A 1,153,433-nucleotide genomic window follows, 5' to 3' on the forward strand; every position below is an offset into this window, starting at 1 on the left:
TTTGAGTGTTCCTGTAATTCTTCCAAAATGCAGAAGAGACTCCCACCAAGGCCATGATTTTTCAGTCACCCTACATGCAAAACAAGGAGTCAATGAAAGAAACAGCAATCCTCTTTGGAGAGTAACTTATAGGAGTGGTTCAAATAACAGCTTGCAAAACAGAGTTTTTAATGGCGGGGAAGACATGATACCAGCTAAAAGCAGAAATTACCAGGTCCCAGAGAGTCATAATGGCCACTGCGCTTCCTTCCCTACATGCAGAGTCCTACAGTAGGTCTCAGTCCTATCTCCACTCCTTTTTAACATCTTTTTACAGAAAATCTTTAGGAAACATCATAAGATGCCATGGATTGTGATGCCAGCAATGCAGTCTTCCACATTTCTCAGTGCAGGGAGGAAATTATAACTTGAATAAAGAACATAACTGAGCCCGGGAAACCTCCACCACTTTCCCCTCAGCTGAAGGCATCTGCACACTGGCAATTAAATATTGTTTGCAGGTGCTGGGTCATGCTGGCCTCCTTCTTGATGTTAGATATTCAAAAAAGAGCAATCACCAGCTCTGGCTAGAGAAATGACTCCGTCTTTTCTGTTCAGAAGATGAGTTAACCACAGCACTCGAAGCATTCCTCACCTCTAGGCCCGACTATTGTCATTCACTTTGCCTGTGTTTGGATTGGAAGGATACGAAAGGCTACAGCTGATATATAGTGCAGCAGCCTGTCTCCTAAACCAGACAAGCCAAAGAGATTATCACCTCTGTGCTTCATGACCTGTGCTGGACCCCTGTGCATTACCAGCTCCAGTCTTAAATGCTTGTTCTGGTCTATGATATCCTAGATGGGATGGGAATATACTATCTCAAGGACTGCCTTTCCTTCTGACAAGAGTAGTACTCTTCCTGATCTGCTTTGGGAGGCTGTACAAATCCTACCCTTGTCAGAAGGAGAAGCAGACCTTGAGATAGTAGGTGCTTATCCTATCTAGGACCTTGTAGATAAGAACCAGATCCAATCCAAAGTGCTTATAAGCCACAGCAGAAGAAACTCCATAGCATGCTCTGAAACATAGGCCAATGAAGAAAACAAAGAGTGAGGGGGAAATCTGCCTTTTCCTTTTGGATGGAGTTCTTTGTTTTATAGAGCCCTGATACAGCACCTAAATATCACAGTGATTCGTGCTTTTGAAATTCATTTAATTGAATTAAATACAGTAACTCCTCACTTAACGTTGTAGTTATGTTCCTGAAAAATGCAACTTTAAGTGAAACGGTGTTAAGCGAATCCAATTTCCTCATACGAATTAATGTAAATTGGGGGGGGTTAAGTTCCAGGGCAGCTTCACCTACTCTGCAAGCACCAAAAGCGGAGGGTTCAACCTTCAGCCTGCCCACTCTACTCCTCCCCCCAAGCCCCTACCCTTGACCCACCTCTTCTTCCCCCCCCCCCATCCTCCCCCTTTACTTTGCTCGCTGCGTCCTGGCTCTTCCCCCCTCCCTCCCCTTCTAAATGCCAAGCCAGCTGATTGCTGCGTAGCACGCCAAGTCCTCGCTCCTCCCCCCTGCCCTCCTGCCTGGGGCCATCAGCTTGCTGCGGAGGCAGGAGGGAGGAGGAGCCTGCGTGCTGAGTCCTCGCTCCTCCCCCCTCCCTTCTGCCTCCGAAACACCGCAAACCAGCTGATTGCTGTGGGCAAGAGACGGGGAGGAAGAGGAAGGCACTGATCCACAGAGTCTGCCGGTGGGCGGTAGGCGCTGGGGGAAGGGGACCGTAGAGAGGCTGCCAGCTATGGAGAAAGCAGGCAGCCAACCAACGTAAGAGTGGAGCACTGCACAACTTTAAATGAATATGCTCCCTAATTGATCAGCAACGAAACAACGTTAAGCGGGATGACTTTAAGTGAGGAGTTACTGTATATACAACATTTAAAAAAGCAGCTGTCCATACACTCTGGGCTCCCTTGACATTGTTTAATCTACAGATGCTGAAAATTCCTTAATTATAACTTCAGCAACTCCATTAGACCCCCAGCCAGCAAACATAGGCAAATTAAAGATTGAACCATCCTTCTTTCATGCCTAAACACCCACATAAGCTTCCCCCTTCTTCATAATGTGGAGAAGAAAACTGAGCTTTCCAGGGTGCCATGACTATAATCAAAAGCAAGCTATTTTGGATTAAGCGGGGGGAGCAAGTTCTGAAATCAAGGGGGCTTCACCTAGAAGGACCTGTCAGCAGCTCTCTTATACTGAGTGGTTGCCAGTTTAAATGCTTCTGCTGATTGCAACTGCAGCAATATGGCAAGGTGAGAGATGTGATCCGAGTAGGCAGGTCCCAGGCCACTTAGGGCTTTATATGTCAAGTGAAACATATTAAAATCTACCCGGAAGCCAACAGTCAGCCAGTGATCATGGAGCACCAGTGTAAAAATGCTTGTGGTAGGATACATGGCTTACGAAGTGGGCTGCTGAATTCTGCACCAGCTTCAGTTTATGAATGGATTTAAAGTGCAGTGCCATGTGGAACATATTGCAGTATTCTAATCCTTAGATGACAGAGGCATAAATGACAGTTGTCAGATCTGCGTTGGAGAGAGACTGTCACTACTTCTTGGCCATATGTAAATTTTAAAAAACCAGCCGTCCTGACATTGCTGCTACCTGATCCTTTAGTAACATCTGGGAATCTAACCAGACCCCTAAGTCTGAACAAAAGCCAAACACACATCCCCAGTCAAAGGAGCAGATGTTATCTTCAACTAGATTATATTCGCTACATCTTGTGGTAGGTTCCCACAATCAGCATTGCTTCAGAGTTGTCTGGATTGAACACCAGCCAACTACCTCTCATTCATGTCCCAGTCTCAACCAAGCAACTGCCAGTCGATAAATTAAAGAGAGCGAGTGAGAAGAGGGAGTATTGAATGTATTACAGAATGAAGCATGGACTGGGGTGGCTGCTTTATGGAAGAGGCTAGCATTGGGGAGTAAACTAGGGATACGGGGAAGAATAGAGGCTCTGATGTTAGAGAAGGTTGTTATTGAAGCACACAGAGAACAGAATTACTGGATAGAGGGTTGAGTAATATAGTTAGAAATAGTCATGGATATGTGATGTGTAAGGAAAATAAGTGTATTTCAAAAACCAGTGGGAGATAAGTGTACTTCAAGCACCTTTTAGGGAGCTGAGTGGCAAACTGCAGTCCGGTTAGTGCTCCAAGAACCTCTGCGACCCTGTGAAATGTTAGAAAGAAAAAAGTTGCAGTAACAGTGAATAAAATTCATATTTCATCTATCTGAGTGTGAGTATCTCAAGGTGAAATAACAGAAGGAGAGGAGGCGGGAATATTGATTTCTGCCTCATAAAACAGACAACAACGCCTACGTTTTCATGGCAGGCATTTAACCATGTGACTCCCATTCACTTTAATGGACCAGTCTGGACTACAGTGAGAGATTGGTTTTCTCCATCGTGTACAATGTAAAGAGGAAGGAAGTCATGCTGAAGTTATTTTTATTTTATTATAGCATTGCAATAGAGATGTTGAGCCAAATTCCACCCTTGGAGGCTTGTGCACGACTCCCATTGATTTCAGAGGGAAGTACAGTCTGTGGGCCTGATTCATCAGTGCCTTTGGGCCAGGATGCAGGGTTGCACCCTAGGGTACAACTCCAGCTCAGAGGGCTTTCCCCAGAAGCCAAGGGGTCTGGGGTAGCCAGGTGTGAGTTAGGGTAGAGGCCAAAGGACCCCTGGCAGCCTAAGAAGTGTGTTCTGTATTAATGCTGGGACGATTTCTCTTGTCTTTTTCTATTTCAGGACAGAATTGAGCCTCCCATAGTTATTAGTGCTGAGTGGGATACTCATTCATCCACAAAGAGATTAGCAGAGGATTGCACAGAATGGACTACCATAGTTGTAAACCTCCAGTAATGGAGATGCCACGTAAGAAAAAGGACACTCCTACTGAAAACTCTTTTCTTCAGATGTTCATAATAATCTCAGAAATATTCCTTCTGTGCTGAAATTTCATTTGCTTTGTTTCAGGCCAGGGAAATACAGAGGTGTATGTCAGGGCAATTGATCGGCTTTTTGATGGGTGCAGTAAGGGTGGTTTGGTGGGGGGATTGTTGTCATGGACTAGGCGTGTGGTATAGTTGGATAGAGGCCGGATGTGGGTAGTTGGCAACCTGTGGGGCTGTGGGAGAATACTTTAAAAAAAATTAAGGGTATTAAATAATAATAATAAAAAAGTCTAAGACTATAGTTTAACTTAAATGTAGAGCCCTGCGCAGACACAAAATGTATATCCACGGAGCCTCAGGGCTCTAGCAACAACAAGCGAGACCAGCAGGGCGATGGCCAGCAGGAACTGCAGTGGCGAAAACAGAAGAATGTTGGGCCGTCACTCGCAGGAGGCAGCGCCCAGCCTTGGCAGCTCCTCCGACCTGCCTGTGCCGCCCCCAGCCCTGCCCACTAGGATGGGCACCAGGCTCACTGGCAGCAGTCCCTGGTCACTCTGGTGTGAGTAGTGGCTGGGACACTCCTGGACAGGAGTCCTGTCCAAACAGTGGTGTGCGACATGCTGTTGCTGCTGCGGTTCCTGGCCCAGTCGCTGGCCATGGCCCTGCTGGTCTCAGTCATTATTGCTAGATCTCTGCAGCTCCGTGGATATCCACATCCACGGGTATAAAGTTTATATCCACACAGGGCTCTACTTAAATGCACAAAAGTCAGGACGTTCTGAAGCCAAGCTCCCATGGCTTGTCCACATCTAACTGCGTGTGTAAACAAATACTCTATGTAATGTATGTCCAATGTAGCTGAGTTCCTGTGCAAACTTCAACTTTTGAATATTCTAACTTTTGTACATTCAAGTTCTCAGTCTTAATCTTGCATGAATGTATGTTGTTCCATGTGTTTCATGAGCATATATTTTTCCATATTATGTTTATCTGATTTTCCTTCTGGTTTAATATATCTTCTTTTTTTTAACATGGGAGATACAGTAATGTTGAATTTTTATCTATATTGCTAGCTAAAGTTTGCAGTGTACCTGCGTAGTAACTGATGTGGCTGCTTTCTTTATAAGATGAGGGTTTCCTACAGCTGCATTTTTATAATGGATCAGCGAGGTTTTGTCTATTTGATGTCTAGATATGGACTACTATCTTGAAAGGGGCAGATCAGGCCTCTGTGATGCAGGAGGTCAGACTAGATGATCACAATTGTCCCTTCTGGATTTGGAATCTATGAATCAGAAATGTAGGCACCAATCCTGCTAACTGTTCCAAGAAGTCAGACCACTGCTTCTGCACAGAACACCATTTATTTCAGGGGGTTCCCTGGAGGCATAGGGAGTCCCAGAATTGTAGGGAAGTTTGCAGGATTGGAGACCTAACAACTTTTAAATAATATCAGGTACTAAAACTACCTCTGAGTTCCTCTGCCAATTTTTCTAATCTTTACAATAATGTTCTAATATTAACAATGTATTTTGCTCTTCTGTGGCCATATGAAGTTCCACACAAACAAGGGAAACTCAGTGGCCTACTCACATGAGTAAAGTTAAGCATGTGCTTAAACGTTTGCAGTAATAGGGCATACCTGATTTTGCTGGCGGCACAAAGAGGCTGACTGGACACACAATGCTGCCAATTGCAGAGAGTAACCAAACTGGAAAAAATAGCAAAAAATATAAGCTATTATAGTAATCTTAGGAATTACTTGTAGCAGTAATCACTAAAACAGTTTTTTCAGATAGAAGAGTGGCCTTTAAATTAATAGTGGAACTTTAACTGCCTCTTTCACACTTTCCTGTTTTAGACTCTCAGCCTGCAGTGAGCTTCATGCAGGCAGCCCCCTGTGCCCATGCAGAGCTCATTGCAGTAATACAGCTTTAATCACTGTGGTTTCTTACAGAATTTATTGTTACCTTTCTGGAAGGCTCATTAAAACAGACAGCCATGTAAAATATCAACCTTGGAGGAGAAAAAGTCATGGTGTCTGATTCTGTATGGTGCATGCACCCTGTTTAATAACTTACACTTGAACAAAGTGAGTTGGGGGAAGGAACACCCAAAAAAGCCTTCTGCCAACTGGAATTCTCCATTCACAACAGTGGAGCATTTTACACCCACTTTGCACAAGTGTACTCAGGACTGCATGAAGTGCAAGGAAGAGGAGATTAGATTCTTAAGTAGTGTGTGGTGCTTCAGTGCTATAAGGGTACATCTCCACAGCAGTTACACACCTGCAGCTGGCCTGTACCCACTGACTCAGGCTTGCGGGGCTCGGGCTATGGGGTTGTTTAATTGTGGTGCAGACATTTGGACTCAGGCTGGAGTCCAGGCTCTAGGACTCTCCCCCTCGCAGGGCTCTAGAATATGAGCTCCAGCCTGAGCCCGAATGTCTACACGGCGATTTAACAGCCCCACAACCCCAGCACTGTCAGACCGAGTCTGCTGTCATGGGCCAGCTGCAAGTTTTTAATTGCTGCATAGACGTACCCTAAAGGTATAACCACTCTGAAAGAGGGAAATCGTACTTCAACAGATAGAACATATGTGGCATAATTTTAACAGACAGTTGGTGGAGGTAAAATCGTCTAGAAACTGAGAAGGACAGGAAGGGTTTTATATGCCCCCATTCTGTTCCTGTTGAAGTCAATGATAGTATGTCCTTTGACTTGAGTGGGATTGGGGCCCAAAGGGCTGCTAATGCAATAATTATATCATCTAAGTGTAAGGAAGACCTGTGATGATCTGTGTGGTAACGGTTGGTAAATAATGAGTTCTTATGGTGACTGCCTGTCTCTACTCTGGGAATAATGGTCAGTCCACTGTAAAGAAGAAGAGGAAGCAGAATAATTTTAGGACTGAAGCAGTAGGGCTCTTACTCACCCGAAGGGCCTGATCTATTCGTTTTCAAGCAAAACTCATGTTTTACTTGGAATAGCAATGTGTGTCTACAGTGGGGGAGGAGGTTTGACTGGAGTTAATGACAGATGGACAGGGGCTACTATATAATTTTAGAAGAGAATAAAGCCCATGTGCTGACACTTATGCTGTTAATTGTATTTGCTTGAGTAGCCCCATTGAATTCAATGGGTCTATACTTATGTGTGTAAAATAAGTACTGTACCTGTGTAAGTTTTTTCAGGACTGGGGGCTAAAAGCATGAAAGCAGCAATCAGGGTATGCAAAGCTCTGAACCATATATAGAAAGCAGAACATAAATGTATTCAGCTGGTAGGCATGTGAACCACTACTGTTGTGTGGCTAGAATTGGGGCTCCTCAGCTGTGTATCATAGCCCAAATTGTAGAGGACTGTGCTTTTGAGCAGAAAGATTGAGGTTGTTTGCCTGCTGCTGCCATGAAGCTCTAAGACAGTGTGGTGACAGCTGTGATGTTCTGGGTGTTCTTGGATTTGTTTTAATACTGTAAAGAACCAGGAGAGTTAGATTATTTGCAACGGCTTGTAAGAATATAAATGGGAAGGCGAAGGCCTCCTTGAGTGTAGTGTAGTTGCTGACACCCTCTAAAGCCCTGAATGGTCTGGGATTTGGCCACCTGAGAGACTGCCTTTCCACCTTACAACCTGTCAGAGCTACTAAAATCAGCAGGGAGGCTTTTGTTGTCAGTTCTCATGGTGAAACTCTTCAAGGCCAGCAGTATGGATTTCTCAGTTGAGAATTCCTGCCTTGGGAATTCACTCCCGTTGGCATTTTACTGTAGATAATTCCCAGAGGGGATAGGGCAAAGTACCAACTTAATTCTAAGAGTAAGAGTAAAGTAAAATGTTCTGATAACTGATTTCAAGAGCCCCCCCCAAAGAGAGAAAGGAATAGACACAAGGTGAGATGGGAGGAGGAAAAAAAGAGAGGATGGTGGCTTGGTGGGGTTATTTGAGACTGAAGGAATGATTCACCATTGCCATGCAGCTGGCCAGTCATTTTTGCCTGTATGACCTGGTACCTTTCTGATCTAGTAGTGTTTTATACCCATTTCATACACAGGGGGCAAGGCAGTGGAGAACCATGCATAGGGAAAGTGCACCTGTTAACCTGTTGCTAATTTTGTTTTTTTGTCAGGATTAAACTGTAAGGCTGGTATTTTCAAAGGCACCTAAATTGAAGGGCAAGTGGGTGCCTGACTCCCTCTGGCACTTTTTAAAATCCCAGCCTAAACTGCTTGGTCTCTTAAGGAGACCAAGATTGTGTCCATGATGTCAGTAGGAGCAGGACTGGGCCCTATATGTGACTCACCAGTGATGCACATCTCTTCATTATTTATTACAGTAGCACTTGGAAGCCCCAACCACAGCGCAGCTCCATATTATTGAGTATACACATATAGTGAGAGACAGGCCCTGCCTCCAGAAAGTAGGCCTGTCAAGCAGTGGCATAGCCAGGTTCTAAGTGTAGGGGGAGCAAACATAAAAAAGGCTCCTCCCCTTGCCTCCTCCTCTGGCCACGCCCCTCTGGCTCCTCCCATCCCCCCCCCCCCCAGATTAACCCCGGGGCCTGGCTCAGGACTCCTGCGGGCTTCCCGGGGGTGTGGATACCCCCGTCTCCCCGTGGTCCCTGGAGAGTCTCTCCTGCCCAGCGCGCCCTGCAGGTGTGTCCCGCCGGGCTGCGCCGCCCGGCCCCACTCGCAGGGTCCCGTCCCTCCCGCCCCGGGCTCCAGGCTCCTGCACTGCGCCAGGGCCCCCGTCCAGACAGCGCGGCCTGCGCCCCTGCCCTGCGGGCCCAGCCCCGGGGAGCCACTTGCTCCGACCCCCCCAGTGCAAGGCACCGGACCCCCCCCCCCGCCCCGCTCACCTTCTGTCCTGCGCCGCTGCCTGCTCCCGGCGCTCAGTGCGCTCTACGCGGGGCTCGCTAGCCAGGTGGCCTTAAAGGTGCAGGGGCCCTTTCGTCTCCCTCTGCCTCCCCTCGCCCGCCGCATTAGCAAGGGGCGGGGAGCGCTTGGCCACCAAGCCCTGAGCCACCGCAGGAGGTGGCTGCGGCGATGTTGGGGCTGCGCTGAGCGTGGGGCGCGATGGTGGAGGAGCTGGCCCCCTCGCTCCTCCAGCCGCGCCTGCCGCCCCCCACCCGGCTCCTCTGGCCGTGCTGCCACCTACGCCAGCCCGGCAGGCACCGCTTTTTGAAAATGTGCTGAGGGGAAGTGGCTGCTTCCCCTGCACCCCGCTAGCTACACTACTGCTGTCAAGTGATTAAAAAAATTAATTGCAATTAAACAATAATAGAAAACCATTTATTTAAATATGTTTGGATGTTTTCTACATTTTCAAATATATTGATTTCAGTTACAACACAATACAAAGCATACAGTGCTCATTGTATATTTATTTTTATTACAAATATTTACACTGTAAAAACAAAAGAAATAATATTTTTCAATTCACCTAATACAAATACTGTAGTGCAATCTCTTTATCATGAAAGTTGAACTTACAAATGTAGAATTATGTACAAAAACCCGCTGCATTCAAAAACAAAACAATGTAAAATTTTAGAGCCGACTAGTCCTACTTCTTGTTCGGCCAGTCGCTCTGACAAACAAGTTTGTTTACATTTGCAGGAGATCATGCTGTCCACTTCTTGTTTACAGTGTTGCTCACATGACACTGTTGTAGCCAACGTCACAATATATTTATGTGCTAGATGTGCTAAAGATTCATATGTCCCTTCGTGCTTCAACCATCATTCCAGAGGACGTGTGTCCATGCTGATGACGAGTTCTGCTCAATAATGATCCAAAGCAGTGTGGCCCAATGCATGCTCATTTTCATTATCTGAGTCAGATGCCACCAGCAGAAGGTTGATTTTCTTTTTTGGTAGTTTGGATTCTGTAATTTCTGCATCAGAGTATTGCTATTTTAAGACTTCTGAAAGCATGTTCCACACCTCGTCTTTCTCAGATTTTGGAAAGCACTTCAGATTCTTAAAGCTTGGGTCGAGTACTGTCGCTATCTTTAGAAATCTCACATTGGTACCTTCTTTGCATTTTGTCAAATCTGCAGTGAAAGTGTTCTTAAAATGAACAACGTGTTGGGTCATCATCTAAGACTGATATAACATGAAATATATGGCAGAATGCAGGTAAAACAGAGAAGGAGAGATACAATTCTCCCCCAAGGAGTTCAGTCACAAATTATTTAATGCATTTTTTTTTTAACGAGTGTCATCAGCATGGAAGCATGTCCTCTGGAATGGTGGCTGAAGCATGAAGGGGCATACAAATGTTTAGCATATCTGGCATGTAAATATCTTGTGATGCCGTCTACAAAAGTGCCATACGAATGCCTGTTCTCACTTTCAGGTGACATTGTAAATAAGAAATGGTCAGCATTATGTCCTGTAAATGCAAACAAACTTTTTTCTTAGCGATTGGCTGAACAAGAAGTAGGACTGACTGGACTTGTCAGCTCTGAAGTTTTACATTGTTTTGTTTTTGAGTGCAGTTTTGTAACAAAAAAAGATCTACATTTGTATGTTGCATTTCCACAACAAAGAGATTGTGCTACAGTACTTGTATGAGGTGAATTGAAAAATACAATTTCTTTTATTATTTTTGCAGTGCAAATATTTGTAATATAATATAAAGTGAGCACTGTACACTTTGTATTCTGTGTTGTAACTGAAATCAATATATTTGAAATGTAGAAAACATCCAAAATATGTAATACATTTCAATTGGTATTCTGTTGTTTAACAGTGCAATTAAAACGGCGACTAATCACAATTAATTTTTTAAACTGCAATTAATTTTTTTGAGTTAATCGTATGATTTTACTACGATTAATCGACAAGCCTATCAAAAAGCTTTTAATTTATGCTGTTCTTTAAGGGGCAGAAAATGGTGGAATGTCTGGAGGAGGAGGGATTGTGGATGTTAATTTAAAAAAACAACCCTATAATAAATGCCAAAATAGGCAAGGTTTAAAAGTTGGTACCAATTGGGATGGGGATGGATGGGTAAAGAAGCAGAGATTAGTTTAGGAGGAGGAAGGCTTTGTCTACACTCGACTGCTCTTTTAAAAAGTGTCCGACTGTTGCTACCATCAATGGAGCTTCTTTGGTAGCAGCCACAGTGGGACACTGTAGGTAAAAAAGACTCATATAGGCTACCCCTCTGAGTTCAGCCTGGTGGGCTGGAAGTGGAAAACTACAACTGCAAAGAGTTAATGTAGGGCCTGCTTTCAGCCTTCTCAAAAGGTGGGGGATGGGTAAGTGAAGGGGAAGAAATTCCCAATAGATGACTGTGTGGGCGGGAACAAGGAGGAGACATTTTAAGAATAAAGGCTGGAGAGGGAAAAGTATAGAACTAGAACTTGTCTACATGGGGAAATTGATTGGTGCAGCTATAGTGGAATAATACTACTGTAGCTATACTGGTATAATTCTCCATGTGGACACTGTTCCAGAATAAGTGCCTTTATTCCACTATAATTATGCTGCTTCCACAGAGCAGGAATTTATTTTAAGGGGGGGGGGGTTGGAGAGGAAAAGGGGTGGTGTCATTTGAAGAGTGAAAAAGGGAGAGAAAATGCTACATTTCAATACACTAACTTTATTGGCATAACAATCTATCTCAATGTTGCAAAAGTGTGACAATGCCAAAATTTGGATTTCTCTCAGTGATTGATGCAACATATCCACTGTGGTCAGTGCTCATCTCATGATGTGCAGGATTAAATATTTTGAGAACTTTTTTGTGGCAGTGGTGGAGGGAAGGTAGTGTGTTGGGAGGAGAAGTGAGTCTTTGTGAGAATCTGTAACTTTCTCAAAATGATCCACAGAATGGACGGAGGGGGGAACCACTGCAAACCTTCAAAACACTGGCCCCAAGAGGGTTTCAAGTTGCATTAGCATTTAATCCCCAAAACATCAAGCATTTGCTTAGGATGGGGCTTTCCAGCACTTTTGGGGTTGATAGGCTGTGCTTATTTGTCATTCTTGTCCATTCCTTCTAATCTAGTTGTGGACAGTTGCACAACCTAGTGCAATGGTTCTCAAACTTTAATATTGGTGACCCCTTTAACATAGCAAGCCTCTGAGTGCGACTCCCCTTTATTAATTTAAAACACTTTTAAATATATTTAACACTGTTATAAATGCTGGCGGCAAAGTGGGGTTGGGGTCGAGGTTGACAGTTTGTGACTCCCCCCATGTAATAACCTTGTGATCCCCTGAGGGGTCCTGACCCCCAGTTTGAGAGCCCCATACCTAGTGCTTTCTTCCTCATGCTAAGGTCTAGGGATCCATTGCAATGGGTACTTCAGCCTGCTGGGAGCAGACCCAGACCTGCCAGTTACTGGCTGCTTGGGCATGCCCTCCTCCTGAAATTTTCTTTGCCTCCTTGTTGCAGAGTTTGTCTGAGGGAGACTCCAAACATGGTGGTATATTACTGACTAACTATTTGGTTCAATAACATGTCAATTCCCTGGGCTTCATTTGCCTTTTTGGGTGAATGTCCCCTTAGCTCTGCTTCCCTGGTGAGGTGTTTGCAGCAGTTGGTGCCCCTGCAGGCTTCAAGGAGCCAGCTAGGCTGAGAAAGCCAGAGGGTAAAGGGAGGGGCCAGTCTCCTGCTCTTCTCCCTCTTCCCCACACAGATACTTTATCTAGCCTTTCACGGGGGAGCTTGCCCAGCTCTGTGGGCAGATAACAATTTCCCTCTCACAAACTAGCTAGGGATTACCTCTGCCTCCCTTGCTTGAGCAGGAGACGACAGACAGAGCCAGGTAGGATTGGAGGGAGTGGGGGTGAGGGGGGCACTCCGCTGGGCAAGATGCAATGCAGGTCAGATAGACTCACCTTTATCCCTTCTCCTGCCAGGAAGGAGGCAGGCAGTATTGGGAATAAAATGGCTGGAGGGGAGGCAGTGCCCCTATCTCTGTGATGGGAGTGAAGCCAGAAAGGCAGCGTGCCAAGTGGAAGATCATGCCTGAGTCCCAGTAGCTCATACCCGCAGCCATGCCTCTGATTGCAGAACTCAGCCATCTCTTCCTTCTCTGCTTCCCTATGAGTCATGAACGGAGGGTATTGGACAGAGCATGGACACTGGCAGCACCAGAGTGTGCGATAGGAAGCTGGGCCCAAAGGTCTCATCTCCCTCCCCAAGGGATTCTCTACTCATACTGAGGCCTCCAGGAGAAATCAGACCCATGTGGATCCCATCCAATAAAAAGAAGTAGACCCTCTGCAAAGTCCGTTCTTGAACCCCAGAAGAGGCTCCTGTTGGACTCACAAGACAATGTCTGGCCTCTTTGAGGGCAGGGTGATCGCTATCCAATTGAAATATTTTGGGGGAAAAGACTGAGCCCACTTTCAACTCCTCTACTGAAGCGTGATAGGGACAATCATCCAAAGGGGAATATAAAGAAGTATTTGTTTGTATTCTCACCTTTATGGACACAGCACGGTGGATAATCCTCAGTGCCTGGCTCCCCTGCTCACTTTGTCACAGAAACAAAAAACCAATTCTTAGGGCAACCTATTGAGAATGCTGCTTTCACACATAGATGTATCACTGATCCAGAATTCATGTGATTTATACCCCCTAATTCTGTTATCCCCTCTGGATCTCACACTATCACATCTATTGCAGAGGTCCAGTGCCTATTGTCCGTTCCCTCGACTGGTAAATGCAGAGAATCAGATTTTTTTGAAGGGGTCCATCTATTAGTTAACCAGGCAGCGTGATTCATATGTCAGAAGCTAGCAGGGGATAATGGAGAGGGCTCGTTGAGGATGTGATTCAATGCAGAGAATAGGTACCAAAAAGAGATCCATCCACTGGCTGGAACACAGTGATTTATTGAGCTCTTGAAGCACTCTTCCTTCCATGTATAACAGATCTATTCTGGTCTTGACAGTCAGCGTGTCTAACGGGGCTTTAATAAATAAACTAGAAAGAACACATCAGCCTAACCCAAGAATGAAAATCAACTTCTGTCCTGGGCAGAGCAGTTTCTCTTGTCTCTGTGTGCACAGCCTGTCGAGGGGAAGATGAAACTGTACTTTTCCCCTCCAGATGATAGTTATCACCATCTGTGATTTCGGGAAATAGATGAGAATTATCCTGTCTGTGGAAGTTACTGTAAGTGGAGGAAACTTCAGGAGGCAGGGCATGCTCCTGCTGCCCGTGACTGACAGGTCTGGTTCTGCCCCCAGGTTCAGGCAGGCTGGAGTATCCATTGTAATAGTATTTCTAAGGAAGGCCCCTTTTCAGGTGAGCTCAGAGACATTCTCCTAAATCTCTGCCCCCGTCTCCCTGGTGCCCCCAGCGCGGGGGCAGCGTTGGGTGTGGGAGGCTGGGGGCTGTTGACAATTTGCTGCCCGAGACAATTGATCGCAGCCCAGGGCTGGGAGCGCCGGCTCCGAGCCACAGCGGCGGGGGGCGCGCTCGTTCCGGGGGGGGGCTGCTTTGTGCCCCCCCCTCCCCGGCCAGTGGGGCTGGGCTGGGGGCGGGCGGGAGCCCCGCTTCCCTGGGGCGCTGCCCACGGAGCTCCCGGGGCGGCCGCGTTCCGGGCAGGGCTGGGGCAGCTCCGGGCGCAGCGTGGCCGGGGCCTGCTGGGGCTTTGCGGGGAGCCCCGGGCGGGGGCGGGAGGCCGGGCCGGGCTCTCACCTGGCTCCGGGGCGGGCGGGCGGGGGGGAGTGAGTGGGAGGGCGAGGAAAGGGGGCGGCCCCGTCGCCACTGGGCAGGGGCAGCGAGAGAGGGAGGCAATGGGGGAGTGTCCCTTTAAGAAGCACAATTGGGTGCCTGTCTCTTTAAAGGAGAAAGGTGGGGTGGTGCCACAGAGAGGTGGGGGATGAGCTATGTTAATTGAGGGGGAGGTACCAAGATGAATGGGGGAATGTAAGGGCGGTGCTTCGTGCAGGCGCCGAAGGGGCTTATGGATTCAGGCCTGCCTCTTTAAGAAACTGGTTGATACCATTGTGTGGGGAAGGGTATGTACAGTCTCCTCCTCTGGGACGGTACTATTCCCAGGGCGGGGTTGAGAGGCGGCACCATCGCCTGAGTAAGTAGGGGATAGTACCATTGCTGGGGCGGGGCAGAGGGGGCGATGGGTGGTACCATTCGGCTAGCTGGCATGAGGGGGTGACGGGCGATACCATGTATGTGGAGGGGGAGCGCTGGCGGACAATGGATCCTGTGTGTGTTTGCGGGAGGGGATTGGATCTGCCGCCCCCTCCCGCCCGGAGCTGAGAACCGCCCCCTCCCCTCCCCTCCCGCCCGGCGCCGCTCGGTAAGTGGCGCCGTGTGTGCGGGAGCGGGGTCCGCGTGCTGCCGGGGGGGTCCCGGCGGGGCTGAGCCGCCCGCCCGCCCCGGGGAAAGTTTCAGAGTTTGGGGCTGGGCAGAGATTCGGGGGGGGGCAGAGTGTGTGGGGCGGGCTCGTGCGGTGGGGGGCGGTGGGCTCATGAGGCAGTCTGTGGGGGAGGGCTTGTGCGGCAGGTGGGGGCGGTGTGTGTGGAGGGAAGGTTTGTGGGGCAGGGGTGTGTAGGGGTGGTGGGCTCATGAGGCAGTCTGTGGGGGAGGGCTTGTGGGGCAGGGGTGTGTGGGGGTGGTGGGCTCATGAGGCAGTCTGTGGGGGAGGGCTTGTGGGGCAGGGGTGTGTGGGGGTGGTGGGCTCATGAGGCAGTCTGTGGGGGAGGGCTTGTGGGGCAGGGGTGTGTATGGGGAGGGTTTGTGGGGCACCGTGTGGGGGAGGGGTGGTGTGGGTGTGGTGGGCTTATGAGGCAATGTGTGGGGAGGGCTCATGGGGCTTGTGGGATGGGGAGTGAAGCGCCCAGTCTGGGGGTCCATACAGAGAGGCGGATGGGTGCGTACTCTCATAGCACTGTGCAGGCCGGAAGCAGGTGCTGAATCCCAGGGAAGGCATAGGGGGTGGGAGTTGCATGGGGCTGGAGCAAGGGAGTCAGGCAATCCAGGGGAGAACCCCACATATGGAATTGGGAGGTTAAAAGAAAGGATTTCTTGTTGGGAGGAAAGTGGAGGGAATGCAATATCTGGGATTCCTGGTGGAAGGATTGGGAGATAACATCCCCTCTCAGTAGCTGATCCTGATTCTCCACCCATGAGTGACCTGGAGGTGAGGGGACCTCATAATGCTATGGGTAAAAATGTGCCCATTGATGAGAGAGGAAGAGGCTGCTTAAAGGGTCAGCATACCGGGATAGGATAAATTACATGAGGAGACAGGTGGGAAGAGTCAAGTATTGGCAATATAAGTATAGACAGGAAAGGATAGGAGATGAATCCTGGGGGATAATTGGGACTTGAAAGAGATGGTGGGTGATTAAGTGGTTAAGGTTAGAGGGGATCAGAGAGGCTGTTCTTTTTTTCAGGTTAGGAAGCATGGGATAGGGAACGAGTTATGGTTGGGAAATGATGGTTGCAGCTGGTGGTGATAGAGATGTGGACTAAGGAGTTGATCATGGAATACTTCATACTCCATCAGATGAGGAAGATTGTATTGCAGAGAAAGCGTAGTGTTTTCAGAGTAAATGTGCATAATACAGGTTCCAGGATAATGGATTAAGTTGGGGACACTAACCTACTATTCAAGGACCTTTCTTGTGAAAGAGGAGAGAAGAACTCTCTCCTTTGGTTTCAGAGTAGCAGCCGTGTTAGTTTGTATCCGCAAAAAGAACAGGAGTACTTGTGGCACCTTAAAGACTAACAAATTTATTTTAGCATGAGCTTTCGTGAGCTGCAGCTCACGAAAGCTCATGCTAAAATAAATTTGTTAGTCTTTAAGGTGCCACAAGTACTCCTGTTCTTCTCTCCTTTGGCTCTATCTTGGGAAGAAACTGCCACTCCTTGGTGATGTTAATAAGTGTCCAAACTGGTTTTTGGGGAGGGGGGTGGTGGAGAGAGAATGGTCATGCCTGAATGGGGCTTTTCACCTTAAATTCTCTAATTATTCGCTCTTCAGATATTAGTTTTAGGGAGGGGAGGCAGGTACTACACCTCCCCAAGGTCCACACTAACAATTTTTTTTGGGGTGGGGTTTACAATCTCACTTTCCTATTCTGAAAAAAGGTGGTTCTCTCCCAGGTTGCTGTGTGAAAGACATGAAAGACCCACACAAACATCCCAGAAAACTGACTATATGCACAGTACTCTTGAGTGGAAAAAGAGAAATGAATAACGATCTTATTTTTGTGAACAGTGACCTGGGGTGCATGTCGTCTTAAAATAGCACGAAAACAAACATTGAAAGCCAGAAACACCTAAATTAATCAAAAACCACACAGGAAAGCATGGAAATGTAGCATTAACATCCCCTAGATAGCCTTAATTCTGACTCCATTCACGTCCAGCCTGCTTCTACTTAGTGTTAGTATTCAAACAGTTAGGCCTCCTCTACCTTAGGGAAAAAACTACCCATAGCTGACAACAGGTGTTGGTAATTTGCGCTTGGGAAATTGTATAAACATAGTTTGTTTTTTGTCTATATTTGCAACTAAACTGTCTTCAACGCCTATTCACTTGCACCCATTGCCTGCAATGTAGATCTGCTTTTTCCTGGAAACCGTGTTATTGTAATTGATTTGGTGATATATAACTGTTGTCCAATGTATACCTGGCCAACTAGGTCTGATGGCTATGGTTATTTTAAAGGTGTCCGCCAGAGACTTTAAACTGAGCTTGAGTGCTCTTTTGCTGCTTTATGTGTATCTCCTTTTCTCCTGTGTATGCCCCCACCTCCCAATCAAAACAAACAAAAACAAAATCTGCTTGCGCTTTTTTTTAAAACTTGGAACTATTAAAAATGTCAGGCTTGTGTTTCCCAGATTTTGCTGGAGAGCTTGTGTTATGGGGTGGGATTGAGTCTCAGCATTATTGTTAACTCTTAACACCTTAAATGAAGAGGTGGAGAAGTTGAATCTTTAACAAAGACCTCTTTTATACAAAATGTTAATCATTAAAGTTAAACAAGTGTAAACAAAACCAAACAAAAAAACTAAAGTTTTTTTTTAAACAATTGAGTAAAACCCGCTCCCTCTCAATTGCTCATCTTTGGCCAGGGCAGATCTACATATTTGGTGGGATAGCAGAATCAGTTAGATGTAGGGCTTTTTGTGATGCTTCTATATTTTCAAAGGCGCTAGTATAGACACACTTAACCATCATAAGTCTTTTTGCTAGAATAGTTAGTTTATACCATTCCCAAGTTAAATTTTCCTGGCAAAATCACTTTTTTGCTGATGTAAACTGTCTCTCCACTGGGCATTTGCCAGTATGACTGTGGTGGCAAATCTTTTCTAGTGTAAACCTAGCATTTCACTCTCAGCTCTTGTGAGCTCATAATTTAATTGTTCACCAGTCACCATAGTCTTCTAGGCTAGACTGGACTTGAATTCCTAATGTAAAAAGTAAGCAAAAAATGCTTTATTTAAAAAAAAAAAAAGCAAGCCTCTTCCAGGTCTCCTTCATACATGATAAAGAAACAAAGTATACAAACTCCATTTTTCCTCCTTTGCAAATCACCTTTAAACCCTGTATGTTCTGCTCAATTCATATTAGGATTAGTCCATAGTCAAAGCAACAGGGTTTGAGACTTAATGACCAACGAATACAGAATTTAAAGTAACAACTGGTTATGGGATTCAGATTCATAGAAACATAAATCCTGTATTGGATTAAATTGGAATTTCCAAGCTACCTGTCTAAAGTCTTACTTCTGGGCTTTCTCATAGTTGCCTTTATAAATCTTTCTTTAAAGGTTTTCCTCTTAATTTATTGAGACATGTTTTCAATCCTAAGAGTCTTTCAGTGTCTCTCTTTGGGGGGGGGGGGGGGATAGGGTGGGAAGAGTGTAGGAATTTCTTTAGGGTTTTTCTGAGTGTTTGTTTACCAAAAAAACCCAAACAAACCCAAAGTGAAGGGTAAAATTTTGGTATCCTCTTCATATGGGACGCTTAGGGTTCTAACTGCAAGTGTGCCACTTCAGTCTTTCAAGTATACACACTCATTCCAGTGATGGGAGGGGTTCTCTCATTGGTATAGTTAATCTACCTCCCCAAGAAGTTGTAGCGGGGTCAGTAGAAGGATTCTAGTGCTGTTGACATACCCTAGGTGTTAGCTCATCTGAACTATATTGCTCAAAGGTGTGGATTTTTCACACCGCTGAGCGACATAGCTGGGTTGACTTAACTTTTGAGTGTAGACCTGACCATAATCTTGACCAAATATGCAAATTTATGTCCTGCTATGTTAACCGACATGCCTTGCGCCATATCTACACTAGGAGTGATTTACTAGTAGAGGAGTATCAATATGCTTTGCCAGCAAAACATTCCTAGTGTGGATGCAGCTAATGCTGTCAAAGCTGGGGTGGCCAACCTGAACCTGAGAAGAAGCCAGAATTTACCAATGTACATTGCCAAAGAGCCACAGTAATATGTCAGCAGCCCACCATCTGCTCCCCAGTGCCTCCCGCCTGCCGGCAGTCCCCACCAACCAGCACCTACTCCCCACTCTCCCCGCCCACTGCAATCAGCTGTTTCACGTGCACAGGAGGCTATAGGGGGGAGGAGCGAGGGCATGGCAGGGGAAGGGGCAGGGGTCTTGGGGGAGGGGGTTGAGCAGTGAGCACCCCCCGGCACATTGGAAGTTAGCATCTATAGCTCCAGCCCTGGAATCAGTGCCTATACAAGGAGCCACATGCGGCTCTGGAGCCACAGGTTGGCCACCCCTGGTCAAAGCTGTGCTTTACCAGTATTAGTTTATTCCACCCCCAAACAAAACAAGCTATACTGGCAAAAGCACAGTTTTACATTTACACCAGGGTCTTGTGCTGCCACAGCTGTGTCAGTCAAGGATCACATCTCTTCACATCCCTGACCAGTATAGCTCTGCCATCAGAAGTCTGTGGTGTAGATATGGCCTTGGTGTTTCGCTTGCTCAAACTGCATCATTTCTTCAGAGGAGTGCAAGCAGCCTTAAAATCCTTCAGCCTAGTTGGCTTGGCCTTGGCCTTTTTGGAAGTCCGTGCTTCAGTAAGATCTGTGGTTTATCTCCATAGATATGAAATCCTTTAACCCAAGCAGACTTGCTAAGGACTTCGAGTCCTTACTTATGAGCTTTGTCTGAGTCCCTGTGGAGTTTGAATTTTGCTAGAGAGATGAGTGCATTAAACCCAGGTTCTGGGGCCAAGTTGTGTGTGATAGGAGGAGGCATTGTGTGGACTGAATCTTTCCCCAATATCATTGTTTTGTGCAATGTAAATAAAACAAACAAACCTGTTACACCTTTTGAGACTTTTCTGAAGTCCCACATTTTTGTAGACCAGGCAAAGTTCTTAAAAGTGCTGGAAGACTTCATACAACTCAGCAAAAATTAGGATGGTCTTCATGAAGTCAGCTGAGTCCTGACTAACCATTCTGATGTTCCTAGTTTGGCCATTAATAATTTAAAATTAGGGTTATTCATATGTTGTAGAACTATGGTTACATGTTTAAGTTTCTAACCTCAGTGTTTTGGAAGCATAACACCTTTTGCTTTGTTCTAAGAACCTGCAAAACTTGCCAAATATTATTTACACCTAAATTTTCCAACTTCCCTAGCTCAAACAGCTTTTTCAATTTACGTCAGGTTAAAGAGGGAAGGGGAAAAATAGGACTTATAACAGAAATCTGGTTACAATTTTAACTATGGAAAAGCTTTTGTCATCCCATTACTGACTGACTGAATGTGGAACTTCAAGATAGTGTAAATTGGTGGAATATTTGGTGCAATTGTAATTAAGCTGTGGGAGTCATTGCCACAGAATTGTTGAGGCCAAGAATTAGAGATTCAAAAAGGGATTGGATATTTGTGTGGATATCAAGAATATCCGGAGTTGTAATCATTGAAAATACATTTTTTGGAAGCGCTACCAAGCCATGCGCTAGCAAGCCATTGCTTCAGCCAATCTCTATTAGTAATCAGGATGAAATTTAAATGGGGGACAAATTATCCCACATATGCTTCTGCATAGTTCTTATATCATCCTCTGAAGTAGGTGGTGCTGGCCACTGTTGGAGATGATACTGGACTGCTGGCTTGATCCAGTGTGGTAATTAGTGTGTTCCCTCTGGGGTCTTAAACTGCTGCTATTGATAAGAAGTAAATGTTTCCAGGTGTATTTTGAATTTGCTTTCTGTACACCTTTTGTGGAGTGTTCTGCCTGCTCTTGAAATCTGAATGACAGTATAAAGATTATGATCAAATGAGTACATAACTCTCACTGAAGAAGGTTCTCAAAAATACTCTGCAAATTTTGCCACCAAATTTACAAATTACAGCTGGAGAGTGAGTGATGTCTATAGTTAAGTTAGCCTAAATGTTTCTGTTCTAAGCCCTCTGTTTTTAAACAAACAACTTCTAATTGCAGAGCTGAAATTTTTCAGGCTTGGTTTCTGTCTGGAAAGAGGTGGGGAAAAGTGGAGCAGTTTGACTTTTGTTTGACTTTTTTTCTTAAGTTTGAGCAGAAACAGTCAACTGTTTTTGAGAATGGAAAAATACACTTGACCTATTACAAAATTTCTTGCAAAAACCATGGTGCTGAAATTTGGCAAATAAATGCCCTCCTTTGAGGGAAATTGCCTTTAAGCATTCAGTGAAAATTGGGTGCTTTCTCATCTTACCGAATATACTCGTTCATAAGCCGAATATTTTTGGTAAAAAAGTGACGCATCAAAGAGCAGGGGTCAGCTTATAAATAGGTCTACAGCAAAATTTGATTATTTTAAATTCTATGGAATCATTGAATATCTAATATATTGTCGTTTTGTTTACTTGGAGCGTCTGGCGCACCACTTCCTGCAGCTCCCATTGGCTGGAAACGGTGAACCACAGCCACAGGGAGTGGAGGGGCCCCATGTCTGCAGACTCTCCAAGTAAACAAAACATCCTGACCTGCCAGCGGCTTGCCCTGATGGGCTGGAAGCCAAAGATTTCCAACCCCTGAAATATAGGGTTGGCTTATGAAAGGGTCATACAGTTTTTGCTATTTTACCTATCCATTTTTGGTGGTCAGCTTATAAATTAATGGGCTAATGAACGAGTATATACAGTAATACTTTTTTTTTAAGCACTCTTACCAGTGTTCTATAGGACTATAATAGACTTCACTAGTAACTTAACTTCATGTTGAATAGAGCCCTGGCCTCAATCTGTGTGAAGTTCAGAGCAGCTGCAGTGCAGATGTAGCTAAATTAGCTATGCACTCAGCTTTTCTTAAAACTTTGGAATACTCTGAACTGGCTTTGTTCCATTTCCATATGTTTCAGGGAGCTATAGGCCTGGTGAAAAGGTTTCTGATTGTGTCCCCAAAACGTCTCCTTAACCTGCCTGAGGGAATGTGCATATGATCTGGAGCCAGGAAGTTCTAAGTTCTTGGCTCATCTTTTCACTTGGCTGGTCTTTATTCTCTGTACTTCATGACTCTCGCACTTGCCCAATTATCATTACCCCATTGTATAGACAGGGTTAGTGAGGCCCAGAGACTTTTACTTAGCCAGGATTACATAGGAAGGTTTTAGTAATGCTGTGAACAGAACCCAGAACTCTTGTAATATAGAATCACAGAATCTTAGAAATGTAGAGCTGGAAGGGACATTGAGAAATGTGGCTGGACAATTACCTAGGCCATCCCTGGCAGTTTCTGCTCATATTTTATCCACTAGACCACAGTGCCTCAGAAAAAATACCTTAAATCTGTGTGCTTAGTTAGGCTGTCTGTAAAATGGAGCAACTAGTACTTTTATCAAGTGCTTTGAATTCTACAGATGAGAAAATCCTAATGCCAGAGCATTAATTACTTTAATGATTTATATATTTTATGCCACTTGGAAATTAAAAGCACTGCATAAGAGTTAACTCCGAGGCCCATTTTACAGATAGTGCTGTAGTGGGCTGTGCAGATAGTGACATGATTTGTTGTATGACCTTGGGGAAGTGTTTTCATATCCCCATTTGTCTTAAACAGTGATTAATATTTATTGACATACATATCTGGGTGTGTTTGAGGATTAATTAGGAGTGTTTGCACAGTTAATTGAAAAGACAGCTTTATTTCATTGGTGAAGTGGTAAAAACCTCTCTGTAGTAGGGGTTGTTATACTGGAAAAGTTGCGGCAACTTCCTTTTGAGTAGCTCACTACTCTTCAAAAATTTCAACTATTGAGTTGAAATTTTCCAGACTTTTTGTTCTTTTATGTTGGGGGTGGGGTGGAGAATTTGAGACAAAATGGTTAAACTGCTTTTGAGGAGAAAAATATTTTCTCTTTTTTTAAACAAAATCTTACAACCTTTTTTTGGTTAGGGATAGAAAGTTGAAATTGTCAGAGAAATAGTGCCATAATTGAGCAGAAATGCCCCTGAATATTCCCCTTAAACTAGTTTTGCCTTGCCTTTGAAAATAACACTCTGTGTATGCAGTACAGTTGATGCTTTGAAGTACTTCAGGTTTTGCTGTGCATGCGTATTATGCAGTGTATCCTTGCAGCAAACTGGGGCGCTGGTTCAGTAATTAATGGCCCCTAACACTTACTGCAACACCTGGACTTTCCTTGGAGGAGGAGGTCTGTCCACAAGCTGATCAATCCCTCCCCTTTGTGGCTTGTGAGAGATGACAAAATCACAGCTTGATGTGTTATGCCTGCAGGCTCTCTTCATATCTTTCATTCTAGAAACTTAGGGCTTGGCTACACTTACAAATTTGCAGCGCTGCAGCAGGGTGTGAAAACACACCCTCTCCAGCGCTGCAAATTGTGGCGCTGCAAAGCGCTAGTGTGGTCAAAGCCCCAGCGCTGTACGTTATTCCCCACAGGGAGGTGGAGTACGGACAGTGCTGGGAGAGCTCTCTCCCAGCGCTGGCGCTTTGACTACACTTAGTGCTTCAAAGCGCTGCCGCGGCAGCGCTACCGCAGCAGCGCTTTGAAGTGCTAAGTGTAGCCACAGCCTTAGTGACTGGCTGCCAAAATGAATAGAAAAAGCACTTGCCCCTTTCCATACCTGGCTGATACGTGCGTGCCTCATTCCTTCTGTTTAAACAATGCAGTGGTGTTGTGTTGCATACTGAGGAACAAGAAGGCTTCTTCACTTCAGTTACTCCCACCCTCGCATTCCCTATTCAAGGGGTGCCCAACCTATGGTCCACGGTCCGTACACTGCCTACCAGAGCATTTCATGAGGCTCGCAGCCTGCTTCAACACCATATACTAATGGCTGATTCATTAGCGTTTTGTCGTCGTGTTATACAAGTATGTAAATAGGTTGTTTCTATGTAGAGCATTGTCTATCCAAATACATACAAAACAAGCTGAACTTAAAATATAAATCAATACAAGTGACTTTAAATCTTATTAAAATAGGTGGAATCAGTTTGGCCCACACAAGATTGCGCTTAGGTTTATGCTACCCGCCTGTGTAATAAGGTTGAGCACCACTGCCCTATTCTGTTCCGTTGACTCTAGGTTCCTACCAATGTTTCATGTTTGAGCTGATTGTTTTTTTCTTTTCCATGTAGTTTTGACCTGTCCTGAAGTTTGAGCTGAAATGTTAAATATCTTTTAGTCTGGTGAGTGACTTCCTTTTTGGGGGCAAAAAGAGGTCACCACTGGCTTCAAGCCTGTTTCTTGCCTCATTGTGAAGGAGGAGCTAGAATTTGGAGGTGAAGATGTGGAAGCCTGCATAGGCAACATATTTGCATAGCTCCTAGCTCTGGAAGAGCTACTCTTCAAAGACCAGGGCTGCCTGCTGGACATCTATGTATTGTGTTGACTGAGATTAACTTTGAGCTGCAGACATAATTTGTTAAGCCCCAGAGGCCTGTCTGCACTAGGGAGATGTAACAAACATTTTCCTGTTTGCTGCTAATAGCAGTTTGGTTCCACTGATGTTAACATTATTGGCAGCAACTGAAGTCCATTAAGGCTGGGATATTAAGGATAGTTAGGTGACACTGGGCCTAAAAATGCTAGCAGCTGCTTGTCTGCTCATGAGTTTCAAAACATAGCTAACACTGGTGGAACTGCAATGGAGTTAGCAACAATGGGAAACATTTGCAGAACTTCCTTGGTGCAGACATGACGAGTGTGTATCGTAGCCTGGCTCGCACTTCTACACAGCCAAAACCCTCGTGGCTGAGAGTCCCAGAACCTGGGTCAACTGATTTGGGCTCATGGTGCAGGGCTAAAAGTAGCAGTGTAGATGTTCAGGCTCAGACTGTAGCCCAGGCTCTGAGACCCAGCCCCACTTCCTGGATTTCAGAGCCCGGGCTCCAGTCTGAACCCTACTTTTAGTCCTGCAGCACGAGCAAGTCAGTTGATCCAGGCTCTGAGACTTGCTATGTGATTTTGTTGCTGCTGCTGTGTAGATGTACCTTAGGTGGCTTCTAGAGCAGGTAAACTGCGTCAGTGGTTGCTGGGAGATAGTGTGAGCATATTGTTGATGTGATAATTGTACAATATATTAAAGGGGGATAGTGTCAACTCAAAATCTAGTAACTTCAAAATGAATTGAAAGTAACTGTAGATACTATTCCTACCCCTGAATCGCTTGGCAATTTTTGTGTCTTTTTAGGTCTTCGGATATCTGCCTCTCTTGTGTAGAGAAACTGTCCAGTCATGCTCATTCTTTGTCCTGTAAGTTAAAGTGTGGGAAATTTTCAATTTTAAAAAGACGTTTTTTAAAAAAAACCTTAATCGTACCTGCTATTGCAAGCAATACCTTTTAATATTACTAATATTACTGAAAATTAGAAGATTAGAGGAAAATATGCAGAAAATAATTAATACCCACTTAGTTTAGAAGAGCTTGTTCTATATTCTTTTAATTATCAAGCTGTACACATACCTATAGTTAGTAAATGCCTGATCTTGTTGCCCCCTCCTTAGTCCTACCTTACACAATATACTCCCTACTGTTTGGTACCTCCATCTGTTTTGTTGCATCTAAAACTACATGTGGGCAAATTCTTGTGCTTGTGAGAAAAGTCTTACTGAAATAAACAAGGCTCTCTGCATGTATGAAGTTTCAGGACTGGAGTCCTGAATTGTAAACTCTTTTGGGCAGGGACCCAATCTTTCTACTACACTGCACAACATCTAGCACACATCTTGATACTACAACAGCGGTTCTCAAGCTTTAGCAACCTGAGGACCTCCATTTTGATTTAAAATTTTTCATGGACCCCCAAGCGCCCCCGCTCAGCCCCAGACCCTGCCCCAACTCGACCCCTGCCCCTCCTCTTTTGCGCCTCTTTCTGCCCTTTCCCCTGAGCGCATCCCATCTTTGCTCCTCCCAGCACCTCCTGCAGGCTGGGGAAGAGCAATTCCCTGGTGTGCAGGAGGCGCTGGTAGGGAGGGAAAGGAATTGAGGGAGGAAAGGGGAGGAGTTGATCAGCAGGGCCCGCAGATTCCCTGGAGTATCCTCAGTAACCCCACTTTGAGAAAAGCCGCACTATAATAACAACCAAGTTTTAAATCCAATGATTATTGTGCTGGGCTTCCTGTTCCATCCAAACCTTCCCACCCCACTGCCACCAATACATCACCATGCACAGCTGAAAATGGAAGCTGGTTAAATCCATGTCTGTGTTCTCTAAGGCATTTCACAAAAGGGAAAACATTCTGTGTGTCTACATGGCAGTATGTGATGGGACAACTTGAGCAAATGGCTTGAGGAGATAAGAGAGTAGGCAGTGAAGAGACACTTGTAGGGGAAGGGAATTGTTACCTTACAAATATCATAGTATACATATTTATCAATACTTTTCCGGTTTGCATGATGTGGCATCAGCAACTGGGATGACTGTGCTTCCCTCGGGGACGGGGTGGTTATGGGAATCCCAGCCACTACATCTGCTCTGTATGGATTCTAGGGATGGGGAAAGGTTGGTCCTCTGATTAATGCCCCTACACACAGGAAAAGCAGCAGAGAATGGGTGAGGAACATGAAAGAAGACTTAGAAGAAAGGCAAAAGGTATGTCTTCCCTGCAGAGTACACCTGGGTAATCCAAGCCCACCTGCCAGCGTCTACACTGTGGAGCCACATTTGACTCAGCCCCATCTAGCTGCATCCACACTGGTGCTGCAGTAATCCAGGTTAGGTGCTAATATTTCTGGGGATATATCCCATGGTTCTTAGAATTGCACTGAGTTGAGTTGCTCTAGGAATTATTTCACAGTGTCTTGTGAGAAAACTTCTGTCCTTCCCAAGCCCTTGTGTGGAAATGGTGTTAGCCTGCCACTAAAGTATTTCCGGTTCTGCAGGCTGCTCACTTTTGTCTGTTCCAGCTGTGCCAAGGCATGGATCCAGTTTGTGGGCAAAGACCTGTTCCTGCATTTGGCAGTATTCATGCAGCAGGTTGTAGATGGTGGTCATGAAAGAGGATGCAGTGGCTTGTGTCTGACATGATGGTGGAGACAGCTGGTATGGGTTGCAGTAGCTGTGGATTTCCCCTGTGTAGACTGGTGGTTCTTTGCAAGACCACAAGCACAGAGTTGGGGGGAATACCTTATCATGCAGATCTGGGAGGGCTTAGAATTTCCTCATGAAGAGAGCTATGTTCATTGAGCGGTGTGAAGAGCTTGCCTTGATCCTTTAGTGCCAGGACAATCAGATGGGGGAGGCGAGGCCCTGCCAGTCCATCTGAAAGCTGTCTACTGAAGACTGCTACATGTTGGTTGGCTAACCAGTTTGATGTTGGTAAATTGACTGTTTGGTGCTGTTGTGGTTGAAGAGCAGTTATTGCTGCAGTTATTTACCCCGGGTGACGTACATTGCTAACATCCCTGAAATAATTAACTTTGTGACAAATTGGGTTCCTGAACTGCGCTGCAGCCCATCCATATAGTGCACATACCCATTGTCTTCCCACCTTAAAGGACACATGAATATGGCAGATTTAAACAAAAAGCAGACTTTTAATGTACTCAAAGAATGGGTAGGTAAGGTCCCATGGAAAGGAAATCTAAGGTAAAAAGGAGTTTAGGAGAGCTGGCAATTTTTCAGACAGTATTAAAGGCACAAAGCAAACTGTCCCGATGTGAAGGAAAGAATAGTAAGAGGCCAATATGGCTCCATCAGGAGCTCTTTAGTGACCTGAAAATCAAAAAGGAATCCTATGGAAAGTGGAAACATGGACAAATTGCGAAGGAGGAGCACAAAAGAGTAGCTTGGGCATGTAGAGACAAAATCCAAAATGCCTAAGGGACAGAATGAGTTACACCAGGAAGGGTAATAATAAGCAATAAGAATAGGTTCTGTAGAGATATTAGGAGCAAGAGAAAGACAAAGGAATGTGTAGGTCCACTATCTAGTGGGGAAGGAGGGCTAATGGATGTCAACAAGAAGCTGAGGTATTTTATGTCTGTTTTGCTTCAGTCTTGATTAAAATGTTAATGGTGACTCGATGTTTAATACAATTAATATTAACAAGGGGGAAGGAACACAAGCTAGAACAGAAATAACAGGTTAAAGAATGTTTAGATAAGTTAGATGTATTCATGTCAGCAGAGTCTGACAAAATTAATCCTAGGGTCCTTAAGGAACTAGCTGAAGCAGTCTTGGAACCATTAGCAATTTTATCTTCAAGAACTCATGGAGGACAGATGAGGTCCTAGAGGACTGGAGAAGAGCAAACATAGTGGGGAGTTATAAACTAGTCAACCTAACTTCAATACCTGGAAAGATACTGGAACAAATGATTAAACAATCAATTTGTAAGCACCTAGAGGATAACAGGGTGATAGTAATAGCGAGCATAGATTAGTCAAGAACAAATCATGCCATGCCAAACCCATTTCCTTCTTTGATAGGGTTACTGGCCTAGTAGATAGGAGGGAAGCAATAGATGTGACATTGTAGGGCGTTCGTGGGTCCTTCCCTGTCTGTCAGGGCGGGAGACCACACCCCTTACCACGATCCCTCCTGGAGCAACTCAGTCCCCGGGGGTGGTGGGGTGGAGGCGAGGGTGGGAGGAATTAGCCAGGAGTCACTTGGTTCTATCCTGCAGCTGGCTGAGCAGCAGGGAGTCTATAAACCCAGGGCCCTCAATCAGGGCGGGGCAGCCAGCAGTTACTGGTCCTGGCTGGTAATCAGTCAAGGCAGCAATTTATCTGCCCGGGGCCCTCAATCAGGGCAGGCAATCCACAGATAACAGTTCAGGTTGGGTCTACGCAGAGCAACACAGCAATTCGGGGGGAATCAGCTCTTGGCAGGAGCTACAGCCAAACCTGTCTGGTGCCCTAACTCTGGCAGGTGCCAGACCAATACAGGCCTCATGGCCTAACAGGGCAGACTGCCACCCTCCAAGGATGGGGTGGCCAGGGTAGGGGGACGGAGGCCCTCCCACTCAACTGCATCTACGCAGAGCAACACAGCAATTCGGGGGAAATCAGTTCTCAACTGCGTCCCAGCCCAGGGCACTATGAATGGCAGAGTGGTCTGCCACTGGGTCAGCGGGGATCCTCCTGCAACATACTGGCTAGCTTACAATCAGTCCCACAGCCAAACCCTATTCGGCTTCCCTGGACTCCTTCCTACCCTCCCAGTCCTGGGATACCTGAGTTCTGGGGTTGTCTTCCGTCTCGCTTGGGTAAACAGCAAGTGGCAGCCCCATCAGCTTGTTGGTGTCTGGTAGCTCTGGCAGCTCTTCCGGGTCTCAGGCATGGTGGCAGCCTCCATCGGCTTCAAGCTGCACCAGCAGGGGAGAGACGTCCTTGTCCTCCGACAGCTCTCCCCAAACTGAGCTAGAGGGCTGGTCTTTTATAGTTCCGGTTCCTTTCCCACCCTTCTGCTTCCGGCAGGGCGACCGCAGGTGTCCCAGCTCTGCCCACCGGGAGGGGCTTGTCGGTCTCTCAGGGCGGGAGACCATGGCCCCTCTCTACAGATATCTTGATTTTTATTTTTTTAATAATGTTTTTGATGCAGTCGCACATTACATTTACATAAACAAAGCAGGGAAATTGTTCTAGATGAAATGACTATAAGGCAGGTGACCAAATGGTTGAAAAACTGTACTCAGAGAGTAGTTATCAGTGATTCACTGTCAAACTGTGAGGGCATATCTAGTGGGGTTCCACAGCAGTCTGTTCTGGGTCAGGCACTAATCAATATTTTCATTAATGATTTGGAGGGGTTGCTAGCACTTTGGAGGACAGGATTGGAATGCAGAATGACTGATTAAATTAGAGAATTGGTTTGAAATCAGCAAGATGAAATTCAATAAAGGTAAGTGCAAAGTACTTAAGAAGGAAAAATCAAATGCACAAACACAGAAGTGGAATAACTGGCTCTAGGCAGTAGTCCTGCAGAAAAGCATTTGGGGGTTGTGGTAGATCACAAATTGAATATGAGCTACAAAGTGATGTAGCTACAAAAAAAGCTAATATGCTGGGGTGTGTTAACAAGGAGTGTCATATGTAAGATGCAGGAGGTAATTATTCCTACAGTGCTCTACTTGGCGCTGGTGAGGCCTCAGTTGGAGTATAGTGCCCAGTTTTGGGCACCACAGTTTTGAGATGTGCAGAGAGTCCAGAGGAGAGCGACAAAAAATGATAAAAAGCTTAGAAAATCTGACCTATGAGGAAAGGTTAAAAAAATTAGGTATGTTTAGTCTTGAGAAAAGAAGACTGAGTGGGGACATAACAGTTTTTAAGTATGTTAAGGGCTTGTTATAAAGATGGTGGTCATCACTTGTTCTCCATGCCTTCTGAAGGGAATACAAAAAGTAATTGGCTTAATCTGCCACAAGGAAGATTTAGGTTAAATATTAACCATCCTGATAGAAAGTTTTTCCTTAAGCATTGGAATAGGATTCCAAATAAGGTTGTGGAATTCCAATCATGGGAACTTTTAAAGAACAAGTTAAACAAACACCTGTCAGGGATGGTCTAGGTACACTTGGGTCCCATCCCAATGAAAGGGGATGGACTAGATGACCTCTCAAGTTTCCTTCTAGCCCTAAATTTCTATGATTTAATGGCAACCAGAAATACTGCTATATTGCTATTCATGCCTTAGTTGATCAACAAAGGACCTTCCTGATCACCACTGTGGAATGCACCAGCTGGTACATGACACCAGGGTGCTCAGGAGATCTGGTGTTAATCTGTTTGGACAAGAAGGGTGATTATTGACAGGATGCCTATGTCCACTGTTATTTTAGGGGACTTAGCCTATTCTCTACTGCCTTGGCTCATGAAGTCATACCCTGATTTTTAGACCATGGGGCAGAAGTTTTAATTAAACACTGAGCAGTTGCAGGATGGTGGTAGGATGTGCATTTGGCTGACTGAAGGCAAGGTGGTGCTGCCTACAAACCCATTTGGATGCCAGTGTGCCCAGTGCTATTCGTACTATTGGAGACTGCAGGACACTACACAAAATATGTGAAGATAAAGGGAGAGCTTTTGCTAGAAGTGGGTTCAATATATTGTTTCCTCTATACGTAACCAGAAGATGAACCTCTGATCACTGGGGCTGGGTCCAGGACAGCAGGGGAAGTAAGGGATGCCCTGCATGCCCACATCCTCACATTGCATGGGGAATTGTGATGCTGTATAGTGTTCCCTACATACCAGTTTATCTATTTGCTGTTGCTTTTATGTATTTTTAAGCGAGCTTGAGACTTTATTTAAAGTTTTGGATAAAACTTCCTGCCTTTTCCTTTTTCCCCAAGCTCTCATGTTGATGTACTCTATTAAAAATAGGTTATTAAAAACTAATATTGGTAGCCCAGCTGCCATTATGTAAAGACTGCAGAACTGAATAAAAGTGAAAAGTGTGGTGTCTGGTGAAAACCAGCAGAGAATGCCAATCACTGCAGTCTCAGTGGTAACTGAAGTGCACATCGCCAACATACCTGTTCTCAGGCCAGCAGGGGCAAAGAGACTGAACAAGCACATTCTTTCTACTGACAAAATAATAAAAATTTTCTCCCCTTTTAACATGCTGCATCTCAGCAAGGCTGCAGGTTGACACGTGGTGTGTCTTTATTTCATCTCTTCATGTTTGCATTTTCAAAGCCTGAGGAAGGATAATAGTTAATCAGTGATAACCACAGCTCTTCCTGCCAGAGTGTCTAATTATTTATGTCTGAAAGTGCCTGGCCATCCATCACCTTTAAAGGTTTATAAGTCCTAAGATTGGTGAAGGTGAAAAAGCAGGTTTGAATGGAAGGTTTTACTTCTGGGCTGAGCTGCAGTAATATGGGTGACTAATTCATAGATGCTAAAGATGGGTCACGTCTAGTCAATTCCTCCACCCCTCCTGGGATTACATTCCCTACACTACATTTTTCTAGCCTCTTGTCAGGTAAAGGCTTGAATGTCTCAAGCAGTAGCGCTCTGACCATTTCCCATGAGGTGTTCTCCCACATCCCAGCCTTTATCAGTGTTCCTGTGACATAGTTGGCATCACAGAGACTTGGTGGGATAATACGCATGACTGGAATATTGGTATAGAAGGGTACAGCTTGCTCAGGAAGGACAGGCAGGGAACAAAGGGAGGAGGTGTTGTCTTGTATATTAAAATGTCTATGCTTGGACTGAAGTTGAGATGGAAATAAGAGACAGACTCGTTGAAAGTCTCTGGGTGAGGATAAAAGGGGTAAAAATCAAGGGTGATGTCATGATAGAGGTCTACTATAGACCACCTAACCAGGAAGAACACTTAGATGAGGCTTTTTTTAAACAGCTAACAAAATCATCCAAACCACAGGACTTGGTGGTGGGGGATTCCAACTACTCAGACATCCGTTGGGAAAATGACACAGCAGGGCACAGATTATCCAACACGTTCTTGGAATGTATTGGAGACATTTTTTTTATTTCAGAAGGTGGAGCCAGCTACTAGGGGAGAGGCTGTTCTAGATTTGATTTTGACAAATAGGGAAGAACTGATTGAGAATTTGAAAGTGGAAAGCAGCTTGGGTGAAAGTGATCATGAATTGGTAGAGTTCATGATCCTAAGGAATGGTAGGAGGGAGAACAGCACAATAAAGACAATGGATTTCAAGAAGGCAGACTTTAGCAAACTCAGGGAATTGGTAGGTAAGATCCCATGGGAAGCAAGTCTAAGGAGAAAAATGATTGAAGACAGTTGGCAGTTTTTCAAAGAGTCATTATTAAGGGCACAAGAACAAACAATCCCACTGAGTAGAAAGATAGGAAGTATGGCAAGAGACCACCCTGACTTACCCAGGAGATCTTCAATGATCTAAAAATCAAAAAAGAGTCTTACAAAAGGTGGAAACAAGGTCAAATTACAAAGGATGAATATAAACAAATAACCCAAGTATGTAGGGACAACATTAGAAAGGCCAAGGTACAAAACGAGATCACACTAGCTAGAGACATTAAGGGTAACAAGAAAACATTCTACAGATACATTAGAAGCAAGAGGAAGACCAAGGCCAGGGTAGGCCTGTTATTCAATGAGGGGGGAAAAACAATAACAGAAAATGTGAAGGTGGCAGGGATGCTTTAATGACTTCTTTGTTTCAGTTTTCACCAAGAAGGTTGGTGGTGATTGGACGTCTAACATAGTGAATGCTGGTGAAAATGAGGTAGGATTAGAGGCTAAAATAGGGAAAGAACAAGTTTAAAAATTACTTAGATGATAAATTAGATGTCTTCAAGTCACCAGGGCCTGATGAAATGCATCCTAGAATACTCAAGGAGCTGACTGAGGAGATATCTGAGCCATTAGTGATTATCTTTGAAAAGTCATGGAAGACGGGAGAGATTCCAAAAGACTAGAAAAGGGCAAATATAGTGCCCATCTATAAAAAGGGAAATAAGGACAACCCGGGGAATTACAGACCAGTCAGCTTAATTTGTCTACCTGGAAAGATAATAGAGCAAATAATTAAGCAATCAATTTACAAACATCTAGAAGATAAGGTGATAAGTAAGTCAGCATGGATTTGTCAAGAACAAATCATGTCAAATCAACATGATAGCTTTCATTGACAGGGTAACAAGCCTTGTGGATGGGGGGAAGCGGTAGATGTGGTATACCTCGATTTTAGTAAAGCTTTTGATACTGTCTCACGTGACCTTTTCATAAACAAACTAGGGAAATGCAACCTAGATGGGGCTACTATAAGGTGCGTGCAAAACTGGTTGGAAAACAGTTCCCAGAGAGTAATCATCAGTGGTTCACAGTCATGCTGGAAGGGCATAATGAGTGGGGTCCCACAGGGATCAGTTCTGGGTCCAGTTCTGTTCAATATCTTCATCTGTGATTTAGATAATGGCATAGAGAGTACACTTACAATGTTTGCGGACGATACCAAGCTGGGAGGGGTTGCAAGTGCTTTGGAGGATAGGATTAAAATTCAAAATGATCTGGAGAAATGGTCTGAAGTAAATTGAATGAAATTCAATAAGGACAAATGCAAAGTACTCCATTTAGGAAGGAACCATCAGTTGCACACATACCAAATGGGAAATGACTGCCTAGGAAGGAGTACTGCGGAAAGTGATCTGGGGGTCATAGTGGATCACAAGCTAAATATGACAACAGTGAATGCTATTGCAAAAAAAGCAAACATCGTTCTGGGATGTATTAGCAGGAGTGTTGTAAGCAAGATATGAGAAGTAATTCTTCTGCTCTACCCTGCGCTGATTAGGCCTCAACTGGAGTATTGTGTCCAGTTCTGGGCACCACATTTCAGGCAAGATGTGGACAAATTGGAGACTGTCCAGAGAGCAGCAAAAATGATTAAAGGTCTAGAAAACATGACCTATGAGGGAAGACTGAAAAAATTGGGTTTGTTTAGTCTGGAAAAGAGAAGACTGAGAGGGGACATGACAGTTTTCAAGTACATAAAAGGTGGTTACAAGGAGGAGGGAGAAGAAATTGTTCTCCCTAACCTCTGAGGATAGGACAAGAAGCAATGGGCTTCAATTGCAGCAAGTGAGGTTTAGGTTGGACATTAGGAAAAACTTCATAACTGTCAGGATGGTTAAGCACTGGAATAAATTGCCTAGGGAGGTTGTGGAATCTCCATCATTGGAGATTAAGAGCAGGTTAGACAAACACCTGTCAGGGATGGTTTAGATAACACTTAGTTGTGGCATGAGTGCAGGGTACTGGACTAGATGAGCTCTCGAGGTCCCTTCTAGTTCTGTGATTCCAGTCTCTTTACTCATGTGAAAAGGTAAATTTTGGCTGCATTGGATAGCTGCTTAGGGCTAGGTTAGGTAGAGAGGTGTCGCTGTACTGGCACTGGCTTGACCTAGGGGGGATTATAACTGGGGATGTTGAAGGGATCTTGGTGTTGCTGTGGCTAGGTTTTTGCTGGATTAAATGGTTTATGGCGGTAGTTGTCTTGTAAGATGCTGTTTATATGTGTGACTTATAGGAACAGTCTATCCTGTTGATGGTCTCATTGTTTGATTGGATGGAGGATGTAACTCTATTATTTAGGACTGGCTGACTAGAATGGTGGCTTCATTGGTCTAGATATTGCTACACTGTCTAGGTCAAATTGGAATGGATGATACTTTGAGATGGAGGGAAGGGGCTATAGAAGTACAATTTTTCACCACTCTGAATGACTTTAATATCAAATCACAACTCGTGTTCCCTGTTTCACAGATGGGTTAACTGAGTTGCTTAGGGTCAGACGGGAAGTCTGTGGTAGAGCTGGGAATAAAAACCAAGTCTCCTGATTCCCAGTTGTGCTTTAACCACAGTGCCATCCTTCCTGTGTAAATAGTAAGAGGCACATTGTGTCTTCAAACTGAACTTAGTAGAGTGGTGTATCTTGGTGGTCAGAATGGATTGAGTGGGTAGAACAAATAAGTCTGTAACAGGAGTTCTGTGTTTTTCTGCCCTGACACAGAATTTACCCTAGAATCCAACACTTGCTGTAGAATTGTGCTGCGGAAACTTAAGTTTTCGTTTTATAAAGTAAAATTTGCCAGATGATGTGGTTGACGATGTTTCCTACATGTGAACTGAACATTAACTGATGTGATGTTTTCCTCAGTACTGACAGTAGGGAGAGTGGAACTGATCAGTTCAGCAATGACCTCTTTGGCAATATGAGGAATAACTGGCAGCATCTGATGCTCAAAGATACCACCAAAACTGCAGCATGCCATGCTTTCAAATGGATAAACATCCACATGTAGGGTGGTGTCTTGCAGTGGAATGGTGGCGAATGGAACAGTAGATGAAGCTGCCCTACCGTCTCCTATTCTGACATTGGCCTGATACTTCTCCTGACTGATCATAGAGAGTATCCAGCTTTACCAGACTATTGCATTTTCATTCACACATGGGCAGGCAGGCTGTCTGGCCTTGGAGGTAGGCACTGTATAATTGTGAAGAGCAGGGGTTTGCACAAGTAGCTGGGCTCATGAAGTGAGTGGAAGGCAAACCCTTTAAGGTTAGGTGGACAAGGAAGTTGGGAGAATGCTTGTGTGGGCACTGTGCCAGTTCTTGGGCGTACAGATGGGTTCATGGGAATCCATCTAGCTGAACTGGGTGTGTGCCAAAGCAGGTCTAAGCTGTCCCTTGCTGCATTTGTTTATAGCAAACCAGTTAAACCTCACTGCAGCTTTCTCCCTGTAAAGGCTATCTTAGCACTAACAAATCTTGCTTAGTTGAGCTGAGGCTTTCTTGTCAGCTATTCAGAGAAAGCTTTGGTCTCCTTTTTGTGGCCTGGGATGGGCCCACAAATTCCTGTGAATTTGCTGTGATGGAGCTCTTCCTTTTCTTCTTTTTCAGGTAATCTTTCCTTGTGTGAGAAGGGGTCCTGAACTCATCACCTCTATGATGAGCACTGCAATGTCGTGACACCAGAGGTCTTGGTGAGTTGTGTACAGGGAAGATGCTGGGTCATATAAGATTTACAAAAACGTTGGCCCCATCTACATGGGTCTCTGAGACACTTTGCTGAAATGTTTTAAAACATGGTTTGATCACCCACAATGGCGCCAGTCTCTGACACTAGAACAAGAATTGTTCTGCAAGGCGGAGAGACTCCAGCTATGTGGACCGGAGTCCATTTTCCCTGAAACCTAAATGAGAGCAAGGGAAGAGCATATCCAAGTTTAACACAAATGAAGGGGAATTTTAACTTATTGGACACCGAACTCCCACAAATAAAAATTGTGATGCTTTCCATTTTGAGTCTTACAGTATTGTACAGTTCCATTGCACAGAAGAGGAAAGCAAAGGGGGGAAAATAAGAGTTGTCAATCATTTTGTCATCAACCAGTAAAGTGCAAAACTTAGAAAAATTGAAAATTCTGTTAATATTTACCCCCTCCATTCAAATCTCTCCTTATAATTCACTCCTGCGAAGCTTCAGTGCTAATCCATTGAAAGATAGTGTGTGTCTTGTGTATTATATATAAAGACCATGTTAAAAGAGCAATATCCAGGTTGCCAAGTAAAGCAGTCAAAGTTAAGAAATGTCGCATTTATGGTTGCTTGTTCAATCTTAATTCTGCTACCTTTTGTGTCTGTCCTGTGCACTGAGTGATACCGAGGTCCTGTGGAAAAAATAGCATGTGCTCATATAATGTATCGTAATGCAAATGCACAAAGGGGTAGAATTAAGGCATTATTCTTGAGTGAAAAACATTATAATAACAAGAAATCCACAACACAGACCTCTATATCCTGTTTTTTGCAGCAAATTGTGCTTACTGTTATGCCATTATTCTTCCCTCTCCTGCCATGATGTGTTGTGCTTTTGGTCTAACTTCAGTTTTAAGAGCGGCCATGAGTAAAATTTTCAAATGTGCCTCAGTCCCAGTGACTTTCAATATGACAGGCTCTTAAGTCTTCTGAAAATTTGAAGTCCTGTTTTCAAGAGGGATGTAGCAGCCTAAGACACAGTGAGAGTCAGTGGGATTTAGAAACTTTTGAAAATTAACTCTTCATGTATGCCTGTAAAGCACCATGCACACCGGTGGCATGCTAGAAATAACAGTAACACTCCATTGCTCTCAAAACGAATGAGATGCTCTGCTTGTGGCCCTAGAGATGCATGTGGAGTCTGTGGGTCTGATCAGAACTCATCTTGCTCTGCCCAATATCAGGGCAGAACAAATGAAGCTCTCAATCCAGGAATATTCCCTGCATTTGTGGGTTTAAGCAGGGCAGTGAAGACAGGAATATTGAGCAAATTTACTGGGGTCACCAGGATCCCTCTTTGTGTTTCCAAGCAGCAGGAGAAGCTGTGGAAGGGAGAATATCTGGAGTTGTCGAGATCCACAAAATCATTACATTGTGCTGTCCTGACACTGGATTGATGTTGCATCAAAATGTACTGGTATAATCTCATGAGACAAGTGTGACGACATACCAAGATCACTTTGAGGAGCTGGAGAGCCATAAAGCTCCATACCAATACCTTACTAGCCAGTCTGTCCTGGCAGCAATGTGATCATATGGTGGCAGGGTATTTCTTAATCCTCCAGTAGTGACATATCAGTGAATCTATTCGTGTCCTCTTAATATCCTTAAAACACTAGTTCCTTCATAATAGGCAAGACCCTGCCAGTCTGATTAAATCTTCTTTTGTTTCTATTGATTCATACAAGAAACTGCTGCTTCAGTGCTGAGAAGAAATACTGGGAATATTTACACTTGAATAATTTTTAACTAGCAATATTTAATACATTCAGAATATAACATAATTTATTGTTAATTATGTGGATTTACATCTTGAGTAAATGAGATGAATAGAAGATCTTCTGTTAAAATATAAATGAGACAGAAAATCGTTCCAAAATACTTTATCTCAAAGGACCTAAGAAACCTAAAAATCCAATATTTTCCTCCTCCAGTAATGTAGAAGAAATGGTTATGTTGTTATGTATGGCCAGCATTGTGCATGTTGCCTCTCTTCAGAAACAAGCTGAAAAGTGCTCAGGTTAAATTAAAAAATGTTTTTAAATAGCTTGTATGATGTTGCTGAGCAAATTTGGATAGGCAGCTCTCTAATGATCTATCAACCTTTGTTAGAAACAGTAATTGACCACAAGTTCTCCTTTGTGTGCTCAGAGTAATCAAGTGTCATGCTTCATGGCATAAACTGGTTGCTTACAGATGGTCAGGAAGGCATTTTCTGTGTCTCTACCTCCCTCCTGTGCACCTTCCACCACACAACATTGCATAAATGGCTAATTGTAGTGGGGGGAAAGGGTTTACCTTCCTCTGAGAAATCAGATAATGGCCATTCATATTGGGAATTCTGGATGATCGGGACTAGCGGTCTGGTCTGCCTAGTTCTATGTTCCTAGTGATTTGGTGTGGGGCATGCTTAAATAAGTTATGTGAATTCTTGGATCAAAGAGTCTGGGTAAAAAGAACTTCCCAACCTCTTTCTTCCCTGCTCTTTTGAATCCAGCATAACTCGTTTTGGGTGAAGGGAGACTGGCTTTACCACTTGTGAGTTTTTAATACCTGCCCAGAGCTTCCTCCTAGCTGTACATTTCAGCTATCTTCCAGCCAGCTGAAAATGCCAGTCCCTCATCCTGTTTAACGAAGGGGAAAGGATTGCCATCCGCTGGTCTGTTTCATTCAGTTAATTCCAGGGTTTGGAATGTACCTTACCTATTTTCTGTTCTTTCTTTGGGGGCGGTTTGGCACAGTGTGCCCTGGAGATGCGAGACTTCCCCTCAGCAGCAGGAGGCACACATTCAGAGAATGCTGGAGCTGCAGGAGGGAAGGGCCCAGTGCAACGACAGAGAGAGACAAAGAGAAAAAAGACAAGCAGACGGACAGCGGTGAGAGAAGCGTGTGGCAGAAAGTGCTTGAAAGCTGCCAGCAGCAGCAGGCCCCCTAGAGGAACTTGACGAGAGCCCATCTGTGTGAGAGTGTGAGCTCAGGATTTCTGTCAATGCATTCCAGTAACCCCAAAGTGAGGAACTCCCCATCAGGAAACACACAGAGGTGAGACACTTCAGTGAACTGTTCTGGGTATGGAGGGGGAGGTGTCCCTGCTCTGCTGCAGTGTTATCCAAGGCCTATGTCAAGCACAGATGATCTTTGTGCTTGCACTCCCACACAAAGTTCTCCCTGTGCTGCTGGCAGGAGCAGCATGGAACTGATTATCATTGCACAAGCCTTGTCCATGTCATTCATCTGCCTGTGCCAGACGACACCCTCCATTGACTTGGAAGAGGAAAAGCTTGAAGGAAAGGTGATGCACTGGATGTATGGTGTGATTGAGAGCACACCTAGGTTTGACCATTCACTCCTGGGGTCAACAAGAGCCGACAGTAACTTGGAGGGAGTGCTTCTGAGTCAGCTGTCTGGCCAACTGAAGGAGCAATAAGAACAGGCTCCATAGTGGGGCTTGCTACAGTGCACTGCTTTTTGGGGGGTAAAATGAGCTCCCAGCAGATTCCTGCAGAAGAAAGGAAGGGGGATGACAGTGGCTAAAATAAAGGGAGGAAGGAAGACTGTCACTGAGTGGAATCTAAGGAGACATAGTTTTAGGCTGTAGTTTGTGTAATGGGTCAGTGAGTGGGAAAAGACTGGGGTTTTTTTTTAGTTTATTTTGGTAAACTCTAATGCAGTCTCCTCCACCCCATTTTGCAGGAGAGTGTGTGGAGACAGTATCCTCCTCTTTCCCCATTCAAAGGCAGGTTGTAGCTGGTTTAATTGCTTTCATGGTCAGAGGTTTGTATTTTTCTGGCGAGTTTCCTTGATCTGTGATGAGTGCTGTAATAATGCTGGGTTTTCCTTATGCTCTCTTGGGCTGGCTTGTGGTGGGTTTCTCTGCTTTGTGATCACAGCTGTACTGTGTCATTTGGGTCTGGATGGGTAGTGTGGTGAACTTTATGGTGCCCTGTTTGTTTACTTTGAGCTGGTCTTGGTGTGAGACGCTTTTCTGTGTACATAGAAACCGTTGTCTTTATTGACAGAAGCCCCAGAGGTGGCTCCTCATGTGACTGAGCAATTCCTGGGATCTGGCAGGTCTGCTGCTTGTTCTTGTGCCTTCTTGAGCACTGTGATCCCATATTGGATAATAACCTTTTCAAGGCCTGTTTGAAAGAGCAGCTGGATGAAGTTAAGCATGTAGGCATTTCTTACTCAGCAGCAACTGCCTCGTTCTGTAAAGGTGGCAGCAGCAGTGGTTGCTGCTGCTGCTTCTCTCTAGTCCATTCCTACCGGAGTGAATCAACAGTCTAATTTTTACTTTTAATTTTTTTTTCAGTAGCCCCAAATCAAAGCAGGAGGTGATGGTCCGTCCCCCTACAGTGATGTCCCCGTCTGGCAACCCCCAGCTGGATTCCAAATTTTCCAACCCGGGTAAACAGGGGGGCTCAACCAGCCAATCGCAGCCCTCTCCCTGTGACCCCAAGAGTGGAGGTCACCCCCCCAAAGTGCTCCCTGGCCCAGGTGGGAGCATGGGGTTGAAGAATGGGTCTGGAAATGGTGCCAAGGGGAAGGGAAAGAGAGAGAGGAGCATTTCAGTGGATTCCTTTGAACAGAGAGATGCTGGGACTCCCAGCGATGATTCGGAAATCAAAGGTAAGTGCTAAGTATTGGTGCGAGATGATCATTTGGCTTGTGGGTGTTAGCAAAAGCATCTGTCTGCCTGAGGTGGTGACTGTGTGCCAGCTGAAGGAGTCTAAATGTCCTGTAGAGAGGGGAGGATTTTCCCAGCTGGTAATGGTAAATGTATGTCTCCATGTTCTGTTGAAGTACAGATTGGAAAGTTGTTTCATGATAACACTGAAACTCCCCAGGGGGTTTTGGGAAAATAAATAAAAGCTGTTTGTCTCCTTCCACCCCACTCTGTCCTTTGGCCTCCCAGGAGCTGCTGTGTTTGCATTGGAGTGTTAAAGCCAGCGTGCAAGCCAGTTTTGTGAATACAGATGAGTAAGGTGTATTGGGTGATGATATATCACTTACACCGCTGTGACTGGTAGGAACACAGGACTGGAAGACAAGACTTCTGAATTCTGTTCCTGGCTCTGCCAGTGATTCATTGTGGGACCTTGGACATGTCACTACCCCACTCTTTACTTTCCTAACCCGTGAAATTAGGTGCAGTATAAATAGCTACTTATTGTGTCTCTCAGTTGTGATATTTGATTAATTGCTCTGAGATTCTCACATGAAAGGTGGCGCAGAAGTGCAAAGAGTTATTACTGCCCTGTGATATTAGGTCTTCCAGGGTTTGCATTTGATAGACGTCTTGACAGAGTGGCAACAAGAGAGCTTTGGCTGTAAAGGACCTGGGTCCAGTTTGAGTTAGTTTCCAACTGGTGTGATTAGAAGCTGTGTGGTCAGTCTTACTGTATAGCAGACTAGGGTTCAGGTGACATGAGTAAGGGGAGAAAAAAGGTCTCATACAAAACTTTCCCCACCTTACAAGAACTTAAATGCTTATCTGCTCGTGTGTGTGTCTCACATATGCTCTCTGACCTAGTCATTTGTGAAAGCCAGGAAACTAGCTAGAGTTGAAACAGTATGAGCTTCCTCTCAGCGGTGCCTGCAGAGTTTTTTGGAGTGTGAGTGGGAATCACAGTGTAACAGGACAGCTTCCTTAGTACTAATTGGGAGAGGAGTCTGAGCCTTCTTTATAGGAACATTGGGCGTTGTGATGCCAACTAAGAGTCAAGGGTGAGAGGAGTATCAAACTTCCTCACAGCTTCCACACTCGTGAGACCTTTCCCCCACACCTTCTTCCTTTCCAGACTGCAACTCTGCCGACCATATGAAGACCCAGGATTCCCAGCATACACCACACTCTGTGACTCCTTCAACTGCTTCAGCCCCAAGGTCTTCCACACCCTCCCATGGCCTCACTGCCACTTCGGAGCCAGCTAGTGGACAAAAGACTCCATCCAAAGTGGTTTATGTCTTTTCTACTGAGATGGCTAATAAGTACGTAAATGGTTGAATGTGTCCTTCGTGTCCTTTCCCTGCATTTGTGTGCACCTCATTACATGAAATTCAAAAGCATGTTTCCTCCTTCAAATCCTTTGTGGGGTGGACAGCCATTTACAGATCAAGGGGAAGCGTTACTGACACCTAGCCTTGGAGGAGGATTTTCAGTTTCTCCCCCCTAGCGTTGTTTTTGGCAAATGTTGGCAGACAGCCCCTTGTTTCATGAGCTACACAGTGGATGAGTTAGGGGTGGGTTAAATGATGACATGAACCCTAAAGACTGATTAGCAAGTTTATGTAGATGTGAGGATTTTTCTTCTCCTTTGATTTCTCTTCTCCCAGACCTCTGGGGTCAAAAGACAGGTGACCCAGCCTTTCACTTTTCTTTTCTCCCTGCCTCTAGTAGTTGGGGGAGAGGGGGATTTAAGAGAGATAATCATCTGACTGCAGCCTCACCTATGTCTGTCTGTCTGTCTTTACAGGGCTGCAGAAGCTGTGCTGAAGGGACAGGCAGAAACCATTGTGTCCTTTCATATCCAGAACATCTCAAACAGCAAGGCAGAGCGAAACACTGTACCCCTGGTAGGGAGCCTTTACTTGGAAGAAGGGGGAGATGTAGTGGTGTGTACATGCATGCACCGGTGGAAGAGGGGTGGGGCAGGAGAGGGTGACTGTTTATGCTCAGAAAAGCATGTTCTTGGCTGGAGGGAGCACTGTGCAGAATGAATGAAAGGTTTTAGCACTTCCAGAGTAGTTTTTCAGCTTTATAATTTCTGGGTGGAGTCGTCCTGGGGATATAGGAGAGGGGTGTCAAACATCACCCTTTGGGTCTGTGGGTTACATGTGAGCGAAATGAACATTTCATCTTTGTCCAAGGCTCTAGTTTGCAAATTATATGTGCAATGCATCAGTTCCTGCAAAAAGTGTTTGTAGTGGGTTTGTGTGACTAAGGTGGGGATGAGACAGCACATCTTGATCTTTATCCCCCTCACTCCATTCACACAGATGTAAAAAGAGCTGATTAAAATGTTCTGCTTTGTCTTTCAGAACACCCAGGTCACTGCACTTCGGAATGAAACCAAGCCTCTGCCACAACCTCAGCCGCAGCCCCCTGCTTCGCAGGAACACAATCCTCCCCAGAATGCCAAAATGCAGCCAACTCCACCCGTTTCGGCACCAGCACCTAAATCCACTGGCCCCCCATGTCCCATGGATCAGGACAGTCCTGGAGTAGAAAGTAAAGTGATGTCTGTTGGCAGCCCTGCCAACTCCACCCCATTGCAGACTGAGGGATTTGGGCAGAGTTCAACCCCAAATAATCGAGCAGTCAGCCCAGTCTCCCAGGGGAGCAATAGCTCCACTGCAGACCCCAAAGGTCCCACGCAGCAGGTATCCGGTGGCGACCCATCCAGTTTAGGTGAGAACCCAGATGGACTGTCTCAGGAGCAGCTGGAACATCGAGAGCGCTCATTGCAAACTCTGCGAGATATACAGCGCATGCTTTTCCCTGATGAGAAAGAATTCACTGGAGGGCAAAGTGGGGGGCCTCAGCAGAACTCTGGAGTTCTGGATGGTCCTCAAAAGAAACCTGAAGGGCCAATACAGGCCATGATGGCTCAATCCCAAAGTTTAGGCAAAGGGCCAGGGCCTCGGACAGATGGAGGGGCTCCATTTGGCCCTCAAGGACATAGAGACATGCCCTTCTCACCAGACGAAATGGTGCCACCCTCTTTGAACTCCCAATCTGGACCCCTAGGACCAGACCACCTGGATCACATGACTCCCGAGCAAGTGGCCTGGCTGAAGCTACAGCAGGAGTTTTATGAGGAGAAGAGAAGGAAGCAAGAACAGGTTGTGGTGCAGCAATGTTCTCTGCAGGACATGATGGTCCACCAGCACGGGCCTCGAGGGGTGGTTCGAGGCCCCCCACCTCCCTACCAGATGACCCCTGGTGAGGGCTGGGGTCCTGGCGGTCCAGAATCCTTTGCTGATGGCATGAATGTGTCTCATTCTCTACCCCCCAGAGGCATGGCCCCTCATCCCAATATGCCTGGGAGCCAGATGCGCCTGCCTGGATTTGCAGGAATGATGAATCCTGACATGGACAGCCCCAGTGTCCCAAACCCCACATCCAGACCCGGGCTTTCAGGAGTCAGTTGGCCAGAAGATGTGCCAAAAATCCCAGATGGCCGAAACTTCCCTCCAGGCCAGGGTGTCTTTAGTGGCCCTGGCCGAGGGGAGCGGTTCCCAAATCCCCAGGGCCTGCCAGAGGAGATCTTTCAACAGCAGCTGGCAGAGAAGCAGCTGGGCCTGCCCCCTGGCTTGAGCATAGAAGGCATCAGGCCTGGCATAGAGATGAACCGAATGATTCCCTCCCAGAGACACATGGAGCCTGGGAATAACCCCATCTTCTCTCGCATGCCTGTTGAAGGGCCCCTGAGCCCTTCCAGGGGGGACTTCCCAAAAGGAATGCCACCTCAGATGGGCCCTGGTAGAGAGCTGGAGTTTGGGATGGGCCCTGGCAGCATGAAGGGGGACATTAGTCTGAACGTTGGCATGGGCTCCAACCCATCCATGATACCTCAGAAGATGAGGGAAGCTGGAGTGGGGCCAGAGGAGATGATGAAACTGCGTCCAGGTGTCTCAGAGATGCTCTCCTCTCAGCAGAAAATGGTGTCCTTGCCATTTGGAGAGCATCCCCAACAGGAGTATGGCATGGGTCCCAGGCCTTTCCTTTCTATGTCTCAGGGCCCAGGAGGTGGTCTCCGTAATCTCAGAGAGCAGATTGGGCCTGACCAAAGGACTAACAACCGGCTCAGCCACATGCCGCCACTACCTCTCAACCCAACCAGTAACCCTAATAGCCTCAACACAGCTCCCCCTGTTCAGCGCAGCCTAGGACGCAAACCCTTGGATATCTCTGTTGCAGCCAGTCAGGTGCATTCACCGGGCATCAACCCACTGAAGTCTCCCACGATGCGGCAGGTCCAGTCTCCCATGCTGGGTTCTCCCTCGGGGAACCTTAAGTCTCCTCAGACTCCATCCCAGCTGGCAGGAATGCTTGCAGGCCCAACTGCTGCAGCAGCTGCTGCTTCCATTAAGTCTCCCCCTGTTTTGGGATCTGCTGCTGCCTCACCAGTCCACCTCAAGTCTCCTTCCCTCCCTGCACCTTCTCCTGGCTGGACTTCCTCTCCAAAGCCCCCGCTGCAGAGTCCTGGGATTCCCCCGAACCACAAAGCCTCTCTCACCATGTCTTCCCCAGCCATGCTGGGGAATGTGGAGTCAGGTCAGTGCTTCCTATTCTATCCAAACGTAAATTCTTTGGTTCACATATGGTCATCTTGAAGTGTGGTGTGAGATGAGGGCTCACAGAGACTACCACGGTGTGCATTTGAGGCAGGGAGTGCAAAGAGAGAGAACAAGGAGCTTTTCCTGCCAGTTTGAAGCAGGTTGTGTCTAGGCTCAGAACTAAGTGAGTGGAACATGTGGGTGAGCTCCATAACAGATTGCCTCCTCTCATCTTACCTTGCCCGTGTGCACATGTTGAATACTGCCCTTGTCCCAGAGATGACTGTCAAGTATATTTGGATTGGTTGGGAGGAGGAAGTCACTCTTTGCAGAAGAGCTTAGAACAGTTTGTTTGCTAACCTGTCCTTAACTGAAATATTGTAGCATTGGGAAGAAATGTTGCTGTTTAGATCCTAAAGGTGCCTCAAAATAAACGGGTTTGTTAGGATAGAGGAGAAACAAAAGACATACCTGTAAATAAATGTGTGCTGGCCATAGGAGCTATTGTTCACAATCAGTTCAGACACAGGTATAGTTTTACTTTACAAATCCTCCTAGGAGGCACTTTGTTGATATAAATTCAGATTTTGTCTATTTCATGTATAGTTAGAGGTAGCAGGTGGATTCTCTGCAGCTGGTCCTCAGAGATGTGCTGCAGGTCTGTGGAGTGTATCGGTGGTGTTGTTTGTATTATCCTAGCACCTGGGAGCCCCAGTCATGGACTGGGATGCCTGGGGCAGGGACTACCAGTGTCTAGCACAAAAGACTGTACAATCTAAGAACATAGATCGTATGAATCCAGAAACCTGTGTGTTTGGCATTTCAGCAGCACCAGTCCCATCTCTCCTTCATAGATTTAGAGCTTATACATGATTGAGTCTGTTTCTCCTACAAGCTTCCAAATATGTAAATCCCTGGTGTGCAGTGTTTCCATGCAGCAGAAGCAGCAGTGTGATGGAACCAGCTCTCAAGGGCTTTTCAGCCTGTGAAACCTCCTCCTTATTGCAGGAGTTTGGGAGGAGACTGTGAAAGATGCATGACTACATTGCCCTCTAGTGTTGCAGAATGATAACTATTGAAAGGGACCAGCAGGCTTTTTTCCTGTTCAAAGTGATTGGACTGCTCCTGTGGCTCAGAAACGCATGCTAGTGAGTTGTGAGCTCCTGTGGCAGCAATGGTTCTAACTATTGACACTTAATGTCCGTTGTATGCTAATATCTGTCATTTAGCCATCTTATTCTGCGTCCTATGCCTAGAAAGTGCCACTCTGGGAAGGAGGAAGAATCTGGATACTTCTGTCTAGAGTGGCCTCTGAGGCTGTGTGTTAAGTTTGGCATTGAATCTGGGCTTGAATTGCTGCAATTAGACCCAGACTCTCTAATCGGTGGCTACTTTTGTGCCTAGAGAAGTCTTTAATACCAGAAGGTTTTTTAGTGGTGGCTTTTGTTTGGCTGACAACAGAGTGTTTTAAACTTCTTCCTGAAAGCAATGACCCCTTGCTCCAAAACTGGGCCAGGCATCTTGAAGCTTATTGGTGCAGAGACATGGGGACTGGGAGCAGCAGAAAATTGTGTTTACACTTTTGGAAGAGGGAGGGATATTTTAAATTAATAGGGAAAGAGACTCCTTGAGACTATAACTGTAATGAGCTTTTTATATGCAAGATTTAAGCTTAAATCAAAACAGGAAACTTTGTATAAACTTTTAATAGAGCTCTCCAGAAATCGGCATGGATGCCTGTAGTGTATGACCCACTATGGCTGTATGTCCTCTGGTTTCTGTCTCTGTGCTCGCATTTGAGGCATAAATGGAAAGGGAATTACAATGGAAGTTTGGGAAAAAATTTCCAACTAGTTGACCATGCTTCTGGGATTAGTATTGTCTTCCTCCCAAAAGAAACCACATGGATAGAAATCCACTATCTAGGAGTACAATGTGTATTTCAACCATACTTAACTGGTTGCCTCACTACTACTATTTGGAACCACTGAGGAGGTTTTCTGGGAGAAAAGGGGTTTATTTTAGAGGGGAAAAAAACCCACCTAAATCCTTTCCTCTTCTAGGTGGCCCACCACCTTCCACTGTCAGCCAGTCTGCTCCTGTGACTCTCCCTGGAAATCTTCCCTCTAGCAGTCCCTACACGATGCCTCCAGAGCCCACGCTGTCCCAGAATCCCCTCTCCATCATGATGTCTAGGATGTCCAAGTTTGCCATGCCCAGCTCTACGCCACTCTACCATGATGCCATCAAGACTGTGGCTAGCTCGGATGATGACTCCCCTCCAGCACGCTCCCCAAATTTGCCACCGATGAACAATCTACCAGGTAAGGCAGGTTCCCAGCCAGCCTTCTGTGTGCTCTGCCTCTGTTGGAGAAGAAATGGTTGGAATGCTTCCTAGAAACGTGCACCCTCTTTTTACACAGAGGATGGAGCATGGTGACTGTCTGGCCTGTGCCAGAATAAGGGGGAAGCTGCTCTGTTCCTTATCCAGGCATTAGGGGAGAAGAGAAATGAAAGCTCCTGTTCCTTTGGGCTTAGTGACCTGCTCTACAATGAGTGAAATGTGTTTACACTATAATCCCCTGTCCCAAATTGTTTGTTGTTCACTGGAACACAATAGAAATTAAAAAAAAAAAAAAAAGCCAGTGGGATAAGAACACAATTGAAAAAGATAACTCTCAGGCCCGGGAGTCTGGTAACAGGTATTTGAAGACTTCGCCTGTAGTTTACTGGTTTACAGTCTGCCCAGGACAGTAGTGATTGGAGTTGATCATGTACTTGTTAAATAAATACTTGATGGCAAATTGCAGCATTCATGGACTAATTAATTTGACCAGCTCTAATAGCAATGAGAGCCGTCTGACATGCAGGTGCCATATGTTTGGAAGGGAGGTATTCAGTCCACTTACACAAACATTTGTCCACTGGATGTTTATAAAACAACTCCTACCCACCACACACACATGCCACTAATTTTCCCACTTGTTGACAGTCTTGACAAAATGGTCACAACATGGATTAGCTCTAGAGTGACCTCTTCTCTTGCTTTAAGAGCCCCGTTTAGTCACATTGGAACAGTGTGAGGACAAGGTAGGGCTGCTGAAGCCTGTGCTGTGTAAGTTTTATGGTTAAATAGAACAGTAGCCTTAGAAAATGAAGTTTTAACATCTTTCACTGGCACTAATTTTGTTTTTTAAATTGGAGCCAGGAATATTACACACAGTTCTTCTATCTTCATTGATTGATCTAAATTTGATTTTTTATTTCTTCCTTAGGAATGGGCATTAATTCCCAGAATCCTCGAATTTCAGGTCCAAACCCAGTGGGTCCAATGCCAACCCTTAGCCCAATGGGAATGACCCAGCCTCTTTCCCATACCAATCAGATGCCCTCTCCAAATGCTATGGGACCGAGTATACCTCCTCATGGGGTCCCTGTAGGACCTGGCCTGATGTCACACAATCCAATGATGGGGCATGGTTCCCAAGATCCTCCAATGGTACCTCAAGGACGCCTGGGCTTCCCACAGGGGTTTCCTCCAGTACAGTCCCCGCCCCAGCAGGTGCCATTTCCACACAATGGCCCCAGTGGAGGACAAGGCAACTTCCCTGCTGGAATGGGCTTCCATGGAGAAGGACCTCTGGGGCGTCCCACCAACCTGCCCCAAAGTTCAACAGATCCAGCACTTTGCAAGACTGGGGGTCCAGACTCCTTCACTGTTCTAGGAAACATGCCTTCAGTTTTCACTGATCCAGACCTGCAGGAGGTGATCCGCCCTGGAGCCACTGGAATACCAGAGTTTGACCTGTCCAGGATAATTCCATCAGAGAAGCCTAGCCAGACACTGCAGTATTTCCCTCGTGGGGAAGTTCCAGGCCGCAAGCAGCCGCAGGGTCCTGGGCCTGGATTTTCTCATATGCAGGGAATGATAGGAGAGCAGACTCCAAGAATGGGACTTGCATTACCTGGAATGGGGGGCCCAGGGCCAGTGGGAACTGCTGATATCCCCCTCGGAACTGCTCCATCTATGCCAGGCCATAACCCAATGAGACCACCTGCCTTTCTGCAGCAAGGCATGATGGGACCTCATCATCGGATGATGTCACCAGCACAAACAGCAATGCCTGGTCAGCCCACGCTAATGAGTAACCCAGTAGCTGCAGTGGGTATGATTCCAGGCAAGGACCGAGCCCCTGCTGGGCTATATAGCCACCCAGGTCCTGTAGGCTCACCTGGTATGATGATGTCAATGCAGGGCATGATGGGACCCCAACAGAACATCATGATTCCCCCCCAGATGAGACCCCGAGGTATGGCTGCTGATGTTGGAATGGGAGGATTTAGCCAAGGCCCTGGAAATCCGGGGAACATGATGTTTTAAGCTGCTACCATAAGACTGGATGTTCTGATCCTTGTCAAGATGAGATTCCAAGTCCTGACGGCTTTTGGGGAGCTTCAGGAGTACAGTTTGGCCATGCAATAGGTGAAAAGAGACCAGAGGATGCTTTGGGAAATCTCGAATGTATGGAATTTACCTGAAAACAAATTATTCATTTTAACAGGTTTTTTTTAAGATTTATTTTTTAAAAATTATTTTTGTGGACCTCGGTATCCCATGATGGCACCTGCTTTGAGAATCTGTAGCTGTATTTTGAGAATTGCCATTTGTCACAAGTTGCACCATTCTCTGTATGTTTACGTCCTTTGGACTGGCTTCTCCCAGGACTCTCGGTTATTTTTTTTTTTTTTTTTTTTTTTGGTGTACTGTACTATATTGTAAAAGGGATTTTAGCAGAGACTTTAGTCTTTGGGGTGAGAGGAGAATGGGATTCTAGGCTGTTTACTTTAGGTGGAGAATCCATCTTCAGAACTTCGGACTATTTTCCTTCAACTCTAATGTATAGAAAACCAAACTACGACCTCAGAGCAGAGTATTAATGAAAAGCACAAAAAAGGAACTTAAGTTCAGTGAGGGGAATCTTTTAAAAGAAATAATAAGTTAAGGACATATTTTTCAAATTATGGAGTGCTGTCCAGCACCTTCTGTCTCTCCCTCCCACTCCTTATTAAATAGGCTTCTCTCTCCGTCCCCTTCTGTCTCCTCCTTTGGCAGCTGCAATACAATGTATTATTTTGGGGAGTAAATCTAGGAGAGCCTCTCCTCATGTGGGGAGTTTTCCCACTTTCAGGAAGGGGCTGGACTTGGACACTGTTACATTCTACAGTAGTCTTTCTCTCACTGTTTCCTATTCTCCTTTTCTTAGAAACCCCAAGTGATTTTATTAATGTGGGAGTGGAACAGACACTAAAAGTTATCCAGGATTTTTTTTTTGTGGTTATTTTTTTTCCTCCCCAGCGTAAGACGTTCTGTGTAACCTCCATTAAATTTGGTACAAAACCACTCGCCAGGGCTGTGGTGTCAGAAAAATAAAATATATTGTTTCTTACAAAAATGGACTGTCTTTTTTTTAAAATCCAGTCCAGTGGTGTCCTGTGTACTTAGGTGACTGACAAACTTCTCCTTGTTTGTTCCCTCATTAGCGTCAGTCGTATTAGCTGCTAGATGGGACTAGCTTTCGTATCTTATGAAAGGTACTGGATTGGCTGCTGTGTGCCTCTTTCAGTTCACGTCTCCTTTACTCATTTTACCTGGCCTGAGCTTAACTTGATTGTTTCTTTGAGTTTGGTATTATCTCAAAGGGGGGCAGACCTGAACCCTGGAGATGGTATCCACAGCCTCTTTCAACACATTGAGGACTGGAGAATTGGTAAAAACTCCTGCTTCTGGACATCCTTCTGGGTTAGCGGTTCTTGGTCCATTGCAAAGCGAGTGTCTCCTTTCTGTTACAACAGGGAGAAAGTATGACACTGTTCACAAAGTCTGTCTGTTCACTGCCAAAGTGTCTCTGCCCAAATGGCAACACTCAGTGGTTCTTTGTCACACTGGATTGCTGATGAGTGAGGTAGGGTCTCTGACTTGTGGATTAGAAGCTAAGGTAAAGGGAAGAATTAAATGACAAAGGTGTTAGATAAATCCTCAGTGAGCAGGTTTTTTATCTAGACAACCCTGGGTAAATTGTTGCCTTGCTGCTGTTTCATTGATCCCTGTCTAATTCCATCTCTGCTTTTTCAGACCTTTTTGAGAGAATTTCAGCAATGAAGTTTTATGTAACATGCATGGGGAGAGAGACTGGATACTAAAACATAGTCCTTTCTCCAGAGTAAAACAGCAATTTATTCTCAAATCCTCCTCCTGCTTTGTTTGAAAGTCTGAGGTAGACTTTATTCATACAAGCTTGGCTGCTCTTTCTCTTTAGTAACATGGGAGGAAACATTCTGCTATTCAGACTCTCATTTTAAATCGCTGCACAGCCTGATGGCAGAAAAGCCCAAAAGGTAACCCCCAGATGGTGAACTTCTGAAACTTAATGGTAACATCCCTCCTATATCACAAATACATGGTAAATATTTGAAATCTGTTTAAAGTAGTAGATTGTGGTATTGCAGACAGTTCATCTGTAAAGTACACACATAATTCTCAGCATCAGGGTCTAAAAGACAGTACGTTCCCCAGGTTGCAGACCATATAACAGGTTAATCTACTCAAGAACCATGCAAGTAAGGATCTGTATCTTGCATACAAATTATCCTACCAGCTAGCTAATATCTGTCTTCTGGTGGTACCCACTAAGTGATGCTTCAGAGGAAGATTTACAACATTCCTTATGCTCTTGGGATCTAACCTATGTTGAATCAGAAGGTACTGGGACAGGTTACTGCCTTAGTGGCATCAGTGCCTAAGCCTCATTCTTTGATATGAATTTAGGCATCCACATATCTTACTTTTCCTAATTATAAATGTGACTCCTAGACATTATCTAGACCTCTTAAATGTAGCATCTGTTCTGATGAACTACTAAGGCACTGTAGGCCACAGATTACAAATATGTTGCATAAAAGATTTAATTTAGTCAATAAGCCCAGCACCAATAATTTAATCAAGAATCTGCTTGTTCTCTGACAGCAGAAAGAGGTGCAGCTGATTAATTTTCACCACAGTTCATAATTTTGAATACATCAATCATGTCTAATCTAAATATTCTTTTCCACTTGTAATCTTTGCACACTCATGTCTTCACACACAAATATATGCAGTCCTCCTCTGCCAAATCTATTCACTATTTGGTGTTTCTTGAAGAGAGATGAACAAAGTTGAAGGCAAGACTCCAGTTAGAGAAATACCATGGTCTGCTACATCAGTTTGGTAGCAGTGACTCTTAAAAGATCTCATCTCACTTCTGCTGCTGGCCTGCTCCCTTCATTTTTCTCCCACTTTCAGCAGCGGATCCTCTAAGTTCAGAGCCAGCCAATGTAGATAATTTCCAGTTATTTTTATAGCTGCCTATTGTAGACATCACACTTCAACACCTTGTGCTATATACTATGTTTTAAACAGCTGGTGTCTCTTTTTAATCCTTAAAAGAAAACTCCACTAACATTTACTGTGTTGGAGCCACAGGCTCTACTTCAACTCAGTATCCACTTCTGCTACTCTAATGAAACTTCCACACTAAGTTCTAAGACCTTCTCCCTACCAACTCCTCTGCATGAAAACCAGTTCTTTACTTTAACTGCTCGTTGCTCACCGTCTTTAAATCAACATAAGAAAAAATAACTATGGGGAAACATTTCTGAAGTTTGAGGGACTTCTATTTTAAAAAACCAAACAAAAATGTCGGATGCTGCATTGACAGGGAGATGGACTGGATGCCCTAAATGAACTTGTATTACATTAAGGCTTAGTTTTCCTTTCTAGAAACTTCTCAGTTGATCATATTAGATACAGCGATTGGCTCTACTAGTCTATCCTTAGACATACATTGCATGAACTGTGAGTAGCGGGATTCCTCTTTACTGACTCTTGCAGAGAGAAGCCCTGTTCCCTGTTTTGGAGTTGATTACTTGAAAAATATTATCCATGTTGGCATAAGTACCTCAGCTACTTCATACCTGTATTTGCTTTTTAGCAGTTGGCAGTATCCTCCAGTCCTGTAGACTTACAGCTCTTAACTTCCTCCTTTGGTATTTCTGTCTTTGTGTAAAAGTACACTAATCTCCCATCAGAATTCCTTTCAAAACTATTATTTATAGTGTCTAGAGGTCTGCTAGACTTTATATAGACATTAGAGATCTACACCTCTACCCCGATACAACACGAATTTGGTAAAGCAGCACTCCGGGGGGGCGGGGCTGCGTGCTCCGGCGGATCAAAGCAAATTTGCTATAGCGCGGTTTCACCTATAATGTGGTAAGATTTTTTTAGCTCCAGAGGACAGCGTTATATCGGGGTAGAGGTGTATATAGTCTTGGACAAAGCCCCTAGCACACAGTGCTTCTGCTGCATCACTGTTGGTTGAGTGTTGTGCAGGAGAATATTACTGCTAGTCATGGACAATGAGCAAAAGATGGGCAGCTTCCTCAGCAGACCTTGGCTTAATTCTTTCATCACACCACCACCCTTCCCTGATAATCTTGTGCTTATATTAGAGTTGTCATACTGAATAAGACATGTAGTCCATTTAGTCCAGTAACTTATCTGACAGTGGCCAGTGCCAGAAACCCCATATATAACATTATGGAATAACTGTTGAGAGGGGAAGTTTCTTCCCAATCAATCAGCTAGAGGTTGGTTTATGAGCTGAAGCATGAAGGTTTTATACTCTTTTTCTAAATGTATTTTATCCTACCTAGGGTAAGCAGTTCTTTTAGTTAGCTGTATAGTCCTTCAAAATCTACCTGTGCTCTTGAGAGTATCTTGTGCCAATGAGTTCCACAGAACTTGTTGTTCAATTTCACTAGATGGCATCTTGTTCTTATATGATGAGGGTAAATAAGCTTATGTTTTACCTTCTGTATATCTTTAGTTATTGCATAGACTTCTATAATGTCCCCTTTCCAGACAGTCCACATCACGTCAGTCTCCACATAAATAATTCATTCTTATCCCTGTAATCACTTCCATTGCTCTTCTTGGAACACAGTCTGCACTGTCATTCTTGAGCTAGTGTGCCCAGAGCTGAACATGGTGTTCCAGATGAGGGTGTACCATTGGCTTATGGTAGGTTCAGGAGGTATAAGGAGTTTGACAGTCTTAGTAATATTCTATCAGTTAATTGCTGTTAACACGCGATTAACTCAAAGTAAAAGCTTTTTTTTTTTTTATACGTGCTAATTGCATAACTCTGAGATGGGGCTTGGTGGCTGGGAGACACGGCCAGTCTTAAGGATTGATGAGGGGCAGCCACTCACCAAGGTGCCATGCACAGGGGGGCGCTGCTGCATGCATCTGGTGCCCCTGGTGAGCCAGGACTGGCTGGAGGGCTGCAGCAAGATGCAGCCCCTGTGCAACAGCACAGAGTCTGCCTTGAGCTGCAGGCCGAGTGCCAGGCACCACGAGCTGCAGCAGCAGCACAGAAATAAGTAACACCCAAAATATTTAAATAAATGGTATTCTATTATTAACGGTGTGATTAAAACTCTATTTTTTAATTTTGCAATTAACCATGCTTTCTAATCGACAGCCTTAAAAATTACTAATATTTTGTTTGCTTTCTTTGCTACTGATTGCAGTTAGTTTAGAACTTGGTGATGTATACATGTATTTAAATCATCCCTCCCATTATGTTGACAAATGCACAAATAGTGGTTGGTGGGGGCAGTTTAATGACATATCAAAGGAAAGTCAAGCCCATGTTTCTCAGGAATTACTCAAGTACCTCCAGTCATATATCCAGCAATTAGTTACCGCAGCACTACAATATTTAGTGCTTTTCTTTAGGTGGGAAGGGATAATATTACACAGTGACACTGTAGGGGCTGTTTAGGAAAACTGCATGTAAATAACCAGATGTGCTAGGAGAGGAAGGCTATTGCATAACGCCCAGGGAGCCTTACTTGCTATAAATGATGAAGGGCCTGAGTTTTACATACTAACTAAAACATGGCATCTCTGGTAATGCAGTGCTCCTTACTACTCTCCTAGGGTAATGAAGTCAGAGAAGAAGAGCGTTACCACTTAAATCAACAGCACTTCTACAGTAACCGGTGTATTCCTAGAGTGCTCTCACTGAGTACAAGCTGCCATGATCCTTCCCAGCTTGTGAAAGCTGCAAGCATAGGCTAGAGTAGTTCACTAAACTTCCCTGTTAAATTGAAAAGTCAAATTCACCTAGGAGTTCATTGAGTGTACGTTCCCATACTTAATTTTGGTTTGGTGTAGTTGTATGCTCAAAGCACATTTCCTTATGTATCATGATGGTAGGAAGGGGTTTCAGCAGCCTCTTTACTGCCTTGGAAATGGGAGAGGTCTGCATGGACCTATACGCTATCAGTGGACTAGAGTACTTAAGTCCCAAGCAGCACATTTGCACTAAGGTGAGATAAGGAAGGGGAAGATAGCCATGCTCTGCACAGAAGCTATCATGGTGAGACTAAGGAAAAGAGGCAACAGTATATTGCTTTCAACATAAACACCAATGGAGGCACCATGGAGAGTGTCATAACTAGAAGCAGGCTACAGATTATCTGACATGCTCCAGCATTTTGCTATTAGAGGGGAAAATATCACTCCCGCTCCATGTCCACAGCAGCAGGTCAGACCAAAGCTTCTGTCCTCCTTAGCTATCTTCAGCCACCTTCATAGTGAGACACAATCTCCAAATGCCTTTGTATTCAGACAATAGTTCATACTGGCAGATGCACTACCCAGATGTGAGGTTGAGTTATTCGGAGGGAGGGATAGCTCAGTGGCTTGCGTATTGGCCTGCTAAACCCAGAGTTGTGAGTTCAATCCTTGAGGGGGCCACTTAAAGATCTGGGGCAAAATCAGTACTTGGCCCTGCTAGTGAAGGCAGGGGGCTGGACTCAATGACCTTTCAGGGTCCCTTCCAGCTCTATGAGAATGTGTGTATATATACACACACACAAAATAATTGCACACACTACCTCCTCTTGCTGCAAATGCACGAGTTAGCAGCAGTGCATACCAGACCAGCAGAATCCTGCATCTGGCATGAACAGGTCTAGTCACCTTCATAACTTGTCAGATGGAGAGAGGGAGGAAAGAATTCAAACACCAAAGGTTGAAGGCAGGAAACTGAGTTTTATTTAAATACTACTTATGAATTAGTTTGGTTCTTGTCCATCTGGGAGCAAAGGACACTGTACTCCTCTGGACTTACAGCATAGTGTGATAGAGCATTTAGAAATTCCTCCAGCGGGCAGAGATCTGCTCTGCATCCTCTCACCAATTGTTCCTGCAGGGGGACAATCAAGTTCACACACATTTAATAAATAAATTCTTATATTGCCAAAACCCCTTTTGTATGATCTCAAACAAGTGAAGTTGAGGCAGTGGTTAAAGAACTTTGCCAAAAGGTCCCACTGAATCAGTGGCCAGGTCAGAAAGATAATTAGGCTCCTGCCTACCCATCTTGTGGCTGAGTATTTTATCGTGTTCCCTCTGACAATGCAATCAAAATCTGTCTCATTCCACAGCTTAGTGGGCTGGAAATCTGCTGCAAGACCCTCTATCTAGCCACTTGCATTGTAGAGCCACCATTGAGTCCTTACCTCTCCATGGTAAGACAGATGTACAAACCATTCTTTGGATTGCTGATGCTGATACAGTTCCACTGTCACATCTGCAGCATAGGGTGGCCACTTGTGATCAAAGATCCCCAGTGCCATCAACAGAGGAATGAGGGTAACATCATGAGCAGCATAGAGAATGAGCTTTCTGGGGGAGAGAGAGAGATACTAAAATAAACATTTTGCATTTATTTCTCTGGATATCTAGCTACCATCCTGCATGCCTTTGCTAATGATGGATTAGCTTTTAAAACTCATTTAATAGTTAAATACACAGCTCTTCCTTTACTCATACATACTCGATGTCTGTCAATTGGCTCTTTACATGTGCAGCCAGTCACTGTCTCTCTAGCTACCATCAATTATATTGCCCTGTACCTGGCCTCTGTAGCAGGAGATGATGGATCCATCGCTTTCATTATATTCTCATGTACAGCATAGAGAAGAGGACCAACACACATCTGGAGAACCTCTCTAGAACAAATGGAATTGGAAATTAGCCTGAACAAAAAACTGTGGACCACACGAAGAAAAAGTTGAAGAACTCTTGATCTGTCCCTTATTTCACTTTCCCGTTTTGTTTGCTCTGATATACGGATACTCAACCTAGGGGTTGTGACTTGTACTGGTGTCATGACTATACCCTCCACTTCTGTATGGCTTGAAGGAAAGGGGGAATCCTGAAACATTTTTAGAACCGCAGCCCTAATAAAAGGGAAGTGCTGCTGGGCATTGCAGCTGGGGGCTGTTTTTTTTAAAAGGAAAAAACACCGTTTCCCTTGGCAGTAAGTTAGCCTATCATCTTTTACGAATTGTAAAACGGTTACTCAGCTGTGTATATCAAGTCATGTACTTTGTTCTGCAAGTCATGTACTGCAGGCCTAGAAGGTGCTCTTCACACTAGTATCAACCAGTCTTTGCAGCCCTCCTGTGCTTTACAGGTGATGCACCACTGGGATAATTCTCTGCCTGGTGGAAATCAGATTCCACGAGTCTGGAACGACATCCTGTAAAAGGGATTCTTTGCTCATCCAGCCCCAGTCTTCCCGCTTCCCCCTTCAACCTAGTGAAGTGCAGAACTCTCCTTCAGGCTGGGGGCTGGAGATATGAGACATCACCTTGAATTATGTTCCATGATGTAAATCATTGAGTCGATGGATCGACGCTCAATCGTTTTCAGGAAGTTCTTCAGCACAGGGCAGCTAGGCAAGTCATGTACCTGAAAGAACATGTGGGGTGTAAGATCCAGTGTGCAGCCACCCAAAAGCAGGTATCGATGACACACTTGCACCTAAACACAGGCGTTCATGGGCTAAGTTTCACAATATGTACACTCCACAGGTCTGCACTTACTGTAGGAAACTAACTTGTGATGGGTGTTGCAGGTTTTTGGTTTTGTTTGTATTTTTGGGGGGGGTGGGGTGTTAATATAAGGAGCTGGCCCTTATACCAACTGCAAGGTTTATATACATTCCTCCTTAAACTTTCATGCACATAAAGAGCACTAAACATGTTCTTAACACCTGTGATGAAGATACAGAGCTATTCTGACAGCCAGACCAGGTGAATCCTATTAGTTCCAGTATAGAATAGGGATATAAAAAGGATTTTGAGCCGCTCTCTTTGAGACAGGGAAATTTGAGCAAAGACAGAATCCTGCAAGAAAAATCCCTGGAACCAGGCAAACTCAAGAGGAAGGATAGGTCAAGGTCTATGTCAGTTAACAATAAAGGCAAACCTCAGGAAGGCAGTAAATTTGGATCATGTGTAGTGTGGTAGCCGGGTGGAAATGCCGCCTGCCTGTAGGCCCAGTTCTTGGCATGCTGATTAAATAATAGTAGGAAAAAACTTTGCAAATATATAGGTCAATATTTGAATTATTTACTGAGATTTGTAAGCTGAGTGAAGGAAGAAAAATATTTCTTGAATAACTTAGTTCAGGGGTGGAGGAGAACTTGCCATTTAAATAAATTTTTCTATTACATAACCACATGCCGCCAACTCTTGTTGGTTAGAGAAGAGGGTGCTCTGAACTTTGCTTCATATTAAGACAATCTTCCTCAGGCTGCTACTTTTGAAAAGCCGCATCTAGCCAACTGGGCTGCATGGGCAGATGCCTGTGGAATGCCACTGACTTTAGGGGGCTCTGCACATGTACAGGGGTCTACCTGTGTGGATCAGCTTGCAGGATAGGGGCCTGACATTGCTGCAATTATGTCCAACCTCACCTGCTCAGCAAAGATGTTGTCGAGTAGAAGAAAAAAATCCACAGGCTTCTCACTGTCGATCCCCATCTCCTCTCGAATCATTTTCAGATCATCAGAGATGCCCGGCTGCAACAAGACACTTTCCATTTTACCCCTGTCAAGAAAAAGGAGGCTTTTTAGATCCTCAGGCACGCTGGCAAGAGCAACAAGATAGCCGCAAGAGAACCTCCCTGCTCACTGGGTAGGGCTGTCTTCCAGGAGTGCGAGGGAAGGGAATGGAAACTGCTCAGTGCTGGATGGTGTCCCAGCGCTTGGAATGCTGACACTAGAAGTGACAGATTCTCTGTCTGAGCTGATGCCAAGATTTTAGATTTGTCATTGGGACTCTAACCTGGGGAGGAGATGTTAATTCCAAGGAGGAAATCTAAATGAGACACAAGCATTTCAAAAGAAAAGGACACACTCAGCAATGATTACATATCAATTAATAGTCAGTGTCACTGGAACTCCGGCCACCTGTACCTCCAGGGAGCACTACTTTGCCAAGCTTGCCTCACAAGGAATGAGCAGTGAAAAAACCCTGGACTGACTCCTACATTTGTTGTATTTATTATAGGGGCAATGCAGAGTGATGCCATTCGTTAACTTGGCCTTTAGCCTCTCTTTTCAATTCTTTTTGAACTTTGCCAGACTTCACCCAATTGGGCTGTGAATGTCCATGCTGGATCTTTGCCTCAGTCTGAATGGGGATGGGGGGAAGGGGGTGTTTCAGCAAAAACTCTTCAGCCTTTTCCCAGAACTAAATTGAGGGAAAACAGCTTTATCAATGTTAAAAAGAAAAAAGTCTGTCCGTTTCTTTCAAGAGCTCTTGCACCTCACAAATCCATTCCTATTTGGCAATCCTCCCAAAAATGTTACACATATGCAGTTGTTCAGTGCTTGCTCCTTAGTGGTGTGAATGTCCCAGCCGCAGTGTGCATGTTCTCAGGCCTCACTGAGATGCCTGCAGCAGTCAGCCAGCTTGCCTGTCCACTCCCTACCCCATCAAAATACACCCTACACTGCAAAGCCACGCACTCAGTTTTCATATGCCAAAATTAAGGTTGCCTCTTTGTGAGAGAGAACTCTGATAGTCTCTACTGGGCTGTGGACAAAAGCATGTCATGTAACCCAAGACAAGCGCAGTACATATGGGCAAAGAGGACAGAGTTAGATAGCACTGGCAACCTTAAAACTGGCATTTATTAACATGAGTGCCTGACTTTGCAACCTTAATGTTCTTTTCATGTAGATTTTTTATAAGAAATATTTTAAATTCTCAGATAAAAGCTTTGTTAAACAGGTGCTCAGCCTTAACTCCAATCAGTTAAGGGTATAAATATTACACAGATGTTGCAATGATCCCAAACCAAAACACTACACACCCTGGACAGTCAGAGTTAAGGTTAAATTTAAAATAAATCTAAACATATTAAAGAATGGAACTGCAGAGTTAAGGCTCCCAAGCAAGCTTAACTCTGCTGTGTAGTGATGCTGTGCTATAACCATACAGGTATGATTTGTGCACAAGTGTTGGTAGTGATTAGACTAAACTGATCTTTCAAGAGCTATTAAATATTTTTTTGCACATAGTGTCACTAATACTTTATGCAACTGCACAGAGACAAGGAGTACAGCCATTGCAATAGGAAGCATTCAGTGAATGAGGAAAACATGGTGCTTTCAGTTATTAGCAGTGATGTGCCATGATGGGGACCTCAGAAGGAGACACGTGACTGGGGATTACCTGCTCAAATGCTTCAGGCGCTGGCAGTTCTGGTAATTGGGGTAGAGGATTTCAGTGCTTGCTTCATCAGTGACGATATTAATGGGTCCTGTGGAACGGATAAGAGGAAGCTTCTGTTATCCCTAGCACAGCTGAGGTTGCCTTATACTAGATCTGCTTTTACCAAGACAGGAATACAGAACTGGGCCTTTGTGCAAGACCACCTCCCATTAAAGTCAGTTTCCTTGTACAAGGTCTCACCTTTGTTTTCATGTCCTTCCAAGGCTCTGCCAATTCTCTTTTTGTTAATCAATATTTACATTGTGGTACCACCTAGAGGCCATTCAGATTGGAGCCTCATTGTGCATGGCTGTGGGCATACATCTCATAAATGGCAATCTCTGCCCCAAAGAGTTTATTGCTGTAGAAATCTTAACTGAGCCGGTGTGTGTGTGTGGTATTTCCTACCGCTGTGTTTAGTATTACTGTGTACCACAAAATATATCCCTCCCTGTAACCCATCAAGAGTGTTATGATCTGGTAAGTCACTTTGCTGCTGCCAGGACATTCAAGCCCAGGGACCAAGGGCAAATGAGATGCTCTCAGGATAGTCATATCTATAGGGCCTGCTCCCTGTGACATTAGTCTCACATTGGTGAGCTTCAGGGTGCAGGTGGGAGGTGTTTCTGGATGGTCAAACTTTTAACAGGGCTCAGGACTCTTATGGGCAGAATGCTCCAGGTTCTCTCAAGAGACATTTCAGACCTGACGATGTATTGTGGCCTACTCTTCATTTCTCATTGCCTGTTTCTGACACTGGTAAATGTTTCCCTACTCAGTCAAGCTGAGTTGCAGCAGCAGGGGCAAGGGATCAAGGATGGGCATCAACATGAAGCCAAGGAAGAGATAGAGCAAAAGGCGAACTGACAACTCATGCACTAGGCAGGAGATCCTAGATGGGAGGGTGGGGGAGGAAGAGCAACGGAAGTGTGGTGGGAAGACAGTAACCTGGGGACCAGAGCAGTTGGGATGTGTGAAAGGAGAGTATATCTAGGGTAGATGGGGGAAGCACAGTCAGAAACAACCTCCTCCCGCCCCATACCTTCTTTATGCTGTTGGAACAGCCCAGCCAGCAGACAACGTGTGGACTCCAGATTGCGAACAATATTAGTGGAACGGACGCTGAAAGAGAGAAGGCAGCTTGTGAAACAGAGTGACACGGTCTTCCTCCTGTAAACAAGGCCACATCCAAGAACAACCTGTTGGACATGGGACCTCGATCTCCCCATGAATCAGCAGCTCCAGATACCCACTGTCAATATTAGCATCACTGAAATGCAACTTGGACATTGAAGGCACTAGTGTCTCAAGTTTTTGTACTGGTGACCCCTTTCCCACAGCAAGCCTCAGAGTGCAACCATCCCCCATAAATTAAAAACATTTTTTTAAATATTTACCACTATTATAAATACTGAATGTGAAGCAGGGTTTGGGGGTAGAGGCTGACAGCTCGTGACCCTCCCTCCTCTGTTTGAGAACCCATGCACTAGTGACACCTGGTACCAAGTTGTACTGGCCATGTGGGAGGGGTCAGAGGCCTGCAGTGAGAGACACTGTGGGAGGAGCATGTCAGTCAGGGAGCCTTCATCCAAGAAGTAAGAGTGAGGGCTGCGGGGGACTCATGCAGGAATTTTCAGAAACTCACAAGACCTCGGAAGGTTTGAACACCGGAGATAGAAAGTTGATCTTCTCCACGTAGCTTCTCCTCAGCCTTTCCCCCAGTTCAAACATCTGCTGCATCCCCACTTTTGTCAGCTGCCCAGCAATGACACCACCCTGGAGAGAGAAACAGCAGTCACATTCAGTGCATGGAAAGATACAAGTCTCGCAAGGGGAACCTGATCAAGGGGAAAGTGTTTCTCACCTTCAATGTGGTCTTTTTGTATTGATCTTCATAAGGGGAGTGGGGTTTTGGCCCACCAGAGAGGTCAGTTACTGTGTAATCAAACTGGGTTTGAGCGGGGACTTCTAACAGAGTTGGATGCCACTCCACCTGATGCAAAAAACACGAGAGAGAAATGCTTCAGTAGAAAATAATCATCTTCCAATCCCATCAGAACTACTCTGGGCTACACCAAGGCATAGGGGAATACATTGCGTTGCCTCTGTGATAATGAGACAGGGTCAAGTAATATATAGTACATGACTCCATTGTCTCCCATTATATAGCACAGCATCTTGGAACGTATGGTCCTAGGACATCTGAGACCCTCCATTACTGGGACATGCAACATGACCTCTCTATTGCTCCTGAGAAACTACAGCACTGAGACCGCCGTACCCCTCTAGCAGCTGAAGAAATAACAGGCGATCACACCTACTACTAACAGCAAACTGAATTTCTCCTTGAGCTAAATGGTAGAGCTAATACTCTCAGATTCAAGAGTCATGAAAAGCTGGGTCAGTCACAATGATGCCCAGGTAAGTGGGGCAGTGTAGTGCCTGCTTACTGGAGCAGTCTGCATAGCGAGTGCTCATTGCCCTGGAACAGCTCTCTGTGTCTGAGTACTGGGAGTCGAGCACTTGGTTAAAGTGGCAAGTAGAAACGGTTTTGCCACTTCAGTGGCAGGAAGCATGAGAGGGATGATCTGTACTGCTGCTGCTGTATTGGCAATTAATGGATAGGACTCCAGAGGGGGAGCGTGTACTTCTGAATCTGTAGGCTCCCCCAGCCAAATTTCTTACAAACATTACATTCCCTCTGTATTCAGCACAACAGCCAGCAATTCAGAAGGTAAAAGCTGGATCTAGCCAATTTTTGTTCCTAAATCCCAATGTCTTATCCTGGTTACCCTATTTAAAGGTACACTCTAGTGACAACGCTCCTGAAAAACCAGATGCATGTAGACAAAAATGGCCTAAAAAATCCAAGTCGGTACCCCAGATCTAGCCATTTTTTATTTCAAGCCCTAAATGTGTACCACCTACAACAGAAAACCAAAGCCAATACCCATTGTACCAGTACAAAGAAGGCGTGGACCCTGATAGATCTTGGTTCAAAAGGGCAGCAAAAACTTGGATCTAGCTGGTATTTGGCAAAAACTAATTAAAAGTGGCTTTGTGCACTTAAACAGATACATATCTTCTACAGTAACAATGTGTAGTTACATATGTTGGGAGAAAATGTGACATTGTAGTTGGATCTCTGCACGTGACGCTATTTGAGTTAGAAGTGTGACAGACATCTTTTTGAGAGTGTCAGATGGCAAACTCTATTTTATATCAGATACTAAGTGTGGCTAAGGGATAGGACATCAGCAGCTTCTCAGTACACAAAAGTGAATTTACAGTATTTCCATGTAGTTAAACTAGTTATCATAATTATGTGTACTTATACAGTAACAGAAGATCCAGTTCTGCCCTCAGCTATGCACCCACACTGACTTCAATAGAACATATCCGCGCACTCAATATTAACTACGTTTTAAATTAATACATTAGAACCTTGCTAAACTGCAACTTCCTAATTCCCATGTTTAAATAAATGGTGTGAACCCTCTTCTCAGCAAAGATTTAACAGCAGACTCCCGTAGTGAGGTTTCATATTGCCAAGACTTCATTACTTTTGCACATTATTAGAGAGTATGTTTACTACTACGCCATATTGTATAAATAATTAAAATTAAACTACAGCTGTCACAATAAATGAATAGAGAACACTGTAATGAAATAGCTTTGTTATTCTGTTCACTTACTAATTAAAAAAAAATCAGCGCTTGGTAATGGGACTCCCTGTTGTCACGCCAAATGAGCAAGGCTTTATGGTATTGTTAACTGCATCTAACTTTAATTAATTACTATTTTATCCAATATTGCTATTTTTTCCAAAATGGTATCCTAACAATTCTGACTCCCTTTATCCTGCTTGGATTTGTGTACAATTCAATTTGAATCAGAGATCTCTCTCATCCCTGTTTTAAAGACAGCCATTACACCACCCCGGCTAACGTATCTACTAAAGCCACAAATCTGATAGCAATCTAGGTCACAGTTGGAACCACATTTGGAACCAAACACTCATATTCACAGTTGCATTGAACACACTAACATCAAATATGATCTGAACAACACTAGACAAGATGCTCCCCCTCTTCTTCCACCTCAACAGCTCCATTTATTGTCTACATAGATAGTAAAAACCCTAAGATTTGGGGGCAAAAATGGACACGTTCTGATAGGATTCAGATACCACATCCAGGAGTTGGAAGATGCACCGAGTCTGAAACCCTGCAAGTACAAATGTCTCTGAAGCAGGGCACTGACTATGTCTGGGAGGCACAGTGTCATTAGATTCTTAGGTCCAAAGCCCTTACCTAGGAATTGCAGGTGTTCTCAGCACAATAACCAAAGGGCAAGACAACCTTCAAAAAGACACGTTACCCTTCAAAGGCACTTTGGTCTTTTGGAGTGTTTAGACTTTAGGAACAATTTAATGAGACACCCAAAATAAAATAAAACAAAAAACCCTGAATCTAGGCCAGAAGCCCCACCACGTGGCAGCACCATTTCCCAGTGTTGGATGCCAGAACCACCAGGCTCCCTGAGACAAAGGGCTGCCATGTCTTCACTTTGTCAGACCCATCCTGTTCACCATCTCCTCTCCTCCTGCTAAACCACAGTGCCACTTCCCTGAAGGATAACTGCTCTTCTCCTCATAAATAAGAGTAAAGCACACAGCAGGTAGGAGAGAATGGTGTACACGTAAGCATTTTATTTTTTAACACTAGTTGTCATTATACACAGTAAATGATTTTGAGTTGGGGGAGAAAAATTAAGTGGATTCAGCAGTGGATTTCCTTCCTCTCCCCGCAAGCTTTACTGCACCAGAATGCACTGGAAATCAGACTTTTCTAGTGCCAGGGCACTGAATATAAGTGTTGTTTGTAAGGAGCCAACATGGCCTAATAGACTGGGGCTTACGAGAACTGATTTCTAGTCCTAACTCTGCTGCAGGGAGACCTTAGGTAAGTTATGTGCCTTGTGCCTCAGTTTCCCCCATCTGTTAAATGGAGATAATGATACCTCCTTTGTAAAACACTTTAAAATCTAGTAATAAAAGAGAAGTGGTATTCTTAAATGGTAAAATGTGCAAACCAAAATATAGCTGGGTCCAGAAGGATCCCAATGCTAGATCTGAAATTTTGCCACCCTAGTTGATCTGTCAGGGTCTAGATTTTACTATTGTAGGGTCATCAGCTATACTTGTTTATAAATATGGTACAAAAACTTGGGAGTTCAGAGCTGAGTCTGGGACTGTAAATTAGCTGTACCAGGAAGAGTCAGAATTCACACTTTAGCACAGTAATACTTGTCTACTTGGCATAGATAGTACAGTTTAGGAACAAAAAATTAGATAGATTCAGATTTTACTTGAATACACTTCACTGTTGTATTCCCCTGCTCTAGGGCACACCTTGTCACTGCAGATACTCTTCCCCCCTCCCCCAAGATACAGGGACAGCAGCTTCCTCAGATCAGCTATGCTGTCCTTAGATTCAGAGTTTCCAGAAGCCCCTTCTCACCTGCTCTGCTTTCGGGATAGGTCTTAAAGGAGTGCGAGCTCCATGCCGAAATATGACCTGGACCAACTTCAGCTCCAGCTGATGGCGATCGCTGCTATACTGAGTTTTGTCCCTTCTCAACTCAGCCAGGGCTACCCTCTTCTGGTGCACACAGAAAGCCAGGGTGCCCAAGATACTCACTCGAGCCCAGATACCCATGCCGAGGGGCTGCCCTCCCTACGAGATGCTGCGTGTGGATTAGTTTATGTAATACCAGCCCTGGGAAAGGGTGGAGCTGGAAGGACGCTGCACCTCAGCCCAGAAATTCAGATCCCACAAACAGGCGCATTGCGGGGGGGGGGGGAGGGTGACCAGACAGCAAGTGTGAAAAATCAGGACACTTTTCGGGGTGGGTGGGTGCGTGCGGGCGGGTGGGTGATAGCTGCGCACTGTATACAAGGCAAAGTCCCTGACACGGAGACGCCTGGTCACGCTAGCTGGGGGAAGAGGAGGAGGCGGTTGCTGACCCCGCACTTCCCTTCAGCAGGAGCCGCCAGCGAGGTGCCAGCTCCGCCCCAGCCCGGGGGCGGCGCAGCGGAGCCGGGAAGCGATGCGAAGCGTCACGTGGCAGCAACAGCTACAGCTGCAGCAGCCCCCCCCCCCGGCCGGGGGGGCTCGCGCCTCTCTCCCGGGCACGGGCGCAAGGGCAGGGGAGGCGCGCGCGCGCCCGGCCCCGCTACGAGCTCCGGAGCCTCCCGGCCGGACCCGGGGCCAGTGCGATCGCCCCAGACAGAGATAAGAGCGGAGCCGCGCACAGGTTTATGGGAAATGTAGTTTTCCCACCAGCACGCGCCCTTGCTGGGAGCCCGCGGATGGACTACAACTCCCAGGAGGCAGCGCGGCGAGGGGGGCCGCTCCTCTTTCCCGGAAGCGTTCGGTGCGCTCACCTGTGGGCTGGGAGGGCGACGGGGCGGGCGCTGTGAGGATGGCGCATGCGCAGAAGGGGGACTCTCGGGTCGGGATTCGCGCGCCGGGTTCGGGGCTCCCTGTAGTCCCCGCAGCGCTTGGCGCGGGCTGAGGCGGGGCGCGCGCACGGGGGGGTGCCCTGGCCTCGGGGCTCGGGCTGGGCCACGCCCCGGTGAGCAGCTCCCCGTGCCCAGCTGCAGGGATCTTTCCTCCATGCGCCCCAGAGATTATACCCCCCCTCCCCCCGGTGCCTGCCAGGGCAGGGTCACCCACCCTGTGCAACCCTCTTCTCCAGCACCCCCAAACAGGGCCCCTCCATAGTCTCCTGTGCACCGCAAGATGTTCAGGACGCCCCCCTCCCCGACAAATCCAGTCCCCAACTGTCATACCTGGACTCAGCTTCCTTCGCTGTGTCTAAAGGCTTGTCTACACTTGCAAGTTCATTTGGATTAAGGTAGGGTGTGAATTTAAAACGCAACAGCTCTTCCAGAATAGTCCCCTGCGTGGACATTCTTATTCCTAAATAAGAGTGTTCCCATGGCTTGGTTAATTTCCCCAAGCAGATGAGCCCTTAATTAGGAAAAGAAAGAGAAATTAGGTTGGTGTTGGGTAATATTGACCTCTTTTGCGCATCTGGACATATCCCTCGATACCAAATGTGTAGCAAGGCACTTCTCCACCCCTTAAACTATCTGCATCCAGCTCTAGAACTGTACCTCCCATTCCATGCATTTTAGTGACCACTACATATTTTTTTGGAGGGCCTGTACTACACATTTGTGGTGGAATATAGTGATCCTATTGGTTTGTCAATCGCAAAAAACCTGTTTATTTTCACAGAGCCAGGATTTCACCCTTGGTGTCTAAGATACGAGCACACCTTGCTTTGAGATCTGATGCTATGCTCTGTCTCTAGGCAGGGTGATCGTATTGCGTGCTGGAACTTGCCATCTCCACAATCTACATGCCCATATTATGAATGAAGTTGGTTGCAAGCTGTTCCATTTTATGCTGGTTTTGGGCAGCCTGGCAAATTGCCAGTGTACCTCCCTCAGGTGGGCAGTTTTTTAGGTGCCTTTGTATTAACCAACAGAGCCTTTCCCATGCAAATATCACCCATTTTATAGGCCCTGTTCCTTATGTTCTTGTAAAAATGGTTCAAATATCTCTCTTTCCCCCGGCCCTCAGGCTTGAAATGTGATGGAGGATTTGTTAGGAATCCAGAGAGAGATGCTGAAGTTTAATGAGTTTTATTGTCTGAAAAAGAAATAAATCAAATCAAATAATCTCACAGTCCACTGGAGGGCTATAGTGAGTGCAGGAAAGGATTTGTACTGCTTGCTGAGAGCGTAATGAAGAAAGTGACTGTGGCAGAGAAAACAGCCCATTCACTTTTTTATCTGGAAGGGCAACATTTTACATCCCCCAAGTTAGGGATTATGGGGTGGTCAGCTAGAAGTACTGTTTAATCTCCCTATATAAAGTGAAGGGAATTTGTGAGAGAGATTGTTGCAGGTATTGTATTTTGAAAGGTGGCACCGATAAGAACAATGTCTCAACAGCAGGTAGTTGTGAATATTTGTGTATTCTGTCTTCCGCTTTTAAAATATTTTAAAAGCAGAAAAGTGTGTGGGTGTTGGTAGGAGATGGTTTGGTGAGAGAGACAGATACACTATCCTGCTTCATCACCTCATGGGGGATCATCAGGTAGGAATACATAAGGAAACTAACTGAATATTTATGCTGGCTGCAGAACTATTATAACAGAAAACCCTAATTAAACTGGTAAAAACATGTAATGCTGCCTCCTGTGACTCGAGAGAACCAACCTCAGGGCAGATTGTTAAGAACCAGGGCACAAACCCGAAACTGGTTGTGAGTTCTATACTTAGATTTCACCAATCAGTTATCAAATGTAAACTCTTCAGGCACTATAACAGACTTAATGTGGAGTCACAGACAGTGTCCTTGAGTACTCTGGTCTACCTTGCTACCCAGGTGAGCATACCTTTGTGATAGATGATTTCATACACCAAGAGTCACAGCAATATTCAGTTGCCTTCAGTTCCAAAGGACTAGTCACTTACCCCAGATCAATTGCACCTTAGATCTCACATCAAAAACAAGGCTTGTAATCAATCCTGTCATAAATTATATAAAGATATATTAAATAGAGCAAGGAAACAGGAGAGTTATTTACAAGGTTAAAGCAGGTAAACATACACACACAAATGAGTTACAGTCTTAAATTTTAAAAGGTAATAAAAGTTTCTATAATCAGCAAGCTCTATATGTTCTCTAGGACTAACCCAAGCTAAGCAGCTGGGGATCGCTCACATATGCCTAGAAACATTCTCTCCCCCACCCCCCGCCGTAGTCCAAGCAGCAGAAAAATATTAAATTCCTTTTGTTTGGGGTTTTTTTCCTGCTGCCATGTGATCTGTGCTGCAAACTCAGCTGATGTTAGAGTCCACTTGCATGACTAGGGTGACCAGACGTCCCGATATTTAGGTGTTTGTCCCGATATTTCACTCCGCCGGCAGCACTCAGTGTTTTTTTGCTCCGCTGGTGGACCACATTTGCCCTCCCCCCACCCCCCTCCGCCATGTGTCCTGATATTTTCTTCCTCTCATCTGGTCACCCTATGCATGACCCATCTTCACAGGGGAGAGAACAGGACAACAAAAGATTTTTTTTGTCCTCTTGTTGACAGTATGTAGGAAAATTACAGTTGCAATATCCGTCTGGTATCAGTGGACCTTCCTTATTGAGAAGGGCATAACACCTGTTGAAGATTGGTCCTACACATGAATTAGTGTTTCTCTTCTGTTTGGTGACTTATACAGTCCCAGAGGCTCACAATATAACAGCTCAGATACCACCTTACAATATGGGATACAGGTGTTATAAGTGAGATTAATGCATGCAGCAACTCATAAGCATTTAATAAAGTCTAAATACATTCTTATATTTAACAATTTTAACAATACTACCACACAGGTGAGACAGACTGATTCCAGCTGTGTACTTGTCAGTGTTCAAATGAGACATGGGGACCTTGGCATGAGCTGGCACCTGGTCTGCCAGCATCGCAAGCATATCTGGAAGGGGAGAGGCAGGGTAGAAGCTGACAAGGGTGGATTTGAGCTCTCAGTCTAGAGATGAAATGTTCCATATTCCAATTTTACTCCTGTCAAACATTTAGTTCCCCTTGTTTAGTGGTGTTTTGCAGCACATCATGGAGTCTACAGATAGGTTCTTGAATATCATTTCAGTGTAAGTATATACTAACTTAAATATATAATGAAGCTATGTAGCATCTTTATTAATAAATCTTTCCTCTCCTTTTTTTTTTTTTGGAAAGGAGTTTTAGTTCTGAATCACACAGAGTCATTTCTCATTAATTCCTATGAGCCTTTTGTGACCATGGCCAGGTGACCATTCTCTCCTCCATTCCACCCAGGCTTTTCCCCGCTTCCTTGTGCCATTCTCCTTCTTTCTCCCCTCCTTTGGTCCTGTCTCTTTCAGGATGTCAAATTTTAAACTCCATTGGGTGGATGGAAGTGTTCATGGCTGCCATTAGCGGGCTCTTTGATTTATAGACAGTTACAGAGGTAGTTCAAGATGCTAGCTCTGCTATGCAGATGGCTGGGGCTCTGGGATTAAAAAAACCTTAGAACTGAGGCCTGCTCTACACTGCGTGTGTGTGGGGGGGAGATCGACCTAAGTTACGCAACTTCAACTACGTGAATAAAGTAGCTGAAGTTGGCGTACTTAGACCTATTCACCGCGGTGTCTTCACTGTGGTGAGTCGACTGCTGCTGCTCCCCCTTCGACTCTGCCTGTGCCTCTCGCTGCTAGAGTGACCAGACAGCAAATGTGAAAAATCAGGACAGGGGGTGGAGGGTAATAGGAGCCTGTATAAGACAAAGCCCCAAGTATCGGGACTGTCCCTATAAAATCGGGACATCTGGTCACCCTACTCGCGGCAGTGGAGTGCAGAAGTCGACGGGAGAGCGCTCAGGGGTTGATTTATCGCGTTTAGACTAGACAAGATAAATCGACTCCCGCTGGATCGATCGCTGCCCGCCGATCTGGCGGGTAGTGTAGACATACCCTGAGTCTCAGATCCCAGGTCAGCAGACTTAGGCTTGCAGGGTTTAGGCTGGGGGAGGAGGGACACTAAAAATAGCAGTGTAGACATTTGGGGTTGGGCGGTAGTATGGGCTCTGAGACCCTCCCCCCTTGTGGGGTCTCAGCCCTGGCTTCAGCCTGAGCCTAAACACAGCCCGAGCCCCATGAACATGTCAGCTGATCTGGGCCAGCCGTGTCCATGCCACAGGTCTTTTATTTCAGTGTAGACATATCCTGTATGTCTCCGATTTACACCCTTCTGGTGTTCTGATTTTAATCAATAGCATTCTGTCCACTGATGCCAGAGTTATGTTACAGACAAACATCCATACAGAAAAATGCCATCAAGTTGAGTGTAAGGCCTTGTGCACTTAGGACTTAAAGAAAATGGAGGAATGAGGTTCACCTCAGCCTTATATTAATATCTTCAGGTTCTTCTTCGAGTGATTGCTCCTATGCATTCCAGGCGCGCACACCTCTTCGGAAGATTTTTACCCTAGCAACTCCGGCGGGCCGGCTGGGCGCCCCCTGGAGTGGCGCTGCTATAGTGCAGGATATATACCCCAGCCGGCCCGTCCGCTCCTCAGTTCCTTCTTTCCGCCCGTGACGGCCGTTGGAACAGTGGAGCACAGCTCAGCTGACCTCCACTTCCCTAGCTACTCGTAGTTTTCTCTCGTTCTGTTTATAGTTGTAGTTAACTCTGTTTGTTTGTAGAATAGTCTAGTATATTTATTTTACAGGGGTTGGGGTTTATCCCCTTCCCCTCACCCGGGGCCGGGTCCGATGCCCGGTCCACAGGGTTTTCTAATGCTCGGCCGGCCACAAGCCGCTGCCGACAAGAGATCTTCTCCTAAGTGCCTCGAGGGATCTTACCTCCCAGATAAGTGCCGCATTTCTGAGGCCCTTAATCAGTGAACAAAGGGGAGCGGGGCTTTCGTTTTAAACAGCTCCTGAGGGAGGCAGCTCTTGCTCCTCCGCTCTCGGCGCCGAGCGCTAGTTAGTTTCCACGGCGCGCTCCCTCGGCACCGGACCGCCGGTGCCGCCAAGGCCTCCTGGCACCACCGTCGCTGACTCCGACGTACCCTCGGCATGGACCTCTCTCCTGGAGGATGAAGAGTTACTCCGGCCAGGCAAGAGCCGTCGAGTCCGGTGCTGGAAAGCTCCCCGGTACGCACCGTGGTCGAGCTCGCCCGGAAGCTGCGTCCGAGCCGCCTGCTCCGCAGCCGAGCGCTATGCTACGTCGGATCGCCCGGCACCAATGTCTGCCGTGGCACCGACAATATCCGCACCTTTCACTCCGGCCAGGCAAGAGCCGTCGAGTCCGGTGCTGGAAAGCTCCCCGGTACGCACCGTGGTCGAGCTCGCCCGGAAGCTGCATCCGAGCCGCCTGCTCCGCAGCCGAGCGCTATGCTCCGTCGGATCGCCCGGAACCGATGTCGGCCGCGGCACAGACAATATCCGCACCGTTAACTCCGGCCAGGCAAGAGCCGTCGAGTCAGGTGCCGGAAAGCTCCCCGGTACGCACCGTGGTCGAGCTCGCCCGGAAGCTGCGTCCGAGCCGCCTGCTCCGCAGTCGAGCGCGATGTTCAGTCGGATCGCCCGGCACCGATGTCTGCCACGGCACCGACAGTATCCACACTGTTAGCTCCGGCCAGGCAAGAGCCGTCGAGTCCGGTGCTGGTAAGCTCCCCGGTACGGACCGTGGTCGAGCTCGCTAGGAAGCTGCGTCCGAGCCACCTGCTCCGCAGCCGAGCGCTATGTTCAGTGGGACTGCCCGGCACCGATGTCTGCCGCGGCACCGTCAATGTCCGCACCATTAACTCCGGCCAGGCAAGAGCCGTCGAGTCCGGTGCCAGAAAGCTCCCCGGTACGGACCGTGGTCGAGCTCGCCCTGAAGCTGCATCCGAGCTGCCTGCTCCGCAGCCGAGCGCTATGCTCCGTCGGATCGCCCGGCACCGATGTCTACCGCGGCACCGACAATGCCCGCACCATTAACTCCGGCCAGGCAAAAGCCGTCGAGTCCGGTGCTGGAACACTCCCCAGTATGGACCGTGGTCGAGCTCACTATGAAGCTGCATCCGGGGTGCCAGCTATGGTCGAGCTCACTATTCCCTCCACGCCGGAGACAGTGTCCACGGCGAGGGGGCTGATTGCAACGACAGCATCTACGCTGCCTCAACCCCCGGCACCGCCGGTGGGGGTTACATAGTCGATGGGCAAGCCTGCCTTGATCAGACCACCCTACCTCAGCACCGCACAGCGGCACCGTTCAGGGTCGCGGTTCCGCAGATGTTCTCGGTCCCTTCACCGATCTAGGTCTCGGCACCGTTCTCCCTGTTGGTACCAGTAGTGCTCGCGGTACCGGTCAGCATCCCGTTCGCCGGTCCGGGACACTCAGCTCCGATCAAGCCTCAGGCACCGCCCTCGGTCGACCGCCCGGCACAGCTTCGGTGGCAGGTCCCGTTCTCGGTACCGGTCTGTCTACCGGTACCGATCCCCGGTGCCGCATCGAGCGACGTCAGTTACAGACGGAGACTCTACCAAGAGCTTTCAGCTCCTCCAGGGCCATCCAGCCTCGGTTTCCTGAGTCACATGGCTGTCTACACGTTTGCAACTAAACATACCAGGCTTTGCCTCTGTTTACTTCAATCGTGGCTCACCTGGGGGTGCCACCCGGGCAGAGATGGCATACTCGTGGTCGTCTCGTTTCCACCGAGCAGCCTAGGCTCCCTCGACCGGGAGTCGGCGTCTTCCCCGGTGTATCCGGGGATGCTGTTTCACTCACCCCTCGGGGTCCCTCGTGACAGACAGCCCATCTCTCGGCTGGGTGCGCACCTGGTGTAGTTTCGCACTCACGGCCTTCGGTCAGCGCAAGAGCTGGCCTTACACATCAATGTCCGAGAGCTGAGAGCAGTCTGCCTTGTGTACCAGGCGATTCAGCTGGCGGATCGTCTCAGCAGATCCTTCCTGTCTCACAAGTGGTGGTTTCCTCCCGTCTTTATCTATTCCGTTTTCCAGAAGTGGGTCTTCCCCCGCATAGCCCTCCTCGCTTTCGCGAGAACGGAAAGAGGGAGAGAAATTCTCCTCGTTCCAAGGCCTCTCCCCAGGCTCGGTCTTGGAGGATTTTCCTGAGGCCATGGATCAGCCATCTGCCGTACGCTGTCCGCTGTCCCCGCCGGTCCACAAGGTCCTGCTCAAACTCCGCAGGGACAGAGCGCCCCTGATCGGGTTCGCTCCAGTGTAACCTGGGCAGCCCTGGCACACCATGTTGCTACACCTCTCGGTAGCAACCCTCTTGGCACAGACCCCATGACGCGGAATCACGACAACCTTCACCACCCGGTCTTGTAATCCCTGCACCTCACAGCAGGACTCCTGCGTGGCTAAACCGATCCGAGTTACGTTGTTCGGCCTCGGTTCTACGGGATTCTCCGGGGTGGTAGAAAATTCGTCCATTCGATTAAAGTATCTGGCCGAGTGGAAGCGTTTCTCATGCTGCTCCGAAACGCGCAATGTTTCTCCCGCCGAGATCCCGCTCCGTTCCATCTGGTTCCTTAGGGCTTGGAGCGTTTATGCACCCCCCCCCCCAAGTGGGGCCCCGCCATAAACCTGGCTCTTCAATCTGGTTCTACCCAGTTTTATGACTGCCCTATTCGAGCCAATGTCAACATGCTCATTGATATAACTGTCCTGCAAGGCAGTTTCCTGTAGTCTTTCCTGCGGCCACACGAGTCTCCGAGCTTCAGACTCTCACAATAGGCCAAGGTATACTGTGTTCCTCAAGGACAAGGGCAGTTATTACCACGTCCGACCTGCCTCCCCAAGGAGGTGTCGGCCTTTTATATCCACCAGGATATCTTCCTTCCGGTCTTATTTCCGAAGCCACACTCTGTGCAAGGAGAGCAACGGTTGCCCTCCTTCGACATCTGCAGGGCGTCCGCAATCTATATCTAGCGGACAGAGCCCTCTCGTAACGCCCCCACAACCTTCATCGTACCGGCATACCGGACGAAGGGCATACCTGTCTCCTCCTAGAGGATTTCATCTTCAATGACGTTGTGCATCTGCACCTCTTCTGTTTCGGCCCATGTGCCATAGAGCCACCTTGCTGCACATTCCGCCAGGGCTCACGCTTCTCAGCTGCCTTCCTGGCTCGCATTCCCTTTCGGGGGATGTGTTGTACACCTACCTGGTCCTCGGTCCACACCTTTGCCTCATTGGTCCGGGAGTCCAGAGCTGTTGCAGCCTCTGGCTTAGCGGTTGCGTTCTGCAACATCTCACTCTGACCCCACCGCCTAGGTAAGGCTTGGGAATCACCTAACTGGAATGCATAGGAGCAATCACTCGAAGAAGAAAAGACGGTTACTCACCGTAGTAACTGTTGTTCTTCGAGATGTGTTGCTCCTATCCATTCCAGACCCGCCCTCCTTCCCCACTGTCGGAGTAGCCGGTAAGAAGGAACTGAGGAGCGGATGGGCCGGCTGGCGTATATATCCTGCGCTATAGCGGCGCCACTCCAGGGGGCGCCCAGCCGGCCCGCCGGAGTTGCTAGGGTAAAAATCTTCCGAAGAGCCGTGCACGCGCGGCGCGCACACCTAACTGGAATGGATAGGAGCAACACATCTCGAAGAACAACAGTTACTACGGTGAGTAACCGTCTTTTCTCATAATATGGCCATGTTTTTGTTATCTGGATTAAGAAGGGCTTCATAAACCTTATCATCTTTCTAATCAAAAACATTCTTTAATAAGAGTCTGACTCCCACAAAGAGAGACAAACAGTGGGCTTTCCTGACTTATCCTCCTAAGCTTCCTGTTTACATTGGTTTAAAACTCACAGGTCTGCTAAGCCATCTGCCTGAACTGTGAGCTTCTTGCATTAGCAACTTTCCACCACAGTTCTGCTGACGAAGCAAGATTTGGGGTGCCAGCCCAGCCCTAGAGGGAGAGTATCAGTGTCCCCCACTGTCCCTTTCCCAAGTGGGGTTCCAAAGCTGCCTGATGATGCCTTCTCTCCCCCTTACTTTTATCTCCATATATGGCCCCCATCACCATAGTATCTCAGCACTTGGCAAACATTAATGAATATAGTGTATTCTCATATCAGCCCTCTGAGTACAATTACTGTTATTCCCATTTTACAGATAGGGAACTGAAGCACAGAGAGACTGTGATTTGCCCAAAGTCAGGTGCAAAAGTCAGGAATTGGACCCAAGAGCTTCTGAGTGCCAATCACAAGACCATCCTTCATCAGCTCCCTATACTGCCTAGACCAAGTGAGGGACGTAAGGACCTCTTGGAGGAGCACTCTTCTCTCTTTCTCATGTCAACATGGTCCCCTGTGGCTTTCTACCCTGCCGGTGTGATTCAGGGAGAGCACACAATGCAATGCTGCTGATTGGAGGGGTTGATGAAGCTTAGCAGACTGGTGGTATACATTACAGTGTTCTCATGAAGCTGGCAGGATTTGGGTGCATGGAGCAGGACAAAGATGTGGGAATGGGCAGGATTGAAGATAGTGTCTAGCAACCTGCATAGAACTTAGAGCAGGGGTCGGCAACCTTTCAGAAGTGGTGTGCCAAGTCTTCATTTATTCTCTCAAATTTAAGGTTTCACGTGCCAGTAATACATTTTAACCTTTTTAGAAGGTCTCTTTCTATAAGTCTATAATATATAACTAAACTATTGTTGTATGTAAAGTAAATAAGGTCTCTAAAATGTTTAAGAAGCTTCATTTAAAATTAAATTAAAATGCAGAGCCCCCCGGTCTGATGGCCAGGACCTGGGCAGTGTGAGTGCCACTGAAAATCAGCTCGTGTGCCGCCTTCGGCACATGTTCCATAGGTTGCCTACCCCTGACTTAGAGGAAGGAGGACAGGTTGGAGGGAGTACCAGGAAGTAAGTCTGTGTGTGGATGGCCAGTATGCTAGTTACAATTGCAGCTCCTCTGTGAATAGTTCTGTTAATGAAGAGCCAGCTTAGTTTTACAATCATTGAATCTTTGCGTTCTATTAACCCAGCATTATGAAACATAGGGGAGAGGAAAAAACAGAAGGAAACAAAAAGGAATGAACGGGGGGGGGGGCAGAGGAAAGAGACCCAGAGAAGAAAGTGAAACTAAAGCAACAAAACAAGGAGAAAGAAGAAGCTGCTTCAAACTGTGGGGTGGGTGTGGTCAGGGAAGAGTATTATGTTTTTAAGCAGAAAATAAATGTGTGAAGGAATTAGTAAAAAGACAGAAAATAGCAGCAGAGTAAGCAAGAGAGAATAGAATAATGAAATATAAACAAGGAAAGGAAAAGCAAGGAAACAGGCCCACAGCTTTTAGATTAGTGAATCACCTTAATTCATGTTGCTTTCTGTGCTAGTATTTCCCTGGCAGATAGCCCACAGCTCTGTAAATCTGTAGAGAGAGAGACAACAGAGTGTCGCCTCTGTGGGGATTTGACTCTTGCTGCTTTGTACCATTCCTGGTAAGCGTATATTTTAAAATCTAACATGCCACAGCAGGTGCGTGCAATTAGAGGAGGGCTCCCCAAAATAGCAGGCGGCTGTCCATTTTTTAGCATGTGGTGTTGCCCTTTTTTCCTTTATCCAACTGTGCAGAAATTTATTCTAAGATGCATCATATTTTCAAAAACATTTTCTAACTAACCTATATTTCCCCCTGCATCTATACTAATATGACCAGAGAAGAGGGGAACTGCTATTTAAAATGCCAACTTTGATGTGGTTTGTATTAGTGGTATGAGTTAGGTGTACTCCAATAGCTAAACAGATTTCAGGCAAACTTGCCTCCCAAAAGTGGATTCCAAATTTCCCTTTGGCTGAAATTTAGCAGCCCTGCAAAGACCTGCACTTCTTCCATTATTATTATTAATGACTAAATACATATTTTTGTCTTTCTATAGAGTTTCTAAACAGTGAATTAATACTAATCTACCCTACAGGGGAGTTGTGAGACTTAAGATCCTCACTTTACACAAGGGGAAAACTGAAGCACAGAGAGTTTGTGGTTTGCCCAAGGTTACACAGTGAGTGCGTGTCTGTTCTGTGAATAGAGCCAGGACTTGCCGTCCATTGCTTTGAGCACAAGACCAACCTTCCTGATTATTATTATTGTATTATAATGTGATTTAAAATGTAAATATGCTTAAAAAAACAGTTTAGCATTAAAAGTTCAAGCCTGGCTTTTGTTGCTCATAGGAGTTCATGTAGGTTGCTGGGGAGGAAGTGCCCTCCTCCCAGACAAAGGGTTATAGTCACCCTATGTGTAAACCTACTAAATCAATGAACCTGTCTGAAAGCATTTGAACCAAATGTAGTGGCATGTAGTTTAGGCCCCCAATGTAGGTTTTGTTTTTAAAAGGTAAGGGGAAAATGGAGGGATTGTAAGACGTACGGGCTTCTTTCGTTACTTTTTAGGTAGGGTGGTGGTTTGCCCTGAGTGGGGAGAAGAGAGGAGGCAGATTAAAATAGTCTCCTGCAGTACTTGTGTAAGCAGAGTCAGGATGAGCTCTACTCTGACATCTGGTGGTGAAGTATGGGGAGTGTGGAAAGGAATTTCAGGTATTTGAATTGGCACACCCACTCCACCTAGCATAGCAAACGGCAGCCTGGGATGGTTATTTTGACAGCTCTGGGATCCCCAATTTCTTTGTTATTGGGGCAGGAGGAATAAAGTGTTGTCACCCTGATTATGTGAATGAGGAGCTATGAAACTGCGTTAGGACAGGGATGTCTCACTATCCATTAAGTAGCACTTGCTAGACAAGGGACATGGGTGCCAAAACCCAGTGAATTGAGAGAGGTTGGGGATTGGTGTGTGTACCTCATGGTATGGGCCCCTTTTGAGGGCCTGGAACACCAATTGCACTGCCTCCTCTCTCCACTGTTGAAGAGCAGAGCTAATTTTGAATCCTTTAGGAGTCCATCTAGAGGCTGCTGACCTGAATTCACGTTGGGCCAATGGTGCACCAGCACCGGGGCTCCCCTACTACAAGCTGAAATCACTAAGAGCTGAAATCACTAAAAGAGCTAAGCTTACTGAGCTGAGATCACTGAGTGCTGTGTTAACTAGTGGGGGAGCCTGAAGATCTATCGCTAAGCGGCTGGCAGAGCGGAGCAGTTTGCAGCATGTTGGAGCAGCCCATGGAACAGTGAGCAGAGCGGAGCGGTTTGCGGGGACGGCTGGAGCGGCTCACGGGTCGGCTGGAGGAGCAGCACAGCTGGAGGAGTGGAGCCAGTCGTGGTGAAGGCTGCAGCAGAACTCCACGGAGAGGCAGAGCAGTTGGCCCTGGCCCACGTAAGGTGCCCTTAACACTCTGTGTGCGCCCCCCCCCCCATTTCCACCCAGGCTGGGGGGGTAAAACTCTGCAGATAAACTGTTGAACTCTGGGGTGGCACTGATCAGAGACAGAGACTTTTGGGTTGTTGGACTTTGGGGTGATTGGACTTAAGACCCTATGGGGGAAAGGACATTGCCAAACATACTTGGAGGTGGATTGTCTTTTTTTTGCTTTTGGTTTGTGTTATAATCTGGTTTGTGGTGTTTCTCCAATGGTGATGCCGCATTGTTTCCCTCCTTTATTAAAAGGATTTTGCTACACTCGGACTCCATGCTTGCAAGTGGGGAAGTATTGCCTCCTAGAGGCGCCCGGGGGGGGGTGGTATGTAATTGTCCCAGGTCACTGGGTGGGGGCTCGAGCCGGTTTTGCATTGTGTTATTGAAACGGAACCCCTGGATACTGAACCCGGCCCTTGTTGCTGCCAACTCAGAGGGGCAGAAGGGTTACACTCGGAAACCAAAAACAATAACAGCATCCTGCTAATGCTGGAAAACCTGCAAGTGAAACTAACTATGAGCAGAAAGTGAAAGCTGATCAGACTGATTTCATTGTCCACTTTGAATGAATTGCAATATGTAAATACATTACCAAAACGGTGAAAAGGATTTCTTGACTTTCTAATGCCATTTTCCCAAATTCACTGGAAGTGACTAGCTCTCTCTGTTCTGCTAATTAGATAACATAGCTAAGTGCTGCCCATCGTCCATTGGCCACTCATAATTATTCATGGCTACATAAGCACACAGTGACTGTGGTTGTTAGCTCACCACATATGCGGCATAGGAAACAGAACTTTCAGTCTTCAGCTTCAAAAACACAGGCCTCTAATACTGCAGCCAAAAGGGACTTCTCGTATTACCCATCAGCAGTGCTAACAACTATATCCTTGTTGTTTAAAGTCTCCAGTCACTGAAGATTTCTAATATAACCATATAGGCACATTAGCTGTATTCCATCCATAGAGGGCAGAAGCGCATTTATAAATGAGTATAATACACTGTATTGCATCTTAGCTTGCTGTAGTTAGTAAGCGACTTAATCTACTCAGTCTGGCTATTGCAGCGTCTGTAACCAACTCCTTTGTGAGCAAGTCAAGTCTGGAAATGGAAGGAATGTTGCCATTTCTAACTTGTATGATCCACAGGGGTTGAATTGGAAAAAATAATTATGGTACTCTCCTAAATACCACCGCAAAGCAAGTCCCTCCCACTTCAGACACCAAAATGAGACACCACTGGTAGCAGATCTTTGTGGTATCCCTCTCTGGTTTTTGCATGCTCTGCATGAACCAACATCAGCTTATCACTCATCCTCTTTCTTTTTATTTGATCAGCAGTGAAATAATGTAAATGTCAACACTAAAATAAATCACTATGCTTCATAGCTAACGTGACATTCAGATGAATGGGGGAAGTTCACACCCCTTATTTCTGGCTGTCTGCAGACTCAGGCACACAGCACAGCAGTGGTTTACACTAAGTTAACAGCAAGGAAGTTATAAAAATTAGAGATTCTTTGTCTAGGATCGTTTAGATTCAGAAGTAGCATGCTCTAAGGACTAAGAAAGGTAGCACCATCTAAAAACTAGCTTGACAAGATGGTAAAAAACATACTACTTTGACCCTTGGTGATTGGATAGCAAAATTCTCCAGGTGCACTATGGATACTTTTCACCTTTCACTGAAGCATGGGATACAGGCTACTGCTAAACACAGGATACTTAGCTCTGACTTGCTATGGCAAATTTATGTTCCAATAGCTATATTTAACTGTTTCACATTCTTAACCTCTGCCACTTCAATCACTATTTTGTGCTAGTTTAAAAAGTGTTTTGCGATGATTTGAATAAGAGGTGATGATATATGAGTCAGTTATTATAACTATTCCTCTGCCTTTGGAGGGGTGGGAAGCCCGAATTCTGAGCATTACAAAATGGTCCTGGTCTAACAATTGATTATAATATGCCTTCATATATGGATAGAAGCTTCTGAACAATGGAACTGGTGTGTGTGGTGTAACCTGCCAACTGTGCCTATACCTGCCCACCCATATACTGCATCAAGAGGGGGTGAGAAGTGATCAGATGGAACCTAGGGAAAAAAACATCATCTCTTCATTTTGATGCAGGCCTAGGTAAATCTTGAAATGTTAAAGGCCCCTTATTGATCAGACCATTGTTGTTGGCAGATTAGTGGGTTTCAGTATAAACTCAGACATGATATCCAATGGTGCTTGAATCCTTTGTCTTCCTCCTAGTACTCTGAATTGTTTTCTATTTTAAAGTAGACCCCTACACTTGATGTGGGTGGGGATCAGGCCGGGGATGGGGACAGAAGAAGGGACACAAACCTTGTCTCGGGGGCCATGGTATTTACATTCAAGACATTTCTGTCCACACCAGCTGTTCTGTGCATGTTATTTTCAGAAATCCAGTAATCCCGGAGAGGTCAGAGGGTGGAATTGTGTGAATATATTGGGTGATTGAGGTGAAAAGGCTTGAGAGTCCTCAGGCCCTGCCACAGGAGAGCTTCTCTGAGGAGAGATGATTATGGCTGGCAGACTAGGAGAATCCTGAAAGGAAGGAGGGTGCGTGTGATGCTTTTGCGGCTGGTCAAGTCTGCTCAGTTTGGTGTTTGCGTGCATGGCTCTTCTTTTTTTACTCTGCCTTTAAAGAGCACCTGTTCTTTCCTTAACAATATATATATATATATATATATATTTCCCCCTCCATTTCTACATTTATATTTAGCCCAGTTTAAAAGTCCTCAACAAGTTTGAAAGATGTTGTGGCTTAGGGTGGTGCCTAGAGACATTGCTAGAGTTCAGGGTTTGTCAGAGTTTCCATTGTAAATCTCCTTTTTGAAAGGTTTATAACTCATCATCCTATTCTTAGCTGATGGGGTCTCTCAATCTGGGAATACACTTTTATTTTTTATTCTCCCAAATTTTCATGAAAATCAGTTTGCTGACCTATGATATATGTACAGCTAAGATTTTCCAAAAGGATTAGTGATTTTGGTTCCCTCCGTTTTTGGGTGTTTAGCTTGACACAACTTAAAGCAGCCTGATTTTCATCAAGTGCTGAGCACCTGCCCCCTGAAAATCAGATCTCTTTAAAGTGTCTCAAAGGAAGACACCCAACAGTTTATTTTGGCAAAAAAAGTTTTCCAGCCAAACTTGACTGTTATCTGACAGTATTACAAACTGAATGGATGAAGGGAACTTGGTAGATCTTTTAGTAAAGGTGTTATCACATGATATCTTACTCTCAATAACATTAATTCAAATTGGATTGCTAATGCACAGTTGTCAAATGGATTGAAAACTAATTGGAACACTGCAAACAAAGCACAATAATAATAAACCACAGTGTATCAATCTGAGACGAGGTTTTCATAGATTGGCAGATTTTGAGGCCAGAAGGAACCATTATGTGACAGCTTAGTCTGACTCTACAGGCCAAAGAAATGCATCCAATAATTTCTGTGTCAAGTCTGTAACTTCAGATTGAGCTATAGTATTATTTTTTGAAAAAATAAGCCATGATTTAAAGACTGCAAGTGAAGGAAAATCCACTGTATCCCTTTGGGAAGGTGTTCCAATCGTTACTTACCTGCTCTGTGACGAATTTGGCTCAGCCATCTGCTCTTTCCAGTATAGGTTCTTGTAGACTATGATCAAGTCACATCTTAACCTTCTCTGGGATAAACTAAATAGATTGAGCTTTATGCTATCACTGTAAGACATGTTTTCCAGACCTCTATTCAATCTCGTAGCCCTTCTGTGGACCCGCTCCAATTTGTCAGCATTCTTTCTGAAGAACAGACTCCTGAACTTGGACACAGCATTCCAGTAAAGGTCTTATTAATGCCATACACAGAGGTAATATCACTGTCTTACCCATTTTTTTTATAGGCCCCCGCTTATACATCCAAGAATCACATTAACCTTCTTAGCTATAGTATACACTGGTACTTATGTTCAGTTGTCAATATCCAGCAGGATACTGCTAGAATTATTTTTAGATCTTTGCGCAGTTAATAAATATATTGATGATCTAAAAGGAGGTAAAACAGCACACTATTAAATTCACAGATAGCACTCAAATGGGAAGTATTGGAAACATCAGAAAATAATAAAAAAAGGAACCTAGAGAAGCTAGAAGTATGGGGAGGAAATAAAAAATGAGTAAGATCCTGGGAAAAGAGAAACTCGTACATTTAGAGAAACATAATCCAAAACACACATCTAATGGGAAGGACAAGGCTGAGAAACAGTAATACTTAGAGAAAGTTAGGGCGAGAGCAAACAGCAAGTTAAACTGTGTATTCCCTGGGAGATGGCGCTGAAGACTTAATGCATTTTTGGTCTTCTACATAATGTTATAAAGTGGGGAGATGATAATACCATCCGATATGCACATGCGTAAGTGCTTTCCTGCATTGGAGCCTGAAGAAGGAAAAAAGCAAGGTGGATTTTATTGAAATAATACTTGCACTTTACATTTTGCAACCACTTTTCAAGAATTAATGAAGACTCACAGCACCTTTGGGAAGTGAATATGTATCATTCCCTTTACAAAGATGAGAAAACTGAAAGATATAAGAGGTTAAGATCAAAATTTTCAAAACCAGGAGCCTAAAACTAGGCTCATAAATCCATATTGAGACTCCTAAATAAGTGATTTTTAAAAAAATGCTGAGCACCCTGTGGCTCTGGGATTTATCTTAGTACCGCATTCTGGGTGCCCAGCACTTCTGAAAATCCAGGCCACCTTTATAGTTGTCTAAATATGGAGTTAAGAGGCTCCTGTTTTTGGAAATCTTGGCCAAAGCACCCGGTAAACTCATGGCAGAGCTTTGAGTATATCTTTTAGATCATGCTGTCATTAAGATCTGGTATCTTGTGACCTGCCAGGCCTTGAAATGCTCTGGCTGATCAATACAAATTCTCTCAGGAACTGTAAACTTTCCTCACTGATCCTAGATCTATGATCAGAAAGAAAATATTGTGATTGCCTGTGTGTGTGTGTGTACCAACTTTATATATATGAATTACTAGCCATTAGAGAGTTAGGTCAAGATTTTCAAAATCCATATGTAGGCGCCTAAGTTGATGGCCTAGTTTTCAAAAGCCCTGAGCACTGAGCCCTGCCTGTGCCTGAATATGGATTTAGAAGCCTAACTTTAGCCATCCATTTTTGAAAATTGGGTTAAGGGTATTTTTCATCGTTAACTTCAACTTTGTTTCCAGAAGTGAACAGCTGGCACAACATCTACTTCAAAACAAAAATAGCAGGCATGCTTCTGACCCAGAGCTGCCTCCCTGCTAATCTGATTCCTTTTAAGGATAGGAGCTGGTGGCGACTAAAGCAATTTTCAGTATAGTCTTTGCACGTAGCAGAGAATGAGTGTGTTGTCTCTGGTGAGTGGCACTGTGAGGAATGGGAGACTTGTTTTAATTTCCAGTGAAGATATGCCTAAAAAGTCAATGTATGTGTTTTTGTTTCCTGTATGTTGTTGCTCCACTGTGAGTCACTGGCATGACTTCTTGATCCAAGAGGGATTACAAACTTGGTTAAGGAAATCTAACTCTGTGGTAGGTTCTTTGCAGCCTTTTTGTGGTTTCTGTCCCATTCATCACATGCCTCAAAACCCTCAATCCAATTGGCCCTGCATGGGGGTGGAGGTGCTGGATATGAATAGCTGTGGGTTTATTTAGTGAAGTCCAGATCAGACTAACCTTCTGCCTTCCACTGAGCCCCACTTCCTTTGCATGTCATCTATTCGGAGCTGGAGTTTGATTTGGGCATGGAATTGTGTTCTAACCTGTAGATCTTGGCGGAGTTTTGGTGCAAATGAGAACTGAAAAATTCAGGTTGTCATCAGAATATGTTGATGTTTATTCCCAGCCCTCACTGGCAGTTGCTCAGCTCCCCCACCTTCCCAAAGACACACATTTACCAATTTTATTGTTCCAAGACACGCTCCTGGTGCTCTAAGAACTTCCTTTCTCTGTGGCCTGTAAGTGGGAAAGGGTAGCTGAGAGAGCATGAGTTGTTTCCCTGCACTGCTACACACACTTGTTTCGGCTGGCTGTGGGTCTGCTCGATCACCTGAACTCCTGTCAAATACATTCATTCCCTTGTGCTGATTCTCTTCCCATGCCATGTCTCATCACACAAGTATTATGTGATAGGAGTAGAAGCTGTGGCAAAAAAAAATTTCAGCTGTTTCTGAGAATGAGATTAGGGAAAAATACATTAATACATGTTAAAAATTATTACATATATTTTGTTGAGAGGCCCCATACTTTGGAGCAAGGGCTAGAAATTTGGCAAGTGGGTTACTTCGGTGTCCCAGATGTGCCTTTCACTATTCTCATGAAAAGCTGCCCAAATTTGGCAAAATTATAAACCTCTGAAAAATCTAAGTTTGCACATGCTCAGTAGAGAGTTGTGAGGGTTTGCCAGCTAAATTCCTTAAAGAGTCCCTCTCACCGAGCATGCTCCAAACCAGGATCTGAGCAGAATTTTTCTTGCAACTCTTGCTCTTAGAAACGGCAAGCTGTTGTGGCACTGGAACTAAGAGCAGGCAGACTCTCGCTCTTGTGCTGTCAGTGCTCCCACTGGAGGGCCCCAGCCAGAGTGGTGGATGAAGCCACCTGACTCAAATGCAGAGGGGTGAGGTGTCAGGCCTCAGAGGGTGGGTGGGATGGACAAGTAGCTGAGGAGGAGGGAAGGGAGGGAAGATTGGGACCAGGACCCAACTGCAGCGGGGGGTTGTCTGGGCCATGATACTGAAACAAGGAGCCAACGAGAAATGGGGAGGTGTGGGGAGAAGAGGGGAATGGGAAACTGAGATTGGATGAGGAGCTGGAGTGGCAGGGAGGAGGTAGGACTAGGTGGGCAAGGGGAGTAGAACAAGGGCTCTATGAGGAGAACTGGAACTGGGATGAGTGAGGGGCAAGACTGTAATTGGATGAGGATCCCAGGTGGTGGGTACAATGCGACTAGCTGGACAGAGAGCGTGGGACTGGAATGAGGAGTCTCAGGGGATGGTGCCTGGGACTCTCTAGATGAGACTGGAAAAGGAACGAGAAGGTGGGGGCAGGGTAAAGACAAACTAGGGTGGGCATAAGAGTTCAGGCTTGGAGGGAACAGGGGTACCAGGGTCTCTGCCAACTAGAGCACCTGCAGTTGAACCCAGTATTCCTGAGTTTCACCATTCCTCTGGAGTCGGCAAATGGCAGAGTAATCCAGTGTCGAAATATGTAGCTTACCCTCCTTTAGGGCTGGTCCACATATAGGAAGATGACCTACTACTGCTATCAGTTACTCTGTTAGTTCGAGCAGCAGAGTTCTGTGCAGTGAATTTAAAGGTTCCTGCCCTGCTGATGATTCATGTGGGTGTCAATCTGGTGCCGCATGCTGAAGAGAAAGAATGCCCAAGCCATCTTCTCTGAGATCCTTCCTGTCCTTCGAGCAGAGAAAAACAGAAGGCAGAAGATTCTGAAAGTGAACTGTTGGCTAATTAGTCATGTAGGATGGAGGACTTTGGTTTTGTGGAACACTTGTCCGCCTTATGTGGGGAGAAGGGGCTACATAGTTTGGATGGCCTCCACCTCAGTAGAAGAGGGACCAATCTCCTTGGAGACAGGCTGGCTAGAATAGTCAAAAGGAGGTAAAACAAATAACGAAAGGGGAGGGTAAAAAGAGGGCAGATATGAGCTCTCAGTCAGCACAAAATCAAGGTGTTGAAAATAAAATTAATCAAGGAACCAAATTACATGACATGAAGAGAAAAAAAATCCTGAATTGCCTATACACCAGTGCCAGGAGCCTGAGTAACAAACGAGGAATTGCAATTGCTCATTTATGAGCATAAATTCAATCTAGTTGGTATTACTGAAACCTGATGGGAGAATTCGCACAACTGGAATGTTAAAATTAATGGCTATAACCTATTAGGAAGGATTGGGTAGGCAAAAAGGGTGGTGGAATGGTACTCTGTATCAAAAATGGCATTACCTGTTTCTGAGTCACTGATAACTCAGAAGAAAATCATCTTGAATACTTACGGATCAATATCCTAACACAAAAGCACAAGATGGGGGTATTAGCTGGTGTCTGCTACCGACCACCAAATCACACTAGGGAACAGGATGACCACTTTTTACATACCTATCTATGATATGTAGGAAAAAAAAGCTGCATGATCATGGGGACTTCTATTTGAATGATGTATACTGGAGGCCTCATGCAGTAAAGCATCCTTGGAATTTCTAAACACAATAGATGACAATTTCCTAACTCAAAAGGTGTTGCAACCACCATGGGGGAATTCTATGTTAGACTTTAGCCTAACAGATAAAGAAAAGCTGATCACAGAACTAAAAATTAATGGTAGCTTAGGTACAAGTGATCATGACTTGGTCACATTTATAAAGTGCAAGCAGAATAAAATCCGGACCAATAATATATATGTGTGCTTTAAAAGTATCAGTTTCACAAAGATGAAAATAATTATGAGTCAAATCAGCTGGGAGGAAGAATTTAATCAAAAAAATGTGAATAATAATTCGGAATAATTTAAGAACACTTTACTAGATACCCAAAAAACCACAATCAAGGAAGAAGGCTGTTCTCGTTAAAAAGCCAACCTGGTTTAGAGGGGAAGTGAAGGCAGCTGTAAAAAATAAAAATTATATATAACAAAGGGGTAGTTGGTAGTCAAGAATATAAATCAGAAGTTAAGAATTGTAGAAAATGGATTTGGGGAAGCCAAGGGATACAAGGTAAAATCTATGCCCAGCAGAGTTAAGGACAACAAGGAGTTTTTAAAATATATTAGGAACAAAAAGAATCCTGACAATGGCATTGGTTCATGTGACATTCCCTTCTGGTGTTATCTGGACACCAGATCTGCTAGGTCACTCCAAACCTTGACTCTGGGAGCCAGCCTTACCCTGCTCTGCTGTGAGAACCCCCACTCCTGGGCTATTCACGCACAGCCTCTGGCATGTAAGCTGCTCCCAGCTGCTTGCAAGTGAATGACACTAGCCAATATCTCCGGTCCCAGACACAACCCTAGGAACCTCTGTCTTACAGTGTCCAGTTATGCCCACTGGACGCTGCAAGCTTATATGAGTTTGTCAATTTAACAAAGAAATTGATATGTACCAGGCTTGTTATCCCAAGGGGAGCCTCTGACATGTTTCAAACCAAACACACTGCTTCAGGTAGAATAAACAAATTTATTAAATATAAAGATAGATTTTAAGTGATTATAAGTCAAAACATAACAAGTCAGATTTGGTCAAATGAAATAAAAGCAAAGCACATTCTAAGCTGATCTTAACACTTTCAATGCCCTTACAAACTTAGATGCTTCTCGCCACAGGCTGGCTGGTTGCTCTTCAGCCAGGCTCTTCCCTTTGATCAGCGCCTCAGTCGCTTGGTGTGGTGTGTGTAGGTGTAGGTGGAAGAGAGAGGAAGAGCATGGCAAATGTCTCTCCCTTTTATCATGTTCTTTCTTCCCTCTTGGCTTTGCCCCCCGCCCCTTCAGAGTCAGATGAGCATCACCTCATCACAGTTCCAAACTGACCAAAGGAAGGGGGGGGTGACTCCCTGCGAGTCTAACAGATTCTTTTGTTGCTGCCTAGGTCAGCGTCCTTTGTTTCCGTGAGGCTGGGCTGGGTTTGACCCATACCTGCCCTGATGAGGTGTGAACTGCCTCTCTGCTTTTGGAGAGTTTTTGCCTGGGCTTATTTTAAGCCATGAGGATACATTTCAGCCTCATAACTACATACATGAAATTATAACCTATAACATTACTATAACAATTACTGTAACAGTTACTATAACATCACTGTAACAACTGTGCTCAGTGCATCATGAGCCTTCCGAAGACACCCAACATGACAAACTTTGCATTGGATGCCACACAATCTTTTTATAAAGATGAACATGGGGATATAGAGGGTTCCCCTGAGGTACAGAGCATCACAGTTCATTACTAGATGGAAATGGTAGAGTTATCAATAATAAGGCAGAAGAGGTCAATAAATATGTCCCCAAATACAGAACAAAATGTGACAGAGTGCAGGCTCACCTGTTAATTCCCTGCACTCTGATCACGCTGACACTAGAAAGCTCCCTCAGAGAGGTCTGGTTGGGGAATGAAACGAATCAGGATAGCAGGCTGGGTAAACTAAAGGATTAATTAGCCATCAGATGAGGACTGATAAAAAGGCACAGGAAGGCAATGCAAGAGGGAGGAGCAGGCTAACTAAATCCAGAGCCAGAGAGATCTTTAGGAAGGGAGACCCATCCCCTCCTCCTCTTGGGTCCTGGGGAAAGATCTGAGGATACAACACAAGGGACATTGTACATAGTATTTCTGCACAAACCCAAAGGTGTTGGTGGAGGAAACCTAAAAGTAGCACAGTGTGGAGATCCAGTTAATGGAGTCTGAGCAGGTTTCTGTGGTACAAGAAGTCAGGAGTGGACTGTGGAAAAAGAGATGTTCTAGTCTCATCATAGGATGATATTTTTTATAGTCCACAAGTATCTTGGGAGCATGTGACTGAGGAGTTTGCTGGACTATTGATTTTCAATAAGTCTTAGAGTGCTGGGCAAGTTCCAGAAGACCGGAAGAAAACTAATGTGCCAATTTTAAAAAAGGGTAAATGGGATGATCCAGATAATTATAGGCCAGTCAGCCTGACATCGATCCCAGGCAAGATAATGGAGCAGCTGATATGGGACTCAATTAATAAAGAATTACAGGAGGGTAATATAATTTATGCCAATCAACATGGGTTTATGGAAAATAGATGCTATCAGACTAGCTTGATATCTTTTTTGATGAGATAAGTTTGGTTGATAAAGATAATGGGTTTTTGTAATGTTCTTAGACTTCTATAAGGCATTTGACTTGGTACTGCCTGGCATTTTGATTTAAAAAAGATAAAATCATTATGGCAAGCTTTAAATAAATTAAAACTGGCTAACTGTTTACTCAAAACGTAATTGTAAATGGGGAATCATCATTAAGTGGGTATGTTTCTATCAGGTCCCCTCTGGGACTGATTCTTAGCCCTATACTATTTAACATTTTTATCAATGAATCTGGAAGAAGACATAAAATCATCACTGGTAAAGTTTGTGCATGACACAAAAATTGGGGGAATAGTAAATAATGAAGAGGACAGGTCACTACTTGAGAGCAATGTGGAGCACTTGATACAAACTAGGCACAAGCAAACAATATGCATTTTAATATGGCTAAAAGTATACATCTAGGAACAAATAATGTAGGTCATACTTATACGATAGGGGACTCTATCCTGGGAAGCAGTGATTCTGAAAAAGATTTTTGGAGTAGTGGGGCACAGTCAGCTGAACATGAGCTCCCAGTGCGATGCTGTGGCCAAAAGTGCTAATGCAAGCCCAAGATCCATAAACAGGGGAATCTCAAGTAGGAGTTGAGAGGTTATTTTACCTCTGTGTGTGACACTGCTGCTGGAATACTGTGTCCAGTTCTGGCGCTCACAGTTCAAGAAGTAAGTTGATAAGTTGGAGAGGGTTCAGAGAAGAACCACGAGAATGATTAAAGGATTAGAAAACGTGGCTTATAGTGATAGACCCAAGGAGCTCAATCTGTTTAGCTTAACAAAGAGAAGGTTAAGGGGTGACTTGATTACTGTTTATAAGTACTTACATGTGGAAAAATATTTAACAATAGGTTCTTTAAGCTAGCAGGGAAAGGTATAAGGTAATCCAATGGCTGGAAGTTGAACCTAGCCAAATTCATACTGGAAATGCAGCATAAGTTTTTAATGGTGCGAATAATTAACCATTCAAACAGTTTACCAGGTGCCGTGGTCAGGGCTGTCCTTAGGTTTTATGGGGCCCTACACAGTATTATTAAACTGGTGCCCCTATGCTCCACCGAAGGCGGTCCCCAGCCAGCGCCGCTGACCCCAGTGTGTCGAGGGGGCACAGCCACCACCTCTGCCCGCAGACCCCCAGAACCCTCCTCATTGCTGACACACACCGAGCTTTGTATGCAGCAGACGCTGTGGCAGTGGCTCAAGGCACGCTTCACACTGTCACATGGGGGCTGCATCTTGCCAGAGCCCATGGCCCTCCTGCAGGCCCTCGCCACTCCTGGCTCACCACAGGCATTTTGACAGGAAGTACCAAGCAATAATAACAGCAGCAATAATACAGGTGTGTATGTGTGTGTGACAGAGCCAGTGCTTGTGAGAGAGACAGAGAGCGAGCCTGTGTGTGTGTGTTTGACTGTAACAGAGTGTGTGTTGGGGAGTGTGAGAGTGTGTGTATGCGACAATTTGTATTGAGGAACTGTGACTCGTGAGAGGCAGAGTGTATGTGGATGTGAGAGTCAGTCTGTGCGTGAAAGACAGTGTGTGTGTGAGGGAAGTGTGAGATACAGTGAGCACACTATCACTTTAAATCCCCCTTCCCTCCCTCCTTGGCCCGCCTCTCCCCTTTCTCCTCCTCCTATGCTGACTCATGTGGAAGTTTCACTCCTCATGTCCTGGCCCCCCGCCGGCAACCGAGCGGCACAGGCAGGCAGGATCCAGGGAGGGACTCCACTCCGGGCAGCGGTGGACTGGGCCTCCAGTGACCAGCCGTGCCGCTCTGGGCTCCCCGGGGCTGGGGCAGCAGAGCAGGAGGCTGGATCCCTCAGCCGGCGGGGTGGAGCGGGGAGAAGCCTGCTGGCCCAGCATGGGGGAGGGGCCGGAGAAGCTAGGATTCCAGCTGCGGCCAGCAAGGGGAATGGTGCCTCAAATTTTCGGGTGCCCTATGCAGCTGTGTATGCTGCGTATGCCTAAGGACCACCCCGGTCGTGGTAGATTCTCCATCACTGACAATTTTAAAATCAAGACTGGATGTTTTTTGAGACGATCTGCTCCAGGAATTATTTTGGGGAAGTTCTATGGCCTGTGTTATACAGGTCAGACTAGATGATCACAATGGTCCCTTCTGGCCTTGGAATCTATGAATGTTTTCAGTTTGCTTTTTTAAAACCTAGGAAATTACACACACAAACTATGTTAAAAGAGCTTTAAGGTTGCAAAGTCAAGCACTTAAAAGTTAGGGAATACCAGATTTAAGGTTGTGCTACCGTCATTTATCCGCATTGTGTGTATGAGTCTTTAATTCCATGATCACATAGTGTTTTTTCTACAGCACTGCTGCCTCATTCAGTGCACAGGATGGATGGTGCTCACTGAATAAGCAGCTAATTGATATTTTATTTTATCATCATTATACAATATGTGGCCCCAGACCTTATTTACTGCACAGTATTCGGACCCTGCTCTGAATGCAGAATTATTAATTTCCTCATGGGTTTTTCTGTGGTGCTTATCACTATAATATCTGCATGCTTCATAAACATGGATTTATTTTCACAACACACTGTGAGATGAGGGAGTGCGCTTATCTCCATTTTACAGATGGGGAACTGAGGCACAAAGACATTCAGGTCAAAAGTGTTTGCTAATTTTAGGTGCCCAGTTTGAGACTCCTAAAGTCTGATTTTTCAGATCATTTAACATTATATGGCACTTCATATGTCCAAACCACAGCAGCCATTGACTTTAGTTGCAGCTGTGAATGCTCAGCACTTCCGCAAACCAGACCCTAGGGTCTCAGGTTGGGCACCCAAAAAATGAGGAACACACAATTAGTGACCATCTGGGAGAAGTTTGGTTTAAGTGACTTGCCCAGCATCACACAGGAACTCTGTTGCAAAGGCAGGGATGGATTCCAGTTCACCAGAGCAGCAATCAACTACCTTAGCCATGAGACTTCCCTTTCTTTTCCTGCAGTCCCCTGCCTCAATTTTTTAAACATATTTTTAATGTAATCTAAGATTAGAGCAGTAAGGGGTCTGGGTGGAAGGCAAAGGGAGTTCCCCATGTTGCAACTTTACCACACTGTTACCCCTTTTTCACCTTTGTATAGTTTTCTTTTGATTTTATAACATAGTTCTTGTTGCATATAATAAGCTGAGGAACTGTTGGAGTTTTTTCCCCTTCTACTTTCCTCTCTTTCTGGGCTCAGAGCAACTCCATTTTCTAGTTAAGCTACTCCTCGTCCACCCATTCCTGCTCTATCGATGAGACATGAGAAGTCCAGGTACTGGAGACTGATGGTTCTGGAAACAGCAAGTACTGATGGGCCAAATTCCATCCTCATTTTCGTGCAAAAGATTCCCATTAACATCAGCGGGAATTGCACATGTTTTGAGAATTTGTTTTGGCTTGAGAGGGGAGCTATAGCAGAAGGAGAACAAAGCAGGTCTGGAGGAGATGGAGCATCCTCTTTATTCTGTGGGAAGCCAAGGATGAAAATCCACTGTATTTTTGGAAGTAGTTAGTGATAATGCTCTTTCTTTTGTAGAGCACCTTTCCTTCTGGAGGTTCATAAAGTGCTTAACAAACTGATTTACAAACTCTGGCCCCAATCATAGACTTTAAGGCCAAAAGGAACCATCGTGATCATCTAGTCTAACCTCCTGCACATCGCAGGCCACAGACCTTCACCCACCCACTCCTGTAACAGACCTCTGGCTGAGTTACTGAAGTGCTTAAGTGATGATTTAAAGGACTTCAAGCTACAGAGAATCCATCATTTACTCTAGTTTAATCCAGCAAGTGACCTATGCTCCATGGTTCAGAGCAAGGTGAAAATCCCCCCAGGATCTCTGCCAATCTGACCTGGGGGAAAATTCCTTCCCGACCCCAAATATGGTGATCAGTTGAACCATGAGTATGTGGGCAAGACCCACCAGCTGGACACCTGGGAATGAATTATTTGTAGTAACTCAGAGACCACCCCATTTAGTATCCGATCTCTAGCCATTGGTGATTTTTTTGCTATTAGCAGTCGCGGATGGACCACATGCTTTTGTAGACAGTCTCATTATATCACCCTCTCCATAAACTTATCAAGCTGAGTCTTGAAGCCAGTTAGGTTTGTTGGTCCCCACTGCTCCCCTTGGAAGATTGTTCCAGAACTTCTCTGATGGTTTGAAACCTTTGTATATTTCAAGCCTAAACTTGTTGATGGCCAGTTTATATCCTTTTGTTCATGTGTCCACATTGACCCTTAACTTAAATAACTCCTCTCCTTCCCTGGCATTTAACCCTCTGATGTATTTAGAGAGCACAATCACATCTCCCCTCAGCCTGCATTTGGTTAGGCTAAACAAACCAAGCTCCTCGAGTCTCCTTTCGTAAAATAGGTTTTTCATTCCTCTGATCATCCTAGTAGCTCTTCTCTGCACCTGTTTCAGTTTGAATTTATCTTTCTTAAACATGAGAGACCAGAATTGCACACACTATTCCAGATGAGGTCTCGCTAGTGCCTTGTATAATGGCAATAACACTTCCCTATCTCTACTGGAAATACCTCGCCTGATGTATCCTAGGATTGCATTAGCCTTTTTTCATGGCTGCATCACATTGGTGGCTCAAAGTCATGCTGTGATCAAAAAATACATCCAAGTCTTTTTCCTCCTCTGTCACTTCTAATCCTGCAAACACTTAAGCTTGTGTGTAGTTTATCCACCTGGAGTCACTAATACTACTTACATGAGTAAAGTTACCCGTGTGCTTAAGTGTTTACATGATTGAGGCCTATATAACATACAGTATAGAAAGGGATCACGTCATGTGCCACTGAAATGCAATCAGCTCTGAGGTGGAGCAGAGCAGATGGCATGTAGCAGCACTACACAACTGCAGACAGGAAGCAAAAAAAAGAAAAATATATTGCAGCCTTTCAGATTTCTACGTTCCCTCAGTGAGGTGGTTTTTTTTTTAACTGCAGGCACAATATCATTGTTTTTATTATTTTTATGGGAAGTGCTTCTACATCAGGGGTCAGCAACCCTCAGCACGCAGCCCATCAGGGTAATCCACTGGCAGGCTGTGAGACATTTTGTTTATATTTGTTCCCAGACATTGGGAGCTGTGGGAAGCAGCATGGGCCGCAGGGAGCTCTCATCAAACTAGCCGAGAGAGCAGGGGTGCTGTGTTCCCCTTAATTTGATCCTTCCATGTGAGTCTTGGGTAGACTTAGGGGATTCCTGGCCACTGTCTGAACTAGTAATTAGGGCTGAGTAAATAATTTGCAACTAATAATTTGTTAAATGTAGCCACTTTACTGCAAGTAGAATATCTGCAAGCAGATCACGAGTCCCTCAGAAGTACACCTCTACCTCGATATAACGCGACCCGATATAACACGAATTTGGATATAACGTGGTAAAGCAGTGCTCCGGAGGGGCGGGGCTGAGCACTCCGGTGGATCAAAGCAAGTTCGATATAACGCAGTTTCACCTATAACACGGTAAGATTTTTTGGCTCCCGAGGACAGCGTTATATCGAGGTAGAGGTGTATTTGCTATTCCAGTTTAATCAACAGCTGTCTTTTAAAATATGTTATTGTTGGATTCATTGCAGATATTCAAAATTTGAGCTATGGTGTTTAGTTGTGATTGGTCATATAAGTCTCATGGTGGTGTTTCTGTTTCCCGAATGGATGAACACCTCTAGTGTGAATATTTGCATACATTAATTTAAAATTTGGCTTCAGCGAATGCTCAGATGTGATTGAAATTCCCTTTTCATGAAAGTTTTTGACAGTCAAATCCTATTTCTCAAACATTCCTGGGTAGAAAAGAAATGGGTGTGCATGAGGTTAAATCAAATTAATCTAAAAATGTGAACAAATATTCGTTGGAGAAAAAAGATATATTTTTACATCAATTTCCCAGATCTACTAACGAGAGGTGTAAATTCATTTAACCTGTTTCCTTTCACCCTATTCACCGTGGAGATGCTGAAACCATGGTGTTTAGAGGAAAGTTTAAACACATCCAGTCATTGAAATTTCCATGGACTCACAAGGAACTTCAATTATCATGACAGTACAAGTTGTCAGATAGTTAAGATATTACCTCAGAAAACTCTGACCACTATGACCAGCTGCATCCAATGCCTGCTTGAAGCCCAGCAGGAACATAGGAGTCACCTTTCTGGATCAGGGCAGTGGCCCACTGTGATGTTTCACTCCATATTATTTATGAAAATATGCTTGTGATATGAATATGACATAACTGAGATGTACTTTATGCAAGATAGGTCTTGTAAGATATCATTGGAAAGGTTATAATTTACTGAATGTGATTATCCAATTTGTATGCCTGTATCGTTTCTGTATCTGAAGTTAGAAATATTGACTATGTATCTGTATTTCAACTATACTACTTTGGGTGACACCCACTGCTAACACTTTGGGTACAACAGTGGAAAAGCCAGACAGGGCTGATGGCCCATCAGTGAGGACAATGGACTGTGGAAAGGCTTGGACTTCCATACTGCCACTGACTCATGGATGCTGTAATACTACAGAGTCAGGTGGTCTTGTCACCTGATACTAAACATTACCTGGGACTTCTTGTAACTTTCCACTGGGAGGAGGTCAAGTTTGGAAAGCAAAGGATTTTCGCCTTATGTAAAACCTGTTTAAGGGTGGGGAGGAAGACAAGTGGACTCCTGCTCTCCATGGCCTGTTTGCCCAAGAAGAAAGACTGCTAAAGCCACCTGAAGGGAAGGCAGGGGGAGTGTCCAAACTGAGACAGGGGTCTAGTCTGAAAAGGAATATAACTGGAACTCTGAACCACAGAAACTTTCCAACCAGCCTAAAATAACATTTAAGGTGAGAATTTCCATTTTGTAACCTGCTTCTTAAGCATTTTGAGCTTAGCTTGTGTGTTTTGCTTTATTTGGTCAGTAATCTGCTGTGTCTTGTCTGTTATCTCTTATATTCACTTAAAATTCACCTTTTGTAGTTAATAAACTTATTTCTTGTTTATAATATAACCCGGTTTACATAATTTCTAACTGAGGCGGGGGGCAAGATGTGCATATCTCCTTCCACATTTAGGGAGGGGGCAAATTTCATAAAAGCTTTGGGTTTGTACCCCTCAAAGGGAATAGGCACCAGAATGTTGGGGAGAGCCCCTAAGGCTGAATCCTTCCAGAGCGGATCTCTGTCTCTCTCTGCAGCTGGGTGTGGCCCTGCCTGTATGCTTGGTTGGAAGAAGCGTGTGAGCCTAACCCAGCAAGGCCAGGTTAAGGGGACCCAGGCTGGCAAAAAAGGCTGACTCAGTGGCATCCCAGCATATCAGGTGACACCCCAAAGGGCCCAAAGCCATCACACCCACCTAATCTGATACCCTGTCTCCAACACTGGCCAGCACCAGGAACTTCAGAGAAAGATGCAATTATGAAGTGACCTAAAGTGGAAGCGTCTTCCTAATCGTAGGCTAGTCGGGAGTCGGGACTGCTTTTCAGAGGTACTGAGCACTCACAGCACCCACTGACTTTAGCTGATATTGTGAGTGCTCAGCAACTTTGAAAATCTGGGCCTTAGTGGTTGGCTAATGCCTTAAAGCATGAGGTTTATTTTCCTTGTATGTGTCCTATGCAACTGTAATCTTCTCATCTAGATAAATGTCTGCTCTTTTTTTGACCCTACTAAACTCTTGGCAATAAGTTCCATGGGAAACAGTGTTTTGTTTCCAGTTTATCACTTTGAAATGTGTTATCTTTCAATTTTGTTGCCTAAGAACATAAGAACGGCCATACTGGGTAAGACCAAAGGTCCATCCAGCCCAGTATCCTGTCTTCTGACAGGGGCCAATGCCAGTTGCCCCAGAGGGAGTGAACCTAACAGGTAATGATCATGTGATCTCTCTCCTGCCATCCATCTCCACCCTCTGACAAACAGAGGCTAGGGACACCATTCCTTACCCTTGTTCTCATGAGAGGGGAAAGCGGAATTCTCAACTTGTCTTCTCTAGGCCATTCATTATTTTGTGTACCTCTCTCGGGTCCTCTCGTATTTGTCTCCCATTCTCTGCTGTTTGGATCGAGGCAGAGGAGCAGACTGTAGTCTTGAATTCGTCCTGGTATCACTATCTTGTTTTGTTAGTTTTGGCATTAGAAACTTTTTAAATAGCTTTTAAATATAGATTTTCTTTTTATAGGATTAAGTACTTTTGCTTTAAGAGCCTGGCTGCACATAGCTCAGAGTCAGCAATTCAGACCTCAAGCAGCTGAGCAGCAAAAGACTTTAGAATGAGGTTGACTGCTGGATTGTTGAGACAGCCCCTTTATTTGACATGGTATGTCAGAGAGGAGGAGATGCTGATCTGGTTTGAAGCGCAACAGGAGGAGAAGACATCATGGAGCTGGTACAAATTAAATTAACCAGGAACTCCAGCTGATGCTCCAGGAATCTGAGTTATTGAGAAGAGGAAACTAGAATATTGAGAAGGCCCCAGTAAATTAGCATTGATGCAGAATGAAAATCTATATACTATTGTTCTTTTATTCGGAATGCTTTGTAAAGTAAATGACAACTGTACCTTGACTTATGCTATGAGGAAGACAAAGATTGAGCGCCAGCTCCAATGCTGAATTTTGTAAGTATTATCAACTTAGCTCACACCCCTAATGCCATCTGCCCATCCTTCAAATCCAATACAATGTGCAAGAAATCTGCCTGAAAAGACAGCTCTTGCTCCCCTGCTCACTGGCAGTTAGAACTAAATACTCGCTTTGTGATATGATTTGACAGGCAGTCTTGACAATGGATTCCAAGTATCATAAGCATATGAACTGTCAGCAAATGCAAACATCCATCCGTCACACATCTTCCATCTGTGATATCCAGGAGACAGCCAGGGAGGCATGCAGAAGAGAATGGGAGCAGGAGAATATATGCTCAGTACTTGGCTTTAATGCATGTTTTCTAGGGAATGGTTGAGGTGTGATCTTGTCAAAGAGATGGGCATGAACCATGTCCTCAGGTGTGAACAGCCCTGAATTTAGGAGGGTTGAAATCTTAGTATGCATCCATATCTTAATTTCCCAGCTCTACCCCATATTTATAATGAGTAGGATCAAATACCCCCATGTGTTTGGGGATGCATTTGATTAGAGTGGGACTTTTACACTTTGGATTCATTCCCTCTCATAAATTTAAGATTAGTTGGGCCTGGTTTAATGCTTGGATGGAAGATCTCCAGAGAAAACTGAGGGCATGGTGTGATAACACAGTGGTCCAATTTTCAAAGAGGTGACTGCTCAAGTGCACATGTGCACTTTTGCATTAGCCTGACTTAGGCACACAGAGCTCCCGATGCATGTGCATAATGGCAGTTTGCATGCTCTGGATGGGCACACTCAGAAATGCCTGTGAACTGCTTTGAAAATGTGGAGCACTAGAACCTTCCTGCATGGTGCTGGGGGACACTGTGCTGAAGGTGCAGTCTTTCAGATGAGGTGCCAAATCAAGGTTCTGACCACTTGTGGTCTTAAAGACACCGTAAAACTTTCCTGAAGAATGGAGGTCCTAGCCCTGGTGTCCTCACTTAATTCCAGCTTGGGTAATTATGTGCTCTCTAAATTTTCCTTTCATTTTCAACAGGATACAATGATCCCCCTTATTTCTGCTTTCCAGCCTTCTAGGTCCCATGGGTTGGGAGATGAAGTTGGGATGGCGGTAGGAGGGGAGACCCCTTGAGTTTGACAGATGGAGCAGGGGAGAAAAGGTGGGCTGAGAGGTGGCAGCAAGGGAAGGACAAGAGCCTCTGAGTTCGGTTTGGAAAGGAGAGAAGTCAGCTGTTTGGACAGGGGAGAGAAGGGGAGTTTTTAGGTCAGACAGCCCGACTTGTGAGAGATGAGTGCCCCAAACTGCTCTTTGAAGACAGCGATGAGTGCGAGTGGTCTATTCCTCTCAGGATCAGGTGCCTAGAGGAGCTTCTTAAGGCCCTCTTCTTGATTGACTGATTTTGATGGCAGCACAATTGAAGTCTTCAGGCTGGATTTTGCTACCTTTGATCCCTCTGAGAACGCCTTGCACAGCTACTAACCAGTGCTGTTTGTCCCTAGCTGGCTTCCTGTGTTCCTTCTCTTCTCTGATAAACCAACGGGCGTGGGGTGTTCCTTTAACTCCACCAGCTGGTAAAACAATAGTTTTTCAACATTTATAGTTGACCATATATTTCCTCCCACCCCCACCCCTCAAACACACAGAATTCCAAGCAATGGCTCACGTTTGTTTTGGGAATCTCTGTGATAGCTGACAGGCAGAAGTTGGGATGGAAACCCATAGATGTTGGCAGCTCATTCTTTCATTCTTGGACACATAAGAGAAGATACATGAACAAGAGGAGATGGAATCAGAACTTTATTAGGACAAACTAGGCACAGTTGTTTAAAATCTCTTGTTCAAGAGAGCACACATCTTTTCCTGATTCAAAAATACATGTACATAAATCACTTACAAACTAAAATGTTTTCCTCCTGGTTCATGTGCAGGCAATTGTACCAAACCACGCACTGCATCGGACTCAAGGGGTGACAATCACTTTCAACAGCAGGTATCAGAGGGAATAGATCAGTCCTGTCTTAAATCACTCCAAGCCCATACACACACAATTCAATGATTTATAAGCAGCTGCACATGTTCAAAAGGGCAAGGTAAATGCAAGGGAGTAGGTTGGACTAGGCTAGTTTATCCTCCAAAGATGGAAAGATAAACTTAATCCCCTTGTTTCAGTTCTGCAATGACAAAATGAATGGAGGTCAACGGTGGGTTTGGGGACTAGGAACCATCCTAAGTGGTGCTTGAACAGCCTTGCTTTGGGATCCTTGTTCATCTCATTGCCAGTGTTGCCATCTGATGAGGGCTCAGGGTGACCTCCATGGTGAAAAGAATCGGTGTGTTTGTCGATTTCTTAATGAATAGTTGCCTATCATAAGAACTGGCAGACTCAGCAGAGCGGCCAAGGACTGACTGAGTCATGGAGGCCAGACAGTACTCTCACTCTAGAATGAAGTTGTGGTTCATTAGCCGGGCAATGGGTTCATTAGCCAGGTGGAGGAAGCTGGCACAACCACTGCCTGTGCTGTAACTCTTCTGAGGATGAACAGAGGACATCAGTCTCCAGGGCTGTCAATCTAGCACCCTTTCAAAAGAACTAAATGTACTTAAAACATTTGTTAAAGAGAAAAAAAAATCATGTCTTTCCACACCATAGTCCCTCCTTTTTCCAGTGACATATTTGCATCCATGGGAAAATCTATTTATTTTGGTTAATTGGACATTTCTCTTGAAACTAGTCTAATAAGTATCTTGGGAAAATTCCTTAGGCCCCTTCAGCAGGTAGTCTGGGTAATATCCCAGGGATGCTAGGATCTGTCTGCTGGCCTGACCCTGGGATGAAGGTATTTCCATAGCTGGACACTAAGGCACTTTATTTTTTTGAGGAAACAGACAATTCTTAACTACTAGTCAAATCTTGAAGAGGCTACATACATAGTGTCAAAAATTCAAGTAGAATTCATTGCACAGTTACATGGTATAGGTAAGGCAAGGTGGTATAATGTGCAGAGGCGGCTCTGTGTATTTTGCCTCCCCAAGCATGGCAGTCAGGCGGCTTTCGGCAGCATGCCTGCGGGAGGTCTGCCAGTCCCATGCCTTTGGTGTACCCGCCACCGAATTGCTGCCGAAACCACGGGACTGGCAGACCTGCAGGCATGCTGCTGAAGGCAGCCTGACTGCCGCCCTCACGGCGACCAGCAGGCCACCCCCCATGTCCTGCCGCTCCAGGCACACGCTTGGTGCACTGGTGCCTGGAGCCATCCCTGATAATGTGTCTGGGCCCAGGCATGGAAAAGGGACGAGAGAGAGCAAAATATAAAGCATTTTATTCAAAGACCTAGTGTTTTATTTCTGTTTTTCTCAGGAGAGAAAAGTTGTAACTTGGTGTGCTTGCAAAGTGGATTTAGCTCCATGTTAAAGTAATTCCAACGCAACAGTGAGGTGGCCAGTGTATGGCTTGGTGAGTTCAATATTGCAGCTCATGGCCAGCCTCATTTTTAAAGGGGAGATGCAATCTCTGGAGATTACAGGTCCTGCTAGCCAACGTTCCATCTCTATCTGACTAGGAATGGCAGGTCCTGTGGTCCCTGTAGGTGGCGCCTCTCCATTAAATATGAGGTGGGCTATCATCTGCTGTATTTTCTGCAATGTAAGTGCTGTGTTCAGGCTCCTGGCAAGTTGCCAGTCTGCCCTCTATTGGGAAAGTTTGCCCCTCCCTGTTCTAAAGCTTAAGAAGTGCTGTCTGGAGTAGGGCAGTGCCATTCACTAAAAAGGAGCAGAGGGCCATAAAACAGAGAGCAGAATGGCAGGAGTTCAAAGGCCACACTGCAGAAGTTTTGCTTAGCATTGAGGCTTTCCCTCCCTCCTTGCCCCACCTGGCAACAGGTCACACGGACAGGTCATCTGACCTAGCCTTACTGCTGGCGCGGCTGGTCTTGCTGAGCCTGCGTTTCTCATTGAAATAGCCATTGGAGACCTGGTGGGGGGCAGAGTCATTGGATGCCTCAGGACTCTGTGCATAGTTGATCTGGATAAATTGGCCTTCTCCAGCTGCATTCTCTTGACTGTGGACCCTCTCAGTGGCAAAGTTGTCCGTGTTCTGCTGAGAGGCCATTTTATTGCTGAAAGGGCTGATGAATTTCCCGTTGGGATTGACCAAACACTGATTAAAATCTGGAGGGGGAGTGCAACTTTGAGCCATCTCCACTTGGGGTGCAGGCTCCAGTTTGCCAGCAGCCATAGTGGGGCTGGGTTTGTAAGATTTAGCACACTTCTGCTTGGCTTTTTTCCAACCCAGGTGGTACAGCTCGGCCAGGCTCAACAAGAGCGACAACACCGCCACGGACAGCATGAAGATGATGAAGACGTTCTTCTCTGTGGGACGTGAGACGTAGCAGTTCACGGGGTGAGGGCAGGGGTCCCGGTGACAGGTGTACAGGGTCTGCAGGAAGATCCCGTAGAGGATGTATTGTCCAACGATGAAGGCCACTTCCATAGTGATGCGGATCAAAATGCTGTAGACATAGGTGTTCAGCAAGCTACCCTGGAGTATTATTTTTCCACTTGATTCCTCCCCACTGGAGAGCTCTGCCTTCTCTGCCACAGGGTACTCCTGTTGGTGGTAAGAGTCGCCACTGCTTCTAATCCCCTTTGGCCTCATTTCTGCCTCCTTCATTTTTCTCTTCTCCTCTATGCGCACCGTGTGCATCGCATGCCCCATGTACACCAGGGACGGGGTGGAGACGAAGATGACCTGAAGGACCCAGTACCTGATGTGGGAGATGGGGAAAGCCTTATCATAGCAAACGTTCTCGCAGCCAGGCTGCCGGGTGTCACACATGAAGTCAGACTGCTCATCTCCCCATGAGGACTCCGCCGCTGTGCCCAGCACCAGCATCCGGAAGATGAAAAGCACGGTCAGCCAGACTTTCCCCACCACGGTGGAATGCTTGTGGACCTCTTCAAGGAACTCTCCCAGGAAGGTCCAGTTATCCATCTCTGCTCAGTGGAGCCACAGCCTCTGTGGAGAAAGGATGGTGAGAGAGAGGTTCTGAAACAGTTGAGGGGAACTCATTACTTAAATCAGAAAATGCTGCATTTGAAAGGCACTGAGAGTCTGTCAGGAATCTGCTGTGAATGTGTGTACTGAAACACCCTTGTGAAAGAAACTCTCCCTACCCCCACTTCAGTGCATTATAGCTGTGTAAGTTCAGCATCTGGCTTTGAGCCTCACTGCTGAAGACAGGACACAAAATTAGATGGTTCATTGATCTGTTCTGGTTGTGGTAGCTTCTATAAAGTGTACATTAGTATAAAGACTACAGAGTGTTAACTGGGCTGCTAAACTATTTGAGATGTACCAGACTTTATTCTTGGTTCAGGAAATATTTACTCTGTGGTCTGAGCTTAAATTTATCCTCTGTGGAATCTGCATCTAAGATGGTTCTCCTTCTGCTGTATGGATAGCAGAACTGTTCTCCTGGGATTCCCCAAATGTACTGATACTTTGAGAGGTGAGATTTGAATCCAAAGCTAGGACTGAGCAATATCCTTTCACTTCCTCTTGCATATGCTGGCCCTCTGCTCTAGCCTATTTTAAATGGATACATCAGTGGCACAGATGTGCTAGATGTTTGAAATGCATGCAGCATCTTCTTATTCTGCTGGGTTTCATTTCAGAATTGAGTGCCACCATTAAAATAAATGTGTAGGGAACCCCCCTGCCCCCAACCAAGCTCTATGATTTCATTTTGTTGTTGCTATGTGTAGTTAATTCCAACATTTTCAGTCACAAATCATAAACATTTTCTGGGCCATCAATGATCTCAGGTCCTCTTCCAATCTTGTAATCCAAATTCTGATCTTTGTTCTTGCTTCAGAACACCCCTTTGTCTGATACAGGAATGCTGTAAAATCTTAGCATCAGGCCTTGCTATTTTTAAGTTTGTAAGTCAAAATTCATCATTCAGGTGAAAAGAAACCTCCCTCTGAGAGGTACCATGGGACTAAAATTATCTATAAAGACCATTAGTTAGTTATAAAGATCAGATAAGAGGCATGGAAAGATGATCTTGTACTGAAAGCTCAGGGTTAGGAATTGAGAGATCTAGTTTCTGTTCTGTCCCAGACTCTGCTAGACTCCCTCTGGTCACGTCACTTAATCTCTCTGTGCCTCAAATCTCCATCTGTAATATGGAAATAATGGGCTTGATTCAGCCTTATTGTAACTCTGGAGTAAGAGAGATACAAGAGAGATTAATCTGGTCCAATTATACTCACCGTACCTACCTTACAGGGGCATTATGTGGCAAACATCTGTAGAAGAAGTTGTGATCCAAGGGCAGATGTGCTATAGGAGTGTACAGTGTTTTGATGTAGATAATATGCCCACTAAAACACCCCTTTCAAAGACAAAGTATCTTATGACCTCTTAACAAATGGAAAACGTATTAACTACAATGGCAAGGTAATAAGAATCACCGCATGAGGGAAATACGGACACCACAAAGGTCCAGAAATGTAGGTCTTTCCTAATCATCCTTTGTCTTATCTACAAGTGCTAATGACTCTCCCTGAGCAAAGATTGTATAGCTTCTGTGGAGAGTGGACTTTATTGAATTGTGAAAATTACTGCAGCAATATGGTTGAGATTTTACATGCACAAAAGTTGACGTATACAAGGACATGATTATTATAGGAACAATAAGTTACCCCCTTGTTAAATAGTGTGAGGAGTAAAATGTAACACTGCACATGGTGCTTTATACTACAATATATATGGACAGTGTCCTCCAGTTACAGCTCATCGTGAGCTTAATCCTCAAAACTGGCTTTGGCTGCTCTGTGCTGCTGCAGGCTGCACTTAAGGGACAGCCAAGAATTCCCCCTGATAGAGGAGAATTACTAGGTGGCTGTTCACTTCCCCCACTCCATGTAGGGAATGTTTCAGGATGGGGAGGGGGCATGCCACAAATTGGACTGGGCAGAGTGAGTGGATGGGGCTCAGGCTGATCCTGTTTGGCACACCTGCTTCCATACTAGACCACTTCAGTTGCCATAACTTAGAGCCACCCTGAGGCTGCTCTAAATTATACTAGAGGCTGTTTCACCCTCCAGCCATCTCAGAATTTGGGGAGCAGTAAAGTGGCTTAGTCACCTATTTGCGTCCCACAGGTGCACTGGGTGTAAATTTGGTGCCACCGAGGATCTGTCCCACTGTCTGAATTTTCTGACTTTACTTCATATAGAGTTTCAATGTTGTGGGAAAACACTATAAGCAGACAAAGAATTAAATGTAGGTTGATATGTTGGTGATATGAGTTATTTATAAATAGTTACTATGAAATGATGGATCATGTTTCTTGGATGTTGCTTGGTAACTCCATAATGGGAATGATGTGGTATCTACCCTGTTATCTCCAGATAACTCTGTAAATAGTCTATGTTACCAGTGAGTCCAATGTGCCATGGCATAGTTGTATGTATGAAATGTTTTTTCCACAGGGCACAGTGAACCGAGATTTAGCTGTACACTTTTCTCTCATCTTATGCATGTGCATATCCACTACTTGCATATGTTCCTCTAGGATTCTGCCTTTGCTAGGGAGCCTCCCATAATTTGAAGTAGATGGGTGACTGATACTGCCAATACGATTATATCCTATCAACACTGGTTAATGCTAGTTGACTTTTCTCTGTATACCCTGTTTGCTAAGGCAAAAATTTCCCGTGCCCTCTTTTGCAGTAAAGTTTTAAATCCAAATAGTTGCCACACTGGTCTTCTGTGGACTTGAATCATGGATTTAGCTCAACTTCTCATCAGTTCTAATGGTTTCTGTCACACACTGGAATTGTGTACAGTGGTCCGATGTTTCCAAAGTACTAAAACTTGTTGCTCCAGTTACAGGACTCTGTAGTTCTAGACATGAATTAAATATAAAAATCTAAATTAATGCAAGATTAAGGTGAAAAAATAAAGTATATGAAAAATCCAGAAATAATGGAAAGAGTTATTGGAGTAACATTAACTTACCCACATTCATAATATTTCCCCATGACTAATTGGACTGTTTAAATACATACCTAACTTTATACTATGAGTTGAATCTTCACTAGAAAGAAAGGTGTTTTTAACTCAAGTAGCTAACATGAGGTAAAATTCTACTGAAGACTACTCCTGGGGGAATTCTGTGCCCTGTGGGGAGGAGGTGCAGAATTCATACCTTCTGCAGATTTCTTGGCTTACCCGCAGAAAAATGGGGGAGCAAACAAATCTGTGCAGAACACAGCCTGGGCACATCTGCTGGGAGCAGCCGGCAGCAGAGAGATCACCGCTGGGGGGAGGAGGGAGGCTGGGCGTGCGTCCCTGGGGAGACATTAAGGGGGTGGGGCTGGGTGCCAGCCTGCGTGCCAATGAGTGAGTAGGGTGACCAGATGTCTTGATTTTATAGGGACAGTCCAGATATTTGAGGCTTTTTCTTATATAGAAGCCTATTACCCCCCACCCCTGTCCCGATTTTTCACACTTGCTGTCTGGTCATCTTAAAAGAGAGACACTCACTCTGCCCCTCTTGTCCCTGTTGCTGCATCCTGGGCTTGGAAGCGTAGTGTGAAGCAGGCTCTGTCCCTGAGGCACAGCAGAAATGTACCAGCTAAACAGGCAGGCTGCTGATGTTCCCATTGTTAGGGCTTGGCTACACTTACAAGTTGCAGCGCTGGGAGTTACAGCGCTGGTCATGCAGCTGTGGAAGGGCCAGCGCTGGAGTGTGGCCACACTGACAGCTACCAGCGCTGCAGTGTGGCCACACTTGCAGCACTTTCCAGCGCTGTATTGAGAGGTGCATTGTGGGCAGCTATCCCACAGAGCACCTCGTCCCGTTTTGGCGCCGTTTTGGCGCTGAGTATTGTGGGAAGGGGAAGGAAGTGTGCGGGTCATTCCGCTTCCTGTTTGCCAGCGCCCCGTGGTGCATCGCTTCACATCCCAGCATTCACTCTTTCCAGCAGCGTTTGGCGCCATTGTGAGTGTCTTTCTGTTACTCTCTGTGTGAATCGCGATTTCTGTGGCAAATGGAGCCCGATCTGCTGAGGACTCTGCTGATGAGTGTCACCAGCACAACACGTTTGGCAGTCCAGCTATTCCTTCAGCTCCAAAGTGACAGTGAGGATTCCGACGATGATATCAATATGGATTTGCCTGCCGCGTGTGACACTAAAGTGCTTGCGGCATTTACGGAAATGCTCAGCACCGTTGAACGCCGCTTTTGGGCTCGGGAAACAAGCACTGAGTGGTGGGATCACATCGTCATGGAAGTCTGGGATGACGAGCAGTGGCTGCAGAACTTTCGTATGAGAAAAGCCACTTTCATGGGACTGTGTGCTGAGCTCGCCCCCACTCTGCGGCGCAAGGACACAAGATTGAGAGCTGCCCTGACGGTGGAAAAGCGAGTGGCTATTGCAATCTGGAAGCTGGCAACTCCAGACAGCTACCGGTCGGTCGGGAACCAGTTTGGTGTGGGAAAGTCGACCGTGGGAATCGTTTTGATGCAAGTTTGCAAGGCAATTAATCGCATCCTGCTAAGAAAGACCGTGACTCTGGGGAGCGTGCAGGACATTGTGGATGGCTTTGCACACATGGGTTTCCCTAACTGTGGAGGGGCAATAGATGGGACGCATATTCCTATTCTGGCCCCCCCCCACCTGGCATCAGAGTACGTTAATCGGAAGGGGTATTTCTCTATGGTTCTCCAGGCGCTTGTGGATCACCGCGGGCGTTTCATTGACATTTACACAGGCTGGCCTGGAAAGGTGCATGATGCACGCATCTTTCGGAACAGTGGCCTGTTCAGGAAGATGCAGGCAGGGACTTTTTTCCCAGACAGGAAGATCACAGTAGGGGATGTCGAAATGCCCACTGTGATCCTTGGAGACCCCGCGTACCCGTTACTGCCTTGGCTCATGAAACCCTATACAGGGAAGCTTGACAGGAGCAAGGACCGGTTCAACTACAGGCTGAGCCGGTGCAGAATGACTGTGGAGTGTGCTTTTGGGCGTTTAAAAGCCCGCTGGCGTTGCTTGTATGGGAAGCTAGACTTGGGGGAAAGCAGCATCCCCGCGGTTATATGCGCTTGCTGTACCCTCCATAATATTTGTGAAGGGAAGGGTGAAACATTCAGTGAGGCATGGACCACCGAGGTTCAAGTCCTGGAGGCTGAATATGCACAGCCAGAGAGCAGGGCTAATAGAGAGGCCCAGCACAGGGCTACAAGGATTAGGGATGCCTTGAGGGAAGAATTTGAGGCTGAAAGCCAACAATAATGTTTGCTGCCTTGCATGGGAGTGAATTGCACTGCTTACACTGTTATTCTATTATCCATAATAATAATATGATTTGTAGTGCCTCTTTCTTTACTGGGCTAAGGTATCTTTCACTATCTGCTATAATAAAGACTGTTTTCAAAGCCAAGAATTGTTTTATTGAAAAGAAAAAAACTTCCTTGACAGACAGACAGACACACAACATTTCATGAACACAAGAGGGCAGGGGTGTGGGTTGGTGAACTGTACAGTCACAAGTTTGCATATGCCCTGTCTGGATTGCTGTTTAATGAATCCTGCACTTCAGGGTTCATATACTGCATGGTGATGGGGGTTGAATGCAGAGGGTAAGGGTGGTGGTAGGTATCAGGGCTGGTTGGGGAACATACAGGTGTTGGAGGCAGCTGGTGGTGGTAAGAACCTGGATGCTGGGGAAAGGTGGTTTGAGCTGACATTGGGGCACAAGGCACAAAGGACGGGGCGGGTGGGGGAGTAGCACGGTAGTGCTCTGCTTGCATGGCAACGAGTGACTCTATAGACTCCGCTTGGCGCTCCAGGATGCTTAGCAGCCGCTCCGTGGTTTTCCTCTTGGCCACTGCATTTCTCTTGCGTGTCCTGCTTTCTTTCTCTCGCCAATCCTTCAAGTCCTTACTCTCTCGAGCAGACTGATTAAGAACAGTTTTCAGCATGTCTTCTTTGCTCTTTCGGGGATTTTTTCTCAAATTTTGAAGCCTCTGTGATGTTGAACATCTGGGCAGTCCAGTAGTCAAGGTCACTGTAGAAACAGAAATGACAACATTTAACACGGGCAGCATTGTATCCACTATCTCCAGACATGAATTGTTACACTGAGGGAGTGAGTTCTTATTTAAGCATTCTTTTACCCACACGCATAACACTACAGAAGCCACGACATGGTGAGTGAGCAGTGCTTATATGGGGAGAAGTGGGGCTTGGGTGATAGAGGGGAGCTGGTTGCTTCGGGTAATCTGGAGTGCTAGAGGGTTTGAGTGAAATGAAGATGCAGATGCAGGGGTGATCTTATCTCCCTATCTCTTCACTAAAGAGTCTCCCAACATTTTTCACAGGACTTAATCCTGGAAGATGTTTCCCTACTGCGAGTCACTAGGGAACAGCGGGGGGCTCTTTTAGAGCAATGTGGATTCCGCCCGGGACCCTATGCGGCTTGCCTGTGTTCAGAAATGGTCCCCCCACCACTGGCAGAAGAGTGGCGCGGACGCGTCACCGTCACTGGGACAAGGGACACAGTGGCTCTGCCTATAAACCTGCGCAGGCATATTGCCCACGCTCTGGATGAAGCTTTTGCTGAGATAACTGAGGCAGATTACCGCGACGTGATAGACCACATCAACGGGCTATTCCACATCTAGAGGCTGGCATGCATGCATCCATAACCCCCCCTCCTCTCCAGAAACATTTCACCCAGAAAATAAAAGCTGCTTACCGGTAACACGCTCCTCTGCTTGTCCTTCTGCAACTGCTGGCTGCTGCGATTGGGTGCTTTCCTCCTGGCTTGAGAAGAGCTCCTGGCTGCATGCCTCCAGGGAATCTGCGGTTTCTTCCCCCATGCCAGGAGCTTCACTCGCGGTTTCCTCCCCCCCCCACGCCTCCGCCTCCGCCGCCTCCTCCGCCTCCTCCTCCTGTCCCCCAGCCTGCTCAGAAGTGTCCATCGTTATCCTGGGATTGGCAGTGGGGTCACCCCCAAGTATCTCATCCATCTCCCTGTAAAAACGGCAGGTCGTGGGAGCAGCTCCGGATCGTCGATTCCCCTCTCGGGCTTTGTAATAGGCACTCCGCAGCTCTTTAATTTTCACCCTGCATTGTACTGCGTCCCGATCATGGCCCCGATCCAGCATGGCCCTTGATATCTGCTCAAAGATATCGTAATTCCTACGGCCGGAGCGCAGCTGTGCCTGAACAGATGCCTCACCCCAAACACTGATGAGGTCCTGCAATTCACCAGTGCTCCATGCTGGGGCTCGTTTGCCGCGTGGAGGCATAGTCACCTGTAACTGATTAAAACTGATTGCACTCCACACCTGGCTGCAGCAAACAGGAAGGAGATTTTTAAATTTCCCGGGGCATTTACAGGGCGGGTCACCTGAGGCAAGAGCAGTAGAGTGCAAACTGATGTGCAGAGTGGCTGAACAGGAATTCTGGGATACCTCCTTATTCCCTGGAGGACAGGTAAAGCGCTGGTGAGTGTCCACACCTGCTGGGCAGCGCTGGATCACCAGCGCTGCACTCCTTATACCCCTGCCGGGATGGGTTTTCAGCCAGCGCTGCAACCAGGGAGTTGCAGCGCTGGTTGTGCTCTGCAAGTGTGGACGGGGTGTTGTTGCAGCGCTGGAAAGCCTCCACCAGCGCTGCAACTTGTAAGTGTAGCCAAGCCCTTAGTTAATTAAGGCTCCTTTACCTTGCCAGAGTGGTATAAAGGAGCCTTATTGTGTATGACAATAACGGAATCCTCAGCTAGGAAGGTCTATGTGCTTTCTCCCTTTTTTCCTGTGCCAGAGAGGCACAATGGGTTAGATTACAGCTCAGGATCTATTTTACTTATCCATTAAAAAAAATGCCGGACAATGATTAGCAAAACTGTATGACTTTCTTGCATGAAAGTCTGAACAATTTAAAGTGACATTCTACTTTACAGAACACCAAACACCAAAATAAAAGTAATGTAATTTAAATGAAAATCCAGGATTATAACTGGAATGCGGGGTCTTGGTTACCAAGTATTTGTAACTTAACTTTCATGTGTTTAGGAAATGCGGAACAGTTATTGTGATTGTTTTTCTGTATGGTGGTTTAATAAATTACCCAAATAAGTGAAACTGGTGTGATTATATTGCATTATTTTGACAAATAAAATATGCAGATTTTTGCATTTTTTGCCACAGAATTCCCCCAGGAGTAGAAGACACGCCAGTTTGGAGTTTTTATAGGAATGAGCTGACTGAGGCAAACTCTAGGCTCCTTCATAGTCTTTAACTCCACCTGCTAACATGAAAATGCCATACAGCCTTTCTTCACTAGGGTTTTACCTCATGATAACAGGTTTCAGAGTAGCAGCTGTGTTAGTCTGTATCCGCAAAAAGAACAGGAGTACTTGTGGCACCTTAGAGACTAACAAATTTATTTGAGCATAAGCTTTCGTGGGCTATAGCCCACTTCGGATGCATAGAATGGAACATATATTGAGGAGATATATATACACATACAGAGAGCGTGAAAAGGTGGGGGTTGTCTTACCAACTCTGAGAGGCCAATTTAGTAAAAGAAAAAAAAAACGTTTGAAGTGATAATCAAGATAGCCCAGTACAGACAGTTTGATAAGAAGTGTGAGAATACTTACAAGGGGAGATAGATTCAATGTTTGTAATGGCTCAGCCATTCCCAGTCCCTGTTTAAGCCTAAATTGATTGTATCTAGTTTGCATATCAATTCCAGCTCAGCAGTTTCTCGTTGAAGTCTGTTTTTGAAGCTTTTCTGTTGCAAAATTGCCACCCGCAGGTCTGTCATTGAATGACCAGACAGGTTAAAGTGTTCTCCTACTGGTTTTTCAGTGTTATGATTCCTGATGTCAGATTTGTGTCCATTAATTCTTTTGCATAGAGACGGTCCGGTTTGGCCAATCTACATGGCAGAGGGGCATTGCTGGCACATGATGGCCTATATCACATTGGTAGATGTGCAGGTGAATGAGCACCTGATGATATAGCTGACGTGATTAGATCCTATGATGATGTCACTTCAATAGATATGTGGACAGAGTTGGCATCGGGCTTTGTTGCAAGGATAGGTTCCTGGGTTAGTGTTTTTGTTCAGTGATGTGTGGTTGCAACAGAAAAGTTTTTTGTTTTTTTCCTCTTACTTAATTGGCCTCTCAGAGTTGGTAAGACAACTCCCACCTTTTCATGCTCTCTTATGTGTATATATATCTCCTCAATATATGTTCCATTCTATGCATCCGAAGAAGTGGGCTGTAGCCCACAAAAGCTTATGCTCAAATAAATGTGTTAGTCTCTAAGGTGCCACAAGTACTGTTCTTCTTACCTCATGATAGTTAACTAAGTTAAAAACATACCTTTTATTTGTAGTGAAAACAAGGCCTGTGTGCAATGTGGCAAATTGATAATATTATGAGAACCTTATCTTTTCTATTTCCACACATTTGTGTCTTTAAATTTAATAACCTTAAAATGAATGTGAGTAGTTAATTTTTTGTGCATTTTTAATAGTCTTAACAGTGAAGTGAAAGTCGTAGCTGCTGTTCTGCTGTCTGTGATGTCACAGAAGTAGGACTTTATTGGGCTCTGCTAAAATCTTAGCAGATGCCTATTGAGCATACTCAGAAGAGTTTATTTTCAATCACTGACCATTTTATTTGCTTGTTAATTCATCCACCCTGCAGCTTAGATTCTTCCTCACTGAAGACCTGTCCCATTATAAGACTGGAGGTTTTTGTTTAGCTGTTTTTTAGTTATTAGTGAGCTAGTAAGCCATTCCTATAGCTTCAGCCAGGGTTCTCAAACATTTTGAAGTCATGACTTTGTTACAACAGAGAAAAGTTTCAGGACCGCCGCTCCCTCCCCCGCATCATCCCATAAAGTGAAGAAAGCTTGTCACAGTCCCCTGAAACCTGTTTCTGACCTCCCCAGGTTGAAAATATCTGACCTAAGCTTTCTCCCCAGGCTTGGTTGTTTTTTTTTTTTTTTCTTTTAAAAGCATTTCCAGCTGAGAAGGGGTCTGGTGAAGGAAGGAGACCTCATGCTCTTTCTTTACTAAGATGCAGATCTCTTTGTCCCCATTCCCCTTTCTTGTCAAAGAGGGCCAGATGATAGATGATGGCTGTCACAGCCAGGTCATGGGCAGTCAGACCTAATGGTCAGAGCCAGAGTCCACAGCCACAGGATGGGAGTCAATAGTCAGCTGGGTCAGGATATCAGGAGATCAGAAGCACAAGACAAACTTGAGAGCAGAACCATGGCCCAGTAACCAGAGTCAGGCCAGGTTGGGATACCATGAGGTCAAAAGCCAGGAGATCAGAACCACAAGTCAGGAAGCAGAAGCAGGGTAGGTAACAGTTGCATAGACAGGCAACATGTGGGTTGGGGCGGGGGGGGGGGTGTATCTATTGGGTTATCCGGGAGAGGGGGCGGGCGGAAGCCCGCCCCATGCTAACGGATCCCCCCCCCAGCCGAAGGGGAGGATCCACAGGGCCACGGAAACCCACTAAGTACGGGGGACAACTAATAAAAGAACAGGGACAGGAGTGAGGTCAAAGGGTCATAAGGAGGGAGCCTGACGGGGACACCGAGCAGAGAACCCCGGACAGCGCCCACTGGGCGTTTTCCCTGCAGTAAAACTCCATCCTTGCTCGTAGTTCCTTCTGCTTCTGCGAAAGAAAGAAAGAAAGAAAGAAAGAAGTGGGTGTGTGTGTGTAAGCCTTTTTATACTCCTAAACTGGAGCTAATTGGAGACCCCGTGATCTAATCCCAGTGTGACTCAGCAAACATACTTCTGCATATCTTTGCAGAGTCCCATCACCTGATATCCAGATGACTCAACAAAAGAGCTCTGGATATGCATACAGAGTCTTAGAATCGGCTGCCCTGTTACAGTCCCTTAGGCTGCTAACTTTATACTGTATCAACAGATGAGCTGTGTGCACTCATGAGATCTTGGCAACAGTGGAAGTTCAGCAGAGAAAGTGTATGTGACAAAGACCAGCTGTGAACAAAATGATGGCCATCCCAGTTTTAATCATCATCTGGAACAATATTAATGTTAGGGGAAACCAAATATCAAAGAGCCGGACTACACATGGAATCCAACCAACTTTATGCCTTGCGACAGAAGAATTTTCAGATAAAAATGCTTCACCAAAAGCAGCACGTGTTAGAACATCAAACTGGCCTGAGTACAAAGCACTCATATCGGCTGTCATTTGTGTTACCTTCTTCTGGAAGAGGTAAGTGTTCAAGTTCCTAGTTTCCCTTTATTGATATCACATGCTCTGAATGACAGACAGGCAGTATTTATGCACTATTACTTCTTGCTCTGGATGACACACTGACCTTGACAGACAGGGGATGGCTTCAGGGAAAGGTTAAGAAATTCACAATGATGAGGTAGGTGGGTGTGGCTGTTACAGCCACGAGTTTCTGCACTTCGCAATTTCTTTCTTCCCCTAAGCCTTCCCTCCTCTTCTGCTCTGGAGATGCCAAAAATCCACTAGCTCCCCCTCTTTGGAGGATTGGCTGAAATATCAGTGGCAGTGACATAAATAGCTGAGCTCAACACTTTGCACTAACTTTTCCCACAAAAAGGTGACAGGAGGACGCTGGCCCTGCAGGATGTTTCTAATATTAGTGGAGAGACTGATTATAGCAATGCATCAGCTCCATCTAGGCTCACTTCTTCCCTTTAAATGGCATGGGACCCTGATTTGGACACACTGACCATGCACATTCAAAGAAACTCTCAGGCAAATATTTATTTGTCTGCCAAAGGTCTGTTAACTGGAGAGAGAGAGAAAGAAAAGAAAATAGTGGCTTGATCTCTCATGTATCTGACATCTGGTTGAAGTGGGGCCGAGGTGTGGTGGGGAAGCGGGAGATGTCAGGGAACTGGAAGATCATACACCAGGTAAGAATTGGCAGGGTAGAGCGCCTCCCCCTCCCAACATGCATCCTACACTGGAAAGGTGTATTTGGTGGAGGAGCCTGCTTTGCTGGCTTTCCCCCAGTGAAGGGAACCATTCCCTCAAAGGGGAGATTTTCAGTTGTCCAGTTACAGCCAGACTCTCTGGCTCCTTTGTGCTGCCTGAGCAGGACAAAAGGAGCTGCATGGGAAGTGAGAATCTGTCCCTCATGTCCTGCAGAGGTGCTAATCACTTGCCGGCCATTCGCACACAGAGAGTGCTTTTAGCTGTCCAGATCCCATCACAGACAGACAGAGCTCAGATAATAACACTTTTCCATAATACCGCTCATCTGTGTATCTCAAAGCACTATGTAATTAAGCCTCATAACACCCTGTGAAGAAAGAAGGTGCCATTATCTTCATTATGGTGATGGGGGAATTGAGGTGGAGAGAGACTAAGTCCCAGAAGTGCCTAAATCCCATTGAAATAATAGGACTTGGACACCTAAATACTTTCGAGGATCTGGGCCAAAATGGCTTGTTCAAGGCCGCACATTGAATCGGAGGCAGACCTGGTGACGGAGCCCTGACTCCCAAACCTATATACTATAGACTGCTACAGACTGCACAGAGAGCTCTGCTTTAACAGATTCCATCACAAACAGGAGCTCAGGCTCAAACTGGGACCTGATGGTCTCTTGACACTAGGAAGAGCTTCTTCGAGGGAAACTAACAGGGACTACGCCTTGCCATCCCGCCATCCTCAACATATACACTGGCTGAGCCAGTAAGGAGCTCATCTCAAGAGGATGTCACTTGTTGAATATTTTACAGGCCACCGATCCAATTAGAGTGCCAGAAAGGTAGAAGAGATCCTTTCTTTCAGGAATATATACAGCCTGCATCCACTGGATGTTGCTTTTCTTCAGTGCCAGGGTCTGGAATGGAGGGCTTCTCCCATCTATGTAGTTAATCCACCTCCCCAAGAGGTGGTAGCTAGGTCAACAGGAGAATTCTTCTGTCAACTTAGAGCTGTCTACACCGGAGGTTAGGTTGGTTTAACTGTGTCGTTCAGGGATGTGGATTTTTCACACTCCTGAGTGACATAGTTATGCTGACCTAATTTCCTAGTGTAAACCAGTTCTTTTTGGGGAGGACAGATATATGTTAAAATAGGAGTGATAATGCAGAAGAGTGAGAAATGCACCTGTCAAAGTAGGTGTGCCCCTTAAAATTCAGGAGGTGTCTGACAGTTGGAGCATAAAGTGGTACTAAAACCTAACAAAGCACTGTGTGATCCCTCTTTACTGACATTGGCTGTTTCATATGCAGTTACAGAGAACAAGCAGTGACTAGTCAGGTGATGTCTTCCCAATCGTTCGTGTGCGTGTGTGTGTGTGTGTGTGTGTGTGTGAGAGAGAGAGAGAGGGAGAGAGCAGCCTGGTCTTCCTTACCAAGGCATGCAATGAAACAGACTGGTTTTCAGGCTTTGTGCCAATGGTCAGATCTGTGCATAGGTCTGGACCAGCCTGGTTCCCAATCACTCTTGCTTAATAGAGTGGACTTGCATGTTCACTCAGGTTCTTCTCCATTCCCTTTGGCCAGGCGTGTGTGTAGGTCAGATGTCCCTCCACTCCCTAGTCCCCGTTCTCAGTTCATTGAGATGTTTGTGAGGATCACACTGATGCCCGGACCCTCAGCTCTTCCTTGATGAAGTGTCCTTTCCTTCCACACTCCAAATGTGGAAAATCTCAGAATTCACAAAAAAGGGGAGTGAGAAGATAAGGCATTTGAATTAGTTCTCACCCCCGAACACACATGGCCCTCACTGAACACCTTCAGGTGGATACATCTGGGATATGTCATACATGCAAGGCAGCCTGATGCAGAACATTTTAATCTGAAGAGTTGGTGGAAATTTTAAACTTTTCCAGTTGCTGAGTTAAATGGCTCTGAGTATTATTGTTTGGTCTGTGGAACCTGATGCTTTCTGTTCTTGATCAGTGTAGAATCATGCATTACCATAGCCAAACTCAGCCCTGGTATAGTCAAGCTGAATTCAGTGGAGTAACATCAAGAATGAATTTGGCCCATAATATTTTAAAACCTTGATTTACAAAAAAAATTATTTTGCGCGCGCGCGCGCACACACACACACACACACACACAGAGTTAAAGGCATCTTAATAAGGTTGCCAAGTCCACCACTCAACAATTAGGAAATGCCAGTATTAAGGTTACTTGTGCATTCTTCATTCAGCCCTTTTGTGTATATGCATTATAATACAGTCTGTAAGTACATGATCACATATTTTGATTCCACAGGACCCCTGCTTCCTTCAGTGCTCAGCAGGGGCGGCTCTATAAATTACAGCGCCCCAAGCAGGGCGGCGCGCTGTGCCGCCCTTCCCCGGTCCCGCGGCCGGGGCAGAAATGCCTGCGGACGGTCCCGTGGTCCCGCGGCTCCGGTGGAGCATCCGCAGGTATGCCTGCGGGAGCTCCGTCCGAGCCGCGGGACCAGCGCACCCGCCGCAGTCATGCCTGCGGGAGCTGAAGCGGAGCCGCGGGAAGAGGGGACCCTCCGCAGTCATACCTGCGGCAAGTCCGCTCGTCCCGGGGCTCCGGTGGACCTCCCGCAGGCATGACTGCGGAAGGTCCGCCGGAGCCAAATGCCGCCCTGCCTGGACAATGCCGCCCCACGCTCCTGCTTGGCGCGCTGGGGACTGGAGCCGGCCCTGGTGCTCAGGATGGATGATGCTCACTGAATGAGCAGCTATTCGATATTTTATTTTATCCTCCTTGTTCAGTGTCAGATTACATGCCTTATTTTACTACACATTATTCAAACCCTGCTCTGAAGCCAGAATTATTATTTCCTTGTGGGCTTTTCTATGGTGCTCATCACTATAGTTTTGAGTGCTTCATAAACACTAATTTATCTTCACAACGTCTCTGTGAGGTGAAGGGGTAGTATTATCCCATTTTACCGACAGGGAACGGAGCTACAGAGAGATTAAGGCCAAAAGGCCCCTTAATATTGGACGCCCAATTTGAGACACCTAGGACCTGCTTTTTCAGAGTACCTAGCACTACACGGCACTTCATAGGTTCAAAGCATAGGCATCGACTTCTGCTCCTGCTGGTGGGTGCTCGACCTCCCTCTACCCCCAGCCCCACCCCTATTCCACCCCTTTCCCCAAGTCCCCACCCCTGCCCTGCCTCTTCTCACCCCTGCTCTGCCTCCACCCTGCCCCCATTCCACCCCCTTCCCCAAATCTTCACCCCTGTCCCGCATCTTCCGCGCCTCCTCCCTTGAGCACGCTGTGTCCCTGCTCCTCCTCTCCCTCCCGGAGCACCGCCAGACAGCTGTTTGGCGGTGGGCAGAAGTGCTGGGAGGGAGGGGAAGGAGCAGGAACATGGCACACTCAAGGGAGGAGTCAGGGAAGAGGCAGGGGGAGCTTGGCTGCTGGTGAGTGGAGAGCACCTGCAAATTTTTCCCTGTGGGTGCTCCAGCCCCAGAGCACCCACGCAGTCGGCGCCTATGGTTCAAAGCACAGTTCCCATTGACTTCAGTTGCTTCTGCTGTGTGTGCTCAGCACCTCTGTAAGTCAGAATACAGAAGTAGTGACCATCTGTGAAAAGTATGCTGACTTGTCTAGCATTGCACAATAGAAACTTTGTGGCAGAAACCAGTACGGCATCCAGTTCTTCAGGGCAGCATTCAACTGCCTTACCCATGAGACCGTCCTTTTTTCTCCTGCTATTCCTTAACTTATTCATCACACACCTTCCAGTGTCTGCATCAAATAAAGCAGGTGTCCTCAAAACACCAGCTTCTTTCACTACACTAACCTGAATCATCCCCAGAGCTGCTCAGTCCTGTGCACTGAGTGAGGCAGGAAGCCTCTTTTTTTTTCTGGATGAAAAATACAATTTTATAGGAAAAATTTCAACCAGTTCAGCTCTCCAGGCATGTCAGTAATAGCACAAGCAATGCTGCCTTACAAACAGAGACAGAAGCACTGGTGTAGCAAAGCTCTCTCTAGTTCCTCCATTAGAAGAGGTTGACCCCTTATTCCTTTACAGATACAGCAGGCAGTTTGCTTTACAGTTTGCATTACTAATTGTATGGCTATAAGTATTTCTTTGTTTCAGGAAAGTTCTGGAGTGTAGAGAGTTGTTAACAAAGATCTCTCTGTTTTCTGTTAATAGCCAGAAAATTGATTTCTTTTCTTCTTTGTATATTCTGATCCCAAAGATCGAAGTTTGCCAGGTGTCTCCTGCAGGCCATTTCTAATTTTAAGACTTTGTCCTCATGCCTCACACAACAACACCTGAGGCGTGCTTAGATTTCCAGAAAGCCTTTGACAAGGTCCCTCACCAAAGGCTCTTACGGAAATTAAATTGTCATGGGATAAGAGGGAAGATCCTTTCATGGATTGAGAACTGGTTAAAAGACAGGGAACAAAGGGTAGGAATAAATGGTAAATTTTCAGAATGGAGAGGGGTAACTAGTGGTGTTCCCCAAGGGTCAGTCCTAGGACCAATCCTATTCAACTAGTTCATAAATGATCTGGAGAAAGGGGTAAACAGGTGCTAAAGTTTGCAGATGAAGAATTTTATTAAAGTGAATGTTTGAAATGAAATATACATGAGTTAAGAGGGAAGGTACTGTACATCTGGGGTCAGGCTTGGGTTATGAGGGGTTACAGATATCATTTGTAAGGATGAAAACATACATACATATCGCATAACCGGCATAGACCCAGATTGGGGTGCAAGGGTTTTGAAAGTGTCAGTGGATAAGTGGGCTCGGGCACGCCACCCATGGAATGAATAAGGAGTCCAAGTCAGTATCGGTGTAGCGGATAAGTACGTGGGTGGGTTGTGTCCCTTGGTCCATCAGGAAAGGAAGTGGGTTATTTCCCTGGTCGGTGGTCTCGGTTACTAAACTGCTCAAGATAGTTAAGACCGAAGCAGACTGTGAAGGACTTCAAAAAGCTCTCACAAAACTAAGTGACTGGGCAACAAAATGGCAAATGAAATTAAGGTGGATAAATGTAAAGTAATGCATATTGAAAAAAATAACCCCAACTATACATACAATATGATGGGGGCTAATTTAGCTACAACTAATCATTAAAGAGATCTTGGAGTCATTGTGGATAGTTCTGTGAAAATGTCCACGCAGTGTGCAACAGGATGTTGGAATCATTAAAAAAGGGATAGAGAATAAGATGGAGAGTATCTTATTGCCCTTATATAAATCCATGGTACGCCCACATCTTGAATACTGCGTACAGATGTGGTCTCCTCATCTCAAAAAAGATATGCTGGCATTAGAAAAAGTTCAGAAAAGGGCAACTAAAATGATTAGAGGTTTGGAATGGGTCCCATATGAGGAGAGATTAAAGAGGCTAGGACTTTTCAGCTTGGAAAAGAGGAGACTAAGGGGGGAGATGATAGAGGTATATCAAATCATGAATGGTGTAGAGAAAGTGAATAAGGAAAAGTTATTTACTTGTTCCAATAATATAAGAATTAGGGGCCACCAAATGAAATTAATGGGCAGCAGGTTTAAAACAAATAAAAGGAAGTTCTTCTTCACACAGCGCACAGTCAACCTGTGCAAATCCTTGCCTGAGGAGGTTGTGAAGGCTAGGACTATAACAGGGTTTAAAAGAGAACTGGATAAATTCATGGAGGTTAAGTCCATTAATGGCTATTTGCCAGGATGGGTAAGAATGGTGTCCCTAGCCTCTGTTTGTCAGAGGGTGGAGATGGATGGCAGGAGAGAGATCACTTGATCATTACCTGTTAGGTTCACTCCCTCTGGGGCACCTGGCATTGGCCACTGTCGGTAGACAGGATACTGGGCTGGATGGACCTTTGGTCTGACACAGTATGGCCGTTCTTATGTGCCACATATGCTCTGGAATGCTCTGTGCCAACCATGCCGGACTGCTGAATTACTGATTCCTGCTAGTCTATTTTCAATACACTGAGATAAGTCAGAAAATGAGGCCAAATGAGAGCAGAATGTGTGAAATCTGTGTGAAGGTCAAAAAGGAAAAAGGGTTGGGATAGGAAGTCCTGCATTTTCTGGTAAGCTGCAAATTCCTTCTAGCAAAGCTCTGGAATTCCAGATCCCAAAGTATTGGGAGAAAATATAACATAGGGAGGAAAAAAATAGCTGATGCTTATAGTTGCAGAAATGTTTAGCATAGTTCCCAAGTGAACAGAGCTTCAGCGAGTCGGACGAGTATTTTGAACTCTGAACCCTCAGGAATTCTCTCAAACCAGTAGAATCAAAAGATGGGAAAAGAAGTGTTTGCTCTCTCCTCTGGGGTGAGTTTCAGAGAAAGAGGAAATACATAGTTGCTTGGCTTATACTGAAAATGTAGCAACTGTGTCCAGGGATTGTAGAATAACTGTCTCCCTCTCCCTCTTTCTCTCTCTCTCCCCCTCCCTCCCTCTCTTTATTCAGAGTTTTAGGACAGCATAGGCAGCAGCAATACAAACCTCCCACATATGCTACCCAACCAATGTATTTCACCCCTAACCTGTAGAAACCCCATTGCTTAGTGGTAAGACAGGAGCTCAGTAGTGGTGTCCCATTCAGTCTAAGGGCGTCTCATCTGAGTTTTGCCAATAGTCTGTTGATTTAGTCCCTTACAATGTGGTTATATATATTCTGTCAACTGGACTGCAACAACTACTCAATTTAGCTAGGCAATTGAACTGCCCTCAAAAAGTCACAAAATCCTCCAGAGACTTCGCTATTGCTGCATTGATTTAACGTGGAAGGTGCTCAGATACTATAGCTAGTTAGCTAGGTACAGTGCGATTATATAGGGTCACTACAAACCTTTGACAGGTTTGAACCAAGCAATTAGGAGATGAAAGGCTCTGTCTCCCATGACAAGCCCCATCACTAGCTCTCCCACAGTGGGAAGAATAAAGGCAACAATTTCCAGCTGGTTATGTATTGAACTCTGTTACTATAGTACCACAAATATTCAATATTAAAAGGTAAACAATGCAAAATTTAAAAAAACAAGTGGTAGTTGGGGGAAAATAGGTGCAAGAAAAGCTATTAAGGAGAATGGAAAGTGCTGAGTGTTTGTCTCTGTAGGGCTTTAAAGTTATCAGTTTTTAACTGGGTTTGCTGGGATTAGGATGTGAACCAAGAGGAAGTTCAAAGAACAAAGGGCTCACAACTCTGAGTCTCAGTTACTGCACATCGCACACAATACATGTGATAAGGAGACTTTACAGAGGTGGCACTGTACATTTCCATTGCTCTCCCTAGGAATGTCATGCAGCATTCTCAGGCTCTATGTAACGGCAGAGCTGGGATGTGACACCCTCAAGGAAATGAAACTGGAACATTTTAAAAACCATTCAGCATGCATTAGAAGAAAGCTGCTCCCAATCTACCATGTGAAGCATTTATACACTGGACCCTTGCAATAGCAAAAAGTTCCCCACACCCTCCTGCCTTAGGACAGCTTCACTAAAAGCTGAGATTAACTTTAACCAGTGCTGCAGTCTGCACATTTCACTGTAATGAGGCTATTTGGGGCTTTCATTCCACCTCATTGAGAGTTATCCCAGCTCACTACCGACAGGTTCCTCGGTAACTATTGTAGTTGCTTGTAATGAAAGGAGTTAAGTTTTTAGAATGGCCATAATTGTCCTTAGTACTAGTCTGGATGTTATAGAAATAAATGGAAAAAAGAATGTGTGTCCAAGTTCTTATTCTTTTTATGGCTACCCTTATCTTCACCCCCACCACCATTTCCCCTTGAGTCTAGCAATGTGACTTCCCCCTGATACCTCTGCAGCTCTATTCTTTTTTTCTAAATGACATTTTTTACTTACCTGATGTTCAATATCTCCTCTCTGGTCTCCTCCTTCTTCCTGGGGCTCCTTCTTCTTCTTCTGTTATATTCTTCTTTTCAGTTTTTTGTTCTATACTCCTTTAATCTTTCTCTCTCTTCTCCCCTTCTTCTCCACCACTTTCTCTGTCTGTCTGTCTGTCATTTGTTTCCCCCCACCACCACTTTCTGCCTTCTCCCTCTTTCTCTCCAACTACTCCCTTTCTCTGTCTCTCTCTCCCCACTGTCCCTCTCTGTCTCCTCCCCACTGCCTCCCACGCTTTTTCTCTGTTCTTTGCACTTTCTCTCTCTCAAATCCAATTATCCATCTTTTTTGCTTCTTTAAAAAATATCAATTTCATGAGTTTTCCACCATTCTTGGGGTTTCTCTGTCACCCTGGTCTGTTCCTCACTGCAGACGCGTTGCACTGACTGCTGGCTTCACACTGTCCGTCCAATTGCTAATACACATAGTTCATGCACCTCCTCTCTTAGATAACAAGCCTTGGTCTCAAACCTTCCTTTAAATTAAAAGAGATGGGGCTGCCCCCTCACTTATCCCAACCACAGCTAAGGAAGTTCCTATGGGACCAAAACTAAAGAGGGTGCTGGGTGGTGTTTTAGGACTCTCTTATTAAAACCCAACCAATCAAGCTAAGTTCCTGTGGTGCAGGAGAGGGTCTCTTATTTAGCCAAGCATGCCTTGCACATCAGAAAAACAAAAGAAACATTCTAAATATAAATACATGCACAGCTCCAAAAGTTAAAATAAACCCCAAATACAGGATGCTTCATTTGGAGCACAGGAACATAGGAAATGCCATACCAGCTCAGACCAGAGGCAGGGCTCTCCAGAATCCCATCTTTGACTATGCCAGAGGATGGGGCAAGAAACCCCTTTATGGACAAATATGGAATGACCTGCCCACAGGGGACATGTCTTCCTAATCCCTTCACATAGAGGTTGCCTTATGTCCTAAAGCATGAGGGTTTATATCCCTTCTAAAAATGTTTTCATCCTAGCTAACGTTGGCTGTGCTCATTACCCATACTCATGTCTACTCCCATCGTTCATTTCTATTTAATGCTTGCCTTCAGTGCTGAAAACAAATGCTGAGATTCCAGCCAATCTGAGCTATGGCTGCTGGCAGAAAACAAACCTGATGAATGTGTGATGTGGGCTTTGGCAAAAGAAAACTATATTCTGCACAATGGTTTCACCAAACGCTTTCTCTGGTAGCCTTCCTTCCCTCCAGTGACCCCACATGTAGTCAGAAGTAGTTCTTCTTTCCCATCCACATTATACTTTTGCAGTGATCCTTACTTGCTTACATCAGCTAAAACAGATCAAGTCATTTGAGAAGCGAAGGTTGTTCTTGTGAACTGAGTGGAGGGCCAAGACCCAGGAGCTCCTGAATTCTAATCACAGCTCTGCCACTGATTTGCTGTGTGGCCTTGAGCAGCAAACTTAACTCTTGGTACTATATGTCCTCTTTATAGAAAAATCTTATGTAATAGAAAAGGGTAACTTTTCTACAGGTTTTGTTGAACCTTCATATGTTATTAAATAGAAAATTATATACCTGCTATGGAATTCAATTGTATAGACAAAAACAAACAAACAAAAATATGTGGAAAGGAGAACAATATTAAATTCTTTTGGTTATTTAGAGTCATTTCTATAGAGCCTTATTCAATTTCCACAGAGCCCTATTAGCCCCATGAATTTTGATAGGATTTGTCCATAAAGGCACATCTATAAAAATATGATAATAATACAGACCTAACTCACCAGGGTGGTTTTAGGATTGATTTGTTAATACTTGTTTGCTAGAGAGATGCACACTGTTGTTATTGTTGGGTATGCTGTGATTGTAATGAAACTGAAACTGCCCCTGCCCCTGGTGGTACTTTGCTGTACACACGGAGTGATCTGATCTGCTTTTCCTGGCTTAGTTCTTTATTTTTTTCACCCTAAGACTGAGCCAGGAGGATGCACTCTTCATTGGGTTGATCTGTAAACCCTGAATATAGGGGGTTTCTGTGAGGCTGTATATATATGTGTGTGTGTGTCTGTGTGTATCATGTATGGTGTGGGGCTGATCCTGTTATATTATGCGGTCACAGAGACCCCTGCCCACAACAGACCTGGGTTGTTCTGCTGCATGGATTGGAAGCAGGATTTAAGGAACCTGAGAGCAGATGAGCCTTTTTTTTGTAGTCACATTAATTCTTTTAGTATAAAATCTTTAATGTTTTGAATTTAATAAGATGTTTGCCACCCAAATCTCTCCCTGCCCCAAAGTATTAATCCAAGACAGGCACAGCAAAAAAGGGTCAGACACAAGAATGTCAGATTCATTTGAGTTCAGAAACAAAGTTTTAAAGAGTAAAAATCAGGGCAGATTTCCATCTCTGTAAGTCAGAAGCGAACATCTTTCCTGAAGTAAATGGTTAGTTGCAAGCCTTGTGTTAGCAGTAACAAAGCATTGCATTGCTTCATCTTCTGCTGCTGGTACTACTGACTACCTTTCACCTCCTTAGCATCTCAGAGAATCTCCAAGCATTTTGCAAACATGAATTTAATTAAGTCTCACAGCAGTCCCGCGAAGGTGAGAATTGTCTCCATTTTACAAATGGGGAAACTAAGTCATGGAGGGGCTAAGTAATTTGCCCAGGGCTTCAGCAAGTCATTTGCAGAGCCAAAAGCTGAACCCAGGAGTCCTGACTGGTTGCCTATCCCTGACTCTAGCCACCAGACACCGTTAAACGTCTTATAAATATACACACTCTGGTTAAATCAATAACCATCTCACACAAACATGTTATTTTGATATAATAATAAGAAAACCATAAACTGTTACCTCTTTCTGCTGATTCTGGACAGGTGAATGGAACAACACCCAATGCAGGGGGGCGAAGGTTACTATTAGCTTTGGCACAGACTCTAGGGCAGGCTGGAACCCATCTCTCTGCTAGTGTCCAGTGCTCAGTCGGGCTCCTTGTCTGAGGGAGGACCCTTTAAATGGGGCAAACAAACCCCAGATGGCTCCTGGAACACAGCCTCTTGTACTCTGACACTAGCTGACTGGCTGGAGATTCCCTAAAGCTTGAAGGATATAAGCTGGGGGTTCCCAGCTCCTGCTCTCTGCCTGACATGCACTGGCAGCTGTCTGCCTGTTGCTCTTTAAAGAGTTGTCCAGGATCGGGATATAAATGTGATCTTACGCAGGCTGTATTGTAAGCAGTGACTTGGCCCAAGTTCAGCTCTTCCTCTGGCTCCCAGCTACTCTATTTTTAATGAAGGGTTTGGGGTTATCAGAAAGGAAGTCAAATTGTTTTAGGAAAACAATAGCAAAGCAACTAAAAGTTTATTAGCTTCCTCCCCGGGGTCTGGAACCAAGTTGTCAAACTACTAAAAAGATGGCAGGGCTATTTATTTAAAGGGCTAATGACAAGCCTCACAATTTCAGTCCTGTTTGTCTTTGTGAAAACAAAGGAAAGTAAAAAAACAATATCAAAAGGGAGCAGACATTTCTAATCTGTGAAAGGGGCAAGTAGGAGTTTAGGGTGGGCAACTCAGGACAGCTGCTATGGTTATGGTGGGATTTTCATGATAAAATGAAGGTCCACCCACACTTTTCCAAGGCACCACAAAAAAATCTCCTTGCTGATGGAAATCTTCCATGCTAAGTCTTAGCTCAGCCTTTGCCTTGAAGTAAAAGTTTGAGGAGAACATTTCTTCAGCCATTTTGAGCTATGCAAAGGAGAAAAAAAATACAGCAGACCAATGGCAGGGCCAGGAATAGACCTCTGGTCTCCACAGTCACAGTCCAGTCGATTACCATTGGCCTATTAAAAATATTTACACTGCTCCAAACTAGCTGCAATCAGCTTCTCCATGTGGTTATACCGGCATGTCACTGGAGTCATGCTGGTATAAGAGAGTGGAGAGCCACGCTGCTACATTTGCAAGCATAAAACATTCAGGGTGGCTAGCCCTCTCCAAGCACTTTCACTGTTTGCACCGACAAGAGAGAGAATAAAAACGGGAACCAGGTTCTAAGCATTTGCAAGCTCCCTTTAACACGAAGCAGTAACATTTGCTTATGGTGCTAACTACTTAATTGTGACCTTATCCTGCTCCCTTTGAACACAATGGTAAAACTCATCACTTGCTTCAATGGTGCAGGAATGGGTGCCTGAGACACTGATCCTGAAAGGTGCTGAGCCAGCACAGCTTCAAAATTCTGACACTTCCAACCTCTGAGCAGCTCAAAAAGCAGGGATTTAATTTTCCTCTGTTCTCTAAAGTCTCGGACAATATTCAGTCCTGGATCACTGACAGGTTTAAGGTGTGATCCGGTGTCTTTTGTCATAATTCGCGAGGACTAAAGTTACCTGCTACGTCTCATAAGAGAGCTGTGTGATTGCATGATCTCTGGAAGATCCCAAGATACTGGCTCTCAAAACTGCAAGAGCCTGATATACAGAAAAGGTATGTTCCTAGAGGTTTAAAAAATATGTTTACAATGTCTGTCATTCTGAGCTCTGTACAGCTTTTAAAGCCATGGTTCAGCACAACATTCCCAGTCAGCAAAGCCCTTACGCACATGCTTAACTTTGAAGACATATTTCAATCCCATTTTGTTCATTGAGACTTCAGCATGTGTATATCGGCAAGCACCTGCCTAAATGTATTGCTGAAACAGGCCCTCACACAGCCTGCTTTACTGGCAGGGGGTTATGGCAGATATTAGCTATACAAAAATATTTCTAAAGTATCATTTTTCTAAAGTGTGTCACAGGCAAAACACATGATGGTGTTTGTTAAAGTAAATGTTTTAGGGGCACTTGTTTGGAGTGACCTGTGTAACTTATTCATAGTCACTTACGAGTAATGTAGTCATCCCAAGCTTCCAACTCTAAAATCTCTATACTGGTGCCACACCACCATGTATTCTCTCCATGTTAATCACGTTGGTTCTGATCCTGAAAAACTTGGGCATGTGAGTAACTATGTATAGGAACAGTCCTACTGTCTTTGATGGTGCTACTCATGTGGGTAAAGTTACCAGTGTGCATAAATCTTAATTCCATTGTATGTCAGTTGTGTATATACTGTGCTAGTGCCCTCAACAAAGAGATAACAGACCACCATGTAGGATGATACTTCATGTCTGGCATCATGAAGGCAGATGTGATAACTTGGAAATTGTTAATTGACAGATACTGCCAGGTAAAAATACTCTGGGACCTCTGTCTGCAGAGTGCTGCCATCTGGAGGAGACTAGTGCTTCATGAGGCCACCTGCTCCTCTGCTAGCTGTGGCACTGGAGGGCTTCCTGGCTCCAGAGCATAAGCCTTGGAGGGAGGATGGTGCCAGAAGTGTACGAAAACAATGCCAGTGGAGAAACCTTTGGATGGGACCAGGTAAGAGGGTGTGATGGGGAGAGTGAAGAGAGGAAGACACACAAGAATGAGAGGTGAATTGCCTAACTTACAAAAAAATGATTTTTGCTGTGGGAAAAGAGGACATGGGGCCTGCTCCATAACCATGACAATTAACCCTACTGGAGAGGTAGAGGACCCAGGATCCAATCCTACCCTAAACACAGTGCTCTCGCCATAAGGACTGAAAGCTCTGGAGTCTTCCCTGACAGAAATCTCTTGGGGAAAAGTGATGAAAGAAGAACAGGCATACTGCTGAACTTGCTGTTATGGCAGTAATAGCATTTCAAACAATTGTCCTGAAGCACAAGGAGTTCCTTTGACAGGGCATATTGCCCAAAGCCTGATTACTATCTTTAGAAGCATTCTTAAACTGTTTCAAGACATGACCCAGTAGGTAAAATTAAGAGCTGCTTAATTGCACAAATTAGTAAGAAAATATTCTTATTGTCCACTCTTTTTATGAGTGATTTTAGTGCTGGGGACAGCCTCAGAGACTGAAGTCTTCTCTGAACAAAGTAATTATAGTATGGGCAAGTGGAGGTGCAAGCTTCATGCTGCTTAGCCAACATGTCCCAACCCTGAGTGACTGCCTCTAGGAATAAGAGGGTGTTTACTGTCCATCTTTGGCCTGTCTCACTGATAGTGCCAACTGTGGTGGTCTTTTTGGCGATGTGGACTAGGAACTGGACTAAGACCTCGTACCCTTTTCATAGAGGTTATTAGATAACACAGACCTGCCTTCCCTGATAAGCTTTGATCACTACCAACTGGGGCTGGATTCAAAGCACTAATCTAGAGGTGAAAACCTCTCTGTTCCATTACCCATCCCTGGAGACCTCTGGTGACAAGGATTCTGACCAGTTGGTCAATCTAGTCTCATACAGCTGAAGAATGTGCTGTGGGTATATTACTGAGAACTGCAGAGCATGCAGTAGAAAAGGGAATGGAAGGAGACAGGAAGACACCCCTGCCCAAAGACACACACACACAAAGTACAAGGTTGAAGCTCTTTTGTTAGGATAACTCCAGCAGCTTGCACCATACTCTTAACACCTCATGCACTAGACGAAGTTCCAGCAGTGCTGCCACACTCAGATCACGCCAGTATGGTGGACTTAAAAGGGGCTAATCATTACAAAATCTGCTGAATTACCCTCTCATCCCAAGAGATGCTCCTACCACATCAGACTTAAGGTTCTCTGGCCACAGGCACTGACTTTTGTTTTTCCCGGTGGGTGTTCCACCCCCACTCTGCCCTGAGGCCCCGATCCCTCTAGGCTTCTCCCCCAGGCCCCACCCTTGCTCTGCCTCTTTTTGCCCCCACTCTGCCCCCCCTCCCAAGTCCTACCCACCTGCCAGGCACTCGCTTCTTTCTGCCCCCCTTCCCTGAGTGCCTCCTGCCAGCTGCTCATGCATCCGCGGCCAGCTCTGGGGCCCGCCAAACAGCTGATCCACAGCCAGCACCGGGGCTGCAGGAACCATGGTGGCTAGTGGGTGCTGAGCATTCCCTATGTTTTTATTATGAGTGCTTGAGCCTCGGAGCACCCGGAGTCAGCATGATTTGTGGTTCTGCGAGTGTGAGAAACCAAGAGGCACATGCTAGTGGGATAGATGGTTCTCACATGTGATACCCATGTGGACTAAGCTAGGGCTTCACATAATTAGCCCTTGTTGCACCCTCTCCCCCTTCCCAACTTCAGCTGGTTCTTCTAAGATCAAAGGAAACCCAAGACTGGTTTCCAAACAATGCACTCAGTATTTGGGAGTGTTGTCACCAAATCAGGGACACCACGGGATATGACCACAGAAAGGGAAATGGAAAATATAAATGGAAATGGTTCAAAGCCATGCAAAATTTTTCCAGAGGGTGGGGTGGATGGGAAAACGGGAATTCTGACCATTTGCACAGGTCAGTCCCCGTTAAGAACTAATTTCCAGTCTCAGGGAAGGTAACAACTTAACAGCGCACAAAAGTAGAAGGAAGCTCTGAAATGTGCAGTATGGAATAATGTAACATCACCTAACATCTGATAAAGGTTTCTTAAATAGCCTCAGCTGCATGATTCTGTGTTTCTGCCATCAGTAAGTTTATGGCAATAATAGTGAGTTCTGAGTTTATGTAGGAGGACAGATGGCTGCAGACTGGGGCTTTCTGGAAAGGAATCTAAAGGGCCTTGAAATGTGCTGATAGGAAAATGCTGAGCAACCTGTTCCAATTATTGGGCTTAGATATCAGCATTTGTCTGCAGAGCCCAGATTGTTTGGAACACATGCGAGATACTGCCCTGAGAGCTGCTGTTATGGCTATTAATGCCATTGGATACTCAAAGGATGAGAGATGGGAACCTCAGCAGGTTCAAAGATTCAGCTTAGCTCTAGAATGCAGAAGTTACAATGCTCCTCTAAACCATGGAAACAATAGGTGTCTCCTACCATCTAGACCCACAAGTGCCACCTTCTCCCTCTCCTGCAAAAAGTCAGGAGAGCCCTTCTTCCCAGGCCAATCAGCAAGGTCTGTGCAAATCTTTTTCCTTCCAATCCAGGGCTTGGACTCCTCTTAAAGCCTGAACAAATCTTCCTATTTCTCTCTCTTCAGCTAGGTGTGACTCTTCTTTCTGCCCATGGAATCTGTCCCAAGGTGCTTAGTATAAAAAAAGATTCTTTGAGAAAACATGCCCAATAGTAAGAAAATATGGGAGTTATTTTACTCCACTATGAATCAGATTTTTACTCCTGCAGCAAACTAAATTAGTCAGTAAGGCAGACACCAGGGTGATGGGCACCAGTATACAAACCTGGAGAGATAGCTAGCTAGAGTAATTTTAAGGGAATTGTAAGCAGGTCAGTGATAGCATGTGCTGAATGGTACCGGGACTGCTGAATGAATGGCAAGCTGCACTTTGCTTAAGTAGATGGATACTGAGTTTTTATTTGCAGTTCAACACACTTTAGAGCAGGGGGAGTCAATAGGCGGACTGCCTGCCAAATCCGGGCTGCCAGATGTTTTTGACCGGACTGTGAAACTCGTGGGGTGGGGGGGCAGGCATGGGCAGTCAGTGCGGGGGGGCGGGGGAAGAGGGGGGCTAGTGTGGATTGAGAAGTGACTGGCCACATGCTGGTAGGCCTGGGGGAGCTGGTAGGGGCTGTGATAAGGTGGAGGAGCTTGGCACCAACACTGTGCCTCTCACCTGCTGCTGCCACCACCACAGGCCACCACCGTGGTGACTGTGACTATGGGGCAGCATCAGCAAAGGGCTGACAGCGGGAGCCCCGGCCGGCATGCAGGGTTGACAAGCCGAGCCCCACCACATGCAGGGCTGACAGTGGGTGCCCTGCTGCCCCAAGGGCTGACAGCCAAGGAACCATGGTTAAAGTTGCTTCCCCAATCAAAATTTGAAATGGTGCCCCTGGGTCACGGACTTCACAAATAAAATGTCCACAATTCCACCTAAGCTGCTGAGGGGTGCATATTTCCTGTCTGTCTTGGAGAAACCGCCTCTGCTTGGCTGCATTCTCCCTTGCTGCCAATCAGGGCTGCTGCAGGAAGCAGGAGGTGCTCTCTACCCCTGCTGCCCATCAGGAGTCAGGAAGGAGAAGAAAGAGTTCAGTGGCTTGGGGCAGCTCTGCTCTTCCCTTCCCTCTACTCCTGGGACATGGGGAGGGCTCTTGTGTCTCTCCACCTTCTCCTCGCTCCCTGCACCCCTTCTCCCTGCCTTGTGAGCAGGGGGTGCAGAGCCCCAGAGCGAAGGTAGTCCCGCCTCCAGCACTTCTGATGTTTAATGGCACTTTGATTAAACATGGCAACAACAAAAAAGGAAAGGTGACACCAAAAATGATTCATTTAAAGAAGAGCAGACTGATGCTTACTGTTTTATTTTGCCACAACATCCAAAGGGTCGACCAGTATGTTTAATTTGTACAGAGACTGTGACCATTGCTAAGTGGTAACATCAAACGGCACTGCAAAATGAAGCACATGGAATTTGATCACAAATATCCACTGGGCTCCTGATTAATGTACTAAAAATATAAGCAGTAGGCCCTGATTATATTACTAATATACAGTATTGTATGTGTTCATTGAACAGGGGCACTTACAGTGTGAAAAATGTTTCTCTGGAGTCTGGACCTTGACTATACCTTGACCAAGAAATTTGGACCTTGACAAAAAATAATTGACTACTCCTGCTTTAGAGTTTGGTTCATATGACCCAGGTACCTCTTGGTGTCAAGTGGCAGACGGTGCAGGGGAGTACAGGGATCCCCTGAGTCTGATCTCTACATGATAGTTCATCAAAGAGTGTCATGTAAGATCTCTACTGAAAACCTGTGTCACAGTAATCATCATAATCATTGTGAAATGTATGTGTGGCTGTTACGTAAGGGGATACGTATATGTACTGACAATTATGCTCTTAAGATCTGTGAGTTTATCACCAGAAGGTAAACAAGTTTCTTTCAGGCAGGAGATACTTATCTACTTGTCTGGCTATATGTAGATTGAGTGTTGTATACTTCACAATAAATACCCATTTACAGTCTGAGAAAAATCATAATCAAGTGAGCAAAATGCTAATCAAGAGATTGTGAAGTCTACAGGGGTGATTCTCAACAGGAAAAAACAAGCACCAGAGGTTACATTGTTTACAAGACTGTGGATTGTTTGAATTATATCTGAGGATGCAGAGATACACCAAGATATCCTTCACCTAGGAAAAAGGTTGCCTGCTTGCTTGTTTTATGGATGTAGGATCATAGCTGGTTTGGCTGTTTAATGCTGGGAGAAACACTTGGGGAGAGTTAATCTTTATGAGACAGGGGAATGTCTTGTTAATTAAGTTTAGGCTCTAGAAAGGGTGTTATGATTTTATTTTATATGTTACTGTTTGTTTCCATTTATTCTACTTTCTTCTTCGCAAATCTCCATTCTTTGTTAAATAAACATTTACTTGTTTTTACTATAAGCATATCTAAATGCTGTAAGTGGAGCTGAGCGGCGATCCTAAGGTGTACTATTCCTTTGGGAATTGCGTATCTGGGAATACTGCAAGTATTCAGTGGACCAGGGATTGGACACTCCAAGGGAACGATGGGAGGGCTCGGGGGTTGGAGTGTGCCTATTGCTTATCAGCAGAGGGGTAGCAAAGCCTGGGCAGACTGAGAGGGGAGTGCTTATGTTGCCCATAGCTGGTGAAGTTGGGGAGCCGACCCCAGGCAGGCACAGACAAGGCTTCGTCATGCTCAGGGCAGGTGGTAGCAAGGTGCTTCACAACCCTGGGTACTCCCAGGAAGTGTCACAGTTCAGCTGTGAGAAAGGGATGAATTTGGAGGTGGTTCGTACATTTGGATCATTCAGTCCAAGTCATAGCCAGACATATGTAAAGATTTCTCCCTCTCCCTCTTCATTTCTTTCTCCTTCTGCTATTATCTACCATTTAACTCACTGAAATGGATGGATAATGGCCATCACAACCACTGCAATTTTTCTAGCTGTCATGTAGTAGGTGGTGAAATAAAGGAGCACAATGATGGAGGGACTCTCACACATACTCAGGTTTTACACTGCAGTCAGGGAGAATAAGGACATTGCAGAGAAGATACATAACTCTTTTGCCTTAAGCCACCGTGCACCATGCACCCCTCCAGGGATGCTTGGGGCCATTTCATCCCTGGCATAACTTTGTGCAGCGTCAGGACTGCTCTAAATTACAATTGACTGCAAGAGCCCAAGGTGCTGTTCTGCTGGGATTGCCAAAGTATAGCTGTGCTCCAGGTACACCTTGACATCCCTGGCACTCCTCTCTTATGCTGGGGCAAGGAGTGGATGAAGTATGGCCACCCAGGCTAGCTCTACACTATGAGCACATTCCCAGGGGGATCCCCAGGTAGCTGTTGAAGATGGTTTTAAAGATGGTCTCAGAGAGGTGCAAAGCCATCTGGAGGACAGGCAGGTGGGTAGGCGGGCAGAGGGGTGGGGGGAATCAGGACTCTGGATCAGGTCCCTACTCTTTTTAGTGCCAGAAGCCAAGCTAAGGCATTGTTACCCAAAGTGTCAGAAGGGTGGTGCTGGAACAAACTGATAAATTAGAAAGCAGAATGTCACTGGGAACAGATGGTCCAGATTGAAGGGTCAGAAGGAACTTCAGAATGAAGTGCCCCAAGTGGTCACAAAAATAGCCAATCTCTGATTCAAACTAAGTAATCTACTGGAGAACTGGAGGGAAGAAATGTTTCTTCTGTTTTTTAAAAAAGGCACTAGGAACTACAGACTAGCGAGCGGGGCCTGGACCAGAACCAGGATATTGGTGGAAGCAGCAATTAAATACAGAGTTATAAAACACTTGTATAAACATGGCTTGTGGCCTGATGAGTCTCCCATTTACTTCAATGGACACTGGATCAGGTCCATAACAGGGGAAATCAGCACAGTTTCTGTAAAGATAAATTGTGACTCTTCAATCTACTCAAATTGTTCAAACATGTTAGTAAAATATTAGAGAAAGGAGACCTGGGGGACTCAATGTATTTGGCTTTTCAAAAAGCCTTGGGCAAAGACCTTCTCAAGAGATTATTAAGAAAAACCAAGTAGTCACAGGCTGAGAGGGGAAGTTCTTTTACGGATCAGAAACTAAATGATAGAAAATAAAGAGCAGGAACAGTTTTGTCAATTTTCAACATGGAAAGAGATTAACAGTGGGGTTCCCCAAAGATCCCTTGCAAGAGCAATGATATTTAATATATTATTTTATTAGTGATCTGGACAAGGGGATGAACACTGAGGTGGCTAGATATGGAGATGGCACAAAATTTTCTTTTTTAACTAGGATTTTTACTGCCATCCATCACTGTAGTATCTGAGCACCTTCCATGTAAAATCAATAGCAATAGCTAAATCCTAGTGAGGTCTCTTGCACTTCTTCCTTTCCAGGGTGGAGTTTGGGGGAGTTTGCTTTTTTTAGATTTTACTTACCTTTTTTGAGGTTGATATGTTTCAGGGTAACTTTTTTTGCTTGGTTGGGATTTTTTGTGTAGAAGTTGGTATCAATACTGTGAGCTAAACTTATGGTGGAAAGACTTTCTTGGAGAGGAAGGTCTTCACCGGATCTCCTCTGGAAAATTGTTTCATAGCCAGCTCTCCTTGACAGAAAATGCTTTGTCCCCAGCTGTCATGTACGTTGTCCTGGGCTTTGAGATCTGCGTTGTCCCAGAAGAATGCAGCTGTAGTGGCAGTTCATAAACTGAAATTTGGTCTTTAATGTAACTGGGACTTGATCAGACTGGGAGCCAGTGGAGGGATGTGGGATAGACCTGATATGCTCACGGCAGCCAAAACCATGGAGAAGGCAGGCGGCAACATTCTATACAAGCTGGAGTCTGTGTACTGTTTAGGTTAGTCTAGGCCAGGGAAGACTGTCAGGAACTCCAGAGGAACCTAATAAAACTAGGCGATTCAATAGCATACTGACAGATGAAATTCATTGTAGACCAATGCAAGGTAATGAACGTTGGGAGGAATAGTTTGAAGCAGTGGCTCTCAACCTTTCCAGACTACTGTGCCCCTTTCAGGAGTCTGATTTGTCTTGCCTACCCCCAAGTTTCACCTCACTTAAAAACTACTTGCTTACAAAATCAGACAGAAAAATACAAAAGCATCACAGCAACTGTTACTGAAAAATTGCTCACTTTCTCATTTTTACCATAGATTTATAAAATAAATCAATTGGAATGTAAATATTGTACTTACATTTCAGTTTACAGTATATAGAGCAGTATAAACAAGTCATTGTATGAAATTTTAGTTTGTACTGACTTTTGCTTTTTATGTAGCCTGTTGTAAAACTAGGCAAATACCTAGATGAGCTGATGTACCCACTGGAAGACCCCTGTGTACCTCGTGGGGTACATGTACCCCTGGTTGAGAACCACTGGTTTGAAGTACTCATGCACTTCTGGGTTCTCAGTTAATTGGAGCTCATCATGAAAAACACCTCATGGACATTACTGGGAACAGCTCCATGAAAATATATGCTACAGTCCAAACAGAAGTCATGGGCCTGATGCAGATATTAATGGGTGACGGTCTTGGCCTGGGTAATACAGGAGGTCAGTCTATGTCTTAACATCTATGAAGTTATAAACATCTACACATTGTGCACCAGTAGTCTAAAAAGCAAACTATGGTGTGGGAACTTTCAAAGAGCAAGTTTTGGTGTAGTACATGCAGTTAGAGTAGAAGTGAAACCAGTAACTATATCCCAGGTAGAGAGGGTGTGTTGGGGGATCTTTCAGTGTCCAAGCCTGCTCCCATTGACTTCTGTGATACAGGATATAGCCTCTATGACTGAATGTTCAACTCACTTTTTGCTTAGTTGTTTCCTGAACATTGGAGAAGAACCATGGATGAGGCCTGATGGGTTAAAACTGGGAATGGAAAGAAATGCTAGGAAGAAATTAAGCTGAAGAATGACAGCTCTCTAAAGGGGTTGGCTGATTCACACCATTAGCAGACTGTAAAAAAGTGAATAAACATAAACACATACACAGAAAGATGTGCTGCAACACTGTGGAGAATGTTTCTTGACACCAGAATAACAGAGAATACCCTATGATTACTCTACCAACACAACAATGCATTGGGGGGTTTCATTTTGGATTTCTTTCAAGTGAATTTGAATGTTCAAGTTTGTCCACTCACTGCCTACTGGATTTTTTTCTTTTCTTTTGATTTTTTTTTAAAGATAGAAACAAACAAAGTCCCCTAAAGATGGAAACAGCAGACCCAAGGGATGATATTTGGGAATCTAATCTGAGTGGAGAACAAGCAGTAGTATATACACAGTGACTAGTTTCACCTCTCCAAAGGCAATCAGGCAGAATTTGGTTGGTCAGAATCCTGTCGGATGTGCATGTAGCACCTCCGTCCTTTACTAGATTAAATCAGTCTTGCTCAAATGTTTAAGATTCTGTCACCCTCTAGTGGATGGAAGTTTACAGAGAGGATAAAACTCTGATCCTTGGTGTACACTACAAACTGAGCGATGCAGTTATACCAACCTAACTCCTAGTGTAGACAGCGCTATGTCAATGGGAAGGCTCCAACAGTTCCAGCCCACTTCAGCTAATTTCTCCTCCCCTGAAAGGACAGTGTGACAGCCTAAGGCTGACTCACCACTCCATGCACTTGGCAGGTGTCCCCACATGGGCCAAACTGAGGAGATAATTGGATAAGACTGGAGGGTTAACCAATTAACAAATTAACAAGGTGATTTAGTGCCTCAGCTGAGGACAATTAAAAGAGAGACAGGAAGAGGGAGAAGGAAAGGCCAGAAGGAAGGTCCAGAGAAGCCCAGGATCTCAGGGAGGTGAGATCTCTTCCCTCCATTGCCTTATGCTTATGGAGAAGGTAAAAGCCTTATGGGAATGGGGGGAGACAAGGAGTTGTATATCATGCTGTAAATAAAGCACTTGGTGTTGAACTTGCTGTGGGAGTGTCTGAGGGCTGTTAGCAGAGAGGAATCCAGGGTGAGGGAGGCCTGCCCTGTGAATGACAATTTTTACTTTCATTGATACCATCTACAGGAGAGTAAAGTAAGGGAAGGGGCTCATTCCTTCTAAAAGCTTTCTCTGGCTAAAGGGAACTGGGGATGCTGTTAAAATTATTCAATACTTTGTATTTCAAATGCTTTGACTGTTTCCCCCCTTCTTTTCTGAATCTCTAATAAAAGGTTAAAAGGATTTCTGATGGTATATTGGTCGTGGTACTAAGCAGGCTAAGGTGTTTGTATACCAAATCCTGAACTTCATGTAGCACAGCTTAATGTTGGACTGTGACTCAGTTATGTTAACACCCTTGGTTCACTTGTTCCATCTAAATTAATACATTGAGACCCACTGTTTAGGAAACACTAACTGAGCCTGGCCTGGACACCTGTAAGCTCCTATATGCTTGAATAGAGACCAGACTGGAGAAAACAACCCAGGCACTAGGCCAGACAAGCTCTGACTCTCAGTTGGGCTGCCCCAGGGACCCAAACAAGAACCACTGTTGCTCACTTTGAACTGTAATTTTTTAAGCCTCTGTACCAAGGATATCTGCAGACTTTCTCTTTCCTGCCATCCCTAGTAAAATGCCCCTTTTCCTTAGCCATGTGTTTGGGTGATTATGGGGACCCACCAAGGCAGCACCTACAAAACCTAGCTGCTGAAGCACCTACAGTGCTTGGCTCCAAGTCACGGTAACTTGGCACGTTACTGGCAGCTTAGGGATTTGGTACACTCAGTAGCCTCTTTAATTACAGCGAGTATAGTTCAGGGTCAGGCTGTGTTGGATTGCAGATGAGCTAAATCAAGTAATATGTGTAGGAGGTGTGTGTTTGGGCATCCAATATACACTCCATTCTCCAAATAAGACACTCTGTTATAATGCCTCTCTCTGCCTATCAGACACACCATCTGTAACAGAGACCTTTCTGCTCAGCGTGGTGATAAGAGGACTTTTTAACACCAAAGCTGCTGGGTTCCCACGGCTGGTGGTGGTGTCACAAGGGCAGTGAGTGTTTAAACAATAGCAGAGGAATAATGAATAGCCCCTCTACTCAATATCCTGCCTAGACGCTGAATCAGATGGCAGCTTCGGCCTCTGTAAAACTTTGGCATTGTTGCTGGGTGTTGATGCTAATTTTTATCTCGAAGGCACACCATGTCTCTGCCTGGTCCCCTGCTTCTGCTGTTTCTGTCCCTGCTCTAGCATCTACCAGTGAGGGATAGTGATGGCTTGTTAGTCAAGGCTTTGAACTGAGTGAAGTTTGTTCCAGTTATAGCAAACTGGAACTGGTCTGAGCAGGATTCCCCAGGTACCACGTACCTACCACCCTCTTCTTTTCTTTCATATGCCCCCATGGAGAGAGAAACTGGATCCTACACACCCGTATTTCCATTCATGCTGCTATGAAAGCAACTAGTCCTAAAATGGCCAGAGGGGAATGCAGACATGGAATCCCCCGGGATTTCTCTATCTCAGTGCTTCTCAAAGCTGGTCCATGGCTTGTTCAGGGAAAGCCCCTGGCGGTCTGGGCCAATTTGTTTACCTGCCACGTCCACAGGTTCAGCTGATCGCAGCTCCCACTGACCGTGGTTCGCCGCTCCAGGCCAATGGGGGTGGCGGGAAGCAGCGGCCAGCACATCCCTCAGCCCGCGCCATTTCCTGCAGCCCCCATTGGCCTAGAGCGGCGAACCGCGGCCAGTGGGAGCTGCGATCGGCCGAACCTGTGGACGTGGCAGGTAAACAAACTGGCACGGCCTGCCAGGGACTTTCCCTGAACAAGCCCAGCTTTGAGAATCACTGCTCTATAGATGTTTTCATGTGACTTTGGAGCCCCAACAGGGCACTAGAGCTACTTGGTTCTCATCAGACACTTGGAGAATTGACAAACAAAACGTCCTTAAACTAACTGAACACAATGCTTTGGCCCTGCTGCTGGATCTGGCTGAGCTGCACTCAACATAGCAACCAAAGGGGGGTGGGCCAAGGAGGCTTGACACACCACCTTTTATTATCTCTGATTCTGGGGCCAGACAAGGACTAGTTCAGACCCCAGTGTAGCCTCAGGGTTGCCGTTGCCTGTGCCTGACTGCTCGTGGTCCCAGGAGGCCATTCTGGCAGCTTGGGACAGCCAGAGTGCAGCTGTGCTCTGACCAGACACCCATTTTCCCTCAGCCACAACTGGATGGGAGAAATGGCACAGAGCCACCCAGGGATTCTCCCTACTCTTGAAGAATCTCCGGGTAGCTGGTTAATCCATCTTTATGGCCCTTTCACTCCTCCTGAGTGCTGCAAAAAGGCTGTAGCAGAGGGGAGACTCTAGCCCTGAGTGTGCAGCCAGCAGCAGCAGCTCCTGGTGTTGGGAATGGGAACTGGGATGGATTAAGGCTGGGTATCGGGATATAAGAACTGACCTAACCTAGGCTAGCAGCAGGTCTGGCATAGCGGGATCACATCTGTGCAGAAGATCACTCTGAGGGGCCCTCTTCTGAAGAAAGACTTAGAAGAGCAACTGAGGAAGTGTGTGGAAACCACCCTGCTACATAAATCATCTTTTCAAAATACTGCATCAAACTTTCCCAAGTTGTATGGCTATGCAGCTCTAACATAAAAAGAGGGAATAATTAGTATGGCAAAAGCTTATTTTTGAGGAACGTCAAACGTATTGAGTCCACACAAGCTGAGTTAACATTTCTGTGGTGGCTGAAATAGCTGAGCAATGAGCGGTGTCTCTGTACCCCTGTACCAATCATACAAGCATTGATGCAGGGGCAAGAGGGGCTGGCTTGTACTTCCCCTACTCCAGGGCTGCTGGGGCCCAGCTCAGCTGCTGGTGCAGGCTAGGGTAGTTCTGAGTGGTGCTGCAGGAAACTCTATGAGCTATGGAAGGGGAGTAGAATCATTAGGAGGTAGGACCATCCCTGACAAGCTCCCTTCACCCTGATCTTTCCACCTGCATCTGCCATGCTACGCACACCCTGGAATGCTCCCTGGGTTGGGGGATTCTGAGGTCATGTGCGTGGTTTTTTAATAATAAAAACCCAAACCAACTACCCCCCAGCCACAAAAAAGGCCCCCTGCTTTTTTTAAAATAGGGATCCAGGAAAAATGATTGAAGTTGCAATGTATAACTTGGTAGGGCCATCATTGTTGTTTAGGACTAGTGCATTTGCTAGGGTAGGGAGGACAAATTAAAAGCATAGGCTGATGAAAAAATATTTCAGCTCATGGTCTAATGGCATTTGCTAAGCATTTTAGCAGACCCTAAAAAACGTCTCTTTTATGACATAACTCCACATGCACCCTGCCTAGCTCCATCAAGGGACTTGAGCAAGGAGAGGGGCTGCAGCTCTCAGGTGTTTGCTAAAATAATTTCTTGTGATAAGAGATTGTAAAGGTCTCTCTCTCTCTCTCTCTCTGCAAAATCTGCAGAGGATGAGGCTTTGCGAGAAGTTACCAGCAAAGTGGGAAGTGTCTTTCAAATATAAGAAACCAGATTTTATTGAAAAGGAAATGTAAATGTATAAGATGCATGCCCCTTTAAATCTTGAGCTTAACTTTGATAATAATGGGGTTTCTGCTTTGCTATAAGTGCTGGACTCTGCAAGATAGTCTGACTGAAACTCTACCCTTCAAAAGCCTTAGGCCAGAGCAGAGATGATAATAACTCCTTTGCATTGGATAGGGACAGGGGAGACTGTTCTTCCCCTCACGTGGCTTCTGGCTCCCATGCCCACACTTTCACACTACCCTTCTCTCCCAGGAGTCTGGAGGGGTCAGGACAAGATCTGAGAACTCTGCCCCTGCGCTTGTATGAGTAGCATAATTGTGATGTGGGTTTGAATGTCTGCCCATGGAGTGTGAGGAAGCCACTCTTGCCCCAAGGCAGCAATTCAATGACCTTGTTTACAAGGACTGAAAAAGAGAAAGTATTGATGTCTGGGAGGCTGCTTGGCAGCTGATGGACAGAACATGCAACCTAGAGAAGGGGCATCTCTCTTTCTTAGAGTAAGTTCAGTGCTAGAGATAGAAGTCCTCTTTTCATTCACAAAACTGGTTAAATATGGGCAGCAGCAGTGCAAATTTCCTGGTACTGTGAGGCCAGAGTGCCTCCATCCTGAGCAGGAGGGATTCTGTCTGCAGGCAAGCGTTTCACTCTGTGTTCCCATCCCATTCAGTCCCTGGTCTTTCTGCTGAGACTGCTAACAAGAGCTCCATCAGTGCCGCTGTGATGGGACTGTTTGATGTGGACCCCTGCCCCCTAGGAATTTAACTGAGAACATCAGTTCATTTCACAGAAACCATGGGCAGAGGCTTGGATTGGACTCTAACCAGCTAGTGGAGGGCCCTATCTGGGCTGGGGTTTGCATCCTGCAAATTGCCACGTTCAAGCACCAGCCGAGAAATCCTGAGGTCCATTGGCAGTAGCTCTACCAGATGAACCAAATGGGAGTTTTCCCCTGGCTGAGCTAGCAGGAAGATCTGTGCTAAGCTGGTCTTTTTGTATATAATTAGACAAAACTGATCCCTGAGCTCACAGAAGGTAACTGTCCTGCTCTGCTTCTCACTGCTTCAATTCTGGGAACGATGCTTTAGGAAAGATGTAGACAAATGTAAAGAGAGTCCAGAGGAGAGCAACGAAAATGGTCTGCTTTTCTAAACCTTTTATCTATGTGGAAAGGTTAAAAAAAGGTTAAAATATTTAATGTTGAAAAGACGACCAACAGGGGGGACCTGATAACAGTCTTAAAATATGTTAAGGGCTGTTACAAAAAGAAGCGTAATCAATTGTTCTCCATGTCCACTGAAGGTAGGACAAGAAACAAGGGGCTTAGTATGCAGCATGGAAGATTTAGGTTAGATGTTAGGAAAAGCTTTCTAACTATAATGGTAATTAAGCTCTGGAATAGATTTCCAAGGGAGGCTGTGGAATCCCTATCATTGGAGGCTTTTGAGAACAGATTGACATACATCTGTCAGGGATGATCTAGGTTTCTTTGGTCCTGCCTCAGTGCAGGGGGCTGGACTTGATGACCTCTTGAGGTCCCTTCCAGCCCTACATTTCTGTGATTCTGGGGTTCACGTTTTCTAAAACAAAAATCCATGGCCACTTAGGACTCTGCTGTAATCACCATGCTGCACATCATGGCCACTCAAAACTGCAGGGTTACAGTAGGGCTCGAACCCAGATGTTCCTGCTCCAAACACACAGACCTTATCACCGGGGTAAAGGAGACTTTTCATTAGTTGTTAGGACCTATAACATGCAGTTCACCAGTTCAGAGTCCATCCAGTAGGTGGAAAAAAACCTCTTCGCTCCCACAAAAAACCCTAGTGAGTTGATTACAGTATCTTGCATCAAGCTCCTCTGAAAACAGGGTGCATACTGATCTGGATAGATTGGGAAGGATCATAAATCTCAAAGAGCCCTAGAATCTTGGAATTAAGGAATCAGGAGAGAGGAGGATCACATTATATCAGTCTTTGTGGGTGGAATGGCAGATGTACTGTATCAGAGCTCTCTTGGCTCCACATAGCTCATCTGGTAGAGCTGTCACTCAGCATCTAACCAAGAGTCCTCCCAAACAAGGGTTTGGAAAATAAAGGCAACCCTGCTACCTCCACATGAGAGTGCCTGAAAAATAAGTGCCTTTTCCACTCACTGGGGAACCTGACACAGTGAGGATTTTACAGGAAAGGATTCATTCCCCACAAGCCTAGAGCTCAGACTGCTGCTGTACTTCCATTGGAGATCATCAGCTGGTGGGACAAAGAGAGGAGTGTGTACAAAAGAGTGAAGTAAGAATTACCAAAGAAGCAGCTGGCAAAAACAGCACTGGACTGCAGAGCGTCAGTGCACACATGACAGGCGGGGAAGTTCAAGCCCAACTTTGGTCCTTGTCAATGGCACCTCCTTGACTTTTAACACGTCCTTATCGCATCTTCACTCACCTCGTAGTAGCTCTGATAAAATACCATCCCTGGTGTAATCTCCTGACTAACTCTGCCGAGAATGCTGCAGAGCATGAGAGGATGAAAGAACAGAAGCAGGCAGCTACCCCAGGCCTGGACTCAGGGCCAGATCATGGTAATAAAGAATAACTATAACCTGAGACAGTAATGAGGCAGAATAACTTTCCATTTGCTGCTCTGTTGATTTAAAGCATTAGAGGTCACTGTGAAGGTTTTACATTGGACTGCAAGTTTGATGAAGCTGGGGCATATGTCGGAAATGGAAGTGTAAACTCTATGGAATGGTGGAGTTATTGACAGTGTTGTAGGTGGAAAGTCTTCCCCTTCACTTCTTATTTCCACGCTTTTCAGGTTTTGGGTGGATGGGGGTGTATCTTGTTACAGATAGTGTAGCTTCTGTTTTTGAATATAACAATTGTATATTCAAAAACAGAAGCTACACTATCATTCAGTGTAGCTTCTGTTTTTGAATATACAATTGTTACCCATTCTCTCTGGCTGAGTTCACAGCAGTTTAGGTCTTCCATGTGGGATACCACTTACAGTGACTCCCCTGGATGGGTCACCTGCAAGAATCTGAATCTGGGAGGATCTCTCGATGTAAAATCATGAATCTCTACTGAATTGAGGGAGTGAGTCTGTTAGATTAGATGCAGTGGCAGGTTCATACACCACTACTCATAGCCTAGCCTTGGAGGGGGAAAAAGATACACTTGGCCACTTGTTACATAACAGAGCCGGTTAAACTAAGCATTTCTTTTCTATGGGAAATTATGACATTTGGAAATGTTCTTTTGTCCCAAATCGGAATGAAAAATCAAATCTCCTCCAAACAAAATTTCTAAAACAGTTTTGTGCTGGAAATATCAATAGGCTTTGTTTTACTAAGGTTGAAGCACTTTGATTTGACTTTACTGTTTTGTCTTTTAGATATGAGATAGTAGTCATGATAAAATTGAAACAAAATGCTTCAACCTTACTGAACCGATTTTTTTCACTAATTTTTCATTTCAAACATAGACTAAATGAACATGTTCCTGCAAAATGTTCAGATTTTGTTGAACTGGCATTTTCTGACAAGAAAACTGTTCTGTTGGCAATTTTCAACCAGCTCTAATAATAGTTGTGCTGTGTCTCTGCATCTCTTTTTCTCCTTGGGCCCTAACTCCACCCTTGCGCTGTCACCCACTTATCATTTATTATTCTAAATCATTTATAGAGTGCCTTACATGTACACATCACCTTACAGACCATAGCTGGGATAAGCTCCAGATGGTGTGAGCGCCTTGAGTGTGCTGTCTATTCTCACTGCTTTGCCTTTCCCTTGCCCTGTAATTCTCTCTTGGGTCCCTGGCACCCCAGCTCCATTTTCATCACCCCAAAACTGCTCCCCCTAGGGCTACCAAGTATAAGAGCCTTTTCTCTAGCCTAAGCCTCTTTCATCTTTCTTCTGATTTCAACAATGCTGATCCCTCCCTTTCCCTTCACTCTGCTCCTTGGCCCTTAAACTTAGGGTCAGGTCCTGCCTATTTAATACGCATCTCCATTGGTGACTGCTCCTCCAGCTCTCTCCATTCTCTGTCCTTGTCCCTCTCCCCTTTTCTCCTTCTACCATATCCCTGAATAACATGTCTGTTCTTATGACTTCAGCTACTGACTCTGTGCCAATGTCTTGCAGGTCTTCCTTTCCATCTTGACCTCTGCCCCCTCTCCAGTCTTGCTTTTCCGGTTGTCTTTCCAGCATCTCCTCCTAGATGTTCTGCCAACATCTCAAGTTCAACATGGTAAAAATGAAACTTTCTCACAAATCCTCCCCTCCCCTCCACCATACAATTTCCACTATTCTCTCTGATATTGATACCCAGGTTTGCAAACATGGTGTTAAAATCCAGCCCTGCCCCAATCCAGATGCTGCCAAATCCCATAAATCCTTCCTCTACATCATCTCAAAAATCTGACCTTTCCTTTCTGTCCCTCACGCTAAAAACCTAGTCCGTTCTTTGGCTATCTATTCAACTGCTGTAACCTCCTCCGTGATCTCCTAGCTTCTCACTTCACCCCCCTGCGTGCATTCCAAAATCCTGCTACTCTAACCACGTCACTCCCCATCTTCAAAACCATTGACAGGCTTCCTGTTGCCTTCTGCATTAGCTCCAACCTCTCAGCAGCACCTTCTGCATTCCGTACAACAACTGATGCCCTGGCTCCATCTCATCCCTTAGCTCCTCCTATTTCCCCTCCTTCTACTGACATTCCTCCTGAACAACCCACAGAGTTGCCCTTTTCTTGTCCCACTCCATTCTCATCTTAACCCCTTGCTCTGTGCCCCACCCTTGGAAATCCCTTTCTAGCCTTGCTCACAAAATGACCACCTCTCCACGTTCAAATCCCTCCTTCCAACACACTTCTGTCACAGCACCTTGTAATGACAAGCCACCTCAGTCAGAAACTGTAGGATTATGTGATATGCAGTGGAAATGGATAAGCTGTTCCATTCAGAAATGAGACCATCATCTGGTCACCCAGTGTGTCATGTCTGCACCCTCCTGTCTCTTTGCATTAGCTTACAAGCTCCTTGTTGGTACGGTGCTATACCAAACTCTCCATGAACAACAACAGCAATGGCAAATATCTTCCCCTTTGACTATGAGAAGCTCACATGACAGCAGCAGAGGGAGAGGAGGTGAAGAGAAGAGAGTAGAGTGTAATGGGAAGGGAGGAGTGGAGAAAATGCATGTGGAGGGGTGGGGGCTACTTCTGATGTCTAAGGGATTTTTTTTTTAGTAGTAAAAATCAGGGTGTTAATAGGGGTAGCTGGCATTAGGCATTAATAGAGAAGCTGGGGAAGGGGAAAGGGAGCTATGAGAGAGAAAGGAATGCTATTAGCCCATATCTAATATTGCTGGCTTTTAAGGGTTTACAAGTGACAAAATGGTGGTCTGAACCTTTGAATGCTGCTCCCTCCTGATCACTGGAATGCTTTGGGGACTGGGGAAGCGGTACGATGCCTGGAGACAACACTGGGGTAATTGGAGGAGGGAAGATAGTGTAACTGAGCAATGAGTTCCTGGGCCTATTAAATGTGTGGTGGTGTAGCTGGGCGGGTTTATGGAACTAGGAACGAATGACTGAGTCTGTAGTGAATGCTGAGATAACAGGGAGGGTACATGGAGCTGGGAATGAGTGACAGGATTTATGGAGAGGGTGCTGATGCGCATTTGGTAATGGGAAGCCTAGTTGATCAAAGGGTTTAACAAGCCTTTTGACTCTTTCTGTCCTTCCAAAAATGCATCATGACTGTTGGAAGGTCAGCTCTCAAGTACCCTTAAATGTTAATCACCCTCTTGGATATAGGTGCCTGATCAGATTGCATGGGCTGGCTAAACAGTAGGATATATGATAGTGCATTTGCTGAACAGCAGGGTCTGGATGTAAGGTTGATATCTGTAGGGCCAGGATGTCTGAGGGAGAGAAGAGATCCTCACAGGGAGGCAAAATTCCTGGTCTCTTCAGCTGTTTGCCCTGAAAATGGAAGAAGAGAGCATTTCAAATTCCAAAGGTCTTTGTGGATATAAGGCTATCACTTTACAGGCGTCTCCTTGCTGTATTGAGCAATGAGTGTCTGGCAATAACGAGGAGACGTCTGCTTGTCCTTACAGGTTTAGTCTTACTGAAATATGCATTCCTGCAGTACCAGTCAGAGGGGACCGGGGACCCTGGCGCGGCTGGAGAGGATGATCCCAGAGGATGTGCATTGACAGATGAATGCATGGAATGACACACAAAGAAGGAAGGAGAGGCAGACAGAAATGGAGGGTGACAAAAAAGGGAAGAAGGAGAGAGACAAAGGGAGGGCAGAGGCAGATGGAATGGGAAGAAAGCAATTGAATATGTACCTCCAGTTGTACCATAGTAAAACACACACATGGAAAAGTCCAACAGGCCATCAAACTCATCCCAGAAATACTGAATGTAGTTCTGGGTAAGTTAGGTCTGATGTGACAGATTGGGAACTGTGCTTGAAGCATGTATGTAAAAAGGAGCCTCCCCATGTGCTGCTATGACAGAACACAGCAACCTCACTGAGAGCCAGCTTCATTCCTCGGGTAATGCCATTGAACCCCTGGGATGACTGATGTGATCTAGGTTCTCCGTGTTGTACTGGTCTGAACAGATCCATGTTTCCACAAAATAATTTGAAGGTTCCAGATGGATTTGTTTGCTATTTCACTTCATAGCCCATTGGGACTTGTCATTTCATATCACAGGATGTTTAATAACTAAGCATGTTGGCACTCAGGAATGCTGGTAAGACACCTCTCTTTATTTCATGGCCCCAGTCATGTGACCTGGGTGAGGGTTACTACCCATGTCACAGGTCAGGGGTTGGTATCTACAGACACCAGGGACTAATGTTACACCATGTAACCCCACCTAATACAGCAATAGAAGTCACCACCTGCTAGAAACCCCAAACCAATGTGGTCTTGGGTATTCTTGCTCCCTCCGTGGTATGTGATCTGATCTAGGAATGGGCAAACTGGTTTGGATCATATGGGAAACCACCTGTCCTACCAAATGGTCACCCAACCTTCTAGGAGGCTAGCAATTCTCTAGTTACTTCCAGCTCTAATGGAAGAAGTACAGGAAATCTTGTGTGCGAGTGGGAAGGAATTTCCAATTTTTTTTTAGGGTTTTTGTTTGTTTTTGGCCAAAACTATTTGCAGAAAAATGCAGTTTTGGAGACTACTATTGGCCAAAAAAATTTCACTCAGCTCTAGTCAACACCCACACCCGCTACCTGAAACATGTTTGCGGCATGCCCACTGTTATATCCTTGGGGCAGCCGGTGTAGGAAGCAATCACTTGAGGCCAGAGAGCAGGCAGCTAACCAAAACCTCCATTTTATTTACATATATACAGAGAGCTTCACAGCCGGTTGAAACCGGTTGAGCTAACCCATAATAATCTAACTCAGTTGCCATAGCAACAAAACCATGACAACCAAATACACAACATATTCCTCCCCCCCTAATAAGAACGTCCCCTAAATAAAACACACACTAGACTAGAGAAGGAGGGTAGACTGCCTCCATTCCCGGCTAAACCCTGGGGATTATTTTGCCCCATAACCGTGGGTTCGCCCTAGCTAAAGATCCAGCCGATGAGGAGGCCTTCTGTCTCTAGGTGGATTACGGCGAACTACTGGTGTTATTGCACCCGAAAGCACTAGGGGCTCAGGGTCCGCAGCACGAACAGGTGAGGAGGTGGTATCAGCTCGTGCTGGGCAAAGGGGTATCTCAGCCGCCGGCAGTAATGGAGGAGAACAGTCAGAAACAGGTGACTCGTGATTCGATCCCTCACCAGAAGAGGTGAAGTCAGACCCCTCAACTGCAGATGGGTCCTGAGGACTGGCATGACCTGGCAACAGCTGATCTACATGTCGCCGCCAGGTAAGATTCTCTGCAGTCCGGACTGTGTAGGAAATAGGTCCTGTTTGAGTGATGACTGTGGCCGGAACCCATTTAGCTCTGGAAGTATAATTCCGAGCCAAAACTGGCTGTCCCGGGCTAAAGGTTCGGTCTTTTGCTCTGGGTGCCCGTCTGATGACTTGATATTGCTGCTGATGTTGCACAATTTGTCGGGGTTCAGAAGGTTTCAGCAGATCAAAGCAAGTGCGCAGCTGTCGTCCCATCATTAGAAAGGCCGGAGATGTGTGGGTCGTAGCATGAGGTGTGTTTCTGTAGGAAAGTAAAAAGGTATCCAGACGCTTTTGAATGGAGTGTTGTCCCCTTGCTGATTTCAAAGCGTTTTTCATTGTCTGCACAAATCTTTCAGCTAATCCGTTGGTGGACGGATGATATGGTGCTGACGTGATGTGGTGTATCCCATTTGCTTTCATAAAATTTTGAAACTCCTGAGAAACGAACTGCGGTCCGTTGTCGCTCACAAGTTGTTCTGGCAGACCAAAACGACTAAAGAGTCCTCGTAGTTTTTGGATAGTACTCTCTGCAGAAGTGGACTGCATTATAGAGACTTCTGGCCATTTAGAATGGGCATCTATTGCCACCAAGAACATGCTTCCTTCAAGGGGGCCAGCAAAGTCAACGTGAATACGTTGCCACGGGTTTTCAGGCCAGTCCCATGGGTGTAGGGGTGCCCACTGGGGTGCATTCCTCACACCCTGACATGACATACAAGCTTTTGCCTTCTCTTCAATAGCGCTGTCCAGTCCAGGCCACCAAAAATAGCTTCGTGCAATTTCCTTCATGCGCACTATTCCACAGTGACCGGAATGTAGCTGTTCTAACATCTGTGATCTCAGTGGTGGTGGAATAATGACACGTCTCCCCCACAACAAACAACCAGATTGGACCGATAACTCCGTCCGCTTGGACATGTAGGGAACAAGGTTGGATGAGACCGGAGAGGTTTGTCGAGATGTTCCATGCATCACCAGGTCCATAACGTGGGACAATACTGGGTCAACGCGAGTTGCCTTCTTTATCTGAGTAGCAGTGATGGGTGTATTCTCTACCTGTTCAAAGTAGAAGATTTCCTTGTGGGCACTATCTTGGTGTTTGACCGGCAAAGGCAACCTTGAGAGGCCATCTGCATTGCCGTGTAGAGTGGATTTCCGATATTTGATTTCATATGTGTGTGCTGAAAGTAACAATGCCCAACGTTGCATACGACTAGCAGCTAATGGGGGAATGCCTGTGTAAGGTCCAAAAATTGATGTCAGAGGTCGATGGTCTGTGAGAAGAGTAAATTTTCGCCCAAACAGGTACTGATGAAACTTCCGAATTCCAAAAACAATTCCTAATGCCTCACGTTCGATTTGGGCGTAGTTAGTTTCTGCTTTGCTTAGAGTGCGTGAAGCAAAAGCAATAGGTCTCTCTTCTCCTGAAGGCATAATATGTGACACGACTGCTCCCACTCCATAAGGGGAGGCATCGCAGGCCAATTGCAGTGGTAAGGATGGATCAAAGTGCATTAGAACTTCAGAATTTAGCAATGCATCCTTAGCTTTGTTAAACGCAACATCACAGGCTTCAGTCCACTTCCAGGCCTTGTTCTGCCCAAGGAGCTCATGAAGTGGCTTTAGCAGTGTGGCTAACTGTGAGATGAACTTTCCATAATAGTTCAGGAGTCCTAGAAACGAGCGCAGCTGGCTTACATTTCGAGGTGGGGGAGCCTCCACAATAGCTTTAACTTTTGCAGGGGCCTTATGAAGACCTGCAGAATCAATGATATGTCCCAAATATTCAACAGAGGGCTTGAAGAATTCACACTTGTCTTTGCGAACTCGTAGGCCATACTCTTCCAGTCTTTGTAGGGTAGCCTCTAAATTCTTTAAGTGATCCTCTTCATTTCTTCCAGTGACTAGGATATCATCCAGATAGCACTGAACTCCTGACAAGCCACACAAGATCTGGTCCATAGCCCTCTGGAACAGGGCGGGAGCAGATGTTATTCCGAAGGGTAGACGACAGTATCGATAAAGCCCCTTATGAGTCACAATAGTCAACAGCTCTTGGGACTTTTCATCGACGTGCATCTGTAAATATGCTTGACTCAGATCAATCTTACTGAACTTTTGTCCCCCAGCCAGGCCTGCGAAGAGGTCATCGATGCGGGGAAGCGGGTATTGCTCTGCACACAACACTGGGTTGACAGTGACTTTAAAATCACCGCAAATCCGGAGAGAGCCATCTTTCTTCACGATTGGAACGATAGGAGTGGCCCATGAGCTATGGGTAACTGGTATTAGGACTCCATTGGTGACCAGGCGCTCCAGGTCTGCTTCAACTTTTGGCCTGATGGCATATGGCACAGTTCGGGCTTTCAGATATTTTGGTGGACTGCCAGGTTTAATGTTCAATGTCACAGTGATTCCCTTCATACTTCCCAAATCATCTCCAAAAACAGCAGCATGTTTCCTTAGTATAGGGGTTAGACTGGTTTCTTCTTTAGTCATCCGGTGCACTTCTGCCCAGTTCAGTTGAATCTTCCCAAGCGAAGACCTACCCATTAAGGCTGGGTAGTTACCTCTCACCACAAACAGTAGCAATTTAGCCACCTGTCCATTGAGCTCCACCTTAACATCAATAGTGCCCAGCATAGGCACAGCTTCTCCCGTATACGTCTTCAGAACAGTTTTTGTTGCCTTAAGCGGAAGATGCTGTAGCTTTTCTTTATACACAGTCTCGGAGATCAGTGAGACGGCTGCACCGGTGTCCAGTTCCATGCGTATACGTTTGCCATCCAATAACGGGGTTACCCAGTATTCATGTGAGCCCGCTGCCAAAGACAAAACATGCAGTGCCACTTCCTCTTGCGATGAGGTGTCACCTTGATCATCCTGGGTCTGCTCTAGGGTATGCAGGGTTCCTCTTTTTGTCGGCCAGACCACAGGCCTCTTTTTCTTTTGTTTACAGGCACACTCAATGTGTCCCTTTTTGCCACAGTGTCGACACACCAGGTCCTTACACCAGCATTCTGATGCCTGGTGACCCGGCTTACCACAGCGGTAACATTCTTGACTCTGCACAGTTTTGTGGGTCGGTTCTTGTGACACTTTTTGCACCCTAGGGGGTGCACTGATGTATTGTGCCTCCCTTGTAGCCAGTTCCATGGAGACAGCAATATCAACAGCCTTCTGTAAGGTAAGCTGAGCCTCTGTCAGTAGGCGCTTCCGTATAGCTTCACTGTACAGGCCACACACTAACCTGTCACGCAGGGCATCATGTAACATCTCTTTAAATTCACAGTGTTCTGCTAGCTTTTTTAAAATGGCTACAAATTGTACAACTGTTTCATCTTCCGTTTGGTCTCTTTTGTGGAACCTATATCTTTCAGCAATTACCAGTGGTTTTGGGGAGAAATGAGACCCCAGGATTTCCACAATGTCACTGTAAGATTTAGTCTCAGGCTTAACAGGGTGTAGTAAGCTGCGTAGCAGAGAGTAGGTTTTAGCCCCTACAACAGTTAAGCATATTGGCACCTTCTTCGCTTCTGTAATGTCATTTGCAATACCAAAAAGCTCAAAACGCTCAGTATACACATGCCACTGCTCTGTATTCTCATCAAAAGGCTCCAGGGGCCTGGTCAGAGTAGCCATGATTTTTAGTTTCACTTTCACAGTCAGTGTAAACAAGCAGCTTTTTTGTTTGTTTGTTCTTCACCTTAACTTCTACTTCCTTCTGTTACTGGAGCAGCACCGGAGTCTCACCCTCGTCGCCAGTGTTATATCCTTGGGGCAGCCGGTGTAGGAAGCAATCACTTGAGGCCAGAGAGCAGGCAGCTAACCAAAACCTCCATTTTATTTACATATATACAGAGAGCTTCACAGCCGGTTGAAACCGGTTGAGCTAACCCATAATAATCTAACTCAGTTGCCATAGCAACAAAACCATGACAACCAAATACACAACACCCACCTCCGTAGTGGGATAGTGGTGCTTATACTAACTGAAATGGATTCCCAAACCTTTTGTCCACCGTAAGTCTGACCAATTGCTCTGATTGCTCTGTAGCTAAAGCTAAAGGTACTCACCGTACTTGCTATCCATTGTGGATATGGTTGCAGTTAAGCACACACTAGTGTTGGCTGTCCTTCTTCCACTTTGGGAGGTGGGGAATCCATATTTATGCTAACTCGGAATTACGAATGGCTTTTGTTTGCTTCATTGTTTAGACAACTAGAAGCCAAGAATTCACACCCATATTTCTGTATTTATCTGGGTAATCGCACACCTGAAAAATTAATGTGTCGATCTCTTTCCAAATAATTATATTTGATTGTCTCCCCACCTCTTGCATGCTGCTCCTCTTTCTAGGACCTGACCCTGCAAAGACTTAAGCATAGATTTAATTTTATGCCCTTGGACTGGATTCTTGCCTTAAAGTTAAGCATGAGCATTAGTTTTTGCGGAATCAGGGTCCTAGATTGTGAACTCTTTGGGCGCAGTTATTTTGGAGGCATTTGCAATGAGACACCCATAATATCCCTCAAGCAAATGTCCTTGGTAGCAGCCAAGGAGCACTAATTCTTGTCTCTGTCCAAGCCATGCAAGATTGTTATTATTTATATTACAGTAGCATTGTAACAGGGTGGCCTGTTCCTTTGACAGCCAGAGGTCTTGGGCCAGTCAGCCCTGTTTAATTAGCCCTGCCCCTCTATAACTATGCAAGGTTGGACTTCAGAGGAGGAAGGTAGCCCAGCAGGTGGGTGAAGTAGAGCAGACAGACTGTCCTGTGGTGGACAAGGAGCCTAGCTGGAGACAGGAGCTGGTCAGGGACTACAGCCTGCCAGAAAACCTTCAGTAGAGGGACAGTATGTCAGTCCCTGGGTGGTGAAGTTGAAGGCCAGGAACTGGGGTCAGTGTTGGGACAGTTTATTGCAGCCAGGTCTAGCCTATAATGGAGGAGGTTAACAGCTGAGCCTTACTGGGCTGTCAATTTAGTGTCTTACTATTTTCTGTTGGACTTTAAGTGAAAGAGTCTGAGGCCACCTAAGGGGTGGATTGTCTTATGTGGTTTGGCTGGAGGGTTAGGTCAGTCCTACAGACAGACTGGGCCAGAAAAAACACTGGGGAAACTGAGGCACAGCTGCTACACTACCTCTTCCAGCCAAGAGGGGTTTTGCTGGGACATCACCTCTGTGACATGTACCTAAAAGCCCCACTGTGCTAGGCACTGTACAAACACAGGTACGAGACAGTTCCTGCCCCAAAGAGCTTATGATCAAATTAAATAAGACAGACAAAGGGTGGGATGGGAAACAGAGGTGACATGACTTTCCCAGGATCACTCAGCAGGTCACTGATGGAGCTAGGAATAGAACCCAAGTCTCCCGAGGCCCTGTCCAGTCCCCTACCACAAATCTCTCAGACTTAGGCTCTGCTAAAAATTTTGCCAGGTGCCCACTGAGCATGCTCAAAGTAATCATTTTTCAATTGCTCATAAACCTCTCTATTTGTATTGTTTTAATTCTCCTCAAGCCTAGGATTATGGCCGTGCCTCACTTTCAAGTTTCAGACGTCAACCGTGGGGTTTTTTTTTTTCTGCAGTTCTGATCCAAAAAGTCTGGGACTTTTTCCAACACATTCCCATCACTCCAGAATAGCTGATAGGATTTTGTTCAAATCCACGTTATCCCCAAAACTTCAACTTTGGCAGAAACCAGGAGGGGGATGGGGGGGTGCGGAAATCAGCTTCAGATCAGAATGTTTCTGAAAGTTATAAATGTCTGAAACCATAGTGGGAATAATGGAAAGTATTGTGCCGATGGTCCAGATTCTCAGCTGGTATAAGTGGAGTCACGTCCGTTGATGTCTGTGGAGCTATGCCAACGTACTCAAACTGAGGATCTGGGCCCTTACTTACACTGGATGTGACTAGGCAGTTTCTGTAATATTTCCCATGACAACATAATGGCTGCTCATGATCCAATCCTGTGCCAACATAATGGAAGAAAGCCAAACCAGACAAAGTATCCCCTTGGGAGTGGGATAGACTTAGTTTGGGGAGTAGACCAAAGGAGAGATGCAATAGTGTTTAGGGCTGAGGAGGAAACTAGGAGCTCTGAGTGTGAACACTCAGTTCTGAGAGTGGAGAAAGACTTTCCAATTATGATTTCACCTGGACTTTGTGCCAATCTTAACACACAATGTTATCACTATGAGCCAGCACATGGACAGGCCTGCTGTGTTCGCACAATCTGGCCAACGGGGACCCTAAACGGGCCTTGTAGCGCTCAGCTTTGATGGTTCTTGCCAGAATCTTGTCACATTCCCGCTTCTGCTGTACAGTTCCTGATGGTGACTCTCTTTGTTCCTTGATAACCTGTGTTCTTGAGGTGTTTATCTGGTTCCTGGTATTAAAACTGAATAGTTTTGTTAGGATCTGAAACGTGGACATCTCCTCCACCTCTATCTATCTCTGTCTCTTTATCTCTGTCCCTATGAATAATAGCTGAGGTAGTGACTGAGGCGGCATGCTCAGTCCAGCTACACACAGACTCCATTCTTTGGCTATATAGACCCTTTTTAAAAAAAGCCAATTTCCACTATCCATCGGAATGGATGTTCTCACTCTCTCCAATACCGATGTAATCCTTTTCTGAGACCTACTATGCACTTGGACTCATGCTATCTTGAGGCAGTGAGTTCCACAGATTAAATATATGTGTGTTAAAAATGTATTTCGTTTTGTCACTTTTAAATTTGTTGCATTTCAGTTACAACAAGGGTGGTCTTTTCAAAAGCACTCAGTATTGGCCTTACTCTGCACCCATTGAAGTCAATGGGAGTTTTACCTTTGCTTTAAGAGGAGCTAGGTAGGCCAGTGTTAAGTGCTTTTGAAAATCCCAGCCTGAATCTCCCCTTGTTCTTGCATTATGAGAAATGTGTCTTGATCTGCAACCCCACATGTGAGATTTTTCTTACCCCTGTTGAAATCTTGCCTCCATCCTCAGGCCTCTTGGATGATCAAGGCAACTTTAATCCATTCTTGGAAGGAGGGTCAGAAACCAATACATTTCACTTTCATTCCCACCCAAGCCTTGCTTTTCCAGTAATACGTATACAGTCCCACTAATCTGTGCTCCCATTGTCAAGGCTTAGGCAAGCTGGGTAATAAATTCAAGATGACTAACAACACTCAGAGTAGTTTGTAGGAAATGAAATGACTTCATAAGGCATCCGTGACTCACCAACGACTATAGATTGGCGTAGGGGGAGGTTTGTCTAAATTTGTTACTTCCAGAAATCAACCCACATGTCAATTTCCAGCTAAAGTGAAGACATCTATAGATTACAAGTGATATCTACATGTGTGATAGCTGGAAACTGACATGTGTGACAATTTCCAGATATAACAAGTAACCTCAAATACAGTTTACATAAATCACTTCAGTTTTTGTGTATTCAGCATGGTAAGATTGTGATCAAAGTCACCCTTCATATGTCTTCACAGGGCCACACAAATTTTGCCCAGCTGTAGGCCACATTGGCAACTTGCCAGGAGCTTCAATCTGCAGCTCTATTTGCCTAGAATAAAGAAGATTGCAGCCGCCTTCATCTTGAAAAGGACAGTGCAAACTGTAGAGAATACAGGTTCCAATGTCCAGTATTCTCTGGTCTGAGAAACCCTGGGGCCTCCTGGCAGCCTCTTGACAGGGCACACTTCTTTATTATGGTTTCAAGGAGCCATGGATAATGTTGTAGCTCTCTGTGGGCTGCCTTTGGTCACGTTTGCGTTACTGCTTTGGTTGCTGCTCCTGGTTTTCCTTGCTGCTTTGATTTCTCTTCTCAGTAATACCAGTTCTCTGACCTTCCACATTCTTCACACCTCCCCTTTTGAAGTCTTGTCCGTAATTCTATCAAACCACATACTAGTCTCTTGCGTCTCATTTGCCTGTAGTGAATTTTTGTGGCAAACGTCTGTTTGATTTTTGCCTCACGTTACTTAAGTTATTGTGCTCATGTCCAGCTGCCTTTCTAGCTGCTGAACTTTGCGGAGTCGTGACTGCTCACTAGGCAGCCTTGGGGTTTCTGCAGCATGGCTTGTGAGAAGCACTCGGAGATGTTTGCTTGATAGTTTTTTTTTTTTAAATGTTAGTGCTCATGAATGATGCTGGTTCAATCATCATGGAGAATAAAGCCTCTTGTTTATCCACAGAACAGATACAGCTCAAGCACTGAATGGGACCTGCAGAGGAAGTAGGCAGGCGCTCTGAGATTTCAGGATGGGAGGTTGGATAGGGAGGGTTTGGGGCCCACTTCTCTCCCATTGTAAGGGAATGTGAGAGAGAATGTGCTTGGTCTCTCTAGTCTCTTCCCTTTATTCTACTCCCTGAGAGAGGAGAAGCAGGTGCTGTGAGAAATGGAATGAGTTATTTTTACAGTAAATGGGTTGCAGGGTGTTGATTTTTGGGGATTACCTATCAGCAAGACTTTCCACATACTGACACTTATGCCTGCTATTGCTGGTGAGAAGGTGTGCGCTGATGGCATGGACAAACAATTCAGCACTCTTCAGAGTATGGTAGGATGAATCTTACCCACTGTCTCATACCAATGGAGCAAATGGGTTTATTTATTTCCAGAAAATATGCACTGAGGCTTTTTTGTTACTAAATGCTCCAAGAGCCACCTACCATTCCCAAAGAGGCAGAGTCTGGGTACTTGTTTGCTGTCCTCTCTAGGACTGTGGACTCATGACTTATGGGAAGGTGCAATAGCATGGTAGAATTCCAAGCCGATTATACAGCTTCTGAGATGTCTGAATCCCCTTGCTGTGTGTGTGTTCTGAAAATGTTTTAAGCCCTAAGATACCATCCCACAATTCCTATTGACTTAAATGGAGCGGCATAGATTAAGCCTTTCAAACTACACCATGGCAACAAATGCATACCTCTAAAATCTCTCATGACTTCCACAGAAGTGAGGAGAGGGCACTGGCAGTTCTGGTCTTCACCCAAACTACTAGATAAGCTATGGTATCAGATTTGGTATCAGAGGAGCTACTGAACAGGAACATCAAACAGGGTAGTTTTGCAAGGGCGTTCACCAGGTGAAGGAGGAGAGATGACGTAATCCTTGGGGTGAGTTTGTCTGTTAGTTTGTTGTTTGCTTGAAGATTACAGGGTGGTATGTTCTGGGGGCTGGGGGCTAGGCTAGGCTGAGAGTTTACCAACAAGGCTCTCGCCTTCTATCTCTTGATCCATAACCCCTTCAGGATCCCTTTGCAAGGGGGTGGGGCTAACACAGGGAGAGCAGGGGTTTAACAAGCCAGCTCTTAAGTGACCAGAGGAGCTAGCCAACAGGAGTTGTGTGAGGGAGTGTGGGAAGCATTTTTGCAGGTCCAGCTCTGAAGCAGAGAGAACCTTGGCGCAGAGTAAGAGAGCCGTGTGACAGAGTGAGCTACCAAGGTCAGGACAGTTTGGCTGCAATGAGAGTTCAGTGGCAGAGGGAGGAGGCTTTGGGGATAACCTAACTACTAAAAGGGTGCCAGAAAACCCCCCTAGAAAAGAAACATGAGGGGAGGAGGGAGAGAAGAAAAAATCCAAACCAGACCCAATACACCTAACAAACATGCTCCAAATTTGGGCCAATAACCAACCCCACAAAAATAAAAACAAAAGCGAAAAACCATGCAAGATTTAAAAAAAAGATGCAGGCAGAAGTCTGCGGCAGAGTGAGGGCTATCCAGTTTATTTCATTGAATGCGTCATGTATGATTATCTGCCTTGTGGGCAGGTGTGCACATGAAGTGTAAACAACTCATGGCCCTTAGCAACACGGTAAGGCACTTGAGGCCAAATGGCTGAACTGGAGGAGCTAAGGGAGACAGAGAAGAATGTAGATGAGACTTTCTGGGACACAGTAGAGTGATCCCACCCCCAGTCTGAAAGCCTCCAGGCTGTTGAGGAAGATGAAAGTCTCAGGGAAGGAGAACATCAAGCTGGAGCAAAGGGAAACAATCCCATAGTTGGGATCCTCCTGCCAGTTAATGTCCTGGTATCTTCTTACTCTGAGGATATCCCTCTTAGGGAGAGAACACCAGCAAGGCAATAGTAATGGGGGACTTGATTATTGGAAATATGGATAGTTGGGTTTGCAGTGACCAGGAGAAGCATATGTTAAATTGCCAGCTGGGTGTGAAAGTTGCAGATCTTACCAAGGGGGCAGGGTAACACTATATGTGCAAGAAAGCATAGAGTCAAATAAAGAAAAATCTTAAATGAATCAAACTGTACTATAGACTCTCTATGGAGTGAAATTCCATGCTTGAATAGTAAATATAGCAGTAGGAATATACCATTGACCACCTGACCAGCATGGTGGTGGTGATTGTGAAATGCTCAGGGAAATTAGAGAGGCTACAAAGGCAGAAAAAGCAATAATAATGGGGGATTTCAACTATCCTTATATTGACTGGGTATATGTCACCTCTGGAAGGGATGCAGAGATAAAATTTCTAGACACCATAAATGACTGCCTCCTGGAACTCACAAGCGAAGACTCAATTCGTGATTTAGTTCTAAGTGGAGCACAGGATCTCCAAGAGGTGAATCTAGCTAAACTGCTTGGTAATGGTGACCATAATTTAATTAAATTTAATATAATTGTAGGGCGAAAAATACCTAAGAAAACCACCACAGTAGCATTTAACTTCGAAAAGGGGAACTACACCATAATAAGAGGCTACTTAAATGGAAATTAGAAAGAACAGTTACACAGGTGACATGCCTGCAAACTGCACTGAGACTATTTAAAAATGCTACAATAGCAACTCAAACGAAATGTACACTCCAAATTAAACAAAAACCAAACAAACAAACAAAAAAATTTCAAAGGACCAAAAATGTGACCATGGCTAGAGAGCAGAGTAAATGAGGCAATTAGAGACAAAATGGCATCCTTTATGCAACCCCATGCCCTGGGTGTCACTAAACCTCCAACTGCCAGAAGTTGGGACTTGATGACAAGGGATGGATCACTTGAAATTACCTTGTTGAGTTAATTCCCTCTGAAGCATCTGGCACTGGCCACTGTCAGAAGACAGGATACAGAAGAGAGGACCCAGTATGGCTGTTTTTATGTTCTTATTTATGCCACACCATTAGGAGGACTAGGCTTTTAGACTAGAAATCAGGAACACTGTTCTTAATCTCACACTGGAGAGAGAAGAGAGGATGGGATGGGGAAAGGTTTTGGAATTGATGGATTGTGAAGAGCAGTCAGAGAATTAAATGCTTCTTATATTTACAGTCTCCTGTTCAGGCCAAACTTAGCTGAGTACAGCATGGAAAGGGATTCTGGCGAGTACGTAATTTTAAGAATTTGCTTAGATATAAATAGAGGGAACAAGTAAACACTTGACAGCTGTACTGTGGAAGGATATTTGCCTTCGTTCAAGAGCACATGATGGCGTCCTGTATGAAGGGACATAAAAAACCATCCGTGGCTGCATGATGTACCCATCACTGAGATCAGCTGTTGCATACAGGATGGAGAATAACACTCTGGACTTCGGCTTTGTCAGCTAAAGGAGAATCTCCATTAGCTGGCACTACTATTGGATTTAGTTCCTCTTTTTCAGGGCTCCAGACACTGGAGAGTGACACAAGCTGATAAATGCTTGCACATGCCCTGGTGAATTCTGTACAGTCAGGGGTGGCCTTAGTATTTGTGGATCCCTTGGCAAAATGATACGTACAGGATCCCATCAAGCTCCCACTGCTCGAGCAACTGGGCCAATGTCACTTTGCTTGCTAGGGCTAGTGTATGTGGGTGGGTGAAGCCATATAGGACCTAAGGCTGCTACTGTATTAGCAGAGGGCAGTGTTGCACACCTAAACTCTTCCCCCTCTCTCACTCCCACAGCCAGTACATTCATGTAAAAGGAGGTTGTTTCAGGGGCCAGAGAATGCCTGTCCCCTTTAGATGGACAAATTGTCTGTGAATGGCCTATCTCCCAGATCAGGAAAAGAGAACCACAGGCTCAACGACATCTAAGTTCAATAACCTTTTCTTTTTAATAAATTGCTGAAGCATGAGAGGCTTCCGTTCCTTGCTGGCATCTTTGTGCTATGCCCCGAGAAACAATCATATCAGGCTCAGGAAGGCAAGTGGCTGGAAGGGTAGGGAAACAGGAACAGTCCCCACGGATGTCCTCCCTGGAGGGAGCCAGCCAGCTGCTGGGAACACACTCTGCTGTGAGAAGTGGGAAGTCAGCTTCGGCCAGAGTCTCACAGTGCAGGGGGCAAGATCTGTTTCTCTCTCAGGACCAAGAAAACAGGGAGAGCCCCAAACTCTGCTCCCTGCTACACCCTCATTGCCCCAGTCAGGCTTTTGGTATCATTCCCCCTAAGAGTCACTATAGCTGGAATATGCATGTCTCTGTGCAGCACAACTCCTCTGCACAACTTTTAACATTGCAGCATGGAAACTAAGGAATGAACGGAGGACAAGGTGGAGAGGGGAGTGACAACACCCCCGAGATTCTGATCTCGCTTAGCCGTCAGCTAATGGCAGGGTGTGAGAAGACAAGGAGAGAAGGAGAAGAGTCGGGGAAAAAAGAGGAGGGAAGGAAGAAGAGGTGTGTGTGTGGGGGGGGGAGAGCCACAGTGACTGGAATGCTTAGGGGGTGGAGAGTCACTGAGCACTCGTGGGATGACAAGCTGTGATGGGGTTTACAGGCCCCACGCTAAGGTTAAAGGAGTGGTGGAACAATATTGGGCCAAGAAGCCCTGGCCCTTCAGCAGCAGCCTGACATGGTCCCTCTGGAGGACCTACTTAAAAGGGAGCTCTGGGAGTCAAGTGGAGGGACAATGAAGGAGAGACTGGCTGTAAGGAGGCAGACAGGCTGTAACTGCTGAGACAGCAATCTCTAGGGGGAGGACCAGGACTGTGAGTAAGACTCAGCTGGGAGGCTGGTGGCCTGACTTGCTTCCCCCCGACACACTTTTCACTCCTGCTCCCTGAACAGCGGAACAAGTGGACTCGCAGAGTGAGCTGGGAACCTCCCACCTCCAAGCTGAGGCTTTGAACTGCTGAGTCTGAAAGCAGGGGGCTGAAGGGAAAACAGGGAAGGTAGGAAGCAGCCTTGGAGAGGCTAATGTGGAGCACAAGCCATAAGAGACTAAGGCAGTGGGTCTCAAACTTTTTTACTGGTGACCCCTTTGACATCGCAAGCCTCTGAGTCAAGTATCAGAGGGGTAGCCGTGTTAGTCTGGATCTGTAAAAGCAGCAAAGAATCCTGTGGCATCTTATAGACTAACAGACGTTTTGGAGCATGAGCTGACGAAGTGGGTATTCACCCACGAAAGCTCATGCTCCAAAACGTCTGTTAGTCTATAAGGTGCCACAGGATTCTTTGCTGCTTTTAAGCCTCTGAGTGTGACCCCCCCCCTAATAAATTAAACACACTTTTTAATATATTTAACACCATTATAAATGCTGGAGGCAAAGCGGGGTTTGGGGTGGAGGTTGGCAGCTCGCGATCCCTCATGTAATAACCTCGCGACCCTCCTGAGGGGTCCTGACCCCCAGTTTGAGAACTCCTGGGCTAAGGCCATGTCTACACTACCACTTATGTCGGCAAAACTTATGTCGCTCAGGGGTCTGAAAAAAACCACATCCCTGAACTACGTAAGTTTTGCCGGTATAAGTGGTAGTGTGCACAGTGCTATGTTGGCAGGAGAGTGTCTCCCCCAACATAGCTAGTGCTACTCATTGAGGTGGTTTAATTATGTCGACGGGAGAGCTCTCTCCTATTGTCATAGAGCGGCTACATGACCGATCTTACAGCACAGCTACATCAGTACAGCTCTGTCTCTGTAAGCTCGCCAGTATAGACATGGTCTGAGCCACCCTAGCCTCTCTTCCCTTGGACACTAGGCCAAGACCCGGTGGAGAGGAAGGGCTCGGATCCCCCTACACTTCCCCCATCCCTCGGCCACCTGAGAGACTCCAGAGGGCTCAGGGGGCGGGATGGGGCGATGAACTGAGACTTGGATGCTGGGCTCTCAGGCTGCCCAGAAGAGCCATCCCAAGATTCTGAGAAACTGTCTGACTGTGGCCTGATCACTAGGCCTTTTGGCCCCCAAGCAAAGCCTGCTACAAAGTGGTGGAGAAAGTGGGCAAACTAGAAAAGGGGGAGATCAAACTAAAGATGGATTTGGACAAGCTGTCGAAATGAGTTATGGACTAGCAATAACAACAACAATTGCAGCACCAGACCCAATTGCTGCAGCAGCTGGCTGCCCAGCAACAGCATCAAGCCTTGCAGCTGCAAAACGTATCAGGGAATTAGTGGGCTGGCAATAAAAGCAACAACTGGTGCAGCAGACGGCCACGCTGTTTCAGCCCCAGAGTACACGGGGGAGTTCAGCAGCAGGCGACCTTGGCCCCAAGTCCTCCACTGAAGCTAACCAAAAAATGGGATCTGGGGGATGACCTGGAGGCTTTCCTGTTCCCTTTCCTTGAAAGGGTTGCCATGGTGACTTGTTGGCCCACTGAGAGCTGGGCCACTCTGCTTGCACCCTACTTGACAGGAATAGTCCAGGCAGCGAATCAGGGTCTCAACACAATGGCTGCAGAAGACTATCCTAGACCATCCTAGATGCCTTTGATAGTTCCACTGAGATGTACTACCAGTGATTTTGATGGGAAAGATTCATATCTGGGCACCAGCATGGACCCTGTGCTCAAGAGAACATCATTGTTGGTAGCAGAGAGTCTTGTGGCACCTTATAGACTAACTTTGTTGGATTCACCCACGAAAGCTCATGCTCCAAAACGTCGGTTAGTCTATAAGGTGCCACAAGACTCTTTGCTGCTTTTACAGATCCAGACTAACACGGCTACCCCTCTGATACTTGACATCATTGTTGGTGGCTCCCTCCTGATAAAAAGAGAGACCAAGTAGCTAAAGAATTGTCTTGGAATAGTTCACACAGATTCTCCTGGTTGGAGAATGGGAGCAGATGATGTGCCACCATGCTGAAGCCTTTTCTGAGGCTGTAACCTTAGATGAGTATTACCAGTTCCCTGTGAGGCCCATGGCAGAGATCCCTCAGGCTGGTCCAGTCCCACTTCAACCAACCCAGATGATGGAAGGGAGAGCAAGAAATGGGGGAGCCAGAAGGACATGGCTCCAACAAGGATAGAGTGGCTGATCAAAACTGGCAGGGGGAATGCATCTCTGACAGAACCAGGGCTTCAGATGTGCAGGGAACCTTGGGGGCACAGCCTTTCCCTGAAACTGGCAGGAGCTACAGGAGCCCAGGCAAAGCCTTCTTCAGTGACAAGGACTTGCTTTGTGTGTTTGGAGCCAGGACACTTCCACCATGACTGCCCACACATGGACTGCCTCTATGGCCAGATATAGGTGGCTGAATCGAGAGCTTGTAAGTGCGGTCCAACGAAACTGTTAGTGCCCAATGGCCAGGGGCGGCTCCAGGCCCCAGCATGCCAAGCGCGTGCTTGGGGCGGCAAGCCGTGGGGGGCGCTCTGCCAGCGCCGTGAGGGTAGGCTGGCTGCCTTCGGCGGCTTGCCTGCGGAGGGTCCGCTGGTCCCGCGCCTCCTGCGAAAGGTCCACCGAAGCTGCAGGACCAGCAGACCCTCCGCAGGTAAGCCGCTGAAGGCAGCCTGCCTGCCGTGCTTGGGGCGGCAAAATGCCTAGAGCCGCCCCTGCCAATGGCATGCATGCACAACAACTGATATGCTTGGGGTGCTGTCAGATTCCGATGAGGGTGAGGCTGGCAGGGCCTGAAATGATTCCCATGGGCACCATCTATTTGCAGTGCATCCTTGGGGCTATGTGCCCTTACCCCATGAAGAAGGTGCAGCTGATGTTGCGGAGCTGTGTTGAGGAGATCTGCATGGAGGTAGCCCTGAACCTCACGTATCCTCTCATAACTGGATGAGATTGGAGTTTTTTTTTAGAGATCTGATGATGTCCATGGACATGGAAGCCCCTGGGAGATCCCAGCAGTGACACTAGGGATGGGGAGATGGTGGAGCCACGCGCCTTAGCAGCTGAAGGCAAGGAGGAAGGCCTAGGTGAAGGAACATCAGCCCCTGGAGGACAGACTTTCCTCACGGGGGACAAATGTCAGGAGAAATTAAGTGAGTGACAGTGAGCGACATATTTTAGGACAATGGAGATTTTGTGGAAGAACAAAGACATACCCTGACATTGGGACAAGCCTACAAACAGCTGGCCCAGGTCAATGGTACAGTGGCAGAACCTCAATTCCTGAAACAATGGCCACACTTTGGGTATGTCTACACTACGGGATTATTCCAATTTTACAGAAACCGATTTTTGGAAACAGATTGTATAAAGTTGAGTGCACATGGCCACACTAAGCACATTAATTCGGCGGTGTTCATCCATGTACCGAGGCTAGCGTCAATTTCCGGAGTGTTGCACTGTGTGTAGCTATCCCATAGTACCCGCAGTCTCCCCCGCCCATTGGAATTCTGGGTTGAGATACCAATGCATGATGGGGCAAAAACAGTGTCGCGGGTGATTCTGGGTAAATGTCGTCAGTCAATCCTCCCTCCGTGAAAGCAATGGCAGACAATCATTTTGCACCCTTTTCCCTGGTTTTGCCCGGGAAGACGCCACAGCACAGCACAGCAACCATGGAGCCCGTTCAGCCTTTTTTCACTTTTTTCACAGGCCCCTTTGAAGTAGTCACTGTATGTCTACTGGATGTTGCTAACAGATGTGGTACTGCAGTGCTACACAGCAGCATCCCCTTGCCTTTTGCAAGTTAGCAAAGATGGTTACCAGCTCTACTGTACCGTCTGCTGGTTTGCAAGTTGACAATGACGGTTACCAGTCATACTGTACCATCTGCTGCTGTACCGGCCTCGGTGAGGTCAGCCGGGGGCACATGGACAAAAATGGGAATGACTCCCCAGGTCATTCTCTTCTTTAAGTTTTGTCTAAAGGGAGAGTTAGTCCTGCCTAGAATATCAGGCAAGCCTACTAAAGAACCTGAGAGGCAAAGGGCTGCTCCGGGTCAGAGCCACAGACATCCCGCAGAAATGATGAGCTGCATGCCATTCTAGGAGGTGCCCCTGCAACAACGCCACCCATTGCTTTCCTCCTCCCCCACCCCTTCTGGGCTACCGTGGCAGTTATCCCCCCCATTTGTGTGATGAAGTAAAAAAAAATGCATGAATTTGAAACAACACTGACTTTATTGCCTCTGCAAGCAGAGATCAAAGGGGGGAGGGGAGGGCAGCCTCCAGCTGCTATGATATTCCAGGCAGGAGTGACTCTCCAGGAGAGAAAGCTTAAAGAAGAGAATGACCGGGAGTCATTCCCATTTTTGCCCATGCGCCCCCGGCCGACCTCACCGAGGCCAGCCAGGAGCACTCACGAGACGACGATGATGGCAATCAATCCTACTGTACCGTCTGCCATCCGCAAGGGAAGGGGATGCTGCTGTGTAGCGCTGCAGCACCACATCTGCCAGCAGCATCCAGCAGACATATGGTGACATTGAAAAAAGGCGAGAAATGATTTTTTTCCCTTTGCTTTCATGGGGCGGGGCGGGGGGGCGGGTGTTGATGACATATACCCTGAGCCACCCGCGACAATGTTTTTGACCCTTCAGGCTTTGGGAGCTCAGCTAAGAATTCAAATGGTTTTCAGAGAGTGCAGGAACTGTGGGATAGCTACAGTCATCAGTCGCCCCTCCCTCCGTGAGTGTCCATTTCATTCTTTGCCTTTCTGGTACGCTTGTCTCAGCTCCTTAAGTTTCATGCAGCACTGTGTTGAGTCCCTGTTGTGGCCTTTTCCATCATAGCCTTGGAGATTTTTTAAAATGTTTTGGCATTTCGTCTACTGGAATGGAGTTCTGATAGAACAGATTCATCTCCCCACACAAAGATCAGATTCAGTATTTCCCGTACGGACCATGCTGGAGCTCTTTTTTGATTCTGGGACTGTATGGTCACCTGTGCTGATCAGCGCTCCATGCTGGGCAAACAGGAAATGAAATTCAAAAGTTCGCGGGGCTTTTCCTGTCTACCTGGTCAATGCATCTGAGTTCAGATTCCTGTCCAGAGCGGTCACAATGGTGCACCGTGGGATAGCTCCCGGAGGCCAATACCGTCGAATTGCGGCCAAACTAACCCTAATCCGACACGGCAATACCGATTTCAGTGCTACTCCCCTCGTTGGGGAGGAGTAAAGATATCGATATTAAGAGCCCTTTTTATCGAAATAAAGGGCTTTGTTATGTGGATGGGTGCAGGGTTAATTCGGTTTAACGCTGCTAAATTCGAAATAAACTCGTAGTGTAGACCAAGCCTTTGACCTACAGGGAGAGAAAATGTATAGAGTGGAGAAGGACCACCAGATGGGGGAGGATAAAATTCAATGGCTTATCTCAAAGAAGTAACTCAGGGAAATACTATTCCTGGCACACTCCAAATCCTATGGGGGACACCTTGGTCAAGAGACAACATTTAACCAAGTGTCATTTTGTTTTTATTTGTGAAGTGTCCACCAGGAGATATGAGAGTACTGCATCTCCTGCCCAAAACTCCAGTGGGCAAGTGAAGGGAAGGTACCATAGGCCCGGTTGATACACCTGCCTGTGGTAGGGACCCCATCTGAGAGTATTGGCATGGACATGGTGGGCCCCTTGAAAAAGAATGCAGCAGGGTTCCAGCACATATGAGTCATATTAGACTATGCCACATAGTACCCCGAGGCAATTCCGCTCTGCTCCACAGAGCTTATAAAAGTGTTTGCCTGGGTGAGGATCCCTTGGGAAACAATCCCAGATCAAGGCATCAACTTTATATCCAAACTTATGTGAGAACTGTGTAGCCTGTTGAAGATAAAAGCCTTAAGCATGTTGGTGTCTGACAGGCTGGTATAGAGATTTAATAAGACCTTGAAAAGTATGCTGCAGAAGTTCATAGCCTTGGAAACTTGCCAGTGGAGGCAATTACTTCTGTCATTCCTGTTCATGAAATCCCTCAGGCATTGACAGGGTTCTCCCTATTTGAATTAGTACATGGGAGACAGCTAAAGGAAATACTAGACCTCCTTCAGGAGACATGAGAGGAATGTTGTTATAAGGCCACAAACTTGGTACAGTATCTGCTATGACTGAGAGAGAAGTTAAAGACCTTAGGTGAGTTTGTGAGAGAATCTAGTCAAGGTGCAACAGGGACAAGCACAAGCATACAATGAGGGTACCCATGTCCAGGAGTTCCAACTGGGGGATCGAGTGCTACTGCTTCTTCCCACCTCAGAATCCAAATTGCTGATCAGATGGCAAGGCCCCTTTGAAGTAATCAGACAAATCGGAGCAGTAAACTATGAGGCAAGAGAACAGACACTAAGGTGTATTATGTCAACCTGCTAAAGGTCTAGAGAGATTAGGAAGGGCTCCTGGTAAGGCTGTTTCCCCGAGAACCACAACTGGGAAGTTGTAGCCCCCAGCTCCAACCAGCTCCTGGTGGGAGAAGACCTGAAGGTGGAACAAAAGCAGCAGATCCAAAAATTCGTCCAGTCTTTTCCACAGTTCCAGGACAGACTCCCCCAGTGTTCCATCGCATAGAGACCAAACCAGGAGAAAAGGTGAGAGAGAACTTTTGGCCATTGCTGAGACATGTGGAAAACAGTACAGAAGGAAAGGCATGCTATATTAGACCTCTCCACACCCAAGCTGAGGCTTTGAATTGCTAAGACTGAGTATGCAGAGGGCTGGGGCAATGCCCCAAACTGAAGGGAAACAGGGAAGGTAGGAAGTGGCCAAGGGGATGCTGATTCGGAGTAGGGAAGGAACTGAGCCACCCCTTGCCTCTCTTCCTTTGGGCATTGGGCCCACCTACCTTTCTCTTCTCCTTTGGCCTCCTCAGACACTTCGGGGAGAAGGGGATGAACTGTGACTTGGCCACTGGGCTCCCCCTGGGCTGGAGAGACTATCTGGCTGTGGCCTAACCACCATGCCTGCTGGCCCCCAGGCAAAGCCCACTACAATAGGTAACCCAGGAAGTCTCCAGGGTTAAAACTTGTTCTGATCAGTCCAATGTTTTGTCCTTCTCTAGCATCTTGCTGTAGTGACAGGAAGTATAAAGGCCCGGCCCCAGCGCTCAGTTGCTGCCCGGCGGCCGGAGAGGACAGACGCTCCTGACCGAGCTCCTGCTGGACCGAGCCTTCCCCGAGCCCGGTATCCTGAGGAGGACTGGCCGAGCCTTCCCCGAGCCCGGTACCCTGAGGAGGACTGGCCGAGCCTGCCCCGAGCCCGGTACCCTGAGGAGGACTGGCCGAGCCTGCCCCGAGCCCGGTACCCTGAGGAGGACTGGCCGAGCCTGCCCCGAGCCCGGTACCCTGAGGAGGACTGGCCGAGCCTGCCCCGAGCCCGGTACCCTGAGGACTGGCCGAGCCTTCCCCGAGCCCGGTACCCTGAGGAGGACTGGCCGAGCCTGCCCCGAGCCCGGTACCCTGAGGAGGACTGGCCGAGCCTGCCCCGAGCCCGGTACCCTGAGGAGGACTGGCCGAGCCTGCCCCGAGCCCGGTACCCTGAGGAGGACTGGCCGAGCCTGCCCCGAGCCCGGTACCCTGAGGAGGACTGGCCGAGCCTGCCCCGAGCCCGGTACCCTGAGGAGGACTGGCCGAGCCTGCCCCGAGCCCGGTACCCTGAGGAGGACTGGCCGAGCCTGCCCCGAGCCCGGTACCCCGAGGAGCTGCTCGAGCGTCCCCCCGACCCGAGTCCTGAGAAGCAGCCCGAGCTAGCCAGCCCTCAGCACGCCGAGGAGCCCATGGTGTGGGACCCAGCGCCGGACACCAGAGATGAACAGGTACCCATGGAGGGGGAGATGGAAAGTAGCCCGGGGGTAGCTGACCCCAGTCTGGCTACAGCAGACTTTGAGCCGATGTCGGTGTGTTGCGGTCAGGACTCCACCGACACAGCAGCAGACTAACTGCCGCTGTTAGGGCCCCGGGCTGGGACACAGTGGAGTGGGTGGGCCTGTGTCCACCCTGCCACCCCACTCACGGGTGGCAGTCTCCCCCTCCTACCAGCGCTAAGGCATAGAAGTCTGGACTTACCTGAACTATTGTTGCTCAGCTCCTGCCCAAGGACCCGAGCCCCTGAACTATTGTTGCTGCTCAGCTCCTGCCCGAGGACCTGAGCCCCTGAACTATTGTGGTTGCTCAGCTCCTGATGACCTGAGCCCCTGACTGTTGTTGTTTGCTCAGCCCTTGCCTGAGGGTCTGAGCCTGTGAACTACTGTGTGGTGGCTCAGCTCCTGCCTGAGGACCTGAGCCCTTCAACTACTGCTTGTTGCCCCGCCCTGACTAGGGCTAGGGCTTTACTGACTCTGTTTGCTCAGCCCTGCCTGAGGGTCTGAGCCTAGAACTGCTGTCTGTTGCCCCGCCCTGACTGAGGGCTTGGGCTTAAATTACTGTTTGTTTTGCTCAGCCCCTGCCTGAGGGTCTGAGCCCCCTTGAACCACTGTTTGTTGCCCCGCCCTGATTGAGGGCTTGGGCTTCACTGACTGTTTATTTTGCTCAGCCCCTGCCTGAGGGTCTGAGCCCTTAGACTATGTTTGTTGCCCGCCCTGACCTAGGGCTTGGACCTTCGGAGACTGAACTGATTTAGGCCATGTAGTGAGGCGGCCTGGCTCCCAGCCGCTCCTGAGAGGGCCGAGCCCCCACACCGGACCTTTACACTTGCATATGAGGATCTCAAAGCATTTTACAAATCTTAATGAAATGAACACAGACATTCCTCCCCCTGGCCATGAAGTAGGGAAATATTATCTCCTATTTTACTGAATGGGTCACTGAGGCACAGAGAGATGAATTACCATCTTAATGATTTATCATACCCCCATCACGGCTGTACCCGGGCATGCTTTACCTGGGTTAGAAGAGCAGCGAACATCTCCCCGCACATGGGAACAGATATGATACAGCACAACCCACAGCAGTGGCTAATCCAGCTTTCCTGAGAGAATCTCAATGGTGGTATGTCTATAGGGCAAATAGGAATCTGAGTCAGTCAGCTCCCTAGTTGTAGCTTACATCAGTATAGACTCCTGTTATTATCCATACTCAGTAACATGTAACTTATACTCACCCCCTGATGCTTCATCTCTGAATTCATCCCACTGAGTCTAAACTGAGGGGCCAGAGAAGAGGGGTGCAGCAGCTAAGAGGCGGGCATGAGAAGGTGTATATACACATAGGCCATCCTCTCCTTTAATGTACATCTCCTCCTGGCTTCTTGAAGTCTGAGTTACACCAACTTAATCTCCTTGCCCACCCCTAGGCCCTCTTACCAATATTTAACATACACCACCTTAAGCATACCCTTCAAATTTGGTCCTGTGAATCATGAGATGCCAAGGCTTGCAGTTGATGGGAAAGCAACTTGCCCCACAGTAACATCTAGTCAGTGACAAGTCTTGAAATAGATTTCAGTCTCCTATTCTAACCTCTGCACACACTGCTTCTCATGTGCCTTTTTTCATTCTTCTTTAACCCCTTACTTAACAGCCCTCTGAGAACAGAATTTCTAACCAGATCACCACAGCTGTGGGACCAGCCTGTTTAGATGCATGGGCTGCGTTTCTGGAAACACACAGGTCTATTTTTAAAACATTACTAAGTTTCAGTGTTACATTTAATCCAGGCTTTGTCACAATGTTCCACCAATGGAGAAATGAAAGGGGGCTAAAATATACCATAGAGAGATTCTTAGCAACTGCACACCTCTTGGACTTGGTCTCTCCCTGGATTAGAGAGTTAGGTGAGCATTTTCAAACTTGGGTACTTCAAATCACTTACCTAAATCCATATTAAGACACCTATGTGAAAGGGGCAGGACTTCCAAAGTGCTGAGTACCCTGCAGTTGAAGTCACAATGGTTCATTCACTCTCTCAATGAGTTCAAGAGATGGTAGGGGTCTTAGTCTCAAAAGAGTGGGCTTGCTGGTAAAGGTTATACTGGCACCCGAGTGAAATGAAATGTTATGCCAGTATAACTCTGTCTCCACTAGGGCTTTTGCCAGTATAGAAATATTGTAAAACAAAACCCACCTTCCTTGCCAACACTGCTGTATCGAAAAAAGTGTCTAGGGAAGAGCTGGCCTTAGATTTATTGCTTCAGAAGGAGGAATTTGAGTGGTATGAGGACTAGGGAAGAGAAGGGCAGGAATCAGATAAACCATAAAGGAATAAGCCTATTGGATCACATCACATTCTTTTCCTGTAACCTTTTTTTATTCTCTTTGCTACAGTGCGGAGTGGAAGTGAGAAAATTTTGCCCCCTGGTGGGAATAGACTGAAGGATTCTGAACAATTTAATTTTTTTCCAGAGACTTGCACTTATGCTTGCTTTGCGGGTACCACTATAACAATTTTACTGGGGAAAAAGTAAGTAAGCCTTGTTCCTACTATCCTTGTATGGAAAATAACCCACTGAAAGCAACAGCCAAGGAAAATGTGGAAGTGTAACTGCTTTATCAAGAGCTAGACAAGAGGTTCTTACTTTTTATGGATGTGCTGTGAATGCATAAATCTGATGACTGAACTCCTCATTTTCTCATTTTCACTTCCCCATCTCACTGAAATATGCTGTTTTTAATGAAAAATGCATTTATTTTTAAAACAAAATAGTAAGTCTCTTAAGAAACCAAAAAGTTTCAAGTATGGCTATAGTCAGAAAAGGCATGGTATAAAACAAACACCTTTGTGCCCAGCAGATCTGTACCCCAATCATATTCAGAGCCATATCTGATTACTCCTATGATGACAAAAATAAGTAGTTATTCCTACTAGTCATGCAGAGTCAACAAAGCTATTGGACAGTGAACTGTATTCTCTTCTGGCTTTTTGATCATCAGTAGGATTGTTAGTTATGGTCTGTTTGTCAAATCTATATTATTGGGGCTGATGCAGGAGCTAAAAAGTTATCTGCTTGACTCTTAGTTCTCAGGTTGAGTTTGCAGTGCTTATAGTTAAGAAAACATTTATTTTTAAAGGGAACACATTTGGTTTGGAAATCTTCTGAAAGACAAAACCCACGAAAGCCCACAATGGGATTATAGCAGTCCCTTTTCAGGAGGAGAACTGGACTTTCAGACAAAACCATGGCTGAAAGGCACGCATAGAGAGCGTGGACACTTTTGCTTTGCTTGCTCTTATTTGTTGCTTGTTTTCATTCCAGCCTTTAAACTTAAAATGAGTGTCTCTATAATAAGCCACTCATCCTCAGCTTCAAGGTTCTGTACAACCTAGTCCCTGCTTACAACTCTGTTCCCATTTCTCCTGTCATCCCCTCCTGCTGCCTATGCTCCTCCCAAATTTCCCTCCTTACTGACCCTTTGTAGCCTTCTCCTACTCTTTTCTTCCCTTTGTGTCCCTTTCCTCTCTATTTCTCCCTGCCCTGTACACTACGAGCTGGTCTACACTACGCATTTAAACCAGTTTTAGGAGCGTTAAACCGATTCAACGCCACACCCGTCCACACTAAGAGGCCCTTTATATCGATATAAAGGGCTCTTTAAACCGGTTTCTGTACTCCTCCCCAACGAGAGGAGTAGCGCTAATATCGGTATTGCCATATCGGATTAGGGTTAGTGTGGCCGCAAATCGACGGTATTGGCCTCCGGGCGGTATCCCACAGTGCACCACTGACTGCTCTGGACCGCAATCAGAACTCGGATGCAGTGGCCAGGTAGACAGGAAAAGCCCCGCGAACTTTTGAATATCATTTCCTGTTTGCCCAGCGTGGAGCTCCGATCAGCATGCAGTCTGAAATCCAAATCCAAAAAGAGCTCCAGCATGGACCGTACGGATGTGATCGCTGTATGGGCAGGCAAATCCGTTCCATCAGAGCTCTGTTACAGAAGACGAAATTCCAAAGCATTTTTAAAAAATCTCCAGACAGAGGCCACAGCAGGGACTCAGCGCACTGCTGCGTGACAAACGTAACGGAAAGCCAAAGAATCAAATGGACGCTCATGGAGGGAGGGAGGGGGGACTGAGGACTCAAGCTATCCCACAGTTCGTGCAGTCTCCGAAAAGCATTTGCATTCTTGGCTGAGCTCCAAATGGCTGTAGTGTCAAACACATTGTCCGCGGTGGTTCAGGGCATAGCTCGTCAATTTACCCCCCTCACCCACCCCCAGAAGTAAAAGGGGAAAAAATCCTCTCTTGACTCTTTTAAATGTCACCCTATGTTTACTGAATGCTGCTGTTAGACGCGATGCTGCAGCAGTCAACAGCAGCATCCTCGCCCCCCCCATGGGTGGCTGATGGTATAATATGGCTGATATCCATCGTCATCATCAGCCTTGTGGCAGATGGTGCAGTGCAAAAGGACTGGTATCTGTCATCATCAGCCCGTGAGTGCTCCTGGCAGGCCTCCGGTGAGGTCGGCCGGGGGCACCTGGGTAAAAAACTCCTGATCATTCCCGGTAGATGGTGCAGTACGACTGGTAACCGTCTTCATCATAGCAACAGGGGGCTGAGCTCCATCAGCCCCCGCCCTTCATATGTAAAGAAAAGATTCTGTTCTGCCTGGACTATCATAGCAGCGGGATGCTGGGCTCCTCTCCCCCACACTGCTTAATGTCCTGTCTGGACTATCATAGCAGCTAGAGGCTGCCTTCCCCTCATATCTCACTAACAAGTCACTGTTTCTTATTCCTGCATTCTTTATTACTTCATCACACAAATGGAGGGACACTGCAACGGTAGCACAGGAAAGCTGGGGGAGGAGGGAATCAACAGGTGGGGTTGTTTCAGGGGCACCCCCTGTGAATGGCATACAGCTCATCATTTCTGCGGGATCTGACACGGAGCGGTTGTGCTCTCTGGTTCTCTGATACACTGGTTCTCTAGTACACTTGCCCCATAGTCTAGGCAGGACTGATTCTATTTTTAGATACCGTAAAGGAGGTCAGGGAGTCATTCCCATTTTTGTCTTTTGCGCCCCCGGCCGATCTCAGCCAGGGGCACCTATGACAGCAGCAGATGGTGCAGCACAAAAGGACTGGTAACCGTCATCTCATTGCCAATTTACAATGGCATGGTAGATGGTACAGTACGGCTGATAACCATCTCTGCTATCATGCAAAAGCAAATGAATGCTGCTGTGTAGCGCTGCTGAATCGCCTCTGTCAGCGGCATCTAGTACACATACGGTGACAGTGACAAGAGGCAAAACAGGCTCCATGGTTGCCATGATATGGCGTCTGCCAGGGCAATCCAGGCAAAAAGGGCGCGAAATGATTGTCTGCCGTTGCTTCCCCGGAGGAAGAAATGACTGACGACATTTACCCAGAACCACCCGTGACAATGATTTTTGCCCCATCAGGCACTGGGATCTCAACCCAGAATTCCAAGGGGCGGGGGAGACTGCGGGAACTATGGGATAGCTATGGAATAGCTACCCACAGTGCAACGCTCCAGAAATCGACGCTAGCCTCGGACCATGGACGCACACCACCGATTTAATGTGCTTAGTGTGGCCGCGTGCACTCGATTTTATACAATCTGTTTTACTAAACCGGTTTATGTAAATTCGGAATAATCCCGTAGTGTAGACGTACCCTAAACAACCCAGACGTTGTACAGCTTCTGAACTCTCTGTGACTGACACTGACTTACTGTGTGGACTTGGCAAGACTTTTAATCATCTCAGAGCTTCAGCTTCCATTCTCCAGCTGTAGATTGGGGGTTACATAGGGGGTTACAAAACCTAGCTAATATTTGCAGTGTGCTATATGCACGCAACATATTATTGAGGCCAGTAGGTGGCAGAGGTGGGACTAAAACTCAACAGCTCCCATTGCTGTGCTCAGTCCACTAGGTCATGCTGTCCATCGAATGGACTCACAGACACTTCCTTATAAAACAGGCATATTTCAAACGTGTTGCTCTGGATTTTCTCTGGTGTAAATAAGAGCAAGATTTGCTCTACAGTTTCTTGGAGGGAGTCTGAACGTGACAGTGCTCATCTTCAGTGTTTATTGGAAGATTTGTGTGTTCAGCACAAGAACAGGAAGCATGTGCTGCTTTCTAGCTATGCAGATCAGGAGATGATAACTTTGTTACAGGGAGATGTCCGGGGTTGTTCGCTGTATAAATGGAACAATCTGCCTTCATGCATGAACTGAGCTGCTCAATAGAGCTGCCCTGCCTTGCCCTGACATCATGTCTGCGCTGGAAATCCTTTTGGAATTGCAAGTCCCACACTCCCCCATCCCCCAATCAGGGCGCTGGAGACTGTGTGCTTTGCTCTGACAAAAAGGCTGGGCTGTAGTGAAGACTTGACTTCTTCCTGTCATAGCAAAGCAAGGGAGCTCTGTGCAGATCCTCTCTAAGTGGCCAAAGGACAGCAACCTTGCAAGTAAGAGAACTCCTTTCCAAACAAAAGCCTCTGTTACCAGGCCAGGAAACGTTTCTGCTTCTTTAGAAGGAAAGAGCAACTCAGAGTAACATCAAATCTCACTTGGAATTAAAGCTCTTCTCAGCTACTCTGTGCAGCCTTCACAGGGCTACAATGCTCCCAGCTCTGCTGGGTTTAGCTGACACTGCTGAACTGTTAATTCTAGAATTGACTGTACTGGGAGCTGCAGGTGCTCAGCGCCTCAGAAATTTTTTTAGTCAGGAGCCTAAATACAAGCTCAGGAGCCTAACTGTAGGAATCCATTTTGAAAATGCTGGCCCTTAACAACAATGCCTCCACAGTTGCCGTCCCCTAGGCCTAGGGTGACCAGATGTCCCGATTTTATAGGGACAGTCCTGATTTTTGGGTCTTTTTCTTATATAGGCTCCTATTACCCCCCCACCCCCTGTCCTGATTTTTCACATTTGCTGTCTGTTCACCCTACCTAGGCCTAGGCCCATGGTCCTGTTACAGAGTTGCTGGTCCTTGTGGATAGACTGAGCCCAGTGCCCCTGGACCAGAGCAGGTGAGCCCAGTCCCGCTAATTAAAGAGGACTGGGCTGTATCTGGGCCTATAAAGGGCTGCTAGTGGGTGCCTGGGGGAGGAAGGACTGGGACAGGCTGAGCCATGGGAAGGGAAAGACACACTGGAGTGGAGTGAGCAAGCGCCTGTGGTGGGTCCCTGGAGCCAGGGGGTCGGGGCTCAGGGAAGCAGTTGTGCCACAGTTGCTCCAGGAAGGGAGCAGAGCTAACTGAGGCTGGAAAGCTGCCAGGAGCTGGGGTACCAGAGACCCATGGGAGGAGTGAGTGATCCTGAAGTCTGGGGCCCAGGGTGGAGTTAAGACTGATTTCTGTTTGTTTGATACCCTCTGTTAAAGAAACAAACCTCCTTGCGTGAGACTGGGTGATGCAGCGCATGCTTTGGAGCTGGGTGAAGTCTGGCTTGGTGCCAGGTCCTCAGCATTTTAAGGTAAAGGCCTTGATTCTCTACTCTATCTGAACTGCGCTTGGCCTGAGGGGAGATGTGGGAGGTGGGGAGAACACAGGTAGCCAGTTGCAGCTCCCTGATTCAGGGGCTGCCCTAACTTACACCTTGGTCCAAGGTTCCAACCCACATGACTGCAGGATCAGGTGTGGAGCACTGCTCCATTATGTCCCCTCACAGTAGGGGTGAGAGCAGCAATGCTGTGTCCACCAGCCTTCCACTGGCAAAGACTCCTCTGCACAAGAGGAATTCCCCAGTAGCCATCTGCAGCTGGATTAAAGCCACTTCCGTACTGTGAAGTGGAAAGTGAACTGGAGAATCTGACCCAGCATTCAGCTGCAAATCTTTGCAGAATCCAGTTGAAGAGACTGTGCAGAACTTTCCAATGCAGAGATGTCCAAGAAACCAGAGACTATATAGTGACTTATTTTGAGCCATGTTGAATGGCTTACACCATAGTTATGAAAAGGAATAGGGTGACCAGATAGCAAGTATGAAAAATTGGGACCGAGTGTGGGGGGTAATAGGCACCTATATAAGAAAAATCCCCAAATATCAGGACTGTCCCTATAAAATCAGGACATCTGTTCACCTAAAAAGGACTCCTTTTTGCCATGTGACAGGATGGTAATGTATGTTGAGGATGGATTATTTGAATATTATATTTGCTGAATAGCTTGGGTATCGGCCATATTTTGCAAGGTGGATATTTCTTCATACTAATGAGAGAGTGTTTGGTTCCTGGGCATTTGGAAGGGTGCATGCAAAACAGTGTTAGGGTGTGAAAGGGAGCTTGCTAATTTAGCAGCTGGGTCTGGGCTTCCCCAAAATCTGGGGGTGATTAACCCTGGGGTTTTGGTTCATCCTGTTATAGAGCTGGGGTCCAGCTAGGATGTGTGAACCCAGATCTGACCTTCCTATAGTGTTTTGATCTGGAATATTGGTTCGGGCCTCTCAGTCATGTTTGGAAGTTTGCAGTCTTTCTTCTGGAATTTTGGATCCTGGCAGGAAGCACTTTGCTACTCTCCTCTCACTGCTGCCTGGAGGAGACTAAAGGTGTGTTTATACTTCACACTGGGGCTGTGATTCCCAGTGTGAGGAAATGTACTTGCACTAGCGCTCCTCGAGCTAGTGTGCTAAAAACAGAGTGTAGCCCCGGGGATGGGATGGGCTAGGTGCCCCAACTGTATGCCCATTAGAGGCCAAAGGTTCATTCTAGAGGTGGCTAGCCCTTCCACCACTTGTGCTGCTGCAGCTACATTCAATTTTTAGTGCACTAGTCAATGAGACTAAGGTGGGTATGTCTACTGGGGCTGGAATCACACCTCCAGCTCAAAGTGTAAACACGTTACGGTTAGCTATTGCCCCTGTTTCAATTGCAGTCTGGTTTAGACGTAAACAGCAAAGCAAAATAAATAAAATGTAGATTTGCCCTTCTTGCTACTTTATGAGGTATAATGTGTCCAGCTTAAAACTACCTTCCTTGTTTTTAGAACCTTCCCAGGCCAGACCTCAGCCTACATTAGTCCTCTTCCTCTTCCTCACTCCTTTGGCTCATCTAGCAGTAGGTGCCTCCCTGTCCTCCCCACTCTTGGCAAGTATTTTCTCCAGGAATTGAAATTAGAGGGAGTGTTTGAATTTACAGGATGGGAGGTTGGAAAATGACTAAATTAGTTACACTGCATGTGACTAGTTGATCAATGGAGGGATTGAGGGGAGTGGGTGTAGGGAAATACCTGCTTGGAGCAAGAGCCTTCTCCTTTGCAGCTCCTGCCATCAAGAAGTGTCTCCTGGTAACCTTTCCCTTCATTTGTGGTTTTAACTGTGGAACTTTTTCACTGAGCTCATGAAACCATTTAGGGATACAGTTTCTAAGGCCTGGTCTACACTAGGACCTTAAATCGAATTTAGCAGCATTAATTCGAACTAATCGCTCAACCGTCCACACCAGGAAGCCATTTAATTCGAACTAGGGGGCTCCTTAGTTCGAATTTGGTACTCCACCCCGACAGGTGGAGTAACGCTAAATTCGCACTTGCTAGCTCGAATTAGGCTAGGTGTGGATGCAAATCGAACTTAGTAGCTCCGGGAGCTATCCCACACTGCACCACTCTGTTGACGCTCTGGACAGCAGTCCGAGCTTGGATTCTCTGGCCAGCCACACAGGAAATGACCCGCGAAAATTTGAATTCATTTTCCTGTCTGGGCACTTTGAATCTGACGTCCTGGTTGGACATCGGGGCGAGCTCCGCAGCACCTGCAACGATGCAGAGCTCTCCAGCAGAGGAGTCAGCCCAATGGAAGAATAGAAAGAGATCCCCAGCATGGACAGACCGGGAAGTCCAGGATCTGATCGCTGTGTGGGGCGAGGAGTCTGTGCTGTCGGAGCTGCGCTCCAAGAAGCGTAATGCAAAGACCTTCGAGAAGGTCTCCCAAGCCATGACACAGAAAGGATACAGCCGGGATGCAATGCAGTGCCGCGTGAAAGTCAAGGACCTGAGGCAAGGCTATCAAAAAGTCAGAGCGGCAAACGGACGCTCCGGAGCACAGCCCCAGACATGCCGCTTCTACGAGGCACTGCATGCCATTCTCGGTGGGTCTGCCACCACTGTCCCACCAGTGACCGTGGACTCAGTGGATGGCATAGTGAACCAGGACAGTTCCTACTCGATGTTCGCCGATGGGGAAGACGACGAAGGGTCCGTGGAGGAAGGCGCAGGCGACAGCGAACACAATGCCGCTTTCCCTGACAGCCAGGATCTCTTCCTCACCCTCACAGAGATCAACTACCAACCCTCCCCGGCTGTTAACCCGGACTCTGAGTCAGGGGAAGGATCAGGCGGTAAGTCGTATAAACAAGAAAACATTTATTTGTACGAAAACGTGTATACAAAAAATAGAAATTCTATATCTAAATACTATATCTAAAAGTTTTTAATGGGAAACTATACGAACAGTAGGTCCACACAGATTGGGATGGAACAATAGTCCTCCAGGGACAATTCCACAAATGCGTCAGAAAGTTCCTCAAATACCCTCCGCAGGAGGTTTCTAGGAAGAGGTGCCTTATTTGGTCCTCCGGTGAAGCACACTCTTCCACGCCACGACATCCGTAGGTACAGGGGAACCATTGCCTCAACCAGCATGGCCGCGTAGGGTCCCGGTCGGTGAAGTGCTTCCCTTAACATCCTGTCTTTCTGTAGTTGAGAGACCCGCCTCAAGGTAATCTCGTTCATGAAGTGCTGCATCTAATTAGGGCAATTAGCGAATAGTTACTGTTCTTAATGGTTTACTTATACTTTGCATAACAAAGCCCCTCGCTTAGCAGCCACGTGCTGTAGGCCACAGAGGAAAAGCATACACTGATCTTTCCCCTGCAGTGTCGGGAGTGGCTGGAAAAGGGTCATAGTATCTGATTTCCAGATTGCCTTTAGCAGGAGGGCACAGCTATCCGTTAACTGATAAGCATAATCTACTGTAAGGCTTACCAGGACTGTCTGCTAGATGGATTCAGCTGTCTCTCCCCACTTGTCCGCTCTCCTGTGCAATGCCGCAGCCAATCAGAGCGTAGCCCAAAATGTCGTGCTTGTCTTGAGACCACGTGAGACTTGTTGCCCGGTACGGTCTTGTTCATAGAAATTGACTAGACAGCGTTCACTGTTCGCAAAAATGTATCTGTTCAAGGAAATCACTAACTTTCCCCATCACACAGCTTCGGCTCTTTCCCGGACTGCCCCGGCATCCCCCTCGCAGAGACTGGCAATGATTAGACGGCGAAAGAAGAAGACTAGGGACGAGATGTTCGCTGAACTGATGGCCTGCTCCCGAGCAGAGGCTGCAGAGCAGAAACACTGGAGGGAGACCCTATGTGAGCAGCATCGCACACTCATGGAACGTGAGGATAGGTGGCGGCAGGAAGACCAGCAGACCACCCAAACGCTGCTTGGTCTCATGAGGGAGCAAACGGACACACTCCGTCGCCTTGTTGATGTCCTGCAGGACCGCAGGCTGGAGGACAGAGCCCCCCTGCAGTGTATCTGCAATCGCCCTCCCCCGCCAAGAAGTCCTGCCCCCCCCTCACCCAAAATTACAAGACGGAGGGGCGGTAGGGGCCGTGAGAACTGTCACTGAACCACAACATAGCGACCATGTACCCCGCACTTCTCACATTAGAAATTTGTAGAAGTGCTTCCCTTATAGGCTCAGCCAGTCCCAAATCCAAGTTTCATCCCCCCACTGTTTATTAGATTAATAAAAGATGTTTGCTGTTAATCACTGTTTCGGTCATGTCTTTCCTGTCAGAGGATTTTTCGGTGTATGGGTTGGACAGGGGTTTCATACTTGCACAGTATAGCCTACAGTACCAGGGTACAGAATTGGGGAAAGGATCAACTGCAGGGCACACACACACTGCAGTCAGTAGGCACCAGGGTCATTCTGTGTTGTGTATGCTGCCCCTGGTCATTCCGTAATGTGTATGCTTGTCCAGGGTCCTAGCGCCTGCCACGCCATTAATGTAAAGGCAGGCTGCCTTTTCCATGCACTTCCAACGGATCAACGAGCCTATCTGCTGCCCTGAGCCCCAACAAGAGCCCTCATCCACGGACAGATACTCACCCTTCTCCCACACCCATCACCCCTTCCTACGCACAAACCCGCAGCCCACTGCCGTCATCCAAACCCCTATGCAAAGAAGGCACCACTCGCCCCTTCCTGCAAACCCTCCCCTTCACGCAGAACCACTTTCAGCCGTCCCCCACCCCAGAGACCTATGTAGGAGCAGGAGGATGTCAGTCCTCTATGGAGGAAGCGGTCTGTACGTCAGTGCACACCGTGCCCAGCACAGTATGCGTCCATGTTTCAACACCAGAACAGAAATGCAAAGTAAAACAAAGATTTATTAATAATGAGTGTAACAATTACTTTGCTTTAAAACGTGCTTTGGAAGTGGGTGAAACTTGGAGAATGCGGCATGTAGCCGCAGATCGAAATCGACACAAACAGACACAGGCCCAGGGTCAGTTTCTCTTGAAAGCAAGTGGAGAGTCATAGGTTACCCTGATCTCCGAGGAAACTTGCTTTCAAAGCCTCCCGGATACACAGCGCTTCCCGCTGGGATATTCTCTTGGCACGGGTGTCTGGCTGAGCGTAAACTGCAGCCAGGCGATTTGCCTCAACCTCCCATCCGGCCAAAAAGGTCTCGCCCTTGCTCTCACACAGATTGTGCAGCACACAGCAAGCAGCAATAACTACGGGGATATTCTTTTCGCTGATGTCCGAGCGAGTCAGTAAGCTCCGCCATCTCCCCTTGAGACGTCCGAAAGCACACTCCACCACCATTCTGCACTTGCTCAGCCGATAGTTGAAGAGTTCCTTCTCTCTGTCCAAGGCGCCTGTATAGGGCTTCATGAGCCAGGGCATTAGCGGGTAGGCTGGGTCCCCGAGGATCACTGTAGGCATCTGCACATCCCCAACCGTTATTTTGTGGTCCGGGAAGAAAGTACCTGCCTGGAGGAGTTTAAAGAGACCAGAGCTCCTGAACACACGCGCGTCATGAACCTTGCCCGCCCACCCGACGTTGATGTTGGTAAAACGTCCCCTATGGTCCACCAGTCCTTGCAGCACCATGGAAAAGTAGCCCTTTCGGTTAATGTACTCACTGGCCTGGTGGGCTGGTGCCAGGATAGGGATGTGAGTCCCATCTATAGCCCCACCGCAGTTTGGGAATCCCATCGCGGCGAAGCCGTCTATGATGACCTGAACGTTTCCCAGGTTCACTACCTTTGAGAGCAGTTGCTCAACGATTGCGTGGGCTACTTGAATCACAGCAACCCCCACGGTAGATTTGCCCACGCCAAACTGGTTCGCTACTGACTGGTAGCTGTCTGGCGTTGCAAGTTTCCAGAGGGCTATGGCCACTCGCTTCTGCACACTCAGGGCTGCTCGCATCCGGGTGTCCTGGCGCTTCAGGGCAGGGGCCAGCAAGTCACAGAGTTCAAGGAAAGTGCCCTTACGCATCCTGAAGTTTCGCAGCCACTGTGATTCATCCCAGACCTGCAGCACTATGCGGTCCCACCAGTCCGTGCTTGTTTCCCGGGCCCAGAATCGCCGTTCCACACCATGAACTTGACCCATTGCCACCATGATCTCCACGGCGCGGCGTACCCTGCTTTCTGAGAGGTCTGCGCCACTCTCCTCACCGCGCTGCCGGAGCCTCCTCGCACGATTTCTCAGCAGCTGACTGTGGAAGAGGTGGACGATAAGGTGCGAGGAGTTGACAACGGCCATAAGTGCAGCGATGATCGCAGCGGGCTCCATGCTCGCAGTGCTGTGGCGTACGCGCTGAAACTGACAAGACAAGGGCGCGAACAGATTTCCCGCCGGCGCTTTCAGGGAGGGAGGGCGGTTGTGAGTGATGGTTGAATGATGACAGTTACCCAAAACCACCCTCGACACATTTTTCCCCCAGCAGGCATTGCGAGCTCTACCCAGCATTCCAATGGGCAGCGGGGACTGCGGGAACTGTGGGATAGGTTCCCACAGTGCCCCGCTTCCAAAGTCGACGCTGGCCCCGTTACTGTGGACTCAGAAATTCGAATTAGTGTATTTACTGTGGATACACAAATTCGACTTCGTAAGGTTGAATCCACAAATTCGACTTAATTGGATTCGAAATAGTCTGGTAGTGTAGACAAGGCCTCAGACAAGGCACGGATCCTGGGCTTTCACACAATCTCCATGTATGCAAGATTGGGGCTTGATGTTTTTATTGTATTTGGGATGCTAAAAGTCAGGACCTTGGTCTTATGTCTCATATAAGGTACAGCACCTCTAGCAGAACAAGGCCCCCAATGCCATTGTGTGGTGTCAGTTCAAAATGGACTCAATGCAAAGGGAAGAGTGCTAGCTACTGAATCATCACCAAGGAGATCTATGCTAGTGTGGTGTGACACAGAGGCCAATTTGTGGTTCACTACTCTTGTCAAGCCTCACATACTCACTGCACCTAATACACGGTTGTCCTGATACATGCCCAAAAGGTGGCATGTAATATATCACTGGAAAACTAATAACTCACTGACCATTAATATTCTCACATGATGTATGTATGGGGTATTCACAAAGAGTTATGGATATGCATAGAATTATGTTCTTAAAATGTGTTTGGCAAGCAGTGCATAAGCATGGTCTGTCTTAGACAAAGGAATGTGTATTTGCTTGCCTGACCAGCCTGGTCATCAGGCAAAGACCATGAAGATACATTTTCATAAGTAAGCCAAGTGTTCAAGCTAACAAGGGAAGGTGATAACAATTCAGCTCTCACCAGTGGGGGAGGAACCAGATGAAGTCTTCATTAGTCCGAATAGCATCTCTTCCCAGCAGGAGAAAAGGAATGCTGAGAATACATTTCAGTGGTTTATTGGCCCAAAGATGGGGTCTGAACCTTAAATAAGTAATAGAATCAACTGATTCTATACAACACTACTGTGTACAAAAGTGTATCAAATAAGTTATTTTATGAAAGATAATGACACATTGGTAATTAATATAATTGTAAAATGTATGTGGCACTCTGTACCTCAGAGCAACAGCCTGGAGCCCCCATAGTCACCACTGTCATATAATTATGATATGTTTTGTACAAAGTATGCTGTGTGAGGTATCATTTTGAAAGTCTTGGTCTGTTGAATGTTAATATCCTGTTGGATTGTTTGTGAAGTTATGAAGTTCTGCTATGTGTGTGTTACTGAAATATGTTAAGGTTGGGAACACTCACAACCAACCTTTCAGGTACAACAGTGGAATAGCCAGATGTTCTGATGGCCCATTAAAGGAAATCCACATTCCCAGCAATCATCCCAGAAGACTTCTCAGAGACCACGTAGACAATGGAGAATGCTTGACCTATTGGGGTGGACCCCCTGGCCATGTCACAAACGTAGATCTTTCCAGCAAGCTGGAAGAAACTATAAAAGAGGGGAAGTGACATTGTGACTTGGCCTCACTCCCCCCACAACTCAATACATGAAAACACATCTAGAGTACAAAGATTTTGAACTGCGGAGGGTGGTCCCGGGCTGGAGGAAAGTTCCAGCCTGTGTACTGACATTCTGTGACCTGTTTGTACCATCTATCAGGGTAAGACACTGCTTGATTCAAATCCTGTTTAGTGTATAGAACTTAGACTGCAAATTTATTTTATTTCTTAGGGTAACCAATTTTGATCTCTGTGCTTACTACTTATGATGACTTAAAATCTATCTTTCTGTAGTTAATAAATCTGTTTTATATTTTACCTAAAACAGTGTGTTTTGGCTGAAGTGCTTGGGAAATCTCAGCTCAGTTTACGAAGGCTGGTATGTATCCTCTCCACATCGAGGGAGGGGCAAACTGGGTAATGAACTTACACTGATCCTGCTTCTGACCAGGGCAAGATGATACAGTTCTGGGGTGCAAGACTGGGGACCTGGTGGGAATTGGCTGGAGCCTCTCTACTGTTGGTTCATGAGTGGCTGGGAGAAGCATTAATGTAACTCAGTTGGATGTGTCCCTGCCTGTGGATATCTGTAAGTACAGTACCTGCCAGAGGTTTGTAGCTTGCCAACAGCATTACAGTGTGAGGGTTACCCCAGGTTGGTGGGACAGAGGGCTCAGTGATCCCACAGTTCAGGTTGCACCCAGGAACCCCTTTACAATGTATTAACACTATTTGAGGAATTATGGCTATTCAGTGATGATATGCTTTAAAGCAGGGGTGGGCAAACTATGGCCCACAGGTCAGATCTGGCACACCAGCCATTTTAATCTGGCCCTCAAGCTCCTGCTGGGGAGCAGGGTCTGGGGCTTGCCCCGCTCCGGCACTCCAGCTGGGGAGCAGGGTCGAGGGCTGCTCCATGAGGCTCCCAGAAGCAGCAGCATGGCTCCCCTTTGGCTCCTATGCGTAGGGGCAGCCAGGGGGCTCCACTATGCATGCTGCCCCCGCCCCAAGCATCGCCCTCGCATCTCCCATTAATGGGAGCTGCAGGAGCGGTGCCTGCAGACTGGGCAGCGCAGAGCCACCTGGTCATGCCTCTGTGTAGGAACCAGAGAAGGGACATGCCGCTGCTGCCAGGAGCCACTTGAGGTAAGTGCCGCCCAGAGCCTGCACCCTTGAACCTCCCCCAGCGCCTCAACCCCCTGCCCCAGCCCTGATCCCTGTCCTGCCCTCTGAACCCCTTGATCCCAGCCCGGATCACCCTCCTGCACCCCAAACCTCTCATCCCCCACCCCAGAGCCTGCACCCCCAGCCGGAGCCTGCACCCCTTCCTGCACCCCTGCCCCAGCCCTGGCCCCCTCCCACTCTCTGAACCCCTCATTTCTGGACCCACTCTGGAGCCCTCACCCCTAACCAGAGCCGTCACCCATTCCCGCAACCCAACACCAATTTTGTGAATGTTCATGGCCCGCCATACAATTTCTATTCCCAGATGTGGCCCTCTAACCAAAAAGTTTGCCCATCCCTGGTTTAAAGCCTGTAACCAAATAAAGGGAGAAGCAGGTTTTCTCCCAGACAGGAGGGAAGGCAGGTATCTACCTGTCTCCAATTAAATTGAGCAAGGTGTCACCAAAAACAATAGGGGCTCTATTTACGTACAAATCAGCAGGAGGATGGGAGGACCACAGGAAGGGAAGAACAGCATAAGGTCATCTTGAGTCTGGAGCATAGGTGCTGACTTTTGTTCTTGCTGGTAGGTGCTTTTGAAGAGGTGTGTGTGTTGGGGGGGCTCTGTCAGTTTTGGGGGAGACTGTTTTTGGCATATTCATATATTTTCATATTCTAGTTATTGAATATGTGTCTATCACTGGTATCTTTACTATTTTAATAATAAAGTTGTTATGAACGACATAATTACATTATCATGAATTACAGTATATTATAATCATTGCACTCACCTACAGGCTGTCTTCACTAACATCCCAGTTTAAAGACATTATGTCTTTCTGGATGAAACTGTCAGCAATCTTATTTATATCTAGTTCCCAGGCCTGGTCTTGATGCACGTTAAGGGCAGCTACATTATTCAGTTGCATCTGTCCCATTGATGACTGGAGATAATTTTTAAGTCTTCTGAAGCTGGAGAATGAGTATAGTGCTTTCAGAGTACTGCAAATGACTCCAAGATCTTTCTTGACAGGTAACAGCTAATTTAGACACCATCATTTTGTATGTATAGTTGGGATTATATTTTGCCATGTGCACTACTTTGAATTTAATGTTGAATTTCATCTGCTATTTTGTTGCCAAGTCACCCTGTTTTGTGAGATCACTTTGTAACTCTTTGCAATCAGCTTTGGACTTAACTATCTTGAGTAGTTTTGTATCATTTGCAAATTTTGCCACCTCACTGTTTACTCCTTTTTCCAGATCATTTATGAATATGTTGAATAGGACTGGTCCCAATATAGACCCCTGGGGGACACCACTATTTACCTCTCTCCATTCTGAAAATAGACCTACCCTTTTCCTTATTCCTTATTCCTACCCTTTGTTTCCTATCTTTTAATTGGAGTGCCTGGCAATGCTTTCAGGATCATCTGATGATCTTTAATTTAATTTAATGACAAGCCTTTCGTTATCTTAATCACCCTCTGTTTATAAAGAAACTCCCTGCCCCAAGGGCAGAAGCTGGGAGCAGCACACACTCAAGCTTCGTCTGGGGCTAGGGCATGCACTGTGAGCAGACCTCAGGTACGAAACTCTGGGGGAGTGGGCCCAGGAACCACTGTGGCTCATGGAAGTTGAGCACCCCCTATTTTTTTCCCGGAGCACTCATGGAGTCGGTGCCTATAGTCTGGGGATAAAACAGTGAGTTTGGGCAGATATAAGGAGAGAGAAGAAGCCATCTTGGTGTCCATCACTGGGCAGACAAAAGGGACCAGAGCTCTTGCAAGCTGAGAAAGATGGGTGCACCACCCAGTGGGCTGAAGTCTATGGGAACAGAATAGATGTGAGAAACCTGCTTAGGCAAAGATCTTTCCCCTAGGAAGACAAGGGAACCCAGCACCTTGCACTTTTATGGCTGCAAAGAGAGAGTTTTTTTCAACCAATCTATGTTGAACCAAGACTTTAGCTTATTAAATTAAATCTTAGTCACTAGAAAGCTTATTACTTTTATTTGCTTATACACATTTCTAACTTTATCCCTTTACTTGGTATCACTTAATCCATGTTTTTCTGTTGTTAAATTTGTTTTACTCTTACTCTAAATCAACCCAGTGCTGTGTTTGAATTGATGTGAGTGTTAATGCCAGTTACATTAATAAGCTGTGCTTTTGCCTCTTTAAAGGAGCAACAAACCTTATTATTTCCAAATGCTCAGAGGGAGGGCTGGGCACTTCAGAGCAGAGGGTTTTGGGGAAGTTCAGGACTGGAAGTGTGTTGCAAATAGTAACCAAGACTGGTGGAGTCCAGAGTGGGGCTATTGTGTTATAGGCAGGCTGCTGGGTCAGAGCACTTGTAGTAATAAATGAAGCTAAGTTTGTTAGTCTGTTTTAGTGGAGCGCGCCAAGCGGGGTTTTTTTACGTTTTTTTATTATAATGGTTACATAAATTATTTTATTATGCGCATGTGCAACCCTAATTTAAGTTTTTGCCCCCTTCCCTGATTGGTGCTTTATGCACTGCGTGTTTTAGTGGTACACACCCGGTCGGCGCTTAATTTGTGTGTTTTTTGATTGAGTGTGGGGGGGTGGGAACCACTTTAGCCGCTCTAAATTCGGGGGCGGTTTTCCAACCCCCTTAGTGCTTGAGAAGTGTAAAGTTCCTACAGCACTGAATCTGGGCTGCACAGCACACAGACATTCATGCTTGTCTGATGGCTGATGGCTGTGAGTCACAGCAGCAGCGCATTTAAGGTATCCAGAGTTACAGAACAGGCAGTGGCACAACCTCTCATTGGTCTGTACTGAACCCCCAAAATGTGACATATGCTGTCTGTATCACTGCATAACTAATGCAGCTTCCCACAATCCCCTGCTCTAAAAAATACTGCCACTTTCAGTGTCCTGTGCCAAGGAAAATGTTCAAACAAATTCCATATTGACAGGCCAAAGTGGGGGAGCGGGGGAGGGATGCTTTCATTTTTAGTCAGGCCCCCCAGAGGATCAATTCTGCTTGTGAGTAAGGTTACAGAAAGGCAGCTTTTCCCTTGATCTGGTTTTCCTGCATGCCTCAGCAGTTTTGAAGATGGTTGTATTGTGCTGCGCCTTCTGTTTGCTGGACTATTGGAATCTGACTGCATTCATTAACTAAACAGTTTGATTTAGTTATTTTAGGGGTGGGGTGAGGTGTGAGTGCACTGTATGATATCTGACTAGAAACATGAAGACTCTCAGGACCAGAACCCCAGCTGGTATAAATTGGCATCACTCCATTGATTTCAGTGAAGCTGTACTGATTGATATCATATGAGGATCCAGCCCTGCATGTGTCATATGAGCCAAGACCTGAAGAAACCTCCCCAGTATTAGATACCTAATGCCTGTGCTGAAAAGTGAGGGGAACAATTGATATTTTCACTCCCCTGCCTCCCCAAAATATGTTTGCAAACTACAAAAGATCTGGCCTGAAGCATCAACAAACACATACCCTAGAAACCACCTTTGGAGCCCAGCTGCCAGAACTAGGCACAGGGTGATGGGCAGAGGTTCCTTTCATTTAGTCAGATCTGCCATCGTGAGAGGTATGAATTCTCTTTCTTCAGGTACAGTGAAGCAGAATAGCAGAGATGCTTCAGCCCCCGCCTAATAGTTTCCCCACTACACAAGTGAACGTCTGAATGTAGAACAAACTTTCCTGGGCTGTACAAACTATTTGTGCATGTGTTGAGTTTTCACTGCCGGTTGCCCATCCCTTGCCCTCCCCCACCCTTTCATGTTCAACGCATTCTCCTCTTCTCTCCATCTCTGACTCTCTTTCTCCTCTATTGTTCTCCACACTACCAAATGTCACTCACTTCATAAAGCTGTCTGGCTTGGAGCTTAAATATTGCAGGGCAACTAAAACCCACCCATCAGAGCCGATTCAGTCATATCTGCTCAGTCGTGCGACAAGGTTGGGACTTTTACAGTAGGGAAGGAAAGACACAAAAGTTCACTCTTCGCTGCAGAGTGCCAAGAGAGAAGGAGGACACGTTCCTTCGGGGGAGTCTTTTTCTGTGGCAAGTTGCTTGCTGGATGGCCTTAATATATATATGCTTTCTTTTGTTTCTAGCTTGATCAAACCATACCATTTGGAATTTAAGGGGGGGATTTTCAAATCCCATTGGGTTTCAGTGGGACTTGTGCTCCTAATTCACTTAGGCACTTTTGAAACTCCCACCCTAAAAGTCACAATCCAAACTTAATGCACTGGAGCTTATTGTTCATGTCGGATCTTGGGGGATTGGTATGGCTGGTTGGTTTCTGCTAGAATCCTAGAAATCAGCGAGGGTCATATTTTCCAACTCCTGCCAATGCAGGATGGTTCCTTGCAATACCTTTTCTAGTGCTTTGTCCAAGTTAATTTTAATAGATAATTGGAGGGCTGTGCCAGGCAGAGCACATACAGCAGTTTAAGAACCAGTTCATTTACAAAGGCTCATTAAGTAGAAAGTGGAAAAAGGCAGATTTCTGAAATGTGTGATGCTAGTTCAGAGAAGTTCCTGAGAAGGGCTTATCCAACTGCAACAAGTTGCATGTAGGATTTTAGACTAAAGTAGTCAGAAGCCATTTTTCTTTCTCTGTTACAGTGAGTTGTCTGTAAGATAAACAGATTTACCATGCATAACAATGTCACTTTTTCAAGCTGGGGTGGAGGCAGTTCATTGATAGCAGAGGATATTAGTGTTAGATCATTGCAAAGACTGCACAGTATCAGTGGGACTGTGTTAACTACACTGACTGGAGAATGAAGTTTATATTGTGTAGGTAAAGTAGTGATTTTTACTTAGTTGCACATGCCTGCTAATTGTCTGGTTTATTAATCAAAGGAATTATTTTAGGATTAAAGGAAATGCTATGTGGATTTGTAATAATGGAACTTTTAAATTAGTTTAGATAATGTATGTAAACAATGAAATCTTTGTATTGTATTTGTTCAAGTAAGTGCTCACATTAATACACTTCTTTGCACAACTTTAGTGGCTGATAAAACAGCAATGTGTCTTGCTGTTTAAATCACATGTGCCCTGAAATCGTGGTTCACCTATCTTGCACATCTGAGGTGTGTGCATAAATGGGAGAATTACATCACATTCTCACTGGTTTTAACACAGAGATGTGAACTTAAATTTTCATGTGGTACAAGGGCCAGAATAATGATTCCATTTTAGTCTTGATACATCTTTATCGTGTCCAATAATTTGTGTCATTCCCAGAGGACAGAAAACCCCAGAGAGGTCTCCCAGCTGTGGAGATATATTCTACTTATGTGGCCATGATCTTCTAGACCCATGTGATTGAATATATTTATTCAGCACCTTTCACTGCCTCACTTGCAATCTTTCACTAATCAATCTCCCTGGGACTTAATGGAACTTTCCAAATCCCTCAGGAGCTTCAAATGGCCTTAATTTATTAAATCAGCCTGACACAGAAATGTTTCCCCTGCTCCTTCCTAGCTGAGGCCTCTTCCCCTCCGTTCCCCAGAATTGTACTAGTCAAATGCCTTGAATGGGCCAGACTGAGTTCTGGACCGGTGGTAGCTTCTCTGTGTATAAAAATGTCACAACTTTAAAGTTTGTCCCTGCAGGACTAGAAATGGGAGCTTTAGAAAGGGGAGTTTACCAGCTTCTCAGTGAGATTCTTACAGCACTGGCTTCTAGCCCTGGGAAATCCTGAGATTAGTCATGACATTTTTGTATAAAAATATTATTTTAGGTCACTTTGATAGGCTTTTATGGTTTTGTTTTTATGAGCTGAACTCAGAGTAATGGAGGCATCTGATTTTACAGGCAGAGGGGCACACAAAATAGTTCCAATAACATTTTTGTAAACTATCTAAAAGATTCCTAAAATAGATTAGATGTAACGTGTGTGGCCTGTAAAGAATTCAGGGCAGTGTGGGGTGGCATGAATACAGGGGCGGCTCTAGAAAATAGGCTGCCCGAAGCAGCCGTGCGCAGCGCCGCCCCTTTCCCGGTCCCGCGGCCGGTCCCCTCTTCGCGCGGCTCCGGCTGAGCTCCCGCAGGCATGCCTGCGGGAGCTCAAGTGGAGCCGCGGGAAGAGGGGACCCGCCGCAGTCATGCCTGCGGCAGGTCCGCTCGTCCCGGGCTCCGGTGGACCTCCCGCAGCCATGACTGCGGGAGGTCCGCCGGAGCCAAATGCCGCCCCCCCGGGAAAGGGCCGCCCCACGCGCCTGCTTGGCGCGCTGGGGTCTAGAGCCGGCCCTGCATGAATACTCCCTTGGGATTACCCACTTGACTCACTTGTGATTCTATCACTTGCAAGTAATGCAGTCACCCCAAACTCCATGGTGATAAAACCGTTACACTACACAACTGTCCTGTATTTATAGACTATATAAAACAAAATCACATTCACACACTTACAACTGATCGTGCAAAATCCACAGAAAGCTACTATATAGAAGAGTGGTCATGTATAATCCTTGGCTGAGAAGTTATTGAATATTTAGAGCCACAACAGAGAGAGTTTACAAAGGAAATTTCCCTGGCTTCTTAGTTTTCCCTCCTCTGATAAAACACTGTAACATAAGGCAAAAGCATTCTCAAGGCATAGGCTGTTTTGGAGAAATAGATAAGACTTAAAGGCAGAAGCAAGTTATGCCTAAGTAGAAAAAATGTATTTAGTGTAATTTATGGCCATTCTTTCCTTCTCTTCCCTTAGATAGTAAGAGATGGGTGACTGGAGTTTCTTGGGGAACATTTTAGAAGAAGTGAATGAGCACTCCACAGTCATCGGAAGAGTCTGGCTCACGGTGCTCTTCATTTTCCGAATCCTGATTCTGGGAACAGCTGCCGAATTTGTCTGGGGAGATGAACAGTCAGACTTTGTATGCAACACCCAGCAGCCTGGTTGTGAGAATGTCTGCTACGATGAGGCCTTCCCCATCTCCCACATCCGGCTCTGGGTCCTGCAGATCATCTTTGTCTCTACCCCTTCACTGGTGTACGTGGGGTATGCTGTGCATCATGTGCGGATGGTGGAGAAGAAGAGAGAGAGGGAGCGGGCAGAAAGGCAACAGCAAGCTGAGATGGATGAAGAGAGGCTACCCCTGGCTCCAGACCAAGAGAGCACCAGGAACACCAATGAAATCAATCCCAAAGGGGGCAAGAAGTTCCGACTGGAGGGAACACTCCTGGGAACCTACATCTGTCACATCATTTTCAAAGCCATTTTCGAGGTGGGGTTCATAGTGGGCCAGTACTTCTTGTATGGCTTCCGAATTCTGCCCCTGTACCGCTGTGGCCGGTGGCCCTGCCCCAACATTGTGGACTGCTTTGTATCCAGGCCCACTGAGAAGACAGTCTTCATTATGTTTATGCTGGCTGTGGCCTCAGTATCCCTCATCCTCAACCTTGTGGAGATCAGTTACTTGACCTTGAAAAGGATCCGCCTGGTTTTCAGGAGGCCAACAGAAGAACAACTGAGGGAGATCCCAGAGAAGCCCCTCCACTCCATTGCAGTCTCTTCCATTCAGAAGGTCAAGGGCTACAAGCTGCTGGAGGAGGAGAAGCCAGTGTCCCACTATTTACCTCTGACGGAAGTAGGGGTAGAAGCTGGTCCCCCTCCATCTTCTTTCAAAGACTTGGATGAGAAGCTTGGTATGGGGCCCCTGGAAGACCTATCCAGGGCCTTTGATGAGAGGTTGCCATCCTATGCTCAAGCAGAAGAGCAGAAAGAGGAGAAGGTAGAAGCAGGGGAAGAGGAGCAGGAGCAAGAAGAAGAGGAGGAGCAGCAGGAACCAGAAGAAGAGCTGGAGGCGGAGAAGGTGGTAGAGGAGCAGGAGCCACCAGGAGAGGAACTGCCTTCAGTGCCTACTGAACTAACAGCTGATACGAGACCTCCCAGCAGGCTAAGCAAAGCCAGCAGCCGGGCCAGGTCAGATGATTTGACTGTATAAGGGTGTGGGGAGCAACTACACACACACAAAAAATCACAGATGTTTTTAAACAAAGCGCTCAAAGGGTCATTTGAATATTTCCTATTGAGATTCTCAGCTGGAAAGGTGCTATCATTGTAACTGCACCTTATCTGTCCTGTATGTCCCATGGCTGGTGCTAGCTATTGTGTAACATACTCAAAGGAACGGTTTCTTTTTTTCCAGATGCCAGCTCACTACTCCCAGTACCTATGCTATACACAGCACTGAAGCATTTTAAAAACTAAAACAGAAAAACAAACAAACAAACAAATGTATCCACGGTGATTGCACTTGCTGACAGTTTTATGTTCCACATTTCACTAGAGATGTGGGAGAATAGCTCTTTCAGACAGTATCTGGCTGAAGGGTTGAAAAATAGCTATCTTTGAGTATTTCTTACTCTGTTTTAGCCAGTGGCATACTGATATTGATCCTCCCTTCATTGCTGGCATAGAATTGCAATTATTTAATTCACAAAAAAAGGATCCTGTGTTTAATATCATGAAACTTGATCAAAATATTATTGCCAAAATGGCCTTGCTTTGTTTGTGAATGCAAATTTCAGTGGTTTATAAATACCTTCCCAGCATGCCCTTTGTTAGAAACATTTCTGCTCTACAAGTGACCTTAATAACAGAAAAGATTAAAGCTAGTTTCTTGTTAGAATTTAGCAGATGCCCACAAATGGATTATTTATTCCCAACAGGGTTATTTCAGCCAAAGGCATTTGTCAAACTGGGGAAAAGGGTAAATTAAAGTAAGATTGGTCACTAAGTGGGGTGACTTGAGGTGTGGAAATTGACTTAGTAAAGGAGTGATGGGAAGGCATCTGTAAGTAGAACTACAGCACATAGAGTACAATGCCCACAGTAAGGCTCCCAGTCCTGCATTTGCAGCTTGACTGTGAAAGGTGCTTCTTTCTTGCAACTCCCAGGGAGTTATGGGCACTCAGCATGTCTGAGAGAGAAACTTGGACACTCAGGTTGGCATTTAGGAGCCTAAAATGTGGATTTTGGTGGCCAAGTGACTGCTTAAACACCCAAATGCAAAACTGGTTGACCCAATTTAAGTGCCTAAGTTTGAAAAATAGGCCCTTAGTTTGAATGATGTAATAATAGTCATTAGACATCCTGCTTTGTTGCTAATTTGATAAAAAACTCCATTTGCAGTAGGCTTCCAGTACTGTACTCAGCTACTGAACAAAAATGTCACAAATGAATATAACAAGGCCATTCAAAGGATCAGTAATAGAAAATATCTGTGTCCAGAGGATTAAAGGAATGCCATAGAGCTCCAGCAAAGTCTGTTTGGTTTCAAAAGAAATGAAGAAGAAAGAAAATCCATTTTCTGAGTGTGTAATTGCTAATGTTAATGTCCATGGATTTCTAACTTTAGGGCCACAAAAGTCTCTCTTTAGCTGGGACAGAGCAGCAGCAACTTGTTTACAAGTTTCAGGTTAAACACTGTTTCCTGCAAAGACTGAGTCTGATGCCCGAAAAGTATAGGTATGTGCAGTGAGTTAAAAAAAAAAGAAAAAGGAAAAAAAAAATAAAAGAGTAAGAGAACCTTTTTTCCCAACTGAGAAGTGGGTAAATGCCATTTACCCACATTTACCCTCATCTGTGCTACTGGTACATGTGTTCCTCTGTTCTGCTTTCCAGACCTTAGCCCTTAATAGCTCAGCAAATTCTCTCTGCTGTGCAGCGGCTCATGTGCATTGTTTCAAGTGGGGAGTATAATCCAGTTAAGAAAATTTACTTCACATGAGACGTAAAACCGAATCCTGCAACTGACTAGAAAAAGCCCATGGACTCTTATACGAGAGCAGGACTCCTACAACCTGACAGAAAGCCCACTGAAGTCAACAGGAGTCTTTCTATTGACTTCAATATGCTTTGGCTCAAATGCTTAGTTCTGATGACCTAGCTGAATTGCAATATTCTGTTCCCCTACAGTAAATACCCCTTACAGTTTCAATTGGATACTATGATTTTTGGCAGTTACTATTCTCTATGGAGTTCCTGTGCCTTGTTAAAGAGCTGCCACATTCCACTCCAGAGATGGCTCCACTTCACGGGTGGGTGATGTGATTACTATATGTATGTATAATTTTTGTAAAGTGCTTTGGGATTCTTTGGTACTATAACAATGCCACATTTTTATATTATGAATAATGTTCCTTTTGGGCTTGTCTTTTCCTAACGTTTGCAGCCTGATCTCACAACACATGCTCTTGATAAAGATCATTGGGGCATTAAGAAGCTTCCTTTTGAAGAGGGACTGTAAAGATTGACACTGTTTAGCTTAGAGAGGAGATAACTAAGAGGGGATATGTTAGAGGAATATAAAACAATGGATGGTACAGAGAAGACCATTTAGATGCTCCCAATCAGTCTCTCATCATACAAAAAGAAGGGTGGGAAATCAATGAAACTGAAAGGCAACAAATGGGAAACTAATAAAAGAAAATACTTTCTGTACAGCTCATAATTAACCTGTGTAACTCATTGCCACAAGAATCCAGTGAGGCCAAAAGCTTAGTAGGATTCAAAATAGGATCAGACATCTACATAAATTGTAAGAACATTTGCTGTTTCATTGGATAGGATTCACTATTTTTCAGTTTAAAGATGGGATATAAAACCTCATGCTTTATGGCATAAATGAGACCACTAACTGAATGGGGTTAGAAACACACTTCCCCTATGGCAGGAAATTCAACTGCTGTTCATTATGAGGTTTCTTTCTCCTTCCTGTGAAGCATGTGACACTGCCAAATAACAGAATATGGGTCTAATGCCTACATTTCTAATTACTCAACAGGGCTCTTTAAACAATAAAACATATTAATAACTGTCTGTTATTGACACTCTGACATGTATTAGAGCCAATTTCTGCCCTCTTTTGTCCATGTGCTGGTCACAGTCATTAGGACTTACATGCTCATGTACCAGAGGGAGAAATATGTCCGTTGCCCCAATCCAGATATTACACATGGTGTGTGGAAGGTGTCATTTGTGCTGTAGTATATGGGTAAAATAGACTGCACAAAGCCCATGTATTAAATGTATCTAGAGCACATGATGTACCTACTACATGGCTGCACCTGCAGGCTCCTGGTACAACACCAAATCTGATACACAGCACAATGAAAAACCACTTCACTCTCCCTGTGGCATACAACCAACTGCTTGTTTGGTTTCTCAACCCAGTTCTAGACTGTCCCACTGTGTTCCTTACACACTCTGTAGCCTAAATGTGCGTACAGTGTACTAGAGGCAGTGTTTCCTAACAATCAGAGCAGAGAACTGGGAATCAGGCCTCCTGGTTTCTATCCTCAGCTCTGCCACTAATTCACTGGGTCACTTTGGGCAACTAATTTTTCCCACTGTAAAATCAGGCTGAACAATAATTTCCCACCTCACAAGGGTGTTGTGAGGCTTAATTGACTAATATTAGTAAAGTACTTTTTGATCCTTAGATGCAAGGCCCTATTATAGAGGGCAAAAGTATTAGCATTATTTCAAGATCTGAAACCATCTGAGAACTAATGACAGTAAACCCAACAATTTCTTGGTGAAATTCCTAATGAAGTCACATAATGGCCTCAGAGCTGTGTGTTTAGCACATAATAATATATTTAACAAATGGTTATGCAAAAGACAGGAAAACATAGCAAGGATGGCAAAAATCCACTCCCTGGCTGGGAAGTCACAGAACAGTTAGAGCCATGGAATAGATAAAGGAAGCTGAGAGTAGGAATTTCCTTGGCTTCCCACTACAAACAAGTTACTGACTGATTTCATGCATTTTTTTTGTGAGGAGTGTAATATGCAAGTGTCAAACTCACCAAAGTAGGTGGGTGGAGGAGAGAGAGGCAGAGTCTTGACTTAAAGTAGAACATGGGAGAGTTGGTGTTGGTTAGTGTCTAAAGCAGTGGATGTAGAATTAGTTTTGCCAGATTTATTCCCAGCTCTGCTACTGACTCACTATGTGATTGTGGGGAAATCATTTAACCTCTCTGTGCCTCTATTTCTCCATCTGTAAAATGGTTGTAATAATTTGTACCTACCTCACAGGGATGTTGTGAGGTTTCATTAATTCGACACAGTATAGTTATTCTTTAATGATAGAGCATTTGTCTTGGTTAGTACATGACTTCTTGGCCAGAAGGGAAATAGATTCATATCAAGAATGCCACATTGCATTGTAGGGATCAATGATATAAAGTGCCTGTGGGCTTCAGAACCACAGTTATACTGGGAAAGCCAGATCTTCACCTGGTGTAAAACTGCGCAGCTCCATCAACCTCAGTGAAGCTGCTGCCTGACACCAGCTGAGGATCTGGCCCTGTATTTACAAAGCTCTCAGAGGTTGCTAAACCCTAATTTTAATCAGATCCAAGCAAGCACCTGATACCTTGCAGTCCTGCAGTAAAAGTAGTTTTACTCATAATAGTTCATGGCAGGTGCAGAAAAACTACCATCTACCTGCATCCGCATGGACACACAGATATCCTGGTATATTAACTATTTTCAGTACCTGAGATACATATTAACAAAAATCTCAGAAGAACAGGTCAGCTCTGTGGCATTGGGTGAGCGATTGGTTTAGCAGGGACTTCTGTGGGCATGACATCCACTTGCTGAGGGAAGAGAATCCAGTCTTCCTGTCACTCCCTGTTTTACTGATCATGCAGTTTTACATGTAAAAAGAGGCCATGCCACACAATGCTGTAAAAAGTGGCAGTTTGCTGTTTAAACACAAAGCTGCCTTTCAGGCACACAGCTGAGAGTAATCCCAACCTGAGCTTATCTTTGTTTTATAAAAGCAGGAGCATCCATGAAAAGCGGACTGTAAGACCAGGGGAGGAACGGGTGGATGGGGGCAAAACTATGTGGGGGGAAAAGCTCCTGGGAGTCAGATGAACAGATCACATCAGGAGAATCATCCAGACAGTGGCATCAGCTTCCTTCCCAAAATGCAAGGAGCTATCGTTTGTTAGGCCCTGTCTATGCTACAACTTTTAACACAGCTCTAACTAGGTTTTGTGTCCAAACACAATGTAGCTAATAGTTGGTAATGACAGGAGCTAATAGTGTGTTGTCCTGGCCAAGGACCTAGCCTGGCCTGTAGTTATCTTCCTGTAACTAGTTTGGCATGTTCTTATTTTGGCAGTACAGGCAAGAGCCACTAACCATGCCTGTGTAAACAGTTTGACCAGTTCGCCTTCCTCTCAGCTCTCTGGGCAGTAGGACATCCCAAAGTTCATTGTCCCATGTGCTGCTAATGCCACACTGTGCGCATGGGTTCTGGGAACTTTCCCCTGGCTGAGGCACCGGGGTGTGGGTATAGGAATCACTGCCCAGTTTTTCCCAAAATGCACTTATACAAACACAGTTAGGCAGCATGGTAGCTGTTGATGTGCAAACACAGCTGGCACATGGTTGTGTCACGAAAAAAGCTGCTGTGTGAACATAACATTTGATTTTATGTAACTGGGTCAGATAAGAATGTCACAAACCGGTTACAAAAATATGGGTGTCTTTGTTGTCCGAGATATTCAAAGCCAGTTAAGGGATTTAGATTTCAGTGGGAATTGTACATCTAGATCCATTCAAAAATCTAATTTATAATGCAGACAGAGCTTTAATGTCCTGTTAGATGAAAGCTCTTCACCTTAGAGAAAGGATAATGCTGACCTGAGTTGAAGTAGAACTGAGAAGGAATGGTGATTGCAGGGCTATTTTGGAAAACATGAGAAAGAAGAATGATTTTTGTTGACTTTCACTAGTAACCTTTAAATTTCCTAAATCTCAGAACTATATGGTCAAAGGAAAACAGGTCATTTTCTGGTTAGCACAATGGGAAAGGCTGTGTTGCTTTGGGAGTTAATGGGCGGACTAATAGTAGGTTTGTAAGTCAATGCCATGAAGATTTGTGGCCAGGAAACAGTTCTGTGGAAACACAAAGTGGAAACATCTGTTGAGAGCTGCTTTCCTTGGGTCTCTCTTCAATTCAGGGGAGTGTCAGACTGAAACTGAGCAGAAAATAAAAGGAACAGCAGGTTACAAGTGAGCACCCAAAAGTATCAGATTGCATGGAGCCACCAAGCAGATGTCAGATGAGCACCTGTGCATAACAGCATCAGATGGATGTCGGGTTCCAGATCAGCACAGCAGGTGAGTGTAAGAATGCAGCTGAAGACTGAGGCTAGGTTGTGGGTGAGATCACCATTTGGTACCGGGTATGAACTAGGAAAGGGCAAAGGAACATGAGCTTTTATTGAAACCATGAATTGCACTGAACCTAAGCTCTTTCTGAGGTTGGAAAGGTTCAGAAATCTTTGTTTAAGTGTATATGTAATATGCATGCACCTCTCCCTGGATTTCCTTGATTTTGGCAAAGATAAGAAACAAAACTAGCATGAGGAAGGCTATTCTTGCGGTCATTACAGCCTGGCTGATATTCAGAAGTACTAGAACAAAGATGTTCAGATATCTTTGGATAAACATGTACAATTTAAATGGTTATCTGAAGTGAGTCCATAAATAAACTTTGGAAGTGAGCCAGTGAGAGCCAGGTTGCAGCTATATACTAAGCCTGCACCAAATGAATTCAGAAGAGTTCAGAAATCATAGCAATGTCTGATTCTTCCAACCCTCAAAGGTCCTAATCTTCAGGTGAACTGGAGAGAAAATGAAAGAAAATAGTCAACTGCCAGCTAAGCCTAAATTTAATTAATTCATCCCATAAACATTTGCAGGTGCACAAGCTATATCGACATTCCCTTAGTTTACAGATTGTATAATGCCAGTTTTCTATGGGTCATTCATTCTGCTCCATCTCATTCCTTTGTTTGGTGGTCTTATCATCTCCCACACATCCTCAAAGTATCATGTAACCATCCTCTACTACTTAAGTTGGAGTATCTCCATTACCTGGTACAATAATGAGCTCTTATCTTCTTTGTAGTCCAGCCACTAGAGGGTCAGATGTGACTGATACTAATTGACACAGTGGGCTACCACTGCTCCAGTTCTTTTTCTGTCCAAGATTCATTTTTTAAAAATTTAAAATAAGAATGATGTTAAAAGGTAAACCACTGAGAAGGTAAGAAGTCTACAGTCCCCTATGGAAAAAGCACCAGACATTATGGGTGATTCATGGCTGTGTGTGTTTCAATAAACAGTTTTATTTGTAGCTTCATTGTCAGCACATTTCAAATAATTTCTTCTGTCATCCATCTAATAACACCCCTGCCAATGGGGCAGGTGGACTTCTAGTAGTTTGTAACAAAAAGTGCAAGGATTCTAACTGCTACTACCTTACAGATGTCTTGTTCATTTTGAAGAAGCAAATGATTATTTTGTTTCTTTGTGGATGACCACAGGATCTTTTCTGAAATGATGTTAAGCAGTTGCCCAGTTATCTTGGGTTCCAAGTGATCAAGAAGGGTTTGGACTGGAGTGGCTTGGAGAAAAATTAGTGGTTATACTGGAGAATCGTAGTCTGTTTTTATTTACAGTATAGCCAGTATATTCAACCATCGTCTAGTGGATATGGCACTGGACTGGTAGGCAGGAGATGTGGGCACTTTTCCTGGTTCTGTTGCATGACCTTGGGCAAGCCACTTCACCTCCCATGCCTTGGTTTTGCCATCTGTAAAATGGGGATAATGACACTCATCTCCTTTGAAAAGCACTTTGAGCTCTACAGATGAAAAGAGCTAGATATTATCAGATCTGTATTTAGGCACAGTTATCAGAGCATCCAAAGTTCTCAAAGTCAACAGGGGTTATGGATCATCAGCATCTCTGGAGCCTCAACATGCACTTAGAAAATTAACTTTAGGCACCCATATTGGGAAAAAATGTATCCTATGCACATAGGGCTCAATTCTGCACCCACTGAAATCAGTGGAAAAACTCCCATTGACTTTACAGGTGAAGGATCAGAGTCCTAGTTCCTGTTAATGCTTTAAATAAGGATGGAGAAAACGGAAGCAAAAGCCATGTGGATGTGGTACCACTTGCAGAACTCTAGCAAGAACTGAGAGGTCTGCAAATTCCAATGAGACTGCTTTCATGTGGCAATCGCCATGCTGGAAACTCAATATGCTATCCTTCAATTTCTTCCTTAAAAACAATACATTTCTTGGGTTAGTTTTCCACCACTAACTGTCCACCCTGCTGTCATGACTTAGCTCAGATCCTTTAATTTAGCTCCCATTAAAACTGACCATAAAAATGATGATTTTTTAAAATTTAAAACATGGAACTAATAGGAAACATTCAATTTCTTTGTCTTTATGTTACATCTTTTGTACAACTCTTCCCCCCAGCCCCATCCGTGTTCTGTTTATTGAAATTGTAAGCCCTATAGGGCTGGGAACTTGTCTTCTTATATATCTGTGAAGCACCATGCATACCACTGGTGCTATATAAATAATATTATAGAATAAATCTCCCTCCTTCTTTTTACCACTTTTTCCCTCCCCCGCAGGACTGCTCTTTCGGGGAAGGTATGAGTCTGAGGTCTTTCAAAAGGAACCGTCTTCTTCCCTGTGTGTATCTTCCATTGCTCAGGGATCAGCCGTTTACAGCAAGGGACAAACACTTCAAGGATTTTTATAAACACATGCAAGAGCAGAAAGGTTACAAACCAAGGGCCAAATTCTGCCTTGAGTTATCCGTATGTGTTTATGTCAGTGGGATGCGACCAAGAGCAGAATTTGGCCTTGTATAATTGAATTTTGAATAGATTTCATGGTTATTTCTGATATGAAATATAAAAAAACCCTTACAAAAGCCAACATCCCCATGGAATTAGTGGAGATGAGTTTTTAAGTAGAAGTAGATACAGGAAGAAGACGTTGGAGAACTTGGACATCAGTTTTACAGTAGATGATAGCAGTAACAGAGCCAGGTTTTGAGCAGTGGCAGAGCCAGTGGGGGTGATGGGCCACTGTTGTTAACACCTTCAAGTATACCTATTGGTTTGAAAAGGTGCCGACCATACACCTAAAGGAGGCTGGGCGGGAGAGGGCGGTCATACCCCACCTCCTACCCTTCAGTCAGCCTGCCATTGGATGATAGTATTTGTCATTATAAGAAAGGCCTCAGATCCTGTATAGTATTGTATCCCCTGAGTTAATTTTCCCACTAGTGGTGATGTTTTGCTTCTTCACAATGTAATGGAAAAGGAAAACATAAATCAAAACAAGAAGGTTGGCAGTGTGAATTCCCAAATGGATTGAGAGACTTTGGGACCAATCTGGTGACTCAACAGCACCCAGTGGAGAATCATTTTCATAATAAAATAAGTTGTAATTAATAAAAGTCCCTGATTTTCAAACAGCCAGGATACTGTGCTTTGTCAAACTCCAAACTAACCCACTTTCCTCTTTGTTTACAGTTATTTTTGATTTCTGACTCGAGATGGCTTGGGCCAGAAGATTTTTTGAGAGACAAATAAAGAATACTATTAAATACAAATAAGTGCATGATTGTAATATTAAGGGTTGGCTCTCAAACTGATAAAATCCAGAAAATTCCATGGTTGAACTTTCACTTCCCTTTTGTGCTATTTATGCTGGACTTACGGGACAAAATTCAACCTCTCCAGTTTGCACTCTGGATCTCTTTGAAAGCATGATGCAGTTAATGGGCTCTGTATGGGAGCTTGCTCTTTGTAGCAGAATTTGCTCCCCTTATGTAGGATGCATGTGCCTGGAGCACTCAGGTGATGATCTTGACCCGTGTGATTATGTAAGATTATGTAACTGGAATACAGGAATCAAAGTAGGAAAAAGTGGTGGAACTCTACTCATGCCTCCTATTGATTTCTTGTCCACTGGTGGCTGCTGCCCCTTTCCTCTTTTGCCTCCTGTTTGTACACGTTCTGTGGTCATATTCCCTATCTGTTGCTAATCTCGTAGCTTGGCATTAGGAAACTGAATCAGGTTTCCTCCATGTTCCTAATTAGCATTCTAAATACAATTATAAATTCTAGCATTCAGGCCTCAACATTTAACTAGTTGTCAGCAGTAATAGTCCTACTCTAATGGCCAGTAACTTAATTCTTCTGAAACGAAAAGACATGTTAGGAACAAAATATCGCCAGTAGTGCTCTGGAGGGTTAACTTTTTGGATACTAAAATCTTAACATTTCACTATTTTTAAAGTAAAGTTCTGAGGGTATAGAAAATGGAATTACAAAGCATAAGCCATGTAAATATTGGGCATTTTACTGCTGTAAAGGAAAAATAAGAGTAGGCCTAAACTCTGGTCAAGAAAACTGTGTACGTGGTCAAAGGGCAGGAGAAAGTGAGGAAAATTCCGAAGTAAAGCAATTGCAACAGCCAGTCTTAAAAAACATGTAGTTGCAACAGCAAATGTTAGGAAAGCCATTAACCACAAAAGAACAACCTGTTAATAAACAGGAAAGCTTGTTTTTCTGTATTCCTAATAAGGGAAAAATAGTAATGAGGAAGTGTACTTGACTAGATGTTGCCTTTGAACTATAAAAGCTTCCGTGTTCCTGTGTTAGGGAGAGCAGCCAGGCTGGCTGTCTCTCCCTGCATGCTTGTAATAAAGGAGCCTCAGGCTGTTCTGATCCAAACACAATGCATGGTAAATTTTTCCATGACAATTCTTGGTGCTGTGACTTGGATCCACAGCATACCACCAGACCGGAGGGCTGCGGACCATTCCCTTCCGGACCCAGGCCTATCTAAAAGGTAGGAGACCTCTTAAATCTCTGTTTTGGGTTCCGGTGGAGGACTGCTCGTAGGCTCTGGTTTTGAGTGAGTTGCACGCTGGATCTGGATCTTTTGCTGCCAGACATGCCTGATGCCCTTTTGTTTGCCCTGGGAAGAGCCACGTGTGTGGCTGGGTAGGACTCTGTTTGTGTGTGCCAGTGTGAGTGAGGGTCACAGGAAGACGCCCAGAGCTCTCTGTGAAGCCGATGTCTCTAATGCAAGTCCTGTGACCGCAACTAGTAGGGCGGAAAGAGGGCCCTGACCAAAGCAGCCTTGCTCTGCATGGCTTGACCGGTGAGGGGCCTGCCTGGGTCTAGGATTGTGTGACCCTATCCTTTTCCCATCCTGGGACGGTCCTTTCCCGTGACCTCTTTCCTCCCCTCCTCCTCACTGCCTGAAGGCAGGTCATGAGCCACTGACTGGACCGACCACCTCGCCTGAAGCACCAGAGTAAGCAGCACCATTCTCTCTGAGACTAACCGACGCTCTTTGCTGAAGGGGGCTGTAGGAGAGTCGTGGATGTCCTAAATAAGCCTTCCCTGTGTGCAAAACCCGAGCAAAAGTGACCCAGAATACTGGGAGCCAGAGGATACAAGGTGATCCCCACCTCGCAAGGGAAACGGGAACAAGGATCACCACCTCGCCAAAAGGCACACCTGCGTACTACATGTACACAAATTACAGTCCTTTCATTTGCAAGTTTCTGAAGAAATGGAATTGGTATACAAGAGATGATCCAAAATTACAGTTTCCCTTAGAAGGAAATTTTGACCTTGACAAGATTGTGCACCTCAGAGGCGCACTTCTAGCCAATAAAGTCGGGCAAGGTCAGTTTGATGCATATTTCAATTGGTATGGAGAAACAGAAAAATGAATCTCAAATGAGGAGATTCAAACATGAATCTCAAATGAGGAGTCTCAAGGACTCCCAAGAGGAACTCAAAACACAATTTGTGGTGGGGTGGTTACCCTGCCCTTTCGGGGCTTAAAACAGCCCAGGAGAGGGCTGTGGCTGGGGCAAGAAGCCAGGGCTGATTGGGGAAGGTAGGCCCAGCTGTGGCCAAGCCCCAATCAGGCCCAGCTGGCCCCTATAAGAGGCAGTGAGCCAGGAGCCCAGTCAGTCTCTCTCTGTCTGTAGAGGGAGAAGGGTCTGGCTGCTGCAGGATTAGCAGGAACCTAGATTTGGAGCGGGGCTGGAAGCTCCGGCCTGGAAAGCCCCAGGCTGCAGGCCTGCTGACAGGTCTGTTAGGTACTGCGTTGCAGGGGACAGTCCATGGGTAGGCAGAGGCAGCAGGTCCAAAACCCCCTTTGCCCATGATGATTGGCATACACTGCAGTCTGCCCCAGTGAGCGGGGGCTAGATGGGGACTGGCAGTAGCCTAAGACTGAGGTGAAGTGGGGATAGTGGGTGGGGGTTCCCCTGAGAGAGGGAGACCCTGAGACTGAGGGAGTTCTGCAAGGGGGAGGGGCAGAAACCCAGTGAAGGGGCACCGGGTCCTGGGAGGGACACGGGGGCCAGAGTGAGATAATGCAGATCACCAGCCTGCAGAGGGTGCTCCTGGCTGGAAAATGAGCTAATTCTCGAGGACGACCAGCAGGAGGTACCGCAGGGATGAGTCCCACACTCTTACACAATTAAAGGAGACAAAAGAGAAATTGGGTTTTTCCCAAGCCCCTGCTGGCCAGCAGATATCTCTCTACCCTTCGAGGCCTCTTCAGGGTACCCCCTTAGCCCACTCTCTCCTAGGAGCACGCTCAGTCCAAGTTGCAGAACTTGTTGCTCTTGCCTGCGCCTGTACCTTGGCCAAGGACAAATCTGTTACCATCTACACAGACTCCCGATATGCCTTCGGGGTGGTTCATGATTACGGACAACTATGGAAACACCGAGGATTTCTCATGTTGGGGGGCGGGGGTGAGGATTAGTAATGGGTCTTTTGTTAATGCTCTTCTCTCTGCATTTCAGCTTCCTTCTGCTATTGCCATTGTACATTGTATTGCTTACCAGAAACCTTATGATGATGTTACAAGAGGAAATGCTTTGGCGGATGTTACTGCCAGACAGGCAGAACTTTCCAGGTCTCCGGCTCCATTTAATCCTGTTTTCTTTATTTCACAGTCCCACTCTATGCCTAATACCCTCCAAGATTTAGCTCTCATGTAAGATTCAATCTCTGAGCATGAGAAAGACCGATGGAGGCGGGATGATTGTTCTTTACATCCTGATGCCTTGTGGCGCTCCCCAGACGGCTACTTGGTGGCACCCAAGGTCTTGCTCCCCTATCTTGCTCGCGTGTCCCATGGAATGGCACACGTGAGCAAAGGGGGGATGATAGCATCAGTGCTGCAACATTGATATGCCCCAAATTTTTCCATAATGGCGCAGCAGTACTGTAACTCTTGCCCTGTCTGCCTAGCCCACAACAGTGGCAGACCAGTATGAGCAAAACCAGCTGCGCACCCCACCCTGTGGGGACCCTTTGTGAATATCCAGATTGATTTTATCAATATGCCAAAATGTTGTTCTTATGAATATGTCCTTGTTTGTGTTTGTCTGTATACTGGATTGATAGGGCCAATTCCATCGCAGTGGCTAAAAGATTGTTAAAAAACTTTATCCCCCCGGTTTGGTCTACCTGTCTCTATCAACAGTGACCGAGGCACCCATTTCACAGGCTGGATTATGCAACAGGTTTGCAAGGCCCTTAACATCACCCAACCCCAGGCACTAGTGAAATGTGTCAGGTCTCTTTATACACAGGTGAAAGAAGCACTACCCAAGGATCCTGAGCAACCCTGCCATTCGCTGGAACCAGGAGACTGTGTCTACATAAAGGTCCATCAGCGAAAGACTGCCCTGGACCCATGCTGGAAAGGCCCGTACGAAGTCCTGTTAACAACCAACACCGCTGTGAAGTGCCAAGGAATGACTGCCTGGACCATGCTTCGCACTGCCAAAAGGCTCCTCCGCCACAAGATGGCTCTCCGATTAATAAGCGGGCTATCACTCCTGGTGCTGCTGTTCCTTCTGGACAGCAGAAGAAAAGGACAAGGAGAAGTGCTGGTAACCTTTCCCTTGTCCACTGACAAAACTACCATGCATCTGGATTTTGCTGAAGGACCCAAATCATTACAGGATGATGTGCTAGTAACCTCTCCCCTGTATAATGCTAAACCACAACTGTTCCAAAAGAGAAAAAGAAACACTCGCACTGCTGAAACCCCCAAGGTCCAGGAATTCCTGACGACAAAGGACATTAAAAATTGGCCCTGGTGGAGGAAACGGAGTATTGTACATTGGCAGGGAGGGACTTGTGGGAGCCATGCTTGGGGATGTGGTATTGATTGGGTCTTGGGGTTTATTCCACAGGCTGCGCCGTGTGTTTTTGGGCAAGTACCATCAGGATGTACTGCCCTCCCTAATTGGCTTCCGGAGGATGAATACCAAAAACGCCTTGCTGCCACAAACATTAACCCCACCATCCCCTCCACCTCTGCCACCACCCCCGAAATTTACCCGAATACAGATAATACTGTATATTCTACTGAAACCCAATGGCCCAGACCTTCACATCTTAGTACTTTACTAAAATTTTGTTCAGAAAAATTATTTTTCAAAGTTCAGAATAGTTCATATGAGCGAACAATTGAGTGGAAAATAAATGGGTTGGTGGAAATAGAAATATATGATATCACTACAAATGAGCCCCAGGAATCAGAAATTGAGATTCATGGGTTCTATGACGGGGTAGATATGATGGCCGTTCCTGGCATTTGCAGTATGATAGATGAAAGAGGCCCTTACTGTTATTTGGTCACCCAATTAGTGAATAATCAAACAAATACCCAAAGAGTTTGTTCGGCCACCGGAAAGTTTACCTGTACTGAAATAATTCCAGTAACTAATAATTTAACATGCACCATATTGCAGTATACCCCTTCCTATGCTATTAATGTTAATGCCTCTCGGAAGTACATAAAAGTGTTTAGCCAACAGATATGGTATGGTACTTCACCAAAGAGGGATGTGTTAGGATATCATTGGACTCTGATTAATACTACTCTAGGAACTATAAAATTCACACTGCCCTTATCCAGCTTCCAAGTCACCTCTACATACCCTAATTGCTCAAAAGGGGCTGCCATTAGGTTAGCACATCAAAGGGCCTGGGTTTCCTCTAGAAGAAAGAGGGACATGGCCGGACACTTATGGGATGGTGCCAACAGCGCAGCTGCAATTTGGAATATTTATAAAGGCCAACAACATGAAGAAAAATTAGGACAATTGGAAAAGGCCACAGGTCTTATTACTGGAGCACAGTTAACTCAGGTGCAGGCTGGAGCTGGTGAATTGCGCGTTATTTCTGCCCTTAGTTCAGTGACACAGAAACTGCTGACAACAATGGTGCTAAATATCACTGAGGCTGGGAAGGCCTTGCAGTGGGATCTGGCATGTTCAGAAATTCAGGATTTTCTGAACGACCAGCTGTTAGCCATTCGGAGTGATCTTGAGCATCAGACGTGGCCCACTACTCTTACAGATACTCCAGGAGTATCATCTGACCTATGGCCCTGGAGACATACTTGGAGATTTTCTGGGTGGAAGTGCAGACATTCACAATGCTCCTTCCAAGCATACGGACCGATTGGAGGTGTGTGGGCTCCCACATACCGAATCCTGCCGGGTCCATGGGGAGGATGCATGTGGGATTGGGTAATTCACCGAGACATTTGGGAAATTAAACTACCTGGCATGCCTAACCAATTTATAGTCAGTACACCTGGAATAACACCCGACATTTGGATAGGGATAGGGAGTCAATGGATACTCTGGCCGTTAGAACCCCCACAGCTCCAATGTGTATGCAAACTGAAGCCTGGGGAAGTTGTCACTGTTCATGACAATGTTTGTTGGGAAGGTAAGGGACAAGGAACTACCCTGACAGGACACCTGCTTTTCCAAGCAACTAATAGCTGTGTGTATGTTAAGGCCACCACTTTGCAAAACATACATTTTAATCTCACCACTGCTGCAGGCAATATTATTATTTATTGGCCTGCAGATAAAATTTTACAATCAGCCCTTAAGTTTCAGAGACCTTGTAATTGGACTACCTTAGTATATGATCGGTTCCAAAATTTGCTTTCACTCCCAGCAGAGGTCCAAAAAATTTCTGAATTACAAGGGAAAATTCATATGCTCCAAAATATATATCAGATTGAAAAGAATGCTTTTCATACAGCCTATAGAGTGTCTACTTTATGTACTAAGTATGATGTATTGTGTTTTGTGACTAAGGCTACACAACAACCCCATCATATTATTACAATGGGGAAGTTAATGCTTTTATTATTATTGTTTAGCCTGGGATTATGTTATTGTTGTTGTAAAGGACGTAATAATAATAGCACCTTCCATGTTCATACTAATCATGCATTGTCATTGCCGTCAACCAAACCCCAAAGGCTGAGCCATTTGATTTAGAATCAGAAATACAAAATTTAATGAAAATGGAAATTTAGGCCAAGGTGGGGCCAAAGAGGAACCAAAGGGGAGATTGTAAAGGAAAAATAAAAGTAGGCCTAAACTCTGGTCAAGAAAACTGTGTACATGGTCAAAGGGCAGAAGGAGAAAGTGAGGAAAATTCCGAAGTAAAGCAATTGCAACAGCCAGTCTTAAAAAACATGTAGTTGCAACAGCAAATGTTAGGAGAGCCATTAACCGCAAAAGAACAACCTGTTAATAAACAGGAAAGCTTGTTTTTCTGTATTCCTAATAAGGGAAAAATAGTAATGAGGAAGTGTGCTTGACTAGATGTTGCCTTTGAACTATAAAAGCTTCCGTGTTCCTGTGTTAGGGAGAGCAGCCAGGCTGGTTGTCTCTCCCTGCATGCTTGTAATAAAGGAGCCTCAGGCTGTTCTGATCCAAACACAACGCGTGGTAAATTTTTCCACAACACTGCTTTTCCTAACTGTTGCACAACTTTTTTTTAAAGGTAGCCATCTTGCAGCAAAAAAACTTCAGGACCAGACTTCAAAGAGAAACTGCTGAGCTTCAGTTCATCTGCAAATTTGACACCATCAGCTCAGGATTAAACAAAGACTGTGAATGGCTAGCCAACTACAAAAGCAGTTTCTCCTCCCTTGGTGTTCACACCTCAACTGCTAGAAGAGGGCCTCATCCTCCCTGATTGAACTAACCTCGTTATCTCCAGCCTGATTCTTCCTTGCATATATATACCTGCCTCTGGAAATTTCCACTATATGCATCTGACGAAGTGGGTATTCATCCACGAAAGCTCATGCTCCAATATGTCTGTTAGTCTATAAGGTGCCACAGGACTCTTTGCTGCTTTTACAGATCCAAACTAACACAGCTACCCCTCTGATACTTAACTTTTATATAGTGTGTGGAACACAATTCATGGAGAATCATGAACCTTTCTATTCATCAATAGCACTGGCCATCTCCCCTCCACATCCCTGTGGTAACTACAGCAATGACTCATAGACTTTAAGGTCAGAAGGGACCATTATGATCATCTAGTCTGACCTCCTGCACAATGCAGGCCATACAATCTCACCCATCCACTTCTATAACAAACCCCTAACCTATGTCTGAGTTAGGCCTTGTCTACACTACAAGACTATTTCGAATCAACTTAGTTCGAATTTGTGGATTCGACCTTATGAAGTCGAATTTGTGTATCCATACTAAATACACTAATTCGAATTTCTGAGTCCACATTCACGGGGCCAGCGTCGACTTTGGAAGCGGTGCACTGTGGGAAGCTATCCCACAGTTCCCGCAGTCCCCGCTGCCCATTGGAATGCTGGGTAGAGCCCCCAATGCCTGCTGGGGGGAGAAATGTGTCGAGGGTGGTTTTGGGTAAGTGTCGTCATTGAACCGTCAATCACAACCTCCCTCCCTCCCTCCGTGAAAGCGCCTGCGGGCAATGTGTTCGTGCACTTTTCTGGTCAGTGACAGCGCAGACGCCACAGCACTGCAAGCACGGAGCCCGCTGCGATCATCGCCGTTTTCTCCTCCTCGCACTTTATCGTCCACCTCTTCCACAGTCACCTGCTGAGAAATTGGGCTACTTTTCAATGGTGCTGCAAGCACTGGGGGACCATAGGGGACGTTTTACAAACATCAACGTCGGGTGGCCGTGCCAGGTTCATGATGCGTGTGTTTTCAGGAACTGTGGGCTGCTCAGACGCCTGCAGGAAGGTAGTTTCTTCCCGGACCACGAAATAACTGTTGTGGATGTGCAGATGCCTATAGTCATCCTCGGGGACCCAGCCTGCCCGCTAATGCACTTGCTCATGAAGCCCTATACAGGCGCCTGGGACAGCGACAAGGAACTCTTCAAATACCAGCGAGCAGCGAGCAGCGTGACCTGTGACTGTTCAGTTTCTTTACAGAGAAGCTGAACCTGCCCCTGTTTCTTTACCCAGTTACTGTTGACTCTCCTCTTCGGTTACATACCCCGTTCACCCCGTTACCCCCACTTCCAGCACACGTGTCAAAATAAAATACATGTCCCATTATTACTTAACAAAGGTTTCTTTATTCATGACTTTTCGTGAAAGGGTTGAAACTGGGACGCAGGCTGTGCTGGGTAGGGTGTGCGGTGATGTAAAGACCGCCTCTAAACTCAAGGAATGACAGGCTCCTGCTCCTAGAGCGGTCCGCAGTGCCGGAAGGCTTCTTTCAATGGAGCCTGCCATCCCTCTTTATGGAATTCTGTGTGCGGGCGGATATGTGACCTTGTGGTGGAGGAGGACGGATACAGATTCCTCAGCTGCATGACTCAGCGGTCCAGGACAAGGACCGCTGTATAAGATCTGTAACCGCCCTCCCCCGCTGCAAAGTCACATCTCCCCCGCCCACACAGATTCTGGAAACCACCTCCAAAAACCGACCAGGTTGCCTACTGACTGCACCGTGTGTGTGACCCGCTGCTGATCCTGCCCCCGTGTCTGTACCCTGGGAAAGGTGACTGTCCTATGCAATTAACCACCCCCTTTCCCACGCCCCCCATTCGAACACAGTCTTCTTTGAAAAAACATAACGGAAACAGTAATTAACAGCAAAGCATTTTTATTAATTAAGTAGACAGTTAGGGGATGGGACTGGGATTGGGACTACTGTGAGTCTTGAAGTGAAGGACTTCGGCAAATATAGGGTATGAGAGCTTTTGGGTACTTGAGCACTGTGCTGTGGTGCAGTGACAGTATTCACGTCCCCGGCCGCCCCTCCTCCTGATTATTTTCGATGAGGGGGGTATGGGACTTTGTGGCGGGGGAGTGCGGTTGCAGATACACTGCAGGGTGTCTCTGTCCTGCGGTCCTGCAGAACATCCACAAGGCGCCTGAGCGTGTCCGTGTGCTCCCTCACTAGTCCAAGCATTGTTTCAGTCGCCTGCTTGTCTTCCTCACGCCACCTCTCCTCCCGTTCGCTGTGTGAGTGCTGGCACAGAGAGACGGTCTCCCTCGACTGGCTCTGCTGGTCCGCCTCTGCTAGGTAGCAGCCCATACGTTCCTCGAACATCTTGTCCCTTGTCTTTTTCTTTCGCCGCCTAATCTTCGCCAGCCTCTGCGAGGGGGATGCTGTGGCAGGTCTGGAGACAGTGGAAGCTGTGAGATGGGAAACAGGGAGTGAATTCCTTGCAAAGATACATTTTTGCGAACAATTAACTGAGTCTAGGCTGTCTCTGTGAATTCTGGGTTGAGACCCCTGTGCCTGCTGGGGCAGAAATCATTTTCGCGGTGGATTCTGGGTAAATGTCGCCAGTCATTCCTTCCTCCGGGAAAGCAACGGCAGACAATCATTTCAAGCCTGTTTTCCCAGAATTGCCCTGGCATACGCCATAGCGTGGCAACCATGGACACTGTTTTGCCTTTTGTGTATGTCACCGTATGTGTACTAGATGCCGCTGACAGAGGCGGGCCAGCAGCGCTACACAGCAGCATGCTTTTGCTTTTGCATGACAGCAGAGATGGTTACCAGCCATATTGTACCATCAACCATACCATAAATTGGTAATAAGATGGTAATAAGATGGGCATGGTTACCTGTCCTTTTGCACTGCCCCATTTGGGGCTGTCATAAGTGCCCCTGGCTGAGCAGCCAGGGGCGCAGAAGCAAAAATTGGGAATGACTCCCTGAGTCAATCCCTCCTTTTTGGTACCTAAAAATAGAATCAGTCCTGCCTAGATTATGGGCAAGTGTACTAGAGAACCACTGTATCATAGAACCAGAGAGCACAGCTGCTCTGTGTCCGATCCTGCATAAATTATGAGCTGTATGCTATTCACAGGGGGTGCGCCTGCAACAACCCCACCTGTTCATTCCGTTCTTACCCCAGCCTTCCTGGGCTACCGTAGAATTGTCCCCCCACTTGTGTGATGAAGTAATAAAGAATGCAGGAATAAGACACAGTGACTTGTTTGTGAGAAATGAGTGGAAGGAAGCCTCCAGCTGCAATGATAGTCCAGGCAGGACATTAAGGAGTGTGGATGAAGGAGCCCATCATCCCTGTGCTAGTCCAGGGGCAATCAAATCTTTTATTTACAATGAAGGGTGGGGGCTGATGGAGCTCAGCCCCCTGTTGCAATGATGAGGACGGTTACCAGCCATATTGCACCATCTGCCATCAAAAATTAGGGACAGGCGCCCTTGATCGACCTTACTGATGCTAGTCGGCATGGTTACCAGCCCTTTTGCACTGCCCCATGTGCCAATAGGCTGATGATGAGGACGGATTTCCATCGTTTTGTACCATCAGCCATCCATAGCGTGGGGGGAGCAAGGATGTTGGTGTTGAGTGCTGCACCATCGCGTCTATCTGCAGCATTCAGTAAAGATAGGGTGACATGTAAAAGAGTCAACAGAGGATTGTTTTCACTTCTGGTGGTGGGTGGGGTGTGTGTGCGCAAATTGCCGAACTATGCCCTGACCCACCGCAGACACTGTGTTTGACCCTAGAAGCATTTGGAGCTCATCCAAGAATGCAAATACTTTTCGGAGACAGCAGGAACTGTGGGATACCTTGCGTCCTCATTCCCCCCTCCCTCCATGAGCGTCCATTATATTCTTTGGCTTTCCGTTACGCTCGTCACGCAGCTGCGTGCTGAGTCTGTGCTATGCCGTCTGTCCGTAGATTTTTTAAAAATACTTTGGACCAGGCGTAAAATTACAGTAATTACCCTAATTAGATGCAGGAGTCTCCGAGCGAGATCACCCTGAGGAGGGTCACTGAAGGAGATAGAGAGCGCATGCTGCGTGAAAGCTAGCACGAACCAGGGCCCGATACAGCCGTGCTCGGGGAGGCAGTGCTCCCTGAGTACCTCATGAAAGCCTTGCGCGGAAAACTGTGCTACCACGGAGCACCCAATAAGGCAGCTCTCCTCAGGAACCTCCTGCTGATGCTTTTCGATTAACGCAAGGAGAGCTTCGTGGAGATCTCCAAGGATGATTTCTGTTCTATCCCCATATCTAGAGAGACCTCCTTTTCACACAGTTAAGATTCCTGTTATATTAAGAATAAAAGTTAACATGGTTAAAACACTTACCGACTGCTCCTTCCCCTGATTCAGGGTCCGGGTTAATGGCCGGGGAGGGTTGTTGGGTGATCTCCGTGACGGTGATGAATAGATCCTGGCTGTCGGGGAAACCAGCGTTGTAAGCGCTCTCGCCTGCCTCGTCCTCCACAAACCCTTCCTCATCTTCACCGTCCGCGAACATCACCGAGGAACTGGCCGTCGACACTGTCCCATCGTCAGAGTCCACGGTCACTGGTGGGGCAGTGGTGGCAGGCTCCGTAGCGTCCGTTTGCCGCTTTGATTTTTTTGGTAGCCTTGTCTGGGGTCCTTGATTTTCACGCGGCGCTGCGTTGCATCCCGCCTGTATCCTCTGTCTCTCATGGCTTTGGAGACCTTCTCGTAGGTCTTCGCATTCCCTGTTTTGGAGCGCAGCTCCGAAAGCACAGACTCCTCGCCCCACACACCGATCAGATCGAAGAGTTCCCAGTCAGTCTATGCTGGGTCCCTCTTTCTATTCACAGATAACATGAACTCCTCTGCTGGAGAGCTCTGCATCGTTGCAGGTGCTGCGGAGCTCGCCCCGATGTCCAGCCAGGACATCAGATTCAAAGTGCCCAGACAGGAAAATGAATTCAAATTTTCCCGGGTCATTTCCTGTATGGCTGGTCAGAGAATCCAAGCTCCGACTGCTGTCCAGAGCGTCAACAGAGTGGTGCACTGTGGGATAGCTCCCGGAGCTACTAAGTTCGATTTGCATCCACACCTAGCCTAATTCGAGCTAGCCATGTCGAATTTAGCGTTACTCCACCTGTCGGGGTGGAGTACCAAATTCGAACTAACGAGCCCTCTAGTTCGAATTAAATGGCTTCCTGGTGTGGACGGTTGAGCGGTTAGTTAGAATTAACGCTGCTAAATTCGAATTAAAGTCCTAGTGTAGACCAGGCCTTATTGAAGTCCTCAAATTGTGGTTTGAAGACCTCAAGCTGAAAAGAATACTCCAGCAAGTGACCCGTGCCCCATGCTGCAGAGGAAGGCGAAAAACCTCCAGTGCCTCTGCCAATCTGCCCTGGAGGAAAATTCCTTCCCAAACCCAAATATGACGATCAGTTAAACCCTGAGTATGTGGGCAAGACTCACCAGCCAGCACCCAGGAAAGAATTCTCTGTAGTAACTCAGATCCCATCCCATTTAACATCCCATCCCAGACCACTGGGCATACTTACCTGCTGATAATTTGGCAATTGATCTTTGATTAATTGCCAAAATTAGGCTATCCCATCATACCATCCCCTCCATAAACTTATCAAGCTTAGTCTTAAAGCCAGATATGTCTTTTGCCCCCACTACTCCCCTTGGAAGGCTGTTCCAGAACTTCACTCCTCTAATGGTTAGAAACCTTCGTCTAATTTCAAGTCTAAACTTCCTAGTGCCCAGTTCATATCCATTTGTTCTTGTGTCCACATTGGTACTAATCTTAAATAATTTCTCTCCCTCCCTAATATTAATCCCTCTGATATATTTATAAAGAGCCATCATACCCCCCTCAACCTTCTTTTGGTTAGGCTAAACAAGCCAAGCTCTTTGGTCTCCTTTCATAAGACAAAAAGAACAGGAGTAATTGTGGCACCTTAGAGACTAACAAATTTATTTCAGCATGAGCTTTCGTGAGCTACAGCTCACTTCTTTGGAAGCATAGAATGGAACACACAGACGGGAGATATTTATTCATTGAACATGAAAAGGTGGAAGTATGCATACCAACAGGAAGAGTCTAAGTTTTAATCTTCCCCTGTTTGCTGTATAGGATGTTGATCAGGTGGTTTCGCAGTTTCTTTGAGAGTGTGTGGCACAATCTGTCAGCATAGTCTGTGTGATATGTAGATTGTAATGGATTTTTTACCTTTAGTCCTTTTGGTATGATGTCCATCTTGTTAGTCTCTAAGGTGCCACAAGTACTCCTGTTCTTTTTGCGGATACAGACTAACACGGCTGCTACTCTGAAACCTTTCATAAAACAGGTTTTCCATTCCTCAGATCATCCTAGTAGCCCGTCTCTGAACCTGTTCCAGTTTGAATTCGTCCTTCTTAAACATGGGAGACCAGAACTGCACACGGTATTCCAGATGAGGTCTCACCAGTACCTTGTACTAACACCTCCTTATCTTTGCTGGAAATACCTCGCGTGATGCATCCTAAAACTGCATTAGCTTTTTTAACGGCCATATCACATTGGCGGCTCATAGTCATCCTGTGATCAACCAATACTCCGAGGTCCTTCTCCTCCTCTCTTACTTCCAACTGATGTGTCCCCAATTTATAACTAAAATTCTTGTTATTAATCCCTAAATGCATGACCTTGCACTTTTCACTATTAAATTTCATCCTATTACTATTACTCCAGTTTACAAGGTCAGCCAGATCTTCCTGTATGATATCCTGGTCCTTCTCTGTGTTAGCAATACCTCCCAGCTTTGTGTCATCCGCAAACTTTATTAGCACATTCCCACTTTTTGTGCCAAGGTCAGTAATAAGAAGATTAAATAAGATTGGCCCCAAAAGTGATCCCTGAGGAACTCCACTAGTAACCTCCTTCCAGCCTGACAGTTCACCTTTCAGTACAACCCGTTGTAGTCTCCCCTTTAACCAGTTCGAATTTTCTGGTTCACCTTTGAATTTTCATATTGATCCCCATCTTTTCCAATTTAACTAATAATTCCCCATGTGGAACCGTGGAACAGTAATGCCTTACTGAAATTGAGGTAAATTAGATCCACTGTGTTTCCTTTGTCTAGAAAATCTGTTACCTTCTCAAAGAAGGAGATCAGGTTGGTTTGGCACGATCTACCTTTTGTAAAACCATGTTGTGGAGAAGGTAAAATTAGGAAAGTGTTTAACGTCTTTTCAATTTATTTAATGCAGTTTAGCAGCTACAAATAAAGACAAACTGTGTCATATGAACCAGCCAGCTCCCAGCAGAGCACCATTTGGGATCCTCTGCTTTACATCTATACGATGACCAAACCCTGGCATAAATTATATTTAAGTGTGTTGCCGGGTTAATACACTCTCTTAAATCTAGGAAGATTTTTTCAAAGACTTTTTGATTTAAGAGCAAAGTTTGCCTCACAAACTGCTCAGCAAGTCCTGGCGTAAAACTCTTCCACTAAGAGGGCGGTTGGCTTGCAATGGAGCTGCTAGGGACAGGGCCGGCTCCAGACCCCAGCGCGCCAAGCAGGCGCGTGGGGCGGCATTGTCCTGGCAGGGCGGCATTTGGCTCCGGCAGCCCTTCTGCAGGCGTGACTGCGGAGGGTCCCCTCTTCCCGCGGCTCCGCTTGAGCTCCCGCAGGCATGACTGCGGCGGATGCGCTGGTCCCGCGGCTCGGACGGAGCTCCCGCAGGCATGGACCATGGGACCGTCCGCAGGCACTTCTGCCCCGGCCGCGGGCCCGGGGAAGGGCGGCGCGAGCGGCGCGGCGCCCTGCTTGGGGCGGCGGAATTTCTAGCGCCGCCCCTGGCTAGGGAAAACGAGACAAACAACAGGCACTGGGCAAAACAGTTGCTAGGATGCCTCAGCTCCAAGGCCCCGCCCCTCCACGCACTTCCCGCCACGCCCCTGCACGAGCAGCTCCAGTGCCCCGCCCCTGTGCACTGGCCACGCCCCAAGCAGCACTCTCAGGCACCGCCCTTTTTGCCTGGCCCCGCCCCGTTAATCGAAATCCCGGGCCCCGCCCCCCGCGGCCTGGCCCCGCCCCTTGCCGCGGAGCCCAGCCGTCCCGCTGGCCCCGTCCACTCGCGCAGGCGCCCGGGGGCGAGGGGGCGGAGCCTGGCCGGGAGCGCGGCGCGCGCAGGCTGGGAGCCGGAGCGGCCGGTGGCGGGTCCGGGCAGCGCCCCTCCCCCCGCTGCCGCCATGAGCTTCCTCATCGACTCCGGCATCATGGTCACGTCCCAGGTACCGCCCGGGCTCGGCCCCCGCGGGCGGGCGGGCGCTGACCCGGACCCGGCTGCTCCGGGGCTGTTCGGCGGGGACGCCGAGCCCCCCCCGCCCCGCCCCGGCCCCCCATCGCTGGGCCCCGCGCCGGCGGCGCGACAGCCCTGACCCCCCCCCCGCTCCGTGTGACGCGCTCCTACGCCCCCCCCCGGCCCGCGTGAGGCACGTGGAGCGGGAGCGGCCCCCCAGTGTCTCTCCACGTGTCCCCCAAACCCTGCCCCGTCCCCGGCGGGCACTCGCTGCGCTGCGGCGCGCGAGCCGGCAGGCTCCTCCCCGGCGCCTCGAGTTGACCGTCGCTGGCGCACTGCGACCCCCGGGGCTGTGGGGCGCAGGGGCTCCCCATTGGTCCAGCGGCCCAGCGCGAGAGCAGTGTCGCTGCTTGCCTAGACTACGGCTCCCTCCTCTCTTGCTCCTGCTTGTGGGTCCCAACCCTTGTTCAGTGTCATGACTCTGTGCTTCAGCCGGAAAAAAACAATACCCCCCCGCGGTATCCACGAGAGAAGGTGGTTGTAACCTACCCTGGACCTATTGTTGTCCCCTGTTGAGAACCTGCTGCTGTGATGTAAAGTCCACATCGGAATAAGGCTATAAAAATCTCAAAACCAATCAGGATCTTTTAATTACTAAAACAATATTCAGCTCAGTAAAATAACCCCAGGATTGTGATTCCAAGCAAGATGGGGTGACAGGCTATTGAGAATTGAATTCCTATAACCCAGCATAATTTGCACAAATCCAAATTTGCCATGTGTGGGAAGCCCATGGCGAAAGTTCAGCCTGCTGTCCTTTGAACTGTCTTACTTGGGTCTATCATTATCCAGAGTGCTGGTTACTCATGGCCTCTCCCTCCTGCTTACCGCTTTGAGGAATCTTCTACAATTTTGCTTTCCAAACTTGAAAGATTTTAATCTGTTTCTAGAAAGTATTTTTCGACAACTGTTGAAGCTCCCTTGATCCACCTGCAACCCAGGATCATCTCCATCTCTTTCATTTCCTCCAGTTTCCATCAGTCATCTTTCATTTAGTCTCTACTGTAGACATACCTATCTCACTTGGAGCCTTATTAACCTCCGGCCGTACTGTCCTTGTTATTCCAGTTAAAATGGATCATTGCCCCGTTAGAGCCAAAACAATGTTATCTGGGGCGGGGGACGGAGGACAACCCACTTACTTGAACCTACCTCACTTGCTAGTTACTTGACCTATGTTTTTTCTCCTTTTTTCCCCTTATCCAGGTTTTTAAAAAATAGTGTCCTTTCCTCTGATTACCTCTCTTGGTACAACTTCCCTGACTGCTTTCAGTCTGGTTTTTGATCATTTAATAGTGCTGAGGCTGTCTTCTGCATAGTAATGACTTGTGCATTGTCTCTTTGTTGACACATCATTTTCTTTTTATCCTGTTTGATTTCAGTGTGGCTTTTGGACCTGTTGATCACTGTTCTCCTTAAGCAAGTCTCCCATTCACTCATTTTCTGATTTGATTTCTTACCTCCTTAAATTGCTTCTCTTTCATTTCTGGTGGAGGCTTTGCATCATCTTCAGAAACATCAAGGTGCGTACTTAAGACTACATAGGCTAATTTCTCTTCTGACCCCTTTCTTACTGGCACAATCACTTGTGGTGTCTTAATTAGACACTAAACTCTTAAGATTTTGGGCTTGGCTACACTTGAAAGTTGCAGCGCTGGGAGTTACAGCACTGGTCGTGCAGCTGTGCAGGGCCAGCGCTGGTGTGTGGCCACACTCACAGCTACCAGCGCTGGTGTGTGGCCACATTTGCAGCATTTACAGCGCTGTTGGGAGTGCTGCATTATGGGCAGCTATCCCAGCATTCAAGTGGCAACAACGTGCTTTTCAAAAGAGGAGGGTGGAGGGTGGTGTACTGTGACAGGGAGCGGGGAAGATAGAGAGAGTGGATTTTTGAAGCCAACACTGTGTGTTAGCTTCCTGGATTTAAAAATCACAAAATGTTCGCGAACCCTTAGTCTTAATTGCAAACAGCCTGCCTCCAACACGGACTCCCCGCTGTTTCACTCACTCCCTGTGGTGTACTGTGACAGGGAGCAGGGAAGATAGAGAGAGTGGATTTTTGGAGCCAACACTGTGTGTTAGCTTCCCTGGATTGAAAAATCACAAAATGTTCGCGAACCCTTAGTCTTAATTGCAAACAGCCTGCATCCAATGCTGTTTCTCTGTCAAGCAAACTGCTTGCCTCTCATTTGATCGTTCACAGCCAGGTACAGATAGCTCCTGTTTGCTGTGATCAGTGTTTGTTTTTTAGATAAGCAGTTCAACGGAGCTCCGATCGGAGTTCACAACAAAACAAAGAGAGGCTGCATAACAAAACAAAGAGAGTAATTTAGTTAAAAGCATTCTGGGATATCTCTTATTCCCTGGAGGCCAATAACAACGCTGGTGTGTGTCCACACTTGATGAGCAGCGCTGGATCACCAGCGCTGCAATCGCTACACCCCAACCTGGCCAGGTGTACAGCCAGCGCTGCAGCCAGGGAGTTGCAGCGCTGGATGTGCCTTGCAGGTGTGGACGGTTACTAATTGCAGCGCTGGAAAGCCTCTACCAGCGCTGCAACTTGCAAGTGTAGCCAAGCCCTCAGTCTTCCTGAGTGTTTGTATGGTGCCAGGAACAAAGGAGCCCTAATCTCGATATTTTTAGGTAAAAATTGATCTGTGTTTTTGATTTCCTTCTAGTCTGTATTTCTCTGCTCCTTTTGTAGGCGCTACTTGCCAGCTTCAGCCTTGGAATCACTTTATGTAGGTGACACCTACAATACTTCCTTAACTCATTCCCCAAACCTTCTGCCTGATAGTAATAAGTCTTACCTTTTTCTTACCCTTTTTCTATCAGTCACTTCAAAAACTAAAGTCCTCCTTGTCCCGATTTCTCTGACTTCTCTCAATCACCCTCCTTAATTCATACTTTTGGTTTCATAATTTTGCTGCCAAGGCAAAAATGTTTGGTCTTTCTTGGCTCATACTTTCCAGATCTTCTTTGTCTGTAAATTTCATTCTTCTATTTCAGGAGCATAGCCAGAATTTGTCCTCACGTCTTTGTTCCTCCTTAATCCCTGCTCTCTGCATGTCAGGGGTCCATAATGCTATCAAATTTTTAATGTGCTATAGGGATTGGGGTATTCAATAGGCGGACCGCGGATCAAATCTGGACTTCCAGACACTTTTCAATGGACCCCGAAATCTTTTTATTTATTTACTTATCATCATTATTGCTGTTATTTTTTAAATTATTTTCTCTTGTGTCTGTCTGGACCTTGACTATACCTTGACCCAGAAATTGGGACCTTGACAAAAAACAGACTATCCCTGCTCTAAGAAGTGACACTGTGTCACTGCCATCTGTTCTGCCTTTCTGATCCTATCTGTGACATCAAAAATATCCCTTTAAAATAAATTTTAAAAAAGAATCATGTTCTTTCTGTTCATCTTCTCTTAACTTTTATCCACGTGTTATTTAGACCGATGCCTTTGTGCCATCTGGGAGACAGGTGTGGTCCTGTGGCTAGAGCAGGGCATTGGCAGTCAGGGCTCCAGAGTTCTATTCTTAGTTCTGCAATTGACTTGTTCACTTTTGACCAAGTCACCTAACCTCTGTGTGGCTAAGTTTATCCATCCCCAAAATGGATATGGTATTTATTCTACCTCCCAAAAGGGTGTTGTGAGGCTTAGCTAATGTAAGTTAGTAAAGTGTTTTACTTTGAGAATTTCTGATGACAAGCACTATACAGGTATAAGTGAAAAGCATTATTGGGCTTGATCTGTCTTCTCCCTGTAACTTTTTACAGATGAGGCTCTTGCTTTCATGTATTCTGCCTTATTTGTAACCCCCTTCCCCTCTCTCTAAACTGCTTCCCATCTTAAACTTCTTTTCTTTCACTTAAACCAGTCTTTCTAAAGCAGGGGTTCTCAAACTGGGGGTCGGGACCCATCAGGGGGTCACGAGGTTATTACATAGGGGGTTGCGAAATGTCAGCCTCCAGCCCAAACCCCACTTCTCCTCCAGCATTTATAATGGTGTTAAATATTTAAAATGTGTTTTTAATTTAAAAGGGGGGGTCATGCTCAGAGGCTTGCTATGTGAAAGGGGTCACCAATACAGAAGTTTGAGAACCACTGTTCTAAGACATTGTGAGAGAGTGTGTTAAAGCTGCTATGTAAAAATAAAATGCATTGTAAGTCTTCATTAGTCTAGTGAAAGATGATTTCTGTAATATCTGCTCATACCTAGAAGCCTAGATGCTTCTTTTGCCTCTATTTCCCACTTCCTCTGCCCCCTTTCATTGAAAAGTTGTGCATTACTGGGTCTGCAGTAAGGCAGTGGTACTCTGTGTCTCAGTTACATTTCATCTCACTTAAATCTCTCCCTCTCTCCACACTAACAGCCATTTTGGACCTCTCTGGTTATTGGATACTTGGGAACTATGTGATGAGCAGGCGCTGTAGTGCTTTGCCTTATGTGATGTTGCCCAGAAGCTTGCTTCTTCACATTTTGCAAGTTTCTTCCTAACCAATACCTTTCGGTTGGCCTCTATTTTACAGGTGCTCTTCTTTGGATTTGGGTGGCTGTTCTTCATGCGCAAGCTATTCAAGGACTATGAGGTGAGGAGGGGCTGTTTCATTCAAACTGTGACTCTACATCTTACAATGAAGCTGTCACATTGAAATCTAGTCCATTTAATAAAATCAGTAAAAAAACAATTTGGGGTACTTCCCCTTCCTTTGAGTTCCTCCTTTCAGCTGTATTTTTGTGGTTTTACGTTTTCCTGTTCTTAAAAAAGAATGTTTTTCCTCCCCTGTTGCTATTTGAAAAACCCACCTAGACAACAGGGGAAATGGACAATACTTGGGAAACAGTGAAAGTTATCATACACAGTGCTGTTAAATATAAACAAATTGAAAATGTAGAAAAAATATATTTATATATATTCCTCATCACTTTTGCTTATACTCACGTGGGTGTTCCTCATAAGTCGTCGGTACAAAATTTTCTCACACAGACGTTATTTTTAAGTTGATAGTGTCCCTTGAATTTAAATTTTGGAAAACTTGTAAAAAATACAGTGTGACTGGATTGTTAGGAAGAAGCCAATGGGGAATAAAATTGTAACAGTGTAGCAAAATAGGAGGGATATGAGAGAGAGTATTGTGTAGGCTAGGAATGGCCAAAGTGCAGGCCGGATGTTGTCCCACAGAGTATTGCAATACAATCCATGGCTTTCCATGTCTATAATTCAGAGTTTGGGCCAGCTGAGAGTACAGGACCCAGCAAGTGATGCACCATTTTGATTCACGTGGCCTGATGCACTGTATGCTGGAGCATGTAGTCTTTTCTACGTATAGCACCTCTGTCTTAAGTACAAAGGCAGCTACAATCAGCTCAATGTTGTACAAACTGGATGTAGCCCTCTGGCTCCTTGTAAACTGCCAGCTTATCCCCTTGTTTTGGCAAGGTACGGGCACCTCAAGTGTAGACCCTGTTGTGTGCTGAGGCACCTCATGGTTTATTTCCCCTGACTGACATGTAACTGGCCAGTACTGTGTGAGGATGGAAGTGACTCCTGTCTCGTGTTTGCTCCATCACAGGTGCGACAGTATGTGGTGCAGGTGGTCTTCTCTGTGACCTTCGCCTTCTCCTGCACCATGTTTGAACTCATCATCTTTGAGATCCTGGGGGTGCTAAATAGCAGGTAGGTATGGGGGCTACCACACTTTCCTAGATAAAGGCCTGGCCTTCGTTTTATTCTCTAGCTATTCTAGAACTATTTCGGAGTTAATTGTCCCCATGTCAAGGAAAAGCTGTGTAGGCAACATAATGAATAGCTCAGTGAAGACATCTGAGCAGCAGGGTCATTCATATGATTGAGTATGAGGCTGGAAGCCAGGAGCTGCTGAGTTCCCATACAGTCTCTGCTACCAACTTGCTCAGGGTCCTTAGGGCAAGGTGCATATCTTCCTGCCTCAGTTTCTCCAGCTATAAAATAAGGATTCTGTTTATACTATTTCCCTCAGGGGTGTTGTGAGGATTAATTCATAATTAATGTTTGTGAAGTGCTCTGTAATTATAAAGAGTTACAGAGAGTATTTGCTCAGTGCTTGATTGTGATGAAAACAGCAAATAAGATACTATGTTAATTGAAGAGTAAGAATGATACAACAGTAACTATAAATCGATGATACATTTGCACCTTATAATCAGTATTGCTCTACTAATCTAAAATGACTGAAGGCATGGACTGAGGGCTTCCATAAAAAAGAGAGTTCAAAGTATTAGGCTTACTTCAGAAGGGAATAGAAAAAGAGGATACTGAACAGAGGAATATAGAAGTTGCCAGCTGGGTGCTCCGACTTACCTTTTCCCATGATACAAGAATAAGAGTGCACTCAAGGAAATTAAAACACAACACATTTAAAATGGATAAAAGGAAATCATCTTCTCCCAATGTATTATTAATCTGTGGAATTTGCCACTGCAGTGTATCAGTGATGAAAATATCTTTGCATGAGTACCACTATAAATAAGCATATATTAAATTACACTAACTAGGAAAAATTGACAGGGACTCTCAGATTCTCCTGCTTTGGGGGCATAAATTGAACCTTATCTGGAATTAGGAAGAAATTTTGCCTTATTGCTCAATTAGGTGCATTATTGAGTTGCATTGGCCACTGTGGACACAGGATACTTGATTAGATGGCCCATTGCTGTGTTCTGGTATGCCAATTGCTTTTTTATGCACATTTGTGAGCTCTAGAGTAAGATCCAGTATGGGTTGTCCCAGTGTGCTGCTTTTAGGCGGGTGTTATCTAGTGCAATTTAGTCTGCAGGGGAGCAGTGAGATGTGTTCAGCTTTAAGAGGAAATCTTTGCATTATGATCAGGCCCTGATCAATCTTCTGATTCCTTTTCAGTTCCCGATATTTTCACTGGAAACTGAATCTGTGTGTGATTTTGCTCGTCCTAGTCTTCATGGTGCCTTTTTATATTGGCTACTTCATTGTGAGCAATATTCGACTATGTGAGTATGCAGATTTACAGCAGTGAGATTGGTAGGTTTGAGAATTATGCCTCACAATGGAGGACAGGCATTCACAAATAGGGCTAGGGTCCTCCAACACTAGGGCCCCTCACCCTCTCCCCTGTACAGCAGAAGGGCAAAATGCAGTCCACAGACTCTTCCAAGTGCAGGAACTGTTCCCTTACAGCAAAGGTTCTCAGCCTGTGGGCTCCTTGCAGCCCAATCAGCACACAGCTGTGACCAATTGACATCCTTAGAGCCATATGAGTAGTTTATATATTGTGTGGCTGTGGCCTACTTAGATATAGAGAGCTGCATATGCAGCCCACAGTGGTAAATAGGTTTAGAACCGCTGCCGGCCCTAGCCCTGCTAATGAGGGAAAGAAGTATCAACAGAAAGTGGAGTCAGGGCTCTGCTCTAGCCCTGCCCAAGTTAGAACAGCTGATCATGCATATTGCATCTCCTTAAGAGATGTGGCAGCATGTGTCCTCCCAGTGTGTGCGAGCTCCAGGATCGTTTATACCTCCTTGAGGAGCAGGCTGTCCCAGAGCTCCCAAAAAGAGGCTTCATTGCATTACTCCTTGCTCTTGACTGTGCCTGTCAGGTGATTGAGCCATTTAGAGTTGGCCAGTTTCATAAGAGTTACAGTACTAGATACTGCTAGCACAGTGCCAGATCGCTCCTGTTTTAATCATCTCTACGCAACACAATCTTGAGACCAATGTAGTGATTCTGCAGCCTTTCATGAAACCTAGAACAGGAACTTTCTAATAATGCCTGTTTTCTCTCCCCTTTTCTCAGTGCATAGACAAAGGCTGCTCTTTGCCTGTGTTATTTGGTTGACATTCATGTATTTCTTCTGGAAACTGGGAGATCCATTTCCTATCCTCAGCCCAAAACATGGTGAGTTTTCATATGTATGTTTCTTTCTCCTCCTCCTCCTCCTTTGCAGAGATAGTGCTTCAGCATTTCACTGTCTGGCTCTTAGCAACTCTGTGAACTGAAGTACATTCCATATCTGCTTGCTTACTCCGGAGAATAAGCTCTGAAAGTCAGGAAACCCCCATGAACCTTTAATGTCATCACAACACAGGTCCAAACAACTGGACTACTTGATTCATTTGTATTGTTTTCCCTCCAGAAAACAGTAAAAATATAGCAAGTCAGGAAGTCCTGGGTGAATCTGGAATCCAGAGGAACTTAACATTGCTTGCATTTTGCAGGGGGCAGAGTCCCCAAAATGTAAGACCTAAACGTTGACCGCCATGTTTACTCTTTCTTTTCTTGCGGGTGCTAAAGCAAGTCCAGGGAAGAAGAGAACTTAGAAAAATCAACACCCATTATTGAATAGTCAGTACTGAATTCTTGAGTCCTGATTTTTGTTACCATGTTGTTCTCCAGCTCCTTTTGAAATGAGTGAGGATTCTGTGAACAGAGGTGGCTGCAGAATCAGGCCGTAAATGCTTAATGAATGAGTTCTCCCTCATTTGATGAGCCCCAGCATTGAAAGAACCCTAGGAGAAATTGACAGGCTGCGCTGACCCTATAATAGCTGAAAGATTTCACCTGTGATTCTAAAACATTTTTTCTGTCTGAGAAAGAATGCCTGATTACTTCACATCCCACTGAAATCCACCCTTCTCTGGGATTGAATACAGTATCTATTCAGTAGTGTAGAACAACATTGCACAGCGGTTTAAGGAACTGGAGAAAAGTAGTGTGTATCCCAGGGATCAGCAACCTTTGGCATGCAGCCTGTCAGGGTAAGCCCCTTGGCAGGCCAGGCTGTTCTGTTTTCCTGCCGTTTCTGCAGGTTCGGCCGATCGCAGCTCCCACTGGCTGCGGTTTGCCACTCCAGGCCAATGGGGACTGCAGGAAGTGGCAGCCAGAGTATCCCTTGGCTGCCGCCGCTTCCTGAAGCCCCCATTGGCCTTGGACGGTGAACCGCTGCCAGTGGGAGCTGCAATCGGCAGAACCTGTGGACGCGGCAGGTAAACAAAACAGCCCAGCCCGCCAGAGGCTTTCCCTGGCGGCCCGCGTGCCAAAGGTTGCTGATCCCTGGTGTATCCATTTAAAGCTGCAGGAGGAGCTTGGCTTGGCAGAATGTAACCACCCAACTGGAATTTGGCCAGGGCACTGGAGCTAACCCTCTTAATCTATGTGTAAAAGTGCCATGGAATCTTTGACCACTGGAAATTTCAAGAATCTCATTTTTTTACATCTACTCTTAAAGACAGCACCTACAGCCACATGGTGCCCCTTAGCACCATATGCAGGCATTGGCACAGAGAGACTATAAGAGAAGAGCATCCTCTGTTGCATCACCAGTGTGATTAGTATACACTTTAATTAGTTTTCCACTCAAACTTTTGTTGCCCCCCATTCTGACTTTATAAAATGAACACTTTCTGTATGTCACCTCTCTGATCACTAAAGGAAGAGTGCTAGGAAAAGCTTGGGATATCTTGCTTTAAGCAGTTGAACACGTCATTTCTGAAGGCATCTGTATTTTACCTGCTCCTGTATAACAGCATGTGGGGCAAAAGGCCAATGTATTGTTGCTCTCTAACTGGTGTAAATCTGCATGTGGCTGCACATGACTCTGTGGTCAAGCCCCTTTTGTTCAGGCCCTTTGCTATTGTTTTTATCATTTATTTCCCTTCCCTGAAGCATGAAATGTGGCCTGGCTCTCAGCCACCTCAGCTTCACAATCATATAAGCTCCAAATGTGCAGTGTATGGCTGCTGCTTTGTATCTCATTCCCCAAAGGTAAATGGTGTTTACTAGTTCATGGTACCAGATTTCTATGAAAACGTGTGTGGTGGTGGCTGGCAATAGAAAGTTGGGCAGGACAAATGAAACATAGTATTTTAACCACCTTGGTTGCAATGCAGAACCTTAATCTGTGTTTTATTGCAATGCTAATATAAAATGCCAGCGTGACAGTGTCACAGTTCATGGCAACTGCACCCGTATTCCCCCTCCATGGTCCCTTGAGGGCACCCATTACGGGCTCCTCAGCAGTCACCTCTTTTGGTGACTCATGTCTTTTCTCTCTCCTGACCAGGGTTTTCCAGGCTGCACTGTTCCTTGCCTACACTGAGTTCCCCTGCAAGTCAGACTGCCTAACCAGGCCTGAGTCTGCTCTTTGCTCTCTCTTCAAATGCTATGAACAGTGTAATTGCCAGCAGTTGTAAGTTACCATGCGGCACTTTCTAAGACTCGTGTGTATTTTTAAGGTGAACGCATAACAGAGAAAATATATAAAAACAATGAAAGCTCCCATATACATATTAAAAGCTTACCAGCGCTCACCCATGAGTCTTATGGGGCCTCAGTAGGCCAAAGATCTTCCTACCCTTGCCAGGAAGACTAGTGTCCCCCTTAGACAGCAGGCTCTGTCTGTTTGCTGGATCAGAAGGAAGGCCCTGAGTCAATTTAAACTCAGGCTATTTATCCCAAAGTCCTTTTTTTTTCAATCTGTTGGCCTCTGGAGAATCCAGTCTGAAACAGTATATGTGAGCCTCTCTAGGCGGTTGTACCTCTCTGGAGGTTTTAAAACCGGAGTGAATTTGCCTAATCACCACCCAGTGTACCAGGAGCTGAGGTAGCCCTGCCTCATGGAGTAGAACACGATCATACTTAAACCATTCATGTAAAACAGTGAACCCCAAAGGTACTGCTTGGAGTTGTAATAGCTCCCCCATGAAGATGTTACATACAATCCTGTTTCACAATAATACTTAAATGTATTGCCATAAGTCTTGCAGAAATATTGCAGGAAATTGCCATATCTGTTACAGATAGCACCTCTGGTAGTCTCTGTATCCACGAGATGGATATAGCACAGCCAGCAGCAGCATAAGCTTCTCTCTACCCTAACCCCATGCCCTATAAGCATGTGTCAGATCTGATGTGGCAGGATCACTTCTACGAGAGAGGGGCCAGTTTTGATCTTTGTAGACTCGTCAATTCTTGGTCTTTTTGCTGAAAATGATACCCTTGGTGCCATATGTGCTAGTTGTAAGAGTGGGCTTTGTGACATGGACAGATGTCTGCCAGAAAGTAAACTAAGACCACCAAGCAGCCATCATATGACAAAAATCGGTCACTTCTGGGCTAGTGATTTAGAACGGAAGGGTAATGTGCAGCCCATTCCTACAGACTGTTTAGTCTTGTTTAAAAACAGGACAGGAAATGCTGAGAGTTTCACATACTTCCCTGGGAGAACATTCTCTTCCTTCTCTCCCCACCCCCTGCCTGTATACACTTTGAATCACCTCTGGTACCTGGACTCTATAATAGGATATCTCCATTATTATATATATCTCCTAGAACTGGAAGGGACCTTGAAAGGTCATTGAGTCCAGCCCCCTGCCTTCACTAGCAGGACCAAGTACTGATTTTTGCCCCAGATTCCTAAGTGGCCCCCTCAAGGATTGAACTCACAACCCTGGGTTGAGCAGGTCGATGCTCAAACCACTGAGCTATACCTCCCTCTGAAGGCAATTAGTTTGGCTAAGTAATTGAATGAGTACTATATTATTTTATGAGGACACCAAAGTGTAAAGAAGTACAGTAAAAGCAACCCCTTACTTATATTGTCTTCTCTTTTTCAGGAATCCTGTCCATAGAGCAGCTCATCAGCCGAGTGGGTGTGATTGGGGTGACACTCATGGCTCTGCTTTCTGGATTTGGTGCTGTTAACTGTCCGTACACATACATGTCCTACTTTCTCAGGTAACCACAGCCTCTTGGAATTTTATTCTATACACTCCTTGAGATTTTTTTCCTTCTTCCCATGTGTGCGCTCTCTCAGATTCCCCTAGGACACTGCCCCGGTTTGGCCCTGGGCCTTCCTTTCCCGTCCCCCCAAGCCTGCTGATTCTAGCTGTCCCATCTACACTGCAAGACCCCTTCTATCACTGATGTATGCTGTCCTCACATAGGCTCTTCAGTTCCAATTGGTTTGTCCCACATGCTTGTCCTTGTTCACATTCTCCTTGGAGTGGAATACCAAGGCTAATGGGGTATTGTGTGTATGTTGCAGGAATGTGACAGATGCAGATATTCTAGCCCTGGAGCGCCGTCTCCTACAAACCATAGACATGATCATCAGCAAGAAGAAAAGGTGAGGAGAACAGAGCAGAGTCAAGATACTTTAATGCTGTTGAGGTTAGCAGATTGCAGGGATAATGTGTTCTTGGAATAGCCAAAATCTTGTCTGTCAGGAGTGGGAAGTAGTTGCATAACTGTATCAGATAAGATTCCTTGCTCTAGTGCAGTGTTTCCCAAACTTGGGATGTTGCTTGTGTAGAGAGAGTCCCTGGCGGGCCGGTTTGTTTACCTGCCGCGTCTGCAGGTCCGGCCGATCGCGGCTTCCACTGGCCGCGGTTCGCTGCTCCAGGCCAATGGGGGCTGCTGAAAGCAGCGGCCAGTATGTCCCTCAGCCCACGCCGCTTCCTATTGGCCTGAAGCGGTGAACCATGGCCAGTGGGAGCTGCGATTGGCCGGACCTATGGGCGCGGCAGGTAAACAAACCGGCCTGGCCCGCCAGGGGCTTTCCCTACACAAGCAGTGTCCCAAGTTTGGGAAACACTGCTCTAGGGAAACAAGTGTCCTGAAGGGGTTAGAATGGGGGTAGCAGTCATTTCATTGCCTGAAACAAAATCCGTTCTGTTCCATTACAAACCTTGACCCTGATCTTCTCAAGGTCCCTTCCAGCTGCACATTTTTAGGATAGGGAGGAATTAAATAATTAGAGGTTCTTTGTTATTGGACAACTTATCCTCTGTGCTGTGCTGGGTGTCACAAGGGCTAATATTTTGAGTTGGGAGAGAGGGGTGCTTTAGCTTAAAATAATTATCAATGACATTGAAGAGGGCTTGATGCCAAATGTGGCTCTACTGGCTGCAGATACAAAAAAAGGAGACCAGTAAACACAGTGGAATCATAGATTGCATTGACAATGCTATGAAAAGGTTTCAGCTTAGGGTTGGATAAGTGGCTTATGCATTTCAGTGCAGTGAAATGTTGAAGTAATGAGGCTGGGAGCCAGCAGTGATTATAGCGATTATGTTGTAGTGTAAATGGGAGCATGAGAGACAATATACAGCAGATACTTTTGTATTTGAACCAGTTCTTGAAGTCTCGTACAAATGGTCCAAAGCATCAAACAGTCCCACCCTGTAATGGCTTTATGTGATTCTGCTTTATGAAAGCTTGTCACACAGCCCTGTAATGACTACCAGAGTGCAGCAGTTCTCAAACTTCACTGCACCGTGACCCCCTTCTGACAACAAAATGACTACACGACCCCGGGACCAAAGCCTGAGCCTGCCCGAGCCCCTCCGCCCCAGGCAAGGGGGCCAAAGCCAAAATCCAAACCCCATCACCCAGGGCTGAAACCCTTGAGCTTTGGCTTCGGCCCTGGGTTGTGGGTTCGGACCAGGGCCCAGCAAGTCTAATGCCAGCCCTGCTGACCCCATTACAATGGGGTCATGACCCATTTTGGGGTCCTGACCCATAGTTTGAGAACTGCTGCCATAGAGCATTGCTTTATTCAGTCCAGTCCTCACATCTCTGGGGAGAAGGCAGTTGTACAATGACAGAGGTGCTCAAAAGGAGAGAGGCATTTGGTGGGTTGTGTGCTCACTAAAAGAACATAAAAACGGCCATACTGGGTCAGACCAAAGGTCTACCAAGCCCAGTATTCTGTCCTCTGACAGTGGCCAATGGCAGGTGCCCCAAAGGGTATGAACAGACAGGTTATCATCAAGTGATCCATGCCCTGTCACCCAATCCCAGCTTCTGGCAAACGGAGGCTAGGGACGCCATTCCTGCCCATCCTGGCTAATAGGTCCATTGATGGACTTATCTTCCATGAATCTGTCTAGCTCCCTTTTGATCCCAGTTATAGGATTGGCCTTCACAACACCCTCTGGCAAGGAGTTCCAGAGATTGACAGTGCGTTGCGTGAAAAAATACTTTCTTGTGTTTGTTTTAAACCTGCTACCTATTAATTTCATTTGGTGGCCCCTTGTTCTTGTATTATGAGAAGAAGTAAATAACACTTCCTTATTTACTTCCTTCACATCTGTCGTGATTTTATAGATCTCTATCATATCCCCCCTTAGGCGCCTCTTTTCCAAACTGAACAGTCCCAGTTTTAATCTCTCCTCATACGGAAGCCATTCTATTCCCCTAATCATTTTTGTTGCCCTTTTCTGAACCTTCTCCAATTCCAATATATTTTGAGATGGGGTGACCACATCTGCACTCAGTAGTCAAGATGTGGGTATACCATGGATTTATATAGAGGCAATGTGATAGTTTCTGTCTTCTGATGTATCCCTTTCTTGATGATTCCCAATATTCTGTTTGCTTTTTTGACTGCCGCTGCACATTGAGTGGATGATTTCAGAGAACGATCCACAATGATTCCAAGATCTCTTTTTTGAGTGGTAACAGCTAATTTAGACCCCATCATCGTATATGTATAGTTAGGATTATATTTTCCAATGTGCATTACTTTGCATTTATCAACATTAAATTTCATCTGCCATTTTGTTTCCCAGTCACCCAGTTTTGTGAGATCCTTTCGTAGCTCTTTGCAGTCTGCCTGGGACTTAACTATCTTGAGTAGTTTTGCATCATCTGCAAATTTTGCACCTCACTGTTTACCCCTTTTTCCAGATCGTTTATGAATATGTTAAATAGGACTGGGCCTAGTACAGATCCCTGGGGGACACCACTCTCCATTCTGAAAACTGACCATCTATTCCTACCCTTGTTTCCTATCTTTTAACTAGTTACCAGTCCATGAGATAACCTTCCCTCTTATTCCATGACTGCTTATTTTGCTTAAGAGCCTTTGGTGAGGGACCTTGTCAAAGGCTTTCTGAAAATCTAAATACACTATATCCACTGGATCTCCTTTGTCCACATGCTTGGTGACCCCCTCAAAGAATTCTAGTAGATTGGTGAGCCATGATTTCCCTTTACAAAAACTATGTTGACTGTTTCCCAGAAAATTATGTTCATCTATGTATCTGACAGTTTTGTTCTTTACGATAATTTCAACCAATTTGCCTGGTACTGAAGTGAGGTTTACTGTCCTGTAGTTGCCAGCATCACTTCTGGAGCCCTTTTTAAATATTGGCATCATATTAGCTATCCTCCAGTCATTTGGTACAGAAGCTGATTTAAATGGTAGGTTACAGATGGCAGTTAGTAGTCCTGCAATTTCACATTTGAGTTCCTTCAGAACTCTTGGGTGAATACCATCAGGCCCTGGAGACTTATTACTGTTTAGTTTATCAATTTTGGACAGTTCTTCAGATCTGTCACCCAAAAGGAATGTCTCAGGTTTGGGAATCTCCCTCACATCCTCAACAGTGAAGACCGATGCAAATAAGTAATTTAGTTTCTCTGCAGTGGCCTCATTGTCTTTGAGTGCTCCTTTAGCATCTCGATCATCCAGTGGCCCCACTGGTTGTTTAGCAGGCTTTCTGCTTCTGATGTATTTTTAAAAAAATTTGCTATTACTTTTGGAGTCTTTGGCCAGCTGTTCTTCAAATTCTTTTTTCGTCTTTTTAATTATATTTTTACACTTAATTTGCCAGAGTTTATGCTCTTTTCTATTTTCCTCATTAGAATTTATCTTCCACTTTTTAAAGGATGCCTTTTTGCCTCTCACTGCTTCTTTTAACAGTTGTTGTGGCGCTCTTTTACTTTATTGTTTAACCACGGTGGCTCTTTTTGGTTCTCTTACTATTTTTTTTAAATTGGGGTATACATTTAAGTTGAGCCTCTATTATAGTGTCTTTAAAAAGTTCCCACGCAGTTTGCAAGGATTTTACTTTTTGTACTGTTCCTTTTAATTTCTGTTTCACCAACCTCCTCATTTTTGTGTAGTTCCCCTTTCTGAAATTAAATGCTACAGTGTTGGGCTGCTGTGGAGTTTTTCCCGCCACAGGTATGTTAAATTTAATTATAGTATGGTCACTATTACTAAGCGGTCCAGTTATATTCACCTCTTGGACCTGATCCTGTGCTCCACTTAGGACTAAATCAAGAATTGCTTCTCCTCTTGTGGGTTCCAGGACCAGCTGCTCCAAGAAACAGTCATTTAAGGTGTCAAGAAACTTTTATCTCAGCATCCCTTCTTGAGGTGATATGTACCCAGTCAATATGGGGATACTTGAAACCCCCATTATTATTATTATTGATTTTTTTATTTTAATAGCCCCTTTAATCTCCTTGAGCATTTCAGAGTCACTAACCCCATCCTGGTCAGGTGGTCTGTAATATAACCGATTAGCTATATTCTTATTTTTCAAGCATGGAATTATTATCCATAGAGATTTTATCATACAACTTAGTTCATTTAAGATTTTTACTTCATTTGATTCCACGCTTTCTTTCACATATAGTGCCACTTCCCCACCAGCATGACCTGTTCTGTCCTTCTGATATATTGTGTATGCTGGTATTACTGTGTCCCATTGATTATCCTCATTCCACCAGGTTTCTGTGATGGCTATTATATCAATATCGTCATTTAACACTGACTAGGCACTCTAGTCAGTGTTAAATTATTATTATTAACACTGACTAGAGTGTTATCTTATTATTTAGACTTCTAGCATTGGTATATAAGCATTTTAAAAACTTGTCGTTTTTTGGCTGTCCCCTATTGCATGACATAATTGAATGGGACTTTTTTTCATTTGACTATTTCCTGTCAAATCCTCCCTGTATTTTATTATTTTTCATCCTCTCCTCCTTATTAGGACATAGGGAATCTCCATTTATAGATCCTCCCCTAAGGGATGTCCGAACCACATGCTCCTCTGCACCTGTCGGCTTTCCCCTGGTCCTTAGTTTAAAAACTGTTCTATGACCTTTTTAATTTTAAGCACCAGCAGTCTGGTTCTGTTTTGGTTTAGGTGGAGCCCATCCTTCCTGTATAGGCTCTCCCTCTCCCAAAATCTTCCCCAGTTCCTAATAAATCTAAACCCCTCCTCCCTACACCATCGTCTCATTCACGCATTGAGACCCTGCAGTTCTGTCTGTCTAACTGGCCCTGCGCGTGGAACTGGAAGCATTTCAGAGAATGCTACCATGGAGGTCCTGGACTTCAATTTCTTACCTAGCAGCCTAAATTTGGCCTCTAGGACCTCTCTCCTGTCCTTCCCCATGTCGTTGGTACCTACATGTACCACAACCACTGGCTCCTCCTCAGCACTACACATAAGCCTATCTAGATATCTGGAGAGATTCACAACAGGCAGACAAGTCGGCATGCGGTTCTCCTGATCATCGCAAACCCAGCTATCTATGTTTCTAATGATCGAATCGCCCATTACTAATACCTGTCTTTTCCTAATAACTGGAGTTCCCTCCCCCGGAGAAGTATCCTCCGTGTGAGAGGATACCACATCATCATCTGGGAAGAGGGTCCCAACTATGGGATCGTTTCCCTCTGGGCCAGCATGATGTTCTCCTTCCCTGAGACTTTCTTCCTCCTTAGCAGCACAGAGGCTGTCAGACCGGGGGTGGGACTGTTCTACTATGTCCCAGAAAGTGTCATCTATGTACCTCTCTGTCTCCCTTAGCTCCTCCAGCTTAGCCACCCTGGTCTCCAAAGTCCGTACACGGTCTCTGAGGGCCAGGAGCTCCTTGCACTGAATGCATACATACGCCACCAGCCCATAGGGGAGGTAATCCTACATGCTGCATTGGGTTCATTAAACTGGGTAGCTCCCACTCTGTTGCTTGACTTCTGCCTGCGTTCTTTTTTTTTTTTACTCCCAAAGCTTGTTCCCTTGTTGGCGCTTTGTTTTTATCAAGTGGTGCTTTGACCTTTAAGTGCTCTAGCCCCTGCTCACAGTCCCCTGTTAGCCACTCCTGTTCGCTAGCTCCTCTGGTCGCTTAGGAGCGGGCTTTTTAAAGCCCTGCTCTGCCTGAGTTGCCCCACCCCTGGTTAAGGGTTGATTGAATGCCTCATCAAGAAGCTCCTAGCTCTCAGCCTTGCTTAGCAGGCTGCTAGGCTCAACACACACACAGTCAGCACACGGTCCCCCAAACATACAGACCACACGGTATATTTCAGTCAAGCAGCAAGCACACTACAGACAACAAACTTACCCCAAGGGTCCCACAATCGCTCCTCCTTTACCTGGAGAAGTCCCTCGCCAAACTCCCCTGTTAGCCGCTCCTGTCCTCTGAGATTGAAGACTGCAGAGTCGCATGATCTGGAAGAGGACATGGGAGGCTGACAAGTCACATGACTGAGACACCAGTTGAATCTTTATTTTTAATTGGTGTGAAATCCATTCTGTATTATTGAAACCTCAACAGCATGGCAGCTTGTTTGATTAGGACTGGATTCCATTCCTGAGCTGACTGAGATGTTTTGGAGCAGGATTGGTGATTGGATGAATGGTAGTGGTGTGTCTCTGCACTGAATAAGGCCTGGTCTACACTACGCGTTTAAACCGAATTTAGCAGCGTTAAACCGAATTAACCCTGCACCCGTCCACACAACAAAGTCCTTTATATTGATATAAAGGGCTCTTTGAACCGATTTCTGTACTCCTCCCTGACGAGGGGTGTAGCACTGAAATCGGTATTGCCATGTCGGATTAGAGTTAGTGTGGCCGCAGTTTGACGGTATTGGCCTCCGGGCGGTATCCCACAGTGCACCATTGTGACCGCTCTGGAAAGCAATCTGAACTTGGATGCACTGGCCAGGTAGACAGGAAAAGCCCCGCGAACTTTTGAATTTCATTTCCAGTTTGCCCAGCATGGAGCTCTGATCAGCACGGGTGGCGATGCAGTCCCAAATCCAAAAAGAGCTCCAGCATGGACCATACAGGAGATACTGGATCTGATCGCTGTATGGGGAGACAAATCTGTTCTATCAGAGCTCCGGTACAGAAGACGAAATGACAAAGCATTTGAAAAAATCTCCAGGCTATGATAGACAGAGGCCACAGCAGGGACTCAGCACACTGCTGCGTGACAAGCGTAACGGAAAGCCAAAGAATCAAATGGACGCTCATGGAGGGAGGGAGAGGGTACTGAGGACTCCAGCTATCCCGCAGTCTCCGAAAAGCATTTGCATTCTTGGCTGAGCTCCTAATGCCTGAAGGGTCAAAAACATTTTCCCAGGTGTTTCAGGGTGTATGTTGTCGATTTACACCCTTCTCCTCTCCCCCTCCCGCCCCCCCGGAAAGAAAAGGGAAAAAAATCATTTCTCGCCTATTTTCAATGTCACCCTATGTCTACTGCATGCTGCTGGTAGACGGGGTGCTGCAGCGCTGAACACCAGCATCCCCTTCCCGGTGGCAGATGGTGCAAAATGACTGGTAGCCATCGTCGTCATCAGCCCGTGAGTGCTCCTGGCTGGCCTCGGTGAGGTCGGCCGGGGGCGCCTGGGTAAAAATGGGAATGACTCCCAGTCATTCCCGGCAAACGGTACAAAAGGCTTGGTAACCGTCCTCATCATAGCAGCTGGAGGCTGAGCTCCATCAGCCCCCCCCCCCCTTTCATGTCTAAAGAAAATTCTTTACTCCCTGGACTATCATAGCAGTGGGAGGCTGCGCTCCTCTCCCCCCCACCCTTTAATGTCCTGCCTGGACTATCATAGCAGCTGGAGGCTTCCTCCCCCTCATTTTATCTCACTAAAAAGTCAGTGTTTCTTATTCCTGCATTCTTTATTACTTCATCACACAAATGGGAGGACACTGCCACGGTAGCCCAGGAGGGTTCGGGGAGGAGGGAAGCAATGGGTGGGGTTGTTGCAGGGGCACCCCCTAGAATGGCATGCAGCTCATCATTTCTGTGGGATCTCTGGGGCTCTGACCCGGAGCAGCTGTGCTCTCTGGTTCTCTAGTACACTTGCCCCATATTCTAGGCAGGACTGACTCTATTTTTAGACAAAACATAAAGAAGGGAATGACCCGGGGAGTCATTCCCATTTTTGTCCATGCGCCCCCGGCCGACCTCAGCGAGGCCAGCCAGGAGCACCCATGACAGCAGCAGACGGTACAAAAGGATTGATAACCGTCATCGCCAATTTCCAATTGCAAACGGTGCAAAATGACTGATAACCATCATCTCATCGCCAATTTACAATGGCAGACGGTGCAATAGGGATGGTAACCGTCTCTGCTACCTTGCAAAGGCAAATGAATGCTGCTGTGTAGCACTGCAGTACCGTGTCTGTCAGCAGCATTCAGTACACATATGGTGACAGTGACAAAAGGCAAAACAGGCTCCATGGTTGCCATGCTATGGCATCTGCCAGGGAAAAAGGGCGCGAAATGATTGTCTGCCGTTGCTTTCACGGAGGAAGGATTGAGTGATGACATTTACCCAGTATCACCCGCGACACTGTTTTTGCCCCATCGTGCATTGGGATCTCAACCCAGAATTCCAAGGGGCGGGGGAGGCTGCGGGAACTATGGGATAGCTACGGGATAGCTACCCACAGTGCAATGCTCCGGAAATCGATGCTAGCCTCGGTACATGGATGCACACCGCCGAATTAATGTGCTTAGTGTGGCCGCGTGCACTCGACTTTATACAATCTGTTTTAAAAAACTGGTTTCTGTCAAATCGGAATAATCCCATAGTGTTGACATACCCTTAGTTTCACAATATCTGCTGCACAAGGCATCTTTTTCTGAGAACTGAATCTTTTCTCTTTTCAGAATGGCAATGGCCCACAGGACCATGTTCCAAAGAGGGGACGTGCTCAACAAACCCACCGGCTTCTGGGGAATGATAAAAAGTGTTACCGCATCGGTCCCTGGCAGCGAAAGTATCCTTCCTCTCCTGTCCATGGGGCTTCAGGCTAGTTCCCTGCTGAGTAGAAATGGGATTTAATTAGGAAAAAGGACAGGGAGGCCTGTGTTGTTAAGCATTTATATATCACACAGCTCTTCCCAAAGCATAGAGTAAGAAACACTTTATGCCCCAAAGAGCTTACACTATAGCACAACAGAATATTGGACATCTGCTCAGGTAAGGGTTGGTGTTGGGAGAGTGTTGACGAGAACAAGATAGAAAGGAATCCTGTGAGAAGGGGTGGGGTGGGGCTTGGCAAACAGTCGGAGTTACAGAAAGACAATAGTTTTTGCTAAGCATTCAGATTCAGATCTCCCAAAATGCTTTGGGGAGGGGCAGGGAACCTTACTGAGAGCCATATGGGTAGGGTTCCGGGCCAACAGGAAGGAGCAGGAGGATATGCATGGTGAGGAAAATTCTCCACATGATTTGATAACCAGTCTGTAACTCCCAGCAGAAGTCCCGTAGATGGTGATGGAGTGCAAGTAACACAAGGAAGTTCTAGTGGAGATTAAGGTGTGCGGATGTTATAAAAATAAAGCAGCTTGTTTTTGGGAGAGACTTGGTTCCATTTGGTAGTGTGCATTCCTCTGCTTGTGATACAGAGATCAGTTATGTGATCCTGTTAAAGGGACCGTGCTGACCAGCATTGTTACAATGGAGTGCTCTGAAGATTCTGTCATATGAGGGTTTTTGGTGCAGTTTAAACTGAGATTGTGTCTGTGCAGGGAGCCCAGGAATGGAAGAACCTCAGGGTATGTTTGTTTCCAGTTGATGTTAGGAACTTCTGCAGAATTCTACCCTTGACTCTTCCGGTTTGCCAGATCTGTCCCTTATCCAGCAGGAAGTGGATGCGTTGGAAGAGCTGAGTCGGCAGCTTTTCCTGGAAACTGCTGACCTGCATGCAACTAAGGTACATAGCAAAGAGCCAGATTGATAGTCTGGGAGAGGATGAGCAGAATAGACAGAAGTAATTTTAAAGTCATTCTGCTGGCAACGATGAAAACAGCAGCTAGTTTCTCAGCTTTGACACAATATTGGAAGAGTCTGTTTCTCAAATCTGGGGGTCAGATGATAAGCCGTTTTCCACAGTTCATATATGCAGTGGAACATGTACCGGGCCTCAGAAAAGGCCAGCAATCCCAAACTGTGTTGGGAGAGGGAAGAGGGGCCTGTACTCTGTTCCCCTGCTAATAAGGCCCTGACTTAGTCTTTTCTTCTGCAGATTGGCCTCACAATGTACTGAAGTGATGAGTTCTTAGGTTTTATAAAAAATAATACGTCAGTGCTAAAATGTCAGGAGAGGGCATGGCTTAATGGAAGCCAGGAATAGAAGTTTGGAGAGCTGGATTCTCTTTCCAGATCTTTATTAGCTGTGACACTTTGGCACTCCACTACTCAGTGCCTCAGTTTCCTCATTCATAAGAGGAGCTATTGTTACAGCTCTGTCTCACATGGGACTTGAGGTTCATTCATTAATGTAAGTGTTTGTTTGTAAACACTTGAATGGTGAGAGCTGTAGAAGGACAAAGTAATCATTGCTGTTTTTTACTGGTAATTGTCTAAAACTTATACATTTGAATTTTATCTGAACCTGAAAATGTTAAATGTATGAGTGGTTTTTGTTGTTTTTGTTCCCTTTCAGGAGAGAATAGAATACTCCAAAACTTTCCAGGGGAAATACTTTAATTTCCTAGGTTACTTTTTCTCCATCTATTGTGTCTGGAAAATCTTCATGGTACGTGAATGTCATATATTGTTGTCCATAAATGTCTTGCATAACCTTGCTTAGATTGTTTGACACATACAGGTAATGAGACTTTACACACAGATTCTTGTCTGCACCTTAAGAATATTCTTCCAGTTTCCTTTCATACGTCCTGCTCCTAGAAATTAGTTTTCGAATGACATTGGCATCTATTTGGGATAACTGTTTCTTACTGCATTGTGTGTTTTCATACATTTTGTATACTCTCAGTTAACTCTATGGGATTGTTCTGTGATGAAATACAGAGCAAAGGACATGTATGTGTGTCACAGATACAGTTGTGCTGTGTATACCACATTCCCTTGAATTGATGTACTTGTCTCTCTCCTGCAGGCAACCATCAATATCGTATTTGATCGAGTTGGGAAGACTGATCCAGTCACAAGAGGAATTGAGATCACTGTAAATTATCTGGGAATCCAGTTTGATGTGAGTAACATTTAAAACCCCCACTCACATCAGTAATTGCTGTTTTATCTATTACTAACTGAACTGGTGCTGTGGGAGCAGCTGGTGGGGATTAATGGGGCTCTGAGAAGGGGCTTAGATTTCTCCACCAATCTCTAAGCTGGGAAGTATAGTGTGAACATTGCTCTTAATACACTAGTATCCAAACTTAGTCACTCCTCTTACCATAAAGTTATGACTGGCCTTTGCAAGTATACTTTCTGACACTCTGAGTGCACACAATCCCTATGCTAGAGATGGATATAATGCAGCATTAGCCTCTGGGTATCACCTTTAGAGAGCACATCATTTTAACCATGTTTCTAGTGAAAGTTAATGCTGGAGGATGTCCACTATTCACACAACAGGCCTATTGCATGTTAGTAGCTCACCATGCTGCACACCCTGACCTGGAGGGAGGAAAGGGTCCTTTGAGCTTTCATGTCATGGTCCCATGAGGTGCGAGCATCCCTTTCACCCCCATCTTAATGGAGTTATTGCCATAGGTGGTTGTTTATAACTCTCAGGCAGAGATTCATGGTTAGAGCAGAGAACTCTGAGCTGGATTTTTGTTTGTGGCTCTGCCATTGACTTATGTCCTTGGAGAAGTCACTTAACCATTATGAGCCTCAGTTTTCCAGTCTGTAAAATTAGGATAATACCTGTCTTATGGGATGTTGAACACTTCAGTGGAGGGCACTATGGAAGTGGCTGTCCACGACGTGTCAATACATGGAGGGGTGCAGTGAACAATGTGTGTGCACGTACACTGCGTGAATTTACAGTTCATGTGAATAGATCTCTGAGGGCTTAGATTAGTATTTGTTAATAAGAAAGGACAACGTACTCAGCTGTGAATAAGAGATGAATAGTCTCTGACCTGCAGAACTTAGTTTGTGTTAGTGTATTCATGGACAGGCAATTTTACAATGAGTATTCTCTGTGAATAGTAATAAGTGTGTACCTGCACAATTTGTATACTAGTTGGTTTGTGACACATGATTACAAGTGAAACATGAAATGACTCCACCTGTCCATGTGCTCCATTTGAATTAGGGTTTGTGTTTTTATTTCTGTTTATTTCAGCTTTCACTTTTTTCTTGTAAAGTGTTATTTTTCTGATGCTGTATCAGGGGCAGGCAAACTTTTTGGCCTGAGGGCCGCATCAGGTTTTGGAAATTGTATGGAGGGCTGGTTTTTTGGGGGGGAGGGGCGTGCCCCCTCTCCCCCCCTGGTTCCCTGACAGCTCCCCCAGGACCTCTGCCCCATCCACTCTCCCTCCCTCCACTCCCTGTCCCCTGACTGCCCCTGGAACCTCTGCCCCTGGCTGCCCCCTGCCAGCCCATCCGCCCCCCCCCTCATTCCTGACTGCCCCCCCCAGGACTCCTGCCCCATCCAACTATCCCTTCTCCCCATCCTCTGACTGCCCCTAGAACCGCTACCCCCTGCCATCCTATCCAACCCCCCTTCCTTCTTGACTGCCCCCCCAGGATCCATGCCCCCATTCAACCCCCCTGTTCACTGCCCTCTGACCGCTCCAACCCCTATCCACACCCCTGCCCTCTATCCAACCCCTCCTGCTCCTTTACTGCGCTTCCTGGAGCACTGGTGACTGGCGGCGCTACAGCCGCGCCGTCACCACCACGCAGCACAGAGCACCACGTCAGGCCGGGCTCTGCAGCTGCGCCGCCCCAGAAGCTCATAGCCGCTCTGCCCAGAGCATTGCGTCTTCCCGGCCAGAGCTCAGGGGCCAGGCAGGAAGGTGCCACGGGCCAGATGTGGCCCGCAGGCTGTAGTGTGCCCACCTCTGCACTATATAAATAACTATACACGCAAAACTACATTTAAAGGACCTGATTAAGGTTTTGACATCAAGTACTCAAAAGTTAGGAAATGCCAGCATTAAGGTTGCTTGTGCAGCCTTAATTCAGCTTTCTTGTGCGTATGCATTCTGGTACAGTCTGTAGTTACGTGATCACAAGGGGCCTACCAAATTCACAGTCTATTTTGGCCAGTTTCACAGTCATAGGATTTAAAAAATCATAAATGTCATGATTTCAAATATTTAAATCTGAAATTTCAGTGTTGTAACTGTAGGGGTCCTGATCCAAAAGAGGGTTGTGGGGGGTGAGTTGCAAGGTTATTGTGGTGGGGGATCACAGTATTGCCACCCTTACTTCTGCACTGCTACTGGCAGTGGTGCTGCCTTCAGAGCTGGCTGACTAGAAAGTGGTGGCTGCTGGCCAGGAGCCCAGCTCTGAAGGCAGTGCCACTGCCAGCAGCAGTGTAGAAGTAAAGATGTCATGATCGGATGCTGCCTTCAGAGCTAGGTGCCTGGCTAGCAGCCTCTGCTCTCTGGCCACCCGGCTATGAAGGCAGCACAGAAGTAAGGGTGGCAATACCCAACCCTCCTACAATAACCTTGGCTCCCCTTGCTCTCCCCCGTAACTCCCGTTCGGGTCGGGACCTGCAGTTTGAGAAACACTGGTGAAATCTGCATAGTATAGGGCAAAAGTACACAAAAGACCAGATTTCATGGGTGAGACCGGATTTCACGGTCCATGACGCATTTTTCATGGCCATGAATTTGATAGGGTCCTAATGATAACATACTAATTTTTTTTCCTCTCTGCCCCCCTATTCCTCCCTCGGGCTTCCTGAGCCAGATGCAGAAGGAGGAAGGGTAATAATTGAGAGCACAGCAGAGACAGGCTCCCTGATCTCAGTTTAGGTGTCTGTACCTCAGGATGGATTGATTTAAATCAAGGCAATTTAAATAATGATTTAAATCACCAAGTGGAAAGCTTTTATTTTGATCATTGATTTTTAATCAACTTTTCTATTTGTACTTCAGTTACCTTCTAAAAGAAGGTATATTCTCATGGGTTGATCTAACCATTAAAACATTGATTTACAGCTAAATAGAGCCTTTACATTTATATATATACATTTATTAAAGCAATTATATAGCTTAATATTTTCAGATTCTTTTTAATTCTACATTTTTAGTGTGTTAGAAAATAGTGAATGAGATATTATTTACTAGATAATTAACTTTTTGCTCATTATTTGTATCTAACTGCATTAGGATGGTAACTGGAAGTTATTTAAATACACTAAACAGCATATGTTTATATTTATTAAACAAAACAACCTTAAATGTTTTGTATACATAAACCTCTCTTACCAAAATATGTTTCACATTTACAAATAAATTATAGGAAGTTTAGGCTTTAATGTATTTTATATTAAAGCAAAATTTAATTTTAAAAAGGTTTATTTTTAAAAAGAAAAATGTATTGTAATTTAAACAACAATAAAAAAACTGATTATAATAAAAATAATAGATTTTAATCCACCCTGCTGGACCTGGCACAATCCCCAGCAGCTCAGAGCTGCAATTTCAGGGAAAGTCCTGCTGAGCCTCAGGCTGGAGCATTTTCAGTATGAATGGAATCTTCAGGGACTATAACTGCATTCCAGCAAGTCTCTGCCAAGTCTATGCAAACTGCAGTTTTTCTCAGGTTTATGTAACTTGGACACATTTGGGGGCATTTTCACAAGGATGTCAAAAGGCATATCCCTCCCAAATTTCAAGCCCCTTACTCCAATGTATGGGGGCTTTACTGCTTTTCAAAGAAAAGATTTCCAGAATTTTTTAACATGGTCAAAACAATGTACTTTTCTGTAGCCTTGTTTTTGGAAATGGCTGAATTGTTTTGACTGAAACTTTTCGGAATTTTGAGGCAGACACTTTCCATGGAAAATTTCAGCCCAAATAATTAAAATTTGACCAAGTTATAACCAATTGAAAAGAGGGTCTTATAATGAAATGTGTTGGGCAGCCTTAATAATAGATGGGGCTACCAGCCCTTCCTATAATAATAATCTCCTCTGCTTGTTGTAACCATATACCAGCTGTCCAGAAGAGGGCAGTGGTTCACATGTTTATTGTGAACAGATAGAAACACTGACAGACCTTGTCTAGTATATTACATGTATCTAGGAGGCGTTTATGTACCAAATAGATGTGTGTTCTTTTGTATTTACTCTATAAATATTCACATCCGAACCCTCAGTTCCTTCCATGAAGTCCACATAGGCTAGATCTGTGCATTTCCCATGTGTGTAGAGTAAGCACTTGCACATGAAAGTACCCATTTTTGTGCCCTTGCAGGAGAATATATACCTGTATGTAAATTTTTCTACAGTGAGTATCTGCACAGTATGAGAATTCAGAGATCCTGTTAAGTGCATATCCACACACATTCTTCAAATGCCTGGCCCCAGGGATTTAACAATTTCCTGTTTTTGTTGGTGCAGGTAAAATTCTGGTCTCAGCACATTTCCTTTATCCTCATTGGAATAATCATCGTCACCTCCATCAGAGGCTTACTGATCACGCTCACAAAGGTACGCCTGGTCAGGGCCCTCTTACGTGATAGCAGTCCAGGAGAGCTTGCGTGTATTTCTAACTTAGTCAAGAGAACATTGAGTAAACAAGAGGTTTTCAACCTTTTTTCATATGTAGACCCCTAAACATTTTTGAATGGAGGTGCCAGACCCCTTTGGAATTCTTAGACAGGTCCGCAGACCACAGGTTGAAAACCACAGGTGTAAACCTTCAGTACAAATGTAGGACCTGTGGTCTCTGTTCAGTTAGTGGACAAATAGGGGATGAGGAAGGCTGGGATAGAAGTCCTTGCAGGGCGTGGGATGGAGAAAAAAGTCTTTTATGGCTGAATTAGAGAAGGGGAGGGTAACTTTTTCTGGCTTATCTGGGGTATGGTCCTATTGAGAATTCTTTCATCAATTTCAGTCACTAAATGCAGTGCTCAATCTATAAGAACACCATTCCTTTGCTTGGACTGGAGGCAAATGTTAGGGCTCTAAATAGTATTATAGATGTTTTAAAACTTGTAGTATAATCTGAGACTCTCTCCTTGCCCTAGACTTCCTCTCTTAAAAAAAGAAAAAGAAAAAAATCTCCCTGTTGCTATCAACAGTAGTCATGCTAGTATAAATTGGCTGCCATTGTTTCAATCAGCAGGCTTTCTAACTGCTCAGAACAAATCTAGTGATTAATCCCTGGTTGCTGCCTGTGAGCAGTTTATATTAGCCCTTCCACTGTTTTTACTATCAGTGGTAGTAAGATTGGGAAATTTTAAGAGACAAAGTGTAATGTAGACAAGGCTTAACAGTGATGTGGAAGCCTGGATTTGTTAGTATTGGGTATTGAATGGCGATTAAGAGGACTTGGGTTGCTTCATTTAAACTGCTAGCTATTTCTGGGGAGCAGGTAGGGGATTAATGCATTAGTACAACCACAGGGGAAAACTGGCAACACACAACAGGGTGACCCATCGATGCTGGCCTGTAAACTGGGCTTAGTCATTCCTATGCTAGAATGTATTTTGGGTTGTTTTTTGTTTTGTTTTTTTAAAACTGGATTCTCCACGCTGGCTGGCCATGCAGTGTTAGTACCTGGTTTAGTGGGGCCTACGTTAAAACACTTGTAGCTCTACTGGGGACAAGGCCCAGGTCTGTACCTTTGAAAGGTCTAGGAAGCACGTCTTTTTCCTTCAGTGCTGGTTTCTAGGACTAAAGGGGAATGATTGGAGCATGTATTCCTTCCATGTTCCTGTAGAAGGGAGCACAAACACGCCTGGTAATGAGAGACCTGTTTTCAGTCCTTTTTTTCCTCTTTACAGTTCTTCTATGCCATCTCCAGCAGCAAGTCCTCCAATGTTATTGTTCTGCTGTTGGCACAGATCATGGTGAGTATCCAGACCTGCTAGTGAGCTTTTATTATATTGTTCCATCTCAGCAAAGTAGCCACCTGTGAAGCAGTTAACCGATGCGCTTCCTGTATCTTATCTCCAGGGGATGTACTTCGTCTCTTCCGTGCTCCTAATCCGGATGAGTATGCCCCCGGAGTATCGCACTATCATTACAGAAGTCTTGGGGGAGCTGCAGTTCAATTTCTATCACCGCTGGTTTGATGTGATATTCCTGGTTAGCGCTCTCTCCAGCATCCTTTTCCTCTACTTGGCACATAAACAGGCCCCAGAGAAGCACATGGCGCTCTGAATCCATTCCAGTTCTGCCCACTGTTTTATAATCCCTCTGGTGGACTACTGCAACTCATTAGGGGTGACAGGATTTGAAGAGAGGGAGGGCAGCTCTTTCTGTGCTGTGATGATGTAACTGGCCCTTCTGACTTCTACAGTTGCGCTTAGAAGCTATATGGTTCATCCTTTGAACAGGGTGCCATGAGCTGAACAAACAGCAGAGGCAGAAGAAAAGTGGAGGACAGCTGAGAGCCACGGAATAGGAAAATCCATGGGACAAGTGTGTCTTATGGTATTGAAAAATCTGCCAAGGATGGTCAGAGGAGAGACCTCTTAAAATCACGGGTAGAAGAATTCTACATAAAGGACACCAAGGAAACATGATTTCAGTTTAAAAACAAATCAGTCTTAATCCAGAGTTGGAGGGTGTTGATTCTGGATCTGAATGTCTGAGTCTGTGAAATTAAATCAGCTTTCGTAATACCTCACCACTAGCATCATAATTGTTTGTGTCAGTCCCAGGGAATTTAATAGAGATGAGCAAATGTGTGAATGTCACTGTTTGGCAGAGGGGGAAGTGGATTGAGATTCAAGGGAGATGTGCATGATTAGTATCTAGCTTCCTTAGGAATTGGAAGTTAGTCCTTTGTTACCATTTAGGGCCTGATGAATCAGAATCCATGCCTTGGGTTACTGTTCACTGGAGTTTAGTGCGAAGTCAAAGATGGTAGCTATAACTAGTTTACGTTATACGCTAGAAATTCAGTGCTCCCCACTGACCGATATATTCTACATCAGCCCATGTCCCTTGTTGGTTTAATGCAAGTCACGAAGGTAAATTTCACCCATGCAACTTAAAAGTATAGCTTGCGGAAAACCATTCTCCCAGACCTTACTCATTTTAAAGCTGTTGTGGAACATACATCATAGATGGCAGGAGTAAGACCCGGGAAAGAGAAATAGCCACTCTGATTTATTTATGCTTTGTCTCAAGCTTACACCAAGGAGGTATAGCATCCACTATCGGTACTACAGAGCTGGTTCATATTGCATTAGAGACAAGGTGTTGGCATGTAGGCAAACAAAGCTGTTTACACTGTATTACAGACACTGTTCAAACTGCCATGATCTGCAGCTAGGAGAGTGGGGTGGAGGGAATGGTGGTTGTAGCTTCTGAACAGTGAACTATTAAGTTAGCCTATTGTTTTGAAAGGACAATACTACAGCTTGTTAGCAAGTGAAAAGAGTGTTTTTCACAGAATACATTAGCTTATCATGATATATTACATCTACTGGGTTAAACTGATTGTATTACAGTAAATATAGCATATAATAGCCACAGTGATTAGGAGGAAAAAAGTCTCTTGTGAGGGATGTGAGAGATCGATTTCTGTATTAAGGAGCTTTCTTGTGCTTATTGATTTGTGAATCACATTTCCTCCCCCGCAAGATGACAGATGTTCCTGATTAGTCATTTAAGCTTTTACAGAGCAGTAGTAGAAGTAAGTAACTGTCCACTTCACCGGGCAGAAGACCAATGAACTACGATTAGCAGCATTAGGTAAGTGAGTGGTTGTTCTTGGGGGTGGTGGGATTGTTCCCCTTCAGGGAAAGTTAGTTAGAAGAAAGTTGCTGTTCCAGTCCTCACAAGTATGAAGTTCCATAGCACAGTGTGGTTCTGGGAGGTAAAAGAACAAAGACTGCTTGGAGGAAGAGAACTTCCTTTAAACCTTGGAAGATGTCTGATTGATTTCTGTTGTGGTCTATCTCATCATAACTGTGTGTCATCCTCTTCTGCTGAGGCGATTGAGAGTGAAGAGGAGGAGGAGGAGCTGGCCTGTGGAAAATCAATAAGTAGAAATTTCTGATTATTTTATGGTTGTAGATAATGTGATAGCGATTCCTCATGCCACTGTGAACTAACAGTCTGTTCTGAACCTATGCCCAGTAGGAATTTGCCTTTGCGTGAGAAGCTAGTGAATTACTCTTGTATATGCACTTTACAAAGCGACTCAGTTGTCTAGTGGGAATTCCATGTTCTTGCTCAACTTCCATATCAAATCCGCCAAGGTCACAGATAAAAAGAAGTGTTTAACTATAGCTCTGCAAATCCAGCCTGGGACATAAGACATCACTGAAAGAATCTGTAGTTGGATCTTAATTAACAATTCTGGTGATAATACATGTGGAGGAATAGAATCCAGTTCATTCCTTCCTAGCTTTATTGTGTCTCCTGCATGAACAGGAGTAAAAACTTGTTTATTTTTCACAGCAAAGACCCTGAATCCACACAGGGATCAGAGCAGTTGAGTACAGGTGTCATTTTTCTGACAGTAGCAAATTTCAAACTCTTGTTGATGGCACAGTTTCCCTGAACCAGTGTGGTCAGAATATTTTTTCTCAGGACCTTTGCTGGTCGCACTTCGTCACAGTCTACCCGTCCCACGCCCACCAAAGAATCTGCACTGGTTTAGAGTGCTTCATATGGTTTTCCCATGTTCACAGTTACTTGGGTCCTGTGCTCCCTGTGGCTGAACAAAGAATTCCTGAGGATATGGTTCTCGTCTACGTTAATGAATGCTGTCTCTCAACACTCTCCCTCACATACGCACGCACATACATACACACACACACACACACACACACTCTTTCCCCTCTCCTGTCCTCCCGCCCCAGGCTCCAGTAGATACTGTGTGTGTGGAGTAGGGAGAAGAGGCAGTTTTACCCTGCTGTAACCAGGTCTGCCACGCCATACTAATTAACGTAGATCAGATCTGGTAAATCCAGAATACAACTAGAATTCATAGACCCCACCTCAAGTGAATTTAGTGACTGATTCAGGTTCCTTTCCCCACCACCTGGTCCGCAAGATTTGGTTAACTTAAGATTACCCACCCTTTCTCTCGGTTCTGGCGAGGTCCTCTCTGGCTCTGCTGGTGGGTTCTCTGTATAAGCAGGAGGATCAGTAGTGTCATATAGCTGATCTGCCAGAGAGGCAGTAATAGGAATATTCTGAGACGTAAAGTATTCATAGGTTGCTTTTTTACACACCAGTAGTGTCAGTCTGTCACCACTGTCACCGATTTTTGCTACAACCTTATCATAGGTTTCGTTCAGTACGTTCACGCCATTCACTTCCACCAAAATGTCCGCCTCTTCCAGTCCTGCTGCATCAGCTGGCCCACCTTTCAGTATCTGCAAACACAAGCTCTGAAGCTGTGATACCAGCACAGTACCATTAAAGTTGCATTAACACCAAAGTATTATAATAGAGAATGGATGTTCTGTGATTTTTTTCCCCCAATACAGGAGGAAGAGTAAGGATTGGAAAAAATTATTCTGGAGCAGAACTTAATTGGAGAAGGAGAAAGGAGGAGATTTTAACATAGTATTCCAATATATTCCAGTTTTATTACCAGTCCTGTAATGGGTTTTGACTTGGACAGGACTTCTGTTGTGGGGGAGAGGCAATGGTGGTAGTATGTAGATTTAACTGTGGTACTTAAGGGATCAGAGAATGGTTTGTCGTATTTTACATTTGTATAGTGTCTTGTGGATCTCTGATCACTTACATATATTATTATATTCAGTACAACACCCCTGTGGGTTAGATACGTATTAAGGAAGAAGAGAAAATAGAGACAAAAGTTTTGCAATTTACCCCAAAAGTTTTGCAGAGCTAGGAATATATCCGAGGTCTCCTCACTCCCACTCCTGTACCTTAATCACAAGACCATCCTTTCTCCTCTAGGGGTATGAATTCATGCTGGGTTCAAGGACTAAAACTCCATCAGTCAAGAGCACATAGGACAGACCTTGCCTTTTTGTTACATATGGCTTAGAATGACTTGCTCTGAGTGCAGTCACAGTACAGAAGGAAGGGAATGGATGTCTAACTGTAGCCCAGACTCTCCCTTCTGGTGTCTCATGCTTCTCCCAGGCTAAAAGCCCTAGGTTAGTACCTCTTTGATGAACTTCATGGGCATATTCTTGGTTGCATTCAAGCGGAAGCCGAATCCATTAGGACCCTTCACTAGCCTGCAGATTTTGGGCTTGTGATTCACCTCCTGCTCAGCATGTGAGGTCGGCTCTTCCTCTGCTTCAGCTGGAAAAGAATCTTGTCTTTCCTGGTAGTACAAACATGGGGAAACTTGAGCCTGAAAGACCAAAAGCAAAGGAAAGAGTTTATATGAATGTAAAAACTCCTACAGAAAAATCTGTCTAAACTAAGGCTGTCAGTTAATGGCAGATAACTCACGCGATTAATCTGTTTTAATCGCATTGTTAAACAATAGAAAGATTCCTTCTAACAATACCAGTTAGAAAACCTGTGTATGTTTGGCTTCGGGGTCTCTCTGCCTCCTAACCTGCAGTCCTGCTTTAGGAGAAGAGAATAGCCCTGCAAGAAACTGAAAATGCTTTTAACCCTGAAACTGCCTCAGAGTGCCTTTGGTAGAAAAGCCGTGCCTGTCTCTGTGGGTCCGGAAGACCGCTGCCACCATGTCATGGTCTCACCCCCACTTGGAACTGTTGGGCTCCAATGTGGGGACCTGACTTGGTTTCCCTCTAAACTAAAATCCTAGTTTAGATCTAGTAAGCTGCCACCACTCAATCAGGAAATGTGGATTGAGACACAGTCCTTCCCCAAAATCCTAGGGGATTCCAAGAGCCCCAAATCCATGGAGTTCTTACACCCAGGAGAAATAAACCATTCCCCCTGTTTCCTCCCCCCTCCCTTTTCCTAGGAGAGATACCGGGATCTAACTACAGAGGGATACCTCCCCCTTCTCTTTCCCTGAGAATCCACCCAAGGAAAGACCCTGTATGGTTCTATCTTGGATTACAGAGACAAGTTACTTTCTTTTTCTTTAATAAATTCTTTTCTATTAAGGACTTGTTTGGTCTTTCCTTGGGTGGATTCTCAGGGAAAGGGGAGGGAGAGGTATCCCTCTGTAGTTAGATCCCGGTATCTCTCCTAGGAAAAGGGAGGGGGGAGGAAGCAGGGGGAATGGTTTATTTCTCCTGGGTGTAAGAACTCCATGGATTTGGGGCTCTTGGAATCCCCTAGGATTTTGGGGAAGGACTGTGTCTCAATCCACATTTCCTGATTGAGTGGTGGCAGCTTACTAGATCTAAACTAGGATTTTAGTTTAGAGGGAAACCAAGTCAGGTCCCCACATTGGAGCCCAACAGTTCCAAGTGGGGGTGAGACCATGACAGGCTCTTCCTCTGTTTCAGCTGGAAAAGAATCTTGTCTTTCCTGGTAGTACAAACATGGGGAAACTTGAGCCTGAAAGACCAAAAGCAAAGGAAAGAGTTTATATGAATGTAAAAACTCCTACAGAAAAATCTGTCTAAACTAACGCTGTCAGTTAATGGCAGATAACTCACGCGATTAATCTGTTTTAATCGCATTGTTAAACAATAGAATACCAATTGAAATGTATTAAATATTTTGGATGTTTTTCTACATTTTCAAATATATTGATTTCAGTTACAACACAGAATACAAAGTGTACACTGCTCACGTATTTTTTATTACAAATTTATTAATAAATATAAATAAAATAATTTATTACAATAAAATGATAAAAGAAACTGTATTTTTCGATTCACCTCATACAAGTACTGTAGTGCAATCTCTTTATCATGAAAGTGTAATTTACAAATGTAGATTTTTTTTTGTTACATAACAGCACTCAAAAACAAAACAATGTAAAACTTTAGAGCCTACAAGTCCACTGTGTCCTACCAATTGCTAAGACAAACAAGTTTGTTTACATTTACGGGAGATAATGCTGCTCACTTCTTATTTACAATGTCACCTGAAAGTGAGAACAGACGTTCGCATGGCACTTTTGTAGCCAGCATTGCAAGGTATTTACATGCCAGATATGCTAAACATTCATATGCCCCTTCATGCTTCAGCCACCATTTCAGAGGACATGTTTCCATGCTGATGATGCTTGTTTAAAAAAAAAAAAGTGTTAATTAAATTTGTGACTGAACTCTGCGGGAGAATTTTATGTCTCCAGCTATATTTTACCTGCATTCTGCCATATGTTTCATGTTATAGTAGTCTTGGATGATGACTCAGCACATGTTCATTTTAAGAACACTTTCACTGCAGATTTCACAAAACGCAAAGAAGGTACTAATGTGAGATTTCTAAAGATAGCTACAGCACTTGACCCAAGGTTTAAGAATCTGAAGTGCCGTCCAAAATCTGAGAGGGACGAGGTGTAGAGCATGCTTTCAGAAGTCTTAAAAGAGGAACACTCTGATGCAGAAACTACAGAACCGAAACCACCACCAAAAAAAAAAAAAATCAACCTTCTGCTGGTGGCATCTGACTCAGATGATGAAAATGAACATGTGTCAATCTGCACTGCTTTAGATTGTTATTGAGCAGAACCTGTCATCAGGATGGACGCATGTCCTCTGGAATGGTGGTTGAAGCCTGAAGGGACATATGACTCTTTAGTGCATCTGGCATGTAAATATCATGCAATGCTGGCTACAGAAGTGCCACGAGAACACCTGTCCGCCCTTTCAGGTGACATTGTGAACAAGAAGCGGGCAGCATTATCTCCTGCAAATGTAAATCAACTTGTTTGTCTGAGCAATTGGCTGAACAGGAAATAGGATTGAGTGGATTTGTAGGCTCTAAAGTTTGACATTGTTTAGTTTTTGAATTCAGTTATTTTTTGGTGCATAATTCTACATTTGTAATTTCATCTTTCATGATAGAGATTGCACTACAGTACTTGTATTAAGTGAATTGAAAAATACTATCTTTTGTTTTTTACAGTGCAAATATTTGTAATAAAAATAAATATAATGTGAGCACTGTATACTTTGTATTCTGTGTTATAATTGAAATCCATGTATTTGAAAATGTAGAAAACATCCAAAAATATTTAAATAAATGGTATTCTGTTATTGTTCAACAGTGCTATTAATCGCGCGGTTACTTTTTTAAATCACGCGGTTAATCTTTTTAAGTGCTTGACAGCCATAGTCTAACATCTTGTTGTGTTTGAAATCTTTACAACAGTCAGGTTAGGTCCCACCTTTGAATTCTACTTGCTTATTAAAACCTCTTCAGTGATAGAGGTAGAAAGTTGCAACATGGGCACAAATGTGAGCAGGGATTTCTCCTCTAATTCATACAAGAAACTGCCTGGTAGTTGCAATTGGTTAACTTGTTGGTCTGTACTACTGGAATCTGGTATTGTTCCAGTAGTATATAGGAAGGTCTAGGGCAAGAGTAAATTGGGAAGTTCAGTGACATACTGCAGAAGTCTGCTGAGGGAGACAGACATGAACCCATCTCAGACATTCGCTATAGCGAGTACTTGAATAAGGGCTAATAAAAAGCCTTTGAAATGGTGCTTCTTTCAGAATGGACCCACTATTTCATTGCTGCCTATGTCTTATCTAGTGAGGAGCTATACAAGCCCAACCCCAGCCTGCATTGCCTTACCAGTTTATACATGGTGTCTGTCTGCTTATCCACCACCAGCAACGTGGTCTTTTCTCCACACCTCTTAATCTTCTCCACCACGGTGTCATGATCCAGTGCCTCCACTGACTCCCCATTTACAGCAACCAGGATATCATTGTCCTTTAGACCCGCCTTCGCTGCTGGGCTACCAGAATCAATGTCCTTAATTAAATGACCTGATCTCAAAAAAAAATAAAAAAATACAGGCCTAATTCAAATAGAGAAAAGCAGTTGTTCATGGGATGTGTTTGGTTTGGATGATAAAAGATATTTAAGATGGTAGAAACTCATTCTCTGATTTCAGGTTGAAATAAGCTTCCTGATTTAGCTAATTCTGGAGTAATCCTAGTGCAGATCTAGATCTCCTTCCAAGTGACTTGAATACAGGTTCCCTTTCCCCTGAACAAGACACATGGAAGTTGTAGTTTACTCTGAGGCAAGGGGCGGGGGAGTTTAAGCCTACTTAAAATAGAGCGCTTCATGATTTTGGTGAACCCAGTTGTGAGGGAGCAACCAAGGATCCCTTTGAAGCCATTCAGATAAGCCAGGGTTCTGTTGTGAAAAACCATCAGACATTACCCTGGACACATTGCTGATCCTCAAAAATGTGGGGTTGGAGGCTGCCACAAATGGAGATTATGGGAGCTGGACTGTAGTGGGTGAGGAGGGCCACGAGCAGCACAGTGGAATGTTCCTCCTCAGATTGGAAGGTTTGAAGGAGATTCATAGATTCCAAGGTCAGGAGGGACCATTTGTGATCATTTAGTCTGGCCTCCTCTATAAAACAGGCTATAGATTGGAGGTGCCTGGCTGTGGTGAGCTGTGTTTGGGGCGGGACTGGGTTGGCAGCAGGACAGGAAATGATCTTTCCAAGATGAGCAGTAGGCACTGGAGAGTAGGAGTCCTACAGGCCCCATAAAAGCGCACTACAGAGCACGCAGGGGCCTGGCTGATGGCTGGGTTCTCACCGTTACCATTTTGTTCCATCCTCAGGAAAAACCCATAGCCGTTGTCTCCTTTCTTGAGCTCCACAAGTCGGGGTTTGTGGGGAAGCAATTTCAGGCTGGCTGTGTCTCTTTTCAGCATCATCTGGTGGTTGCTGTAATACTGGTCAGTTTCATTATCTGATAGCAGAAACACAACATGGTTCCCAGACTTCTTCACCTGCAACGACACACACAATCTCAAACACAAGCCTTTGAGTGGAGTGTGTGGGCTGTGGAGAGCGTTATGTTGGCAGGTTCTTTGATGTACAATGGTGGGCTGTCAGGGGCGACTGTGTATTTTGCTGCCCCAAGCACGGCAGTCAGGCGGCTTTTGGCGGCATGCCTGCGGGAGGTCCGCTGGTCCCGCGCCTTCGGCGTACCCACCGCCGAATTGCTGCCGAAACTGTGGGACCGGTGGACCTCCTGCAGGCATGCCACTGAAGGCAGCCTGACTGCCTCCCTCACGGCGACCGGCAGGCTGCCCCCCGTGGCTTGCGGCCCAGGCATGAGCTTGGAGCTCTGGTGCCTGGAGCCACCCCTGTGGGCTGTAAGTGAATGGGCTGTAGGGTCTATACAGACTAGGTTGTTGGATAGTGCTCCAATATGTGCACCCATGTGCTGCCTATATGACTGTAGATGGCTGTACCTACCACAAGTTGCTATAACATTCAGCTGTGACTGCTCTGGAGCTACTGCCAATCTCCTTATGTTCCCATACCCTAACTTTGCGTTTTTTGTCTGTCCCCATAATACCCCTGTTTCTCTACTCCCATTCTTCTCTCCATCTTCACTCAAAACCTGCATGTTTCTTCTCCTCATAAAAAGTATTGCAGCAACAGTACAGAACACAAGTACTGCAGTTTTTCATAGTTAATAGAGTGGTTTGGATCATTATAGTGGATTGCTTCGCAAACTTATTTGATCGCCCCCCCCCTTCGTGTCTGTAGTAGTTTGTGTCCTCCCCCCATGTACATATACTGCCACCCAGTGGCAGAGCAGAGAGCAGCAGCTGCTGTTTGGGTGCTCAGCTCTGAAGGCAGCACTGTGCCAGCAGCAGCACAGAAGTAAGGGTGTCAATGTGAAAAGAGAAATTCAGCAATATCACTTTTCACAGCAGACTTAGCGCCCAATTGCCACCCTTATTTCTGCGTTGCCACTCTAGGGTTGACAGCCACCTCCAGGTATGGGATTGGGACGGTGGGGAGGAGAGCCTGAGCCCATGCTGTCTCCCAGTGAGGGATTGGGGGCAGGGGTGAGGGGAGGGAAGGGGAAGGAGAGGAGAGCCCAAGCCCAGGAGGTGGCGCTCCTGCTGTCCCTGCCTCCCAGGAGCGCATGGCCCTTCTGCACAAGCCCCAGCCACCCAGGGCTGGCAGCCAGAATGCTTTAAAAAAATAAATAAACCCAAAACAAAAACACACAGCTCGCTTCTCCCCTGACACGTTCCCATGCCTCCCTTGGGAGTTTGAGAACCGCAGTGGAATGCTGTAGGATTTGTAGTTTGGATAGTGGTACTCTGAAAGCTTTTCTAGCTCAAGCTGCTTCATAGTCATACTATGTTTAAATGCTTAAAGCCTCAGCATGTGTGATTTTTACCAAAGAGACTAATGGAAAAGTCACATGTTCTCTTCTTCCTATCCTTATCTCTGATGCTACCCTCAGTGGATCAGTGTTTGGTTTGATCTCTCAAACTACATTAATTATTTTCCCTAACACCAAGTAGATCTTTAACCTACCATCACCACAAATAGGAATATACCAGTTGTTGGGAGGATGTGGCAGAAGGACATTTCATGATCAGAAATGCAGGCTTTCTTGCACACACAGTTTGCTCTGGGCCCCTTTTACTGACAGCTAGGTTACGTTATTTGGCTCTGATCGAGTCTGTAAACTGCACTGTTAAAATTAGTTTTGTGTTTCTTAGCAGGAGGGAATCACATTTCCTGGAAATCCTCCTTTTCGTAACTATCCAGATCTTCACATCAAACCCTTCTTCAGCTAAATCACAGAGCACAAACTGCTGTGATTTCCAGTCTTACCATCCTAATATCAGAAAGATTCCCCATTGTACTAGACTCCATCCCAGACGTGCTGATTTCATCCTCCTGGGCACCAGAAAGATTTTCAGAATTCCTAGTACTGTGCCACCATTTATTTAATCAGGCTTATGGCAACAGTATAGTTGTGGTGCTTGCACCACTCGGGCCTGACTTGAGGGCAGTATTCTTCAAAAGCAAGCTTAGGGTGTCTGGTGGAAGTCTGTCCCTGACTTTCAAGAACAGCCAACCTTTTCAGCAGCCTTGCATTCCAGCTACCCTGACCCATCCAAGAAACAAAGCCAAAGTAGCAGTATATTTTGTGACTGAAGTGTTGCTGATAATGTACGGTATTGACCTCAGCCTCTTCACCTGCTCTGTGAATGCATTCAGTGTTGACATTGCTGCCCAGTAGCCTCAGGTGGAGGAACTGGCCTTAAATGAAGGAAGAAGAGGAGTCATGCTAGTAGATACCTTTTCAACCACTTCCTCATGTTTGTCGTTTTCCACGTTCTTCCCATTCACTTCGATCAGGCGGTCATTATGTTGGACTCCTGCTTTTGCAGCCACTCCTTGTGGGGACAAGCCTATGATGAAGACACCCTTCTGACCTAGAACAGGTGAGAGAACTTACTACGCAGAGCAAGCCACTGGCACATGCCTCCACTGGTTGCCAAGCAAATTCCATGCTGATGTAAGGTGCTGTAGTGACAGCCCCGGAGACCTAGGGGCTCTGTTTATCCATAGAACAGATACAGTGACAGCACAAGTTTTTTCTACCCAGCCCACACCTGTGTGCCTCATCCTGGCTCTGGAGGGATAACTTCTAGAGAGGGGAGGGAACTTCATCATCTGTGGCCTAAACAGCCTCTCTGCTGTGACTGCCCAAGGCACCAATTATGGTGGCTTGGTTGATTGGTACTACTAATGAAAATGGAGTGACTTTCTAAAGTTTGAATTGGTTAAGACCCACTTTTATTGTTTGTTGTGGCTTATCCACATGTCAGAGTTTCTTGTGTTTGAAAGACTTCCAAATTTCATCCCTGGGTTAGTCTAGTGCACAGTGTTATTTATATTGTGCTAGCACCCTCCGTGAACTAGGCACTTTCCAAACAGAGAGAGACAGTACAGGTCTACAGAAGCCTACCCATTCTTTTGCCTAGCATTTTGGAAAGGGCAAGTATGGAGAGGGTTCAAAAAAAAAAATTTCTTAGTTCAATTTTGTGCTTCCCACGTGAACACATCTCGATCAGAAGAGGCTCTTTGCCTTTTGCACACTGTGTCATTCTTTGCTTCAGCCCCTTTCACATGGTTATCTTCAGATAAGCTCCAGAACCCTGAGGGCTGGTTCCCACGGTAATTCAAAGGAGGTGCCTGGGACTTTGAGCAATCATTTGTAGGGCGCTTCTGGCATCTGAGGAGGGCTTGGTGCAAATGGTTTTAGCAAGTCTGCTTCAACAGCTGACAGAAAATAGAACAGGCTGTTGAAGAACCAACTCCCATCCCCACTCCTAACCAGAGGTAATGTGCCCTTGGGAAATTGCCTACTACCTACACCCATTGTTCTCACCAACTGTGGTTTTCAAGGAGAAGTCATAACTGTTTCTCTCCTTCACCAGGTAGCAGAGCCGAGGCTGTGGAACTGGAGCTGTCACTCCATTCGTCACTGGCGGCTGCTCCTTTTGCTGCTGGGTTGTCTGCTTCTGACCCAACTCTTCAAAGTTCACCCCTTCTTTCTCTGCCTTTTCATAGGATGCCTCATCCAGAATGAGGACAGTTACAGAATTCCCACTCCTTTTGACCAGCTCCACTACCTGCAATAGATAGAATGAGCTTGGAGGTAGTAATGTCAGAAAAGCATCCAGATGGCTGATACAAATTCCCCCCTCGGAGCACAGCACATGCGAGCTCTGCAGCTTCCGCTGCCCTTAGTATTTCATCAAGGATCTTTTCCCCTTTGCTCAAGCTCTAGTGAAGCCAATATGTGAGGTACAGATGATCCTGTGAGCTCAGTTATTCAGCTCTCAGATTTTCCAGCAGAAGTTACTGTGAGGAGTGGCAGGTGAAGGTTTGCTGAACTGAATACCGAAAGTGGGGCTGAGGTTTTGAGAAATGTCTGGGACCACAAAATATAGTTAGACTTACCTGTGCATGCTCTTCCTTATCCACAAATAACCCATTGACCCTCAGGATTCTGTCTCCATCCTTCAGGCCGGCCCTATCAGCTGGACTGCCCTCCTCCACGTTCCGGATGAGGTGACCCAATTTGTTTTTCTCAATGCGCAGGTAGAATCCATAACTCTCCCCCTCTTGTTTGGTCACTATGCATTCTCGAGGATGGAGAGCAGAGGTCATTTCTGCCAAGCAGAATGGAAAAGGGGTATGTGTAAAAACAGGACCAGGAAAAGGAAGTATGTCCCCTTTAAATATTGTGATAGACCCAGGCCAGTTGGGAACAGCAGAGTAGTAGAAGGGAGATATACTGGCCACTGGATAAGCAGTTTTCTGTTCCCTGAGTGACCAGAGCAGGGGCTGCTCCAGGCTAATGAGAACACCTGACTCCAATTAACCTGCTAAGAGTCAGGTGAGGCCAGAGGGTCGCTCTCGTAGGTAGGCGGACCCGAGCAGCTAAAAAGGAGGCCACCCAGGAGGCAGAAGCACCCAAGTCTGACCCCCACCCTAACGCCTCTGAACCAGTAGAGGCAACAGAGACTGGCCCCTAGATCTTGGGCAGATTAGCCCCGGGAGAGGAAATTTTGGACAGGACCAGGCAGAAGACCCAAGGTATGACAACATCAGGAAGGAGGTGACCAAAATAGATGGGGTCCCCGTGGAAGGGAAAACCCAGGGGACAGGACCCTACTTCATAATGAAGAAGGATCGCTTATACCGGGTTGCACCAGTACAGGGGCAGAAGGTACAGCAGATCCTAGTACCTCAAAAACACCAGAACGCAGTATTAAGTCTCGCTCATAGTCATCTTTTTGGGGGGCATTTGGTGGTAGAGAAGACCCTGGCACGGGTCCTATGACGGTTCTTCTGGCCTGGAGTACATGAAGAAGTGCGGAGGTACTGTGCGTCCTGCCCAGGGTGTCAGCTGCACAGTCCCCGTCCCCACCTGAGGGCACCTTTAGTACCCCTTCCCATCATAGAGGTCCCCTTCGAACGAATAGCCATGGACCTAGTGGGACCCCTGGAGAAGACAGTTCGGGACCACCAATTTATACTTGTTGTTTTGGACTATGTTACTCGCTACCCAAAAGCCGCCCCCCTGCGGAACACAGCCTCTAAAACAATAGCCAAAGAGCTGGTGGGGATCTCTGCCCGAGTGCAGCTACTAAAGGAGATATATACATACCTTGAGAGCTTCAGTCTACCATACGCAGACTGATGGGTTGGTAGAAAGGTTTAACTGAACCCTCAAGGCTATGATAAGGAAGGTGGTAAGTCGGGACGGGAAGGACTGGGACACCCTACTACCCTACCTTATGTTCGCTATCCAGGAGGTACCTCAGGCCTCAACTGGATTCTTCCCCCTTTGAGCTGTTATATGGGCGCAGCCCCCGAGGCATCCTGGACATAGCCAAGGAAATTTGGGAGGAGGAACCCAATGAGGGGAAGAGCATAATAGAGCATGTGCTACAGATGAGGGACCAGATAGCCTGGGTCACTCCCATAGTGAGGGAGCACCTAGAGAAGGCCCAAGAGGCCCAGCAAACCTACTACAACCGTCAAGCCAAGGTTCGTTAGTTTCAGCCTGGTGACCGAGTAATGGTACTGGTACAGACAGCCGAAAGTAAGCTGTTGGCCCAGTGGCAAGGGCCCTATGAAATAGTTGAACCAGTAGGGGAAGCAGCAAAGAGTCCTGTGGCACCTTGTAGACTAACAGACATTTTGGAGCATGAGCTTTCATGGGTGAATACCCACTTCGTCGGATGCAGTAGGGGAAGTAAATTACAAGGTGCGACAACTGGGACGTCAAAAACCAGAGCAGATATATCATGTCAACCTTCTGAAACCCTGGCATACCCGAGAGGCATGCACAGTGTTTCGGGAAGACTTGCACCCAGGGAACAAAAACCCTGAACAGGTGAGGATGTCTTCTGATCTAACGACAGCCCAGAAGAAAGAGGTAACTGAGATGATCGCCCAATATCAAGATGTATTCTGAACAAAGCCAGGTCGCACAACTGGGACATATCACCACATTGTCACGAACCCTGGGGCTAGAGTAACAATGAGGCCCTACTGGGTGCCAGCAGCCAAAAGCAAGGAAATAAAAGCGGAAGTCAGGAAAATGCTGGAGATGGGGATCATTGAAGAATCTCATAGTCAGTGGTCCAGCCCAATAGCGTTGGTGCCCAAACCTGATGGCATCACAAGGTTCTGCAATGACTTCCGTCGACTAAATGAGATATCCCAGTTTGATGCCTACCCTATACCCCGCATAGACTAATTAGTGGACCGTCTGGGGAATGCCTGGTACTTAATGACCCTAGACTTGACAAAGGGGTACTGGCAGATTCCCCTAGCCGAAGATGCAAAGGAGAAGACGGCGTTCTCTACACCAGAGGGTCTTTTCCAGTATATGGTCCTTCTTTTTGGACTACATGGGGCCCCAGCTACCTTTCAGTGCCTCATGGACAAGTTACTATGCCCCCATGCCAGCTATGCTGCGGCCTACTTGGATGATGTACCCAGACTGGGAAACCCACTTGAAGAAGGTGGGGGTGGTCCTTGATACCTTCAGGCGAGCTGGCTTTATGGCAAACCCTGTTAAGTGTGCTATGCGGTTCACGGAGGCCAAATATCTTGGCTACGTGGTAGGAAAAGGTCTGGTAAAACCTCAACTGAACAAGTTAGAGGCCATCCAAAATTGGCCACTACCAAGTAGTAAGAAGCAAGTCCGAGCATTCCTAGGGGTGGTGGGAGTATTACCGGCGTTTCCTCCCCCATTTTGCCACAAGGGCAAGTCCTCTAACAGACTTAGTGAAGGCCCGTGGTCCAAATCCAGTCAGATGGTCCGACGGGGGAAGTAGCCCAGGGAGTTGTAGCTGTTGCGCAGCTGTATCAGGAGGCACTCTAGATGGCTGGAACCCGGAGTAGAGGGCGGGCCCGGGTTCCCCCCAAACCTCCCAACTTCTGATCAAACACAGGAGGAATTGACCTGGACTGCGGCTTCTACCAGAGGGGAAGGTCTCTGGGCTGTTTCCCGACCCACAGGGTGAATCTGTGAGGCGAGCAAATCCGCCAATAAGTGGAGGAACTTTGTCACAATATACACTGGGTAGGTCATTTGAGCCAAAGTGTTTTTAACAAAGATAACAAAAGAAGAAAATGCTTTTGTCTTCCATCTCAGATGAAAATGGTGTCTGCCTCTTGCTAAGGAGGAGACTGACTCAAGGCAGAATGCCAGAGAGAGAACTTGTCTGCTGTGGAAAATAAGATGAGAAAACTGCTCAGGGTCTATTCCAGAACTGATGGGAGAGAAACCATAATGCAGATTAAGCTGACAAATGTTGCCAGTGGTAAAGAAAATTGAGGTGTGGCTAAAATGGAATTCTTAGAAGAGGGCAAGATTAAGAAAGAAACAGGTAGCTTTGAGCAAAGTGACCCTTCTTAGTATTTTTGGCTAAACAGAATTAAGTTGGAACAAAGAGGTTTTTATTTGGGTCATTAATTGGTCAAAGAGACTGTTGGGGGAAATATTACTCCTGGGGGAATTGTGCGCCATTACGCAATGCAGAGTTTTTCAGAAATTAATATCATGTGTGCACAATGTCCTTCCTCCACAGAAATGGGCTGTAGTGCTGCTAGCTGCCGCTATGGGCCACTGGACTCAGCAGAGCCCAGCTTGCACATAGAAGACACTGCTGGGGGAGGGAGAGGGAGCTAAGGGTTCGTGGAAGCTGCAGTTCCCAGCATGGCCTGAGGGAAGGAGAGAGTGGCGCGCAGGAAACTCCGAGCAAGCCTGGGACCGAGGATCAGGTTGTTTCTCCCTCTGGATCTCTGCGGGGAAGGGAGTCGGGTGTCGGGGAGGTGTGGGGGCTGCAGCTGGCCTCTGGGGGGCAGAAGGGGTGCGGGTATCTGGGCTGGGGGGGCGGACCATGGTTGGACTCTGCAGAGGAGACGGTTCGGGTGTATTGGCTGGGGGGGGCCCCGCAGGTGGGCTCTGTGTGGGAGGGGTTGTGAGTGTCTGGGCTCTGGGAGGGGTGGGGAGGAAAGGGGCAGAGAAACAGGAACCGGGTTGTCATAGGGGTTTCTTCAACTCTCTACTCTTGGGGGAATTTTTGTATGTGTCTGTATTGTTACAGACATACTTGTTGACAGGTATTTTTAAATAAATTACCAAAATTAATGAAAGTGGCATGATTATGTAGTGCTATTTTGGCAAATAAAACTTGCAGAATTTTAAAATATTGTATGCAGATTTTTTTTTTTGGTGCAGAATGCCCCCAGGAGTAAAAATATTAAAGAAATTAAGGGAGCCTAGCTTGCCATGTCAGCCTGTAGCTGCTGATCTGTTCTAATTACTATACAAAGCCCTTTTTTCTGGCTAAGTTCAGTGTCTGTCTCTATATCCCCAACCCCTTCCACACAGAATGAAATGTGTACTTCCCTCCTTTTGCATAAGCGGTTAAATTTGCTCTTGTCCCATTTGTGCTGAGTCTGGAATGTAGGGTGACCAGATGAGAGGAAGAAAATATCAGGACACATTGCGGGGGGGAGGGGGAGGTCCGCCGGCGGAGGAAAAAAAAAATCAGGACAAACACTTATATATCGGGACGGTCCCGATTTTATCGGGACATCTGGTCTCCCTTCTGGAGTGAGACCAAGGGAGTTATTGGTCCCTTTGAAAATGAAGCCAGTCCCACCTATTGAATAAAAATATTTGAGATAGGAGGGGCTGAGGGTCCTTTGGCTCTGATAGAGTTCTTCATACTCAGACTTCAGGTGCAGAGAACTAGAGATAGGCATTGCTATTGTAAATGTTTCTGCTGTAAATGGGGAGAGGAAAGACAAATAGATGCCAAGGAAAGAATCTGGATTTACTAAATGTTTTGAATCCCTTCTGGCCTAATCTACACTTAAAACTTCTACTTGCATAGCTGTGTTGGTCAGGGGTGTGCAAACCCATCTTCCTAGCTGATAAAACCCCCAGTGTACATGCAGTTATGCTGATGGAAGAGGGCTTTGGTCAGCATAGCTAATGTCATTCAGGAGGCAGTCGTAAACCAGTAGAAAAACTCCTGTTGATGTATGTCTACAGGAGGAAGCTATGCTAGCATAGAGGTAGCCTCACTGGTTTGGGAATGGGTTTTAACTATTTTGCTGCTGGTTGTTTGAGCAGAAATGTCTAGATAATATGCTTATCCCACAATCCTAACCTGCCTTCTCAGGCACCAAAGATCTCAGCTCACTACCTATCTAACTGCCAGAGCTTCTAGCTTCTCACCCTGCTGACCTCTACAGTACAGTGATGCATAATTAGTACAAAAATTGTGACCCACCTTGGAGGAAATTGGATATCTTGAAGGAATTTGAAAAAAGTGTAGAAATAGCAGGCTATGTTCATTATTTTCCATTTATTTCACTGAAAAACTCAGTTTTTAAGTGTTATGTTAAATGATGCTGAATTTCCAGTCTGCTGCCCCAGCGTGCCACACACACCAGGGGATTTCTGTGCAGAATTTAGGGCCAGCTGCCTGTGCAGCAGATGGGGCCTTTGGTGTATCATTACGAGGTGGGATGGATCTCTGTTCTTTTGGGTGCCTGAGCATTATAAAATGCACATCAAGGGAGAGTTTAATACATGGAAAATAAGGTGTGTGACTTCACTTTGGGTAACAGGACCAAGGAGAGCCAGTTTCACTGTTTCAACAGCTCCTGCAAAGAACTGTGCTAATATGTGTTTGTGTAGGAGTTGCAGGGGCTAACTATGACATCTTTCTCTGAGTTGCTTTTCAGAAGTCTGTGTAATGATGTAGTTAATGACCTATAGCCCTTTGAATGGGCTTTTGGCTGCTTACCACCACTAAGAGAGAAATCTGTCAAATGACCAAGGCAAGCTGTGATGCAGAGATTACCCATTAATCGCAGCCCGGGCAATTAAAGTCCATGTGATCACCTACTGTAAGGTTTTACATGTCTGTCTCACTACAGCTGTCTGTTACTCAAATTGCCCCAGGTTCCTGACCCTGTGAATCACTTTCGGTGACCACCTACAGGATACTAGCCTAGGTCCACAGAGACCATGAGCTGCTTTGTGGCTAGTGAGAATCATCAAACAATAAATTTGGGTTAGTTTATAGAGGAATAGGCCCATGTCACAGAGATGGTCTGGCCTGGGACTCTGTGGGTCTGGAGATCATTAAAAAGACAATATTTCCAAGAAGCATTGACAAAATTTGTCCAAGATCCCATTAATACCAGAGAAGTCCTAGCTGCGGACATGTCCCTCCAAATTGTTCACTGTTGTTATCCCCCTGGAGGTGGATGGACGAACAGACTCGCACACATCATTCTTGTCAATCGGGTTATATTCCTGGTTAACTCCTTGTGTGGACCCTCTCATTCTGGAATAAGAGTCCCTTATTCAGAGCTTTTTAACAAATTCAGAATAAGGTACTCTGTGTGAGAATGCCCACACAGAGTTAATCAGGAAATTAATCTGCTTTCAATTCACACCAGACTTTATTCTAGATTAATTTTCATGTGTAAACAAGATTTAAAACAATCCCCCTCCCCCCCCTTTTTTTTAAAAAAAAAAAGATGGTTGCGCCTTTAGTGAAGAGGTATAGGTGGGTCAGGTCAACTAGCATATTGAAGGTCAGAGGGGCACAGATGTGTTATGGAAGCTGAAGGAAGATACTGGAAGGTTTGGGTATCTTGGAGCCTCACCCATTGATCAGACAGCTGGAAGGATTTAATATACTGCAATACCTCAAACTTCGCTCGGAACATATCCACAAAAGAGAAATTAAGACTGAAGTAAATTCTGTTGTAGCAGGTACATCCTTTCCTAGTATCTAGAGATACTTTTATACCTAGACCTGATTTGGAAAATTTCTCCTGGCAGAGGGTCTTCAGGCCATCCCAAATACAGCTCCTGTGTAGGTAGAGAATAGGAGCCCACAGCACATGATTTATCTGCTCTCCCTTTGAAAATTCAAGATTTTCCCTGATTCTAGCTACCATGCAGTTGTACTATGGCAAATTCTCAGTGTAGACAGGCAAAGCTACCATTTGTACTCGTGGAGCTTACCCTGCTGGAGACCAGAGCAGGCTGCATTGGTGAAAATTGCAGCTCATAGCTGTTTGTCCTATGTTTTCTAGGAGTGTACACCAGAGCCTGAAATAGAGGCAAATCCCAGTGTAGACAAGGCCTAAGAAACATTCAGGTGCAGGGAAAGGCAGATGGTGAACTCATGCACCTCAGAGGGAAGTGGGGAAGCTAGCACAGGGCTCAATGTTACTTCTCCTTTTTCTGCATAAAAGCTTTATGGGGAATGGGGGTAAAGCACCTAAAAAGGTAACCAGGATAGTAAGGGGGAAAGGGGTTAGTGAAGAAAGAAGGGAAGTTCTTACCTGTGTCTGCGTAGAGCTGTTCCTTAGGGAATTCTCTCCAGCAGTCTCTCCTGTGGCTGTACCTGTAGGTACAGCTGAACTTTGATTGAGCAAAGGTTAATTTAAAAGATTATTTATTTAACCGAGTCTCATGCATGTGTTTACCTACTTGATAACCTGCTTGCAGAGGTGCAAATCACTTCTCCTTTCTCAGCAACTTTGAATTCTGCTGCGGTGTTTCATTGATCATTGTACTCTCAAACTACGACTTTCACGGGGAGCAGATCCAAGATAAGCCTGATCTTTGCTCTTGGTGAGAGCTTTCCCCTGAGAGAGAGAAGGGTTCCCAAGGAGCAGATCCAAGACCTGCTCATCCACTAGGAATGAGCATCTGCAGGCTCTGGTGACAGACAGGGACTCAGCTATTGGAAATAATGCTTGTGTTGCACCTCTGCTGATTGTAGTCTCCAAATTAGTAACTGGCCTGATTATAATGTGGTAAAATGGTGTTGCGGGGTTCCGTGTTTAATGCTGATTGTTTCCATAGCAAATTAGCCTGGTTTACAAGGAAAAGTAAATTTAAAAGACACATTTCCCTGTGTAAACTGACCAAATTTTCTATGGAATCAGTGAGGCACGATATCCATGTCTGTCATGGGCTAAAGAATAGGAACAAACAGTCCCAGAGGGGTTAGAGGTAGTGGAAGTGAAATGCATGGAAATCTCAACCTGAATGTTGCATTAATATGATCTTTGCATGTAGGCAGGATGAATGTGTATATATATATATATACATACATATATGGAAATCTTCCTACTGGACCTTGGGCATGGACTCCATGTGAGTTTGCAAGGCATGCTGAGGGTAGGAATTATTGTTTGTATTACAATAGTATCTAGAGGCCCAGGGCCGGTGCAACCATTTAGGCGACCTAGGCGGTTGCCTAGGTCACTGGCATTTGGGGGGCGCCATTTTCTTTTGCAGCAATCGTGGTGGCTGGATCTTCAGCCGCCCCGGTTGCCGCTGGCATTTAGGCGGAGGGAGCTGGGGCAGGGGAGCGCGTTGAGGGCTGCCTGCAGCAAGTAAGGGGGGGGCGGCTTCAGGAGAACTTGCGGTGCTTAAGCTGATTGGCGCCGCAAGCCTGAGAGGCGGGAGAAGTGAAGCAGCCACTGCGTGCTCGGGGGAGGAGGCGGGGCAGGGGGAAGCTGCTTCACTTCTCCCGCCTCCCAGGCTTGCGACGCCAATCAGCTTAGGTGCCGCAAGCCTGGGAGGCAGGAGAAGTGAAGTGCCCACGGCGTGCTCGTGCGCGGAGCAGGGGTGAGCTGGGGCGGCGGGGGTGCCTCAAGGTGGAGGGTGGGGAGCTACCGCAAGGGGGGTGCCTCAGGGCGGAGGGTGGGGAGCTGCCGCAAGGGGGGAGCGCCTCAGCGCGGGGGGAGGCGCAAAAAGGTGGAAGTTTCGCCTAGGGTGCGAAACATCCTTGCACCGGCCCCAACAAAGATTGAAGCCCCACTGTGCTAGGTGCTCTACAGACACATAGCGAGATGGAGTCCCTGCCCCAAACAGCTTACAATGTAAACCAACATGAGTGACAAAGGGCGGCCAGGGAAACAGGCAGAGAGGTGAAAAGCAACATGTCTGAGGTCACTCAGCAGGTCACTTGTGGAGGTGGGAATAGAACCCAAGTCTCTCATGTCCCAGTCTTTTCCACGGGTCACGTGCACCTCCAGGAGCAGCATGATATTTGGGTTATCTGTCAGGAGGTTTTGCAGGTTTTGATATTCACTAAGGGCCAGTTGGTTCAATGCACTTGGTGGGTACAGATAAGGCTGTAAGAGCCATATATTGTTTTGAGAACAGTATTTTGCATATATAGAGCAGTTCCAGAGGGGTCAGAATATGGGGTGTAGGCTGTGTGGGTAGGTTCTGGAGGGCCAGGGCGGAGTTGAGGGAGGTAGTGTTAGGGGAGTGTCTACCAGTCGAGGGTGTGGGATTGGGATTCTGTTCTTCTGGTGGGTGAGTTAAAGGAAAATTTGGTAACTGGGAATGGGGATGGGAATGATCTTTAGGTGTGAGTGTGGTGGGTTCGGCCCTGCAGCTGGGCGGGAGAATGGGTGTGGGTGCATGAGTAATCGGGCAGTGAGGTCAGGGCAAGGGGCTTTGGGAAAGGATGAGTCAGCATTTGCAAGTGTATGGGCCACATTAAAGCATGGGCAAGCTAGGCATGTGCCTAGGGCCCAATATGTGTTTGGGGAGAGAAGGGTGTCGCTGTGACTCTGTGCATCAGGTCACAACGGCACTCACTCAGATTTGACCCTGCCACCCTTTCTTCGTAGCGGAGGGGCCAAACCTGAGTGGGCAGTGGTGTGGCCAGTGCTGCTGCTCCTTGCCACTGCTGGTTCCTGCACCAGACAACTGCTGGAGCTTGACTGCCATCCAGGCTCTGGATGGGGGGGTAGGCTGAATTAATAGGGGTCATGTGATTGCCTGAAACACCTGGGCTTCATATCTAGGGTTGCCAATTTTGGTTGGACGTATTCCTGGACGTTTCATCACATGACACAATCTTTAATTAAAGATTAATCTTTAATTCCTGGAGACTCCAGGACAATCCTGAAGGGCTGGCAACCCTATATGTCTACACAGCGAATGGCGGGGAGTCTCAGCGCCTGGGTCTGCAGACTTGGGCTCGTTACAATGTTAAAAATAGCCATGCAGACATTGGGGCTCAGTCGGAACTTGGGCTCTGTAGCCTAGAGACGGGTGTGGGCTTCACGGGCCAAATCACAATGTCTGCACTGCTGTTTTTAGCACCATAGCATGATCCTGAATCTGTTGTCCCAGGCTCTGAGACTCACAGCCACTTGCTGTGTAGATGCACCCATTAGGGGGGCTGGGAGAACTGATTTTGGAGGAAGAACTGCAGTGAGCAAGTTGGACTCCTATGGAAGGCCCTGAAGTGGGGTCTGGGGACACCCCCTGGAATTAGAATCCTACCTCAGAGCAGGGAAGACTCAAAGATATCCCAAAGGAGTTGAGACTGTAAGGAGATTTCAAGGAAAGAGCTTGGGAGTCAGGGCTCTATCCCAGAGAGATTAAAAGATAGCCCAGAAGAGGACCAGGAACTGAACCCAGAGGGAGGCCCGAGAAGGGCCCAAGCTGGGTGAAAGAATGTTTTGTTTGTTTGGACTTTTGTTATCCCAGAAGGGAATTGAACTCTGAGTGTGACCCAGCTGGAGGGCTGAGCCACGTGAATCCCGGGGGAGACAGAAAACCTTCGTTCCATAGGTCAATTTATACTTGAGTATTTATAGATCTACTAAGTTTATTACTTTGCTGTAAAATGTTTCAGAAGAATTCTGTTATAAAAGAATAAAATTAAAAAAAGAATGGAGGCAGACATTGCTTGCAGTGCCACATTCAGCCAGCAGGGAGAGGCACATATTTGGGGACTGAAGTGTTGCTGGTAATATATTGACCTCACCCTCCCCACCTGCACACCCTATGACAATCAGGCTTGTTTTCAAGCATATCTCTGCCATTGTGGGTGCTAGATGTTTACTTAAAAAAAAACAGAAAGTTGATATTCTCATGTAATCACCTGTTTCCAAGAGCAGGAGCTCTAAGGGAAACACCAAATATTGCGTGACTTGTCAGTACTGACACAGGACAGTTTAATACAATAATTCTAATATTCCATGACAAATTACGTGCTCAGTTTAACAGTGACCAATTTATGGGGTCATTCACCCCTTGGTTAATTCACCTTTACCTAAATCCTGGATGTGGTGGCTTAGGGCCTGGGCACACTCCATCTATCGTGTTTCTTCCCATCTCAACTGCCTCTGCCTCTTCGTGCACTCACATCTGCTAACATTTAGGGAGTAACAACTTTAAAGCAAGCTTGTGTTTTCTCTGCTCTTATTCAATCCTAACAGGTGGTGCTGGCAGATGTAGGCACAGAGCAAATTCCCAGAAGCTTATCTGTGCCACCTAAACAGTCACCTATTTATTAGACCTTATTCCAGTTTTGTATCACACATAAATGTTTTACAGGGATTGAAGGTGCATATTGTGGTGACTTATTGATCTTAGGTTACAGGATCATATTTGCGTGATGTGTTAAGAGAAAAACCTTTAACTATAGAGTGTAGGGGCAATCCCAGGTTTTAATAAGTGTAAAGTGAGCCAATCCTCTAGCCAGTAAGTAAAAGAACTTCTGGAGCTTCTATAACACCTCCATCCAAATTACATATAGAAACTATTATGTCCCTATCTTCAATGAAACTGAGGCCTGGAAGGGATAAATGACTTGCCCAAGGTCACAGAAAGAGAGAGGAGAATCTGGGAATGGAATCCAGATTTTGTGAATCCTTGCCCTGTGCTCCAACCCAATGGACGAGGTTATGAACAGGTGTCAAGGGAGTCGCAAACAACCTGTCATTACCATATTGCTAAATGGGTGGGGGATCGTGGTGTGTAAAAGGCTACTCTAACCACAAGCCCATTCTGCTGCCCTGTGAGAGAGCCATTCTTCAGCACCAGCACTGAGGGTTACTTTGGGTACGTCTACACTACGGGATTATTCCGAATTTACATAAACTGGTTTAGCAAAACAGATTGTATAAAATCGAGTGTGCGCGGCCACACTAAACACATTAAATCGGTGGTGTGCATCCACGGTCCGAGGCTAGCATCGATTTCTGTAGCGTTGCACTGTGGGTAGCTATCCCGTAGCTATCCCATAGTTCCCGCAGCCTCCCCCGCCCCTTGGAATTTCCGGGTTAAGATCCCAGTGCCTGATGGAGCAAAAATCATTGTTGCGGGTGGTTCTGGGTAAATGTCGTCAGTCACTCCTTCCTCTGGGAAAGCAACGGCAGACAAGCATTTCGCGCCTTTTTTCCCTGGATTGCCCTGGCAGATACCATAGCATGGCAATCATGGAGCCTGTTTTGCCTTTTGTGATGGTCACCGTATGTGTACTAGATGCCGCTGACAGAGGCGATTCAGCAGCGCTACACAGCAGCATGCTTTTGCTTTTGCATGACAGCAGAGATGGTTACCAGCCATACTGTACCATCTACCATACCATAAATTGGTAATAAGATGATCATGGTTACCAGTCCTTTTGCACTGCACCATTTGCTGCTGTCATAAGTGCCCCTGGCTGAGATCAGCCAGGGGCACAAAAGCCAAAATTGAGAATGACTCCTTTTTGGTATCTAAAAATAGAATATGGGCAAGTGTACTAGAGAACCACTGTATCATAGAACCAGAGAGCACAGCTGCTCTGTGTCAGATCCTGCAGAAATTATGAGCTGTATGCTATTCACAGGGGCTGAACCCCACCTGTTGATTCCGTTCTTCCCCCAGCCTTCCTGGGCTACCGTAGAATTGTCCCCCCACTTGTGTGATGAAGTAATAAAGAATGCAGGAATAAGACACAGTGACTTGTTAGTGAGAAATGAGTGGAAGGCAGCCTCCAGCTGCTATGATAGTCCAGACAGGACATTAAGCAGTGTGGAGGAGAGGAGCCCAGCATCCCTCTGCTAGTCCAGGGGCAATTGAATCTTTTCTTTACACATGAAGGGTGGGGGCTGATGGAGCTCAGCCCCCTGTTGCTATGATGAAGACGGTTACCAGCCATACTGCACCATCTACCAGGAAAAATTAGGAGCAGGCGCCCTTGATCGACCTCACTGATGCTAGTTGGCATGGTTACCAGTCCTTTTGCACTGCCCCATGTGCCAATAGGCTGATGATGATGATGGATATCAGTCATATTGCACCATCAGCCACCCATGGCGGGGGGGGAGCAAGGATGTTGGTGTTGAGTGCTGCAGCATCCCGTCTATCTGCAGCCTTCAGATAGACATGTAAAAGAGTCAAGAGAGGATTGTTTTCCCTTTTACTTCTGGGGGTGGGTGGGGAGGTGCGTAAATTGCCGAGCTATGCCCTGACCCACCGCGGACACTGTGTTTGACCCTAGAAGCATTTGGAGCTCAGCCAAGAATGCAAATGCTTTTCAGAGACTGCAGGCACTGTGGGATTGCTTGAGTCCTCCAGTCCCCGCTCCAGTCCCCCCTCCATGAGCGTCCATTTGATTCTTTGGCTTTCCGTTACGCTTGTCACGCAGCAGTGCGCTGAGTCCCTGCTATGGCGTCTGTCTGGGGATTTTTTAAAAATGATTTTGAATTTCATCTTCTGTAACGGAGCGCTGATAGAACAGATTTGCCTGCCCTTACAGCAATCACATCCGCATGGTCCATGCTGAAGCTCTTTCTTTATTTTGATTTTTAACTGCATCGCCACACGTGCTGATCGGAGCTCCACGCTGGGCAAACAGGAAATATTCAAAAGTTCGCGGGGCTTTTCCTGTCTACCTGGCCACTGCATCCGAGTTCAGATTGCTGTCCAGAGCGATCAGTGGTGCACTGTGGGATACCACCTGGAGGCCAATACCGTCGATCTGCGGCCACACTAACCCTAATCCGATATGGTAATTCCGATACTAGCGCTATTCCTCTCGTTAGGGAGGAGTACAGAAATCGATTTAAAGAGCCCTTTATATCGATATAAAGGGCCTCTCAGTGTGGACGGGTGTGGTGTTGAATCGGTTTTACGCTCCTAAAACTGGTTTAAACGCTTAGTGTAGACCAGGCCTTTGTTGCTGGCTCTTGAGCAAACCTGCAGTGTCACGTTACATGCAACATAGGAATAGTGAGTAGGAGTAGAGAAGTTATAGGTCTCTTGTATTTGGCAGTGGTGCGACTGCTACTGGAATACAGTTGTGATGTTGTGTGTGACGTTGCACCCCATAAGGCTTCATGGAAATATGCTTATGAATATATATATATATATATATGATAGAACTGGAATATGTTTTATGCTACATATGCCATGTAACATATCTATGTAAAGGTTATGATCTACTGAATATATTCATCCTATTTGGCAGGGATTTGGAGCAATCAAATTTTTGAATTGCTCCGCTCCAGCTCCAGGCAAAAACCTACTGGTCCGTGCTCCAGCTCCGGGCGCTGCTCCAAAGCCCTACTATTTGTATGCATGTGTCATTGTTGTATCTGAAGTTATGGATATTGGCTGTGTGTACTTGCTTGATTTCTAAGTAGCTTTAGTAAAGCATTTGGTCAGCTTCTTGAGAAAGGAATGTGCAAATTAAGTGCCCAATCAAGAAACACTTAAAAGGACAATGAATCTTGGATCCACATAAGAAGTCTACCTGAGGACGTTCAGGGTAGCATCTGAACAATGGCTGCTGCCTGTAAAAACTGAGTCATGCATGGACATGTGACTTGCCCATGTGACTCCAAAACTCCATCTTGGAGCTGGACTTGGCATAGGAGAGAGGAGGGGGGTCTCCATCCACCCACAAGACGGAGTCTATTTAAGCCCATGGGAGACCTCTCCATTTTGTCTTCAGCTGGCTAAAGAGAGAGCCTCTCCACCCTGCAGGATACCTGAAAGAAACTGGTGAACAATTTATGAGTTTACCCGGTATACGTTTTAAACAGGGTAAAACAGATTTATTTGGGGTTTGGACCCCACTGGGAGTTGGGCAACTGAGTGTTAAAGACAGAGACACTTCTTAAGATGCTTTCACTTTAAGCCTACAGCTGTTAGGGGACATGGCTCAGACTGGGGTCTGGGTTTGCAGCAGGCTAGCGGGTCTGACTCAAACCAGGCAGGGCATTGAAGTGCCAAGCTGGGAGGGCAGGGAAAGCAGGGGCTGAAGTAGTCTTGGCACATCAGTTGACAGCCCCAAGGGGGTTTCTGTGATCCTACCCGGCACAACAGTGTCCAGGTCTATTGTTCACAATTCAAGAAAGCTGTCGATAAATTGGAGAGGGTTCATAGAAGAGCCATGAGAATGATTAAAGGATTAGAAAACATACCTTATAGTGATAGACATAAAGAGCTCAATCTATTTAGATTAACAAAGAGAAGATTTATAAGTGATTGACAACAGATTATAAATACCTACTTGGGGAATAAATATTTCATAACAGGTTTTTTAAATCTAGCATACAGAGGAAGTTGAACTAGACAAATTCAGACTGGAAATAAGCTGTGCATTTTTAACAGAGAAGGTAATTAATAGTTGTTCCAGCTTACCAGAGGGTCATGGTAGAGTCTCCATTGCTGTCAATTTAAACATCAGAACTGGATGTTTTTCCAAAAGATTTGCTCTAGTACAGACAACACTTATTTTGGGAAAGTTCTATGGCCTGTGCTATGCAGTCAGTGGTCCCTTATGGCCTGGGAATCTATGACTCTATGAAAAATGTTGTTTCCACTTATTTTTCTCATGTATATCTTCTGATAATTTTTTTTCTGGTCTTTGTACTGTGATGACTATTTAATGGGTGGGGTCCTCTGAGGATTTAAAAATCCAGATTTGTAGCAAGATAAAGAAATGTCTTTTTCTCCTTTTATAATAAGAGTGTCATTTGGACAGCTATTTTGATTTCTGCTCAGGTTGGTGGAAAATAAGGAGGAATAATTGCATTGAAAAAAAGACTTTTGCTAATTCACTTGTCCTGAGACTAAAGGAAATAACATGCAGCAGTAGATGCATGAATGGGTGTGTTTGCAATTAAGACTTAGAATTCAGTCTTAAGTTTTATTTTAAATTTGGTTTTGTTTTGAATGTAATAGATTTTTTTTTTAAATTACAGCTTCTAAAAGATGGTCAGCAATTTTGTTCAACCTTTCAGCAGTTCATGATCAGAAGATCTTGTGACCAGCATCATCAAACTGACCCAATCAATCTGCTATTTTGGTACTGGTAAATAGACAATTTACTTTCTGCAATGTTCAGTTAGAAACTTGCTGAGTCTGCTGGATTTTTTTCCCTCCAGATTTCTACACGACATCTCCCAGATTTGGACTTGATTGTTGTGAAAGATGAAATAATAAATCTACATTGGGTGAAATGCCTTATTCTGATTCAGCCAGGTAGGTCAGAAGAGGAGGTGTGGGCATGCCCCTTTAAATTGGTGGTGTAAGGTGATTTGAAGTCCATGTCCTGGTGGGTCAGACGCCATGTGATTTCAATGTAACCCACTGGTGAGTGCACAGGCCCACCCTTGTGCCCAATACACAGAAGATATGAGTTGTTACAGCCCTCAGCTACCAAGTCATGGCTCTTTAGCTCAAATTGTACAGCCCAGGCATTTATCTCTGGCGGTCCCCTGTTCAATCCTTGGTGTGTTTCCCAAGAGCGTGGTCATCACATAAGCAAGCTCTATTCTTCCTTCCCTGGAGGCTGGCCAGTGATGGGTTGATGGAACCCAATAATAGCCAGCAACTAAGATTGATCACAGGTGAGTCTGACAGAATCCAGGAGACCAGCTAGTTAACTAAACACCAACAGAAGCTGAGAAAATCCACCATCTACAGGCAAGCAATATTCCAGAAAGATCTGAGAAGCGCTGTCAGGATGAAGAGCTTGTGTTGCCATTGAAGGATTTAAGTTTTTATTTGAATTTTTATTTTGTCAAGTAGGAGATGTGTGTGATGCTGGCAGACCAGGTGCCAGCTCATGCCAAGGGCCCTAGGGCTCACTGAACACAGACAAATGCATAAATAGCAACCAATCTGGCTCACCTGTGTGTTAGCATTGTTAAAATAGATGGTGAATTTAAAAGAATGTGTTCAGTGTTTAGACGATGAAATACTTGTAGGATGCTAAATCTATTGATCTCACTTATAACATCTGTAGCCCATGGTATAAAGTTATGTGGAGTGTTTGCATGGTAAACCTCTAACTACGTAACTCAACAAACAGGAGAGAAACATGAATGTAAAGTGCTAGTCCTGCATACAAGAAGGCCCACTGAAACCAAATGAGCCATTGTGAAACATCAAAGAACAAAGACTTTGTTGATTCTCCCCACCCCTCCCCCGTGAAGAGGAGACCGGTTCCAACACCTGTCCCATCAGTTTGAGTTCTGGGGGAAAGGGATAAAAATCCCTGACCAGAAGGAACTGTTTTACTGTGCTTCTCGGAATTTGGAGAGGGCAGTCTTTCTAAGCATAAGCAAGGTATCCGCAAGCTGCTTAGCTTCGGTTAGCCCAAAAGGATATATAGAGCTTTCACATTACAGCAGCTTCTGTTACCTTTTGAAACTTAAGACTATAACTCATGTGCGTGAGTATGTTTACCTGCTTTTACCTTGAAAAACTCTCCTATTTCTTTTTCCTAGTTAATAAATCTCTAGTTAGTTTATTACAGGATTGGTTACAAGAGTTGTCTTTGGTAACAGATCTAAGGTACAATTGACCTGGGATAAATGACTGGTTCTTTGGGACTGGGAGTAACCTGAATATTGTGATTTTTGGTGTAAAGGGACCCTCTGTCACAAAGGCAGGCTTGCCTGGGTGGCAAGATAGACCGGAGTGCCCAAGGGTGCAAGGCTTTTTATCTCTCTAGGCTGATCTCATCAGAAGACCTTGGGGAGCCTTACAGTTTACCTCTCACTGAGTCCCCCTTTTAAGCTCATCTATCAGAGCTGACCCCTAAATGAATAGCACACGCACAAATGTAAAACAACCAACAACACTTTATTTGCTAAGGGGGGGAGAGGAAGGAAGGGAAAGGAGGATGGATTAATGATTCTGGAGATTCGGAATAACACACAGGCACACACATGCACTTATAATACAAGATGTTCTTCTACCTTTACAGACATCAGCGATGAAGGGGCTGCAGGATCCAGATGACAGAAGCCAGCGATGAACACCGACCGTGGACGACAGATGAAACAGACAGGTACGTATCCCTATCTTAACTCCCACTCTAACCCGCTTTGCGTCGTCCTGAGTGCACGATTGATCTAACTAATTGGACCAGGTCTGTGTATGCAAGTTTGCTTTCCCAAAACAACAAACAAACAACCCCAACTTAATTAGTGAGTAACTATTGCAGGCCAATAGCCAGTGCCAAGATTGTACCGCACTACGAGAGAGAGCTAGACACCTGAACCTCTGACAGCTAAAAGCTCAAGAGCCAGTGCCCCTGGCCCCTCCCCTCATTGGTCTTTATAGGTAGCTGTTGCTAAGCAAGGTCAGATTCCTGCTCTTCCCATTTTCCCGCCTTTTGTAGGTACTGAGGAACAAGAACCTGACCCAAAATGGAGGTTGCCTTGTCCTTTTACCAAAACAAAATGGCCTTTTGATTTACAGAACTTATTTTAACTTTTATACATAATAACTTGGCAAACATGTAAACTGAAATTAACAAGGGGACTATCACTTTCATGTTAAGGCTGTTAAGGTGCTTGAGAAGTTCACACTCCATATTTGACTGGTGAAATCTAATTATAGAACACAGAACCAGTTTGGGGTTTGTGCCTGCTTCTTAACAGTCTACCCTGTGGTTCACACTCACGGTCGTGAGCCACTCCAGATAACTTGACAGTGTGCTTGTCTGACCAGCATAGGCGGTGGGTATAAGAGACCAGGGAGGCTAAGTGTCCCCAAACAGCCTGCCCACCGCCTTTGGAGTGTGCAGCTACCGAAAGGGTAGCCAGCCATGGTCCCGGTCATGCTCATTCTCTTCCCGCCCCACTCTGGCCGCATGGGAGCCTTGGGGGAGGGGGTGAAGAGACACGCACGGACGGTGAGCGGCTGGCTGGCCGGTGGGCGGGGTCATGGGAGGGGGCGAAGAGGTGCATGTGTGTGAGTGGCTGGGCAGGTGGAAGAGGGGTTTGGGGGTGGGGGCAAAGAGGCATGAGCGGTGGGCGGGGGGGCCTGGGGACAGGAGGATCAAAGAGGCGTCAGTGGCGGGGGGGGTGTATCTCGGGGAGCTGGCTGAGCATGGGCGGGACTTCCGGGGGAGGAGGCTGAGTGAGGTTGGGCCTGGGGGCAGGACCACAATCCAGGCGTGCACAGCTTTCCCAATGGAGGAATTACACCTCGCCCGTGTTGACCAGATATTAAGAGAGAAACAAGGTGGGTGAGGTAACTTGTCTCTCTTACCACAGAAGTTGGTCCCATAAAAGATTACCTCACCCACCTTGTCTCTGTAATATCATGGGACCAACATGGCTACAATTACACTGCATGTGGATATGAATGTGCATTTTTAGTGGTGTGTGTATGAATGAGTGGGTGTTAGAGCATAAATGAGCTCTTATAAAGCCTACAGAGGAGTGGCACGTAACCAGGCTGAGAGTAGCTATGAGTCAAATAACGATTTACTCTGTAAAGTCCCACAGGTGTTCATGTTTGAGTTAAAAGAAGCTACATATCTAACCTTGAGAAACGTTGTTTCCACCTAAGTTTTTGGTTACCAGATATAACAAATTGGGGTTATCCTCAAAATTTTTATTATAAATGTTATTGAAACGTTTTCTATGACCATTCCTTTGGGGAAGGGAAGCAAAAACTTTGGTATAAAATAAAGACTCGCAAAGCTTTTCTTTTGGGTTTGTAGTTTTATGTCTTAGTGAATTAAAATGGGAGTTGCTTTCTCCACTATTTGTTCTTCTTTGAACAAACTGTATAAATATTGAATTGGCTTTTATAATGTCCTTTTATTTGAGAACTATAGGCCCCAGCAGCACTTTTTTAGGTTATTGGCTAAGGATTGTTTATTGGATATAAATTTATGAATTTGGGGATTTTAATCTAATCTTTTTAATTTAGATATTTGTAATGTTTCTATAATACATCTGTATAGCTTTATTTTAGTCTGAGGTGTTGGCTTAGTTAATGATCTATATATATAAATAAAATATAAAACTCAAACTTTGTCTAGTCAATGTTCCATCATTGAACCAGACATGTGGGGTCTTCAAATCTCCTGACAATCTGTCATTGTTACTCTGTGTGTGTGAGAGAGATGAAATTTCAGTCTGCATGCAGGACTATGATTGTATCAGAACTGCTCGAGAACCCTGATGTATTGGATTGGGAGAGCAGAACGCAGGATGTTTTTCACTGAGGGCTGCTGCCTTTGGAATTCTTTTCCCCTGAATACCTGCTCTTCTCCCCTCTGGCACTGGTATGGTCTGTGGTCTGAAGATGATAGGGAAAGGAGCTATCTGATGCCACGTACTGGTGAGGTGGAGGAAGAGAAAATGAATCCAACCTTATTTGTATGGTTGATACCCACCATGCCAGTGTGAACATTTTGGTCATTTTAGTTAAAATTCCCTTAAGTTTTGGATGTGAGGGGTAATGAAGTGTTAGGTCCTTATACCTGGTGGAAAGGACTTTGCCTAAAGAATATGCTATCTTCCCCCAGGCAGCTCCTTGCTGAGCTGCAGCGTGCAATGACGGAACAGAACGAATTCCAGTGAGGAGTTCCCTTTTACCCAGCACCCACAGAACTGAAATTGCTATAGCTGGGTTAGATGGTGGTACCTTAGGCATGAGTGTAGCTTCCCATGGTTCTGGTTTCCAGCGCATACAGAGAAGACATCGATGCATCCAAGGGCAAAACCGAGGACAAAGTTGGTTGCTTGTTCCCAATTCCAGATCCGTGTTTCCTTTATGCACTGTTCATGCAGAAATAACTGTGAGCCAGAAGAGCATGCTAGGTCCTAATGTGCAAATGAAATGTACCATGTGTCTTATTTTGGAGTAGAATTCCTATTGGGTGCATTGAAGTCCTGCCACAAGAAGTAACTTGACCTGGATTCTCTCAGCACTGTGGACACACTGGAAAGTCTACGTGGTTGAGAAGGTGATGAGGTGACCTATTTGCAGCCCCTTCAGCACTAATTTCCTGTCTTAGCTTTGAACATCTTAGATGAATTGGTATTTGGCTTTGTTTTTGAGGTAATACGTGGCAGTGCACCTACTGTGTTGAGCTGCTAATAGAAATGTGGGGGAGGAGAGTTCCTGCACTCCATTACCTAGTGTCATCTTTGTGGTTTTGAAAGGCTTGTGTCTGACACCACATGTGGTATGGTGATCATAGGAACAAACCCTCTGTTGTTTTCAGTTAGGACAGGGGAGGTGACGAGGAGGCAGTACAGGCTGATTGTAGCCTGCAGACTCTAGATGCAGGTGCTAGCTCTCCCCAGAGCAGAGGCACACCGACTGAAAGGGAAGAAACATACAAATCAAGACATGAAAATAACCAATGAGTTGTTCTTTAATAAATAATCAACGTGGTTCTTTATTAAAAAAAAAATCCCAGTGAACCAGTGGTTAAATTGGGGAGTAGCAGTTTTATAGTATCAATACCACCTTTTAGATTTCAAGGAGGTTTGAGCTTGTCATGGTCTTGGTTAGCCTATACATCTAGATACCTGAATTGCCGTTTTAAGACAGTAGGTGGAATCTCAATGCTATGATCACATAAATGTATAACTGTACAACCCAGCTCACCATCTGTCATGGTGGTTGCGATCTGCATCATCTGAAAGGATTCAATTTTAAGGTTATGTTTATATCCAGGTAGTTATGCTGTTTTTCACTCTCAACAGTTGGTCTTGTTTAAAATATACTCTCCTCCTTTCCAGGATAAAAACATTGGAGGGTACGTTGTCTTCATGGCAGTGTAAGCAAAATAACCTCCATTATTCAGGATTGAGAAGTTCCAGACTCAGACTCCATCATCTCATATGGGCACACATACAACAGTGTGGGACAAATTTGTGTAGCTTTTAACTGTCTGTTAGTCACTTTATAATTACTAGAGCTGACTAGAGGAGGACAAGTCTATTTGATGGCAACTTTTGAGTTTCAAAATTTGTGTTCCACTGAGGCCTGTACCTCGGTCTTCCACCTCCCTGGCCAGTACTCTAATCACTCAGCTCAGCTATTCAACTAGAGTGTCTCTTTTCCTGCCCTTTCCCTCAAAAAACCTTCCTGGTGAACGTTTCATGGAAACCAATGTCTTCATGGAACAGTTTGGCTTAGATAAAACAGAACATTTTGCCAAAATTTCATTTTGGCAACAACGGTTCCAACCAGCACTAATGATTACAGTGTCTTTTTGGAGCAAAGTAATTTGAAAGTGACTGGATTTAAATACTTGAAGTTAGGCTTTGAAGCTAACTCTAGTTTTATGATAAATAGGTGCCATTTTACATCTCTGGTGTGGCAGAAGTACTGGAACCTTAATATTTTTTCTGAATGGAAAGATTCTGCAGAGCAGAAAAATCATGGAATACATGAACACACTGGAGAATATATTGTCTGGAGCAATCCCATAATGGCAAGGAGAAAGACTAGACTATCTTATATTGTAGGTCGTTTCCTGTCTAATATACCCTTGCCTTGCAAAACTGTCATGAAAACATACATCTTGGGCACAAAATGCACTCATCCCACTCTTTACTATGACTGAATAATTACAGGTACTGATGAATCTAAAAAGATTTTATTTGCCTTAAACAAACAAGCATTCATTATTTCAAGGGAGTGGGGGAATAGAATTTTGTGTTCATTTCTTTAGTTGAGGATTAGAACGGGTTGATTGAATATTTTGTTTTTGGTAGCTCCATATAAAATAAGCTGGGCATGTTTAAATTTCACATGTTACTCCTGACATCTTCCTGCTTCACTCAAAAATCCAACAGCTATATGGGAAAGTGGATGGCTCAGGAGAGCAGTAATAGGATACAAAGCAAAATATATCACAAACAGGGGCGGCTCCAGGCCCCAGCACGGCAAGCGCGTGCTTGGGGCGGCATGCTGCAGGGGTGCTCTGCCGGTCGCCGGGAGGGCAGCAGGTGGCTCCGGTGGACCTCCCGCAGGCGTGCCTGCGGAGGGTCCGCTGGTCCCGCGGCTTCAGTGGAGCATCCACAGGCACGTCTGCAGGAGGTCCACCGGAGCCGCGGGACCGGCGACCAGCAGAGCGCCCCCCGCGGCATGCCTCCTGCTTGGGGCGACGAAATGGCTAGAGCCGCCCCTGATCACAAAGTTGCCAGTTTGAATCTAGTCTGGGTCTCTAGCATCTTAAAGGTTTTTAACCTTCTGATGTCTGTAGACTGGCTTGTGTGGAGAGAGTCAGACTTTTCAGTTGGGTTTCTATCGGATGTGTAACCACATGACTACATCATAGTCACAGTTGATTATCTCGGTGAGCACCCTCAGCAGAGGCCCAGGATTTAATGGGCCCTAGACAGTAAGTCCCTTTGTCAACATTAGAAGTAGCCCCTTTGGGGCAATACTGAGGCACAATGAAGGGTGGATAGGAAGAGCAACGTGGGAGAATCTTGGACTGCTGCTTGAGTCTTTGCACTTTTGGCAGAGGATGTCTGTTTCAAGGGCTGTCAATCTGGTAGCCTTCACCAGCATTAAAGTCATTTACAATTAGTTTGCTGTTGCAAACTGCCTTGCTGAGAGAGGATTTTTTCTCAGACTCTGAATGAGTATGGGAGGCTGACCTACCCTCTGCTAATACAGTCTATGGTCTTGATTGCCTTTATGAATTACTGAAACTGTGCCATGGCTTCACTGATACCCCCCCCACACACACACACACATACACATTCACCACCACCTTTTAAAAAGCTATTGAAAGAGCAACTCTTTTTTTATGCTCTGTAACTAAATTAATCAAATATTTGTAAAATGTTACCTGGGCCATCAGACAGTTTAAACTGCACTGAGCCAATTCTTAGTGAAGAAGATGAGATTGGAATTACTCTGCTACTTAGCATCTACAGTAAAAAAACAAAACAAAACAAAACCTCTGACACACAAAGACCATGGGGGCCCTTGCCAAACAGTGCATCATTACTGAGTTGGGACCATTAGAATTAGTTAGGGATATGCGAGGTGGTTTGGGTAATGTAGGAACTACCCCAAACCTTTGCATCATGGAAACTTCTCTGGGGTTTGGATACATGGTTGTCATTTTCGCACTTCTCTGTTTGCCCTGGTTCTAATCAAGAGCAGAAGAGCTGAAATATACTGAGAGAGGAGCTGTTCTTGCCATGTTTCTAGCTCAGCTGGAAATTATTAGTACTAGAAAACTTATGAAAGCCAAGATTCCCAGCCTGGTTTTGTTCTTGTATATGGCTTATCGAGCATGGTAGGGGGAGGGAAATCCCCACTTCTGGATACTTTTCCATACCAAACCTCAGAACTTCTTGAGATGTACTCATCCTTGCTTCTAGAAGAAGGTGTTGCTAATCAGAAGAGATGAGTGAACTCAGAGTTCAAGATTTCACACATTTCTCTAACTAGGTTTTAAATTCAGAAAACTTTTTCTATATCATTTCAACCCTTGTCTTTTTTCTGTAGTAGGCGATAGAATCTTTTAAAAAGACATCTATATTTTTCTAGCTAGAAGGGAAGCATATGTTCTGTATTAGGGATCAGAGGCCTAGTATCCCTCAACATTAGGCTGATGCAAATGGGTGCCCTATATTTGATACATATAATTTTTAAGGCTGTTGATTAATTGCAGTTAACTCTCACGATTAACTCAAAAAAATTAATCACAATTAAAAAAATTAATTGTGATTAATCGCAGTTTTAATCGCACTGTTAAACAATAGAATACCAATTGAAATTTATTAAATATTTTGAATGTTTTTCTACATTTTCATATATATTGTATTCTATATTGCAAGTGAAGTCAAAGTACATATTATTTTTTATTACAGATATTTGCACTGAGAAATAATAAACCAAAGAAATAGTATTTTTCAATTCACCGCATACAAGTACTATAGTGCAATCTCTTTGTCGTGAAAGTGCAACTTACAAATATAGATTTTTTTTGTTACATAACTGCACTCAAAAACAAAACAATGTAGGCTCTGAAGTTTTACAAGTCCACTCAGTCCTACTTCTTGTTCAGTCAATCGCTAAGACAAACAAGTTTGTTTACATTTACAGGAGATAATGCTGCCCTCTTCTTATTTACAATGTCACCAGAAAGTGAGAACAGGCATTTGCATGGCACTTTTGTAGCTGGCATTGCAAGGAATTAACGGGCTAAACAATCGTATGCCGCTTCATGCTTCAGCCACCATTCCAGAGGACATGCTTCTATGCTGCTGATGATCGTTAAAAAAATAATGCATTAATTAAATTTGTGACTGAACTCATTGGGGGAGAATTGTATGTCCCCTACTCTGTTTTACCTGCATTCTGCTATACATTTCGTGTTATAGCAGTCTTGGATGATGACGCAGCACATCTAGTTCATTTTAAGAACACTTTCACTGTAGATTTCACAAAACACAAAGAAGAAATCAATGTGAGATTTCTAACCAACACAAGGTTTAAGAATCTGAAGTGCTGTCCAAAATCTGAGAGGGACGAGGTGTGGAGCATGCTTTCAGAAGTCTTAAAAGAGCAACACTCTGATGCAGAAACTACAGAACCCGAACCACCAAAAAAAATCAACCTTCTGCTTGTGGCTCTGACTCAGATGATGAAAATGAACATATGTCAGTCTGCATTACTTTGGATTGTTATTGATCAGAACCCGTCATGAGCATGGATGCGTGTCCTCTGGAATGATGGTTGAAATATGAAGGGACATATGAATCTTTAGCGCACCTGGCACGTAAATATCTTGCAACACCGGCTACAACAGTGTCATGCTAACACCTGTTCTCACTTTCAGGTGACATTGTAAGTAAGAAGTGGGCAGCATTTTCTCCTGCAAATGTAAACAAACTTGTTTTAGCGATTGGCTGAACAGGAAGTAGGACTGAGTGGACTTGCAGGCTCTAAAATTTTACATTGTTTATTTTTTAATGCAGTTATTTTTTGTACATAATTCTACATTTGTAGGTTCAACTTTTATGATAAAGAGATTCACTTGTATTAGGTGAATTGAAAAATACTATTTCTTTTGTTTTTTTATAGTGCAAATACTTGTAATAAAAATAAATATAAAGTGAGCACTATACACTTTGTATTCTGTGTTGTAATTGAAATCAGTATATTTGAAAATGTAGAAAACATCCAAAATATTTAAATAAATTGCGTTCTATTATTGTTTAAAAGTGCGATTAATCATGCAATTAATAGCAATTAATTTTTTTAATCGCTTGACAGCCCTAATAATTTTTAGTTCTCTTTCTTCCTCCCTCACTCCCTGAAGCCCCCAGAATATGAAAACAATAGCACTTAAGTCAAAATTTCATACCCAGGATGTTCAAGTTCATAAGTGTGGAAAAAGGAAGTCTGCCTTCTCTGCTAAATGATAATGAATGGGATGGAGTAAACTGGGATTTTTTTATTTCTAAAGACATTTTGCTGGGGGTTCACAGCTCCTTTTCAACAAGCTATACAAGCAATTTGATAAAATGGCTGGTATCAAGCCATGCTGAAAAGGAAGAGAAGCTATAGAGAATATGGTTGAATACTTGAGAATTTCTTAAATGTCATTAAAACCACTCAAATTAGAGTGATGATTATTTTGCTCCATTCTAGGGAGATGTGATTTTCTGCATGCATGTGTGAGTGTTAATGGTCTTCTGTCTCTTTAAGAAGATTTCTGCACTGTGGTGTCTGTTCAAATGAGGGTAAGTGGCAGTGTGCTTTAACCAGTGAGCATGTAACTAGTGTCGGGAGGCTTGTACTTTCCTGGCAGCTTGTAAGAAGAAGAAGAGGCTTCTAATGCTCTTTTTTTCCTGTGAGAGGAAAGGGGTCTGCTGATAATTGTCTGAGATTTCAATCTGATGGTATTCCAGAAAATGATGAGGATCAGGGGTTGGCTGATTGGGCGTGGAAGAAGCAGCCTTATTGTGGCTCTCCTGTGGGCAGCATTCGGAATAAAAGCTGCAGGTAAGAAGAGCCCTGCAAATCTGGGGTTATCCATGGACCATGTTTGCAGATCGCGGCTTGGATGCGGATACAAATTTTGTATCCGCTAGGGCTCTACAGGTGAGACCAAGCCAGGCAAGATGTAGCATGTTGCCGTCATTTTTCAAGCCCAATCTAGAAGTTAGTTTTCTATACTGAAGAGAGAAGCTGTCTGGGGAATGGGAAAGGAGGAGTGTATCTCAATACCCTTCCTAGACAGACTCTGAATCATGTCTGTCTCCTCATTTCTTCTCCATTGGTAAATTTAGCTCACTGGCACAGTGACTGAGGGTGTGTGTCCACAGCAAGTGAAAGGTGTGATTGTAGCTCTATACCCATGCTAGGTTTAATCTAGCTAGCACGGGTAATGATAGCAGTGTAGGCATGGGGGGCACAGGCTTAAGCACTAGCCAGCAAGGAGAGTATAAGCCCTCCAGGGACCCTGGGTTGCTACCCTCTGCTGAAGCTGTCCCCACATCTACACTGCTATTGCTACCCATGCTGGCTAGATTAAAGCTAAGGTGGGTTTGCCTATCCATTCTACAATCACACCTTTCACTTGCAGTGTGGACATAGCCTGAGAGAGAAGCTGAACTCTGACCTCAGAAGGAGGAATATCTAGAGCTGGCTAGAAAAAGGTTTAATTTTCCCGTGAAACATTGTGATTGTTCTTTTGAAAACAAACAAACAAAAGTTTTCAGTCAAACTACTGAAAATGTTGGGCTTTTAGGTTTTCTAATGAAAGTAATCTTTTTTTGAGAAAAGCTGACATTTATCAAACCTGATTTTCTGTTGACGCTCTCCTTGGCAGAAAATATTTGGCCAACCTGCATGCCCTAGACCTTGTAGAAGATACGTGGGGGATACTGTGATATCCCTCCTCACACAGTTCCGCAGAAGGGCTGCCAAGAAACGCTGAGATTATGGGAAAAGCCAAATTATTAATTATTTGTATTACAACAGCACCTGGAGCCATTAACCGAGGTCAGGGCCTCCTTGTGCTAAGCACTGTACATGCAGAGTATGAGACAATCTCTGCCCCAAGAGTTTACAAGTGACCTGAAAGATACTAGGCAGGTTAATGCTCATACAATAGCCTCTCCAGTTAATGGGTCTGCTCTCTTGCTCCCCAGGATGTGACATGCTTGAAATCATTTACCCATCAGCCAGCCTTATCCTTAAAGAAGGAGATCCCCTCACCTTGAATTGCACAGTGTGGCATGAACAGAAACGGTCTTCAGATCTGAAGGTATACTGGTGTAAACGGGTGGAAAATCAGAGCAGCTGTGCTAGAGTTGGCAAAGAGCTGGAACGCTTGCTATCAACAGAGAGCTTAAATCCCCAAGCAAGGGTCAGCTTGTCTCTGCTTCTGCAGATTCATAATATCAGCCATTCAGACAGCGGTAGTTACCAGTGCAAAGCCAGTGCAAATAACCAGACTGCTGTCGGTCACTATATCCGAGTGAAAATAACAGGTAAGCAGTGGTAGCTTTAAGGTTTGTTTGGGCAGGGAGGTGCTAGAGGCGAGAGGGGCAAATGCAACACATTCTTGTCCTTTACATTTGTCTTTGTATGATAAAAAAAAATGTCAATGAATTGCATCATCTCATCCTGATGCAATGATATCACACACTAATGTCACCTCATGATATAGCATTGCCATATTGTGACACTTGGAATCAGTTGAAGGCTTTTTAATTGTCTCTCCAGTTTGGCTCCCTGGATGTGGGACAGGAATGTGATAATTGAGGTGTTCTTGAATTTCAGATTGGCTGGTGGCCCCGCTTCATCTACTAGGGGTGGGAGCAGTCTCCAGCATGCTTTACATTCTGGGTACCAAAGCAGTTCTTGTAGGTAATTATAGTGGGAGAACAAGGGCATGATGAGAAGAGTGTTAGAGTGAGGTGCTGCCAGTCTGTAACTCAGAGGCAAAGTTCACTCCCACACTGGCTCACCTAGTACTTGCTCCTATTTTTAACCACAGAACCGGATAAATTAACACATGGCAAAGAAATGCTTTAAATTGATGAGTGGGTGTATATGAGCATGGAATCATTAGTGTTGTGGGTGAGGATCGCCCACAGGTGCCTTGAGGTGAATGTAGATTTTTGTGAGGGTCGGTGCTTACAGAGATGGGGCTCACAAGGTCAGGGCCAGCACTGCTGAGCTACTTCTCACAGAGCTGAAATACTTTTCCGTTTCACATGAATAAGCAAAAAATGTTGCATAGAGAAAGGACAGGAAGGGCTGAGAAACACCAGGGTCCCTGCCACTTCCCCCTGAATCCTCTTGGTTGATCATGCAGTCTGTTCTTATCTGAGCTACCAAATGACCCCTGCTCAGTGCTCCAAAGGAAAGGATCATCCCTTCCCCTGAACCTTCCCAAGTCCCTGCCAGTATCTCCTAGGGGTAAAGTCCCTCCTAACACAAAACTGGGTGATCGATACATCCCTGTGCTGGATACAGAGTGCTCCTGAGCCAGACAGAGGAGAGTGGCTGAAAACCCAGCTGTTGAGCAAATGCTGTTTGGGAAATTCTCCAGAAGTTCAGGGCAGGTTTGCCCAGCTAATACGCCAGCAGAGAAGTCAGAGAAAGGTGAGCATGCAGAAGCACAGGCCTGGAGGAATCATTCATACCATGGGCAGTAGCCAGTGGGATACACCCTTGAGTACAGGCAATACCGTGTGTGGACTCTTATGCTTCAGCTTGAGGGAGGAGGGCTAGACAGATATGGAGCATGTGTGTGTTTGACATTATGCCCATGCTTGGTCACTTGCTGTGCATTTTGGCAGTGCCAAAGCTATTGCCCCTAGTCCAGACATTCTCTGTTCCACCGCCTTGTCCACAAATATAAACTAACATGCTATTCTGCCTCTAAATGACTCTCTCTTTCCACTTGAGCATCACTCTCCTTTCCTTCTGTGTTCCAGATTCTGATTCCAGCTCCCCAGACCTGCCGTCATCAGTTGGCAACACTTCTTTTCACTTACACAAAGAAAGGATTTGCCTTGCAACCACACTATTATTTTACGCTTGCTTTTGCTTTTGCTCTCCCCATCCCCTAGCCCCCCACCTGTACACATCATGAGTGAGCTGTGGGCCACAGTTGCTAAACGCGGTGACCAAACCTGAACTCCATCACACTGGAGTCACCTCACCAGTTCTTATGTATCATCTTCACAATTCAGTGCAGCATCGTAACACCCCAGCGTAGTGTTAAGTTGGAGCCTGCCAGAGTCCCATCTGTGCTACTCTGACTGGGAGGAGCAGGTTCATGTTCTTTCCAAGCTATTCACCCAGCCTAATTGTTAACAATGCATCAAAATTATATTCTCATTCACCGTGTTTCCCCTTCATGCTGCCTGGAGCTTTCTCTAAAATGTTTCAACTCACCTTTCATTTTTTATTTTAGCTGCCTTCTCTGTGGCTTAAGAAAGCCACTGTGGTTTGAGTTTACAGTGAGACAGTTCCGCCAAGTGTTTTTACTTACCTGCACTTTGTTCATGCTTGTAGCAGAAGAATTAAACCTTGTGAGTTCTTTGAACACCACAGGGAGTCCAGAGGCTATCTCCCAAGGCAGCAAAGCTCCAAGGATGGATTTCTGGCTGGAAAAGACATGGGCTCTGATCATGATACTCTGGCTGACCCTTTCCTAAACGGTAGGAAAAGATGTATACATTCTCTCTGGAGAGAGATCCTGTGATCTGCCATCCTCTAAGATTATAGTAGAGCCACACAGATTTTCAGAATGACCCTGTTTTCCTTTTTTTTGAGAAAACTGCTGTTTTGTAGAATGCTTCATCTCCCATCACTGCCATACCATAGAGGTTAAAGGACTAGAGTCCCTATCCAGGAAGGCAGAGTGAACCCCGCTAGTAGTAATGCCTGTGCTTTCATGGGGTTGGCACAAGGTGCCACTGCTCCAAGCTTGGTCTCCTGCAGGCAGTAAGAGTGACATCTGTAGTTTTCTGACTTCTTGTATGATGCAGGCCGTGTGGCTTCAGAGCTGATTTGGCTTATGGGCTCTAAGTGCTGCCTGTTATATGTGGTCATGAGCCCCTGGGGATTTGCAGGCAGCCCTGATATGTGGTAATGTGACCTGAGCCATTGTGCAAACAAATATTGAGTGTGAACCCATTTAGTTGATTTAAAAATGAGATGGCCATCTTAGGGCCATGATGATCCTTCAGCATGAACTCTGGCTTTTGGGGACTTACGCTGGTCTGTATTTGGACAAGCTTATGCTTCGTTAATGTGGACATAGCACTTGACTCATTAATGGGCAGCTAGTTTTTATTTTTAGGGCACATGTGATGAAGATACGGTTTCTGGTGCTTGGGAAGATTCCTCTAAACGGCAGAGTAAAAGTTAACAGACTAAACTTCTATAAAGTTGTAATAGCAAATTCATTGTATTGCACAGGACTGCACTTCAGCGTTTCATGGAACACTGTTCCCGAAGAAGGATTTTCAGTGGTTTAATGTGTGAGCACCTGGACGCCAGCTCTGCAGGATTATTTATTGTTTCCTACGCTACTGGTTAACCTCTCAACACCCCCTCGTCAGACAGCGGGACTCTCACACTCATCAGCGAAATTCTGTAGTCTCTGATGTCAGTCTTGTGTGTTTTGTCTCTACTATAACTGAGGATGGATTTCTCAGTGTAGAGCATTTAAAGGGCAGGAAGGGATTTCTTTCCATGTCTTTTTTCTGGACCTATCCAGAGAGATCTTCTAGCACTCATTGCCTCAACCTGCTACACTCCCTCTTTAAAGAAAGATTCCACAGTGCTGCTCTTCTGTGGCCATTCTGTCATCTGCATTGTCTTCTACCATGTTCTGTTCTACCACCTACTCAATCTGGGTTGCTTTAAGATGCTGGAAGCTCTTATTTAATCCCATGCAATGGTGGGTAGAATTCTGTAAACTGGGTTTTGCAGCTTTTATAGCTATAGGATGGATTCCAATTGGATTTGTAGTGTAGGTCAGTTTGGGGAATTGGAAAGAGAGGCCCTCTAGGGATTAGCTCCTAGATAATTGTTTGTTAGTTTAGGCCCAAAACTGTGTGTGTATGTGTGTAGGGAGAGGGAACAATATAAGTCTTTTTAAATTTCAGTTACAACTTCTTTGGGGAGCAATTGAACATCCCCCGTGTGTACATGTGGGCTTCTCAGAGCACGGATCACACCTCCTTCTCTGTTTGAAAAACTAGCACACTGTGAGTATTACCGGAAATAGCTAAATAATAACTGTAACCCTAAGCACAGCAGCAGTGGAATAGTGCATGAGAACTTGAAAATGAAAATGACTAAAGATTTAAAGACTAAAGATTAAATAGAATGTTCTACAAAAAGAGACCATAAATGTGCAAATTATTTTTAAAAAATTCTTCAGTTTTAATAATTGTAGGATTTTTAAATGCAGTATTTTATCGTGACTGTGTGCTTTTAAAAACAGATGGCTTTTTTGCAGACATAATTCTATAAATCTGCTTTTGGGGGAATAGAGAGCTCCTTTTAGACACAATGTTTGCTACCAAATCTATGTGGGAAACCGTGGTGTTTATATCTGTTGGCACACTCGTGAGCATGATGCCTCTTGGTATCTTTGTTTCAAAGTCCATGAGTAGCTGCCCTGATGTGGGTGTTTGATAAGCATTTCTGACCTATGCCATGTTGTAATAGTTGTGTGTGCTGCATGGAATGTAAAGGCAGAGAATTATCCTATAAATGAATAAAATATATAAGTCATATGATGTCTATCTCCCTATTTATCATTGAGAATTATCCTAGTTATTTATCAGCTCTGAAGGGCTGTGCTTCTTTTTATGTATACTCTGTGATTCCTTTTGTCACAAGGAACCAATGTTAACCTGACATTAAATGCTCCATCTGAGTTGTTGAAATAATCAAGTGTTTGTTTATGGCTGATAGAAGCTGGTGCTCAAAGGGCATCCTCACTTTGCAGAGGCAGCATACAGCACGTGCATTTCATCAGGCATGTTGGGTAGGAAGAATACTCTGTGATGCTGTGGTTTGGGTTCCACTAAAATGACTCAGGCTCCGCAGAGGTGTTTTTAGGACTGTTATTCAGGAGACAGCCCTCTGTACAGTTACACACAGGAACACAATTCTATTTCTGTAGTGTGGTGTAGCTATACTTCCATCTAGTGGTGAATAGATAAGTAGCAATTAAATAAAGAGACTAAGGAGAATTCTCATATTTTAAACTTTGCCAGGCATTGGAAGAGAAAGTAAGGATTCTACCCACAGAGAGAGACACTTTACTTGAGAAGCTAAAATCTCTTTGAACTCTCTTGAGTTTCTATATTCTATACAACAGACAAGGAATAAGCCTTTTCATATACAGCAGCTACAAGACAAGTTGTTGCAACCTACAACCCCCAGGCTATATATAATCCATTCAGTAAAATGCACAACCCTTGATCACAGCAGGGCCATAGCTAATAGGAGACCATGCAGTACTTCTGTACTGGGAGAAAGAGTTGAGTGTATGTTTCCAGGATGGCTTGGAAGAAACAGAACATATTCCTCAGTTAAGCTACACTCGGTGTGACTCCTGTTTCTATGGAATAGCTACACGTTATTTATATGGCCAATACTGACAAAAAGTGGGGTCCCAGATAGGTCTAGATATTTACATGCAAAAAACCTGTAACATGCAGTTAAGGCTGTAGACTCTCTGTAGCCCTGTGCTCCCAGTGCCCTTCTAACATGGGAGAGTTTGATTCCCAAAGCTCAACCGTTGGCAAACCAGGAGTTAAGGTGACATGTCACCCCAACACAGTCTTCTTTCATCTCTGCCCCAAGGAGATCACAGTATCATTCCCTTTCCTCAGCCTCTGCCAACCAGCAGTAAGTACTCCTCAGATCGGTGGTGCTGCACAGAGCACTGTGCGGGTCCAGGAGACTGTACCAGTAGGAGCTCTGACTTTGAGATCATCTGAGCACAGAGAAAATGGCAGTTTTGGGTGAGGGGCAGTTAAGATATTGCTATATTTCCAGGATGGTGGCAGGGGGACACATTTGGACTGTTGGCTACTGCTGGTCAAAATTTTTCCATCAAAACAGTTTTTCAATAGAAAACTGAACTTTTGAATGAATTAAATTTTCAGTGGAAAATTTCAACTTATTTAAAAGCAAGACAAACACTATCTCCCCCCAGCTACACACACACTCACTTTTGGCTGAAAAGTTGAAATTTTCAGTGAAAAAGAATCCATTTTTCTGACCAGCGGTACCGTTGGCCAAGCTACCTCACACTGATAGTACCTAATTCTGCTGGAGAATTTCTAGACAGAACTGGCTGGGGGACACAGGGTTTTGGTTAGTGACCCCACTCTGTCTCTTAGTTGAGTAAACTGATAAGCATTAGGATCATGAGCCCGGAGATTATGGGTGAGAGTTTCAAAACAGTTGGGAGACCTTTGTTAAACCTCAGTGACTCTCCCATGCAGAGATCAGAGAAGGCGCCATCATTTAAAGTTACAGCACAATTTAAACAGAGCTATAATGTAGGTAACTGTGTTATTAAAAGTGGCTTGCCAGAAGCAAGCATAGTTCAAAAGTTCTGCTAATACTTCCCAGTGATCCAAATTTATATCTTTTTGGCTGTTCAGCAGTTGCAGCAACATACAGCAGTGTCTCCTCAGAAGCGAGCCGTAACAATACACAGTGTAACAATCACACACAGTTCAGACATTTGATAAAGAGGCAACTGTTCAAAAAGCCCCAAGAGCTCATTTTAATTCATCATATACAAGCATCCACACCTCAACAGGTTATTCTGGAGGGCCCTAGCACTGGTCTCTGCACTACTGTAGCAGGGTGGCTTGTCCTTGGGCTGGAGAGCCTGGGGCTGTCTCAGACCTGATTACAGAATGAGCCCCACCTGAGGGGAATCAAGCAATTCCCCATGAAGAGCAGAGGTGGCTGCAGCAAAAGGAGAAAGCTCAGTAAGAAAAAAGAATTCTGGTAGCATCATGATAGCAGAGAGTTTGGAGGGTTACCCAAGTGAGCAGCAGGCTTCTGAGGGGCAGAAAACCCTGCCTGTCTTTGGGACTGGATATCAGAGCCCCAGTGAGGGAGGACTGGCTGAAAGATTGGACCAGGATGGAAGACAGGCCCTGGAGCTGAGAGAACAGCCCAGAGCAAATATGGACTTTTCTTTGTGTTGCTAGATTGGATTTTAGTTTGGGGCTGTGGATTGTTGTAAACTGGTTGTGGTATTAAACTAGCCCCATGCAGGGTACTGTTAACTAGAGAAAGCCCTGAACAGAGGGAAAACAAAGGAGGGGAGCGAGCAGAGACACCCCTGGCCAGAATGGAGGCTCAGTAAGCAGCAGTCCTGCTACAACCACAGTGTTTCCTTTTCTAGGCTTTGTGCACTAGAGCAGGTGCCTCTTGGCCATTCTGGGCTTGATAGTATATTTTAAGGCTTCTCCTATAGAGTTCTGGGATCTTCACAGAAAAGTTCTCACAATACCAACCAATCTGATTCATGATGCCCACATACCGAGGTGTACACATACATGAAATACAGCTCCTTTTTTCAATCTAATGCTCTTGCATGATGGGGGAGTTGGCCTGCCATCAAATGAAGGTCTGTTCACTGGATCCATAGCCCCAAGTGTAAGGGAGATAGTGTGGGTATCTTGGTATAACTAGTGCAGGCCCAGGGGAATTATATGTACATCAACTGGAGTGTGATGCTCCCCACCGTACACTGGTCAGCCTTACACTGCAGCTGGCTCCTGGTGTTTCTCAGTTAGTCTCCAGCATAACTTATCTCCAAGAGGCAGGGGTCCCCTTAAAGAGACTTGCTGATCTGCCTCTGAAGCACAGAGCTGTAGTCTCTGAAGTGGAGGGCAATGGTGGATTAAAGCTGACTACGTAGCAGAACCAAAATTGCAGGATCCACTCAGAGCATCCCCCAAACTTGCTCTGCTCTGCGCCCCTCCCCCTGCAAAGCTTAGCTGCACATGTTGCCCTCCTGCTTCCAGACAGACTTGTCCTCCTCTGCTATACAGACTGCCTCCCTCCCACCCACGTGGCCCACCTTAGGCTATGCTCCGTGTTCTGCTTTCTGGGGCCAACTGGTACCGGCCTAATTGCTCTCATCTCTGGTCAGCCACCACCACAGGGAACACATTTACACTTACTGTTTGCCATCAGAAGTCTTGCCCTTGTCTCGGAAGCTGGGGGAATCAATCCTCTCCCTTCTGTGTTGCTCAGGTAGCTGTTGCACTTGCCCTCACTTCATCAAGGTAGCCAACGCTGCATTCAGCAAGCCCGCTCGGTTGGGGCACTGTGAACGCTAGGGTTGCTCTTTGCTGTTGCCTCTCCCTCGGGTCACTTGCATGGCATGATGGGATACTGATAGAACATGAAGGACCAGGGAAGGGAACTGCATTCATGGTGCCTCTCCTGTCCCTACTATCTGTGGAAGACAGCTAGCCAGCAACAATGGGCTGAAAGCTCTTCTCATGGGGGATAGGATGAGGAGGGGAGAAAGTGACCTGATATGAGTGGATCAGAACAGGGGACGGAGTCGTACAGTCCATGCCTCTCCTTCTTCCCTGACTGGTGCTAAATTCTGGTATCCTAGCAGCAGGTGATAGGCAACAGCAGTCATCTGTGAGGCAAAGCACTTACTGCTGCTTACCTACCACTCCCTGCCTGCTGCAGCTGTTTCTGATGGGGTGCAGGAGTCCTTACAATTTGGGGTCTAGATGCCAGTGATCCATTATTATTTTCCTAATGCGCACTTTGGATGCTGTATAAGAAAATAAAAAGAGCTTTCAGTTTAAATTGATGGTTCCTAACCTTTTGCTTGTGGAGTCTCCCCTTATGATGCTTTGGCAGATGGATATCCTCAGTTCTAGCTCTGCTCCAGTTACCCAGCCCAGTTACTGCCAGCTTCTTCCCTGTGCATTTGCTCTCTGTTCTTTTCTGCCTATCATTTCTTGTTCTTTTTACCTTTGTTTCTCTTCTTTTCTCTGACCCTGTCTCTGTAGAACTGGTGTGAAATCAATAGGTCAACCAGTCCAGTCCCCTGCACTGAGGCAAGACCAAGTATTATGCAGACCATCCCTGATAGTTGTTTGTCTAACCTGTTCTTAAAAATCTCCAATGACGGAGATTCCACAAGCTCCCTAGGTAATTTGTTCCAGTGCTTAACCACCCTTACCTCTAGGAAGTTTTTCCTAATGTCCAACCTAAACCTCCCTTGCTGCAATTTAAGCCCATTTCTTCTTGTTCTGTGCTCAGTGGACAAAAAGAACAATTCATCACCCTCTTTTTAACAACCTCTTATGTACGTGAAGAGTTATCATGTCCCCTCTCAATTTTTTCTACTCCATACTAAATAAACCAATTTTTTTTCACTCTCTCCTCTGGACGGTTTTCAGTTTGTCCACATCTTTCCTGAAGTATGGCACCCAGAACTGGAAACAGTGCTCCCACTGTAGCCTTATCAGTGCTGAGTATAGTGGGAGAATTACTACTTGTGTCTGTCTTACAACACTCCTGTTAACAGTGTTCTGGGATGTGGTCACTTTTTTGTGACAGTATGACCTTTGTTGACTCTCATTTAGTTTGTGATCCACTATAACCCCCAGATTCTTTTTTACAATACTCCTTCTTAGGCAGTCATTTCCCATTTTGGATTTGTCAGTCGATCGTTCCTTCCTAAGTGTAGTCCTTTGCATTTCTTATTGAATTTCATTCTGTTTATTTCACACCATTTCTCCAGTTTGTCCAGATTATTTTTTAATTCTAATCCTGTCCTCCAAAGCACTTGTAACTCCTCCTAGCTTGGTTTCATCTACAAACTTTGCATACTCTCTAGGCCATTATCCAACTCATTTATGAAGACATTGACTAGAACCAGAACAGAACCCTGCGGAATCCCACTTGATATGCCCATCCCTCTTGGCCATTCCACCCATCCCCCTTCACTTGTTTTGTAGCTCCATTGCAGCAGAAAAGTATGGGCTGGGGGTGGAGGGGTTTCCATTAGTGACTCCATGAGTCTAGACACATGTTGTTGAAGCTTAGGTGAGTGCTTGATTCTGCAGCCCTGTCAATGTGAGCTGCTCCTGTGGCCACCTGATTTAGGAGCCCATGTGGGGTGAAGAAGGACACAAGGAGCTTCCCCTCTGCATTACCCACACTCACCAGGGCATGTTAGTGAAGAGCAGACCTGAGCTTGTGGAACTTTCTCCCAACTCCCAACGTTCTTTTTCCTCTGGGCTAGTAAAGCCCCCCCCACACACATTGGTGAGCACTGGTCTGAATGAAGCAATGCTATATCCTGAGATTATCTTTCCCTGGAGCTCACATCAATCTGCTGGGTGATCTCAAACCCCTCATTATCACAGCCAGCTACCAGAAGTTCTGCTAACACTTTACAGACAGGGAGACAAGACAATCAGAAGCCACTGGTGTGAATTGCTCACAAAGCACCAAGCTTTGCAACATCACAGCTGCTGAAAATGTTCCTAAAATTGCAAGCCTATCGCTGTAGAGAAAGCTATGCGCTGTGCTGGAAGAAGCAGATGTGGCTAACAGCTCTTCAAATGTGTTGATGACTATAAATATCTTAAATGATGTGGTTGCTCGCTCTCTGACACTGGACATTGTGCATTTCTGGCTCAGTTTTACTGGGGTGATGAGGGTTTCCAGCAAAGATTTTGTAATTCAATTGTTCTTGCACAGGTTTTTTGTTTTTTGTCAGTGGGTGCTTTTGAAGAGATGTGCATGTTTTTTGGGAGGAGAGGTTATTTTCAGCATATTTTTATACTTCTTTCATATTCTATTTATTGAATATGTCTACAATGTTATCTTAGCGGGTGGGGGGGGCTCAGAAGAGGGGGTAGAGAGGAGTGGGTGGGGGGCTCAGGGGAGGGGGCCGAGTGGGAGCAGAGCCATGGGGTATATCAGGGGGTGGGGCATAGTTTGGGTGCCAGTGCCCCACCCCCCCACTTATAAGGAGCTTCTGGTGCTCCCACCCAGCCTCCTCAAATGCAAGAGTCACGTGCCATCTATGACTGTGACTCATGGGTAATGAACATCTCCTGTTTTTTTTTCAGTGGGTGCTTGAGCCCAGGAGCATCCACGGAGTTGGCGTCTGTGTGTTCTTGTTTGTTACATCCATTGTAAAAGCCAAGAATGAAAAGCCAGCAGAATAAACTCAACTCCCTCCTCATCCCTTGGTAACAAGGTATCAGCACCATTTATTCCACAAGATCCAAAAGTGATTTACAAACTGTACAGTGTACATACAGCATCACTGGATTGCAGCCAGCTATGGAGTGGGAGGGCAGTAGCCAGAGGCTCTCAGGTGGAAAGGAAAATTTTTGTCTAGGGACACTAGGGCGTACTCCAAGTCTTATGAAAAATGCCCTGGGAGCCTCATGTTCACCCACAGAAGATATGACCTCAGTTCTCTCTTTTCTGGTTGCTATGGACTATCACTATAGCAGACAATGTTCTTCTGAAGTCTTTGGGTCTGACATATGAGCAGAAGTATGGAAGTGCCTGAGACAAGGAGGCATGAAGATGTTGACACAACTGTTTAATTTCATTCTGAGGACTCAGAAGATGCCTGGAGAAGGAGCACATTAGTACCAATATTTAAGAGAAAAAGAGATTGTGGTGGGTTGCACTTACCTCTTGTGGTGGCTGCCATTCTCTTTGGCTACCAGCACACACTGCTGGCTATCAGCCTGCCTCTGTGGGTCTTCTGTGACTTGGCTCTCCAGCAGGGTCACACAGTCCAAACCCACTTCTGGGGTATAAGGAACTCAAATAGAATCAATTTATTTCCCTTCAGGGCCAGTTACAAACAAAATAGTTTCTTATCCATTCTGGGTTAAATTCTTTCACTGGGACTGAATCCGCAGGGTTCCTTCTTAGACCCTGCCACTGACTGTGGCCAGTAATCTGTCCTGGCCTGGCTCCTCTGGATGCAGCCTTAGGAACATCCCTCCTCATTCCTTTGGCTCCTAACATAAGAGCAGCCACACTGGGTCAGACCAAAGGTCCATCTAGCCCAGTATTCTGTCTTCTGACAGTGGCCAATGTCAGGTGCCCCAGAGGGAATGAACAGAACAGGGAATCATCAAGTGATCCATCTCCTGTCGCCCATTCCCAGCTTCTGGCAAACAGAGGCTAGGGACACCACCCCTGCCCATCCTGGCTAATAGCCATTGATGGACCTATCCTCCATGAACTTATCTAGTTCTTTTTGAATCCCGTTACTGACCTGCAGACAGCAAGCCTTGAGGCCTGCTGAGTCTCGATTGGCAGTTGCTGGTCCCTAGCTCTTCTGGCTGCTGGAGGACCACATCTCATTGCTTCCCAAAATGCTGCTCTTTTAATCACCACAAACTGTTTCACGGGGTGGGGTGCAGCAGAGTAGTGGGACTTCCAGTAGGGGGCCTCAAAGGCCTGGTGCACTCCAGCACAGAGCCATACAAGACTGTGGTGGCTATCATGGCATTAAACTCACAAGCCACACAAGAAGATCTGGGAGAAAATTATTTATAAAAGACTACAAAGAGAAGTGAAGTTCAGTGACAATCAGTTTGGATTCATGCCAGGCAAGTCAACAATGGATGCTATCTTTGCACTAAGATTGCTTGTGGAAAAATATAGAGAAAGGAAGAAAATCCTGCCCGTAGTATTCATTGATCTTGAGAAGGCTTATGGGACCATGTTCTGAGAGAAGTATCTGGTGCTGTATGAGAATGAAAGATACCTGAAGACTATCTCAGACTTGTCCAGGACATGTCTGAGGGTGCTGTTACCACAGTTAGAAGGCCAGGGGAGAAACTGAACAGTTTCTAGTAAGACTTGGAGTACATCAGGGCTTGGCACCAAGTCCCTTCCTGTTCATATTGGTGATCAATGCATTCACAGAAAACATTCAGAGAGTGACACCCGGTACATGCTTTCTGAAGATGAAAACGGGGAGGGAAAGACAAGTGCTACCGCTGGAACACTAGCGTTGGTTCTAGTTAAGGTTACCCAAACTCTTCCATTATAACTCCCCGTTTTCAAGTCACTCATAACTTTCCAAAATTCTCAGCTCTTTGGCTGAATTTTTCCCAAGGCTGGTTGGTAACTGTCTGCCTGCCTGAAGGTGAATTTTTTTGGAAAATTTGCTTAAAAATGGCACAGTCACTTATGAGTCTGAGAAGTGTGTGCGTGCATGGTGGGGAAATACATTTTTTACTAGTGAGGGCCCAGGAGGATACATTCTAGGAGGAGGGCACCCTTCTGTTTTGCTCAGTCTCTATAGGAGATGGAGGCTGCTTGGGGGATGTGATGAATCAGCACCTTCCTTGGCCAGCACCTCACATTCCTGGGAAAGTGTTGGCTGGCTGCCTTCGCAAGATCAATGAATACTACGGGCAGGATTTTCTCTGGCAGCAAGAGAACTCTGGGTACAATTGCAGCTGCAAGTCTCCTCTTTCACAAGGGTGATAGCCAGCATTACACAGGGCTGAATCAAGCCCTGTAATAGCACACTGTAATGGGCTACTTTGAGAAGGTTTGAGAGAGACTGGGGGAAGGGGAGAGGAGGGGAAGAGGATTGATACAAAGTGTTCTTGCGGTGGGTGGCATGCTGCCTGACACCAGATCTAGGGTAGATCCAGGTACTGCTGTGCGAGGACTCTGGCTGCATAGAAAACTTGTGGGATGTTTAGGCAATGCGGCCTTGTCTCATTCTTCTGGATACCTCTGCTGTTCTGTACTGTATGACATGTTAAATGCACATCATGAAAAAAGGGGGAGTTAACATTGCTCTGGCCACCTTACATTTTAAGGGGTTATAAAGATTATATGGAGGTGCTCTATTAATAGATGACTATACTGGTCCCCTCTGCCCTTACAATGTCTGGCTCTGTGAAAGAGATGCTGCTTTGTTTTAGAAGATGAGAACATGCTGTATGAGATGAGCGGTGTTTTGAAAAATGCAATGGTGAGTGAGGCCATGATTACATGTAGATAGGTGTTACCCTGTCCTCATGATCTGCACTGTGGCATATCTAAGGATATGTCATAGGCCTGTCAGACACTTTAGATCAGTGGTTCTCAAACTTTTTTTTTTGCAGCCCACTTGAAAATTGCTGAGGCTCTCGGCGGACCACTTAATGATCTTTCCAAATGTTGTTTGTACCGTTAGCTAACTATTGTAAAGTGCTTTGGATAAAGGTGCTGTATAAAAAATCCTTAATAATAATTAAGGTTTTTTTGTTCTACAAATAAAAGCACACAACCCATATTTTAATATCAGTAGTCTTACCTTTCTAATGCGATGGATGTGCCCTTTTCCCCCCACCACAGCAGCCACAGAGCTGACGCTGGGAAGGAGAGCCGTCTTTCCCCGGCAGCTGCAGCCCTGGAGCTGGGGAAAGTCACCTCTTTGGCTGCCACAGCACTGCATGTCCCAAATTTCCCCCATCCCCTCTTCTCACCCCGCTGCCTCCTCCCACCTACCCCCTATTCCCACCATAGCTACCACCTCACATGTACATCTTCTCCAGGGTCTGGGCACCTGCGCGACTCCACTAATTAGGTGGGTGGCCCTTCATTTTCTTGTGTGCAGCCGCCCAGGCGCTCACCTTAGAGGGATCTATCCATGGACCACCTGAATGGAGCTCATGGACCACTGGTGGTCCACAGACCACAGTTTAAGAACCTCTGTTTTGGATGTTATAAATTCTAATAGCTTTGGTGCTAGTGTCTGCTTTTATTTAACTTTCTATTCCACTGCTTTGCATAGCACAGGCTTTTGCAGCTTGTCTGTTAATTATGTACAATAGCTTATCTAAGTGGTTAGTTTTTGTTAGATTTTAACTGTGTGCCCACATCCTCCTTGGGGGAGTCTTCACACTGAAGTCTGATTTTAGCTGAGCTAAGTTGTAGCTGAGGGACAGTTTCTCTGAGGCACTGTTGCAAGACGTTATGCTTCTGTGAGAGGTCAGTAATCTTAATTACTTCTCCTTTAAAGCCACTGAGATGACGATAGAAAATGCCATCTAAATAGCTGTGTTGCACACAAGCGCAGGAGGGAGGGGATTGTGATGCCCATCTATGACCAGAACTAGGCAGTCCAGGACCGAGATTGTTTCAGGCAAATCAAAATAGTCATAGAATCATAGAACCATTGGGTTATAAGGAACCACAAGGGTCGTCTAGTCCACCTGCTGCCAAAATGCAGGATTTGTTGGATAAACCATCCAAGACATTCATGGGCATCATAGTGAAAAAGAATGAGCAATGAGGATTTAGGAACCAAGTGAGAACAGAAATTGCTTCTAGCCTAGTAGTAATAACGACTTTGAATATAACTTTACCTAGAGTTTGGTTAAAAAAGAGCACCCTAGAATATTATTCAGAGGTTCTTTGGGTTTTCTGCTGGGACAACTGGATCTGGTGTGGTTTTTGTTTTTTAAAGGAATTTAGAATATTTCATGGTTCAGGCTGATAGTGATTGAAAGCTTGTTCCTCTGCATTGGCAGTTTGAGCTATGGCAGGGGTGGGCAAACAATGGCCTGAAGGCTGCATCCGTCTTGTCTGACATTTTAATCCAGCCCTCGAGCTCTTGCCGGGGTTAGGAGCTTTCTCCGCTCCGGTACGCCAGCTGGGGAGCGGGTCGGGGGCTTGCCTTGCTCCACTTCACACGGCTCCTGGAAGCACTCCGCATGCTGCCTCCTCCCCAAGCACCGGCTCCGCAGCTCCCATTGGCTAGGAACTACAGCCAATGGGATCTGTGGGGGCAGTGCCTGCTGACTGGGCAGCACGCATATGGGTTCTGCTGCCTATGCTGCTCCTTTTCTGTGACCAGCTGACTCTACTCCAGGGCTGACAATCAGATACCTTTCACCAGCACTAAAATTCATTAAAAATGGAACAAAATATTAGCAGTGGCATTCTCCTACTGCAGTATCAATACAAATGGAAGGAACAAAGCATGTATTATAAAGGCTTTATCCGGCTGCTATGATCAAGTCTAAGTGACAGTTACAATTTATTTTAATGTTGTGGTAGAAACAAATTTAGTTAGAGTAGAGTAAACAATACAAACCCAAATCTGAAAATAGTCCTTTGTGGTTTTTCTTTTTTAGATGTGTTAATTTCAGCTATATTTGGTCCCTTTTTGTGTTTTGCTTTTCATAATAGGCTAAACTATTCAGGGAATGTAAATCTTAAAAGTCACAAACAATTTTTTTCATTTAATGCATAAACATCCAAAAAAGAAGCAGAAACAATATTATTTGATTCCAGCTAAGCAACGTTGTTCCAGTTTACAAGGGATAAACAGTGAGGTGGCAAAATTTGCAGATGATACAAAACTACTCAGGATAGTTAAGTCCCAGGCAGACCGTGAAGAGCTACAAAAGGATCTCTCAAAACTGGGTGACTGGGCAACAAAATGGCAGATGAAATTTAATGTTGATAAATGCAAAGTAATGCACACTGGAAAACACAGTCCTAATTATACATAAAAAATGATGGGGTCTAAATTAGCTGTTACCACTCAAGAAAGAGATCTTAGAGTCATTGTGGATAGTTCTCTGAAAACATCCACTCAATGTGCAGCGCCAGTCAAAAAAGCTAACAGAATGTTGGGAATCATTAAGACAGGAGTAGCTCATAAGACAGAAAATATCATATTGCCTCTATATAAATCCATGATACACCCACATCTTGAATACTGCATGCAGATGTGGTCACTCCATCTCAAAAAAGATATATTGGAATTGGAAAAGGTTCAGAAAAGGGCAACAAAAATGATTAGGGGCATGGAACAGCTTCCATATGAGGAGAGATTAATAAGACTGGGAGTTTACAGTTTGGAAAAGAGCCAACTAAGGGGGGATATGATAAAGGTCTATAAAGTCATGACTGGTGTGGAGAAAGGTAAATAAGGAAGTGTTATTTACTCCGTCTCATAACACAAGAACTAGGGGTCACCAAATGAAATGAATAGGCAGCAGGTTTAAAACAAACAAAAGGAAGTATTTTTTTCACAAAACGCACAGTCAACCTGTGGAACTCCTTTCCAGAGGATGTTGTGAAGGCCAAGACTTTAACAGGGTTCAAAAAAGAACTAGATAAATTCATGGAGGATACGTCCATCAATGGCTATTAGCCAGGATGGATAGGGATGGTGTCCCTAGCCTCTGTCTGCTAGAAGCTGGGAATGAGTGATAGGGGATAGATCACTTGTTCTGTCCATTCCCTCTGGGGCACCTGGCGTTGGCCACTGTCGGTAGACAGGATACTGGGCTGGATGGACCTTTGGTCTGATCTAGTATGGCCATTCTTATGTTCATTTTCAATCATTCACAACCATCCTGTCGAGCTAAAATATATATGAATTGAATAAATTCAGGAAAAATCATCTGCTCATGATATTTCACAAGCCAATAATAAGGCTACTTTAAAAATAAATAATTAAATATTTTCGCAAATTATTAGCTGCATTGTAGCAAATGGTTAGTGAATTGATAAGGCTGAGTTGGTGCTTTCATTCAAACCCTGGTTTTCAGGTGTTTGAAATTGTATTAAAAAAATTGCCTGATGCATGAGAAGTTTCAGCACAGGGTCTCAACCCAGATACGTGTGTGTGTGTCTTGCAGGAGAAAATTGTGAAGAAAATCCATTTAGCTGTTGTCTGAGCGTGAATATTATTTTACATAAAATATGTATTAAAATTTTTTCATTAAGGGAATTGGTGATATTTCTTACACTCAGATATCAGAAATGTAGCTTTATTTTGTTTGTTTTTCTGTGCACCAAACATTAGAGCTAGTCAGAAAAATGGAATTTTAAATACTAAATGATGCTGCCATTCCAAATGACATACTCATTCGTGTAACGCTTAGGAGGGTGGCCTCCATGGCATATCCCTTCCTTGACTCCAACATACTAGCACATGAGCCAGATCCTAAATCATTATAGCTCCATTCAAATCGAGTAACCTTTTTGCCAGTTTACACCATCTGAGGCTTTTGACCCACTGTATGTGTGCTGTTATACTGATTGTTTAGTTCAAAGAGGCTGGATCCTAAGCTGTTCTCTTTTCCTCCATACCCTGAACTGAAGAGTGTGCTTACATTTAAATGCAAGGGTGATCATTCTCAGTCCACACAGATTGCCCAGAAGAAAACCTCTGTTGTAACATATTTGTGTTGCATCAATACCACTGGTTTTGTTTTGAACTATAAAAGTGAAAGTAATCCATACATTCAGATACTAATACTTGCAAATGTATTAATATTATGAATAAACATTTCTATGCATCATAGGTGCATGGTGCCCTACACAGATGATAAAAAACATGGTCTGTGCAGCAAAGAATTTGCCTTGATCTTGCAAATAATAATGCCCATTTGTACAGTTATGCTCAGTGTCCAACTGACATCTTATGCACAGATGCAACTGTTTACAGGATCGAGTGCTAAATTAGACAACTGTAGGCCATGAAGTTAAACAAAGGTAGGGAATGGTTTGAGAGTTAAAACAAAAAATGAGTCATCGTGAGTGAATCATAAAAGTTTGATCATTTTAAAATAAAGACTTCCCCTCATTCTAAAAGAAGCACTTGCAGCTTTGAAGATTCTCTCGCCTAAGTGGCTGAAGCAGCACACCTGTGTGATTCTGGAATTAAGGTAAACAAAACGCTCAGCAATGCTGTGTTTAAATATCTATCGTCATATTGCAAAACAAAAGGTCTTTTCAGTGCAAACACAAATCCACTTGTTGTTAGTTATTAGTTTATTGCTGTAGTGCCTAGAAGCCACAGTAGGACAGGGTCCATATTGATCAGTGCTTCACAAAAATACACTAAGCCACAGTACCTGTTCTGATGAGCTAATGGGCTAAGTCTTGATCCTGCAATGACTCTGTATGGGCACAGCAGTGCAACCATCGGGATCCCCATCAATTTTTAACCAGCTATAGTGGTGTGTTCCCACATAACCAGTTACAGGACTGAGACCTAAATGGAAGTGATGCTGTCAATAGGATGCTCCATATGTCTGAAAACTGGGACCCAAAGCATACTATATAATTCATATAGAACATGCCAAGTATTCCATTTAAAAATTAGTTATAATTTTTGCATTGAGATATCACAAATATCACCAGTTTCCTTAATAATAAAAATTATGCTCAGCCACAGCTAAACGGATTTTCTTCAAAATTCTCCTCTTCAAAACACATGCTTCTAGGCTGAGAATCTGTACTGAAAATTCTCATGCAGCAGGTCATCTTTTAATGAAATTTTAAGCACCCGAAAATAGCACATTTGAATGAAAGCACCATCTCATTCTTAATGATCAGTACTTCAACATTTGCTTTAACGAAGCTTGCAAAAGTAATTTCTTTAAAACAAAAGTCTCTTTATTTGCTTGTGGAGTATCATGAGTTATATGATATGTTACTAAATAGCATTAAATGCAACATGCCTTATTTCTCTGAAGAAAATAGCAAATAAACAAGACCTCGTTTAAAAAGTTGTGATCATTTGCAGCAAACAGCTGTCCATTCTGTTCTATTACAGAAGTGGCATCACTCTTACAGAAATTAAAAACAGGAGGGTTTACTAGCCATTCCCAGGGTTATTCCCATTAATGAATGTAGGTGCCCCATCAAATGATGTAAGATTAGACCCTGAGCATTCTATACATACATTTGCCTCAGTTTTCAAAATGGGATGCAATGTGTCTAAGTTCTTACTGTCAGAGCACTCTTTGCTGCTGCTTTAGAATATTTGACTGATAAAAAATCCAATAAAAACATAAATTAAAGAATGGATGGATACTACTACTACTAATAAAAAAGTCAGCTGTAGAGAGATTGACATTTATTTGTGAAGCAAGTTTCTTTATTTTCATGAATGCTTTGTCAAAGCTGGATGTAACTTTTGCTGATGTGCCTTCTTGAGGGGTCAGAAAAAATATCTGAAATAACCTGACAAAGGGTCTTTTACGGAACATTTATTTTTAAGGGAAGCTGATGATTTGTTTCATGTTCTAACTTTGCTCTTCTTTCAAAACAGGAAATTATTTGGGGGGGACATACATAGTGACCCATTATTCCAAGTCATCGTCATTACCTTCATTTTGTGCCATTTGCCCTAATCCCCTCCCAACACATGGCCCAGATGTGGCCAATTCTGGCTGAGTTCCTTCTTTTCCTAATTAAAGTGGTTCAAGGGCCAGGTAAGTGTGGAAGATCATTAAATGAATGTAATACTGTGAGTTCCAGAGGACTGATAAGTAGTCTACTCTTTCAACAAGCTGTTACTCTAAAATTGACAAGGGGAAACTACTGAATAAAGCAAGCCACAGTACAAACAAAGGAGAGGCCCTACTACAAAAGTAAAATAAACTTCACAGACAGATTTGGCCAGAAGTAATGCTGCTACTTAATGTGAAAGCAGAAGAGTGGCACAAATTAGGATTACAGTACACACAATCTTTCTGCACCGCTGGACTGCCACAATAAGGTGCTGCTGGATAGGACTGCAGCACAGATAACATGAAGGCCCCATCTAGAGTACAATTTAAGGTAAATCCCCAGGGTTGAAAATTGCAGTATAGACAGGACTTTTCTGTGTCCCCGTAACTGCACTAATGCTGTGGGCAACCTGGGTTTTTTAAGATTGCTACAGGTATATGATTAGGTTCCATCTATATTACAGGGTTTTTTTTTAGCTGTGTTATAACCAGGTCCTCCTAGGAATTTCCTTCCTTTCTTGAGTGATTACCTCACCCTACCACTTTCTCAAAGCCCTCTATCAAGGTGAACAAAATTCCTTGGCAGTAGAGGCTTTCATTGTGTCTTTAGCTCACCACCATGAATCAATACAAAGCACCACACGGCACTGTCTCCAGGGCACACCCAATTCCTGATGACAAGGCAAGCAGGAGACTGGGCATGGAAAAGAAACACATTTTTTATGTGGCCGCACAGAGCACTAACATAGAGTTGCCAGCTCATTGGAGAAAATCTTGAGCAGCAAGTAAGTGAGAGGAGTCAGGCTCCAACTTCATAGGGTCTTTAAATGGTGACCGAGGCCTAGGATCTACAGTAGCAAGGTGCTTCCATAGAAGGTGGGACCAGTGAGGTCAGTCCTGGAAACTCATTTCGCTCTGGCACATCTCAAGTTCTCAGCTAATTTTTAAACCATCAGGGCCGGCTCCAGGCCCCAGCGCGTGCTTGGGGCGGCATGCCACGGGGGGCACTCTGCCTGTCGCCGGGAGGGCAGCAGGTGGCTCCGGTGGCCCTCCCGCAGACGTGCCTGCAGGAGGTCCACTGGAGCCACAGGACTGGCGACCGCCAGAGCGCCCCCCCTGCGGCGTGCCGCCGTGCTTGGGGCGGTGAAATTACTAGAGCCACCCCTGTAAACAATTTACCATAAATATACAGAGAAGTGTCCAGGATCTGCTGCAGGAAGAGGTTTCAATACAATATGGGAGCAGAGATGTTTGATCTTAATGAAATTAAAACTCCATAAACTATAATGGCAGCTTGAGTGATGTTTTCAATTCCTCTCTTCTTCCCATGTAGCTGACAGCACAGTGTCTGCAGTGGTAGGCACCAGGGCTGTGCTGAGATGCCCTAACACCTCAGTGTCATCTCTGATTTTGGTAATATGGAAAATAGGACCAAAGAGTGGAAGTCACTGCTTGTTGGCATATAGAGCTGATGCCAATAAGACAGACAGAACAAACTGCAGTGAGAGGATGACTTGGGAATCTAGTCCTGATCATGACCCTGCCCTTCAGATTCACCCTGTGCGACTTGCTGATGAGGGTAATTACACCTGTGAAATTGCAACTAGTGATGGGACTTTTTGCCTAGTCTCTGCTCTCACTGTGTTAGGTAAGAAACACCTTGTGTGTCTTGATTTTTATGACTAAAATGAAGGAAAGCTCTGTGGAGCTCAAAAGCTTGTCTCTCTCACCAACAGAAGTTGGCCGAATAAAAGATATTACCTCACCCCACCTTATCATAATTCATGTCACTTGACTTTTCCTTCTTGGTACTTGCCTCTCAGATAATGGCTAAGCTATTGTCTGTTCCCTGCCTCTTCTTAATCTGAGTTTTTCTCTGTCTACTCAAGGGCAGAATATGTATTGCTGGTGTCTAGACTGAATAGTTCCATGTGATTCCTTCTTGTCCTGCCCACTTCCCTTTTATATTGTCAAATTCTGAATTCTTCCTACATATTTATAAAAAATCCAGCTGTGATTTTTACCACGCTGTGTTCTCATCAGTCTATGTTTTGCTAATAGATAGTCATACCCCTTGTTGTAATCACCGATTCTAAAGCCAGAAAGAACCACTGTGATCATCTAGTCTGATTTCCTGTAAAACACAGGCTATAGAACTCCCCTGAAATAATTCCTGTTTGAGTTAGAGCATATCTTTTGGAAAAGCATCCAATCTTGATTTAAAAATTGCCAGTGATGGAGAATGCTATGCCTTTCCTCTAGCTGCCTCCCCACTGCCATCATCATCATCTATTTTTGCTGTAATCTTCATGCACAAAACAAAGGGGATCAAGACTTTCAAAAGCGACTAGTGATTTTCAGGTGTCTGATTTAGGCTTTTTAAGGTGTCTTGACTTTTCAGAAGGTGGGTGTTCAGTGCATTCTGAAAATCCAGCCCCTTTAAGGCGTCTCAGTTTGGGCACCCAAAAATCGCTAGTCACTTTTGAAGGCTTTGGTAGGGGAATTTTTTCCTACTGCAATATAAAAAAACCCCCAACCCAACTGTTTTCCCTCCTCTCCTGCAGTCCCTCCTGTGGTGACTTTGACTCATGATAGCAATGGGATCATTGTGTGCCAGGCGTCTGCAGGGAAACCAGCTGCAGAAATCTCATGGGCCCAAGGGAATGGTCACAGCACGGAGAACAAAACTCATCACACCAATGGAACGGTGACCACACTCAGCAGTATGCCTATGATCAACAGCATCAATGCTCACCTGACCTGCTTAGTTACCCATCCAGCCATGAACCAGACCCAGACTATAGAACTATCATCAAGTGAGTACCACTTCTCTGTAACTGGTCTCTGTTATCTGGTAACGCCATGTACATCTCTACTTTATCAGTTCAGACAAGTGCCAGTGCAAATGGTGAGGGCCAAGGAACTTTGCTGAGTTACTTTGATGTGCTACACTGAATGTTTATAGGGGTAAAGCTCTAAAGAAACACTCTATAACAATAGACAAATGGCACATTATTTATCCGCAACTTTCCATAGAATGTCCGGAGCATTCTAGAATGAAGCTGTTTTAATGGCCCCTGCAGCGCTCTTTCTCCTCCTTCACCGATGTAGTGAGAGTTCCCCCTCCTGTTTCAATCACTGGGGACAGCCACAATGTCTTAAGTAGCCACAAATTTATCACATTGGTTTTAGCAGTGGGATTTGAACCCCAGGTGCTGAATTATATCTAGCTATATAGAAAGATCAGCTTAGCACAGCCCTTATTTCTGGCTCAGCCAGGAGACATTTCCTTTGGGCTCGTCTGATACAGCTGCTATCTATTGTCTCAAGGGTTCTTGTCCAATGCTTGAATGTGGCAATGCGTAGGGTGCAATCCCACAGCAAGGTCAGCCTCCAGACAGAGGTCACCACTAGCTGCTTAGAGTCCAATTCTGGTCTCTGCCAATGAGCTGGGCAGGTCTCTACATTACAAACTCCCAACACAGTAGAGACCAGAAGACCCTTTGTCACAAATCTGTCCTTGGCAGAGCACCCCCGTCAGGAGTTACATGAGGAGTGCAATTGTGCAGGTTGAATTGCCCCCTCCTCCCCACCCCCGCCGCAGACACTGTGGGATGTATCAGTCTAACAGGGGCCAGCCCTCAGCCCTCCAGCTGAGGCCTTTTGGCTGTTTCAGGGTTCTCAGGGTTCCAGGTGAAGCAACAGGACAGTTCACTGTCAGCAAACAAGGTTAAATAAAAGGAAATGGAAGAAAACATGCAGGCAGCTTTAGTCAGGATATTGGCTCCTCTTACTTCAGAGGGCCTTGGAAGTATCCCAGTCCAAACCAGAGTTCACTGGTCTCTAGTACAAGTCTGTCTCCTTCCCCTTCTTAGCCCAGGGAATCCATGTCCGCCTTCTGCAAGGGCAGGACTCTGCAGGGTGTCAGACCTCTCTCAACAGCCTGTTCCCTTCCCAGGGTTGCCCCCACCTGAGTGGAGGTCCCTCCTTTTAACTCCTCCAGGATTTGCATGTGTGGAGGGGCAGGGCCACTGCAGCCCCAAACAGCTCCTTAACTTCATACTTGCTGGCACGGGGTTTATATACCCAGTCATAGTTCTTTGTTAGAAATCACAGCAGAGAGACCAAAAACCAAACAGGGCTTGAAGACTGAGCTATACCCTCCCACCCGAGAGGACAGTCACTTGTCATCAGGGATGAAGCACAATGACAGGGTAGTGAGAGGAAGCTTGATCTGGTGTCCAGCACTGAATTTACTTGACTAAAGAGAGACACAGTACACGTGGCATTCCACCCACAAGAATGGATCAGGCTAACCCACCTCTAGGGTGATTCCTGAACACCAGGAGAACCACTGTGATTCTGGGGCTTCGTCAGGATTTAACTCTTCCAAAGACACCATGTTAGATGTCCATCTAGTTTTCAGAGGAGCCTGATGTAAGATATTGTAATAAACTGGCCACAGGGGAGTGTGTGTGTGTATGATCTCTCTGTCTCATATACCCTAGGAGCAGAGGGAGAACTCCCCTCTCCCTGGCTTGGGCAAAATCCACTATTTACATAATCTGTGGATTTCTCCATCGAGCGTTATAACTTTTATTGTATCGGTATCTTGACAGAACTTTCTGCGGACATGACACTTTCACCCATACTCCGTTATTTCCTGATATGCACCTCTTCATGTGTCGCTGTTGCAGTTATTGCTCTGATTTTATACCGGACTTTAAAATGCAGAGGTAAGCCATTTGGAACTTAGTCACTTACTGCTTCACGAGGGGTGGAAATGCCCCAGTATCACATTCCTGACTCTGTGTGTTTACAAGGAAATGTACCTTATCGCTGACCTGTTTGGCCAGGTTGGGGTTGAGGGAAAAGCTCAGAGCTTCAGTTACTGACCATGTCCAAGACCTATGGAAATGTGCTGAAGAAATAGTGGTGATTTTTCTATAGAACGTTTAAACCAACCCAAGAATTTCACAGCAGAGGTATAATTCTCTGTTAAATTCTATATGTGGCTGAAAATTTTTATAGAACAGATATTCTTTATTACAAGATGAGGGGTTTTAGAGTAATTGAATAGAACCTCCATTGGTTTAATCGGCATTCAATCCTATGGGCTTTGTATTAAGGGCTGTGTCCCTGTTTAGATATACAAAAATGTTTCATTACCTCATGGCTGACTTACCTGGTAGGGGGAAATATCCCTTTATTCTGCCACTGGCCATGCCAGATGGATGGGAGAAGTGCACCTATGCAATCAGTGGTGTTTTTCTCAACCTCTTGTGAATGTTAGAACTAAGTCTGAGGGTATATCTATACAGCCAAAGCTGTACATGGGCCAGCCTACCTGAGCTAGCTTCAATCCAGCTAGCACAGGTAACCATAACAGTGAAGACAGTCAGTGCCGCCCAGGCTTCAGAACAGGCTACTGAGCTGAGTATGTATCCAAGGTCTATGCTGGGCTTGTACTGCCTGCACAGCAGTGAAGACAATGTAATTGTAACCCACGTTAGCTGGATTGAAGCTAGCTCAGGTAGGCTAGCCCATGCACAGCTTTTGCTGTGTAGACATATCCTGAGACAAGGGGTTTAGGGTTAAACTGTGTTCAGTAGATATTGTTAATATTTCCCCTGTATGTTTTAGAATGAGGCCAAAAGGCCATTGAATTTTACTTTCACATCCTGCCAGGGAGGTGGGTGGATGATCTGCCGTTAGGTTTAGCATCTCTCTCTTCTCTCTACCATTTCCATGTTATCTAAACTCCTGTGATAATTTCCTCCAGCCCTGGGGGCCAGATGTGAAGCTTCTGCTTCTACTTAAGATGGAAGCCTCCACCCAATTAGATACATAACGTTTCCAAAGAGAAAATACTCTTTGGATAACCAGGTTCAATTTCTTATTAAAAATAGTAGAGAGGCAGGTTAAGTGACTCCCACAGGTCTATTCATTATGGAATATCCCAGGGCAGAGACCTCAGGTTTGCTTTCTGACTGATACAGTGGTTTATATTTCAAGGGGTCTGTTGCTCATACATAAAAATAGTGTCACAATCAGGATTTGTTGCAGCCCATAATGGAGGGCTTTAATATTGCAGGTATTTCCAGTCACTGCAGTTTTAAGACTTAAAATTCTCAACAGTGACCTTTAATCCAGTTTTAACTCCTTTATTAGGGCCTGACCCAATGGCCATGTCAGTCAACGGGAAAACCTCCCATAGACTTCAACATGCATCAGGTCCATATTGAATACACTTGTACTGAAGATGGAATCTAACCTGAGATTATGCTTTGGTATTGACTGGAATGAAGTCAAATGGTTTCAGGGGCATGCTTGGAATAGAAGACAAAGTAGGAGGGGTGAATCAACACTTGGGAGGCTAGTTGGAATGGGAGGTAGCTGTAGCAACAGCTGGAACACAAGAGATGGCTTGAGTACAGTAAAAACAGAAGGACCATGGATTCAGGAGTACCCAAGTGGGAAGGCTGGGTGAAATGAGAAGTAAATGGAGTAATATAGGAGAGGCAGAGGGACCTAATTTACTCTCCTCTTCCAGAATTACTGCTTGTCTGGTTTCTCTTCCCTACTGAATGTGATTCAGATGATTCCCTCCCCTCCCCCCAGATGTATTACATTGTAGATGTATTTGTTGAGGCAGGGCCAGAGGAGTGGTGGGGGCAGGTGACAGGCAGCCTAAAGAGAGATGGGGCTGGCAGGAACAGAGAAGGTAGCATACAGTGAGAAAAGGAAGAGGCAGCTGCTGAAAGCAGTTGCCACCGAAGGACTGACATTTGCAATGACATTTGCTTGCACCAATTTGGCCTTGCACCTCAATTTGCTTGCACCTCAATGGCATACCACTATGGTGCTTTGCTGATGTGCAAGAATGAAGGGACCATTTTAATACCAGTTTTTTCCCACCCTTGTTAGTCATGTTCAATTCAATATCTGCGAGCTTCTCAGACAGCAGACTTTAATGTTCACATATTCTTACTTCTACTGGAGTGTCTGAACATGTTATAGAAATGGAAAGTAAAACAATCGCAAACCTGCTGGCAATAAAGGAATCTAACAGTGACAATACAACTGTCAACTAAGCCAAGGAGTTCAGCGGTGTTGAGATGAAAGTTTTTCAACTAATAGCAGAGGAAATATAGATGATAACTACTGTGTGTGTGTTGTCCCATCAAACCATTTTGATCTGATGAGATCTTATTTTCAGCCTCCTGGTTATCTGGACTGGCAGATGCTGCCACAGTGATGAAAACAGTAAGTGGAATTTGTTCTTATTTTGGACTGACACATCCAGTTTCATTTTAACTTACCTGGTCTCACACAGCCCCCATATGTCAATTTCTATGTTTTTGTATCATTGTTTATGTGGCTATATATTAATGAAAATGTCTGTGACCTGTATGTTTGTGTCTTTTTTTTGTGTGTATGTTTAAAATGCACCAAGTAATTGCATAATTGTAGGCAAGGGATGTAATGCAACATCTGCCATAAAAAATATCATAAATTATTTATTAGAAAAATAATGCAGTTTTAAGGTTGAGTGTTTGAATGCACCGACTTTTGTGAGCTCAGAATTATGGTTCCCATGGCAACCTTAACTCTGCCCTTGTGTATGTAAGCAGTATACTAGGATCTTTGATTCCACATAGGATTCTGCATTTTGTTTTCATCTATAGGTATAGAAAAGATGCACTTGCTTTTTGTTATATTGTATTATTTGTCAAGCTGTATTATGTCACATGGGCCACTGCTGTGTGATTGTGTAATGAAAGGCCCCCTGGTGGTGCACACATTCTAGGAGAAAGAGGTAAAGTGTTTGTGGGTGCTAGCACTCTGAACGCTCTGATTTTAGACAGTTAAAATCTAAATATTGACCATAGCTTTTAAATATAATTTCCTTCAGTACAATCAAAATACTAGATAGATACAGGGTGAAATATCTACCAAAGGTTTGGCCCCATTGAAGTTAGTGAAAAAAACTCCCATGGACTCAGTAAGGTCAGGATCTCAGCTTAGGTTTTTAGTAGCAATGCCACAGTATCTATAAACCTCGCTGTTTTTTACTCATCATGCTGTCTAGTTTCAACCATCCTTGTTCAGCAACTCTCTGTCATCTTATTATCTACACAGCAGCCCCATTAACCTCTACAGATTAATAACATTCAGAATTATTAATGCACTTGTGCAGGCTGGCAGGGATAGATTAAAAACTACAAAGCCTGATGTGGGCAGTGAGGAATAGAGGAAGGTAACAAACTGGCTAAGCCCTGAGAGGTGCCGTAACAAGGGTGAGGCGAGTGAGGCCCTTGCCTTGCGCGCACAAAGCCGAGGGGCACAGCTCTACCGCCCAAGCGGGGTGGAGGGGAAAAAAAAAGCCGCGATTGGCGGCGCTTCGGCGACAGCTCTACCACCGCCGCTTCTTCAGCGGCGGGTCCCTGAGTCCCTCTCGGAGGGAAGGACCTGCCACCGAATTGCCACCGCTGCTTCATTCATTCTTCGAATTTTTTTGCGCCCGAGGCAAGGGCCGGCTCCAGGCTCTTTGGCAGCAGTTTGGTGGCAGGTCCCTGAGTCCCTCTCGGAGGGACTCAGGGACCCGCCGTCGAATTGCTGCCGAAGAATGAATGAAGTGGAGGCGGTAATTTGGCAGCAGGTCCTTCCCTCTCGGAGGGACTCAGAGACCTGCCACCGAATTGCCGCCGAAGAGCCTGGAGCCGGCCTTTGCCTTGGGCACAAAAATTCCTTGTTATGGCTCTGGACCTGTTGAGCTTGCAAAGCTCCCTTTGGTCCGTGGGAGTTGCAGGAAATAAGTCGGTGTTCAGCTTCTCTCAGGACCTGGCATAAAGTGAGTAAATTATGAATGAAGAAATATCTTCTTATTCAGGGATGTTTGCATGTGAAAGCAGTGAGGCTACCTATAGAACTAAAGGAAAATCTGGGGAGATTTTTCTTTCTTAATAGTTCTATTCCAGGTCTCTGAGAAAGAGCATTTAGGTAAAATTGCCAAATATTATTTGATTACTTCTTAATGGGAACAACAATTCTACTTAAGCAGATGCCGTCGTGTTATTTTTGTGCTTAGATTTTTTGTTTTGTCTCACTCTTCTGCTGTTTGTTTGCCCCCAATGCCTTTCAGTAGCAGCGATACATGCAGATTTGCTTTGCTGCCTATTCCTAGCTGTTGTTTTATCTCCTTCCATGTTGGTTACTGTTGGGCCATTACTTTGGAGGTCAGTCTGCTGTCCCTGGCACGTGGAAAGCCTCATGCACAGTTCTTAACCCAGTGTAGCTAGTACCACTCCTGACTCCCTGGGTCCAATCAGTAGCACAATGGGCTGTGCAGCTTCTCAGACAGCAACATTACTATGAAAGTAAAACAGTGACTTCTGTTCATTGTAAATTCCGCTTAATGATGGCAGCCACCTATCAGGGTGTCCCAAGCAAGAGAATTTCACCATACCTTTAGTTATGTTATACTGTTAGTATTATAAACAAAAAATTAAAGAGGCACCTCTGTAAAGTTAGGATGGAAGGTAATTTTACAGGGTAATAAGATTTAAAACACAGAGGATTTCCCTCTAGGCAAAACTTTAAAGTTACAAAAAACAGGAATAAACCTCCCTCTTAGCCTAGGGAAAATTCACAAGCTAAAACAAAAGATAATTTAATGCATTTTCTTGCTATTACTTCCAATTTGTAATCTTAGATGCTTATTTCAGGTAGGGTTTTAGGAGATGTGTTTTTTCTGCCCTGGTCTCCCTCTGTCCCAGAGAGAACAATAAAAAGAGCACAAACAAAACCTCCCCGCACAGATTTGAAAGGATCTTCGTCCCTTATTGGTCCTTTTGGTCAGGTGCCAACCAGGTTGTTTGAGCTTCTTAACCCCTTACAGCTAAAGGAAGGATTTTATGCTACCCTTCCCTTTATAGTTATGACAGTTAGCATCAGCATTTTATAAACAGCTTTGCATGTTACTGTTGCAAAGTGAAGGAGAGTTATTGTATCTGTGAAAAGATGCATGCCGGGCTGACCCTGCATTAAATGTCTGTGCTCTTTACAACAATTCTAGGTGGGTGGAAGGACAAGGGCTGAGTAGGAGGTGATTTGGCCAAAAGCCCCAGCAATAACTACACCACAGTGTCATGTACTGAGTCATATAGTCTCAGACAAGTGCAAATTTGGCTGTCCCAAACCGTGATATCTGGAAGGGGAACAAGAGATTACAGGGCCTGAACTGAACGGGTCTCATTTTTTCCTGTAATAAGCTGGTAATTTATGACGTGGTGGTGATGGTTGTTGGTATTATCATAGTGTGTAGGCAGGAGTGCTGGAACAATTTGTATAGTGGGGGTGTTGAGAGCCACCGAACCAAACAAACCCTGTATATGATGGAAACCACTTCAAGTCAGGGGGTGCGGCAGCACCCCTAGTTCCAACACCTATGTGTGTAGGAGCCTGAGTCATGGACCAGGTCCTCATTGTGTTGCTGTATTTCTCTCCACCCTCAAGTGTCATCATCTCTGCCCCGTCTCTTCATTCAGAGTAAATTGTGATGTAACTTCACATGTCACTGTCCTAATTTCATCCATTTCACTTTTCACTTTGGTCTGTATTTGGGATGTTGTATAAAAATCTGCTTAATGTATTGATTTTTCTTTGTATTGCAGACTGGGAATAACCTCACACTCTCATCCAGGCCTGGGACAGTTAACACAACTAACTCTTCCACCGTGGAAAGTATCTATCAGAATTACAGAGTACAGAACATTCATAAAAATATTAATTATCTAAAAACACAAAGGCAAAGAGTCTAGTCCTAGCTCAGCTATTGTCTTTATCAAGAATATCTAACACATCCTGGGACTGTTCTGAAATGGGGCTAGAAGCCCTGCAGCACGTGTGTATACCTGCTCCAAATGTTCTGTCCTTTCTGTCAGGCAGACTTGGCTTTGCTCCACCTATTGCAGATTCCTCTCTCAGTTGCTGATTTACTTTTATGTGTTTGGTCTTCAGAAACTGAAGGAGTTCTTATTGTCTTCATCAGTCAGGAAAATGGAGGCAGAAAGACGGGGGGGGGATCAACATGTTTTAGTAAATGTTCTCCCTTTTTGGATGGCCATAAATACCTTTGTCTGAAATGTTAAGGCCCAAGCTTCAAAAACATTCATCAAAATGTCATGTGTAAGCTGGAGCTTTGGGCATGCAAAATAATACTTGTGTGCCTAGTTGCCAGCCGACTGTGAAAACATGGGTTTTGCATTTTGATAGTTGCACTACCCCTGGAATCCTGTGGTAGAAACAAGTGAAACTAAGGACCCCAAAAAATCCTAAAGATAGTGAGCCCCCCCATTGCAGAAGTGCAGTAGTTGTCTAGCTGGCAGAATTAAAAGAAGTTTTACTAGGTTGAAAAAATTGTTTACATTCAGAATTAGCAACATGGGACTGGTAGCAGCTGATTTTACATTATGTCCTCTGACTTTTTTTTAAATTCTTCTGATTTGTATAGACCTTGCATATGTAGTGACAGAAGCCAAACAAATGCATTTGAACTTGATCTGTAAGTGGGAATGAGTGATGGGCAACATTGAAAAGTTTAGTTCAAGTAAACATCTAAAAACCATGAATGTGTGTCTGAATCTGCATCCAAACCCCTTTGGGTATACAGTTATTTGACCACTTAGAAATGTCTGGCCATGCAGTGCTCAGATATTTGTGTTAGGTACTCAGAGGACTTCAGGACTGAGCAATATAAAAATACAAAGGGCCAGGCTGTGGGCAGCCTGTGCAGGGACAGAAAGGGGGAGAAACTTGTTCCTTTACATCCTGGTGCAGCCTTCCTTGCATCTTGGTCTGTGGAGATAAGTGGAGCTAATTGTTGTTGTTTAGCATTGGAACGAAAATCTCCCAAGAACAGACTTTGTCATAACTAGAGCTGGTGGAAACTTGGAATTCCCATTCTGCAGATTCCAGTTCCATTCTGATTTGCAATGATATCTAGAAATTCCAAAATTTCCCATGGACAGGAAACTCTGAAAAATTTTCAGTTTGGAAAAATCAGAATATTTCTCTTCAGTGGCCAGCTGCCTGCAGAATTCCCCAAGAATCCGGGGTGTCTCCTGTTGTGGAATGAAGAGCCTGAAAGCTCTGAAAGCCTCAGCTTTAGCTGGGGCTGCTTGACTTCCATGTATGGCAGGGCTAGAGTGCCAGCGCTAAAGAAACTGCTTCTGAGAACAAGTGACTGTCTGATCAGGAAGTGATCAAGATTCAGGGACAGTATTTGTCATTCATTTGTGATTATTTTTAGTATTATGTTTTACTGTATATCCATTTTATTTTGTTGAAAGGAAGATATAAAAGTAAGGTTGATAATGACCCCTGTCATGAGAGGTATTGCATCCGGATCTCTGACCCAGATTATGTGTTGAGAATGGAAAGTGAAGTTTCAGTTGCTTGCCAGTGTTTCTGCATGTCACACTATTATTGTACCCTTGAACGCACACACAGAATTATGGTGATGTTTTGGCTGCATAAACTTCTGAGCTGGGTGATGCTCTGGTTCCTCTTGGTATGGCCTGCTGCCACCCTGGGACCAGACAGTGGAGTGGAGCAAGCACAGCAGTGGACAGAATTCCAGCCATGAAGCCCAGCACAAGAATCTGCAGCCCCATCTCTGCGGAATAAGGTACCAGAACTCTGCCTTCCAACCCTGTGTACAGTATCAGTTTGGTGCACTGTGAACTGGTTTTGAATTTTGCCTTTGCTGGATCTTGGCAGGACGTGTTCCTTGAAAGTCTTTCCTAGGAGAAACTTAGAGAATGGACACAACCCTGGTCTTTAGCCTAGTGGTTGAAGCAAGCCTGTATTTACTTTCTGAGTAGGAAGCCTCGTTTGTAAAGTTAATAAATTAAAATGGTTTAGTCTTTAAAAAAACAAACAAAAAAAAACCAAACTCCTGGCCTTACAGGTGATGTCAGCAGCTGCAGCCCAAGAAGCTCACTATGGATCCTGTGGTGTGATATTTAGTGGGTGGGGAGATTCTATGAAGTAGAGGGAGTGGGAAGGAGGGAGACACTGGGGGATTTCTAGTCTGGAATGAGAGATTTGGGGTTGAGGGAGTTCCTAGCAACCAAGGTGGTGTGTGTAGAAAGCAGAGACTTGAGGAGAGGTGAGGTGCTCTTAGGGTGCCGGGGCAAAGAAGGGGAAGGCAGCAGAGCTGGCTGATACCAGGGGAAGGCATCATGGGCAAGTTTCATAGGGAATGAGGGTGGCTGAGTAGCGGAGGTTCGTTAACCGTACGACTAAAATGAAGTCTCTACTTTGTCCTGCCAGCCCAGCCACTGAGTTGAAAATGTGGCAAAACAACCTTTAACTTGAGTTTTGGAACCTAACTTTTAGAGCACACCCAAAAAGGAAAACAAATATAATAATTATTATTGAACTATTTGTTTTGAAATATTTTCACATGTTCTTAAATGAAGGAAATTGCATCTGCTGTTTTATTCTTTTTATGGAGGAGGATCCCTTGGTCCCCTCTACATTTATACAGGTGATGTACATGCACATTTAGATTGCTCAGAAGCAGTAGGCGGCAAAAGAGCTATCCAAGCAAAAACAAAAGTCCACTTCCATCTGCATCTGGCCTGAAGATTCTCTCATTCTGTTGGCCCCACAGTTGGTAGTGGTGCTTTTTCAATCTGTGACTGCCAGGGTTGCTTTTGTAACTCTTCATATCTAGGAATGAAACCACCCTTGCTGAAAAAGCTCCAGCTGCTACAAAAACCAGCAGCTTGTTTGCCTATTTTCATAAGTTGTCATGAACACACCACCCTAGCTTTCTAATCTCTACATTGACTCCCCATTGAATACAGACACCAGTTCAAGAGCTCTGTCATGTAACTCAAAATCCTCCACAGGATGGGCCCTAGCTACCTGAGAGAGTTCCCCCCTTCCTGACCACGCAGTCCAGTGATAGCTATGTTCTACTGAAACCGCAAAACTGTAGCGAGAGATTCGTGCGTCAGAGATAGGACTTTCAAGAGCTGGACCTCGATGATAGAACTCACTCTCACAAGCAACAAGAATGATCACACAACTAACCACTTTCCACAGCTAAAAGCAGAACATGCGACAGTTTTCTCTGTTTCTATAGAGACATACAAAAGACTCCCACACATACAAACACTTAAACACCATATGAACTATTCAAGCTATTTCTCCTGTAGACTGGAAGAGGGGAAAATAATGCATAATTTAAATACTTGGAAGGCACTCAGATACTATGGAGTTGGGGTCTATATGCTAACCGAGGCCTGAAAACCTTCAGAGAAAAAGCTGTACAAGAATTCCAAGATAAGATCAACTTTTCAGCTGAAGACCTAGTTCAAGAGTTACCGTATCTCTGACCAGAATAAAAGATATGGGTTAAAGAACACAACAAGGTCAGGTGTAGGAACAGCAAGAATGCCCTACCAGAATGCCTTTGCAGAATGAGAATTCAGATTTGCCCTATTCCTGAAATACCACCTCAAAGATCTCTACAACTCTCTGGAGGGACTATGACAGTCTGGAGGACATTTAGTGCCACCAGTCAGGGTGAAGCTGTGATAAGAGCTTGTCAGTTTACAGTGCTTTAGTAGAGAGCTGACTAAGTGTGAAGCAGGGTCAGGTCATCTAGCTTGTGTTCAGTTAAACCTTCAAGTATTATTATTTTGTTCTGAAATGAAGAGGGAAATTGTGCTGGCAGGCACTGAAAGGGTTAATACTGTTGGTCTCACAATACAGAGAAGTAGAGCTGGTGCTGCCTCACTTCTGAGTTCTGTCTAACACAGCTGCAACCACATAGGCCTTCTCTGTTCCCCACTCCTACCTGCGCATGACGGCTGACAGGCAGGGGGAGGAGGAAGAATGAGGAGGCTGCAGCAGCATCTGCTGCTGGTGCTATGTGGTAGCTGGGGAAGGTAATGCTGGCCATAGCTTCATCTCTGTGGCGTGGTTCGTGTGGGCAGAGGTCTGGCTCTTCCCCACCTCCAAGAAACCTCGTCGTCCTCCCAGAAAATTCCGCTGTAGCCCTGTGGGCCAGTCCGACTCTGCTTTCATCACTCACTGGCAAAGCAAAAACACTAAACACCGTTGGACTCCAGCAAGTCCCTGCTCAGCTAAATTAACAGATGCTGCAAAATTTGGGAGGGATTAATGTATCTGTTTCTCAATCACCGCACTGTACCCCAGGGACAAAGTTGACCCCTTGTGGTGTGAAGTCTATAACTTTGCTTTTCGTACACTACGGGCTAGATTCATAAAGGGAGTTAGGTGCCTAACTGCACGTTAGGGGACCAGCTTCAACAAGAGAGACCCACATCAGAACGCCCCATAGCCCAGGCGTTACAGTACTCACCTGAGAGATGGGAGACTCGTGCTCTAATTCAGGGGTTCTCAAACTTCATTGCACCGTGACCCCCTTCTGCCAACAACAATTAGTACATGACACCAGGACTGAAGCCTGAGCCTGCTCGAGCCCCGCCACCCCAGGGCAGGGGACAAAGCCAAAGTCCCACTCCCCCAGGCCGGGGGGCCAAAGCGCTTCAGAACTGGGGGCCTGTAACCTTAGCCCCACTGCCCAGGCCTGAAGCCCTCAAGCTTGGGCTTTTGCCCTGGGCCCCAGGAAGTCTAAGCCAGTCCTGGCGACCCCAGGTCGTGACCCACCGTTTGAGAACCACTGCTCTAATTCTTTCTTCTCCCTCAGGTAGATGGGGGAATTGAACCCTAGGTCTCCCATATCCTGGCTGAGTAACCTAATCACCGGACTAATGGTTATAGAGGAGGCAGCCTCCACCAGCACTTGCATAAGAAATGCCTTAGGTGCTTGGCTCCAAGAGGGAATTTACAGGTGTTTATCGCTCGCCAACATAGGTATCTTCCTACAGCTCAGATTTAGGTGCCAAGCCCCCTCAGAGGGGTGGGGCTCAGGATACAACCCTTTTGTTTGCCCCTCCCATCGTCTAGCTTAGGTAGCTCCCTGTTCAGTGTCCTGGCTCTTAGGTGCCTAAGAATGGGATTCACATCTCCCTCCATTCATTGTATAAGGCGCTTGGGTGTCTAACTCAGGCTTTGTGAATCCCAGTGGTTTTCTAGTTGCCTAAAAGTTAGGCATTGCAACGGTCAGTCCCTTTGTGAATCTATGTTCTGCTGTCATGCCATTGCCAAGTGGTACATATTAGGTCTGGCAGAAGATATATGTTCTAGTCTGTCTTAGAAAACAAGACTTGACCGTTAGTTTGTTCTTGTCCTTATCTGTTCTGTGTGATAGAAATAAAACAAGTTGTGGTTAATTTTCTTTATTGTAAATTATTTCCCACATCCTGTAATGTAGTGGTCAGTCTGATGTGTGTCACCTTTGAGCTGCATTAAGTAGACACAGTTGACCTGGTGCAAAGTAGCAGATCAGTTGCTTTAACGTCATCTTCTCTGAAGTCGTAGCGAGAAAGGAATATCTGGCTAACCAGACGGTGACTCACAATGGACATTCTGAATCTGTGAGCTGAGAGGTTTATGGAGAGATGCATAGAGCCGAGAACAGGTGGGTTGTCATAGTGAGAGGAACAATAGAAAGTTAGGAATAAAGGCAGAATGAGGCTTGCTTTTGGATCTTATGATTTATTACTTATACAGTGTGATTCTGTTATAGGTTTGCACAACATGTCCATCATGGTGATATCTGAGCACCTTTCAGAGCTGCATGAAGTGATGTGACTGGCTTCTGTCATGTACGTTGCCGTCTGTACTTCTGTCTTCTCTCAAGGTGAAAAATTGTCTATAGATTTTATTGTTATGCACTGGTATGCTTGTACTTGTTATGGCAAGGTCTAAAAGGTGCATCTTGCACTCGGGATGGAAAGTGGGGAGAATTGAGTTGTCTTAAATCAAATGCTGAGACAGTTCTGTGTCCTACACAGACTTAAACTAAATGTAATTAGGTTACTCTGTTTATTGTTCTTGGACAATATAGTTTTAAAAAATAAATATAGGTGATTCATAAAGGCTCATGGAATAGTGCATATAATCCAAGTAAGTATTGACTTAAAATAATTCTTGTTTAACAGTTTTCTTGGTCCATGTACAAGGAGTTGATGGGATTAGATCAATTTCTAGTGGACAGGTGTTAATGCCATAACACATAATCACAGCTAACATTAATTTGTAATGGCACTTTTATCACCAGTCTTGGTAGAAAAGCCAAGTATTGAAAGAATAGAGAGAATACTATTCTGTGATACCTTCTCAGCCATTCCCAGAGGGAGGGAGTTAGGACACATCTACACCAGAAACTTTTAGCCAGGGTAGTAATATTGCTTAGGGGTGTGATTTTTACAACATTTTTATAATGGCAAAACCCTAGTGTAGTTATTTGGGGAAATTGGTATAAACTATACCAGTGGCTCTCAAACTTTTGTACTGGTGACCCCTTTCACATAGCCTCTGAGCGTGACCTCCCCCATATAAATTAAAAACACTTTTTTATATATTTAACACCATTATAAATGCTGGAGGCAAAGCGGGGTTTGGGGTGGAGGTTGACAGCTTGCAACCCCCCATGTTATAACCTTGTGATCCCCTGAGGAGTCCCGACCCCCAGTTTGAAATCCCTGAACTATATCAACAATATCTACATTTTTTTGCAGGTAGAAGCTGTGTCTACTCTAGGAGGGTTTTCTGGTAGAGCTCCACCAGCTACTCTTTTCTAGTGTAGACTAGACCTCATTCATCTGTAAAATGGGGTGTCATGGGGGTTCTCTCATCTCTAGAGCACCTCCTACTGGCTTCTCTGGGGATGCACTCTTTCCAGGTTTGATGCCCCCTTTTGCCACTCATTGCATGCCCTGATGGCTCTCTTTCTTACTTTCTGGGTGCTCCCTTTCATGACTTGGCCCTCCGGCAAGGTCTCTAGGTGTTTTCCCCCTTCCAGGGTATCAAAGTCTTTGCCTACAAACTGTCTTAGGCAGTCTTCCCATTCACTGCTCCAACTGTGCCACTTCCCCAGTGGCTGGTAGGGAACCCAGGCCCGCCCTCTACTCCAGGTTCCAGCACAGGGACCCTCTAATCAGCAGCTAAGATCTATATCATCTTAAACTTTGCTGTCATTTCCCTGAGCCTTTTCCAACACCCTGTCCTTTAGGTTTTCCTCCTCTCTCTAATGTTTAGAGAGCGGCTGCAGGCTCCCTCACTGCAGCCCTCTTCTGCTGGCAGCTTCCTGACTTTGTTTTAGCCCCCACCTGTTCCTTCTCAGCTGGCTCCATCATGGTTTGTTTAATTCCCCTCAGCTGTAACCTAGATGGTTAATTGGCCCCTTCCCAGCCTCATTAATCCCTTCTAGGCTAGTGTGGTGTGAACAGCTCTTCATAGGGGGATAACAGCACTTCCCTACCTCACTGGGGTGTTGTGAGGATAAATACATTAAAGAATTATGAGGCACTCAGATATTATGGTAACTGGGCCATATAAGTACCAGAGATTCCAGAAAAGGTCTGAGACATGATATTGTGGTAGTGTGAGGGAAGCTTTCAGAGCCACTGCGTATTGTGCAGATAAGTCTTCAGTCTCCAAGGGTACCAGCCCTGCACCTTTTACCAGCACTAAATTCATTTTTTTAAAAATTAAGAAGTGGCATTTTTCTGTTGAGGCATCAATGCCAGTCAAAGGAATGAAATACAAAATATTTATTATTATGGCTTCAACAGTGTTCTAGCTACTGTAATCAAGGAAATGTTAGTGTAATACACTGTGTAGCAGTAAATGATGCCAGAGCTAGTTCCATTGTAAAAACTCTATTTTTGATTGCACTTTTCCCTGTGGCGGGGAAAACAGCACAGTGACCCAACACTGTAGCATTTAATTTCAGAAAGGGGAACTACACAAAAATGAGGAAGTTAGTTAAACAGAAATTAAAAGGTACAGTCAAAAGTGAAATCCCTGCAAGCTTCATGGAAACTTTTTAAAGACACCATAATAGAGGCTGAACTCTAAATATATACCCCAAATTAAAAAACATAGTAAGAGAACCAAAAAAGTGTCACTGTGGCTAAACAACAAGTAAAAGAAGCAGCGAGAGGCAAAAAGGCATCCTTTAAAAAGGAGAAGTTAAATTCTAGTGAGGAAAGTAGAAGGGAACATAAACTCTGCAAATGAAGGGTAAAAATATAATTAGGAAGGCCAAAAAAATAATTTGAAGAACAGCTACGAAAGATTCAAAAAGTAAGAGCAATTTTTTTTAAAGTACATCAGAAGCAGGGAGCCTGCTAAACAACCAGTGGGGCTATTGGACGATCGAGATGCTAGAGGAGCACTCAAGGATGATAAGGCCATTGCGGAAAAACTAAATGAATTCTTTGTGTTGGTCTTCATGGTTGAGGATGTGAGGGAGATTCCCAAACCTGAGCCATTCTTTTTAGGTGACAAATCTGAGGAACTGTTGCAGATTGAGGTGTCATTAGAGGAGGTTTTGGAACAAATTGATAAACTAAACAGTAATAAGTCACCAGGACCTGATGGTATTCACCTAAGAGTTCTGAAGGAACTCAAATATGAAATTGCAGAACTACTAACTATAGTCTGTAACCTACCATTTAAATCAGATTGTGTACCAGATGACTGGAGGATAGCTAATGTGACGCCAATTTTAAAAAAGGGCTCCAGAGGTGAACCTGGCAATTGTAGGCCAGTAAACCTGACTTCAGTACCAGGCAAGCTGGTTGAAACTATAGTAAAGAACAAAGTTGTCAGACACATAGATGAACATAATTTGTTGGGGAAAAGTCAAATGTTTTTTGTAAAGGGAAATCATGCCTCACCAATCTACTAGAATTCTTTGAGAGGGTCAAGAAGCATGTGGACAAGGGGAATCCAGTGGATATAGTGTATTTAGATTTTCAGAAGGTCTCTCACCAAAGGTTCTTAAGTAAAACAAGCTGTCATGGATTGGTAACTGGTTAAAAGATAGGAAACAAAGGGTAGGAATAAATGGTCAGTTTTCAGAATGGAGAGAGATAAATAGTGGTGTCCCCCCGGGGGTCTGTACTGGGACCAGTCCTATTCAACATATTCATAGGTGATCTGGAAAAAGGGGTAAACAGTGAGGTGGCAAAATTTGCAGATGATACAAAACTACTCAAAATAGTTAAGTTCCAGGCAGACTGCGAAGAGCTAGAAAAGGATCTCTCAGAACTGGGTGACTGGCCAGCAAAATGGCAGATGAAATTCAATGTTGATAAATGCAAAGTAATGCACATTGGAAAACATAATCCCAAATAAACATATAAAATGATGGGGTCTAAATTAGCTGTTACCACTCAAGAAAGAGATCTTGGAATCATTGTGGATAGTTCTCTGAAAACATCCACTCAATGTGCAGTGGCAATCAAAAAAGTGAACAGAATGTTGGGAATCATTCAGAAAGGGACAGAAAATATCATATGGCCCCTATATAAATCCATGGTATGCTCACATCTTGACTACCGCATGCAAATGTGGTTGCCCTATCTCAAAAAAGATATATTGGAATTGGAAAAGGTTCAGAAAAGAGCAACAAAAATTATTAGGATTTGGAACAGCTGCTGTATGAGGAGAGATTAATAAAGCTGGGACTTTTCAGCTTGGAAAAGAGATGATAGAGGTCTATAAAATCATGACTGGTGTGGAGAAAGTAAATAAGGAAGTGTTATTTACTCCTTCTCATAACACAAGAACTAGGGGTTACCAAATGAAATTAATAGGCAGCAGGTTTAAAACAAACAAAAGGAAGTATTTTTTTCACAAAACGCACAGTCAACCTGTGGAACTCCTCACCAGAGGATGTTGTGAAAGCCGACTATAACAGGGTTAAAAAAGAACTAGATAAGTTTATGGATGATAGATCTATCAATGGCTATTAAACAGGATGGACAGGGATTGTGTCCTTAGCCTCTGTTTGCCAGAAGCTGGGAATGGGTGATGGGGATGGATCACTTGATGATTACCTGTTCTGTTCATTCCCTCTGGGGCACCTGGCATTTTCCACTGTTGGATCTGGGCTAGATGGACCTTTGGTCTGACCCAGTATGGCCATTTTTATGTTCTTATAAACTTTCTCAAAAACTACTTTTTTAGCTAAAACTTCTCATGAGGATGTCTAGGAGGATGAGCATGAATGTCTGCCCTTTATTCATTGATAGGAGGCAGTCATTCATCAGTGCCACTAAGGCAGTTTATTTCATGCCCTGATCTGAATCCAGATTATGCTGGATCTAGAATGTTAGCTTCAGTTCGGTGAACTTGTAATTGGCCTTTTGCTAATTTCTCTATCAGGTTGTGCAGGAATGGAAGATTTGACATTGAACAATAGAACTGAAGTACCTAAGTTGGGTTTCTTCATTGGCGATCAGACTATTGTGTGTTGGAAGAGAACATGAAGATTCCTTTCTGAATGAGGCATTGGCTATTACAGTTAGCAGTGGCACCAGTTGTTCATTACTCTTTCACAAACTGTGAAGGGCATGGGTCAGATTCGCAAATCTTGGGTCATCCAGTGCAGGGTGTCAGAAAACCATTCAGATACATGTGGGTGATGGGGAGGAAGAAGTCATCATGTCAGTGGCTGAAATCAGTGTAGAATGGTAATGATATACCAGGTTCTCAGTTCTGGCGTACTGTTGTCCATTAGCAGGTTTTGGAATTTGTTGGAGTCCATGGGTACGTCTATACTGCGTGCTTCTTTTGGAAGCATGTAGCATACCTACCCACACAGTCTCCCTAGAATGGGTATAAATGATAGTGTAGCTGGTGGGGTGCAGCTTAGGTGAGTAGAGTAAAGACATGCCTGAAGGGTGCACATATGTACATGAGTATATACCCTACACAGCTTGCCCAAGCAGTACCTCCCCAGCTACACTGCTATTTTTAGCACTGGAGTGTCTCACTGCTTTCCTGCTGTTGGAGACTTTCCCCACCACAGGGAAAGACTCCAGCAGTGGGAAAGGCTCTGGCATGGGGGAGGCAGCAGGAAAAGGCTGAGGCAGTTCCCTGATGTGGAACCTTTCCCCATCCCAGGGAAAGACTCCAGTAGTAGGAAGGCAGTGGGGGGGGGGGGAGGGGGAAGACTCCGCCAGCTTCCTGTTGCTGGAGAACTTCCACCACCACAGGGAAAGATTCTGCTGGGGGTTTCCCTGCTGCCTGCTCCCTGCCAGAACCTATCCTCCCCTCAGTGAAAGGCACTGGCAGTGGGGAGCTCCTGAAGTCTTTCCCTGCTGCCTCCATGCTGTTGGAGTTTTTCACTGACATATGTAGTTATACATTGCAGTGTGGACGCAACTTGCTTTTCACTGTGGCGTGTAGTTACACATACACTACATGCCACCAACAGTGATGAGTAGTGTAGATGTAGTCCAGGAGTCCTTGTGGTAAGAACCAGGATCATTAGTCTTTCTTGTTGCATAGTCACTGGAAGGACTCTGACCACTGCTTTCATGAGGTGATGGTCTGTCCAAGACAGCAGCTGCATTGTGATGGCTTTTATGTTGACGTGTAAGCCCAAGGTCCAGGGCAGGACTAGTTGCGTGGGATTGGATATTTGTAATTATTTCAAATCCAAGGATTAACCTCAGAAAATTCAGAGTAAAGGTTAACCTTACAAGAAATCAAAACTTGTTTAGGTTTGGAAATGCATGGTGAAGGTACCCAAACAATCTTAACAGTGCCCTGTAGTGATGCCATGCAGTAACCATACAATGATAGTTAATGTATATTATTTTTTGTGGTCTTAGGTAAAATGAAACTGATTTTTAAGGGCACAGTAGATTGTTTCATTTTATTTTTATCCCATGATGTCACTATAGTTCAGGATAACAAACTTGTCACAGCAATCAAATGAATGATCTAGCTGAAACAGTTGAGCTAGATTGTTCCTTGCAGTGCTTACTGTGGAGGACAAATAATATTTCTTGGTCTCGGCCCACAGCTTCACAAAGGTTCAAGTTATTAAGCAAAACTCTTCTAGGTTCATTCAGTGCCTGAACTATCATCTTTCTCTCACTCTAGTGCAATATCTGTTTGCAGACTGTAACACATATATAGACCACAATTTTCAAAAGTAGCCTCAGGTTTTGGATGCCTAGTATGAGACACCTTGCGACTGATTTTCAGAAGTACTGAGCGCCTGCAGCTTCTATTGTTTCGAATGGGAACTGCAGATGCTCAGCACTTCTGAAAATCACATGACTCAAACTGGGCATCCAAAATCAGGAGGCATTTGTGAACAGGTAGTCTTAACAAAACCTCAGTGATTAATAGGAACAATAAGTCATAACAGTAAAATAATAGCTTCTAAATACAAAAGATTTACATTTGTTTCAGGATGCTCATTGATTGCATGGCTTCACTTCAGGACTGAGTTAAGATTGTTTGGGAGCCTTAACTGTGGCAACATACTTATAACCTATTGTACCCTTCCCACCCCATCCCATGGATAAGCCAACAGAGAGTTAATAACTAAAGTTGCAATTCTGTTAGAGGAAAGCTTGGGAATGAATTGCACAGTTACCTGTGATTCTGAGTAATTTTCTCTATTTTTACCTCCTGCAGTTCACCCTGATCTTTCCTGAAAGATGTATGAAGCACAGGGAGCTCTGGTTACTCTCTTCCTCCTCCTTTTCAAACTGTTTCAAGTGGTAGGTAAGTGAGAAAGTTCACTGAATAAATGCAATTCACTAACTACTCCTCACAACGTAGGGTCTCATCCAATTGCCAGTGAAGTCAACGGAAAAACTCTTTCCCTGATTTCAGTGGGAATTGCATCTGGACCCTTCTATCCAACTTTTCAAGATTGCTCAGCATGGAATAGCTCTGACTGTTCTCCCTGAGAACTGCTGGGTCCTGAGCACTTCTTAAAATCTGGCCATCACTGCCGTTACAGAGCAGTTGGCTGTGGAACAGAAACAGGGATATGATGTATGTTTGCAGGAATCCCTTCTGGTCTGCAGTCACCAGTGCAGCAGCTAGCTCCCCATCTAGCAGCTCGGAGGTGAAACTCGGCACCCCTGTGCGTTGGTGTCTGTCTGCCCCTTGTTGGTTCTGCTGCTGCTGGGGCAGCTGTTCCTTCTTTGTTCTCCTTCCAAACTTCTTGCACTTGGTTTTTCATACCTCCTCTTAAGTGTTCACTGACTCAAACTTTCCCCTGTGTAGGGTAACCAGATGTCCCAATTTTATAGGGACAGTCCCAATACTTGGGACTTTTTCTTATATAGGCACCTATTACCCCCTACCACTCTGCCCCGATTTTTCACCTTACTCTATTGGTCTGCAGGCAATTCTGTGTCCTTGTTTTGGAGTGGCACTCCTTCCCCCCCCCGCCCTGCTCCCCACAGCTAATTAGGTTTGGTTCCTCTGTGGCCAAGTCTGTACAATGGATTGCAGAGTAGTGGAGGGAAAGAGAGGAGGGGCTTTATTCAGTCCCACAAAGGGGGGTACTTCTGCAAACCTAGAGGGATATTTTGAAATTGTAACATGTTAGAGCAAGAGGTTACTGAATTTTACATGTATCAAATTAGAGAAAGGGATTGCTGTAGTTTACACATTTCTCTGACTTCTCAGCATGTAAATTACACCAATTTGCTCTCTTAGTCTGAGTAGCTTTAAGAAAAGCCTAACTTAATGTATCACAAGCACCAACTTGTCTCCTAAGAGGTTGAGCCTGTGAGTTTAGAGAGAGTTTAGAACAGAGGAGGGCAAACTACGGCTCTGGGTGGCAGGGCTGCGAGCTCTTGCTGGGCAGCGCAGCTGCAGAACCACGGCTTGACCCGGTGCTCTGTGCTGCATGGTGGCGTGGCTGGCTCCAGCTGGGTGGCGCAGCTGCCTGTCCTGGTGCTCTGGGTGGTGTGCCTGTAGCGTTGCCAGCCACCAGAGCAGGTAAGGGGGCAGGGAGCGGCGGATGGGGGTTGGATAGAGGACAGGGGAGTTCGGTGGGTAGGGAGTGGGAGTATGGATAGGATTGAGGCAGTCAGAGGGCAGGGAGCAGGAGGGTTCAATGGGGGCAGGACTCTTGGGGGGGCAGTCAGGAAGGAGAGGAGAGGGTGGATGACATGGTGGGGGACAGTCAGGGGCACGGGTTCCAGGGGTGGTCAGGGAGAAGGGGTGGTTGGATGGGGCAGGGCTTCCGGGAGGGGCAGTCAGGAATGAGAAGAGGGATTGGATGGGGCGGCGGAGGGCAGTCAGGGGCACGGATTCCTGGGAAGGTCAGGGGGCAGGGAGGGGTGGATGGGGCAAGGATCCCAGGAGGGCTGTCAGAGGACAGAGAACAGGGGCATTGGATGGGGCAGGAGTCCTAGGGGAGCTTTTTGGGGGTGAGAAGCAGGAGGGGTCAGATGGGGGCAGGGGCCAGGGGCCAGGCCACAGCTGGCTGTTTGGGGAGGCACAGCCCTCCATACAATTTCAGAAACCCAATGTGGCCCTCAGGCCAAAAAGTTTGCCCACCCCTGGTTTAGAACAAGTATAAATCAGCATAATGTACATGTTCCTCCAGTCCCTTCTGTATGTATGTTATGCTAATTTAAATAATTTCCTGGCTTTGTCAGGCCACCTAAAATAGTGGTTGAACTAGCAACGTCGCTCAGGGTTGTAAGAAAAGAAAAAAAACTGTGTCCTGTGAGATGTGGTTAGGTAGAACAAAGCCCCACTGCGGATGCAGTTATGTCAGTGCAAGAATTCTTCCCATCAACCTAGCTACAATCTCTCAGAGGTGAATTTACTACAGAAACAACAAAACCCCTTCCATTGCTGTAGCAAGGGTGTTAAGCAGCGTGGCTGTAGTGGTGCAGTTGTGTCTGTGTAGAGCTTGTAGTGTAGACATATCCATAACCTGAGACTCACTTGGGGCTTATCTACAAGGCGGGGGAGAAAAAGGCAGCAGTAGCTAGTGCACACTGAGTGCCTTTGTGCGCAATAGCTTAATGCAATTTGAAAGTGAATTAAACTAAACTGCCCCAGAGCGCTCTTAGTGTGCCATAAGAGTGTCTGCATGGGAAGATAGTTAGAAGAAGCTAGTGTGCTTTAAATTCACACCCTAGTTTACTGCACATTAACTTTCACATGTAGACAATCCCTGTGACTCGTCTCTGAGTTTGGCCCCATGGCTCTCTCCTACTTCTAAGTTTGATTGAACTTACATTGCAGTCACATCATGTTTCCTCTTTCTAAATATACTGTATTCTTACGTTTGAGCAGCACAAATTCAGGAATCTAAATGGACTTCCTTGATACATAACATGATATAAAACCTGGAATAAGATGGAAACAGATACTTCATTTACATAAGCATATCGTAAAATCTAGCAAATCTTATTACAGTCCTTCCACTTCTACTGGTAAAATATCTATCTATCTATCTATCTATCTATCTATCTATCTATCTATCTATCTAAAAAGAATACCTTTAAAATAAGGAACTTGAGACCTAGCTCCAAGATCCAAACTAAAAAGGATGTAATTCCATTTCATAATCTACCTGCACTACCATTTAAACACTTATATAATCCATGGAGTTAACTAGCCCAGTGTGTTTGCCTAATTCCATAACAACTAAAGAAACTATTGATAAATAAAAACATTTGGGTTTCAGTGAAATTATTATATTCTCCATTACATATTATTAAACTTACACCTCCTTTTGTCTTTATACTCCCTGCTCTAAGCTAAACAGCTAGAGATGAAGAGGGCAGAATTTCATAGTGTAATGTTCCTTTGTTCTTTTTTTCAGGTGATGGAACTGTTAATTGTACTGTTGAACTTCAAGTTCGGAGAGGTTTACAATATGAGAGCAAACCTGGGGACTCCCTCAGTATAGAGTGTCCAGTGAAGTACTGCACAGAAAAGCCAGCCATAAACTGGTGCTTGATAGAGGGGATGAGTTGCCTACTTGTGAAAGATGGGCCAACAAGACACACAGCGTGGAGAGAAGGGAATGTGGCTGTTCTGAACTTTATGCCGATTCATCAGAGTGACAGTGGACTGTATCATTGTAGAGCTACTCTGGACAGCCTGAGTTCTCAGAGCCATTCAATAAGTGTTATTGTTAGAGGTGAGTTTGGTATCAGGATCACCTATACTCCTGCATATTAAATACAGATATGCATTCAGATGCTGTTTAATGCATCCCAGGGGGGTAAAAATGGTGGAGGATGTTCTACTGAAGTATTAAGTCTGCACTCATCACCACACTATCCCAGCACCTTACAAATGCACATCAGTCCCGACCTGTGAAAGGTTTGGAATTCTCTCGTCTCTTTTAATCTGCACTCATCTCGAGTGGCTAATGCAACTTGCCCTGTCTACGTTAAGGTTTTAAAACAGGTTTGCTATCACATTTTACAAGTGCACCTTTTTATCTAGCATCAACCAACCTGGATTGGGTCAGGCTCCCTTCAAAACCTGTCAGTGTTATTTTAGCTCAGTGTCCCTGCCCTGGGGGTTGACTATGCTGCCTTTTGAAGGGTCCCAGATGCTACTGGCTTGGAGAGTGGGAGACCAGGCCTGAAAATTAAACCCAGATCTCTTGTATGACAGCCCAGAGCATTAGTCAGAGGGACAGTGCTATGGCATTAAAAACAGCAGTGTAGACATGCCTGCTCAAGCTCTGAAGCCTGGAAAGAGGATTGGGCTTCAGAGCCTGAGCTGCAATGTATATTCAGTTGTTTTTAGCACAGTAGCGTGAGTGTGCATCTGTAGACCCGAGCTCTGAGACTTGCTGCCGCAGGTTTTAAAACACAGGGTACGTCTACACTACGGGACTATTCCGAATTTGCATAAACCGGTTTTGTAAAACAGATTTTATAAAATCGAGTGCGCGCGGCCACACTAAACACATTAAATCGGTGGTGTGCGTCCATGGTCCGAGGCTAGCGTCGATTTCTGGAGCGTTGCACTGTGGGTAGCTATCCCGTAGCTATCCCATAGTTCCCGCAGCCTCCCCCGCCCCTTGGCATTTCCAGGTTGAGATCCCAGTGCCTGATGGGGCAAAAATCATTGTCGCGGGTGGTTCTGGGTAAATGTCGTCAGTCACTCCTTCCTCTGGGAAAGCAACGGCAGACAAGCATTTCGCGCCTTTTTTCCCTGGATTGCTCTGGCAGATGCCATAGCATGGCAATCATGGAGCCTGTTTTGCCTTTTGTGACTGTCACCGTATGTGTACTAGATGCCGCTGACAGAGGCGATTCAGCAGCGCTACACAGCAGCATGCTTTTGCTTTTGCATGACAGCAGAGATGGTTATCAGCCATACTGCACCATCTACCAATCCATAAATTGGTAATAAGATGATCATGGCTACCAGTCCTTTTGCACTGTTCCATTTGCTGCTGTCATAAGTGCCCCTGGCTGCTCTTAGCCAGGGGCGCAAAAGCCAAAATTGGGAATGACTCCCTGAGTCAATCCCTCCTTTTTGGTATCTAAAAATAGAATCAGTCCTGCCTAGAATATGGGCAAGTGTACTAGAGAACCACTGTATCAGAGAACCAGAGAGCACAGCTGCTCTGTGTCAGATCCTGCAGAAATTATGAGCTGTATGCTATTCACAGGGGGTGCTCCTGCAACAACCCCACCTGTTCATTTCATTCTTCCCCCAGCCTTCATGGGCTACCGTAGCATTGTCCCCCCACTTGTGTGATGAAGTAATAAAGAATGCAGGAATAAGACACAGTGACTTGTTAGTGAAGGCAGCCTCCAGCTGCTATGATAGTCCAGACAGGACAGTAAGGAGTGCATCCCTCTGCTAGTTCAGGGGCACTTGAATCTTTTCTTTACACATGAAGGGTGGGGGCTGATGGAGCTCAGCCCCCTGTTGCTATGACAATGATGGATATCAGCCATACTGCACCATCTACCAGGAAAAATTAGGACCAGGCGACCTTGATCGACCTGTCCCAAACAAGTTGGTATGGTTACCAGTCCTTTTGCACTGCCCCATGTGCCAATAGGCTGATGATGAGGACGGGTAGCAGTCCTATTGTACCATCAGCCACCCATGGCGGGGTGGGAGGAAGGATGTTGTTGTTGAGTGCTGCACCATCCCGTCTATCTGCAGCATTCAGTAAAGATAGGGTGACATGTAAAAGAGTCAAGACAGGATTGTTTTCCCTTTCACTTCTGGGGGGGTGGGGGGGGGTGCGTAAATTGCCTAGCTATGCCCTGACCCACCGCGGACACTGTTTTTGACCCTAGAAGCATTTGGAGCTCAGCCAAGAATGCAAATGCTTTTCAGAGACTGCAGGAACTGTGGGATAGCTTGAGTCCTCCAGTCCATGAGCGTCCATTTGATTCTTTGGCTTTCCGTTACGCTTGCCACGCAGCAGTGCGCTGAGTCCCTGCTATGGCGTCTGTCTGGAGATATTTAAAAAATGATTTTGAATTTCGTCTTCTGTAACGGAGCGCTGATAGAACAGTTTTGCCTGCCCTTACAGCGATCACGTCCGCATCGTCCATGCTGGAGATCTTTCTTTATTTTGATTTTTAACTGCATCACCACCCGTGCTGATCGGAGCTCCACGCTGGGCAAACAGGAAATATTCAAAAGTTCGCGGGGCTTTTCCTGTCTACCTGGCCACTGCATCCGAGTTCAGACTGCTGTCCAGAGCGGTCAGTGGTGCACTGTGGGATACCGCCCGGAGGCCAATACCGTCGATCAGCGGCCACACTAACCCTAATCCGATATGGTAATACCGATACTAGCGCTACTCCTCTCGTTAGGGAGGAGTACAGAAACCGGTTTAAAGAGCCATTAAAATCGATATAAGGTGCCTCCTAGTGTGGACGGTTGTGGCGTTAAATCGGTTTTACGCTCCTAAAACCGGTTTAAACGCGTAGTGTAGACCAGGGCACAGTGTAGACGCATTCTGCCGCTCCAGGCACCAGAACTGAGAATAGGGATTCTTGCACCTCATTCAGCACATAAGATGTACCCTGCTCTGTAGATGAAACTTGGTTGTGCAGTGAAGGAGGCAGGGGACTGCAGAGAAGATGAATGGTCTGGTGGTTAATGCAGCTGAACGCTGCCCTGGAGAAATGGATTCTATCCCTGCATCTGCCAAAGTTTCTATACAGTGCTAGGAAAGTCACTTAAACCACACTTTTCATGGGTGGTCACTAATTGTGTGTTCCTAATTTTCTGGGTGCCCAGCTTGAGACCCTGATTTGCAGAAGTGTTGCTGAGTGCCCACAGCTACAACTGAAGTCAATGGGTTTTCAGCATACAAAGTCCTATATAATGGTAAGAACTCTGAAATCAGGTCCTAAGCATCTCAAATTGGGCACCCAAAATTAGTGTATACTTTTCACCTTAATCTCTCTGTGCTTCAGATATCCCATCTGTAAAATGTGAAAATAAATGAATTAGTGTTTGTGAAGCACTCAGATACTACAGTGATGAGCGCCCTAGAAAAGCGCATCAGGAAATGACTAATTCTGTGTTCAGAGCAGGGTCTGAATAGTGCGCAGTAAATAAGTTGTGTGGCCACGCACTGAACAAAGAGGATAAAACAAAATACAGAATAGTTGATGGTTCAGTGAGCATTGTCCATCCTGTGCACTGATTGAGACAGAGACCCTGCTGCCAGATTCTTCCCCTGTACATTTTATCTGTCCTGTCCTTTTCTGCCTTTCTTCTCTGTTCTTTTTACCTTCTCATCTCTCTCTCTCGTGTATTTGATTGTTGTGGTAATAGACTCTTGTGTTGCTATGGCAACTGAGTTAGATTATTAGGGGATAGTCCAGCCTGTCTTAGCTGGTTCTTGTTTAGTTCAGTGGGTGGCAATAAATGGCTGGTTGCGAGGTTTACAGCTCTCTGTGTCTCCAGTGATTTCTTCCTAAAATTGTTGCCCCCAAGGATATAACACCCTCTCTTCCCCTCCCTCTTCCAGTTCCTCCAGCAACAGAAGGCTACAGACTGCTTCAAGGAGGGGCATCCATTAATGGCTTCATGAGTCTAGAGAGACATGTTCTTGTAGCTTAAGCTGAGTGCCAGATTTTGAGGCCTTGTCCCTGTTAGCTGCTCCTGTGGCCACCTGCATTAGGGGCCACTGTAAGCGAAAGGAGAGGAAGTGGGTGATTTCCAAGAAGCCACCTCTTGCGTTACCCACAGCCACAATCGGATAATGGGGAAGAGCAAATCTGATTTCATGGAACTTGTTCCATCACCCACTGGTGTGAATTCCTCACAAACCACTAAGCCTTGAAAACATCACAGGTGCTGAAACTTCTTAAAATTACAAGAAAGAAAATTAAGATAGATAAGAAAGGCAATGCCTGGAAGAAAGAAAGTGTCATCCCCATTTTACAGATGGGGCATTGAGGCAGAGAGATTGACTTGCCCCAGACCACACAGGAAGTCTGTAGCAGAGTCACTAATTAAATTCACACATTACATCTGAGTTCCAGTCCAGTGCCTTAACTGCAGGACTACCCATTTCTGTGGGATGGGACAGGGGAATGCACCACAAGTAAAAACTAATAAACAGGTGACTGTCGGTTTTCTCTTCTCCCACCCTACATCTCACCCCCCTCTCCTCTCAGGAACACTGCCATTTCCTATGTTCTTGTCTTTCTAAACTTTTCTGCTCTGGGGAGTGTTCAGCTGAGAAGGATCGGCCCAAGGGCTGCCATACACCTTTCCCTTTCCTTCCTGGTAGGTAAAGCCATAATGCCACACTTCCTGACCTCCTGTCACACAGGACAGGACAGGCGGAAGACCAGGATAAACTGATTTACCAATAAGTGACGCTCCCTTATTTTTTATTTTTCAGAAACCACTGACTTCATTCCCGTGACTCATGAGTCCCAGGCCCTGCCGGGCAACCTGGCTGGTAAATGCCTCACAAGGTCCTGCAGCATCCCCTTGTGCTGGGGCACTGAGCATGGCTTGCCCCCCTGTGGGCCTTATACCCCCCATGGTCCCTGGAGCCCCCACCCCAGCCTTGTGTTCTCCCTGCCCCCCGTCCTTTGGGGCCGGTCCCCAGAGCCCTCTCCAGCCCCTACTCTCCTTCCCCAACCGGCCTCTTTCCCTCTTCAGACTGCCTCTAGCTTCCTGCTTCTGCCACCTCCTGGCCTCCCACCACTTCCCCAGGGCTGCTATCTGGAGTCTCCTTAGTTCCCCCCCACTACCCATAGCCTCCTTTCTGCCCCTCTGCTATCCCAGTCCCCAAAGGTGCATTGCACCACTAGCTGGATCATACTCCAATAGCTTCACCTTCTGGCTCTGAGCTCAGAAGTACTCACACCCTGCTTTGCTGCCCAGATCCCAACCCATACCCATTCCTCTTCCCCCCTACCTCCCATCTCTGCTACTTGGCTCAATTGGGGGCCTGGAGGAACGTTTGGGGGTGGGATGAGTGGCAGTGCCAGGCAGCTCAGGCCAGCTCTGCGCGTCCAGTTTTCAGTTTAGGGAAATATGGTCACCTACCCAGGGAGGAGCAGAGAGACTGTGTAAGGGCAGTTGATCCCTGGGTTGCACTGGGCCCAGTGAAGGCAGGAAGAGCTGGAGGGGAGGACACTCAAGGTATCAAAACCCACTCTGTAATTTTACATATCATGTCAGATGTTTCCACTAAATGATGGACTCCACAAAGTAAAATTTTAGTGCTATGTGTGCAGAGCTCCTACTAGAACTGGCTGCACTGCTGAGAAGAAAATTAAGAACCGACTGGAACCCTGGCTGAAAACAAACCAAACCTCTTCTGAAGTTTGAAAAATTCAGTTCTTTATCCCTTTCCAGCTTTGGTTTCCTACACAGTTCCTTGTTCTCACTGGAACTAGAAATGATAGTACTGAAATATTGCAATTATTGCAAATATTGTACTAAAATGCTGGGGTGGGGGTAGGATGTTTGTTTTGTTTTTTTGTTATATCTGTGCCAATCAGAACACACAGGAAGGAATGGAAATCTCAAGAAAAATAAAGTCCTCATAAGATTTCCAGCCCAGTCTTGCAAAGGGGCCAAATCCAGTGGGAATTGTACCTGCTTAAGATGGGGCTTCATTTGACGCATGTAGTTCATCTAGATCAAATAAGTATCCAAATGTTGGGGTGTTTATCTGAAATTCTGAGCATTTTGGAGGTTTACTTGTCACAAATTCCTTCACAGTGGTACCACCCTGCAACAGCATGAAGTAAACTAGCTATATGATCACTCTGATATCTGCTAGAATGAGGGAATGAAGGGTTACTGTCTCTTACCATCTTGCTTCTTATGGCAGCTTTGAAATGGCTTTTTTGGATGAGAATTTTCTAACTTTTCAACATAACTCTTTATTTAGTCTATAATGAAAGATTTGCCTTTTGAACTACCCAGGGCCAGCTCCAGACACCAGCATTCCAAGCTCCGTGCTTGGGGTGGCAATCTGCAAGGGGTGGCAGTCCCTGTTGTTTTGCTCCCAAACAGTGCGCCAAATTGCTGCCGCAGACGGCGGGGGCAGTCCATGTGCCCTTAGGGCGGCAGGTGCGTTTCCGCAGTGGTGGCAATTCGGCAGCAGCTTCTATGTTTAGCTGTCTGCGGCGGCTTCAGCTAAACATAGAAGCTGCTGCTGAATTGCTGCCGCCGTGGAAACGTGCCTGCTGTCCTAAGAGCACACGGACTGCCCCCGCCGTCCGCGGCGGCAATCCGGCGCGCTGCTTGGGGTGGCGAAAACTGTAGAGCCGGCCCTGGAACTACCGCATCATGGAGATCTTTGACTGAGAAGAGTTAGGTGGGACTCCCTTCAGAGCCTAGCAGTGTTATTCCTAGACTGATGTTCCCTCCCCCTGGGGTGATTGTGCTACCTCTGAAGCTCTCTCAGATCCTACTGGCTTTGATTGAGGAAGATGAAGCCTGGAAATTAAAGCTTGATCTTTTGGGTGAAAGCCAGAGCAATGACCTCATGGTCACCAGGCTGGCCATGATAAAATTACTGATCAGGAGGAAAAAGAGAATACAAATCAGGCTTCATCCCAATAAAGGTCATTTAATGGTGATTATAGCCTGGCCATGGGTCTGCGGAGAGATAAATCTTGTTGATTGGTATCTTTGTCCCACGTCTCACACAATTAGCTTTTAAAGCTGTGAGCCGATAATACCCCCAAATGGACCTGGGATCTGCTTCACGGGGAGGTTTCCATGGAGTACAAGAGCAGAAGCATTAATCCGAAGGGAATTCAGAATTTGCTCATCTGTAATTGCATCCTAAGTGACACTTTTTTCATTTTTCTTTTTTTCTTGTATCCTCTCCAGATAACGTCATGGTGTCTTTAGTGACTGGTTACAGGGCTGTGCTGAGTTGCTCTAATATGTCACTAGTGAATCTTATCTCAGTAGTATGGAAGATAAGACTAAGGGATGGAGCTTGCTGTTTATTAGCATACAGGGCTGATTTAAATAAAACAGTCAGAACAAATTGCAGTGAGAGGATGGACTGGGCAGCTCGACCTGATCATGACCCCGCCCTTCAGATTCACCCTGTGAGACTCTCTGATGAAGGAAATTACATGTGTGAAATTGTAAACAGGGACGGAGGTCTCCATCGGAACTACACTCTGAGTGTGTTGGGTAAGAAACACCTTGTGTCACATTCCCATCCACTGGAGTGCAGCCCAGAACTACAGCTTGTGATGGGTAGGGGGCAACTGATGGGTCACTTCCCACAGGCTTGAGTGGAAAAAACTGGCAAAATCACAAGGTTGCTGGGACCCAGGGAGGGAAGGAAGGAACAGCCTCCTTGCTCCTCCTGCTGCCCCCTCAGCTTCATCCCCATTCTGCCCCATCCCAGCCAGACCGGAGGTGGGTGGGGCACTCCCACTCTCTGGTGCTTTCTATACCTGGCCAGGAGCTTCAGTCTCCTGAGTCAGAGACCTCTAGGGATACTCTGGGCTGCCTCTCTGTTGGTGGTCATTCTATTCAGGGTGTGTATGATCATTCTTCCCTCTGTCTTGGACTCTACCCATAGAGATGCAGCCTAGCACATAGTTCCCCACCCCACCCATGGATATAGACTGGGAGGTCTGATCACAGTAACACCGGGCAATGCCCTGCCAGCTCTCCCTGACCAGGGTGTCTGTGAACTATAACCACGGCGCAGCAGCCACAGCTACACATTCCCCAGCATTGCCAACTCTTGCAAATTGATCGCAAGTCCCATGGTTTTGCCTTCGGCTGCAATAGCTCTCATGATGAGCTCTCATGATGATGTGAAAAGCTCCTTCCCTCACATGATTTTGGAGCTGGTGCCCTCTTTCACTTCCTTTCCACTTCCATCAATTACATGTTTCCCGATTCCTCCCTTGCTGCTCCCAGCAGCCACCTGCTTTCCTCTTCCCCAGCCCCAGTAGGTACCTGCTTCCCTTCTTCTCTCCAGCTCTCCAAAGCTCCTGCTCACCCACTCTCATCGCTCCTTGGCTCAAATGGGGAAGTGAAGTGCAGCCACATTGGTGCTATTATTGATGAGACAGTCTCTAATGTCCCTCACATGGTCGTCCCGTCCTGTCTCCCCCCGCCCTCCCCACAGCTCCCAAAGCAGAGTTGGGGACATGAATGAGGTTTTCACTCTAGTGAGAAATATCGCACATAGAGCTGCGCAGACTTTGGCGGCTATGGGAACAGGTACCTGCCATGGCCTGGGAGGCCAAGAGCGAGGGACAGGGACTTGCAGGCACCCAGTGCAAAATGGCATAAAGGTGACTGCGTGGGAACGGCTCTTGCAAGAGTTCCTGCAGCCAAGGCAAAATCATCTTCAAACACATTTGTAAGAGCCGGTGGTACTGTGTTTGTCACACACATAGTGGAGGTGGGCAGAGGACAGACTAAAATCAGAAAAGAGACTAAAAAACATGATTTAATCTTATTAAAGAATCTCATGATTTGTACGCCAGTCTCATGATTTGGGTTCTGACTGAGAATTTTTGAACTCTTGGAATTGGCGATACTGCATGCCCCAGCCATTGAATAGCACATTGGCAGTCCCAGCTCTTTCCCTGACTACTGTTAACCCTTATTACCCAAGGACTGATACCCTTACCTTAGGGAAGGCAACTGTCATTCACCCAAGAACTGGGACTAGAACCACAGTTCTTTAAATGACAGACCCAGTACTAAAGTGAGTGCTTGATTGTATTCTCTATAACCACTAGCTCATACTCTGCTTCCAGAGCCAGAAATAGAAACCAGGAATCCTGATACCCAACATTCCTGGGCTGTCTCATAAATAGTTGTGTAATCAACTGCCAAAGCATGTGCCATGTCTCCCTTTATAGGCTGAAATTCTAAACATTTTGTTTGGCCTCAACACAATTCTGTTTTGTTTTTTTTTCATTCAAGTGAGGAAGAACTGAAGAAATTCAATTCTGGTTTGAAACTAATAACATTTTTTGGTTCTGGCCACCAAACTAAAAAATGAAACCTTTTGCTCAGGATATATCTTATCCATATGGGACTGTCACCGTTGATTTTGGTGGAAACAGCATGGGCCAATGCCGAGCACTGTTGAAAATCCCACCCTTGGTGTCCAAGTGTTAAAAATTCACAACTACATGGAAGTTTTTAAAGGGGGCTTTAGTTGGTGATACTCTGAGACAGAGTGGACTCAGTATTGCGTTAGTATATTTTGTGTGTATGTTTGCTCTCCTCAAGCTACATTGTAAGTAACTCACTTGCCAAACTACAAAACAATTCAGAATCAGACTTCATTCTTCACTCCAGTTATTGCGTGCCAAGAACTACACTGATGCAACAGAGCGATCTCAACAATGCAAAAGTCATGTGATTCAGAATTAAGGCTGACAGCAAATTTGCAGAGAAACCAGATGTGCATAGTTAGGACTGAAGTGCACATTATTTGAGTGAAGAAGAGTGGAGGTGCAGCCATATATGTATAGATGGGGTTCTGGTTACTCAGTTTTTTAGTAGCAGCTGGCTAGACCATGAATATCTGAGAAGACCAATGAAGATTTATTTGCACTATATCTTGTCATCTGTTGACAGCAAAAATATATCATGCATTATACCATGACATCAGCCACTGCTGACAGCAAAATATGTCTTCACTAGGGCTGTCAGTTAATCGCAGTTAACTCACGCGATTAACCCCAAAAAAGTAATCGCAATTAAAAAAAAATCATGATTAATTACCATTTTAATTGTTATAGTTAAACAATAGAATACCAACTGAAATTTATTAAATATGTTTGATGTTTTTCTACATTTTCAAATATATTGACTTCTGTTACAACACAGAATACAACGTGTACAGTGCTCACTTAATATTTTTATTACAAATAGTTGCACTGTAAAAATGGTAAATAAAAGAGATAGTATTTTGCAATTCACCTCATACAAGTACTGTAGCGCAATCTCTTTATTGTGAAAATGTAACTTACAAATGTAGATTTTTTTTGTTACATAACTGCACTCAAAAACAAAACAACGTAAAACTTTAGAGCCTCAAGTCCACTTAGTCCTACTTCTTGTTCAGCCAATCACTAAGACAAACAAGTTTGTTTACATTTGCAGAAGATAATGCTGCCTGCTTCTTATTTACAATGTCACCTGAAAGTGAGAACAGGTGTTCGCATGGCACTTTTGTAGCTGGTGTTGCAAGGTATTTACGTGCCAGATATGCTAAACATTCATATGTCCTTTCATGCTTTGGCCACCATTCCAGAGGACATGCTTCCATGCTGATGATACTCGTTAAAAAAATGCATTAATTAACTTTGTGACTGAACTCCTTGGGGGAGAATTGTATGTCTCCAGCTCTATTTTACCTGCATTCTGCCAAATATTTTATGTTATAGCAGTCTCGGATGATGACCCAGCACACATTGTTTGTTTTAAGAACACTTTCACAACAGATTTGACAAATGCAAAGAAGGTACCAATGTGAGATTTCTAAAGATAGTTACAGCACTCAACCCAAGGTTTAAGGATCTGAAGTTCCTTCCAAAATCTGAGAGGGATGAGGTGTGGAGCATGCTTTTTGAAGTCTTAAAAGAGCAGCACTCCGATGTGGAGACTACAGAACTTGAACCACCAAAAAAGAGAATCAACCTTCTGCTAGTGGCATCTGACTCAGATGATGAAAATGAACATGCATCGTCGGTCCACTCTGCTTTGGATCGTTATCGAGCAGAACCCATCATTATCCTGGACGCATGACCTCTGGAATTGTGGTTGAAGCATGAAGGGACATATGAATCTTTAGTGCATCTGGCACATAAATATTTTGCGACGCCGTCTACAACAGTGCCATGCGAACGCCTGTTCTCACTTTCAGGTGACATTGTAAACAAGAAGTGGGCTGCATTATCTCCTGCAAATGTAACCAAACTTATTAGTCTAAGTGATTGGCTGAAGTAGGACTGAGTGGACTTGTAGGCTCTAAAGTTTTACGTTGTTTTATTTTTGAATGCAGGGGTTTTTTTATATATAATTCTACATTTGTAAGTTCAATTTTCATGATAAAGAGATTGGATTACAGTACTTGTATGAGGTGAATTGAAAAATACTATTTCTTTTGTTTTTTACAGTGAAATATTCGTATTAAAAATAAATATAAAGTGAGCACTGTACACTTTGTATTCTGTGTTGTAATTGAAATCTATATATTGGAAAATGTAGAAAACATCCAAAAATATTTAAGTAAATGGTATTCTATTATTGTTTAATCGCGTGATTAATTACGATTAATTTGTTTAATCGCTTGACAGCCCTAGTCTGCACTATATAAAAACCCACTGTATTTTCTCTTCTAACAAGAAATCACTCTCATGTCCAACATCCTGAGCGTTTCACTTACCCACTCATTACTCATCTCTCACTTCTTCACCAAACATTCACTCTTCACTAAGCTACTACTCCTCTCAGTCACAGCTCATTGAGATCCACCACTCCACAGTACTGTCCACCAGGACTTATGTTCCTTACTTTAGTGAAATATTATTAAGTACTAATAGCTGCCAGACCTGGGCAAAGGTAACAGCTGGGACCTTATGTTCTCCTGATCTTGAAAAAAAAGAAAAGCAATTCAGGGTTATTATTCATTTGTATTGTGCCTGGTTTACTTTCTCTTTTCTTTCTTTGACCCATTTTTTCCCCTGTGAGATTCTTCCATGGCTGCACCTTCATGGATCCAGAGAACTGAAATGTGTATGCACATTGCTGATCTGGCCGCAGTATACTTCTAGCTTGCAGTACACCCATAATCTACTAAGATACACATGTCACTACACAACATGTATGATCACTGGGTTCAGTAATACAGAGATCTAATAGTGTTCTAATAAAAAGCCTATTTATGAATGGAAAATAATAGTAGTCACCATAGAAAATGTTGCCACAAGAAGAAAATATGTTGCTGTTCATGGTGTTTTATGTAGCATATGCATGCCTATGGACGGAGATAGGAATTGACAGACAGTGGGCCTGTCCATGCCTTTAAAGTGACTCCCTTCCTTAAGTTACCTTTCTATGACTTTCTTCAATTAAAATCACCCCAGAAGCGTGTCCTTGTCCACCTAAACTCTCTGTATCATGTGTGCCCACACACTTTTCAATTGGTTAATGTAGAGATCAGGTGGATCATCTACCCATTTTATCCTGAATATCCTGTAGTCAGAGGATTTGTGACTTGATTGAGACACCACCTACCAGTGACACCACCTGTGGATTTTCTCTCCTACACTGTAACTATCAATATCTTTCTCTATCTTCCTAGAGCACGTGGGATTTTCCCTTCTACTTCACTATCTCCTGACAGGCGGCGCCATTTCCTGTGTCATTATTGTGACTATTTTATACTGTACTTTACAACACAGAGGTAAGTCACTTGGAGCTTAGTCAGTGACTCCTGTCAAGCAGAAGATGACACCCTAATGCCCATATGACAGGTAATGGGAGTGGAGGAAAACACCTAGGTGCTTGGTCAAATTGTCTCTTTGTGCAGAGGGTGGGACATAGCCAGGCCCCGCAATGGAAACCCAGCAGAAACAGGGTATTGTTAATTTAGTTGTAGACAGAACATTTTAAAAATTATATTAAAATACCATCAAATATTCCCTTTTCTCTTTGCCTGAATAAGTTTTAGAGCTACGAGACATCTCCCTGACCCCTTTGTTTTGAAGGCAGGAAAGGTAAACTTCTAACCTCCACTCATAAAATACTATTGCTTTAAAGTTATGCTACCTGACACATTGCTGAGAACGAATACAAAGTTTTATTCTTGATGGGCCATGTTTTCCTTTCACCCTGGCCTTACACCAATGTAATTCTATTAACTTCAATGCAATTACTCCTGACAGGACAATAACAGTAGTCACTGATATTCCATTTGGCGTCCAATGTCATTTAGTTGAGAGTCTGAAACAGGAAGATTTTAGGAGCAAACTGTGACCATTACATACTATTGACATTTCATTAGTATTTCTGTTGGGCAGAGATCAGAGAGCATTAAATTTAATTCCTACATTCTGAAGAAGGTTGACTTTAGAACAGAGTGGATAAAAATAAATTTTAAAAATGTAAAAAAAAGTCTGATTTTGACTTAAATCAGATGATTTTATTTAAATTAGGTTTATTTTTAAAAGAAAAATGCACTTATTTCAAATTATGACAACCTATGTTTGAGCCTAAATTTACTATAATCTATCAAAATTATTTAAATGAATTTAAAAAAAAATTAAGCAGTATATGTTTGCTGATGAAGTTTTAAAGAAAGTCAAACTGCTTAACTGGTGGAAGTAATAAATAAACAGCAGAGAGAATATTTTCTTCATTTTAGCTTATTCAACTATTCAGTTCCGTGACTAATTCACTCAAAGTTGAGAAACTGATTCAGTTGAAAAAGCAGGGAAGTTTGTTCTCCTCTTCCAATCTATGAATAAAAATGAGGTGTGAGGATGAGATCTACTAGTTCTAAAACCTTGAAGGACATGGTGACCTGAAACAAGCCGTTCAATTCACTAACTAGAGATAATATTTCCTTTGTTTAATATATCAGTTAGTTTTAAATGTTAAACAAGTTTGATGAACTTACTCCCCCTCCACCTTATGTATCTAGCATATTTAAGGTAGTTTTATTTAACTAATAAATAAAATAAGTTTTAAATGATGTTTTTGTGCATTTTTAAATTAATTGCAATTTCCATCAGAATGCAGCTTGATACTAATTATGAGTAAAAAAAACCCGAATCTAGTAAATAAGAAAATCATCATTCACCATTTTCTAATATGATAAAAATGTAAAAATTAAGAATCTAAAATAAAAGTATGTTGAACTATACAATTACTTATATAAATGTGTGTAGATATAGCGTATCTTCCTGGCTAGCAAAAAATAGTATCATATTAAGTATAAAGACTATATTTACTTGCAAATCAACATGTTTTAATGGTTACCACCGAATGACAATCAATCTTGCATTAGGAAAATAACTAAAAATACATAGTAAAGGAGTTCCAAATGCCAGTGAAGTGAATCAGAGTGTTTTATTTAGAAGAATATTCACATTTTTTGCTATATTTGCTCAGAAGTAGCTTTATTGGACATATGCGTATTGCATGCATAACGACACTTCTGATTCAACTCCTAAATCTTGTCTTGATCCAAAATCTTGGTTAAACAGCAAGATCAGTTTGAGCATACATGATGTTTCCTAATAATACAAGTAAAATATACAGTAAAATAGGCTGAGGACTAATATAGGAAGATATTTGGGCTTTTTAAAAAAACATTTAACCAACCTTTACTAATTATTGTAACTTTTTTTTATAGAAACAGAGCTCAAAACATTTACAAAGCACATTCACTTAAATGAGCTATAAAATATATAAAAGTGTAAATTAAGCTTACAGGCTAAATTTACAGCATGCTATTAAAACATCTTGTGCTGATGGGATAACTCTTCTGATCTCTGGGCATTTCATTTTCAGTCCTCCAGCTCTCTCGACAGGTACCGTCAGCTTCTGTGCTAACAAAGGTAAGTGGTGTTTGGATTTGTTTTGTGCTGACAGCATCCACAGTCATATGTTAAGTCCAACTGATGATGTTGTCCAGTGTCTGTGGCAGACTATGGATATGTCTTCACTGCAAGTGAAGGTGTGATTTTAGCATAGGTAGGCTTACCCACACTAGCTTTAACCTAGCCAGCACAGGTAACAATAGCAGTGAAGATATGGCAGCAGGGGCTATCAACACAAGTATGCAGCCAGGTCCCTGTCGGGCTTGTATTTGGGTGGCTAGCCCATGCTGAAGTCCATACCACCACATCTTCACTACTATTATTCCCCATGCTAGCTAGATTAAAACTAGCACAGGTCTGCCTACCCATACTATAAACACACCTTTGCTTTGCCATGAAGACATACTCTGGTGTCTGTGTGTGAGGGAGATACTGTGGGCCAAACACTGCAGTATTTTCTAACTGATATTTGCATCTGTTGAATGAGTAAAACCCATATTTGTGATCGCCCACATGAATGAGCACTCGTGTACGTACACATCTGGTTTGTATGCACTCGTTCCCCTTTGTGTGGGGGATGTGGGGTGTGTGGCACAATTTAAGGAGCCAGTTCTTGAAAATTTAGACCTATGTGTTTTTCTGTTTGTTCGTTCTGTACAAAGTAAACAAATAAGGAGAACTAGAATTCAGCATCAGCTACATCAGTGAAATGTTAGCGCTGCTTTGTTAATCACACAAGTCAAAAAATTCAGAGTTTTGGACAGAATTAGAGTTTCCACAGCAACTTTAATTTTGAATGTCCTGGCTCTTGTGCAATCAAAATCCCAGCCTTAGTGTTGCATTAACATCGTGTTTTCTTGAAGAAAAAGAGTCAGACCTGAATGTAGAAACGAAAATGACACCTGAGAGGTCTGAGTGGAAATGACATCTCGGTCTTCAATTTCTGTCTGAGTATTTTCAGACACTTACACCACTGTGGTATGAGAGCACTAAAACTTAGACTTATGGTGTCCATTATTCACCATCTTTGTCCAGTCTCAGCAACTCTCTTTCATGATTTACTTCGCTGATTTTAATGAAGCTACGTGTGGTATAAGAAACTACTCAATGTGAAGAAAGGGGGCAGAATCTGACCCTTTACAAACTGCAGCACAAGTGAGAAGTAGAAAAACTAAGGAGGGTTATTATATTGGAAAGAGAAGGAACAGTGCTACCCGGAGTAAAAAGCATCCTTTTCAACTATCGGATAATCTTTGAAGACATGGCATTGTATGAGGGCTCTTGAGACAGACCGTTGACTCATATACTGAGTCACAATCTCAGGAGGAAGCAGCTCCGACAACCATATATCTCAGACATTGTTTGGTGAACAAGAAAGCGCTGCTGGACTTGGCCTTTGCAGGTACCGATGCGTCCTGCATTGGCATGATCACAATCCAGCCGGTGCTATTTCTCCACCCTTGCCACTTCTACACTCATTATTCTCTGTTTCCATCTGTCTGTTTTAACTAATATTTACCTGTAAAAAAAAGTCTGATCCTTCTCTCCCGCTCTGTTTTTCAGACAGGAAATAACATGAGCCTGAACACCATGGCTGCCCCAGATAACCCCAATGTGTACGCTTCAGGCATGTCGGGGGTCTCGCATGATAACCAGTCAGACGACATTTATGAAAATTAATATTCTAACAATACAGAACCAAATAGTCCAGTCCCAGGTCCACTCTTGGCTGTCTGTGAAAGATGCTTAACAAAACTTTCCCTGTATTAACCCGCTGCCTTGGTTTAATTTGCCAAGAAGAATGTGTTTGGAAATGTAATCAATCCATGGCTCCATGCAGATGTCAGCCACTAGCTATACCTCATGTTTTCTCCAAAAGGCCAGAGGAACCCAGAAAACATATTGTATAAAGTCATACAATTATTTAAAAAACTATGGGCCAAATTGTGGGCTTGCTTATACCACATGAGGTCCCACTGATTTCAGTGGGGTTGCACGTGTGTAATTAGCACAGATTTTAATCCTGTATTCTGAAACTAATATATTTAAATCGCAGTTAAGGAGCCCATTTTCTTAAGTACAACTAAAGAGAAGACATGAACATTAACATATCAGTAAACACCCTGAACATTTTGAAAATATGGAAATCACAAACTAAGGTTACATAGGTAAGGATGACACCAACTTTAACACCGGATTCACACAGGGCAGCCATTTAAACAGAAAAATTCTCTCACCCACAGTCAAACAACCTTAACTTTGCTCCTCCATTTGTATTATTATTTTAGGGGCCAATAACCCTTTGATAGAAGTCAATGGTAGTTTTCCTTTGACTTATAATGTCCCACTTTAACTCCTGTTAATGCCTTGTCAACATTGTACATTTTAGATTATTGAGGATCTGTGTGTACTGTTTGTTCTGTAGTATTAACTGGGATGGTTCATGTCAACAGATGACATTGTAACTTCAGTTATGCATTGTATCTACGTGAGTTTGTGCAGCACCACACACAAGGGTCCTGATCCTGACTTGGGTCTCTAGGAATCACAGTAATGTAAATAAAAACCAGAATTGTTCTTATTGTTATGTAATGGCCTAGATTTCTGATCTGGTGGGATCAATGGATTGCACTTATTCTGAGACAATGTATTGACTTCTTTAAGTTGTTTATATGATCTTTTTTTCTCAGAGTAAATATTAATTCAATAAAAAGATTAAGAAACAAAGTGGCTGCCTATATTGTGAAAATCATAACTCTTTTCGATATTTAGGAATTATGACAGAGTGGAGATTGCTTAGGGCTAGTAACTTAATATGTATTCCACAATGTGATTCAGAGTAACTGTTTATTATTTTAAGATTTTTTTATTTTTAATTTTTTAAACATAACTACAGGTGATTAATGGCTTATGGAGTGTTAATCTCTACAAGACTGGGCAAGGTAAGGGCTTGTCTATGCAGCATGGCAGTGCTGTCTACAGAGTGTGAAGTCAAGTGCTCTAATGTGCTTTTGCTCCAACTGTCCTATGTGCACCCTGCTGGCACAAATTAAAAGGTACCTAGTTTGTATTAACATAGCCCTGTTTGAAACAGGACTGCATCAACACGAAGTTGGTACTTTTTAGTTCATGCCACCAGCAGGGTCCTCACGGGGCAGTTAGAGCACTCTAACGTGTTATGCTTTACACTTCACACCCCTGTAGTGCAGAGTACTGATTGACCAGACTAAGCTGTTTCCCTCTGACAGCATTGTTGGTCTATGTCAAATGCGTTGCTGGGCTTGGGGCAAATTCTAATAGACAGGTGTCCACACCATGCAAACTATAATCAGCTAGCATTAATCTGCAGTGGCACCTCTCTGATCAGCCTTAGCAGAGAGGCCAAATATTGAATGAGTGCCGAGACTATTCTGTCACCCTGGGACATGGGCGGCTCTATGTATTTTGCCATCCCAAGCACGGCAGTCATGCCTGCCAGAGGTCCACCAGTCCTATGCCTTCAGCGTACCTGCCACCGAATTGCCACCGAAGCCACGGGACTGGCTGACTGCTGCCCTCATGGTGACCAGCATGCCGCCCCCCGCGGCTTGCCACCCCAGGCACGTGCTTGGTGCGCTGGTGCCTGGAGCTGCCCCTGCCCTGGGAGGGTAGTTTTCACATGAGGTTTGAGGCAGATTGTTGTGGCAGTGTGGGGGAAATTTGCACGGCCTTTGCCAGTGCTGTAGCTAGTACTATGCCATGGATATAAACCGAGGAATTCAGTCTCCAGACCTGTTAAACCAGCACTCTTTCAACAGTACTACATTATTTCTTTTAATTAAAAGTGGCATTTTCTTGTTGAAGTCTCAATGCCAGTTGAAGGAGTCTGGCATACAGAGTATTAGGAAGACAGCTGCACTGTTTCAGATATTATATTCAAGGCAATTTTAGCTCGATGCTAAAATATTGATTTTATTTATGTGCATAATATATATGCTGTATACCATCATAGGGTAGTTATTGCAAGAAAGATAATATAAAGAGATGGAAACAATAAAGTATTGATAATAATAATTTATCAATCAATAACCAATTTATTGATACTTCATAACTGATAAAAATTTAACTGGGATTATATAGTTAGTGAGAGGGTCTCTATCAATCTGGCTTAGTTTAATAATAACAAATCTTCGATAAGTCAGTGTGATTGGATTTATTGATTAACAGTTAGTGAAGACATCACATACCCAGAGAGGCATACAGTTACCAACAGCTGTGGAAGACCTTTCCCTTTAGTTCATTGACAACCCGCATCCAGACTGCAGATGGTCTTACCCCTCATTATCTTGTATGGTAATTATACCCTTGTCATTGTTATCTTGTTTCTTTCTGATCCTTTTCTATTTCCTATTTTTGGCAGACATTCTTCTTCTCTTAGGCTGTTTCCAAGACTCCCTGTTCCATTGCAACTTTCCAACTGTCTCAACACCTGAAGGTTAATCATTATTTATGCCCTTTTCTAGACATAGTTATTTGTTTCATACCTTAGCAATGTATTAACCACAAGATATCTCCCACACCAGTTTTCAAAATATGCTAAGGGTTACAGTTCAGTAAAATTCCACTCTCTAAAGTTAGCTTCATCTTAACTGCGAAGTGTCATGAGTGTCCTGTTCCCAGGAAAGCCTTAAATTTTTTTTTGGCCTATCTGAAGTGTCAGCAAAAGAGACCCTTAAAATACAAAAATGATTCTTGATAAGAGTAGCAGAAATGGTTATGATACTGTGATAATATCTTTGTAGGAATAAAAATTATTTTAGATCAGCTCATTTATACATTCATTTTTACTGCTGACTGAATGTAATTCTGTAGTTTTTTGCCACTGACAGACATGTATCAAGAAGTATTTCTAATGATTTTAGGGAATTTGTTAGAAGTATTTTTAGACTGACCTGCTTGGTAACTTAATGGATATTGTTTCTTTTTTATGCATACCTTTGCCTTGTGGTGAGAGCTAAGCTAGGCATTATGGATATAACTTTTATTAATTTGTTCACTTTAGGCCTTTTCCAATGACTATTGAAATAAATTGTGAGACTCCTATTTATCTGAGGGAGTTTTGGATTGGACGCATACACTGGAACAATTCATACATAACAATGTAAAAGATGTGTTCAGAACTTCACTAAGAATAGAATTGTATGCCAGCCAGCTGACCAAGAAGAAACTGTTTAACTGACTGTTATGCTTCAAGATTCATTTTTGGTTTAGTTTGAGTTTGGGGCCAAGTTTCAGGTTAGCTGTTTTCTCCAAATCAGTTCAGACATTGCAGAATATGACAGAGGGGATGTTATTTGTAACGTGCAGCATTCTGTCATTTGAGTTACAGGACACGATTATCATTGTACTGAATATCTGAGGGAAATGTTGTTATCTCCAGTTCAGAGTGGAAGAGAAGAAAGAACTCTAGGTCTATATCACCTGTCCGGATGTATAGACATTTGAAAGGTGCACCGATATTAGTGTGACAATTGTGGTAGTAATACTTAGAACATTCTTTACCGGTGTGTCTGTCCTGGGATGCATTAAGCAGCACCCAATTGCATATTCAGTCCTCTCTGTAGTGAATATTCTCAGGAACAGTAACATGTATTGCATGACTCTAACTCCTTAGTGAATAACTTCTTCCTCAGTGAAAGCTTTCCCTCTGGATCCACCACATCACGATAAACTTTCTTGGACTGAAGAGGGCTGGATGATGCTCCCTTCAGAGCCCATTATTGTTATTTCTAGCTCAGTATTCACTCTCCCAGGGATGATGGTATTGCCTCTAAAGCGTCCCTGGACTCTACTAGCTTAGGGCTTGTCTACACTTACAGCGCTGCAGTAGCGCTTAGTGAAGACGCTAGCTATACCAACGGAAGAACTATTCCCGTCGGCGTAGGTACGCCACTCTCCCTCCTCCCCCCCTAGAGGCGGTAGCTGTCTCAAGGGGAGAAGCCCTTCCATTAGCATAGCATTGTACACTGAGGTTAAGTTGGTATAACTACGATTTTCCACATGCCTAAGTGACATAGTTATACCAACATAAGTTGGTAGTGTGTAGACAAAGCCTAGGTGAGCATAGGACCAGGATTGAAAATTAAACTCAGATACCTTGCATTTCCACCCAGACCACTAACCACAGGTGCAGCAGACCAGACCAGCCCAGTGGAAATATTCTTGCACAGCAAGGAAGTAAGAGGAATGAGAAAAAGCATCCATTCAGTAAGTGCATTAAATGATGACTGCAGCCTGGCATATGGAAAGGCCAAGGATCTGCAGAGGTTAAGTCTGGGGATTTGTAGATTTGTTCCAAATCTTAGTTATCAGTCAGCAGATATGGCCCTGTACCGTACACACTGTGGCAAATTGCTGGTACTGTTATGCTGGGTCTTGCACTTTCTCTTCTTTGGGGAAGGTTCAGGGCGCCATTGCTTGCCTCTGAACTGGTATCTTTAATTACCCCACTAGTGTCCTTGAGGAGTAGAGTGGAGCAGGAGGAACCTGGGCCCACCCTCTTCTCCAGGTCCCAACCCAGGGGCCCTGAGGTTAGTGGTTCCTTCCCCTGGGCTACTTCCCTCTCCTGCCCTTCAGCTTGTGGAGGGGCTTCTTACCTTCCTTCTACACAAGCCAGGTGCCCCTTACTGAGGGTTTTTGGACTTCTCAGCCCACCACAGCACTCTTCCAAACTTTCCTTTTGTCTCTCTTCAAAACTGTTCTCTGCTTCAACTCCTTCAAACCACTCTCTGCTCCAACCAAACCTTCCTGCTCCAACCCCCACACTGTCTGGCTGAAGCAGGGGTTTATATCATGTGACTGACTGCTGGTGCTCTAATTGGCTTCAGGTGCTCTAACTGGCTTCAGGTGCTCTAATTGGCTTCAGGTGCTCTAGTTAATCTATAGCAAACCTTCCTCCCCTTGCAGGGAATAAGGCTCCCTGCTAACACTCTCCTGCTGCCCTCTGGCCATGCTGTATCACAACACACAGAAATTGGTCCGGGATCTGCTTTAGGGAAAAGTTTCTGTAGTGAGCTAGAATGGAGATGTTATTCCTAGGGGAATGCAGAATTCCCTAGTCCAGTGTTTCCCCAAGTGTGGGGAAGATCACATTAGTGTTGAGGGGTCACAAAGGCCTAGCCTGTGAGGATGCAGACAGGCATCTGAATTGCTTTCCAGAGTCTCAGCATCCATAAATCTCTAGCAGTTAGTTTTAATTTTAAATGGAGGAAAATCTTTGAAAACAAGACCAGACTGTACCTGATGCAACAATGTCTGCCTGAATCTGCAGGGAGCCTGAAACAATAGTACTGAAGTGTGACTGGTCATAGAAATTCTAGGGCTGGAAGAGACCTCAAGAAGTCGTCAAGTTCAGCCCCTTGCGCTGTGGCAGAACCAAGTAAACCTAGACCATCCCTGACAGGTTTTTGTCTGCCCTGGTTTTTAAAACCTCCAATAATGGGGACTCAACCACCTCCCCTGGAAGCCTATTCCAGAGCTTAACTAGCCTTACACTTAAGATTTTTTTCCTTTAATATCTAACCTAAATGTCTCTTGCTGCAGATTAAGCCCACTTCTTCTTGTTCTACCTTCAGTGGACATGGAGAACAACTGATCACAGTCCTCTTTATAACAACTCTTAACATATTTGAAGACTGTTATCAAGTCACCCCACAGTCTTCATTTCTCAAGACTAAACAAGCCTAGTTTTTTTTAACCTTTCCTCTTGGACCAGGTTTTTTATCATTTTTGTTACTCTCCTCTGGACTATCTCCAGTTTGTCCACATCTTTCCTAAATTGTGGTGCCCAGAATTGGACAAAGTACTCCAGCTGAGGCCTCACCAGTGCTTAGTAAAGCAGGATAATTACTCCAGGGTCTTACATGTGACACTCCTGTTAATACACCCCCAGAATATTAGCCTTTTTCACAGCTGCAACACATTATTAACTCATATTCAATTTGTGATCCACTATAACCCCCAGATCCTTTTCAGCAATACTATCACCTAGCCAATTATTCCATTTGTTGTACTTGTGCGTTTGATTTTTCCTACCTCAGTGAAGTACTTTGTACTTTATTGAATTTCATCCTGTTGAATTCAGACCAATTTTCCAATTTGTCAAGGTCATTTTGAATTCTAATCCTGTCCACCAAAGTGCTTGCAACCTCTCTCAGCTTGGTGTCATCTGCAAATTTCATAAGCATACTATCCATTCTATTATCCAAGTCATTAAGGAATATATGGAATAGTACTGGACCAATTATTGACCCCCTGTGCGACCCCACTAGATAGATCCTCCCAGTTTAACAGCAAACCATTGATACCTTTACGTTGAATACAAACTTTCAACCAGTTGTGCGCCCACCTTATAGTAATTTCATCTAGACCACATTTCCCTAGTTTGCTTATGAGGACTATCTCAAAAGCCTTACTGAAATCAAGATATATCACAACTACTTCTTTCCCACTATCCACTACAACAGTAGCCCTGTCAAGGAAGGAAATTAGGGGTGTTTTGGAATGATATGTTCTTGGCAAATCCACGCTGGCTATTTCTTATAACCCTATTATCCTCCACATGCTTACAAATTGATTGGGTAATTGTTTTAGTATTTTTCCAGGTATCAAAGTTAGGCTGATTGGTCTATAATTCCCAACTATGTTTGCCCTTCTCTAGTCTTCTGGGACATGACCTGTCCTCCAGGACTTCTCAAAGATAATTGCTGATGGTTCTGAGACTGCATCAGCTATTTCCTTAAGTAACCTAGAATGAATTTCATCAGGCCCTGCAGGCTTGAATACATTTACCTTATCTAAATATTTTTAAACCAGTTTTTTCCATATTTTGGCTTTCATTCCTTCCCTCTTGTTAATATTAATTGTGTTGAGTATCTAGTCACCATTGACCTTTTTAGTGAAGACTGAAGCTTTCTTGATGTCATCAGTTATTAGCTCTTCTTCCCCGTTAAATAGAGGACCTACACTTGAGTCTTTCTCTTGCTCCTGATGTATTTAAAGAACCTCTTTTTATTGCCTTATATGTCCCTTGCTAGGTGTAACTCATTTGGCCTTAGCCTTTCTGATTTTTACCTCCTTCAATGGCTGCTAACTCAGATACCAGTGATGATACTTTTAATTGGTGACACTCTTAACTATTTTCCTGCTCATTGAAAGCTTGTCAGAAAGGAAAGGTATTTACTTTTGAGTGACATCCCATTTTGGTGCCGTGGTGGGAGAGTTTGGGAGATACCACAATTCATCATCTTCTCCAGTCAAGAGGAACCCAGGACACTGGAGCCCAACCCAGGGAAAGCCAAACCCAATGATCCCAATGGAATCTTTGAGAATGAGATGCGTTGTTAGAGAAAAAAATTAATGTTGCCACTTGGCAATGACAACTATAGAGAAAGCCACGGTTAGGTAAGACTGTTATAAACTTGAAAGACAATGACTGATTTCAGTTTTAAATAATAAAATCACTCGTATTACAACATTTATTAACATCCACTATTGAGTATTCTATGTCATTCCTTAAAATAAACATTTAAGAACATGCTTTTAAAATTCAAATTTCATTTAATTTAATTCACCGGGGAGGAGATTGCTCCAAGGGGCGGGACTGGTTTCATATCCCTGATGAGGGACAACACATTGGACAGTTAGGAAAATGCTGCCTAGTCTATAATCACAGCTTGAGTGATGTTTTCATTTCTCCTTCCCCTTCTGTGTTCTCTCCATATAACAACGTAGTATCTGCAGTGGTCAGTACTTTGGGGGTGCTGTGATGCCCTAACATCTCAGTGGAGACCCTCCTTTCAGCACCATAGAGGATGGCACTCATTGCTTATTGCAGGGGTCAGCAACCTTTCAGAGGTGGTATGCTGAGTCTTCATTTAATCACTCTAATTTAAGGTTTTGCATGCCAGTAATACATTTTAATGTTTTTAGAAGGTCTCTTTCTATAAGACTATAATATGTAACTAAACTATTGTTGTATGTAAAGTAAATAAGGTTTTAAAAATGTTTAAGAAGCTTCATTTAAAATTAAATTAAAATGCAGAGCCCCCCGGGACTGGTGGCCATGACCCGGGCAGTGTGAGTGCCACTGAAAATCAGCTCGGTGGCATGCATGCCATAGGTTGCCTACCCCTGGCTCATTGGCACATGTGGCTGATAAGAACCAGACAAGCAGAACAATCTGCAGTGAGAGGATGTCCTGGAAATCTGGAACTGATCATGAGCTTGCACTTAAGGTTGAGCCTGTGAGACTCACCGATGGGGAGGAATTTACAGCTATGAGATTGCAAGGAGTGATAGAAACCTACATTGAAGCTCCTATCAGACTATGTTAAGTAAGGGACACCTTGTGCATAGGCCCTGGGTTTATAAAAAATTTTCTGTGAGGCCCAAAGTTCAGGGGCTGAAGCCCCCAGCTGGGATGTAAGGGGCAAAGTCCCTACACTTGGAGGCCTGGGGGAACATGGGGGGGAATTAAGCCCCTGCCAGTAGGTGTAGCGTGACAGAGGTGTGGTTCTGCCAAATGTGAGTGGCATTGCAATCTTGCGTACTAGGTCACAATGCCACTCAAATTTGGGGTGAATGGGCAAGTAATCTTGGCCCCCTCCTTAGCAAAATTCTGGTTGTACCCCTGGTTCAAACACTGGTGGGATTGGGCCCACTTCCCAGAATATTGGTGGGGCCCGGGCCCCACAAGTCCATATAACTCAGTACCTGTGACCGTGTCTCACAGTCTCAACAGTGGGGCAAAACCCCAAACTGGTTGTGAGGGTCGCCAGATTTGGGGTCGGGAAGGAATTCTCCTCCAGGGTAGATTGGCAGAGGCCCTGGAGGTTTTTCGCCTTCCTCTGCAGTGTGGGGCATGGGTCACTTGCTGGAGGATTCTCTGCAGCTTGAGGTCTTCAAACCACAATTTGAGGACTTCAGTAACTCAGACATAGGTTAGGGGTTTGTTCCAGGAGTGGGTGGGTGAGATTCTGTGGCCTGCATTGGGGAGGAGGTCAGACTAGATGATCATAATGGTCCCTTCTGACCTGAAAGTCTATGAGTTTATGAGTCATGCTGCTGGGTCACACCCCATGAGTGGAGGGGAAAAATCGTCCGTATTCTATGGTTGCTATCACAATGGTCAGGGGAAAGAAAGAGCAGCTCACTTCCTGCTGCCACTACTACTGCTGCCCTTCATCTCCCATCCCCCAGCAGCTGTTTAACCCTCCCTCTTTCCCTCTCCCCCATCTTACTGGCACTCAACTCTGGAGTAAGTGGAACTTCAAGAGGCCCTGAAATTGATTTTGTAACATCTTGCAGTGGCGCTGTCCAATAGCAGAGCACTGTGCTGATTGAGGTGGAGGTGGAGTGGTAGCAGGGATGAAAAGAGAAGAAACCTTCCCCAGAAGCAACCTTCTACCTAGTAGCCAGCAGCAGCCCCCATGCTGGCATTGCACCACCCAGAACCAATCTCTCACCTGCCCACTGAGCACAAACCTCAAAACGCTGACACACAAGTCCCCCAATCAGCCCCAGCTCCAGGAAACAAGTCTGCACACCCCAGAAGCAGGCGCAGTTTTTGGTAAAGGTTCAAATTACATAATCGCAGGGTTGTGGAATTGTGTAGGTGGCAGCAAAAAGATGCTGGTATATTTAGGATCCCTGGTGGAAGCAACTTGAGAACCACTAGTACAAATGACCCGATTGGCCTCTGACCAACAGAATCCCACTCCTCTTCTGTTGCAGAGAATATTGCAGTTAGCATTTCACCACCAGAAACCTGGGATAAAATATTGGTTAAAAATGATGTGAGTTGGTGTCTTTGATTCAGTCCCTAATAGTTTGATCCATGTTATCTCTAAAATTCAGGATGAGCACAAATGATCAAGGCTTCATTGGCCCCCCTTTCCACATAGTACACCACAGTGGAGCCTGTCTGATGAGTAGATGAGCTTTCAGTTAGGTCCATTTTGTTCCCAGAGTAGGAATTTTCCTCATTTACAGAAAAACACTCTTGACTATTATGGTTCCCAACCTCCTCCTTTCACACTGTAGCAAGATCACACTTGGGTCCAAAATATGTTGATGGTTTGAGCATTGGCCTGCTAAACTCAGGGTTGTGAGTTCAGTCCTTGAGGGGGCCATTTAGGGAACTGGGGTAAAAAATCTATCTGGGGATTGGTCCTGCTTTGAGCAGGGGGTTGAACTAGATGACCTTCTGAGGTCCCTTCCAACCCTGATATTCTATGAACTGGGAAGAGGAGAGTTTGAGCTCTTAGCACTCTGGGCTGGGGTGGAAGTCAGCTTTACAGATGTTAATACAATGGGATGCATTTTGTTTGCTCACACCAAATTCTGTTGTTAATTTAGCACTGTGGATACAAGTGGGAGTCACTGAATTCTGTACTTTACCCCTATTATACTATGCCAAGAACTACCTTAATGCAACATTAAGATTGCCATTTTAACAGCACGAAGGTCAGTGAATTCAGAACTAAGGCTGACCCAGCACTGTTGCAATGCGACAGGATGCATGTATTGGCATCGGAATGGATGCACAAGTTTCAGGGAAGGACAGTGGAAATAACTGCATGCTGTTGCACACCATTGTTTGGAAGCAGCTGGCTAGGGACCAGCTATCAAAAGTCACTGAGAATATAATTATCATCATATAATATCATCTGCCAATGACTGGCCCTCCTGGTTCAGTATTTGCTAGTAGCACAATATGTCCCTGACTGTAACATTTTAAAAAATGCGATATTAATTCCTTTTCTGGCTGTAAGTCACTCACATATATAACATCCTGACAATTACCCACACATTGCCCACCTCTCTCTTCATTCCCAAACACTCGCTCTTCGCTAAGCAACCTCCTCTCATACTCAGAACTCCTAGAGATCCAGCACTCCTCCTCTCACTCTGCTGTGCATCAAACACCCCGGCACCACTTGGTGTCAATTGCCCACCAGGGCTTATGCTTGTCACTTTTCTCTTCATTTTGTTTCTTTCTCTCCTTCCAGAGTTTTCGGAGTCTGAGATCATTTCCTCCGTACTCCATTATCTCCTCACAAGACTTTCTTTCTGTATTTTCATCGTAGTACCCATTTGAGGCTGTACATTATGATATCAAGGTAAGTCATTCGGAACCTAGACACTGACCACTCTTGGACACAGAGCAAAGCCTCAGTACCCTGATACCAACCAGGTCTCAAGCCACAGAAATGCCCTTGTGCCTCATTCCTGACAATGTACAGTGGGAAGGAAATGCCCCCTTGCCATTTGTGCTGGAGTGCATGCTTGGGCTTCGTAACACTGTCTGGGCCTTCGGATGATGGTTGTACCCTGATGTGCAGTCTCTGACATGCCCTTTTAGCCTCCAGCAGATATGAAAGCCTGACATCACAGAGGCATTAAAGGTAAAAGTGACCAGTATGTACTATTTGAGTATCATTTGTACTTTGGGGCTGAAGAAGAGGGAATTTGAAGTTTCTCTCTCCAGTTCCCTTCCTGGAGAAGAGCAAGAAGAATATGTCTGCTCTGTGTTTATAGCTTGGGTTCTGTTACTACTCCATCTTCTATGTTCCCTGGACTCCTGGAGTACGTCCCTCTGGCACGGCAGGCGGTGGGGACGGGGGGAGCTAGATTCACAACAAAACTTAACAAACTCTCACCTTAACATTTAGGCACCTAGAAAATCACTGGGATACATAAAGCCTGATCTGGGTGCCTAAGCTCCCGATACAGTGGATGGAGGGATATAGTCACCTCAGAATAGGATTCACAAAAGCCAGCACACTCGATTGCTCCCTGCCTAAATTAACTAATGGGAGCTGTGAGGGACGTGCTAAGCCCTCTCCCCCTATTTGGAGATTAAATGCCCATGTCCAGCCTGCAGGGAGGTGCCTCTTTTCACTTGGGATTCTCAGCAGCAACCCTGGCTTGACACTAGGCATCTATGCCATTTTTGCAAGCAGGGGCGGCTCCAGGCCCCAGCATGCCAAGCGCGTGTTTGGGGCGGCATGCCATGGGGGGCGCTCTGCCGGTCGCCGGGAGTGCGGCAGGCGGCTCCGGTGGACCTCCTGCAGATATGCCTGTGGACCTCCCGCAGATATGCTGGTCCCATGGCTTCGGTGGAGCATCTGCAGGCATGGCTGCGGGAAGTCCACCGGAGCCGCGGGACCAGCGGACTCTCTGCAGGCACGTCTGCAGGAGGTCCACCGGAGCTGCAGGACCGGCGACTGGCAGAGCACCCCCCATGGCGTGCTGCCGTGCTTGGGGCAGCGAAATGGCTAGAGCTGCCCCTGTTTGCAAGAAGCAGAAGTGTGGTGGGAGAGGAGAGAGAAGAAGCCCACCTCCCCCATAACATTTAACCCAGGGGTTAGGTATTCCCTTGGGATGTGGGAGACCCCTAGTTCAAATCCTCGCCTTCAGCTGAGGGAGAGAAGGGATTTGAACAAGGATCTGTTACCTCTCTGTGAGTGCCTTAACTACTGGGCTATGGGATATCCGCACGTGGGGTTCCCACAGTCTCTCTTGCTGAAGCTGTTCCACTGTGGATAAATAATTTTAAAAGTCACTGGAGCAGGGGAACTGGATGCTGGGTCTCCTACCTCCCTGGTGAGTGCTCTAATCACCAGTCTACAGAGTCATTTTCATGCTTCTGTGTGCGCGTTCTCTTTGGCCCAATGATTCTTTCATTATTTATCCACAGTGGAACAGCTTCAGCAGGAGAGCCTGAGGGAGCCCCAAAGCATAGCTCAGTGGCGAGGGCACTGGCTTGAGAGGTGGCAAAGTCCTGTTCAAATCTCTTCTCCCACTCAGGCAGAGAGAGGAGTTGAACCAGAGATCTCCCAGGGGAGTACCCTAACCGCTGGGCTAAAAGTTACAAAGGAAGTCAGCCTTCTCCCATCTAGCCACTTTGTGTAAGCTCATCTATAGGCACCTGATCCAGGAGGCAAGCTCTGAGAATGCTTACCCAGTTGGGTCCCCAGGCAAGTTAGATGCAGGAACACCTGTCTTCTGGTGTGCAAATGGCTTTGGGGATTAGGTGGGGTCCTGATGCCTGGAGGGAACCAGCAGTGCGCGCAGGGCCTGCTCCAGCTTTTCTGCCACTGCAAGCAGTAAAAAAAAAATATATATATATAAAAAGACGAGCAGCGGCAGCTCAATCACGCCACTTCTTCTGCGGCACTTTGGCGGCGGGTCCTCCCTGTCTTCCTCTTCAGCGTCAATTTGGCAGCAGCTCAAAGAGGGAGTGAAGGACCCGCCACCGAATTTCCGCCAAAGACCCGGACGTCCTGTCCCGATACCAGACGGAGTGCCGCCCCTTTGAATTGGCCACCCCGAGCACCTGCTTGCTACGCTGGTGCCTGGAGCCGGCCCTGAGTGCGCGTGCACAGGAGGAGAAACCCAGACACCCTAGGGAACTTTACTGCAAATATTTAGGTGCTGAGCGAGTTTAGGCGCCTACAGGGTTTTGTGGGAGCTTAGTGAATCCCAGAGGGGCACGACTCTGGGATTTAGAAGTCTAAGGTAATAGTTAGGTACCTACGTTCTTTTTTTACTATAGCTCTGGGGCTTTCAAGCAAAACTCCTGCTGGTCCAACACTTTCTGAGTAGGATGATATCCTCTTCCTGAGCAGGCCTCAGGCACTTCCACTGAGTTTCATAATTCAGGTCCTCTTCCTTCTTGAAAGGTGGCACAATGGCTGGTTAAGTGAATCCAAAGATGTATTGCCTATGGGATACCCCAGGCAGGGGATCAGTTCTGTTTCCTATTGTAAGGTGGTACAATAAAGTTTAAAAACTGGAGTACAGCCAGACTTTAAGGTAGGCAGGTATTACCAAATGGAAGAACGGTAAAGTTCCATGACATTTAAAGCCTAATCTTAAATGTTTCCTTTACATCTCCTGCTGCTGTTTTCATTCACAAACCTTTGCTTTTTTGCTCACATTGGTCATGTTTCTCAAATGACATTGTGAGTATCTCAGAGCTGGGAAAAGAGAAGACGGGCTTTTTAAACCGGTTTCAATCAATGTTAGAGTAATTAAACATTTTGTAGAAACAGGAAGTAAAACAACGTCTCTCTCTCTCTAGAATTTATCACTAAAAGACTGAAAACAAAATCATAATTTAATCTACTGGGTTTGAGAGTGTTAAGCTTAGTGTTCCAGCTGGCAGTAACTCTGGGCAGGTGAGATACTAACTGTTTCAGCGAAGCCAACTTCTTTCTGTCAACCCTTCTGATCTGTGGGGATTTTGTTCTGGGTCATCTAGTTCTCTGGGCAGAATGCTGCTGCTGTTGTACTGCTGGGCGAGAGTGTAGTGTGTGCCTCTTTCATGCAAAGTGTCTTTGTTTTCATCTTTTTTCTTGTTTCCAAATTTGAGGGTTGGTATCCGTTTACCCATGTCTCTGATATTTGCTGTGCATGTGTGAGCCCGTGTTTCAGAACTGGCCACTTAAATCAGTACTTGCACCCAATGTGTATCCAAAGTCTGTATTTGGTAGCGCCATATTTGGTGTCAGAAAGGAATTTCTTCCTGGGTCAGATTGTCAGAGACCCTGGGGGGTTTTCACCTTCCTCTGCAGCACGGGGTACGGGTCACATGCAGGTTTAAACTAGTGTTAATTGTGAATTCTCTATAACTTGACATCTTTAAACCATGATTTGAGGCCTTCAGTAACTCAGCCAGAGGCTAGGTGTGTATTACAGGAGTAGGTGGGTGAGGTTCTGTGGCCTGCAATGTGCAGGATTCAGACTAGATGATCATTCTGGCCTTAAAGTCTATGAGTCTATGTGTATGCAGTGACCATTCTGTGTGTGTTAATCTTATGGAAAAGCCCTATAGACTTTAATAGAAGGGGATATCTTTTCTATCGAATTTTTTTAACCATCTTGTGGAATGCAATAGAAAATTACTGTATATCCCTGCTATAAAAGTCTATGGAATGGCTAAAACAACTATGGAAATGATAAAATTCTTTCTTGAATTTTTTAGATTTTAACAGAAATTTCTGTCTGATCCTATTGATTTTGTCCCTATTAAGGCTCAGATCCTTCAGCCACTTGCAGAAGTGCTTAACTTGACTACCATGAGTAGTTCCCTTGAAATCAATTGGCTTACTTATAGTAGTAAAGATAAGCACATGGGTGTTTGGAGAATTGGGACCTAAATTGTAGAACACAGTTTTATAAGGGTGATGAAAGGATTTGACATTTACAGAGCTTATTGGAAAATCCTACGGCCTACATTTTCCAAAGTGATTAGTAATTTTGGGTGCCCAACCTGAACCTCCTTAAAGAGGTCTGATTTTCAGAGGGTGAGTACTCAGGTCTTTCTGAAAATCAGGTCCTGTTAAAGCGTTTCAGGTTGGAAGCACTAGACGTTACTAGTATTGTCCCCCCAGGATATGAGCAAGCCAAGGTGGGTGAGGTAATGTCTTTTACTGGACCCACTTCTGTTGGTGAAAGAGACTAGTTATTGAGTTCTACAGAGGTCTTCTACAGGTCTTGGAAACAGCTGTGTGTAGCTCAAAAGCTTCTCTCTCTCACCAACAGAAGTGGGTCACCCACCTTGTGTTGTCTCCCTTAAAGTTACCAGTCACTTTTGAAAGTTTAGGCCACAAAATTTAATAGGGATGAAATTAGGCCCCCTCCTTTCTTCTTCTATAAAATCGGATGGAGTTAAGCCTATCCTGGCTACTCCTACAACCAACTTCTCAAGCCATCGCTCTTTCGAATGGCATCCAGTAGGTTGGTTGGTTACTATGATTTATATTACAGTAGTGCCATGAGGGCCCATAGTCTCTAGGGTCTCAGTCTGCACCAATATTTCTGGAATATTTTATTATCACACGAGTTTAACGGTGACATATTGCAGAGCATGCCAGTAGTTGCAGGGTAAAGGAGATTCATTAATTCAGAGAGCGAGTGTAATCAGAACGCACCTTGAATATGAAGGATTATTTTCTATAGCGCAATCCTTGATGGATAGAAGTAAAATGTACAGAGAGATGACAGGCAGAGTAGGAGGAAGTCTGCTGCAATTACCAGACTGCTCATTCCTAAATCACAGCTTCCCATGGAAGCAACCCTCATATGCATTTGGGGAACGAGTGTAGAACTTTGCAAGTACCATCCTTCCTTCACATGAGAGGCTATTAGTATATTCTTTCCCCAGCCAAATTGGCTCATGGTAGATTGGTCACTCTTCTGTATTGCTATCTTGCTCCTCTCTGCCTGGCAGGGTGCTTTTTCTCTGGAATGTATGAAAGTTTCTCAAACTCTCCCTGTGCCTCATTGCTGTTCAATTCTCATCTGTGTTCTGACTGAGCTGGCCTCAGAGATCACAGATCTTCAACCAAGGGTAGTCAATAGGCAGATTGCAGTCCAAATCCGGACCGCCAGATGCTTTTCAGTGGATCACAGGGGCAGAGACGATGTGTGGGTGGGGCATGCAAGGTCATGTGCCCGCCCCGCCCAGATTGATCCGGACACCTCTGAAAAATATGCCCAGAAGCGAGAAGGCAGCACTTTCCCTTGCTGCACTCTGTGTGTCCATGCAGTGGGGGTAGGGAGCTGGCTGAGCTCCATGTGCACTCTCCATATGTCCCTGCAGCAAGGGGCGGGAGGAAGGAGCAGGCGGCTGGCTGAGCTCCTCCTCCCCCTTCCGCCCCACATGGGGCTGTTTCGCCTTCTCTGCTCCTGGAGTCCCAGCACTGCTGCCTACTTTGCAGACCATCCACGGAGGTGAGTCGGGGGTGGACATAGAGATAATACGTGGGACTCCAGCAGCAGGGAAAGCGAAGCAGCCAGAGGATTGTGGTGGAGCTAGGGGTGCTGGGGATGCTGCCACATCTCCTGCCTGAAAGTGGTTTCCATCACATAGAGGGTTTACAGTTCAGTTCAATGGCTCTCAGCACCCCCGCTATACAAATTGTTCCAGTGCCCAGGAAGCAGCCCCATGTAGTGGGGAGGAGGAGGAGGAGTTCAGCCAGCTGCCTGCTCCTTCCTCCTGCCCCGGGGTGCAGGGACACATGGAGAGTGATGCTGCCAGGGGGAGTGCTGCTTCCTTGCTTATGGGTGTCCTGAGAAATTGAGGAGAGGGCACATGACCACCCCCCAAAACCTTTCATTTATGCCTCCCTCCCACTAGCCGTAGTTATGTGTTGCTTCTGTGCACAGGCTTAAGCTGAGCTGGGGCTGGAGCCATGCAGAGCAGTGCTTGTGCTCGCAGCATCCCTGGAGCTCACTGCCCCATCCCTGTGTCCCCTGCCCCTGAGTGGTCTCCAGAGCCCCTGCTGTGAACAGTCCCCAGAGCCTCTCACTCACCCCGGCTTCATTCCCCCTGCCTCAGAACAGTCCCTAGAGCCCCCCCCCAACTCACCCAGGTCTCATGCCCCCTGCCCCCAAGCAGTCCCCGGAGCCCCCAGCACAGCCATGTGCTCCCGAGTGGTCTCTGGAGCCCCCCAGCCTGGCCTTATGCAATATCTGTGTGAGAGTGAGATCCTAGAACCCAGAGGAATGGTTCCCTCAGGTGCTTAAGGGGGAGGAAGCAGGGGCAGCTGGACCCAATTAATTTGCTAGCAGGAAAACCAAGCAGAAAGGAACCAACTTCTGTAGAGAGAAACAACTCTTTGTCCTGGCTTCAAATTGTATGTATTGTGTTAGTGATTTGGTTTGTTGTAAAAGTAGCCCAGAGGGACGGAGGCCTTTTATCTGGAAAGTGCTTCCTGGGTGTTTGGCTTTTAGAGTCAACTCCCCTTTTGTTCCAACCGGGAGTTTTCCTCAAACAGTCTGTTTCCTGTGGGTGGGGTGGCTTCTTATCTCATCCCATTGCCCCTTGTAAGGGCATGAGGTCCCTCCTTTGTGTGCCCTCCCTGTTATTTTGTTAACTATAAATGCGTACAAAGTCCCCCCAAATCCGCCTCTACCTCTTTGGGAGGTTACTTTGGCCTCTGTCTCACAGTTAAATTTAAGTTAGGCCATGTGGGTTTAGGGTTTATTTAATCCGACTTTAGTTTATTTTTAGGAAATAGAATTTAGTTTTTCTGAATGCCTTTAAAAATGCTTTTCTAGGTTGATATAATTGAGCTCTAAAGGTCCATTCTTCCTAACTGAGCTCCCAGACAGGAGTAAGAGCCTTCTAGAGTCTACCACCCCTCCTGCACCCACCCAATGTAACATCTTTGCAGTAATTTTAGTGTGCCGTTAAACCAAAAAATCTCAATTATTTTGCTTCAATTCAGTATTTGTGTAGTACATCTTACAAACCACTAGAGGGGACTACCAAACCAGGAAACAATAACTGTTGGCTGTACAACAAGGTGTTTGAATGACACCAGAGTTTAGAAGGGAGAGAAATGCAAAGTTCAGCTTCTGAGATCTGCTTAGCATGGCATCTTCTTGCTCAGCCAGAAGGTGATTTCTCTTTTACTTCACCTGGTACAGCTCCCTGTCTATGGACTGCAGTGGTCCTGGTCTGAGTCTTGGCTCTGTTAATAGAGTGCAGGGTGTGTTGGTTGCATGATGAATACATGGAGAGCCTATTCATCAGAAGGAGAATCTGCTGATTTGTTTCAGACTGACTCTAGCCTTTGCTGATGACAGCAACCCTAAACCCAGGATAGCTTTGATGGGGATAGGAGATGCTGGGAGCAGAAGTCATGATGGGAATGCATGGGAAGGGGGCAGAGAAAGGCAGAAGGGACTCTGGCAGATGGGACAAGTGGAGTATGGGGAGATGACACTCTACATGTAGTGGGAGAGTAGTTAGAAAAACTTTCTCCTGCCTTACCTGACATGAGTCCAATCTGCAAAATGATTGGTCTTGATAAACCACAGTGTTACCAAAGAGTTGCTGTTTTCTATCTTAAGAACTGAAATAACTAACACTAACAGAAATGTTTTGGAGCTGGTACCAGGAGCTAAAATGGGGGTTGTTCCTTTAGTTTCTCCAACAGATCTCAGAGGACAGCACAAGGTACACCTGCATCTTGTGCTGTGTACTACAAGCTTTGATCTTGTCATTCCTTGACATATGATGCTCGTAGGAGAATTAGAGCAGAGGTACAGGCTGCAATGCCTTTAGCTTGCTGAGAATACCCAGCTTGACATCTTCAACTCTTCTGCCCACGCTGGGGTGGGTGAGCATCTTACCTAGCATCTCAGTGCAATTGTTCAGATAGGAGGGATAGCTTGCAGGTTGGGGGAAGCGATGAGAAGAAATGATGGAAGTGAAATCAGCTCCCTGGATTGAAGGAGTGAGTTAGTTTGTTACTCAGATAGAGTGGAGGTCTTGTTAAGTAGCAGCTGTAGAGGAAACTGCTTTTTTCTTTCTGAGCTTGTGTAGAAGGATAGGGCCCTTCTTCTGACAATGGGCCTTACCACTGGTGTTCATGCTTGTGCGTTACATAGGGCTGCATGTTACAGGTGCTGCCGGTAGATATCAGCATGGAGTTCAAGATGCAAAACCCTAACTGGTTTTGGAGCTGGTTACTTGAGACACTGCTTTTTCCCATGCCAGACCACTGCAGTTGTGCTCAGCAGAGGTGCTCAAAATGGAGCTTCCTTGATTTAGACAAGGGAGATGCTAGCAAGGAGTTCTCTGAGAGCAGGTCCTTAACGTGAGAGTTCCTTTCCCTGCCTTGCTCTGAGACAGTTCAGACTTCCTGGTTTTAGGAGATTTGGCAAAAGTTGTCTGTTTTCCTGGGGAAGGAGGGGTATGGAGAGAGCTGGTACTCATGGGTAGAGGGGAGTAGTGCCTGGGCTTGTCTTTCATACTTTGGTTGGTTACTTTCTGGTTTGGAGTGAGGAAAGACTGATGGTTTTTATCCTTGGTGGTGTGATTGGGTTTATCAAAGGCCCAAAGCAGTAAGGCTCAGATCCTCAAGTTATTTAGGTGCTCAACTCCCATTGAAATCAATGAGAGGCATCTAGTGGGGTTTTCATTATCTATAATATCTTTTAAAAGAAAAATCAGGTCCTGAAAGCCTTGAAGAGGGGCTCCATTCTAATATGTACACTGAAATACATAAAAATGAAAACATGCACCGATGTGAAGGGAGCAGTAGAGCTCAAGTGGCCAGGGGAATCTTATAGATTGTGGAGTCTGATCTGCAAAGCTATTCACTGCCAGATTGCTATGGTAAGACAGCAGAGATGTTACAGGGATCTTTCTGGGTCCGTTGATGCTTTTTATTGTTTGTTTTTAATAGATTCCCAGGTCAAACAGGACCACTGGGATCCTCTAGTCTGACCTATTTAATGTATGCTATATAGAACGTCCCTGAATTAATTCCTGTTTGAGATAGAGCATATATTTTTAGAAAAACATCCACGCTTGATTTAAAATTTTCCAGTAATGGACAATCCACCACAACTCTTGGCAAACTGTTCCAATGATTAGTTATCCTCCCGGCTAAAAATTTTTGCCTTATTTCCAGTCTGAACTTTGCTAGCTTCAACTTCTGGCCACTAGATCTTGTCATACCTTTGTCCGCTAGGCCAAAGAGCCATCTATCAGATCTCTGTCCTGCATGGAGGTATTTAAAGATTGTGATGAAGTTGCCCTTTAACCTTCTCTTTCTTAAGCTAAGTGGATTGAGCTCCTTGCCCTATGGTGTTACTCATGTTTTCTGGTTCTTAATTGTTCTTGGAGCTCTTCTCTGAATCCTCTTCAATTTATCAACATCCATCTTGAATCGTGGACACCAGAACTGGACACAGTATCCCAATTGTGGTCGCACCAGTGTCAAATACAGAGGTAAAATAACCTCCTTACCCCCACACCTTATTCCCCTTGTTATACATCTAATGATCACATTCTCTCTTTTGGCCACAGTGTCACACTTAGAGCTCATGTTTAGCTTATTAATCACCACCCCACCCCCACCCTGAGTCTTTTTCAGAGTCACTGCTTCCTAGGAACGATTCCTCTGTCCCGTAAGTATGGTCTGTGTTGTTTTTCCTAGATGTATGACTTTATATTTGGGTGTATAGAATTGCATATTGTTTGCTTGACTCCAGCTTACCAAGTGATCCAGATCTGTCTGTATCACTGACCTGTCCTCTTCATTGCTTACTGCTCCCTCAATCTTTGCATCACCTGCAAACTTTATTAGTGATAGATTTTTATGTTTTATTCCAGGTCATCAATAAAAATGTTAAATAGCACAGGGCTAATAACTGTCCTGTGGGACTTAGACCCACACCCATTCAATGATGATCTCGATTTACAGTTACATTTTGAGACCTATCCATCAGCCAGTTTTGAATCCATGTAATGTGTGCTATGTTAATTGTGTATTATTCTAGTTTCGTAATATGCCATGTGGTACCAAGTCAAACGCCTTTCAGAGGTCTAAGTATATTACATCAACACTATTAACTTCAACCAAACTAGCCATCTCTCTTTAAAAGAAAAAAATCCAGTTGGTTTGACAAAATCTATTTTCCATTAATCTGTGTTGATTGGCATCAATTATATTACCCTCCTTTAATTTTTTATTAATCAAGTCGCCTATCAGCTATTTCATTATTTTGTCCAGGACTGATGTCATGCTGACAGGCCTATAATTACCCAGGTCATCCTGTTTGCTCTTTAAATTTGAAACAAAATGAGCTTTCTTCCAGTCCTTGAACTTCCCCAGGGTCCTAAAACTTACTGACAATCAGCATTAATGGGACAGAGAGCTCCTTTTAAAACTCTTGGAGGCAAGAATCTGGGGACCTGCTGATTTAAACGTCTAACTTTAGTAGCTGTTGTTTAACATCCTCCTTAGTTACTGTTGCATATGGGCTTTAGATGCCTTCTGAATCATTTAAAAAAAATAATCTTTGAGAGTCCATTTTTATACTCTGGAGGATCTTGTTGGATCTCTCTGTGGACTAGTTTTAACTCTTTAAGAAACTTATTTTGTACAATATTTTGTAGTTTGTGGTCCTTGTCTCACAGGAGAGGGTGACTACAACTGAGTGTTTCTCCCACTCTCCTGGGAAGGTTGGAAGGTGCAGAGCTCCAGGTGTAGCAGAGCGGGGCTCTTCCCCGAACTCCTTGCTGAGCAGGCAGAGGTTGCCTTTTGTAAGGTCTACACCTTCAAAAACCTGTCAGAGCCCTCAATCTATTTTACTAGATTGTCATCCATGTGCAATTGTGCAGTGATTCCTCCATTCACTGCACCCTTTGGCTCTTTCTGAACCATTGGTAACTGAAGCAGTGAGATGGCGCTTGTAGAAATAGCATGGCCAGCGCAGTTTTAGATTTCAGGGAGACTACTTAAAGAGAAAGGTACTGCTCAACCTGAGTGTGTGTGTGTGTGTGGGGGGGGGATCTAGCTCTAATTGAATAATCTGCTCCTGTCCTTTTGGAATTTCTCATCTTCCCAGATTATTTATATCCCCTTTCAGAGCATGTACACTAATACTTAATTCCCCCTCAGCCCCGTATACTCTCCTCCCCTGTGCAAGTTCTACCCTCTCTCATCCTTTGCCATCTCTTTTCCTTGATTTCCTACCCTACTTCATCCCCCTAGAGACTCTTTAAAATGAGCTCTTTTAGTCTAATTATATAAAATAAATGAAATTAATGATTCTATTTAAACCTACTCTCTTGCCTCCATTGTGCACATTTGCGGAGGGTGGGAACAGTCAGAACTAGGAGCAGGGTAAATGGAAGGGATGAATCACAGAAATGTTACTCAATTTTATATTTCATTTAATGTAGGGAGAGCTCAAGTTTTTGTCTCTCCAAGCTTCAGCCTGCAATTGAAAGTGTGTTTTCAATAATTTCTCATTACTTCAGTTGAGGGGGGGGTGGAGGAAATCAGAAAGCAAAGTGAGTTTGGTTCTACAGTCCAATGTTTTAGTTCCACATCTAGTGAACTGAAGACCTATGTACGTTAGGGCAGGAGAGGAAAATAATTGTTGTGTGATTCTGCCCCATAACACACGCTATTGTCTGCACTGTCTCTCCTGGACCTCTCCAGAAGGTTGTGTGCATGCCGCCTATCATGTCCAATGCAGATGAGTATTTTGTCCTGGCTTAGAATTCCAGCATAATCTGGTATTGGATCTGCCTATCTCTAGGGCTGCTAATATGGGGGAAGACTTTTCAAAGGTACAAATGGCATTCAGGCACCTAGTTTTCATTGGTTTTTAATGGGAGTTAGGTGCCTAAAGGCCATTTATGCCTTTGAAATTATTCTCTGTGGTCTATACCCAGGCCTGTGGGAGGCCTGCAGATCACAGCACTTAGGAAGCCCTAGGCATACACAAACAATGGACTAGCTGAGGCCAGTAGTGTCATCTGAAAGGATGCAGTAAGTAAAGGTGCTAAGTGCAGTGGTGCCTCTGAATGGGATGAGGAAGGTACAGCTCTTCTGTGACGGCTGGTCTAGCTCCCTGTTCAGTTCTCTGGAGATGCAGGCTGACTGTGGAATGGGCCTGTGTGGCTTGTACAGAAGTGTAGTGAAGTCAAGGAAGCTCCTTTGTGGCTAATGGATCTCATTAGGAGACTCCTGCTGAGCCTCTCTCTCCCTCTTGCCACCTTCCCCTTTTCCTTGACTCGCCTCATAACAGGGTGGCTTGATTTAATCATAAGTTCAATCACCAAGTGGAAAGTCTTGATTTAAATCATCGATTTTAAGCCACATTTCCATTTGACTTCAGTTATTTTCTAAAGAAAGGTTCATTCTCATTGGTTGATAGAATTATTAAAATATGTTGATTTTGCCACTCAACAGAGCCTTTACCCTAGCTGTGGTACATCTTTTTGCTACCTAGCAGGGAACACTATAACTACATACATTTATTCAAGGAATTGTATAGCTTAATATTTTCAGATTCTTATTAATTGTACATTTTTTGTATACTATAAAATGGTGAATGATAATTCTCTAGTAAATAAACAATAACTTTTTGCTCATGATTTGTGTCAGGCTACATTAGGATAGAAACTGGAATGTAATTGAACACAAAACAGCATATAAAATATATTTTATTAAAACAACCTTAAATGTTTTGGGTACATACATTTCTCATCAAAACACATTTACAGCTACATGATTTATTAAACAGAAAGATTAACTGTAGTTAGTGAATTGAATTGGTTATTTGGGGTCAGCATAGGCATATTTGAAAATTTGCCTAAGTGAAAGTGACTGGAGCTTAAGGTCCTACTTGCCCAAGTTTCTTGAAAATGAGACCATTTCCTAAATTACTCTAGAGCAGTGGTTCCCAAACTTGTTCCGCCGCTTGTGCAGGGAAAGCCCCTGGTGGGCCGGGCCGGTTTGTTTGCGGGCCGCGTCCGCAGGTTTGGCCGATCGCGGCTCCCAAGGGCCACGGTTCGCTGTTCCAGGCCAATGGGAGCTGCTGGAAGTGGCACGGGCCGAGGGATGTACTGGCCGCCGCTTCCCGCAGCCCTCATTGGCCTGGAGCAGCGAACTGCAGCCACTGGGAGCCATGATCGGCCGAACCTGTGGACACGGCTGGTAAACAAACCGGCCCGGCCCGCCAGGGGCTTTCCCTTCACAAGTGGTGGAACAAGTTTGGGAACCACTGCTCTAGACCGTCTTTCAAACTTTTCAACTAGTAGATCTCATCCTCTAGTAGATCTCATCCTCTCCTGCCTTACTTTTATTCATGGACTAGAAGACACAGACAAGATTTTCTGTTGTTTTTTTCTCCAACTCCCAATTGATTTTTCAGTTTGGAATGAATGAGTTGAAATGAAGAAAATATTTTTTCTGTACCTGCAGAAGAGGCTACTGCTGTCTAAAGCTGGTTGAGCACTTCATCAAATTCTGGTTCCAGGTGCTTAGCTAGTGATTTCCACCAGTTCAGTGGTGTGACTTTCTTTAAACTATCATCAGCAAACACGTACTGCTTGAATGGTTCACCTCCAGCCCTGACATTTATTGTTGGTATGATTGGTGATACCCCATATGATCAGCTGCTGCTTCTTTAGCTGTTACAGATATACCCTGGTAATTAGCAAGAAAATGAAGTGGAGTAAGTACTTGATCCATTTGCTTCTTTACTGCCTGCAATTTAATTTTGTTGTTGGGTATTTCTTTCATTAATGTCTCAAAGTTCTTTCCAAATCTTAAGAACTTCAGCAGTACAGCAGCAGTCTTATTACAGTTTGTTTAAGGCTATGGAAATAGGTATCTGTATATTCTCTTTAGTCTGATGTTGACTACTTTGGCCATCTGTTTTGTCACAATTTTCTTCACAAATTGTCATCAGAATAGGCCAATTCTTAATAAATAGGTCAAAACAGTCAACCACTGAATTCCATTGTACATCATGGGGGAGAATTAGTTTAAATCCTCCTGTTCTCTTTGCTGAAGTGAAGTGGTGGTGATGAGAATATTTTGCAATTTCAGCAACGTTTTCTCTTATTCCTGGAGTTGTACTTAAGTCTTTGGCTAAAAGATGCATCAAATGAGCACTGTATCCATATGTTGTATGTTTCAGGTTTCCTTTGTTATCTTCTAGATTTCTTCTCATCTTTGCTATGTTTGCAGCATTGCCTATGACAAAGGTACACACTTGAATTTTTTGTTCAGTTTATCGATTTTACTGCTGCTTAAATATTCTGCTGAATGGGTGTTTCCTGCTGGATCAATTGTTTCTGTAAGATAGACAACTCCATCTTTGTTGCCACACAAGCGCAGACTACTGGATCATTATGTATGTTGCTCCACCCATCAAGACTCAGTTTAATGAATTTCCTGTCAATATTTATTGCACATTATTCAATTTATTACTTATAGATTGTATCCAGGAACCTTCCAGCAATGTCTGCTCTGTTGGGTGGAGCGTGGTCGTAATGAGCGAACCTTGGCATGAAAAGTTTGTTCTGAACAAGACAAAAAAGAGGCTGTGTTGCAAAAGTGAACCGAGCAATCTTTTCATCTTTGGAGTCTTGCTGGAATTTGCTGATCCTGATTATGAGTTCATATAGGGTGTTACCGGATGATGATGAAAGTCGCTGTGGTGTTTTTTGTTACAGGTAATTTACTGTCTGACAAATCTGTAGTTGCAGCGCTGCTGATGGTACCGGCACATGACTCTGAAGTTACAGACATTGCAGATGATGGACATTCGTAGCCCCTTATGTGTCACCTGCACTCTGAAAAATATGGTAAAAAAAGACAGTTACTCCCTTAGTGTTACTCAGTGCACTGCTTTTAAAAATGAGATTGTAAATACAGATTCCTCTTACTGCAGCTCTTTATACTGCTGTTGAAGCAATACAATTAATTCTAAACCCAGTTTTATATTGAAAATAATTAATCTAGCATAAGGATTATTTAAATCGGTTTAAACCCTTATCTCTAGCACCATACCAAACAGCTTGGAAAAAAAATCTTTTTAAATGTAAAAATTCATAAGTGCCTAATAAAACTTTACTATTAAACAGGAAATCTTCACCTAGGATGATGGCTATATTGTGCAATAAAAAAAATCACTTCAGAAGTCCAGCAGTATCTGTAAAAATGTAATTGAGAAATACTCCCACAACAGATGAACGTACCAATTATATTTTGAACACACACACTTTGAAATTCAGAAGTAAGTAATCACCCAAAACACAAATGTATCATTTAGCAGCATAGTAAGACATGGGGGGTGGGGTCATCCATAAGAATGGTGCAAAATGTTTACTAACCAGTTGATTCAGATAGTTCAGACCTGTCCACGTCGTCATCTTCAAAGTCACTGCCTCTTGAAGAGCATTTTTCATAATGTTGTTTTATTCTGACAACCAAGCCTTGCAGCTCTTTCTTGCACTGCTTACGTTTGGCACATGTTCCTTTTTACCCAGAGATACAGGAATTTCTTGAAAATGTTCCCAAATAGGGTCTTTTTTATGACCTCCACCCATGGCAGGTTTTTTTTCCTTCAAGTTCCCAGGTGTTGAAATCAACACTAGAGGCTGCACTCTGAAGAATGTTGTCTATTCTTCCCCGGTGTCTTGCTTTGGCACCAGTTTTGCTCCTTGCTGGTTGCACCCTCTGCTCCTGCTCCTTTGTTACAGAACTCCTCTGCCCCCCAGAAAAACACAAGAACTACCAACAATCCAAGGCTTCTGCCCATGCAACCTACATACCTTTTGCACTGCAGTATTTGGTTGTTTAGAGACAGAGAGGGGGGCAGTTGAGTAATTAATGGATTTCTGTATCCCTGTTTGTGCAGGCATGCAAGGAGGCAGAACAAGGCCATTTACCAAAGCCACCCAGTAACTACAAGGGCTGGTAGTTACTGAGCAATCAGTGTTTTTCCATGAGCAGGAGAGTAGGTGTCCATGGTGGTTGGAGTAAAAAAATTTGTAATTTATGAATTGATCCAATCAGAGCTCAGGTAGGGAGACACTATAAAATAGGAATGAGACCACCCAGCTGGGCTAAGTGGATGATCCTGTCGGTGCCTTCTGAAGTAAGAGGCTGTGTCCCAATGCCTGTGATGATGTTGCCAATTTCTTGCACCAGTAGCCCTGCCTCCGGGTCCCCTAGCAGATCAAGCCCTTTATGAAAGACCTATTGTGCCAAGGCAGCAAAGAGTCCTGTGGCACCTTATAGACTAACAGACGTGGTACCACAGGACTCTTTGCTGCTTTTACAGATCCAGACTAACACGGCTACCCCTCTGATACTATTGTGCCATATTTATAGAGCTTTGTTTCACAAGTTTAGATGCTTTCCCCTGATTTTTTGTTTATCTAGACAAGCAGACTTTTTAGGCAACATTTTTTATACAGGCTCATGAGTTCAGCATATTTTTTTATTTAAATGTCGTCAGAGATTACGAGTAGGCCTCAACCCATTTTGTATTGAATTCAGGTTTCATTTGAAAGAGGTTTAGTTTTTAAAAAAAATGTATAATAATTTAAATCTTTTCCCAAAAAACTGATCTTTTAAAAGTCCACTGTGCCTCATGATGTATACATGGAACTTGATTAGGTGCGATACTGCGGCCTCTCTACAGTGCTGTCCTGCTCTGTCCCAAAAGTTGGGTATGTCAGCCACAGGACTTTCCATCTCTTCCCTGCCTTATGTAGCCCCTGCCCTAATCCTGACTTTCCCTCCTTTCCTCTATTAATTCTATAAACCTGCACTAAATCTTGGGTTCGTTCTCTCTCTCTCTCTCTCCAATGTATGTGTGTGTCATTGCTCTGTGCACTATGGTTCACGGAGACACCTAACTGGGTGCCTATGCTCAAGCCATTGGCTGCTCCGTTAGCCTGGGTGTAGACCAGTCACCATTTTTGAACCTCCTGGTTGGCACCCAAGTGAGTATTTGCTGCTATCCAAGCTTTTGAAAATGTTGGCCATTAAATATCCCTTTTCTCTGTGCTTTTTCGCTCATCTGTAGAATGGAGGCAGTGAGGGTTAGTTACTTATTATTTCTCCAGTGCATTGATATCATAAGGTGAAATTATGGGGAGATAAGACTCTCAATAGTTGAGGTTGCAACAATCTTCTAATGTAAAGTTCAGCTTTAGCTGCAATCGATTGCTTACCTGGATAATTGATTTGGGACATGGGAAATTATCAGATTTAACCTGTGAAGGCAAATGTGGAAGAAAAATCCATCAAACTAGTCTTGAGATACAGGTCATTTAAAAAAAAAATTGCCTACTTTGAATTTTGTATTTCATGCTTATTTGTCTTTCCCCATGTTTAGAACTGGCTGGCTGCTTTACTGTCCCTTCAGATTCCTCAGCATTGTGCCCCTTAAATTGCATACTGTTTTCATCTGAAGAAAGTAGGTTGTAATTAGCGGCGGTTTTTGTTGAGGATGGCTAGAGACCCAACTTTGTTCTCACCAGGGCCGGTGCAAGGAAGTTTCGTGCCCTAGGCGACACTTCCACCTTGCGCCCTCCCAGCCCTGCAGCAGCTCCCCGCCCCCACTCCTCTCTGAGGCGCCCCCCCGTCAGCTCCCCACTCCCTGGCCTGGGGAGCCCCGTGGTACCTCCTCACCCCAGCTCACTTCCCTGGGCTGCTGGCGGTGGCGCACTGACTCAGGGGAACGCCTGGTCTGGCTGCCGGCTGCTGGCAGCAGCGGAGGGACCTGGGGGAACCCCTGGGCTGACTGCCGGCAGCGGCGCGCTGACCCAGGGGAACCCCTGGGCTGCCGGCAGCAGCTCAGACTCCCTCTCCCCTCAGCGGCCCGCTGAAACACTTTTTAAAAAAAAATTGGGGGCGCTGCTTTTTGGCGCCCCCAAATCTTGGCGCCCTAGGCAACCGCCTAGTCCGCCTAAATGGTAGCACCGGCCCTGGTTCTCACTGATTCAGAATCTGTGTGCGTGCGTGTGTATGCGAGTGAGAGAGCATGTTGTCTTCCATCAGCTCTGTGCAGCATAGAAAGAACTCGAGACCTCCTATGGCTGATCTTTTAGCTCAAATAGTTGAGGACTGTTCCTTGGAGCACTGTAATATAATGGAAACTAATTTTAACTAGAGTGGCCACTAGCAGGCACCACTAATTAGGTGCAGCCTTCAAATGCTGCGGTGTTGCCAATGAAGATCTAGATATTGCAAAAATTGTCTACCACTGGTTATGTCCTAAAGCATGAAGATTGAAGTGTAATTAGGAGAACTAAAAATTGTTTAACTAGTGCTATAAAAAGGAGTAACTGCTGTTTTTAAAAAGCAAAAGCATAAAAATTAACTTGCGTTTCAATGCAATGGATATGTAGAAAGAAGAAAGCAATGTTTAATTTTGGAATGACAAGTTATTATGCACCTATAAGCCATCTTGGGCTATAGGTGGAGAGGAGAACACATTTGCTAATACTCTTCATTTTTTATGTAGCAACTTCTTACATCTTCAGAACTGGAGCTAAAATATGCCTTCCCTAGAATATGGATTCATCTGATTTGAACTATTATTGTATTAAAAATATCACCACTCAAATAACTGATGTGAGTCACCACTTAAATACTTTTTTTAGCATTACTCTATCTCAAGATTTTTAATATGCAGTTAGTATGTCAGCTATTTAACTAACAAAGCCAACTGTTCTTTTATCTAAAAATGTTTCTGTTAGAAATGTCTTCAGGGGCTCTAAGGTTTATATTTGAAACAAAAATTGATTTGAACATAAGAGGTAGGGGAAGCCTGTGTTTTTTGAGACTCCAGATTCAATACGATTGTGCTAGTGTTGTTACTTTGCTCTGCTAACAGTATTGACTTGCTCAGCTACAGGTTTTGGCACCAGATAATTTTGACACAGGTGAGTTGTTTAATGCAGCATTATTCATACCAACATTGTTGACTTCCTTCTGCACCATTTTATATGATCAAGATCTGTAACCTGGTGCTTCTTGGAAAACTTGATGCAGCACAGTTTTGCCAAGTCTTGAAACTCTCCTAATATGTCATATAGCCCCAGCCCCCAAGTCAGGTGGCTACACAAGAGAATCAAATTTCACTTCCAAAAATGTTTATAGCTCTCATGGCTGCACAAAAAACATGAAAATGTGACTGAAGTGCACCCTGGGGTTGGCAACAGTGGAAGGCTTAGAACTTGGATCTAACTATGCCCCATTATTCAGAGACCAGTCCCACACTGGCCCATGTGGTGCACTGGAGGGCTTTGCATACCCACAGCCAGTGCACGAAGAAGCACTCCAAGACCAAACCTGTCCGTCTACCCTCTGCACCATGTCCTAACTCCTAACTTACCCCTCTGCTTCTCAAATGTGTGGCCATAATGGTGAGAAGGGGGGATCTGCTGTGGACTGAATCTGGGGACATCGGTGGGCAGACATCTTTGTAACATATCAGTGTCAGCAGGGACCAATCCAGGGTTAGGTATGTGTGTATTCGTGTATTCATGGGTGGGGTAGGGGGTGCGTATGAGTCATTGTCTTTGTTTATGGCTGCCCAGAAAAAACTGCCTCTGTACTCTCACAGCTTGAGGAAGTGGCACAAGGCTAAAAGAGTGGGATGCCCTACACAGTCCTGGTCCCTAGAATTCAATGGGTTTGCTGCTTTGGCTGTTGCATTAAATATTTGCCTTTAATCTTTACAAGGTTTCTAACTGTCCTTTTCACATACCGTGTATAGGGAAAAAGGAATCTTCCCTCACACCTCTACAACCAGGGTTTTACACTGTCATAGTAACATGGACAGCAAAGGCTAAGTAAATAAGTGTATTCTAACAGGTACAATATGTTGAGTTTGGAGTTGCCTGTTAAGTGATTTTTCTTCTCATTGTTACAAAGATGGCACTGTTAATACTGCAAATAACTGGCACTAAGAGTTTAGAGGATGGCTGCAGATTCTGATTGTCCAAAAGCACACTCTGATTGGATGGGTGTGTCTCTTGATGCAATTATGCCCCAGCTCACAGTGGTCTACAAGTGAGACCTTATCACTAAAATAAACATGCACACACAGCTTCATGCCCATTGTAAGTTGGGTTAGGGGGCCATTCAGGGAGAAAACGAACTGCCTGCTCTCACATACTAGGTTTGGCCTTTTCAACTACTTTAAACTCATTTTTACTATAAAAACTAAACTGAGAACTAACTGTTCAGTATTCAAAATTGTTTCATAATAGCAAGAGCTCGTAGCATGCTGGAGAAACACCAGAGGTGAAACAAAGTGCGTGTGTGTGTCTGAGGAGGGAGATCCTGGACTCCGTTAGAGAACTGCAAGTGATGGGAAGCAGCTAGTCACTAAAGAAATGGTACGCCATGACCTGCAAGTGCTTTTTTTTTTTTAAAATAGGAAAATTGCCCACTAATTACCAGAGATGTGTTGGTGTTACATCTTACACTACTGGTGTGTTCAATGATAAGCAGATGCAGCGCTCGGAAAACAATACAAGGAAACCACCTCTGCATCTTGTTTAGCAGATGGGGGGGAGGGATAGCTCAGTGGTTTGAGCATTGGCCTGCTAAACCCAGGGTTATGAGCTCAATCCTTGAGGGGGCCACTTGGGGATCTGGGGCAAAAACTGGTCCTGCTAGTGAAGGCAGGGGGCTGGACTTGATGACATTTCAAGGTCCCTTCCAGTTCTAGGAGATTGGTATAGCTCCAATTATTAACTTAATTGGAGTCAGAGTATAATACTGGCAAGATGGAAAAATGACAACTCTTTTTATCTGTCTTGTTCCATTCCTTGAGCCTGAGCTATTGTATTTAGATTTGATAGCTTCAGTACCTTTCTCCTCAACACCAATACCTATTTTTGTCTCTCATCTGCTTCCACAATGTGTCACCAAACTCCTTATAAGTGAAAAGAATATATTTTAGCCCTCAGCAACAGCTCTGAAAAAAGACTGTATGCACCAGCGACTGCTCAGGTGGTAGCATTCTGATGTCTGGGTTAGACGCGCCTGGGTTCAAGACTCACCCCAGGCTATCCAAGCTGGAGATGGTGGTACTAGGGAAGCCCTGCCCTGTTGGAAGTGGAATCCTCCCATTGAAATGTTACAGGGAGATGCCTTTGTTGGTTTGTCCTTTGGAACATTGGATTCCATGGCACTGTTTGCAGAGCAGGGGACAAGTGATGTTCCAAGCGACTGTGTTCTCTAGCAGCATAATGTACGTGGACACTACAGACTATTGCTGAGGACAGAGTCGCTGCTGAGTCAGCGTACACTCAGTGCTACGGTAGTGGAGTGCTTTGGGTTACCTTGAGCATGAACAGTATTTATATGCAGCCTCAATCCAGTCTGTCATGTCCTAGTGTTTTAAAAATCTAACTCAACTACTATAGATGGTATAGCTAAGCTTTGAATTGGATTCCTAGACAAGTTGGTGGATAAATGGCTAGAATCAAGAGTGAGGCAAATGTGCAGTTGCTACTATAACATGTCTGAGTAGCCTCTCAGTCAAATCTTGGTGTGGAAGCAGAACACCGGCAATAAATTCAAAGTGGCAGAAACATAAGCTAAACACAACAGGCCTTGAATCCAATAGTTGTTTTGCAAGAAATGCCTTTTTTTTTATGTTGTTGCTGGCTCAGCTGGTAACTAGCTGACAAAATACAAAAAGCTGTTAATTCTAGAGTTCAGAATACATGAAAAACAACACTGCTTTCCTTTGGTTACACACAGGATTTTTTGTCTATTATTTTGAGTGCAATGTGTCTCTCTAATTTTAAGATGACCAATGCTTTATAGAAGCATAGGTTCTTCCAACCAAGGGTATGGGTACCAAGTATTGTACTTCAGGCTTTTGTAGCAGGTACCCTAAACTACCACGTCCTATGTTAGCTAGGAACCGCACTGCTGCTGCTTGCACTCTGACTTTAACATTAGGAGTAGCCCAAGTTCCAATGGTCGTTAGAAGACACAGTTGAATGTGGTAGGCAGTGAACACAGGCTGATAAAGCCAATGGCTTAGCCTGGCAAACTGGTATATTTAGTCCTGAAAGGTTATGAACCACTGGTCTGAAGTTTTTAAAGCAGACTAACAAGGGGCTCTGTTGTGGCTTTTAGCCACAGACCTGCATGGGGGGTGCAACCAACAGTCTTTCAGGGGTGGTAGCAAACATTTCCCTGCATACCCATAGGTGCTGGAACTAGGGGTGCTAGGGATGCTGCCGCACCCCTGGGCTTGAAGTGGATTCCATTATATACAGGGCTGACAGTAGGGTTCAATGGCTCTCAGCACCCCCACTATACAAATTGTTTCAGCACCCCTGGTCTAGGGCTGTACCCCCACCCACTTTGAGATGGCTGGGGCCCTAAGAGGTGGTAGCAGGGAGCAGCCCTTGTCAGCAGGGGAGTACAAGGACTGTGCTTGTGCCTGTCATATGAGGTCACTGGGGAAGGAGGCACAAGCAGGGAGGCATTTTACATCTTCCCTGTCACTTGCACCCCCCGACCTTGGCCAGCTGCAATCTGACACTGTAGAGAATCTTCAGTAGCTGCTACTTGTCACCATTTAAACAATGAACTGTACTCACCTCCTCCTAGGAGCTCTGGCTGTTTATTCATCTCTTCTAGGTCAAGATTGCAACCATCCTCTGTGTGGGTGTGAGAGACCACAGAGGACACACAATGCTTGTTCTCAATGGACTACTTTGCCCAGGCTCTGCCACAGTTGGAGAGCCTGCTGTGCTGCACAGTCCCTCACTGTGTGCCCCAGAGGTACACTTCATCCTAAATGGAGTAGAAGAGGCAGGGCGATAGCTGCACCCCAGTAGACTCTGGTAGTATGCTGCATGTCCTAAGCGTGCCTCCTGTCTAGGGTGGGATAGGGTGGCTCCGCACTTCCCCCATTGCAGGCCTGTGCCTAAATGGTATGATTGAGCCCTTAATGAAAAGATATCTGCTCCCTTTTCACAAATGCTTTATGGACCAAATCCTGGCTGTGTTTTAGTGATTGAAACATCCATTGATGGCGGTAAGTTTTGCCTAAGCAAAGCAAGGCAGCATTTAGCCTTGTTGTATGATTGGCGAGTGATGTTTTAGGCCCCGATCCCGCAAAGACTTATGAACGAGCTCAACTTTAAGCATATAAGTGATTACTAAGACTACTTGTGTGCTTAAAGCTAAGCAGCTGCATAAGTCTCTATACAGGATTGGGGCCACACTGCATATGGAACCTCTCCTTTTCCAGCACAACATTGACCACAGAGAATCTGTCTCTTTACAACTTGCACAGCAAGGTGCAACTAATACAAGGGTATGTGTATGTCTTTCCTAAACGCAACAAATGTCTCTTTTTAGAAGTCTTATAAATTATATATATTTAAAAAAAATCACTTTTCAGGTTCAGTATTATAAGAACAAATACTCTGTCATTGCTTGCATTGCACAAGCTTCTGAAATGCTTTCTTGAAGTCTTCATTAAAGATTGTATAGATTAGTGGGTTAATAAGAGAATTGATGTATCCCAACCATGTGAGGAAATTGGACATTTCTTCTGAAATGTGACATCTTGCACAGGTGTTAACAACAACTTCCTTTACAAAAAATGGGAGCCAGCAGATCACAAATGCGCCCAAAATCAAGCCCAGGGTAGTTGCTGCCTTTCGTTCTCTCGTGCTAGAGATTCTTTGTTTTTTCCAGGTTTTCTCTTGCTTGGACTCTGACTTAGGGCTTCGCAATGTGATATGGATTTTATCCAAGTCTGCTGAGGGATCAGATGTTTTATCTGTTGTGCAGTGCGTCAAAGCCAATTTGGTGCTTCTTTCACCCGGTTCCAAGAGGACTTGTCCATTTACTTCCTCTCTTACAATGCGGCTTACGCTCCTTCTGTGAAATGTCTTTGCTGCTTTGTAGATTTTATAATAAAGGATCAGAATCAATGCCAGTGGGATGTAAAAGGCTCCAAATGTGCAGTAAATAGTGAAAGCTATGTGGTCGTGTTTGATGATGCATTCATCATCCTTGCTGGTTGTCTGGTGTCGCCAGAACAAAGGAGGCATGGAGATAAAAATGGATATGATCCACACCACTGCAATCATGATGCCTGCGTGTTTTGGTGTTCTTTTCCTGGCATACTCCACAGCATCTGTTATTGCTCGGTACCGATCCAAAGCAATAGCAGAGAGATGCAAGATAGAACAGGTACAGCACATAATGTCAACGCTCAGCCAAACATCACACATTATTTGTCCCATGATCCAAGTCTCCTTCACAATATACACAATGCTGAAGGGCATCACTAGGATTGCAACTAGAAAATCAGTCACTGCAAGGGAACAGATTAAATAGTTGGCAGGATGATGGAGCTTCTTTGTCACAATTATTGCAGTCATCACTAGAGAATTGATGGCCGTTGTCATTAATGCCAGCACAGAAAGAGTAAATGAAACAAGAATCTTTGATGTCACTGTTTTAAATAGTTCTTCTGATGTGTAATTTTGTTCAGTTGAGTTTATGGAATCCATGTTTCCTTTTAAAGGTGATGTTTAACCAAGGAAGACACCTGTGGAAAAGGAAACACAATTTAGAAAGTGGGCCGTAAGTCTTCAGGAAAGACAACAGGCAACATTTTCAAAGGTGCCTAAGTCCCATTTACAAAAGGAATCTGTAGGTCTGCACTGGAGCTGGAAGGTCTGATTGAGTGTAGCTGTGGTGGCAGGAGCAGCTAACTGCCCTGAGTACAATCCCAACCAAGACCAGAGGTGCTTAACTGGGCGGCTACCTCTTCTACTGCTGCAGATATGCTTCTATTTTTAGTGTGCTAGCTTGATCAGAGAGAGAGGGAATGTCTTTGCAAGGTGGAAATCACACCTTCCAGCTCAGCCGCAGGTATGCCCAATGTCCCATTGAAAGCCCCCTAGGTTTTCTGAGCTCAGACATAAACCATATCCTCACATAAAAGTAAACAAGGGTTAGTTTACATACTATTAAAAATTGTGCAGGAGGAAATTTAGCGAGGAAAATATATTGCACGTAAATACTAAGAAAATACGTTTAAAACCTACTTTAGGCTGGGTACAGTTTTCAAAAGCACCTCAACTGGAGTATATGTGTATACGTATATATGTATAGTTCATACTTTAAACACAGTGATTCATCTCTTCCTTTAAAAATATATAAACTCCCAATTTATTTTAAATGAACAGAAACATTTTTCCTTCACCATCACACCAGTATTATGTTAAAACCTTCTGAAGCAACAGTAATTAGCAGGAGAAATATTATGCGGCTAGTAATCTTTTAGGGACTTACTACTGAAATGAAGTGTTTTTATTTTAGTTGAACAAAACTCATTGAATTGCTTTTAAGAACTGTTTTCTCAATATATTCCTTGGAGAGAGGATTTGTGAGAGAACCTGGCTTGATGATGTCCAGCAGCTGGTCTTACCTTAGAAAGCCTTAACTATCCAACATAGTTAATTATCTTATGCATTTCAGACTGCCTCATATTACTACTAAATTACCAGCTAGCAAAAAGCAATTTGGAAGTAATGAAACTTGATGAATAGGTTTTGAAAGGTATGGCACGGTTTATGTAGGAGCCACTGGAGTATTTGATAGATATATCATTAAGAAAAGTGGCATAGGTAGATTCACAGACATGGTGCCTGCGTTTCCTTAGATGACAGGCTGTGCATTCTTCCTGCTAGATTTGCACTGAGAAAAATACTGCAGGAGCTTTATGGGAGCATAGTGACAGTATAATGTCTCCTTACCAAAACAGCACTGCATAGGCTTCTCTACTGGTCCCATCTTGCAGAGGCTTATGTGGAGAGTTTAGTACCTGCTAGTTTCTACAATACTACAACAGCCCTCCTACTACACTCATGGTGCATATATACCTTCTTGGGAGTCTTCTCTTCTGTTTAGGGAGGCATGTTCTCAACTAAGGGCTGTCCTTTTCCTGTCGTCCCTCTGGCAATTTACCCATTGTTTGTACTTGGTGATTTATAAGCTCTGCTGTATGGTGTGGTTGAACTGCACTTCCATCAGAATGCTATTAGTACCAGTCCAGATGTTGCTGTTGCACAACTAGGGTGTGCCAACTAATCTAGCAGCATCTGAGACAATGTGTCCTGGCAGCATGGACTAGATTTGTCTTCCAGTTGGTGACTTCCAGCTATAGGTTAAAGATCCATCCACCTGCTGATGCCACGTGGGGTTGGATCTTTTGAAAATACCAAGCTCTTCAGGCAAGGCTTGTTGGATTTCTTAGCGTACTGGGCTGGTGAACCTGTTAAGTCATTGGAATTTATACAGGCCCAGCTGGGCACTGGACATCTAGCACACTGTATAATAGACACTCAAAATGTGGCAAGGCCTGTGACAGTTCCAGGCCGCTGTTGCTTCTCTCTTTTGACCACTTCCAGGATGCCAGGATATCAATATGCTAAATTCAAATCAATCAATTTCTTGCTCCACCACAGGCTTCTTGTGTGAGTTTGGGAGTCACAATCTCTCAGGGAAACTAAAGCACAATCTGTAAAATGGTGATGGTTAGGCATGGCTGGGAAACAAGAATTCCATTTTGGAAAAGAGGTTTCAAAACTTGTTTTTATTCCACATCAGATCAGAACAGAGGCCTTATTAAAAAAAGTGTGGAAAATCCATGAATCATACACCAAGACACCTGCCCCAGAATAGCCACTAGTCTGGTGGTTTGGGCATTGAGCTGGGAGAGCCACTCCTAATCAGGCAGTGCAGGGACTTTGGATCTGGCTCTTCCACAGCCCAGGTGAGTGCCCTCAGCTATTGGTGTTTCTGGGTTGGGTGTCTCCTCTCACGTGGACAGGAATTCCATCCTGGAACTGAGACACCTTCCTGATGAAAATTTCATTGAAACAGTGATATTTTCATGAAACATAGTTTTGATGAATCTGCATTTTCCAGGAGGGAAAAATTCCTGACCCTCTCTGACACTATTTCCATTCTCCCACCCTTTCCTATTTATATAGTCCCTGTCCTGCAAAGTGTACACTACCTACTACAGTGAAGCTAACCTCAGCTGGTGCTTCTAGATGCTTTAATATTACTGTACATAGGGCTAAGCTCAGGCTTTGTTGTTACAGCAGTGGGATCATACTTGTGTGAGTGGTCAACTTCAACCTCCAGGTCTCTGCATGAAAATTTATCACAGTGAGGGGATGTATGCAAGGCTCTGTTTATGACAGGTCCTTACACAGTTTACAGAGCGTTGTACGGGAGCTCTTCATCTGTGGATGAGTCAAAACAAACCATCTGGGTTCATGCTGTATTGAAGAGGATTCACATGATAAAAGTGATTATGGGGACAGTAAAACAACACAATCTATGTACTTGTACAAAATGATTTTCAAAATCCGAGCTTCTTGCAAGCTTGACAAAAGTGGCCTTGAACTCCCGTGCTCTGAGAGAGGCGCCAAGGTTACAGTACCCATTAGTCACTGGTATCACTAACTGCATGGAGAGATTTTTCACATACAAGGAATTGTGTTCCATTTTTAAAGGGCAATGGTAAAAGACAGTAGCAGATATTGGAAAGACTTCATGCAATACCCTGTAGCAGATGCTGTATGTTCTTCCTCAGAATCAGTTCAAGAATCCCTGTTAGTTACCTTTGTATTTTCCTTGCCAAAATAAATGTTAATGCAATTAAGAGTATTTTACAAAACTGCTATTATATCATGAATTTGCTAATGCATTTGATATTAAGTTTCTGGCACTTAGACCAGAGCCTCTCTCAACCCTGTGGGGAGGGGGACAGAGAAGCTGCCATTTGCTAAGAACATTCATATTTGAATCCGCTGTTACTGTGGATACTAATACAGTAACTCCCCACTGAATGTCCTCTTGCTTAACGTTGTTTCGATTTTACATCCCTGCTCAATTACAGAACATGCTCCATTTAAAGTTGTGCAATGCTTCGCTATAACGTCATTTGGCTGCCTGCTTTGTCCACAGCTGGCAGCCCTCCGCCCCGCCCCCCCATCAGCTGCCCTATGCCTCCCCCCCCCCAGTGCCTCCTGCCCGCTGGCAGACCCCGCGGCTCAGTGCCTTCCCCCTCCCCCCCGCGCCTCCTGCCCACGGCAATCAGCTGGCTTGTGGTGTTCAGGAGGGAGGGGGGAGGAACAAAGATGGCGCACAGGCTCCCCCTCCCTCCCCTGCATCCCAAACACCGCAAACCAGCTGATTGTCTTGGGCAGAAGGGTGGGGGGGGGAGCATGAATGCGGCACATCTCCCCCCTTCCTCCCCTGCCTCCTGCCTACAGCAATCAGCTGGCTTGCGGTGTTCAGGGGGCAGGGGCGGGAGAAGGAGCCTGCGCGCCATGTCCTCGCTCCTCCCCCCTCCCTCTTGAATGCCACAAGCCAGCTGATTGCTCTGGGCAGGGAGCGGGGGGGGGAGAGCAAAGACGTGGTATGTGGAGTAAATGGGGGGGAGAAGAGGCGGGTTAAGGGTGGTGGTTCGGGGGAAGGGGTGGTGTGGGCGGGCCGAGGGTTGAGCCCCCCATCCCTGGTGCTTGCAGAGTAGGGGAAGCTGCAGCTGCTGCTGCGCAATGTGCTTCTCCTAGCCTACAGCACCTTCAGCCTCCTTGCCTGCCTCATTGTCTGCAGTGCCCGTGGGCTGTGCCTGTGTGGGGTAAGGCGGGGGCACCTCCCAACTATAGTACTGTACTGTATGGGGAAAAAAATTACCCTGGAACCTAACCCCCCCATTTACATTCATTCTTATGGGGAAATTGGATTCGCTTAGCATTGTTTCACTTAAAGTCACATTTTTCAGGGACATAACTACAGTGAGACGTTACTGTACTGCTGCCCTGAGGAAGCATCCAGTTCTAGGAAAGGTCATTATTATTATGCACAGCAATGACTTGTAGTGTAATATGACAGTAGGCACAGTGTTTTACTAGGCGAGTACATGCATTTTACCATACTGGCAATGTGTAGGATGCATATGGAAAATGCATATACAATGTACTCAAGAAAAGATGTATATAATGGGGTGTATTAACAGATGCAACATACCAAATCTGTCTATTGGGGAACAAAAAAAAAAGTAACTGGGCAAGATTTCTCAATCTTGTACAGGAGTTTCCCCCCCCAACCCGGGCAAAAAAAACAAAAACAAAAAAAACCCCATCCCTGTTTACATTTGACGCAGAAAACTTAACACAAACAGTTGCACTTTTCCAGCCAGGTTCTCCCTCCCTTCGAAAAAGAGAGGGGAAGAGCTATAAGAACGGCTGCCTTTGAGACGGTTGAGCTCCACCCCAAGTCATAGATTAAGGTTAAACTCCAAAGTGAGGGTTTATCCAGAGTGGTGGAATTATTTTTACTTTCCTGCTATAAACACTAACAATCCTGGGAGAAACCCTGTTGACTGCAAGTTTTTCCCTGTGATTTCATCTTGGCTTCCTGTGTGCAGGTATATTAAAGTATTGCAGAAAACTGCATGTCCAGCAGTACCAAACAAACACATATTCCTGGAAGAGCCACACCTCTTTGTTTCTTAACTCTTTATTGCCTTTCAGTTCTCTAGCATTAATGTATTATACTCCAGGAAATATTTATCCTCTACTAAACAACTTGTTACATACAGTGCTTAGCCTTTAACGGCTTACAAATGTGTAAGCCCTGTTACTTGGCACAACATCTGCAAGAGAAGTTTACTCAGTCATTTCTTGGCAAATAAAGGGCCTGAGCTTGCAGACTTTACTCATGTGAGTCAGGGTTGTAGGACTGGGCTCCTAATACAGGTTTCAGCTTTGCTCTTTTCTACAACAGACATAGTGTGCCTCAAGGTGAACCAAACCACAGATGTAGTTCTAGCTAAGGCAACTTCTGGCTGAGTGCCTTTATCCATGTCCTTTGATGGTGCAAATGACTGTTTTGAGTCATGGCATGTCACATTCAGTAGGTTGCCTGCACCTACACGAAACCCACAGAGCATCTGACTCTGCAAACTATGCGTCCATTTATGTACATGAGACATGCAATTCACTGGTGCCTTAAGAAAGTTAATCTAAATGTTTTACTCTTATGAGGGAGTACCTATTGTTGCTAGTAACTTTGGATGTATAGCAACAGATAGAATTAATCTGACTATTCCATGTGAATTTGTATCTTCATGTTTCCCAACAGTGACCATCCCTGCTGTCTTTTCTGTTTACAATCTAGATGACTGATATTATAGAGCACTAAACTCTTTGTTTAGACTTTAACAGCCTAGAAGGGAGTTTGAGCTGCCCTAAAAAGCCAGCCAGAGATTCACCCGATGTAGAGGAATCCCTCAGTGTTGTAAAGCATAGACGCACAGAGCCAGAAACTTGCACCACCAGCTTCCCCCATGCGGTGTAGAGGACGAGCTAGGGCTGGAAGGCACTGTGCTTCAGTTGTCCTGGACTGGTGGAGCTGCTGGTACAAGTTACAGAAACTAGATGACCATTGGGTCAGGGAAGGTGGAAAGGGGCCTCACACCCGCTGGCCTCCCAAACAGCTGCACAGACTGAGGTCAGCACAGAAGAGGATCAAGCTCCTTGTCTTTGTATTTCCTGTAAAGCATCAGCTGTACTTCTGGCATAGCAACAGCAGCTTAAAAAAAAGAAAACTATACAGGATCTTTGTATACAACATATGTTGTAAATATGATGTTTAGAGTCAACATATCATAGAATAAAATATTTGCAAGTGGAACAAATTTAAAACGAGTAGCAACTATCTGAATCTGCAATATATTTCTAAGACAAATGGACCTCCTCACATATTTTGAAATCACAAGATATATGCAGTTCCTGGTGGCAGGGCTCAGAGTACTATATTGCATAATATATCACCCCACCCTATCAGTTTAAATTCAGTTGTGTGTGTGAGGGGGATTTGAGTTTTTGTTTGTTTAAGGGATGAAGCAGGGAATTTTTCATGGGCAAAATCAGGGTGTGATCACCAGCAGGGATCAGAAAATATTTTACTGCATGGTACTAAATTGCCTGGTTAAATATACTTCAAAGGTTAAGTCTGTCTTTTCCCCTAAAAGTAAGATTCCCTATTTTCTGGCTGCAACTGATACTGTATTAAGGGCTCAAAAGGCTATAGGAGAGAATTTCTCTCTAAAATGAGGCCATTCAAGTGAAGAGGCTAAATCTCTGCAGTTTAGATATCACCCCCTCTGTTCCATAGTTTACTCTGAAATAAAATATTAAAAATATAGTAATATAACGTAGAAAGCTCTTGTCCATATCTTTACTTAGACCAGCTTAATTTGGCCTGAGAATGATAAATTCAAACTGCTAATTGGACACCTTGTCCCTATGCTTGTTTTCGTCCTTCTTAACCCTACAGGACCCATACTAAGGTACAACCATGTCTCCACCATACCTTACGAGTCAATCCTGCATACTACTCTCCCTCCAGGAAGGAAAGACTCCATACCTTTATTAAGGTCTATCCTGCCCTCTTGCTGGTCCTATTGCTAGCTTCTTTGGTCCAGGATGTAGATGAACTAAGCCTGGTTTCTGGATATCAGGTCAGTTTAATACCTAACCACCCACTGGTATCCTAACTAAGGCCATGTCTACGCTACTGGCTAAATGGGCACCGCTGCAATCAATGCAGCGGTATCGATTTAATGGATTTCGTGAAGACAAGCTAAGTCGAAGGGAAAATGTCTCCTGTCAACACGGCGCAGTGTAGACACCGCTGTAAGTCAACCTAAGTTATGTAACTTATATAACTTAGATCAATTTACAGCATTAATGTAGACCAGCCCTAAAATGAGTGTTTGTAAATAAAAGATAAAATTATCATGGCACTTAAAAGCCTAACTCACTTTTGAAAATGGGCCTGATGCATTTTGACCTTCCTCATGCCCAGACATCTACAAAACAAAAATCCTAGTCATCCAAATGGCAGTTGCCCAATGAGGACCACTCCTAACAGAAGGGATGACGGGCACTTACTGGAAGGCAAAGAACGCTTTTGGACTAAGCCAAGTGAGTAAACTCCTTCCTAACCTTAAATTTGGTGACCAGTAGTTTCTGGTGTGTACCATTGTAATAGCAAAGGGGGAAGAGCCAGACCTGTGCTGGCAACTCTGGAGCAAGAACACTTCCACTCTGGGATGATCAATCCCAGAAGCAGTGGAATCTCGCTTTGAATGTGGAGTCAGAGTGTCGAGCAGAAGAGGGGAGGTCAGGGGTCTGGAGATAGCTGCTCCTGGGGCTTGGGCCTCAGGGGGAGGTATGTGATAGGCGGCGGGGGGGCAGAAACACAGAGCAGCCCCCACAATATTTCTATTGAGGAGGCACAAACACACTTGTCACCGTGTTCCCACACCTGCCTAAGACCCAGCTCCCAAAGTAAGGTGGGAGAGAAGGGTAATGCTTAGCCAAATAGTGATGGATTGGGAGACTGGCATTCCTGTGGTCCTCAGGCACCATACAACTCTACCCCTGGACAAGGAACTTGAGATGGGAGGGACAGAGAACACATGAGGCACCCGTGCACTGGGAGTCAGGAAGCTGCCATCCACAACATCCCGACCAGAGCCAGTCTTCTCTTCAGTGTGAACTACCCTGCTCAAAAGCAAGCTTTCAAGTAACATTTGCCCTTTTTAAAAAAAAACAGAGTATTGTAGTCTGAGGAATGTTCAAGGACATCTCTCCTGCTGCCTGCATTTCTAGAGAAACACCTTCTACAGGTTTTATGTTATCTGATTTAAAAAACAAAGATGATAACCTCTGAAGCAGCCCAAAGTGAAATACACCACAAGTAGCTTTAAAACAAATATCCTCGAGGCAGGTACTGATGCTGAATCTGGCTTTAACCAGATGGGGGAAACCCCTCTGCTATTAGCTTTTCTCCTGCTGATATTTAGAGGAATGTTCAAGGACACATCGGCTGCTGCCTGCATTTCTAGGTAGTAGATTTTGGACCTAAAATTTACTGGCCAGCTAGAAGAACAATACTGCAAAACCAATTTAGCTCTCACAGCTGAGCCTCACTTAACTGGAATTATTTATCCTTCCAGCTTGTAGAAATGGGTCTATTGTGGCCTTCTAGGCCCATACACCAAAAATAACTATAAAACCACACACGTATCAGCAGAACTAGTGTCAACTAAAAATAATAAAGAACTCCATCATCAAACCACCCCCTTGGGAGAAGCCTGAGTAAAGACAGCACATTGCACGGTCTCTGAAAGCCAACATACCAAGAGCGGAAAGTAAAGGCTAGAGTCCCCTGAGAATGCCTCCCATACAAAATGTACAAATCCATGGGCTATTGACTTGAACTCCGCCGTTCTCTGTCGTCAGGGGTAATAACTGAGAATGAAATATACTAGATGTATAACAAACCTCCTTCAGGTAATTTTTGTATCTATATAATAGGTCTATAAATCTAGCTAACAAATTTCTCGTCAATGTGTGTTGGGGCAGAGACACGGTAAAAAAGCCTTCCTTTTCAGAAAGCTCTCTAAATGTGCACTTTCAGCCAATAGAAAAAGAACTGAGGCAGTCACAGATGGCTAGTGAACTCACCTTCATGTTTTACTGAAGCTTTGGATATTATGGAAAGATGTAACCCTGGCTGTCTTTTCATGACAGTCTTTTCTTCGTCTCCTCAGACATGTACCTCTCTGGAGTGGCGGAGTGCCTGCTGGGGTAATTTTCAGGGATTAGGTTTCCTCGTCCGTAACAAAAGAACATCTTCAAGCAAAAATGTGACAACTGTGTACAATAAGCATTCTCAAACTGTTTGATGTTTTAGCCTGGATGGGCTCTTATGGGAGATAGTGCCTCAGGGACACCACCCCTCACATTTGTGATAGTCCGACCCATCTCCCCTCCCACCTCTGTAGCAACTATAGCAATTGCTTACATGGAATAATAATATTGGGAAAGTATTTATGCATGCCTGTTTCTTTGTGTGTGTGTGTGTGTGGGGGGGGGAATTAGTCATGCTGTGTTTGCTCTTTATTTCATCTCCCTCTGCCATCTGTTCTGATCCAGAAGAGAAAAAACAAGGAGGAGAGACAGGTCCTGTTAACCAACCAGCACTCCATGAAAATTCAGCAAGTATTCCATGGATCACTGTGAAACCTGGATCTATGTAAACCACCTGATTTACTTTATACTGTGTAGGAGGCTGCCCCTCATAATTCTCAACTGAAGTGGAACAGGGATGGTTGAAGAGTGGACATACCATAAAACATCTTGATTTATGCTGTAAAGCAGTTTTTCAAACAGGGGGTTGTGAACCTGAGGGGGTCATGAAAGGCACTGAAAATTTACTACCATCTAAAGCAAATATTTTTTTTCTCCCCACTCCCAACCTTATCCTTCATGTTCACGTATCTTCTGTCAACCTCTTGAACACACACACACAACTTCAAGAGGCTTAGCATTGGTGCTACTGTACAAGAGTAAAAAAAAAAAGTAAGGGGGTTGCGAACACTTGCCTTCGAATAAGGGGTCACCAACCTGCGAAGGGTGAGAATGGTGGTGTTAAGGAAAGATGGTCCTTTTTAGTCAAATATTTTGGTGAAACATCTACTCTGTGACTTTTATAAGACGTGCACCTACTGCCTAATTCACATTAATAATTCACAGCTAGTCACGTTTGACATCATGCTGCCAACAATCAACTGAACACATTTGAGTCTTGGCTCCTTAAAACATATGTTTTAGGCTATGCCAGAAGAAAAGTTTTGTTTTTGTTTTTTGGTCTGATCTATAAAAACTTGGGCAGTTTAAATCATAGAATCATAGAATATCAGGGTTGGACGGGACCTCGGAGGTCATCTAGTCCAACCCCCTGCTCAAAGCAGGACCAATCCCCAACTAAATCATCCCAGCCAGGGCTTTGTCAAGCCTGACCTTAAAAACCTCTAAGGAAGGAGATTCCACCACCTCCCTAGGTAACCATTCCAGTGCTTCACCACCCTCCTAGTGAAAAAGTTTTTCCTAATATCCAACCTAAACCTCCCCTGCTGCAACTTGAGACCATTACTCCTTGTTCTGTCATCTGCTACCACTGAGAACAGTCTAGATTCACCTCTTTGGAACCCCCTTTCAGGTAGTGGAAAGCAGCTATCAAATCCCCCCTCATTCTTCTCTTCTGCAGACTAAACAATCCCAGTTCCCTCAGCCTCTCCTCATAAGTCATGTGCTCCAGCCCCCTAATAATTTTTGTTGCCCTCTGATGGACTCTTTCCAATTTTTCCACATCCGTCTTGTAATGTGGAGCCCAAAACTGGACAGAGTACTCCAGATGAGACCTCACCAATGTTGAATAGAGGGGATCTGCTGGCAATGCCCCTACCTATACACCTCAAAATGCCGTTAGCCTTCTTGGCAACAAGGGCACACTGTTGACTCATATCCAGCTTCTTGTCCACTGTAACCCCTAGGTCCTTTTCTGCAGAACTGCTGCCTAGCCATTCGGCCCCTAGTCTGTAGCAGTGCATGGGATTCTTCCGTCCTAAGTGCAGGACTCTGCACTTGTCCTTGTTGAACCTCATCAGATTTCTTTTGGCCCAATCCTCTAATTTGTCTAGGTCCCTCTGTATCCTATTGCTACCCCCCAGCGTATCTACCACTTCTCCCAGTTTAGTGTCATCTGCAAACTTGCTGAGGGTGCAGTCCACGCCATCCTCTAGATCGTTAATGAAGAGTTTGAACAAAACTGGCCCCAGGACAACTCTTGGGGCACTCTGCTTGATACCGGCTGCCAACTAGACACGTCATTTAACACCTCACCTGACTGTGGATGCGAGGGAGGAACTGTTTGCAGGCTACTCTGACTGCTCTCAGCTCTCACTCATTGATGTGAAGCATGGACTTGTGAGGGGACCATATCCCTTAGGGGAATCATAACTAGCAGGTCAAAACTGTGTTTACTCTGAAATAGACAATTCACAGCCAGGTCTGTAGACAACTGACTCCTTGTAAACAAGGTTATGTAAGTACTCATGGTCACATGGCCCAACAATGCAGGCAGGACTGTATGGACATTATAGGGCTCAAATGGATTTGCTGTATGAGCCCAGTATGCAGGGGAAACTGTCCTCTGATAAGTAAGCCTTGGCTGTAACAGTGTCCAGCCTTGTTCCTGATGAATTCTGTCAATTGTGAAGATACCAGGGTGGACTTCACCAGATTCATTATGAGGCCAAGCCTCTCAAAAAAATGGCAAAGCACAGAGATTGCTTCCTGGTAAGATGGCTTACCCTGAAGGAACTATCACCCTCTGCTGATGAAAGCGAGCTGCTACCACCAACACTGCCTTGGTAAACACCTGGTGCCAGTAAGAGCCCAAAGGACAGAACTCCGTACTGGTAGTGCTTTTTGACAGTCACAAATCTCAGTAATCTCCTCTGTGCCAGATGTCAGGAATCTCCTCTGTTCCAGATGAATGTCTACATGAAAGTAGGCACCTTTGAGATCAAGGACTGTAAATCAACTATCTGAATCTAGTGATGAGATAATGGATGACAGAGTTATTATTCTGAATTTTAAGCAGCGGATGAATTTGCTCAGTTCCCAGAAGTCTACCTCAAGTAGAACCTCTTTCCCCTTGATGCAAGAAGGTACTAGTTCCATCATCCCCAGGTCGAGGAGTGACTACCCCCTGCAAGAGGGCTGCCTGAAACAGGACACGGTAGAGAAAGTTAGGAGTTGGGGATGAAAGAAAACTGAAGGGTGATTCCTGAGGAGACAACCTCTAGTACCCATCTGTCCTCTGTAATTCCTATCCAGGCAGATAGGTAGTGGGAGAGACTCATCTGTCTTTTTAGCACTGAATTGCACTCAAACAGGTCTTCTACCGCTGTTTGAAGCACATCCTCAGAATTCCTGAGGACATCAGATCTCGCCACCATATCTGCTGCATCTAGAACAGTCTTAAGCACCAGTCTCGCTACCAGCTTTCCTTTATTACTTTGGGCCTGGGACAGGTCTCTGATGTCCTGAGGCACTTATCGATGAAGGTGACCGGCTTGTCATGATGGTAAAAATCATACTTGGCCATCAGAACTTGGCAGTTTGAGACTCTGAACTGTAGAGAGGCTGAAGAATACACCTTCCTGCCATTGAGGTATCAAGCCTCTTCACTTCTCTCTCACGCAGTTTGGATCTGGGTTATCCTTAGCTGCATACCACCCCTATTCGGGAGATGGTTGAGAAAATAAGCACTCTGACCCTTTTACAGGTATGAAATGTCTATTCATCCCACTTGGACACTGGTGGAATTGTGACACGTGTCTGCTAGAGAATCCTGGCAGGTTCGAGGGTGGCCTCATTAACAGGAAATGTCACTCTGCTCGGGCTCAAACTATGCAAGATGTCCAGTAATGTGTGTGGTGCCTCCTGGACATATTCCAAGGGAATTTTAAGTGACTCTGACAGTCTCTTGACTAAGTCCCGGAAGGATTAGGATCACCAGGGCCTGATGGGAAGCTGGAAGCACTGCCTTGTCTGGGGCATAGACGTCTCCTACTCTTGTTGCTCTTCTTCCTCATGGGGATGGAGCTGTGGTTCCTGACAAGGCTGAGAAAGCTCCCCTTCCACCCTGGAACCCTAAGTTTGCTTGGGTCCCCTATGCCACCAAGTGTATTTTGGATAGTAATCCAGTGGATCTTCTGTGACCCAGTACTGCTCCTACAGGATCTTATAACCAGTCAGCACCAGGCCCCAGGGGTAGAGTACCAATAAGTATAGGGGGATAGTCTCTCAGATGGGAGTGGTAAGAAATCCTGGAGGCTCCCAATATTCTGTCTAGGCTCCATCCTCTCAAGAGATCCCTTGGGGCATAGTCTATGGTTGGGGGACTTCCACCTCTGGGGATTCTGATCCTGGATCCAGAAAAGGCAGTGATGACCTGCCTCTACTTGTTCATGGTACTAGAGACAATCTAGCTCAACCCTTACATGTGAATGGGGACAGAGGGGCACCATGGACTGCATCCGCTACCGATATCTCTAAGTGCTGTTGAGTTGAGTCTAGAGAGAAGAGATTACTCCAGTTCCAGCAGCAATAGGACAGTCTTCTGGAGCCGAGTAGTGAGCTGGAGTCAATGAAGTAATTTCCACATCTCGGGCTGCTGAAGTAGAAGGTGCCAAATCCAGCAGTACCAACAAGGTGCCAAAGAAGCAGCCCCGGTACTGGAAGGTGCTGCGATTTTCCCTTCTGAAGTCTCAGTACAGTCCTTCCTGGTAGCAGATGGTCCCTCTCCAGATCAAGAAGCTCCCAATGACTTAAATTTGGGACAGCAAAATCTGCCCCATATTAGAGACCTTGGACAGGGAACCTTTCCTTTTGTATGTATGGGAACACTTATGTCTCTGAGAGCTGGAGGAGGGGTGGAGGCCTTCAGATCACCTGGGATCAAAACAGAAAAAGGGTCATTCCTACCTTCTTCATGCCAAGGTACTGGGGATCTCCCTGGATAAAAGCTGTTCCCTACCTTCTTGGGTTCCTCCATGAGAAACTTAGAGTCTCATTCAAGTGGCAACAAATTAGCCCTATTTATACAACAAATCGCACAGGCAACCGTGTAACTGGCAAAGATCCATATATTTCAGTCTACAGAATTAGACAGCTGCACTTTCAAAATATTGACTGGCCCTACAGAAAGATACTATTGTACTATTTGCTCACCAAGATACCATAAAGCTGCTGTCATAAGTAGTTCATTGGGGTCACAAGCAAAAAAGAGCATGCCAGTATTCAACTATTCTGTGCAAAACAGGAGAACATTAAGCAGCGTATGGTTAACCACGGAAAATGTCAAAGTTAACATTGCATGTACAATCCCAACTTTGCTCCTTTAATGCTTATGCATTATGATAGTCTATAAAGATTACATAACTCTCAAATTGTATCATACAAGTGTGTCATTTTATTTACTCTAACCTCATCAAAATTGTCTAATATCTCTCCATTGACTTGGACTTTTTATATGTTGGTAAGCATTCCTCTCTCGCTATGGTGTCCATTTTACAGGTTTTGTCTGCATTGATGTGAGGCAGATGGGGATATGGTGATATCAAAATATGAACACTGTGTTAAACACTAGTCTGAACTTGCCCAAGGGCAGCTTGTTGTATTGCATTCTAGACAGCTGCCCTGCTTGGGAAAGCTGTTTGATGCCTTGCAGAAGGCCCATCAATGAGAGCAATCTGGAGCTACAGCCTTTGAATGAGACTCACCTATACAATTGGCTGTGAAAAATGTTGAGGTTTTGGAAAAGTCCCACCCTACCTGAGATGAAAAGCCAAAATGCTGACTTTTTTTGTGGAAGTGAAATTCCAAAATTTTGTTTCAGAAAGGATGACATGTTCTGATCCTGGGAATGTTTCCCAAATGAACTATATTTCCCAAGGGACCTGGGTGCCTGAAAGCCTGTGCTGCCTGGGAAGCAGCTGGGTGAGCTGGCCAAAAACCAGGCAGGTTTCTGTCAAAAGTTTAGTAAAAAATCTCCACATTCCTGTAGAGCATTTAGATTTCAACAAATTGGCATCTTCCAAGCAAGAGGGAGTGTCTGTTAAGAAATTATTCTGCTACTCCTGTGTTCCTTGTCTTCCTGCCATGTTACCCCTGAAGGAGTTAAACTAGTAACATGCGGGGCCATGGCCTAGGTGCAACTTTGGAGAGTTGTGTGTAAGCAACTGAGAGTGGGGTTGGGGGGAGGCTCAGCAGGTCTCCCACTGGAGGTCTAACCCACCTTGATGGTGCATCCCACATCCCCAGGAAGGGAGTTAGACAAGTGGTCTGAGCCTGAGAGGGACTGTGCTAAGAACAGTGACTAGACTGTCTAGACCCCATATTAGGGTTTGCTTCCTGGAAAGCAATTCTTTGCTGCTCCCATGTGCTTTTTTGGTACATTAAGGTCTAGTCTATGCTACAAACTTGCCAGTATCATGGTGTCTGTTAGGGGTGTTGTCATAACTATAAAGGGAAAGGTAACAACCCTCCTGTATACAATTCTATAAAATCCCTCCTGGCCAGAGGCACCAAAATCCTTTTACTTGTAAAGGGTTAAGAATCTCAGGTAACCTGGCTGACACCTGACCCAAAGGACCAATAAGGGGACAAGATACTTTCAAATCTTGGGGGGGAGGGAGGTTTTTGTTTTGTGCTCTTTGTTTTGGGGTTGTTCGCTCTTGGGATTAAGAGGGACCAGACATCAATCCATGTTCTCCAAATCTTCCTGCACAAGTCTCTCATATTTCAAACCTTGTAAGTAACAGCCAGGCAAGGGGTGTTAGTTTTATCTTTGTTTTCTCAACTTGTAAATGTTCCTTTGCTAGAGGGAGGTTTATGCCTGTTTTGCTGTAACTTTGAAACTAAGGCTAGAGGGGGTTCCTCTGGGCTCTTTGAATCTGATTACCCTGTAAAGTTATTTCTATCCTGATTTCACAGAGATGAACTTCACCTTTTCTTTTAATAAAATCCTTCTTTTAAGAAACTGATTGATTTTGCATTGTTTTAAGATCCAAGGGTTTTGGATCTGTGTTCACCAGGACTAACTGGTGAGGGTATACTCTCAAGCCTATCCAGGAAAAGAGGTGTAAGGACTTGAGGGGGAGGAATTAGTCTCAAATCTGCCCAGGAAAGGGGGGGGTTAGGGACTTGAGAAATATTTGGGGGAAGGCAGAGTTCCAAGTGGCTCTCCCCTAAGATTTGGAACACACTTGGTGGTGGCAGCTTACTGTTAACCTAAGCTGGTAAATAAACTTGGGGGTCTTTCATGCGGGTCCCCATATCTGTACCCTAAAGTTCAGAGTGGGGAAGGAACCCTGACAGGTGTGATTGATTGAATTTACAACATTTCTATACTGCCAAAAGCCCTAGTGCAGACACAGTTACAGTGACATAAAGGTGCTTTTGCTGATGTAGCTTATTTCTCTCCGGAAACAGATGGGAAATGCCACAATTACGATGGATAACTCACATTCTAATTCATGGAAGTATCTTTTGTACAAAAGTTTGCTTTTAAGAGAACTAATACCAGCAGGATAGCACTAAAAATGGTATCTGAATGTAGACCAAAGAAACAGGTAGGAATTGTTTTCTACAGGAACTTTTCTGTATTAATCTCACTTCTGGGTATGTCAGGCCTTCTGTTGGAGACACTTTGATTATTAAATTGGGCCCTTTAAGCTTCTAGTGCTTGGTGAACTCATTTTCATTTCTGATAGGAAAATAACAGACTGTCACACACAGCCTTTTCCTTTGCATAATTTTCTAACATACTTGTGACACATAGCAGAGATGACAGTGAAAGACTTAAAATTTAAGCTGATGATTCAGAATTAATAATGAGAAAACTTTATTATTGTCTTGGGGATTCAAAACAGGTCGCTGATTGTCTAACACCATTTGCACAACTTTAAATGGCACACACACAAACCAAGAAAACTGCTTCAGTAGAGCCGCTAAAATCTCAAATCATATTATAGCCGTCGGATAAAACGACCTCTAGAAGTGTATTGCAAGTTTTTATACTTTTTTTATTTCAGGAATCTTACTGGTGTGATCTTTTAGAAGATTGCCAATATGCTGCAATAGCAAAGCCTTTAAATACTTCAAGACAAGAAAGCTTAAATTCTGCTTTACATTCTGACTGCCAAGGATGCCTGTAGACAGCTTTCCCACACCCTTTTAAGATGCCTAAGTACAAAATTCTTGAGTAGTCTGATGCTTTTATCTTTAGATTTACTGAAGACTTTCAAAACTTGTTGCATATGAAAATTCTAATGTGAAGAAATAATTATTTCACAAGCTTTGTTTTTTCTTGACATTAGAAGCTAAAAAGAATCAACATTTTCTATACTGCACAATATTTCTTTGAAATGCTTCACTTTGTTGCAAGACAGCACACACAAATTTCACAAGTTTTACAGCTGCTGATTACAGAATAAAGGAAGAAGAGGAGGAGATGCTTGAGAAAAATTAGAAACTTACAAAACTGATGATTTGTAGTAAGACTTGTTTTGGGTATTACAATAGCACCTAATGGCCTCTGTAAGGATCAGGGCCCCACTCTAAGGCCATGTCTACACTACAGACTTTGGTTGATGCAAATTAAGTCTGCATAAAGTTCCTGCAATTAGTATATTGCTTGTGCACACTTGGTTCCTTGTGGTGGCAGTGTGTGTACTCACTAGGAGTGCTTGTGCCAATGTACCATGGGTAGGTATCCCAGTGTGCAACCTGCCAGTGCAGTGTGGTTTGGGAAGTTTTGGCAATGCATGGTGGGACAGAAGCGAGTTACGCAGGAGTGATTGGGAACAAAGGGTCAACTTCCCAGCATGCAATTGTCTCCATCCCATAATGTCCTCAATAAGTTTGGTGCCTTTGTTAAATATCCCATGAACCCGCATGGCCTTCCTTGCTGTCCACGATCTCTGACAGAAGCCTGGAGTCTGCACAGCTCTGCATGATTGTTTATAAGCATTGCAGGCACAGGGCGTGTGATCCTCTGGTTTGCAGAGCCATAAGAAGAACCTCTTAGTTCTTAGTGTAGAGCATGATGATTTCTTTGAGGACAGATTGCTCTGGGGGACAGCAAGAATCAATTCAAAGTTATCGGTGGCATTCTCAGAGCAGCTGCAGATGGTGCAGTGCTGCTTCTGGGCCTCAGAAACTTGGAGTGACTGGTGGGATCACACCGTAACACGGGCTTAGAATGATGAGCAGTGGCTGCAGAACTTATGGATGCTCAGGGACAGGAGAATGAGAGCTGCACTGACAATGGAGATGCAAGTGGCGATCGTACTGTGGAAACTTGCAGTACTGGATTGCTCCCGGTTAGTGGGAAATCATATTGGAGTTAGAAAATCCACTGTGGGAGCCATTGTCAGGCAATAAATAGTTTTGTGCTATGCAGGACGGCGATTCTTGGCAAAGTGCAGGACACGGGATGGATTTGCAGCTATGGAGTTCCTGAACTGTGGTGGAGCAACGGACAACCCACACATCCCTATTTTGGCACCAAACCACCTTGCCACAAGGGTACATCAGAAGAAAGGGCTACTTTTGTATGCTTATTCAAGTATTGGTGGATTACCAGGGACAATTCATTGCTGGCTGGTCAGGGAAGGGGCATGAAGCTTGCATCTCTAAATAACACAGAAAGCTACAAGGAGGGTGGATTACCACTGGCAATGTTGAAATGCCCAAAGTGATCCTGGGGACCCAGAATCCTCCTTGCTCATGAAGCCCTATATCAGCCACCTTGACAGCACCAAGGAAAGAGTCAACTATAGAAGAACCTCAAAGATACAAACACCAGAGTTATGGACTGACCGGCCAACCAGAAACCATGGGGAACTGGAAGTAACCAATCAGGCAGCAGCGGCGATCAAAAAAAAAGAAAAAGGTACTGTGTCTGTATTGCATCTTAAAGGTAGGCACATCTGGGCTGTCCGTCCCCATCCCCATCCCTTACTCCCTCCAGAGTAGGGTGACCAAATGACCCAATTTTATAGGGACAGTCCCAATATTTGGGGCTTTTTCTTACATAGGCTCCTATTAACCCCTACCCCCTGTTCCGATTTTTCACACTTGCTGTCTGGTCACCCTACCCCAGGCACGGAGCAGCCACTTACAGGTAAGAGGTGGTGAATGCTGTTTTCCCCTCTCCCTGCACCTGATGCAATGTGGAAGAGTGGCAGGAGGTATGAAGGGAGGTGCTATAATAGAGTTCTCCACAGACTGCAAAAGAAGGTGAGTCTGTGATTGTTGAACATGTAGGGCCACAAGAATCTGCAGCATCTGTGATTCCCAATTATGTCCTGGTGCATCTCCCTCCTCTCCTTCTGCTGGGACTCTGGGGCCTTTCTCCAGTCTACTTTTCCAAACTGTCTGCAATATTCACCCTCCAAGCCCTTTGTGCACTGTTTTACAGGATCTCATTGAACAAGTCATCCCTCATCCTTTTCTTTCTCCTCTTTATCTGGCTCAGACATTCCATAACTGTGGAGAGGGGAAATCCCTCAAGGCTGCAGTGGCAGCAGCTGCAGATAAAACACCTGCAGGTACCATTGTCAGTACTGTCACAACAAAAGTCAAAAGCTAAGATTCAGAACTTCCTTCCCTTGCTCCCCTAAAGTTTTACACAAGGTATGCTTATTGTCACTTCTGCTTTGGAGTGCTTGTGCCCAGCACCACTCAGAGCACCAGCCATGCTAAGTATGGCCTGCCAGCAGTGAGGAAAATGAGGGAATTGCTCAATTGCATGAAACTATGAGTATAGGGTAATGGCAGTGAATACTGGCACCATTTCCCACAGACCGGGATGATTCCACTGCTCGCTCACTTCGGAGGGTAACAAAAGCAAAGGGAGTACAATTGCTGCTGGTGTCTATACGCTGCGTGCCTGTGTTCCTTTCCCTGCATTGGGCTCGTGCACGGGGACTGACTGCACTGGTGTGGAGTCTCAAACAGGTCCTGGTTCACAGCATATCTGCACCTCCCAATTTGCATGTCAACCATCCTCCACCTCCTCGCTGTTCATGCCAAAGGCCCATGACTCAGGCTCCACAGTGGTCTGTGGGATGGTAGTGGGGTCTCTGCCACATGTGGCACATGGCTCAGCACTAGATTGACTGTTGGCCTCCGTGGCCTTCTGTTATATGCCTGCCGCAGTTCCTTCGCTTTCAGGCAGCACCACTGCTGATCCCCGCCGCATCCCTTCTCTTGTCTCCCTCGTGCAATCTGCTTGTTGATGTCCACATTCCTACAGCTGATCCACAGTGGTTCTTGCACAGCCACTTCTTGCCACGGGCCCAGGAGATCCACTGCCTCTTGTCTAGTCCAAGCTGGAGTGTTTAGCCAGCATGGTCAGCTGGGCAGTTGCACACCAGCCTGTAGAGCTGCTAGGTGTGCTCATCAAGCTGGGCAATCAGGAAAAGGAATTTCAAAAATTCATAGGGCTTTAAAGAAGAGGTGGCCCTTCTGGTCTCTGTGACCCTGGGGGAGTGGAGGTCACAACTGTGAGCAGAGAAGTCAGCATCGGGTATCATGGGACAGCTACTGGAGGACTATTAGGGTCGACATCATAACATAGTGTCTACTCTTGTGTTGACCTCAGTACACATCGACTATGGCTCAGTGCCACTCGGGGAGGTGGTGGTACTGCATTGCTGTAACGGGGTACATACGTTGGCAGGAGACATATTTAAGTGTAGACACATGCACAACTAGGTTGACGCAAAGTGGCTTATGTCAATCTACCTTTGTAGTGTAGACCAGGCCTAAGAAACACCTAGTCCCTGCTCCTAAGATCTAACAATCTAATTTGCATGTCAGGTTTCTAAGGGAGGTAGCAACTGCAGTCACTCAACCATGGCTGCTTTTTAAGAAAAGAAAACAAACGAACAAACAAAAAAAGCCCTCGGGGCATTGGAAAAGAACAAATGTAGTGACTCCAGGTTTGTTTGGTTTTTAATCTTGTAACTTCAGCCCTTGGCAAAATAATTGATTAAACGAGAGAGATCTTTGAACTTCAGTATACTGGAACCATGTTTAATAGACAATATGGATGTGTCAACAAATAAAATCAACTAATGCTGCAAGGCAAAGTTGAATGCTCTTTCATTATGGAACAGCAACATTAGGACACAATTTAATAGGCATAGTGGCAGAAGTGGGGTGAAGTATCGCAGGGGGAAGGTCTAGTACACCTACTAAAATGAATTATGGTTGTAAGTGCTTCGAAGGTATTCATCTAACAGTACCACAAAATTAAACTTCACATACATTCTGAAGCGTCAAGAAAATACAATGTTAGCATGTCTGGAAATGAACAATTAAGGGATCCCGCCAGTTCTATGCTGCCATATAATTCTTCATTACTCCACCTAATTTGAGCATTGCCAATCCTAAACATTCAATCATGAGATTTTAAAACAAAAATTTTGGGTTCTCTTCATTTGTCCTCTGGTTTCTGAACCTTTAGTATGCACTTGGTTGCATTTTCAAGCTTTTACCCACAACCAGGAGCAGGGCTGGCTGCAGCGTTTTTCCGCCCCAAGCGGCGGAAGAAAAAAAAGCCACAATTGGGGGCACTTCAGCGGTAGCTCTACCGCCACCACTTCATTCTTTGGCGGCAATTCAGCAGCAGGTGCTTCCCTCCGAGAGGGACTGAGGGACCCGCCACCGCATTGCTGAAGAGCCGTACGTGCCGCCCCTTTCCGTTGTCCGCGCCAAGCACCTGCTTGCTGCGCTGCTGCCTGGAGCCTGCCCTGACCAGGAGAACGAGAAACTCTACCCCCTCCCCCCCGCCCCCACACACCTTCCCTGAGATTCTTCTGATCCTGGCTACAGGAGTTGGGGCTGTAAGAAAAATTATTGTAAAACGTGATAAAATTGTTAGTTGGTAACAGTGCAATTACACCACCCACCCAACCTTAACTTTGCACTCTTGTTTTGTTATGTAATGCATATACCTTGTTGGATGCATACTCCTGATTTTATATATTTATTACTGAATGTGTAGCAAAGACTTAAAGGAATATATTCCCTGGGTACACTTGGCTACACCAGCATTCTAGACATTCTTACAGTGTGCTGTGTGGGTGGAGTGGAAAACTTGTATCAGTATTGTTGTCAGAGTGTTGTCAGAGTTGTATAGGCCTTTATCAGGGCCTATACTTACTACAAGTATAAGTGAGCATTTTGGTTTATGAACTGTACTGATTACATATTTTAGATGTATGTATGTAATGTAATTCTTGAATGTTCATATTTTTAACTATACAATGCATAATTTTTACTGTAATGACTAACTTAGAATTTATTAATGTTACTGTACCATATTGGAAATGGATCTCCTGCACAGAAAACAAGATCCAGGAGCTATCAGAGAGACAAGGTGAGATGCAGGACTGGAGGGAGACAAGTCAGGAGGGGAGAGGAAGCCCTGTGAGTCACCAGCACAGAGATGGCAGTTAAAGCCTTATGAGTGGATACTGTCCTTTAGAGCACTGGTCCCCGCCATGGGGCCCGCTGAGGCATTTATGTGCACCTGCCTAGTGCCCAGCAGGGGAGAGAAGCCACGGCCCCGTGCCTGCCGGAGACAGAGAACTCTGGGGCTGCAGGCTGCGGGCGCTAGTGTTTTCTGTCCCTGGCAGGCGCGGGGCTGCGGCTTCTCTCTGGCTTCTCCAGGGCTGCAGGCTGTGGAAGCCGGTGTTCTCGGTCCCGGCAGGTGCGGGGCCGCTGCTTAAGCCAGAGAGAAGCCACGGCCCCGCGCCTGCCGGGGACACAGAACTCCGGGACTGCAGGTGCCAGTGTTCTTGGTCCCTGGCATGCACGGGGCCGTGGCTTAAGCCGGAGAGAAGCCACGGCCCTGCGCCTGCCAGGGACAGAGAACTCCGGGGCTGCAGGCTTCATTCTATGTTAAGAAGAATAAATATATTTGGACCAGCAGTTCAACAATATTTTACTTTTTTAAAATACATAAGATGAAAACTGTTTATGATATTTATTTTGTAAAAACTCCTTAATTTTTCTTACAGGTAGATAAAAAAGAGCAAATTGACATGGTAAGGTGAAAGAATAATTGCTGAATAATTCAATTAATACCTTTTACATGTAAAATTACCCTTTTTATCTTATAGATTCATATATTATGTAATATTAAATATGATGTTTTTCATATTATTTAATGTACAAATACAAAATAAGCCTTGAAAAATTGTTGGTGCCCACCACACACTTCTGAAAACATGAATGTGCTACTGGCCACAAAAAGGTTGGGGACCACTGCTTTAGAGAGTGTCTGTAGAGGAAGAAAAGGAGTGAGCAAAGGACACAGTTCTGTAGGAGGACCTACTGGAATGAGTAGCGTTACTGAAGAGAACATGGAGCAAGAGAGTCCAGGTCTTCACTACAAAATGTTGCCAGCAGAGCTGTGCTACTTGGGGAGGTGGTTTAACTATAACAGCAAAAGAATTGCTTTTGCCAGTATGCACTAACCCTAACACTGGAACTCTGCTAGGGGGGTTTGCTGGTATAGCTACACCAGCAAAGTTAAGTAGTGTAGTTAGCCCTGAGTCATGCAAAGCAAAGAAGGACAAGATTTCAAGACGATGGGTATGAAACACAGTATCAAAGCAGATACAAAGAGTTTGAGGTTTATGCATACCACCTGAACACTGGGCAGGTACTACCTGTCATAGATTGGCCACCTTTAAATTAATGCACCAAGGACAGTTAGGCTTAACATTGCAACACCTAACTGTAGGTGCCCTGTCACCTAACAGAATCCACAGTCCCGTGTTAGATGTCCAGGCTCCCTGTACAATGAATGAGGCCACTTAGGGAATATCTACCCCACAAAAAACAAACAAAAAACCCATCTGCAGCAGCGAGTCTGAGCCTAGGTCAACTGACTGGGGCTAAAGATAGCAATGTAGACATGTGGGCTGGAGCCTGGGCTCTGAGTCCTGCCTCCCCCACTGGGTTAGGGCTTTTCTTGAGAAAAACATGAGGTGGTGACGGCACCCCTCTTACACCCAGTACGCCTCTGGTTAGAGCACTCACCTAGGATGTGGGAGACCTGGTTCAAATTCCTCTTCTCCCTAGTCTGGAGCAGGGACTTGAAGCCACGTCTCTTCCCACCCAAGTAAGCACCCTGACCAATAGGTTATGGAGTAGTCTACGGTGAGTCTTTCAATCTCTCCTGTGGAAGTTGTTCTATTTTGTATAAAATACTTCATGAGCCAGAGATATTGAGAATGACTCAATAGGTCAGTGGGTAGGGCACTCAACTGGGAGAGCTGAGTTCAAGTTCCTGCTCTGAATGGGGCCAAATGGGGATCTGAACTCAGTTCTCCCTTGCCATGGAAGAGTGTTCAAACCAATGGGCTGAGAGACACAAGGGATTTAGGCTGCTGCCACCAAGACTACCTCTGTTTTGTGCAGGGCCCGAGCTAGTAGGCCATCTTTAAGGCAGGCTCTGATAAGTCTACCAGATCAGACACTGCAGGTGAGACAGGTGGAGAAAGCCTAGTTTGTGAATTAGGCTGGGGCTTAGGCATGACTTCAGTGTTGGGTGTGTCAGGACTTAGGTGGTTGGGGGCATGCCTATCAGCAGGAACTTTACCAGAGGAAACTTAGGCACCTGGAGAATTTAGGTACCTATAGGGTTAGGTGGCAGCTGAGCAGGGGTTTTGAGGATATAAATTTGGGACTTGGGCACAAAAAGTGGCAGTCAAGCACCTAAATCCCTATGGGGATCTTGCCCTGATTAATTCATCCTAATGCTTTGGCTGGGTCAGACATGATTGAAGCCTAGTAAGTAACACTCAGGTCTACAAGGGCTTGGTAAAGGGAAATTTCATAGGATGGGGGAATGGAATAAAAAATCCTCTGGAAGAACACTGCACAGTTGCCGTGAGGTTGCAATCACTCCTGTTGTCTGGCCCTGATCTGGCAAGGGTAATGGTCAGCGAATTCACAACAAGCAGCCTGAATGCTCATCCTGCTCTCTAAATTAAATCCTGCTATGCAGGAATGTGACTGGAATCCCTATGCAACAATGCTACATGATGCACATGGGTGTGCACCCCCACCCCATGCAAGCTCAAGAAATCTTTCACTTCTCTGTGATCAAGTGGTTCCATTGGTGGTCAGAATACACAGGATTTTACCTGATTTGCACATTGGCAGTCAATTTAACTGAATGTTCATAAGGAATATGAAACCACTAAACTAAACAATGTTCTGTGTGAACCACAGGGAAGAAGCATACATTAGCACAAAACAAAAAATCTCACTAGGAGAAGACATTTACTCAAAATCAGCATACTTGCATATCAAAATACAAATACTGAACAATTAAAATACATGTACTTTAGTTGCATCTGAAGAAGTGGGTATTCACCCACGAAAGCTCATGCTGCAAAACGTCTCTTAGTCTATAAGGTGCCACAGGATTCTTTGCTGCTTCTACAGAACCAGACTAACACGGCTACCCCTCTGATACTCTAGTTTATGTAACTCTAAAAAGAATAAAACACAAGTCTGCGATAAATACAAAGTGATATTTTCCTGAACTACAAAGATCTTATCAAAATCCCAGTATGGCTCTCTTAGAGTTTTCCCTTTTGGCTTCGCGAGTGACAAGCAAATAATTCAGTGGCTGATCGCACCTCTTTCCTTTTTCAGTAAATCTATGTTACTATCATTTGATGCTTTCAATACAAGGGTAACCTATTTAAATTAACGAACAGGAGAAAACACATTGTGTGAGTATTACACACAGTCCTATTTTGCCTCAAGTCTATGGCTTATACAGATTCTTAAATGACCATTTAATATAGGACCCCTCAACATCCCAACCAGCTAAAATGTGACAATGTAGAAAGTACCCAAAATATGACAACCATGATTCATTGCACATAAAATGACACCTTATATCACAAGCTAAATTAATTAACCTGTATAATTAATTACAAAATTTTATAAATATATTTTACACATAAACACCTGCAAATTTAAAATTATAGCAATGTCTCCTCTGATTCTCAATACAACCTTTCACCCTTCTTGTCTCTTGTTTTTCCCCTTAAGTCTAAAATTTGGTTTTTATCTAATTCCAACTTCATTTTTTAAAATTATAGACGTTATTCTCCTATAAATGTTTTTTTCTTTTTTTTTAACCTGCATTGTTGCCCTCCAGTAGTTTTACATTAGCACTTAGAGGGGAAGGGTGGTCCAGTGGTTAGGGCACTACCCTGGGCTATGGGAGACCTGGGTTCAATTCACTATCCCCATACATAAATCTCTCTGGGCTTCAGTTTCTCACCTCACAGGTGCGTTGAGACTAAAGACATTAGACAATTGTGAGGTGCTCAGGAGAAAGTCTTAAAAATCTTACATTGTTCCTTCTTTTAAATCAAGGCCCTTCTCAGGACACACTACCAGCAAATTGCGGGCAAGAGATGAGCCTTGCAGGGTTGTGAGTTCAATCCTTGAGGGGGCCACTTAGGGATCTGGGGCAAAAATTGGTCCTGCTAGTGAAGGCAGGGGGCTGGACTCAATGACCTTTCAAGGTCCCTTCCAGTTCTAGGAGATTGGTATATCTCCAATTATTACCTTTATTACCATGCCCTGAACACCACTGAATCTGGGCTTTTGCCTGAAGGGAGACCCTCCATTGAGAATGCCCTTCCAGCAGCCCTACCTTATTTAAACCATGGGACAACTAGCCATGATCACAAAAGCCATGGAATCACACAAGGAAAAAGAGGGGTCTCTAAACAAGCCAAGCCTGTCTTTTGGGCTCAGTAGGGCAAAACCAAATCTAGGACTTCACTTGGAAATCAACTGGCGGCAACAAAAGATCACAAGTAGGGGGTGGTTTTTGCATAAAACACCACTTACTGTAGACCGTAGTTGTACATTTATTATCTTTAATTTCCAAAATGGTCTTATGGGGTAAGTGTACTTGCAGCTTTTTCCAAATATTCTAAGCTGCTCGGTGAGCTGTTTGCTTTGTTGTTGAGTTTAGCCAAATAATTTCTTTTTCTGGACAGAGGCTAACTGGAATGACACTGCCATCAATTATACTGCTGCTCATCCATCTATACTTTATAGTTTGAGTACAGCTGACATTGTTTAATTCAGCCAAGATCTATAGTAACTTTGCTTTCTTCCAACTACCTCTTTAGAGAGTGAAGAATGAAGCCAGCATAAAAGTCTAGTTTTAGATTTGTGTAACTATATATATATAAAATGCAAGCTGCATGGCAGCAGTGGATTATAGTTTGGATCTCAAGGAAAAAGCTTTAGCAATAAGTGCACTGAATCTATGCAAATACATTGCTTTCCTATACACCAAATCTGTTCATACACATTTCCTTCCTATAGGATTCTTAGCGTTTCAGCACCAAATTGTGGCTGCTCCAGAATGAATGCTGTCCTAATGCACTTGTGCAACATGCAGCTTTAGTTTGGCTGTCACCATTAAGCAGCGCCAGGGGGTGAAATTAGCACAGCCTGCAATGGTATTAGTCATAGAAGTTTATGGGTGGGTAGGTGGCACCACAGACCCATCATATCCATTACACAATGAAATTTGTGAAGGGGGCAGTCTGGCTCCAGTATAGCAAGACTCATTGCCCAACATAATCCATTCTGCACTATTGGAAAGCTTAATGCTCCAGGCATTGTCACATGCGTGGTGCATCTCCTCCCCATGCCTACCACTACTTTTCCTCATAAGGAGAATAATTGAGCCCTTAAGGTCCAGTTAATGACTCTCTTCATTAGAAGAAGCTGTTGGAACAGATTAAATTAATGCAGTAACCAGCATCTGAAGAGAGAAAATGTGATGCATAAAAGCTCTCTCCTTTCCACAAACATTTACTTCCCCATATTTTTAGGTAAAACATTTTCTATAACAATTAGCTGCAGTTCGGAAGCTTGTCACTGCCTGACCTCTATTGAAATATTTATTATCCTTAAAGATGGTTCAAATGGATTGCGTTAGGCAGAAGGAGAATATTGCTATTATTGAGATCATTTATTCCAGTGACTTTTTCCTGTTATAGCTGATGGTAATGAAAAAACTTCATCATCAAGGAGATTAGCACAGCTAAATTTTATTCTCAAACCCTTTGAATTTGCTGAGTCAGAAATACAATTTTAATAAGAACATGTTTATAATTTTTTCTCTGATCACTTATGGCCATGGTGCTGACCTTTAGTGCGCTTAATGCAGGTCAGGCAAGTACCCAATGCTATCTAGAAGAAAACCTCTTAAGTGAATCATCTGCACAGCAACCAGGGCTTTCGAGCTGTTTCTGGCTCCGCTCCAACTCCAGGCAAAAACCTGCAGCTCCACTGCTCTAGAGCTGCTCCGCGCTCCAGCTCCAGGCTCCCCTCCAAAGCCCTGTCAGCAACTAGGTGCAATTCAATTCAAATCATAAGGATGTTATGAGAGTACAGCATCATTAGGAATGTGCACATTTTTTAATTGACAGCCAAAGAAGGGGCTGTCTTAAAAGTATTGAGAAGACTTAAGGTATGTCTACACTACCGCCAGATCAATACTCCAGCCATCGATGCACTGGGGTCAATTTAGTGGGCCTAGTGAAGACCTGCCAAATTGATCACAGATTCCTCTCCAGTTGATCCCGGTACACCACCCCGATCAAGAAGAGTAAGGTAAATCAACAGTAGACACTCTCCCGTCAACCCAGTGTGGGGTGTAGACACCGCAGTAAGTTGACCTAAGCTACGTTGACTCCAGCTACATTATTCACATAGCTGGAGATGTGTAACTTAGGTCGACTTAGCGCAGTTGTGTAGACATAGCCTTACTCTCAATCCTGATCCTGTATGTTTTCCAGATAGCAACGGAGGGAGCACAGCAAATCTGGTCCACAGATTTCAAGCATTCTGAGCCCTATAACCATAGTACACATCAAACTGGATTTGAGTGCATAACCTAAAGATCAACAGTATTTGAGGGAAGCTCGTAACATTAGAAGCAAGGAATAAGCAACTTTTTATTATGCCATTACTATATGATTGGGTTTTAATGAAGGCAGTCTGTTTTGTCTTTTAAGAATTGCACACTGCATACACATTTCTTCCCTTTAGAACCAGTGTGTCATTCCTAGACATTTGTTTCCTATCTCTGTACTGGGAAATTCTTCAAGAAATGGTAACCTCTTTCAGAATGGTAGGAATTAAAGGGGCCCATTGTATACAAATAAATCTGCAGATCACGAACATTTAAACCACTAAGAGGTGGTATCACATAGATCAATCAGAAGTGCTATGGAGTGTACAGAATAAATGTAAGCAAACACTAAAAGTCAAACACAATTGGAGTCTTATTCCAGCAAATCGTAAAAATAATGTGGGAAATACAATTATGACACACTAACTTCAGTGTTATGATAGATCTGGTTATGTATGAATAAGATGAATATTCCAGTTGCATTTAATAGGATCACTAGACTACTGTATACCAATCTTATGACATGTACTCATGTAGGGACTGCATGTCAACCTCATTTTGAATAAATGGATACTAGACAAGGCTGTCTGTTCTTATTTCTGCTGTTTATGTTGGCTTTTCAATTTTTTGCTGTGCTCATGGGGAGGGAGGGAGAGGAATGGAAGGAAGGGATATCAACCAGTGAGGAGTACAAAAGTTGGGATCATAAAAAAATATGTTTATATGCAAATGATGCTTTGCTTCTCTTGACAGATTCAGAAAATGCCGATAGAGACAGTGATAAATTTTCTATGCTGTAAACTGAGAACTAAGTCAGAAAAAGTGAGATACTGCAGTTGTCAGACTACTGTGCCCTTGTATAATACCTTTTCAGTGGCAGTTTAGGGATTCTCCTCAGTAGAGCCTTAAAAAACATTATGAAAAATATTTATCTGCTGTGCAATGACATGCAGTAATAAATTCAAAAGAGATTTAGTTCACTCAGAGAGGCAGAATGCAAATCTTCCCAATGATAACTGCTCCCATGTTTAATTAGGTTTTCGGTGTGGTACGGCACCCTGACGGAGGAAGACTTTCATGATGGGTCTGGTCTTGTTTACATCGCAATATATTTTCACATACATAAAGGCCACAATAAGAATCTACATGTTAAAATAAAACCATGAAAATTGCCACTGTCTGATGATATGAATCAGCCACACTGCTGATCTTTTCCCAGACTGGCTGCTTGCTATTCTAGGAAGGCTCCCCAGCATACAAAGAAAAAGACTTTCGGTATAAACTAAAAAGTTACACATTTCATTCAAAGTAAAATGATGATTTCCACAAAAACTCTGCTGTCCTTCTATACAAAATATGCCATATGTATAAAAAGCATAATGAAGAGAACTGTCTTTATGGTCCAGTCTCGAATCATAGTTGCATCTCTGTCCCGTATTCCCACAAGCAGCGCTATAAAGCCACCAGGGTGCACTACATTTCCCAGGCTCCAGGAAGAGACCAGATAGGAAATATCATGGAACATAAGAATGGCCATACTGGGTCAAACCAAAGGTCCATCCAGCCCAGTATCCTGTCTACCGACAGTGGCCAATGCCAGGTGCCCCAAAGGGAGTGAACCTAACAGGAAATGATCAAGTGATCTCTCTCCTGCCACCCACCTCCACCCTCTGATAAACAGAGGCTAGGGACACCATTCCTTACCCATCCTGGCTAATAGCCATTTATGGACTTAACCTCATTGAATTTATCCAGTTCTCTTTTAAACCCTGTTATAGTCCTAGCCTTCATCACCTCCTCAGGCAAGGAGTTCCATGGGTTGACTGTGTGCTGTGTGAAGAACTTCCTTTTATTTGTTTTAAACCTGCTGCCCATTAATTTCATTTGGTGGCCCCTAGTTCTTGTATTATGGGAACAAGTAAATAACTTTTCCTTATTTACTTTCTCCACACCACTATATACCTCTATCATATCTCCCCTTAGTCTCTTCTTTTCCAACCTGAAAAGTCCTAGCCTCTTTAATCTCTCCTCATATGGGATCTGTTCCAAACCCCCTAATCATTTTAGTTGCTTTTCTCTGAACCTTTTCTAATGCCAGTATATATTTTTTGTGATGAGGAGATCACATCTGTACGCAGTATTCCAGATGTGGGTGTACCATCGATTTATACAAGGGCAATAAGATAGTCTCTGTCTTATTCTCTATTCCTTTTTAAATGATTCCTAACATCCTGTTTGCTTTTTTGACTGCCGCTGCACACTGCGTGAACGTCTTCAGAGAACTATCCGTGATGACTCCAAGATCTCTTCCCTGATGAGTTGTAGCTAAATTAGTCCTCATCATATTGTATGTATAGTTGGGGTTATTTTTTCCAATGTGCATTACTTTACATTTATCCACATTAAATTTCATTTGTCATTTTCTTGCCCAATCACTTAGTTTTGTGAGATCTTGTTGAAGTTCTTCACAGTCTGCTTTGGTCTTAACTATCTTGAGCAGTTTAGTATCATCTTCAAACTTTGCCACCTCACTGTTTACCCCTTTCTCCAGATCATTTATGAATAAGTTGAATAGGATTGGTCCTAGGACTGACCCTTGGGGAACACCACTAGTTACCCCTCTCCATTTCTGAAAATTTACCATTTATTCCTACTCTTTGTTCCCTGTCTTTTAACTAGTTCTCAATCCATGAAAGGATCTTCCCTCTTATCCCATGACAACTTAATTTACATAAGAACCTTTGGTGAGGGACCTTGTCAAAGGCTTTCTGGAAATCTAAGAACACTATGTCCACTGGATCCCCCTTGTCCACATGTTTGTTGACCCCTTCAAAGAACTATAATAGATTAGTAAGACATGATTTCCCTTTACAGAAACCATGTTGACTTTTGCTCAACAATTTATGTTCTTCTATGTGTCTGACAATTTTATTCTTTACTATTGATTCAAAAGAGGGACATCTTCCTCTTCCTTCAGGAATATAGAGGTTCAGGAGTTCCACCCCAAACTCCCCCAGAAAGTCCAGCATTGGGCCTGAAACTGGTGACTGCAGAATGGGCTTTTACACTAGCCCTATACTTCCTCCCCGAGGCCATTTCCTCCCCACAGTGACAACCCACCCTCCTCATCCTCTGGACCCCAAGAGGAAGAATGGGCCAGTGGTTAGAGCACTAGCCTGGGCTATGACACCCAAGTTCAATTCCTTCTCTGCCATAAATGGCCTCGGGCAAGTCATTTAGTCTTTTTAGGACTCAATTCCTTATCTGTAAAATGGGGACACCTGTGCTTTCCTACATCACAAGGGTGCTGTGAGGGTAAATACATTAAAGACCATGATGTGCTCAAATACTGCAGTGACTGGGGTCATATAAAGAAGATTGAACTCACAACCCTAGGTTTAGCAGGCCAATGCTCAAACCACTGAGCTACAGAATTCATGAAAGTGCAGAAGCTAGGTTCAAGTGGTCTGTCACTTTATATACAATTCCTTACCCTCTCAGACCTGATCATGGTCAAGTTTTAATTTAATCAGAATATCAATTTAATTTCAACGGAGAGTACTCTGATACTTTGGTGCAAAGTGTCATAAAAATCTAGACAGTCCAACCACGGACTAGCTCTAAAATAACAAAATTTAATACTTACAGATATTGCCAAAGTAAAACACTCACATAGTGCATGAGAATCCCTTATGGAGATGAGTAATTATTGAAAGCCTGGTTCACATCTAAGTCTGAAACAAACCTGAGGTCCCACAGCCAGAGCCTTTTAAGAACCATGGGAAGCCATTCCATTAGCACCACTTTCTCCAGTAAAGCAGCAAATACATCTCATCCCTCTCTCTCCCCCACCATCCTGGGACCATAGATATGTCAGAGGACTAAACAATGAGATGGGTTTTGCCCAAAAGAGCTGTCAGGCACTGGGAACACAAGCTGATTATTTCACAGGCCTTTCCCCCCAGATAGATCTATTCCCAGCTAGTGAGACTGTGTCTGTTTCCTTCAGCGTTCCACATCTATCCCATGCCAATAATGGTGTTAGTTAATCCTTCACTAACTTGTCGAAGGGCTGCCAAGTCAGAGAGAGAATGGCAGAATAGTTTTTAAAGACACAAATAGTCTTTCTCACCCTACTGTTACTAACCAGTCTCTTGGACCATAAAGCATGCTGCAGAATCTCCTCAAGATATAATACCTACAAATTGTAACATATGAGGTTTGATTGTTTCCAATTCTTGTGCTCTCGCTAATGTACAAAAATCAGAAAAATAGTATCTGAGATTCGGTGCTTACTCAAAAGAATGCATTAGCAGAGCTGCAGAATGTTTTAATGGGAAAAAATAGTAATCAACCTAGAATGATACTCAGATGCATGATGAAAAATGAGTCATGTCAAATGAATGTCTGAAGTATAGTTGCTGAGATAGAGGGATGTAGACTTATCAAACCAATAGTATCCTGGGCACTTATGCTATTTGCTTGATTATGTACCAAGATGAAACAAAAGGATATTTTTTAAATCTAAGACTAAGAAGTTGTAGTTAGTAGACTTTAATGGACCTCTGTATTCCTTTTTCCTTTAATATCAACAATAAGAGATTATTTTGCAGGCTACTTTAGTTGGTTTTGTTGACTGTGCTGGAGGCTCATGAGGAAATAATACCTAGTGAGTTGCAGATGGATATTTTCATATGGGAATATTTATTAATTTTAGTGTTCTCAATTTGCCACAGTTGATGTTTATACACTTGTGACTTAAAAGCAGTTATGAACAACTAGCAAAAGGCACATCACGAGAACTACAACTGCCTTTGAGAAGTTTTGTAAGCAATGCTATTAAGTATTTATATGGGTTACTTTTTATCTATTATCTTCCTAAAGAATCTCACATACATTGCTTGTGTCCCCCAGAAGTGATATTTGGAGTTTATGTAGCAAAAAAGGAACTGATGTGCACATGCAGCTTTCTTCTGGATATAGTAAAAATGTCAGTCTAGGAAATTCCACATTATCTTCATTTTTTAGCTTTTCACTTGGTGGTCCAACTGCCCTTTAAAAACATTTGATCAAAACACAAAAGACACATCTTCAACCAGTATCCAGGGCATTTTTTACCTTCTGTATTTATCATTAATTCTTCAGCATCTATAGGTTCAATAAAAAAATAAAAACAAAAAACCCCCCCAAACAAAACTAAAAACAAACAATTTCTTCCTTCTCCTGGGCTGAGTCTTATATGGCATAAACCAATGCTCTGCTGTATTTAAAGGGCCCTATAAACACTGTCATTGTGGTAATCCAGGGGAATGTGAGAGAACCATATTTTCTAAAATATGACAGCCAGCATTTTTCACATTGTATTTGTTCACCTTAGCCAAAGGGAACCAGGTCAACTACTTGTTTTTGCCTGAACCTCAGTTTATAGATTCTTAGATTTTAAGGTCTGAAGGAACCATTATGTTTGACTTCCTGCATAGCATAGGCCAAAGAACCTCATCCAATAATTTCTGCATGAAGCCCATAACTTCTGCTTTGAGCTAGAGCATCTCTTCAGAAAGACATTCAATCTTGATTTAAAGATTTTAAGTGATGATAATTCAGTAACAAATTATCCCAAAACATGTTCAGTTCTATTAATTTAATAGAATAGTAATTTAATAGTGCCTCTGTCCTCTGTTTATTATATACATCTGTTGACCCTCCTCTTACACTTAGAGTTTATCCACACAGATATTTAGCGTGTGGCTAGCTGAGGTGTAAGGGCTACTGTCACAAAGAAAGCTAGGCGTGGTGATGCTGAGTGGCACCATGCCTAACTTTTAGGCACCTAGAAAATCACCGGGATTCACAAAAACTGAGTTTGATGCCAAACCTCGCTATACAGTGAATGGAGGGAGACAGGTGCCTCAGAAGAGGATTCACAAAACCCAACACACTGCACAGCTTCCTGCTTATGGTAGCCAATAGGAGATGCAAAGGCAAGAGGTGTGTCCTAACCCCACTCCTCTCAGGGGTTTGATGTCTAAATTAGAAATGTAAAAAGTTAGCATTAGGTTTACCAATTAACCAACCTTAACCATTAACCCCAGCTGTACCGGTGGGAGAGACCCCAGGCCCGGCCGCACCAGGGCTGCCCAGAGCAGCCCTGGCCCTGGCTGTGCCGGCTGGACCCTGGCCTTGGCCATGCCGGAGGCCAGAGCAACCCAAGCTCCAGCCCACACCATGCCAGGCCCGCTGGAGCTACCTCTGTAACTGTTAACCAGTTAAAAGATATAATTTTAATTGTTTAACTGGTTAATTTTAACTGATATTTACATCCCTAATCTAAATCAGGGTTGCAGGGAGGCACCTTCATCTGCTTGGGATTCTCAGCTGTAAACACTCTCCTGTGGCCTCTGCCATTTTTACAAGAGGCCAGGCAGAGGAGTGGGGAGGAGGCTGACTTCCCTCATAACTTTTAGCCCAGTAGTTAGGTTACTCAGCTGTGATGTCGGAGACCCCTAGTTCAAGCCATCTCTCAGGGGAGTGATCTAACCACTGGGCTTTGGGATACTCTGATGTTGGGCTCCCTTAACTACAAATTGATAGAACACTCCCTTCCCTCCCCCACTCCCTCCCACACAAATCAGGAGGTGAAAAATCAGGCTGTGGCAAGATCATATATCCTGAATTTAGTTAGAACAATGCACAGGTTAATTCACTGACTGTGTAGCAGGTAATTCAGCATTAAATCATCAGTAAGTGTTCCCCAGGTTGGGAAACTAAGTACAGTTTCTTCTGAACCTCAAAGTACAAGCCTAGCCTGCTTCCCTGCCTCAACAGGAGCTCAGAAAGGTTGAGGCTCCTTTTGTCAACTATTACAGTACTATCCTCTGAACCCTTTCAGGCTGTTTGATGTGGAGTCAGCTTGTGGCAAAGAATGGGTTACAGAGGGGGACGAAAGTACAGTGGTGGGCTTCTAGAATTAGTAAGGAACACTGGGAACACTTACTGAACCTGGAGAGCTGAAAACAGAGGAACTTCAATAAGTTTCAAGGTTGCCCAACGAACCCAACTATGACAAGGAAATTCAGTTATGGATGATGATTAATGGTTCTCTGCATTTATGTATTTCATCTCAAAGCATCTTCTAAACCCTACAATATCTTGTGAAGCAGATAAACTGAGGCACATATAAGTGTGTTTCCCATGGCTGGAAGTTAAGTTAGTGGCACAACTGGGACTATAACCTAAGTATTCTGCTTACTAGCCTTCTGCTCAAACCATGAGGAAACACTTGCTGAAAGAGCACCACCAGCTGTGCCATAATACGGAGTGGGATATAATCATTAACTGTGAATTTGGTTTTCTGGATGTGTCTCACTATTGAGCTAACATTATTTACTTTCTGAATTTTAGATTTCCAGGCTTATAGATCCAGCTACCAGGGGAAAAAAATTACTGTGCCCTGGGTAAGGCTGCGGTTAGCGACTTTGCCCCCCGAGTCAGGAGAGGGCAGGGAATGAATTGTAACTCCACATAGGGTGTCAGTGAGACTGAAGTGGTGCATAGCTTGTACTAGCTCTGTACACAGGCGTGAATTTCACCTTGCTGGTAGGTGTTTATCATGGAAGTACTCCCAATGAAGTCAAAGGGACCACTCTGGTGAGGAAAGGTGGTAGAACTGGATCCTAGGGAAAATGGTTGATTTTTTTCCCCCTTTCTTCTCATTATAGCCCAGGCAAAGTATACAGCAGAGCTCTAACCATTCAGGGCAAAGCATGGGATAATTTCCAGCTGCTAAAGTTTGAAAAACTTTTACTTAAAATCAAGCTTCAACAGATTTTCCTATGAATGACTTTTCTAGTACTAAAATTGTATCAGTGCCTCTTACATATCAGTGCCCCTTGGCAACCTGTGGCTGAAAAATGACTATTTCAAAATGCCAGATTCTGCCACCCTTTCTTCAGCTGAATAGTACTTCATTCAGGCTATGTCTACACTGGGGCAGGACGTGTCACGTCCAGCTCGGGTAGGCAGGATCGAGTGAGAGCACTAAAAATAGAAGCATGACTGTAGGGGCATGAGTGGTAGGAGGGGCAAGCCACCCTAAGTATGATCCCATCTGAAACCCCAGCCATGGATTTGGTCTGGCTTGCCCCTCCTGCTGCTTGCATTGCTGCAGGTGTGCTTATGTTTTTGAGTTAACGTGGGCGATGTTTACCCGAGATGGAAATTACACATCCAGATCCAGTGTAGATGTGCCCTATGAGCTCATTCCTGCTCCCATTCAAATCAATGGCGAAACTCCTACCAATGTCAATGGCCTTTGGCAAGTAGCACCCCTGAAATCAATGGGGTTACCGGTGAAGGAAGGACTAGCCAACGATGGTGGATCCTGGCCCCAGATCAGGCAGCTTCCTTGTCAGCCTCTTACCAGTTATTCATCCCACACATTGCAGGTGGGCCACAGAGGAGTCGTAACGGTCTGTAACACACACTTTTCTTGGCTTTAGCAAACAAATCATACACACTTAATTGAGAAAGGAGAAGCAGCCTTAAAAGCTGCACAGATTGCTCTGACTTTTAAGTCACATTTAAAATTGGCAGACACTCTCTCTCAAGCAGTGCTTTATCTCAGTGTTTCAGATGGAGTAGGCCTCAGTCTCTCTCAACAAGAGCCTCGGGAAGGATTAAAGCAATAGCAAGCATAATTGATACTGTTTATACATTTTGCCATTTCAGGCCCTGACATCTGTTGGCATCAGTGACTGAATATATAACTCAAACCCCATTTGATAAGTCAGTGAATATCTCATATATAGGAATATGTACAAAATCTAGACACGGCCCCCCCAAAAAGTGTTTTTGCCAGGGTAAATGCAAAATTTAGGCATAAGTTCCATGCAGTGGGGAAATGGATTCCTAATGCCACAAATTAATATTTAATGCTAACAGTGTCACAGTGCAGATTCCTACAAATAAATCAAATAAAAATAGCCAGGTTTGTCTTTATCAATTGCTTATCACACAAGATATAGTCCTTTGGAAGCTCAGCTAGTTCCCAAGATGACGCACTGTTGGAACTGGCTAATTTTCAGATGTTGTAAAGCAATCAGATTAGGGGGTCTATGCTGGGGAGGAGGTAGGTCTCTGGATGCAGAATGTCAGAATCCTTGTTAAAGCCAACCTCAACCCAACTTGCACCCGCTTTCTTGGGAACTTCCTATTCAAGGGCCTGATCCAAAGCCCATGGAAGTCAATGGAGCGACTCTGGATAAACCTGCTGGTGCCTCCTGTCACAACCCCAAGCCTTGCATTTGTTGAGTCTAGGAGCATGACTGGATCGGATCATGGCCCTGCCTTCCCCTTTTGCACTGGTCAGTGAGGCTGAACTAGTACAGAGGAGCAATCTATATTGTTCTTTATTAAAGAGTGAAGGAGTTGCTGCTGTATTGTTCACTGTCCTATCACTCCTGGCATTCACTCCTCATCACCTCCCCTACTGTGAGCTCTGGCTTGCAAGTCACACAAACTCCCCTAGTGTCTAGTACTTGAAAGGCTTCTATTATAGCAAATTAAGTCTGGCATTCAGAATTTATAAAAATAAAATAGTAGATAGCAAACTGAAAGTGAATTAAAATCTAAGATGAGCTACTAATGCCCGTTACTCGGACTGATCCATATTAAAATAAAATATCAAAGAGCATGAAGCAAGTTGGGCATATTATTAAACAGAAGGCTAAAAAATGCAGGAAGACTAAAAGGCCACATCAGTCTGCAAATCCAGCCACTGTAGTAGGCCTGCTTCATCAACTAGAGCAAATTAATGTTCTCATTGTCCAGTTGAATCTGCACTGTCAAAATGAGAGTACGTCCACAGCTGAATTATTGAGCATAGCACCAATTAAAATGCCATCCAATTACTGTAAAAGTAGTTAGCACATGATCAAATCAGAAGGGAAAATACCCAGTGTTAACACAGACGATATATACAAAAGGTGACAAAGGGCTTCCAAACACTATGTCACCGACAGCATCATTAAAATCAATGCCATCACAACTGGCAGTTTATCCAAGAAGGAAATACTATAGAAACATTTAGAGCCCCTGGAAACAATTTTCCAATCTAGTCTTGCCTAGCTGCACTAATGAAAAAGATAGCTAATCCAGTATGAAAGTATAGTAAGGATATACAAGTAAAGGACCATACACTGATTTTTATTTTAAAACCAGAATTAACTCATCACTCTTCTGCTAGTCCTAGAACAATGCACAAATACCTATTAAAAGTAGCGCTGAGGTAAGGTTAACGTCAGGGATTGTTTCTCTTGGAAATTTAATATCAGAAGAGTTTACCCATTACGTTTGTACCCTTACAAAATGGGTTTAACTTGGGGAGCAATTATGAGCCAAGGTTTCATGTAATTTCAGTTTATCCTCATGACTGTTTGCTTAGATCACCTGAGCTCTCCTATAACCCTTTAAACATTAAAACTTTCCTTCTCCTCCTCTCATCTAGTCAGAAAATGTTATACAATGCCACTTGGGACATGTCGTCATCCTACTGTTGGTAGTCTCTCAAGAAAGAGAGGTATACCGGTTAAATGTGTGCTCCAATGAAAGGTAATGGTCAGACATAGTGGAGTATAAAATCTGCTGGCAAGTCTAAAATGAAACTACAATTTAAAATCTCAAAGAATTTACTAGGCTCATGCACACTCAATGGCACGCACTGACGGCGTAGGGATTGAGGTGACATTCTAATATTAGGAAATTGCCAAATACCAGGTATTAACCTATTTAGTCAATGCTGTGAATGTTAAAAAAAAAGTGTGGAATTATGAGTTGCATGATTTTTCATCAACGTGTGGGTCCAAAGACTTGTACAGTGTGGATTGCAATTGCCCTTGGCTGTACAAAAACTGATTCTCAGGAGATTGAAAAGCTTGTGTCCCGCTTTTAAAAGACTGGTAACTTTAACATGGCAGGAGTTGCTTCATATAAGACCTTTGTCATTTATTTTGTTAATTTTTTGTGACATGGGAGAAACTTTTCTGTCACAAAGGAAATTCTTTGGGGGGGCTGGGCATTTGAGATCAAGAGGTCAAGCTGTGGTTTTGTTTGCAAAGCATTTGTTGCTCGTCCATAGTTTGAAGTCAAAGTATACATGAGAACATTGTTTTAAAATCAAAGAAGGGAGAACATACCCTTCCCAGTGTGTCTTGCAACTCCCTATCCCAAAGGTATCTGCATAGAACTAGGACCTTGCTACCTCATTGTTCGTGGGATTTCCATGCGTTTTCTGGATACAGCTTGCTGCTGCTGGAGAGAAACCAATGAACAGAGTCAGATGGGACAAGAAATTTCTTTAAGCTTCCCCCTGTGGTGTTTCCTACCAACCATCCCTTGAAAGGCAAAGGGCATTCTGGAGTCTGGCTGAGGTCGTAAGTAGAGAACTCCTAATCATGGGAATCCTTCAGAACCATAGCTCCATGGACGCAGGAGCCATCTGCACAGACAGCTACCCTTCCATGCTACTTGATTGGCCCTTCTCTTGCTGGCAGCATAGTTCCACCAGGAGTCACGCTGCTTCTGGCCTATGAATTTGCCATTTGCTTGTGCTGCTCAGATCTCTTGCTGACAACTGCAAATGGGACATAGGGTCAGTTAATACACCTCCATAATGTATTCACTCCTCACAGAATGGCCCAACAGAAATCCAGCAGGATGGGGGATGGTGCCACTGATGTGCTAGTCATCTTCGTCTTGTCCCCTGCCTCTTTGCTACTCGCAAGGACTCCACAGAACTCCTTCAGCACAGGGGATTCTGTAGGGTTTTGGGGAGAAAGGGGATAGGTGAATGATGGTAGAAGAGTGGCACCTTGCCAGTGGGAGGTCTGTTCATGGATCCCAGGCATCTGATTCAGTTCTCAGCCTGGTTTCTATACAAAAATTTGACTATATGAGAACGCTGGATGCTGGGTAGAGTCATTAATACAGAATTTGTAATTATCAGGAATAACTAGGTTGAATGTTACCAAGATGACAGTAGGAAAAAAAGAAATCTAAATTAACTAATACTGGTACCAATTCAACCAAATTACACCCATGCGCATTTTGGCTTCAGCAACCCCAAGGATTTTCTTTAAGACTTTTACATCCACAACATTTACATCCATTGCAAAAGCACAAGTTACAAAACCAAAGAAGTTACTTAAAGAAAAAAGAAAAGAAAAAGTTCGTGCCACATCAACAAAAAACTCACATGAGTGAGACTGGTGAAGAAGGAAAGAAAAGTGCATTGCTACACAATGCAGAAAATGGCCAGATGATTGAAAACATAATTGCAGAGAAGAAACTTCTCCTTGGAACACTCATGTTTATTTATTACCTGTTTTCACAGCGTGCCTGGTTAAATGAAAATCAGGATGAATAATACATCCCCAACTTTCTAACTAATATGAATAAACCAAATCTCAGGTGGAGGACACTTTATTTTGTAACAGTCAGATTAATAAAGTACACCCATAAATGTTAACTCATCTATATACCCAATTCTGTACAATATATTTGATTAAGTCCTGCAGGAGGTGATTGACTACATTTTGGGTGCCTAGAAGTAGAAAGAAATCCACTCTCTTCCAGATTAAAAATTCTCTCCTGCCTGGTATGACTGTGGTTCATAATTCCTTTCAAAGATTTCTTCTACCACCTTCCTCTTCCACCAAACCCACATATGTTCCCCTTTATTTGCTTACCACTACTCTGAATCTCTATATTGCAGTCATAACTTTCCCTTCCTAGCCACAAAGGTCAATGCAACTCTTTCTAGAGATCTACAGTGATCCTCCTTGAATCTGCTGGCATCAGATTTTCTTTCTCCTTTTTGAGGCTGTGTGTGTTTCTCCCAAGACAGATAAAGAAATATTTCATTTTGAAAAAAAGTGAAAAATTGGATTATTTTTATTTAAAACAGATTTTTTATTTTAATTTTTTTTCTTTTAAAAATAATCCTGTTTAAAATGAATTTTTAATTTAATACAAAATATGTCAAGGCCTAAACTTGTTATAATCTCTTAAAATATTTAAATTGAAAATAAATATGCTGAATCCATGAATCTCTATCAAAAACTGTGTGTTAAAGGCTGCTTTTTAAAATAAGTAATCAGGGGAAAGTATGTAACTTCTGAGATCAAGATTTATAAATATGGCACAACACATCATATACTATATAAAGGGCTTGATCCTGAGGGGGACCAAGGTTCTGTGCTATTGGTACAAAAGACTGGCAAAGTCAAAGACATTGGGACCTGGCCTCTGATTCCAAGAGACACCGACAGGACCATCCACTGAGTCTAACTGTGAGTCTAACATTCTCCTATTTTATAGCTTCTCCCTACTTGAGCTCTGATCGGCTCAGTTCTCAGATTGTGAATATTCATGACTCCACCCAGCATGGATACTCTCCAGCTCATGGAAAAACACTGATTTGCCTAATAACTACCAGTCCTTGCTTCTGGATGGTTCTGGGCACTTCAAGTAAATGGCCTTGCTCTGGCTCCATGCATGCGTGTACAGACAGGGATACAAACACACAGAAGTCCATTTATTTCTCAACTGCCCCCCTCTCTGTCTCTAAACAACCAAATACTGCAGTGCAAAAGGCATATAGATTACATGGGCAGAAGCCTTGGATTGCTGGTGTTTCCTGTGTTTTTCTGGGGGCAGAGAAGTTCTGTAACAAGGGAGCAGGAGCAGGGGGTGCAACCAGCAAGGAGCAAAACTGGTGCCAAAGCAGGACACCGGGGAAGAAGAGACAACATTCTTCAGAGTGCAGCCTCTAGGGTTGATTTCAACACATGGGAACTAGAGGGAAAAAAACCTGCCATGGGTGCAAGTTGTTAAAAAGACCCTATTTGGGAATATTTTCAAGAAATTCCTGTATCTCTGGGTAAAAAGGAACATGTGCCAAACGTAAGCAGTGCAAGAAAGAGCTACAAGGCCTGGTTGTCAGAATAAAACAACATTATGAAAAATACTTCTCAGGAGGCAGGTTTCAGAGTAGTAGCTGTGTTAGTCTATATCAGCAAAAAGAATGAGGAATACTTGTGGCACCTTAGAGACTAACAAATTTATTTGAGCATAAGCTTTCGTGGGCTAAAACCCACTTCATCAGATGCATGCAGTGGAAAATACCGTAGGAAGATATATATACACAGAGGCCATGAAAAAATGGGTGTTGCCATACCAACTATAACGAGAGTAATCAGATAAGGTGGGCTTATCAGCAGGAGAAAAAAACACCTTTTGTACTGATAATCAGAATGGCCCATTTCCAACAGTTGACAAGAAGGTGTGATAACGTGGACAGGTCTGAACTATCTGGATCAACTGGTTAGTAAACATTTTGTACCATTCTTATGGATGACCACCCCCACCCCCACCCCCCCATGTCTTACTATGCTGCTAAATGATACATGTGTTTTGGGTGATTACTTACTTCTGAATTTCAAAATGTTTGTGTTCAAAATATAATTGGTACGTTCGTCTGTTGTGGGAGTATTTATCAATCACATTTTTTCCTGTTACTGCTGGACTTCTGAAGTGATATTTTCATTGCTCAATAACAGGTAAAAATTTCCTGTTTAGTGGTAAAGTTCTATTAGGCACTTATGAATTTTAACATTTAAAAACATTCAAGCTGTTTGGTATGGTGCTAGAGATAAGGGCTCAAATAGAGTTAGACAGTCCTTATGCTACATTATTTTCCATATAAAACTGGGTTTAGAAATAAATTATATCATTTCAACAATGGTACTAACAGCTGTAGTAGGAAGAATCTTTCATTTACAATCTCATTTTTTTAAAGCAGTGCCATGAGTAATACTAAGGGCTTGTCTATACTGAAAGCACTGCAGTGGCACAGCTGTGTAGTGCTTCAGCGTAAACACTGCCTATGCCAATGGATAGAATTTGTACAATGAATAAGAGTCTGAAAATTGTAAGCTATATAATTGCTTAAATAAATGTACACAGTTATAATGTACCCTCCTAGGTAGCAAATAGATGTACCAAAACTAGCATAAAGGCTCTATTTAGTTGTAAATCAATATGTTTTAATGGTTATACCAACTAATGAGAAGGCAAAATAAAAGTACAATTGAAAAGTGATTAAAATCGATGATTTAAGAGGCTTTCCACTTGTGATTTAAATCATGATTTAAATTGCCTTGATTTAAATCAATCTACCTTGGTTTCGTCTACACTCGCTCCAGCATGTACTGGCCTTGGGTCCCCTTTTATTATGCCGCTCTGAGACTGCCAGCTAACTCCATCTTCACTATTTTAAAATATAGTTAGTATCACAAGGGGAAGCATTGTCCAATGGTTAGGGCATTGGCTTAGGCCATGGGAGACCTGGGTTTAATTCCCTGCTTCAACATGGACTTCCTGTGTGACTGTATGTCACTTAGCCTTTCTGTGCCACATCTGTGAAATGAGGACAATAGCACTTCCCTACCACACAGGGGCTGACCAGGATAGCTAGAGAAGTCCCCAAATCTGGTCCTGGCTTTAATGCCTTTCTGCCCCAGCTAAGGGTCTGATTGTTAGTAATTTTCACTGTTTTGTGGCATTATCCTGGGGCTGCCAGGCTTGCATTTTTGTGAAGGTCATGTATTCCAGATGTAGGGGCATGTCCAGAATGCAGGTTTCAGTTTAACTAATCCATTCAACACTTACATATTCATCACTGACCAGTACAAACTCCATCTACTTAAAAATGTATTTCCCCAATAGGTGACATGCTAACAAGTCTGAAAATAATTTGCTCCTTTATTTTTTTTCCAAAATGGCAGATCAAACTAATCATGCACATGAGTTTACAGCAGGGGTTGGCAACCTTTCAGAAGTGGTGTGCCGAGTCTTCATTCATTCACTCTAATTTAAGGTTTCGTGTGCCAGCAATACATTTTAATGTTTGTAGAAGGTCTCTTTCTATAAGTCTATAATATATAACTAAACTATTGTTGTATGTAAAGTAAATAAGGTTTTTAAAATGTTTAAGAAGCTTCATTTAAAATTAAAGTAAAATGCAGAGTCCCCCGGACTGGTGGCCAGGATCCGGGCAGTGTGAGTGCCACTGAAAATCAGCTCGTGTGCTGCCTTCAGCACTTGTGCCATAGGCTGCTTACCCCTGATGTACAGATTCAGTTCTAATGACAGGAAGACCATCAACATCTGTTCTTAATATGTAACACATCCACTACGGTAATTTCCAATATTTTACATTTATAAGGAGTTTATTACTTCGTCCGTTTGTTTAAAATAATTTTGCTATTTTTTGGCATTTAAAAAAAATCTGTGTATATTAACTTACTTTGCTATTACATGCTCTTAGACAGGCTTCTTGGTAGTTTTAGTCACAATTAGCCTAACCTTCCTGAAGCTGTATAAACTGTATTAATTCAAGCAGAGTTTATTTAATTATCTCCTCCAATTCATCCAGAAATATTATTCAACTTTCTCCACAGGTAATATCAGACTGACTGGTCTGAAATTTCTTGTCAGATCCTAGAATACATCAGCTATTGTACAAGCATCAAGTATATTGTACAACCTTGGATGGATTCAGAAAACATCTGCTTAGGTAAGATGCATCAACTTTCATCTCTTCATCTTCAGATTTGTGCTGTCTTTTATATTAACTTATTTTAATCTCAAAATACTACTTAACAGTACAATTTCCTGCTGCTATTAACATTTTCCCCAGACTTGCAGATTTGTTCTAATAATTAGAGAGATGACGACTTACATGAATATTCCCCACATTTGAGCTGTCTGAATTATATTGGCAAATGGCAGACTTATCTTCATCTTCAAATAATGTAACACTCTTATTCATGTAGCTAAGATTCTCCTGAGCATCTTAATATTCAGTATACTAGCTATATTCTAAAAATCCATGAGCCAGATTGCACTCCTACATGGTAATAACTGCATAAAGGGACAGGGAACCTTGCTAGGCTCCCCTTGTGTAGATCCTCTGCATTCTTTAGTTGGGATTGGTGGCATCCCGTCATCAGAGATCTCTACTAGCTACAGGAGTTATTGGCTTTCCACATGTGGAGGACCTATGCCTCTACACTAGCTCTGACCACCTCTTCTGCACATCAGGCCTCGCTTCATGACTGCATAGCTCCTTTGAAGCTCTTCTGCCAGGGACTTCTCTGGGCATGGCTGCCCTCAGGATCCCTTTTAAAGTGGGGGATATTCACCACATAGATGGGGCAACCTCTGACTGTGTTCAATTTCTGGCAATCTCCACTGAGTGCAAGAGTGATGGGAGATTATATGGGCCCCATCTGGTCTGCCTTTCTCCCTTCAGAGATTCCTGGACCTGCAGAATGCCTTCCACAGATTCTAGAGGAAATACTGCAATGGAGGAGACTGTACCTCCCTTCAGAGTACACTTTGCAAAGTTATCTGCAATATCCATATCAGAGAGTAAACTCTAGTACCAGGAACTTTATGTTGTATCCTATAACATTCATTTGTACTCATACAAGAGAACTGCTGAGTTAATATGAAACTCCAGCTGCAGAATTTAATTACTTGGCATTACCATTCATTTTGACTATTATAATGCAAAAGATTTTGTTTTTAAAGCAGCAATTACACAATTTATTGCATTATTTTTTGTTGCAAAAAGTATTAAAATGTAGACAATTGTATGGGTACAATGAACACATATATGAGTGAAGCTAATGCTTAATGATGGGGAAAAGCTTATTAGCAAATCTCTATTTGCAATTAAGAATCACTTATATGCAGACAAAATTTGCTAAATTAGCACATTTTTACTGGGTAGATAAATTCTTTCTTGATTTGCTTGACTGCTGTTTTAGGTCATTTCTCAGGTTTTTAAAATTATTTTTTAAAATAAATATTTAAATTATATTTTTAGTAATAAGCCATTTAAAACTAAGTGTACACATAGATTCTTAGTGTACAAAGGTAAACAGTGGAGATTATGTGATACACAGTGAATTGACCACACACTGGGTCCATTTCTGTGCTCAGAATACATTGTTGCAAATCCAGAGCCGCTTCAAAACTTCAATGGAATTGCTCTTGATTTATACAGGTGTAACTGAGGCTATGTCTACACTGCAATTGGTGTAATTTGCAGATCATACAGATGTACCAAAGTAGCTTTAATCTAGCTAGCTTGGTCAAAATACCAATGGGGACACAGTGGAGGCCTAAGCAGGCCTGTGCAAACCATGCTGACGCCAGGGCCATCACATTCTCATTGCTATTTTTACCAAGCTAGAAGGAGCATGCTTACACAAGCTACAAATTACAACCCCACAAGGCGCACTATAGACATATTGTATCAACCAGGCATGGTACTAACAAGCTTCAACAGGACTTTATTTTTACAGTGGAAACCTCTTTACCAAGCTGCTGCTGCACACTCTGTAACTCTCACTCACCTCCTCCCACCTCTTTCCTGTTTCCCATCCGGGTCTTCGGCGGCAGGTCCCTCACTCCCTCTTGGAGCAAAGGACCTGCCGCCGAATTGCTGCCGAAGACCGAAACAGCAGCGGTAGAGCTGCAGATCGCAATCACGTTTTTTCTTCTCTCTTTCTTTTTGCTGCTTGGGGTGGCAAAAACCCTGGAGCCAGCTCTGATTATAAGCACATCTAAACACCACATTCCCTCCTCTCTTAAGAAACTCTCCCAATTAAAATAAACATTGTTGTTCTAACCACAGGAACAAATAGGAAATGACACTATACTATTGGCAGAAATATTGCACTGGAAACACTGTAGATACTACATAACATAGTCTTTAGTCCAGACAGGTGATCGTCTGGGTCTGACAGGCCGTCTCTCAAGCCCTGGTTCCAGTGCGATGTCTTGTTGTGTTGGTTCTATGATGAAGTCATCCAATGCAGACTGGGTGTTGGCATAATCTCCTCTTGGTGCACAGGCAGGTGCAAGATAAGAAGCATTCCATATCCGCCCATCAGAAAGTTGATAGGTGTGAGGTCCCTTCCTCTCTATGATTTTAAGAGGAGCTGTGAATTTATGGTTCCCATTGCATAAAATTCCAGGTTTTTGTATTCTAACGAAGGAACCACACTCAAACTTTGGTTCCTTAGCACCCTGCCGCTTGTCTGTGAAAGCCTTATACTTTGCTTGGTTCTGTTCAACTGTTTTTCTCACATCATCCTCGTTTGGGGCCTCAGGTCATGCCTTTAACAATCCAGCAACGTTCAGTTTAGTATTCATCTGTTTCCCATGCAGTAACTCTGTGGGTGATCTTTGCGTTGTGTCATGTTGTGTAGCCCGGTATGCTTGCAAGAAATCAGTAGTGAAGGGTATCCACAATCGCCCTTCCAGTTTAGCCATTTGCAAACTCTCTTTCAAACTTCTGTTAAACTGTTCAATTTCCCCATTGGCTTAAGGGTAATATAGGGATGACCTTCTGTGTAAAATGTTCCTCTCTGCTAGAAAGGTTTCGAACTCCAGGGAAGTAAATTGATGACCATTATCGGAAACCAGTTCTTTGGGGCTACCTTCCCTGCTAAAAACTGAAGAGAGGAACTTAATTACTGTAGCAGAAGAGATTTGCGATGTAGATGCTACCTCAGGCCATTTACTGAAATAGTCTATTAATGAGATGGCATAACGGCAGTCAATTGGAGCAGTATCAAAGGTTACTACAATGTCAATCGACCCTTTTTCCCATGCAGATTCAGGAAGAGGAACAGGCTGTAATGGAGGGGTACATGTCACTGCTGTCTTATGCATTTAGCAAGTGACACAGGATTTTATGAGTGCTTCAGTTTGAGAGTCCATCCCTGGCCACCAATACAGATCCCGTAGTCATAGTTTGGTTCTGACAATTCCTTGATGATATTGTGTGCCAGGTATATGAGTTTTGACTGTAATTCTTCTGGAACAAGTAGTCAGTGTGTACCTCATAGCACACAGCCATCGAGCAAAGAAAGTTCATCCCGAACTCTAAAATAAGGCAGCAAACCTGGGTCAAGGTTTTTAGGGTTACTGGGCCATCTCTTTGTCAGAAATTCCCATAGTTTTTATTGAATTGGACACGCTGAACAAGCAGCTTGAAATTGTTCTCTTGTAACTGCAATAAGAGTGCTTGTAATAGGTGCAACTACTACATCCTCATCCTCTGGTGGACCATCTGGTGAAGGCAAAGGCAGGCGAGAAAGGCAATCAGCTACCACATTTTTGTTTCCAGGCTTATATTCCAGGTCATAATTGAAAGAGAGTAGTCTTGCAGACCATCTAGCAATACGATATTCTGCTCTTTCCAGTCCTTTCGTGGTGAGCAACATCGTCAAAAGGCTGTGGTCTGTGTGCAACCTGAACGTGCAGCCCCACAGGTAAGTTCTCAATTTTTCAGTAGCCCAGACACAAGCAAGTGCTTCTTTTTCAACTGTAGAATATTTTCTCTCAGCATTACTCAGTGTCCTTGAAGCAAATGCAACAGTCCTCTCTGTGTTGGCCTCATGCAGTTGTGTGAGGACAGCCCCAAGTCCATAATCAGAAGCATTTCTTATATAGGCTCCTATTCTCTCCACCCCCATCCCGATTTTTCACATTTGCTGTCTGGTCACCCTACTTCCAGCTCATATGGCAAGGAGGGGGAGGGAGGGGGGAAGAGACACTTTCCAAACACAAATTGAGGGTAAAAAAATGCAGTGTTACCTTTCTAAATCTACATACTGCTCTACTGTCTTTGCTGCTATTCAGAATTTCCACAAAAGAAACATGAAATAAGACAAAATGTAGCAGTTGTAACAAAACCTAAAACCAGCTGTGCTCAGCCAAGGTCCATCAAAAGTTCTCAGAGGTTCAGAAATGCAAGCAAACTTGTATCTAAGTAAATGTTGTGTCCGAACAATGCAGTAAAAAAACTCTCATGGGCTGTGACTGCCAAAGGCCAATCAGTTCTAGTAGGCAGTACAAATTTAAACAGGAGTTGAAAGCCCAAGTGAATGAATTGTGTTTTTTTTGTTTTTAATTGTTTTCTCCATAATATCCAGTTTGGGGTGTAGAATGTACAGTTGTAGCCATTTACTTAGTTTCCTTTTTCAAAAACGAATGAAGGATTCCCAAAGTTTAAATCATCTTCTTTACATGTGGGTATGAAAGTCGCCTTTTCAAAGGAAGAGGAGCTTGCAGGTCTATTTCAACCAGCCCAAAAAGTATAATATGTTTCTTCTCCATTATAAGGGCAATATGTATGAATATTTATATGTTTAATTGTAATCCTACCGAGCACATACAAAACATGTAAGTTTGAAGCTTATAGGGTGGTCTCCTGGAGTACACTTCTGGAAATGCAGTCAGCTATCTCCTCCCACAAGAGGTTAAAAGAAAACTTGATAAATTGTAGAAAAGCTAAATGAATTCTTTGCACTGGACTTCACTGCAGAGGATGTGACGGAGATTCCCACACTGAGCCATTCTTTTTAGATGACAAATTTGAGGAACTATCCCAGATTGAGGAGCTGATGGAGGTGGTTTTGGAACAAATTGATAAACTAAACAGTAATAAGTCACCAGGACCAGATGGCATTTACCCAAGAGTTCTGAAGGAACTCAAATGTGAAATTGCAGAACTACTAACTGTAGTCTGTAACCTATCATTTAAATCAGTTTCTGTAGCAAATGACTGGAAGATAGCTAATGTGATGCCAATTTTTAAAAAGGGCTCCAGAGGTGATCCCGGCAATTACAAGCTAGTAAGCCTGACTTCAGTACTTGACAGACTGGTTCAAACTACTACAGTAAAGAATAGAATGATCAGACACAGATTAACATGATTTATTGGAGAAGAGTCAACACGGTTTTTGTAAAGGAAAATCATGCCTCACCAAACTATTAAAATTCTTTGGGGGAGTGGGGGGTGTCAACCAAGTATAGACAGGGGTGATCCAGTGGATATGTATAGTTGGCCTTTCAGATAGCCTTTGACAAGGTCCCTCACCATAGGCTCTTAAGCAAAGTAAGCAGTCATGGGATAAGCGGGCAAGTCCTTTGGTGGATCAATAACTGGTTAAAAGGCAGGAAACAAAAAGGTAGGAATAAATGGGTCAGTGGAGAGAAGTAAATAACATTGTCCCCGAGGCATCTGTTCTGGGACCAATGCTGTTCAACATATTTATGAATGATCTGGAAAAAGGGGTAAACTGTGAAGTGGCAAAATTTGCTGAAAATACAAAATTACTCAGGATAGTTAAATTGAAAGCAGACTGTGAAGAGTTGGAAAAGGATCTCACAAAACTGGGTGACTGGGCAAGAAAATGGCAGATGAAATTCCATGTTGATAAATACAAAGTAGTACATATGGGAAAGCATAATTCCAACTATACGTACAAAACGATGGGGTCTAAATTAGCTGTTACAGCTCACAAAAGAGATCTTGGAATCATCATGGATAGTTCTCTGAAAACATCCACTCAAAGTGCAGCAGCAGTTGGAGAAGCTAGCAGAATGTCAGGAAATATTAGGAAAAGGATAAATAAGACGACAAAAAACATCATAATACCACTATATAAATCCATCATACACTTGCAACTTGAATACTGCGCGCAGTTCTGGTTGTCCCGTCTCAAAAATATGTATAATAAAATTGGAAAAAGTACAGGAAAGGCAACAAAAATGATTAGGGGTATGAAACAGCTTCCACCTGAGGAGAGATTAAAAATACTGGGCCTCTTCAGCTTGGAAGAGAGACTAATAAGGGGGCGTGGGATATAACAGAAGTCTGTAAGATCATGACTGGTGTGGAGAAAGTGAATGAGGAAGTGTTATTTACCCCTTCAGAAAACAAAAGAAGCAGGGGATCATCCAATGAAATTAATAGGCAGCAGGTTTAAAACAAGCAAAAGGAAGTACTTCACACAATACACAGTCAACTTGTGGAACTCGTTGCCAGAGGATGTGGTGAAGGCCAAATGTATAACAGGGTTCAAAAAAGAATTAGATATGTTAATGGAGGATAAATAGGCCTATCAATGGCTATTAGCCAAGATCAGGGATGGCCAATCTGTGGCTCCATAGCCACATGCAGCTCTTCAGAAGTTAGTATGTGGCTCCTTGTATAGGCACTGACTCAGGGGCTGGAGCTACAGGCACCAACTTTCCAGTGTGTCAGGGGGTGCTCACTGCTCAACCCCTGGCTCTGCCACAGGCCCTGCCCCCACTCCACCCCCTCCTGCCCCCTCCCCTGAGCCTGCCATGCCCTTGCTCCTCCCCCTCTCCCCCAGAGCCTCCTGCACGCCACGAAATAGCTGATCAGGAGATGTGGGGAGGGAGGGGGAGACGCTGATCAGTGGGCCTGCTGGTCAAGATGGTCAGGGATGCAACACCATGCTCTGGGTGTCCTTAAGCCTCTCACTGCCAAATGCTGGGATTGGACAACAGGGCATGGATCGCTCAATAATCGCCCTGTTCACTCCCTCTGAAGCATCTGGCATTGGCCACTGTTGGAAGACAGGATACTGAGCTAGATGGACCATTGGTCTGATCCACTATGGCTGTTCTTATATGCTTAGGTTCTCAGCTCCTTCAGAGTCTTCAAACTCCAGTTCCCCACAGCAATTTCTCCATAAATCAGTTTAGCACTGACAGACAGTGCAAGGCTGTGCTATGTGCATTAAAATTAAGCATCTTGAAGAGCTTTACAAATATTAAGTAAGCCTCGTTACAGCCAGGAGATCTAGGTTCTGTTCCCAATTCTGCCACTGACTTGGAGTGAGATGACAGGCAGATCAGTTAGTCTTTCTTTGGGTACTATTCTAGTTTTACAGATGGACAAACTGAGGCACAGAAAGACTAACTGATCTGCCTGTCATCTCACTCCAAGTCAGTGGCAGAATTGGGAACAGAACCTAGATCTCCTGGCTCTCTCAGTCCAGTGCTTTAAACATTTAAACCAAACAAGGGTAGTGCTAGTTCTGCAGGGAAAATATTCATACAAATGACACTTGCAGTTATTTAAAATAGCTTTGTTCAAGCTGAAATAAAAAACAAACAATTAAAATAATTGATTGAATAGATCAGTCTAGGAAATCATGTACATAATTCTGGCTCAGAAAACAATGTTGGGTGGAAAAACAATACACTCTCTAGGAAACCATCTTTCACTGCTGTAAATAATCTGGCTAATGTCAGGTAGCCAAACTCCCATACATACACTTGGTTACTGTGACGGGGCAGAGCGGCCCCACACTGGTACCGCAGGGGTTAACCCTTCCTTCCTAGCAGAGGAAGCCACGCCCTGGAAGCTCTGCTGGGCATGCTCCAACTGGAGAACAGGTATAAAAGCCTGCAGACCAGCTCAGTTGGGGCTGACCACTGGAGGAGAAGGACGCATGCTGCAAGCTCCTGAGGAGAGAGCGCCTGCGCTCCAGGATCCAGGAGTCAGCCAAGCTGAGGCACAACCTGAGACTCCAACAGAGGATGTCACAGGGGAGGAACAGGCCAGAGGACCCCCCACCACAGAGGAACTGGTACTCATGGTAGGAAGTGACCCAGGGGAACTCTAGAGACAAACGGCGTTAGAGCTGTATTGACGCTCGGTGTGTTGTGGGCGGATCCCTGCCGAGCGAGTGGCAAGGAGAGCTTGCCACTCCAAGGGCCCTGGGTCAGGAATTGGTGGAGAGGGCGGGCCCAAGTCCCTCTACCCCCTCACCATGAGGGATCCTAGAGACTCCAGCTGCTAGGCCACGCTACCCTGTTTGTAAGAGGGGTTATATAGACTCTGGCTGCTAGGCTGCGCTACCCCGCTCGTGAGAGGGGGACTGTATGGACTCAGGCCACTAGGCCACGCTACCCCTCCAGAAGCAGTAGTGGGGAAGAAGGGGTACAGAAGCGATGGGGGGAAGAAAGCTGAGAGGCCGTAACCGACTGCCCGCAGGGAGGCGGATGCAAGGACTAGAGAGTGGTGAGGTGCCGACACCCCATCCCACCCCTGCCACAAAGGGGCGCTGCGGTGTCAGGCATGCCACAACTGGTGGAGAATGCAGGCAGCGATCAGGGCCTGAAACAAGGACCCAGACGCCCAAAATGGACCCTGAGAAGCTTTTGAAATGGCTGCTGGAGAACCAACAGCAGCATGCAGCGCAACAGCAGCAGCAGCAAGCGTAGTTGCTCCAGCGGTTAGCATCACAACAGCAGTTGCAAGCGGTGCAGCAGCAAGAGCAACAGCAACAGCTGATTTGGGAGCTGACGGCCCAACAACAGGCTAACCAGGAGCGACTGTTTCAGCAGATGGCAAAGCTGATAGGACAGGCACCAAGCCCTCCCCTAGGCGTGGCAGGGGGCAGCGCCAGTAAGGAGCCTGGAGGACTACCAGTGTGCCTAACAAAGATGGGGCCGGGGGATGACCCCGAGGCCTTCCCGGTGACTTTTGAGATGGTTGCAACCACTGTACAATGCACCCACCCCTGCACATTGGGCCACTATTCTAACACCCTCATAGACTCAAGGTCAGAAGGGACCATTATGATCATCTAGTCCAACCTCCTGCACAATGCAGGCCACAGAATCTCACCCACCCACTTCTGGAACAAACCCCTAACCTATGTCTGAGTTACTGACGTCCTCAAATTGTGGTTTAAAGACCTCAAGGTGCAGAGAATCCTCCAGCAAGTGACCCGTGACTCACGCTGCAGAGGAAGGTGAAAAACCTCCAGGGCCTCTGCCAATCTTCCCTGGAGGAAAATTCCTTCCCAAACCCAAATATGGCGATCAGTTAAACCCTGAGCATGTGGGCAAGACTCACCAGCCAGCACCCAGGAAAGAATTTCCTGTAGTGACTCAGATCCCACCCAACATCCCATCACAGACCATTGGGCATAGTTACCTGCTAATAATCAAAGATCAATTAATTGCCAACATTAGGCTATCCCATCATACCATCCCCTCCATAAACTTATCAAGCTTAGTCTTGAAGCCAGATATGTCTTTTGCCTCCACTACTCCATTTGGAAGGCTGTTCCAGAACTTCATTCCTCTAATGGTTAGAAACCTTCATCTAATTTTAAGTCTAAACTTCCTAGTGTCCAGTTTATATCCATTTGTTCTTGTGTCCACATTGGTACTAAGCTTAAATAATTCCGCTTCCTCCCTGGTATTTATCCCTCTGATATGATTGCTCTTTATAAATATATCGCCCCTCAGCCTTCTTTTAGTTAGGCTAAACAAGCCAAGCTCTTTGAGTCTCCTTTCATAAGACAGGTTTTCCATTCCTAGTAGCCCGTCTCTGAACCTGTTCCAGTTTGAATTCACCCTTCTTAAACATGGGAGACCAGAACTGCACACAGTATTCCAGATGAGGTCTCACCAGTGCCTTGTATAACAGTACTAACACCTCCTTATCTTTACTGGAAATACCTCACCTGATGCATCCCAAAACCGCATTAGCTTTTTTAACGGCCATATCAATTGGCGACTCAGTCATTCTGTGATCAACCAATACTCTGAGGTCCTTCTCCTCCTCTGTTACTTCCAACTGATGTGTCCCCAATTTATAACCAAAATTCTTATTAATCCCTAAATGCATGACCTTGCACTTTTCACTATTAAATTTCATCCTATTACTATTACTCCAGTGTACCAGGTCATCCAGATCTTCCTGTATGATATCCTGGTCCTTCTTAGTGTTAGCAATAACTCCCAGCTTTGTGTCATCCGCAGACTTTATTAGCACATTCCCACTTTTTGTGCCATGGTCAGTAATAAGAAGATTAAATAAGATTGGTCTCAAAACTGATCCCTGAGGAACTCCACTAATAACCTCCCTCCAGTCTGACAGTTCACCTTTCAGTATGACCCATTGTAGTCTATCCTTTAACCAGTTCCTTATCCACCTTTCAATTTTCATATTGATCCCCATCTTTTCCAATGTAACTAATTCCCCATGTGGAACCATATCAAATGCCTTACTGAAATTGAGGTAAATTAGATCCACTGCATTTCCTTTGTCTAAAAAATCTGTTACTTTCTCAAAGAAGGCAATCAGGTTGGTTTGGCACGATCTACCTTTTGTAAAACCACGTTGTATTTTGTCCCCGTTACCACTGACCTCAATGTCCTTAACTACTTTCTCCTTCAAATTTTTTCCCAAGACGTTGCATACTACAGATGTCAAACTAACAGGCCTATAGTTACTCGGATCACGTTTTTTCCCTCTCTTAAAAATAGGAACTATGTTAGCAATTCTCCAGTCATATGGTACAACCCCTGAGTTTACTGATTAATTAAAATTTTTTGCTAATGGGCTTGCAATTTCATGTGCCAGTTCCTTTAATATTCTTGGATGAAGATTATCTGGGCCCCCCGATTTCGTCCTATTAAGCTGTTCGAGTTTGGCTTCTACCTCGGATGTGATAATATCTACCTCCATATCCTCATTCCCATTTCTCATCCTACCATTATCCCTAAGATCCTCATTAGCCTCATTAAAGACTGAGGCAAAGTATTTGTTTAGATATTGGGCCATGCCTAGATTATCCTTAACCTCCACCTCAGTGTTTAGCGGTCCCACTTCTTTCTTTGTTTTCTTCTTATTTATATGGCTATAGAACCTTTTACAATTGGATTTAATTCCCTTTGCAAGGTCCAACTCTACATGGCTTTTGGCCTTTCTCACTTTATCTCTACATGTTCTGTCCTCTATAAGGTAGCTTTCCTTGCTAATCCCTCCCATCTTCCACTCCTTGTAGGCTTTCTGCTTTTTCTTAATCACCTCTCTGAGATGCTTGCTCATCCAGCTTGGTCTACAACTCCTGCCTATGAATTTGTTCCTCTTTCCTGGGATGCAGGCTTCTGATAGTTTCTGCAACTTTGACTTGAAGTGGATCTAAAGGTGGAGGAGGCCTGGAATTACAAATTCTTCAGTCCAGTCCACTTCCCTAACTAATTTCCTTAATTCTTTAAAGTTAGCCCTTTTGAAATCAAAAACCCTAGTCCCAGATCTATTTTTGTTTATCCTTCCATCTAGTTTGAACTGAATTAGCTCATGATCACTCGAACCAAGGTTGTCCCCTACAACCATTGCTTCTATGAGGTCCTCACTACTCACCAAAACCAAATCTAGAATGGCATCCCCTCTTGTCGGTTCTTCAACTACTTGGTGGAGGAATCCACCAGTTATCACATCCAGAAAAATCAGAGCCCTACTATTATTACTAGCACTTGTTCTCCAGTCTATATCTGGGAAGTTAGTCTCCCATGATCACACAATTCCCATTAGTGTTTACTTCATTAAAAACATTAAAGAGGTCTGTCATAAGTTTTCTCCCCCACTTGGAGCTTTTGGGTTCCAAGATGGGGACCTGCATGAGCTCCTCTAAACTAATCCTAGTCTAGATCTGGTCCTGCTGCCACCAGTTACGTTTAAAGTGGATAACACACTGCCTGTTCCCCCAAAACTCTCCCTGGGGAACACAGATTCAATCTCCCTGAATCTCAACACAAAGGGAAGCAGCCCACTTCCCCCCTCCCTCTGTCTCCTAGCCTACTCCGGAGAGATACACACCGATTCAACTCCGTGAATCAAACCCAGGAGGAACTCACTCTTCCCCCCTCCCCTTCCCCTGAATTTCCACACGAGAAGGAATTAACCAAGTCCAAAGAAAAGAAAAGAATTTATTAAAAGAACAAAAAGAAAGTATACTCTCTCTGTAATACCAGGATGGAACAATACACAGAGTCTAACCTATAAACCTGGAGAGAATTCCCCCTCCCCCTTTCTTTCTCAGTAAAAGCAAAGTAACAGCAATAGAAATAAAGAGATTCCTTCAGCAAAACACACAACTGCAAATGTAGAAATAAACTTATAATACTAGTATGCCTTTCTAATACTCACTAGACTGAATAGATGAAAAGTACTGCAGAAACCTGGGAGGACTTGATTAAGATGTCTGGACTCTCTTAACTCCCAAGAGAGACTCAACTCAAAACAAAGAACACAGAAAAAAAACTTCCCTCCACAGAGATTTGAAATTATCTTGTCCCTGATTGGTCCTCTGGCCAGGTGTTCCTCAGGTACTGCTTGTTAACCCTTTACAGGTAAAAGAGACCTTAACCCTTAACTAACTGTTTATGACAAGGTCTCTATCCATATCCAAATCAGATCCCGGCAGTCTGTAGCACACCCCAAGCACTATCTCAGGGGAGACTCTAGTAGCTTTCTTTCCCAATGTGATTTTTGACTCTGTCTTATCCATTCCATTACTTATTTCTTTACAGTCTACCTCATCATTGATATACAATGCTACTCCACCACCTTTGCCTTTATTTCTGTCTTTCCTAAACAGCACGTAGCCTTCAAAACCTGTACTCCGGTCATGACTACTATTCCACCATGTTTCTGTTATCCCTATAATATCCAGTAAAAGCAGCAAAGAATCCTGTGGCACCTTATAGACTAACAGACGTTTTGCAGCATGAGCTTTCATGGGTGAATACCCACTTCGTCGGATGCAAGACGGATGACACTATAATATCCAGTTTCACTTCCTGTACCAGTAGCTCTAGTTCCTCCATTTTGTTACGTAGGCTCCTCGCATTAGTGTACAAACATCTTAATTTTTGCTGTTTGGCTTCACTGACATTCTTTATCCAGTTAGGCACAGACATTCTACCACCAGTATCACCTATTAGACTGGTATCTACACTACCCTTCCTCCTTATGTCCATTCTCCTACCCACGGCTGGATGCAATACATCGATCCCCGAACGCGCTCCCTGTCGACTCCGGAACTCCACCAGGCCGAGAGGTGGAAGCGGAGTCAATGGGGGAGCGTCGGCCGTTGATCCCGCGCTGTGAGAATGTGAAGTAAGTCAATCTAAGTCTATCTAAGATACGTTGACTTCAGCTCCGCTATTCTCGTAGCTGAAGTTGCGTATCTTAGATCGATTTCTCCCTCCCCCCCACAGTGTAGACCAGGCTTTAGACTAAGAGAATCACCCCATTATCAGGTGAGCCTACAGACTGATTTTGCTAGAGAGCAATTACTTTCTGAAAACTAAAATGCCTCTGCTCCTACAGCTGGACCTTTCTGTCTTGCCACCCCTGCTGAAAGGGTCTCTCAGACTCTGCACATCTGCAGACAAGCACATTAATTATCAGGAAAGTTTAAGTTTTGGGGGAATGGAGGGGGGAGGGGAAGTCAGTGTCCTTTCCTTTTCACACAAGATGCCAGCTCTAGAGTCATCAGAAAGCCTGCCACTAACCGGATAGAGATGAGCTGACTCTGCAACAAGTAAGCACCCAAATTATCAGCAGGGTGTAGTGATCTCCATCTAGTGATCACTTAATTTGCTCCAGGGCCTCCCTCTCTGGATAAGGACGCTGAGCATCCTCATATTGCTTGGTCTGAAAGCCCCACAGGAGGCCTGCATGGAAAGATTTAGATCCAGAGCTGCTTTGGAGCAGGGGAGAGGCAAATGATACCTCCCGTAGGGAGCAGCAACTGCTACACAGGCAGACTTGGCAATGCTGCATCTCCCGGAGGTGATCCATGTGGAGAGGTCAGCTTTAACCCATGGTTAGTGCACCCAAGAGCCCTACTGGCAGAGGCTGCCTAGGGGATTTAGTGAACAGGAAACATCCTTCAGCTGCTTCGGCTCCCTCTTCTACTTCCAGGTCTGTGCTAGCCACCAACAGTGCAGAGGAGGTTGTGGGCACCTTGTGCCAATTCAAACCAAGTCCAACTAGATGTTTTACAACAAGGGGACCCACAACTATATCTAGCTCATGAAGTCATTCAACCCACCATGCTCTCCTCTGCTGAGCTGCAGCCAAACATCATGGACGGGGGAGGGATAGCTCAGCGGTTTGAGCATTGGCCTGCTAAACCCAGGGTTGTGAGTTCAATCCTTGAGGGGGGCCGTTTAGGGATCTGGGGAAAAAATCTGTCTGGGGATTGATCTTGCTTTGAGAAGGGAGATGGACTAGATGACCTCCTGAGGTCCCTTCCAACCCTGATATTCTATGATCATGGTCTCAAATGTGGCAACCACAATGGGTGATAGCATGTGGTGATGCTACCTCACATGAATCTGCACACCACAAATCCTTTCTGATTTATTACACACAAACAGTCATCATGTCTCCTTTCCAGTCCCTCACACCATGGAACTATTAATGATTTCCAGGAGTCTGAGGCCACAATGAAGTTTAATAATGATCTGGCTACCTTATTTTTTTTGCAATTATTGTAAGTAAAGTTGTATGCTGTCTGACAGTAAGACGTAAGTGTTCAGTATTGAAGATTACAAGCTGCTGTACTCCTAGACAGTATTGTTTTATTCATTATTTTAAAAAGAAGCTGAAAGTCTATTTTCTACGCAATGATTGCTGTCGTCTGACCTATTCACTCTCAGATTAGTCAAATATAATTAATCTTGATAGGACAAGTGTTTCAAAATAGAGCAGCTGGGTATTTGAAATGACTTTCTATCTGGTTCACACAACTGAGGGTTGTTTCCTGTTAGTGTGAATTAACTTGACACTCATAGCATTTTGAAACTATCAATTCCAGTTCATGAGCAGTACATTTTAGTGATGATATGATGACAACCTGTTGTCAATTTTGCAACTTCTCACTCTTTTATACTTCTATAAACACAGAGACAGGACAAATGTTTTATCCATCATGGGACAGCTGTGCATGACAAAATCTCCTCCTCTCGCTCAAAACATGTTTCAAAACAGCACTGTCCTGTTATGACATGGATGAAATGACTCCATTTTTGTACATAATGTTGTTCAAGTTTTCAATGCTCTTCTCTTGCTTTATAAAAATTTTGGGCACACAGATTTTCTGTGTATTACCAGGCCACTACTGGTATAAATGGATTACTAACAGGGATACTTTGCACTTCTATAAAGCCTTCCATCACAGCATTTCAAAAGCACTTTACAAATATTAGTGAACTAATCCTCACTGTTAAATATTATCCTCTTGTTTTCACAGAGGGGGAACTTGAGGCACAGCAAAGTTAAGTCACATAGGAAACATGTAGCAGAGCTGGGAACTAAACTGAAATCTCGACTCCTGCTCCTGTGCTTTGATCACAAGACACTCCTCCTTTCTCCCTGGCATTCTTTAACCCACTCACAGGGTACGTTCTCCAGTGGAGTGCGTACACCAGCCTTGAGTGCAAACCACAAAGCCCACAGTCAAAGAGGCATGGAGACAGCAGCAGAAGTATCTCTGCTGGATGTACTGGACAGTGGCAGGCCTAGCCATGTGGGTCAGAGGCATTTTCTCTTTTCCTTTTTTTTCTTCTTGGCCTTTCCCTTCTCTCTTTCCTCTTTTGTCTTTTGGACTGAACCACACCCCACTAACTACCGGATAAGGTTCTTAGTGCAGGAGGGCAGAGAAGAGTGCCCCTGGGAGTTGGCTATCAGTGTGATGCCCGAATGTTTAGCCTGACACACTCTAGGCACCCCATTTGTGTCGCTCTCCTCGATTGAAAAGAACAAAAGCTGAAAGAATTCTTCCAAAAAGTAGAAAGGCGGCAGCACCTCTCTCTCAGCAGTACGAGTCTGCAGATCTCCCCGACATTAAAACCAGCCCCTGCCCTTTTCAGTCCTCAGAAAAAGCACTTCTAAAGGACTCTCCTCTTCTTCCTGAATATTAGACCTGATGCTTAAGGGGCCTCCCCTCATTATTGCCCGGCACTTTATTCAGCAGGTACCTAACTCACACCTCTTCCTGGAATCATACTTTCTTAGCTTCAGACCCAGAGCAGCCTGACATCCCCTCCCCTCCAATGTCACCATCAGAGGAAGGCCAAAGTGAACACTTTGAACCCTATAAAGTGTAAATACTCTAAAAAGCCAAAAAGTGTGTTTTCATTTAAAAGAATAAAGCAAATGCACTTCCCTCCTCTGAGGAGTGTAAACTTTCTGTCCTTCCTCCTCTCAATCTGCAGAGGAGTCTGACAGTGACAGACTCTTTCAAGGTAAAACGGTTGGATTAACATCCACTGTCATTAAGACGCTGCGCAAGAAGCAGGAAAAGAGAATCTTTTAAAAAATGCTGTAGAATTTCCTCTACCTGAGTCTTTACAAAGTATTGTGGTCTCAGAGCAAATACACCTCAAGAACTCCTCTCTCAGCCAGGAGTGCCAAAAAGCATCACACAATGCAGGGAGATAGACGGGAGAAGTCTGAAGGAACCCCTGAAGTGGATGTGTCTATTTCACAACTTACAAAGAAGACTGATATCCCTATGGAGTGTGCTGCTTATCTGAAGAACCTAGATGACAAGCAGATTGAACGCCACTCAAGCAAAGACTATTAAGTCTGTAACAGCTTTGAAGGGCTCTCTGATTATCATGGTTACAGCACAGGCATCGCTCACCTGGGTTAAGCTCCTTGCAAAGATGCTTACGGCAAAAGTCAAACCCAAATGCATCAGAGAGAAAATTATATCCCTCCCCACAGTCTTTGTTTGTGATGAATGTGATGCGAAAACACTCACCATTTTTGTTTCAGTCTCTTTTGTTCCACTGTAGCTAGACTGAATTATTTGGTTCAGATCCAGGAAAGCAGACAGTGGGCCTGATTCTGCTCTCAATTATAGTTGTGAAATTCCTCCTTTTTCATACAGGTATAAAACCAGTCCAAGGGACCAGGATCAGACCCCACTAGCCTGACAACCTGTCATATCCACGGTCCTTTTGATGGGCAACATCTTTTTTGGAGAAACTCCAGACAAGGGAATTCAATATTCTTCTGACCTGAGAAAGAATCACGATGAGAAGGTAAAGTGGTTGCATACGGAGTTAAATCCTCGCAGGATTCCTCACAACTCCAGCAGAGATTCTTTTCCTTATTCCAGGGCCAAGTCATATTTCTCATCCACCAAGGTCCAGTATCAGGTCCACTCCTCTGCCAATTGCAGCCACAAACAGAAGCGAAGACTTACAAGCCACAGCCTTGCACATTGGGGCAGCCTTGACTGTCTTTTCACCCAAGCCTGGAACGGAATACTGCAGACAGATGGGGTGTAGAGATTATCCAGCATAGCCACCCACTGTTCGTGTCATTCTCATTTCAATCCACCTCCCTCCCCACACAATCTTTTTTGACAAAATAATATAAAAATAAAAATCACCCTTTCCTTTTATAAACCTTTTCTTTCTACTGCAGTCAGAATAAGTGATCTAAAGCATATGAGGATTCTGTTTTCAGATGGGTCAAAATAGCCATTCATGTAAGACACCAGCGCCAACAAATTCACCTCCATCAGATACAAGGATTTGTTTTGCACCCAGCTCTGAACAGAACCTCTTACTTGCACTCTCCACTTGAGCTGTCATTCACACACAGCATCAGAAAGACCACATCCAGTCCTTAGCCAGCACGGCTTTTAGGTGCAGAAGATCTTGCAAGTGGAGAATCTCTAATATTTGTTCTGCTTTATCCTTCCTACCCCTCTATAGACCTACAGCCTGTTCCTCCTTCCACAGTGTCTGAGCCTGACATAGGGTTGCTATACCTAAAAATTGGTCTTCTCATAATTGAGGCATCTGCCAGTCCAAAGTCTACTCCCTCCTTCACCCGTTTTTCTCTCTTGCTGTATGTATTAAAGGCCAGGAATAATCAAGTCTCTTGAAGTCTCTCAGGCACAGTCTCCAAAATGTCCTCTTGCCCAGCAGGAAAAACAAACAAAAAGCCCTGTATTGCTTCTGTACCATTCTGATTCCGGTCAGACCGTACCAGAATTCTCGACTCCAGACAGGCAGATGCACTCCTATAAGATGACTAATTTCAATTAAAAAAAAAAAAAAAAGAGGACGACAAAACTGTCTTAGTGCCAATTGGAGAACATGGATAAATTAAGGTCTAAATGCTTCTGAGTCAGAGAAGTTTATCTTCACATTTTTAAAAGGTTAGTCGTTTAAAAAACAAACACACACAATGCACCTCTCAACATGAGACATTTCAGGTCAAAAAGCAATGTTTTCTAGCCCTTGAAAATTAAAGGATCTCAACCATAAATACAGCATCACTACTGTGATGCGATAATAAAATATATGAATGCTTCAATGGGTTTATTCTTTTCTCGGATATTTGTTTGAGAAAGGATTTAATTATAAAGAACGTTTTAAAGACTCCAGCACAGATTGATGTAATCTTTCCACACACAAGTTTACTCTCTTCTCCAGAGGGGAGAAATACAAATATACATTATGTAACTGTACAACATCTTCTTGAAATGACTATAATTCATTCTAGTTGCATAAAAGCCAACATCTAGAGGTAGCCAGGAGGTAGGAAACTAATTAATTGAAATGGAAATGAGGATTTTCCCTAGAATTTTGGCTTCAAAAGATGCAAATGGCTCCAAAAGATGCAAATATCAGATGCAGAAGACTTTATAGGTAGTCCAAAACAAAGATTTTATCATAAATCATTAGCCCGCCTGGTATTTATATGAAATTCAATAATAATATTAAAATCAGCAACTATCAGGATTCACCAGGAGCTCAACTGCACTCAAGTATTCCCCTTCAGAGGCTATCACAAATACACAGAAATGATTAAAAAAAGATAACATTACCATAGTGAACAAGCAGATCCAAGTAGGTTAATTACTTCTCCATCCTCATGTAAAAACACTGGTCTCCTAGCCCCAGCCCCAGTCCTGTCTCCCAAATTCTCCTCTTTCTTACAAAACCACACTGTGGTAGATCTCCCTCTCCTCTTCACTCAAACTCGGGGGAGGAGAACTGGAGGCAGCTGGGAACTTGGTCAAATTTAGCTACCTTTCCAGCTAAAACTTATGTGGGTCCCGCCCCCCAACAACAAAAAACAAACCACAAAAACACACTCGGTGGTAGGGGTAGGGGGAATATATATTTCATTTCTATTCTCATGCTCGTACATTAAACATGCTGAGTGTACGGATATTTTTTGTTGTTGGAGTGGTAAGTCCCCAACTGTGCACTGCTACGATATCATCAAAGCTTCTTGACCTTGAGTTTCATAGGTTAGTTAGTCCAAGATGCAGATGTTACCATGTAAACAGGAAGCATCCTTCTATGGTTACTTAAACGTTCTTAATGAGAAACAGAATTGTGTAGCATGCCTAAATGTTGGTATTGCCAACTCTATTCTACAACACTTACATCACATAAAACCATATGTGGGAGATAAACAACTTTAATATTGCCAGTGGCATCATTTCCAGTGTTGTGCATACTGTGTTTAAAATACCAGGGGTAGTACCGGAAGATGACGGCTAATTACTGTTTTCTAAATATTTAATTCTATGCTAAATATTATTGAAACAAACTGCTTTCACAAAATTCTACTGAAGTCTTTTCTGGGTGGTCCTATTGAGGAAACTATTGTTCTGTATCATGATAATCTACTTAGTTAAAAATAATTACACAGAGTCTAACATTTTCTTCTCTATTAAAAAAAACATGGCAAGACTTAAGGATATAGTTTAAAGAAGACAGTGTAATACAGGAGAGTTATTTACAGGTTCTTAAGTTCTAAATATCCAGAATTTAACTAACGGAAATAAGAATTAAAAAATAAAAATTTAAAAAACCCATATCTGAGGCAGTGTAACAAACTCCTGTTAATAATAATGGAAGCTTGTTTGCTATATACCAAGCCATTTGTGTTGTTAAGGGCACTTGGCAATGACATTTACTGCACAGATTTACTAACTGCTCTGCAGACAAAAGGGGGCTAGACTTTAAATAGGCATTATTTGAAAACTGTGGAGAAGAGGGATGGAGACATGTGGCATGTTTGTAAATCTTTAAAGGAGACTCTAGCTGGGCTTCCAAATTAAGTAGCCACTTGAAAATTTGAGGCACTGTAATTACTCTTTGCCATGGAGTTAGCCTTCTACTTATGAGGATTTAGTAGAAATTATAGGTATTGAAGCAAAACTACAGTGGAGTTACACTGGTAACTTCAATATAATTATATCCACTTTATTTCAGGTTTCTTGTGCTGTATTCTGCTGTTAAAAGGGACACCGTTTCCTGGGTTTTGTAGACTTCATATCTCAAAGCCTTTAATAACATAGATTATTATAAAGTAACACTGAAGTCATGAAATAAATCCAAACATGCAACAAAATGCAAAGTGGGCTTATAACTTTGAAATCACCCCCTTTCTTCCTAGGCATTGCAGCACATATGTTCTTCCAGGCATATATTATCTGCTGGGGATGCAAGGATCCCTGACTTATCAGCTAGGCCTTGTATGGGGAGGGGACATCCGATCTTCCTATAGTAGCGGTTCTCAAACACCTCGGGAATAGAAGTTGTTTGTAACTCTGACATGATCCTAATTCTGAAAGAACTCTGTTTTGTTCATAAGTTTACAACTGAACATTGACTTAATAAAGCTTTGAAACTTTACTATGCAGAAAAAAATGCTGCTTTTTTTTTTTTAGTAGTTTATGTTTAACATAGTACTGTACTTTTTTTTTTTTTGGTCTCTACTGCTGCCTGATTGTACTTCCGGTTCCAAATGAGGGGTGTAGTTGACTGATCAGTTCATAACTCTGGTGTTCATAACTTTAAGGTTCTACTGTAGTCCAGTTTGTCTGGGTGGTAAATGAGACTGGAGCACTAAGGGGACTGTCTGTAGCTCCATGGCGAGCTAGTTTAGTGCTCCAGGAGCACAGTTTATTGCTGGTTTTGTTACTTCTAATTATAGAATATACCATCAGTGTGGAGTGTCTGCCCAGTTGGGACAGTCTGACCTAATATTGGCACTTAGTTGTGACCCACATTAGACACCGGTGACAATTTGGCATAGTTGGATCAGGATTCACATGCCACAGTTCAATTGGGCTTAAAGATCAGAATCCAACACTAATATAGAGTTTAAATTTGATAATGAGAATTTCAAGGATTAAAGATCAGTTACAATGAGTGAGTCACGGATGCATGAGGGTCTTGACAAAAAAACCCTTAAAGATTTGTGCTCGCAAAGAGGGTTACCCTGTAAGAAGAAACCCCCAGATCAGGAACTGGGAGCTTTGCTCATGAACTCTGACAAGAAAGCAGGGTCTCTGCCTTCCCCTGCCCCAGATGCCAGCTACAGCAGAAGTGATCAGAGTGCAGATAAGGGCGGCCGAGAGCAGGAAATGCGGATGGTGGAAGCCTGGATGAAAGAGAAAAAAGCAGCTGAGGAAGTGGAGAAGAGAGCTCACCAAAGGGAGAAGGAAGCCCACCAAAGATGTATGGAGCAGCTGGAAGCTGAGAAAAAAGCACACTGAATATGCATGAAGCAGCTGGATGTTGAGGAAAGGATGGTCTGACCTAATAGTGGCACTCACATATGTGACCCACATTAGATACCAGTGACATAATAAAAACTCTCTTTTTAAAGTTCAGTTAAGTTTAGTCAGAGAGGCTGCTGGGAAAATGGCCTTCAAAATCACAATGCTAACTAACAGCTGCTGTGGTCTGCATGCAATTTAGGCCAGCCTATGCTGTGAAAGTGCCTGTGTTCGGAAGCTTTTTTCAGGAATGACTACAGAAAGTGGTTACAGGTAGCACAGTTGTGCCAGCCACTGAGGACAGGACATACAATTTAAATTACATTTGAACCATGTTCCTGAACATTGGTTATTCAAAACAGCTTTAGAACCTGATTATATCAGTATGGATGTAGCCATAGATTAAAACAGGTGTGGGCAAACTTTTTGGCCTGAGGGCCACATCGGATTTCCAAAATTATATGGAGGGCGGGTTAGGGGAGGCCCCAGCCCCCTATCAGACCCCCCTGCTTCTTGCCCCCTGACAGCCCCCCAGGACTCCTGCCCATCCATCCCTCCCTGTCCCCCGACTGCCCCCAGACACCCTGTCCCTGACTGCCCCCACCACCCAATCCAACCCCTCCTCTCATTCCTGACTGCTCCCCAGGATCCCTGCCTCCATTCAACCCCCCTGTTCCCGTCCTCTGACTGTCCAGACCCCTATCCACACCCCTACCCTCTGACCACCACTCCAAACTCCCCTGCCCTCTATCCAACCCACCTGCTTCCTGCCCCCTTACCGCGCTGCCTGGAGCACCGGTGGCTGGAAGTGCTACGGCCACATTGCCCAGACCACCAGGACAGGCAGCCGTGCTGCCCGGCTGAAGCCAGCCATGCCACCACGCAGCTCAGAGCACCGGGTCAGGCTGCGGCTCTGCAGCAGCACTGCCCAGCAAGGACTCACAGCCCCGCCACCCAGAGCATTGCGCCAGCGGCGCAGTGAGCTGAGGCTGTGGGAGAGGGGGAACAGCGGGGGAGCGGCCAGGGGCTAGCTTCCCAGGGCAGGAGCTCATGGGCTGGGCAGGAGGGTACCGTGGGCCGTAGTTTGCCCACATCTGGACTAAAACAACAAAACAACAACAACAACATTAAGCAGGGCGTGAGCTTCACCCTTTCTTTTTAATGAGATGTTAATTTGGAAACTTAATTGTGACCATTTAATGTCAGTTTTATTGATTACATTACTGCTGTTAAACATACAGAACCATTCAACTAATGCTTTTGTGCAATAGGGATGGAGGGAATGAGGTTAGGGAATAATATGTTTTTTTGCCCATGTAAGATTTTATTTTTTTAAAAACAACAGTTTTGTTGAGAAGCTCTACCACTTCTGTTCTCCAGAACAGGACTTTTAAATCTAGCAAGGAGGGAAGTCACCTTGCTATCAAGGATGTGCCTTGTGATGTCCAGGTGAAATGTGGCCAAATTTAGCCAAGTAATGGGACTTAAAATATCTGTTTGCACATGTTCAGTTGAGACATGTTAGACTTTGGCCACTGAATTCTCTGAAGATCCTATCTGCACTGAGCGTGCTCCATCCCAGGGCTCAAGGGGCTGAGCCGGATTTTCCATGCAGTTGCTCCTCAGCACTTTCAGAATGAAGCTTCTGTGGTGCATGGCACCAGAACTGACAGCAGGGAGACTTTCTCTTGGGTGCACTCAGTACTCCCCCTGCTGGTAACCAGAAAGCATGGAGGAAAAGGGAGGAAGCAGCCTGACTGGAATGGAGAGGCGTGAGAGGCCCGGCCTGGAGGGCTGGTGAGTGGAGAGATTGAGATATATGGTGGTGGGGAGACTGGGATTAAGAGCCGAGGTGGTGGGGGACTGGGACAAGGACAGAAGGGTCTGTAATAACTACAATACAATCTCTGAGAACCTGGAATAGAACCCAAGATTCTCTAAATTCAACATTCCTCTACTGTCCAAAAATAGTAGTAAAACCTACTAACAAAATGTGGGTTTTGTGACACACAGGATGACAACCTTCTATTGCTATTAGTTATCCTATTAGTTCAAGTGTAGAGGTCTGTGCTAGGGATGTAAAGATCAGGGCCGGTGCTTCCATTAGGCGACCCTAGGCAATCGCCTAGGGCACCAGGATTCGGGGGGCGGTATTTTGTGCGCTCCCCACGGGGCATGCGGGAGCTTCTGGTTCCACTCCTGTCACGCCGCCGAAGAAGGACCTTCTGCCAATGTGCCATGGAAAATAGCGGCAGGCAATTGAGCAGCTCAATGACTGCCGCTGTCACCTGCGGCATTTTGGCGGAGGGTCCTTCTTCGGTGGCGCGACAGGAGCGGAACCAGAATCTCCCGCGCGCCCCGTGGGGAGCGCACAAAATGCCGCCCCCCGAATTCTGCCTAGGGTGCCAGAAACCCTGGCGCCGCTCCTGGTAAAGGTTTAGACCCAGCTGATGACCAATATGGATGTCAATATAATGCCACATGAGGGAGTTTGTGTTTTTAAAGTTTACCTATGCTTTTTAAAGAAAGCAATTACATAAAAAAGCATCCTGCATTAAAAAACTTGCTAAGCTTGTAAAATCAAGCAAGCACTCAAAGGTTAGGAAGTACCGGAATTAAGGTTGCGTAAACACAGGATGGATGGTGTTCATGGGATGATTCAGGATTGTATAGTGTAGTGTAGTGTAGGAGGTGGGGGGTTGCAGGAAGAGAAAAGATAGTTTTATGGTTAAGACAGTTGAATGATGCCCTGGAGAAATGGAGTCTATCCTTGCTTCTTCTACATAATTCCTCTGTGATACTGGTTTAAGTGAATTTCCCAATCTTTTCACGAGTGGTCACTAATTGTGTGTTCCTCATTTTCTCAGGCCTGGTCTACACTACCTGTTTAAACCAAATTTAGCAGCGTTAAACCGATTTAACCCTGCACCTGTCCACACAACGAGGCCCTTTATATCGATATAAAGGGCTCTTTAAACCGATATCTGTACTCCTCCCTGACGAGAGTAGCAGCGCTGAAATCCATATTGCCATGTCGGATTAGGGTTAGTGTGGCCGCAAATCGACAGTATTGGCCTCCGGGTGGTATCCCACAGTGCACCATTGTGACCGCTCTGGAAAGCAATCTGAACTTGGATGCACTGGCCAGGTAGACAGGAAAAGCCCCGCAAACTTTTGAATTTCATTTCCTGTTTGCCCAGCGTGGAGCTGTGATCAGCACGGGTGGCGATGCAGTCCCAAATCCAAAAAGAGCTCCAGCATGGACCGTACGGGAGATACTGGATCTGATCGCTGTATAGGGAGACAAATCTGTTCTATCAGAGCTCCGTTACAGAAGATGAAATGACAAAGCATTTGAAAAAATCTCCAGGCTATGATAGACAGAGGCCAGAGCACAGTGCTGTGTGACAAGCGTAACAGAAAGCCAAAGAATCAAATGGACGCTCATGGAGGGAGGGAGGGTGTACTGAGGACTCCAGCTATCCCACAGTCCCCGAAAAGCATTTGCATTCTTGGCTGAGCTCCCAATCCAGGAAAAAAGGGCGCGAAATGATTGTCTGCCATTGCTTTCACGGAGGAAGAATTGAGTGATGACATTTACCCAGAATCACCCGCGACACTGTTTTTGCATTGGGATCTCAACCCAGAATTCCAATGGGCGGGGGAGACTGCGGGAACTATGGGATAGCTACGAGATAGCTACCCACAGTGCAACGCTCCGGAAATCGATGCTAGCCTTGGTACATGGACGCACACCGCCGAATTAATGTGCTTAGTGTGGCCGCGTGCACTCGACGTTATACAATCTGTTTTACAAAACCGGTTTATGTAAAATCGGAATAATCCCGTAGTGTAGACATACCCTCAGTGTTAACAGATTCCCTTCAAACACTGCAGTTGTGCTAGGGATGTCTAGAATTGTTTTTTCTGTGTTTATAGCCAGCAGAAACCATCTCTGCCCAAGATCAAAGAATAAAACTAAGACATACACCTTCCTTCATTTTGTGTCACATATTAAATCCAGAGATTGTTCTAAAGATATTTTTAACAGTTTTGCTTGTTAGAAATGTGGAGTTATCTAGTAACATAAGTATAAAATCAAACAATTACTGTTTAAAGCCTGTTTAAATGTGAAAGTCATACAGGCAAACAAAGAACCAATACAGGTCAGTAAAGTGAAAGAAAATGGCAAGAAGAACAAATTGTTGTGCATGTCAGATGAGCTATCAATGGTAGATGAGGAAGAGCACCAGAAAGTCATCTGATGGTCTAAATAATCTATAGTTTCTCATAGCAAAACAAAAACATAGAAATTACTGTTTTGCAGCTTTGTGGGCTCTTTGGAGTAGCTTTGTACTACACCACTTCCACATACTATAATACACAGTGTTCTTATTATGAAAATAGCTACCACTTATCCTTAATAATAACGCTTTCAAGGCATACTTGACTGAACTGTAAAAACCCATCTGGTCAAGTGCTGCTTTTAATATGCAGAGGCACAACCTTACAAAACACCATAGCTTGTTTCCATAAACTACAATTTAACTGTCAAGATTTAATTACCAAACAGAACGTTCTACAGTATCAGCCAAACAGATTGTTTGGAGGGGCACGCGGATTAGAAATATCCCTCTTAGGGTACAGTTGTCCTTCAAAAGTGAATATGGATAAGTTATGAACCATCCACTTTCCACTTAATGAATCATACATTACTATTCCACATCATTGTCCCTCTCAAAGGGCCTCAACAGGTTAGTTAATCAAACCCCATTAGTATGCCCATTTTATAATTTCAAAAAGCTAAGGACACAGACGCACAACTCCCAGTGCTGTGCTTTAACCACATGACTTTCCTCCATCCCGAATATAAAGACATCAGCTTCACTAATCTATACGTGAATAAGCATCCCTTTACTTAAACATCAAATAAATGCTCTCCGTGTCAAAATCCCTCCCAAGCTCTTTGGAGGAAGGAGTGTGTGGTCTGCCAACCTGAGGTCAGGTATCCCTTATCCCAGGTATATCGCAGTATGGGCCACTGTTTCTCTACCCCTAAGTCTATAAGGATCTTTGGAGTAGGGGAAGGGAGGAAGATGGAAAGAGTTTACTGCCTTTTCTTGTGGTAGCAGGTGCTAGGAAATGCTCATGCTCCAAACTATGGCCATCTCCACAGAACAAGACCAGGGCAGAGACAGTTCATAATCCCTAACATGGTAGGGATCAGTTTTCTTTTGCCTAGCACTCTGTTGCTAAGGAACTCATTAAGTACCAAGCTAGATGAAAGGGTTTTCTCTCCTCAGCCTCACTGTGTAAACTGACTGCCATGTGGCATATTTCCCAACTCTGCTGCCTTAAGGAGGCTTCCTGCCCCGACAGAAGATTCTGATGCAATTGGGGACAGTGGATCATAAGGCAGTACCTCGAATGAATCTTCTTGGTACATGAGGAACAGCTACTGAGTATCCCCAAACACTCAGCTAAAGGATGGGAGGAGGTCTGTCACCTCGCCAAACCCTTACGAGAGATCAAAAGCCATTGAGATGATTGGAGGTTCAAATGACATTTACATGGAGGATTGGGAAATAAAGCAATAGATGAACAGCATTCTTAGGTTCAGGGACCTCTCTCAGACCTCACTGGATTTTCACCAAGGCAAGACGACACCCAACTCATAATGATTTGGGATGAGTTCAGGTCTCTATTTCAAACCCTTGCACAGTCCTAATATGGATAGTCAGTCGTCAGATGTTCACTCTTCTTGTGGAGAAAGACAGCCTTCGTGCCAGTGTTCCAGCTGTGATCTCTAGAGCATGCATGGGGCCCAGGCTTTAAAAAGCACAGTCTTCCAGTGGCTGGTAAGACATGTAGTGGGTGAGACAAGGGCACTGGGAGACTAAGGGAGTTCACCAGCTGAGTTTGCCAGCGGAGGAAGACAGTTTTTCTTCAAACGGCCAGCTCATGCATTATTAGCAACAAGAGGAGAGGAGCAGATCCCTAAGGCTTGGATGCCCATGGCCACCACTTCTGAGGAGGAGGCAAAGGGTGGTGGTCAGAGACTCCCATCAGAGGGAAACTGAGGCATCCATCTGCTGACCTGGCATCCTAAGAGGCATGCTGTCTGCCTGGAGCCTGCATCCAAGATGTTATGGAAAGGTTGCCAAGTCTCATCTAGTCCTCAGACCACTACCCCATGCTGCTCATCCATATGGGCACTAACGATCACCCTGAGCAGATCAGCAGTGACTACAGGGCTCTGGGAGCAAGGCTGAAAAGGTCAGGGGTACAGGTGATGTTTTCATCCATTCTGCACACTGAGAATAAGGACCTGAGCCTGAACACACATTCTGGAAACTAATGCATGGCTGTGCACATGCTGCCGTGGGGGGAGAGGAGGCTTTGCTTCCTCAACTGCAGTTCTGTGAAGGAGAACAGCTAGGAAGAGATGGAGTCCACCTGACAAAAGAGGAAAAACATCCTCAGACACCGACTCACTAACCTAGTGAGAAGGGCTTTAAACTAGGTTCAAAGGGTCCAGGTGATGAAAGCCCACAGGTAAGCATATAAAGAAAGTGACTTTGGCAGAGGCCTGTAAGTTGGAGGTGGGAAGGAAATGGAAAATTACAACAGGGTCATAGGAGCAACAAGAGGAAATATAGAGAGGGAACGTGCTCAACATTTTAGATGTCTATTCACAAATGCAAGGAGTATGGGGAATAAACAAGAAGAATTGGAAGCCATAGTACACAAGCTAAAAGTATGACAATTCAAACCACAGAGATTTGGTGGGATAAATCTCATGACTTGAATGTTGGTACAGAGGGGGACAGCTTGTTCAGGAAAGACGGACAGGGAACTTGGGTGAAAGTGATTATGAAATAATAGATTTCATCATTCTAAGGAAATGAAGGTGTGAAAGCAGCAGAATCAGGGCAATGACGTTTTCTTTCCATGGGCCACTAAGGGAAAAATGGGGTGAGGAGAGTTGGCAGTTTCTCAAAAAGACAATGTTAAAGGCACAACCACAAACTATCCCGGCATGAAGAAAAGCCTGGAGCAAGAGGCCAGCACAGCTGCATCAGGAGCTCTTTAATGACCTGAAAATCAAAAAGGAATCCTACAAAAAGAGGAATCATGGGCCAGTTGCTAAAGAGGAGTACACAAGAATAGTGCAAGCACGAAGGGACAAAATGAGAAAGACTAAGGTACAGAATGAGTTACACCTAGCAAGAGACATAAAAAGCAATAAGACAAGATACTATAAATGCATTAGGAGCTAGGGAAAGATACTTACGGAACTAGCTGAAGCAACCTCAGAACCATTAGCGATTATCTTTGCAAACTCATAGAGAATAGGTGAGGTCCCTGAGGACTGGAGAAGGGAAAACAAAGAGTACCCTGTGAATTATAGGTCAGTCAGCCTAACTTCAATAACTGGAAAGACACTGGAACAGGTTATTAAACAATCAGTTGGTAAACACCTAGAGAATAATAAGGTGATAAATAATAGCCAGTGTGGATTGGTCAAGAAAATAATAATGCCAAACTAACCTAATTTTCTTCTTTGACAGCACTACTGGCCTAGTGGATGGGGAGGAGGGGGAAGCAGTAGATGTGATACATCTTGATTTTAGAAAGGCTTGTGACACACTCCCACATGATATTCTTATAAATAAAGTAGGAAAATGTGGTCTAGATGAAATTGCTATAAGGTGGGCGCACAACTGGTTGAAAAACTGTACTCAAGGAGTAGTTATCAATGGTTCACGGCCAGAGTGGGCGTATGTATCTAGTGAAGTCTCACAGGGGTCAGTCCTGGGTCTGGTATTTTCATTAATGACTTGGATAATGGAATGGAGAGTATGTTTATAAAATCTGCACAGGATACCAAGATGGGAGGGATTACAATCACTCTGGAGGACAGGATTAGAATTCAAATGGATCTTGATAAACTGGAGAATTGATCTGAAATCAACTAGCTGCAACTCAAAGACAAGTGCAAAGTATTATATTTAGGAAGGAAAAATCCAATGCACAAATATAAAATGGCTAGGCAGTCCTACTGCTGGAAAGGATTTTGGGGTTATAGTGGATCACAAATTGAATATGAGCCAACAATGTTAAAAAGTTGCAAATAAAGATAGTATTCTAGTGTGTATTAACAGGACTGTTATATGTAAGACACAGGAGGTAACTGTCCCGCTCTACTCTGCACTGGTGAGGCCTCAGCTGAAGTACTTTGTCCAGTTCTGGGAGCCACACTTTCAGAAAGATATGGACAAATATGAGGAGTCCAGGGGAGAGCAACAGAATGATAAGAGCTGAGAACGTGACCTCTGAAGAAAGACTAAAAACATAGGATATGTTTAGTCTTGAGAAAAGACGACTAAGGGGGGGACCTGATCATCTTCAAATGTTAGTTGCTGCTATAAAGAGGACAGCAATCAACTATTCTCCATGTCCACTGAAGGTGGGACAAGAAGTAATGGGCTAACTCTCAATAAGGGGAGATTTAGGTTAAATATTAGGAAAACCTTTCTAAATATAAGGATAGTTAAACTCTGGAATAGGCTTCCAAGGGACACTGTGGAATTCCCGTAACTGGAGGTTTTTAAACAGGTTAGACAAAACATCTATCAGGGATGGTCTGAGTTCACTTGGTCCTAGCTCAGCACAGAGGGCCAGACTATAGGACCTCAAAGTCTTTTCCAGTCCTACATTTCTATAATTTCATGTCTCAAGAATTAGAAAAACTCTCACAAAGAGCTAGCCTGAACTGGAAAAATGTTACAACACATGGTAATTGACATGATTTAGCACTAAGCATACACAAGGACTGCCATTATTAACATCATGTCAGCTGGATGAAGTTAATTTTAAGACCCTTGAACCACTCATTGAATGTGTACCATGTTAGTTAACATGACATAATTTTCCAGTGTAGACAAGCCCAAGAAGTACTTTAATTTTACTCTTCAATTAATTGTTTTCCATCTCCAGACCCCATCTTGTAGACCCATTGCTGCTATACTAGGGATAAAAATGGGAGACAGTTTGGTGCTTACTAATTCTAACATTGTTCCCATTAACAGTACAGTACAGCTGTACTAGATTAAGTTTTTGTGCCTGGCTACATGTATGCATTTTCAGATGAATCATTTGTACTTTACACAAACATTCAAACTTTGGTATCTTCCATAAATATTGTAAATAAAAATTGGAAAAAAGTTATTCTGAGAAAGTCTATGAAATGTTTCTCCAAAGACAGCTAGGTCTTAACATATAGTATGTATCTTCACTCACTTTTCATAGTGCACTGGACTGACAAAGCAGCACTCAGACTGCAATAGGCACAGCTTAGAATTCCTACATTTTATGCAGTTCCAAGAGTGACATTTATCACTGTAATACCAGAGAGGAATGGATTCTCCCTGGCAACAAACATGGGGTTTTGGCTCCAGCACTCCATTGGGTGGCAAGAGAGTGATACTCTACAAAAGGAAAGAAGAAAAAGTAAAGCAGAGTTAAGGTGTTGAGGCTGAGCAGAGAGCGTCGACACAATAAAAGGCAAGAGCAAGTAAGTCTGAGTTTGACCCTCTGACCACCCTCCTCTCACCAAAAGCTATGGTTCTATGAAAAGACTTGTGAGAGAGACTCAGTCTGTGCAAGTAAATGCTCTGGTGCAGCTGCTATGTCCACCTCTAGTTTCCTCACATCCATTTCACTTGGGATCACGGTTTCCCCACAGATGACAACATATCATATCTATCTAATGGATACTTTTCAAAATATCATAAGGTGGCTACATATACCACCGTGGTACTTTTGGCTCACAAGAAAAGAGATGACATACTTTACCCAAGACTTATGCCAATGCTGCTCTATGAATGGATCCCATTCAGCTGCTTCTCAAGGGACCCTATTTAAGGGAGGTATCCCCAGCGCAGAAGCCAGGAGATCCACAGAAGATTTAATGTATTAGCAGGCTGCATTAACTCTAGGGCTCTAGGGGTGATCCCGGCAATTACAGACCGGTAAGTCTAACGTCGGTACCGGGCAAATTAGTTGAAACAATAGTAAAGAATAAAATTGTCAGACACATAGAAAAACATAAACTCTTGAGCAATAGTCAACATGGTTTCTGTAAAGGGAAATCGTGTCTTACTAATCTATTAGAGTTCTTTGAAGGGGTCAACAAACATGTGGACAAGGGGGATCCGGTGGACATAGTGTACTTAGATTTCCAGAAAGCCTTTGACAAGGTCCCTCACCAAAGGCTCTTACGTAAATTAAGCAGTCATGGGATAAAAGGAAAGGTCCTTTCATGGATTGAGAACTGGTTAATGGACAGGGAACAAAGGGTAGGAATTAATGGTAAATTCTCAGAATGGAGAGGGGTAACTAGTGGTGTTCCCCAAGGGTCAGTCCTAGGACCAATCCTATTCAATTTATTCATAAATGATCTGGAGAAAGGGGTAAACAGTGAGGTGGCAAAGTTTGCAGATGATACTAAACTACTCAAGATAGTTAAGACCAAAGCAGATTGTGAAGAACTTCAAAAAGATCTCACAAAACTAAGTGATTGGGCAACAAAATGGCAAATGAAATTTAATGTGGATAAATGTAAAGTAATGCACATTGGAAAAAATAACCCCAACTATACATACAACATGATGGGGGCTAATTTAGCTACAACGAGTCAGGAAAAAGATCTTGGAGTTATCGTGGATAGTTCTCTGAAGATGTCCACGCAGTGTGCAGAGGCGGTCAAAAAAGCAAACAGGATGTTAGGAATCATTAAAAAGGGTATAGAGAATAAGACTGAGAATATATTATTGCCATTATATAAATCCATGGTACGCCCACATCTCGAATACTGTGTACAGATGTGGTCTCCTCACCTCAAAAAAGATATTCTAGCACTAGAAAAGGTTCAGAAAAGAGCAACTAAAATGATTAGGGGTTTAGAGAGGGTCCCATATGAGGAAAGATTAAAGAGGCTAGGACTCTTCAGTTTGGAAAAGAGAAGACTAAGGGGGGACATGATAGAGGTATATAAAATCATGAGTGATGTTGAGAAAGTGGATAAGGAAAAGTTATTTACTTATTCCCATAATACAAGAACTAGGGGTCACCAAATGAAATTAATAGGCAGCAGGTTTAAAACAAATAAAAGGAAGTTCTTCTTCACGCAGCGCACAGTCAACTTGTGGAACTCCTTACCTGAGGAGGTTGTGAAGGCTAGGACTATAACAATGTTTAAAAGGGGACTGGATAAATTCATGGTGGCTAAGTCCATAAATGGCTATTAGCCAGGATGGGTAAGAATGGTGTCCCTAGCCTCTGTTCGTCAGAGGATGGAGATGGATGGCAGGAGAGAGATCACTTGATCATTGCCTGTTAGGTTCACTCCCTCAGGGGCACCTGGTATTGGCCACTGTCGGTAGACAGATACTGGGCTAGATGGACCTTTGGTCTGACCCGGTACGGCCTTTCTTATGTTCTTATGTTCTTATTAACTCTTTATATGGTTTACCACAGGACTTGAGAATAATGTAGAGTTAATGATGGAGGCCCCTCTCCCAGTCCTCCTGCTCCCATTCCTTTCCATCCTGATCCTGTCAAGGAGTGGAGGGGGTGTTTCCTGAAAGTTCTGTGGCAGAAAGAGACTGTCCCACAAAAGCGGGTGAGCTCCCCCTCTCTTTGGGGATGGGAGAGGATCTATATGGAGGGTCCCCTGTGAAACAGCAAGAGTGTTTCAGGCAGAATACAACATTAGGTATGGCATTTTACCACTCTGCACTTCAGTTTCCCCATCTGTAATGGAAATAATTCTAACCTAATTCAGAGGAGTGTTGAGACAATATTTGTAAGAGTGCTTTGAGACCCTCAAATGTGAAAAGGGCTAAATAAGCACGAGTTACCCACTCTAACATTTATCCCAAGACTGTCAGTCTGACTTAATAAATAGCTGTTAAAAAGGCAATCCTGACTCTCTTCCTGCTTTAGAGGGAGATGTTGACTGTGGAAAGTCAGTGACCCTTAAATTAAATTAAAAAACAATGTGTATTAATTATCACCACGCAAGAGCACTCAGGGCACTGAACAAATGTAAATACAAGTTGATAGCTACGACAGTTCCTTAAAATGGATACTAATCCTCCAAGTTGGAGAGCTTCAGTTTTTGATTTAGCTTTGAAACACTGGAAAAAGGACAGGGGACCATCATCACCATCCCACCTGAGCAGGTCTAGGAAGCACTAGCTTCTGACATCACGATCCCATTACTGAGATGGAAAATGACAGGGAGCGAGTACAGAGATCATCAGAGGTCTATGGAGTAGATAATTCTGCTCTTTTTTGTGAATGATAGCTTGCTTAACAAATTATTTATATTCACACACACATTTAAAAAAAAATGAACCACTAAAACAGACACAAATGATAAAATTAGAACAAAGAGAAGCCTAAAGAGTGGTTGGACATTGTTCACTGACTCACACCAACACAAATTAAAAAACAGTTCTACTCTGTCTCAATATATTAAGGCTAATTGGTATTTACTGTATTATCCATGAACGTATAATGGGAAAGGTTCATTATCTGTTTCAATAAGGCTAAGCTAATTTTAGCTGTCAAAGGTTGTAGTCAAAGACCTATAAAATAAAGATCCATTTCCTCAGTGAAATTAGAAGGGACATTTAATTTGTTTCTGTTCTATTAACCATGCTTCCAAAGAAACCATTTTGAAACAAATAATGAGTACAAACAGGCTCCAGACTATCTCCATGGCCTTTTAAATTATAAACACTTTCCTAAGAAAAGTGGAATTTGGAAAATGGACCCAAGGTTCTCTCTCATACTTAGTAAAGATCTTAAAGTGGTTGTGTTCAGAGAAGATTCATGATCCTTTAAAGTTTAAAAAAATGTAATACATAAGACTATTTTTAAAGTCAACAAAATTAATAGACTGCTTAGTGCTAAATGCCAGTGTGAATGAAGCACCAGCAAGGGATTTCAAAATACAAGTTACCCTAAATACAAAGTTTTTATTGTCATAACCAAATTGTGTATTAAATATTAATACTTTTTTATACAAATCCTGTAGGGTTTTAACAGTATGTCTAGTCCCAGGTGGTTATCACTGGGAGTGTGATCGTAAACTTGGATAAATTTAACAATTGCGACTTCTATTCCAGATGTGATTATTTGAAGATTAGTCATTTTGTACTGAACTGTTTAATATTAAAGAGGAAAGATATAAATAACAAAGTAGTCTGCCAGGCCAGACCATTATTACTTCAATATAGCATACGCTTAGCTTACTAAGCCTAAAGAGGCCAGTTCTGATCTTAGTTACTCAAGTGTAAATTCAGAGAAATTCAACTGCACTACAGATGTACACTAGCATAACTGAGACCAGCTTGTGGTCCCTTTACCTGTATCCAAGAGCAGCCACCTTCCTTGTGGTGTGAATTCCTGGGAAACATTCAAGATTTGTCCCAAATGAAAATATTAAGATATTTAGTTTGTCATTACTGATCCTTGTGGTAATACTTATAGTTATGAAGCTACAATTTTCAGCAGTGCTAAGGTAAGTTGAACACTTCTGTGCTGCCTATTCTCAGGCATGCTTAGTGGTAGGGGCTCCCATCTGTGAGGTTGTCATAGATTCTTACTATCTTTGGGGAGGCAGAAATTCACCTAGGAACCACTCTGGGTAAATCGATCCCAACCCCTTTATTAGAATGGAAAGAACCCCAGTCTCATTGAAAAGAACAGTCAATGGGAGAAGGACATAAATCCCAGATGCCTAAATGAAACCCTACCTCCATCTGTCACAAGGAGTCTTGATAGATCGTTTTGCCTCCATTCCTTTGTCCTCCTTCCTTTTGGGCATTGACCAGTTCTTACATGAGGTGCAGGCTCAGAGGGACCGTACACTCAGGCTGCAACCTGGCCTGTCCCGCAACCCTGAGCTCGGACTCTCAGCCTGCTGCACCCTTGCATCACCGCATGTGCCCTCTTCTGTAACCCACACAGTCCCTTCTCCAGTGGCAATCCCATTCTCCAATCAGAGGAGAGCTGACAGCATAGAGTAGGGGTGGGATTTCCTGCCAGCCAGGCTCTAGGGTGTTGAAGAGACCAATTTTTTTCCAGTCTACCCATGCCTTAGCCAATAAGTGTTCCAGGGGGCAAACCAGCCTTCACAGCACAGTTGCTGATCTGTGGAGACTGGGCTCAACCCAAGCCTGAAGAACTACTTTGACTTGATTGGTTAAGGTCAGCTAGGTGAAGAAAAAATTATTGTTGCTAAAATTTGAATTGGTGTTCAGAGTAGAGGAAAGAGCTATAATCATAGTGAAATGCAAAACCAATTGAAACCGAAGTTCTGGTATTTCATTATGTATTAGAATAATAGGTGAATTTTCCAAAATATTCATACTTGGCTTCATTAATTTGAAGAGCCAAACAACTCCCTTTCTTGATATACAGTCCATATTTATTTATGCTTTTTTGACCGCCATTCTGAACTGAGCAGATATTTCTACTGAGGCATTTAAATCAATCTTTTCCTGAGTGGTTATAGTTAATTTAGAATCTGTAAGTCTCTGACAACACCTTCTTTCTTTACTACTAGCAAAGGATAGTTACAGGAAAGGTATCTGCTCATCATCTTCCCATGGTGCAATGTTATCATCAACCTGGACTTCTCTCCTTACTCACTGGTCGTCTAGCAGACCCACCGACTCTTTCAAGTTTCTTACTACTGATATGCTTACAGAGTATTGCTATTTTTCTTTTGTTTGAAGAAGGGAGGTGGGGGGAGATTCTCTACTGTAATCTTATTCCATGGGAAGGTAAAAATTCCACCCTTGATAAATGTAAGAGACACCTATCCTGTTGCTTTAACTAAATGTCCACCTTGCCTTTGTGTTAGAGAATAAAAACTTATTTTTAATTTGTCTTGAGCTTGGTGGGCTGCTACAACATGTCTTTTAGTCTTGAGAACAAGACATGGAAAAAAGGTGTTTAAGGCATCCAATTTATCCATTGACTAGATTGTTCCAAAAATATATTTCTATAGGACTCTTTCCAGTCTACCTTAATATATCTCTTGCATATTTTCATAGGAAGCATTTAAGAAGTTGGAAAATAAAGAACATCAGAAAACAAGTATTTTTTTAAAAACTATTTGTAAAGTTATGTAACAAAACTTACTGACAAGAAATCCTGCTGCATGTTTAAAGCCAACTTAATTATAAAATGGGTTATTGCAAAACATGTAGTACACTGCAGTGATGTAAAAGACCTATAACAAGGATAGAATAGGAAGTGCAATGGAATTCTTATATTTAAGCTGGAGTTATTTTTCCAGATGGTTAATAGACTCATCTGAGGTAGAGCATGGGGCATCTCAGTCTTGGATAATTGGACTGGAACATTTTATTGTTTTTCAGACTTCATTTGAAGAAATAAATGGTGTGGGTTGGGATGATAAAGATTGAAGTAAACAGCAGTGTTAATTATAATATTGGCAAGCATAATCTCAGTTTCCTGCAACTATGTATGGTGTACAAAATGACCACATACAAGTTACAATCACAAAAACATGGTAAAATCAGCAGCTTTGGATTCAGTGGTAGTTTTCTCGACTGCATTAAACAGAATCCTTTGGCGTTTCTATCCATCTCTTGTCTCAATGCCAATTTGACTCTTTCATCACTTGCCTCCAATCTGAGCCTTCATTTTGCCCAACTGAGAAAAATTAGAGAGGCTAGCATCATAAAATTATATACTGTAACATTTGAAATATGGGAAGGAAGTACCTGAACCCACACAGCATCAAGCTGTCAGATTAAGATGAAAGTCACTTCTTGTGGTCTGTAATGAATAAGTAATAGGAAAGAGGTAAAAGGGTCAGTGCATAAGGTCAGTATTTCAACCCAACTCATGGTACAAAAAATCTCTGATGAATTTTAGTTTCCTAAGACTCTCTTCTATATGCTTTAGATGTTTATAGTTTGACTTAGAAAAGAAGATGCTAAGGAATAGGATTAGGTCCTGCTTTGGACTAGATGACCTCCTGAGTTCCCTTCCAACCCTGATATTCTATGATTCTAATAGGGATTTTCCTCCCCATCTTTCCCTAATTTATTACTTGTACCCTCTCTAGAATGTAAGAATAAGCTGCTTAACACAACACCACTATTTACCATCATAGTTAGAATACCAAGAAATGTGTTTCTTCTACGTGATATTTTTAAAATTCAACACATTTGGAAAAAAAATATATTGATTTTTTTTAAACTCTTAATATACTAAATGTAGAACTACAAAGTAGCGCTAGCCTTGGCCATGGGATGCCAGCAATGGAAGAGGCCTAAACACACACTCATCTGGCCTTGCCCTCCTTCTGAGACACATTCAAAAAAGATGAAGAGGGAACAGAATGTCTCAAACTCCCTGTTGTGATCAAGATAAGTCTGAGTGGCACAGTGGATAACCAGGAAATGCCAATCTGTAATTTGGGATAGCAAAAGAAGTTAAGGAGGAGATTTCCTGACTGAGGCTGACACTCCCTTGGGGGAAAACTGAGATAGGTACAAAGAGCCACCTTTACTTGTAAAAATCCAGGCAGAATAGGACAGATAGGTCACAAGTGAGGACAAGTAGTTCACTTACTCCATGGACAGATGGGATGGCTATTAAAAAACTTCTAGAAGAGGGTAGAGAAAGGGAGAGACCTGAAGGGTTCAAAGGGATCTGAACACTGTGCTTTAACTCTCAGTCTGAAATTCCAGGGAGGGACTGCAGACCTAATGAGAAGCTTTAGGTAAGATTGTACTTTTTGAAGCCTAGAGATCACTATTAATATTTATTATTTTTATTGCAGTGGCAACTAGGAGCTAGTCATGAACCAGGTCCCCACTGTGCTAGGTGCTGTACAAAGAACAAATAAAAAAACAGTCCTGCCCCCCAAAGGGAAAATGTTTGCCCCACCATTTTGAATCAATCTGAGTGGGCAAGAGTGCCTTTGTCAAGGCCAGAAAAGGGGGTGTTGCAATAATTCACAAAATGAAGAGGGCCTGGATGAGAGTTTTGGCTGTGTGGGTTGTTAGGCCAGGCCATATCTTAGAGATACTATGCAGGAAGAATTAGCAAAATTTAGATTACTCTAGATCCTCACATCCAGGCTAAGTCCAAATGAAAGAAAACACCCAGGTTTAAGGCCTGAATGACAGGGAGGATGGTGGTGTTGTCCAGAGTGATTGAGAAAGGAGGGAGCGTGCAGGGACTGAGGTGAAAGATGGCACTCATTTCAGTTACACAAGAACTGAATGTCTAGATGGCCAGAGTTACAGATCTCCCATATTAATTACAATGGCAAGTTCTTGGCCAATTTCCTTGCAACACACTCTGAAATATTGCCTACCCCACTTAGTCTCTCCCTCACCTTTAGAGTGGGTGAAAATTTTTCAAAAAAAAAAAAGTAATAAAAAGGTGATTTTTGATAATAGAAAATTTAATAAATTTTTATCCTCCTGCCAAATTCTCCAACTTTTTTTCAAAATCCAAAAAGCAGGGGGGGGGTGAAAGGGGGGAAGCTTTGATTTTTCATGTTTGTTTACCCTTCCAAACCTTTTAACCTTTTCCCAATAGAAAAATGAAAGAAAAAAAAATAGGTGTGGGGGTTGGGGCAGTGAAGGGAAAGGAAAATGGAAGGAGAGGGACATAGCCCCAGAAAAATCACGTAAAATATTAACACATTTTGAACAAATGAAAAAACTCAGTCATTTTCAAAATTTGGGGAAAAGCAAATTTTGAAGTAATTTTTTGGTCTCAATTTTTGCAGGAATCATATTTCCAAAAATATGTCAATGGATATAAACCAGAAGTAAAGGTGTTTAAGTCTGAATACACTTGGGTGTGCACTGATGTAACTATGTATATTTCAAGACCAATTTTAGTTAAACTGGTGCAAACTGTGTGTGTAGACAAGGCCTGAGTCCTCTAGAATTTGGAGAAGAGGAGACTACATGTTACTCAGCATCTGTACAGTGCCTAACACACTGGAATTCCAGGCTAGGTTGGTCCCTACGCACTACTGTAATGAACGTGATTAACAATAAGTAACTTCCACAAGGCACCATGCATTCTCCTTGTACACACTGACTTCTTGTAGCTAGTCACTGTTTACAGTACAGTATTTTGTCAAAATATTTCTAGGTGTAATGCAACAATTAAACTAATCATTAAAATACTCACTTGGAGAAGCACACAGAAGGGCTTTATTTATCATAGTTATCTACAGACTCAAAACCACACAGTCTTTTTGTTCCTTTAGAATGAAATTACCAATTAAGTTTTAGGCTCAGATTCTGCTTTTTGAAATAGACAGGGAAAAGACGACAAACAAGCAAACCAGAAATCGCAATGTTTCTCTCTGACAAATGTTGAACACAGCCATGGGGAAGAAAGGGCATTTTCCATTTTCCTCTGCAAGCTGCTTGCATATCAGCAATGCTGCTAAATACCATGGTCAGTTTAGTTTGTCTTTTTATAATCAGGGAATCTACTTAAACATCTGCCGCAGTCTGGTTGACTAATCTACAACAGGTTTCCCATTCTTCTCTTTGCCAGATGTAACACACCAGCACAATAATTGCTAATCGTATTATGAGATGAATAAACAACATGGCTGAAACCAAAGGGTTCACACAGCTTTGGCAACATATATCTATGGCCAGAATACTGGTTATATTTTCCCCTAGTTCTCATCTCCTTTTTCTGGTTTACAATAACAAAATACAGAGAGCCTAGCAATACAATTTACTTGACCATATATATTACATTTTACATAAGCCATTTCTAGTGTTAGGTTCTCCTGTACTGCTCATGGGGTTTGGAAACAGTTAAAAGGAGACAGTTCATTTTTCCCCCCTAGCCCAGCAGTGTGAATGCTCAAAAATTAAGAAATTAAAATCTGTGATAAGACATCAAATATTGGGCCTGTTTCTGCTCCTGGTCAAGTCAATAGCAAAACATCCAGTGACTTCAGCCAGTGCAGGACTAAGCCCATTTTTCTTCTTATGGGCAGCGCAGGTAAATGCTATTGTTAAAACTTCCTGACAATTTCCATCCTAAATTCCTGTTTTAAAATTGCTTATTAATTTGCCCAATTAATTATCTGAGCTGAAATTTTCAATGTTAGGTGTCTGCCTCAGGCTCATATTGTTTTACATATAAATACATATTTTAGCAAACATGGCTCAGTCATTTTTCAGAATGAGATTGGAGAAAATGCAGTGTTTTGGCCATGTTAAGAAGTTCTTACAATTGTTTCTTTGATAAGCTCTAGCAACTCTGTGCTCTGCAGCAGGGACTTGAAATTTGGCAGCAGATGTTCCTCGTATCAAGGGTGTGTTTTTTACCGTCCTTGTGAACTTTCACCCAAATTTGGCAATCTGTAAGCCTCTGAAAATTGCAGTTCACAGGCCTGGTTTACGCTACGCGTTTAAACCGAATTTAGCAGTGTTAAACCGATTTAACCCTGCACCCGTCCACACAACGAGGCCCTTTATATTGATATAAAGGGCTCTTTAAACCGATTTCTGTACTCCTCCCCGACGAGAGGAGTAGCGCTGAAATCGGTATTGCCATGTTGGATTAGGGTTAGTGTGGCCGCAAATCGATGGTATTGGCCTAAGGGCGCTATCCCACAGTGCACCATTGTGACTGCTCTGGAAAGCCATCTGAACTCAGATTCACTGGCCAGGTAGACAGGAAAAGCCCCACGAACTTTTGAATTTCATTTCCTGTTTGCCCAGCATGGAGAGCTCACCAGCACAGGTGACCAGGCAGAGCTCGTCAGCACAGGTAACTATGCAGTCTCCTGAGAATCGAAAAAGAGCTCCAGCATGGACCGCATGGGAGGTACTGGATCTGATCGCTGTATGGGGAGAGGATTCCATGCTAACAGAACTCCGTTCCAAAAGATGAAATGAAAAAACATTTGAAAAAAATTTGCAAGGCCATGATGCAGAAAGGCCACACCAGGGACTCAGTACAGTGCCATGTGAAGGTTAAGGAGCTCAGACAAGCCTACCAGAAAACCAAAGAAGCAAACGGAAGGTCCGGGGCAGGACCGCAAACATGCTGCTTCTATGCTGAGCTGCATGCAATTCTAGAGGGGTCCGCCACCACTACCCCACCCCTGCCCGTGGATTCCAAGGTGGGGGTGGTAATCGCAGCCTTGCCTGAGGATTCTGCGGACAGGGAAGATGAGGAGGAGGAAGAGGAGGACGAGCTTGCAGAGAGCACACAGCACTCCATTCTCCCCAACAGCCAGGAGCTTTTTCTCACCCTGACGGAATTACCCTCCCGGCCCTCCCAAGCAACTATCCCAGACAATGAAGCCATGGAAGGGACCTCTGGTGAGTGTATCTTGTACATATAAGACATGGTTTAAAAGCAAGCGTTTTTTAATGATTAATTTGCCCTGAGGACTTGGGATGCATTCGCGGCCAGTACAGTTATTGGAAAAGTCTGTTAATATGTCTGGGGATGAAGCAGAAATCTTCCAGGGACATCTCCATGAAGCTCTCCAGGAGGTACTCCAAAAGCCTTTGCAGAAGGTTTCTGGGCAGGGCAGCCTTATTCTGTCCTCCATGGTAGGACACTTGACCACGCCATGCATGTAGCAAGTAATCTGGTATCACTGCATGACAAAGTCTCGCAGCGTATGGTCCCAGTGTTTGCTGACATTCAAGCAACATCCGTTCTTTATCTCGCTGTGTTATCCTCAGAGAGAGTGATATCGTTCATGGTAACCTGGTTGAAATTCAGGAATTTAATTAAGGGGACAGTGATGGCCATTCCTACTGGGCTGTTTGCCTGTTGCTTAAAAGAAATCCTTCCTTGCAGGTAGCCAAGCAGGGGGAAGTGGGGCGGGTGATTGGCGCTGAGCTTTTTCGCGTTTGGCTAGCAGGGATCTTCCCTGCTACCAGCCACGCGATGGAGGGGGGAAAGGGGGTGTTTAGTAGTGACCTTCCATGATACCAGCCACGCGGTGGGGGGAGGGGTAAAGCGATCATCCCAGAGAATTGGATGGGGGGGTGGTTTCTGCTGCTGCATGTTAACAGGAAAGAAGCAGCACTGAACAGGCTTTGCTTGGTATTTGGGAAAGGAGGGCACTGTGTATATGAAGGCTGCAGAAGCTGAAAGACAACGGCTTACCATGGCCGCATGCAAGCTGAATTCTGCTGCCCGGACCTGTGTCTGTGAGATCTCTAACACCAGAGCCACAGGCACTCAATATTAAGATGCTAAATGTGACCTTGTAGTGAAATCACATGTGCTATGTAAGGTGAATAGTGTTGTTCACCGTGAAAGAGTATAACCATTGTTCTGTAAAATGTATCTTTTTAAATACTTCTCTCCCTTTTTTTCCCTCCCTCATGCAGCTGCAAATTTTTCAAGCCTCCCTACTCCATCCCGAAGGCTAGCTCAGATAAGGCGGCGGAAAAAAAAGATGCGAGACTAAATGTTCTCGGAAATCATGGAAGTGACCCGCAATGAAAGAGCTCATCTGAATGAGTGGAAGGACGTGGTATCAAATTACAGGAAAGATGCCAGTGAACGTGAGGACAGGAGGGATGCTCGAGATGAGAGGTGGCGGCAGGAAGATCAGAGGAGGCATGATGCAACACTGGGGCTGCTGCGTAATCAAACTGACATGCTCCGGCATCTGGTGGAGCTTCAGGAACAGCAGCAGGATCACAGAGTGCAGCTGCAGCCCCTGTGTAACCACTCTCACCCCTCACCATGTTCCATATCCTCCTCACCCAGACGTGTAAGAACGCGTGGGGGGAGGCTCCGTGCACCCGCCCACTCCACCCCCGTGGACAGCCCAAACAAAAGGCTGTCATTATTTTGAAATATTTTTAGTGGCCTTTTCTTTCCCTCCTATCATCCTCCCAAACCACACCCGGGCTACCTTGTCAGTTCTCTCCCTCTTTTTATAATGAATTAATAAAGAATACATGATTTTTAAACGATTGTGACTTTATTTCCTTAAGCAAGCTGTAATCGAAGAGGGAGGGTGGGTTGCTTACAGGGAATGAATCAATCACGGAGGGGGGGTTCATGAAGGGGAAACAAACACAGCAGTCACACCGTAACCTGGCTCATGATGAAACTTGTTTTCAAAGCTTCTCTGATGCGCACCGTTTCCTGGTGTGCTCTTCTAATCGCCCTGGTGTCTGGCTGCGCATAATCAGCAGCCAGGTGATTTGCCTCAGCCTCCCACCCCGCCATAAAGGTCTCCCCCTTACTCTCACAGAGACTGTGGAGCACACAGCAAGCAGCAATAACAAAGAGGACATTGGTTTGGCTGAGGTCTGAGCGAGTCAGTAATGTGCGCCAGCGCGCCTTTAAACGGCCAAATGCACATTCTACCACCATTCTGCACTTGCTCAGCCTATAGTTGAACAACTCCTGACTACTGTCCAGGCTGCCTGTGTATGGCTTCATGAGCCATGGCATCAAGGGGTAGGCTGGGTCCCCCAGGATAACTACAGGCATTTCAACATCCCCAACTGTTATTTTCTGGTCTGGGAAGTAATTCCCTTGCAGCAGCCGTTTAAACAGAGTAGTGTTCCTGAAGACACGAGCATCATGAACCCTTCCCGGCCATCCCACGTGGATGTTGGTGAAATGTCCCTTGTGATCCACCAGTGCTTGCAGCACCATTGAAAAGTACCCCTTGCGGTTTACGTACTGGGTGCGCTGGTGCTCTGGTGCCAAGATAGGGAGATGGGTTCCACCACAGTTGGGGAATCCCATTGCAGCAAAGCCATCCACTATGACCTGCACATTTCCCAGAGTCACAACCTTTCGTAGCAGCAGCTTAATGATTGCTTTGGCTATTTGCATCACAGCAGCCCCCACAGTAGATTTTCCTACTCCAAATTGATTCCCGACTGACCGGTAGCTGTCTGGCATTGCAAGCTTCCAGAGGGCTATCGCCACTTGCTTCTCAACTGTGAGGGCTGCTCTCATCTTGGTATTCTGCTGTTTCAGGGCAGGGGAAAGCAAGTCACAAAGTTCCATGAAAGTGCCCTTACGCATGCGAAAGTTTCGCAGCCACTGGGAATCGTCCCACACCTGCAACACTATGCGGTCCCACCAGTCTGTGCTTGTTTCCCGGGCCCAAAATCGGCGTTCAATGGCTAGAACCTGCCCCATTACCATCAGGATCTCCAAGGCGCAGGGGCCCGTGGTTTGAGAGAATTCTGTGTCCATGTCCTCATCACTCTCGTCGCTGCCGTAGCCGCCGCCTCCTCGCCTGGTTTTGCAGGTCCTGGTTCAGCATAGACTGCACGATAATGTGTGAGGTGTTTACAACGTCCATGATTGCTGTCTTGAGCTAAGCAGGATCCATGCTTGGTGTGCTATGGCGTTTGCACAGTTCACCCAGGAAAAAAGGCACGAAACAGTTGGCTGCTGCTTTCACGGAGGGAGGGGTGAGGCTGTACCCAGAACCACCCGTGACAATGATTTTTGCCCCATCAGGCACTGGGATCTCAACCCAGAATTCCAATGGGCGGGGGAGACTGCGGGAACTATGGGATAGCTACCCACAGTGCAACGCTCCGGAAATCGACACTAGCCTTGGTACATGGACGCACACCGCCAAATTAATGTGCTTAGTGTGGCCGCGTGCACTCGACTTTATACAATCTGTTTTACAAAACCGGTTTATGTAAAATCGGAATAATCCCATAGTGTAGACATACCCCCAGATGCTCAGTAATTCTCTGAAAATTCCATTTGCACTGAGCCCCCTATGGGCTGCACATGAGCTATCCCCTCAGAGTGACTGAGCATGCTTCATCCTGGGGTTGCAGGGACTAAACAGGACTTATCATGCAGTTGTTGTTCCCAGTAGTCAAAGGCTGCTGGGGTGCCTAGCACAGGAACTGAGAATAGGGAGAATCTCTCTCCTGTGCTCTCAGTGCTTCCCAGGCTGGTACCCAGGCAATGTGGAGAGAAAGGAGCAGCCTCGCTGCAACGCAAGGGGGTGAAGAGTTGGGCTTGGAGTGGGGTGGGAAAACTGGGGCATGGAGATGGTGGGGAATGGAGACGGGACATGTAGGAAATTAATAATTTTGTATTTAGAGCTGGGTTTGGATGGTGTGCAATAAATAATGCCTGGGACTACATGTTAAATGATGATGATAAAAAGGATTACTGAATAGCTACTAGTGAGCACTGTTCAGTCTGTGCACCAAACAAGGCAGCATCTTGTGGGAAAAAATAGTATGTGATCATGTGATGAAGAGTGTATCATAATGCATATGCACAAGGGGGCCAAAGCATGTTTGCACAGGCAACCTTAAATCTGGCATTTCCTAACTTTTGAGTATCAGAGGGGTAGCCGTGTTAGTCTGGTTCTGTAAAAGCAGCAGAGAATCCTGTGGCACCTTATAGACTAACAGACGTTTTGCAGCATGAGCTTTCGTGGGTGAATACCCACTTCTTCGGATGCAAGTCACTTGCATCCGAAGAAGTGGGTATTCACCCACGAAAGCTCATGCTGCAAAACGTCTGTTAGTCTATAAGGTGCCACAGGATTCTCTGCTGCTTTTACCTAACTTTTGAGTGATTGACCCTTAACATTCTTTTAATTATCTGTGTATGTATTGTTGGTATTTGTATTGTTGCAGTGGCTAGAGGCCCCAGCTTGAGATCAGCTACTGCAAAAATACATAGAAAGACCCTGCCCATTCCCTGCAGAGCTTGCAATCTAAAAAGACAAAATAGGCAAATGGTGACAGGAGGAAGAGAGTTGAAGGGTCTCCGGAGGCCATGGATCACATTACTTCTCTACTTTCCAAGTGGAAAGTGCTTCCTATCTTTGGAATTTTTCAAGCGCTGGTCTGAGCAAAATGACTATACAGGGTGGGTACAAATTTCAAAAGCACCTATGTGACTTAGGAGCCCAAGTTTCATTTTCAATTGACTTAGGCTCTTAGGCTCGGCTCTGCAATGGTACCCTGCTGCCAAGTGGAATCAACAGCCCTGAGTTAGGCACCACAATCGCTGTACAATGCATGGGGAGAGTTTGGTACCAAAGAATGTGAGCACAAAAACCAGCCTGCTGAGTGAGTAGCTGTCTAAGCAAGCTAATGGGAAATGCCAAGGAGAGGGGTGTAGCATCAAAGGGATTTAGGTGCCAAAGTCTAGGCCAGAGGGAGGCTCCTATCTTAAATTGGAATTCACAGTTGTGAGCTCTCCTGGAGTTATGTGCATAAACCAGGTCAGCACTTTCTCACAAACAGGCCAGTGTTTAGTGTACTTGCCCAGGATGTGGAAGATCCAGGTTTAAATCCCCATTCTGCCTTACAGGGAAAAGGGACTTGAATACAGGTCTTTAACTCCCTGGTGAATGCCTTAAATACTGGGCTATAGGTATGGTGTGTGTGTGTGTGTGTGTGTGTGTGTCTTAGTCTCTTCTGTTGAAGCTGTTCTATTACAGTATTTTATATGAAGTGTTCATTGGATGATGGGGACTGGATCTGGACGCTCTGAGATCTCAGGCAGATGCCCTAACCACTGGGCTACAGAGCCATTCTCACTCACTCTCTGGCTCAATGATTATTTAATTATTTGTACAAAGTGGAATAATTTCAACAAGAGACATTGTGATCTCCACCCCAGAATATCCTATAGTCCAGTGATTAGGGCACTCACCCGGGAGGTGGGAGACCTGGATTAAGGTCCTCCACATCACATAGGGTGACCAGACAGCAAGTGTGAAAAATCGGGATGGGGTTGGGGGGTAGTAGGAACCTATATAAGAAAAAGACCCCAAAATCAGGACTGTCCCTATAAAATCAGGACATCTGGTCACCCTAACATCACGCAGAGAGGGATTTGAATCTGGGCCTCCCACATGCTGGTTGAGTGCTCTAACTATTAGGGCTATGGAGTATCAAGGCATGAGGCACCTCTCCTACTCCTGTTCAGTGTGGGGACCAGTCTAGTAGGCATGCTCTATGGTCAGTGACATAGATCAGGGACAGCCTAATTAGTGTACCCTGCCAGGGATTAGGCCCCAGCTGTCAGGATTTAGGCACATGTGCACATGCCCACCAGCAGAAATTTTTGAGGATCTAAATTTTGGACTTAGGCAACTAAGTGGCAGGTAGGTACCTAAATCCCTATGTAGATCTAGCCCTTAGTCCATTATGGAATAGTATTTAGGCTCTTAAGCATCTCAGTACTTAAATTACACTTATGGATTAAACATCAGTTTCAGTCAAAAGAAGATACATCAATGCATTTAATTAAGTCTGCCCACTTCAATCAGTGCTCCTTCAGGGGCTCTATCATCTCCATTTCATAAAACCAGGGCTGGCTCCAGGCACCAGCAGAGGAAGCACGTGCCCGGGGCGGCACATGCTAAGGGGCAGCATTCCGTCCATTCCTGGCGCGGCACAGTCCGGGCGGCTTTTTTTTTTTTTTTTGGCTTCGGCTGTTCGGGCGGCTTTTTTTTTTTTTTTTGCTTGGGGCAGCAAAAATGGTACAGCCGGCCCTGCATAAGAGGTGTCTCTCTGGAGTATTACACTCTGGAGAACAACATAATACTAGCAGATTACTCACTGAGAGCCACACTGTGTTAGCATAAAAGGTCTTGATGTTCAAAAGCAACCTTAGAGGAAATGTTTGGAACAAAGGTAAAAACTTCAAATAGCTACCATGCATTTTTCAGGAAGGGGGCATCTCTTTGCCTAGGAAGCTGAAGCTCATTGGTGGACCAGATTCAAGAAAACTAATCAGCACAGCATGTGAGCACATATTTAAGTTCTATCAAGGTCAATGGGACTTAAGCACACACTTAAGTGCTTTCCTCAGTCAGGGCCTCCAAGAATGAGGGGAGACCAGACAGAGTGCCTGATCCTGCATAACTGACTTCAGTGAACAGAATCAGGGCCTCATGAAATGAACCTTTTCAGTTCTTCCCTTTACATATAGAGCCGAAGACCTCTTTCCTTAAAAACAAAAACAAGGTTATGGGAAAGATTAAGAACTTGAACTGTAGAGAAACAGAATTGAAATATGTGCCAGATGTCAAGCTAATGCCAAAGACACATTTATCTGAAGGTGGTTTTAGGCAACAAATCCACTCAAGACATTTCCTAATTCACATGAAATGAATATACCAATTGAGCAAAGTCTGAAAGTACTGTCCCAGGATCCTCCCCTGTCTTTAGAACAAGACAGACAAGGTGATTGTCAACATAGGTCTGTTACCTTCCCCCTCAGAGAAGAAATGATTGCCATAAGGAAAAGGAATTTTCCGTAGAACAATGGAGGTAAAATTGCTGTTACCAACACGACGACTTCCTGGAAAGACTGTCAGGGGAGCGATCTATGGTACTTTGCTTGGCATTCTGCAATCAGACTCTGAAGGCGGTGATGGAGGCTAAAAATCACCACCTGATGAAGGCTATGACTGAGCAACTGTTCTCAATTTTGCAGCAGTTTGTTAGACAGCTTGATTCAGTCATTTCAAATTTAAAGCGGGAGTGATTTCTCCAGAGAACAGATTGATGGAAGAATTATTACAGATTGGTTAAAGGCTTTGACTGATGGATGAATTTTGACTCTAGCCATAAAATAGAAAATTCCCACACCAAAATAATCACCTATGTCAAGAATGTTGGTCAAATCTGGTTGATACTCATTTCTGCCCAGTTGCTCTGATATGTTGGCTTATAAATAGAAGCTAAACATTGAGATGTGGGCTGGTGGGGCGGCTCTGGCTGGCCCATTTGACCTTCCTCCTTCCCAGTACAGTGGCTCACTTTGGCTTCTTCTACTTCTGCCATCTGGAGTCTCTGGCTGGCCCCTCTCTGCAGTTTCCCCCTCAAAGCTGCATTGGGGGAGGCGAAGGTGGCAAGGAGACACTAAATCCCTAGGTACCAACAGTCTACATCTTGAGACAGAGGGATGGGAAGGGACTTTAGATTTCATCTGAATAGCACAACAGTTTTGTACAGGTCAGTATCAACAAAAGGAGGCTAATATAGGACAGTTCAGGAGTCTGGTATTTTAAGACTCCAACACTGGGGAATTTACAGCAGAGAGAAGAGATTTCCTTTGCCTCAGATTCTTTGTGAACTACCTTCTTTCTGTGGTAAATTATGGCACAACAGAATGAATCTGCCTTTCTAAACTCTATGTCCTGAAAAAGACCCCAGATTTGGATGTCCACCTCCTGACTCTTTCAAGCTGGTTTAGCTGCCTGCATTTTTGAGAGATTCAGGCCTTATCTAAATTTCTAGTCCTAGAAAGTCATAATAGAGAAAATGTTAATGGAAAGGCTCTTATGACAAATTGCTGACAGTTTGCATCATGGTGTTTTTCTAAAAAATGTGCTCTAGTTCAAACAGGAATTATTTTGGCGAAGTGTTAGACAGAAGTGTTGGCCTGTGTTAGACAGGAGATCAGACTAGATGAACACAATGGTCCCTTCTGCCTTAGAACCTATGAATCTATGGTAACAATGCATTCTCAGATTCATCACTTGCAACTGCAGCATTGAGCAGCTAAAATCTTTTCCTCCCTTCTCCTTCACATACTTGCCCTGACAATATTGCTAGCAGTAGTATGATAATGTTATCGTTGCCTCTAGAGAGTCAGTTTACTAAATATCACTGTTACATTAGGGCAGGGGTAGGCAACCTATGGCACGCGTGCCGAAGGCGGAACGCGAGCTGATTTTCAGTGGCACTCACAGTGCCCGGGTCCTGGACACCAGTACGGGGGGCTCTGCATTTTAATTTAATTTTAAATGAAGTTTCTCAAACATTTTAAAAACATTATTTACTTTACAAACAACAATAGTTTAGTTATATATTATAGAAAGAGACCTTCTAAAAACATTAAAATGTATTACCGGCACGCAAAACCTTAAATTAGAGTGAATAAATGAAGACTTGGCAGACCACTTCTGAAAGGTTGCCGAATCCTGCATTAGGGCATCATGTCAGATAAAGAGGTAGTGAGTTAGATCCACACTTGTTTTGTTTTTGGTTGTTTTTTGTTTGTTTGTTTGTTTAATTTTAACTAAAAAATCCTGAGGTTGCCTACTCTGAGAACAATTCTAGAAGGAAGTGTGGGGGAGCATAAAAATTAAGAGATTCAGCATCTAATTAACAACTTTAAAAAAAGAAGTTAGACTCGAAGTGGGATTAATCCCACTTCCTCGGACATACCACTACCCTATTCCCTGGTAGAACAGGGGTATCTGGTAAGACTGTCTCTCCAGCATTGCTAAGAGCACTACAATACCAGCACGAGCACAAATGCACATTTAAGTAGATGTTTGTGAGAGGAGGAAGAATGTGTACTGCCCAACACTGTGGTACTAACCCTATCTATGATTATAGGGTTTTGTTTAATGCATCTAAAACACGAGTGGGTTGTGTAACTGCAGGACCACAATATCAGACAGTCATATGAAAATCTCCACTGCTAATTTGTATAGTTTTTAGAAGCACACGTACCTAATCTGTATAGTTTCAAAAATGACTTTAAAATTATTAAAACTTTGTTTGATTTATAAATTATCCTGAACTTGCTTTCTTTTGACTCAAGTACAAACATCCCTGTTCACACAGGGCCAAAATCATCCCCAGTGGAATTCTAATGACTTCAGTGGATATCCGACGTGGATGAATTTGGCCCTTATAGGTTATAGTCAATGTACACTCTATCAGTAACTATGCATTTCTTGCAATACCTGATAAAAGAAGCAATTAATAGAGTAAGCTTTTCGACATCTTTTTTAAATGTCACTAAGTATAATCTTCTGATATGACCTTGTCAGTTTCTAAACCAAAAATCTGTAACTTTTGATATAAGTGGATAACTTGTACTAAATTGTTAACTTCTAGTTAGAATCAGCCGATTTGTTTAAAATAACTTCAAGGTCAAATTTGAGAAGCTAGCAGCTACTTAAAAAAGTAAATTAATAAAAAACCCCAAACAACTTATTAAAATATGTGCAAGTAAAAGGGAAAAATATTCAAAATTGCCTGTTCTTGGGAGTATACACATAATTAACACTGCTAAGTTGTGTTTACTAAAAGTATCCCAAATATCCAAAACAAAATATTGCTGATTTAAATTGTTAATTTACATAAATTTATATAGGTTACACCAGAATCAAGCCCATCAGTGAACAAAAGGCCTATCCATATTTTAATATAAAATTTGTAAATCTTATTTTCTTAATGCTAACTTCATTTACCGTAATGGTAGCCTAAAAGCCATCTGAGTAAAATATCAGTATGTCTTCCAAGGAGATACAGCTATTGAGAAAAGGACAGCAACAAAGAATAAAACAGGTGTCATACATAAGAACATAACATAAAAACATAAGATAACATACAATCTTGACAAGAATTTACGGCCACAGACTTGCTCTCAATCAATTAATATTATAATTTGTGTCAGATGTACCTTGTTCAAAGCAGCCAAGAGAAGTGCTAACATTGACTCAGTGACGTAATATATGAACATCTATAGACCAGAGTTTCAGTCTGCCAAAATGCACATGCAAAACAGAGAAGGTGGCCATTAGACAAACTACAGAGTTCATGCAGACAACTGCTCATGTGGACAACTACATAAAGAAATCAGCTATGTTTTGGACAAGGATCAGCTATACAAAAAATTGCAAGCCAGTGTCCAAATGCTGCCGGAGGTGGTCAAGTTTATTGATAATGCAGCAAAGTACTTCAGAATTCTTTAATTCCACTATCAGCATTGTGGCAATTATTTAGGAAATTCCACTGAGGAGTCACAACTGATCTGCTCTCCATGCGGGACACTGCATATGAGTTGGATAAATTGACAATATAATACAGTACTTAAGTAACAGAGTGCATTGTAGAGCATTCTTGCATACTTCAGAGGATTCAGAGGCACTAAGTGATTTGTACACATTAATACCACAGAATACCAACGTGACCCCTGTGGGACATTTCTAACCTTTTGCAAACGGGGAATTTCAATTAACCAGAGTTCAGAAAGTCAGAGTTGCTCTGTACTCAGTTGTGGGGCGGGGGGGGGGGGGGGAGGAACAGGACCCAAAATTAAAAAAAAAAAAACAGAATCACATACGAGATCAGTACCAGTGACTTATAACCCAGTCAGAAGATTGTTTAATGTGCTGTGTTATTTTTATTAACAATAGTACCCTGAGAGAACATTAAAAAGTCCTGGCCATATTCTAACAAAAACAATGACTTGGATTTTGCTCACATTGGCTATAATGCATGTAAATATTCAAAACAAGTAGAAGAGGGACAAGATATGCCTGCCTGATGTTGAAAGATGTTAGTGTTTACTACATTGGAGAAAGGATTCAAGAACAGCGCATCCTTTTGAAATATTATCCTTGTAATGTATTCCAAAGACTGGGACTTCAAAAGCTTTCTGCTATGCATAGAACTTGCGTCAATTTTGACCTTATTAAAATACAAGAAATTTATGAACAGGATCTTTAAGTTTGGTCTACAAAGATGTTAAGAGTTGAAATGCTAAAAAGTTCGTAAGTAATTTTTCCCCTCATGCCAAAACTTCACTGGAATTTTTCTGTTAAAACATGCAATTAGTGTCTAGATAATTTTATTTTGAATTGCACTTGGCAACGAAGCAACACATTTTGATAAGAGACTTTCCTGCATTACTTTTTGGTAAGGATTCATTTTAAAAAAATATTTTAAGAGAATGCATACAATCAGAATAAGAATACTGAGACAAGATAACCCAAAAAAATAATCATGGACTATAATCTCAACATTTAGTTTAAAAGTCCTCAAAACATTGAGGATAATGAGGAAAAATCTTGAGCCTCTTAAAATAAGCTAATAGATACTGCATTTATGGCTTAAATGCATCTGAAAGTAGCTACTGACACTTGTTCAAAAATGTGGTTGGAGAGAATTAGATAACACTACATCAGAATCATTTTGTTATTTTCAGATGACTACACCATATTATAAAAAAATTAATAACCTTTGTATTCCTTTCCTGCAAAATTGAGAGTAGAGGCAGAAAAGAAAAAAAATCGTATAAAAGAAATACTGTTTTTCTTCTCATTAAAGTAGCCTTTGCGCGGCAGTTCTCAAATTATGAGGCAAAAGAGGCATGAGCTGTGTGTTCTATGGTTTGTTTTTTGAAGAGCTCTGGCTGTCAGCCCCCGGTAGCTGGGTCTCATGTACAAGGGCCATGCACGCGCAGGAGGCAGGGATAAAAGGGACAGCCGGAGCCACAGAGCCGGAGCTCAGTCTCTTACCCCCACCCCCATCCCCATCCCTCCCCACAAGGCAGCCCAGGCTTGGGCTCTCCTTTTCCCCTTCCTTCTATCCCTATGCCCAGGCTCTCCTTCTCTCTCCCACCCCAGTTCCCCACCTGGAGGTGGCGGGGCTCTAGCTGTAAGCCCCAGGGTGGCAGCAGCAGCTAGGGTGACCAGACAGCAAGTGTGAAAAATCGGGACAGAGGGTGTGTGTGTGGGGGGGGGGGGTAATAGGAGCCCATATTAAAAAAAGCTCCAAATATCGGGACTGTCCCTATAAAATCAGGACATCTGGCCATCCTAGCAGCAGCACAGAAGTAAGGGTGGCAATGAGGCACTAAGTCTATGGTGAAAAGTGATATTGACGAGTATCACTTTTCACATTACCACCCTTGCTTCTGTGCTGCTGCCCCTTTACTTCTAAGGCCTGGTCTACACTAGGACTTTAATTCGAATTTGGCAGCGTTAATTCGAACTAACCGCTCAACCGTCCACACCAGGAAGCCATTTAATTCGAACTAGAGGGCTCTTTAGTTCGAATTCGGTACTCCACCCCGACAGGTGGAGTAACGCTAAATTCGACATGGCTAGCTCGAATTAGGCTAGGTGTGGATGCAAATCGAACTTACTAGCTCCGGGAGCTATCCCACAGTGCACCACTCTGTTGATGCTCTGGACAGCAGTCGGAGCTTGGATTCTCTGACCAGCCACACAGGAAATGACCCGGGAAAATTTGAATTCATTTTCCTGTCTGGGCACTTTGAATCTGACGTCCTGGCTGGACATCGGGGCGAGCTCCGCAGCACCTGCCACGATGCAGAGCTCTCCAGCAGAGGAGTTCATGTTATCTGTGAATAGAAAGAGGGACCCAGCATAGACTGACTGGGAACTCTTTGATCTGATCGGTGTGTGGGGCGAGGAGTCTGTGCTTTCGGAGCTGCGCTCCAAAACACGGAATGCAAAGACCTACGAGAAGGTCTCCAAAGCCATGATACAGACAGAGGATACAGCCGGGATGCAACGCAGTGCCGCATGAAAATAAAGGACCCCAGACAAGGCTACCAAAAAATCAAAGCGGCAAACGGACGCTACGGAGCCTGCCACCACTGCCCCACCAGTGAGCATGGACTCTGATGATAGGATAGTGTCGACGGACAGTTCCTCGGCGATGTTCGCGGACGGGGAAGATGAGGAAGGGTTTGTGGAGGACGTGGCAGGTGAGAGCGCTTACAACGCTGGTTTCCCCGACAGCCAGGATCTATTCATCACCGTCACGGAGATCCCCTACCAACCCTCCCCGGCCATGAACCCGGATCCTGAATCAGGGGAAGGAGCAGTCGGTAAGTGCTTTAACCATGTTAACTTTTATTCTTAATATAACAGGAATCTTAAGTGTGTGAAAAGGAGGTCTCTGTATATATGGGGATAGAACAGAAATCATCCTTGGAGATCTCCACTAAGCTCTCCTTGCGTTAATCGAAAAGCATCAGCAGGAGGTTCCTGGGGAGAGCTGCCTTATTGGGTGCTCCGTGGTAGCACACTTTTCCGCGCAAGGCTTTCATGAGGTACTCAGGGAGCACTGCCTCCCCGAGCACGGCTGCATCGGGCCCTGGTTCGTGCTAGCTTTCACGCAGCATGCGCTCTCTATCTCCTTCAGTGACCGTCCTCAGGGTGATCTCGCTCGGAGACTCCTGCATCTAATTAGGGTAATTACTGTAATTTTACACCTGGTCCAAAGTATTTTTAAAAAATCTACGGACAGACGGCATAGCACAGACTCAGCACGCAGCTGCGTGACGAGCGTAACGGAAAGCCAAAGAATATAATGGACGCTCATGGAGGGAGGGGGGAATGAGGACGCAAGGTATCCCACAGTTCCTGATGTCTCCGAAAAGTATTTGCATTCTTGGATGAGCTCCAAATGCTTCTAGGGTCAAACACAGTGTCTGCGGTGGGTCAGGGCATAGTTCGGCAATTTGCGCACACACCCCACCCACCACCAGAAGTGAAAACAATCCTCTGTTGACTCTTTTACATGTCACCCTATCTTTACTGAATGCTGCAGATAGACGCGATGGTGCAGCACTCAACACCAACATCCTTGCTCCCCCCACGCTATGGATGGCTGATGGTACAAAACGACTGGTATCCGTCCTCATCATCAGCCTATTGGCACATGGGGCAGTGCAAAAGGACTGGTAACCATGCGTACTAGCATCTGTGAGGTCGATCAAGGGCGCCTGGCCCTAATTTTTCATGGTAGATGGTGCAGTATGGCTGGTAACCGTCCTCATCATTGCAACAGGGGGCTGAGCTCCATCAGCCCCCACCCTTCCTGTGTAAAGAAAAGATTGAATTGCCCCTGGACTAGCAGAGGGATGATGGGCTCCTTCATCCACAGTAATTAATGTCCTGCCTGGACTATCATTGCAGCTGGAGGCTTCCTTCCACTCATTTCTCACAAACAAGTCACTGTGTCTTATTCCTGCATTCTTTATTACTTCATCACACAAGTGGTGGGACAATGGTATGGTAGCCCAGGAAGGCTGTGGGAAGGCCGGAATGAACAGGTGGTGTTGTTGCAGGAGCACCCCCTGTGAATAGCATACAGCTCCAAATTTATGCAGGATCGGACACAGAGCAGCTGTGCTCTCTGGTTCTATGATACAGTGGTTCTCTAGTACACTTGCCCATAATCTAGGCAGGACTGATTCTATTTTTAGATACCAAAAAGGAGGGATTGACTCAGGGAGTCATTCCCAATTTTTGCTTTTGCGCCCCTGGCTGCTCGGCCAGGGGCACTTATGACAGCACCAAATGGTGCAGTGCAAAAGGACAGGTAACCATGCCCATCTTATTACCATCTTATTACCAATTTATGGTATGGTAGATGGTACAATATGGCTGGTAACCATCTCTGCTGTCATGCAAAAGCAAAAGCATGCTGCTGTGTAGCGCTGCTGGACCGCCTCTGTCAGCGGCATCTAGTACACATACGGTGACATACACAAAAGGCAAAACAGTGTCCATGGTTGCCACGCTATGGCGTATGCCAGGGCAATTCTGGGAAAACGGGCTTGAAATGATTGTCTGCCGTTGCTTTCCTGGAGGAAGGAATGACTGGCGACATTTACCCAGATATCCACCGCGAAAATTATTTGTGCCCCAGCAGGCACAGGGGTCTCAACCCAGAATTCACAGAGACAGCCTACACTCAGTTAATTGTTCGCAAAAATGTATCTTTGCAAGGAATTCACTCCCTGTTTCCCATCTCACAGCTTCCACTGTCTCCAGACCTGCCACAGCATCCCCCTCGCAGAGGCTGGCAAAGATTAGGCGGAGAAAGAAAAAGACAAGGGACAAGATGTTCGATGAACGTATGGGCTGCTACCTAGCCGAGGCGGACCAGCAGAGCCAGTGGAGGGAGACCGTCTCTCTGTACCAGCGCTCACACAGCGAACGGGAGGAGAGGTGGCGTGAGGAAGACAAGCAGGCGACTCAAACAATGTTTGGACTAGTGAGGGAGCAAACGGACACGCTCAGGCGCCTTGTGGATGTTCTGCAGGACCGCAGGAGGACAGAGCCCCCCTGCAGTGTATCTGCAACCGCCCTCCCCCGCCACAAAGTCCCATACCCCCTCACCCAAAATAACCAGAAGGAGGGGCGCCAGAGGCCGTGTAAACTGTCACTGCACCCCAGCAGAGTGCTCAAGTACCCAAAAGCTCTCATACCCTACATTTGCAGAAGTCGTTCCCTTCCGGACTCACACAAGTCCCAATCCCAGTTCCATCCCCTAAGTGTCTACTTAAGTAATAAAAATACTTTGCTGTTAATTACTGTTTCCGTCATGTTTTTTCAAAGAAGACTGTGTTTGAATGGGGGGCGTGGGGAAGGGGGTTGTTAATTGCATAGGACCTATGCAAACCTACCGACCGCTATGCCTACCTTCATGCCTCCAGCTTCCATCCCGGACACACCACAAGATCCATTGTCTACAGCCAAGCACTGAGGTACAACCGTATCTGCTCTAACCCCGCAGACAGAGACCAACACCTAGAAAATCTCCACCAAGCATTCTCAAGACTACAGTACCCACACGAGGAAATTAGGAAACAGATCAACAGAGCCAGACGTGTACCCAGAAGCCTCCTACTGCAAGACAAACCCAAGAAAGAAACCAACAGGATTCCACTGGCCATCACATACAGTCCCCAGCTAAAACCCCTACAACGCATCATCAGGGATCTACAACCCATCCTGGACAATGATCCCACACTTTCACAGGCCTTGGGTGGCAGACCAGTTCTCGCCCACAGACAACCTGCCAACCTGAAGCATATTCTCACCAGCAACTGCACACCGCACCATAGTAACTCCAGCTCAGGAACCAATCCATGCAACAAACCTCGATGCCAACTCTGCCCACATATCTACACCAGCAACACCATCACAGGACCAAACCAGATCAGCCACAACATCACCGGTTCATTCACCTGCACTTCCACCAATGTAATATATGCCATCATATGCCAGCAATGCCCCTCTGCTATGTACATCGGCCAAACTGGACAGTCTCTAAGGAAAAGGATAAATGGACACAAATCAGACATTAGGAATGGCAATATACAAAAACCTGTAGGAAAACACTTCAACCTCCCTGGCCACACAATAGCAGATCTTAAGGTGGCCATCCTACAGCAAAAAAACTTTAGGACCAAACTTCAAAGAGAAACTGCTGAGCTCCAGTTCATCTGCAAATTTGACACCATCAGCTCAGGACTAAACAAAGACTGTGAATGGCTTGCCAATTACAGAACCAGTTTCTCCTCCCTTGGTTTTCACACCTCAACTGCTAGAACAGGGCCGCATCCACCCTGATTGATCTAACCTCGTTATCTCTAGCTTGCTTCTTGCTTGCTTATATATACCTGCCCCAGGAAATTTCCACCACTTGCATTCGAAGAAGTGGGTATTCACCCACGAAAGCTCATGCTGCAAAACGTCTGTTAGTCTATAAGGTGCCACAGGATTCTTTGCTGCTTTTGCATAGGACAGTCACCTTTCCCAGGGTACAGACACGGGGGCAGGATCAGCAGCGGGTCACACACATAGTGCAGTCAGTAGGCACCATGGTCGGTATGGGAGGTGGTTTCCAGGTTCTGTGTGGGCGGGGGGGATGTGACTTTGTAGCGGGGGAGGGCGGTTACAGATCTTATACAGCGGTCCTTGTCCTGGACCGCTGAGTCACACAGCAGAGGAATCTGTATCCGTACTCCTCCGCCACAAGATCACATATCCCCCCCGCACACAGAATTCTAAAAAGAGGGATGGCAGGCTCCGTTGAAAGAAGCATTCCGGCACTGCGGACCGCTCTAGGAGCAGGAGCCTGTCATTCGTTGAGTTTAGAGGCGGTCTTTACATCACCGCACACCCTACCCAGCACAGTCTGCCTCCCAGTTTCAACCCTTTAACGCAAAGTCATGAATAAAGAAACCTTTCTTCAGTAACAATGGGACATGTATTTTATTTTTACAAGTGTGTTGGAAGTGGGGGAAACGGGGTGAACGGGGTATGTAACCGAAGAGGAGAGTCAACAGTCAGTGGGTAAAGAAACAGGGGCAGGTTCAGCTTCTCTGTAAAGAAAATGAACAGTCACAGGTCACGCTGCTCGCTGGTATTTGAAGAGTTCCTTGTCGCTGTCCCAGGCGCCTGTATAGGGCTTCATGAGCAAGTGCATTAGCGGGCAGGCTGGGTCCCCGAGGATGACTTTAGGAATCTGCTCATCCACAACAGTTATTTCGTGGTCCGGGAAGAAACTACCTTCCTGCAGGCATCTGAGCAGCCCACAGTTCCTGAAAACACACGCATCATGAACCTTGCCCGGCCACCCGACGTTGATGTTTGCAAAACGTCCCCTATGGTCCCCCAGTGCTTGCAGCACCATTGAAAAGTAGCCCAATTTCTCATCAGCTGACTGTGGAAGAGGTGGACGATAAAGTGCGAGGAGGAGAAAACGGCGATGATCGCAGCGGGCTCCATGCTTGCAGTGCTGTGGCGTCCGCGCTGTCACTGACCAGAAAAGTGCACGAACAGATTGCCCGCAGGCGCTTTCAAGGAGGGAGGGAGGGAGGTTGTGATTGACGGTTCAATGACGACACTTACCCAAAACCACCCTCGACACATTTCTCCCCCCAGCAGGCATTGGGGGCTCTACCCAGCATTCCAATGGGCAGCGGGGACTGCGGGAACTGTGGGATAGCTTCCCACAGTGTACCGCTTCCAAAGTCGACGCTGGCCCCGTGAATGTGAACTCAGAAATTCGAATTAGTGTATTTAGTATGGATACACAAATTCAACTTCATAAGGTCGAATCCACAAATTCGAACTAAGTTGATTCGAAATAGTCTTGTTGTGTAGACAAGGCCTAAGTCTGCTGTGAAATGCGATATTGACAAATCACATTGCCACCCTTCAGAGCTGGGTGCCCAGCCAGCATTGCAGCTCTCCACTCTGCCATCAAAATTGGGTGGCGGTGTATGTAATTATGGTCGGGGGGGGGCGCATAAACAACTATAGAAACAAAGGAGGGGGGCTGATCAAGTAAGTTTGAGAAGCACTGACTTAGTGGGTGGCATTGAAATCAATGGCAGTTTTACCATTGATTTCAACAAATGTCAGAGTTTCACCCACTGATACTGCAAACTCTCTGCAGAAGCCCACAGGTAGAGAGTGTGATTCTTTTGCTAACAGGAAATGCTGCTGCTAAGTTTTACTGCCTCTCCATTGAACTGTAGAAATGTAGAAAATAAAATTGTGACAAAGTATCAAAACAGAATAGAGCTCTCTTAGCTAGAGAGAAAACAAATACGAACAGCTTATTGTGAAAGAACTGAACTGCTGAAAGTTATCGGGGACCAATTCTCCAGTAGTACAGAGGAGCAAAAGGGGAGAAAGTGGAGCGTTCAGGAAGGAAAAAAAACAGTGCTTGAAAGATACCCCCGTCTTTCCTTGAGAGTACTCACACAGCCCTTCAAGCTACCACATCCCTTCCCCTGGAGTCCTGGAAAGAAGAAGAGACAGTGTGGCGCTGGGAAGCAACCATTAGTCTCAAGAGCATATTGCTCTGGGGACAAAAGAACGGTCTGAATGGAAATATGCATAGGAATCAGCATTAACTTCCTTCTGCTACTTCTGGCAGACTTGTTGTGAGTAGCCAATGGCAGGAAATCTAAGAGGTATCTGCTGCCATGTACGAGATGAGCCCCAGGGTGCCGGACAAAGAAAAAAACCCCCAGAACTTGCACATCGTGACCTCGCCCATCTATTAAACCACTAAGTCCTTCCTTTCTAGAGGAGGATGCAACTTCAACTCTGAAGTACCAGCAATGCTGGATTTAGCATCTTCCACCTACAAGTCTTCGATGATGTGCAAGGAAGAGTGTCTTTGTTTATCTGAGAGACTGTCTTGTAACAAGCTGAGTACATCTGAAGTTCATGGATTTGTAGGGTTCATGTCCTGTCCAAGACCAGTGCCAGAATTTCTTCCAATGATTTGTAAGAACCTTTTCAATGTGAATCAGTCATATATTACTTTGCCTTATTGTCTTATTTTTCATAGCTTCCCTTTTAGCAGCCAGACTAAGTTCAGTGATTGAGGTGCCTGACACAATGGTCTCTGACACAGGAAATCTGATCTCACCAGAAGACTGATTGGAAAGCACACTGACATCTGTATTCTCTCTTTAACATAGGGTCTTTTTGGCCAGTGTGGGTCAACAAGTATGACCATAGCTCTTTTCCTCTACATCTTCTGTATTATCCTCGCTATCAGAGGTACTGGGGGATAGGTGTATATCAGTTATGGTGCACCAGGACACCAAGTCTGGCTGACTTTCTGATGAGTGGCCTGGAGAAGAACACTGATATTAGGAAGTTTTCAGCTGAAGTGAATCAATCTCTCTCCCCACATCTTCTTTCTGGTTCAGGGACCAGTCCCCTGTCAGCAGCTTTTGTTTGGAGAGTCCACTTTGGTGTTTGAAACTAGCTTTATGCTCTGAGGGATGGGCTTCCATCCAATGAAAAAGACTTATGATCTCTGGATGCTGTTTTATCCTTGTCAGTTCAAATACCAGGCTGTGGTTACTTTGAGAAAAATCTGAAAAACAGTAATTTTATTAGAGTCAGTCTTGCATCCCTCAGCTCCATGAAGCTGATGTGACTTTTCCTATCATTGTTTGACCAGATTTGTTGGACTGAGGCATCTCCAGAGCAGGTAACCCACGCTCTGAGGCAGGCGCTGCATTTTAGGACAGTTGCATTAGCCGCCTCTAGTGGTATCTCTCTAAAGTAACCTATTTAACTTAATTCCACCAAGTCAGGAAATATTTTACATCTTCGTGGACTTTTATGTGAACATTCAATTAAGCATTCTTTTTCATTTGAAAAGAATGAACCTCTGAAAGGTCCTTATTCTCCAACATGCCCACATGAAGTCTTCATTAAAATTATAGCACTATCGGCTAGGAGGAATATGACAGATTTCCATGACAGATTTACTGTTGGATTTGACATAGGTAATTGTTGTTCAGAGGTTTAAGAATTGTTGGTTGCTCTATTCCATATTGATGATAATTGTCCTTATTGTCCTTGAAGGCCTGATATGGTCAGCTCATTTGAAGACTGGGAAGAGGCAAGAAGTTTTTTTAATAGGATAGATTCATTTTCATGGATGTTGCTGATGAAAAAAAGATTTAAATTCTAAATCCCTATCCTCCTATGATCAAGCAAAGCAACTAACCAACTTTTTCTACACATTTTTTAAAATAAAAACTTGAACAATCACCACATACCAAATTGTCTTGTACTGTTATACGCCATACGCTCTCACAGAGAAGACAAAACGCAAGCATAAATAGCCAATTATGAGTTAGTTGTGGCTCTGACAAGCATAATTAAATAGATTTTTTAAATAAATATTGGATTATTTGATTTGAAATCTATCAACTCTAGAATTTCATTAAAAAAGAAAAAAATATTTATTTTATTGGATCAAGGATATGATAATAGTGGAGGTGGTTTGTTTTTTTAACTCAAAATCCTTACCTAAATCTAAAGCTCAAATCATACATATTTATTAAGATGTTATTTCTAGAGGATATTTTTAACCCAGTCAGAAACTCTCTCTTCACTCTTGTTTTCAAGTTAAATTGATGTAAATTGCAATAAAAGCTCAAGTTTTCGTGAGATCCTGTTAATAATCATCATCTAGACAGCCCATCTTGAGTTTAACAGACATACATGATGACTTGACTAAGAATTCTTCTATGCTACTTTAAATAAAAGTTTTAACACATAGTTAATCATAATAATTCATATGTTACAGTACTTAAGAATCAGACTTTTTTTTTAATAGGGGGTATATTATATAACAAGAAGGATGTTGGAAAATTTGAGGGTTCAGACAAGAGCCACAAGAATGATTATAGGATTAGAAAACCTGCCATATAGTGATAAACTAAACAGATTGAGCTCGAGTCTAACAAAGAAAAGGACAAGAAATGACTTGATTAAGTCTATAAGTATATACATGGGAGAGCTCTTCAATCTAGCAAAGAAAGGTATAACACGATTCAATGGCTGGAAGCCAAAGGTAGACAAATTCAGATTGGAAATGAGGAGCAAATTAACAACTATGAGTGTAATTAACCATTTACCAAGAACAAGTTACTGGGGGGTTTTGGTGGATTATCCATCACTGACAATTTTAAAATCAAGATTGTGTGTTGTTCTCACAAAACTGGGTGACTGGGCAACAAAATGGCAGATGAAATTCAATGTTGATAAATGCAAAGTAATGCACATTGGAAAACATAATCCCACCCATACATATAAAATGACAGGGTCTAAATTAGCTGTTACCACTCAAGAAAGAGATCTTGGAGTCATTGTGGATAGTTCTCTGAAAACATCCACTCAATGTGCAGCGGCAATAAAAAAAGTGAACAGAATGTTGGGCACCATTAAGAAAGGGACAGATAAGAGAAAATATTTTGCCTCTATATAAATCCATGGTTCACCCATATCTTTAATACTGTGTGTAGATGTGGTTGCCCCATCTCAAAAAAGATGTATTGGAATTGGAAAAGGTTCAGAAAAGGGCAACAAAAATGATTAGGGGTATGGACGGCTTTCATATGAGGAGAGATTAATAAGACTGGGACTTTTCAGCATTGTGCAGATGTTTTCAGAGAACTATCCACGATGACTCCAAGATCTCTTTCTTGAGTGGCAGCAACCAATTTAGACCCCAACATATTGTATGTATAGTTGGTATTCTGTTTTACAATATGCCTTACTTTGCATTTATCAACACTGAATTTCATCTGCCATTTTGTTGCCCAGTCACCCAGTTTAGTGAGATCCCTTTGCAGTCAGTTTTGGACTTAACTATCTTGAGTAATTTTGTATTTGTCTGCAAATTTTGCCACCTCACTGTTTACCCATTTTTCCAGATCATTTATGAATATATGGAACAGCACTGGTCTCAGTACAGATCACTAGGGGACCCTGCTATATACCTCTCTCCACTGTGAAAACTGAACATTCATTCCTACGCTTTGTTTCCTATCTTTTAAACAATTACTGATCCATGAGAGGACCTTTCTTCTTATCCCATAACTACTAACTTTTCTTAAGAGCCTTTAGTTAGAGACCTTGTCAAATCCTTTCTGAAAGTCCAAGTATGCTATATGCACTGGATCACCCTTGTTCACATGTTTGTTTGTTAACCCCCTCAAAGAATTCTAAGTTTGGTAAGGCATGACTTCCCTTTATAAATGCCATGTTGACTCTTCCTTAATGTATCATGTTCATCAATAAGTCTGTTCTTTATTATAGTTTCAACCAATTTGCTCGTACTGAAATTGGACTTACCAGCCTCTAATTGCCATGATTACCACTGAAACTTCTATTAAAGTTGTTGTTACATTAACTATTTGCCAGTCACATGGTACAGAGGTTGATTTAAACAATAGGTTACATACCATAGTTAGTTGTTCTGAAATTTCATATTTGAGTTCCTTCACAACTTTTATATGAATACCAACTGGTCCGGGTGACTTATTAGTGTTTTTCAATTTGTTCCAAAACCTCCTCTATTGACATATGAATCTGGGACAGTTCCTCACATTTATCACCTAAAAATAATGACTCAGGTGTGGGAATCTCCCTCTCATACTATGCAGTGAAGACCAATGCAAAGAACTCATTTTGCTTCTTCACAACTATCTTGTCTTCCTTGAGTACTCCTTGAGCACCTTGATCATCCAGTGGCCCCACTGATTTTTTCACAGGCTTCCTGTTTCCGATGTACTTAAATTTTTGTGCTGTTAGTTCAGTTTACTAATTACAGATAATATTTCCATTGTTTAATACATCAACTAGTTTTAAATGCAACACGTGTTTTGATAAAAAGCTTACATAAGGAAAAAAGTATCTGACACATTTAAGGCAATTTTATTTAATCAATAAAAAATTAAATATACTGTTTGTGCATTTAATTTCCATCCAAATAATGACTGGGCTGCAGCACTTTTAAACCTCCTGCAGTTGGAGCACACCTTGAATGAAAAGCCCCATATGACAAGTTGTTTCAAAGCTTAGTTATTTAAATGTGTTGCTGTGACTTGACATGTGGAGGCATAGGATTTTTGGCTGTCAGTCTGTCATTGTCTTTGCGGCCACTAACAGACAAGAAGCAAAACTATTTCCATCCAGAAAGGGAGGGGGAGGAAATAAACCTTCATTCATCCTTCCCTTTTCCTTTACTCATGTCAGAGAATCACTTATTGTTTGGATTAGTCACTAATGGTACTTTGCTAGACAGCATATTAGGTTGAAATGATTCTGAAAATGAATTAGATAGTAAAGCTACTTGAGACTGAACAGGAACAAGTTATGGACATTTTTTAAAAATAGGTTTCTCTAAGAAACCAACATCATAGAAGTGCCACTGAAAGATTTAGCCAACAGTCACATTGTGTGTACACTAGATTTCAAAAATTTAACACTAAGGGTTTGTCATCACTACTGGGATAAGTCAACGTAAGTTACGCTACTCCACCTATGTGAATAATGTGGCTGGAGTCAACGGAGCTTAGGTCAACTTACCCCGGTGTCTTCGCTGTTCTGCATCAATGGAAGACGCTCTCTGGTCAACTTCCCTTACTCTTTTTGGAGAGATGGAGAACTGGGATCATTCGGAGAGCACTCTGCTGTCAATTACTAGACCTGCCAAATCGATCCCTGCTGCATTGATTGCAGCAGCATCAATCTCCCCATACTGAAGACCAGCCCTAAGAAAGAAAAAGAATGTACAGAAGAGGGAACGGTTGAAGCCACAGGCTCCTAGTGCCTTCCAAAGCTTACTGCTCCCAGTCATCTCTTCAGTCATATCTGCTAAGTTCCTCCACCTTTGCACTTTGCCTGCACAACTGTCCTCAGTGTTGATTTTCTGAGTTGCATCCCCTACTCCCACTTAGATGGAAATGTACAAACTGTCATAACTAAGCTCCAGTGCTTAATGTGTAATGAAAGAGGTGCCGGGGCTCAAGTAATTTGTTTTACATTCATAACTGATGCAGCAAGCTCAGAGGTGCCAGGGCTATGAACTGCAAAGCATAGAGGCGCCGAGGCTCAATCCTGGCAAGCTCCTGCACAAATTAAGCATTGCTAAGCTCAGTCTAAAGCATGCTTATCATACCTTACCCTCTGACCCCAAAGTCCAGCTCTGTTTCTCTAGAGACAGACAATGCTGTCCATCTTTCAGTTCTCCCCACGCCTGGCTTGGAACTCTAGGATACAGCTTGACAACTGTACTTACTTCCATCTGTAATGAAACTGTTCATTTCAAATGCATTATATATTAAACTAAACGTAAGCAATAGTAATTGGGACAAGGCACCAACTGATTTAGCATATGCTTACGTGCTTTGCGGGATCAGGGCCTGAATGAGGAGTGGATGCCCAAGGTACAGCCAAAAATGGAAAAGCAAGAAGAAACTCATCTGGGTTGAGGATTGTGTAAGTGTTTTTAATGGGAGTTGGTGATTAGGGATGGGAAATATGCTCCCAACAGTATCCGTGTGGTAAGTCCTTGTCTGGCTTGCTGGAGGAAAAGGGGTTCTTGCATCCTTTAGGGGGGTTCTACACCCTACCCTGGGTAGTAGAGGGGGAGAGGGAAAGCTTACATGGACAGAGCAGGTAAGAAAAGAAGAGCTGGAAGCAGCTGGACCAGGTTGAGGGAGAGCTCTGCCCTTCATGCTGACCAGGAGAGAAAGAGAGAGAGAGAGAGAGTGTGTTTGTCGGGGGCGGGATTTTACTCCTGGGGGGATTCTGCACCCCTCTGGGGGCACAGAATTCATATGGCCTGCATTTTTCTGTGCCCCCCCCCGAAAAATGCAAATAAATAAATAAATCTGCTGGGGGACATGCGCCTCTTCCCCGGCAGCCCAGGCAGCCTCAGAGGTGGGAGAGGGGAGCTGGGCGTGTATGCCTGTGTGATCACTGTCGGGGGGGCGGGGCTAGGTGTACGTGTGTCCCTCTCCCTTGCTACTGCAGCTCGCTGGTGTGGAAGGGTGGGGCTTCTTATTATGCAGGAGACAGGCTAGAGGCACAAATGTAGCAGCCCTGCCTGAGTTAATTGATTCATTCTCTGCGGCACAAATGTATCAGCTGACTGTGTTGTTAGTAACATTGTTAAAGTTGCTGTTGATGGTTAATTGAGCTCATTCTCTGAAGCATCCTGACTATTAATGTTGCTATTGTTAGTTAACTGTTCCCATTCTCAGTCAATTCCCCCAGGAGCATAAAACCTGTGAAAGTTGTAAGGCCCCTAGATTGCTAGATTGATGTAAAGGAGTCTTATTATAAATGACAGTGAGGGAATTCTCAGCTAGGAAGATCTAAGCACTTTCTCACCTTTTTTCCTGTGCCAAAGTGGCACAAATGGGTTAGATCACAGCTAAGGATTTATTTTACTTACTTACTTACCCACTTAAGAAAGGCTGAGGGCAAATAAAACATTTACCAAGCAGTCAATAAAATATCAGGACAATCGGAACCAAGCATTTCCCAAAGTATCCAGCCAGGTCCAGATGAAGGTACTAAAGGGCAAAGGGATATTAGTTCTTTTGCACAACGCGAATGGCCTTCACATCACACATCAAAAACAGCTACTCTGGCTTCTCGTGCTCGTGAATTCCTTACAAAACTGCATGTGAATGGGGACAAATTATTTTGCACATTGTGCAATGTTGTTCTCAATCATGAACGATGGTCTGTAATTGTGGATAGTTTTGCATTAAAAAAAACCACCACAGACTGAGGAACAAACAAGAGGAAGGCAAAAATAAACATTAGAAACCCATTACAAGTACACTGAAAAACAAAACACCGGCAGAGAAAGAATGTATGGAGGTGAGTGGAAATATAAGAAAATGTTATAATACAGAAAAATAAGATAAGTAGCATAGAACAGTCATAGCGATGGGGTCTCTTCACTTGCTCTGAGATCTTGAATAGATAGCTCTGTTTTTAAACCACTATTTTTGGCAAGTGATGACTGTGTGATCATTTACTATATTATACATCTAAATTAAAATCTAGATATTCAGAAATAAATATATGAATAAATGTATTAATCTAAGATTAGAGAGGTTACATGGATGGTAAAAATTTGTGTTCACTCAAGACTTACCTAACCTGTGGGGAGAGGGATAGCTCAGTGGTTTGAGCATTGGCCTGCTAAACCCAGGTTTGTGAGTTCAATCCTTGAGGGGGCCACTTAGGGATCTAGGGCAAAATCAGTACTTGGTCCTGCTAGTGAAGGCAGGGGGCTGGACTCAATGACCCTTCAGGGTCCCTTCCAGCTCGATGATAGATATATCTCAAATTATTTTTTTCCTACTTTCAGATTTGTACAGCATGGATGAAGACATTAGCAGGTGCCAACATCCCCTTGTCAAAAGACTGACCACACACTTGTGAGGGAATTTCTTGACAGCAGGGTCCAGAATGGTGGTGCAATTCCTGGTAGGCCACAACTGACTGAGATGTACTTATCTGAAGTGTACCTCAGAGGAAAGGAAAACTTAAAACTGAAACTTAAAGAGAAGAAAATTGCTGTTCTCTTTGATAATGTTGTAATGATGAGGCAAGATCAGTTCTGAATGTACTGTTTGCAACATTACAATCTGATTGCAGTGGGCATGGTTAACTCTTTTTTGGTTGATAGTGTTTTTAGACACTGTTAATCTCTCAACTGTTTCACAGGCTGTAGTCAAAGCAATAAATGAGTACCAGATTGATTATGAAACTGTTGTGGTAATTGATACGGACAATGCTGGTTACATGAAAAAGGCATGTGATTCTGTGTTTTCTACACTGTTTCCAAATTCTGTGTAAATAACCTGTTTGGCACATATTGTTAATTTAATTGATGAATCATTTAGAAAGTCTTTTCAGCTGGTTGATACATTTGTAAAGTGCTTCAAAATCATGTTCTATAACTCTGGTAGCTGGAAAGCGAGGTACCTCCATTTCATGAACCAGAAACTACAAGAGGAGTCTCCAGAGGCCAAAGGATCCATGCCTCCTAGTCCAGGTAGAATATGCTGGAACAGCTGATTCCATGCTGTCCAGTGTCACTCTAAGATCTTTCAGTTCTACAAAGAATTCTTAATGAAGAAATCACTAAGTGAGAAAAAGTTGAAGGTTCTGTTTTCTGTACTATAATTTAAATGAAAAGAAAAGACTGGATTGCACTGAAATACAGGACAATGATTTGCAAAACTGTATGACTTTCATGTGAGAAAGTCTGATCAATTTAAAATGACATCTACTTTTTTTTGGTTTTGTTGTTTGGTGTTCTGTAATGTAATTTAAATAAAAATCCAGAATTATAAGTGGAGTGCAGGGTATTAGTTACCAAGTGTTTGTAGCTTAACTTTCATGAGTTTCAGAAATGCTGAATAGTTATTGTGACTTTTTTCTGTACTGTAGTTTAAATAAATTACCAAAACAATTGAAACTGGTGTGATTATATTGGATTATTTTGACAACTAAAATATGCAGAATTTAGAAATTTTTGGCGCAGAATTCCCCACAGGAGTAGTATTTATAGCTTTATAGATTCTAAGGCCTGTGCAGTCCCAGAAAAGCCCTCTAACCTGGATCAGGCTACAGATGTACTTGGTGTGGAAGGGATAGCGTTACTGGATAAAATGGTCTGGATAAGGATTTGAAGGAAAGCATCCCTGAAGGGAGCTGAATAATGGGAGGTTGGGCCTCCTACATCTAGTACGGCATGGAGCTGACTTGCCTTCGTTTTATATCTCCCTTTCACCTCATGTGAGGGAGGACGCTGGGGTCTCAGCAGCAGAATGGTTAGGACCAGGTTGGGGATTATGTGGAAATGATTAAGCAAAGGATGATGACCTGCACTGTACAATTTATTGCCAGGTACTCCCAGATACTTTACTAGACTAAACTGTGGCCTAATTAAACCCCATCCGTTACTGCCAATCTTTGTTCCTGCATGGCTGGACAAGGTGGAGTTGAGGACTGGAGACAGGAGGGGGTGGTTTACTTGTGCCCCCACAGATCTATACTGTTCATTCATTACAATCTATGTGTGTAATTTGGATTGCTAGACCCCAGTTAAATGACTCCCTCTTTCAGGCATTTTACAGTACCACCATAATTGCTCTACTGCTAGAAGAGGGCCTCATCCTCCCTGATTGAACTGACCTCATTAATCTCTAGATCAGGGGTAGGCAACCTATGGCACGCGTACCGAAGGCGGCACGTGAGCTGATTTTCAGTGGCACTCACATTGCCCAGGTCTGGCCACCAGTCCAGGGGGTTCTTCATTTTAATTTAATTTTAAATGAAGCTTCTTAAACATTTTAAAAACCTTATTTACTTTACATACAACAATAGTTTAGTTATATATTATAGACTTATAGAAAGAGACCTTCTAAAAACTTTAAAATGTATTACTGGCAAGCAAAACCTTAAATTAGAGTGAATAAATGAAGACTCGGCACACCACTTCTGAAAGGTTGCCGACCCCTGCTCTAGATTGATTCTTGCCTGCATATTTATACCTGCCTCTGGAAATTTCCACCACATGTGTCTGACAAAGTGAGTATTCACCCACGAAAGCTTATGCTCCAATACTTGTTATTCTATAAGGTGCCACAGGACTCTGTCGCTTTTTACAGATCCAGACTAACACGGCTACCCCTCTGATACTTGACACCATGCAAGGCACTGCATTTAGCCATATGGAGTGGAAATCCATCAACCTCATGAAGAAACTTGCATAAGTACAGACAGATATCTTCCTTTCCAAATGCAAACGGATGGACATCATACCAAACCAACTGAAGGTGAAAAATCCATTGCTATCTACATACTGCACAGACCACAGTGAGAGATTATGCCATACACTATCAAAGAAACTGAGGAACCACCTGATCAGCATCCTATACAGCGAACAGGAAAACATCAAAAAAAGAGCTCTCCAACCTGGAAACTTTCATAAATAACCAACCTTCCACACAAACGGACTATACTAAAATATGACAGGAGATCTACATTACACACTTCACCTATCTACAAAGGAAAAAGGACCGTAAGCTGTCTAAAATCCTACCTGCCACATGGGGCCACAACAGTGGTACCCCTAACCCACCCAGCAATATCGTCAATTTATCCAGCTACACACTCATCCCGGCAGAAGAGTCTGTCCTATCTCAGGGACTTTCTTTTTGCCCCACCACCCCCATGAACATGATACAGTTCTGCGGTGATCTGGAAGCCTACTTTTGCCGTCTCCGACTCAAAGAATACTTTCAAGATAACACTGAACGGCGCACTGATACACAGATACCCCCTCACCAACAGCAGCTGCAGAACAACTCCACATGGACTCCTCCTGAGAGTCGAAACAACAGTCTGGACCTATACATAGGATGCTTCCGCTGATGTACACAGGCAGAAATTCTGGAAAAACAACATCACTTGCCTCATAACCTAAGTCATGCAGAACGCAATGCCATCCACAGCCTCAGAAACAACCCTGACATTATAATCAAAGAGGCTGATAAAGGAGGTGCTGTTGTCATCATGAACAGGTCTGACTACCAAAAGGAGGCTGCCAGACAATTCTCTAATACCAAATTCTACAGGCCACTTTCCTCAGATCCCACTGAGGAATATACTAAGAAACTGCACCATTTACTCAGGACACTCCCTACACTAACACGGGAACAAATCAACATACCCTTAGAGCCCCGACCAGGGTTATTCTATCTATTACCCAAGATCCACAAACCTGGAAATCCTGGAGTCCCCATCATCTCGGGCATTTGAACTCTCACTGAAGGACTGTCTGGATATGTGGACTCTCTACTCAGACCCTACGCCACCAGCACTCCCAGCTATCTCCGTGACACCACTGATTTCCTGAGAAAACTACAATGCATTGGTGACCTTCCAGAAAACACCATCCTGGCCACTATGGATGTGGAGGCTCTCTACACAAACATCCCACACACAGATGAAATACAAGCTGTCAGGAACAGTATCCCTGATGATGCCACAGCACAACTGGTTGCTGAGCTCTGTGACTTTATCCTCACGCACAATTATTTCAAATTTGGTGACAATATGTACCTCCAGACCAGTGGCACCGCTATGGGCACCCGCATGGCCCCACAATATGCCAACATTTTTATGGCTGACCTGGAACAACGCTTCCTCAGCTCTTGTCCACTCATGCCCCTTCTCTACCTACGCTACATTGATGACATCTTCATCATCTGGACCCATGGGAAGGAGACTCTAGAAGAATTCCACCACGATTTCAACAGCTTCCTCCCTACCATCAACCTCAGCCTGAACCAATCTACTTGGGAGGTCCACTTCCTAGACACCACGGTACAAATAAGTGACAGTCACGTTAACACCATCCTATACCAAAAACCCACCAATCACTATGCCTACCTTCATGCCTTCAGCTTCCATCCCGGACACACCACACAATCCATCGTCTACAGCCAAGCGCTGAGGTATAACCACATTTGCTCCAACCCTTCAGACAGAGACCAACACCTACAAGATCTTCACCAAACATTCTCAAAACTATGATACCCAGATGAGGAAATAAGGAAACAAAATCAACAGAGCCAGACATGTACCCAGAAGCCTCCTGCTGCAAGACAAGCCTAAGAAAGAAACCAATAGAACTCCACTGGCCATCACCTACAGTCCCCAGCTAAAACCTCTCCAATGCATCATCGGTGATCTATAACCCATCCTGGACAATGATCCCTCGCTTTCATAGGCGTTGGGAGGCAGGCCAGTCCTTGCCCACAGACAACCCACCAACCTTAAGCATATTCTCACCAGCAACCACACACTGCACCATAGTAACTCTAACTCAGGAACCAATCCATGCAACAAACCTCGATGCCAACTCTGCCCACATATTTACGCCAGCGACACCATCATAGGACCTAACCAGATCAGCCACACCATCACTGGTACAGTCACCTGCACGTCCACCAATGTAATATACGCCATCATATGCCAGTAATGCCCCTCTGCTATGTACATCGGCCAAACTGGACAGTCCCTATGGAAAAGGATAAATGGACACAAATCAGATATTAGGAATGGCAATATACAAAAACCTGTAAGAGAACACTTCAATCTCCCTGGACACACAATAGCAGATTTAAAGGTAGCCATCCTGCAGCAAAAAAATCTTCAGGACCAGATTTCAAAGAGAAACTACTGAGCTTCAGTTCATTTGCAAATTTGACACATCAGCTCAGAATTAAACAAAGACTGTGAATGGCTAGCCAACTACAAAAGCAGTTTCTCCTCCCTGGTGTTCACACCTCAGCTGCTAGAAGAGGGCCTCATCCTCCCTGATTGAACTAACCTCATTATCTCTAGCCTGATTCTTGCTTGCATTTATATACCTGCCTCTGGAAATTTCCATTACATGCATCCGACGAGGTGGGTATTCACCCAGGAAAGCTCATGCTCCAAAACGTCTGTTAGTCTATAAGGTGCCACAGGACTCTGTCACTTTTTACAGATCCAGACTAACACGGCTACCCCTCTGATAATGGTTTTTGTTACACAACAATTTATTAAAGAAAAATACAACAAAAAACTTCTCTTTTTGAATAAGAATTTCAGAAGAGCACGCTGCCAACTCTTTCAAAAACGATCATTATGGGCATGATCATTCTTTTTCATGCTACAGCAGGACAAGTAATGAGACTGGATATGACACTCTACAAGAGGATGAGTTTCCTAGATTATTAAAATATATTGCAATTCCCCACTCCCAGTGGGTACATGCAATTTCAGGAATTTTATGAGCAATCATCTCTTTATGTGCGATCATTGCAGACAACTGACTTGAACATTTACATTTATTCCATGATATATTATTCTCCATATGACAAGATAGTTTTCTCTCAGAGTTACCTGCAGTTCTGTTTTTAAATATTCTTGCATTTATGCTACTGAAATACTTTAAGAAACAAGCATTTATGATTAAACTATTGCACTTGAATCTTATTTTCTGGAGGGGTTTGTTTGTTAAAAAAAACTTCCTTGCAAAATGAACACACTGTGAAGGGATATAGAAACAAAACCAAACATTACATAGACCTACAGGCGCAAAATGAGTACAGGCCAACATAAAAGTGACTAATCTTTGCTCAAGAAAGCTTTGTGATGTGTTAACATCAAAAGGTTTAGGGAGTCCATTTAGGCATTCTGAGGTTTGGTTGGTTAGAGTACAGAATACCACAGTGCTTTTCATTTTCACAGTACTTTACAAAAAGCAACTGATTCTTCACAACATCCTTGTGAAATAATTAAGCATAATTATCCTCCCCCACTCTTTTCTTCCGTCCCAGATGAGGGAACCGATGCTGAGAGTTTAAGTGAGGAGCCCAAGGCCACAGAGGGAGTCTTCTCAGATCTAGGAGTACAACTCTGGGATCTGACTCCCAGTTCTGTGCCATGCCTCAAATCCCTCCAACCTTCTCTTCAAAGATTCATTGTCCTCCATGACCTCTCCTCCCAAGTAGGCCTACAACTTTCTATCTCTCTACATATTATGACCTAGACCCACCAACAACCCTATCACTAAACCTTCCCCCCCACCTCTGATTTCTCTCTCTATTCCCAAGGCCGCCACCTCAGATCACACACTGGCACCACTTTCTAGCCTAGTTGATCTCACAGAGGAGGCTCACCACAACTCTAAGCTCTGTGCTAGATCCTCTATAGTTCAGTTAGTGCAGGGGTTCTCAAACTGGGGGTCGGGACCCCTCAGGAGGTCACATGGTTATTACATGGGGGGTCGTGAGGTGTCAGCCTCCATCCCAACCCCGCTTTGCCTCCAGAATTTATAATGGTGTTACATATATTAAAAAAGTATTTTTAATTTATAAGGAGAGTCACACTCTGAGACTTGCTATGTGAAAGGGGTCACCAGTACAAAAGTTTGAGAACCACTGAGTTAGTGGGCACCCCATTAAATAGTTTAGGTAACCCTTAGCTCTGCACACAGACTAAATCACACACTGGCTCCCAGCAGATGGCTCAACAGATGGAGAGGACAAGCAACCCACCTCTTTTCCTGTTTAGAGACTAGCATGGAAATTCTACTCCTGTTCAAGAAAGTTTGGGAGTTAGAATGGAAGCTGGAATTAATTCACCCTTGACTAGACTGGATGTTACCAAGCGCCTACTATAAAGCACAGGGTTACAAGTATATATGACCTCTAAGAAGCTATTGTGACAAAGACAGACCACAATTCCAGAGGAAGTAAAAATTATAAGTCTCAAATCTGTAATTTCCAGAATTTCTTCAGGTGATTGCAAGCAGGTAAGTCTCAAACATATGGATCCAGACAGTAAAAGCAATTGGCGGCTCACCTGGGCTTTGCAGAAAGGATGCAGGTGGGTTCAGAGGCAGAAGATCCACCCTCGTTGCCAAAATGTTGCATCAACTAGGCAAGGTACTAACAACTTCAACAGGACTTTATTTTTACAGTGGAAACCTCTTTACCAAGCTACTGCTGCACACTCTAACTCTCACTCAGCCTCCTCAACTCTTCCCCCCGTCCTTCCTGTTTCCTGTCCTTTCAGACTCCCAACAGCCAGTGATCCCAGTTCTAATAATTACAAGCACATCTAACTCCACAGTACCAAACTTCCAAGAACAGGTGCAATGGGTCAGTCTCTAAAGATGTCAGGGCCGGCTCCAGGCACTAGCATTCCAAGCTGGTGCTTGGGGTGGGAATCTGCAAGGGGCGGCAGTCCCTGTTGTTTTGCCCCCAAGCAGCGCGCCGAATTGCCGTCGCGGACGGCAGGGGCAGTCTGTGTGCCCTTAGGGCGGCAGGCGCATTTCCACGGTGGCAGCAATTCGGCAGCAGCTTCTATGTTTAGCTGTCCGCGGTGGCTTCAGCTAAACATAGAAGCTGCTGCCGAATTGCTGCCACTGTGGAAATGCGCCTGCCACCCTAAGGGCACACAGACTGCCCCTGCCGTCCGTGACAGCAATTCGGCGCGCTGCTTGGGGCGGCGAAAACTGTAGAGCCGGCCCTGAAAGGTGTAGCAGTTTATTTCAATGAAGCAGCCCAGCGTTCACATGAGAGCCTAACCTCAACTATCTGAAATTCATTGGCGTGTAAAATTCGGTTAGAACTCTCATGAAAACAAGCTCTCTGGCAGTCGCCAGTACTTTGGCTGTTGGTCCCAAATAGAAATGAAAAGACGAAAGGTGAACCAGATTTTTCTTCAACATTCAATCAAAGGAACAGAGGTCTGGATTAGTTTTTATTGTAGCCAAGCCAGCTAAATTTATCTTTAGTTATCAAGGTGGGCTTGATACTAAAGTGCTTTCTGAGAGGTGCTGAGCACCCAAAACTTCCACTGACTTCAGTGGAAGCTGAGAGTGCTCAGTACTTTGCAGAATCAAGAACACATACCACTAATGTGTCAGCACATCAGTTCTTTGAATTACATGTCATTATATCCTGTGTAATCAACATATAGAAGATTTATTTTTCCACAGAGAGGTGGCTCAGTTATGCAACCATCCAACGAAGCAACATGCAAGAAAACATGCAGAGCAAAATGAGAAATACATCTTTTCTCTAAAGAAAAGATAATTTTTTAAAAAAAAATTTGGAACCATCAGATACCAAAGATGCTTTCATTTCAAAGCGTAAGCTCAATAACTAAAACAAATTAAAAAAAAAAACCTGTTGCCATATCAAAAATAGAGTAAGGCACTCTAGAAAGGTAAAATAAGCCATTTCTCACATGTTCTTAAAGAACAATATGGTAATTAATTCAGAATAGAATTAAAATGAAAACTAGCAGCAAGTGCAGTTGAATATGATTTTGCTAGGGATGAGTTTTCACAGCACAAAGCTACAGGACCTTCTCTGGTAAAGATTTTCAGGATCGTAACATATTGTTGTACAACTTTACACAACATTAAGGACCAGATCCTGATTCTGCTTTCCTGCTGTGGCACAGTTTCTTCAGTTAGGCAAGGCAGGTTTGGGCACTCTAGGCCAGATTTGCTGAACTAACTGTTAGACATCTAGATACCTTTAAAAATCTGGTCCGTAATTCCTAACTACTGGTAAAAGTGCTAATGAAACACCGCAAGGGTACCCACTGAATTTAGAATTGCAGACTCAGTCACGCGCTTATTTAAAGTAAGTACATTTTGCAAAAAACATTATGAAAAACTAAAAGCCATTTGAAGCCCGCTAGTGTATTTGTCTAAATGTTTTAATGTTTGTGAAATATTTTGAAAATAAAACAGTCTCCTGCCTAGTATGGATTACTAGCCTACAAAATGTAATTGTCAGCAATATTGTGTATTTTACAATGTAACACTAGAGCTCCCTCTCTCAAGGCTTGAGTTCAGTGTTCAATATTTAACAACTCTACAAAGCCCTGAGCAAGATAGACTGGCGCAGAGAAGACTGAGGGCAGCACTGCTGCACAAATGTGCCGAATGTGCTCCCTCAGCACCTGCTACTATATGCCATTAGGCACACAGAGGGTGGCTTTCAACAGCCACAAGCTAGACGTGATCAGGAGAGTTTTATGATAACAGTTAGCCAGGCTTCAGCATGGAAGAGCTTGGGTAAAACCTTTCTTCATCCCCTTCCTACTACTGTAGTCTCAAAGGACAAGGGAGAATTTGGTCCTAAATTAAAATACAAGAAACAACCAGAGCCAGGATATTTTGGTGGGCCTCTTAAAATAACTGAATCATCTTTAAAAAGCTGGCTTAAGAGTGGGAAAATGAATTCTGATCTGGTCTGAGCCCCTCTATACTGAATTTCAGCCCAAAGTAAGATTTTATGGCCAAAATAATTTCTACACTCTGGCCAGATATTCCATAGGCTTCACCTCACCATTCTAGTCAAAGCTCTACCCCAGCCAAACTCTAGATTGTCTTCTTACAGGCCTGTCACCTGCTGCCTCTGCTCCTCCCATGCTTCCCTCTTAAACAACCAATTCTGATTCCTTGTACTCATCTTCACACCTTCTTTCATGATGCTATTTATGCCTGACATTCCATGTCCCCACTTCCATTGCAAGCGGCCAACTTTCTTTATTCAAATCTGGCCTAAAAATACACACACTTTTTTCGGCAATGATAATCTCCTTAAGGAAAGAAGGCTTTGGGAATCTTCTAGATACCATAGTTGCTCTTTGGAAATCAAACCATCAATTCATCGTCCAGTGTATGTCACATTATCACTCTGGGCTGATTTTCTTTACTAATTTATAAGGGAAGTCAGTCTCTTGGAACATGGACCAGATGTTCCAGTCTGCTGTGTGCAGCATCAAGTACAACAAACCTCATCGGTGATCTGTAAGGAGAACACTAATAGAGCCTTACTGCTATGCTATGAGAAAACAAGTTAAATCCTGGTCCATGTATCAAATCCAAGGCCACATTTCAACTCCATGTCAGATTATGACCCTTGCTAGAACAATCAGTAAAACATATGTTCAATCAGTAACCTTATGATTTTAGAGTTACTAACAATCTAGGTATATCATATCATTTCTGGGACAGTTATCCCTATGAACAGATTACAAAGAGAGAGATTTACCATAAATTGTTTGAATGAGGACTTTTGGAATCACAGTTAAATGGTTTACAACCCAGGTAATTTTTCTTAAGGCAGGATCCCCCAGGGCATAGGAAAAGGCTCTTTAGAAAAATCTCCATTTCAAAATCCTACATATTCTCTGTTTTCTTGTTTCAGAAGGAGAAACCAACATTTTAACGGCTGATCATACTGGTTTAAACCACAACATACAATTCTATACAAACTAACAAACTCTTTTTTTTACAAAGGAAGCTCATTCAAGATCTGCCTAATATCCTGGTATTCCCAATTAATGAATTAGGTCACCTTACCTTTAGATAGAAAGCCCAGCGCAAGCACGTCTGCATCTGCCTCCATCTCCAGATTGAACACATCATTTCCGTGGCTCAACAAGCCTTCAGGCGTCTGCTCCTTCCCACATTGAAAGTTTATTATCTCAAATCTGCTAAGAAACAGATAAATAAAATAGTCAGTTCCCACTTTCCCCACTCCCAGCAAAAACGGTGATGTTGTGAGGACAGTGGACCTAATGGGAAGCAAAAGATAAAGGTCTGAAACACATGCAATATGAAAGGCAGGTCTTTCGCTATTTAACCATAGCAACTGCAACAATTCCATGACAGACTGGAAGGGATTTTCTTACTCTGCAGAGGATGCTAAATGAGACTTCTAAAATGGTATCCTCCATTAAGATAATTATGTGGGGGGCGGAGGGACACATTCAACTATACATGAAAGCTACAGCTGTATTAACACTTCAGCTGGCAGCACAATTTGCCACAGAGCAGAAGACATGGATTCAGTATCAAATACAGGATTTCTCTCTTCCCCAAAGCCAGGGGGGACACAAAGGGAACGACAACTTCTGCAGAAGGCAAACAGAAATCATTCTGGGATCCTTCGCTGAGTTTGCCCATCCTGTGGTGTGAGCAAGGACAGTGAACAGAGGAAGGGGATTAAAAGTGGAAACAACTGCATCCTCAAATGACAGGTTGTCCTTACTAGACTGGAATGAGTTTGGGATGAGTGTTCTGTTTTAATTCTAATTTAGACTAACCATGAAGAAAGTGTCTGAAAGTGACTGGTCAACATAATTATATAAATCCCCAAAACAGGCATGTGGCACATCTTTTTAATAACAATTCACAAAAGTCTACCAGGAGAAAACAAAATCCACAAGGGCAGCAGACTGAGCAGAATAAAGAGGGATTCATTATCCTGAACTCCAGGGTTGACAATGTCCAGAGGGCAAGTACAGAGAATGGGAAGCAAGAGCCTATGCTTAAATGCCAAAATACTCCCTGCCTCAAATCAGACAAAAACAGTCAGCTTTCAATACATGCACTTTGCACAGGCAGAGGAAGCAAAAGAGAAAAGAAAAGAAGAACAGTACAGAGCATAAAAATATTCTTTTATTTACAAATGTAGGATGAACTGTTAGCAGATCTCATCTGCAATCAAACAGTGGATCATTTCAGAAAACTACTTCAATGAAATTTAATTAAACCTTTAATACTTGGTGGTAAACTGTGAAAAAAATAGACATCTAAATTTGAAAAAAGAATATAAGTGAAATATTAAATATATATGGTCTCCTTTGTGGGTGCAATTTGTACCTACATATTTGAGACCCTAAGTAAATTGCAGAAAAATCTGACTATGGCTGTTGCTCCTCTCACCACCTGACAGGGAGTGCAAATAAGCTGGAGGCACAAGCAATTAATTTTGCAGGCATAAATTGCATCCACCAACAGACTGAAAAAAAGTTCATTAAAAATACACTCATTTTTCTGGAAGAAATTCTATCTAAACGTAAAATCAGAAAACAAACTATGCAGGGATCTTTCATTTCCCCATAGCTTTATTACTAACTGCATTTGGAACAAAAATCCTTTTCTCTTACTTCTAAGCTTTTCTGTTCCTGATTTCCCACCAGAAATCATAATATTCTGTTTGTGACATCTCGGTTAGCTTGTGTGAAGAAGAGCACAGTATGTCATCACTGACTGAGGAGGAGAACTTGAAGTGGGAATATGCAGGAGCAGAAAGACTCCTAAAGAAACAAAGATCTCACAAGCCTCAGCTCAAACGACTTGTACAGTTTGTTTTAATTTCAGTTATTTTCCTAAAAAAAGGTTGGTTCTCATTGGCTGGTTAAAACATACTGTTTTGCCACTCAATTTCGTATAGGTTTTGCCCTACATTTGGTGCTTCTCATTGCTAACAAGAAGAGTCGATTAGATCCATAAACATTTATTTATGCAAATATAGAGTTTAACACACTTATTTAGACTCTTAATTTTTACTTTTCTATGTTATACAATGGCAAAAGATGCATTTCTTCATTACTAGATGATTAATTTTTTACTCATGATTTGCATCAAGCTTTATCTGGATGGAAATTAGAATGCAATTAAAAATGGATGAACAGCCCTGGTCTTTTCCTATTGGTTAAATAAAATAAAAAAACCATACATTTGCCAGATACATAAGGAAAAAAGTAACTTTATTAAAACATGTTTTGCATTTAAAGCTAACTGATTTATTAAACAAAAGTAAATATAATCTGTAGATAGTCAACTAAACTGATTATTTCTGGTCACCATGTCCTTCAAGCTTTTAGAAGTAGCAGCTCTCCATCCTCTCACACATAATTCATAGGTTGGAAGAAAAAGACAAGCTTTCCTGCTTTTTCAGCTCCCCCTTGGTTTCTCAACTTTGAATGAACTAATCCTTGAACTGAGTTAGCTGAACAAACTGAAACAAAGAAAATATTCTCTCTGTACCTGCAAAAGAGACTACTGATGTCAAAAGGGGATTTAGAACTTCAACAAACTCTGGTTCTAGGTGCTTACCCAGTTACTTCCACCAGTGCAGTGATTTGACTTTCTTTAAAATTTGGGCCAAAAACATATACTGCTTAATAATTTGTTTTAATTAATTTAATAGATGACACCGTGTTTAGACCTTAACACAGGCAGTCAATTTCATGTTTAATTTGAAACAGGTTTCTTTTTTAAGTATCTAAACAAAAAGCTGATCTTTTTGATGAAAAAAAGCCCAACAACAATTTTTATCCATACTGATCACAAATATTTTTTAAAATCTTGACCCATACTTCCAGTGCTGAAGCCTGGGGAGGGGGGGTGGCTGCAGTAAACAATTAAGTCTCAACAGCACCTGTTGCATAAAGTAGAAAATTGTTTAACTTTCTCATCAGAAATATTTTGTTGTTTAATTTTATGCATTTGACGATATTGCTAAGAGAAGCTTTTAAAAAAAATATAAGACAATACTAAGCTTCATCCTAGCAGTTTGGTTCATATAGCTTCCAATCCAGCATCTGAAGCGAAAAAGGAGTTTTGGATTCACTTTAGTTGGTCAAGGACTGTGCCCAAATGGTTTTATAACTAATAAACTACATTGGTCCATTTTATTGGTATCCAATTTTTGGTGCGGACAGAGAACCATAATGTGGTTACAAGTGGCATTTCTCAATTTATTAATCAAGTGACCCCTTTACTTGACTAACATTTGTACAGTCAATATATCTCAGTAATTACTGGAGATAGAGGTCTTATTCCTCTCCATTTCAGGCTGCAGATCCTAGTAAAGTCTGCCTACCTTACTCCAAAAGGCAGGATACTGGAATAGATGGAGCACAGCTCTGATCTGGTATGGTAATTACTATATTCCAGCATGAGTTTCAGACCACTGAGATCTTCATTTATTATCGTTTAATAACAAGTCACCACCTACCTATCCTGCAACCATAAATTGGGGACTCAGGCATCTTCAAGGCAACCCTCTTACTACAAATTACAGATATGTAACTTCCCATTTGGTTCAGTGACTGAATCTTATCTCGTCCATCATTGCACTATAGACTGGATACCCCAATGTGTCCTATTTACTCTCTCAATAAAAGGACTGGAAAGCCCACTGTAACTTCCTTTTGCACCCTTCTTTCAGCGGTCAGAAACCCTACAACTCTGTGACATACCAGGTAGCCAGTGGCACCCCATCCAGTCTACATATAGGGATCAGAGCATCAGAGTATTGTTGTCACCTGAGACGGAATTTTACTTATGTTCCTCTCTGTGCGGAATAGGTGTGCATGCACAAGCTTTCCTTGGCAAACTCCTATGGGAAAAAAATCAGAGCAACAGACCAAGAAGTCTAGCAATCTGTTTATACTTGGAAGCCTCCTCCCCAAAATGAAAAGGGCTAGCAGTATTTTACTCTACACAAAACCTTGGATTAGGTGGAATGGAAGTTAACACACACAGGCAGAGGTAACTTCTAATAATTAAAAATATTTGTGCATGCTACTATCAGTTAGTAAAATATCCCTATGCACTAGCTCTCATATAAGATTAATGAATAATATAAGCTTCAAGTTTTTACATGAGTCATGCAGCTTTGGGAGTGGACAGAAAAGGCTGGCTTTTGAGAGCTTTCCAAAGTCTTGTGCACCTAAACATAAAACTTGCCCCATTAATCTCAAACTTTCAAAAACAAGTCTCTGACACTGCAATCAGATTCACATGGCCAGACCTTTGTGCCCGCACTGAATCTCATAGAAATCTGTGAGCCTCAAAACCTGTGTGTCAGGGCTCACCCATGTGAATCTGACTGTTGAATTGGGACCTATATGCTCCTCTAGGGAAGGACTACACAAAATATTTTGAAGTAGAAAGAAGTTTATCCCACAAAGCTAACCTCTTACAGAAACACTCTTCCAACCTTAAGTCTATAATACCTATGTTCAGGTAGATAAGTTAACCCACAAGTCTTTGAGGAGAAATCACCCCAATTTCCTCCCAGAGGACCACTCACACACATGAACATTACAGAAGTGTAAGTAATTTCAAGGAATATCTGGCCAACTTCCCATAAACAACATATTTTTTTAAAACTGACCATCTAACAATAAGTAAGCAGAGGTGAGGGGGGGGGAGGGGGCGAAACCAAGGGCTTGTCTACACTTACCCGGGGATCGATGTGCAGTGATTGATGCATCAGCGGTCGATTTAGCAGGTCTAGTGAAGACCTGCTAAAGCGACCACAGACTGCTCTCCCATCGACTCCTGGGTTCCACTGGATCAAGAAGAGTAAGAGGAGTCGACGGGAGAGCTAAGCTACATCAACTTGAGTTACACTATTCACGTAACTCAAATTGCGTAGCTTAGATCGACTTTTTCCTGTAGTGTAGACAAGGCCTAACAGATGAGACGGCAAAACTTGCTAAAATGCTGTCACCTAGTTAGAGATTTTTAGGATCTAGAACTCTATCAATATTTACACCACCAAGAGGAACAATACACCGTGAGCTTCTGGGAATGAGTTAAACTTTTTTAAAGAGAGAAGTAAATCTGTTTTATTGAAGAAAAACTACAATCAGCCAATGTTGGAAACTACATCTCAAAGGAAATAAACACATCACTGCTGTGTGGTCTGAGGCTCTTAGCATACATATTAATAAGTAAAACATGATGGAAGCAAAGAATACAGCAGAAAGACAGGAGGGTCTGGAAAGCCTCCAAGTTTAATTGAATAGTCAGATCACATGGCACAAATTTGTGTGGAAGGCATTGAGATGAGCAATTCTGTTCACCATAAATTGAAACAATGTACCTCTGCCCTGTACATCATGCGCAAAACCTCTTACTATCGTCCAGTATAATTTTAAATTAAAAATCTGTACAACACAGCCAGATACCTACAGGTAGTAGAAGAAAGGTCTTTATAATCCAAACATTTTAAAATATACTATATGCATACCCCAAAAAACACTGACATTTTCAGGCAAAGGATTAATCAAACTGATGTTAGACTGAAAATTTATCATTTCCTTCTCACATTTCCTGTATACGTTTTGCCAGCACACAGAAAATACATGGTGTTCTTCTACCAGAATTCTAAGGTAGAATGTATTCCATCATAAAACTTTTCCATTGAGATCTACGAATAGCACAAGCTTTTGAAACCAAGATTTAATGCTGCAAGAGTTCTGATGAAAACAGTGAAGTTATGGGCAATATGCAGACAATATTTTGGTTCCACTTTCAGATACCCACCTCTTCAGTGAAAATCCTAAAACTGGGAGAAAAATTCCCCAAGATCTCTTAATATATAATAAGGAAGGAAAATCATGAGGTAACATTTTTTTCCCTTTATTGCTCCAGGCTCATGATTTCCTTGTCCTTGGGCTGCACAGAAGGCAAATTCTTATTTGTCCATCACCATATGGACTAATTCCTCCCCTCTCTGGAAAACCTCTCCCCCCACCTTTAAAAGAGTTTCCAAAGCTGTAACATTGAACACAGTACTCAGGACAAAGAATAATAAGTTTTACTCAAGAGTTACATTTTCCTGAAATATCCTTCCACGGAACTCACCATTACTGAACTTCCACTTTTCCTACAAGGGTGGGTAGGAATAGGAAGCCTGGCTACTGAAAGAAAGAAGATGATCAGGTAACAAAGTTTTCCTTTATATATCACATCCAAGCTTGCCATTCCTACAAAAGCAAAGTCCCCAGAGAAGGGAACTTTAACCTGTAATGACACCATAATACTTAAAAGCAGCAAAGAGTCCTGTGGCACCTTATAGACTAACAGATGTATTGGAGCATTAGCTTTCGTGGGTGAATACCCACTTCGTCGGATGCATGTAGTGGAAATTTCCAGGAGCAGGTATATATATGCAAGCAAGAATCAGGCTAGAGATAACGAGGTTAGTTCAATCAGGGAGGATGAGGCCCTCTTCTAGCAGTTGAGGTGTGAACACCAGGGAGGAGAAACTGCTTTTGTAGTTGGCTAGCCATTCGCAGTCTGTGTTTAATCCTGAGCTGATGGTGTCAAATTTGCAGATGAACTGAAGCTCAGCAGTTTCTCTTTGAAGTCTGGTCCTGAAGTTTTTTTGCTGCAGGATGCCTGCCTTTAAATCTGCTATTGTATGTCCAGGGAGATTGAAGTGTTTTCCTACAGGTTTTTGTATATTGCCCTTCCTAATATCTGATTTGTGTCCATTTATCCTTTTCCGTAGGGACTGTCCAGTTTGGCTGATGTACATAGCAGAGGGGCATTGCTGGCATATGATGGCATATATTACATTGGTGGACGTGCAGGTGAATGAACCGGTGATGGTGTGGCTGATCTGGTTAGGTCCTATGATGGTGTCGCTGGCGTAAATATGTGGGCAGAGTTGGCATCGAGGTTTGTTGCATGGATTGGTTCCTGAGTTGGAGTTACTATGGTGCAGTGTGCAGTTACTGGTGAGAATATGCTTAAGGTTGGTGGGTTGTCTGTGGGCGAGGACTGGCCTGCCACCCAAGGCCTGTGAAAGTGAGGGATCGTTGTCCAGGATGGGTTGTAGATCCCTGATGATGCATTGGAGAGGTTTTAGCTGGGGACTGTATGTGATGGCCAGTGGAGTTCTGTTGGTTTCTTTCTTGGGCTTGTCTTGCAGTAGGAGGCTTCTCGGTACACGTCTGGCTCTACTGATCTGTTTCCTTATTTCCTCATGCGAGTATCATAGTTTTGAGACTTCTTGGTGAAGATCTGGTAGGTGTTGGTCTCTGTCTGAGGGGTTGGAGCAGATGCGGTTGTACCTCAGTGCTTGGCTGTAGACAATGGATCGTGTGGTGTGTCCGGGATGGAAGCTGGAGGCACGAAGGTAGGCATAGCGGTCAATGGGTTTTCGGCATAGGGTGGTGTTAACATGACCATCTCTTATTTGCACTGTGTTGTCTAGGAAGTGGACCTCCCATTTAGATTGGTCCAGGCTGAGGTTGATGGTGGGGTGAAAGCTGTTGAAATTGTGGTGGAATTTCCCATGAGTCCAGATGAGTCCAGATGATGACGATGTCATCAATGTAGCGTAGGTAGAGAAGGGGCATGAATGGACGGGAGCTGAGGAAGCGTTGTTCCAGGTCAGCCATAAAAATGTTGGCATATTGTGGGGCCGTGCGGGTGCCCATACTGGTGCCACTGGTCCGGAGGTATATTATGTCATCAAATTTGAAATAGTTGTGTGTGAGGATAAAGTCACAGAGCTCAGCAACCAGTTGTGCTGTGGCATCATCAGGGATACTGTTCCTGACAGCTTGTATTCCATCTGTGTGTGGGATGTTTGTGTAGAGAGCCTCCACATCCATGGTGGCTAGGATGGTGTTTTATTGAAGATCACCAATGCATTGTAGTTTTCTCAGGAAATCAGTGGTGTCACGGAGATAGCTGGGAGTGCTGGTGGCGTAGGGTCTGAGTAGAGAGTCCACATATCCAGGCAGTCCTTCAGTGAGAGTGCCAATGCCTGAGATGATGGGGCGTCCAGGATTTCTGGGTTTATGGATCTTGGCTAGTAGATAGAATAACTCTGGTCAGGGCTCTAAGGGTATGTTGATTTGTTCCCGTGTTAGTGTAGGGAATGTTCTGAGTACGTGGTGCAGTTTCTTAGTGTATTCCTCAGTGGGATCTGAGGGAAGTGGCCTGTAGAATTTGATATTGGAGAGTTGTCTGGTGGCCTCCTTTTGGTAGTCAGACATGTTCATGACGACAACAGCACCTCCTTTATCAGCCTCTTTGATTATAATGTCAGGGTGGTTTCTGAGGCTGTGGATGGCATTGCGTTCTGCACGACTTAGGTTATGAGGCAAGCAATGTTGTTTTTCCAGAATTTCTGCCTGTGCACATTGGTGGAAGTATTCTATGTATAGGTCCAGACTGTCGTTTTGACTCTCAGAAGGAGTCCATTTGGAGTTGTTCTGCTGCTGCTGCTGTTGGTGGGAGGGTATCTGTGTATCACTGCGCTGTTCAGTGTTATCTTGAAAGTATTCTTTGAGTCGGAGACGGCAAAAGTAGGCTTCCAGATCGCCGCAGAACTGTATCATGGTTGTGGGGGTGGCAGGGCAGAAAGAGAGTCCCTGAGATAGGACAGACTCTTCTGCTGGGCTGGGTGTGTGGTTGGATAGATTGACGATATTGCTGGGTGGGTTAGGGGTACCACTGTTGTGGCCCCATGTGACAGGTAGGTTTTTAGACAGCTTACAGTAGAAAGGTGAAATGTGTAATGTAGATCTCCTGTCTTATTTTAGTGAAGTCCATTTGTATGGAAGTTTGGTTATTAATGAGAGTCTCCAGGTTGGAGAGCTCTTTTCTGATGTTTTCCTGTTTGCTGTATAGGATGCTGATCAGATGGTTCCTCAGTTTCTTTGATAGAGTATGGCATAATCTCTCACTGTGGTCCAGAATACATGTATCTATGAAAAGGTGGTCCCCATTGCTCAAAGCATCTTTCTGTTATAGATGGCATGTGTCATGGCTTGGACATCCAGGTTAGTGTTTTGAGAAAATATTTACTGATAATCAGTGTCTGCCCTGCAGATCTCCTCCTGAGAGGCAAAGGAGAATTAATGTGATCCACAATGCATTTCCTTTGAAGTCAGTGGCAATGCTGGATCTGCTCCTGGTGGCAGTGCTGTTTTCTCCCTCTGCTGCTACTCTGTCATAGGATTTGATCTGCCCATGGGTATTCTAACATAGAGCAGACCAGCAGCCATAATTTGCCCTCATGTAAGGGTTACAGTAAGCAGTGAAGCTAGCACAGAACCTGGGCTTGTTCTGGTCTTGTTCTGGTCAGGCCTGCCTATTATGCTAAGAGGTAGCAAGAGGAGAAGAATACATAGGTACTACAAAGAGAAACAAAGAGCCAAGAGAACTGAAGATTTAGGCAAGAGGTACCTGTACAGATTGAAGACTCCAGATAGGCAACATTGCTGGAGTTAGGAATTTATCTTTTTGTTTCTAAGAGAGACAGCCCTGAAAAGTAGGCAGGAGTTTCAGTCCAGCTTTTTGCTGCTTTGGGAGCAGAGAAGTCTGTAGGAGGATAGTCTCCAAGCTACTCCCAAAGGTCCCATATTGTCACTCCCCTCCAATGCAAGCTAAAGGAGAAGAAACCCCATAGGAGGACAAGTGGACAAGACCGTGCCAAGAATGGAAGAAAAACAACAAATCACCACTATTCCCTTTGAATGATTAAACCACTCACCTTCAGAAACTGAGCAGAGCCCTGTTATCTTTGCACAGAATACCTTTGAATCTGATTGGTCTTGTTCAGAAAAGGTACCAAAGCTGCCTGTAGGTGCTTGAAAGCACCACAGCCTCAGACTCTCTTATGCTTTTTAATAGAAGACAAAGCATAGAAGATAAGTAACTTTGTACTTATTTGAAGGGGAGGGCTGCTTTAATATTTTCACATTCTTATGTGCTCCTTATAATTTATAGATAATAAATTCCAACTGCTATAAAATCAACAGTGGAATAAAACAGAAAAACGTAACAAAGATTTATCCAGCAGCTCACCCAGCAAGAGCAGCTCACCGAGAAACTGGAAAGGCTTGGAAATTTAAAAGTGTGTGTGTGTGCGCGCGCATCTGCGTGTGTATAGAAGAAAAGCTATGCAAAAGACAAAAAGAGTTGCTTCTAAGTTGAACAAAGAAGCAAGGCAATGAAACTTACACACGTGAGAGATTTAAACTCCAGAATTAAATGGAAAACATGCAAGGGAAATGGGCAAAGAACAGAGAATGGAATGTAGGGGACATTCACAAGAAATAGGGCAGAAGCATAATGAGCAGGTGCTTAACAAGATCTAGTTTTAACTTTTACCTCTTCACTAATCCTAAACTGCAGCCCCTTTTGCAGTTCCGCCAGGAGGTGGCTTTTTGTGGCTGTACTTTTGGTACATTCATACCCCAGGGGATTTCTTCTATAGTTTTTATTTCTGTCAAAGTGTTTTTAAAAAATGTTAACAGGCTCATTTGTATCTTATGACGTCTAGGCCTCAGGCTCTACGTACTTTTGATCTCTACTACAGTGCATCACTTCCTCATTAGAAGTCAATTAAATTGCACTAGTGTAAACTTAGCATGAGACCAGAATAAGGCCCGGTATTGGTACCTCGTTGTGTTCTTTACTAGAACACCAACAGGAGGGAGATTTTTATATCTCCATGCAAACAAACTAAATCTGTCACCCAACAGCTAACAACTAGGGCTGGCTTTTCATGATCATTGCACCTTATAAATAAATGCTGTTCAATATTTCAGGTACTTCAGGTTGCCTGGGAGGTCTTTGCGTTAAAGAATAAATCATTGACCAGTGGTCTCCTCATGAGAAACTGGGACAACACATCATTTAAATGACTATAAATCATGAAAGAAATTCCCTGTTTAATTTTTTTTCCTATCAAAGGGCTTCCCTCCCAAAGGCATTTGACATGTTCCTTGGTTATAACTCTATAAAAGAAGCCAAAGATAATAGAATCTCTTTTTATAAAAAGAGATTCTGTTTTATTATCATAATGTCTTAGAGCACCTATCTGAATTTCTTCTTGTAGTTAGGAGTCTGTGGAGAAGAAGTTATTATAAGTAGGTCTCCCTGAAAGCACCCCATTTCCTTAGGGCAGGGGTTCTCAAGTTTTTCCACAGTACAGACCCCATCTTAGTACAAGATTGCCTCAGTGAGCCTCTGCCCCATCTAGCCATGATCCCCTTCAGAACCGCACAACAAAAAACTCAGCTGTTGCTTAAAGCAAGTCAACCTCATGAAAATAATCCCCCTCCTACCTCTCAAGTCATTGTGTTCAACTCATGCTATCTATCCACCTGCATGATCATAAATCTAAGTGCTTTCTTGGACTGGCACAAAAAGAGTACGCACGAACATCAGAAGTAAACCGGATCACAGAAAAAGCCCAACACCATTTTGTTTTGTTTCCATCCAGGTCCCCCAGCTGACCCATGGCTTGGACCTTACCATCCACCAGCCTCATAAGAGGGGTAAGGAGGGCTATAAGAATGGGGGGGGAGGTGTCCCCCTCCCCCTCATAGGAGTCTCCCTTCCCCATTCTGTTCCTTTATCCAGTACCTCCTTTTAAGTCCTTTATCAGGCCATTTATCTGGTCACTGGCTGCCCTCCTTATGGAGGACCTGCACTGACATCTGCCACAAGGAGGCGCCAGCCATTTGCTTGGCTGCCTCCTCCCCTCCCGCCAGGAGGGGTAACAGCCCCCTTCTTCTCTGTGCCCCTGGAACCATGCTGTTTCCAATGCTGTCTGCTGCTTTTCTGGAGCCATGCTGCTTCCACATGGTCCTGCAGCAAGCCTTAGAGCCCCAGCCTGTTTCTGTTCTGCCCAGCCTGTTCCTGGCTTCCTCGCTGCTTGGACATAGAGACTTGCCCCACCCAGGTTTCGTACCTTTATGCACATTCCGGGGGCGGGGGGGGGGGCGGGAGTCATTGCTGCAAAGCATCTTTTGCAGCAGTTTCTCACCTTCCTCCTCTTCCCCCGACCCCCAACCACAAAGCAGAGCTGCCCTTCTTTGGGTAAGCCCAGATAAATTCTGCCCCACTTGTGGTGCAGCCAGTTTTTGACAACCAACAGTAAATTCCTTTTTGGAAATAATGCAGATTGTGGTGCACTTATTACTCCAGTCCTCCAACACTGACAAATTACAACACAGAGCCATTGCCAGACTGTGTCTGATGAGTTTTTAGCAATCAAATTTAAATCACTGTCTTCTCATGAATTATCGCACTGCAACACAGGCTGACAGCATCACAGGACAAATATTTCCCAGTTTCAAAGCAAAACTTTTTTGGGTAGTTTTTTTTTTTTTTTTTTTAATGCACCAATGGCTTCATGAGTCAAAAGATTGGGGTACTCAAAGTGCATTGTGGGCCAAATCCGGACCACCAGACACTTCTGAATGGACTGGAAATCTTTCTATTTACTTATCATAATCATTATTGTTATTATTTTATTCTGCAGTCTGGACCCTGACTGTACCTCGACCAAGAAATTTGGATCTTGACAAAAATTGATTACCTCTGTCTTAGATGCACCTCCCAGGATCAAGGCTTAGAGCTGACCATAGCCCAAATGCATGGAGTCCCCTGTTCTAATCACAACACTCCTTCCCTGCATAGCCTTAAGCAAGTCATTTAAATTCTGCCTCAGTTTCCCCATCTGTAAAGTGTGATGACAATACCCACATATCTTGCTCACAGAAAAACTGAAGACTTTACTAATTAGTTAAATGTTTGTAAAGCACTTTTATGATTAAAAAAACCACCACCACCAAGGCTGCCAAGCATAAAGGCAGATACAACAAGAGCTTGCAAATCAAACAAAGCAACACAGAAGGGGAGTTCAATCAGTAGAACACAGCATCCAGTCCCAATCTGCAAACAAGGATAAAGCAGATATCTGAAGATTTTCAGGGCTCAATCGGTTGGAAGTTTAAGAACGATTATTCTCTAAAATACCAATCCAAGTCTCCTCAAATGTAAAAGGACTGTACAGCAATATGTGGATAATCTCACACATTTCTTAACACACTTCTGAAAAAACATTAAATGAGTAAAGCCCATTTTTTCTTCAGCATTGGAAGCTAAGCAAAGAAACAATGGAATCCAACAAATACTAAGTGTCAGAAACCTCTCAGCAAAAAGCCACCATAGCAACAGTATAATCTTTCTTGGAATGTGTCAAATATGCATCTGAGGTGGTGAATTGACACAGCTAATTAACCTTGTAGGATGAAAGCTAGAAAGCTCAGACAGCAGCATGGGTGAGAAATCTGAAAAGAAACTAAGCAAGTTAATAAGAGTAAGAAAAGGTTTTGCTAATTCAAAGATGCAAGAAAGTAAGCCAGCCATTGATTCTCTGTAGAGCAAGTTAGATGCAAGAGACTTCAGTAAAACAATCTATATTCACCTGAAACACTTGCTGTCTTTTCCAAAGTGCACAATGTAAGCAAGCTTACCTGTAAATTAGGTTTCTGTGAATCAACCACAACAATCTACACATTCCTATCCAGCTTTTGCTGACAGAGGCCAACTGGGGTAATGGTTGTAAAAGCTTTTCCTCCCTGTTTGGTGCTTCAATCATCATTTTTCAAGTTAAGACTAATATTGGGAGCAGCATTACTTGAACCAGTTTTCCCTGCTCTTTCCAAAGAAGAGCTGCAGCCTCAATGAGTGAATGTGTCACTCACCAACCTGGACTGATGGCACTGGCACTTGAAGCCTAACAGCTAAGAACCTCCTCCTCTCCCCTCCCCCCCCTTTTTTATTTTTAATATATGAAGAGTAAGGGTGGGAGCCAGGATTACTGGATTAATCTGACCTGAACACTCGTGTGAATTCCATATCTGTAAATTAGCCAGATAAATTTATAGTTTTCAATAAGTGAGAGAACTACAGTACTACTCAGCAAATCTCATGGTCCATGAGCAGATCTCTCTCTAAATAGAATGTAGGGACAAATAGCTCCTTATGACTAGTACACTTCTAGAATGCATAATCCAATCCATTGGGTAATGGAGCTTCTAGAGATGGTCACATTTACTTGTCCTCTAAATAAAGTTTTCTGAATCGGTCATAAACACAATACTCAAAATGCTAAGACCTGGTTTACATTGTATATTTAGTCTGGCCTAGCTATGTTGCTCAGGGGTCTGAAAAATTCACATTCTTGTGTGCTGTAGTTAAACCGATCTAACCCCCAGTGAAGACCAGCTAGGTCAATGGAAGAATTCGCTAGATCAGTGGAAGAATTCTTCCATCAACCTAGCCATTGCCACTCCGGGAGGTGGATTATCTACATCGACAGAAAAATCCCTTCCATTGATACAGAAAGCATACTCATAGAACTGGAAGGGACCTTAAGAGGTCATCTAGTCCAGTCCCCTGCACTCGTGGCAGGACAAATCATCATCTAAACATTCCTGACGGGTGTTTGTCTAACCTGCTCTTTAAAATCTCCAATGATGGAGATTCCACAGTCTCCTTGGGCCATTTATTCAAGTGTTTAACCACCCTGCCAGAAAGATTTTTCCTAATGTCCAAACTAAACCTCCTTTGCTGCAATTTAAGACCACTGCTTCTTATCCTATCCTCAGAGGATAAGAAAAACAATTTTTCTTCCTCCTCCTCCTAACAACTGTTATGTCGCCTCTGTCTTCTCTTTTCCAGAAGAAACAAACCCAATTTTTTCATTATTCCCTCATAGGTCATGTTTTCTAGATCTTTAATCATTTTTATCATTCTTCTTTAGACTCTCTCCAATTTGTCCACATCCTTCCTGAAATGTGGCGACCAGAACTGGACACAATACCCCAGTTAAAGCCACAGAAGAATTACTTGTGTCTTGCTTACAACACTCCTCCTAATACATCCCAGAAGGATGTTCGCTTTTTTGTAACAGCATTACACTGTTGACTCATATTTAGCCTGTGGTCCACTATGACCCCCAGATCCCTTTCCACAGTACTCCTTCCTAGGCAGTCATTTCCCATTTTGTATGTGTGCAACTGATTGTTCCTTCCTCTGTGAAGTATTTTGCATTTGTCCTTGTCTGAAGTAAATAGAATGAAATTCAATTTACTTCAGACCATTTCTCCAGTTTGTTCCAGTCATTTTGAATTTTAATCCTACCCTCCAAAGCACTTGCAACCCCTCCCAGCTTGGTATCATCCACAAACTTTATAAGTGTACTCTCTATTCCATTATCTGTATGCCAATGTAGTGCCCATAGTGAAGACATATCCTAACATATTTGCTTTTGTCTTGGGCAACTGAAATCACATTTAACAGCATCTTCTTTGGCTAATCAAGGCGCACCACTGACTAGCTCGTTTGTTTCACCTTAAGCTAATGGAAAAATGACCTTGATTCCCACCTCAAAAGCAGGGGTGGAAAGCTGAAGTTCATAGGGTCTGGGGAAAATATACATTATTTAAATGACATGTGTCTGTTGAAAACATAATTACATAGCAAAATATAGCATCTCAGTGATATTTACATAATGCATTTCAAATGCATACTAGATCATCTCAGGCACGTAACATAGAAACAGCATAAGTGTGATTTCACATGCATGGTAGCCTCTTTTCAAACTTCAATTTTTTTTTGCTTTTTTATATATTTTTTAAAAAGAATGTGCTGTACTAAAACCACATCAATTACATTAATGGTTAATTATTTTCAGATTTAATTTTTAAATGAGATCAAGAGGATATATAAGGCTTACAAGTATCAGAGGCATAGCCATGTTAGTCTGGATCTGTAAAAAGTGACAGAGTCCTGCGGCACCTTATAGACTAACAGACGTATTGGAGCATAAGCTTTCGTGGGTGAATACCCACTTCATCAGACACATGCCAGTTCCTCATTCTTCACTGTTTTGTTTTGTTTTTAACTGGGCTGTTTTAAACACTCTCCCTCAACATATAATTTAATTATGGAATTTGCCCTGTTCATTTATTCAAATTCTAAAAAAGCACCTGAAAACTAATCAGGATACATTAATATAGAGAAAAGTTATTAACATTCATACTGTTTACAAACTAAACTGATTATTACAAGAGAGAAAAATATGATATCAGATTCAGATCTTGGATGCCAAGTTCATAATATTAGCACTAATCTAGTTAGAGAAGAAGAGAATTATCTTCATTCTGCCTGAAAATATTAGAAATAGTCACGTGTAGAGTTCTCTAGGGTATATCTAGTTCTAGATACAACTTATTGTTTGGAAATTAGATGTATACAAATTCTTACCTAAATCTTTCCCAGAAGAGGAGTGGTCAGAATCTCTTCCGTTGGTAAGGAAACTACTAACCATTCCGGAATACATTTTGCCTGATGATAAAACTACGTATATACTTGGCATTGCTATGTATTTCTCTAAACTTTGCAAGGTAAACAACAGCAATTGCAAACATTATTCTGGAGATCTGGGAGGTCATGCCCACAGGGTGTTCTACAGCCTCACCAAGGTGTTGAGAGAAGCCAGTAGAAGCTGCAATGAGAATGGAGGGAACTCAGCAACTTTAAGGATAAAGCCCCAAGTCTTATTTTCCTTGAGTCCGTTTACAGGGAACTCCTTTAATGAAATCACTCCAGTTCCAAAATTAGCTTACTGTTTTCTCTTGGATTTCTAAAGAGATTATATATTTCTGTTACTGTTTAATCTCCTCCTAACCACTAAATTTTTCTCCACAGAGCTTGGTGTGTATAGATATACCGGAATACCATGGGGTAGATTCCCTACTGTAATAGCTCCATTGAAGTTAATGGAAGTATGACAATTTACACCAGATGAGGAGTTGCTCCCCATCTCTTTAATGAGAGAGATGTCAGTGTATATAATGCCTTTCTCAGAGAGGTTGGGTATTGCAATGCACAACCAAGATTTCAGAAATTAACCATGGTGAAGTTCCCTTGGGGAACTCAGTTTCTCCTCTACTCACCAATCTAACGATGCCAAAATTCCACAGACTGAACATGAAAAATTCCAGTCACTCAACTGAAGGGGAAAGTTAGAACTAACATCTCTGGTTTTGCTTTCTGCTGGGATGAAGCCACTGCTTGGGACAAAAAACAAATTCATGGAATAGGTCTGTCCAATTCAATAGAATAGAGGCATTAAAAAAAACTGGAATAAAGTTCCTCCTGATGGTATATTTACTTAACTGACCATACCCTCCTCAGACAAGTACTTCCAGAGCTGTAGAGACTTATAGTATTACAATATAACATGAAGAAAAGCACAACCATTTGTTGCTGCAATTATGACCTGTTAGCCCCACTTATTATTATTATTAAACGTTAAAGAGAAGAATTGTATGCTAAACCATATATATGAAACTCAAGGAATCATAAGATCTATCCAAAGCAGTGTAGCCATATTACAAGAAATCAAAATTATAGGTAAACAGGTTAAATTAGGCATCTCTCCCACAGTGAATCCTGTGAGTTATGACTTCTGCCCAGAAAGTGGAAGTAGCAAGCAGTGGCCATCATCTACCAACCACAAAAGAAAGCTAAGAAAATATCATATACAAAACTATTCAAATGGAAAAGTATTAGAACAGTCATTATTCATTGTTCTTGGCCACACGTCCAGAACTGTTAGAAATTACAGGACAGTTTTCACAGGAAAGGACTGATATCTAAAATACTACAGGAAATTAAAATACTCTGTTTTGCAAGTACATTCATGCTATATTGGATGCAATGAGATCCCCTAATGGGAGAAGATAAGCTCCTGTGTGAAACAAATAAAACCAAACCCTCAAACTGCCCATTGTGGTGTTTTTGTTATAAATTTTAATTCTCTATATTAATAGCATATAGCATTTCTCATAATGTTGAAAGATCTGTAAGTTAATATGTAAGGTTCAAAGAGAAAATACCAGCAAGAACTCAAAGAGAATGACAATGACAAAAGCAGTCAAGGTAGAAGAAAGAGTAGCCAATTAGGACATTTGAACAGTACTGGAGAAGGGGACAGAAGAGGAAGAGTTTCGATGAGTGATGGCAGATAAGCCAGAGGATTTAGAAATCTTACGAAGAAGGCTGAAGCAAGTGTTCACTGATATAAATCAGAGAGCTGAGATGGCAGAAATGCGAGTTCTTGCTATTTAAATTGATTTCTGTATTTTTAAATCTTAAATCTCAGGGAGGAAAGTTATTTTTGATTGCTCCCTTGGGATTAAAAGGGTTCCTCAGGCTCTACAACTTTGCACCAGCCCGGGAGACAAGGCTGGTGCTATTATTATGGGAGGAGTTAGGATTCCAAGATGGTGATGATTTTAAGATGTGTCCAGGAAACTGGGAGAAGCTAAGTGTTTTAAAGGTGCATGAATCACATTTTCAACCCGATGTGAGACTTTATACTTGGGGCCTGAAATAACAAAATCCCTCTTGAGGTGAGGGGAGGAGCTCTCCAAATGCCTCTTCTCCACCCCAATCTACATGAGCTCAGACAGATCTCCCTTGTGTCTCTTTTCTCTCCCCACTCCTCTTCCCCAGGCTGAGGAGGGTCTCTCCCTCTATGACTCTTCCTCCCGTCCATCTTCTCTCTTTATCCCTGAGTTGGGGCGAGTGCATGGGATTCTTCCGTCCTAAGTGCAGGACTCTGTACTTGTTGAAACTCAGACTTCTTTTGGCCCAATCCTATTCCTACCCTCCAGCATATTTACCACTCCTGCCAGTTTAGTGTCATCTGCAAATTTGCTGAGGGTGCAGTCCACACCATCCTCCAGATCATTAATGAAGATATTGAACAAAACCGACCCCAAGACTGACCCTTGGGGCACTCTGCCCGATACTGGCTGCCAACCAGACATGGAGCCATTGATCACTACCCACTGAGCCCGATGATCTAGCCAGCTTTCTAGTCAATTCATCCAGACCATACTTCTTTAACTTGCTGGCAAGAATACTGTGGGAGACCATATCAAAAGCTTTGCTAAAGTCAAGGTATAACACATCCACTGCTTTCCCCTTATCCACAGAGCCAGTTATCTCATCATAGAAGGCAATTAGGTTAGTCAGGCATGACTTGCCCTTGGTGAATCCATGCTTACTGTTCCTGATCACCTTCCTTTCCTCTAAGGATCTAGAGAGGATCCTAACAGGAGAGGGAAAGAATCTACTGATTGTCCTTCATGTGGGAACAAATGATATGGCTAGATTCTCACTGAAATGTATCCCCGAATGGGGAAGCCGCTTAAGGAAATCGAAGCTCAGGTGATCTTCAGTGGAATTCTGCCTGTTCCTAGAGAAGGGCAACATAGGTGTGACAAGATTATGATGATCAACAGATGGCTCGGGCGGTGGTGCAATAAGGAGGGCTTTGGGATGTATGGCCACTGGGAGGCATTCATGGACAGAGGACTGTTCTCTTGGGATGGACTTCACCTGAGTAAGGAGGGAAATAGACTTCTAGGATGGAGGCTCGCATAACTGATTAAGAGAGTTTTAAACTAGGAATTTGGGGGAGATGGTTGGGAAACGACCAGGTAATCTCCACGCTGGATTTTAACATTGAGAGGGAAGAAAATGAAGAAAGAAAAGATATAGCTGTGGGTAGGAGAATGGACATAAGGAGGAAGGGTAGTGTAGATATCAGTCTAATAGGTGATACTGGCGGTAGAATGTCTGTGCCTAATGGGGTAAAGAATGTGAGAGAAGATGAACAATAAAAATTAAGATGTTTGTACACTAATGCGAGGAGGAACTAGAGCTACAGGTGCAGGAAGTGAAACCAGATATTATAGGGATACCAGAAACATAGCTGAATAGTACTCACGACTGGAGTACAGGTATTGAAGGGTATGTGCTGTTTAGCAAAGATAGAAATAAAGGCAAAAGTGGTGGAGTAGCATTGAATATCAATGATGAGGTAGACTGTAAAGAAATAAGATGGAATGGAATGGATAAGACAGGGTCTGTCTGGGAAAAAAATCACACTGGAGAAGAAAGCTACTAGAGCCTCCCCTGTGATAGTGCTTGGGGTGTGCTATAGACCGCCGGGATACGATATGGATAGAGACCTCTTTAATGTTTTTAATGAAGTAAATACTAATGGGAATTGTGTAATCATGGGAGACTTCAACTTTCCAGATACAGACTGGAGGACAAGTGCTAGTAGTAAAAATAGGGCTTAGATTTTCCTGGATGCGATAGATAATGGATTCCTTCACCAAGTAGTTGCTGAACCAACAAGGGGGATGCCATTTTAGATTTGATTTTGGTGAGTAGTGAGGACCTCATAGAAGAAATGGTTGTAGGGGACAACCTTGGTTCGAGCGATCATGAGCTAATTCAGTTCAAACTACATGGAAGGATAAACAAAAATAGATCTGTGATTAGAGTTTTTGATTTCAAAAGGGCTCACTTTAAAAATTAAGGAAATTAGTTGGGGAAGTGGATTGGACTGAAGAACTTGTGAATCTAAAGGCAGAGGAGGCCTGGATTTATTACAAGTCAAGGGTGCAGAAACTATCAGAAGCCTGAATCCCAAGAAAGAGGAAAAAACTCATAGGCAGGAGCTGTAGACCAAGCTGGATGAGCAAGCATCTCAGAGAGGTTATTAAGAAAAAGCAGAAAGCCTACAAGGAGTGGAAGATGGGAGGGATTAGCAAGGAAAGCTCCCTTATTGAGGTCAGAACATGTAGGGATAAAGTGAGAAAGGCCAAAAGCCATGTAGAGTTGGACCTTGCAAAGGGAATTAAATCCAATAGTAAAAGGTTCTATAGCCATATAAAGAAGAAGAAAACAAAGAAGGGAGTGGGACCGCTAAACACTGGGGATGGAGTGGAGGTTAAAGGTAATTTAGGCATGGCCCAATATCTAAACAAATACTTTGCCTCAGTCTTTAATGAGGCTAATGAGGAGCTTAGGGATAATGGTAAGATGACAAATGGGAATGAGGATATGGAGGTAGATATTACCACATCCGAGGCAGAAGCCAAACTCGAACAGCTTAATGGGACGAAATCGGGGGATAATCTTCGTCCAAGAATATTAAAGGAACTGGCACATGAAATTGCAAGCCCATTAGCAAGAAATTGTAATGAATCTGTAAACTCAGGGGTTGTACCATATGACTGGAGAATTACTAACATAGTTCCTATTTTTAAGAAAGGGGAAAAAAAGTAATCCGGGTAACTACAGCTCCTTAGTTTGACATCTGTAGTATGCAAGGTCTTGGAAAAATTTCTGAAGGAGAAAGTAGTTAAGGACATCGAGGTCAATGGTAACGGGGACAAAATACATCATGGTTTTACAAAAGATAGATCATGCCAAACCAATCTGATCTCCTTCTCTGAGAAAGTAACAGATTTTTTAGACAAAGGAAATGCAGTGGATCTAATTTACCTCGATTTCAGTAAGGCATTTGATATGGTTCCACATGGGGAATTATTAGCTAAATTGGAAAAGATGGGGATCAATATGAAAACTGAAAGGTGGATAAGGAACTGGTTAAAGGGGAGACCACAACGCAGGGGCGGCTCTAGGATTTTGGCCGCCCCAAGCAGGGCGGGACGCCGTGGGGGGGCGCTCTGGCGGTCGCCGGTCCCGCGGCTCCGGGGGACCTCCCGCAGACGTGCCCTGCGGAGGGTCCGCTGGTCCCGCGGCTCCGGTGGACCTCCCGCAGGCATGCCTGCGGATGCTCCACCGGAGCCGCGGGACCAGCAGACCCTCCACAGGCGTGCCTGCGGGAGGTCCCCCGGAGCCGCCTGCCGCCCTCCCGCGGGACGCCGCCCCAAGCGTGCACTTGGCGCGCTGGGGTCTGGAGCCGGCCCTGCCACAACGGGTCATACTGAAAGGTGAACTGTCAGGCAGGAAGGAGATTACTAATGGAGTTCCTCAGGGATCGGTTTTGGAACCAATCTTATTTAATCTTCTTATTACTGACCTTGGCACAAAAAGTGGGAATGTGCTAATAAAGTATGTGGAGGACATGAAGCTGGGAGGTATTGCCAATACAGAGAGGGACCGGGATATCCTACAGGAAGATCTGGATGACCTTGTAAACTGGAATAATAGTAATAGGATGAAATTTAATAATGAAAAGTGTAAGGTCATGCATTTAGGGATTAATAAGAATTTTGGTTATAAAGTGGGGATGTATCACTTGGAAGTAACAGAGGAGGAGAAAGATCTTGGAATATTGGTTGATCACAGGATGACTATGAGCCGCCAATGTGATATGGCTGTGAAAAAAGCTAATGCGGTCTTGGGATACATCAGGCGAGGTATTTCCAGTAGAGATAAGGAGGTATTAGTACCGTTATACAAGGCATCATCTGGAATACTGTAGAGTTCTGGTCTCCCATGTTTAAGAAGGATGAATTCAAACTGGAACAGGTACAGAGAAGGGCTACTAGGATGATCCGAGGAATGGAAAACCTGTCTTATGAAAGGAGACTGAAGGAGCTTGACTTGTTTAGCCTAACCAAAAGAAGGCTGAGGGGAGATATGATTGCTCTCTATAAATGTATCAGAGGGATAAATATTAGGGAGAGAGAGGAATTATTTAAGCTCAGTACCAATGTGGACACAAGAAGAAATGGATATAAACTGGCCATGAGGAAGTTTAGACTTGAAATTAGACAAAGGTTTCTAACCATTAGAGGAGTGAAGTTCTGGAACAGCCTTCCAAGCGGAGCAGTGGACAAAAGACATATCTGGCTTCAGGACTAAGCTTGATAAGTTTATGGAAGGGATGGTATGATGGGATAGCCTAATTTTGGCAATTAATTGATCTTTGACTACTAGTGGTAAATACGCCCAATGGCCTGTGATGGGACACTAGAGAGGATGGGATTGAGGTACTACAGAAAATTCTTTCCTGGGTGTCTGGCTGGTAAGTCCTGCCCACATGCTCAGGGTTTAGCTGATTGCCATATTTGGGGTCAGGAAGGAATTTTCCTCCAGGGATTGGCAGAGGCCCAGGGGGGGTTCACCTTCCTCTGCAGCATGGGGCACGGGTCACTTGCTGGAGGATTCTCTGCACCTTGAAGTCTTTAAACCACAAGTTGAGGACTTCAATAGCTCAGACATAGGTCAGGGCTTGTTACAGGAGTGGGTGGGTGAGATTCTGTGGCCCTGTTTTGCAGGAGGTCAGACTAGACAATCATAATGGTCCCTTCTGACCTTAAAGTCTATGAGTCTAAGTGCTTCAGAATTGATTCCTTGAGGAACTGCTCCATGATTTTTCCAGGGACTGAGGTATGAGAGTATGATAGGAGTAGAGAGATTGTCACTCAACATTTGAGGGAGGAGTGGGGAAGGGTGCGAGCCCTCAATATATTCCATGACACTGAAGAATAGATTTAGCTAACATTTAAAAAAAGATTTTCCAAACTGCCCCATCTGGCATAGCTGTAAATAACAATTTGTACATTTAAAACAGTCTTCTATTAGATACTTTAGCAAACAATTAAGATTTATCCATTATTTACTAACAAATACAGTAGGTTTGTAAACTCCACAGTGTTGACACTAACACCCAAATAATTTCTAAAGCATTAAAATAATATTGGAAAGAGCTTTGTAGAAACATATTTAAAGCACTCATCTTTACGTCTGAAGATAGGTTTAAGAATGTTTATCATTGATAATCAAAGTAAATACATTTATATAAAAACAGTGTGCTGAAAATGTACACATATTGAAATATAGGGAATACATTTCCACCTAAAAGTGTAAACACCACCTGTGGGTAAAATACACTGTGATAACTGGATGATTTTTTGAATGAGTTAGAACTACACATGTGCTCAGACCCTGGTCAGTGACACCATGCCTATTTGTTGCCAACTGTGAAATATATTAGGCATGTGCGTTCAATCAAAGCAGCCTTTTGGGGACTTTATCACTAGACCAAGAAATATAAAAAGGGATCAGAATTATTATACGATACAACACAATTATTAGCTACTGCTTTACATGAATGAAGAAAATGAGACCATTAATTCACTGTACTGAAGAGTTCTTCTTAAATACTGAAAAGACATTGGGAAGGTTTCTGATCTCAGTTGTATCAGTGCTATTCCACATAAGTCCGTTCATTTAAGGTTTACATTTAAACTGGTATAACCAAGTTTGGTATCTAACCATCCGGATTTTGGCTCCTTAACATATTCATTGTGTGGTGGACAATCTTCCTATTTATTATCCGGTCTATGAGAAATTAACAGCTTGTCCATTTTAACAAAATGAGAAATTACTTTGAACTTAATACTGAATATCCCTGGCTGCTTACCATCCAGGCTATTTCTTTAAATCAACACAGTGGATATAAAATGTTAAATCTTCTGAAATTTAAAGCAGTTAAAAGAAATAGAAATTTTAGACAGTGATATTTTAAACACTATTTAATGTATTATTCAGCTGAAGAACAAAAACAACTTTTCCCCTGGTAAGTCTTGGTATGGTATAAAAGTGAAGACAATAAAACGGAAAATTATATTATATATAGTGGAAATAAATGTGAACAAGAGCAGCATTCAATCCCAATCATTCCGAAATTTATAATCAAGAGGATAAATTCTCTCTCTTGAAGACTATAGTCTGAAAAATGATTGAGGTAAATGGCCCCTCACTCAGGTATGTTATTTATGTGTATTTGAAGACATGCCTAGCTTATTTTTAACACTAATGTTTTCACAGCATTTTCTTGTGTTAGCTGTATGGTGGCCGACATCTGAGACAGCAGACTGAATTCAAATACTTCTAGTACATCAGAATTGTTTACTAAGTTCTGGACAATAACAGCTGTATGAAACCATTGATGAAAATCCGATTGCACAAGTGCCACTGAGGGCATAATTTGGACATAGAACTTTTGTTACTGGTAATTATGCATGAAAAGGACCCAGCTTGATTGTCAGATTGAGTTTGCAGAACTGGCAGTTTGAAAGAAACAAACCATTTTTAACTTGCAAATTGTGAATATTTAACATGGATATAACTATAGAGCTCCCAGAAGCTACTTTTACAGTCACTTTTCAAGTAGAACTGCACTTTAGAGGAAGGGAGGGAAAGCAACCATTGTCTCTCAAAGGTTATATTTTCAGCTAGCTACATTTGTTTATGATACATAGTTCGGTCCAGCTAACTAGATTGTCTCTGTAAAAACAGAAAATAAAATCTCTCATTATACAGTATGCCTTCAGGAGAAGAGACACAGATTTTAACAGGAGGCTGCACTTCTGTGAAGCAGCCTGTTTCAAACTGAGTGAAAATATTTTTTGTTCTCAAAATTACTATGAAGGTTTGATTGTTACAATATGAAATTGTTTTCTTCTGAAGAATGACAGGTGGACAAAGATAGGCTATGGAGATCCAGAAATAACCCCGGTCACACAAAGGTTGCTGCAAACATACTATTTTGTGAAGTTAGTGTTAAAAATGAAATTTTGAGATTGAAAAATTAGTAACACAATTTTGAAACCAATTAGTTTACAAGAAATCATCCTAAATACCTGAAAGCACAAAACACATTTGAAATGTCTCAGTCTGCACACTCACTTTGTGGAAAATGGAGTTTGGGGAACAAAGATTAAAAAAAAAACCATAATGGGAAAAATGCATGGCAATCTGGGTTTTAGAATAGCTTTGAGACTGGATTCTCCACCCTGCCCCAGCAGAACTCATTGCTGAGGCGCAGTTCTGTCTTACACTACTAACAGAGGTTCTTCTGTGATCTTACACCCATGGAGAATTGTGTGTAGTGCAGCTATGCTTTATTATGCCTCATCCTGAGCAGCTCCCACCCTCCCCTTACGTTGAGGGTGGGGGACCAGCTCATGCAAGAACCAAGTCCGCCAGCAGAGGACTCCCCTGCTCATGGAGAATTCTCTACAGGGCAGCTCTGGCCAGTTTAATTTCACTTTGTCCCAGGCAGGGCCAGATTTACACCTTGGGCACCCCTAGGTGCAGGGGCTCAAAGACCCTGCCCATGGTGACCGGGAACTGTGGGGTCTTGCTCCCGCCTGTGGTGGCTCAGAGCTCCGGGGTGCCCCTGCAACCAGTTGCGGCAGACAGCAGCTTGGGACTCTTAACTGCCACAGGCAGCAGGGCTGCCCCACCATTTTTAACTTTTAGGCACCCTGCCACCCAACGCCCCTGGGAGGTGACTATCTGCTGGGCTGAGCAAGGAACGCTCCAGCAGGGCTGCCTGGGGCCATTTCCCACTCAGCAAGCTCACCCCCTGCCAGGACGCAGGAGTGTCAAAATTTGAATTTTTAGGCCTCCCTAGAATGCTGGTGCCCATAGTCACGTGCCTACTGTGCCTAATGGGAAATCCAGCCCTGGTCCCAGGCTGAGTTTTGAAAAGTGGATTTGGCAGACCAAGGAATCTGGCCCATGGCTCTGTTAATATATCTCCTTCAATCTACAGACCTCAAAACACTCTTCAGCCAACAATTGTGACTGTTTTCAAATACTGCATAATATTACAGAATTCTATTATGTAAGATTGTGGAGGGGAGATAAACAGTAGACAACTTCTTCCAAGCTAGAAGAGAATGGAACAGCAGATGTCAGATTTACTACTAGCTGGAGGGTGAAATCCTGGACCCAGTGAAGTCACTGGGAGTTTTGCTATTCACCTCAATAGGGCCAAGGTTTCAATCACAGCCCACAAACCAGGATCAAAGGAAAACAGCACCTTGGCAGAAATCCCAACACCCTCACAATTCTCAGCACTGGGAGTAGCTGGGGAGATTTCACACATCTTTCATATTTTTCTCTACCTTGTTTATATCTAGTGAGTTTTTCCAAGCCTTAGCTGAATATATTAATTTAAATACAACATAGAACAAAGAAAAACATGCTAGAAAACTTTATTCCCAGCTACAATAAAGTCTGTCAATCAAACTGAATTGTAGAACTAATGATGACTTGTTATAAAGGCAAACTACACTGAGAAAACTCAAGAGAACAGAACAAATAACTATACTGGTTTCTTATATATTATTGTACCTATATTTCTTTATTTCTAAATCCAATTATCTATTCAATCCTGATGTCCTCTATCCCTTTTCACGGAATAAACACAATAGAAATATGTAGTGTCAAAACCATCTTGTATAATCACTAATTTTCAAGAAGAAGTTAATGGAAAGTTAGAATCAGGCTGAAAGCAGAAAAATCACAAAATTGAAATGTATTACATATATTTGCAATTGCTACAGAAGATAGTAAATTTAGAATTAATGAAGATACCATATGCACTACAAAATAATAGACATGAAGGAAAATGCCATGGTTAAACAGAGAAGTACAGAAGTTTACCTGGATTAAAAATGCTACCAGAAACAGAGAATTGTTGGCATGCAAAATACATAGATAAGAGTGCAAGGGCCCAACCCTTGTGTCAACATTTAAACACCACTACCCAACTGACCTTAGCCACTGGAGGGAGGGGAAGGGGAGAGAGGGACCAAACAACAACAAAAAAACAAACAAAACTGAAGGGTGACCAACTTTTAAAGAGCAGTTCTGGAAATAAGACAGACAGTTACTGTACTTTTCACCCCCATAGCACCTTTCATCCCAACCTCACAAAACTTTACCAATATTAAATCTCACAACAAACTTGAGCAGTAAGCCAAGTCTGGGTAAACTGAGGCAGAGATATTACTTGAATTACCTAAATGACAGGAGTCAGTAGCAAAGGATTCTTGATTCCCAGTTCCCTGCTGTATCTGTGAAGTACTCTAGACAAAAAACCAAGAGTTATTGAGCAAACACTACATTTAGAAATAGGCCATATCTATATTACAGAGCTTACAGCTGTGGGCACAGATGTACCGATGCAGCTGTAAGATCTGCCATGTAGCCGCTTTATGCTGACGGAAGAGAGCTCTCCAACCATCCCCGAGCGATGGTAGCTACATCAGAGGGAGATGTTCTCCCACCAACATAGCGCTGTCCACACAGTTGCGTCTGTCACTGTAACTTATGTCTCGCAGGGGTGTGTTTTTTCACACCCCTGAGCAATCCAAGTTATATCAACAAAAGTGCTAGTTTAGACATAGTTTTAGCTAAGGTTGCAGCAGGGCATATCTCATCCACTCAAAAACCTAAAAGCATGGAAGAAAGAAGTGAAGGGGAAGACTTACGAATTCGTTTCCACCTTCATATTGCCTACAGCACTGTCAGTAACTCCAACATTCCATAGAGTTTATACTTCCATTTCCAAATACATACCCAAAAGCAATACATACCCCAACTTCATTAAACTTGCAGTCCAATGCAAAACCTTCAGTGACCACCTTTGTTTATATCATAGACCCACCTCATGTCAGTGACCCACTGCCAGGCTTCATCTAGTCCCTTCCCTGAGGAGCAAACTGAAGTGGTCTGAAGTGGCCACTTATCAGCAAGGGGGTTGGACCTGCTGCCTCTTCCTTCCCTGGCTGCTTCCCCACAGCCCTAGTACCTCCTCCAACCCTTGACAGCAAGGCTTCTGCTTGGGGGGTTGCTAGGCTAGAGCTCCCCCAGCTCACCTGCCCTTCCTCAGCACTGAGCTGTCCAAGGTACCCTTTACTCTTTGAGGCAGCCAGGTCCATTTGTCTCCAAGGCTGGAGAGAGACTGAGTATCCCTTCTAGTCTGCCCTCTTTTATACTGGGTTGGACAGCTCTGATTGGCTTCCTCCCACCTCTTCTTGATTGGCTCTCAGCCCCAGACCTCTCCAAGGGCTGGCTTTTAACCCTTTCACAGCCAGAGTGGGGTGACCACTCCGCTACACACACATTCCATGCACTGAAGTTATTCTGCATTAATGCTGCTTGGGTCATTGTTAAGGTTTTGCATTGTTCTGATCGTGGTAGTGAATGAAGACAGACATGCAGATGAATTTTAAGTGACAGGCCACAACTTTACTGAACTTAGCACAAGGAAGGGATGCTACTCACCCTGTCACCCAGACTCTCATATACAAGGCATTTTAAGTGACTCCAGTGTGGTGGTTGTAGGGCTCCATAACTCGGGGTAGCCTCTCCTTGCTCTGCTGAGTCCTACCACCCTCCACTCCCACAAAGGAGACGGAAGGTACTAAAAGGGGAGAGGGTATCTCAGCCTGTGAAGACCACAAGGTCACCCCCATCCCAGGAGCATAAGCCCCATCAGCAAAATACCATGTCCTTTACTTCTGGGAAACGGTCATTTTAATCACTGTGGAAACTGGCCATAAATTGCAATGAGCTAACACCTCTACCAAGTAATACCACTAATTACTAAATCCTATTGGTATTTAACTTAACTGTGCTTCCAGGATGCTGCCAGGAAGGCAGACAAAAAAAACCCACACCACATCCACACCACACACACATCCACACCAAGAAATTCATTCCTGACCTCAAAACAGGCAATCAAACAGTTACACCCACAGCATCTGCAAAACACAGCTCTGAAACTACCGTTACATGGAGGAAATGAAACAGGAAGTCTCGTCATGGTCCAGGCTAAGGTTTAAATTAATGAAAGGCTAAAGCAAGGGACCAATCAGCTCTCTACCTCTTCCAGCCGGCCATCTCTGAGTTTTCCCAGCAACTTTATCTCCACCCGCTTACTACTGGGGCTGTCCCAATCACCACCAGTCCCATCAGGATTTCTACCTGTTGAGGCAGGTATGTAGGATTCTGAGTACAAGATTGCTTTAAAGAGGTCTCCTTACTTGCAGCCATGTCATCCCCCATCCCCCAGTAGATCAGCAGCAGGGTTTGAACCCTTGATCAAATAGTAAAGACTTAAGTTACAAGAGTAATTATCAGCCCCTTTTTAACCCAGCCACTAGAGGATGACTTGACATAGACCTTCCCAGTTTACAGTGGTTAAAGACAGGATAATCCAAACTGATTTAGTGACTCTGAAAAGCATTGAGACATAGTGGATAAGACTAAATTTTGTCATGCTGGAGACCTGAGCTCTGCACAGAGTGACCTTGCATTAGCTGTCCGCTAAATTATTTAAATAAAGTGGGAGAGCATTCAGCAACTCTTCTGTGTTTTCTGTTTCGGGGTTTATGGCTGTAGTTAACAACAACAACAGTAGTGAAGTGCTGATGAAAGAAACAAGCTTTTGAGCAACACAGAACTCTTCTTCAGGTCTGGGAAAGGTACTCTGAGCATCACAGCTAAAGGCATCACAGCTAAATGCAAAGTGGAACAGATTGTTAGTATAAGTAGTTAGCACATAGGGACCATTCAAGGAAGAGGCATGTTCAATCCATGATGGACTGAACAGACACACTGGATTTGTGTCTTATTAGAACAATCTGTAAGCCACTGGCCCACTCTTTTATCCCATGAGTGCAGAGGCACTAACAGGCCACTCTACCTTGAATGATCACTTAGAATGTATGCTAAGTACTTATGCTAAACAATCTGTTCCACCCTGCATTTAGCTTTGCTGCTTGGATTGCTACTTCTTGGAGTATTATACAACAACAGTTTAGGAACATTTAAGCAGCCATGGAGCTGGTCAGAGTGGCCGTTATCAGAGGAAAAACTACTAAAACAGTAGATTTAAAATGACAAACTCATAAGTGAGGAGAACACATGGCTTAAATAGACTTCTCTATTTTGTTCTTAATTCATGATACTGTTTTATACATTTTAAAAAATATATATAAGCTCATTTTCAGGTCAGCAATACCATGCTATAGTTCACAACTTCCAGATAAGATGACTGCGGGATGCTCCTGACAACCACTCAGAAGCTTTAGTTAGCAGAGAACGCAGCCTCTTGCTCGCTTAGCAAAGCTAGCTGCATGAAACATAGTGGATTTGTACTCTGGTTATCAATTTTGATACTGGGTGCAAATCAAGAAGCTGATTTTGCTCTATAAAGACCTACATAGCCTGGATCTTGGACACCTTGCATATCAACTTTCTCCTCAGTTGTAAACAGATGCAGTGCTCTTGCTAACGTTCCCAAATTTTGAACTCAGGGGGTGGGGCATTCTCAGTTCTGGAATTCACTGTCCCTTTTGGTCTGACAAAACATGAGCTTGTTGAGTGCAAAGTTAATCTGTTTTGTCTATGGGTAGGTCTACACTGGCAGAGTTACAGCAACAGCAATTACAGCGCCGCTCAGAGAGTGCTGACAAGAAACTGCTGTTGTGTATTCACACTGTCAGCTGCCTGCGCAATAGCATGTTCACACTTGCGACACTTGCAGCGGTATTCTGAGCAGTGCACTCTGGGCAGCTATCCCACAGAGCATCTCTTCCTCTTCTGCCGCTAAGAGTTGTGGGAAGGCAGAGGGTGCATCCTGGGTCCTGTGCAAGAAGAGGATTGAGCAGGAGGATAGAATGGGAGAGTAAAACTATGATGGGGTGAGGACAGCTTGTTCAGATGGACAACCTTTGTGATACTGTTTATACTGTAAATGTACCCACAATTTTAACAATAGGTTCATTTGTATAAATTAACAATAGATTTAAGCTTGTATTCCCTTTTTGATGGCAACTGAACATTCTAAGTACCAGTAGACTGAATACTTATGTTTCCATTTTCCTCTCTCTTGCCCTTTGTTTTTATCATTCCTTTAGTTAGAGTCTCAAATTCCTCTCACACTCTTTTCATTCTGACTCCTCTTTATTTTACATTGCCTTTTGTTTCCTCCCATTCCATCTTTTCCTTTCATCTTTCTGGTATTCTCGCAGACCTCTCTCTCTCAGTTTATTTTTAACTCCTGCTTTCAAAGGTATTTCTTGCTTCACTTGTCTCTTTTGTAACACTAAGCTCTCTTTGTCTTGAATATTTTGAAGGAGAGGACTTCCAGCATTGTCAGGTCTGTACTGCCATCTCAACATTAAAATGGACTGAGTGGAAAGTCCACTTTACAGCACCTGTTGCCTAGCAATCTGCTTCTCAGGTTCCTTCAGCTCAGGAGTAGGCTGAATGATCAAAGATTTTTAAGGCAAGTGGAAAAGAAAAATGTTATTGCAATCAAAATATAGTGCTCCCTAGAAGACTTTGTAATATTAAAAAGCTACTATGCAATGACCAAACCCTGGTATTATTTTGTACCCTATTCGCCATCACTTTATATACCGACAGTTTTAAGATTTGATTAATTTTGCAAAGTGTACAGCAGCACCAGCAATAATCTGTTGTACCAAAAGTAGAAACTAAAAGTTGTTGCTATCAATAATTGTTCAATGGCCTATCCGGATGTGACACAAGTTAGTGGTATTAGTCCAATTCCTAGCAGGCAGGTATTTACATCACCAAAACCATTATCACAATTGGCACCTTGGTTGGTAATCTCAGCGGAAGGCAAGGGCTTGACATGGTATGTCCCACTAGGATACCGCCAAGGCACACTAAATGGGGTAGCTTGGAAAACCGCAAGTTATACTGTTGATGTCCATGTTGTACACAACACTTAACTTTATTTTTTAAGAAATCTGCTGTAGCAATGATTTCTAAGGCAATTTCCTATGAGAAGAGAAAGTTTTTGCTACCGCTGTGATAAGTGGCTAAGTCTCATCCAAAGAGCTCACACTGAACTTGCTGTTATGTGGTCCCTGACTGGTACTATTTGCCACCAAATTCAAAATTAAGCCATCAGTTACTAGCTTTGTACTACTCATCATACTGCAAGAGTGAACAAGGAAAATCCTGCCCTCAGTTACATTCCTGCAAAACCCCACTGATCTCAGTCAGGACCCATGGATGAAACTGAAGACTGAATTCAGACAATATACTCCAAGGACATAGTTTTTTGGCAAAAATTTTCAAAAGCACGAAATAACTTAGGAGTCTAATTCCCATTGACTTACAAATGCAATTTTACCCTTGGAGTTATTCACATGCCCACAACTATGTTCTCCCTATATAGCACACACAAAATACATACAGAGGAAAAAATCATTAGCAAAATCCTAGGTGTAGACATTTCCAAAATGGTAAGAGGTCAGCCTATTATGACTGTAGAAGGGTTTGGCCGGGTTCGTCCCTCTCTGGGGCGGCGGGGAAGCAGACTGCCTCACTACATCTGTTGGGTTATTTTAGGGGAACTAGCCTGGCCACAGCAACGGTAGAGACAAACAAACAGCTCTATTCTGCAGACCCAGGCCCTAGTTTAGGGTGGGGCAGTTGAGAGTCTTTGGCTCAGGCTCTTATGCAGAGGCTGAGCAAATAAATGAATTCAGGAGGCCTAGGCCCTGGCTCCGAAGGGCCTGGGGAGAGGGGGAGACTGCTACCCGCATGTTGGGTAGCAGGGGGGACGCAGGCCCTCCCACTCCACTGCGTCCCAGCCCGGGGCCCTAGCAGCGGCTGAAGATCCGCTGCTGAGTCAGTGGGGATCCTGGCCGCAACACACTGACATCGGCTCTGGCAGTGCTGCAGCCAGATTAGGGTCGGCTGCCCCCGGGCTACTTCCTACCTCCCCCTCTACAGGTACCTGCGTCTGGACAGTGTCCTCCACAGAACCAAGCACCATGGGCTCCTCTGGGTACTTGGTGAGCAGTAGGCTTGGCAGCTCTTCTGAGTAGCTTGCCACAGGCAGGCTTAACAGCTTCCCTGGGGTCTGGTCGGCATCAGGCCTTGGCTGGTCTGGCCAGTCCTCGGGTCGGTCGCAGACTGCAGGAGTCTCCCCATTGGGAGCTAGGCCACAGGCATCTGGCTTCTCCTTGGCCAGACTCCTTGTGAGCTCTGGGGTTGGGCTTTTATACTTCCTGTCCTGCGCCATGACCTCTGGGGGGTGGGCGCAGGCTCCACTGGCTCTGCCCACTTTGGTGTCCGGAGGGGCTCATCCCTCTCCGGGGTGGTGGGCAGCCACATCGCCTCACTACAATGATTAATCACATAGTTATCTTAGTGTTGTCTCTTTGTAAGGTTGCATCCACTAAGAGATCTGATCATCAGATCTTTCAAAAGCATAATCTAGAAGCACAGAAGAAACAGAGATCTCAAGTTCCAAACACACCAAAGTGCCCACACTCACTAAAGCAGACAGGTATGTATCTCCTTGTTCAGAAGATGCAGTTTTTCCTTTGCAAAATAACTTTGAAACCCCATAATGCCACTTTTACACACTCATTTTCCCTCTCTGAGGTACAGTCATGCAACCTAAACCTGGTATCTAAAAGGCAAGCTGCATTCTTTGTCTTACACAAATCATTTGTAGTTTGAGATATGGTTCTTTTGATTCGCGAGCTCAAAAAATTCAGCTCATTCTCTCAGAGCCATGCTGGTGCTGCAGTGTTAACAAAGCTAAAGTATAGTAAAAATTTATTTGGCAGCAAAAGAAACAGTTCTTTTCTGACTATAAGCACTTGAAAGCACAGTCTGAGACACTTTCTAGTTTAAACTGATGGTGCCCCATTAATATTATTTGCCCTTAATAAAATGTATGTTTGCATGCTATCCCATGGACAGTTTTAAGCTGTTAGACGTCTGTCTGTCTAAAGCTATTCATAGCGATAGAATGAAAAAGCAAATGCTTTTATTCAGTTTCCAACACACAGACTGGAAATGTTCCACTTCTCATGCACATGGCCTACAGGGTGCACATGGATTCCAGAGCAGTGGGTGGCCCCGATGAAGTTACCATGTTGAAACATGTGAGCAGCAAATACCAGAATGTGTGAACAAATGCTCTCACTGCACAGGAATTGGCACTTACCAACCACTGGTAAAAGTGAAGAGTCAAAAATCCAGAATGAAAACAGATTTCACTAGAAGGTTGCCAAGGTGTTTTTCAAAATGTGATTCTAAGGTGATACTGCATAAATGAAATTTCAGACCAAAGAAAGTCCTCCTTTATAAAAGTAAAACCATTTTTTCTAGTTACACAAGCCTAAGGATTTTCATTCTTCTAGACCTTATTAATGGGGTCATCTGTGCTGTGTCAGACTGAAATTCTGCTAAATGACTACTTTCTAAAAATTATTTTTAATAGCCTTTTTTTTAATACTACAGACAAGGGCTGAATTAGGTTGGGTCGTGGAGGGTCAGTGAGACAGTTGAATGTTCGCATACTGAACTCCAGAAATCTGTATATTTAAGTTTATTTTTAAGTTTCCATCCTTGTGTTTGCAAAATTGGATTTCAAACTAAGAAACAAGAGTAAATCAATGCAGTGATCTTCATTTGACTATACACAGAAATTGAAAGTGCCCTGAGAGAAGTGTGAATTGCCTCTATTCATTTCAATGCAGTGCTAATGTCCAAGCCTAGTAATAATTTAAAATATCATTATTGCACCGCTCAAAGCATGCAATGAAGGACAACAATCAGCTGATATTTCTGCATGTGAATCATGGAAGAAGAATGAAGGTGTGCAGAACCTATTGTGAGTGGCAGGCAATCCTGGTGTCTCACATAGGGGTTAGGGAGAGGGCTGAGATTGTACCATTATTTCCTGCCCCTCCCCACCCAGTCTTACTCCTTGCTATGACTGAAATCCTAGGCATCTCCCCATGCAATTTTATCACCAGTTATGGGTGAAATTCCAGGCACATCTGCTTCATAGATCCCTGAAGACCTGCATAACCTGCTTGGGGTTCATAGGGGACCTGCACAGCTCCTAAAGGGTTCATCTCCTCAAGGCAGCTACACATTGCTTATGGAGATACTTAACTCTTCCTTCTTCCACTTCCTATATCATATCAATCCTGACTCCCACCTATGGCAATTAGGTTTCTGGACCAAACATCATGCACACTGCAGCTTCTGCCCTGGTCCATATGCTGTTCACCTGTGTGCCGCTTTGGTCCCTATGCAAGTGATTGCAGAATGGCGCGGGAAAGTTTCCTTCCATGGGAGGTCAGTTAGTAATGGGGGAGATTGAATGGGCTGCTTGGTCAGAAGAGAGATGTCCTGTCAAACAGTTCCAAAACAGAGCAGCGAGCCAAGTAGAACAGAGGAGGGTCCATGAGAACCCATTCTCCAACATTGTCAACAAAGGAGAAGATGATTCACCCCAGGAATGGTCCCACACAACAAAAGCAGAGACCCTGTTTCCACTCTCTCTCATTCTCATCTTGTCCGCATAGGATTATTATTTTTTGCTCTGCAATAGCATTCATATTCCCCATCAGTATAAATAAATAGCAAGACAAGCTCTAAAGAGCTAAGTAGAATCTAAGTAGACTAGACTAGAGTCCACAGAGATGCAAAAAGATGGTTTTGGGGATATCTGTCTATCTAAGGTCTTGTTTACACTGCAGAGTTTTTTCCACCAAAAGGCAGCTCTTGGCAATGAAATAATGCAGGTGTACGCATTGCAATGCTCCTTTCAGTGACAAAACTCTTCAGTGTTGGCGACAAAATAAAAACCACCTCAATGAGAGCAACAGGGCTTTTTACGCAAAAGTTTTGTTGCCAAAGTGCCAGTGTAGACACCACACTTGATTTTATAGCTTTAATTGGCCTCTAGAAGGTGCCCCACAATGTTCATCCTGACCACTCTGGTCAGCAGTTCCAACTCTGCTGTCTTGCAGCCAGGTGAGAAACCTTCTGCCCCTCCCCCTTTAAAGCCCCGTTAATTTTTGAAATTCTACTTCCTGTTTGCATGGTGTGGAGAGCTCACATCGCATATTCCCAGCTGACAACGGCGGCTCCAGGAGGGAAATGCTCTCCTATTTGGATCAATGCCGAGCTGCTGAATCTGCTCAGAATTTGGGGAGAGGAGGCTGTGCAGGCCCAGCTGTGCTCCAGCCATAGGAATTTCTATACCTATGGGCAGATTTCTCGAAGCTTGTGCGAAAAAGGCTATCATCAAGACATGCTGCCGTGCAGAGCAAAGATCAAGGAGCTGAGGCAGGCGTACCAGAAGGCAAAGGAGGCAAACCGTTGCTTCGGGGCTGCGCCGCAGACCTGCCATTTTTATAAGGAGTTGGACACTATCCTCAGCAGCAACCCCACCTCCACCACCAAGAGCCCCGTGGATACTTCAGCAGGTCTGAAGCTGGCAGAATGTGGACCTAACTTGGAGGACGAAGTCATGGGTGAAGAGGTGGAGGTAAACAATGATGTGGAGCCCATGGCAGGGTCGCCTGATGCTGCCTGCAGTCAGGAGTAGTTCTGCACTCCAGAGGTGTCTATCCAGTCTCGGTAGTCACTCTACGGCAGGCAAGAAGCAGGAGAGGAGATCCCTGGTAAGTGGTTTTGCTTTGTGAAGTGCGGAGGTGCGTTGAGGGCATAGAAACGTATAAGGCTTGCTGTGTTTCTGTGTACTGGACATTTCCCCATGCAGCTAAGCAGTGAGGCGGAACAGGGGTGTTGATGCACATGGAGATTTCATGGGAATCCTCCAGAGAGATCTCTACATTAGAGCATAAGAACGGCCATACTGGGTCAGTCCGAAGGTCCATCTAGCTCAGTATCCTGTCTTCTGACACTGGCCAATGGAAACTTTCCTGGAGGTACTTGGCAATCCTCTGCCTAAAGGTTCCTTGGTGGAACTGTTTTGTCCCTTCTCCCATGGAAGGAAACTTTCCCACGCCATTCTGCAATCACTTGCATAGGGACCAAAGCGGCACACAGGTGAACAGCATAGGGACGAGGGCAGAAGCTGCAAACATTTAGCAGATGCAACCTTGCTTCCCTGCTTACCCTCAGGAGTGAGATATTTGCTACAATGCCCCCCACTTGTGGAGAAGGGTGGGAAACTTTAGAATATTGTTCCTAGTTGACTGCAACATGACCCTTTCATATTGCTTTTCTCCCTATGTACAATGCCTCCCGCCTCGGGGAAAATTCACCATGCTTGGGGTGTTCACTGTCATGTGTGAGAAAGTGATTGGCATGTTACCAGAGGTTCATATTTTACTGCACTGTTTCAATTCTGTACATGTACGTACTCATGCTTTTGTGTATTATTCCTTGTGCTTCTGCAGATACGGCCTTCAGAGGCACTCCTTACACACCGGCAGAACAAAGCACCTGAGAAAGGTGCAAGGAAGACACATTCCAGGAGGTGCTGCAATATTCAGATGCAGAAAAAGAGGGAACACAGGCAGTGGAGGGAAATCAAAAGGCAGGACAGAAAAGAAAAACTAGGCCTTTGTTAGGGATGCAACTGAGAGGATGATTAAAGTTGTGCAGCAGCAAAGCAAGATGCTGAAGTCCCTCAAAATGTTCTAGACTGAGATGTTTACTCACCTTCCCGTTCAGCACATTCAGAACTCTTTCCCATGGCCTTCCCAAACTCCACCTGCACATTCCTTTCTGCTTTCTCGGACTTCTCACTTTCCCATTCACTCCACACACCCCCGGACACCTTATCAAATGATAGCTGGATTTATGCATAGCTCTGAAAGTCAGCCCTCCACTGGTACCTCCTTTCTCCCCAAGCGTATGTGTGTGCGTGGTGGTGTATTTTTTGTGTGCAATAAAAGCAAAGATTTTTGAATGATAAGCAATCTTTATTTGTCTCCTGCAAATTGTGATAGCAGATGGCTGCAACATGTAAACAAGCCATTTAATCATCTGCTTACATTGAATCTTAGGCCACACAAATCATAAATGCTTCCTTGCAAAACTCGATTTCATTAAGCATTGCAGTCCCAAGCATAGTAACATATATTACTGGTTCTCATCTTCAACGTGTGTCTCAAAGCCTCCCTGATTCGAATTGCCCCTCTGCCCACCCCATTGTGCCCCTCTGATAGCCCTGGTATCTGGCTGCTCAAAAGCAGCAGACAAGCTGTCTACACCCCAACAGTCTCCTGCTGAAAAACCTTTATCACCCTTATCTTCACAATATTGTGCAACACACGGCTATGACCATGGAAATATTATCCTCATTGAGGTCTAACCTGCCATAAAGGCAGCACCCAGTGCACCTTTAATCTGCCGAACGCACATTCCATGATTATCCTGCACCTACTCAGCCTATTGTTGAACTGTTCCTTATGGCTGTCCAGGTTTCCCATGTAAGGCTTCATGAGCCATGGCATTAAGGGGTACGCCGGGTCTCCCAGGATCACTATGGGCATTTCAACAGCCCCTACTGTAATCTTTTGGTCTGGAAAGAAAGCCCCCACTTGCAGCTTTCTGTACAGGCCAGTGTTCCTGAAGATACATGCATCATGCACCTTTCCAGACCACCCTGCGGTGATGTCAGTGATACACCTGTGGTGATCCACAAGCACCTATAACATGGAGAAGTACCCCGTCCTATTGATGTACTGAGTTGCAAGGTGGTCCAGTGCCAGAATTGGAATATACATGACATCTATCACCCCCCTCCACAGATAGGGGAATGCAATTCTGCAAGCCATCCACTATTTCACGCACATTGCCAAGAGTCCCGGTCCTTTGCAGCAGGATGCGATTAATGGCCCTGCATACTTGCATTAATTCAGCCCCAGTTCCAAACTGATTCACGACCGACTGGCAGCAGTCTAGAGTCACCAGCTTCCACACTGCAATCGCCACTTGCTTCTCCACCGAGAGGGCAGCTCTCATTCTGGTATCCTTGTGCCACAAGGCTGGGGCAAGCTCTGCACCTGGTTCCAGGAAGGTGGCTTTCCTCATCCGAAAGTTCTGCAGTCACTGCTCGTCATCCCAGACCTGCATAACAACGGGATCCCACCACTCAGTGCTAGTTTCCCAAACCTAAAAGCATTGATCCGCCATGGGCAACTGTTCTGTGAATGCCAAAAGTAATCTAACGTTGCCTCTATCAATATCAGGCAACACATCAGGCAACTATGAATCCCATTGAGTTAGGAACTTCGCTATGTGCTACCGGAGAGCAGTGCAGGATCCATTCTTTCAGACAGAGATGGCAGGGCAAGCATAAAACAAGGAATGTTGAAAATGCAGTGAAACAAAGATGGAAGCACATGGAATGCTGGAACAGAAAGCAATGGATCATGGAATATTGAACCCAGACCCATGATGCGCAGTGATCTGCTCCACCTTCTCACAAGACCTAGAGGCAAAAAATGGAGAGCTGACCTGTGGGATAGCTACCCACAGCACATTGCTCTGCTTTGATGCTGCTGCTCCACATGCGAACACGCTCTAATGACAGAGGAAGACAGAGTGAACATGCAATAACGATTTTCTTTTAGTGCTTTTCCGTCGTTGATCAAACTTTTGATGAAAAACCTTTGCCAGTGTAGACATGGCATTAGGTACTTATCTGGCCCCCCACTACCAGGATACCTGAGCACCTAACAATCTTTAATCTATTTATCCTCAACACTCCTTTGGAGCGGGGAAGTGCTATTATCCCCATTTTACAGATGGGGAACTGAGGCAAGTCTCTCTCTGTCTAAGGTCACACAAGAAGTCTGTGGTAGTGAAGGAAATTGAACCTAGGTTTCCCAAGTCCTGTATCAACATACTAACCACTGAGCCATTCTTCTGCCTGCACTACACTCCCCCTCACAATCCCTGCTAGGAGAAGAGACAGCATTATGTTCTGCACAGGACTGGAAGTTCATTTACATAATTTCTCCCTTCTCAAAACAACTCTGTGCTTGCTCCTTGCTGTGCCTGCTCTTGTCCTTTGCCAGCACAGCCACCCGCGGAATTGGTCAGCACATTGTGCAAAAGGATTGGGGTCATCAAAGAGGTTACCAGGCTTCTCAAAGTCCATGAAATAGGGTCAGAAGTGCCCCATAGCACTTGCTGATGGGCTTCTTTTTAAGTGTTCAGAATGACAGTAATCTAGCCTTTTATAGCTATCAGGACTAACAGTGTCTACGTCATCAAATTTATCCTAACTCTTGTTCATTATCAATCCCAGTGAGCTTCTAAACAACATACAGTATTCCTAGATGAAACTCTAAATCTGAAATTACAATCAGTTACATGAGTGTTAAAGCCTGGCAAGAATGTCCATGTTATCAAAACGCAAAATGCTAGGAAACTAGGAAGATGAAATGTACAATGGTAACTCAGTTTCAATCTTACTTGTAAAGATTTGGTCACCTTGATATCAATTACATACATGCTATTTGGCCAAATTAAATAATGGGTTAGAAAATTCATGGCTGACATTTATTTAAAGGTTAAAAACCACACACCTAATAGAACTCCTATCCCAGTCCTGGGAGCCCTTGTTATCAGTTAAAATTTCTATAGATACAGTCATTAAGAATGAAATCAGTACCACATTTCCCTGTTTCATACATACAACCACCAGGCTGAAAGACGGAACAAAATCAAGATCTTCCCTCCCACAAATTCCCAAAGAAAGCTCCATTCACATCCCCCTCAGACTTTCCCAAACATTGCTCAAAAAAGCAGGGAACTGCAAAGGGTTCTGAAGATTAAAGAATGCACACAGTTCTTGGACCAAGAGGGAGGTGAGTGCATTCCAGAATTATGGGTTCCCTCACAGAAAACACCAAGCCAGTAGCTCAGCCTCTTTTATCAATGGCACCCTGCCTCCATTAACTTTCAGGTATTTAGCATTTTTTAGGTTAAAATCACCTTACACTGCACCAGGAAGCAAATGTGAGGTCAGTGCAGAGGGGCATCATGTGCTCACAGTGAGTTACTTCAGTCAAACAAACTGACACATCATGCAGTAACTTCAGCTTTTAAAATGGCTTCCAAGGGTAGCTCAGTGTCACCTTTGTCCAGCTTGTCCTCGTCCGACCTCCACGAACACAAGTCAACGCCACACCATTCTATTTTGTTGCGAGCACGTTCTTTCCATTTCTGGCCAAAGAGTTTTGTCATGGGATTGACCTAGTGCATTTCAGTCTGCCCAGCAATCGCAGGTGGTCTCTAGGGATCCTGTCACTGATGTAGGTTGTCCACTTATTGTCTTACCTGCAGACTACATGACCCACCCATCTTTGCTTTGCATCATACATTGCCTGCACTACATTGGTCACCTCTGTATGCCTTCTGATCTCCTCATTCAGTATATGATCACGAATGAGGAGATCAGAAGTCATAGAGACTGAAAAAACATGGACTGTGGTAGGAAGGTCTGCCCTTTAGAGAAAGGCCTGCAACTTCCTTGATGGACTCTGATAGGGCAAAAAACAAAAGTCCAAGTCAAGGCTTCTATTTGATCCTCTTAGGAAGAGCTGGGAATCTAACCAGAGTCCTAAATTACAAACAAACAATGATACCAGAATAGCTGGCGGAATAACCTCCAGAGGGTAGATATATCTCAACCAACTCCTGTAGTTGCTTCCTTCAAACCATCATGGATCCCTTCAATCTGATCTGGATTGAATCTCAGCCAGTTTGTTCAGACACAGGCCCCAGTCTTACCTAGACACTGGGGGAAAGATACTGGACTACATTCTCTGGGCTGGATGAAAAACATGGATTGCTGAGTTTCTGCAGCATGCTGAAGCTCTCTCCTCCCATTTCTCTTTACTAAATGCAAAACAGATAGGAGTATACGAGTAGCAGCACAGATCTTTGTTGTATCCCTTACAGGAGCGGAGAAAGAGTAATTGCCCGACAAGTATCACTTTTTGTTTTGGGATGGGTTTGGAAGGAGAGGCATTCTCCTATCCCCAAACAATACTATCTGTTCCTCCCTCCCTTGGAGATTAGCATGTTTTATCTACAGGCAACCTATGCTGCCCTTGGGTGCTTCTGTTGGGTACCCCAGCTATTGATGATATGGCAGCCACCACATGCAGAGAAACTGAGGCTTCTAAGGGAAAGGGCCACCAAAATCTTAAAATAATTGAAATCAAGATTAACCACTTACTCACCCTGACCCTCATGAGAAAAAGTCACTGATTGCTGCAGTCCTTCAAAATTCATCTAATCAGTACCAGCATTCACTGGACAGTTATTAGTGCAGACAATTTGTGACAGAGGAAAGAGGAGCATAATCTTTTCTGACTACCACAAAACAAGGCTGTTTTAATCAAAATTGAACATTTGTTTAGCCTATTTCCGGTCTCTTTTAATTACTTTGCCAATTTATTAAATATCCTATTTTTTCATTGTTAATATCCTTGTAATTGCTATGGGGATCTCAGAATGGTGATTCCTATAGCGCATGCTGTACAACAGAAAAATCTCTGTAGATAAATGGCTTTATTTTCAGGCTGATCTTAGTATTTATTTCTTAAAATGAAAGCTGCTTCTGTGAATAAGACAGATGAGCCTCCACTCAGTGCACAAAGAGTTCTCATTTGAGTCATTATCCAATAATCATATACAATTATAACAATGAGAGAGTTATAAAGTCAGTGAGAGGACACATCAGTATTGCACATTAAATAATCAGTAAACACATTGTAGAATGATGCAATTCAAAAATAAGTAGTTCTCATTAAGAATTCAAGTACACTTTTACAAATGGTCAGGCCTGGGATTAAGTAAACGTTTCTAAGTGTTTCCAGTGTGTCACGGTTTAAAGAACAAAAATAAATCCACACTTCAGAATTCAGAGGCACCAAAAGAAGAAAGCTCTTCTGTGTATTAGCATTGGTTTCTTCTGCTTAGCTGATGTTCTGTTCATATGGTCAGTGCACTTTGTTTCAGAAATATAGCTAAAAGCCACTATTACCAGGTTGTCACTCACTTCCAATTTTTATGTCTCACAGCCATTTTTTTCCAGTTGTTTTCTGAGTAGAGACTCCCAAATTATAGAAATATGATTTAAAAAACAAAAAACAGGACTGCATTCTACATTGTAGAAAATGTCAAGCAGGTCTCATCTTCAAGGATTTTAAACTATGTCTATATTATAATCCCAGGATGTGATTACAGCTCCAATAGACATACCCAAACTAGCTTTAATCTAGCCATCTTGGGTCCTGGAAGCTGCAGAAGCACATGCTTCAGCATGGGCTCTACATGCCAGCGTTAAACCTTGGATAGCTACTACTGGACTAGCCAGTGCTGAAGCACATGACACCAAAGCTTCACTGCACCAGGACTCAAGCCTAGCTAGGGTACATCTACCTGAGATGCAATCACACCTCACCGTTGCCGTATAGGCATACCTCAGTTATTCAGTCCTCAAGACTATACCTTTACAGTTCTATGCAATACTAGTGTGCCCCTCTATCTAGATTCTTATACACACATCTATGCCTCACAAGTTTATTAAAGAGAAAATCTATATATTTCTCCCTCTCCTTCCCCAATACTGTAGAGAAGCTTTTGTTGTTAAGTACTAGACATGTGAGTTTTGGGTGGGGTTACTGCAGGGAAACAAAGCTATCTTCCTTTTTCTCTGCCTTCTGGTCCCACTCCAGAATCAGGAAAGCAGAAATGATAAACTGTGGCAGAACCAACTTTTCCAATAGTACACAAAAGAGCCTATTCTTATGAGTTTTCCAGCAAAGATGTCAGAGTTGGCTTATATTTGAACCACCAAGAAAAGATCAATTTGAGTCACGGGGGAATGTTCAGGTTTTTATCCAAACTGATTCTTTGTGCTCTCTTAGTCCTGCTCACTTGATCCCCTAGCCACACCCCCAAAACAGCAACAAAGAGACTATTTGGAACTCAATCCTCTGAGCCAAACCACTAAAGCTTCAGGGCCATCGGTAGGCAATGCCACAGCTAGTATAGTTTCTATAACAGCAACTCTACTTCCTCTTACTGGTTTCTGGTATTTGAAATTTTACTCAAAACTTCAGTGAAAATATTTACCATTTCTATAGTGCTTTACAAACATGAACCAATTAATCCTCACAACATGCCTACAAGGTAGAGCAGTATTATCCCTGTATTAAAGATTGACAAACTGGGGCAGAGACATTTCCCACTTTGACACAGTCTCCTCATGTGACCTGGAGAAAATGACTTAGTTTCTCTGTGTGTAAAATGGGGAGAAGAGTAACCTTCCCTACCTCCCAGGGGTGTGTGGAGGATTAATATATTAAAGATTTTGAAGCACTCAACTATCTGGTAACGAGGGCCACATAAGTACCTATGACAGTGAACTGACTCGCCCAAGACCCTACGAGTACAGTAGCAAAGACAGAACTGACAGTGCCTGCCTTTCATGCTCAATCCACATATACTGGCCGACATGAGTACAAACTATTTCTAGAATATTTATTTACTTGGATGCTACTGACAGGGATAATTCTTCACATGGTCCTTGCTTTATTTTTCAGGCATTTCATTGGATAATTTTAACAAATAGGTTTCCAAAGAGATTAATTTAATGGGCTTTTCTGAATGTATATATTTAGAAAAAAGGGGAAGACTGTCAAAAATATGTTTCTGTGCTTAAATCCAACTAAGGTCTAGAAGTTTTGAATTTTAGAACACCAAATGGTGTCAAGATATTTGCTCTATATACACACACAGTACACATTTATTCCAGCAGGGGTCAGCTTCGGAAGGGTTGTTTCTTTTAATTTTGTTTTTCATGCACGTGAAAAAAATTCTACTGGAAGCTCCAACCTGATGAGAGTTTTGTATGTATGAGCACAGTGCAGATTTCTTCCTGTTTCTCCCTTGTACTTTCTACCTGAAACCCATTTCCTTCTAATGCACAACACTGGAGAACTGGAAATATTCACTGTAATGATCTGATATGGTCATGGTCGTGCTGGAGCGTAGCACCTGCAAAACACAGTCTTGTAAAAACAAGGGGTGAGGGGACCTAGAAACAGCAAGCAAATTAAGTCAACGCAACCAAACATGCTCCTTTTCTTGATGCCTTTGTGGAGTCACTATTCCTAGGGGAGGAATGCAGAACACGTGAAATGAAGGCATAGGAATGTGTATTTGAGAATGGACCGGTTTATATTTGAATTTGTATGACATTGGAAGTCTGCCATTCGGTGCCATGTAAGTGTCAGGGCAATGTGTTCATTCTTCTCAGAATAAGTGATGTCTCTTATGCATATAATTTCCTCATCTCTTCTCTGTGGTGATTGTTTAATACCTATCTTTTTCTTGTTGCATGAGACAGTTTTCACATTCCAAATTCAAGATGCTCCTATTTTCTGTCCTTGACGTGTAATAATGAAGGAGCAATGAGCCTTCCCACATTTTGAATAGGTCACAGTTTGCAAATATGACTGACAGTGGTTAGTCTCACTTTCCCCATACTTATTTGTAATCCATTTTACTCATCTGATCATCATTTGCCAGTAATGGGACTTGTGTGTAAAACACTGTGCATGCTTTCTTCTATAGTCTTACTATCTTTATGCATGCCAGAGGTTTCTGATGGTACTTGCTGGCTTGCCTCTCAGGGATTTCACACCACGGGCAATTGGGATAGTTACAAGCAATCTGCTGTATGCTGGATCTTCAGAAAATGAATAGAGGTGATCATTTCCTTATATGGACCCTTCTACACTCACAGAAGCCATACTCCACCTCAGGCTCATATGACTAGTTCAAAAAAAAGGGGGAGGGGGAAAATGGGGAAATAGAGTGCTTTATATATTTCCCTACTGTGGCATAGATTTTGGTTTCCAGGAAATAAAAGAAAAGCTTGTGGTAAATCCATGACAGAAAGCCAGAGATTTAAAAAAAAAAAAATCCAAGTCCTGCCCAAGATATCTTTAATATCAGAAATAACATTCAAAATTAGTATGGAGAAAAATAAAATATATTTCTTTGTAACTGGGTTTATATTTCCTGCAAAAATCTTTACTATATTGTTGACGCGCATCCATTCTCTGGAAAAGTATGCAACAAAATAAGGCCACAATACCCTTGCCCCAGAAAAGCATTTCTTTGATAGTCCGTACCCCCTGATACTTGATAGTCCGTGTATCTTTTTCCTCTCAAAACTCCAGCAGCAGAAGTAACATCAATATTCTAAAGTTTCTAAAACAGAGTCAGAGTTTTCTAAAATAAAGTAAATAGATAAATGCTTCCCTATTTGATTAAGTTGATTGATCTCTCTCACACTTCTTTCCCAAGTAGATCTTTCACTAAAAAAGGACACAGAGAACCCTAACTACTATAATTCTCAAATGCCTTCTTCTCATCTCTTTCCACTCTTAAGAAATAAATCACACCACTAACAGTAATGCATGATTTTTGTCATGGATTGAATGACTTTCAGATCTGGGCATTTTTTTGGGCAGGGTAGGTGGGTTAGTAATTCTATTAAAATTTACAGAGCCATATGGTGTTTACTAGAAGTAATTTGATTTCTAAAAAGCACATCTGGGATTGACATTTTCACCATGTGTGACAAATATTTGTACAAGTTGTAAAGTTCCACTTACTTTGACCCCGTAATAGAGTGTACCTTTGACTACCCAATGGCAGATACCTGAAATCAGAAAGGCCATCTGGGATGAGAGTAGTACTTCTCATGGGAGGCTCAGGAGCAACTGCAGTTTCTATCCCTTATGAGAGGCCACTGGCCATGAACAGGAGTCGATGCTGATACGAAGTATGTGACTTATGACTTATCCTTACACTAGGTTACAAAGCTGCCCAGTTATATTACTGAAGAGGGGAGAACAAGCTTCGCCTTCCCCTAGAGCTTCAGAGTAGCTGGATCCAGGGGCTGCTGTGCTATGGCAGGGGCATTGCCAAACTAATCACTGTTATCACAGCACATGCACACCTCTTGTTGTTTGCAACAAAAACTGGAGGGGAATAAAAAGGTTATTTGGGGAGAACAATTTCCACTCCTTGATTTTTCTGTGCCTTTTGCCCTTAATATGACCTTCTTGTGTCTTTTCTTAAAATCACCATGATAAACCCCTAGAGCCTTAATTGCAAAGCTTGTATTTTTGTACTTGGGAAGGGGCAATTGTTGTTCCACCCTTCATTTAAAAGAAATCCACAGACTACACCAGGGGTCGGCAACCTCTAGCACGCGGCTCGCCAAGGTAAGCACTCTGGCGGGCCGGGCTGGTTTGTTTACCTGCTGCATCGGTAGGTTCAGCCGATCACAGCTCCCACTGGCCGCGGTTCCCGTTCCAGGCCAATGGGGGCGGCGGGAAGCGGTGCGGGTTGAGGGATGTGCTGGCCACGGCTTCCCACCACCCCCATTGGCCTGGAACGGCAAACTGCAGCCAGTGGGAGCCACGATCGGCCGAACTAGCCGACGCAGCAGGTAAACAAACTGGCCCAGCCCGCCAGGGTGCTTACTCTGGCGAGCCGTGTGCCAGAGGTTGCCGACCCCTGGACTACACAGTTTGCATTGACCTTCCACAAAGCTCTAAGCAGAGGTTCACCCAACAAATTTTTTGGTGGCCTCAGAGTATATTTTTCTTAAAATACGTAATTAACTTTAGGAAAAACAAATAAATATGCACATATATATTTCCAAATCGTTGTAATATATGTAGTAGGAAGGCAGTAGGAAGTAGAGCTCCCCATTCAGCATTCCCAGACTTCCTTACTTTTCTTATGCCCATTGCTCACATGCAGAGATGTGGTTTGGTTTGACAGTGGGCTGCAGTCAAGATCTCTTGGTACACTCGTTCTACATTGCTTACAAGGGTCTCTCCCCACTCATTCTACTGTATCAGGTACACCTGCAATTCTGCCTGCATTTTGTACAGTGATGCTGCTGCCAGACAGGTGACCATTCAAACAATCTCATTGCATGCAATATCTTGATTCTAATGGATGGCAGAATACATTTTCACAGCAATACAGGACTGAGTCTAAGCTTTGCTTTCATTTTCCTTAATTACCATTTTTATTTTCCAGTGCTTGGGAATCAATTAGGTTTCACACACGCCCTAACTAAAACTATGATTAGTCAATGGAGTCTGTATATTTTATACTGCTGACTCTGCTTTCATGAGTGTCAACCTCTCCCCTTCTCCATAAATATTTTCTTCCCTGTTCCATTTGATTTCATAATCTACTCGTAGATCCCCCTTCTCCCTATCCCCCACAAAAGAAGGTGTGTTATAATTTTCAGAATTATTTTTCGCTTCAGAATGTATAGTATAACCCTGGAAGTTAATAAGATGCAGTTTCCACGTAAAAAAAAGAAAAAGATTTAATTATTGCTGCCTTCAACAGTTCTGCTAGCTGACTATTTGAAAAATGATTGACATTATTTACAGAATTTTCAGCTTGAAAGTTAGTGTCTGTTTCTTTTCTGAAATTAAATATGTCATACTTTATATAATCATGTTTCATTTAGTCAGCAAAGGTGTAGCACTAAGAAGCAGCAACTGTAAACTAAGTATGGCATCTAAAAAAACAAAAAGCAATAAGAACTTGACTGTAAATTCACCATCTGGTTTTCCTTTTTCCTACCTTCTTGTTTAAACTTCTCTTTTTTTATCCTATTTCTGTAGGTTGAAAGCACAGGTGAAGTTACATCCCAGCTGTGCACCCTTTTTGTTCAATTAGAGAGATTTAGCAGCTTGGAATAAGTATATGCAGTATGCTCATTTCACACATATGGTTATATATACAACACAGGGATGAGTAAACCGTTTTCAAATACAAGATCAAGGACAAAGCTAATGAAGGGCAAACTTGATTTGTTACTTAAGAATATAAAAATGAAACACAAGCTCACCGAGAAGGGATAATTAAGGTACATCACTGTGAGCTCACATTTTCTTTGACTTGGACTAAATATAGACTCTTAAGTCTTAGGAATATTACAGTAAGGAAAATTAGGTTCCCTTTTAACTTTTGTTTCCCATATTGGAGGCATTGATTGGTCTGGAATTCACAGCTGCCATTTCACAGCCAACACAAGCAGCCTAAACATGAAAAAGTTAAGACTCCCTCTACTCAGTAATTACAGTATCACTTTCTTCATTATTTTAAAAAATAGAGATTCAGAAATAAGTCTCTTTGTGAATCAGTATGTTACCCTAGTTATATTGATATTGATAAACTAAGAATCTGCAACCAGTTTACTGTGGACGTTTTTTTTAACTTGTAATTTTTCCTCCTTTTTCTTCTTGTAAAATAGTTTTTGGTTTGTTAGTAGCTTAAGCAAATGAAGTTCACACCTTGCTCTGAACAGAATCTACATATGCTCAGTTTAGTCCATAAACGTATCCACTGGTAACTCACACAGCAGCAAATATGTCAACTTACAGAGACCTCACTATACCAGACCCCAGACTAAAAGAGCCACTCACTATATTCTTCAGTTGATTAATGAGCTACAATTGCCACAATAAGTCAATAGAAATCCATCAGCATCTTCATTCAGGATTCCAACCTCTGCTAACAGGATGTGGCACAAAAGATTAAATTTATCCCCTTGTTAAAGTATAAACTGAGTGTTCAATAATCCTCATATTTTGCACATCAGACACTTTCCCTCTTTGTAACAGCACCACTAAATATCAAAACACATTTTTGAGACAGCCTCTGGAAAACGCCAACAAACCTGGTTTATCATTAATAGACTCTTCATTTAAACCACCAATCTTTTTGTCTTTCAATTAATATTTGCATGCAAAGACAGTGGGTTGGCTAAGGCAAATTTCCCATACAAACAGTTCAAACCATCACTGAGTTCTGTGCAAAAAGCCCATGCAGCTTAAGGAGGTAGCCGAGGACAGAAAATTTTGCATCGCTATTTTACCAGCTGCCTGGGAATAACTGGCTCACAGTAGATTGAACTGAACAGAGCCTTATCCATTTCACCTGGCTAAATTATCCAAGGAGAAGCCTGAGAGTTCTTTGAAGTGGGAACAAATATTTGAGGCCCAAGCAAATGTTACCAACACAAACCTAGATTCTTAATTTTAGGATTAAAATTGTTTCTTAAAAACCTCAAGCTTTTAGACAATGCAAGAGGAAGTAGACAGTGGTGATGATGGAGATGCCATCTTTGCCACCAGCACTTGCCAGTCTTCAGGTGACTATGTAGGAACAGGATTTTATATTGTACTATGAGAATTAATGTATGATTTGATTTTACCCTGTCAGTCCCCCTTTTTGAATAGCAGAAAGGAATGACAGACCAGAACAATCCTTATGACTGATTATGTTTTAGGATAAGTTATAATGTCTACTGTGGTTTCCTATATGTATTACAAATTAGGCACTCTAGTTAAATATACATTTCTTTGTTTTAAGGTTTTAGTAAGTAAGTGACAGGATCTTGTATTGTATCTATGTTAAGGAGATTAGAGGAATGTTGAGGGCCTGAAGCCCTGATGTGAATTGTTTTAGTTATAAGATTTAGTGAGGCTTGATTTACAATGTATTCTGCTGAATATACAATACTGCTGTCTGTATACCTTTGAAGGTTTCTGTAAGAGATTGTTTGTGTGAATGAGGAATGCATGCAAGAGGAAAAGATAAGGTGTGAAAACCATCACAAATGTCCAGATGGTCAAGAAAAAGTGAGAGATTTGGAAAGACCAGGAGACAATCAGAAAATATCCATTGCATCCAATGCTAAACATGTTAGCAGCATTGACGACCTCAGAGGTGAGGCAGGCACCCCCGAAGGCGAGACAACAAATAGCAGATAATGATGGGAAGCCCGACAATAACCATCAAATGATAACAACACTTAAGGACTAATGATTACAGGATGACATTGCAAAATGCATGGACTCAAATGGGAATTTACAACTATAAGGCCATGGCTACACTTGCAGATGTGCAGCGCTGGGAGTTACAGCTGTCTTCGTACAGCTGTGTAGGGAAAGCGCTGGAGTGTGGCCACACTGACCGCTACCAGCGCTGCAGTGTGGCCACATTTACAGCATTTGCAGCGGTGTTGGGAGTGGTGCATTATGGGCAGCTATTCCAGCGTTCAAGTGGCTGCAACGTGCTTTTCAAAAGAGGGGAGTGGGGTGGAGTGTGACAGGGAGTGGGGGAGAGAGAGAGAGAGAGAGAGAGAGAGAGAGAGAGAGAGTGGATATTTGGAGCCGACACTGTGTGTCAGCTCCCTGCCTTGCAAAGCTTGCCTTGCAAATTCTGTGTCAGCTCCCTGCCTTGCAAAATCTGACCATTTCCCCGACCCCTCATTCACTCTTAAATGCAAATAGCCTGCAGACCAGATAAGCAGCTGCTCCGACGACTCCCTTTCCCCCCCTCGCCCCCCGCTGTGCTGTTTCTCACCTCAAGCAAACACTAGCTGTAGACATTCATCCTCCTGCCTGCCTCATTCACAGCAAACAGGAGCTGTGTTTGTTTTTTAGATAAGCAGCTCCGGGAGCCCCGAGTTCACAACAAAACAAAGAGAGGCATCATAACAAAACAAAGAGAGTTCTTTAGTTAAAAGCATTATGGGAAAATTCTGGAGGCCAATTACAGCGCTTTTGGTGGCCACACTGGAGGAGTAGCGCTGCATCACCAGCGCTGCAATAGTTATACCCAAGGCAGAGCAGGAGTACAGCCAGCGCTGCAGCCAGGGAGATGCAGCGCTGGATGTGCCTTGCAAGTGTGGACGGTGACTAAGTTGCAGTGCTGTAAAGCCACCACCAGTGCTGCAACTCTCCAGTGTAGCCAAGCCCTAAAGCTGGGGTGTTTTGCCATAGAACTCTGGGTTCAGTCCTGCAAAGCCTTGGAGCATCGAATCACGACCGACAGGAGCCCAGCTCCACACTCGTGCTCAATCTAACTGGCCATTAGATCGACTCGAGCTACAACAGACTGGTAACTATAATCATCAACTGGCAGGAGTAGGAGAGTGTGTGTGTGTGTGTGTGTGTGTGCGCGCGCGTGCCCGCATATGCTAACTCTTGTATTTTCAATAAATGCTGTGAAGTAGGATAGAGACCAAACATTGAAGGTCTGTAAGCTTGCCTGTGACCATGCTCATCCAGTCTTTGTCTTCTCAACAGTGATGAAAAGCCAGGTATTGCTGATGTGGAGAGCTGTCCACTGGGAAATGGACTGCATCCCCCAATTTAGTCATTACAGACTAAGTCTGAACATGCCATGGTGAAAGCCTCTCCACCCAGACACTAGTTTCCTGAACCATACAGTTCCCCTCATTCCCCCCCACCACCACCACTCTTTTTTTCTTTAATTAAGGACTTGTGTTTCATTTGTTGTTTTGTTTCATTGGTGCAGTGAAGAAAAAGGTTCTCTTTGCATTGCAGCCTGTGTTAAAAGCCAGTGTTCTTTCCACTGGCTGACTCGTGCACTGCTGAGTTCTTTTTCCCTTTAAGTAAGCAGGCAATGTTGTGAAGAGTGATTTTAAAGTTACAGTTTCACATGTGACACTGAAAGAAGTATTGCAACTGTCTGTTTCAGAAAACTCACAGCTATCGGACTCATAGCCAGAAAACCTGGAACAAAATGGTTTCTGTATGATTTTTTTTCTTAGCATCCTCCCATATGCAGTCCATGTACAGGAGGGATAGGGACCTAACATGCAACTCTTCCTGTGGTCAGTTCCCCAAAAGAGGGATGACTGTAGAAGGGGTTACTTTCTTTTCTGTACCAAGCACCCCCAATTTAGGGATTGACAGTTGTCGCTGTTAATCGTGTTTTTCCTAGGAGCAGAGGAGTGCAGGGGAGTCTTCTTGCTGCTGTGTGTCAGGTGCCAGGACATACCAAGGTGTATCATGAATCTTCTTATTTTTTACACAGTTCTATTTCAGTTTCCACATACTGCCAGTTGCAGAGAGGTCTCTATTGATGAAAGAACATATAATAACCATCTTCATCCATTATCTACAATAGATATGTGTTATGCTGGAAAGTGACAAAAGCCCACAGATAAGTCAAAAACATGGAGACCTGGGAGAAGGTTTGGAATCAGGGGGCGAGGGCGGGGGAGAGCATGAGCCGCTATAGCAGGGATGAGGGAGAGACACGAGAGAACATAGGGGGGGAATCAAATCAGTATCTTAGATGTCTGTATACTAATGCAAGTAGTATGGGGAATCAGCAGGACGAACTTGAAATTCTAATTAATAAACACAATGATGACATTTGGCATCACAGAGACTTGGTGAGATAATACACACCACTGGAGTACTGGTGTAAAAGGGTACAGATTGCTCAGGAAGAACAGACAGGGGAAAAAAGGAAGGAGTTCTGGCCTTATATATTAAAAATGTATACACTTAGACTGAGGCTATGGCTACACTTGCACTTCAAAGCGCTGCCGCGGCAGCGCTTTGAAGCGCTAAGTGTAGTCAAAGCGCCAGCGCTGGGAGAGAGCTCTCCCAGCGCTGTCCGTACTCCACCTCCCTGTGGGGAATAACGTACAGCGCTGGGGCTTTGACCACACTGGTGCTTTGCAGCGCTGCAATTTGCAGCGCTGGAGAGGGTGTGTTTTCACACCCTGCTGCAGCGCTGCAAATTTGCAAGTGTAGCCATGGCCTGAGGTTGAGATAGAAATAGGAGACAGACATGTTGAAAGTCTCTGGGTAAGGACAAAGGGGCGGGGGAGGGTGATGTCATGGTAGGAGTCTACTACAGACCACCAAACTAGGAAAAAGCGGTGGATGAGGCTTTTTTTAAACTAAATCATCCAAAGCACAGGACTTGGTGGTGATGGGGGATTCAACCCAGACATCTGTTGGGAAAATAACACAGTAGGGCACAGATTATCCAACACATTTTTGGGGAGAGGCTGTTCTAGATTTGATTTTGACATATAGGGAGGAACTGGTTGAGAATTTGAAAGTGGAGGGCAGCCTGAGTGAAAGTGATCATGAAATGGTAGAGGGAAAACAGCAAAACAAAGACAATGTATTTCAAGAAGGCAGACTTCAGCAAACTCAGGGTGTTGGTAGGTAAGATCCCATGGGGAGCAAGTCTAAGGGGAAAAGCAACTGAAGACAGTTGGCAGTTTTTCAAAGAGACATTATTAAGGACACAAGAACAAACTATCCCACTCTGTAGGAAAGATAGGAAGTATGAGAAGAGACCACCCTGGCTTAACCAGAAGATCTTTAATGATCTGAAACTTAAAAAAAAAAAAAAAAAAAAAAAAGGATTCCTACCAAAAGTGGAAGCTAGATCAAATGACAAAGGATGACTATGAACAAATAATACAAGTAGGTAGGAACAAAATTAGAAAGGCCAAGGCACAAAATGAGATCAAACTAGCCAGGGACATAAAGGGTAACAAGAAAACATTCTACAGACACATTAGAAGCGAGAGGAAGATCAAGGACAGGGTAGGCCCATTACTCAATGAGGGGAGGAAAAACAATAACAAAAAATGTTGAAATGGCAGAACTGCTAATTGATTCTTTGTTTCAGTTTTAACCAAAAAGGTTAGTAGCGATTGGACGTCTAACATAGTGAATGCCAGTGAAAATGAAGTAAGATCAGAGGCTAAAATAGAGAAAGAACAAGTTAAAAATTACTCAGACAAGCTAGATGTCTTTAAGTCACCAGGGCCTGATGAAATTATCCTAGAATACTCAAGGAGTTGACTGAGGAGATATCTGAGCCATCAGCGATTATCTTCGAAAACTCATGGAAAATTGGAGAGATTCCAGAGGACTGGAAAAAGGGCAAGTATAATGCCAATCTCTAAATAAGGAAATAAAGACAATCTGGGGAATTACAGATCAGGCAGTTTAACTTCAATACATGGAAAGATAATGGAGCAAATAATAAAGCAATCAATTTGCAAACACCCAGAAGATAATAAGGTGATAAGTAACAATCAGCATGGATGTGTCAAGAACAATCTTGTCAAACCAACCTAATAGCTTTATTTGACAGGGTAACAAGCCTTGTAGGTGGGGGGTGGGGGGAAAGCAGTAGATGTGGTATATCTGTACTTTATCAAGGGCTTGTCTACACTGCAACTTTTTTCACCAAAAGGTAGTTTTTGGCGACAAAACAATGGAGGTGTACACACTGCAAAACCACTTTTTGCAATGAAATTTCTCAGTTGCAGCATTGTAATAAAACCCCCTTGATGAGAGTCATAAGGCTTTTTTACACAAAAGTTTTATTGCCGTAGTGCCAGTGTAAACACCGTGCTTGATTTTATCTCTGTAACTGGCCCCCGGAAGGTGTCCCACAATTCCTGCCCTGACTGCTCTGCTCATTGTTTTGAGCTCAGTAGCCCTGCAGGCATGCACCCCTCCTCTTTCAAAGCTCCTTTCTAACAGCTGAGCATGCTACTCTGCTCAAGGAAACAAAGAGCAAATCATTAACCTGGAATGTTCCTGCTCTCTCCCACACTACCAACACAAGGCAGTCAGGGGTAGATGTGTGTGTGTGTGAAAGACTGCTTTGCAGAGCTGGGGAGGGAGGGAGGCGGGGGCTGATGTCGAGGGGTGGTTTCCCCCTGCCCCGCCTCAGGACTGAACTTACAAAACACACACACTCACTCTCCCCCAACTCATATTGTCTCTGTCCCTCCGTTCCCCACCCACACACGCTCCCTGTCACACACTTCCCCCTGTTCCCTCCCACTTCAGTTGAAAAGTGGCTGGCAATCTAGTAGGATGCCCATGGGATGGGATTGAGAAGCCTGTATCATGTGATGTTGTACCTACCCTATGAGGCATTGCAAACCCTTCCCAAAGCACCCTGTGGCCAGTTGCACAAGTAGGATAGCTACCCACAGTGCACTGCTCTCTGTGTTGATGCAAGAGCTGCTAGTGTGGATGTACTCCGGTGACACAAGGAGCATAGTGTGGACCCACAACAGCGGTTTAATTAAAGTGTTTTAATAAAAGTGGCATAACTTTGGGCAAGATAACTTGGCAGTGTAGACATAGCCCAAGGCTTTTGATACTGTCTCACATTACTTTCTCATAAACAAACTAGAGAAATATAATCTATAAGGTGACTGCATAACTGGTTGGAAAACTGTTCCCAGAGAGTAATCATCAGTGGTTCACAGTCAAGCTGGAAGGGCACATCGAGTGGGGTCCTGCAGGGACCAGTTTTGAGTCCAGTTCTGTTCAATATCCTCATCAACGATTTAGATAATGGCATAGAGAGTACACTTATAAAGTTTGCAGATGATAGCAAGGCTAAGAGGGGTTGCAAGTGCTTTGGAGGATAGGACTGAAATTCAGTAAGGACTAATGCAAAATACTCCACTTAGGAAGGAACAATCAGTTGCATATATACAAAATGGGAAATGAGTGCCTAGGAAGGAGTACAGCAGAAAGGGACTGGGGTTCATAGTGGATTACAAGCAAAACATGAGTGAACAGTGTAACACTATTGCAAAAAAAAGCAAACATCATTCTCGGATGTATTAGCAAGAGAGTTGTAAGCAAGACACACAAAGTAATTCTTCCGCTCTACCCCATGCTGATTAGGCCTCAACTGGAGTATTGTGTCCAGTTCTGGGTGCCACATTCCAGGAAAGATGTGGACAAATTGGAGAAAGTCTAGAGAAGAGCGACAAAAATGATTAAAGGTCTAGAAAACATGATCTGTGAGGGAAGACTAAAAAATTAGGTTTGTTTAGTTTGGAGAAGAGAAGACTGAGAGGGGACACGATGACAGTTTTCAAGTACATAAAAGGTTGTAACAAAGAGGAGGGAGCAAAATTGTTCTCCCTAACCTCTGAGGATAGGACAAGAAGCAATGGGCTTAAATTGCAGCAAGGGAGATTTAGGTTGGACATTAGGAAAAACTTCCTGCCTTGGTGGTTAAGCACTGGAATAAATGGCCCAGGGAGACTATGGAATCTCCATCACTGGAGATTTTTTAAGAGCAGGTTAGACAAACACCTGTCAGGGATGGTCCCCATGAGTGCAGGGGACTGGACTAGATCCAGTGTTCTCAACTTTTTTCTTTCTGGGGACAGAAGGGATGGTAGGGGTGTTAATGGGCCATTTCACCTTGAACAATCCCTTGAAATATGTTAACTACTTATACTAAACAATCTGTTCCAGCTTGTATTTAGCTGTGTCACTCTGATTATGTTTCCCAGACCTGAGGAAGAGCTCTGTGTAGCTCAAAAGCTTGTCTCTCTCACCAACAGAACTTGGTCCTATAAAAGACCTCACCCACCTTGGCCTTGTCTACATTACAAAGTTTTGTCAGCAAAAGTTATTCCGCTTTAACTAAAGCACTTTAATTAAAACCGCTATTGTACATCCACACTAGCTCCTTGTCCTGGCAGAGTGCATCAACACTGGCCCCAGACCCCTGGCTGAGAACCACCGGACTAGATGACCTCTCAAGGTCCCTTCCAGTCCTATGATTCTATGATATCATATCAGCTGAAGAGGAATAATGTGCTCATCAATTAGAGTGCAGGTTCCCATCCTGCATTTAATCTAAACTTACCCACTTCCTGGGGTTTAGCTTTATGACATTTGAGTTGCCAATAAATCTCAGCCTAAACTTTCTCCCTAGACTGTTGCTAAAGTTTCTCTAGGGACACTTCTCTGTTCTAGATTCTATGTCCTCAGACTCAACAGCACTTCCCTTCTTTTCATAGCCTTATTGAGCCACACATACCACGGTGAGTTAGCAACAGTCAGCATCTCCTGGCACCTTTCCAACACCTGCTAACAGTTGGTCAACAAAAGAACCCAGCCACTCTGAACTTTTAGGGTCAAACACAATGTCAGATACTTGTCAAAGTAATGGACTACAAACTAGTTACAAGATTGCTTAGTAAATGCCACATAGTTTGTTTTATATTAAAACCTAGCAACCAGCTGAACTTACATGGAGAATATTTAATTTAGTATAAACAAACTCAAAAAGATTCATGGAAGTATATCCCTATATTCAGTGCTCTCATAGGGATTGCAAACTGTAATAACTTAATTCATTTAGTGTACAGACCAACACTTGGCAATTTTTCCTTTACATGCACAGGATTCCCCACATTTTTTTCAATAGAAAAGACAAGTACAACATGAACCAGAATCTGTGCATCTGGAGTTTGAAGTATACAGTTATGACACAGCCGCTATACTTTTAGCAGCAAACTTTCCATTTGTTATATAATACAGCACACTTACTATAGGGATGGTGTATACTGGCCTTCAACACTGCTTAAAGACAAGTGATACAAACCTCACTTACCCCCACGCAAAAGGCTTTAGAGTCAAGGTAGCTCAAGTGCATTCCCTACCAACGCAATCATTAAGACTCCAGGAAATCAGATAAACACATACATCCACAGCAGCTTCAATTCACCTACCTTACTCATCACCTGCCTTTACCACCATAAATCTCATAGGCACACATTTAATTCCAACCACAGCCAGGAGCGCCAGTAGTCTTTTTGGCGCCCTGGGCAGCGGAAGGTCCCGCCCCCAAAATGGTGCCCCCAACAGAGGCGGCAGAAGGTCCCGCCCCTGAAATACTGCTGACAACCGCAGTGGCCGGATGGTCGGCCGCCGTGGTTGCCGCCCCTCAAATGTCAGCGCCCTAAGCAACTGCCTAGGTCGCCTAATGGGTTGCGCCCACCCTGACCACAGCTAGGTTTAGATATATTCCCTAAATCATTACGTAGTTGTAAAGCAGACTGAAACATGAGCTGTAACTCTCACAGCCTCCAACTGAGCAAGAAGGGGAATTTGACTCCTATGTAGTATAAAGGTCCAATCCAACAGGAGCAGGATCTATTACTAAGAAACACCTCTTGTAGGGCTGGTTGAAAATTCAATCTAAACTATTCTTCAACAGAAAATTAGATTTTCAACTAGCTTTTGTGACTTCACTTCCCATGATGCAATGCAGCCATGATGCACCTCTTCTTTTCACCAATGTGGTACAACATGGGAGAAGAAGTCTGAGCAGGAACCCCATGCTATAGAGAATGGGCCTCTCTATCTCACCTGAACTACAGCTCCCATGAGGCAGTGTAGCCGCAATTCATAATTGAAATATTTCCGTTTTTGATTTTTCCATCAAAAACTTAAAATATTTCAGTGGGGAAAGGTTTCAGAGTGGTAGCTATGTTTGTCTGTATCAGTAAAAACAACAAGGAGTCCTTGTGGCACCTTAGAGACTAACAAATTTATTTGGGCATAAGCTTTAGTGGGCTATAACCCACTTCATCAGATGCATGGAGTGGAAAATACAGTAAGCAGTATAAATATACAGCACATGAAAAGATGGGAGTTGTCTTACCCAGTGGGAGGTCAGTGCTAACGAGGCCAATTCAATTAGGTTGGATGTGGGAATGGGCAACTCCCATCTTTTCATGTGCTATATATTTATACTGGCTTACTGTATGTTCCACTCCATGCATCTGATGAAGTGGGTTATAGCCACTAAAGCTTATGCCCAAATAAATTTGTTAGGCTTTGGCTACACTTGCATTTCAAAGCGCTGCCGCGGCAGCGCTTTGAAGCGCTAAGTGTAGTCAAAGCGCCAGCGCTGGGAGAAAACTCTCCCAGCGCTGTCCGTACTTCACCTCCCTGTGGGGAATAACGGACAGCGCTGGGAGCGCGGCTCCCAGCGCTGGGGCTTTGACTACACTGGCGCTTTGTAGCGCCGCAATTTGCAGCGCTGCAGAGGGTGTGTTTTCACACCCTGCTGCAGCGCTGCAAATTTGTAAGTGTAGCCAAGCCCTTAGTCTCCAAGGTGCCACAAGGACTCCTCATTATTTTTTCAGTGAGGAAAAAAATTCTGACTTCTTTCCCTGCTCAGTTAGGGGCAAGGTCACCTACCAGTCAGGTTTCAGTCTTATTGTGAGGTCACTAACCTCCACAGTTCTTCTGAAGAACAGGGAAGTAAAGATGTAATATATCTCCCCTCTCAACAAAAGGAACAATAAAGGGCCAAACCAAACATTTTAAGTGTTGTTCCACAACTGCTGGCAAATGCTGATCTTACTTAATTGGGGTTAATGTAGGAAGAAGTGAGAGAAAAGAGCGTTTAGAGGCTTCACAGCATCCCACAGATTCCAATAGTTGGTTCCCTTTGGGGGTAATTTTAGGGAAGCAGAGGCACTGCTGTTGGAGCAGATTCACAGTTAAATGGGATTGGCAGAGGAGGGGGAAGAAGAGGCTAAATTTAATTAAATTTTTCTTTCATCCCAAATCAAGTTTGGGGGATGGGGAGAGGAGAAGATGGTGATGGTAAAGTAGGGGGTTGGTTTGCTCTCCCAGAAGTGCTTTGCAGGCTGGAAGTACTGCACCACTAAAAACACTCATTCTTTTCTCTCTTCTATCTTGTGCCCAGTTTTGTTATTGTGGTACCAGCAGTAGTTTTCCTACATTAGGAAAATTAATTTAAAAAAATCCTTCTGGAAAATCTGGCTATTCTGTGGCTGACAGGAAGAGTACACTATTACCAGCAGGGTGGACTTTTTTTTTTCCCCTCTCCTTCTTTGATTTCCTTCCTGCTCTCTCCTAATCCCTAGTTCTTCAGAATTCTTAAGTTTCTTCAGAGCTTTAGGTGACTTTTTGCTCATTCATTTATCTGTTTGTTCCAGCACTTTCTCTTTGGACCCCTCAACCCTGATAGTGCCTCATCTTTACTCCCTGAAGAGAGTAGTTATCTTCCCAATATTCTCTGTGGTGAAGACTGATTTCTTAACTATTTAGCCCCTTTGACATATCCTTCTTGCTCCCTGGTAAGCTAGCAGAACCACTGAGTCTCTTGTAGGTTTCCTGCTTCTTATATATTGAATCATTGCCCAGTTTCCATTATCAAAGAAGGGCCAATTTATCATAGAATCATAGGACTGGAAAGGACCACAAGAGGTCATCTAGTCCAGCCCCTGCACTCGAGGGAGGACTTAGAGTTGTTCATAGAATATCAGGGTTGGAAGGGACCTGAGGAGATCATCTAATCCAACCCCCTGCTCAAAGCAGGACCAATCCCCAGACAGATTTTTGCCCCAGATCCCTAAATAGCCCCCTCAAGGATTGAATTCACAGGTTTAGGCCAATGCGCAAACCGCTGAGCCATCCCTCTCCCCAAGTATTATCTAGACCATCCTTAAGTATTAGCAGTCATAGCTCCACTAATTACAATGGAACTGCACGTTCTTACATATGGGGTGAATTTGCATCAGACTGCTCAAAGACCATCTTTGGAGGAATTATCCAGGAGCTTGCCAAGGCAGCCATTTCTCACTGGGATAAGTCATATCTGCAACTTGGGCTGCTTGCCCTTCAAACACGAGTTGCGAAATCCATCTTGCATTTTAATGATTAAAAACAGTGCTTAAACACTTTCAGCAAGCTGTGGTGCAGAGCTATTTTACAAAAAGATAGCATTGCAATGAGAGCTGTGCCAAAATTCCCTCATTCATAAGTGGATCCAGTGACTTTGGGCTTGTCCACAGGAAGACTTAGTGCACAGCAAGCTAGGGTGAAAATCCACAATACACTAGCCTGAAGCAGTAGTAGGTCAAAGAGCACTAGGGAACCTTTGGTGCATGATAGCAGGATCCACATGCCCTGTTAGTGCATGGCTAGCTAGTGCACTGTAGATTTATCCCCCCGCCCCCGCTTGCCACACATTAACTTGCCATGTGGACAAGCCCTTAAAGTCCTTTGGAAGCTCCCATTTGAGTGCCAAGTTTCTAGTATTTCACAATCGGAAAAAGCCATGTTTGATATTAAAAGCTGTTTATCCACCTGTGGGCTCACACACTTCATCTGCTGATGGATGTGCAGACACAGAGAGGCACAACTGTAAAAGACAACAATATCATCCATTCTCAACTTCTAAATAAGCCTTGTATCACCTTTTGGGTACCGCACCATCTCGCTGCCAAATGGTGATCTGACATACCTATACAATAGGCAATAGAAAACTCAGAGTGTCAGAGCAGGATACCCCATCTTCCAACCTTTTGGGGCCAGACCTATGAAGTTTGGAAGGTCCATGGCTCACGTGCGCATTTCTTCAGGGAGACGACAAATAGGGGAATTAAAGAGAAATAGCCACCCATTCCCTCCAGAAGAGGTTTGCAGAACTCAAATTTATATTTTGAAGGGCAAACATTTATAGAATGTCTTCATTTTGGACTACAACTATAACACAATGAAGAGTCGTTGGCACAGGAGCAGCAGCCTTATTCAACCATCTTGCCAAGACTACCAAGAGCCAGTTGAAGGGCGGCCCTGCTTTATTGTTGCATCATAATTTCCATTTTTTTATTTCTATATTGTGTTTGCAGATTATAAATAGCAATATTATGTCTGATACATATAATTAGTTTGCAAATAATAGAACCAGGAGACAGAGAAATGTAGTATTTAGGTAGAATCGCTCATAACCAATTTCTCTTTAACACAGTAGTTTTAATGCTGAGGGATCCTTCCTGCTAAGCACCACTGTGAAATAAATGAGCATTCTTCTAGAATTACCATAACTGCTGAAGCTTCAATTAGAGATTCCATAACCTTTGTTTGCCCGAGTAAATTACCCATATAACCTGCAGGCAAGAATAAAGATTTTAAAATAAATAAGTCTAACGCACAAGAAGCCATGAGATGCCACTCACCAAATAATAAAAATGCATTATTACAAGGTTAAGTCTGGTACCTAACGTCAGTCATTTGGGTGGATAATAATACAAGCTACTTCAGGCAGTTTATATATAGTTATCCCACGGGGCACCAACAACTGGCAATCTAGGTCTTTAAAAAGAAAAAAGAAAGTGTTGAAAGTAGTTTCAGGTACACCACCTGTCCATAAAAGTCAGGGTTTTTTTGGTTTTGCCACCATGTTGTTTTCATCTCTCCCCTGTTGCTAGGTGAAAGGCTCATAAAGAGCCAGTTAAATTGACTATAGTGAAACCGGCTGTAGAGAAGTGTTGTAAAATGGACACAGTAAAACTGAAAAGAGGTTTCTACTCTTTCAATTATAGTAATCTTAGGTGTTGCCATTTTTAAAAATGGCATGCTAATCAAGGCTTAAATTCAAAGTATTTCCTGGCACTGCCAGGGCTTCAGCCCCACGGGGCGCTGCTGGAGCTCCCCGGGTTTGAAAATATTTACCAGAGCACCGCTCCACATGGCTCTGGCTGAATTTAAGCCCTGCTGTTAATAAATTTAAAAAGAAGTTTGATATTTAATTAACTTTAAATTCCATAAAACAAACAGTAGTATGACACACATTGGTGTTGACACAATTGTTGGTTATAACTGGCTGAAAAGTGTCATATGGCATGCCCCCACATAGACAGCGCTATGTCACCAGAGAGCTTCTCCTGTTGACATAATCTACCCTCCTGAGAGGTGGCAGCTAACTCCACTGACAGGAGAAGGTCTCCCGTCTGCATAGTAGTATCTTCACTAAAACGCTGCAGCTGCACCTCTGTACACAAAGACAAGCCCTTAATCAGAGTGTCACAGCTAAATACATAGTGGAACAGACTGTTTAGCATAAGTAGCATAAAGTGAAGTAGCCCGTTAACACGCCTCCAAGTCATTCCAAAAGAGAAGCATGGGAGCTTAAATTCATAACTTAGCTAGATACTAAAAATCAGGGACTGAATAAGTAACGGTCTCAAGCTGCAGTGGGGGAGGTTTAGGCTGGATATTAGGAAACACTTTCACTAGGAGGGTGGTGAAGCACTGGAATGGGTTACCTAGGGAGGTGGTGGAATCTCCTTCCTTAGAGGTTTTTAAGGTCAGGCTTGACAAAGCCCTGGCTGGGATGATTTAGTTGGGGTTGGTCCTGCTTTGAGCAGGGGATTGGACTAGATGACCTCCTGAGATCCCTTCTAACCCTGATATTCTATGAATAGAGACACTGGTTTTATGGTTTATTACAACAATCTGTAACTGACTAAGCAGGGGCGGCTCTAGGCAATTTGCCGCCCCAAGCACGGCAGGCAGGCTGCCTTCGGTGGCTTGCCTGCAGAGGGTCCGCTGGTCCCGCGGCTTTGGCGGACCTCCCACAGGCACGCCCGCGGGAGGTCCGACAAAGCCGCGGGACCAGCGGCCCCTCCGCAGGCAAGTGGCGCCAGCAGAGCGCCCCCCGTGGCTTGCCGCCCCAAGCATGCGCTTGGCCTGCTGGGGCCTGGAGCCGCCCCTGTGACTAAGAAACCCCAGAGCAAACAGCCTGGTGTGGCCCTGCCCACTTTCCTTCCCCAGCCCTCTTCCTTTCCTCCCTATGACTGGAGTGGTGTTAATGGGCCGTTTCACCTTGAACAGTCCCTTGAAATATGTTAACTACTTATACTAAACAATCTCTTCCAGCTTGTATTTAGCTGTGTCACTCTGATTAAGTTTCCCAGACCTGAGGAAGAGCTCTGTGTAGCTCAAAAGCTTGTCTCTCTCACCAACAGAACTTGGTCCTATAAAAGATATTACCTCACCCATCTTGGCCTTGTCTACAGTGCAAAGTTTTGTTGGCAAAAGTTATTCCGCTTTAACTAAAGCACTTTAATTAAAACCGCTATTGTACGTCCACACTAGCTCCTCGTCCCGGCACAGTGCATCAACACTGGCCACGGGGTGCTTTGGGAAGGATTTGCAATGCCTCATGGGGCAGGTACAACATCACATGACACAGTTTTCTCAATCCCATCATTTTAGGGGCATCCTAGTAGATTGTCAGCTGCCTTTTCAACTGAAGTGGTGGGAGGGTGGGGGGAAGGGGAGGAGAGGAGAGTGGTGTGTCTGGGGCAGGGGGAGACAGCAGGTTGACCAACCTATCTTGAGGCAGGGGAAGGTCAGCCCCCAGCTCTGCTCCGCACAGCAGTCTCTCCTGAAGCAGCCCACTCTTTGCCTGCCTGCCTATGGTTCTGTGATTCCCTCTGAGTTCTCCCACAGCCTCCTCAGCTGCCAGGAGCTCTCAGTGCTGAGACATGTCAAAGCAGCACAGCATTCCCCCCACCCCCCACGAGAGTCTTAACTCCAGAGGCTTGGAAGGCGCAGGAAGGCATTACTTGGAAAAAAGCACCTTACTATTCCTGGAAAACAGTGACGGCAGGGGCAGCAGGTGAATGAGCCACTGGGGGAGGCTACCCCTGGACCCTCCTCCTCCCTCCCCAATCCCCCACCGGAGCCCAGCACATGCACACACACCCAATGGCCACTGGACCCCCACACACCCCCAGCCCCAGAGCGCCAGGCAGGCAGAGTGATCCCAGCGCCCCTAGCCCCAGAGCGCCGGGCAGGCACAGCGGTCCCAGCGCCCGCAGGCCCGGAGCACTGGGTGGGCAGCACGACATGGCTCCGGTATGAGCCCCCCCCAGCCCCGGGCCTTGCGAGCACTGGCGCCAGCCTGTCTGCCCTAGCCTCTCCACCACAGAAGAGTGGAAAGGGAACTGGAAGCAGGCAGGAAGGGGTCTGGGGGTGGAGAGTGGGCAGGGCCACACCAGGCTGTTTGGGGAGGCACAGCCTCTCCCGTACTATGATACCTGCCGCCCATGAGTGAAGGAGTCACAGCCCTACCCTCGCACATCCAGCAATATCTCCCTCAAGTCACTTGTGCTGCCAGAGGTGGCACCCACCTCACTCCTTCAGCCCTCAGACGGGAGAGCTAGATTACACCCAATCCCTATGTGGAGGGAGAATCAACTTCCTACACTTCCCTCTCTAACACACCCATGCAGAGGGATGCATAATTCAGCCCTCAATACACATGTAACAATGACATGTGGTGATTCTTGTTTTGGAGAACAAGACGACTTGCTGTCCCCAAAAGCAGATATTTACCACTTGGGTCAATAGATCTTGATATTCAGCTCAACATCTACTACTTATTCCACACTGCATCATTGCTTATTCTCTATTTTTAACAATAAGGGGGGAAATGATGGGTAAACGACAAAAGCTTCTTAAGATAGGCTTGTATTTGAACCTACTTAGTATAAATAGATATAGGTTCCAATATAAGCATAAGGATGGCTGTCAATGTTTCCAATCCTCTGTGGTCTGTATATTGGGTTGGGAACCTCCCAAGAACATACTCTTACAAGGCTGCCAATGATCCTGGGCTCCATTCAGGTTACAAATATCAAAAATAGCTTTTCTTGTAGTTCTTTTTCTCGCAAGTGAAGAGAAACAGCGCTTTTAATTTAATAGTCTTGTTCTATTAAGTATTTTTTTGTAACAGGTTACCACTCCCAGGGCATGACTGGGATAAGACTATGAAGAGTTCAAAGTTCTAAGAAATCAGAGTGTGTAACAAGGCAAGGGTATACTCAAGAAAGAAGACAAGGAGTATTTTTGAACATCTCCCAAAACATGATACTCAGAAAGGCATGTTATGCCCAATCCAGTAAGGCCCTCAACCACTATAAACTTGCACCTAATAGCCATTGCATATAGTTCCTAACTTCTGCATTCTTAAACTCCTTTTCTCAAAGGAAACTCCACAGGAACATCAGCAAAGAATCCTGTGGCACCTTATACACTAACAGACGTTTTGCAGCATGAGCTTTCATGGGTGAATACCCACTTCTTCTCTTGCATCCGAAGAAGTGGGTATTCACCCACGAAAACTCATGCTGCAAAACGTCTGTTAGTCTATAAGGTGCCACAGGATTCTTTGCTGCTTTTACAGAACCAGACTAACATGGCTACCCTTCTGATACTTGACACCATCCACAGGAACATGAAGTTGGAGGCAGATTTCATCATGATTCTGAGCCTTAAATGGAACCCAACTAGTTATAGTGTTGAGGAATAGCATTTAGACTGTAAGCTCTTTTGGGCAGGGACTCTCATTGTTCTGTGTTTGTATAGCACCTAACACAATGGAGTTTGATCCATGACTGAAGCTTCTTAGCACTATGATAATGCAAACAATTTGATTTGTTTGGGATGATTTTGTAAATCAGTAGAGGATTCACAAACAGAATTGAGATGAAAGATTATGATTTACCATTGTGAAGACTCAAAATTTACTTGGATTTTCAGATGAGATTTTGTATATGAAACCACACACTCTGAGACCCACAAAAATCCATCCACACTATATATACAAATATCTGTGGTATGTGTATATCACACAAACACAAAACAATGTAGGGAGGAAACAAAACTTCCTTACCAGATCAAATTTGACCCAAATTTAAGTTAAGTTTTTGTATAGCTTGTTTTAATTAAGAACTATATATTATGTTTCCAAAACATGTTTTTTTTAAAAAAACAAGCTTCTAATGGAATGTTTTTAAACACACACTTTCCTGCTGTGATTGGGGTCTAAACATTAGTTCATTGTGCTAGAGCAGGAGCACATTAAAAAGTGAAATGAACTAAAACCAAGCTATGACCAAAATGAAATTAAACTACATTTTACATTTCACTTAGTCTGAACAAGTATACAACAAAGAAAACAGTGAAAAGCCCACTAGAGCTATAGTTCTAATAGTTTAAGATAGTATTTGAAACATAGGGACTTTCTTTGTAAGGATTTTTCCCCAAATATACAGGCATCAATCCATAGAGAAATTAGAGACACAGACGACTAAATTTTAATCCTCCCCACGCAGTTTATTTTCCTTTGCATTTCATGAGGAGTTAGCCAGAAATCCGAACAACATGGGCAGGAGAAAGGGCGAGATTAATTAACTCGGTATTAAACCAGTTCTTAGAGCCCCTGAGAGGAAGCAACACACTCAATCTCCGTTATTGTATGCAACAGCTGATATGCGGATTGTCCCTGCAGGAGGGACACCGGGCTGCCCTGCTTCAGAGCACACAGAGTGCAATACAAGCAGCACTTCCAAAAGCAGCAGCAACTTTTCTTTTAGATTCAGAGCAAGGGGGTTTGGTGGAGAAAATTAAAGGCTCGTCCGCAAAACACTGATACCCAGGAGTGGGAAGGAAAATCTCTTCAGTTAGAGTCTTCTCCTTCACCCACCCTCACTCGCCTAATAGTCAAATGGGTGAGGGGTTAAAATTGTGTTAGAAACATTATGCGTTTCTTGTTTTAACTGGCACTCGAAGGTAATTGCGCACAAATGCTGCCCTTGGCTGTCCGAGCTGTGAGTGCGCGGATCTCACAGCAAGTGACGAGTAACGGACGGCAGGCATATACACGAACCCGGCTGGCTGCAGAGGTGGCTGGGCTGCATGTCTGCAGGTATAACCGAGGGGCCATGCAAGCAAGCCCATGTGCGTGCGCGGAAGGAGCTCGGAGCCCAGCGCCAGCGCCCCCACGCAGCAGCGCGCTCCTCCGCCCCCCAGCCAGCCAGACCAGGCGCCCCTCTCACGCCAGGGCTGGCTGCACTTCAAAGCAAAAAGGCTCCTCACCTGCGCTGCGGGACACCAGCGTCCTCCTCTGCCTCCCGCCAGCGCCAGGGAGCGGGGCACGGCGCGCTAGTCCAGGCTGCGGAGGGTGCAGGGCGCGGGGCCCCTCGGGGTGGCAAGGGCAGCAACGTGCCGCCGCAGCTGCTCCGAGTCTGGACAGGGGCTGAGTCTGCAAGCGGCGGCGGCTGCTCAGGGAGGAGGCGGAGGCTGTTGCTCTGATCGGCTGCTTGGGGGGGGGACGTGGAGCTCTTCACCCGCCCACGGCTCCTTACAGCCAGCCGGCGGGAGCTGGGACAGCAGCCCCCTGCCTGCAAGGGGGCCCTTTCCCCCACCTAGCCACCCCGCCCTTTATTATTCACTCCCCCCCAGGCCGTTCCCTTTTCCCTTCCACCGAGCCGGTCCCCGTCTTTCCCCCTTCACTTTGCTCCTCTCCTTTTGCCAGTTGTTGCTTCCCTCCCCTGCTAATGTCACCTTCCCCCTTTTCTTTGTGGAGTTCCCCACCCCTGTGCAGCCAGAGGAGTTGGTCCCCTCCCCTACTGAGTTCTCCTTCCCCCACTATTCTGACTGGCTCCAGTTGTGTTTGCTCCCTCCCGGCCCCACTGTAGTGGAGAAGAGCCTTAGCTCCCCCCTCCCCCCCTCATGGCACACCCTGACCCGGCCAGGGCTGAGGCGGCTGCTTTTTTGGTGGTGGGAGGTTAAGAAGGAACAAAATAAGGGGGGCAATCACCATTGCTGCACCCCTCAGGTTTCTGCCCCATCCCTGTGATCCCAAGTGCCTCCATAACACCAATAGCAGGTACAAAAAGCTGGTCTCCCACATCACCTTGCTGCCACGGGGCTGGGAGGACTCCGCCCTCCTTCAGAGGATCTTTCTGCTGAGAGGACACCCTCCAGCTACCAGCAATGGCACCTGGTAGTGATGGGGCCTGCAGGGATGGTTCATGGTGTGCATCAGGGTCTCCTATGTTATTTGTTGGGGAAGGCTCTTTGCTTCCCCTGTCAAGCACCAAGGCATGTCCAAAGGCAGTCCTCCTTGGCCCAGCTAGGAGGGGTACTGGGCCTTCCTGGGCCTCAGGACAGCAGCAGCACCACCAGTGTTGGCAACATTTCTCATCCAGTTCCCCTCCTTCATCTAAAGCTGACATCTGCCAACTTCCCTTGGGCACCAGGAGTGACCCTTGTCCTGCCTGGCTGAGCAGGCAGACCCAGCCACTGACAGCCATCTGTCAGGTGTCCTTGAGGGGTGCATGTGATGATGGGCAAGAGAGAGCCCCCCCCCCCTTTAGAGGAAGGCCATCCTCCCCCTTGTCATGTTCTCTTTAGCCCCCATGCTGTCATCCTTACCTGCCAAGCCTTTCCCTGCTAGCCCACCCTTTGTTATCACCAGTGAGGGCTGGCTGCTAGTCTCAAAAAGTAAGTGTGATAAACGTAACTCACAGCCCTGCTCTTTCCATCCTTTCAAGGAGAGGCCACTGCTGTGCTTGCTTCCATGCCCCCCAAGAAGGTCCAAGACTGGGAGCTGTAGGCTGAGTGTCCTCAAGTGTCAGGTACTCTCCTGTGATTGGGCAGAGGGTATCTGATCCTCCTGCAGGAGACTCATACCACTCCGGAAACCAGCTGGTGCACAGGAGATTGGCCCTGCCTGGTGTCATCCAAATGGGAGCACATCTTGAGTATGGTGGGTGGGACTGGGTACACCCCATAGCCCTCACCTAATGCGTGGTACTGTTCACCCTGCAGGTTCCCTACTGTTTGCTCCAGAAGGCAAAGGCTGCTCTGCCCACTGCCTCTCTTACTTCTCTCCATTTGTGTAAAGGAGCATCTGGTTCACCCAGTGCCCTGATGATGAACGTGCTAGAAGAAATAGACCACATGCTTCCCTCCCAAATTCAGCCTGAATTTGTTGTTCGCAGAGGCACATAAGTGCATATGTAACAGCCTCCATTTAAAAAAAAACCAAGTAATTGTTCCAACTAAACCAAGCACTAGTTGTCATTGCATGCAAGCAAGCAAGCCTTAAAAGCTAGAGGTGGTGAAAGTTAAATTGCATTATGTATCACTTAGAAAGCATTTTACAGGAAACACCTGCCTACATTGAAACCTGCATAAACAATCACATCCACTTTGTAGTTTCTCCCAGGTTTCTAGGAAAATATTCTTTAATCCCATGTTAAAGGACAGCTCCTTGGGTGGTCACTAAGGACTTTTACTTGAACATTTTAAATTCTGGATTTAAATTGAATCCAGTCTTTGTCTTGCAGATTTTGCCACTAGCTAATTCAGTTTTATCCATGCTAATAATGTAACCCTCACCCCTTTCTCTAATGGATGGAGGTTCAGTTCTGACATGAACACAAGTGACCTTACATAGCACACTTTATGCAGCTCACTGCTGTACTGTCCACAGCTGCTGCTAAACAGAAACGATAATTTATTATTAAGCTATGGTAATTTTGTGGTCTCCTCTTGGCTCCAAATTGAAGCCATCACACTCATTTTGCTTGTGAATGTGAAAGTGCCTCTCTGGAGATGATGCTGTAGCATGAGTTTTGTGCCACACCTAGATTTTTTTTAAACAAAAAGATTTGATGCTGGTAAAAAGTGCTTGACTGACAATGACAGTGACAGTTCTGTAATTATCCCCCCAAAATAGGTACAACACAGGCAATGGTAGTCATAGTCCAAGCTCAGAATCTCTACAGGTCCTGCTTCAAATCTCTTCCTAGAGCTCCTCCTCCCATAGCATGATGCCTACAAGTTACTTGACAGTAGTGTACTATTGACCACTGCTTATTACACCAGTCATAACTGCCTCACTGTTACTTTGTTTTTCCCTCTGTCTTTTTGCTTTACTCACATGTTTCCTCATCTTATATGTACAGTGTACTGCAGTAGCAGCTAGAAGCCCTGATAAAGGTTCAGTTGTGCTTGGCACTGTACTACAGTAATAGTCTCTGCCCCACAGAGGTTACAATTAATAAAAGAGAATTCCCCTCTTTTTAACTATAGTAGCCACCAGTTTATGACTAGGCTTTTCAATAGCTATTCCTGAGCATGGCAGGGCACAGCCTCTCTGCCTGCTATCCCCAGCAGGTGTGATAGATGTTAGAGGAACCCATTACAGCTGAAAAGAGGGAAGAGGAGACTCCAACTCATGCCAGAGAAGGTTAGTAGCAGCTTCTACTATTTTCCTTCCCACACTTACTTGCCTTCTAGAAACTTGTTTTTCTTCTCACAGTAAAGGAGAACAAAGTGGAATAGAGGTTGCAGCTAGTCTGCAACCTACAGTCCTTTGGAAGCAGTCTCTTCTCTAACAATGCCCAATAGGCTTGTATGCATGCTCCAGGGATGCAGGCCTTACAGGTTTCTTTTCCAAATTTAAAACCCATTTGGGAAGAAAAAAACCCAAATGTGTACTCCATCAGTAGCATCACTCCTCTGAAGGAGAAGGTTTTTACCACTCCAGCTACAAAGACCTACTTTCCTGCTCCTAGGATACACTTCTTTTTGTATGTTCCAGGGAGACTAACAAGCTTCAACTGTTTCTTGACACTGCTAATGAAGTCTTTGCCACCCTCCTCCATATACTGGTGTCTAGGTCTCTTAATAGTGACTCCTACCACCTTGGCTGATAGTATGTTCTTTCATGCAGGACATGGGGATTGGTCCATTGGGGCTCCTACTCTTTCATCCTATTCCATCTTCTTATTCAGGCATTAAGAAGGGAGAGCTAATACTGGTACTTGGGCAAAAAAGAGGGACCACTTGCTCTCACTGAGTGGACTAGTAGGATCCTGCCAATTCCTGCTGTGACTAGGCAAGAAGCTGATGGTTACTCCTCTACTCTCAGCAATGCCGAGCAGCAGCAGAGTGGGGCTACTGAAACAAGTAGTGAGAATAGACACTATATGAACTGGGCCAGCCAGCCAGCCACAGGAGGTCCCAGCAGGGACAGGATGAAAGGTTAGTGTGATATTTACTGCTCAGCCTCTGGTGCCATAGGGAGTAGAAGCTTCTTTACTGTTGAGCCCTGTTGTGACAATATGAGCCCCCAGGGATCAAGGATGTGACTCCCTTTTTGATTGCTCTGGCTGAGAGCAACACCAGTTCCCCTTCATCTCTTGTTTAATAGGAAATCTCCATCCTCCTGCAAACATATCCTTGTTCTAGGCACATTAACTCCTTCCCCATCAACTCCTATGGCAATGAATATCAAGCCAGCCTGATAGAGAGATTTGGAGCAGGTGCAGCTATAGGGAGAAAGTTGCACACTAAATTTTCATCTTTGGAGCTAGGAAACTTAACTGAAGGCTGTGTGGGTGAAAACAGATTTTCTTGAATCAGTTAATGGGAGTAGCAGGTGCTCAGCATCAGGTCCACAATATGGAGATATTTAGAAATACCCAGGCTGATATAATTGGGGATCCTTTCAGTTCCTGCCTTTGTGTTTCCTGAATCATTGTATATATCTACATACTGGGGAGTCATTTCTCCACTAACATTCCAAACTAACTTCAGTAGCATTGGACAAGCTGTAAAGTTAATGAAGAATTTAGCCTCGCTGAGTCTGTCTTATGCCTTCCTCATAATGAATTCTAGAGTATGTCATTAATGAGGGACACTAGAGCAATTCAGCACAGGTGGTAATAGACCAGCTGTAGTTGAGAGTAGCAGGTGCTCAGCACTACTCAAAATCAGACCACTTGTTTGCATTTTTTTAAATTAAAACACTGTTAGGTCTCTAATTATGACTATTACATGAGAATTCAACCAGCTATTTAGAAAAGCCACTGATTATTTTGCTTAATGAGATGAATGTAACATTAGCTTCAAGCAATATCTAGCAAGCTGCACTGTCAGCATTCTGTACCTAGGGCTATACAGAGGAAGTGCTAAGTTTAAAAGGGAAGTCTTGCAGTTGGAAATTTTCTTATACATATTTTCTATTTATATTCCATGAATATTTACACCACACACACCCTTCTCACCAAGAGCATTAAGATTAAGAGCAAACATGCCCATTGCAGATATAGGAAGGGTGTAAAAACTCCTTTTGCCCAGGGTTAATACATTTTGAATGAGCTTGGTAGGGCTTTGAAGCCACTTGATCCTCTCTAGTGACCAGCCTAGTCAAGGCACCTTCTTGGAGAGGGGGAGTCAGGGATCAGAGTTCATAGAGTTGCAATTCTTTATCTAATAAAGGAGGAAGAAGTCTGTGTTTGGTTGAATATCTGTGGGTGGAAGGGGAAAGATGGAGAAAAGTGGAAGAAAAGAAAGGACACAGTGAAGTAGAGAAGGAAAGAGGGATCAGACAGAAAACCATGCAGGAAAAATAGTTCCATGATCTATGTTAAAAGAAATTTGGTATGAAGCCAGGAAGAAAGAAAATAAGATGGAGTAAGTTACCTTTAAAATTATTAAATAGAAAGTGGATTGACAATGTTACAACTGAATAAGAATGGGAATAAGGCTTTGCAGGGTGTGTGTATGTCATTTTTTTAATTTTGAGTTGTAGAGGGCCGGATTCTGCTACCCTCATGTTTAGTACTTTACACCACATTAAGCCATTAGGCTTTATTAACAACCTCAAACCTTAGCATTCTTTTAGAAATCTCCCTATTGCACACATATTAATAAATATCCCCACAAAAGCCAATAGAATTCATACTCCTTCAAGCTTCCTGCAATAAGGAGGTGGGACTTCCCTTAATTTCTTCAAGGAGTATTGTCTACAGCACTACTCTCCTTTATACAAATAGGTAGTTACATGAGAGATGTTTTAGAAAGAAGTGGCCATCGGGATTATTCTGATTTTACAGAAGCCGGTTTTTTTAAAACATTGTATAAAATTGAGTGCACACGGCCACACTAAGCACATTAATTCGGTGGTGTGCGTCCATGTACCGAGGCTAGTGTTGATTTCTGGAGCGTTGCATTGTGGGTAGTTATCCCATAGCTATCCCATAGTTCCCGCAGTCTCCCCCACCCATTGGAATTCTAGGTTGAGATCCCAGTGCCTGATGGGGCAAAAAACATTGTCGCGGGTGGTTCTGGGTACAGCCTCACCCCTCCCTCTGTGCAAGTAGCAGACAATCGTTTCGCGCCTTTTTCCGTGGGTGAACTGTGCAGACGCCATAGCACAGCAAGCATGGACCCTGCTCAGCTCAAGACAGCAATCATGGACGTTGTAAACACCTTGCACATTCTCGTGTAGTCTATGCTGAACCAGGACCTGAAAAACCAGGCGAGGAGGAGGCGGCTACGGCAGCGCAGCGACGAGAGTGATTAGGACATGGACAAAGAATTCTCTCAAACTGCGGGCCCCTGCGCTTTGGAGATCATGCTGGTAATGGGGCAGGTTCTAGCCATTGAACGCCAATTTTGGGCCCGGGAAACAAGCACAGGCTGGTGGGACCGCATAGTGTTGCAGGTGTGGGACAATTCCCAGTGGCTGCGAAACTTTCGCATGCGTAAGGGCACTTTCATGGAACTTTGTGACTTGCTTTCCCCTGCCCTGAAACGCCAGAATACCAAGATGAGGGAGGGATAGCTCAGTGGTTTGAGCGTTGGCTTGCTAAACTCAGGGTTGTGAGTTCAATTCAGGGTTGTGAGTTCAATCCTTGAGGGGGCCATTTAGGGATTTGGGGATTGGTCCTGCTTTGAGCAGGGGGATGGACTAGATGATCTCTTGAGGTCCCTTCCAACCCTGATATTCTATGAGAGCAGCCATCACAGTTGAGAAGCGAGTGGCGATAGCCCTCTGGAAGCTTGCAACGCCAGACAGCTACTGGTCAGTCGGGAATCAATTTGGAGTGAGCAAATCTACTGGGGAGGCTGCTGTGATGCAAGTAGCCAAAGCAATCATTAAGCTGCTGCTACGAAAGGTTGTGACTCTGGGAAATGTGCAGGTCATAGTGGATGGCTTTGCTGCAATGGGATTCCCTAACTGTGGTGGGGCGATAGATGGAACCCATATCCCTATCTTGGCACCGGAGCACCAGGGCACCCAGTACCTAAACCGCAAGGGGTACTTACACCAGTGCTTGCAGCACCAGGGAAATCACAAGGGACGTTTCACCAAAATCCATGTGGGATGGCCGGGAAGGGTTCATGACGCTCGCGTCTTCAGGAACACTACTCTGTTTAAATGGCTGCAGCAAGGGAATTACTTCCCAGACCAGAAAATAACAGTTGGGGATGTTGAAATGCCTGTCGTTATCCTGGGGGACCCAGCCTACCCCTTGATGCCATGGCTCATGAAGCCATACACAGGCAGCCTGGACAGTAGTCAGGAGCTGCTCAACTACAGGCTGAGCAAGTGCAGAATGGTGGTAGAATGTGCATTTGGCCGTTTAAAGGCGCGCTGGCGCACATTACTGACTCGCTCAGACCTCAGCCAAACCAATGTCCCCTTTGTTATTGCTGCTTGCTGTGTGCTCCACAATCTCTGTGAGAGTAAGGGGGAGACCTTTATGGCGGGGTGGGAGGCTGAGGCAAATCACCTGGCCACTGATTATGCGCAGCCAGACACCAGGGCGATTAGAAGAGCACACCAGGAAGCGGTGCGCATCAGAGAAGCTTTGAAAACCAGTTTCATCACGAGCCAGGGTACGGTGTGACTGTTGTGTTTGTTTCTCCTTGATGAAACCCCCCTCCTTGATTGACTCATTCCCTGTAAGCCACCCAGCCTCCCCCTTTGATTACCGCTTGCTTCCTAAGGAAATAAAGTCACTCTCATTTAAAAATCATGTATTCTTTATTAATTAATTATAAAAAGAGGGAGAGGACTGACAAGGTAGCCCGGGTGGGATTTGGGAGGAGGATAGGAGGGAAGGAAAAGGCCACTAAAAAAATTTCAAAATAATGACAGCCTTTTGGTTGGGCTGTCCACTGGGGTGGAATGGGTGGGTGCACGGAGCCTCCCCCCATGCTTTCTTAGCCGTCTGGTGGGTGAGAAGGCTAAGGAACATGGTGAGGGGGGAGAGTGGTTATACAGGGCCTGCAGCGGCACTCATTGATCCTGCTGCTGTTCCTGAAGCTCCACCAGACGCCGGAGCACGTCCGTTTGATTACGCAGCAGCCCCAGCGTTGCATCATGCCTCCTCTGATCTTCCTGCCGCCACCTCTCATCTCGAGCGTCTCTCCTCTCCTCAGGTTCACTGGCATCTTTCCTGTACTTTGATACCACGTCCTTCCACTCATTCAGATGAGCTCTTTCATTGTGGGTCACTTCCATGATTTCCGAGAACATTTCGTCTCGCGTCTTTTTTTTTCCGCCGCCTTATCTGAGATAGCCTTCGGGACGGAGGAGGGAGACTTGAAAAAATTGCAGCTGCAGGAGGGAGGGAAAAAAGGGAGAGAAGTATTTAAAAAGATACATTTTACAGAACAATGGTTATACTATTTCACGGTGAACAACACTATTCACCTTACATTGCACATGTGATCTCACTACAAGGTCACATTTTGCATCTTAATATTGAGTTCCTGTGGCTTTGATGTTAGAGATCACAGACACAGGTCCGGGCATCAGAATTCGGCTTGCATGTGGCCATGGTAAGCCACTGTCTTTCGGCTTCTGCAGCCTTCATATATCCAGTGCCCTCCTTTCCCAATTAGCAAGCAAAGCCCGTTGAGTGCTGCTTCTTTCCTGTTAACGTGCAGCACCAGAACTGCCTCCATCCAATTCTCTGGGATGATCGCTTTACCCCTCCCCGCACTGTGTGGCTGGTATCATGGAAGATCGCTGCTAGCCACCCTCCCCCCCACCGCGTGGCTGGTAGCAGGGAAGATCACTGCTAGCCACTCTCCCCACTACCGCGTGGCTGGTAGCAGGGAAGATTCCAGCTAGCCAAATGCAAAAAAGCTCAGCGCCAATCACCCCTCCTCCTCCCCCTGCTTGGCTAAACGCAGGGAAGGATTTCTTTTAAGCAACAGGCAAACAGCCCAACCATCTCTGTCCCCTTAATTAAATTCATGTATTTCAACCAAGTTACCATGAACGATATCACTCTCCTGAGGATAACACAGCAAGATAAAGAATGGATGTTGCTTGAATGCCAGCAAACACCGGGACCATACGCAGCTAGGCTTTGTCATGAAATGATACCAGATTACTTGCTATATGCATGGCGTGGTCAAGTGTCCTACCATGGAGGACGGAATAAGGCTGCCCTGCCCAGAAACCTTCTGCAAAGGCTTTTGGAGTACCTCCAGGAGAGCTTCATGGAGATGTCTCTGGAGGATTTCTGCTCCATCCCCAGACATGTTAACAGACTTTTCCGTAACTTTACTGGCCACAAATGCATCCCAAGTCCTCAGGGCAAATTAATCATTAAAAAATGCTTGCTTTTAAACCATGTTTTATATTTACAAAGGTACACTCTGTCATGAATAGTTAGTAAAGGGTTAAAAATAGTACCTGGTAGGCACCTGACCTGAGGACCAATCAGGGAAGAGAATTTGAAATTTCTAGGAGGGAACTTTTTCCCTCTGTTGCTGTGTTTTTTGTCTTTAGCCGTCTGGAGTTACAAGAGTCCAGACGATTTAATCAAGTCTCTCAAGTTCCACCTTTCTGAACTAATTTCTTCTAGCCAAGATAGTGAGTATTAGAAAGATACGTTGTGTCTTAAACTAATGATCCTATGTTTGCAATTCTGTGTGTTTGTTATTGATTATTCTTAATTCTGCTTGTACTGGTTGTACTGAGAAGGAGAGGGGATTCTCTCCAGAACTTAGCAAGGTTATACCCTATGAGTGTCCAGCTTGGACTCATAGAGATTCTGTATTTTCTTGTTTTTCTTTTAATAAATTCTTTCTATAAAGATTTGATTAAATCCCTCTACTGTGAATACAGGGGAGGGGCTAAGACGGTGGTGAGACAGCTTATCTCCGGGCAGAGAGGGGAGGGGGAAGGTTCCTCCTCTGTGAGTTGATCTGTGTTCCCCAGGGAGTGTCTTTGGAGGGAGACAGGGGGAAAACAGGGGTGTCCCAGCCCACGTAATTGACCGAGGTGGTGGCAGCAAAGGGGAGACCTACCCTAGGATTTTGGGGTGGGGGAAGACATGCGGGTCCTCACCTTGAAAGCCCCCAGTTTCAAGTGAGGGTAGACTCTGACACACTCACCAGAGGTCCCTTCCATGGCTTCATTGTCTGGGATAGTGGCTTGGGAGGGCTGGGACGGTACTTCTGTCAGGCTGAGAAAAAGCTCCTGGCTGTTGGGGAGAACGGAGTGCTGTGTGCTCTCTGCAAGCTCGTCCTCTTCTTCCTCCTCCTCATCTTCCCCATCCGCAGAATCCTCAGGCAAGGCTGTGATTACCACCCCCACCTCGGAATCCACGGACAGGGGTGAGGTAGTGGTGGCGGACCCCTCTAGAATTGCATGCAGCTCAGCATAGAAGCAGCATGTTTGCGGCCCTGCCATGGACCTTCTGTTTGCTTCTTTAGTTTTCTGGTAGGCTTGTCTGAGCTCCTTAACTTTCACACGACACTGTACTGAGTCCCTGCTGTGGCCTCTCTCATCATGGCCTTGGAAATTTTTTCAAATGTTTTTTCATTTAGTCTTTTGGAACGGAGTTCTGTTAGCATGGAATCTTCTTCCCATATAGCGATCAGATCCAGTACCTCTCGTGTGGTCCATGCTGGAGCTCTTTTTCGATTCTCAGAGTGCATAGTTACCTGTACTGATGAGCTCTGCGTGGTCACCTGTGCTGATCAGCTCTCCACGCTGGGCAAACAGGAAATGAAATTCAAAAGTTTGTGGGGCTTTTCCTGTCTACCTGGCCAGTGCATCCGAGTTCAGATGGCTTTCCAGAGCAGTCACAATGGTGCACTGTGGGATAGCTCCCGGAGGCCAATACCGTCGAATTGCGGCCACACTAACCCTAATCCGACATGGCAATACCGATTTCAGTGCTACTCCCCTCGTCGGGGAGGAGTACAGAAATCGGTTTTAAGAGCCCTTTATATCGATATAAAGGGCTTCGTTGTGTGGACGGGTGCAGGGTTAAATCGGTTTAACGCTGCTAAATTCAGTATAAATGCGTAGTGTAGACCAGGCCTCACCAGTAATTAAGTATCAAACGCTCTAACAAAGAATGTCATTCATCAAGCAATTTGGGTTCTTCAGATGATTGAACTTTATATAGCTCCTGTGATAGTCACACTAAATTAGTGAGGGCTGATCCACAAAGGTACCTTGGCACCTAAATCTTAAATTTAGGTGCCTAAAGTCCCACTTTTAGGCTCTATTCTGCTCCTCACAGCTCCTGCCAAACTCTATAGGTGGCTAAACTCACTAAGTTTTCAGGGCAAGAGGTTCTAGGCACCTAAGTTTCTGCCTCTGGATGTGCCTACTGTAGGTGTCTAGACAACTCTCTCTTCTCTAATCCACAAATTGTGCAATCCACAAATTGGGGGAAGATAGGTAGGGAAACACCTATGTTGTATGTTGGGACAAATCTGGTAGGTGTGCTCAGAGGACAAGGTCCTGTTCAAAATGTGCCTGGAAGAGATGGTGGTGGTAATGGTGCCCACTATATAACTTCTAGCCCACTGGTTAGAGCACTTACCTAGGATGTGGGAGATCTAGGTTCAGGACCATACTCCTCTGCTGGAGGGGGAGAAGTGAGACCCCTGTTCAAATCCTACTTTTCATGAAAGTGCTGTAACTCTGACCTCTTATGCAGATGCACTACTGTATAGTATGTAGATACATATTATTTTGTCTGCAGGAACCCTGCCTTATTCAGTAAACAGCTCTAGTGGCATCTCTTATACTAAATATATTTCATTTTTATTTTTCAGTGTGGCTGAACCATTTTTCCCCACACTTTCCAGACATCTTTGTTTCCAGACTGACAACAAGTATGCTAAATTTCATCTTAGAAGGTAAAAGTTTGACCATAAGTGGTGGTTGAAGCAGATTGAAACAAGTAGGGGAGCTCTCACTGCATCAGCTGAGAAGGGAGGAAAGATGAAGAGATCTGCAGAAGGGAAAGTGCTGGTTACCTAGAAGCAGAGAGACCTCTCCCTGGCTCATCGGAGCAGGGTAGCAGTGATCTTCCCCTTCCTATAAACAGGGATTACAACTGTTTGAAAATAATCCTTTAGAATCCTTAACTGCAGGAGTTATTACATGCTATATCTACCAGTATAGCAGCCAGCTTCCTCTTTGGCTATTTCTTTTAGCATTTTACTCTCCTTGTTTCAGACATTAAATGATCTTTGCATCATCCCCTCTTAACAGGTTATCAGATATGAATTTTTCCACAAGGAGTGTCTTCACTCTATTCCTAATGGGACCACCCTGATGTGCTTGCTTATTTTTGGGGGTGTATGTCTTCCCTATTTTATATGACTCCTACAACATGTGGGAATCATTTACTGGTGATCCCTGGAGTTGGACTCACTCTCAATTAAAAGTGAAATAGGGACTTTGTCACCTATTAGGCAATTTGAAAATTAATAAGTGGATTGATACAGCCAGTATCCATGTTTTGCATCCTTGCCGGTATTAAGGGTTATCATTATCATTATCTTATGAGTAAATAGGCAATTCAGGGTAGAACTAGGGAATGGGAGTCATGGAATCAGTTATCAGAAGGGTGGAGGAGGCAAATATACATTGTGAGTGCTTAACACCTCTGAAAGTCATGCTTTACCTGTGCCGAGATCCAGAAACAAGTAAGTGATTTCTTAGGTCATGTCTACAATGCAAAAATCATCCATGACATAGGGTGTCAGATCGCAGGTCTATGGACTCAGGCTCAAGCTACAGTGCTAAAAATAGCAGTGAAGATGTTTCTGTTCTGGCTCTGAGATCTGGTTTCAGAGCCTGAGGGGGGAACATCTACACTGCTATTTTTCACACCATAGCACAAGGCTGAGTCCGTGGACCCAGGCTCTGAGATTTGCTGCCGTGGCTAATTTTTGGAGTGTAGACATACTGTTTGTGTCTAATAGAGCATAACACTATATGGATGCATTGTCTACGTCAAGCATTGAGACTGACTTCAATTATCAGGCTCTGATTACAGATTGTAGAATGCTCAGATCATGTAATGTGCTATTTATAAAACAAGTATTGGGTTGTCTTAAACTTCACTGAGTTCTATTATATCTGGTTCACTTTTTGCCAAATTGATTCAGATTTAAATGTCATGTATGGAAGTGAGAAGCACATGGGTATGTTTACTGAAGGGCTCTAAAACCATCTGCTATTAAAGAATTTGATCAATCTAGTCAAGCTGAAGTAGGTGAAGTTATGGGAGAATAGGGAAGGCAGAATTCTGATGACTTCTAAGTGAATACAGCTTTCCATCAGAGCACTTGGTTTAAGAGATCCCAGCCTGTGAAACATGTTCTTGCATCATTAATTAATGGTGTTTGACTGTTCACCTTCCTTGGGGTGTGAACTGCTAGGGTTTGCTATAAATTCACAAATTCACCTTGAGGTTTTTAAGAGTTCCTATTATTAAAGGTCATCAGCAAGCTGCATTTCTTAGAGTATACAATTTTACATTTTTAATCAATTTCTTAGTTTGCTAAAAGTTTATAACATCCTTTAGGGCCACCAAAGTACTGCATGACTTTTGCTGTGACTACATAAGCATGTTTCTCAAACCTTTAAAAAAGTTAGAAAATACAAAAAGTCTCTGTTAGGCTGGGGGAAAAATAGAGGTTGACTTCAGTATATGGATTTTACATATTGATGCTAGAAACTACTAGGTTATGTATATTTTATTTTTAAAAGCATTTAATTGTAAATTTATAAGCCAGTCAAAGTTATCGAGTACTACTGTTGGCTTTAGAGAGTGAATGCTTTGTGAACAGTTCTGATATAGATTCCAGTAGCCCATGTGAATTGTGTATAATGAGCTCTAGTTCCAAGATTGGTAAGACTCCAAGCAGTTCAGTAAAGTTAAGCTGTCAACTACAAGTGAGGTAGCACGAGCCACCAGCCTCGGCTATAGCAAAAATCTTAAAGGGGAGTCTGCTAGTGGCTGTCCCCTCCCTCCAAGGATAGCAGGACTGGGAAGGTTATAGGCAGCTTGGCCTGTACTTCTCTCTTGGGGAAGGAATACATATAGTCTTGACACCCATCATTCCCGGCTGTCCTCTCTCTTGTTAGTACTCACCCCAACTAATTACCTCTCCCCATCAGAATCCATGCTTTGTCTCGAGAAACACCGGGTGCGCCCTTTCAGCAATGAGCCATTGTAAATTTCCTATCTACTTCCATGACACCCACCTTGCTATTCATTCCTTCCCTCCACACTGCATGGCTTCCTGTTCTGTCTCTTATTACATACCCTGCTTCCCCAAGCATTAGACCTCCTCCTCCTCCCCTCTAGACATCCCTTTGAGGTATGTTCTTCCCATCAAATTTCTACCCCACCTACACTAGGTGAAGAGGTGTCCTCAAGAAGGGGAACATGTGTAGCCTACACATGTTCCCCTTCTTGAGGACACCTCTTCACTTTTGGAAGAAAGCAGCCCTGTAATTCACCTCTCCTTAACATTTTTGGCAGTCTTTTCATACCCCCAAATGACATTCTGGTCCCCTATTTTCACACTATTATGTTCAGGAACAGCCTAAGGACTTTTGGGAGGGTCAGTAAAATGATTCTTTGGGACATACCCCTCCTCCCACAGACTTGACTCATTTTATATGGCAAGTGCTTGGAGGACCTTAGGTCAGCTCCAGTTGTCTTCTGCAGATGTGAAGCTCAGTCACTTTAAACCTCAGCCATCTATTTACTTTTATTGTATGATTAAGGCTATAATTGAAAGGAGGGGGATAGAAGTGAACTCTCAAAACAAAAGCCAAGATTATCCTAAACATAACTGTTCTTCAGCAAGTCAGATGTCCACAGTCACAAGACTGTCAGGTTCTGACTCAGTCAAATTCCTAGCAGTTCCATGTAGTTGATCTCAGCCCTCTCTGCTAGAATCATTGCCATTGGTTCTTTGTGCTTTTTGTACAGCAATCCCAGAAGATGGGAATTTCTTTCTCCATTGAATTGCTAGGAGGTTTTCAAGAAAAAGAATTGGTCATAAACAACAAGCAGCTCTCACCAAGTCACTGCTGATCGAAATCTTCAACAATCTGTAAAGCAACAATGTACCTGACTACTATGATCCCATCAAAATATTTTGCGGTTGAACTAAGTGAACAAAAAAGGGGTGCTTAAAATCTCTGTATAAACCAGCTTCAGTTCAGCTCCTAACAAAGGCTCTGTTGTGATACTGTGTGTATAGAGAAATGTTATGTGACTTTGCAGGTTGTGTCGTAGCCTGAGCATGTCAGGCACAATTCCCAGAAAGAGAGTGCATTAGAGCTCATAGCAAACACATCTTTTTATAGGTGATAGGGTTATAGAAAAGAAGGACTTTATACTAAATGCCAGAAGAAGAAGGGCACTTAACTCTAAGTAATGACTTGTGTATGACAGCTGTTAGATTCTGGACTCATCAGGGCCCACATCATGCTCAGCCTACAGAACCTTAAAACTCAAAATTTGTCAGTATCTTTCAATTGTGTCAGTTACTGCCATATGCCATCTCTGTGCAGCTTGTAAATCAGAGATGCCCTTTAGGCTGCTAATTTACTGCTAGGAGAGCATCAGCATAGCTGCTTGACTAAGGGACTGGAAATAGATACCAATACATTCCTCTTAGAATTGTTCTCTGGGCCTGGATTTCTTCAGTGAGGATGAGTCACATCCTACAGAGTGCTGTCTGTAGAAACAACAGCCTTCCCCACGTAAAGTAGTTTTGTTACAGAATTAAAACAGACCTGGAGAAACAAAACTCTAACCTCTTCTCTCCTTTAAGGAGACAAGGTGAAACTAAGTATCAGGGGATAGCTGTGTTAGTCTGTATCCACAAAAACAATGAGGAGTCCAGTGGCACCTTAAAGACTAACAGATTTATTTGGGCATAAGCTTTCATGGGTAAAAAACCTCACGACTTCAGATGCATGGAGTGAAAGTTACAGATGCAGGCATTATATAATGATGCATGAAGAGAAGGGGGTACCTCACAAGTGGAGAACCAGGCCTCAACACTAGTTCTCCACTTGCGAGGTACTCCCTTCTCTTCATGCATCATTGTATAATGCTTGCATCTGTAACTTTCATTCCATGCATCTGAAGAAGTGAGGTTTTTTACCCACGAAAGCTTATGCCCAAATAAATCTGTTAGTCTTGAAGGTGAAACTAAAACAATTTTGAAGAATGAGAAGATAAATATTATAAAGTGGGCTAATATTTTTAGTTAAAACTTTGTACACTAATAATGTGTAAGATATTTGAAAGTCTTCATCTAGCCTCATCATTACTACTCAATGGAAAGAGTGATTTTTAATGGCTCTATTCATACAATCAAATACATTGGAGAAGTTTTTCATTTCTGTAAGGTCACAAAACTTGATGTGAGAATGGTTTTGCTTAAATATGCAAAAACCGTATTGAAATTAATGGGGAAACAAATGCTCAGATCTTTGGTATTCAGATATTGAGATGCAACTCTGAAAAAGCACTTCCTAGTGTTGGATTATACATTACTGTCTCTGTGTAAGTTTTAAAAAAGGAACAAAGAAGTTTAAAATCCTTGGGGGAGGGGGAAGTGACTATACCTAAATATTTGATTCAGCCCACACTTCTAGGAATAAGTTATGTGGAGTGGACATGAACATTTACTCCCTTTTCTATCTTATCTCTAGTGCAGTGGTTTTAAAACTTCTTTTCTGGGGATCCAGTTGAAGAAAATTGTTGATGCCTGTAACCCAATGGAGATGGGGATGAGGGGTTTGGGGTGTGGGAGGGGCTCAGGGATGGGGCAGAGGGTTTGGGTGAGGGGTTCAGGGTGCGGGAGGGGGCTCTGGGCTGGCGCAGGTGCAGGCTCTGGGGTGGGGCTGGGGACGAGGGGTTTGGAGTGAGAGAAGGGGTTCTGAGTTTTGGGGGGCTTGGGGCTGGGGATTGGGGCACAGGGTTGGGGTATAGACTTATGTCTAGCATCTCCCAGTCAGCGGTGCAGCCGGGGTGTAGAGACAGGTCTGTCCTGGCACCGCAGACCATACTGCGCCCTGGAAACAGCCAGCAGCAGGTCCGGCTCCTAGGCGGAGGCATGCAAGTGTCTTCGCGTGGCTCTCTCCCATAGGCACTGCCCCGCCAGCTCTCATTGACTGGGAACTGGCCAATGGGAGTGCAGAGCCAGTGCTCGGGGCAGGGGCAGTGCGCAGAGCCCTGTGGCCTCCCTGTCTAGAAGCCGGGCCCACTGCTGGCCACTTCGGGGGCGCAGAGCGGTGTTGGAACTGGTAGGCACTAGTGTGCCTTAGCTGGGCAGCACCACCGATGGGACTTTTAACGTCCCGGTCGGTGGTGCTGACCAGAGCCACTAGAGTCTCTGGCTGCTGAGCAAGGCGACCCAGTGCCTTGCATGCCGTGTCCCAAATAGCTAGTTATTACTAACTGTACCTATTCCAATGCTGCCCTTTTATAAGAACTTTTTCCCAGCATGCTTCTCAGGACAGGTTGTGGGGGGATGGGACTGGCCCTTTACAGTTACAGATATAGGGAGGTGTAGCTCTAAAGTGACCGTTTTGTAACTGAAACCTGTCACTCCACACCTAAACCCCCCCCATACTAAGCCCCTCTATACTTGGATCCTGCTGGGCTGAGTGTGCCTGGCACGGGGGGGGGGGGGCAGGGCTCCAGGGTGTTTCTGGGACAACCCCAGCCCTTGCACTGTGTCAGAGTCAGGTGCAGCCTCACTGCCCAGTCCCTGTCCCAGGGGAGGGGGGTCACTGCGGGGTGATCTCAGACCTCCGTGCAGCCAGTGGCCTGTGCTCCCCACTGCCATGCTGGAACCTCAACATTTATTTATTGACAAATAACATTTGCAGAATTTTGCAGAATTCTAAAATATAGTGGTCAGAATTTTTATTTTTTGGTGCAGGAGTAATGAAATTGATATGTGGTGTTTATGTTTCAGTGCCAAAATCTGATGCACTAGAAATAATCTTTGTACAAAGTTTTATGAAGTCTGAATTCTGAAACAAGAATAAAATTTTGATTTAGCAAAGGGTATAATGCTGAATGGCAATACTCAGTTCTTCAATAAAAGCAATTGCAGACATTAAAAGTCCCTAATGAAATACTTCTTTCAAATTTCTCCATGCTCACCTATGGGAAGTGTAGTCTCATTTTCTCCCTGCTTTAAGCAAATATAATGATAATTTGTAAGTTTTTATCACTGAACAAATTATTTACATATATTTGTTAGATTAGACTTCCTGCTTTGAATAAGCATTTGTATAGCAATCTATGCTGCTTACTGTCCTTTATAGGAATTTTAATGTGCCGAGCAATAATTTGGAATGTAGATAATTTACATTAAACTTAAAAAGTGATTCAGAGATGTGCAGTAATCAAAACCCTGCCTCCTACATATTTTATTTAATTTTAGTTGTTAATTGTATAAGGCCTGACTTTTCATAAATATGGGGTGCAAATGGCAGACTTCATTGGATTTAGCTTTTTCCTTCTGGTGTCTAATGGATAATATTTATTACACAGTTTTACAGTATATGAGTACTGTAGTCAGGGGTGGCTCCAGGCCCCAGCATGCCAAGCGCGTGCTTGGGGCGGCAAGCCGCAGGGGGCGCTCTGCTGGTCTCCGGGAGGGCGGCAGGCAGCCAGCCTTTGGAGCCTTTGTAATGGATTTACACCCTGGATGGATTTGACCCATAGTTCCCCACGATCAGAGAGCAGTGGAGATTTTAACCACATCCCTGAACCACTGTGACACCGCCCTGCTCATGTCCATGTCCCTGAACTTGCAAAAAGTCACACACCTGTTTAACAGTTTACAGGATCAGGGTCTGAGGCTGCAACACATTTCAGGAACACAGTTAAAACATTGTTCAGTCCTATCAACCTTTGTTTTAACAACCTCGGGGAGCTCCCAGGGTAAACTGCGTTTACCCTGCGAACATTGGGGGTATCTGACTGAATGAGACAAGATCCCATTGTCTAAACCCCAACAAACTTTTAATTTAGCCAGAGTCCTAACGAGAGATGAGTGGGAATTTTTCAACCCTGCCTGCGGAGGGTCCTCTGGTCCCGCGGCTCTGGTGGACCCTCCTCAGGCAGGAGCCGCGGGACCAGCGGACCCTCCGCAGGCACGCCTGCGGGAGGTCCACCGGAGCCGCAGGACCGGCGACCGGCAGAGTGCCCCCCGCGGCGTACCGCCATGCTTGGGGCGGCGAAATGTCTAGAGCCACCCCTGACTGTACTACATAAAATGTGCCATTATACAGAGTAGAAATTGCACAGTCATTTGATTATAACATTAAATTTCCTGTTCAAAGAAAGTTAAGAGAAAAAATGCTCTTAATTTTTCTAGTTATCATAATAATCAAAGATGCTTATTCAGAATGTTAACTCATGTTAAGCTTTGTAAATATTTTGAGGTGCTTTTACATTGTGTAGCACCCTTTTATGGCTGCTATGGGTTATACATATATATGTTTGTGAACCCACGTGGTGTTAACATTTACTATACTGTTAAAATATGTCTTCATAACAGCACATCATTTGCCCCTGAAAAGTTCAAGTCCTTTTTTATCAGTTCCAAATAAGAGTCTACATCTTTGCTAAAAAAATTCAATAAGATTACCCAACCATGCACAGAACAAGCCACTAGCAAGGAGATTTGAGGGTAATTTTCTTGATTTACAAAACAGCATAGACTGGGGTGAAGTGCAAGGGAATTCTGTTTAGTGATCACTCATCAAAGCAGCCATTCAGCTATGTGGCTCAAATCTTACCTTTCCTATTGGTGCCATCTACACTATATATCATTAATTGGGTTTGGATCCTTGTTACAATGCGGCAACGACATCCTTTGCCCAGCAGCCAGCTGGAACGCAGTTTACCCTGGGAGCTCCCCGAGGTTGTTAAAACAAAGGTTGATAGGACTGAACAATGTTTTAACTGTGTTCCTGAAATGTGTTGCAGCCTCAGACCCTGATCCTGTAAACTGTTAAACAGGTGTGTGACTTTTTGCAAGTTCAGGGACATGGACATGAGCAGGGCGGTGTCACAGTGGTTCAGGGATGTGGTTAAAATCTCCACTGCTCTCTGATCGTGGGGAACTATGGGTCAAATCCATCCAGGGTGTAAATCCATTAAAGTCAATGGAGATCTGTCTGGAATGAGGTTAGCTCATTGCAGTCTCCATCAGCACATACATTTCAAGTGGGTAGATGCAGCACAATCAAATCACTGATTGCTGCCTGGTTACGAAGACAGAGTTCAGTGTTGTTGTGGAGGAGTAGTTACATGGCTTAATTAGTCATGCTACAAAGGACAAGGAATACTTTTTAGGAAAAAGTTTTCGATTAGAAGATGGAAAAAGTGGTTTCCCATTAGAAGCCTATAGCAGCACTATTTTAACTGTACTTTTGTTTAAGCAACATTAATGCTGGGACGAAAGTATCCCAAGTTAATCTCCGTGTGTGGTTCTGTGGTTTAGTGTGGTGCCTTGAAAGCCTTTCTTTGCTGCACAGATCCGATGAAGGGAATGAAAGATAATGGTGGAATAAAAGATTACTTTGGGAAGGGACATTTTTAGGGAAGGCAAATTCCCTTTGCTTCAGCTCCTCCACAGCAAAAACACAGTGTGCTGTTCTTAGCTGTGTCTTTTGGTCTTCACTGGAACCTGTGAAATTGACTGGTACATTTTTAAATATAATGCTGGTTTTGTTGGTCTTGGCTCTCAAGATACAGGTTTTTGTTTCTCATGTATTATATGGCTGTGCAAAATACTAGAACATTGGGGGTATCTGACTGAATGAGACAAGATCCCATTGTCTAAACCCCAACAAACTTTTAATTTAGCCAGAGTCCTAACGAGAGATGAGTGGGAATTTTTCAACCAAAAGTTTTTTCAACCAAAAGTTTTTTCTTTGGAAAATGCCCGTTCATCAAAACAAAATGTTTTGGTGGGAAAGGGTTGGCTTTGATGAAACTTATATGAGGGTTTCTCAAGTCCAGGAAGGAATTTCTGGTCAAACCAGAGAGAGAGAGAGATACACACCCACCCCAATGGTCAGGACACTCACCTGGGTTGTGGGAGACCTAGGCTTAAGTCTCTGCTCCATCTGATTTGGGGTAGGGGTTTGAACCCAGGTCTTCTCCATCTTAGATGAGTATCCTAACCACTAGGAGATGGGCTAATCTGTGGTGAGCCTCTGTCTCTCTTGTTAGAGCTGTTCCACTTTATATAAATTAAATATTCTTTGGGCCAGGGAGAGTGACTGACTCTGTAACCCAGTAGTTAGGACACTCCTCTGGGATACAGGAGATGCAGGGACTTGAAACCTGGTGTTGCGTCTCGGTGCCTCTCAGGCGGGCATGGACAGAGCCCAACAATCAATGTGATTGGTAGCAAAGACATTTATTTCTCTCCAGCATACTCTTATATACAATTATGGCAGGCAATTAAGCAATTGCTAATTGGTTAATAAGGTACACACAGGCACAGCTATAACTTCATTGGATAACTGTTATTCTGTACAACTTTCTGATTTATTATCCTGTTTACTGCCTACTGGCAGATGAGAACCAGCCCAAGGCCAGCATCTCACTACACAGCTCACAGCCTAATTAGCCCGTCCTTGAAGCCTAAACACCTCAGCTTCTCACATTCCCATCTGCCAAGTTCCCACAACCTGGGGTCCTCACAAGATTTCCCTAACCTTCCAAGCTATTGGCCATTCTGGGGTGGGAGTCTCTCTAGTTTTTCATAGAAAAAATTCAGAGGAGCTTTGTTTCATCCTAATGAGGAACAGGAACATTTTTTTGCAATCTCAAACAATTTCCCAGGACAAGAAAACAGTTTCCTGCCCAGGTGAAGGCCTGACAGGAGAGTGCCTGCCAAGAACTGGTGGCACACTGCCCCTCCTGCCACTGTTACACTTTGTTTTAGTCCTATTCCCCCAGCGTCTTTTCCAAGCCACAGTCACCAGCATCTCTGCCACTGTGGGGGAGGAGAAGCCCATTACAATATTTTGCAAATAATATTCACAATGTAAATAGCTCATGGTATTTTCCATATGCTGCTCCCCTTTAAATGGAAGGAAGTCCCCCTCGTTGCGGCAGACGCTGCTACAATTTTGTGGTCGCAAATCAGCTGCTACTGAGGAGGGGAACACTCTGTATGCTGCCATGGGAACTTGTCATGTGCTTTATTATTTCAACATAAAATAAAGGACATCCTCACTGAAAGTATGTAGTTGCCCTTTGTGTATGGAAAAAGACACATGGAGCGCAATGAGGGTGGCAAGGATGGGATCTAAATTAGACAGTTAAGATGAAATAAGGAAGAAATAAAAGAATTAAATCAATAAAGGTAAAATGGCCATTTGCAGAAATACAAAGAGTTTGCATTTTAATGGACAGAGAGGAAGAATTTGATCATAGCTTTAGGTAACAGCAGTGTTTCTATGCAAATACCATAGAGATTAGTGACAAGAAGAAAAACAGATTTTCTTACACTGTGGGACCTGTTTATAGATGTTGCCATGTGCAAATCCAAATTTAATTAGTCACACTGAAATGGGCATTATCTTCCAACTGAAACTTGTGCATCTACTTAAAAGTCATATGGTACATATGCTGCATGCGTATTGTGCTGCATCCTGTGTTGCTCCCTTTCCAATTAGAGTTGAAGTAGTGGCTATATTTTTAGTTTCATAACCATTAACGTCATAGCAAAGAGCATCACAAAGGCATCTCAGCATAATGCACTTACAACTCAATTGCTGTATTATTAAAAATATAGCTTACTTTGGGTCAATAGGGGAAAAATCTCAGAACTGAAAATATCACAGGGGGTGCATGATCTTACAGTGATTAAAACCAGATTTATCATTTGATTGGCATTTCAGGGAGTGTTCCTGAATATGCATCAACAGGTTGTAAATAATCTAAGCAGAAGGGAGGATTTGCAAGAGCTCTGTAATTCTGTAAGCAGCATAATTTCAAGTTGTAATAAATAATGAAGGCAGCATTTTGCTCATTTTCCCTAGTATTTGTCACTTGTGAAACATGTAAAGAGGAATATGGTGAAACCTGTCTTAAGTGACCACTAAGAAGACTGACCCAAAAAATAAAAATAAAATGAAAAACCAACCAGACAAAACAATGACAAAAACAAAACCAAACCCTGGCTGCCTAATGCTGGTTGCCTTCCAGTAAAGGTAGGTCAGAGTTCTAAGATTCTTTGGGGAAATATCTTCAGAGAGGATGTTGCCAGTAAGGATAGCCTCTTTTACAATTCTCACTGCACTGATAATATCACTTATGTGAAATGAACTCATGTTGGCCCCTGTCCAATTTCCAGTGGACGCATCACATTACAAAAGTTGCCATCATAACTGGCACCTCTATAAGCAATGTCTGTAGATTACATGGGTATGGGGACTGAACTTCTGTGGAGGAGTCCCTCAAACTTGTTTGAGACAGGCAGGGGAACATGGAGAAAGCTTTCACTGGTTTTTGCCTGTGCTGTGGCTCAACAAAGTACCTCAATCCAAAGGACTGTTAACCTGGCACCACTCACAAGCAGTATGTTTTCATTTACACCAACTAGAAGAAAACATTTTTAATATCAGGTCTGATAATATATAATGTGTATAAATGTCAATAATCAATGCAGTAAAGTTCTAAAATGTTAAGTAGATCAGTATTAAAAGGGACACATTTTGCCAAGTAGCTTAGTCACACATTTTGACCTTCTCAGAAACCTCAATTCTTAAATTGCAGCTTTTAAGTAATAAATTGCTACTTAGTTACTGAGAACTTATTAAAAGAAATTGCTTATGTAATACCACAATGTTCTGTGCTCGGCTGCTGTAGAGGGAGCACAAATGCACTAACAAATCACTGCTAGAGCTGTGCTGATACCATTTATGTTTGCATATGGACAAGGAAATAAATGGATCACAGTCCTATTGCTTTGTGGTCCATAGGAAAATCAGGTGTAACATCAGGGGTTTAGTGACAGCTCCTTTAAAACCTCATCCTTAAGGGCGAGGAAGTGCTGGTTGTTCCAGGGTGAGGGGTGTTGAGAGAGGGAGAGTGACAGGCATGTGGGTGTCTGTAGCTCCAGATAGTATGGCAAGCAGGCCCTCCTGTACTGAAGCATTCAAGAACCAGCCTGAATCCTGGGAAGGACAGAGTGGCTGACTTTGGATGTCCCAGGACAGGAGGCAGGAGGAGAACACAATACCAGGATGGAATCACTTGAGAAGGATAAACTGTAGCCGGAGCCAATGTCACTATCACCAAGAACTGTACAGGGCTGTGAGTACTGTACTTGGGCTTGTGACTTTGCATTGAGAATAAGGAGGGAGATTGTTGCTCTTCACAAACCCACAGAGAGCAACAGAAGAGGGCATTGTAGGGGAAAGTTTACTGGCACCAAAGATGACCAGAAACCCCCAAGACTCTGCCACACTGGAACTCTGAGTTGAGAGGTGTTGTTCAGCTCTATTAATTTATACGGTGGTACCACTGGAACCATGGGTCCTTGTGTTGGATGTAACCCTGTTTTACTGCTCCCCTGTCTTTCTTTTTCCATTTATCCCATCCCTTTCCTATATTTGTTGTACTATTCCAGTGTCTGTGTGTTTTTACTCTGGGGAAATTGGAACAGATACCCCAGGAGTGGAAGGGAGTTTCCCTGCTGAATTCCTGTGTGTGCCTTTTCTTGGCAGGAGCCAACCTGCAGAGTGGACTCCACATTGGCCACGAGGGAGCTATATTAAATGGCAGGGGGAAGAATCAGTGTATACTGTGATGACAGAGATAATCAATGTATAATGAGACTCAGATCTTTTCAATGGGGTTTTTATGAGCCATCACATATGCAAATGGAAAGAACAATAAATCAGCAAAGTCTTCATTTTTGAGTGTTTAAATAGGCTTAGGTAATAATTGGAGATATACCAATCTCCTAGAGCTGAAAGGGACCTCAAAGGGTCATTGAGTCCAGCCCCCTGCCTTCACTAGCAGGACCAATTTTTGCCCCAGATCCCTAAGTGGCCTTCTCAAGGATTGAACTCACAACCCTGGGTTTAGCAGGCCAATGTGCAAACCACTGAGCTATCTCTCCCCCCTTTGTCAAACAGCAATGTGTGTCTTAAAAACTACATCATGATGAAAGGGGTAAACTCACCAAATCAACTGAGGTGCTTAACGTAATCATTAGTTTTGGTCTTAAATGACTGTGGTTGCAAATAGCTGGGGTTTAGTACATATTCTTGAGTGAAACTAGCATACCAGCCTTTCTCTCCAGGGTGTTTCTATGGTGCCTTGAATAGATACATAAGAGATCCCATTCTTAATTTTCCTTAGGTTTGACGATGTAGAAAATGTGACCCTGTTTATATGCTTACTAGAATGAATGCACATGAGCCTGCCCAGAGGCATCATCAGTAAGGAGCAGTTGGCATATCTGTGAAAGAACCAATCTGCGTCTACTATGTTGCAGAGATAAATACAAAATGAATCACTCATGGACATCATATGGGAATCTGATATAAGCTAGAGGTTATGTAATTTCATCCTCAAAGTCAGAGTAATTGAGCTTTGTGCAGTGAGGGAGGAGATTAGGAAGGTGAAATCCATTTTTTCAAATCAGGGGAAGGGCACTAGGCTGCAGCAGCAATAGCACGAATAGCAGCTGCTTTCCTCCCATGTCAGTTGTAGAGTGTGTTGGAGACAGTAGCTTCACACAAAGGAAATGCAGATCTCTGTCTCTAGATACTTGTGGTTTTTCTTATTGTAGTATCCAAGTGCTGCCAAATATTTAAAAATCGAAATAGCTAACTGACCAAGTTGGCAAGTTTCTGCCATATCTTCTGAGGATGTTGCTGAATTAAGCTTAAGTATGTTTGGGGTCCGTTGTATGAAATGAGTGTTTTATGTATTATTGTGGACCAGGATTGTATGCAATCTCTCAGGGGGATGGGGACAGGGTGAGAGATGTGACAGATGTGAGAGCCCGGGTTTCAAAGGACTATATTGAAAATGTTCTAGAGAAGAATGGATTTTTGGAACAAAAAGTGTTAAGTGCTTTTCCTGTTGAATATCTAGGGCCTGCTCTACACTAGGACTTTAAATCGAATTTAGCAGCGTTAATTCGGACTAATCGCTCAACCGTCCACACCAGGAAGCCATTTAATTCGAACTAGAGGGCTCTTTAGTTCGAATTCGGTACTCCACCCCGACAGGTGGAGTAACGCTAAATTCGACATGGCTAGCTCGAATTAGGCTAGGTGTGGATGCAATTCGAACTTAGTAGCTCCGGGAGCTATCCCACAGTGCACCACTCTGTTGACGCTCTGGACAGCAGTCCGAGCTTGGATTCTCTGACCAGCCACACAGGAAATGACCCGGGAAAATTTGAATTCCTTTTCCTGTCTGGGCACTTTGAATCTGACGTCCTGGCTGGACATCAGGGCGAGCTCCGCAGCACCTGCAACGATGCAGAGCTCTCCAGCAGAGGAGTCCGGCCAATCCAAGAATAGAAAGAGGTCCCCAGCATGGACAGACCGGGAAGTCCTGGATCTGATCGGTGTGTGGGGCGAGGAGTCTGTGCTGTCGGAGCTGCGCTCCAGCAAGCGGAATGCAAAGACCTTCGAGAAGGTCTCCAAAGCAATGATAGAGAAAGGATACAGCCGGGATGCAATGCAGTGCCGCGTGAAAATCAAGGACCTGAGACAAGGCTACCAAAAAGTCAGAGCGGCAAACGGACGCTCCGGAGCCCAGCCCCAGACATGCCGCTTCTACGAGGCACTGCATGCCATTCTAGGTGGGTCTGCCACCACTGCCCCACCAGTGACCGTGGACTCAGTGGATGGCATAGTGAACCTGGACAGTTCCTCCTCGATGTTCGCCGATGGGGAAGATGAGGAAGGGTCTGTGGAGGACGGCGCAGGCGACAGCGAACACAATACCGCCTTCCCTGACAGCCAGGATCTCTTCATCACCCTCACAGAGATCCCCTACCAACCCTCCCCGGCCGTTAACCCGGACTCTGAATCAGGGGAAGGATCAGGCGGTAAGTGCTATAAACATGTAAACATTTATTTTTTATAAAACAGGTATAAAAAAATAGAAATACTATATATAAAATTTTCAATGAAAAACTATATGAAAAGTAGGTCCACACATATAGGGATTGAACAATAATCCTCCAGGGACAATTCAACAAAGGTCTCATAGAGGTCCTCGAAAAGCCTCCGCAGGAGGTTCCTGGGGAGAGGTGCCTTGTTGGGTGCTCCATGGAAGCACACTCTTCCGCGCCAGGACATCCTTATGTACATGGGAATCATCGCCTCCACAAGCATGGCCGCATATGGTCCTGGTCTCTGCAGGGCTTCCCTTAGCATCCGCTCTTTGTGACTCCGAGGGACCCGCCTCAGGGTGATCTCGTTAATGAAATGCTGCATCTAATTAGGGCAATTAGTGTATTGTTACTGTTGTGAATGGTTGACTTTTACTTTGCATAACAATGACCCTCGCTTAACAGCCATGTGTTGTAGGCCACATAGGAAAAGCATACATTGATCTTTCCCGTGCACTGGCGGGAGTGGCTGGAAAAGGGTCAGAGTATATGATTTCCAGATTGCCTTTAGCGGGAGGGCACAGCTATCCATTAACTGATAAGCAGAATGTACTGTAAGGCTTACCAGGACTGTCTGCTAGACGGATTCAGCTGTCTCTCCCCACTTGTCCGCTCTCCTGTGCAATGCCGCAGCCAATGAGAGCATATTCCGAAATCTCGAACTTGTCCTGAGATCTCGTGAGACTTGTTGCCCTGTATGGTCTTGTTCAGAGAAACTGACTAGACTGTGTTCACTGTTCGCAAACATGTATCTGTTCAAGGAAATCAGTTACTTTTCCCATCACACAGCTTCGGCTCTTTCCCGGACTGCCCCGGCATCCCCCTCGCAGAGGCTGGCGCAGATTAGGCGGCGAAAGAAAAAGACTCGGGAAGAGATGTTCGCGGAACTGATGGCCTGCTCCAGAGCCGAGGCGGCAGAGCAGAGACAGTGGAGGGAGACCCTATGTCAACAGCATCGCACACACATCGAACGGGAGGATAGGTGGCGGCAGGAAGTCCAGCAGGCGACTCAAACGCTGCTTGGGCTAATGAGGGAGCAAACGGACACGCTCCGGCGCCTTGTTGATGTTCTGCAGGACCGCAGGCAGGAGGAGAGAGCCCCCCTGCAGTGTATCTGCAACCGCCCTCCCCCGCCAAGAAGTCCTGCCCCCCCCCTCACCCAAAACTACAAGACGGAGGGGCGGTAGGGGCCGTGAGAACTGTCACTGCACCACTGCATAGCGCTAATGTACCACACACCTCTCACGCTATACATTTGTAGAAGTGCTTCCCTTACAGGCTCACCCAGTCCCAAATCCAAGTTTCATCCCCCCACTGTGTATTAGATTATTAAAAGCTGTTTGCTGTTATTCACTGTTTCGGTCACGTCTTTCGTGTCAGAGGATTTTTTTGTGTATGGGGGGGGGGAGGGGATTTATAATTGCACGGTATAGCCTACATTACCAGGGTACAGACTTGGGGGCATGATCAACTGCAGGGCACACACACACTGCAGTCAGTAGGCACCAGGGTCACTCTGTGTGGTGTATGCTGCCCCGGGTCATTCTATGATGTGTATGCTTGTCCAGGGTCCTAGCGCCTGCCACTCCCTTAATGTTAAGGCACGCTGCCCTTACCATGCACTTCCACCGTAGCAACGAGCCTCTCCGCTGCCCTGAGCCCCAACAAGAGCCCTCATCCACAGACAGATACTCAACCTTCCCCCACATCCCTCACCCCTTCCTACGCCCAAACCCGCAGCCCACTGCCGTCATCCAAACCCCTATCCAAAGAAGGCACCACTCGCCCCTTCCTGCAAACCCTCCCCTTCATGCACAACCACTTGCAACCGTCCCCCACCCCAGAGACCTATGTAGGAGCAGGAGGATGTCATTCCTCTATGGAACAAGCGGTCTGTACATCAGTGCACACCGTGCCCAGCACAGTATGCGTCCATGTTTCAACACCTGAACAGAAATGCAAAGTAAAACAAAGATTTATTAATAATGAGTGTTACAATTAATTTGCTTTAAAACGTGCTTTGGAAGTGGAGGAAACTTGGAGAACGGGGTATGTAACCGCAGATCGAAATCGACACATACAGACACAGGCCCAGGGTCAGTTTCTCTTGAAAGCAAGTGGAGAGTCATAGGTTACCCTGCTCTCCGAGGAAACTTGCTTTCAAAGCCTCCCGGATACACAGCGCTTCCCGCTGGGATATTCTCTTGGCACGGGTGTCTGGCTGAGCGTAAACTGCAGCCAGGCGATTTGCCTCAACCTCCCATCCGGACAAAAAGGTCTCGCCCTTGCTCTCACAGAGATTGTGTAGCACACAGCAAGCAGCAATAACTACGGGGATATTCTTTTCGCTGATGTCCGAGTGAGTCAGTAAGCTCCGCCATCTCCCCTTGAGACGTCCGAAAGCATACTCCACCACCATTCTGCACTTGCTCAGCCGGTAGTTGAAGAGTTCCTTCTCTCTGTCCAAGGCGCCTGTATAGGGCTTCATGAGCCAGGGCATTAGCGGGTAGGCTGGGTCCCCGAGGATCACTGTAGGCATCTGCACATCCCCAACCGTTATTTTGTGGTCCGGGAAGAAAGTACCTGCCTGGAGGCGTTTAAACAGACCAGAGTTCCTGAACACACGCGCGTCATGAACCTTGCCCGCCCACCCAACGAAGATGTTGGTAAAACGTCCCCTATGGTCCACCAGTGCTTGCAGCACCATTGAAAAGTAGCCCTTTCGGTTAATGTACTCGCTGGCCTGGTGGGCTGGTGCCAGGATAGGGATGTGAGTCCCATCTATAGCCCCACCGCAGTTTGGGAATCCCATCGCGGCGAAGCCATCTATGATGTCCTGGACGTTTCCGAGAGTCACTACCTTTGAGAGAAGTTGCTCAACGATTGCGTGGGCTACTTCAATCACAGCAACTCCCACGGTAGATTTGCCCACGCCAAAGTGGTTCGCTACTGACCGGTAGCTGTCTGGTGTTGCAAGTTTCCAGAGGGCTATGGCCACTCGCTTCTGCACACTCAGGGCTACTCGCATCCGGGTGTCCTGGCGCTTCAGGGCAGGGGACAACCCGCCGCCCATGGTTCTCTGTAATGCTTTCATCTTAAGAATAAACATGCTCGCTCAGAGCTCTGTGGTAACTTTTAACTGAGGGCAGTTATGCTGTTCGTAGCCTCTGGAAAGAAAGCAAAGCGCAGATGCTGGCCTTTTAGGTGGTCTGGCTTTACTGGGGATATCACAGCACAGGCAGGGAACTATGCAGTCTGAAAAACCCCCAGTCAGGAGTGGAAAAGATGCAGGTCTCTGCCCAAGTGAGATGATGGCTGAGGAGCCAGGTGCCTAGAGTGGTGCTCTCAAGGGACCAGAGGGGGAATACAGGTACAGTTGCTGTGAACTGTGACACCAATAACAATCTTTCTTCCTCCCCAGCCCATAGAAGAAATATTTGATTAGGTTATAGGTGTTTTTTGTGTGGGAATAGGTATGTTGCATGGATGTATGAAGAAATGTGTAGAGAAAGCTAAGTTCTCATGAATTTGAAATGAAGCGTGAAAACGTATGTAATGCAGTGTTAAAGTTGGAATTATAAACTCATGGAAATATAGGTATGAGGGTGAACAGCTCCTATATAACAAGGAAGTTTTGACTTGCTGTGATTGGGTCTGTTGGTTTTTAAAAAAAAAAGCCAAAGCAGTACTAGGTTAATACACATTCACATAATACTGGGCCGTTTTACATGTTGGCTTCTTTGACTCCAGGTTGCTGTTCCAAGAAGAAGGACTGCTAAGCAGAGATGGGGTCCACCTATTGAGGAAGGGGAAGAGCATATTCGTATACAGACTGGCTAACCTAGTGAGGAGGGATTAAACTAAGTTGAAGGGGCCAGGTGACCAAAGTCCACAGGTAAGTATAAAACATGGAAACCTGGGAGAAAGGTTGGAATTCGGGGGTGTGTGGGGTGGGTGGGAGCATGGGCTGTTATAGCAGGGATGAGGGAGAGACAAGACAGAACTGTGGGGGAATTAAATCAGTATATTAGATGTCTATATACTAATGCAAGAAATATGGGGAATAAGCAGGAAAAACTCAAAATGCTAGTAAATAAACACAACTATGACACAGTTGGCATCACAGAGACTTGGTGGGATAATACACACCACTGGAATATTGGTATAGAAGGGTATAGCTTGCTCTGGAAGGACAGGTAGGGAGAAAAGGGAGGAGGTATTGCATTATATAGTAAAAATGTATACACTTGGACTGAGGTTGAGATAGAAATAGGAGAAAGACTTGTTGAAAGTCTCTGATTAAGGATAAAAGGGGTAAAAACAAGAGTGATGCCATGGTAGGAGTCTCCTACAGAACACCTAACCAGGAAGAAGAACCATGGATGAGGCTTTTTTTAAACAACTAACAAAATCATACAAATCACAGGACTTGGTAGTGATGGGGGACTTCAACTACTCAGACATCTGTTGGGAAAATAACACAGTAGGGCACAGATTATCCAACATGTTCTTGGAATGTATTGGAGACAATTTTTTTTATTTCAGAAGGTGGAGACAGCTACAACAGAGAGGCTGTTCTAGATTTGATTTTGACATATAGGGAGGAACTGGTTGAGAATTTGAAAGTGGAGGGCAGCTTGGGTGAAAGTGATTATGAAATGGTACAGTCAGGGCGGCTCCAGGCCCCAGCACGCCAAGCGTGTGCTTGGGGCGGCATGCCGTGGGGGGCACTCTGCTGGTTGCCGGGAGGGCGGCAGGCGGCTCTGGTGGACCTCCTGCAGGTGTCCCTGCGGAGGGTCCGCTGGTCCCGCAGCTTCGGTGGAGCATCTGCAGGCACACCTGCGGGAGGTCCACCGAAGCCGCAGGACCAACGGACCCTCCGCAGGAACGTCTGCGGGAGGTCCACCGGAGCCGCAGGACTGGCGAGCAGCAGAGTGCCCCCCACGGCGTGCCGCCGTGCTTGGGGTGGCGAAATGGCTAGAGCCGCCCCTGGGTACAGTTCATGATTCTAAGGAATGGTAGGAAGGAAAACAGCAAAATAAAGACAATGGATTTCAAGAAGGCAGACTTTAGCCAACACAGGGAGTTGGTAGGTAAAATCCCATGGGAAGCAAGTTAAAGGGGAAAAACAATTGAAGACTGCAGTTTTTCAAAGAGACATTATTAAGGGCACAAGAGCAAACTATCCCACTGGATAGGAAAGATAGGCAGTATGGCAAGACACCACCCTGACTTGCCCAAGAGATTTTCAATGATCTAAAAATAAAAAAAAAGTCCTACAAAAAGTGGAAACTAGAACAAATTACAAAGGATGAATATAAACAAATAACACAAGTAGGCAGGGACAAAATTAAAAGGCCAAGGCACAAAATGAGATCAAACTAGCTAGAGAGACAAAAGATAACAAGAAAACATTCTACAAATACATTAGAATCAAGAAGAAGACCAAGGCCAGGGTAGGCCCATTACTCAATGAGGGGGCAAAAACAATAACAGAAAATGTGGAAATGGCAGAGGTGCTTAATGACTTCTTTGTTTCGGTTTTCACCAAGAAGGTTGATAGTGCTTGGACATCTAACATAGTGAATGACCGTGTAAATGAGGTGGGATCAGAGGCTAAAATAGGGAAAGAACAAGCTAAAAATTACGCAGACAAGTTAGATGTCTTCAGGTCACCAGGGCCCGATGAAATGCATCCTAGAATACTCAAGGAGCTGACAGAAGAGATATCTGAGCCATTAGCAATTCTCTTTGAAAAGTCATGGAAGATGGGAGAGATTCCAGAACACTGGAAAATGACAGTATATTTGCCCATCTATAATAAAGGAAATACGGACAACCCCGGGGAATTACAGACCAGTCAGCTTAGCTTCTGTACCCAGAAAGATAATGGAGCAAATTATTAAGCAATCAGTTTGCAAATATCTGGAAGATAATAAGGTGATAAGTAACAGTCAGCATGGATTTGTCAAGAACAAATCATGCCAAACCAACCTGATAGCTTTCTTTGACAGGGTAACAAGCCTTGTGGAGGGAAGCAGTAGATGTGGCATATCTTGACTTTAGTAAAGCTTTTGATACTGTCTCTCATGACCTTTGTGGTGTTATTGACATGAACTGTGATCATTGTTGCAACCAGGTCCTATAGTTGCACCAAATCTTGTACAAAGGAGGTGAAGGAGGAGGGTCAGTCCTAGGACCAATCCTATTCAATTTATTCATAAATGATCTGGAGAAAGGGGTAAACAGTGAGATGGCAAAGTTTGCAGATGATACTAAACTACTCAAGATAGTTAAGACCAAAGCAGATTGTGAAGAACTTCAAAAAGATCTCACAAAACTAAGTGATTGGGCAACAAAATGGCAAATGAAATTTAATGTGGATAAATGTAAAGTAATGCACATTGGAAAAAATAACCCCAACTATACATACAACATGATGGGGGCTAATTTAGCTACAACGAGTCAGGAAAAAGATCTTGGAGTTATCGTGGATAGTTCTCTGAAGATGTCCACGCAGTGTGCAGAGGCGGTCAAAAAAGCAAACAGGATGTTAGGAATCATTAAAAAGGGAATAAGACTGAGAATATATTATTGCCCTTATATAAATCCATGGTACGCCCACATCTCGTGTCATCTCGAATACTGTGTACAGATGTGGTCTCCTCACCTCAAAAAAGATATTCTAGCACTAGAAAAGGTTCAGAAAAGAGCAACTAAAATGATTAGGGGTTTAGAGAGGGTCCCATATGAGGAAAGATTAAAGAGGCTAGGACTCTTCAGTTTGGAAAAGAGAAGACTAAGGGGGGACATGATAGAGGTATATAAAATCATGAGTGATGTTGAGAAAGTGGATAAGGAAAAGTTATTTACTTATTCCCATAATACAAGAACTAGGGGTCACCAAATGAAATTAATAGGCAGCAGGTTTAAAACAAATAAAAGGAAGTTCTTCTTCACGCAGCGCACAGTCAACTTGTGGAACTCCTTACCTGAGGAGGTTATAAAGGCTAGGACTATAACAATGTTTAAAAGGGGACTGGATAAATTCATGGTGGCTAAGTCCATAAATGGCTATTAGCCAGGATGGGTAAGAATGGTGTCCCTAGCCTCTGTTCGTCAGAGGATGGAGATGGATGGCAGGAGAGAGATCACTTGATCGTTGCCTTTTAGGTTCACTCCCTCAGGGGCACCTGGCATTGGCCACTGTCGGTAGACAGATACTAGGCTAGATGGACCTTTGGTCTGACCCGGTACGGCCTTTCTTATGTTCTTATGTTCTTAAGTATGGTGTCTATGGAAAGGTTGTATTTTGCTGTTTATGATTATGCTGTCTTTATGTGTGTATCATTTTTGTATTTGAAGTTATGAATATTGGCTATGTACTTGTATCTCAATATGTTTGATTCTAAGTAGCATCAGTGAAACATTTGGTCAGCTTCTTGAGAAAGGACTATTCTCAATAAGTGCCCAATCAAGAAACACTTAACTGACAATGGACTTTGGGAGATGCCAATCCACATCTGAGCTTTCCCAGGAACATTCAAAATAACATGCAAACAATGGTGTTGGCCTGCAAAAAGCTGAATCATTCATGGACATGTGACTTGCCCAGTTGGCTACAAACTCCATCTTGTTGCTCTGATTTTGCACAGAAGAACAAAGGGTTTCTGCCTACAAGAGAGAGAATATAAAAGGCCCTGGAAGCCTCTCCATTTTGTCTTCAGCTGGCTCAAGAGATGGCCTCTCCACCCCCAAGAGATGCCTGAAGGAAACTAGGACAAAGGACTGTAACTACGGGGTGGGGGTGGGGGGGTGAGTGATTGCTGGACCCAGGCCATAAACCACAATGTTGGTCTGAAAAGAATTGGGCCCAGACTAGGAAGGAGTCTAGTCAGTGAAAGAAGCTTATTGGGACATCTCTGAGTGTGAGATTTACCTGTATTCAGTTTCTTACTGTATTAGGCTTAGACTTGTGTTTTTTTTTAAATTTTGCTTGATAACTTACTTTGTTCTGTCTGTTATTACTTGAAACCACTTAAATATTACTTTTTATTCTTAATAAAATCACTTTAGTTTATTAATTAACCCAGAGTAAGTAATTAATACCTCGGGGAGCAAACAGCTGCGCACATCTCTCTATCAGTATTATAGAGAGCAGACAATTTATGAGTTTACCCTGTATAAGTTTTATACAGAGTAAAATGGATTCATTTGGGGTTTGGATCCCATTGGGAGCTGGGTATCTGGGTGCTGGAGACAGGCATACCTGCTGAGTGGTTTTCAGTTAAAGGCTGCAGCTTTGGGGACGTGGTTCAGACCCTGGGTCTGTGTTGCAGCAGGCTTGCATGTCTGGCTCAACAAGACAGAGTTCTGGGGTCCCAATCTGACAGGGAAAATGGGCTCAGAGGTAGTTTCAGCACATCAGGTGACAGTCCCAAGGGGGTCTCGGTGACCTAACCTGTCACAACCTTCTCATAAACAAACTAGGGAAATGCAACCTAGCTACTATAAGGACTTTGGAAACTGCTTGGAAAACTGCTTGGAAAACCATTCCCAGAGAGTAGTTTTCAGTGGTTCACAGTGATGCTGGAAGGGCATAGCAAGTGGGGTCCTGCAGGGATCAGTTCTGGGTCCAGTTCTGTTCATTATTTTCATCAATGATTTAGATAATGGCATACAGAGTACACTTATAAAGTTTGCAGATGATACAAAGGTGGGAGAGGTTGCAAGTGCTTTGGAGGATAGGATTATAATTCAAAATGATCTGGACAAACTGGAGAAATGGTCTGAAGTAAATAGGATGAAATTTAGTAAGGACAAATGCAAAGTACTCCACTTAGGAAAGAACAATCAGTTTTACACATACAAAATGGGAAATGACTGCCTAGAACGTAGTACTGCGGAAAGGGATCTGGGTGTTATAGTGGACCACAAGCTAAAGATGAGTCAATAGTGTAACACTGTTGCAAAAAAAGCAAGCATCATTCTGGGATGTATTAGCAGGAGTGTTGTAAGCAAGACACAAGAAGTAATTCTTCCGCTCTACTCCATGGTGATTAGGCCTCAACTAGAGTATTGTGTCCCGTTCTGGGCGCCACATTTCAGGAAAGATGTGGACAAATTGGAGAAAATCCAGAGAAGAGCAACAAAAATGATTAAAGATCTCATGACCTATGAAGGAAGATTGAAAAAAATTGGTTTGTTTAGTCTGGAAAAGAGAAGATTGAGAATATCATATTGCCTCCATGGTATGCCAGAATCTTGAATACTGTGTACAGATGGGGTCAACCCATCTCAAAAAAGATATATTGGAATTGGAAAAGGTTCAGACAAAAGGGCAACAAAAATGATTTAGTATATGGAACAGCTTCCATATTAGGAGAAATTAAAAAGACTGGGATTTTTCAGCTTGGAAAAGAGACAACTAATGGGGGATATAATAGAGGTCTGTAAAATAATGACTGGTGTGGTGAAAGTAAATAAGGAAGTGTTAATTACACCACATAACACAAGAACTAGGGGTCACCAAATGAAATTAATAGGCAGCAGGATTAAAACAAACAAAAGGAAGTATTTCTTCACACAATGCACAGTCAACCTATGGAACTCTTTGCCAGATGATGTTGTGAAGGCCAAGACTATAACAGGGTTCAAAAAAGGCCCTAACCTCCATCAATGTATCTAGTTCATCAATGGCTATTAGCCAGGATAAGCAGAGATGGTGTCCCTAGCCTTTGGTTGCCAGAAGCTGGGAATGGGCAACAGGGGATGGATCATTGATGATTACCTGTTCTATTCATTCCCTCCAAAGCACCTGGCATTGGCCACTGTCAGATGACAGGATACGTGGCTAGATGGACCTTTGGTCTGACCCAATATGGTCGTTCTTATGTTCTTAATTACCTAGTTTGATAGTAGCAGCACCGTTCTTATGTGAAACAGACCCAGATATGTTTTGATTTGTGACATAAAGTAAATACATCAGTTCACTTCTTCATAACATGCAGTTTGGAACATTTTGGCAGCTTTTGCTTAAGAAAGACTCGGGATAGGATTTAGCAGAATTTTTGCAGATGAAGAATGAGGGGTAGAGCTGTAAAGGAGGAGGAAGCTAGGACAATGTCTTCACAACTGTGGAGTCACTATCAGGCCACCATAATATAAGGTAACACCAGAGTTGTCATTTCAATAGGCATTTTAAACATTTATTTTTCAGAAATGTATAAGTGGCAAAAACAAAATAGAAATTAAAATTCATATTGTATGTGAATTTTGCACATTTGATGCAAAATGGGTAGAACATGAATGGTACTGCCATAAAATCTGTCTGAAATTCTTGTACTTATGTATGAAACATAGAAAAAGATTTCTATTCTGAGTCTTAATAAAACATCAATAGAATTTTTTAAAGAAATATATTTGGATTTGCACTATTTTGTACTTAGAGGAAGAATTTCCTTATTCTATATATACATTTTTGTAGAGAGACCCAATTTTTGTTAGAGAAGTGTCTAAATTGCAAATATTTATAAAAGTCTGACTTTGGTAGATTGACTTCAACTCCAAGATGATCAGAAGATTTGGTCAGAACTGACAAATAACTGATGAGCCAATTTTAATCCTGTTCTTTGCCATCTTGTGATCAAGTCCTGAGGACCCTCTTTCTCCCTTTGTGCATTCTGAGCCTTTACTGAATTTAACATATCTGAGTAACTTTGTGAATTATATATAAGAACCTTGCTCACCACACAGAGAATACTACACAGAGCATTAATCTCAGCAACAGATCTACCAAACGTCCATGGAAGCTGAGCATAACATTAATAGAGGAAATATATCTGAATTATGAAATGGGTTTGTGAAGTTTTTACTAGAAATGAGCCAAGATGAGCTGTCTGCTTTTGTTTTTAGCATTCTGCAGTCATTATATCTTGGTTTTTGTAAACACCAAACCAATATCACCTAGGACCTTATTGCACCATATATTTTTATTTTGACTTCAGTTAGGTGGAGGACACGTCCTCTGTATATAACTGGAGATAAAGTGAAGAGTGTTGTTAGTATTGGCTTAAGAAGAGTAAATAGCTCTGCCTTCTGAGTCACTCAGTAGTACTCCAAGTTCTGTCATGGGAGTCTCTTCAAAAGCAATATGAGGTACTCATTCTAGCCCCAGAAGAGATGTTGCCTCCACACATGCCCGCTCCCTGCTGCCTCTGGGAGTACCAGGCTGTGAGTCAAATTCTCCTCCAGTTAATCTGGTGTCAATAGAACGATTATAGTGAAATCAGCGGTGCCATTGAACTGAATTTGGTTCCATGTTTCTAGCATGGCAGCACCCATGCAAACTGAACCAAATGCTTCAGAAGGAAACTGGTTTCATTTAATATATTTTGTTCAGAGTGTGTGTTTATCAAATGATCATTCCCCCAGTGATGTTAAAAGAAGCAGAATAATTAATGTAATTAATTAACTGAGCACTTCCTTGTACAGACATACATTTCTTTCCTTACTTTAGGACTATGTGATTATGCAAGCTTCCCACCCACGAAATGACTACTGTTATGTTTAGACAAAATTGTGTAGTCAAAATGTTAGTCTCAACAGATACCCTTTGGGAAATGGGAAAACATTCACCCATGATCCTGGTATCTTGAGAAAACGTGGATCTCTTTTCCTGTTCAGTTCATATCATGGATAAAGTGCAAAATAGGTTTCTTGGCCGATGAATATATTTGAGAGCTTTGTTATCATACAGTACATGAGTCTCCATCTGATACATATTCCATCAGTTTCCAATGTCAGGAGATAGCAATGCTAGTGAAGGTAAATGTGAAAAATATTTTTTCTTTCATGACTGGAAAAAATCATGTTTCTTCAATGCTAATTTCATCTAGGATTAAGGACAGTAAAGATTAAAATCTTCCAAGTATAGTCACGTTGTTAACTATATTTTGGTCGTACCATCATAAAAAGACATCTTATACATTTTCTTTCATTTTCTGCTCACATTAGGCTGACAGCAAGTTCAATAGGAGTGTTGAAGGGATACTTTGATGGGAGGAAATAGCTCTAAGTTTATATAGAAAGACAAGGATAGAAACCAACGATTTCTATCTAGGTTAGGCTTCTCTAAGCAGTTTCAAAACCAGGTAGAATTTTTAGCGACACTTCTTCAGGATAGACCAAGCCTGATCCTTCCTAGAATCTTTTAGTTCCCCATGCATTTGTCAGGCACCTTGCTTATGTACACAAGTATTCCCGATGGTGTACATTTGAATTAGACTTGCTTTCCAGTATGGAGTAGTTTGCCTATGAGGGGAAGAAGATGACCAGTTGGGTGACACTTGCATATTTTTGGCTTCTGAGACAAATAGGTATCACGTTTTGATCAATATTATCCTAGCTACCCTGAACAGTGTGAAAACTTATATGGAGAGGACTTCAATTTTTGGTGACAGCAGACTTCAATTTAAGGTAATTGTCTTCTTAAACTGACTCAGAAGTTGGGGCTATAGAAAGAGAGTGTTTTGTGAGTTAGTGAAGTATGTTTTTAAAAAGGAAACCATACTAGACTGTATCCATTTGTAGGTATTTTGAACAGTCTTGCAGTGCTCCCAAGACACTCTCCAATGATTTGGACATGGACAAACTATAGTCATTTATTACTTACTTAATGTGAGGTAAGACTTTACTACTTATATAAAGAAAGTGATATACAGTGCACGTGGTCATGTGTGTGTGCATACTTAAACTGTGCATCCACAAACTGTATGTAGTTTACATATTAAAAAGTATTCTTTCCCTAGAAAATGACAGGAAACCACATAATCTAATGCTACCTCATTGAGGAGAATGGCAAAAGATTCCTCCTTTGCAATCAACCAGTTTTGGATGCTTGTTCTAGTAATGAATTTGTTTATTTTCCAAAATAGCAATGAACTAATGTGGTACGTCTAATTAAAACTTGTTTTTTTAAAACATTGCATTTTGTATGCAATATTTTGCCTGTTTTATTGTCAAGTTTTTTTTACATTTGTTGTCAACTGCACATGCCTCAATCTGTACTCTTTGGAATCTCAAGTTGTCTGTTAAATTCATTAGTATAATTACACTCTGTGTAATACGACTAATAAAATACATCCTTGCTCTGTACACAGTTCCCATGGAAGTGTGTGGGAGTCTTGCGATTCACTTAAATAGAAACATTGTCAGTCCCCTGAAAATATTTTCTTTGTAAACTTGATGCTAGTGAGGAAAGAACTTTGCAGTTCAGAGGGATGAGTAAGGGACTAAAGTTTAAATGCTCATAAAACTGTAGGGCTTGAAGGGTCCTTGAGAGGTCATCTAGTCCAGCCCCTGCACTGAGGCAGGACCAAATAAACCTAAACCATCCATGACAGGTGTATGTCAAACCTATTCTTAAAAACCTCCAATGATGGGGATTCCACAACCTCTCTATTCCAGTGCTTAACGACCCTTAGAGTTAGACCGCTTTTCCTAATATCTAACCTCAATCTCCCTTGCTGCAGATTAAGCCAATCACTTCTTGTCTTGCCTTCAGTGGACATAGACAACAAGGGATCACTGTCCTCCTTATACCAACCCTTAGCATAGTTGAAGACTGTTATCAGGGCCTCCCTCAGTCTTTTTTTTCTCAGGACTAAATATACCCAGTCCCTTTAACCTTTCCTCATAGATCAGATTTTCTAAACCTTTTATAATTTTTGTTCTCCTCTGGACTCTCTCCAATTTGTCCAATTTGTTTAAACAGACCTGTGTTTAAAAAAACACAAAAGTCAGACCTTTGGCTTCGTCAACTTACTTACTTTCTTTCTTTATTGAACATAATTTACAAAAATATTAGGTGTATGTACTTCTGTTTATTGGTCTAAAGTGTGTGCCCACAACTGAGCACAGTACTCCAGCTGAGGCCTCATCAGTGCTAATTAGAGTTGGACAGTTACCTCTCATGTCTTACATACGACACTCCTATTAATCCACACAAGAATATGAGCCTTTTTCACAACTACTTCACTTTGTTGACTCAGATTTAATTTGTGATCCACTGTAATCCACAGATACTTTTTCTACAATACTACCACCTAGTCATTTAGTGCTCATTTTTTAGTTGTGCATTTTATTTTTCCCTTCCTAAGTGTAGTACATTGCATTTGTCTTTATTGAATTTCATCTTGTTGAACTCAGATCCAACCTCTAATCTGTCAGTCATTTTGAATCTAATCCTGTCCTCCAACGTGCTTGCAACCCCTCCCAGCTTGGTGTCATCTGCAAATATTATAAGCATGCTCTCCATTCCATTCTCCAAATCATTAGTGAAAATATTGACTTGGGTCCTGGGGGAGTGACTCCTGGGACCCCACTAGATAATTCCAGTTTGACAGCGAACCATTGATAACTACTATTTGAGTACAGTCTTTTGACCAGTTATGCACTCATTTTGTAGTAATCCACCCTCTAATAGTATAGCATAGTCATCAGGACTATCCAAACTCCCTCAGCCTGTAAAACTGTTAGGAAATCTCATATGCCTACTTTCTGATCCAGCTTGGAAGTATTGTGAAAGGAAAATCTCCCTTGTGGTAACACTGCTTCCAGCTCCTGCTACAAAACAAATGGAGGGTAGTGCTGAAATAAAAGTAATTGAGGGGAAAAGTCAGCTGAACTCTGCACTTGTAAAAATTATTTGATTCAACTAAAGAGATCCTAGATTTTTATTTTCTTCTCCTGTGCATCCATACAGACCTGTGTTTAAAAAAACACAAAAGTCAGACCTTTGGCTTCGTCAACTTACTTACTTACTTTCTTTCTTTATTGAACATAATTTACAAAAATATTAGGTGTATGTACTTCTGTTTATTGGTCCAGACTATGGTCAATGCTCAAGAGTAACACACATTACAGAATATGATTGATTGTTCTTTGCCTTGCAAAACCCAGCTCTTTCTTAGAATCTTGTATGCAAACCAGTTCAGGTATATTTTGTAATGACTTTTTGTAATCAGAGAACACTTATGCTCACTTTAAAACATATTTGAGAATCATAACCATAAAGTGCAGTGGGAACCATTGGAGTAAAAACAAGTACTGTTCTGCAGTAACTTTACAATAGGACCTCCTATATTTAAAATCTGTGCCACTTAGAGGTTTATACCAGACAGTGACCTAGCCTACCCCCACCCACACAGCGAATAGTATGGTGCCAGAGGGTAGGAAATTGTGAAGTTCACTTCATGCAGTTTCCCCAGAACCATTCCCCTCTGAGAAGGGCTTGATGGCTGTGAAATTTTGAGGTTTTCTCCCACTCAGAGATATAGGGATCTGCTTTAAAGGAAACTGTCCTACCACCATACAGAGACTCGAGTCATCTGCTGCCTTTCTGGGTCCCATCCTCCATCTCCTCTCCAGCTGGCAGCATCTCTGGCAGCATCTCCTCTCCAGCTAATGAATAGCTTCTGTAGAGTACTCAGATAGAAGCAATACAACTCTGTACTGGACTATCTCAAGCCTGGATTTCTGTATCGAATCTGGGGACAGAGCAAGTGATGGTGCCACAGAAAGCAGCCTCTCCCCTTGTCCACAAACTCCCAGCCCTGCCCCCAGTATTTATGGTGCCTCACCAGAGAGAGGCATCCTCAGGGAACTGTGGAGGGAAGCACTACCCCAGCCCCTCCCACTATCTGCAGAACATGGGAGATCTCTGCATGAAGGGCTCCCTCTGTGTGCGTATCTCTCTGGGATGATACGATCCCCTGGTAAGATAGAAAGGAGTATAAGAATAATGGGTGAGTGTGGGGACACTTGAGTAGCTGAAAAGTGGAATTAAATTTTATATAAATCAAAAAGGGAAACCAGTAAAAATGTACTGTTGAATAATTCAGACTTAGAACAGCATTTTGATGAGTCAAGGCTACTTAGCCTAGTGCTACAAACTGGTAATGTACTTGGGTTTTTTAAATTGTATTATGAGAAAAAGCCTGAGTGGGAGTGTGGGATGAACAACTGGTCAGATGCCTTTTTTGTTCGGTAAGCGGAAAGACCATTGTTATTCTTTCAAATCTTGGCTTAAACAGTAGCAGGCTGTTTGCATAGCGACAAGCCAAGGTAACTGATCTGCTGGAGTGGAATGAATGTGGAAATGCATTCTGTTCCATTCTCTTCCTTTGTGATGCACAGTTTAAGGACCAGGCACAGTGCTGTTCTCTAATGCTTATGTTAGTCATCCATCGGTCTGTGTTCATTGTTTGCACTTCTATGTCTGAAGGTGGCTGTAACTATAGGTAGGTAATTAGTAACTTTTTGTTAGCTGTAATGTTAGACCTGTCCCTCCGCCCCTCGGCTAGGAGGGAGTTGTGAAAATTGTTGACCAAAAAAATTCCCATTTAAATAAAAAAAGTGAATTTTTTAAAGTTTTATTTCAATTTTGAACCTTCTTTGAAATGTCAAGATTCAGATAATTGTTGACTAATCTGAAGCGAGTATTTGGTATCAATTTATGTTCAAGTGAAAATGTACCCACACATGAAAAATTATCACTATATATTGGCACCCTTATTGCCAGTCTCCTCACAGAGGCCAAGGGTTAAATAGGCACGAAGACTAAACTAAGCTTCTTCCCCTACCCCCAGTGATGGTCAGAGCAAAACAGGATTGGATCACTGTAGTGATGTGTGGGGAAACTTGCCTAGCTACTGCCTACACCATTCCTCATCTGTGTCTAAACAGATAATTTGTGAGGATGAACTTGTCAAGCCACCACCTTTCATGAGCACTTAAATTCTTTTTTTTAAAAAGTTAATGGTTTACCTACATCATATCTAACACTTTGATGGGTGTAATCCACTACCATCATAGGATTTGCCTCATTAATTCAATGCAAATCCTTTCTGAGCTGTCAGAGGTTGCTTGTTCTATTAGTTTATAAACTTTCATTTATACAGATAAATACTATTGGAATATTGCACAGTGGTCAAAACCTTGGGATGTTTTAAGATAAATTCAGTAGGTCAAATTCATTGTGATGTAATTGCAGGAATGAATTTGGCCCCATATTCCTATTTATCAGAATAAACCTGAATATAAGTATATAAATATATATTTAAAAGCTTCATATTAAAATGTGTAAGTTCCAATAAATTTTCTTTTAAAAAAATCAGACCTTTAAGTCTTCAGAGTAACATGAACGCTATTAGTTAACATACTTAGCTACTCAATTATTTTTAATTGTGCTTTCAACATGTGGACAGTTCTCTGTCTCAGTGACCCATAAAGTGTCATAACTGACCTTGTTCTCATTCAGAATTTGAAATGTTTTCTGTGGGGGAGTGGTGTTTCAAACATGAAAGGCACACCTGTGTGAGGATTGGCTGCTGTCCAATGTTCTGAAAAGGATGAATTAGAATAGCTAATGGATTTCCAAACAAACACAAGCCTCTTCTGAGTAGAACTTGTTACCTATGCATTCAGGAGGCAAAAACAGTTGTTGAGGGCTAGAAAGCCACTGCATGTGTTCAGATGAAAGATGGCCATCTCACATAGCCCCTGTTTGTTTAGTTCTGCTGGAGCACTCTGCAGAGATCATTACATCTTCTCTCTAGGTTGACTGGACACACAAACTCGGTTTGCAGGAAGGAAGGTAAAGGCAGAAACTAATTTTTCTATTTATTCTGGAATATGGCCCTTAAGTGAAAAGACTTTTCCTAAGTGTGAGAAGTCAAAATAGACATTCATTGCCATGGATGGCTAGCAATCTTGCCCTTCTGACTTATCTAAATGTCTGCTCACTTAGGTTCTTGTGTTGATTCCAAGGTATCTGGGAAAATTGGTTCATAAGAACATAAGAACGACCATACAGGGTCAGACCAAAGGTCCATCTAGCCAGTATCCTGTCTACTGACAGTGGCCAATGCCAGGTGCCCCAGAGGGAGTGGACCTAACAGGCAATGATCAAGTGATCTCTCTCCTGCCATCCATCTCCATCCTCTGACAAACAGAGGCTAGGGACACCATTCCTTACCCATCCTGGCTAATAGCCATTAATGGACTTAACCACCATGAATTTATCCAGTTCTCTTTTAAATGCTGTTATAGTCCTAGCCTTCACAACCTCCTAAGGTAAGGAGTTCCACAAGTTGACTGTGTGCTGCGTGAAGAAGAACGTCCTTTTATTTGTTTTAAACCTGCTGCCTATTAATTTCATTTGGTGACCCCTAGTTCTTGTATTATGGGAATAAGTAAATAACTTTTCCTTATCCACTTTCTCCACATCACTCATGATTTTATATACCTCTATCATCTCCCCCCTTAGTCTCCTCTTTTCCAAGCTGAAGAGTCCTAGCCTCTTTAATCTCTCCTCATATGGGACCCATTCCAAACCCCTAATCATTTTAGTTGCCCTTTTATGAACCTTTTCTAGTGCCAGTATATCTTTTTTGAGATGAGGAGACCACATCTGTACTCAGTATTCGAGATGTGGGCGTACCATGGATTTATATAAGGGCAATAATATATTCTCAGTATTATTCTCTATCTCCTTTTTAATGATTCCTAATATCCTGTTTGCTTTTTTACCGCCTCTGCACACTGCGTGGACATCTTCAGAGAACTATCCACCATGACTCCAAGATCTTTTTCTTGACTTGTTGTAGCTAAATTAGCCCCCATCATATTGTATGTATAGTTGGGGTTATTTTTTCCAATGTGCATTACTTTACATTTATCCACATTAAATTTCATTTGCCATTTTGTTGCCCAATCACTTAGTTTTGTGAGATCTTTTTGAAGTTTGTCACAGTCTGCTTTGGTCTTAACTATCTTGAGCAGTTTAGTATCGTCTGCAAAGTTTGCCATCTCACTGTTTACCCCTTTCTCCTGATCATTTATGAATAAGTTGAATAGGATTGGTCCGAGGACTGACCCTTGGGGAACACCACTAGTTACCCCTCTCCATTCTGAGAATTTACCATTAATTCCTACTCTTTATTCCCTGTCCTTTAACCAGTTCTCAGTCCATGAAAGGACCTTCCCTTTTATCCCATGACAGCTTAATTTACGTAAGCGCCTTTGGTGAGGGACCTTGTCAAAGGCTTTCTGGAAATCTAAGTACACTATGTCCACTGGATCCCCCTTGTCAACATGTTTGTTGACCCCAGTTCAGTAACAACTTGGCTGGGTTCTCCTGATGACCCGCGTGTTGGCAGCTGTTGCAACCCTGCTGGGAGATGCTGATTGGTTCATGATGACTCACTGCCAGATGTAGACTAACTCCTCTGGATAAAAGGGAGGTGGGGGAGTTGCTATCTGAAAAGAGTCATATAGAGTGTGAGGTTGGGCAATCCTGAGGGAGGAATCCTAGGAACAGTCAAACTTTGGGAGAAAGGTTGGGCTAGAGGTTTTTGTGTTAATAAAAGCAAAGGAATTTTAATCACATGTACTATTTAATTGTGCTTTGGAAGAGTGTAGGAATCCCACCATGCTAAGATAAACCCTTTCTAATGGTGATCTGCAGATTTTTGTCAGTGTAACACACTGCTGGAAACACCCAGATCTGTGAGCCACTATGTTACCTCTCCACCTCAGCAAGAGTGAGCTTTGCTGGAGACAAAACTGTGTGTCAGTCCCTACCATACCAGTTTGTCTTCCTCACCAACAAACTCCTCAAGGCTCTCTCAGCCCAAACCTTGCCTAGTAGGTAACAATGAGTGAACTCCAGCCCCTGGGCCCCTTAGAGATATTTCTCTGAAATGTGCAGCTTCTATCATTGTACATTCACAGAAGATATTAAGTTTGCTGCTCTTCTAAAGAGTCAGTACATTACATTAACTTAAGTGTGGTAAACTCATCCTTCCCTTCAAACACAGCATTGAGTTGGTTTACAGAAAGTAAAACAAGTTTATTAGCAAATCGACATGGGGCAAGTGATGCCAAGTGAAAGGAATAAAGAAAGAACAAATATAAAAATACACTTTCTAATGGCTAAGACCTAACGTAACAAACTGCAGTCTTTGTTCAAGGTAGTTTCTTTCTTTTAGCCAGGATACCCACAGAGTTCAAGATTTGTTTGAAGAAAGCCCTGTAGAAATGTACTTTAAAGCTAGTTTGATAATCTAATTGATTTATAGGGGGTTTCTGGTTTGCCTTTTGTTTTCATATAAATTTGGTGTATTTGTATGAATACAGTGGAACAATATTTACATTTTCTTTCCTTGAGCCCAGTGCGGCTTGTGCCATGAGCTCTAATGATCCTGTCTATCCTATGGCGAATGATATATTCCACATGCACAAATCAGTGTACCAAAAGATTTAAAAACCTGCCAATTTGATAATTAAGATGTTAAAAGATGCACCCTATTTTCAGTTTCTACATTACATTTTAAAGAAGAAATATGGGACAAGAATATTTTAAGTGAGCAAGAAGGAATTCCAATTTCTATGCATCAACTCACAAGATTATTAAACAGGTTGGGGATTTACCAGGCTAAATAGATTAAAGCTGTAAAATGAATGATCCACCCTGTCCAAAATTCAAAAGTAATCTTTTGCTGCAAGGGACTACTTTGCAGGAAGCTGATGCACTAGAAAATAGCTCACTGAGGAAGGCAAAATTTCAACAAGCCTTGTGGAGAATGTAAATTCATAGAGCAAGAAGAGAGGCTTAATTACTGATCCAGTTCACAAATGACATAATTCAGCATGATGGGTGAAGCTGCCACCGCAGATTATTAGAACTAGAAAAGGAGTTGTTATGGCTGAATTGTATTAAATGCAGCTGTATCAGGAATTTATTATAGTATCTGCCTGCACTGTTTGTGCTAATTTCTTAGATGTCCTGAGGTTCTATGTCCCTGATTGCTAGTGCAATTTGCACCCACAATTAATGGGAGCATGTACCTTAGTTACACCTCTAATTACTTGAGTTGTGCCTGCTGTCAGGTAGCAAAAGATATAAACACTGTTCCAAAAGCTGGTCAGAAAGTTTCAAGAAAAATGGAAGAAGGAAGGGGTGGGGGAGGGCATTTCAGCTTTTTCAGCGAAGAACAAAAAAAAATGAAATATTTCAGCCAAAACCCAAGATAAAATACTTCAATTAGGAAGTGCCTCTGTAGTGCTTCATGGGATGTGTAGCATGTGTGCCTCATGCCCCTATTTGTCTTGTAGAGCATGCTCTCTGGCTGTACTCCATATCCCATAATACACCACGTGCTCCTCCCTTGAAGAGTCATTGTGGCACACCCTAGGAAATGGAAGTCAGCCTGGGAAGCCTGGACTAAAGAGAGAATAGGGACATGTGAGGTATCTGAACTACAACTCCCATGAGGCACTTCAAAATTTATATATTTCTGGGTTTGGCCAAAAACGTTTCGGTTTCCAGCTGTCTGGTTTTAGCAAACAGTTGAAATTTTCTGTGGAAAGCAGATACTTTCTCTGAAAAACGTCGTTTAATTGAAAACTCAATTTTCCATCCAGCCCTATAAAGTGCTAAGATTTGCATCCCTGATTCATGGCAGGTGGTGCCCGCCACTGAAAATTTTCTCCTAATTGTCACTAACTAACGTCAGACATCCACTCTATAAATACCAAATTACTCTATTTTTCTTAAAGAAACTTTGAGTAAACTGAAAATCTTATTCTTTGTCATATGATGAGGATAAACAGCATCTGTTGCAGACTTTTGGTTTATTATAATACAGAACAACTTAGAAAATGAAAATTTTGGTGCATTTTTTTTCAAGCAGCGGTGTGTAATGTGACTAACCATTTTCACACTGTAAGGTCACATATACATATTCTACTGTCTCATCTTATTTTGTCTTTTATATTACCTAATCTAATACTATATTAGTTGGCTTACCCACTCATTACCTTGAATTATAACTGCCATTGGAGGAAGACATGGCTGTAACCATGTTTCTTGCTTTTTTTGCCTCTATCATTGGTGATAGATACTGTACTTCTGTTTTCTGAAATGAAGCCATATAGCGCTTTGAAGTACTGTTTTGAGAATACATTTTTAAACAACAAAAATCAAAAGGATTCTGAAAGGTTAATATAACAGATTTTGAAGGTAATGATGCTTCTAAGATGTCTAATAAAATTCTGAACTTTCCACTAAGAGATTAATAGCTTCATTTTGTTTCTTTCACAGCCATTAGCGTGACAAAAGAAGCCTAAATATCATTCCCCTTCATCTAATAAAATGTTTTGTGTTTTTCATACAGGTTAACTTAATGCCAGCATACATCCAAGTCACACTGATGGAATCACATGCATACTGAAGTTTGTGCATTTTAATTTGCATTTTTGCAGCACTGGAGTCAGTGCTGTAATGCTACTGTGATTCTTTTGAATTTTCTATCACATATTTTTGAAATTTGAGTTACATTCCACCATCAAAATCTGAAGCAGAGTTACTATGAAAGTACATAACCTTGATAAGGGTTGTCTGTGTCTTTAAATATTGTAACTGTCTTTGTCACACTGCGGAATTACTGTTCACAAAGGGCTGAAAGAAGAAAAAAATTAAAAGGTTCTATGAAATGAGTACTAACTTTTCAACTGCCAGCACTCAATTATATCATGTTACAAAGTTCTAAGCCTATGAAGTACTACACCTCAATGAATGTTGAAAAAAGCTTGATTTATTGCAATACAGTACTAAGATATTTAAAATCCCACATCGTCTCTCCTTTGTTATAAGATCAAGATTTTCATTGCTGGAAGAAATACCTTTGACAACAAGCTCTTTATTTCAAAACACCAATAATTTGGCTATTATTTGAAAGAGTTGCTTTTTAGCCTTATTGTATCTTCATTGGCTACAATAGCACTTAACAGGTGTTCAAGTTCATATTACTTGAACTCTGAGGGTACGTCTTCACTACCCGCCATATCGGCGGGTAGCAATCGATTTCTCAGAGTTCGATATATCGCGTCTCATCTAGACGCGATATATCGAACTCCGAACGCGCTCCCGTCGACTCTGGAACTCCACCACTGCGAATGGCGGTGGCGGAGTCGATGGGGGAGCCACGGACGTCAATCCCGCGCCATGAGGACGGGTAAGTAATTCGAACTTCAGCTATTCGCGTAGCTGAAGTTGCGTACCTTAGATCGAACCCCCCCCCTAGTGTAGACCAGGCCTGAGTGTTAGTTCTCCTCTAGTCACCACAACTTATTCCATCCTCACCCTTGTGAAATGTCTGGAAAACTGTAAGACTTCTTGGATTACACCATAGTGGAGAAAATTCTCTGGCTTCTTGCCACTGTAAAACATGAGCTTTGCTTAGGCACTGGGTCTGATAGTCAGATTCCTGTCTGTCCCAGCTAATGAGGATTGGACAGGTTTGCCTGTATGGTAATGCTGTGTAGAGAAGATTATTAATATTAGGGCTTGAGTCAGATTTTATGCTAGTTTCCCAGTATAACTCCACTGATTTACATGGAGCTACTACTGATTCTCACTTGTGTGAAATCGAAATCAGGTTTGGTATTGATTACTATGTATAAAAAAATTAAAATCGAGGAAACATAAATCTAAAAGTAGATTAGACAGAAATTATGTTGGGGAAAAGTAGTTGCAGGCTTTTATAATATGGAAGAAATCCTTCTGTGAAGGACAAGGTAGAGTGAGTTATTAAAACTTACTGTCCATTATCTTTGAGATCTTCTCTAGCACTCTGTGGCCTAGATCTCTTGCTCTGCTCAGTCTCCGGATGTGACAGAGCATGGGGAAGCTCCCCAGTCCTTGGCTGACCTAATACTGGCTTTGACATCAGTGGAGCTTAGAGCCCAAAGATCTGTCCTCCAGTTGGGTTAAGCTCAAATACTGTGTCCCCTGAGCCCCTTCTTCCCTATACCAAGGGTATTGCTGTTCCTATGCCTGGGGGGATTCCTTCACACAAGGGGAATTCTCACCAGTGACAATGCAGAGGTACCTTTGATCTGCTGGGGCCAGAGTATGGTCCCTAGGCTCTAGAGATCTGGATGCCATGAAGAAAAGGTAGAGCAACACCAGGTATTTTCCTTTTTAAACCCTTATCTCCTTCCATTGGGAAGCTTAAATCAAAGTGAGGTAAGAGACTACGTGAGGTAAGAGGCTCTAAGATTAACTAATTTTGGGATCTTCCCCCATCCTCAATACTGGGTATACCTTTATCTGACTGAAAGACAGTTTCTTTGCTCTCTGCAATGACTCAGACAACATCTTTTATTTGCGAACTGCTATTTAATATCCCATTTTTAACCATGTGAGTTCAGAATTTCACATGCGATAGAGCCATTTTCCTTGACCAGGAAAAATGTAACCATTCCCCTCTCCCCCAGTTTAAAATTCATTTTTTTAAACACAAGACTTTGTGAAAATAATTACACATTTTGTAGGGAATACGTAACTGAAAAAGCACACCTCATTGTCATGCTGCTTAGGACTTCTGAAGCTTTATTATGTTTTAAAGGAGGGGGATTTAACTGTATAGGACAAAAAAAATCAGAACAAAATGTTTTTTGCTTATTCTTCTGATGTCTATGGTACATGAAAGAAGTAGCTCTGTGATCTAATAGATACTGATCAAGGGAGCAGTGCTATTTTAAGATTCAAGCAAGCAGATTAAATACACCAGTCCTGTCTGAAGTACTAAGACTGAGTCATCTAATAAGTATCTTAATGTTTTCAGTGGCTGAAGCTTTAAAAATGTAGATAACTCTAAGTTTGCTGTATTTATGGACTGAAAATGAAAAAAGGTAGGTGTAACTTCAATGTCCGTACATAATGAAGGATCAGGTGTAACTTCAAAGAAAGGAGACAAGAATGATCGGCGGGGAATAAGAGAGAATGAATAAGGGGTATTTTAAAACGAGAGGTTTTTTTTTTTAATTTAAATGCAACATAAATGGTGACTTTTAAACTACAGAAATGAAACCTGTGTAATTCTTATTCCATTATGTGGCCCTAGCTGATATGTAGAAAAGAGTCAGGATCATTTTGTCATGATGGTACTGACCTTGACTGTAATATTGTCTATTCATAGGCTATAGGATCTCATATAATCAGTTAGTTGTGCTTTCAGTGGCTCCAGCCCTAATGGGGATGTATATAGAATAGGCAACATATTGTAATTTACTGTAAGGAGTCAATGCACTAGTGAATGCTTATCTGTATTCTGCAAGAACTCCTATTGGGAAACTTTAGGGCACTGCAAATATAGAGAAAGGGACAAAAGAAAGAAACAAAATATTATTCTAGAAGGCAAACCCTAAAACAGATAGATAGTTCCACACTTTCAAAATCCCTAGTGGTTGTTCCCTCTGGTCTCTGAGGATATATCTACCCTGCAAAGAAAAGCCCACATTACTGAGTCCCAGAGCTTGGATCAATTGACTGGTTTGTGGGATTCAGGCTGGAGGACTAAAAATAGTGTAGATGCTCCCACCTGGGGTGGAGCCTAGGCTCTGAGGCCTGGTGATGGGAGAGGACCTTGGTGCTCAGGTTCAGTCTGAGCAGGAAAGTCTACACAGCTATTTTTAGCCCTGAAAGCCTGAGTCAACTGACTCAGCTCTGAGACTCGCACAATGGGGTTTTTCTTTGTGGGGTAGACATCCCCTGTGGCTCCAGCCCACTGGGAGGCAGAACGGTAGTGTGCAGCCACCATAAAAATGCAGATTCACATAACCTAGGCCCAACATATAAAGGCCTCCCACTTTTGTCCAAAAAATACACACTGCAAGGTTTAAAAAATGAATAACTGAAGAATGATCTCAGTAGGAGTGTCATTATGTATATCTGCTCATGGAAACATTTTATAAAAGCACTTAAAGATTCCTGCCATAATTTATTTATTTTTTTACCTAGACCATTTGCTTTAAATCAGTACATTAGACTTTAGAAGCAAATAGATTGGGATGTGAATGGGTTTTTATGATGGAAAGGTCCCAGTCGAGATTTTGGTTCACAAACTGGTGGTCCATGGAGTCCTTGCTGTTAGTCTGTGGAGATCTGGCTAGCCACATGGCACTAGCTCCTCATTGCCAGCTGTTGAATTGCATTTAAATCAATGAATACAATGAATAATTTTCTAATATTACTTTCCCATGGAAGCAAATTGCTGCATGTAAAACAGGGCTGTTATGGAAGGGAGGGCTGCATCATGAGATTCATTGAGAGAAACTTCAAGACGATCTCCCCCCATGTGTTTTTTAAATTGTGTTCTGTACAGTTGGAGCAGGAAGGGGAGGCCATGGCCATTACAGGCTCTAGCCTGCCTCTGGTCAAAATTGAACACCATTCCCCTCTGCCTCTGCCCTATGCCATGCTGTGGCACTCGTTCATTAATGACTTTAAGGGAATAGTTTCACTTACTAAATCACAATCACTTGAATTCTCTCTAGAGTTTTTCCATCCAATTACTCAACAAGCCCTCTTGAATATTTTATCTGACTGGCTGATGCTCATTAAGAATAGCCCTCCCACTGAGTTGTCAAGACTGGCTCAGGGAAGTGTCTGGATGTAATTCTGAAGAGCCTAATAGTCCAAAATTGATCTCTTGCATTCATGGAAATATTGGATAGAATATGAATTAAGGGTTTCTTACTGCCATATTTTGATTCATGGATTATATTGTCTAAAATGTCACAATAATTATTTATTAGGGATAATATCTTCTACCTTCTAGTGAATGTACAAATCGTGTATCTGCAAACTCAGTATATGTTGTGTTGCTGTGCAAGAGAGGAGAATCAGGTTTATTTCTAGAGGTATAATTTTCAGGGGCAACTTCTCTGGGGATGATATAAAAAATGCCAGTACTTGCAATACCACAGACAAGTCATGGTACCTACACTCTACGTTATCATTACTAAAATAATATCTGGTTTACTAGGTGTTCTATTCAACATTCAATTCTGAATGGGGCTAAGGAAAGCAAAGTGAGCCATTGTGACTCATTCTAGCTGAGCCAGTTCTATCAACCACACAGATTTTTCTATTGTATATGGGAGGCTACACCTCTGCCTGATTGCAGGCCAGAGCCCTGACTGTTAACTACCCCACCCTGCCTAAGAGCTGGGTGAATAGACAGCTGCAGCTCCCCCTGGGTGCCAGCAAGAGCCCAGACTATATACGTCCTGCCCCGCTTGAAGGACGGGGCCCCACGTGAATTGCTAATTCCTCCACTCTTGTTGTGCTTAGAGAAGGCTGTTGCAGACCAACTTGCGGGGAGGCATGCCCCCACCTCGGCCCTTAGATGCAGACGCGGAGGGATGGCCCCACTGGCCTACATTTGTTTTTTGATGAAATTGTATCTTTCAGGGGAAAACTTAGTGCATAAAACATTTCAACTTGTTCTACTTATGACAAGACTCAATAGGTGGATAAAGACACTGCAAATGGTGGTGGAGTATGGGAGAGGTAATACTAATAGATGGGTGTGTTTGCATAAATGAATGGTGTCAGAATTTATGCTAGCTGCCACAGTTGTTGTAGCTGAAAATGGCCACCAGGCTAATCAATGCTAAGCTCCCAGCAGAGGCAGGTGTTGAGAGGATATATGAGAGGAAGACGATGTAGGTTCCACCAGGATTCAATGCCATCATCTTCAGTCTCATTGGGGCCCTCAGGATTGTTCTTCTGTCATCCAGCCATGCTTATTACTTCATACCACTTGCTTACAGGCCACCTCCCTTATATCCAGCTGCTGCCGACAACATGCAACAGCCTGTTTCCCTGCTGTCTCTGCCTCTCTCCCAGCCTCTTTGTTCCAACTCTCGGGCTGCTGCTGGATTCCCCCAAAGTGAATTCCTTCCTGGCTGACCTATGACCAGCTGAGTATCTCCTTGAGAAAGGAGAGAAAATCAGTGATTCACTGCTCAGCAGATTCATTGCAATATTAAAGAAAACAACAAAACCAAGGAGCAAATGTAAAGTCTCCATGAAAGAGCACAGTGAGCCTCTCTAACAGCAGCCATCATGAACTGAAACTACACTACAAAATGGAGGGCCCAGCGTGCTGGCAGACTTCCCACCAATACAGGTGCAATAAACAGAGAGATGAGTTCTGACAGATGAATCTGATCATGTTCTCTCTGCTTTAACTATTGCTTTTGGCATAGCTAGCTGTGTGATTGGTTATTGAAGAAATACGGTATTTTTGCTCCCTGACTTGATGACTCCCAAACCCTCAAACTGCACACACGATTGCATTGGAGATATTTGATCTGAAACCCTGTTCACAGCAGGATTGCTAGTCACGCTTCTTTCCTTGGACATTCCTGTGAACAAATTCCCCTCAGGTGCATATTTGTGAAAAGTAGGGGAGGGGAGTTACCAAGTGAATTTTCCAGCTTTTATTCAAATGTTCACACCTACTACTTTATGCAGTAATCACCCAGCTGTAGTGGAAATAGAGGAAAATATCATCATCATCTTAAGGGAATATTTTTTTGGGCTGAAATTACCTGTTTCAGTGAAGCATTCGCAATGAGACTTTGACAGAAAATATCTTTGCCATTAGGATTCCTGACCTGGATCAAAGTAAATAGCTGATACAGATTTAGTCCAAAAATTAATTCTGATGCATGATTAGAATTGGATCTCTTCAAATGATTTTTTCTTATATCCAATATTGAGTTAATAAACTTTGAAAACAGGATTATTTCCCCCTTTTTACAGATAGTTTCTTGATATTATACACACAGTGGCTAAATCCAAGACGTGAATGTTGCCAAAGGCATCTCTGTTTAGTGTTCTCTCTATCCATGTAATAAAAATGAATTCATGGCATTGAGTCGGAGCCAAATTATTTGGAATGCTCCCAAGAATGGGAATTACATTTACAACTTTGACTTGTACTTTGTGTGGTGAAGACAACCACACACAAAGCAAATGTAAGTTCCTTCTGTTTTCTTGCTGGTCCTGGAGTTCTTATTTTTCCTTTTATGTGAAAGAGATGAATCTTGATCCATTCCAGTTAGACCACAAATTCAGTGTATTACTGTACTGTCACAAGCTGGCAGTTTTTGCCTTAAATATTCCATTCTTGTAGCTGGAATTGGTCCTACTGAGAAAGGGTTCAATGGGGCTAGCTAGCTATACATTACTTAAATCACAGTTAAGATCTGATTTGACAGCTTAAGTGTGCCTAGCCCTTGTGCTGGCTCTTTGCAAAGGCTGGTAAGCCTTCACTTCTGCCAGTTATTGAATGCTGCACAATTTTGCAAACTGACTTTATTTAGTTCCATTGTAACTATAACCAACCTTCTGCTATTCAAAGTGTGTGTGTGATTTCCCTAAAAGGTAGGATTTTTTTCTTTAATCTGTGCAGTTTTACAAAAGTACCAGTCTGAGTGCATGAACACCCCTTTGTGCGTCAGACCTGTAGATAAACACACTTGCACTATGGTTGGTCAAAGGTGTGGTTATGTAAAAAAGGAAGCTGTGGTTGACAGCAGCCTATCATTATTTCCTTTATTTTGAGTTTTGAAAGCAATTTGATCTGTGACAGTCTGTCATTATGTAAAAAGACCAGCTCATTGTAGAAATGGAAAGTGCTTATTTGGAGCACAAACATTTTGTAGCATACTGTATTTTTATAAAAATTTAAACCAGCCGGGCAAGAAATGTAGTTTAAAATTAATGTAATTCTTTCCTCATAATGGCTGTGGGTGGTAGAACATCATTCAGATCTATTTATCTCCAAAATGACCATATTCTTAAGTGTTTGTGTGTGGTGTTTGTATTTATTTATTTATTTATTTAGAGACTTCTGCCTGTTATCCATCCACTCTTATCTTGGGCTGTTAACAAAATAAAATGGGGGGAGGGGCTGGGAAGACACAAAATCAGGCCAGTGTTTAAGGGGAATATGTGACTCTCCAGAGATAAATAAGCAGCATACAGGGCATGATGGACAAACCAAAGTAAAATTTGTAGAAGTAACGGAGGGGAGCACAAACCTCCATGCTGCTCTCCTGGGACAAAAATCTGTGAGAGGAGGAAAAAACCACCTTTGAATTTATTCCATCTAGTTTTTACCTGTTTCTCTGGGAGATTACAGAGGAGGATAGGGGTTGGGCTTGCAAGCTCTGCAATTCCTAAGGGCCTGTTGTGACAGTAAAGGGTGATACCATGCAGGATCACAAGCTGTGCTTGAGGACGGCATGGCTGCCCTCTCCCCACCATCTCTGTAGGATGGCTCTCTTGGGAAGCTGTGCCAGTGCTGACAAGACCACTCTATGCCTGCATCTTGTGCCTGAGTGGGGTACCAAGTGTCAGCTTTGACTTCAGGACAGATTTCTGTCCAAACTTCTGCCTGCCCAGAAATGTTGCACACAACATCCCCACAGTCAGTGGAGAGACTTCTGCAGTTTCTGAGGGAAGAGGAGTGTCACAGCTCTCCTCCCTCTGCAGTTTTCCAGGGCCTTTTCTACCATTTTTAAAAATGAATTGGCTGCTTCATTACTGTGGACTTTCCCCCAACTGGAATGAGTTGAAGGGAAAGGATCTAATGAGGAAAGGGGGGCTGTTACCCAGTTAAACATTTAGTCAATAGGGACTTCATAATCCCCAGAATAATGGTTCTCAACCTTTTCCATGGTAGGAACCCTCTCCCCCACATTTAGCAACAGGGGAAGGACAAGTTGGTTGAGACCCTCTCTGCCACCTATCCTACAGTACAGGAAAAGGAACCTCCTTAAGTCAGATGGGATCAGGCTTGGGAGAGAGGAAGGGATGTGTGTGACATGAAGCAGTAAGCTTCAGGCAGCAGACAGCCTGAGCTGTGAGTGGAAAGTCAAGAGTTGGGCAGAGAACCACCTTGTTTCTGGTAGAAGGGCCAGCAACAGCAGCAGGATACAGGGAAACACTTTCAAAAGGGAGGCATGGGAAAACTGCAGGTGTGATACCAGAATGGGCCCAACAAAATCACAGACAAAGGAGCTGAGCTCTAGCTGGTGCAGTCTGTAGGCCAGGGCTTGAATGGGAGAGGGATGGACTGGAGGGAAGTACTCTAGGCACTAGGCTTGAGGAGTTTCATGGGACCTGAACTGGACTAAGAGACTCAGACTCAGAGAGCTGGAATAAGAACTATTCTGAAATTCCATAGTAACTGGAAGTCACTGTGTACCCTTTATTTGCTCTGTTTATTTATTGGCAGCCCTGGTAAAATAATCCTCTATGTGAAAGTGTGTATTTATGGGAACTCCCGAAAGGCTAGAGCCTATTGCACTCAGAACTTGGAGCACCTATAGCACTTCTCTTCAACCTCCTGGTACACAGTGCACACTAGCAAGCTGTCTACTGATGTCTGGGGTACCACAGCATTCAGTGACGCCCTGCAGTGGAGTCGGCTATAATATTTTCCTACCCTCTGTACAGCACAGGTCTAGGAATAGCCAATTAATGGGGAAAAATGAGCTAGTAAATACTTTTGCATGTGAATCTTTAATCAAAATGCTAAGTAAGATGATTAATAAAGATGGTACATGTGTTGTACTGCCATTATCTCATGTCTTACTGAACTGTGATTTAGCCTGTGCATAGCACAAGAAGAAAACGTTGGACTGAAAAATCTATATTTACAGTATGCAAAGGTTTGTGTTATCTAGTCACAGTTCACTAGAGCTATATTGGTAGAAATGTCTATTCTGGGGAGCTTTTTGATGCTCCCCCATCTTTGGGTGTGAAATTTGCATACTTTACAGCCTAGATGCTACTCTCATTGAAATGCCAAAAATAAGTTTTATTGTCTCAAAATACAGAAAAAAGTGTTGATTAGTATTGCAGACTTTTGAAAAGCTGAACACCTCCATTGTAATGTGTCCCTTGCTTTTATCCCATATCCATTCAGGAATGTATGTATTGCTTTGGATAAATAGTTCCATTCCTTTTTTTCCTTGTGCCAATTTTACAGTTTGGAAAGTTCTACTGAAAAACAGAAATGTGTTTTTCAGAGCCCTAGGAAGGACGTGGGCTGCTGGGCTTGCTGAGGACCTGGCACCGGCTGGGGCTGACAGAGCACACAGCCCGCTCTCAGCAGGGCGCTCCCCTCCTCCACACCGCCTCCCCCTACAGGGTGGCCAGAGCGGCGAATCAAAAAAAAAAAAGGGAAAAAAAAAGGGTGGCCATGCTGCCCTAGGACTGGGCGTAATGCCGCCCCCTTAGAATCTGCCGCCCCAAGCACGAGCTTGCTTGGCTGGTGCCTGGAGCCTGCCCTGGCCATGACTGAGGTGAGAGTGCAGATGGGTTTTGGAGGATCACCATCAACATCCCTTTCTTCATTTTTAGCTGGATGGAGGATCCTGAAACTTTTCAGTTGTAACACATGGTCATGGTATGGGAAAGACCGAGACTGCATTAATCTAAAGACTTTTTTCACAGATTTCAAAGTCAAAGAAGTTACTATTGTGATCATCTAGTCTGACTTCCTGTACAACATGGGCCAGAGAACTAAAATCATTCTTTTTGAAGCAGAGCATATATATAAAATTTTTAATCCAATCTTGATTTAAATATTGCCAGTGATGGAGAACCACCATAGCCCTCAGTAAATTGTTCAAGTGGATTGTGCTTTTACAGGGTAATTGTCCTGGGTAAAGGTGTTAACCTGGATCCAATTTGCTCTCTATCTTGCATCTGAATTTAAACTGTTCACATTTTTATAATTATCTGAATATCACTTCTGTCAATGATCCTATTTGATATAGATGAGATTAACACTAATATTCCACAAACTTTTTCTCTGGCAATGCTTCATCTTTATTGCCTGAAAAGAGTAGGTATCTCCCCAACATCCTCTGTGCTGAAATCATGTAAAGAAATTATTTAGTTTCTCAGTTGTTCCCTTCACTCCTTGGTATTCCAGCAGAGCCCTGGTAGACTTTTAAAGAAATTCCATATTGTTCTTTTCTGGCTACTTGCTCTTCAAATTCTTTCTGAATTTGTTATGTTGTACTGTTATAGCTTGTTTCTTTCTATTAGCTTCACTTAGGCTGGATTTCCATCTTCTGATGGATGACTACTTGGCTTGAAAATCCTCTTGAACCTTGCCATTTAGCCATAGTATTATTTCTTGCCTTATTGCTTCCTTTATTGTTGATGGGCATGCTTGCCTTCTGTGATTCTATTATGGTCTGTGGAAGTAGCCTTGTAGTCCATTATTGCTGTTTTATTACACTTTGTTGCTTTTTCATCTTCCATGCTGCACATACTGTTTCCTGATCTGAAGGTCAGCAACGTAATCATTCTAGTTTATTTGTATTCGTATGACTTGGAAGTTGTGTATCTGCAGATTCTGTTGTGTGGTTTCTACATTCAGGAATTTGATCTTATTAGAGTCAGTGAAATCTTGGGTACAGTACTACTTTGCCACATCTGCTGTATAGGACTTCCTGTATCATTTTAATCCAGGAGCTAGAGTACACTATTGATTTTTATCATTTCAACATGTTCTAGTAATGTTTATTATGTTGAGGTTCTGTTTCAATGCCAGGTTTCTTAGTTCCACCCACTTTTGTCTTCTAGTTGCTTTCTGTGGTATACAGATACAGCTTTTAGTTTTAGTTTTGGCTGTGCCTATTTGTATTTAGCTTCTTTGACTGACATATTACTTTGCCAGATAATTACCTTTTAGTTACTGATAGCCCTATCAGGTCTTTGGCTAAAGTGCTCCCCTGCTGGCTTTCCTCCTGCTCTTAGTTTAAATAATCACCCAAACATTGTTAATTTGCTATGGTGAGGATAGCTACACTCTGGTTAATGGGGAGCCTATCCCTTGTGCATAGGCATCCCTTTCCAATAAGACCAACAGTGACTAATAAATCTCCTTGTACCATCTTCTTTTTTGCACATTGAGACCCTTTATGGTGACTTACAATTTTTCCAATGCAAGTTCTCCCTTCCAAGGGTTTGTGGCGTGTGTATGCGCCTTAGGATTATACCACTGCAAGATGCTGGGGATTTTTTGAAAATTGTAATTTAGTAATGATTCTGAACATTTTGTTTTTCAGAAGTAATTCAAATGTTTTTTTAAAGATAAAGTTGATACTTTTTTTTATTAAAGCAAAAGGGGATCATAACATAGGGACACCCTAAGATAAAAATGAGGAAAGTAAGAAGAAACAAGGAATTGAGCCAGAGCCATTTCTGAGGAAGAATAACACATCCATGGAATCTTATGTTTCAAGGGGAAGCTAGTGGAGTGACAAACATATGTTATTTCAAGAAAAAACATAGGCCCAAAATAGCGCTTTCTTTGCATCCCCAAGGACCCCCACTGACAACAGAGGGAATTTGTAATGTGCAGGAATGCAGGATCAGATCCACCATGATGCATTTGTTTGGGAAGGAGGAGGGAGTATAGAGGTATGGTGAGTACGTGAGAAGTCGGAATGAAGAAAAATCACCAAAAGACAGAGTGGAATGATTGGCCAAATGTATTTTGTTCATCTAAAGTTAACAATTCACTGAAAGTGTCACCAGAATGGAGAGGAAAAGTGTCCACCATCCTCTCTCTCTTTTTTTTTTAAAAGGGCAGGGGAGGAAAACATACAGTATGTCTATACAGTGATTAAAACCTATGCCTGGCCCGAGCCAGCTGACACAAGTTAAGGGGCTGTTTTTATTGTGGTGTAGATGTTTGGGCTCAGATTGGAGTCTGGGATCTAGGACCCTGTGAAGAGGGAGAGTCCCAGAGCTCGGACTGCAGCCCAAGCCTGAATGTCTACACCACAATTAAAAAGCCCATGAGCCTGAGTCCTGTGAACCTGTGTCATCTGGCACAAGCCAGCTTTGGGTGTCTAAATGCAGTGTAGACATACCACTAAGGACTGATTCTGCAATTTTGGTTCAGACAAAGCTTCCATTTAATTCCTACCTGAATCAAGACCAGTGAGATGGAGCCCACTAATTTGCTTTAAATTATGTGGTGGCCTTCCTTTCTAATGTGAATTTGCTCCATCAACTACAAAAAATGCAGTCAGCATCTGATATTTTGCTCAGATATGAAGAATATGTGATGACCGTGTGCCTCTCCTAACTCCCACCCTACATAGCATGATGCAATGCTCTAGCTTTCTTGTTTTTTTCGCTTTTTTCGCTTTTTTCTTCTTCCCCCCGCCTCCTCTATTTTTGTTTCCTGTGGGCAGCAGTGATGGCATCTGCTTTTGGGATGATCATCAGCCCACGGGTAACTAATTTTTTGAAAGCCTTAAATTAGAGCCATTGGTGTAACAGGTTTCTTTTCTTCAACCTCCTTCAAGTCATACAACTTTGTTGATCTTTTGTTCATGGGCAAACTTGGACATGATGTTTTAAATACTCTGTCTGAAGTGCTCCACTCAATGCCATTCCAACTTGGAAAAGTTCACATCTCCATCTTCTGGTCTTTAGTCCCCTTATTTTATATCTGATGTCAGATGCTTCAGATTGTAAGCTCTTTGGGGTAAGGACTGTCCTTTACTGTGAATTTGTGCATAGTGGAGCCCCAACCTGGCTTCTAAACACCACTGCAATATAAATAATAATAATCTGACTTGGGCTTTACCATAACCATTTTCTCTCTGATGGAAAACCCTTTCCAATACTGTTTTAATATCTGAGTACCCTACAGCTACTGAATATGCCATATTTTGCAGCAGTGATGCCTTTAAAGAGATTCCCCAGATAAAAGCAGGACTTGCAGTGTCTAAATCGATGCTTGAGTACCTTTTAGTCAAAGTGTGGTTGTCCAGAAGTTCTCCTTTAACTGTTTCCCAGCCTTTCCTACACTTCATCTTAGAGCTATACATATGTACAAGGTGATTTTTGCTTTGGGTGAAGATTTCTTCAAGTTGCTACAGCTCTATTGCTGTGTAACTGAACATATAACAATGAATCATGCTTTGAAATCACTCACTTTTGGGTATTAACATCCCATAAGTAAGGCTACAATTTTGCCATGAGTATTTTTAATAAAAGTCCGGACAGGATGCGGGCAATAAACAATAAATCACGGAAATGTACACACATAATGCAGTTTTCACTAAATCAATACAGAAGCTTTTAAATTGCCAATTAAACCTTAATAATATAATTTTGACTACTGACAAGATTAATTGTTAGAGTGTAAAAATGTCATGTACTTACAGTTAGAGCTTTCCACAATTCTGAAACAGCATGTTGTACATTGCCAGGTTGTCATCTTTCATTGAGCGTCTGTCGTCTCGTAAGATATTTTTGTAAGATGAAAATGATCTCTTGCCGTCCAGACTGTTAACGGGCACTGATAAACACATCAGAGCTATTATGGCCAGACTTGGAAAGTGATCTTTTAAGTTGCACCGAAATTCCATGAAGTCAAGGCACTTCCTTTCAAAACTGTACTACTGTAGCTACAAAACTCGGCTTTTGCCAATGCGTTGACTTCAAACATGGGAATAGACCAGAAGTAGGCAAACTACGGCCCGCGGGCCACATACAGCCTGTGGGACCGTACTGCCCAGCCCTTGAGCTCCCGGCTGGGGAGGCTCAACCCCCCTCCCCCGCAGCCTCAGCATGACGTGACACCAGGGCGGGAGGGGGCTGCACTGCGGGGGCAGGGGAGAGCAGGAAGGGAGGCTCACCTGCAGCCTCAGGGGAGCAGGTGGGCGGTGCGGGTGGTAGGAGCGTGGCAAACGTGGGTGGAGGACTCAGGAGGAGCACCGGGCAGCCGCACAGCTGGCTGGAGAGAGGGGGCACTTTAAAGGGGAAACCGCCACTTCCCTCCAGCTGCGCAGCTCCTCCTGCTCCTCCTGAGTCCGCCACCCATGTTCGCAGAGCCACATTCTAAAAGGGGCTTTAGAGGGGGGGTTGGATAGGGGGTGGGGTTCCAGGCAGCTGTCGGGGGTGGTGGTGTGGATAGGGGTTGGGGCAGTCAGGGAGCGGGGGGGTTGGATAAGGGATGGGGTCCTGGGGGTGGTTAAGGGTAGGGGGTCCCAGGAGGGGGTGGTCAGGGGACAAGGAGTAGTGGGGGTTGGATGGGTCGGGAATTCTGAGGGGGGCAGTCAGGGGCGGGAAGTGGGATGGGGCGGATAGGGTTAAGGTTTGGGGAGGTACAGCCTTCCCTATCCGGCCCTCCATACAGTTTTGGAACCCCAATATGGCCCTCAGGCCAAAAAATTTGCCCACCCCTGGAATAAACTCAAATATATTTAGTGATGCAAGGCCAAGAAGTTTGGCCTGATTGGAATCAAACACTCAGCAGGCTTTCAAAAAACTGGCAGTATTAACAAAACCATTCAGATCTAGTCATATAGGCTTCAATATTTGTTGCTGTTTTTGCAAAGGACTTTCTTAGCTAACAGGTTGTCAGTTGTGCCACTGAGGACTTTGTCCAACTGGCAAGATCGGCCAACTCATTTGCCACTTTATGCGATCTGATTTCTGGTTTATTTTTTTGTAAGCAGTGACAGTTGCCATTATTCTTGGTGCAAATGCTTCTACCGCCGCAACATCTGCTTTTATTTCTGTTGATTTACTTAAGTGACTACATCTTCAATAGATGAACTACAGCTTTGCTCCCACTACTCTTTTTAATAAAAAAAAAATCCACCCAATCCTGCAGGTGACTGGTATGAAAATGGACAGCTTCAAACCAGCTGTTCCCCCGTGTAATTACCAGTGAAGCTGGAATTGCAGGCACTTTCCTTCCCTGCCCTCCACCCACCACAACGATTGATGGAACCGTGCTTTGAGGGCAGGGCAGGCAGTGAATGCACATTTTACGGCAATGACAAGTTCATTTACTTTTCCAAATGTTTTTCTCCAGGTATCGCCCTAAGTTGTGAAGAAGCGCAGTGCACGTAACATGCACTACATTCAGAAAAAGCACTTTGAGACTTCGTTTCCAGGTTTTGTTCATTTATGCAGCATTATCAGTGACAAAAGCAGTGACTTTATCAAAAGGAATTCCATATTGCCGAACTGTTTCCGCCACTGCGTGACTCACTGTTTTAAAGTTACCAGCCTCCAAACATTCACACTCCATCAGCAAAGACTTCAATTCCAAACTACCTTCCCTTGTCAGCTTGAAATGTCTGTAAAAGACAAACCAGGCACTGCCAGGATATTCAGTATGTTGTGCCCTTCAGCATCAGTAGTTTCATCTGCTATGAGACTAATTCCAAAACATTGATTCAGCGGGTCTTTCAGGTCACTTACATGTCTTTCAAAAAGCTTTTGCGGTATGTTTTTCAGAGATGATCCGAGGTAGGTATAATGTGTCAGGGTTGTCAGTCTAGGACATGTAGTGAAACGTTAGTGGTGCAGAAAGACTCTGAAAATCGGTAAACTTCTGTCCTGCAATTCTCTGTTCTTCAGTCTTTTCAGTAAACAGATCACTTGCCTATTTTGTACTTTAGCTTTCTCGCCCACACTCTATTCAAGGCACATTTATGCAAAGCACTTTCTGTACATTTGTTGCAGTTTGCTTTTTGCTCGTAAACTACACAGGAACATTACATGCTGTTCAAAACATCAATCCGCTCTGTTTATGAAACGTTTCCTCCTCTGGTTAGCAGTGGTGTTTGCCAGTTTGCTCCTCAGTGTTCTTGGAATTGCCATTTTTTTTCTCACTCTTTAACTAAACCTCACGCATGCTCCTCATACCTGACTGCTCAATTACAACAAATCTTACTGGCTAAGCAACAATGGTGCACCAAACAGTACTTTCGACTCGTGTACTGCAGATTTTAAAGGAAATAACCGATCTCTCATTTTTCTCAAAACCGATGCTTTTAATGGAATTTTCAGGAACTCGCAGCCATCTCTTAAAATCACAGAATCCGTGACAGAATCGTAGCCTTACTCATAGGTCTTGTGCCTCTCAGCTGTGAAGCCTAAAAGTGAATTAACCAAAGCGGCTGTTTGTGATGCTCCAAACAACACTGGTGCATATCTACCAGATATATCTTTAGCAGGAGTTTCTCTCGAAGCATCTGCTACAAAAAACCAGCAGCTGCAAATTGGGAATCAGTTTGACAGGCAACTTGGTTCTATTACCAACTGACTCAAGGGTCTGTTAAGGCAGACAGGTTTCTGCTGACACCTCCCAGATGATCAGTTTTCTTGCTCACGTAAGATCATTTTGTTGGTCTCATCCTACCCCAGTGTAGTTTTTCAATAGGTGATTTTGTGCACTCTGGGTAAACCTCAATCGTGAAGTTAGGTCTGATCATGTGGTGATGTGAATATGGATAATTCTTGTACTCCAGTGATTTATGATATTACTGTCTCTTCTTTGTATGTGGTTTTATTTATCAGAATATTTTCTTTCCGATTCTCTTATTGCTGTATAATATTAACTGGGTCCCTGTGATTTGTTTTTCTGTGTACCCTGGACATTATTTTAACCAAACATCCATACCCTTAGATCAGTGGTTCTCAAAGCCGGTCCACTGCTTGTTCAGGGAAAGCGCCTGGCAGGCCGGTTTGTTTACCTGCCGCGTCCGCAGGTTCGGCCGATCGCTGCTCCCACTGGCCAATGGGGGCTGCGGGAAGCAGTGGACAGCACATCCCTCGGCCTGTGCCATTTCCTGCAGCCCCCATTGGCCTTGAGTGGTGAACTGTGGCCAGTGGGAGCCACGATCGTCCGAACCTGGAGATGCGGCAGGTAAACAAACTGACCCGGCCCACAAGGGGCTTTCCCTGAACAAGTGGCGGACCAGCTTTGAGAAGCACTGCCTTAGAACACTTGGAAAAGCATCTGTTTCAGATTTCCACTCTTTTTCCAGTGTTACAATTTTAAGGGCTCCATCATTGAGAGGAAGTATAGTTCCATGGTTAGGGTGCTGCCCTGGGACTTGAGACACAGGTCCTATTTCTTGTTGTCACAGACTTGCTGTGTGACATTGGACAAGTCACTTAGTCTCCCTGTGCCTCAGTTCCCCATCTGTAAAATGGGGATAATACTTTTTTGGGGAGAGGGAGGTTTGAAGATAAATAAAACAAAAAGATTGTGAAGTGTTCAAATATCATATAAGCACCTATGATACCTAGATTCATGCACCTGTCCTCCATTGAATTCACTAGTTATGCTAAGAACTGATAGCAGAATTAAGTCCATAAAGCCATCATATTCAAATTGTCTGGATTTTTCTTTCTGTGTAAGCTGGAAGGCACTCTGATTCCATGATGATGGGTGTGGTATAAAACCTAAATAGAAGAGGATGTGTACAGGGAGTTTTCAGCAGATAATTCGCTCCTATAGATTGTCTACATAAACAATTAGACTTACTCCTTGGGGGAATTCTGTGGCAAAACAGAAAATGCCCCCCACCCCCTGGTTTTTTACTTTTAGCAGGAAATGATTTCTGTGGGGAAGCAAAGAGAAGCTGCACCAGTGCTAACTCACCCCTCCCTGGCAGCTCAGATGCAGCTGTTCAGGCAGCTGAGGGAGAGGTAAATCACTGAGGAGAGGTGGGGTCTGGGGATTCCCCAGCCACCCAGGTATGTTAGTTCCCCCTTCCCCTTCCCTGCACAGAGAAGCCAGGGCTGGGTCAGATCAACCCCCAGAAACTTCCCCAGGCTGCAGGAAGCTCTGCACCATTTGGAGGGGGCTGGCAGGGGGTGGTGTCTGGGTGCAGGGGAGAGTGAGGCTCAGGGTGGGGTTCTGGGTGCCGGGGCTGAGGCTCAGTGTGTGTGTGGGGGGGTGAGGTTGGATGCAGGGTGGTCCTGGATGCACAGGGGTTGGGTGGACAGAGGGGCAGCTCCCCATGCAGTGACAGCCCTCCCGGCACCCGGACCCCCACCCTGCACCCAGAACCTGCCCACTGAGCCTCCTGAAACCCCCCACTCTGCTGAACCTCACCCCCTTCATTGGGCACTCCCCACACCCAGACCCCCCCTTGAGCCCTAACCACCTTCACCTGGACTCCCCTGTACCCAGAACTCTGCACCAAGCTCCTATGCATCCAGATTTCCCCCCTGCACCCAGACCCACACCAAGGTGCCCGCACCCAGACTACGGCACACACAGAATCCTGGTACTCTTGAGGGAATTCTGTGTCAAAATTTAAAAAATTAAAATTCTGCAAAGTTTTGCATATTTTATTTGTTAAATAACACAATAACACCATCTCTACATTTTCAATTATTTTGGTAATTTATTTCAAAATACTTGTCAGCAAATAATTAAAAATGAAGTGATTATATTGTGTTATTTTGACAAGTAATATATGCAGTTTACAGAATTTTAAAATACTGTGTGCAGAATTCCCTCAGGAGTATAGACTGTGGCAAGCTGGGGTGTGAATCTACCCCACAAGAGCCTGCCACAGACCAACTGTCCATTTGCACCTTACTGATGTGCATTAGAGTGCTTTCACCTAGTCTTCCTTGAAACAGGACTAGATCAAAGTGTCCTAACCAACTTGTTAACACACATTAGCTGGGTGCATGTGCACAGTTAAAATGTGGCAGCCTAGTTCAGGTAGATTCCTAGTTTGCCACAGTCTTAATGTTCATGCAGACAAGCCCATAGTACTACTGTACCTAATGGTGCTCTATTATAACAATTCTCTACCACTTAATTTACTGTGCAGCATAATTTTAAATCAGGGCCAAACTACAGCTTTCTGCCAGTGGTGAGATTAGGACACAGGGTACGCTTGAGAAGGGATTGTGTACAGTACCTAAGGGGCCTGATAGGCAAAGGGACTGCACATACTAACCCTTCTTTTACGATGCTGCAGCCTATCTGTTCCCCCAGTGTAGCTAGCTTGCCCATGGTGTGGAGAACAAGGCTGCCCCCCCCCCACTTAGGGTACTATGTGCACGGGACTGCATCAAAAGAGCAGTCCTTGTATTCTACTGCACATGTCATGCACGGGGGAGAGGGGCATCCCCTTTGTGTGCGCCTTCTACCATGCACTCTATAAGGGTCCGTGACAATCTCACCTGTAACTGATCTGTTCATATTAGAAATAATGGAATATTCATTGAATCAGGTGTGTAACACCCAACTCCTGAATTATGAGTGGATAAATGTAAATGAGCTGTCATTTTTTGTCTCTTGTGAGGTGTACATAGGGGATAAATCCCCTAAAAAAGTCCAAGACTCATTTTGCTGTATGGGTGGGAGTGGGGAAGATTTTGGAAGAAGGTGACTTTGGGGTTGTGCCTGAGCATGTGTGTTTCAGGGTTGTCAGCAGGGGGAGGCTCCTGAATCCACTGCTATATAGATCCACTGACCATTCCTCTGTCAAGGGGAAATGCCAGGAGTCTGGGAGCCTGCAGCCCTGAGGTTGTAGTGATGCAGAGTAGCCTGGGAATTGAGGAGGAGGGAGATAATCCTTGATAATTCCCTACAACACCCCTAGATCTCTTCTGGATGTCTGCCTGGAAGAGTGGGCTGTTGGCTGGCTGGTGGGATCTGTCCTCAAAGAATAAAAATGTATGCAGACTAAAAATGTAAAAGACATCTGTTCCCATCACCATTTGGATTTTTTGCCTGCTGTCTATTTTTCAGCTTCTTTTCCAAAAGGACATTAGATGTGGTAAGAATGATAGAATCTATTCAGCATATCTGCTCTTTGCCAGACAACTGAATTTCAATGAACCTCTTGAGATTCGAATGGCAAAATGGACATTTTGAGAGATTGGAGTCAAGGATCTTTTTTTCTTTTCTTTTGTTGTTGTAGTTCATCATCCCTGTATTAGGGGCAAAGATTATTTGTCCTCTGCTCAAGACAGTCAATCAAATACTGTAATGGCTGCTCTGTGACATAAGTAAGATACATGGGAACCTAACTACACCACTTGGGCTAAGTGTCAAGACTCTCTAGCACAGAGGTCCCAGTCTGAAGCCTGTGGACTTCTGGTGGCCCGGAGAGAGCTGGCTATGTCTGTTGTGCTGGCGCTTTTGCCTTATTTCCATCTGCTGAACTGCATTTAAGAGACAGTTAAGGATACATGAAAAATGTTCCTAATTCTAGTTTTCCACCTAAGTGATAGTCATTGCCACAGATGTTTCATGATTGCAAAGAGGGAGGGAGTTCCAGTGCTTTTGGGAAAGAAAAGGTCACAAAACTCCTAAGTTTCAAGAGCTTGCTAGGAAAGTGGTTCCCGGGTTGGTTTAGTAATGAGAATGATAAAATGTAGTCACAAAAGAGTTAAAACAAAAACTTGGACTCTTCCAAAAACAAAAACCTTACATGTTTTTATGAAGTGAGGAGCATAACAGCAGCCAAAGAAATGAAGAAGCCACAAGCTGCTTAATAGCGGCATTGATTCCCCCGCCCCCCTTTGCTACTAGTTACCTCATTTGAGAAATCTTCAACAAAAGAGAGACAAGCTCATATAATGCTGAAAGAGCAGCTGTGTTCTATGGCTTCTCTGTGGAATACAGACACCAAGAATGCATGTGTTAGATGGCCAGATAGTTACCAAGCAGGGAATCTATATGCAGTGATCCACTTCATTGCACTTATCAGGAGTATTCATGCTTGTGAAATCCTAGTGTTGCTTGCATCAGTATAGAGTGAAATATGAGGGTGTTTAGATGGGGTCTCACAAATATAGCTGGCTTGATTTAACATACACTGTGACAAAGTCAGACCTGACAACTGTAGGTATGTAGTGGAACACAGATATATCAGCCCTGGAATGGTGAGGGCTGTGTTCCCTATAAGCTGAAAAGAGGTTATCTCAGGTTAATGAGGGACACCTGAGGCCAATTAAGGCCTGCCAGGGACCTCCCCAGAGAGGAGGGATGAGAAACAAACCGCAGCAGGGTTAGTGGCAGAAAAGGCTTCTCCTGGATGGAGGGCTGCTTTGTTCCCTACAGTAGAAACATCCAAGTTAACTGCTGTTTAGAGAAGGGCTGGCAACCAGAAGCGGGTACAATGAGGTAACATCCCAGAGAGGGGACAGGGTGAGGCATTTCTTTTTATAAGTTTGGGTTTTGTTTGGCTTAAGAGAACTACTGGGCCTAACTATAAATACTGGAAAAATAAATCAGAGTGAAATAATAATCAATTATTTATCCCCAGAGTGGGATTGATTCACTTTAGGTGTCCCCCCCCCTCCATTGCCAGAGAGAGAGAAATGTGGAGGCGGGGAGGTGCCTTGCTACAGCATTTATAAATAGGCAGGTGAGTGTGGTTTTATAAAGTGTAACTCTGTGTACACACACACCAGGAACAGGATTAATACTGCTTTATTAGTGGAGCTGCAGTAGCTAACAGTTTGTCTGCCTCTCAATGGAGGCCCATTTGTATACTAAGCCAGGTGTCAGTTGAAAGATTTTGTCTCCTCCTGTAGACTTCACAACAGCATGTTTTGTCATGGTTATGAATGAAGGCATAAGATGGGACTCAGTCTTGGGGCAGTGGTTCTCAGCTGAGGGTCTATAAGCCCCCTTGGGGGACCATGAGCAGGTTTCAGGGGGGTCTGCCAAGCAGGACTGGCATTAGACTCACGGGGGCCGAAGGCAGAGAGCCGAAGCTGCAGCGGGAATCTCTGAAGCCCGAGCACCTTAGCTTCGTGGGGCTCCCTGGGGCGTGGGGCAATGGGCAATTGCCATGGTTGGTACCCTTAACATTAGCCCTGGTTTTATATACAGAAAAACAGTTGTGGCACAGGTGGACCATAGAGTTTTTATAGGTGGGGTTCAGAAAGGAAAAAGGTTGAGAACCCCTGACTTGGGGGACAAAGGAATACACTGGGCCCTTCACCTGGGAGACATGCTGACAGAGTGTCTTTTTTTTTTTTTTCATGAAAGGAGGATCACAGTCAAGCCTGGCTATAAAAAGCTGCAAGGGCTTTGAGTGAGCACTATTCTACAGGGCATAAGAGTATCTAGTTCATTAAGTCTAGGCTCTGGAATGTGTGTTATGATTTAATTTTATATATAACCATTTGTTTTCAGGACTTGCTATTATTTTAATCTCTGTGCTTTGTTAAATAAACTTTTATACTTTATAGTGAAATCAAGTGCCCCGTATAAAGTGGAGCGGTGGTCTGAGGGGGAACTGTTAAGCTGGGGTGTACTGCTGCTTTGGAACCAGGACTGGGCATTCCAGGGAGACACCTGGAGGGTCCCAGGGTTGGAGTGTGTCTATTGCTAACCTGGTACAGTGACAGCAGGCCTAGAGCAGAGTGCTTGTTTTGCCTGTGACCAGTGGAGTTGGGAGCTGACCCCAGGCAGGCGCAGACAAGGCTCCCTCATGCTAAGAGCAGGTAGTAGTGATGTGCCTTGAAACCCTGGGTACCCCTTGAAAGTACATATCACTTGCTGCGCTAGCTTTACTATTAATGCACAACCAATAGCAGTTTAATTTTTCCTTTGTCTTTTTGCCACTAGGTATTCCTTCCCCTCAGTCTCTACTGGCTTAGCACCTTTTCACTCTTCCTTTATTGTAAAAACATAATTCCCCCCGCCGTCCCCATGGCCTTGAGTTTTTTTCAAGCACTTCCTTTTCAGTGCTGCAACTGCTTGAAGTCTTGCTTCTGCTTTGTTGCAGACCTTTTATCTGCTTTCCCCTGCTTTCCAATTTCTTCCTCACAGTGTCACATTTTTGCATTCATCTTTCACATGAGTATGTTTCAACAAACTAGAGTTTGTTCTGTGTCTGTACAGTGCCTGGTACAACAGCATCCTGATTCGTGACTGGGGCTTAAAGGCACTATTGTAATACAAATAATAATACAAATTTAGAGAATACCAAGGCATTTCAGAGGAATCTAGAAAAACAAGATGAAATGGGCAGCAGATGATAGCTTGCATTTATTAACAATCAGTTTAATCTAATGAGCGTTGGCAGGATTAATCTGAATTGTTTATATACATTGTTAATTTAGAAATTAATTTTAGCTACTTAGGAAAAACACCAGAGTGTCATTAAAAAGTGAACAAAATATTTGGGTGCAGAAGGAATAGCAAAGGAAATAATACCTGAAGCACCATTATATAAATCCCTGCTGTTTCCGCCCCCACTTGGAATGCTGTGTGCAGCTCCAGTTGGCTTATCTCATAAGTGATGGAGGAGAAATAGTGGAGGTGTTAAGGGAACAGCAAAAAATTAGTGGCATGGAAAAATTTCTGTTTTTGAAGAAATGAGTGCTAATATTGGAAGTGTTTGACCTGGAGAGAATAAATAAAAGGAGACATCTTAGGGGCATTCACATAATGAAAGTTGTATAGACAGGTTGAATTGCAGCAGGAGAGGGGTGGGATGTGGGGGGAGAATAAGATGCTCCAGTCACTTATGACAACTGAATAGGGTATCACTCATAGCAAATTCTGCAGATCTTCATAATAGGCCTTGATTTCAGTGGGACTGCTGGACAGTGGTATGGGGAGGATTGATGGAGGCAATCATGATGAGAGTGGGGGATAGGGAGCAATATTACATGTAGGGCTTAGATGTAGGTCAGATTTCTATGGTGATGAGCATGATATATAGGTTTTTATGGAAATATAAATATAGAACCTTGTGATATTAAATAATAATAATAAAAGGGCTGTTGTGTAACCCCACATTCCATGTCTTGGCATTCTGGTGACTACATACACCATCAGAGAGAAACTTCTTACTGGATATATGGCCCCATATTTGAACCATTGTTTAGTCTGATTGTATAGTAGCTGCACTCCAGAACTTATTTGCAGATGCATTGGATTGCAAGCCTGCTGAAGGACTGCTCCTGCAGCCATCGAAGCCATCTGGACTTTGCGACTGACTTAATAGGAGCATAGTGAGTCCCCTGGACTGGGGGTAGAACTGAATGCATTTTATCATTTTCTTTCAACCAAACCAAGTCCCTTATTTGTCCAACAATCCCAGTTATCTGAAGGTTCCCAAATTAGGGAATTAAGGAGAGCTCTCCACTGCTCTTTAGCTACAAAGCTTTTTTTTTTAATCTATAATCATATATAATTTAATGATCTGTTGTTGTGATTAACCCATACACAATTAATGTGTGATGAATAGATTTAAGTTGTAGTCATTAGTGTAGAAATAAGTAGGCAATAGTATTATAGGGTGTGACAGACCCAGACCAGTGGGGTACAAGAGTCTGGTAGAGGGCACATATACTGGTCACTGGGTGAGTAGTTTTCTGTTCCCTGAGTGACCAGAGCAGGGGCTGCACTAGAGTAATCAGGAACCTGCTAGAACCAATTAAGGCAGACAGGTTGATTAGAACACCTGCAGCCAATCAAGGCAGGCTAATCAGGGCACCTGGGTTTAAAAAGGAGCTCACTTCAGTTTGTGGTGTGTGTGTGTGAGGTGCTGGGAGTAAGAGGTGCAAGGAGCTGAGAGGGAATGGGAATGCTGCTGGAGGACTAAGGAGTACAAGCATTATCAGACACCAGGAGGAAGGTCCTGTGGTGAGGATAAAGAAGGTGTTTGGAGGAGGCCATGGGGAAGTAGCCCAGGGAGTTGTAGCTGTCATGCAGCTGTTACAGGAGGCACTATAGAAAGCTGCAATCCACAGGGCCCTGGGCTGGAACCCGGAGTAGAGGGCGGGCCCAGGCTCCCCACAAACCTCCCAACTCCTGATCAGACACAGGAGGAGTTGACCCAGACTGTGGATTCCACCAGAGGGGAAGATCACTGAGGTGAGCAAATCTGCCAATAAGCGCAGGACCCACCAAGGTAGAGGAGGAACTTTGTTACAAGGGGTAAAGGGTTGATAAGTATATATTGTTAAGTGTGTAAGGTATATAAGTAAGATAAGGATCTAAAGCAAGGTCCACCAGCCTGAGGCCTGTCAAATTTCAGCTTAACCTTAGCAGGCCTTAGGTCTGAAAGAAGTTGACATGACTAGTTTAACTAGGGTTAACCCTATATCAGTAAATATGTGTTAATGGGTTATGTTTGGGAAAGTGTACCCTAATATGTCTGTCCCTGCTGCAAGATGCCTGACTGCAGACTTTCCTGTGATGTTACAATGACAACAAGTTACCAGGGCCGGCTCTAGGTTTTTGGGCGCCCCAAGCAAAAAAATTTTTGGCTGCCCCCTGTCCCAGCCCTGGGCTCCTCGCTGCAACCTGCTGCTGCCCCAGCTCTGGGCTTCCCCCCCCCCCCCGACACACACCCCCTACCGCTCCAGCTCTGGGCTCCCCCTTCCCCCCCACCATTGCCCCCCACACACACCTCCTGCCACCCCAGCCCTGGGCTCTCCCCTCTGCCACCCATCTGCACCCTCCTTCCGCCGCAGCCCTGGGTCACTGGTAACTCTGCTCCCAGGGCAGGTCATTCAGCAGGAATTTTAGATGTGCACAGAACACAGACAGGATTGGTTCCCATATGGTTACAGAACTGCAGTAAAGTGGAACAATTTTCAGCTTGTGTGATTGGAGGATATCTGGGTGCATATTATAAGACTGTCCTACATAAATGAGGAAAAGTTGAGGTGCCTTTATTATTCTTTTGTTCCACTCTTTCTTTCTTTCTTTCTATGGGGAATTTGCCAATGCAATATCACTCTCTTCCTTTTAAACAAACCAAAAAAAAAGGCAATGGTTGTTGAAAATAGCAATTCCAGTCCTAATAACCACTGGGAAGCATTTCTTGCTCTATTTTATCCTACTTTTTCTACAGCAAGTTACAGTGGATCAGTACATTTGATTTGGGAGAAATGAAGTAACAGCTGCCCAAACTGAGCTTGAGCACTCCTGAATTTTGAGGTGTTCAAATCTGGAAGGCAGGTGCTGTGTGTGGGGGGGGGGTGGGCTCCACGGGGGAGCATGGCAGTGTGTATGCAGCAGCATGTCTGGCGCTGTGCGGAGCCCGGGAGGGGGTGATCAGGGGGGGGGGGAGTTGGATGGGTTGGGATTTCTGTGGGGGGCAGTCGGAGGGAGTGGATGGTGGCAGGCTGGGGCTACCCTCCCTCCCTGTGGAGTGTCCTGTTTTTTGAATGTTAAAATATGGTTCCCTACCCTTCACGGTGCAACTCTCCACTCACAGCAGGCTGCAGCATGAGGTCTCCCCCCCTCTTCCTTTCCAGTTGTAGTGGCCAAGGGAATGCTGGGAAATGTAGTTTTTCCCTGCTCCAGGGCTGGCTCTATAGGCAGGGAGCTAACCGAGGAACTACAGCTCCCAGGGCCCCCTGTTGGTTCTCAGCTCCCAGGATCCCTGCCACCCCTGCAAATGGGCTGCCCCAAGAATGTGCTTGCTTTGCTGGTGCCTAGAGCCACCCCTGCAAGTTACCATGGGGGCTTGTTGATATGAATGTTAACGAAAGTAGTAAGGGGGGAAACTAAGAGGGTAGCCAATGAAAATGAACCTGAACATGTATGGGGTATGGTAGTCCAGATAAGGAAAAAGGGGTTGGAACCCTCAAGCATATGCATAAAGGTTATGGGTGTGAATGTAACACAGGATAAAAGGGGTTTCCCTAGCATAAATAAGGGAGGAAGAACCCATCAGGAGAACCTCCACAGATGGCCATCTGTTGGAAGATCCACCCATCTCTATGGTACCCTTACTCACTCATGTGAGTATGAAAACCTAAATGCTGGACACTTTGATACATCAGTTAAGATGGAGAGAAATCAATCAGTGCCACAGATATAATCTGCATAATAAGGCATGTAATAAAGGGATGATTGATAACTTGTGAATGCTGTTGCGGTCATTGATGTTGTTCCTTGTGTGCTCCTGGAGTCTTCAAACCTAGTGATAGTCCTCATAGTGATTCTAACCCTGCTATTTCTGATACTTTAGCCACTGATACAGGTTACTGTGGTCTAATATCATTCGTAACACCAATCTATCAATATCATAAAGGCTACAGCTTTTAAAGACTAGGAGCTATATAGCATTAACTATATAAATAGAACAAAACAAAACTTTTGCAAGTTGCTCCTAAGTATGATCAATGTAATTTCAAGGAGCAGAGGAAAATCTTTAAACATTTAAAAAAAAATCTATGAAAAAGGTTTTGTTTTGCTTTTGTTTATATATTATAAAGTGTGTGTAGGGATGAGTTAATCTTAGGAAAAGAGACTTGCATTATCACTGAAATGTCTCATTTTGTTGCTCATAATATTGACAACTGTAAGATCCTGACAGCATTTGATGTCAGGATAAAATTCTCCACTGTTTTAATCTCCAAATACTATACTGTAGTATTGATGGACCAAAGCTCTTTTTAATTGTGCATCAACAGATATTAAGTGCAATAGAGCAATTGAAATTGGTCCAAATTTTACATTGAGTAGTTTTTGCTTCTGTCAAATCAAATATTTTAAAAGTTAACTTTTTTTTTTAGCTGGTGAATCTTAATGGGTTATGAATGAATATCCTTAGCAATGCAACTTTCTGATACTGTGCGGTATATGCACCATGTGCATGTGTGAGATGTGGAGAGGATATGCTCCAGGGTGCTGGCAAAATGGGATGGAATGTTTATTTCAGTGATAGAGAAAAGCAAACTCTGGTAGTTACTGCTGTTTGTCTATGCTCCTTTGTTTATCCATCCTATCTCTTTCTACATATTAAAATGTTGAGGCTTAGTAATGCTGGTGTATAAAGGTGTCAGCTTACATTGCAAGAAACTAAGTTGCTAATGCAATTCACTGAAGACCCTTTTAACATAAATCTAACACATTAAACTGTCTGAAAGCTTTTTATTATGATCACACATCTTTTATGAACACCTACAATATCCTATCAGCTCTCACTTAGAGGATAGCATTGTGAAAAATTTGCCTCTGCTGTAACTTGCCCTGATGCTCTTACTGGGGTGTTTGTGGAGGCTGTGAAAATAACTCGCTCCTCTCTCAAACTGTGGCTGGCCAGTGGCACTGGCTTTTGTAACCAGGTTAAATACCATTGGCCAAAGCAACAGGGCTCTATCAGAACTCACACTTGGGTAGCCCAGTGGTTGGGCTATCCTTATATGCCAGCTGCATGAGCAGAAATGTTTGTTCTTCCCTTACACAGCCAGCAGGTGGCTTTCTGACTCCTTATGTAGTGTTCTGTGCAGGATGAGGTGAAGCCTGAGGGTTTCACTGATGTTAAATAACATGCCCCAAAGAGATTACAACTGAACAGCTGACAAATAAAATGCCTGAGATATTAGGTACAATTGTCTTTCTTCGCCCTGTTCCTCCCGTCTGATTTTTCCTTTTTGCACAGATGCCCCAGTCAATGTGCTCTGCCATGGAAAGCACATGGTGCATCATTCCTCTGCCCACTCTTGACCTAAATTCCGGCTCAGTACAAGTATCTAAAGCTAGTCTAGACTGTCTCCAGCCCTGCACACTCTCTGGTAGAAGTGAGGGGGCTGGAAGGTTTCTAGAGCTGAGGAAAAGGGGCAGGAACTGCCAACATCTTTCCTGCCCCCTTAGGTCAATGTGGCTCCAGTTGCTCTCCCTCATCATGGAGGTTGGAGGGATGTCGTCTCACCGTGGATGGGATTATAGGAAAGCATTTTTTTTTGTATTGACTCACTTCAGTGCTGCTTATAGAAGGTGCTGCAACATGCTGGTATCTGTAGTATATTAGATTGGGGGTGGGACGAAGGTGTTTTACTAGTTTACTAAAATCATTTGTGGCTGTAGCATGCCAATATTGTACTAGGTATACTGCTTTGCCTGGTACCCTCTGGAGTTCTGGTTGGTGGGTGGAATCCTGTGGTTATTTTCAAATAAAGTGAAAGGTAGGGGTGTGTGTTAAATATATTTATAATTAATAAACAAAATGTGGAAGTATGACTTTTGCATCCCAAAATCAAAACATGAACCAGATAGGTTCAGCCCTTTGAAACCAACTGGCTAGAGAGCATGCTTTCATTTTAATAATGCTGCTGAATCTTCTATGTCAGCATTGTTGTCTCAGAAAGCACAACGGTATTTAGTTTATATAATTAATCCTTATGGAATAGATAAACACTAAAGATATTATAGCTATATGAAACTAGCTCACAGATATTTCTTTCTTGCAGTAGATTGTCATGTTTTGGTACACTAGCTCTCTGATACAAGGTCTATTGTCTTGTCTGCAAAGTGCCTAGCACAATAAGATGCTGCTCCTTTGGCTGAGGTTCTTAGGCACTACAAAATAGAAATATGATGTAACATACCCACGCACAAGGAAACAAAATAACTTGCAGCCAGTAGCTATGACAAAACATTTTTGTTAAGTAAGACTGACAGAATAGTTCCCAATGGTGAATACGTTCAGCTTCTAAAAATAATGCACTAAATGTGATACCTAGCATTTTTTTCAAGAGCCAGGTGTTGCCAGATGAACAGAATTAGTAAGACCTTCTGCATTGATACCATCCTGTGAAAAGCAATAATGCTATATATAATGTCCAAGCTATCTAAGGAAGTTGCCATGCTTGCTTATTTTTCTTGAATGTCTCTGTGTGGTGTGGGCTGAAATGAAGTTGGTAGAGGGTGCAGTTTTTGAGGAGTTTTGGTCAACAGATTTACAAAGGAACTTGTATTGAGGTTTTCACCTTCAGTATATGTTAAAACGTTAGTTCAGGCCTTGAGCTGGTACTTTCAGGAAATGTGAAGTAGAAAAAAAATTAAATATTTTACTTAAATTTATTAATCCAGACTAAGTGGTGAATTTAAAAAAAATAATCTGGGGATGGGGTAGGAGGAAGTGTGGATGGGGGAGGGGGGCGGGAATAATCCCACTGTATGTTAGGAAGTACTTAACGTGACACTTGAGTTAATACTGTCACACAAGTACTTAAGAATAAATAGTTACTGTTGTGTTTCTTTGTAGTACAGTATATCTAAACACAATGTTTAAATTTTTAGTTTCTTGCATGATGCCATTTTATCAGACAGGTTCATCATAGAATGACTTTTCCCAGTTTCTGGAGCTCCTTATTATATGTCAGAAATTGATTTAAACTTGCATCCTTAAAATCCCAGGTTTACCCAGTAGGTCATAGTGACCTGTTGAGATGCAGGATCTGTTAATTAGTTTAGAAATCTTTATCCTTTACCAAATGGCCCACTTGAGATTTCTGACTCTGGTATTATGAGAAGAATTATTTATAGTTTAACTGCAGGGGCTGGGTTTTATGAATCCAGAGAATCCTAACTTCATAAATGCCTTCTGTTCCTCTTCCAATTCCTTGAGATGCATTGACAGCAGGGCCATGCTTAGGATTTATGGGGCCCTACGCAGTATTATTAAACTGGTGCCCCTATGCCCGACTTGGGGCATAGTCCATGGACCCCCCAGAAGACCCTCCCCCATTACTGACACACACCAAACTTCATGCCGCAGACGCTGTGGCAGTCCAGGCTCACAGCCGTTGGGGGTGGGGGAGAGGGAGAGGGATGAGGCACCAAAAGATACTGAGCCACCCAACCCGCCTCACGGTGGTGGAAAATCACAGTTTCCCGCAGAGACCCCTGTACCCTCTCCCTCACGCAGAATGCGCCGCACCAGCGCATTTGGCTCTGTGAATAGGGCCCCTGCCTAAGGAGACTGCAGTGCACGCTGGGTGTGCAGGAGCTGACCTGCTCTTACTTGCTGCCCCAGTGGTGCCCCAAATTGTCAGGCGCCCTACGCTGCTGCGTATGCCTAAGGACAGCCCTGATTGGCAGAATTGCACATTAACAATGCTGCCTGTCGGCATCATGCCAGACTCTAGATCTCCTTTCCAGCAGCAACAAAATTGTCTCTATTGCTAACAAAAAATAAGGATTTTGCAAGTCACTCCTAAAACATTCAGGGGCCATAGAGTAATGGACCAGTTAAAAAAGACATTCAAAGCTTAATCGAGTCCATACTAACTTTTTCACATTCCTTTAAAGTGACAAATTGCTGGCTCAAGGAGCAAATGGTGGTTGTAGGAAAACCTCGTTTGATTTTAGGACAGTTGCCTAAAGAGTGAGATTCTGCACAACACATCTATAGCACATGATTAGGATTGTATCGAGTAGCTGCATTATGTTTTTGAAAGGACTGTTTATAAGTGTATGCTTAAATAGTTTTGAAAATGTCTGTCTTAGGAACTATATCAACCTATATGTCTACTGGTATATTCAATGCAAGAAAATAAATAAAGGATCTGATGTGCTCCTGCGTTTCAATACCACTAAACTTTAACAGAAAGCATTTTATCCAAATATCAGGGCTAGTCTTTTGTTAAGATCTAATCTAAACAAGCTGGATAGTAAAACATAATTTGGTCAGGCTGGAAAACTACAGCTGATGCATGGACTCTGCAGACCTAGGAAAGGGGCAGTAGAGAGGAACATCATAATGAACACCTCACTGAGCAGCACTGGGCATGCACCTATACTTGTAAAAAAATATATATATTCTGCATAAGTCTTCATCAGAGAAAAACAGGTGAGCCAAGGGGGCCTATGATATTCTCACCACTTGTGTTCACTGGGTAACAAACAAGACTGAATTAAACCAGTAAATGTGTGATGTAACATAGGACCAGGAACTTCCTACTTATGGTTCAGTGGTAGGGTACAGTCCATAGCTCCTATATTCATATGCTAAATGGGTTAGGGGCTGTATCCTACCACTGAATCACAGGCTGGTAAACCTAATGTCAGTACCAGGCAAACTGGTTAAAATTAAAGAACGGAATGATCAGACATGTAGATTAACATGATTTGTTTGGTATCAGAGGGGTAGCCATGTTAGTCTGGATCTGTAAAAGCAGCAAAGAGTCCTGTGGCACCTTATAGACTAACAGAAGTTTTGGAGCATGAGCTTTCATGGGTGGATACCCACTTCAAAGTGGGTATTCACCCACGAAAGCTCATGCTCCAAAATTTCTGTTAGTCTATAAGGTGCCACAGGACACTCTGCATGATTTGTTTGGGGACGCATGATTTCCCTTTGCGAAAGCCGTGTTGACTCTTCTCCCTCTCCCCATCTATTCAAATTTTTTTGGGGGGTCAACAAACATGGACAAGGGTGATCCGATGGGTAGAGTATATCTGGACTTTAGGAAAACCTTTGACAAGGTCCCTCACTGAAGGCTCTTAAGCAAAGTAAGCTGCCATGGGATAAGAGGAAAGGTCATCTTATGGATCAGTAACTGATTAAAGGACAGGAAACAATGGGTACGAATAAAATGGTCAGTTTTGGGAATGGAGGGAAGTAAATAGTAGAGATCCTTGGGGGATCCTACTGGGACCAGTACTGTTCCACACATTCTTGAATGATCTCAAAGATGGTAAACTGTGAAGTGGCAAAGTTTGCAGATAGTTACTTTTTTTTTTTAACTTAACTGCAAAGAGCTACGAAGGGATCTCACTAAACTGGGTGCTTGGACAATGAAATGTTACAGGAAATTGTCAAGTGCAAAGTAATGCACTTTGGAAAACATCCCAACTATACATACAAAACGATGGGATCTAAATTAGCTATTATTACTCAGATCTTGAAGTCCTCATGGGTAGCTATCTGAAAACATCTGCTCAATGTGCAGCAGCAATCAAAACAGCTAACAATGTTAGAAACCATTAGGAAAGGGATAGATTGCAAGACAGAAACATCATAATGACAGTATATAAATCAGGAGGCATGCACGTGCACACACCACCTTCAATACTGCATGCTGTTCTAGTTGCATCTCAAAAAAAAATTAGAATTTGAAAAAATACAGAAAAGGGCTTAAAAAAAATTAGAGGTATGGAACAACTTCTATAGGAGGAGAGATTGAAAAGACTGAGACGCATGAGCTTAAAAAAAGAGATCTATAAAATCGTGAATGACCATGTTATTTACCACTTCACATAACACAAGAACAGGGGTCCCCAACCAAATTAATAGGCATAGATTTGAACAAACATAAGGAAGTACTTTTTTCCACACAAAGCACATTCAACCTGAGAAACTCCTTGCCAGCAGATGTTGTGATCACCAAAAGTATAACTAGGTGAAAAAAATTAAATAAGTTCATGGAGGATCTGTTCAACAATGGCTATTGACTAAGTGCTCAGAAATGCAACCCCATGCTCTGAGTGTCCCTAAACCTCTGATTGCCAGAAGCGGGGACCGGACAATAGGGGATGGATCACTTGCTAATTGCCCTGTTTTCTTCATTCCCTCTGAAGAACCTGGCATTGGCCACTGGGCTAGAGGGACCATTGTTCTGACCCAATATGGCCATTCTTATGTTCTTAATCAAAATTTTACATCCAGGATTTATCAGCACAGACAGAAAGATGGTATTTACCAGTTGGGATTTCAGCACCCGCAGCCCACACTGGTCCAAGCTGGTATACAATCTATATAGGTCTTTTGTAGACCACTTAAGAACATAAGAATGGTCATACTGGGTCAGACCAATGGGAGATTCTAACCCTATGGTTCTGTGATTCTTTATTTTTACTCAAAAGTTAAATTGTTAGTGATTTCTATTCTTTCTTAGCATAACTTTTGCAAGCTTCATGATAGTTTTGCTTATATTAACAATTATTTTAGCATAACCATGAGGGATACTTGAAACCTTAGGTTTATATGCTAACAGTAGTCATGAACCTCTGATACTCATTCATACCTTTTAGGTTGAGAACCAAGGAATAGTACCTCATGACTATTCATGGAGTAGGAGTATTAGTATTGAGACAACAAAAAAAAAACCACACTTCAGTCAGTCAATTCCTTACCCACCTTTCATTTCAATGGATAAAATTCAACTCGAATAATTAAAGTATCATGCTTTCATCTTAATTGATCAAAGTACAATGTGTTGATTTATTTGCACTATAGCATGCGAAAACAGCTACTTATTGTAATTGATTTCTGTCATCTTTATCTGAAATGTTGCACAATTAATGTTGTCGTCTTTTTGCACCTGTACCAGAATCTAATTATTTCAGCCCAGTGTCTCCTACCACAATACAGTATATTTATTGGCAGTAATGCTTGATGATCAGGTATTCCTAAACATGAGGCAGAAGCAATTCACGATACAAAATGAATTCTGATGGAGTTTATAGAGCAATATATAATTACTTTACTTGGCTGGGTATCTATTTTTGATCATGTTGTTCCCTATCCCCTTCTGCCTCCCCCATTGCCTCAAACTATGGCTCTTCTTTGGGGCCTTTTTCGCTCAAGTCGCACAACACACAGTTCCTCTCCTTTATCTTTAAGGATGTATTCTTCCATTTGTCCACAGAAAGAGAGAGAAGGGGAGAACTTGCCCTTGAGAGCCAGGGTTACTGAGTCACTTCTGCTCTGCAGCATCCTCCCCTAATGGAGGCATGGTTGGTGGCACAGCAGAATTGCTACTAGGTGCGACCCATGGGCAGAGATGACCCATACCTGCTGATTGCGAGAGGGGGAGGGGGACAGAGTAAAGGCAGCTGGCTTCAGCAGTGTTACTGAGCATGCTCAGTACAAGCCAAGCAGCAAAACTGGGCAGAGGGGCACATGATCCCACATGGCCCCCAATATGTCACCTTTGCCCATGGGTTCTCATGGAAGACAGAAGTCCACAAACCAAGTGGGTCAGTTCTCGTGGACCTTAAACTATTTGCATCCCCACAGGCTCCCTATAGTATAGTCTTCTTATGTTGCTGACTTATCCATTGGTTAGCCCTCTACTAAATGCCTCTGTGTCCTCCCTGTTGTTCAAAAAAGAACTATATAACTTCATGGAGGAGAGGTCCATCGATGGCTATTAGCCAAGATGGTCAGGGATGCACCCCATTCTCTGGTTGTCCCTACCTTCTGATTGCCAGAAGCTGGGAGTGGATGATGGGATGGATCACTCAATGATTACCTGTTCTGTTCATCCCCTTTGAAGCACCTGGCATTGGCCACTGTCAGAAGACAGGATACTGGCTACATGGACCATTGGTCTGACCCAGTATGGCCATAATTCTTACGGTCTAGAATATTAAAGCCTGGGAGGGGCAGCTACAGCTGCTCTGAGTATTCTTGCATTCTTGGTTATGCTGCTTTGGAACAGAGTAGCTATTCACTGGCCTTTCTGTAGTTGGCCACACACAGCTGAGCTCCCACACTGGAGCCTAGCTCATGATAACTTTATAGCACCTGGATTTTTATATTTCTAAGCTATGCATTTGTTGCACAAGTGTTTCTGTTCTTTTAATGGATCTCTTCTGTAAGAAGATGCAAACACTAAGCATTTATCTTCTAATGTCATTAAAATATTTTTATTAAGCTTTCACTGGAATATTTTATGTGGCAAACACTCTACAGTTCATATTGTCACCTGTTGGTTTTAAAGTATTCGGTCTTGGTCTCCGGAGTACTTCTCTTAACATCCTTCCAAACCCATTAACTGAAGCTTAAATTCCATAACACACTAGAAGAGACAAATTTAATAGTTTGACATTCAGTCTTCGGCAAAATCCTATTTTGTGTGTGTGTGTGTGTGTGTGTGTATATATATATATATATATATATATATATATAAGAAATACCCATAACACAACTATTCATACTGTGCACAGCATATAGTAGGGATCATTTCACACATCCTGAAAATACATCACTGCAATGACAGCAGGTGACAGCAATAAAGCAACAGTTTTAAGACATGAAGAGGAAGAAAAAACAATAGTTGCTTTTTTTTTAAAAAGGCATTTGCCAACAGTTTTTATGCAATGGTATCTGATGTGACTATAGATTACTTTATTTGTACTGCAGTAGCATTTAAATGTCCCAACCAGGGATTACGAGCCCCATTTCAGTAGATACCGTACTCAACACAAGAAAGACTGTTCCTGCCTCAAGATCTTACAATCTAAAGACAAGACAAGAGACAACTAAAAGCAATTTGCCCCAAAACGCTGCAGAATTTCTTTTCAATTTCCCTTTGTAGAGAAACCCTCCTCTGTGTCCAGCTTATGGTTTCTGAGACTGCCCCTGTGCATAGAATAGGTGATATCTGCATTGTAATGAGCCTGGTTTCTTATTACTTGGTACCTTCCCTCTACTCTGGCTGAGCAGGAGGGAAAGGAGCTAGTCAGTGGAGAGCACTGTCACCTGACCTGAATCAAATAGACCTAGGGCTTGAATGCGACTCTCCCACATCCCAGGTGAATGACTCTTGTCTTAGGGTAAGGTGAAAGGTAATATCCTGCAATCAGAGGAGTCCAGACTGGGGATTGAGTCAGACTATATGAGACCAGGCACAGCCTGGGCCCTGGTCTACACTACAAGTTTAGGTTGAATTTAGCAGTATTAGATCGATATAACCCTGCACCCGTGCACACGACGAAGCTGTTATTTTCGACTGAAAGGGCTGTTAAAATCGATTTCGGTACTCCTCCCCCGACAAAGGGATTAGCGCTGAAATCAACCTTGCTGGGTTAAAATTGGGGTAGTGTGATTGCAATTCGACAGTATTTGCCTCTGGGAGCTATCCCAGAGTGCTCCATTGTGACATGCTCTCAGCTCCGATGCACTGGCCAGGTAGACAGGAAAAGGCCTGCAAACTTTTGAATTTCATTTCCTGTTTGGCCAGCGTGGCGATCTGCAGGTGAGTGCAGATCTTATCAGCAGAAGTGACCATGATGGAGTCCCAGAATCGCAAAAGAGCCCTAGCATGGACCGAATGGGAGGTACTGGATCTGATCGCTGTATGGGGAGATGAATCTGTGCTATCGGAACTCCGTTCAAAAAGATGAAATGCCCAAACATTTGAAAAAGTCTCCAAGGGCATGAAGGATAGAGGCTATAACAGGGACCCACAGCAGTGCCACGTGAAACTTAAGGAGCTGAGGCAAGTCTACCAAAAAAACAGGCAAATGGCTGCTTTGGTAAGAGCCCCAGACATGCCACTTCTATGATGAGTTGCATGCCATTCTAGGTGGTGCAGCCACCACTACCCTACCCCTGTGCTTTGACTCCGTGAATGGAGTAGCACGCAACAGGGATGCGGGTTTTGGGGATGAGGAAGATAGCTCACAGCAAGGAAGCGGAGAAACCATTTTCCCCAACAGGCAGGAACTGTTTCTCACCCTGGACTTGGAGTCAGTAAACCCAAGGCTGCCTCCCAGACCCGCCAGGTGGAGAAGGGACCTCTGGTGAGTGTACCTTTTTGTAAATATTATACATGGTTTAAAAGCAAGCGTGTTTAATTTGCCCTGGCATTCACGGCCAGTACAGCTACTGGAAAAGTCTGCTAACGTGTCTGGGGATGGAGTGGAAATTCTCCAGGGACATCTCCATAAAGCTCTCCTGGAGATACTCCAAAAGCCTTTGCCTTCTGGGGAGGGCAACTTTATTCCATCCTCCATGGTAGGACACTTTACCACACCAGGCCAGTAGCACGTAGTTTGGAATCCCTGCATAACAAAGCATGGCAGCATATGGTCCTGGTGTTTGCTGGCATTCAGACATCATCTGTTTTTTATCTCTCTGTGTTATCCTCAGGAGAGTGATATAATTCCTGGTCACCTGGTTGAAATAGGGTGATTTTTATTAAGGAGACATTCAGAGGTGCCCATTCCTGCTGGGCTGTTTGCCTGTGGCTGAACAGAAATGTTACCTGCTGTTAGCCATGCAGTGGGGGGAGGGGTGACATGATCATCCCAGAGAATTGTGTGTGTGTGGGGGGGTGAGTTTGGGTTAATGTGCAGCACAAACCCAAAATCGCAGCCCCTCCTCCTTTAAAACAGCCAACCCATTTTAAATGGCCAACCCAAAGGCTGCTTGGTATAGGAAATAAGGGTGCTGCTGTTTGAAACCATTCCCACATGTTATGAAGGTTAAAGAAGCCAAAAGACTGTCTTACCATGGCTGCCTGCAAGCCAAATTCTGTTGCCTGGCCCTGTGTGAAAGATCTCTCACATCAAACTGGCATACCCTCAATAAGAGGCAAAATGTGACCTTGTACCGAAAGCACATGTGCTATGTAATGTTAACATCAAGGTTTACTGTGAAAGAGTCTACCCTTTGCTCTCTAAAATGTCTCTTTAACTACCACTCTCCCTTTTTTTTTCCTCCACCAGCTGCAAATGTTTCAACACTCACGCTAGCTTCTCCTTCCCAGAGGCTAGCAAAGATTAGAAGGCAAAAAAACCACACTCACGATGAAATGTTCTCTGAGCTCATGCAGTCCTCCCACACTGAAAGAGCCCAGCAGAATGTGTGGAGGCAGACAATGTCAGAGTCCAGGAAAGTATGAACAAGAGGACAGATGGTGGGCTGAAGATAAGTGACATTCTAAAGATGATAGGTGGCGTCAGCTTGGTGACAGAAGGCAAGAGGCAATGCTGAGGCTACTGGAGGAACAAACTGATATGCTCTGGCATATGGTTGAGGTTCAGGAAAGGCAGCGTGAGCACAGACTGCTGCTACAGCCCCTGTGTAACCAACCACCCTCATCCCCAAATTCCAAAGCCTCCTCACCCAGATGCCCAAGAATGTGATTTGGGGGGGCACGCTCTGGGCACCCAACCACTCCACCCCAGAGGACTGCCCAAGCAACAGAAGGCTGGCATTCAATAAGTTTTAAAGTGCAGTGTGGCCTTGTCCTTCCCTTTTCCTCCCCACACCCCTCCCGGGCTACCTTGGCAGTTATCCCCCTATTTGTTTAATGAATTACGGATGCATGAATGTGAAGCAACAATGACTTTACTGCCTCTGCAAGCAGTGATTGAAGGGGGGAGGGTGGTTAGCTTACAGGGAAGTAGAGTGAACCAAGAAGGAGGGGGGTTCATCAAGGAGAAACAAATAGAACTTTCACACCGTAGCCTGGCCAGTCATGAAACAGGTTTTCAAAGTTTCTCTGATGTGCGCCGTGCCTTCCTGTACTCTTCTAACCACCCTGGTATCTGGCTGTGCATAATCAGCAGCCAGGGAAATTGCTTCAACCGCCCACCCCACCATAAACATCTCCCCCTTACTCTCTCAGATATTGTGGAGCGCACAGCAAGCAGCAATAACAATGGGAATATTGGTTTTGTGATGTCTGAGTCAGTAAACTGCGCCAGCGCGCTTTTAAACATCCAAATGCACATTCTACCACCATTCTGCACTTGCTCAGCCTATAGCTGAACAGCTCCTGACTACTGTCCAGGCTGCCTGTGTATGGCTTCATGAGCCATGGCATTAAGGGGTAGGCTGGATCCCCAAGGATAACTATATTTCAACATCCCCAATGGTTATTTTTCTGTTCTGGGAAGAAAGTCCCTTGCTGCAGCTTTTTTAACAGACCAGAGTTCCTGAAGATGCGAGCGTCATGTACCTTCCCCGGCCATCCCACATTGATGTTGGTGAAACGTCCCTTGTGATCCACCAGTGCTTGCAGCACCATTGACCCCTTGCCGTCTATGTACTTGCTGGCTTGGTGCTCCGGTGCCAATATAGAGAGATGGGTTCTATTGCAGCAAAGTAATCCACTATGACATGCACAATTCCCAGAGTCACTACGCTTGATTTCAGCAGCTCTTTAGTTGCGTTGGCTGCTTGGATCACAGCAGCCCCCACAGTAGATTTGCCCACTCCAAATTGATGCCTGACTGACCGGTAGCTGTCTGGCATTGCAAGCTTCCACATGGCTATTGCCACTCGCTTGTGAACTGTGAGGGCTGCTCTCATCTTGGTATTCTTATGCTTCAGGGCAGGGGAAAGCAAGTCACAAAGTTTCATGAAAGTGCCCTTACACAGGCGAAAGTTTCGCAGCCACTGGGAATCATCCCAGACATGCAACACTATGCGGTCCCACCAGTCTGTGCTTGTTTCCTGGGCCCAGAATTGGCATTCCACAGCATGAACCTGCCCCATTACCACCATGATATCCAAATTGCTAGGGCCTGTGCTTTGAGAGAAGTCTGTGTCCATGTCCTTATCACTCTCGTCACTGCGCGGCTGTCACCTCCTTGCCTGGTTTTGCTTTTGCAGGTTCTGGTTCTGCATATACTGCAGGATAATGTGTGAGGTGTTTACAGTGCTCATAACTGCGGTGGTGATCTGAGCGGGCTCCATGCTTGCTGTGCTATGGCATCTGCACTGAAAAAAGGTGTGAAATGGTTGTCTGCTATTGCTCTGATGGAGAGAGGGGCTATTGATGACATGGCTTACAGGATTGTCACACAGAATGGCCCCCTCAAGGATTGAACTCAAAACCCTGGGGTTTAGCAGACCAATACTCAAACCACTGAGCTATCCTTCCCCCCCAGTATTCATGGGGGGAGGGGAGCAAATGAATACAAAACAAATCTGGTCTCTTTATTGTTTTGATCCACTCCATCTTTCTTATACATCTTAGTCTGGCAGCAGATGGTGCAGTACGACTACTAACTATTGTCATCTCCTGTCTGCTCGCTAGAAGATGGTTCAGTATGAGTGCTGGTCGCTGTCGTTTCCCATTTATGTCCATGCGCCCCCGACCGACCTCACCGAGGTTGGCCTGAAGCACACGTGTCTGCCCAGGTGCCCCCGACTGACCTCACCGAGGTCGGCTAAAAAAGCACCCAGGAGGAGACGACGGTGGCTACCAGTCGTAATGCATCGTCTGCTGCCAAAAGGCAATGAGCTGCTGCTGTGTAGCAATGCAGTACCACATCTGGCAGCACCCAGGAGACGTACGGTGAGCTGAGTGGGCTCCATGCTTGCTGTGGTATGTTGTCTGCACAGGTAACCCAGGGAAAAAAGGTGAGAACGATTTATTGCTGTTGATTGGGGGGGGGGGGGGGAGGACTGATGTCACGGGTGGTTCTGGGTAAATGTCAATGTTTTCAGGCATTGGGAGCTCAACCCAGAATTCCAATGGGTGGTGGAGACTGTGGGAACTGTGGTATAGCTACCCACAGTGCAATGCTCCAAAAGTCGACGCTAGCCTCGATACTGTGGACACACTCTGCCGACTTAATGGTCTTGAGTGGGGGGACACACAATCGACTTCTATAAATTCAACCTAATTTTGTAGTGTAGACATACGTGAAGGGAAAGCTGGGTGGCTGGTAGCTTGAGTGCTGGGCAGAGAAGAGCAGCCAGTTTCTGATGGAGGGTCAGCAGTAACTCTAATAGGAGGGATGCAGCACAGTGGCCAGCTGTTAGGAGATGTGGGAGCAACCGCACATGTGCAGCGGGAATATCATGTAGAGAGGCTCCTAACGAGACTGTTACCTTAATACTCCTGTATTGGCCTGCTAGTAGGGACTAGGTTAAGAACTGTAGGGTAATCTTGTATTGCAATTTACAGAAATTGTGCCTAGGGCATTTGCCACCTTTTTCTGGTAGTCCTAGTGAAGACACTCAACGCAAAATGTGAATGCTTATGGGGACCCATTGACTGCTAGCACATGGATAGTTTAGTGCTTGAAATGATGGCAACATGTGCCGCCAACCTTGAGGTATGCGGAGCATGCTGCCAGACACTTAGTGGGTGTAACACAGCAGTCAGACATACCCTGCAGTGGGGTCCATCACAGTATTAGCTGCATGGTAATGGGCAAATGTTGACTTTTTAATGACTTCCATTCTACCTCATTCAGCTGCAGTGATGAGGGAATTTGGGAAGCCAGAGTGTAATTACTCAAACTGCAGTTTGACAAGGACACTCGAACTCTGTCTTGCGAAAAAGGGTCTTGGGATCTTTAATCACCCTTTATAGTTAACATTTTGTGCTGTTTAATATGTGGCTCTCTTTAAACTGAGGAGCAATGTGCTAAATATTTACCCTTCTGAGAGGATGATTTGCTTTTAGTTGCAGCTACAAAGCTCAGTGAAATAAATGGAAATTGAAAACGTGTATGTTACAGTTATACATAACATGAATGTCAATGCTCTTGTAATATTCCTAATAACCTTCCAAGCAGGTGATTAGAACCCACAGTAAGATTTAAAGGTCTTCATGAATAATCTTACTGTGGAACTAATGTAAGTTTTCTGAACCATTTCGCCCAATATATGATCGAGCCATCATCTTAATTGACTAGTATTGTACATCACTTCAAAACAAGAGAAGTGCTACTCAAAACAGTTTGTAAATTAATTTGATCATGTAATTTTTGTTCTGGTTCATGAAAGATGTGTGCAGTCTGGCAATATGTTTGCACCCATGATAGATTTATACAGAAAATCTGAGAATTTGAACTCCCACTTTTCCCTCGTCATTAATGAGATATTTCAACCTTGTTGTTAAGCAGCAATAACTTCTAATCTCAATATCTGTCTCTTTATAGGAAATCCAAATAACTTACTGTGAAAAATACATCTGTGACACAAAGCAGAAACACCTGGTAATACTATGTCTTTTTTCATAGGTGTTTTTTTTTTTCCTTTGTTACTTCAGGAAAAAGCTACTGTTCTTGTTTGGGCAAAACTACCCTTCAGTTGGATTTGATCAACAGTTATCCTAGAAACCTTACTGGGCCTCAAACATTAATAATCGTATAAAAAATGAGTGTATCATTTTGTTTTAAGAAATAACTGCCTTATGGAAAAAAATCTGACCTTTTACTGGAATGTATCACAAAATGGATGATAGTGTGTGGCAGAGTGGCCAAGGGAGAATAAGGGGGAAATGCACTCTAGATGCAAGTGCTGCTTCTCCATGATGGAATAATGTGAGCCAGTCTCTCAGTGGGAGTTATTAACTGCATATGCACAGCTGGAGAAGTGGCCTGGCTGCACCCTCTGACCCTCAGGCTACACCCCTTTAAGGTTGTGTGGAGTACAGCCCAGCGTATTAGCCCACGCATGTTAGCTCTGGCCTCTCTTAGAAATTACACACTGGAAGGGTGACCTGCCCTCCTGCTTTGTGGGTTTGCTGGGGTAGTAGAAGTTACTGCATCTGCATCTTCTCCCTGTGCATAGACACAATTTTCAGCAGGTTTAGCTTACGAAGTTAATACCTGCTTCAGGCTTCCTCCGAGCAAGGAGACTAGATTGGAGAGCACAAGTTTAATAAATTCTTCTCCTTTGAGCTTTGTGCTTGTTCAGAGGGTTTAATCATGGCAGATAATGTCTGTCACTGTTCCATAGCCTGCAGAAAGAAACGTAATGCTAATTTTTTTCTGAAAAGTGTATGTTGAAGATTTGAAAGAAAATATGAAAATGTAGGCACTCTACATATTGCCCCTTTCAACATTATAGGACCAATCCTGCGGACAAAACTCCTATTAACATGAATGAGTTTTTCCTGTTAAAAGACTTACATAATCAGGTCCTATGTGCTATTGGTTACTATTTCATAATACAGCTACATACAATCCAGTTTAACAGCTGTAATGTTTTTAGCTACTTACAATCCATTTTCAAAAACTGTACAGTAAAATTTAAGTAAAATTCCCCCACATGTGGAAATAAGTTTTGTTTTAATAGCATGCCTGTTGTGACAGATGTGAGTCCTGGGAAGTAGGAGTTTTTTTTTTTAAACTATATTGAGATATATCAGACAGGATTTGGGGACAATATAATAGGTGATAAGCAGGGGAATCCCTGAGGACACAGTAAGGTAAATTCCACAAGTTTGGTTATATAAAAAAGACCCCAAATAAAAAGCAAACCCAAACCCCAGCCTTTTGAATCTGTACCCTGAGGAGAAGGCCATTGCCTGATGATTATCTGTTCCCTGAGACTGGGTCTCAGAGGCCTGCGCTGTATAAGGAAACAGCTGAACTATCTAGATCAGGCTTCTGGTTCCTGATCTAAAAACTGACATGAACTTGTAACCGACAGGACAAATCTAGCTGTGGGGGTCTGAGACTTCAACCTACCAGACCTCTAGGTTGGAGTTGGGGTGACCTCTAGTGAGCTTTTAGCATGTGTGTAGGGCTTTTGTTGTTTTCGTTTTCTCTGTAAAGTTTTCACCCTGCTGGGAAAACCACAGTGATGTGCAGAGGGCCGTTAGCCTAAACTGGAGGTCTTGAGGCAGGGAAATACAGACCTCTGTCAGAGGTGATGCCTGGGAGCTGGAAACCATAAGTGGGTGCCCTCAAGGGAGACTACACTTTTTGACCTCCTCTCTAGTTAACCTTTGAAACAGTGACATCTCTTCCTCGTAAGAATCTTTCCCTTGTAAAGTATTCCAGGCATGCACACAAACCAAGATATCTGCACAGTACAAAAATAGGAAAAATCTTGTGTTCAGTTCTCATTGTTATGCTAGCCACTAAAATAGTTAAGGAACGAGCCCTTCTTTAATCCAGCCCACAGGTGGTCTCTCTCAATTTTAAACTAGGATTTGGTGATTTCCTAATAAATGTTCATTCGCTTTGCAACTTAGGCCTGAAAATATCACTGTTTAGATTGCAAAGCCCCAGGCCTGTTTGCTGCTTTTAAGATTTTTTTTTTCTGATTTAGCTAGTTAAACTTTATTTTAGAGAATATGTGCTGCTCAGATGGGTTAGTCTGTCTTTTTTTTTTTTTTTTTAAAGAGACTGTTGGGTGATGTTTGACATTCAACTTTTATTCTCTTGCCCTCTTTTGAAACTTCTCATGTGGCCTAGCTATGAGGAAATGAATAAATATAAAACCTTCACCAGTGCTTTGACACAGTTTTCTTTGACACAGGGCAGATTTTTTTATTCTATCCTGTAAATTATTTATTTCCTCCCTTGTTTGACAGCCTGTTAGTTTACAAAAAGGAAGAGAATTTACGAAAACATACATTCACTGTATACAGAATGGGTTCTCAATCTGTTTACTGCATGGGGAAAAATTCTATTACCAAAACATTTCACTGCAGATGTATATGTGATGGCCAATACACTAGGGATCATAGGTGCTGACTCCATGGGTGCTCTGGGGCTGGAGCACCCACAGGAAGGGGAAAAAAAGATGGGCATTCAGCACCCACTGGCAGGCCCCACCAATCAGCTCCTCCCTGTTCCCTTCCCGCCCAGTGCTTCTCGCCTGCTGAGGATCAGCTGTTCAGCGGCAGGCTGGAGGCGCTGGGGGGAAGGGGCCAGGAAGTGGTGGAGCGGGGCAGGAAGGGGTGGTGGGGCAGGGATGGGGGCAGGACCTGGTGCACAGCGGGGGGGTCAAACACCCCCAAGAAATCAGAAAGTCAGTGCTGCTGCTAGGGATTAAACCAGTGACCTCCGGAGTTAAAGCTACTTCAGCTTGAGCTAATGAGTTAGGGGTCTGTAGCTAGGGCTGTAACAGACTCTACCTGTTCCACAGAGGATGTGAGCTGGAGATCTGTAACACATTTACCAATGGATTAGATGTACACATGATCAGTGGGCTTCAGATCTACGCAGTTTTCCTATCCTCACTTAAGTAAAAAATTCCTGTAGAAGTCTCTGACAAACTCTAGATAGCTTAAATGTCTTGAATTCTAACTTAAAAATACATTTGATATTTAAGAAAATGTCAGCTCAAATTAGACTGCGACATTGGGGGGCAGGGTAGAAATGTTGCTGATTTGTAAAACATTTAGTTTCCCTTAAAATATCGGCTACAAAATGTGTAACCGGGCTCTGCCACTTCACACTCGCTTAGTGCATGAAAGAGCATTGAGCTGGCATTGAAGAGGGAAATAGCAGAAGTTAGGCCAGTCTTGTGATATTTCAGTGTGATATGGTATGACATTTTCCAAAGGAATTCCTGATGCTTAAAGAGGAAAAACTTCATTTTTTTTTTCAGTTTAACATACTAGTATAGCTCATCCTACATTTAGGGTTGGCAGTACCTCTACATGCCCCACTCCCAGGGAAGTCAATTGCTCTCTACTCCAGTAGACATAAAATCTGGCCTATATCTAGGGACCCTTCCAAATTAAGTAAAATACCATGGCATGGAGTGGGGTGTCTTTTTCTAATCATGAGGAATAATTCGTGTACATTCCTCAAGGTGAAAACCCTTTTATGAGTGCTTTTCTTCCCATCTTCCATACTCTGAGCCAGAATCCACCCTATGGTCCTAAAAGCCATTGGCTCACTGGCTGGGAATTCCTCTGGTATCTAGGACACCAACTCCTGACTATTTCATATGTAGTGAGTGCATAGGGTGTGGCCAGAGCAATACTATTCTCCACCAGGCAGCTGGTCCCTTGAGGCTACTGCCTGCCATCATACATTAGAGCATTTTCCAGGCTGCTTTAAAGTGTACAGAGGTGGAATTAATGTAAAACTGCCCCCACAATGAGGGGATCACAACTGAATCCTTTTCAAGCCTCCTCTCAGCTGTGCTCTGCAGACAATCGCTAGAGAGGTAGGAACCTTGCTGCGTATGAGGCGTTCTTTGAGAGAGGCATGTGGAAAATGTTTGAACAGTTGACTTCGGATATGCAAATCTATGAAGAAGGAAATTCCCTTAGAATTTTGGAGGGAGGAATTTCAGAAGGAAACTTTAGTAATATGAAAATGTTTGAAGATGGAATCCTTAGCTATATGAGCAAGTTTTAAGGAATTCAACAAGATAAAAATAATCAAAGGCCGTATCTATCATTTTTAAAGCAAATAGGCTTTCCCTTTCTTGATGCGAGTTCCTTTGAGAAGAGCATAAGACATGCCTCAGACTTGAAATACTTCAAACCAGGCTATCGCTGTACAGGTGAACAGCAAAGCAGATAATGGAAAAAAAAATCTTCCCTTCTACCTGCATTCCTTATGCCTGTGAAATCCTCTTGGTAGTTCATTTACTGAATTTATCCCAGAATACAAGATCACACTTTTCAGCGCCATGGTATTTTTGATCGAGGTGCATTCTGAGGTTGTGAACCAGGAAGTTTGAGGAGGATTTCACAGAGTGAGTTAGGCAATGGATGAAAAGCTTGAACTAAACTTCCTTCTGTGCTGAATGCCGCTCATAAGCTGCAGATCAGAACACTCAGTGAAAAATACTGGGCCTAACTCAGACCTAGGTCATTCCCCTGGGTAGCAGTACCCAGAGAGAGGGCAGGAAACTCCAGTGTCCCCTTGATGAGTTTCCTTTTCATTCCAGTGTGGGAGTCAGCGGGAGAGGTGGGAAATGTCACTTCTCTGCTCCTGCTCCTCCTCCCCACCACCCCCAAAAAAAGTCCTAAGTTTTTTTTCATTTGTTTTGCAGTTAACTTTTAAAGCAGTGAAACTCACTGAAGGGGAAGAATCATTCTGCCAACAAAATATCACAATTGGATCATCTGACATGTGACATTCCTGAAAAGGAAGCCTCAGCCAATTAAGTACTTCTAGTTTCAAAATACCTGTTCTTGAATCATAATGGTAACTCCCTACCGTCTACTTTATTTTTAATAGAAAAAATTGCATTTTTAGGTAAACCAGGAGGCTGTAATCAGTCATGCTTAGTTAGGCTATTTTGGTTCATAGTTAGGTACTTAGACAAGGAGTATATTTTTCCAAGTACATAATAGTGGAAAAGACCCATGTACCTATACAATATTTTACCTCAAATTCAGTTTAATTCCATATCAGTTAACTTTGATTCCTTTGTTCCCTTAACATGAAACTTGGAGTTATACCTGTCTATGCCAAAGTGGTGGTTCCATCTTTTTCTGATGCTCACTAATTGAGTTGCTGAACTACTGTTTCCCTGTTTCCATGCTTTCCATATGCTCAGAAGCATTTACTAAATATTTGGTAGTTTGAAAATGTTACTGGATTAGGTGGAAATCCATTTGGGGGCTTGAAACAGCTAGAAAATCTTAGCTTTCATATAAGGCCTGATGCAAGGCTGAGGGCCACAGGAAACTTCCCTCAATGGAAGGGACTGCAGGATCAGGCCCGTAGTTCGTTATGAAGAAGCTAAAAGGGAGTGACCTTAGATGAAATCTTCTGCTACTCTGCATCTGAATGTGCTTTTCTCTGGAGAATATCAAGGCCTTGGGGCAATATTAAAAATGACTGAAAAAATAAATTTTAAATCCCATTAGATATGGGTGAGTGGTGAAAGCTCATCTTAAACTAGAACATTAAATTTGTATTTGTGACAAATGTGGGGGTGCTCTTTTTAAGATTTAATACTATATCTGGATTCATCATTAGCATGGTGTTTCTGTACCATATATAGGGGTGGGTTTTGACCACTCAGAAGGTCTGTCTGGGTAGCAGAGCCAAGGGCAAGAAGGAGGCGGCCCTTCTTAATAGTTGCCTAACAGTTTCCACTTACAGGTTGCAAGAAACAATACCAGAGCCAGTAGCCTTAATGACCCTAGGCCTGTTCTGCTCCCTTAAGTAGACTACAAACCACTTTGAACAGGGGGCTCAGGGAACTTGACTGGGGCCTGGTCTACACTACAAAGTTAAGCTGAGGTAACTCGCCTTGTGTTGACCTATTTGTTTGCACTCAAATCTGTCTCTTGTTGACATTAGAGACTTGTTGGGCTTGGCTACACTTACAAATTTGCAGCGCTGCAGCAGGGTGTGAAAACACACCCTCTCCAGCGCTGCAAATTGTGGCGCTGCAAAGCGCCAGTGTGGTCAAAGCCCCAGCACTGGGAGCGCGGCTCCCAGCGCTGTCCGTTATTCCCCACAGGGAGGTGGAGTACGGACAGCGCTGGGAGAGCTCTCTCCTAGCGCTGGCGCTTTGACTACACTTAGTGCTTCAAAGCGCTGCTGCGGCAGCACTACCGCGGCAGCGCTTTGAAGTGCTAAGTGTAGCCACAGCCGTTGTGATGATGCAGTAACACCACCTCTCCAAACAGCATTGAGCCATGGTTGACGCAGTCCAAGTGTAGATCCTGCATGACATATGTCAACCCTAACAGTCCTTCAACAATGACCACTCTGGTCACAATTGTGAACTCTACTGCCCAAGGGTCATAGAGACCAGAAGGCTCCCACAACCCCCACATATTTTGAAATATCTTTTCCTGGTTGCTCAGCGCGGCAAGCTCACCTAGCAGCTCTCCCTTGTGTGCCAACTGCTCGTACCAGTTACATGCTCTAGATGAGGTTCTGCCTGGAGTAGACACGAGATACTGGATCTCCTGGGCCTGTGGAGAGAAGGGCCTGTGTAATCACAGGTATGGAGTAGTCTTAGAAACTTGGACCTCTATGAAAGGTCTGCCTAGGGGATGCAGGGGTATAACAGGGATTGGCAGCATGAAAGCTAAGGAACTGTGGCAGGCACACCACAAGGCCAGGTGTTGTGTATTTGGTTGTCATGGTTTTTGTTGCTATGGCAACTGAGTTAGATTATTATGGGTTAGCTCAACCGGTTTCAACCGGCTGAGTGAGCTCTCTGTATATCTGTAAATAAAATGGAGGTTTTGGTTAGCTGCCTGCTCTCTGGCCTCAAGTGATTGCTTCCTACACCGGCTGCCCCAAGGATATAACACTGGCGACGAGGATGGGATCCTGGTGCTGCTCCAGTAACAGAAGGAAGTAGAAGTCAAGGTAAAAAACAAACAAACAAAAAAAGCTGCTTGTTTGCACTGACTGTGAAAGTGAAACTAAAAATCATGGCTACTCTGACCAGGCCCCTGGAGCCTTTTGATGAGAATACAGAGCAGTGGCATGTGTATACTGAGCGTTTTGAGCTTTCTGGTATTGCAAATGACATTACAGAAGCGAAGAAGGTGCCAATATTCTTAACTGTTGTAGGGGCTAAAACCTACTCTCTGCTACGCAGCTTACTGCACCCTGTTAAGCCTGAGACTAAATCTTACAGTGACATTGTGGAAATCCTGGGGTCTCATTTCTCCCCAAAACCACTGGTAATTGCTGAAAGATATAGGTTCCACAAAAGAGACCAAAAGGAAGATGAAACAGTTGTACAATTTGTAGCCATTTTAAAAAAGCTAGCAGAACACTGTGAATTTAAAGAGATGTTAAATGATGCCCTGCGTGACAGGTTAGTGTGTGGCCTCTGCAGTGAAGCTATACGGAAGCGCCTACTGACAGAGGCTCAGCTTACATTACAGAAGGCTGTTGATATTGCTGTCTCCATGGAACTGGCTACAAGGGAGGCACAATACATCAGTGCATCCCCTAGGGTGCAAAAAGTGTCACAAGAACTGACCCACAAAACGGTGCAGAGTCAAGAATGTTACCGCTGTGGTAAGCTGGGTCACCAGGCATCAGAATGCTGGTGTAAGGACCTGGTGTGTCGACACTGGCAAAAAGGGACACATTGAGTATGCCTGTAAACAAAAGAAAAAGAGGCCTGTGGTCTGGCCGACAAAAAGAGGAACCTTGCATACCCTAGAGCAGACCCAGGATGATCAAGGTGACACCTCCTCACAAGAGGAAGTGCCACTGCATGTTTTGTCTTTGGCAGCGGGCTCACATGAATACTGGGTAACCCCTTTATTGGAGGGCAAACCTATACGCATGGAACTAGACACCGGTGCAGCTGTCTCGCTGGTTCCTGAGACTGTGTATAAGGAAAAGCTACAGCATCTTCCGCTTAAGGCAACAAAAACTGTTCTGAAGACGTATACAGGTGAAGCTGTGCCCATGTTGGGCACTATTGATGTTAAGGTGGAGCTCAATGGACAGGCAGCTAAATTGCCACTGTTTGTGGTGAGAGGTGACTACCCAGCCTTAATGGGTAGGTCTTGGCTTGGGAAGATTCAACTGAACTGGGCAGAAGTGCACCGGATGACTAAAGAAGAAACCAGTCTAACCCCTATTCTAAGGAAACATGCTGCTGTTTTTGGAGATGATTTGGGAAGTATGAAGGGAATCACTATGACATTGAACATTAAACCTGACAGTCCACCAAAATATCTGAAAGCCCGAACTGTGCCATATGCCATCAGGCCAAAAGTTGAAGCAGACCTGGAGCGCCTGGTCACCAATGGAGTCCTAATACCAGTTACCCATAGCTCATGGGCCACTCCTGTCGTTCCAATCGTGAAGAAAGATGGCTCTCTCCGGATTTGCGGTGATTTTAAAGTCACTGTCAACCCAGTGTTGTGTGCAGAGCAATACCCGCTTCCCCGCATCGATGACCTCTTCGCAGGCCTGGCTGGGGGAAAAAAGTTCAGTAAGATTGATCTGAGTCAAGCATATTTACAGATGCACGTCGATGAAAAGTCCCAAGAGCTGTTGACTATTGTGACTCATAAGGGGCTTTATCGATACTGTCGCCTACCCTTCGGAATAACATCTGCTCCCGCCCTGTTCCAGAGGGCTATGGACCAGATCTTGTGTGGCTTGTCAGGAGTTCAGTGCTATCTGGATGATATCCTGGTCACTGGAAGAAATGAAGAGGATTACTTAAAGAATTTAGAGGCTACCCTACAAAGACTGGAAGAGTATGGCCTACGAGTTCGCAAAGACAAGTGTGAATTCTTCAAGCCCTCTGTTGAATATTTGGGACACATCATTGATTCTGCAGGTCTTCATAAGGCCCCTGCAAAAGTTAAAGCTATTGTGGAGGCTCCCCCACCTCGAAATGTAAGCCAGCTGCGCTCGTTTCTAGGACTCCTGAACTATTATGGAAAGTTCATCTCACAGTTAGCCACACTGCTAAAACCACTTCATGAGCTCCTTGGGCAGAACAAGGCCTGGAAGTGGACTGAAGCCTGTGATGTTGCGTTTAACAAAGCTAAGGATGCATTGCTAAATTCTGAAGTTCTAACGCACTTTGATCCATCCTTACCACTGCAATTGGCCTGCGATGCCTCCCCTTATGGAGTGGGAGCAGTCGTGTCACATATTATGCCTTCAGGAGAAGAGAGACCTATTGCTTTTGCTTCACGCACTCTAAGCAAAGCAGAAACTAACTACGCCCAAATCGAACGTGAGGCATTAGGAATTGTTTTTGGAATTCGGAAGTTTCATCAGTACCTGTTTGGGCGAAAATTTACTCTTCTCACAGACCATCGACCTCTGACATCAATTTTTGGACCCTACACAGGCATTCCCCCATTAGCTGCTAGTCGTATGCAACGTTGGGCATTGTTACTTTCAGCGCACACATATGAAATCAAATATTGGAAATCCACTCTGCACGGCAATGCAGATGGCCTCTCAAGGTTGCCTTTGCCGGTCAAACACCAAGATAGTGCCCAAAAGGAAATCTTCTACTTTGAACAGGTAGAGAATACACCCATCACTGCTACTCAGATAAAGAAGGCAACTCGCGTTGACCCAGTATTGTCCCACGTTATGGACCTGGTGATGCATGGAAAATCTCGACAAACCTCTCCGGTCTCATCCGACCTTGTTCCCTACATGTCCAGGCGGACGGAGTTATTGGTCCAATCTGGTTGGTTGTTTGTGGGGGAGACGTGTCATTATTCCACCACCACTGAGATCACAGATGTTAGAACAGCTACATTCCGGTCACTGTGGAATAGTGCGCATGAAGGAAATTGCACGAAGCTATTTTTGGTGGCCTGGACTGGACAGCGCTATTGAAGAGAAGGCAAAAGCTTGTATGTCATGTCAGGGTGTGAGGAATGCACCCCAGTGGGCACCCCTACACCCATGGGACTGGCCTGAAAACCCGTGGCAACGTATTCACGTTGACTTTGCTGGCCCCCTTGAAGGAAGCATGTTCTTGGTGGCAATAGATGCCCATTCTAAATGGCCAGAAGTCTCTATAATGCAGTCCACTTCTGCAGAGAGTACTATCCAAAAATTACGAGGACTCTTTAGTCGTTTTGGTCTGCCAGAACAACTTGTGAGCGACAACGGACCGCAGTTCGTTTCTCAGGAGTTTCAAAATTTTATGAAGGCAAATGGGATACACCACATCACGTCAGCACCATATCATCCGTCCACCAACGGATTAGCTGAAAGATTTGTGCAGACAATGAAAAACGCTTTGAAATCAGCAAGGGGACAACACTCCATTCAAAAGCGTCTGGATACCTTTTTACTTTCCTACAGAAACACACCTCATGCTACGACCCACGCATCTCCGGCCTTTCTAATGATGGGACGACAGCTGCGCACTTGCTTTGATCTGCTGAAACCTTCTGAACCCCGACAAATTGTGCAACATCAGCAGCAATATCAAGTCATCAGACAGGCACCCAGAGCAAAAGACCGAACCTTTAGCCCGGGACAGCCAGTTTTGGCTCGGAATTATACTTCCAGAGCTAAATGGGTTCCGGCCACAGTCATCACTCAAACAGGACCTGTTTCCTACGCAGTCCGGACTGCAGAGAATCTTACCTGGCGGCGACATGTAGATCAGCTGTTGCCAGGTCATGCCAGTCCTCAGGACCCATCTGCAGTTGAGGGGTCTGACTTCACCTCTTCTAGTGAGGGACCGAATCACGAGTCACCTGTTTCTGACTGTTCTCCTCCATTACTGCCGGCGGCTGAGATACCCCTTTGCCCAGCACGAGCTGATACCACCTCCTCACCTGTTCGTGCTGCGGACCCTGAGCCCCTAGTGCTTTCGGGTGCAATATCACCAGAAGTTCGCCGTAATCCACCTAGAGACAGAAGGCCTCCTCATCGGCTGGATCTTTAGCTAGGGCGAACCCACAGTTATGGGGCAAAATAATCCCCAGGGTTTAGCCGGGAATGGAGGCAGTCTACCCTCCTTCTCTAGTCTAGTGTGTGTTTTATTTAGGGGATGTTCTTATTAGGGGGGGAGGAATATGTTGTGTATTTGGTTGTCATGGTTTTTGTTGCTATGGCAACTGAGTTAGATTATTATGGGTTAGCTCAACCGGTTTCAACTGGCTGAGTGAGCTCTCTGTATATCTGTAAATAAAATGGAGGTTTTGGTTAGCTGCCTGCTCTCTGGCCTCAAGTGATTGCTTCCTACACCGGCTGCCCCAAGGATATAACACCAGGGAAGACAAGTCAATCTGATGCTGAGCCACAATCTTTACAATGAGCTACATACCATCCTTGGCAGAGACCTCGCCTGCACCCCCAGACCACCATGGATACCTCAGTGGAGCCTGAGACCAACACCTCTGCCATGAAAAGTGAGGCGGAAGAGGGACATGTGACAGAGGCGGGGTGTCTAGCTATGCTGTAAGTCTCAAACAGACTGTGGTAGAGTCAGGATCTAGCTAGTCCCACCAACTGAGCACAGATGAGCCCAACTGAGGAGAAAGAACCTCCAGTAAATGTGTGCATCCATTCTCCCTTACAGTGTTTAAATGTGAAGCTGGAACCCTGCCCAACCCCAAGTTGGCAGGACACAAGTATCTACTTTTTCATTGTTTCTCTCCTATGAGAAGATGTAGCAGTACAGCAAAGAGAGGTAGAGCTGATTGTCTGCTTTTTCATTCCCCTGTAGGAGTAGGTGGGGTGGAGTGGGGGCATTCAGAGCAGTGTGTTTATATACATAGGGATGTTCCTTGTGCCTCCTGAGAGATCTCAAGGAGACTTTCATGGAAGTCCCCTGTATTCACTGAGATCCTGCAAGCCAGTGCTGTATCAGACCATAGACAGAGGGACTGGAGAAAGGCTTAGGAGTCCCAGCAGGAAACGGCGAAGGAGATGCACCAGGCTGTAATGGGACTTCTCCATCAGCAAACACACATGCTGCAAACACTTGTTGACCTACAACCATGGGCTCGTCTCCCTTTGCAGTCAATGGAACACTCCATTTCAGCAGCTCCCTACCCCTCCCCCCCTCCACATTCTAGGTCTCATCATGGGCCACATCCTACCTCTGCCACTCCATGCCAGGGGTAGTAAGGAGAACCACAGCTTCACCTACACTGGTCTATGTGAGAGCCAGTGTTCATGTATGTTTGGCAGAAATGGAGTGAAATGGACACAGATGTTTTCTACTATTTTAAGCTTAAAGTTCTGCTCCATTAATTGATGTGTTTATACTGTGTTAATTTTTAATTGCACATTATTTTAGCTTTCACTTTTTGGAAATTCATCTTCATAGCACATTGAGTGCCACTAGATATTCTGCACAAAGTATGTTATTTGTAATAAAACAGCAGCCTAGAACTCACAGGTTTAGTGAAAAATGCAGTGTAATAATTATAAACATATGGTAAGCACAGCATAATTCATGGGTTCATTAAAAGGCTGTGTGATGTTCATAAATGTAGGCCAAGCACTATGCAATTCTATGCAACCCTCAAATCTTCAGGGACAAGTAGAGTGATATCTAGCACAGCATATTACTGTGGCTGACCATTTAAAGTGCTCCTTTCAAGGTCTCCCTTAGCTGCATAGCTCTGCATTGAATTCTTGTAATGGCCATTGTATCTGGCTGTTCAAAGTCAGCAGACAGCTACCCTCCCTTCCACCCCAACAGCAACTTTTCCCCCCTTTGCTTCTCAGACATTATGCAGGAGACAGTAGGCAGCTATAACTAAAGCTGCAAGTCTGTAGTGGAGGTCACGAAAGTCACAGATTCTGGTGACTTTCCATGACCTCTGTGACTTCTGCAGTGGCCAGTAGCAGCAGTTTGGGTGTGTGGGAAGGGGCTCAGGGCTAGAGGCAGGAGGTTGAGGGGGTGCTGGGGCACTTAGCTTGGGGTGGGGGGCTCTCCAGCTCCCGCTGGCCTGGCCCTGCAGCTCTTCCTCGATGGAGGGGTCAGGGGGCTCTGCATGCTGCCTATGCCTGTGGGCCCCACTCCCGGAGCTCCCATTGGCTGCGGTTCCTGGCCAATGGGAGCTGCACAGCTGGCACTTGTGGTGGGAGTAGTGTGAGGTGGCTCCTGCCTCTCCTTTGCCTAGGAGCTGCAGGCACACATGGAGCCAGGTAGGGACCCCCTGTCAATCCCACCCAGCACCAGCCGGGGCACAGGCCACCTCCCCCAGCACCCGCAGCCCCCCGCCCAAGTTTTAGTTAGGGGTATATAGTAAAAGTCATGGACAGATCAAGGGCCATGAATTTTCGTTTACTCTCCATGACTTTTACTAAAAATACCCCTGACTAAAACATAGCCTTCACTATAACTATTGAGATATTTCTCTCACTAAGATCTAATCTAGTGAGTGTAAACAGACAGTGTCCCCTCAATAAACCAAAAGCACATTCATCAGTCATTCTGCACCTGCTGAGCCTGAAGCTAAATCTTTTCTTAGAGCTGTCAAGGTGATCAATGTACATCTTCATGAGCCAAAGGAGCCAAGGGGTAGGCTTGGTCCTCCAGGATCACTCATGGCGTTTCAACATTGCCAATGATAATCCACTAGATGGGAAAAAAATCCCTGTTTACAACTTTCTGAACAGTCCTGGGTTCTTAAAGACGCAAGCAAATATGTACTTTTCCTGACCAGCCCACACTGATGTTGATTAAGCATCCTGGTGATCCACCAATGCTTGCACAACCATAGAAAAGTAACTTTTTCTATTGATGTACTCTGTGGCATGATTGGTTGGGGCCACAAGAGGGAAGTGCATGCCATCTATCACCCACCACAGTTCAGGAACCCTATAACTGCCAACAGGGCTGGCTCCAGCATTTTTGCTGCCCCTAAGCGGCAGGGGAGGAAAAAAAAAAGCTCTGATCGGCAGCACTTCGGTGGCAGCTCTACTGTGGCCGCTTCATTCTTCGGCGGCAGGTCCTTCCCTCTGAGAGGGACCGAGGGACCCGCCACCAAAGACCCGGACGTGCCGCCCCTTTGCGTTGGCTGCCCCAAGCACCTGCTTGCTGCAGTCTTGCATAACAGGATATGATTAATGGCCCCACAAACTTGCATGACAATAGATCCCACTTGATTTTTCCAACTCTAGAATTATTTCCTGCTGACTAATAGCCATCTGGCACTGCAGTGTTCCATAGTGCAATTGCTACTCACTTCTCCACCATCAGTGCAGCTCTCATTCTGGTGTCCACTCTGGAGGGCTGGGGCGAGCTCAGCACACAGGCCCAGGAATGTGGTCTTGTACATCCAAAAGTTCTGCAGCCCCTGGGCATCATAATGAAAGTTTGGGATGATGAGATCTCACCAGTCAATGCTCATTTCTTGGGCTCAGAAGCAGCACTCCCCTACCTGTAGCGGTTCTGTGAATGCTACCAACAGCCTTGAATTATTTTTCCTTATGTCCCAGAGCAATCTGTCCTCCAATAAGTCTTGTCTCCCATTGTTGCAGTACTTTCTGCAATTACTGGAGGATTGTCCTGTGTTTTGCAATGTTCATGACTAGTGCAGAGCTGTGCAGTCTCAATGCTTGTGTCAGAGATGGTAGATAGCAAATATAGTTGCACAGGTTTGTGGGATTTTTTTTCAAAAAAAGGCACAAAAATTATGGGGTATGGCAATATGGGATGGAGAAATTTGCATGATTGACCTCTTGTTCCCAGCCCTCCCTGCATGACTTGTGTGCCCCACCATTCATGGTGAAAATTCTCCAGAAGGCAGTGAGCCTGTAGTGGTGCATAGCATACTGGGATACTTACCCATGGTGCACCACACTTTGTGTCAACACAAGCGCTCTTGGTGAGTATGCATACATATGATACTAACTGTGGCAGCTTTAGGCCAACATAATGTGAATTGACCAAAGTTTGTAGCATACACATGGCACGAGGCCTGGTTTACATTAAAAATTAGATTGATAAAGCTAGGGCAGTCAGGGATGTGAAAAAACACCTCTGACATTGCTATGCTGACCTAACCCTAGCATAGATGCAGCTGGTTACAGAAGAATGCTTCCATCAACCTAGCTCCTGTCACTACCCCAACAGGAAAAAAACCTTTTGTTGGTGTAGGCTGCATCTACGCTACAAGGATATTCTAGCACAGTTACAGTTATATGGCTCTGCCAGCATCATCTCTATAGTTTAGTCTCATACTCTGGGTCAGAAGAAATCAAGATTTTTTTTTTCCCCCTTCAGCAACATGGGTTGATGGTCTACATTGGCCAAGCCAGGGTTCCATGTCTTAACCTTAGCTTCTCTATACTAAGCTAAGGACCTCATGACACTATGCTCCAGTTGACTAATAAACCCTACTCTGTTTTGAAAAGGCTGCCTGTGTCACCACAAATACTCGTGGAAGTGCATTGATTGCTGAAGAAGGGTGAAACAGGTGTCTGTCTCAGTGAGGCCAACTGAGACAGAACTCATGGTGTGAAACAAGAGTGCTGGAGCCCAGAGACTCAGTCTCAGAGGCATTACCCTGTGGGCTGTGCCCTACCCTTAAGGAAGAGTGGGGCCCCTTAGGGGCATGACACACTGAAGGGGTTCCTCATGGGATTGTTAAGCATGAAAGCGTATCATCTCACCCACTCTTTTGTAAAACTCTGCATACTGAACTACACAGTGTCTGCAAACAGATTTACACTTTGCTGCTGTCTCACTGATAAAATGCACATTATTTTTTCTAACAGGTTAAAACATGAATTTCCCCTATTACCTCATTAGATGTTCTGACTATCTCAAAAGGTAGCTTTTTTAAATTGAAGATCTCAAGATTTTTTTCAGTGCCTGAAGTTGAAAACCATCACAAAAGACAGAAGTCAAAGGTTCAATGAGTTTGACTTTGCCTTGAGATAGTAATGATCTTAATCTTGTTAGATTATTGAGTTGTAAATAGAAAATCTTAGTGTGGTAGAGTGTGTTTTGGAGTGATGGGAGATAGAAATTTAATTTACTCAAAACAATACAGCAAATGAAGAGGTACTAGTCTAAAACAAAATAATTTTCTTTTGAAATAATTATGTTTTAAAAAAAGTTAGCTGACATTCAAAGATATCTGGTAACCTTTTCCACATCAAAGGCACCCTTTTGTAGGCCAGCAGGAAGAAACAGATGTGTCAGCATGAAAAAGGAAATTGTGGCTTGAAGGAAAAGGGTAAATTCAAAGACCAATTGATCAAGGGCCAGTTCTGCTCACATTAAAGCTAATAATCCAACTCCCACATACTTCAATAGGAGCAGGACTGGCCTTGAGTATATCTAGTTTTATAACACATTTCCATAATGTAGGGACCTGAAATCAAAATCTTAATTACATTTTCAAAATATTGCCAACCTATTACTGTAGCAAAATCATGTTTTGACAAGACAGAAACAAACATAATCTCTAATAGTCTTGAACAGAGAGAAAATTCCTGCAGTAGCACTTAAGTTTGGCACATATGTTTCCAGTTGAACAAATAATGGAGGGATATTCTGCTTCCCCTTACTACAGTATCCTACCACCGAACCTCACTGTGTGTATTAACACTAAATAGATATTCAGTATTTAAAGCAGAAATAATGTTCTCCTGCACCTGGCCTCCCTAATTCACTCTGCTCTCCCTGCAGCTTTGGATCAAAGACAGGATTTGTTAACTTTCCAGACAAAACCATCTTTCTCCTCCCCTGAGAAGAGGAAAAATTGTGGAGAATAGGATAGCATTGAAGGCCATTTGGATTCCTGTTATTGGAGGATAATTATTAGAGCTATGCAAGCATCTTTTGTTTTGTTGCATTAATTCTTTGTAAAAATGCTTGGAGCCGGCCTGGCCCTAGACTAAATGGTACCCCAAGTGAGGAGCGTCTTCGGCACACCCCCCCCTTTCCATTTGTTACACTTTTAAATACTTTATTTTTTATTCCATTTGTAGACCATTTCACGACTTTGATGCAGGATTTGCATGTATGATTTATCCGTGTCATATAAGATGATACAATTTGCCATGCTAGGATCTGTAAGTCTGCATATATTCATGCCACATATAAGCAAATACAAATTCATTTCCTCTAAGCTTATAGAAACTTTTTAATTTTAAGAATAACTGAAATGAAATAACGTCAAGAAATTGAATTGTGCACCAACATTGGGTGGACCAGTATTAAATAGTGTTACAGTAGGTGACAGTCTTGGAATGTTAGCCCTAGTCCTTCAGTTCAAAAGGTCACGTTTTTCCGCCTTTGCCCTCGTGAGTTGAAGCACTGCATCAGAGAGATCCAAAGACTGGCCAGTGGCATTTTCAAGTGATAAAATAGGAAGCGATGTCCGTCTCTTGTTGGCCATCGTCAATCAAAGATATGTTTTAATGACTCTGAGTTTTGAAAAGCTCCACTTGCAACTGTGACCACCAGCATGAGCAGAATCCTCAAAGCTATCCACACATTAGGAAAAGTGTCCTTTGTCATCAGGTGTCTGGCTGTGTATGTGTGTTGTGTTGTCCCAGCTCTGCGCAGATAGCTGGCCCAGCAGATCTCGAGCGAACCACCTAAAGACCACAAAATCTGTTAAGGCGTGAAGGTGCTTGGTCAGGTTTATTGTCAGCAAAGCATAGTCCTAGCTCCCTGGATCAATGTCTACAGTTACACTAGGACATGTATGCCCGTGACAATGGACGCAGCTTGGTCAGTGGCAGGACTTTCCACTGCCCCCTCGGCTGGACAAAGACATTGCCTCTGAGATACGTCTTTATACAGAGATACAAACAAATTACCTATTATCCTATATGTATCAGGGTGCCATCCTCTGACATATCAGGGGTCCACCCTCTGGCTGTTAGAGTGCCACCCATTGTCTTGTACATGTTGGTTTGATCAAAACATCTCTATCCATTATGCTGTCATCCTGACCTTATCTTTAGGATGGGTCAGTGTGTTCCTGTTTGTGTTTGGGGAATATGCTGATATCGAGCTGTTCTGGTACCACCTCTCCGGAATATGTTTGTGTATATCTTTTTATGCCTTCTTAGAAATGTGTGTTGCTGCAATATCAGCCCTGTTCTTGCCAGATTCTGTTAGCAGGGCCTGCCTCTTGCTCACAACTTAACTTTGATTTATATCAGCAAGGTTTGACCATTACTTTATCTCAGGCCTCTGATACAAGGGCTTATGTCTCAGGCTCTCTTCCTACTACATCCTTCAGCTCTGCTTCATATTAATGAATTGGAGAACTTGGAGTGGAGAGTGCTTCCCATGTGACAAAATGTGATGGATGTTGTCCAATTTGACATAGAGGTTTTTATCATTGACGTCTTCCAGTGAGTGTCACTTTGTGGCTTAACAGTCAGATTTGTAACATTGTCCATGAGGGTCTCCCATCTGATAGTTGATGCTGAAAACAGGATGTATGTCCTTTGCAGTACTCTGAAGAGAAATACTGAATCTAGTTGTGGGTGCAGACTAACACAGCTAGCCCCTAATACTGAATCTAAAGAAGATTACGCTGCATCTGACCAGTTTGAAGGAAGGGCAGCCACAAGGAATGAAGAAAGCTCTTAGATTCAGCACAAGGATCCTTGCCGGGATGCCACTGCTTCTTCCCTTCGTGTTCATGCCATTGTCATAGCCTTGGCCATGGCAGTCCTGAAGCTTTATTTTATTCTCATTCAAAACGTTCATAAACAGTTCTGTTTGGCCTTTTCCAGTAGAGTCGTCCACAGACTTATCAATATGTTATCAAGCACCTAAAGGTAATCAATTTGTTTTGAATTGTTTTGCTGCAGTAATGGTCCATAGCTGCTTTATGAACTACTCAAGATGGGGGCTCATGCATGACATTTTTGTATTTCCCAAGGAGCGCTGCCAAACTGAGGAAATAACTGTTATGTTCAGTGAACAACTTATCTGATGAGCCCCAGAAAGCCAAGAATTCCATTTTCTCTCTTGTCGCTAAAACCAAAAATAGTGCCCCCAAGGCCTGGCACCCCAGACAGTAGCCTGGATCGCCTGCCCCTAAATCCAGCCCTGCTCAAAGCTGTGGATACATGCTTTTAAGAGCTAAAAATAGAAATAAATTAATGCAAATATCCCCTTTCCAGAACAATTTTCCATTTTTTATTTTTAACTAGAATCCCAACCTGATCTAATTTTTTTTGTAACTTTTTTTAGTCAAAATTCTCTCCTTTCCTTTCTCCACCATGACTTCTATTTGTTTTTTCACCCTGTCTTACTCTCTACTATATTTTCACCCATTGCTTCCATCAGTATTTTCATTCCCTCCTTCGAAACCTCCCCTTTTCCTCCACTCTTTAAGTGGAATGTTGTGACTATTATGAGATGCTCTGTAATAGATACAGTATTGGGATCTGTTACTAGCATGGTCACCTATACATCACAGTTATGGGGCTAGCTGCATGTCTGTCTTCTTTCTTGCTCTTGCCCTTACCTGTCTCAAGATGGGACTTCTCAATTCTGCCACTCTTAGACCAGGACCTTGGCACGATGTGCCATGTGTACCAACCTCTTTTCACCCTGCAGGCCTGTCTGTTTGGGCTAGGGTTCCGAGATAGCAACTGTGGAAAAAATGGGATGGGGTTGGGGTAATAGGTGCTTATATAAGAAAAAGGTCCCAAAAATGGGACTGTCCCTTTAAAAATGGGAAATCTGGTCACCCTAGTTTGGGCACCTGCTTGACCCTCCCTTTGGGAGCCTATAATAGTGACTCAGTGACCCAAAAACTTTCTTAAAACAAAAAGTGTTTTTATTTAGCAGTTGGAACAAAGTATTAAAGAGAGAAGATGTTAAAACAAACAGCCTGCAGGCATATGGAGTCTAATCTAATATTGATACACTACAAGCTAAGTTAGATGAGCTTTCCTCTTAAGTTACAAAACAAAACCAACTTGGGCCTGCAACTATGCCCCTGTGGTGCTGTAGTGCAGACAAGTCGAAAAAAGTTTTTTTCCTGTTGAGGTAGGTTATCCAGCTCCCCACGCTGCAGTAGCTAGTTTGGTCGAAAAATTCTACTGTTGATCTAGCTGTGTCTAGAATTTTTCACACCCCTATGCACAGTAACTAGGCTGGTCTAATTTTAAGTGTAAAACAGGTGTTACAGGAGGATTTGGGCTGGGTAGGACAATGTGGGTGAAAAATGCAAACCTAGTTTCCCGTGCTTTTCAGCAAAAATGTACTTCCTTCCCTTAAATACACAATTCAAACAGTAGAGCAACACAATTGACACAGGAGAGTGACACATTATTCATTTAAAAAGACTTTTTGGGCAGGAAGAGACAACCTCACCTATCAGATCTAGGTGCATGACTTTCCCACTCAAAGGAAAAATCCACAGAAAGGGAAAAGAGATGTTAAAAACTGAGAGAAGTATCTTGGCACACAGTGTAGTTGCCATATTATTCCATCTATAATGCAGGGGTGATGTTTTCATGGAAGGGAGGAGGCGGCCAACTTTTCAGGCTGTGGGAAATATGGATCTAACCCCCTGGAACTCCAAGCATACCTATGGAGTGGCTGTAATCCCTGCTTCTCTGGTGGCGTGACTCCCAAAGCTCAGAGTAGGTTGTAGTGCGGTCAGTTAATGCAAAGGTGGGGGAGTCTAAGTACTGTTCAGATTTCTAATTGGGATTCTGTGTGTGCTTCAAGGGTTCATCACATGGAGAGCAGATCCTGTTCCTCCCTCTTCAGTCTGAGTATCTGACCATGTTGAGTTCAAGCAGAGGGGCTTCTGCTGGTTTAGGGAAAGGGGGGCACATGCAACAGAGATGCTATTTTGCTATCCTATTTCCATGTTGTCATGCTCCTCTCTGCCCACCTATAAGGAGGTTAAAGGTTAATTCCCATCATTGGTATTTCAACAGGGGCTCTTCAGGTAATAACTAGTTCACTAAAACTGGCTAATAAAGATAAAATAGAAATTTAATTGGAAATGTTTGCTGTTTTGGTGTTTGTGCATTAGCACCCATCACATCTAGGGGGCTGGACATTTCCTGCATTAAAGCAAAAAGTTTATTTTGCTCAAAAATATGCACTTGTGTCTGCCGAGTGTCTGTCAGCAGCATGGTCTAGTGAGCTGGGCTGGGAGCCAGGAACTCCTCAGTTCTATTCCCACCTGTGCTGCTGACGGGGCTTAATAATGCTTTGTGTTTTTATGACACTTTGCAAACATTACTTATTTTGCTGTCATCTTTTACACCTTTCTTCCCCTACATCCTGGCTGTTTCTGAATTGTGGTTGGGAGTGTTTTAGTGCTCTGTGGAGTCTAGTGAGGTCTTTAGGATCAATGCAGACCCATGTGTGGTTTTCTCACTGAAACCACACTGCTAAACCCGTTATTTGGCTCCAACTCTTCTCAACACACTTTGTTCCATAGGAGTCTACATCTTTGGCCTCAAGGTCTGCTCGTAAGAATGCTGTACTGTTTTGGGGGTTTCCTTATGGTCAACGTGGGAAAATAGAAACTATCCATGAGAGTTCATTGTGAGACAGTGATAATGCATGTGGCCAGAGGTGCAGTATCTCTGATATTTTCGAAGATAGCATTGAGAAATAGCGGGTAGAGTCTCAAAAATGCTCATCAACTAGCAGCTCCTATGAAGAACTCTGAGGACTTTTGACGATCTGTCTGTGGCAGTCCAGTGGCAAAAAGGAACAGAGGCTTTATGGAACTTTCTGATTGCTTGGGCCGAGTTTTTTTTTTTTTTTTTAAAGGAGCTGGAGGGAGTTGGGTGTCTGACTGTTTTAGGCTCCCTTGACAATTCCAGCCTTGAACATTTGGTGTATTAACTGCATAAGGTGGACATTTCCACCTCTCATATCTGACATTCTTAGAGGCAGCAGTACTCATGGGGATATTATTGTCGAAAGAGGACTTTAGGTGACTGTGACAGGCTGCAGAGGCAGTTCCCTGTCTCTGGAAAATGAGGGGTTAATGCTGCTGCTTACACAGGTGCTCCAGGGAGGGGCCAGAAGCAGCAGCTCCAGGAATAGGATAAGACTGCCTAGGGGAAGGCTGGTCTCTGAACTCAGGGCTACAGGCCTGGGTTTGAAGCCCTTCATGTTTTATTAAATTGTGGAATTTTCTTAGACTCTTAAAGCCAGAGAGAACATAGTGATAATCTAGTCTGGCCTTCTGTATTGCACAGGCCATAGAATTTCACCGTGAGATTCCTGCATCAAGGCTATAACCTCGGATTAAGCTACAGTGTAGCTTTTAGAAGACAGTCTTGATGCAAAAACTTCAAATGATGGAGAATCCATCATATCCATAGGTAAGATGTTCTCATGGCTAATTACCCTGACTATTAAAAAATGTGCAGCTTATTTCTAGCCTGAATTTGTCTAGCTTCAATTTTTAGCCAATGGATCTTGTTTTTCTGCTAAACTAAAAACCCTTCTATCAGAAACTTTTCCCCCATGTAGATACTTATAGACAATGATTATCCATCCCTCAACCTTCTCTTGGACAAACTGAGACTGAGCTTTAGCCTCGTCTGTATGGCAGACTTTCTAGACCTTGAATCGTTCTTGTAGCTCTTCTCTGAACCCTTTCCAACACCCTTTCTGAAATGTAGACACCAGAACTGGACACAGTACTCCAGTCATGGCTTAACTTAAGCTGTATGCAGTGGTAATAACACCTTCCTTCTACTCTGTATTCCTTTGCTTATACGTTAGTCTTTGTAGCTACAGCATTGCACTGGAAGCTCATGTTCATCTTCATTTCCCCTGCTCTTAGATTTGACACATTTCAATGAGGACAAATATGGGACAAAATTATTGTAGAGTCCAATGACTGTAATATCATCTTTCTGGTTCACCAATTTTAATTACTTCCCTTGTATGGCCCAAATGCACTATGCCTGAAAGAAGTGGGTGCAAATCTCATTGAAGTCAATGGGCCAAATTTAAAGGTGACTTCAGGTGAAAGCACATCATAAAATGAATGGAAGTGGCAGTCAGGAACTTGCATCGGTTTGGAATTCAATAAGAGCAATATTTCTGTGCAAAGAATCTGCACAAGGCCTATGTACTACTTCCGTCCATAAAATGACCAGAGGTCTTGAGCAGCCCCTGAACACTGGGGTGAACTTCAGTTACCATAAGACTAATGGTCTGTCTGACAATAGCCACTGTTGGGAGACAGAAAACTGAGCTAGATGCTTCAGAGGGAATGAACAAAACAGGGCTATTACGAAGTGATCCAGCTTCTGGCAATCAGAGGGTTAGGGCATGGGGTTGCATCCCTGACCATCTTTGCTAATAGCCATTGATGGACCTATTCTCCATGAACTTATCTAATTCTTTTTTTGAACCCAGTTATACTTTTGGCCTTCAGAACGTCCCCTGGCAATGACTTCCACAGGTTGACTGTGCGTTGTGTACAGAAATATTTCCTTTTGGTTTGTATTAAACCTGTTGTCTATTAATTTAATTGGGTTTTCGCCTGCTTCTTGTGTTATGTGAAGGGATAAATAACACTTTTTTTTCCTACACCATTCATGATGTGTTAGGCCTTTCTCATAAACCCCCTTCGTTGTCTTTTTTTTAATTGAACAATCCCAGTCTTTTTATCTCTCTTAATATGGAAGCTGTCCCATATCCCTAATCATTTTTGTTGCTCTTGTCTGTACTTTTTCCAGTTCTTATATATATATAATTTTTTTTGAGATAGGGTGACCAGAACCACACTCAGTATTCAAGATATGGATGTACCATGGATTTATATAGTGGCATTATGGTCTTTTCTGTCTTCTGATCTATCCCCTTTCTAATGGTTCCTGATGATGTTCTGTTTGCTTTTTTGACTGCTACCACACATTGAGCAGATGTTTTCAGAGAACTATTCACAGTGACTCCAAGATCTTTCTTGAGGGGTAATGACTAATTTAGATCTCATTATTTTCTGTGTATAGTTGGGATTGTGTTTTCCATTATATATTACTTTGCATTTATCAACATGCGATTTCATCTGCCGTTTTGTTGCCCAGTCACTGTTTTGTGAGATCCCTTTGTAACTCCTTTGCAGTCAGCTTTGGACTTGACTACTGTGACAGTGCACTCCATATGATGTTATGAAAATATGCTAATGAGTGTGAATATAATATAACTGGAATATACTTTATGCAAAAGGTCTCCTTGTAACGTATCATTACAAAGCTTATAATCTGTGTGTTCATCCTATCTGTATAAATTTATCATTCTTGTATCTGAAACTAAAAATATGAAATATAAGTCCTATTTGTAATTATGCAAAGTGTTAGCCATTAATGGTGGTTTGGAATTTTGATGGCTCCCATTAACCAGGACAATTGACTGTAGATGGCTCTGTTTACATGTAAGTCTTCCTGTATACCTGTGTGCTGGCAAGTGGGCAATGAAGTCTTACAGTGACATGTGATCATGTCACCTGAACTGGAATCTATCTTTAACCTGGTGTTTTTCCATTTAGTAGGAGGGGTGGGAACCCAGAGAGGGACAAAGGATTCCTGTCTTATGTAAAAGATATATAAGGGGGTGGAACAGAACAAAGGGGACTACAGTCATGAGAAATCCCCTAGCTACCACCTGAACTGGAACAAGGACTGTACTGGGGAAAGGATTGGGCTCACACTAGGGGGAAGTCTAATCTGTATTTAAAAAAAAATGCTTATTGGAACATCTCTGAGGGTGAGATTTACCTGCATTTAGTTTTTACTGTATTAGGCTTAGACTTGCGTGTTTTATTTTATTTTGCTTGGTAATTTACTTTGTTTCGTCTCTTGAAGCCACTTAAATCTTACCCTTTGTATTTAATAAAATCACTTTATTAATTAACCCAGAGTATGTATTACTCTTGGGGGGGGGGCAAACAGCTGTGCATAGCTCTCTATCAGTGTTATAGAGGGCGAACAATTTATGAGTTTACCCTGTATAAGCTTTATACAGGGTAAAATGGATTTATTTGGGGTTTAGACCCCATTGGGAGTTGGGCATCTGAGTGCTGGAGATAGGAGCACTTCTTATGCTGTTTTCAGTTAAGCCTGTAGCTTGTGAGGGATGTGGTTCAGACCCTGGGTCTGTGTTTGCAGCAGGCAGGCGTGTCTGGCTCAAACCAGGCAAGGGACTGAAGTCCCAAGCTGGCAGGGAAAACAGTCTCAGAGGTAGTCTAGGCATATCATGTGACAGTCCCAAAGGGGTTTCTGTGACCCACAAGTACCTTGAATAATTTTGTATCATCTGGAAACTTTGCCACCTCACTGTTTTTCTCTTTTTCCAGATCATTTATGAATATGTTCAACAGCACAGATCCTTGGGGGACCTCACTATTTACCTCTTTCCACTATGAAAACTGACCATTTATTCTTAACCTTTGTTTCCTAGTTTTTAACCACTTACTGATCCATGAGAAGACCTTCCCTCTTATCCCATGACCACTTACTTTGCTTTAGGGCAGTGTTTCTCAAACTTACAACACTTGCGTACCCCTTTTTTGAGACATTTGTCTTACCGGCATACCCCTTCTCCGATGAAGATAATTTGGTGCGGGAGGCCCCGCTCAGGCCACTGCTGATCCCTTGCCACCTGGGGTCCTGGCCACTGGCCCGGCTCAGCCTGCTGCCGGCCCCTTGCCAGCTGGGGTGAACAGGTTGCGTACTCCTTGAAACCCTTTCACGTACCACCAGGAGTACGCATACCACACTTTGGGAAACTGTTTTAGGGCCTTTGGTGTGGGACCTTGTCAAAGGCTTTCTGAAAGTCCAAGTGCACTTGTCCACATGTTTATTTGATCCCTCTGAAGAATGATTTCCCCTTCATAAAAGCCATGTCGACTCTTCTCCTACATATTGTGGTGATCTACATGTCTGATCATTCTGTTCTTTGCTATAGTTAGAATCAATTTGCCTGGTATTGGAGCAATAGGGGAGGATTGTGGAAAAAGCAATTGGCTGGAGGATAGAAGATAAAACATCCGCTTCCCCTTTTGCATGCTACATTCCTGTTAGTTTGCAATCACATTATCCCAGAACATACCAAATTGTATCTTTTACACATCCTCTGTGTAACAAGCCAGTGTAAATGATACTGCTTTGTCAATCAGGCACACATTCTAACCAGCTTCCAGCTAATGCTTTTTTACACAATTATTATATCACTGCTGAGTTTGCTGCAATGTAGATGTTCCTGATCTAGCTAGATCAAAGCTAGCTATCTTGACTAACAATAGCAATGAAGCTGTGGCTGCAGAGGCAAGGTCCGCCCACCTGGGACCCTGGGTGCATACTGGGGCAGCCTGCTATTGCCTGTCTGTCTACATGTGCTGCAGTCACCCCTCTCAATTGCAATATAGATGTGTACCAGATGTGTGGATCTTGTACTATAGTACAAAGATTTGATTTAATCATACTGCAAGCCAATATGAGAAATTACCCAGTTCACAAACTGGATGTCACTTAATCGCTAGTAATTCATGGAGCGATGCTGTACCCGTAAGTTACAAGAACCTAATGACAGCAACTACAGCCAAGTACAACGTTGGTGAGGACAGCTAAAAAGCAGTGAAAGGCAGATCTGAGTATGACTTTTTCTCAAGTTGCTTCTCCTCATAGGAAAATATTTAGTGTCAAACTGTCAGTTGGTTTGACTTGAGAATAAATGAGGAAAGGGAGCTGATAAAGCAGAATATAAAAGCCACTCATCTCTCCCTTCCTTCCTTAAAGATTGAAGATCCCCATAATCCATGAAGCATTCAAGCATCTACCATCATCTACCTTGTTCCCCCCGCCCCTGTTTTGTTCAATGTTATATCCACTCGGTAGTTTAGAACTGTAAGGTCCATGACCATGGCCCAGAAGTTCCAGGGTTTCTTTGAAGTGTTGTTATAGCCACACTAGTGCCAGGGTATTGGAGAGGTGGGTGTGGTAATATTGGGTCTCTACATAGCATGAGAGCAATTCATAGTCATCGGGCCAAGGAAAGAGAGTGAGAGTTACTCTGTGATCTGGTGGCTAGAGCACTCACCTTGCATGTTGGGGATACAAGTTCAAGTCCCTTCTCCAGTGACTAATTATTTGCAGGAAGTGAAACAGCTTCAATAGGAGAGATTGAGAGATGTGCCCAGGGGTGGCAAGTTTGTAAAAATTTTGGTGGGGCCCAGAACCCGCCCCGAACTCCGCCCCCCCAACTCCGCCCCCACCTGCCTAAGGCTCTGGGAGGGGGCTCAGCGGGGGAGGTCTGGGGTGCAGATCCTGGGCTGGGGATTAGGGTGCAGGAAGGGTGCTGGGTGCAGGCTCTGGGCTGGGGCAGGGGGTGGGTGTGCAGGAGGAGGTGAAGGGTGCAGGCTTTGGGATGGAGTTTGGGGTTGGGAAGGGGTGTGTGGGAAGTGGGAGGGAGTTTGGGGATAGGAGGGAGTGCAGGGTGAGGACTGTGGGGCTGAGGATGAGGGGTACATGATGCAGGAGGGGGCTCAGGGCTAGGGAAGAGGGTTGGGCTGTGGGTGAGCGCTGTGGATGAGGGGTTCATGATGCAGGAGGGGGCTCAGGGCTAGGGCAGAGGTTTGGAGTGTGGGGTGAGGGCTGTGGGGCTGGGGATGAGGGGTTCATGATGTGGGGGCGCTCAGGGCTGGGGCTGAGGATTAGGGTGCAGGGGGATGAGGGCTCTGGCTGGGGCTGAGGATTAGGGTGCAGGGGGATGAGGGGTTCATGATGTGGGGGTGCTCAGGGCTGGGTCTGAGGATTAGGGTGCGGGGGGAATGAGGGCTCTGGCTGGGGCTGAGGGTTTGGGGCGTTGGAGAGGCTCAGGGTAAGGGCAGCCTGCCTTGCCATTAGTGTTGGGCAGGCACTAGGACCCTGCGGCAGCAGACAGCAAATCTGCTCGGAGCCCTCCAGCAGCAGGGAGCAGGCAGGGACGCGACACAGCGGAGGGGGGGGCGGAACACGCGGGGGGGGGGGCAGGCGGGGGCTGAGATCTGCTCCAGGCAGGGTCGCGGCGGCGGGGGGAGACCTGCGGGGCCCGGGGCCCGATCCAGGCAGGGCCGGGGGAGAGACCCAGCTCCAACTATTGCTGGAGCAGGGCGCCCAGCCCTGAATATTGGTGGGGCCCGGGCCCCACACAAATATATAACCTGCCGCCCATGGATGTGCCCCAGAATACCCTGTAGAGCAGTGGCTAGGACTAGTGCCTAGGGCTAGGACAGGACAATGTGGGAGACCCAAATTCAAATCATTTCTCCACATCAGGCAGAGGGGGGAATTAATTACAGGTCTCCCACATCTCAGGTAAGTGCTCTAATTCCTGGGATAAAGGTTATAGGGAGGCTGGCACCACCTCCTGTTATCTATTTTTTTTTTAAAATTGGGCCAAATTTTTTTGGCAAATTCATGCCAAATTTATGAAGTTTTTGGGTTGATTGAAACTACTTGAGATCTTTAAACCACGATTTGAAGACTTCAATAACTCAGACATAGGTTAGGGGTTTTGTTACAGGAGTGGGTGGGTGAGATTCTGTGGCCTGCATTGTGCAGGAGGTCAGTCTAGATGATCATAATGGTCCCTTCTGATCTTATGTCTATGAGTCTATACTTTTATCAGTGAATAAATGATTTGTCTGAAAAAGTTCACCCAGCTCTACTTGTGCCTAATAACCCCGCATGTGCACATGGGAAAATTAGTGATTGTGTATGGAAAAGGGTTTTTTGCTGTACAATTGCCCATTCTGTCTGTGCATTTATTTCAGGGTCATCTTGCATGCCCAAGTCTGACAACTTGGTCCTGTGTTATAAATATATAAGCTATTTGGTTGGTTTGTTTTTTTTTTCCAGGAAGGATTTTTTTCCTTTCTGCCTAACCAAGTATAATCTCTTTAAAAAAGAAAACATGCAATGCATCTAAAGCCTGGGATTGGATGCGCACATGTGTATGTGCACATGCCCACTGGTTTGAGAGACAAAATAACTGTCCAGGCAGTGCAGTCTTGTATGCATAGCAATGGTAATATTCCTTCTCTGATTTACTCGTGTTCTTAGTGTTAATCTGTCCCCTGTCCTTCAAGTGGGTATAAATAATAAAGTATGGGCCTAACTCTTCAAAAGTGAATGATTTTGAGTACTCACCTTGAGATACTTTAAAAGAACCAGATTTTCAAAGGGTGGGTGTTTTGCACTTTCTGGAAATCAGGCCCCTTTAAAGGTGTCCTCAAACTGAGTAACCAAAAATTGACATCCAAAGTAGACACTTTCATTTCTGAATCTTGCCACCATACTTTTTAATGAAAAGTTTCGGATCTCAAGAAGTGTACTTTCATGCAACTGTGAATTCTCTCTTAATTTTGCATATGGTGTTTTACATTCTGTGGTGCTCAGGAATTGCTCTGCATTCAAGGTGCATGAAGGAGATCCTCATTATTCAGTGTTCTAGTTTCCCAACTTTCCCTGCATAATAAAACATAGTATTTTGCAGCACCCCTCCCCAAACTTCCTGTTTCTGATATTAAGGCCATGTCTACACTACCACTTATGTCGGTGAAACTTATGTTGCTCGGGGTGTGTGTGTGGGGGGGAAAAAAACCCTGACCAGTATAAATTTTGCCAGCATATGTGGTAGTGTGCACAGCGCTATGTGCTACCACCGCTCATTGAGGTGCTGTTAAGTCAACCGGAGAACTCTCTTCCGTCAGCATAAAGTGGCTACATGAGCAATCTTACAGCAGCACAGCTGGATCCGTACAGCTGTGCTGCTGTAAGTTTGTTAGTGTAGGTGTGGCCTAAGTGGCGTAAAGGTACAATTCCCAATACCACAGGTTTTGTGCATCTCAAAATTGTTATGCAAGTTACTTGTTGAAGAGAACGGGGTTATGCCTTTAAAGACAAAGTGACTGTGAACTTGTGTCTGAAAGTTTGTAGAAATCTAATTCAATCTAAAGGCAGATATTTAGAGTAAGTCCTATGGGGCCCAATCCTGCTGCTTTCATTAAACTCAATACCTAACTTTATTGGCTGCAATGGGAGCAGACTTGGCTCCAGCAATTATGAGCAAGCAAAGCATAGTCTGGATAGCTCTTTGGGAATCCAATTATTAAAAGTAATCTAGAAAGATGTGCATTAATAGAACTGGTGACAGCAGATTTACTGACCTCATTAGTGAAGAACTCTGATATGAGCTGGAGAACTCCTTAACTTGGAATAAATCATGCTGTTTCCAGACAGCATGAATTTAAAATTAAAGCATGCTACCAAATATCTCTCCTTTCAACTGTTAAGTGATACACCTACCAAACAGGAAGCCCGGTGGAGAGTTATATATTGGTGTGATTTCTTTCCAAGCTAGGAAGGTTAATTTTTTTAGCTCATGAATGATCTATTTATCGCATATAAAGAAAATTGGCAAGGGGTTTTGCTTACAGAAGGAAACTTATTTTTTCCCCCTTGTTAAAGCAGGGGGCTTTCATCTGTAACAGTGTCATGCTGAGAAGGATGCCAACAAAATTAGCTCCTGTTTTCTGCCTTTGTATTGAATCTATTACTAAGGCCCAGATTGACAATAGCAGGGAAGGAAAGAAGACAATCACATCCATTTGAACAAAGCATGCAATGATTATGTCTGATTTCCACAGAAAACATACCTTGGACTTCAACTTTTCCTGATTTTTTTTTCCATCAAGAATAGCTGTCAGGGTGCTTTAGTTGTACAGCTGCTCTACCTGTTAACTTCAATAGTACTGAAAAGCAGCAATGTGGCATATAGTGTGGGATATACGGTAATATACTGTGACTATAAAGTGAGTTAGGATGCTGGACTATACAGCAAGCTTAAATGACTGACTGCTATGGTCTGTTAAGCTGGAAACCAGTGCTATTTATTTTATGTAGATTTTGGTCTGTAAGAAACTCCACATCAAAGCGTATCCATCCAAACTTATGGGTGCCCTTGATTTATAAACACAATCGTATAGAAGTTAAAGCACAAATAGTCCAAAACAGCAGCACTTTTCCTTCCTGTTGCTCAGCCATGCATCATTTAGAGGGAGATTTTGAAATGTATCTAAGGGAGTAAGGAATACAAGTCCCATTTACTTTCAGTGGTAACTATGATACTGCATCCCTTAGGCAAATTGGAAAATCTCTGCTTAAATCACCAGACATGTGACTGATACAATTTAAAAGCCCCTTCAACACTTTCCCACCAGTTGTAAAAAACCTTGTATAGTCTCAGCTCTGCAAACACAAATGGCACTACGAGTTATGGTACATGTGTTTCGTGTCTTTGAGCCTAGTTTTGTTTCTTGTATAATAACAACAATAATAAAACTTCCTGGAAGATGTGGTGGGCGTAGTATCAGGCACCATTATAAAGGGGGTTTACTCATCATTTGTTGTTGAGAATCTCTGTCTGGAGTTACTTCTGGACCATTCTACGGCTCCTGTGTTCACACATAGCGTCAGTGCATTTTATCAGCTGATTGTAAGCAATTCCTTTCTGATGTGTGAACCTTACAATAAATATCCCTTCCTTTATAATCTCAACATTGTCTGTCTATTGGTTTTGTAATACCACCCATCACTAGAGTATCTCAGCACCTCAGTAAAATGGTTAGCAGTAGTGAAGTTCTTAGTGGGCATCCTGGAGCTGTCTGACTTTTCTCCCCTTCTGATAGGTCTTGCTGTGCTGGGGGCGGGTTTGTTTTGAAATTGATTTGTTTCAACAAATGTGGTTGATGGGTCTGATCCTGTGGTTTCAGGCCCTACAGACTATTCTGGAAGATTGATCAGAACCTAGAGCTGGTTCAGAATGTGTCTGCCTGCTTATTTCAGCAGTATTAGCCCTAGAGACCAAATTGAACAGGTTCTCTGAGATCTCTACTAGCTTCTTACTTTATTTGGGGGTGCAATTCAAAGTATTGATGTTGATCTGTGAAGTCTTCTGTGGCTTGGGATGCTACAGTAGCTACCTGAGAAATTGCCTCTTTCCCCGTGTGCCATCTCTGCAGCTCAGGTCAGCTGGGATGCTCTTATATACAGTCACTAGGTTTAAAGGCCCTCAACTCTAGACGTAGTTTCTCCAATTCCATAGGTTCAGCAGAACCTAAAGTTAATGTTTAGGGCACAGTCAAAGTTATTTATTTGGATTTTGCCTGAGGAAAGCGATAGTGAGGCAGGTAAAGAGTTTTACCCTGAGATGAGTCTTTTGGATAAACTATCAATATGTGTTTTGTTTTAATATTGGAGGAGCATTTGGCAGATCAGTCCTAAATCTGAAGAGCTTGAGACGTTGGCCAAAGGAAACAGCCTATTTCAGCACTTGCATAATACATGACCCCCCTCCTATGGGATGACACAAAAGGATTTCTGTTTGCCAGAAGCTGGGAATGGGCAAAAGGGGTGGATCAGTTGTTTATCTGTTCTGGTCATTCCCTCTGGGGCACCTGGCACTGGCCACTGTCAGAAGACAGGATACTGGGCCAGATGGACCATTGGTCGGACCCAGTGTGGCCATTCTTATGTTCTCTGTTCAATTATCTCTAAGAGAAATGAGAGACTATCTGTCCTCATATTACTTCTGTACCAGCTGTTGACTCTGCGCAGCCTTGTGTATCTTCTAAGCAATGTTACACAAAAATCTATATTAAGGATTTATCTGGAGTTACAATTTAATTTCATCTAAACTCATGGGGCCAAATTCTGGTTTCATTTCTACTAGTATAAATCCAGTGTAATTCCACTGACATTATTGTAGGTTTACATTGGTGTAACTGAGAGCAGAGTTAGGCTCAGAGGCTAGAACTGATGCAGTCCCAAAAGCTAATGTCCGAATAGCTCTTCACACAAAATCCATAGTCATTCTAGAATGACTTCAAAGAACAGTGTCACGGAAAACCAAACATGGTCTTTTCACTTCATACCTTGCCATAAACACCCTAACACAGGGAAACTTGCAATGAAAGTCAGTTGCCTGTTTTTGAAGTCAGAAATACAGTGAAGCCTGTATTAAGTGGCTGTCCAAGGGCCTGACAAGAAGTGGTCTTTTAATAATAAAGGTCAATGAAAATTTTACTTGAAAAACCATAGACACTCCCCTAGAAGACTAAATAGTATAACTACTTTACTGTTTACAAAATACTTGGCACATAATAAATATGTTTGAATGAATAAAAATTCTCTTGTAGCTGAAATATTCATCTGTCTGGGGTTTACTCTTAAAATAGCAGTTATAATACATGTTACTTTTCTATCAGATGTTTGTCTAAAGCCATAAAGCAATGGAATGAACTATGCAAAGTTTCCTGTACATAAGCTGTGTGTGTATATAGTGTTCCTCAGGGTCAGCGTTGTACATAAGTGGTTAAGCTGGTCTCCTAGGAGAGAGTGCTGATCACCCAGACTTTGTGCCAGATGGAGCTCTTGTAATTGTGGAAAGGAGGTGGCATAGTTTAATTATAAAATGTTTGGGGATGCCTTATGTAGTTGCTTATTGAAGATGGGAGGTCTCTAGCTACATCGCTCAGCAAATTACTCATTGTTTTGAATGAGCATGACTTAGTATACAGACCACTGTAGAGTGGCAGTGCTGGTGCAAGATGTGCGTAGTATACCCATGAAATATTGAGCAAAGGTACAATAGTATAAATACCAGTCAGGGAAGGCCATATCTAGAATACATACTTGATGCTGGTATTTGCTACTGTCCTTATGGTCTTACTGAACAAACTGAGTATTCAGTCATTTCAGGTAATGAAAATGTGGCATTCCTAACTGACTCAGCACAAGGCATATTGGCATCTAATGCAATCCTGAATCGCCAAGTTACTTCACTGTCTGGGTTCATTATGCAAGTGCGGACAGAAGACTTTTCAGGCTTTATGCATCCAGCCTGGTACAGATACAGGAGGTTGAATATTAATGGCAGTGTCCCTGAGGATTCAGCCAATAGTGTAGCTTTGAGTTGAACTCTACTCTGATTTTTCAGAATGATAGCAAGTTTCAATCTAAAATTACAATCTGTTGACATCCTGCAAGTAATTATACCACTGGGATTATTAAATGATTAGCCAACAGCTCAGTATTGGTTGCAGACTAGTTACAGATTAAATGCATGAAACATGTGGTGCTGGCAGTCTGCGCTTTAGATGCCAATGAATAACCTGCCAATATTTTATTCAGAACTCATATCATGCCACAGTACCTGAGCCTGACACCTGCAGATGTCTCTGTCCTGATTTTTCTTTGCTACAGACAGAGAATCATAACTAAATGAAATAATCCAAATAATCCAAATCCTCCTTGCAAGGTTTTTCTATTGATCTCAGGAATGGTTTAGTATTCACAGCCAAAACAGCAACATTAAAGGTAGAGCCCAGCAGTTTGGTGTCTCGTGCCAAGTGAGAGACAATGGAAACCTTGCTCTGATTATCCTTTCTCTTTAGTGCAGGTACAATTACAAGGTGTAAGCAATTATGCCCAATAGTTAGAGATCAAATTCTATCTGTTAGCCTCCCCTACAGAAAGAACCACTGACAAATATCAATGTAATTGAAGGGTGTAATATGGTAGAAATTCTCCTGCTCTGGTAATACTGGCACTCTTGGCAGGGGCACTGTCTCTTTAAGAAAGAGATATTTTATGGTCCTAAAACACGAAATTATTTTGCCTAATATTTTAGAATCTGCAAATAGCCATTTAATTCTTTAAGCTACCCAAGACTTTATTAAAGGAGTTGGGGTTTAAGACCATGCTGGAGGAGTAAATTAAAGAATTGGGCATCAGTCATGGTGTTCCTGGTAAACTTGCCTCCAGCCTTTTCTCCATCGTGCCTCTGTATGTCTGTTTGTTGTCAAGGTAAGGCCTTTTTAAAAAAAAAAAAAAGTTAAAGTACCATCAATAAAAGGAAGTGCTTTTCCATGATTTAATATTGCACATGCTGTATAATCGCTTTGGATTTTGGCTTAAACTTCTTGCATAAAGATCAATGTTACAAAATGGAAAGTGAATGCACAGTGCAGAACATGTCCAGGTTTCAGAAAGAGATGTTTTGCAGGGTGGGAGTTTCAAGTCCCTGCCTTAAATATATGCAGTTTTTAATCAATACAAGCCCAGATCAAAATCCTTGTTCCCGTACCCGTGAATGCAAACAAGGTAGCAGGTCTTGTGTCTCTAAGGGGCTTGAACCAAAAGCACAAGTCTTGAACTGTCTCAAATGTTGGGAACATTTGGATGTGCATCTTGAATTGAACTTTGTGGTTCAGCCAAGTCTCTGACATGAAGGGATTATGTGTATCCTTTTAAATCTCTTAGGCCTGGTCTACACTACGCGTTTAAACCGATTTTAGGAGCGTTAAACCAATTTAACGCCGCACCCGTCCACACTAAGAGGCCCTTTATATCGATATAAACGGCTCTTTAAACCGGTTTCTGTACTCCTCCCCAACGAGAGGAGTAGCGCTAATATCGGTATTATCATATCAGATTAGGGTTAGTGTGGCCGCAAATCGACGGTATTGGCCTCTGGGCGGTATCCACAGTGCACCACTGTGACCGCTCTGGACAGCAATCAGAACTCGGATGCAGTGGCCAGGTAGACAGGAAAAGCCCCGCGAACTTTTGAATATCATTTCCTGCTTGCCCAGCATGAAGCTCCGATCAGCACGGGTGGCGATGCAGTCCCAAATCCAAAAAGAGCTCCAGCATGGACCGTACGGATGTGATCGCTGTATGGGCAGACAAATCTGTTCTATCAGAGCTCCATTACAGAAGACGAAATTCCAAAGCATTTTTAAAAAAATCTCCAGACAGAGGCCACAGCAGGGACTCAGCACACTGCTGTGTGACAAGCACAGCGGAAAGCCAAAGAATCAAATGGACGCTCGTGGAGGGAGGGAGAGGGGACTGAGGACTCCAGCTATCCCACAGTTCCTGCAGTCTCCATAAAGCATTTGCATTCTTGGCTGAACTCCCAATGCCTGTAGGGTCAAACACATTATCCGGGGTGGTTCAGGGCATAGCTCGTCAATTTACCCCCACCCACCCACCCCCAGAAGGAAAAGGGAAAAAAATTGTCTCTTGACTCTTTTAAATGTCACCCTATGTCTACTGAATGCTGCTGGTAGACGCGATGCTGCGGCAGTGAACTGCAGCATCCTCACCCCCCCTCCTTGGCGGCTGATGGTACAATATGACTGCTATCCATAGTCATCATCAACCTGGTGGCAGATGGTACAGTACAGAAGGACTGGTATCTGTCCTCATCATCAGCCCATGAGTGCTCCTGGCTGGCCTCCCGGTCATTCCCAGTAGATGGTACAGAACGGCTGGTAACCGTCTTCATCATAGCAACAGGGGGCTGAGCTCCATCAGCCCCCGCCCTTCATGTGTAAAGAAAAGATTCTGTACTGCCTGGACTATCATAGCAGCGGGATGCTGGGCTCCTGTCCCCCACACTGCTTAATGTCCTGTCTGGACTATCATAGCAGCTGGAGGTTGCCTTCCCCTCATTTTATCTCACTAACAAGTCACTGTTTCTTATTCCTGCATTCTTTATTACTTCAGCACACAAATGGGGGGACACTGCAACGGTAGCCCAGGAAGGCTGGGGGAGGAGGGAAGCAACAGGTGGGGTTGTTGCAGGGGCACCCCCTGTGAATGGCATGCGGCTCATCATTCCTGCATGATCTGACACAGAGCGGCTGTGCTCTCTGGTTCTCTGATACACTGATTCTCTAGTACACTTGCCCCATATTCTAGGCAGGACTGATTCTATTTTTAAATACCAAAAAGGAGGGATTGACTCGGGGAGTCATTCTCATTTTTGTCTTTTGCACCCCTGGCCGACCTCAGCCAGGGGCACCTATGACAGCAGCAGACAGTACAGTACAGAAGGACTGGTAACCATCATCTCATTGCCAATTTACAATGGAAGCAGATGGTACAGAATGGCTGATAACCATCTCTGCTATCATGCAAAAGCAAATGAATGCTGCTGTGTAGCGCTGCTGAATCGCCTCTGTCAGCGGCATCTAGTACACATACGGTGACAGTGACAAAAGGCAAAACAGGCTCCATGGTTGCCATGCTATGGCGTCTGCCAGGGCAATCCAGGGGAAAAGGGCGCAAAATGATTGTCTGCCGTTGCTTTCCCAGAGGAAGGAGTGACTGACGACATTTACCCAGAACCACCCGCGACAATGATTTTTGCCCCATCAGGCACTGGGATCTCAACCCAGAATTCCAAGGGGCGGGAGAGACTGCGGGAACTATGGGATAGCTACGGAATAGCTACCCACAGTGCAACGCTCCAGAAATCGACGCTAGCCTCGGACCGTGGACGCACACCACCGAATTAATGTGCTTAGTGTGGCCGCGTGCACTCGATTTTATACAATCTGTTTTACTAAACCGGTTTATGTAAATTCGGAATAATCCCGTAGTGTAGATGTACCCTTAAAAATGCATGGGTTTTACTTGAAGGTGCTGAGTTTCTGTAAGAGAGCCCTGCCTGAGAGATGTATGTACAGCACAGTTTGCGAGGGTACTGGCAAAGCCCCTGAAGAATGTCGGTCATAGTGATACATGGAGGAATATCAACTTTTCCTTTGGCTATATATGGCTGATTTACTAAAAAGTGTGTGTGTGAGGATTAAATCCAAGAGTTTAGCAAGGTTTACAAAAGCATTGGACACTTATACAAATAACAAGCTACAGCGACAGATTTTTTTTAATTTTGGAAGAGCTAGTAACTCTCATGTTGCAGAGAATAAGCCACATGCTCGCTAGGGCTAGAAAGAACTTTTCTCCTATGAGCATATTATTCCATAACTGTCCCCATTTTGGGGTTTCTTGCACCTCCTGCTGAAGCATCAGGTGCTGACTAAAATCAGAGAAGGGTACCAGAGTAGATGGGCCACTGGCCGGATGCAGCATAGCAATTCCTATTCTCCAATATTCCTACAGAGAAGATCTGCAGCCAGGCATTTTATTTTCTGTGATATCTCACTAGGTCAAATGAATATGTTTGGCCACCTGTGGAGAGAGAGATGAAAGAAAAACATTGATGGTTTGGTTTTTGCCTTGTACCCCTCAGTGCGAGCATTAAGTCTTTGTACAGTCCTTTTAAGCCTGGTGATGAACTTTTATCTAGCCCTGTGGTTTTTGCGCTTGCTATCCTCATCTCTGAAAGTAGGCGTGATTGACAAATCTCTCCGCTAAGATTTCTCTAGCGGGTGTTTGTCAGTCTTACTTATTATGGAACTGATTGTGAAAAGGAAGCTCACTTAACCCATGTATTTCCTGCAGTCACTGATGACTACATATGCAATCTAGAAACAATGTTAATTCAGCATTACATTTGATGGACACAATTTAGAAACTTACAAAGTTAGCATTTTTGCCAGGTTTTGGCATGCAGAGAAGGAGGGGACAGGTGCCTCCAGAGAGAGAAGCAGAAAAAGGGACCAGGACCACTCATCCTTCACCAGTCCCATATCTGCATGTCTGGGAGTGTGCTCTCCTTCGGCCTCGCCCCAAAATCCCAGTATAGCCACCAGTGGGGAGGTGAGCAGGGAGAGCTGTGAGGAGCTGTCAGCGCTTTGGTTTCTATACCTGGGAGGCAGGGAGGACTGCCTTAGCTTCTTGACTTCTAGAGGTGGACAGTCCCCCCTTTGAAGCGCCGCTGAATAGAAAGCAGAACCGTGGGCTGTGTGTGTCCAGCTAACCTCACTCCAACTCAAAGGTGGGTTTTCTTTTCGCTACTCCCTGAAGTGGGGAGAGGAGACTGGGCATGCAGCCAGTGGTTTGGCTCTGCCTCCCCTTCCCATGTTGCTTCAAATGAAGTAGTAGGAGTGAAGGGGGTGGGGTGGGCTTATACCTGCCTCCGTGCAAGACAGCAAGGAGTTGAGAACTCTGATGGCTGCTTTGGCCACAGCTCTCACCCGTCTCCTTTCTCCAGCATTGTTTGGGTGTTAGAGGCCAGCACTCCTGCAGAGAGGTGGGGACACGATGTGGGAGGGTCCTTGTCCTGCATGTCTCTGGAGGCACTTACAGTCCATGTGTGGTGTGGGGAGAGGGCACAGGCAGAGCAGCTGTGCAGAGGACTGTCTAGGCTCCTGGCTAGGAAGGGTGGGTGTTCCATTATGTCTCTTACCATGATAGTGTGACAGCTGCCATTGTGGCTGACGCACCAGGAATTGAGCCTGGGACCTCCAGGGCTAAAAGCATGAGCTGCTTCAGCTAAAGAGCCAAGGCTCGCTAGCTGGGGGCTGTAACATACAGTACTTGCATTCTTTGTGTACTGGCACAGAGGGGGACCTGTAACACGCTCACCAGTGAGTTATGCTAGCATGCCAGCACATTGGGTGTAGGCTTCCAGAGAAAGGCCACTGGAAGTGGTCAGGAGTCAGTAGCCACTATTTTAGTTCACAGGCTGCAGAAGGCTATGCAAGGATTGAGCTGCAGTCTGTATCCTCAGCTTTGGGCAGGGGAAGATTTTTGTCCCACTTAAGCTATGCTTAGTTCTTCTTCGAGTGATTGCTCCTATGCATTCCAGTCAGGTGTGCGCGCCGTGCGTGCACGGCTCTTCGGAACATTTTTACCCTAGCAACTCCGGCGGGCCGGCTGGCGCCCCCTGGAGTGGCGCCGCTATGGCGCCTGTTATATACCCCAGCCGGCCCGTCCGCTCCTCAGTTCCTTCTTCCCACCCGTGACGGCCAGTTGGAACTGTGGAGTGCTCTCTGTCCTCCACAACCCTAGCTCTCGCTACTTTTTGGTGTATATAGTTCGTTTAGTACTTAGTATAGATAGTTTCTGATAGTTAGTTAGTTAGGTTTTAGGATAAGGTTAAGGGGGGTTTCCCCTCCCTTTCCTCCCCCGGTGCGGGTTCATGCCCAAGGCACCGGGCTTTAAGCCCTGCGCATCTTGCCAGCGGCCTATGCCGGTCGGGGATCCGCACGACTCCTGCCTCCGTTGCCTCGGAGAGGGTCACAGGACAGATAAGTGCACTATCTGTTCCGCCTTTAAACCCCGGATGCGTAAGGAGCGGGACATTAGGTTAAAGCAGCTCCTAATGGAGGCGTCGCTCCGGCTCCCGGCACCGTCCGCGCCGGCACCGAGGACTTCATCGGTGCAGAGCGCACCGGCGGCCCCAAGCCGCTCCGGCACCGAGGCTCCGCGACCTCAGCCAGCGGCGCCGAAGACCCGGCACCGCTCTCTGTCACCATCAAAGAGGCGCAAGCCGGCGAAGGCGGCTGCCAAGTCCGACGCTGAGGGCACAGCAGCCAAGACAATTGCGCCACCTGCGGTCCCCGCTGTGGCCGTGCACAGGACGTGCACCGGGCCGTTGACTCCGGCGCCGCAAGGGCCGTCGAGTCTGGCACCGCCATGCTCCCCGGCACCGACCGCGGTTGAGCTCCAGCTGCCATCGACGCCGGAGACTTTCTCCACGGCGCGCGAGCTCATAGAGCTCACAGAGGCACCGAGCCTCCGGTCCCCGGCACCGCCGGTGCGGGCTGTCGTATCGGCAGGAAAGCCGGCCATGATGATCCGGCCGCCCTCTCCGGACAGACGGCACGGACGACGCTCCCGGTCCCGGTCATGTTCCTGGTCCCGCCGCAGGTCACCGTCCCGTCGCTCGAGATCTCGGCACCGCTCGCCATCGCGGTACCGGTCACCGTCTCGACGCCGGTCGCAGTCCCGGTACCGTTCGACATCGCGGTACCGGTCGCACCCCCAGCGTCGCTCCAGGTTCCGATCGCCTTCGCGTCGGCACCGACGGAGGTCTGCTTCCCGGCACCGTGACTCGCGTAGCCGCTCCCGGCACCGCACGTCCGGATCCCGGTCGAGCTCCCGGCACCGGTCGAGCTCCCGGCACCGCGGCGGACATTGGTCTCAGTCACCATCCCGGTACCGTGAAGACCGGCACCGATCCTCGGCACCGTCCGGGGCCAGACTGCCTCACTCGACGGCGCAATCCGTCAGCGCCTTGGCACCCCCATGGCCATCCCGCCCCGCGTCGGTCGCTTCCGGGGCGGACAGCAACGGGCACCTGCCACCTACCCCACAAGGCCAACCTCAGGGGGCACAGCAGTGGGGCTTCTGGGTTCCCTGGGCCCAGTGTGAGACTCAGGGGGTCCCGTTCCCTCCAAGAGCCCCTGCCTCCGAGCGCAGGGTACCAGAGGCGACCGTCAGTTGACCGCCTCTTTCACCACCGGGCTCGGTTTCCATACCGCCTGACCCCCAGAGGCACACGCAGCCGAACCCAGCTGACGAGCAGTCAGCAGGTCCATCGACGGAGGCGGTCATCCAGATCTTGTCCTCGTCGTCGTCACCGGACGAGGCGGTGGCCGGAGCATCTGCCAAGGATCCTCCTCCGATAGACCTAAGGGTGCACCAAGATCTGCTTCGCCGCGTGGCGAAGGCCATAGATCTCCCCGTGGCAGAGGTCCAGGAGGACGAGGACCCCATAACAAATGTCGTTGGAGCGGAGGCTCCAGTGCGCGTGGCATTACCGTTCGTTCGGACGATACAAAAGAACGCCACCACACTCTGTATACTCACCCAATCCCGGACTCGTTGGTCGTTCAGTCGGTCAACGACAGGGAGAGGCATGGTCAACCTGCCCCTGCGCCAAAGTCAAAGGACGCGCGGCGAATGGACCTGTTGGGCCGCAAGGTCTACTTGGCCGGCGGCCTGCAACTTCGCATTGCCAACCAGATGGTCCTCCTCGCCAGGTACGTGTATGACATCATGGCGTCCCTGGCGAAATTTACAGAGCTCCTACCAACAGCCTCCCGCCAGGAGTTCTCGGCGTTGTTGGAGGAGGGGAAGAAAGCTTCCAGGTCTTCCATCCAGGCTGCCCTTGACTCCGCGGACTCGGGAGCTCGGACCTTGGCCTCAGGGGTGACGATGTGGCGCATCTCCTGGCTGCAGTCCTCCACCCTGCCACCGGAGGTGCAATATACATTGCAGGACCTGCCCTTTGACACCCAGGGTCTTTTCTCCAAGAAAACTGATTCCAGGATCCAGACCCTGAAGGACGGTCGCATTGCCATCCGCACCCTCGGCATGCACACACCGGCACCGCAGCGCAGGTCCTTCCGGCAGCAACCCTCCCGGTCTTTCCCTCAACAACGGTACCGCCCGTACAGCAGCAGGCGACCGGGCCTAAATCGCCGTCAACCGTCCGGCAACAGGCGCAACCAGGCCCAGGCCCCTTCCAAGGCCCCTCAGGGCTCCAAGCAGGCCTTTTGATGGGACGCCTGAGGATGGCCCATCACTCTCCCTACCGGATCCTGCCCTTCTCTTTTACAACCGCCTCTCCCGTTTCTTTTCGGCGTGGTCCCAAGTAACAACGGACAACTGGGTGCTTCAAACAGTCCAGTCGGGATACCGCCTCCAATTTGTTTCGCCCCCACCTTCCCACCCACCCTCCCTGTCCCTCTTCAGGGACCCCTCTCACGAGCAATTCCTCTTACAAGAGGTCCAGACTCTGTTGAGCGTGGGTGCCATAGAGGCAGTGCCTCAAGACAGGCGGGGCAGGGGATTCTATTCCTGATACTTTCTCATCCCCAAAGCGAAAGGAGGGCTACGTCCTATCCGGGACCTTCGCGAGCTGAACAAATACCTGCTCAAGCCCAAGTTTCGCATGGTCACCCTGGGGACCATCATTCCCTCTCTGGATCTGGGAGACTGGTTTGCCGCCCTCGACATGAAGGACGCCTACTTCCATGTCGCGATCTACCCTCCTCATCGACGTTACCTCCGTTTTGTGGTCAACAACGCCCACTACCAGTTTGCCGTGTTACCATTCGGGCTCTCTACCGCACCGAGGGTGTTTACCAAATGCATGGCAGTGGTTGCCGCAGCCCTCCGCCGTCGTCATATACACATCTACCCGTATCTCGACGACTGGCTGGTTCGCGGACAGTCTCGACAGCTGGTAATGGGCCAGATGACAGAAATCCTGTCCCTCTTTCAGCGACTCGGTCTTCTCATCAATGCCGAGAAGTCCACCTTGATTCCATCGCATCGGGTGGAGTTCATTGGAGCGGTCCTCGACTCCTCGTTGGCCCGAGCCTGCCTACCGCAATCTCGGCATCAGACGATGGTCTCCATCATCCGGGACCTCGTCACCTTCCCGACCACGACGGTGCGCTCCTGCCGCCGCCTCCTGGGCCACATGGCATCATGCACGTATGTCACCGCGTACGTGCAGCTCCAACTCCGCCCGTTCCAGTCTTGGCTCGCGTCGGTGTACCGGCCGCATCGAGATCCCATCGACATGGTGGTCACGGTCACCAAGCCGACCCTCGAGTCCCTCCGCTGGTGGCTCGACCCGGAGGTCGTGTGTGCGGGAGTCCCGTTCCACCCTCCTCGCCCATCCGCCACTCTGACCACGGATGCCTCAGCGCTCGGTTGGGGAGCTCACCTCGGCGACCTTCATACCCAAGGCCTTTGGTCGCCCCAAGAGCTCGCTCTCCACATCAATGTCCGCGAGCTGCGAGCGATCCGTTTGGCGTGTCACACCTTCCGCACCCGCCTGCAAGGCCGCTGTGTGACAGTGTTCACGGACAACACAACGGCAATGTTCTACGTGAACAAGCAGGGCGGGGCCCGCTCCACCCTCCTCTGCAAGGAAGCTCCTCTTGGACTTCTGCGTAACCCACTCGATTCACCTGGAAGTGTCCTTTCTTCCGGGAGTGCAGAACACGCTGGCCGACCATCTCAGCAGGTCGTTCCTCTCCCACGAGTGGTCTCTCCGTCCCGACGTCGTGCACACAATCTTCCGGAGGTGGGGGTTTCCCCGAATAGACCTATTCGCCTCCAAGACGAACAGGAAGTGCTACCTGTTTTGCTCGTTCCGGGGCCACTAGCCGGACTCCCTGTCGGACACCTTCCTGTATTCCTGGAAGACTCACCTCCTCTACGCCTTCCCTCCGTTCTCGCTCGTGCACAGAGTACTACAGAAGCTTCGGAGGGACAGAGCCAGCATCATACTCGTGGCTCCGGCCTGGCCGAGGCAGCATTGGTACACCCTGCTGCTCGAGCTCTCCGTTCGGGATCCCATCCCCCTTCCGTTATGGCCGGACCTCATCACACAGGACTTCGGCAGACTCCGCCATCCGAACCTGCAGTCCCTTCATCTTACACCTTGGTACCTGTGTGGTTGACCCACGCAGAGAGGGACTGTTCGGCAGCAGTACAGCAAGTCCTGCTAGAGAGCAGAAAGCCTTCCACTCGCTCCACCTACCTTGCAAAATGGAAGCGGTTCGCGCTCTGGTGTGACCAACGAGAACTCAATCCATTCGTAGTCCCTGTCCCTACCATCCTGGACTACCTCTGGTACCTTAAGGAGCAAGGTCTTGAGGTCTCCTCCTTGAGGGTGCACCTGGTAGCACTGTCCGCCTTTCGCCCATCTGTGGAAGGTCGCTCCATCTTCTCCAACCAGCTGGTTTCCCGCTTCCTTAGAGGCCTGGACCATTTGTACCCGCCGGTGCGGTGTCCTGCTCCGACCTGGGATTTGAACCTCGTCCTGGCCAAGCTGATGGGTCCCCCCTTTGAGCCCTTGGCCACGTGCTCCCTGCTCTACCTCTCCTGGAAGACAGCCTTCCTCGTCGCAATTACATCAGCGAGACGAGTCTCTGAGCTCCGTGCTCTAACGGTTGGTCCACCATACACCATCTTCCATCGAGACAAGGTGCAGCTTCGACCACATCCGGCCTTCCTCCCCAAGGTAGTGTCGGCCTTCCACCTCAACCAGGAGATCTTCCTCCCGGTCTTCTTCCCGAAGCCGCATGCCTCGCCTCGGGAGCAACAGCTTCACACCCTCGACGTCCGCAGGGCCCTCGCTTTTTACATCGAGCGGACGAAGCCCTTCCGGCGTTCGCCCCAGCTGTTTGTAGCGGTTGCTGACCGCATGAAGGGCGAGCCGGTCTCCTCTCAAAGGATTTCCTCCTGGGTGACGGCATGTATCCGGACATGCTACGAGCTTGCTCGCGTGCCTGCATGCCGCCTCACCGCTCACTCGACGAGAGCACAGGTCTCGTCTGCCGCCTTCCTGGCCCATGTTCCCATCCAGGACATCTGTAGAGCGGCCACCTGGTCTTCTGTCCACACCTTCGCCTCCCACTACGCGTTGGTGCAGCAGTCTCGAGACGACGCAGCCTTCGGCTCCGTGGTATTACACTCCGCCACGTCTCACTCCGACCCCACCGCCTAGGTAAGGCTTGGGAATCACCTGACTGGAATGCATAGGAGCAATCACTCGAAGAAGAAGAGACGGTTACTCACTGTAGTAACTGTTGTTCTTCGAGATGTGTTGCTCCTATCCATTCCAGACCCGCCCTCCTTCCCCACTATCGGAGTAGCCGGCAAGAAGGAACTGAGGAGCGGACGGGCCGGCTGGGGTATATAACAGGCGCCATAGCGGCGCCACTCCAGGGGGCGCCAGCCGGCCCGCCGGAGTTGCTAGGGTAAAAATGTTCCGAAGAGCCGTGCACGCGCAGCGCGCACACCTGACTGGAATGGATAGGAGCAACACATCTCGAAGAACAACAGTTACTACGGTGAGTAACCGTCTCTTCCCTGCATAAAGTCAAGAGTGGCTCTGCATGAGACGTGATAGTGTGTGTGTGCGCGAGGGTAGGAGGATACTGAATATGACTTAACTTGAATATTCTGAAAGGTGGATATGAAGAATTTTCTCTCCTAATTCAGGTTCATTCTGACATTTCCTTCCCTTCCTCTTTCCATTTGAAGTTTATAACCAGAGTGTCTTCTCAGTATAGATTTTCTGCATAGGACATGGCGAATTAGTCCCACGATGCCTCCTGTTAGCCCTATAGGTGGTGTGCTCTTAATTCCTTTATATAAAACACCAGACCTACAGAGTTAATGGCAATAATCTCATTTCTTCGATTCTGTTCCTTAAATGCCCCACTTTGCCTTGTAAAGGCAATAAATTAGTTCATTACATTGGCAAGAAGGCTTATATTATAACCTGAACAATCTTATGTGTTTCCTTAGCAACTCGCTGTACCTGTCTGTCTGTAACAGAGGGCTTCTTTTGGTTGTAAACAGTTTAATTCTGGGCATTGACCAACAAAAGACAAACCCTGTGGAGGAGTAAATTTCAGCACTATTTTAGAGACAGCAAAAGATTCACATCTTTGCTTCTTCAGTAGAGTGTGTCATTTTCATGAGATTAGTGTATCTTAAGTCTTTACCTTTGAAATTAATTGCATGTATTTTTGAGTTGCATTTCTGAAATTTAAAAATACTGTCATTCTTTACAGGATTCTGTGTGCTTTGTGCAGATGTTTTGTGTTTTGAAAGTAAAAGTTTTGACTAAATCTGCTTCATCAAAATTGCTAAGATAATTCTTGTGATTCATTTTCCAAGTCAGCACTGCCCTTCATTGAATTGCTTTGCATAAACTGCTCCATTCTTGTGGATGTTAATTCCCTGTGTTCTCCTAAAAGCTCTCTCAAGCATACTATAGGAGATTCCCGTTACTCTCTATTAATAGTTTCTAAACCAAGGCTGTTTTGTGTAAAGGATGGTCTTGGAGTAGGTTATAATAAAGAAAGGCATGTTCTGCTTTGTCACACAAGTGCAACTCCAGTGACATCAGGGAAATGATAGTTCCTTCAGCAGATCCAAAATCATCATGTTTCTTAAACACTATTTCATAAAAATATCAGATGCTGTTTTCCCCCTTCTCTCACATTTTTGCTTCATCCATAGTGTTTGTGTCAGGGGAGATTGAAGCCCCCTCTAGTCACATCGCAGGCAGAGGATGGACAGCAGTAGTGGTGGCTTGAGGTTTTGTTGCAAATGTTTTGATTGTTTGCTGGTACAAGTTAGGTGGCCCAATTTCATGGGATTTTCAGTAGGAGTTGGTGTCCAGATTCTATTAGACTCCTTTTGAAACTTCGGCTTTGCATCTTTTCCAAACATACAGTAAGGTTACATAGGAATATAATAGAGCTGACCAGAGGACAACACCAGTTTGCTACAACTTTCTATGTTTCAAATTTTTGTTCCAGTGCAGAACAAACCTAAAATCTTTTGAATGTTCTCATGGAGGAACCAGGCAGTAAGGAAACTGCTCTTATTCTGTTCATTGAGTTGCTGTAATTGAGGGCAGAATTTTGGCCCTACAGGGGGGTCTCTGTTTCTGAACATTGCTTCTGTTACATGCAGAACTCATCCAACATCATGGTCCAAATTTTAATCCAGTTAAATCAGTAAAAATCTGGAGCAACACTATTGTAATTACTCCAGAATTACAGATTATAATAGAATTTGACCCCTTCCCTTCCCCAGAATACCTTAACTATTTTACTTTGGCGCCTTCATTTCTTTCTTCCTTTGACTTGCTCTTGGTTAAGTTATAAAACATGACTGTTCATCAGACTGCATAATAAAGGAATATTGTAGGTAAATTGATTCTAGTAATATCTATAACAGACTGTTTTGCCTAAAATGATGAGACTTTTAAAAACCCTTTAATAGGTATACAGTTGACAGTTCTACTGTCACATTCACTCTGCTGTGTTGAAATTGATCCAGTTTCCTGCTCTATATAGACAATATTCTAGATGAAATGAACTACTATAATAGCAATAAAGCATCCCAACATCTCTCTAGTTTTTTATTTTATTCTGGAAAGTCTATGGGATGCAGCAGGCATCCCTAATCCATCAAACAGTTTGGGGTTTCATATTCATTTTAGAACTTATTTCAGTCAGAATAGCAAAATCAGTCATCTCCAGTTCAGACAGAACCTCTGCATGTTTTTAATCATGTCTAAAGCCTCAGATGGCATGCAGCACTTTTTATACTGATCAGAAGGAAGGTGGAATATTTAAATAACTCAACTCTTTAAAGAGTACTCCTATTCTAGTCTGGTAAGCAGGAGGCATTAACAGAAATCAAGTGCCCACCATTTTTTCAGCCTGAATGGTCCATCCTCCATGTTCATCTAGTCCCATTCAAGTTGCTGGCTATCCTGGAAGCAAATGCATGCTCTTCTTTCTGTCTCTTAAGGAGGTATCTTTATTTATCTTCCACATTTGTCTCAGTTTTCACTCATCTTTTGGGCCAACATTTTCAAAAGTGGCCACTGATTTTTCAGTGCCAAATTGGATACATTTTGGGGGCTGATTTGCAGGGATGCTGGACATGTGCAACTTCATTGAGTTCAGTAGGAGTTATGGGTGCTCAGCATCTATGACAGGCCTGCGCAAGTTGTAAAGCGGCGAGGGCCACCTTACTCCAAAGAAAACAGCTAAGGGCTGAAACCCCCCGGCCCCGCGGAACCCCCCCCCCAGCACCTCCCGGCCCCATGAAAACACCCCGCTACAGCACCGCCCAGCCCTGCAGAAACACACCCTCCTTCCCCAGTGCCACCCCACCAAAACAGCTGTGGGCCAAAAAGGAAGGTTGGGGGTGGGGAGGTGATACTTGATTTTAAATCAACCAGGGGCTCCCAGCTGAAGAGGTGGCTGGGAGCCCTCAGGGGCAAATTAAAGGGCCTGGGGCTCCAGTGGCTGGGGGAACCCGGCAGGGGTGGCTCTAGACATTTTGCCGCCCCAAGCACGGCGGCATGCCGTGGGGGGCGCTCTGCCAGTCGCCGGTCCCGCGGCTTCGGTGGACCTCCCGCAGGCATGCCTGCGGAGGGTCTGCTGGTCCCACGGCTTCGGTGGACCTCCCACAGGCATGCCTGCGGAGGGTCCGCTGGTCCCACGGCCCCACCGAAGCGGGCAGCCCAGAGCCTTTGACTCCCGGCCGCGGCTGAGATTCAAAGGGCTCTGGGCTGCCGGCAGAGCGTCGTGTGCAGGGGATTTAGAATCCCCCCGCGGGCCGCACAGTGAGGCTCGGCCCGCGGGCCGTATGTTGTGCAGGCCTGATCTATAAAATAGTATTATGAAGTATTAAAGTCAGAAATGCTACATTGTATGAACATAAGTGACTTCACAGGTGGTGCTCATTAGAACTGTTTAGTGATTCTGACTTATTTTCTCCCTTCTGTATGCTAGTGATAAAGGCATGGTCACATTTACCCTATTAGTACACACTGGTGGAGCAGAGGTACCAGAAAATATATTTGTAAAGAAAAACATGATTTTTAGGGTGACCCAATATGCCACATGTGCCTAAGGCTGACTGTTCAGCTGCAAGGCAAGTTTTCAGTAGCTTAACACTTGAAATTCACATTTGTGACTTCTCTATAACTGTGGAGATACTCTGGTCTGTTGGAACAAGCTGGATGGGGAGGAATAGGGTGACAAGATAGCAAGTGTAAAACATTGGGACAGGGGATGTGGGGCAATAGGTGCCTATATAAGGACATTTTTAAATTTTTTTTTTAAAAAGCCACCTGTCATAAACAGTTAGTTAGGGGTTAAGGTCTCTTTTACCTGTAAAAGGTTAACAAGCAGTACCTGAGGAACACCTGACCAGAGGACCAATTAGGGACAAGATAATTTCAAATCTTTGTGGAGGGAAGTTTTTTTTCCCTGTGTTCTTTGTTTTGAGAAGAGTCTCTCTTGGGAACTAAGGGAGTCCAGACATTTTAATCAAGTCCTCCCAGGTTTCTGCAGTATTTTTCATCTATTCAGTCTAGTGAGTATTAGAAAAGCGTACTAGTATTATAAGTTTATTTCTACATTTGCAATTGTGTGTTTTGCTGAAGGAATCTCTTTATTTCTATTGCTGTTACTTTGCTTTTACTGAGAAAGAAAGGGGGAGGGGGAATTCTCTCCAGGTTTATAGGTTAGACTCTGTGTATTGTTCCATCCTGGTATTACAGAGATAGTGTACTTTCTTTTTGTTCTTTTTAATAAATTCTTTTCTTTTTAGGACTTGATTGATTCTTCTCTTGTTTGCATTTTCAAGGGAAGGGGAGGGGGAGGGGAGTCCCTCTTTGTATTGAGTCAAGGATTTGACTCGGTGTGTATCTCTCCGGAGCAGGCTGGAGAGAGGGAAGGGGGGGAGGGGAACTGGCTGTTTCTCTCTCTCTGGTGAGATTCAAGGGGTTTGAATCTGGGTTCCCCAGGGGAAGTTTGGGGGACAGGCAGTGTGTTACCCACTTTTAACTTAACTGGTGGCAGCAGAACCGGATCTAGACTAGGATTAGTTTAGAGGAGCCCATGCAGGTCCCCATCTTGGAACCCAAAAGCTCCAAGTGGGGGAGAAGACCTATGACATGGTGAGCAGCGGTGACGGATTTTAAGAACCAGGAGCCATTGAGAGAGTTTCTCCTACAGCAGGAATGCAGGCTAGAAGGGAGGGATACCTTGCAGGCAAACAGACAAGGTTTTTCTAACAAGGGATTGTTAGAAGGAATTTTCAGCTAGGCTGGCTGGAGGGAATGAGGTTTTTCTAACAAGGCTTTTGTTAGAAGAGACCCCTACTGAGAGAGAGTTAGAATTTGCAAGAGGCACTTGCTAGACCGGTTTGTCTAGTTCTTGTGAGCCAGGAGGGGACAAAAAAATTTCTCTCGGTCAAAAGCACAGTGAGTAACTGTGAACAAGCAACATAAGCATCACACAATTGCAAATCAAAAGCTTTTGTTTCTTTCTATTCAGTCGCGAGTAGACAGGGTAGGAATTGGGAAGCAAGCAACCCAATTCCCTGACTGCAGAGGGGTGTGGCCAGCACCAGAAGGCACAAACATGAGTGGCAGTGACACAGTTGACAAACTGGAACTTGCTAGGTTGCAAATAGACCTAGTTAGAGCAGAATTGGCCAAGGAAGAAGCTACCCACAAGAGGGAGATGGAAGCCAAAGAGGCTGACCACAGGAGACAAATGGAGTTAAAAGAGAAAGAACTGGAATTGGCAAGGGCTAACCCAACTGTTCCAGCCCAACCCAACAACCCTTCTCCAGGCACTGTTCTCCACCCCAAGATATTTCCCACCTACAGGGCAGGTGATGACACTGAGGCCTTCTTGGAAAATTTTGTACGGACCTGCCGTGGGTACAACATCCCTGAAGACCAGTACATGATAGAGCTGAGACCACGGCTCAGTGGACCCTTAGCAGAAGTGGCAGCTGAAATGCCTATGGAAGACATGAATAATTATCAACTGTTTCAAACAAAGGCCAGATTCAGGATGGGGCTCACACCAGAACATGCCCGTTGGCGGTTCAGAGCCCCAAAATGGAAACCAGATGGGTCATTCCCCAACCACGCCTACTGCATTGACAAACATTGGAATACATGGCTATCGGGAATTTTGAAGAGCTGTCACTCCTGATAAGACTGGAACAGTTCTTAGATGGTGTTCCTGAGGAAATAGAACGGTACATCCTAGATAGAGAACCCAAAACTATCACCCATGCAGGGGAGATTGGAGCCAAATGGGCGGAAATAGCAGAAAAGAAAAAAGCTACCACCCAGGGGAGCGATTCTAACAAGGGGCAAGCTGACAATAAATCCTTCCACCGGGGGCCAATCAAGACCCCAGCTGCAACCCAAATAAAACCTCAAACCACCCACCTCACCAGTCTCCAACAACCCACCTCGGCCCAGTGACCCGTCAACTGGGCGATGTTTTAAATGTAATGAACTGGGACATATAAAGGCCAAATGCCCCAAGAACCCCCATCGAGTACAGTCCATTACACCATCACCCCACCAAGGATCCCCAGGCCCAGATGTCTCTCAAATACCCCCGAAGCACAGGGAAACCTTGAGAGTGGGCGGGAAGAAGATTACTGTGTGGAGAGACACCACGGCGAGCATGTCAGTTATCCACCAGTCCTTAGTGGACCCAAAATTCATCAACCCAGAGGTCAAAATCACAATTTCTCCATTCAGGTCAAAATCGGTAAGCTTACCCACAGCTGAATTGCCTGTCCAGTACAAGGGCTGGTCAGGAACATGGACTTTTGCTGTCTATGACAATTATTCCATCCCCATGCTACTGGGGGAAGACTTGGCCAACCATGTGCAGCTGGCCAAAAGGGGGGGAGTGGTCACCCGCAGCCAGGCCAAACAAGCAGGCACTCCCATCCCTGTTCCTGAGCCGTCCACCAGGACCCCGTCGGTGTTACCAAAGACCCAGACAGAGGTGGTGGAACTGGATCCCATGCCAACAACTACAGCAGCCATAGTACATCCAGTCCCAGAACCGGAACTGGAAGAGCAACCAGCGGCAGAACCATTGCCAGCACTGACACCAGCGCTTGCAAACCCGTCGCCAACCCCATCGCCAGAGGGTGCCAGCGGGCCTGAACTGGCAGAAGCAGCAGACAACCCTACCCAAGAGGCTCAGCCAGAGTCTGAAATATCACCTAGTGCACCAGCGGAGAGTGGTCCACAGTCAACGGAAACAACCTCATCACCTACATCGCTTCCAGAGGGATCAAGCCCAAGTCCACAGTCTACGGAGGAACTGGTGTCTCCAGCCTCAAGGGAACAGTTCCAGACTGAGCAGGAAGCCGATGACAGCCTTAAAAAAGCATGGGCGGCGGCACGGAGCGACCCACCGCCTCTCAGTTCTGCTAACCGATCCTGGTTCATTGTAGAACAAGGACTTTTATATAAGGAGATTCTTTCTGGTGGACACCAGGAAGACTGGCATCCTCAAAAATGGTTGGTAGTTCCAACTAAGTACTGGGAAAAGCTTTTAAGCTTAGCCCATGATCATCCCAGTGGCCATTCTGGGGTAAACAGAAGCAAAGACAGGTTGGGAAGGTCCTTTGACAGGGAGGGGATGGGCAAGGCTGTTGCCAATTATGTCCGGACTTGTGAGGTATGCCAAAAGGTAGGAAAACCCCAAGACCAGGTCAAGGTCCCTCTCCAGCCACTTCCCATAATTGAGGTCCCATTTCAGCGAGTAGCTGTGGATATTATGGGTCCTTTCCCAAAGAAGACCCCCAGAGGAAAGCAGTACAATCTGACTTTTGTGGACTTTGCTACCAGATGGCCGGAAGCAGTAGCTCTAGGCAACACCAGGGCTAAAACTGTGTGCCAGGCCTTAACTGACATTTTTACCAGGGTAGGTTGGCCCTCTGACATTCTTACAGATTCGGGAACAAATTTCCTGTCAGGGACCATGAAAGACCTGTGGGAAGCTCATGGGGTGCATCACTTGGTTGCCACCCCGTACCACCACCAAACTAATGGGCTGGTGGAGAGGTTTAATGGAACTTTGGAGGCCATGATCCGTAAATTCGTAAATGAACACTCCAATGATTGGGATCTAGTGTTGCAGCAGTTGCTGTTTGCCTACAGGGCTGTACCACATCCCAGTTTAGGATTCTCACCGTTCGAGCTTGTGTATGGCCATGAGGTTAAGGGGCCATTACAGTTGGTGAAGCAACAATGGGAGGGGTTTATGCCTTCTCCAGGAACTAACATTCTGGACTTTGTAAGCAACCTACAAAGCACCCTCCGACACACTTGGGCCCTTGCTAAAGAGAACCTAAAGGATGCTCAAGCAGAGCAAAAGGTCTGGTATGATAGACATACCAGAGCGCGTTCCTTCAAGGTAGGAGACCAGGTCATGGTCTTGAAGGCGCAACAGGCCCATAAGATGGAAGCATCATGGGAAGGACCATTCACGGTCCAGGAGCGCCTGGGAGCTGTTAACTACCTCATAGCATTTCCTAATTCCTCCTTAAAGCCTAAAGTGTACCATGTTAACTCTCTAAAGCCCTTTTATCCCAGAGAATTACAGGTTTGTCAGTTTACAGCCCAGGGAGGGGATGACGCTGAGTGGCCTGAAGGTGTCTACTACGAAGGAAAAAGAAATGGGGGTGTGGAAGAGGTGACCCTCTCCACAACCCTGGAACGTCTACCGCGGCAACAGATCAAGGGCACTCACTTCGGCCCTTTGTTCTCAGCCAACCCAGGACGGACTGAGCAAACGTACCACACCATTGACACAGGTAATGCTCACCCGATTAGAACCCCACCCTACCGGGTGTCACCTCATGCCCAAGTTGCTATTAAACGGGAGATTGAAAACATGCTGGAGATGGGTATCATCCACCCCTCTACCAGTGCATGGGCATCTCCAGTGGTTCTAGTTCCCAAACCAGATGGGGAAATACGCTTTTGTGTGGACTACCGAAAGCTAAATGCTGTAACTCGCCCTGACAACTACCCAATGCCACGCACCGATGAGCTATTGGAGAAACTGGGACGTGCCCAGTACATCTCTACATTAGATTTAACCAAGGGGTACTGGCAAGTCCCACTAGATGAACCCGACAAAGAAAAGTCAGCCTTCATCACCCATGCAGGGGTGTATGAATTTAATGTGCTTCCGTTCGGACTGCGAAATGCACCCGCCACCTTCCAAAGGCTGGTAGATGGTCTACTAGCAGGATTGGGAGAATGTGCAGTTGCCTACCTCGATGATGTGGCCATTTTTTCTGATTCCTGGCCCGAACACCTAGAACACCTGGAAACGGTATTTGAGCACATCAGGCAGGCAGGACTAACTGTTAAGGCCAAAAAGTGTCAAATAGGCCAAAACAGAGTGACTTACCTAGGGCACCAGGTGGGTCGAGGAACCATAAACCCCCTACAGGCCAAGGTGGAGGCTATCCAAAAGTGGCCTGTCCCAAGGTCAAAGAAACAGGTCCAATCCTTCTTAGGCTTGGCCGGATATTACAGGCGATTTGTACCACACTACAGCCAAATCGCTGCCCCACTAACTGATTTAACCAGAAAAATGCAGCCAAATGCTGTCAAATGCTGTTAAGTGGACTGATGAGTGTCAGAAAGCCTTTACCCAGCTTAAGGCGACGCTCATGTCTGACCCTGTGTTAAGGGCCCTGGACTTTGACGAACCCTTCCTAGTGACCCCAGATGCATCTGAACGTGGGGTAGGAGCAGTTCTAATGCAAAAAGGACCGGATCACAACTTCCATCCTGTCGTGTTTCTCAGCAAGAAACTGTCTGAGAGGGAAAGCCACTGGTCCATCAGTGAAAAGGAATGTTACGCCATTGTGTATGCCCTGGAAAAGCTACGCCCATACGTTTGGGGACGGCGGTTCCAGCTACAAACCGACCATGCTGCGCTAAAGTGGCTTGATACTGCCAAGGGAAACAATAAAAAATTTCTCCGATGGAGTTTAGCTCTCCAAAATTTTGATCTTGAAATTCACCACATTTCAGGAGCTTCCAACAAAGTAGCTGATGCACTCTCTCGTGAAAGTTTCCCAGAATCTCATGGTTAACAACTGTTCTTGAAATGTGAAAAATCTCGTTGGTTACATACTTAGTAGTATCTGTAATAGTGCATGTGTTTTATTAATCTGTTTATTTTACAGTTCTAGGAGGAAATCACCGCCAGTGTGGGTCTCCCACTGTCTGCGATTTGGGGTGTGTGTCATAAACAGTTAGTTAGGGGTTAAGGTCTCTTTTACCTGTAAAGGGTTAACAAGCAGTACCTGAGGAACACCTGACCAGAGGACCAATCAGGGACAAGATAATTTCAAATCTCTGTGGAGGGAAGTTTTTTTTTCTGTGTTCTTTGTTTTGAGAAGAGTCTCTCTTGGGAACTAAGGGAGTCCAGACATCTTAATCAAGTCCTCCCAGGTTTCTGCAGTATTTTTCATCTATTCAGTCTAGTGAGTATTAGAAAGGTGTACTAGTATTATAAGTTTATTTCTACATTTGCAATTGTGTGTTTTGCTGAAGGAATCTCTTTATTTCTATTGCTGTTACTTTGCTTTTACTGAGAAAGAAAGGGGGAGGGGGAATTCTCTCCAGGTTTATAGGTTAGACTCTGTGTATTGTTCCATCCTGGTATTACAGAGATAGTGTACTTTCTTTTTGTTCTTTTTAATAAATTCTTTTCTTTTTAGGACTTGATTGATTCTTCTCTTGTTTACATTTTCAAAGGAAGGGGAGGGGGAGGTGAGTCCCTCTTTGTGTTGAGTCAAGGATTTGACTCAGTGTGTATCTCTCCGGAGCAGGCTGGAGAGAGGGAAGTGGGGGAGGGGAACTGGCTGTTTCTCTCTCTCTCTGGTGAGATTCAAGGGGTTTGAATCTGGGTTCCCCAGGGGAAGTTTGGGGGACAGGCAGTGTGTTACCCACTTTAAACTTAACTGGTGGCAGCAGAACCGGATCTAGACTAGGATTAGTTTAGAGGAGCCCATGCAGGTCCCCATCTTGGAACCCAAAAGCTCCAAGTGGGGGAGAAGACCTATGACACCCCCCAAAATCAGGACTGTCCCTATAAAATAGGGACATCTGGTCACCCTAGGGAGGAAGCACTTACTTGGTGGGAGGGGCAGCACAGAGTTGCTTGTAGACTTATTGTGTGGAGCAGGATTTATCCTATCAGTCTGCCCAGTGGGATATTGGGTAACAGATAAGGATTAACAGGTGAGAGTAAGTTTGAAATTCATGGGACTTATACAAATGGACACCAATGAACTTTTGGAAATGGAAGAAAGCAATAGAGTCCAATGCACTGCAATGAACGAGTAACACAATTCCCAAGGCTGATATTAATCACTCATCAGAACTACTTCTGCAGAAGCCCTAAATGTAAAAATAGTTGCAGCCTGGCTTTCCTTTCCTTGGGGAGTCTTACACAAATTCAGTTACTGTGCTGTGGTGTGAGCAAAGATGTGTGCTGTACTTAGCACTCAGGTGGCTCTCAGCTGCTGAAGGCCATGTAAATAGTTTTGGGAGTGAAGTCCAACACCTGTCATAATTCAGCAATTTTCTTCCTGTTTCAGGCTGAAATTCACTATCTGTTTCAGGTGTCTACATATAAATCATAAAAGGAAGCGTGAGCGAGATAAATGTGCATACAGGATTCATGTGGGAAAATGCATGGGATACTTTTTTTAATTATTCAATAATCATAACCCAAAGGTTCCACTCTTACAATCTGTGAAGTCAATAATATTTAAGAATGAAAACCTATTACTTAACATTCTGAATATTCAAAACGAAAATCCCTCCTCAAAACTAAACCATCCCAAACACTTCAATAAGAAGACAGTGAAAATCAGTGATACCTACAATTTTTTTCCTCTGGTCACTATAGTTTTCAGGTTGTGCTTTAAAAAACAAACCCAAACAGTATGGGATCTCTTCTGAGATCCTGTCCTGCTAATAATTGAATACTTTTCATAGTGGTGGTCCAAAATGTGGTGGAGAACATTGACTGTTAAATCTGATCTGATTTTAATGGTATTTGTCCATATTTTTTTGTCATTGGAAATAGAACTCCCCTGAGGCTAATACAGGAGTTGAAGTAGAAGGTAGAGGCTATTTTTTTTAACTTGCACCTTATCCTGACTCTTTGGTTTGTAAATTAAACTTCCTTAGTTCTATTGACACCTGCTGTCCCCGTGTTATAGGGAATTAAGTCTGTCAGTCTAGCTAGTTATCACACTCATTGCTTTTGAATTGGGACCAATGTTTCTAAGATGCCCTATCTTCCCAGGCTAAGTCAGATGGTTACACAGGAATTCATAATTCAAGACAGAGGCTTGGTTTCTTACTGCCCAGATGAGAGGATGCAAGTGTTGCACATGGAATTCATCTAGTCTTGGTGTTAGGGATTGTCTTGCTTTGTCTAGTGACTGTCTAACACCCCATCGAACCAATCCAGAGTACTGTGGATGGCATTTGGAGGGAGTGATGTGTACTTCCCCTTTACAAAAGTATACTAGAGTTACTGTAGAAAACACTAAGCCCAATGGTGCTTTCATTGGCACTTGGATGCCTTGCGCCAGAGATGAATAGTGCAATGAAAGCATTGCATAAATAAAGGCAAAGCAATATTATCATACAACATACTTAAGGCTTGCAGTGTTCATGAAGGCTGGTAAATGTGGATTTAGGTGCCTTGTTCCTTGAATACTGACCTCCCTGGATTATAACAACATTGATCCATCATTAGTTATTCATAATGGAGTTTAGGCTGGAGAAGTAATGAGGACAAACAAAAATAGTTTTCCATTTTTTACATTCCCTGTGTTGTCATTCTTATAGTATGTCATGCCTTGCAGTTACAGAAACAGTATTGCTATGATTTTTAACTACACATACTGCTTCCTGGTAAGGTATGATCAGATAAATTTATTTTACACCAATAAAATAATTCTAAAAGTCCAGTTAGTGGTTCTTACAATATATTTTTATTGGCAGATCAGCCTACTGTATCTAGTAAAAATAGTGCAGCGTCATGAAAGTTATGAATATTAAATACTCTGTTATCTTTGTATATCTGCTTGACATTTTCTCTGGTATTGAGTATCTGCTATGGAGGCATAAGCAAAGCTATTTTGGAAGACTCTCTGCTTCAGGGGAAGTAGCAGAAACTTATGCAGGGAGAAGATTGGAGCAATGCTATTGTGTATGTCTCAATGAGTGCATGGTATCTATTCTGCTCTTCTCATGGGACTAAGAATTGGGGAGTTAGATGAGGTGAGTTTTCCAGGAGAGTTCTCAATTAAGATGGAGAAGTGAGGTGAATTAATAAAGACAAAAGGATTTTATAAAAAATGGATTTGAGCTGGAAGGTAATGCTTCTGAATAATACACACTTTTGGAAAGGAGCCTCAGAGAGTCAAGTGGAGACAGGGAGAAATAATTGATCAAAAAAGCGAATGGTACCACTTAACCAGCATACACCTTGCACAGAGTAATCTTGACCTGCCAGCCACCCAGAATGCTAATAGCAAGTCACTTGGGAAGGAATCCAGATGGCAGAGGAGCATATGATTTGTGTAAAGCAATTTGGAAGCTATTTCTTTTGGATGCTGATGCAGCCATCAACACAAGCATTAACTATAATGTTAATTTTTCATTTAAGGGACACCTGTTGAATGGTTTTAGTAATAGCAACAGTCATTTTACAATATGTATTGCAGTCTGGGAAGTTTTGCTCTGATGAGAGAGGCAACAGTGATGTTTTTAGTTTGTGAAATTTGTTTCCTGTGTCCTGATCAAACACATTTCTCCTCCTATTTTAAGCCAGCATTGAGAGCTGGCAACAGTGGACTCAGTTTTGCCAAAATTTCTCTGACAAGGAGGGAAAAATTGGGAGAAGTGGCTTGTAGTCTCTCAGCATCTGTCTCAGATCCAGGAGAGTAAAGGAAGAAATGTGAATAGTAAATGCTCAAAGATCACAATAACCCATTCACAAGTCTGAGTAACATTTCCACGTCATGAACCTAAAAATGATTCTTATACAGGGATGGACACAAGGTTAATAGTACCCATATATCATACTGTGATGCAAACACCTCAAAGAAGAATAAAATACCCCTGCACCCTCCTCCCACATCCAAGAATTCCATCCTGCCTGACTTTTCTCACATCTGTGGTGGTTCTTCAAGATGGCACTCTCTAGTCGGGAGGGCTACATCAGAAACTGGAGCAGCTGCCCCCTCTACCCAAGACTGGATAACAGCATGCTGCATACCAAGGCTCCTGCCCCACTCACTCTCTTCACATTCACCAGGACCTTTGGACTTTGGTGCTTCTTATTTGCCAATGGCTTGGTTAAGGAGGGACTGCCACAGAAGCAACTGACATAGCTTTCCCCACCTCCCATTTGTGTAGTACAGTGCTTCCAGATTGGCTAGATCAGGACTACTGAACTCAAAAGTCAACCTCTGCACAATGTCCATCTTCTTCCTCACATTGGGATTGGGAATTTAAGATGAAGTGTTTTTGTGTTTATCTTTGGCAAACTGAGGAATTCTTGGCCACCCCTCATCCAGCACAGCATCACCTCTACCCGAAACTTGTGATCTTCAGTTGCAGATGAGCAACAATGCGGAAAGGTTTTCTTTTCTATATTATTATGAAAATGAAGGGAGTAATTCTAAAAGATGCTTTAGAAAATATTTGGATTTCAGTAAGAAATTGCAGTGTCCCCTAAATCAGTAAATATGGTTCTACCCAAAGTTACCTAATATGATCTGCTGAATCATAAAATGCTCTGATTAGCCTGCAGCAGCATGTAGAGCAGGAGAAATTGTGTATGAAGCCAATACATCAAGCTATGTTCTGATTTAGCAGATGATGGTCAATTTATCTTTTTTTGCCAGAAATAAATGAGGACTGATATCAGATTCTGTGTCCATAATTGTGCAGTAGAGGTGGTTTTCTAATCTGTCCAAGCAGATAAGCTGCATGCAAACAGTTGTATTACTGTCACTTAAACTTTGAAAAGATTTGGTGTTTTAGCGCTTTCTGTAACTGTTTTTTTTGCCCGGGCATGTGATGGGGATAACATTTAGGAGAAAAGACCATCTTTTCTGTATACGGTGTGTGGACTGTTCTGGACACTAAATCTTATTCTTGACAACACTTGTCACTCTTCTTCAGCAGTAGGATTTGATTATGTACCAGATTTATATACAGCCTCTTCACTGTCTGTGGCACATACTAAGCAACTGAAAGAGACACAAATGTACATCTTACAGTAAGCCCACGGAGGTGTGGGGTGGAGGGGAATATCACAAATGAGCAGCAAAGGGCCTTTTTCATGCTCCATGGGAAGATCAGGGCCATAGAGATCGAAGACTCAGATGTATTTATACTTGTTCCCTGTTACGTCTCTCACTTTGACCACAAAAATATACCTATTGCTAAGAGCTTCTTAAATGTCATGATGAGATTTAGCACTCTTTATTAAGTGTGTTCCTGCTTTGACTTCCTACTAGAATTTACAACCTACTTCAGACTGAGGAACTTAATGCTGAACATTGCTGGCTGTTTTGTGGAAGCCAAAACTGTGTCGCACTTGTAAATAAAAGGAAATATAAAGTTAAGTGTGGTGGGAACCATTTGAGTGGAACTAAGTAAGTACTCAGTCTAGCTTGATTAGTTTGAATAGTATTTGCAACAAATGTTGTTCATGTCTAAACTGTAAGTAATCCTCTCAACTTTTTTTGTTCTATCTGGATATCTTCAGACTTTATCAGGTCGCTCTTTTAGGGTGGTTTTTTCCACTCCAAGCCTGGCTTTCTGGAAGAGAACATGTGGAAAATCAAACTGCATGGTATTTCTTTTATGTCCCTGATAGGCTGAGCCTATCTCCTGTGCTAAGGAAGATTGACCAGCTCAGCTGAAGCTATTTCCCTGCAGTTTCTCAGAGGATGAGGATGTATTTTAGCTGAGTTTTCTGATTAAGTTATAGAAGTCATATTTTTTTATCCTACTATTTATATTGCTGGCAATGCCCTAAGTATTTCAACATTTTGTATTTCCCAAGTTTTTTGGAAACTCTCATTGTTTAGTTTGCAGATAATTTCCTTTTTTAGAAGTAGGTTAACTTCCCTGAGATCAGAGTTTCATTTTTGCAGCAGAGCTGAGGTTTGGTCCAACTTTCAATTCTGGAGAATTGGGTGTGGTAGGGTCACAACAAAATTTTCCGACGGGAAAATTGGGTTTATGTGAACATAAATCTTTCTGAATTTCCTGGCATGCCAAACAATGTGAACAGAATTTACATACACATTCATGAATCATGTTCAAATAAAACTCAGAATAGTTTACATGGAAGCTTATCCATCCAAACTATGCACTAAAAAAGAATGGGAATATATTTATGAAAATACAGGATACATGACAGATGGAGGGGTCTTGCCACATTGGCTTTGAGGGGTGAGGCAACTAAGCAGATTAATGCAGATGAAGTCATTACCAGATCTGCGCAATTAACATGCTGATGCATAGATCTCTTGCTTCCATCTGCCAGCATGGCAGACTGTTCACTACTATAAAATTCTCCTGATCTGAGAGCTCAGGTTTCTTTGCTCCCTAATTCCTCTAGAGCATTATTTACACTCATTTTAAAATGAGCCTCTTTGTACCAAAATTACCCCCCTAGCAATGTGCAGTGCCCTTGTTCCTTAGAAAAGGCGTTTTGGGCTTTAATATGTAGTAAACACCTCAGAACGAAACTAGCCAATGCTTTGAGTGTGGTCCCTCCTTGCCTGTTAGGAAATAATCATTTTTATGAATACAATATCTGTGGTGTGTTCTGTGCAGTTATTTCAAGGGCTTGTACTCTTTCTTTTGTGGAACCCCCACTCCACAGATCAACAGCAGTGCTGCGAAAGTTGGCACTACCCAGGGAGCCTGGATTGGCTAAAGGATGAACAGACACTGAAACACTGGCCTCTCCATCCTCACAGCCCTGACTGGTTAGAGAGCTGGCAGGAAAGCTTTCCTGCCTATTACCTGCTGCCAGCTCGCTTCTGGCTAGAGCACTCCTGAAGGAAGTGTTTTGTGGATTCTAAACTATTCATAAACAATGTGCTTTTTGTAATAAAGGGAATAGGGTGGTAATGGTTACCCATGTAACCCTTCTGCTAGGTGTTGAGAGCAGCAAAGACGGCTGGGTTCAATTTTCTAGTTGTTTCCTTAAAGACTTACCATATATACTCATTCATAAGCTGAATATTTTTGGTAAAAAAGTGATGCATCAAAGAGCAGGGGTTGGCTTATAAATGGGTCTACACCAAAATTTGATGATTTTAAACTCTATGGAATCATTAAATTGAATATCTAATACATTGTCATTTTGTTTACCTGGAACGTCTGCAAGCATGGAGCCCCTCAGCTCCCTGTTCGCCGTTCCCAGCCAATGGGAGCTGTGGGAAGTGATGCGCCTCTTCCTGCAGCTCCTGTTGGCTGGGAACAGCAAACCATGATCACTGGGAGCTGAGGGGCTCCGTGCCTGTGAACGCTCCAGGTAAACAAAATGTCCAGGCCCGCTAGAGGCTTACCCTAATGGGCCAGAAGCCAAAGTTTGCCCACTCCTGAAATATAGGGTCGGCTTATGAAAGGGTCATACAGTTTTTCTTGTTTTTACCTAACAATCTTGGGGGGTCAGCTTGTAAATGAACAGGCTAATGAATGAGTATATATGGTAATTAACACTGGCTAGAGCTTCCACCCAGAAACCTGGGAAACTGTGCCATCCTGAGTGCCCTGGATAGGTGCTTCTTCCCCACTTTGTCCAGGGATTAAAGCAAAGAACCCTAGAGGTGGGGGAGGGAAAGGAGGGGGAACAGAATGAACTTGGGGGAAAAACAACAATTAGTAGAAGTAAGACTGACCAATTCTATGAGGTGAGATTGCTTCCACCCCACCCCCAGGTGCCTTAACCATAGACCCAACCTCAGTTCCCCTGGCAATAGAGTGTCTGGTGTGGTCCAGCCACCTTCCTCTTCCCCAGCTCCCCGCTCACAGTTAGCTGCCCTGGACTGCTTTGGGGGCTCTACCACCTGGCTCAGCTGGGGTGATTTCAGCTTTAACTTCTGGCAGGGAGGCTTGCACCAGAGTCCTTTAGTTGGACTGCTGGTCTCTCTGGGTAGGTCTGTACTGCAATTAGACACCCACCACTGGCCCATGTCAGCTGGCTTGGGCTTGGGCTGCGGGCTGTTAAATTGCAGTGCAGACTTCTGGGCTCAAGGAATCTCCAGCCTCGCAAGGTCCTAGACATACTCTGTGGTTTCAGCCAAAGTTGCATCTAGCAATTCTCAGCCATGGCTGCTCTGTGCCATCAGTCACCCCAAAGCTGCTACTGTCACTCTGCACTGTCTCTTGCCTCCAAGCCACCCTTAGCTCTGCCCCTCCATTATTCTGTAGCAGTCTCAGCTCAGCTCTTCTGTGAGGGTTCAGTGGTAGGCTGGACCCTTAGAGTCCTCACCACCAGAGAGGGGCTCCCAGCAGAAGGTAGGAGCCTCTTTCTCCCTCCCTCTTCTCAACTTTCACTAAGATTCCTCACTAACTGTGCCTAACAGCAATCTCAGTCAGTGAAAACTAGGCAGGCCATTCAGCTGGTTTTAAACCAGACAATCCTGCTTTTCGAAGGTTTGTCCCCTGCCTGGTACTGAGACTGAACCAGATGCCATTTTGAAAAGCGCGCTGCTCCTCCCCCCCGCAGGCATGACTTTGCATGCCCAGTACATGTGAGGTCACCCTGGTGGCGTCACGTAGGTGAGGGCAGGCCTACACCATTCTCGGATATACCAAATTGTCTGGTATGCCAGAAACCTGTGTGTGGACTCCTTAGGGTGAACCAAGGCACATTTGATGTCTGTATGTATTTCCCACAAAGGTCAATAGCCTTGCCTCTAAACTCAAAATTTACTGTGCTGTAACCAAAATGCCTCCAACTGTCCCATTCAGTCACTTCCCCTTGTTCTCCACTGGATGCCAGCAGAGAGCTCCTTTTCCTGCATCTCTGCAGTTCTTAAGCAGCTCTGGGCTGCTCTTCTCCAACTACACCAACAGGTGACAACAGAGAGCACTTTGCTTCAGGCCACAGGGCCTAGACTCTATGCAGCTGCCCCACCCAGCCTCTGAAGTTACTCCTACATATTGCATGAAATGAACTCCAAAGTAACCGCTCAGGATCCAGAAAGCGCAGCTTCAGAAAACAGTGGTTTATTCTGTCGAAACATTATTTTCCATCTGGAAGCTTTAAACCAGACTAGGTGCCTGAATGCTTGGGATTCACAGGGTGCCATGTAGTCAATGGGGTGCCAGCTGCTGACTCAGCCGCAGTCATTACTCCTGTAGAAGCAAGTAGCATTAAAGTGATCGATTACAGCCACTGTACTTTAATAGCTGGATTGGCAGAACTCCACCATAATGATATTGTCTTCCATCAACGTACATCAGAAATGAATGGTTAAAGTGCAAAGGATGAAGGACAAAATTATCTTATGTATTAAAGTACACAGCTGGCATACTTTTTAACTTTTTTTTTTTTTAAACAAGTTAGGGACAGGATGAGGGTCAGACTGCTCTTGATTGCTTTATAGGTTTCTTTGGAAGCCATCCTGTTCCTAAGTAGAGGTATCCCCCCTTCATATAAGCATGATGGAATAGAAGCATCTGAAGGGAAATGCATTAAGTAGTTAAAGCCTCCAAATATGGCCAATATGGACTAGTTGTTTCCAGAGGTCTGAGCAGGAGCAGTCTGAACTGTCTGTTCATGCGGTAATAAAATAAAAATACTGTTCCATCTCTCCAGTTTATTCCTGAGGACTGGCTTCCCCTTACGTCGTGTCCGGACTTGTATTAAACCAAAAAGGGAGCAATTATTTTTTCCAAGGCACTTGGATTTGAAAAGAAGCCTTGTGGGAAAATAGCTTCTGGTTAAGCAAACTTTTTAAATGTTTTTTCATCACAAGGCTAGAGAGTGAGCGCCTAACCTGTTGGCGATGGTTTTTCTCCCCATGGCAAGCCCTACAACTCTGTAGATGTATAATACTTTTGCAGAAGAGGAAAGGATTGTAGATAAATTTGAGAAAGGAGTATCTCAGGTACTTAGATGGCCCCCATTTTTATTGTACAATAACACCTCACTTAAAGTTGCATTTTTCAGGAACTTAACTACAACTTTAGGTGAAATGATGTTAAGCAAATCCAATTTCCCCATAAGAATTAATGTAAATGGGGAGCTTAGGTTCCAGGATAACTTTTTTTTTGCCGTACAGTACAGTACTATACTTGGGAGGTGCCCCTGCCTTACCCCACACAGGCACAGCCCACTGGCACTGCAGACAGTGAAGCAGGGAAGGAGGCTGAAAGTGCTGTAGGCTAGGAGAAGCACGTTGCGCAGCAGCAGAAGCTTCCCCTACTCTGCAAGCATCGGGGCGGGGGGCTCAACCCTCGGCCCACTCACACCACATCTTCCCCCAAGCCCCCACCTTTAACCTGCCTCTTCTTCCCCACTCTTTACTCCACACACCGCGTCCTCGCTCCTCCCCCCTTCCTCCCGCCCACGGCAATCAGCTGCCTTGCGATGTTCAGGGGGCAGGAGGGAGAGGGGAGGAGCGTGGACTTGGCGTGCAGGCTCCCCCCCACAAACCAGCTGTTTTGTGGCATTTGGGAGGCAGGGGAGGGAGGGGGAGCCTGCGTGCCGAATCCTCGCTCCTCCCCCCTCCCTCCTGAACACCGCAAGCCATCTGATTGCCATGGGTGGGAGGAGGGGGAAGGCGCTGATCCACGGGGTCTGCCGGCGGGCGGGAGGTGCTGGGGGGCATAGGGGAGCTGATGGGGGGCTGCTAGCTATGGACAAAGCAGGCAGCCAAACAACGTTATAGTGAAGCATTGCACAACTTTAAATGGAGCATGTTCTGTAATTGAGCAGGGATGCAAGATCGAAACAACGTTAAGCGAGAAGACATTAAGTGGGGAGTTACTGTAACTGTGACATTTGCCTTTTTAGTTCATAAGCAAGGACCATTCAGGTCAGCTGATATGTATCTAAGGAGAATAAACTCAGTCTTAAGGGTCTATTCTGGATGTAGTGTTGTGCTTTTTCTCCAACTAGCCTGACTCCTTGTGTTATCTAAATAACATAAAATAAGAGGTTTCCTATTTCCTAATTTGCAGGATAGTCACAATTTTGGTGGGTCTCTCCTTTGTCTTGAAAGGCTGGTTTGCAAAATATTTATAAACATTCAGTTAAATTCAGATAAGTGAAGTTCTTCTGCATGGATTTGCTGTCATGTTTGCATTACAATCAGGGTGCCATTTTTGTAGTTGTTGTCAAGGACACATTTCTGACTGTTTGAGACATGTGAAAACCATCTGGTCCAGAGAGATCAGAATCTGACTCCTACTGTGTTTAAAGTGAGGAAGACAGGTACTAGAGTGCCAAATCAGACTAAGTATTAATCTTACCTGGTAAAGAAAACAATGTGAAAAGATTATTAGTTTGAAGTGACTCTCACTACACACTACAATTATGCTTCTTAAAAATGATAAAAAGAAAGCATTAAAGATGAGTCAGAACAAATACTTAGTCTTCCAGTTTCCTGAATATTTTTATTTTGTCCTAAAATATGAGGGGGGGGGAGGTCATTTACCATTTTGCATGGGGGCTCTATATTGCGTATATCACTCTTTAGTTTAAAATGATGTCAAATATATTAGGCAAATTCTCTGGTCTATAAAATGGCCTAAAGCTTGCCCTTGATGGGGTGAATCTGGACAATGGAGGATTCCTTTCACATGCCAGCTCCCTCCTGGTTTAGCTAAAGCATTTTTCTGCCCCAGCAATCCCTGTCTGCTGGAATGATTTATTGGCAGCTTTTAAGCTACATTGATTTATGCTGGAAGATTAGGTCTGTGTTGAGCCAGATGATCTAAGGCAGTGGCTCTCGACCTTTCCAGACTTCTGTGTCCCTTTTAGGAGGCTGATTTGTCTTGCCTACCCCAAGTTTCACCTCACTTAAAAACTACTTGCTCACAAAATGTACTTACAAAATCAGACCTAAAAATACAAAACAGTGTCACAGCAATTGTTACTGAGAAATTGCTCACTTTCTCCTTTTTACCATAGATTTATAAAATAAATCAGTTGGAATATATATATATATATATATATATAGTACTTACATTTCAGTGTCTAGTATATAGAGCAGTATAAACAAGTCACTGTCTGTATGAAATTTTAGTTTGTGTTGACTTCACTAGTGCTTTTTATGTAGCCTGTTGTAAAACTAGGCAAATATCTAGATGAGCTGATGTACCCACTGGAAGATGCCAGAGTACCTCCAGGGGTATGCCTACCTCTGGTTGAGAATTGATTTTAGGTCCTCAAAAGTGAACTAAAGCCCACTTGGCTCTTGCACCAACCACAGTTCAATTGGACCAGAGGCCTCATGTGAAAGATGATACAAATAAAGGCGGAAAAGCATATCATTAGAATAAAGTAAAAATAAAGCATGGATTCATTCTTCTTGAGGTCTGGTGAAGTTTCCAGTGCTCCTCCTTATTTTTATTTTTTGAGCTCTTTATGCATCTTGACTCCAGGTGAGAGAGGAAATAGAAGTGCCAACATTTTATCATTAGTGACTTCCCTGGAAGCAGAAAGGGTACCAGAAAGCTGAAAAGAGTTTCTTATGAGACTTCTAGCCCAGTTCTATAGATGCAAGAGATTTGGATAAGATAGAAATAAAAACATCTACAGTTTGGGGTACTTTTTCTAACAGAACCTTTGGCAACTCTCCCTTTCTAGTAAGAATAAAGTCTGTGGACCAGTTTCAACCCTGGTATGACATTCAGTTGCCCTTAGGCACAACATTTAATGAAAGAGAGGGGGAAAAAGTGTGAATGGGATAGCAAAGACGACAGTGATCTGGGAGGATTTTTTTAAATTGATCCATCAAATATATCACAGTGTTTTGTCTGCCACACAAGTGTCAGCTAAAATAGAAGTAGAGGGAAATGGGACCAATGAAGTTGAAATACCATTTCAGGGGAAACCCCAGCTCCAATGCCAAAGGCATTTAAAACAAAGACCTGGTGATCAAGAGTCTGAAGTGTGGGCTACACCTGAAACTTAAGGCAACCTAGCTATAATGCCCAGGGCTGTGAAAACGTCATGCCCAGTGCCATGTGGTTAGATCGACCTAACCCTCATTGTACACTCAGCTAGGTTGATGGAGGAATTCTAATCACTGCCTTTCGAGGGGGGTGGACTTCCTACAGCAGCAGAGAACCCCCTTCTGTCTCTGAAGTAAGCATCTAGGGCTGTCAATCAGTCACAGTTAACTCATGTGATTAACTCAAAAATTTAATCACAATTTAAAAAAAATCACGATTGCTGTTTTAATCAATTGAAATTTATTAAATATTTTTGGATTTTTTTCTACATTTTCAAATATATTGATTTCAGTTACAACACAGAATACAAAGTATACACTGCTCGCTTAATATTTTGTAATAAAAATAATACATGCACTGTTAAATGATAAAAGAAATAGTATTTTTCAGTTCACCTCATACAAGTACTATAGTGTAATATGTTTATTGTGAAAATGCAACTTGCAAATGTAGATTTTTTTCTTTTGTTACATAACTGCACTCAAAAACAAAACAACACAAAACTTTAGAGCCTAAAGTCCACTCAGTCCTACTTGTTCAGCCAATTGCTAAGAAAAACAAGTTTGTTTACATTTACGGGAGATGATGCCCACTTCTTATTTACATCACTAGAAAGTGAGAACAGGTGTTTGCATGGGACTTTTGGAGCCGGCGTTGCAAGGTATTTATGTGCCAGATATGCTAAACATTCGTATGCCGCTTCATGCTTCGGCCACCATTCCAGAGGACATGCTTCCATGCTGATGACACTTATTAAAAAAATAATGCATTAATTAAATTTGTGACTGAACTCCTTGGAGGAGAATTATATGTCTCTGGCTCTGTTTTACCTGCATTCTGCCATATATTTCATGTTATAGTAGTCTCGGATGATGACTCAGCATATGTTCATTTTAAGAACACTTTCGCTGCAGGTTTGACAAAACGCAAAGAAGGTACCAATGTAAGGTTTCTAAAGATAGCTACAGCAGTCAAACCAAGGTTTAAGAATCTGAAGTGCTTTCCAAAATCTGAGAGGGACGAGGTGTGGAGCATGCTTTCAGAAGTCTTAAAAGAGCAACACTCTGATGCAGAAACTCCAGAACCGAAACCACCAAAAAAGAAAATCAGCCTTCTGCAGTACTAGTCTCAGGGTCAAATTAAAACTTCCAGAGGAAAGAGCTGCCCAAGATGGGGAGACAAGGGACAAGAGGTATCTCATATGAGGAGTGGCATTTGGGGATACTGTTCATACTGGTGCCAGGAGCAGGTATGATATCTACACTGGTGCTGATGGAAGTATGCTCACCGGTAGTCCTTTGGATATGGTCACTCTACTATAGTTAAGATTAAGACCAGCTTTCTGTTTAAAAACTCAGCTTTTCTAAGTGCTCTAAAATCTACAAAGAACCTAAAGTACAAAATCGGGCCTATGACTCCACACTGACACTGTCAAAGGTGGCTGTTTCCTTTGAGGAAATGTAGTCTGCTGTGTTCAGATTACTCAGGAGGGGCTGGAACAATTTTCTGAAGAGAAAATTAAACTACACAAGCAAGTGCTTGCTAGGAGTGGGAGGGTAATTAGCAGTGGAGAGGGTAAGGGATCATTAGCACCTTACAGGAGTGCTTCACACCATCACTGGCAGAAAACTTTCAAAATTCTGACATTCTTTGCCTTTTTAGTTTTTATTTTTATTTATTTTTTAGAAAATTTTCATCTCCCCTCCCGTCCCTCCCGCCCTCGAAACAAATGTGGGTTTTGGTTTTGTGAGGGTTTTTTTCAACCAGTGATCAAACTTGTTTGAAAATTCAAATTTTTGACTTATTTTCTCCATTTTTCAGCCAACACTACTCAGCATCTTGCAAAATCAGGCCCTCATTTCGGGTCTGATCCTGAATGGGATTTCGCTCAAAAGGGTAGAGTCTGTGGAAATGTTTATAGGTAAACCATATTCCTGTGTGATTTTTAGATATTTGTAAATCTCTCTCTTTTTCAGCTAACACATTACAAGCTGGTTTCCAGATTTTATTTTTTTTGTCAGCTCTCTTACTTTCTAATTTAAATAAAATCATAATTTTGTTAGGTGAAAGTGAATTTCTTAATGTAACAATACATGTTGGTATGATTCTGGAACATTAGAAGAGTAGTTGGTCTGTTTTTATACGAAGTAGGAGTTTTATCTTAAATTTAAAAAAAAATGATCTGACATAAAGATGGGGTTAGGGAAATGTCCTGAAGAATGTTGGATCAGATTCTGATGTGATTCAATAAAGCTCTTTAAAATAAGTGAGGAAATCATTACAGTAATGTGTTTTTCAGAAGAAAACAATACTGTATGGGAAATTAGCCTGTTAAAGAAATAAATGTTGGTGAAACAAGGCGATACTTTCCATTCTACCATGACCAGCAAATCCAATTATAAAAACTTGAAATGGTCATTCCTTACGTTCTGTAGAACTGTGATTGCGATACATATTTGCTGTTTAGGGGGTAGCTGTGCTCTGGGAATGTTCAGTATGTGTGAGGAAACCTTGCCTTTTTTCACCAAACAGGCCCTGAAATCCTCACTATAGTCCAAATAACTTGCCTGAAATATTTTAGGCTGAAGAATTTCTTTCTTCATGAATACTGATGACCTTGTCTTGACGTAATGGAGAGCTTCTTGTGAGGACACTGAAATGATCTTCAGGAATATAATATCTACCCCTAAAACACTTGGGAAGTTATCTCAGCTTGACTTAAAGGATTGTGATTCAAGGAATTTACAATTTCTGCTATTTTTGGCCACTGTCAAAAGGCCAAAAGTGCTGCATTTCCCGGGTTACTTCAGAGGGTCTGATTATTAAAGTGTTAGTCAGATCTGATGCATAGGGAATAATCCTTTTATGAATCACAAGGACAGTCCCAATCTATTTCCAAACAGTGCTGAAGGAAGAAATTAGAAAGATTCATAAATGAAATTGCACCTCAGGTTAGGGAAAAAAATCTTTAAAACAAGATGATTTGAGATATAGGGTGGGTGGAAGGTCTTTAGAGCTATGGCTCATGATTACAAATCTGCTAACCATACTGACAAACATTTTCCAAAAAAGGGTGCTTGAAGTCAGGCCAAGTGGATATTTTAGATATCTAAATAACTGGCAATAAGTGGTCTGATTTTTCTTTTTTCAAAAGTGCTGTGCACCCAGCAGCTCCCATTGATCTCAATGGAAGTTTTGTCTCATCCATCATTGGGATTAGATTCAGGCTCCTAAAGAGAGATTTTTAATTTAAGATCATCGAATCTCCAAGTGTGAAAATACTGTATAAATATTGGCACTGTTAATAAGCTGCTTTTCCTCCTGATCTAATAAGTAGAGAGCAGCAAATCCTTGGGGGGAAATTCAGGAGCTAGGTTTTGTGTTTTTTTTGCCTGAGAATGAATCTGTGGTGTTACATACATTATGTACTCTTCACAGTATTTAATCCAGCAACAAAGGAATTAAATATTTCTGAATCTGTTGCATGTGGGATAATTGAGACACTGCTGTATTCTTATTGCCTAGAAATGCCTGTGGAACAAACAAATACTAATACATTGTTGCAACATAAGAACATAAAAATGCCCATACTGGGTCAGACCAATGGTTCATAAGCCAGTGTCCTGTCTTCCAACAGTGGCCAATGCCAGATGCTTCAGAGGGAATGAACAGAATAGGGCAGTCATCAAGTGATCCCTCCTCTGTCTTCCAGTCCTACCAGCTGGCAGAATGTTCCATGCATACACGTGGAGAAAAAGCTATGTGGAGTAGTACACTGACAATGAACTTCAGTATGTAGAGAAAGCTACTAGAGAACTTCCTGGAAGATGGTTCTCTTGCTCTCTGAATTTCTCTAGCTCCTGGACCTTTTCTTCATGTAATAAAAGCTGAAGATTGTGATAGGAAATTTAAGTAAATGCTCTGTCAATTCTTCAATACACAGCTTCCAATGATTAAGGAAATGTTTGTATTTAATATAATCAAAGATATGAGTGATGGAAAATACCTATAAGGTGAGTGTTCCTCCTCCTCTGCCTAAACAGGAAGTTCCCCTTGGTATGTTCAAGTGTTTTGTCCAGTATAGTGGACTCAGAGACAATGGCTACCATCACTTCCTTGGAGATCATTAGTACAGTTATTGGGCAGTTGATAATGTTTATGTAGCTTACTGTACGTGCAATGTACTGAAGCAACCAAGGCCAGATGTTTGGGGCTATATTTTATCCTTTTCTCATAAACGGGCCAAATGCTGAGAGCTTTGCACAGGCTCTGATGGTGGTCAGCCACGGAAATGTGTGGGAGCAAAGGAGAGAAGGGGTATCCAAGGGAGGGGATGCTACCGCCCTGGGCTGTGCTACCCAGAAGACCCCTGAAGGAATTTTGATGGAGCTAGTCAGCCAATTCTTCTATGGAGTCTGGCTGCAGTGCAGCCATTCGCACACACTCCAGTGAGCCTGAAAGGAGCAAAGGCCCTTTGGGTTTGGCTTGTTGTTTTTACTTTGGGTTTCTTCCCAGTTGTCCTTCAGGCTGACTCTCGCTGAGGTTAGTGGGGGTCAGTCTGAGTAAGGATGGAATAGCTGAGTAAGTACCACAGGCTGGTGATCAGATTTACTATGGGATCAATTTTTAAATTTTAATACAACTTTTAGCGGAACAAAAGAAACAAACTCTCCACAAATTGGCTATTACTTAACCTGCTGCTCTCAACTTTAAACAGTACTGTAAGTGAAGACCTATGGTCACGACATTTAAAGTGCTAGATGTGCTTTTGATTTTTATCAAAAATGTGATTTCGATTTTTAGCCAGTCTATGTGGAGTCAAAGACTAGAAGCAGCATTTTGAACTTCAGACAGAATCCTTTTGAAATGACATGTTCAGTAAAGATTAGGCATTGTGGGCCTAATTATCCTCTCTCACACGATCTTCATCTGCTAGTGGAACTCCATTGACACTTCAGAGTGGAGTTACTCCTGATTTAGTCCGATTTAAGTAAGAGAAAAGTCAGGTTCATTGACTTCCTTGGTCATGCTGTCCTGAGCAAGCTAACCAGAGTCCTAAGGGCTTCAGATCATATTTTAAATCTTTTGCATTTAACTAGCATCACTGATGTTGCATTTAAATTGCAACTGATGGATGACGTTCTCAGTAGCAGACAGTCTACAAACCATTCGATTTCTCTTTCTCTCTAGCTGATTAGCTATTCATGTATTGATAGTAAGACTTGTTCAGCTGACTCTCAGATTGTGAATTGTATTATTTTATGGCCATAATAGTTCATTAATCTGTAGTAAACAGCAATACGTATTGAGAGAGTATTATATAAAGCCTTTCCCTTGTAAAGTTTAAAAACAGATCGCTAGCTTTGCTTTTAGCATGACTGATGAAAATACTGTATGTGTAGGCTTGGAAGGATTAGATTTTTGTCAGTAAATGTCACTTTCATTGTACACACAAACAAAAAATATTTCCATTGATTTTAGTTGAAATGCACAAATAAGCAAAGTAAGAAAAATGGTGCTTGGGAACTTACTGTAGTCCTACCTAAATGTGTTGTAATGTTGGTGTTAAATAATTGTCTGACCCTCCGCCCCTAAATTCCTGCAACAATGATAAATGTAAATTGATAACATCAATATTTTTAATTATTTTTGTCAGAATTATTAAAATATAAATTATTAAATTATTAACATAAAAATGGAATTCTTCCAAGCCTAGAAGTATTGAAGGGGAAGAATTGAAGGGGAAGAAATTGGCATATGAACACATTGGCATATGAACACATTGTGACCAACCACAGTTTACGTTATAAGCACATAAACTTCTTATCAGTAAGGAGATGATTGATCTTTCCAAACTAGTTAAACATAGAAACAACACATGCTGATTTTTACCTTGGATAATCCCACATTTTTATTCAGTGTCCTGGTGTCCCAAGATGATTTCTGGCTTCCTGACAGTTCTCCATTTTTTTTATATCATCTATCAATATATCTTTTTAAAAACTATAAAATGCTTGTTCAAGGTCTGTTGCTCTCTGATAAAATGTTTTTCCCCCACCTGTCTTACTGTCATCACATAAGTTGCAAGTGTTTCAGGGTTAAAGCTTGTCATAACTTTTCATGCAACAACAGTACAGCACGAGCCCAATGAGTCAATGACTCACTCTAGCCAGTTAAAAACCTCTTCACAATCCCCTTGAGGGGGGGGTGGGGACAGGGCACAAGAAGGGAAGAGGTGGGCCCCTGTATTCCTCACTTCCTGCTCTCTCTGGGCAGAGAAGTGGAGGGAAGCAAGGAACAGAGGGTATAGGGGAGAGAGAGGCCGACTGAGCTTTTCGAGCTCAGGCAGAGGAGCAGAGCAGATCAGAGAAAGGAGCCAGCAGAGAGGACTCAGGTGTTTTACAACTCTGAAAATATGGTACCACAAAAATGATTTGATTTGGGACAACACAATCTTCTTACTTTGAAAGCATGAATGATATATAGATTAAGTGGTGAGTGCTACAATATTTGACTAGAAAAAAATAATTGGGAAATACATACCAAACAACCTGAAATGAAACCAAATTTGTTGTCTTGTTCCCATGATTAGCCATCAAGCTTGTTTCTCTATTGCCTTGTTATTTTACACCTGTGAAATGTGGGTGTAAAATGCTACTGAATTAGGGTGACATTGTTTTATGCCCACTTTGCCCAGGTGTAAATAACTATACAAGATCAAGGCAATGGAGAATTGGGCCATTTACAGAAATGTTAAAATTCTATATGGAAAAAAAGATTCTGAAGTCATTTCAAGGATAATTTTTTGTGGTTTGTAATAAGTGTATTTAATCACACTGTAACTAAAGTGTTTAAGTTGATGACTTCTAAAGTAATTAAATTGCATGGAATGCTAGTTCTTTCTAGACTCAGATCAAGTATAATTAGTAGTATTTTTCCAGCAGTAGATTCCATCATAAAGTTAAATCAAACCCACAAAGTTGTAATCTGCTCTTCATCTTTATGCAAAACCCATTGACTCTGGCAGTTCTGCACATGGAATGAAGATATTAGTGTCTGATTCTCAGTGAGAGCTACTGAATGTGCTAAGATTAAATCCCCATCTCTATCCTCATTGTCTGTCAGCCTTACTTATCATTTTGCATCTATAATTTAGGCTCCAGTCCCGCAGAGAGAACCGTGTGGGTGGTTTCTCTGTGTTACTTGAAGCACCTAACAGTCCTTGGTGTTATAAAATCACGAATAATAATACTCATTGTGTTTGAGAACGCAAAAGTAAAAAATGTTTTCAGGGAAATGGAATGCTCAGGTGCAGCGGCAGCATTTGATAACCTCAAAAGCTGTTTATGGTGGGCATGTTCCAGCAATATGAATATTTATTCTTGTTAAACCACAAGATTAAAGAGAAAATGCATTGAAACATTAATGGGTGTTTTATTTGAAAATATCATCAGTTGAGATATTTATCTCATATTTAGGTAATTCATTATGCAAAGTGGTTTGCCTCTCAGTTTAGTTCACTTCAGTGACCGTACAGAGTAGGTTGCACTGAGAATCAAACAATGGGGTTCTGATCAGCTACTTTTAAAGCAATTGGGTAGAAAAAATGTACGTTGGCTGTTTTCATTTCATGGAGGCATTCATGTTTGAGATTTAATATGTATAGGTGCATTTTGTTTTCAGGACAGATTGTGGATGAAGCATAAATCAGTTTCTTTGTTTCAGGTTTTGTCCTTTGCTCCAGTTATGTTACTGAAACATTGTCTTGGTTGTAAATTTATTCTTGTAATAAAACTATTTGTGCTGGACTCATTTTCATGACTTTCACAATATGTCTTGTTTCAATACCATTTTCATATGGTAGACTAGCTGCAGACCCTCTAAGGGAGCGATTTGTGTAAATTGTGGGGAATTGGCCATCTTTGTTACTGGACATGAATTTTGATAGGGTGTGTAGGCCTGGTTTCTTTTCAGTCAGCTTTTCTCATGCTGGTTCCAATGGGAAGTTTGTTTGCATGATTTGCCAAAAGCTTTCTGCATCTGGATAAAGTTTGGAAACATTAGCACATAACTACTGAGCAAACTGATGATAGTTTGTTTATACACGCTTGACTCGGGAACAAAAATGTTGTTCTCCCTTGTCTTGAGATATGTAAGAAGATTTTTAGCTACACAGAGGAGGCAGTGTTCATCCCTGGAGTAATTTCACTGAAACTTTGTCAGTGTTGAACTTGACCCAGTAAATTTTATTATCCCAATCTTTTTGGTATGGTTATTTCATGTCAGCTATTGTTTTAAAGGGTTAGTTTTGCCTGTGACATTCTGTTATACATATTTAAATCATGTAAGTAAATTTACTTTTATGTATGTCTTAGATAGATGATTGTACTTATGAAAAGCACTGAATCGGATAGTGCTGGAAACTGAAGTCTCAGTTTATCCATAGAACCTGTACACTATGGCAAGTGGCAGTGGTAGGTTCTGCCTCACAAACTTGTACAGTGTGCCTCAGTAATGGGGTAGTGGGGCTACTTCCAGATGTGAGAGGGTAGTTGAAGATCCATGTCCATTCATTCCAGAGCTCTTTTCTGAGTCTGCCAATAAGAATACTAGTTAATGAGGCTGCTGATAGTGCACATTTGTGTTGTGCGGATACCAAACTTGTGGGATCAGTAGTAACAAGTCACAACTCTCAGCCACAGAACAGCCATCAGATAATGATGACTTTTTGGTCACTATTCAGTCTGTGGTTAATTTCATTGGCGTCCTATTGATGAAAGAGGTAAATGTTAGGTTTAGCAGACAATTTCATTTGCTTCTTTCTTGTTGATTAATTGCTCCAGGTTACAATCTTTGTTTCTCTGCTGTGAGGGCTTAGCATTGCTATTATGTTGCTGCTTTCCCAGAACTTCATTAGCATTATTTGGGAGTCTGATTCAGTAGTTTGATCACCCTGTTGCTGTATACTTTGAAGAACTGCATTGTAAAAAGGTGGACTAGAGAATAGTTGTCATATACATATGGCTTTTCCAGAGACAACATTTGTTGTATCCATGACTACATCTGTGTGAAACCTCCATGATAAAATCTGAAACCTAAAAGTGTTTTTTTTTCCTGATTAAAATGGGGCTGAGTTGCTGGGTACTGAGAGGGTTTTATGGTTTTGGCTGTGAATTTTGTTAAAACTAATGATGCCATATGGTAGTTTTCACTTGAGAATAGGCACTCAAATACTCAGGAGTGATATTGTTCTAGCCTGTCTTAGAAGTCTCCAGTAATGATTCCATAACCGACCTTCAAATACTCTGTTTTTATTACAAAATCATTTCTTTACATAACGATGAGGAAAATTTCCTTTATGGTTCTACATGTTGTCAGAGTATCCTTCCCGGCACTGTCCTGACACTGACACGCCTCAGGATTTTCTAATTGCTTTGTCGCCGCTTGTCTCCTTTCCCCCCTTTTCCCCGACTCCATTTACCATGCCGTCCTTTGGCAACAAAAGACAAAGTTCTTGGGCCTTGTTTACATTGATGGTGGCATGTAAGGTATGTGTAGCTACATGCTGCAGTGCAAAGCACTGCGTCCTCACTGCAGTGTATAGTGACACATAGATAGCAATGAAAAACTCTTGCAGGCAGAGGCAGTGGGGGAGTGCTTAGCCTTTCCCTGCTGCTGGAGCCTTTCCCTGGCAGCAGGACCTTACATTGCTAAAAATAGTGTAGATGTGGGAAGCTGTGCTTGGGTGTGAAGAGAGCCATGTAGGGTACATACCCATAGGGTTCAGACATGCCTTGACTTGCCTAAGCAGCGCCTCAGCAACTACACAGCTATTAATAATCTGCAGGGTTGAGTGTGCAGTGTGCGTACTCCATGTCACTGTGCGTGTGCAGTGTAGATCTACTTTTTTTATTGTAATTGTTGACATAGTTGGTTACAGTTGGGCTCTAAATTTGATTGAGATTCCTGATTAATGTAATTAGTGCAAGATGTCGTGTGTGCATGTGCGTGCGCGTGATATGTATGTATAGATGAATTCAAGTACAAGTTGTCCTGCAGTATGTCTAGCATATAAACAGTTTCTTTACTGTCTATGGAACATCTTCATCAATATAGGCAAATGTTGAAATTATGCCCTATTATGTGGTGTCTGCTTGTTTCAGTCTTTGACAACATTTGTTTTCCATAGATCTCCGGCATATTTAAATATCAGAGTACTCATTGCTGATACTGTGACTTTGCCAAAGCTTTTCAAGGAAGTGCTACTGTAGCAAATATCTCATTAGTATGGTGCTTTTTCTGTTCTGCAGCATCTGGTGAAAGATTAAAGGGTGAATAATTGTAGATATCTATTAAAAGCTTATGATTAATTAGGGTTGTTAAACGATAGTTTCTGGTAACAAATACAGTGAATTCTGCTTACAGTGAACTAGGATACAGTGAAAGTCCAGATTGTTTCAGTATATTGCAATGAGCAAGTTGCACTTCCAGAATAGTGACCGTGCATTACTTATAAACTGGTTCTGTTAAAAATCTCTTCCATGTAAGCAGATGCCTTTTTGGGGCCATGTTTTCATATTTGGCTGCTTAAATCACAATAGGTGCCCAGATCCCATATTCTAATGCTCAAACAGCTCTGATCAAAGACCTGGAACGCCAAATGTGTCTTCTGCAATGATAATGAAATCCATGTTGTGCATATTGCAGCTTCTGAACACTTGACCTGCTTGACTGGGATGAACTAAGAGGCAATTATTTGTTGTCTAAACTAGGGCAACATTCTCCCAACTGTATGGATGTGACTGAGGGAAGAATTGACCTAAATTTTATATACTACTGAACCCCAGTTACAAGGTTCACGAGTCATTTAAAGATATCCAGGCAGAAAACGAAAATGCTGACACTTGATTATTCAGGGTGCTTCCTTCATTCCTTTTCTATTTCAGTCTCTCATTCAACCATGACCATTTTGTCCCTAATAGAAAATGACCAGCTTTTAAATTAGTGAGGTAATGTAGGTGAAGAAATATTTTGGGAAGGGGAAAGGGCAGTTATGCCGGATGGTCTGTCAATATCATTAATTGTTTTCCAATCAATAGATGTGAAAGTCATTAGCACTAAAAAACATTAATTGGATCCTGGGAAATTTTTATTTTTAGTATGGTGGCAAATAATATAACACTTTTAAATGCTTTTTCTAGCAGGTTTCATAGGATGGAAATATACCTCTTAGTTCCTGGAGATGGTCCAGAGCCCACGTTCATTGACGGAACAAGGAAACTTTTCCACTAACAAGTTATGTTTAAATGGTACCTGCTTAAGGACACCTTAAGATAGGGTAAGGGAGGCGCCTTTGATTTTTTTTGATGGGGAAATGCAGGCAATTGACTGAGAGTCCCTTTTGTTTGGCAAGACAGTGTTCCTGTCAGTCCAGAGTGCAGGACCAACCTATTTGCATAGTCCCTGAATCTGAAAGGCAGCATGACCAACAGAGAGCACACCCAGTTTTGCACTTGAATGTAAATTTGGTTTCAGACATGATTGAACCAGACTGAGCAGCAGGAGATAGTTTCTGTGTGGGGATTATAAAGAGTAGAATTTGTTCAGAGGAGGAGATCTTAGCTGTTGGTCATATAAATAGACTTGGATGGTGCTGTTCTTGCTATTTGTACCTGTCTTAAAAAGATTTACTACATTTTGTAAGTAGAAGCTAGATATGGGTAATTTATGGCTTCTCTATCTGTGGCTAGCCATTTTTCTCTACCTCCCCCCCAATCTTTAAAAAAAAGGGAAAAAAAAATCTTTTTGAACCTAAAACTAACCTGACCTCTTGGAATGCTTATAATACCATTGCAAAAAAAAGAAAAAGGGAAAACAAAACCCAGCAGTTAATTCGGTGTTTGAAATTATTAAAAAAATTCTGAAGAGCTAGACTTTGGTGTAGGACAGTATTTTGAATAATAGTCTTGCACACTTAAATATGTCAATATATGTGCAATGGGTTCAATTTGCATTTACTTTTGCAACTGTAACATTGAATTTCCTCATGCATTGGATGAAAAACATTTAAACTTGAGATAAAGTTAATGCCTGCTCTACTTGCTTGAGTCTAGAGATTCCCTGGCTGACAGAAGAGATGCATCAGTGGAAGACAGATGCAAAGTGGGTGTGTGGTGTTACAGAACTTTAAAAGTCAATGTAACATATGTAGTGAGTTTTTGTGCCCCCTGAAAAGAATTCTGCATATGTTCATGATAATTTACAAAAGGCAAAAACTGATTGTTAAAAAGGTAGTGTTTATTTCTAAACAGTTACTTTTCCAGTGTGTGAGCTACCCCACATCTCCTTTATAGAAAAGCAATTACACTGAATAAGCTTATGAATGGAACAAGAGGGAACGTGTGAAACTGTTCACTCTGCCATAGGATTACTTGTAATTTATCTTCTTGGCATGTATATGGTTGAGTGTATTTAGTTTCACAGATGATGTAGGCTTGCTGCAAAATGCACTTATTCTCAGCAATATGATCCAGTTTAAGTTGTATTTCTCATTTCCAATAGACTTTAGAAAGGTTATGGGCAGAGTTTTTATGAAGGATTTCAGGCATCTTTTGAAAAATCTGGCAACTTTATTTAGGTACTGAAATGGGAACTGAGCACTGAGCATATCGCATCATGATACATTCTTCAAAAGTTTGGGAAAATAGTATTGTGTATGCAGAGAATAGTGTCTGCCTGATAAATACAATACAGGCAGCCTGAGAAAGATGGAGGAATCACTATCTGCAACATCAACTTTTTTGAAATGTGTATTTCCAAAATGGGTGCAATTTGAATGAAACGCTTGTTTTAAAATGTCTAAAGACCACTTATACTAGATCATCTAAAACTCTTTTTTTATATTTTTCTTTTTCTATGACAAATTGAAAAATCAGCACAGATTTTTGTTGAAATTGTTTATAACACTACAGATAAGAACGTGTGCATGTTTTTGTGATCAAATTTTCATGCAACTTTATGATGGTGGTGATGTCAAGGAAAAATTCACTCATCGGATTAGGGTGAGGTAAGGAAGACAAAAGCAAGATAGACATTTTATATATGGATGCGTAATATGTATTCAGAGATGGAAAATAATTAGCAGTCAAACCTACATATGTATTTTTGTCTGTGTGTAAAATGAATGGGTTGGGAGGAGAGAGAAGGGGAAATGCCAGAAAAAATTGATTATATTCATGCCAACGTGCTAATACTTTTCGAGTGTTTAAAGTGTATTGCTATAAATATACTGAAATACTTTTGATATGCAGATTAGAGGCAAACTTGACTAGGAAGGACAGGAGAAAATCCTATGAAATAGTGAAATCAAACTAATTATGAATTACAGCACACATCAGACTTATCCTCAGCATCCGATAAATGTTGGAAATGCCAAGCAATTGCAGGTGCTCTGAAGCATATCATGTAGGCTTGTAAAAAAAGCTGAAAGCCTTTTTTGGGAGTATTATATTCAAAACTGTAGTAGAAATTATGGCCAGCATGTATGCAGTATAACTTCCTTCATGATTTTCCTTTTTTTGGAATGGAGTCTGATGGAACTAAATGTTACTTTAATCAGAATGAAATTGTTAGGTCTTGTAGTGGCAACATCTGATAGGCTCTGATGTGGCACTTTGTTTCTGATGCTCTCCCACAGGGGAAATGACTGATGCTATTCTGAATCTGAAGTTTTCCCATGCCATCAGATGTTGCGTAGGGAACAAACAGGGGTCCACTATCCCTGTTTATGCTTTGTCGTTCAGTGCATGTCTTCTATTTGTTGAATCCCATGAATGTTCATTCTCTGAGTAGTGTCTAATGGAGGGGTCCTTTTGTGTGCTTCTCCAGCTGCCCAGTGGCCCAATGGAGATAAGGAGGAGTTAAATTCTTTGTCAAATTCAGCATTTCTTGTAAATTCATGCATTGAATACCTAGTATTTTTTTCTATGGCATTTTCTTTCAAAAGCATTTAGATATGTGTACCGTTTGTGGATTTCCAACTTTCACGTCCATCTGTTAAGATATTATAATTTGGTCTTTTAAATTGTAGGTTTTCCACAACCAAATCTTGTTGAAGCTGCCTAATACAGCTGTCACCAATTCATGACATTTGCTTCTGGATATCCTCACTGGCTTCCACATTCCTAACAAGGTATGAGAATTGACTCACTTCTTGTATTGTTTTGCAATGATTAAGATTAAGAGGTGATTAAGAAAATGCAGAAAACCTATGCAGAGTGGAAGATGGGAGTGATCAGCAAGGAAAGCTACCTTAGAACATGTAGGGATAAAGTGAGAAAGGCCAAAAGCCGTGTAAAGTTGGACCTTGCAAAGGCAATTAAAGCTACTAGAGCAGTGGTCCCCAACCTTTTTGTGGCCAGTAGCACATTCATGTTTTCAGAAGAGTGTGGCAGGCGCCAACAATTTTCAAGGCTTATTTTGTATTTGTACATTACATAATACAAAAACCATCATATTTAATATTACATAATATATGAATCAAAAAGATAAAAAAGGTAATTTTACATGTAAAAAGTATTAATTAAATTATTCAGCAATTACTCTTTCACCTTACCATGTGAATTTGCTCTTTTTAATCTATCCATAAGAAAAATTAAGGAGTTTTTACAAAATAAAAACTTTATGATATTCATCTTATTTTTTAAAAGTAAAACATTGTTCAACTGCTGGTCCAAATATATTTATTATTCATTCTTTAACATAGATAGCCAGTTATGGTTAATTAAAAATATTCTTTGTATTGTTACTTGTATCTGGATTTCAGTAAACAAACAAACATGAAAAAAGTTAAACACAAGTTAACCATACGCGCTCATCAGCACTTAATGGAAAATAGGTATCATTAATTCACATGGTTTTTCTAATAAAGTCAGTGTGATTTTTGGCACTGCATTTCTTCAGCCAATTTTTCGTAGTTGGGAGAGTAGGATGATATACTCGTTCATAAGCAATCGTCATGATGGGCATCTGTAAGCTGAGATCTGTATTTTGATTTTATGATGTTCATTGTTGAAAACAGAACTTTGCATAGATAAGTGGAACCGAAATAAGATTTTATTTTGTATGCTACATTTTTTAAGGCAGGAAACTTTTTTCGGTCAACAAGATTCCAAAAGTTTTCATCTGTTGCGCAGGATTTTAGAACAACATCATTTTGAAGGTCCAAAATCTCCAGTTCAACGTCTTCTGTTCTTACTTGAATGAGACACGCAATTGATGTAGCCATTTCTGTTGCCTCTATTTGGCAAGTAAAAGGATTCACAAGAAAGGCAACTACAGGCTAAATGATGGTGAACTGTTGAAATCTCCTTTCAAATTGTTCCAGAAGTGTTTGAATGTGGATAACGAATGGTGATGGGTTAAAATCACTGTCACATACCATTTTCTTCATACTTGGGAAATGTACGAGAGACTTTGTCTTCATATGTGACATCCACAAGATCAGTTTTGCTTTGAATGATTTTACAGAACCTATCATTTGAGCCACATGTTTCTTTTCCCTGGAGCTCAAGATTTAAAATGTTCAATTTGTCAGTGATGTCGGCAAGAAAAGCCAAGTCCATTAACTAGCTGGTGTCTTCTAGTTTCTCAAAATTCTTATTTGTGGACTTCAGAAATTCTTTGATCTCTTCAGTTAGGCTTAAAAAACGTGCAAGAACTTTACCTTTGTTCAGCCATTGTACTTCTGTGTGCTAGATAAGATCAGATTGTTTATCATCAACATCTTCCAACAGGGCCTTAAAAAGTCGGTGTTGCAAAGGTTTCGCTCGAATAGAGTTAATTATTTTAATAACGACATTCATGACGTGTTGAAAAGAGAGAACTTTGATGCACAAAGCTTCTTAGTGGATAATGCAGTGATAAGACATAAAGTTCAGAAAGGATTCATTCTTCTTACAGAGTGCAATGAATCCATTGGCACTGCCCATCATTGCTGGTGCCCCATCAGTGGTGATCACAGACAGCTTGTGTAGTGGCATACTAATTGATGTGCGTATGATTTGAATATATTATTGATGTCCTCACCCTTTGTTCCCCCTTTGATAGGCAATACTTTTAGTAACTCTTCTTTTACAGTGAAGTCACTAAATACAATCCTCACCATAACTGCCAACTGCGCTGTATCCGATATATCTGTCGACTCGTCGAATTGCAGTGAAAACCAGTCACGTATTTCCAAGTCATCCTTTAGCTGAGTTTGCATGTCACTTGAAATTGCATGTATCCTCCTCGTAACTGTGTTGTCTGAAAACTGCAAGTCTTGTTTTGCCAACAAAATCTCACCCTCATTAGAAAATCCTTGAAACAGGCAATCAGCACCAGTCAAAAATGCTTCCTTCAACCATTCACCATCTTGAAAGAGTTTTTTCTTCTTTGCGAGCAGATGAGCAATTTTAAAGGAAGCAAGAGTAGCACCTTTAGATTTTACCACTTGTGTAGTGAAAATAGATTGCTGGGCAGATAGAAGAAAATTAATCAACTCAATGAAACCTTTCTCAACTAAGATTTAAGTGGATGGCTAATGTCAAAAGTTTGGAAATGGCGTTTGACATTATGTTTTTTTGGCACTACTAGGAGACAGACTTGTTGAAAGTCTCCGGTTAAGGATAAAAGGGGTGAAAACAAGGGTGATGTTATGATAGGGGTCTACTACAGACCACCTAATCAGGAAGAAGAGGTGGATGGGGCTTTTTTTTAAACAACTAACAAAATCATTCAAAGCACAGGACTTTGGTGGTGATGGAGGATTTCAACTACTCAGACATCTGTTGGGAAAAAAACACAGCAGGGCACAGATTATCCAACAAGTTCTTGGAAGGTGTTGGAGACCATTTTTTATTTCAGAAGGTGGAGACTGCTACTAGGGGAGAGGCTGTTCTAGATTTGATTTTGACAAATAGGGAGGAACTGGTTGAGAATTTGAAAGTGGAGGGCAGCTTGGGTGAAAGTGATCATGAAATGATAAAGGAAGGGTCGGAGGGAGAACAGCAAACTAAATACAATAGATTTAATTAAGGCAGACTTTAGCAAAATCAGGGAGTTGGTAGGTAAGATCCCATGGGAAGCAAGTCTAAGGGGAAAAACAACTGAAGACAGTTGGCAGTTTTTGAAAGAGAAATTATTAAGGGCACAAGAGAAAACTATCCCACTGCATAGGAAAGATAGGCAGTATGGCAAGAGACCACCCTGGCTTAACCAGAAGATCTTCAATGATCTAAAAATAAAAAGAGTCCTACAAAAACTGGAAACTAAGTCAAATGACAAAGGATGAATATAAACAAATAACACAGTTATGTAGGGACAAAATTAGAAAGACCAAGGCACAAAATGAGATCAAACTAGCTAGAGACATAAACCATAACAAAACATTCTACAAATACATTAGAAGCAAGAGGAAGACCAAGGACAGGGTAGGCCCGTTACTCAGTGAGGGGGAAATAATCAGAAAATGTGGAAATGGCAGAGATGCTTAATGACTTCTTTGTTTCGGTTTTCACCAAGAAGGTTGGTGGTGATTGGATGTCTAACATAGTGAATGCCAATGAAAATTAGGTAGGATCAGAAGAGGCTAAAATAGGGAAAGAACAAGGTAAAAATTACTTGGACAAATTAGATGTCTTCAATTCACCAAGGCCTGATGAAATGCACCTTAGAATACTCAAGGAGCTGGCTGAGGAGATATCTGAGCCATTAGCGATTATCTTTGAAAAGTCATGGAAGATGGGGGAGATTCCAGAAGACTGGAAAAGGACAAATATAGTGCCAATCTATAAAAAGGGAAATAAGGACAACCCGGGGAATTACAGACCGGTCAGCTTAACTTCTGTACCCAGAAAGATAATTAATTTGCAAACATCTAGAAGATAATAAGGTGATAAGTAACCGTCAGCATGAATTTGTCAAGAACAAATCATGTCAAACCAACCTGATAGCTTTCTTTGACAGGGTAACAAGCTTTGTGGATAGGGGAGAAGCGGTAGACGTGGTATATCTTGACTTCAGTAAAGCTTTTGATACTGTCTTGCATGACCCTCTCATAAACAAATTAGGGAAATGCAACCTAGATGGAGCTACTAAAAGATGGGTGCAAAACTGGTTGGAAAATTGTTCCCAGAGAGTAGTTATCAGTGGTTCACAGTCACGCTGGAAGGACATGACATAAGTGGGGTCCTGTAGGGATCAGTTCTGGGTCCAGTTCTATTCAATATCTTCATCAATGATTTAGATAATGGCATGCAGAATACACTGATAAAGTTTGCGGATGATACCAAGCTGGGAGGGGTTGCAAGTGCTTTGGAGGATAGGATTAAAATTCAAAATGATCTGGACAAACTGGAGACATGGTCTGAAGTAAATAGGATGAAATTCAGTAAGGACAAATGCAAAGTTTAGGAAGGAACCATCAGTTGCACACATACAAAATGGGAAATGGCTGCCAAGGAAGGAGTACTGTGGAAAGGGATCTGGGGGTCATAGTGGACCACAAGCTAAATATGAGTCAACAGTGTAAAACTGTTGCAAAAAAAGCGAACATCCTTCTGTGATGTATTAGCAGGAGTGTTGTAAGCAAGACACGAGAAGTAATTCTTCTGCTCTACTCTGTGCTGATTAGGCCTCAACTGGAGTAGTGTGTCCAGTTCTGGTTGCCACATTTCAGGAAGGATATGAACAAATTGGAGAGAGTCCAGAAAAAAGCAGCAAAAATGATTAAAGGTCTAGAAAACATGATCTATGAGGGAAGATTGGGAAAAAATAGGTTTGTTTAGTCTGGAAATGAGAAGACTGAGAGGGGACATGATAAGTTTTCAAGTATGTAAAAGGAGGAGGAAGAAAAATATTTTCTTAAAAATATTTGTTTTTCTTAACCTCTGAGGATAGGGCAAGAAGCAATGGAGATTGCAGCAAGGGAGATTTAGGTTGGACATTAGGAAAATCTTCCTAACTGTCAGGGTGGTTAAGCACTGGAATAAATTGCCTAGGGAGGTTGTGGAATTTCCACCGCTGAAAATTTTTAAGAGCAGGTTAGACAAATAGCTATCAGGAATGGTCTAGACAATACTTAGGCCTGGTCTACACTAAGCGTTTAAACTGGTTTTAGGAGCGTAAAACCGATTTAACGCCACACCCGTCCACACTGAGAGGCGCTTTATATCGATATAAAGGGCTCTTTAAATCGATTTCTTTACTCCTCCCTAACGAGAGGAGTAGCGCTAGTATTGGAATTACCATATCGGATTAGGGTTAGTGTGGCCGCAGATCGACGGTATTGGCCTCCGGGTGGTATCCCACAGTGCACCACTGACCGCTCTGGACAGCAATCTGAACTCAGATGCAGTGGCCAGGTAGATAGGAAAAGCCCCGCGAACTTTTGAATATTTCCTGTTTGCCCAGCGTGGAGCTCCGATCAGCACGTGTGGCAATGCAGTTAAAAATCAAAATAAAGAAAGAGCTCCAGCATGGACCATGCGGATGTGATCGCTGTAAGGGCAGGCAAATCTGTTCTATCAGCGCTCCGTTACAGAAGACGAAATTCAAAATCATTTTAAAAAAATCTCCAGACAGACGCCATAGCAGGGACTCAGCACACTGCTGCGTGACAAGCGTAATGGAAAGCCAAAGAATCAAATGGACGCTCATGGACTGGAGGACTCAAGCTATCCTACAGTTCCTGCAGTCTCCAAAAAGCATTTGCATTCTTGGCTGAGCTCCAAATGCTTCTAGGGTCAAACACAGTGTCCGCGGTGGGTCAGGGCATAGCTCGGCAATTTACGCACACACCCCCCAGAAGTGAAAGGGAAAACAATCCTCTCTTGACTCTTTTACATGTCACCCTATCTTTACTGAATGCTGCAGATAGACGGGATGCTGCAGCACTCAACACCAACATCCTTGCTCCCCCCCTGCCATGGGTGGCTGATGGTACAATATGACTGATATCCATCGTCATCATCAGCCTATTGGCACATGGGGCAGTGCAAAAGGGCTGGTAACCATGCCGACTAGCATCAGTTAGGTTGATCAAGGGCGCCTGCTCCTAATTTTTCCTGGTAGATGGTGCAGTATGGCTGGTAACCGTCTTCATCATAGCAACAGGGGGCTGAGCTCCATCAGCCCCCACCCTTCATGTGTAAAGAAAAGATTCAATTGCCCCTGGACTAGCACAGGGATGCTGGGCTCCTCTCCTCCACACTGCTTAATGTCCTGTCTGGACTATCATAGCAGCTGGAGGCTGCCTTCCACTCATTTCTCACTAACAAGTCACTGTGTCTTATTCCTGCATTCTTTATTACTTCATCACACAAGTGGGGGGGCAATGCTACAGTAGCCCAGGAAGACTGGGGGAAGAACGGAATGAACAGGTGGGGTTGTTGCAGGAGCACCCCCTGTGAATAGCATACAGCTCATAATTTCTGCAGGATCTGACACAGAGCAGCTGTGCTCTCTGGTTCTATGATACAGTGGTTCTCTAGTACACTTGCCCATATTCTAGGCAGGACTGATTCTATTTTTAGATACCAAAAAGGAGGGATTGACTCAGGGAGTCATTCCCAATTTTGGCTTTTGCGCCCCTGGCTGATCTCAGCCAGGGGCACTTATGACAGCAGCAAATGGTGCAGTGCAAAAGGACTGGTAACCATGATCATCTTATTACCAATTTATGGTATGGTAGATGGTACAGTATGGCTGGTAACCATCTCTGCTGTCATGCAAAAGCAAAAGCATGCTGCTGTGTAGCGCTGCTGAATCGCCTCTGTCAGCGGCATCTGGTACACATATGGTGACAGTCACAAAAGGCAAAACAGGCTCCATGATTGCCATGCTATGGCATCTGCCAGGGCAATCCAGGGAAAAAAGGCGTGAAATGCTTGTCTGCCGTTGCTTTCCCAGAGGAAGGAGTGACTGACGACATTTACCCAGAACCACCCGCGACAATGATTTTTGCCCCATCAGGCACTGGGATCTCAACCCGGAAATTCCAAGGGGCGGGGGAGGCTGCGTGAACTATGGGATAGCTACGGAATAGCTATCCACAGTGCAACGCTCCAGAAATCGACGTTAGCCTCGGACCGTGGACGCACACCACCGATTTAATGTGTTTAGTGTGGTCGCGCGCACTCGATTTTATACAATCTGTTTTGCTAAACCGGTTTATGTAAATTCGGAATAATCCCGTAGTGTAGATGTACCCACAGTCCTGCCACAAGTGCCTAGGACTGGACAAGATGACCTCTCGAGGTCTCGTCCCGTTCTATGATTCTAAACCAAAACAATACTTTGAACAATCACAGAAAAGGCATTGAGTCTGATTCTTCCCTCAGTTACATCCATCCAACCTTGTTGATTTCACTGCTGTATGGAAGAACAAAGCTAGCTTGTGGTCTCTAGAGAATACAAGAAAAGCATCGGGAATTGTCAGGAGAGACAGAGTAAAGCCTAACTAGCTAAATAGATAAAGCTGACTTAAGACGCTCCTTTCCCCAGCCCCCACACACTAGGTTGGGAGCATGACACTTGTGTTCAGATGCTGGCCTATATTTTTTTCATCTCGGGCGAGAAACTGTCCAATTTATGCACACTTACGAAATTAACTCTGCCCCTTGTTTTTCTAGTAGCATTCAAAGTGTCTCATGCTTGCTTTGACAAGATACAAAGCTTAACCATGGAGTAATTTTTAAATTGCTGTTATCATTTGGAGGTGCATTTCTGCAGTCTTACTCATATATTGAATAGCACTGTACTTTTTGTGTAACACATTGAAGTAAATGGGAATACTTGCAGAGTAAGGTAAGGTACTACTGCATAAGTAAGGCTGACAGAATTGAATGCCATCTAAACAAATGCTGATGTTGCACTATGAAAAGATGCAGTCAGGTACATAGAAACATTTCCCATGTCATGCACAGCTATCTTCCCTTTTGGATATTTTGCTCTGAAATTGTTGATGTTGCCAACCATTTTATAAACAGGTACTGAAGAGAATTTTCATGAATTGTTGATCCCTGTATATTGAGTCAAACAGATATGGGCACTGGCGCATGAAGGATATTACAAAAACAATGAGGGACGAATGCTGTTATCTCTTTTCTTTGTTGTTTTCTATTATTGTAATGCATTGTGAGGTTAAGCAAATATTAAACAACCTTTAAACATAAGGGGAAAAAGCTCAGGAACATGAAAGGTTGCTGTAGGATCAGCATAGGATCATAAAAATTAGGGCTGGAAGAGACCTCTAGAAATCTCCAAGTCCAGCCCTCTGTGCTGAGGCAGGATCAAGTAAACCTAGACCATTCCTGGCAGGTGTTTGTCCAACCTGTTCTTAAAAATCCTCCCAAAATGGGTATTCCACAACCTCCCTTAGAAGCCTAATCCAGAGTTTAACTACCTTTGCAGTTAGAAAATGTTTCCATAATATCTAACCTAAATCTCCCTTACTGCAGATTAAGCCCATTACTTCTTGTCCCACCTTCAGTGGATATGGAGACCAATTGATCACAGTCCTCTTTATAGCAGCCCTTAACATATTTGATTTTTTTCCTTCCAAAGTGTAGTACTTTGTATTTTTCTTTATTGAATTTCATCTTGTTGAATTCAGACCAGTTCTCCAATTTGTCAAGGTCATTTTGAATTTTCTGGAGTGTCTGTGTCCTAGATAACTCTGGTTCATCAGCCTGTCTATGCCCAAAAGCTCCACTCTGGTTTCCTGGATTATAATTAGTAAAGTGACCCCAATACACTACCAGCCCCAAGTTCCCCCAAACCCATGTGCTCGCCTTAACAACCCAGTATGCTTGCCTCATTCACAGGAACACCATGGTGATGGCGTTCTGCTTTTGAAATGCTGGGTAGAAGAGTGTGCCATGTTAGAACAAGGTAATGGGAGTGTCAAAATAAAGCTCATTTAGCCATCCTGTCCTTAAAAAAGCTCGCCAGTATTCTAGAGTAATAGCCCAAACATGGCAGCATCATTGCTATATTTTGGCAGGGTTTGAACTATCACCATAGAATACTGTAGCATGTTTTTATAAAGCTTGAAAAGTTGTCTTTCCCTTGGAAGGCATTTTTAATATGAAAATGAAATGTGTTCCATTTTTATTAACTTTTGAGAGAAAGCAGGTGGTGGCCAGTAGCAATAATGTAATAATAAGAGGAGCAGATTATAATACAATAAAAGCCTCTCAGAGGATATGTAACATCGCAGCACTGCTTCAATAATCCACAAATTATAGCATTTACAAGAAAATGCCAATTTCTTACATCACGCTTTTCATCAGTATACCTCAAAGCGCTTCACAATGTTTTAATGTATTTATCCTCACTATACCCTTGCGAACTAGGGAAGCATTATTATTCCCATTTTACAGACAGGGAAATGAAGCCCAGACAGGTTAAATGAGAGAGAGATTTCATTCAGCATTTAAAAGTGATTTTTCTGTGTGTTTACTGAGGTCCTTCCTTTGATCCCCATTCAATGTCCTTTTCTCTTTGCCCCTTCCCCTTCTGTAAACCATCCTTGGTTATGTGGATGAGTACTATAGAGATGAAGGTTAAGAACATCAGGTGAAGGGAGTAGCCTTTACTCTCTTGCCTTCATCACAGCAGAGTCAGGAGCTGGCTTTTTGGTCATATGGCAACATTGACAGGCATGCACAAACAAAATTAAACCTAAATGTTGCTGTTTTCTGCCAACATGTAAACAGTGTGCACATCTATACACAACTTAATCAGCTGTGTATTTTCCCTGTTCCTGTACATATTGAACCCATTAGAAACAGCCTCACATAGGGTATGTCTACACTACAAGACTATTTCGAATCAACTTAAGTCGAATTTGTGGAATCGACCTTATGAAGTCGAATTTGTCGAATACACTAATTCGACAGTGTGAGTCCACAGTAACGGGGCAAGCGTCGATTTTGGAAGCGGTGCACTGTGGGAAGCTATCCCACAGTTCCTGCAATCCCCGCTGCCCATTGGAATTCTGGGATTTCCCCCCAATGCCTGCTGGGGGAAAAATGTGTCGAGGGTGGTTTTGGGTAACTGTCATCATTGAACCGTCAATCACACCCTCCCTCCCTTCCCGAAAGCGCCTGCGGGTAATCTGTTTGTGCACTTTTCTGCTCAGTGACAGCGTGGGCGGCACAGCACTGCAAGCACGGAGCCCGCTGCAGTTATGGCCGTTGTCAACCCCTCGCACCTTATCGTCCACCTCTTCCACAGTCAGCTGCTGAGAAATAGGGCTACTTTTCAATGGTGCTGCGAGCACTGGTGGACCATGGGGGACGTTTTACCAACATCAACATCGGGTGGCCAGGCAAAGTTCATGATGCGCGGGTTTTCAGGAACTCTGCTCTGTTTAGACGCCTGCAGGAAGGTAGTTTCTTCCCGGACCACAAAATAACTCTTGGGGATGTGCAGATGCCTATAGTGATCCTCTGGGACCCAGCCTCACTGCTAATGCTCTGGCTCGTGAAGCCCTATGCAGGCACCTTTCACAGCGACAAGGAACTCTTCAAGTACCAGCGAGCAGCGTGACCTGTGACTGTTCAGTTTCTTTACAGAGAAGCTGAACCTGCCCCTGTTTCTTTACCCAGTTACTGTTGACTATCCTCTGCAGTTACATACCCCGTTCACCCCGTTTCCCCCACTTCCAACACACGTGTAAAAATAAAATACATGTTCCATTGTTACTTAACAAAGGTTTCTTTATTAATGACTTTGCGTTAAAGGGTTGAAACTGGGACGCAGACTGTGCTGGGTAGGGTGTGCGGTGACGTAAAGACCGCCTCTAAACTCGAGGAATTACAGGCTCCTGCTCCTAGAGCGGTCCGCAGTGCCGGACTGGTTGTTTCAACGGAGCCTGCCATCCCTCCTTTTTGGGACTCTGTGTGCGGGGGGCTATGTGACCTTGCGGCGGGGGAGGACGGATACAGATTCCTCTGCTGCGTGGCTCTGTGGTCCAGGACAGGGACCGTTGCATGAGATCTGTAATCCCCCTCCCCCACTACAAAGTCACGTACCCCCCCACCCACACAGAACCTGCAAACCACCTCTCATACCGACCAGGGTGCCTACCGACTGCACTGTGTGTGTGACCTGCTGCGATCCTGCCCCCATGTCTGTACCCTGGTAAAGGTGACTGTCCTGTCCAATTACCAACCCCCTTCCCCCCTTCAACACAGTCTCCTCTAAAAGAACATGACGGAAACAGTAATTAACAGAAAAGTATTTTTTATTATCAACTAGACAGTTAGGGGATGAAACTGGGACGGGGGCTTGGGTGAGGCGAGAAGGAAAGGACTTCTCAAAATTTAGGGTATGAGACCTTTTGGGTACTTGAGCACTCTGCTGGGGTGCAGTGACAGTTTTCACGGCCCCTGGCGCCCCTACTTCTGGATATTTTGGGTGAGAGGGGTATGGGACTTTGTGGCAGGGAAGGGTGGTTGCAGATACACTGTGGGGGGGCTCTGTCCTCCTGCCTGCGGTCCTGCAGAACATGCACAAGGTGCCGGAGCGTGTCCGTTTGCTCCCTCATTAGTCCAAGCAGCGTTTGAGTTGCCTGCTTGTCTTCCTCACGCCACCTCTCCTCCCGTTCGCTGTGTGAGCGCTGGTACAGAGAGAGGGTCTCCCTCCACTGGCTCTGTTGGTCCGCCTCGTCTCGAGACAAGCCCATAAGTTCAGCGAACATTTCGTCCCGTGTCTTTTTCTTTCGCCGCCTAATCTTTGCCAGCCTCTGTGAGGGGGATGCTGTGGCAGGTCTGGGGACAGTCGAAGCTGTGTGATGGGAAAAAGGGAGTGCATTCCTTGCAAAGATACATTTTTGAGAACAATGAACACAGTCTAGTCTGTCTCTGTGAATTCTGCGTTGAGATCCCAGTGCCTGATGGGGTAAAAACCATTTTTGAGGGTGGTTCTGGGTAAAGTAGTCAGTCATCCCTTCCTCCGGGAAAGCAACGGCAGACAATCATTTCGAGCCCGTTTTCCCTGGATTGCCCTGGCAGATGCCACAGTGTGGCAACCATGGAGCCTGTTTTGCTTTTTGTGACTGTCACCATATGTGTACTAGATGCCGCTGACAGAGGCGATTCAGCAGCGCTACACAGCAGCATGCTTTTGCTTTTGCATGACAGCAGAGATGGTTACCAGCCATACTGTACCATCTACCATACCATAAATTGGTAATAAGATGATCATGGTTACCAGTCCTTTTGCACTGCACCATTTGCTGCTGTCATAAGTGCCCCTGGCTGAGATCAGCCAGGGGCGCAAAAGCCAAAATTGGGAATGACTCCCAGAGTCAATCCCTCCTTTTTGGTATCTAAAAATAGAATCAGTCCTGCCTAGAATATGAGCAAGTGTACTAGAGAACCACTGTATCATAGAACCAGAGAGCACAGCTGCTCTGTGTCAGATCCTGCAGAAATTATGAGCTGTATGCTATTCACAGGGGGTGCTCCTGCAACAACCCCACCTGTTGATTCCGTTCTTCCCCCAGTCTTCCTGGGCTACCATAGCATTGTCCCCCCACTTGTGTGATGAAGTAATAAAGAATGCAGGAATAAGACACAGTGACTTGTTAGTGAGAAATGAGTGGAAGGCAGCCTCCAGCTGCTATGATAGTCCAGACAGGACATTAAGCAGTGTGGAGGAGAGGAGCCCAGGATCCCTCTGCTAGTCCAGGGGCAATTGAATCTTTTCTTTACACATGAAGGGTGGGGGCTGATGGAGCTCAGCCCCCTGTTGCTATGATGAGGACGGTTACCAGCCATACTGCACCATCTACCAGGAAAAATTAGGACCAGGCGCCCTTGATAGACCTCATGGATGCTAGTCGGCATGGTTACCAGTCCTTTTGCACTGCCCCATGTGCCAATAGGCTGATGATGACGATGGATATCAGTCATATTGTACTGTCAGCCACCCATGGCGGGGGGGGGGAGCAAGGATATTGGTGTTGAGTGCTGCAGCATCGCATCTATCTGCAGCATTCAGTAAAGATAGGGTGACATGTAAAAGAGTCAAGAGAGGATTGTTTTCCCTTTCACGTCTGGGGGGTGTGTGCGTAAATTGCCGAGCTATGCCCTGACCCACCGCGGACACTGTGTTTGACTCTAGAAGCATTTGGAGCTCAGCCAAGAATGCAAATGCTTTTCGGAGACAGCAGGAACTGTGGGATAGCTTGCGTCCTCAGTCCCCCCTCCCTCCATGAGCGTCCATTTGATTCATTGGCTTTCCGTTACGCTTGTCACGCAGCAGCGTGCTGAGTCTCTGCTACGCCGTCTGTCCGGAGATTTTTTAAAAATACTTTGGACCAGGCGTAACATTACAGTAATTCCCTAATTAGATGCAGGAGTCTCCGAGCGAGATCACCCTGAGGACGGTCACTGAAGGAGATAGAGAGCGCATGCTGCGTGAAAGCTAGCACGAACCAGGGCCCTATGCAGCCGTGCTCGGGGAGGCAATGCTCCCTGAGTACCTCATGAAAGCCTGGCGCGGAACAGTGTGCTACCACGGAGCACCCAATAAGGCAGCTCTCCCCAGGAACCTCCTGCGGAGGCTTTTTGATTACCTCCAGGAGAGCTTCGTGGAGATCTCCCAGGAGGATTTCTGTTCTATCCCCATATATATAGAGACCTCCTTTTCACATACTTCAGATTCCTGTTATATTAAGAGTAAAAGTTTGCATGTTTAAAGCACTTACCGACTGCTCCTTCCCCTGATTCAGGGTCCGGGTTAACGGCTGGGGAGGGTTGGTAGGGGATCTCCATGACGGTGATTAAGAGATCCTGGCTGTCGGGGAAACCAGCGTTGTAAGTGCTGTTGCCTGCCTCATCCTCCACAAACCCTTCCTCATCTTCCCCGTCCGTGAACATTGCCGAGGAACTGTCCGTCGACACTGTCCCATCGTCAGAGTCCATGGTCACTGGTGGGGCAGTGTTGGAAGGCTCCGTAGTGTTCGTTTGCCGCTTTGATTTTTTGGTAGCCTTGTCTGGGGTCCTTGATTTTCACGCGGCACTGCGTTGCATCCCGCCTGTGTCCTCTGTCTCTCATGGCTTTGGAGACCTTCTCGTAGGTCTTTGCATTCCGTTTTTTGGAGCGCAGCTCCGAAAGCACAGACTCCTCGCCCCACACACCGATCAGATCCACGACTTCCCGGTCAGTCTATGCTGGGTTCCTCTTTCTATTTAGAGATTACATGAACTCCTCTGCTGGAGAGCTCTGCATTGCTGCCGGTGCTGCTGAGCTCGCCCCGATGTCCAACCACGAAATGAGATTCAAACTGTCCAGACAGGAAAAGGAATTCAAATTTTCCCGGGGCTTTTCCTGTGTGGTTGGTCAGAACATTGAAGCTCGGACTGCTGTCCAGAGCGTCAACAGAGTGGTGCACTGTGGGATAGCTCCTGGAGCTAGTAAGTTCGATTTGCATCCACACCTAGCCTAATTCGACATAGCCATGTCGAATTTAGCGCTACTCCCCTCGTCGGGGAGGAGTACAGAATTCGAACTAAAGAGCCCTCTATGTCTAATTAAATGGCTTCCTGGTGTGGACGGGTGCACGGTTAATTCGAATTAACGCTGCTAAATTCGAATTAAAGTCCTAGTGTAGACCAGGCCTCACATAGGAACACAGAGCTTTGGGATTCAGCATGCGTGTTCAGCAACAGGGCTAGAAACTATTTTTACTTACTAGTGTGTGCTGGATTTCCACTGATTTCATTATCCATGCTATTCATATTGGAAATCTGTCCTACTTGGCAGATAGCGTATGAGGACTGCCAAGAAGTTTCTACAATTCACACAGCATGTGATAAATTGTACCACATGACTTAACTCATTTTTCACAAGCTAATTTATATTATCCATTTTTATCTATACTGCAGAGTTAACCTTACCATAAAATATTGGATTGAAATGCTGAGCTTGATGGCAGTGGCATTTTCTTTCACTTTCCTATTTTAATTATTAGATTTTGTTTGAAAGGCATCCCTTTGAAGCAGGAATCCTACTATAAACACCTTTCCCTCTTGTTTTTCACATAAGACACCACCCTGTATATAGCTGTGGTTCATTGCTTTGCCACTGTGGTAAATCCAAGTGCTAAGGCAAACCTTTGACATTTATGGAAATGTAATTTAAATCATATTTTTATTACACTTTAAAATGAAAGTTTAAAGACAGCCATTGCCATTAGTCGGAGTAGCACACTAGGAAGGATTGAGGGCAATAGATTGTCCTACATTTCCAGTTTCTTTATGTAGCTACCAATATGAACGCATATTTTGAATCATTTGATGCTCTTGTAATAACTACCTCGTACCAGCAGGAAGTAATCCTCATATGGAAATCTTGTTTTTGAAGGACTCTCAAAATATTATGTTTTTTAGAAATGCTTGATGAGAAGGAATAGACTTTCCAGATTGGCTTTACTGCAGCTAAAAACAATGTACACAGTGGATGCCTATAACATAACTGCATCAGTCAGCACACTAAATGTTATCTGTACTCCTGTGGATTGAGATTGCGAAATTGTGATATCTAGTGTACAGTTGTCATGTGTGTCTGTGTGAGAGAGACCATTAGAGAGAGAGAGAGATCTCACTCACACAGAGGGAGTGCCACCAGGTCACACACAGGCTACACTATTGGCATAGAATCATTTTACATATACAAGTACTTACTTACTTATGTATACAGTTCTATGCCAAATATTGTAACTTGTCAGTGAACTGGTGGCATTTCCACCCTGCACTAAAACACAGTTGATTTACGTACGGTCAAAAATCACGACATTGCCATCTATCTACTTACCCATCACTTGGTATCTGAACATCTACCTGGGATATGGCTGGATTAAGAAGTTTAATTCAAATTCCAGCCCTAAAAGACGGTTACTCACCGTAGTAACTGTTGTTCTTCGAGATGTGTTGCTCCTATCCATTCCAGTTAGGTGTGCGTGCCGTGCGTGCACGGCTCTCCGGAACATTTTTACCCTAGCAACTCCGGCGGGCCGGCTGGGCGCCCCCTGGAGTGGTGCCGCCATGGCGCCTGTCATATACCCCAGCCGGCCCGTCCGCTCCTCAGTTCCTTCTTGCTGGCTACTCCGACAGTGGGGAAGGAGGGCGGGTCTGGAATGGATAGGAGCAACACATCTCGAAGAACAACAGTTACTACGGTGAGTAACCGTCTTTTCTTCTTCGAGTGATTGCTCCTATGCATTCCAGTTAGGTGATTCCCAAGCCTTACCTAGGCGGTGGGGTCGGAGTGAGACGTGGCAGAGTGTAAGACTGTGGAGCCGAAGGCTGCATCGTCTCTTGATTGCTGCACCAACGCGTAATGGGAGGCGAAGGTGTGGACAGAAGACCAGGTGGCCGCTCTACAGATGTCCTGGATGGGAACATGGGCCAGGAAGGCGGCCGACGAGGCGTGCGCTCTCGTTGAGTGAGCAGTGAGGCGGCATGGTGGCACGCGAGCAAGCTCATAGCATGTCCGAATACATGCCGTTACCCAGGAGGAAATCCGCTGGGAGGAGACCGGCTCACCCTTCATGCGGTTGGCGACTGCCACAAACAGCTGGGTCGAACGCCGGAAGGGCTTCGTTCGCTCGATGTAAAAGGCAAGGGCCCTGCGGACGTCCAGGGTGTGAAGCTGTTGCTCCCGAGGGGAGGCGTGCGGCTTCGGGAAGAAGACCGGGAGGAAGATCTCCTGGTTGAGGTGGAAGGCCGACACCACCTTGGGGAGGAAGGCCGGGTGTGGTCGAAGCTGCACCTTGTCTCCGTGGAAGACGGTGTATGGTGGCCCAACCGTTAGAGCACGGAGCTCAGAGACTCGTCTCGCTGATGTAATTGCGACGAGGAAGGCCGTCTTCCAGGAGAGGTAGAGCAGAGAGCACGTGGCCAGAGGCTCGAAGGGCGGTCCCATAAGCTTGGCCAGAACGAGGTTCAAATCCCAGGTCAGGGCAGGACGCCGCACCGGCGGGTACAAGTGGTCCAGGCCTTTAAGGAAGCGGGAAACCATCTGGTTGGAGAAGATGGACCGACCTCCCATAGATGGACGAAAAGCGGACACTGCTGCCAGGTGTACTCTCAAGGAGGAGACCGCAAGACCTTGCTCCTTAAGGTACCAGAGGTAGTCCAGGATGGTAGGGACAGGGACTACGAATGGATTGAGTCCTCGTTGATCACACCAGAGTGCGAATCGCTTCCATTTCGCAAGGTAGGTGGAGCGAGTGGAAGGCTTTCTGCTCTCTAGCAGGACTTGCTGTACTGCCGCCGAACAGTCCCTCTCTGCGTGGGTCAACCACTCAGGTACCAAGCTGTAAGATGGAGGGACTGCAGGTTCGGATGGCGGAGTCTGCCGAAGTCCTGGGTGATGAGGTCTGGCCATAACGGAAGGGGGATGGGGTCCTGAACGGAGAGCTCGAGCAGCAGGGTGTACCAGTGCTGCCTCGGCCAGGCCGGAGCTACGAGTATGACGTGGGCTCTGTCCCTCCGAAGCTTCAGTAGCACTCGGTGCACTAGCGGGAACGGAGGGAAGGCGTAGAGGAGGCGATCCGTCCAGGGATAAAGGAAGGCGTCCGACAGGGAGCCTGGCGAGCGACCCTGGTATGAGCAAAACAGGTGGCACTTCCTGTTCTCCCTGGAGGCGAATAGGTCTATCTGGGGAAACCCCCACCTCCGGAAGATTGTGTGCACGACATCTGGACGGAGGGACCACTCGTGGGAGAGTAACGACCTGCTGAGATGGTCGGCCAGCGTGTTCTGCACTCCCGGAAGAAAGGATGCTTCCAGGTGAATTGAGTGGGTCACGCAGAAGTCCCACAGGAGCATCGCTTCCTTGCAGAGCGGGCTCCGCCTTGTTTGTTCACATAAAACATCGCTGTCGTGTTGTCCGTGAACACCGCTACGCATTGGCCTTGCAGACGGGCGTGGAAGGCGTGGCACGCCAAGCAAATTGCCCGCAGCTCCCTGACGTTGATGTGGAGGGAGAGCTCCTGGGGCGACCAGAGGCCCTGGGTGTGAAGGTCGCCCAGGTGTGCCCCCCATCCCAACGCCGAGGCATCTGTTGTCAGTGTCACGGACGGACGAGGAGGGCGGAACGGGACTCCTGCACATACAACCTCTGGGTTCAGCCACCAACTGAGCGAAGCGAGGGTAGGCTTCGTGACCGTGACTACTCTGTCTATGGAGTTGCGGTGTGGGCGGTACACCGACGCCAGCCAAGATTGAAATGGGCGAAGGTGCAGTCTCGCGTAGGCGGTGACAAACGTGCACGACGCCATGTGGCCCAGGAGGCGTAGGCAGGACCGAACCGTCATAGTGGGAAAAGCGTGCAGGTCTCGGATGATGGAGACCATCATCTGGTGTCGAGCGCGAGGGAGACAGGCCCTGGCCACCGTGGAGTCAAGGACCGCTCCGATAAACTCCACACTCTGCGATGGAGTCAGTGAGGACTTCTCGGCATTGACGAGAAGGCCCAGTGCCCGAAACAGGGAGAGTATCTCGGCAATTTGGTCTGTTACCAATTGGTGGGATGGCCCGCGAACCAGCCAGTCGTCGAGATAAGGGTAAACGTGAACTCGACGACGGCGGAGGTCTGCAGCAACTACTGCCATGCATTTGGTGAAGACCCTCGGCGTGGTGGATAGGCCGAAGGGTAGCACCGCAAACTGGTAGTGCGCACCGTTGACCACAAAACGCAGGTAGCGTCGATGGGGAGGATAAATAGCGATATGGAAGTATGCGTCCTTCATGTCGAGGGCGGCAAACCAGTCTCCCGGATCCAGGGAGGGAATGATGGTCCCCAAGGTTACCATGCGAAATTTGAGCTTGATCATGTACTTGTTGAGCTCCCGGAGGTCCAGTATGGGTCTGAGGCCTCCTTTCACCTTGGGGATGAGGAAATAATGGGAATAGAATTCCCTGCCCCGCCTGTCTTGCGGCACCTCCTCTATGGCACCCAACCTCAACAGAGTCTCGACCTCTTGCAAGAGGCATTGCTCGTGAGAGGGGTCCCTGAAGAGGGACGGGGAAGTGGGTGGGAAGGAGGGGGCGAAATAAACTGAAGGTGGTAACCATACTGGATAGTACGGAGTACCCAGCTGTCCGATGTTATTTGGGACCACGCCGGGAGGAAGCGGGAAAGGCGGTTGCAAAACAAAGGGGTTGGATCCTGGGAATAGACTGATGAGCCGTCCTCGGGCGTCCCATCAAAACTGTTGTTTGGGCCCTTGCGGGGTCTTGGACGACGCCTGGGCCTGGTTGCACCTGCTGCCTGAAGGTCTACGGCGGTTGAGACCGTTGCGCCGACTATTATAGGGCCTTGACCTGGCCTGGGTAAAAGGCCGGAAGGGCTGCTGTTGGCGGAAGGAGCGCCTCTGGGTAGCTGGTGTGTGCATACCCAGAGTGCGGATAGCTACACGACCGTCCTTCAGGGTCTGTATCCTCGAGTCCGTTTTCTCTGAGAACAGGCCGTGAGTCTCAAAGGGCAGGTCTTGTAGTGTATACTGCACCTCCGGCGGCAAGGTGGAGGACTGTAGCCAGGAGATGCGCCGCATAGTTACGCCAGAGGCCAAGGTTCTGGCCCCTGAGTCCGCCGAATCCAGAGCAGCCTGGATGGAAGAGCGGGAGGCTTTCCTGCCCTCTTCGACCAGAGCCGAAAACTCTTGGCGGGAAGCTGTTGGGATCAGTTCCGAGTATTTCATGAGGGACACGAAAATGTCAAAGGCATACCGGGCTAAGAGGGCCAGCTGGTTTGCAATGCGCAGCGGGAGACCCCCCGCCGAATACACCTTGCAGCCCAACAAGTCCATGCGCCTGGCGTCCTTCGACTTCGGTGCTGAAGCTGGCTGTCCGTGCTGCTCACGGTCGTTAACAGACTGGACGACCAGTGAGTCCGGAGCGGGGTGAGTGTACAGATACTCGTATCCCGTGGGGGGGACCGAGTATTTACGTTCAACGCCCCTTGCAGTAGGGGGGACGGACGCCGGCGACTGCCAGATGGTCGTGGCATTTTTCTGAATTGTTTTGATAAAAGGCAGGGTCACCCGCATCGGGGCCTCCGCGCCGATGACGTTGGTCACCGGGTCTTCATCTTCCGGGACCTCCGCCACCGGAAGGTCAATGGCCTTTGCCACCCTGTGGAGAAGGTCCTGGTGGGCCCGCAGGTCAATCGGGGGAGGGTCCACCATAGCGGCGCCCGCCACTGCCTCATCTGGAGAGGAAGATGAAGACAGAGTCTGTACCACCACCTCTGCCGGAGGCTGCTCAGGGGCTTGGGAGGTTGACGGAAGCACTGCGGGATCCGACAACGGTAGGGTCTCCCCCAGTGGTGTTGGGGGAGGGCGGCTCACCGTGGCCTCTGGTATCCTGCGTTCAGCACCCACTGGGCGCTGGGACAAGGGGAGCCCTTGGGACTCATGGCAGGCCCAGGGGACCCAAAAACCCCACTGCTGGTGTCCAAGGTGCTGGCTCTGGGTGGGAGCCCGGAGATCTGTCTTGTTGCCCGCCTGGGAGGCGACCGATGGCTGACGCGAAGGCCATGGGGGGGGCAGAGGCGCTGATGGAGTGCGCCGCGGAAGGAGGCAGCTTGTCTCCGGACGGTGCCGAGGAGCGGTGCCGGCCGTCATGGTGCCAGGATGGCGATCTGGACCGTCGACCACTTCAGTACCGGGAGCCAGAGCGTGACCTCGATCATCAGTGGCGAGAGCGGCTTTGGGAGTTGCGACGTCGAGATCGGTACCGGGAACTGGATCTCCGACAGTACCGTCGGTCCGGTGACCGGGACCGTGAGCGGTGCCGGGAGTGCGACCGGTACTGCGAGACTGAGCGGTACCGGGACTGCGACCGGTGCCGGGACGGGGTGCGGTACCAAGACTGGGATCGGTGCCGGGATCGGGACCGATGTGACGGCGACCGTTGCCTGGATCGGGACCGGGTCCGAGGCTTGGAGCGTCGCCCCTCTCTTCCGTCAGGGGTCTGGGGCCGCATCATTGCCGGCTTGCCCAACGATTGAACAGCCCGCACTGGCGGGGCCGGAGGCTCGGTGACTCTACGAGCTGAATAAGCTCTCTCGCTGTCACAAATGTTTCAGGCGTGGACGGGAGATGCAGCTCTACCGCGGTCGGCGCCGGGGAGCAGGGAGGTACCGGACTCGACGGCTCTTGAGGTGCCGGAGTCAGCGGAACCGTGCACGGCTTGAGCACTACCACAGCTGGTGCCGGAGGTGGCTGGGTAAGCTGTCCCGAAGCTGCAGGTTTAGGAGCTGGGTGCGCCGTCTTCCGCTTCCTCTGGGGGGAGAGGGAACGGTGCCGGGACTTCGGTGCCATCTGCGTCCCTTTAGGAGCCTCAGTACCGGGATGGCTCGGTGCCGCTGGTGCGCTGCGCGCCGAGGATGGTTTCGGCGGTGCCGGGGACGGAGCGGGGGGCTGAAGTGCCGCCTCCGTAAGGAGCTGTTTAAGGCGAGAGTCTCGCTCCTTTCTTGTGCGCGGCTTGAATGCCGTGCAAATCGGGCACTTATCTGTCCTGTGCGATTCCCCAAGGCAGCGCAGGCAGGAATCGTGCGGGTCGCCGATGGGCATAGGCCGCTGGCAAGCCGCACAGGGCTTAAAGCCCGGTGCCTTGGGCATGAGCCCGCACCGGTCGTGGAAGAAGAGGGGCTAACCCCTCTAATTCCCTACTATACTATTACTACCACAACTATAACAACTAACTTATTCAACTAATCTAACTACTAAACTAAGTTAACCAACTATATACACTAAAGATACGGAGAAACGCTAGGGCTGTGGAGGTGAGAGAGCACTCCACTGTTCTAACTGGCCGTCACGGGCGGTAAGAAGGAACTGAGGAGCAGACGGGCCGGCTGGGGTATATGACAGGCGCCATGGCGGCACCACTCCAGGGGGCGCCCAGCCGGCCTGCCGGAGTTGCTAGGGTAAAAATGTTCCGGAGAGCCGTGCACACGCGGCGCGCACACCTAACTGGAATGCATAGGAGCAATCACTCGAAGAAGAACTTTCTCTCCAAGCTTGGCTGTTCTTAGGGTTTGTATCCTAGGACTGCTGAGTGTAGGATTCTAGATTCCACTGACTGAAGGGCCATATCCAATATGGAGTTAACAAGCTGAACTTGCCACGGAGACTCAGCTAGTCTCACTTAGCTTCGCCCAACAAGGTCAGCATCTGCTGCCAAGGCAAACATTTTGCACAGTTGTTCCAGGAACATAATGTTTCAAGTAATTTTTGTTATCTTTTAGTTTTCTTTTCATGTCCGCTTGAAAAACCTTCCTTCCTTCTAAGCAAACCACACTGCCTAATTTATCACTAAAGCACAGAGCTGGTGCTTTCAGCTTTAAGACTGTATTTTACAAAATGATAATACAAAAAGTGTTTGTTTTGGCTGTGCAGGTTTTATGCAGTGAAGATGATAAAAGGTTGTTAGAAAACAACAAACCAGCTGAGAATATGATGCTACCAAAATTTATGGTGATTAGCAGTAGCTAAAAAGTGCACACTCCTAATCACGTTGGCTACCTAGAAGAATTGGAAGAGAGGGAAAGTTCCACTAATATTTAGTTAAGTTTGTGCAGTAAATTTGTTCAGGTAGTGGGGATTCGCACTGTGAGCTGCATAAAGCATCTCCGTAATATGGCATAAATTATGCAAAAAAGAATGCCACCAGAACCCTGAACGCTTCACAAACCATCAAGATGGAAGCCTGAACTTCACAATTACCCATTCCATGATGCCAGCTTTCAAGGAGACAGCACAACTTCTTCTATTTTCTTTTACTCATTCAAGGTCATTTCAAGAACCCTTAGTAAGGCAGTTTGAGCCAAGTTAAGGACTAAGAAAGAAATCTTTTTCTTGTCATGCTCTCAGGGGAGGTCATAAAAGGGGTGTGTCCATCACATCCCTCTCGATTCCTTCTCACTACCTGGGGCAAGATTTGGAGCTAGCATTCGTTTTGGTTAGCCCGCATTTCAAACTCTGTAGAGTATATATCTTAGTTAGTTTATTTAGTGTAGTATAGTTAGTTATAGTTTTAGTAGTTACCTGGAGGATTTATTATGAAAAAATCCCCAGGTTTTAAGCAGTGTGCCATGTGAAGGGCTGTAATCCCTGTCACGAGTAGGCACAAGAGCTGCTTGATTTGTCTCAGTGAAGGCCATGTCAGGGACAAATCCTTATTTGTACCTCATTCCCCACCATGACTCAAAGAGAGATTTCTGACTCAAAGTACACCTCAAGAATGAGGTGATGCATTCTCTGGCAGGCCCTAGCCTGTATACCTCTTATAGCCAAGTGAATGGACAGACAATACCAAGTCCCTCATCAAGATTTTGATTATTTTTTGTTATTCGTCCAGTTCCTGATTCCTTGGTAGTCACAGCTACTAATAAATTGTCCTGTCAATCCTATCATAAAGCTACTCCCAAGGATAAAGAATTTAAGAGACTGGGTTTATGTGATCAGAATTATGCCACCACTACTCTTCAAATGAGAGTGGCTAATTATCAGCCTGGCTTGTTTAAATAAACTTTTAGAAATTGCAGAGAAATTAATAAATTTAATGACAAGTTGCCGGAGGACTATAAGGAACAGTTTTTGGCTTTAGTTTCAAAGGGATGTCTCCCAGCCCAAACATCCTTTCAAGCAGCTATTGATGCTGCTGATACAGCTCATCTTCCATAGTCACTGTGATTTCCATAAGGCATTTTTCCTGCCTGCAAGCTTCTGGCATGCCAAAGGAGCTGCAAAACACAGCATATTTGCCCTTAGAGGGATCTAAACTTGTTTTTTCCAGCAAAACAGATGATGCTATGTGAACCGTGAAGGACTCCCATGCAATGCTTCATTCACTAGGACTTTACAGCTCAGTTACAAGGAAGCAGTAGTTCAAGATTCTTGCTCTAGACCCTCTTTCCAACAGAGGTCACAGTATGCTTCTAACAAAAGATCAAGACCTTCTTGACATCACCAGCCATCTTCGTCTACCGGAGGTCCTTCTCATCAGACAACTGCACCCTCCAGTTAGTCATTTTGATTTCTTAATTAAGAACAGTACACTAACCATATCTCTTTCCTTTGGATCATACCTGTCCCTCTTTCACTGTGCTTAGGAAAACATCACGACAGACAAGTGGGTGTTCAGCAGAGTAAAGGAGGGATATGTTATCCACTTCACCTCCTTCCCTTTTCTCAACCCACTTTCCCCATCCCTTTTCAGGGTCCCTTCTCATAAGATTGTATTACTTCAAGAATTACACTCTCTTTTGGAATTGGGAGTGACAGAAGAAGTTCCTTACCAGCAAAGAGGGAAAGGCGTCAGTGAAGATGATAAAAGGTTGTTAGAAAACAACAAACGAGCTGAGAATATGATGCTACCAAAATTTATGGTGATTAGCAGTAGCTAAAAAGTGCACACTCCTAATCACGTTGAAATCACCAAAGAAATCTGGTGGTCTGTCCCATTCTAGATTTAAGAAAGCTGAGCATTTTCATTAAAAAAAAAATCAAGTTCCAGATGGTCACCCTCACTTCTATTATCCCTTCCCTGAAGATTGATATGCTGCCCTCAATTTGCAGGATGCAAACTTCTATGTGGTTCTATCTCTTGGCTACATGAAATATCTTTGATGCATAGCAAGCAACAGCCATTGCCAGTGCATAATACTTCCCTGCAGGCTGTCATCATTTCCACGGGTCTTCACCAAGTGCATGGTGATACTACAGCCTATCTCCACCCTTCTAGAGTTCAAATATTTCCTTACCAGGATGATTGGCTTGTTTGTGGAACATTAAGCACCCAGGTCCAAAGCAGCATCCTTGTCATCAGGCAGCTGTCATCTCATTTGGGCCTGAAACTAAATGTGGACATATCATAACCGCAATCAACAAAGTGCATGACCTTCCTTGGAAGCAGACCTTGACCCTGACCGCCATGGCTTACCTTTCAAAGGAAAGGTTTGACTCTATAGTCTTTCTTTCTGAAAGCCTCAAGTCCAACCCTCATAGACCAACATGAGTGGTCAATAAGAGGATCTTCTTATCTAGATTTTTCCACTGCTGAGATTACCCAGTACTGGACTTGTTCACAACGAACCTGAGCAACAAATGCATGAGATTGTGCTTCAGGGTGGACGGCAGCCTTGGCTCCATCACAGATGCCTTCCTTCTCTCTTGGTCCAGTCATCTTCTATATGCATTCCCTCCATTTCCTCTCATTCTGAGGCTACTTGGGAAACTGAAAAGAGACAAAGCAACATTAATTCTTAAGGCACTGGTGTGGCCAAGGCAGTATTGAGTATTGGTTCACAGACATACATCAACTCTCCATCCACTCACCAATAACTTTATCTCTACTTGCCTCCTGTATCAGACCAGGGCAAGCTTCTACATCCCACCCTCCAATCTCTCCACTTCATGACATAGATGATCTCTGGTTGAATTCTCATGAGAAAATGTGCTCCTGAGTGGATCAGGACATCCTGGTGAGCAGCAGAAAAGTATCCACTAAAGCCAGCTATACAGCAGAGTGTATAGGATTTCAATTTGGGCACAATCTCAATCCATATTACCCAATCACAAAAATATTACATGGTTTTTGAAGTATCTGTTGCATGTGAAATCATCAGGACTTTCAGTTAGTTCTATGAGAGTCCACCTGGTTTCCGTCTCTGCATTACATCAACCAGTAGAGGGGTTTTCCATTTTCTCTCACTCTCATTTCCTGATTCTTGAATGGTCTACTCAGTGTTCACCCTCCTGTATCTGATGGCGTATCTATATGGGATCTCAACCTAATCCTCGCCAAACTGATACGACCCACCCTCTAGAACCTATAGCTACAACTTCACTACCTCTCTTGTTTAATAACACAGCATTTCTGGTGGCAGTCACTTCTCTGCAAAGAGAATTTCAGAACTTGAAGCTCTCTTCCTTTCACAGTCTTCCAAAAAGACAATTGTCCATAGACCACACCCTAAGGCCTAAAGTAGTGTCAGCTTTCCATCTTAATCAATCCATTAATCTTTTGGTATCTTTCCTAAAACCACATTCTTCCAAAACAGAATGCCAAGGTATGAAGACTTTCTTCAATCTGGACTGCATTAAGTCCTTCAGAATCTCTTCCTGTAGCATATGCTAAGAGCATATGCTAAGAGCGTGAAGGGTTAATCACTGTCAGCTCGGTAAATATCTAATTGGATTTCTGATTGCATTAAATTCTGCTTCAATCTTGCTGAAATCTCTCTTCCACCAAGAATAAAGGCTCACTCCACCAGGATTCAATCCACTTCCACAGTCCTTTCTGAACCAATATCCTAATAGTTGTTATCTGCAAAGCAGCAACATGGTCATGTATATGTACCTTTTCCGGTCATTACAACATCACTTAAGTCTCTCGTGGTGATGCCAACTTTGGCGAGTTGGTGTTACAATCTTGGTTCAGAAGATCCAAAGCCCCTCTACCTGTAAGGGAACTGCTGATGAGTCACCTGCTGTGGAACCTTTGTGCGCACAATTGCTCAAAAGAGAAAAAATAGTTACTTGTACAGTAAATGTTCTTTGAGATGTGACATGTACATATAAATTCCACAACCCTCCCACCTTCCCTGCTACTTTGGATGTTACATACAGTGATGTGAGGGAATGGAGAGGGAGGTGGCAGACCCTTTCCTTTTATGCCCTTACCTGAGAACACAAGGAGAGCAGGAGCACATGCGCCGCCTAGTGGTACTGCTGGCAAAGGTCTCCTCCAACTTGAGTGCATTGGGTGCATATAGACCTGCAGTGGAATGTATATGTGCACAATCTCATGAAGGCGAACTATCGTTGTCATTGGACTGGGCAGCTTTGGCAGGCTTCCTTTTCATAGATAACCTTCATGGTCTTATGTTCTGTTCTTTGTTAGTTTCTGCCCTAACTTAATCCCCATTTTTAATTTGTTTTAATTTAATTTGATTTTGCTTCTAATAACAGTTGTCTTTGTAAAACTGCCTACTAGTATGTTACTCGGGGAATAGAAATAAAGTGAAAGACAGTCTATTATTTGACTAATGGTCATTGTGGAGAGTACAATGTCTTTCTTCAGCAGTGTCCTAGATTGTTGAGCCACAAGGCTTAAATATGAGGTGTCCACAAATTCTGATTCCCCAGGACTTTAATTACATTACCACATGAGAGAGAGAGAGACAATAGAATTTCAATATCCATTCACTTTGTAGGTCTATCATTCAGCTGCTCAAGTCAAGATTCACTTGGACAGATAAACTCGTAATTTATTAGTGATAATCTCAAAGATTAAAAGGACTTCTGATCTTGTATCTAATTTTCAGGCTATAGCATGCTACACCCTTTCCTTTACAGTAGCATTTTCTATATTCCAAACTTGCCTGTCTTTTAAGTCACTAAAATATTAAGATGAAATAGTAGAATGCAGGTTTACAGTCAATCTCTATAGGTATTTATTTTTATTCAAAGTATACTAGTGTTTCTTTATAGTTTATTTGATGTTAAGGAACATAGTATTTTATATTACAATAGACTATCTGTAGGTTTAGGATTCTAAAAGGGGGGGAAAGATAATATACCTTGAAATATGTGCACAGGCACATTTTCAATTAATCTAGCAAAAGGTATGCCTGCATGTGTCATATTCATTCATGACATAACTTCATTGAAGCCTGTGCAGCTGATGTGAATCAAAAGCCAAAGTACATGTGCATAAGAATATGGTAGTATGTGATTGGATATACAGATTGTCTAAAGCTGAGTTCTAACTGGCCATGTACCAACTCTCACTAGTGCACCCCATCACTCAAAAATATCCCTTCATTGTTTAATGGGTGGAGCAAAGAAAGGAAGAAAATGCTTTTTAATACCTCTCCCTACCTCTTTTTTTTAAGGTGATTTATAAACTACCCAAAGATATTTATGCCTGTAAACAGTTTTTACCTTCCTTCTCCACTTCTCCCTCTCTGCCTTTTCTGAAATGTGTTTTTCCTTTTCTCCTCTCCTGCTGCCTCAGGAACTGAAAGGCCATGAAAAACCCCTTCAGTTCACTGTACATGGTGATTGTGTGTGAGCATGTGGAGGGGGCGGGGTGGTGGTTTATAGTAAAAGCTAAGGGCTTTAAAGGTACTCCAGTTCCTGGTACGTAAGCAGGAAATGTCCCTGCAAAAGCCAGAGGAGAAGTGAAGCTCAAACAGCCTTTCAGCTGTGACTGAAAAGGGATTTTCTTTAAACTATTTCCATATTTCGTGTTATATTTTTTTCAAAGAAAATAACCCTTTTCAGTCAAAACTGAAGGGCTGTTTGAGCTTGCACTCCACATGGAGTATTCACAGGCAGCACTTCCCATTTGGATGTCAAGGGTTTGCTGCTGCTTTGCCTGGCAAAACCAGAAAGATAAATTGTAACAAGTGAAAGCAGCAGGGTTGGGCAGTGAGAAACCAAGATCTTCTTAAATGCATTGTACTCCAAAGAGGGAGAAATTCAAAGAGCAAATCAACCTTTATATTTTCATGGGTAAAAATATGCAAGAGGCTTCAGGGCATGGATGGCACTACTGGAAAAATATTCTTAATTCCCTGAATTATCCCTTTTAATTTGTACAAGATAAATCTCACGGTTGCAACAAGGGTCAAAAGAGATAAGTTGGGTGGCGGGGGCGGGAGAGGAGAAGAAGAGCTACCCTTTCCTCCTAAGTGCCGAGTTGCACTTCTGCCAATGCGTGGCCCATTGAGTCATTTTTTGAACTTTCCAGTGTAAAAGCTGAACTGGGAGCTTTTCAATATTCCAAACTGAACTGGTTTCAAGGAACCTTGGAAGAGGGGTGGGGGAGGGAGGAAGAGAGAGATTGAAAAGAGTAGAAAAAGGGGTATCTGTAAACTTTTCTTATTATTTCCTCTTAATTTGACTAGAAGCCACTTTTCATACTGGCAGGTTGTTTATGTATCTTCTTTTAATGAAACTTTTTAAAAAAAAGTTAAAAACAAACCACTGTTAGCCATATTCTAATAACCATTAGCCTCTCGCTTAGGCTGCTGTTGCACTTATTGGATGGCTGGAGGCATAAGGCAGAGGCAGATAGACCTGTGGCGTACACTAATAGCCTATTCACAGCTCCGTTGTGGCTTATTTCTGTAGTGGTAGCTTTAGCTCTTTATAGGTTTAAGTGGGATCTTTGACATTATTTGAATGAAGCTCTTTGGTAGCTTAATAGGTTTTATACTGTTATTTTCCTGTATAAATCCATGCAGACATGGAACAAAAAGAAACAGATTCTTTTTCAATGTAATAAGTGAGCACATCCCCAAATCTGGCTTGTATTTAAATGTATTGCATAATCAAGGCTCTATCTACAATCTATTTCTCTGACTATAATATAATATAGAATTAATGAACTGAGGCATTACATTGATAACCAGTTTCAGAAATCCTAATTTATGCAAAATGTAGCCTCCTCCATACAACATGTCAGTGCTGAATAGATGACCTTTTAATTACTATTGTTCATAGCTCGGGGTAGTTTGGCCTTTTCAACAGACTGCCTTGTATGTTTTGTATGCCTTATGAAATATCTCAAAACAAAATAAAAAATGAAGAGAGAAGGGATATAAGCATACACACACAAAACCTGGTGTGGTATAAATAGCAGTCGGTTTCTTTTTAAAAAAAAAAGTGAATTAAAATTTTAAAATAAAACAGTGGATTTATTATTGAAAGAACACTTTAATTAGGGAAGTGGCTGCTTCGAAAGTGGATTTGAAATATAATTAATTTTAATATGCATTAATCTCCGCTCTGTTCTACCATACGGAGGAATGTAGAATGGGACAATGCAAAAATAGACAGGAGTTGACTACATGGAGAGGAAAAGTGCCTACCTGGTATTGTGTCCCAAAAAGCACAGCATAAGGATCCCACAGTACCTCTGAAACACTTACATTACAGACCCACTACACGGCCAAAGGAAAAACATATTCTCCTGAAGTGTACTGGGGGGAGTAGCCTGTACATGGCATCTGCTAATCCATGCAATAGACATTAGTTTTTCTCTCTAGTCCCCCCTCAGTCACTCTTGTTGGAGCTGTTCCACTTCATGTAAATCATTAAATGCTCATTGGGTCAGAGAGCAAGAGAAACTGATTCTATAGACTTTTGGTTTGGGGACTCAGCTGGAAGACACAGGTGCAAGTTCCTCCTCAGAATCAGGTGGAGCAGAGACTTCAACCAGGGTTTCCTACATACCAGATGAGTCTCCTAACTACTGGGCTATTGTGGGCTCTCTTTCTTTTTTTTTTCTCTCCTTTCCCCGCGCCCCCCACCCCCCGCTAGTTTTGAATGGCAATTCTATCCTGGACCTGAGAAACCTTCCCAACAAAAGTTTGGATGAATTGGCATTTTCCAACAAAAAATATTTTGTTGAAAAATTCCTGACCAGTTCTATTAGAATTATCCTAGAGGTATGGTTATTCATTTATTCAACCAGACACTAGGTGGAAGGACCAATCAGGGATATATTATATCATTCAAGACCAGGAGCAAAGAGCCAAGGCTTGTGATTATCCTAAGAAGGGTGGCTAACCCCGGGGGCATTGATCAAAAGGTGCATTACAAATCAACTTAGGGAAGAACAGGTGAACTTTACTATTCTTAGGACCAGGAGGGCATTTGGTGTACTTTTATGTGCAGTAGCAACTTAATTTTATCTCTCATCCATTTTTAATATTTTTTTCTCTTAAATACTATGATTGTATTTCTGTACTAGTCAGTTACTAAATTACACAATTGAAATAAGACATGTTTAATGATTTTATTGATCAAAAAGAGACAAGTCAATATCTACCCATTTTATATTCTGTAACATGAAAATGACTGATTTTTGTTTTGTGAATATTTTATAAATAATAAAATAACTTTCTGGTATCAAGTCCTTGTGTTTTGTGCCACGCTTCTGACAAAAATAAATTCTATAGAGTTGTTATAAACTTACAAAAATCAAGGTTTACAATGGAAAAGTTGATATTCACTTAACTAAAGCATTGCTAGTGGGCATTACCAAAATCAGAATTTGTCGAACTTCACCAGCTGCTTGCCACATCATGAAACAGTCTTAAGGTTTGACTACCTATCCTGTGGATTTCTGTGGCACCCATGAACACAGTATATAATCACTATATACAAAACAAATGTAAAGGGGGGGTTGTAGATTACATTCTCTGCAGGGTGAGGGTCTCTGAGCAGGGCTGGCTCCAGGGTTTTTGCTGCCCAGAGCAGTGGGGGAAGAAAAAAAAAAGGCGCGATCACGATCCGCACCACTTTGGCAGCAGCTCCACCTTGCCACTTTCTTCTTTGGGACCCACCGCCGAAGAGCTGGATGCGCCACCCCTTCCCCTTGGCCACCCCAAACACCTGCTTGCTGTGCTGGTGCCTGGAGCCAGCCCTGTCTGAGTGCCAACTTAATAAAGAATTTTTTTTATCAGCTCTAGTTGCCATATTAGGAGTAGGCCCCATGCCCAGCACAGTAACAACCTGAGTGAATGGCTGAGCACTCTCCTGAGCATACCTCAAAGTCTTTGATTTTGCTGGTTTCTGACACTCATCGTTATTGAAAAAGTAGATTTTACATAGTTTTCATTTAGCTGCAATACAGCAAAACTGCTGTCTAATTCAGTTTTAAGGACAAATGCTTAATTGTGAGATCATCTAGATCATTTGCTTAGTTTAACATTTCATTCAGGTTTCACTCTGAAGATAGCATCGATGACAGTAGAGCTGAGAGGCAAGTGGTGTTTTATTCATATTCTTGTCCTGTAATTTGTCAGCATTTATTCTGCGTGTACCCCCTGACAGTATCAATTTTGAAATCTTAATTTAGGGTCATATTCTAGTTTCATTAGAAGCTAAGTGTTGTATGTGATAGATACCATTTATGTCATCAGACAAAATCAAAAATGAAAATCTTCTCAAGTTTCTTCATGCAAGTTCACGAGGTGCCACAAAGCAATCAAAATTTGACTGTAGGGAACATTTGTGTTTGTAGCAAGAGGAACAGTAAAATGGCACAGTACATCTTCTCTGTCTCTAATTTCAGTGGTTTTGTGACTTATTAGGAGTGTCATGTTGTGACAAAAATTGAGAGACCGATACAGACAGAGCAGGAAGGCAGTGTTTTTAGATGCAGGTTGGGTTCAGGGTTGCGCACTCGGCCCCATTATTATTCTTCCAGACCCAGTTAAACTCTCAGCCCTGACATAGCATAGACAATACTCCCTAGTTCCATCTAGTGCAGTTCTAGCAAGGTAGAAAAGTAACTGTCAGATCTGTGCTCTGTAGGGAGCTAGGCCAGCCTCTTCAGTCCATACTGGTGTCTTTCCAGAGGGGCAGAAGGGTGTGGAGCTGGGAGCTGTCCTTGCGTCCCACAACAGAAGGAAGTGACAGTCGTATTTATGGGCTGCTCCTGAGTAGAGCTAAGGGCTGCTGCTTGTTTTGTGGGAAAGAGGGAGGCAAAAGGAAGAGAGAGGGCAAGAAGGAGAGACTAACAGCAGTGACTCCTGGGAGCAAAGGAATAAAGCAGAACGGAGGGGCGCAGGCTGGTGGAGGAGGAGGAGGACAGGAGACAATTTGACTTAACGGCCATACTGGGTCAGGCCAAATGTCCATCTAGCCCAGTATCCTGTCTCTGACCATGGCCAGTGCCAGATGCTGATGGCAGTTAGAGGTTTAGAGACAGCTGGAGCATGGGGTTGCATCCCTGACCATCCTGGCTAATAGCCATTGATGGACCTATCCTCCATGAATTTATCTATTTTTTTTTAAACCCACTTATACTTTTGGCCTTCACAACATCCATGGCAACAAGTTCCACAGTGTGCATAGTGTGAAGAAATACTTTGTTTTAAACCTACTGCCTAGACCCCTAGCTTTTGTGTTATGTGAAGGGATAAATAACAATTCCCTACTCACTTTCTCCATACCATTCATGATTTTACAGACTTCTATCTTATTTCTCCTTAGTCATTTCTTCTCTAAACTGAACAGGCCTGGTCTTTTTAATCTCTCCTTGTATCAAAGCTACTCCATACCCTAATAATTGTGGTTGTCCTTTTCTGCACTTTTCCCAATTTTAATATATCTTGGGTGAAGAAGAACGTGGATTTGGGTATGATGATGAGTGAGAGAATAAGAGGGAAGAACAGAAGAGAGGAAGAAGATTGTTGATTAATGAGACAGAAATATGGGGATTGAAAGGCCCAGGGAGAGAAGGGAAGGATGGAGAAAAACAATGCAAGGTGTCGGAGAAAAACTTAGTTCTCACTCATTTGTTTGGGTACAGCAAAGTCAGATACTTTAGGAAGGAAGTAGCAGAAAGAAGAAGATACATGAAGGTCAAAGGAAAGAGAAAAGACAGAGACAGATATTGAAGGACATGGGAAGAGACACTAAATGTACAACAGAAGAACAGAAAATGGGTTGAAAGACTGGAAAATGGAAGGAAGGGAAAGCAAAACCAGCAACAGAAAAGTTAATTTAAAAAAAATTCAGCTTAAAGGTGAATGCCAAAATGTTAAAATAAAATAGAAGTAAATAATGTTAGTGCCTGTACATACACAAAGCTTTTGTATGGAGGGAGGAAGAAGAGGAGGGTGTGGTCAAGAGTGAGGCACATTCAACCCTGTCCTGTACTTACTGCAGAACTATCCTCTCCATATTTGACTTTTATTGCTAAATCTTTGATGCTTCTTGAAGGATTATTTTTTGCCTTTAAGATGCACAAGATTTCATTGAAGAGCAGGAATGAAACACCCTTTTTCCTCCAAACGGGGAAAAGATAACTCAGGACCTTTCTACAAAGGGTTTAATCTTCCCTTAGGCTGAAGGGAAGCCTTTTTTTAGATTGGTTAAAAGATAACAAGCAGGCCCCTTTTCAGCTGTTAAACAAACCCCTGGCAAAGACTAAAGGGTAGCAGGGATGTGTGGAAAATTTTGTGAAAATGTATAGGAGATCCGTAGGTTCAAGAACTTGACGAGCCATGAAAGCATTTTTAGAGCTGTGGTTTCAGAGTTGACCCTTATGCTTTAATTCAGAAAGTAGGAGAGCGTTTACTTAATAGTGCTGTTGAGGCCCTGAACACTATGTTATGTCAAGTTTAACATTATTTTTGAATTAGACAAGGAGTAAATTCAGTTGTTTGTTTGGCAGATGCAATCCCTTCAAGCCAAGCCACAGCATTCTTATAAACAATGTTCAAGGTATGAAAACCTCCAAGAAGTGGTCATTTTGCAGTCCTCAGCAATGTGTGTCATGGTTAAGGCTACAATTTTGTCATGGAGGTCGCAGAAGTCATGGAATCTGTGACTTCCAGAGGCTTCCATGATTTCAGCCCGCAGCACCTGGGAGTCGCAGGGTCCGCCCTGCCACCTTTAGTAGCTGGGAACTGTGGGCACCCCTGCTGCCAGAGACGGAAAAGGGCCCCTAAGTTCCAAGCCACCATGGGTGGTGGTGGGACCCTGGAGCTCTGAGCCACCAGAGCTGGCAGGGGGACCCTAGAGCTCCGAGTGGGCAGCGGGGGGACCTTGGAGCTCTGAGTCACGGATAGGTCACGGGCTTCCGTGAATTTTTCTTTTTTGTCCATGACTTTTAATAAAATTATAGATGACAATATCTTAGCCTTAGTCATGGTTTGTGTGCCATTTTTCGGACCCCACTCAACGTCAAGCAGGGTTTGATTTACCACAAAAGCAATGGAGCTTTCTCAGTCGGTTTCATAGTGGATGTGGAATTTGTGCTAAAATAAATTCAGTAAGGGGCTAGAGGTAGGTGGGCAAGTGTCAGAATGATGAGCTCAACAGGAAGAGGTTGATAGCTCCAGATATTCTCTCCTGGAGAAAGAGAATTATCAATTGCTTCTATCAAGTGGAGGTTTAAAGAGAAGACTTAAACTGCCACACGTGCTGAGTCAAAAATCCCAGGAAAATAAACAAATGAAGTTGCTAGTCAGTTGGGACCTGAGCACAGTAACTAAATCTGATTAACAGCCAGGGGAAGGAATGAAAAAGAGAGAGTTAGAAAACAGTCAAGAAATCCCAAAATATAAGTAGCATCATTAGAGCTCTGTCGTCAAGAGTGAAAGAAGACACATTTGCTGTAGCCAGATGTCACAGGAAAAGCTATAAAAATCTGTCTATAGTTTCAGATAGTTTTATGCTGGTTATATTATGAGTAATAATTAGTTTTATTTTAAACACTGGAGCAAATTCTGCAGCCCTTTTTCAGACCTTCAGGAAAAACTTCCATTGACTTGAGAATTTAGCATCCTGTGTTAATTGTATCCAGTCACTTAATGCCTGACTTAGAGGATATTTGGCTACAATATAAACACATTCTGTAGAAACTGAGAGCAGTGGAATATACTGTTCTGCTAGTAGTACTCTCAAACCAAACAAGTGTTAGTGTTGTAAATCAGTTGCTAATTTTCAGGTTAACACATGAATGAGTATGTACATACACAATACCAGGATTCTGCTGGGATGAACTGGTGCATCCAAATGACCCTGGACATCTGGAAAAGTGGAGATCCCTTTGAACTCTTAGCAATGAAGTCTGACAAAACCCCTCTCTGATTTATCAGGAATTCTTAATTCTCAATTTATCCTTGATTTCTCCATCACAAAAGCTGATGATCACAATGTTTACAACACTTCTGTTTTCACTTTGACTCTTTTATTAATCAGTTGAAATCTTTTGGTTTGATTAAATTATCCATATATTGATAAAGGAGGTTTTGTGTATTATGGAAATGCTGCTGTAAAATTCAAGTATATCGTTCTCTTAATGTTCTTACCATTTGTAAGAAGCCTTAGAGGAAGAATTCCCATTGTCTTAATATTATGTATGCAGGATTTTTATACAAAACACAGTTTCAGAAGTGTAGCCTTATCCTTGACATGTTCTTGTTTCAAATCCTCTTATTATTTGCTTGACAATTAAACAGCAAGATGAAGCTGGACTTCAAATTGAACCAGAGCCCTTCTATACTGGAGATTCAGAAATAAAAATCAAACAAAAGAACCAAAGGCTATTCAGTTCTGCTGTTAAAGTTACCTTAAAATATTCTTCCAACAACTGGATCCTTAAAAGAGGAAGTAGCATTTTTACTTGTTTTTTTTACAGGAAAGGAGTGAATTTATTAGATTTGCTGCTCCTCTCAATTTTTATGTGATCGTGATCCAATAATAGTGGGCACATTGTGTAAAGATGCCACCTCCATTAGCAAGGAATTCTTAAACTAGCAATTGTTTTTAAGATTAGATGTTGAGGGGGGGGGGGAATTACTCTTACCTTGGTGACTGTGGTGGTTATTCCACAGATTGCTGCCAGCTGTACAAAAAATCTCAAACAAACAAACGAATATGGTTGAGGGATGGAAGGGAGAAGTGGTGTCTGGTAAATTTGAGTGGTTTATAAATCAGATTAGTGGTAATTGAGTCTTGTAAGGCCTTATTTGCTTTAAAAATTAGAGATAGTAAAATAAAATTAACCTTGACTTTTAAAGGGAAATTAGATTACATTGGAGCCCAAAAGACTCCGTAAACAGCTTTGAATGGCCATATGGAAAAGATGTTAAATTGTAAGATACATGCTTTTTTGGAGAGCAGGCACAAGCTCCAAACTTCATTCTGGTCAGACAATATGGGTATCTATTATGGTCCAGCTTCTACTTGACACTTCTCATGGGAGATGCCCTGTTGGCTTCTGTGAGCTGAATCACATGAATGAAGGGAACAGAATGTGGTCTAAAATCCACTTTGTATTTAAACTGACCCTCCTTTTAAAGATATACTACTAGTGTACCTCTAACATACCCTATATACCTCACTAACATACCCCAAATATCAGAGGGGTAGCCGTGTTAGTCTGGATCTGTAAAAGCAGCAAAGAATCCTGTGGCATCTTATAGACTAACAGACCTTTTGCAGCATGAGCTTTCGTGGGTGAATACCCACTTCGTCGGATGCAATACCCCAAATAGGCACCTCTTGTTACACCAGGAATACTTATTAACAAAGTAAGAGGAAATTATGTTTTGAAGAGAGCCATTCTCTAGTGTGATTTTTATCCATGCATCTGCATAGATATTTCTTGCATCTTGAAGAGCCACGTAGGTCTTGATGGATTCATGGCCTGAGGGAGCAGATCCCCTGGGTGGTTCTTCAGGTTGGCAGGCCACTCACACTGACACAGAGAATTGTATTTCCACAGGTGAGAAGGGTTCCTAGGTGCTGGTCACCATTTTGAATAGATCAGCTTTCTTTCTTGTTTATTTACTCAGTCTGATTAAGTACTCGCATTTCATGTGTCTGCATTTTCTGCCAGCGAATGTACTCAAGTGCCTTGTGATTTGTGAAAAATGTTCTCCAGACTCCTGGATGGAATCGGTGAGATACTTCAGTGAGGTATGTAGGAACAATTCCCATACATTAGTGGAAATCCAACTGAAGTCTATGTGAAGGCAGGATTTGCTTAATATATCAGCTGTAAGATTTCTCTTAATATATGTAAACTTACATATATACAGTACATGTTCCAGAAATTAAGACTGACAAACATCTGAGAATCCCCCCTTTAATTGTTCTATGCAGTGACTTCCAGTTCAATAAAAGAAGTGGTATGGCATTATAATTATGATTTTCTGCACAGTGATTGCCATGTTATTTTTCAAAAAACCTTCTCATATTTCTCTTCAGAAGGATTTCTTGGCAAGTTCCAGATGTGTTTGAGGAGCATGCTGAGAGAAATGACCTGGTTCAGAATGGCTGAATGAGGAAATGTCATATGCAGAAGTGTTACAGGAACTGAAAATGAGCCAGCTGCTCTCCCCATCACCCACTCTTGAAGTGCTAGGATTATTTCCTCACTGTAAGTGTACTTCTGAGCACAGTTATACATTGTTGCCTGTTCTCAGAGGTATGTAAGTAGTAAAACTGTATGCATCTAATTAACACATTTTGCTTCAGATATAGGTGACGTTTCTTTGCAGAAGCTGAACTAGACTGAACTAGAAGCTGAACTGCTTTTGGTGTAGTGACGTAACATGAATGGGTAGGCAGGGAGCCTCTCCTAATAACTTCTTGTTTTTTGCTTGAGTTAGAGTGATTATAGATAGTGTGGGATGATGGCTGTCCCAGGTTGGTGCCCTGGATTATTAAAGCTCCATTTGTGTTGTCTGAGAATTGCTGCACAGCAGAACTCCAGTCCTCTATTTGCAAGGCAGAATAATTGTGAAGATTTGGCTCTGGGACAACTGGGAGAAGGGATTCAAAGAACTGCCACTACTTCAAACATAGAGTCATTTTTCAATGGATAGACTGTCCCATGCTTGGGAATAAACTCAAATTAGGGAACTGCTAAATAACCCGTTTTGTGTCTGGAAGCCAAAATCAAGGCACCGTGGAACAGGAACAACCACTTAAATTTAGACATACATATGATAGACTATCCTCCTAAATGAGGTTCTGTCTTTGAACACTTGAACTCAAGAAAGGGATTTTTTTTGGTAGGATACAGACTAAATAGATAGCAGATCCAGGGTCAATAAATTACCATCAATCCAGACTTTACAAATGTCTAGTTCCTCCAGATAAGCTTAGGTTGTTGCGGGGAGGAAGGAGACGTTTCCTCTGGTTTCAGATGGACAACTAAAGAGAGTTTGAAGGAGAGTTCCAACTAATGGCCTGACTCTGGAACTCTTCCTCAGGTTGTGTTGTACTTGCTCATGTGAGTCCCACTAACTTTGAACTAAATGGGGTCACCTGTATGAGTAATTGCTACTCAACATGAGGAAGGGTTGCAGAATCAGGTCCTAAACCAGTCCCAAGCCTGTTTCACTGGTCAATATAGCAAAGACCAAACTCTGTTGCTTTCTGAAAGAGTTTTTAAGAAAGTTGGTTCCTTTCCTCACTGTCCAGCCCAACTTTTGCATGGAAATGTTTTAGCTGGAACTATGCTGGAAAACAGTCCAAAGCTGCGTTTTCAAACATGGTTCAACGAAAAGTGGAGATGGAAGTACGTCATGGAGGGCCGGCTCCAGACCCCAGCGCGCCAAGTGCGTGCTTGGGGCGCGTCCCAGCAGGAGGGCGGCAGGCGGCTCCAGTGGACCTCCCGCAGGCATGCCTGTGGAAGGTCCGCTGGGACTGTGGCTCTGGTAGACCTCCTGCAGACATGCCTGCGGAGGGGCCACTGGTCCCGCGGCTCCGGTGGAGCATCCGCAGGCGTGCCTGCGGGAGGTTCACCGGAGCCGCAGGACTGGCGACTGCTAGAGCACCCCACATGGCGTGCTGCCCTGCTTGGGGCGGCGGAAATCCTAGAGCCGCCCCTGACGTCATGGAACCTTTCTCCCATTCAGGGCCAGCAATCATTGGATATAATGACAAAGAGTGTGTGCTAGCACAAAAGCTAAAATAAATTTTGTTTTTTATTCAATTTACTTTATCACTGATCCCTGATGAGGCAGAGGCTCACCATTATTTTGTAAATAATATGAATAATATTTTGGTTGCTTCTACACTGTCTATAGAGGAAGTGGGGGTGGGGTTGGGCTGTGGGCAGAATGTAACAGAAAATTGAGGTTGAGCAGAATTGTGGCCTGGTGTAAGTAGGTGAAATTCCATTACTTCCTGATGCTTGCACCTGGGCTAAATTTGAAGCACTATGTCTATAGTTTGTTTAATGAGGAGGAAATCTAAGAGCTGAAGTTCAACTAATTTTCAATTTGAATTCAACCTTTCATTTTTCTTTTATTCACTGCTCAAGCAGTCTGTTTATGAATATATAATATGGTATAAAGTCTGTCCTGTCTCAAAGTTGTACATTACAGTACCTTCTTGCTTTGGCAGCTGTCTGCCTCTTTGGCTGAGTTATCTAGGTAAAATGAATGATTTTCCTTTCTTTTTTCTTGATGCTGCAATATATTTTTCATACCAGCAACTGCCAAAACAAACAAACAATAAAAACTCTCTCATTTGGAACCAAGGACATGGTTTGCTGCTCTGGCATCTGTTCTCCTCCCCTCTTCTTGACTCTTGTTTTTTGCCAGGGTTGTTTTTGTTTCGTGGGTAAACAAATGTTACACTCCCCACCATAATTTTTAAAATGTTTTTTTTTAAATAAGGCTGTGTATGTACATAAGAGTTTCCCACACATTGATGTCTAACGTATGCAGCATACATAAGCCCCAATACAGCAAACATTTATGCACATGCAAAGTTAAGCAAATATGTGTTCACAGATCTGGGACTTTATTGCGTAAGTCTGAAGCATCCTTTATCTATCATTCCATTCCATTTTTTCTTTGCTTGATTTCATATTGGATGATTATATAGTTTAGTATTCAGTTTTATAAACCTTTCGATTTCCAACAAGGAGAGAGAACTCCCCTCTGTCTCATATTTTCCAAAAAAATGCCGCAATTGTATTTCATTTGGTGGATACCACCTAGCCAGCCTTCCACTCACTTATCCTCCTTAGTCCTGCTGATGTCTCCCATAACGTGCCACTGGCCCTACAGAAAACACTGCCCAGGCTCCATGACTGAGACTGAGCCTGAGCAGGTGGTTTAGGTCCCATAACAATTCTGCCCTTTCACACCTCTCCTTGAGAGTTGCAGGAGTTTTTTTTTCTTCCTAGGGATCAACTGCCTGAAACACCCAACAGTAGAATACCTTAAATGAAGATTTATCATAAATGGTATGAAAATGGATTCAAAACAAAAGAAACCATTTACTTAACATCTCTAAACTAATTAAAGGCATTTTAGATTAGCTACATAAAAGAAGAGAATCTTCCATGTTCAATAAGCAAGTCCTGACCCTGACCTCTCCTGTGAGGATTTTAGCCCCAGGTTATATCAGAGAGATAATTTTCTTCCCCTTGTAGACAATCTCTTTTTTTTTAAAGCCCCCAGTGTTAGAAATCATTACCATACTAGTGGATACAGTGCAACTTAAATCTTTTTAAATGGATGCATGATACGCAGCTATTAGGATAATCAGGATCAAAATGGGCATTTTTATTCACTGTCCCCAGGGCCGCTACTTTGCGTAGAAATTAAGATATTCATGTGGTTGTATTACTAGCCGTATAAGTTAATACAAATTGAACAAGGGTTGAACTCCATGAAACTGCAATAGCTGCTGCTTTGTATGCACTCATGCACTTGAAGGAGGTGATGCAAATGAGAAGTTTAAAAATCTGATCATGATTTATGATTCAATTTCCTTTTTTTCTTCTCACTGGTTAGATAAAGAAACTTGCCTGCTTAATCCTATTGAACATACTCAGTCATCAATAAATGTGAAGAATATGTCAAAGACCTAGTAAATTTTATGGCACCCTTTGCCATTCAACAATGGAAATTCAACTGAAAGTTGTGTGAAGAATAAATTAAACCAAGATGCTCTGGCTTGTTTTTTAAGTGAATTTTTGAATTTTATATGCATCTGGAACAGGGTAAGGTGAACCAACATAGTTAAAGGATATGCTAGAAAGAAGAAGCTAGTTCTTTGCTCAGAACAACATTCTTTTTTGGCTTAAATTGTGTTTAAGGAAGATGAATATATAAAGGAAACAACTTGTCACATACAAATACACGAATTAAATCAACACTTCAGTATCTGTTTTTGCTGCTTTTAAAAGAAAGTCCAAATGCCACTGCCAGAGTGAGACCATAACACACAAAATATAATAATAATACTTTGCGTTTACATGGTATTTTCCATTCAAGGCCATCAACGGATTTTGCAAAGAATTAATATATTTGGCCTCTAATCCTGCCCCTGTGAAGCAGAGAAGTATTACAATTGGGAAATCTGATACACAATTGGGTGAAATCCGGACCTCACTGAGGGCAATGAGAATTTTGCCATTGCCTTCAATGGAGCCAGGATTTCACTCTTGAAATATAAATTATCTATCTAAATCCAAATTAACATTCTAAATAAGGGGCCTGATTCTTTCAGAGGTGCTCATCACCTGCTACTCCTATTGAACTCAGTGTAAATAGCTAAGTTACAAGGCAGTAGACAATCATTCCTAATGTGTCTGAGTCCAGTCTTGCTTAACCTGGTTTTATACCAGTTTAATGCTATTACCTTCAATGAGGTTACTAATAATTCTCACCAGAGTGAGACCTTAGGTCGAGAGGCCTAGATTTTTGCATTTTGGGAAGGATGGTCCTGTGGTTAAAGTACAAAAGTAGGAGACTGGAGATCTGGGATCTATTCCTTGTTCTGCAACATATTTTTTTTGTGTAACCTTGGGCAAGTTACTTAAAGTTACTGGACTATCTCTATCTATTATATTTACTCTATCTATTAAGCGAGGATAGAAATACCTCCCTACCTCATAAAATAATGTGATTCATTAATATTTGTAAAGCTCTTGTGATCTTTATATGGAAGGTGCTATAAAAAGGTAACATATTATTGTTTTTATGTGTGTTTGTTTCTCTTAAGGTCCTCTAGTTCATGTATATTGCATTTTTTCTCTATATCTTGCTGCAGTGACTTCTGATGTGCGGGAGATATTTGTCTGTAAGGATAGAGCATTTTTTGTCATCTGGAATGAGTTAATAAACTAAAAAAAAATATTTTCTTCAAAGAAAAACATGTACTGTACACACTCATTTCATGTTTTTAATAGTCAGCCATAACAAGGATGTAGATAAACTGAGCACCTATAGCAATTCACCCGATTATAACAATGAACTAGGTATGTGATTTGAGAAAACTGGGTGTCTACTAAGTTAAAGTTCAGCCCATTGGCCATGAATATTTTGTAGCCCAATATTTATTACTAGGGCTGTCAAGTGATTAAAAAAATTAATCACGATTAATCACCTGTTAAAAATAATAGAATACCATTTATTTAAATATTTTTTGATTTTTTCTACATTTTCAAATATATTGATTTCAATTACAACACAGAATACAAAGTGTACAGTGCTCACTTTATATTTATTTTTTATTATTTGCAATATAAAAACCCAAAAGAAATAGTATTTTCCAATTCACCTAATACAAGTACTGTAGTGCAATCTCTTGATCATGAAAATTGAACTTACAAATGTAGAAATATGTATAAAATAAACTGAATTCAAAAATAAAACAATGTATAATTTTAGAGCCCGCAAGTCCACTCAGTCCAACTTCTTGTTCAGCCAATCACTCAGACAAAGAAGTTTGTTTACATTTTCAGGAGATAATGCTGCCTGCATCTTGTTTACAATGTCACCTGAAAGTGAGAACAGGCATTCTCGTGGCACTGTTGTAGCCGACGTCGCAAAGATATTTACGTGCTCTATGTGCTAAAGATTCATATGTCCCTTCATGCTTCAACCACCATTCCAGGGCTCATACATCTGTGCTGATGATGGGTTCTGCTCGATAACAATCCAAAGCAGTGTGGACCAACACATGTTCATTTTCATTATCTGAATCAGATGCCACCAGCAGAAGGCTGATTTTCTTTTTTGGTGGTTTGAGTTCTGTAGTTTCTGCATCAGAGTGTTGCTCTTTTAAGACTTCTGAAAGCATGCTCCACACCCTCATCCCTCTCAGATTTTGGAAGGCACTTCGGGTTCTTAAACCTTGGTTCGAGTGCTGTAGCTATCTTTAGAAATCTCACATTGGTACCTTCCTTGCATTTTGTCAAATCTGCAGTGATGGTATTCTTAAAATGAACCACATGTGCTGAGTCATCATCCAAGACTGCTATAACATGAAATTTATGGCAGAATGTGGGTAAAAGAGAGCCGGGGACATACAATTCTCCCCAAAATTCAGTTACAAATTTAATTAACGCATTTTTTTTAACAAGCATCATCAGCATCGAAGCATGTCCTCTGGAATGGTGGCTAAAGCACAAAGGGGCAAGCAGATTCAGACCTGTGTGAATGAAAAAGCAAGCGTTATTATCCATAGGACAAGTGTCTTTTAAACTGATAGGATGAAGCAAATACATCTGTCAGTATTTGTTCTGTTAGATTTCAGTGATACTCTAATGTGTTTTATAATGATATAGTATAACATTCATGTTTATGTAATATTTCATCATGTGCATTTTAAAATTATACTTAGCGGTGCTTTCTTGGCACTTAGATTTTTATTTAAGGAAATTAACTTTTTACAAAATGAGCCCAGCAAAAATTCTGAATTTTGATTATTTTGTTTTCTTTCTTTTTTCCTTTGAAAGCACAGATTCTTGGAAGGTTGCTTTGGCTTTTTTATTGAGTTTCAACTGGAACCTGCAAATTCTAATTGTACTTTGCAATGTAAGTGTATTGGGGCAGATATAGTCACTTAACCGAAAGGTTAAATAATTATTCTCACTTAAACCATTGTATTAAAATTGAATTTGGATTATATTGTCCAGAGGCTTCTTTTTGAAAGGAGAGATTTCTTGTCTCCTCTTCATAAAAAATACCTCATAAAATAAACCTTAAGCTAGAGTGCATTTTAGAAACTGCTGTTTAAAGAGAGTATAAGTCAAAAGTAGGGCTAATCAAATATTTCAAAATTTCAAATATATAGCAGTTAAAATTTGAGTTTTGACAGCCCCCCCCAAAAAAACCCTTTTGATTAAATTTTTGTCAGCACTTTGCTGTTTTTGACTTGCAGTAAAACTGATTGCATTTTTGATAGTTGAAACATTTGGTGGACATTTCAAAAACCCTATTTTCTTTAGGAAAAAACCCATTAAATGTTTACTATTTTCCTGACCAACCTAGTGGGATTTTCAGAAGTGTTTAGGTGCTTAATTCCCATTGGTACCTAATGGGATTCTCAAAATGTCTATTTGCATCTTCAGGTGCCTAAAAACCTTTAAAAATCTGGCCTTAGTGACTTGCAATGAGGCTTAAGCTCCTAAATGCCTGTCACTTTTGAAAATAGGATTTAGGAGCCTAAGTCATTTAGGTGATTTTGAAAATGTTACTCCTTGTCTCTCAGAGGTTCTTTCCCTTCCTCCTAAAGCACATCTTATGTTTCACCTTGCCGAAGGGGTCTTTTCTTTGTAATCCAGAATTACTTGTCCTATCACACTGAGTATTCAGCAATGTCATGACCTTAGGAGTATAGAACAGACTGACTGTTGTTTGGGATAAAGTATCATCTCTCTCACACGTAAGATGTGTCAATGGAACTGTCTCAGAAGGTTTGGGCTGATGTCCATAATTCATAGTTCTTGACAAAGGCGTGAGGATGCTTATTGGGGATTAGGGAGTGTTCACAAGATGCTTGTCAAGATAGTCTGTGAAAGATGGTATCTCAGCTAGGTTGTGTAAGCCTTTGCAAGGTGGACAGTGATAGATGTAGTTTGGGGAGGAAGGACTGGACAGGCAGACGTAAGAGAAGAAGCCTAAAGAGCAAAGAGAGATGAGAGCCAGAGGTAGTGCGGATCACAGAAGCCAATAGGACTATGTAGATGAGTTCTAATTGATATCTTGTTAAAAATCCATCATTTAGGATTCCTAGTAAATTCAGCTGTTGAGTACATCCATTTTTCAAAATGGAGCCATTCAACAAGTACATCATGCTATTGTTTCTTAGCTTTTTTTATCATAATATCAAGAACAAATGAAAAGTTCTTCTAAATTTGCACCACTTAGAGCTGAGTTTGGCTTTTTGGGGAATGAAGTATCTTATATTTTCATCAGGAAACATGTAAATTTTTAACCCAAGTTTATTTTTTGATTCAGCCAAGTAATACTTTGCCCTTACAGTACCTTTCAGCCAAAGATTCTGTGTGTCCTCCGTCTGCAGCAAACAGCCAACTGTTTACATAGATTAAGTGTTTTACCCTCATTTTACATAAGTGAGACACAATGAGGTTAAGTGGTTTGGTCAAGATGACGTCATGAATCAATGGCTGGGATGGGAATAGCACTTCTGATTCCTAGTCTTGTGCTTTAAAGATTTCCTTACTTCACCTTCATCCTGCATAGCTCCTGAACTAGTTAAACTCATCATATAATATACCTCTTTGCCCCTTTTTTCTTTATCATATTTATGATGGCTATAACTACTTCAGCAAACAGAGAACTTCCACTGCCTGGATGACACTTCTCTTTTATGTTTTGCTATGCAATATTTTAATTTAATATTATGATGTATTTATTGTTGCTGCTTTCTTCATCCTTCTGTCTTTTCATTCCATTTTATTTAACATTTTATTAACAAATCAATGAAAAAGAGTGAATAGTTCCACTACGAAGTGGCACCAAAAAGCCGTAAAAATGGGAGATGGGGGGTGGAATTAGATGTAACCTTCTGCGTATTAGTTTAACATTAGTTGAAATGTAGCATGCCTCTAGCTAGCGTCTTCATAAAAACACCTGCACAATAGAAAACTGATAATTTCTGGTTGGTAAATTTATTTGGAAGATTCTAGATTCCTGAAGAGCAGAACTGAAGCATTTTATATGTCCTCACTTATACTGAGGACAGAATTTGTTACGCTCTCAGACATATACGAATATGTTTAACATATATGGTCTTTAATAGCATATGAAGAGCAAACATTGCCACCTAGTGGTTGGCTACAGTGAAGAGGAGGCATGGAAACCTTAATTTACACATCGGCACCTCTGAACAACATAATTATTGCCTCTGAAATAGTCTAGCCGCCAAATACAGAGGTGTGAATATTGGAAAATAGAGACATGTCTTTATTTCCAAATGATTTTAATTGGACTCAATGAACATTTTAAGGAAACAAAATACTTTAAAATAAAAAAAACCCCAACAGTTGCTTATAATTATGGATGGTTGTTGCATGTGAGTGAAAGTGATGTTGAGTAACATTTCAAAAATGTAATTGGGGGCCAGCTGCTGTACCACAGTGTGGATCTAAAGGGACACCTGAAGATTCCCCAAAGCATGAGGGAATCCCTGTTTGGCATAGAATTGGCATAGCTAGCTCTACATCACCCCTAGTGTAGGAGACATGATGGGTAGATAGTTGAGGAAATATAGTTTGGGTACAGAGCCTGTGCTCCAGCAGTCACCAGTTGGTATTGTGTTCCCTAGGGGCCTGTTACCGTCCAGAATGAAACAGACCTATCCTGCCCTGCTGGGAGCTTAGATGGACTTAAGAATCAGTGCCCAGATTTCCAGTTGTTCTTCTGAATTCTACTGTTTGTTCTTATGTAAATTGTCACTCAATAGTAAAACTAAATCATTTTTACCAAGGTGTACAAAAAGGTTTACCTGGGATAATGTACATAAATGAATTGCTAACTCTAAAGCCCCATGCTTCCCAGGAATTTAGTCCTCAGTAATAGTTGATATGTGGATGACAGCTTGCTCATCAAACAATTTTCAGCAGTTCACGTTTCAATTACTGGGTATTTTCATATATAATTTATAAAAACATAGTACAACATTTTCATATTTTTAGCTTTGAGGCTGAGTTTTAACCTAAAGCTAGAAACCATATGTGTAAATATTTATTGTAGGGCTAGAATTCCTTTGAATTTCACCTTGTGAAAACTTTAACTTATGCAGACCTGTGATGCTTCCATATTGAAAGTAAGTTAATTAGTGAGCAAGGGAAGGTCGGGGAGGGGAGAATGCACATCAACTTACAAAACAGCTTTAGCTAGGGATCTAAATTTAGACCCTATCGATATTAAGGAAATTTATACCAGTTCCACAACATTAATGTAGCTGCAGTGATGCAGACAGCTGTACTGGTCCAATGTAGGTTTTGCAATGGTGCTGCTTACTATGACAACATAACAAATTAAGTTGTATCTAATATAAGCCCCACTGTGCCGTGACACAGCATGTATAAATTAGATGTTTGCACTTGTATAACTACATGGAAGTAATTACCGTGGCACATTTTTTAGTGTAGACAGCCCTAGCTATTGTTAACTTAAGAAAGTGAGACTCGAATGGGCTCCTAACTGTATCACTGCCATATACGTTTTAACTTTATTCTTTGTTGAGAAATAGTTTTAGCAAAAGTTTCAAACTTGTGATCAAATTTGAACCTCCTTTTAAAAAAAAATCAGCAATTAAATTTTTTTTTATAGAAAACTTTATGAAAATCCTGAATAACCATTTTGATTTACTGAAAATCCAGTGTTATCCCATCAGACTAGTCACGTGCTTAAAGTTAAGCATGTGGATAAATACTGAGGCTAATCTAAAAAATATTTAAAAGTAGTTGAGTTATAAGTGATTAAAAACTAGAGTTCATTGTTCTAGATCTTCATTTGTGTTACCGTAGTGCCTAGGAGCCTTACTCGTGGACCAGGATCCCATTCTGCCTAGACACTGTACAAACGCAGAACAAAAGAATGGTCCCTGCCCCAAGGAGCTTAGTCTTGCAATCTGTGTTATAATTTTACTTGTCAAAATCTGATCTTCTTTCACAAAATATTTTGGGGAGAAAAGTATTCATTTTATTCAAAATTGTTCATTTTTTCACCTATTGAAAAATTCAAATCATATATCAAAATGACAAAAGTTTAGAACTTTTATTCCCCCACATTCTTTTTTTTTTCCTACTGGGAGAAACAGAATTTTTCTTCCTTTTTTTACTTCCCTTCCCACCCAGCTCCCTTTTTCAACTAGGGGAGGTGAGGTGAAAGGAGAACACAATTTTTTTAAAGTGACAAAAAGGTGTGTGTTCTCATCATTTTGAAAAAAAAATCAAAATATTTTTGAAACATTTTTGTACAATTTCATCAGAAAATGAAAAAAAAAAGAAAAAAAAGCAAACCACAAAATTTTTCTGTGATTTTTTTTTTGTGACCAAAACCCCAATTTCCATGAGGGGGGGGGCGGGAAATCCAGCTCACTGGGAAACTTTTTCAGATGTAAGGTACAGACTTTCCACTAAGTTTAGGAGTACAATATTCTCTGCAGGACAATAGTATTGTACCTAATTTCTAAGCATGAAGATTTCACTGCAAGCAGCCCTTTCCACCTTTTGAGCTTGTCTGCAGGATTCAAGGAACGTGCAAAGAGTTAAGAGTCTGACAGGTCAAGTTAGTTGGAGCTCATTGGGCAACCAGGTCCAGAAACTCTATGTGCCAAGTAGGAAGAGGAAGCAGGGAGCAGAAACAAAAATAAAAAGCCTAGAGAAAGGTACAGAGCACATGAGTGTGAGTTCTATCACTAAACTAGCCAGGGAAAACTTCACAGAAATCAAATTGGCTTAAGACAAAAACACAGAAAGCAAGAAACCATCCTAGCAATGTAGCAACTTACATGAGTATAGAAAATGTCCAGCATTCAGGTAAATATATAGAAACTGTAATAAACCCAACCATTATGCTACAATACCCAGAAAGAGCAGGAAAGTTCATATATAGAGTGCAGAAAGGGATTCTTCAAGGGATTCTTCTTCAGAAAGGGAGTGCAGAAAAGGAAAAGCTGTTCTTAAGCACAATAACTGAGGACGCTAAAAACTCAAACGATTGGCTATTTAAAATGTGCACAAATGGCACATGTGACATAAATGATAGACATTGGGGCACCTCTGCCATTGAAGATCAGGAGCAACTGAGGAGAGTACTGGGAAATGTGAGATCTAATAACCTTAAACTGAATAAATCCAAATGTCATTTTAAAACAACAGAAATAACCTACTTGGGAGAGAGATTAACCTCTGAGGGAATCCTTGTCTGATGAATCAAAGATTCGAGCAGCACCGTAAATGCCAAAATCTGAAGATAAAAAGGACATTCAAAGGCTGTGAGTCATGTTGAATTATGTCAGCAAATTCATACCTAATTATGCAGCTTTCACAACTCACGTAAAATATCTCCACCACAAGGTCAATGAATGAGTGTGGATGCCAGAACACAAAAGAGTTCAGTGATTTAAAGCACATTCTGACATCAGCTCCAGGGCTGCAATTTTTTTACCAATTGAAAAACATCAAACCTTCCGTACATATGTCAAAAGGAGGACTTGGAGCAGTATTATTACAGTATTGTGGATTGGTTGATAGTCTCATATGCATCTAGGGCTCTGCCAGCTGCAGAGAAGATGTATGCACAAATTAAAAATGAGGCACTAGGTCTGGAGTATGGATGTACAAGATTTCAGGACTTTCTCTATGATATCTTCAAAGCAGAAACTGATCACAAACCACTGATTGCACCACCAATGATAGTGACTACAAAAGCATGATCTGACCAGTCATCCCTGTAAACTGCATGCATGTGCAGCCTTGCAGCAACCCTGTATATATTTGTGCTGTTCAGAAACCTGTGTGGCCCCAGCAGGGCCATGATGTGGCCTTTTAATAACCTGCTCTGCTCACTCCTCCCTCCCCTTCCCCTACCGACAGGCTGTGTGTGGCTCAGTCTCCTGCCTGTGGGAAGAGTGGAAACACTTCTGGTCTCGGGGACACGCTGAATTGGTGTGGGAAGAGATGGCAGCAGTGGTGTTGATGGAGGTGGGTGCTCCAGGATGCCCCTTGAGCTCAGATGAGGGGCCAGGCCAGATTCTGTGGTGTCAGCTGGGTCAGCAGAGGTTCTGGAGCTGTAGCTTCCTGAAACCAAAGCACAACTCCTGCCCTTACATGCCTGCCCGGAAGTTGGGGGTGTGGCTGCTGCTGCAGCCTAGAGGAATCATGGGGAGGGAGCTGTGGCTCAGGCCCCAGCCTGGGGGTGGGGTGGTCTTGACACATACCTCTGCATAGGCTCCTGGCTAGACCTCCAAGGCTGCAAATGGCGGGTACAGATACTAGTATGTGATAGTGGGGAGGGAGCTATCCTACGACATCCCTTCCTGCACACCTCTCACCATACACCCCTCACACAGCCACCCCTATACACACAATCCCCTATTTTGTTCTTGACCAAGTGTAAGCTCACTCAGTACAAAGACAATAGAGAGGTAGCTTTGGAGGCGACCCTGGAGTTCCAGTCTGGATGCCACTTGGTAATGGCAGACACACTCAAGCATATGCTCCATCTGATAATATGCAGCCTGACAATCTAAAACAAGCAGGAAACAAGCATGTGACTATGACAGGAGTGTCACGGTGCTGTACCTCCAGGCATACTGGATGAATCAGAGACAGAAACAGCTAATGATGAAATGTTGCAAGCAGCGATACAAGTGACAAGTAACAGAGAAAAAAATCAGCACTTCCCACCTGCATATTCCCTCCACGTAAATGAGCTTTGAGTGATCTCAGGAGAGCTCTTGAAGGGAACACAGATCATGGTTCCCACAATGATGAGATGGAAAATATTGGAACAAATACCCAAAAGGGCACCTGGGAATGACCAAATCAAAAAAGGAGCTAGAAAAGTTGTATTTTGGCCACAGATGACATTGAAGAAATGGTGAGCAGGTATGGATCATGTCAGTACAGAGATTCCCAGCAAAAAGAACCAGTGATACCTTATGAACAACTCACTTTCTCAATTTCCCAGAAGTAGTCACAGAGTTTAAGGCCAGAAGGGGCCACCAGATCACCTAGTCTGACCTTCTGTATATCAAGGCCACCACTCAGCATCTGTACAGTAAAACCAACCACCAAATTAGACCAAAGGATTATGGTCCAGAGGAGACTAGACTGCTGTGACACAGGCAGAGAATAGGTGGAACTGAGATGCACCACTGTCTGAGGCTCCCACAATAGCAGGAAAATTATTAAATGAGATAATCCTAGAAAGTGACTGGCACCCAGAAATAGAAGAGGAAGGCAAACAAACAAAAGAAACAGACAAAATAAAATCAACCTCAAGGTATAAAAAGTAGGAATGTGCTAATTAAATTTACTGATAAATTAAATTAAATCCATAGCAGCAACAGTGGTCAAGCACGTCATGGAATTCCAAAATGGTAATAACTGATAACGGACCACAGTTCAAGAATAGGGAATTCCTGGACTTTGCCAAAAAGTACGACTTTCATCATATCTAGTCCCAGATATCCTCAGGCCAATGGATTAGCTGACTGTGGAGTATGTAGAGTGAGGAATTTGCTAAAGACAAACAACAGATAGAAGATACGTATTTAGCACTACTCCAATATAGAGCTACATTGTTGCAATGTGGAAAGTCGTCTGCTGAACTTGTCTACAACAGACATATGAATAATCAGTTACCAGATGTGGGACCAAAAAACAAGGATAACTAAGGAGCCAGTGATAGTGAGGAAAAGACAGAGAAAGTGAAATAATACCCTCCCCCCCCAAAAAAGATAATTACAGTAAAGAAGTCAGATTTCTTCCACAGTTAAAAAACAAAGATTCAGTGATAATATGCCAAGATGATCAGTCAGTGCCACAGTGATGAAAGAAGAGTTGTCATGCTCATACTCAATGATCACAGATTAAGGCAAAAATTTACAAAAGGAATCATAAGCATTGGCTCTAGATGCTGGACAACTTGGCTGAGAAAAGGGAAGAGAATAGACATACAAACTGAAAACCATTCACATGAACCTGAGTCTCACAATGAACATGAGACTAAACGGTCTATTGTAGACAAGGATTTAAGTAAAGAGTGTTCGCAATATAGCTAATTGCGAAGATTGCTGAAACACCCTAAAAAAGTGATTGAAACATGTTAAGATTGTGTTTAAGCAACCCAAGAGTTAAGCTGGTTACTGTATCTGTAATAGTTTGATAGTTTAAGTGTTTTAGTTCTGCAGGAAACTTAAAGGAATCTTTAAAAAAGGATGATGTACGGTAGAGTAAGTTCTACAGGAAATGTAGTAATGCCACACTTCCTGTACACACTACATGTAGTCTTTGGTTTCTGGGCATACTTACTGCTGGGGTGGGGGAAGGAGGAGACAAACGGCAGTTGCAGGCTGCAACTACATAGAGTAATAGGAGTTTTTATTACCTCATTTCTGTACATAGTTATATTCATAATAAATACTTTGTCCGGAAACCAGTCTGCTTCTCCGCAAGATACTGCAGATGTAGCTGGTCTATGCAATTCTGAAATTCACTCTGAGAACAGAGCATACCTGTTCTGTATGTAAAGGGAGGACTTCGGTGTATTGCAACTCTAATTCAAATCTAGCAGCACATACTTTCCAAATGGTTGGGGGCTGGTAGGAATGCTCCTGGAATGAGACCTTCTTCCAGGCTAAAAGGGGTTAAAGATCAAGATGGACCAAAAATAGAACTTCCAGAGCTGAACCTCTTTGACTTTTGTGGAGTTCAGATTCAAATCCCAGGTTTTCAGATACAAAATTAGAAGTGGTCACTTATCCAAACGTGGTAGAAATCTTGCAAAAGCAACTTGTAAAGTATGGATGCCTTTTATCCAAACTAAATGTGACATCTATACCTGATTAATCCCTGAGTCCAACATGCTTCCTCCTTAGTCCATCTTCAGTTCAAATTGAAAAGGCTCAACTGCAGCAGCGTGTTAACTTTAGTAGAATCATTGGGATTAAAAAACTATTTTCAGAGGTGTACATATAATATAATTCAGGCTTTTATAGAAGCCAAGTAGCATTTGAGATTACAAGGTTCAAGAGCTGATTTGAAGATAAGCCTTAGATAAAATTGCATGTTGAAATGTTCTGTGTCTGTCCAAATACTTATATGGCCCCCACCACCATAGCATCTGAGCAGCTTTCACATATTTAAAACTAAAAATAATCATGACAAGATGTTTGATTGCTGGAAAAGAAAGAGGAAGAGAAAAGCTTTGGCAATGAATTGTTTAAATCTAGAATTAAGCGAGAAACTCAAGTGACCACCTTATTGAATAGCCAATAGGTTAATCATGAATAGACACCTAGGGATATCTTTCTTGAACAAAGCCACCAAAGCTTTATTACCTCATAACAATCCTCAGTGACCAGAAGTGGCAATATAAAATAATTGCTTTTAGTGCTGAACAGAGATCCAAGAGCATATGAATAACCCTCATTACTGGAGAAAGAATTTCCTGAAAATATGTGCCAATGAACCATTAATCAGAAAAGAAACCACCAGATTTTTCTAATACCAACTCCTTAAATAAATGAATTTGACAAGAGCAAATAAGGAGTAATCACTGTAGAAAAATCAAATGCTGCTTCAAAGGCTGAAGGAAACAGATGCCATATTGTGGGGTTTTGTAGCATGTGTTGAGTATTTTCAATTTTGTTGGCAAAATAATTATATATAGATGGAAAAAGAAGCTTTTCCTGGTGAAGAAAAGGTGCCAGACAGGTGCATCTTTATGTTTTAAGGAAAAATGGAACTATGGCAAATGTAGAAGAACCCAAGCTTTGATAGACTGCAGGTGAAAGCTGTGTTGTCTTCAGTGCGACTCATTCACATGTTTAAAATTAAGCACATGCTTGACTGCTTTGCTGAACTGGTGCCAGAAAGGGATGGGTGTGTGTGTGTGTGTGTGTGTGTGTGTGAGAGAGGGGTGGGAGGGGCGGAATGATGCTCCACAGAAGCACATCCTGTAAAATAAGCTACAGAGGGTGTTTTTACATTTAAGAGACTGATCCTGCATTCCTTTTCACTTCGGAGTTTTGGATGTTGTATATTAATGCTCTGATCTTTCTCAGAGTTAAGTTAATGGATAAACTCCTATTATCTTTGGTAGAGGAAAGAATGGATCCTAAATGGGGAAATATCAGTTATTCTTTAATCAGGTTTCAAAAATTGTTTGCTATGGTTTTTGAAAGAAATATGTTCATGAATAATGTTTAATGTTATTTTCTTCAGTTTAATTCTGGAATTTTATTTCTGTGTTTTAGTTTAAACAAAGCTTGTTGGCTTTTTTTAAATAGGTTGGGATTGTGTATTTTTCAAATATTTTCAAGGGAAAACAGCAATGGAGAAATAGGAGAAAGAGTCTGAAAGATAAATCCTTCTGAAAAGTAATCAAGTGAGGTTAAATTAATTTTAGGCCTACCAACCTTGACCACAATCTTTAAGAACAGGAGATGGAGCTTTCTTAGTAACTGATCCATATCTGTGGTACTCAAGACAACAAAATATATGAACTACCAATAATCTCATTGCTTTTACAATGGAATGTAAAATCCATTACCTTGGACCCAGTCTTCACACAGTAAAACAAACAGAACACTCTCAGTGCCTTTGGGAACGTGAAGCTAGAGGTCCTTCCTTGTGATTATTTTTGAACTAGTAATGTTCTTGTATGGTGATGAGGGCAATATGAAAAGTCAAGATGGACAGATGATGTTTATATTGTGACTTCTGACTAATCAACTTCTTGAAGTTGTCTGTCAGATTGTCAAGAAACATTAGAGGGGGGATAATGTCCAATGCAGGAAGGGAGACTATAAAGAGAATAAATTGGAGTTTGACAAGGACCAGTAACAGTAATGCATATGAGCCAAATCCTGCTCATCTCCTGCACGTGCGTTGTTCCCCAGAAGTCAGTAGGCCTATTCATGTGAGTAGGGTTTGAATACGAAAGGAATAGTTTGTCTCTATGAACTGAAAGTTTCTTTCTGCTTCTCATGTTGTATACGCCCTCTGGCAAAGTATAATGGGCATCAGAAAGGTTGTATATTCAGATTCTGGATGAATTCAAATAAACCCAGGGATTTCAGTATTTATATATGGATGTCATGTGTCTTTTTTTTCCTGCAGGAAACCATATTTGGGACTGAAATAATGAAAGGTCTGGTTTTGTCATTTATTTCCACTGTCCTGGAACAGAAATACAGAAAAAGACCAGACCTTGCATTATTCTGAAACCACATAGGGCTCCCTAAAACATTTTTTTAAAAGTCTGTAAAACATAAAAACAAACAGTGGGATCCATGCACACCGCTACTCATGCAGGTTAATGTTAAAATGAGTTCAGTTGCACAGAATTTCACACAATAGAGACAGCACATTATTTTATCATGCAAAGTTATATTCACAGTAAGACTTGGATGACATTTGTTAATAACACTTGGATGAGTCCCTTTCCTTTCAGAATTTACTGCTGGAAGCTGCTGAATTCAATAATATGACCTTGATTAAATACTTGAAATAAAAAAAGATTAAATGTGATGCATGCTGCAGCAGCTTTCAATTCACATGAAGTGCTATTGTGGTCATTAATATGACTGTGAAAACTCAAAGTGGGGTTCCTTATTTATGCTTTCTCAGGGCCAAATCATGTTGATTTTGCTCAGACGCACAGTGCTATGAGAATTCCTTAGGGAGTACTTGTTTGGAAGCAAAGTCTGCAGAATCTGGCTCTTGGAGACGTGTGGATCTGAAACTTGGCCTTTTGCCAATATTACTTAATTGAAATGAAGACTTAAACTAAAATTATAGTATTATTTGCCAATGTATACCTGCAATTTCTACAAGTACTTCTCAGTTTTTTAAATCTCAGTGAAGGAAGGTTCTTATAAATACACACATGAGATACATTATTGCAAATTACAGGATGCACCCAATATGTAGTTTATATAAGGCATAATAAATTGCAGTGCATAACATTGCTACATGCAGCCCCAGAATGAAAAAGCAATGCGGTTAAGGTATTGCAAACTGTGCTAATAGGCTTGTCAGAAACACAGTAAAGACTGAGACAAGTAAAACTAGAAAAATCCCATTGTGTAGCCAATAATATTGAATTATTTTGATAGAAAATCTGTTTTGCTTTCAGCATTACTAAAAAGGAGGTTATTTAATACCGTTAGGCCAAATCCTACTCACCTTTCTCTCACAAGCAGTGCCACTGAAGTAAATGGTTGTGCATCTGTTATTGTCTTTGAATCCTGTCAAGGCTCAAGTCCCTTTTGTACTTGGAACTGTATAGAAATGTATCAGTGAATTCCATGCCTCAGACATCTACATGTCAGACAGGATGCAACAAGTGGATAAAACATATGAACAGAGTGGGTGTGGGGGAGAATGAGGTAATAATAACATGCATAGTGTAACAGAAAAGCAGACGTCTCAGCTTACCACTTGCCTAGTCAATGCCAGATAAAAGTGATTTGTAGGTATCACAATAGACATGGGCTAGAGTGGTGACTTTGTAACTTTTGATGAGGAGTTTCTCTTGTCCATGGGAAAGCAGGGAAAAAAGTCCATAGCAAATAAACAGTAGGATTTGGCTTCTTGAAATGTATTGTACATGTAATGAAACTCAAAACTTATCCTCTGACCTTTGCAGTTCTGTAATTTAGTAATCCTCAAATACAGCAATATAGGCATTATATTAGCAAGTTGACATGTTACATTGAATGGCATTACTAGTTTATGACCTAATTAAGTCTAACAAATTAAAGAAATGGTGCAGGATAAGTGATTTGCTCTGTTTTGTTAATCAATAATTTCAGGGTATTGAATAGTCTGTCTGAACTTCTGCTCTTTGCGAGTGTTGTATTCAGCTATATAAAGACATTACCCAACTATCTGAAGGTAAGAGACCCATTAAAGATGGGGTTTAAAGGGCAGATTGTAGACTAAGGCCTTGTCTACACTACAAGACTATTTCGAATGGATGAATCACAGTGGCTGCGAAACTTCAGGATGCGTAAGGGCACTTTCCTTGAACTCTGTGACTTGCTGTCCCCTGCCCTGAAGCACCAGGACACCCGGATGCGAGCAGCCCTGAGTGTGCAGAAGCGAGTGGCCATAGCCCTCTGGAAACTTGCAACGCCAGACAGCTACCGGTCAGTAGCGAACCACTTTGGCGTGGGCAAATCTACCGTGGGGGTTGCTGTGATTGAAGTAGCCCACGCAATCGTTGAGCAACTGCTCTCAAAGGTAGTGACTCTCGAAAACGTCCAGGACATCATAGATGGCTTCGCCGCGATGGGATTCCCAAACTGCGGTGGGGCTATAGATGGGACTCACATCCCTATCCTGGCACCGGCCCACCAGGCCAGCGAGTACATTAACCGAAAGGGCTACTTTTCTATGGTGCTGCAAGCACTGGTGGACCATAGGGGACGTTTTACCAACATCTTCGTTGGGTGGGCGGGCAAGGTTCATGACGCGCGTGTGTTCAGGAACTGGTCTGTTTAGACGCCTCCAGGCAGGAACTTTCTTCCCGGACCACAAAGTAACGGTTGGGGATGTGCAGATGCCTACAGTGATCCTCGGGGACCCAGCCTACCCGCTAATGCCCTGGCTCATGAAGCCCTATACAGGCGCCTTGGACAGAGAGAAGGAACTCTTCAACTACCGGCTGAGCAAGTGCAGAATGGTGGTGGAGTGTGCTTTCGGACGTCTCAAGGGGAGATGGCGGAGCTTACTGACTCGCTCGGACATCAGCGAAAAGAATATCCCCGTAGTTATTGCTGCTTGCTGTGTGCTCCACAATGTCTGTGAGAGCAAGGGCGAGGCCTTTTTGTCCGGATGGGAGGTTGAGGCAAATCGCCTGGCTGCAGTTTACGCTCAGCCAGACACCCGTGCCGAGAGAATATCCCAGCGGGAAGCGCTGTGTATCCGGGAGGCTTTGAAAGCTAGTTTCCTCGGAGAGCAGGGTAACCTTTGACTCTCCACTTGCTTTCAAGAGAAACTGACCCTGGGCCTGTGTCTGTATGTGTCGATTTCGATCTGCGGTTACATACCCCGTTCTCCAAGTTTCCCCCACTTCCAAAGCACGTTTTAAATAAAATTAATTGTTACACTCATTATTAATAAATCTTTGTTTTACTTTGCATTTCTGTTCAGTTGTTGAAACATGGACGCATACTGTGCTGGGCACGGTGTGCACTGATGTACGGACCGCTTGTTCCATAGAGGAATGACATCCTCCTGCTCCTACATAGGTCTCTGGGGTGGGGGACGGTTGCAAGTGGTTGTGCATCAAGGGGAGGGATTGCAGGAAGGGGTGGGTTTGCAGAAAGGGGCGAGTGGTGCCTTCTTTGGATAGGGGTTTGGATGACGGCAGTGGGCTGCGGGTTTGGGCGTAGGAAGGGGTGAGGGGTGTGGGGGAAGGGTGAGTATCTGTCCGTGGATGAGGGCTCTTGCTGGGGCTCAGGGCAGCGGAGAGGCTTGTTGCTACGGTGGAAGTGCATGGTAAGGGCAGCGTGCCTTAACATTAAGGGGGTGGCAGGTGCTAGGACCCTGGACAAGCATACACATCACAGAATGACCCGGGGCAGCATACACCACACAGAGTGACCCTGGTGCCTACTGACTGCAGTGTGTGTGTGCCCTGCAGTTGATCATGCCCCCAAGTCTGTACCCTGGTAATGTAGGCTATATCGTGCAATTATAAATCCCCCCCCCCCCCATACACAAAAAAATCCTCTGACACGAAAGACGTGACCAAAACAGTGAATAACAGCAAACAGCTTTTAATAATCTAATACACAGTGGGGGGATGAAACTTGGATTTGGGACTGGGTGAGCCTGTAAGGGAAGCACTTCTACAAATGTATAGCATGAGAGGTGTGTGGTACATTAGCGCTATGCAGTGGTGCAGTGACAGTTCTCATGGCCCTTACCGCCCCTCCGTCTTGTACTTTGGGGTGAGGGGGGGCAGGACTTCTTGGCGGGGGAGGGTGGTTGCAGATACACTGCAGGGGGGCTCTGTCCTCCTGCCTGCGGTCCTGCAGAACATCAACAAGGCACCGGAGCGTGTCCGTTTTCTCCCTCATTAGCCCAAGCAGCGTTTGAGTCGCCTGCTGGTCTTCCTGCCGCCACCTATCCTCCCGTTCGATGTGTGTGCGATGCTGTTGACATAGGGTCTCCCTCCACTGTGTCTGCTCTGCCGCCTCGGCTCTGGAGGAAGCCATCAGTTCCGCGAACATCTTGTCCCTAGTCTTTTTCTTTCGCCGCCTAATCTGCGCCAGCCTCTGCGAGGGGGATGCCGGGGCAGTCCGGGAAAGAGCCGAAACTGTGTGATGGGAAAAGTAACTGATTTCCTTGAACAGATACATGTTTGCGAACAGTGAACACAGTCTAGTCAGTTTCTCTGAACAAGACCATACAGGGCAACAAGTCTCACGAGATCTCGGGACAAGTTCGAGATTTCAGAATACGCTCTCATTGGCTGCGGCATTGCACAGGAGAGCGGACAAGTGGGGAGAGACAGCTGAATCCGTCTAGCAGACAGTCCTGGTAAGCCTTACAGTACATTCTGCTTATCAGTTAATGGATAGCTGTGCCCTCCCGCTAAAGGCAATCTGGAAATCATATACTCTGACCCTTTTCCAGCCACTCCCGCCAGTGCACGGGAAAGATCAATGTATGCTTTTCCTATGTGGCCTACAACACCTGGCTGTTAAGCGAGGGTCATTGTTATGCAAAGTAAAAGTCAACCATTCACAACAGTAACAATACACTAATTGCCCTAATTAGATGCAGCATTTCATGAATGAGATCACCCTGATGCGGGTCCCTCGGAGTCACAAAGAGCGGATGCTAAGGGAAGCCCTGCAGAGACCAGGACCATATGCGGCCATGCTTGTAGAGGCGATGATTCCCATCTACATAAGGATGTCCTGGCGCGGAAGAGTGTGCTTCCACGGAGCACCCAACAAGGCACCTCTCCCCAGGAACCTCCTGCGGAGGCTTTTCGAGGACCTAAATGAGACCTTTGTTCAATCCCTATATGTGTGGACCTACTTTTCATATAGTTTTTCATTGAAAATTTTATATATAGTATTTCTATTTTTTATACCTGTTTTATAAAAAATAAATGTTTACATGTTTCTAGCACTTACCGCCTGATCCTTCCCCTGATTCAGAGTCCGGGTTAACGGCCGGGGAGGGTTGGTAGGGGATCTCTGTGAGGGTGATGAAGAGATCCTGGCTGTCAGGGAAAGCGGTTTTGTGTTCGCTGTCGCCTGCGCCGTCCTCCACAGACCCTTCCTCATCTTCCACATCGGCGAACATCGAGGAGGAACTGTCCAGGTTCACTATGCCATCCACTGAGTCCACGGTCACTGGTGGGGCAGTGGTGGCAGACCCACCTAGAATGGCATGCAGTGCCTCGTAGAAGCGGCATGTCTGGGGCTGGGCTCCGGAGTTTCCGTTTGCCGCTCTGACTTTTTGGTAGCCTTGTCTCAGGTCCTTGATTTTCATGCGGCACTGCATTGCATCCTGGCTGTATCCTTTCTCTATCATTGCTTTGGAGACCTTCTCGAAGGTCTTTGCATTCCGCTTGCTGGAGCGCAGCTCCGACAGCACAGACTCCTCGCCCCACACACCGATCAGATCCAGGACTTCCCTGTCTGTCCATGCTGGGGACCTCTTTCTATTCTTGGATTGGCCGGACTCCTCTGCTGGAGAGCTCTGCATCGTTGTAGGTGCTGCGGAGCTCGCCCCGATGTCCAGCCAGGACGTCAGATTCAAAGTGCCCAGACAGGAAAATGAATTCAAATTTTCCCGGGTCATTTCCTGTGTGGCTGGTCAGAGAATCCAAGCTCGGACTGCTGTCCAGAGCCTCAACAGAGTGGTGCACTGTGGGATAGCTCCCGGAGCTACTAAGTTCGATTTGCATCCACACCTAGCCTAATTCGAGCTAGCCATGTCGAATTTAGCGTTACTCCACCTGCCGGGGTGGAGTACCAAATTCGAACTAAAGAGCCCTCTAGTTCGAATTAAATGGCTTCCTGGTGTGGACGGTTGAGCGGTTAGTTCGAATTAACGCTGCTAAATTCGAATTAAAGTCCTAGTGTAGACCAGGCCTAAGGGTTTAAAGTAGGGTTTGGGGATTTGGTAGGGACTGGGATTAAATAGTAAGAAAAATGGAGTTTTCTTGAAGGTGAATGGTAAAGCCTTGTCATGTGACTTTGCTGACCCTGCAGGAAGGGAGGCAAAAGTCTGGGGAGATCTTGTGCAGGAAGAGTGTTTAGAAAAATATATACATTTTTAACCACTGCATTTTGAAGAAACTAAGTAGCATGGTTGCTTAAGTGTATTGGATTTTCACCCTTTGGAATTTGGATTCTAGTCCTAAGACATGAACAGATGTGGGGAAAGGAAACAGCATTTGGCTCCAAATCAGGATTCTACTTGGTTTAGGGCTTGGGGTTTGGTTTTGAGGACTAGTAAGGGTTAGGTTTGTGTTCAATGTTGATGAAATCTCAAGAGATGCTCTCATGGGATTTTGACCATAAAATAGCAGAAGTCTCATTAAATCAGTTGAAATTCAAGATTTATACTTCAGTAGTAGGGAATCACAGAAGCTCAGCACTTCTTATCAGACTTCTGTCATAGTCTCATATTTAACTGCGACATAGAATGGAGCCAGACTGATTTTATAGATAAATAATGGGGTGTGAACAAAATTATCTAATTATGCTGGATGTTTCCATGAGAGACCAAAAAGACACTGAAAGAATGGAGCTTAACTAGGCTGTGTAATAATTACTTTATGAGCTTCAAAAGAAAACTGAATTGATTCCCCCACAAAAAAAAAATTACGCTGAAATAAGACTGAGGGACTGACTTAGAAGCGACATCATCTATTAGCCTTTTTTGTTCAGTTCACTTAAGACTTTCTAGCACTAGAAAAGGTTCAGAAAAGGGCAACTAAAATGATTAGGGGTTTGGAGAGGATCCCATACGAGGAAAGATTAAAGAGGCTAGGACTCTTCAGCTTGGAAAAGAGGAGACTAAGGAGGGATATGATAGAGGTATATAAAATCATGAGTGATGTTGAGAAAGTGGATAAGGAAAAGTTATGTACTTATTCCCATAATACAAGAACTAGGGGTCACCAAATGAAATTAATAGGCAGCAGGTTTAAAACAAATAAAAGGATGTTCTTCTTCACGCAGCGCACAGTCAACTTGTGGAACTCCTTACTTGAGGAGGTTGTGAAGGCTAAGACTATAACAATGTTTAAAAGGGAACTGGATAAATTCTTGGTGGCTAAGTCCATAAATGGCTATAAGCCAGGATGCGTAAAGAATGGTGTCCCTAGCCTCTGTTTGTCAGAGGATGGAGATGGATGGCAGGAGAGAGATCACTTGATCATTGCCTGTTAGGTTCACTCCCTCTGGGGCACCTGTTATTGGCCACTGTCGGTAGACAGATACTGGGCTAGATGGACCTTTGGTCTGACCAGGTACGGCCATTCTTATGTTCTTATGTTATGTTCTTAAATACAAAAATTAATTTTGAATATGATGCGGTGAGCTGATAGCCCAACAAAGTGTTTTTATATGCATTCCAGCTTTCTGTTGGGATCTTTGAATGAGTATATTGTAGTTAATGTATGCAAATATTAGACAGTGTTCTAGTAGACAGTGTTATTTAGAGACTACATTAATGTTACCAGAATACGTGTTCCCTTGACTTATTTACTGCACACTATTCAGACCCTGCTGTGAATACATTATTTATTCCTGGGGGAATTTGCACCATTGTGTGTGTGCATAATAAATGAGCCATACATATTTTTATTTTTTTTTTGTGGGAAAAGCTTCTGCTGGAAAGTTTCTGAAGTTCTGCCTTTTGCCCATCAGATGGCACTGTGGCAATAGAACAGAGCAGCAGCTCCTGGCCAGCTAGGGAAGAGAGAGAGCCTGACTTCTTCACAGCACCTGTTGGGCCAGGTCAGGAGACAGACAGCATGGGGCTGCGGGGAGGGGGGTAAAACAGGGGCTCATAAGAGCTAGTGTGGGAGGACAGACATGGGGATGGGGGGGGGTGGAAGGACACATGGGGACAGGGGCAGATTGCCTGACTGAATGGGAGAGGCTAGGGATCAGTCAGGGTCTTCATGGGGGAAGCTCCCTAACAATCCCTCTCAGCCCCCCCCCCCCAGAAAAACCCTGTTCTGTACTTTCCCACCCATACCCAATACCCTCCAAGTTCACACCCAAGCTCCTTCCCAGGAATTACTTCACTCTCCCTCAGCTTCTCCATTACTCTGACTCCCCCAAGCCTTTGCAGTGCTTCTGAAGGGTGCAGGAAATACAATTCTGTACTGTAGTTTAAATTAATTATTACTCAAAATGCTGTGTTAATATGCCTAGTAAGGAATCTATTTGTCAAAAACATTTCCTGGATTTTTTTTGTTGTCTGTATTGTTGTAGTCATACATGCTGACAGGTATTTTGAAATGAATGACCAAAAATAATTGAAACTGGTATGATTATATTGTATTATTTTGACAAATAAAATGTGCAGAATATTGCAGAATTTGAAAATATTGTGTGCAGAATTTTTAATTTTTGTTGCAGGATGTTTAATTTTTTGGCACTGAATTCCACCAGGAGTAATCGCTCCGGGATGTAAAATATCTACATCCCTGAGTGGTGAACGATTGCTACAGCCAACTGTCTGGCTAAACGTAGAAGAAGTCCCTGTGTAGACAGAGCTAGGACAATGGAAGAATTCTTCTGTCAACCCAGCTACCACCTCTCAAGAAGTTGGATTTACTACAGTGATGGGAGAACTCCTCTTATTGCTGTAGTATGTGTCCATACTTATGCACTGAGCTGGGCCATTGTAATGATTTAAAAGTAGACATAGTCTTTTCCACTCCCCAGGCTCATCTTCCAATCTGTCTTCTCAGACTCCTCCCCTACAGCTGTTTCCTTCCCCAGCCAGTCCCAGACACCCCCACATACAATTCCCAGTCCCAGTCTTCCTCTTCAGAAGGCTCTTTGTCACGGTCTGTTCTGTGCATTTCCATGTCCTCCCATCCAGGTCCCGCTCGTCCCCTCTCATTTGAGTCAGGTGTCATCCTCCATGCTCCTCAGGAGCTGAGGGGGAGGGGACAATGAGAGCATAAGACAATCTCCCTGCTCTCAGTTCCTGTGCCTATCATTGCAGCAGTCTAGTTCAGTGTCTGCAATCCTGGGAGGGAACATGTGCAGTCTGGTCAATCCATAGGAGTAGTGAGGGGTCGGGGAATGCTTAGTGCAGATGGAATCTTTTGAGAATTTGATTGCCAAACTCTTAACAGGTCTCTACTGAGCATGTGTGAACAGAGACTTTTCAGATGCTTGTACTTTAGTCAAATATGAACAGTTAAAATGGCAAATACCTGATACCAGAATGACCCTCTTCCCTTGCCAGCCAAATTCAAGTCCTTGGTCTAAAAGCCTGGACGCTCAAGAGCTCCTCAACAAAATAGATTCATTTTTTAAATTTGGGCAAAATGTAGGTTTCTGTAATCTCCTTTCTGAAAATGACAGACATCTGGCATCATAGGCACTGACTCCGTGGGTGCTCTGGGGCTGGAGCACCCATGGGGAAAAATTGGTGAGTGCGGAGCACCACTGGCAGCTCCCCACCCTGTACCCCACCCCAACTCACCTCTGCCTCCACTCCGCCTCCGCCCCTGAGCGGCTGCTGTGTCCTGTTTCTACCCTCTCCCTCCCAGCGCTTGCGCTGCGAAACTGCTGTTTTGCGCAGCAAGCCTGGGAGGGAGGAGGAGGAACGCAGCACGCTTGGGTAAGAAGCGGGGCCAGGGTGGGGATTTGGGAAGGAACTCAATAGGGGCAGGGAGGGGGCGGAGTCAGGACGGGGCTGGGGGCAGGGCCAGGGGGCACAAGCACCCACCGGCGCCAACAAAAGTTGGTGCCTGTGCCTGACATGAACAATTTTAGCCCGAATGGTTAAACTTTGCCTACATTATAAGCAACTGAAAACATAGTCTTACAATGAGAAATCTCGGGCAACCTTAACTACAATTGTTGCTACTAGTTCCGCCTAAAATAAAAGCACATGAAATGGTTAAAGTATTCTGCTAAAGTGCAAGTTGGGCTATGTATTGCTTTGGGATATTTATTGGAAATGAATGTGAAAGCCTTATGGAGCATTGCAGTGTGTTATCAACCATGTTAAGAACATAAGAACATAAGAACATAAGAACGGCCGTACCGGGTCAGACCAAAGGTCCATCTAGCCCAGTATCTGTCTACCGACAGTGGCCAATGCCAGGTGTCCCTGAGGGAGTGAACCTAACAGGCAATGATCAAGTGATCTCTCTCCTGCCATCCATCTCCATCCTCTGACGAACAGAGGCTAGGGACACCATTCTTACCCATCCTGGCTAATAGCCATTTATGGACTTAGCCACCATGAATTTATCCAGTCCCCTTTTAAACATTGTTATAGTCCTAGCCTTCACAACCTCCTCAGGTAAGGAGTTCCACAAGTTGACTGTGCGCTGCGTGAAGAAGAACTTCCTTTTATTTGTTTTAAACCTGCTGCCTATTAATTTCATTTGGTGACCCCTAGTTCTTGTATTATGGGAATAAGTAAATAACTTTTCCTTATCCACTTTCTCAACATCACTCATGATTTTATATACCTCTATCATGTCCCCCCTTAGTCTTCTCTTTTCCAAACTGAAGAGTCCTAGCCTCTTTAATCTTTCCTCATATGGGACCCTCTCTAAACCCCTAATCATTTTAGTTGCTCTTTTCTGAACCTTTTCTAGTGCTAGAATATCTTTTTTGAGGTGAGGAGACCACATCTGTACACAGTATTCGAGATGTGGGCGTACCATGGATTTATATAATGGCAATAATATATTCTCAGTCTTATTCTCTATACCCTTTTTAATGATTCCTAACATCCTGTTTGCTTTTTTGACCGCCTCTGCACACTGCGTGGACATCTTCAGAGAACTATCCACGATAACTCCAAGATCTTTTTCCTGATTCGTTGTAGCTAAATTAGCCCCCATCATGTTGTATGTATAGTTGGGGTTATTTTTTCCAATGTGCATTACTTTACATTTATCCACATTAAATTTCATTTGCCATTTTGTTGCCCAATCACTTAGTTTTGTGAGATCTTTTTGAAGTTCTTCACAATCTGCTTTGGTCTTAACTATCTTGAGTAGTTTAGTATCATCTGCAAACTTTGCCACCTCACTGTTTACCCCTTTCTCCAGATCATTTATGAATAAATTGAATAGGATTGGTCCTAGGACTGACCCTTGGGGAACACCACTAGTTACCCCTCTCCATTCTGAGAATTTACCATTAATTCCTACCCTTTGTTCCCTGTCCATTAACCAGTTCTCAATCCATGAAAGGACCTTTCCTTTTATCCCAAGACAGCTTAATTTACGTAAGAGCCTTTGGTGAGGGACTGTTGTAGACAATATGAAGGTAGAAAGGAATGCATAAGTCTTTCCCCATCTTATTTCAATTCTTTTAATGATTTGGGTGGATGTAGTCCACCCTGCTGCCACCTAAACTGCCACTAAACATAGTTTTGGTTTGCTAATGTAACATTTTCTTTCTACACACCATATATGGATGATATTGCTGAAGTTAATTAAGCTTTTGTTAAATCTTTACCGTATGCTACTTTTTAATTATCATACTTGTTCCTACAGTGTTTGCTATCAAACTATATGGAGTCCTGCTGTTAACATAGGGTACTTGCTAGATGATTGACTATATTAGTAATTATTTGACAAGAACTTGTATGGTTTTGGAATTTAAAAAATCTAATTACTATCCTTATTGAAGATCATAGGGCATAATACATTCAGAGAAAGCTAACAAGTTCTGCTATTTTAACAGAGAAAATCTACTAAATTAAACTTTAACCTGTCTTTCATCCCCAAGTTTTATAATTTCATCTCCATGCTTTGTTTGCTAATTTTAAATTAATGTGTGCTTTGTTTTCAGCACATGCCTTTTCACCATTCAATTTGCATTAGAACACTTTCTCCAGAGTGGGACAGTAACACATTTGATTATTGCAATTGACATCATAAAGCATTAACTTCACAAAACAACCATGTGACCCTTCTCTGTGGGTTTGGGATTGGCATTTTCTACTCACCTGTTCGTTGGAGGGGAAATTTTCCAAGCTTTTTTCATAATTCTCGGTAAAAGTAGTAATTATCCTCTGAGCATACACTGTTAACCTAAAACAAGGAAACTATCTTGATACATATGCTGTCACTCATTCACTGATCATTAAATTGTGTCAACAGAATAATGCTGGTGCTTTACACTGGAATAGCAACTTCCATTTGATCTCAATGTGGCTTACAGGTATTAATTAAATCCCACAAATACTTATTTTACAAATCAGTAAACTCAGGGAAAAAGTTCAGGCCTAACTTTCATTGGTGCACACATTTTCATTTGTCTTTGTTTTTGATGCTATACTTTGAGATTCCTAGGGCCTGATTGTCAGCAGTGCTGAGCACTCACAAGTTAATCTGTTGTGGGTCCTAGAACTAGCTCACAGTCACATATAGTGAAATGTCACAGGCAGCAAGGAGACCAAGTCGTCTTTCATCAATGGGGGACTTTGTGAAGTGAATCCTGAATGGATTCCACAGAGGAGAAGGGTGGGAAACACTTTTTGGGGTACCTAGTTAAACAGGTAGCAGAAAAATCTCAATCCTCTTCTAATTACCCATTCACTTGGCAAGAAAATAAATTGGAGAAGTGGGAATGAAAAGATCATTCCTACTTTAGATTAGTGAGGGTTGGGTGGAAAGAAAAATATTGCACCAGTTCTCAGGTGGCTGACAAAATTGGCTCTGATAGGAATGATTTTTGTAGTCATGGAACCTTCACCCACAGCCCTGCCCTCAAGTTCTCCAGAGCACATTTCTAAGGTCTGCTAACAAAAGTGCCTCTGCTGATCCTAGTGATTGTGATGTGTGCATTTCTGTTACTCTATAGTGCAGTATGTGCCGAAGATATGAATTGCATCCCCAGAAGTCTCTTATATTGCTGGCTTTAGGAGCAGAGAATACTGCATATGAGACCTAACTTCCAGTAATGATTATAGTTTTCCTTTACCTTGGATAACTGATATCACGCAGCAATTTTCTTCTGATGCCACCTCATTTTATATGTAGGGTTCAAAACACTGAAATAAGAACAAAGATCTCTTAAAGGGTTCCCAACATTTTTGCTTCCGTGCACAACTATTATTTTAGGTCGTCAGCGGTCAACATGGTGAGTGGCTAAATATGAACTGGGATGGTTCCATGGAAATCCCCTCCCACTAAAAATACAGGCAGAGAGAAGGTAGACTTAGCTATGTTTTATCAAGTAAAGAAAGGATTATAAGGTAGAGTTAGTAAATTACTAAGAATTCAGTTCACTCCCATCTACCCAAAACAAGCAGACTTTTTGTCTCACGTTTTCAGTGTACTATGCTGTTCACTATGTAATATGAACAAAGAGTTTGCCTAGCTTGTTTAGTTTAATTAGTTTTTCAGTGGCCTGGTCTAGCCATTATTTGTAAATAATGGTTAGATTATTTATATCCAAATTCCTTACACAGTAATTCAGAGAAAATAACCCTGCTCATCATGGCTCAAAATCATCCCATCTCGATCCCTCGGATTAACAACACTGTGATGACTGGAATAATGGGACCATCTCTTGTTACCATGGCAGCCAAGCTAAAAATAGGCATTTTTCTTCCCTATGTTGGCCACAGATATTGCCACAAGTAAAAGATAAAAAACTAACCATGGCTTGTCACTTTCCTGCACTTTTAGGGGAGGATATTTCACTATAACCTAACATTTTTTGTGACTAGTTGACACAAAGAGGTATCTTCTCAGTATAGAATAATTGAGAACATAGGAACTGCCAAATTTCAACACATCAAAGATCCATGTAGTCTGGCAACTTGTTTCCAGCAGTGGTTAATGTCAGCTACTTCTATACCTGCACCCTGTAATATATCTAATTGGACAGTACTGTACCAAGGAAGGAAATTTCTTCTTGACTTTGGCTGATAATCAGCTTATGCACTAACTAAAAATAATACTTTGCACTTCTGTTATGCCTTTCATCTGAGATAGCAAAGTGCTTTACAGACTTAAAATAGCTAAGTATCCTAAAACTGCTGGCAGTTAGGTATCATTCCCAATTTACAGATAGATAAACTGAGGCACAGGGAAGTAGAAGTGAGTTGCATGAGTGAATGTAAGAGTTGTTGGCCTTATTCACTAAAAAAAAAACCCCTCAGATCTGGTCAAGGGCTATTGTTACAGATGCAGAATGGCTCTTTGTTAAACTAGCTTATGGGGCGAGGGTTTTTTTCAGTGGTGGAAAATGACTAGCTTCAGAAGGGACACACTATCTTGTCAGCTGACTCCTTTGCTTGCATGACTCTGATAAGAAATTCTTCCCACAGTGTTCTTTAATTTCTACTGGATTCTCACCGTACTAACTTAATTCATGCTACAGAGAACATGGTCAAATATTTAGGGATCCCAAAAACCTTTTTGCTCAACAAAGTATGTTTCTTTAAAGAAAAAAATCATGGTTGAGATGAGTATACAAAGAGTTGCTGTTATACCCAAATGTTTGCAGGATTGGGCCGATAAGAGGGGAACAAGAAAGGGAATAAACTATTGGCAAAGGTTTTCAAAAATGAGATGGTTCTTAGGTCCTTAGTTAAGCACCCAAATAGATGGCCTGATTTTCAAAAGCGCTGAGCATCTAGCTGCTCCCACTGAAATAATTGGAAAAAGCCCAAAGTATGTCATCGCTACAATATTACCTTACTCAAATGTGCTATTACCTTATTAAGTAAACCTCAGCAGTGTGATAGAGGAGAGGCAAATGTTCCATTCCCGAATAATTCAGAATGTTCAAGGGCATGGAAGGAAATCAATGAATTCACAGCAATGAGGGTTATTTGAAGTCCTAAAGCAATTGCAATGGTTTTAATCATATTGTAAAAGATTCCAGCAACAAGGAACAGACTGCTTGATAGTGATAAACTGAGGTGGGAGGGAAATTATTGTAGCATATGCAATTCTGTGGCTTTCTTGAGTCATTTCCAAACTGACCACCGTTTTTGAAGCTAAGTCCATAAAGTTAGATTCCTAAATCCATATTTAGGCACCTAAATAAAAATGGCTTAATGTATCAGAAGTACTGAACTTCTACAAATCTTAAAGTCAATGGGAGCTGCGGGTGCTCAGCACCTTAAAATCAGGCCACTTTTATGAAGGTACATTAACTGATACCTGGTATGCACTGAAAGTTAAGGCACTCCATTTTCTAGAAAGCTACCTCTGCCTTTCTATATACCAGCAGCCCAGGATACTTCAATTATCTCATAAATAATAAAATACCATTTATGCATATTTTATGGCTCTGGCTCAATTTGTGAAAGAGGTAGGTAGGTGTATTGTTAAAATTTTAATTAATAAGTGATTTTTTTCCTTCCTGCAACTCTCAAAAGAAGAAAAATAAAAGATCTGCTGATTTTATTGATCAAAACCCGTCACTGCTTTGCTACATTTAATGAAAGCAAGCGTGTGTAGATAAAACAATATTTATGAATTGAAGTTTTCTATAAATATGGAAATTTTGAATATTTTGGCAAATTAATGAATGAGCAAAGTAACTTCTAATAGTTACACAAGATTTGAGAAAAAAGTTGTGTAACTCTTAATGCTCTTGGGTGTTCACCAGTGCAGGTAAAGAAAGGGTCTAACGGGGTGATACTGTATAATACTGCAGGTTTTTATACTCTTTAGCTTCTTCTTGGGAAAAACTAGAGGCTCATCAAAGGTTACATCGATGAGCTGCTCTTGTGAGTTAAACCATGACCAGTGGTGATTCCATGATGGGTCCTTTCCATCCTCTGGGAACTCACTGATGATACTTAAAGGTATAAAGTGGTGTTAAGGAACTGGGCATTTGGGTAATCTGGATGTACTTTAACTCTTCTCATGGTGTATCCATAATATTCTGTACAAAGTAATTAGAAATGGAATCAATCTAGTTTGATTTGCTGTCAAGTTTGAATAATTGATCTGAGTTTAATTTACACTTAATTTAATTTACATTTAATTTAATGTGTGCTTGATTTACCACTAAGACAAGCTTTACACTACAAAGTTTTGTCAGCAGAGATGTGTTGGCCAAGGTGTGGAAAAACCACAGCTCCTAGCCAATATAGCTATGCTGGCAAAACACCCAGTGTAGAAGCAACTATGCTGGCAGAAGAGTGCTACTGGTGGCATAGCTAATATTGTTCAAGGAGATGGTGTTACTATGGAAGCAGAAAAATACCTTGTGTCTTTATATGCTATGTCTACACTAAGGGATTCTGCCAGTATAGCTATACTGGCATTTGTAATGTAGACAAAGCCTAAAGTACTCCAACATTCTGCTGATATAGTTGCATTGATTTCAACTCGATTTCATAGGACTAGAGTGTAAGCATGATGCTCCATTAATGAAATACAATTTTATCCAGTTTCTTTACCTTTTCCAAATTTGCCTCTCTTACTCAAACTTCATTTTCACTATTTGCAATGATATCGACTATTTTGGACCCACCAAGAAATTATGTCGGGCAGGATTTGTGAATAACAACCTATGCTGGTCTTGCCATTCAGAGAGAAGTGAAAAAAATGTAGATCTTCTAATTTAATAGTTACATTGAGAAGGCAGAAAGGACGAAAGTTCCCTTTGTTAAATGGTTAGTGAATGAGCCATGTTTTTTAATTATTTACCACTTGAACATCTCCCAAATGTTCAATACTGCCAAAACATTACCATTAGCCATAAGACAACTGGCACTAAATCTCTCCGTTTAATCTTAAAAGCAAGAGTACAGGTTTATTGTACTCTAGAAATGACTGGCATTCTTCTGATAAAGCTTTTGTCTGTGAAGCAAGTGATATATGGGCAGACAATATTCAGCTAAATGTTAATCAGTGTGTGAGTCAACCTGCATGTTGGAAAAGATACTTGCTTATAAAGGTTATTAACGAATACTTTTCCTGGGCCATCCACAAAATGGTATCTACTCTCTTTGGATCAAAAAAATACTATCTCATCTAGAACAAGTGAAATGGATCTATTCATAAACTAACAAGTATAACGATAAGGAGCTACATCTTTGGGTTTGGGTGAGCTCCACTGGTTTTGTTGAGTCTGAACTTTTCATGAGTTTAAACTTAATCCAGACTTGATGTCTCTGTCTGAAACTTTTAATCAAGGCTCTGACCTGCGAACTACTCCTGACACCTCCCCCCTCCCAATAAGTAGCCATATCCTCCTTTGTCTTTTCTAATTTACATTTTAACCTGTTTTATCCTGTAGAATCTTGATTGATTATGCATGACCATTATGATCTGTTAATCACTTTGTTTACTTCTGTGTATAAACATTGATGCTCACCCCTAATAAACTTGCCACACTTACTCCGAAGCTTTGGTCTTAAGCTAAGGATGGTGTGAGCCCGTTGATCAACGAATTATTGTCTGGTCTCTGACAGTTTTCTGAGCCCTATACCAACTCCGCACAAACTCGGGTGCTGGAGAGGTGAGTAGGACTTGCTTTTTACCTAACAATTTGGGGGCTCGTCCGGGATTCCTTCTGGTGCGGTGCCTCTGTCCAGTGGTCAGACCACTCATATACGAATTGGCAGGCGCCACGGGAGATTTCTCCCAGCCAATTCAATATTGAGGGGTCGTGTACTGGACAGCAGGATAAACGCCAGTTGGAGGGCTCCTGTCAGACACCATGGGTCAAGGGACTAGCGTGCCTCTTGAGAGTCCGCTGGGGATTGTAAATAAGTTATGGAATGAAGGGAAACTCCCAGTACAGACAGGAATGTCTAGGAGGAAGTTGTACACACTGTGTGTAAGGAATTGGACTGGGTATACCGCGGTATTGGCCGACCCGGAGATGAGGTGGCCTTCGTATGGCTCTTTCGAACAGGCTGCCTTAAGAGGAGTAAGGAGCCAGATCGAAAAAGACCATCCGGGACAGTTATGTTACTGGTTTTGTTGGGACACAGCAGCAGAGCTGTGGAAATCTTTAAAAATTATGGCAGTCAGGTATTCTCCCGAGAGTGAACCCCCTCCATGTTATTTCGATGAAGGGTGTAAACCACGGCGTGTTTTAACTCGTCAGTTGGTCCCCACTGCACCTGCCCCTATTCCTCCGCAAGGGGACTCTCTCCAGAACGCAGAGGGGAATCTGCAGGACTCCAGATTGGAATCTCTGCAGAGGGATAAGGAGGAATTGGAGGGGCACACCTCGGGAGGAGTTTTGCATGGGAGAAAGAAAGGGAAAGTAGTAAAAAGAAAGAGAAAAAGGAAGAATATAAGTTGATGGCTTTAGCTTTTCGCGGTGGTATTCGAGGCAGAAGCCATGGCCGTGGCAGGGGATTTCAGGGTGCTCGGGGAAGAGGGTCCTGGCAACCCCAGCCATCAGGAAATTGTTTTCAGTGCGGACAGCCCGGTCACTTTAAACGTGAATGCCCCTGGGGACGCCCAGAGGGTCCGGTCGCATCCGCAGATACTTACACCAGGGACGAATACACCGCTGCACCACCAGCCCAGCCCGTTCCTCAGGCCTGGATCAACTACGGGCAACAGCAGCAGCAGCAGCAAACTCAGCCTTCTCAATGACGGTACCCCGGGGGCAAAGGCAAACAATGTAATGGTCTTATTTCCTTAATGTCTTTAGCCGGCTCTTTCCTCACTTTCTCCCCTCCCAGCAAAGAGCCTCATCTAACCCTTTCAGTCCAGGGACTGCCTGTCTGTTTCCTCATTGATACTGGAGCTACTTTCTCTCTTTTAAATCATGCCCCCTCTCCCTGGCTATCCTCTGAGGTTAAAACTGCAACTGGGGTGGAAGGCAACCCACAGTCTCTGGGACTCACTTTGCCTCTAAATGTTATTTATGCTGATAAATGTTTTTCTCACCGTTTTCTTTTTTCCCCAGCTTGTCCGATCCCTTTGATGGGCCGGGATTTACTCTGTAAGCTTGAGGCTACTTTAACCTGCACTCCTGAAGGGGTAGGATTATTGATGACAGTGTTAGGAGATTCGGCCCTAACTCAGGGTAATTGAGAAACCCCCCCCCTCTCTCTCCCCTGACCTCACTGACTTGCCTTCAACCCTCTGGGGAATTTCTGACACTGATGTTGGCCTGCTCCTTTCGGCAGAGCCAGTAAGGATTCAAGTGAAGCCCTCCTTAGCCCCCCCGTCAGTCCCCCAATACCCCCTGTCGCTGGAAGCCCGGGAAGGCATCCGCCCCATTGTCGAGGGATTCATTGCACAAAAGCTAGTCCGCCCTCAGCGCACTCCCTGTAATACCCCTATACTGCCTGTCAAAAAGCCTCCTAAAAAGGACGGAGACCCTATTCGTTGGCGCTTTGTACAGGATCTACGGGTTATTAATCAGTATGTGGTCCCTCTTCATGCAGTAGTTCCTGATCCAGCTACTATCATCAGCCAAATCCCCTGGGATGCTGAGTGGTTCACTGTTATTGACTTAAAAATCAGCCTTTTTCAGCATTCCTGTGCACCCAGACTCTCGATATCTCTTTGGTTTCACCTGGGAGGGACAAAGTTATGTCTGGCAACGACTTCCTCAAGGCTACAGAGACAGCCCCACGATTTTCAGCCAATGCCTCCGCCACAACTTGGAAGGCTTCACCAGTCCGCAGGGATCCACGTTAGTCCTATACGTAGATGACATCCTACTAGGTAACCGCGAAGAAGCCGCCCTCCGCATCGATGGTAAGGCACTTTTATTATACCTACACACCAGAGGCCACAAGGTAGACCCTAACAAGATTCAGTGGGTCTCACAGAAGGTCCGATATCTGGGCTTCCTGTTAACCCCAGAGGGGAGACAAATGGACCCAGTCCGCATAAAGACTATCCAAAACTGCCCTCTGCCAAACACCAAGAAACAACTTCGAGGTTTCTTAGGATTAATTGGCTTCTGTCGCCCTTGGTTGCCGTCCTGCGGGGAGTTGAGCAAACCGCTCCACCGACTCACTGCTAACCTTGCTCCTAGCCTTTCAGTTACTTAAGGACAGTGTGGCCTCCTCCATGTCTCTCCGCCCCCCCAATTACAGCAAACCCTTTCACCTTTTTGTCCACGAGAGGGGCGGAATTGCTAGTGGCGTCCTTACCCGGCTAAGCGGGCCCCACCATTTCCCGCTTGCTTTTTACTCCCAGCAGATCGACCCTGTCGCTCAGGGAACCCCATCCTGCACCCGGACTCTGGCAGCAGCTGCCCTGCTGATCACAAAGGCAAAGAGCCTGACCCTGGGTCATTTTACCACGGTCTGGACCTCTCATGCCTTGTCAGCCCTTCTGCGTAGGGGCACGACCCAAGTCTTTTCGGCCCATCGTCAGCAGCAGCTAGAGGCCGAACTCCTAGAAGACACTAACCTAATTTTTGAAAGGTGTGGGCCCCTTAATCCAGCTACCTTGCTTCCTGACCTGCCAGTCCTCCAGGATCAGCACAGCTGTGTGGAAGTAGTTCATAGCATCTTACAGATAAAGAACAACCTGTTTGACGTGCCACTGGACAACCCTGATTGCATCCTCTTCTCGGACGGAAGCTCCTTCTATGTTAATGGCAAGCGTTTCACCGGTTATGCAGTCACCTCTGAATGGGACATTCAAGAGGCCGCCTCACTGCCAGGCAACTGGGGAGCCCAAGCCGCCGAACTCTATGCCCTGGCCCGAGCTTGCCAGTTGGCCGCTGGTAAGACCGTTACCATTTTTACTGATAGCAAGTATGCTTTTACCCCGTACCAGTACCCGCTGCTGAACTACAGTCGTGGGAGAGCCTCGGAGCCACTCTGGTCAAAGGGACCTGGCTTATGCCGGATGGCCGAGCCTGCCTCCCTCGCTCCACATACCCCGTGGCAGTTCGCTGGCACCATAATAAGGGGGGTCACTACGGCACGCACGCCCTTGTGGACACCATCGCTCGCTTTTGGTATGCTCCAGGCATTCAACCCTACTGCCTGTCAATAGTGAAAGCATGCAGCACATGTCAGCGAAATGGACCTGCTCCGCCTCTTAACAAAATTAAGGGTGGAAGACCGCCACCTGCTGCTCCATTTCAACATCTTCAAATTGACTTTGCAGATATGCCAAAGGCTTTTGGGAAAAAACACCTCCTTGTTTTGGTTTGCCCTCTGACTTCATGGGTCGAAGCTTTTCCTACTGCTAATTGTACTGCTGCCACAGTGGCGAAGATCCTCCTTAGAGACATTGTACCCCGTTTTGGCATCCCTCTCATACTTGATTCAGATCGCGGACCCCACTTTACTGGTAATGTCCTTGGCCGTTTAGAACAAGGACTGGGCATTTCACACTCCTTTCATACACCCTACCACCCCCAGTCTAGCGGGAAAGTTGAGCGTATGAATAGGGAGCTTAAGCTTACATTGGCTAAATACTGTCAGGAAACAGGGTTAAAGTGGCCTCAGGTACTTCCCTTGGTCCTGTATCACCTTTGCACTCGCCCAACCCGTGTATTGGGATTATCCCCCTTTGAACTGCTCTATGGACACCCCCCTTTCAAAGGCGGGGCGCTACCACGTGCTGATGTTTCACTATTGGGAGGGGATCATATGACCGCGTGCCAGTTTCTCTCCCTACAGGCTCGCCTCCGTACCCTTTGGAAAGCCTCACAGTTTTCCCAGACCGTGCCGCTGGAAGAAGAGATCCACCCGTTCCAACCAGGGGACTTCGTCTGGGCCAAAAAGTTCGTTCGTGGCGACGCCCTCCAGCCGAGGTTTACTGGACCCCACCAGGTTCTTTTAACAACCCAGACTGCAGTGTTCCTGGAAGGACACAAATCCTGGATCCACCACTCCCACGTCAAGCCAGCCGTAGTGGACCACAGTGACGGACCAGCAGCTCTTGCCACCACTAAGGACACTGCCTCTGACCAGTGGACCAGCTTACCTCTTTCAGACATCAGACTTAAATTGACTCGAAAAAAATGAGAGGACCTTTTATTCTGACAACTGTATGTTTTTTATTATGCCTTTTTAGTTTATTTTCTGCTTATGAAGATAATGCTTTTATTAGATATTCCCACGAGGTTAAAACTCGTATTTTAGGAAATAGAAGTAATTGCTGGGTATGTACTCAATTTCCAGTAAATGCAGAACAGGGACTCCCCTTCACACCCATTCCCCTGACCACTGCTAATATGACTTGGATGCCACCGGCTAGAATAAAAGATCCAGTCCAACACAATCTTACATGGGACAAAACAGGAGTGCCAATTAACAGATATCTCAGGGTAACAAATCAGACAGGATCACTGTGTTTTGTTAAAGAAAAAGGGTCAACTTTTGTGGGAACCAGTAAATGCAACATGTATTTTAATGGCATCGCCTTTAGTAAAAACCTTGGCTTCAAGCCTTGCGCATCCCACTTATCCCATATGTGGATCCCTCACAAGCCTTCAGAGTCAGCTTTTAAGAAACCCTGCTCAGATCACGAGGGTGTCCAACTAATTGCTAAGGGATATACGATTGCCTTCTACAACTGCTCAAGCAGTACTACACTGCTCTTTGAAAACACCACTACCAAATTGTGCCTCTGCGGTTCACACAACGACCCCTCTGCATTACCAGGGGAACAGTGGTCCAACGGGTGGTGGGTTACCTCCTACTTTGAGAAATGGAATACCCGAAACGCAATGTATAGAACATACTGGGTGTGCGGGCCCAAAGCTTATTACTTTCTCTCCCCTGATTGGGCAGGGTCATGTTATTTAGCGTGGCTCACACCACCTTCTCGCATCTCCCTCACCCCCCCCCCCATTTTCCCCACGTTCGTAACATCCGTGAAACCTTCAGAGATATTAATATCCGTGATGGTTTGTCGTGGCAGCGGTGGGCTGGTCTTATTAGCTTGAGGGGTGGTGTCATCCGTCTACAGGGACTACTAGAATCTTTAACCAATGAGACTGCGACCCTATTTGAGAATCAGGCCGGGGAAATGTCCCAGCTGCGCCAGTTAGCTTTGCAAAACCGAATGGCTTTAGACATAATGTTAGCAGCCCAAGGAGGGACTTGCGCCCTCATAAATGAAGAATGCTGTGTTTTTGTAAACGACACCTACCCTGACACTTTTCAACGTACCAAACATCTAAGGGAAATGGCTAAGAACTACTCCTCTGGCCAGCCACCTTATGATTGGTGGGGAGCCTTATGGAATTGGTTGTCTGGATTTGGGTGGGTTAAAAAACTCTTGGTGGGTATTGTTGGGGCCATAGTAATCCTTATAATACTGTGTTGCTGCATCCAGTGTGTCCCCTCCCTCATAAACTCATGTGGGTCAGTTTATTCTTTTCCTACTTCAGCCAAAGGCCTTACTCTCTTCGAGTTGGCCCAGGCTGAAATTGCCAAGCGGCCCTTGGCTCCTTAAAATGGGGTGTAGCGTTTGGTAAATAATTATCCCAAAGCTACAAATGGAGGAATGTTGAGTCTGAACTTTTCATGAGTTTAAACTTAATCCAGACTTGATGTCTCTGTCTGAAACTTTTAATCAAGGCTCTGACCTGCGAACTACTCCTGACACCTCCCCCCTCCCAATAAGTAGCCATATCCTCCTTTGTCTTTTCTAATTTACATTTTAACCTGTTTTATCCTGTAGAATCTTGATTGATTATGCATGACCATTATGATCTGTTAATCACTTTGTTTACTTCTGTGTATAAACATTGATGCTCACCCCTAATAAACTTGCCACACTTACTCCGAAGCTTTGGTCTTAAGCTAAGGATGGTGTGAGCCCGTTGATCAACGAATTATTGTCTGGTCTCTGACAGTTTTCTGAGCCCTATACCAACTCCGCACAAACTCGGGTGCTGGAGAGGTGAGTAGGACTTGCTTTTTACCTAACAGTTTCATACTTTACAGTGACTTTTTACTCCCTTACTTTTATAAACATGGTGAAACATCAATATTCATCTGCTTTGCTTCATTAAGCTTCAGACAGCTCTGATGTTTCCCATTTATGCTATACTTAACCATGTGATTTCCAATTTCTTTTGGGTTTCTTAGATCTTTCTTTGCAATGATATATCACTAATGTTCAGAGATGGGCAAACTGATTTAAACAAACAGAAATTGGCCTAAACCTTAAAGGTTTTTAAGGACTGGTCAGTTTTGTTGGACACCATCCTTCTTTCTCCAGGTAGTCCTGTCCAAAAGACTCAGACTACTCAGACTAGTCCTGAACCCAACAGGAAGAGGCTCTATTCTCAAACTCTTTTCCAATTCCTAACAGAGCTCTCTACCTTTCAGTAATGTTCCAATTATGACAGTCTCTGTGTGTCTCCAAGCAATCTCTTTTCTTCATTCAACTCAACGAAATGCAAACTCACAAGCAAGTTGGCTACCTGCATTCCTAAAGCACTTAGATCTACCTCAATTAGATGTTTTTTTCTGAGTTTGTTTTACCACCCAGTTTGGTATCATCCACCCTCTTCCATAACTTTCCTACTTGTACCTTCCTGTAAAGAAGTGTTTGTAAGATGTGGACATTATCATTATTTTTCTCCCGATTTGGTGCAGAGTTGGATCAACCTCATAAACACCAATACGTTTTCAGATGTTATGACTCTGCTGTATATACTTAACCCCACAATCTCAATACATTACTACAAATTATGTAAAGAGTGATCAAATCAAAGAGTTTGGAGACAATGTAACCCCTTTTTCACAGAACCCCACTGTTTTATGATCAGCTGTGCAGCCCCTCCCACTCAATTCACAGCTTTACTCCCTTTTTCCCTGCCTGGTACAGCATTCCTCAGCTGTGCATAGCTGGTACACATTTGCAACGATTCCCCCAGGCTGTCCGATACAGCTGCAGCTATTAAACGTATGCCATCTAGCCTGCTGTTCCGCTGGATTCCCCTGCCTGGCTGGCTCCCATCGCTGCTCAGCTGCTTTTCCAAAGGATCACCTCCATAGCTGATACATTTGTAACTGCTAGACACTAATCATCATGGACTGAACAGAGACACTGTGTGGATGGTTTATTACAACTATCTATAACCCACTAACCCCCTCTTTTTGTTCTATGACTTCAGAGGTGTTAACAGGCCACTCAATCTTGAATGGGCCCTTAAAATGTGTGCTAACTACTTATGCTAAACAATCTGTTTCACTTTGCATTTAGTTGTGATGCTCTGCTTATACCTTTCCCAGGCCTGAAGAAGAGCTCTGTGTGGTTCAAAAGCTTCTCTCTCTCCTCTGCAGAAGTTGGTCCAAAAAAAGATATTCCCTCATCCACCTTGTCTCTCTAAAATCCCTAGACCTGTGTGTCTTGGTCATATTGGTTAACATGGCCCTGTCCATAGTGGTACTTGGCTTATCACATTGCTCAATCCATAAAATGATTTGATAAACATGGCTTTTTCCTTTGATTGAAAGAGTTTGATGTGATAACACTGGGAAGTTTGAGAAACGACCCCTCCACAGTGGGACTGCGTAGCAAGCCTTGCCTAGCAACTGTTGCTAAGCAGGCCTTGCTTTTGCTGCTTTGTGGCTTAGGTGGTGGTCCAATCAGTATGGGACGGTGAGGAAGAAAGCAAAAGGTGATGCCAGCAGACTAAATGGAATGGACTAGCTCTACTGTGCGAAATACCTACGTTTGTGGGGCAAACTTAGTTGTTTAGGGATGATGGTACAACAGAGATCACTTGAGATCAAATCAAGTAATACTTAAAACCTTTCTCTACCAAATAATATTAAAGGAGACTTCAAATATATTCTGCTTTAAAAAAAAAATCCTGATAATTAGCAAGCCAGGAAAATGACAGTCACAGATGTCCACAGATTCTTGATAAAAAGGCACATCTTAAAAGAATACATTATGCTTGGGTAACTGTCATCTCATAATAGGGCAGAAGAATAATAGGCTCAGCTGGCATCAAAGCACGATATACTGATATTTCTTTCCTTTGGAGTGATAGGTGATTATTTTAGCTAACAAGGAGAGGAAGACAGTGTGGAAAGAACATGGAAGCATTTGTTAAAAGCGCTACTTTAAAAAAGAATATATTCCACTACTAGGGGTTGAGAATCATGATAATGACTTCAAGACAAGTTAGAATGAAAGCACTACGGATGCCTAACTATTCAGGGTCAGCTTGCAGGGGACTCTGGAGCATTACCGTGACAATACTGAAACTTTATTATTTTGAACCTTTGTTATGCAGCAATAGGGTGTAATTACACCCCCTTTACTCCACTGTATTTTGGCTATGCACCTGCCTGACTGATTCTGAAGACTGTCAGGCTGGTGCAGAGGAGGATTCTGTGTCTTCTCCATCATGGTATCACATAGCTATTGGGGTGGGGATGGGCAGGCCGAAAGCTCACACAAGTGAATGTTTAAGCTCACAAGCAGCCTTCTGCAAGTTCTAGTTCTCCTATTTCCCTGAACAAGCTCCAGGGAGATTATTGCAGGTCTGGTGTTTATAGTAATCCAGAACATCTTCAGAAAAAGGAGGATGTGGAGGGAAGAGGAGACCACCAGGATGGATCACTACATTCTCCCAAATGTTCTTTTTACCATTCTGGCCTGGGAGACCCTGCCCCGCTGCCAGCCATTACCCTAGCTTGGCTATATTTGGCTCCTTGACCCATGTTCTCTGTTTATTGTTCCTTTCTGGATCTCTCAGTCACTACTGATGTTGGGAGTGTGCGGTACCTTTAAACTTCACCATGGCTAGTTAACAGGCAACTGAAAAGAATCATACAGACTAATACTGCAGGTGTTTATCATTTTACATTAACAATGTACCTTAATATTTAAATTAGTTTATAGTAACAATTTGACCATTTAATCGCTAACCTTTTTTTAGAATTGCCATATCTGTTGCCAAACTCTGTAATCCTTACACACCTTGGTGAGTGGGCCCAGTTAAGTCAATGGGACTACTGAGTGGCAATAAGGGTTGCAAAACTGGACCTCATATGGAAGAACTGTTCTCAGTTTTGGTTATTTTCTCAGAACATTTTCTGTGGCCAGACTTACAAGTACATAATTGTCTCCACCCTGTCAACATTCAAAGTAAGTACATGATGATTCTGTAATATGCAGCCTTTGCCATGTACCTCTCACTGCCCTCACTTACAACAATGATAGTACTTATGTATTTTTACCTTGCCTTCTCTCAGACCACAAATGCGCCCTACTAGTTATCTCTTGAAAATTCTAGCTCGGTAACTCCATCCAAGGAGGAGTCCATAGAGAACAGAGGTATAAAAAAGTTGAAAACATATTATAGTTTGTAGCTGACAACAGTTTGTTTTTCTTCTAAATCAGTTGCCTGATGCAGTCTCCAGGTAGCCTGTCAAACCCATTTAGGTGGCATGCTGTTTAACACAACAAAAGATGTGCCAATATGACATGTCATTACAATGAGACATGAAGCCCACAATATTTATAAAGACTTGGTACTCTGGAGGCTCCAGAGAAATCACCATCTTTTTCCATCAAAAGATTGTTAGAACTATTTAAATGTAAAAACAATATGCATTTGTTTTACTAAAATCAGTTGTGCCTTTTACCTGCCACCTCTCTTCCCTCAACAGGTTGTTAGCACAGTGCTATTGTTTACACATAAGAGAGCTAACACGTTGAGCAAGGGAAATCTTTTTAGCAGAACTGATGGAATTTCCTTGTGTCACAGAAAATCTTTGTTTCAGTGTTCACATTTGTTTGGATTTGTATTAAGTGGGGATTTTAACAGGATAATCTGGCGTACCCCAAAACAGGGGTTGGGCTCATTCTGTAGGAGGTGCTGAATTCCCTTGTTAGTTAAAATTAGTGGACCAAGATATAAATTTAGGACTCCATACTACCCTCAGTTCCCAGCAGATCTCAATAAGAGACTTGTTCAGAGATCAAATGCAAAATCTGGCCTTACTATAGTAACTTAATGTTAGTAGTAGTATTTCTGTTTGGTGCTTTATTGTTCCATTCAGTTGAGAAACACTCACCACTAATTGAGAAAACCTGCTCCCTTTTAGGGCCACTGATATTTCTGCCCCTTGTTTCTCTTCCTTCCCCATCCTCTTTTCTCTTTTTCTCTCTGTTCCTTGTTTTGTGTGTCTCTGCTCAGTTCTTCCCTCTGCATTTCCTTTCTTGTAGCATTGCCCAGTTCTTGCCCCTGCGTGGACTTCACCCCTACCTACTTCCCTAGTCTGTCTGCTAAAATGATCAGCAATGGAATAGCTAACGTTGACAATGAAGTGTCCTCACTGGGCTTTAGTGTTACCACTCCAGTGAGGTAATAGGGGGCAGGGGAGTTCATAGTTCAAGAAAAGTAACTGCTTCAAGCAGGCAATTATGAAGGCTAGAATTGTCTAATTGTTTCCTTGTGCTCCCTCTTGTCTGTCTGTATCCACCTGTCGTCTCTCATCTTAAACCTCAAGTGTAAGCTATTTTATGTGTTTTTATGTGTTTCTACAGCTAGGGCTCTTTGAAATATAATTAACAGAAAACAAATAAATGAAAGTTTAGATTTTGCCCTATCTGAATGTGTCATGTTCTGGAGCCCACAATTCAAGGAGGATATTGATAAATTGGGAAATATCAGTTATAAACCCTGGCCCTGTTGAAGTCAGTGAGAGTTTTTGCCATTGACTTTGATGAGGCGAAGATTTCATCCAACCAAGTGCACTTGATCTTATGCGTAGGCCATGTATTTTATAGATTCCAAGGCCAGAAGGGACCCATTGTGATCACTTAGTCTGAACTCTTGTGTCACACAGGCAAGAGAACTTCCCCAAAATAATTCCTAGAGCAGACTTTTCAGAAAAATATCCTACCTTGATTTTAAAATGGTCAGTGATGATGAATCCACCACAACCTTTAATAAGTTGTTCTGATGTTCTCACTGTTGAAAACTTATGGTTTATTTCCAGTCTGAATTTGTCTAGCTTCAACCTCCAGCCATTGGACTGTTATACCTTTCTCTGCTAGATTCAATAGTCTTTTATTATATATTTGTTCCCCAGATAGGTACTCATGGACTGTAATCAAGTCTCTACTTAATGTTTTCTTTGTTAAGCTAAATAGGTTGGGCTCATTGGGTCTATCACTGTAAGACCTGTTTTCTAATCCATTAATCATTCTTGTGGCTCTTTGAACCCGCTTCAAATTATCAATATCCTCCTTGAATTGTGGGCTCCATATCTGGACACAGTATTCCAGCAGTTGTCATAACAGTGCCAAATACAGAGGTAAAATAACTTCTTCACTCCTTCTTGAGATACCAGCTTTTAATCCATGTAATGTGTGACATGTTAATTTGATTTCTTTCTAGTTTTTCAATCAAAATGTCATCTAGCATCAAGTCAACTGCCTTATAGAATTCTAAGTATATTACATAGCCTTTATTTCCTTTATCAGACAAACTTGTAATCTCGTCAAAAAAAAATCAAGTTAGTTTGACAGGATCTATTTTCCATAAACCCATGTTGATTGCCATTAATTATATTACCCTCCTTTTATTCTCTATTGAGTCCCATATCAGCTACTCCATTATTTTGTCTGGGATTGATGTCAGACTGACAAGACTATAATTATTGGGGTAATCTCATTTAGCTTTTTTAAATATTGGCACAACATTAGCTTTCTTCCCATCTTTTGGAACGTCCGTGGTGTTCCAGGCTTATTGAAAATCAATATTATCAATCCAGTGAGCTCCTCAGCCAGCTCTTTTAAAATTCTTGGATACAAGTTATCTGACCTGCTGCTTTTTAAAGCTGTAACTTTAGTAGCCATTCTTTAACATCCTCCTGAGATACTAGTGGAAAGGAAACAGTTTTATCATATGATGTGACTGTTACATGTTTTTTCCTAAATACAAAACAGGAATATTTATTGACCACTTCTGCTTTTTCTGAATTATTATTGATAATTCTATCATATCCATCTAGTAATGCACCAATACCATTGTCAGGATTCTTTTTTATCTTAATATAATGAAAAACTCCTTATTGTCTTTAGCTCTTCTTGCCATAGATTTCTCCATATGTCTCTCTGCTTCCTCTTCTATCATTCCTAGTTCCTGATTTATATTAATTACTATCAACTTACCCTTTTTTCCATTTGTTGTTTTTGTTTTTTACATCTGCCTTCACTTCCCTGCTACACCAGGTCAGTTTTTATCCAGCACAGCTTCTTCCTCAATTGTGGCATTGTGCCTTTTCAGGCATCTGATAAGGTGTTCTTAAACAATTCCCAATTATCATTCACAGCTGTTTGGGCTTATAATTGTTTTCAGCTTGTGAAAGTGGCCTCTTTTATATATATTGCTGGTCTGGACTTCATTCTATCTGCACATGATAAATGTGATCAGTTCATGTTCAGTTGTACATAAGTTCCCATTAATGTTTCGTTCTTTGATCAGTTCCATTTATGGCAGTTCCATTTTTTTTGCCATACTCCCTCCCCTTTTACCAACTCAGTCCTTCCTAAATAGGTTATAACTGTTGGTTTTACCTGGGAATCATCCTGCCAGGTTTCAGTAATACCAACTAGATCAAATTTGTGCTCATTCCAGTGCCCTTTGTTTGTTAGTCAGGCTCCTAGCATTGTTGTATGGGCAATTAAAGATTTTTTTTCATGTATTTTGTTTCCTTGATTAATTTTGTTCTCAACATCTCGATTTTGTGCTACGTGTTCATAACTTCCTCTTTTTACCCTTCCCTTTGTTATTAGTTTAATTCCCTCCTGACTTGAGCCAGCCATTCCCTGAGGAGATTGGTCTCCCTTCTGCTGAGGTGGAGGCCATCCAAACTGCACAGCCTCCTCTCCCCAAAGAAAGTGGGCTAGTGTTTCATGAAACCAAAGCCCTTTACCCTGTATCACTTACCTAGCTAGCTATTCACCTCTGGAATCTTCTGCCTTCTGTCTTCTTTCACTCATGGGTCAGGAAGAATCTCAGAGAATATCACCTGGACATTCTTCTTTTTCAGCATGCTTCTGAGTTCCCTGAAGTCATCTACTATCTGCAAGATGTCCTGTGATGGAGTGTCATTAGTGTTGATTTGAACCGTAACCAATGGATCCCTTACCGTTGACTTCAAAAGCATATCAAATCTTTGAGTGACGTCTCATGTCTTGGCTCTGGAAAAGCAGCAAACTGTCCTGTTGTTGACCCCTTCCTTGAAGAATGTTCCTTCAGTTCTTCTGATTATTAAATCCCCAACAAGGGGATTTGACACACCTGTCCTAAGGTAAACCAATAGGAGAGCAGATATGTTGAGACTCGTGACTTTTTCTCTGTTCTAAAATCTCTTACTTCATCCACAGCAAAATATATTTGCATGCTTTGTTTCCTCTTTCTCACTTGACTTTTTAAATTGATAGTGACTAATCAGAGATATATCAAAGTACCATCTGTTGGTTTTGGCATACCAAATACATCAATGAAATAATAATAATAATAATGAATACAAATCCTCTTCTAAAGGTAAATCTTCTAGTTCAGTGAAACTGTACCACAAAACTTATGTTCTTTGGAATCACAATGTCACACTGAAAATGAAATAAGGTTGCAATTAAAATAAATTCCTACTTTTTCTTATGTGTTTGTGGATTCAGTAATAGTCTTAGGAAGAAATAGAGCCATATTTTAAAAGATGCAGTGCCTCTCTTAGACAAATCACAGTGGCACTTATGCACCAAAATCAGAACATAAAACATCCGCCAGCCCCAACTTGATTTTTAGCAAGAGACACTTAATATTTAAAAATTCTAAAGACATCTAAATCTGAAGGCCTTATTATCCTCCCCCTCATCCCCCACATCATGGTAGAACAACAATAACTTCACTGAACTAAATGGAATTACATTTGCATAAGGGAGAACAGAATCAGACTCTAAAAGACAAAACGCATGGATAAGGGTACTAGATGTGGCAGTGAAGTGTGTCAGTGAAATTTTTAACACATTCGGACAGTGAGTGAATAACTAATGAGAGCAGTTGAACTAGCAAAAAAAAATTATTTTTCATGGCTGAGATACAAGTAGTTGTGTCTGAACTCAGCAATTCATTATTTCAGTGGAAATAATTTCCATAGGAGTGTCTGAGTTTATGGATGAGAAAAAGATAAATGGTTCTGGTTTTGTTCTGTTTCTTCAGAAAAAAAAGTCATCAGAGAGGCTGGTGATTTGAAGGTATGTTGAAAACAGAGTATCCAGGCAAAGGGCATGTTTTTGGATTATGTCACCAGAAAAAGGTATCTAGAGATACAGGATGGACAAACCATAATATCCTCTGACTCTCTGTGGTCTTGTCCAAAATAGAAAATTGTGGACTCATTTACTAGCAATGGTGCAACTGCAGACAGGGCCTGGGAATTTTTGCTTTTTTTTATGGTTTTCAGGAGCTGGTGGTAAAAATACCTTAGCCTTGTCTACATTACTATTGACACGATTTCTACCACTTCTGCAACTGCACTATTGCTGTAAAATTGCCAAGTGCAAGACAAGGCCATAGAAACTGAAAATCGCTTAGTTCGGCAAATCTCTACCTCTAGATCTTTTTCTTCTCTGATATTATAAAAACAAAACAAAAATATACTCTGTCTTGTTTACTCTGTTTTCAGGGTACTGTGAAATTTTTCTCCAAAGGTTCAGAAAAACAGAACAATTTGCCCTTTTCTCATCCAGAAATCTAGTGTAGATGCAACTTGTGCAGAGGTTAAAGTGGATTAGGAGTCTCAGCTGTGTCAGTCATGGGATGCTCAACTCCGATGTTTCTGGATATAAAGTGAGTGACTTTAGAGATGAAGGTGATCTTTCACCCCCATATTCAGCCATGGAAAATAATCCATTCAAAGTACGCTAATTTCACTAACTACAGCTATTGACAGGTGGGCTGTTATACAACTTGGCTGTGACAGATATGGCAATTATTGTATTAAATTTATGTATTATTATGGGCCAGGATTACAGGCAATCTTTCTAGGGGGGAGATGACAGATGTGAGACCTGAGAGTTCAACAAACTATAGTAAAAATGTGCCAGACATGTATGGATTTTTGGACAATGTTTTAAGTGGATTTCCAGGAGAATCCCTAAAGAGAGGCTTATGCAAATTCCCCAGCTCTGGTTATGTAAAAACCCAGCCTTTTGAAGCTACGCTGTGAGGAGATGGTCATTGTCTGTTGATTTCCTGTTACAGAAGGCCAAAATCAAAGACACAAGCTGTGGAAAGAAACAACTGATCTGCCCAGTCTTTGTTCTGGTTCTGAATCTAAGACTGATGAACTTGTAACCATGGGGAAAACCCAGTTATGAGTTTAAAAGGACTAAAACCTACCAGAGCCCTACACTGGAGTTGGGGGTGACCTCCTGCTAATCTTTTTTCATGTGTATAGGTTCTTTTATTGTTTAAATATGCTTTCTCTATAATGTTTTTATCTTAAGACCTAAATGAATTTGCTTAGAGGGAGCTATGTGATAATTTACAACTGCAGGCAGCACACTGGTCATAGCCCTTGGAGAGAAAGTAAAGTGCAGGAGCTGGTCTTTTAGGCAGTCTGGCTTACTGAGGATATCACAGTGTAAGGTAGGGAGTGGTGCAGCCTAAAAAACCCTAGTCAGGAAGGAGTCACATGATGGTCTCCGCCTAAGAGAGGTGATGACTGGAGCCAGAAGTCTAAAGTGGGTGCCGTTGGTGGTCCACAGAGGGCAAATACAGGTGCAGTTACTTTGATACTGTAACAATGGCAACCAGCCTTATCATGCAGTATCCCTTGTTACATATGTGGAGCTAGGAATACAGTGTCCTTCTTAAATTATTGCTGGTTAGTGTTCATGATGAAAGTTTATCTGCTGTCATTTATTAGATAGAAGATAAGCACATTTCTGCCTTGACAGTTCATTAATATTGTTTACCTTCACCTTGCTAAATGGTATGGTGTAGTGTTGGAGGGGTTTGACAATCAAGAATTTCATCATACACATCAGGCAGGAATGATCTATAATACCTACTTCACTTGGCTACATTTTCTATACTTCAGCTTTGTCTTTTTTGTAGCATATTCACCTCATACCATGTCATTCATTAAATGATTCCTCATTCAATGGCTGTATTGGGAACTGCAGGAGGCTGAAAGGCGCTTGTAGCTGGAACTTCAAGTGTATATGAAATTTTAATTATGCATATTTATACTCAGCCATTTCTTAGTGTTAATGTTTCAGGACATAGTTGTGTGTCAGTGAACTTAGATCCTGTGATGCATTTTATGGTGTTTGGGTGACCAATTCTGTGTGGTGAATAGCCATTACCTTCACAACAGGGTGGCACTGGAACAAAAATGTCATCCGTTATTAGCTCTCCTTTCCCACTAAGTAGAGGACCTACACTTTTATTCATCTTTCTCTTACTCCTAATGTATTTAAATAACCTCTTCCTATTGTCTTTTATGTCCCTTGCTAAATGTAGCTCACTTTGTACCTTAGCCTTTCTAATTTTGTCCTTATGTGCTTTTGCTGTTCTTTTGAACTCTTCTTTAGCAATATGTCTACACTGACACTTTTTGTAGAATTCCTTTTTGATTTTCAAGTAATTAAAGAGCTCCTGATGGAGCCATATTGGCCTCAGACTCGTTTTCCTATCTTTCCTTCACATCGGGATAGTTTGCAGTTGTGCTTTTAATATTGTCTCCTTGAGAAACTGCCAACTCTTGTGAAGTCTTTTCCCTTAGATTTTCTTCCCAGGGGGCTTTACCTACTAGTTCTCTGAGTTTGTTAATCTGCATTTTTGAAGTCTGTTGTCCCTATTCTACTGTTCTCACTCCTTCCTTTCCTTAGAATCATGAAATCTGTCATTTCATGATCGCTTTTACCCAAATCACCTCCACCTTCAGATTTACTATCGATTCCTCCTTGTTGGTCAGAATCAAGTGTGATATAGCTATCTCCCTGGTTAATTCCTTCCCTTTCTGAAACAAAATGTTGTCTCCAATATATTCCAAGAACTGATAGGAAATTTTGTGTTTTGCCATATTACTTTTCTAATAGAGGCTTGGGGAATTAACGTCCCCCATTACTACTTGATTTTGTGTTTTGACTATTTGTTGTTTATTCTAGAAATGCCTCATCCACCTCCTCTTCTTGATGTGATGTTCTATATTAGACCTCTCCATAACTTAATCCCTATTTCGTACCTCTTTTATCTTTACCCAGTAGTTTTCAACTGGTCTGCTTCTCACCTCCCTCTGACCTCAGAACAAGTGTATATATTTGTGATGTGCAATGCAACAAGACCTCCCTTTTTTCCTTCCTGAACAAGCTATACTGTCTCTCCCAGTATTCCAGTCATGAGACTTATCCTACCAAGTCTATGGAGACATCAAGAAGGCTGAGTTATTTAATGCCTGGTTTGCTTCAGTCTTCACTAAAAATGTCAATGGTAACCAGATACACAACACAATCAATATTAACAACAAAGGAGAAAGGAACACAAGCCAAAAAACAACCTTGACAAACTAAAGAACAGGTCTGATTTCAACAACATGAAATTCAATAAAGATATGTGCAAAATACTTCACGTAGGAAGGAAACAATCAAATGTACAACTACAAAATAGGGAATAACTGACTAGGTGGTAGTACTGCTAAAAAGGAAATTGGGGTTATAGTGGATCAGAAATTGAATGAGTCAACAATGTGATGCAGTTACAAAAAAGATGAATATCATTCTGGGATGTATTAACAGGAGTATTGTACATAAGACATGGGAAGTAATTGTCACTCTATTCGGCACCGGTGGGGCCTCATCTGAAGTATTGTGTCCCATTCTTGGTGCCACTTTAGGAAATATATTGATAAAATGGAGAGTCCAGAAGAGAGTAACAAAAATAATAAAAGGTTAATAAAAACCTGACCAATGAGGAAAGGTTAAAATAATCTAGACAGGTTTAGTTTTGAGAAAAGAAGTCTGAGGGGGGAACTTGATAAGTCGTCAAATAGGCTAAAGGCTTTTATAAAGTGGATAGTGATCAGTTGTTCACCATGTCCGCAGAAGGTAGGACAAGAAATAATGTGCTTTATCCACAGCATGGGAGATTTAGGTTAGATGTTAGGGAAAATTTTCTAACTACAATGGAAGTTAAGCTCTGGAATAGACTTCCAAGGGAGGTTGTGGAATTCCCATCATTGTAGGTTTTTAAGAACAGGTTGGGTAAACACCTGGAAATGATGGTCTAGGCTTACGTGGTTCTGCCTCAGTCCATGGGGCTGGAATTGATAACTTTTCCAGGTCCCTTCCAGCCCTACAATTTTATGAATAGCATAGTCCATCAGTATACACCACCTGTGCAACAATGTGGAAGCACACATACTTTACTAAAGGAAGGCCCTTCAGTAGTAATCTATCAAGCAAAGGCACCACGTTAATAGATCCATGGCCAATTGTAGGATAGTAGGAATGGCACAACCTGGCCTCCAGAACTTCACAAAAAACAACAGGGATTGAATCCAGGACCAAGATTTTCAAAACTAGGTACCCAATGTTAAGCTCCTAAATCCATGCTTTGGTACAAGATAGGTGGTCTGAATTTTCAAAAGTATCAAACACCCAACAGTTCTAGTTGTCTAATAGGATTTTCAAAAGAGCCAAATCCCATTAGGCACCAGTCTATATCTTTGGGCATCTAAATATCTTTGGAGATCTGAAAGTCTATAGCATTGCTTATGATTCCAACCAGCAAAGGGCCTTGGCTCATGCACACACACACACACACCCCTCTTGCCAGGTCACTACAATGTTAAAACATAAGTTTGATGTCTGCAACTTATGTTTATGCAAAGTTGAGCAGACTATCGGCCTTAAATACAGTTATGAGGGGAAAGTAACCATATGAAAAGATTTATTTTAAAAATGATGTATACTGCACTTTCAAAGAAGCAGGTTGCTTGGTTAGGGCATTCCCTTCCTATACTTACAGACAAGAATTGGAGAGGGAGGAAGTGGAAGACTGTAGGGCCACTACTATTATAATCACCAGGCAGCAGAAAACGATACCCTCTTTTTCCTGCTACAGCACCAGGCAGAGAAACACACATATGACTGCATCAGATAGCCAACTACCAATTCAGGGGCCAGATATTTTTCTAATGGGAAGACTGATAAAACCTGAGCTACAGCCAAAGCACCCATCAGAGCAAGGACCGTTAAGCCTGGAGTGTTAAAGCAAAGGATGAATCATTTTCTCTCTTCCTCCTAACAGTGAGATAACTCTGTGTTTGATTGTTTACTAGGGGATCAGAAACACAAAGAAGTCTGATACTCTTTTCTGTTTAGACTGATTAGAACACTTAAATCCCAAGCAGCATGCTTTACAATGATAAATGCTGGTAGCTAGGCAACATTGCCAGTATATCACCTTACCTAAAGACTGCTTCAGAAATGTCAAGGCTTCATGGACACAAGGCAAGGTGTTTATTAAAGAGATTTAAAATCAGTTGGAGAAGAGGAATTCTTTTTAAATGCCTGATTTAAAAATAAATAAATTTTGGGGTTTGGGTTATTTTTTTGTTGTTTCCAGCACAAATAGGGGAGAAGTAATCATTCTTTCCACCTGCATATAATTAAATGAGATCTATACATCATTAAGCCTACCTAAAAGGCATGATTTGCCATAGTATTTATGGCAAAAAGGGAGTGAATTTACCATTAAAATGCATTGGTTATGCTGCATATATTGCAGAAAGGAAGTCAATTTAAATTGCCTTAGTGGTACATGTCAAACTAGAGTAAGGCGTTCTTTTAAGAGGTACTGATTGCACAGGACAATATATAATAAAAGTTACTTAAATTTATGTAAGCAGAGTCAGGATGAGCTCTACCCTGACATCTGGTGGTGAATTGTGGCGAGTTGTGGAAAAGAACTTCAGGGGCTGATCTTGTTTGCATAGGCACCACCCCCCCCGCCTAGCATGAACCCACAGCAGCCCAAATGGTCACTTTGGCTGCTGTGGGATCCTCAGTTTCTCTGTTATTGGGGCAGGCAGAATACAGGGTTGTTACCCTGATTATGTGAATCAAGGACAACGAAACTGTTTTTGACAGAGGGACTCGTGATCAACTAAGGGTAGGTCTATACTTACCTGCCGGGTCGACGCATAGCGTTCAACTTCTTGGAGTTCGAACTATCGCGTCTAATCTAGATGCGATAGTTCGAACTCCGAACGCGCTCCCGTTGACTCCGGAACTCCACCACCGCCAACGGCGGTGGCAGAGTCGACGGGGAGCCGCGGACTTCGATCCCGCGGCGTCTGGACAGGTAAGAAGTTCGAACTAAGGTAGTTCGACTTCAGCTACGCTATTCGCGTAGCTGAAGTCGCGTACCTTAGTTTGACCCCCCACCCTAGTGTAGACCAGGCCTAAGTAGCACTCACTAGACAAGGGGCATGGGTTCCAAAACCTAGTAAATTGAGAGAGGCTGGAGACAGGTATTTGTACATGGTATGGGCCCCTTTTGAGGGCCTGAAATGCCATTTGCATCTCCTCCTTTCTCTACTGTAGAATATCAGAGCTAATTTTGATTCCATTAGGAGTCTAGTTACAGGCTGCTGAGCTGAATTCACATTGGGCCAATGGTGCACCAGCACTGAGGCTCCCCTACTACAAACTGAAATCACTAAAGAGCTAAAATCACTGTGTGCTGTGGGGGGGCCTGAAGCTATGTTGCTGAGCAGCTAGCAGAGTGGAGCAGTTTGCGGGACAACTGAAACGGCTCGTGGGACAGCTGGTGGAGCGGAGCGGCTGGCAGGGCGGAGCAGTTCGTGGAACAGTTGGAGCAGCTCATGGGACAGCTGGTGGAGTGAAGCGGCTGATGGAGTGGCTCATAGTGAAGGCTGCAGCAGAACTCCATGGAGAGGCGGGGCAGATAATATAAGACCACATAAGGTGCCCCTTAACACCGCTGTGCCATCCCCTCCGCCCCAGGCTGGGAAGTAAAACTCTGCAGATAAAGTTTTGAACTCTGGGGCTGCACTAACCAGGGACAGAGACTTTTGGGTTGTTGGACTTTTGGGTGATCTTTTGGGTTGCTGGACTTAAGACCCAGAGGGGAAAAGGATACTTCCAAACTTACTTGGGGGTGTGTCTTTTGCTCATGGTTTGTGTTATGAATCCTGTTTGTAGTGTTTCCCCAACATAATGCCGCATTGTTTCCCTCCTTTATTAAAAGGATTTTGGTACACTCAGACTCTGTGCTTGCAAGAGGGGAAGTATTGCCTCTTAGAGGTGCCCAGGGGGGTGGTATGTAGTTGTCCCAGGTCACTGGGTGTGGGCTTGAGCTGGTTTTTCATTGTGTTATTGAAACAGAACCCCTAGATATTGAACCCGGCCCTTGTTGCTACCAACTCAGACGGGCAGAAGGGTCACATTTTTATACAGACTGTATCTGTAATTGTATATATTAACATAGTCTTGCATCCTAAGAGATCCCAAAGCACTTAAGAAAGTAAGAGCTTGATACTTCAAATCCTTTCTTCATTCAGAGCAAGGTTTGAATATCGAGCAGAAAATCAGGCATAAGACCACATATTGTACAACGAAGAGAAAATAAAATATTGACTAGCTCCTCATTTAGTGAACGCCATCTATCCTGTACACTTTGAGGCAGTGTTCTTTAGAAAAAATAGTATGTGATTGTATAATTGAATACTATATCATAATGCATAAATACGAGGGGGTGGGATTAAGGTTAAACAGTGTTTCTTTAATTTTGCAGTTTCTCCTTAATTTTGGTATTTTCCAGCTTTGCAATCTTAACAATCTTCTAATGTTGTATTTCTTTATGTCATACTATGTAGAGTGGCTGTTGCCCAGATTCTGCCCAAGGATGCAGCAAAGTTATGCTGCCCCTTTTCTGATTGCACTGTCTCTTCTGCACACGACACAGCATAGGGGAGCACTGGGCCTTTGTGTACAGATTCAGTCCAACACTTGGGCCGTTTGTCCATTTGGTGTCTCAGACCCATAATTGTAACTTCAATGAAATTACATTCAGAAGGAATTTGGTTCAGTATAACTGTAATAATTTTACTTTTTCCTTTGGTAGCTCTTAAATAATTGTTTGTTTTTGTATTTAATTATCTAATTGCACATGCAGCGTAACATTTTAAGAAGTAGGTGAGTCAGTTAATTCAGATTGCTAGTAATTACGTAGATTTTGTTTGGGCCATTTATGAATACTTAACATGTTTAAACAAAATATTAACATACCATTAATGATTTTTCCTGTAGCACTGAATGTAGAGGCACATTTTAGTAATTATGGTAGTATTGGGTTTGATAATTGATTAAATTGGTGTTAATTGATTTACCAGCTGTAGAGTATTAAAGGGAGCACATGAGACGGAGACAGGGAACAGTTTGGGAAATGTACAGAATAAGAGAAATTATTGACTATTTTATTAGCAAATTGAGTACTGGAGTTTTCCTTTTAAAATGTTTTAACTTGTTGAGCCTTCTTGGGAATGTTGGTTTTTAAAGGGAATGTTTGGGTTTGTGATTGTGACACATGTGGCATGTACTAAAAGAAATATAGCCCTCCAGAGGTTGATGAACAGAGTTGTTTCCACATAACATTCCAACATGAAATTTCAGACTGACATGAACTTTGATTTTTAGAAAACATAGGGAAAAAATTCACCAAACTGCTTCCTTTGAATCATAAAAAGTGCATCCTCAGGAACTGACTCCATCACTGCCTGTGTGTAGCTTGAGTGGTGACAGTAACATGACATAGATGAATCATATAGCTCTACAGCTTGGGCAAATAGGGCACTTGTGACTATAATTTAGGGTTGCCAACCCTTCAGGATTGGCCTGGAGTCTCCAGGAATTAAATCTCCAGGAATACATCCAACCAAAATTGACAAGACTACTGTGTTTGCAACCCTTCCATGTTAACTTTGTGGTCATTTCAGTATTCAAGCTCTACTAGTGTGAATACTCACAAAAAATGAATGTTTAGCTCCTCTGAATTTGGGCTGAAAGCAGACTTCAAACTACATACATGCCAACTCTGAATTTTACACTCAAATATCCCGTTCCTAATTTGCACAGTTGTCGGTTGGCAGCATGTGTAATCAAACCAGAGTACAGAAAAAATACTGTGTTACTAGCATCACTAAATAACACAGCACATTTTTTAAAACTTGAACTTGTTTTTGCTAATCCAAAAAAGAGTTTTTGAGGCATTTGCAGAGCCTTAAACTTCAGAAGGCTGGTAAGTCCTTAGTAAGAATGAAAGAATGTTTGAAAAATATTATTCCGAGAGAGAGATTCTGTGTTCCTTTGGTTAACTCTGGAATTAGTTTTTGGGTTGCTGCCTGCACATAGGGAATGAAATCCTAAATAGTGATGACAATGGCCTGGGATGATGGAGGAAGGAAGAGTGTGACTGAGAGTGTGGAGCTATTGAGATGGGCCTATAGGGAGGAAGCAGTGACACAGGATGAGCCAGCTTTGTGCCTGTTGTGTTTGCTGTTATTCAAATGTTCTATCAGATGTATATTTTGTTAATTAATGCTTATGATACTTGTAGATCAAGGTAACTCTAGCAAAACCTCGTGTATCAGGCTATGAAAGAAAAATACCATTTTAAAAGTACTTTTTCTCTATTCAGCTATTTAAAGGAAATGCGTTTGCAACTCATAGTTGAAGTAACATGCTATGAATGATTTCATATCAGTCCAGCGTTAAAAAAAAGTGGTAAGGGTCAGTTTGACATTAAACTGTATCTGCTTAAGTAGTCTTGGTTCCTTATGGGAGTCTTAGTTTGGGTGCTTTGTGCCCCCATTCTCTTCCATGGGCTGGGCTCCTGGGCCAGATATACACATCCCATGATTTTGTTGGATGGAAATTCTGATTTTTTGTTTCTCTCCATGAAAAACTATTTTTCACATTCTAGGCTCTTCAGAAGTTTTGTTAATATTTGCTTGTGTTCTCCATAAAACTATTTAGGCTGTCTATTGCCTTTGAGAGTCTATGCAGGTTGCAAACCACTGGGCATCTTTTTTTTTTAAACTGTGTATGAGTAGCATATTTACCAGTTGGGGATAGAAGCTGACAATTGTATTTCATAACCAATATGTCTCAAGTAATGTTAAGAGAAGTGCAAAAAAAATCTGAATAAAGGTGCTTATGTTCATACCTATAGTTTATATACGAAACAGGGGATGATGATAGGGTGACCAGACAGCAAATCTGAAAAATTGGGACGGGGTGGGGGGTAATAGGCGCCTATATAAGAAAAAGTCCTGAATATTGGGACTGTCCCAATTATCAGGACATCTGGTCACCCTAGATGATGAGGATTAATTGGCTAATCATTGCAAAGTATTTTGGAGATTTAAACTATTGTGTAAATCCTACCAGGTGGTATTATAATACATACTTTTTTTCTCAGGCTTACATTTTATGGTACCTTCTTCAGTTCCCAGAAAAAGAAAGGAGCAAATAATTAAGCAATCAATTTGCAAACACCTAAAAGATAATAAGGTGATAAGTAACAGTCAGTATGGATTTGTCAAGAACAAGTAGTGTAAAAACCAACCTAATAAGCTTTCTTTGTCAGGGTAACAAGCCTTGTGGATAGGGGAGAAGTGATAGATGTGGTATATCTTGACTTTAGTAAGGTTTTTGATATGGTCTTGCATGACCTTCACATAAACAAACTAGGGAAATACAACCTAGATTGAGCTACCCATTCCAAGAGAGTAGTTATCAGTGGTTCATAGTCAAGCTGGAAGGGCATTTCAAATGGGGTCCCACAAGGATCACTTCTGGGTCCAGTTCTGTTCATTATCTTCATCAGTGATTTAGATATTGGCATGGAGAGTACACTTACAAAGTTTGCTGACGATACCAAGCTGGGAAGGGTTGCAAGTTCTTTGGAGGATACGATTAAAATTCAAAATGATCTGGACAAACTGGAGAAATGGTCTGAAGTAAATAGGATGAAATTCAATAGAACTAATGCGAAGTACTCCACTTAGGAAGGAACAATCAGTTTCACACATACAAAGTGGGAAATGACTGCTTAGGGAGGAGTACTGCAGAAAGGGTCCATGTTGGATCACAACTAAATCTGAGTCAACAGTGTAACACTGTTGCAAAAAAAGCAAACATTGTTCTGGGATGTATTAGCAGGAATGTTATAAGCAAGATACAAGAAGTAATTTTTCTGCTCTACTATGTGCTGATTAGGCCTCAACTGGAGTATTGTGTCCAGTTCTGGGTGCAATATTTCAGGGAAGATGTGGACAAATTGGAGAAAATCCAAAGAGGGACAAAAGCGATTAAAGGTTAGAAGATTGAAAAAACTGGGTTTATTTAGTCCGGAGAAGAGAAGACTGAGAGGGGACATAACAGTTTTCAAGTACATAAAGGTTGTCACAAGGAGGAGGGAGAAAAATTGTCCTCCTTAATCTCTGAGGATAGGGACAAGAAGCAGTGGGCTTAAATTGTACAAGGGCAGTTTAGGTTGGACATTAGGAAAAACTTCCTATCAGGGTAGTTAAGCACTGGAATAAATTGCTTAGGGAAGTTATGGAATCTCCATTATTGGAGATTTTTAAGAGCAGGTTAGACAAACACCTGTCCAGGGATGTTCTGGTTAACACTTAGTCCTGCCATGAGTACAGAGGGCTGGACTAGATGACATCTCGAGGTCCCTTCCAGTCCTAAGATTCTTTAACTGAATATTGTAAAAAATAACTGCATGCAATTTCAACATGAGAGTAATCAAGGCAGGAGTATCCTGTGACCACTTTGCTAACAGGATAAACAGAATATTTGTCAGACAATTCCTAGCTGATGATGGTATAGGTTTATTTGTATTACAGTCGTGCTCAGAGAGACACTAATTGGGATTGAGGCCTCATTGTCTTGGACATAAACACCAAGTATGAGATGGTCCAAGCCCTGAAGAGTTTACAATCTGAATAGATGGTAAAAGAGGTTACATACAAGCAAAATGTGAAAAAGTACAAAACTTGATGTCTTTTGTTTACTAGTTCCCTCAGACCATTCTCTCATTAGTTTATGTGTACAAGTGCCCCAGCAAACCTGCTCCACCACAGTTGATCAAAAATGCCCTTCCTTCTCTTCACCCTGCCTTAAGAATTATCCTCCATTTGATAAACATGAGGAGCAATCAGTATGTTTGGGTTTTGCTTTTTGGGGGGGGGGGTGGGGGGAGGGGAGAAGAAGGGGAAGGAGGTTCCTTTTCTATTAAGACCAGTTCTGTAAGGTAACTCCTGAGTGTCTAAAGGTGAGCTCTCCCCACATGCAACTACAACTGCTTCAGGATTACTGCTATAATAATGACACATGCTTTAGGTAAGCTTTTTAATGTTGTATAACAAACTGCAGTGCTAAGTTTGCACAACCATGTATCATCTACTCTGATCTACTCTCCAGGTTCCCCATAAACTGATGGTTTTTTATCCTCATTACAAACCCCAAACTGCTAGAGAGCCTCCTGGCATGTACCCCTGCAAACTCTGCAGCCTCCTCCCTCATCTCCAGTCAAGGGGTGATCAAATTTTTGCCTTAGAGGCTTTTAGATAAACTTGTTTTATGGTTCAAGAAAATAGCAATAAACAAAAATACAAACATCTAGGCTTCATTCAGTGAAACCTTAGGGAGCTGAACAATCACCATGACTGCTGACTATCACAATAATTAATTGATCTTATCCTCACCTGGCTCTTGCATGTATCCTGGGTCTTTTCCAGTCTGGCCACACTGTTGGATGGGTGGCTTCCTCATGGCAACAGAGAAAGATAAGACAATGATGCTGATACTACTTGACCTATCTGTTGTCTAGTGTTTTGACTATGTATCCCGACAGAAGTTGAAGGAGTATCACTGAGCTGACTTTGCTCATTCCTTTTCAATGGATCCCAAAAGGTAATGACATACAGCTGCTGCTCCCACAGAGTTTTGACATGGAGCATCCCCAAGGGTTCTGTTCTGTCCTGTCCCAGTTCCATCTTCACATCCACAAATGACTCCCAAGGGAAATTTTTCTAAGCAAATTCAGATTTCATCAAAAATGTTTCGAGTGTGTTTAGGGACATGTTTTTTTTCCCGTTGACCAGGCTAAGGAGAAGAACATGAGCTGTCATCAAGGCAGGGAACCCGTGCTTCTGTACTAAATAGCACTAAGTTTCCAAGTGGTAAATATGTAAAGGTTTTGAGAATGAACTGCACTTACAAAAAAACTGTCTGCTGCTATTATGAATACATATCACTTACACATATGTAATTTTATCATAGATGCTGACCCTTTTGGCTTGATGTCTGAAGATATGAGAAATATGCTGGAGGAGAAAAATAATGGCATTCTGATCCTTGACACCAAGGGAACGGAGCAGATATCTCAGTATTCAGACGTAGTTACCATAAATCGGTCAGGTATTTCTGTCAAGACATGTGAATACTAACAGACAGCTAGCCGATGTGTCACATCACATGTTGCAGGCTGCCTTTATTTCATTATACTTTAAAGGCTTTAAAGTAAGTTCCTGGCCCCAACTGAGGATGATGGCACTTTCTTCTACTCACTGCAGACGAGTGACAAGTGGACACTGTGACAAGTGCGTTGACATATGATGGGATCTTGCATTCTTTAGACCAGAAGGGAGAATGGTTAGAGGCACTTTGACTGAAATGATCAAAATTATGTAGGGTCTATTCAATCCTTCCTGTTTACCCTGTTAGCTAGCATCCGAATAAGGAGACTCAGTGATATGAAAGGGCTGCGCACTTCAAATAAACGAAAAGAAATAGTGTTTGATGCAACATATAGTCGGCTTCTACAGTTCATTGCCACAGGATGGAATCCAATATCACAGAGGAATTTTTAAAAGAATGGGATCATTTACAAGGATTTATTGACTTTGGTAGCAGTGATAGAAAGGGAATCAAATCTCATCTTACAAGCTGTAAATCTATCACATTAGGAAGAAATTTTTCTTCCCCATTTTCTTTCCTGAATCCTATCTACAACACTGCACAATCAACCACATTTCTGCTAGTTGGGGGGAAGTGCCTTACTTGGAAGCATTATGTATTTGCTACTGTTGTATGTAGGATCCCAGGCTAGGTGGATAAAATGGTGGTTACAACAGGAGAAATTAATGGTCCTTCATTCCAATGTGAACACTAGAGCTGTGTGTCTCAACTGGTGGTCTGTGGCCCCCTGGGGGTCCATGAGACCTTTCAGGGGGTCTGCGGGGCCTCACAGTTGAAACCTGGTACCCCAAACCCCAGTGCCCCCTGTGGGGCTGAAGCTGTGAGTGGCATGGGGCTGAAGCCAGCAGCCACTCCACTTACCTCCTCAGCTCCCAGCCCCCTCTAACTGCTCACGCAGCTGGTAAGAGCTGCCCGGGTGGAGACACCCGGCCCTGGGGCTGGCAGAGCCCTCGAGGAGCAGCCACCACAGGGGGATCCCTCCTGGCACACAGCCCCTAACTACCCCTCTCCCTACATCCTGAGCTACTCCCCTGCCCACACACAGTCCCTAGCTGTCCCCCTCCCTGCACACAGCCCCTAGTTACCCCCTGCCTGCACCCTTAGCTACCCTCCTGCCCGTAGACAGTCTCTAGCTACCCCCTGCCTGCATCCTGAGCAGTTTTCAAACTTTTTGAGCTGAGTCCCCCCTTTGTGTTATATTTTTGGTTGCTATCCCCCCACAATCCAGACAGGCTGGGTGGCCTCCTGAGGTGAGTCAGGGGTTGGAGTTGGCACACCCTCCCTGACTGTGTGGAGCTGGCCCAAGCCCCACCAGCCCTTGCCCCTCCCCCCCAAATAGAAGTCAAACTATGCCTATGCCCCAGGATCCCCCCCAGGCCCGGAGCCCCAAGTCCCCCCTGCCCCACCTCAGCAAGAAAAAGGTTGAGAACCCCTGAACTAGAGTGTTTTTGAGACATTAATCTCAAAATAGCCCAGTGTGACACTGGGTGTACAAATCATCTGAGTCACATGAGTCACCCAGGCAACTGAGAGGATCCAGGCTAACCCTCTGTTTTCCTGGAAACTGCAGGGAAATAAGTGAAGGGTTAAGGTCTATGGTGAATATGCAGATGGGCTTAGTAGCCAATTTAGAAAGTTGCTGGGATTAAATGAGAAGGAAGCACATAGGTTCCAGTAATGAGGAGAGTGGGTTAAATAAAAGGGTAAATGATGCACTGCTGCTTGTACCCAAGGAGAGAGCCTTTTTGTTTGTTTGAATTGTTATGCTCGGGAAAGGGAAAGGCCATTGTATTTGTTAAAACCTTTTTTTTTAAATACTCCATACATGGGAAGATTGAAGCTTTGTTTATATTTGGAATTAGCCTTGATTCAGTCACTAATGTAGCTGTGTTGTTGGTTAGAACTGGAGCTAATTCCAAGGCTGTCGTTTGTTTTGGTTTAGATGTGAAGGCCGTTTGCGCTGCAAGCTCATATTTGAACATCCAACATTACAGACTTTTGTGGGCTTCCCCACACTGGGAAGGGACACCATGTTAGAACATGACCCTGAGAAATCAAGGTAACTAACACAATGCTAAATGTGACTAGGCACTCAGTGTAGACAGAGGCTGGCATGTTGAATGTCACAACTCCATTGTCAACACGAGGTTATGTCCTAACATGGTGAGTTTCTCAATGTAGGCAGTCCCTGCAAGAATATGGATGCTTACCAAGATAAAGGCTAAAAAACAGAAGGTATTTTTTTAACAAGGGCACGCTGAACTTCAGAAAACAAAGCAATATCTCTGGCATAAAGTGGCAACAAGGGAAAAAAAACCTCATAATGGAAAAATACTTTTCTGGCCATCGAGTTCATTTTTGAGAGATGAAGAACATCTATCTAAGATTGCACAAGATGCAGGAAAGAGACGGATGTATGGTATTGTAGATGAACATTCAGGTAGTGGTAATCAGAATGGTGGGGGGAGGGAGTCAACAAATGTCCTAGAGTAATTTTCCCCTCTCAGTTCCCCAAAACATCAAACTTATTCTAAGGAATAGGGAAGAGTTTGTTCTCTGTCAATCAATAAATGAATGTAGATAGAATTGTAAAATAAAGCATGATTTACTATTGCAGAATTTAAGAATATGGGGAAGAGAGCCTCTGTAAAGAACTTTAGAGTGAGTACTAGAAAAAAGTTTGGAAAATGTGCTGAGCGTAATATGAGCAAAATATTCCAGATAAAGGACATCATAGAAATAAGCAATTGCACTGAAAGAAATAATGGTGGTAAAGTTTGTCATCCTGTTGAATTGAGAAAGTTATTTGATTGTACTATGAGAAACAGCAGCAAATTCTGGGGAAGTAATGTCAACCTTTTGAGTGTGATATGTGTTAACAATCCATTGTTTAATGGAATAAAGCTACACGGCAGTTGCCATGGAGGATGGGTAGTGAAAGAGTTAAGGAATAAAGCTGTTGAGCCAGATCCATAAATAGTGGAAGTCGTTGTAGCAGTTTCTGAGCAGAAATCCATCTGAACAGTAAAGCTGGTTAGTCTCTTCTGTGTTTTCTTCTCACTGTGCAGGTAAAACACAGGCATAGCTCCTGAGAGGGGCACAGGAAGCCATGCAGTGGGATTCCTCTATTCACAGATGTTCTGTGAATCATGGGATTGGAACTTCAGTTCCAAGTGGAGTTGGATTGACAGCTTTTCAAAATCATGCCTCCCTCTGTACAAATCCTCTCCTGTGAGCACAACATTCCTCGGAAACTGCCATTCCAACCTTGCTGACTCTTCTGAACATTTCACCTGATATTTGTCTCTTGTGCTATTGTGTATATTTACTGTTTGTGTGTCTATTGCTCTCCCTTTAATCCCTTACCCTCTTCTGCTCCTTTGAAAGCAATTAAAAAAATCATTCCAATAACCTATAGAAATTTCATCCTGTTTTCCTTGAACAGATTTCAGTTTCTAAAACATAAACTACAGATGCTACTGTTGACTTGTGTTTTGAGCTGGAGGGGTCCTTTTTGCAATCTCCTGAGATACTTTCAGATCATGTTCCTTGTGATTGTTTTGTGTAGGCTCCTCTTTGCAGACTTTAGTACCCTTGAGCATTGCAGTATTTGCATCCATTTGTTTTTGTTTTATTTCCTCTCTTTTCCCTTCAGTGTTTGCCATGCAATTTTTATTTATGAATATCAATAAAGAAAATAATCCAACAAAAGAGGAACCAGCCTACAGGAAATCAGTGGAGAAGCGGAACCTTTTCTTTCCTTAATAATAACAATTAGCGCCCATAAAGCTAATTTTTTTAAAGCACTCTACAAAGGAAGGTTAAGTATCATAATGTCTATTTTACAGATGGGAAACTGAGGTACAAAGAGGTGACTTGGCCAAGATCACACAGTAAGTCATTGTGGTCAATAAGAGCCATACCTAACCCCCAGTACAGCGTGCTATCCATATTGAACCATATTGCCTTCCTTTAAGTGCACATTAAAAGTGCTGGGCTGGCAGCTTGGGAGCCTGAAATCCTCTGAATAGCCACAGACTAGATAAGCATGGACAGTGATATATCAGCCTTTCCCCATTAATATGCCCCAGCCCTACCGTGAAAGGACCACTGACAGATCCTTGGTGGTATAGTCAGCATTCTTATTTATCTTTTGGGTCTCTGCTGAGGCTGTCAGGGAGGATGCCAGCACTAATTGTGTTGGGGGTTTGTATGTGATCTGGATACCTGCCCATTAGGAAATGAAATGAAATGAAAGCACTTGGGCTTTAAGGGAATATGTTAAGGGAAGAAAAACAAGCTGTCAATTTTAATCAGTGCTTCATTTATATTTGTCAGTGGGTTTTTTGGTACCAGAATTAATTCTCTTAAGCCCAAATTCTGAAGTCTGAAGAAAAATATCTGTGGACTGCTGTGGGAGATTTGCATTCATAAGGATGAAGTCAAGACTAAGAGCTGGATGCTTCCTCCCTCCAATGGTGAAACCAGTGACAGACAGTGAAGGGGGAAGGAATACTCCATGTGGATCCTCTCAAGGAACTCCCCTATTTATTCAGTCAGGTGAAAGGGTTTTCCAGCTGCTTGCCTGCCCCAAAGCCCATGCTTCCCCCCAGGATCAGTGGAATGCCAGAGGCATCTTTGAGGATATCCTGTGCCTCACTCTGTCAGCTCTGTTCCTTGTCCCTGGCAACTTGTCTGTGATGCAGGCCACGACCAAAACCACAACCTCTGAGAGTGTCCTTCAGTGTTAGCAGCAGAGTGGGAGTCATAACTGTGCTGGTGCACTTGGTTGGAAGCCTCTCCCCATTTTCTCATAGCGTTAGGGCAGGATTCCTACCTAGCACTCCGAAGTGTTGAGAGAAAGATCTTTTCAACCATCCAAGCTAAGAAGTTATGATCTCTTAGCCAAGAGGCATGTGCTGTGCTCCTCAGCACAAATGCTGCAGCTCTCACTGCTGCCTAGCTAGCACATATGCTGAAGCTCATTGTGTACCACCCCGCATGCATATTGCTACTTTCTGGAGCAGCAGTAAGGTGCAGGCTGCAATCATATGCCCCACATCCCACATTTAGCCATTCCTTGTGTCCGCTGAAGGCCCCTGATTCATATACATGCGTAATTGGCATTGCTACAATATCCCTCTCCCATTCCATTTCCTCAGCTACCACCAGCGAGAGACCTAATTACTTGTCTGCTTATTGTGGCTTAATTAGTGTATTCGTTTTCTCTTCAGCATGAGTTTGGTGGGGGTGCAACTTGATTAGAACACCTACAAGCTACAGCAGCTGCCTGAAGTGCTAATTATTTTCTACTTTGTTAGCTAACTATGTTGGTAATCCACCAAGATTTGGGAAACATTCCTAGAGTCCCTGTTCTCTTAGGGCCTAATGTTATCAGTAGTTCACGAACTTTTATTGTAACATTTTTTGTGGTGTAAGTGCAACAAGTAAAGTTTCATACCTGGACTTCAAGTACACAGTAGGCATTTTACAATTAATTGTCCATGGTGAAGGCCCACGTAGAATTGCCACTGGTACAAAATTTGCACAGAAAGAAAAAAATAATACCAGAGCTTGACAAGTTTCAGCTCCAAGGAAGTCTGACTTATCCCCTTGCAGGAAGAGATCATTGCCAGTTGGAAGAAGTAAGAGGAAAGGCCTTCCTTGTGAGGAACCATGGGAAGCCTAACATTGTCGATCTCTGTGCATCTGCACACTGCCTATGCTTCTGTCTCCTCCCTAGCAACACAGTGGTGGTAATGGTTACCTGTCCACTGCTGCCAACTACCATACACCTCAGAATGAGTTAGAAGGTGCAGAATGGAATTTAATGTTGCAAGGAGATACTCACTGGAAATTAAACTTACCAGAAATGGTGCAGATTTGTTGCGGGAGGGGGATTTGCCACATAAAATAGCATCTTCCCTCTCTTCCTTATGTAGCTGGCTATGCTCTCTGAAATCATAAATGTATATACATGTAAGGAGTGTAAGGGACCGGGGTGTAAGTGGTCTGGCCTAGCAGTAATAGCTGGACTGAGGTCTGCACACCAGCGATGGTAGATGCCAAGCAGGAGTTGGAGGAATCACAAGAGCCAGGTCCCGTAAGCAAGAATCAGGCTGAGGTTGGAGACTGGAGATCAGAGTTAGCACCAGACTGGAATCAGGAGGCAAGAATCAGGGTCAGAATCAGGCTGAGGTCAGAGATTAGGAGATCAAGAAAAGTCTGGCATTGCAGCAGGCTGAAATCTGCATGGTTGCCCGGACAATTTTATGGGGCCACCACTGGCGTTAAGCATGGGTGCTTGGCCAATCAGAGAGCCACAAGGTTTTGTCACTCTGGGCCTCTTGGGTGGCATTTCCTACAGTGCCCACTCTCCACATGCTCCCTGGCTGTGCCTCTGCATGGCCTCCTGGTAGCACTGTGGAAATATCAGCTGTCCCAGGCTCCACAGACCCGGATTCTAGTCCCCAGATCCTTACGCTGAGGCTTAGGAGGGAGGGAGTGTGCTGTGTGGGGTCAGCTCTTCTCTTGCCTTTGTTCAGCTCATTTGAGTATTTTGAGTCTGTCTTGTTCCCCGCTCTGTGCTAAGTGCTGGAAGTGAGCGTAAGAAGTGGTTATGAGTTACTGTTGCTCTGTTTGTAACTTCTTCAAACATGTCACCATCTAGCCAATGTGGAATTTGGTAAAATGACTTCAAAATAGAGATACCAGCATACTGAACCTTACGCCTGACTGAGGTGTCATTAGAAATGTCTGCCTACGGTATCTTAGAAAGCCATCCAAAGAGAAAAATCATAGGGAATTACTTTTTGTTAAAAGATAATCAAATGTCAGATAAAATATCAGCAGGGAGAGAATGGATCATATACTTACAGATGTAATTTTGCATAAGACAGTCGATTACAAAATAATGAGGACAAGTGAGAGAACATTTGAGGTAATTTTGGGTGCATCAATCACTAATTCTAATTTTCTTGGAGTATGTAAATTCTGACAGCAAAGGTTTTGCTGCACTTTATTTCTGGATGACATGTCATTCCAGGACTGAGCATTTACGGTGTCACTCAATTCCAAAAAGCAAGTAATACTTATAAGTAGATAGTTGCTTTTTGGCATTATCACGGCCAATTTGGACAGTGAACTAAGCAGTTCTAATGAACTGAAATAATTAAAGTGAAAAAACAGTGTGTGTAGGGAAAACCAGAAGGAAAGTTCAAAGCAAATATAATATAAGCTGGGGGAAATAATGTCTACTTTCTAGAGGGAACCCTTTTATTCTTAAGAATAATCAACCTGGAGAAAAGAAGCTACATAACTCCAATGTGTAAATCTTTCTTTCTTTCTGTCTCTGCATTCTTGTGCTTACTATAGGCTTGATCCATTGAATACAGTTGGCTTTGGAAAGACTTCTATTGACTCCACTTGGCTTTAGTCTGCTCATGATGAAGTAAATTGAAAAACTCCCCCTGACCTTAGTGGGTTCTGGAACAGGCCCTGTATCTAAATCTGTGACCAGGATATGCATAGCTGAAAGTGAAGAGACAAAGAAAAAAAATTAAAAACTATTTTACTATGACTAAAGATCATTGTGAAAGTTAATTGTACTTGATTTTCTTTTATCCCCAACAGTCAACATTCTGAACATCTTAGATATTGATAAGCAACGGGACACGATGACTGAACACTCATTTTGCTTTCTCATCAGAAAATAATGAAAGATGTGATCCAAAAGCTGTTGAAAGTGGCACATAATTAAAAACAAACCTCTAGATTTTTCATTTTACACCTACTTTAACATTTTCACTTTTCTCAATTCTGCAGGCCTCTTCTAATTTTAGAGTGTTAAGTAAGTTTGTATATTTTACAGAAAGAGAAATGCAAGGTTTGTCTATATTGGATGCCTAAGAACAGGGGGATACACAGTTTAGTGGAAGTGTTACTAAAGAGAGGGGAAAAATAAAGAAAAACAATAATCCTCAAATGGAGCATGACTGGATGTTCCCAATCAAAACAGCTGCTCTTTTGTAGGCAATATTCCCAGAAAGACCTTGTAGGGTTGCTTAAAAACATGCCTTTCTGAGCTCTTCTGTCTTATTTAATTATCTCTTCTTTGTATCATTGTTTTTACCTTACGATATCTGTAAAATGTTGAAAATGAAAGAAAATAAAAGGAACAAGCCCATAAGCCAACATGGACTTTCCCACAGAAAACCCAGCTAGAGAAGGCTAGGAGAACTTTATCACTAATGGAAGGAGACAGAAGGATGCCAATTTTTTAAGCTGAATCCTCCTCCCAGATCTGGAGGAGCCACAGAGAAAGAGGGAAGAGAGGAGCCAGCTCCCATGAGTGGCTACTGTGCCACAGCCTGTCCCTCTGTGGCTGGACAGCTCCTGCAGGAGTTACACCACCATTATTGGGTCCCAGGTGCATTCTGCATAGTGTATAACCTCCCATATTAAAATTCAGGCAGAGATCAGTGATACTATGGTTAGATTCATTGTGGAGAGTCACATCATAGAATCATAGACTATTAGGGTTGGAAGATATCTCAGGAGGTCATCTAGTCCAACCCCCTGCTCAAAGCAGGACCAACACCAACTAAATCATCCCAGCCAAGGCTTTGTCAAGCCAGGCTTTAAAAAGCTCTAAGGATGGAGATTCCATCACCTCCCTAGGTAACCCATTCCAGTGCTTCACCACCCTCCTAGTGAAAAAGTTTTTCCTAATATCCAAGCTAAACCTCCCTCACTGCAACTTGAGACCATTGCTTCTTGTTCTGTCATCTGCCACCACTAAGAACAGCCTAGCTCCATCCTCTTTGGAACCCCCACATCATCTACTCACACTTAAGGGGTGGAGCAGGCCTTCTGTTCATGAGGCTAATTTTCCCATTCCCTAATTTGAAAAACCCAAAATAAGCCACTTGAAATTTGTCAGGCCATTGTCTCCATCCACAAAATTAAACATTTTCAAAAAATGTTGATTAAAATCAGAAAAGCTTTTCCCTATTTCCCTCCGAGTATTGAGTGGGGGTGTTGAATTTTAAATCCCTGTATCTACACCCTCAATAACCTTTCCCTTCAGGGCTTTTTCCTCTCTGCATCCCTAAGAACAGTGGTATCTTTCCCTGTTTTTTTGCAGATTAATTGGCTACCTGAAGAGTTCCTGCTCTGAATCAGACAGAGCAAGGATATGAACCTACCATGTCCCAGGTGAGTTCCCTATTTCTAGGTGTGTGAGTCTTTTGTGTTTTTCATGAAAAATGTAGAAAGGTCCTGTTTCCACTCCAGTGCAGAACAAAAACAAATTTTGAAACTTTAAATTTTTTTCATGAAATGGAATGATTGTTTTCTGGCCAGCCCTAGTGAGGGGGCTTCTGAGTCTCTTGTTGCAGGGCAGGGGCAGTGGTGCAATAAGCATCTTGGGGTATGTCTACACTACAGTTGGATATCTGCGGCTTGCCAGCGGACTTGGTCTCAGGTTAAGGGGCTGTTTAATTGCTGTGTAGATGTTCAGGCTCTGGCTGCAGCCTGAGCTTTGGGACCTTCCCATCTTGCAGAGTCTCAAAGGCTGGGCTCCAGCTGCATGCCTAACGACTACACCACAATTAAACACTGCCCTGTGTGCTGTGAGCCCGAGTCAGCTGGCACAGGCCAGCCACAGGTGTCTAATTGCAGTGAAGACATGGGGGTCTTCAGGAGGGGTAGAGTGCCTCTGATTCCAGTGCTTTCCATTCTCTTCTCTACTTCCCTCCGTTCTCCTGTCCCCATGCTCATTTCTCTACTGCTTGTTTGCTTTAGTGGTCTCCTCTATTGACTCCTTCTCCACTGATCTCACCCCAGGCCCCTCCCTGCCCCACCCACCTTTTCAACACACATGCCTTCCTCTTTCAGACCTCTTAGGGTGTTCTCTTTCTGTGACTCTGAGGAGGGGAGTACTGGGGCTAGCAGCATACTTGGCAAGCAAGGAGCCATATCACGCTCCCTCTCTCTCCTACTTTCCCCATCATCTAGATGGATCCAATAAACTTAACCCTGTTTGTCTCCCACCATTCTGTTTTTAAGCTAAAATTTGGCAGAAAAACGGAGAATGAAGTCACTACCAGACGACCACCACGCCTTAAAATGTTTTAATTTACAAACAATTTATCTGAATAAATTTAGATAAAATCTCTCTTTCTTACTGACTAGCCTCCCTATTGATCAGTGCCCATTTTGAGGTCATTCGCCCATAGTCACTTGGCCCCCTGTTTTGAGCCCATCCAAGCCAATGAGCTGTTTTTGTATTAATATTTAAATCTTAATTTTTGAAATCAGAGTTCAATCAACTCATCTTTGATCCTGAGCACTAGCTCTCCAGTCAATATATCCAATAAAACAACAGGGGCCAGGGGGATGCTCAGGTCTCTCTCTCAACTGGTTTGGTGTCTTCTTTGTTACAGAGGGTCAAAAAGAAGGTAGAAGATTTCTCAAACTCTAGTGAACACAACTGATTTTAGGGTGCCATAACTCAAACTCCTTGTACAATTGTAGAAAAATTCTAATTCAGCCCCAAATTTAACCTACCAATTGTGATGCTGATATTCCTTTGTGGAGTTTGGAATGGGGGCAAAAATCAGCTTATTATAAAGTGCGGGGGGGTGTTGCAACTTTTAACTATAGAATGGCTACAGCCACTCTCCAATAATGTCTATCTTGGTGATATGTTCTGAGTTTCAGATGAAATGTGTTTATATTAGATCATGTGGTGTTAGCTGTGCTTTAGGTAACTCCATAGAGGGTGACACAAGTTCTGCTTTTTTTTGCATTGTCTTTTCCTTTTCCATAACAAAAAACAAAAACAAATTGTGAAACTTTTTATGTATCTGATCATAAACAAATTTTATGTTAAAAAGGTCAAATTAGAAAAAGAATAGCCCTGCTATAGTGTGTAATGAAGTGACATCCATACAGTACTATCCCATAGTGGCATTGTTTTTTATGATTTATTATTTGTTTTACATTAGTGCCCCATGTACCCCCAACCTAGATTAGGTCCCTATTGTGCTAGGTGCTGTACATACAGAGTAAAGGAGCCTCTGTCATGTAATGTTTAAAATCGAAATGGATGTAAGATGGCTGAAAGGAAGGATTATTAAGTCCATTTGAGAGGTAGGGAGCTGAGGCATAGACAGGTAAGTGACTTGCTCTGGGTCACATAGAGAGTCTGTGGCAGAGCTGGGATCCGATCCCAGATCTATTGGGGCACAGTCTAGTAGCCTAACCTAAGGTTGTGAGGTCTCAGAATCTTTGAGCACTAGATTGGTGGTGCAAAAAAATGTGAAACAGAGTTCTTTGTGCTGGGCTCAGGCTTACTGACAGCAGATATTTGATCAAGACACACAGAATACAGGAAAGGAAGGGAATAGGGGACATATAAAAATATCAACAGATGCATCTAAGGAACAGATTCTGCTACCCTAACTCAGGCTGACTAGTACCATACTCCTCAAGTAGTTCAATTCATTTCAATGAGACTGCTTGGGCAGTAAGGGAGTACTTAATACAAATAAAGTAGCAGGATCTGGCCTTATGTTGTTGTTTTTTAAAAACTGGAATAATTGTGGTAAATGAATTTACACCTAGAAACCTGAAAGGGCAAAATTAAAAAAAAAGCTAGACTTGGAAGATGAAAACGGGTGTGTGTGTGTGGAGAGAGACTATTTTTCTTTGCTAAACTCATAATTACTTTAGAAATGTTGAAAGGTGTTTGAAACTTCATCAAAGGTCAGTTCTAATTTTTCTTTAAGCAGTGAACATCATACTCATAAAATAGACATTAGAAACAAAATCTTATGTTTCCAGTGTCCAGCTGAAAAAGGAGACCAGGTAGGTGAGGTAATATCTTTCATTGGACCTACTTCTGTTGGTGAGAAAGACAAGCTTCTGAGCTTCACAGAGCTCTTCTTGAGGTCTGAGAGCTCTGTGGAGCTCAAAAGCATGTCTGTTTCACCAACAGAAGTTGATCCATGAGAGATATTACCTCACCCACCTTGTGTGTGTCGTATCCTAGGACCAACACGGCTACAACATTGCAAACAACTAAAAAGACACAGGTACATTTTCCTTTCATCTATGACAAAAGGTAAAAGTGGCAGAAAAGTCCAAGATTTGTTAATATTCATTGAAGAAGAGGAGAGATTTTTATAAGTTCAAAGGCCTGATTCTGTTCTAATTTATACTGCTGTAAATTGGGAGTAATTCCATTTTAAATCAGTGGATTGGGGAGGAGTTTCACCAGTGTAAAGACAGTAAAAGCAAGCTGAGACTCTGTTTCTGTAGTTAGTTCTTTCCCACTGTCCTTGCTGGGTTTTGGATCTACTATACCAGGGGTAGGCAACCTATGGCACAGGTGCCGAAGGCGGCACGCGAGCTGATTTTCAGTGGCACTCACACTGCCCAGGTCCTGGCCACTGGTCCAGGGGGCTCTGCATTTTAATTTAATTTTAAATGAAGCTTCTTAAACATTTAAAAAACCTTATTTACTTTATATACAACAATAGTTTAATTATATATTATAGACTTATAGAAAGAGACCTTCTAAAAACGTTAAAATGTATTACCGGCACGCGAAACCTTAAATTAGAGTGAATAAATGAAGACTCGGCACACCACTTCTGAAAGGTTGCTGACCGCTGATGGCAGGAAACTGAGTTCCAATTATGTGTACTTCTTGTTGCTGTTTAGTGTAAAAAACCCAACTTTTATCAATGTAAATTAAGTTTTTGCATGACATGAAACAGGACCAAATGGTCTCCCGGGCATGTGTTCTCACACAGGGGCTGGAAACACAGTTTCCTCAGGGAAGATGGAGTTTGTTCACTTTCTTCAGGCCCAATGTTGCTAGTACCTCACTGCCCATAGCTATCTCAAAATCACCTCACAGCAGAGGGGGTTCAGAAACTGGGCTCCAGCCCAAGCCTGAACATTTACATTGCAATTGGATAGTCCCACAGCCTGAGTCAGCCGACACAGGCCAGCCATAGGTGTGTTAGTGCAGTGTAAACCTACCCTTCAGTGCCTAAGCTAGATTCCAAAAGAGAGGTTTCCAGCTGAAAATTGCTAGCAAGATAGGCATCTCCCTGTGGCCCAATTTTAAATGCCTATTTTGTGAGGGGAGTGGGCTTAGCACACACCCCTGTCATTGGCATCTCCCATGGGCTAGCTTAGACATTTTCCAGCTTAGCGTGTTGGCTTTTGTGGATCACGTTCTGAGGCAATTATCTCTTCTCATTCATTGTTTAGGGAGCCTAGGCACCTAACGAAGGCTTTGGGAATCAGTGTTGTTCCTATGATTTTTCCAGGCCCCCAAAAGATAGGTTTTGTGACATTGAGCATTACAGTATCTAAATCCATTTGTGGGTGTGTGCCTCAGTTTCCCCATCTGTAAATTTCCTGCATTGTAGGGGAGCAGGATTTGCCTATGCTAAATGACAGACAAAGAAATGTCTCTTGTGTCTTTACCTCCTTGAAGGACTTTGCAATTTGTGGTGCTTATTCAGCATGGTACTGTGATTTAAATAGATCTTTTTGCAATAGCTTGTGTCCCTTGTGTTGTTGTTTATCAGGTCAAGTTTTAAATGTTTTGTTATCCCTCAAGTGGAAACACAATTACCTAGATCAATCATTACTTTAATTATAAGAAGCAGGAATGGAGTTGGTAGAAATGAATGGAAGCCTCTGTATCTTTAACAGATCTGCTTTCTAACTCTATCAGTGTCTCTTTGTCTGGCTGGCTGTTACTGATATGTGGATAACAGTGACATAATGTGCAAGAGTAGATCTGCTACTGATTTGATAAAATACACAAAGTACATTTTCAAAGCAATGAACAAGGATTTAACTGCGTGATTCCCATAGATGGAGTCAGGTGTCTAAATCTCAATTCCCAGCATTAGAAGGCAATGGGTTGTGCTGAAAGGTGAATTATTGGACTGAAGGGAGGTTACTAGTAAAGTTCCTCAAGGATCAGTCTTGTCAGCGAATTTTCTTCCATATTTGTTTTAATGACTTTGTCAGAAAAGTCAGGAGTGTGCTAATGAAATGTGCTGATGATACAAAGTTGGGAAGCATTGTCATTACAGAGGAGGATTAAAATGATATACAAGAAGATCTGGATGACCTTGAAGACTAGAGTGACAGGTCGAAATTCAATAGTACAAAGTGCAAGATCATGCATTTAGGGGTCTATTACTGGAGTGGGTGGGTGAGGTTCTGTGGCCTGCAATGTGCAGGAGGTTATACTAGATGATCATGATGGTCCCTTCTGACCTTAAAGGCTATGAGTCTATGGGTCATCAGAGGAGTGAGGTTCTGGAACAGCCTCCCAATAGGAGTTGTGGGGCCAAACAACTTAATTAGTTTTAAGAGAGCTGGACAAATTTATGAATGCAATTCTATGATGGGATTGTTGGTATGGTAGGAGGTGGGGCTTAGCAGCCCCTGGGTCTCGCTTCTGATTTATGTCTTAAAAACTCATGCTGCAAGGTTTCAGCCAGCCAACTTCAGGGGTCAGGAAGGCATTTTATTTTTTCCTCCTGACATATTCTTTTTTTTTTTTTTAATAATCTTATTCTGAAGTATCAGGGATGGCCGTGACTGGAGATAAGAGATAGGACAGGGAGGCCCAGGACTCTGAGGTGGCACCAAATATTCTCTCTCTTTCAGGTGTGTGGGTGGCTGGTTCTTGCTCACATGCTTAGGGCTGAACTGTTCACCATATGTGGGGTCAGGAAGGAATTTTCCTCCAAGTCAGATTGTGGTTTTTTTTCTTCTTCCTCTGCAGCATGTGCAGGTCACTGGCCAGGATTGTCTGGGTGTATCTCACTTCATCATTTCCCTATCACTGCAGGGGCATCCGGCACTGGTGCATCTTGGTCCCTCTCCCATTGTCTGCCTGTGGCAATAATAGTCTATTCTCCTGTGGTCTGTAATATTTTGGTCTAATTTTGGTTGTTGGGTTTAGTGTGTGGGTGCCGGGTGGTAGCCTGTGAGATACAGGAGATCTGACTAGATCATCTGGTGGCCCCTTCTGGCCTTAAACTCAATGATCCTATTAATCTGTTTTAAAATACTAGAGAAATCAAGGGTTTGTGAGGATTTTTTTTAAACAACTCTATTGCTATTAAGTACTAGTTTAAAATATGTGTGTCCCCAATTAGTTTGTCTGGAAAACAGGAGACACTTATTGGTTTGTATGAAGTATGGAATTGAAACAAACAAACAAAAAATTGTTTAATTATATTAGTACCTCTTGAGGATAGTTATCTAAATAATTTACATCCAGTGAAAGTCATTATCTTTAAAAGCAAAGTACAATCAATCAAGCTGATTACTTCAGCAAAGCGGATGGAATTAGTCCATAAATATTTTTTGATTCTTTGCCAAAAGTACTTGATATGTGTGGGTTGGGTAGTAGAAGTGGAATAATAGCTTTGAATTAACTAGTCTTTCCAAGGTCCCCATTAAAATCTGGCCAGTTTTCCAAATATTTAAGGCCCAATCCTGAAAAATGCAGAGCACCCTCAGCTGCTGTTAATTTCAATTGTAGTTTGAAGTCATATGGTACCTCACAGGGTTGGACCCTAATGGACAGCAGGTGAATTTTGCCTACTGTGAGGAAGAGTAAATTATTAAAATAGAAAATTATGTGCAATACAAAACTGAATCATGGCCATTTCTATCTCATTCAACATAAATTGGCAAATCTGTGGGAATGGAGCAATGAGATTGTCGGGATCACAGCTACAGTTCTTGTCTAATCTGAATGTCAGCATGTCCTTTATCATTTGTATTATGGTAGCACCTAGAGTCTCAAACAGATTGGGGCTGCATTGTTTGCTGGGTGCTGCACAAACACAGAGGAAGAGATAGTCCCTGCCCCCTAAAAATTACTACACCTCTATCCCGCTATAACGCGGTCGTGGGGAGCCAAAAATCCCTACCATGTTATAGCTGAAACCCCGTTATATCGGGGTAGGGGTGGCAGGGCTCCGGCAGTGATTTAAAGAGCTCTGGGCTTCATCTGCTGCGGGGAGCCCAGACCCTTTAAATCACCGGCAAGCCCCACTGCAGGGCTCCAGTGAGATTTAAAGGACCCAGGGCTCCCCACACCTACCATGTTATATCGGGTCGCGTTATAGCGGGGTAGAGGTGTATCTATATAGATAGTCAGTCAAAGAATGGTAGGAGAAATGGAATTTAATTCTGCTGGGATTTAATTCTGTGGTTAATAGTGTGTTAGGGTGCCTAGAGTCTTGGATAGGCTTGTTTTAGTTATTTAAATCTAAAAAATTAGAAAATAAGCCATTCTTTGACCACACATACCACTATTGTTATTTTTTCTTTACATTAATTAAAATAGGAAATCTACCCCAGACTGCCAGCATTGATTTGAGACACAGGGCTGGCCTTACCATGAGGCGAACTGAGGCATCCTCCTCAGGTACCAGACTTTGGGGGGCACCACTAGGACCCAGAGTGTAGAAAATTGTCTGCTACTGGTGCATATGTATTCTCCCTGCTCTAGATGCACAGAGATGGTGGAGTGCTGTGCTGGAGGAAGGAAGGCACAAGAGACATAAAAGCCAGGCAGGAGAAAAGGTGAGGGAGAATAACAGAAAGCAGCAGGAGCTGCAGGGAGAGAGAGGAGGAGGAGGAGCCTCTTATGTGCCTCTCTTGCACCCCCAGGAGCCTGGGCTGATTAACGCCAGCTTCTCAGGGAGCTTCCTGTTTCCTGCTGCTTCCCTGAACCCACTTGAGGAGAACAGGCAGTCAACTGAAGTAATAGGAGCCAGTTAGGCCCTTAAGACACTGATATCTTCCCTCATTCAGGCCCTGCTACCAGGCCTGTTTATTTGTCCCCTTCAACTGAGTGTTGAGAGCCACTATAGCTGGCACAGAACAGCAGTCATGAGTGAAAGAAGAAAACGCCCCTTTGGGGCAGCATTCAGAAAAAGAAAGCAAGCAAAGGAAGCTTTTCTATCTAAGCAGGAAGGAGCCCTCCTGAGATACATAGACACAAATGTTCACGGTGAGCCTTCCAGCCCCAGTGAGGATGTGAGTGGTGAGAAGATGCCTGATCTTCCAGTTAGTCAGAATACAGGGGACTTGGCAGCTACTGCAGCATCCATATCTCCATCTCAAATAGATAACACCATGCATGTAACATTCCCGAAGAAAAGTGTAGATCAGAGAAGAGTGTGGTGGAGGTGCAAGAAACAGCTGCTGCTGAGTTTAGTTCCTTAAGTCTAGATGATTCAGGACTGTGGACCCACTTGAGCAGTAGCCTGAGGGACTTCCTTGTACTGCATGGGCCACAGCAAATGAAAAACTTCATGTTCCCCAAAGACAATGAAAATAGAAATTTCCATCCAACACATTACTGGCATGAAATCCCCAATGGTGACAAAATGGAGAGGCCATGGCTTATGTATTCAAAAACCCAAAATGCTGCATACTGTTTTTGTTGCTAAGTCTTCCAGTCTAATGTTCCAGCCACATTGGGTTCTACAGGAACAAAGGACGGGAAAAATCTGGCTAGAAATCTGGCATGCCGTGAGAAGGCAGCAAATCACCAGAGAGCATTCCATAGGTGGAAAGAGCTTGAGATGAGACTAAGGTTAAAGGCCATCATAGATGATCAGTATCAAAAGAAGATTGCATCAGAGTCTCTTTACTGGCAAAATGTTCTGAAAAGGCTCATTGTCGTTGTGAGAATGCTTGCTACCCAAAACCTAGCACTGCGTGGCACTTCAGATCAGCTGTATGTGCCGAACAATGGAAACTTCCTTTAAAATTGTAGAGCTGATGGCTGAGTTTGATGCTGTAATCCAGGAGCATCTAAGAAGAGTCACCACCCAAGAAATGTACACACACCACTACCTTGAAAAAACAATTCAAAATGAGATCACACAATTACTGGCAACAAAAGTCAAACAGAAGATTGTGGCAGTTCTGAAAAATGCACAGAAGTTGGCAGAGGAACTTCACACTGAAGCTATTTTCCCACCCATTCAAGAATACAGCAGTCACCGAAGAAGAAGACATTTTGATTATGAGGCATGGGACAATCCCATAAGAGACCCCAAACAACAATTCAAAGTTGAATTCTTTAACCAGGTGCAGGGCCGCCCAGAGGGGGGGCAAGAGGGGCAATTTGCCCCGGGCCCCCATGAGAGTTTTTCGGAGCCCCTGGAGTGGGGTCCTTCACTTGCTCCGGGGGCCCCGGAAAACTCTCACGGGGACTGGGGCCCCGGAGATTCTTCCGCTCCCGGTCTTCGCCGGCGAGGGGATCCTTCTGCTCCAGGGTGGAAGGACCCCTGCCGGTGAATTACTGCTGAAGCGGGACCCGCCGCCGAAGTGCAGCCAGGTCTTCGGTGGTAATTCGGCGCCGGGGAGGCCCCCGCTGCTGGTTTTCAGGGCACTTTGGCGGCGGATCCCAGAACAGAAGGACCCCCCCACTGCCGAATTACTGCCGAAGCGGGGGCCCCCCACCGCCGAAGACCCCAGGCCCCCAGAATCCTCTGGGTGGCCCTGACCAGGTGCTAGATTGTGCAATACAGTCAGTTGAATAATTTTTCATTCAGCTCAAGGAAGACGGCAGTATATTTGGGATGTTGTAAGATATTCCAAAACTCCTCACTATACCTGAAGAAGACCTACACCAGCAATGCAGGGCACTAGAGACAGTGTTGACACATGATGACATGCGGGATATTGATGAGAGTGATTTAGGTGATGAACTGAAAGCTCTTTCAAGATACATTTCAGCAGGATCAACTCCAAAGGCTGTTCTGGAATATACGTGCACTAATAAGATGACCACCCTCTTTCCAAATGTTTTTGTTGCTCTGCACATACTTCTAACACTTCCTGTAACAGTTGCCAGTGGAGAACGCAGCTTCTCTAAGCTGAAGTTAATAAAAACACATCTACGCTCCACAGAGACACAGGAGAGGCTGGTCGGCCTTGCAACCATCTCAATAGAGCATGAGCTGGCCCAGACTGTGGACCTTCAGGAAGCAGTTCAAATCTTTGCAACCAAGAAGGCATGGAAAGCACCACTTTGATTATTCAAACAGATAAAAATGTCAGTGTTTACTGTGCAGACAAGAAAAGTTACATTTGCTGTTCAGGCGTTTGAAAGTTCAGAATGACTTAAAATCTTTGAACAAGGCCTTTTAAGTTGTTAGTTCTCCTTTATTGGGATAAGGTGCAGTGCCATGAGAGGAGTAGAACAGGAAGAAGGCAGAATTGAGATCTTTCAAAGTTTTGACCCAAGCGAGGGGGTGTGGGGGCGTCATTTGAGCTCCCCGCCTCAGGTGCCAAAATGTTATGGGCCAGCCCTGCTGAGACAGCTATTTGCAAATGAGGTGCTTTGGCCTACATGCACTCTGACATCTTTTCACAACTCTTTGTTGCAAAACCAACTCACAGATCTTCCCCCTCCAAAAGTCTCTTCCCAGGATGTCTCCTGCCGTACTCAGTACTGTACGTGAGGCTTGATGCAATACAGTGATGTCAGTGAGAGTCTTTCCAATGACCTCAACGGCTTTGGATCAGGCCCTTAGTGTGTTATTGTCCTACTTTTATATTAGTTATTCTGTTTGAGTCAACATTGGGGCATGTACCTGTGTCCTTTGGGGTGGTGTGAACCTGCTGTGATGAAAGTTTTTACAGTGGCCACCACTGTCAATAGATACTGACCCCTGTCATGTATCTCTAACCCAGTGGTTCTTAACCTGCAGCCCAGTCAGCACAGAGCTGCAGCCTATGTGACATCCTCAGGGCCATACAGGTAGTATTGGATGCGGCCCACAATGGTAAATAGGTTGAGAACCACTGCTCTAAGACCAGAAATAGATTAGCTTCTTGCTAGTTCTCCTGTCTTTCTTTTAGGAAGCAAGATTAGGATAGGGAAATAAACAGTAGTTAAAATAAAGGAATGAACTAAGCATAATCATGAGGTGACATAATCATATTTGTGTCTATATTTTCTGAATATATAACTATAAATATTGTTAGATTTGTAGCTATTCAGAACTTTAAACATTTTATTTTCCTGGAACTAGTTGTTTGGTGATGCCACCTGCTGGTACAAATACAGCATAGTTCATTGAAAATATTTTCTTTTATTTCTCTTCAGCTCCCTCACGGAAGGCAAAGTACAAATGAACCTCAGAAATCAGACTGTAATTTCTTTTCTGATATAAATATCTATTTTGTTTAGAAAATTGTTTGGACTTGCTTCATGATGTTTTGGTTATAGCATTAGTTTGCCTTATTTTTATTTATTTTCTTAGCTTTTGTATCATGTGAAAGTCTTAAAATATTTAAATAGATAAGCAGCTATGCTTATAGTTTTATATAAGTTATAAGGGCCCAAATTTTATTTATTGTCATTTTCAAAATGTTACAATAATGCTGATATTTTCAATGGTGCTTAAAAGAGCTGGATGTTCTATTCCCATTCAAATTAGCCTAATAATGCGAAATAGCCTAATTGCAATCTAAAGCTGGCCAATATAATACAGAGGGACACAACTAAAAAAGATGTAATACAGACTCCAGAATACAGCATCTACTGTGTCCAAGGAGGGCCAATTTTTACAGTCCTTACTCCAGCAAATTCCATTCACTGCAGAATTTGAGCCAGAGAGACTGACGAGTATATGCTGTAGCAAAGATTAACTCCTGGAATTCAGTGCAGTTGCTAATGGCACGTGTTGGTCCTTTCTAATAGCTTAGCTTGGTCTATATCTTTCTGATGTCCCTTTGGAGGGCTGAAGGCTTAACAGTTAGATACTCGGAGAAGCACTTTGTCAGGAACATGTGCTTGAAGGGGTTTGTAAGAAGCCCCTTCAAGTCAAGTAAAGAAAGCTTCATATAAAATGATTTATTTTCTTTAGTGAAATATTATTTGAATCCCAGGTCAGGCAGGAATGGTAGGGCTGCCTATTTTTAAAGCTGCCTCACATTCCTATTAGGGGTGGAGGGAGAGATTGACATTAAATGAGAAGCCCAGGGACGGAAACTAGGGGCTTGTCTTCATGTACAGCAGTACAACAGCGCCACTGTCGTGCTTTAGTGAAGATGCTCCTATGCCGATAGGAGAGCTCCTGTTGGTTTAGTTAATCCACCTCCCTGAGAGGTGGTGGGTATGTCAACAGGAGAAGTTCTCCCATCAACATAGCACTGTCTACACTGGGAGTTTAGGTCGGTATAACTGCGTCGCTCAGAGAGTGTGGATTTTCCCACATGCCTGAACAATGTAGTTATACCGATATAAGTCTGTAGTTTAGACCTGGCCAAGGACTAGGAGCTGGGAGGAGACAATTAGGACTTGCTGGGTAAGAAGCCTGGAACTGTAATGAGAAGTCTGACAAGTGCAGACTGGGACTGAAACAAGGAGCAAGGGGTGGGTAAGAGACAAGTCTGGAACAGGGACAAGAAAGAGGGGATGAGACAGAAGGGGTCAAATTTGGGGAAGGAAGAGTCAGTAGAGTCTGTGTCTATTAGAATACACTCCTCTCCAAAACCTGGAACTGAACCTGGGGTTCCTAACTTGCACCATTCCTCGTCCATCACCAAATATCTGTGAAACCCATTGGCAAAGTAAATGTCCCATCCCCCTCTAGTATTGGTCCCCATAGAATATGTTAACCTATTATTGCTATCAATTACTCCATTAGCTTAAGTGGCAGAGGTCTGTGTGGTGGATCTGGTTCTAACCCTTCTGATGAACCATGTGGACTGTCTCTTTCTTTCTTTCTTTCTTTCTTTCTTTCTTTCTTTCTTATGTATTTATATTAACAAGATGCTTTAGGGATTTGGAGTAAAAGTTAGTCACTGGAGTAATGTGCTTCAATGATTCCCCATTCAAGCAACAGGGAGTTGTTACCCCTGCCTAGTCAGACAGCAAAGTAATGTATGAGTCTACTGTCTACCCTTGCCACTGTCCATGGAAAACCATCCGAGACAATGACAAACAAGTCAAACCACTTAAGGGTAGAAAAGAAACTCTGAGGCAGGAGCTCCCCCGAGCTGTGAATGGAAACCAAAGGCTGTTTTCAGTAGAACAGACTGTAGGGAAAGGCACTTTGTGTCCATTTTCTGAGGAATGGTGGAGGGGGGTGTTTTCATGAACACTTGGATGCTGGTTCTTGAGAAACCAGCCAGCTCTGCAATGACTGAACTGGCGGAGTGTGTGTGTGTGTGTGTGTGTGTGTGTGCTTTATTAGCTAGAGAAGGTAACTATTGATAAGTCTAGCCCCAGCTTCACATTTTATGTTTTGTTTTGTGTTGTTACCACTTAGTTCCACTACTCTCTCTTGTTTCTAGTTACATCTTTATTGTTTCTTAAATAAACCTACTTTTTTTACCATAAGTACTCTCAAGCGCTATATGGTTTACAGGAGCGGAGTTTTAAGATAAAACTGGTCAATTGGGGTACGCTGCACTTTGGGTGCAGAAGAAGTGGAATTTCTGAGAGTAGCCAGTGTCAGGGGCTGGATATCACAGGGGAATGATTCAAAGGGATTCAGGGATTTGGGTACATCTATTGTTAACTTGCAAGTTGATGTTAAGATTGGTACAAGCCCAGAGGAGAGTGCTTGAGTGGCTGAAGGTCTGGTAGTGTCTGAGAGCTGACACCCAGCTACCCAATGAAGACCCACTTTAGCTGGATGCAGGGGTAACAAGGTAACGCAGAGTCTTAGGTACCTCAAAAACTGTCTCACGCACCTTGTCACAACACTCAGAACTGCACTGTAAAAGTCTACGGGGAAGTGAACCCATCTCTCCTTCACTGGATGCTATATTGAGATCGCCAAGGACGAGCTTTGAGAGCAGCCAAATTAGTTATTTTTGGAAGCTCAGGTCAATTCCCTTTATAGCTTGGTGCCTGCTCCCTCCTCTAGCTCCCTTGTGAATACAGTGTTATCTTCAGGCTTCAGTCCTGATCTTCAAAGCTGATCATAAAAATGGTCCATGCTACTTAAGGGGACCACCTTTCCCTTCATGACCATAACTGATTTTAACCTGGAACACATTAGAATGACCATACATCTCACTGCCTTCAGAAAAACATAGAAGCACTATGGCAGTGAGGAACTTGTTATGTGGATGGATGGATGGATAGATAAAACAAGATTTGTTTGATCTCGTTTTCCTGCAGTAATTACTTATTCAAATATAAATAAAATTTTCCACCTGTGGGGTGGAGGCAGAAACTGAGTTCCTATGTTTCTTTTTAAAAACTGTAAAGTGCTCAGATAATATGGGAGCCTAATATAAAAATATAGATATAAGGGTGTAAGGATATGTTTACTTGCAGCATATGATTCAGCCACCAGATGTCGCTGTGTTCTGCATAGTTACAGATAGTTTGGTCCCCATTAATTAGATTAAAAACTGGAATTTAGGCTGTGTGGAAGCTGGTTTATTTGTGTCTGTAGTTTGTAGCTGTTTTCTTTAATAGGACTGATACCATGCATTTTGACAGAGGGCTTGTCTACATGGTGAGTTAATGCGTGACAAGCCAGGGTGTCACTCTACAGCGCTACTAGCTTGCAATGCACTAACATGATATGTGGACCCTGTTACAGTGCACTAAAAGTTTCACGGTATACCATACTTAACACTTCCATATAGAAGTATGTCAAAGCACGCTACAGAACAGAACGGCAAGTTAATGTGCGGCAAGCTAGTGCACTGTAGATTCACATCTTGGTTTGACTAATTTGCTGCTAACAAGCCGAGAGAGACAGGTGGTTGGATATGTTAGTTCAGGTACACACTATGCTAGCTAAATGGAAGGGATGATGCAGTGGTTAGAATGAAAGAGTAAGAGTTAGAGGATCCGGACTCTGTTGATTTCTTGCTTTGTGAATCTTTGGCTGAATCATTGAACCTATCTGTGAAATAGAGTTCACAATATTTACTTGCATCACAGGAGCGTATTGAGGCTTAGTTTATTGATACAGCAGTGGAATTCCTTGCTCCTGTCTTAGCAATATTTCATGTTGTAAGGTTAAACCACAGAGTTGAGCTGAGATTTATTTAAAATATAAGTCGATGAAAGCAGCCCATAATGAAGTTGGTTGACATCTGATTGGGTTTGAAAATTGCAATATTGCCTAATTATTTTATTCCATCTCAGTCTCATCTGAAGAGGACATCAATGAAAACCATGTACTCCAAAAAGCTCTCTGGACTCTATCCTGCAAGCCCTCTGTGGGAGAAATGCTTGTTAAACTGAATGGGAGCTGCACATGGAGATTTAGAAAGCTGAGTCCTCTACCAGGGACTTGGTTTGCCAAGTCCCCTGCAATCAGCTTTTTATAACTCCTTTATTGTTCAGTCACTAGGAGAAAAATAACTGACAGTTAAATTCAATTTTCTGTTTATTTCTCAGTTTACTTCACATGGCCTCTATTTTCAAACCTTTTCCTAGACATTATTTTATGTAATGTGTGTATGTTTATACATAATACACTCACATTCACATACTTTCTATGTATGTATTCTATGAAGGTTTTAATATTTCCCTCATCACTGTGTTATATGAGCATCTTCTAGCAGTGCATTAAGCTAATTGACTAACATCTGTCCTATGTGTGGCTTGTTCTTTCCCTCTTCCTCTTCTCAGAACAACTGTGTGTGCAGTGTAGTGTTTTGTTTGGGTAGGGTTTTGTTTTGTTTTTAAATGTACATGCTGCTATGTATTTATGCTAGAGGAGACAACGTTGAAGAAGTGTGACTTGCACCTGGGGTGGAAGGTGGTGAAGTTTGTGATGGTTGTCAGTTCCTGTGGGCATTTGTTCCAGTCTTGTTTCCCCTGAGAAAACTGTCTTCTGTCTTCTGCCAGAGAGTGTTATGGTAGATTGTGACAGAAGAGCATAGTTGTTGACCACAGTCCCTACCCCAGAGCTTTAGCTGATCTTTTAGTTACATTTTGGGCCCAGGCCATTAAGGACCAAGAGCTACACAATCCACATTATCCCAAGTAATTTATGTTTCCCAAACTTCCGTTAAATGAAGGTCATTATATAGCCGCTTTTAAAATGGTTTTCACTGACATTTTCTATGAAAAATGGAAACAATACTTTTCAAAATAATCTGGTTTTGATTTAAAAAAAAAAATTCTGTTCAGGATTCCAAGCTGGCAGTGCTGGGAAATGGTAGTACCTGGCATATTGGAGCAGATCCGTCACCTAATCTTGACAAAATTCAGGTTTTATTTCAAGTAAGGTAAAGGGAATAATTCTGTGTTAGATTTTAACTTCCAAAAGTGGCTTGTGTGCAGGATGTTCTGCAAATGTGCATGTGCAGTTTGGAGTGAGCTCGTGGAGAATGAGACTGTTTAGTGCTCCCCCACCTCAAAATATGAGAAAAGTGGCAGCATTTCAAGTAAATATTTTTTTATTAAAATAATTAATGGCAAATTCAGTTCACCTCTGTAGAGGAACTGTGACAAAGTTGGAGACTAAATTCAATCATTACAGCATGAAACAGGGATGTTCGTCTTTTCTGTTCTAAAGAGCTTCTTATATAGTCCTCATTACCCTTGTGTCTGAGCACCTGCCAGCACTTCACTAAGCAATGTGACTAATACCTTCCATGCTTGGTTTGTTCTCTCTCAGCCACTCTCCAGGGAGAGAATGGTGTGCAGTGTAATGTTTTTGTTTTGATAGGATTTTGTTTGCTGTTTTTAAATGTATGTGCTACTATGTGTTTGTATAAGATAGGGCAGACCAAAGTAGGGCATTTTGCACTGGAAGTGGAAGGGAGTGAAGTTTATGATGGTTTTAGTTCCTGTGGGAGTTCATTCCAGCCCCTAAAAAGGCTCTGTCTCCTGCACAGACAAGCTTTACCCTTGTGGTAGAAAATTTCATTGTGCCAGAGAAGCAGAGATGTTGACCATGATCTTCATCCTGGGGCTTCTGATGATCTTATGCTGGGCCTGGGCCTGAGCCATTAAGCATCTTGTTGAAAAGGACTGACTCCTTGAACTTGTACTCGATAATCTATTGAAAGCCAGTGTGGGGAGTGGGGGACAGATTTTACATGTTCGTGGTAGTTTGTGTTGCTATGGGGAGACACTGCAGCATTCTGTACTAGTTGAAGTTTCCAACACGTGGATGGCTTCATGCTCAGGTATATTGCACTGTTGTAGTCCAGATAGAAGGAGATGAAGATGCGTATAACTGAGGCCAGGTCATTATTTGCCAGAACAGGACCAAGTGTCTTAACAAACCAGAGATGATAGAAAATGTGACTCATGGATGCTGCTTTGTGAGATCTTAGTGTTAGCAAGAAATTCAGGAGTATTCCTATATTATCAACTGAACTGACAAATTGTGGGTCATCTTCCCCTAAAAGAGAGAGCACCGTGGCTGCAAACTTCACAATGCTTTCCTCTGTCCACCAGCATCACCTCTGTCTTGCTCAGGCTGAGCTTCAACCAGCTGCTCTTCATTCATGAGTTGATCTTGTCCAAACACTCAGTGATTGTGGTGAGAGTGGTGTGGTTGTATATGGTGAAAGACAGGTAGAACTGTGTGTCATTTGCCCCTTGCTGGCACTTGAGTCCATGTCATGTGACCAGCTTCCCTGATGGCTGCATGTAGATGATGATGATGATGTCCTGCTATAAGTGCAAATTTAAATGCACTTCTGACTATGGAGTCGCTGCCAATGCCTCCATAATTTATATATTCCGTCACTGGCTGTTACGTACACTTTTTCAGTTTTTAATTAATTTTTTTATGTACATTCTGGTTTCTTCAACTGTTTCACAAAACTGCTACCATTTATTTAAATATATTAAATTATTAGTTCTTTTTTTCCAGTGGTTGATTTCATGAATCAAACAAAGCTGTCATTGTGAAAGGAACAGACTGTAGGGGCATTAAAATATCTACTCTCTAAGACCCCAGTTGTGCAAACCACTTACACAAATGCTTAATTTTACCCTTATTCAGCAAAGCACTAAAGCATATGCTTAAGTCCCACTAACTTCAACTTTTTTAATTATTTGCTGAAGAGAGATGAACTTAGCATGTGTTTAAGTCCTTCGCTGAACTGGAGCCTAAACCTTGCATAATTTTTTAATTGCACCCTTGGCCAGTGATGACCCTACTTATGGAAACTCAGTGAGTGGAATTTCCGTTCACTTATCTGTACTATTGGAATACTGTTGTGGAAATAAATTTGTTAGTCTCTAAGGAGTTGTGGAGTTTATAAATTTGAAATCTGAAAAACAAATTTGTGTGTGTGTGTGTGTGTGTAAATGCATACATATATTCTGTGGAGTTTTTATCCTTTGCATAATATTTTTAAATGGAATCTCTGTGTATGCTTCTGATCATCAAACATTTCAGATCTGCTCCTGCAGACCTTACTCACTGAGGCCAGAGGAAGCAGAATCAGGCCCGCAGTATGAGCCATCAGTGCTGTCATATTTTGTTATGCTAATATAAGTTGGAGTTACTATTTATTCAGAGTTTGGGTGGGCATGGTGCTGTACTTCAGAAGAGATGTGTGAAATAAATAACAAATTCTCTTCCTTTCATAGAAGTTACTTTAAGTTACAGGTTTCAGAGTAGCAGCCGTGTTAGTCTGTATCCGCAAAAAGAACAGGAGTACTTGCGGCACCTTAGAGACTAACAAATTTATTTCAGCATAAGTTTTTGTGGGCTACAGCTCACTTCTTCAGATGCATAGAATGGAACACACAGACAGGAGATATTTATACATACAGAGAACATGAAAAGGTGGAAGTACCCATACCAACTGGAAGAGTCCAATCAATTGAGATGAGCTATCGTCAGCAGGAGAAAAACATTTAATATCTCCTGTCTGTGTGTTCCATTCTATGCATCTGAAGAAGTGAGCTGTAGCCCACGAAAGCTTATGCTGAAATAAATTTGTTAGTCTCTAAGGTGCTACAAGTACTCCTGTTCTTTTTAAGTTACAGGACCTTTAACAAGTATCTTTAGAATTTTTAGCTTGCTTTGCTATCCTAAGTTAAAAATGAGCCAAATGTATTGTTTAAGTGTCCAAAAATAGTTCACTGCCAGGCTGAGATCTTATTCAGTTCTTTACATTTCAGCCTGGAGTAGATTTTTTTTTTAGCCAAGTTATTGGCCTGTGAAAATGGAATGGCTTTTAGCCTGTGAAATTTACTCACATAACATGAACTATATGAACACAACTCTACAGACACAAACTACTGTTAATTTACACAAAGACAGTAGGTTCTTATTGCAGATATTTATGTGGAATGGGGAAAGCTTAAGTCACCCATTCATTTTTTAATGGGAAATCAGGTAAGGTCCCACAAGTGTAAAGTGCAACACAGTATCTGGTAAGTCCACACTGTTTGCAGATATTGCTGGACATTTGGGGCTTGATTGTGACTTAATTAGGATCTTATTCATTCCAACTGCACTACTAAAATGAGTAAGGACTTCTCACATGAGTAAGAGTTTGCAAGGTCTGGTCCGTGCATGTGAGTAACTTTATGAACTCACTCATGGTCAAAGTAATTGGAGCAGGGGGGAGCAGCTGAAAGGAGAGGCGAGCTCCACCTCATCTCCCTGGCTTGGGTAAACAGCACTTGTCCATTGCTCTCTCTTCTCCTTGTCTGGTCTAGTGACAGTTCCCCTTCCTATTTCAATCTACTTTAGCCACTGTAGAACTACTTTAGGTGAAAGTTTGCAGGATTGGGCATTACGTTGTAAGTTCTTTATGTCTTGTACCTCAATAGAGCAGCTGTGTACTCTTCTGCTAGTGTGATGCTGCCTGGAAGTTGGCTTAGCTGGTCTTAGGAGGATTCTCTTTGTGGAAGGGGATCCTCACGTGCAGGAGAAATGTCCCATCATCTACCATCCCACCCTCCCAACCTTGTATCTTCTGTAGGCAGGGTGAATGGAAAAAAAGGGACATGGCTGGTGCTTTCCTACACCCAATGACCCCAAGCTTTTATAACAGCACCTTGGGGCCATAGGCAGCTGTCAAGCCTGTTCCAAATTGTGTCCAGGGACAGGATTGATGCAGAGTGGCCCCAGGATTGTGGGAGCATAAATGCATACCCTTCCCCGGCCACATCTGAAGATTTTGACACTTGTTGTGTACATGTTTGTAAGCCACTTAGCACAGTGCTGGCACTAGAGGAATCTTTCTCAGCAGCAGGAAGGCTTGGTTGAAGATGACAGTGGGCCTGAATCTCTTCTTGCTTATACCAGATTTACATTGACTTCGATGGAGTTATCCCTGCTTTGCTCTTTTGTAAGGTAGAGTACGATCAGGGTTAACTAATGGAGAAGAAGAATAGTGTCATGGTTAGGGCTCTGGCCTAGGACTAGCAGCTTCAAGTCCCTGCTTCACCACAGACTTCCCTCTGTGACCTTGAGCAAGTCACTTATTCTCTTTGTGCATCAGTTCTCCGTGTGTAAAACAGCAATCAAACACTTCCCTACATCACAAGGTTTGCGAGGGACGCACATTTTATAGTGATAAGAGCCACAGAATAACTTTTTGTGAGGAAAACACCCTAAAAGTGAAGGCATCTACCCTGAAAGTCAAGGCCATGACAGCTGGAATATTACTGCATCATTACTGTTTAACCATAATAGTTTGCTGTGTGCTACGGAGACACAACATCTTGCTCTTAGGAAAAGGAATAGAACAACACATCCCACTGTCCCTAAATCTTTCCTCATCTGCAATACTTTTGAAACAAATTGATTCAAGAGTCAAGTTTTCTATAAAGTTAAGGCTGCTTAGTATTGTACTGTTTTCAGCAATTTTTAACCAAGTCCCTGGTGGAAATCATTAAATGACTTCAACAATCCTCTCCTCTGAATGATTATTTAAAGCAATGTTATAAATAAAATACTCTGACAGGTGGAGACACTTAGTAATATCAATCAGTTCCCCTTTTAAATATGAAGTATTCATTTGATAAATTTATTTATTCTCTATATAAAGTTGCTGCCTATCAAAAAAAAAAAAGGTGGCATGCTATTGGAATATATCGTGCTGTACATATGGAAGAATAAATACGCTATGGCTGGCGTACCAAGGATATGCTCTAAACAATTTTAGGAAGAAGGACAAAATGGTGATGTTTTGCAAACACGAAGATGAGTCTGTTGAGTGCTGGATTAAGAAAAAGATTAAGGGATGGCTTTGGAGAGATCTTCCACTCAGGTACTGTGTTTGCTATGTACAGACAGTAGGATATTCTCGGCATTATCAGTGACACATGTTTTTCCTATAACACCACATTTCTTAGTAAGCTTTCTTTGTTAAGGCTTTTGTGAACACAAAGGTAATATAATTTGTTTTAACTCAGTTGTAAAACATGCACCAGCAACTTGATTGAATCTCATTGTAAAGACTTAATTCATGCAGCAGAATTGCTTTCCTGAATTTGATGCTCTGTGTGATAGCTGTAGAGTAAGATAAGTAATGATAACCATGAACCACATGAAGTAGATGATATAAAAAGAGTAATCAAATGTGATTTCATTGGGCACTTGAAAATTCATCACATACATACTGTTAAGTATTCTGGAGTAGTGAAAAGTGTGTCTAATTTTGTGTTCTGTTTATATATTCTGTGTATGAATATACTGTGAACATGCATCTCTGTGCATTATACAAAGAGCTGGGTAACAGATTTTTAAAAAGCCAATGAACGATGACAATTCTAACATGACTAGAAACAGAATTAGCAGCAATTTGGTCTAATATAACCAACCTTCCTAGGGAGTGGTGAAAATTTATGTTTTTAAAGCACTTTGAGACAATCAGATGAAAAGTGCTTTAGAAGTGCAAATTGTTGTTTATATAATCAGTACTATATAATAATAATTAGAATACAATGAGAGTGTCCTTAACCTATTAAATGAATGCTAACTGACAGAGCTCATAGTGTTGATGGCTTCCAGGTTTCACTACAGCTCCACAGCTGGGCATGCAGTTTAATTTTTTAATTTCCAGTTTTCATTAAGAAAAGAGATTGCAAACTATATTCCTCACAATTTTGTTTCTCATTGAAAGTAAAATGTAGTAGGTAATATACGTGAAGAGACTGAGCGGCTAAGAAATCCTGGTAAAACCATGTCTACTTTCCAGCCACACCAACTTTTTACATTTTTTTTAATCAGGGGTTTTTACTGCATTTAGTTTTGTTTTAAATTGTAGAAGACAACACTAATAAAACTGGAACATAGCCGTGGGCAAGTACCATTGCAAGATGTGACTAGCCAACTAAAATGAGGAGTGATTTAAAAAGATAACTGCTGCTCTTTTCTAGGCTAATAAGCATTAGGGATCTGAAAGGAGGATGAGAGGACAAGGGAATGTGAGAAAGAATCATAGGACTGGAAGGGGCCTGGAGAGGTCATCTAGTCCAGTCCCTTGCACTCATGGCAGAACTAAGTATTATCTAGACCATCCCTGACAGGTGTTTGTCTAACCTGCTCTTAAAAGTCTCCAATGATGAAGATTCCACAACCTCCCTGGGCAATTTATTCCAGTGCTTAGCCACCCTGACAGGAAGTTTTTCCTAATGTCCAACCTAAACCTCTTTCACTGCAATTTAAGCCCATTGCTTCTTGTCCTATCCTCAGAGGTTAAGAAGAACAATTTTTCTCCCTCCTCCTTGTAACAACCTTTTACATACTTGAAAACTGTTATGTCGTCCCCTCTGTCTTCTCTTTTCCAGACTAAACAAACCCAATTGTTTCAATCTTCTCTCATAGGTCATGCTTTCTAGATCTTTAATCATTTTTGTCACTCTTCTCTTGACTTTCTCCAATTTGTTCACATTTTCTTGAAATGTGGCACCCAGAACTGGACACAATACTCCAGCTGAAGCCTAATGAGCACAGAGTAGAGTGGAAGAATTACTTCTCGTGTCTTGCTTACAACACTTCTGCTAATACATCCCAGAATGATGTTCACTTTTTTTGCAACAGCATTACATTATTGACTCATATTTAGCTTGTGGTCCACTATGACCCCCCAGATCCCTTTCTGCTGTACTCCTTGGCAGTCATGTCCCATTTTGTATGTGTGCAACTGATTGTTCCTTCCTAAAAGGAGTACTTTGCATTTGTCCTTATTGAACTTCATCCTATTTACTTCAGACCATTTCTCCAGTTTGTCCAGATCATTTTGAATTTTAAACCTATCCTCCAAAGCACTTGCAATCCCTCCCAGCTTGGTATCATCCGCAAACTTTATAAGTGTACTCTGTATGCCATTATCTAAATCATTGATGAAGATATTGAACAGAACTGGACCCAGAACTGATCCCTGCGGGACCCCACTCGTTATGCCCTGTGAACTACTGATAACTACTCTCTGGGAATGGTTTTCCAACGGTTTTACACCCACCTTATCCATCTAGGTTGTATTTCCCTAGTTTGTTTATGAGAAGGTCATAGATATATCATGTCTACTGCTTCCCCCACATCCACAAGGCTTCTTACCCTGTCAAAGAAAGCGATCAGGTTGGTCTGACATGATTTGTTCTTGACAAATGCATCCTGACTGTTACTTATCATCTTATTATCCTCTAGAGGTTTGCAAATTGATTCCAAGAAGTGTAAGAGAGAGAAATCTCCTCACACATTCCATCTAACCACCCCAGAATGTGGTGGTGGTGTTCACACAGTCAGTTTGTGGTCTGCTGTGGCTTTTCTACACTGTGTAACCTGATCTGAGGATATGGCCCATGGCTTGTAAGGTGCTGTGGCATTAAAGAGTCAGTACATGTGGCTCAGCTTATAATTTACTTCAACTGTTTTGTTACTTTGCAGTTATAGCTATGACTACATATCATGGCCCAGATGACCTCTCAAAGTACTTAAGCTTCACTCTTCTGGCCTATTATGTTACTCACATCCACTGGTGTGCTTATTATATTATATTATATTATATTATATTATATTTTATGGACTGCGTTTGGCTTTAGGAACATCCCTGAGCAAGGAGTGGTGTGTGTGCTGCACCATCTTTGGAGTGGACCCAGGGAGAATTAACTCAGAGACCCTCCTCTGAGCCACAATTCCTCCCCTGCTTTCTCTTCACTCCCAGGGAGTAGTAATGTACTATTGGCCTATATCCTGGCCAGTGACTAGGACAGAGAAGCTGAGCCAAGTTTGTATCTATTCCCCACCTCTACGCATCCAATTTTGTCTCCATCTTCCAGAGAGAGAGAAAGTGATTGAGTAGCTCCTTATACCTTCATCTCCAGACCATGTCGTAGTCCATGTCTAGTCCTCCATATCATCAACTGTACAGAACACTGCTCTTAAAGTATCCTTATATAAGGAAACCAGAATCTCCTGATGTAATGATGGCTTTTTAAGAAGAAAGTTATTCATATTCCTTGGCATTATAGTGATGGGGAGGGGTGGGGAAGGGGGTATTTACTGCAGTGTTTATGATCTAAATGTAACTGCTGCAGGAAATAGTTGTCAAGCACCCCAAGGCCCTCCCTTCACTGTGGAGGGGAGTCTGTACCTGGGGAAGAGAGGAAATTCCACCTCTGTGACATGCTGCCTTTCTGTGAGGGATTTGTGAGTGCAGGGATGTGGAGCTGTTTCCTCTGGGTCCTTCCTCCAAACTGATGGGGAAAACACAGCACATGTTAGTATAGCCTGAGGCTATACATGTTGCACTCTGTGCTCTGGAAGTCCCCATCCACCATGGCACGTGTTCTGGAAGTAATGCTGTCATGGGGACCTCCTACAAGCACAGTTCCTAGTTGCAGTCCAAGGGTTAACGGGACTTGTGGGGCCATACAGAAGGACAGAGGGGAAAGGAATCATCTGCATGGATCCTCCTTGCCTATGCAGGATGCCCCAGGACCTGTGGGTTCAGGGGCTGAGAACCCTTGACTGCTCTTTCAGGGGAGCAAATCCCACCTTGAAGGAGAATTCCTAAGAAATAATGTGAGTTTAAACTGAGGAGTTTCTTCTCCTCTATTTGGTTATTCTTGCAGGGAGAAGCATACGAGACTCAGATGTTAATGATGCCCAACCCACTGTAGGTTAATTCATGGGAAATGTCACAGTGCTGCCATTTTAAAAACATCCCTATCCCACAGGCCAAACACCTTCCAGTATTGTAGGAAGTCTTCATTCTCATGGTATATATGCCTGTTGGCAGGTTAAAATTTGCCATTGTGGTTTTAAAGGGGATGGGATGCGGTAGGGAGGAAAGTTTCAAAGTTCTCTTGTGCCTGCCTCCCAGCATGGCTTTCAAAAACACAGTATGTGTTAGGTGGTTTTAAAAGGATAATCTCTGGAGTAATGATGCCTAAAAAGGCAGTGTCAGCCATTCCAGTCAGAGACATTAAAATGGTTGGTTTGGGGAGGAAAAAGCATATTTGAACACTTTCACATTTAACAAATTCTCACATGCTCACACAGACGACATGTGAAAATGCTCAGTCAATGGCCATTTTGGAGATAGTTGTGCATTTTGCATATCAGTAGTTGCTGCTTTATTTTTTTCCCCAGATATTTTTTTAAAGGCAGTTCAGAATACCTTCTTTTCTCTTCTCACTGCCTTCTTAAAAATCTTCTCTCAATTTTGCATGTTTTACATGGGGTGAAGAACAACCTCCTTCTTGCCAAGTTGTATTGATACTATATTAACTTGCTCCAATTCTTAGGTAGTTAATTCGGATTCTGAACAGCATACAGACTCCGCTGGCCCATACGGTACCCCAGAAAGTGTAGGTAGTGTTGTCTGTGTATTAATGTCCACTCAGTATTTCAGTCTCAGCCTCCTTCTATGATACAGGGATGGATTCGGAAAGTTGCATAGTTTTGTGCTTTGAGCAAGAATCTGGGTGTCTGTAGAAACACCTGAGTACTATTCCCATCTCTACCACTGACTTTTTGGGTTACTTGGGTGAGCCACTTAACCACTTCATGCTTCAGTTTCCTCATCCATAAACTGATGATGATATCTTTGAAAAGCCCTGTGATATCCTCTGAGAGGAGCTCTTCATGGATAATTATACCATAATTATTCTTCTTCCTATCCTACAGTATACTTTTTCACATTTAATGTCATTTGGGAATGATTAATCGAGCTTTGTGGATTTAATTTTTTAGTATAAGTTATGGAAGACTTTCCTAATGAATAATACATTTAAATGTTATTTGAGATTAAGAACTTAAAACTTTGTCTCATGTTTCAAAGATTTTTAAATGACCTTCAGACTAAGCCGGTCTCTGGTTTGAATATGCTGATGAAATCACTTTGGTTGCAAGATGTTTTGTTCGGTAATGAAACTCAAAACTACCAACCATGCTGAACAGATGATGTTTTTCTGTCTAATACACTAATATTCATCAATGCAATGTGTGTGAGGAAAGTTCAGGTATGAATATAGATAAAGACAAGGATTTTCCAGGACCTCATATGATTATCTCCATTAGGTCTTGATTTTCTTTAGCAGCATCATGACCTTTAATTTCATTGATATTGGAAGGAAAAAGCAATATTTCATCATTCTGCACTATGAATGCTGAAGCAATTGAATTCTCATCACTAGCCATTTTATCAAATTAGAAATTCTCATTTAGGACAAAATTTTGTCAGCCTTATTCACACTGAGTAGTGTCTTATTCAGTAAGTAAGCTCATCAAAATCAATGTGACTATTCACAGGTATTACTCAGTGTGAGTTAGAATATCAAAATCTGGTCCTTAATGTACTGAGTTTATAGGAAGGTCCAGATTTAGGAAACAAATTTGCTTTACAGATTTTCTTGGCACTGTCATTTTAAATAGTCTTAGATGAACATATGCAACATTTTCTTTTTGGTGTGAAGTACAGAACCTAACAAGTTACGTGATCTTCTATTCAAAAGAAGGGAATTTGCTTTTACAATCTGTTGTTTGAGGTATTAGGTTTATAAGAATAGATGCAACCAGCGGATGTTCACACTTAATAAAAATATTGCATATCTCATTTTTACTTTGATCTTGTGTCATTTACCATTGTAAATCTTATTAATGTGAACTAAACTGGGCATTATAATCCTATAAAATACCATCACTTCAGGGTCAAAGCATTTATTCGCACATTTGTTCTTTAAAACCTGCCTATACTTTAAACAACACTAGTGGGGCTACAGATTGCAACTTCTTGGGATATTTGGCCTAAAATGATCTGGATGAACTGAATAATCTACTTTAGTATATTTATAAAAGATTATAAAGGGTGCCCAGAGCACTGGATGGGTACCCTCTTATTATAGTTTGTGAAAATCAAAGTAAATAAATTAATGGGGACTATCTTTTTATTAATATGTGTGTACAGCAACCAGTGAGCCTCAGTTCCTGATTGAAGCCTTCTAACTACTACTGCAATATAAATAAATGGTGCTGTGTGGGAACTAGAATTTTCCTTTCATGGGAAATTCTGTGATTAGAAAATTTGCTTCCGTTCTGAATCACAATGAATGTTGAATTTTGAAAATTCCTGTGAAATGGTATTTTGTCCAGGAAAAAAAAATCATGTTGGGTCAATCAAAATGTTTCATTTTAACTTTGGCTTTTTATTTTTTTTTAAATTTTTATCATCTAAAATAAAATTCAAAACATAATATCAAAATGAAAACTAAAAATGTTTTATCTGGACATGTTGAGATGGCTGCTTTTACTTTATTGAAATGCTTTGTTTCGATTTAAAAAAAACAAACAAAATTTCATCAAAATCAACATGGTCCCAAGGAAAGTTTTGAGTTAGATGAAACAGCATTTTTCAGCAGAAAAGTTATCCATTTGAACACTTTTGACCAGCTCTACAAATAATAAATAATATAAATTTTTATTTATATAATTCATTTTTACATTGTTTATTTAAATTACAAGAGGCCAGCTTTGGCCAACCCTCCGTTCTCATGCTGAGTACACTTAGTACCCTGATAGCAAGAAAAACAACAAGGAGTCTGGTGGCACCTTAAAGACTAACAGATTTATTTGAGCATAAGCTTTTGTGGGTAAAACCCCCCACTTCTTCAGATGCATGGAGTGGGTTTTTTACCCATGAAAGCTTTTGCCCAAATAAATCTGTTAGTCATTAAGGTGCCACCAGACTCCTCATTGTTTTTGTGGATACAGACTAACCCGGCTACGCCCTGATAATAGATATTAAGGTAATACTAAACGTGTTTAGGGTAGCAAACTCTGTTCCAGAGTGAATTTATTGCTGGGCTAATGCAAACTGTGGACACTTGAGTATTCTGGGAGAAATCTTGGCCCCACTGAAGTCAATGGGAGCTTTGCCATTCAACAAGGCCATGATTTTACCCAGTGTTTTTTCTACTGATCCTAAATTTAAATATAAATATGGTAGGGAATATATCAACTTGTTTCTTTTTCCTGGATATTGGAAGAACAGGAGAGAAGCAGCCAAGTACATCAAAAGGTGAATGTGACTGACTTTCAATTCATTCTGCCACAGAAAACTTGCCTTAAATCAGAAGCTTCATTATTCAAACCATTTTTCCATCACTTGAAATGTATACACATCCCTAACTTCCCTGGGACTTGTCCTCTGAAATCACTTTAATTCCCACTTTGGGAATTGAAAAAAAAAAATTTTCTTTTTGGAACCTGAGGAGCTATTGAGAGAAAATATTTCAGTGCCTTCTTATCTCTAATGTTAAATAGTTATGTATACAGTGAGAGTTTATGAAAGATATATTCAGTGGATTTATTCACTTTGGTATAGGAGAGACCTTTACACATAAGTCTGTATTGCATGATCAGCCTCTGACCCATTCTGGCAGATCATCTTATGATTCAAATGTCAGATTGTGTCATCTTTAATATCAAATAATTACCCGTGATTTATAGTATAACAGGAGAAGTTACATTGCACATTATTAGGTTATAAAAATATATTAGTGAATTTCAAAGATGAGCACCACTGGCTATTTGGGGTGTGGATATTGATTAGAGTTCCCAGACATTTTCTGGGTAGACTAGCTCAGGGATTTTGACCAAATTAAATTTTTCATGTTTGTCAAATTTTAGGAAGATAAAATATAATTTCTTGGCAAGTTGTATTCAATTCCTAGTTGGCCTCAGGAGTATGAACCACAGAAGCATGAGCCAAGACCAGCTTCTCATTTACCCAAAAGCAGTTTTACTCCACTCTGGACTTAAAGTGGGTATAAATGTAACATACTTCCATTTTAAGGCCCCTTTTAAACCTCAGTGTTTTCCCATGTGTTCTATATTGTTTCAATTAGGCCTATAAACAGCCTAATCACGGATTATGTTGTACAACCACCGTGTTACTATTTGACTGCATAGTTCTTGACTACTCTCTGGTGAAGAATCTATTCAGGAAAAATAATTTTGTCAAGTGTTTCTATTTCACAGCATTTGACACTAAACAAAGTTATTTTGATTTTTCTTTTTAACCATATGCTGTAGTTAAGTTAGACTATATTTGAACTAATGTGCATATCTTTTGTGAGTTTCATTCTGTAGCTATTTTACAGAGATGACCTCGTCCATTGCCTTTTGTTGCAGATGCAGCTAGACATATGTACAGCCCTAATAATGTTCGTTATGAAATCCAGTGTGCTAAAATGTGATTCGGCTGCGTAGTTGATCATGAATGTAGTTTACAACCATCTTGAAGGAAGAAATAAGTACCCCGAAGTCCGTTGATTATGTTTAGGATGATAGGATATGATATTGCACACACGATCCTTTCTTGATATTTTGGACACACATACATGCATAACTTTGTGTAGTGTCAAATGTAGAATTGGGGAATATTGTTCAGACAAATAGTTTATTCCTTAAAAAGTGCAGTTTGGGTCAACCTGAAATGATTCACAAATACAACATGAATTTCCTGAATAGTTCTGGTCAATTTCCCCTCCCCACCCCTGACTTAGACACTATTCACAAAAGAGGAGGTTGTGACCTCCTTATTACTTTTAACCCAGCAACTTGGGCACCCTCCTGGGTTATGGGACACCCAGGTTCTATTCCCCATCTGCCTGAAGGGATCTGAGCCTGGGTCTCCCCCACTGCAAGAGAGTGCCCTAGCCAGTAGGCTATGAGAGATGCTGGTGTGGGGCTGTCCCAGTCTCTCCTGTTGAAGCCGTCACACTTTGTATAAAATATTTGAATAGCCTTTGGCCCAGAGTGAGACTCTATATCCTGGTGGTTTGGGCACTCTCTTAAGATGTGAAAGATCCAAGCTCAAATTCCTGCTTCAAGTTTCATTTGTATTCAGCAGTTCAGTTAGCATCAGTGCAGAAGGATAATGTAACTAGATATAAGTAACAATTTGAGGGCTCTGGCTGGGGATGTGGGCTCTGGGGTGGGGCTGGAGATGAGGGGTTTGGGGTGCAGAAGGGTGCTCTGGGCTGGGATTGAGGGGTTTGGAAGATAAGAGGGGGATTGGGGCTGGGGGTTGGGGCATGGGGGGCGCTCAGGGGTGTAGGCTCTGAGTGGTGCTTACCTCAAGCAGCTCCCAGAAGCAGTGGCATGTCCCTTCTCTGGCTCCTACACTGAGGTGGGGCCAGGCGGCTCTGCGTATTGCCCTGTCCGCAGGCGCCGCCCCCACAGCTCCCATTGGCCATGGTTCCCGGCCAATGGGAGCTGTGGGGGCAGTGTGTGGATCCCCCTGGCTGCCCCTACATGTAGGAGCCGGAGCGGGGACATGCTGGCTGCTTCCCGGGAGCCGCGCAGTGTGGAGGTTAGCAGGGAGCCTGCCAGTCCTGCTGCACGGCACCGCCAACCAGACAATCAATGGCCTAGTCAGCGGTGCTGACTGGAGCCTCCAGGATCCCTTTCCGACTGGGTGTTCCAGTCAAAAACTGGACACCTGGTCATCCTAACCACTATATCGGTTTACATTCACAGCTTAGATTATATAAAAATATAACAAAAACTTTTCCTGTGTAGACAAGGCCTAATTTCCCAAAAGTTGATCTTGCAGTCCTTTCTCATGCAAAGTGACCTTGATTTTAGTATGAATTTTTCCTGTATAAGGCCTGCAGATTTGGCCCTGAATCAACTTAAAGTGTGTGAACCATAATGCATCAATACTTTTAAATCTGCCCTTCAGCACTAGCATCTAATTATTATTTATTCTCCTTAATGGTGCAGAGTATTTAATTATAATTTTTAGATAGAGTGTGCACAATTCATCCCAGGCGTAGGTCTACTGGCTAGGCCCGAAATACCTTTTGGGTCTGATATACCACTGCATTTCAGTTTATGCTTTAAGGAGAATGGGTGAAATTTTGAAAAGCACCTTAGTGCTTTAAGAGCACATGTTATATAAATCAGATCACTCCTAAGTCATTTAGGCTCTTTTGAAAATCCTACCTATCATCTGAAACATATTTTATAATATTTACCATTCAGAATTAGTGTGGAGAACTAGTTGCTCACCCCATACCTGTCACTAAGTTGTTCTCTGAGAACCGTGGGAACACCATGTTTTCTGTTCGGATGATAGATCTTGTCTGTGATGTACATTCAGTGGCTGTTTTTCAGCAGAGATAATCTAGTGCAAGGACAGGTGGTTCAAGGAAACAAATTATTTTACATTTTCTCTTTAGCCTTTTTCAAGTAGCCCTACTTTTTTTGAATCTGGATTTAAGGCTATTGTCAGCTTTAATGCAATTATGCTTGTTTTTGTTCAAACCTCAGTGAACCAGACTTTGGCAGCAAGACCTAATAAGCCTCCTATATGTTTTAAAAGGCAAACCACATTGTGTTGGTCCATGGGAAAGTGTCTTCCTTTAAAATCTCTTAATCCTTTTCTCCTCTTCATTTGTGTATGCTACAGTAGCTGTGACCATCTATGGTATATACTGACAGGGAGTTAATCTGTATGTCACACACCTAGTAGGAAGTGTACTCTTATCCCATACATAATATACTAAAAAGACGCTGCTGTTTACTTATAGTAAAGATATTATGGAACTCATGGTTTCATTAATATACTGTAAATAGAAATGTGTATCTCAGTGATTTCAATTGAGTTATATAGAGCTTTTTGATGAGGGGAGATATGATTGCTCTCTATAAATACATCAGAGGGATAAACCCCAGGGGGAGGGAAGGAGTTATTTACATTAGGAGTCAGTGCTGGCACAAGGACAAATAGATATAAACTGGCCATCAATAAGTTTAGGCTTGAAATCAGATGAAGGTTTCTAACTATCAGAGGAGTGAAATTCTAGAACAGCCTTGCAAGGGGAGCAGTGGGGGGTAAAAAAAAAACCTATCTTGTTTCAAGACTGAAAGGGGATGATATGATGAGATTGCCTACAATGGCATATGGCCCATCCAAGACTGCTAATAACAAATATGTCTAATGGCTGGGGAGGGCTCTGAGTTACTACAGAGAATTCCTTCCCAGGTGTCTGGCTGGTGGGTGTCGCCCACATACTCAGGATCTAACTGACCACCATATTTGGGGTCAGAAAGGAATTTCACCCCAGTCAGCTTGTCAGAGACCCTGTTTTATTTTGGTTTTTTTTGCCTTTTTCTGAAGCGTGGGACCCAAGTCACTTGCTGGTGTGAACAATAGTAAATGGTGGATTCTCTATAACTTGAATTCTTTAAATCATGATTTGAGGACTTCAGTAACTCAACCAGAAGTTATGGACCTATTACAGGAGAGGGTGGGTGAGGTTCTGGTGCCTGCAATATGCAGGAGGTCAGACTAGATGATCATGCTGCTACTTTCTGGTCTTAAAGTCTAGGAGTCTAGGACACTCAGTGCAATTCAGGAGGCTCTTAGCACCTTTCAGGATTTGGCTCATAATGTTCAGAACATTCAGAAAAAAATAGGACCTAAAGATAAGCCCTCACTCCATGTTAATGTACCCAGATAAGTGGCCTGATTTTCAAGTTTGCCAGGCACTCAGCAGTTCCATTGAAGTAAATTGGAGCTGCTGATTGCTCAGAAATTTTGACCGTCAGGCCACTTATCTATATGTGGATGTGGAAGCATAATTTTAGACACCTATTTTGGATCATCTTGTTTGGATTCTCCTCCAAGATATATTGATTTAAGATAGGGTATATTATTCTAAATTTCATATGCAGTTATTATTCCTGCCACAAACACTCTTTTAAAACATATTCCAGACCTACTTCTTGCAAAGGTTTTTCACCACTTCTACCTCTTGTGAAATGAAATCACAGTCCTGTATTAGTGCTGTTACTTTCTCTTCTCCCACATGGAGTATATTACAAACACAAATATTAAATTTATGACCTTGAAGAGGTTGGAGGAAACCAATGGAATTATTGTTTAACAAGGTAAGGTCTGTACAGGTTTTCCAAGAGTGGAATTAAATGCATAAGCCAATTATGTCCCTAATGTAACTCACTGACACCTAGTCTTCACTGGGAGTGAGGGGACAAGATGAGTCGGTCTAAGTTACGCAACTTCAGCTACGAAAATAGTGTAGCTGAAGTCGACATACTTAGAGCTACTTACTGTGATGTCTTCACTGCACTAAGTAGACTGCTAACGCTTCCCCATCGACTCCGCCTGTGCCTCTCGCCCTGGTGGAGTACCGGAGTCAACGGAAGAGCATGATAGTTCATGATTCTAAGGAATGGTAGAAGGGAAAACAGCAGAATAAAGACAATGGGGTTCAAGACAGCAGACTTTAGCAAACTCAGAGAATTGTTAGGTAAGATCCCATGGGAAGCAAGTCTAAGGGAAAAAAGAATTCAGGAGAGTTGGCAGTTTTTTAAAGAGACATTATTAAGGCACAAGAGCAAAGGTTCCTAATGCATAAGAAAGATAGGAAATATGGCAACAGATCACTCTGGCTAAAGTAGGAGATCTTCAATGATCTGAAACTCAAAAACACAAGCATGTAGGGACAAAATTAGAAAGCTAAGGCACAAAATGAGATTAAACTAGTTCTCAACATAAATGGTAACAAGAAAACATTTTACAAATACATTAGAAGCAAAAAGAAGACCAAAGACAGAGTAGGAGGGAAAGACAATAACAGAAAACACAGCAATGGCCGAATTATTAAATGCCCTTTTTTGTTTGTTTTCACCAAAAAAAAAAGGGAAAAAAAAACAGTAATTGGACAACTAACATAGTGAACATTAGTGTAAATGGGATAGGATCCGAGGCTAAAATATGGAAAAAACAAGTTAAGAATTACTTAGACAAGTTAAATGTCTTCAAGTCAGCAGGGCTTGATGAAATTCATCCTAGAATATTTAAGGAATTGGCTGAAGCAATCTCTGAGCCATTAGCAATTATCTTTGAGAACTTGTGGAGGAAAGGAGAGATTCCAAAAGACTAGAAAAAGACAAATATTCCCCTTTTTATAGATAGGTAGTATACGACTAACTCAGGGAATTACAGACCAGTCATCTTAACTTCAATATCTGGAAAGATAATGAAACAAATAATCAAAGAATCAGTTTGTAAACACTTAGAAGATTATAAGGTGATTAAGTAACAGTCAGTGTGGATTTGTCAAGAGCAAATCATATCAGATCAATCTAATACACCTCTACCTCAATATAACGCTGTCCTCGGGAGCCAAAAAATCTTACCGCGTTATAGGTGAAACTGTGTTATATTAAACTTGCTTTGATCCACCGGAGTGCGCAGTCCCATCTCCCCCCACCCTGGAGCACTGCTTTACCGTGTTATATCCGAATTCATGTTATATTGGGTAGCGTTATATCGAGGTAGAGGTGTATCCTCCTTTGACAGATTAACCAATCTTGCAGTAGGGGAAAAACAGTAGATGTGATATATTTCAACTTTAGTAAGGCTTTTGATACTGTCTCACATGACCTTCTCATAAGGAAACTAGGGAAACATAGCCTAGATGAACCTACTGTAAGGTGGGTGCACAACTGATTGGAAAACCCTACTGAGAGAGTAGTTATCAGTGATTCTTAATTTAACTGAAAGGGTATATCTAGTAGAGTCCTGCAAGTATCTGTCCTGGGTCTGGTTGTATTCACTATCTTCATAAATGATTTGGATAATGGCATAGAGAGTACACTTATCAAGTTTGTGGACGATACCAAGCTGGGAGAGATTGCAAGCTCTTTGGAAGATTACATTCAAAATGATCTTGATGAATTGAAGAAATGGCCTGAAATAAACAGGATGAAATTTAATAAGAAGAAATGCAAAATACTACACTTAAGAAGAAATAATCAGAGGCACAAATACAAAATAGGAAATGATTGCCTAGAAAGGGGTACTGAAGAAAAGGATCTGGGGGTTCTAGTGCATCACAAGCTAAATATGAGTCAACAAGGTAATATTGTTGCAAAAAAAGTGAACATCATTCTCAGAAGTATTAGCAGGAGTGTTGCAAGCAAGACATGAGAAGTAATTCAAGACTGAAAAGACCTCAACGGGAGTCCAGTTCTGAGCACTACACTTTGAGAAAGATGTGGACAAATTGAAGAAAGTCCAGAGGAGAGCAACAAAAATGATTCAAGATCAAGAAAACATGTCCTATGAGGAAAGATTGAAAGCACTGGGTTTGTTTAGTCTGGAGAAGAAAAGACTCTGTGTGTGTGTGTTGGGGGGTGGGGGGGCATGATAATAGTCTTCAAGTATGTGGTTATAAAGAGGAGGGTGATACATTGTTCTTCTTATCCCCTGAGACAAGAGGAGAAGTAATGGTCTTAAATTGCAGGTTAGACATTAGGAAAAACTTCCTAACTCTAAGGATAGTTAAGCACTGGAACAAATTACCTACGGAGGCAATCTCTGGAATCTCTGCCATTGGAGGTTTTTAAGACCAGGTTAGACAAACATCTGTCATGGATGGTCTAGATAATACTTAGTCCTGCCTCAGTGCAGAGGACTGGATTCAATGACCTGTTGACATCCCTTCCAGTTCTATATAGTTCTATATATGGTATAGAGGGGTTGTGGCTGCTGTTCCAGCCCATGTGCTAGAGTCACAGCCATTGAAGACTTGAGTCAGGAGAAGTGGATTTCACCTCCCCATCTCTTTGCAGTCCATCTCTATGGAGCCCAAACATTCAGGCTTTTCTGTTCATGGAGTTAATTTCTGCTTAGTGAATAAAATATTGAAATGAATGCTTGTCAGTGAGAACAGCAGCAGCAGAATTGCGGCTAGATGATTATAAAATCAAAGAGTATTTTATAAATTCTCCATTATTCAATACATTGGTTTAGAGCCTCATTAACTCTGATGGTAACAGTTTTAATGAGCCAGGATATTACACAACCACTGTTGAGCAGTGAAAAGTCGGTCAAAACTACTTTGCATATGACAGATGCCCCCTGATGCAGTTAACACCACTTTAAGCATTAAGGCTATGTCCGTGGGATGTAAACTATCCTCTGTCTCAGCTTCCTACCACACCATGCTCTGATCCAGTGTCTGTGTGGATCATGGAAATTGCTTTTTTAAAAAAGCAGTTAAATAAAATGCATACATTCTGATCCATCACCTGTCAGTCAATGGACGATTCTCCACTGACTAATTGTAAGTTGGAACAAGCCCAGAATGAATAAACTTAGATGGCAATACATTAAATTTAAATGTTTCCTGCAATTTTGCAACACTTGTCCTTAAAATTTTGATATTTACTGCAATGCTTAAGCTTAGATTTATACTTAAGAAGTAATGGGCATGGCTCTGTACCTTAGCTTAATCCCATTAGTAATCATCCTTTATGCTATAATTCTTTTGAAATGCCTAAGTACTAAAGACAGACTTATGAGAAAATGTGAACTATGGATACCTCCAGATGTAAAATTGTTTGGAGGACTTTGGGGATTTTGTCCACATGGCCTTCCTCTGAATTGGTACATGCTCTAATTCTTAATGGCATCACTATAGCTACACCGCTGAAAGAGGCGCTTTCAGGGGTGATATCAAGTGTTCAACAGATTGGCTATTTGGCTTAATATCAATCTTACAAATATAACCTGGCAAATTGACATAACACATATAAAAACAATATGAAAGATCTGACCCACCCATATCTAATTTTTTTAAGTGTAGCAACCAAAGATTATCCATGTGTTTTAAAAAAGTAAAAACTTCCTCAAGTCAGAGTTAGATCTCATCTCTTCAGAAATACAGAGGGACACAGCTTCCCAGTGGGACACGCTTGCTTATTCTAGCCCTAGAGGAGCTTAAGGGAACAGTCTTTAAAGTCATGGCATTTTAAGATGCCACAAATCTACTTTAAGGGATTTTTTTAAAGACATTTTGATGCATCTCTGAGCCCTGTACTATTGGATTAGGGCACTCTGCATAGCTGCATTGGTTTCAGTGTCTTTTCTATAAAAAATTACAGAATATAGGATTGTGTAGTATGGTATAAGGATTTTCCCCACACTTTTTCTGGGATGGTCTGCTGAACTCCCTGGGGGACTTACTACTCCTGAGTAATGTGGCCATTGCAATTTCATGCTAATGAAACACTTAGATTGCAAAGGCAATGGTTGGGGCAATGGCCATCTTTTTGTTCTGTGTTTGTACAGAGCCTAGTGCAATGGGGTCCAGGTCCTTGACTACGGCTTATAGGCGCTATGATAGTACAAATAAATAGTAACAATAATAATAAATGTATGAGTGCTTAAATTTCTAGTATTTGTTGTTTTCTTTCAGAATCTTAAAATATTGTGTACATAGCTTTTCAAGAGCAGACATAAATTAGCTTAGATAAACATTTAGCAGTTTATGCTTACTTATGTAAAGTTCAGAGCCTCTTTGCTAGATATATTCATTCTATGGTGTATAGCACTGATTTAAGCAAATGTGACGAGTCAGCTGACATTCGTGCAAATTCTTGGCATTAGATTAATTTAGATTAATTTTTCTATACATTCTTTCATAGACTTTCATTTGATTTCTCTGCCAAGTAGCCATCAAAACAATTCCCGAGTGAGATTTTTGAAGCAGGTGTTAGCTATGGAAAGCTATTCAGTATTAACCGTACCTGCCTCACCTCTACAAACTTTGGAGACACCTTTTTTCCCCCCTGATTACTGTTCTTTCACAAAAGGCCAGATTTAAAGTATCTGTCAAATCACGTCTCTGGTTTCCCTCTTCTCCCCCCATTAATTGGGCATCTATTATGTTTGGGTGAGAAGGAAGGAGGCTCTAGGCTGATATAGCAATACTGCTGGGAAAAGAACATTAACATGGATAAAGGGATTTCCTAGTGGTATAAATACCTGCACACGACCTCCCTGGGCTCTGGAGCCCTTGTTTATGTATATATGCAAGTTAAGACAACTGGAATAGAGTTTGACTGCTGTTAATCAATAAGGATATATTTTGTTAGAAAATAGGGGAAGGTGTTTCTTTGTCTTTTCTCCTTTTGTGGGAATGAGTTGCCAAGCATTTACTTCAGCCGACACCTTCATCCCCTTGAATTCTGACTCTTCTCCCGCTCTGCCTCTGATAATGCATCATAGCGCTGCAGAATGCTTGCCCGTCTCCAACCATACTACCAATGTCGTATCTACAGGTACTTTTTTACTAGAACAATTATGCTCTTGTTAACTTTCTTTTTAAATGCTTTACCCTCTTTCTGTAAATGTTGCCAAACTTAACATAGAGATAGGGAAACACAGGAACAGCTATTTCATATCAGCTCTGCAGTGACTAGGGACTACCTTGAAGCAGGAAAGTTTTCACAAGGCTATGTAAAAATGAATACATCCAGTGTGACTAAAATGTTTTTTCATTTTAGCCAAGTTTGTAGCTATCTCTAAAATTGTTATAGGATTAGGTTGAGGTATTTTACCAGCACAGTGATGTACTGGCTACAAATACTATCAAACTTTTGTAATGCAAAATAGTCTTCAATGACAAACGTCCTCTGAAATAAACCAAATTATATTTTGCCTATGAAACTTTAGTTTATAAATATATAAATGTATGATTTCAAATGGGTAATATACTTAAAATGAGGCAGATGCTGATGGCATTAGCTGGGGAAAATACCGCATTAATGGGAAAATTAACATTTTATTAAACATAATAAATACTGAGTAAAGACACTAGGATTTGGGTGAGATTTTCAAAAGCGCCACAGTTACTTAAGTGCATCGGACCCATCCTTCTGTGTTTTTGAAGTTGGCACCTTTATCTGACTAGGAATTTTAGTATGATTAACTTCAACTATATGTTAAAACTGAATAAAAATCAAATGTTTCCTAAGAGACATAAAATGTGCTTGCTACCTGAAAATATACAGAACTGGAGTTTTATCTCATTGGCCTTTCTGTTCTTTCGAATGAATGAAAATAAAAGTTCAGAAACAGAGAGAACTTGAATATTAATCTCAGCTAACTCAATGACTCAAATTGAGTTGCGTGGAGGGGAGAATTTTACTTGATGTCTTCAGTAAAACGATGATCTCTTGTTAAGCATACTGGAAGTAACATCTTTCAGTTGGAAGAAAAATGAATCACCTACGTACAGCACACTCCACAGAAAATTGAGAGTATTGATGACAACATGATTGCATATTAAATAGGGGGCTCAAAATGTTTCATAGTGCTTGTTAGAAAAACATAGGACAACTTAAATTATAGAAAAGAGGACAAATTTCTATATCCATTTTATGGTAGCACTTTCTGAATTGTTTCTTTTCTGACATGCTCCAAAGTAAAGAAAATATCACCACAGCCTTTTACTAAGTCTATGCTTTACTGTTTAATAATCATAGGCCCAAGTCTGCAGTCCTTCCTAAAGCACAAATCCCACTGAAGTAAATGGAAATTTTGCCTAATAAGAAATGCAGAATCACATTCTATTTTATTGTATTATTATCCATAGCAAGAATGCCGGTATACAGTCCTAGAACAAAGAAAGACAAAGTGGGTGAGGAAATTTCTTTTAGTGGACCAACTTCTTTTGGTGAAAGAGACAAGCTTTTGAGCTACACAGAACTCTTCAGGTTCAGGAAAGGGGGAAATGAAGAAGAACTCTTCTATAACTTGAAAGGTTGTCTCTTTCACCAACACAAATTGATCCAATAAAAGATATTAACTCACGCACCTGGTTTTTCTAATATCCTGGACTCAACACAGCTACAACACTGCATAGAATAAAGAAAGCAATAATAGAGAGAACATTTATTAGTATTAGGGGAAAGGTTCTAAGTTTTTAATACAGATGGTAAGAACTGTAATACACAGTGCTATGGTGCAAAAAAGAAATGTATACGGATTTTTACACTGAATCATTATTTAATTATTTTTTTTAAATGACAAAATCCCTCACAATGCATATGGGCCTTGTAGTTCCATTGCATATGAATTAATTTTGCTAATCGGCAAGTAAGTGAACACACACAAAAGCAAAGATACTGCATCATAAACTTTGACAAGTATATGTTATCTGTATGCTATATATATTATTAGAGATATATTCTGGAATAGATTTTATTTTAAAAAATATCTTAGCAATGTAAGACTTCACTCCAGCATCTGCTATTAAAATATTGCCAGGAAGTTGGAAATGTCAGTGTTTTATGTCTGAAAATCATGGGATGTGTGGATTAGGAAATTGCAGATTGGCAAAATTCAACAGTAAACAAGTAATTCAAAATAAGACTTTGTCTAAGCACAAAAGTGGTACAGCTTTATCTATACTGGTGTAGTTAAAGCAGTATAGTAGTCCCTAGTGTGGATGCAATGCTGGTATGAATGTGCTTTACCAGTATAGTTTATTCCTGTATGGAAAGGAGAATAAGCAATACCTATCTAAGGTCCCCTTATACCAGTATAATTGTGTCAACAGTAGCCGCTGTACTGGTATAAATATATTGGTGGTAAAAATCATGCCACCTCCTCCCTCAGCTAAAATTGTTATACTAGTGCAAAACGTGTATGTAAACTATATTAGTGTAGTTCTAAATATCTGAACTTTGATGACCATGAAAATAACAATGTTGTAAACTATTAAAATTTCATAGATCATTGTTAGCATTTTTGCTACACTGCAGAAATCCTTCTGTGCATTTATACAATTCAGAAGAATCAAAGAAACCAACATAGTTCTGTAGTCTTAGAGACAATTCATATACAATCCAGTACTTTAAAAATATCCACTTGTTTGTATCTATTTTTCCTTTTACTCCCAGAGCAAGGGTGAAAGCAGTGCACATTTCTCCAGACTGTTCTAGCAACATGCTTCAGCTTTGATGTAGAAGGATTAGCCATGAATAGTAACCAAGTCATGCAGTCAGCCCACTGAATTGCCATCCCACTAACCAATATTGAAATTACAGTTAGGGCTACCCAGTTTGAGTTGTCATAAGTTCCTGAACGAGCCCTGATGTAGGATTTAGTGTTGCTGGGGCCATTTGGAAGCAAGGTGAATTTCTGAAAAGGTCAAAAGCATGGCCTCTCTATTGTTTGAGGGAGAGGGCTAAATCTATTATTTGGAAGCAACAGCAGACTCATAAAGTTCTTTCATGTATCAGCCATTAGAGGGAGACAATATATTCTCATTCTGTGTGATTTAGCACATCTCCACGTATCTTTAATATACAACATCTTCAAAAACCAGACTTCTTGTTTTGCTTGCATGCATGCAGAAATGCATTACAGATTTTTGGGATGCTGACCCTAGACATTACGGAGCAGAGATCTGACCTTCAATCTCTTCATTAGAGTCAGCCAAAATTATTAATATTTTTATTCACAGAATTGACCAGCAATAGCCCAACATTTGGGGATACAGAAAACTTTACAGAATATTTTGTCAGCATGAAATGCTGCCCTACATGGCCAATAATTTTATTATTGAGGGTCATGCTGCTTCTTAAACCCTTACCTGATTTCCTGAGATGCCTAATACATAATAGTGTAGCCAAGCAGACAACGGAATCTATTTCCTTGTTCTCTTCTTCAAACTTCTGCCAGCCATCCTGCTGCCTGCCAGACTCCTGCGCAAACTATTTAGACAACATGCTTGTGGCTCTATTGCTGCTGCTATTGCAAAATGTTGTTAGGCCTAAATTTTCAAAGTTTTGCATGTCTGTACTTTTGAATGATCATCTGGAGACACCTTAAAGGGCCCTGGTTTTCAGAGGGTGGGTGCTCAGCACTTCTAAAAATCAGGCCCTTTTAAAGTGTCTTCATGTGAGTGCCCCAAATCACTGCATGCGCAAATGTAGGCTTTAGCCTACATAGAAAATTGTCCTCTTGGTTATATATGCTTCTTTTAGGGTTTTCATTTTCGGGGCTGATGGGCTTTTCAAGAACTTAGAAAAGATTAAAGTAAAAATAGATGGAACAATATGATCTCCATAGACATGTAAAGAGGAGAGCTTGTCAGGATACCTAAATTATTACACTTGAGATAATAAATTAAGACCTGGTGAGATAAATCATTGCTCTTGGCTAAAAGTGAGCTAGTCTGTTTTCTGCTGAGGCATGAGCACCTACTGTAGGCTGTTTCCTACAGAATTACCTTGAGAGTTAAAAAGCAGTATAGAATGGTTAGCATACAGACAAAAACAAAGTACAAAGATATTCTCTACCTCTGGACTGAAAGGATGTATCTTGAATCCTCATACATTTTCTTACCAGTCTCGTCTGTTTTGTCTTTGGTCCATACTCCTAAATGTTCCCACGTGCACTTCTCCATGGCGACTTTGGGAAACGCATCTACAGGTCTTCATTATTCAGTCCCTTCCTGTCATTATGGAAACCAACAGTCTACCTATGGGGTGATGGCAGGTAAGAGAGATTCACTCTAACAAGTTAGTTATTGGCATAATTATTTGAGGGGAATTTTCCTTAAGAGGAGCTGAGGGAAATGGAGGTTAATGAGAGGAAGGATGGCCTTATGGTTAAGGCACTGGACTGGGACTCCAGAGAACTGGGTTCAATTTCATCCTCTCTCACAGCCTCTATCTGGGGATCCTGAGCAAATCACTTACTTTCTCTGCCTCACTTCCCTGTCTGTGACACTGGGATAATGCTTCCTTTCTCTCACCCATTGTGTGTCTTGTGCACTTAGACTGGAAGCTCTTTTGGGGCAGGGACTGTCTTCTGCCATTATTGTATGTGTGTACAGTGCACTGGGGCCCCAATCTCAGTTGGGGCCTCGGGGCCCTATGCAGTACAAATCATAAAAATTATGCCTGATTATGGAATTTTTATTGAATTCAGCACAGGACGGAGCTGCTTCAGAATTATCCACCCAGGGTGAGATCAATTAAAGAAACAAAAATAAATGTAGTACCATTTTTGGTGCTCATAAAACTTGTGACAAGATATCAAACATCCAGTTAATTGTGACTCAGATTTTGGCTTGTGAACATTCTATTTCTCAATCCAGAGTCCCTACTCCTTTCTCTAAAGCTGGATAGCTCAGTGGTTTGAGCATTGGTTTTGCTAATCTCAGGGTTGTGAGTTCAATCCTTGAGGGGGCCACTTAGGGATCTGGGGCAAAAATCTGTCTGGGGTTTGGTCCTGCTTTGAGCAGGGAGTTGGACCAGATGACCTCCTGAGGTCCCTTCCAACTTTGATATTCTAAGCTGACTTGGAGCAGGTAGGGAATGAAAAAGGCATATTCTGGATTCCACCTAACCCCATGTTGTTCTTCGCTCCCAGTATCTAGTGATACAAAACAAAAAGTTTGAGGTCACACCTTAACAGCTGATAGCTATAGGTGATTAGGATTGTCCCTTAGAATCTCAAGGAAAATCACATTGTTATGTGATAGAGGGGTTACTATATGTGTGACACCACTATACCTTGTTATGAAATATCAAGGGAAATGTCCGGTGTCTGACATGGTTTAGTAGGTATAAAAGCATTAGTCTTGCACAGACTACTGCAGGCTTTATGATTAATAACAGGCTGCCAAGCTTTGAAATAGGTACTTATGTTGAGTAATAACAACTTGCTTTCAACCAGAGTGAACACATCCGGGGTGGTTTCTTTTCACAGAGATACTGTAGCTGACATGTAGGAATGTCAGTCCTTCAGAGTGAAAGGAAATGTGTGTGGAGGCCAAAGAGAAATCACTTAATTCAATTTATGCTTTTCCAAATCTCATGCAACAATATGAACTGTTTTCACACAGAAGATCAATAGAGTTTATGATGCAACTTGTAAAGATGTTTTAGCAGCCAGTGCAGTTCTCTAGATACCACACTGAAGAGAGAAGAGAATTTGTTCAATATAAAGGTGTTCAAGTCAAGTATCAACCAGCAAAATAATGTAATGATGCCAGGGGAAGAGACTTGCCAGGAAATAACCATGGCTCAAAACTAATCCAAAATCAAACACAGCATTTTATTTCAATTGAGGAGGAGGGAAATGTAAAAATAAATCAGCACAGGTGAATGTTTCCTCATGTAGATTTTTCTGGGACAGCAAGTAAGACTCTTTCTTTCTTCACATGGCCAAATGCTCCTGCTTCTCTGTCTCCTCTTGTGTCTCTGGTACAGAAATTCTTGCTCAGATCTCTATGGGAAGTCCACCGAAGAAGAATCATTAGATGAGGAGGGTTTCTATTCAGAAATATCAACCTATTTCTACAACAAAAGAATTCCATGTTGCTGCAGTCTCTCCTTTTTTCCACTTCCTTTTAGGCATCAAGCCTGCAACCCCAGAGATGTTATCAGCAAGTCTCTCCCAGAGTCGCATTTTACAGACCTGCAGCATGCCCCATCCCAATGTGGTGAATGGAGTCAGCACTCTGCAAGGCAAGTCCTTCTCTTGTTTAGCCTTTTTCCCTTCAGACATTTAACAACTCCCTCCCCCTTTTCACAGTCATACTGCATGCGACTTAGTATATCACTAGGGTTAGAACCTCCATTGTATTCCCAACTCTCTGGAGGATGTAATCTAGGCAGTGAACAAGACAAAAGAACAAAAGAGAAGGAAGAGAAAGGATGGATGGTCTTGTGGTTTAGATGCTGGGCTGGAGATGTGGGTTCACTTCCAGACTAGACTACAGACTGCATGACTGGGCAAGTCAATTACTCTCTTGATTCCCCAGCTCTAAAATGAGGGTAAGAATTTTTCTTTTCTCCCGTGCTTTGTCTGCCTTGTCACTTCAGAGAGACAAGGTGAGTGATATCTTTTATCAGACCCACTTTTGTTGTTCAATAAAAGATGTTACCTCACCTACATTGTCTCTCTAAAATTCTGGGACTGACACCACTACAACAACAATGCAAGCAGCAGTGGAAGATATCAGATTTTGTCTGTTCAGGTCAGGGAGTCTCTCTCTGTTTGTTCAGTGCCCAGCACAAAGGGCACCTGAACTTGATTAAATGGAACTATGTAGTCCAATAATGAATAACATTTAGCATAAAGTAGTTCATCTTTGTGCAATTACTTTCATCTCTAAAATTATAAAGTGATGATCTTATCACTCATTGGGCTTCATCCTGTAGTCTTTACTCAAGGAAATGTCCCATTGAAATTGGTTGCATATAGTACTGAATCTGCATATCACATGTAGTTTATAAAGTAGTATTGTTGGTACCAGAAAGCTAACACAGACTATGGGCCAGATACTCAGCTGGTGTAAACTGACATAGGTCCATTTACTTCGATGCAAGTGATGCTAATTTGCACCGGTTGAGTACTTGTCCCTATCTAAGGTACTTATATGGCCCTCCTTCTCATAGTATTTGAACACTTCATAGCATGTAGTACTATTATTCACATTTCACAGATAAGGAACTGAGGCAAAGCATGACAGTTCAGGGAACTGAGCCTTGGCCTCCTCAGTGCCAGGCTGATGCCCTAACCACTGGATAGTCCTTCTCTATAGAATGTAATATTACAAAGCTTAACAGTTGGTAGTTGGTACAAAGGTTTATTATGCAATGCTGGAGAATGATTATATCAAATTGTGCTTTTTGGCTTCATGCAGGTGGCCTGACCCCTTGCCTTTATAAATTCCCTGAACATGCACTGAGTGCCAGTTCCTGTGCCCTGGGGCATGGCTTCACTCCCATGCACCAGTCTATCCTTGGAGATGATCCCGCAGCCACTGACTTCAAGCAGGAATTCCGCAGAAAAAACAAGTCTGTTGAAGAGCCAATAGACATGGATTCCCCTGAAATCAGAGAACTGGAAAAGTTTGCCAATGAGTTCAAACTGAGGAGAATTAAGCTAGGTATGTGCTTTCTACCAGCCAATTATAGTCTGAAGATCCAAATGAAAGCTCAATTATTTCTGTATGTTTTATATTCTAGTCCATGCTTTATAATTTAAAACCTGCCTCACATTTACCAAGCTTTCTCCATACCTAGAATACTTGTTTAGAAATAATTACCTCAAGGTTTTTGCAACTTTTTGCAAGAACAGTAAGTGATTTTAAAACTTTCTGCAGTATCCAGGGCCGCCGGTGGGGGGGGGGGGGGGGGGAAGTGGGGCAATTTGCCCCAGGCCCCGCAGGGGCCCTGGCCCGGCGGCGGTCCGGGTCTTCGGCGGCATTTTGGCGGCGGGGGGCCCTTCAGTGCCGCTGAAGACATGGAGCGACTGAAGGGCCCCCCATCGCCGAAATGCCACCGAAGACCCGGACCGCCGCCGGGTGAGTACAAGCGCTGCAGCTCCCCTGATTTGCCCCAGGCCCCCTGAATCCTCTGGGCGGCCCTGGCAGTATCTACTACTTCTGTCTGCCTCTGAAAGCAAATTATTTTTACCTGGACTAGCTGTATTATAGGGGAAAGTGTGATTAATTACACAAATCATACTGTAAAGTTGCATTTAATTCAGCCTTTCAGGATTGTCCTGGAAATTTGCCAAACCGGATACAAAATCTACTTGTTACTATGATAGTGAAAAACCTAAAGATACTTTGCCTGTCAAAAATGATTCACTAAGGCAGTTGTACAAGTTGTAAGGCTGATTTAAGGTATGATTTAGATTCAAAATGATACATTTTAAAGTGATTTCAATTGAGTTGAACAGGAAATGATTTTTATCCTGTGAAAATTGATGAAAGTGAAATTTTATCCATTTTCACCAAGTTGGCTGCCCAAAATAGTAAAAAATACATTTTATTTATTTTTTATAAAACCCATTTTTAAGAAAGAAAGCAGCTGTTGTAGCAATACATTTCCTTTTAGTCAAAAAGCCATTTTCATTTTAGATGGAAAATTTCCATCCAGCTCTAGTCTTCAACCCTTCCTTTAAAATTGTACTCCAAGTTTTTTCCTTTAAATATCCAAATGATACATATAGTGTGACCCCCTCACCAGTATACAGGAATTAAAGTAAAGACTTGTTTACACACACAGTTGCACTTGTTTAACTCAAATTGGTTTTAAAACAGATTTATTTAAACTGAGGCAAAACCCCTGTGTGACACTGAAATGGATTTAAACTCAGCTTATATCAGTATAGCTGAAATCAATTCCATGCTGACAAACAAAATTGATACTTCATTCTTAATTGAAGGGGGTTGCAGTGATTAGGACTTGATCTACACTTAAAACCTATATTGGCAGAGCTACCTTAGTTAGGGATGTGAAAAAAACCACACCCTTGAGCAATGTAGTGTGCCAACAACCCCCTAGTGTAGATACAGCTGTGCTTATGAAAGAGGGCTTTTGGCAGCATAACTTTGTTTGGGGAAGTGTTACTGCATTGACAGAAAAACTCGTTCTAGCGTACAATGCAGCTACACTATGGTGCTATGTCAGCATAGTCTCTGTAGCATAGATATAGCCTTAACTACAAGAATTTCTAAACAGATTTAGTTAAATCAGTACAAATTTTGTGTGTACGCAGGCCTTAGTTAAATCAGTGTAACTTCATGTAGATAAGGCCTTGGAAAAAGCATGGGAGAACACAGCTGAAAACTAGGGTTGCCAACTTTCTAATTGCACAAAACCAAACACCCGAGCCCGACCCCTTCCCCGAGGCCATGCCCCCCACTCATACATTTCCCCCTCCCTCAGTGGCTCGCTCTCCCCCACCCTCACTCACTTTCACTGGGCGAGGGCAGGGGGTTGGGGTGCAGGAGGGGGTAAGGGCTTTAACTAGGGGTGCGGCCTCCAGGGTACAGCCAGAAATGAGGAGTTCAGGGTGTGGAAGGGTGATCTGGGCTGGGGCAGGGGGTTGGGGTGCAGGAGGGGGCTCCAGGATGAGGGGTAGGGCAGAGGGGTTCAGGGAGTGGGAAGGGTCTCTGGGTTGGGGGTTGGGGTGAAGGAGGGGCATCCAGGTTTGGGGGGTGGGGCTCAGGGTTGGGCCATGGGCTTAATCAGGTGGCTTCTGGTCAGTGGTGCAGCGGGGGGGCTAAGGCAGGCTTCCTGCCTGTCCTCACTCTATGCTAAACATGCCCCAGCAGGTCCAGCTCTTAGGTAGAGGCATGCCAGGTGGCTCTGCGCACTGCTCTTGCTTGTAGGCACTGCCCCCGCAGCTCCCATTGGCCATAGTTCCCGGCCAGTGGGAGTGCAGAGCTGGTGCTCGGTGTGAGAGCAGTGCGCAGAGCCCCATGGCCCCTCTGCCTAGAAGCTGGACCTGCTGGCAGCTTCCAGGGCACAGCGCAGAGCCAGGACAGGTAGGTACTAGCCTGCCTTAGCTCCGCAGCGTCACCGACCTAACTTTTTACAGTCCAGTCAGCAGTACTGACTGGAGCCACCAGAGTCCTTTTTCGACTGGGTGTTCCAGTCGAAAACCAGACACCTGGTCACCCTATTTTGAGGGAGAGGCCCCTACCTCTTGGGGGGAACTGAGGTCTCCCTTCTCCTGCCTCTTTGCTGGCTAGTGAAATGATCATGTTTCAAGCAGAAAAATCTGAATTCAGAGTCTGGGAGGAGAGGGTGACTTTCTCCAAGCCCTTTTGTCAGTAAGCACTTGCCAGGAGGAGAATAATTGTTCAGTCTCAGAGACCCCTATCAGCATCTGCCTGATTCTTCACACTTGACCCCCTGCTAGTTCCCTCCCCTCCTTTGGGAGGCAGAAAAGGAAAGGGAGAGAGCCTCCTGCCTCAAACTCTCCTGCCTCTTGTGGGAAATACAGGCTGGCCTGCCAGCTGCTTCCCCTTCCTTAGCTGGAATCCTGGTGGCACAGAGTGGTCCTGCCAGTTCCTTCTCTCTGCCTGGAACTCCATAGTGTGTGTTGTGTGGGTGTGGGTGGGTGGGGGGAGATGGTGGGACAGCACCATGCCCTATTTCTCACACATACATGCACTTCGGTTTCGCTCTTTGGGAACCTGGACTTCTCTCAGATTCATGTATTCCCTTGTCCCCGGGCCATGTCCCATCACACATGATGATGCAATTTCATTTCACTAAATGATCTCAATGTACAACATACATCAACCAAAACTGAGGCGCTCCCCCTCCAGTTTTAGATTTATTTTAACCACTGCTGAGTATCGTGGTGACCAGTTTGTTACCATCTGAGAACTACTTGGGGATGATGTGAAATGTGTGGATGATCTCAGCTTGGTTTCTGGTGGACAGATGATCACACTCACTGGCAGCCTCAGTACCGTACAAAGATTAAATGGGCACTGGTGCTGGATTATCCCTATCACCCCTATAGAGTTCCGTCCATGACAAGATGGAAGCACACTGGTGGGGTAAAGTGAGGAAGCTTGGTCCTGTCTGTGCTGCACTGAAAAAAATGATGTTGTGTGTGTCAAACACTGCAAATCCAGGCCCTTCATAGGTACTAAATTTACTTTGTGAATTAAGAGTTGTCATTTTTACATTATCTCCTATAACAATAGATTGTATCATTACAGAATATGGCAAGACTCCACTGTAAAACACAGCTCTATAAAAGCATGTAATTTATATGGCTGTAACAGTCATCTGTATTATCTCTACAGCTACAGGGATATTACCATCCATTTACAGTACAGAAATAAAGGCTAGAGCAAGGATATGCTGTCTGAAACAGTGTTTATGACCTGTGCTGTTTTGTTGTATATCGTGACTATTTAACTGTCAGTCATAGAAAGGGCAAGATTACCTATGCCCAAGAGTACTTCAGTAGTAATTATTTACAGTGGTATGATCCTGAATTCCTGCACACTCAAAACTCCATTGACTTAAACAGATGTGACTGAATAGAGACTGCAGGACTGGTCTTAGTGCCATTAATAAAAATGGGATGTACCAACAGCCTAAACTGAAGTGGACAGTGCCCTGCTAGGGCAAAATGTTAACGTTAATACAGACAGAGGGTCTGATACTGTGAGGCACTTTGCACCCTGACTACCTTCTAATGTCAATAGGAGGGGAAGACACTCAGCACCTTGAGGATTATGCCCGTTATGGGGAGGAGGTAGAAGAAGACTTAGCTGTGTCTACAGTGGGCATTAGGCTGACCTAACTAAGGCACTCACTGAATGACATTTTTCTCAAGCCCTGAGCAACATAGCTGGGTCGATAGAATTTTTGAGGTGTGGCCCAGGCCTGTGAGAGAAAGGACCAACCCAGGAAATGGGATCGGAAATTGTATTTTATTTTGTTGTTTCCATTCTTCTTTGCATAATGGTAGTGCCTAGAGCCTCTGCTCACAGATCAGGGCCCCATTGACCTAGGCACTGTACAGATACATAATGAAAAGACAGACCCTCCCCCATAGAGCTTACAATCCAAGTATATGAGGAGAATCAGCAGGTGGACACAACAAACTGAGGGTAAATGAGATTTAACAGGACAACAATGATTATTGTGAGAAGCAGCAGTCACAGAAATTACAATGGTGTGAGTAAAAATCAGAGTATATTCTTAGACTTTTTAAGTCTTAACTCTGAATTGTTCTTCTTTCTGGGTTTAAATCGGACCCATAACATTAAAATAAACTTGTAATTCTGTGTGCAGAATTACTGCATGATCATTTGCTGTTGCTTCCTGCCTGTATTATCATACTGGTCAAATTGCATATGTCTCATGATAGACATGGGGACGGATGCTCATCTCACCTGTTTACACTTGTGAACTCCACTGAAGTCAAGAAAGTTACAGCAGAGTAAGACTGATGTCAGATCAAAAACAGTCAAAGAAAATGCTTAAGGCATCTTGCCAAAAGTGTGTTTTGGGGGCAGTGACCAAGGCAGAATGTGTCTGAATGTAAATAAACCAGTTTAGGTTACTCAAGTTTTTTTTTAATCTTTATTGCTTTTTGACAGGCTATACACAAACAAACGTTGGAGAAGCCCTGGCGGCTGTGCATGGCTCTGAGTTCAGTCAAACAACTATTTGCCGATTTGAAAATTTGCAGCTAAGCTTCAAGAATGCCTGCAAACTGAAATTGATATTATCCAAGTGGCTGGAAGAAGCAGAACAAATAGGAGGTAGATATTTATAATACCCTAGAATTTAGTCTTACCCCTATAAGAAGCTCTTTAATGTATAAGATGGCTAGTAGTGTATAACTTCCACTGGTCCCGCTTTTTGTTTATTCAGGTGGGGAAGTTGAATATAAATATTGTAGGATCAGTACATGCATTAAATTCAGTAGGACTGATGCCTGTGTCATGGGTAGAGGGAAGCAAACCTGCCAGAAACGTGTGGCCGACACAAATTAGAGAGATGTGACTCTCTCTTATGTTCCTCATTTCCCTCAAGCCCAGATCTTGAGGTGTGGGCAGCTGTTTTTAGATGCACCACCATTGAATTCTAGTCCAAAAGACAGCATAGCTGGCTGTGGAAGAATCACTGGTATAAGGAGATCTTCCAATGGCAGAGCACCGATGTTGCTCCCTACTACAGGTGTAAGGGATGTGGCAATGGGAAAAGGAATGTGACTAACCAACACCACACTGCCTATAACAGTAGTAAGGTGGGGGCTATCATGGGCGTGTTGACATCTGCTCTTTGCCATTGAAGGATCCCCTTCCCTATGCCCTGCAAAACCCCAGCTGCTGGACGAGCCCCTGGGATTCTGTGGCAGAGGCATGATTTAGGACATGATTTAGAATAGGTTAGCTATTGTAAATTACATTGGAAAACCTGCCCAGCACATAACTGGCTCAGGATGAGGAGAGCCCCTGGCAGTGTGTGGTCCTTGGCCTTAATCAACGATCTGAGCTACCATGTAGCTGAGGTTCCGCACATCAGCAGGTGCTATGCTGGGGGTTAGAAGAAAGCAGGTCCAGATCCAAAGACCAAAACAGGTGAGCATGTGGCTTTTTTATATACAGTAAAACTGACTCCTTCCTATTGAGGATCCAACTCGGCTTTGACAGAATTTCTCATCCGGGCCCCAGGATGGCTGATCCTTTCTAATCTCACAATCAAAGCTTCTCCTTTCAGAGGCATACAATATGTTCTGGAGTGCCACTGACAGAGGATCTAGTGCACACTAGATTGGATCATGTATATTTTATCACTGTCAGAATAACTTTACTGATCATTAAGAAAAGAGAAATGATGTGTAAGTAAGAAGATACTTCCATTGTTATGGTAGTTTTTACCACTGTTATTTAACTCCTACATTTTTATCTGTTTGGTTAACTCCTGTTTTTCCTTCTCCAAACCACAAATGATGGGGCAGGGCCTTGGGCGGAAGGGGCAAGGCTGGGGGTCAGCCTCTCCCAGCCAGCCCTTCAGCACTGCCCGGCCCGCACCACCTGGGGCTCCGGTGGCGATTTAAAGGGCCCGGGGCTCTGGCTGCTGCTGTGGCGGCCACTGCCGCCAAAAGCCCCAGGGCTTTTTAAATCGCTGGGCCCCGGGGCAGCTGCCCCTTTTGCCTGTTGTTTGTTCTACAAAAGCATCCTCCACCTCCTCTTCTTGATTTGATGGTCTATAGTAGATTCCATATCATCATGTCACCCTTATTTTATTCCTGTTATCTTTCCCAGAGACTTTCAAATGGTCAGCCTCTCATCTACTTCTGAACCTCAGATAAATGGGTATATATTCCTGATGTACAACACAATACCGCCTCCTTTTTCACTAACTGTCCTTCCTGAACAAGCTATACCCCCATACCTAATATTCCAGTCATGAGATTTAGCCCACCAATCTCTGTGATACCAATTGTCATCATTTAGCTTATGTACTAACACTTTCAGTTTTTCCTGTTTATTCCTGTTTATTCCATACTCCTTCCATTTGTGTATAGGCATTTAATATGTTGAGCAGATTCCCCCATTAATTTCCTCTTGTTGCTCCTGTGAGCCTATTGTAATTTTCCATGTCCTGCACAACATCTAGCTTTTTTCTGTTTAATGGCGGGCATTTGTCAACTGCCCCTTTGAATCTAGTATAAAGCCCTCACTAGGTTGGTGAATCAGTACGCGAAGATACTCTGGCCCTTCTTGGTCAAGTGGACCCCATCTCTTCCCAGCAATCCTTCGCGGAACAGCATCCCATGGTTGAGGAAGCCAATGATGCAATCTCAGATGCACCCAAAATCAGCACTTGTGTGAGCTCAGCCTGCATTCATGAGCCAGCAATGGCTGCTTGGAATATAAATTCTTTTGCCCTGTGTGTGGATATCCAGGCCAACAGACTTGGTGTTTCTCCAGTGCATTTTGAAAATGAACTGCATCTCTTGCAACAAATTACATCAACATTTCCCACTTTGACCATTAAACCCACTGGCACAAAACTGCAAAAAAAACAAAACAAATCAAAATAACCACCTCTGATCAAACCCAAATCAGGCCTATGAGTTTGCAACAAGATTCAGCCCTGGGAAACATTACTTGGGGTTGGACAGGAAATATTTTAATGTACAGACTGATTCTGACACACTCAAAAAATGAATCAGCTTTGAACCAACATAGATAGGTTCCTTCAGCACTGTTCACAACATAAACCTTTACTTCAGGGGTTCTCAAACTGGGGGTCGGGATCCCTCAGGGGGTCGTGAGGTTATTGCATGGGGGGTTGCGAACTGTCAGCCTCCACCCCAAACCCTGCTTTGTCCCCGGCATTTATAATGGTGTTAAATATATTAAAAAGTGTTTTTAATGTATAAGGGGGGTCGCACTCAGAGGCTTGCTGTGTGAAAGGGGTCACCAGTACAAAAGTCTGAGAACCCCTGCTTTACTTACTCCTGCAAGTGCAATTACAACATTCAGCCACCGTCAGGCGAAGTGGGTATTCACCCACGAAAGCTCATGCTCCAATATGTCTGTTAGTCTATAAGGTGCCACAGGACTCTTGACTGCTTATTCAGCCACCAGATGTCCCACAGAGAAATGTTTCAAAGCAGACCATTCAGCAACCATATCTGGTATGCATTCCTGGTATTAAAACATGACTGGTAACAACGGTTTCTAGAAATTTTTGTACTTGTTTTAATCTTGTATGGAAGGTAACTCCCCCTTTTTTAATATAGCTTTATACAATGAAAAAGTTGGCGTGAATGAGCGGAAAAGAAAGCGCAGAACCACCATAAGGTAATACAATGCTTCAGAAAAGTATGTATTGGAAGTCTTTTTTTTTTTTCCAGATCCTTATTAGGTTTGAAATCTAAGTTATACTTTTCCTTAGAAGCCCTATCTAGAGCTGGTTGAAAAAATAAATCAAAATTTGAAAAACGGACAAATTGTGTGAAAATTTTCACAAAAAATTTCATACCATTTATCAACCAACTAAGGAGCTGCACCAAAACTTTCAGCCTTTTAATTTTTTCCAACAACCCCCCGCCCCACACACACACTTTTTGTTTGTAAAAAACGTACCATTTATGACCCTTGGTAATCCCATCCTTTAGACGTCCAACTCAGTAATAAGCTTCTGTACCCCACTGGCTGCTTATACAGCCTCTGAACTTCCTTTGTGGGCGGTTTGATGATACAGGAACAATTGCACTACTTCTGCTATAACTTGTGGTGGTTAGTCCTGGTGGGTCTGGGGAAAAGCTTGCTGCAAAGAGCATCTTCCCCTCCCTCAGCCAGGGATCTGGATCCTGTGGAGCTTCTGCAGAGTGGCTTTCACAGGCTGTAAAGAAAGAAGGGAGGGGAGTGCAGGGTGCCAACTTCACATAGCAGGAAGTTGTCTGAGAAACCCTGAAAAGTCACTAGATGCTGCTATATAAGCATTCAAAAATGCGCCAAAAATGTCATTAAACAACATTTCCACAGAATTCAACAAAGAATTTTGTGTGTATAATATATATATATATATATATATATATATAATTACACACACACACTCTATAAATTTGCATTGAACATAACACTGAAATAATACATTATAGAATTTCTATATACACTAATCACTGAAAATGTGTTTAGACTGTAGGTCATATTCTAACAGGTGTTTGTCATAGAGTTTTGAAGTGCATTCCAGGGCTTCTTGTGCTGAGAGTCTGTGAGTGGGATTTGACTAGAGCTCCTGTTGGCAGAAGAGGTTATTTACTGTAACTGGAGGTTCTTTGAGATGTGTGGTCCCTATCTGGATTCCAAATGTGGGTGCGCATGCACACTGTGCGCCAGAACTGTTCATAATTGTGTCCATTGACCCGCACATGCATTGTGCATCAACTGCGTGGCACGTCTGAGGCTTTAAGAGGCTGTGAGGATTGACACTGCTTCAGTTCTCTCGCACCAGTAAGCAACGGAGCCTGGAGCGGAGGGCGGATATTGGAATCCAAATGGGGAACCACATATCTTAAAGAACGTCCAGTTACAGGAAACAATCTTTTCTTCAAGTGATGGTCTGTATGTGGATTCCAAATGTGGGAGAGTAGTGAGCAGTACTCACTGCAGAGGTGGGTGTGAGGGCTCAGCAGAAGTTACAGGCTGCAGGACAGCTCGGTCAACTGCTGCATCCGCCACTGGAGCAGGGGCGAGGGCATAGGGGGCAGTAAAAGTGTGGACAGAGGACCAAGTGGCCTCCCAACAAATGTCCTGCCATGGAACATCCGTATGGAAGGCTGACGTGATGGTTTACGCACACATGGAGTAGGCTATGACCCTTGATGGGGGGGGGAGACAATGTGAGAGAGAGCTTAGCAGTCCGATACAGAGAGGGAGATCCAGGGAGAGAGGGGTTGTGAAGAGAGGGTGTGGTCCCAGCAGCATTCTGCAATGGTAAGGAAAAGGCAGGATGAAGCTCAGAAGGCCCAAGTGTGGTGCAGATAAAAGGCAAGCGCTTGGTGGACGTCGAGGGTGTAGCGTGTGTTCCCTGTATGAGGCGTGTGGTTTAGGGTAGAATATGGGGACAATGTCCCTTGGAGCTGGCTTTCGCTGTTTTTGCACCTTTGGTGGCCCACATCTATGGAGTTCAGCTCCCTCTGCCTGTGGAAGCAAAGCCCATTAACAAAAGTATTTACATACATAAATAAGCAAAACCAGATGGGATAATAATACATCAATAAAATTATGTATTTTGAACCAATTATTAGCTAAACCATGATGAAACCTCTCTGCTAGGTTGTTCCAAACTATGACGACAACACCCAGGAATGGCTCCAGTGCAGATCTGTCCCAATGCCTGTATTAGCATGTATGCTATCCCAGTGTGATTGCAAAGAGCTTTCCACAAAATTTTGTTAAAACCAGCATGACTCTAGATTTCTATGTTAGGGGGAATAATCTTCAGATATCCGTGGTGTTTGGAGTCAAAGACCCTTTTTCTAATTACTGAAGAGGTCATAGTCCCAATACGAGACACCTCTTCACAGGAGACATGTCATCTCCAATTCTACATGGCATGCTGCTGCTTAGCTATCACACTCCTGATGCATCAGTGCTATGCTGGCATCCATGAAACATCTGTGATTTGCAAGCCAGTAAAACTAAGTGGTTCCTTACAAATGATCAGTTTTATATACATACAGTGCAAGGGGCACTCTGTGGACACAATAAGAAAATCTTCCCTGATCCCTTGGGGAGCATGGGACCCCAATCTGGGAACCTCTTTAAGAATGAGCTAGAAGAGTACCTTATCTGCACTTCGCTCTCATTGAAGACAGGGAGAATTGTTAGGTAGGTTTATTGAGGATAAAATAGAAGCTGGAGATGAAAAACAGTAAGTGAGTTAGCCTACTCCAGTGCAGGAGCTTTGTATGACCTGATCAAACTATTCATAATATGGATATGGGAAATAATATTTTATTTTCAGCTAGCTAGCATCAATAGCCCAACATTAAAAAGAAAATGTATTACTAATGAAATTACACTAAGGGCGCTCTAAAGTTACATGCAACATTATTCACCAGTACTAGAATTTCTGAAGTGTCTTGAACCTAACAGAAATAAACACGCTTCATATCTAGAATCAAGTGTACAGTGACCTCTTGTGGACAAAAAAAAATATAGCTAATGCTAAAACTAGGTGTGACAAGATCAAGCTTCTCATCCTAATTGCTTTTTTACAAGCACGTTTCAGGCACTTATTCTTTTAGGAGAATAAACAGCACACACAAAAAAAAGCCAGATTTCACCTATATTCAGCCTCACTGACTGAATATGGGAGGAAAATAGCACTTAACTTTTATGCTGTACCAGCTCAACCACAGCACATCTTCGGGTTCTACTGCAATGCAAATAGTAGGCTAAAACTGACTTTTGGGGAGAGTGTGATGGTTCTTGGGATAGGTTGTCTGCCATGTGCTATATAACTTGCATGAACTACATTTAATGGGTTACCCCTAAAATAATAATAAAGTCATTAGCAGCAGCGTGGATTGAAGGTAAAGATACTATCAGATTTTTGCAGCTCATGGCAGCATGGAACCATAATGCCCTTTAAACTCAGGTTTTTACTGAGAGCAAAGCAGTTTCTTGCCTTTTTTAGTGCAATATTTTTAATGTTCATATCATTGCAGCTTAGTCTAAAATAGCAGCCATGACCTGAATATGTCCAAAGTCAATAAAAGGGGTATTTTTATTTATCTCTTCTTCCAGCATTGCTGCTAAAGAAGCTCTAGAGAGAAACTTTGGGGAACAAAGTAAGCCTTCTTCTCAAGAGATTATGAGGTTGGCTGAGGGGCTTAACCTTGAGAAGGAAGTTGTGAGAGTTTGGTTTTGCAACCGAAGACAAAGGGAAAAGAGAGTGAAGACAAGTTTACACCAGAACACCTTTAGTTCCATTATGAAGGAGCATCATGAGTGCCGGTAAAGTTTCCTGTGCGTAGTTGAGGATTTCTGGGCATTTAGGATTTTCTTTTTTTAAAGTATTTTGTGAGTCTGAACAGAAACACGTTTCCTTTACAAGTTAGTCTATTTTAACTGTAATATCTTCAGTGGGCTTTATCTTAATGTAAAAGATTGGAAACATTGTTACTATATGTATGTGTGCAGGGGAGACAGTTGCTTAGGTGTCAACTATTCAATCGGCATTAGTCGATTAATGTGTTACAAATTGCACCCTAAGTACAATACACTCACTAGTTAATGTGAATTTTGCCCAAAAGATCTGGAATGATATCATTTGTGTTAATTACAAAGAAGTTACGTACTTACTGTATGTGAAAATGTTGACTGCACATGCACACGTGTGTGATGTGCTCCTCACTCCCCCAACAGCAATGAGCTTCACAAACCTCCTAGAAAAGCTACAGTTGTAGGGATCACTGAAGTGCCCCTTCCCAGCACCAAACATTTAGAGCCAATGGTGGAGGCTGTGTGATCAGTGGCTGGTCCTCATGCTAAACTTCAGCATCATTGAACTCTGTGGAAAGTGACCTGGTAATTAAGGCAGTTGCCTGTCTTAAAAAAACTGCTTACTGGCAAACAGTCTTTCTTCTTTAAAGCAGCCTCTACAGCTTCCCTCTTGCGGAGTCTAGCTGGTAATACAACCCCATGTAGGTGGGCTGAGTTCTATTAAGCAAGGACTGCAGAACTGCCCTCCCAAAGGGAGCATCGAATGTAGCTGCTTGGTCAAAAGAACTGCTATGTAATTGTGAGGCCAGGACTCCAGGTAGCAACTTGGCAGATTTCTAGGATGGAAACATTAGAGGCATTCTGGCTGCTGCCTTAGCCCTGGTGGAATGAGCTTTAAGACCCTGGAGGTATGACACCTTTGCTAATGTGTAACATTTCTCAATACACAGCCAATCCATTTAGACAGGTGCTGAGCAGAAATGGCATTTCCTTTACACTGATCGCCAAAGGCTACAGAAAGTCTTGCTGACGTTCTAAATGCTTTAAACCTAGTTAAATCAAAACTCAAATATAACCTCATTTTCCCCTGGGGAGAATGAGGTTTAGAAAAGAACAGGCAGAAATCATTATTTCTAGTCCTCTCTTCTCCTGTCCTGCAGAGCTGACAAAATGATTTCATAGCTCCACCTCCAGGAGCCAGGGATTGAGGGGAGTTGGAATAATGTGACTTCAGCACTCAAGGGACGGGTAGTCCAGTGATCACTGCAGCAACATTGCTCCCATTATTTGTTATAATGATACTAATTAATGTGTACATATTTCAAGCTTTTTCCCAGGACTACAATTACAGAAATGCACATTAGTGGTAATGGTAAATACAAAACTAATTTTTTATGAAGCAGGCGTGATGGTGATTTAGAAAATGACTAGATAATAGATCCAGAAAGAGGTTATAATATTTGAGGTCACTAACGTGAGTGTATATCAAGTAGAACATTTCTATGTTGGTGTGTTTTAAATAATACATAAGCCCAGCCGAGAAGGGGCCCTAGGCATGTTAAACTAAGGAATATAGTCTCCTGTATTAAGAAAATATATTCTTATGAACAAACTGCATTATTGCTTTTATTTTTCTTAGGAGAGGATTCTAAATTAAAACTCAGGTGGGGGGGAGGGGGAGAATCCCTTTCCCCCTTGCTAATGCACGTTTTATACAAGATTTGAACTATTCTAACCCCCAGACTGTCACAACACAAACACAGATCGGTCACTACTTTACAAAGCAAGAGTTCACTTTCTGGGATTAAGCCTCAGCCTTTACCACCAACCACAGGCGCTGTACTGACAGAACTGCACTTTGTAAAAAAAAAACAAAACAAAACAAAAAAAACTGGAAAGAGTAGAGAAATGAAGGTGATGACTTGTAATTTTTTCCCTTGGCTACTTTGTTTCTTTGTTTGAGGTTTCTTGTGGTGTACTATGCACATGTAGTCAAATTTGCAATATGGTATAGTTTTAGATTTTATTTATTTTCTAAATTATTTGCCTGTTTAAAAAGGGGTATTATGAAAAACTGTAACCCTATTCTTTGCCAAAAATAAAAGCATTGTTCAAATAACCCCTAATACCAAATGTAACTGTCCACATTTGTTTGGTTGTGATAGTATTTTGATTTTACTTTAGCTGCTCCACTCTGTTGCTACCTAATCTTTTTTGCATCCTACAGTAAATGCATCAGCAGTCATTACTCCCATGCTCTTGTCCTCCAAAATTGTTTATGAGTAAAGGACACTTTCAAAAGCATGGCAAAACAAATGAAACCAGGCACTGTGCCATTGTCACATAACGGAATAGTGAACAGTTAACTACAGCAAGCAGCTTGTCTGAAAACATCTGGGTTACAGAAACCCTAACAACAGGGCACCAGACTGACAGCTTAGATGTCCTACACCTAGATCCCTGGCCCTCCAGAAGGTGGGGAGTTCAACCCTATCTCTAGAAGCTACTGATCACTCCTGTCTGGTTTCACCCTCTTCCAGGCATCCTTCTGAGAATGCTCTTCTGACACCTGATCCTTTAAACCTGGGGGACAAGCAGCTGCAGTCTTAAGGTAGCCATATGCATTTGACTTCTGCAGGCTGTATCTTACCCTCCTCTCCCCCCCACCCCCCTTTGCAGGTCATACGTATTCTTGGCTCCTAATATTTCCCTTTGTAAGGCGAAGGTGATGCCTTTTAACATTTATATTAAACTTTGTGGTGGGACAGAAGTTCCACTAAGCTGTAGTAGGGTGCCACTACCAATAAAAGATATTACCTCACCCACTTTGTCTGACTAATGATAAAAGCAACTGAGCTTTGAATTAAACAATTTGAGAGACTGTTTTAAACAGTAAAGGAGCATTGTAGACAAATGGTTGATGAAATATGGGGCACATAGCAATATCAAGCCCAAAGCAAGAAATACTCATTTTTGCTTTGCGAAATGACCATTTCACTGCTGTTTCAATGGTATTTAAGTGCACAGTATCTAATACTTACAGCAATAATCTTTGCTCTGATTGCAGCAAAAATAAATTGGGCAGGGAGGAGGAAGGTGAAACAGTGAAGAGGGGAGTGGGACTAGAGTAGGGTCAGCAGTTTTCAGCTACCTTTTTTTTTTTTTTTTTTTTTTAAGCTCAGCTAGGGCGACCAGATAGCAACTGTGGAAAAAACGGGACAGCGGGTGGGGGGTTATAGGCACCTATATAAGAAAGTCCCAAAAACTAGGACTGGCCCTATAAAAACAGGACATCTGGTCAACCTAAGCCCAACAAGCTAGTGCTAAGGTTCAGTGTGTGCAGAAACCTCCCCATTCTACCAGCAATAGTAACAATCAAATTTAAAAAAAAAAACTGATGGAATACACAACTAATATCCCTACTAAGTGATCATAATCTTTTGTGATGTTAAGTCCATTATTAGATAAACTTACATGCAAGACCCCACCATCAGGACAGCCATTGTGGGAATAAAAGCTTTTATTAGATTTTTACAAAATAAATTGTAAAAGAAAATTCACCCCCAATGTCAGGGGTGTATGTGTGTATTATGTACACTTGGGGCCAAACAATGCATTTGGAACGTGCATGTTTTCTAGTGAAAACAGCATTCTGTATTTCCACACCAAAACCTAGACCTGGGCTCACAAACTGATGTTTATAACTTATTTCCCTGCTCAGTCCTGCATTGGCAGATGTAACAATAGCAATTCCACTCAGGACTTGCTTCCCCACTTAGCACTCTGATTAAACGGCTTCCCCTTAAAGCCAGTGCTATTCTATGGACCTGATGATGATACAGATCAGAGACCGTGGAAAACCTTAGAATCTGAGCCTGTCCTATTATACTATTATCCAAATCACTTGTCTAACCATACCTTCTATTGTACAATGTAATGCCCAGCATTTTTTTTTAACCTAAAAGGAGTAATTATAGGCATAAGGCAGCCAAGTTATTCTGATAAGATTTAGATTTCACCTGCCAATATGCAATCATATGTACCTTTGTAAACAATACTGTATCTTTAAACAGTTGTTATTAGGGGATAAGTACTGTAAAATATATACACATGAGATTTCAGGCAAGATTCCTTTTCCAACTGCTGAAGTACTTTATATATGAACTTCAGCATGGACTGCTATCAAGTGTAGATGGACTTTTGAGAATATTTTGTACCTGGCAATAACTGCCTTAACAGTAGTTACTTCACCCATTAACGATTAATACAATTTTGAAAAATCAAGAGGGTATAAGCAAGGTTTTATATACACAAAGGCACAACAATCTGTTGAAGTTAGCTATGTTACAGTACAATACAGTTTATTCAGTGCCTTTCATGCAAAATATTCACTAAAAATATTTAGTTCAAGCCTCTTCCACTGAAGTCACTAAGAGCTGGATTGCACCCATACCCTTCAGTAAGTAGTAAAATTGTCTAAGAATGAATCAACTCAAATTTACTAAAGACAACGGAAAAACAAAGCTATAATTGCCTACACTTACTAGTGTCAAGGTTCTCTCTCACCAAAAGAAAAAGGTTATCCCTTTTCAAACTGAAAGCAAGTGTAAAGACAAGATCATAAAATATTCTAAGAACTTTCCATGTGTAGTGATTTTATAAACACTCCAAATATTATCCAGAGAAATGCTGTCAACAATCATAGGATGACAATTTCAAAAAAGCTAAACAGATGAAGATCTTATATTATAATTGTTATTTTTCCAAGTCTGCTCGCCAGCCAACATTTTGCAAATTAAAAAACGCCAGTGCTGCTCAAGCAACTAAGTTGTGGGGATAAACATTGAATGCAACACAACCCAAATTTAAACCTGGTGTAAATGGATGTACTCGTTTATCCTAGATCTCAATCTGGTGTTCAAAAGAATCCCACATGCAAGTTATCTATTCATGTCATCTGATAAAGCAGTTTTTCAAACAATTTCAGGAATTCAGTGCCACTGATAATGGTTCTCTGGCAAGAAATAAGCTTTTTTTTTGGCATGAATCAGCTTATTTCTGAAGCCTTCCGTTCTCCTTTTAAACCAAAGTACATTAGTTGTATTGAAAATGTGTACATTTTACATCTGTCTGTAGTTGAATAATTGTTAGAAGGCAGGCTGTATATTGTCATCAGGCTAATCTACTCCCAAAGCTTTGAGCTGCCGTTCAATCTCTTCATCTGAAATGGTGGTAGTTTTTGATGCTGATGCAGATGGTAAGCCTCTGGCAGCAGATGGTGCTTTGGCCATCTATTAAAGAAACATACAAACTTCACTTAGTAAAAACAATATGCACTGTGACCATTTGACTTCTAGCACAGAACTACAAAATGAAAGCTGTTAGGATGACATTTAAAAAAATAAAAATAAAGGAAGGTGTTTGACCCTACCCAAAAGAACATTTATCCATACCTTTCCTGAGATTTCAATTCCAATTTCATCAAGCACTTGGTTCACAATATCCTGGCTTTCTTCTTCTTCATCAGAGCCCTCAAAGATATCATCCAAGGTATCATTAACTAGGAAGGAAAATAAAAGCCAGAGCTGCATTAGTACAGAAAGATTAGTGTTCACAGAATAAGTGGGAAAATAACTAAAACCCACTGTTCTTCTACAGTCCTACCATGCAGCAGTAGTATCACTAAGTGAGACGGCAAGAGAAAGGAACATACACTGTGTGCATTTGCAGAACAGAACTGCATCATCTAGCACCACATGCTGGCAACCTAGGAGTGCTCTGCCTACCTCTGCACTTTAAATCTTGCCCCTGAAGTAGTGCTAACAATTGCACTAGGCATTAATGTGCCAGCACTTTACACAGAGGTTTGATTTCACCATTTTTCAGAAAGGATTTCGTTTCAGAATTCTTTGTTAGATTTAAAAAGCAAACCAATTAAAAAAAAACCCTCCACATCCCGCTGAAAGACCTTGTTTCTCTCCCCGCTCCCCCAAATTGCGGAAATCTAACTAAGGGGTTGGTGCATCGATGCCTACCGCCATAGTATAAATTTTAAAATTCTGCCCATTTCCCCCAGCAGAGGCAAAGCAGTGGCAGATTTTACGATGAGAAGAATGCTGTGTCAACAGTAGCCAGTAGCAAGACCAGTGTGGCATCACTGACACTTACAATTACAGATAAATTAATAAGCCATTGTGGTAATACAGAGAAAAGGGTGGCTCCTCATATCCAGTGTAAGTGGGCGGATAGGGTTCCAGGCTGTGTTTGACTGCTTTGTACCACTATTTTGTCCATTATTGTTTTATATGTAGAAGTCAGTTGCTGGAAGGATAGTTCTAAGGACTCCTGCCCTTCTACCCAAAACACTTTACAAGTTCTACATAACCCTGATTGCTACAAGTGAGAGGCCTTCAACTATTCTCATTTACAGATCAGTGTGTACACCAACATCTACAGGCAAAACCCAAACTTTAAAATTAAACCTAAAGCTCAGTCATAACTCCAGACTAGATGGCGGAGTTGCTTAGCTGTATACCAATACTGAAGTCTTCTTCATTTCCAGAATTCCAATAGCCAGGACATATTCTTCTTTGTAAACAAGAGCAAATATATTTGTTAACTACATATTACTATTGCACTCTAGTCTTTCGTTCCTTCTCAAAAAGCAGAAGAGCTTGTGCTATTGCTTCTCTCTCCTTGCACAAGAGCAGCAACTCCCCATGGCACTTGCTGACATGAAATTTCTACTATCTGTGAAAAACAGTATGCCATCTCGGTTATTCCCCAGGGTCTGAATTTCTAATTGTTAGGTTAAAAGGATATTCCCTCGGTTTAGTTGATTCAAGTAGTAGGTATTACACCTCTTCTACAGCTCTCTCTCTCAGTGCCTCTTTCAATTTTTCTGTTCTCATTTTTACAGGTCTTTCATACAACTATACACACAGTACTGTCAAATACCCAGAGTAACCATGCAGAAAGTGAAACATTTTTCCCTTTAATCATCGCTTATTGATAGTAATCTCATGTGTTGTTAGTAATACTCAGAAGTGGCATTAAGGTGTGCCTACCCGGTTTAGTTGTCTGATAGTGTCAATGCTTGCTGAAATTATTTACTAGAACGCATAACTTACTCATTTCCTCAGTCATTTCCATCTTCATGTTTTCCTTCTGGAAATTCTGCATAGTTTGTAATGTCTTTTGAGGGTCCATCTTCTTGTTAACAGATTGCATTGTCTAATATTAGAGAATATTAATCATAAAATTGCACAAATTTGTGCAGTACACAGAATATGCAAAGTTAAGTGATTTCTAGTCTAACAAACCTGGGGTCAGGTTCTGCATGCTTTGCACATTTAGATTCCCACTTTAGTGGGAGCTTTGGGTGCATATGGAATCCTCAATTGGTCCCTTGTCTAGTAATTAATAAAATCTACTACTGTGACTAGCGCAGTATAAACAACAAGCTAGACTTTTTTCTTAATTTAAGGTCACTTTTCTGGCTTGCAGGATGAGCATAGGGGAGGAAGAGAAAAGTTCCATAATTAGGTAACTAATTGTTATCAGACAGATGGAAATGGCAATAATGTTTAAAGCAAGTTAAGAACACTTTCATCAGTCACCACTAGGAAGAAGGCATGAAGTCATTATGATGTTTCTCCATATAGGATAAATGTAGTAGCAAATATGAAGTTTCTCCTAATAGCAAACACCAGGGTGTTCAAAAGTCAATAGTACAGGTTGAACACTTGGTATCACTTAGGAAAACCTCCGCTACACACTATTAACCTTACACAACATAATATTTTACCAAACTCCATGGCATTGATTACCAGAGGTGAGTAAAAACCACATTCATCCAATACTACTTCCTTTTTGATTCATTAATATAAAGCTATGGTATTGTGTCACCACAAAGCAGCTTCCATGTCAAACACTAAATTGTGATACCCTGTATGTGCAAAAAAATAAAGGAAGTAGCCTCTTCATAGAAAGTGCTATATACACTTTAGGAACAGATGGACAACTAGTTTAAAAGGATACATTAAATAATTGATATATTAGAAACGTAAAACTGAAGTCTTTAAGGGAAACGTGTCTGCCTTCATTTCTAATTTTGTTTAACTTGAGAAAACAAAGCTTTTTGTTCTCCTTTTCCAATTCAAGGGTTGTCAGTGGATATAAATACATTTTTTCTGGGGGGAAAATATTCTCCAATCAGAGAAGTGTGTTCTTTAGTTTTAGAGACCGTAAAATTCAGTGTTCTATTTACAGATACATTTATGGACAAGATATTGGAAATTGCTTACTCATCTCATTTGTTGAGGCAGCTAGACAGTGAGTTGCATCTGATTTTAATGGAATGTTGTATGCCTGTAGATCTTGGTATGGGTTAGAGAACACTATGGCTCCAAAATTAAGTCAGTGTTTTTAGTTCTGTATTTTTTACTGCATTAACTGAAAAAGTTAACCATTAGGTGGCCAAAATAACAATTCTCCTTCAATCCCCATAATGTTGCATAGCTCACCGATGAACCTGCTTCATTTTTTTTCAAATCTGTTAAGATCTGTATTTATTGACATTTCTACTGATTTTGTTCCACCACTGTGATTATACCACTATGTTTGCTTTAAGAAGTTTAATCTAAAACATTTGAAGGATAAAGAGCCCAGAGAGAAGAACGCTCAGCTAGAGAGAGATGTGGTAGTTCTAAAAAGCAAGATTAACTTCCTCACATATGTGAAGCTGTTTTCTGAATGACGAGCAAGGAGGTCACAGGAGAGAAAGAAGGTGCATGCTAGCATAAACTGTCTTGTTTAACTTGATCAAGGAGTCAGCTGTACCATCTCTTGGAGGAAAAAAGGCCTACTGCACAGCCACTGCTTTAGATGGTTGAACCTGTTTTTGTTTTTTTTAAACTTTATTTTTGTAAAAACACATTGTTCATAGTGGCCCTTTAAAAGCAAAGTCTTCCTAGCAGCTACTTCTTGCATCAAATCAAATTACAGTGCGTTAGTTTTATGAGACAAGAAGCAAAACAATTTAACACAATTTCCTTGGTGTGCAGAGGGTGAAGAGGAAGGAGAATTCTAGATCACTGAGCCATTTAGAAGTGTCAGCCAGAAAGTAATGCCTCATTTTCACATAAGTCATAAAGCTGGGTGACATACTGCCTTGATTTTTAGAATCAGTCTACCCTACTTTGGCTTTATCCACTAGAACCAGTTACATGACAGACAAAATTTACAGGCAAGACATTGCATAATGAAAAGCTATTTGTTTGTTAGTCTACTTAATTACCCTCTGTACCAAGACTTACAGGATCCATTTTAATCATTACCCAGGCACTAACACTGAACAGCTTTCTGGGCTATGACAAAGATTTTATAAGTCAACTGTGTGAGAGCCTGCTAGTTTAAATAGCAGATATTGACCAGCAAGATATGAATGGCTAATTTAGTGTTTTTCAAAAAAGAATTAATATTTGTCCTGTAAACATCTCACTGCTAAATGTAGCATTACACAATACATTTATCTCCAGCTAATTTTTCCAAGGTAACATTCAACTTGTAAAGACTTTTGCAAGCTACCTATTGTATTTGTTTCAGTATGAAAGTGTCCATGAACATGAATTACATTTAGACATTTATATTGATTTAACTGCTCACTTTTGCTGTGGTTGACATAGCTCCTGCCATCTTCATCTGGGAATTCATCACTTTCGTTTGAGTTGACATGGAGGTGACTTTTGAACTAACAGCATAGGTTCGAGTTTTCTGTTTTCGCAGTTGCACCAGCTGTTTTGCTAGAACCTTGCAGGCTTCTTTGTTACCAGTCTTTGCCATTTTCTTTATTTCCAGTTCCTATTTTTAGAAAGGACAGTAGCTTTTAGATTCACATTAAGTGAACAAGAATTCTGTAGTTATACAACTAGACACTTTTTAATAAGTGCTAGATTGGATAAATTAACCACACATTCACAAACCTCTTCTTTGAGAATGAAGGAATTGATAAATGATGCAAGAATATTTCCCTTTCCCTTTCTAGCAGAAGTCTATGGCTACGTCTACACTACCCGCCGTATCGGCGGGTAGCGATCGATTTTTCAGGGATCGATATATCGCGTCTCATCTAGACGCGATATATCGATCCCCGAACGCGCTTATATCGATTCCGGAACTCCACCACCGCGAACGGCGGTGGCAGCGTCGATATGGAGAGCCCCGGAGATCGATCCCGCCCCGTGAGGACGGGTAAGTTATCGATATAAGATACTTCGACTTCAGCTACGTTATTCACGTAGCTGAAGTTGCGTATCTTATATCGATTTTTCCCCTTAGTGTAGACCAGTCCACTAGTAAGAAAAAAAGTTAATAGATGACAATACTCTATCACTAAAAGAATGACTCGCGTTATACTGTGGGAATGTGCACTTCTCTGACATACCATTTTTTACATAGAGGGAGATATTACTTGTGCAATTCTGACATGGTGTCATATACAGAGAGTTAAAGTGTACTTTAAGAGATCCTTTAGTTTACTGGCTATACATGTTTAGTTTACTTAAATATACATGTTAAGAACTAACGGTGACCAGCGCCATTGCCAATTCATCTCCTCCTTGGTCTTTTAACGTATATCTACACAGCAAAGAGGAATCCACAGCTGGCCCATGAAGCCAACTTGGGCTCGCAGAGCTCAGGCTATGGAGCTGTTTCATTGTTGTGTAGAACTGCAGGCTTGGGCTGGAGCCTGGGCTCTGGGATGCTAGGGGTGGGAGAGTCTAAAGGTAAGCCTCCACTGCATCTAGACACGTGAGGCTGGCCCATGATAGCTGACTTGGACTATGGAGCTGTTTAACTGCATTGTACAGTAACTCCCCACTTAACGTCCTCTCACTTAACATTGTTTCGATCTTGCGTCCCTGTTCAATTACAGAACATGCTCCATTTAAAGTTGTGCAATACTTCGCTATAACGTTGCTTGGCAGGCCCCCCCCCCATCAGCTTCCCTATGCCCCCCTCCCGCTGGTAGACCCCGCGGATCAGGACCTTCCCCCTCCTGCCCCCCTGCCCACAGCAATCAGCTGGCTTGCGGTGTTCAGGAGGGAGGGCGGAGGAGCAAGGACACAGCATGCAGGCTCCCCCTCCATAGGCACCAACTTTCTTCAGCACCAGTGGGTGCCCCCGCCCCCTTCCCTGCCCCCATTCCAACCCCATCCCAAGGTCCCCACCCCCTCCCCGCCCCTATTGGATCCCTTCCCCAAATCCCTGCCCCTTCTCCCTCCCTGCCCCGCGAATCAGCTGTTTTGCAGCACAAGCGCTGGGAGGGAGAGGGAAGAAGCAGGACGCAGCAGCACGCTCGTGGAGGAGGTAAGCTGGAGCAGGGGGGACAGGGAGCTGCCAGCACCCACTGATTTTTTTCCATGGGTGCTCCAGCCCCGGAGCACCCACAGAGTCAGCACCCTATGTTCCCCTCCCTCCCCTGCCTCCCGAACACCGCAAGCCAGCTGATTGCCGTGGCAGGAGGGGGGGGCGGGTGAGTCTGCGCACCGTGTCCTCGCTCCTCCCCCCTCCCTCCTGCCCCCTGAACGCTACAAGCCAGCTGATTGCCGAGGGCAGGAGACAGGGGAGGGAGGGGGGAGGAGCAAGTATGTGGCATGTGGAGTAAAGGGGGAGGAGGGGAAGAGAAGAGGCAGGTTAAGGGTGGGGGCTTTAGGGAAGGGGTGGTGTGGGCAGGCCGAGGGTTGCGGAGTAGGGGAAGCTGCAGCTGCTGCTGCGCAACATGATTCTCCTAGCCTACAGCACCTTCAGCCTCCTTGCCTGCCTCATTGTCTGCAGTGCCCGTGGGCTGTGCCTGTGTGAGGTAAGGCGGGGGCACCTCCCAACTACAGTACTGTACTGTATGGCAAAAAAAAATTACCCTGGAACCCAACCCCTCATTTACATTAATTCTTATGGGGAAACTGGATTTGCTTAACATCGTTTCACTTAAAGTCACATTTTTCAGGAACATCACTACAACATTGAGTGAGGAGTTACGGCAGATGTTCAGGCTGGAGCTAGAGCTCTGGGACCCTGCAAGGGGAGAGGATCCCAGACCCCAGGCTCCAGCCTGAGCCCCAACATCTACACCGCAATCAAACAGACCTGTATTCTGAGCCTGAGCCCGCTGACACAGGTCAGCTGCAGGTGTTTAATTTCAGCGTAGACATACCCTTAGACCCTCCTCTTGCATCGCCTGCTGCAACCTAGTGGCCACATAAGCAACAGAGCATACTTGAACAGGTTGTAGGTCCCAGAAAAACTTTACCCTTTAGCACCTCTCCTTAAAGATTATGGAGTTTTATTTTCTTGGCAGGCAGACTGCATGAAGTAACCCGTGAAACAGTTGAAGTCCAAACTTTCCCCTGCCCCTCAGGATTTAACTCAATCATTTTAGCGCATAATAAATGCAGTGTGCCTTGTCTACACTGCCACAAGCTAACATCACACCCTAAATCCTAGTCTAGGCAAAGCCTATGCCCAGATAACTCTATAAGCAATATAGGGAGCGGATACAAGACTAATTAATCTAATGGAGGCAAGGAAAGTTTTGCACCCCGACTTAAGAGTTCTTCACAGAACATGGTGATCAATTTGATCACTATATAAAATCCTCATACCAAGCATTTTATTGAAGAGAAAAAAAAATAGGGCTCATCTCTAATTTGCCATAATGTTACTGACTGAACATATACAATTAACGTGTCACAATTGTGACACCTTTTTCCTCGGGGAATTGGCAATAAGTAAAACTATGTGTAATAACAGCATCCCAGCTCTTGGTGGGAAAGCACCTGCCAGAAAGAGAGGTGCTTTACCCTCCCCTGAATGCAACAGATGTCTAAGAGGCTGCTATGAAGCATAGCCAGTTGCTCTGCGATAGTAAATAGTGGCCACCAGACTACAGCATATAGACACTGAAGAACCAACAGCAAGAGATACACAAAGCTGCCGGAGATGCTCCAAAACAAAAGGTAACTGATTAATTGCTTTGGTTTTACCACTACGGCAGAGACAACATCCTGTGGCCATAAGAGATACCTCATGTGTAAGAAATAACTATAAATACTGAAGTATTATAGGAAGATAATATTTTGAAACTGGTACAATAGCTTAGCAGAAATTGCTTCATACAACCTCCCCCCCTTTTTTTTGACAAAACTAAATTTCATGAGATATTTGCAATTTTACCAAAGAAAATACAAGTGTGCAAGTGAAGTACATGAGATCAATAGAAAAGTACTGTGGGCATGAAATGGAATGGTAATCCTGTTTTTGTAGCCTACATATAAGAGATGAGTGCACTTTACAGGGTGCTAAAAATGTCACTGAAACTATCATGCTTTTTAAATACAACTCCAATATTATGTGTTTAAGATAAGAGTGACATGGGAATGCATATTTTGGACACAGATTTCCAAGTGTTATAATAGCAAATGTTAGGAAGCACTAGTTTTCCCAGTTAAATACATCAGTTCTTGTAGCCCACATATCTCATTATGGTATGAAAAGCACACTTTCAAGATGAAACATTATATACTGTAAATGCCAAGTATTACTAAACTATTAATTACAAACTGAATCTGTGCCAAGGAATCAAGTTGCTATATGGCTGATGTATTCATAACTAACACTAATTCTGAAAGTAAATGACAAGATTAATCCACGGTTCTTGTATTTATGAAGAAATTTTAAGCCAGTTGATTACAGCCAGTCACATGTTACTACTTCTCAAAATTCAGCAAGTCAACAGTATAGTAAACAGGATACAATATCGATCAGACATCAGAACTGTCCACACTATCCAAGTAAAGACATAAATATAAAAATAGTAAATAATCGTAACAATGCTATCACAGAGCAACATCTACTTTAAAAAATATTTGCTTTGCCTCTCTATTTAAGTAGCAGCAAAAGACCATTGTTACAGGACAATGTTCTGATTCATTGACAATTTCCTGCTCTTTTCAAATGACAAGCGTACCAGGCTTTGAAAATTCAGATTCCTTAGAGTCTGAGCTGCAAGGATAACAATAGAAGATTGTGTCTTTCAAAGACTTGTTCTCTTCACCTCTTCCTTCACAGGAGAAAAAAAATGCACAAATAATATATTTCTGGAGCAAGTTACTGACATGAGTGCATTCAAAGTTTCAAGGTGAATTTCTTTATGGAAATCAAGGCACTAAAAGAAATAATGGTAGCTTAACCATCTACACAATCGATCAGACATATCTTAAATCCCTAGCAAAGGATAAAATTTCCAAGAATAGTCATCTTTGAGGCTCTCTAATTTTTCTCATGCCAAAACTGATATACACAAGATCTGCCACCATACGAGGCAATGTCTTATTAACTATTAAACCAGGGAATGGACTGTCACTTAGTTTTTCTACACAGTTTTTGTGTCATCTATCAAGGCATGTAATTTGACGTACATCTCCACCAGTATAGGTATGAGGTGACATAAAACTAAAGGACATGTTCCAACAATCAAGCGTTCAATGAGTGAGTTATCCCAGTTATGTTTAATAAAGTCAGCTGATTGTAGGGAAATTCTACAAAGACCATAGGAATAACTACATCCAGATAACAACGTTAGACTTTGTCTACAGTTGCTGTGAAGTTATGTTGTGTTTGGAGATGATGAAATGTCCTACTGAAGGTAAGCCCTAATATTCTCTCTGAAACTCTCACCACTGATGTTCATTTAAACCTAAGAACTGAGAGCACTGCTTCCAAAGCTCATGGCCCTTGCTATCGAGAACGGAAGGGTCATGTCTGGGATAGAATTCCCAACAACTCACATTGGAATGCAAAGCACTAATGCTGGGCTACTGAGTCAACAGTATATTCACTTGCTGCCAAAGAACTCTGCAAGACAAATTCATCCATAGGGCAATTGATGTTTTAATATTTTAAAACAGGTTATGAAACATTGGCCCAAATTTACCAATGCTACTGGACAAAAAAGAATCAGGTTATATCATGAAAAACAGCACAGCTTCTGACTCTGCACTTATTAGAGAATCAGGAAGACTAAGGGTATGTCTTCACTAGCAACGTTAAAGCGCTGCTTTAAAAAAGACCCACCCCCATGAAGGGAGTAGCTACCAGGGCTGGGAACGCAGCTCCCAGTGCTCGTGCATTGTCTATACTGCCACTTTACAGTGCTGAAACTTGCAGCGCTCAGAGTTTTTTCACACCCCTGAGCGAGAAAGTTGCAGCGCTGTAAAGTGGTAGTGTAGACAAGGCCTTAGACTTAGACTTTAAGGCCAGAAGGGGCCATTATGAGCGTCTAGTCTGACCTCCTGCACAATGCAGGCCACAGAATCTCACCAACCCACTCCTGTATCAAACCCCTAACCTATGTCTAAGCTACTGAAGTCCTCAAATCATGATTTAAAGACTTCAAGGTACAGAGAATCCTGCAGCAAGTGACCTGTGCCCCACACTGCAGAGGAAGGCGAAAACCCCCCAGGGCCTCTGCCAATCTGCCCTGGAGGAAAATTTCTTTCCAACCCCAAATATGGTGATCAGCTAAATCCTGAGCATATGGGCAAGACTCACCAGCCAGACATCCAGGAAAGAATTCTCTGTACTAACTCAGATCCCATCCCATCTAACATCCCATCACAGGCCACTGGGCATATTTACCACTAATAACCAAAGATTAATTAATTGCCAAAATTAGGCTATCCCATTATACCATCCCCTCCATAAACTTATCAAGCTTAGTCTTGAAGCCAGATGTCTTTTCCCCCTCACACTGCTCCCCTTGGAAGGCTGTTCCAGAACTTTAGAAACCTTCATCTAATTTCAAGTCTAAACTTCCTGATGGCCAGTTTATATCCATTTGTTCTTGTGTCCACATTGGTACTGAGCTTAAATAATTCCTCTCCCTCCCTGGTATTTATCCCTCTGATATATTTATAGAGAGCAATCATATCTCCCCTCAGCCTTCTTTTGGTTAAGCTAAACAAGCCAAGCTCTTTGAGCCTCCTTTCATAAGGCAGGTTTTCCATTCCTTGGTGTAGTGGGGCAGCTGCCCCACTCCTGGAGAACAGGGGTTAAAAGCAGGCAAGCTAGACTGATTGGGAAAGCAGCCACAGCTGTGGCCAGCTTATTCAGGGCCCAGCAGGCCCTGATAAGAGGGCTGAGGGGCAGGAGCTGGAGGAATAGGGCAAAGGAGCTGGGGGAACTCCAGCCTGGCAACTCCCCAGGCTGCAGGCCTTGTGCAAGGCCTAAGGAAGGTACTGGGGCTACAGAGGTGCAGCGTGGGAATAGACAGCAGCAGCTAGTCCTAACCCCCTTGCCAATGATGAGTGGCCATTACAGACAGCTGTCTTCCCCAGTGAGTGAGGGGCTAGATGATGACTGGCAGTAGCGGTGGGTTGAGAGGATTGGGGGTTTCCCTGGAAGGAGAGACCCAGAATGTGGAGGTAGAACCCTGAGGAAAGGGACACAGGGGTCCAGGAGGGGGACAGGGCCTGAGATAGTAGAGACACCCGCTGGTACAGGGGGCTCCAAAGGCTGGAAAGAGCTAATTCACAAGATGACCAGCAGGGGGTGCCATGCCGGTGAGTCTTCACTTCGCTACACTTGGATCATCCTAGTAACCCTTCTCTGTACCTGTTCCAGTTTGAATTCATGCGTCTTAAACATGGGAGACCAGAACTGCACACAGTATTCTAGATGAGGTCTCACCAGTGACTTGTATAATAGTACTAACACCTCATTATCTCTACTGGAAATACCTCGCCTGATGCATCCCAAGACAGCATTAGCTTTTTTCATGGCCATATCACATTGGTGGCTCATTGTCATCCTGTGATCAACCAATACTCTGAGGTCCTTCTCCTCCTCTGTTACTTCCAACTGATAAGTCCCCAGTTGATAACAAAAATTCTTATTAATCCCTAAATGCATGACCTTGCACTTTTCACTATTAAATTTCATCCTGTTACTATTACTCCAGTTTACAAGGTCATCCAGATCTTCCTGTATGATATCCCGGTCCTTCTCTGTATTGGCAATACCTCCCAGCTTTGTGTCATCTGCAAACTTTATTATCACACTCCCACTTTTTGTGGGAAGGTCTGTAATAAAAAGATTAAATAAGATTGGTCCCAAAACCGATCCCTGAGGAACTCCACTAATAACCTCCCTCCAGCCTGACAGTTCATCTTTCAGTATGACCCGTTGTAGTCTCCCCTTATACCAGTTTCTTATCTACCTTTCAGTTTTCATATTGATCCCCATCTTTTCCAATTTAACTAATAATTCCCCATGTGGAACCATATCAAATGCCTTACTGAAATCGAGGTAAATTAGATCTACTGCATTTCCTTTGTCTAAAAAATCTGTTACCGTCTCAAAGATCATGTTGCTTTGGCATGATCTACCTTTTGTAAAACCATGTTGTATTTTGTCCCAATTACCATTGACCTCTGTCCTTAAATACTTTCTATTTCAAATTTTTTCCCAAGACCTTGCATACTACAGATGTCAAACTAACAGGCCTGTAGTTACCTGGATCAATAGGAGCTATGTTAGCAATTCTCCAGTCATACACTACAACCCTTGTTACTGATTCATTAAAAATGCTTACTAATGGGCTTGCAATTTCATGTGCCAGTTCCTTTAATATTCTTGGATGAAGACTATCTGGGGCCCCTGATTTAGTCCCATTAAGCTGTCCGAGTTTGGCTTCTACCTCAGATGTGGTAATATCTACCTCCATATCCTCATTCCCATTTGTCATCCTGCCATTAGCCCTAAGCGCCTCATTAAAGACTGAGGCAAAGTATTTGTTTAGATATTGGGCCATGCCTAGATTATCCTTAACCTCCACTCCATCCTCAGTGTTTAGCGGTCCCACTTCTTCTTTCTTTGTTTTCTTCTTATTTATATGGCTACAGAACCTTTTACTATTAGTTTTAATTCCTTTTGCAAGGTCCAACTCTACATGGCTTTTGGCCTCTCTCATTTTATCTCTACATGTTCCAATCTCAATAAGGTAGCTTTCCTTGCTGATCCCTCCCATCTTTCACTCCTTGTAGGCTTTCTGCTTTTTCTTAATCACCTCTCCGAGATGCCTGCTCATCCAGCTTGGTCTACAACTCCTGCCTATGAATTTTTTCCCCTTTCTTGGGATGCAGGCTTCTGATAGTTTCTGCAACTTTGACTTGGAAATAATTCCAAGACTTCTCCACTTTTAGATCCATAAGATCTTCAGTCCAATCCACTTCCGGAACTAATTTCCTTAATTTTTTAAAGTTAGTTTTTTATTTCAAAGGGGCTGTCTCCTAAAGTATAATGGTGAAACACTATAAACTAACTAATGTAGATAGTGGGGAAAGTCAAAAAGACTTTGAAGACTGTCATTTAGGTATGAGGGAGAAAGTCTATAAGGTGCCACAGGACTCTAACAGAAGTACTGGCGCATAAGCTTTCGTGGGTAAATACCCACTTGGTCAGAACCAGGTATTCACCCACGAAAGCTCATGCTCCTATACTTCTGTTAGTCTATAAGGTGCCACAGGACTCTGTCGCTTTTTACAGATCCAGACTAATACTGCTACCCCTCTGATATTCAGGTATGAGACATTCTCTTGCCATTTATTTTAATTTCAAACAAACATTTACTTGTGTGTTTTAAAAGGGTAAACTAAAATTCTCTGTTCTACTTACCAGCTGTTTTTCCTGTTTCTCCAAGGCTGCTCGATCTCTGGTTATAGTCCTCTGTGTACCTCTTAACTCTCGATTCTGTTCCTTTATTACATCTGGAAAGGAAATATTTATAGTTGGTAAAATAATTCTTCAGACCCAGTGCTTTACAGTATTGAAAGATATGATAAAAATCAAATTTTTATTACAAAAGTAAAGCATGCATCTCCTACTGGGACTATAAATATCAAATATATGCAATGATGTTAGAATATAAATTTACATGTCTGAAATACTATCTTAAATTTCAACACTAGAGGCCAAGTTTTCCTTTTATACCAGTGAAACTTAAGTGGCTTCAATGGAGTTTGTACCAGTGTAACTGAGAGAAGTGTTTGGCACAATAGACTTCTATATTCCATAAACATGTCTCTTTTAATCATGCAGGAAGTGTCAAGAACAACTTCCCCATGCAGAAAACCATATCTCTAACTCCTTGGCTCACATTGCTGTGAAATAGTACTCCTTATCTCAGCCACTGTAGCCAAACTATTCAGTGGAGAGGTCCATGAGGTTTGGGATGATAGGGTTGGGGAAAGGAATCCTCCCTCCCCACAAATAACTGCTCCAGAGCTGCTTTAACAGAGCAATAGTATTGGTTCCTGTTGCATCTTCTCTATAGATCAGGGAAAAATGTGATAGATGTGAATCCCCAGGCCCTGCTTCCTTCCTTACTCACTGAGGTGCACAGAGACCACCACAAGATCCTGCCCTTCCCCATATGCAACAAAGCTGCACTTATTCAACTAAAAGTCAAGCCACAAGAGATGTGACAAAGAATTGGTTGAAAACTGGTCAAGTCTTTTATCCATTCCTGACACCCTCTTTGAGAGGAACAATTCTATAAGGTAGTAATCCAATCTAAACAAATATATAGCAGTACTTAAAGGATGTGCCTACCATTTAACCAAAAGTTAACAAAATTTAGCTAAAATTTTCCCCAGCCAATAGGACAGCCAGAAAAGGAACAATGTTTAAGAACATGCCCAAAAATACAGCTTTGCTCCCAGCTGTTCAGGGATCCATTATGGGGAAAGTTAGTGGTCTCGCAATCCAGAAACTAGTTTTGGACATGTCTATCCACACCTTTGTTAAGCAGCCTTAGAGAAGCCGGGGATGGACTGGGAATGGTTGGTCACTGAATTACCTCTTACTAGTTTCGCCCCTTAGGAGGGGATCCGGGCATAGGAAGATTGATATACAGTGGTGGAGTGCAGCAGCTTGAACTGCTGTGCACATTCTGTATCTGTTTTGAGGAGAAAGTTCTGGAAATTGAATTCCTGCAAAGGCGGTCGCTTTAATGCTAAATTTTCGTTTAAAGGAATTTAACAGGTGAGTGTGTCTGCAACTTTGGCACCCATGGGGGTTGAGGTTTGAGAAAGCCCACTAAGCACCTCTTAGAGTTTCTCTGACTACCATGACACTTACACTTGGCAGACACTCAGTTCTTCTAGGACCTGGACAACTGAATCAACAGGCACTCAGCATTAGGACTTCACCTAAGATCCCCTTTTGCACATCTAAATGGAACACAAAGGGAAAATGGAGAAGTGCTCCTTTCCCTTGCCTTGCCAGGATTTTTTTTCCTTAAAGTTGATTTTGAGGACATATCAGTAATTTAAGAATCTTTACAAGCATATAGTTACTTTTAACAAACAAAAACAAGGAAATTTGGGATAAAGGTTAGATTTAGTAAACACTCCTCATATCTGGAAGAATAGAAATTTAGCACTGAACTAAACTACACAAACTACTTTTCCAATACTCTGTCAACATTTTCCTTAGAATATCAGAAACTAACATCCATCCACAAAAGCCCCTTTTGTCACATCAACTACCACAAAAACTAGAATGTTTTACCCCTAATCAACAATAGGGGTGTCCATGTAGTACTGAATATCTAGATAGGTACTATGGTGAGAGGATGGTATAAAAATCTGAGCACCTTCCAGAAGGATGGGCACTTTCAGTAGTGAAGTGTCATACACAACAAAATAAAAGCCTATTTTTACACATTCAAAGTTAGACAAATAGCACACTTAACTCAATCTTCCCCACTCATCATTAAAAGCCAAATCCTGTAAGGTGTTGCAGGCACTCCACAATGAGTGCCTCACTAGATTGGGTCCTATGATTCCATTTGCCAACAGATTATCATCAATATGTGATGTCATAGAAATACTTTATCATATACAAGCTCCCTAAGCCCAGATCATGAAATTTTAGCATGTGCATACAGAAATTGAAGGTTAGCATTATAACAAAACATCACACTTAATGTAAGACCTTTATGAAACAAATATGAACAATACTCTATTGATGACCTTTGTATACTGCTCCTGCAAACAACAGAAAATGACATCTGAGGGCAGAGACAGTTCCTTAACTATCTTCCTTACAGGATAGTGCAAATTGCTTTCAGTGAGTGCAAGAAAATAGTTTCTTCATACTATTGTATACATAGAAGCTTTATGGAATTTACTTGATAAAGTGTATATATTAAAAGCAAATTTCAATTTATGATATAGAACCAGTCATTTCAGCTTCCATTAAAGATTTGTCTTCATTTGTTAGGCTGCGTAGGCCTTACAGTGAATATTAAAATGTACAGAAGAATTTATTCCTAAAGCAGAACTCCCTTTCCGCTGTTGGAGGGACAAATAGTTCTCCTGAGTATAGGCTGCATACTCAAAGCAGCCTCCTATATTGCTCTTATTTTGCAGAATTCTAAAGAGTAAAAAAGTCAGCAAGTACTGGAGTTTAATGCTACTGGGTTTCCTAACAGAGAAAAAAAAGTGCTTGAATATGAACCAAGATTCACAAGAGTTGAATTTGCATACCTAAACATACTATAGTGTATTATTAGAATGATTTAATACCAATAGCAGTTGATTTTTGGTATGGTTAGAAGGCTTCTTCTAGTCTATTTTATAAGAATTACATTTATATGCTTATCTGATTTTCGCACTGTAAGACATGCAAACAAGTTTGGATTTGAAAACATATTCAGAAATGATGCCCCTTTACATGACTTTTCATCTGATTTAACCGCATAATAAATAACACAGAATTTGTTGTTTCACACTCAAACATTTAAATGTAACATAAAAAGAAAGATGAATAAGTTACTCAAAGTTGTGCTGTGATGAGAAATCAGGAACCCTTTTCAGGTTTATATTGTAAAGACAGGACAACCTCCATCTATTAAAAAAGTATGTTTAAAACAGTCTGAAAAGGAAATAATTTTCCTATAATCAAGTCTACATCATGGTTTTGTATTCCACAAAAGCAAACACACACTTGTCTCAGTATGCTGCTATTTTCCTCATTTACTTGGGTAACAAGTGAAATGCAATCTAGACAGGCTCAATTACTGTCAGATGACTAAAGCATGAACAATAAGCAGAAACTGCAGCCATAGTCTTCATTTTAAAGCATACGTCAGTCTTCCTGGAAAAAAAAGAGTAGCGATTCAGATTCTTCCTTCCCAGATGTGCAAAGACACTGCAAGCCATCTAAGTCTGAAATTATTTCAGCAGTAATAGGCTCCAACAAAATATTTTAATGGAATCTTAAGAGGAACACACACTGCACAAAAAACTGCTGCTGAATAATTGTTTTAAGCCTAAGAAGAAATTATCTGAAAAGAAAAATGATATTGAAAGGGGCCATTTTAGTCATGTTACTGCTTCCAAGACCCCACAAGTAACATTTTCAAGAAACACTTTTCAATGGACATTGAGTAGACAGCCAATATATGAAAAATAAAGACTGAAAATAAAAACAATGTATTTTGGCCCAGCAGAGAAACAAGGGAAGAAATTCAAGAGATAAGCATCAAGCATGAGCTCTGTCAAAAATACTTTTAAAAGAGGACTTTACCAGAGGGAGAGGGATGAAATTTAACTATGCTATATATAGTTGAGTTTAAGAACACTGAGAAGAAATAGTGATGGAAATATATTTCTATATAAGACTAGCATGGATAGTTTTACTCTACAGGAAATATTCCTTTTTGTTAGAAAACTTGCAGAGTAGAAACTGAACCCATTAAAGGCACTAGCATTTTAAACAAGTTAGAAGCCAGGGAAAAAGTGAGCAGATTCATTTTCTTTATATTTCTGCCGCCACAGGAGATTCTCAGCTACGTACTTTAAAAGAACTACAGCAACAGACAATTGATAGTAACTAGCATTAACAGTAACTAGAGGCACATCCATTTGTTTCTGCAAATGAAGAATCCAATAGAAAATGAGAGCTTGTAATAGCAAACTGTCACAGGGGAATAAAACAAAGGGTGAGATCCTTAGCCCTGTTCCAGAAGCACAAAAGGGATGAAAAGGTTTTAAACAGCAGAAACTTCCCTCTCCTTGCATATGGAGATCACCAGGTAGCACAAAGGGACAACTCCATACCACCTGCTCATATCACCTTCATGCCCAATGTATGGTGCATTCCATAGACGTTTGAGGCACTTTCCATTCCTGAAACCCTAGGCTGGCAACTGTCCCAAGGGGGCTGAACTGGCCCTCATGATCAAAGCAAACAAAAAGGTGGCAAAAAATTCACTTCTGAACTCCTCCCTGCTTTGCACCCAAAATCTCTTCCAGACAAGAAATGGAAAATACTAATCTTTGCTTGATGAAATACAACTGGCTGATACACAAAGCATCACTTTTTGTGCCCTGTTTTAGAGTGAGACTACACATGGTTTGCTAGGTGATTTTGCATAATCAGTTTCAAAACTCTTGCTGATAACAGACAAGCAACTCTCCTTCAATTAAGCCCACCTGCCTACTGGAGAATATACAATGAAGCAAGAAATGTTCTTATGAGGGGAATTAAGCTGCCCTTTTTTTAAAGTATTTAAAAGGACGTTCTTATTTCTGCATTGGATTTAATACTTTGTCGGTAAAACTTATTCCCCCAAAATAGCAAGATTAACACTTTAAATCTCTATATACAAACAATAGACAGTAAACCGTGATTTGATAACTACAGAACACCAAGAGCTCACAGCTAAATACCAGTCTCTTTGAACCTGTAGCAATGTTTATCTGCTCGTCTCTTCACCCAACAAACAGAAAAGTGTTCTCAGAGAACAGAGCAACTTGTTTCCATGGCTCCCCTGATTGTTTAAGTTAGAGATATTTTTGTATCACTTCGAACAGCTAAAAATATATTTGGTCTAAAAAACAAAGACAACCAACCAACCCACCCACCCCCCTTTTCAAAAACCAGGTTCTCTTTAGGTTCGACCCAACTCTATTATCCCGGGGCACCGCCCTGAGGGGTCACCCCGCGTTCTTGGAGACCGAGCAAACATGTTCCCCAAACTGTACTGGGCAAAAAAAGTTCCGCTTTTACTACACGCGTCCTGCCTCCTGCAACCGACAGATCAGCTGCCCCTGACGCTTTCAATACGTGGGGAGGGTACGTGTGTCTCCCTCTCACACCCACACGCCCGGTTATAGATGAGTCACGCCACTTGCACCTTCCCTCCCCCTTGTTTTCCGACCAGCCCAGATCAACACACACGCAGCCGGGACCGAGTCCGTGTGACCCGGCCGGGGGGGGGATCGCGCTCAGGGCCCCCGCCCCGCGGGAACGGGCAGACGGAGGGGCCCGCGGGAGGCTCCGCGGGAAGCGGCCCCCGGGCGGGCTTTGGCCCGCGGGATCAAGGCCCTTCCTGACCGGGGGGGAGGCGAGGGGCGGGCGGACACTGACACCCCCCCGCTCCGCCCCGCTCACCATCCACCGTCTTCTTCTTGAAGAGCGAGGCCATGGCGGCGGCGGCGGGCAGCGAGAGCCGGACTCGGAGCCCCGCGCCGCACCCGGCTCCGCGAGTCCTTCCTGCTTCTCCGGTGACCGCCGGGAGGCGGGCGCGGCCCCGACGCAGAGACCCGCCCCGCCCCGCCGGGCCCGGCTCCGCCTCCAGGCCGGGAGGGGGGAGCGGCCCCCGCCGCACCCGCCGGTTCCTCTCTGCGCGCCCGGCGCCCTCCTCCGGCTGCTGGTCCCGATCCCCTCCCCCGGCTCCCTCGTCCTCATTCCCCCTCGCCCCCCAGCTCCCTGCCCTTTCCCCATTGCCCTGCCCCCCTCGTCTCCGTCCTACCTCCTCTTCCCTCCGGCCCTCCCCCAAATGACCCCCCAGGCCTCCCCCCTAGGTTTATACTCTCCCCCCCCCAACACGCAAACACTTTGGTGCTGGTAAAGCTTCTCGCTAACAGGAGACCCTACAGACCCGCTGGGGCAGAGCAGAGAGTTATAGGGGGCAAAAGGGCAGCCGGGCATGTTGGGAAAGGAGAGGTGCTGCTGGAGTCACTAGAGGCGGGGGAAGCGCTGATCCCAGCTGATCAGCCCCTGGTGGTGAGCAGCACAATGTAAAGGTTAGGGAGAGGGGTGCACTAGCGCCTGGCAGGATGGGCACAAGGGGGCAGGAGGAGTCAGTGACACAAAACAGATTCTGTCTGGTCAGACAGACCCAAGAGAAAAATGCAGCCTGCCATTCCTATAACACTGTTCCCCTGCTCAAACAAGGGAGGTGTCTCTCTTGTACTCAGACATTAGAGCTGGGTCTGTAACCAGAGGATGGCCTCTATCAAGGGAGGCTAAGGAGGTGCAACTATTTCATTCACAAATGTCGGGGGTTGGGTGGACTCTCATGTAAAAACCGCTTGGTGGCTGACACATGTCTGTGAGAGGCAGCGATCTGATTTACTTTGTTAATTAGGAAGAAGATGGAAGATGTAGGAGCTCCACTGGCAAAAGGTGGGTGAAGCAGTTGGAGCACTCTGTTGCAGTAAAGGGAGGATGGAGAATTGAAGAAGCTGGGACTTGCCCCCTGGTAATTTTAGAACCATCACTAAAATTATCAAGCACTACTCTCTCTTTAACGCAGGGTTGTCACCCATCCTAATATTTTCTAGCATCATCTCAACGTTTGGATAGAATCATCCCACGACCCACAAAAACAGCTTTCTGGACCTTCATGAGTCCCTACATCATTTCAGGGCTGGAGAAAAGGTCCCATGTCTAAATCTCTCACAGTAGTATAAAGGGGAGAGTGCTTCTTGACTGTAATGACATAGTGCTGCAAAATGAAGTTTTGAGGTACCATCACACTTCTTATCAACATCTTGATTTAAACCTTAGAGTTACATTTTTTTAACACATTCCATCATTTCACTCTATGCATCATTATATATGTATATATATCAGAAATGGTCCTGGTTGTCATACTTGTCAAGGGTCAGCTCCTGGGACCTATTTGTATAAAGAAAACACAAATATTGTACTTTGTGGATTTTCACATTTTACATGTTATAGATTTCTGTCTGTACACCTTTTCAATGGTTTAGCTGTGTACAATTCAAAAGGGAGTTGCAAATTTGAGATATTGTCATGTATAAAGCTTTCATGTGTATGATTTATAAAATCCATAATGTTGGCATACAGATCATACTCTCAGGTAATAAGATGTAACATCATATGAATATTAAATAAATGGAAGAAACAAACTTAAAAGTCTGTGAAATCTTTACAACCACAAGGTAATTTTAAGTTACCTTGCTCCCAGACATTACTATACCTAAGATATTTACTAATTTTCTGAGATGAACTCCTATTTGAGGACAATACATACTGCAAGATATAAAATAAATGAGTATAGAGTACTTAGTAACAATGTTCTTGTTTTTCAGTGTCAATTCACATCCATAATTCTTAATAATCTAGTTCATGATGTAGGATTAGTGTCCATCATGGACAAGCATCTCAATATGCAACATAAAAGTAAAAGATCTTGGAGCTACTGTACAGGCTGCTGAGCTACCGATCTGAATAATAGCATTCCTTCATTCCTCATTTTTTTTTTAAATAGTGGTTTCTTCATAGGCTTCTAAACAGGAAACATATTATCATAATACAGCAGTGAATTCCATCACTAGATCCAAACTTGCGCTGAAAGAGATTTATAATTCATTTTCTAATTTTCTGTTTCTAATAGCATAATCAACCAGACTGTATAACCTTGCATGGAAATAATTTTTCTATTGCAACTTCACATTTTAATCACATCCTAACAATCCACATGGATGAAGGCAGACATGCTATTTACTTTATGAAATATGTTTAATTTCCTGGAAATAATTTTTTTATTACAACTGACAAGTTTTCATTGTTCTTCACATGGCCTTTTATTAATACACTACAAGGTATCTTTAACAGCTTTCACTAGGCTAGGGTTTCGATTGTGTGTAATGTCATAACCTCCTTGGAAAATTAGGGATATACTATGAGAGGGGTAAAATGGATCATCCAGTGTACATCCACATTTCAAATTTCTTGCTCAACCCCTGCTAATATCCTTCCAATACTTAAAGTGGAAGCGGAGATACAGGAGTTTTTCCACTAAATGTTTATCAGTATTTGCATGCTGGTTATGAGACAACAAAAATAACTAACCAGTATATTGGGCCTGAAAGAAAAAACAGAATTTGATTTCAAATTTTCACATCACTATAATGAGTAAAACCAATACCTAGGTTTTGAACACTCGAGGATTAGGGGGGGCTCATAATTTGGATTCAAATCCACATTTCCTGTTTGGATTCAGTGTTTAAATTTCTCTAATATATCAACAGCCAGCTAGCTATTTTCTCTCCTTTTTTTCTATTGACATTCATCTGTCTACACAGTTGGGTTCTCTGCAGCTGTGTATCTTTATCACTGGGTATTTTTAAACTAAACAAATTAACTAAAGGAAAAAGGCAGGCAAACTATATTTCTTTGGTACAATAGACCTATTGTCCTGCTGTGCTAAGGTGAAGAAAGAGGCTTTAGGATTCTTGAGGTGGCTGCAATGTTTAAAGTATCTATGGCTAACCACTGACTTATTCATGCCACAAGGCTAGTGGTAGTATGTTGTCACATGCTTTGTTCACACATATGGAATCTAGATATAAGGAACACAAATAATGGGTTTAAAACACCAGCTCCATTTTGTAAATATAGGCCCCAGTTCAACAAAGCACTTAAGTATGTGGTTAACATTAAGGGGTAACTGCTTATTCAGTGCTTTATAGTAAGAGAGCTCCTTCTGTGCACACAGTTATATGCTAAAGTCTTGGTTTTTGTGTTTTTGTTTTTCTTTAGGAATATTGTATCCATGCTGGAGGACTTATTTGAAGACCCCAGAACTGGATCATAAGCTTTCTCAGCCGTCACATGAAGGTGTAATTGTGTTGACTCTCACACAAAGAGAACATTTCTCCCATCTTTGTGAGGTATTTGAGTTAAATACTTGTTAATAAAAACTAGAGTTTTAAACCATCTGACTAAAATTACTTCCACGCTCAGTAGCTCACCTTTTATTTTCTTTTTATACCATAAACAAGATATGAATGTGTAATGTAAAAAAGCAGGAGAAGGGGAAAAAACCCCAACCCCAAACCCTTTAATGATTTCTTTATAAATCATAAAGACAAAAAAGGATACTTTCACCCTCTCCTTGCCCATTGAAGGTCACCTTTAAAGTCACTCGGAGAGCAATAACCCACCTGATGGCTCTATATCTGAGTTTCAGTAAAAGAGAAAGCAGAGATCGTTTATTTTCCTTATTTGTTGGGTGCAACGTAAAAATGAGTCACCCAAACGGGTTTGGGAAGATGATGCAATGTCCACATGCTAAATTGAGATTGAACACTTGTGAATCAGACTATTATAAAAAGAAGGTGTTGGCTATGAAAGGCAGAGATTTTGCTGGCCATTGAGCCAGCTGTACCTCCCAGAGAGGCATCTACATATCACAGTGACTTGTACCTTAAAAGGACTTTATTCTGCCAAGTGCTGAGTACTTTGCTCTGATCCACCCAAGCACTGAAGCTCATGCTTAACTTTAAACACATGAGTACTCCTATTGATTTCAGTAGAACCACTCACATGTGTGTAGCTAAGTATGTGCTCAAGTGCTTGGATGGATCAAGGCCAGAGTGCTGAGTCCCTTGTCGTGATGAAGCCCTATATGCATTGGTACATAGATCGAGCTGAGAGATGTGAACCTTAGCTAACAAGCTGAGGCAGACTGAAGAGGGGAGACCACATGAGTTACCATGAGGCAAACACAAGGTTTTTTTCTGTTCATACTATAGGTTCTGCACTGGCTATTTTAAGCTTCTTGCCCACATACGTAAGAGAGGTAGAGAAAGAGGAAATAGAAAATCAGGGGAGGTGGAATGAAAGAAAAGATTAGAGAGTGAAATAAATATATTATGTATTATTTATACAGTGCCTGAAGAGTCAAGTTAAGAAATAAAAAGACGTGGTCCCTGTCCCGAATAGCTTACAGCCTGAGTCACTGAGCCTGCAAATACTTACATATGTGCTTAATTTGCTACCATGAGTTGTCTAACTGCAAGCGGTAATACAGTTAAGCACTTGCATGTTTGCTGGATCGTGATCTAATGCTAGTTAGGGCTTCATAACTGGTGATAACAAACAGTGGCACGATGGGAGCGGGAGAGAGAAAGGAAAGGGAGACAGAGGTGACAGTGATAGGTGGTCAGGCCCCAGTTCAGCAAAGCACTTAAGTATGTGCTTATTTCTGACTGCTGTTGCTCAATAATGTACATAGGCATGTGCTAAAAAGTTAAGCACATGCTTAGGTGCTTTGCTGAACTGGGGCCCATATGAATGTCTGGATGAGGTTTAACCACTGTTTAATTTACTTATTTACTTTAAGATGGAGTGGGTGTTCCAGAGTGGGGAGGAGATGGGAATACATTTAGAGGGGCTAAAGTTTGGGGGATTGGAAGGAGTTGGAGAGGAGAATGTAGGTATGTTTGAGTGCCAGGATGAAGATGGCGGGGTCAGCACCACGTCGGAAGAGAAACCAGGGGAGGCTCAGGGAGAGTTGAAGATTTGTGAGAGGGAGAAAAGGATGATAAAAGATAGATTACTGAATTTATTTAACAGAAAAATACCAAAGTCTTGTCACTAACATATTTACTGCTTGCTTGGTATTGTTTCAAAGCTTCCCCTACTTTGCTTAAAATTAAGCAAAGTGGCTCCCATCTGTCTTCTAAGAACTCAAATAGTGTTGTGAGCAGTTCATCACCTTCTCATTTTACAGATTGGACAGCTTCCCAGAAAAGAAATTTACAGTATCTAAGAACTGGTGAAAGCTCATAAGAACCGAAAGCTACCAAAGAAAGAAAATATTTAGTCAAACGTTAGGGTCACCAAATACTCAGACATTAAACCATTCTTTAAAAGTAAACTTCAGTTATAAAGATAAATACTTAGGATCACAGGACCTGATTCTTTTCTCACGCTCAGTGGTGTCACACAGGAGTAACAGCAATGTAAAACCAGTATGAGATGGGATTTGGGCCCAATAATCTGGAGTTTATCTATTTGGAAATTACATAGAATTTCAAACTAATTTTGGTTTATCTGAAAAATAGCATTTTAAATGATTGTTTTAGTAATTTAAAGAGACACGGTAAGGTTGTTGAGTTTGAAATTTGATTGTTTTAATGATCTCTATTAGCAAGTCAATGGAATTTATAATATGTGTGTGCGTGCGTACTGTAGGTATTTGTGATAAATGCTTAATTGCTCCTTTTTTTCTTTCTAAAAAGGAATCACTGACATGAGTCCAGCATTCATTAGCAGCCCTATAATAACAAAGCAAGATGTGCAGAATGGAGGGGGGGAAATATTGGGTAAAAAAGCATATTTATTTTTTTTTAAATTGTTTTCAGTGAATGCAATACTTGTGATAGTTACTGATTTGACATCTGTGGAGACTGAAGTCTTCTCTTTATACACAGCTAGTTGTGATGGTGTTTTCTCTAATGTGGACATGTATCCACTAGAAACTGGTGTGAGATCCACTAAATTCACTTGAAAAGCTTCCGAGTGAGTAAAAAAGTGGTCTTTACGACAAATATGAAAAATACCTTGATAGTTTAATACAGATATTTCAGTTAATGTGGTCTGTGAACAACAATCTGTGATCTCTAGTCTTTTTTTAATGTATGACTCCCCTGTTCATTTGGGCCTCACTTCTGCAGATCTTTATGCATGTGAGTAGTTCTGATGAACTCATTGGACTGTTCAATTGCATAGAGTTACTCGTGTATAAGTCTCTGCAGGAATGGGACCTTGGTTTCAAAAGTCTGTCAACAGCTTTCCTTAGTGAAAAAATAATATTTTCTCATTGTTTATGGTATGTGCACAGTGCAGTCCTTATTAACAGTTTAACTGCCCAGTCCACTGTGTAGTAGTTCATTTTAATACTTGCCTCTTTTAATATTAATAAGAAAGAGAAACTCTCAGGTTGTAAAGTGTACTTTCTGTAACCGTCAATTTGATTACAAGTTTCTTCCATTCTAAAAGAGTAAAAAGAAGAAAAATCCTTTTAAAGTACTCCATTGTTCTGAAAAAGGAGATTTAGTTTAGCTTCAGCAACCAGGTACAGTAGGAAATCATATAGGGGATTTTATAAGTGCCTGTAGGGCACTTACAAAATCAAGAGTTATATTTTTAAAGGCATTTACTTGCAAATACTATGTCTTTAAATGACTTTGCCGAAGGAGAAATGGAAATCAAGGGTATCACCTAAATAGGCGAATGCTGTTAGTATTTTATCACAAGCTTCAAGAACTCCTTAAGGCATCGAGTTTAAAAAAAGAGAGCGAGATTATGTGGGGGATATTTATTATTACAAACTGCAAAATCAACAGGGACTGCTGCTAAATGCTCTTACAATCATAATAGCCTATCTTGTGTTAATTCTAGCCTGAAGCTCCACGACTCTTTATGTGCAGAGATAATGGGGGGTAAAACTACATATTTTTGAATGAGCAGCAGATTCTTCCCAACCATGTCAAACAAATTAAGCAGCCTTGCAAACTAAAAATGGTTTGGGCATTGAAGGAATTCCCAGCAATAATATGCAAGAGTTATTACCCCTGGTAGATAGCCGATGCTATATTTTATGGTTGATAGTAGTTGTTTTGATTGAATATTGCCTTTGTAAATAGCTTGCAAATACCGGTAATCTGCTTTCAACCTCAAACTTCACAGTCCAAAAGAAAACTTCTTTTTCAGATAATTCTTATTGTTTAGGCTGTGTGTGTGTGTTAAACTTATATTGAATATATAGTTAGGCTTGGCAGAATTTAATTTTTATTTTTTTATAATTTTGATGGATAATATTGTTTATTTTTCAGCATTTTTTTCTTTACATTTTCAGTTGTGGGAAATTATGGGGGGGATCAGACAATAATTATTTAAGTAGTGGATACTGAGATTCAAAAAATTAAAGCTTTGTAACTGTTAAAACACAAATTGTCACCATTATATGTCAAAATGTACAAAGTAAATATTCTTAAACCAAAATCTAAGTTACCAAGCAGCATTTTTCTTACTTTGCCTATCTGTAAATTTCAATTATTTTTGATGGAAATATTTTTGTCAGTTTGTATGCATACAATGAAATTGACGTTTGCTGACATTTACCAATACAAATCTTATCCTTCCAAACCTATGTATAGTGTGTGTGTATTCTTAGACAAAAGCTATATTAAGGGGAAGGGGTGAAATAGGATGTCTGCATTGACCCTGAGCTCCTCCAATCCTGGGGGAGGGTTAATTGATCACTCCTACAGCTGCCCTTCCTGGAGCAAGGGGTGGAAATAGGAGAGAGGACCCAGGACTTTTGGGTATGTGCACTGACTCTGATGGAGCCTGAATGGTGGGGAGAAAGTGAGAGCTGTGTGCAGGGGTGGCTCCAGGCACCAGCGCTCCAAGCACGTGCCTGGGGTGGCAAGCCGCGGGGGGCGCTCTGCCAGTCGCCGCTAGGGTGGCAGGCAGGGTGCCTCCGGTGGCTTGCCTGCGGAGGGTCCGCTGGTCCCGCGGCTTCGGCGGACCTCCCGCAGGCATGCCTGCGTGAGGTCCGCCGAAGCCGCGGGACCAGCGGACCCTCCGTGCTTGGGGCGGCAAAATGTCTAGAGCCGCCCCTGGCTGTGTGTGACTGCAACTTGAATCCTTTTCCTAAGCGTCCGACTCTGGTCCCTTCATCACCACAGGCGAGAAAGGGCCATCCCAAGGTCCAGGCCAGACCAGGCTCATGTTATATTTAGGGTGACCAGATAGCAAATGTGAAAAATAGGGACTAAGGGTCGGGGGTAACAGGGGCCTATATGAGACAAAGCCCTGAATATCGAGACTGTCCCTATAAAATTGGGATATCTGGTCACCCTACTTATATTCCTCAGTATAGGCTCTACTATCTTTCAGAGAAGGGCCACTGGAAGTGCCAGAGTCAGGGACCATCCCCCTCCCCTACACCTGTGAGATCCCACCTGGCATAACCCAAAAAATGGGAAATAAAGCTCTCTGGGGCCTGGGCTCTGGTGGGAGTGCAAGCACAGGAGACAGGGAAGGAGGGGAGTAGCAGCAAACCTGAGTTAGAATCACTGTGAGGTATGGCTCCAGCTCCCACCACCTGCCTTCAGGTTTCTCCTCTGTGATGTTTAGGCTGAGCATCAATGATCCTGTCCACAATGGGAGCACATGCCTGCTGATTCCAACAGATGCTGCCCCCACACCCCATGGGATTTCAGTGTGATCCAACACAGTGGTTCTAACACATGCAAGTATTCCAAAGGCCCCACCTCTCAGCATGTGACATCATACACCAGCATGTGAGGAGCGGTACTAATGGGGAGTTTCAAGAGACTGACCAATTCTCCTGGCATGCCAGGGAGACTCCCATTTACATGCAAAAACTCCGGACTCCTGATTTAATAATGTTATCTCCCATCATAGCAATGCTTCCTCTCTTGCTCCACCCCAGCCACTCCAGTCCCTTTCTTTGGTGTCTATTCTTTGGCTGAGATGGAGGAGTGGATGTGCTATGTGCCCTGTTTGTTGAATTTGTCAGCACACACACCTGGCCCATGCAGCTAGTCCTGCCCCTAGCACCAGATGTGCCTATGCACTGGCCATTCGGTCTGTCTCCCTCCTCGTCCGCTGCGGCTGGATGAGTGAGGGGGATGTTGATAGGCTTCAAAGTGGCGTTGGACATCTCCTTGCTGCTCCCAGCCAGGACCATGGTTGTTGTGGACATCCAGCAGAGAAGCATCAGGGAGGTTAGTGTTATATGCCCCATCCCACCACAAACCTCCTAGAATTAATTTGACAATGTTGGTCAGTCTGGATGTACATGGGAGTGGCATACCAGACAGTGGACAAGGGCTGTAGAACACTGCAGAGCCTGATAGGGAAGCAAAGCAGGATCTGTCAAGATTAGCCACCTGTGAGCAATCGTGTCTTGCCCTGGTTTTCCTGCTGGATGGAGCTCAGAGAAGATGGAAATCATGGACATCTTGTTCCCCCAGCATATATACTTCAGGGGAAGGACCGTACATTTCAAGATGCTGGGGGAGAGTAGGGACTAAGCTTTATCGCATAATAACTATATTAACATAGAGTTGCAGATAAGAGCACATATCAGTCGTTTTGAGTAAAATACATTATAATGATGTTGTAATTATCCCGAGACGGAGCATTACAAAGCCAAGAAATTCACAGTTAAACATAAAGCAGCAAAGAATCCTGTGGCACCTTATAGACTAACAGACGTTTTGCAGCATGAGCTTTCGTGGGTGAATACCCACTTCTTCGGATGCAAGTGATGGAAATTTCCTGGGGCAGGTATATATAAGCAAGCAAGAAGCAAGCTAGAGATAACGAGGTTAGATCAATCAGGGAGGATGAGGCCCTGTTCTAGCAGTTGAAGTGTGAAAACCAAGGGAGGAGAAACTGGTTCTGTAATTGGCAAGCCATTCACAGTCTTTGTTTAGTCCTGAGCTGATGGTGTCAAATTTGCAGATGAACTGGAGCTCAGCAGTTTCTCTTTGAAGTCTGGTCCTAAAGTTTTTTTGCTGTAGGATGGCCACCTTAAGTTCTGCTATTGTGTGGCCAGGGAGGTTGAAGTGTTCTCCTACAGGTTTTTGTATATTGCCATTCCTAATGTCTGATTTGTGTCCATTTATCCTTTTCCTTAGAGACTGTCCAGTTTGGCCGATGTACATAGCAGAGGGGCATTGCTGGCATATGATGGCATATATTACATTGGTGGAAGTGCAGGTGAATGAACCGGTGATGTTGTGGCTGATCTGGTTTGGTCCTGTGATGGTGTTGCTGGTGTAGATATGTGGGCAGAGTTGGCATCGAGGTTTGTTGCATGGATTGGTTCCTGAGCTAGAGTTACTATGGTGCAGTGTGCAGTTGCTGGTGAGAATATGCTTCAGGTTGGCAGGTTGTCTGTGGGCGAGGACTGGTCTGCCACCCAAGGCCTGTGAAAGTGTGGGATCATTGTCCAGGATGGGTTGTAGATCCCTGATGATGCGTTGTAGGGGTTTTAGCTGGGGACTGTATGTGATGGCCAGTGGAGTCCTGTTGGTTTCTTTCTTGGGTTTGTCTTCCAGTAGGAGGGTTCTGGGTACCCGTCTGGCTCTGTTGATCTGTTTCCTTATTTCCTCTTGTGGGTACTGTAGTCTTGAGAATGCTTGGTGGAGATTTTCTAGGTGTTGGTCTCTGTCTGCGGGGTTAGAGCAGATACGGTTGTACCTCAGTGCTTGGCTGTAGACAATGGATCTTGTGGTGTGTCCGGGATGGAAGCTGGAGGCATGAAGGTAGGCATAGCGGTCGGTAGGTTTTCGGTATAGGGTGGTGTTGATGTGACCATCACTTATTTGCACCGTGGTGTCTAGGAAGTGGACCTCCCGTGTAGATTGGTCCAGGCTGAGGTTGATGGAGGGGTGGAAGCTGTTGAAATCGTGGTGGAATTTTTCCAGATTCTCCTTCCCATGGGTCCAGATGATGAAGATGTCATCGATGTAGCGTAGGTAGAGAAGGGGCGTGAGTGGACGGGAGCTGAGGAAGCGTTGTTCCAGGTCGGCCATAAAAATATTGGCATATTGTGGGGCCATACGGGTGCCCATAGCGGTGCCACTGATCTGGAGATATATATTGTCAGCAAATTTGAAATAGTTGTGTGTGAGGATAAAGCCACAGAGCTCAGCAACCAGGTGTGCTGTGGCATCATCAGGGATACTGTTCCTGACAGCTTGTATTCCATCAGTGTGTGGGATGTTTGTGTAGAGAGCCTCTACATCCATGGTGGCCAGGATGGTGTTTTCTGGAAGGTCACCAATGCATTGTAGTTTCCTCAGGAAATCAGTGGTGTCACGGAGATAGCTGGCAGTGCTGGTAGCATAGGGTCTGAGTAGAGAGTCTACATATCCAGACAGTCCTTCAGTGAGAATTCCAATGCCCGAGATGATGGGGCGTCCAGGATTTCCGGGTTTGTGGATCTTGGGTAGTAGATAGAATAACCCTGGTCTGGGCTCTAAGGGTATGTTGATTAGTTCTGGTGTTAGTGTTGGGAGTCTGGACCTATACATTGAATGCTTCCGCCGACGTGCTCAGGCAGAAATTGTGGAAAAACAACATCGCTTGCCTCACAACCTAAGTCGTGCAGAACGCAATGCCATCCACAGCCTCAGAAACCATCCTGACATTATAATCAAAGAGGCTGATAAAGGAGGTGCTGTTGTCATCATGAACAGGTCTGACTACCAAAAGGAGGCCGCCAGACAACTCTCCAATACTAAATTTTACAGGCTACTTCCCTCAGATCCCACTGAGGAATACACTAAGAAACTGCACCATCTACTCAGGACACTCCCAACACTAACACCAGAACTAATCAACATACCCTTAGAGCCCAGACCAGGGTTATTCTATCTACTACCCAAGATCCACAAACCCGGAAATCCTGGACGCCCCATCATCTCGGGCATTGGAACTCTCACTGAAGGACTGAAGGATATGTAGACTCTCTACTCAGACCCTATGCTACCAGCACTGCCAGCTATCTCCGTGACACCACTGATTTCCTGAGGAAACTACAATGCATTGGTGACCTTCCAGAAAACACCATCCTGGCCACCATGGATGTAGAGGCTCTCTACACAAACATCCCACACACTGATGGAATACAAGCTGTCAGGAACAGTATCCCTGATGATGCCACAGCACACCTGGTTGCTGAGCTCTGTGGCTTTATCCTCACACACAACTATTTCAAATTTGCTGACAATATATATCTCCAGATCAGTGGCACCGCTATGGGCACCCGTATGGCCCCACAATATGCCAATATTTTTATGGCCGACCTGGAACAACGCTTCCTCAGCTCCCGTCCACTCACGCCCCTTCTCTACCATCGATGACATCTTCATCATCTGGACCCATGGGAAGGAGAATCTGGAAAAATTCCACCACAATTTCAACAGCTTCCACCCCTCCATCAACCTCAGCCTGGACCAATCTACACGGGAGGTCCACTTCCTAGACACCACGGTGCAAATAAGTGATGGTCACATCAACACCACCCTATACCGAAAACCTACCGACCGCTATGCCTACCTTCATGCCTCCAGCTTCCATCCCGGACACACCACAAGATCCATTGTCTACAGCCAAGCACTGAGGTACAACCGTATCTGCTCTAACCCCGCAGACAGAGACCAACACCTAGAAAATCTCCACCAAGCATTCTCAAGACTACAGTACCCACACGAGGAAATAAGGAAACAGATCAACAGAGCCAGACGGGTACCCAGAACCCTCCTACTGGAAGACAAACCCAAGAAAGAAACCAACAGGACTCCACTGGCCATCACATACAGTCCCCAGCTAAAACCCCTACAACGCATCATCAGGGATCTACAACCCATCCTGGACAATGATCCCACACTTTCACAGGCCTTGGGTGGCAGACCAGTCCTCGCCCACAGACAACCTGCCAACCTGAAGCATATTCTCACCAGCAACTGCACACCGCACCATAGTAACTCTAGCTCAGGAACCAATCCATGCAACAAACCTCGATGCCAACTCTGCCCACATACCTACACCAGCAACACCATCACAGGACCAAACCAGATCAGCCACAACATCACCGGTTCATTCACCTGCACTTCCACCAATGTAATATATGCCATCATATGCCAGCAATGCCCCTCTGCTATGTACATCGGCCAAACTGGACAGTCTCTAAGGAAAAGGATAAATGGACACAAATCAGACATTAGGAATGGCAATATACAAAAACCTGTAGGAGAACACTTCAACCTCCCTGGCCACACAATAGCAGATCTTAAGGTGGCCATCCTACAGCAAAAAAACTTTAGGACCAGACTTCAAAGAGAAACTGCTGAGCTCCAGTTCATCTGCAAATTTGACACCATCAGCTCAGGACTAAACAAAGACTGTGAATGGCTTGCCAATTACAGAACCAGTTTCTCCTCCCTTGGTTTTCACACTTCAACTGCTAGAACAGGGCTTCATCCTCCCTGATTGATCTAACCTCGTTATCTCTAGCTTGCTTCTTGCTTGCTTATATATACCTGCCCCAGGAAATTTCCACCACTTGCATCCGAAGAAGTGGGTATTCACCCACGAAAGCTCATGCTGCAAAACGTCTGTTAGTCTATAAGGTGCCACAGGATTCTTTGCTGCTTTTACAGAACCAGACTAACACGGCTACCCCTCTGATACTTGACAGTTAAACATACTATTTATTTATTTATTATTATTTCTTTGTGTTGTGGTAGTACCTAGAAGCCCCATTTTTGGACCAGGACCCCATTGGGCCAGGCACTGTACAAACAGAACAAAAAGATACTCCATACCCGCAAGGAGCTTGCTATCTAAGTATAACACAGGCGACAATAGGTGGATAATAGACAGCAGAGTACAAGGAAACAATGAGGATACATTGCCAGTGGTAGGAAGTAGTCTCAGCACACCTGCTCCCTATAGTCAAATGTTTTGTAGGCATCATAGGACAGAAGAGTTTTAAGAAGAGATTTGAAGGAGGAAAAGGTAGTTTTGTGGATGTATATGAGGAGCTCCTCCCAAGCATGAAGGATGGGATGGGAGAAACCACAAAAGTGCTTTTCTCCACCAGTGGGTGGTGGAGGCTGGCATCATTGGCTGATTGGTGGTGGGAATCAATATCCTGAGAGTAAATGAGAGATGACAGAGTGGGGCTAGGCCATGAAGGGCTGTTAAGGTAGAGTCAAGTAGCTTATATTTGATGCTATAGAGAAAGGAGAGTGTTGCAAGTGGAGTGTTGCAAAGAGAGAGGTGACATGGTTAAGGTAATGAGCTAGGAAAATGATCTTTGCAGCAGCATGCTGAATGGATATGAACAGAAGAGACTTTGGAAAGCCAGTGGGAATAATCTGGATGTGATATGATGACGGCCTGGATGGGAGGTTTAGCAGTGTAGGTAGAGAGGAAAAGCCACCGTCTAGAGATGTTACACAGAAAGAATTGGTAAGATTTAGACACAGCCTGGATGTGAGGCTCAAGAGAGAGGGCTTAGTCAAAAATAACAGCTAGTTTACAGGCCTGAGTGACAGGGACGAAGGTGGTGGTGTCTATAGTGAGTGAGAAAGGAGGGAGTGGGAGGAATTGGGGGGAAAGATTACAAATTCTGTTTTGGCCATGTTAAATTTAAGCTGATAGTTTGACATGCAGAAGATATCTGAGAGACAGAACAAGATTTTAGTTTGTGCAAAAGGAGAAGAAAGGTAGATCTGTGAGGCTCCAATATGGAGAAGGTAGCTGAATGAGTTTGCGAATGTTTGTGAATGAAATTACTCAGAGACAAAATAGAGGGAGAAGAGAAGGGGATCAAGAGCCCCATGGAACCCCTACAGAAAGCTGAAGGGGGAATAATTAATATACTGTTATATTTTATTAGTATTGTCATAGCCACTGTAGTTTTTTGTTTGTATGATTATTTGATAGGCGAGTGGGTTTTGTAAGTTTTGATTAGTTTAGGTAAAAATAATGTTATTAGTATTTAATTCTTTTTACCTGAATTAGTCAAAACTTACAAAATCCATTCTTCTTAAACAAACACACAAACAACACTGTTGCTATTATGATACTACTAATTTAAAAATCTATTTATTTTTTACTGATAACCATGGACATTCATTCATATTAAATTGAAATGGAATTCTTATATAACTGCATTTTAAACACACACACAGAGTAATTCGTTAACCATTAATTTTGCCTACCCAATTTGTATTTTAATCTGAAGATTCAGATACCCACTCAGATATAGTTTGGTTGAAGCTGGTATATGGACCTTACAACAATAAGATTTTTAAGAGCTTTGTTTCTTGATTCTGGAAAAGTTGAAACAATTTTTTAACTTGGTCTTTGTCTTAATGATTAATGATTTCACAAGTAATCTGTATACTTGTCAGTTTTACTACCCTTTGAGAGTAAAAATAGCTACCTAATGGTCTAATCCAACAAAAAATATGTTCAGCTTTTTGTATTGCAGAAGTGCACATAAGGCCAGAGAAATCACTAAAAATCAGCTCTCACAATATGCACAGCCAGAAAACGCAATATATTTTATGCTGGATTGGGCCCTAAAGTATTATAAAAATGGTTTATTCCTTTTTTATCACCTTGTGTCCATGAGGGCAGCATCAAGCGGCTTACTGCTGATTCTGTTCTTTATGCTTTGCAACAGTGCACCATAGTAGGCCCGTGTGCCTGTTTTATTATTTTCAGCACTAACACTACAAGTAATTTTTAATCTACTTTGGTTTCATTTTAATCCATGTTCCCTTTGTTCTTTGTTTTAAACCAGTATTGAAAAAAATTAACATGGATCAACACTATCTTTACTGCTTAATAAGGCGGTAGATTTATTGCAAATTACTTCTGAGTGTGCATAGTTGCAGCTCGCTATCTATTTCCTTCTTAACTGTTTCACGTTGTCTGCACTATATTTCTATCAAAAACATTTCATATGTAAAATATAGATGTCCTGTTCAAAAAAAGAACAGTTCCGCCACATAAAAACGAGAGCTCAGCGTTACAAAGCCAATAAGCAGATTTAACCACTTCTATTAATTTCAATTGGAGTTTTGGGGGTAAACCCTCTAGTTCACTTTGAAAATCTCAACGGAGACATTTAAATAGTTAAACAAGGTACAACTAGGACTATTTTAGTTTCTTTTATCCAGTTCAGAACTCTCGCATGCAGGACTCTTCTTTAACTTGGCCTTTTAAATGGTCAATCCTTTTTTATCGAGACTTTTTTTTAAAGATGTCACATTGTTATATGATGTTACATAAAATTCAATAGACATTTCACTAAAAATGCAACGAGGGTTGCTAACTTTCTACTTGCACAAAACCAAACACCCTTGCCCTGCCCCTTCCTCCAAGGCTCTGCCCCTTCTCTGAGGCCCTGCCCCTGCCAACTCCATCCCCCACTCCCTCTGTTTCTCACTCTCCCACCCTCACTCACTTGCTCTTTTTCACTGGCTCTGGGGATTGGGGTGTGGGAGAGGGTGAGGGCTCCGGAGTGGGTCCAGAAATGAGGAGTTCAGGGTGTGGGAGGGGGCTCTGGGCTGAGGCAGTGGGTTGGGATGCAGGAGGGGGTGAGGGCTCCAGTGGGGGTGTGGGCTCTGGGGTGGGGCTGGGGATGAGGGGTTTGCGTTGCAGGAGGGGGCTCTTGGCTGGAGGGTGGAGCCGAGGGGTTTGGAGTATTGGAGGGGGCTCAGAGCTGAGGCAGGAGATTGGTTGGTGTGTGAGGGGGTACAGGCTCTGGGCCGGGGGTGCAGGTTCTGGGGTGGGGCCAGAAATGAGGGGTTCAGATGGCAGGAAGAAGATCAGTGCTGAAGCAGAGGGTTAGGGTGCAGGGGGCGGTGAGGGCTCTAGCTGAGGTTGCGGGCTCTGGGGTGGGCTGGGAATGAGGAGTTTGGGGTGTAGGAGGGTACTCCGGGCTGGGACCGAAAGGTTCGGAGGGTGGGAGGGTATCAGGGCTGGGGCAGGGGGTTGGTATGCGGGAGGGGGTCAGGGGTGCAGGATCCAGACAACACTTACCTCAGGCAGCTCCTGGAAGCAGCAGCATGTCCCCTCTCCGGCGCCTATGCGGAGGCGTGGCCAGGCGGCTCTGCTGCCCATCTGCAGGCACCGTCCCCACAGGTTCCCAGCCAATGGGAGCTGTGGAACTGGCGCTTGGGGTGGGTAAGCACACGGAGCCCTCTGGCTCCCCCTATGCCTAGGAGCCGGAGGGGGGAAATGCCGCTGCCACCATGTTCCCCTTTTCGACCAGGCGTTCTGGTAAAAAACTGGATGCCTGGCAACCCTAGCAACCTTAATAGTATTTGAACTGAGTACCACTGCAATAATAGGCTGCTGGTCTGCCCTGTCCTTTGTTAGCACTTGTGGGGCTAGATTTAATGGTGAACAGGATCCCCATATTTTTCTATTAATGAAATAGAAACATTAAGAATTTCAAAGGAAATATCAACAATGAAGACTAGATAAATATGAATATAATCAAAGTATGTTCTCTAGTGCACACTAAGTCCAGTGTGCCTGATTCTTCATTATATTGCACCTCAAGAAAAATAATTTAAATATTTTAATTGACTGCAGAAAATTGGATTAATTTGTGCCACAGGAACCCATGCTTTGGTCCACTGGCTGTGGGAAGTCTGCCAGAAGCAGAGCACAGCACAGCAACACAAGCATGGCAACCACAGCTCTGCTGGTGGGTCTGTATATTGAGCCAGTCTCATCTACTTTGAGGGCTGGGCAGCTAAAGGGACCGTCTTCAAGCTGCCATGCCAGCTGAGAGATGCCCTGACTCAGCACCTCTCCTGTGCAGCCTCTGCTGGCACAGCTTCTGTAAAGCCAAGCTTGATTTAAAGTTGTCTTCTTCTAATGGCGCTCAGAGAGAAGATGTCAATACCACTTCCTGCGTTCCCTCTTTGGTGTAGCTGCCTATGCAGACCTATGGGTGTGCATATGGCATTCCTCTACAGCAACCGGGGCTAATATGGACCAGAGTATTTTGGATGATTAAGATATTTAATAATACAATGCCCTTAATCTGCAGCTGAACTCTCACTGTCTGTAGGATAGGAGGTGCATGCGGCTCGCTAGGATAAGCAGCCTGGCGGGCCGGGCCAGTTTGTTTACCTGCTGCATCAGCAGGTTCGGCCGATCGCAGCTCCCACTGGCCGTGGTTCGCTGTCCCAGGCCAATGGGGGCAGCGGGAAGCCGTGGGCAGCACTTCCCTTGCCCGCGCCGCTTCCTGATGCCCCCATTGGCCTGGGACAGCGAACCGCGGCCAGTGGGTGCCACGATTGGCTGAACCTGCCGACGTAAACAAACTGGCTCGGCCCGCCAGGGTGCTTACCCTGGCGAGCCGCATGCCAGAGGTTGCCAACCCCTGAAGTAGTACGTGGCACTGAGTGGTACATTTTACACTATGGGGTACAATTCAGCTGTGTTCTCGTCATGTACCCTGTGATTACCCTTCAAGGGTAACTAAAGCTACAACCAGTTAGATCTCAGTTACTATGCATCTAGATAAAGGCAAACTACAATCTTGGCCCTTCGCTCCAGGTGCTATAGTTGAATTTTGAGGGCCCATCAGCTGCAGAGCATTCTGTTCTTGAAAACACTGCCTCCTGACAGAATGTCAATATCATTTGCTTTCAAGAAACCCATTTTAATTTTGTGTTGGGCTCCCTGGAGGTTTTCTCAAGCTGAACACTGCTGATTCAGAGACTGTGGACTGGCTCAAGACTATTTAGCTTCCCCACAACCTAGTCTTGCCCATACACAGTCGCCGTGTATGTATATATATATTTATGACACTATGCAAATAATCTAAAGAGATTGTGCCCCTGCTCTAGTATATCTGTACCTGCGAGGTGTGGAGGGGAGCACATAAGGGATATTTTAGCAGAAGATTTCTTGTCCTTTCATTCTTTACCTGTGAATCTGCCCAGTGCCTGGTCCAGTTTTTTGGGCTCAGGATTTGGACTTAAATGAATTCCAGCCTTTGGACTATCAGATCAATACCCTTGATTCTTCATCAAGTTTGATCCTACATAGATTGTAACAATGGCTGCTCTTTATTTTTATCTTGGATCAGGTAACTGGTGTGACGTTACCTTTCACAGTTTTTTGCTTATGCAGACATGCCAATTTTGTCCTTGATTCGTATGGGGCTGTTAATTCTGTCAAATAACTCAACTAGTGGAGCTGTGAACCTTGGCCATACTAACACATTATTGAGGATTAGCATGAGTGAAACCAGTTTTGCAGTTCCATTTCAGCAAGGTGCTTAAGCATATGCCTTGTGTCATTACTCCAACAGGAATACTCATATGCTTAAAGGTAGTCATGTCCTTAGCTACTCTGCTGATTCAGGGCCTCTGATATAGAAGACAGAGGAGGCCACATGTACCTTCTGCAAAGTAGTGTGGAGTGTAGCCAATTAAGAACATAAGAACGGCCATACTGGGTCAGACCAAAGGTCCATCTAGCCCAGTATCCTGTCTTCCAACAGTGGCCAAAGCCAAGTGCCCCAGAGGGAATGAACCGAACAGGTAATCATCAAATGATCCATTCCTTGTCGCTCATTCTCAACTTCTGGCAAAGAGAGGCTAGGGACATCATGCTGGCTAACAGCCATTGATGGACTTATTCTCCATGACTTTATCTAGGTCTTTTTTGAACCCTGTTATAGTCTTGGCCTTCAGACTGTCCTCTGGCAAAGAGTTCGACAGGTTGTAATAGTTTGGGATCTAAACTTGCAAAGTGGAGGGAAAACAATATATCAGCTACATGGGCCAGAGAGAGAGTGAGGATGACTTTATAGCCTTGTGGTTGGGGGGACACCTGGGTTCCAGTCCCTGCTCTAGTGAATATTAAATTTATATGAAGTGGAACAGCTTCAACAGGAGAGAATGAGAGAGCCCCACCCCAGAATACCTAAATGATTAGGGCACTCACCTACAGCATGGGAGACCCATGGCCAAGCCACTGCTTTCATCAGGCAGAGTGAGGACCTAAACCTGGGTTATCCCAGGTGAGTGCTCTAGCTTTAGGGCCTAAGGCGGGGCTTCACCCCCTCCTCTGGTTTTGTGAGTGGTACCAGAGTCCACTTGTGACTGTAGCACTGCCCTCACCCCCCCAATGTTTTTTACAGAAACTATTTGGCAAATGTGAGAATAGTTTTGGTCGACTTGAACTATTCAGCCAAAAGCATTTACTCAGTTCTAATTACAGGAAGGATAGCTGGGAGTAGAACTAGGGAGCAGCAGCTCTCTGCAGTATGCTTCCCTGTAGGGCGGGGCAAAGTTCTGATCAGACAACTACCTGGGAGTTACTATTGGTTGGCTGGCAGTAACTGCCCCATATAGATGCATATTTTGCATGACGATGTTAGAATTCTGAAACTAAGGGTTTCATTCATATTTCTGCTGACTTAGACTATTTAACACAATACTCGCTTAATATAATAATAATAGCTTAATCAGTGCAAGTGTAATTTGCAATGTTAGCTAAATTTTGAAACGACTGGTGGGTTTGAAATTCATTCTCACTGCTGTATCAATTACAGCTGGTTCTTGTGGTAATATTTGTCACTAATGTTCATGAAATGCTGTGATAAGGGGGATGAAAAAAAACAATATGATTCTCTGATTTTTCTCTTGTACAGAAACAAGAGGCCACAGCCAAGCGTACTATTTTTGTCACACTTATAAATAGCTTCCATTACTATAATGAACAGTGGAAAGAGAACTGCTTGACTCATTCACTGTGAATAATTTATCCAAAGAATTTAGCACTTTTTTGTTCACGAATTGCCCACAGATAAACTGATATTTATTCATCTATTTGTTATTCATAATCATTTGATGAGCCGTTTATGAATTGCAGCGTCTGAGTTTTTCATGAAGGATTCACCTGGACTATTCATGATGCATGATGTGAGACTGGTCACCTAGGTCATGTGATGTTGTTCTTGCTTCCTGATTGGAAGCCATGAAATTTTTTAAACAGAAGAACAATAAATGGCAAATAAATTTGTTTGCATATGAATACCCATGAGAATATGGGTATTTGTGTAAAGAGTGCTCATTCTCCAACATTTGTGTGATGAAAAACTCGTTTGCACAAATATTAATGTATGAATGGGATTAAAGAGGCCAGGTGTTCAGAACTGGAATGAATGTTTGTGAAGGCTGTTTTGCAGTAGTCACCCAACCCAGGTTGATATAGAAGTGAAATCATGGGAAAGAACTTGCTCTGAAAAACATGCAGTGCAAGTTCCTGTTTGTCTTTTATTGCAGGTAGTGTAGTATCAGTAAAGAAGATAGTGTGGTCCAGTGGTATAAACACAGGGATAGGAATCAGGAGATGCTTAGTTCTTCTCCAGTACTCTGAGCCTGAATGGATATTTTAGCCTTGGGCAAGTCACTTCCACTTTGTTCCCTTCCCACTCCCATATAACGGGGATAATAATCCTTTCCCACCTACCTCACAGGACTGTTCTGAGGATGTATTAGTTAACTGTACAATGATTTGAACATTGAAAGCACTATATACATGCTAAGTAGAGTTATAGCACTGAATTGTAGGAATGCATTGCAAAGCAATGATGCAAACACAGAAAGAAGTCCTTGAATGTTAGTTTTATGCATGCTTACAACAAAAGTCAAACCTATAGGAGCCACTTATAATCAAATAATTTATTAGGCACATCTGGTTAACTGCTTACAGCTAAACAACCTGTAGCTTAATTGCTCCTTATACAGCATTGGATTTATGCATGTCTTTCTGTCCCCAAGAGCCAAAGTGGGAAACCCTGCCTCAGGCACTGAGAGGGTTGTACAAGAAACAGTAGGTAGCATAACTCAGCCATGTCAAATTAATGTTGCTGTCATGGGACATAGATAGCATAATGAAGGGAGAATAAGGGCATTAAGGAGAGTTAGTCCTTCAGTAGGACATCCCTTTTTATTTCAATTCATATGCAGAAAAGAGTAATTTCTTTGCTCTAAGAAATCACAGTAATACATTATAGATTAGTTTTGGTTAGAGTGACCAGACAGCAAATGTGAAAAATCGGGACGGGGGTGGGGGGTAATAGGAGCCTATGTAAGAAAAAGACCAAAAAATCGGGATTGTCTCTATAAAATTGGGACATCTGGTCACCCTAGTTTTGGTGAAGATATGGCCTGCAGATTTTTTTTTATTATAATTGTTATGCTTGTTTCTTTTCAATGGGGCTGATTTTTTAAATTTAGGAATGAAATAAGGGATGTTATGAAAAAAAATTTAAAAATTGTCCAGTGCTTCTCCAGTTCTTTTATTCTTCAGCCCATTCAGTAAAAGAGAAGTCTTCTCCTGGATCGTTTCTGCTCTCAACAACCAAATTCCATTCTGCTTGGTTCTCAGAAAGTTCCCTTCTGTGCCCAGGAGGGCCTTGATCTCCATCATGAGGTTCCATAGACTCCCAAGGGACTGGGGACCTACACATAGCTGATTATAGAATCAGGGTCTAGGGTAGATCCATGGGTCATCGGCTTTACATTGGCCACAAGTTGAGAGCAATTGCATAATTTTAGTGAAAGTATGCAAAGGATGAGATTATTAAAAGTATCAAAAAGATTTACACCTCTTTGGAGTATGTGGTAAAATGATACTCTAACAAACATGGTTTGTTATGTGTGTACAGTGCCTATCACAATGGGACTCTAATCCCCACATAAAGCCACTACACTCTACTGCGCTACAACTAAATATAGTAATAGTAGTAGTAATTATTGTGGGTATGCAAAATGACTGTAGCTGGAAAAGCAACTAATATAAAGTTGTAGTATCAGCAGCGCCTCTTCCCTCCCACACTTTATACTTTCTTTCTGGTTACTTTTCTTGCTACATTCTATTCTTCAGTCCACTAAACATGTAAATTACACTTGTTTTATACAGCCACTAAATGCCCAGCAGCCTGATTCTCCACTGACTTACACCAGTTTTAAACTGGTCAAATTGCATTAATTATCAGGGGGTAGCCGTGTTAGTCTGTATCCACAAAAACAACAAGGAGTCCGGTGGTACCTTAAAGACTAACAGATTTATTTGGACATAAGCTTTCATAGGTAAAAAGCATTAATGTCAGTGGAGCTCCTTCTGATTTACACGCTTGTAATTAAGAGCAGACTCAGACCCCAAATCTGTGCAAATTACAATACTTTACCACTTTTACCTATCTTCTGACCAGTTTACATATACCATGTAATTTATTATACCAGTGTTTATATTCCAAATGAATTTGTTCCGAGACCTCCCTGTGAGCTGCATTTCTCACAGCAGGTCTGAAATTGGACCATTCATTAATTATTCTTCACAGTAATCTTGTACAATAAGTAACTCTTACTTCAGTTTTCTACATGGTGAGACTGAGAGGCAGAGGGACAGATTATGATCTTATTTATGCATGTTAAATCAGGAATAACTCCAGATAAAATCAGTGGAGTTATACCAATGTGAAAATGTTGTGAGAGTAGAATTGGGGCCATAGACTACAGTGGAAATACTCCTGATTTATGCTCATAAAACATGAGAGAAGAATCTGTAAAAACAATATTGAATGACAAACTCTATTACTAGAGACTTTTAAAACTAGACTAGAGAAAACACTAGAAAATAAACAATAGCTGTAGGAAACAATCTTGCACTGATAGCTGGATGGGTCCTTTGCACGTCTAACATGAATGCATATGGAAACAATGCCATATACTGAATGTCATAACATTTGCATTACAAATCTCTTCCCTATGTTTAGAGCTAACAGATTGTCATCGCCCAAAGCACTGATGTGCCAATGATTACTGCAATATAAGATTGTTGCTAAACTTTTTCTTAACACTGATGCCTTTAGCACAACTTGAGAAAATGTTACTAGTGTTGCAATCAGCATCTAGACAAACGCACTTTTATATACAAATACCATGATGATTTGGACAAAACATCACATTCCATTATTTGTTTTAATCAGTAACAGCAAATGAGATATGAACTGTTCCAGATACATGGATTTTCTAATGTGCTGGAGTAATAGATTGTTTTCATATAGCCCTGTGGGCACAGCATAATAAATAAAAAGTTGCCAAAATTTGCCAGTGGGGTTACTAAGAAAGATTTCCCTGGGTTCTCCATATGTTCTTTATTATTAAAAGATTTGCTGCAATTACTAAAAATCTAAACTGCAGTGGACTAGGGACCTAATCTTTTTCTCTCACTGTTTTTACATCAATGTAACTCTTGACTTAATTTGTATTACCCCAGTTTATACTGGTGTAAGATCAGATGCAGGCCCTAGATCTACTTAATGTCTGCCTATCTACCTAAAAGTGTGGGTTGGAAAAAGGAACAGTTTTTTGGTGAAAACTTTCTCCCAAAGTTTATCCCCCTTTTAATAAAAAAAATTCAAAATTAGATTTATTTTTTTTACCAACTCTATACCTGGTCTAAAAATATGACAGAAATGTGTCCCATTCTTTTGATGAGCTCTTCCATGTAAATTGATATACTGCAGTCATCAGTATAATACATTAGCACCCAGTAGCTGGCAATGAATAACAGGAGCTCTTGTAGAGTGAATGGATGACATCTGATATTTCTTTGAGTAATTATTCACAAAAGGCTAATTTGTTTTTTGTGTTACTTTTTGGAGTTTTTCTTCATCGTATATTTCTCTCACATAATTATACTTCAAAACTTTTTATTGCTTAACACAGCTTAAGGGCTTAATTGAGACCTGGTGTAAGCAGGTGAACTTCCATTAAGGTAAGTGGAATGGCATGCACCTCTATCAGGTCTAAGTTTGGTCATAAAAGTTAGTCATTATCACAATAAAATATTACTGACTAAAGCCAGGACTGCAAGTTCACTCCCATAATTCTTTGCATGCTCCTTATGGAGCTCAGTGCATGTTTGAGGCTTCAGGGAATTTTTAGAATAGCTATTGTTATTTTGAGTGGTGTTGGCAGCCTGTGGTAATCAGGAGGTCAGACTAAATGATTTGATGATGCTTTCTGACCTTAAACTATGATTCTATGATTATTTGCAACCAAAGCCCCTGACTGCTCAGAAAGTGAATCTATGGTATGGTTTAAGTGCTGGCCACTCAAGATTTTAAAAATTCTTCAGAGGTTCACCACCACATGCTCAGCCAGGTGTTCTGACTTAGGTGAAACAGGAACACAGCTAAGCCAGCAGGCACAGACAAAAACATTCAGGTACCAGCCATTAATTGATTGGTCTGCACAGAATTCCCCTGGGAATCCTATTCCTCCCTTTTTTTAAAGCCCCAAACACACAGGAGAGTGTATATGAGAGAAAAACACTTGGAAAAGAGCTTTAAATGTGGATCAGTTGAATTCCTCACCATCTTCTGCCAAGGACAGGGCACCAGTGCTGCATGATGTGACTTCAGAGGGGCTAGGGTTTGTGGTAGGGTCCAGCAACACTGGTATTGATGTGCAGATATTTTTCTCTTGCCTTTTGGGGAAGTGTGAGGTAGAAAGGGATGTTATATGTCATTGTCCACCAAGTAATTTTATTTCCCAAATTATTAATGTATAATTTAAAGAAACAAGACATTTTAGGTCAAATCTTAATTATGCATCTTAATGTAAATGCAGGGATGTGACTCCCACAGGCTTAGTTATTTGGGGTTCTTGCTGTGCCTTAGAGGAGACAACATTTAAAAAAACAAGCAAAATATTCATAGCTATTAACCATGAACTAGTAGCTGGTGAACAGGTATGGAAGTTGGGTTAAGGAACCCACTGTCTGTGCAGCCTCTCTCATAAAACCAACAAAATTGTTGCATGCAAATTAGCTGTAGAGGAAGGGTGGGGATTGGTTGACTTATCTCTGACATCACAATGGTCTAGCAATCTTGGCCTGGCATGTACTCTACTGTAGCTGTACATTGCATGGGTGTAATTAAGTCAAGATGGCTGAGAACTTAAAAATTTGATGGTAACAGCATGTGTATCCCAGTGATGATTGAACCCAGTGATATTCTACACAAAAAAGAACTCTCAGCCAGGCTTATAGCTGATGTTCATTGTGTGGAATATCCTTTTAGTTCCATTGGGGTTTATGGAGTTGAAATTCTGTTACAAATGACTCCAAACATTCCTGTTTCCTATATAAAAGTCTTTCATCTGTTAAAATAGTCTTTTTAACTTAAATGATTCATAAAGGAAGTCTTTCAATTTAAATTATCATCAAAGAAATTGTTGTCTCTTCTTTTTACTGATTCTTGAATAGGTTATTTTTGAATTTGGTAAGGTGTTGTATGAAGGCTTCCATTTAGATGCAAAATATTTGCAAATACCTGTATACAGCTCTAAAAAAGCTTATACCATCTTAAGGGATTTGAGGGACCATTTCAGGGACAACAAAGGTGTTCACTTTTAAGTGGAACCATGAGTTAGAATTAACCAATATCTTCTGTAAAACATTTCCCAACTATAAATATTCTCCTTAGCACTTGAAGAATGAAGTCTGTAGCGTGTTTATAAAAGAAAACAGTTTCAGTGAGCATATTTCTAGAATTCTTTGTGTGGGTTTAACACTAAAGGTTTTAATTTCTTTTTGCAAAGCAGAGGGCTAATGAGTTCCTCTTTTATAACTTAAATTAGAGTTCTGATTACACTTGCTAAGCATCACTCCTCTTTGGAATATCCTGAATAGAGAGCATCCTTACATTCCTTTACACAACCAGGTCTCTTTCTCAATCATAAATATCCTAAGAAGCTTGTTGTATTGAGATAAGAATCATATCCCTGTCAGACTGGTGTCTTGTACGAGAGGGCTATGTCCTGTTCTTTGAGCAGAACTCATGTTGGTTTGATTGCCTATTTGACAAAATGGTTCCTATATTTACAAACTACTATTTGTGGTACATTTACAACTTCAATTAAAGATCTCTATGAGATATTCTATACGAAGGATTAATTGTAATAACTAACTCTTAGATATAGCTTTCAAAATATGGTGTAAAAGAAAATAGTACAGAATTTTAAAGCAAAATAGAAGCTATAAAGGGGCATCCCAGAATCTTTGCAAACAGACTTGGAGGTAATAAATAGGGTTTTTATCGCTAACGAGGTGTCATCCTTTTTTACATTGGTGCCCATAACTGGTTGACATAAAGTAGAGATTTCCTAAGTAGTTCCTAAATTAGCTTGAATATTTCATTTAGTTAAATAAGCAACAAAATCCTAAGCATCTAAGCTATCATATTCTCCAAACATCATGTGTATAAAAATTGTCTCTCTTAAAACTTAGTAAAGGCAAGGGAAAGCTTGTAATACTCTACAATTATAAGAATAAATTGTAATTTTATTAATAACCATTTTTGTATCAAAATTATTGGCCCACTTTTTATTTCATTTAACTATATAAGTAGGAGTGAAACTAGTGTTGGCAATGGGGAAGGTTTCTCTTCACCAGTCCGTGTGCCTATTTCCATCGAGAAGAAGCAGGAGTCTGTGAGTTGTTGCATTTTCTGGCTTAGCAGCTGCCGGGAAGTGTTAAGAAAGAATGTTGTAGGATCTCCAGTCATCCTTTATGAAACTGTCATGGAAGATAGTTCATGGCACATCTCTCACCCAAGCCTCATGCCATCTTAGTTAATTTCCTTATGCAATCACCTTTGTGTACCAAGCATTGGAGAATGGTTTTTGGTTGCTGTTAATCAGTGGAGTTGTAGTGGAGTCTTAGACACACACAGACTGAGTATTATACAGTGCCTTAGATATGAACTGAGTCAATAATTTCGCCATCAAACTGCAGTGTATCCTTCATGATTTCAGGAAAGGATGGCAATGGTATAACTTCTGTCAATTTATTATATGAAATGTGGCATCTCAGATTACAGCACTGCAGTGCCAGTAAGGATTATGAACATATTCTCTCTCTCTCTCTGAATTGATTTGGGATTATAGAAGCTGAATAAAAATGTTATAGCTTGCTTTGCTGATGAATATGTCTGCAGCTAACTGTCAGTAAATCTTAGAAAAAAACAAATTTTAAATCATGTCTGTACTATTTATCCTGTGAGCTATTTATTCTTCTGAAAATGATGATTTCATAAGATACTCTCTATGCCAAAGTCTGTTCTGTTATATTTGTGTAATCAACCCTTCCTTTTTACTAGTGTATGGATATGGGTATATAGTAGTCTGCTTTGGATAAAATGCCAAAAGTAGTGGTATCAGTTGAAGTCTTTCAGTGATGCTTTTTCTTTCCTCTCAGGGCACTGACTATACAGACGGTCCCCAGGTTACCCAAACCCGACTTACGCAAACCCGCACTTACGGAAAAAGTTCTGTACGTTTCGTAAGCATTTTTTTTGTTTGTTTTTTTTTTGCATAATTGTTGGGTATACATTCCCGATTTATGCAAAGTTCAACTTGCTCTTGCATAAGTCGTGGAGTGTCTGTAATATGAAAATTATAGACCAGTCAGTCTATCTTTGATATCTGGAAAGATACTGGAACAAATAATTAAATAATCAGCATGTAAGCATCTAGAGATAATAGGATTATAAGCAACAACTATCATGCATTTATCAAGAACAAATCATACCAAATCAACCTAATTTCCTTCTTTGACCACCTTACTGGCCTACTGGATAGGGGCAAGCTGAAGATGAGATATATCTTGATTTTTGTGAGACTTTTGATACAGTCCCACTTGACGTTCTCATAAGCATGGAAGTGTGGTCCAGATGAAATTATAATAAGGTGGTTGCACAACTGATTTGGAAGATCACAGTTAAAGAGTAGTTATCAATGATTCCCTGTCAAACTTGGAGGACATGTCTCATGGGGTTCCACAGGGGTCTGTCATGGATCTGATATTGTTAAATATTTTCATTAACAGCTTGCATGATGAACTGGAGAATATGCTTATAAAATCTGTAGATGGCACTAAGGTGGGTGGAGTTTCTAGCCCTTTGGAGCACAAGATTACAATTCAAAATGTTCATGACAAATTGGAGAATTGGTCTGAAATCAACAAGATGAAATTCAGTAAGGATAAGTGCAAAGTACTACACTTAAGAAGGGAAAAATAAAATGCACAACTACTAAATGGGGAATAACTGGCTAAGTTGTTATGCTGAAAATGATTCGGAGGTTATAGTAGATCACAAATTGAATAAGAATCAACAATGTGATGCAGTTGTGGAAAAGGCTGGGGTGTATTAACAGAAGTTTTGTATGTAAGGCACAGGAAGTAATTATTCTGCTCCACTCAGCACAGATGAGGCCTCAGCTGGAGTACTGTGTCCAGTTCTGGGTGCCACACTTTTAGAAAGATATGAACAAACTGGAAAGAGTTCAAAGGAGTGCAATAAAAATGATGAAAGGTTTAGAAAACCTGACCTATGAGGAAAGATTAAAATCACAGGGTATGTTTAATCTAGAGAAAAGAAGACTGAGGGGGGACCTGATGATGGTCTTCAGATATGTTTAGGACTGTTATAAAGAGGATGGTGATCAATTGTTCTCCAGGTCCACTGAAGGTAGGACAAGAAGTAAAGGGCTTAATCTGCAACAAAGGAGATTTAGGTTAGATATTAGGAAAACATTCTAATTCTAAGGATAGTTAAGCACTGGAATAGACTTCCAATGGAGGTTCATTGGAGGTTTCTAAGAACAGGTGAGACAAACACCTGCCAGGGTATACTTGGTCCTGCCTCAGCTCAGGGAATTAGACTAGATCAGTGGTTCTCAAAGCCGGTCTGCCGCTTGTTCAGGGAAAGCCCCTGGCGGGCCGGGCCGATTTGTTTACTTGCCATGTCCACAGGTCCGGCCGATCACAGCTCCCACTGGCTGCGGTTTGCCGCTCCAGGCCAATGGGGGTGGCAGGAAGTGACGTGGGCTGAGGGATGTGCTGGCTGCTGCTTCCGGCAGCCCCCATTGGCCTGAAGCGATGAACAATGGCCGGTGGGAGCTGCGAATGGCCGAACCTGAGGATGCAGCAGGTAAACAAACTGGCCCAGCCCGCCAGGAGCTTTCCCTGAACAAGCAGCGGACCAGCTTTGAGAACCACTGGACTAGATGACACTTCCAGCTCTACATTTCTATGATTGTGTGAAAATATTTTAAAAATATTAAATAGTTAAAGAAAGGCTATCTGAAAAATACAGGACTATCACCAGACAGATTCAAAATTATAAAAATAAGACAAAGTTGTTATCACTAGTGATGGGTGAACTACAAAATGATCAGTGGTTCAAACAAACATTTGATCTGGATGCTTAACAGCATTGTATCCACAATCTTTTGTGTCTAAATATCACAAGAAAAACTGTCTCTCTCAAGATGTCCAGAATTTTCTGTTTATTAATGAACTGAAAATACAGTAAGAATAACATCTCTAATAGCATGTTGGCTCTCCTAGTCTTGGCAGGAACCTGGAAGTGCAGTGGTGCATAAAGAATTAGTGTATGTGTGAGGAGAATAGCAGCAAACTTCTGAACCTTGAATGCTTGCTTTGAATTTGCTCTTGACTTCCTCACATACCCTGAACAATATATATATTCTGCTAAAAGCAATTGTTGTGCTTGTTTGCTTTATGCACTATTTTTTAACACCAAATGCATGTACTGCTCATTTATTATCAGCCAGTATCTGCTCATTTATTATCCTCTGGCTGTCCCTGAACTTAGTCACCATTAGTTGATAGTTGTTAGTTTTGTGGGTATTGCAATAGAAGTGAATCTTGAGGAAGGATTTGAAGAGACCAGTAACCTTCTGTTGAGACATTGTGACATCAAGCTTGCTGCAAAGCTGTGGATCTATAGAACCATTGTTATACCAACTTTATTGTATGGCAGTGAAACGTGGGTGGCGAGGAAGGCTGAAGAGCAGTGGATTGATGTTTTCAATTCTTGTATCTTCATCAGCTGCTTTTAAATGGCAGAACTAGATCCCCAATGAGGATACTTGTAGCTGAAGTCAGTAACTGCCTCCATCAAAACTGGTTTGGTTTCATCAGCTTGCTACTAGAATGGAAGACAAAAGAAATATAAAGCATGTTTACCAAGGAATGCTACTACACAGCAAATGATTACCTAGTTGCCAATAGCTTTGATGGCATGATAAAATTGCCAATGACAGGCAAACATACAGCCAGACCATCTTAAGGACCTAGCTAGAGGTTGACCTGGCTGGCACCCAATCTGCAAGGAGGCGACAATCCCTTTGGGATTTGACTTGATAATGATTGTCTAGTAGCCCGCCATATTTGTTTTGGAAGCACATTCTACATGGAACGGGTGAAGTAAACCCTTTGCCAATGCTTCCCTTTTACTCATAACTCTTCTGGCTGTCATGCTTGCTTACCTCTGTCTCTTCCGATTTAAAAGAATTGTCACACTGTAGAAAATCTTAATATTTATTGGAAAAAAAAGTATTCTGGCTAGTTTTTTCATTTGCAATGCAAGGAGGGAAGGAAGCCCTTGTTCTGTCCACAAATAACTTTAGTAATTAGCAAACATAGTAAGAAATTAGGAAGACAGAGAATTAGTGGAATTAGGCTATATTCTGATATTCCTCTGTGTAATTGTCTCTCTAAAAGTAACCATTCTTTCATAAGGCTGCCCTGGGGAAATCCATCCCTCCAGGTCTCTGTCAAGTTTTCACATCTATTAAGATGATTGCCAGCCTCTTTAATACATTTCCCAGTTATAACTCTCAACACTTTGTAAGAGCAAATCCCCCAAGCTTTCCTTTAAGCCAACCCTTCTGATTAAATATTCTTGAAATATTTTAAAGAGGAAAGGAAAATCCAGTGACAGATTATCCTCACTGCTGGGGAGAGACAAAGGACCAGATTCTCAGCTGATGTACATTGACTTCACTGAAGCTGTGCCAATAGAGTAGCACTGAGTTATGCCGTCTGAATATCTGGCACACAGGCTTTTTAATGTGCAATTTGAAATGCTAGCTTGGCACTCTGTCAATTTTGGCATAATACAGCAGTTTGCCACAATGGAGTACCCTTACAAAGTAGTGTGTGCAAGAAATGATACATATGTGCTGTAAATAATCCTGTTAACAGTGTTATGTGTTGGTGTAAAATGTGAACTCAAAATATTTGGGGTGCAGAGATGGCTTTATTTAGTTTGCAATTCAGGGACATTATTTCACATGGATAAATCTGGTTTAAGATGCTTAAACATTGTTGTTTAGTCCTGATTTAAAGGACCAAAATAGCCGCACATCAACCCAGTCTAATCAGGCTGATATTCAGTGAGAGTAGTTTAAGAATAGATCTGCCTTCTTGCAAACTTGTATGAAATTTATATAAGTGTTGTTGTCTGCCTCCTCCTTTTCTCAAATCCTCTTTGATGCTGGCTTAGATAACAGCTATACAATTAGCTATCAGCAGAAAAAGAGAAGACAGCCCTGTGGTAAAAGTAAATAAGATCATTGTAAGAAAATGTGATCCCTTTGATATTCAAATTTTAAGGAGCCATTCTCCATCTTCAGTCCATGCAGTTGCCCAACATCCTAACAAAGCCCTATGCGATCTTCAGCTGCTACTTCGGGTCAGTTGGTTCACTAAGTATCCAATCCATTTTTTCTTATAAATGATTAAAAATGGAAACAACTTTATACATGTACACCCTCCTCATTTGGCTGTCGAGACTGCTAGTGAATGGCTGCATCTTTTGTTTGTTAGAGTATGAGATTGTTAGGACTCCTGAATGCTATTCTGAACCATAAATCCACATGGCTTTTTTTTTAAAGTCTTTTAACCTTTTTTCCTCAGTTTACCCACCTGTAAAACCATGTTAAGTTATTTACTTTGCAGGGATGCTGTGAGACTTAAGTAATATTGGTAAAATGCCTAAAGATCCTGGAATGAACATGTGATATGAATGCAAGTTGTTATTAATCAGATTCCAGTATTAACTTTTTTTCCCTGCTGCTTGATATACACGGTACATCAAGCAAAGTGCACCTCCAAAAGTGGCCTATGAACTTTGAAGTATTAGCATTCCATCAGAGGACCGCAGGGGTGAAAGTAACTTAAAGGACTTACCGGTACTCCGGAGTCCTTAGGAGGTGGAGGAGCCTCAACTGGAAGAGGCATGGCCTCTTTCAGAAGAGGCGGGGCCTTTAAATACCCAGACTCTTTAAATCACCCCGAGCTACCAGCTGCACAGGCGGCTGGGAGCCCCAGAGCTAGGGGTGATTTAAAGGGCTTGGGGCTCCAGCTGCCCTACTGCAGCGCAGCCCTAGGCACTTTAAATCATCATCGGAGCCTGGGGAGTTCCCAGCTGCCACCCCAGGCTCTGGTGGAGCTTTAAAGGGCCCTGGGCTCAGCTGCAGTAGCAGCAGCCGGGAGCCCCATGCCCTTTAAATCACCACTGGAGCCCCGGTGCGGCTACCCCAGGACTCCAGCAGCCGGACTCTGGTGGTGATTTAAAGGGCCCCAGAGGTAGCAGCAGTGGGAGCCATTTAAATCCTTCAGAAACCACCGACTGGGCAGGATTTTTGCAGTTCCTTCTCAATTGCATGAAACTAGTCCCTAGATTGCTGGGGACGGGGGAGGACCCAAACACCTATGAAACATTTAAAGATTTTCACTCAAAACCCATCCCTATAGCTATTGAGAGCAAACACCTTCCATTTACTGGAGTTCTGAAATTTCCTATATTTCAAATTGCCCTGTGCTGCCCTGCCAACCGGTCCCCCTACCCCATGCCTCCAGCTGCTCCCCGCCAGCCGGCCCCCTTGCCCCGCGCCTCCAGCGGCTCCCCGCCAGCGGCCGGAGCCCCAGCCCTTTAAATCGTCCCCGAGCCCTGCTGCCGGATCCCCGAGGAGGCGGCAGCAGGGCCCTGGTGGCTATTTAAAGGGCCGGGGCTCCGGCCACTAGCGGGGAGCCGCTGGAGGCGCGGGGCAGAGGGGACCGGCTGGCGGGGCAACGTTGAGGGCGTGGGGCAGGGGGGACTGGCTGGTGGGGCAGCACAGGGCAATTTGAAATATAGGAAATTTCAGAACTCCAGTAAGCGGAAGGTGTTTGCTCTCAATAGCTATAGGGATGGGTTTTGAGTGAAAATCTTTATATGTTTCATAGGTGTTTGGGTCCTCCCCCCCCCCCCAGCAATCTAGGGACTAGTTTCATGCAGTTGAGAAGGAACTGCAAAAATCCTGCCCAGTGTTTTTTGAGCGATTTAAAGGGGCCCCAAGCCCTTTAAATGGCTGCCGGGGGGAGCCGATCTGCCCTGGTAGAGTGCACCGGCTCTTGCCGGTACACCATACCGGGGTGCACCGGCTTACTTTCACCTATGGAGGACTGGAACTTAACTTTGTTCCACCACAGCCCTGAAGCTGCAGTGAGGACCAGTACTTAGGAAGATAACAGAGTGTAAATACACTGCTGACAGTAAGCCTACAGCAACTGCTGGCTAAATTTAAGCCACAAACCCTCTATTAAATTATGTCCATTTTAATTTGACCAACAGATGGCACTATCAGTCTCTTTTTCTCTTTTGGACTAGACAAATTTGAATCAGACTTTTGTGAAGACCACTGTTTTTTCCTGGTAAAGCCAGTCATCTACTTTTTTCTAATGTTTCATTTATGTTCCTAATATTCCATACTGGCATCCAAAATCAACACATGGCTATACGTGCACTGGAACAAATAATGAAGACTCATACTTGTAAATATAGTCTGTAGCATTCTTGATTGTATATTAAATGGCTCAGTTTTCAGGGGATTTATAATCCAAGTCTATATTTGAATAATTTAAATGGAAAAGACATGGAATGTGACTGTCTCACTGTAAGATATGCATGCCACAGGGGGCTGAGGTGGTGGTTCTAAAGTTGGTTGAACAAGTTAACATTGTCCCCTTGGATCTGTGTTGCACTGTGTGTGACCTCAATTTCTGCAAGTTCCACGGTAGCTTTCCATAGCTTTCCATCAGAGGCTCTCAAAGTGTTTTGCAGACATTGCACCAGCTCTTTGGCTGGTATAAATTGGCATAGCCAATTGGTTCAGTGGAGCTATATTGATTTACAATAGCTAAGGGTCTGTGTTTGTCACCAGGATTTTCAGGGTGAGATTTTAGAAAGACAGTTGCAGATATAAGACCAAGCCTGAAGGGGGGTGGGGGATGAGGAGAGGTTACAAAGAGGATGTAGGAATCAGAGAAATATTTGGGAATCCTCAGCCTAGAGATGGTAACTAAAGAACCATGGGAGCTGAAAAGGTCACCCAAAAGATAGAGGGAGAACAGTGAAAAAAGCACAGATCCCTGAGGAAAACAGATAGAAAGGAGGAGTCAAGTGAGCTAGCAGGAGAACTAGGTAAGTGCTGAATCCCCCCAAAAAAACACAGAAGAGAGGGGTTAGCAGGAAGAGATGATCAGTTACATCAAAGGCCACAGCTATCTGAAGGAGGATGAGAATAGAAAAAAAGCCTTTTGTCCTGGAAAGAAAACAGTCACTTTGTGACCTGTAGTGAGAGTGGCTTCTTTGGAACATGGGTTGAAGCTGTACTGCAGAGCATTGGGGAGGTTGTTAAAAGTGAGAAAATTGCAATAATGGCAATACACTGCACATTCTCTGGGAGATTGGAGGCACGTGGTAGGTGAGAGTAGTGACAGTTGGAGGCAGAGTCAGGGTTATGGCTTTTTAAAATACAAGCATATGGATATTGTAGCATGATTGAGGGTGTGGAGGGAGAGGGGTCTGTGTGTAAGAATTCTGGAGCATATATGGTAAAAAGCTAATGGAATGGAGGTAGAATGGACACTCGTAGAGGCAAGGTGAATAGCAGGATGGAGAAAGGGTTAGGAGATGTGAGGAATGCAGATATAGGAAGAAAGTAGTGCATACTGTAAATTTTCTTTTTAAAAGGTTGCAAGATCCTGGGTTGAGTAAGAACTCAAAGGCGCGGAGAGTCAATCATAAGAATCCATCAGTAAAGGGAAGTGAAGTTGTTTGACATGGAAGGTATTAGAGCTGCACACAGAGAACCAGCTTGTGGTGGATGAAGTCTATGTGATCGGTAGTCCCTGGCAGGAGTACATTTCCCATGATGCAACATGCTCATGTGATATGCCACATTCATTGCATTAGAGGGGAGGCTGTAGTCTGGCCAGAGAGCCCAGCCCACAGAGGACCATGGGAACATGAGGCATTCCAATCGCAACTCTCATGAGGTACTTCAGCAGTTCAAGTGAATGCAGATTAATTTCAAGCTGACCTGAAACAAAATGTTACAATTCAGTTTGAAAAAATGGAAGTATTTTTAATATGGTCAACACAAACTGCTGCCATCTTGATGGAAAATTCTTAAGCAGCTCTATTTAAGTCAGTTGAGCATTAAAGAAAGATAGAATTGGGTTTAAAATCCTTGTCATTTGCCCCCATGCTGTCATTGTCCCAAATTATGTCAGTTTTATCAGTGTGCTAATCACACCAATAGGCAACCACGAAACGGGGATCTCAATCGACTGAAACTCCCTTGACTGTCAAATGGAAGGTGACATATTTCTCTTTGCTACATGGTGGGCAGAGGCAGAAATCCTCCTAAATTGTGGAAGAGGGAGAGAAGTGACTCCTGTGTGTGTGGTAGGGTCGCTGCTGCTTTGGGTGGATACAGATGTGGATGTGAGGATGAAGCTGGAGAATAGCTGTTTCCATGCTCTGTTCCCCTTGGAATCGGAGGTCTTCGCTGGGAGAAATGCACTCAAAAATTACTGCTGTTGAAGTTATTGATAACACCCTTAGGGGTTGTGGTGCTGGGTTGGGGGCCTGGATGGAGGGGAGAATGCATTATAAGGATGACTAGGATCTGTGAGGATGGCCTTGGATCTAGATCCCCAGGGAATTCTGTCACAAGCAGCATCCTTCCCTCCTTCCACACCAGCCTAAATTACATCATGCTGGCAGGAAGATGTCACTTCAACTTTGAAATGCTCACTCTGAAGTTTAATTGCATGCTTTATACTCTTCTGTGTGTACAAAGGTACAAACTCTGAGTGAGCACATAATCTGTAGGGTATTTGTAGCAGGAAAATGCTTTTCAGTACGTATATTTTGGAAACATTGGGCCTGATTCACCACTGTCCTGCTCCTTGCATAGTTGTTTCACAGCTGTGCAAAGTGTGTGTAAAATGCTATCCATTCTGAATTGGTAGCTTTCACTTTTGACTAATTTTTCACAGATGTAAAATGACTAAATGTGCAATGCAATGGAAAAATCAAGTCCTGTGTAGAGCAAAAGCAATACTAGTATAAAATCCATATTCTGAATTCCTCATGGTGACTGATGACTAAGATGTGATTTAATTTAAAGAGAAAGCAGAAAAACATCTTTGAAACAAAGAAAGAAAAACAACAACAACAAAACCCATGCTAATCATCTTGACACAAGGAGTTCCTTTGTACCCAATTCCCACCCCCGCCAAAGGTATATTCAACACTACAGGTATTTCAGTTACCGTATATTTGAATTAAGCTGTGAGACACTGGTTGCCTGTCAGCACAGGACATCTATAATCTACATTTATATAACTAAAAATTATATAATGCTAAGTGCAGTATAATTAAACCCCTCACTGTCACTCTCTGTTTCCCCACCTACCAGGCTTTGCTTAAATACAGACTGTAAGTTGCTGTCCATCCACTCTAACAGCTTTGTACTGGGTTAAAAGTGTGTATTTTATATGAAACATTACTTATCTGTCATGAAGACCCCACTTCAGCAAATCATTAATGCATGTGTTTAAGTTCATCCTTATTCCACAAAGCACTTAACACATGCTTAAGTTCTATTGGATTTATGCACATGCTTAAATGGACTGCTGAATCAATGACTGAATGAATACGTTTCACCACAACTTACTTCCTTATAATGATACTTTATTATAGGTAGGGTTCAACTCAGAGGTGCTGGAACAATTTGTATAGTGGGGGTGCTGAGAGCCATTGAATCAAGCTGTAAACCCTGCATATAATGGAAACCACTTCAAGCCAGGGGGTGCAGCAGCATCCCCAGCACCTCTAGTTCCTATGGTTCAACAAATAGAATTAAAAAAAAAGGCAGCCTAGCTTTAGGCTAACAGGAAGCAGCAATGGTATCCAATTAGTAAAAAAACTCCCTAGATCTAATTGTAAAGACACACACAATATTTGGAGAGTCTTACTGGGGAATATATAGTGGGTAGTTTGTACAATTGTTCTTAACTTGCTATTTGTGAATATTCATATATTGGGTCATTATATGTCACGGGTGTGGTAAGGATATAGGATATACTTCAAAGAGTATAATCCTACTCCCATGGAAGTGATTGGAAGTTTTGCCATTGACTTCAGAGGGAGCAAGATCAACTGTTTGTGTTCTTGATAAACCTAGTATAGGGATTTTAAATTGGCACCCAGTGTAAACACATTTATACTTTGCAACACCAGAGAAACCTTATGGAAACATCCTAAGGAAATGAATATAGAATCATAACCTTTATACCAAATGTTTAAGCCAACCAATAGACTATTTTATAGCAGGAAGAGATTTTAATAATGTTATCCCTGAAATAGAGTCCTAAAGGTTGGTTTAAAAGTTCAGTAGCAGGGATATCATTCTTAAATTCTGTAGAACTTTTATGGTAATTTCTATAGAACCCTTTTGGTTTCCTTCCTACTAATTATTTTTATAGGGCTCTTCCATAAGGGAAGAAGCTTATGTTCCTATTTGCCCCATTCAAGTAATATTTGAGACTACAGTAAAAATAGGTATGGCAGATGTATCTCTTCCTCTGTACCCACAGAGAAAGTTTCAGCATCAAGGACCATATCCCATTGATGACAATGGGAGTCTTACATCTAGCTTCAGTCAGGCCCTTATTGCCTTGATTTATGGGAGGTAAGGGTAACTCTATAAAATAAGATAGAAAGTACTGTATCTTAATTTGTGTGTAGACCCTGGTGGTAAATTTATTGCTCAAGACATTCCCTTTCATAATTAAATTGCACTTGCTAGTTTTATTGCCATTCTCAGAGAGAAATCCTTGATCTGCGAGCTTTCATGCACTGTCTATCATTGTTGCCCACCTTTTTATTACAGGTAGGGGATTATTTTTTACTGTATTTCTGAGGATTTTGACAGATCCTTAACTCGTAGGTCTGTACATTCTAATTTATACTTTTGACTGCAAGAACCGTACATTTAATAGGCTCGTTACATACTGACAGCGTTATGGTAGTGTGCACACACATCCCAGAATTTGCTGTAGATTTTTTTTTATTGCAGCTTCTTTTGCTTCTGTTCTTCAGGACATCTATCTTATTCTCAAGCAGCATACATAACTCCCAATAATATTAATGAAATCGGTATGGAATCTTATACAGCAGCAACCAGAAATACCTAGAAAGGTGCAGTATCAAAAAACTACTGGGTAAAGATATACCAAAAAAAAAGCAGAACCACCCCCTTGCAGAATCATTCTCCAGTCCATCTGGTGTTGTTCTTGAAAATAACCATGCAATCACTTTTTGGTTCAGGATTTATTTTTTTTAAGAATTTAAATGAAGGAAACATCTGTGACAATGCGAGTGGTGGAATTGTCTATTAAAAAAAAATGGGGAGCTTTGACTACCAGAACTAGAATACAAAACTAAAGCAGTACACAAGAACTATGAAGAGTGTAAAATGTAATGGCAGCATTTAACAGTTGTGCTACAACACCATAAAAATCTAGTATGCATCACATTCAGTCGATAAAACTGCCTTACTTTACTTTCAAGATGGGCAGATGTAGTAATCACTCTAGTTACTTCCTGCACATAGCAGCCTCAGTGCTTTGTGCCACTTTTGCTCTCCCCTCATACTGGGATTTGTCAGTATCTTAAGTACATTGTCATGGCAATGCTTTGGAGATTGGAGAGCCATTGTTTGCATTTTAGTCTCTTGATATGTTCACCTTATTCATTATAGTATTGCTTGTAAAAATCAGTTAAATAGGTGTGCTAGTAATGGAGAAATATATAGCCAAACCACAAGGAAATATGTTATCTTCCTGTTTCAAAAGTGAAATGTATGGAAAATAGCCTGACTTACTTCTCACCCCGCACCCTATCCCACCAGTTAATGGAATGGAATGAAAACTGGAATACACTTCGAACTCTGCAGCTGTCTGCATTGAAATATTTTAATGTTCAAATATATTTTTCTTGGTTAGTTGTCATTTGTTTCTGTTATATTTATGAAACTGAAGATGCTCCCATGAGTGCCTAGTTTATTATTTAACATTTCATTTACCTTTTTAAACGATAGTTTCTGTGTAATTTGGTGGCTAAGATTTCTGGCAAGCATAAAAGGTTGTTGGTTCAAATCCTTTTGGAAATGTATTGACATTTTTTACCTTAAATTCTCTAAGTAAGCAGTTAGTCTGAAGTGGCAATTAACAAGATTTGTGTATCAAGCATAGTGTGGTTAAATGCAAACTTTGTTGGCACAAATTTGCCAATACATTTCATGTGTGTCCTGGTACACGATCCCTTATATCAGGTCAGGATCTCTCTTGACAGTGCGTGCTAACTCTAGAATTGTTTTAGGATATGGTGAAAATGAGCACCAAGTTGCACAGAGGGGTTTCAGTGCTTTTATGGTCTTCTAAAAACACAAATAGAGGTAGAGAGGAGATTTGGCCATTTTTGTTTTTTAATTAAAGAAATGGAACCAATCTGTGATGTCGAGAAAACTTGTTCTCTTTTTAAAGGGAAAAAAAATGCCATCAACATTAGTGGTAATCTCAAAGTGTGCCTGTGAGTAGCCTCTCTATTCTGGAGCTCTGGGTCCTTATCCCTTCTCCAGCCCAGCCACATTCCCTGCCTAGTGGCTAGATACCACAACGATTGCGCATTTATAAATATCTGGGGTTTGCAATGAGGGTTGGTTGTCTAATTGCCTTAGGCTTATTTGAAAACCTGAGTCTAGATAAACAAATATGCATACTTCATGTGGCAGTGTTAGCTATGAAATAAATGTGATAGGCATGCCAAATCACACTTATTCGGTAATGTCCTCACTGCACCACACTTCGGACATAAATGGGGGTGTGAATAGCACTGTGCGTGGAATTGCTGCACTTTAACTGCATGTGGACTCTGCAGTTCCTAGTTTACATTAAGGATTCCATTCATAAACTGCTATGCACAGCTCCATAGTCTGAACTGTGGGGCAATGCACACATGTGTATCAACTGATATTAACATGTATAAAGATTTAAAATATTTGTTGGTCTCACTGTAGCCAACTCACAAGCCTTGTGACTTTTTTTGCAAGCTCCAGCTGCTTGAACCAAGAGATTGGTTGAGAATATCAGCTTTAGTATTTTTTTAAAAGTAAATTTCTAGCCTTCCTGGTTGCAGCGATAAATATGAAGTAAGCATACACTGAAGTTCAGAAATCAAAAAACAAATAAAAAGAACCCCAAATGGTTTACAATCTCATGACCTTTAACATAATCTCATGATTTTTGGGCCTGGTTTTTGAATGCCTGTGCATGGCATTATTGAGCTCTTGATCAATCAGCATAACATTTCATGAGAAAAAAGTGTGTGTAGCAATTAACATAAAGATGAAAAGACCCTTCCTACTCTATAATCCTTATGTCATGGGGTCTATAGACACCAAACTGACTTGGCAACTAGAGGGTTGACACAGAAGCTGCATGCCTCTTTATCCAGGGCTGATTTGTGCCCCTGAAACAACTGTGAGGATAAAAGAGCTGTAAGGGAGGCGGGTGGGTGGATGCCAAAGGGCACTGGTTGGAGAACATGCCTCCAGAAGACTTGTGAGAAGCTGCCAGAGAAGCCAACACTCCAAAGAGGGTGGAGAGGAGAGGTAAGAATTAACTCAGGGATCAACAAGGAACTGAGAAGGATCATTTCTGGCTGTTCCAGCCCAAGGACTTGGAGCTGCAACCCAGTAGAGTGGCTGAGCCTTGCTTCCCATACCTACTCCAGGAAACCTAGGGCTCTCTAGCCCCCACTAAAGCCATGGAACTTCTCACTCCCCATTATCTTGAAGGGGATAGAAACTATGAAGGAACTGGCCAGAGAGCTGGGGCAATACAAGGATTTGATGAACACAGAACTGGGTGTGGTGGCATAAGGGGCATGGTCTAGTTTGGTCTAGATCTGCATCCTGCTGCAAGAGGGCCCTACCAGACAGCCCCCATATTACAAGTTCTTACACCAAAGCAAGAATATTTTCTTTTTTCCATGCTATTCCAGTCTCTAGTGTAGTGGAATGGTTTTGTCTGTCTTATCTATCTGGCAGGTGGTAGACAATCCAGATATGCAGTTTTCAAGTGCACAGTAGTGCCAATGCTGACTGCTCAAAAATCGTGAGTGATCCACCTCCCACCCCTGCTTAAAAAGACATTCTATGGTTGGCTTAAAAATAATGATTTAAAAAAAAAAATCTAATTTCATGTGTGTGGTTTTTCTTTGCCTTCTAGTTTGAGCCTTTACAGTGCACTGGCTTCAAACCTTACTCTGAACCCTTGAGGAGTCTTCCTGCCAATTTGCAGTCAAGTTTCCCTGGTGTTTGTCCTGCCACACTGGAAGAAGCTGCCCTGCTGCCTCTTTCTTCCAGGCTTCATGCAATAGTGGAGGATTAAGGACACTTGCATCCAGAGAAAGCTGGGGGAGGCAGGGGGAAGCTGAAAATGTTCCCCTCTTCTGCAGGCCATAACAGGAAGGTCCATTCTTCCCATCCTGTCTCACCACCACCACCATGTTCTTGCATAGAACTACTACAAGTTAGCCCGAGCTAGGGTGGGAGAGGCTCTGATCTAGGTGCCTGTCCCACTTCAGAGATGGGGGTGAGAAGGGGAGAGGAATAAAGTTAGAGTAAAACCTGTAAAGAAACTCCTCTTCCCTGCCTCTTCTGGATTCTCTGCAGCCCTCCTGGTGGATTCTCTAGCATAGTAACAGAAGAAGGACTGGCACATCTCCATCCGTGCACTAGGCAATTCCTTCCCTCTTAGTATTAGGTCAATGGCATGAATGGGGTCTAGGTTGGTTAAGCAGGTCAATTAATGAATTCACTCAGCCTAGCACATTGTGGATTAGGTTTTTGTTCTTCCTAGAAGACCATCTTAGCACTATCTGAAGTGGAAAATTCTTATACTTATTTGTTAGTCATTTAATTGATTTCACATCTTTTAAAAAAAATAACCAAATAAAACAGCAACAGTAAATATAGAGCCTAACCCTGTGCAATCATTCCAGTGACATCAAGAAATGGGAACTGAACTCAGTGATCAGAATTTACCATAATATAAAGATTTAATTCACCCTATTAAGACTCCAAATCAGCAAGGCATACAAGCATGTGTACAGTCCCACTGACTACTTATATACTTAAAGGTAAGCATTTGCTTTGCTGAATCAGGCTAATGAATGTATGCTAAAGGAATAAGTAGTAGAGGTATTCTATGTGAAATAAGAATACTTTTCCTATTGCAGAGTTGATCCCTGAGTCACCTTGTCTCCAACGAAGTCCAGTGCCAGATGCTTCTTAGCAAGGTGCAAGAAACCCTAAAGTGGGCAACTGTGGAAAAGCTACCCAGAGGGAACATTTCTTCTCAACTCCTTCATTTGGAGGTTGGTTTATGCATGGTTTATGATATTCCTTCCAAACTTTTTTTAAAACATACTCTCTAACCTAATTATTAGCTAGAAGAGGTAGCCAGTTGTTTGAACTACCACATTCACATTTCATTCTTAAAAATGTTTGAGACCAAATAACTAAATTTAGCCAAATCTGTAGTCTAAAGAGAAAACAATATGTAGAAAGATGGAATGTTGTTATTGCTGCTAGGTTGTTACGACTGCTCAGTGCTTCTGTCCTTGGAGCTCTGGTGTTATCGGCATGAGCAGAGAGCTCAGCCTGCTAATTCAGCAGACCTCAGTGTTATTCATAGGGAAAGACCACAGGCATGGTTTGGTGACAAAGGCACTCGGCCAAGTTTATTGCCCTCAAGGCACAGTACTAACGACTCTCACAACTAGCACAAGTACATTAACACATGAGTGCTCAGTCAGCAGCGGGAGTCTGTTGTCCCCTCGCTCACACAAAAGAATATGGTGAGGTACCTCGACATTTATAGACTGAGACGAACTACTGGGATACACAATTTATGTACCACCTTACATATTTTGTTACATCTCTTTCTTACCTCCCCTTGTTCCTGATAGCTGAGTCACAACATCCCTATTTATTGTTCTGTCAAACCATCTTATCTTATTCTAGATTGGAGTGTATCTGTACTAGCCTTCTGAAACGTCTGTAGTGCGATAAATCTCTGTCCTTGTCTCCGTGGGTCCTGAGTTTCCTGACAGATTTCGCTAGCCTCAGAGGCTCACTGTGACCCTCCACTTAACCTTTCTCTCTCTAGAGACAAGGGTCACAGTCTACTGAGCTATTTTCATCATAAGCCAGTGCGGGAGGTGAGGAGAAGCTATCCTCCCTTGCATAGTTTCTGTTGTCTCCCAGTCCAGGGGCGGCTCCAGGCACCAGCACGCCAAGCGTGTGCCTGGGGCGGCAAGCCACAGGGGGCGCTCTGCCGGTCACTGCGAGGGCGGCAGGTAGGCTGCCTTCGGCGGCATGCCTGCGGAGGGTCCGTTGGTCCCACAGCTTTGGCAGACCTCCCACAGGCGTGCCGTCGAATCCGTGGGACTGGGGACCTCCCGCAGGCAAGCCGCCGAAGGCAGCCTGCCTGCCGTGCTTTGGGCGGCAAAATACCTAGAGCCGCCCCTGTCCCAGTCTCAGTGATTAATCAGGGGAGTAAAGAGGGGGAGCCCAGGCCCACCCTGTACTCCAGGCTCCAGCCCAGGGACCCTAAGAGTATCAACTATAGAAGCTGACCTTTTAGGAACAGGACACAAACAATTCTCTGGGTTACTTCCCCACAGCAGCCCCCCCGCTTCCCACTTCCTCAAGCTCCACTTCACCCTTAGCTCAGGGCCTCCTTCCTTGTGCCTGATACGGTGTGTACAACTCAGTCTCTCCAACAGCACAACTTCTCACAGCTCCTAACATGCACACCCATCTGACTAACTGGGAGGCTTTTAACTAGTTTCAGCCAGCCCCTGATTGGCTTCAGGTGTCCCAATCAACCTAGCATCCTCCCTGCCTTCTAGAAAGCTCTTAATTGGCCCTAGGTGTCTTAATTGACCTGGAGCAGCTGCCATTTACTTATCCTGGTACCAGGGATTTGTTTAACCTGGGGCTAATATATCTATCTCCCACTACTTTTTTTTATATCTATCTGGCCTTGCCCCCCCCGTCACAGTGGATATCTAGTGCCTAGTACTTCTTGGGAGTGCCTATATTTTAGCAATGCTAGCAGCAACTTTGCCAAGTTCATATACTGGACAGTGATCTTGTAAGCATCTGCTTTAAAACACGGCCTGACTTTGGTTCACAGCTTCTGGTTCAGGCCTCAAGTCTTGCACCAGGCCCAGTGCTCCAGGCTCTCTCTACTACACAGTAGAATAGGAGACATACCTATCCTCCTTCCAGGGAGCAATTCTCATCTTGCAGCATGTTCACCTTATGCAGAAAGTGTGCTTCAAAGATGCACATTTTGACTAGTAATATTTATAGCCTGACTTTTAAAAGTTACCAGATTGTTAATATGTCACTTTAAGTTTAAACCACCGGTTTGTACCAGCTTTGTCCTTGCTACATCCCTATGCTTTCTCATATCTCTTTCTGAATACTACTTTCCAATGATGAGCCATGAAAGTACTCCCTAACTCTACTTGGTATAAAGTATTCATGCTTCTTTCCTTTGGCAACTTTCCTATTTTCTAATGCCAAACTAGGACTCAGCTTTGCAAAGTGTTGTGGGATGCTTGACATGGGTGAACAGAGTTGTGGGAAGAGCATAATACATTCAGTTAATGTAACTTCCTAACACTTTTATTTACATAATATGTGTATTAGTATGTGCACATAATACCCAATAATGTGGTCTATACTATGCCCAACATATATGTATTGGCTATCATAATCATAAATGTTCTTATTAAACATCAGGTTAAAGAAATCCTGTTGAGCGATCATAGTCCTCGTTTGTGGCACCATCAGACAACTGCTATGCTGTTCCTGTTCTATATATTTTGAAGCTGTTTTTTTACTTGGTTTGTTCCTGAGGGAATTTAAAATGTGTTTCTGCAAAGCTCCCCTACCCAGTGTCTACAAGTCTGATCCACAACTCTGAACAGGGGTGGCTCTAGGAATTGTGCCGCCCCAAGCAGGGCGGCACGCCGCGGGGGGTGGTCTGGCGGTCGCCGGTCCTGTGGCTCTGGTGGATCTCCTGCAGACGTGCCTGCGGAGGGTCCGCTGGTCCCGCGGCTCCACAGGCACGCCTGCGGGAGGTCCACCGGAGCCGCCTGCCGCCCTCCCGTGGCATGCCACCCCAAGCACGCACTTGGCACGCTGGGGTCTGGAGCTGGCCCTGACTCTGAATTTTAAAAAAATCTATTTAATCTGTATCTTCTGAGAGCTAAAGCTTGCAGGGCCCACACCATGAAGGTGCCAAGCAACAATAATTGGGTCTCGAGTGCCCTCAACTTGACTTTGGGGAGTTGGGGGCACTGAGCAGTATTGGGCCCAAAATTCCCTGGTTCCTGTGTAGCTGACAACTGTCCAAACTAAAATATCCTCCACAAAAGCAATTATTTCTGTAACTTTGAAAAACAAAGAATGTTTCTAAATACCAGATAGAGCACCTCTAGAATCTGCCTTTTAATCTTGGTCATAATTACCAATACTCTAATGTGTCCACAGTACTTAACCCTTTACATGTTTAAAGCAGTATTACTGAATTCACTGTGCTTATGGATAGTAGTGAATAGCTTTAAGTCTATGTGTGGCGATATTCTGCTCCTAAGATATTTGGCATTAATATCTTCTGTTTTTAAATGTTGACGCTAATTCAAAAGGCATTTCCTTGTTGTACATGTAAGTGTCAATATGTGTATGATTAGCATAGGAAATGGAGCTAAGTGTACATATGTTTTCTAAAAGGCAGATAAAAAATATTTCCCAAATCCTCTCGCATTGCATATGAATAACACATGTTCCATGTTTTCCTAGACATAAATTCCAGGCACTTCAGAAAAATAATGTAAAAAACCTTCTGTGTTCTAAAAATCTCCACGTGCTTTGATTTAATGAATGAACAGGACACACCACACAGTGTAGCTATAATCTGAGTGCTGAGAGAGCAAACAAAGGTGTGAAATGATGCCTATGTAAGTGTCAATTAGCAGCAAACAGGTGCTGCTTTGAGCAAATTATTCAAACTGCATTTTGTATTGCTAGTGTCTTAAAACAAAGGGCTGATTTGGGCCCTTTTGCAAAGCACTTATGCACATGTGTAATTGTCAGCATACAAAGAATCCAAGCACATGCTTAAATGCTTTGCTGAATTAGGGTGTTAGTGAGTCACGAGTTCATGGAACTTATGGTTATCTCTTTAACAGGCTTTATATGGACATCTCTGTGGAGTCTAGAAGAGTAAAAAAATGAAGGATGTCTCAAAGTTCAAAGAAATATTCAGACTTTTTGGGAGTTTCAGACTAACTGAACTTCCAAATCTTCTGCGGTTTGCCCACGGATGATAATGAAATGTGCTAAATGACATGTATTAAAATAAGAAATCGTTCACAGTGGTGAGCTGGAGCTGGTTCCCACAGGTTCTCAAGAACCGGTTGCTAAAATTAGACCTCGGTGGAGAACCGGTTGTTAAAGGGCCAGGAGGTGGGCAAAGAACTCCAGTCTGCAGGCCGGATCATCCTGTTGCTCCCAGGATTCCCAGCTGGGGAGGCTGAGGCTTCCCGGGCCCCTCCCCTGCTTCCCCCCAGTTGCAGCATGGCCAGCCGCCGGCACCAGCTGGGCAGCTCAGCTGAGCTTGGGAGTTGTCCTGCTGCTGCTTTTTGAGTGCCCGGCAAGGTGGTGGTGGTGGGGGGCTGCTACAAGCTCCAAGGCTGGCCAGAGGGGAGGGGAGGGGGCAAGTGGGACAATTGGACCAGGCCCTACAGGGGCCCCCGGCCCCACGAGTATGTCTCCCCCCTGGCCCCTCCCCCGCTCCCCCCCCTTAAATCAGAACTTTTTATAGGGAACCGGTTGTTAAGATTTTGGCAGCTCATCACTGCTCGTCCAATCTCAGTGGAAGTCTGGTAAACCTTGTTATATTGAAGGACAGATTGTGCCCAATCCTTGCACTGATATGAAGTGGGGAAAAAGAGTTTAAGGAGACAGTCTCGTGCCTCCTCTGTGCTCACCATGGTTGGTCACAGTGGTAATTAGAGAAGATACTGTGTGGGGCTATGGCTGCAGCCAGTATTAACCTCTGCCAAGGGGACAGAGAGGAAGCAGAATGTATTCTCTTTGAGGATGGCAGGGTAACTACACAGAGGCTACGGGATCACTGCTAAGGGGATATGGCTCCATTCTTGCAGTGTTGTAGATATAAATCACAATTTATTTCTAAGGTAGCTTCTTTGAGAATAAAGAAGTATGAAGCCAACCTAATCCTAATGGTAGCTACTGAGAAACATGTGGGAGGGGATATTCATAGGAACAATTGGATCACTTCTTTGATCTCAATGATTGTCTCTGAGAAACTGACTCAAACTACTAAATCTTCTTAACCCTCCACACACACACATCCCACCATTTTGCTGGAGCTGTTAATCTAAAATTAGCTTTAAAATCATTATTGTTTTAAACAATTTTTATTCACTTTCCATACCTGTATCTTGTGTGATATTTAATCTCAGAATTAACAGTCCAATCCTACACATCCTTATTCATGAGTCCCATTGACTTTTTCAAAAAAGAATAAAGGTTTTGACATCAGAAACTTTTAATCATGGTGCTTCCTGTAACGTCCTACGGCTGTTTTCAACAGAATTTCATCAAGGGACCACTTGGTCAGACCTGGCACATCCAGAACCTATCTATAGGATAATGACAATGCTAGCAAATATTTAGGGCCAGATTTCTAAAACCTGGTTATCTAGATGTTTAAGGCCTTGATTGTGACTGCAAATCAGATACATCTAAATAGCCTAAGTTGTGCCTGAAACTAGTTGCAGGTGCAAAAGTGTGTATGCAAAATAATAATAATAATAATTAATAATAAAAAATGCAGGGGATGGTTGGTTAGGGGTGGGCACAGATTCTTAATGTATAATACTGTGACTAAGAAGACTATTAATTGTACGAGAAATGAGAAATCCATGAACAGAATCAGGACTGAAGGAATGGATAGGAGAAAATACAGTTTATATCTTACTCCATCAAGTATTTTAACTTGGAGAATATTTTCTTACTGTGATTAAGAAAATATTTTAGCCAAGTAATGGATTAAGAAAAGGGAATTTACCAGTAAGTCAGGAATAGCAAAGGAGGGAGAGGGTAGAAGGTGGAGGAAATAGGTTATTTGGCCAAGTATATCTCTTAAGGTTAACTAATAGCTCATCTACCCCTCTTTCTCTTTTGGATCCTCATTCCTAAAATACCCTTCTTGAATGATTATCAGTGGGGATGACCTCCTCTTCCAGAGATCATGCTTTATTCTTACAAAAGTAATACTTTGTACATGTTTATTATTTCTAAATTACTGCCATCTCTACGGTAACTATTTTGTTATTTTTTATTTGTTTTGTTTTGTTTTTGCTTACCACTCTAAGTTCATCATTCAGTAGACGAGTAAAACATTTTCCTGTTTACAAGTTTCAGATTTAATTAGAGGAACTACAGGTACTTGCAAAGAATGCAAGAATTCTGGCTTCAGTTTCCACTCATGGGTTCATTCCCAGTCACACTTATTTGCCATGTTTCTGGAATGTTATACTGAATGTGGGGGCATGAACTCTTTAATAAGATTTGTATTTTCTGTTGAGAAATATAAACAACATGTAAATCCTCAAAGTAATGAGACAAAGAATGCACTTTTTGCCTATATCTCACAAGATTTGCATTTTTGTAATTTTGGCATTGGATTGAGAGTAAGGAATGGGGCTGGGCAAACGTGAAGTCAGATCTTAAGTCAGTGAGCATCTTTCTATTGACTTCAATGGGCTTTGGATCTTGATGAATTTGTCTGTAGAATATCAGACTATTTTAATTAGTTGCTTTTGGAAGCTTTATGACATTTTATGGCTCTCTATTGCCTTGCACCTTGTGTACTCATAGGTGTAAAACATTACCATCTTTTTTTGGTGGCAATTTACATTCACTTTGCACATATGTAAATAACTGCATTAGGTGCAAGACAATGAAGAATCAGGCCGTAAAATTAAAGGAAATTTGAAAACATGCAAACACCAGTTATGGGGGTCGTAGAGAGATTTTCCTTTAATGCAGTGTTTCCCAAACTTGGGATGCCGCCTGTGTAGGGAAAGCCCCTGGTGGGCTGGGCCGGTTTGTTTACCTGCCGCGTCCACAGGTTCAGCCGATCGCAGCTCCCACTGGTCGTGGTTCACTGCTCCAGGTCAATGGGGGCTGCTGGAAGCAGTGGCCAGTACATTCCTCAGCCCGTGCCGCTTCCAGCAGCTCCCATTGGCCTGGAGCAGCAAACTGTGGCCACTGGAAGCCGCGATTGGCTGAACCTGCGGACGCGGCAAGTAAACACACCGGCCCGGCCCGCCAGGGGCTTTCCCTGCACAAGCGGCGGAACAAGTTTGGGAAACTGCTTTAATGAATGAAGATGAAGCACCAATTATTTAAGTTAATAATAATACCAGTCAGGCTGATTTCAAGGATGATGTCGACAATCACAGTTTGTACTAATGGGTCTTGACATGGCGCTACAGACCAATTCAGGAAGAACAACACTTAATGTACTGACCACTCAGCCATTTGCCTGGTTGGGTTAATTGAGCTGCATGTTGTTTCCATACCAGGTGCTGTGCTTCCAGCTGCACAGCACATTTCTTCTCAAAGTTGTGGACACCCATCCTTTTGGCATGGTGCCATGCAATGTGATATGTCATCAGTTGCTCAACGGTTGAATCATAAGCATTCATCTTGTGCAAATTTTATTTGAGTAGCTTTGAAGCATTTCATCTGCCATCCTGTAGTGCAGTGGTCACCCGCTCCTGCCCTGAGGGGTTTAAAACAGCCCAGGAGAGGGCTGTGGCTGGGAGCAAGCAGCTCCCAGGCTGATTGGGGCAGCAGGTCCAGCTGGGGGCCATGCCCCCAACAGACCACAGCTGGCCCTTATAAAAAGGCTGTGAGCCAGGTGCTCAGAGAGAGTCTCCTCTAACTGTGGAGAGAGATTAGCCTAGTGGCTGGAGAGCGTACCAGGGTACCTGGAGTGGAGCAGGGCTGGGGAAAGGCCAGAGGAGCTGGGGAGCTCCGACCTGGAAACCACCCAGGCTGCAGGCCTTGTTAAAGGCCCAGAAGGGTACTGGGGTTGCCGAAAGCAGCCCAAGGGTAGGAAAAGGCAGCAGGTCCAAACCCCCCTTGCCTGTGATGAGTGGCTTGTACACTGCAGTTGGCCCCAGTGAACGGGGGCTAGAGGGTGACTGGCAGTAGCCTGATACTGAGGTGAGGTGGGGATAGTGGGTGGGGGTTCCCCTGGGTGGGGAGACCCAGAAGCTGGGGGGGTACTGCCAGGGGGCATCCCCCAAGGTAAAGGGGCACCGGGGTCTGGGAAGGGTACGGGGGCCAGCGGCAGTGAGGCACCAGCCTGCAGAGGGTGCTCCGGGTCAAAAGAGCTAATTCCCAGGGTGGCCAGCAGGAGGCGCCACAGAGGTGAGCATTGCCATGTTACACATCCACACACAAATCAAATGAGCCTTGATAGCAACCATACCAGCTTTTGCCAAGACTTCCATGGTAGGCCAAAATCCAACCAAAGCAGGTTACTCCCTACTTGTATAAATAGAAGTAAATTCCTGATATCCGATACAACCCATACATAGCCTTCATGGCCTATTATGAAAACACTTAATTGGTAAAAGTTCAAGAAAAATTTCAGGAAGCTCTAATGTGTTGTGACCTTCCATCAAAGAGATCATCTTGGTAAGGATTAGCCTAGATAATTATCTGCTAATTTTCTTTTATACACTGTCAATTGTCCCATAATGTTCCATCTGCCACTCCAAACCTGTCTCAGCAACAGTTGCAAACAGATTATTCTGGTATTGGGCATAATTCATTGTAAATCCACCAGTACTATTGAGAGTTATTCTCTCCTATATAAATAACCAGAATGCTGGTAACTGGACACTTCTATTGCATGCATGATCTGAAATAATTACACCAACATATTCCTCTTCCCCTGTTCTATTTCCAATGCCATTGCCTTTTTACTAGGCGTATCAAGCTGTCTACCATATGGATACTACTCAGCCATTTTTGCTGCCCAGAATACAACTGAATGGGGCCCACACAACCAAATGTCCACACATTCTGTAACTTCAGTGTGACTCATTGTTAGTAGTCAAGATGAGAGAAAAAGCATAATTTTATCAAATGGCACCAGGCACCTGTGTCTCTGCTTTAGTCATTTTCCTGTTGTTGTTTTTTTAAAAGGAAACCAAGCACCAACATAAGTTACCATTTACCAACCTTGAAAACCTCTGCTTTCACACAGTTAGCTGGGTGGCTTGTAGGCATCTACAATGGTTACATACTGGTAACATGCAATAAGGGGGGATTTTTTTAAGGGACTATCCTGAGTAACCATCTTTGGGTGAGCTGGAAAAAAAGAAGAGAAAGTAAAGAACACTCCATAAAGAGCAGCTACCTACCTGTGTGGAGAGGCTACTAGTAAAGTGCTAAGGCTAATGAAAATGGTTGTTGGATCAGCTCATAAGGGACTCCTGAGCAGCCATATGACTTTGTGCTTATTTGGTACCCATTTATTTAGAGGAGCCAAAACCAGAATCTTGAATTGGGACGTTTTCAAATGTAAAGGGGTTGGGCAGTTGGATTTACACACCTGGATGCAATCCAGTCCCTGGGTTAAGTTTGGGGTTACATTTTTTTTAAAGATGAAAGTTGGAACTTTGTAAAGGCAGCTGGCAAGTTCTTGGCAGTATAACAAGAACCCAAACTCTAGCCCTCAGTTGGTCTTCAGTACGGAAACCAGAATTTGTCTAAATGCTATTTGGAAGTGGCCACTTGGCTATCTCTAGTGGTAATAAGGATACCAGGCAACTGAAAATGAGCACATTTTCGTTTAGCTGCCTACAATGTGCCATGGTTACATGAAGTAACTTCCTGACACATGGTTGGTATTTACTGCATTTGTTTATTTCCTTCAAGGGGGTTATCAGCAATGCACATCTGAGGTGGGAGATTGAGCTTTGCATCCTCATAGCCCCCAGATTGTTTAATTTAAAAATATGAATAAACTGTGTGTATATGAATCAGTGTTCAACCACGCCTTTGGTATGCCAAGGAGGGGGTGGTGTACATAATGTGGCCTGCAAAACAGCAGATGAAGGTAGTTTGCTCACCATGGAAACCAGCTCTCCCATGAAAGAGGGAGCATATTTGGTACCATTGTAATCTGCACACCTGAAGAAGTTGAGGGGAAAATATGATCCTTTTTTATGTAGACAGCTTATTTCTTAAATTGCACATGTCAAGGAACTGTTGTTACTGAAAGAAGTTGAAAAAGTACTAGGAATAACTAAGCTTTAAAATAGGTAGCTCTGTACTCTGATACTCTCCTTAAAAAGTCTGTGGCCAGAATTTTGCCCTCTGTAACACCTAAGTAAATCCAGGGTAACTTCACTGGAGACATCCTGGACATACACTGTTGTAAATGGGAACGGAATTTGCTCCTCTATGGGCATGTCCATGCTTTGAGCTGGAAGTGTAATTACCAGCTCAAGAAGACATACCTGTGCTAGCTGTCATCAAGCTAGCACGCTAAAAATAGAAGTGTAGCTGTGGCAGTGTGAGCAGCAGGAGGGGCTAGCTGCCCTGAGTACATATCTATGGTCTTGAATGGGACTGTGCTCAGGCCACCCCTCATGGCACCAGGGCTGCACTCCTATTTTTAGTGTTCCAGCTCTGATCAAGCTAACATGGGTGTGCTTCCTTGAGATGGAAGTTAGACCTCCAGCTTCAACTGTAGACATACCTGTAGACATTTCATTGGTTGGACTCTGTCATGGGTATCTCATAACATGGGCTGCACAAGGCTGAAAAAGCAAGCAGAGTGCTTTGGGGCCTTAAGAAAATCAGGACCTCTCACCAAAAGCTTTGATAATTTTTGGTAGCATTGTATTCATGTCAACTGCGGGAATTTAGAAATGTGCATAGCTTTATGTAGGTAGTGTACTTCCTAGAACTAAAGGAAGAAAACAGATTCATATAGTAAAAATAACCATTTACATTCATGGAACATTCAGGTAAACTAAATTTTAGATGGAAAACTGAGTAATTAATATATCCTCAGTATGTAATAACCCAGGTGTGACACAATCAGCAGTACTGTTGGGAATAGTAAGACCTGCAGAATTAACTCTTCAAGGGTTTTATCCAAATCACATTTGAAGTCAATGGTAATCTTTCCCATTCCATTTCCATAGCATTTTCCTGCTAATGTCACTCAGCCTAGAGGTGGAGAGCCCAATTCTTAGATGGTAGTTCAACATAAAGCCTATTCATATTCATTGAAGCAGGAACTGGAACCTGGCTTTCCCAGATGAGTGGCTTAACCACTGACCTATGGAATCATTCTCTCTAGCCCAGTGACTTAGATGTGAGCTGGGTGTCAGGACCGAGACCACTTTGTGCACACTCACAAGGTAATTTAAGCACCTGCCAGTTCAGGCAGCAGCAGAGCAGGGGTTTTGAGGAGCTACATTTTTAGTTAGATGCCTAAAATGGCAATTAGGTGTGTAAATCCCTTAGTGGAAATAGCCCACTGTGCCTTTAGGCCAGGGGTCGGCAACCTTTCAGAAGTGGTGTGCCGAGTCTTCATTTATTCACTCTGATTTAAGGTTTCACGTGCCGGTAATACATTAACATTTTTAGAAGGTCTCTTTCTATAAGTCTATAATATATAACTAAACTAGTGTTGTATGTAAAGTAAATAAGGTTTTTAAAATGTTTAAGAAGCTTCATTTAAAATTAAATTCAAATGCAGAGTCCCCCAGACCGGTGGCCAGGACCCGGGCAGTGTGAGTGCCACTGAAAATCAGCTCGAGTGCCGCCTTCGGCACGGGTGCCATAGGTTGCCAACCCCTGCTTTAGGCTAACAAATTGGGTTATGACACCACTGTTGCAAAGTTAACTGAGTCTTACTCATTAAGTTATCACTTCTTGTCTGCTTCATGTCAAAGAGATCCTTCTCACTCTTTTATTCCAATATTTTAACTATTTAGAATTAGTCTAGCTTGATTCATAACAGGTGGTTGGAGATGTGTCAGCAGCAGAGCACTCCCACAATCCACCTTACCAGGCAGCAGACTATCTGCCACCCACAGACAACTATTCTAACCAATTCTTAGATGACAAGGAGAAACATCTTTGGAAGTGTGTGTTTGTATTTAATTGTATTTATTGGTTGAAAACTTTAAAAGAAATATAATCTCCTAAAAGCAGCAAAGAATCCTGTGGCACCTTATAGACGAATGGACGTTTTGCAGCATGAGCTTTCGTGGGTGAATACCCACTTCTTCGGATGCAAGTGCATCCGTTAGTCTATAAGGTGCCACAGGATTCTTTGCTGCTTTTACAGATCCAGACTAACACGGCTATCCATCTGATACTTGACATAATCTCCTAGGTAACAAACAATTGTGATACAGTAATGAATACATAAATGGGTCAGTCTACTTTCCTTTTGGTGTAAATGGGTGCAGTTCTAGAGGCCTCAGCAGAATTGGGCCCATAATTTTCAGACATTAATTCTTAAAATATCACCATTTCATTTATAAATCTATGGATGAAAAGCATCTGGTAAACTGCCGTCATGTGAAAAATACTTACCATATACCTTTTACTGCATCACCTGTTCTCTTCCTGCTAATCCATCTCCCCCTGGGATGGCTATATAAATTTTTCATACAGAATAACTACCACATCAAGTTGCAAAAGTGAAAGAAAAATGTACAATATAGCTACTACACCTGCTTACTAATAATTATGATTTATAATCCATGAAAGATATACTGAAATATTTCAGAAGCAGAAAGGAAGTGTTAATTGCTATGAAATAGTTCACACAATCAATACTAGCTGGGACTACTTTTCACATTCTAAATCTCTAAGCAGAATAAAACAGAAGTCATTTAAAAACAAGTCTGCAAGGGAATTCTGTAAAAAGTGTATTGAAGGAAGTAGCTCTCCACAGGAGCTTTTCCCTCATTTGCTGTGTATCTTGTTTGTAAATGACATTCATGGATTGTCAGCCATACATGGAGAATAGCACAGTAATGTAAAATACCACTTTGGAATCTAAGGATATACGGAAAAAATGGAATGATATTGTATTTCAGTAGGTGATCATAGACTGTATGTAAGAGAATGCACATGAAGATTTAACTCCGGCATTCCATGACTTCTTGGGGATAACCTTGCCATTCTTTTAGCACAATTATTTTTGATGAAATAATTCAGGTTATTCGAGGTCAGATATATCTATCAAATTATTATATGCACAAATTCACATAACCCTCTAAAACAATTAACTAAATGGATTAATTTTTTAGAGTTGATGGTACTTTGTGGAAACAGAGAAAAATAATCTATTTCTGAACAGTTCTGCTGATATGTCATCTTCTGTGTTTCTCCCCTCTTGTTTTTAATTACTAGGGCCATTTCCATGAAAATACGTTCTTTTGTTGCTTAGGGGTTCATCTGCTCCTGCTGCTCATTCCTCTCATGCAGACATAATTCATTGTTCTTAGCAGTCGGATTTTCTTCATAATAACACATGGTAATGTAGCAAGGAGTGAATTTTGATTTCAAATGGTCCTCAAATGGTGTAAATAGGTATCACAGGCACCGACTCTGTGGGTGCTCCGGGGCTGGAGCACCCACCGGCAGCTCTCCACCACCCCCCGTCCAGCTCACTTCTGCCTCCACCTCCTCTCCTGAGCGCACCACGTGCCCACTTTTCCCACCCCCTAGCTCCCAGTGCTTCCTGCCATGAAACAGCTGTTTCACGCGGCTGGGAAGGGGGAGAGGAGAACGCGGTGCACTTGGGGAAGAGGTGGGGCCAGGGTGGGGATTTAGGGAAGGGGTCCAATAGGGGCAGGGAGGGGGCGGAGTTGGGGCAGGGACTTTGGGGAAGGGATTGGAATGGGGGCAGGGTGGGGAAAGGATGGAGCTGGGGCGGGGCCAGGGGCAGGAGGGGCGTGAGCACCCACCGGCGCTAGGAAAAGTTGGCACCTATGATGGGTATAGCGCTGACTTCAATGAAGCTATGTTGATTTATACCAGTTCAGGATCTGGTCCCCTAAAATGTCTTGAATAAGATGAGGGGAAGAAAAATACTGAAATACATACTGGCAGAATCCTCATTAAATAGTGGAGTTCCTAGCTTACGTTACAGCAACACTAAGACTTCAGTGCTTGACCTTGTAAGTATCCCATAAATCTAGTCAGCAGATGAGATGGTTTTCAGTGTGGAGAATAGCTATATTCCATGAATTAACAGCAGCTTTATAGGCTCAAAGTACTAAGCTTGAGAAGTGGTGAAAGATATGATTGCCTCACAGGAAACCTTACCACAGCACTTGTGCAACATTTCAGAATAGTAATGCTACCATGCAATCTGGCATATGTTTTTCATATTATGATCTTGCTTGTAGGTGATGCTTCCAGCTCACAATACAGATTAATGTTGCTCTATTGTCTCTGAAGGCAGTATTCTTGTTTGTACTCATCAAGGCCAGATTAAGACAGAGACATTATAGGCCTGTACCTAGGGTCTGAGCTCACTGAGTCACGTGCTATCAAAATCTTTGTTTGAAATGTATTTCTAACCCTCATGGATGAAAAGGAAAGTTTGAAAATGTGACCCGAGAGTCAATGATGCTCATCTGAGTCATAGACTCATAGACTTTAAGGTCAGAAGAGATCATTATGATAGGCAACCTGAAACAATAGCTCAAAGAAAGGTGAACTGAAATCTCTGCTTAATTTTGAAATCAGCTGCCCCCTCAGGGAGGTGCATGGCCATGACATGGGTGTGCCTAGATCCTAGGTTGCCTTGGTCCAGCTCTGATTCTTATGTATTGTGATTCGGCCTAATCCACATGGGATGACATATGTTGCGGCTGGTGAATGTTCACTTTACAATACTACCTGAAATTGCTTCAGCTTGTTAAGTAAGCAGGGGTGAAATTCAATCCTAGTATGGAAGGATGGTGCAAAGCCCCCTCACTACCTCAGCCCAGCCCAGGAGCAGGGCAGGGCTTGCCTGCTGAGAAGCCACTAAAGGATCCCTGCCCACATACTGCGGGAAGGGTTTCTTTGCTGGCCAGGCATGGTGGTCTTGGGGCCAGGAGAGGGACTATAAACCTCCACTTGCATGAATCAGTGGCTCCAGTACTTCATGCAAAGAGCAGGAATAACAGCTACTGGGGCAGAGGTGGATTTCACTTCCCCAATCACCCACTCACAAACCAGCAGCCAGAGGCTAAGTGGAGGGAATCTGGAGTATGCCCACTCTGTTGCTTTCATAAATAAAGTGTCCCCACTTTTTGGCATAGCCGAGGAGAAGGAGTAACTGGTTCCCCAAATCTACTACAAATTAGTTTCAAGCAAGTATTTCTGTTTAACTCCTGACTGCTTCCCTAACAATAACTTATCTTTAAATGCAGCAGAGAGTCCTGTGGCACCTTATAGACTAACAGACGTATTGGAGCATGAGCTTTCGTGGGTGAATACCCACTTCGTCGGATGCATGTAGTGGAAATTTCCAGGGGCAGGTATATATATGCAAGCAAGAAGCAGGCTAGAGATAACGAGGTTAGTTCAATCAGGGAGGATGAGGCCCTCTTCTAGCAGTTGAGGTGTGAAAACCAAGGGCCAGGAGAAACTGGTTTTGTAGTTGGCTAGCCATTCACAGTCTTTGTTTAATCCTGAGCTGATGGTGTCAAATTTGCAGATGAACTGAAGCTCAGCAGTTTCTCTTTGAAGTCTGGTCCTGAAGTTTTTTTGCTGTAGGATGGCCACCTTTAAATCTGCTATTGTGTGGCCAGGGAGGTTGAAGTGTTCTCCTACAGGTTTTTGTATATTGCCATTCCTGATATCTGATCTGTGTCCAATTATCCTTTTCCGTAGGGACTGTCCAGTTTGGCCGATGTACATAGCAGAGGGGCATTGCTGGCATATGATGGCGTATATTACATTGGTGGACGTGCAGGTGAAATATATCTTTAAATGTTTAGCCATCATCTTCTTTAGCCTTTGATTCAGTGTGTCAATCTTTAAAAGCCAATTCTCCCCCTGTGCACCATCCCCCAAACACCCAACAACTATCCCCCCACCTCAGTGTTTGTTTCCCATCCCGTTCTTTAGAACTATGACAGATCATCTGATGCTGAGTGTGCTCTCACTGATAGGACAATGACACTCTTTAAAGAGTTCTTAGTAAGAATATTTTTAGTGACATTGGTCACATCAAGCACTTTCTGTGTTGCACCACATTTCGATTTCTAACTCATTTACATTATATGATGTTTAGTCTGCTACAAACTTCCCACTGGAATGTTAAATTGGGAACATTGTGTGGTAACTGATCAACTTCAGAAATACTTATATGCATCAGAGCCATTTGGAGGTTTTTATATTATCTTTATACTAGCCACATAAATTATGAGGTTCTCAAATGTGGATGGGAAATTGTCAGCCATATGTTCAGATATCAGCTCTCCAAGCTATGCAATTACTCAGCGTGTCACTTCCTACTTCAGGCAGGCCTGCTGCCCAAACTCTGCTCCCAAAGAAAACATTGTCATGGTGTTAGAAAGCCTGTGGCAATAAAATACAATTAAAGTACTCCAAACAGCCAAACACAGTTGAATAAAAAAAGCTAACATCAGAAAATACATTTACTATTTTGGAAGGCCACAGAACAAATTAGGGTGGGAAAGGAAGAACACAGATTCTCCTTGATGATCAGTGCATAGGAGGTTAGCCTAGGACTCAAAAGAGCTAGGTTCAAGTCCTTGCTGCACCACAGACTTCCTTTGTGACCTTGGGCAAGTCTCTTTGGGCTTGTCCACCCAGAAACTAAGGGCTTGTCTTCGCTGCCCTGCAATTCAGACTACAGAGGTGTGAATAGCAGTGCATACAAAAGTGCTGAGTTGTAGCTCCTGTGTCAACGCAGTGGGCGTGAACTAAAAAGTTCCTAGTTCATATTAGTGCAGTCCTGTTTGGAAAGGATTATATTAATGTGAACAAGGAGCCTTTTAGTTTGCACCCACAGCATTCACACAGGAGAGTTACAGCTCAGCACTTTAGTGCATGTTCTTATTCACATCTCTGGAGTCTGAACAGTGGGGCAGAGTAGACATAGCCTTCATGTGTGGCAAGCTGGGGTGTCAGCCTACAGCACACTATCATGCTGCGCATTAACTGTCCATCTACCCTGCTACTGTGCACTATAAGTTCCCTAGTGCGCTTTGATTTATTGAACACTGAAACAAGAGTAGGTCAATGTGCAGTAGGGAACTGCCATGCACTAACTGTTCACCTAGATAAGCCACTTGTTTCTCAGTACCTCAGTTTCCCATCTGTAAAATGGGGATAATAGCACTTCACTACCTCAGAGGGGTATTGTGAGGATTGAAGATAGTGAAGAGGTATCATAGATAGATAAAACCATGTTCTGAGTCAGATTGACATGAGTTTCAATCAGGGGCCTGGTCTACACTACAGAGTTAGGTTGACGCAAGGTGGCTTACATCAACCTAACTATTTAAGTATCGACACTAAAATTTCGCTCCCGCCCACGTAACTGCCCAGCTACGCTGACCTAATAAATCCACCTCTATAGGAGGTGTAGAGTCAATGGCAATCTAGTTAGGTTGACACAGTGCCAGTGTAGCACTGCTTCGCTTACATAGACTGTTACTGCCTTTCAGAAGCCATCCCACAATGCCCCACACTGGCAGTGCAATCGGTACAAGCACTTCTTGTGAGGACGTGCATCGCCGACACAAGTTGTGCAGTGTGGACATGCAAAAATGATTTAATTATGGCAGTGGCTGTATGCTGACATACCTTAGGTCAAGATAATTTTGTAGAGTAGACATGCCCTGGGATTCCACTTGCGAGAAGTGGTGCAGGCTCATGCTGTTCATAATATTGTAGGCTGATGTTTGTCTCCACGTCACCTGTGCTCTTCATTTTTAAAGAGACAGGGTCAACTTTAAAACCACACTTGGCTGAAAGTATTTTACCTACTATTGTGATAAATGACATCTAAGATTGCTAAAACAGAACGATTTGGCAGGGGGAATTTGTTTCTCCGCTTTGTCTTTGTGTATAGTCCCATTCACTAAGCAAGAAGAAATTATTGGAAATGGAATGAGTATAGAGAATTTAGTTTTACTTGTGAGCAGAGCAATACATTTTTATTTTTTACATATACGAAGCTGACAATCTTGAGGTTTTGTATTCTGATTGTTTAAAGCAGCTAATTTTTAAAATTTATCCTCCAAAACTAGTTTTTCTATGAGGTACTTTTACTTAGTTTCGCCATAAACAGATACACTTTACAATTGCAAAAAGGTAATTCACAAAAACAGAAAGAAGTAGGTGGATGAGACATGTATTTCTTTCTTGCCCTCTCAAGAGCTTCGTCTGCCCATTTCCTTCCACAGCAAGTCTCGCCTCTGAAATCAGATGAAAGGGATGGAAGCCCAGCTCTCACCTTCCCCTGATGCAATAAAATGTTTTTCAAAAGTTTTTTGCTCTGTGAGACACTATTATGTTTCTTCTATGCCCTTCACTATTGAACACCCAAAGGTTTTAGAACCAACCAGCTGCTCTCCTACTACATGGGAGCAGTGTTTCTCAACCAATGGGTTGTGTGACTCCCAGGGAGTGGGTGAGGGAGGTGTGAGGCATTGGAAATTGTATTGCTATCTAAAGCAAAGAAAATATCACTCCTCCATCCTTCCTTCCTGCCCGCCCCCACCCCCGCCCTTACCCTTCAAGGTCAAGTATTCTCTATCAGCCTCTCAAATCACACACACATTATATACATTTTATCACTGATACATTTTTACTCTTTCATAATAAATGTAAAGGGATTGTGAAAATGTTTTTCTTCAGATAAGGGGTCACCAATGTTGGGAAACACTGCACAATGGAAAAACAATAATTACTTAGCACAGTGTCCAAAGGAATCTGTGGGAAACTTTACAAAATAATGGCTAAATTTTCAAAATGGCATCCAATCTTATAAAACCCAATTAATTCTGGAAAAAGCTCCTGAAAACTTTGTTTCCCAACACAATATTTTCTTGCTGTATAATATATACATAAAACTAATTTTTGTGTGTTTGAGTTTTAGCATTGTGAAAGTGCTGTGTCAACAGCCCTAACACCTGACATCTTCTTTATCCACAGAGCAGGCAATGACAGCATACATTTTCCTATACTGTCATCCCAATGTACTTGTCACCCCTGTTCTCAGAGAACTGCATCTGTGCTGATAATGGTTGCCTCCCTGTGCCCTCAATTCCTAGACTCTCTACTGAGACAGCCAATTATGGTGACTTTTGTAATGGAGACACCTAACCATGGAAAAGAGAAAAGTTTATTTCATATCGTGCACTAAAGATCTGTCAGGTGGTAACCTCTTTCAGGCACTACTTGCATGGCCTGCATTTGAACTGCTGACCTAGAAGTCAAAGGCTCCTCCTAGCTCATGAGCAATCACTTGAGCCACCCAGTCTTTAACAGTATACAAATCAGCTTTTTCCATCTGGCCCTGCATCACCAGAACTGAGAGTCCCCACCAGAGAGTGTTTTCTAAGAGGATGACATCTCTTTCCATTATATTGGTTATGGAGGAGCAGGGGCATGGACTGACTCTAATCACAAATGAACAACAATTAAACAATTGAACTTTAATTACTATTCTACAGTGCTGTATAGACAAACTAGAGATGCAGATCACTTCCCAGAGGAGTCACAATCCTGCAACCTTTTACTCACATGAGCAGTCCTACTGACTTGCATGAACAAGCCCTTTAACTTCTGTGCCCCAGTTTCCTCTTTCTAGCTGAGGATAGGAATAGTGAACAGGCTATGGGATCCGCTGATAAAAAGCAAAATAGAAATGCAGAGTGTTTACATTAAGTTATTTTTGTCATCACTGCACACCAGCGGCAGTCTTCACTTGCCTTGCTGCGAAAGCTGAATGGGAGTTTACTTAGTGGCACTGAACCCTAAGTGTCTCCATTCCAGTGAGTTACATATTTCAGATTTTTTTTTTCACCTTTAGCTTCCATTGTCCTAGACTGAATCTCGTCTTATTTCCTGTCCATTTTTCATACCTCTCTAAATTCCTTTGTATTATTCTCATGGGTGCTTGCAACACTTCACAATGTAATATCCCCTTCAGATGTACGATAGTCATCATACTGTTTACCCCATCCTCTAGAGTCTAGATCATTAACAAACAAACAAAACAAGACCAGGCTTAAGCACCCAATCCCCATAGGACAGCTTCCAGTTTAATATATTGCTTCTTATCATTCTCTTTCATGGCACTTCAGCCAGTTGTTAATCTATTTAACAGTGCTCATAACCAAGCCAGTCATTTTATTTATAAACTTCCCCTTACCCTGCCAATGCACATTAACTTGAAATAATTTTTCAAATAATATTTTGTGAGTCACAGTATCAAATGCTGTACAGCTGCTGTACTCTCAATCCACTAGTTAAATTTGTAATATGATTAAAAATCTAATGAATTTCTCTGGCATGATTTCCTTGATATAAACCCATGCTGCTTAATGATCATGCTTATATCATCCTCTAAATACTTTTTCTTTCTTAATATTTATACCACTATATCACTAGGGATTGATATTACTTTCCAGATAGCAATTGCCAAGATTACTCTTGGTCTCTGTAACCTTGCTTGGCATCCTTCAGGTCTCCCCGTGCTTTCACTGAGCTCAGAGAGCTTTCAGTCACCACGATTCCTTTTGCCTCTGGCTGAGTGCTCATGTTGCATACTTCTGATGGTGTATATACAAACCCAAAACTGGGCCTGAAGGGGTTAAAAGGCAATCCAGAGCCCAGGTAGCCCAGCCCCCTAGGCCTGCCAAGCATGCTCCGGCTGCAGTAGCAGGTTAAAAGGAGCTCAAAAGCCCAGGTAAAGGGTGGTGGACAGGCTGCAAGAGAGAGGATACCTCCAGGAAGCCAGAGAGATGACTGAGCCAGAGGGGACCACAGAGTGGGTAAGGCCTGCAGACAGTGCCTTCTCTAACCACCACTCCCTTTGAGAACTTGCAGAGACCGGCTCCTTTGGACTCTTTTTTGTTGTTGTAGAGAGACTTTCTGTTTGGACTGTAGGGGCCACACCCCACATTGAAGGGACCTATTGGTAGGAAGTAGCCCAGGGAAGCAAACTTTGACTTGCTGCAGAGAGGATCTGGCTAGTGTTGCTACACGCAGGGTCCTGGGCTGGGACCCAGTGGAGAGGGAGGGTCCAGGTCCCTCTACCACACCCCCTTAAGGGCTGAGGCCCAGATGCCCTGGGTGGAAAGCCAAAGATTAAATTCAGAAACAGTCACCTCTGCTGCCCTGACAAAGGCCCTCTACTGCCCACCTGGGGCTCTGAGCCCTCTATTACAATACTCCTAAACCAGCTTCTTTTGTGATCAGAATTAATGTTCTTTCTCTTCAAGGTGTCTCAATCTCAAATCTACCCATCCACTTTCATGTAGTTTAAGTAAAGCACTTTACTGGCAAAGTATAAAAAGAGATTCAGAACATTTAAAAAATTGAATGCATTTAGTTAATATGAAAATAGCACTCCTAGATGGCCCCAAACTTGTGCTACAAAGAATGCAAATGTTACCTGCAGCATAAATAAACAAAGTTTCTCTATGCTAAAAGGCTGTCAGAACTTATTTTTGCCAGTATGCTCAGAGCATGTTTCTAGAAATCTGCGTGTGTGTCATGTCCCAGGACTTTCCTCCTGTCTATTGTGTCTCTCCTTGACATATCCCACTTTCCCTTTGCAAGACCCAGGACCAGTATAATTAAATGAATGGAAAAGATAGTTCTGCCCAGCACACTTGCATGAATTACAATGTTGCTTACCCATAATTCCCCTGAGTTTTGTAATTTTTTATTTTTTTATTTGATTATATAAATGATTAAAAAACTGTATACATGGAAAGTCATCAGGATTGTGCCAGATATGCCCTGAAGTAAGTGAGTCACCTTGACTTTATAGGTAAAAGTCTGTTTTGGTAACAAAATGCAAAATCAAAAGAGATAAGGGGGAAAAGGCTGTGTCTTAGAGACTAGGAGCTTTGTCCAAGGGTCTTGGTTTGCTCTGGGTTCCTCAGCTGGAGACTGTGTGCTGTGTGAAACTAGACCTGAGGTGGTACGAGCTGACTTTGCAGTGAAGCCCAACTAGTGGCAGTGGTGGCGCAGAGGTGATTTCACAGTGAGGCCCCAGTGGATCCGCCATGGTGCAGAGTTGACTGTGCAGCACCTTGGCCCACCCAGCTGGCGAAAGCAGAGCTGATATCACAGAACTGGACCAGGTAGCTGCTCACAAGAGCGGGATCTGGTGCAGTGATTCACTCTGGACTGGAGAAGATTGGCAAACAAGAGCCACTGATGCCCCCTGACAACAACTGAGACAGGAAAGACAGAAATAAAGGTAAAGGTGGTGGTGGAGTAGCATTGTATATTAATGATGTGGTAACTATAAAGAAATTAGAAGTGATGGAATGGATAAGACAGAGTTTGTTTGGGCTAAAATCCCTTTGGGGAAGAAAGCTATCAGAGTGAGTGGGATATGCATCCAAGCCCTAGGATCCAATTTGAATATAGATAGAGACCTCTTTAATGTTTATAATGAAATAAATACTACTGGGAATTGTGTGATTATGGGAGACATTAATTTCCCAGCTATAGATTGGAGGACAAATGCTACTAACAATAACTGAGCCCAGATTTTCCTGGATGTGATAGCTGACAGATTTCTTCACCACATAGTCGCAGAACCAACAAGCAGTGATGCCATTTTAGATTTGGAATTGGTGAATAGTGTGGACCTCATAGAAGAACAGGTTGTAGGGGACAACCTTTGTTAGAATGCTCATTAGCTAATTCAGTTTAAACTAAATGGAAGGATTAAAAAAATAGATTTGCAATTAGGGTCCTTGATTTCAAAAAGGCACACTTTAAAAAATAAAGGAAGTTAGTCAGGGAAGTGGACTGGAGTGAAGAACTCAATATCTGAATGTGGAGGACACTTGGAATTACTTAAAGTCAAAGTTGCAGAAACTATCTGAAGCCTGTATCCCAAGCAAAGGGAAAGGGAAGTGTTGCAGACCAAGCTGGATGAGTAAGCATCTCAGACAGGTTATTAAGAAAAAGCAAAGGGCCTATAAAATGAATGATGGGAAAGATTGGCAAGGAAAGCTACCTCTTGGAGTTTAGAAAGTGTAGGGATAAAATGAGAATTGCCAAAATCCAAGCAGCATTGGACCTTGCAAAGAAAATTAAAACCAATAATAAAAGGTTCTATAGCCATATAAATAAAAAGAAAACAAGGAAAGAAGTGGGACCGCTAAGCACTGAGAATGGAATGGAGATTAAAGATGATCTAGGCATGCCCCAATACCTAAACAAATACTTGGCCCCAGTTTTTAATAAGATTAATGAAGGAGCTTAGTGGCAGAGTGGCTAAAGGGGAATGAGGATATGGAATTAGAAATTACCACATTTGAGGTGGAAGTCAAATTCATATGGCTTAATGGGACGTGGGCCTGGATAATTTTCATCCAAGAATATTAAAGGAATTGGCACATGAAATTGCAGGCCTAATTGTAAGGATTTTTAACAAATCTGTAAACTCGGGGGTTTTACCCTATGACTGTTGAATTGCTAATATAGTTCCTATTTTTAAGAAAGGGGAAAAAAAGCGATCCAGGAAACTACAAGCTTGTTAGTTTGACCTTAATTGTATGCAAGGTCTTAGAACAAATTTTGAAAGAGAAAGTAGTTAAGGACATAAAGGTAAATGGTAAAATACAACATGATTTTACAAAAGGTAGATCATGCCAGACCAACCCAATCTCCTTCTTTGAGTCAATAATTGATTTTTTTAGACAAAGGAAATGCAGTATGTCAAATCTACATGGATTTCAGTAAGGCATTTGATACAGTTCCACATGGGAAATTATTAGTTAAATTGGAGAAACTGGGGATTAATATGAGACTTGAAAAGTGGATAAAGAACTGGTTACTGGGGAAGCTACAATGGGTAATACTGAAAGGTGAGTTGTCATGCAGGAGGAAGGTTATTAATGGAGTTCCTCAGGGAGCAGTCTTGTGACCAATCTTATTTAACATTTTTATTACTGACCTTGGCACAAAAAGTGGGTGCGTGCTAATAAAATTTGCTGATGACACTAAGTTGGGAGATATTGCCAATATGGAGGAGGACTGGAATATCACACAAGAAGATTTGGATTACCTTAAACTCTAGGGCGGAAGGAAGCACTGACCTCTGTGGGACCCGACTGGATACATCCCTGCAACCCAGTTTGACAGCAAACCATTGATAACTACTCTCTGAGTAGGGCCTTTAAACCAGTTTTGCACCAACTTGTAGTAATTTCACCTAGACTACATTTCCCTAGTTTGGTTACGAGATTGTCATGTGGATTGTGTCAAAAGCACTACTACATTCAAAATATAACACATCTATACCTTCCCCTCCCCATCCACTATGCCAGTAACCCTGTCAAAAAAAAAGAAATTAGGTTGGGTTTGGAATGATTTCTTCTTGACAAATCCCATGTTGGCTATTACTTATAACCCTGTTATACTCTAGGTGCTTACAAATTGATTGTTCAATAATTTGTTCTAGTATTTTTCCAGGTATCAAAGTTAGGCTGATTGGTCTATAGTTCCCCAGGTCCTCTTTGTTCTCCTTTTTAAAGACAACAAAGAGTCCTGTGGCACCTTAAAGACTAACAGATGTATTGGAGCACACGCTTTCGTGGGTGAATGCCCACTTCGTCAGATGCATGTAATGGAAATTTCCAGAGGCAGGTATAAATATGCAGGCAAGAATCAGTCTGGAGATAACGAGATTAGTTCAATCAGGGAAGATGAGGCCCTCTTCTAGCAGTTGAGGTGTGAACACCAAGGGAGGAGAAACTGCTTTTGTAGTTGGATAGCCATTCACAGTCTTTGTTTAATCCTGAGTTGATGGTGTCAAATTTGCAAATGAACTGAAGCTCAGCAGTTTCTCTTTGAAATCTGGTCCTGAAGTTTTTTTGCTGTAACATGGCTACCTTTAAAATGAAGTGTTCTCCTACAAGTTTTTGTATATTGCCATTCCTAATATCTGACTTGTGTCCATTTATCCTTTTATGTAGGAACTGTCCAGTTTGGCCGATGTACATAGCAGAGGGGCATTGCTGGCACATATATAACATTGTTGAATGAACCAGTGATGTTGTAGCTGATCTGGTTAGGTTCTGTGATGGTGTCACTGGTGTAGATATGTGGGCAGGGTTGGCATCGATGTTTGTTGCTTGGATTTGTTCCTGAAGTAAAAGTTGTTATGATGTGGTGTGTGGTTGCTGGTGAGAATATGCTTAAGTTTGGCGAGTTGTCTGTGGGCGAGGACTGGCCTGCCTCCCAAGGCCTGTGAAAGTGAGGGATCATTGTCCAGGATGGGTTGTAGATCACTGATGATGCATTGGAGAGGTTTAAGCTGAGGACTGTAGGTGATGGCCAGTAGAGTTCTGTCGGTTTCTTTCTTGGGCTTGTCTTGTAGCAGGAGGCTTCTGAGTACATGTTTTTAAAGACAGGCATAATGTTTGCCCTTCTCCCACTTCTGGGACCTCCCCTGTCCTTACACTTGGGGGAATTCTGCACCAAAAATTTAAAAAATCTGCGCACAATATTTTCAAATTCTGCAGAATTCTGCATATTTTATTTGTCAAAATAACACAATATAATCACACCAGTTTCAATTATTTTTGGTCATTTATTTCAAAATACCTGTCAGCAAGTAAGTCTGTAACAATCCAGACAGAAAAAAGATTCAGGAAATGTTTTTTACAAATAGATTCCTTATTAGGCATATTAATACAGAACTCTGAGTAATAATTCATTTAAACTACAATACAAAACCATATTTCCTGCACCCCTCAGAAGCAGTGCAAAGGTTTGGAGGAGTCAGGGGTAACAGAGTTGCTGAGGGACAGGGAAGTAAATTGCTGGAAAGGAGCTTGGGTGTGAACTTGGAGGGTTGTTGGGCAGGGGTGGGAAAAGTATGGAACAAGTTTTTTGGGGGGGGTGGGAACGGATTGTTAGGGAGCTTTCCCCATGCAGACCCTGGCTGACTCCTAGCTTCTCCCATTCAGTCAGGCACACTGCCCTTGCCCCCATGGGTTCTTGCACTCCCATGTGTCCTTGCATCCCCTGTCCACATGTGTCCTTCCACTCCCACTCAGACACTCATTGCCTCCATCCCCATGTGGCCCTGCCCCCTGTGTCTCTGTGCCCCCATTCAGTCACCCCCTATCCCCATGTTCCTGCACCTTCACTCCCATTCAGCCCCTGCCCCAGTCTGTCCTCCTACATTAGCCCTTATAAGCCCTTGTCTGACCCCCACATCACCCCATGCTGTCTGTCTCCCCATAGCCCTTGTCTCCTGACCTGGCCTGACAGGCACTGCAAAGAAAGCAGGCTCTTTCTTTTCCCTAGCTGGCTGGGAGTTGTTGCTGTGTTCTATCACCACGGCATCCTCTGGTGGGCAAAAGGCAGAACTGCAGCAACATTTCAGCAGAAGCTTTTTTTGCACAAAAAAAATAAAAAATGCATGTCTCGTTAATTATGCGGAACACAGTAGTGCCGAATTCCCCCAGGAGTACCTGTCCTCCATAAGTCCTCAAAGATAATCACAAATGGTTCTGAGATTGCTTCAGTAGCCTAGGATGTATTTCATCAGGCCATTCTGACTTGAATACATCTAATTTATCTAAATATACTTTAACCTGTTTTTTCCCTATTTTGGCTTGTGTTCCTTCCATCTTACTGTTAATATTAATTGTTTTAAATATCTGATCACAATTTATCTTTTTAATGAAGATTGAAGCAAAGTAGGCATTAAAACAGGTATATATTCCAAGTTAGTAAGTATTCAGTCACATGAGTTCTATTAGTTCCTATTCCTCTCATTACTTTCTCATTGCCATTTTTTAAAGTCATTTTTGCTTATGTAATAAAAGCACAGTACCCTGTACACTCATCACATTACACAAGAATCCACTTGTTTTTGTTTTCTTTTATTAGCTTGTACTAAAAAAAGAAACCAAGAAAACCCATTACCCCTTAAAGGCTTTTATTAATGATTAATTCCATAATAGAATACTTTATATACTAGAGACCTTCCTGAATATCATTTTAAAACCTTGTTTTGTTTCATAACATCCCGAGTCAGTGCTTTTATACTTGGGTGAGAAGTGCCTGGGTCTGATCTCGTATGAGATTTACATTAGTGTAATTCCATTGATTTTTAAATGGAATTAGTCCTTAATTACACAGCTGTGAGATCAGAATAAAATCCAGTCTATCAAAATAAATGAGTTGGAAGTTTATTGCATAAATCATTTTGGTATTTTATTGAATATCCATACATAAACTGAATTGTGCTTGTAACTTCTAATTTTGCAATGAAAGGGTTCTTATTTTTTAAGTCCAAACCTGGCCATTCTTCCTAGTGAATACACATTCTCCCTTTCCTCACCATAGCTTTATGGTGTGTCTTTAAGATTTGCAACAACAAAGTGACACACAGACACACACATGCCCAGCGTCCTGAACTAAATTTATTAACAACAAATAGTAAGACTGTCCTTCAACTTGCTATAGTTATACAGACACCACTCTGGAGAGTTCTGACTTTTAGTCCAATACCTAAGAAACTCCCCATAGAGGCTCATGCTTAAACCAAGATACTTGCAACTCCCGCAAATGTCCTTCAGGCTAAAGAACCACAGCCATGTTTTAACAAACCTTTAAAAAGTATTCTACTGAAATCCTATTTTTTTAAAAGAAAAGTTTGGATGGATTTAAAAGTTTCCTACACACCTAGTCACACAGCTAAAACCAAATTTGATCAAGGTTCTTACACAAATTAGTAATATTTGAGTTAATAGTGGAAACAGGTTTTTTTCTACAAACTTTTGTTCAAACTTGAAACTGAATTTTCATTTGACATGTTTGTGTCTATTTAATATTCAATTGCTGTGAATATTTGAGCACCAGAAGTTTACAAGCTCTAATATTGATGAAAAACAGACTTTAATATTGAGTATTTGCTGAAAGCAAATTTTGAATAGTGTATTTTCAGCTGTAACACCTAAAGTTCTTGTGGTGAGTAGTTACACAAGCCATCCAATCAGGGAAGTGAAACAATACCATGTGACTATGAAACAAACTGCTACAGCATGAATTCTGGAGTTCAAGTATATGCAATGAACTGTTGCAAGCTTTTCATATGGGGAGAAAACGTTGCAAAGAAATTCAGGATAATTTTGAACAGCAAATTCAAAAACTTTGCTCGCAAGCTGTGAACAAAAAGAGGCAAAATTTGACAATTCTTTGTTATGAATTATTCATGCAGCTCTGTTAGTAAATGTAAGCAACATAACCAGTAAGGAGCTGCTATCTGGCCTGATTATAGAAAAATGGAACAGTGTGGATTAGGGCTCTCATCATACAGTCAGATGTGTGGACAGACCCTTGTCTCTGAGCAGAGCCCCTGTGAAGTTACCGGGGCTCCAGGTGGGCACAAAGGTCTGCCTGTATGGATCCCACTGCCAGACTTGGGGCAGGGCTGACCCTTGTAGTAATTAAGGCCCCGATCCAGCAAGTCCTTACATATGTGCTTAACTTCAAGCATGTGAGTCATTGCGTTGAGTCTAAGTACCTTTCTGTATCGGGACCTATCTAAGGAATCCTGAGTTATAGAATAGAGATTTTTTTTTAAACAGCTAAACACAGAATCTGATCTTGTCTGGATTTAAGATGTTCCATAACCAGTTCAGAAAGGGCAGCAACTGAAATCCTCAGATGTCAGAGTTATACAGCATCATTTCAGATCCTTCAGAAAACCTGCTTTAAGTTTTCAGTATGCTGTATAATAAAGAGCCCACAACAAAGGACTGAAATGTCTACAGTGAAGTGCTTACTTTGCTAACAGTACTTGCCCACCATCAGCTCTTAACTCATCTTTTTATAGGTCAAGAGGTGGATCTAATATTCTTTTCTATCCCTAATGCATGTTTTTATTTTAACTGTGCTACAAGTAGGTTGCTGTGTGACAAACCTAATGCACCAATTTGTGATCATCTTCGTTTTAGTGCTTTTTTTTTAATGCTGTGTAGGGTTTTCGTTTGCTTGCCTTCTCCCTCCCTCCCCCCCAAACTGATGAGTTTGACATTTTCCTTCTGTGCTACTAACTTACTGTTTTCTGTCACTAGCATCTTCTAGTCTCTCGCTAATGGATGGAACGTTTTCAGTGGAGGAAAGATGAATACCTGTAAGAAAGTAAATTTCATTACCTACATGTAACCTAGTCTGCACTGTTTTAAAATGATGCTTGCTGTTCCACACAAATGCAAGATATTCTGAGTGTATATACACTATTTATGATAAGCATAGTCAAAGAAGAATATAGAACAAGGTTTTGACTGCTCCAAACTGTCAGTGATTTCCCAATTAGGTCTGCATCTTTAGCTATCCTACCATACTGCCAGATAAAGGATTTTTCCATACGGAAAACTTGTCCCATGTCTGTTGCACTAAAATAAATGCCCGGTAGGCATGCTTGTAATATATTCCTGCCATAGTCTGGATTTACAGTTTACCTGAGTTCACTCAATGGGCTAATCTTTAAATCTTAGTCCTTGCCAACAGAAGAAAGTTGCACTGATTTATCTAAAAGTGTGATTCTTTTAAACCAACTGCAAAGGGCTGTGTGGACATTCTAGTTTTGGTTTAAGAGTGGCTTATCTGGGTTTGATTAGGAGTCAGTTTAAGCTAAACTACAATAGGCCACTTTTAAACCACTTGCTTTCCCTTCCAAAGCCCTCTGTCTGTCCTTTGTCCATATTCAACCCTCTCCCCCTCAGATCCCACAGGGTCTCCTCATTCTATCCTCCCTACCTGAAATCACTCTTCACAAATCCTCCCAGGTCAAATGGTGATCCTAATAAGGAAGAGAGGTCACTGCCTGCTTTTCTGGCAGTGGACTGCGGTGAGGGGAATCAAGGCCAGATAACCAGTTTCCACAATCAGTGAAAAATGGCATGGTTCTCCCTGCCCAGCTGGCTATTGCATTTTGCTGGAAAACTTGTCCCATGTCTGTTGCACTAAAATAAATGAATTTTATAGAAGACAGCATTTGTCTCCTTAAATAACAGCTTCTGCCGACAAGAACTGTATGTTGCTGATGATTAGTCTCTGCTGGAACACTATAAAATATATAAAAACGCTTACTGGGATTTATTGAATAAGGTTTGACATGAGAAGAGGCTCATTAATGAGGGCTTTGATTATCCTGTGGACAGTGACAGGATGCTTATTTTTCATATATTCACAGAATGATTTAGTGTTCTATAAACAGAACAGAGGCATTATGTGCTGATGTGAATGTATACAATTTAGCAATCAGTATTCATGTCCTTTAAATTATATTGCCAGAGTGAAATATTAAAAAGGAATTACAGTTTTATTTCCATTGGAGATAGAAACACTTCATTTAAATGACAGCTTCTGAGGCAATTATGTATCTACACTAATCAAATTATTTCCCCCTTCCATATTGGGTTAGCTTTACAAAACAATACTTTCTTTAAAATAATGCCCCTGATCCAGGAAGGTGAAAGCCAGTAATAATGGAACACAGTAATAAGCATATGTTAATTATTTTCTATATCAAAATCTTACAAAATAGCATAACAAATGAGAAGTTTTTCTTTAAGGGAAATTTCCATCAGTAGAGGGATTACTTTATAAAGTAAACCACTACACATCAGATTATTTATTTAACTAGTCCAAACTGGTTCCAGTTTTTTAAAAAGGCCTCTAAATGTGCACCTCCAAGTATTTACACATGTAAGAATCTCTCACCAACTGCATTAAGTTTGCAAATGAGGTGGTTGACTAGACTATCCAATCTGCATATCACATCAGTTGTGGTTGCAAAATCTCAATTCTGAGAAGACGAGTGAAAACTTGCAAGCAAAGACCCATTTGAAAATTTGGTCTGTAATGCTCTCTTATTTTTTATATCTTTAATATTTCAGACAAGTTGTGTGTATAAAAGAGGCATCTTTGGTAGCTGTGGATAAGGTGTCTGAGGTTTCATGTCTCCAAAATACATTGTATACCTCTGCAAAAATAAATGCATTGGAGAGCATGAGATTTGAATACTGCAATGGACCTGAGTCCAAAAGAGATTGCCCGGAATGTTAAGAGCCGTTATATAAATGTAATTAGAGGCATGGTGTCTATTGAGAGATTAGAACTGAGAGAAGAAAAAGATTAGAGATGAGATGGAGAGTATTGGAAGTCACTGATTAACATAAAACACGGCAGCCCACTATGGGAATATTTATATTGACTTAAAACAGTTTAGCTTACACCCTGTAACTATTCAGGGTGCAAGCTAAACTAATATAAAGTTTTACATCTACATAAGTGTCTGCTCACAAAGCTGCATTAGTTGAACTAAATCAGTTTAAAATCACATTTTCATTAAAATGGTGCAAATTTGTCTGTAGACCAGGCTTGTATTGTTTAATACTCATTCAGGTGTGAAGTTTCTCTGGAAAAAGGCACAACACTCATAAACTGCATCAGCACTCAGGTTAGTTTGTCTGCTCATGTTTCTGAAAACATCTTGTTCACACTGGGTAATACTCGACATTTACCACAATCATTGTCATAGTCCCTGCAATACTGACATTACATGTTTTCACTTGTGTAGTCACTCCCATACAAGTAATATGACAGGTCTCCTGCAGTTTAGTTGCAAACAGAAACTTGGAACGTACAAAAAGTTACAGTGCCAGTTTTTAACTTTGTTTTGCTTAGGAATCTCAAATAGAAATGTCAGCTCTGTTGTTAATACATAATGAAAATGAGAGAGGCTGTAATTTATCTAAGCCTTTCAGGTGGGTTAAAATGAGCATCATACTCTTTCTTTTATATAGAAAAAAATCCATATTACTTTTATTTCGTTCAATTTTCCCCTCCAAGATAGTTTGGAATATGAGATGACAAAGACTTTAACATTGTCACAGCTCCCAGTTTTTAGCAGATGTCTATATTCAGTGTCATAGTGTTGAAAATAAAGACCACTACTAAATAGCAAGCAATATAGCTCACACTATTAATAAAATGCCCAGTATCAGAATGTAGACAATGTATTCCATAAACTCAGTATTCAAGAACAAGTAGTATGTGTTTCAAGTGCTGATAAAAATGCTTCTAAGGATGAAATATTGAATTATGCAAGCAAAATAATTGTTCATCAGCATTATCTGACTGCTTCCAAGACATTGTCTAAAGAGCTAAACCTTTTGCTGCCTTCATAATGATAACTGGAACTTAAATGCGGACTTTACCTTTGTCACAGAAAATCTTGTGTCTTATCAAAGAACAATGTCAATGAAAATTAAAGACTATATTAATGTTTTCACATAAACCCAATTTTTACTGTAAATTATTTGTGAGGGAAAACTGGCTTTAGGTTATCAATTGGAAATGAAGAACACGAACAATAGCTTCCAAATCTACGTATTTTCATTTGATCATGAGGGTGTTCTGCTTTCTAGCCATGAAGATGCATCCTTTAGGATTCTGTTAATCAAAGATTCTAGATGCATGGTGACCAGCTTTTGCGGCACTATGGTCTCTCATGACTAAGCACCCACACATCCTAACTGAAGTATTGCCAATGCCGTGTTCAAAAATCATGAGCCATGGCCTCCAAAATCATGAGATTTGGCAAAAATAATACGCTTTGTGTGCTCTTTATTAGGGCTGATAGAAAATGTTCCATTGAAAACTGTTTGACAAAAAGCTGGGTTTTCAACTAAACAAAAACGTTTTGCAAAAAGTCTCTACTTTCCACAGAAATGTTGGCAGTTGTAGTTTGGTTGTCTCATGTCCCTACTCGCCTCTATGGGCTGGGCTCCCCAGTTAGATGTTATCTCCCATGATGCACTGCCTCCCCCCACTAAGCAGGGAAACAATGATGCTTCATAGGAGGTGTAATACAATTAGGGGGCCTGACCTATAGGGGAGAATGGGAGCATGAGGAAACTGAACTACAGTTCCCATAAGGCACCACAGTGGCATTTCCAAATCAAAATATGTTGGATTTTGATTTTTTACCAAAAGTCAAAATTGTCTGAGGTGTGGGGGAGTCCAAATAGCTTTTACTTTTTTATTCACCTTCTGGTTTTTGAGTCTTTGGGGTGCACTTGTGTTATGTTTTCAAATGTTTCTCCACAACCATGATGGCTAAAAACTTTTTTTTTTAATGACCCCTGAGATTTTCACTTAATCATCTTCCTCTATGAGCAGGGGCTTTAAGAGCCAAATATCCTGGATCTCAAGGTAAAATCATGAGCTTGGGGCAACATTGTAACTGGGACTGATGGTCCCAAATCTTTGTGGCTCTAGACCTGTTCTGTGAAGTACTTCAAACTACCCCCAACAAAGGCCCATATAAGGAAGATGATTATCTGATGAAGTTAAAGGAGTGAGCTCACTAATTTAATCATTTGCAAGAAAAGCTATTCCTGGCTGACCTGAACTGACAGATTTGCTTAGACTAATGATCTTAAGAATTAATTATATACCGTTTAAAGTAAAAATGTTCAAAGTTAAGGATATAGGAAGGGTAAGACACCTAGTAGATGTTAATTTGGCTTCACGGGGTTGGTGCCAGTAACCTAGGTCTAATTTAGGTCTGTTTTTTATTAAACTTTTGCAGTTTAAAGGTGAATTAAATTTTTCAATATACCTTGTTTATAAGGAGCTTGTTGAATTAGGCAGAGATCTGTACTGCAGAGATATAGAGAAATGAATTTACATATGCTCTATTTGGCTCTGCAAGGTATAAGCTATACAAATGAATTTTGAAAGAAAGCCTCCATGTCCTAGCCAAATTCCTGAAAAACTATCCAAGAACAGAAAACAGATCTGTGTACAAAAGGCTGGGCTCTTTTCAAATAAATGTTGCCCTGTTCAGTTTAACTGTGCGCACATTAAATGCACACACATGCAACCTACTAGAACTTCCCTTGGTGTAAATCTGCACAAATCATTGAAATCAATGGAACTATCCTGATTTACCTGAGCTGAGGATCTGGCTCCATGTGTGGAGGTTGTAGTGCCATGTGATAAACTGCATTTATCCCATAGACCTGCTGCACTCCACTGACCGATCCACCTCACTTGTATTGCTCTTTAAGAAAAGACAAGCTGCCAGAGAAATGTTGCTTTTCTCCCCCGCTCTCCCAAATGTGGAATTTCTCCTCCAACTCTTAATTAAGTTCTGTTGACTTTGGTGGGTCACAATCTACTGACATAAGTAACGGGCTGCAAGATCCTAGATCCTGGGTACTTTTTGCAGGCTGCTGCATTACTGCCTAGAGTCTGAACTATGTTTCCAAGCTGCTGTTGCAAAGCGTTTCCAAAAGGAATGCAATGCACTCTGGATTCCCGCAGGTAAAAATTCCTTTGTTAATCTGTCCTTTTGAAACCCAGTGCTGCTCAGATCCAGAAGAACTTGTGTTTATATTGTAGACTGTTCAAAATTTGGCCTCCATATCCAATTTCTTAGGTTTTTTTACATTTATTTTTACATGTCAGCAACCTAAGCCACGTGGGATGCTAAATGTGTGTGTGTAAGTGAAACAAACAAATGGCTTGGAAACAGTCTGCCTCTCCAGTGTTGCCAGCTCTCACAATTTTTGTTTTTATTGCAATTCTTGCAATAGTTGATGTCCTCCTCAGAGCTCCAGCTCCTGGAGTGAATTATGTGAGCATCTCAGCTTTCATTTTTTAAAAAAAGGCAAATTTCTAAACCTCATGGTTACAGCGAAACACATGAGAACATTACCAGAGTGTACCCCAAAGACTCAAAAGCAAGAAGGCCAATAAGAATCCCCAAACGTATCAAGTTTTAAATCTCATAGTTTTTGGGGGGAGGGCTAACTCGTGAACTTTGATCACTTGAGGTTGGGCAGTACTGCTTTCATATAATAGGTTTATCACAGTTAGGGAAAGCACCTGACAATATTTGTATTGTGATTGCTGGGTAACCTGAGAGGAATGCTCACAACCAATACTTGCTTTATCTAATATAAAGAGAATTGCAAAACAGGTATGTAAAAAGATGTAGTCAGAAATTTTTTTTAATATATGCAGGTCACAATGCAAGCAGTATTACATTTACCCACAAAAGGAAGAATGCTGAGTATTATTACTATAGAAACATATGAACATAAGAGCTGAATACAGAGGAAAACCCATTTAACTTTATGAAATTGAGGTCCATCTAGTGGACATAACACTGCATCACAACAGCAAAAACATTAATTACATTTTATTAGAGAGACAAGGTGGGTGAGGTAATATCTTTTCTTTTATTGGACAGTTTCTGTTGGTGAGAGAGACAAACTTTTGAGCTACACAGAGCTCTCTTTTAGGAAGCCTTCTTCTGGAAGAAGAGTTCTGTGTAGCTCAAAAGTTTGTCTCTCTCACCAACAGAAGTTGATCCAATGAAAGATATTACCTCACCCACCTTGTCTCTCTAATACCCTGGAACCAATTATGGCTACAACAACACTGCAAACTTTAAGTTTTATGTTGAGTATTTTTTTAAAATGAGAATTTGTTTGTTTTTAATTTAAGATTAAGTTATTCTGAAATTCTTGAAGCATGATGGAGGTTTTCCTCTGATGCTATGCTTTCCTTTAATGTATCTGGAGAGACACATTCTGTCCTGGCACCTCAGTTTCATCCATGCAACCCCACTGAAGTTAGTGGGATTTTCTCAAGTTCAGATAGAGGCAAAATTTGGCCTTCAGTCAGTTTCCTGCTCATGAATTTATCACCAGAGTACATGTGGAAACCTTGGGGTTGGTAATTTTCTTTGGGTATCTGAGAGAACTATGATGCATGGACAAACAGAAGGCCCAACTTCCCATCCCTGTGTATGTGGAACTCCCATTAACTTGAGTGGCATTCCACACACACACACAGTTTGATTTTGACAAACCAGTGTGAATATTTGCATGCTTAGAGTTGAGAATATGTTTAAGTGCTTTGCTGGATCAGGGCCAGAATGCTCAGCACCATCCAGGATCAAGCCCACAGGGCTTGAAGGATCAACCCCTGTATTGTTAAAGATAAGTAAAAATCCGATGGACATGCATAAGAGTTAGATGAAGGGATCAAATTCCACCTGTCAGACAAAGAGCAATTTTGTCTGCCAGTTTAATTTTACATGATTTTTTAAAGAAGTTTCCTGTCACCTAAAAATAATTGTCATTTTCTTCTGGTGAAATTTACAAATGTAAACTTTCATATACAGTGGGCTAAACCCCCAGCTACAGACCAAGAATCCAGTAGAAATCAAAATTTGTCTTTCCCAATCATAACTTGGGCAAGGAGACTGCCATGGAAATACCACCGGATGGAGATAAGTCCTCTTACTGGTGTGCAATCCTGCTGGCTCAGAGATGTACAGTTTGCATTTATCTGTGTCACCTGCAGTGATGTGGCCCTCTTTAACTGTATTTAGAAAGAGATGTAAAATCTTGAACTGATTTGATTCACAAGCAGCTTTTCATTCTTGACAATAGTTGGGAACCTCCTCAGTACTCAGTTTTTACTCCTTGCTCCTATTAGTTGCAGGGATTAGCAAAAAGCATGAGCCATAAACAAACAACCTCCCCACCCAAAAATAAAATGTGTTATGAGTTTTGATGATATAATGAATATGATATTATTCCTTAAGTAGTTTTGTATGTGTGTTTCTATATCTATGTAAGTCTCTATATATTACATAGCATCAACCAAAGAAAATAGATATCAAATCTCCCAGGTGTTTAAAATCACATCAGGCAATTTAAAGAGTCAAAAGATAGGAAAGGAAGAGTTAAATCTGCCACTTCACCTTTCACATTATCCTAAATATCACAGTTTATGATATAGAATGTAAATTCTGCCAATACTTGGACACAATGGGGTGAATTAATGATGGAGCAGCAATTCTAATCCTGGACTTTCTTGCTTTTCAGTCTTTTAATATAGCAGTACTGTGATGTACAGAAGCTCCTCTACTACAGACTGTCTCTATCAATTCCATTTGTCAAGTGAAGGGTCCCTTCCATCTCTACATTGGTGCACTTCCTGTATTCACAACAAGCTAATGGAAAAAGGCAATAAAACTTTTATTTTAAGTATTGTAATGAAAAATGTATACAGTATGTGTGTGAAAAAGCAACTCAGCATGTGTAGGTGATGTCTTTTCTTGGAATACCAACAATCTTCTTCAAGTGGCCCCTAGGCGTTCCCACTCATGGGCTGCGACAGGGGTGCAGCTGTGATAATAGAATGTTTCTTAACAGTGCCTGTTGCAGAGTCTTCCCCTTCCTGCCCACCCCCAGGGCAAGACTACAGAGGGGTATGGTGTTTAGCTGCCTCTGTTCCTTCCAATCACAGCAGCAGCAGGACTGGTAACTTCTCTGAGGCTGTCCACTCTGGATCCAACCTCCTTGACAACTCAGTGCCTTAGATTTCATAGTTAGTGAAGATTAGCTTAGGTTTATTACTTTTTAAAATTTAGAATAAGTTACAAGTTTTATTAGTTCTCACACCTTCGTGTAGACTCACGGATCAGAAGGGAAAGAGGCAAGGACTCCTGTATTCCACATTTGGATATCTATACAAGGTGTCTGGCTTGCTTAGAGGAAGGACACTCTCCTTCAAGATGCATGATCTGCAGCACCTTAACCCTGAGTTCTTGTAAGGCACATCAGAACCAACTCTAAGACAGGAGGTGCTAACAGCCAAACTGTCCAGTTGTGTAACTGCTGGTTCCAATAGTGCTGATAGGCCCATTGTCAGTCCCTACCCTGTCAGGGAATAAAAAAGAGCCCAAGATACCAGTGAGGGTAATGTCCTTCATTCCTAGATTGAGAGCAAAACCTTCTTATTGATGGATCCTAAGTGATCAGAGCCTAGTTCTAGACACATCAGGTGTCCGCCTCTGTTAGCAGAGCCAGTCTTAATGGGACCTCCCCTTTGGATCTGAAGCCTCCAGTTCCAGATAAAAGTACAATGCACAATATCCTGCCAGGGTGCAGAGTCAGCCAGGGGGTCTGCTGGGCAATCTCCTGGGATCCAATGCTAACTAGAGTCTGTGTCTACAGCATGCAGCCTTTAATGCTGGCAATGACCACTTTGGATCCCTCAACGATTGCTCAGAGTCAGTTCTGAAAACAATGACAGTAGCTAGGTCAACGGTTAAGGGCACAGCACAGGGCAAATGTCATAAGAATGGTCATATAATAGAATCATAGAATATCAGGGTTGGAAGAGACCTCAGGAGGTCGTCTAGTCCAACCCCCTGCTCAAAGCAGGACCAACCCCAACTAAATCATCCCACCCTGTCAAGCCAAGCCTTAAAAACGTCTAAGGATGGAGATTTCACCACCTCTCTAGGTAACCTATTCCAGTGCTTCACCACCCTCCTAATGAAATAGTTTTTCCTAATATCCAACCTAGACCTCCCCCATTGCAACTTGAGACAATTGTTTCTTGTTCTGTCATCTGCCACCACTGAGAACAGCCTAGCTTTATCCTCTTTGGAACCCCCCTTCAGGTAGCTGAAGGCTGCTGTCAAATCCCCTCCCCCATACTCTTCTCTTCTGCAGACTAAATAAGCCCAGTTCTCTCAGCCTCTCCTTGTAAGTCATGTGCCCCAGCCCCCTAATCATTTTTGTTGCCCTCCGCTGAACTCTCTCCAATTTGCCCACATCTTTTCTGTAGCAGGGGGGCCCAAAACTGGATGCAGTAGTCCAGGTGTGGTGTCACCAGTGCTGAATAGAGGGGAATAATCACTTCCCTCAATCTGCTGGCAGTGCATCTACTAATGCAGCCCAATATGCCATTAACCTTCTTGGCAACAAGGGCACATTGTTGACTCATACCCAGCTTCTCATCCACTGTTAACCCAACGTGCTTTTCTGCAGTACTGCTGCTTAGCCAGTCGATCCTCAGCCTGTAGCAGTGCATGGAATTCTTCCATCCTAAGTGCAGGACTCTGCACTTGTCCTTGTTGAACCTCATCAGATTTCTTTTGGTCCAATCATCCAATTTGTTTAGGTCACTCTGGACCCTATCCGTACCCTCCAGCGTATCTACCTCTCCCACCAGCTTAGTGTCATCCATCAACTTGCTGAGGGGCAATCCATCCCATCATCCAGATCATTAATGAAGATATGGAACAAAACTGGCCTCAGAACCGATCCCTGGGGCATGCCGCTTGATACTGGCTGCCAACTAGACATTGAACCATTGATCACTACCCATTGAGCTCAATGATCTAGCCAGCTTTTCTAAAGTCAGGATATATCACATCCACTGCTTTCCCCATATCCACAGAGCCAATTATCTCATCACAGAAGTCAATCAAGATGATCAGGCATGACTTGCCCTTGGTGAATCCATATTGACTGTTCCTGATCACCTTCCTCTCCTCCAAGTGCTTCAAAATGGATTTCTTGAGGACCTGCTCCATGATTTTTCTGGGGACTGAGGTGAGGCTGACTGGTCTGTAGTTCCCCGGATTCTCCTTCTTCCCTTTTTTAAAGATGGGCACTATTTTTGCCTTTTTACCATTGTCTGGGACCTCCCCCGATCGCCACGAGTTTTCAAATATAATGGCCAATGGCTCTGCAATCACGTCGGCCAACTCCCTCAGCAGCCTCAGATGCATTGCATCTGGCCCCATGGACTTGTGCATGTTCAGCTTTTCTAAATAGTCCTTAATCTGTTTTTTCACCACTGAGGGCTGCTTATCTCCTCCTCGTATTGTGCTGACCAGTGCAACAATATGGAAGCTGACCTTGTCTGTGAAAACCAAGGCAAAAAAGACATTGAGTACTTCATCTTTTTCCAAACCATCTGTCATTAGGTTGCCTCTTCCATTCATAAGGGTCCCACACTTTCCCTGACCGTCTTCTTGTTGCTAACATATCTGTAGAAACCCTTCTTGTTACCCATCACATCCATTTCTAGCTGCAACTCCAATTGTGGTTTGGCATTTCTGATTACACCCCTGCATACTCGAGCAATATTTTTATACTCCTCCCTAGTCATCTGTCCAAGTTTCCACTTCTTGTAAGCTTCCTTTTTGTGTTTAAGCCAACTGAATATTTCTTTAAGCTAAGCTGGTCACCTGAAATATTTACTATTCTTTCTGCACATTGGGATGATTTGTTCCTGTGCCCTCAATAAGCATTCTTAAAATACAGCCAGCTCTCCTGGCCTCCTTTCACCCTCATATTAGCCTCCCAGGGGATCCTGCCCATCAGTTCTCCGAAGGAGTCAAAGTCTGCTTTTCTGAAGTTCAGAGTCCATATTCTGCTGCTGTCCTTTCTTCCTTTTGTCAGGACCCTGAACTCAACCATCTCATGGTCACTGCTACCCAGGTTGCCACCCACTTCTACTTCCCCTACCAATTCTTCCCTTTTTGTGAGCAGCAGGTCAAGAGGAGCACGGATCCTAATTGGTTTCTCCAGCACTTTCACCAGGAAGTTGTCCCTAACACTTTACAAAAACTTCCTGGATTCTCTGTGTACAGCTGTATTGCTCTCCCAGCAGATGTCAGGGTGACTGAAGTCCCCCATGAGAACCAGGCCTGTGATCTGGAAACATCTGTTAGTTATCTGAAGAAAGCCTCATCTACCTCATCCTCCTGGTCTGGTGGTCTATAGCAGATGCCGACCACAACATCACTCTTGTTACTCTCGCCTCTAAACTTAAACAGAGTGATAAAAGGAATAAAATAAAAGCATCAACTTCCTGTTCTCACTTCCCCATTGGGGAAGAGACAAAAGACCACAGAGCAGATTCAAATTTTGCGACCTTACACTCCCATCCCCTAGAGTACCTACAGCTTTGCCAGGGAGGTTTCTCACCCTAATTTCAGTTTTAAAGATGCCAAGGCCACTTGTTTTTCACTTTTATTTATCTCAGACAATGAATTAGACAATCTGACCACGAATCAGACCATGAGAGATAGTTTAACATTTCATTCCAGTTCCCATCACTTGAAAAGAAAAGGGTAGCAAAGCAAGTGCTATATAGATGTGCTACACAGGTCACACAGACCATACCATTACTCCAGTCGGTATTGTGATAGGGAACCTGATACTGAATAATGACAGGATTGGCAATTCCTCTGTAGGTGAGGGCCAGAAAGGCCATCTGACCCAAGAAAGGGGACAGTAAGCACACTGGTCCTTCCAGGGATCCATCCCCTGCTAGAAGTCAGAGGAAACCTTGTACATCAGATCCAGTGCTTCCAGATCCAACTATGTCACCTTCAGTATTCTCAAAGGAAGAGCTGAATTGAATACCAGGACACAGCTCTGGAGTCTGATGATCTGACATCTCCTGATTACAATGTAGGGGTTGCTTCAGCATTCTCCCCATCAGAAGATACCATTCAGTTCCATGAACTGGTGCTCAGAATGGCTTTAACTTTAAAGATATCATCTGTGTAAGTAGAAGAGACCTCTCATATGATGTTTGGGGTCCCCTTCTAACAACAAGATCACACTCCCAGTTTTAGAAAGATTGTTACAACCAGCCAAATCTATTTGGGCAAACCCTGCCTCTAATCAGGCCATGTCAAAGAAGGCTGTGACAAGTTCTATAAGTTATGGTACAAAGGATTTTCTTTTTTCCACACACGCCCAGCTCCCAGTTTGCTGCTGGTCACTGCAGAAGATCAGAGAACAAAAGGAGACCAAGTGCATTCTATACCATGTGACAGAGAGGTCAAAAACTTGGAGACTCTGGGCAGGAAAGTTTTCTTCTCAGCCTCAGTAGGCTTTAGGGTTGCTAATGACCAAACCATAATGTCAAAGACCTGGTCTACATTGTGGGGGGTTGGGTGGGTGTCGATGTAAGATACACAACTTCAGCTACGAGAATAGCATAGCTGAAGTCGACGTATCTTAGATTGACTTACCTCCCATCCTCACGGCGCAGGATCAACGTCTGCGGCTCCCCTGTCAACTCCGCTTCCGCCTCTCGCCCTGGTGGAGTTCCGGAGTCGACGGGAGCGCGTTCAGGGATCGATTTATCATGTCTAGATGAGATGCGATAAATCAATCCCCAATAGATCGATCGCTACCTGCCGATCCAGCGGGTAGTGTGGATGTACCCTAAGTATCAGTACCATCTCTGATGGAAAATGGCCTTATTTGCTAAGGATCTGTTTGAAGAGGAAGGAAATTGACTAAAAGTCTTTACAGCAGAAGGACAGCTATTAACTAATCACAGCTGGGAGCCTCTCATGATTCATCAGATGCTACAGCAAGGGCATTGACTTCAATCATCACACCGAGAAGACATGCATGGCTTAGATCTTCTGGTCTTCCACCTGAAACCAGAGCACAGATGGAAAATCTTCCATTTGAAGGTGATCATAGAATATTATTATTAGGGTTAGAAGGGACCTCAGGAGGTCATCTAGTCCAACCCCCAGCTCAAACCAGGACCAATCTCCAAATGGCCCCCCTCAAGGATTGAGCTCACAACCCTGGATTTAGCAGGCCAATGCGCAAATCACTGAGCTATCCCTCAGTACTAGAGATGATGATCAACATCTATGTTGCTATGGGTTTATCAACCCTCAAGGAGAAGGTTTGAAGCTCCTGTCTTTGGATGTCATAGACAGCAATACCCTTCTTCACCCTCCTCTTTGTATTTCACACAGATGCCACTATTAGCACTAACAGCTTCCTGCTCACAGCAGTAGGGGAGAAAGACATTCAAGCTCCACCTATATAGCAAGCAAAACACACCTTTTGTCTTCTGTGCCAGGCCTTAGACTCTGGGCTTGATGTGAGGCTAGAGAGCTGCAGACCAGTCTTAATTGGTCATTCTCCCATGACTGTTAATCCTTTAATTACTGAAGTACATCACCACAGACAAGTGAAATAGTACAAAGTGATTATTTCACACAATTCAACACGATCCTTTCCACTATCCCAGCACTTCTCTCTGTATTCCGGGGCCCTGCTCACAACAACCTACCAAGAAGAGAGACTTGCTCTTGGAAGAAGGACACATACAGGAAGTTCCAACGGAATTCACAGGAAAGGGAATTTACTTCAGATTTTTTCTGATTCTGAAGAAGGATAGAGGTCTCCGACCCATCTTAGATCTGAGAAAGGCCAACTCCTCCATCAGGAAGTTCAAATTCTGCATGTTGAGCCTAGCATCTTTAAGTCTCCCTGTATCCACCAAAGAGTAGTTCAGAGCTCTTCATTTATGGGAGGCATATTTCCATATCACTGTCAGGCCGTCACATCGCAAATACCATTGCTTCCTTGAGGGAGGAAGATCATTATCAGTAAAGAGCCTTCCCTTTGGCCTTTCTGCCATCCCTTGCATCTTTACAAAGTGCCTATTTGTGGTGACACACAGCTAAAGATGAGTGTATATACATTTAGACGATTGGCTCCCCTCCTAACGACATCACAAGAAAGCCTGTCCAAGGACATGCACATGCTTCCTTTTTGAGAAACTGGGACTCAGAATACATTGGAAAAAGTCACACTTACAACCTATGTAAAGAATCCCATTCACTGAGGCACTTTTGGATTCTCAAGCAGGAAGAGCCTTCATTCCAGAGGAAAGACTCCTGAGAATTTAGTCAGCTATATTCTAACTTTCAGAGAATGCCAACCAGACAATAATGGTCTTCCTCAGACTAATAGGCCTCATGGCCTCAGCTAATACAGAATCTCTTATGCTTAACTCAAGATGAGAGTTCTGCAGCACTGGCTAGCAAAACATTATCTGCCAAGCTCAGACAACATCTTCTTGAAATTTGACTCTCCCTGGGGAAGTGCTTGTATCTGTCTCATGCTGGACACACATCACACTGTTCTGAAAAGGGTAGCATTCAATCCTCCAACTCCATCAGTAATTGTGACCTCCAACGCTTCCAACATGGTATGAAGAGCACACCTCAACAAGGTAGCAGTTCACAGACATTGGAAGCTCTTGGTGAAGAAGATACATATCAACATACTAGAATTGAGGACAATTTTCTGGGTGCTCAGGTCTTTTCTTCCTCATTTGCAAGGCAAGGTAGTCAAACTTATTACAGACAACATGACAAAAATGTACTGTGGGAACAAGCAAAGAAGAGTTCATTAAATTCAGCTGTGCAAAGAATCTGTGGTCCTAAGGGACTGTGTATCCATTACAACGTTTACAGATACATCCTAACAGATCAACTCAACAGGGTAGGAGAGAACTACATGAATGGTCTCTAAATACTTCTGGGATGGATGAGATCTTTGCTTGTGGTGTAATCCAGAAATAGATCTGTTTGCAACAAGGCACGATGCCAGATGTCCAAAGTTCTGCTTGACAGAAGGATCAGACAGTTAGTCCATTTTGGATGCTTTCCTATTCAACTGATGAATAGGTCTCCTCTTCGCCTTCCCCCATTTCCTCTCATACAAAGAGTAATAAGTAAGATATAGCAAGATGAAGCCAAAATAACTGTGATTTCCCCAGCATGAGCGAGACAGAATGGTTTCTAGTCCGCCTTCATCTTTCCAGGGCAGTATATCAACCTCTTCCTGTGACCACAGCCCTGTTGTCTCAGCAAAACAGCCAGATTTATCATCCAAGCCCTCATCACTGTACCTGGCAACGTAGGCCACAGGACTGACAAGATTTAGAGAGGTTCTGTTAATTGACTAGATCCCCTTGGCCTGCAGTCTGGGACTGTGGCGGGCCGGCTGTGCACCCCTGACTCTCTCCCCATCTTGCCCCCACTTGCTCCTGCTTGCTGGGAGCCGATCAAAAAAAAAAAAGTAACAAGCTGCAACAAGCTACAAGCCAAAAATTAGCCAACAAGCAACTCGTAAGCCAAAAACAATCCCAATTTCGGAATTTTTTTCATGGGTTTGGCATGTCTGCTCCTGTCACAGGTGGGCAACCTTTATTTTCTACTTCTACCAGCTGGGTTGTGACTTGAGCACTAAGTAGGGTGCTAATCAAGATTGGTGTTTAAAAAAGAAAATTAAAAAAAGATGAAAATTGTGGCATTGACAATCCTGGAGAGTTAAGTGCTTTCTTTATACAGGTAAGAGTTGCAGCATGAGTTGTAGCTACGCAAGCTTCTTTACTCCACCCTATCAATCTGCTTCAGATCTCCAGGGCAGTGGCGAGATGTTAATTCAGGCTCCATGCTCAGGTTGATGAGAGCAAATCTTTGCCTGTTAGGCCTTAGTTTTCATACACGTGCATGTTAAAACAAAAGCCCAAATGATCACTTGGTTCCACCATACTCTATGTATTGTAATCTGTAAAGAGCTATGAATGTCCTTTTGGGATGTGAGATGATAAATGAGCAAGTTATTAGCAACATAAATTGTCAGAACTCTTGACTAATTTTCTCATGGTTCTTTCATGTGTACATTTGAAAATGAAAACTGCCTTACAAAAACATTTATTTTAAAAGGAAGTTTTGTCTTTCTTTATGTATTTTACAGTGTAAAAGGAAAAACCAGGGAAAGGATTTTTACACACACTGCTCCTAGTTTTTGGGCTTGTCAACAGATGTATTTTATTTTTGTTTCCATGACTTCTAAATAAGAGCTAATTTTAGGAGACTAACATTTGGTTGGAATGTGAATGTGTACACTTCTTTGGAGAGCATGTATGTGCAGTAGGGATTTTTTTGTACTGGGCAATAAAATAAAGATTGTTATCCACATTTACGGCCAGATTCTGGTCACACAGTAGCACCTCATGTCACAAGTCGTTCCACTGATTTCAGATATAGAATAAAGTATTATTTAACATGAGTAAAGGGATCAAAATATGGTCCTTAATTAAGAACACCTGACACATTCAGAGACTGCAAAAGTCACTTGACGCTCTCAAGTTAGTAATTTGCAGTGCTTCATATATATATATACATATATATATATACACCCTCGTTTTGTTTCCCTCAGTTAATTTCATGGCTGTGTATACTATGGGTGGCAGAAGATCCTCTTGGTTTGGGCCAGATTCTGCCTCCTTTTACTCAGTCTAGCAAGAGAGAAAATTGAGAGGAAGGATGGTCCAGTGCTTAGGGTGATAGAGTGCCCAGTCCTAGGCTATGTTCAATTCACTGCTCTGACACTGGCTTCCCGTGTGACCCATCTGAGTCTCTCTCTATGCCTCACTGGAAAACTGTGTGAAAACTGGACACTGAGCACTGGAACCTCCCCGGCCCCGGCTCAGCCTCTTCCCCTGAGGCCCTGCCCCTTGCTCCTCCTCTTTCTCTCAAGGCCCTGCCCCCTCATTCCTCCCCCTGCCCACTGTTCTCTCCACCCCCCTCCCCCTGCCAGCAGCGCAGGGCTCTAGAGTTGGAGGGGTGACTGGGGTGGGGGAGGGAGAGCCACGCTCTGGGGAAGGAGGGGGTGACTGGGACAGGAGGGGGCAGGGAGAGCTGCACTCTGGGGGTGGGGGTGGAGTGACTGGGGCAGGATGGGAGAGGGAGAGACGCTCTCAGGCAGGATGGGGGAGCCGCCAGTACTTCCCTTCCCCTGAGCCTTCCCTGAGTGCTCCACTGCTCCTCCAGGCTCCGGCAACAGCTGCTGCTCTTCCCACCTCCCGGTGGCAGAGGCCAGTTACTGCAGGTAACAAGACTTTTAGTGCCTGGTCAGACACTGCCAGGTTCCCTTTTCGAACACCTGGCAATTCTAGTTTGGGTTCATGTCCTCAAACAATCAGACTGCTACAGGAGGCTTTTGGTATAGGTATAATTTGTTTAAGGAAGAAGAGGAGGGCTATATTTCCTTATGAAGCAAAGTAAATAGAGAGAGAGAGTGTGTGTGTGTGTGTGTGCGTAAGGAGTGGATGTAAGTAATATGCATTCACTGGAGAATCCATTCCATAGCTGGAGATACAGGCCTGATTTTCAGTTACTCTGTTCCTGCACTTGGGACAGGGACAGAAGCGTATGCTTCCCCATCCTGGAGCCTGCTCAGCCCTGGTACTAAGTTAGAGACACTTTAGAGCTGCTCTCATTCAAGGTGGGCGTCTTTTGATCCCTTGGGAAGCAGATAATAGCCACAGGGCAGTGCACTCCAATCTCATCCACTGGGGTCTGGAAGCAGTGCTGGAGCCTGGGTGCCAGTTCTACACAAGCGAGGAGGCCCTCTGCGCAGGGGTTATTTTCAGGGACCTGTTTCTTGCCTCTCCTGCCAGAGAGGAGTAGCATAATTAGTAGAGGCTTAGCATAATTGAGAGTCAAGGTGTTTGGGGTGGGAGAAATTCTTATTGAAGGATCTCACTCCCTATGAGAGGCTAAACAACCTGCATGATTTAAGCCCAGGCCTGGAACCAAGACACCTCCGATTTACTTGGGGATTGGTCCTGCTTTGAGCAGGGGGTTGGACTAGATGACCCCTTTAGCCTGCTTTTCTCCATCTGTAAAATGGGTATAAAAGTATGTATTTCATAGTGTTGTTGGTTATTTACATAATAGTATTTTGAAGATATACATTACTCTAAGTTCTAAGTATTGTTCATCCCTTTTTACACAACTCCTGTTCTGTGTGGGCTAACAGTGGAAGGGTATTGTAGATAATGTGCAGCTCCTCTCACTTATTAATAACCTACTTAATAATAGTAGAAGATAGATGCTGGTAAATACTTAAGAAGGATTGTTAGAATAATTCTTCTCCTGAAGATGAGTAAACAATAGCTAAATAGAAAACTGAACTCATGAGATTACAACAAACAGTATTCACAGAAACTGAAAGAAAGGTAACAATCATGACTATTGTGATGAAATCTAGAGTGGCAGTAAATGATGCTATTTATTATCCAACTACTCTACTGTATATTTTTGCTGAAAGCACAAATAACAGGATATTTGTTATGGGTAGTTAAGTGCATTTATGAAACTGCACTTTCCAGGAGCAAAACAACTTTTTTTTACCTGCAGCTTGTATACCCAGAAATGGAGAGTGGTACTTGATATTCAAAATACTGCAGTGCTACCAGCAGTAAATATTTTCCTTAGGCCACTAGAAACTTTCCCATCTTCCCATCTATATAAGCTGGTCCATTCAGCAAAAGTTCTGTCATGTTCACTAATGACACCCCTAAAAGCACTTCTAGCTAAATTTATACAGAAACAACTTGCAACAAGTGGAGAAAGAGAACAAAGAAAATGAATGTTTGTTTAAATGTTAAGCAAGCAATTGCTTTTTTGCATACAGAATTCTCTAAAGCAACCTAATTGGGAAAGACCACACTGGCCACATTTGGCTATGATATTGTATGATTGTGGTACTGATTTAGAGATGAAGTAGGAACACAAAAATGTTGCTATTTTTCTGCACACTGGGAGATGCAAATGCTAGATGGCAGCAAGCATCAGTGAAGCCACTAGTTATTAATTAAGGAAACCCAGGAACTATTTATATTTGAAAACAGAAAGGGCCAGAATCTGATACCTTACTTACATTGAGTAGTATCTTACTCTCTGAGCAGCTACATAGTAACCAATGGGACTAACTGTAGGGTAAAGTGTTACTCAATATTATAAGGGCATCAGAATGTAGTCCACGGAACATTTAAGACCATATCTTCCCAGGCTTTTCAACACAACTGAACTATCAAATCATGTTAGCAACCAATGTAGCAGCAGTTGGAGTCAGGCCTCAGATGCTCCAAGTTCACAGTCCATAGGCACAGACAACTTTTTTTATTTTTGGAGGTTGAGGAGAGGGGTGGAAAAGGGGACTAAAGTTTTGTCTATGTCCATGCACTCATTGTAGCCATGGAGTTGGAAAATAGGTGGCTATAAGTCACCTTTTTGCACCCCCGATCCCAGGCCAGTCAGGGATAGGGTGACCAGATAGCAACTATGAAAAAATGAGATGGGGGGTGGAGGGTAGTAGGTGTCTATATAAGAAAAAGTCCCAAAAAACGGGACTGTCCTATAAAAATGGTACATCTGGTTGCCCCAGTCAGGGACCAAAACAGCCCTTAGTGTTTCTTGGAACAGCCTGAAGATGTTCTGAGTTAGGATAGCTGCAGATCTAATGGAACACCATACACTACTCCAACAGGCTCCCATGTGGCAGGGGGGGCGAGCGGGAGATATAGAACCAGCTACAACAGGTTTGTGCCACTTGAGGACTCCCCTGTCAGAAGAAATTCTCAGCCTTCCCTTTAGTGCAGTTCTTCTGTTCCTTTGCATGTCACCACCATCCAAAGCAGATGCAAAAGGGCCCAAAGATTCAGTCCATTGAGATTAAAGTATGTTTAATACACTAATATGAAAAAGACCTGCTGAAAAAATCCAGTGTAGATGGGTGGGCTTTGGAGTCAGATTCCACCTAGAAATTCATGTGCATAGCTCCCATTAAAGTAACTGAAAATGATTCACATCTCAGGGAGGAATTTGGACCTTTGACACAATTCCTTCTTTTTTTCTTTTGGGAGCCAAATATTTTCAGTGGTAATAGAGAATATTATAACCAGCATAAATATAATGCAGTTGGGCACTAAAATGAATAACAGTCCCTGCTCAGTTTGCTGAAGGTTGGCAGATGTGACAGTTTCTTGTGGCATGAAGAAAGCAAGCTATTCACTGCAAGTAGCACTGCAGCCTTGCTTGTATCACAAAAAGCACCCCATAAAGGGGATTGATATTCATATGTAGGCAAGATCATCAGATGGTATGTATCAACATAGGTGCCATAATACATCAAGCCCACGGTCTGTCTGTAGTTTGGATGTTTTGTTGTCTTTGGAAGTAAGTGTAAATAATATTTCATTAGCTTCTCTGTATGTCATATGCTTCACTATTAAAGGTGCTAAATTCCTGCCAGCCTCTGTCTGCAGGTTTTGGTAATTTCTAATTTAAAAAAGAATAAATAAAATTACTTGCCTTTACATGAAGGACCTTTTAACTGAACTAAATTTTATAATACCAGAATACACATTGCACATGAAAGTAATTTCAGTTAGCAGTAATCATAAATTGTTACCATCTGATGGCTGTTTGGCCTATGCAGAATCAGCTGTTTGGTCTCCAGCTGTTTTACAATGTTTACACCACAACAGGAACTAACTGGCCTTCTTACTGGTAATCTCAGCAGAGAGACAAAGGATTGAATGGAGACAGAAATGAGCTGCTCTCTTACGCCTACTTACAGGGTTTGGTCCAGTGCCCAGCGAATGCAATGGAAAGGGTCCTGTTGATTTCACTGTATTGGATCATTTCCATAGTCCCTCCAGGTGAGGGTTGACAGACTGTAGTGAGAGGCATCAGGAAGCTCCCATCACCAGTGCCTATGATGTATCTGTTTTGTGGATTAACAGAAGACTTTGATCATTCATCAATCCCAAGCATTACATTCCCAAGCATTAAATTCAATGAATGTTTGCATAGGTATGTCTATCTCTTTTTCCTCCTTTGTAATAGTAGCGGAGTGCCTCACAAATGTTAATGAATTCATTTTTTCCCCCAACAATTCTGTGAGGTAGCGAAACATTCCTAAAATGGAGAACTGAGATATGAAGAAATTAACCTAGGGCTTGCATATTGACACAGGTAACATTTATAGTGCAGATAGGGTTTGAACCTGGGTCCTAGTGCAGTGCCTTAATCACACAATCATCCTTCCTCACTCTATAATGGAATTCAATTGGTGTTAGGTGCCTAGGCACCCTTGAAAATCCCACTAGGTGCTTAGTTGCATCTTTAGGCAAAGAAAAAAAATGGCAAAAAAGGGCATTTTTCAATGAAAAAATGTTTTTTTTTTAAACTTCAACAAGCTCTAACTGTGGCTAATTACATTTTTTCCTTTGGGCATCAACCAGAGATGTTAAACTTCACATCCCCTCCTGAAAGCTCTTACGAGATGCAGTTGCCTCAGAATGACTGCTGCATTCCACTCCAGAGGTGACAGTACTTCAGTGATGGGTACATGAACTTGATGTATGTATCTGGCTGGCAAAGTGCTTTGGGTTCCTTTGGGATAAAAGGCACTATGTAAATGAAAAGTAGTGGCTTTGTGAATTAATTTGATCCTCTATTTCCTTCCTCCTCTTTTATGTAAGGACAGTTATCCTTTCCTTGTTTTCATTTTCTTCTGACACTGCATTTCTTCTGATCTGCTCTCCTCATTTAGTGAAAATAAAGAATGCTTTAAAATAACTGTTTGTTTACATTTTTGACTCAGAGTATAACACTATTGGTGTAATCTCCAATGGTTAAGTATTTATAGAATGCCAGCGGAAAGCTGGACCCAAGGAAGATGGGGGTAAAGATGCTTGGTGGTTGTTTTTGTGGTGGTTATGGTTGTTGTTGTTTTAAATTTCTTTGGAATTGTTATGGTTCTGTGCTATATCTCCCCAGGAATACAGTTCAATGCAATGAGACAAACACTATTTATTTAATTATACACCTATGAAATATTAGTAATGGCCTTCAAACAGTTATTTAGACACCTAAATAAGTGGTCTTGTCCTTAGAAATGCTAAGCACCCACACCTCTCAATGGGAGAAACTCTTTTCAAAGCTTCTTGTGAGGGACTTTGTCAAAGACTTTTGGAAAGTCCAAACAAACTATGCCAACTGGTTCTCATTGTTCTGCTATTTTCTTGTAGCAGTCAAAGAATTCCAGTAGATGAAAGACCTGATTTTCCTTTATGTAAGCTGTGCTGATTTGTCTTATCACATAATGTCTTATAATGTTTAAATGTTGTTTCAGTTTATCTGGTACTGAAGCAGGGCTTTCAGGTTTGTGTTTCCTAGGTTGGTCTTAGTTGACTTTAATGAAGTTACAGTGGGAATGAATCTGGCCTGTTGAATTTAGAAAACTAGACGGCAAGACAAAGATCAATCAACATCACAGATGGGCTGTCCTTTTAAATCCCTTTCTACATTAAAGAAGTTAATACTGGTATAAAACCAGTGCATATCCCCATGCTTCAGATTTGATACACTGTATCATGGCAAAATTATTTTCATTAATGTTTTGATGCTGGTGATTGACATGATTCATCATATCAAACATCTGCCTGCTAATTGTTCCATTCTGCTATTTGACATGAGGCATCATGTCACTGTTTTGCATCTCAAAGCAAATGGACCATTAATGGAACGGAAATGATTTTGTCAAAAACAATGCTGAATATGCAATAACTGAATATTAGAGCATTTTGGCATCTTGCAGAATAGTACATGTGTTCTACTTTCTTCTGTAAGCCTCCTGCATGCTCTACATAGAAATCACTAAATTACTGTGCTAAAATATATCTTCCTTTGGTATAGTAAATGATATCATATCTTTTATTTTGGTCCAATTCTGCTTCGAGAACCAGAATCTCTTCTTCACAAACCTAGCAATCTATAGACACTGTATAAAGACTGTGCAAGTAAATAAGTACTATTTTTATAAGCATTTATATAAGGTCTCCATTACCAGGGCATCTGAGTGCACTTTACATAGGATAGAATGGTACTAAACGACATCTCGCCTAAAGCAGGGAATATTTCATAACCCTTTACAGTAATCAACACAGCCTCCCTGTGAGGATCTGCAAGGATAGATAGCAACTAGTAGCCCAAGTGGTAAGAGACTTAGTGCCAGTATATTAAGCAGTTAGTGGAATGCCAGAACAAAGATACCTTACACTTCACTGCAGAAATGTCCAGGCTGGGATGAGGCATATATCCAGCAGCACTGAACTCCGAAAGCTGGTACTCCTTAATGAGAATCCATTGCATTTAGATCCCATGAACTTCACTGTTGGGACAGATAGCCAAGACATTCATTCTTAGTATAGTTGTCATAGAGGGGCCATGAGATTTTTTTTCCAGATAAATGGGGCGTAGATTATTTAGAGATTTGTAAATAGTAATCAGCACCTTAAATTTCACCCAGTCATGAACTGGTAGCCTAAGAGGAGTACAGAGGGTAGGTATTATTCACTCTCATTTTATCTGAAATTTATCTGCATTCTACCTTAGCTGAAGCTTCTGATTGGTCTTCAAGGTTAGCACCCAGTAGAGCCCCTTTCATGGAATGTAGAAATTGTGAAAACTACTCTGTGTGTGTGTGTGGGGGGCAAATAAAGTGTTTTGTGACAAAGAAATGAACTATTCCTAAGTATTTTAAACATATATATATGTTTATACATGTATAACACACTCTAAAATCCTTTGGGACTAGGGAAGAAACTTTTAAAACTGCCTGAAAATGAATCCAGAATGAGTGAGACTCATTTATATATATATATAACTCCCTCAAGCCTGTAGGTCACTGATGTCCAAAATAAAAGTCAAATCTCACTTGAGAAATTTTCCATGATACCTATGAACCAGGATCTGAGTATGGTGACCCCAGTCCTGCAAACACTTTTATGCACATGCTAACTTTTGTCCATGCGAATAGTCCCATTGCAGACAAGTGATAAGAACTGAATGGGACTACTCATGCATAAATGTAAGCACATATGTAAGTGTTTGCAGCATCGGGGACATTATCATTTGTGGGCACAGCAAAGAACAATAACTCAGTGCATCTTAGTTACTCCTTACCTTGTTCTCTGTCTGGCAGATACATCTATGGCCTGACAACTCCTGTTCAGCTGAAGGGAGTCTCACTCATTCTGGATTCATTTTCAGGCAGTTTTAAAAGTTTCTTCCCTAGTCCCAAAGGATTTTAGAGTGTGTTATACTGAGGCATTTAAAAAAATCCCACCCCTGCTCCCCAACATCACGCACTAAAAATTATTCCAGCACTTCTGGAGGAGCCTTCGTACACATGACTATGAAACTAAAAGAAACCCTTCAAAGTTTTCCCTCTTCTACCCCTCCCCAATTCCCCCCCCCCCAAAATAACAAGTGCAATTAGAACAAAGGTTAATGTAAAAAGAAAATGCAGTAAAGCAAATACTCCACAATGAAACCTAGACTATGGGACATATTTATCTGGCTACCTTATGCCTCACACTACTTTAAAGTATTCTAAAGGCTTCCAGTGCAATTTAACTTCACTTATTTAAAGATCACTTGTCCCACTTCTACTAGGCAACCAATTTTTGATGGACCACCAAGGTGGTGAATTATGAGGTTTCTCTTCACTTTTTCAGAGAGAGAGAGAGAGAGAGAGGCAATGCTCTCATCTGAACTGGCTGCTAGTGGAAACAGAGGGAAATGAGCTCATGGCAGAATGGGGCCCAAACTTTTCAGGGGAGTCACGGTAAAAGTACTTTGCTAAGATATTACATCCTTGGACCTCCCTTTAAGAAATCACGTTCATGCAAAAGGCAGACAGCACCCAGCACCTGACTACCAAGGTGCAGCTCCACTGGTAGCTTCCCTCTGCAGGACTTCTTTCAGATAGCTCCAATCCTCCTCCAGATGCCACTGCCATCCTCTGGTGATGTCTCTCAGGCTTTCGCGGCCGCAAAGGTACCCAGCATCTAACAGGACCACAAACTGAAGAGGGGGCCGGTCACACTCTCCGACGACACGCCCCCTTTCTGGTCCACTCAGCTTCCAGCCCAGCTGTCCAGAAGCAAACTTGGATCCAATCCGGAGGCAGCGGGGCGGAGTTTCGGGACTTTGGTTCCTTCTCCCCCTCCTGCTCTGGGCGCTGGCCATTGGCAGAGCCTGGGGCTGCTCATTGTGTGTATGGTAATAAGCGGCTGCGGCGCTGCTGCCATCGCCGCTATGCGCCCAGCTCCGCCGCTGCCCCAGCTGCCCCGCCGCCGGGCTCCTATATAAGTGTCGGAGCGGGACCCAGGGGGCTGCTGAAGATGAGGGCTCCGCCGCCTCCGTCCTCTCTGCAGAGCTCAGCGCTTCTGGCCGGCCGCCTGCCAGGGGAGAGCCCAGCCCAGCGCCCCGCAGCAGCAGCGGCGGCAGGGGGCCGCGCAGGGCAGCGGCGCAGGGAGTAGCTGCAGCGCGCTGGCGGCTCCCCTGCCCCCGCGGCCGCTGCCATGAGCTGCTCGGACGTGGTGATGCACCATTCCCAGGCGGCGTGTGGGGCGCCCCAGTATCTGCCAAGCCCGGGGGCGGCAGCCGCGTATTGCCCGCTTCCTGCGCCCAGCCAGCAGGTGAGCCGCCGTCTCCACGGGGGCTGGGGCCGAGCGAAGGGAGGGCGGCGTTCACCCGGGCGTGGGTCGGGAAGCGCCGGCGAGGTGCGGGTGGGAGCAGGAGCCGGGGTGACGCGAGGTCTCTCCGTTGGGGGAATGCAACCAAAGTAGGGTGACCAGATGTCCCCATTTTATAGGGACAGTCCCGATACTTGGGGCTTTGTCTTATGTAGACTCCTATCACCCCCACACCCTTCCCGATTTTTCACGCTTGCTGTCTGGTCACCCTAAACCAAAGGCAGGTTGAGAGGGGCACTCTCTGGGCGGGCACTGTCAGTGCACCTCGCTCCGGACGTCCTTGCATAGCCCCACCTGCCTGAAGGAGCCGAGGCAAAGCAGCGCCTACAGCTGTTTGTATAGCTCGTCCCTGCACAAGGTGTCGGTGTATGGAGGGGGTCTCCCTGCCCTGCCTGTGCCTGTGGCTGGTCAGTTCCTGTGTGGCACCGCTTGGCTGCCAGGCTGGTCTCTGCAGTCCCGTGCGCCCCCACTCCCTGTGTTATTCCTCTGGAGTTACTTTCCCTAGCGCGGGGCACCTGGCAAAGGACCAGCCCCTCCGCCGGCCAGGGAGCGCGGCTGGGCGGACTCCGGGATGGGTGCTGTGCTGAGAGCTGAGCGAGCGGGGTCTGCCATCCCCGCAGCGGGCACTGCCATCCCCGCAGCGGGCAGCTCTCCGAGCCCCGGGGGGTGGGAGCGGGGGGCGCTTCCCCACATCCTGCTGTCAGTTCATGGAGGGGAAGTTGCCAACCTGCGATGACAACCAGGAGCGAGGAAGCGGCAGGGACCAGGCTCCTGGGGTGAGTTTCCCTCTGATCCTTGGGTCTGGTCTGTGTCCGGGGGGACCGAGGCAGGGTTGCGTACTGAGACCTTTCGAACCGAGCCCTTGTGCTGATAGTGGCCACATCGGGGAAATCTGGAAAGGAAAGGGACTCGCTAGCCTCCGGGTTGGTGAGAGAGTCTCAGCAGGCTGCCCTGGCTTTGAGAGCAGGAGTGAGTTAGCTGGCAGTTTTTCACCAGTCCTGGGGAATGTACTTGGCACTCATAGATATCAACGTGTGAAATATACATAACAACAAGCGGAGACGTTTAAGTCTCTCTCCAGAAGATCTGGGGTGTAACATTTGGGGGCGGGGGCGAAGTAGGTGCAGCGCTTAATTTTTAATGAAAGAGGTGCCTGGGCTCAAGCAAAACAATTTTGTTTTTACTTTCATGACTGAGGGAGCAAGCCCAGAGGTGTCGGGCTCCGTCCTGGCAAATCCTGACACAAATTAAGCACTGGGCAGGTGTGTTTCAAAGAAACATGTCTTAGGAGCTAGTGAGGCGGTTTTTAAGCCTGAAAAGTTATGTTTCATTTTAAAGGGGAGGAAGCCAATATTTACCCCTTGTTCTCGTTTCCAGGCACACCCTAGTAACCCCCATCCCACATAAAGTCTGCTGCTTTAAATAAAGTATTTTGCGTATTAATGTCAATGGCTACTTGCATTTGATAGTTGTCAAATCTTCATTGTGATCAGAACAACCACATATACTATATATACTCAGCCACCTGAATGCAGAGACATAGCTGAAGATGTCAAAGGAATAGGACAGACTATTTCATATGAAGCATCCTGTTTTCTGAATATGTATTTTGCTTACAAAAAGGCATGGAATTGTATGCCCACTTAGCTTTACTCTGCAGTGCAGCTTTCAACTGGTTTAGCTGTTCAAGTCTATAAAATGTTGCTCTTTTGGAATATCAGCTAAAACAATTTTACATTTGAACTTGGTGATCTGAATCAGGAAATTCTTATCAGGCTGACAGCATTTTTAGACTATGCAGTGTGTGGGTGAAGGACTAATATTGACTTGGCCCTAATGTAGTCATCTGAGAATACATTTTTTGGTTGTTGCTGCATTCCATAAGGTTTTATCATTATTATCCATGAAGATTGTTTTCTCCGTACATGGGAAGTGACCCCTAATATCAACTTGCCTGGGAGACACAAATATGGACAAAAACATTAAAATTCCTACTGGATGTTATTGTTTCCTTTTTATTCATTGTTGTGTGCGTGAGAGACAGTTTTTGCAGAAATGATATGAAAGTTGACTTTTCCAGGTTGCTCATGTTGTTCACGGGCAATAGGAAAGTTTGGTGTTTTTATCCATTGCAACATGCTTTCAAATTGATTTTTCAAATCTAGGTCAGAACTTGCAGAATGGAAGGCTCTAACTTGTCTGGGAATTTTAGTTTTTAAAGTTTTTCTTAATGTCCATAAGCGTACTTGTTAACTTTAAAAATATATAGTGAAAATAAAAATGCTCCATTTGACTGGAAGACCTAAAAGCATAAAATTAGGGTTGAAAATGAAGTTTTAGGTTTTGTCTGATTTGGTTACATTGTTCTTAGGCTTTTGATATAATGTACACAGTACTTTTTGTAAGGAAATACATTAAACAGTCATTAGCTTTAACTAAACTACAGTTTGATGTGGCTATTCCTGCTGCTGCACGCTTTAGATTGTGATTGTCTTCACATGACAGAGAGGAAAATGAGCTTGCATTCTGCATTGAAGGATATCAGAGGTTTTAAACATGAGTATGATGTTTACTCATCCACTATAAGTTCCACCAAGTAATTGTCCCAGAAGCACCACAGTGAAAGCTTAGTTGCTAGTAAACTTATTTTATTAATAAAGAGAATTGTTGTTGGGTCAAGTTATTTTACTGCTTTAACAATAAAAGGGATTGTGTTAAATATACAAGATGAGAGGACATGGAGTTGAACCAATACAATTTATGGGTTACTGCAAATAAAAAAATGCTGTTATTACAAAAGTCACATCAATGATTTGTTTTTAATCAGTTCATCCCATTTGCACTAGCTATTCTTAAATAGTTCACACTGCTTCTGTTGGAATAAGAGGTTTCTTTATGAACTGTTGAAATTCAGGCTGTAGGACTAGAAAGTGGAGCAGTTCAATAGCTCACTGAACTGGGAATTTTGGATATTCTAACAGCTGTGAAGTTTGGAGCGGATTATAAATTTATGTTGTAATGCCCTGAAATCCAACACTTAAAAATAAAACACAAAAACTATATAATAGGTTCCTCTTCCATCTGTACAATCACAATGGAATACATTGTTTTTCAGACAGTATTCCACACTGCACAAAACAGACAGGTTTCTTCAAAATTAGATTGCCAGGGATATTCACCCAATCAAGTAGTTGGGTGCCTGACACTCTTTAATGCTTTATAAATGTAACTGTCACTGGGTTTTTATTCCTTTTTTTGTGTTCCCCATGTTATGCTCTTCTAAGTGCTTGGTAAAGATAAGAACTATTTTAAAGAATTTTCTTCTTTACCAGAATTGCGTCTTTTTTTCAAAACGTGCATTCATGGGACATCTTAAAAACAAAACTCTGAATCAAAGCTAATGAGGTGGAGCTTATCCTTGACATTTCCAAGAACTCGACCTACCTTTTCCAATGTCATTACACGACTGTTGTGTGTTGGTGCTCAATTGGAAAAAAATCCATTTTATGATGAAGAAGACTAATCTGTAGTGGATTCCTTTTGGCCTTAGAGTTTCAGACTCTTTAAAGGGATTTGGTGGTGTGTTCCTTTCGCTGAAGTTTAGGCATCTTGAAGGATTTTTTGTGTTGGATACAAAAGTTTCTATTCTTGCTTTTGCTATCTGGCTTGCATCTTTTAATAGACCAAGCTAGTTCCTCAGCTAGAGGACCTAATCTGTTTTACACAAGCTGAAGATCTAGCCCATAATAACTATTTGGAAAGATAACCCTCACTTACTTTTATTGGTACTATCTAGGTGTGCTGGCAAGTGTGCTTTTGGCATGCAACTAACTGTTGTCACATCAGCCCCGTGAAAGGGTTTTGAAGATAATTTTTTTTTAAATGGGATAAGAATGCAACGGCATCTTCTTTTAAAGTAATCACATGATTTAAAATGATGGAATATCAAATACTTGTTGCATGCAGAAGTGAAGTCTTGGTAGATTTTTTTTTACTCCTTTAAGAGCAACCCCTCTGCCCTTTTATTTCTCTGTCTGTAATTCTGCGTGCCCTAAAATCAATGCAGAATTTCTGGAGCCTTGGCTTTTCACAATTCTGTAGCCAAAAAAATCCCTTAATGGCAAACTAATTTAGCATGGGATTTTAAAAAGGGTTTACGGGGATTAGGACCCAACACCCGTTCATATTCAGTGGGAGTTGGGTCCTAACACTCTTGGGTTTTATTTTTTAATTTCACCTAGATCTGTAGGAATGCTGAAGCCCAGGGCGTCTGTCCTATAAAATAGATGGGATATGCATGTGTACACGCATGCACACACAAAGTGCCAGGTTGGACAAGTGAAAATGAGGCGCAACCCTGGATTAAGCATCCACCTGCATATTGAGTTTTCCTTTTTTCCTCCTGCCAAAGTACCAAAGAGTTGAAAAGTACACTGTACCTGTATATGTGTGATAGTGTTATACTAGGGATATACTGCTCCTATTGATGTGCAGTCAGGACCCATGCTTATAGAATTCCACAATATTCAAGCTATTAAAATCTGTCTTCTAATTTTTATCAAAATGCTTCCTCAGGATCTGATTCAAGTCCAATGGGAGCCTTTCCATTAACTTCATTGGGCTTTTGGTCAACCCATAAGGCTCATCTTTAAAAGCATCCTTCAAGTTCATATTATAGATATAGTTGGCCAAATCCTGCCATAATTTACACCCCATGCAATCCCATTAACATCAGTATATATGGGCTGGCATGCTGTATTCCTGCTATTCTTGCTAGTATGAATTTCTTGCCAAGTCTACTCAATATACTTAACAAGTATATGCCCCCTTTTATTCTCATCCTCTGACTTGGTGGTTTCTTTCTCTTCCACTCCCTGTCCTGAGATTGCCAACCAGGGTGACAATAGTTGAGTGGGCCATGACTGGTTTATATTGGAACAGGAGTGAGATCTAAATTTGTAGCCTCTCCATTTCACATGGGCCACCAACATACAGTCAGATAATACCTACTTCCATTCATTCCATCTCAAACCAGATTTAAGATAGTGACCTAAAGAAGAGAGGCTCAGTATCCCATTCCCAATCTGCTGACCCACCCAGTGTCCCTGTGGAAACTTTATTAACCCCAAGTAGATATTGTTTAATTCAGATATCTACATCTTTCCATGGAAATAGTTTATTAAACTATACGGCCAACAGCCCAACACACTATTTAACAAAGGGTCATTTTAACTGTGCCATCCTCAGTTCCCTTTCCTCTGCACTGTAACTGATAATCCAAAGGTCCAGGTGAAAAAAATTACCCTAACTTTGCTGTGCAGAACTATTCTGCATATGCTCATCTCCGTACTTACTCATTTGTAATTATAACAATTAGCACCTTATGTTTTCAAAGCACCCTGCAAGTACTAACTTGTAGTCTGGAGCTGCTTGAAGGAATTTAGCTAGCTAGTTAGCATCTGATTATTTAAGGATGTCCTCTTTTTCTTTTTTTTTTTTTTTGTTAAATGCTTTCTAATTTATGTAGAGGAGCCTCATTTACACAGAGATGTGCCACAGTTTGCTACTAAAATTCCTTTTTGGTGGCTTTTACTAGAGTGACAGGCTTTTTCTTTCAATGTGCTATTTTCTCAGTCTTGTTGCACAAGATTTTCTATCCATTTACAGCAATAGAAAGTTTAGCCATTTCAGTTTGATTTGATCAGTGTATATATTTATCCAAAACTCTGAATGCTTATTCAACCTGAACCTTCGTATTTTTAAGGCGCACTTGTCCCTAATGATTTGCTATGGACTTTTTTTTTTAAACTAGACATAATAGGATCTAAAAATCAAGAACCCCGTAGGATGGGCCTGCTTGAATAGATGTCAAAATAATGGTGGCTTTTGGTTTATTCAGCCTACTTTGTAGGGCTGTACTTGTCCAGAGATCCAGTGGCACATAAACATGATTTGACCCACTACCTTAAATGCCATGTTGGATTCCTTGTCTATGACCTAATCTTAATAGCAGGCTGCTGCCGAGACTGAATTCCCTTACTGGCTGCCCTTGTTCCTTATGTGCTAAACTGAGCTTTAATTCTTCTACCTTCTGGCCCATGTAGAGACACAGGTTTCCAGAGACTATAAAGCATCAAAACAGATAGGAAGGCTTACAAGCTAGAGGTGGTAAGGAAATGGAAAGGAGGATGTCATGACTAGTGCAGAGACCTGGACATAATTGGGAAGTGTGTTGTGTGGGATGGGATCCGATACATATTACTCCACATACAATGCCGTACTTTTGGCTCTAGCTAAAAGAGAAGACTAGCAGTCTTTGACTTCACTGATCATATTGTGCAATCTGCAGCTGCTTAAATACACGGCAGAACTGATGGTATGGCAAATGTGCAAGTGAAACTGGGTTAGCACAGATTGTGGTTAGCAGCAGCTTAACCAACACAAGCAAAAATATGGGTAGATAAATACAGCCAATGGTCAAGAATCTTGCATCTATTTCAAATAGCACTGATGCAAACATAAATGCTCACAAAGAGATTTCTACTCATATCCAAAGAAGCAGCTCACCAGTTAGCAGGGAGGTAGAGAAGTTTAAAGGGGAAGAGAACAATTTGATTTCAGTTAAAGGAAATATCCTCTGAGAAGGGAGATATTATGTCACCATTAAGTGATCTCATTAGAGATTCTTATTCAATAGAATGCTGTATTTAGTGAAGAGAGGATTGACTATAACTGGCATTTTGATTGTCAGAGCTTTCCACTTGTGGTATAAAATTGCATATGTCTTTTAAAAAACAACAACCTGTTCAATAGTCTTTTCATAATAGTAAACAGAATCATTCATAGATCCTGAAAATTTTATTTTAACATAGAGCTCTTATTCTTATCTTTGCAAGAGTCATCAATGGTGACTGTCAGTCATTTCACATCAGTCTGTGCCCAAAAGCTTACACTTGTCAATAATCAGCACTACTGACTTAAAAAGAGAGGAAAAATACCAAAGATTCAGTGTTTTCTAAAACCAGTCAAACAACTGCTTAGAATAACTTGTAATAGTTCCACTCGTGGACTAGAGGGGGTTGGGGAGAGAGGAAGAATGAAATGGAAAATAAATCAGATTCATAGACTGTGGTAAGCAGAACATTCCTTCACAAAGAAGCAACTCTGGAGATAAGTTTTAATTTCCTGAACTCCAGTCTCTTTATAGGAACATTGAAAGACTTCCTTCTGGATAACTAAGTCAATCCAGGGGCTATATTAAACAGCGTGTGTCTAAATAATTGTGTGCATGCATATGTATTCATATATTTGCAGTGTAAATATATGTGGTATATCCATGATATATATCAACTTCTACAGTGCTCTATACATACTTTATTAAGGTCTGGCATATAGCCTCAGGCAGGGGTAGTCAATTATTTTTTGTCAAAGTCCAAATTTCGTGGTCAAGGTATAGTCAAAGTCCAGACTCCAGAGAAAATAATAATAATTAAAAAAATCTCAATAGTGATAATAATAAGTAAATAAAAAGATTTCAGAGTCCGTTCAAAAGTATCTGGTGGTCTGGATTTGGCCTGCAGTCTCCCTCTTGACTACTCCTGGCCTAGGGTCTGATATAGACTCTAATATATCAATATCTGTTAGACACCTATAAAACTTTCTCTCTTGGTTTAAAACAGAAACAATAAAAACTCTCACACTTCTGGCCTGGTTTTTAATGGGGTTTTAATGGGGTTTGTCTGCACATCTAGAGTTTGTGTAATGTTATGGCACTGTCACATATATGAAGTACAAGATATGTATTATATATTGTAAATTCTATAATCCTATATAGTGTATTAAGGCCTGAACCTTCAGTGCTTGCAAAGACGAAAATATTAACTTCATTGGAAGTCTTGCCTGAGTACAGGAGCGCCGCCAGCTTTTTTGGCACCCTAGGTGGCAGAAGGTCTCCCCCCCGAAATACTGCCCCTGACAGAGGCGGTGTAGGGATATTAAAGACGGTTTATATTAAACATGGTTTATATGAGAAATGATTTATTGATTTATTGTTAATTGATACTTTATAACTTAAGGTTTATGTTAGAAGTAAATTTGTGATTCCCAACATTTAGCCTCTAACCTGCAAGCCACCAGCTGTGTCTGTGTAAAGCCTGCTCAAAGAGATACTTGGTATAAAACTTGCTAAACATTAATTAACTCTAAGGGCTTGGCTACACTTACAAATTTGCAGCGCTGCAGCAGGGTGTGAAAACACACCCTCTGCAGCGGTGCAAATTGCGGCGCTACAAAGCGCCAGTGTAGTCAAAGCCCCAGTGCTGGGAGCCGCGCTCCCAGCGCTGTCCGTTATTCCCCACAGGGAAGTGGAGTACGGACAGCGCTGGGAGAGTTTTCTCCCAGCGCTGGCGCTTTGATTACACTTAGCGCTTCAAAGCGCTGCCGCGGCAGCGCTTTGAAATGCAAGTAAGCCAAAGCCTAAGTAAGCCTAAGTTAGCCAAAGCCTAAGTAAGCCAAAACAGTAGCTGTTATAGTGTATAGATAGAGACCCCCACCCTCTGTAAGTTTTCATCTCACTTTATCTTTGCTTGTTAAAAGACAGGGAGTCTCACATAAATTGGTAACACCCCAAAAGGTAAAGAGACAGTGAACTAAATGTGATTAAGATAGAGAATGTATGTGAATGAATGGTTAGGGAGTTACCAGCCTGAAGAATTCAATGTCCGCTGAAGAAGGTGTCAAGTGGGATCAACCGGAGGGCAAACTGGAATCTACTCACCACACCTCAAAGGAAAGAAAAACAAAACATCTAATAACATGGAGCCAGCCATCTGCTGATTGATTTAGCAACAGCAAAATGAAACAACTCCTATGAACTAACATAGGGAAAAATCCCTATAAAACTGGACTCTAAAGACTGAGGACTTTGAGTCTATGGTTCTGCTGCGAGCCTCCAGGAGCATCAGATGCATCTGACACAGACTCGGCTCCATCCTCATGACCAAGATACCTGGCCAGTAACTTGGCATGAGCAACATCTAGGCTGGTAACTATAACATCTATACAGAACTTGAATAATTGATTGTGTGTGTGTGTGTGTATAAGGAATAAGTAGTGATATAAATAAGTAGTAAAACAACATTATTTGCTTTTGTCTTTTGCTGTCTTTTGTTTTGTTATGATATTTACAATAAATGTGGCATCTTTGCCTTATCCCTCTTAATAAGATCCTGCTGGTTTTTATTATATTGGTATAACAGTGGCGGAAGGTCCCGCCCCCGAAATACCACCGACGACCGGGGCGGCCGAAGATCCGGCCGCCGCAGTCGCTGCCCCCCAAATGTTAGGCAGTCGCCTAATGGATTGCGCCGGCCCTGCCTGAGTAAGAATTGCAAGATCGGACCTTAGGAGAACATCATGTTATGAAATTTTGTGTTAATACAATTTTTAAAAACATATTAATAACATATACTATGTTCTCATCGCCCAAAACTCCTCCATTCAAAAAAATTTGCCTGACATAATTTAATACACAGCTAGCTAGCTATGTTTTCATTTCTAAAGTAAAGTGTTCACTTTTAAAGTGAAACCATTCAGAGTTTTGCTATTATTCTCTGCACATTTGTCTTTCCTCCCCCAGTTTGTGTGTAATGTGGAAGGGGCTTGGTATAAAATGTGAGTTCCTCTAACCATATGTCTAATAAACAATATTCCACAAAGCAATTGCTCAGTGAGACTTGCCCTCTATTAGCTTGAATTGAATTTCCAAAAGTCATTTAGGATCGTCTGAATCACAAATAAAATAAAGTGACCTATGGTTATTATATCCATCACAGAATTTTGTGTAACGTCATCAGAATTTGAATGATTACTTCATTGTTGCAGTGTTCAGTCAACTAAACTATTACCTTAATAGTACAATCCAAGACTAGGTTCTGCAGTATGTTGACTCCCTACTAAAATTGTGGATGTCAAGCTTATAGGTTTGTTAGGTCCATTTGCAGTATTTGGAGTATGATGATTGTAGTGAATTGATTTAAATAATATGCATTTTCTAGTAATCACTGATAAGTAATACTTGTGTTTCTACTTCATTTCACAGTAATTAAACACTGTCTTTTTAAATATTCCAACTGTAACTGATTCTGTAATTTGCCAGATTGCAATAGAGCTTCCGATTATATAAAATATTAAAATCAATTTAGTATGCGCTTCTGTAGAAGGAAGTTCATAAACTATCTAGGAACCAAAATTTGCTATATAAATAATACATTTGTAGGAAAAGGTGATAGCCATAACCACGAGGAGATATTGATGGCACTAAGATGTTGCCAAGCAAATCATAATGGATGGGTCAAACTCTACTTTTTAAAAGAAGCTACTGAGTACTGATGCATGTGTACTTCAGTCATGTCTGTGTTGCTGAATCTTGTCTGTGTGTAGAGTTGGTTGTTTAAATGGCTGGCTGGCTGTGAGCTGTTGCCGTTGCAGCCTATTGGTTGTGGTGAGCTTACTTTCTGTGAAAACTGTTGTAAACTGGAACATCTGAAAAATATGTTCCATGCAAAATTGATCTTCACACAAATTTATTTTGACATTTTGGTTTGAGTTGAGGGAGCAAAGAGTTGGGAATAGTTGTTCACAGGCTTCTGACTTTTTGTTGTTGTTAAAGTTTCTATATATATTGTTTGGGGGTTTGTCAATGTTTTTTTTTCTTCCAAAATTTGTTTTACAAATTGTTATGTAAAAGGAGAAATGCAACACAGGCTTAAGTGAGGGAGGAAAACTCTTTTTTTCTACTATCAGTGGCATTACTTTGTGCTATGAAACGTCTCAAAAAGGGTCAGATTCTGCCACTTTTATTTATGTGTAGTAGTATGTCACTCTGTAAGTGGTCTATGAATTATCTCAGGGGCCAAAGGAGTTATGAACTCTGTTACTGTGGAACATTAAAACAGGGATACATAGTTTCAGGGTTTTTCTACAGAGGTCCTGGTTTACTCCGTTTCTTGGCAAACACCCAGAAGCATTCATTCGAAAGCTGAGAGTTTATTGATCAAACAACTCCCCCCCACAAGAAATTAAAACAAAAATTTATATTGAAACTGAAATTGAGTGATTACGCAAAACAAACTTAATCAAAAACCTATTAAAGTCTCTGCTTTTGGAGGCAAAATGCAAGCATCTCTCATTTTCATTAACAGCTTTCTTTGATGAAAAGGAAGGGTTAATTTTACTCTCAATTCTGATGTGTGAAAGGATATTCACTTCTGTTATTAACAGTCAAAGGTGGAAGAGAGATCAATGGGGGAAATACGGTTTTTGTTGATGTTTCTGAAACACTGGGAGGCTGGTCAGTTAGGAATGAATGCTTTAGTCTTTCAGATTAGCCAGGACACCTGTTGCTTGGACTCAGGCTCACATGCCAGTCAAGGATATTATCTGGTTGGGTCCTTTCTCCTCAGACAAGACAGGGCTGGGCTGTCTCATCTTGCTGTGGTAATACATGCAGAATAGTTGATTTCAGGATTCAGTGAAAAGCTGAGAGATTGAGAGATAGGGTAGGAGGGAAAAAAACAGTGAGGCAGAAAGTACCACAAAAGGGAAGGGAGAGGGAACAGGATTTCATGTACCTTTGCAGTGCTGGCAATTCAGTATCCTGACTGATGGACTGAGAACTGGATGTCATTATGATATGATGACTCTCAGGACTCAGAGGTGAAAAACAAAGTTCCTTGAACAAGAGCAAGGCCTGATGGCCTACTTCTTGGGAAGGAAATCCTTCCATCTGGTCTCCTCCCTCTGTCTTGAGGTGGAGGAAGGTTAGTTGAGATGAGTTGGGATGGTTCTGCAGAAAAGGACCTAGAGGTTAAAGTGGACGGGAAGCTGGATATGAGTCAACAGTGTGCCCTTGTTGCCAAGAAGGCTAATGGCATTTTGGGTTGTATAAGTAGGGGCATTGCCAGCAGATCGAGGGACGTGATCGTTCCCCTCTATTCGACATTGGTGAGGCCTCATCTGGAGTACTGTGTCCAGTTTGGGGCCCCACACTACAAGAAGGATGTGGAAAAATTGGAAAGAGTCCAGCAGAGGGAAACAAAAATGATTAGGGGGCTGGAACACATGACTTATGAGGAGAGACTGAGGGAACTGGGATTGTTTAGTCTGCAGAAGAGAAGAATGAGGGGAGATTTGATAGCTGCTTTCAACTACCTGAAAAGGAGTTCCAAAGAGGATGGATCTAGACTGTTCTCAGTGGTGGCAGATGACCTTCCAATCCTGATATTCTATGATCTATGATCTAATGGTCTCAGGTTGTAGTGAGGGAGGTTTAGGTTGGATATTAGGGAAAACTTTTTCACTAGGACGGTGGTGAAGTACTGGAATGGGTTACCTGTGGAGGTGGTGGAATCTCCTTCCTTAGAGGTTTTTAAGATCAGGCTTGACAAAGCCCTGGCTGGGATGATTTAGTTGGGGTTGGTCCTGCTTTGAGCAGGGGGTTGGACTAAATGACCTCCTGAGGTCCCTTCCAACCCTGATATTCTATGATTCTATGAGACAAGTTGGGAAGCCAAGTTGGGTGAATGTGAGCTGGGATGGGATGAGGTAGATTTTTTTTTCAAAGTCTCTCTTAAGAACCCCATAAAGGGGAAAAGTGGGTGGTATAATTAATCTCCTCATTTTTTGTCCACCAATTAGAGCTGATATCTGCCACACCAATATTGGTCCACTAATTTCTGGACCCGTATCATCTTGTGTATTAAGTCCAACCTCAACAGAATTCTTGATTCCTATCATTATGCCTTTTTTTGTTTGGACTAATTTAGTTTCCCTGTCTCGTTTTCTTGCACTTGTTCATAACATTCATTATTGAAAACAACTTGGCCTATTTTAACAACAAGCAACAAATATGATTAGGGGTATGGAACAGCTTCCATATAAGGAAAGATTAATAAAACTGACTTTTCAGCTTGGAAAGGGAGGATATGATAGAGGTCTGTAAAATCATGACTGGTGTGAAGAAACTAAATAAGGACGTGTTATTCACTCTTTTTCATAACACAAGAATTAGGGATCACCAGATGAAATTAATAGGCAGCAGGTTTAAAACAAACAAAAGGAAGACAAACACAAGCTCAGCACACAGCAAGTAACCCGCAAACACAAACATACACTACAGACAGCCACTTACCCCAAGGGTGCTGTATTTGCTCCTCCTTCACCTGGAGAACTCTCTTGCAAAATTCTCTGTTAGCAGCCCCTGTTCACAAAGCTCCCTGGTCGTTTGTGCACTGCTTTACAAAGCTCTGGCCTTCTTGATAGCGCCACCCACTGACTAAGGCTCAGCCAATTAACAGAGTTTTCTAGCTTTCAAACCTTACTTTGAAGCTCACAGCTTCCAACTGCCAGCCACAGCCAAATTAAGTGTAAAAATGTAATAAGAAAAGCCAAAGAGGAGCCTGAAGAACAGCTAGCCAAAAACACAAAAGGTAATAATTTTTTTTTAAGTACATCAGAAGCAGGAAGCCTGCTAAACAACCAGTGGGGCCCCTGGATGATCAAGATACAAAAGGAGCGCTTAAAGATGATAAAGTCATTGCGGAGAAACTAAATGGATTCTTTGCTTCAGTCTTCACGGCTGAGGATGTTAGGGAGATTCCCAACCCTGAGCCAGCTTTTGTAGGTGACAAATCTGAGGAACTGTCACAGAGGAGGTTTTGGAATTAATTGATAAACTTAACATTAACAAGTCACCGGGACCAGATGGCATTCACCCAAAAGTTCTGAAAGAACTCAAATGTGAAGTTGTGGAACTATTAACTATGGTTTGTAACCTGTCCTTTAAATCGGCTTCTGTACCCAGTGACTGGAAGATAGCTAATGTAATGCCAATATTTAAAAAGGGCTCTAGAGGTGATCCCGATAATTACAGACCAGTAAGTCTAACATCGGTACCGGGCAAATTAGTTGAAACAATAGTAAGAATAAAATTGTCAGACACATAGAAGAACTGTTGGGCAAAAGTCAACATGGTTTCTGTAAAGGGAAATCGTGTTTTACTAATCTGTTAGAGTTCTTTGAAGGGGTCAACAAACATGTGGACAAGGGGGATCCAGTGGACATGGTGTACTTAGATTTCCAGAAAGCCTTTGACAAGGTCCCTCACCAAAGGCTCTTACGTAAATTAAGCTGTCATGGGATAAAAGGGAAGGTTCTTTCATGGATTAAGAACTGGTTAAAAGAGGGAACAAAGGGTAGGAATAAATGGTAAATTTTCAGAATGGAGAGGGGTAACTAGTGGTGTTCCCCAAGGGTCAGTCCTAGGACCAATCCTATTCAACTTATTCATAAATGATGTGGAGAAAGGGGTAAACAGTGAAGCAGCAAAGTTTGAAGATGATACTAAACTGCTCAAGATAGTTAAGACCAAAGCAGACTGTGAAGAACTTCAAAAAGATCTCACAAAACTAAGTGATTGGGCAACAAAATGGCAAATGAAATTTAATGTGGATAAATGTAAAGTAATGCACATTGGAAAAAATAACCCCAACTATACATACAACATGATGGGGGCTAATTTAGCTACAACAAAACAGGAAAAAGATCTTGGAGTCATCATGGATAGTTCTCTGAAGACGTCCAAGCAGTGTGCAGCAGCAGTCAGAAATGCAAACAGGATGTTAGGAATCATTAAAAAGGGGATAGAGAATAAGACAGAGAATATATTATTGCCCTTATATAAATCGATGGTACACCCACATCTTGAATACTGCGTACAGATGTGGTTTCCTTATCTCAAAAAAGATATACTGGCACTAGAAAAGGTTCAGAGAAGGGCAACAAAAATGATTAGGGCTTTGGATTGGGTCCCATCTGAGGAGAAATTAAAGAGGCTAGGACTTTTCAGCTTGGAAAAGAGGAGACTAAGGGGGGAGATGATAGAGGTATATAAAATCATGAGTGATGTGGAGAAAGTAGATAAGGAAAAGTTATTTACTTATTCACATAATACAATAACTAGGGGCCACCAAATGAAATTAATGGGCAGCAGGTTTAAAACAAATAAAAGGAAGTTCTTCTTCACACAGCGCACAGTCAACTTGTGGAACTCCTTGCCTGAGGAGGTTGTGAAGGCTAAGACTATAACAATGTTTAAAAGAGAACTGGATAAATACATGGAGGTTAAGTCCATTAATGGCTATTATCCAGGATGGGTAAGGAATGGTGTCCCTAGCCTCTGTTTGCCAGAAGCTGGGAATGGGTGACAGGGGATGGATCACTTGATTACCTGTTCTGTTCTTTCCCTCTGAAGCAGTTGACATTGGCCACTGGGCAAGATGGACCTCTGGTCTTACCCAGTATGGCTGTTCTTATGTTCTTATTTTCCATAGTTAATTCCCAAAGTTATAGATTATTTTGACATCTTATGAACTTTCACTTACTTTTCATAGTTGTACTCACAATTAAAGTGAATTTCTAAGCCCAGTTAACACAATATAATCCATCTCCTTTATGAACCATTTCTCCCCATAATCGGAAGTTTGCTCATAAACTCACAGTTATAAACAAAACAAAATGAAACTTTAAATTTTCTTAACATTACATGAACTTAAATTGGCTTGGCAGTATTTTATCAAATATGGAAAAATCATATTGGTATAACTATTTACATATTTGTAGTGAAATCAGAATAAATCAGACACTGATATACTGCATACCTTCAGCTAAAGGTAGGAACCTTGGTCTTACATACATTAAGATGGTATAGTTTAACATGCGCTATTATGTTCAACTCGTTTGTCATATTTTAAAAATCAAACACTATTGTGTTTCAGACATTTTTACCTCTAGGGTTGCCTAAAATGGAAAACCAAATCCTTAAAGCCAAGGTGTAGAACACCCAAAATGACACCTTATTAAGTTGTGGTTTGAGATTTAATTCACAACTAATGCAGTAGCAGACCTGAACTAAGCTGGGATTTTGTTAATGAGAGGGTTACTGAAAGTCTTATTTCAGTAAAAGTCTGCATTAGCAACTTCAACAGTTTAAAACTCTTTTTGCCACTTTTTGCTTCTATTAAAAATTTACTTTTTCATTACACCTTTAAAATAATTACTAATTACAGAAACCATGAACTTTAAAACAAAACAAAAAAGAAACAAAGCATTTCTTTAAAGATATATTTTTTAAAAATAATAACTTTAAAACCATTGTCAATGCTTTTTTCTTTCTTTGTTTTTAAAGCAAAAACATTAATGTTTTGCTTTCATGCTTACCTCAAAGAAGCCCAACACATTTAAGAATTGTAAAACAAACTTTGGTTTTAAACTTTGAATAAAATTGCTAGTTTTCCAAGGTGCCAGCTTCTGAGTATGTAAACCCTTTAAGACCCACAGTGGGCACCAAAAATGGTGTATTAATTTAGATGTAATAAATGAGCCAAAACTGTTAGCATAATCCAGTCGCTGTCTTACATTAAAGAGTGTTAAACAAGTTCTGGGGTTTGGGAGACAGAGACCTCTGCCTGCTTACTACTGTGGCAAACTCACCATTTTAACATTTTATTAAAGATACAGGAAAGAAGGAAAAACAGTTAAAACATTTGAAATATAAAATTTCAAGTAAGTCTTTTCATTTAAAAACATTTTTTGTTCCTTTTTGCTTTAGATGAGAGTTTTAGAAGAAAAAAACCCTGGTTTGACAGTTTCTTAGATGATATCAAAGATGATAATAACTGTCCTTTCTTGGGAAAAGAGAAAAAGTTAGTTGAGTTGGACTGGAGCTGCTGTTGTAAAGTCTAATCCTGTTTCATCTCAGGTGGTATTTGGAGTTCAACTGGAGCTTGTAAGGGTGGTGATGTCATCTGTATCCCTCGCCCCAGCCTGGTTTGCACAGGACATGTCTCGGGATCAGGATGACAAAGTTCTGGGATCCCGGGAAACAATAGGGTGGCAGCCATGATGCTGATGCCCTTTCCAGCAGCCTCTGTCTGTTCTTTCCTCTTCTCCCCCTCCCCTGAGTTTTTTTTTCTTTAGGGACCCAAAAAGGGAGTGTCAGGTGGACAAGACCATCCCTTATTATTTTGTCCATCCGTTAGGCCTAGTTTCTGACACACCAATTTTGGTTCACTGATTTTTCGGACCTACATTTTCCTGTTTACCAAGGATGATCTTAACACAGTCATTGAGTTACATCAGTAGGCCTTTTATGTTTAGACTAATTTAGTTGATCTGTCTCCCTTTCGTACCTTTTCCCATCAGTATTTGTTATTAGAGGTTATTGTGACATATCATGAAGATTTACATACTTTTTACAGTTGAGCTTGCAATTAGGCTGTTGGCCCAATTATTACAACAGGTTCCATTGCATCCCATGGTGCTAGTATGTGTCGAGTGAGGTGGTGTTCATAGGGAATGGAGATGACAAAATCTGTTCTAAAGTGACCTATTTAAAGTGAATGTTTTAAATTATACAGTGTGGCCAACTCTTCTGTAAAGTTAGGGTCCATATCTACAGCCTTTGCGGCCTATTCATAGCAGTGAAGCTGAATAAAGACTTCAGGATTCACCTCTTATCATCTATGTTATGTTTGTTTTTTCAGAGGGGCTGAGGTAATGCAACTCCCATTAACTTTACTTGGAGTGGCGGCTGCTCAGTACCTGTGAGAACTGGGACTTTAATGAGTGCTTGAGCAACGGGAAACTCTGAAGTGGGGCTGGTTGAAAAATTCTGAAAACTTTCTATGAAAAACACTGACTTTTTTTTTAAACACGTTCATTAAAATGTTCCTCTTTTTTTTCCCACCAGCTTTACCCTTAAGACATTATGCAATGTGTATATTAAATATATGTAATTTCCTTTAAGGAAACTGGGTGTTGTGTTTCCATAAATTGCCACTAGTGATGCGTCTTCTTGTTTTGTTTTGTTTTGTTTTTAATCCCAGAAGAAGTTAGCTGTTTACAACAAGATGCAAGAGTCCCTGGAGGTGACCCTTCCCAGCAAACAGGAGGAGGATGAGAAAGACCAGCCCGCTGAGATGGAATACCTTAACTCTCGCTGTGTCCTTTTCACTTACTTCCAGGGAGACATTGGGTCAGTAGTGGATGAACACTTCTCAAGAGCTTTGAGCCAAGCCAGCAGCTTCAACCCAGAAACTGCTCTTTCAAAAAGCAAGGCAGGGCTAAGCCCCCTGTGGAGAGGTAAGGGAAGCAATAGTTTGACTACATGCTGTCTAGCTTATGCAGTCAATCCGTTTTACGACAACATATGCAGCATTATGGCTGGAATCTTGCTGATTTAATCCCTGCTGATTTTAACCCTTGCTCCAGAGTAGGTGGAAGCAGCTAGGAATTTCTTGGGAGTGAATGGCTGGAATTGATGGGCAGGGAGCAAGAATCAAAGATATACACGATAAAGACTTTTCAAATTCCTCCTGGCATTCAGTGGGGCAGTTGAAGGCTTTGAGGAACAAGAAGGAGTTAATGTGGCTTCACAAGGAATTGCTGTGAGATCTAAGGCATAACTTTAAGCCCCAAAGTTTGAAAAATGTGGTCATAGAGGATAAAGGGCACTAGCCAGGGACTGAGGAGACCCAGGTTCAATTCCCTGCTCTGCCACAGACTTCCTGTGTGACCCTCGGCAGGGTCATTGGGTCTCTCTGTATCTCAGTTCCCCATCTGTAAATTGGAGATAATATACAGTGCTTTCATGCTGCTGTGTTGTGATCATAAATATGTAAGCAGAGTGTGAATGAACTCTCCTCTGATAGCTAGCTGTGAGGGGGAGAGAGCAAAAATGTATTTACATGAGCACACCTACTCTGTTTAGATATCCAGCAGATAGCCGGTGTTGCTCAAAGTGATCAGCTTCGGTAGTGTTGGGTTACAAATCACTTCAGTACTGAATGCAGGGATAGTGAAATGCTGTTATCAATGTTGTCTTTATTATATGAATAAAAAGTAGCAGAACTGTGCTTAACCTGTCCCAAATGAGGGGGTTATCCTCAGCTGAAAGGACCTTGTTAAGCCAAGGGCTTGAATGCCAGACCCCTGTGAAAATAAGAGGGGGAGGGGACAGGTGTCCCAGCCAGGAGGTGTGGACTCTTCCTAAGGGTCCCTGGTCTGGTTTAACCTGTTTCTCCCCACTGTTCAAAGATAGAGCTAAATAGGCTCCATTAGTAACCTTTGTTATTTTAAGTGCTTAAATGAGAACTGATATCACTTGTGGTGGGACAGTGTTTATACCCAGCCTGCTAAAAGCTGAAAATCACTAAGAGCAGACAATCACTAAGAGACTGATATGCAGAGGTCACATCAGAGAGGCAGGTGGCAGCAGAAGGTAACTGACAGTCAGCCAGCAAGAGCAGCAAGCAGTCCTCCTACAGAAGTGGGATGAGCGGCTGGCAGGGCTCAGATGATGCAGCAAGCAAGGTGCCTTCTTCCCTAAGTGCGAGGTGAACTCACACAGGTGCACCTCTGCACCCTGGGTCCTCACTGACAAAGGACAACCACTATGAGTGGGGTATGGTTAGGGAGCAGAAAGGGGCACAGAAAAGGAATTGTTGGTTGCAGAACTCAAGAACATAAGGCATGAATATAAAGCTAATGTACTCAGTGATTTTTTTGCCTCTGCCTTCACGAACAAAGTCAGCTCCCAGACTGCTGCACTGGGCAGCACAGTATGGGGAGAAGGTGACCAGCCCTCTGTGGCGAAAGAAGTGGTTTGGGACTATTTAGAAAAACTGGACGAGCACAAGTCCATGGGGCCGGATGCACTGCATCCGAGGGTGCTAAAGGAGTTGGCGGATGTGATTGCAGAGCCATTGGCCATTATCTTTGAAAACTCATGGCGAACGGGGGAGGTCCCGGATGACTGGAAAAAGGCTAATGTAGTGCCCATCTTTAAAAAAGGGAAGAAGGAGGATCCGGGGAACTACAGGCCAGTCAGCCTCACCTCAGTCCCTGGAAAAATCATGGAGCAGGTCCTCAAGGAATCAATTCTGAAACACTCAGAGGAGAGGAAAATGATCAGGAACAGTCAGCATGGATTCACCAAGGGCAAGTCATGCCTGACTAACCTAATTGCCTTCTATGAGGAGATAACTGGGTCTGTGGATGAGGGGAAAGAAGTGGATGTGTTATTCCTTGACTTTAGCAAAGCTTTTGATATGGTCTCCCACTGTATTCTTGCCAGCAAGTTAAAGAAGTATGGGCTGGACGATTGGACTATAAGGTGGATAGAAAGCTGGCTAGATCGTCGGGCTCAATGGGTAGTGATCAATGGCTCCATGTCTAGTTGGCAGACGATTTCAAGTGGAGTGCCCCAAGCGTCGGTCCTGGGGCCAGTTTTGTTCAATATCTTCATTAATGATCTGGAGGATGGCGTGGACTGCACTTTCAGCAAGTTTGCAGATGACACTAAACTTGGAGGAGTGGTAGATATGCTAGAGGGTAGGGATAGGATACAAAGGGACCGAGACAAATTAGAGGACTAAGCCAAAAGAAACCTGATGAGGTTCAACAAGGATAAGTGCAGAGTCCTGCACTTAGGATGGAAGAATCCCATTCACTGTTATAGACTAGGGACCGAATGGCTAGGAAGCAGTTCTGCAGAAAAGGACGTAGGGGTTACAGTGGACGAGATGCTGGATATGAGTCAACAGTGTGCCCTTGTTGCCAAGAAGGCTAACGGCATTTTGGGCTGTATAAGTAGGGGCATTGCCAGCAGATCGAGGGATGTGATCATTCCCCTCTATTCGACATTGGTGAGGCCTCATCTGGAGTACTGTGTCCAGTTTTGGCCCCACACTACAAGAAGGATGTGGAAAAATTGGAAAGAGTCCAGCGGAGGGCAACAAAAATGATTAGGGGGCTGGAGCACATGACTTATGAGGAGAGGCTGAGGGAACTGGGATTGTTTAGTCTGCAGAAGAGAAGAATGAGTGGGGATTTAAAACTGCTTTCAACTACCTGAAAGGAGGTTCCAAAGAGGATGGATCTAGAATGTAATCAGTGGTAGCAGATGACAGAACAAGGAGTAATGGTCTCAAGTTGCAGTGGGGGAGGTTTAGGTTGGATACTAGGAAAAACTTTTTCACTCAGAGAGTGGTGGAGCACTGGAATGGGTTACCTAGGGAGGTGGTGGAATCTCCTTCCTTAGAGGTTTTTAAGGTCAGGCTTGACAAAGCCCTGGCTGGGATGACTTAGTTGGGAATTGGTCCTGCTTTGAGCAAGGGTTGGACTAAATGACCTCCTGAGGTCCCTTCCAACCCTGATATTCTATGATTCTATGATTCTAAGGCAGAAGGCACTGCCCCACGCACGCTGGGGTGGGTGTCCTGCTCACCGTTTTATGATTATGAATCCTGCTTGTGGTATTTTCCCTAATTTTCTGGTGACTTCCCTCCTTTCATTAAAAGTTTCTTTTTGGCACTCAGACCCTGTGCTTGCGAGTGGGGAAATATCGCCTCTCAGAGGTGATCATGGGTGGTGTGTAATTTTCCCAGGTTACTGGGTCGAGGCTCGAGCCGGTTCTGTGTTATGCTGTTGAAAAGGAACCCCTAGATATTAAACCATGCCTTGTTTGCTGCGGGCTCCACCTGGCAGAAGGGTTAAAAATGCAATGGAGATTGTGAGGTGTTCATATATGATAGTAACATGGGCTAAATAAGTACATAAATTATGTGTCTGTACAGGGATGAACAAACAAGCAGTGTGAGTTTTATAAAGAGCAGATCTTGCCAGACAAACTAGATTGCTTGTTTTGATAGGGTTACAAAATTAGCGGATGAAGACAAATATAATTAAGACAAAAGTAACTGAAATCATCTTGTGATGTGTATTGAAATTGGCAGAAGGGCTGTAAGCCATGGGTGGTGAGAAATGGCGACATATCAAGTTGGGTGAGTGAGATACCACGGGGATCTGTGTTGGGCCTGATCATGTTTGACATCTTAATTAATGATCTGGAAGAAGGAACAAACAGCACATTAATGAAATTCACGGTTGATAAAAGAGAGGATTTTTGAATACCACTGAGAAAAGGAAAATAATGCGCAAGGACAATCTTGCCAGAAAGACATCAACAAATGGGTGGGAGTTCAGCAGAAGACAGCCAAAATGATTGGGGAGCTGGAAGAAAGTAGGAGTTCATCCTGCACTATTAAAGTTAATGGGAGTTTTTCCATTGATTTGCATGGGAATAGGATGAAGCCCATAGTTACAAAGAAAGATGAAGAGTTAAATACTTGTAAACAGCCATCTTATCCTCCCAGCCAACTATAAACATTTAAGTATGTGATCACACTACTTCCCAAAGATCAGTGCACAGAGGAGACTGTCTGCATGCAGACCTCACACATCCTGTGCTGGGTGGGAAGAGCCTGTCACATCTATGGCATCATATGCCCTTCACTTCTTCTCCAGCACTTCTAGATGGTTCCAGGACTAGAGCTGGTTGGGAATTTTCCAACTTCTTGTGTCAAAAATGCCAATTCATAGAAACCGAACCCACAGAACCTTTTTTGCGGGAAAGGGTCAGTTTTGACAAAACTTTAATTGGGAAGATTTCTCAAGTCCAGGATGAGAGAGGGAAACAGACAGACACATGTGCCCCAGAATAGCCAAAATCCTGGTGGTCACGGCACTCATCTGAGATGTGGAAGACTGTGGGTTCAAGTCCGTGCTCCAAATCATATGGAGCAGAGACTGGACCCTGTGTCTCCCACCTCACAGGTGAAAGCCCTGACTACTGGGCTCTAGGATATTCTGGGGTGTTTTGGTCTGACTTTTTTGTGGAGGGGAAGTTCATAAAAATTTTGAAAGGGCTGAGTTTGTCCCAGTACAGAATAGGATTTTTTTTTCAAATCTCAAAACTAATTCCTGATCAGCTGTATCCATGGCCCCTATGGAGCTTTGCAGGGGTACAGAATAGCCCAGCATAAAAATGCCTCATCCAGTATTGCCTTTTAACACAGAATACCCCATGTAATCAGTGCTGTTGCAAAGATCCTTCTGCTCTGAATTTATTCCATGGATGGAGGAGGAAAAGGAGGGTATGCATCTCTTCTGGCTCCTTTGCACCAGCCCAGCTAGAGTAAAGGTGCCCCAGTGGAATGCTGAAAAGAGCTCTTTGATTCTGCAGTTTATAGTCAGAGAAATAAGTAGCATACTTGTTTTTCAAGAGAAATTAGGATAAAATGGATTTTTGTCATGCCCAAACTAATGTCTCAGCATACTAGTTTGAAAGAAGGAAAACAGATAGTCACTCTGATATTTCAATCTTCCAGTTCATTCATTAAGGTTAATGTGCTCTAGTTAGCTAATGCATATTAGTTTGTATGGAGGAAGTTGATGCTTTGTTAGGTTGGAGATGTTAACATTATTAATAATAATCAAGGGTACTTTGGAGTTTCGTTCAATTACTTAGTCAACAAACTCCTTGATAAGCAGTGCATTTATAATTGCCTTGTTGAACGATACATAGAAAAAATTGGGAGTGGGTAGGAGTGTATTGTACATTATTCTTCCTGCATTATCTCTTCTGAATCCTGAATGAGGCATAACAGTTGGATCCAGGAAATATTTAAAGAGCTCCTGCTTTCAAGATGGGGGCGACGCACTAGTTGTGAATTGAGTTTTGCACTGAGTTTTGCACTCAAAAGGATAAGGGTTGCCGCTTTGGGGAGGATGCCTTGTATTTTGCATCAGTAAGAAAGAGTGCAAAATACAAGGCATCCTCCCCAAAGTGACAACTCTTATCCTTTTGAATGTCAAATGAATCTATAAGAAAATCATTTATTAGTTTGAACCAAAATTAATTTAGCACCAGTGTCAGATATTTTTGTTCTTAAGAAATCTGAATAACACAGGTTCTTTAAAATTCCCTGAAATCTTGGGCATAGACATTGGAAGAAGTTTTTAAGATTAATGGTATTTTTTCCCATTATTCTTTATAACTGAAAGTTTTTCTCAGGTAGCAGTAACTGAAGAGTATTATTGTACTGCAGAGAAGTCTAAAAAGAATTGTCTCCTTTCTTAGCATGGAAGCCTGGTATGTTTTCAGTGCAATGCACTGCATGCTGACCACCATTAAAAAGTTAACAATTTCCATTAGTTTACCACTCTGGTATCTCAGATATTGCAGTCCTCTTGGCACCTCTCCCCTCATATTTAGAAAAGGAAATGACTGTGGTAACTGTGGTATATCCGTTGGCAAATGGTTTGTGTTTTGTTTGGTTTTTTTTTATGGAGGCCAATGTAAGCTGATTGGTATTTTTGTTTTCTTTCATAGGGACAGTGTCAGGTTGACATCAACCAGATGGCCAAATTGACACCTCCCCTGCCCAAATGATTGTCTCACCATTAAAATGCCACCTTAGGATGTAGGTTCTTTCATAGGTATCTGACACTGTAGTGTCTGTAAAGACTATTGGTTATGCTCACTCATTCTGAAAAGTGAGGGGAAAGAACAACTTTCAACTACAGTGGAAAACGACATTCCCATGTGTGCTATTTTGGGATGTGGCTCAACTGAAAGGCTCATACAATGTATAATAGACATTTTTGTTGGTAGTGTCATTTGCTTACATAGTGCTCATAAAAAATGCTGGCTTGATAGTTCTCCTGTTTATCCACATAGCAGTGACAGCATGTGCAGCAGAAGTGCAAACTTCTCCACTGATACATTTCCAGTCTGAGTGGTAGGAACCACCTTGTCCACCAGAGACCTCCCTGGACCATTCTGTCCCTGGAACTCTCAACTGAGTCTGACAACAAGAGCCAACTACTGCCATTGGTGGACTTGTTCAGTGGGAACTGCATTGCAACAACCAGATATTTGATCTACTCGATACCTGTTGTAGATCAATTATATTAAAACTTTTTGCCATCATTAATTCAGCCAGCTTGGTAATGTAGTGGTTGAAGGTTTTTGCCCCATTGTTAGTAACCTGAATTATCCAAGGGAAGCCTAGTAGTTGAACATTAATTTGTTTGGTTTTGTGTATGTGTATGTTTTGTTTGTTTGTTTTATGGGTTTGTTCAGATTTGGAGCCTGTCAGCATTGATGAGAGCCGCAGTATTTCCAACACACACACACCCAAAAACAGGGATGGATTCCTCAAAATACTGGCAATGAACTGAATAAAATAAGGGTGTATTATCTAGTAATGAGAATGAAGCAGTGGGAGTGAGGAATACAGTCACAGGGGAGAATATATGGGTGCAAGAAAAAGTTAAACTCTGTTGCCAACTCTCCAGGCAAGTTATTTAAACTCTCTACCTTGGTATGCCCATTTGTAAAACGGAGACAATACCTATGTCCCAGGGGTTTAGTGAGGCTTACATCAGTCATATTTTTGATGCACTTTATGATCTTCTAATACCAGGTGCTTTAGGAGAAGATTACAAAAAAAATAAAAATAAAAATGGAATGCAGCCCTATTAAATAAAGACACATGGAGTATTTTACTAAATAGCCCTGTAACATTCAAAGCAGTCTGGCATGAAGGTAACTTTTGCTTTTGTGCATATAGTGTTTGCCAAAAAAACAAATGAACGAACAATTATAGAAGTTATTTCATATACAATAAGCTAAAGTTATTAATAGTGGCTAGATTCAAAGCCACTGAAGTCAACAGAAGGATTCTAATGGACCTTGAATCAGCCCATAAATATGTCTTAATGGTGCAGACAGACAGACAAAGTATTTTACAATTTTTATTTTTAAGACTGTTTTTTTTTAAGTAAGCAGAGTGCAGTTTAATGGTTTTTGAAGCATCTATTCATTTTTAATGAAGTCTTCACACAAGTCTCTTTGGGGATCCTGGTAAAAAATGAATAGTTCTCAATTAATATAAGCATTGTTATAAACTTTATATGGGGCACAGAGGATTCCCTGACCGGTCAAACATAAAACTTCACCAACCTTTTTTCCTCCATGGGATATTTTTATGACTGTGTTCTTTCATAACATGGTGGAGTCCCATATTTGAAAGTATTTCAATCTTTGGCCAAAAACCCCCTGTATTCAAAATGGGGCTATTCTTATAAGTGATACTTAAAAATGTGAGTTTTTGACAAGAAAGCCAGTAGATTGGAGGTGTTAGTCACTGCATCAAAAACACTAACCACTGCTTATAAAGAGGGAATTTTAAAATGTGATTTTATGATACAATGGTATTGGAATTCTCGTTAAGCATAAATTGAACCCCAATTGTGAATGTAGATAGGTCTTTTATTTCAGAATTTTGAATCCACTTCCAATTAAATGGTTTGTCCTATTAACGTACTTTATAGCTGGAGTTCACCCAAAGGTGTGTAACAAACTAAAGTTCTTGTTGGTAACTTTACAGAGAGAGGACTCAGAATATGAAAACACAGATTTATTTTGCATGCAGCTTTTGAGGTGCATACCTTATTTTTAGTAAAGTTGCAGGATAACAGCATTCATACACTAGACTTAGAGCCAAATTGCAATTCTATAAGGAATTAACGTAAGATGTATTATGCATGATCTACCCCACCAATTTAACAAGGTAATCAATTTAACAAGATCTTTTATCCTGCCATTATCCATATACAGAACCAGTAGCAAATGTCTATTTCAGACATCTCTATTCACCATCTAAGAAAAGCTTTATACCGGAGGTGGCCATCCTGTGGCTCCAGAGCCCCGTGCAGCTCTTCAGAAGTTAATATGTGGCTCCTTGTATAGGCACCGACTCCGGAGCTGGGGCTACAGGCGCCAACTTTCCAATGGGCCAGAGGCTGCTCACTGCTCAACCCCTGGCTCTGCCACAGGCTCTGCCCCCACTCTACCCCTTCCCGCCCCTCCCAAGCCCGCTGTGCCCTCTCACCTCCCCCTCCCCGAGCCTCTTGCATGCCACAAAACAACTGATCAGGAGGTGCGGGGAGGGAGGGGCTGATCGGCGGGACTGTCAGTGAGCGGGAGGCACTGGGAGTGGTGGAGAGGGAGATGATGGGGGGCTGCTGATGTATTACTGTGGCTCTTTGGCAATGTACATTGATAAATTCTGACTCCTTCTCAGACTCAGGTTGGCCGCCCTTGCTTGCAGTAGTGGTGGATTCTCAGTCACTCAAAGTCTCTAAATGAAGACTGGATTCTGTCTAAGTTATTTGCTCTAGTTCAGACAGAAATTGTGAGCTTGATGCAAGAATCATTGGGTGAGATTCCATGGCTTGTGATGTACAGGAGATCAAACTGGATGATCATAAGGGTTCCTGCTGTCCTTGAGATATATTAATCTAACTTTCAGAGTAGCAACCATGTTAGTCTGTATCCGCAAAAAGAACAGGAATACTTGTGGTACCTTAGAGACTAACAAATTTATTTGAGCATAAGCTTTCGTGGGTTACAGCCCACTTCATCGGATGCATGCAGTGGAAAATACCGTAGGAAAATATATATATACACACAGAGAACATGAAACAATGGGTGTTACCATACAGACTCTAATGAGAGTGATCAGTTAAGGTGAGCTATTACCAGCAGGAGAGAAACAAACTTTTTGTAGTCATAATCAAAATGGTCCATTTGCAGCAGTTGACAAGAAGGTGTGAGGAACAGTGTGTGTGTGTGTGGGGGGTTTGAAATAAACATGGGGAAATAGTTTTACTTTGTGTAATGACCCATCCACTCCCAGTCTTTATTCAAGCATAATTCAATGGTGTCCATTTTGCAAATTAATTCCAATTCAGCAGTCTATCACTGGAGTCTGTTTTTGAAGGTTTTTTGTTGTAATATTGCGACTTTTAGGTCTGTATTTTCCACTGCATGCATCCGATGAAGTGGGCTATAGCCCACAAAAGCTTATGCTCAAATAAATTTGTTAGTCTCTAAGGTGCCACAAGTACTCCTGTTCTTAATCTAACTTCTTATTTAAGGAAGGATAGATCAGAAAGACCATTTGATGAGCATCGTATGGACTACTCCACAGGTCCTGACTTGTTCCTGTGCAATGCAAACTGGTGGCAAGCTACTTCACCCACTACTTGTGCTGTGTTTTTGTTTTTAACTGGTAGTTCTAATCTGTCAATTGCTTTCAGTATTTATACTTTTTTTTTCCAGAGAGCTCAACAATTTCAAGCCAACGGAGCAGTTTTCCAGCTTCATTTTGGACCAGCTCTTATCAGCCTCCACCTCCGCCATGCTTGAGTGGAGTCCATCCTGACTTCCCAGTCACTGCACCAGGCACCTTCCCAACAGCAGACCCAAGCAGCTGGCCAGGACATGGCCTTCATCAGACTGCCCCACCTCCTCCCTCTACTGCATCAGAATCCTGGCATTATCCTTTAGCATCTCAGGTTAGCCCTTCATATGCACACATGCATGATGTGTACATGCATCACCATCACCCCCATCCACACATGCATCATCACCATCCTGGCTCTCATCTTGACCCACGGTATGGATCCCTATTGATGCCTTCAGTACGTGCAGCCAGGATTCCTGCTCCACAGTGTGACATGACAAAGACAGATCCTACTACTGTCACCAGTGCTACCTCAGCATGGGCTGGAGCCTTTCACGGAACAGTGGACATCGTGCCAAGCTTCGGGTTTGACACAGGTAAGGTGATCTGCTCATTTCTGTGGCTTGACTAACTGGAGTTATTTGCAGTGACTAAATAGATTCTCTGCACTTAAATCAGAGCCTCTAATCAAATCTTTCAAATACTTTCTAATTGTGACTTCTTCCTACTGATGCTCTCACTGACTTTCAGTAGGAACTGGGCCCATAGCATTTGGCCCGACCCAGCCAAATGATGTACAAGAAGCATTTTGTTTTTTTAAAAAAAAATCTTGCAGGAAATAATGAATGAATTCATAAAGAAGTGCCCAGGAAGTTTATGTAGTCATTGTACATGGGGGGCCTGATTGCCACACCTACCTTCTGTAAAATGGAACAGTTTGCAGCCTTCTTCGGGGAGGGTTGGGGGGAGAGGGGTGCTAATGTCGGGGTGTGTCCCCCCCCGCTCCTGCCCCCCACTCCTCTACTCCATCCACAGAGCAGAGGGGGACACGATGGCTGAGGATGGAGGGAGCTTGCTGGCAACAGCTGCTGTCTCAACTTGCTGATCTACTTAAAAAGGCAAAAACAAGGAGGAATCCTTATAGCACCTTAGAAGGTATCACAAGGATTCCTTGTTTTTGCTGATACAGACTAACAGGGCTACCCCTGTTAAAAAGGCAGTGGGGTCAGTGTACTTAAAGGGGGAGTGCACATCTCTCTCTCACTCTCTCTCTCTCTCACACACACACACACACACACACACACACACACACACAGAGAGTGTGTGTCTCTGTCTCTCTCTGCCATGCTGTCTCCCCTTCCTCCATTCATGCTGCCTTGTAGAGTGTGAGGTTACATTAACAACAATATGTTAACCCTTGAGGGTTCAGCCGAGTGCTAGTTCACCATTTAGCAGTAAGGCATTCCCTGGGAAATATCCCACCCTTCTCCACCCTCTCACTTCACCACCTCAGCCAAGCTTCACAATCATTATTGCTATGTACAGTATTAAATTGTTTGTTTAAAACTTACACTGTATATATATATGATGTCTTTTATCTGGCAAAAAAAAATATCCCTGGAGCCTAACCCCCCCATTTGCATTAATTCTTATGGGGAAATTGGATTCGCTTAACATCGTTTTGCTTAACGTAGCATTTCTCAGGAACATAACTACAACGTTAAGCGAGGAGTTACTGTACTACAGGTCACACTTGACCCACAGGCTGTAGTGTAGCTACACCTTCTTGTAGCGGAACTTCAATTTCAGTAGCAGTCTAGCACCACTGTTAGCATCTGTATGGGAGCATGTGTGCAGGGCACTAATGACCGATTACTATCATAGAGCTCATTTATACTGTCATGCTCTTCCTTCTTGGATGGGTGTTTATCTGATCTGTTATCTGTCAACAGCAGTGCAGACCATATGTTACTTTTGGATTCCCTTCCATGCAATTATGTCACTGAAGAAATATTAGGTTCCTCCAGCTCCCCTTTCCTTGAGATGTTTGTTTGGATTTCAGTTGAGGGAGGGTTTTTCATACCTCTGGTTGATTGATCTATTTGCTAGAATATGATCCACTCTCTTACTTTGTTTAATGTGTGTCGGGGGAAAAAGAACAGGTGGGAAAGACTTGTGCCAGATGAACACACTGTCGGATCTTTTTCAGTCAAAATAACATGAAACCAAAACCCAATTATAATTAAGCTAAAGTCAACTGCTAAAAATCTCTTTAACATTTCTTTCTCTCTGTCTCCTATGTTAACTATTGCAACTCAGCAGACCCCAGCCAGAACCCTCCTTTATGCAACATATAGTCAAACTGTGCTTCATCACGACTATAACAGTGTTAAAAAAAGAACTAGATAAGTTCATGAAGGATAGGTCCATCATGGCTATTAACCAGGATGGGCAGGGATGGTGTCCCTAACCCGTGTTTGCCAAAAGCTGGGAATGGGCAACAGAGGATGAATCACTTGATTTTCTGTTCTGTTCATTCCCTCTGAAGCACCTGGCATTGGTCACTATCGGAAGACAGGATACTGGGCTAGATGGACCTTTGGTCTGATCCAGTAAGGTCGTTCTTATGTACTTGTTGCCTCAAGAAATTAAGAAAAATAGCATAACAGGATTCTTTAAAGTACTGGACAATTTTATGGACATTAGTAGCATCTGCAGCAGTGTAGATGATACAAGGGTAATTATGTTTCACATTGTAAATTGATAATCTGCCAGGATTGGGAACAAATATTTTCCTCCTCATATGATGTGGTTTTAGGCAAGTTACATTAATGAGGGGGTTTTACCTCCTTCTGAAGCATCAGCAAATTGCTATTGCCAATGATAGACTAGTGGGCTGATTCAGCATGATAGCAATTCCAACAGTCATGAAGTCAGGCAGTTGACTCAACTTTCTGAGGATGATATAGGGAGTTATTTAAAGAAGCATAGATCAGGAAAACAATTTTTTTTTATCATGGTGTGGATTACTCCATAGGTCCGGATTGTTTGTATTTAATGCAAACTGGTGGGAAGCTGATTTGCCAACTATTTGGTTTTTATTTTACTTATTTATGTATTTATTTATTTTCATTTTAAACTTTTAGTTTTAACCTACCAATTGCTTTCACTCTTTTCTTTGAGAACAGAGTGCTAACTGTGCAACGTAGGTCATAGAGCTTGGCACCTCCTTACTAGTTTAATCGGGCCAGAAACATCAGGATTCAAACTGACAGATGTTTTACTTACCTCTCACTATTCAGAATGCCATATGCTGTAAACACAATCATGCAAAGTCACTGGAATGTCCCCAGTTTGGTGTATAGCCAGTGCTTAATTTGTAATGAAAGAGGTTCCGGGGCTCAAGCAATTATTTAATTATTTTCATAACTGATGCAGAAAGCCCAGAGGTGCTGGGGCTATGAATTGCCAAGCCTACAGGTGCCAGGGCTGAGCCCTGGCAAGCCCTGGCACAAATTAAGCACTATGTATAACCCTTTATAAACGGGGGGGTTCGGGCGGGGACACAGAGTAATGGCTCATGGCTCAGTCTAACATTGTATTGCAATATTTGCATCATCATGACTCAACATAGTTGTGTATTGACACAATGAAGACATTGAAAGGCAATGGGAGGATGTTGCATCATGATTATCTTTTCTCTATGACTTTATTCAATATTTTCTCTCTCTCTCTTTTCTTCCCTTCTACCCACTTTGTTGTTGGAAAGGGCATGGCTTGGAACTGATTCCTCCGGCTTTGCCTGAGTTGTGTGGAATGGGAGAGTGCTCTTGTGAGTGGCATTCTGCATGAGATCAAGCAGAGCAAAGGAGCTTTAATCATGTGCTTGCACTCCCCCAGAGCCTCATATGCAGCCTCAAAGCTATGTCATTCTAAGGCCATGGGTTGACTATAACTACCTTACTTTTTATCCTTTTATTACTTTTTATGGGAAGAGGAGTGTGCTGCCCAGGAGAATAGTAATGGCATATGGAGCTTTTCACTTCTAAATCAGTAGTTCACATCTAGCTCAGGCTGGCAGCAACAAAGTTTATATCAATTGGCGACTGTTCAGGGGCCTACCTGAAAATTGACTCTAAGTGGATAAGGGTAAGGATAATGACATTTGGCATTAATTGGCAAACATGCTGGCAGTATCAGCAGAGAGGCGACGAACTCAATGGCCGTGGAGAATGAACTAACCTCTTACAGAGAGATGGTCCATCCAGAACAGGATAGAGGCATATTGACAGGAAAACTTGAACTCTAGCTGTCATTGCTTGTACCTCTTTGGTGAAAAGAAGGACATCTACCTCTATAGTGGTCAAGTGTCACATCCCATGAGCTTTAAATTTTTAATATAAAAAATAATTTGGCATACATTTTATAGGCATGCAATTTAAGCAGTTCTTCTTTTCCTAATAATTACTGTGGGCCACACTTCTTTTGCTGCAGTCACATGTGATTATAAAAAAATATTTTGCAAAATTCTTCATGCTGAATTATGTTGAATGAGGGTGTTCTGATCACCAGAGAAGACCAACCTGTAACCTTACCAATACCAGCAACACTGCTGCAATTCTGCTGTTCTGAGTCAGATCTCTGGACTCATGAGTAGATGGTGCCAAAAAACTTCAGTGACTAAAGTCATGAAGAGTCTTTTGTATATTACACTGGTCTACAATTTTTGAGAAGTTGTCTGCTTCAGAGATAAAATGTGCTATTTATTATGTATTTTGATGTGCTGAATTCAAATATGACAATTAAAACAACTGATTGGCTACTGTTTCTAAGATATTTAAGTTTTTACATTTTATGTCTATGTATATTGTGTAGATAGTAGAGTTTTAATCATAAATTGTAAACCTAGGTCTTTTCATGTGTTTATGGTTGCTTTACATGATAATATTTCACCTGTCCTGTTTATGTAACACTTTAAAAATCAGCAAAAGGGTTATCTAACTAAAATTTATTATGAAACAAAAGGCAAAAAACTATTATGTACATAGTTTAGTCCTATTCAGTGTCTACTCGGCGCTTCTTGGCTTGTCTCTTGTATTCATTAAATGGAGCATCTCTTGTCACTGTCCAGCAATAGTCTGCAAGCATTGATGGGCTCCATTTGCCCTGATAGCGTTTCTCCATTGTTGCAATGTCCTGGTGAAATCGCTCGCCGTGCTCGTCGCTCACTGCTCCGCAGTTCGGTGGAAAAAAAATCTAGATGAGAGTGCAAAAAATGTATCTTTAGTGACATGTTGCAATGAAGGCTTTTGTATGCCTTGAGGAGGTTTTCCACCAACAACCTGTAGTTGTCTTCCTTGTTGTTTCCGAGAAAATTTATTGCCACTAACTGGAAGGTTTTCCATGCCGTCTTTTCCTTGCCACGCAGTGCATGGTCAAATGCATCATCTCGAAGAAGTTCACAAATCTGAGGACCAACAAAGACACCTTCCTTTATCTTAGCTTCACTTAACCTTGGAAATTTTCCACGGCAGTACTTGAAAGTTGCTTGTGTTTTGTCAATGGCCTTGACAAAGTTCTTCATCAGACCTAGCTTGATGTGTAAGGGTGGTAACAAAATCTTCCTTGATTCAACAAGTGGTGGATGCTGAACACTTTTCCTCCCAGGCTCCAATGACTGTCGGAGTGGCCAATCTTTCTTGATGTAGTGGGAATCTCTTGCACGACTATCCCATTCGCAGAGAAAACAGCAGTACTTTGTGTATCCAGTCTGCAGACCAAGCAAGAGAGCAACAACTTTCAAATCGCCACAAAGCTGCCACTGATGTTGGTCAGAGTTTATGCACCTCAAAAGTTGTTTCATGTTGTCATAGGTTTCCTTCATATGGACTGCATGACCAACTGGAATTGATGGCAAAACATTGCCATTATGCAGTAAAACAGCTTTAAGACTCGTCTTCGATGAATCAATGAACAGTCTCCACTCATCTGGATCGTGAACGATGTTGAGGGCTGCCATCACACCATCGATGTTGTTGCAGGCTACAAGATCACCTTCCATGAAGAAGAATGGGACAAGATCCTTTTGACGGTCACGGAACATGGAAACCCTAACATCACCTGCCAGGAGATTCCACTGCTGTAGTCTGGAGCCCAACAGCTCTGCCTTACTCTTGGGTAGTTCCAAATCCCTGACAAGGTCATTCAGTTCACCTTGTGTTATGAAGTATGGTTCAGAGGAGGAGGATGGGAGAAAATGTGGGTCCTGTGACATTGATGGTTCAGGACCAGAAGTTTCATCCTCTTCCTCTTCCTCGTCTGACTCAAGTGAGAATGATTCTGGTGCATCAGGAACCGGCAGTCCTTCTCCGTGGGGTACTGGGCGTATAGCTGATGGAATGTTTGGATCAGTCCACTTTTTCTTCTTTGACACACCATTCCCAACTGGAGGCACCATGCAGAAGTAACAATTGCTGGTATGATCTGTTGGCTCTCTCCAAATCATTGGCACTGCAAAAGGCATAGATTTCCTTTTCCTGTTCAACCACTGGTGAAGATTTGTTGCACAAGTGTTGCAGCATATGTGTGGGGCCCACCTCTTGTCCTGATCTCCAATTTTGCAGCCAAAATAAAGGTGATAGGCTTTCTTAACCATAGTGGTTATACTGCGCTTTTGTGATGCAAAAGTCACTTCACCACAAACATAGCAGAAGTTATCTGCACTGTTCACACAAGTACGAGGCATCTCTGCTCACTTTGGCTAAACAGAAATGTGTCCCTTTGCAAAATCAAACACTGACAAATGAGAGAGCATGACACTGTATGATTTCTAGAGCTGATATAGGGCAATTTGTTCAGCAGAGTGATGTAAGCTTCGTTATGATTGCATCATCCATGTCTTCTAGGAATAACATGATGCAATTCATATCATGTATGATGCAATACCAGCTTCAGATTGCATCATTCATTGTTTTGCCTAAAAAGCAAGTACTGTCCAAACCCAGTCATAGATTTATTCAGAGATCCAGCAAAGAATCCTGTGGCACCTTATAGACTAACAGACGTTTTGCAGCATGAGCTTTCGTGGGTGAATACCCACTTCTTCAGATGCAAAACCCACTTGCATCTGAAGAAGTGGGTATTCACCCACGAAAGCTCATGCTGCAAAACGTCTGTTAGTCTATAAGGTGCCACAGGATTCTTTGCTGCTTCTGCAGAACCAGACTAACACGGCTACCCCTCTGATACTTCATAGATCCAGTCAAAGATGTATTTTAGTCATTTCTGGTTTAAATTGAGATCCCTTCCCTTTATAACTCACTTATCCTCCGCCATTCCCAAGTCAAGGGTCATATATACTGACCCAATAGCATATCTTGAAAACTAGAGCCAATCAACAATTTTAAGCATCATTTTTGTTCTCAGTGACCCAGAATTAGTAAAGTTTGACTACATTTATTTCAGAAGCATTTTGGCTGTAGAGCAGTGTTATCAACACCCTGGGAATTTGTGATTCAGAACATTGTTAGCTCCATGAACAATGATTCAGTAAAGTACTGATCTCTGTTTTGCACATCTTCTTACACTTTCTTGGATTCAGTTTTAGTGTGATGCTGAGGGGTGCGGGGGGTGGGGAGGGGCATTAGGTACCTCACTCCCATTAAATGTAGTTTAATCCCCACATGTTGTGCTGAAAATTAACACACCTATAAACTTCCACTTTAGCACTGTGGGTTTTTTCTTAAACAATTTTTAAGCAAAATCAAAATCTCTTAATACATTATAAACTGCTGGCCTTCGGTGAATAGTGCCCTACTGAAGTTTTGAGAGCCCAAGACATAGAATTTGAAGGAAACTGACTCACTACTGTTATGGTGCGTTATGTGCAACTCGTCCTGAGTCTCTGCTCCCTTGACTTCAATAAGCTTTATATCAGGCTCTAACAGAATAGCCTGCAAGAACTTGCTGCAGATCACTGCCTATGTAAAGAGAGGCCATTGACTAGGCCATGACCCCTAGTGGGCATCTTTGAGACTTTTGCTTGGATTAAATCCCTGTCTATGTGCAGGTCCAGCAACTTGGCTGTGCACCTAGGCACAGTCCCAGGAGAATGGGGAATCCTCACCCTACCCCTCAGACTACAAAGCTGCTCCACAGCTGTCACAACTTTGCAGTAAGCTGTGACTGCCCTGATTCCCAGTCCTGGGGAATGGCTGCTGGAACTTGTGGTCCAACCAACCCCACCCTCAGAATCCACTCCTCACCTCCACCCATGCACTGGATACAGCATGCCTGCGGCAGAACAGTGCTGTACAACATGCAGGGAGTGTAGGCATCCTTCATCCTGTCCATCCATGCACCTGTACAATGGACCCATACTCATTTTGCTGCCTCCAGAACCATTGGTAGTCCCAAGGGGAATGGGAACAGGATTGTTTACCACTTAAGAATGTGCTAGAAGCGCTGCTGCTGTACAGATGTTCTGGGAGTAGAAGAAGAGATTTCCTGCACCCACGTAACAGAGGATTTTAGAGTATTTAAGGTCTATATCTCAATATTAAAGGTGAGGATCACATGAATAAGATACAATTTAAGCAAATAAAATGTAGAGTATCAGAGGGGTAGCCATGTTAGTCTGGTTCTGTAGAAGCAGCAAAGAATCCTGTGGCACCTTATAGACTAACAGATGTTTTGCAGCATGAGCTTTTGTGGGTGAATACCCACTTCTTCGGATGCAAGTAGTGGAAAAAAAGGTGCCACAGGATTCTTTGCTGCTTCAAATAAAATGTAGTCTTCCATCTCCTTGTCCAGCTGCCTATGCAGCCCTCCTTTTGGAAATATATAGGAGCTACTATGGCAAATTCAATGCATGCTTAAGTGAGCATGGCCTACGGTCTTCAGGAGAGTTGACTCCATTTACACCTGCCATAATTTTGACCCTTTGTCTTTGAATTTCGCTAGCTGGGTTAGACTTCTTCTAAATGACCTGATTTTTTAATACAAGCTGTAATTAGTCACAGTGCCAGCGTTTCACAGATAGACACTTCTCTGCAAATGTGGAAATACTGAGTCATGCAAGACAAGCGAAGACGTTTTTATAAAGAAGAAAAATGTTTGCTCAATCAGCCTATTGTCGGATAAAGCACTGTTGTTCAGAAACTTGGCTAGACTGAGACAGCATGCTGGTAGAACTGCAGATTGTCTTCCAGTAAAAGAGGTGGAGAAATAATGAAGAAAAGGCATGTAAACTGTTCCATGCCCAAGATTTATAAGTCAAACTTTAGTTTTTGGTTTGTTTTCAGTAGTTATGAATTATAGATGCATGGGCTTTATTACTTTCCCTCATCTATGTTAAAATTCCTATCTGTTTACTGCAAAGACACCTAGTGGAAAGGGTGGAGCTGATCAGTGAGTTAGTCTCTTGCTATTGCATTCTGTCGACAAACCTACATCCTCTTAAACATATGTCTTTGTTTTTAAGGCTTTTAGAACCATATTAACTCCTTTCCCCACACCCTCTTTTGCTGCCTCTTAGTAGCCCTTAGTACTTGACTTTCTTACCCTCAAATTGTGTCTGCCTGGCTAATGACTCCCTCTTGTTTTATAAAATATTTTTTGCAGATAAAAGGGGAAAATAACACATAATCACAAGAGCTGGTTTTGAAGTGTGTGTGTGTGTGTGTGTTTGAGAGACTCCCAGGGAAGCAAAATTTGACACCTAAACAAAATGAGAGTGTCATCACATAACCAAGTCCCTCAATCTTAGGGTCAGGTTTAAAGACAGATGCTTTAAATCAGGGATGACCAAACTTTGCCTAACTGAAGGGAACAATGAGAATTTGGTAGGAGATGTAAAATGGAGCAAACAATAACCTCCCTCCTCTTTAATATGGCATTGTGGCCAGCAGAGTCCACAGGTCCCAGCATGCTGTGTTCGATCCAGATCTGGGCAGCTGGACCTGGCACCCTGGGACCAGTAGTCTCCTTATTAAAGGTTAGTGTAGGCATATGCTTCACTTGGCTCGTCTGTAAGCTGTATTTGTTCCTGGATCACACTTCTACCATCCTTATGCTAAGCTGAAGATCAGTGCTTGGCTGGTGATTAAAGTAAAGGACTGACAGTTGGACAGTCTGGGTTTTATTCTTGGCATAATCACAGTCACGAAACCTCTCTGTGCTTCAGTTTCCTCACCTATCAATTGCAGCTTTCACAAATATATGCAAACTTCTTTGAAGTCATCTGGTGGATGGTGCAATATATTGTTCTTCTCTTCCACTAGCGATAACTAGTAACTTTGTAGCTGGCTTCTGAGGTGCTATTGATCATCAGCAGTTTAGCTATATACATACATGGGGAAAAGAGGTGGTGGTCTGATCCAATACATGTTACATTGTGAGTTTAAAATTCTGAAACTCACGTGGATGTTCTTGGGCACAGCTAAACCAAAAAACTGTACAGGAGGGTACAACCTTAGGGAACCAGCCACAGCCCTGAAATGTGAAGATGTTCAGATGGGAGGTTCCATTTTTGGCCCATCTTTAATTTTTACAGACTAATGGCCAAAGAAATCCCGAGCTTAGGAAAGTGCAGTGCCATTGGAGCCAAATGGGAATTTGCACCTGCTTAGGCCAGTGGTGAATTTACAACGGATGAGTTAGTGGCACTATTCATGTACTAAATAGGAAGACAATACTATTTATAGCTCAGTATAGAGCAGAAATGCTGCTGAATATTTCTCATGGTGATAACTGTCATCTTATGGTTATAGTGGGAAAGATCTTTTAATGTCCACCTTGTATTTAGCTGTGACTCTCTGAGTGCCTTTCCCAGACCTGAGGAAGAGCTCTGTGGAGCTCAAAAGCTTTTCTCGTTCACCAACAGAAGTTGGTCCAGTAAAAGATATTACCTCCCCCAACTTGCTTAAAGTAATAGGAGTGCAAGTGCTTAGCTTGTATTTTTTGCTATAACTAAACTAGGAAGTAAGGTTTTTTTTGTATGTATTTTTTCTACACTTTGTATTGTCTAAGTGCTAGCTCTCTCCTGATGTAACTCTAGCAAAGAGTAAATCCCTCCGGACTAGATAAATTCCAAATTACAGCACAGATTCCACTGCTATAACATGAAAGCCCCTGCACAGCACATTTACTGGCTGGTCCTTGATGTTTATAAAGGAAAATATCAGAGAAACTCATACCAAACTCAAGCTGAAAGTCATTTATTTTCCCTGTGTGAAAGCACAAGCAATTCTTGGCTAAAAATCTGATGTGCTGCAGGTGAAATTGCTTAATATTTTCACCTGCCGTTGGAATTCCCCCCAATCCCTGCCACCCCCTATTCAAGGTGAAAAACTGCAGATGGCTCTGAGATCCTAAAATGTTAAAATGTATCAGGCGTTCTAGAAAAGAGGTAAAGTTCTAGTAGAACCATGATCTAATTCTGTGAGAAAACTGGTTCTGCTCCATGAAGGCCCATCTATACTACAAATACAACACTGTCAGATTACACTGATTACAACTCCCAATGAAGTTAAAACATGATACAGTTTTGCTCAGTGTAAACTATCAGCATTACTGAAGTATGCAAGGATGTCTAAGGCAGTTTAGGGATACTTACTTATCCTGGGAGGACAGCAGTGTTGTAAACAGGTCCCCCCAAGACAGCTGTAGTATAGATGGACTATTAATACAGGATTTTGAGAAATATATATACCCCAGCTCACTTTCTTGGGGTGAAGGGAATGTTTTATCAAATGTCAATTCATTTTTTTTCCTTCCCTAAAACTAGGTCTACAGCATCAGGACAAGAGCAAAGAATCTTCTTGGTTCTGAAGATCAGATGCATCTGAGCACCAGCTAGTGTCCCCCACAGCTGGGATGATGATATTGAAACTGTTGACAGTTTCTGCACGGGGGCAGAGGACACACCGCTAAGGAGAAGATGAAGAGCTAGTCATTCTGGTTTTGCTATTGAGCCTTTTCTTTGGCAGGCCACTTCTGGGTCCCAGAACATAGAAGAAAAAAAACTTGTTTTTCTTTCTTTCCTCATCTGAGCCTGCTGCAGCTGTGCAACTTAACTCCGTTTTGCTCCTCCTTTAACAGTGTTTTGTTTTGTTCATTCTGGTGGGTTTTTTAATGCACAGCCTTGATTGTAGGGAAAAGACTGTGCCTTGACTACAGTGCTCATCCTTTCAGGAATAGAGTTTTTGTAGCTCTTTGTGTGTCTATTTTTGTAGAAATACAGAAAGTTTGGGTAAGAATTGGTGGACTATTTTAGGATTCCGTATTTTTTTTAAAAAAATTGTAAAATTGTTAAGTTCTGTTTAAAGAACTTGCTCTCAGAGAAGCACTGGCAAAAAATGTATAAAACGCTTATTTTTAGATATTTGTATTTGTGTGTTTGTTTTGTTACCTCAATTGTCTTTTCTTTTTAAAGAGCAAACCCTTTGCTAGTCCAATCCTTCATTGTTTCCGTTTTGCAAGATTTTGCAGTTTTTTGTCCTTTATTCTAGCTTAAACAGCTATAATTTACTCTTAACATTTCTACTAAATATTTTTCCTGCCTGTCAGATTGTAGAAATGGTGTCTAGATTTTCTTTTTCTTGCTTCTGAAAATGGCTTTGTGCTGTGCTGACTATTAGATGAAATGTGTGAAACCTTTAGCATGGGGCAAAGTCTGCCTTTATTATAGGATCTATATTTTCAACCCATTCATTCTTTCAAAATGGACCAAATATTTATATGGACTTAAAGGAGAAAAGGAGCCTGAGCCTGACCCAGTGTCCATCAAAGTGAACGGAAAGCCTCTCATTGACATCCATGGACTCTGGATCAGGCCCTTTTCCTGTGATAACCATCCACAAATTGGTATTTTCATTTCTAATAATTTTGGGAGGCAGGAGTTTCAGTTTAGGCCATTTGAAGAGTGATTTTTTTTCACGTGAACATTCAAGGATAAAATACAGGTTTTGCAAAAAGCTACAACTCATGGAAACAAAGTGTTTTCATAAGGCCGGATCTTGCAATTTGCTGAATAGCTTGTATGAGTTGCTTGAGTGCCTTCAGCTCCTATTGAATTCAACTTGGGCTGAAGTTTTCAAAAGTCGGCCTCCGATCTCTGGTCCCTTATTGTTTGGTTGCCCAACCTGAGACATGTTAGGGACTGAATCTGAAAAGGGCTGATCGCCTGCAGCTCCTATGGACTTCATGGGCAGTTATGAATTTTTAGCCTTGGACTATCCATTTAAGAATCCACTCTGAGCTAACTTTTTGATAATTTTAGCCACAGAAGTTTGCAAGAGGATTGCTGGATTGGGCCTGATCTAGAAGCCCCCCCCCCCCCCAAACACACATGAGGAGTCCTTTGGAAGCCAGTGTGAGTAAGGACTAATTCCATGAATAAGAGCTGTAGCATTGCATATTTAAAAAAAAAACAATCTTGCAATTAGCTTGGTGTAGGTGGAGCTATGCACAGAGCTCCCTTGACTTCAGTGGGGTTTTTATGGGGTCAGGAGTCTGCCTGTGTAGTGCTAACTGCAGGACGAGGGCTGAAGTTGGTAATGCAGTAATTGTTTGGAAATGTTGCCTTTTTGCTCCATTCAGCTTTTAACATATATATTTAAGCTTTCTCTCATTTTTCAAAATATTCCTATCATATATTCTATTTTTGCTACCACTCTCCCAGCCAAAACATTCAAAAGATGAACAAAAATAATCTTAAGTGTGATCAGTACTGAGATAGAGGCTGACTTGTCTTTAGGGCAGTGAACATCTTAAATGTGGGGTTTACAAGTGCATAGGACCCACAACTCCAAGTGAAGTGAATGGGAGCTGTATGTGCTCATCCTCCTGAAGTTCAGTTCTATATCTTAATGAGATAACCTTCCTCTACGCTCTCAGGACCTGGCGCTGTGAGGTGCTGAGCATTTTCCACTCCCATGGAAGCTATCTGGAAATGGAGGCACTCAGAATCTCAGAATTAAGCCCTTAATGCTAAAGCACATGTTTTGCTGATTTGGGGCATTAGGCCCAGCTTTTTAATGGTAGTTAGGCATTGCGATACCTAAAGATCTGAGCCCCAATTATAACATCCTTAACTCTTTCCTCCTATCTCCCCTAGTCATTAACATTTTTTTCCTGATACTGAACTTCACTCCTACTATATTCTCATAGCAATGTTGCTCTCCTGGGGGAGCTGGTTTCTCTGTTGCTCAATGGGTTAGTTAGCAACAGAAAAACCTCAAGGGTAGGATGCTAGCATAAGCTTCTAAAAGTTTGGCTACTTATAAGAAAATTGTAGTTCAAGAACTATTGCAAGATCAGACTCCTTTGTGGCAGTGCCAGAAAGTCCTGGGTTTGGCTTTGCTGGAAATGGTGAAAAACAGTTTTTCATAGATTTGGCTAGGCCTGCAAGGGAAAGGTTCTAACCAAACCTTTTGAACTAAAAACAAACCAAAAAAAAAAGTTCCTTTTTGAATTTTGGTTGGTTCTTATTGTCTCTGAATTGGCTCACCTGTTTCTAGTAATAGTGGCCAATTGATTGCTCTCTGCTTTGCAACAACAGAGCATGGAAGGACTTGCTCCTGTTCCCATTGAACTCCCAGTGACTAAAAAGACAGTATGGCAAGGTCCAAAGTTTCTGCTCAAATCTCAATTAGTGTTGTTTTTATGGGTTAGCAGGTAAGCGAGATGTGAATGAGTGAAGATCCCATCATCTCCTGTTTCCACCATAAGGGCTCTTCCCACTGGCTAAACCTGAGAATAAGTCTAAAGTACTTCTGCTGCTCTGCAGGGTTAGGATGACAGAGCGCCAATAAAAACACGCTACTGGTGTAACAGTTAATGCATCTGATCAATTGACGTAAAGGTTTATTACATTTTTCTCCCTGTTAAATTTAATTTCACTAGCAACTAAACTGACCTTTGCTAAGAAATTAGCTGGAAAAAAAAATAAAACCAAAGCTGTAGTAATATGGTTGCTCATATATTCTAAAACTTGAAGGACAAGAACAAATCTTCCACATGACAAACCTTTACAGTTGAAGTCAGCAGATTTACTCCACCAGAAAAAAAAAAGAAAAGAAAAGAAAAGAAAAAGGGCTTATGAGAAGCAGATGTTGGGTTGATATCCATTCCTGAAGGAACAGATTCTGTACTCGCAACATTTCAGTCTGAGAGTACTGATGGCAGTGAAAATAAAAGGGAAAGGTTCTGACTGACTGCTTTCGGGGCATAAGAGAAAAGGTTTGTAAAAACAGGGCTCAGTCAGTCCACAAGTCTTAACACACTGCAAAAGGAATCATCTCATTGCATATATGCTAAATTCTACTGCCCTCCCAGGAAAATGGCAGATTTATTTTGTGAGGGCCTGTACTAACATAATGTACTTTATTACTATTTCCATGAGGAAATGCTGAAATGATTTTTGTGTCCATACAAATAATGAAATTTTTATTATAAAGTACTTAACTCTTTTTGTAGAGGTTTCTACCTACTGAGTTATCTGGGGTCTGATCCTACCCCCTGTGAAGTAAACTGGACCACTCTCACAGATTATAAGTAGGAACGGGACCTGTCAATCAGATTGAACCATTCCTGAGACTCTGTTTGTCCATTAGTTTTGAAGCAGAATTCCCCAATAGTTTTAATAAGGGTGTCTCCAGCTTAAAAACTGATGGTACAATATGGCCCTTAGTCACACAGCAGACACAGTTTTGTTGGAGATTTTTAATACATTTCTCCTGGTAGGAGACCTACTTTTGTTCTGATTCTTCAGATTTTTCAGTACTAGAAACATAATTCTGCAAGGTAATCAGAGATTGTGGGGGGGGGGGGGGTTATAACATGGAAATCTTCTTGGATGTTTTTCCCTCCAGCTTTAAAAAAAAATAGTTTCTTCCTCAAAACATGCTTTATAAAGAACACTATCTTTTTTCAAATTTTTTGGAGTTGTTATACAAGATTTTTTCTCCCCTTCCCCTCCCCTCACTTCCTTTAGAAATTAATTGGAATTGTATGGTAAATCCCATCTGACTCTGAATATTTAGGCATTTGCATTTCATTATGTTCTCCATGACCTCAGGGTTGTGTGAAATTTTTTTGTCTGTACAAAAGGCTTTCAAATGCTCTTGATAAACCCTGGTTGGCTGTACCTACAAATGTGACCAGGCAGTCAGCAGGTATCTATAAACAGAGGTGCAATGTGTTTTCATGTGGTGGACAAGTGATAACTGCTGACGATGGATCATTCTACTCACTTCAGGCACAATTCTTTCTTTTTAGCCATAGAGCATTAATTTACATTTCTGTTAAACAGATAATTTTTTAAAAGATTTTAGATTTTTTAAAATATTCCAGCCTCTTGAGATTTCTAAAGTGTGTTTGAACTATTAATATTAGAGGCTTTAAAGAAAAAAAAGTTCACTTGACATATATGTCTTTTAAACTGAACTCCCAGGTCCAGCAAGAAGGGATTTTTTGTTTTTTAAGGAAACATTGCCTTTTAGTATTAGTCCTGTGGGCACAGTCTTGCAGTTGTGACTCAGGTAAAGCTCTCATTGAAGTCAATGGGCCTTTTGCCTGTGCAAGATCAAACCCTTTAACAGTGACAGGAGTGCCAAAGGTAGTTTTCTTACAAAGCTTTATCCTGATGTGCTCGGAGCAGAGAAGAGTACCTCTTGCATTTCATGCGGATGCTTGGACAGCCCCTGCATAGTGCTGTACCCAATCTACATAGGCAAAGAAGACCCAACAGGGGAACTAGATATTCCTGAAACTCAGTGTTGCTGACCCCTTAATCCACACTCTGAGGTTCTTGGCATCCCCTGACTAGAAAAAGTGTTTCTTCTGTTAAGAGCACTGAACTTAGCAGTCTGCAGTAGCTCTCCTGGGGGCTGCATCTTGTAAGGTGCTTAGAGCTTCCTGTGAAGTGCTGAGCATCCTCAGCTCCCATTGTAGTTAGCTGGAGATGAGGGGTGCTTAGAATGCCGTAGCAGACATTCAGCATTTTGCAGGCTCTGCCACCTAATGTCCACCACTATGCAAGATCGAGCCCTAGAAAGGGAATAGCTAAATAAAGGCCCTTATTTTATTTTTTTGAGCAGGGATCCTAGAAAATCATTTGCTGTGGAAAAATGCAGAGTTTGTGTTTTTAACACAGATCTTTAGTTTTGAAATTTTATGAAAAAAAATATACAGTGGAACCTTAATTGTCCAGTCTAACTTAATTGTCCGAGCTAATAACCAAAAATTCAGATAATTAAGAGAATGGGTGGGGCTGAGCCCGGGTGGTGGAGCTTGGGTTGTCATCTTAAAAATTGTAAATATATCAATAAAACATTGTGTTCACTTTATATCTGTCTATATTGTGGGTAGGAAAACTAAAGTTCAGTATTTCATTTTAATTACAGGAAAATGCAGATTTTTATGGTTGTTTTTTTTTATTGGAGAATTTTGGTTTATTTTTATCATGGAAAACTAGGATCCCTGCTCGTGAAAGACCTGATCCAGCTTTCACTGATGTCAATGGAAAGACTTCAGTGACAGCTGTGTCAGCAGGATCAGCTTCTAATGCCTGATCTCCATCCCAAAGTGTTGGTGGGCACAAAATGTTGACTTTGTGTCTGATCCATAGTCTGCTGAAGTCAGTGGGAGGCTTTTCATTGATTTCAGTGAGCTTTGGATCAGGCCATTAGTATTTATGCAACAGCAATTTTTATAGTAACTGAAGTTTACATGCTTTATTAGCAAAGTTGCAAATCGTTGCTGCGCTGAATGAATCCCCTTTCCCTTCCAGGATTTGTAGCTGTTGTTTAAAACCATCAATCAAATCAGGTGCCTCTCCCCTCCCATCCACTTTCAATCCTTACTGCCCTCAAAACTCCATTTAACTCTTTTGTGCCCCGCATCAGAATTGATGGGGGACATGATGTAAAGAAAAGTGTTGGGTTTTTTCATTGTTTAATGAATAACTTAATGTGAATTTTTTATTGTTATATTTTTATGTAGCAGTTTTGGTTTTGTCTGTATTTCTTGACCATTAGCTAATGCTTTCATGTTTTATTCTTATGCAACTAAAGAATTCATAAATCTCTTTGTAAATTACAGCATCCTGTGGTTTTTATTCCCCCTTCCCCAGGTTGATTTTTAGAGCAAAGGAATTTATAACATGCTTTTCATCAGAAAACAAAACAAGTGTTGGGAATAGTAAATGAGACTCTTCCCTGAAGGTACTTGCTCTTGATTCCATACATTATCATCTGACTCAACTGGGATTATTTGTTTTAAATTGTTTATGTTTTGTTGACTTTACTGGGACACGTGGAGCCTTCAACAATTTTCTTTCTTCCTTTCCAGGATGTAACACTTTAAGTAGAGGTACATTAGAAAAAGGATGTTTTACTGTATAGTCTTTTAATACATGCTAGAGGTTATATTATAGGTGAAGGTGGTAGCACCATCTGTTTTTAAGGTTGCTTGACCTTCCAGTTGGAAGATCCTGTTTTCAATTGCTTATAAATCTATAATCATTCACTCTGAAATTTCCCATGGTAGGTGTCTGCGTCAGACTGCATTTTTCTAGAAAATTTCAGTAAAAATGTTTCAGCCATTTCTGAGAATGGGATTAGCAAAAAATGTTGTTTTGCCTATGTTAAAAAATTACGTACAACCATTTTGATGAGAGAATCTTGTGCTTCTGTGTTTTGGAATGGAGACTTGACATTTGGCGGGGTGGAGAGTGGATGTCCTGGTGGCGTGGATGTGTGTTTTGCAATTCTCTTGAAAACAAAACAAAACTGCACTGTAGTCAAGGTTTGAGCCTTTGAAAAAACGCAGTTTGCAGTAGAGATGTATTGGAGTTTGGCAGCAACATAAACCAAAGCAGGATTTTCAACCGGTGGTCTGTGGAACCCTAGGGGCCTGCAGACTACGTCTAAGATTTCCAAAGGGGTCTGCACCTCCATTTGAATTTTTTTAAGTTTCCGCAAATGAAAAAAAGGTTGAAAGCCACTGAACTAAAGAGTCTGTCTGCCCTGAGCATGCTACGGCCCAAGGCTATAAGAACTGGGAAAGAATTTCCCTGAACTGTCTCCTATGTTCTCGGTGTTTCTTCTGCTGGTGTCCAGCAGTGAGGAGGAGGAGGAGGAGGAGGAAGCAGCCTGCCTGAAATGCAGGGAGCACAAGAGCTGTGCAGTCGATACAGGATAAGGAGCCTATGAGAGAAGAATGAGATGGAGCCAAGATACTGAGACTAGCTGAATAAGACACCTGGAAATGGGAGTAGGCAAACTGAGAGGAGGAGGGATGGGGTCCGGGAGCCAATGTGCAAGGGAGCATGGAAGGACAAGGAATGGTGAAATATATAGGTATAGCTTGACTAATCCATGAAAAGGGACAGGAGGCATATGATCACACCGATCATATATTTGTTGATGGTTAACACCAAAAAGTGAAAGAACTTGTTCGGTGGGTTTATTATAAGCTAAGAGTAACCAGGGTCAAGAAAAATTCAGAATGAATAACAGGAAAATACTTCTCCAAAGATCTGTTACACTGCATAGTAGTCCCAAATGGACATCCCATTGCTCTGAGACAGCCATGAAATATCAAAGGGATCAAACTGATCTACTTCCTCTCCCTCGGATTTCTCTCCATAATAAGGCTTCGGTTATATTATCCCAGGCCTCAGCCTCCATACTTTCAAGGACCCATACCACAGGTGTCTCACCTTGCCATATATGTGCCATTGTAACTATCAAGAAAGGACAGTACAGGAAATAAACTTCAGGAAATGTGATGTTGAGAGATCCTGTTCATCAGCAGGCGGGATCAAATCCGGGACCTGTGGAGCTAAATATATGAGCCTCTACTGCATGAGCTATAAGCCCCATGGCTATTAGCAGACTGACTAATCTGTAAGTGATCTAGGTGCCACTAGAGGAGGACAGAGCACACACCAGGCAGGCATGGGTTACAGAAACAGCAGTGGATAGGTTGATTTTAATCATACTGGACCAGATCCTCAGCTGATACCACTGAGTTCAGTGTTACAGCAAGCTTCTCAAGTGGTGTAAAGTAATCTCCAAATGTTTATTTTAAACTTGTACCAGTTTAAGGCTGAATTCTGGTGCTTAAGGACATAGGGAGGTGCTTCTCCCCATACAAAGTGCAAGCCAGATTACTTCCATCGTGCATATGTAATCCACATGCCTCCTGGGTGTGGTACTCTGATCTCTCTAGTGGCACCAAGACCACTTAGAGAGAGATTAATGAGTCTGCTCTACAGCCTTAGCTAAGAGCCACGTGGCTTTTAGCTCATGCAGTAGAGGCTCATGCATTTATCTCCAGGGGTCCCAGATTTGATCCCACTCGCTGACGACCGGGGATCTGTTGATGTTACACACAGCATTTGGGCTGGCAACACATGCCGCACATTCCAAAGAAAATGTTCTGCACAGGGGAGCAGCAACCAAGGCAAGGTGCCATTGCACCATCCCACAGCTCTCAGTGGCTGGCACATTCCCTGTAACAGAAGATGCCCTGAGCTGCACCTCTGGTCTTTATTGGCCCTTATGTTTGAGATTGGGATCATCTTCTTTGTGAAGCCTCTGAATTCAAAAGGTTGGGTTGTCTGTATGTGTCTAAAACAGACAGGGTGGAGATCAAGCCATCTGGTGAGAATTCTTCACAGCTGAAGTGTGTGTTCTATAGGGACACCAACTACCACTGAAATTATTATTATTTTTTTTTTTTGGAACCTGCAATCATCCAGTAAATTCCTACATTTTGAAACATCATTTTTGGCTTCATCAAAAGCAATCGATAACTATTGTAAAAACCCTAAATCAGAGGGTCTTTGCTTTGACAATAGCTGTACATCTGCAATTGGTTTATTACTCGGGGGAGAAAGAAATTGAGTAATAAAGTTTTGATGCCAGACATAGCATGTAACAGAGGTATCTCTGGCTTTGAAAATGATTTGTCATGTGAATGCCCATGGTAGAATCAAAGTTCAGAGAGCAGGGTTTTGGTTTTTTCCATGCCCACTGAGTTTAGACAGAATGAAGAACACCAGCTCTAGTTTCCCACCGCCAACCAGGCAGCAGAGAGCATTGCATTGGAAGCCAAATTTAGCAACAACGGTTTCTGTATCTAGCCAAATACTTGAAAGCCGTTCCCCTTTAAGCGTGACATGCTGGTCTTTTCATGTGGCTGGAAATAAAAGAGAAACAGGCTCCCTAATCTCTTTCAAATGGGCAGGTCCTGAATGTATTGATTTTCTTGTTGTTCGTGTAAAAAACACATTTGAAGAATTGCATATGGATTCTCCACCCCCAAAGTATCCCTAAGCTTCCAGGCCAAATAACTCTTGCATGTCTGGCTGGCTCAGTGAGGACAAAGTGCCGTGTTATCATCTTACAGACGTTTCGACAGCAACCTTGCACCACCCCCAGGAAGAAACCTGTCTCTCACTGGAGACACAAAGAGTCATGATGCTGCCTTTGCTTTCTCTGCACCCCAACCTTGTGCTGGGGGAAGTTATTGTACAATTTTCTCTTGAGCAACTTACTCCCTGCCTACCTCTTCATGGTCTGGTCGGCTACTCTAGTAGGTTGCGGGGTATGGAGCAGGGCTCCTCCAGCCCCTGCCCCTTTCTTCCCCGCCCCTGTCCTTGGCCACTTGCTCACGCTGCTCCGGTGAGCAGCCCCTGTTCTCCTGCCCGTGGACAGGATTACAACCTGAGCTGCGCCAAGCAGAGGAGTAAGCATGGATCTTGCTGTCCCCGAATGGGCAAGTAAAGGCTGTAGAAACAGAAGCCTGGTTAAAGGGTCTAAGCACTAGATTGGGACACAGGAGTCTCTGAGTGCTAGTATTAAAATACTTTAGCCTAACTGAAGTTAGCAAGTTAAGTAAAGAGGTATTAGGTGAAATTTATAGCCCGTGCTATACAGAAGGTCAGACTGGATGATCCAGTGGGCCCATCCAGCCTTATGTTCTCTGATATGATGAAATGAATCCCACTGACCATCAATCCATCTGTCCACCTTTTCTGAAATGGGGATTATAAAATCTACCCTAACCCTGTGGGAGCTGGGCAGGGAGGGGCGGATTAGTTTAAGTATGAAGTTCTTTTAAGATGGGAAGCAAATCCCAAGCCCTTCGCTCTCCTAGATCTTAATTAGGCTGCTCATCTCTGCTCCATTTGGGTGGCACATCAGCTGTGAAAGGCTATTCAATTTCTGGCGGGGTTGTTTTGGACAATTTGCTTCCACCCCACCCACACATACACCCTGTTTCTTGTATTAGCATTTTGCTATAGGAAAACAAAAATCCCTCCCTTAAATGCAGAGACTGTCCTTATTTGTGAAACCCAGGCCTCATCTGTTCTAAGGCTGGTTGGCACTGGAATAGGGGGTCTGATCCCTCTCCTCTAGAAGCCAGTGGGAGTTTTGTTATTGATTTCAGTGGGAGCAATGGGAGTATATTAAAAACAGTTCAAGCAAAAGTCGCCCAGTGACTATATTTCCACTGGGTCTCTTTTGCCAGACATTTCAGTGATGGATTTTAAAATAAACACAGGGATGTTTGGAAATATTTTGTATCTGTAAATATGTAAAATATGCAAAACAAAGCTAACAGCTGTGGGGTGTACTCTCTGGCCACGTGAGGAGGATTTGTGTAATGGTGGGTTTTTTCCATTACCTCTTCTTTTTTTTTTTTTTTTTGAGCCTCTGTGTTTTTTCCAAGAGAATCCCTTTGCTGCCATTCCCAATGGAAAAGGCGGGAGGCAGCTGGATGGGCTCGTCCAATGGCGTGTGACGCTCTACAGACTGCCTTAGCTTCAGTGAGGGGCCTTGTAAGTCGTAGTGAAACTTCCTTTCCACGTAACACGCAGACACTTTGAATTCCATGTTCAATAAAAACTTTGCCCTGGAAGTAGGGGGAGTGTGGTTTTAATTGAATCTGGCCTTTCAAGAGCAGTAACAGAAGGCAGAACATCACATGTTTTCTGTAGCAGTTTTCAGTTTCCTACTAACAAGTGACACCAAAGCATTAACCACTGGTATGCAATTAATTTCCTAAAGTGAATTCACTGTTAATGAAAGGGGATGGACTGATGCCCTTGCAGCCTGCAGTTCTTTATTTATCCACACTCAATGGTCCCATTGATGACAATGAATGATATGGGAGTTTTGCCATTGATTTCCATAAGATCAGGATTTTCACCACTGGGCTAAGGAGAGCAGAGCAAGCACAGGCTGTCTGCCACCCTTATGCACGTTATTTTTCAGTGGGCCTATTCGCTCCATATGGTACTGCTCAGAAGCAGTAAGGGCATTAGAAGCCCTAAGTAAGTGGCAATGTACACCAGCCAGGAGGTGGCTGTGGGAGACATAATGACTCACTCAGAGAGTTGACTCTTGCTCTGGTGGCGGGGAGTAAATTACTGCTGTCCTGAAAAATATGTGCAGCTGTCCCCCACCCCAGTCAGTTCCATGGGCCACCACATGGTTCTTCTTGCTCCCACTCCCCTTCCACCTCCTTCTCTCCCCACTTCCTGGTGGGCTGCGGAGAAGGGCCTTTCCCCACTTCCAGAGCAGCTCTACATCTCCATTTCATGGAGCAGGTAAAACTACCCCACTTCCACCATCTACATGTCAGGAAAAGTCTTGGCCATGCTATAGGAGATGTATGGACATTTTGCTTCCCAAGAGCCAGCACAGTGAGTGCAGGGCAGATCCCTGAATTAGTGATAGCTGAGTCTAATTGTCTGCTGTCGTAGACTGAGGGGCTTGCATCACATTGTTTGTGTGGCACTGCAGGATGCTGGTGTAATTCTGTTGAAGGTTGTTATCTCCCTGGGTCCTTCCTGAAAAGAAAACCATGTTCATCTCATGCAGCTGCTGCAATCAGCAAAATCTGAAATAAGTAAATAAATAAATATGAGATTCCCATGTCCAGGACTTATGGCGGGGGGGAGGGATAGCTCAGTGGTTTGAGCATTCGCCTGCTAAACCCAGCATTGACAGTTCAGTCCTTGAGGGGGCCATTTAGGGATCTGGGGCAAAAATCTGTCTGGGGATTGGGCCCCCCTTTGAGCAGGGGGTTGGACTAGATGACCTCCTGAGGTCCCTTCCAACTCTGATATTCTATAAGTCCTTACACATGACCTAATGTACATAGCTGCACCATAGGAATAAGGTACTCTGGGACCCTCAGGCCCAGAGCCTCAGGAATCTAGACACATAACTCACATTGAAATTAGGCATCTAAATACCTTTGAGGCTCTGGGCCTTAACATCTAAGTATGGTGTTAAACCATATTCTCAAAATTAAAAAGAAAAAGCAGGTACAAACAACATCCCCCCCCCCATCAGAAATACCCCACCCACAACCAGGCTGGATATCTCAGAAGGGTGTTTCACACCACTGCCAAGTCTATGGAAGAATTTGGACACTGTTATGCCCCCACACAGCTTGGTGAACTTTTTACTTTACCTGTGCCAGGGAAATAGTTTCTTTTTGTGTGTGAATTTAGTGCTTACAAAAGATGCTAGCCTATTTGAGGGCCCTTTAGAGACAGAGGGCCCTCAAGAGGGCATGCAAGGTGCATTGGACAGGTCTGGCACAGGCAGGAGGGCCCAGGCCTCAATGATATTTAGGCATTGGTATTAGGATCAATGGAAGTTAGGGGCCTAAATACCTTTGAGGATTAGTCCTAGGTGACCAAGCTTCTCTACACTGCTCCAAAAGTGCTTTCACCCTGAGCTCGAGGGACAAGATCTAGAGATAAGAGGGTACTTCCATCTTCACTCCTATTTGACATTTGGCCTCTCATCACAGACCACCAGCAAAGGTGCCATCTACCTTAGGTCCAGATCCTCGATTCAAGGACCTCAAAGGAATATGGGCTCCTAAGTCCCATGAATTTCCCTAACTTCTCAGTGGGAGTTCGGGAATACCCTCGAGAATCTGGGCCTTGGTGGTTGGCTTTTGTGTTGTAAGCTGAAATCACTGACTTTGTGGACAGTGTTCACCAAACACTGATGACTTACGGTCACTATTAACCAGTGATTTAGCTGTGATAGGCCGTTATTCTTCATTATTAAATCCATAAGCCCTAAGTGTCCCCCTGCAAACTAGCATTTGTAACGTAAATGACTGATGATAAACAGGAAACAGCACTAGGTTTGTGAAGGATGAAGCTATAAATATGTCTAAAATGTGGGAAAGTTGAAAGGAATTCTGCAGTTGTACCATATAGCTAATAACTAAACCCTTCCTTATGGCTGATAAATTACTCCATTCTTACGGTTTGGGCTGTATTTCAGTGACTGTTAGCAAAGGAGAAAGGAGAAGAAGGTTAGTAGCCATAATCCATGACGTTCCTACAGCAGTTCAAGCCAAACACTTCTGATTACTTTGTAGATAGCTGACTGACAGTTTGAAGATGGTTGAAAGGCAATATTGGCAGCCCAGCCCAATGCAGTGTCAAAACCGCCAGTTCCCCCATGCTCAACTTAATCCACAATTACAAGTCCTCTTCTGCAAATCACAAACCTGTCATTTTCTTTATATGAAATCAGCAATCACTATAATTTCCTCTCAGCTGGAATATCTTTTTTCATTTCCCCCCCCCACCCCTTTAGATGGGTCAGATTTAAACCATCTGCAGGCAGATGGAAAGGAAAAGTAGAATTATTGTTTTCATTGAAAACTTTTGCAGCTGTCAGGGTGTGTTTGAGACAGGCCTGATGGCTGAAAACAAAGACAGGACACACTGTCCCAGCTGGGTGTAACAGGAGCAGAACTCCTTATAGCCAGCTCTTACTTGGAAAATTTGGGGCTAAATGAGGTGAACAAAATTATTACTGAGTAATTCTCAGAGGCTTTCCAATGGGGATTCTTCACAGATCTGTTCTGCTTTTGCTGGGCCTACATGAGACCCCTGTCAGTGTGGGAGCCTTTCTAAGTGCCTGATGTGAAAAAGAAGTGCATTGTTTTGTAACTTTCACACCACATGTTGGGCAGGGGGCAACAATCATTGATTCCATTTTACACTCTCATGCACCCCAGTACTACAATCCCAAGCACCAAAAAATAACCCACAAAACAAGACATGTAGGTAGGTTATCAATTAAAACTTGTAATGACCATGAACCGGTTAGGTCAGCAACAGTCTAACCAAAACATGAGAACAGTCTGAACAGAAGATATGTAGCAGCAGATGAGTAGCTGCACACACTCAATGCTATGCACATACACACACAGAGAGACTTAAATAGGAAGCGGAACACTGAGTGTAGGGAGCAGGACCCATGAAACAAAACAGCAACAGGGAGCAGGAAGCAAAAAGGCAAATTCCTTTCCTTCACCCCAAAAGTTTAGCAGTATCTGGCTGGAGGCAGCAGGTGATCCCGGGGCCTTAGGATATACCTCTCATTCACAACTTCCTCAACTGGCCAGATGACATCATCATATGCAGAAAAATTGTCCTCTTCACTATCTGTTCCCCTTCCAGTAGGCAGTATATCACATTGGCTAACGATGCGTTCTCCCTGTGGTAAACACACTCACCACGCTCTGTACCTTGCAGCCTACAAAATCATGTCACAAGTATCAAAAACACTTCCAGACCCTCCCCTAAAATACACTGCTTGTTCAGGTTAGAATGCCTGGAATCTTGTATGGCTACGTTTGTTGAAATGTGCATATTTCCTAGTCACATCAGTCGGCTTCGAGTATAGATAACTTGCTCTATCAATTGGTTGAAGAGTCCATGGAACGGGGTTTCTCCAATACTTTCTTGAAATGTACTGTGAATATCATATAAAGCATGACAATGCAATAGGGAAAGGTGTATCTGTTGTTCCTCCAGTGCGAGAGCTATTCACTGCCCTATGCAGTCTCTCCACTATCCCATGTCCTTGGGAATGGTTCACAACAGATTTATAATGCACTGTGCCAATATTTGTCAGAAAGCCTTCAACTCTCTTGATACAAAAAGTGTTCCAATATCTGAAACAAGGCTCCCTGGTAGGCCAAACATAGCAAATAAAATGGCTAGGCAAGAAATGAGCTTCTTTGAGGGGGCTTTGTGAAATTATGAATACAAAGAGGGTAATAGTCTATAACAGTCAAAATTGTCTAACCATGCAGTGCATTTGAGGGCGCAATAATATCTACTGCAATTTTCCGCCTGGTCTGTCAATGACTGCCTGTTTCAAAAGGGGCCAGCGGAACAGCAGTTCTAGACGTTGTGCAGATGGAATGGTGCTTCACATGACACTCCATGTTTGAGCACAGCTCTGGCCACCAAGCATAGCTACACAGAAGTTACTTCTGCTTCATAAGTCAGAAATGTCATTCATGACCCACATGAAATGTGCTTGTCTCAATGCTGCTGCTAGGGTGACCAGATGTCCCAATTTTATAGGGACAGTCCTGATTTTGGGGTCTTTTTTTAATATAGGATCCTATTACCTCCCAACCCCGATCCCGATTTTTCACATTTGCTGTCTGGTCACCCTAGTTGCTAGAACAATCACCTGGGCTTCTCTGCATAAGGCCTTGTCTACACTACAAGACTATTTCGAATCAACTTAGTTCGAATTTGTGGATTCGACCTTATGAAGTCGAATTTGTGTATCCATACTAAATACACTAATTCGAATTTCTGAGTCCACATTCACGGGGCCAGCGTCGACTTTGGAAGCGGTGCACTGTGGGAAGCTATCCCACAGTTCCCGCAGTCCCCGCTGCCCATTGGAATGCTGGGTAGAGCCCCCAATGCCTGCTGGGGGGAAAAATGTGCCGAGGGTGGTTTTGGGTAACTGTCATTATTGAACCGTCACTCCCGCCCTCTCTCCCTGAAAGCGCCGGCGGGAAATCTGTTCGCGCCCTTCTCTTGTCAGTTACAGCGCGTACGCCACAGCACTGCGAGCATGGAGCCCGCTGCGATCATCGCTGCACTTATGGCCGTTGTCAACTCCTCGCACCTTATCGTCCACCTCTTCCACAGTCAGCTGCTGAGAAATTGGGCGAGGAGGCTCCGGCAGCGCGGTGAGGACAGGAATTCACAGAGTGGCGCAGACCTCTCACAAAGCAGGGTACGCCGCGCCGTGGAGATCATGGTGGCAATGGGTCAAGTTCATGGTGTGGAACGGCGATTCTGGGCCCGGGAAACCAGCACGGACTGGTGGGACCGCATAGTGCTGCAGGTCTGGGATGAATCACAGTGGCTGCGAAACTTGAGGATGCGTAAGGGCACTTTCCTTGAACTCTGTGACTTGCTGGCCCCTGCCCTGAAGTGCCAGGACACACGGATGCGAGCAGCCCTGAGTGTGCAGAAGCGAGTGGCCATAGCCCTCTGGAAACTTGCAACGCCAGACAGCTACCGGTCAGTAGCGAACCACTTTGGTGTGGGCAAATCTACCGTGGGGGTTGCTGTGATGCAAGTAGCCCACGCAATCGTTGAGCAACTGCTCTCAAAGGTAGTGACTCTCGGAAACGTCCAGGACATCATAGATGGCTTCGCCGCGATGGGATTCCCAAACTGCGGTGGGGCTATAGATGGGACTCACATCCCTATCCTGGCACCAGCCCACCAGGCCAGCGAGTACATTAACCGAAAGGGCTACTTTTCAATGGTGCTGCAAGCACTGGTGGACTATAGGGGACGTTTTACCAACATCTTCGTTGGGTGGGCGGGCAAGGTTCATGACGCCCGTGTGTTCAGGAACTCTGGTCTGTTTAGACGACTCCAGGCAGGAACTTTCTTCCCGGACCACAAAATAACGTTTGGGGATGTGCAGATGCCTACAGTGATCCTCGGGGACCCAGCCTACCCGCTAATGCCCTGGCTCATGAAGCCCTATACAGGCACCTTGGACAGTGAGAAGGAACTCTTCAACTACCGGCTGAGCAAGTGCAGAATGGTGGTGGAGTGTGCTTTCGGACGTCTTAAGGGGAGGTGGCGGAGCTTACTGACTCGCTCGGACATCAGCGAAAAGAATATCCCCGTAGTTATTGCTGCTTGCTGTGTGCTCCACAATGTCTGTGAGAGCAAGGGCGAGACCTTTTTGGCCGGATGGGAGGTTGAGGCAAATCGCCTGGCTGCTGTTTACGCTCAGCCAGACACCCGTGCCGAAAAACTATCCCAGCGGGAAGCGCTGTGTATCCGGGAGGCTTTGAAAGCAAGTTTCCTCGGAGAGCAGGGTAACCTATGACTCTACACTTGATTTTAAGAGAAGCTGATCCTGGGCCTGTGTCTCTATGTGTTGAGTGAGATCTGCGGTTACATACCCCGTTCTCCAAGTTTCCCCCACTTCCAAAACACGTTTTTAAACAAATTATGGAACAGTTATTTTTAATAAATCTTTCCTTTACTTTGCATTTCTGTTCAGGGTTTGAAACATGGACGCATACTGTGCTGGGTACGGTGTGCACTGATGTACAGACCGCTTGTACAATACAGTACGGACAGCCTCCTGCTCCTACATAGGTCTCTGGGGTGGGGGACGGTTTCAAGTGGTTGTGCATGTAGGGGTGGGTTTGCAGGAAGGGGCGAGTGGTGCCCTCTTTGCATAGGGGTTTGGATGCAGGCTCTGGGCTGTGGGTTTGGGCGTAGGAAGGGGTGAGGGGTGTGGGGGAAGGGTGAGTATCTGTCCGTGGATGAGGGCTCTTGTTGGGGCTCAGGGCAGCGGAGAGGATCGCGCCTACGGTGGAAGTGCATGGTAAGGGCAGCATGCCTTAACATTAGGGGGTGGCAGGCGCTAGGACCGTGGACAAGCGTACACATCACAGAATGACACGGGGCAGCATACACCACACATAGGGACCCTGGTGACTACTGAATGCAGTCTGTGTGTGCCCTGCAGTTGATCCTGCCCCCGATAGTCTGTACCCTGCTAATGTAGGCTATCCCGTGCAATTATAAATCCCCTTCCCCACCCCCCTACATACACAGTCTTCTGACACGAAAGACGTGATGGAAAGAGTGAACAACAGCAAACAGCTTTTATTAATCTACTACATAGTGGGGTGATGAAACTTGGATTTGGGACTGGGTGATCCTGTAAGGGAAGCGCTTCTAAACAGTTATAGCGTCAGAGGTGTGTGGAACATTAGCGCTCAGCTGTGGTGCAGTGACAGTTCTCACGGCCCCTACCGCCCCTCCGTCTTGTAATTTTCGGTGAGGGGGGGACAGGACTTCTTGGCGTTGGAGGGTGGTTGCAGATACAGTGCAGGGGGGCTCTCACCTCCTGCCTGCGGTCCTGCAGAACATCAACAAGGCGCCGGAGCGTGTCCGTTTGCTCCCTCATTAGCCCAAGCAGCGTTTGAGTCGCCTGATGGTCTTCCTGCCGCCACCTATCCTCCCGTTCGATGTGTGTGCAATGCTGTTGACATAGGCTCTCCCTCCACTGTCTCTGCTCTGCCGCCTCGGCTCTGGAACAGGCCATCAGTTCCGCGAACATCTCTTCCCGAGTCTTTTTCTTTCGCCGCCTAATCTGAGCCAGCCTCTGCGAGGGGGATGCCGGGGCAGTCCGGGAAAGAGCCGAAGTTGTGTGATGGGAAACAGTAACTGATTTCCTTGAACAGATACATGTTTGCGAACAGTGAACACAGTCTACTCAGTTTCTCTGAACAAGACCATACAGGGCACCAAGTCTCACGAGATCTCAGGAAAAGTTCGAGATTTCGGAATACGCTCTCATTGGCGGCGCCATTGCACAGGAGAGCGGACAAGCGGGGAGAGACAGCATAATCCGTCTTGCAGACAGTCCTGGTAAGCCTTAAAGTAGATCATGCTTATCAGTTAGTGGATAGCTGTGCTCTCCTGCTAAAGGCAATCTAGAAAGCAGAAAGGCTGAGCCTTTTCCAGCCCCTCCCGCCAGTGCACGGGAAAGATCAATGTCTGCTTGTTCTCTGTGGCCTCCAGCACGTGGCTGTTAAGCGAGGGTCGTTGTTATGCAACCTAATTGTAAACCGTTAACAATAGTAACAATACACTAATTGCCCGACTTAGATGCAGCCTGTCCAGACCGACATCACCCTGAGGCGAGTCACTCGCAGTCAGAGAGAGCGGATGCTACTGGAAGCCCTGCACAGACCAGGACCATATGCAGCAATGCTGGTGGAGGCGATGATTCCTCTCTACATTAGGATCTCCTGGCGCGGAAGAGTGTGCTTCCATGTAGCACAGAATAAGGCACCTCTCCCCAGGAACCTCCTGCGGAGGCTTTTCGAGCTGCTCTCTGAGAGCTTTCTTGAACTGTCCCAAGAGGATTATTGTTCAATCCCTATATGTGTGGACCTACTATTTATATAGTTTGACATGTAAAATTTTGTATATAGTATTTCTATTTTTTCTATACCCGTTTTTTAAAAAATAAAAGTTTCCATGTTTATAGCACTTACCGCCTGATCCTTCCCCTTATTCTGAGTCCGGGTTAACGGGCGGGGAGGGTTGGTAGGGGATCTCTGTGAGGGTGATGAAGAGATCCTGGCTGTCAGGGCAAGTGGTATTGTGTTCGCTGTCGCCTGCGCCGTCCTCCACAAACCCTTCCTCATCTTCCCCATCGGCGAACATCGCCGAGGAACTGTCCAGGTACACTATGCCATCCTCAGAGTCCACGGTCACTGGTGGGGCAGTGGTGGCAGACCCACCAAGAATGGCATGCAGTGCCTCGTAGAAGCGGCATGTCTGGGGCTGTGCTCCGGAGCGTCCGTTTGCCGCTCTGACTTTTTGGTAACCTTGTCTCAGGTCCTTGATTTTCACGCGGCACTGCATCGCATCCCGGCTGTATCCTTTCTCTATCATTGCTTTAGAGACCTTCTCGAAGGTCTTTGCATTCCGCTTGTTGGAGCGCAGCTCCGAGAGCACAGACTCCTCGCCCCACACACCGATCAGATCCAGGACTTCCCGGTCTGTCCATGCTGGGGACCTCTTTCTATTCTTGGATTGGCCGGACTCCTCTGCTGGAGAGCTCTGCATCGTTGCAGGTGCTGCGGAGCTCGCCCCGATGTCCAGCCAGGACGTCAGATTCAAAGTGCCCAGACAGGAAAAGGAATTCAAATTTTCCCGGGTCATTTCCTGTGTGGCTGGTCAGAGAATCCAAGCTCGGACTGCTGTCCAGAGCGTCAACAGAGTGGTGCACTGTGGGATAGCTCCCGGAGCTACTAAGTTCGATTAGCATCCACACCTAGCCTAATTCGAGCTAGCCATGTCGAATTTAGCGCTACTCCACCTGTCGAGGTGGAGTACCAAATTCGAACTAAAGAGCCCTCTAGTTCGAATTAAATGGCTTCCTGGTGTGGACGGTTGAGCGGTTAGTTCGAATTAATGCTGCTAAATTCGAATTAAAGTCCTAGTGTAGACCAGGCCTAAGATACATCAAGAAGCACCTATCTTCAGTGTGAGCTCAGAACTAATTTTGTGAAATGTAGACAAAGTTTTCTTAAGGACTGGGGCCATCCAACCTGCTTATACAAGACATAGCACTTGGCACAGTTCAGCATCTTAAGGTGTGGTGTCAACTACCATATCTTTCATTGAAAAGCATATTGCGGATGCTGCCATTTCTGCATATAAGGGTACCAACCCAGAATTTCTCGAAAGAGATCAGCAAATAATTTGATTTGATATATACCAAATCAAAGTCATACTGCTGCCACTGGCTAATCCACAGTTGCAGCCTCACACATGCAGCCTCTCTTATGATAGAGAGGCCTAGAATAGGCAAATGATTAGACTCTAAAGCGATATGTCTTCCCACTACATGTCTCTGGAAGCATACAATAGCAAAAACCATCTTCAAGAACTCTATAGCAATTTGGGAGAACTTTGCTTTCATTGGGGTGAGTATACAGGATGCAAATATAACCAGATGTCCCTCTTGGAGTACAACTAAGTCCAGACCCTGATTGCATGCATCAATTTGAATCACTATAAGCATTAATGGATCAAAATAAGGATTATTCTGCCACCGTCAATTACAACTATCTCTCTCCCTGATCACGCCACCACTTCATGTGCTCTCAACAGTCCTTTCTGCAGAAACCTATTTGGTTGGAGGAGCAGATCTACCACCTGGAGCCTGTATTGGCTGTTTCTGGTGGTTTTTGTTGTCAGTGCCTGGGTGGGTGTATGTTACTTCTGCCTGCAGCATTCTGGATGGCTTCAAGAAACACAGAGCCAGCATCCCGATTGGTCTTGGGGGTCTTCTCCTCCTCCATTGTCCTCAGTTTTTCAGGTCGGACTGATATTCAGGTACAGTTATAACATCTGACCTGAGGCATATTAGTCTAGCTATTGGTAGCAGGTTGTCAGCCCCTTTCCATTTGGAAACAGAACTCTCTAATGTTCTCCTTCAATTGCAATGTGGGGATTCTTGTAATGACATCTCTTCTTTTTCCTGGTATGTAGCACTTCTCTTTTTAATTTTTTATTTTAATTTTTTTAACAACTTCAGGGTTAAGTTTCTGCTGCTCATGAAGCTTTTTAGAGTTGGCACTAAAGTTTTTGTCCTTCTGCTCATGAGTCTCTGAACTGATAATCCCAAGAAAGCATTACAAACTGCGTTGTGTAAGTGGTCAGAAGGATCATTTTAGTCTGCCAGAGCCACTGTTATCAAGTTTATTGCTATTCATTTTGTGTTTTTCTTGCTAATCCATTTGACTCTGCATAGTGAGAGCATGGTGTGCTTGAACTCATCTATCAAAGAGAATGGGCAGAATATGGCACTCATGAACTGTGCGCTATTATCTGTTATGAAGTCATCTGGACCCCTGCAACTTAAAAACAATTTGAGAAATAGCCCACTAATAAAAAGTATTATTTTTTATTTAAGTCAAAAGAGCTGCACTGAGCTTGAATCAGGGAAAACCAGGAATCCCATTGCTGTGGGGTTTTCTGCATTCTATTTCAAACTTGCATTTTGGAGTTAAACAAGAAAAATAATGACAAAAAGGCAGAGAAGGTTGAACCAAACAGAAAGACGCTGATAACAGCTGCTTTGAGGAGACTGAGGAAGGTAAATCATTACAGGCTAGAGCTCAAATCCGGTTCACGTTAGTCACATGAGGCCTCAGTGGTTTTATCTGCATAAATAAGAATAGCAGGATTTAGCCCTGAATCTGGTAGGCCTAAGTCTCCACGGCGTGAGTCCTTTGAGCAGACATTTACTCATGTACAAAATAAGTATAAAATTTTAGCAGATAAGAAGCTGCCATCCTCTGCTTGATATGCAGTGGGGAAACAGTCCCACTATACACAATTTTAGTGAGAGACTGTATCAGGCCTGATTCTCTATTGCCTTGCACTGTGTATAGTGATTTATCCCTGCACAAAGAGGGCATACCATGCTACTATTCTGATTCAGTTTGGTTCATATACAGACATTCAACTACGTGTAAATGTGCAAGGCAGTGGAGAACCAGGCCCAGCATCCTCCTGGTGCTCAGGACCAACTAAGGTCAGGCTTCCTGAACTGACAAACCTAGCTCATAAGTATAACCAGTTTTATTATTGTGTCTCAAAGTTTCATCACCTCCTACAGTGAGCAGTATTAATGGAAAGAGGGAATTAGATCAGGCTGACCTAGCTCTGCTCCTTTGACAGCTGTGTGTATGTAGGAGTATTGTTTTCTGCATTGCTGTCTTTGGAGTGCTGAAAAAAATAAACATCTGCTTATGATATGTACTCCCGTTAGTGTCTATAATAATGTTTATAAATTAAAGAGATGTAGGTTATAAATGTGTAGAAGCTAATACTGTTCTGCCAACTCAAGGCTATTAATATTCCTGTATCTATATTCTAATTTTACTATCTCTAGGCTTAACAGAACAGAACAGATTCCTTTTCATACAGGGTGTCCAAGTTTACATTCTGCATTCACCTGGATTTTCTAGGTAGCTGGAGTTTACAGAAATCTCAGTCACAAAGGGGAACTGGGGGATGGGGAAACCACCCACAACAGCCATGTCCATCTCTGGTTGATTGAAAGGTGTAGTTAGCCCAATCAGGGGCTTTTGAGAGTAAGGGTGGAAACCTAGCCCTGAACTAGAATAGAATACAACTGATGTGGACATACAGAAAAAGCATGCCAAAAATTATTCATAAGTATGTAAGGATCAAAAACAAGAACCCAAGAAATGAAACTAAGAAAGCAATGGTCACTAATGTAATTCAGGTGATGCTACTTTATGTAACTGGAAATTACTCTGTTGATAACAATACTTTGCACTTCTCTACCACCTCGTACACAAGGATTTCAAAGAGGCCAACAGAGGTCACAGATTAAGAAGGGAAAGAAAGACAGAAAACCTGAGGCTCTCAGGTTAAGTAAGCAGTTAATGAAGAAAGCCTTCTGGGTTATGAATGGAACCTCTAGGTCAGAGGTGGGCGAACTACGGCCCGTGGGCCACATCCAGTCCACAGGACCGTCCTGCCCGGCCCCTGAGCTCCTGGCCCCAGAGGCTAGCCCCCGGCCCCTCCCCAGTTGTTCCCCCACAGCCTCAGCTCGCTCACTCTGCTGCCGGCGCAGTGCTCTGGGTGGCGGGGCTATGAGCTCCTGGGGCAGCGCAGCTGCACAGTTGGGCCTGACCTGGTGCTCTGAGCTGCATGGTGGTGGCGGCGGCGTGGCTTGGCTCCAGTCGGCCGGCACAGCTGTAGCGCCACCAGCCACCGGTGCTCCAGGCAACGCAGTAAGGGACAGGGAGCAAGGGGGGTTGGATAGAGGGCAGGGGAGTTCAGGGTGGTGGTCAGGGGGCGGGGATGTGGATAGGGGTTGGGGCTGGGGGAATAGAGGGGTTGGATGGGGGCAGGGGTCCTGGGGGGACAGTCAGGAAGGAGGGGGGGGTGGATGGGGTGGCAGAGGCAGTCAGGGGCAGGGGCTCTGGGGGCAGTCAGAGAACAGGGAGAAGGGGTGGTTGGATGGGGCAGAGGTCCCAGGGCCATCAGGAATGAGACCAGGGTTGGATGGTGGGGGGGGGGCAGTCGGGGTGGGGGTCCAGGGGCAGTCAGGGGACAGAGAGTGGGGTGTGTGTGTGGATGGGGCAGAGGTCCCAGGTGTGGGCGTCAGGGAACAGGAGGGGTTGGATGAGGCAGGAGTCCTGGGGGGCGGGGGGGTCAGATAGCAGGTGGGGGCCTGGCCACGACCCCCTCCCCTAACCGGCCCCCCCCACAATTTCCAAAACCCGATGTGATCCTCAGGCCAAAACCTTTGCCAGTCACTGCTCTAGGTGCTGTAACTACTCCACCCCTTTTGTTCCTCAGGAAGAGCACACAGTTATATATTACTTCTCCAGTCAGTGTACAGACTCAGTGCTGATTCATCATTTGTCACAATTTAGCTGCCTCTACACCGGATGTTGGGCTGGCATAGATAACCTGGGTTTTTCACACCCCTGAGTACTGTAGCTATGTTGACCTAAATTTTAAGTGCAGACCAGGCCCAAACAACATTAGCTTCCTCAACAATTAACTCTTCCATTGATGTAGCTGTGTCTACACTGTGCTTTTTTTTCACACCCTGATGGACCTAACTGTGCCAATATAACATTTAAGTGTAAATCACACCTGGGACAGAGAATCAGAAGGTTTATGCTCTATTCCTAGTTTGCTGTATGATCTTGCAAACATTAATTAGGGATTGAGCAAAACCCCACCAACATCAGTGAAAAGATCCCAACCATTTCAATGGGCTCTAGCCTCTCTGTGCCTCAGGGCCTCATCATATAAAATGGGATTACTATTATTTACTTTCATCATAGAGGTTTTGCAGTTTAAATTTAAAAAATTCATTAATATTTATAAAACTTTTTGAGCTCCTTGAATTGGAGGTGCCATAGAAGTACAAAGTATTATCATTATCAACCTATTACATATGTGTTTTGTAGTATAACTGATGCTACTCACATCTTTGGGTTCCTCAGCAGTCAAGCTTGCAATTTCTATAGTCACATTTTCATTTTTTCCCTGGAAATCTGCAGATCTGTCTACATTTGAAACAAAACTGCTCTGTAGGCATAGATATGTTGGTATTATGTCCATTTTTTCAAAATAATAATAAAGGGAAGCATGATCTATTCACTCCTGGGGATTCAGATGGCAGGACAAAATCGCCAACTGCAGTTTTAGACTTTTTTGACCCTACTGAAGCAATAGGAGTTTTGACATTAACATCTGTGGGGAATCAGGATTTCACCCTTTGTCTTACTGGTGTACTTCTTCATGGCTCTTTAGAATACCTGGTGAAGCTGCTTGCGGAATGCATCCATATGGGATTGATAAGCATGCACTTTCTGATGTTGTAAGATAGTCCAATTGCTTTTAAATTACTTATCACAAACCTCATGACCTAGCCTATGATTAAAATTTTGGGCTCATTATAAGAGAAATTCTGCTCCCAAAGGAAGCTACGATACCATCAGCAGATGAAGCACAAGCTTCTGAGAACCTGAATAAAAAAGCACTACTTGGTGCTTGTAGAATGATGAGTACATTGTCTTAAAGATTAAATAATAATGTAGTAAATCAAGGTATCAAACATATTAGTTTGTTAGTAAAAAGGCCAGTATAATTCATTATTATTACTATTATCATTATTATTACTTATTTGTATTATTGTAGCATCCAGAGCTTAGGATCTGGGCCCCATTGTGCTAGGCACTACAGGCACACAAATATGATCAAATACCTCCTTCTCAACTGGAGTGAAGCCAAGATGCTCTGAAAAGTCTCACCTCTTATACTGCCAGAAAGCAGAGGGGAACACTAGGAGCAGCAGGTCAATGTGGGCTACAGTCATCTTTGCAAAGGGCTGTCTGTGGTGTCAACCCACCGGGAGCAATGAGTGATAGTGGCCATGCTGAAGAAGACAATTCTTTGTAAGTTTCCCTGACAAAGAATATTCTGTGTGTCAGCCTCTGGTGAAAGAGATACTTTTATTTATAAAGAACCATGTCAAAAAAGGATCATTAATCCTAAAAATGTATTTAAAAAAATCTACTCATTGCACTGGAGCTACTCAAGGTTCACCTCTGCCAATTGTTGTGTAGCTAGGCAATGCATGAATTGTTGACCTAGCTCTGTCTATAGGCTATAGTCCTAACAATTAGACCCAATTGTTCTTAACAACTTAGTTTAATTACAACCTAATTTCTTCTACAGTAGCCTGTGCACAAGATTTCAATGAGGTATCATCGTATGGAAAGATTGAAGTGTTTTTGTTCTTCCTTTATTTGCTTGATTTTATCTCAGACTCAACTCAACCTTAATTACAGGCCACCTGACTGGCCCTCCATAGTTAACAATAGAGGCAATAACAGTTGTAATGACACTGACCATTTAATATGAAAAAATAACTGTTAGAGGGACTTGGAAAACAAAGTTTCATGGCTGTACATATTTTAGCTGTGCTTTCTGAAGAGTTAGCAAAAAGGTAAAATATAAAACTACTTTACAAAATATATACAGGCCTGGACATGTGTCAACAAGCTTTGCAGAGACATGTATATGGAATTTAACTTGTGTGATGCTCCGGCAGACCAGATAGTTCATCTCTCTTTAATATAGCTGTTAAATATTGAGCTAATTTCCAGTATCATTTCCAGTAGGGTGAAATCCTCCAGATGTCTGTGGATTGGCTATGAACAGTAGGTCACTGACCTCTACAAAAAAGAGTCAAACTAGGCAATCAGAAAAACAAGCAGAGGGGTGTAATTTACATCTAAATCAACACTGCAGAAAAGACAGGACTGGCCTCATATTTTACCTACACTTGCTTTGACAGTGCATTTTCCCACATACCAATTGCTTAACATCAACTTCTGTGACAGAATACATTGACCATGTCACAAGCATGCTGAATATACAAGTAGATGCATGTGGCCTGGATCCCAGGTATGACTGTAGAGCGTGATATGAGCCAAAACCTTGGCTCAGAATATCCACAAACTTTTTGGGAGAGGAGAAATTGAGAACTGAACCCTTCTGCCTCTAACAGTCTAAACTAGTGGTTCTCAACCTATTTACCATCATGGGCTGCACGGCCCTGAGGATGTAACATGGGCCACACCTGTGTGCTGATTGGGCCGTAAGTAGCCTGCGGGCCACAGGTTGAGAACCACTGGTCTAAAACAAAATCTCAAATAAGCCCCCATAACGCTTAGTGTTTGAAATATAGATCTAGAGCTGGATTTCTCAGCCCATGGTCCTGTCATGGAAAGTCAAAGGAAGGAGTTTGACAACCATAGAATCAGTCACACACAGTGAATCCCACCCTGACTAGTAAAGTAATCCTGCAGTTCACTCTTGTGTAACTCCAAAGGGACAGCTGGGGTATAATGAGCTGAGTACAGGGCTAAGAGACCTGGATTCCTTTCCTGATTCTGCCGTGAACTTTGCGGTCTATGGATGAAAGATGCTAAATAAGGATTAGTGTTATTAGTACTGCTGTCAAGAGGTCTGTCCTGACACATTTAATCATTAACTTCAATGGAAGTTTTGAGTTTAGGCTCCAGAGACCAGATTTTTAAAGGTATTTAGGTGCTTAACTCCCATTGAAATAGTCCCACTGAAATCAGTGGGAGTTAAGCACCTAAATACTTTTAAAAATCTAGCTCTACATTCCCAAACAAATAAACAAGTCTCCTGGTCAGAATAATTTTGTACCTGTAAATAAAAAGCAAAGGAAAAAAGCCAGGATAGTTTTCTTCATTATGAAAATGTATTTCTTTACTATTTTTTCTTATGTTTTTCACACCAAGTAGAACAAAGGATTATTGTCAGCCACGCAGCAGAATATGCATTGCTTTGTCTGCAGCAGAGACACTATGGCCATGGTGGGAAAGCAAGTAAACTCCCTGGCAGCCCATTTGCTAAGAAGCCAACACTTAGTAGGTGAGACACTCTATCAAACTCCCTACGGGCAAACTTAAGATTTAGCCACAGACCATTAACAAAGTTTTACCTAGTTATTGTAATATATTGAATTGTTCAAAATTCCCAGCAATTGAAAGGCAGATTGCAATCAGGCATGACCACATTGAGGAGACAGTTTGTGAGCAGATTTATCATTCTTTCTGGATGATATAGTGGTTACTGTAAAATCTTTGGCAGCTAGGAAATCACCAGAATGTCTCCCTTGTTGTATGTGGGGGAGCATGCTGCCTCCAGCATGTCCAGCCAGCAATTCTGGAAAGCAAATGGGAAAGATGAGGGGTGGGTAGCCAGGACTATGCCTATTTCCCATTCTATTCGGCTACCTTTTGGCCAATTCTCCATCAAGGAAGGTACTTGGTAGGAGTCCTTCACTTTCTTGGGTACAAGGGCTACAGGTCTGACTGGCCCTTATACAGATCATGCAAATGGAGGCAGGAGCTTCACATGGGATAAGGGCTGGCACAGTGTGTCTCTCTATAAGCAGGGCCGGCTTTAGGCCGATTCCCCCGATTCCCTGGAATTGGGCCCCGCGCCTAAGAGGGCCCCACACCCATGCCTAAGAGGGCCCCACGCTCATGCCTAAGAGGGCCCCACACCTTAGGCACCTTTTTAATTTTTAATTTTTTTTTACATACCTGGCGGCGGTCCGGGTCTTCGGTGGCACTTCGGCAGTGGGGTCTGGAGCGAGTGAAGGACCCCCCGCCACCGAAGTGCCGCCGAAGACCCAGACCGCCACCAGGTATTCGAATCGGGCCCCACAGTTCCTAAAGCCAGCCCTGTCTATAAGATATCCTGAGAGAAAAATAAAACTCAGTCAATGCTTTCACTAATAAATAAGCAAAACTGGAAATTCTCCATATTTTCATAGACACGATGGTTCCATTTTTTTCAATGATTTAACACTAGGAGATAGAAAGGGGCATACTACAAGATGGGAGAGATTCTCTAAGCTAGCTCCATAATGTAGGTAGGGATCACTCCAGTCTGTACTGAGCCACTTGTTACCTGTCCTCAGAAAATCTTTCAGCGCTGCAGGATTGGGTTGGTCTCTCAGGCTATGTCTACACTACAAAGTTAAGTTGACTTAAGTTATGTCAACGATCATCTACTGCTGTCATTAAACTGTTTTTGCATGTCCATACAACACTCCTTGTGACAGTGGAATGTGTCCACAGTTGGTGCTCTTGCTACCATGGGTAGCTATCCCACTGTGCAACTTGCCACCATCTGCTGCTGGGTGTTCTGGGACAGGATCACAGTGCCTCATGGGGACAGGCTGAGTGTCCCATGATGTAATTTTCTCCGTCTCATCATTCCATAGGAATCTGACTACATTGTGTGCTGCTTTTCAACAGCCCCTGTAAACTGTGTGCCCACCATCTCTTTCAGAAAGCATGGATCCAGCACTGCTCTCCAGTCTTGTGATGAGCGTTATGAACACAACGTGTCTGATCCCACAGTGTTTCATGAGCTACAAATCTCATAATGACACTGTGGTGTCTGCCCTGCTGTGTGCACTGGAAAGAAACAAGTCAAGATTTCTTTTGGCATTCACGGAGCAGTTGCACACGGTGGACTGTTGGTACTGGGTTTGGGAAATGGTGGGATCATATCATGATGCAGGTTTGGGATGATGAGTAATGGCTGCAGAATGTTCAGGTGCTCAAAGCCACCTTCCTGGAACTGTGTGTGGAGCTCCCCGCAGCACTTCAGTGCAAGGACACCAAAATGAGAGCTGCCCTCATGGTGGAGAAGCAAGTGGCGATTGCTGTGTGAATGCTGGCAACTCCAGACTGCTACCAATCAGTCGCAAATGAGGCCTGGTCTACACTAGGCGTTTAAACCGGTTTTAGGAGCGTAAAACCGATTTAATGCCACACCCGTCCACACTAAGAGGCCCTTTATATCGGTATAAAGGGCTCTTTAAACCGGTTTCTATACTCCTCCCTAACGAGAGGAGTAGCGCTAATATCAGTATTACCATATCGGATTGGGGTTAGTGTGGCCGCAGATCGACGGTATTGGCCTCCGGGCGGCATCCCACAGTGCACCACTGACCGCTCTGGACAGCAATCTGAACTCGGATGCAGTGGCCAGGTAGACAGGAAAAGCCCCGCAAACTTTTGAATATTTCCTGTTTGCCCAGCGTGGAGCTCCGATCAGCACGTGTGGTGATGCAGTTAAAAATCAAAATAAAGAAAGAGCTCCTGCATGGACGATGCAGACGTGATCGCTGTAAGGGCAGGCAAATCTGTTCTATCAGCGCTCCGTTACAGAAGACGAAATTCAAAATCATTTTTAAAAAATCTCCAGACAGATGCCATAGCAGGGACTCAGCGCACTGCTGCGTGACAAGCGTAACAGAAAGCCAAGGAATCAAATGGACGCTCATGGACTGGAGGACTCAAGCTATCCCACAGTTCCTGCAGTCTCTGAAAAGCATTTGCATTCTTGGCTGAGCTCCAAATGCTTCTAGGGTCAAAAACAGTGTCCGCGGTGGGTCAGGGCATAGCTAGGCAATTTACGCACCCCCCCACCCACCCCCAGAAGTGAAAGGGAAAACAATCCTCTCTTGACTCTTTTACATGTCACCCTATCTTTACTGAATGCTGCAGATAGACGCGATGGTGCAGCACTCAACACCAACATCCTTGCTCCCCCCACGCTATGGATGGCTGATGGTACAATATGGCTGGTATCCGTCCTCATCATCAGCCTATTGGCACATGGGGCAGTGCAAAAGGACTGGTAACCATGCTGACTAGCGTCGGTAAGGTCAATCAAGGGCGCCTGGTCCTAATTTTTCGTGGTAGATGGTACAGTATGGCTGATAACCATCGTCATCATAGCAACAGGGGGCTGAGCTCCATCAGCCCCCATCCTTCATGTGTAAAGAAAAGATTCAATTGCCCCTGGACTAGCAGAGGGATGCTGGGCTCCTCTCCTACACACTCCTTACTGTCCTGTCTGGACTATTATAGCAGCTGGAGGCTGCCTTCCACTCATATCTCACTAACAAGTCACTGTGTCTTATTCCTGCATTCTTTATTACTTCATCACACAAGTGGGGGGACAATGCTACGGTAGCCCAGGAAGACTGGGGGAAGAACGGAATCAACAGGTGGGGTTGTTGCAGGAGCACCCCCTGTGAATAGCATACAGCTCATAATTTCTGCAGGATCTGACACAGAGCAGCTGTGCTCTCTGGTTCTATGATACAGTGGTTCTCTAGTACACTTGCCCATATTCTAGGCAGGACTGATTCTATTTTTAGATACCAAAAAGGAGGGATTGACTCAGGGAGTCATTCCCAATTTTGGCTTTTGCGCCCCTGGCTGATCTCAGCCAGGGGCACTTATGACAGCAACAGATGGAGCAGTGCAAAAGGACTGGTAGCCACGATCATCTTATTACCAATTTATGGCATGGTAGATGGTACAATATGGCTGGTAACCATCTCTGCTATCATGCAAAAGCAAAAGCATGCTGCTGTGTAGCGCTGCTGAATCGCCTCTGTGAGCGGCATCTAGTACACATACGGTGACAGTCACAAAAGGCTAAACAGGCTCCATGATTGCCATGCTATGGCATCTGCCAGGGCAATCCAGGGAAAAAAGGCACAAAATGCTTGTCTGCCATTGCTTTCCCAGCGGAAGGAGTGACTGACGACATTTACCCAGAACCACCCGCGACAATGATTTTTGCCGCATCAGGCACTGGGATCTCAACCCGGAAATTCCAAGGGGCGGAGGAGGCTGCGGGAACTATGGGATAGCTACGGAATAGCTACCCACAGTGCAATGCTCCAGAAATCGACGCTAACCTCGGACCATGGACGCACACCACCGATTTAATGTGTTTAGTGTGGCCGCGCACACTCGATTTTATACAATCTGTTTTGTTAAACCGGTTTATGTAAATTCGGAATAATCCCGTAGTGTAGACGTACCCTGAGTTTGGAGTGGGGAAGTCCACAGTGGAGTTGCAAGTGTTCAGGGCCATTAATTACCTCCTGCTATAAAGGACTGTGACTCTGGGCAGTGTGGGGGAAATTTGAGGCAATGAGTTTCCCCTAACTGCGGCAGAGCGATAGATGGTACGCATATCCCAATTTTGGCCCCAGGCCACCTTGCAACAGACCACATTAAAGGCTACTTTTCTATGGTATTACAAATGCTGGTGGATCACTGGGGTTGTTTCAGCGACATCAGCGTAGGATGGTTAGGAAAGGTGCATGACTCATGGCTCTTCAGGAACACTGGCCTGTTGCAGAAAGCTGCAAGCAGTGACTTTCTTTTCAGACCAGAAGATTTCAGTTGGGGATATGGAAATGCCAATTGCGATCCTGGGAGTCCCAGCCTACCCTTTACTCCCATGGCTCATGAAGCCTTGCACCAGAAACCTTGACTGCAGTAAGGTGTGTACCAACAGTAGGCTCAGTAGATGCAGAATGGCTGTTGAATGTGCCTTTGGCAGATTAAAGGATCATTGGTGCTGCTTTTTTGGCAGTTTAGACCTCAATGGGAAAAAGATTCCCATGGTCATAGAAGCCTGCTGTGCTCTGCATAACATTTGGGAAGCTAAAGGATGGCTGCAAACCAGGTCTGTAGGCTGCTTGCCTGCAGAAGTAATTGCCAGTTGGGGCAGCAAAGTTTCCTACAGTGGGGAAAGAAATAAGGCAGCCCTCCCAAGGAAGCTGCAGCAGGGGATTGTGAAGTACCTCGAGGAAAGTTTCCTAGAGATCTCTATAGAGGATGCCTGGGACATTCCAGAGTGCATCAACAAACTTCTGCAGAGCCTTCTCTGCCTCTGCACAGGGGAATGAAAAGCAGATGCAAACAGTGCTAATGTTGGTTTTTTCTATCCCTCTTCTAACCAGGGCGAAAAAAACCCAAGCTCTACCTCATGTTTCCGTGCAGTATCAAAGCACCATGAGTACTTATCCGGAGCCAGAGTGCTGGGCTGGCTAGACTCTACAGAGTTGAAAAGAGGTCCTGGCTTGCCACACCAACGGCTGACCCTGTCGCCTGACCACCATCCTCTTCCACTCCCACTTCCTCATCCACCACTTCCTCCTTGGGGTTGACTCCGCTGGATGCTGACTCCATGTCCCCCAACCCCGAAGTACCACAAGGCTCTTGGTGTTGTAGGTGGAGGTCATCAGCAAGGATGGTGTGCAGCTTCTTGTAGAAGTGGCATGTATTTGGCAATGCACCAGACCCACAACTGGCCTCCCTTGCCTTCTGGTAGACCTGCCTCAGCTCCTTGTTCTTAGCATGGCACTGGTTTGTGGACCTTTTTTGCCCCTTCTCCTCCATGCCACGAGGAATCTGCCTAGAGGTATCAAAGCTCCTACAGCTGGAATGGAGCTGTGACTGCACAGCCTCCTTTCCCCACAGACCCATCAGATCCAACAACTCCAGTGTACTCCAGGCAGGGGCATGTTTGCTGCAGGAAGCCGACAAGGACAGCTGGGCAGATGTTATGTGAGCTGTCTATGCTGGAAGTGAAATTTCAAAAATTCCCATGGGAGGGAGTGCCTGCCTGTGTATCGGGCTGCAGGGCAGAGACGTTCAAACTGGTGACCAGAGCGATCATGCTGGGCAATGTGGGACACCTCCTGAAGGCCACTTAGGGCAACATAAGCAAGCGCACTGTCTGTACTAACACTGCGTCGCTCCAATTTCATCGCAAAAAGCTCTACGCCTCTTGTCCAGGTGGTTTTGTTATGTCAGTGTAGCAGCAGAGTTAAATCAGTGGGAGGAGCATTGCAGTATGTACACCTCTGCTGTTTTGTTGACAAAAGCTGATTTTTGTCAACAAAAACTGTAGTGTAGACAGGCCTTAGTGAGGGCAGGATCTGGAAGACAATGCAAAACAAGGCACTATTCCATCACCGACCTTTCTTTGCGCTATTGACCTGCTTGCTTAGGTGTTGTTGGTTTGAGGCTCTCCCTCTTACCTCTACAAAAAAAAATCACCTCACAGTCAACTTTTTGGAACATTTCAAAATCACCCAGCACTTACATTTTCACCATGTACATCAAAGGCCCATCCACACTGTATTAGTTAGAAAAAATAATTCCCATTCTTAATAAAAGAGAAAAAATGTAATCACATGTGATAAAATTAAATAAATATATTTTTAGTGGAGTGAAAAACAATTGACTAAAATAGAGTAGATCATGTTAATAAAACAGAATGTGTCTGTCAGAGAAAGTAAGCAGATTTTGAACAGATTGTATTTATTATTTATCTGTACTAAAGATATAGTACAAAGTATCGAACTTGTGTTTCTGTATCTGTGTTAAGGCTCCAAAATTCAGACCTCAAGGCTTGGGATTGGGAATATTTTACTGTATTATTGCCTTGATTGTTCTAAATCTACATATAAATTTAAAATACGACTTTAATTGGCGTTTGTACAATTTTTCTTTCTTTATATAGGAATTACATACAGTGCTCCTGTCAGCTAATTTCTAAGTTATTATCTGCAAAAAATAACTGGTTTTCCATTGCCTGTGTAGCCTCTGGAGTCCTGGTTAAAGTTGCACCCTCCTACCAAAACCTGAAATGGTGCCCAGTCCTCTTCACCTGGTTCACATCCCCAGCGTGAAGCTCCCTGCCACGTGGCTGCTGCATCTGCACATGCTCTGCCCCAGGCTGGCAACACGTAGGTTTATAAACTGGCTGTGGCTCAGGAGCCACATAGACTTAGCATCCATTCCCCTTCCTGCCCACTGCCTCTTCCAGCTGCTGCTTAGTACTGAGGATAGAGCAGAAGGTGTCTACGTAAAGCCTCCAACAGCACCTATGCTCAATTAACCCTCTTTAGCACTAAGGCCCCCTGCTCCAGATTGACCACAATGTGAGCTGTTGTATTATGGCTCGGAGTCTCCAGTTCTTGCAAATATCCTATTTTACCATGTGTGAATGGCTAATTTTAAAATCTAATACAATACATTCTCCAATTCAAAGTAATTAGCTATTAGTATTATTTAACCAGTATTTTTCCCAGAAAGTTGCATTTGTTTACTGTTATTTTTAGCATTATTTATTTATTTATTTATTGGCTTAGGTTTTTTTCCCCTATTGATTTTATGTGAATAAATTTTGCACCAGTGAGCTGCCATAGATGGAGTTTAAAACCAGTCTGTCTGTATATATATTTTATTCTCCTTTTGAGGATAACATAGATAAAACACATGTTTAAGTGTGTATTGTTAAAAAAATAAATATGTATGTGTGCCCACAAGATGCATAGTGCAGCCCTCCAGTTTTCTGTCTAGCCCACCTCACCCCCCCCCCTCCTCTTCCCCACCTGGAAGAGCCTTGAGCTGCCCCTGCTTGCTCTATGGATGTATATAAAGACAGTATATGTTTATTATACTGTTATCTCTCCACCATTCATATTTCACTCATCTTCTTAGATTGTGAACTGTGTCTTCTTATGTGTTTGTACAATGTCTAGCAAAATGATCATTACCATTATTTCAAGAGGGTCACATACCATTAGGTTTTATCTGCATGGGTAATTTGTATTGGTTTAACTTAAAATTGCTTTTTAAAAAACAGATATAGTTTAAACTAGTGTAAAACCCCTATGGGAACATTTATTTGGGTTCAAGAATGGCTTATTTTGGTTTTGCTGAAAACTCTTCCCAATTTACACTAAACAGAAAAAAAGACAATCTTAAAATGAAATAAGAGTGTCCACACAGCAGTTTGCTATTGGTTTAAATTCACACCATAGGTTATATCAGTGCAACTTTCCCATGTAAACAAGCCCTTAGAATGATCAAACTCTCTTCTCACTGAATAAAAAAAGAGGATTTTGGCACCTGCATGCTGCAAGCCATGACGTGTGGAGCACAAACATGCTCACAGCAAGGAAATGGGCCAGCAGCTCAGGATCTAAGATATTATGCTAGTCTCTATGAAAGTGCATGTCTATCTCCATGGTGAGAATACCAGTTGAAAATCGTGATTAGATATTTTCACATCTGTGTCTTGCAACTATGTAGTTGCACAATTCACATCAAAAAGCTAGAAGAGATAGAATGCTCCCAAATAGAGAGGCTCCTGGCCTCATATTAGAAAACTGATGCAAGAGTTATTTCAGAAATACATTCTCCAAATTCCTGTTACTATGGTGTCAGGAAAATATCCTGATTTGCTGAAATTAAACAAAGACACATACCTATTTAGAATTCTTGTGCCTCCAGCCAGTAAATGTATTTCATCACTATGGTTGCAAACAACAAATACCAGCTATAGAAATGTGTATTAGATGTCTACTTGGGCCTATTTTTTAAGCCTAACCCAGATCCAAACTGAACCAAAGCTCACCCGACCCAAGTCGGAGATGGTTCAAGTAGTTTTCCAACCCAACTCTGACCCTTTCCCCTGAACACAAGTCAGTGCTGCTGCTGCCTCCTGCCTGTGGGCTTGGCAGGGCAGCAGCTGAGTGCTTTGCTCCTGCAATCTGCTGCCCCCCCGCTGGGTGTCTGAAGTAAAAAGTCATTCTGACTTTTTTGCACAATACACAGCGCAGCGAGGTGGTGGTGACTGGAAGGAACCAGGCACACAGCCACTGCCACATAATGTATATGACCAGAATAAAAGTATTAAGAGAAATGGAGCAATTTTAATGCCTGTGGGAGATTAACAATTGATGGGTCAAATGGAACAAGCTGTTTAATAATATGAATGATGTAACTTTTACAAACATGCTTTGAATGCCTACTGGAACTCATAAACCTATATTGTTTCAACTCTGCTCTCTTCTCTTACTGTCTGTACTTATTATCCTCTTTTTAATACTTTTGTTAAAATTTGGGCACTATCACCAATTTTGTTGCTCTTTAATAAGGAGTTAGTACCTACATTTGCATTATAAATGCATGCTTGTTATTCATACGAAGATGAATGAATAAGGAAGGGAATCCAGAGGAATGTGAAGAAGCCAATGGCCAGGCTTATGTAGTCAGATAAAATGAAGCCTAATGCACTCCAAAAGGTCAGTGTAATTAGTTCTTTATGCCCTGTCTCAGCAAAATACTTAAGCATGTTCTTAAAATTAAGCAAGTATTTAAGCCCATCATATAAGGGTGGGGGATCACATACATGATTAAAGTTAAGCACACATTGAAGTGTTTGGCTGAATCAGAAACTTTGCTTTGAGCTGGATATGGGCAAAAGCAGGGTGACCTGGGCTTACAAAACCCTCAGAGGTCAAGATTTAGGTTGGCAAAACCAAAACGAAAAGGAATGCTTTGGGGCTGGGTCCAAATTATGCCAGTTTTGTGTGCACAAATATAAGCGTGCACAATGAGAAGGTAATGCATGTGTAAATTGGCCCTTGCTTTGTTTTGTGTGCCGGACTAAAGATTAAAGTCTTGACCTCCCACATGCAAAGTGAATGCAATTAAAAAAAAATTAGCCAAGAAAGTCTGTTATGAATGAATGTGCTCAGAGATTAATATAGGGATTCAGATCGGCAAGTGCATTGAGAGGTCTTCTTTACCCACGCTCAAGATATTAATCCACATTCTCTTGGCTTTATACCAGGGAAATACAATTTTATTTTAAGTGTGATGGAATAGATGGCAGAACCGAGCAATGGCATCATTAAGAGATGGACACTACAGGTAGTCAAAGGACTACTTGGGAAGTAGGGAAAGTGTAGAGACAATGACTTCATTACAGAGAAAGTATTTTGCTGCAGATCTTCAAAGATATTTAGGCACCTAACTCCCATTGAAATCAATTAAAACTACTAAATACCTTTGAGGATCTGGGCCCTTCAGGTCAGACCCAAACCCAGTGCAGTGGAAAGACTTCCATTGATTTCAGTGCAGCTGGATTATGCCCTTGGGTAACATTATTGAATTATCTCCTAGATCAAATTCTAGGTCTGATCCTGCAAAATGCAGAGCTCCTTCAGCTCCCATTGGCTTCAGGTGCCATTGATGATCCTCAGCAATCTGCATCTCTGCCCTCTGTTACACCTGTGCAACCTCACTGAATTGAAGAGAGTAGAAACCCAGCACCAGTGAAGTGTTAATGAGGGAAGTATTTGGCCCAGTGTATCAACTATGTGTTCTCTGAATATTGTGAGAATTATCCTGGCCAGATCTTAAGCTGATGTAAATCAGTGTAGCTCCAGAGAGTTTAATAAAGTTAGGCCAATTCACGCCAGTTGGGGATCTGGCTTAAGATTCTCTCAACAGGACTGTAATGCCAGTATTTCATATTTATGAGGTCTTTGCATGTATTTAGAAACCAGGGAATATGACTGAAACTCCTAAAGGGGAAATGTGCCAACTGAAAAAAGAATCGTTGATTTATGTGTACTGAATATGTTCTAAAACAAATTTTTTTACTGTCTTAGAACTCTAAGAAAGGAATTAATAACAGAAATCAGTCCATATCCCTCCACTGAGCACACTATTAATTTTTACAAGTAACTTCCTTTTTCCAGGGTCTAATTGGTTGCCTGTTGGGAACCCTGAATGTTGAGCTGTCAAAACAAAACTTTTTTTTGCCACATTCCGATATAATTAGCTGGATGATTATACTAACAAACACAATCCCAGCTGTTTGAAGCCTAATACCACTTAAGCACTACCACCCCCTTTTTAAAAGGATACCAAGACATATGGTAGTCATAAGCCATTTTCCTCTCTCCTTGTTCTTTCATATTCTCATGCCAACTCCATGTTTAAAGGAAGAAAAGAAGAAACAAAAGAAACAACTCCCTCAGCTAACAATTTGAACAAATTTGTCTCATTCATGCAACTTTAACTGATTTTCCTCCCCTTTCATACTGCTATTAATTCTCTGGGTACAGAACTGCGACTGTAAACACAGAACAGGTTGATGTGGCCCTACCAGATGGAGGATCAATTAGTTGCAACAACAACAACACAATAATAATAATAATAATAAAGCCCTCTGTAATCCTCTCTCCCTTACAGAACTCATTGGAACACCTTGCACTGCTACAACAGATGTATCCTTTCCAGGAGGCATTAACCACCATTTCGGACTAATTAGTCCTGATTTTTCTCTCATCATATGAGCTTCTTTTGATTGAAAGCAGTAGCAGCCTGTTTCACATGATGCTATGTAGGTGTTTACTCTCGCTTTCTTTAAAAGAAGCTTATAAAAAAATCCAAATACACAGCAAATATAGAGACCATTAGAAACAAAGATAGAAGGAGCAGTCAGTGGAGCACATCAGAGAGCTGGTCCTGATTCAATGTACACTATATCAGGGACCTGGTGAACCCAATTTTCAGTGCAAATAATCAGATTTTTTATATCCTTCTTGTATGTAACCATTCAGATATGTGACCATATATGACTCCTTCCATGACCATAATAAACCTTGGCCCTGCCCTTTGTCCATGCATGGCATTCCAGGTGACCATACTTAGACTTCTGACCACTGACATCAGCCATTTGCATCAATTTCTTAATAAATGATATGCATCAACAAAGTTATTTCTATAGTTACCATATTGAAAAAACCCCAAATGCCCCATTTTGAGCTAACTTGTGCAAATTTGTGGTGTACCTGTTCTTCTCTGGTCAACTTGTTTGTCACAAAATGCATTCCTAAACTACCATAAGATACTTACTGCTAAATTATATAACCTTAGGTCAAGCATCTATCATTCCATAATCTTTGGTCAAGCACATAATCCCAGCTTCTACTAGGCCTTACTCTAAGCTCTTAACCCCTAATGCATAAAACCTATAGCCAAGCCTATTTTCATGCATATATTTTGGTTGTTCTACTTGCTGCTACAGCTTCAATAGTTTCCATTATTATTTCCATAAGCATGCTTAGCAGATAGATTATATTTTACCCCAAACTATAACCCTAAAAGATGAGTTGAAGGGTCAGCAGTCAGCACCCCCTTACACTACTGGAGCAAGCCTTAATGTAGTGAGAACCAGGCCCTATGCTTTTAGTAATTTCTATAAGGACCCTTACGCAATAATGTCAAACGAGTTAATACTAGTGGTAAACCCTTTAAAGATGTGGGACATACCGGATTTATGGAAAAAACTTTTGGACATGATAGGGATGCTGGACAAGACAGTTCCACAAGCATGTTACCTTTCAATTTATACCTGTAAACAGGCTGGAAGCTTGGCACAGTAGCAAAAGCAGAACAGGCTCACGCTGCTGTGTGGAAGGGGAAACTGAGGCACACTGCTTCATGCCATTGGTGGCTAAATGCCAAGACACCAACACTTTAACAGATATTGCTGTCTGCATTCTGTTAACAATACTACACCCCAACTTGCTTTCAGACACCGGGGACCAGGAACCCCAAACCTTGCTAGAACACCTATGAATGACAGCATATGGGTTAAAGGTACTAAAAAGGAGAGTGACCAGGGGATTTTACATGTACTGCGTTTGCTGTGGACAGTGTCCAAGTCTCTGGCAGTAAGTTCAGGAGGAGGGTATGATGTTGCCACTCCATAATGCTTTATGGGAATATGCTTATTGAATGTATATATGACATAACTGGAATATGTGTTAGGCTACATATGCCATATAACATATCTCTGTAAAGGTTATGACCTACTGAATACATTCCTCCTATTTGTATGCATGTATCATTTTTGTATTTGAAGTTATGAATATTGGCTTTTTACTTATTAATTAACCCAGAGTATGTAGTAATACCGGGGGGGTGGGGAAACAGCTGTGAATATCTCTCTATCAGTGTTATAGAGGGCGAACAATTTATGAGTTTACCCTGTATAAGCTTTATACCGGGTAAAATGGATTTATTTGAGGTTTGGACCCCACTGGGAGTTGGGCATCTCCACAGCACCTTCCAATAGTTTTAATAAGCAATGTGACTAGCATCTGCCATGTCTGGTTCTGACTCTCTCTCTCACTGAGCTCGTCCCAGGGGGAAATTGCATGTGAATTTTATTTATTTTTGTGTATGATGTGCCATGTGTTCTTAGTAGTTAAGACAAGGTCAAAGAAATGCTCCTTTGAATGGAAAACAGTGAGGTCCATGCTAGATCAAAATTTTTTGTGGAGGTTTGGACTGTCCCCTGAGAAAACTTTGCCTTCCAAACAAAAGAGCTTTTTCCTTGCTGTGGACAGTTCTGTTTTGCTGCTCCACCGTGAGCTCTTGCAACAGATGCAGTTCCCTTATGTCACCAATGCATCTTGTGCAGTCTCCAAAATAATTTACAGTTTGCGTGTAGGAGAAGTTAAAATGTTGTTGAGCAAACTCTAAGCTTTATCGTGCTCACTTTAAAAAGCTTGCCATTTCCTGTTAGATTTGGGATGAAAAGGAAGAATGAGCTATATGAGTACTATTCACATATTAACAGTGCATTTAAAAGTACCACACTATTGTTTTGAGAAAGACCTGGCTCAAAATTATGCATTAAGATATTTTTTCCCTGAAAAATTGGCCACTGACTTTATAATACATTATAAACAGTAACTACATCACCAAATTCTTTATGGCGTTTAGTAATACAGTTACAAAGTTTTTAAAAATGTAAAAGAGACAGAATCGTAACTTGGCAAGTCAGAAAAAAATGTATTTGAAGCTAAAGTTTGACAATAGATATTTGTAGTATATGTCTGGACAGTTGTATTCAAAAACATATGAACTGCTATGACATCGGTCTTATTGTCTAAACATCTTAAGTAGTTTTTGCTTTGGAAATTGATCCTTTCCAACACACTGAGACTTTTGTGGCCTGAATTGGTGTCAAACTGTACTATGTCACATTCAAAGAATCAAACTCTGTCCTCAGTTACACCTGTACAAGCACAAATTTGGTCGAGGGGTGTTCCGCCAGAGCTGAGGTTACTGGAAGGACAGCATGATAAAAAGTATATTGAGGCTGCTGGGTACGCTACTTGGCCCATGGATAATTGTTTCTGATAGTCATTTCACCTTCAGGAGAACAAATATCACACTAATGAAAGTAAAAACAGAGAATATAGGAATGGAAAATATGTCCCAGATCCTGTGACATTAAGCCACCTTCATGCTTCCCCTTTACTGGAGTCAGTCTAGTCCCTGGCATAAATTAGAGGAGCCTGTGGGCTGCTCTAATCTATGATGGCTGCTGATGGGCTGTTCTGACAGTCAGCGATCAACACAGAGGAAAGGGAGCACTGATTATGCTCCCTTTCCTCTGGCAATGACTCCTATATCGGTCACCAGAAGAGGGCTGGGTGTAGGAGTCACTGTGGTGACTCTATCCAAGAATCCACCTCATATTGGGGCATCCTTTTGTGGCCAGATCAGAGCAGCACTAGCTACACCAATGCATCAAAGGACAGAGGCCTGTGAGTTTAAGACAATATGTAGTATTGGTAGGGGTGTGTGTGTGTGTGTGTGTGTGTGTGCGAGATGCCTTTTGCCCTTAACTTATCCCAAAGAACTACATACTATTGGTCTGCACTGACAGCATCTAGGCAAACAAAGCAGCCATTGTGTGCTAAGCAATAGCTCTCACACAGCTTTAAACAATGAAAAATATTCTCCTTCTCCTTGAGAGAATGTTGGAAAGGACAAAGAGGTTATCCCCCTTCTCTCTGGTTACAAGAAATAACATAGATTCTCTGACTCCATCAGGACAGCATCCAGAGATGGATGGAGAGGAGGGACTTTGCTTTAACATCTTAGCTGAAGCGAGGCATCTCTGCCCGTACAGTGCTTCCCCCCGCATCAGCATTCTACAGCAGAATCAGCACTGGGCACAAGATCACACCATACTGTAGTGACTTCAACCCAGTTGGCTGGCTCAGAAATGAGCATGTTACTAATTATAAGGAAAACACCAGCTCTAAAGAAGCTTTTCACATCTGTCTGGTACATAAGACACTATTTAAAAATTAGAAATAAAAAAGACAAAAAAAAAACCCCTCAATCTGATTATGTTTATCCTGAGAAAGCCAGAAATGGCTTCAAATGTCAGATCACTCCAGTTATTTCAACATGATTGGAAAGCTCAATTGTAGTAATTTCATACTGGCTTATTTTATTTATTACATTAAATACCCCATTGTCTTTGGGCTTTTGCTATTATCATAGAATCTCAGGGTTGGAAGGGACCTCAGGAGGTCATCTAGTCCAACCCCCCTGCTCAAAGCAGGACCAATCCCCAGACAGATTTTTATCCCAGATACCTAAGTGACCCCCCAAGGATTGAATTTACAACCCTGGGTTTAGCAGGCCAATGCTCAAACCACTGAGCAATCCCTCCCCCATTTAAAGTTAAGGGTTTGACGGGTGAGGGAGGGAAGTCACAGGCTCTAAGCACTTGTGGGTGATTTTTAACTTCCTACCAATTTGTTGAAAGACAAATACAGCAAAGCACAAGTCCATGAAGAAAAATGTTTCACATGGGTAATATTAGTATTCAGAAATAAGCAGTGTATTTGCTCTTCCTGCTATCCACCCTCCTGGGGATGCATTCCAGCACCTTGGAATCTGAAACGTGGTGAAAAAATCAACTGTAGTCTTTGGATGTTAAAAGTGAATGTAGGAAGGTGAGAGGCCAGTGCAGAAACTCTAGCCGATATGATTTGTGAAACTGTTTTAATTAAGAAATTCAAGCAACTCCCTGGGGTGGGGCCTATGGGATAGCATAACAAGCACAGCACTGATAATGTGGGTAGATTACTGCATGCTAACCCTCATAGAAAATACATTTTCCAACACAATTTATTATTACACAGAAGCTATTTTTATTATTACACAGAAGCTGTCTGAAATCTGTAGATGATGGAGATAGCCTCGTGGAAAATAACTGGATATTTGGAAGCATCCATGTTACTTTCATGATGGAAATTCCTTATATTAAAGTGATTCATTTTTCTCAATCTTAAATTGGAAAACAGTCAATTCCCTGTGTAAGTAATATGCATTTTTACATGAAAAATACTGGGTCAGATGCGTACATGGTGGTGTCACTGAGCACAGATGTAATCATAAACCAGGACCCCATTGTGCCAGTGCGGTGCACCAACTAAAGATTTGGCCACTGAGTCTATGTAGTTTAAAAGTATTCTTTGATTTGGGGTATTCTGCTAAACTATTTCCAATCTTTGGAAACATCAGGGCTTTAGCTACTCATTTCTTTTACCCTTTCATGGACACTGTCCTATGTTGGGACGTGTGATCCTGCTCCCATTGAAGTCAATGGCAAAACTCACACTGACTTCAATGATGCAATATTACAACCTGGGATTTTAAGTGTGAGGCTGTTTATCAGGTGCAGTCTCGGGTTGATATGTACCTATATGCTGTTAAATGAAAAATTAATGAAATGTGAATGGAAGCTTTCACCATTACTTTCAATGAGAACAGGAACAGGACTATTTAATAGAAGAAAGATGTGCTTACGTATGTTGCTAAATTGAAGGATTTTTAAAATTTGAATTTTCCCACTGTGCAATTTGTTCACTGTAACATTTCTCTCAGTAGGGGCAATGAAAATAGATTCCTCAGTTTCACTTTTGCTTCTAATCAGTTTCCGGTCTATTTCACCGTTTCCTTCTTAAGTTCAAGCAGTTCTTGGGCTGCAAATTTCAGGCTAAATTTGACCTGGCCATTGTTCCTTTAACATACGATGCATATATTATTAGCCCACTTGATTTATACAGTAAATACAAAACCCTTTTGCACCCTGTTCGTCAAGGCTGAAAAAAAAAATCTCCAAAATTTTGGGTTTAAGATTACACTTAAGAAGAGGACAGAAAATGTGGGGAAAAGTCTACACAGGCAAAAAGATAAACACAGGAAAAGAGAAGTGAAAGAGTCAGTTGCTTCCCTAAAGAGGTATGAGAAGTGGAGAACAGACATTCTTCAGGTAAACAGGGTTTGGGATTAGGACAGGGTTAGCACTGTGACTATGAGCACTGAACAAAACCTTCATTCAGAAGTTTATAACTCTTCAGTCCAATGAGGCTCTTCTATGAGGTCACAGCAATTGCAAAATCAGTGGATAAATGTTGCTATGAATAATTTCAGTTTGGAAATACATTCCAGCTCCCTCTTGTCCCTTAAAATCCAATAAGATGAAAGGAAAGAGATGCAGATGAGGAGAATTCCTAGGAGTTATGCTTTTTAGGGAATCATCAAACATTCAGTGGAGTTACTCCAGATTTACACTGGTAGACCAGAGCAGAATCTGGTCCTTAGTTTTTACTTAGTGCTTACTAGCAAAACTCTGATTAATATCATCATGTGTTTTGAACAATGGAGTAGAAATGCCTTGTATTCTTTACATTATAACTTCAATCTTTATTAATGACTCCAGCCATCCTAGGCAATTTTAGTACAGCAGGTTGATATCATTGGGAATTTTGCCTGAGTAAGAATGGAGTAAAAACTGAGAACTACAAGATTCAATCCATAGGATGTAATATAAAATAAGCTACCATGCTTAATTTTAAATATTATATTTTATTAGTTTAAATGTCATTACAGAGATGTTTAGGGAGAATAACAATGTTAGTGTGTTTAAACTCAAAGTGATTTAGAATTTTCTGTGGAATAACCAGTACAGTTTGCCTTCTCTGTACCTCTTAGCATGAGTCCAACTCATAAAACACCAAGGGAAAAAAGACCATTTATGCTAAACCACTAACATTTTGTAGAGTGCAGTCAGGACTTGACTCAACATGTCTTGCACACCCTCAACTCCCACTGGCTTTTAGGCAGGCTATGTAGGATTGTGCAAAAAAAAATTACATTTCTTGAGTTTCTTCAAAAGCGTCTATGCAGAAGTTTATACCAGGCAACTTTTAATATTAGGGAAATTACGTTAGGTAGTTGGTGTCACATATCAACTTCCTTTACTCAGCAATGTTTACACTGAAAAAATCAGAGTATACCTCTAGTGAAAATTCTCTACTAAAATTACATAAAAATACCTGGATTAAATAAATCAATAAAGATCAAAGTATAGCAGGGGCTATAAAGCCTTTCTACTCCATTGTTCCCCTGCCCTTTTGGCTCCTAAATCTTTCCCAGGCACACGAGTAATAATTTCTATTGACTTTAGTGACATCTACTGGATGGAAAGTAGGGGGTTAAGACATCCAAATAGCTGCAGCAAAGTAGCTACTTTTAATGGTTTATAAAGGTGAACACTGAACATTGTGAATGGCTTACTATACCTCTTAGACTGTAGTACAGACTAAGGGCAGGTCTACACTAAGGGCGGGGGTCGAACTAGGGTACGCAAGTTCAGCTACATGAATAGCGTAGCTGAACTCGAAGTACCCTAGTTCGAACTACTTACCTGTCCAGACGCCGCGGGATCGAAGTCTGCGGCTCCAAGGTCGACTCCGCCACCGCCGTTTGCAGTGGTGGAGTATCGGAGTCGACCGGAGCCCGCGGGGAGTTTCAAACTATCACGTCTAGATTAGACGAGATAGTTCGAACTCTGAGAAGTCGAACTCACCGCGTCGACCCGGCAGGTAAGTGTAGACTAGCCCTAAGACTCAGGAGCATGCTTCTTGACAAAGAAGAGCAGCGGTATCCCTCCTATCTTTCCCATATTATTTTTCTGTTCAGTTATCAACAGGTGTAGTAGCTCTGCTATTACCATGCAGGGATTTCAGTAAATATTTAAGGAAATCATCCTATATTTGTCATGATCACTATTCCTACCAAATATGTAGTCACAGCTGAAAATAATTCCACTTAAAATCCAAATGGAGCCAGGGGTGCTGGAACAATTTGCATAGTGGGGATGCTGAGAGCCATTGAACCGAACTGTAAACCCTGTATATGATGGAAACCACTTCAAGCCAGAGGGGTGCAACAGCACCCCTGGTTCTAACACCTATTGATGGAGCAGTGTAGATTGTGTGAGGTATGCCTGTGCAGGTTGTGGGAGGCACGATGGGAGTAAATAGGGCTACTCACATGAGTAAGGGGAGCAGGCTATACCTAAAGTGGAGTGACCTTTATATCTCTGCAAAGGGGGTGTAAATGTGATGTACATTTGTTTTCCACAGGTTTACACAGCTACACAACGGGCCTGATTCCCATTAAACTAAGGTCACCTTACACCACTGGGGCAGTGCAAAGGGGGCGTTGAAATGAATGTTGCTTACATTATAACCACTTATGGCCCTTTTGCACTGCCAGAGCAGTGTAAATCAATCTTAGGGTAAGTGAAAATCATGCTGGAGGTATAAGGTAGTGGGGACAGTAGGCTTCAATTTGTCTTAACTTGAATAAGACCCCTAGTGTGGATGCATCTGTACCAGTATAAAGGTACCTTATACCAATAAAACTTATTCCCCTTCCCGCACATATTCATATAACTCATATAACTGTGCCCATCCTAGGAAAATAGCTCTGCTATAACTATACTGGTATAGCTGAAGTGTTACAACTTGCGTGTGTAGACAAGGCCTAAGCCATTTTTTTATAGTGCAATAGGGGCAAGATCCAAAATCTATTGAAATCTATGAAACAATTCCTGGGATCTGATTTTCATTTCTGGTTAGGTCACTTTGCATTGTAAAGAGATCTTAAAGAAGGTGTAAATGAAATTGACTCCCACTTTAAAACTTATTTACCCCCCCCCAGAGTGGTGTAAAGTGGTCTTGTCTACATAATACGCATAATACACATTATGAGGAGGTTGTAATTTCTAAAGCACACTAATGTGTTGTTCATTAATTGGTCGGCCTAGACCCTGCTAGTGCGCACTACCTGTTCCCAAGTGTACTGTACCTAACTGTAGTAGAGAAGCCCCCAGCATAAATGAGAATTAGGCCTCTATTGACTCAGTTGGGCAGTAGTATTGAATGTGAATTTTTTATAAGAAGTATATTGCTTTGGTGTTTTATTGTAAACATTCAGCATCATAATACACAATTGCTGTAAAATAATTAAATATCTGAGATACTGAAAATATGGAATGATTCAGTTTTTGTAAGGAGTAAGGGGAAGCCACCTTTTCAATTTTTTTGTTTTAAAATCATGAACAATATGCATATTGATATCAAAAGCCTGCTTTGCATTAAACTTAAGATGCAGGGGGTCTATGCTGCATATACACTGGCAAGTGTATGACTGACTGTTGTGGGATGTACAGTATACAAATACGTTAGTGATTTTGCATGACTGATTAATGAATTCCGAAGACTGCTCCTGAGAAGCAGAGCTTTCCTTTTTCTTGTTAACCATGTGGGTGTTTGAAGACCTCTGTGCCGCTTGATGTTCTGCAGTGTCCAGTGGTGCTGTGTGGGACACTAACTGGAGTTGTCTTTCCTCGTCCGAGAGTTTCCAGGAGCTGGACAGTATTCAGCTGTCATATTACCCCCAATCTGCCCCTCTGCACAAAGCTATTCTGGGCCCCTGATGTGCAGTGATACTGACTTGACTTCAGTGGTATTTTGCATAAATCTACACAAAGGTCCACCCACATGGGTCCTGATATAGGATTCAGGTTCAGACCTTTAAATATATGGGTGATTTTAACTGGCCAATCAAAGGCGAGGGAAGTTATCTTAAATGTTTAATTAGCATAGCTACAGCAGTTTCACTTTAGAGTGAACTGTCTCTTTTTTCCCCCAGTTTGTTGTTCTTCTTAGCTATCTTGCTTTATTGCTTTCTACAAGTAAGTGACGACTTCAGGCAAAGCCCTGAGCAAGTGGTCTACAACTGTCTTAGAGAAGCCCCTGGGAAAACAAATTTCAAAATGTTGGAATTTCCCATGAAATGGAAAGTCCCGACTTTCAACCAGCTCTACCCAGGAGGCATTTTGACTCAGAGACATAGTTCTGAGTCAGAATTCTCCTAGGAAATAGTAATGTACTATAGCATACACACCTTGCACTGATTCAGCTAGTCTGGTATAGAGAGAAGGCTTTGCCACTTCCTGTCTCTCTTCACCCACTCCCTGCCTGGATAGGAAGCAAGTGACATATAGTAAAGGGAATTCTTGTGCAAAATGAGTCAGAATCTAGTCACTTTCAACGGGCAGAATCTGGCTGAGATCAGCAATGGAGAAACCAGGGTTGGCTGAAGCTAAACCAAAAGTAGGGATAAAGGTTATGCTTGTTGGCAGAAAGGTAACATTTCAGGGAATTCACTTCCACCTGCTATCTCCACTAGTCCGTAGGATGTATGCCAACAGATCCTCAAGAAAGGCCACAAGCTTTGTTATCCTGCATTCCTTGTTGGACTCACACATAAGCACTATCTGTAAGAAATACATTCTACCACCTCCAGTTGGCTGGGACATTCCATCCCTTCTTTGCTGATGAGGACCTGGCTGTGATCACGACAGGTCTTCATCACTTCCTGACTGAATTATTTCACTGGAATGTACATGAAAGAATCAACCCTGAAAAAACTGGAACTGGTGTAGAATGCAGCTGTGCAAAGCAAATTACTAAAGTCACATCTTCCCATACTCATTCAGTGCATTTGCTCACTATAGCAGTGGTTTTCAAACTTTTTTTCTGGCGAACCCAGTTGAAGAAAATTATTGATGCCCACGACCGAATGGAGCTGGGGATGATTGGTTTGGGGTGTGGAAGAGTCTCAGGGCTGGGGCAGAGGGTTGGGTGTGTGGGGGGTGAGGGCTGTGGGGAGGGGCCAGGAATAAGGGGTTCAGGGTGTGGGAGAGGGGTCTGGGCTGTGGCAGGGGGTTGGGATGTGGGAGAGGGTCAAGGCTCTGAGGTGGGGCTGAGGGACTTGGGGTTCAGGAAGGGACTCCAGGTTTCGGGGGGCTCAGGGCCGGAGCAGGGGATTGGGGTGCGGGCTTACCTCGGGTGGCTCCGAGTCAGAGGTGCAGTGGGGGTGCTGAGGCAGGCTTCCTGCCTGTCCTGGCACCGCGGACCACACTGCGCCCGAGAAGTGGCCAGCAGCAGCTCCAGCTCATATGACGGAGGCACAGAAGCAGCTCCATGTGGCTCTCTCCTGCAGGCACTGCTCCCCAGCTCCCATTGGCTGGTGCTCAGGGTGGGGGCAGTGCACAGAGCCCCGTGGCCCACCTCCTAGGAGCTGGACATGCTGCTGGCCACTTCTGGGAGCAGCAGGGTGTCAGATCAGGTAGAGGTCTAGCCTGCCCTAGCCAGGCAGCACCGCCAACAGGACTTTTAACAGCCCGGTCGGCTGTGTTGACCAGAGCCACCGCGACCCAGTGAATTACATTCTGTGACCCAGTACTGGGTCATAGCCCGCAGTTTGAAAACCTACACTACACTATAGAATATTGGCTCTTAATGCATCATGCCAGGATTATTTATTGGACCATATCCACCACCAGGTTCTTAACTGCCCCTGGCAGCTCAGCTTCTCGGGAGCAAGGGTAAAGAACAGGGAGATAGGAAGTTCTTGGGTAGCTGACCCAAGACAGTGGAATTCACTCCCCAAAGCACTAAGAACGATAACAAACCTGAGTACTTACTGGCCCAAATGAAAAACTCATTTCTTGAACCTGCTTTTTCACATAGCAACATGTTTATATCTAAAAAACAAAACAAAAAACCCAGCAACCAACTCCACTCCACTGTCCCCTGCCTGATACCATTCCACATAACTTTTCCCCTGTGCAGGGATGATGAGGAAACTGTAGTCGACTGATATTAATAACCGTGTTCATTTTTAACTATGGAAGGTACTCAGATACTATCATGATCAGGTGCAATATAAGGGCAGGTCTACACTAAGGGCGGGGGTCGAACTAGCGTACGCAAGTTCAGCTACGTGAATAGCGTAGCTGAACTCAAAGTACCCTAGTTCGAACTACTTACCCGTCCAGACACCACGGGATCGAAGTCCGCGGCTCCAAGGTCGACTCCGCCACCGCCATTTGCAATGGTGGAGTACCGGAGTAGACCGGAGCGCGCGCGGGTAGTTCTAACTTTCGTGTCTATATTACCCGCGATAGTTCCAACTCCGAGAAGTCGAACTCACCGCGTCGACCCGGCAGGTAAGTGTAGACTAGCCCTTAGAAACTAAATAGAACAGAACCTTTCACCAACTTCAGGTGAACTCAGCTGTGGGAATTTAATCTTAGGGCTTTTCTATATAATACAATGGAGGGTCCTTCCTTCATTTGCTCCTCAGAGCAAGTGTTTAGGCCTCCTATACCTAATTTGGCATCTATTCACTTTCTAAGATGTAGGAAACTGAAAGAATTGTTAAGAAAAGTCAAATATTTCTGTTAACAATGCCAGTGAAAATGATGAGGGTTGTGTTCAGTGAAGATGGGAGTTTCCTTTTTACAATGCATATGAAATACTAGATCAGTATATTTTAATAGAGATTTCTTTTAATGATGGGCCTCAGGCAGATAAGAGTGCATGTTATTATGCTACTATGGATGTCTCTGAAAAAATAGTTCCTCATGATAAGAAACTGCACTTGTAAACTTGAAAGCTCCATGCTCAGTTCCCAGTGGGCTCTTTTCTCAAATCCCGTTGCTAAGGAAACGAAAAAAGAAATGAGCTCTCCAAAGCCTACACTTTAAGAAAAACTTCCCAGTCTACAATTAGGTAAGTATCAAAAGTTATATTAAGAACATGATTGTTTTAGAATCAAAATCAAAAGCTGAGTTAGTGAAGCGTTATGTTGATTTGACTGATAAGGGGAAATGTGATCTCCTAAACCAATCTCTCATAATTAATTAAACACCATTTGAGGTTTGCATACATAACACAATCTGCATTAGAAACACAACCTTCAAATGTGTGTTTGTCTTGTAGATTAATACACATATATTTCTATCTGACCTGCCAGTTCAGTTGGTGCATTCTCTTATGTTTCCATTTTTTAATGAAGCAGTATAATAGTCTTTCCCGTAGTAAGGTTTCTGAGTGAATGTGGAGTTGATTTAAAAGGAAAAAAAGTACAGTGGTTCCCTACTAGGATAGAGATGAAAACACTATTATCATTCTGTTCCCAAAAACTCAGTGTGGTACCACTTTCCATAGTATTTGATTCAACAGAGAGATGGGGGGTGACTGTTTTGTACATTTAGCTCTTTGTTCTGATACCTCTATCTGTTTTCCTATGTTTTGACATTACAAGGGAGGATGTTAAGAAAAAAAAAGAGACTGCATGAGAACATGACCCACAAAGCCAAATTTTTAAATCATGGAGTTAAGATATCGGAGGCACAAGTCCTAGTTGTACCTGTTAACATACACCCCAATACTGAAAATATTTAGCTTCATTGTGCTGTTTCATTAAACTTAAAACTTTAAACATTAAGCTCGCATCCTGGATTAGTGATAACCACATATCTACGTTACCCCTTCACCCAGTATGGACTATGCCCTAGGTCTATATGATAGAGAACAGTTTCTGCCACCCTTCCTCATACTGACTCACTCATAACTTTCTCCTTGCATGAGTCCTCAGTCTAGGGAAGAAGGTACAACTCAGGGATATCTGGGCCTGCAGTTCTTTTAAAGAGCAAATAAAACAACCCCAGATGGTCCACATAGCCAGCTTCTGTGCCAGCGGTTGAGCCACAGGACAGTGGCACAACGGGGGCCAGAGCTTATTAAGGACTGTGGCCTAGGCAGATAGGGGCATGGTTCTTAGTGCGGTGGAAGTTTACACAGAGCACTGATTCAAAGAACACTTAAGCACATGCTTAACTTTAATCCATGGGGCATTTTAAGCACTTTGCTGAAAGAAGGATGTTTTATTCAGTGGCGCCTCAAAATAACACTTCCTGCTCCTTCCTGCACTGAGGACATCTTCAGTGGCTCCTGCATCTTCTCTTTATATATTATAAAGCCACATTGTGATCATCCAGTTAATGAACCTCCTGCATAAGTACAACACCATAAGGACTTCCCCTGAAAATCATTCCTGTTTGAACTAGAGCTTATCTTTTAGAGCGCTAAAAAGTTACAGTGCAAAAATTGATTTAAAAGGTTTTACCAGTGGTGGAGAATCCTCTCTTGCTAAATGTCTCCAATGGGTAATTACTCCTCTCTGTTAAAAATGTGTGCCTTAGCTGTAGTCTAAATGTTATACTCCGCATTGCTACTGCAGAGACTTACTGAAGGCCCTGAGGGCTTACTCATAACGCCAACTTCAAAACATTTATTCTTTCAGTGCGTCCCCTTGATTACAGCATAGAGTTAACAAGTGATCAAAAAACCACCGTGGCCCTTAGATTTGTACGCACCCCAGATATACACCTTGTTTTGGGGCGCCCCACAAAGCCCTAGAAATGTAAAGGAGGACTCCCCGCTTTCATTTAAACTTAAGAAAAGCATGTTTTCTAGTGGTGTTTGTCCTACAATGAAAGATAGCCTTGCAAACATAATTGGTGTTAGCACCAATCAACTGGGCTTTAAAAGCTTGTCAACATGATTTTCCGGGAAGGTCACAGATTATTAGCAGTTTCCCCTACAGTCTAGCCAGGACTGGTCTTCTCGGGAACCCTGAAAACCACAGACCAAACAATATGGGGGAAACAAAATATCAGGAGGTTGCCGGTGCACACAGTGAGTAACCGGGCCTTCAGTCAGGCACATTTAGGCCGTAGTGAGTTTCTCAATCCTAATAAGTCTTTGCTTTATACCACCAGACGACAAACGCCGTCTCTGAATAGTAATTCAGAGATTTCATGGTGACAAAGACACCCATAATATATGGTAAATAATAACTAGAATTAATGTTAGGCATACCCAGGTATAGGCTTGAACACTGCCTAAGCAGAAGCTGTTTTTTTATGCTTTACAGAAACAAACTTGAGCTGACACACAAAACTTCCTGGTACATTTGTGTCAAGAGGACTGTGTCTACTTTCCCATTTTCATGATTTGATATACTCTTGGAAGTGCTGTGAAAGTCAATTTGTTTAAAATGATTAAATCCTATATGTCTGATGCTCAGTCCTGCTGCTTAAAGCACCATTGAAAGCAACACGCAAGACTCACATCAATCTCTATTCCTAAATAGTATATATTGACCAGCGTAGTATACTTCAGCAACACACCACTTGAACTAGAACTGCCATTCAAACTGAAATGTTGGTATATCCTTTAGAAAGCCGGACATGGCAACCCTTCCAAAATGATCACTGCAGAATGGATCTATGCACCAATTCCACTCTGATAAGTGTAAATAAATAACTTGGTTATGTGCACTTTTATGCTTATGACTGACCTTTGTTATTTTTATCACGAGAACATCTTTACCATAGTTATTAAAAACTATAAATTACATTCAAGAATTCTTAATGTATTTCAATAAACATGTTCTACTTTAGATGCCTAGAAATAATATTGGGTTAATAAGCGAGACCGCGGATTGAGATCTGGAAGATTCATCGACACCTGTTCAGCAAAACATGGTTTTTAACCAAGAATAGTGTTTACATGGAGATTTTCCTGGAAACACATGATTTGTAAGATTACATTAAATGACATACAGCCGTTCTTGGTATAAAAAGGAAAAATGCCTTAAATTATTGAACTTATTAAATTCAAGACAAAGATTACTTGTGTTTTCATATTGTACCTACTAATTATGTTAACGTAATATGTGAAAGGAGTTTTGAACTCAATAAACGTATACTTGGAGTTAATGTGTGTTATTTGTAAGTGTGCAGCTATGTAAAATACTTCTGGTTCAAGTATGCAAGCCATTATTGTGGTAACGTGCAATTTTGAGGTATTCAGTTTGATGGGACTGTAGTTAAGTAATTTGTATACTGTGTTCTAAATTTTGAAACATTGTGAATTTTTTCGAGTTGACCTGTCGTCTATTTATGCCTATTGACTTTTGGTGCGCTAGGAAATTCAATCGGTCAAATTACATAAGGTTGCTGTTACTCAAATGTTCTAACTCAGATGCTTTTGTTAAATAATGGCACCAAAATTACTTACCATAAATATGCGTACACAATTATAATGAAATTTAACTCCAATCTAACAAAACTTTGTTATAAGATGTTACATTTATGGTGATTTTATTTATTTCATCTGATATAACGTGACATGTAATATCCTCTATGATCTTTCAAAATTTATAAAAGCATCGATATAAACATCTTAGTTTGCTGTGTCTATGAGAGTTCAATATTTATTGGAATACTTCTTTAGTTGATAAGTAAATAATTCTTGGATTCGGCCTTCTTTAGCGTCAGCTACTCTGAATCCTGACAATGTATCATGGAGAAAACATAGTGATACTGAAATTGTCTAACCGGAGTTTCTTAACTAATGTCTGTTCAGTGGTATTACAAGAGAGCCGTCAACATTGGAAAAGCAAGTGGGCAAGGTATTTTCTTGCAGCAAATTAAGGATACAATAGAATCAGTGTAGGTCTGCGTAAACTCTTGTGGGGCTAGGGTAGCTTCTGTGGTTGTTCTACGTTTGTTCATTACCCGGCCTGCTAGGAGTCAGAGCTTTGGCACCAACATTAACAGATGGTGTTCACAAATACACTCAATATCAGAAATGTTTAGTTAAGAAGATAAGTTAGTTCATGACTTTTGGTGTCGTGTACTGCTAATAATTGGGTCCTTGTAAAAGTAACCTGCACTGATTAGTTTGATGAAAACAGCCAACATTTCCATCTTCTAGTGATAGAGTGAAGAATAATTATTAGTACAAATAATGCGTAGAAAATGTCACCCAAATTAACGTCCAGAAGTTAGGCTGTCATGATTACGAGCGTGCATTTGTTACATTCAGATGTATCGGAATTAGCCACCATTTCTATTTATTCATTTTAAAAAGTGACTGTCCTGAAGGACCAGGCATTTGCTAAGATTTGTGGTATAAATGCAGAAACCAATGCTAAATTCTGGACTGAGGGCGCTTTTGTCATACAACGGTTGGGGCAACAGACTCTTCTCCGGGGGTAGGATTTCTAGACCGCCACACAATTAAACATGCTATCGCATTAATTGGTCTGCATTGTTAGACTCTGATGGTATGCTTTAAGGGTAGTGCTGGTTGGAAACTAGCACTATGTTAAAAAAACTGCCAGGGAAACATTAGCAGGGTCTACACAGTCAAATTAATGCACAAACGTGTTAGTGAGCTTTAGACTTTCATATTCCATAGAGCACATTTCCCCAGGGTGTACGTCAAGTACTATTAGGCATTAACGCTGGGCATGTAACCTCGAGACTCATAAGCACAATCGACAAGACACAAAACCAACTCCTTGCCATAACGAACTGAGAACCACACAGTTTCCCTTTTACTCAGAAGCGCTGCAAGAGTGAAAGGAAATCTAAACAGAATTTTGGTTTCTTGCGAACCATAGCCAGCATATGGAGGGGGAAAGTGATTTCCATAGTTAAGGTACACTAATGGATGAGAGTCCCTGTCACCAGGTACCCTCTTTTAAACTGGAAAGGTGATTAGCATCAGCATTTCTGCACTAATTGCAATTGCAGAAGTATAACTCAGCAGGCAGAGAGGTAGTTTGTTCTACCAGGTCATTTTAGTGCTTTGAAGGGCAAAAACAGTACTCTTAACACCAAAAAACACCTTGACCTGTCTGCAATAAATTGCCTCAGTGTGGCATACAGAGCACCAATGTGCTTATCAGTATTGGAAGCAATGTATCATTGCGCATCTGACTCAGCATCTCATACAGCTGTCTATACTATAACAAGCTGAACAGGAGACTTCGATGTTATAAAAAACGAAATTCTACTTAAAGTGGAACAATTATTATGGCGACCATGCTAGAGGTCATATAAAACAAATGATAATGCTATTTATAGAGATGGAGACCCAGGGGGTATTTAACTTTTGTAGAAGCTCTAAGAAAGAGGGGGAACATTCAATGAAAGCAGAGGCAACAAAAAGTAAAATTGCTATAAAAGGAAATACTCGTTTTCCCAGTATACAGTGCAATCAATTTAGCCAGGCGTGAAAACCACATTGCCACTAGGTATCATGGTGAGCCCAAAAGCTGAGCAGGATTTCAAACATAGGGTTCACCCTTTGTCCAATGACCCTGATGTGCCTTCCCAGTGGATGCACCACCACAGTTTGAAAACCTATGTTTTAGAGAGTACTGTAAAAGTGTGTTGAGAACTGTATTTGTGTATCCTCCTCAGCTCTGTCAAAATATTGTTGTCTTGGCTGACTATGAAGTCAGTTGAGTTCTGGGTAGGAATAAGGTCCACCACTCTTAGTTCCTTAGATAGTACTGAGAGGTTCCAAAAGCTGATAATCATCTATATATGAAGATTCCAGGAATGTGTATGATATCTCTGCATACAGTGTTGGCTGTATCGCTGCGCTAGGGTCTCGCAATCTGTCTAACGCACCACAAACCCAAACACCCTTGCCCTGCCCCCAGCCCCACCTCCTTCCCAAGGAACTGCCACTTCTCCAAAGCCCCCGCCCCCAGTCACGCCATCCCCCTTCCCTCCCGTGCTTGCTTTCACCTCCTCACTCACTTTCACCGGGCTGGGGTGGGGGTTGGGATGTGGGTATGGGCGAGGGGATTTTGGAGTGTGGGAGGCGGCTCGGCGCTGAGCCTGGCGGTAGAGGGTTGAGGTGCAGTGATCCAGGCTGGGGCTCGGGGTTGGTGGTTGTGGGTGAGAGTGTGGCCTATGGGACGGAATTCTGCGTGCTAGAAGATGGCATCAGGGCTGGTGTAGGGGATTGGTAGTCTGTGTGGCGGGATTCGGGGAGTGTACGCGGATCTGGTCGGACGTGTGCCTTTAACCTCGGGCAGGTGTCCGGAATCGATTGGCATGTCCGGATCGCTAGGCTCAGGGTGTGCAGCGGGTGGCCAGGCGCGCTCCGCACATTGCACCTCGCATGCAGACCTCCTCCTTCAACAGCTCCCAATGGTCTACTGCTCGGTTCAAAGCCAATGGGACCGGTGGAGTTGCCCATCTCAGGGATGGGGGGCAAGCTCGCAGAGACCCCCTGCGCTTTGCCTCACATCGTGGAATACCACGCACACGTTAGAAGGCGAGCACTTTGCTGATGCTTCGGGTGTGCCACTGGTTGGGCCGGAGACAGGGCCACAGCTACGGGGCCAAGCAGCGGGGCAATGGCAGGCACCGCTGATGGACTTGCAGGGGTCCTAATATCTCCCAGATTGGCGGTGTTCCAGTCACGAATGTGGACCCGCGATTCGAGCCTGATTCTGGGAGTCTTCCGGGCCAATCTGGGTTGGTTGGCAAGCCTAGGCCATGTTGGTCCCAAGATATTAGAAAGACAAGGTGGATGAGGTATGTGAATAGATAATAATTTATGAGAATAAGATTTTTATTTGACATACTTCTTCTTTGAGTGAGTCTGACAAGCATTTGACGCTCCTACACAGAGTTGGATCTACTGTAGCTCATATACACTTTCCTGAGTAAGTGTTGCACAACTGATGGGATACGCATCGACAACCATGGCTGGAGAGCCTTTTGTGTTGCAGACTATCATCAGGCTATAGTCAATTATCAAGTGGGAGTTCATGAGCTTGTGCACATCCAAATTTTTAACGTTCTCAACCAGTGTTGGCTTTTGTTATCCAACAAATGCGTAGGAAATGTTAAAACTGTTGCTAACGACGCCTGGGCTTTTCTGTTAGTTGTTTGTATTTAATGGTGGTTGCCTGAAGCATGTTTTCAAGGGTTGGAAATGCAGAAGATTGATTCACAGATGGAGGGCAGTTGCGGCTAAAAATGAGTGCCTCGATCTATATACAGTTGTGTGTGGCTGAAACACACCCATTTCAAAACTTGTGACTGTTTTCTGCCCAGCATCTCTCCAAGCGGTGGGTAACAAGTTCGGCTCAACACGACTTGCAAAGTCCAGAGGAAAGCCCAAGGTTCTGACAACGTACAGCATGGATCTGCAATATATCCCTTACGGAATAGCCCTACAGGTAATAGATAGATACAGTATGCTAACATCCTTTTTATTAGTGACATCTGTACTGTTAAGATTTGGTTGGTCTCTTCTCAAAGCTTCTCTATATCTCTCTCCTTTACTATATATGTGGAATACATTCAAAGAGACACAAGCAGTAGTTAAAGGAGATCAAAACTGAAGGGGAAGTTCTCACTGCACCAGGCAAGGAGGAACATCATCTGTTGGGGATCACGGCTCCTCCCAAAGCCAGGCGCTAAGTAACGGAAGGAGGAGATAGGAACCTGGGTGTCCCTGGGTGATCGAGTAGGATGACTATGTGTTAGGCATTGTGTTACGTGCCCGTGTCTAAAGCCTAATCGCGGTCATTGGGTTGCATTAGGACCTCCGGGGGATTTCTAGTAGGGATAAGGAAGTGCCTCACAGTATACGTTATCACTAAGGCGTTGGTGAGACCTCATTTGGAGTATTGTCGTGCAGTTTTGGTCTACCATGATTTAAGAAGGATGGAGTTAAAACGGCGAACGGCGTACAAAGAAGGGCCACTAGAATCATCCGACGGAATGGAAGGCCTGTCGTACTGGACAGGAGACTTGAGGTCGTCGGCTTTGTTTTCCTTAACCAAAAGAAGGATAAGGGGAGATATGATTGCACTCTTTAAATATATCAGAGGAATATAATTACCAGGGAAGTGGAGAGGCTTATGTATGTTCAGCTCACGTGCTCTAATTGGTAATACCACGATGACAAGACGGACTATAAATTGTCAGTCAGGAAAATTTAGGGCTTGAAATTAGGCACGACTGGTTTCTAACCATCAGGGGACGCTGCAAATACTCGGCTGCAGCCTACCGAGGGCAAACATGTAGGGGGCGAAGGACCTCCATGACTTTAAGATCAAGCTAGATAAGTTTATGGAGGACGATGGTACATAAAAAAGGATAATGGGCTTCAGTCAATAGGATCAATTAAGTGCCAAACTGGTACTTAATTCGGGTCAACTATTGGGTCCAAATGAATATGATGACGATTCTTCAACCTCTTTTCAGAGGCGTCATGGCTGGAGAGTCTTTGCCCGCACTGCGT

General features: G+C 43.5%; 14 protein-coding genes and 2 long non-coding RNA genes across 43 annotated transcripts; 9 read left to right on the forward strand and 7 right to left on the reverse strand.

The window, feature by feature from the left end:
• Positions 1-14,893: 14,893 nt before the first annotated feature.
• On the forward strand, positions 14,894-51,614 carry BCL9 (BCL9 transcription coactivator). 4 transcript variants are annotated; one of them, XM_045002030.1, is made up of 10 exons: positions 14,894-15,018; positions 36,742-36,824; positions 39,621-39,921; positions 40,573-40,653; positions 41,192-41,508; positions 42,681-42,870; positions 43,356-43,455; positions 43,921-46,159; positions 48,225-48,485; positions 49,437-51,614. In XM_045002030.1, the coding sequence occupies exons 3-10, from the start codon at positions 39,869-39,871 to the stop codon at positions 50,540-50,542; spliced, it is 4,347 nt and encodes a 1,448-aa protein (XP_044857965.1). In that variant the 5' UTR covers positions 14,894-15,018; positions 36,742-36,824; positions 39,621-39,868; the 3' UTR covers positions 50,543-51,614. The 4 variants fall into 4 exon arrangements, with proteins under 4 accessions (XP_044857965.1, XP_044857966.1, XP_044857967.1 ...); XM_045002031.1 differs by lacking the exon at positions 40,573-40,653; XM_045002032.1 differs by lacking the exon at positions 40,573-40,653 and having other exon boundaries at positions 41,195-41,508.
• Positions 51,615-57,302: 5,688 nt separating this feature from the next.
• On the reverse strand, positions 57,303-68,005 carry ACP6 (acid phosphatase 6, lysophosphatidic). The gene is made up of 10 exons (XM_045010182.1): positions 67,365-68,005; positions 63,707-63,835; positions 63,488-63,618; positions 62,885-62,964; positions 61,804-61,891; positions 60,039-60,171; positions 58,929-59,029; positions 58,189-58,284; positions 57,793-57,958; positions 57,303-57,476 (listed from the first exon to the last, which is right to left on the reverse strand). The coding sequence occupies exons 1-10, from the start codon at positions 67,560-67,562 to the stop codon at positions 57,339-57,341; spliced, it is 1,260 nt and encodes a 419-aa protein (XP_044866117.1). The 5' UTR covers positions 67,563-68,005; the 3' UTR covers positions 57,303-57,338.
• A 35,427-nt stretch (positions 68,006-103,432) lies between these two features.
• GJA5 (gap junction protein alpha 5) lies at positions 103,433-128,321 on the reverse strand. Of its 2 annotated transcripts, none has more exons than XM_045007602.1 (2): positions 128,020-128,321; positions 103,433-105,312 (listed from the first exon to the last, which is right to left on the reverse strand). In XM_045007602.1, exon 2 carries the CDS (start codon positions 105,286-105,288, stop codon positions 104,179-104,181), a length of 1,110 nt encoding a protein of 369 aa, XP_044863537.1. In that variant the 5' UTR covers positions 105,289-105,312; positions 128,020-128,321; the 3' UTR covers positions 103,433-104,178. The 2 variants fall into 2 exon arrangements, with proteins under 2 accessions (XP_044863537.1, XP_044863540.1); XM_045007605.1 differs by lacking the exon at positions 128,020-128,321 and adding an exon at positions 125,160-125,230.
• A 67,620-nt stretch (positions 128,322-195,941) lies between these two features.
• GJA8 (gap junction protein alpha 8) lies at positions 195,942-197,168 on the forward strand. The gene has a single exon (XM_044982782.1). The coding sequence runs from the start codon at positions 195,942-195,944 to the stop codon at positions 197,166-197,168; it is 1,227 nt and encodes a 408-aa protein (XP_044838717.1).
• A 10,639-nt stretch (positions 197,169-207,807) lies between these two features.
• Positions 207,808-213,607, forward strand: LOC123353441. Its single transcript, XM_044994568.1, has 3 exons — positions 207,808-207,930; positions 210,713-212,603; positions 213,573-213,607. Exons 2-3 carry the CDS (start codon positions 210,878-210,880, stop codon positions 213,605-213,607), a joined length of 1,761 nt encoding a protein of 586 aa, XP_044850503.1. The 5' UTR covers positions 207,808-207,930; positions 210,713-210,877.
• Positions 213,608-222,307: 8,700 nt separating this feature from the next.
• On the forward strand, positions 222,308-252,165 carry GPR89B (G protein-coupled receptor 89B). Of its 2 annotated transcripts, none has more exons than XM_045002049.1 (14): positions 222,308-222,448; positions 227,058-227,117; positions 228,102-228,205; positions 229,427-229,533; positions 230,336-230,437; positions 234,154-234,274; positions 234,585-234,665; positions 243,256-243,365; positions 244,216-244,304; positions 245,037-245,129; positions 245,493-245,588; positions 249,930-250,019; positions 251,318-251,383; positions 251,490-252,165. In XM_045002049.1, the coding sequence occupies exons 1-14, from the start codon at positions 222,407-222,409 to the stop codon at positions 251,694-251,696; spliced, it is 1,368 nt and encodes a 455-aa protein (XP_044857984.1). In that variant the 5' UTR covers positions 222,308-222,406; the 3' UTR covers positions 251,697-252,165. The 2 variants fall into 2 exon arrangements, with proteins under 2 accessions (XP_044857984.1, XP_044857985.1); XM_045002050.1 differs by lacking the exon at positions 222,308-222,448 and adding an exon at positions 225,089-225,159.
• Positions 252,166-252,628: 463 nt separating this feature from the next.
• PDZK1 (PDZ domain containing 1) lies at positions 252,629-271,883 on the reverse strand. Of its 2 annotated transcripts, none has more exons than XM_045002047.1 (9): positions 271,792-271,883; positions 264,349-264,560; positions 263,774-264,017; positions 262,678-262,814; positions 260,153-260,348; positions 259,164-259,360; positions 255,640-255,834; positions 254,573-254,872; positions 252,629-253,514 (listed from the first exon to the last, which is right to left on the reverse strand). In XM_045002047.1, exons 2-9 carry the CDS (start codon positions 264,556-264,558, stop codon positions 253,449-253,451), a joined length of 1,545 nt encoding a protein of 514 aa, XP_044857982.1. In that variant the 5' UTR covers positions 264,559-264,560; positions 271,792-271,883; the 3' UTR covers positions 252,629-253,448. The 2 variants fall into 2 exon arrangements, with proteins under 2 accessions (XP_044857982.1, XP_044857983.1); XM_045002048.1 differs by lacking the exon at positions 271,792-271,883 and adding an exon at positions 265,140-265,247.
• An 8,373-nt stretch (positions 271,884-280,256) lies between these two features.
• On the forward strand, positions 280,257-297,375 carry LOC123361871 (CD160 antigen-like). 6 transcript variants are annotated; one of them, XR_006576258.1, is made up of 8 exons: positions 280,257-280,373; positions 280,468-280,571; positions 280,651-280,747; positions 282,480-282,563; positions 291,412-291,505; positions 292,657-292,998; positions 295,037-295,182; positions 295,827-297,374. XR_006576258.1 is itself a non-coding variant. In XM_045002051.1 (5 exons), the coding sequence occupies exons 1-4, from the start codon at positions 291,238-291,240 to the stop codon at positions 294,609-294,611; spliced, it is 600 nt and encodes a 199-aa protein (XP_044857986.1). In that variant the 5' UTR covers positions 291,183-291,237; the 3' UTR covers positions 294,612-295,182; positions 295,827-297,375. The 6 variants fall into 6 exon arrangements, 2 of the variants coding, with proteins under 2 accessions (XP_044857986.1, XP_044857987.1); XR_006576260.1 differs by having other exon boundaries at positions 295,946-297,372; XR_006576257.1 differs by having other exon boundaries at positions 295,076-295,182; positions 295,946-297,371.
• A 15,341-nt stretch (positions 297,376-312,716) lies between these two features.
• LOC123361872 (cell surface glycoprotein CD200 receptor 1-B-like) lies at positions 312,717-324,430 on the forward strand. Its single transcript, XM_045002054.1, has 7 exons — positions 312,717-312,783; positions 314,135-314,449; positions 315,366-315,617; positions 317,421-317,537; positions 319,194-319,199; positions 320,021-320,067; positions 323,478-324,430. Exons 1-7 carry the CDS (start codon positions 312,717-312,719, stop codon positions 323,622-323,624), a joined length of 951 nt encoding a protein of 316 aa, XP_044857989.1. The 3' UTR covers positions 323,625-324,430.
• A 12,010-nt stretch (positions 324,431-336,440) lies between these two features.
• Positions 336,441-357,462, forward strand: LOC123353517. Its single transcript, XM_044994686.1, has 7 exons — positions 336,441-336,507; positions 339,587-339,907; positions 344,621-344,680; positions 347,080-347,394; positions 352,553-352,654; positions 354,766-354,812; positions 356,358-357,462. The coding sequence occupies exons 1-7, from the start codon at positions 336,441-336,443 to the stop codon at positions 356,472-356,474; spliced, it is 1,029 nt and encodes a 342-aa protein (XP_044850621.1). The 3' UTR covers positions 356,475-357,462.
• Positions 357,463-381,364: 23,902 nt separating this feature from the next.
• On the reverse strand, positions 381,365-588,350 carry HTR1F (5-hydroxytryptamine receptor 1F). Of its 9 annotated transcripts, none has more exons than XM_045002066.1 (4): positions 588,296-588,350; positions 517,929-518,059; positions 401,740-401,857; positions 389,628-392,726 (listed from the first exon to the last, which is right to left on the reverse strand). In XM_045002066.1, exon 4 carries the CDS (start codon positions 392,686-392,688, stop codon positions 391,594-391,596), a length of 1,095 nt encoding a protein of 364 aa, XP_044858001.1. In that variant the 5' UTR covers positions 392,689-392,726; positions 401,740-401,857; positions 517,929-518,059; positions 588,296-588,350; the 3' UTR covers positions 389,628-391,593. The 9 variants fall into 9 exon arrangements, 7 of the variants coding, with proteins under 7 accessions (XP_044858005.1, XP_044858001.1, XP_044857999.1 ...); XM_045002064.1 differs by lacking the exon at positions 588,296-588,350 and adding an exon at positions 586,862-587,077; XM_045002069.1 differs by lacking the exon at positions 588,296-588,350 and adding an exon at positions 586,862-587,077 and having other exon boundaries at positions 401,740-401,854; positions 517,929-518,062.
• A 41,958-nt stretch (positions 588,351-630,308) lies between these two features.
• Positions 630,309-932,264, forward strand: POU1F1 (POU class 1 homeobox 1). 7 transcript variants are annotated; one of them, XM_044980696.1, is made up of 9 exons: positions 630,309-630,360; positions 761,778-761,879; positions 799,500-799,671; positions 914,693-914,758; positions 916,624-916,737; positions 917,919-918,164; positions 923,142-923,306; positions 926,303-926,363; positions 929,820-932,264. In XM_044980696.1, the coding sequence occupies exons 3-9, from the start codon at positions 799,581-799,583 to the stop codon at positions 930,031-930,033; spliced, it is 957 nt and encodes a 318-aa protein (XP_044836631.1). In that variant the 5' UTR covers positions 630,309-630,360; positions 761,778-761,879; positions 799,500-799,580; the 3' UTR covers positions 930,034-932,264. The 7 variants fall into 7 exon arrangements, 6 of the variants coding, with proteins under 6 accessions (XP_044836631.1, XP_044835786.1, XP_044834202.1 ...); XM_044979851.1 differs by lacking the exon at positions 630,309-630,360 and adding an exon at positions 654,426-654,527; XM_044978267.1 differs by lacking the exon at positions 630,309-630,360 and adding an exon at positions 657,821-657,951.
• LOC123345619 lies at positions 636,366-685,996 on the reverse strand. Of its 3 annotated transcripts, none has more exons than XR_006572875.1 (4): positions 685,748-685,996; positions 679,819-679,949; positions 650,190-650,325; positions 636,366-636,581 (listed from the first exon to the last, which is right to left on the reverse strand). It is a non-coding gene; the product is annotated as an uncharacterized LOC123345619 (long non-coding RNA). The 3 variants fall into 3 exon arrangements; XR_006572979.1 differs by lacking the exon at positions 636,366-636,581 and adding an exon at positions 641,755-641,904; XR_006572930.1 differs by lacking the exons at positions 636,366-636,581; positions 650,190-650,325 and adding an exon at positions 672,190-672,314.
• Positions 932,265-934,357: 2,093 nt separating the features above from the next.
• Positions 934,358-954,688, reverse strand: CHMP2B (charged multivesicular body protein 2B). The gene is made up of 6 exons (XM_045002072.1): positions 954,537-954,688; positions 948,750-948,841; positions 939,684-939,878; positions 937,148-937,250; positions 935,471-935,577; positions 934,358-935,308 (listed from the first exon to the last, which is right to left on the reverse strand). The coding sequence occupies exons 1-6, from the start codon at positions 954,568-954,570 to the stop codon at positions 935,195-935,197; spliced, it is 645 nt and encodes a 214-aa protein (XP_044858007.1). The 5' UTR covers positions 954,571-954,688; the 3' UTR covers positions 934,358-935,194.
• LOC123361880 lies at positions 949,948-954,212 on the reverse strand. Its single transcript, XR_006576263.1, has 3 exons — positions 954,156-954,212; positions 950,214-950,305; positions 949,948-950,031 (listed from the first exon to the last, which is right to left on the reverse strand). It is a non-coding gene; the product is annotated as an uncharacterized LOC123361880 (long non-coding RNA).
• An 87,668-nt stretch (positions 954,689-1,042,356) lies between the features above and the next one.
• On the forward strand, positions 1,042,357-1,093,908 carry VGLL3 (vestigial like family member 3). Its single transcript, XM_044994819.1, has 4 exons — positions 1,042,357-1,042,650; positions 1,071,496-1,071,751; positions 1,081,641-1,082,141; positions 1,093,331-1,093,908. The coding sequence occupies exons 1-4, from the start codon at positions 1,042,357-1,042,359 to the stop codon at positions 1,093,372-1,093,374; spliced, it is 1,095 nt and encodes a 364-aa protein (XP_044850754.1). The 3' UTR covers positions 1,093,375-1,093,908.
• The last annotated feature ends 59,525 nt before the right edge of the window (positions 1,093,909-1,153,433 follow it).

Source organism: Mauremys mutica, chromosome 1 (genome assembly GCF_020497125.1).
Source record: "Mauremys mutica isolate MM-2020 ecotype Southern chromosome 1, ASM2049712v1, whole genome shotgun sequence".
Taxonomy (NCBI): domain Eukaryota; kingdom Metazoa; phylum Chordata; order Testudines; family Geoemydidae; genus Mauremys; species Mauremys mutica.

What these genes read in the sequence shown, in the direction of transcription:
- BCL9 (XM_045002030.1), top strand. Translation starts at nt 39,869, where the DNA reads ATGCATTCCAGTAACCCCAAAGTGAGGAACTCCCCATCAGGAAACACA. An exon ending in AATTGCTTTCATGGTCAGAG is followed by an intron (nt 40,654 to 41,191) that starts GTTTGTATTTTT and finishes TTTTTTTTTCAG; the next exon opens with TAGCCCCAAATCAAAGCAGG. An exon ending in CGATGATTCGGAAATCAAAG is followed by an intron (nt 41,509 to 42,680) that starts GTAAGTGCTAAG and finishes CTTCCTTTCCAG; the next exon opens with ACTGCAACTCTGCCGACCAT.
- ACP6 (XM_045010182.1), bottom strand. Translation starts at nt 67,562, where the DNA reads ATGGGTATCTGGGCTCGAGTGAGTATCTTGGGCACCCTGGCTTTCTGT. An exon ending in GTTCCAACAGCATAAAGAAG is followed by an intron (nt 61,892 to 62,884) that starts GTATGGGGCGGG and finishes TCCGTTCCACAG; the next exon opens with GACCCATTAATATCGTCACT. An exon ending in TCTCCTGCTACAGAGGCCAG is followed by an intron (nt 57,959 to 58,188) that starts GTACAGGGCAAT and finishes TCTCTCCCCCAG; the next exon opens with AAAGCTCATTCTCTATGCTG.
- GJA5 (XM_045007602.1), bottom strand. Translation starts at nt 105,288, where the DNA reads ATGGATAACTGGACCTTCCTGGGAGAGTTCCTTGAAGAGGTCCACAAG.
- GJA8 (XM_044982782.1), top strand. Translation starts at nt 195,942, where the DNA reads ATGGGTGACTGGAGTTTCTTGGGGAACATTTTAGAAGAAGTGAATGAG.
- LOC123353441 (XM_044994568.1), top strand. Translation starts at nt 210,878, where the DNA reads ATGACTGCCTGGACCATGCTTCGCACTGCCAAAAGGCTCCTCCGCCAC. An exon ending in AGCATACGGACCGATTGGAG is followed by an intron (nt 212,604 to 213,572) that starts GTGTGTGGGCTC and finishes ACATGGTCAAAG; the next exon opens with GGCAGAAGGAGAAAGTGAGG.
- GPR89B (XM_045002049.1), top strand. Translation starts at nt 222,407, where the DNA reads ATGAGCTTCCTCATCGACTCCGGCATCATGGTCACGTCCCAG. An exon ending in TATCCTCAGCCCAAAACATG is followed by an intron (nt 230,438 to 234,153) that starts GTGAGTTTTCAT and finishes TCTCTTTTTCAG; the next exon opens with GAATCCTGTCCATAGAGCAG. An exon ending in ATCTGGGAATCCAGTTTGAT is followed by an intron (nt 245,589 to 249,929) that starts GTGAGTAACATT and finishes TTGTTGGTGCAG; the next exon opens with GTAAAATTCTGGTCTCAGCA.
- PDZK1 (XM_045002047.1), bottom strand. Translation starts at nt 264,558, where the DNA reads ATGACCTCTGCTCTCCATCCTCGAGAATGCATAGTGACCAAACAAGAG. An exon ending in CTCCTTGAAAACCACAGTTG is followed by an intron (nt 262,815 to 263,773) that starts GTGAGAACAATG and finishes CACCTGTTCTAG; the next exon opens with GTCAGAAGGGTGTCTTCATC. An exon ending in CCATGAAGTTCATCAAAGAG is followed by an intron (nt 254,873 to 255,639) that starts GTACTAACCTAG and finishes TTGTGTTTGCAG; the next exon opens with ATACTGAAAGGTGGGCCAGC.
- LOC123361871 (XM_045002051.1), top strand. An exon ending in ATTCGGAATAAAAGCTGCAG is followed by an intron (nt 291,506 to 292,656) that starts GTAAGAAGAGCC and finishes CTTGCTCCCCAG; the next exon opens with GATGTGACATGCTTGAAATC. An exon ending in TATCCGAGTGAAAATAACAG is followed by an intron (nt 292,999 to 294,453) that starts GTAAGCAGTGGT and finishes TCTGTGTTCCAG; the next exon opens with ATTCTGATTCCAGCTCCCCA.
- LOC123361872 (XM_045002054.1), top strand. Translation starts at nt 312,717, where the DNA reads ATGGCCCAGATGTGGCCAATTCTGGCTGAGTTCCTTCTTTTCCTAATT. An exon ending in GACTATAGAACTATCATCAA is followed by an intron (nt 315,618 to 317,420) that starts GTGAGTACCACT and finishes GTATCTTGACAG; the next exon opens with AACTTTCTGCGGACATGACA. An exon ending in CTGCCACAGTGATGAAAACA is followed by an intron (nt 320,068 to 323,477) that starts GTAAGTGGAATT and finishes TTTGTATTGCAG; the next exon opens with ACTGGGAATAACCTCACACT.
- LOC123353517 (XM_044994686.1), top strand. Translation starts at nt 336,441, where the DNA reads ATGTATGAAGCACAGGGAGCTCTGGTTACTCTCTTCCTCCTCCTTTTC. An exon ending in AATAAGTGTTATTGTTAGAG is followed by an intron (nt 339,908 to 344,620) that starts GTGAGTTTGGTA and finishes TTTATTTTTCAG; the next exon opens with AAACCACTGACTTCATTCCC. An exon ending in CAGCTTCTGTGCTAACAAAG is followed by an intron (nt 354,813 to 356,357) that starts GTAAGTGGTGTT and finishes TCTGTTTTTCAG; the next exon opens with ACAGGAAATAACATGAGCCT.
- HTR1F (XM_045002070.1), bottom strand. Translation starts at nt 392,688, where the DNA reads ATGGATTCCATAAACTCAACTGAACAAAATTACACATCAGAAGAACTA.
- POU1F1 (XM_045032378.1), top strand. Translation starts at nt 914,575, where the DNA reads ATGTATCTTGAATCCTCATACATTTTCTTACCAGTCTCGTCTGTTTTG. An exon ending in TGGAGTCAGCACTCTGCAAG is followed by an intron (nt 916,738 to 917,918) that starts GCAAGTCCTTCT and finishes GGCTTCATGCAG; the next exon opens with GTGGCCTGACCCCTTGCCTT. An exon ending in AAGCGCAGAACCACCATAAG is followed by an intron (nt 926,364 to 929,819) that starts GTAATACAATGC and finishes CTCTTCTTCCAG; the next exon opens with CATTGCTGCTAAAGAAGCTC.
- CHMP2B (XM_045002072.1), bottom strand. Translation starts at nt 954,570, where the DNA reads ATGGCCTCGCTCTTCAAGAAGAAGACGGTGGATG. An exon ending in AGAAACAGGAAAAACAGCTG is followed by an intron (nt 939,879 to 948,749) that starts GTAAGTAGAACA and finishes TTCTAAAAATAG; the next exon opens with GAACTGGAAATAAAGAAAAT. An exon ending in GAATTGAAATCTCAGGAAAG is followed by an intron (nt 935,309 to 935,470) that starts GTATGGATAAAT and finishes TTTCTTTAATAG; the next exon opens with ATGGCCAAAGCACCATCTGC.
- VGLL3 (XM_044994819.1), top strand. Translation starts at nt 1,042,357, where the DNA reads ATGAAGAGCACACCTCAACAAGGTAGCAGTTCACAGACATTGGAAGCT. An exon ending in GCTAAGCCCCCTGTGGAGAG is followed by an intron (nt 1,071,752 to 1,081,640) that starts GTAAGGGAAGCA and finishes TTTTTTTTCCAG; the next exon opens with AGAGCTCAACAATTTCAAGC. An exon ending in AAGCTTCGGGTTTGACACAG is followed by an intron (nt 1,082,142 to 1,093,330) that starts GTAAGGTGATCT and finishes CCCTAAAACTAG; the next exon opens with GTCTACAGCATCAGGACAAG.